This window comes from Podarcis cretensis, assembly GCF_951804945.1.
Source record: "Podarcis cretensis genome assembly, chromosome: 7".
Taxonomy (NCBI): Eukaryota; Metazoa; Chordata; class Lepidosauria; order Squamata; family Lacertidae; genus Podarcis; species Podarcis cretensis.
The window spans coordinates 26,991,485-28,039,347 of NC_137176.1; the positions used below are offsets into that span (position 1 = coordinate 26,991,485).

The 1,047,863-nt window shown below is 43.3% G+C and overlaps 13 protein-coding genes, 7 long non-coding RNA genes and 1 pseudogene across 53 annotated transcripts in view; 9 read left to right on the forward strand and 12 right to left on the reverse strand.

Annotated features, from left to right (window-relative positions):
- SLC22A23 (solute carrier family 22 member 23) overlaps positions 1–32,675 on the reverse strand; it is a 115,821-nt gene extending 83,146 nt beyond the window's left edge. For 2 of the 4 annotated variants that reach the window (XM_079984972.1, XM_079984971.1), the window contains exons 1-3: positions 31,374–32,673; positions 8,503–8,606; positions 5,544–5,698 (exon numbers count right to left, since the gene is read on the reverse strand). In XM_079984972.1, the coding sequence (XP_079841098.1) occupies positions 5,544–5,698; positions 8,503–8,606; positions 31,374–31,964 (850 nt within the window). In that variant the 5' untranslated portion in view covers positions 31,965–32,673. Of the gene's footprint in view, positions 1–5,543; positions 5,699–8,502; positions 8,607–10,284; positions 10,591–31,373 lie in introns of those variants that run through there. The other 2 variants (XM_079984974.1, XM_079984973.1) reach the window with 2 other exon arrangements.
- Positions 32,676–117,495: 84,820 nt separating this feature from the next.
- Positions 117,496–155,711, reverse strand: PXDC1 (PX domain containing 1). The gene is made up of 5 exons (XM_079985111.1): positions 155,391–155,711; positions 132,101–132,192; positions 130,201–130,318; positions 124,552–124,663; positions 117,496–119,614 (listed from the first exon to the last, which is right to left on the reverse strand). The coding sequence occupies exons 1-5, from the start codon at positions 155,644–155,646 to the stop codon at positions 119,497–119,499; spliced, it is 696 nt and encodes a 231-aa protein (XP_079841237.1). The 5' UTR covers positions 155,647–155,711; the 3' UTR covers positions 117,496–119,496.
- A 45,755-nt stretch (positions 155,712–201,466) lies between these two features.
- Positions 201,467–214,805, forward strand: LOC307220996. The gene is made up of 3 exons (XR_013841262.1): positions 201,467–201,715; positions 210,858–210,922; positions 214,590–214,805. It is a non-coding gene; the product is annotated as an uncharacterized lncRNA (long non-coding RNA).
- Positions 214,806–215,103: 298 nt separating this feature from the next.
- On the forward strand, positions 215,104–616,731 carry CDYL (chromodomain Y like). Of its 4 annotated transcripts, none has more exons than XM_079985015.1 (9): positions 215,104–215,128; positions 514,370–514,484; positions 555,598–556,255; positions 589,737–589,781; positions 597,261–597,514; positions 599,489–599,661; positions 601,017–601,227; positions 611,859–612,002; positions 614,708–616,731. In XM_079985015.1, exons 2-9 carry the CDS (start codon positions 514,461–514,463, stop codon positions 614,864–614,866), a joined length of 1,668 nt encoding a protein of 555 aa, XP_079841141.1. In that variant the 5' UTR covers positions 215,104–215,128; positions 514,370–514,460; the 3' UTR covers positions 614,867–616,731. The 4 variants fall into 4 exon arrangements, with proteins under 4 accessions (XP_079841141.1, XP_079841142.1, XP_079841140.1 ...); XM_079985016.1 differs by having other exon boundaries at positions 215,113–215,131; XM_079985014.1 differs by lacking the exon at positions 215,104–215,128 and having other exon boundaries at positions 514,334–514,484.
- Positions 234,517–244,369, reverse strand: LOC307220893 (uncharacterized protein). 2 transcript variants are annotated; one of them, XM_079985063.1, is made up of 5 exons: positions 244,104–244,369; positions 242,244–242,321; positions 240,153–240,720; positions 238,741–238,821; positions 234,517–238,098 (listed from the first exon to the last, which is right to left on the reverse strand). In XM_079985063.1, exons 2-5 carry the CDS (start codon positions 242,298–242,300, stop codon positions 237,653–237,655), a joined length of 1,152 nt encoding a protein of 383 aa, XP_079841189.1. In that variant the 5' UTR covers positions 242,301–242,321; positions 244,104–244,369; the 3' UTR covers positions 234,517–237,652. The 2 variants fall into 2 exon arrangements, with proteins under 2 accessions (XP_079841189.1, XP_079841190.1); XM_079985064.1 differs by lacking the exon at positions 242,244–242,321.
- Positions 245,708–277,829, forward strand: PRP4K (pre-mRNA processing factor kinase PRP4K). 3 transcript variants are annotated; one of them, XM_079984921.1, is made up of 18 exons: positions 245,708–246,090; positions 251,301–252,494; positions 253,317–253,487; positions 254,103–254,255; positions 258,931–259,012; positions 260,095–260,305; positions 261,944–262,017; positions 262,659–262,749; positions 264,281–264,428; positions 266,358–266,495; positions 268,151–268,304; positions 270,092–270,206; positions 271,106–271,257; positions 272,032–272,118; positions 273,222–274,040; positions 274,573–275,210; positions 275,988–276,033; positions 276,950–277,829. In XM_079984921.1, exons 1-15 carry the CDS (start codon positions 245,723–245,725, stop codon positions 273,423–273,425), a joined length of 3,342 nt encoding a protein of 1,113 aa, XP_079841047.1. In that variant the 5' UTR covers positions 245,708–245,722; the 3' UTR covers positions 273,426–274,040; positions 274,573–275,210; positions 275,988–276,033; positions 276,950–277,829. The 3 variants fall into 3 exon arrangements, with proteins under 3 accessions (XP_079841047.1, XP_079841048.1, XP_079841046.1); XM_079984922.1 differs by having other exon boundaries at positions 273,222–273,447; positions 273,906–275,210; XM_079984920.1 differs by having other exon boundaries at positions 273,222–275,210.
- On the reverse strand, positions 280,972–295,551 carry FAM217A (family with sequence similarity 217 member A). 6 transcript variants are annotated; one of them, XM_079985006.1, is made up of 7 exons: positions 294,562–295,098; positions 290,170–290,266; positions 286,656–286,737; positions 286,548–286,573; positions 284,046–284,114; positions 283,848–283,927; positions 280,972–282,522 (listed from the first exon to the last, which is right to left on the reverse strand). In XM_079985006.1, exons 1-7 carry the CDS (start codon positions 294,810–294,812, stop codon positions 281,343–281,345), a joined length of 1,785 nt encoding a protein of 594 aa, XP_079841132.1. In that variant the 5' UTR covers positions 294,813–295,098; the 3' UTR covers positions 280,972–281,342. The 6 variants fall into 6 exon arrangements, with proteins under 6 accessions (XP_079841132.1, XP_079841131.1, XP_079841136.1 ...); XM_079985005.1 differs by lacking the exon at positions 294,562–295,098 and adding an exon at positions 293,335–293,833; XM_079985010.1 differs by lacking the exons at positions 286,548–286,573; positions 294,562–295,098 and adding an exon at positions 295,105–295,551.
- Positions 302,921–334,558, forward strand: LOC307220912 (testis expressed protein 56-like). Of its 3 annotated transcripts, none has more exons than XM_079985094.1 (4): positions 302,921–303,330; positions 307,131–307,314; positions 312,967–313,020; positions 334,308–334,558. In XM_079985094.1, the coding sequence occupies exons 1-4, from the start codon at positions 303,066–303,068 to the stop codon at positions 334,453–334,455; spliced, it is 651 nt and encodes a 216-aa protein (XP_079841220.1). In that variant the 5' UTR covers positions 302,921–303,065; the 3' UTR covers positions 334,456–334,558. The 3 variants fall into 3 exon arrangements, with proteins under 3 accessions (XP_079841220.1, XP_079841221.1, XP_079841219.1); XM_079985095.1 differs by lacking the exon at positions 334,308–334,558 and adding an exon at positions 314,319–314,343; XM_079985093.1 differs by lacking the exons at positions 312,967–313,020; positions 334,308–334,558 and adding an exon at positions 311,451–311,743 and having other exon boundaries at positions 302,941–303,330.
- On the reverse strand, positions 311,876–348,300 carry LOC307220884 (enoyl-CoA delta isomerase 2-like; the record flags this gene model as incomplete). Of its 5 annotated transcripts, none has more annotated exons than XM_079985053.1 (10): positions 348,178–348,300; positions 329,632–329,797; positions 327,348–327,446; positions 325,853–326,035; positions 324,213–324,282; positions 322,472–322,574; positions 319,987–320,107; positions 317,443–317,532; positions 315,134–315,277; positions 311,876–312,028 (listed from the first exon to the last, which is right to left on the reverse strand). In XM_079985053.1, the coding sequence occupies exons 2-10, from the start codon at positions 329,737–329,739 to the stop codon at positions 311,876–311,878; spliced, it is 1,071 nt and encodes a 356-aa protein (XP_079841179.1). In that variant the 5' UTR covers positions 329,740–329,797; positions 348,178–348,300. The 5 variants fall into 5 exon arrangements, with proteins under 5 accessions (XP_079841179.1, XP_079841180.1, XP_079841178.1 ...); XM_079985054.1 differs by having other exon boundaries at positions 329,632–329,794; positions 348,178–348,298; XM_079985052.1 differs by lacking the exon at positions 348,178–348,300 and adding an exon at positions 348,047–348,171 and having other exon boundaries at positions 329,632–329,794.
- On the reverse strand, positions 354,965–393,820 carry LOC307219566 (enoyl-CoA delta isomerase 2-like; annotated as a pseudogene). Its single transcript has 8 exons — positions 393,777–393,820; positions 380,307–380,382; positions 376,009–376,078; positions 373,244–373,334; positions 367,558–367,666; positions 367,302–367,391; positions 361,239–361,382; positions 354,965–355,109 (listed from the first exon to the last, which is right to left on the reverse strand). The product of its transcript is annotated as an enoyl-CoA delta isomerase 2-like (transcript).
- Positions 456,434–457,397, reverse strand: LOC307221047. The gene is made up of 2 exons (XR_013841301.1): positions 457,172–457,397; positions 456,434–456,970 (listed from the first exon to the last, which is right to left on the reverse strand). It is a non-coding gene; the product is annotated as an uncharacterized lncRNA (long non-coding RNA).
- On the reverse strand, positions 580,787–581,813 carry LOC307221026. Its single transcript, XR_013841293.1, has 2 exons — positions 581,544–581,813; positions 580,787–581,226 (listed from the first exon to the last, which is right to left on the reverse strand). It is a non-coding gene; the product is annotated as an uncharacterized lncRNA (long non-coding RNA).
- Positions 593,158–595,813, forward strand: LOC307220991. Its single transcript, XR_013841257.1, has 2 exons — positions 593,158–595,254; positions 595,612–595,813. It is a non-coding gene; the product is annotated as an uncharacterized lncRNA (long non-coding RNA).
- On the reverse strand, positions 607,728–641,478 carry RPP40 (ribonuclease P/MRP subunit p40). Of its 6 annotated transcripts, none has more exons than XR_013841144.1 (14): positions 641,340–641,478; positions 638,182–638,326; positions 637,197–637,265; positions 636,495–636,590; positions 635,309–635,434; positions 633,742–633,940; positions 632,887–633,021; positions 632,196–632,417; positions 623,703–623,778; positions 622,449–622,556; positions 616,950–617,054; positions 613,001–613,141; positions 611,443–611,525; positions 607,728–608,136 (listed from the first exon to the last, which is right to left on the reverse strand). XR_013841144.1 is itself a non-coding variant. In XM_079985076.1 (8 exons), exons 1-8 carry the CDS (start codon positions 641,463–641,465, stop codon positions 632,222–632,224), a joined length of 1,092 nt encoding a protein of 363 aa, XP_079841202.1. In that variant the 5' UTR covers positions 641,466–641,478; the 3' UTR covers positions 632,159–632,221. The 6 variants fall into 6 exon arrangements, 1 of the variants encoding a protein (XP_079841202.1); XR_013841145.1 differs by lacking the exon at positions 622,449–622,556 and adding an exon at positions 622,614–622,698; XR_013841147.1 differs by having other exon boundaries at positions 622,449–622,698.
- Positions 629,639–632,263, forward strand: LOC307220970. The gene is made up of 2 exons (XR_013841234.1): positions 629,639–630,789; positions 631,243–632,263. It is a non-coding gene; the product is annotated as an uncharacterized lncRNA (long non-coding RNA).
- Positions 641,464–655,729, forward strand: LOC307220957. 4 transcript variants are annotated; one of them, XR_013841214.1, is made up of 4 exons: positions 641,464–641,561; positions 643,543–643,696; positions 645,000–645,087; positions 647,344–647,434. It is a non-coding gene; the product is annotated as an uncharacterized lncRNA (long non-coding RNA). The 4 variants fall into 4 exon arrangements; XR_013841215.1 differs by lacking the exon at positions 641,464–641,561 and adding an exon at positions 641,639–641,665; XR_013841216.1 differs by lacking the exons at positions 641,464–641,561; positions 647,344–647,434 and adding exons at positions 641,675–642,383; positions 655,543–655,729.
- Positions 649,075–655,221, forward strand: PPP1R3G (protein phosphatase 1 regulatory subunit 3G). The gene is made up of 2 exons (XM_079985077.1): positions 649,075–651,663; positions 652,040–655,221. The coding sequence occupies exon 1, from the start codon at positions 649,501–649,503 to the stop codon at positions 650,536–650,538; it is 1,038 nt and encodes a 345-aa protein (XP_079841203.1). The 5' UTR covers positions 649,075–649,500; the 3' UTR covers positions 650,539–651,663; positions 652,040–655,221.
- A 1,454-nt stretch (positions 655,730–657,183) lies between the features above and the next one.
- Positions 657,184–715,242, reverse strand: LYRM4 (LYR motif containing 4). The gene is made up of 3 exons (XM_079985127.1): positions 715,108–715,242; positions 709,374–709,494; positions 657,184–657,520 (listed from the first exon to the last, which is right to left on the reverse strand). Exons 1-3 carry the CDS (start codon positions 715,191–715,193, stop codon positions 657,458–657,460), a joined length of 270 nt encoding a protein of 89 aa, XP_079841253.1. The 5' UTR covers positions 715,194–715,242; the 3' UTR covers positions 657,184–657,457.
- Positions 715,243–715,315: 73 nt separating this feature from the next.
- FARS2 (phenylalanyl-tRNA synthetase 2, mitochondrial) lies at positions 715,316–924,146 on the forward strand. 4 transcript variants are annotated; one of them, XM_079985031.1, is made up of 9 exons: positions 715,316–715,451; positions 717,300–717,352; positions 759,939–760,146; positions 760,781–761,413; positions 772,822–772,981; positions 780,924–781,055; positions 845,381–845,541; positions 861,716–861,867; positions 923,864–924,146. In XM_079985031.1, exons 3-9 carry the CDS (start codon positions 760,129–760,131, stop codon positions 924,000–924,002), a joined length of 1,395 nt encoding a protein of 464 aa, XP_079841157.1. In that variant the 5' UTR covers positions 715,316–715,451; positions 717,300–717,352; positions 759,939–760,128; the 3' UTR covers positions 924,003–924,146. The 4 variants fall into 4 exon arrangements, with proteins under 4 accessions (XP_079841157.1, XP_079841159.1, XP_079841160.1 ...); XM_079985033.1 differs by lacking the exon at positions 923,864–924,146 and adding an exon at positions 895,733–895,988; XM_079985034.1 differs by lacking the exon at positions 760,781–761,413.
- LOC307221019 lies at positions 769,255–772,808 on the reverse strand. Its single transcript, XR_013841286.1, has 2 exons — positions 772,281–772,808; positions 769,255–769,681 (listed from the first exon to the last, which is right to left on the reverse strand). It is a non-coding gene; the product is annotated as an uncharacterized lncRNA (long non-coding RNA).
- Positions 924,147–1,013,371: 89,225 nt separating the features above from the next.
- On the reverse strand, positions 1,013,372–1,029,130 carry NRN1 (neuritin 1). 2 transcript variants are annotated; one of them, XM_079985120.1, is made up of 3 exons: positions 1,028,725–1,029,130; positions 1,023,693–1,023,837; positions 1,013,372–1,015,469 (listed from the first exon to the last, which is right to left on the reverse strand). In XM_079985120.1, exons 1-3 carry the CDS (start codon positions 1,028,777–1,028,779, stop codon positions 1,015,238–1,015,240), a joined length of 432 nt encoding a protein of 143 aa, XP_079841246.1. In that variant the 5' UTR covers positions 1,028,780–1,029,130; the 3' UTR covers positions 1,013,372–1,015,237. The 2 variants fall into 2 exon arrangements, with proteins under 2 accessions (XP_079841246.1, XP_079841247.1); XM_079985121.1 differs by lacking the exon at positions 1,028,725–1,029,130 and adding an exon at positions 1,024,886–1,024,968.
- Positions 1,029,131–1,047,863: the final 18,733 nt, after the last annotated feature.

Here is a 1,047,863-nt window from a genome sequence, read left to right on the forward strand (position 1 = left end):
ATTCCAGGTATGGGAGAGGAACAAAAATCTCTTGGAAAGGAAAACCCCTTGGTGGATCTCTCCAATAGAGGTGTTGACTATTAAGAAAACTAATATGGAAGAGAAGAATGCCACTTATGAAGAACTTATAACTAAATCGGAACACGGTTTGAAACTTAGACCTTATGAGGAGATAAAATCTCTTTTTACAAGTTGGTTACAATATTACCAGGTGAATGGTCTGCTAACTGAAGATAAAAAGAAATTAGGATTTGAAGATAAAAAATCTAGGTTTAATGTGGAGGTAATACAGGGAAAGAGTAAAGCACTGTCCAGGATATATGACATACTACTGGAGTGGTACACTAAAGATGAGGAGGTGAAGGAGGCAATGACAAAGTGGGCGATAGACGTGGGCTATAACATCGATTTTGAAAGGTGGTTAGAATTATGGAATAATAATATAAAGTTTACGGCGTGTATGGCATTGAGGGAAAATATGTGGAAGATGATATATAGGTGGTATCATACACCGGTGAAATTAGCTAAGATTTATAGGTTAAAGAACAAACAATGTTGGAAATGTGGGGAAGCAGAAGGCGATTTCTACCACATGTGGTGGCTATGTAATAAAGTGAAAAATTTTTGGGAACTAATATATAATGAACTTAAAAAAATTCTTAAATATACCTTTCCCAAAAAACCTGAAGCCTTTCTGCTAGGAATGCTGGGTAAAGAGATTAAAAAAGAAGATAAGAATATATTCCTCTACGCCACCACAGCCGCAAGAATCATGCTGGCACAAAACTGGAAAACGGAAATTATACCTAATATAAGTGACTGGCAAGTTAAAATGGTGGAATACGCCGAACTTGCTAGACTAACGGCTAGAATACGAGACCAAGATGAGCAAATATCTCATAAAAATTGGAGTAAATACTGGAAATATACTGAAAATAAATTGTAGATGACACTGGTGGGCTTCGATTAACTCTAACAGAGAATAACTAATATTTAAATTTAAGAGAAAATACGTGAATGTAGGATTATTTGATACTTACCAATAGGGTGGAGGGAAGTCCAGGACTAACTAAAGTCCAAAGGTTTTTTTTCTTTTTTCTTTTTTTTCTTTTTTCTTTCTTTCTTTCTTTTTTGTATATCTACATGTATGCTTGTATATCTACATGTATGCTTTTGTATATCTACATGTATGCTTGTAAGTTGGGTGATATGATGATCTGTATAGCGTATATTTGTATAGACATGTGTATTTTCAAAACTTGAATAAAAAGTACTTAAAAAAAAAAAAAAGAAAGATTAGATGGATCACTGGTGTGATCCAGCACACTCTTATTCTCTTTGTCCTTGCTGGCTGGGACTGGGGGGGGGGGGAGTCCTGAAGGGCACCAGGTTGGGGAAGGCTGCTCTAAATAGTTTGAGGCCAGGTTACCGTCAGGACCACCTATACCTACACAAACCTTCCCATGACCTGAGACTGAACCAACATTGAGATCCACCAGAAGGCTTGGCACATGAGGCCAATGGTGCTTCCGGGTTTGTGGGGGCACTTCAGGCAAGATGCTCTCCAGGACACTCTCTGTGCCATTTTCTTACCCCCTTTACACTAGCCTGGTTGTTTGCTCCTCCATCCTCCCATTTATCATCTTAGTGGCAGGAAGGGAATAAAAGGGTCCCTTCTTTCCCTGTGTGGGGAGTGAGGGAGGAGAGAGAATGTGAGAGAGACAAGGGACCTATCCGTTCCCTTCCTTGCTCATTGGCTGTTTGATAAGAATGGGTCCCTTTTTAATTTCTCTGCCCCACCCCCCACCAGTGAAGGAAAAAGGGACCCATTCCCCTATTCCCTTCTTACCAAGCAGAGAGACGGGAATGAAACGTCCATTTCTCATTCTTTTTCCGTATTTCTTTTAGATGTGGTTGGGTGCACTGGAGCCAGCATGCATGACCACTTCAGATCGGAAAGCGACCTCTTCCATTCCCTTCTCAGACAGCTGCTTCCACCTGCCTCTTCTCTCCTCCATCCCCATTTCTCTCTCTCTCTCTCTCTCTCTCCCTGCTCCCTCTCTTCCCCTTTACCAGGTAAGAAGCATCACGACTTCTCTTTTCAACTCTGTATAGATCAAGTGGGAGGCTACTAGAAGCAGGGCCCAAACAACTGCACCTGCCGTCTTCAGTTTTCAGAGTATCTTTGGACACACACTGGGGAATTTAAGTTTTCTTACTTTTTTTTCAGGGGTGTGTGTGTTACTGTCTGGAGCTCTGCTCTAACCACAGCAGAGTGCCTTTGTTTTCCTCCTCCTGCAGCAGCAAGAGAGACTCAGCAGATGGCAGAGATCAATTGTACAAACTGAACAAGCCTGAAAACCTTGACCTTGGCCCCAGATAGCACTGTATCCCCTGTGTTTATTCTATTCCGGCTAAAAGGTCCGCGAGGTTCGGTGGCTGTGGGGGAGAGGAGAGAAACGTACAGTTCTTTTCCCAACTTAACACACCCATTCTTCAAAGAGAGGCTGTTTCTGGACAGATAACTCCTACTAGCGCTATTAAAACCACTGCTTCCCACACCATCATTGATACTGTGTTCTGTTGCCCCTACCACCCTGGTATATTCATAGCTGCTATGAGTGGGAAAGGTGAAGGTCCAATTCAATTGAGCAGACATAGGTGGGGGGAGGAACTGAGCAATCCTTTAAAGTCAATTATTTAAAGACGTTTACCCAACACTACCCATGAAATGAAAAAAAAAAGTCTCTGGTTCTCTCCCACCCCCCAGTGGATGACCCCACAACCCACTAGGTCCCCCCCAGGTTCATCCTCTCCCCATTGTGCACTCCCCCCCCCCCAGGCTCATCCTCCTCCTGACTCTGCCAGCCCGTGACAGTTGCTCTACTAAAACTATTTGCTTTTCAGGGAGGGCTTCCTACATCTTCCTCTGCCCCCTGTGCACACAGACCACGGTGGTAGCAGGGAGACCTGTGGCAGCCCCCCTCCCCATCTTCGAACTCAGTCAGAGCTCTACTCTGCAGACTGCTTATCATAATGTGAAAACCTCTATTTCAATTGCAGCAGAGGTTACTTTGTCATCGTATTTTTCCTTCACCGCATTTTAAAGCAGCCCAACAGCATTTTCAACAGGCACTGCGACTTAATTCTCTACTACAACAAGATTATTTTCAGAGGCCAGCTACCTATGCTTCCTAATTTTGCAAGATGATTTTTAGCTCGACCATCCATGAAATTACTGAACACGGCGCAACTGTGTGCAGATCTGTGCCACTGCATATATGCTTTTGTGCTCTAAGGTTAAGGTCGTCATAGATGTGGACCACAGCATTTTAACGAGGTAGGTGTTAAAAATGACAGGAGCATCTACCTGAAAAATGGAAAATTATTTCCACTTGCATAGATTTATACACTTCACCATTTCGCTAAGAACTACTGCTGTCCTTAGGTGATCCTGTTAGAAGTTTTAAAAAACAAGAAAGAAGAAGGGAGAGAGAACCTTCCTTGTCTTCCAAGAAGAAAATATGACACATTAGCCATTAGGTAATGAGCAAAAAGGCATCTGCCCATGCTTAGATACACTCTTCACAATTAGTTCTTCCACTGGCTGAGCCTTGACTCAAGGGCTCCCATAGTCAGAGGATGCTTGCTTGCCAGATTTAAGGCTGATTTGACAGTTCTAACTCCCTGGTGCTCACTAATTTGGCCTTGACTCTCCTCAAACAGCATATCTTTATCTTTCTCAATCCTGTTCTTTCTTAAGAGTTTATGATGGCAGTAAGGATTAAGATTTTCCTTCTGAAAGCATTAGCCATAATCAAATGTTATTGTCTCCAATCACATGACTATTGGGCATCAATGTTTGTACAGTATACTGCATGCCATTTGAGTGACAGTAAGCAAAAGCCTATAAGAGTCTACTCAGAAGAACGCTACATTGACTTCAGTGGCACTGACAGGTAAGTGAATGTAGAGCAAAAATGCATTCACAGCAACAATGCATGTTGAGGTTAAGAGATACAAATTTAGACTTGATGTTCATAAGCGTTCAAAGGACTGGAGAGGATCTAACAAAAAACCTGTCAAACAAAAAAACTCTCTGCTGATTTTCTGATTAGGTTTGCCATGTGATTAAGGGACTGCCACTGAAGAAACACAAGGCTCAAAATATGGATCCTACCAATTAGTCCATGAGATTTCAGTTTCAATTTCTGTTGAGTGGAGATTATAGGTCTTAAGCTTATAAAATAGTCAGATTCAACAAAATGGTGAAAGAAATTGAAATGCTAGAATGTCAGGTGATCAAATATAAAAGATAATATAATTTCACAATTGCATTTTGTATTAACACTGTAAATTAATTGCATTATTCTTGTTTGGTGGAATATTTCTTCCCCACCCCCATCCCTTTCTATTCAACGTGGAAAGCTCAATACATTAGATCTCTGGATAAATGCTATAATGCTTTGAGCATGGTGTAATATTGTTTCTGCAAGCTGCCTTGAGGGCTTTTATGGTGGAAAAGCAGTGTATGCATATTTAAACAGACAAGCAAATATCCCATACTTTATTGACATTGGCTTGGTTCCAAAGATGCCCTTCCACTAGCAGAAAGCCTCCTCCACTTACAAGAGTGATTTCTAACCAAGCGAAAGAGTGTTGCATTCTGGTTGTTTTTTTAATGTGTCTGTACTAGAGGAGGGGTAAGGGAGCTCACAAGCCTGGGGCTTGTTCAGGAAATGCTAAACCACAGTTTAGTGTTATATCCAAATGAAGCAAATCACCCATTTCCTGCAACAACATGTAAAACTGTATTAAGGATGATGGTTTACCATGCAGGGTAAAATAATATTAACAACTGCATGCTAATAATTGCAGAATCCTGCACTCTACTGATACTGAGGCTTTCTTTTTCAACTCAGGACCCCCTGGAGATAAGGATAAAGAAACAGTACTAAATTATTACCAGAAACTCCTTATAATGAACCAATGCATCAACACACAGCTTTCACTTTAATTGAGGTCTCACTGATCTCAGACATTTAAAAACAAAACAACATTAGCAAATTCATGGAAAATGTCTCTCTCAATGTATATCAGAAGTATGAGAAGTCAAAGAAAGCTTTCATGATTAGATACAGGGTACCATAGATGATTGAATGCTGGAAACAAATAATTATGCCGTATCTGTGAACTTCCAGAGGCACCTGACCGGCCATAAGTGGAGACTCACTGTTGGCCTGGGTGGACTTTTGGAGTGATCCAGCAGAGTTCTGCTGATGTTCTTATAGAGGAGTACAGATTTCAGTAAGAAAGCACTGCATCACTACTGCTTCTGTCTTGATACTGTAGTTATGCACTAGATGCAAGGCATTCTGTCTAGTTTCCCCAACAACACGACACAAGAAAATGCATGCTGAATTAACATTTCCTCTCTCTTTTTTTCTGCATAATGTTGAAACACAGTCTGCAACAAATTCTGGCATACGGAAGAAGATACGTTTCTTAAGGTAGGCAGGATGCATTACAAAAGCAATACTTACTCAGTGCGTACAACGAAAGGATTATTCCAGCCAGGCAAAACCCTTCGAAAAACCTGAGTGTGCTGAACATCGTCACATTCACAGAGAGGGCCACAGATAGTCCAAATATCAAAATGAATAGGACAGAGAAGAGCAGCACTGGCCGACGACCAACCCTACAGAAATAAAAAGAGGAACAAAGCCAAATGTATTTCAAATTCCATACTCCATTTTTCAAATGAGAGTTCTGCACTGGATGCAACATTCCCCAACCCCCTACAACTTTGATTCTTAAATTTCTCTATGGAGATACCTAAGGAGAAATATCACACAGTAGGTCTGCAAGCAATATGTGTTGCATTTTGAAATAATATACATATGTTCTTAGAACAGCAGGCTCCACTCAGGTGTTCTTAGGGAGGGGGATGCTACCTACTCCTCTTAGATAGCCTAATACTGTTCATGTTTCTTCATGGGTTAAAGGGTGAATAGAAAGGAGACGTGAAGTTCATTGTAGAATGGGTACCCAGAGAAGGGTCTCCAATAACAATATTGATGAGTGCTAAGGCTCATATGGGAGCAGCTGATCCTTGGTGCCAAGCTGATTACGGCTTTGCCAGCTCCTTGAATTGTCTCCATAAACAAATGGTAAGCCAGCTTCTTATAAGTCAGGGGCAGGGGGCCTGTGACAATCTATCAGTGTTTCCCAAACTTGGGTCTCCAGCCGTTTTTTGGGACTACAATTCCCATCATCCCCAACCACAGCTCTTGGTGGCTAGGGATGATGGGATTTGTAGTCCAAAAACAGCTTGAGACCCAAGTTTGGCAAACACCGATCTAGATGTTTTTGGACTACAATTCCCACCAAACATAATCATTGGCTATACAATGTACTGGCTGCGCTGATGGGAGTTGCAGTCCAACAGCACAGAGAGCCTCAGGTCCCCCATTCCTGTCATGAGGCATCAGGATCTGCTTTCCAGTGGGGGGGGGACAAAGACCCACTGGGTGTGTCTGAAAGCTCTCTAGAGTTCTTTTTTTATTTCTTATACTCCAATCCTGACTGTAGACTCAGCAGTTTCATCAATATTTGGTTTCGAAGGGTGGTTTGGGGGCTAGAATAAAAGCAAAGCCTTTTTCATTCACAAACATTTTGGTGTCCTTATTATCTAGCAAAATGCACAGCGCCCAGTGGTGGAGGAAGAGGAGTTCGGGGGGAGCGCACCGCCCCCGGCAGCGCGATCCCGGTGGGGTGCCATCACGGCTGCCCCCCTGCCTCCGCTAGGCGCCACGCCCCCAGGATGCGTGCCAGCCAGCGTGAAGCTCCGCCACTGACAGCACCTACTTAAAATTGAATTTCTCGAAATCGCTATTGCTTTACATTGGTACCTTTCAAATGGCCAAAGATACACACTGGAGCTGTTCTTTTCAAGACATCTCGGAATAAAGACCTCTCACAACACACACAATTGTTCTAGTGCCATTCACGTCTTGTGCACCAGTACTCAGTCCACAAAGCAAAGCTAAAAGGAAACACCCCTTGAAATCAAAAACCCTACACAGAAATCCTTCCAAGTATCTATATAACGTGTCTTATTCCTTAAGGAGCCTGCTGTGTGGATGACTATTTCCAACCAGCAAAGCAGAAGCAGGTGGAGATGCTATCTATGACCGCTGTGCCATAGATTGCAGCCATTATCCAGATGAGATCAAAGTCCTAACAGCTAATCCAGCCTCAAGTAGCGAACATGTTTAATAAAGCATAGTCTTGGTTTCTGCTGGTTGCCAAGCAACAGGAAGATGGTCTAGCAGGGGTCTAACAAGGGATTTCTTAGTTTGATCTATTTACATGTATGTAAGACCATTTGGAGAAATATTTTCCACAATAGCTTTTTTTGTTTTATTTGTTTGTTTGAAGACCAAGAGAGGTATTTTTTTCTGACTGCAGCATAGATTCAGTGTTTTGCATCTCCTCCCACCCACTGCCTCACTCTTTTTGTTCTCCATGGAACTAGACCTGCTAGGAAGATTCTCAGCTGTATCAACAAGTTGCAAGAAAAACTATGTGCTCACTTCCAATATGCAATGTATTTAGGAAGGCTTTTTTATTTAAATAAAGTTCAGGGCATTCAGTAGTGCCAGAAGTTGTTAGCCTTTCATTTTACTGATCATGAAACATGCCTGACTATGTAGGTCCATGTGGGTCATCAGTTTCCATGTGCATCACTTGCAGAATCAGGTACTGGAGGCACATATCTGATGCACACCGGTATGCTCATCAGAGAGTGGGAATTCTATATGGAACACACATCTCCATCTGCATACTTTGTTTTGAAGCACAATTAAATTTGGATTGGGATGCAAGAAGGAAGAGCTCCTTTTGCAAAACACAAGAATTTCCAAAAATAAAAAATAAAAATGCAATTTTTATTAGTATTAGAAACAACTATTTTTTCTATTCAGATTTGTATATAATTTGTATGTCAGTGTTCTCTTCTCTTACATGATTGGGCAGGAATAAATTTATGTGTCTCTGGAGGAATTACATCTTTGTACTGGGGAAATACTGCGTATCATTTCAGATTAAGTAGCACTTTTGTTTTCCTTGCTCTCTCCATCTTCTTCCCTTTTTAAAAAAAATGTTGTTACATAGTGACTGAAAGCTGGTCCAGCCACCTCTGCAAGGCTACCGCAGTTTAATAAAATTGGGCTGCCAGCCAGCTTTAGTGCAAGTACATCAGGTTAAGCCACCCGTGTTATCTCAAGCACCTTCTTTAAAAATTTAAAATGACTTCATTTTCCACAACAACAATATCAATCAACGGCAAGTCAGTTGTGAAATGCGCTGCGCTTGTGACACACACATTGAAGTGGAATGCCAAGGAAGAGGTAATAGCATTCAAGGGGGAGAAAAGCAGTTTCATAATGCTTTAGAGAGACATATTTATCGCTTTTAATCTCCGTGTGAATTTGCACTTACCAGTCAGCTATACATCCTGTTATTAGGTAGCCAAAGATTAATCCTACAAGCAGGGAGAATTTTGCGATGTGGACTTTCCAGGCAGAATCACAAACAAGATCCCACTAGAAAAGAAGAAGAAAACAAGATGCATTTAAAATGTGCACTCATACACCTGAATAGAATTACTTATAGCATGGGTAGCTGGTGAGCTACCCACCAGAGGAGGGCAAAACACTCATTATCCCTGATGGCTGGATATGATGAAGCTTGGAGCCCCACAACATCTGGAGAGCAAGCTTTTAAAGCACCTTTCCAGAGTATTTTTCATACGTAGCTGTGAATACCAGATTATACACCAGGGCTTGGTCACCTGTAATCATCCATTCAGAAAAGCTGGGTTTACTTAAGTTCTGGAAAGTTTGCATGCACTTACTATCATAAGCTGTTCCAATAAAACATCTTCTGCATTAGGTATCAGTGACTATTTTTGATCTAGCAGTTAACAAAATGAATTCTGCCCTAACATTGAAGCTAGGGCTGTGAGCTAATTCATGATTTTCAAATCCAATTTAACCCCCCCCCTCTTAAGCAGGGTGGATTTGTTTTAAATCAAGATTTAAATCATGATTTAAATCATTAGTCAGTAAGACTTGATTTAAATCTTTTTTTCTCTTTTTTTTACAGAAAGACTCATTCTTGCTGGTATAATCTTAATATTTACAACCAGATGAAGGTTTCATTTTTGGATTAATAAATTTTCAGAGTAGTTTTTACAATTATATAAAAATTACCGGTATTGATTTGGTTATACTATTAGAAATACATAGACAGATAATTATGAAATTATTGTGAGGTTTAATAAGTTAACTGTTTATATTTGTACAACTTTTAAGCTATACTTTATTGGAAGGAGAAAAATAATCATTTCCTTAATAACAACTTAAACAATTTATTAACTAAAACATTAACATTATAGCATATGTATTCATGTTTGTTAACTGATGTGGTTAAACATTTTTTAAAAAAAACCAAACACCTTAGACTGAGCTTTAGCACACATGAAAAACTTAAACAAATCCTTATTTCCTGATGACTAGCCTTTGGACTATAATGTACCTTTATTTTTTTGTTAGAGTGTTTATTAATTTTCCAATAAAAACATCCAATTAGCATATCAACATCAAATATTAGCATATTTTTTGAAATTATAATAAATATCATTTTTTTTTTAAAAAAACCATCCAATTAGCATATCAAATCATAATCCAATAAAACAAAATCCATTTGTCTTCCCAATTTAATTCTAATTTTTGCGACTTCCCACGGTCTGAATGTCAAAACAACTCCAGGTCTCAGTCCTGCCTCTCACTATAATGTAACTTAAATAGAAAACTATCTTTAGAAAGACTTTTCCTCCAAAAGAATTTTATTTTTAAAATCCAATTATTAAAAAACAACACCCTGATTTAAATTTAAAAAAAAATATTTTTTTATCCACCCTGCTCTTAAGCAAAGCTTTGTTTTATCAAAAGAAGAGACCTGCTGGTTTAGGTCAAAGTCTAACTAATTATTGTTGTTCTTGTTCTTGTTGTTGCCATCATTATTTAAATAAATTGTATACTTTTCTCACAGTGGCTGGTCAGATACTATTGGAAGCCCATAAGCAGGACTTGAGCACAAGAGTGCTGTCCCCATCTCTAATTTGCAACAAGTGCTTCTGAAGACCAGTGGCTGAGCTTCATGTGCCGGCACTGGGTGGGGCACAGAGAAGGCGGGGGTAGGGCTGGCATGGGGCGCCACCCGCAGGAGTGTGGCGTGCGTCCTGGGGAGCAGCCGTGATGGCAACCCACCAGGACCGCGCTGATGGGGGCAGTGCACTCCCCCCGCACTCCTCTTCCACCGCCAGTGCTGAAGACAAACCACCATGAAAAACCATGGTGCTGTCTGAGGGGCCATTGCTTTACATGCAGATTCGATCCACAACACCTTCAGTTCAAAGGTTCTCAGGTAGTTGGGTTGGGGAAGACCTCTCATTGAAACCCAGGAGGTCTGCTCCAGGTTGGAATAGCAGGAGACATATTGGAATACAGACGGACTCATAGCTTGTATAAAGGCAGCTTCTTAAGTTCTTATATAAATAACACTTTTTAATAGATCCTGCTAAAAAGCATAATCACCAGAGCATCACACTTTCTGAGAAAGATTTTAGACAGATGACGCAGGATAGGAAAACTCGGCTGATATTCAGCCTCATCATCCAAACCTGCTCAACAAGCTATTTTAAGGGTTTTTTTGTTGTTGTTGTTTGTTTTTGCAAGAATGGGAATGAACGGGATACGGCACCAGGGTGTCTGTTCCTCTGCTGCCTTCAAACAGCTGAGATAACGTTTTCCCAGGCCTAAATGTTAGCTGGAAGGCATGTGGAACACATAGTTGCTGTATCACAAGGCACAGTGGCTAAACCACATTAACAGGATTTTCCTGGGTTTCTCCACAAAAGCTCTTCTCATGACAGAAGAACAGCCTGACCACAGTTTTCTGCATGAGGAGGTCTGCAAATGACAAGAGATTCTGAACTCCGTGCATACAGTCAAACTACATGAAAAAGATTGGGGAACCTGATGTGGTCTCCCCAGATATAGTTTTCAGAACCTGAGCTGGAAGATCAAAGGAGGACTACGTATATAACCTCAGAGGTAGTCAGAGGTAGATCTGAGTTGCTAGGTAGCTACTTATGAAAAAAGCTTCAGCATGATTCATGCATGATTATATGAGGCATATTTAGCCCGATTCACATAGGAAATCTCTGAACAAGACATTACATAGAAAGAAGACATCAGGTACCTGTAGAACAGGGGTAGGCAATCTAAGGCCCGGGGGCCGGATGCGGCCCAATCGCCTTCTCAATCCGGCCTGTGGACGGTCTGGGAATCAGCGTGTTTTTACATGAGTAGAACGTGTGCTTTTATTTAAAATGCATCTCTGGGTTATTTGTGGGGCTTGCCTGGTGTTTTTACATGAGTAGAACGTGTGCTTTTATTTAAAATGCATCTCTGGGTTATGTGTGGGGCATAGGAATTCATTCATATTCCCCCCCCCCCAAAAAAATATATAGTCTGGCCCACCGCATGTTCTGAGGGACGGTGGACTGGCCCACAGCTGAAAAAGTTTGCAGACTCCTGCTGTAGAAAGCTACAGCATTCTGGCTACTGCTGCAGCGTTCTGCTGCTAAGGACATTTCCAAGCAAGGGGGCTATACCTTGCTTTTTTCCTGAGAGAACATTACTTCTGACATTTGTTACTTTCCTAGCTCATACTTGCCTTGGTAATGAACTGGAGGAGAGCCAATAAACTGAAGCTCAATCTAAAAAGGACCTGAGACACTGTGAGTGGGTGGCTCCCTAGACCGGATAGGTGGGTGGTTGCCTGTTCTTGATGGCATTACACTCCCTCTGAAGGGGCGGGTGCACAGCCTGGCGGGTACTTGTGGCCTCGGTGGTGTGGAGTGCCTTCCATCAGCTTCCCAGCTGATGTTCCCCTATCTGAACAGGGATAGCTCAACTTCTGCCATCTATGCTCTGGTAACCTCAAATTACATTGCTGCAATGTGTTATACATGGGGCTGCCTCTGAAAAAGGTTCAGAAACTCCAGCTGTTGTAGAGGGAAAGTAGGTGGCAGAAAGAGAGGAAGGAAGGAAGAAAATGGGGTGCCTAATCCTGGCTCCTGCCACAGCCCACCACTAAGCATGCACCCTCTGACAGATTACAGTGCCCCCGCCAAGCAAATGTTACCCTCCAAAGAGAAAAAAGCTTCCCATGGCTGCTTTAGCTCATCAGGGTGTTGGCTGACACTCAGCAAAAAGTAGGTTGCAAAAGATCGCTTCCTACGTTGGCTGCTTCTGCCACCGTTAATGCCCTTTCTGGAACTGTCAGCAGCTGCCTCCAGGTAAATGGCTTTCCCCAAGGTGGCTATTAAAAAATGTCTGAATTGAATGCTAGCAAAGCAGCCAGGGGAGACTGTGCAGACAGAGCATCTAACGCCTCCTAGTTCTGTACACAATTAACACAAACCAAATTCCCAAATTCGCCAGCCTGTACCCTGAAAGGGAACCCCTTAACGAAACCTTGCATGTGTCATGGGACCTGTTAGCTTCCGCCCTTAACAGAGGGCGCAATATCACATCCATTCCCTCAAAAACAGCCAGGTGCCATTCCCATCACGACATAGCACAGTTGCTCATTTCCCTCTAGGCTACTCCACTGAATAATATTTTGAAATGCAAAGCTATGCAGCAGAGCTTTCTTTCTTTCCTTCTTTGTGTGGTTTTATTTAAAGGAAACAGATTCATGGCCACATGCTGTCCTACATTCAATATTTTCCAATCATGTACCACTATGTACATAGCAGCACACAGGACAAAAGCTTAGTTTCAATGAGAAATATTTTCACTCTCTGCTGTCGCTTCTTTGTTGTGTCTGTGGGTTCTGCCTCTGAATGAAGCTTAATTGCATGTCCCCACTGGGAAGTCCGTCTGAAGCAAGACTCGCTAGTCTGGGGATTACTAGGCACATTGGTCCAAATCGCTCAGGTTGGTCCAAATCGCTCAGGTTCCATTTTGAAAATCCATCTTTGAGTTTATAAGCAGCTCATTCCTAAGGTCCTACTGCTATATTTTTTCTCATCCACCCCAAGTGGCTGTGCTTATTCAGAAGCTCCCTCTGTTCCAATCATAACCCCTCCAAACTCATGGAGCTGCGTAGGCTATTCCAAAAGCGTTCCTATCTCACCTTTGAAACTTGAAGGCTTCTCAAAATGTCCTGCCAGCAACACCCACATATACCTGCAATCAGTCAGCCCAGGGAGAACATGATCTGAGCTATGATGCAACCATAAACAAGGCTTTCTTCTTTCTATGCTAGCCTTTGTCAGTCTGGTGATCTCTTAGACTTAGACTGTGCAAGACCTATTGCACCCATAGCAAGACTGCCTTGTGCAAAGTTGGGTTTAAGTTGAATGTTAGTTCCTGGAATATCAGAACACACTTACTAGTAGCAGTAAACTCCACTGAACATAATGGGGCGTATTTCCAAGTAAAGGTGATTTGACTGTAAATCTAATTAAGTTAGAATAGAGATTCAGCTATCACAGAACAATATAAAAAGGCATTTTTATATTGCCTGGGAGGAGAGAGCTATACAAAAGCAGGGATTTTGTTACCGTAACAGAATTTAATTCCCCACCACCACCTTTAAAAAAAACCCCTCCCAGATATTTTAAAATAATATATATTTTTTTGACATTGTTACTAGTGGGTTGTGTGTTGTTGTTGTTTTTTTATAAAAAAGGCACAGCGGAAATTCAAGTCATTTGCCATCTCAATTTACTTGTTTATTTGCCACAGCAGAGAAATGTGCAGACTAATTTAATGAGATAACCTGCCCCTTTGGCATTCTGTCAGCCCTAATAATATTACTTCTTGTTACAGTTCATAACATTGTAACCGATGGAATTCCCCCCTGGCCACAAAGTTTCAGCAATTTAAATGCCACACAGCCAATCTACAGCAGATTTTGAGTCTCTCTCCTGTGGACACAGGGGTGGGGGTGGAGAAGGATACACAACACAGCCTTGGCAAAGCTGCCAGCCCTACCAATTTGTGTACTCCAGTAGTAGGCAAACTCATGCTTTTCCCAGCTCCGACGTTGGCTTTACTCCTTGCATTTGGCAATATAAGGAAGCGTATGCTAAGTAAATTCCAGAAACATGGTTAACCCCAGCCTTTTCACCAGAGGCAAAAGGGCTGAAGCTGATCTGGCATCCCCATAGCTGACTAGCCTGCTCTGGCAGTAGCGGCACACCTCCAGGTTGGTGTCAGGTATCCTAAGTATGTCAAACCACCCTAATATGATCAAGGGTGGCACCATTCTAAGCAACATGGTGCCACCTTAAAGCAAGGAAGGGCAGAGTTCAGGCTAGCAGGCTCTCCTTTGTGTTTCAAGAAAATCCCTAACTGGGACATATGACAAAAAGACATATGGTTGGACTTTGTTTTGCACGATAAGTGGCTGCTGCTTGTAGTTATTTAATTGCAGTGTTTTATCAGCTGGTGTCTTGAGCAGCAACCTCTGGAAACGAAGGGCTAAAAACCAGCACTGCCCTCCCAAATTATCTGGTCCCTTTTAACTTCGTATTTCAGCTGGTTGACTAAAACCCTATATTTTGGCTGCTGATCCCTTATTTTCGAGGCTGCTGGTCCCTTATTTTCAAATCTGTAAGTTGACAGCTATGCTCAGGCGGCAGATCCAACTGCCTCCTCACCCCCGCCACTGCTCCATTGCCAGCCGCACTGCGGCTTTGCCCGCACCACTGGCATTGCTGTCACATGGCCCATGCCCTTCCCACTCATGCTGTATGCTTGCTGCTGCATCGTGGCAGCAGTGCGAATGCAATTGCAGACAATAGTGCAGTTGGGGGGGGCATGGCAGCGTAGGTGCAGGAGGGCCCCATATTTATAAGTGGGAGGCAGCAAAATGTCCTGGGGCACCCCTGATGGAGCGCAGCTTTGGAGCACCGGAACTGAGCTGGTCTTACAGCCCTTCCACATCAAAACCCATTCACGATAATCCCAAATCATCCAGCCTCCATCCAGACAAGTAAAGAGGCATTAGAGTTCAAAGACACATTCCAGCCAGGCAAAAACCACTCAGAAGTGTGATGTAAAAGGTCAATGAGGGGTTTGGCCTGCAGAGAGTGGGTCTGTCCTAAGGAGAGTCCTGAGGCCCAGACAGAGAAGATAAAGTTTCCCTACACTACCTTAACAGTTTAGAGATCTGTGTTCAGTGATCCTCAGCATGCACTCTTCCTCAAGAACACAAGAAGTACCCTACTAGATCAGATCAAGGTACATGTTGTCCAACATATCCTCCTTTGAGAGGAAAGGTGGAATGCAATGTAATGTAACTACTAGAGGGAGTGGGTGGCGCTGTATTCTAAACCACTGAGCCTACTGGGCTTGCTCATCAGAAGGTCAGTGGTTTGAATCTGTGCGACCAGGTGAGCTCCCATTGCTCTGTCCCAATTCCTGCTAACCTAGCAGTTCGAAAGCATGCCAGTGCAAGTAGATAAATAGGTACCACTGTGGCAGGAAGGTAAATGGCATTTCCATGCTCTCTGGTTTCCATCACAGTGCCCCATTGCACCAGAAGCGGTTTAGTCATGCTGGCCACATGACCCAGAAAGCTGTCTGTGGACAAATGCCGGCTCCCCCGTCCTGAAACGAGATGAGCGCCACAACCTCATAGTTGCCTTTGACTGGACTTAACCATCCAGGGGTCCTTTAGTTTTTACCTTACCTTTTTAAAAAATATTTATTTATACAACAAGAAAAAAACACACAAAAAACACCAATACCAAATTACACACAAATTACAAAAATAACCATAGACACATAATTTTCTTGGCAAACAATAAAACATCTATTGGTCTTAACACTAAAGACCCAACTTCCCGTCTATTCCATATTTCAAATTCATATTACTTATTGCTAATACACATTTTTTTCATAATTAAACTTATTCTCAATAAATCTAATTTCTTCTATCTACCTAGCAACTATTACTGAAGTTCCTTGAATGCTGCAACAGAATTTAAACTACTATATTTATTTTTCAGATATTATTTGAAAACCTCCCATTTAGAAACAAATTCCTGTTTTGATTTATTCTTTATTTTTTCTGATAACCATCTAATTCGGCATATTCTGTCAGCTTTTGGATCCAATCTTGTATAGAGGGGATTTCATTACTCTTCCATTTTGCTGCGATCAAAACTCTTGCTGCCGTCGTCGCATATAAAAAGATACCCTTCCTCTTTTGTGGAATATCCAAATCTGTTATTCCCAGGAGGTAGGCCTCTCGCTTTTTACTGAAAGAGATATTTAGCATTTTTTGCAGTTCTGCATGTATACTCTCCCAGAATACCTGTATTTTCCTACATGTCCACCACATATGGTAGAATGTTCCTGAGTCTCCGCATCTCCAACAATTACTTGACACATTTTAATACATTTTTGAAAGTTTCCATGGTGTTAGATACCATCGATGTTGCATTTTTTGAAAGTTCTCTCTAATCGTGTAACAGTTTGTGAATTTCCAATTGATCTTCCATAAATTTTCCCACTGGGCCATGGTTATTGAATGGCCAAAATCCTGGGACCACCTCACCATTGCCACTGTTACCTCCTCCGCCTTGACTGTCCAGTCAAGGAGGAGTCGGTAAGTTTTGGAAAGAGTTTTTCTTTTAGAATTTACAAGATCAGATTCGAATTGGGAAATTTCTACTGAGAACCCCTTTTGTTTGTCAGATTTAAATTTTCCAAATAACTGATGGTATTGGAACCAGTCTGAAATGTGTTCTCTTATTTCCTCAAATTTTTTAAATTTTATTTGGTTATCTTCATTTTTTAGAAGTATTTTATATGTTGGCCAGCTTTCCTGAGTATTTTTCCGTTTTACTGCTATGGCTTCTACTGGAGAAGTCCACCACAGGACTTTAGGCTCCATCAGGTCTTTATATTTTTCCCATACAGCAAAGAGTGACTTTCTTATTATATAGTTGGTAATTTTTTTATGAATTTTCGCTTTTCCATATATTAGGTAGGCATGCCATCCCCAACGGTTATCAAAACCTTCCAGGTCCAGGAGATCCGGATCCTGCAACGTGCACCAATCTTTTAGCCAGGTGAAACAGGCTGCCTCGTAGTAAAGTTTTAGGTCGGGTAGGGAAAAGCCTCCTCTCTCTTTTATGTCTATTAAGATCAGGTGTTTAATCCTAGGTTTCTTCCCTTCCCACCGAAATTTGAAAATTTCTCTTTGCCATATCTTGAGACAACCTGCTTCACCCAGTATCGGAATCATTTGAAATAAAAAGATTAATTTTGGAAGCACATTCATCTTTATAATGGAAATCCTACCCAGAAATGTTAATTTTAGTTTACTCCAGGTTACCAAGTTTTTTCTAATCTCTAGCCAAGTTTTGGTGTAATTATCCTGAAATAAGTTTATGTTCTTGGGGGTGATCCAAATACCCAAGTATTTCGCTTTTGAAGAGATTTTCAGGCCCAATATTTTTTCTACGTCGTCCTTTTCTTCTGTGGTTACATTTTTAACAAGCATTTTTGTTTTTGTTATATTCAGCTTAAAGCCTGCCACTTCTCCAAATTCTTTAATCAGTTCCAGCACTCTTTTCAGACTTTCTTTAGGGTTTTCAGTCATAACAAGTAGATAGTCCGCGAAAGCTTTAATTTTATATGTTTTGTTTCCCAGAGTGATGCCTTTAACAAGCTGATCCCTTCTTATCTGATTGTTCAAGACTTCCATCACCAAGATAAATATCAGTGGAGACAGTGGGCAGCCCTGTCTGGTTCCCTTGATTATTTTGCACTCCTCAGTAATTCTTCCGTTGATGATCAATTTTGCATATTGTTCCGAATAGATGGCATTTATTCCTTTACAAATATTTTCTCCCAGTCCGATTTCTTCCATTAATTTTTTCATAAACTTCCAGGACACGTTATCAAAAGCTTTTTCAGCGTCTACCAACATAATAGCTGCTGGTTTATCAATTTTAATATCCAAATATTCTAATACATTAATCACACATCTAATATTGGATTGCATAAATCATCCAGGAAGAAATCTGGTTTGATCTTTATGAATTATCTCTTTCAGCACCATTTTTAATCTATTTGCAAGAATGTCTGCGAATATCTTGTAATCATTATTTAGCAGTGCAATGGGTCTGTAATTGGCCATGTTGGAGGCATCATTTCCCTGTTTATGGATAAGAGTAATAAAGCTGTCCTTTCAGGTTTTCAGAAGTTTTCCATTTGCCAGAATATTATTCATTAGGTCAAGAAATAATGCTTGTTCTAACTTTTTATAGTAATTAGCTGGAAGACCATCTGGGCCCGGTGTCTTTCCTAATTTTGATCTCTGTATAGCTTGTTGCACCTCCATAGCTGTTACTGGTGAGTTCAAGATTTCAGTTTTTTCCTTAGGTATTATTGGTATTTTATTTTTGTCCAAATAATCAATTATTTTTTCTAGAGTCTCTGGACCTTCTTTATATAGTTTTCCGAAAAAACTAGCAAAGTTTTTACTAATTTCCTTCGGTTCTTGAATCCATTTGTCTTCAATTTTAATTTTATTGATAATTCTATCTTCCTTTTTCTTCTTTAATTGCCAGGCCAGAAGTTTACCAGGTTTATTTGCAAACTCAAAATTTCTATGTCTTACCTTACCTAATGTAACTAAAAAGGTTACATTTTTTTTACCTTACCTAATGTAACTAATAGGGACACGGGTGGTGTTGTGGGTTAAACCACAGAGCCTAGGACTTGCCGATCAGAAGGTCGGCAATTCGAATCCCCATGACGGGGTGAGCTCCTGTTGCTTGGTCCCTGCTCCTGCCAACCTAGCAGTTCTAAAGCAAGTCAAACTGCTAGTAGATAAATAGGTACCACTCCGGCGGGAAGGCAAACGGCGTTTCCATGCACTGCTCTGGTTCGCCAGAAGCGGCTTAGTCATGCTGGCCACATGACCCGGAAGCTGTACGCTGGCTCCCTCGGCCAATAAAACGAGATGAGTGCCGCAACCCCAGAGTCGGTCACGACTGCACCCAATGGTCAGGGGTCCCTTTACCTTTACCTTTAATGTAACTAATAAATGAACAGCCTTTATAAGAATCCTAGCAATCAGCAAGTCATTGGCTGCCTACTAGAAATGACCCTGTGATCCACCATTGGGTGGCAGGCAGTTTTTATCAGAGTTTTCTTCCAGCCCTTCTCTTAGTTCCCAACTGCATATAGCAAGGCTCACTGCAGATATATTTTGGAAATCAGAAAACCAGAAGTTTAATTAACCATGCAGTTTCACGCGGGGGGGGGGGGGGGAGGAAGGAACAATTTTGTGTGTAGCAGAGAACAACTGTGCCAAGGACGGAACACATAACGGAGTGAAGCAAGCAAACAAAAGAGGGAAAAAAAGTCCTTCCAGTCATTTTTTTAAAAAAATAAGTATAATTGTCTCCATTCTCTTCCTGGCATGCCTCCAGCTCCAGTAACACAATATCCTATCCCTACACAATGGAGTGGGGGAAGGCTTAATGTTTGAAGTGGCAGATAAAACACCACTGGCTGCTTTTTAAACAACAAAAGAGTGAATACAGGTATGGCAGATGCAGAGCATTCAAATAACTGTTTCTTTTAATATACATTTTTTTAAAAAACAGAAAGCAGAGCCTTCAGATAATGAGATTTTAAAACAAAAGAGAAAGCAGACCCTTCAAATAACTAGATTAATATTTATTTTTTTGGAAAAAAGTAAAGCCAACCCAAAATGGCATGGGTAGAACTACTGTCCCTGGGCAGGGTACAGTGAGCATGCTATGGCTTGCGTTGAGTACTATCCAAGTTTTCCTGTGCAGAATTGTGCTCAACCTTCAAACGTAAACCCCCCCCCCCCAAAAAAAAACCCAAGTTGAAAAAACAGCAGTGGGACTGAGGATCTTCTTTTTTCTGTGGAAGTGGTTTCATAGGCACTATTCCACTTGACCTGCAACATTTATACAACCCACAGAACTCATGGTAGGTGTGCAATCTGGGCCATGTTCACTGTACAGAGGTATCTCGGGTTCAGGTTACATACGCTTCAGGTTACAGATTCCGCTAACGCAGAAATATTACCTCGGGTTAAGAACCTTGCTTCAGGATGAGAACAGAAATCATGCTCTGGCAGCAGGAGGCCCCATTAGCTAAAGTGGTGCTTCAGGTTAAGTACAGTTTCAGGTTAAGAAAAGACCTCCGGAACGAATTAAGTACTTAACCCGAGGTACCACTGTACTAGCTGGGCCTGGCTTGGCTGGCCTCTAATAAATGTAAACCATATCTACCCAATACTGAGCAGTGTAGCTAGACAGGGGTGGGGGAGCGGGACAGTCCACACTGTTGTGGGGGCTGTAGGGCACCACAGGGGTCTGTACTGCAGCACAGTGGCTGTTGTGCATCAAGGATTGGGATCCTGGGCAGAAGAGCTTGAGGGCAGTATGGCAGTTGATGGGTGTTTTGGGCGCTGCAGGGGGGTGGAGCCATTTCCCGTCTCTGAAATCGGCGGCTGCCCTAAAAAAAAAAAAAGTTTGATCTGCCCCAGGTGCTGGAGGGGGTTGCTACACCGCTGCCAATACCCAAGTACTGTTGGCATGCTTTAGAGTTTTAAGAACACAGAGCCTGCTGGCTCAGGCTAGTGATCCTTCTAGTCCAGCACCCTCTTCTCAGTGGCCAACCAGAAGCCTATGAAAAACTCAAATATAAGAGCATTCTCCCTTTCTTGGTTTTCTGCTGCCTTCAACCATGGAGGCGGCATATATCCTTTGTGGCTAGTAGCCTTTGCTAGCCTTACTCTCTGTGAATTTATCTAGTCCTCTTTTCAAGCCATCCCAGATAAGAATAATTTTACCCTCCAAGATCCTAGGTGGCAGTTTTGCAAAAATTTCCTTCAAGGACAGGTGCTGTTCGTGTAATAATTTAAACCCTGAAACAGTCCCCCATGTGTTATTGCTGTTTTTAAACTGTAAATTCTTTCAAGAGATGAGAAAATGCATAAATTACCATGAGATAGTCCCTAGTTGATCATTAGGGACCCCTTTTAAGTATCTTCCTCAAGGGGTCTAACCAATCCATTACTGAACAGGTGGCGATATATCTGAATGTTGTAATATCTCCTTGACCTGCTATGGTTGCCTGCTTTTAACCTGTCACTTTTTCTTCTTCTGAGGTTGAGATTATTATTTTTAACAGTTCCTCCTTTCTTTAAGCATTGGCTGACCACAATAAATATTTGATTGGTATTGGGGCGTGAACGACAACAGGTTAGCATAGTTAATTAATATTCTTTTGAGTGTTAGAAAAATGTGATTTTTTTCCAAAACAGAAGTGCTGCATTTGTATTAAAATTCCTTAATCTCCTGCAACAAATTATTATTGAGTTCATATGTACCGTACTGGGGGGAATGGGGGCGAATGGAGTACTGTTTCAAAAGCCAAGCAGCCAGAAATGAGGGTAAAAGGACAAGCTGAAGACCAAAAAATGGCATTTACTCAAACATCTTCTAAATTTAGATCCTATTTAGGAACGTTTTGGAAGAGATAAAATTGCTGTCTTTCCTCAAAACCTTTATACAAAGTGTAAGCTGAAATAGAAAAGGCTATTTTAAGAAGACGGGTGATAATTGCTGTGTGGCATACACTGCACTTAAAAAACCCCCATACTGCTGTATCACCCAGCACTATATTTATAATCTGACCCCATTAAAGGAAGGAGGAAAAGACTGACCACTGAATTACATAGAAATTAAATGCTTTCTGAGCAGTTGCCTGGGCACATTCCGGTACAAAGACAAAACATTAAACATTTGATTGCACTAAATGTTTCTACCCTGACAAGCAAACAATGTTCCTGCAACAGTGGAAGGTGCAGAATTAACGGCATCCTTAGGTAGTTCTCCATCATGGGTATAGTAGCCCTTAGCATACACAACTATCTAGTCAGTCCAGGTTTTGAAACAGCTAGCTGCCTGGTGACCTGTGATGAGTAACATATTGCTTCCAGGGGACCAGAAAGGGGAAGCTTTAGTAAAACTGGATGAGAATTGGTTCTTTCAGGCTAGTTAGGGTCTAATAACTTGAGAAATCCAATTATGAGATTTCTGCTTTGTGTAATCCTGGGACAGACAAGTTTAAGCCATTTTACAGTGCAACCATCTGGTATGTCTACTCATAAGTAAGTCTCAGTAAACTCATAGGAATTTGAATCACTCCAAAGCATACATGGGGTATCTATTTTAATTTTCCTTTGGTATTCATAGCTAATTTTCAGAAGCCAAGATAGCAATGATAACTCAGCTGGTAGAGAATGAGACTCTTAAACTCATGTTCATGAACCCTGTGGTCCCTTCCATTCCTACGATTCTATGAGCCACGAAACCTGAAAACATTTTTCCCTATTAAATATACAGTGATTGCGACTGGCCCAAAAGACATCATTTCTTGAATGTGCTGACAAAACTATCACTCAATTGGTTCCATACTCCCAATCACTGAAACAGACTTACAAAAGGAGATGGTTCTATCTTAACCAGAACTGGTTATACATTGGAGGTTACATGTTGGTCCAAGTCTCTGCTCCAAATTTCAGCTAAGCATCTGTTGTGGGGGGAGGCTCCCAAATCTAACAGGAGTGATGGTAGAACTGGCCTATGTCACAGGGTTGATGTAAGATACACTATGCTATCTGGAAAGGCTCTTTACTCTAATGGAGGCAACTGAATGAACACCTGCTCTATGCAAAAAGTGATTTCAGTGAACAGAAGTTGGCCATCTCCCATTAGCTTCAAGAGGGCTTGTTCAAGAGAACCATTTGCTGGATTCTGTTTTATTTCTGTCTACCTATGTACTTCCACATAACTAGGGCTATTATCTTAAGCATGCTTGGTAATGCTCTCACATTACTCCTCCAGTAATCTCCTAAACAAAAGCTTCTTCCATCGCTGCTTTTCTTCTCCTGCAAGGTATAACTACCAGAAAATACTGGGTGGGTTCCAAGGCTCATTCACACCTGTGAAGCTCACTATTGTCTTGCCACTGTCCTACATAAACTGAGAATGCTGTTGAACAGCATTCTTCCACCTTGGGTTCCCTATTGTTGGAGAACTACAGCTCTCATCATCACCAGTCAGCTTAGTCAATGGTCAAGGCTGATGGGAGTTGTAGTCCAATAACATCCGGGGACCCAGGATTGAACAGCACTGCTGTAGAACACATCCCAGAATCCTCTGCAATAATACACAAGGTTTCTTTGGCTGGCTAATCTACATGGCCAGAGTCCTCTGAAGGTTTAAAGACCATTGCACTACATGTTAGCTTAAAAAAAAAAAGACTGAAAAGAATGTAATAAATGAGACTTTCAAATAAATGTAGTCAACAGAGTGCTGCAAATGAGTCATTAGAATGTGTGCTATGCAAAGCATGACAGATTACATATTTTGATATGCACTTGGTCCTGAAAGAGGTGGTGCCAGCTCTGCAAGCACTCTTGAAATAAAATGAACTTTCATGTAGCTCCCCACAGTCAATAAGACTGAAATGAACCAAATACGGTAAAGCAAAGCGTTCAGGGGGACTCAGCAGTAAATCCATGTCTTCAGACTGATACATCTTATTGTCATGCCAATAACCATATACATGTAAAACTTGGAAAATTCTTAGAATCTTTTCTTTAAAAAAACAACAACACAGATATGACTTGCTATCCTCATGGTCATTAGCCATTTGCTTAATCTATAATCCTACTTTGCATAGGATAAAACTGTAATTTTGCAGTAATGGATGCCGTTGCTCTAAATTAATTAGAATCCCCTATTCTCCCATAAATATTTATGGGAAGGAAGAAGACGACCACCGTCTCGCAATCGTGATAGAGTAGTTGCTCAGACTGTAAACCCACTGGATAGGAACCATGTCATTCTATGATCTGTCAAATAACTAGTGTACTCTTGGAACTCAATAAATGTTTAATAGTGGAGTTTGGAGTTGTTGTTTTAATGCAATTCTTCTTCAGGTTATTGTTGTTTTTAAGTGCAATTCTTCTAAACAGCTGCCCTGACTGACAGCAAGTTCTGCAGGAAGAGATCTTCTTTCTGTACCCAATGCCAAATTATTTTCAACCCTGTAAAATATAGATTGATATATTTAACCCCACTGAATGGTACTAGGACCTCAACGATCCATACAGTAGTTCATTTGATGAAGGACGTTGGTGGGGTACACTGCTGTTAAGAGTTGTTGGTGATCTAATAAGGCCTTATAAATAAGCAAAAATAAAAAAATGTTGCCTGCCTGCAAAAGTAAAGTTCACTAGCCTACTGATTCCTGGAAGATATGGGACAGAGAGCTCCATCCCTCCTGAAGAAGATCACTACATCTCCTCCTCAGGCAGGCAGCTTGGTTTCTATGCTGGGCACAGAAGAGGGCCAGATTGTGCCATCGCTCCTCCACCACCCTACTCACTCATACAAGTTCTCTTTTGCCTATGGCTACTGTGGGTTAAACCACAGAGCCCAGGACTTGCCAATCAGAAGGTCGGTGGTTCGAATCCCCACGGTGGGGTGAGCTCCTATTGTTCGGTGCCTGCTCCTGCCAACCTAGTAGTTCGAAAGCACATCAAAGTGCAAGTAGATAAATAGGTACCACTCCAGAGGGAAGGTAAACGGTGATTCCGTGTGCTGCTCTGGTTCGCCAGAAGCGTCTTGGTCATGCTGGCCACATGACCCAGAAGCTGTACGCCGGCTCCCTTAGCCAATAAAGCACCGCAACCCCAGAGTCAGTCACGACTGGACCTAATGGTCAGGGGTCCCTTTACCTTGACCAGGGTAATGCTTAAATACATGGCTGTAATAATAATGCCCAGTGGGTCTCACACTGGAGTTCTATACATCACTCAGAAGTATCTCCTACTGAACTGAATGGGACATACTCCCAGCTAAGTGTATATAGACTACAGCCTAGGCTCACTAGACATTTGGACTTGAGAAGGAGAACAGCAACAGCAATGGATTGCTATCTCTTCACAGTTATATTTCCTATGTCATTCTATTTCACTCCTAGTGAAGAAATAACAACATCTCTTTCCTCTACATTGCTCTAAGATATCAATCCACAATCCTGTGTGGGATAGCTAGCTCTAATGAATACACAATTTGTCTCTGAGAGTTGATTTGATTTATTGCTTTTCTATGTCACTTTTCATTCAAATGAATCTCAGACAGTGTTAGAAATTAGACAGGCACCAAATGTGTTTTGCTACTGGCACGGGTCCAATTGACTGACATCTCCATCTGGCTACCCTCTCCAGCCTTCTTGAGCAGGTAAGCAGAAGAGCTTATTACTACAATTATATCCCACCTGCTAATCTCTACAACGACCCTGTGAGGTAGCATAAGTGGCTGTGACTTAAGTGGCTTCCAAGAGTACTTCTGCTATATAAATTAAGTAGATAAATAAATATAGGGTTATGTACTGAGTTGAATAGGATCCAAAAAGCAGCAGTCTGATTGGTCCTAGAACAATAGGATTCAGAATGCTGCAGTCTGATTGGTCCTAGAACAATGCAGCAGTACGATTGGTCCACAGGAGCCACCCAATCCAGCTCCAGGTGGAAGTGAATCCGCAACCTGATTGGCCTACAGGAGAATCCCAGAATTAGCCAATCACATGTGACCCATTATGTAAATAATGTATATAAAGCAGATATTTTGGGGGAACTTTCATTCCTCACTACTATGAGCTGAATAAAGAGCATGAAATCCACACTCGACTCCGAGTATATTTCATATAGGAAAAGCAAAATGTCACTTATTTTCCTTGAAGCTTGAATTTGTTTTATTCTGTATTATGTTTTATTGTGTTGTAAACTGCTTTGAGGTGTTTCCTTTAAAATATAAAGTGGTATAAAAATGAAATCCAAATAACAAGAAATAAAGTGCCTAGAACATTTGTTGTGGTGACCATAACCTAGGTTTAAGGTGCCATTTGGCAATTAGCTTATACATCTCATTTTCTAATACTGATCAAAGCGGCTTACAAACCAAAGGCGTAGCTTAACAGCCAGGACCTTCAACGCCTCATGAGCATATTACTTTGGCCAAGAATATAATGCCGAAGGAAGGTATGATGTTTCAGAAGTAATTCCAAACACAATTAAATGTTTCTTTAAAGAAATACAGACAAGATTAATCTAGAGCAGAAGATTTACTGCCACATCGCATTACAAGCTTTGAGTTATAATGCAGTGTCAGGACTTCAACCTAGACCTGTGATTAAATAAACCCATTGACAGTTCCAAACCATATTGTCAGCTCTTTTTCTATGTATTTGTTTGAGTAACTTGGGTTTTTAAAAATCATGTTCAATCCCTAATGACTGCAGGTGACAATTTAATTTGTGGGAGGGCTCATCTTCAAGAACCTGTTCTGAATGCCTGGGCGCAGTCCTAAAATAAGTGAGGGATGGCAAAGGAGAAAGTGTAACCACAGTCAGAGAGCCTTATCTGGGATTAGGATGATAGGAAAGATCTCAGAACAGAGGGATCTTCTAAAACTGCTTGAGCCCCAAATCACCTCACCCTTGCTATAAAAGCTAAGAACATAGAAAGCTGTCTTATATCAAGTCAGGGTATTTGTTAAGCTACTTTAGGATTGTCTTATCCACACAGTGCTAGAAACTCAGATATGTAAGCTGATTGCCTAATGGCACCTTAAACCTAGGTTACGGTTACCACAACAATGTCTAGGCGCCATTTCCTCCCTCCGCCCCCCGGGATGAGTTTTATTACTGTTATTATTACCTATCTATTAATTTCAATGAGTCTACTATGAATACGACTTGGTTGGCTATAACCCTGTAATATGGATGCTGGAGTAGAAAGACCATTGGCCTGATCCAGCAGGCTCTTATGTTCTTACACCTGTGTACAGAGAGGTGACCAGTGATTTGATGAAGGTTTTGAGGGGACCCCTTATAATAAGTATAAGAGTCAATAAGGAACCATCTTTTCTGCCATGACTGTGCTGGCAAGCACCACATCTGTGATTTTTTAGTGGTTTAGCCAATGAAGACAACAGCATCATTACTTGGATTAGCAAAGTGTTTAGCAGGATTAGCAGGAATGTGGCGTCTGCCAATTACGGCATTTGGAAACATTGCGGCTGTAACAATATCAAGATGTCTTACTCAATACACACATTTCCACACACCCTGTTGTTTTAAAAGCAGGTATGATGGACCCTTCACACGTTTTAAAGGGAAGCTGAAATGGTTTTCAGCCAGTGTTGGTGGCAAGAGAAAGCAAGACCGTAGTCACTTGATTACTGCATACCTAGTTCACAGCACAGTTAATCCAAACGCACAGTTTCCAGGAGGAATGAGTTTTGCTGAGCTTTGGGTGTTTGGGATTAAGGGAACTACCATGATGATGATGATGTAACAGTTTCATTTTACACTGCAGTTGTTTACTACAGTAACACTGGGAAGGCAGTAGGTAGGGAAGTACCCTCCAAACCTATTACTGTATTAGGGCAAATGAGTTGTCTGCAAAGGCAAAGGGCGATCTGGCACCCACACTAATTAGTAAATATGGAAAATACAAGTGGGGATCTTCAACAAAATCTTGCAGCGTATCTCCAGCCTTGGCAATAATGCTCTTCCTGTCCAGTGATCCTACAACAGGAACCATGCAATGCTGTTCAGGACTAGGAGCGGGCGCAGGGGGTGGGGGGTAGTGGCAGGAAGAGAGATGGGAGAGAAGGGGAAAGCTTTCTTTCACACCTTCCTGCAACTTCCATCTGCTGTGGAAGGACCAGGCACCAGCTATGACCTGAAAAAAATTGCTCTAGAGGTCAGGTGAGGTTTCTGGAGAGTGGAAATGAAAAAGGTGTCCTTTTCTTCAACCCCTTCTTGAAAGTGGCCATATTATCATGGCATCCCTCAGAAACTAGTTCCCTCATCCAGGATATTGTAAACTGTTAGGGATTCAAACAGGCCTCATCTCAACCCCACCCCCAAAACTAACACCTTCAATAATTCATGGTTCAGGCACCATGAACTATTCTGTATGTCCTGAAAGTCACTCAGCATAGATCTTTGGCAGACACAAAAAGTAATGCACTTCCAATGAGTTCTCCAAGTATGCAAAAGCTCCCATCCTGTTTTTGGACAAACCCCATTTGATTACATAATGATAGATACAGAACCAGTCAAGTTAGAGGGAATGATGCAGCTGATAATTTCAGTTTATTCACCTCAGAGCTTTACAGCTGGTGGCCTTTATGAAACAGCAACCTGTTTAAGATACATTTAAATGAGAGAATAGGATATTTTATTCACAGTGTAATCCTGCACAAGTCTACTTATTAGAGTAGAGTCCAGTGGGACATACTACCATCGCAAGCATCAGCTTACAGCCTCAGAGAGTTACAGAAGTCATTGAAAGAGAAGTTATTGCTCATGGTGTGTAGAACATTAATCCTCATTCCAGCTCTGATAAACAGGTTTTTGGTATTGTTTTAGAAATGCTGCAACGCCTGTTCGACTAGGGCCAGTGTGGTGCAATGGTTAGAGTGTTTGATTACAACCCAGAAGACCAAGGTTTGAATTCCCACTCAGCCATGAAGCTCACTGGCTAACCTTGGGCCAGTCACTGTCTCTCAGTCTGACTTGCCTCACAGGGTTGTTGTGAAGAGTGAGTGAATAGGGGAGAACTATAAACACCGCCTTGAACTCCTTGGGGGGAATCAAGTGGTATATAAATGTAAAACAGAAATACAAAAGAAATGTGTGCACACTCCAGAGGAGTTCTCACAGCCCCTAGCAATTTCCAGATTATAGGCCTGACTTGCACACAACGCCAAGCCATGGTTTAGTGTTAAATGCATGAGCTTCCCCCATCCTCGCTCTGCCACAGCCACAAAGAGATTGGAAGTTTTCAGCTCCCTTTTAAACTAACGGTGGTTTCTTGTTATGTCTAAAATAGAAACTATCCCTTGTGGTAGAAGTTGGATCCCTCTTTCTCAGGCTGTGGGAATTTCTAGATGTTGACTGAATAGTGAGAAAGAGTGGACTGTTGGAGTATGTTGTTGTCTGGAAGCACTAAGCAGCAAGATGAGCATGATGGGAGGGAGCTATTGAGATATTTTGAGGATTCTCCAGGATTATAGCCCCATCCCAGCTATGCTGAGAGACAACAGCAACTGGAGGAATTTTAAGAACTGGACAGCAGAAAAAGGCCAAGGACTTTATAAATGGGCATATTCAGACGGACACACACAGAGAAAAGGAAAATGATTAGAGCACCTCATTTGAAATCCTATGGAAAGATAGATAAGGCATTAACACACATAGCAATTGCTAAAAATGCACCTGTTATCTTAATGATTAATATATCAACGGAAATGTAATCAGATGTTAATTTAAAAAAATGAACTTCAGCCATATAAGAACTGGACAACAAACACTGATCAAGGAGAGCGGGAAACCACTTTGATTAAATTGTATAAATTTTGAATTAACTGGAATTATTTTGATGTTAATTGGAATCTGTATAATTGACAAAACTCTGGTAATATTGGGAAAATATTGGAAAATTGCTTTAATTAAAAAAGAAAGAAATGGTGGTTAGCAAAAGAAGCCAGGATCAGTAACCGTGGTTTGAAGTTGACTATAAAGCAGTGAAACTAGATAACACTAACCACAGTTTATCCAGATTTGGGGAGAATGAGTTATCATATTTAGCTGAAAATGGAAGTGAAAGCTTCCAATTTTCTTCACATGAGCACATCAGAGGATAAGGGGGTGAAAGTATAAGTGCACAAAGCCAACTATGGTTTAGTGTTACATGCAAATATAGCTGCAGCCATAACTAGAAAAGAGCTATTCTAGCACCCCTAAAGCTCCAGCGCTTTCTTATCATACACTGTGGCTAGCAAGCTATCTCAATACAGTACAATCCTAAGCAGATTTACTCATAAGAAAGACCTACTGGACTGAATTGCCTCACATTGTAAGCTAACCTTGTTCCAACTTGCCTCCCACTGGCAAATGCCTCAAGTCACATTACTGTATAGGGATACTCTGTTTGTTGTGAGTAATTCATTACAGAAATATCATGGGTGTCAGCAACAGCCGCAGCTCCTGACTGAGAAATGTACACAATGGAATCCACATCTAGACACACTTGTACAGGCAGTGCAAAAGTATGTTTCAGTAGCATGTGATTCAGAGGGTAAGAGTACAGACACTTTATCACAGGGGGGAAAACATTTACCCAACACAGTTGCTGTTCAAAAGCAGCGTGTTGTAACCTCTTGTATTAAAATTGGGTCATTGGGAGTTGTAAAGGACCATGAAAACAAATGCAATATCTTATGGGCTGGAGACAATAAAGATTAGGCCTGCTTTTTCTCTAGCAAGACCAGACGACACCCCTGGGGTGTCCTTACATGACATCACTGAATTCACTAGGGAAAGATATTCCTGCATTCCAACCCTTACAACACACCCTTCAGAATAAGTTTATACTCATGGGTTCCACTTGATTCACGCTGCTGCTCAACCCCAACATCATCTCCACCACACTCTCACACACAGTATCAAAGAACTTCAATCCTCAACACAAGGAGATGAGCTGCATTGAAAGAGAGAGACCTGGAATCGGCTCAGAGGTCCTTTCCCCTTCATTGCTTCACATATTCAAAGGCCAGTTTAGACGGCAGAGTTGGCCACACAAGATACTGCCAAAACACCTTCTCCCCAAGTAGCATAACATATACAAGTCCTTCTCCCCAGCGCCACACAGTTATTTGGCATGCCCACTAGGGCTGGCATTTCAGCAGAGGGGCTGGACTACATACTTTGCATGCTGTTGGACACTCATTGGCCCAAACATTGCCTCCTCCATGCAGAAAGCAACTTTTTGCAATCTAAACCAGGTGGCTTTGCATGGCAACGCAACTCAGGGACTGAGCCCTGGCACAAACTGATCCCTGCACCAGATGCCCTCTCCTTTGCAGTTCTACAACTGAAACTGTACCCTCTTGCCTCATTCCAGCGCACAGCTCAGTTGCAGGGCAAAGAGTCTGCATGCAGCAGGTGCCAGGTTCACTCCCAGTTAAGAGGGTCACAGGTACCAGGGCTGGGACAAACAAACGCCTCAGTCCTGACCCAGCTGCTACTGGGCAGTTTAGGGCAGCTTCAGACGTCTGCCTGTACATTATGAGTGCTTACCTTGCTGACTATGTTCTGCTGAAGGCCAGCCGAGATCCGGTGATACCTCTCGCTACAGTCACAGTAACTGTCGTTCTTCCCCTCGGGGGTGGGCAGTTCTGGCGCCGCCAGCATCCCTCTGCTGTAGCTGCTGCTGCTGCTGTGGTTGTAGCTGGGGCTGGTGGCGAGGCCCCGAGCAGCAGCGGGCAGGTGCGGGTGCCCCGTCCAGTTGCCCTGCCCATCCGTGCCCTTGCACCAAGAGACAGGCTGCACCAAGAGGAAGCTGTCCGAGAACTGGCTGAAGCCGATGAACAGGGCCGGGATCCAGGTGAGCAGGATGAGGGTCTTCTGGTGCCCGCCGCCCAGCCCGCCCAGGAGAGGCAGCACCGAGCCATCGTAATCCAAGAGCAGCGGGTTGCACGACCCGGAAGGAGGCGGAGGCGGAGGCAGGCTCTGGATCTCCGCCGCCAGACCCCCGGCAGGAGGGGCGGCCGTCGCCGCAGCAGCCGCAGGGTCCGCCTCCCCGGCCGGCAAAGAGCCGTTCTCCTCGGGTAGCTGCCGCCCTCCTCCTCCACCTCCGCCGCCCTCCTCTCGTCGCCGGTCTATCGCCATCCGGAGAAGCTCACATAGAGAAGATCGGGGCCGGTGCTGTTGCTGCTGCGGGCGGCGGCTGCGATCCAATGGCCGGCAACCCTGTGGCGATCGGCGCGATCCGAGGAGGCGGCTTTCCCGTCAGGAGTCTCCGCCAACACGCACATAGGGGTCCGGTTCGCGATTACGCGCGGAGACGGCAGCGGTGGTCTCTGCCGCCTTTGCCTCCCCGCGCGTCAAGGCGCGCCCATCCTCCGCCACTCCCAGCCCGCCTTTCTTCCCTCCCCAGATAACCTTCGCGCGTCTCCGTCGACGTCCTCCCTACACACACACGCCGGCCACCAAGACTCTGCTGGGCGGCCTGGAGCCCAGGGTTATCCCAACTATTATTTTTTAAAAGGTCCCTTTCGGGTCACTGCGGCTGCAGCTCGCGGAAGGACCCGGCGCCTGGCTCCTCGCGGGCTCTCGGTTGCCGCACATCAGGCTCGTTCGGCCCTGAGGGCGGCGTTTTCCCCCCTCGCCCGGCGAGGAGGGTCCGAAGGAGGCGAATCCCTTGCGCAGCGGCGGCGGCGGCGGCGGCGCCTTCTCCTTCTTCGGTGGCGCGTCGCCTCAGCTCTCCTCAGGAGGCGGCCGGCTTCCCCTTCTCGGGAAGGGGGTGGGGTGAGTGGGGAGGCCTCGCTCGTCTCGCCCTTTCTTCCAGCGCTCGCCTCGCAACCTGAAAGCCCAGCCCCCTGACCCACAGCCCGCCTACGGCTCCGCCTCTCCCTGAGGTAAAGGTAACGAGGGCTGCTCCGCCGCAGCACCTGCTGCTGCTGCCGCTGCTGCCGCGGGACTAACCCGACGCGACCACCCGGCTCCCCCTGCAGGGGACGCCCGGGACGGCCCCGCCCCCTCGACCCCTGAGGGAGCGAGCGGCGCGAATTGCGCCCCAGAAGTGGCGGGCAGCCTCGGCGTGAGCGCCCGGGGAAGGGGCAGGCGGGCGGGCGGGCGGTTCGTGAGGGGACTTCTCGTGGGGCGAATAGGTCGTGTGGGTCTCAGCCAACACAAACCCGGCGTCTCGTTTCCCCGTTGAGCGTCTCTGCGTATGTCCCAGCCGGAGAACCGAGCGGAGTGTCCTGTGAGAATATAGAGAGGGGTGTTCTCCTGACTGGTTTAAGCTGCAGTCCTGCGCACGCTCAGTGAACCTCGAGTAAATCCCATTGAATTCAGTACGTCTGAGAACAGGCGTGAGCTGTCCCGCAGCACCCAGCCCTGTACCTTTGCACCAGCCTAGCTGCCTGCCTGCCTGCAGTGCCAACGTAATATTACCGCAGTGCAAGTCTAACCTTTTGTTCTGTGGCTGATATTGCTGGTATCTCAGGTGCTTTCGGTTAGAACGGGGCTGTGGATAGATTATAAGGGAAACCCAATGGAAATCAGAGGCATTGTGTTTGGTGTGTATCCTGATTGTTCTTAGATGAGCATTTTATTTTTTTCAAAAGGCCCTGACATGTTTGAATTAAGATATAACAACCTGACTGCCTTGCACCATTCAGAGGCAAGGCACAGAAATGTGGTTTTTTTAAAAGATTTTTTTATTTTTTTATTTTTTACAAATCCAAGTAGTATCTTCAAGTCAGGTGCTATTTATGCAAGATGTACTAATATGGCCACATCTCTTTTTACAACACATTCTATCATTATTTTCTGGGAAACCTCATATCCCGTAAGGAAAATAATAAACCAGCAGATGCTCATTTGTGCTGCATCATACGTTTAAAGAACTACTATAGTTGTGTTGTTTGGGCTGCTGGAAGCAAAAATGGCTCAGTCCTGCTCAGGTGAGGAGCAAACAGAAGCAAGGGTGAACCAACAGGGACTGCCTCCCAAAGCATCACCACACACAGGATAAACTGTCCACCAAAAGAAAAGGAGAGAGAGAGAGAGAGAGAGAGAGCGCTTCCATGACAGCAGTGAACATGCATGCAAAACAGGCTTTTGTTTTTACTTTAAATGGATTTTCCACTGCAAAGGGAAATCTGTGTTAACTTCTTCTTTTTTAAGTACAAAGTGGCTTTTTGGTGACAGTTATGTCATGTGAACGCAGGTGGTGCTGTGGGTTAAAGCCTCAGCGCCTAGGGCTTGCCGATCGAAAGGTCGGCGGTTCGAATCCCTGCGGCGGGGTGCGCTCCCGCTGCTCGGTCCCAGCGCCTGCCAACCTAGCAGTTCGAAAGCACCTCCGGGTGCAAGTAGATAAATAGGGACCACTTACCAGCGGGAAGGTAAACGGCGTTTCCGTGTGCGGCACTGGCTCTGGCTCTGGCCAGAGCAGCGATGTCACGCTGGCCACGTGACCCGGAAGTGTCTCCGGACAGCGCTGGCCCCTGGCCTCTTAAGTGAGATGGGCGCACAACCCCAGAGTCTGTCAAGACTGGCCCGTACGGGCAGGGGTACCTTTACCTTTACCTTTATGTCATGTGAACAGTGTGAGAAACTTGTGTGCATGAGCAGCACCGATTCCACAGCAAACCTCTGACTAGTTTAAGCCACTTTGCTTCCAAGTGGACACACAGAGGAGTGTGCTGTACAAATGTCACTGGCGCTGCAATCCTATTACTCAGATGTAATTCCCACTGTAATAAGTGGAACTCGCTCTTAGGTAAGGCAGTGCGCATATTAGGATTGTGGCACAGTCTGAGGGTTTTTTTTATCCGCACCAAACATTTTAAGAACATGGCTTTCCCCCAAAGAAGCCTGGGAAATGTAGTTTTCACACACATACACAGAGCTACAATTCTCAGCACCCTTAACAACTCACAGTTCCAGGATCTTTGGGGGGAAGCTGTGTGCTTTAAATGGATAGTGTGGCTGTAGCCTGAGGCTCTGCTTTGGAAAACCAACCTTGGCAGGTGCACCTCACACACTTCCTGCTGAAAGTTTATTAATTAACTGGTTGGGCCAGTTTTGAAAAGGTCAAGTGATCACCTAATTCCCGAAGAGCACCGGCCCCAAGTTTGTGCTGTGTGTAAGACTGACTGGTTTTGCTGTTCCTCTTCTCCCCTTGTCTTTGTAAATTAGAGCCTGAGGCTTTCTTCCTTACTGGTTGCTGTACCACTTTTAAGTAGCACCAGTTTAGCTAACGTAAGTCACATCTGAATCATGTTTAGATTACATGTGCTGGTGATTGACTAACAGAAATCTGTGTGAGGCTATAACCAGTGGTGCAGTTAGAAAAGTAGCAATTATGATGCTTTAGATAGTAATGTGTTCTTCTTCACTAGCTAGCTAGCTAGTTTCAGGTTAAGAACGGACCTCCAGAACGAATTAAGTACTTAACCTGAGGTACCACTGTACTAGCATGGCTCTGGACCTCTGTTCCCCAGAGTTCAGTCATGATAGTATCCCTGACTGCTACTGTTGTGGGTTGCCCCAATTGCAGGGTTATTTTTTGAGGGAGCGGATTTGGAAATTTCTGGAAAGAGAAAGTTTCACATAACCAACCCTGTTCTTGGTGGACTTAACTCTGGGTCTAAGACAACTGATTTGAACATGTTGGATTTTCTGGGCTAGCCTACCTCTCCCCACACCTCTTTTTACTTGTCTTTGTTCTTGTACTCCGTCTATATCTCAGCATATGCTTCTTTCAAAACGCTTGTATCTCTTCTCCGAGTCTGATGTCCTCAGAGCTTATTTTTTTACTTCGTTTTTGTTGCGTGTTTAATGTTTCCCTGTGCACAGTTTATTTCTTTTATTAAAAAAAGTAGAAATATACAAAACCACATGCACACAAGTCTAAAAAGATTACAAATCATTATCAGGAAAAAAGGTTACTACTGCTAAAGAACTACAAACCCAGCCTAGATTCTTGTGCATGCGACCTATTTTCCATTGCTAACGTTCTGTCATTTCCTCTTTTATTTCTTGCTTTATATTATGCGGGAGCATAAGTTTTCAGTCTCACACCGTGCATCTTGATACATAGGCTTTGTTGAAATTTAGCGTGACTGCATCAGGCTATGTCTATGACATCACTGGTAATGCCAATACGACGTGGTATTGAGCCAGGATGCGGTTGTGATTCTGTAGTCCAGCCTTACCCTGTCCTTCACTCTGTGCTTGGAGTTGTTGACTAATGGAGGATTTGTCAACATTGTGCTTTTCTAGCACAGCAGATTTATGGAACCCATTTGTCTATGTGAGTCTAGCTCCCTTTGCATTATATTTCTACAGGGAGTATCTGTGGATAATGGAGGGATCCACACGGAAGAGGGATGGTGATGCTGACAATACACGGTTAAGATTTGTATTGAATGTTGGCATACCTGTATCCGTCTCACGCTTTGCACCTTATTACTTATTTCTGAGCCTTGTTCTGCACAGTCATACTGGCCCAGCTGCAATGTCCAACTCCTATGCCCTTTTGAAGTGATGGCTAATTTTGCTATGCTGTCACAAGGGCCAATAGATGTGATCCTATCCTGTAGGTTTATTCCTTGGGGGGGGGTATAATTAGACTATGAAACTGTTTGTTTCAGTATGCCAACCCTCATAAAAGAGTAGTCAATGATTTGTTAGTGGGTGTATGTCAGTTCCTCTGCCGTTCCACTGCATCAGTTAAAACAAACAACCATAACCAAACCTTCAGCTCATATTTTATATGGCACATATATGCTACGTTGAGAGTCTGCATTCTCCTGGGACAGGTTATTACACTGAAAATGGAATTGGTTTGATCTCTCTACTCCATACAGCAAGACCAGAACATATGAAGGATCATGTCCCTTAAAACACAGAACCGCCAGAAGATATTTTTTTTTTGTTTCTTGCAATGTTTCATTGTTTAGATTAACAAAAACAAAAAACTTTCAGGGAAGCTGAGAATAGAAACATGAGAATAACAATGAATTTCTTTTATTAAAAAAGTTATTTAAAAGAACGCTAGTACAAAAATAGAATTGGAACAGAAACAAAGTAAAAGACTCCAGATCATAACAGTGCATTCATATGTACATTTTCGCAGAGGCATTGGTATCAGCAGGATTCCACCCTCCCCCCCCCCCCCCCCGGAGATGGAAGACAAAGTAATTACTACCAAAAAAACCCAAGCATACATAGTGTTATGAGTTGGGGGGGGGGGAGAGTAGACTGTATGCTGAGACCCTACTAATCCTTGGATCCAGCAAGTGTTAAAATATAAGGAAGGATTCAACTTCCTGGAATAGCCAGGCTAGCTTCCTGGTGAGGTGATAGCCTAGGTAATGGGCCATTAAGGGAACAAAAGAAGCGGATCTATGCCAGATAGCAAATGGGCTCCCTCAAATAATTGGTAGTTAGAAAAACCACCAGAGAAGAGAGTTTGAGTTATGTGAGCCAGCAGACTAAAAGCTGCATGTAGCAGGCTGGGAAGCGAGAAAGACAGAGCGATGCCTGATCTCTGCTTTGAATCTAGGCAGAAGCAATATCCTCTCGGGGTGTTAATGCTGTGAACCCCTCCATCATAGGCTCAAGTTGTATATATGTCCATATATCCTAAAGACGCCTCTGCTGTACCTCATTCCAAAGGTAACATGAACCCTGGGTAAGTGCCTGGAACCCCTGTAATCTTGCACCGCACAGAGACTGAGGTGGTGTGCAAAAATATGTTCCTAGCAGCAGAGAACTGGTCCATCATGTCAGGTGGATCTGGTGATTGATGGGCCATGGGGCCTGGGTGGCCCTAGCTGCTGAGAAGCTAATATTGCAGGTGTAGCTCTCCAATGTTTCTCAACAGGTATGAACAGCTGTTCATCCATAGACTTGGCATCTAGACAATCTTGCTCCATCAGCAGCTGAAAGGCTCAGTTCTTTCGACCTGTTGTCGCTTGCATTGCTGCAACAATAAGCTTCACAGCCACCCCTCCCCAATTTCCCTAAAGTGCACACCCCCACACCCCAGGATAAACAACACAGGATGTTATGTACTGAGTTGAATAGGATCCAAAATGCAGCAGTCTGATTGGTCCTAGAACAATAGGATCCAAAATGCAGCAGTCTGCTTGGTCCTAGAACAATGCAGCACCATGATTGGTCCGCAGGAGCCACCCAATCCAGCTCCAGATGGAAGTGAATCCACAACCTGATTGGCCTACAGGAGAATCCCAGAATTAGCCAATCACGTGCGACCCATTATGTAAATAATGTATATAAGGCAGTTATTATGGGGGAACTTTCATTCCTCACTACTATGAGCTGAATAAAGAGCATGAAATCCACTCTCGACTCCGAGTATATTTCACAGGACTAAACGTCAGAGCTGGCCTATACTACTATTAATTCTTCCCAGTAAAATGGGTACAATAGTATGGGGTTACTTTGTATGGCTGGTGTAGCCCATGCACTCTGAGCCACAGCTGCTACCCCTGCAATATGAGTATAATGGGGATGAGTTTTAACTGCATTGGCAATGGCGAGGGGAGCAAATTCTTTTGGGGCTGAAACAAGCTCAGAGTTAGAGAAATCACAAACTCCCATTTATGGTGGAGGTGGGATGTCCTATTTTGAATAAACGACTGTAGAGAGGATACACTGTTATAGGTCCCATTTGTTCTGATTCTCACTTGTTCTGAAATATTGTAAGAGAGGGATGATGACACTGAAACAATATTTTGCTTGCCTGTATCACAGAGGACAATATTCTGGACTCGAATACTTTATCTAACTTATTTCCCTTTTCACCCTAGAAAAACAGATTAAACTATTCCCATACAAAAGTCTCTGAAAGTAAAACTATTTTAGATTAATTACACATGCATAAAACATAAGAACTGTAATTTCTTTCCCACAAACAAAAGTGCTATCCAATAGAGCATTGTGGTTAAGAAATCAATCTTTCAAAAATCAATGTTAAAAGTTCAACCTTCATCTCGTTCTTTATGCACTAAAATGCAAACTCTTAGATCACGGTAAATTATCTAACACAATTGTGAACTTTGCTGCATGGCATTACACTTATAGGCATTTGCCAGCAGAACAAAATGTCTTAGCAACTTAAGTGTCAATTACCTAAGTATACAAATCAAAATGAAGAGAAAATTAGTCCAACTGAAGCCAAAGAGTTTGAGGCTCACAACTGTGAGCTAGTGTGCATGTAGACTTGCCTGCTTCCATCACCCTGCATCAAAAGTGAATAAAGTTTAAACTTTACTTACAATTGGTATCATGAGCTAGCCGATCATTTCATTCTCATCTTAAAGGTCTGTCTGTTCCCCATTAGTAATAATAAGAGGCAACATAGTTTGAATATCTCTGGTGAAATCAATAGCTGTATTATGACATCATGCTGAACCCTGGTTTGTGTTAATCATGATTTGAGCTTCCAAATGTACAAAAGCGAAGACGCACCAGACCACAAAACGCACCTAGTTTTTGGAGGAGGAAAACAAGAAAAACAATATTCTGAATCTCAGAAGCCAGAACAGCAAGAGGGATCGCTGCGCAGTGAAAGCAGCAATCCCTCTTACTGTTCTGGCTTCTGGGATAGCTGCGCAGCCTGCATTCGCTCCATAAGACACACACACATTTTCCCTTACTTTTTAGAAGGGAAAAAAGGGAGTCTTATAGAGCAAAAAATAGGGTACTTCTCTACTTTTGATTTACATCCTCTCAGCAAGGTTGTAAACTGACAATGTAATAATAGCCATAACTATGGTTTGTCAATTTCCTGTGTGATCCTATACATGTCTGTTCAAAACTATGACCCTTTGAGCTCAGTGGGAGTTTCTCCCAGGTAAGTGAATGTAGGACTGTAGACACCTACAGCAAACCACCATTGGCAGAAACTATGTTTTGCAAACCTACTTCATACAATGGTTTTGGATTATAGTTTGCCCACCACTCCCAGTCATCATGCCAAATCATTTCAGTCGTCATGTTAAATCAGGGGTCACCAACATGGCGTCTATGGGTGCCAGTGGTCCTGCTGGTACCTGCTATGGCATGTGCAAAAGGTCTCAGTAAATATCTCCCCATAAATACACAATACACAAGAGGCTGTTTGCTTTTTCTGCTCAGTTCCTGTTTATGGTGGCTAAGCCTCTCCTGCTTTAAACACATCCCTTTAAACAAACCCAAATTTCATTGCATGAGTGCTAGCCTGCTGAAATTTTGCTCAGTTTCTGCCACCATCACAGACAGTGTGCCAAAAATCTGTAAGGCTATGCAGGCTTCAATGAAACTTAGTTATAGTCGCTTTTGTAAATCTCATTAAATAAGATAAATGGTGGTAGTTCACATTCCTTTTCAAAAGTAGACTTTGGGAAGATTTCATCTTTTTCAGGTGAAACATTTCACAAGGAAATTTTTCCTGAGTGATCTGTAGGTTCTTCCAATTCCTCAGGCTCCAGCATAATTTTTTTTTTTTTTTTTTTAGGGCTCAACAGAATATAAAGCAACTGTCCTTTGTTCCTTTGAATCTTTGCTCTAAGTCAAAGGTAGAATTGTTCAAACTTGCTTCAGAAATATTCTTTCTGAATTAAGATTCTGGTTCATTTTCAGGGGTAGTGGCAGAACATGACTCCTCAGGCTGAGACATCTCATCGTGAAAACTGCTATTTCTTACTACTTTTCTTTGGAAATTGTCCCAAGGCCCCCAATAACTTCTGCTGAAAGACATGTTTCCTGCAGAATTTTGGGCCATCAATCTCTGAGTTGTTTTCGTTCTTCAACAATACCAGCAGTGTGAGTTTACTCTGATTCGAGAAATATTCCTCTGGCTTGCAAAAGTTTGTATCTGTTATATATAATGCTTGAAAGAACTTTGGACCAGAACTTAGACAATAAAAGGTTTGAAAATTAACTTTTCAGTGCTTACATATGTTATCAGTGGCAACCAATCCAGTGTTTTCTCTAGTGTGTCCACAAAACCTCAACTTTGCCAAGGTCCTACCTTACTCGCAGGTAATAGCAGTCCATGTGGTGGGTGGGGCCAGCCTCCTGACATCAGCTGAAGCAATGCTTATCTCAGGAGGTTGGGCTCACCATCACAAAGACTACTGTTGCTTGTGATTAAGATTAGTGTGTCAAATTTAATTCAAAAGCATGCACTAGTGCTTCCAAAATACCTGGAAGACTGTATGTTGGTGGATAGGCAGCTTTGGCATGTGTCTTCCAACGCACAGGGCCAGGACTGAAAAACACAAAATGTCGCAGGCTACTGCGGTAATAACTCCCAGAAGATTTAGAGAATGGGAAGCACATGGAGCATACACAGCAAATTAGTTTTTTGACACGAACACCTTTTATTTTCCCTGATGTATTGAAGCCATTATCAAATCCTTGACCTCTACAGTTGTCAAGAGGAATGCCTTGATGTGCCAACCTTTCAGTTAGCATTTCAGCTTCCCACTTTTTCCTATTAAGAAAAACAAAAGCATGGGTAGGTAAACTAAGGCCCGGGGGCTGGATTCGGCCCCATTGCCTTCTAAATCCGGCCTGCAGATGGTCCAGGAATCAGCGTGTTTTTACATGAGTAGAATGTGTGTTTTTATTTAAAATGCATCTCTGGGTTATTTATGGGGCATAGGAATTCGTTCCTATATTTTTTCAAAATATAGTCTGGCCCCCTACAAGGTCTGAGGGACAGTGGACCAGCCCCCTGCTGAAAAAGTTTGCTGACCGCTGCCCAAAAGTTTATGAACTCAGAAACCTTTATTAATATTCAATGTACCATTGTATTAATTACAAATTGCAGTATCAACTCACATTTTTCCTGGTGGGAGACATCAGCAGTGGGATAAGATTGTTTGTGTTTGTGCCCTTTTCATTCCTTGCAAGGGTGGCCTTCTGCACATTGTTGCCACGTAAGTCAATAAACTCATTGTGACTCCCCCATGAGTGATAAGCCGCTTGTCCTCACAACTGTTCTGCCCTCCTTTTGCTTCTGCTTCACTTTAGCCAAATGATTGCAAAGTATTGCTTTCAGAATGAGCTATTAATTGAAAGGTTCAAAGAAAGTTGTCATTGTGTGGGCTGCCAAACTAATAATAATAATAATAATAATAATAATAATAATAATAATAATAATAATTTATTCATACCCTGCCCATCTGGCTGGGCTTCCTCAGTCACTCTGGGTGGCTTCCAACAAAATATTAAAATACAGTATAGTGGTGCCTCGGGTTACATACGCTTCAGGTTACATACACTTCAGGTTACAGACTCCACTAACCCAGAAATAGTACCTCAGGTTAAGAACTTTGCTTCAGGATGAGAACAGAAATCGTGCTCTGGTGGTGCGGCAGCAGCAGCAGGAAGCCCCATTAGCTAAAGTGGTACCTCAGGTTAAGTACAGTTTCAGGTTAAGAATGGACCTCCGGAACGAATTAAGTACCGTACTTAACCCGATGTACCACTGTAATGCATCAAACAATAAAAGCTTCCCTAAACAGGGCTGCCTTCAGATGTCTTCTGAATTATTATCTCCTTGGAATGCAAAGCCACTTGAAGCAAGATTTAAACACTCAACTGTCCTTCTGCTATTTCTTTTATCTTGTTGTATCTGATAATTTATGTTTTTTACCCTCACCGTCCACTTCATGCCCACCCAGCAGTGACTGCAGCGATTCCTTTCACTGGCAGCAATGAGTGTTATGCTTTTTCCATATTCACAGCAAGCTGCCTTGAACTGAGTTGAACCCCAGGCCCAGCTAGATTGGTACATATTGTCCACACTGATTGGCAACATCTCTCCAGGGGTTCAGATAGAAGACATGCTTAGCCCTACCTGAAGGTACCACACATTGGAACCTGGGACCTTCCAAATTCAAAGCACATGCTTTGCCACTGAGCTATGGCCCTTCTGCAGGTTCAGGTATTTTTATTATTTAGATTGCAGCATTTCCCCCCACAATTGGTGAATACCCTTCATTTGTTTTCCAACACACTACCAGGAGGAGGATGGAATAAACACAATGCTCAAATGCCACACACTACAACCGTGTGATTACTTTTTAACTTCTTTTGGAGTGGGTGGCGCTGTGGTCTAAACCTCTTGGGCTTGCCAATCGGAAGGTTGGTGGTTCGAATCCCTATGACGGGGTGAGCTCCTGTTGCTCTGTCTCAGCTTTTGCTAATGTAGCACTTCAAAAGCACACCAGTGCAAGTAGATAAATAGGTACCGCTGCAGCGGGAAGGTAAATGGCGTTTCCTTGTGCTCTGACTTCCGTCACGGTGTCCCGTTGTGCCAGAAATGGTTTAGTCATGCTGGCCACATGACTCGGAAAGCTGTCTGTGGACAAACGCCGGATTCCTGTTGGATCACCTGTGTTTTCTTCCTCCCTCCCCCTGCCTCTGGATGTGTGCCTCTTGGCTCCAACTTTGGGGATATTCAGAAGACAGTTAAAAAGAAGCCTTTTTTTATCCAGACTTTTATAAATATTTGATCACTGTTCATCCTCTGTTAATGATTTTACTGGCTGTGCCATTGGTGTTTCCTAAGTGATTCATTATTTATGTACTGCATTTTACTTTTTTATTGTGATCTAAGCTGCCCTGGGACCTTTTGTGAAGGGTAGGTGATAAACTTTTTCTCATCATCATCATACAACTTGCTTCTGTGCTTTTAACAGCAGCCAGACTCGCTGAAATTTGACTGCTGAAACTCCCCCCCCCACTTGTCTACTTGGGGTGGGGGATGCCTCCCAAACTGCTGCATGATTAAAGGTAAAGGGACCCCTGTCCTTAGGTCCAGTTGCGGATGACTCTGGGGTTGCTGTGCTCATCTCGCTTTATTGGCCGAGGGAGCCGGCGTACAGCTTCCGGGTCATGTGGCCAGCATGACTAAACAACTTCTGGCGAACCAGAGCAGCGCACGGAAATGCCATTTACCTTCCCGCCGGAGCGGTACCTATTTATCTACTTGCACTTTGACATGCTTTTGAACTGCTAGGTTGGCAGGAGCAGGGACTGAGCAATGGGAGCTCACCCCGTTGCGGGGATTCAAACCGCCGACCTTCTGATTGGCAAGCCCTAGGCTCTGTGGTTTAACCCACAGCGCCACCCGCATGATTAGGTTATCATTAAAGGCACAGGAGCAGTTCCTTAAAAAAAGAAGCTGCCATGCACTTTGTAGTCTACTAGATAATATAAATATCTAAGTGTTTAATTCCTACCAGTCACATATATTTTTTTGCTTGATAAGCTAGTCTAGCTAGATTTCTGAGGTTGAACAAAGATTAAAGTCTATTCCTGAAATCTGCCTTCACCAATACTTTATACTATCTATCTCTATCTATCTCTATCTATCTCTATCTATCTATCTCTATCTCTATCTCTATCTCTATCTCTATCTCTATCTCTATCTCTATCTCTATCTCTATCTCTATCTCTATCTCTATCTCTATCTCTATCTCTATCTCTATCTATCTCTATCTATCTCTATCTCTCTCTATCTATCTCTATCTATCTCTCTATCTCTCTATCATCTATCTATCTATCTATCTATCTATCTATCTATCTATCTATCTATCATCTATCTATCTATCTATCTATCTATCATCTCTATCTATCTATCTATCTATCTATCTATCTATCTATCTATCTATCTATCTATCTATCTATCTATCTATATCTATCTATCTATCTATCTATCTATCTATCTATCTATCTATCTATCTATCATCTATATCTATCATCTATCTGTCTGTCTGTCTGTCTGTCTGTCTGTCTATCTATCTATCTATCTATCTATCTATCTATCTATCTATCTATCTATCATCTATAAACTGCTTGGCATTTCACTTGGTAGGGCTAAGACCTGATTGACTTAATGGACCAGCCTCCACTGACTTTAATCAAGAACTAGGAGAAATGAAGAGTGGAAAAACACAACAAATTAAATTGCTAAGACTCAACTATGGCAATTCATTATTTGCAATCATTTTTCAAAGGTATCCTCTCAGTTAAAAATTGTATACAAATAACTTGCCCCCCCCCCCGCACAGCCAGTGGCATGGTCCCCTAATTCTGCAATACTGTACGTACTTATAAATCTGCCGTTGGTTGAGTAAGCAAGGTCAGACCGTTGGCATAGGAACATAGTGGATAGGAATAAAAAAAAAACATGGCTCAATGTGTTGTGGTGATATGAATCAGGAAACATTCTGTATTTACTGTAGGTTAGATACATGAATAGGGGGGAATTAGCACAGAATATTTTTAACCGTCTAATGCCAATGAGTAAAAAAAACCCCCCAATCTTTATTATCTTTCTACGGCATGATTATTGTTAGCCCCTTTCAGCTGCTAGGAAAGGCAAGGTATCTATCTGTTCAGTATATCAATATTGTTGCTAAATGCATAGTGCTATGCTTGGTGCATTTGGAAGATGATTCACAGGCATTGTCACTGCTGTTGGACACATTTCTTTAGGTCACCGGCTTTTCTGCTAAGCAAATATATCTTCAAAGTCCAGTTTACATCTAGAAGACAGAAAACCAGAGATTACAGCATTAGTTGCAAAATTTTGCATAGCAGCCTACAAAACAATCAGTTGTTCTTACCTATCGGGTATACACAGACCATTTATCTCTCTTTTGAATTACCAAGTCTTCATAACAACAACAACAACAACAACAACAACAACTTATTATTTATACCCTGCCCATCTGGCTGGGTTTCCCCAGCCACTCTGGGTGGCTTCCAAGAAAGTATTAAAAGACAATTGTCTGTTAAACATTAAAAGCTTCCCTAAACAGGGCTGCCTTCAGATGTCTTCTAAAAGTCTGGTAGTTGTTCTTCTCTTTGACATCTGGTGGGAGGGCATTCCACAGGGTGGGTGCCACTACCAAGAAGGCCCTCTGCCTGGTTGTGGTTCGAGGACCCGACCACCGCAACGTGAAAAGAAGACACAGGGACACGTGATATAAGGTTAATGGGCTAGAAAAGGCCACAACTTTATTGATTACACCAATGAAAAGGTATTGGCTTAGGCATTGGATCGCAAAACAAGTGGGTTTATTCACCAGGGGTTCATCACCTGTTGATGCTAATCCAACTATAGGCTCACCCCTGCTGTCACCGAGGGTCGTGCCATGGCCTCCCGCCAAGCAGGCATCGGACAGAATACACGACCGCCAGATTCCTTTAACGGAATACCCCTAAACATTGAAGGCATAGGCGATGGCCACACCTAGCACTTCGACACACCACAGCACATTATTCCAATGCCTAACCTACCCACCAATACCACAAAAGTTTTGACGATTGCTACGAGGTAGGCGAAAAAACCAAAAAGCCTAATGCCAAATGGAAAAACTCCTACCAGGCCCCCCGTGCAACTGGGGCGACCAACCTAAGGTCCATAGCAAGGCCAATGACCTAAGCCCTAACTCAATGGGAGTGGAGGGTGGGTGACTCGCACAGGACGACGAAGAGAAATGAGGCCGGGGAGAGGCTGACGCTGCAGCATCAAGGCTGCTGGACACACCCCCCACGGCACCTGGTTGGACGGCCACCGGGGGGGCGTGAGCGCCAGCCAGGTGAGCTGGAGGCAGGGGGCTACGCCCCCTGCTAGGGTCGGTGTTCAGGCTCCCGCCCACAACCACTCCCCTCTCTTTCAGGGAGGAAAGTCTTTCCCTGTAACTTGACTTCTCGTGGTGAGGCAACCACCAGAAGGCCCTCGGCGCTGGATCTCAGTGTCTGGGCAGAATGATGGGGGTTCCTTACTTAGCATTTTATTTTACTTTATTTTCTCCATACTAGTTTTTGTTGTAGTATTAAATAGAGTATACTTTTTAAAAAAATTCTTCTGGTGGCCACATTATAGAGTAATTGGTGGCAAAGAGAACTTTTCACTGAGCCTTATATAATAAAATGGGCCAGCAAAGGAACCCAACTGTGGTTGTTGCCACAGCTTAGGTTTCACTTAAGGAAGAGCACCGGGTCTTTTGCAGCAACACTTTCCCAATCTGCAATCTAATTATTCCATGGAAGCCCATGCTTCTTATTAGCATGGAGGCACTGCAATGGGTGGGAAAGGCTAACCAGGCAGGAAGGAAAATGGGGGAGTTATTTGTGCACAGCTGCCAGGGATGAACGCCAACATATATTTTTTTCCCAGGTAGAGCCCTTGTGTTTTTAACAGATGTGTGAAAAGTAGAAACATGGTAAATGAAGCCTTTCCTAGCCTACAGTGCTGAAGGCGTAGGAGGTTGCAAGAAAAACTTCAGGTGGACAGCTCCAGGGTACCCCTCTCTTTTACAGTAAAAGGTAAAGGGACCCCTGACCATTAGGTCTAGTTATGGCCGACTCTGGGGTTGCGGTGCTCATCTCGCTTTATTGGCCGAGGGAGCCGGCGTACAGCTTCCGGGTCATGTGGCCAGCATGACTAAGCCACTTCTGGCAAACCAGAGCAGTGCACGGGAACGCTGTTTACCTTCCCGCTGGAGCGGTACCTATTTATCTACTTGCACTTTGGCATGCTTTCGAACTGCTAGGTGGGCAGGAGCAGGGACTGAGCAACAGGAGCTCACTCCTTTGGGGGGATTGGAACCGCCAACCTTCTGATCGGCAAGTCCAAGGCTCTGTGGTTTAACCCACAGCGCCACCCACACCCCACGTTTAACAGAAGTATAAGAATTAGACAGATAACTGCTAGGATTTCAGCCTTCAATGCATCTTCATATTGGGGGAACATCATATGGATGTTTACGGGAGCCCTGGATTATTATTTTTTCTGGTGGGGGGGAGTAGTAGTAACTCAGCATGTCTTCACTGACTGAATCCTCACCCCTCATTTTAGAGATGGTTGTGCCCGATGGAAGGCATAGGAACATAGCCACTCTCTCAACCATAAACTGGTTACACCTGCAAGCTGGCCTGCGAACTCTGGGATATATAATAAAACAGGGCAGTTTCAACAGGTAATTCAGGATAGTGTGGAAAGATAAAGGATTCTGGGTTTATGATTGATTACGGTACTTATATACACATACAGTTTGGGGGTTTTTTAGTTTTGTTTTATAAGGACTTGTAAAGCAAAGGCCGCCAACCTTTTGAAGACACATTTGCAAACTGGAGAACCTGTCATGGGCACCACATATGCACCACAATTTTTAAAAATCAATAAATGTTGGCAGCTATGGATTTCACTAGACAAATGGAGTTTCACCCCCAATGAAAGGCCATTTGCAAGACTTCTTGAGCTTTGCAGAAACAACTTATAAGAGTCAATTATTCCTACCCGGAGACCTGTACTTTTTATACAGAAATAAGCAGGCAAAGCCTTTCGTAACATGGCACTGAATAATGACCACTGACTCATTCATTGCAAATCAAAGTGATGTTAAGAGGGTGGCTACAGGGTCCAGTTTAGAAGCTGGCAGCTCCTGGGATTTCCTTCAGCATGCTTGTCACTGCTCTTTTAACTACTTGCAAAAGAGGGGGTGGGGAATCACTATATAGATCACTCAGCATAATACACTTCCTTATTGCAGCAAGTCCTCTACAAAATTTCCATTGTTTTCCTCCCAGAATTGCTCCCATTTTACAGATAGAGGTTCAGTTTCTTTCTTTACCAAACTGTATAACAAAGGAGAGGGACACGGGTGGCACTGTGGGTTAAACCACAGAGCCTAGGACTTGCTGATCAGAAGGTTGGCGGTTCGAATCCCGTGACGGGGTGAGCTCCCGTTGATTGGTCCCTGCTCCTGCCAACCTAGCAGTTCGAAAGCACTTCAGAGTGCAAGTAGATAAATAGGTACCACTCCGGCAGGAAGGTAAATGGCATTTCCATGCACGGCTCTAGTTCACCAGAAGCAGCTTAGCCATGCTGGCCACATGACCCGGAAGCTGTACGCTTGCTCCCTCGGCCAATAAAGCGAGATGAGCGCCGCAACCCCAGAGTCTGTCATGACTGGACCTAATGGACTGGACCTAATGCTCATTTTTTACAACAAATGAGAAATCAAGAGGTGAGACTTTTCCTGGCAGGGAAATGCAATGATGAAAAAAGCTTCTTAACGCCCCACACCCCACCACACCCCACTGCTGCTGTTAAAAGCTTCCTGAGTTTCAGCAATCTGAGAAGAAATATTGGTGGTGGTTGGAGAAGCTGCAGTACGTAAAGAGCTTCCTGCATTTTCTAGGAAGAGATGGGCTGTTGTCTTCACTCCAAAATTTCCCCTGGTCCCCCTCCATCCCACCCCCCACTTGCTGCTTGTTATCAGACATAATGCTAATGTTACCAACTTCCAGACTGAAGTCTTCCGGGGCTGCTACTGCTGCGGGAAAAATAAGAATATGCATCCTCTGTCAAAATTTAGTTTTTCAACACCCCACTCTCATAATACTGTGTTTCTACCCAAAGGAAGCGGGAAATGCATCTAAGGTCTTGGATGAATGAGAAAGTGCTGCAGTAGAACCTATTTTGTGCCAGCCAGGAAAATACAGTGCCAATCCCTGCCTCCCAGTCCAAATCATTCAGCCTTTGAATGGTTAGTGTTACCCAGCAACCCAGGACAGGAGAGCCTCCTGATTGGCTGCAGCAAGAAGAGCCCTGCTTTGTGTCTGTGTGCGCTGGGAGACCAGCCAGAGCTCAGCGTCCTAATCTGTATGGGAAGCGGATTGCCACACTCATTCATTTCCCTTACAACCTTCCTAAATCACACATCGGGCATGGCTGGCTTCGACTCTGCCCTGCTGTGCAGAAACTTGAGCAAAGCAGCAGACGTGTCATGTGCATAATTTCTTACCTGCGCCATGCCCTGAATATGACATGAGCTGCCTCCTTTTCCTTCTCCTCCTGTCCAGTTTAGTTCAGCAGTTTAAGGTTGAAAAGTCTGGGGATGAAGACACTGCAGTTTCATGCTGCAGTGAAGTAGAGGTGGAACTACGAGACTGGGATTCCCAGGGCAGCTGGCAGGTTCGAATAAAAATAAAAATCGCCTTTGGGTGATAAGCTCAGTAAAGGCTTCAATGTATTAGGGACTGGTCTATGTTCTAGTCCAATCAATCAATCAATCAATCAATCAAAATAAGGGGTGGCGGTGGCTGGGGATTAAAAGCTTCCTAAAAACTGTAAGGGATGCGGGCGGCACTGTTGGTTAAACCACAGAGCCTAGGACTTGCCGATCAGAAGGTTGGTGGTTCGAATCCCTGTAACGGGGTGAGCTCCCATCGCTCGGTCCCTGCTCCTGCCAACCTAGCAGTTCGAAAGCACGTCAAAGTGCAGGTAGATAAATAGGTACTGCTCCAGTGGGAAGGTAAACAGCGTTTCTGTGCACTGCTCTGGTTCGCCAGAAGTGGCTTAGTCAAGGCTAAATGGTCAGGAGTCCCTTTACCTTTGCCTAAAAACTGTAAGGCATGTTCACATATTACTAGGATCGGCAACTGCGAGACCCTGGGCCACATTTCTTATTTGGCCCCCTAAATACATTAGCAGAAATAAAAGGGGTTGGAAGAGTTGCCTCTATGGAAATGGGATTTAGCAGATTCATTTTTAAGGGCAGGGCTGTTTAACTCTCCCTTCCTCCCTCTTTCTTTCTCTACGTATGCGAAACTAGCTGCTAATAGGGGCAGATATCAATTTACCCCAAGTCAAAATAACCCCAACCTTTGCAACCTGATGAAGGAATGCCCCAATAAGTTAGGTTCCTGTGCTCTTATCCTTGCAATCTCAAGCAGAAATTTAATTAGACGAACCTTTCTATTATCACTTATCTCAGTCGCAGAAATGTCTGGCTCAGTTGCTTTCCTGTGCCAGCTCAAGTGCCCTGGCATTTTGATCCAGCTGTAGTCTGCTTGATAAGGAGTAGCTGTGGACCTGGAGTTTCCAGAGGAATCTGTGAACTAACCTAGCCTTGACGAATAGAATTAATAAAATAAAAAAAAATCTAGCGTTGTACTTTGCATTATGGCCATCTCATCTAAGAAGCACTATAAAGCTGGAAGTGATCTTGGCAGGCCATTGAGCAATAGCATCTGAAAAGACCTAGCACATCTCTCATAGAGTCCCACTTTGTCAGCAACATCATACAGGGAGATGCCCCATTTTCCATTGCAAACCTGTTCAGTCATTTGGCAGCTCAGTACAGTGGTACCTCGGGTTACAGATGCTTCAGGTTACAGATTCTGCTAACCCAGAAAAGGTACCTCAGGTTAAGAACTTTGCTTCAGGATGAGAACAGAAATTGCACAGTGGCAGCACGGCAGCAGCAGGAGGCCCCATTAGCTAAAGTGGTGCTTCAGGTTAAGAACAGTTTCAGGTTAACAGCAGACCTCCAGAATGAATTAAGTTCTTAACCCGAGGTACCACTGTATTCTTCTGCAACCTGAACACCTATCTTCCCATCTCTTTACCACAGTGGATCAGAGGATAAGTTGTCAGTGGAAAGTTGAGGCAGAGTGGATTGCAAAAAGCTTTGCTGAGGAATCAAGACTTGAAGAAGTATTTGAAGAGCATTGTGTGTGTATGTGTGTTTAAGTTGGGTTATTGTTTTAGACTACAGGACTTGCAAAGCTGCTTGTTGGGAGTTTGTGAAGTGCTGTGATTAGGCTCAGCAAGCCCTTTGATCTTTCTCACCATCCCACTACATGGGTCAACCTTGACAGCTGTCAGTCACCTCTTATGACTGACAGGTAGGCCACCCTGCCCATCTTTCAAAGTTGGCCCACAGTGTGATCCACCCAGCCAGGCCAAAAAAATTCTCCACTCTTGCTATACAGTATAGTTTTCATACATGACAGCAAGGCTAGCAAGACAGGGGTTCCTCTGGGCCAGCTCTGCAATGTATCTAGGTGAGGTGAACTCCTTCAGGTGGCATCTTGGAGCCTTCTTCGCAGTGTGACTTCAGTCCTGCTTTCTGCAGGGAACATCCATGTGATTGAGTTCCCTATGGTGAACTTTCAGACATATCTCTACCTGCCCCTTACCTGACACCATGTATGACATCAGTTATAGAGCAGTAGTTTGAGGGAAATGTGCAGATAAATTGGGACTATACTGGTGTAGGAATGATTGCTGGGTCTGGAACACACTCCCCACCCACAGGCAGCCTCAGCTGCCTGCACACGTGACCTTGGGATGCGGGGCACACTCCCCCTCACAGATAAAGCCACAGCTGTCTGAACATCTTGCCCTCTGTCTGACCTTTTGCGGTCTCAGTAGTCTGCGGTGTCCTGTCTGTAACCTTTGTCTCTGAGACCTTTGTCTCTTTCATCATACACTGTGCAAGGGGAAAATGACGCAGTGCAAACAGGTGCCAAAATAGCTTTGTACCACCCCACGATCTCGGGACTGGAAGATGTGTAAAGGTCACAGCCCAAAATGTATCTGCCTGGGTTTGCATATTGTGTCAATAAAAGGAGCCTCCACAGAGCTGGCCGGCAGCTTGCTTGCAGCTCACCTGTGCGCAGCTCACATGCATTATCAACTCCTGCCTCATGTCCTTCACTTCATACTGGGCCAGATTTGGCCTGTGAGCTGGAGGCACTGCACCTTGTTCTGTTCTCACTCACTGTCTGGGAAAAATTTCCCTTTGTTCTTGGGAGGGATCACCTGGATCACCAGCCTGGATTACACCAGCCAGCTTTAGTAAGCCATTACACACGTGGGAATTGCCTAGCGAATTGTTCTGCTAGCATTCTAACAGAGTGGAGGATAATTTCACCCATCATTATGACAATCAAGGAAAGTACAAAGTTCACCTTGGGAGAGGAAGGGAGAAGGTGTGTGTGCATAGCTTTCGGTGAAAAAAAGTCAACAGCTACTGAAAGCAAACAAAGGAAATGTTCCTTAAAAGAGCTTGTACAGTTTCTTCTATAATTTGCTGCTGATTTCCACAGTTCATGCCTAGATCTGTGTGCCAGTCTTTTCATTACCCCCCTGTGGCATTTATTTTCATTTCACATTCTCCCTTGAGCTGATACAAATTTTTGAGCACTGTGCAAATGTAAATGCCCCACTCCCTGAGGATCTGAGGGTCCACTTTGCCTCTTGAAGAGGCAAGCCGGTGCATCCACATGCAAGCAGAGCCACAGGCCAGTGGTGTAGTGGTTAGAGCAGGGGTGGGGAAAACCTATGGCTCTTCAGGTGTTGTTGTCTTGAATTTGATAGGGCATTTTCGCAAAGATCTGGACTTGGACCAGAGAGTCCCTTAAATGATAACGGACACAGGTGGTGCATATATATGTATATATCAATCACTCGTTTTTCCATTAATATGATCAACATGCTTTTGATATTCTAAAATCCTAACTTTGTGACCTCAGGCATGCACTTTCAGCCATGCATATAGACAAACACCCAATTAATGCATCTACCCCTAGCATTACAATAGTTTGATGCTGATTAGAAAGCTCCTATCTGCAGCAAATTAACATTTCAATCCAAATCTTTTCGCTCTGCAAAAGTGGCAGACTAACTCCAAGCAATGATAGCCGTTTAATCTTACCTAATTTAGTCAGAAAGGAAATGGAAATAGTAGGGGTTCTTCCCTCAGAGAGCTGTCCAATTTTTTCATCACTCCTCAGCCAACGAGTTTTTCAGTGACTGAAAGGAAACACACACAAATGCGTGCGCACACACAGACACACACACACAGAGAGTCTTTGAATTGCTCAGAATGCTCTTGCTTCCAGAAGCATGGAATTTTGTTTCTCCAGCAGGGTATCTCACAGTTTAATTTTAATTTATTTCAAGCTGGATTGCACAAATGCAGGGAGGCAATGAGGAGTTTGGAAGATCAAATTCAGACCCAGGCTCCATAAATTTCCTCCTCTGAATATATATATATATATATATAAAATATGCTAGCCACAAAATCCCTTCTGTAAATTTCACAGAAGAGACTGGGAGTCAGAGGAGACATCCCAGGAGAGGCCCCTTTCTACAATCTCAGTTCTGATGGCAGCGGATGTTTTCAAAATGGAGCCATACAACAAAGACAAGAACCTCAAAGAAGCACAGCTTTTTTATTTCTTTACTTTTACTCTGTTGCAGAACAGCTCTGATGGGTAGAGACTTCCTGCGTGATGGTGAAAGAGCAAAACACTTGAGAAGAGGTAAATCAGAAGCAGGGCAAAGGAAGGCGGAAGGAAGAGATTCAATCTCTTTTATGGACATTTTGCATATCGAGCTGTTGGTGGTTTGGGCAACATGGCTATTGAACGGACATCAAACGCAGCTGCTTTCAGAAGTTCTGTCCTGCATAGGGAACTGTGCGGCAGAAAGCGGTTCGAAAAAGAATGACACCACATGACCTTTCGCTTCTCATTTTACTCAAAGCCATCTTGGCTTCGCTTTACACTTAATGGGGAGGAGTTGCTCAGGCCAAAATCAGGAGAGCAGAAAGAACACAAGATTAGGACAGACAGAAAGGATTATCAGTTAATATTCTTGTTCATTTGACATTTCCATTAGTCAGTGCCTTTGCTCTTTCTCCCCCCCCCCCCATCTTCAGCCTTATCCACAGCTCTGCTGAAGAACTAATTCAGCTAATTTTCATTTAAAAATATCCTAGACCCAGGTCTAGGTCAGTGTTTCCCAACCTTGGGCCTCCAGCTGTTTTTGGACTACAACTCCCATCATCCCTAGCTAGCAAGACCAGTGGTCAGGGATGATGGGAATTGTAGTTCAAAAACAGCTGGAAGCCCAAGGTTGGGAAACACTGGTCTAGGTGTTCCATTTATTTACAAGTGTATTCTGCTTTTGGGCTGAACACAAGAGGGTTGTGTTTCCTTCATGTTCTGCTTATGGGTTTCTTCTGGCGTTGTACTGGCCACCGTGGAAATGAGGATGCATTAGTATAATAGATGGTGCATTGGTCTGATCCAGTAGGGATTTTACATTCTGAAGCATGACTGAAGAACTGAATGCCCAGCAAGCATGCTTGTGTAGCCAAACGGCTCTTATTAAATGAAAAACTCTTTGTTTCTTATGGCATTGAACCATTCCTTTAATGATTGTGAACATTCGTGAGTAGTCTCTCTGGGTTCAAAACCTTCACCACTTCTTATTTCTAAAGGTTAAGGCCTGATCTTGCACCTTCGTAAGCTGGTGAAGGGTCAGTGCACCAATATGACATAACAGCCTATTTCAGTGCATCATTTCTGTTGGGGCAGGTGATCAGGACCAGGAGCAGATAAACAGATAGGCCATTGCAACTTTTCTGGCAGCGTACAAACAGGCAAACCCATTGGCTCAAATAGACCCACGCAGAGGAAGAGGTCTACTGGAAATACATCATCACACAAAGCCAATGGTTATTTACTGGGGGAGGACAGTAATTCAGTGCTGGAGCAGGTGCCTTGAGTGCAGAAGGTTTCAAGTTCAACCCCAGTTAAAAGGATTGGAACCAGTAGTTGCACCACACACCTGACCTCCCAACAGCAGAGTCTCTGCTATTTACCGGGAAGGAGAGGGGTCACGCAGTGGGGATGTCACTGCTGTGCAGATGCACTGGCTGAGCCAATCCAGTGTCCCTGACATTGTGCCCAAACAGGGCTGCCATTTTACCCCACTGCTGGGAGGTCAGGTACACAGCATCGCCCCTCCCCACCAGTCACCAGAGACTTTCTCAGCTTTAGCTCTGAAAATCCACTACAGTCAGAGTAGACAATAGATCTACTCTAGGCTAGATCAAGAAGTATAAGTAAAGTATTTTATCATATGTGGTGGACGTGTCCCAAGGTGAAAGACTTCTGGGAAAAGATTTATAACGAGCTGAAAAAGATGTTGAAATATACATTTATAAAAAAAACCAGAGGCCTTTCTACTTGGAATAATTGGTTTGGAATTGCCCAAGAAAGACGTTAGATTGTTTTTGTATGCCACAACTGCAGCAAGAATTTTGTTAGCCAAAAATTGGCAACTACAAAAAATGCCTACAGTGGAGGAATGGCAGATGAAGTTTATGGACTTTCTGGAGCTGGAAGAATCCGCGAACAGAAAGAGGAGGAGCACCAAGAAGAATGGAAGAAATTTAAGGATTATTTAGTTAAACATGCTAAGATAAGATAAGTAGAATTATTTGTAAGTACCAAATTGGCCTAGGAGTTAAATATGTTAAATTGTATAATATTATGGATACAGGATATTGTAATGTTTTTCTTTTATGTTTGATATAAATTTGGAAAATTAATTTAAAAAATGGAAAAAAGAAGCATAAGTTAAGTATAAGAAAGAAGTATTAGCTTCTTTCATCTGTGCTGGGACTGCTACAGGATACGGCCAACGATCTTCTACCTTTTCGATTTTAAAAAGTGCAGTTTTTCACATTGTCAGCTGTAGAGAATTTTAAAGAAGCAAGAGAGGCAGATGCAGCTGTTCCTTTTGCCATAGGGCTCTGTCAGAGAATTGCATAGCAGCAGGGAGCCCTACATTCCTGTTTACTTTGGTTACTGTACACAGGACTGAGCCCTGCTCTTTCGATCATCGCTGTTCAAATAAATACACAGCAAGAGAGGGAGGGGAGGTCTGCACCTGCATGCACCGAGCAATGCTGAAAATGTAATTGTGAAGACAATAACGCGAACAGTTGGGTGTTGTGGTATTCAAATGGCACAACGAAGGGAACAATCTGAGAATGTAATATAAACAAGGGGTGCAAGTGAAGGTAAACAATGGCAGCCTGCTGAAATGTTCCGAGTGACTGGCTGGAACAATACGAAGGAAGCAAAGAATACAAGGAACACAAAAGTGGAACCAACTCTGCTGAAAGCACAGGGCGTTACGGACACCTTAATTAGGCACACAACGGAAAGACACACAGAGTTTTATGTCTATGGAACATGAATCGCTAATACATTGTGAAGGCAACACGCAACAGATGAAACCTTGATGCTGGGGAACACTGTTCCATAATAATAGTCCTGAGCTGACCAGGGAGATGTTGACCTCTGAGTAGCAGCAAGAGGCTTGCAAGACATTCTGGACAAATGTGGAAGGATTAAGAGGGTAGAGAAAGTCTGCATAGCTTTCAGAGAAGGACTGTGTACATGCTGTTGTTGTTTAGTTGTTTAGTCGTGTCTGACTCTTCGTGACCCCATGGACCAGAGCTCGCCAGGCACTCCTGTCTTCCACTGCCTCCCGCAGCTTGGTCAAACTCATGCTGGTAGCTTCGAGAATGCTATCCAACCATCTCGTCCTCTGTCGTCCCCTTCTCCTTGTGCCCTCCATCTTTCCCAACATCAGGGTCTTTTCCAGGGAGTCTTCTCTTCTCATGAGGTGGCCAAAGTATTGGAGCCTCAGCTTCACGATCTGGCTGTGTACATGCTATACCTCTAAAGGACATTCAAAGCACATTCCTTCCCTCAAAGAATTCTGGGCCCTTTAGTTTTACCCCTCACAGAGTTACAATTCCCAGCAACCTTTAACAAACTGGGGTTAGTTAGTTGCAAATGTGCTTTAGAGGTACGTTGTGTGCAAAGCCATGGAGCAGGAGGGAGGAGAAGTGCTCTATCCTACTGCAGCTTAAATGACAGAGAGTTTAGCCAGCTGTTACGCCAGGAACCTACACCCTGTTAAGATCCATATGGCACATTTGCAAAGTGAAGTCTTGTAAAACAGCTGCTGCATACTTGTATCATTCTGCCCAGGGCCAGGCAGATCTCCTATCTGCAGAATTCCTGTTCTTCCTGTCATCTCATGCTGCTGTTCCCAGCCCAGCTAGGCAGCTGAACCAGCCTAATAGGCGGGGACGTAATATAGGTCAGGTGTGGTTTGTGCCTGCCGAAGAATAGGGTGACAGAACAGTGCCAAGGCGAAACCCTAGCCAGCTGCCAGAAGTAAGCTGGGAACCAGGGGTTTAGTCCAGGCAGCACACACACACACACACACACACACACACACACACACGCGCGAACACACACACAGCCTAACTGCACAATATGCTAATTGCATCACTTGCAATTATGTCAGGGGCCAGCAAACTTTTTCAGCCGGGGGCCAGTCCACTGTCCCTCAGACCTTGTGGGGGGCCGGACTATATTTTGAAAAAAAATATGAATGAATTCCTATGCCCCACAAATAACCCAGAGATGCATTTTAAATAAAAGGATACATTCTACTCATGTAAAAACACACTGATTTCCAGACTGTCCACGGGCTAGATTTAGAAGGCAATTGGGCCGGATCCGGCCCCGGGGCCTTAGTTTGCCTACCCATGAATTATGTCATAATTTTTGTCTTTCTTCAGTGACAGACACGGGAGGCAATGTTCACTGGGAACACAGCAGGTCAGGAAGGGGGGCCTTAATCCTTCCCTCTACATTTGCATTGTGAACCACCCTGTGGGCACTGCAGTAAGCTTTGGAAACAAGTCCCACTCATGCCAGTATGTCAAGGAGCTGTCAAGCAAGTCAGGACAACCACAGAGCAGGCGCGCGCGCACACACACACACACACACACACACACAGAGGAGGCACGGAATGCAGTTAGCTTTTTATTCACAGTCCGTCTTAAGCCAGCTGAGACATTGCTGAAGCTGCTAGCTCTTCCCCTTTCCCTATAGTCTTTCACTCTGGATCTCTCCGAAGCAAATGAAGGCTGCGTCGAAGCGGTGAGCTCCTCCTCTGGGCCTGTCTGGCTCAGCAATGCGCAGGATTCTCCTCATGTGGGGTGTCAGAGGGGGAGGAGAGCCAGCAGGACTGCGACTGGCCTGCTGCTGGGTAGCCAGGACAACCTCTGACTCTTCTCTGTCTGAATCTGCATTCACGCTGTGACTCTCAACCTTTAACACTGTCTGGGAAAGGTCTCCTACTCCTGACCTCCGTCCCCCTTGATCGCTCAGACCCTCTGCTTCTAGCATCTCCCAGCTCATCCCTTCTGCAGACTGCTTTTCAGTGTCCCACCACCAGGATCAACCGTAAGTTGTTGTCTTCTGTGCCCTCTTGGACAGATGGTTCTCACCATTCTTCCTCATCCAGCCAGTCCCTGACACAATAGTAAGGTAAAGGTAAAGGGACCCCTGACCATTAGGTCCAGTCGTGGCCGACTCTGGGGTTGTGGCGCTTATCTTGCTTTATTGGCCGAGGGAGCCGGCGTACAGCTTCTGGGTCATGTGGCCAGCATGGTTCACTCTGGCAAACCTGAGCAGCACATGGAAACGCTGTTTACCTTCCCGCCGGACCGGTACCTATTTATCTACTTGCACTTTGATGTGCTTTCGAACTGCTAGGTGGGCAGGAGCAGGGACCGAGCAACGGGAGCTCACCCCATCAAGGGGATTCGAACCGCTGACCTTCTGATCGGCAAGTCCTAGGCTCTGTGGTTTAACCCACTTCGCCACCCGCGTCCCTGACACAATAGTACTCAACACCTGATGGAGGGCAGTTCCCCTGGACAGGGTGCTGAGCCGAGGGGGTGCAAAACTGAGAAGATACATGATTGAGAAGATCCATTTGGAGGTGCCAAATTTTGGCCGCATGAAGGGCACCATATTATGAAATATTACCAAAGTCCTCCCACCTGCTTCTTCTTCTTTGGTGATCTCTTGTAGCCGAGTAAGATTGTCTTCCATAAACACGGTTTTAACAATGAGTCCGTAAGTGACGGTGGAGGCCAATTCTGGATCCACACGTCTTTCCACAGTGGGGACATTGGTTTCCGGGTGGGAGTTAATCATGGTGTGGATTTGCCAATAGCCCTTCATCTCAAAGAAAGACACCTGTGCAATTTCCTGATCTTTTCCCTAGTGATAGTGATGGAGAAGATGAACCCGGTTTCAGCAATCTATCCGCAGCATGAGGTTCTTTAGAAGTTGTTGCCATGAGAGTGTCAGGGTCGCTGTCAGCAACACTGTAAACAAAATAATTAGTGTCAAGTGTAGTACACTCTACCCTAGTATATGCATTTTTGTACACATTACTTGGCTGGAGGACTGCATTACAAATCTCGGAGAAGTGCAGATTTCAAAGGGGGGCTGTGTTTTGGTTTGCACGTTGTTTTGGAAAATGCAACCTAGGTAGGTTTGCCTTTAAATGCAGACTCAACTGAATTCAAGACAACCAAGGGCTTGATGCCCTTTCTCCGGTTTTGCCTTCTCATGCCACTGCCTCTTTGTAGTATTCTCCCTTGGGAGAGAGAAAATACAGGAAACAGTGGTGCAGCCACCAGGAAGAAATTTGGGAGGCACCAACTCGGTAATTTGTTTGCAACTACAGGTTGCTGAAAGTTAAGAGTTGCCAGAAACTAATTTTGCTTCTTATGCGGTGTTAAAAACTATGGGCAGAGGGAGAAGAGCAGAGTATTAATTTTGGGTTGGATCCATTTGCCCAGGGATGGAAAGAAGAAAGAGCCCCATCAAAAGAAGAACGGATAATGAAGATGATGGACTATGCAAAGCTGGCCGGGAAGATCAGGCACCAAGAGGATAACAAATTTAATAGAGAATGGCATAACTTTATAGAATATATTAAAGAACACTGTAACAATCTTAAAAACATTAGCAGGATTGACATAGCACTTGTAATTTAAAATAGCAAAGGATGAAGTACAATAATTTGGATAAATGCAATCAGATGCAGTTTAAAAAGGAAGATAAATTTTGGAAGCTGGGGGGGGGGGGAGTCCAGGGGTTTAGGGAACCCCATAAATGTACTGATATGGGCTATGGTTTAATGTAAACAAGTGTGTGTGTGTAAAAAATAGTTTCTTCTTTTTGAAACTTGGGGGGACGGGACAAAAAACCCCCCACAAAACTTTGAGTTGGATCCAGACTTAGTTGCCCTTAGTTCCAATGGGACTTAGGTGAAGTCATGATGATTGACTTGCCCAGTGCCCTGTTAATTTCAATGAGGCTTCAGATAAATTAACTTAAGAGTCAGTGTAATTGTACAATTCTGCTGAGGCTGTGAACTTAGCCAACTGTCTGTGGTACAACAACAAGATATGCTATACACCCCAGGGAGACAAATACCTCTTTGATATTTCTCTCTGAAAGGACGCCGGGTAGAAAAAGATATCTAATAATAGGAGTAAGAGTCAGCAGAGCAGAAAAACGGCAGTGCTGACAAAGCAGTGTCTAATGACAGGTACCAAAAAACTCCCATTGCTCTGACACCCTGAGACCTCTGCCTCAGCAAGTTCCAAGGTTGGATCCTGGAGAGCAAAAAGAGATAACTAAGACCTGGCATCCTATGCTTCTGGTTCAGCATGGTAGCACACAACTGGCAACTTGGGAAGTTCTTCTTCTTTGGCAATTACTCGTAGCCGAGTAAGATTGTCTTCCATGAACACAGTCTTAACAGTAAGTCCTTAAGTGACTGTGGAGGCCAATTCTGAACCCACATGTCCTTCCACAGTGGGGACATTGGTTTCCGGGCAGGAACTGATCACGGTGTGGATTTGCCAAGTGTGCCTTCCTCTTAGCACGTTTCTTCCTTTCGTCCTGCATTCAAGTGTCTTCAAAGTCCATGGCACCTTTGGTAAAGGCTGTTCTCCAATTTGAGCGCTCGCAGGCCAGTGTTTCCCAGTTGTCGGTGTTTATACTACATTTTTTTAGATTTGCCTTGAGGCAGTCTTTAAACCTCTTTTGTTGATCACCAGCTTTATGCTTTCCATTTATAAGTTCAGAATAAAATAGTTGCTTTGGAAGACAATAATCAGGTATCCGCACAACATGACCGGTCCAACGAAGTTAATGTTGAAGAATCATTGCTTCGACACTGGTGATATTTGCTTCTTCCAATACACTGGCATTAGTTCGTCTGTCTTCCCAAGTGATGTGTAAAAATGTTTGGAGACACCATTGATGGAATCTTTCGGGGGTTTGGAGATGGCGTTTATAAGTGGTCCATGTTTCACAAGCATGCAGTAAGGTTGGTGGTGCAACAGCTTTGTAAACAAGCATTTTGATTTCCTATGGGAAGTATTATGGGGTTAGCTCAGTTGATTAGAGCAGGGTGCTGATAACGCCAAGGTCGCGGGTTCAATCCACACATGGGCCACCTGCATATTCCTGCATTGCAGGGAGTTTGGACTATGAGGTGATCCCTTCCAACACTACAGTTCTAAGCATCTATGAATTTGGGGGGGGGTGCATCAGCTGTGAATGTAGGGATCCTGTTCTGTGGGTTACACTAACCATACTTGTCTGGCTGCTGTTGCATAGGCTAAGGGCCTAAGCTATGGAAACAGGATGTGTTTCTTCTCCCTCTTTCTGAAATCAGAGTAGTTTGGCAGTGCCTCCAGGCTGTCTGTATTTTGCTGGATGGAATCAAGCACATACCAGACCTTCAGGTTTGCACATTTAAAGTGGATTGAAGTGCTCTGTCACCTAGCAGAATAAACCCACTTAAAACAAACAAAGCATACTTTTTCCAGTTCGGAAAGTGGTGGGGAAATGCATTTAAAAGTATGGGATGAATGAAAGATCAACAAGAAGTTATATAAATGCCCCGCGAGCAAATCAAGATGATTGCTCAGTGTCAGATAAGTGCCCTGTAAACAAATGCTCAGGAAATGCCAGGCATAGTCGATCCAGCACCAAGTTTTGTGCAAGTGAATCAGGGTGGATATTGAATACTTTTAAGTCAAGAAGCAATATTATATTCTAAGATGAGCATACATGCAAATAAAAAAAGAAGAAGCCATATGCACATTTAGAAAATATTTCGCTAAGCATCTCAGTAATATTAATTCCCAAACCAATTTCAGGTAATGTGTTTAAATGTTATATTTTAGTACAGTCTAAGCTTCCAAAGACCAATAGCCAACAGTTATTTATTGTTCATTGAATCTGAACAGGCAGAGATGTCATGAATCATAATTCAGCCTTCTCCAATATGGTACCCCCCAGATGTTTCGGACAGACTGATGGGAGTCGTATTCCAAAACAGCTAGAAGCCACCACCAGGCTTGTATAAATACATTAATCCGGCATGCATTGGATTTTGCAATTAAAGCTACTTGTGGGATGCTCAGTCGTGTGAGTCTTCCCAAGTTTTTTAAAACTGCAAAGCAGTCCTGGAGGCTGCTGTTGAGAGCATGATGAGACTCTAAAGGAAAGGGGTCGCCTAATACTTTTCCTTCCTACCTCATGTCTACACACAATTTCCTGCCCTCTGGCTGTATCTTGCAGGGGTAGGAAAATGGGGAGCGGGACATTTTGAGCAGCCAAATAACAGGAAGAATTAAATTCCTTCCTCTAGTCACTTCCCACTCTCAATCCCATTCTTCAAAGTTTATAAAAAGTGTTTTATAAAAAGTGTGGGGAGGGGGGGGGAGAGAATTGCATGGCTATGTGTCATGTGCAATTTGACCCACCATCTATATTGTTTTCGTCTGCTCAAGTTTGTCGCAGGCAGCTTAGAAAGCTGAACGCGGCAAATTGCAGGAGCTAGAGCTGAGCCTGTAACTTGGCACCGCTCCAGGCTGGTGTTTTTCTCGGGTTTTCCCTGCAGCATGCCATCCTGCTTCCAGACTCTCCCTAATTTGGACAAACCCAGGCTACACAATTCAAGCAGACTGAATTGGAGCTCCGGCAAAGCACTCTTGCTTCCCCCAAAGATTTTTCTTTTTATTTTTGCTGTAAGGAAAGTGACAGGGAAATGCCCTGGACAGTGTGGAACTACAATTGCTTGACACAATGCCGTCTGATCTCCTCACAAAGAAATCAGGAAGAATGCTCGTTAAAAAGCCGAGCTCATCTAATCTCTCTGCAAACAAATCAAGCTTTGGGTCCCTCCAGAGTAGAGGTTTACTATTATTGATGCAATAATAGTGCAATAGTGGTGGATTCATTCTGTTTTATTGATTCTTTGCCTTGTTGGTTGGAGATGCAATGCATTTCCAATGTTACCATACTACTGCTGTCCGGAAAGGCTGTCCGGATGTGATGTAGTGCAGGGATCCCCAAACTAAGGCCTGCGGGCCGGATAAGGCCCGAGAGACTTGTTTATGTGGCCCATGGCGACCCCCGCTGCCCACTCTTACCAGTGCTGTGCTGCGCAGCTGCCCACTTCTGGGTCGGAGGAGCATCAGAAATAGCTTGTGCGCATGCGCAAGCATTATTTGCGCATGCTCAAGTGTTATTTCCAGTGCACATCCAGGTCGGAGAAGGCCCATGCACATGCACACAAGCTATTTCCGGTGCTCCTCTGACCTGGAAGTGCACTGGAAATAGTGTATGTGCACACATATGGGCACACGCTCCCCTGCCCTCCGGCCCGCTGCGCAATCGGCGCTGGAGACACTGGCTCAAGGCATGGTAAGTTTGCTGACCCCTGCTGTAGTGCATACATACGCACCCCTGAGAAGAGTACATGATTTCAGTAGGCAGTTACAAGATAAGCAATGATTGGAAAAGAAGCCGTATGGCTGGCCTGCAACTTCTGCAGGCTCAAATAGCATTGTAGACAGAACCACATATCATAGAATCATAGAATTGTAGGTCATAGAATCAGGTCATCTACTCCAACCGCCTGCAACACAGAAATCTCAGCTAAAGCATCCATGACAGATGGCCATCCAACCTCTGCTGAGAAACCTCCAAGGAAGGAGAATCCATGACCTCCTGTGGGCAGTGGAGGAGCTGCATGATCCAGCACTGGGAGCGGAGAACAGGAGTGGGCGTGGCTGGCACGCCGCCCACGGGGATATTGCGCATTACCTGTGGGGCATGGTGTGCTGCTTGCAGGGCATGGTGCCTGGTATGCATCCCAGTGGTGCACAGTGGGTGTCTGGGGGGGGGCAGATGTGATGGCATCCCACCAGGGATGGTACCCGGAGCAGACCACTCACCCCACCCCCTTCCTCCCCCAGTGCCCAAGTGAGACCATTCAACTGTCGAACAGCTCTTCCTGTCAGAAAGTTTTTTCCTGATGTTTAGTCAGAATCTCCTTTCTTGTAACGTGAAGACATCGGTTCGAGTCCTACCCACTTGGACTACTGCCATGCACTCTATGTGGGGCTACCTTTGAAGGTGACCCAGAAACGGCAATTAATCCAGAATGTGGCACACATAACACTGGCTCTGAGAGATCTGCATTGGCTCCCAGTACATTTCCGAGCACAATTCAAAGTGTTGGTGCTGAACTTTAAAGCCCTAAACGGCCTCCGTCTATTATACCTGAAGGAGCATCTCCGCCCCCATTGTTCAGCCTGGACACTGAGATCCAGCGCTGAGGGCCTTCTGGTGGTTCCCTCATTGCGAGAAGTGAGGTTACAGGGAACCAGACAGAGGGCCTTCTCGGTAGTGGCAACCACCCTGTGGAACGCCCTCCCTTCAGATGTCAAGGAAATAAGCAGCTATCTTATTTTTAAAAGACATCTGAAGGCAGCCCTGTTTAGGGAAGTTTTTAATATTTAATGCTGTATTGTTTTTATCACTCGATTGGGAGCCGCCCAGAGTGGCTGGGGAAACTCAGCCAGGTGGGTGGGGTATAAATAATAAATAAATTATTATTATTATTATTATTATTATTATTATTATTATTATTATTATTATTATTATTACCCTCCAGAGCAGGAGAAAACAAGCTTGCTCCATATGACCGCCTTGACAACATAATGAGCACAAATCATAATGAATGTGCATTAAAGAGGACTTTCTGGAGGGGCCCCTGCTCACCATGATCTGGGGGAAGGCGCATAGCCCAGTGGGGTGTCAAACCCAAGGGCACAGCTCAGATGCAATCCACTAGACCAGACAGCCGATCAGAAGAGCCCCGCATGCCTCCTGCATTATCAACAGGCTTCATTCTTTCCCCATGTCTGCCGCACTGAGTGGCTTTTTTCTTTCTGCACAAAGCTCAATAGGGAAACAAAGCATTCTGTGGCCTGATCTTTGAGGGAGGGAAAGGTAAGGGACACAGAAGGAGGCTCTGTGCACAAAGGCAGTAGAGCTGGCACAGACATTCCCAGCACATTGCAGGAGCCAGAGAGGTTGAGATGACAGCTCTCTTATTCTTCAGCAGATGTTTCAGTAATGCTGTTGGAAGGTAGAGCTTCTGAATAAAACCTTACTGGGCGCACACTGCAGTTCTGGATTAAAATATTTCTCCTCCTGCGTATGTCCTAAACCAATCTGATTGCTTGTACAGTGGTACCTCGGGTTAAGAACTTAATTCGTTCTAGAGGTCTGTTCTTAACCTGAAACTGTTCTTAACCTGAGGTACCACTTTTGCTAATGGGGCCTCCTGCTGCCGCCACGCGATTTCTGTTCTCATCCTGAATTAAAGTTCTTAGCCCGAGGTTACTATTTCTGGGTTAGTGGAATCTGTAACCTGAAGCGTCTGTAACCTGAAGCGTCTGTAACCCAAGGTACCATTGTATATTCAGAAGTGAGTCTTAAGTAACAATGAACGCTGCACTGTGGTGTAGTGGTTAAGAGTGGTAGACTCGTAATCTGGAGAACCGGGTTCGCGTCTCCGCTCCTCCACATGCAGCTGCTGGGTGACCTTGGGCCAGTCACACTTCTTTGAAGTTTCTCAGCCCCACTCACCTCACAGAGTGTTTGTTGTGGGGGAGGAAGGGAAAGGAGAATGTTAGCCGCTTTGAGACTCCTGAAGGGGAGTGATAAAGTGGGATATCAAATCCAAACTCTTCTTCTTCTTCAGTCCTTTAGGTCTGTACTTGAGACTATGTCTCATTCTGTTCAATTTGAGCAGCTCCTGAGTGGACATTCATAAGGCTGGGCTGCACGTTATTGATCTTGCATTCTGTGAAAGTGAGACAGAAGCTGCTGTTGCTTTGGTCTTCAGTTGGTGGCAGGAGCCACTATTGGTTGAAGACTGACAGTATTTTTTCACTAGTGGCACTCCCACCATGTCGTGGGGAAAAAATCTAGAAATGGAGCCCCAGTGCATGATTAGGTTAAATGTTATCCCAGGCCTACTGCACTCTTGCTCTCTTCCTCCGACATCGATCCATTACACCCTCAGTTGTTTTGGAAGTAGCAATTTCAGCCTGTGTGCTTGATTTTGCGTCCTCATGATTCGTCCTCATCCTGCACAAAGTGGTAATTACAAAAGGCTAAATCGCGCTCTCATTCACAAACAAAACCGGCTCTGTAAAGGCTGTGCCAACCTCCTCACTGGAGGAGGAGAGAGCAAGGAAGATCTGCTTTGGAGCAAAGTGGAAAAGCGCAAGTGCAAAAAAGAAGTAGCAAATTCATTCAAGATGACAGCACAAAACACACGAACTGAATTATTACAACCTTTTCGTGGTTGCAAATACAAATCTAAACCATCTGCCAGCATGAGTCAATCTCTTTGTCTCTGTCATTTTAGGCTTTAGTTGAAGGTGTCATATTTTTCCCCCGCAAGGCAGTTGTTGTGGCAAAAGTGTGGCGATTCATGCTGTGGTGTTCTATTTGGGCCTGAAAGAAGTACAGTGCGCAGGGATGCTGATTTTATTTTAAAAGACAGGAATGGCTGAGGGCGAAATCCAAGAGTAGTACAATGCTATCTCAGGTTACAGACACTTCAGGTTACAAACTCCGCTAACCCAGAAATAGTACCTTGGGTTAAGAACTTTGCTTCAGGATGAGAACAGAAATCGCGTGGTGTCAGCGTGGCGGCAGCAGGAGGCCTCATTAGCTAAAGTGGTGCTTCAGGTTAAGAACAGTTTCAGGTTAAGAACGGACCTCCGGAATGAATTAAGTTCTTAACCCGAGGTACCACTGCAGAGACATCCTCTCCTTCTACCTCTCCACCTTCCTCAGTGCATACACAGATTAGGTTGCCAAATGTGGATATTAAAAAAAAAACTGGCCTGATGAGCAGATCCAGGGGATAAAGCAAGGCTGTGCAACTGGTGACCCACCAGCCTGAACGTAGGTCACTATCCATAAGTTGTGGCCTGCAACACCTCTCTTGGTTTGTGTGTTTGTTACATTTCTATTCCATCTTTCCTCCAGCAAGCAAAAGGCAACATACATGGTTCTCCTGATTTTGATCCTTCAAACAGCCCTGTGAGGTGGGTTAGACTCAGAGACAGGGATTGCTCCAGACATTGTGGTACAGTCCAGACATTGTCTGGTGGTACCCTACAGACATTGCAGACTACTGCAGCCCCAGCAAGCATTGCTAATTATATTATTATTATTATTATTATTATTATTATTATTATTATTATTATTATTATTATTATCCCACCCATTTGGCTGGTTTGCCCCAGTCATCAGGGATGATGCCAACTTACTCGGTGTTATGGGCTTTCAGATTTCAGTGGCAAAATCCAGCACCCACCGCCTCTCTCCTTCCATTCTAAGTCATTGTTTCAGTGCCCAATGCAGGTGAACCGGTTGTTCTCTCCTAAATCCACCCCTGCCCTGAATATACCCTTGAAGCTCAACTCTATGCATGTTTACTCAGAACTAAGTCTCTCCGACTCCTTGGTAAATGTATATAGGATTGCATGCCTAATAATCTGAATGTGAAAAAGTAAGGAGCAAGACAGGATGGCAGAGTAACAACAACAATTGGCCAAATCCAATTTGTGACCTTACTTCTTTGCACAGGACTTAGACCCAGCAGAAGAGGAATGGAGGGGATTTATGCCGATTCTCGCTTCCCTGTGCAGTCCCCCCATGCCACCTTCCACCCTGTTCAGGAATTTGTTCAACTCTCATGGGGGGGAGGGGAGCTGCTTGGCGTTACAGGAGGAGGGGCATTGTCAGGAACGAGCCAGCTCCAAGCAAAGGTTTGCAGCCAACTGCAGAAAGCAGCCAGGAACAGAGAGGCTTAGATGTTAGTCAGGCAGGGGAGAGCCGGCTCTTCCTGACCTTGATGGGCAGATTGATAAGGCTGTAGCTGAGAGCAGCCAAAGCTCGCAGGAAGCATAAACAGGAGCAAATAGATTCAGAGACAGCCTCTCAGAACAGGAAGAGGTTGGAGCTCATCCATTAAGTCCGAAGAGTCGGTGAATGGGAGGGCTGCTAGATAGGAAGCAAAACAAGAGACGTAAGGGTCGTAAGTTCAATATCTTCTGTTGACACTGGAAGGAGTCTTCAGAAGGGTCATCTTGACTAATGATGTCAGAAGCTTTGTCAGAGTTGTCCGGAACTTTCTGTTTGTTTTTGCAATAAATCCTCCTTTTCAATTACATACGCTTACTGTATTATTAAGCTGGGCACCTGGACTCCTGACAGGCATCAGCAAAATGCCTTCCCTTCCCCACTCTTACCAGAGAGCCTTACAAGGAGAATAAAGGTAGCATTTAGATTCCACCCAACAATTCCTAAGTGCTCTTGTACGGATCTAACCTAGGAGTGATAATGCAGTGTGTTGATGGTTGCTAGGTGAGGGTGTCACACCCTCCAACATTTCAGCAGATAAAAATAGGGACAAATCCCTGCTCTCGCAACAGCAATTACTGCCTGGGTGTACACCCCCCCCTTCAACTATTATCAGTTGCTCAAAATTCACTGCTGCCTGCTATGTTCATTTACTCAGTCCTATGATGATGTAAATGCAGGTAGTGGGTCCCCCCTTCCTTTGTTACTCCATATATCACTGTTGTTGTTTAGTCGTTTAGTTGTGTCCGACTCTTCGTGACCCCATGGACCAGAGCACACCAGACACTCCTGTCTTCCACTGCCTCCTGCAGTTTGGTCAAACTCATGCTGGTAGCTTCGAGAACACTACCCAACCATCTCGTCCTCTGTCGTTCCCTTCTCCTTGTGCCCTCCATCTTTCCCAACATCAGGGTCTTTTCCAGGGAGTCTTCTCTTCTCATGAGGGGGCCAAAGTATTGGAGCCTCAGCTTCAGGATCTGTCCTTCCAGTGAGCACTCAGGGCTGATTTCCTTCAGAATGGATAGGTTGGATCTTCTTGCAGTCCTTGGGACTCTCAAGAGTCTCCTCCAGCACCAGAATTCAAAAGCATCAATTCTTCGGCGATCAGCCTTCTTTATGGTCCAGCTCTCACTTCCATATATAACACTACCTATAGTAAAATGGATCTACTGCAAGTCAACCTGCTACACACAAGATGAAAAAAGAAGGCAAGAGTGGTTTTCTGTAGATGGTAGAGCAACTTAAGTTTTCAGGAAAACATTTGGTTCTTGAAAACCAAGTCTTGATTCTCTCCTGCCACATATGCACCACCGCCAAAAGAGGGAATAGATCCCCACAAATTGCAGCAATTATATATAGATGGGCATCTATTTCTTCAAATTAGCATGTGCAAATTTTATTCAGAACTGCGCCAAAACTGTCTTCTTTTTTTAAAAAAATTGATACATTTCCTCTTTAGGGTGCAATGCATAATCATACACCCTACTACTGAATCAGTTGAAGAACTAAAGGGAAAATGGTTTTCTGGTGACAACATGACACAAAAAAGCGAATTCTTTCTCTAAACATCAGAACCCAGAAACACATTAATTCCCTCTACAGTGAAACACAAACAAACCGCAATCTCCTGCTGGGAATGGCAGCCAGGGAAAGATCAGATCTTTTCTTCGGTATGGTAAACCATGAACAAATAAAGAATAGGCTTGTCAAGGGTATGTGTCAGAGCAGGGAGTTTTTTTATCATCTGGAAACGCCCGAAGTTTCACTGTATGTGTCAGACAAATTACAGGTTCTAAGGATGGCCATTTCTATACACAAATGTGCCCTGAAGGACAAACAGTATAAATTTGCAGCACACTTTGAAAGCCAGTGCAGTGACTATGAGAATAACATCACCATCCTATCAGTGTTTACTTGAAAATAAATCCCTTTGGATTCAATGAGGATTATTCCCTAGTAAGGCTATGTATACACTAGCGGCTTAAAATGCAGGGAGGTCGTCTGTTCCTCCTTCCAAGTCACATTGCTGTACAGTGGCACCTCAGTTTATGAACTTAATCTGTTCTGGAAGTCCGTTCTTAAACCGAAACCGTTCTTAAATCAAGGCTCACTTTCCCTAATGAGGCCTCCTGTCGCCGGTGCCCTTCCACCATTCGGCTTCCATTTGTAGACCAAGGTAAAGTTCGCAAACCAGGACAGTATTTCTGGTTTTGCGGCGTTCGTAAACTGAATCCTTCGTAAACAGGACTGTACCACTGTACTCACAAGAGAGGGGGCAGGGATATCTTCCCCCATGTTCTTTACCTGTTTGGTTTCTCCACCTGGCCAACTCTTTATAAGTCTTAAAAACTTTGTGAGTCCTCACCATTCACATCTCTTTTTGTGAGGCAAGCCCTGCTCTCTAATTATTCAGCAGTGAGAGAAATGCACTCTGTAGTTGCTCTGCGGAACTTTTATCTGTTCGATCTCACAGGAAGGAGCTCTAGCATTGACAACAAATGCTGAATCTGAGCCTTACATTGCAATTCTACTAAGAACTAGGCCTCACTGAGTTCAATGGTTCTTACTCCCAAGTAAGTCTGCACCAGACTGTAAGGTAAAAGGTAAAGGACCCCTGGACAGTTAGGTCCAGTCAAAGGCGACTATGGGGTTGCAGCACTCATCTCACTTTCAGGACGAGGGAGCCGGCGTTTGTCTGCAGACAGCTTTCCAGGTCATGTGGTAGCATGACAAAACCCCTTCTGGCACAATGGGACACCGTGATGGAAACCAGAGCGCACGGAAACACAGTATACCTTCCTGCCACAGTGGTACCTATTTATCTACTTGCACTGGCGTGCTTTCAAACTGCTAGGTTGGCAGGAGCTGGGACAGAGCAACAGGAGCTCACCCTGTTGCAGGGATTCAAACTGCCAACCTTCCGATCAGCAAGCCCAAGAGGCTCAGTGGTCTAGACCACAGTGCCCCAGTGTCCCAGACTGTAGCCCTAGTGAACACAAAACGGGCTCTGAAATGGCTACATTTTGAAAATCAGCCATTTATTTTATTTAAAAGCCCATCTTCATGGTGGCTTACACAAGAGGCTCTGACTGGGCAGACTCATGACCTGGACTTAAAGACAGAATTTAAGAATATAACTGGATCATCCACCCTCTGAAGGGAGCTGGAATAACTATGCGATTTGGACATTTGGCAGACAGATAATAGAATTAACAATGATTCATTCCAAACTGAGGGGTTGTGTTTGGGTAGATTTCCTGGAAATGTGTGGGTATGCTCAATATTTTGATAGGCTCAAGATTATTTCTCTCTCTCAACATTTGATCACAATTGAAATATACTCGGAGTCCTGTAGTGATTTCATGCTCTTTATTACAGCTTGAAAACAGTGATTCAATTGCCCCCCAAACCTCAGGCTTTTATATACATTATTTACACAATGAGTCCCATCTGATTGGCTGATTCTGCTTCCCTCCTGGAGCCTGATTGGTCTTTTCCTTCAGGCCAATCAGTTGTTGCATTCTATGATCCTACCAGCCTAATAGGCTGATTAACTTCTTCCTGGAGCCTGATTGGTCTTCTCCTGCAAGCCAATCAGCTGTTGCATTCTAGGATCCTACTTGCCTATTGTTCTAGGATCCAAGGTTAGTACATAACACCAATGAAGTCTGTTGCTTTCCGAATTTGCATCCCCCTCCCACTCTTAAGAGAGTGGCACCTTCTACTCTGTTAAACAATACTGCAGAGTGCAATGCAAATCTGAGACCTGCGAGGGCAGAACACAGCTTTCCCTCGCAGTAAAAAGAAAAGTGTTCTGCTAGGACACAGAAAGAAACAAAAAGTTGCTGATGTAAGAGATGGTGGTAAAACTCATTATTATCAGGTGGGGTCCGATAACAAGCTGCAGCACATGCTGACCTCCTAATTCTGTTCTTGCTGTTACTTTTTTCACACACTCCCTTCTCATAGCTGCATGTAAAAATCCTGGTGTCAGGATTAAGGTAAAGGTAATGGGACCCCTGACCATTAGGTCCAGTCGTGGCCGACTCTGGGGTTGCGGTGCTCATCTCGCTTTATTGGCCGAGGGAGCCAGTGTACAGCTTCCGGGTCATGTGGCCAGCATGACTAAGCCGCTTCTGGCGAACCAGAGCAGTGCACGGAAACGCCGTTTATCTTCCCACCGGAGCGGTACCTATTTATCTACTTGCACTTTGACGTGCTTTGGAACTGCTAGGTTGGCAGGAGCATGGACTGAGCAACGGGAGCTCACCCCGTCGCGGGGATTCGAACCGCTGACCTTCTGATCAGCAAGTCCTAGGCTCTGTGGTTTAACCCACAGTGCCACCTGCGTCCCTTATGGTGTCAGGATTAGCCTTATGTAAATGGTGAGGTCGGCTGGAGGGAGAAACTTCAAACCAATCAGAATATGGATTCTGTTTTCTGCTCAAAACCAGCCCTCTGTATAAGAATCTGCCACCAAGAAAGGGTTGTTCCAGTTACTAAAGTTCCTGTCCTCAGGGAACCTTTCCCCCCCTTGCGCTAAGGATCTACTGTTCTTCGGTCACTGAACTCCTGTGCAACACAGAGAACATTCTGGGTAATGTTCTAGAGCACACATTTAGTTCATGAGGGAAACCAGTCAGACCTGTTGGACTTCGCTATCACCTCATAAAGAACTGGAAGTATGTCTGAGGGCCAAACTAGGCATGAATATTTGTTGTTCGGCTGCTGGGGGATCCAACTCCAATCTAAGCAAAGGGAGGAGAGGAAAGGCAATCAGTTTCCCAGTCAAAATCGCCCCCAGCTGATTCATACCCTCATAGGGGAAAATATCATTTGAACCAATATTTTTTTTTCCACCATGGGTAGGAATGTAGGTGGGGAGAAGGTGTTTTTTTAAAGGAAATGTCGGCTGAGGAAAAGGTTAACCACACATCTACACCTCTTGCAATCAAATTTGGAGTTCCCTGTTGCTTCGCTCGAGTAAAAACAAACCCCCATATGAGATGTCCACATACCTCCTACGTCATGTGTTGTTTTGCCCTTAGAACACACCCATGGCATCTTCTGTAGATGCACATTCCAGGAGACTATCGGCAGCAGTGAGCATACTGTGACAAATTCATCTATCATGGGATTTGTCACTGGCGTTGCTAAAATCAGTTTGAATCATGTGGTCCAGGCACTGGTTTACATCAACAACTTATCATCCTTAGAAGATAAAAGTAACTGGGTCTATTCCATGGTTCACCCTTTTAGGAGGGCAGTAAAAAGCCTGGATTTTCATCAGCCTTGGGGGGTCATATTGATGTGTCCTGCAAAGAATGCAAAATTCAACACATACCTTTTAATGGGAAAGCAGGGCACAAGTTGGTAGAAATATGGGCCTTTACTTCATGTTTTCTTGTCTATTGTGATAGGAATTTTGAGGTCTTAGATATATGGTAATGTTCATAAGTGTACCAACCAAGCACGTACATAGATCAGCACAGGAAGACTGACCTGGAACCATTTTGATTCCTAAACTGAGCCAATGTTTTCTCTGCAAGGTCAAAATGGGAAACCTCCCATTGTCTCTTTCCTCACAAATCCTGTCTTAAGGGCACATTTAAGATATGAATAGGGTGTGACCCTGTGACCTGGCCCAGGAACTATCACTACAAAAGATTGGCCAGGCTCCCCAGGCAATCCAATCAAGTAACCTGCCAGACAGGAGATAAACAAGGACAGGAGAAAAACAACATTCAAATTTCTGTTTCGACCGCCTTTTCTGTGATGTAGGTGTGATGTATCTGAGGGGTGGTCTTAGGTTACACCCCTTCTGTGATGTATGTATGATGTTTCTGGGGGTGGTCTTGATCTACAGGGTGGCATTTTCGAAAGTCTTTATAAGGCCTTGTGTGCCATTATTCTGGGTTCCTCCTCCTCTCCTGCGGGTGAGGGGAGCACCCTGTTGCAACAGATTAATAAAGATCAAGCTTACTAGCTGCTTTGCTTCTCAATATTCTCTGGTTGGCCTCTGTTATTTTCTCCTACCAATAAGGAACCTATGTAAGGACTCTATACGGGCTCTTGGATACCCCATAAGGGAAAAGGGCAATTTTTGTTTACAACACTATAGGGGCAGACCTAATTTGTCAGAGCTACAGATGCATTGATAATATCTGATTCTAAAATAATAATAAAAAATCATGGTGGCTCCAAATAAAGAAACTGACCCTCCTCTAATTGCCTTGTGTTTTTCTTTGACAAGCCCCTTCTGGTTTTTCCATTTGCACAATCTGTTGGTGTGTTGAATGGGCACTCTGCACATGCCCCAACACTCATGTCCTGCTTGTGGGCTTCCCATGGGCATCTGGTTGTCATGTGTGAGAACAGGGTGCTGGACTAGATGAGGTTTTTTGTCTGATCCAGCAAGGCTCTTATATTAAATCAATTTATGCAGCCTTTAGGGAGACAATAAGGCATCACAAATTAATAATAAGTATTATTAACCTATAATAATATACATCTAATATTACTACTAATAATAAAGCACACTCATTGCAACAGCTTTTTTATTATTGTTGTAATGAATAGCTGTTGGGATGGGTGTGTTTCACCAAAACCTTTAATCACTACCTTTCGTCTCTCTCTTTTAAACTTATGCTGTAGCTCCTCTACAATATAATATTTTGTTTCTCTCCCGGTCTGCTAAGGTTTCCGTAATACTCTGTATGTTATTATTTGTACATGTGTTCAGAGCTCTGTCACTCAAACAGGAATTGACCCAGGTTCCATTAAGCCCTGTTCCTAAGGAGTATATTCTGTGCATTGCAGCCAGATAGTCTCTTCTTCAAATGCCCAGTTGAAAAGAAATCTATGGTTCAACCGCACCTGGAATACTGTGGGCACTTCTGGTGTCTCACTACATAAAGGATATAGCAGGGTTGGGAAAGGTTCAGAAAAGGGCAAGCAGAATGAACCAATGGATCAAGCAAATCCCTTATGGCTGCAGCATTTGGGGGGGGGGGTTAGTTTATAGAAAAGGCAAGGAGGAGGCAACATGAATGGAATTTATAAGACAATGCATGGCATGGAGAAAACGAGAACTCTTCCTAGGAAACTAAATGTTGGAAGATTCAGAACAGATAAAGAAAATACTCCTTCATGAAGTGCATAGTTAAACTATGGAATTCTTTTCTCACAGGAGGCCTTGATGGGCAGCAACCTAGATGGTTTTAAAAGAGGGTTAGACAAATTCGTGGAGAAGACGGCTATTGAAGGGTGGCTATATTCTACCTCCACAGTTGGAGGCAGTAACACTTCTGAGTACCAGTTTCTGGAAAATGAGAGGAGGGGAGAGTGCTCTTCAGCTTGAATCCTGCTTAAAGGTAAAGGGACCCCTGACCATTAGGTCCAGTCATGGCCGACTCTGGGGTTGCGGCACTCATCTCGCTTTATTGGTGAGGGAGCTGGTGTACAGCTTCCGGGTCATGTGGCCAGCATGACTAAGCTGCTTCGGGCGAACCAAAGCAGCGCACGGAAATGCCGTTTACCTTCCCGCCAGAGCAGTACCTATTTATCTACTTGCACTTTGACTTGCTTTCGAACTGCTAGGTTGGCAGGAGCAGGGATCGAGCAACAGGAGCTCACCCCGTCATGGGGATTCAAACCGCCGACCTCCTAGGCTCTGTGGTTTAACCCACAGCGCCACCTGTATAGGTGTCTTATAAGCATCTGGTTGGCTGCTGTGAGAATAGGATGCTAGACTAGATGGGCCATTGGCCTGATCTTGCAAGCTCTTCTTAGGTTCTTAAACCAAAGCTGATATAACCATGTTCATTTGCATTTATTATCATGCCACCCAGAAAGCAGGACACCCTACGAAACCTGACCACCTGGCCAGAGATTTCTAGATAAACTGGCACATTCCGAAGCAAGGTGATTGTTTGTGTTTTGTTTCTATTTCATATGACACATGCTCAGCCTTGATTTTTATCTTTAGCAGAACATACCTTATTTGCAATATGAATTTTCCACTCCAGGTTAACAATAATCTGCTTGCCATCAAAATAAGACTCTACATACAGATTTATGCCCAAAATATTTTGTGCAGTGTGTGAGTTTCAGCAGTCTTGTTTTGGTTACAATTTCCATGTTAAGAGAACCATCTAACAGCGGGCCCCCCAGCTATTATCAACATTTTAGGGCACAAGTCACAAACTTCTGCCCCTGTTCTGAGGCTCATCTTCTTCTAACCTTGGCAAGATCCATGCATACGTGGAGAGAATATTTCATGGCCCGCAGGACACCAACAGGCAACACTTCCACCATTGGTTGTGATGACAAACAGTTGTGCCTGGCAATTGTTGTGTGGTTTATGGACTGCGTGGGAGGGAGGAAGATGGAAGAAAGATGTGAGGGATAAATCCAGCTTCCTATAACCAACATAAAGGTAAAGGGACCCATCACCATTAGGTCCAGTTGTGGCCGACTCTGGGGTTGCGGTGCTCATCTCGCTTTATTGGCTGCTTCTGGGTCATGTGGGCAGCATGAATAAGCCGCTTCTGGCGAACCAGAGCAGCGCACGGAAACGCCGTTTACCTTCCCACTGGAGTGGTACCTATTTATCTACTTGCACTTCGTGCTTTCGAACTGCTAGGTTGGCAGGAGCTAGGACCGAGCAACAGGAGCTCACTCAGTCGTGGGTATTCGAACCGCTGACCTTCTGATCGGCAAGTCCTAGTCTCTGTGGTTTAACCCACAGCGCCACCCGCATCCCTTATAACCAACATGCTTAACTCTAATTAATGCATGGATGGGTTAAGACCATAGAGTAAGCTATCCTGTCACTTAGCTAGGTCACTAGGGTTACCAAACTCATGGTTCTCTCTTTTTCTACCATGTGAACCCCTCCAGTAAGGAGATCTAAGCTGGATACTCCAGCTTCCACCACATGGCTTTAGCAAGCCATCCTTGTGTTTCTATACAAATGTTTAGAACCTCTTACCACTTTTGAAACTAAGTCACACTGCCTATCTTTTCTCACTACTATATGGAAAAGGACTGGATCCGGGTGCTGACTCTTTGGCTTCCTGGGTAAGGGGGTGGTGGTGTGGCACATCCATGAGCCTGATATCTTCAGAACTCCTAAGAGGGATGGTGAAGATTCCGGAGGACCATCTCTCTAAGGTGGTGGTAGGGGACATGCTTAAGGCCTTTCAACAGGCTATGGAGGCGACTATGAAAGACAACATAAACTGACAGAGAGATTAAAGTTGAAGGGTTGTTGGCTTCCCATATGCTTGCAGGACCCATCTTATAGGTATGACCCACATGGAACTTGCAATTCAACATTAGATCATTGATTACTGTTTCACCTTGAGATGTTTCATACTTATCAATATTTGCTGCTTATTTACTGGCCTACTGTGTTCACTTTCTAACATTGATTATATTGTGTTACTGATTTTTAAGGGTGGAAACCATAGTTCCATTTTGGAACTGGAAAAATGGTGTATATAAGTTATCTAACAGATAAAATAATGGGGTCTGGGATTTGTTGTCACTTTCCTTCCAGTTGCGTGGCTTTTAGGCATTTATAACAGTGCAGTGGAGTCTCAGAGATATGAATCTGGAAGGCAGGAATAATCCAATAGCTGGAATACAATCCTTTGCTAGCTTGTGTATACTCCGCTCTAATTAAATATTAAAAAAAATAATCCTATGCTGAAGTAAACCAAATATTGCACCGAGAAAAGCTGAATTCTCCAGCCAATATAAATTTGCCCCCTTTTTTTGCTTTTTTCCTGCTTCTGCTGGTTATGCAGAAGAAGAGGCGACATGACAAAGATTGGGAGTTCTGCCAATAAACACTGAAAGTCTTATTCAACCAAACCTCTACCTTCTAAGATTTCAGCAAGCCTTTTACACACACACACACACACACACACACACACACACTTTTTCACAGGCTAAAGGGCAGAAAATGTGAAAGGCCACTTTTAATAAAGGGTCGATTTTGAAAGATCGCAGAGGAATTCTGTTCCTGAACTTAAATACCGAATATGAGCCGATGGAAACAAGGGTATTGTCATCAGTGACTGAAATATCAACTAAGCACAGAGAAAGGAGTTATTGCTGCAATATGACCTTAGGGGCCCAGACTGTTGTTCCTTACTTCAAATCAGCCTTTCAGGTACGTAAACTTCGAACCAAAATACTGAAATAATGCAGAACAGCAGAGATTGCCAGCGACCTTTTCAAAATGCTGAAAGCCAGACACATGCATTGATCTCCCACTTTTGGCATGCATCCTGTTCTTCCTGCTATATGAAACGAAGGCTGCATTCCTAAGTGTATTTGCTGTGGGAGTCAGTTCTGTGGGAGCTTGCTCTATGAGCAATGGGCTGCACACAAAATGGGCCAATCCTTAGCTAGTGAAAACGGGACTGTGAAAAACGATGCAGTCCTATGCATATGCATACTTTCCTGGGAGTAAGTTCCATTGAACTCAGAGGGACTTACATCTGTGTTGCCATATTTTGAAGTGCAAAAAAGAGGACACATTTGCCGACTTCTACTTTTAACTATGGATCGCTATGACGACTCTACCCATGAGAAGGAGGAAGACATGTCCTGGGAAAAGACGGCTTATAGTTATAGAACCTTTTGTTTCAAAAATGCCCTCTTTCCTTTCTTTTGTGGTATCACAATTAGGCTTTAAAGAAGCCTTCTGTAGGTTACAAGCAGTGCTTTTTTCTGGGGGTACGCATACCCCTAAACATTTTGTGAATTTAACAGGAGAAGAAACAATTTTGTTTAAAAAAATAGTTTCTTCTCTAGCATGGTGAATCCTCATTTTCGTTGCTACTCCCGATGGCGGCCTCATTTTCTGTGCTTCCCAAGTCTCAGACGGAAGTGAGCATTTAATGTGTGAAGCAGTGTGGAATATGGATGTGTGGTGTTTTACTGATGAAAGTTTGGCCTCATTGAGGGGCAGTATTTCAATATGAAATACTGTACTTTTGTCCATTTGCTGTCTGTTTCCTGATTTGAACGATAAAATGGTGATTTTCTTGAGTCAAAATGAGAGGACCCCTAAACATTTCTTTTAGAAAAAAAAGCACTGATTACAAGTCTTAGACGGATGTGACAGCAAAGGATTACCTCCTTCCCTTCCACCTGTGACGCCCCTCCCCCAAAAGACCCACCCACAATTAGGCTTTGTTATGGAAATTACAGGGGGGCCACATCTTTAAAGTTAAAGTTTACAAATATTATGCCTGAATGTATCCTCTCAACTTGACAGCTCAGGGAAGTTACGGTACCTAGCTTTAAAAATAATATAAAATCAACTCCTTTGCCAGTTTCCTCCATTCCAAAGCTGTTTTCCCCTTGAAAAGGGACTCCAGGAAGTTCCCAGAGGTGACAATTGCTGGTCTGATTGTTGGCCAAGGAAAGCCTAATCCCATCACCAAATTTGCCAAGGGGCCAGACATGCAAAGGATATTGTACTTTGGGTGGTGGGACTTCAGAGGTGTTTGCCTATGCTAATCTTATACCTGAGTCTTGCCCTGCCGTGTCTGCTTATGCTAATCTTGTACCAAGGACTTGTTTGGACATGTTTGCCAAGGTTAAACTAGTGTAACCCCTGTCTACCCATCCCCTTTTGTGACATGTCAGTGATGTAGCAATGATGCTGTACGAACTGTATTCTGGGATATGGTGGGAAAGTTTTAAAAGTCTTTGTCACCCCATCCTCGGGGTTCAAAATTCCTCTTTGAACCTGTTGCGCAATAAACTTTGGTCTACAGCTATTTGCTCTGGTTGGTGGCTGGACTCCTTCCTTTATTCTGCAAGGACCCGCGGGCTCTGCTCGACAAGTTGGGTGACTGAGCAGCCTCACACCTAGATTTTTCTGTAACAGCTTGCAATAAGCCTCTAATTATCATCAACAAATGATGACAGAATCAACCCTAGTTGCAATTTCAGGGGTCGCAACTGTGGAGGTAGGAGTTAACCCTTCCCTCATCAGCTATGATCCCCTCTCCTGAAATCACCTCTCAATCTGCTGCAATTAGGCTTGGGGGGAAAGCCTAGAAGACTTTTTTCAAGCCTACTTGTTATGTGGGGCAGGGAGCAGTATACGATCTTCCTAGAGACTGTGGCTATGGAGGGAAGGTTAAGTGAAAACACCTTTTTCAAACCTAATTGCGGAAGGTGGGAGAGAATGAATCAAGCGTTCATTGATACATCATACCAATTAACTGCAGTCCTTACAAATAGGACAGTTTTGATTCAAAGATTGTTAGGGCTGAGTTTCTATGGCCCTCCAAGCCTCTCTGTATGGTCCTTGGGATCCCCCCCCCCCGCAGGCCACACACCCTTCCCAGCCATACCCCTGACTGTTTCTGTTTCACACCCTCCTTAAGGGTTTTTGCCTGGCTGGAATGTGTCCTTGAACTCTGATCATGCCTCTTCATTCCTTGGAGGGAGGGTGAAAAGGGTTGTGTGAGTGAAACGAGCCTATCGTACAAAGGTACGTTTTGCATTCATTCCTCCGCCCACTTCTGCTTCTGACGCTGCCCACCCGAAAAGAACATGGCCCCAAAGGCCGAAAAATATTCCCCACCCCTGCAGAGGAAGCTAATGGCTTTCCTTAGACAGCTGTCCATGCTTAAGGGCAGCCCAGCTTGAGGTCTGGGTACAGGGCCAGCTCAAGACATTTTGGCACCTGAAGCGAACCACAAAATGGTGCCCCCTGTCCTCCCAGAGAAGAAGAGGTGAGTGAAGATCTACATCAGGTACAAGGGGGTGGGAACGAAGATCAACACTGAGAACAGGGCTTGGGAGGAGACCAGCAGCGCCTCTTATTCACTGAGAGAAAGCATCTGTGTCCAGGGCAGCTGTCTACAGTCTACCAGCTCCATCTGGTAAGCTGGCTGAGACCCTCCTTGCCCATGCACTATCTCACCAGAGTGGTACATGTCCTGGTTACCTTCCGGTTGGAGTACTGCAATGTGCTGTACGTGGGGCTGCCTTTGAATATGACATGGAAGCTACAATTAATACAGAATGTGGCAGCTATACTGGTGACTGGGTGCAGCCACTGGGACCATAGCAGCACTCAGCACAGGGAGTATGCCCTATTGGACATAGTGGAACATTCTTGTTTGTTTGTTTGTTTGTTTCTTATGGGTGCAGTATGGGTATTATGTGGCACCTGTAACTGTGCCAGTTCTTATGAATAGAGATACATAAGACTGTGCTGCAAATATGTTATCTCTAGATGTGTCAAGAAAGTTAGGCACCAGAGCAAAGGGGAAAGTTTCAGCTAAGGGGAAATCCCAGCCAGTTTTCCACTATGGTCATCAACAAGATCCCAAGGCCATTTGCGGCCTTAATGAGTCCAGCATTTGAGCTATGCTCTTTCATAAAGACCATCTGAGGGCAGGCAAATCATATTAATTTATTGCACATAAATGTTTAACCTGCTATACCCCTAGTGGTTTGGGGGTGTTAACTTTAACAAAGCAGCTCTAAAACCTGCATTTGAAAGCTCTCTAATCTACGCCCTCGCACACAGAGTGTCTCTGGCCATTTAATGCCTTCCTCGGGAACACACTCGAGTTTGTCCTTTTTCCACGAGTCTCCAGAGGATGGGATAATTGCGGGGGAACAGCTTTGCAGAAATCAGCGGAAGATTGGAGGTGGCAGGAGTGGGAGGCTGGTCTGTGGCTGCAGCTGTTGCAGGTAAGGTAAAAGAGCTAAGTGTGAGTCATTCAGTCACACTCTGCGGAGCTGTTTTATCAAGATTGGCTCCATGCCACCATCCCTCATGAAAAGGAAACCAGGCATTCCTCCCACAGGTCAGTTGCTGGCTCTTTTCCGGATTAACTGGGCGAGTGCCCCTATCCTGATTACCAAAGCATTTCCCTCTCCTAAGCTTGATACATCTAATTCTGGACAATTAAGCCATGCGTTTTGCCACATTTTTACTGGAGGGGTTTCTCTTGATTTGGCACCAGAATACGGGCTTGTAAAAGAACCACTTACCCGCCTAGGTACAAAGGCTGCTTTCTTTTAGGCCACAGATAGCATAGGTACGTTGTATGTTGGCATATGGGCCCATAGAAATGCATAGGCTAGGTAAGGACAGGTTGGTACACCTATCTGAATATGCTTCCAACTTAACTTCAGAATACCTGCATCCCAATCCTGCCTAAAGGTTGGGAAAGGGCATGAAAAGACAGATGATTGCCACAGATCAGCTTCTCTCAACATCCTGCCATATTGATTCAACCCCCTACAACAAGCCTGGGAGGAGGAGGTGTTGGAAGCTGAAGAGGTAACAGGGTTTAGTGAGCTGGGCGAATCTGTAGCAGAGAGAAGTCTGGAGCAGAAGGGTAGGAGGAGAGAAGCCAAGAGGCAGGTGTCACGGGTGTCTCCCCGTCCTGCTGTGACAAGCTCCCCTCCTCCCTGCCTCCCAGAACCATGAGGCATGAAGACATCGGAGGAGAGCTTGGTTGCACGCAGGCGCAGTCTCTGATTGTTTGGGGGGGGGACTCTGGAAAGGAGGGGACTTAGGCAGATGCAGAGAGGTGGGGAACTTCAGTCTCAGCAACTGCTTCATGGGGGCAAGACCTACCAGAGATTAATTGCTGTGCTAATTAGTCCTGACACTCCTATGTCATACTCTCCAACATTTCTCCGAAGAAAATAGGGACGTCCCATTCCATAATGATAAGTTTACTATTTATACCCCACACATCTTACTGAGTTGCCCCAACCACTCTGGGCAGCTTTCAACATTCATAAAAACATGATAAAACATTAAACATTTTTTATATATAAAAAAATCTTCCCTATATAGGATTGCCTTCAGATGGCTCAGGGGTCGGATAACTCCATACCCTCCAACATTTCTACAGTGAATATAGGGACATCCTAAGGATAAGTGGAGGGACGCAGGTGGCGCTGTGGGTTAAACCACAGATCCTAGGACTTGTTGATCAAAAGGTCAGCGGTTCGATTCCTCGCAACGGAGTGAGCTCCCGTTTCTCGGTCCCTGCTCATACCAACCTAGCAGTTCGAAAGCACGCCAGTGCAAGTAGATAAATAGTTACCGCTCCGGCGGGAAGGTAAACAGCGTTTTCGTGCACTGCTCTGGTTTGCCAGAAGCGGCTTAGTCACGCTGGCCACATGACCTGGAAGCTCGGCCAGTAAACCAAGATGAGCACCGCAACCCCAGAGTCAGCCACGACTGGACCCTAATGGTCAGGGGTCCCTTTACCTTTACCTTTAAGGATAAGTGGGGCATTCTGGGATCAAATCAGAAACTGGGACGGCTTCTCTAGATCAGGGACAGCTCTGGAAAACAGGGACACTTGGAGGGTCTGCTATGTTGATCGTGTTTTACTGTGATTTACTGCTGTCTCACTCCTGACAATGGCCTCCATAGTTCTTCTCCTCCTCAACAACATATGAAAGGCCACATTTTCCCCATCCCTGAGCTGCATCTTCGGTCCAATCTGCTATAGGCAGTTCTTATATCCATGTTCTTGGTTTCTAAGGAAGCTGTTTTGTTTATTGCATTAACACGCATTCTCTACACTGAGGCATTTGCTCAGGAATCATGCCAGCTGACAACAGCGACCCCTCGGAAACCTCTGCTAGTTGACTTCTTGTACTCATTTGTGGTGCCACATAATTAAGAATGAGAGCTTGAAGCAAGGCTATCACAGCTATGTCAAGTGAAACACAATGCTGCCCGTTTGTTTTGGTCTCAGCTGTCATGCTGATGCTCCTCTATCAGCTGTGACAACTTATCAGCTAGGACACAGTCCAGCATAATGAGAGCCTTCTGTCATCACAGGAAAGGGGGGGAAGGGAAGCTGAGCACTGTGGTGACGAATCAGGAAGCAGACAAAGCCAGATTGTCCTGTGGAAGTCCTGCTTTTCCATGGGAAATGCCCCAGTTTGCTTTTTTACAATCCTGACGTCCCACAGGGCCTTTGCAGATCATTGTACATTCCCTGTACAATAAAGCAATCGTTACTCAGTTCTTGGAAGGGACCCAAATGCATTCCCCAGATAGCACAAGTATTGTGGAAGGTCGGAAGAGGATTTAAATTCTCTTCTTTCAGCTAGCACATCAGTTACAAAGAAATTATGTTTTCCCCTCCCAAGACTGCAATTTCATTTCTTGTTATAGGTGTTATTAATTCATTGTTTTTAGGATCATAATGAACACTGATCTATGCAAGTAAGTAGAAAGGTAGTCTGAACATCTTACAAATAAACACATAAAACAAAATAAAAATGCACACACTGGGGCACTGCTGCTATTTGCAATCTGCAAAGGATATGTAATTATTGACATCTCCTCCTCCCAATTTGTAATAATAATACAATTAATTATGCAAAATTCCACCCCAGCAAACGGCAAGGCAGATAATGTATTTTTTGTCAGAAGGCGAACTGCAGCAGAATGGTAACAGCGCTGCATAATCATGAGCATGGATAGGAATAGAAATCAATCCCTTGTGTTGTGGGCATCTATTGGTGAGTGACTGTGACACCACTGAGATATCCTTTGCCCTTTCATTTGCTGTGTTAGTTTAGCTTCTGGTTTCGCTATTTGGCCTAGCAATGTCCTCTCATCCTGTAAAACTTTTCTTTCTCTTTTCAAAAAGTAACACCTGGCAGTACATTCCTTCCTCTGCTAAGAGCTAAAACACATAGGCTACCCCTGCTAAAATGCACATCTCTCAATCTCCTTGTAGCACAAAATATTTCCCACAAGACGTATCTCAGCCTAGATCTCTGAGAAAACCATACTGCATCATCAGTGGGAGAAACACCTGCCTTTCCCCCTATCATCTGGAAAGGCTAATAAGAACTGGGATAACTGTGGGAAATCATTTTTTTCTCACTTATTTAGGATTATATATTTCCCCATTTCCAGACGATATTATGGTGTATTGATGGACTCAGGAGGGATTAAAGCACAGCTGTATTTGTGCACACACAAATTGATGTAGGATGAAGCCCTACCAGCATTAAACGGTGCCGTCCTTCATAAATGCAAACAAACCTCTGATCACATTTCTAAACATAAACACTGCCATTCAGCCAGCTGAAGACATTTTGAAATTGTGTGCCTATTTTCACAATGCTTGGTAAACCAGAATTATTTGCAGTAATGATTTGCTGCCATTATCTCCTAATGTGAAAGAAAATTGCAGTTATGGATAACATTTACAATATGTTTATGAACTGCTGGAAGGTACCTGCTGTGCTTTTGAGACTCAAGAAGCTCACTCAGTCTTTTTCAAGCCCCATTGATTGCAGCTAGATTTTGATTTAACACGGTGCTCTTATTAGGGTCAGGTTGCGTGAGAGTGTTTTTTTTTTAAAAAACAACAACAACATTATTACAGCATCATCCAAACGCATGTTTGTTCAGAAGTCCCACTGAGCTATGTTGGATTTACTCTCCCGCAAATGTGCTCAAGAATGCTACACACTTACAGAGAAAAGGTCACATTGAGTTCAATGGAATTTAGATCTCTTCCAGATGACCTGTTTATTGAGTATTCATCCTGCTTTGCTTGCAAATAGGGGGACGTGGGTGGCGCTGTGGGTTAAACCACAGAGCCTAGGACTTGCCAATCAGAAGATCGGCGGTTCGAATCCCTGTGACGGGGTGAGCTCCCGTTGTTCGATCCCTGCTCCTGCCAACCTAGCAGTTTGAAAGCACATCAAAGTGCAAGTAGATAAAAAGGTACTGTTCCAGCAGGAAGGTAAACGGCGTTTCTGTGCGCTGCTCTGGTTCGCCAGAAGCGGCTTTGTCATGCTCACCTCATGACCCAGAAGCTGTACGCCGGCTCCCTCAGCCAATAAAGTGAGATGAGCGCCGCAACCCCAGAGTCGGTCATGACTGGACCTAATGGTCAGGGGTCCCTTTACCTTTACCTTTACCTTTACCTTTACCTTTACCTTTACCTATGTTGGATGATGTCTGCTCTTCAACTAGCATTTGTCCTCATTATCTACAGGGCTTTCTTTTCCAGCCAGTGCTCTCCAGAACTTAGTTCTGGCACCTCTCAGGTGGGCGCCATTGCCATTATAAGAGAATGAGGGAGGAGTTCATGGTGAGTTCTGGCATCTCTTTTTCTAGAAAAATAACACTAGGAAGGGGGATGTGGATCATGTATCTCCCTACAAGTCAATGTGTTTTCAACATGCTATCACACCCCATGATGTTGATGGTGATGATGGTGATAGTTTATACCCCACCCATCTGGCTGGGTTTCCCCAGCCACTCTGGGCTACTCCCAACAGAATATTAAAAACACGATAAAACTTCAAACATTAAAAACTTCCCCAAACAGGGCTGCCTTCAGGTGTCTTCTAAAAGTCAGATAGTCAGAGAGCCAGTGTGGTGTAGTGGTTAAGAGCAGTAGACTCGTAATCTGGTGAACCGGGTTCACGTCCCCGCTCCTCCACATGCAGCTGCTGGGTGACCTTGGGCCAGTCACACTTCTCTGAAGTCTCTCAGCCCCACTCACCTCACAGAGTGTTTGTTGTGGGGGAGGAAGGGAAAGGAGAATGTTTGAGACTCCTTTGGGTAGTGATAAAGCGGGATATCAAATCCAAACTCTTCTTCTTCTTCTTTCCTTGACATATGATGGGAGGGTGTTTCACAGGGCAAGTGCCACTACCGAGAAGGCCCTCTGCCTGGTTCCCTGTAACTTCGCTTCTTGCAGTGAGGGAACCACCAGAAGGCCCTCGGCACTGATCTCAGTGTCTGGGCTGAATGATGTGGGTGTAGACACTCCTTCAGGAATACTGGGCCGAGACCATTTAAGGCTTTAAAGGTCACCACCAACACTTTTGTGCCCAAAAACGTACTGGGAGCCAATGCAGGTCTTTCAGGACTGGTGTTATGTGGTCTCGGCAGCCATTCCCAGTCATCAGTCTAGCTGCCGCATTCTGGATTAATTGCAGTTTCCAGGTCACCTTCAAAGGTAGCCCCACATAGAGAGCATTGCAGTAGTCCAAGTGGGAGATAACTAGAGCATGCACTACTCTTGGTAGTTTGGACCTTAGTTCACAATAGTTTGGGGTCTCAAAAGGCACCTCCATGTCACCAAGTGCTTGTCTTGACTAAATTCAGGTCTGCATTAACTCTCTCTTCAGTTTCTCCTTGTTTCTTATGTGTGTGTTACTTTTCAGTGGTTTTGTTTTTCTCACTGACCAATGTACTGTAGGCAATGCTGGGGGTAAATCATTTTGCCTGGAGCTGACAAAAAAATATGTCAACACCATCTTGAAGTGCAGAGCTGCCCATTCGTATTTCTTTCTGGTCACTGGACCTAGATGTATCCAGTTCCCTTTTCAAAGAAATTCAGCACCACAGTATAGCTAAACGAACAGCACAGAGGGAAACCCTCTGACGGTTTCTCCCGTTTAAAATTGCTTTCTCCCTTTTTTGCTCTGACCTACATTTTAGCTAATATATGCAATCTGTATAGCAACAGATCATTTCAAAGAAGCAGCGACGCCTTGCCAAGCACAGACATGTAGCTTGCATTTGAAATGCATCGGCTTTCCTTCCATACCAGCTTTTTAACGTAGATACTGCTAGGGTTGGTAGCATAAACAAATGTAAATGACGTTCAGCCTGGTCTCAATATTGAAATAAAACTGCTAGGCTCTAAGAGGAATATCATATTAATAATTCTTAGCAGCAATGCAAGCAGGATTATCATCATTTATGCAACACAAATGGAAGAAAGAGTGGATATCACAGAACAGAAATTAGATACAGTACAGATATGGAAATAGACCTGCTACCTCCCAGAGGGATCAAAATTGTGATAACACACTTATCCGGACATCAGTGATCAAAATCTAAATGGATAAATTACCCAAGTCTCTTTGTCAGTTCAGTACAGTTTAATTAGTATTGCAACCATTCCTAAACACTGGGATCTTGGATGAAAACAATCTTCTGCAACAAATGATCGATTCTTAATACAGTGGTACCTCGGGTTAAGTACTTCATTCGTTCTGGAGGTCCGTACTTAACGTGAAACTGTTCTTAACCTGAAGCACCACTTTAGCTAATGGGGCCTCCTGCTGCTGCCACGCCTCCGGAGCACAATTTCTGTTCTCATCCTGAAGCAAAGTTCTTAACCTGAAACACTATTTCTGGGTTAGCGGAGTCTGTAACCTGAAGCATATATAACCTGAGGTACCACTGTACTGTGTTGCCAATCCTCTGTTATCAGAGCCCTCTTTAGATGCAGGCTGAGTCTACACAGATATTCAAAAACGCTGTGAAAATGCTTTTTTTTTAAAAAAAAAACGTAGTAAAGTACATATGGAAAATTTGCCATTAGCTCATCAGCACCATCTAGTGTCACATTTGTATAATGTACTTAAAACACACTTAAAACATTATATTTGCAACTGTATAGCTGTATAGCTGAGTGCACAGAAGAAAACAGTGTATGCATAATCAGCTATAAATATTGGCTGCAGTGTGAAGCCTCTGGGTTGGCTGGGTAGAATACAGAGACCAGGAGCCAGGCCTACAGCCTTTGCCTGATCAGCCCAGTCTACCTGCTGAATTTCAGGCACTAGCCTTAGCGACAGCAAAAAGTCAGCTCCCGCTTTCGGAGCCTTGGGTTGGAGACAACCCATTCAAGGTATGGATTTATGTATTGCTGCCCGTGGTTCCTCCAGCCTAGTACTGATATTGTGGATATTCACATTCAACAGTTTGAGAATCTGAGTGCAAAGTACTTTTTTTTTTTTGTTTCTGTACATTAATAAGCAAAAACTGCCAATAAGTTTTGCTGTAAATTTTAACCCCTGAAACTTGTTTGGGTCAAGATTGAGCAGGGTGAGCAGACACCTACTATATATTTTGAGAAATAGTTTTGACCCCTTGATTTTGGACACCTCTTAGGATACTGCAGCTACATTTTGTATGATGGTTCCATGGTTTGTAGGACTGCAGAAAGCAATCTGGAGCTTCCGATCATTTCCCAGGTGTGTAATCTGGCAGAAAGCATTTCATTGTATGATAATTTCTGGTTATCTATGAGAATAGCATAACCAAATAATATATCTACTGTACTTGTTGTTCCTGATGGGGGGAACAAGGTTATATTTATGTCAAGGATGATTGCCATGTAGAAGCACAGCCTTACCCTTTTGCTATGTTTCAATTAGGGAGGCAGATTAATGACAGCAGAGGCCGGTATGTAATGCGGTGGTACCTCGGGTTACAGACGCTTCAGGTTACAGACACCGCTAACCCAGAAATAGTACCTTGGGTTAAGAACAGGATAAGAACAGAAATCGTGCAGTGGTGGCTCGGCGGCAGCGGGAGGCCCCCATTAGCTAAAGTGGTGCTTCAGGTTAAGAATAGTTTCAGGTTAAGAATAGACCTCCAGAACGAATTACTGTATTTTTTGCTCTATAAGACGCACCTACTTTTTGGAGGAGGAAAACAAGAAAAAAAATATTCTGAGTCTCAGAAGCCAGAACAGCAAGAGGGATCGCTGCGCAGTGAAAGCAGCAATCCCTCTTGCTGTTCTGGCTTCTGGGATAGCTGCGCAGCCTGCATTCGCTCCATAAGACGCACACACATTTCCCCTTACTTTTTAGGAGGGAAAAAGTGAGCCTTATAGAGCAAAAAATACAGTATTTTGAGAAATAGTTTTGACCCCTTGATGGGCATTTTGAACACCTCTTAGGATATTGCAGCTACGTTTTGTATGATGGTTCCTGAGATCAAGGTGCAGGTTTGTAGGACTGCAGAAAGCAATCTGGAGCTTCCGATCGTTTCCCAGGTGTGTAATCTGGCAGAAAGCATTTCATTGTATGATAATTTCTGGTTATCTATGAGAATAGCATAACCAAATAATATATCTACTGTACTTGTTGTTCCTGATGGGGAGAACAAGGTTATATTTATGTCAAGGATGATTGCCACATAGAAGCACAGCCTTACCCTTTTGCCAGTGTGGTGTAGTGGTTAAGAGCGGTAGTCTCGTAATCTGGGGAACCGGGTTCGAGTCTCCGCTCCTCCACATGCAGCTGCTGGGTGACCTTGGGCTAGTCACACTTCTCTGAAGTCTCTCAGCCCCACTCACCTCACAGAGTGTTTGTTGTGGGGGAGGAAGGGAAAGCAGAATGTTAGCCGCTTTGAGACTCCTTATATGGAGTGAAAGGCGGGATATCAAATCCAAACTACTACTACTACTACTACTATTCCTCTTCTTCTTCTTCTTCTTCTTCTTCTTCTTCTTCTTCTTCTTCTTCTTCTTCTTCTTCTTCTTGCTACGTTTCAGTTAGGAAGGCAGATTAATGACAGCAGAGGCTGGCATGTAATATTCCAGGTATGTAATGTGGATTTGACTCAATTTTGTGATGATGGCTCAAGCACTGTTACACCCATAAGACTTTTAGAATTCGAGCTGTCCTTTTTTCCTAAGCCTGCACCAGGCAAGTGGGAATGTCAGATCCTACACAATAAAACAAATGATGTGGTTCTCTTCTTATGCTAGCAGCATCTGCCATCTCCCCAGGACTTGTTCCTGCATTCCAGGCACCATTCTTCAGCTGCTTCAAACAGCTGCCTGTAGAGAAATGTTCTCGGTGACTACGAAGATGGAACGTCTTCCTTTTAAAAGTGCACTGTCCCTGGGCCCAGAGTAGCATTGCCTTCCAAATAAATTTTATTTTTGCAAGTATAACAGAAAAAAGAAACATCGCCAACTGTGACATTAAGAATAAAAATATTCCAGTGATCTTGACTTAGTCTTAAAAATATAAATTTGTATAGGCAGGCAATCAAAAATATAAATTAGTATAGGCAGGAATACATTCAGACACAGAATGAGCTGGAGGGCTTCAGACCACTGAGCAGTGCATGTTCATCCTTCCAGCCCTGCAGTATCTTTGCAAACTATAAGATGGGGTTGCCATATTTCAAAAAGTGAAAATCTGGACACAAAAGTGGTTGAGGAGGGGTTTTTTTGGGGGGGACGCTATTTCCAGTGGATAACTCTCAAATATGTCCATCTGCTAATCTCCACACCACAGGAGTATAATTTAAGAGTGTGTGAGCACCTACAAACATCAAGGATTCCCCCCTCCCAAAATACAGTGTACCTTGGTTCTCAAACGTAACCTGTTCCAGGAGTCCGTTCGACTCCCGAAACTGTTCGAAAACCAAGGCGCCACTTCCGATTGGCTGCAGGAGCTTCCTGCACTCAAGGGGAAACTGTGTCGGACGTTCAATTTCCGAAAAATGTTTGCAAACCGGAACACTTACTTCCAGGTTTGCGGTGTTCGGGAGCCGATTTGTTCAACAATTAAGCCATTCGAGAACCAAGATACCTCTGTAAAGTTAATATATGGAGAAAAAAATCTGACCAGAAAGGGGACATGGGACATCATATATCTTAAAAAAGTGTTAATCAGCATTTCATTGCCCGCATCTACCTGAACTAGCCAATTCCTTCCTATTATCCTAAAATTTCAGTATACCTGGAACGTTTAATTTTGTTGAATTAATCTCCATGTTAAATCTAAAGAAACAATACATAGAGATGCTAAAGTAACTTTCTATTGACTGAACTCAATGGAACACTAATTCTCTCTTAAGATCCCGAACATCCAATTTACAACATTTCAACAGATGTTTATTAAACAACTATTCTGGGTTTTGCTTTCTGCAGAGACACTCGAGCAAAATAGGAGATGCCAAGTAACTCAAAGCTGCCAGTCCATAAATAGACATCAAAAGCTACTGTGGTGGAATATATTGCTATTCATCCCTAGCAGGAAAGTGGTATCTAAATCACATTTTTCTTTGCCTGATTCAGACCAGAAGTGGGAGGCAACTGAGGACAGGGACAAGAACTCAGATTGGAAGGAGGTGTAGGGGATGAGACTATGTGGCAGGTTTGGTGCTGTCTCCCAGGGAGAGGTGGCACATCAAGAGAAAAGAGAGGGGAGCCCACCTGCAGGCCAGGAATTATTGCAGAAATGGGGATTCTTGAGGGTAGCTGGGCATTCTCCACCTCTGCTTAAAAGCTCGGCAGGGAGGTGTAGAAACTCCTTGGAACAGCTCCCATGCAGTCTTGGAATTCTTATTACTAACCTTGGACTCCTGAACCTTGGTCCTTGCTTCTGGGCTGAACTTACTGTTGTTATTCCTCTGTCTTGTAATAGTAGATTCTGTTCTTTCCTAGCTGCTGAGTGTGCACTGCTAGACCGCTCTAGTGCAAGTTTATGTCATTACTTGCAAGTAGGTACACCTGTTACGGCCTTGGGGTAGGAGCCTACATGTGTTAATGGAATGCTAAAGGAATATCTTACAGCATCAGGAAATGACAAATTATCACAGTTCTATAAACGATATTTACACTTATTAAAATTAAGAAGAGGAATGATGCAATCCAAGATGCCTAATTAATTTTGTTTACACACAATCTCCTCTTCTAGTAGTTGGTGATGGTTGGTATTTTCAGAGCTGAGTGTACTTCCTTTCATGCATATGAATGTCTAAAATGTTCACTGATTAGTTGAAGAGGGGAAACATGCTTTACGGAGTTGAATATGGACTTAATTGCTGTTACATATTCAGCTGCTCTCTAAGGCCAAGTCTTCCTCTCATTTTTCTTTTCAATTAATTAGCAAGCTTTGTTACACATTAGCTTTACAGGTTCTCAACAACCTCATTTTCGTTTCCCTTTCATCCTGATGATTAAGGCTTTTACGTGTTCATTAAAAAAAAAAAGCCATTGGTATTTCTTCTCAAGATGAAAGACAGTATATACATTTCTAAAATAAATCATCACCACTATCATATTCCAATGAGGCGTTTGAGGAATACCAATGGGAAGACTCCAAGGCCAGCTCAAGACATTTTGCTGCCTAAGGCAAAAGTCAAGATGGCCTCTCCCCACAATTCCACATACAGTGGTTGACTGGACTGGCAATTACCATACTTTTCTGTGTATAAGACTATTTCTTTTACTCTAAAATAATGTTCAAAATCTGGGCTCATCTTATACACAGATAGTATCACCCCCCATTTTCTTAAATCGGAGTCCCCCAAAATAGGGGGCATCTTGTACATGGGGTCGTCTTATAGATGGAAAAATACGGTAAATCTTAATTCCACACTGACAGCATCCTCCACCGCACCTGAGAGCAGCAGACTGCAAGTCAAGTGATCTAGTGAGTTCTGCCTCCAACACCTCATTACTTCCACCGTCCCCCAGCACCAGCTGCTGAGGTAGCTGCCTCACTGTGCCCAATGCTAGGGCAAGCCCTGCAAAGAGCCTGTCATTCAGTGCTTGTACTTACAAATCTTTCTGTTTTATTATGTATTTTATTCCATATTCTCAAGAATCACAACCACAGTTTTAAATCCATGTACCATATACCGAATAGATATAATCATAATGTCATGATGTAACTCACCATATAAAATTCCCATTATGGAAACAACCTACAGCATCAGTTACAGTGGTGCCTCGCAAGACAAAATTAATTCGTTCCATGAGTTGCTTTGTCTTGCGGTTTTTTCGTCTTGCGAAGCACGGCTATTAGCGGCTTAGCGGCTATTAGCGGTTTTGTCTTGCGAAGCAAACCCATAGGGAAATTCGTCTTGCGAAGCACCTCGAAAAACGGAAAACCCTTTCGTCTAGAGAGTTTTTCGTCTTGCAAGGCATTAGTCTTGCGGGGCACCACTGTACCTATTCAACAGATGTGGCGTTTGCCCATTCTTTGGAGATATTGTATTGGAGGGGAGAGAAAGGGTTAATAGGTTGACCAATAAGAAAGCCAGGAGGTGGAGCCTACCTGATTTTGAGGCTCAGCCCAGAGGTTTTGACAGTTCGGTTGGTTCTTTTTTTTTGGGGGGGGGGAGATAAAGGAGTCAGAGACAGGGACAAAACTGAGAGGGAATAGAGTGACAGCGTTTCGAATATATTTTAAAACTTGTTGGTGTTTGAAATAAACTTTAATCTTCGTTGTTAACTCTACCTGACTGAGACTCAATACTTCACCGGGGAACCCTTGGTCTTTTCCACAAAACTGGTGGCAGCAGAAGAATAAAGTAGAGGTGTACAGGTCACTAGTCCGTGAAACGACCGGGGGCTCTGTACGAAAACCACAATAACGTTATACATTAGCTACACATGCCATTTTAAGATACACTTGTAAGCAATATATAATAATAAACTCTTTGTTTCTGTTTCCCATTATACTCAACATGCTTAAATGTTTCCTAACAACAGCTGTAGATTTACTGAGTTCTGGACTTCGTTATTCCAGTGTCAAATTACTACTACTACTATTTTATTTGTACCCCGCCCTCTGGCTGTGCTGTCATGCTCCATTTCTCTACAAACATGTTTTCACACTGACTTCCCTCTGGTTTCACTTCAGATCATATAAATCTCTAGCCTTCCAATTCTCTCTTAACATAGAATATCTAAGGGCTGGTTCACATTTGCCGTTTTTCTTTAGGCAGTCAACACAGGAACATGACACCCAGGGCTGCTAGCAGGTTCACATTGTTTTTGTGCATTGCTGGACCTAAAAATATTGCTGCCACCATCAAATAAATATTAGCGGCCAGTGGGAGGTGCTGATGGCAACATTGGTGCTTCTTTATGTAAGTGCTACAGAATTTATCAGCAGCCCTACATGCTTCTAAGAGAGATACTAAGCTAGTCCAGTCTGGATCCTAAATACAGTGGAACCTCGACTTATGTGAGGCTCTACTTACGTATGATTCCAGTTACGACCTTCAGTAGGTGCTTCGACTTATGAACTTTCCTCTAGATATGAACAGAGGCCTTGCCAGCAGCCTGGAGCTCACTCGGCTGGCTGCGGGGCAGTGCTAGGGCCTCTGCTGCTGGGGAGAGGGCCCCCATCCCACCCCCAAAGCTGTGGAAGAGGCACCGCCTGCAAGAGGCATAGCAGAGCGCACTGCAGCTCCAAACCCCACCGAGGAACTAACCTGAGGAAGTCCAGAGAAGAACCTGGTTGAAGTGAATCAGCTCTTTATTGACCCTTGTCCCACCCCCAGCTTGTAGCCAGGTAAGCCCACCCACCCTCAATGCACATAAGGAAAAAATGTTAATTTTTTCATCTACAATACTGTCTTATTTATTTTATAGTAGAGTACATTGATTATTGCCTTCATTTTATGGCTCTATGGTCTTGTTAGACAGTAAAATCCATGTTAAACTGCTGTTTTAGGGGGTGTTTTTCATCATCTAGAATGGATCGATTGACTTTTCCATTACTTTCTATGGAAAAGTGTGCCTTTACTTATGTACATTTCTAGTTATGACCGGACCTCCGGAATGGATTATGGTTGTAAGTAGAGCTTCCACTGTATTCCCACATGCAGCAGCAAGGATGCATATGCAAGAGGTGTTCAGCTTGATCAGTGGCAGTGTTGAAGGGATCAGTCAGTCAACAGGTTTGGGAACAGTAAGATGCAGTGCAATCCTATGTATGTATATTCAGACATAAGTCTTGTTGAGTACAAAGGGACTTACTCCCAAGTGAGTGCAGATAGAATTGCAACTTCAATGAGAGTTTGGAACCAGTGGTGTATTTGGGTTGCCAGCAACCGGGGATGCACAGAGGGCGGGGGTGGGAGGGAAGGAGGGAAACGGATGGAGTGCACATGTGCATTCAACTGCCTGATGTCATCCACATCACCCAAGAGATCACAGCTGCAAAGCTAAAATAATAATAATAATAATAATAATAATAATAATAATAATAATAATAATAATAAATTTTATTTATATCCCGCCCTCCCCAGCCGAAGCCGGGCTCAGGGCGGCTAACAACACTAAAACAGTACAACATTATAAAAACATTATAAAAATTATTTAAAATCAAAATTGATGGCAACCATAAACTAAAGTTTTGTAAAGATTGCCAAAGGAGGGAGTCAGGCTGCGCTCTGACCAAAGGCCAGGTGGAACAGCTCTGTCTTGCAGGCCCTGCGGAAAGATGTCAAGTCCTGCAGGGCCCTTGTCTCTTGTGACAGAGCGTTCCACCAGGTTGGAGCCGCAGCTGAAAAAGCCCTGGCTCTAGTTGAGGCCAGCCTAACCTCTCTGTGGCCTAGGACCTTCAAGGTGTTTTTATTTGAAGACCGTAGGTTCCTCTGTGGGGCATACCAGGAGAGGCGGTCCCGTAGGTACGAGGGCCCTAGGCCGTATAGGGCTTTGAAGGTTAAAACCAGCACCTTAAACCTGATCCTGTACTCCACCGGGAGCCAGTGCAGCTGGTATAGCACCGGATGAATGTGATCTCTAAGCGAAGACCCCGTAAGGAGTCTCGCTGCGGCATTCTGCACCCGCTGGAGTTTCTGGGTCAGTCTCAAGGGCAGCCCCACATAGAGCGAGTTACAATAATCCAGTCTGGAGGTGACCATCACGTGGATCACAGTGGCTAGGTCAGGGCGAGAGAGGTAAGGAGCCAACTGCTTAGCTTGGCGGAGATGAAAAAATGCCGCCTTTGTTATAGCTGCAATCTGCGCCTCCATAGAGAGGGAGGTATCGAAGATTACAGCCAAACTCTTAACAGACGGTGCTGGCACTAATTGCACCCCCGCAAGAGATGGGAGTTGCCCCCTCAGTCCCATGTCGTCCCATCCCAGCCAGAGGACCTCTGTCTTCGAAGGATTTAACTTCAACCGGCTCCCACATAACCATCCAGCCACAGCCTCCAAGCATCTGATCAGTGTGTCTGGGGCCGAGTCAGGGTGGCCGTCAATCAACAGATAGAGTTGGGTGTCATCAGCATACTGATGGCAGCCCAGCCCAAAACTCTGGGCAAGGGGGCGCATAAAGATGTTAAAAAGCATCGGGGAGAGTATCGCACCCTGGGGCACACCACACACCAAGGAGTGGCGGGATGACAATTCCCCCCCAAGCGCCACCTTCTGTCCCCGACCAGAGAGAAACGAGCGCAGCCATTGAAGGACTGTGCCCTGGATCCCCACGTCGGCAAGGCAGTGGTCCAGGAGTTCGTGATCGACCATGTCGAAGGCTGCTGACAGGTCTAGAAGAATCAGCAGCCCCAACCCGCCTCGATCCAGCTGCCTGCGGAGATCATCTGTTAGGGCGACCAGAGCCGTCTCGGTCCCATGACCAGCGCGGAAGCCGGACTGGAATGGATCCAGAGCCGATGTTTCATCCAGAAACCTACCAAGCTGTTCAGCAACCGCTCTCTCAATCACCTTACCCAGGAATGGAAGATTTGAAACCGGGCGGTAATTGGATAGATCTAAGGGATCTAATGATGTTTTCTTTAAGAGCGGGCGCACCACTGCCTCCTTCAGTTCCCCTGGGAATGTCCCGGTGCCAAGGGACAGATTGATGATATCCCCCAGGGGGGCCCGCACCTCGTCTGGACACACTCTAATCAGCCAAGATGGGCACGGGTCGAGAGGACAAGTGGTGGGCTTTCCAGCTCGGAGGAGTCTGTCCACATCGGCTGGGGATATCCGGTCGAAGTGGTCCAATACTGAACCCGAGGACAGTCGAGGGGCCTCCAGTTCCTTTATTGTATCCAAATTAGCAGGGAGGTCATGGCGGAGCAACAGGACCTTCTCCGCAAAAAAGCTCGCAAATGCCTCACAGCTGTGTGTCAAATTGCTATTTAAATTTGGCTGTCCTTCGAGGGACGTTAAAGACCTGATTATACTAAATAATTGCTCCGGGCGAGAGCTAGCGGATGCAATGGAGGCCGAGAAGTAAGACTTCTTAGCAGCCTTCACCGCCATCTCGTAGGTTTTCATAAAAGCCCCATAAGATGTTCTTGAGGCTCCGTCACGGGCACCCCGTCATACTCGCTCTAGCCGTCTGAGGTCCCGCTTCATTTTCTGGAGCTCCTCGGTAAACCAGGGAGCCTGGTTTCTGCGGGGTCGCAGAGGGCGCTTCGGTGCAATCTCATTGATGGCTGCCAGGAGCTGGGTATTCCAGGCCTCAACAAGCTCAGTCAATGAGTCGCCAGGGGGAGCAAGGTCCCGCAAGGCTTGGCGGAATCTATCAGGGTCCATCAGCCTCTGCGGGCGAGCCCAAATCGGCTCACCACCTAAGCAGGGTGGGGGTGGAACGTCAATCCTGGCTTTCAGAGAATAGTGATCAGACCATGGCACCTTCATCGAAGGAAACATGATCACATCTATACCGACGCCAAAGATCAGATCCAGCGTGTGGCCTGCTTGATGTGTGGGGCCTGAAACAAACTGGGAGAGCCCTAGTGTTGCCATGGAAGACACCAGGTCCAGAGCCTGTGAGGAGGGAGTGGCATCAGCATGGATGTTGAAGTCCCCCAATACCAATAGGTTAGGGAACTCCAAGGCCCAGCCGGCCACCGCCTCCAGCAGACCTGACAGGGTGGCTGCTGGTGCGCTAGGTGGCTGGTACACCAGCCAGACAGCCAAGTTCTCCTCGGAGCCCCACACTAGGCCAACACATTCAATGCCGGGGATCGATGGTGATGGTAGAGCCCTGAAAGAACAATCTTCCCGGATTAATAACGCCACCCCTCCCCCCCGGCCCACAGTCCGCGACTGGTGGACGGAGAAACCCGGGAGCGCCATCTCTCGTAAGGTAACAGTATCCCCTTCGCGCACCCAGGTCTCAGTCACACATGCCAGGTCAACCCCCTGCGAGGTGAAGAAATCTCGCAGGGTGGCGGTTTTGTTGCCTATAGACCTGGCATTGCACAACACCAGTGACGGAGGTGAGTAATCCTTGCTCACCCTACCCTTGTCTCTCGGGATGGGGCGCAGATTGGAAGGGGTACGAGCATATCCGTATCTCGATCCCCTTCGCCTATGACATCTGCCCCCACCGCCATACCTCCCTCGCCCCTCCAACAGAGTCTTCTGTTGTCTGGAGAGGTCAATTCCTGGTTCACATTGAGAAGCCATTTTCAATAGATGGAAGTGCACAGCTGTCTGAGGCAGCACCGGGTGTTGAAATTTTGTGCCCCTAACAATTTTGCGCCCAGGGCAACTACCCTGATGCCCCTCCCCATGCTACACCACTGTTTGGGACTAAAATCTAGGCAGCCATGCACAGCAACCCAACTTACAGGAACCAAAGAACACATTTCCTAGTAGTATCAGGCAGTCTGCAATATTACTCCTAGTGATGAATAATGCACTGTCTTAGGCCATCAGTAAATGCCTGCAGAACAGTCTCTTTATCAGGCAGATGTTACCTCACTGAAGGATCATTCATGGACAGTCCCTGTCAGACAACAACTGCAGCTCCTGATCAGCCAGAGCAAAAAGCATCAGCCAGTTTCCTCTTCGTCTTCATGCATTCATTTATCAAAGCTATTTGAATCCATCATTTCTTAGCTGCCAAGCGAAGGCTGTGCGGTTGCTAAATATTTCACATTTGCATAACGTTGCAACATTAACACATTTCTCTTATGAGAAATGAACATTAAACTGATGGCAATGCGGAATCTCTTAGCACCAAATTACTGCTCAAAACCTACAGTTTTAATGTTACCATTCATAATCTCCTGCACGCACAAACACACAATGAGCCTTCATACTCCTGAATTGAAATGTGGCAACTGCTTTATTTCATGAGAAATGCTTTTACATTTTTCTGTAACATTCAAGGCTGAAGCTAACAGAAAAGTATCTATGATGAGGAAATTAAGGGAGAAAACAAGTCACTCAGTCCTCCAGGTCTCAGTCTAATTGACTGTTTATGTCTCTAGTTAAATCTCTTCTAGTTATACCAGACATCTGTCTCCTCAGTCCCTTCAAGTAACGGATCATCTTAGCATCATCAACATGTCATTTCCTCTCCAGCAAACAGATTTTCGGCTGTTTGTGGTGTTTCAAAAAAAAAAAAACAAAACCCAAAAACCTCAAGCCCTATTTGACTAGAAGTGGCAGTGGGACAAAAGTTTGTTAAAAGTTTGACAGCAACAGTCAATAATTAGAACAGGTTCCATTCATACCTTGAAAGTTAGGGTAGCTGATGGGTTCTTTTGATATTGCCTTTTAACTGATTTTGGTTTTGTTTTTTAAAAATATTTTTATTAAGCAATTTCAACATAACAAATTATCAGTCCATATAATCAATTACATTATTTCCCCCCTCCCTATCCCTCCCTCCCCTCCCACCAAAGACTTCCCTCAGCTCCCCTCTCTGATTTCTTTGCACATATCGCTCTCTGCATATTATAAAATTGTACATATATTTATTTTGTCAATCATATGTTCACCTAATAAATTTTTGGATGTTTATTCAAAACCTGTCAAGGAATCCAGTTCATTTTGTTTTCTTTTTAGGTAACTTGTAAAAAGCTCCCATTCTTCCTTAAAGTCACAGTTGTCCTTGTCCCGCAGTTTGTATGTCAATTTAGCATAGTTCATCAGTTTTTTCTTGCCATTGTTCTTTTGTTGGGATTTCCTCATTCTTCCATCCTTGTGCAATCAAGTCTCTTGCCGCTGTTGTGGCATACCTAAATAAGCTCTTTGTTTTTCTTGGCAGGTCTTGTCCTAGAATCCCTAACAAAAATGCTTCTGGTTTTTTTACAAATGTCATTTTAAACATTTTTTTTTCAATTCATTATATATCATTTCCCAATTTTTTTTTATTTCTCTACATTCCCACCACATATGATAAAAAGTACCTTCTTTTTCTTTACATTTCCAGCATATGTTTGACCCAGTTTTGTACATTTTTGCTATTTGTACTGGTGTGATATACCATCTATGCCTTTTAACTGATTTTGTCAGCAACCCTGCAGATGGTTGCAGACTGGCTGAGCGGCTTTAGGAAGTCATATCAGTGGGACTTCTACACCTCTAGAGATCCCTCAGTACTTTCCCAGAAAGCTTTGCCTGTATAGATGTCCTGAGGGAAGAGTGGTCATGGGCCCTCAGTCTCCAAAGCCATCACACTATCCTGATACTGTCAGTTTGCATTTCTTAGTGCAGAAAGTATTGATCTGATGTGTAGAGATCTTTCCTATTCTACTTACCGGTAATTCAGGAGGGTTCTGGAAGCTTCTCTTTGTGAAAGAAGCAAGCAGGAGGTTCGTGATGTTTGGGTTATTCCTTCAGAAAAGCTGAGTACAGCTGGATTAAACTACAGTGGTACCTTGGGTTAAGTACTTAATTCGTTCCGGAGGTCCGTTCTTAACCTGAAACTTTTCTTAACCTGAAGCACCACTTTAGCTAATGGGGCCCCCTCTGCTGTAACGCCGCCGGAGCCCGATTTCTGTTCTTATCCTGAAGCAAAGTTCTTAACCTGAAGCACTATTTCTGGGTTAGCAGAGTCTGTAACCTGAAGCGTATGTAACCCAAGGTACCACTGTAGTTCTCTTATCTTTTTCTGTCAAGATCATGCTGACTATAAAATTAAGGCCAGAAGGAGCCTGGGTTTCACTTCTCTTTCTATCTCTCTTCCTTCTGGTGTGGTGTTCTGTACATAGTATGCTTAGCTTTAAGGTTTAGACTTATTAGAAGTTATTGTTACATTTAAGTTAAGTCTGCTGCAATTGGATTTCTTATGGATTTCTTATGGACAGGGCCAATCCTGAATGTGTTGGATTTGTGACCATTATGCTCATTTGCCTTCAATGGAGGCTACTATGAGGCTTGGGATTGCTACCGTGGAGGGGCGAGGGAGGTATGGCGGTGGGGGCAGATGTTATAGGCGAAGGGGATCGAGATACGGATATGCTCGTACCCCTTCCAATCTGCTCCTCATCCCGAGGGACGAGGGTAGGGTGAGCAAGGATTACTCACCTCCGTCACTGGTGCTGTGCAATGCCAGGTCTATAGGCAACAAAACCACCACCCTGCGAGATTTCTTCATCTCGCAGGGGGTCAACCTGGCTTGTGTGACGGAGACCTGGGTGTGCGAAGGGGATACTGTTACTTTACGAGAGATGGCGCCCCCAGGTTTTTTCGTCCTCAACCAGTCCCAGACTGTGGGCCGGGGGGGAGGGGTGGCATTATTAATCCGGGAAGATTGTCCTTTCAGGGCTCTACCATCGCCATTGATCCCCGGCATTGAATGTGTTGGCCTAGTGTGGGGCTCCGAGGAGAGCTTGGCTGTTTGGCTGGTGTACCAGCCACCTAGCGCACCAGCAGCCACCCTGTCAGGCCTATTGCAGGCGGTGGCCGGCTGGGCCTTGGAGTTCCCTAACCTATTGGTATTGGGGGACTTCAACATCCATGCTGATGCCACTCTCCCCTCACAGGCTCTGGACCTGGTGTCTTCCATGGCGACACTAGGACTCTCCCAGTTTGTTTTGGGCCCCACACATCAAGCAGGCCACACGCTGGATTTGATCTTTGGCGTAGGTATAGATGTGATCATGTCTCCTTCAATGAAGGTGCCATGGTCTGATCACTACGCTCTGAAAGCCAGTACTGACTTTCCACCCCCACCCTGCTTAGGTTGGCAAGCCGATTTGGGCTCGCCCGCAGAGGCTGATGGACCCTGATAGATTCCGCCAAGCTTTGCGGGACCTTGCTCCCCCTGGCAACTCATTGACTGAGCTTGTTGAGGGCTGGAATATCCAGCTCCTGGCAGCCATCGATGAGATCGCACCGAAGCGCCCTCTGCGACCCCGCAGAAACCAGGCTCCCTGGTTTACTGAGGAGCTCCGGAAAATGAAGCGGGACCTCAGACGGCTAGAGCGAGTATGGCGGGGTGCCCGTGACGGAGCTTCAAGAACATCTTATAGGGTTTTTATGAAAACCTACGAGATGGCAGTGAGGGCCGCTATGAAGTCTTACTTCTCGGCCTCCATTGCATCCGCTAGCTCTCGCCTGGCGCAATTATTTAGTATAATCAGGTCTTTAACGTCCCTTGAGGGACAGCCAAATTTAAATAACAATTTGACACACAGCTGTGAGGCATTTGCGAGCTTTTTTGCGGAGAAGGTCTTGTTGCTCCGCCATGACCTCCCTGCCAATTTGGATACAATAAAGGAACTGGAGGCCCCTCGACTATCCTCGGGTCCAGTATTAGACCACTTCGACAGGATATCCCCAGCCAATGTGGACAGACTCCTCCAAGCTGGAAAGCCCACCACCTGTCCTCTCGACCCGTGCCCATCTTGGCTGATTAGAGCGTGTCCAGACGAGGTGCGGGCTCTCCTGGGGGATATCATCAATTTGTCCTTTGGCACGGGGACATTCCCAGGGGAACTGAAGGAGGCAGTGGTGCGCCTGCTCTTAAAGAAAACATCATTAGATCCTTTAGATCTATCCAATTACCGCCCGGTTTCGAATCTTCCGTTCCTGGGTAAGGTGATTGAGAGAGCGGTTGCTGAACAGCTTGGTGGGTTTCTGGATGAAACATCGGCTCTGGATCCATTCCAGTCCGGCTTCCGCGCTGGTCATGGGACCGAGACGGCTCTGGTTGCCCTAACAGATGATCTTCGTAGACAGCTGGATTGAGGCGGGTCGGGGTTGATGATTCTTCTAGATCTGTCAGCAGCTTTCGACATGGTCGATCACGAACCTCTGGACCACCGCCTTGCCGACATGGGGATCCAGGGCACAGTCCTTCAATGGCTGTGCTCGTTTCTCTCTGGTCAGGGACAGAGGGTGGCGCTTGGGGGGGAATTGTCATCGCGCCACTCCTTGGTGTGTGGAGTACCTTAGGGTGCGATGCTCTCCCCGATGCTTTTCGACATCTTTATGCGCCCCCTCGCCCAGCTTGTCTGGAGTTTGGGGCTGGGTTGCCATCAGTATGCCAATGACACCCAACTCTATCTGTTGATGGATGGCTATATTGACTCGACCCCAGACACACTGACCAGATGTTTGGAAGCTGTGGCTGGATGGTTACGTGGGAGCCGGTTGAAGCTAAATCCTTCGAAGACAGAGGTCCTCTGGCTGGGACGGGATGATATGGGATTGGGGGGGCAACTTCCATCTCTTGCGGGGGGCGCAATTAGTGCCAGCACCGTCCGTTAAGAGTTTGGGTGTAATCTTTGACACCTCCCTTTCCATGGAGGCGCAGATTGCAGCTATAACAAAGGCGGCATTTTTCCATCTCCGCCAAGCTAAGCAGTTGGCTCCTTACCTCTCTCGCCCTGACCTAGCCACTGTGATCCACGCGACGGTCACCTCCAGACTGGATTATTGTAACTCGCTCTACGTGGGGCTGCCCTTGAGACTGACCCAAAAACTCCAGCGGTTGCAGAATGCTGCAGCAAGACTCCTTATGGGGTCTTCGCTGCGAGATCACATTCACCTGGTGCTATACCAGCTGGCTCCCGGTGGAGTACAGGATCAGGTTTAAGGTGCTGGTTTTAACTTTAAAGCCCTATACGCCCTAGGACCCTCGTACCTACGGGACCGCCTCTCCCGGTATGTCCCACAGAGGAACTTACAGTCTTCAAATAAAAACATCTTGAAGGTCCCAGGCCACAGAGAAGTTAGGCTGGCCTCAACTAGAGCCAGGGCTTTTTCGGCTGTGGCTCTGACCTGGTGGAACACTCTGTCACAAGAGACTAGGGCCCTGCGGGACTTGACATCTTTCTGCAGGGCCCGCAAGACAGAGCTGTTCCGCCAGGCCTTTGGCCAGGGCACAGCCTGGCTCCCTCCCTCGGCAATCTTCGTGGAGCTCTGGCCCAATGGTGGCCAGTGGCTTGAATTTAATTAATTTTATAATGAATGGTTTTAGAGTGTTGTTTGTGCTGTACTTTTGTACTGTTTTATTGTTGTTAGCCGCCCTGAGCCTGGCTTCAGCTGGGGAGGGCGGGATATAAATAAAATTTATTATTATTATTAATAGCAGTAAAGCTCTGCTGGATGAAATGTGATTGCCTCTTGTCTGTTTTGGGGGGAATCCTGCAACGTGTTTAAGTTTTTACTCTGCTAACTATGCGTTGGAATCTGCTCTGGATCAATATTGAGTAGAATTTCATGACAGATACGCCCACTAAACTGGCCTGAGACTATGGCAGGCGTAGTTCCTTCCCTCAGTGAGAAGGAAAAAGAAGAATTCTGCCTACCTCCTCCCACCCTGACCACAGTGACTCTCCTGGGTATAAGATAGGGGTTATTCAAAGCCCCATCTCAGGGGTCAGCAAACTTTTTCAGCAGGATGCTGGTCCACTGTCCCTCAGACCTTGTGGGGGGCCAGAATAGATTGGGGGGGTGAACGAATTCCTGTGCCCCACAAATAACCCAGACATGCATTTTAAATAAAAGCATACATTCTATTCATGTAAAAACACGCTGATTCCCGGACCTTCAGGAGGCAATTGGGGCAGATCCGGCCCCTGGGCCTTAGTTTGCCTATCTGGAGACTCCAGAGACTGAGCACGCAGGGTATCCCAAAATGCACGCAACCCCCCCCCCAAAAAAAGAATTGTGTCTGTGGCTTGTATATTTGCTCTCTAGGGATTCTTTATTACTAGCGCAGCCATGTCCTGGTTACCATGGCAACTATTGCTCAGTGGTAAATTCCATCAAAGCACAAAGGCAGACTGAGGGGAAAGGAAAGAAAAAAAAGAGGTTGCATACAAAGAACTGGAGTGTGAAAGGACTGGAGTGTGTCTTATCTCCCGCCCCCCTTCTTTTCTATGTATGTGACGAGTTCCGTATTATGCCAGAGAAGCAAAAAAGAAGTTATTATGCAGAAATCCCAACCGTGACCAAAAAAAAAAATATAAAAAAAAATTCTACATTTAATTTCCCCAGTGCTCTCCTCAACTCTATCTCACACAAGCTCTTCTGTTCATCTCTTTTGACCATGATATATCTCATATCTGCTACATTTGGAAATCACGATATTGATATAAAAGGTAAAGGTAAAGGTACCCCTGCCCGTACGGGCCAGTCTTGACAGACTCTGGGGTTGTGCGCCCATCTCACTTAAGAGGCCAGGGGCCAGCGCTGTCCGGAGACACTTCCGGGTCATGTGGCCAGCGTGACATCGCTGCTCTGGCCAGAGCCAGAGCCAGAGCCAGAGCCGCACACGGAAACGCTGTTTACCTTCCCACTGGTAAGCGGTCCCTATTTATCTACTTGCACCCAGGGGTGCTTTCGAACTGCTAGGTTGGCAGGCGCTGGGACCGAGCACCGGGAGCGCACCCCGCCGCAGGGATTCGAACCGCCGACCTTTCGATCGGCAAGCCCTAGGTGCTGGGGCTTTTACCCACAGCGCCACCTGCGCCACGATATTGATATACTTCACCATTATATGGCATATCGAAGAACCTGAGATGCAGAACATCTGTGTGGAAGTCTGAGTGTGTACGGTGGAGGGAACACAATTTCCTAAGCCCTGCTGGCCTTGTGCCAATCTGGGTGGAAGAGGTGGGAGAGAAAACAATGATGCCAGCACCAAGACAGGCATATCTCATCTGCCTTGTCAGAAACATGTCAGTGGAATTGGAGAGTTTGAATCCAATGGATTCCCATTCGCTCCTGATGGCTGGCTCTGTCATTAGGTAGAGTGAAGCAACCACCTGAGACGATAGATACTGTAGGTCAGGGAGTGGCAGGAATGTGTTGGAGGTGTATACAGTGGTACCTCGGGTTACATATGCTTCAGGTTACATACGCTTCAGGTTACAGACTCCGCTAACACAGAAATAGTACCTCAGGTTAAGAACTTTACCTCAGGATGAGAACCAAAATCGTGTACTGGCGGCCTGGCGGCAGCAGCCGGAGGCCCCATTAGCTAAAGTGGTACCTCAGGTTAAGAACAGTTTCAGGTTAAGAACAGACCTCTGGAACGAATTAAGTACTTAACCCGAGGTACCACTATATGTCATAGGACCTGCCCTGCGCTCTCCTAAACTAATCTGCTGTCCTCAGCCACATTTAAGGACACTTTCCCATCACCACGGTTGATTCAACTGCCTCTGAAACACCAGCTTGTTATTCACTTCATGCCACAAAACGCATTGTTTCCTCTGCTGCTGCTACTTCTCCTCCGCACTCATTGTTGTTATTTCGATAATTTATTCTTTCAGTCATTTGATTAATTTTTATCTTATGTTTTAGTTCTAGTTTATTTTATTTCTCTTTTGCCTGCTTAACGTAGGCTGGGTTTCTAGTTTAAGATCTGCTGGGTCCTGGTTGAGCTGGAATAATAATAACAACAACAACAACAACAACAACAACAACAACAACAACAACAACAATTTTATTTATACTCCACCCATCTGGCTGGGTTTCCCCAGCCACTCTGGGTGTCTTCCAGCAAAATATTGAAAAATAATAAAATGTCAGACATTAAAAACTTCCCGATACAGGGCTGCCTTCCGATGTCTTCTAAAAGTTGTGAAGGGATGAGGGAAATATACTGGCATAACTCTTTATCTCTAGTTTATTTTATTTCTGTTTTGCCTGCTTAACTTAGGCTGAGTTTCTAGTTTAAGATCTGCTGGGTCCTGGTTGAGCTGGAATTATTATTATTATTATTATTATTATTATTATTAATTTTATTTATACCCTGCTCATCTGGCTGGGTTTCCCCAGCCACTCTGGGTGTCTTCCAGCAAAATATAAAAAATATATAAAATGTCAAACATTAAAAACTTCCTGATACAGGGCTGCCTTCAGATGTCTTCTAAAAGTTGTGTAGGGATGAGGGAAATATACTGGCATAACTCTGTCTGAGCCGAGGATGTGGGAGATAAGCTGCTATATAGCCTGTTTGTGCCAAGAACCTCCTGGACCATCCAGAGCTCCCCTGGATCCTATCCCACTCATCCTGATGTACCTTGCTATAGGATCGCTCCCTGTAAGTGTTTAGACTTGCAGAGTTTGCCAGTTGAAAGGTAAATAATGAACCAGTCAGGGAAAGAGGAAAACGATGAATTTTTGCGGCAAAAGACTGTCGTTTTCACCTGACAAATTCCTTAGACAAGTGAGTTATTGTCTAGGAAAGGTTAATCTGCGTGATCCCCATTTTGTAGGACTGACAGTTGAGCAAGCATGTTTATAAAACAAAGGCACTGTGTATGTGATTATGTCAGCTCATCTCTACGGAGGCAGTTTTCGATCTATAGTCTACAGTAACAACAACCGAAAAAGACTTTTCTGGCATTAGAAACTTACACAGCTTTGCAGCAATAGCTTCCATTCCATCCTATCGTCTAGCTGCACCTGCCTGATAGATACCATTTCTATTTTCTCAGACAGCTTTATTGCTTTTATCTAAAAATGAGGAGTTATGAATATATTAGATGTAGTAATGTCTAGATCAGAGCACCTTGCCAACGTGCGTTCATTGCTCCTTACGAGTTCCCCAGGGCACAATTAAAACTAAATTGCCAGACTTGGAAAGAAAAACTGTCATTATACATTGCATCATATTGCTATAGAAAATCTTCCGTATGTTGAGGCTGTTTTCATTTCCTCAGCCCTTCCCTGATGGAGCCTTATCCAAATGTGTATGTTTGACAAGCCACCGACTTTGTTTCCAGACCTGGAGAGAATTGCACTTGTATGCCTAATCTCCAGATTGAGATGAGTTTGTATACCACATTTCCACCTTCCGTCACCAGTGAGAAGTCAAGCTAATCCAAATTGATGGCGCATGATGTGTATGGACCCGCATAATGCAGCGTTGCCAATGTAATAGTCCCATCTCCGGAGTTTGTCACAGATTCAGAGTTATTTCGCAGTTCCTTGTTGGCTCATTGAGCTATAGATTTCTCTGTACACACACACACACAGAGAGAGAGAGAGAGAGACACAGTTTGGCTCATTGGAACAGAATATATGATCGTTCTCCAAGTCAACATTTCAAACAGCTTGGGGTGAATACAGAACACACAGCAAGTTCATTATGTACTCCTGGAACATCTGTAGTCATCCTGGAGGTTTTGTTTTCCCCCCGCTAACATCTTTTCACAATAATAATCAGACTGCCTGCTGCGATTTTCGTTTCATAACTAATGTCTTGACCCCTGCTGCCTACACTTCTTTCATTTTTCATTCATGGTTTTGCAGATTGCTAAGCATCAGGGAATCAAACGCCATTGTGGTAGATATCTAAAAATTGAGACAACGCTTGGGAACTGGCAGCACAGCCCCAAATCCTAAAAGTGATACAAACAGTTTGTGAGGTGCTCTTATAAACTCTGCATAGCACAACCCAAGGTGGGGCAAATCAACCAAACCTCCTCTTATAATGTTTGTTTCTTCCAGATCCACCATTCCCTTCCAGGTAGGCATAACTGTTTGTGGCATCTTCTGTCTGTTTTCTCTGGGTCTTAAAGGCTGCCTGGTTCATAGTTGTCAACTTACAGATTTGAAAATAAGGGACCAGCAGCCTTGAAAATAAGGGACCAGCAGCCAAAATAAGGGACCTGCAGCCTCACCTTTTCCAGGCACTCCAGTCTTCCTGTCCTCCTGCAGTCCGGTCAAACTCATGCTGGTAGCTTCAAGAACTCTGTCCAACCAACTTTGTAACCAGAGGTTCAACTGAATAGATTCTGAATCACATGCACCACAAGGCCTATGCAGCCTCAACTTAAGATGGCTCCCCGGCCTGGCTCTGCACTGCAAAGTTTGCAGCAGCACGTGCAACAAAATGGCGTCCAGCCTTCAACACCCCCCTCAGCTTGCATTAACTAGCCACACACAAGGCATGCAAGCTCCACCCCCCAGTCGTTCTTAGACTTCTTATTGGGTGAGCAACACAGCCAAGCAACACAGTTGGAAGCCTCCCTCCTCCCTGGCCGGCAGGGAGGGAGGGAGAGGAGCAGCTTCCTTTGAAATTTAAGGGACATCATTTAAGGGACATCCATCAATAAGGGACAGCAGCGGGACATGGCACTGGAATAAGGGACTGTCCCTTCAAATAAGGGACACTTGACAGCTATGGCCTGGTTAGAAAAGAGAATTGTGACAGGGGCAGCTCATTATGCAAGAATGGGCGGGGGGTGGTTCACCTGCCAAAAGGAAGTGCTTGTAATTTTCAGCTGAATATGACCTCTTTGAGGGGGCGGCCCCCACAAATATATTGTTGGAGGTACCAAAGGGATCTTGGCCCCAAGGAGTTGGCTCCCATGCCTGCGTGTATTTGCCTATGATTTGACAGGAGCTACGATACATGCCAATTTCACCCACCTCTGTCAAACAAGAAAAGAAGATGTAGCTATTTTTAAACTACTGTACTCCTGGTAGGGAAATTTGTGTGTGGTGTTGGGAATGAAACCTAGTTGTTCTTGTTTTCTGAATCAGGCTCTGACTCCAAGCTGAAGCTTCTGAAGTACTTCAGGCCTAGGCAAGCTACTTCCTGAAGTGCCAAGGGCCAAACCAAATACCATATCCCTAATGCCATGTAACCTTCTGTGTGCCTCTCAAAATACCCTGCTGCCCTTAGGTGCCATGGAGGATGAAGTGCCGCCCGTGCTGGAATTAAGATTCAACTCACATTGCAGTCAACATCTCTGTGTGGTACCAGAGAAGCGGGGGGAATTTTGCCTACCTCAGGCTGTCAACAACAAAATGTATTTACTCAGGCCTGCTTGCAAAATTAGTCCTTCGGGTTACTAAGATCCTTCTTCCGCACCAGACCTACTTACAGCTCAGTTAGAGAAGAATACTGACTCAGCAAGAAAGCAAGGGAAATCTTGCGGGTAACTGCTGGGAAAGAGAAAAACTCAACCCAAATGTTGCTCGTCAATTGCTGCTTATTTACTTAGGACTGCACTAATTTATTACATTCTTGTTCCTGCATGTAACTGCCTATATATATATATATATATATATATATATATATATATATATCAGCACATCCTTCAAAAGGCTAAGTAGGGTAGAGGAGCAACCCTGAGGACATTCACTTTGTAATAGCAAGCTCCTAATTTTGTTTTCCTCTGGTGCAATTTTTATTCTGAATGTTAAGGGAGCCTCAGTGGGGAAAGCATTCAGGAGCAGCTTGTAAGATGCAGAGTAACAAACATATATTCCCTGTGCTAACACACCCAACTGGGGAATACTAACAATGCAATCCTAAGGATGTTTACTTGGAAGTAAGTCCCATTGTGTTCAGCAGGGCTGAATGTCCATAAGTGATTTTTCTGGCAGAAATTGCTGGCACTACATATTCCCTTCACTATTATCAAATCTTGGCATTGACTTTTTGCATGTACGTTGACTAAAATCCATACACACTAAACAGATCAATTATGTCTCATACAGTCAGAGAATTGTAGAGTTGGAAGTGACCATGAGGGTCATCTAGTCCAACCTCCTGCAATTCAGGTATCTTTCGCCCAACATGGGGCTTGAACCCACAACCGTGAGATTAAAAATCTTGTCCTCTGCCAACTGAGCTCGCTGCACCATCTGGAGATAGAATCTCGACTCGCAGAATCTTGACCCAACTCTCTTTCTCCTGCAGTCCTGTCCCTTCTGCGAAAGACCGGAGATACATGCCTTGTGCCAAATCAGTGGAGAATTATGTTGTGCTATCAAGAGAGATTTATTACAGCACGGGCATTTGTGGATTCGAGCCAATTTCATCAGATGCATGAAGTGTCGTCCTCGGCTGGCAGATATATGCACATCTGGGTATAGAGGGGAGGGATGGCATTGTAAATTGTGGGGCCAAACAGCCATGAAATGCAAAGATACCATCTGTGGCAATGCTGTGCAATGCTTAAACGTACAGCTGCTGCACTTGGCAGCACCTTCTAGGCGGTTGGACTGTCTGATCCTGGCAATGGCAGGAAGTAGGAGCAAGCATCCAGGCATCAGAAGCTTGAAGAACATTGCTCAGCATGTCACCCAAGGCACCTGTTGCTGCACCTGTGTTCTCCCTCTCTGCCCTTGGGCAGTGAAAAGTCCTCCCATCTTCAGAGAAAGCGAGGAGGGAGCATTCGGCCCAGTATACCTGAAGGAGCATCTCCACCCCCATCGTTCTGCCCGGATGCTGAGGTCCAGCACCGAAGGCCGTCTGGTGGTTCCGTCATTGCAAGAAGCAAAGCTACAGGGAACCAGGCAGAGGGCCTTCTCGGTAGTGGTGCCCACCCTGTGGAACGCCCTCCCATCAGATGACAAAGAGATAAACAATTACCTGGCATTCAGAAGACATCTGAAGGCAGCCCTGTTCAGGGAAGTTTTTAATGCGTGACATCTTAGTGTATTTTTGGTCTTTGTTGGAAGCCACCCAGAGTGGCCACACTAGCCCTATTTACACCTTCAAACCATTGAAATATACTCGGAGTCAAGAATGGATTTCATGTTCTTTATTCAGCTCATAGTGGTGAGGAGGAATGGAAGTTGCCCCAGAATGTCTGCTTTATATACATTATTTACACAATGGGCCCCACGTGATTGGCTAATTCCAGGATTCACCTGTAGGCCAATCAGGTTGCGGATTCACTTCCAGCTGGAGCTGGATTGGGTGGCTCCTGTGGACTAATCAGACTGCTGCATTCTGGACCCTATTATTCTAGGACCAATCAGACTGCTGCATTCTGAATCCTATTGTTCTAGGACCAATCAGACTGCTGCATTCTGAATCCTATTGTTCTAAGACCAATCAGACTGCTGCATTCTGAATCCTATTATTCTAGGACCAATCAGACTGCTGCATTCTGAATCCTATTGTTCTAAGACCAATCAGACTGCTGCATTCTGGACCCTATTATTCTAGGACCAATCAGACTGCTGCATTCTGAATCCTATTGTTCTAGGACCAGTCAGACTGCTGCATTCTGAATCCTGTTGTTCTAGGACCAATCAGACTGCTACATTCTGAATCCTATTCAACTCAGTACATAATACTCATCAAACACATCGGGGCAGGGATCGATCATGCTTCTTGTCCCACCTTTGCATATCTATCAGGAGGAATGAAGGACTTCTCTGTGCATGTACAAAGTGTATATACATAGACAGTGCACAGCTGTAGGCCCAGATTGTGCATGGGTCGCAAATCATGCCCCAAAGCCTCTGTATATTTAGGTGTGCAATACAGAGTTTCCTTGGCACTTTCTGTGAGCGCATAGAGATTTGGGGGTAGATATAGCAGGCACAATCTCACCCTGTTATCATCCATGTGTTCAGTGAATGCTGTTTGCAGGTTCACATGAGCAGAGCTCACATTTTGTAGGTTACATGCTTTGGTCATTGAGCACAACTTAAGAATCTGACGGCAATTATATTGATGTAAAATGCATTCCTTAAACACATAGATGTGGCTCTGTCTAAAGCAGTTCAAACTGACCGTTAAAGGGAGCCAAGGAATCACTCCCTCAAAGGGTTTTGCTGATATTATTTTGTTTTGCAAGGAAATGTATGCAGTGAGGCTGCAATGATACTGATGCAATGCACCTGCTGCCATTCTGGTGCCATTTCAGCAAGACAAAAGCAAATGGTTTGTTTCTAAGAAATTATTATTACTTCATGCTGTCATCAGCTTCAGAAAGCAGCCATAGCATCAAGCACAGCTAAATTCATCTTTTGAGCCGTTTCTTTGGAAATAGGAGTCTGGGGTGGGTTGTTGTTGTTTTTAATGTGACATCAAGTACAGTAATGACCTTGTGTAAAATGATGCCAAGCTGTCATGCGCTGATTTCTGTATGTTGAGGAGGAATGCGTTTGGGTTCTGAAAACCTAAATGGGAAACAACAATGGATTTTACTCCAGGGGCTCAAATGAAACCACAACATGAATAGACCACAATAAAAAGACATTCTTAAGATGACCAAGAGTTATTACCACAACGTATGTTAAGCACTCAAGTAAAGGAGCAGCTTTTACAGGATGATTTGATAATTACTTTGCTGGCACAGACTACGGAAAGCCTTTTAAAACAAACACAGCAGCCAACGAACTTGGACAATCTCTGGCACAAAGGTACGTAAAAGATAATCCCTGCCTCGCTGAATTAGTCAAAAGTGTTGTGATTATATTGCTAATAGTAGCCAGCCAACCTAGACAGCATCTTAAGAAGTAGAGACATCACTTTGCCAACAAAGGTCCATATAGTAAAAGCTGTGGTTTTCCCAGTAGTGATGTATGGAAGTGAAAGCTGGACCATAAAGAAGGCTGATCGCCGAAGAATTGATGCTTTTGAATTATGGTGCTGGAGGAGACTCTTGAGAGTCCCATGGACTGCAAGATCAAATCTATCCATTCTGAAGGAAATCAGCCCTGAGTGCTCACTGGAAGGACAGACCATGAAGCTGAGGCTCCAATACTTTGGCCACCTCATGAGAAGAGAAGACTCCCTGGAAAAGACCCTGATGTTGGGAAAGATGGAGGGCACAAGGAGAAGGGGACGACAGAGGACGAGATGGTTGGACAGTGTTCTTGAAGCTACCAGCATGAGTTTGACCAAACTGCGGGAGGCAGTGGAAGACAGAAGTGCCTGGCGTGCTCTGGTCCATGGGGTCATGAAGAGTCAGACACGACTAAACGACTACAACAACAGTAGCCAGCCAGGAACCACTAGAAGTTTACAAACAAGACATAGAATGAGATGGTTTCCTCCTCTTGATCATTCCCAGCATGGCTATTAAGAGGTAGACTACACTTGTACATGGAGGTGCAATGGTGAATAGCTGCTGACAGCTATATCTTCTTTGATTTTTTTTCCCTAATCCCTTTTCAAATTCATTATTAAAATTACAATACTTAAGCTAATGGCCATCACATCTCATATTTGCTTAAATTCCACCAGTCATTTCTATGCTGTGTGGAGAAAAATATATATCTCTTTTTGTTGTCTTGAACCTACTGCCAATCCCCTTTATTGCATAATTCCAAATTCTAGTCAATATTATAACAGAAGAAGTACCGAATTTTTCGCCCTATAGGACGCACTTTTTCCCCTCCAAAAATGAAGGGGAAATGTGTGTGCGTCCTATGGGGGCGAATGCAGGCTTTTGCTGAAGCCTGGAGAGCGAGGGGGGTCGGTGCGCAGCTCTCCCATGGCTAGCGGAGACCTTGCCGGCACCCAGAAGCTTGGAGCATGCTGAGTTCAGCACGCCCCAAGCTTGGGGCTTTGCGCAGCCCTCTGCTAGCCGTGGGAGAGCCGCGCGAAGTTGCGCAGCTCTCCCACGGCTAGCGGATAGCAGCCTGTTCTGGGGGCTGGGGTCGGGGGAAGCTCGGGCTTTCCCCGCCCCAGCCCCACACCTGGGGGGGGGGAAATAAAAAAAATTCTTTATTTCCCCCCCAAAAAACTAGGTGCGTCCTATGGGGTGAAAAATACGGTATTTAGCTCTCTGTGCCTTTGTTTCCATCCTCAGTGATTGCATTTTTTTTCCACATTCAAGTCTCTGTCCTCACAAGTTAGCAGAAGTAAAACTTTCAATTTCTACAATTGAAGCAATGATTAACCAGTGCGTAGTTTTATTAAGACTGTGGCAAGTCGTTCCCCCCACCCCACAGCTCCTTAAAGGGCTGGAATTTAGTAACATGATTTGACTCGTAATCTGGACATAACACTTAATTATGTAACCTAACTAACGGCAAGAATTGACATAAATGATCACTTTATAGGTTACAATGGGTTAATTCTGTACTAGAAACAGCTTGAGGGCAATCCCCAGATTGCTTCACCAAAGACAGTACAGTTAATCCATCTCAACATTTGGTATTAAGAGCAGGATTTCCCTTTGGGTATTAATGACATCACAGTGCCATTGATGGAAGTAGCGAAAAAGCAACAGCAGTGCAGCACATTGCTCTGTCAGGCCCAGTAAAGAAATAGCTCTGGGTTCTCAAGGGATCATTTTTAGATTTCTCTCCCACCAAGCAAATACATTGTGATGTACTTAGACCTGGGAGACCCAGGCATTAAGCCCTGCTCAGCCAAAGAGCCAGTCACTATTGCTTTGTGTAGCGTACCTTGTTGTGAGGATAAAATTGTGTAGTACAGGGACAAGGAATCTGCGACCCTTTCAGAGTTGTTAGACTGCCATTCCCATCAGCTGCAGACTTCCTGGCCAGGGCTGATGGGAGTTGGAGTCTAGCACCATCTAGAAAGCTGCAGGTTCCCTATCTTGAATAAGGGCAAGTGGCAAGTGCAAGCCGTGGTCCAACTGTCTAGTGATCTGGGAAGAGTGTTGGACAACCAAACGAACACTGACGGTAAACCAAAAATGGTCAAAGGCCTGGAAACGATGCCTTATGAGGAACGGCTAAGGGAGCTGGGCATGTTTAGCCTGGAGAAGAGGAGGTTAAGGGGTGATATGATAGCCATGTTCAAATATATAAAAGGATGTCACATAGAGGAGGGAGAAAGGTTGTTTTCTGCTGCTCCAGAGAAGCGGACACGGAGCAATGGTTCCAAACTACAAGAAAAAAGATTCCACCTAAACATTAGGAAGAACTTCCTGACAGTAAGAGCTGTTCGACAGTGGAATTTGCTGCCAAGGAGTGTGGTGGAGTCTCCTTCTTTGGAGGTCTTTAAGCAGAGGCTTGACAACCACATGTCAGGAGTGCTCTGATCGTGTTTCCTGCTTGGCAAGGGGTTGGACTCGATGGCCCTTGTGGTCTCTTCCAACTCTATGATTCTATGATTCTACAGAAATAAGCAACTCCTCTTCAATACATGGTAACCTCAAAATCCCATCTTTCTTCCAAGACAATGTGTTGTCACTTCAGTTCTCTGTGTTAATGGCTTGGTGCCACTATGATGTGACGCTCCCATGCTGCTGCTCTGCATTGGAGCGTGCTGGGTTTGCCTTGTTACTCACGGCCATTCTGTCTTTTAGAAAGCTACTCCCATTCAGAGCAGGAAGTATCAGACTAGATGGACCAACAGCATATGGCAGTTTCATACGCCCAATACCTTAAGATCACGCTCAACACCAGATGTTACACGTACAATGAGTAATATTTTATTTCATTAAAATATATTGGAAACATCTCTTGCAAAAGAGGTGGGTTCTCAATAATTTATTACTATTTACATTAGCAAATTTTGTTTTACAATCATTATACAAAAGAATACTGAAAGGTTCACAGGAGAAAGGGGCAATGTACCATATTCTTCGGAGCTTGGGGGGAAACAAATGGAGCAAGGAACTTGGAATGTATTCTGTTCTTCATTTCCTACACACAACTTCTGGCAATTCCACTAAACACCTCTATCAGTTTTATCTCAATTTAACCACCATTTCGCCTTCCTCTGGGAACTATAATTTTCAGAGGGTGTTGATAATACTCTGCTGGAGCATGGCTCACAGAAATACAGTTCTTCATATTCCCCCTGAGTAGAAGGAATGACAATTAAACCAGTTGAGGCCTATAGTTTAGATGTGCCTTTATTAAGCAGCTTCACCACAGTATGTGGTTGAATAAGCTGCGAAAACAGGTGCTTTGCCATCCTATGAGCTGGAGCCAAAACCAAGCTTAACACAGCACTATTCAGTAGTTAAAAGGCTTTGAGGCCTGCTTCTGCTGTTACCTCAAATGCTTCATGTTAACAGAGCCCACTACTGTCACCACAGAACCAGTTCTCCCACCTCATCCATGCCATTCAGGCCTACAGAAATTGTCTCTGTGCCATGCCCTCCTTCAGGGAATGCAAGAGTTGTTTACTCTTTCCCCCAAGCCAGTGGCAAGCAGAAGGGACAATGTGGCTGTCACTTTCAAGGACCTCCAAAATTGCACTTGTTTTCTTAATAGCTGTGCATGGAAGCTCTTTCAGGGCCAAAACTCTGCCTGCTGTAGAGCTATTTTGGTCAAGCTTCCAACCCCAGAAGGCAAACAGAGGGGAAAGGCCAGAGTCATAGTGGGCTAGTGGATTTTTATAAGGCTGCACCTGTTGCTGTAGCACAGCTTTAAAATGTCCACGTGTAGATGGTTGAAGCTTATTTCTGAATGCATGAGAAGGAAGAATAATGGGAGCCATAGAGGTACTCCCATCAGTCCCAGTTGACATGGACACTGGTCAAGGATGATGGATGGAAGCTGTAGTCCACAAATATATGGTGGTCCACAAGATCCTCATTCCTGCCCTAGACAGCCAGCTGACGATTCTGGTGGAAACCCTGCAATAGTGAGAATGGCAAATTCCTGGTTCTAAGACAGGGGAGAAATCCTAACAGCATTTCTAGCAGACCCATCCAAAATTCAGGTACAGTTAAAAAAATTTTTTTTTAAAAAAATTGTGCATTTCTTTCATTTTCCTCCAACTTGGGATTTAACTTGCTTGCTTCCTTTATAATTATTTTCATTATTAATTATTATTTCAAGTGAAAAAGACAGGCCCTCGGATGATTAAATAAAACCACAGGCTTAGAATAAGTTAAATTAAGCAATCCATTTATGTGCTTATTTCCTGCAGGCACGCATGACATAAGGCATCTTTCAATGAATGAACTACCATGACACTTGTTAGAAGTTGTCACTCTGAGGAATGAAAACTGAACACAGGAGGTCTTTCATTGGGAAAGGTTAAGAATGTACTTCTGGTAAGCTCGAGGGAGAAGAAATGTGGATGGTCTTTGCAAGTTCTACCGTATATCAGTAAGAACCGGCGCCACTGATTTTTGCACATTCACCAATGATTTGTCAACAGCATGGTTGCTGCGGATTTTGCTGCATGAGATAGCTCCTTGGCCTATGATGCTCCAGGTGTCTTTGCTTCATTCCTTTGGCAAAACTAATGTCTCTTTGTCCATTAGAATAGAACGGCATCTTCACAAGCTGCTTCCAGGAACCATGATAAAGAACCAAGCAGAGGTGGCAGCATCAAGACAGATGTAGCAAGCCCCTTTCTGCCTTGCATCCCATGACAAATGGAAAACTATGGGACGGTGAACGCCATGCTTAAAGACGCCCCTCTGATGTCAGCCGCAAAGTTTGGCACTCTTAGTCCAAAATATCAGTTTCAAACGGAACCAGGTGGTAGTACGACAAGTTGGTGACATACGCTGCTGGGTCATCGCTTCCCTCGAGCTCGGAGGTAAATTCGCCAACGTTTTCAAACCTAGAATGGGACAAAACAAGGAGTTCACGTCATTCCTGCTTGGTCATGCTACTGTCTTAAAAAGGGGAAATGTGCCTTGGGATGGAATGCACATAAGGAAACAGAAATTAAGCTCCTGAGAAGCGGCAGATGCCCTTGACAGAAAGCACCATGGGATAATATATGGCATCAGTAGGCAAACTCAGGCCCGGGGGTCGGATCCAGCCCAATTGCATTCTAAATCCGGCCCTGTGTTTTTACATGAGTAGTATGTGTCCTTTTATTTAAAATGCATCTCTGGGTTATTTGTGGGGCGTAGGAATTCTTTCATTCCCCTCAAATATATATCGGCCCCCACAAGGTCTGAGGGACAGTGGACCGGCCTCCTGCTGGGAAAAAAAAGTTTGCTGACCCCTGATATATGGTTTTGTTCTCCTAATCACAGTGCTGAAAACCACCAGCTTGTTCACAACAATACCAATGGTGCTAAAAGCCTTTCGCACAGGAGATAATGATTGGGACATGCCGAGTTTTCTTTGTTGTCCCCAGAAATTCTTTGTTCAGGCTCCATATTCCTTTGCTCAAGCAAAACAATGGTTTGAATTGACTGGCATGCAGACCTAGTAGCTGAAAAGGCTTGAAGGGCTACCGGACGTTGTAGCACAACTTGGTATGCAAATTATGCTCAAGTCATACCTCTTGGTTATGGCAAGCCCACTAGGCTTCAGAGTCTACACTCAAAATGTCCACAGGCCACCATTTTCCATGTCACCGAAAGCTCCCTAATAACTATATAACCAACAGACCAAAATCCTGCACCCTGATTGAAAACAAGCATTTTTCTCTCTGGGTCACCAAATAGCGTCATGTCAAATAGTCATGATGCCTCATTTTATTATAACTTAGATTGGAGGATGAAGAAAGGCAGTTAACTAGAAAGTGCTATGGCCATGGTTTTTGCAACGAATGCCCACATCTTCACTCTGAGAGCCTTTGACAGCTTCTCCAAAGGCCTTTTTACTTATCACATACCAAGCAGTGCAGAAAGAAATCCAAGCTGATATTCAATGCTAGCCCTACTCTAAGCAGGCCCATTGACATTAATTGGCACAGCTAAATAAGGTTTATTACTTTCAACGGGTCAACTCTTGACCAGAACTTGGTTGAATACAGTCCCTACTCTTAGTTACAGCTAAGATGGTAAAAAATCTCCTGTTTCTTCCATTTTGATTCCTGTGAGGTCACCCAATGACAGTAAACATGACTAAAAATTAATGTGGATGGAAAATGTTGATTGGATCTGGGCTGAGCTTGGCATCTGATGAAACAAGTGGCTGGCCGCATACTGGGGGCTCGTAACTCACCCATCTTCTACTTTAAACAACTGCATAGCTACCCAAAGTGGCTTGATGGGAGTGTAGTAAGCTGAGATGGCATATTTGGAAGCAAACACTTCATTCCTGGTGTAGTTCCATTCTGTGCACTATACGAACTGGCCTTCATTGCAGGCTGAATTCAAGCAACCACAGACGTTGTTGATAGTCAAGTGGTATCCTGAATTGAAGTTCACTTGTTCCGAAGAGATCATCTGGGAACTCCACTAAATGCCCAGGTTAATATTGGCTGCAACGCCACACATTTTCCCTAAGCTGGTGAGAGGACAGAATGTTCAGTTGTGCGTCAGGCCTGTTGTTGGTGGCCTTACATGATCTCTTCCTTGTGAATTTGCAACATTTGTAGGCATTATTTGAAAATAATAACTGCCACAGAGAACATGACTTTGTATTCAGTGGCTAGGAAACTGCCCCTCATTTTAGTCATGATCAAATAAGCTTTACATTTTAGCTAAACTAGATGAAAGATGTTTGCATTCCCTGCCTCTCTCTTGCTAGGTCATTTACCATCGCAGTGTCATGGTCCTTGCAATCTAAGACTTGCTTCTTTGAGGCTGACAAGACACTCTTAGAACATCTTGCTAGGCTGAGCTATAAATACTTTATGGTATGGCTGGATCACTTCAGCTGTTCTTCTGAACTAATATAACTGCAGCGATTAAAACACCCAGAAGGCTGCAACAATCAAGCCAATCTAATGTTCCACATGCATGAAAACCCGAGAGGAGAGACTGCCACCTACTGAATCAGAAACACCTCCTTCTGAAGGATGTTGGAAATATTTGTCTGCTTCCTATTTAACTGAAATTTAAACCAATCCCCCCTGCTACCTCAATCATCTTGCAAGACTATGTAGGTAAGGTAAGGTAAAGGACCCCTGGGCGGTTAAGTCCAGTCAAAGGCAACTATGGGGTTGTGGCGCTCATCTCACTTTCAGGCTGAGGGAGCCGGCGTTTATCCACAGACAGCCTTCCGAGTCATGTGGCCAGCAGGACTAAACCACTTCTGGCACAACAGGACACTGTGACGGAAACCAGAGCAGCGCACGGAAACACTGTTTACCTTCCCACCACAGCGGTATCTATTTATCTACTTGCACTGGTGTGCTTTTGAACTGCTAGGTTGGCAGGAGCTGGGACAGAGCAATGGGAGCTCACCCCGTCATGGGGATTCGAACCGCCAACCTTCTGGCCAGCAAGCCTAAGAGGCTCAGTGGTTTAAACCACAGTGCCACCCGCATCCCTACTATGTATTCTATGTGCATAAGCAAGTTTGCCTGCTTCAAGGCCCCACTGAAGCTCATCCAGTGTGACTACTGCTTCTGCTCCTGACATTCAATAATATGAGCAAGAGTACCAGTGGAGGATTTAGCTGTGTGGAATATGATTGCACAAGTGTTGCAAGATCCTTTTGGAATAGCTGGCCACTCAGATTAGGGTATGTACACAATGAGATCCTTGCATGCTGCTAAGAAAAAACAGGCCACTGCTATGTGCAAGGATCTGAAGACTGGAACCACTAGATCTAGTCCAAGAATGCTGCAAACCAACTGTCGATCCATTTTATTGTAATCGTTTTGGTTTTCAATCTTTTCTTTCCTCCTCCTTTCTCTTGTCTTCTGTCTTGACGTATGAAGAGTTCAGTTTTTACACTGCAAATATTTAAGTTCTTGAAGATACTGTTATCTGAAGCTAATTAACACTACTTGAGGTGACACATCAGTTACCTGCCAGAACAGAATTTCCCAGGGATCTTCTGCAGTGAAGATTGTCAACATAGCTGCCTATGAAGACCGCATTTAAAAGTTTGGTTTGGTTGCTATCTGTAAACTCTTCTCCTATCATTAAAGCAACATAGAAAACAATATTTGCAGTGGAGGAGAGAAAGAAAAGAAAAAGAGTGTTTTCAGCACCATACTAATGCCAACTGTGATTCAGCATTAGTAATATAATAACCACCTGCCTGACTCATAGTAGCTGTATTAAGAGTGCGTGTTGTTTGTTTGTTTGTTTGTGTGTGTGTGTGTGAATAGCCCACTCACCAGCATGATTGGGTTGGGTTTTTCTTAAGGTTCAATACACAATCCCAAGCAATTGAAGGGAAGTTCACAACATAAATATATATATATATTCAAAGAGAAGACAACATAAAACTGATCACACAATTGGAATCTGTTGCTGCAAGAGAGCAGTTGTGCTGATATAAAAACTAAAGGAGTGCTCCTGTGCTGGACTGGTACATTCAATCCGTAATGACTCCCTGCCACACATTATAATGGAAAACGCTGTCGGAGGAGTCCCACTTTGTATGTTAAATTATACAGGAGATTCAGATCTACAAGTGACTCATTGCTTGTAAATCTAAATTTCTTATGAATGCCCAAATAAATTCAAGACTTCAGATGCTCAGCCTCATCATGTTACTGTGGTAATGGGATAAAGACTGGCGTTTCAGAGCTCTGTCGCTGGGATAGGTGTCCAAATTATATTCAATTAGGTAAAGGCGTATACAATTTCATGGAATTTCATTCCTTGATCCATGCTGTCTCCTCTCACTACCTGCCCTAGCTCTGCTTCGACTCCTCCCAATGTCTGCCCCCATTCAATTCCTCCCTTACGCTTTTACATTCAACCCAATATAATGGAAAAACATATTGTCTAACACTGGGTGATACCTGCTTTTCAATATTGCACTATAGCCTAAACATCGCTATATTGCGATATATCACAATGTCTGAAATAAGGATGAAACTATGTAGAGGCAAACAGTAGGGCTGGGTGATGGCTGGTTTTCAACATGGTGCTATATCACCAGCTAAACTTCACGATATACTGATATATCACAATGTCTGAAATAAGGATGGAGCCGGTTTTCAAGATTGTGTTATATCATCAGCTAAACATTGCTATATACTGATGTACAGTGCTTTTTCCCTAGAAAAATAGGTGCCGGAATTCACCATGAAGTTGTTACAGTAAGTCCCACACTTTTTAACAACAACAAAAAAGAGGTGCCAGTACTGCGTACCCTTGCGTACCCCATTAAAAAAAAAGCACTGCTGATATATCACAATGTCTGAAATAAGAATGGAGTTTTGTAGAGGCATTGGCTGGCTTCACAGTTTTTCCCACATTGTGATTTTTGCATAGCACACAGACACACACATCATGATTCGCAATATATTGGCAGGTCAAAATTTATGAAACCGCTATCACAATAGGGACTTCAAACGAGTTTTGGACGATATATCGTCTAACCCTAATATTGTTCCCTCCCTGTCATCTTCCACCTCAATATTAGTTCTCAGACTTGTATCTCCAGTCTACTTTTCCTCCAGATTATGCTGCTCTTGGTAGTATGGGAGGCATTGGTCCACGGTAAACTCTCACCCCAAACTTAGATCCTGTTTGGGGTGGGACATGGAAAAGAGGTGATATATTTCATCAAACAGCTTTGTCTAACATTTTGGTTCTTGATCAACCCTGGGATGACACAAAATTATGTTGAGAATGGGCATTTATGTTTACAGGTGGAAATATTCATTCAAATACCATGTATACTTACAAATGTTCTGCTGAATCGACATCTAAGTGCTTTTCTTTCCCATTTGGTATACTGTGATCAATGACTATTGTTTCAGTGTTGGCTAAACAAAACCCATTAGATCGCATGATTTCTATGGAAGAAGAAAGAAAAAGGGGAAACATCAATATATGAGGACTAATCCCAGAAAGAAACGTGTGCCTACCTAACAAATGAGATCACAAATCAAACATTATTTGAGGAAAAGGAGACATAAATATTTCCCCCCACAAAGGAACACACCGATACAAATTTACTGTAAGCATCTCTGCTTTGTGGATTAAGCCTTAGCGAAAGGAAATTTATGGGCCATCTCTTGGATAAACAGCCTCTTTAGAAATCACTGGCAAATTCCAATTGTTCTCAGACAGAAAGCATCTTATCGTCTTTCTAGCTGTAAGACGTCAATGATGTAAACATCCTTGAGGAGTCCACAAGGGAAAAAATGAGGGGGTGTATGTTGTTGTTTAGTTGTGTCTGACTCTTCGTGACCCCATGGACCAGAGCACGCCAGGCACACCTGTCTTCCACTGCCTCCCGCAGTTTGGTCAAACTCATGCTGGTAGCTTCGAGAACACTGTCCAACCATCTCGTCCTCTGTCGTCCCCTTCTCCTTGTGCCCTCCATCTTTCCCAACATCAGGGTCTTTTCCAGGGAGTCTTCTCTTCTCATGAGGTGGCCAAAGTATTGGAATCTCAGCTTCAGGATCTGTCCTTCCAGTGAGCACTCAGGACAGATCCATTCCTTAAGAATGGATAGGTTTGATCTTCTTGCAGTCCATGGGACTCTCAAGAGTCTCCTCCAGCACCATAATTCAAAAGCATCAATTCTTCGGCGATCAGCCTTCTTTATGGTCCAGCTCTCACTTCCATACATTGTGGGGGTGTATGACCACAGTTAAAAGAAGTGGAGCAATTGGTATTTAAATAACCCTACCTCCCAATAAGATCCTTTAAGCCCATGGTCTAAAATTACCAATTGGGCCAAACTGAATCATGGGACATGCCCAATCAGACACCCAAAACTGAACTTGGAGAGCTGAAAGCATATTTTAGGGTACAATGCCGCCCTCCCACCCCACCCCGAGAAATTGAATTGATAAGTGGGATCTATTGAAGCATTAGTGTTGTGAACCTTTCACTTATCTCCACATATAGCTCTGGTGGCAGCGACCCAAAAGTGCTTTATTTGCTAAGCAGAATCAACAAGGGCAAAAGGTTGGATGGGCGACTACATGAGAACACTGACTCCTGCTGGCTATATGTGGCATTTCATTCTTCTTTGGGTCAGCCTGGATAGCTTAGTTGGTTAGAGCATGGTGCTGATAATGCCAAGGCTGCAAGTTTGATCCCCGTAAGGGACAGCTGCATATTCCTGCATTGCAGGGGGTTGGACTAGATGATCCTTGGGTTCCCTTCCAACTCTACCATCCTATGATTCTATATAATGTGTGTAAATAATGCCAGTGACCTTCTTCCAAACAAACTGACTCCTGCATGAGCACTGTACCCTTGGAATAGCTCCCCACTTGGAAGTGGGACGCATATGCATAACAAGAAACATTTGACTTTTGATTCCTCAACTGTGACAGAAACCGTTATGATGGGGATTGTAAACTTCTCAGTATTCAATTAGCGTGGGAGGCTGCAATTCTGTTTGTCTTGAACTGAATTTTGCCAAGAAATGACAGCCTTTGGTAACAGATTTTCAATGGGAGGAAAAGAGAGGGGGGAGGAGAGAGAATGAAAGGGCTCTTGTACCTTACACGCCAGTGTTTTGTGCAAAAATAATGGAGAAATTCTCTAATTAGGTACAGAATTTTAAAGCCAGAAACTTTATTCCGGGAACCCCTAAAAGATTCTGCTCACTTTGTCACACTAACCTGGCTGTGCAAGATGAAACTAAACCGTCTGTTATTTTTGGTTTTAAGCATATTCTCATTATCTTCACTCAGACACAACACTTGAGCAGAAGGATGATTCTTCTGCCTATTCTGAGCTTAGTAAAAGCACATTTATTGTTAAGTTTTCTATCAGTTCCCTGTCTCTGCTGCCCTCCTTCTCCTAACCCATCAGGAAGTGCACTTAAAGTATGACTCATCTTCTGCAACAAAGGATTGTACTGCAGACTGAGACGTAAACTCCAGACTCAAGCCTCTTACCATCTGGTATGCTTTCCTTCCTCTTTAATCTGGAGAGAGACTGTTTTGGGAACAGGCTTTTCTTTATTGAATACAAAATATGTCCTCCCTTTCCCCTTTCCAATCTTCTTTGGATGATAACAAATGGCCAACAAACAAAACCGCAGCAGATCTAATGTGAAATATGACCAGAATATTATTTTGCTTTGCTTTTCTCCCCACACAGAATCATTGAATTGTAGAATTAGAAAAGACTCTGAGCATCATCCATTCTAACACCCTGCAATGCAGGAATCTCAACCAAAGCGCACCATGATGGCCATCCAAACTCCGCTTAGAAACCTCCAAGGAAGAAGAGTCCACCACCTTATGAGAGAACACATTCCGCTGTCAAACAGCTTGGAATCGCCTTTCTTGCAATTTGAATCCATTGGTTTGGACCCTACCCTCCAGAGCAGGGCAAGCTTACCCCATCTTCCCCGTGACAGCCCTTAGATATTTGAAGATGGCTATCATATCTCCTTGCCAACAAAGGTCCGTATAGTAAAAGCTATGGTTTTCCCAGTATTGATGTATGGAAGTGAGAGCTGGACCATAAAGTGATCGCCGAAGAATTGATGCTTTTAAATTATGGTGCTGGAGAGTCCCATGGACTGCAAGAAGATCAAACCTCTCCATTCTTAAGGAAATCAGCCCTGAGTGCTCACTGGAAGGACAGATCCTGAAGCTGAGGCTCCAATACTTTGGCCACCTCATGAGAAGAGAAGACTCCCTGGAAAAAACCCTGATGTTGGGAAAGATGGAGGGCACAAGGAGAAGGGGACGACAGAGGACAAGATGGTTGGACAGTGTTCTCAAAGCTACCAGCATGAGTCTGACCAAACTGTGGGAGGCAGTGGAAGACAGGAGTGCCTGGCGTGCTCTGGTCCATGGGGTCACGAAGAGTCGGACACGACTAAACGACTAAACAACAACATCATATCTCCTCTCATTCCCTGTGGATCACCCAGTCAACAGAGCATGAGACACTTAATCTCAGGATTGTGGGTTCGAGCTCCACATTGGGCAAAAGATTCCTGCACTGTAAGGGGTTGGATCAGATGAGCATTGTGGCCCCTTTCAACTCTACAATTCTATGATTCTTATCCAGGCTAAACATACCCAACCGTTCCTCATCAGGCTTGGCTTCCAGACCCTTGATCATGTTGGTTGCCCTCCTCTGCACATATTGCAGCTTGTCAACATCCTTCCTAAACTGTGCCTCCCAGAACAGCACACAGTATTCCAAGGGTGGTCTGACCAAGGCAGAAAAGAGTGGGATTATTGCTTCCCTTGATTGTGACACTAGACTTCTGTTGATGCAGCCTAGAATAGCATTAGCTTTTTTTTTCTTGCATCCTTGAGACTACAGCTTTTCTCTTCCAAGGTTAAATACTACCTTAGCAGTTAGCAAAAACACTGGATAATTCTACCCTGCAAGATTCTAGAAACATAGGAAGCTGCCTTACACTGAGTCATCCGTGTGTCTAGCTCAGTGTTGTCTACACTGAATGACAGCTGCTCTCAAGGGTCTCCGATAGGGGTGCCCCCCCATCTGAAGATGCCAGAGATTGAACCACAGTTGCTTCACCAGTGAGTCACAGCCTTTCTGAATGGGACGTCAACTTTCAAAGGAAAGGAGAGGGAATATACAGATCCTATCTCCCTCCTGCCTGAAGTGGACCTCTGCCCCCTCTGCCTCTTTCCAAGTCCTTCTTTAAATGGTTTTTTGATTCAGTTAGCCCTTCTTCTTCTTCTTCTTCTTCTTCTTCTTCTTCTTCTTCTTCTTCTTCTTCTTCACTGTGGAGGCCAATTCCGGATCGCTCAAACCCCCTGCTTCTAGCATCTCCCAGCTCATCTCTTCTGCAGACTGCTTTTCTGTGTCCCACCATCAGGATCCGGGATCTAAGTTGTTGTCTTCTGTGCCCTCTTGGACAGACGGCTCTCACCACTCTTCCTCATCCAGCCAGCCCCTGACACAATAGGACTCAGCACCTGATGGAGGGCAGTTCTCCTGGACAGGTTGCTGAGCCGAGAGGGTGCAAAACTGAGAAGATACATGATTGAGAAGATCCACTTGGGGTGCCAAATTATGGGCTCACAAATGGCGCCATATTATGAAAGATTACCAAAGTCCTCCCACCTGCTTTTTCTTCTTCTTTGGCGATCACTCGTAGCCAAGTAAAATTATCTTCCATAAACATGGTTTTAATAATGAGTCCATCAGTGACTGTGGAGGCCAATTCTGGACCCACACGTCCTTCCACAGTGGGGACATTGGTTTCCGGGTGGGAGTTGATCATGGTGTGGATTTGCCAAGCGCGCCTTCCTCTTAGCACATTCCTCCTTTTCGTGCTGAGTTTGAGCATCTTCAAAGCCCATGACACCTTTGTAAAGGATGTTCTCCAACTGGAGCGCTCGCAGGCCAGTGCTTCCCAGTTGTTGGTGTTTATACTACATTTTTTTTTAGATTTGCCTTGAGAGAGGCTTTAAACCTCTTTTGTTGAAAGCATTACGCTTTCCATTTTTAAGCTTGGAATAGAGTAGTTGTTTTGGAAGGCGATAATCAGGCATCCGCACAACATGACCAGTCCAACGAAGCTGATGTTGAAGAATCATTGCTTCTTTATATGATTTTTGCTTCAGTTAGCTAAAACGTATAAGACTGAATCAAACAAAGCTTTACATTGTACTTTAGAATCAGAGAACTGGAGGGTTTGAAAGGACGACTAGAGTCATCTAATCCACGCCCCTGTAATGCAGGAATCTTTTGCCCAATGTGGGGCTCAATTCCATGACCCTGTGATGAAGAGTCTCATGCTTTGTCAACTGAGCCGCCCCAGGGAGTCTTTAGTATGATGTCCAAACACAGCCATTATAGAAAGCTGGTGTAGGCAATGTGGTTCCATCCAGATGTTGTTGGACTACAACTCCCACCCTTCCTGCCACGCTGGCTGGGCCTGTTGCAATCTGGAGTCCAACAAAGTCTGGAGGATGCCACATTGGTTATTTTTGAAAGGGACCTTGGAAGCATCTAACAACATTCGGAAGCATTTTACAGTGGTGGGAGGAACTGCTGTTATTCCAACATGTGTTCAGCTCCCTGTGTGACTGTCCTGAACAGTATTATCCAAGATCAGCACACACAAAAACTAGATTACACCCCCTAACCACTTTAGATAATAGCTACTGAAGAGGTTACTTAAGAATTATCACAGCAGCCCAGATCATCTTGTCAATTACCATGTCTCCAGTAGCATCCAGTTTCAAAGAAAATTAGAAGGCATGGGGAAACAATGAAGTAATTCTCATTTTTGGAGTAAAATCCTTTGAGAAGCCTTAGGAAAGGGGGGAGGATAGAGTGAAAGTGACTCTCTTTTGAACCATATGGATGAAGATGGGTAAAACAGTAATCTTAACTATTGTCACTAAAGCAAGTTGATAACTCTTACCTGATATTTTAACTGGACTTTGAAAGCTTGGTTGAATTTTATGGACATTGTCGTTTTTTAACACCTGATCTAAAGGAGATCTTTCGAAGAAGGTGAGGACGACTTCTGATCTGGAGTACTGGAGAAAAAAGGATAAAGAAGAAAAATATAATTACAAGAGCTCAGGAACGGGAGGAAATCTCATCTGAGAGTTCATTTTCATGGTTGCCTTATTTACTGAAGGAGCACATTCTAAGCAGGGTCAACAAGACACAATAATGGCAGCCATGCATGTTTAAACATGGAATTGCCCCAATAATATAGAAAGTGCAAGAGTGGGATCTGGTTTTAACCACAAAGGCAACACACAGTGAAGGGTCCAGGATCCCCTCTGGGCTTGCCACCTACTTCTTTGCTGCCCCTAGAGAGAAGAACATAAGAAAAACCTGCTGGGTCACATCAATGGTACATTGAGATTAGCATCCTATTCTCACAGTGCCCAACTAGATGTTTGTGGGACACTAAGGAGCAGAACATGAAGACAAAAGCATTCCCCCCCCCCCGTAGATTCCAGCAACTGATATTCAGAAGCATTACTGCCTCTGACGGTGGTTGGTAGGCATCCTTTATCCTCCATGTCTAATCCACTTTTAATCCAAGTTGGTGGCTTTAACTGCTTCCTATGGGACCAAGTCCCCTGGTCCTAGATCAGGCATAGGCAAACTCAGCCCTCCAGCTGTTTTGGGACTACAACTCCCATCATCCCTAGCTAACAGAACCAGTGGTCAGGGATGATGGGAGTTGTAGTCCCAAAACATCTGGAGGGCCAAGTTTGCCTATGCCTGTCCTACATCTTACAAAATTCAGTCCTATGGGTTGTCCATGGGTTCTGGTATCATGAGAGAGGAAGAAAAACCGCTATCCACTTTTCTCCATACCATGCCCAGTTTTAGAAAGTTTTCAAAATGGATGGAAGCTGATTCGAGAGAAACACATCCAACAGCAGTTTTCCCCAAGAAATTCCTGGATAGATACGGATTGTGGCTACTGTCATGAGTTTGCTTCTTCCAATGCTAGTGCGGCGAGAGCACTGGAGGCAGGATAAATTGTACCCAGCCAACACCCCCCATGAGCTATGCACCATACTGGATACATCCTGTCACTCCTGTTGGGTCAAATACTTTTACAAAGAAGGAGGGGAAGATCGACCCCATTCCCATGACAGCCCTGCTTCTGTGTCAGCTGTAGATCTACAACGTTTCTCAGGATTTGCTTGACGGATTTGTTTCTGCATTTCTTAGTGGTGACGAAAAGGTGGAATAAACTCTCCCACACAGTATGCACACATAACAACCGCTAGCGTTAAGCAAGCATCTCCAAGCGTCTCTCTCAAATTGCAGTGGTAGTGATTTCAATGGGCAATCATTGCAGTGGCTGTTTGATTCAGTGTTGGACTGAATCAGACCACTGGTCCACCAAGTTCACGGTGGTCTGCATCCACTGGCAGTGGTTTTCAATGTTTTCAGGCAGGGGGATTTCCCAGCCCTACCTGGAGAGACCGGGGATTGAACTTGGAACCTTCTGCATGCAAAGCAGATGACGCTACCATTAGGCTACAGCCCTTCCCCAGTGCAGGCTGCCCAATGGATTGAGTTTCACATGAAAAAAAATGCTATTCGCCTATTACCTTTTACGGATTTCCATAAATTCCAAGAATGGATGCAACTGAATGGAATGAGGGCTTTATTTAGCAGGAAGAATCAGAAGCCCAGAGACCAAAACAAGGAAAATGACCCATGGGGAAGTTGAGAATACAGAGCTAGTGTATCACAGAGCTAGTGTATCACAGCTGTTAAGACCACAACCTATAAGGTGGTAGCCCCGGTTTGCATCAGTAAGTCTTCGCATCTGCTCCACTTACCTTCCAAGGCATGTTTATAATATTCTTAAGGAGCTTCTCTACATCATTAAGCCTGGCTTCTATGTCGTGAGACTCCTTAATGGTGATTAGTCCTGGAAACAAAGAAGATCTGTAAGGAACGTGGGGTGTGGAGAGACCAAACACACAGCATCGTATAGAGGAACCGGCTTTTCATTTTCTTCAGTTATATGCATTCAAGTATACATTTAACGCTGAACCTATCCTAGCCTGAGGACTTCAACATGGCTAAAAATCGATTAGACAGCTGATTTTATTAGAAGGCTATGATGCATATTCCTCAGCCCTTTGCTAGATTATCTAAGCCTGCCCCCCATACATCATTACTCAATGGCAGTCTTAAAAGATATATATTAGGTCTTATGGCAATCTGGATTGTGTTATGAATGCTCCATCTATCATTGGCAGAACACTCAGAAAGCAGCACAAGGGAGGTTCAAAGACCTCAGGTGTAAAGGGTTTCTAAAATTAATCTAAATTTTAGCTTTGTAGAGTGTCCATACAGTTCCACAACTGCAAGGTCACCACTGAGAAGGCCTCCTCTTATTTCCTAGACGTGGCACACACTGATGCTAAGAACATAGGAAGCTGCCTTCTACTGAGGCAGCCCATTGGTCCATCTAGCCAGACATTGTCTACCCTGATTGGTGGTGGCTCTGTGGGGTTTCAGACGGAGGACATTCGCAGCTCTACCTCGAGATGTTGGGATTGAGCTAGGGACCTGCTTCACACAAGGCTCTACCACTGAGCCACAGCTGCTCCTGACCCTTGGTTGACCTTTAAGATGTCCCTGCCCCATGTTTCCATCCTGGGTCACAACTCTGACTCTAGGGAACAGCCACCTCCATGGAAACTCATCAATGCCAATTGTTCTGGAACTTCTAGAGGCAGATTAAGACTTAGTTTTAACCACTTTCATTGAACATATATCAGATTGTTATTGCCTTCTTTTAAATGTGTGTGTTTCCGTGTGTGTGTTTTAATTACTGGTTTATGTTACCATGAACTGGCAATACATCTACCATAAGGGAAAGGCATATGTGTGAAGGTCACAGTACAGTGGTACCTCGGGTTACATACACTTCAGGTTACATACGCTTCAGGTTACAGACTCCGCCAACCCAGAAATATTACCTCAGGTTAAGAACTTTGCTTCAGGATGAGAACAGAAATTGTACAGCAGCGGCGCAGGAGGCCCCATTAGCTAAAGTGGTCTTCAGGTTAAGAACAATTTCAGGTTAAGAACAGACCTCCGGAACGAATTAAGTTCTTAACCCAAGGTACCACTGTACCTCTGAATGTGTTTTATTTTAAGCCATAGGAATGAATGAACACCACTCATTAATATGAAAAGGAGGGCATGTCCCAGGGATGATACTGGGATAGGTTTAAGCCTGTTCTCTACTGTTGTTGTCCCAGCCATGCAATATCTAATGGTTGAGAGTCAAACCTAATTCTATCTGCATAGTCCATCCTAGGTTCTGTCTCTTCGTCACTTTAGTGTGTGATGCTGAGAAACGGTCTTTTAAAGAGGTATCTGTTCCTATTATCTTATTATGTATATTGTCTTATGATTTGGTATGCATTTATTGTATTTAATTAAAAGTAAAGCTGGCTTGATGTCAATGTTAAAGGCAGAGGAGAAGTTCAGGAATCAAAATGCAAAATAAATTTTAGGAAGTGCTGTGACAATCGCATGTGCTGATATATATATATATATATATATATATATATATATACACACACACACACACATACCCAATCCAAGAGCTGCTATATGGAGAGACAGATTAAAAATGTCAATTCCATGGCAATTTCCAAGACATCCAGCAGAGAGCAGCATAATGCCACATATAACCTAAGATTAACTCATAAGGGAAAAGCAACTATATAATATGCAAGCATCCTGAGATCATTTGGCAAAACCATCTTTTTACTAAAATTTATTTAGTATTTCATGCAAACCGCCGTGAGAACTTTTGATGGACAAGTGATGCAGATGTTTAGGAAGTAAATGAGCAAGCAAAGAGTACAGATCTCTGCCCCAAGGAAATTGCAGTCTAGTTGATGGTGCAGGAAACAAGTAAACAGAGGCGGAAGGAAAAGAAGGGGAGGGTAATAAGCCAAGGTTATATCTCACATTTCTGTTTCACTTAGAGACACTAATAAGCGGCAAAGTTGTCTCTAAGTGAAAGCTGCCTGTTTATAATCAGACTGCCACCTGGCAGAAGTGCAGTTTCAAGAATTCCCTACATGGTGATCTCAAAACCACCTATAGAAACTTTGTTCCATTAATGAAATAGAGCCAGTAAGTGCTAAAAGTTAACTTTTCCACTCCAAAAGCCATAGATGATAGGATAAGATAAGATAAGATAAACTTTATTCACATTAACCAACGGCCATAGCAACATAAAACAAGCAATATATACAAATAAAATATATTTCAAAAAGTAAAAACCAAAAGTTGTTTTTCACCGCCTCTAACCATATAGCACCTTGAAAGACCTACATTGGCTCCCAGTATGTTTCCGAGCACAATTCAAAGTGTTGGTGCTGACCTTTAAAGCCCTAAATGGCCTCAGTCCTGTATACCTGAAGGAGCGTTTCTACCCCCATTGTTCAGCCCAGACACTGAGGTCCAGTTCCGAGGGCCTTCTGGTGGTTCCCTCACTGCTAGTGAGGTTACAGGGAACCAGGCAGAGGGCCTTCTCGGTGGTGGTGCCCATCAGATGTCAAGGAAATAAACTTTTAGGAGACATCTGAAGGTAGCCCTGTTTAGGGAAGTTTTTAATGTTTGAAGTTTTATTCTGTTTTTAATATTTTGTTGAAAGCTGCCCAGAGTGGCTGGGGAAACCCAGGCAGATGGGCGGGGTAGAAATAATAAGTTGCTGCTGCTGCTGCTGCTGCTGCTGCGCTTTCTTTAGACAAACCCCAAAGTTGTTGAGTTTGACTTGTCTAAGAATCCAGCAGTACTAGCTATATCTAGACTGCAAGGCACATGTCCTGAATAGGATATCCCAATGGTCCCTTTTGAATGCAAAAGCCCCTTCCAGTGAGGGCTCCTTAAAACCATCTTCTCCAGCCTTTCTGACCATTGAGGTAAGGCTGTTGGGGGAAAGAGGAAAAGCCTTTTCAGTGGTGGCACACTATTTTTGGAACCTCCTCAGAGTGACCCACCTAGTACCAACACTGTTCTATTTTCAGCAACAGTCAAAGGCATTTTTTCTTTCCTCATCTTTTTTTTTTGGGGGGGGGATATTTTTGGTTTTTAATATGTCTGGGTTTGGTTTTGTTGCTTTTTTAAAATGAAATTTCTATTATCTTTGGAAACAGCTCCGGACGTTCTGCTGAAGGCTTTTAAATAAATAAATAAAATGTGTCCGCTACTTAAGAGATTTCCAGGGTTCGTTGAACAGAAGCAACTGCAATTCAACTACAAGCGTGTCCTAACAAATGTTAGCAGCATGTTTGGAAAGAATTTTCCCTTAGGTTAGATTAACCTGAATGTGGAAGCATTTTGGAGGGGTGGGGCCGCAGGTTGGCTTGTGTCATAGTTATGTGCTTGCTCAGATATCTGGGTGGGATCATTTAAGTGTGTCTCGTTACATTTATGCCTTGATCTGCATGCACTGCTATCATGGTATACACACTCTGACTGCTTCTAGCTTGCTATAATCTCCAAGCTGTGAACTATGTTTGGGTTGTTGGATTGGAGGAGGACACTCAGTTGTACAGACTTTGAGGCTCAGAGCCACTGCAGCCCCTTAATCCACAATACATTTTAGAAAGTGGCTTGCCTGTCTGTCTGTTCTCTGTGCATTCGGGTGCCTCTCGAGATATCATCGCAAACTCAGCAAGCGGGTTCCAGAAGCGAGAGAGGCTGTGTCTTCATTTGGATGCCCCATGGCATTTTAAATCAAGATGGCAGACCAAAATGTGACTTTGGTATGACTTCTCCCAATTTTGGACGTGATGGGTCCAAACTCACAAATTACACTATTCATCATTATTTTTCACCACAATGTTGGTTGGTTTCTAAGAAATCCCGGGCAGCACTCGCATGGGCATAGCCAGGATTTGGGGGGGGGGGGGAGGGCAGAACCGATGTGATTGGTCAGTTAGTTAAGTACTTCTATTATTTTACTTGATCTGGGGGAGGGCAGCTGCCCCTTGCTCCCCCTTGGCTACTCCCATGGCGCTGGGCACTCCTGCTAGTACTGTTAACAAAGGTCTTATAATGACCACCTACTTGCAGTTTGCCAAATTCTGGACGAAATTTGGGTGAGATGCAAAGAATTGCAACCCCAGAACTACAGTTCCCAAGCACTATAGGAAGAGGGAATGACTACTCAAATCAAGTTAAGAATGCAGTCCTGATCTCATCTATCAGGAAGTAAGTTTCACTGAGCTCAAAGGGGCTTACATCTGAGTAAACCTATTTAGGATTACAGTGCACGCACATAGCCATCAGTGAAGCTGATGAGCAAATCCCCTTGAAAAGAATAAGTGGCAAGTGTATTTGTTTGCAACACTCCTTGTCTGGTGACATTAAATGACATAATACAATTGGTAGGTGGACAGAGTTTGGTAGAAATGGCCACACAGGCCAAATGAGGCCTGTGAGATGGAAGGTCCTCACCCCCTAGACCAGACTCTCAATACAATGATGAACTTCAGGGGGAAAATGATAGCTGTAGCGTTCATACAGTTACAAAATTCTACAGTGTCATCTTGGGTGTCTTTACAAGCAAATCGCTGAAATTTGTTTCCTAGTTTACTTTCTAGTAGAAACCATCTTCCAGGAGAAACAATCTTCCAAACCTGTGAGCAAAAAACCAACCCCTTCTTATATTAAGTACCTAAAATTAGCAACTCTGTGGTCAGATAGTTTGGAAAGAATAAAACTGCTTTGACATATATGAGTATCCGTCTCCAAACTGTCAAACATGAGAAATGTTACCTGACTTCACTGTTACATGGGTAAAACTTGCTGAAAGAGCAAGAAGAGATTTGTGTTGTTCTCTGTGGGCATTTTGTCTGAAAGTAGATTACAGCATTTACAGCTGTCATTTGAAATTACAGTTAACAGCCGTCTTTGAAACTGCAAACTTCTTCCATACCTCATAGCCTCCTCTGTTACATATAATTTCAGAAGTGTGAGGAACTATGTTTAATGTCATCGCGCTTAGTCAAACTTATTGAGGCGCCAAGTCATCCCGTAATCATGAGAAACACCACATCAGCTTCACGTCTCTCTTCTGGGCTTTCACAAAATGGTGCCCAGATACTTCCAAGCTAATCTCCAGAACCGTAATGCAAAAAAACTTGCTCTTTTAAAGGTGAGATTCTGAAAATGCAGAATCCCACCAAATTCCATAGTTCTGCGACATATTTAGAGAACTGCATGATACAGAGCCCTGTGGATTATATAGGTTCCCATATCATTTTTGCTATGATCATTTATATACTTGCAAGGTTGTTCTTTAGTCATTTAGTCGTGTCCGACTCTTTGTGACCCCATGGACCAGAGCACACCAGGCACTCCTGTCTTCCACTGCCTCCCGCAGTTTGGTCAAACCCATGCTGGTAGCTTCGAGAACACTGTCCAACCATCTCGTCCTCTGTCGTCCCCTTCTCCTTGTGCCCTCCATCTTTCCCAACATCAGGGTTTTTTCCAGGGAGTCTTCTCTTCTCATGAGGTGGCCAAAGTATTGGAGCCTCAGCTTCAGGATCTGTCCTTCCAGTGAGCACTCAGGGCTGATTTCCTTAAGAATAGATAGGTTTGATCTTCTTGCAATCCATGGGACTCTCAAGAGTCTCCTACTTGCAAGGTACAGGTAAAGGCAAAGGCAAAGGGACCCCTGACCATTAGGCCCAGTCGTGACCGACTCTGGGGTTGCGGCGCTCATCTCGCTTTATTGGCCGAGGGAGCTGGCGTACAGCTTCCGGGTCATGTGGCCAGCATGACTAAGCCGCTTCTGGCGAACCAGAGCAGTGCATGGAAACGCCGTTTACCTTCCCACTGGAGTGGTACCTATTTATCTACTTGCACTTTGACATGCTTTCGCACTGCTAGGTTGGCAGGAGCAGGGACCAAGCAATGGGAGCTCACCCTGTCGCGGGGGTTCGAACCGCCGACCTTCTGATCAGCAAGTCCTAGGCTCTGTGGTTTAACCCACAGCACCACCCGTGTCCCATTTGCAAGGTAGGTAAAGGTAAAAGGTAAAGGACCGCTGGATGATTATGTCCAGTCAAAGGTGACTATGGGGTTGCGGCACTCATCTTGCTTTTCCGGCTGAGGAAGTTGGCCTTTGTCCACAGACAGCTTTCCAGGTCATGTGGCCAGCATGACTAAACCACTTTTGGTGCAACGGAACACTGTGATGGAAACCAAAGCGCACAGAAACACCATTTACTTTCCCCCCACAACAGTACGTATTTATGTGCTTGCACTGCTGTGCTTTTGAACTGCTAGGTTGGCAGGAGCTGGGACAGAGCAACGGGAGCTCACCCCGTTGCGGAGATTCAAATGGCCGACCTTCCGAACGGCAAGCCCAAGAGGCTCAGTGGTTTAGACCACAGCACCACCCATGTCCAACACATGTGTGCACATGTACGTACATATACACAGTTTTCAATTGCTTTTCACGTGCCCTGTTGCCTACCTTAAATATACAGAGAGCTGGAAAGCTATGAAATCTGTAGTCTTGAGTTGTGATCAAGCATTCACGTGACCAAAATGAAATTAGGAAAGGAGTGCCACAGCTGATTCTTAGAATGGTGAAGATGACTTTAAAAGAAGATTGGGCAAATTTATGGAAGATAAAGCTACCAGTAGCCACTAGGCATGATGGCTATGTTCCTCCTCCGCTGTATGCCTCTGAATATAAATTGCTGGGAATCACAAGTGGAGAGCACTGGTCGGATACAGTGAGAATGGACTGCTGAACTAGATGGACCTTATATGTGATCTACCAGGGTTCATCTTACATTCCTTTTACGACTGCAGTGAGATGGGGCTCTGAAAGGCTTTTGCAAGTCTCCTCCCTCTTCCCTATTGAAGTCCCTGAGACCAGGAACTTCGAAGGGAAGAAGGAAGAAACCTGCAAAAGCATTTGCAGGTCTCCCCTGCTTTAAGTTCCCAATCTTGTGCCAATCTCACTCTGATCTTTAATTGTTGCTCATTAGCTGATGGATGAAGAATAAACCCTAGGCTATGGGATCCTGTTCCCAATGGGATAAAACTCTGTCCGTCTCTCACCCATCAGGTGGTGGGCAGAGTTTGGGGAAATGGCCTGGCAGGTTGGCATTGGTCCATGGACTCAAGATTCTCCAGCCCTGTTATAGTGGGATGTTCCTGCAAGCACCAGCAACAGCTAACTGAAAGGGGGTAGATTTGCTGCCAGGGGGAGAGGAAAAGCATGAAGAAAGCTTTGCTGTGGAGAGATAGCTGTGCTTCTCTTCAGCAAGGTTAAAATCAGGCAAGATGTGCACTCTTTGCCCAGATCCAATGACCATCTTTTGCATGCGCTAGGCATCCTGCATGCATGGAACAGGTACACTGTTCACACAGAACCTCACAGAATCCTGCTATGAACTGGAAAACAAAAGAAGATACTTGTATTCTGTGCATGGGAACACATGAGATCTTGTTGCAGGAGACAGGCAAGGCCTGCAGATTCACTACCATATATACAATGTGAATGCATGTTTATATTTACGTACTGCACACAGTCAATGCTGTTATGATATTTTCATGGCTGGATATGTAAACAAACTCCTGAATAAATTATAGCAATTAAAGGTATATTTTTATACTTTGGCCTCTCTTTCTGTTTTCATACTATTCTTTTATAACACAATGCTAACCATGATTACGAGTGGCGCTGCGGGTTAAACCACAGAACCTAGGACTTGCCGATCAGAAGGTCGGCGGTTCGAATCCCCGTGACGGGGTGAGCTCCCGTTGCTTGGTCCCTGCTCCTGCCAACCTAGCAGTTCAAAAGCATGTCAAAGTGCAAGTAGATAATAGGTACCGGCTAGCGGGAAGGTAAATGGCGTTTCCGTGCGCTGCTCTGGTTCTCCAGAAGCAGCTTAGTCATGCTGGCCACATGACCCGGAAGCTGTACGCCGGCTGCCTTGGCCAATAAAGCGAGATGAGCACCACAACCCCAGAGTCGGTCACGACTGGACCTAATGGTCAGGGGTCCCTTTACCTTTTACTGCACACAGTAGGAGTTCTGTAAAGAGCCATTTCAGGGTGCATTTCTATGAACCAAGTATCTCAGCAATTGCATACTTCAATAGCAGCCACTTCCCATCACTGTCAAAGACACTAGGACATTTTCTGTCAAGGCTGAAACTTAATGGGTAGGGTAATTTGATGGAGGAAGAATTGGTCCAGACAGTAAGATTGTTTTAATGGTCACGTGCCAATTTAACTATGGACTTCATAAACCTAGAATTTCACTGGCTTTCTTCTGTCTCCTTGGTGAGTGCCAAAACTCTTCTAATTGGAAGAGTCATTTCCATAGAGGAAACTGAGTATGTTGACACAGTGTCAGCTCACTGAATTAATTTTGAGTGACGGAATAGCAAAGAAATGAATTCTGAATAAAGCACAGCATTCTACATTGCCTGACTGGAATGCACAAGTGAAAATTTGTAGCAGTTGGTCATTATATAAATGGGATCTGAATATTTGTTTAAGTTCTAATTCGGCTCCATCAAGAGATGAGGAATGAATATTCACAAATGGAGTTTGATGCTCAACTGCTGCATTTTATGGATGTGTGTTTGGACCCAAATTCTCAAAACAGCTGTAGTTTTCTCCAGCAGGAGATTCAGGACAGAATTCCTCCACTTCTGTATTATCTGCACTCACTGGAAAGTCAGATGACTTCTCACCAAGTTAACAGTCCAGTGTACAGAAAGGGAAGTGCTAAATTTACACATCTTCCATCAACTATAATCTCATACTATGTCCCCTTCCAACTCCTCTTTGCTGGGGCAAAGTTATATACTAAGGGAGCAATCCTAACCATGGGAAACCATGGAGGTCCAATTGCAACTACGTGGAGATTTCTGGGCAGCAGGTTGGCAACCACAGTTTAAAGACCTCTGCCTTAGTCCATAGTTAATGCATTTCCATTTCCTCTGTGTGTGTTTCTGCTTCTTGCATATTGGAACAAGTGAACTGCTGTAAGAAACAAGCTACAGTCAAGCAATGTACTGTAGTTTTCCATGTATAAGATGAGGTTTCTTTTACTGTAAAATAATCTCCCAAAACTGGGGGCGTCTTATACACTGCTCCTCTTATACATGGGTAGTGGGTAGGGGTGACCGATGATTGGTTGCAGCTGCGAGCTGCAGATTGTCATTGGCGATTTGGTGTGTGATTGTTGGCTGAGTCAAAGGCTGCTTTGTATTGGCTGATGCTGCGTTAAATGGATGCGTGATTGGTTGCTGTGGCAAGGGCTGTTGTGGATTTGCAGCCACTGCAGCAATTGGGCTTGCAATTTCCTTCCGCTGTTGGCGATCGGGCAGACTCATTTTGCAAACGTGGGTGATTGTTAGCAAACCACGCCAGCAATTGTAACCGTTGGGTTAGTGATGGGTTAGCTCAACTCTGGTCAATCCTCTGGTTCATCCCCAAAAAGCTCAACAACTTTGAGACATCCTCTCCCCAAAAGTGGCGTTATGGGTTAAACCACAAAGCCTAGGACTTGCCAATCAGAAGGTCGGCGGTTCGAATCCTCACGATGGGGTGAGCTCCCGTTGCTTGGTCCCTGCTCCTTCCAACCTAGCAGTTCGAAAGCACATCAAAGTGCAAGTAGATAAATAGGTACTGCTCCAGTGGGAAGGTAAACAGCGTTTCCGTGCGCTGCTCTGGTTCGCCAGAAGCGGCTTAGTCATGCTGGCTACATGATCCGGAAGCTGTACGCCGGCTCCCTCAGCCAATAAAGTGAGATGAGCGCCGCAACCCCAGAGTCGGTCACGACTGGACCTAATGGTCAGGGGTCCCCAAAAAGTTCAACATTTGGCCCATTCAACTCTGGCCCATTTTCTTAATTTGGAGTCCTCCAAAATAGGGTGCGTCCTATACAAGGGGGGGCGTGTTATACATGGGAAAGTACGGTATGTGAGCTCACAGAATCATAGAAGAGACCCTGAGGGTCATTTAGTCCAACCCCCTAGTGAATAAACATTCCGCTGTGATGACCGTAACCCAGGTTTAAGGTACCATTTGGCACCTAACTGATATACCTGAGGTTCTAACACTGCTCTAAGGTCACCTCTAGACTGTTGGTGTTTTGCAGGATGGATTCAAGTGCATACTGGAAATTTAGTTTTGCAGCATTAAAGTGGATGATAGCACTCTGTTGCAACAAATTCCCTTTAAAAAGCAACAACAGACCTTTTACAGCAAGGAAAGTGATGGGGGAACACAGTGAAAAGGACAGACTAAACAATTGCTTAATAGGAAGGTGCATAACCAACCACACAAACAAATCAGAATGGGTTCAGGATGAATGCTCGCTATCCTATCACCTCCCGGCAAACAAATCAGAGCAAATGCTCAAAAAAGATTGGACACAGTCCAGCCAGTAAGTAAGCTTTGTGCAAACAAATCTGGATTTACTGCCCCATAAACAGGTCATCTAGGGGAGCCCTGGATGTGACAGGGGAGACGAATATTTCACTCTGAAGACAGATAACTTCCTTCTCTCTCTCTCTCGGATTGCCAAGTCCTGATGCCGCTGTATCTTTGGGAGTTGAATTTCATCAAAATTTGGAGCAGAATTCAGGAGGTCACAAAAAACTGCACATCACAGCAAATATTGTAGATTTTGATAGCTTAGTTCAGACTAGTAATGTGAGTAAAGATTGTATCCAGGTAACTCTGCGGTGAAACTTTCTAAACATTTGTTCTCTCTTTTTTCCTTTTCAGGAAACTCAAGCCTAGCATATACAGTGGTACCTCGGGTTAAGAACTTAATTTGTTCCGGAGGTCCGTTCTTAACCTGAAACCGTTCTTAACCTGACGTACCACTTTAGCTAATGGGGCCTCCCGCTGCCGCCGCGCAATTTCTGTTCTTATCCCGAAGCAAAGTTCTTAACCTGAGGTACTATTTCTGGGTTAGCGGAGTCTGTAACCTGAACCTGAAGCGTCTGTAACCCGAGGTACCACTGTAGTGGGCACACAGCTAGCTTTAAAAAGAAGGAGGAGGACTAGTAACCTCTGTGACTTTGTTTTGCAAGCCTGGCTTAGTTACAAAGTCAATGTATTCAAGTAACCCTGTGACAACATAAATCAGCTAAAAAGCTATTGTCTTGTTCGCAGTACAGTGGTACCTCGGGTTACAAACGCTTTAGATTACAGACGCTTCAGGTTACAGACTCTGCTAACCCAGAAATAGTACCTCGGGTTAAGAACTTTGCTTCAGGATGAGAACAGAAATCATGCTCTGGCCTCTGGCAGCTAAAGTGGTGCTTCAGGTTAAGAATAGTTTCAGGTTAAGAACGGACCTCCAGAACAAATTAAATTCTTAACCCAAGGTACCACTGTAAATTCAAAATGATTGGCAGCACACATCATTAAGATCTTTTTACCAGGGCACTTAAAAGCAAGTAATTCATAACAAAAGATACAAACTGGCTCCTTTTTCGGCAAGCTGCACTGCCAGGGTGTACAGCCCATGCCATATTAAAAACAACAACTCCTTGCAAAGGAGAACGAGGCAGCCAAAAACTTACTTTCAGCTAGATAATTAAAGAGCCAGAGCCTTTGTTTGCCTGACAAAGATTCTGAGCAGGCTCCGTTAATGCACTGTTGACACTGCCGACAATAAAATGTGTCACAACTGATGTGGGGCATCAATTGTGAAGCTATCTTTACTGCCACAGCATAGCAACTGCAGCCGCTGCCTTTGGAAATGCTTGGTTTGCTTCAACAAAGTTACAGACTGCCAGGAGACAAGGAGAAACCTGTAGAACAGCGTACATGCCTAAAGCATACAGTGGTACCTTGGGTTAAGTACTTAATTCATTCCAGAGGTCTGTTCTTAACCTGAAACTGTTCTTAACCTGAAGCACCACTTTAGCTAATGGAGCCTCCTGCTGCTGCTGTGCTGCTGGAACACAATTTCTGTTCTCATCCTGAAGCAAAGTTCTTAACCCGAGGTACTATTTCTGGGTTAGCGGAGTCTGTAACCTGAAGCGTATGTAACCTGAAGCGTATGTAACCCGAGGTATCACTGTATGTACAAATGCTCTTCACCACTATGGAAGAGCCCAAAATTGTTGAGCGCTTTTATTTCTTTTACAAGAACGCCAAAAATACAAGATGTTTCAATTGACTTGTCTAAGTTCCAGGACCACCTTTCGGAAATTCCCCTCAGCCATCAATTCCACCTTTGAAATCCAGGTAATGTCAGGGAAAATCTGGACATATGGCAGTCCTAACTTCAGCTATCCAGAAAAACACTGTAGTACTCTGTAGTGTTGACTCCTTAACTGCAGTGGCTAAAAGTCACAATTTAAATTCCAGGGTAGTGGAGTTGTACTTTTGGGCACCTAGGCTGCATAGACACTATACATTTAAAGCACATTCAAAACACACCCTTTCCCTCAAATAATTCTGGACAATACAGTTTACCTCTTACAGAGCTATAACTCCCAGCAACCCTTAACAAATTAGAGTGCCCAGAATTCTTTGAAGAGGAAAATCTGCTCCAAATGTGCCTTAGAGTCCAAACACCACAACTTATTAAATACTATCCAAACATCATGATTTGAACCAACTAGTTTGATGTAGTAGGATCTTGGAATCCAGGGTTCAAATCCTTGCTCAGCCCTGGGCCATTCACAATCTCTGGCTGCATCTACACAGCCTTGGTGAAGATTTGACGTTTTCATCACCAAAATGTTTTTTATTTGAGTTTCTATTGAAATGAGGCTGTATTTTAATGTTGGATTTTAATCTTGTTTTTATGTTGTATTTTAATCAATTGTTTTTATACTTGGTGTTGGCTGCCCTGAACCCGATCTTGGCGGGGGAGGGCGGGGTATAAATAAAACTTATTATTATTATTATTATTATTATTATTATTATTATTATTATTATTATTTATTAGTATATTAAAAAAACTCTCGCAATGGAAAAATTCATAGAGTTCTACAGCACCATCTGGTGTCACAGTGTTATAACGGACTGTATTTTACTAATACAATGGAACCTCGGTTTTCAAGCATCTCGGAAGTCCAACGTTTCGGCTTTCGAATGCCGAAAACCCAGAAGTAACTGCTTTGGTTTTCGAACGCTTTTCAGAAGCCAAACATGCCACACAGCTTCCGTTTTGAATTTCTCTATTGTATTGAGGATTCCATATTGAGTTTTCAGTTTTTGAACATTTCAGAAGTCAAATGGTTATCCGGAACGGATTACGTTCAAAAACCGAGGTTCCCCTGAACAGTGGTACCTCAGGTTACATCCGCTTCAGGTTACATCTGCTTCAGGTTACAGACTCGGCTAACCCAGAAATAGTGCTTCAGGTTAAGAACTTTGCTTCAGGATGAGAACAGAAATCGTGCTCTGGCGGCGCGACGGCAGCAGGAGGCCCCATTAGCTAAAGTGGTGCTTCAGGTTAAGAACAGTTTCGGGTTAAGAACGGACCTCTGGAACGAATTAAGTACTTAACCTGAGGTACCACTGTATAGCTGAAAGTCTCAGCCCAATGTACCGTATTCACAAAGTGGTTGTTGAGGAGGAGAACGATGTACATCACCTTGAGTTCCTCGGACAGGTGGGATAAAAATGTAATAATGAACAAAATAAGGCTGCTATAGGAAACAAACGACTTCTTAAAAAATGGCCTGCATGATTTGATTCCTACCAAGTTGTACAACCCACCAGCTCTCTTTAAGTGGTCTGCCTGACATTGCTCCATCCCCAGTGTTCGAAATTAGCCAGGAGCCAGGCGCATTTTGCACCTGGCTATCAACCACTGGGGACCAAGTGAAGATGCCTGGCTGCCAGGATGGGGGTCATTGGTTCTGGATTGTTTCCACACACTAATACCCCATCCTGTAGATGTCTATCAGTTATAATTTATCTGCACACTCGGAATGAATTTCTGGAACCAAAGTACTTTTTCAGTGCAGCCTGAGAAGCAGCAGTGAACAGCGCTGGTCTTCACTTACCTCATCACACTGTCCTGCCCGCAAAGTGGTAGGAATAGGCCAATATATATGCGGACCAGTGTTAGAAACTGAGATATGAAAGCTAGGAGCTAAATGGCACCTGAAACCTAGGTTATGGGCGCAACAATGGAATGTCTAGGCACACTTTTTAATAACAAGAATACAAAGCTGAAAATGAATGAACTGCAGCTAAAATATTATATTCATTTTTCACATGGTCCAGTCCTTCGCCTGCCCACCCCCCTAATATTTTTAAGAAGGTCTCTTCTCCAGTCTTCAGAGAGTAGCTGGAAGTGGGGAGGCAGAAAAAGGTCCTCCTTACCTTCCACTCAGCAGTTTTAATCTGAAATCTTAGGCGCAATACTGCGCCCAGAGCTCAGAAACTGCTCGCGCTAATGAAATTCCCAGTTGCAAAATGCGCCTAGAACAATGAGAGTTTCGAACACTGATGTGGTATGTCCCTGGATGATGTTCTCAAAGTTCTAAACCCAGCTCAAGGTTGTCATCTGAACTAGCCAGATGTTTAACTGAGAATCCATCACTGTCCGTGAAAAATAAGACTCTAGAGCAGAGTTCTCAACCTGTGGGTCCCCAGATGTTGTTGGACTACAGCTCTCATCATCCCTGAGCTCTGGCCTTGCTAACTAGGGGTGATGGGAGTTGTAGTTCAACAACATCTGGGGACCTACAGGTTGAGAAAGGCTGCTCTAGAGCCATCTTATCCCAAAATGGGCAACTATACATTCTGTTTTGGCAACTGTGACCTTGGTTTAAAGAGCCATTTGGTGCCTAGCTTATATATCTGAGTTTCTGACTCTGCCCACCCCAACAAATAACATCACCTTCACAGAATTAGAGCAGCAACAAAACATTTGAACCCCTTCACACATTAAGTGAATATACCCTTATCTGCACTGTACATGTAAAGCAATATCATACACAGCAGATGAAGCTCAACTGCATCCTCTCTGAAGTCTCCGCAACATGCAAGTCCTCCCTTGGTCTGCATATATTCTTCCACTGATAATAATGGGCAGCATTTTGCTAGTTCGCAATAATAGTGCACTTCCAATAATTCTTTTTATCCAAGGGCCCTTTGTCCAAATGCAAAATCTTTGTAAGTGAACAATTGCTAAGGATCAAGCAAAGAAAGAAAGGAACATGAAACACCCTGTATATAATAACCATGTTTGAATCACATATATTAAATAGTGATATACATCTGGGTCAGTCTCAGGAAGTAAAAGTCACCCAAGAGGTTTTATGTTCCCAGGCAGAAAAGAAAAAGCAGTGTACAATAAATTAGCCCACTAAAAGATATTAACAAGAGATACTGTGTACACAGTATCACAGTGTTAGTGAAGTTTTGGGTGGTGACCATGTGGAAAGATATCAAACGTGGTAAAGGTAAAGGGACCCCTGATCATTAGGTCCAGTCGTGGCCGACTGGGGTTGCGCGCTCATCTCGCTTTACTGGCCGAGGGAGCCGGCGTACAGCTTCCGGGTCATGTGGCCAGCATGACTAAGCCACTTCTGGCGAACCAGAGCAGCGCACAGAAATGCCGTTTACCTTCCCGCTGGAGTGGTACCTATTTATCTACTTGCACTTTGACATGCTTTCAAACTGCTAGGTTGGCAGGAGATCAAACATATTAGTTTGCTGTAAATGAATCCATAAGGATTTGAATGTTTGCCTGTTAGCCTACAACTTCTTGCCCTGCAAATTTTCATTAACATTTGAGAGAGGATACAAAACAAGCTATATAAACCCAAGGAATAGAGATAGCTTTTCGTGCGTACTTTATTGAACAAATTGCTACTAGCAAAGGGCTCTGCAAATGGATGGTATTCTGTAAAGTTTGGTGTAACTCCTGACGCCTTCATTTCGCCTTATCAACAGGAATCGCAAAATAAACGGGCACGTCGCCTGTTCTCTGTGCCTCATGTTAGAAACACAGATCCGTTCTGACCACCAGTAGCTGTCTTGGGTATATCAGAGAGAAATCTTTTCTGAGCTCTACCTGGAGATTGAATCTGGGGTCTTTACAAGCAAAATGAATAGACCTTCAGCACTATTTGATGATAGTACATGGTATGAGGTCACATGCAATTCACTGGGAAGCTAGCAAATAAGACATTTTTTCCCCAAGGATACAAATACAAAGAACAAATACACACCCACAATCTGATGTGCAAATGGCAGAACAGCAAGAATGCTTGCAAAGTATTTTAGAAAAACAAACCCGATTGGGTTCGTCTCCAGGTTTCAGCAGCAGTGCTCCAGAGCTGTCTGCAGGGGGCGCTTCAGGACAGTGAGTCTCAGCCAAATTCCTCCCCCTGCCAGCAAAGCACAAACCAATGTGGAAACAACTTCACATTTCCAAGATCACAAAAGGAAACAACAGCCCAAAAAACAATGCAGTGAAGATTGAAGTGGCAGAAGCAGAGCAGAATGAAATAGTCCAAATACTTGAGGGGGTGGGAGCAGTAGCGGTGGTTAGGGGAGGATTCCATTACAGGCAGAGAGTGAAGAAACTTGACTAGCTTAAAGACCTAGGGAAAGATGGGGAAGTGAGCTGAAGGAAATGCAGCCTGGCACGGACAGAGCATGCCACAGCTTCTATGGCCCATGAACTGAAAAGGAACAGAAAGGCTGGATGAAGAATTTCTCAGTAGGCTGGTCAGCCACCTATGGCTGGGTGACCCGGGGCCACTTCATACATCCATGTACACCCCTTGATTTCTCTATACAGTGGTACCTCGGGTTGCAGACGCTTCAGGTTACAGACTTCGCTAACCCAGAAATAGTACCTCGGGTTAAGAACTTTGCTTCAGGATGAGAACAGAAATTGTGCAGTGGCAGCAGGAGGCCCCATTAGCTAAAGTGGTGCTTCAGGTTAAGAACAGTTTCAGGTTAAGAACGGACCTCCAGAACGAATTAAGCTCTTAACCTGAGGTACCACTGTATTGATTATTTAAGGCACAAGGCTCTGCTGCACCCAGTGGTCTCATCGCAATGTGACTTCCAGGAACATGTGGAGCTGAGAGTGATTGCAGTCTGCCTGGCATCATATGCTTGCGAGTTTTGATGGAATTAACTCTAATGGATTTGCACAGAGGTGAACTCTCAATGCTGCTGGACCACAACTCCCATCAATCCCCGACCAATGGCCATGTTAACTGCGGCTGATGGGAGCTGGAGTCCAGCAACACCTGGAAGGGCACAATTGCCGCATCTCTGGCTTAGAAAGTGAGCGTAAAGTCATCTCAGGGTTGTTTCCAGGTGAGTGTCTAAAAATATGTAGCCTGGCCTCAAATCAGTGCTGCCCAGAAGGCTTTGCTAGGGGCTTATGGGCAGTACAGTGGTACCTCAGGTTAAGAACTTAATTCGTTCCGGAGGTCTGTTCTTAACCTGAAACTGTTCTTAACCTGAGGTACCACTTTAGTTAATGGGGCCTCCTGCTGCTGCCATGCCGCCGGAGCACGATATCTGTTCTTATCCTGAAGCAAAGTTCTTAACCTGAAGCACTATTTCTGGGTTAGCGGAGTTTGTAACCTGAAGCATATGTAACCCGAGCTACCACTGTATTAGAAACTCAGATATATAAGCTAGGTGCCAAATGGCCCCTTAAACCAAGGCTGCGGTCGCCAAAACAGAATGCCTAGTTGCCCTTTTGGGGCAAGGCAGCTCTAAAGTCTTATTTTTTGAATGCTGGACTGACTGTGATTGAGTGTCAGTTGAACATCTAGCTAGTTCAGATGGCAACCTTAAGCTAGGTTCAGAGCTTTGAGAACTTAAAGAAGAAGAGTCCCATGATCCAGGGACAGTCCACATGCATACTGGCTGATTCCAACCTCTTTCTCTTAAGGATGACTGCTCCTGCTCAGGCTGCTCAGAAAAAGGAATGTTGGTTCCAGAAATTCATTCTGACTGTGCATATAAAATATAACAGACAGGATTCTACAGGGCGGGGTATTAGTGTGTGGAAACAGGCCAGATCCAAGGATCCCCAGACATGCACCTCCAAGATGGAGGAGACGTCAGACGCTACCCTGGCACTGAAGCATCTTCACTTGGTCGCAAGCGGTCGAAAGACTGATGCAAAATGCACCCGGCCAATTTCAAACACTGCTTATGGGATATTTATGGCCATCATAAATATTGGTCCAGTACACCTGAAGGAGTGTCTCCATCGTTCCGCCCAGACACTGAGGTCCAGTGCCGAGGGCATTCAGGTGGTTCCCTCGCTGCGAGAAGCCAAGTTACAGGGAGCCAGGCAAAGGGCCTTCTCAGTAGTGGCACCTACCCTGTGGAACGCCCTCCCACCAGATGTTAAAGAGAAAAACAACTACCAGACTTTTAGAAGACATCTGAAGGCAGCCCTGTTTAGGGAAGCTTTTAATGTTTGATGCATTACTGTATTTTAATATTCTGTTGGAAGCCGCCCAGAGTGGCTGGGGGAACCCAGCCAGATGGACAGGGTATAAATTATTATTATTATTATTATTATTATTACTACTACTACTACTACTACTACTACAAATATGAAATTCTCTATAAGATGGTGACACACAGGGTAAGACTGCCAGTTTCTTTTCTTTTGCCAGTCTAGTTGCAGCATCCAGCAAAACCTTCAGCAGACTCTGAGCTCCTCTATCCAAATAGATCAGTCCCTGGTTTGCAGTTTGGTGAAGTAGAGGCAGCCATCCAGGCTCTTCTCTGTGCCCCTCCTTCCCTTGCCTGCCTGCAATTGTACTCAAAGTCTCCTGCAGCGTCTAGGTGCAGCCTGTGTACATAGAGTTTGATTGCCCAGTTCAGTTTCCCAGCAATGAGAGCCAAACGATGACAACAGATCCCCTGCTGTCTGCCCAGTGTTTCCACGTGACTTTGTAGCGTTTCTTCTTGACACCCAGCTGGCACATGCATATATATATATATATATATGGCTTGATGCAGTGTCACATGGGGGACACCCAATCCCATTCACTTTGGGGCATTTTCCCACCCCAGCTGACCCTTGTTGCTTCTCCTGAAAAACTTTTTATTTATTTCACTTTTACCCCACCTTTTGCTCCAAGGAATTCATGCTTCTCCCCTTCCCACAACAACCCTGTGAGGTAGGCTAGACCAGAGATCAGCAAAATTTTTCAGCAGGGGGCCAGTCCACTGTCCCTCAGAACTTGTGGGGGGGCTGGATATATTGGGGGTGTGTGAACGAATTCCTATACCCCACAATAGCCCAGAGGTGCATTTTAAATAAAAGCACACATTCTACTCATGTAAAAACACCAGGCAGGGCCCACAAATAACCCAGAGATGCATTTTAAATAAAAGGACACATTCTACTCATGTATAAACACACTTATTCCTGGACTGTCCGTAGGCCAGATTTAGAAGGAGATTGGGCCTGATCCAGTCCCCGTGCCTTAGTTTGCCTACCCATGGGTTAGACTGAGAGGCACAAGATCACCCAGCGAGCTTCATGGTTGAAGGCAGGGGGGATTTGAACCCTGGTCAACCAGGTCCTAGTCCAACACTCTAACCACTACACCACACTACAGTTTTAGAGTAGAACTTCACAGAGCTACAATTCCCAGCACCAGTAAGCTACAGCTCCCAGGTTCTTGGGAGGTGCATGTGCTTAAAATGTATGTTAAATGTATGGTGTGCACGCACAGCCATAAACTGAGATCTAAGGCACACCTATCCTTTTTGACTCCCCTAAAACAATTGCCAAGAATAGTAATAACAATTTTTTAAAAAAACCTAAAGCAAAACATTCTCCTTGGACTATGAGTTTGCTGTTATGGGCAAGCAGCTATTTATCACATAAAGCAATGCTAAAAAGACAACCCACATGCCTAGGAAAGCTTGCAGTGGGAGCAAATTTCATAAAACACATGGGAGTCCTTTTCTACATCCCAAACCTCCAGTGCATAAAAAGTGAGAATGTCAGCAAAAGGGAATCTAAGCTAGAGTCATTTTTCATGCATGCCAATTTTTTGCATACTCAGTTGCTGCTGTTTAACGTGGTGAGCGCAAACAAACTATTATTAGTAGTATTAGTATTAGTATTATGCTCTGCTCCCTTGCATTCTAAAGTGGTATGTGCTTTTCGTTATGTGCATAGATTGGCTATAAGACTGCCGTAAAACTACTTTTTCTACTGTACTGGGGGGGGATATACTTCATTATGGATAGTAATCACATGCATATGCCATCAGTTATATTGGGCAAAAATGGCTAATACCATAATTCACAAACTTAAGTCCTAAGCCTGCCTTTCTCCTTCGTTTTCTTTTGTCCTTCACTTTAAAGAGTCCTCAACACAATTAATGAAGCTGCTGTAAGCCACCTTAGTTTACAATGCAACCCTGTTGCATTTGGGATGTCATTAGCAGAGGATCAAGGTGCTGTGTCACAACAGTGACACCTCACAGACTTGTTGCAAGGATAAAAGTGGCTTATGTATTGAAAGTGTTGATCAACCATCTTTGCATTTATGAAAAATGCAAATTTTTTTGTTTGTAAATACTGCAATTTGTTGAAAGCCCACACTGGGCATCAAATTAAAAGTGCTGTGCTAGACTCTCAGATACGGTGACCCTCCTGACTGGCTTTGTTTTTGTTTTGTTTTGAAGGTGTGTTCTGCAACGTGTCGTGGACACAATAATTATGCATTAGATTTATATTAGCCCATTCACAAATCATTCCGCTTTATTAGTTGTCCTGCGATTCATCCCCACCTTTGCTGCGTGACTGCCATCTGAAGGGCCACTCTTGCACACTAGCACAGCAAAAGCGGTGCCAAACTGCCCTCCCCTCCCACCCCGGAACATTTGTGGTATAACAAAGCTACGAGATTTCAGTAAGGTAAAGGTAAAGGTACCCCTGCCCGTACGGGCCAGTCTTGACAGACTCTGGGGTTGTGCGCCCATCTCACTTAAGAGGCCAGGGGCCAGCGCTGTCCGGAGACACTTCCGGGTCACGTGGCCAGCGTGACATCGCTGCTCTGGCGAGCCAGAGCCGCACACGGAAACGCCGTTTACCTTCCCGCTGGTAAGCGGTCCCTATTTATCTACTTGCACCCGGAGGTGCTTTCGAACTGCTAGGTTGGCAGGCGCTGGGACCCCGCCGCAGGGATTCGAACCGCCGACCTTTCGATCGGCACCATTTGGAAAAGAAGCAGTATGTCCACACCAGAACTTTTGCAGGCACAAACGACATTGGCTCCATATAACCATCCTAATACAATCATGAGCAGAAATTATGAATGTAGAATTTAAAAAGATGGGTTCTTAGTTCATAGATCATAGAATTATAGAGTTGGAAAGGACCACAAGGGTCATCTTGTCCAACCCCCTGCAATGAAGGCATTTTCCACCCAAAGTGGGGCTCAAATCCACAGTCCTGAGATTAAGAGTCTCATGCGCTACTAACTGAGCTGTATGATAGTTTTACTCAGAGTAGACCTACTGAGATTCATGGGCCTAAATTTAATGTTCATTAAATTCAGTGGATCAACTCTGGGTAAGAATAGCATTCAACACAATCCAAAATCAGGGGTGCGTGGGTTTGTTGTCCATTATTTACCACACATTTGCAAGGAGAGAGCCATTTCAAAACCAAATGCAAAACTTGCCAACATAGTTATTACTTCTGGATTGCAGTCAGGAAATGCATAACTCTGTATAATTGTCACTTGTCAAAACTGCCTCACAACTTCCTGTGGGGCTGTTCCTTCCTGATTATTTGGAAGAGTCATTCAGCCCTGAACTTGAAGGGCCAATGCTCCATAGACCCCACTCTGAGACTAGGCCACCTGAGATAACTAAGATATGCTGAGTGGAAATGGGGCATTTCTTAGGTTGCTATGCTACCTATACTTTTTAATATCGGTGCCAAGCCAATCACCTGCCCGGAGTCTTTTAAGACCAGAAGGTTTAGAAATCTGAAAGACTAGACTAGAATGGACCAATCAGCCCTCCTACACTTCCCAAGATATAGGATGCTCTGCAAATTAGCCTCCTGCCTCTGGCACAGATCACTGGGCAAGATACCTTCATCTCAGGCTAGTACCTGACTCACTTATCAGCATGTCCAAAGACTGTTTGCACACGTTTGATGCCATTTGCTGAATCAGCACAACCCAACACAAGCGTACACAGGGCCAGAGATCAGCACTGAGAGTCGAAAAGGCTATCAGCAATCAAGGTGGGTGATTGACATAGCGGGGGGAGGGTTTGCTCACTAAACTCCTGCACAAAATTACCAATCAGTGTCCTCGTCTGCTTCTTATTCCGCACGAGTGTCATCTAAAAGCATGCCAAAGTGCCAGCAGAGCAGACAGGTCTAGATAAACGCAGTTCCTCATACAGCAGCTATCAGAGCGACAGCAGTTTTAGGAGTGAATTCTAGCAATCGCACCCCTAGTGTTATACGCATGATGAGAGTCCACAGGATTAAAGGGCCAAAGACAGTACGCAATCTGGGTTCACACTGTCATTACCAGCAGTTACGAAGTGTGCATGCACACAAAAGCTCATACCAATAATTAACTTAGTTGGTCTCTAAGGTGCTACTGGAAGGAATTTTTTTATTTCATGATCAGCAGTTACTTTTGCACATGCTCAGAGGCACTCTGTACAAAGCATTCCATACATCCCAGGACTTAAGTCTTGGAGTCGAAGCAGTCCTTGCAGCCAAGCCCGGACCCTCGCCTCCAATTAAGCCTGGCTATTGGATTCCCACCCATCCCACTCTTCCTTATTTCCCTTCCTATGTTCCTGCTGGAAAATCGAACTCGGGCCCTAGGGCGTAGTCCTGGCTGTAATCCTGCCCTGCAGCTAGAAAGGCACTCTGCACATGCTCGTAGTGAAACCCACCAGCAAAGGGGAACGAGAGGAAGAGGACCCTCCCCACGTCTCCCCAATTCCGAGGAAGGAAGCTCCGCTCTGATTTTAGCTCAACTCCCTTCCGAGTTAACGGAGACGCGGCAAGGAGCGCAAAGCGAAACGAGGGCGAGGGATAGAAGGGGGGGAGAGGGAGAGCGGGGAAACCCGTGCCAACCTTGGAGCAAGGGGGACTGTGACAGCTCGGGGCGATCCTCGGGGAAGGAGTCGAGCAGGCGCTTGAAGAGGCGGCCCAGATCCGAGTAGCTGCGGTGCAAGTAGAGCACGTTCCTGTCCGACCACTCGGTGCGGATCTCGAAGAACTCCTCCTCGTCGCCTCGCCGGTTGATGATGAGCCTCCGGATGCCGTTGACCCAGCAGCCGCGCACGAACATGTTCACCAGAGAGGTGCCCTCAAACACGGCCGAGGCCATCCCGCCGCTGCCCGAGGCGCATAACCCCTCCGCCGGCCGGGGACTGGACGGGAGCGGACCGCCTCCGTCCTCCCAGGCGCGCCGATTCAGCGGAGAGGACGGGAACCCGCCATCGCAGGGCTAGGCGGCGTCGTTTTCGGCCAGGCGCGCTCCCCTCGGAGCTGCGCGTAAAGCGGCCCGCCGCCTCCTCTGCGCTCTTGGCCCGGGAAAGGGGGAGGTCTCCGCCTCCTCCTCCGGCTCCTCCTCGCTTCCACGCGCCCGGAGAGTTGCCCTCGAGCCAACCGGCCCCTTTTCGCTTTGGGGACACTACTTGAGCCAGAGGCGAGGATCCAACCAACGCCACGGAGGAGCGCCTTAGTACGTGCTGTGCGCGCGCGTTAAAAACTCTTCCCTTTTTTTCTCTCCTTTTTTTTTTTTTTTCTTTTCTTTTTTTGCAATCTGAGCTTCCGAAGAATCCGAAATACTTCGCTGGCGGGGCAAAGAGCTTGTTGCAAAACACGCACGCAAAAGGGCGGTTGGCTGGGCGCGCCAAAGGTGGCTCCCGATTGCCCCAATGCAACACGTGGAAGGAAACTGGGAGACAGGCAGCCCACTCCCCGAGAGCCCCTTCCTGCGGCCGCTGCGTGGATCAGCTATTGGTCGGACATCGGTAGAAAACAGTGGCGTATTATTATTATTATTATTATTATTTTACGTAACTGAGAAACGGAGACAGGTTAATGAAGGGCGGGTGGGATCGGAAGCGGCGTCGAAAAGGAGCGGATTCCTTGCTTGCGTTTTTCTCCATCGCGGCCATCCCTAAGTTTCTAGTCCTGGGGAAGAATAGAATGGCAAGGAGGAGGGTTCATTTCCCCCCAAGAGGTTTTCCTTGCAAACAAACCGCAGCTGGTTTTGGCGAAGATAAGTTCAGCGATTGTTTTCCCTCTCCGGAGCAGAGCAGGTATGCCCGTCGAACAAGCGGCGAGTTTGCGGCTTCCACGCGCGTGTTTGTTTCCACGCAGTCCTGAGTATGGGCGGGCGTCGAAAAAGCCGAGCGTGGCGCAGCTTTGCGCGCTCGCCCTACCCTACTGGGGACTCTTCCGGAAAGAGAGAGAGAGTCCAAACTCTTCTCTCTCTCTCTCTCCGCCTTCGCAACAGCTGGAAAGGGCGGGGCAGATCTGTCCAGAGAGCAAGGGAAAAAAGAGAGATACTCTTCCAGCACTTCCTACGACAATCCTTTCCAGCAGCGACAGCCTGAAAACAAAACAGCAGCCGCACACAAAAGGCGTCTCCGATGGTTTTAAGAAGCTGCATAATAGAAATCCTGTTCCAGAGCCGGCTGTAGGTTTGAGGATCTCATTCCAAAGCGCCCGCTGGCGGTGGATCCCGCTTCCACCCGCGGATCCCGGTCACGGTGGGCTTATTTGGACAGCTGGGTCCAGTCACCATTCATATTTCCCACAGTACTCCTTGGAAATGGCAGCTAGACCCGGGCAGCCACCGCTTGCTAGGAAGCAAGCTGTAAAAGGCACTCCGCCAGAATGGTGGGGGCCTAGTGGCTGCCCCAGAGATGCTGATGTGGGGCTTGCCCTATTTGGTCAACATGTTATTCCATCAATTTCCACAAGCGCGCATTTAAATGCTCTTAACGCTTTTGCACTCTTATGCCAGCAAAGTCTTTTTCTTCCTTTGCTGGGGTGGAGCTTCAGCAGAGGAGGAGGTAAAGGTAAAGGGACCCCTGACCATTAGGTCCAGTCGTGGCCGACTCTGGGGTTGCGGCGCTCATCTCGTTTTATTGGCCGAGGGAGCCGGCGTACAGCTTCCTGGTCATGTGGCCAGCATGACTAAGCCACTTCTGGAAAACCAGAGCAGCACATGGAAGCGCCATTTACCTTACCGCCGGAGCGGTACCTATTTATCTACTTGCACTTTGATGTGCTTTTGCACTGCTAGGTTGGCAGGAGCAGGGACCGAGCAACGGGAGCTCACCCCATCGTGGGGATTTGAACCGCCGACCTTCAGATCAGCAAGTCCTGGGCTCTGTGGTTTAACCCACAGTGCCACCCACGTCCCTAGAGGAGGAGGAGCACATAATTCCTAGCTCTGAACCATGTGTCCATGGGGACCACAGCAACAGAGGCAGGCCATTATAGGCGGTGAGCTTGAAGTTGCCATTAAGGGCAATGTGGCAGTTGGTGGATTTAACCCAGGGGCCAGAATCCAGGATGATGATTATGATTCATTGAATTTATATACCGCCCTATACCCGGGGGTCTCAGGGCGGTTCACAGAATAAAATCAAGATATAAAACCACAAAATACCTAATAAAAATAAAAACAACAACCCAAAAGCCCCCCCCCCCAAAAAAAACCACATTTTAAAAGGTCATAGGATGTCAATCGGATCAGCCAAAGGCCTGGTTAAAAATAACATTTTTGGCTGGTGCCTAAAGGTATATAATGAAGGCACCAGGCAAACTGCCCTGGGGAGAGCATTCCACAGACGGAGCCACTGCAGAGAAGGCCAGTTCTCATGCTGCCACCGTCTGGAGGAGACACATGAAGGAGGGCCTCAGAAGATGAACTCAAGGTCTGGGTAGGTTAATATGGAAAGAGGCGGTCCTTGAGGTGTTGTGGTCCTGGGCCATTTAAGGATTTATAGGTCAAAACCAGCACTTTGAATTGGCAGAAACTAATTAGTAGCCAGTGCAGTCTGACCAGGATCGGTGTAAAATGCTCAAACCGTTTTGCTCCGGTGAGCAACAAGTCCTCTGAATTCTGCACCCGCTGAAGTTTCTGAATGTAGCTGAGCATGTGGCTTAATGAAATGAACACAAACTGCACCATCTTGGCCCATATCACTTAGGTCAATTGAATACTCCTCTAAATGTCCTTCTAAGTTTTCCTCTAAAATGTCTTGGATAGGCCTTGAATTATATTAATGGGTTCACTCATCCTTACCCCTGTTCCTCACTGAGGTACAGCTCCTTGCATGATAGCAGGGGAGCCAACTTGAATAACGTAATTGGGGCAGCAGGGAAGCCCCGCCCCAAATGATTGATCACTTGACATGGCGCACACCATTTGAATGACCTCGGCCTCCAGAAGTTGGCTCCTATGCATGACAGAAAACAGAAACAAGAACTTGAGGAGAACCCCACAGGGCTTTCACTAAATAAGAAGCTTGGCTTGAAGCATCAAAAAATAAAATAAAAACCAGCACCCACCTGCAATTGAAATATGTCAACAGTACAGGTGTGCAGCTCTCAGTACTCAGCAGAGAAGCCTCTACTGCTGTCCGCTGCTGCTGCATGTTCACAGGAGTGCAGCCTTGAGTAGAAATCTGCATGATTTCACAGACAGGCTGAGGAGGGCTGATACATTTCCTCCTCTTGCCTCCCGTTGACCCCCCCAAAGACATGATTAATCAAGGGAGTGAAAGCTTCCCCACCTCCGCCTCAGGCAAAGGGGCCTAAGGGAGCTGTCTCATTAAGTGCAGCTGTCTGCCACCCCACCCCCCTCCGCACATAGTTTCAGATAGAGGCAAAGTAGGAATATTTGTGTTGTGGAAAAAGTGATGTGGGAGGCAATGGCTGCAAAGAGTCACCCTCTCGAGGGAAGGCTGGCTGGATGAGGGCACGGTGTGAAAAGCCTGGGGTGAGGACAGTGCTGAAGGAGCAACAGAAAGGTTATATATTGAGAACAGTTATAATACGTCCGAAAAGTGGGAGGAAAAAGAGAAGTGAGACGGTTTCGCCTTGGAAGAGGGTGGGTGGGAAGGAAGTGGTGTGTTTTTGCTGGACGTGAAGCCATATTTAGGCTGTATTCTCACTCCCTGCATTTCCAGAGCTGGTTTTTTAATCTGTGTTCACACTAGGTTATCCAAAATGCATAAGCATCCTGTACAGTGGTACCTCAGGTTAAGTACTTAATTCGTTCCGGAGGTCCGTTCTTAACCTGAAACTGTTCTTAACCTGAAACACCACTTTAGCTAATGGGGCCTCCCGCTGCTGCCACGCCGCCGGAGCACGATTTCTGTTCTTATCCTGAAGCAAAGTTCTTAACCTGAAGCACTATTTCTGGGTTAGCGGAGTCTGTAACCTGAAGCGTATGTAACCTGAAGCGTATGTAACCTGAAGTGTATGTAACCTGAGGTACCACTGTATGTTGTTATAAAATACTTCTGCATTCAACAAACCTTTGTGCTATCAAAGGGGTTTCCACCTTCTCCTCCCCCCTCCCCCCAATGTGTATGTTGTGCCATTGCCAAATCTGCTCTGGGGGTTTGGGGGGGAAACCCAGAACAGATTTAGAGGGTGCAGTAGGAAGAGGAGGGAGAGAAGTCTCTGTCATGCAAGGAAAAATCCTCGTGCTGGTGGAACCTTAGTCTTGCTGTTACATTGCTGTTACCCTCTGTGGTGAAACAACATATTTTGTTGGGTTTCTTGCCTCCACCCTTTTGTCTGAAAGAATGAGGAGTTAAAATTCTCCCAACAAACAAAAAAGCCACCCAATTATAGCGACATCATAGCAGCAATTTACACCCCTCACATTCAAAGGAAGTTTTGCATTTTATTTCAATGGGTGGTGAATTGTGCCCCTTGGTTTTAATTCTAGGTTTGTATAAGCAATCCCTCTGCGCAACCAAATTGTTGCATCTGGATACAATTATATCACTTTTAGCCATAAAACATGCTGCACATCACATCACCGCTTGGCTTTTTAATGCACTGTGAAGTTACAAAAGCACTGGTGTTTCTTTGCAAATTACATAACTCTTGAGTAATTATGTCACTACGAAGCAGTTTTCAGACAAACAGAATGAATTTCTGAAGATTGACTGTCGCAAAGCAGATGAGTCAGAAAAAAATCAAATCCCTTTTCACACACTTAAAAAACAAAAACACTGCAGCTGTTTCTGAATTTATTTGAAGTGCCATATAATGTTCCAGAATCTAGCAAAGAAAACCCTGTTGAATGGTGCTTCTAGGAGCAGAAACTCTTTTCTATGGTGCCTCTAAGTCAGTTTGCACTGACTCTGTGCATTGTAAGGAGAGAGCTGTGGACATGTTTGATTGTGGTTTCTGTGTTATACTACAGTTGCACAAGCAGTTTCTCTGCAAATGTTGGCCACCACCATTTTGTTGGAAATGACATACATCTGGGTATAAATTCCATGGAATTAATTAGGAATTACTTCTGAATAAGCTTGGATCCAGCTGGAACTCATTGGATCAATTCACGTATGCCAAGTTACCTGCACAGATCACATACTGTATTTATTAGAGGGAGGGAACCATATACACAATACATCATCACATGAAATGAATTATTCGTGTCTGTTTCACTCTGTGTATTCTTGATTATATGCATTCATTGCCCACAACACTTGCCCACGTGGCATTGCAGAATGGCTAACGGTCTGAGCTGCACAAAGTCCGGCACAAATTCACTGGGTGGGAAATTAGTCTGAAAGGGAGAAAACACCTTGAGGAGTGGGTGTGGATGTGAGAGGGAGAAGAACAGTGTTCTCTCGCTGCTGTTTTCCCGTTTTCATTTATTTCTTCGCTTGAAAACAGATCTCTTGCCATTTTAAAGTAGCTAACTGTATAAACAGTTCAGCATGTTTGGACACTCAGATTTAGTTGCTTCGTTGCTGTAGAGGTGGCAGCCTCTTTATGAAGACATTGATCCGCCACCATCATGTGTAACTGTGCTCTTAGACAAGCTGCTTTTCCGTCCATTGATGCCACCGGGAAAGGAATTTTGGGTTAGAGGTCCAGGCCCTATCCAGCAGAATGAGCAGCACCCACCCCAAGGATGCAGAACTGGCTTGCCAAGTTTTGAAATAAGTGCAGTAATACATGTTCCATCCAAAGCAGCAGGGACTGGACTATGAGGGTGAATGGGGTCACTGCCCCATCGACCTTAGTTGGTCCTCAGCTAGCCTTCCTCTATCTCGCTTCTTATAAGTTCAGAAGGTATCATTGGCTTGCTCCTCTTCCTCAGTCTCAGTGTTGCTCTTGTATAAGGGTGCTCAGTAGGGTGAAGGATGGGGGCAAAACTAGAATTAGTTGGCTCTGCCTGTCATTGGCTCTGACTTTACCTACCTTTGACCTCCTTATCTTCTGCCCCACCAACCCTAATGGGCACCAACCATCACCAATACAAACAGTGCAAGACCACTGCAGCCAAAGTCTAAAGCTACCTAACCACACCACAGACATCAGCCTCATATTCCCCTACTCTCACAATATGAGGGTGATAATGCCAGTCTACCATACAGGAATGTTGTAAGGATTGCAGAGATCACACATATGATGTTATATAATAATATTTTAATATTTTATTATGTATACCCAGCCTCTCTGGCTGGGTTTCCCCAGCCACTCTGGGCAGCTTCCAACCGAATATTAAAAACACAATACAACATCAAACATGTTCTTCAAGAGTCAATATGTTGTAATGGAGTTTCAGACCCGGGTTCTATAGTGAGATCCAATCTCTATCCAGCCAAGAACTCACTGAGCAATCCACTATTTCTCAACTTACACTATTTCACAGGATTCTTATCACTACCCCAGACTGGGATGACAGTCACCATGAGTGCGCTGGAAGAATCCATCTGTCATAAATAAAATTCATGAAATGTGCTATATAATGTAGTTTTTTTATTGCTGTCAGGGAAATCAGCATTAATAGAAACATAACCACAGTTAGGTGTTGTGTCCAAATAGGCAAGCCATGAGTTGTGATCAGCTTAGCTACAAGCCAAAATAAGCAACCTTGGTTTGAGGCAAGTTTGCAAGCGATGATTACTGCTACCTATGGTTTGTGACGACATTCATTCCAACAAACTGAAATATGTGGCAGAGGCCCACCCACTTCTCAGAGTGGCTTGTGGCAAAGGCTTTCGCACATCCCTGACAGACAAGACTTCTCTTCTGTATGAGTTATTAGCTTTGGGGAATATTCAGTGTATTTCAAGAAAGAAGGATTGATGTGACCCTTTGTGGCGTAAGAACAACATAACATGGTTCTTTTTGTTCCAGGGAAGCTTTTGTTCCTATACATGGTGGTCCCTCTCGCGCTCTTCAAGGGAGGAAGCAAAACAAAAAGAAGAAAGAACTTTATTTCCGACAAGTTGCTGTGGTAACCCAAAGTGAATGTGCAGTCATAGGTCTTGCCTAGTGTGAATATGTCGATCCTGCTTCTATATAGGGAGACAGCAGAATCTGAAACACCTCATGAGATGTTAAGTAGAACTAGGTGAGGGGAAAAATATTTTCTTAAATGAAAGCTATTTGGAAAAAACTAAGGAGTTGATAAGTAAGTGTATCAACTCTTAAGCAAATGCCCCGTTAATTTTTGCCCATGATACTGTTGTCGTAAATTAAATAGGATGTCATGAGGCATTTTGCCTCAAAGTAACTGTCGGAACATGGCATCCTAGTGATGACTCTACAAGTCTTAGAGCCCCTTACAACTTAGCATTAGAAAATGTTGAAATAACAGCAAAAACAACAATACCACAAAAAAGCACACAACTTCTTTTTAAGAGAAACTCAAAAGTATTTTTTACTTAACATCTCCTGAGGCAAATAAGGGCTGAGCTACACATTACTCTTCATGTACGAGCGTATTTATTGTGTCTGGAGGATTCTTGAGTAGCATCCACTGAGGATAGCATCAGCTGGGGAACAACAGCTCAGGAGTGTTAATCCTTTCCTCCCGTACCACAGCCCCAATGAAAAACATTCCACCCAAACTGCTCTTTGATCTGAATGAGAAGCTGACATTGACACCATTGACAGCTCCCCTCCTACAGACCGAAGTTTGATGGGTGATTTCACTGGGACTGAAGTGCAGGGGAAGGTTTAGCTGCCCGCCCCATAAAGTCCAGATCACCTCCCACTCCGGGGCTACTTTAAAAAGCCAGACACATTAAATCTGCATATTGAATATAAGATGTAAGCCCTGTTCCATCATGGAAAGAGGGTACTCACATCCTGTGAGCCATCCTGAGACCTGCAGGTATAGGGCAGTATACAAATTTAAATAACAACAACAACAACAAGCCACATTCTCACCACTGCATTTTCTGCTGCACCTGCCCCCACACACTGGGGACTTGTCTGCAGAGAAGAAGCCTTCCAAATGTATTTGGACCATCCTCTGTAAGCTATGACTTTCTAAGAACAGTCATACCTTGGATTCCAAAAGCCCCGGAACACAGACGTTTTGGTTCCTGAACACCGCAAACCCAGAAGTGATTGTTCCAGTTTGTGAATGTTCTTTTGGAACCCGAACATTTGACAGGGCTTCAGTGGCTTCTGATTGACTGCAGGAGCTTCTTGCAGCAAATCAGAAGCCACAGTTTGGTTTTTGAACATTTTGGAAGTTGAATGGACTTTCCGAACGGATTCCGTTTGACTTCTAAGGTACAAGTGTATTGTGTAGCAAGCACTAGGGACATGTCTTGGACTGTGACATTGTTACTAACAAGCAACCCCATGCCCCTGATGCTCACACATTTTGTTTAAGTTACCGTATTTTTCTGTGTATAACATGCTCCCCTGTGTATAAGACGCCCCCTCTTTTGTTGACCTTTTTGGGGGGGAGATTGCAGGACACCCACAGCCAATCACACACACATCGACGAAGCCACCAATCATCTGCACACTCGCTGAAAGCAAGCACCCATTGCCCAACCAATTGCCACAGCAGCCAGTTGCCCAGCAGCCAGCAGACCTTGCCGCACCCACCAATCTCCTGCAAAAACACTGCTGACAATCTCCTGCTCACGGCAGCCACCAATCGCCCGTCCCACCTCTCCACTATCCATGTATAAGATGACCCCCATTTTTAAAATAAAATAACCTCATCTTATACCCGGAAAAATACAGTATGTTTTCATTTCTTTTTAGTCTTCTAATGTGCTACTACAGCACTATGGTTCTTTTCATCAGTTTAGAAAGCAACACATACACACAACTCTATCCTATCAGAATATTTTGTTTTCCTCAGATGTTTGTTGCACAGACAAGAAGAGGAAACACTTGAGTCAGGAAAATGTGCAACTTTCACACTCAAATTAACATAATGCAAAATTTATTTGCGGATGCCTGCTTTTTATTTCTACTGTGTGAGCGTTCAGGTGTCAAGCTTTTTCACACACACACACATGTTCAAGTAATAGCAAATATTATTATTTTTTAAGTAACAAAGCACCCCCCACAGTTAATAAGGGCATTTATTCACGCTTGCCTGTAAACCTGGGATATAAAGTTCTTTATGGCATATTGCATAATTCTAAAACATTATGGCACTTGTACAAGAACTCTGCTGAAAATCCACATATCATTAGAAGTTCTTTTTTGTACTCATTACTAAGGCTTTTTGCTATAATTGGGGGGGGGGTGGCAATCAATCTCAAGTGTGCTTCAGCTTAATTGTTTTAATCACCTTAAGCATGCTGGATTGTAACCTTACTCTCTAAACAGACACACCTTGATAATTTTGGCAAATCTCTAGAAAATTTCAACTGTGAAGATTAAAGGAGTAGCCTCTCCCCCCCCCTTAATGCATGCTGCCATGCCCAGGTACACACTTTTTATAAAAGAAAAAAAGAAAAGAAATCACAAATACTCCTTCAGACATTTTAATTCTGTTCAAGTGCAAAAGGTATCACAAGTGCAGACAGTCTGCTTTCCCAGAGTCTATTATAGTGAGTCATTTCACCATTACCAAAGTTTGACGGACACTTTTACTCCATTTATCCCTTTCAGGTAGACTTGTTTTCTTCCAATACTTTGCAATTAAAAGAGGGGCTGAGATGGACAAATTGTTCACAAAGTACTGGATTTTCTTTTTCTTTTTCTTTTTCCTTTTCTTTTTTAAACAGATTGTCCAAATAGACACATCAACAAGGCTTCAGGTTTTGGAAGTAGAAACTTGCCTATACAGTGGTACCTCGGGTTAAGAACTTAATTCGTTCTGGAGGTCCATTCTTAACCTGAAATGGTTCTTAACCTGAAACACCACTTTAGGTAATGGGGCCTCCTGCTGCTGCTGTGCCGCCGGAGCACGATTTCTGTTCTCATCCTGAAGCAAAGTTCTTAACCCGAGGTACTATTTCTGGGTTAGCGGAGTCTGTAACCTGAAGCGTATGTAACCTGAGGTACCACTGTAATTTATTTGCTAGCTCAAGCACTCAGTTTTAAAATTGAGAAAGGAAATTGTGTGTGTGTGTGTGTGGTGTGTGTGTGTCTGTCTGTCTGTCTGTCTGGGCAGAATCTACCCATCAGGGAATTAGAAACCATTGGTTCTCCAAACTATGGGAACAATTGCTTTGTGCCCAAAATATATCTATCCAATTGTACACACACACAATTTCAGCATAAGTTGTAGAACTTTGTTTTGGGTTTGTTTGTTTGTTTTTAAAGCAAAGATCCCTGGGGGAATGTTTTTGCTCATGACTATATAATTTTGGCTGAAGCGTAATGGTACAATGCAGGACAATTTGCAGCAAAACAATGGCATGCCTAGAAGAAAGATAGGTTTTAAAAATGATCGGTCCTCCTGGGCTGCAAAATATTGAATTTCCACCAGGGCATGAATCTTGGAGCTGAAAAATGTCCAAATCCAGTTCTCCGCTCAACCTCCCGAGTGCTTGCCTATTTGTTTATTTCTGCTATTCATTTTGTACCTCTTCTGGTAGAGGGATGTCATTTATATATTCTGGGCAGCGTCGAGAGAGGAAGGGGAAACATCTGTTTCTCCACAGGTAATTGGAAATATTCATCCATGTTCCATGGACAGGTTTCTTATTAAAAACGTTTATATTTTTATATCCATTTCCTAGCTGGTGCCTCTTTTATGCATATGGGAATAGCATTGCTAACCACTCTTGTGAAATCCAGAGACATTGCTCTTAAAATACTAGTGCCTGAGAGCATATATTTGCCATTCAAATATGTTTATAACACCAGCAGCAATTCCTGAAAGTTATGGGTTGGTCCAACTAAGTGGTACTCGGAATAGAGCCATTAATAGAAACAAACTATAATAATAATAATAATAATAATAATAATAATAATAATAATAATAATAATAATGTAATAATAATAATAATAATTTATTTATACCACACCCATCTGGCTGGGTTTCCCCAGTCACTCTGGGCAGCTTCCAACAAAATATTAAAAATACATTAAAACAGTCATTAAAAACTTCCCTAAACAGGGCTGCCTTCAGATGTCTTCTAAAAGTCAGATAGTTGTTTATTTCCTTGACATCTGATGGGAGGGAGTTCCATATAATAAGTCAGTGTGTCTACTCTGAGTATGACTTGGTTGGATACAACTCACTCTGGGTGCACTGATGTTACATTTCCCTGCTCAATGAATTCTGGGCAGTGTAGTTCGCCCTTCACAGAGTTATAGTTTCCAGCAACTTTTAGCAAACTGCAGTACCCAGGATTCTTTGAGAGACTTGGATGAAGGAATTGAAGTGATGCTCATCAAATTTGCCTATGACACCAAACTGGGAATGGTAGATAATGCCGCTGAAGGTGACTGTCAGATGTGTATTTCACTCTGTGTAGATACACCTGTCAGGAGGTGAGAATCACTGTGATGTAGCAGTCGCACTCAGACCACGGACAGCCGTGTTCAAATTCCCACCCCGCTGTGAGTCTGGCTGGGTGATTTGGGGCCTGTCACCATCTCCTGCCAACCTAGCAGTTCGAAAACACGTCAGAGTGCAAGTAGATAAATAAGTACCGATCTGGTGGGAAGGTAAACGGCGTTTCCATGTGCTGCTCTGGTTCACCAGAAGTGGCTTAGTCATGCTGACCACATGACCCGGAAGCTGTACACCGGCTCCCTTGGCCAATAAAGTGAGATGAGCACTGCAACGCCAGTCGGCCACGACTGGACCTAACGGTCAGGGTTCCCTTTACCTTTACCACCATCTCAGAGCCTAGCCTACCTTGCCTACCTTGCAAGGTTGTTGTGAGAGTAAAATGTGGTGAGAGAGAGACCTATGTATACTCTCTTGAGTCCCATGAGTGAAGGACAGGATAAACATGAAATGAATGAAATAAGTGTGTGTAGGTTTAACGGATGGGAGTGACTGGACTAGGACTGCGCAGGTTGCAGAAACCTGTTTACCCTGAATATTCGAAACCATATCTTAGCATCCAGCAGTTTGACACTAGCCCTTTTCAGGTATTCATCGTCCTGATGTATAAACAAAACCCCACCCCCTTGGACTCATCAGCTTTGCCAAAGCCCCACCCACTCTGACACATCTTCTCTACCCAGTTTGGAGCCCTTCATAAGTCTGAGGGTGGTGTGTATTTAGAACTTAGGGGTCTAAATCAACGAGAAGAGGCTTCCTGCTTCAGGTCTTCATTCTTAAATTCACAGAGGACTTACCATATTTTTTGCTCTATAAGACGCACTTTTCCCCTCCTAAAAAAGGGAAATGTGTGCGCGTCTTATGGAGCGGATGCACACTGCGCAGCTATTGCTGAAGCCAGGAGACCAAGATGGATTGGTGCGCACCGATCCCTCTTGCTCTTCTGGCTTCAGAGATAGCCATGCAAAGCCTCTTTAGCGCAGCCAGAGCCCTCCTGCCTCTTCGCTCAAGAGGCTTTGCGTTGCTTTCTTGTTTCTTGTTTTCCTCCTCTAAAAACTAGGTGCGTCTTATGGTCGGGTGCGTCTTACAGAGCGAAAAATGTGGTAGTTAGTGTGATGGTCATCCAGTGGAGTGCTGCTCATTGTCCCCCATGTTATAGGGGTCTGATTCATATCCACAAAGAGTCAAGCATTTACTGTGGCCGGTCTCATGCTGCCTGTTCTTCCAGCAGAGATTCAACAGCTATCTTCGCTTTTGACTTACTGGTGTAAGACCTTTCTATGCCAGCAGGCAGGGCCAGGCCAGGGTGGGATGAAGCACCTGCCTCAGGTGGCAGCAGCGTAAGAGGTGGCATTCTGGCAAGCAACATCGCTGCCCCTGGAGCAGAAAAGATTCACAGCCACAGATTCTGAAATGCCCTGGCTCTTACTGAGTTCAGTAAGAAGAGGGTGTTTTTAATGGTGCATTTGTTGCGTACATATTGTTGTGTATGCAACTACCTTAATATTTTATATGATGGTACATAACTAGTTTTGTAAATAAAAGAAAGGTGTCACAGCAAAGGAGGTGGGGCTTAGCAGCACACCCTGATTTCCCCCTTGCAAGTTTGTTTACACATGAGGAGGGCAAGCACCCAAATAGGGCTACTCTTTTCATCTTTTCATTTACCCACAATCACAAGTAGGCATACACTACTAACCTTTGGTGCCACGATTCTGCACACCATCTGACAACAATACATTTTTGTAGTATTGCTTACCAAAACAGCCACTGATAGTTTTTTTTAAAAAAATCAAGGCCGTGACATAAATGTCTTATACGTACTCTCAGTCCGTTCTAACTTGTCTACGCAGTGATAGATTTGCTTGGAATGTGCAGTTTTATCGGAGAATGAATTCTACATCCTGCCCTCCACAGAATCCTTTCTTCCCCTGCATCCCTCTCATCCTGGAACAAAATCTTCCCTGAAATATGCACTTGCAAGGAAGCTATAGATTCAGTGGCTAGTGGCTGTGAAAGTCCTTTCAGGGAGCTAAAGGACGATGTGTCTGAATGGGAGCTAAATGCAGAGAATGCAGAGAAGCAGCTATATTTGCTGTGTTCCCCTACAATCATTCACTCATTCACTCATGTAAAATGGCGAGCCTCAGGCTATCTATTCCTACTATCAGAGCGGGGGAGAAACAGACCCTTGGTGCTTTGCAAGGCAAGACAGTTCACACCATAATTGTCTGTGTGTGTGTGTGTGTATTTGTGGTCTCTTTTCAGTCCCCAGGTTCTTTTTCTGCATAAAAGTAATTTGAAAGACCTCCACCTCTCTTCTGTTTCATATAATAGAAGAGTATGAGATGCATACAATTTAAAGGTTTATCGTAAATGCTCAAGGAAGTGTACATAACGTAAAAAGCCAGGTTCCATCCGAATGAGCGCTGTTCCTCACAGAAATAATGCTGTCCTTCTTTAAACCTCAGGGGAGGGGGAGAATAGCAATATTGTGGTGGATTTTACTACCAGATGTTTGTGAATCATTGTGAACTGACTTAAGGCTTCTCCCCAAGCCAGCTTCACTCTAAATTGATTCACTGTGTACTTCTGTTTTATTATATCCATCCCATGATTCCCTTAATTTCAGATATGCAGGTTGTAAGGATTTCTGCTTGTGTGGCTGAAACAGCACTACCCATGCAATAATAATAATAATAATAATAATAATAATAATAATAATTTATTTATTATTTATACTCCGCCCATCTGGCTGGGCTTCCCCAGCCACTCTGGGCGGCTTCCAAAAAAATATTAAAATACTGTAATACATCAAACATTAAAAGCTTCCCTAAACAGGGCTGCCTTTAGATGTCTTCTAAAAGTCTGGTAGTTGTTGTTCTCTTTAACATCTGGTGGGAGGGCGTTCCACAGGGAGGGTGCCACTACCAAGAAGGCTCCCTGCCTGGTTCCCTGTAAGTTGGCTTCTCACAGTGAGGGAACAGTCAGAAGGCCCCCGGTGCTGGACCTCAACCTCCATGCAGAACGATGGGGGTGGAGACGCTCCTTCAGATATACCGGACCGAGGCCATTTAGGGCTTAAAAGGTCAGCACCAACACTTTGAATTGTGCTCGGAAAGAGAGATATCTGGAAGAAGAAGAAGAAGAAGAAGAAGAAGAAGAAGAAGAAGAAGAAGAAGAGGTGCACAGAAATCTTTACAAAAACTCTATAAATCCTTTCCCCCACCAAAAAAAATCCCAATGAAGACTGAGTGTGTGTTATGTCAACAGAATGGTAATTAGCTGTTGATGAAAAACTCTGGAAAAAAGAGTAGGAAGAGAATGAGATTGCTAATCCCAGATATCTGTATCCAAATACATAGCTCTTTCTCTCAGGCAATCAAGGCAGCATCCACAGACACCCCCCCACTTTATCATATTTATATTATTTATATTATTTATATTTATAATCCCTTCCAAGGAATCCAGGGTATCCTAAATGTTTGGGGCAGCTCTGCAAAGTAGGTTAGGCTTAGCAGCAGTGACTGAGTGGGCCAATGTCACTGAGTAAGATTCGAGACCAAGTAAGTAAAGGTAAAGGGTAAAGGGTCCAGTCATGACCAACTCTGGGGTTGCGGCGCTCATCTCGCTTTATTGGCCAAGGGAGCTGGCGTACAGCTTCCGGGTCATGTGGCCAGCATGACTAAGCCGCTTCTGGTGAACCAGAGCAGCACACAGAAACGTTGTTTACCTTCCCGCCGGAGCGGTACCTATTTATCTACTTGCACAAGACAGAGTAGTTCTGCCTTAATTCCTACCTTTTGAGACAGGATTGGAATTCCCTGGATGCCTCTGTATGACAAACATTAAAGCCAGGGCTGTGAGTGGAACATACAGAAAACCTAAGGTCAAGGGTTTGCTGTCCTTTCGGTGAAGAGAAATACCCACAGTGAAACCCATCCATTCCCAGGAATGAATGAGTAATATGTGGACCTCCTCTGTTTACCATTTTGAATGCTTCATGTCAAAACAAGCGTAAATGATTGGTTGTGTCTGCATAGCATAATTAAGGATGTAAGCAGACTTCCAATGCAGAAACTGGAGCAATAAACAAAGTAATTACAAGAATTATTTCAGTCTAGTTGCAGCATACATCATTACTATAATTACAAAACTTAAACATGAGCCCATCGTACCTTTTGTTGTTCAGCTTGTGCAGAACAACCTACTCATTGATTTAAAAAGATTTTTTTTAAAAAAATGCACCTCGATTTGCCACTTGGGTGGACAATATTCTCTTACATTTCTTTGGCTATCTGGTTTTGTAAGAACTTTAAGCAAGAGGAGAATTTCATGCTAGCCTTTGTTCTAAAGGTGTCTGAGAACCTGGAGAGTCTAAATGTTCTATTGCCCATCATTCCAAACCCTTCTGTCCAGATGAACCCCTACTTAAAATAAAGTAAAAAAAAAACTTATTTTCATAAGATTTATAAAAATGTATATGTCACTTGATTGTTAAAAAAACAACCTCAAAGCAGTTTACAAAGAGAAAGTACCTTGCAATTTTTGCTTCTGGCATGCTTTCAGGTTCAAAACTGTTTTTGGATTGTTTGTGAGAGAATATGAGATATGGATGGAGCATAAGAAACATTGCCAAATTGTTTTTCTTCTTCAAGGCGGCTCCTCTGTTATTTATCCCTTTCCTGAATCATGAAGAAAGCAATCTTTTTCCTTCCACTTCAAGCCCTTTGTAGGTTGTGACTTTGGGTCGTCTGTTGAATTCATTGGGGTTTACCACCAGGTAAGTGAGTTGATTATTGTAAAATAAGCTGAACTTGGAATAGACCCATGGAAATCAATGGATTAAAGTTCATCTAGTTTTCTTGCCTGACACTGTATCTCTATGCTTGTATCAGCATTATATATCAAGGCATTATAATTTTAAATACATTCATTCCATTCTTATCATGCAATTTCTTGTCTATCCACAAACCAGCGGTTGAGAGAGAGGATAATGAAACATCATCAAAGGTCTTGAACTAGGAAGTCTAGCTGTGGGGCTTACTTTCAGGCATGCTTCATCACCACCACCATGGATGGCCAAAGGTGGTATTGCAGGTACCAGCTCAGCAGGGGTCAGGTGACACAATGGAACAATTGGCTTCCTCTTAAACCTATAGATGCTGCAGGTTGCTTCAGTCTTGCCACTCCATCTGAGTTCTCAAACTATCTGTCCATACCCTTGTCTCTGCTTGGGCCGGCCCTGATGAAGATTTTCACACATGAGGCCTTAAATCCACTTTAAGCCTCTCAATTAGATGCATACATGTGCTCCTAGCTAATGCTGAAGAGAAAACAGAATAGACACATTTGTAATTTGGGAGTATGTACCTTCTGGTCTTTGGGACGCGGGTGGCGTTGTGGTCTAAACCACAGAGCCTAGGACTTGCCGATCAGAAGGTCGGCGGTTCGAATCCCCACGATGGGGTGAGCTTCAGTTGCTTGGTCCCAGCTCCTGCCAACCTAGCAGTTCGAAAGCACACCAAAGTGCAAGTAAATAAATAAGTACCGCCCCAGTGGGAAGGTAAACGGCGTTTCCATGCACTACTCTGGTTCACCAGAAGTGGCTTAGTCATGCTGGCCACATGACCTGGAAGCTGTACACCAGCTCCCTTGGCCAGTAAAGTGAGATGAGCGCCACAACCCCAGAGTCGGCCACGACTGAACCTAATGGTCAGGGGTCCTTTTACCTTTACCTTCTGGTCTATTTATGTTTACATTTGCATTTCAATCTAATTTAGTCAAATATCCTTTTAAGGCTCAGGTAGCTAAGCTGTGAAAATTTCCACATAAACTAAGAGTTCTATATAAACTTAGTTCCAGTTACAGATAGGTAGCCGTGTTGGTCTGCCATAGTCAAGAAAAAATAAAAAAATTCCTTCCAGTAGCACCTTAAAGACCAACTAAGTTAGTTCTAGGTATGAGCTTTCGTGTGCATGCACGTGTATCTGAAGAAGTGTGCATGCACACGAAAGCTCATACCTAGAACTAACTTAGTTGGTCTTTAAGGTGCTACTGGAAGGAATTTTTTTATTTTTTCTTATATAAACTTAGGTTTGTATCATTCTGCCAGTCTATCTGTCTGTTGATTCGGCCATGCACACTGGCAGATAATATGGTGTATTGATTCATGTATTCTCGTGGTGGAATAGGAGATTTTTTAATGGAACACTTATTAGGATCTTCTGTTCAGAGCAGAACAATACATGATGCCAAATGCAGACCAGTTAAAAATAGCAACTCCATAGCTAATCCCATCTCCTCACTACATTAGATGCCACCTCCATAACATAACATCACAGCACATGTTTCCTCCATCCTCTCTAGCAGCAACCTGTAATGGAGGTGACATGATGACCTCACAGAGCTGAGAAACAAAGCTGTAGACAGGCAGAAGAGAAGGAAGTGGGTGGTGACCAGCTGGGGTGGCAAACCTGTATTTCTGACATCTCTGGTGGTCACACCTTCAGCTATAATAACCACTATTAATCCTAATCTGACTGAGACTGCAGTCCTATGCCCATTTACTTTGGAATAAGGCCAATTAACTCAGTGGGGTTTATGTCTGAGTACACATGGTTTGTGACAAACCAGGATATCAAACCACAGTTTGAAGCTGGCTTGCAAGCCACACTTTAAGCTAATTGTGGTTTGCCATTACACCTGAATTAACAAACCACTGACAAAGCAGTGTTATTATGGCCACCGGTCCACCTTCAGAGGGAGATGAGAATGAACTTATTGGACTTTTGAAGCTCAATGCTAGACAAATGAAAAAACAAAAGCAGCCAAGCAGCTCTAAACTATGGTTGACTGTGATATGTTTGAAAGCTCAAAGCCATGGTGCAGGTTTGCAACTATGGTTAGCACAAACCATGGGCTGGCATGATGCCTGACTCATAAAGTCTGGTTGACATACCTAAATCTTTAACCATCCATGAATGCACATCTGGGAGCTCTTGTCAAGTTCCGGAATGTTCATGAGGAACATTAAATAAACTACACTTTGGTTCCACACTGCCATAGACACTCTGTTGCCTCTTTGCAATTCAGAATACCTATAGCTATAACTATGGCTATAGCTAGGGAAATTGTTTGGAATGATTTTTAAAGCGGGTTTTAAAATCACTGTGGAAACCAATCTGCTCAAGGAGCAGCGAATAAATGTTGGAAAAGAGCATTGGCACAAATGCATGGCCGAATTCTTCAGGACAGGATGTTCAAGCACCAAAGTAATGGACTACTGCTTCTGAAACCAAAGGTATGAAAGCATTCACTGGAGAACAAATACTAATCACTTACCATAAGATATGCTCTTTACCAGTCTTCTTATTTTAATAGACTGCTATCATATGTTTATTTTTATTTTGGAACTGGGTGATCAAGAACTCTGTGCAACGAGTCTTTCAATAAAGAGATATGCCCCCTCCCAGCTTAGCTTATAGAAATATTGTGTCACTGCTGTGTCAGATCTAGGTAGTATTGTTTATGTTAAATGAATGCAACAGGATAATCTTGATCAGGCATTTTATTACATTCAGTGCACGCCCAACAGCATCCAGGAAGGACATTCTCTCTTCGCTATGTCAGCTGATTACGTTCTTAGCATTCATTGTTCTGCTTTGAAAGAGTGTTTTGATTCAGCCTGTCACTTGCCATTCTAGTTGGAACAGGTGGATTGCCTTTCAGGTATTGTCAAAGGGACCTGCCTATGACATGGTAGTATTACTTTCAGATGTGTCATCTAGGGGGTGGATTGATAAAGTGGACATCATCAGGTGTGACTGCTCTCAGCTTGGGTTCCTGACTCATGTTTCCATCCATGAAAGTTAAATTTAAAAGCCTGAACCCTAGATCAAGAGTTACCCACTATGGTGGGTGAAGGTTCCTGCGACAGTGAGGTGAACAGAGTTATATTCAAAAATTGGATCCACCTGCCACCAAAAATTAAGATGCTCAACACAAGACCCATCCTAGCTCAATTCTGCTTTCATTTTGCCTGGCTAGATCTAATAATTTGGGGAGACCTATTGCAAGTCTTAACTTGCAGGTGTAGGCAGGAATTCAATATGTGTGGTTCTCCTTGTTGAAGTTGGGAACTGCAAGGAAATCAGCCTGATCGCTAAAAAAAACTTTCAAGTCAAGCTTGACTTCTTGCTTGACCAGTGTTAGGAGATTTGCTCTTGTTTGATACTGTCTACCTTTGCCTTTGGGATGTTATACTTTCCAGGTCTCCAGTCGTGCCATCATTCATAAGAACATAAGGAGAGCCAATGGCCCATCTAGTCTAGCATCCTATTCTCAGACTGGTCAAATGTGGATGAAGACATCCAAGTTGCTGTGGAAGCCGAGTTCAAATGCTGTGGCCTTTGTATGAACTCCTGTCACATGGAAGGCCTGTAACATCACCATCGTTATTTACATCTGTTAGTCAAAGTGACTAATGAAATACAAACAGATAAATGAAAAGCCAACGTTTTGGAAAAATGTACAAGGCAAAATTCTTAAAACACTCATCAGACGACACAATAAGAACACGCCATAGCTCATCCTGCTAAAAGATGACTATCACAGCAGAGTCTTCCAATGGCCCAAGTAAATAATACTTGAACCATACTTCGTTTGGGTTGAAAAATGAATGTTTGGAATTGCAACCTGCCTCAGGCCAGGAGCTGTTCTTAAGAGAGACCCTGTTTGTATAGCCTGGTGCCTTATTGTGGTGGCCATTCAGATAAAAATGATTTGTGTCATCACAATGACTCAGAAAGAGGGTCGCTACAGCCTTCAAATTAGAGCAGCTGCATGGGTTGGGCAGCCACGACATTGCAGGGCTGTTACATATGCCCAGCACCCTAGCCTGAGTGCCTATGAGCTCAGCAGTCTCCACATTTTCCCAGCACCAATCATGCAATGACCACAGACTTACAATCTGGCCTCATCTCTAATTAAGACTGGGATAAGATAACCCCATCATTTCTCATAGTGATGGAGCAGTTGTGTTAAGACGGCTCATATTTCTTGTTTGCACCAGGCTTCTCCATCCTATAACACAGCCACTCAGAAGAACAGTGAGGAAGTAGCTGCTGGTAAAAACAAAAGCCTCTTATGCTGTGTTTACAGCTATCCCACAGAGTCATAGATGGAGAAATTGTTTAGCATGAATCACAGGCTTATACACAAGGCACATAAATGAGAACCCCGCAGTTCTGTACAAGAAGCAGAGCTATACAAACAACTCATCTGGCCCCTCAAGAGGGACTGGTTCTCCGTAAGATGGCAAAAACAAATTCTCGTTATTATAAAGCCATATGAAAGAACAGTATTGCTGGGCTACTTAGTGCCTGCCTACAGGGGCGACTTTCATCAGGGTTTCTGTGATGAGTCTGTACTATACTAGGATATGCACATTATTCTGGGAATGGCACAGAGATGCTGCTGGGGGTCATGGTTCGGAGGCAAACTGGATATGCCAGTTCAAGAGAAGCACAAGAACATAGGGATAGGCCTGTTGGATTAAGCCAATGGACCATGTAGCCTGCCATCCTGTTCTCACAGTGGCCAACCAGATGCCCAAGGGAAGGCCAGGACCTGAGCACAACAAGAGGACACTCTCCTTCCCTGGTTTGCAGCAAGTGGTATTCCCTGTAATAGGGAAGCTTTTGAAGTTTGGTGTTTTATTATGTTTCTGTATATGCTGGAAGGTACCCAGAGTAGCTGGGGCAACCCAGTCAGATGGGTGGGCTACAAATAAGAAAATAATAATATTAGCAACTAGGGAGTAGATGGTGCGGTGGTCTAAACCACTGAGCCTCTTGGACTTGCTGTTCAGAAGGTAAGCGGTTCAAATCCCCGTGATGGGGATCCTGCTGCTCTTCCCAGCTCCTGCCAACCTAGCAGTCTGAAAGCACGCCAGTGCAAATAGATAAATAGGTACCACTGTGGTGGGAAGGTAAACAGTGTTTCCGTGCGCTCTGGCTTCTGTCACAGTCCTCCATGTGCCAGTAGCAGTTTAGTCATGCTGACCACATGACCTGGAAAGCTGTTTATGCACAAACACCAGCTCTCTTATTATTATTATTATTATTATTATTATTCAGAAACACACTGCCTCTGACGGTCCATGGACGCAGAGCATAATAGTCACCATCACAACCGGTAGCCAAGTTGCTTAGACTGAAGATTCACAAATTAAATTTTTACCCAATGAAATATTATTGCTATGCTTCCTCCAATTCTCTGAGTGGTGAAGTTTTAGGAGACGCAGCATGCACCCTGGTTTGGATTTCCTTCAAATTAGGCCACTGAAGACTTCAAGGTGTTTTGTGATATGGCATTTACTTATGGGGTGTACCGAACACTGCTGCTCTGCTCATGCAACAAACTTCCATGCATGTATCGGAGCATCCTCTTCCTCTACTATCTCTTCCAGGTCACCACATAGCCTCAAAATCAGCTCCAGAGGGTTGGTGGAGGGAAGAGAGGAAATGGAAACTCCCATTTCCATTCACATGGCATGATTAAGTTATTGTGTGAGTGAAAACTACTTTTGCTTGTGCAATGGAACTTCCCCTCCCACTCTCCCAACTGCATTTCCCACCCCCACCCCCAAAAATGACTCTGGGATTGGGGAACAGTGCAGGGGACATGTGAGGAGAGGAAAGGGAAGAGGAAGAGGAACCCTTTTGCATGAAAGGAAGCTATTGCACTCACACAATGACTTGGCTGGATTCAACCCATGCATTCTCTTAAGAACCCTGTAGCCTTGTTGTATGTTGAATGTTTCGCCACCAAAAGAGGTGGAAATGACAGAGCCTTTTCTGTGTAAACACCCAAGTTAAGAAATCCCCTCCCTGGGGAGGTTAGACATGCATTTTGTATGTTATTTTCACAAATATGTTAACCTCTACGTATCCTTTCCCCTAAAATATGCATTGTGGTAAACATCGTGTAGTTTGAAAACTGAGTCGCAAAATTCGGCTAAGTACGAATTTTGAATTGTGGCTATGTTTTTGCTCACATCTGGTTTCAGAAAGTCCAAATTTGATAATTCAGCTTTATTTTTTATTTTATTTTATTCAGCTTGTATTTTTTTTGCTTTATTAACAATCCCTTATATCATATGACACATTTCATATACCATATCTCGTATAACATACACATATATTGTACATCTTCTTGAGTCAACATATATATAATCCGTGTAAGCAAAAACCATATACAAGTAGTATTCTGTTTACTTACATAAACTAAACTGATTCGTATTTTTACTATCTTTTGATGTCTTATCTATTTATTAACATGAGTTAAAGAAAGAAAAAACCAGGAAAAAATAAGAAGGTATAGTTGGACTACCTATCATTTCCTGGTGTGCAGCCTTATTCTAGTAATGAATATACCTATCACTATTGAGTTATTCTTTATATTCCTTTGAATACATTCTTTCAACAGTTAGTACCTTTTGACTTATTTCTCATATGTTTCACAGAATGGACTGTGGCTACAAGGAAGTGAGAGAACTTGAATTACAAAACAAAATAAGGAAACAACACAGAGAAAAGTGAACACATTTTGAGTAATGGCTTGCAGAACATAGCAAACAATAATGCTTCTGGGCCTTTTCCTGTTACTGCTTTAATAGCATGAAAAGGCGACTATAAGTGCGATGATCTACCTCCTCAGCTCACTCATGTACTGAGCCATTATTCCATTTATGAATACTTCTTAGTCATTCACAACATTAATAATCCATTTATTCAAGATCCATGTTTTTCTATAGAGCTCTTTGTGTCCACTGCACTGTTATTTTTCAGCTTTTGCGAATCTTCTACAAAGAGAAAATTAGCTTGTCTTTTAGAGGCAAAAGATCGATGCAATTGTGTGCATAATTTACTGGATAAATAAGCAAGAAATAATGTGAATATATATATATATATACAGCTCACAGATGAATCTGCTTCTTCTTATTGTGAACCTAATATAACAGGAATGCTATTGCGCTGTTTCAAGTGAAGACAGAACCACCTTATGGCTTCTGTCTAGTTAATAGCAAAAGATGCTGTAGTGATGAAATTGTGATTGTGTATAGCTAGCATCATGAGCACAAACTGTCATGAATAAAAAGAATGTCTGGAGGAGCCCCAGCTCTGTCTGTGTGTTTGAAGGTTTTTCCATGCACAACTTGTAAGCTTTTGAAAAAACAGCCAGAAATGACACGAGCATGCACAGATTTTGCCTGCCTCACCAATGAGGAACCTCAGATTGTATTTACTAAGGTGATTCCAGGTATCCTTTGTAGGACATCTTATACTACAAAGAGCCTGCGAGCTCAGGCTAAAGGTTCATCTAGTCCACAGTAGCCAACCAAACGCGCGCACACAATTTTTCCTCCTACTCTCCTCCCCATCCACAAGACTAAATGCAAATACTGTAATTAATTTAAAAATGAGATATTATAGAAAAAGAATCCCACACCATAGAACTCTCTTAACAAATATTAGTAAAAAGCAAACTACTCAAAGTAGCAATCACACCCTTCACCTGACTAGGTGCAAAAGAAGCTGTTTGGACTAGGTGCTTTGAGCTGACTAGGTGCTTTGAGCTGTTTGGAGGTGTGGCCTTCAATGAAACATCTCTGAGCATGTTCAAAACATAGCTTTTGGCTTCCAGGTAGACCTGCTAATGTTAGATTCATTCTAAGATTGCTATCATGACAGCCAGAGGGAGGGAAATTGCCCAACCAGGGCTAAGAGCCCGTAGCTCTATTATCGAAAGGTTTTTCTGCCTGGAGACAGTTGGGTGGGACCTCCTAGCCATATAAGAATTTTGGATTGAGAGTGGCTGAGTGGCGCAGAGAGGTTATTAGCCGGAGAATGGGAGATTGAGAGAAATGTATCCAGGAGGAGGAACCTCTCTAAATTCAGACAGATTATGGAAGGATGTATTGAAAAGGAAAGAATGTGGCTTTGATATTTTGGGAGGGATTTTTAATAATAATAATAATTGCCTGGCATTTCACCTTATATGGCTAAGCCCTGCTTGCCCTAACAGACCAGCTTCCACTTCCCCTAGCTATAATAAAAATGCAAAACAACAACACACAAAAACAAAATAAGGCACCAAAAAAGAAATAAAAAAATAGAGTGTGACAGAAGTTCATTTTTTATTATTTAACAAGTACTTCCTTAGCCTTTTTCAGTGCTAATGCACTAATTATTAAAGAAAATCTGGCTTTTGTTTAAAATCAGAGGTGATACTAAGCATTTGACAAATCTATCTAAGTCAGGCATGGCCAAACTTGGCCGTCCAGCTGTTTTGGGACTACAATTCCCATCATCCCTGACCACTGGTCCTATTAGCTAGGGATGATGGGAGTTGTAGTCCCAAAACAGCTGGACGGCCAAGTTTGGCCATGCCTGATCTAAGTTAACAGGGAAAAGAGGAAATATGTCGTTTATCAAATCACGTCTCTTATTTGTTTAAATTTGCAGCTCTAAGCTGGAGGAGTGTGTCCAATGTGCATAAATGTACATTATGTCCAATATGCAGGAAAAGAAACTACTTTTGGAGCTTATTAAATGCCCCAAAATTGGGTTTAAAGTTGAGGCCCCATTTGAGCTTGAGACCCTAGGCCTCCTAGCCCACACCCTGATTGGGTAGAAGGTAGTGTTGTCAATACAATAGCCAGCAGGTACTTGCAACACATGAGCAACAACCACAGCTGTGATTGATACAGTAACTAGGGAAATAGTAGCATTTTCCCAAGCAGAGAAACAAGGCATGTTCATTCCTGGGAAACAGTGCAACGTTCCTTCAACTGAAGTTGCAGCCTGAGCTCAGCATAATACACGCACAACAAATGGATAACAAATGGATTTAATGCACCAAACACTGAAAGATGTTTAATTGTAGGCTGTGGGCTGTGCCCACAAGCATATTCAGAATAAAGAGACCCAGGAAGCAGATGATGCATTAATTTCCTAAATCTGGAAAGGCTCTTGAGACAATGAACAAACAAGACATTTGGCTGCAATCCGGCTCTAGTCTTCTCCAAATGATGTCAGTGGGAGTTCAGCCAAATACTTCTAATGGAAGCATGATTGAGCCATTTGACCTCCTTTTTTTTTTTTTTTTTGCAGCTATCCAAATTAAGTGAACTGGGTAATGTAGGGATGTAGAGTAACAAAGTAGATAGCCTTTCTAGTCTTCTGCTGGACAGACATTTCCATGTAGCGGAGTTTGTGGATGATGTTGTGTTGACTAGGGGTGGGTTGGTGGAGAGTTTATGGAGTAGTTGTATTATGTCCCACACAATTACTACCAGCTGCTATTCTCATGAGTCAAAATCTTCTAGTGAATCTGGAATTCCTCAGTTGCAAGCAACCTGTAGGCCATTGGCAAAGTTGTGCTGGATGGCGCTGACTGAGGTTATAGCCCCAAAACATCTGGAACACATCACACTGAGGAAGGCTGCCTAGCGTAAAGTTTGGGCCTCAATGTTTGCATGCTCAGAAACTTTAGCCAGCCATGGTTTCCGAGAGCAAGGACATTCAGCAAAAGAAATAATTGTGTCACTTTCCGTGATGCATGTTTGATGAGTTTCCCTGCACATAAATGCTTTTATCATGTCAGAAATCCATATCGTCTGAAAAGTCTGGTGAATAATGTAGAAACTGTTCCCTTGCTCAGTACCTTCTGCCCGGTTACTTAAAAGGGAAGAAATGGACTCATTCCCTCTGATTTTATCTTTGATGATTCAAGAACATCAATAGACTCCCAAAATTCAGTATGAAGTGGTTACTGCTTTGAGGTTTGGGCTCTTTTTTTACAATAAAGCAGTATAATTATTATTATTTTGTTAAGTAAAAAACAACCTCAAACTCCATCTAGATGGACACTCAAGAGTTCTTTCATTGTGTTTGAACACAACACTCATTCGTGCCCTCACATAATCACTGAGAGTTTCCTGCATTGCTTCCTTCTTTTTCTTGTCCAGTACATCTTTCCAAGCATTACATAATTTTGTAATTAGCATCATCTTTGAAGCTCTAGGCAACGGCTTGATGTGGAATGTTATACCGATATAAAGGCAGGCATGGCCTTGGGAAGAAAAGTTAGCCAAGTTTAGCTGGCAAGCAACCCTGGTCAGCGCTATATTACCTACCATGTCCAGGAATTCTCTAGCTCCCCTTTTTCCAGTTGGCAGGAATGAGATGCTCTATAAATAAATCCCAGATGAAGGAAGCCTAGAAACGTACAGGATTTCCCACCTTTGTTCACAGATGCAGTTTCACAAGCTTGCCACAGTTGAACAGTGATTTTCAGACTTTCTCCATTCAATGCTTGTTTGTTGAGGAACCCTTAAATGTCTGCTGAGGAACTCCTGGGCTGTATCAGACAAAGCCATTCCATTCATGCGAGGACTTCCACAACAAACCTTTTCCTTCCTTTTTCTCTCCGCAGTGAGACATCTCCCAAATATGCTCCAGAGAGTTGAGGGAAACCACCTTCCCAGTAAAGATTTGGAGCCACACAGGTGGATGAGGGAGGGGGACATTCCATTGCAGCAGTGGAAGTGCTTCATGAATGGGATGTCCTTGTTAGATGCAGCTGTCTCTCTGTTGCAGAAGTATCTAAATCAGCTCTAAGGGATCTTTTAGGAGCACAGGAAGCCGATTTATTCTGTCAATTTAATACTATTCTTTCAATTTAGTCCGGTAGTCTCTATTTGGACTGGGTGTTGCCCACGGTCTCAGGCTGAGGTCCTTCATTTCACCTGATCCTCGAGCCTCTTTGATAGAGATGAGCCAAAATTTCTCAGAAGGAATAATTTTGAGAAAATTTATGGCTTTCCTATTGCCTATTTGCTACGCATTCAGACACCTTTTAAGATATGACTAACAATTTCACATGATAGCTCCTGAGATCAAAGAGCCATTTTTTGCCTGTGTTTGGATACAATTGGATGCCGTATTGAATCAAGATAATGGACTGACCCTTTCAAAACTGAACTAATTTGGGGGTTTCTTAAAATATCCCAATCTCCACCAGGTATGTGGCTGCTAGTGTTAAAAAAATAGGAACATATAATAATATAGGGACATAAGAGCCCTGCTGGATCTGAGCAAAGACCCATCTACTCCCGCATCCTGGTCTCACAGCAGCCAATCAGATCCCTAATGGAAAGCCTACAAACAGGACATGAGTGCATTTTTCTTTTCATTTCAGGGGCTTCCCTAGAACATGATTAGCAAGCCATGACTTTCTCAAGTCTATTGGCTTTGAGGCCAAAAAGGGAAACGAACTTGGCTTTCTTCTCTCTCCTATCAAAACTCAGAGGGTCCAATGGGTATTAATTGAGTATTGTTTTAAAAGCTAAAACCTAGCATCTCATAAGGAGGAAGCATATATGACTGGTCTGCCCAATTTATGTTCCCCCAAACTGAAAGAAGTCCAGCAACTATTACTGTGGCCTGCCAGGTGCTTTTAATGGAGGGAGTCACACGTCTTCTATTTCTCAAATATTCAACTGCAAACATTCCTGAATCTTTTGCACTGTTATGAAGCCTTCCTGCCCACATGAAGCTTAGAAGTAAAGCCTCCAAAAGCCAAGAGATATTCTAGTTCCATAACATCACCCTTTTTTAAGAGCACTTGTTAAAATATTTTTTTTTATTCTGCCAGATCTTCAGGCAGAATAATGTACGCTGAGCTGGAGCCAGGCTTAGTCATGCTTAGAGTGGACTCCTCAAAATAAATGGGTCAAGTTCATACCAATCAGTGCTTGGAGTAAACAAGTTTGGTTTAGCAAAGTTCACTGAACTAGTCCAAAAATCTCTGAATTACAACTGAAAGTAGTTTCCATAATTGCCAGTGGAATTGAACATGAACTAAGTGTTGGAAGTGTCATGTGCAACTCTGCTTGCTCTGTAGGCTCTTATACCTCCAAGCTTCCTAGACTGTCCTTCTTGTGCTGATTTATTTATCTTCCTTCAGTGTTAGACTGAAACTCTTTGGGTTACTGACCTCACTTCCTCTTTCTTCTCTATGCCTCCCTCATGGAAGGAAATGTTTTTGAGGTTTTCTCCACCTGAGATGCATGAGCAAGCATGCAAGCATCTCCACCATAGTTAGATAAAACTAGGGATCTTTCCTATCAAATGTTTATTTCCTGTAATAAACATAGCTTTCTGTTTTTCAAAATTCATAGTCTCGGTGTGATTATATTTAAGGTAAAGGGTGTTCCTCCAGCAGGGATTTTGTATTCGGTTCAGCATCTACTGAACGTAGCTATCATTATGTTCAATATAGGGTAGAACTTGGAATGATTTCTATCTCATCTTCAAGTTCATTCTCTTACTATGTGTTGTTGTCATCGTTTACAGTTTATATTCTTTGCACCTGTCATAACTGTTGGTTAAAATAAACTGAGCAATTCATACCATGTCTGTGCTTGGATGTTGTTTTTACCTTCTTAAGTACATTTTATACTTAAGCACAACAGTTTGTAACATTCTGAATGCTGAAAACATTTTTGCTTTGGATAATTTGGATGAACTTGAATTGAACCATGAACTGAACCAGAATTATTTCCTTTTGGGTCATGTTAATGAACTAGAGCTTCTTCCTTTTAAAAATGAACTCCCTGAGCTCTGTTTATGAAATGCCACTAATTTCCATGGGTCCATTCTATGTATGTCTAAGTTTGCATTCAACCCATTCATTGTCTGCTACTAATGAAGGGTTGTTTCAGATGTTTTTCAGATTACTCCTTTGTGGAGAGAGATTATTTGTATGATATTATTTATGTTATCACCTGCCTCAAGATGTCTTATCTATCTATCTATCTATCTATCTATCTATCTATCTATTTATTTATTTTGGTGAAAAATAAATTTAACACATCTAAATAAACAGACAAATATAAATGCAGGCATAGCATGAACTATTGCTTGCAAATACTGACAAGTCCTCTGTACCTTCTACCTATGATATACTGCCCTTTACAGAGGACAGGATATATTTCAACTCCCCTCCCCTGCTGTATTAGACATTTATGCTCTACTGGGGGGGGGGTCTACAAAAATCACAGGGTACCCCTCTATACTGCTAGAACAAAATGAAACTATTAATAGTCAGAAAGAAAACTGTAAATATAAAAATGAATGCAATTTGGGTGGGAGGGAATTAACTATCGTGCAAATTGTCCCTAATATTTAGACAACTGAATTCTGGACCATCCACCACACAGTTGTTTGGCTATTTTAATGTTAATTAATGTGTTGAACCGGGAGGAATTTTTCCTCCCTGGCACTGCTAATTAAAAGTAGCAGTGCACTTGCGGGGACATTGGTAATTGGCTCTGTGCAGCAACTTTATATTCTGTTCACGATTAAAACCGATCTCTTGCCGCAACCGTTTTCAGCTTCACTAAGTCAGAAATGTATTTGCTCAGTTATCAGGAAGGAAGTTGGGAATATAAGTTTTGTTTCTCGCCACCCCACACATTCCATCTCCAGCATTATATAGGTAACCACCTCCATAGGTGTGAGGTACTTTTGTATCCAGTCACAGGAAATCAAATACTGTAACCCTTAATGTTAAATCAAGATATGGTTATTTTGGATGGTGGAGGAGCTTGTGTCAAATGTATCTCCTTTGATTTCAGTAGGCATTCTTTTTATTTCCATTGCCACAATTAGCATTAGCTTCCAAACTGGAAACAGAACAGTTATTGCTATGCAAAATGAAAATGCAGGTCACTAATCTGCATAATTTTGTAAGCTCTGCTTCTGTTCAGTACAGTGGTTCAGTTAAGTTCAGTTTTAGACTTTGGACTTAATAGACTTAATAGAGGGTGTTCTTTAGATAGTATTGTGAATTATCAGCCTCATAGCCGTTAATTGCTTGGAACATTCTCAGAAATAAAAGAAACAGTGCTGTTTGGTAATAAGTGCAGATTTGAACAGTTTGGTCTGCCATCTTGATTCAAAATGACATCCAGCTGTACCCAAACATAGACAAAAAGCGGCTCCTTAATCTCAGGAACCATTATGCAAAATTTAGTATCTTAATGCATAGCAAAGAAACAAGAAACCTTCCAAAACATATAGATTACTTCACTTAACTTTGAAATGTGACTACAGAGTACAGTGGTACCTCGGGTTAAGAATAAATTTGTTCCAAAGGTCCGTTCTTAACCTGAAACTCCCAAGAGATCCAGTCAAGATATTGATGGCTTACCTTGAAGTTATTTTCAGACAGGATTGATGGAAGTCAAAAATTTGAATAAGATGTAAAAGTATGTTTAATTACTGTTGAAAATGATATGTTAAAAAAAAACTACCGGTAATAAAAATTATATTTTTTTTAAAAAAATGAAGTTATTGTCATGAAGAAAGACCTAGAAATGACAGTTTACCTGTTGACCTATCAACTGCACCAAGAATATTGATCTGTAAAAACTAGAAAAATCAAACACCACCCTCAATTGACTCCTGGCTATCTAAAGTTTGGGAACTGACATCTGTGGTTAAACTGACAAATTTGATAAGTACCAGGGAAGGCAAACAACAAGGCAACAACTTAATTCATAACAATGCCTGAAATTATTGAAATATCAAAGTGCAAGATCTAATAAATCAATATTCAATACTGTGCATGAATAAAACCATAAACATGTTTTTTAAAAAATACATGGGGACATACAGAGCTTATTGGTGACTGGGAGCAGCCGCCGAGACCACACACCACCGGTCCTGAAAGACCTAAATGGGCTCGCAGTATGTTTCCGAGCACATTTCAAAGTGTTGGTGCTGACCTGTAAAGCCCTAAATGGCCTCGGTCCAGTATACCTGAAGGAGCATCTCCACCCCCATCATTCAGCCCAGACACTGAGGTCCAGCTCCGAGGGCCTTCTGGTGGTTCCCTCATTGCAAAAAGTGAGGTTACAGAGAACCAGGCAGAGGACCTTCTCGGTACAGTGGTACCACGGGTTAAGTACTTAATTCGTTCCGGAGGTCCGTTCTTAACCTGAAACTGTCCTTAACCTGAAGCACCACTTTAGCTAATGGGGCCTCCTGCTGCTGCCGCTGCACTGCCGCTGCACAATTTCTGTTCTCATCCTGAAGCAAAGTTCTTAACCTGAAGCACTATTTCTGGGTTAGCGGAGTCTGTAACCTGAAGTGTATGTAACCTGAAGCGTATGTAACCCGAGGTACCACTGTAGTGGCGCCCGTCCTGTGGAATGCCCTCCCATCCAATGTCAAGGAAATAAACAACTATCTGATGTTTAGAAGACATCTGAAGGCAGCCCTGTTTAGGGAAGTTTTTAATGTTTTATGTTTTATCATGTTTTTAGTATTCTGCTGGGAGCCTCCCAGAATGGCTAGGGAAACTCAGCCAGCTGGGCAGGGTATAAATAATAAATTATTGTTGTTATTATTATTAACATGTATCAGAATGCTATATATTTGAACTATAAAGGAGTGTGTGTGTGTGTGTGTGTGTGAGAGAGAGAGAGAGAGAGAGAGAGAGAGAGAGATTTCACACACCAGAATTATATCATATTCCCCAAGCAATGGATTAATTTTGTAAAAAAAATGTATTTGCAAATATTGAATTGTGGGGAAATGAAGTAAAAAGATAAGGAAAAGAAAGAAAACATAAGAAACAAAGAGAAAAGATAAATGAAGGAAAAAAATTATGGGCATCGTTCAATTAGGAGACCTAGAAAGAGGAGGAAGGGAGGCTGCAGTAGATAATAATCAGCCAGCAATGGCCAAAGTACACCTAGTGTTCCACATACACACAGGAGCGAAAGCAAGCAGAAAGGCACAGAGCCATGCGCCGTCATCATAATAGGAGCAAAGTGCTGTGGAAACAACAGCAATCTATTTCAGCTCAAGAAAATGACAAGGCACTGTACTAATGGAACGAAACGAAATGTAAAGAACAGTACAAGACAGTCACTGAAAATACTGGTGTCCCAGAAATATGTAGGGCTGCTAGCCATAAGATAATGACTAGCAATGGGGCAGAGTTCTGTCGGCATGGCGACTGCCGTGTGCAGCACATTACTCATCTCAGCGCCACACTGGAAAGTGTAACATATGGCGCTCTCTCTCCTCCCCTTTTCCCTGCAAGTTGAATGTCCAGCCCCCATTTAACTGGCATGTCACTCATATTAATTGGATCTCTTCCATGGCCTCTGTGCTGCCATATCCCCTCTGGCAATGCTGGGCCACAGAGCTCTGCTCATCACCACAAAAAGCCAGAGGAGGCTACTTTGCAGGATGCAGTGTCTTCGCCTCTTTCAATGCACAGAGTTGGGAGGAAGCTGCAAAACAGGCGGCTTCTTCAAGAATCCAGGCTTTGGTTTAAGGGTCAGGCTCTCTACTGGATATTTTTTTCCTAGGAAGAGTGGCGTTTGGAAAGCCGTGTTTTGAACCAAATAGTCTTAAGTCCTCCTGGGCTAAATTAACCCCGCAGTTCTCAAGATATATCTAAGCTTGGTGCAGGCGAATTGGCGCTCCAGATCCCATTGTCAGCTCTCGAGAGTTTCATGCTAAGAAAATTGGTCCTTGAAATACAATTAGGAAAGGTTGGTTCTGCAAAAGTATTTGAATGTTGCCAGGTAACAGAACATTTAGTCAACAAGTTTTGCAATGCAGACAGGTTTCTTTAAGCACCATGAAATACTGAAAGTGTGCATTTAGCTTCAAATAGGCATTGTTGGGGTTATTTTGTAACTGAAAAGTTTGGGATTTTAAAAACTTGCCTCCTTTCCAACATGGTTTATAATCCTGATACACTGTGGGCAGTTTCTTAAGCTTCTTTCAAGCTACCAGCAAATATATCCACTGCAAATGGTTTTCGGCTCCTCCTTATGAAGCATCAGGGATGTCTGGAGAGAGAGATCATCTTTGCTAGATGACTGGGAAAGTATTCGTGGCTATTTTGACCGATTTGGGTTTGTGTTCAGTAAATAATGTCTGAAACATCATTTTTTCATATTGTCACCCCAAAGTTTTCTTTAATCAGCTTGTTGTTGTAGGCAATCAAGACTCAATGTTACAGTGGTACCTCGGGTTAAGTACTTAATTCGTTCTGGAGGTCCGTTCTTAACCTGAAACTGTTCTCAACCTGAAGCACCACTTAAGCTAATGGGGCCTCCTGCTGCTGCTGCGCTGCCGGAGCATGATTTCTGTTCTCATCCTGAAGCAAAGTTCTTAACCCGAGGTACTATTTCTGGGTTAGCAGAGTCTGTAACCTGAAGCGTATGTAAACTGAAGCATATGTAACCCGAGGTACCACTGTATTTACAACAATGAGCAACTTAGATTTGCACTTAACACTTAATTTTATTTAGAGGATTTCCATCCCGCTCTTCACTAAAATAATCCCAGAGTGAAGTACAATAAAGAACATTTAAACATCAGCAACTATCCAACAAGGACCTAGCAGTATTCTTGCATTTATAATTTCAGGTGATCAGTGGCTAAGTCCATCTGAGATAGAACTGCATTCAGAACTGGATTGCCTGGTGCTCTAGATAGGTATTATTGTGAATAATGATGAGGAGGATGATCATTTATTTTACATATTTATATAACACACAGAGTGCTTCATAATCCTTTGTAATTTTTGTTTGTGCTGCAACTCATGGCTCTTTGCCCAGGCTTGGTTGTTGCAAATGGACATTTCAAAAGCAATTAAGCCACTCTTTGTCCAAAGCCTCTTTGGAATGTACTACAACCACAACCACCTGCAGAACAAGAGGAGGCCAAAGTATCTTCCTGGAAATACTATGTGAAAGGGGCACTTAAAAAGCAAACATTTTCCATTTTGAGAGCTGCTATGAAATCTGGTTCTGCCAGTGTAGTTGCCTCTGCATCCCCAAAATGCCCACTCAGCCTGGACATTGGTAAATAAACAAATTATTGCAAAGGCAACACAAATCTCTAGCCTCTCCTCCAAATTAAACTGCTCCCCCCCCCCCAAATTCCACCCTGAACTTCCCTTTAACCAAGAAAAGATAAGCATGAGAGTACTGGTTAAAATTTAGATGCAAGGGCCTGTTCACCACTGCCATTCAGCTGCTAATGTGGCCTTCAGTCTAAAAAAAGGTTCCCCACTCCTGACGTAATGGACTCTCCTTTGTAGGACACAAGGCCATCCTATTACATCTGCAGTGATATGGATTTAGCGGGGTGCTCAGTAATAAGAAGCGTTCACTCTCCAACATTTATTGAAGGGAAAGGCAGTACAGTGGTACCTCAGCTTACATACGCTTCAGGTTACATATGCTTCAGGTTACAGACTCCGCTAACCCAGAAATAGTGCTTCAGGTTAAGAACTTTGCTTCTAGATGAGAACAGAAATCATGCTGCTGCGGCACGGCAGCAGCAGGAGGCCCCATTAGCTAAAGTGGTGCTTCAGGTTAAGAACAGTTTCAGGTTAAGTACAGACCTCCGGAACGAATAAAGTACTTAACCCGAGGTACCACTGTATCAGAGAAGAAGTAGTAGTAGAAGAAGAGGACTAAGAAGACTATGGACTCAGCTAAAGATAAAGGTAAAGGGACCCCTGACCATTAGGTCCAGTCGTGGCCAACTCTGGGCTTGCGGCGCTCATCTCGCTTTATTGGCCAAGGGAGCCTGCGTACAGCTTCCAGGTCATGTGGCCAGCATGACTAAGCCACTTCTGGCGAACCAGAGCAGCACACGGAACCACCGTTTACCTTCCCACTGGAGCAGTACTTATTTATCTACTTGCACTTTGACATGCTTTCGAACTGCTAGGTTGGCAGGAGCAGGGACCGAGCGATGGGAGCTCACCCCATCACGGGGATTCGAACCGCCGACCTTCTGATCGGCAAGTCCTAGGCTCTGTGGTTTAACCCACAGCGCCACCCACGTCCCCATGGACTCAGCTACACACACAGCGGCAAATAAAACATTGTAAAGTGCAATATACAAATGTGATACCAGGTGTGACAGTGAGCTATGTCAAATTCAATGTACTTTTCAAAACGTTTTTTGAAAAAACATTTTGACAGCATTTTGCATCTGTGTGTAGATTCCACCTATCTCCTCTTTAACCATCTCTTTATCATCATTTTCCATTTGTAAGAAGTTTTCTTCTTGGCTACACTTTAAGTATGCATCATCTCCTATGCCACAAGAGTAGTTATTATAGTTAAATCATAGAAGCCCAGAACTACAGCGAGGCGATGCAGAAACACCCTCTCATTATCACTTCACACATGACATTTCTTAAGTACGCTAACCACCACACATTGCAAAGCGCAGCTCCCGAACCCATAATCATTACAAAAGTGGGTACCTGCATATCTTTCCACATACGTGGTACTATCCTTCCCACCCTCACCCATTTTCTCCGTGTAAGAACATCATCATGTATGATGTGGTTTCTGTTTTATCTCCCCGCTGCTTCACATCAGAGGACCCTGCATTCTTTCCAGGCCTGGGACCAGATGCCAAAGTGATGATGTAATTACTGCCTTAAACAAGCACTCCTTCTCCAGTTCCTTCTCTGGAATCATTCCAGTGCGATCATGTGACCCACAGCTTGTTCCATAAATATTTGGAAGTAGGTGGGAGCGAAGCGCGCTCACAACAAAGCAAAACAAAAATCTTGGAATGAATGCTGGCCTGTTTCTTTTTCTGCTTCCCATCTTGCCAAGAGAGAAGCCATTATACAGCTGCTAGTAAAAGGATTTTAAATATATATACAGTGGTACCTTGGGTTAAGAACTTAATTCGTTCTGGAGGTCTGTTCTTAACCTGAAATTGTTCTTAACCTGAGGTACCACTTTAGCTAATGGGGCCTCCCGCTGCTGCATGATTTCTGTTCTCATCTTGAAGCAAAGTTCTTAACCCGGGGTAATATTTCTGGGTTAGCGAAGTCTGTAACCTGAAGCGTATGTAACCTGAAGCGTATGTAACCCGAGGTACCACTGTATAGAGAGAGAGAGAGATAGGGAACTATGGATCTCCAGATGTTTCTGGACCACAATTCTTATTATCTCTGAGCATTGGCTGTGCCAGCTGGGAGTGATGGAAGTTTGGGTCCAACAATATCTGGAGATTCACTGGTTCCCCACACCTGCCAGAAGGCCTGGTCACTGGGATTAAGACAGAACAGGCCATACCTCAACCTTGATTGCTAAACTATGCCAAGCCTGTGTTTATCGCTTCCTTCTATGCAAATCATTTCTGTAATCTGTTTGGGCCAGATCCTGAACCATGGAAGAAAATGAACTCTTGTGTCTTTCAGTTAAGCTTACCAGGCTGCCCCGGAGTCCTAGATTTTGGATTCCCTTGCTAAAAGATACGCCAAGGCAAGCTACTGCAGGATGTAATGAATGTTTCTTATTACAGACCACTAGAGCTCCACAGAACAATCTCCGTGTAGCGGCAGGTGTACTGAAGGGGCACCACTCACCTGACCTCTGATCATCCACATCACCGCTGCTTATCAGAAGGTACAGTATTTTTCGCTCTATAAGACGCACCTAGTTTTTGGAGGAGGAAAACAGGGGGGAAAATATTCTGAATCTCAGAAACCAGAACAGCAAGAGGGATCACTGCACAGTGAAAGCAGCAATCCCTCTTGCTGTTCTGGCTTCTGTGATAGCCGCGCAGCCTGCATTAGCTCCATAAGATGCGCACATATTTCCCCTTACTTTTTAGGAGGGAAAAAGTGAGTCTTATAGAGCAAAAAATACAGTAGTTGGGGAGGGCTGAGTCAGCAGTGAGGTTGGTGCAAACACACCCGCAAGAGTGCCAGATTAGCTCTGCTGAGAAGCGATAGTCCAATTTTGAAAGTGTATAGGATGGCAAAAAAGTAGCAATATAAGTGGATTTGATGCAATTCTTTTTTTAAAAAATACATATATTTATTTAATCCAAATCATGTAAATCAATAGCATATATATGCAACAAAATAAAGAGGAAACAATACAATTAAAAAATAGACATACATGCATGCACACAAATGCAAATTGGGGTCATTGCATTCTCACTCCCTGGGACAAATAATAATAATTATTGATAATGGAAGGTAGTAGCTTTGTTGATCATTATCAAGAAGTTGTCCTTGAGGTAAAATAAAATAATAACAACCACCATAATAATGATGATCCTAATAAAACACAAAGTTATGTATTGATGTATACAAGTCACTATCATTGTTTTATTTATTTTTCTCTTCCTTGCATTCTTTCCTTTTTATATATTGTTCTCTATTAGTTTTGTTCTAGATCTGTATGCTTCTTATTGTATAATATGCTGAAAACCTTGAATAAAATTGATTTTAAAAGAAAAAGCTGTCCTTGAGGTCTTATGATATTCTCACTTGAAGCTGAAAAGTTACTAAGAATTCCATATACGTAGTTGCATATTTCAAGGGAGGCATTTGGACATTTGATTATGTTCAGCATTATCTGTTCGAAAATGCCCAAGACTGGACTCTGCACCTCTGCTTTGCACTATCTAAAGGAATCCATGACATCATCAATGTTGGATTGCTATTAAGAAACATTCCCTTGCAGGGTGCAGTGGGGGGGAGCCTGCTGTGTTTGCTTTTGATAGCTCAGTTTGTTTTGCAGATGTCGAGTATGCATGGGGTCTGGTTCATCATTAACACCCCAACTGACCAAGCCACACACATGGATTCAAAATTAAATCTCCATTTTCTCACAGCAGAGAAAATCTTGGCGAAGAAGGGAGGATGCCCTGTTAATTGGCTATTTGTTCATCAGACTGTGACATTGCAACAGCCCACAGCCAAGGCTTATACTGTGACCGCAGTATTCTAAATGCAGCACATCTGTGGCAAGAGCACAATATTGTGTAATTAGGGCATGACTCACAGGAATGCTAAAGATGCCTGGTTTCCTGGCTCTGCGCTCATGATCTTGTGACATCAGTGTGACAAGGATCAATCCTTTTACTCATTAGGAAAAACAACAACACTGAAGCCACAAAGTACATATTTCTAGGAGTGTGTCCCAAGATTCGCCTTTGTCCTGGCTCTCAGTTGTTCAAGAACAAGAACTCAAAGGACTCTTTCCAAAGGCTTTAATGTTTAGATTTGGTGCAACACATATGCACATTGCTGGCAATACACATGGGTAACCCAAGCCACAGGTACACAAGGGCAGGCAATCTACTTACTCAAAGCTTAAGTGTTGACCCAGCACTGATGTTCAATATTTAGAGGGCCCCACGCGCAACGTCTTGATGTCACATGACATCACGTCGGGCCCATCAATCCTCTGGAGAAGGTGGCGCCTCTGCCCTTGCTATCCTATATAAAGGAATAGGATGTGCTCAACTCAGTGCAGCAAACTATTCTGTTCCTTATTTTTCTTCATTCATCTATTATTAAATATGTATACCACCCTTCACCTGTCAATCTCAGGGCAGTTCACAACATAAAAAATACAAGAGAAAAAACACAAAATGCAGAACAAAAACCAGAACAAAAAAAGTGCAATAATTTCTCTCCCACCACCCCCTCCCACAATACATTTATAAGGGTATTGGATGTTAAACAGCCCAAGGCCTGGTTGAAGAAGAACATTTTCGCCTCACCCCTATGGCATAGGTAAAAGGTAAAGGACACCTGGACGGTTAAGTCCAGTCAAAGGTGACTATGGGGTTGTGGCGTTCATCTCGCTTTCAGGCAGAGGGAGCCAGCGTTTGTCCACAGGCAGCTTTCCGGGTCATGTGGCTAGCATGACTAAACCACTACTGGAACATGGAAACTGTGACAGAAGCCAGAGCACATAGAAACACCATTTACCTTCCCGCCGCAGCGGTATCTATTTATCTACTTGCACTGGCATGCTTTTGAACTGCTAGGTTGGCAGGAGCTGGGACAGAGCAACAGGAGCTTACTTTGTCATGGGGATTTGAACTGCCGACCTTCTGGTCTGCAAGTCCAAGAGGCTCAGTGGTTTAGACCACAACACCACAGGCATATAATGAAGGCGCCAAACAAGCCTCCGTGGAGAGAGCATTCCACAAACGGGGAGCGACTGCAGAGAAGGCCCGTTCTCATGTTGCTGTCCTCTGGACCTCTCATGGAGGAGGAGCACAAAGATGGGTTACCAGAGCAAGCAACATAGAAACCAACTTCACACACCTCCAATAAAATATTTGACGAGGCTGGCCCATCCCAAAGTTGCTGGGTGCGTGTGTCCCCCCCCTTGTGATTGATTATGTTGGGTGGGGCTTACCTGTGTCCCCCCCCCATATTTTATTCAAGTTGGCACCCCAGCAAGCAACCTAGGACCTTGCCTTGAAGGTGGGAACTGCTCCATCTGTTCACACCTCCTTTGGAGCCTTCAGGACCCAGGTGATGGAGGGGGTCTCTTTTCCCTCTCTGGAGAGGCAGGGCTCAGCCCAGCATCTGATGGCTCCAGGTTGGGTAGTACGAGAGACACCTCAGTGTCAGAGGTAGGCTCTGAGAGCTGTGAAGAGGAAAGCGCAGCTTCAGAGGGAGATGCCAGGAGGTGAGTTGAGAGACCTCAAGTCTGGCAGAGACCTTCCCATCCCCCAGGCCCCTTGAATTGTTTTGGGCCTTGCGTCAACTTGTACAGGATGACACTGTTAGATTATTTTGATATCTACAGGGAAAGATTAAGAATTTTACATATTGCTGTCCATGTATATAAATGTGCATTTTGAGAGCTTTTGAACAAGCTCTGCATAACTCACTCTGCATTCAAGACAGGAAGTTCCAGCTGACTCGTGCTTTTCCAGACTGCTAAAAACATTAGCTGAGATCAACCACAAGCTTTTTCGCTTGAACTGAGAGAACAGTGAAGTGTGACACACTCAGGAGTGCTGTAACTATCTATATGTGTTATCCACCAATCCGTATAGGTGGGTTTCAGGTTAACCTCACATACATTTAAGGAATAGGTGAGGATGTGGACGTTCTGCCCTTGCTGCCAATCGGCCCAGCATCAACACAAATACACACTATCTCCACATCTGGTGAGTTTAAGAGGAGGAAAGTACATGAATAGTATCTTATGCATGAATAGTATCCTAATCATCACACAGCTCACAATTTCACCAAGCCCTTACCAAGAGAACCTTCAAGTCAAGTTGGGGCTTGTGCATGCCGTTGTAAGATTTGCCTGAGAAGGGGTTTGCAGGATAAATCAGCCTCATATAACCAACATGCTTAGCTTTAATTAGTGCATGTAAGGGTTAAGACCATAGAGTAAGCTGTCCTGCCAAGCTTAGCTAGGTCACACACCCTCACTTTGGGAGGAAGAAGTCCCTTCCAGTTCCACAGTTCTATGATCTATGACTTTGAAGAGTTTAAGAAATAAGGTAATCAGTCATGCTAAAAACAACAGCAATGGCTTTATAGTCTATTTGGTTTTTGTGGTCCTCAGAAAATGCAGGTTTCTTCAGGAAAGCATGAACATTTCAACCATATATTCATTTTACTGGTACGGGCATATTATAAGCCAAATCTGCAAAGTACTCAATCTTGCCATGACAACATGCAAGGGAATTTGGCAAGAGATGAATCCTCGGAAAGGATGAATTAAAAACTACTTCTAACACTTGAAAGAAAAGATTATCATTAAATGTTGCTCTAGGTTTGCCTTGTATAAAAACATTTTGAAAAATCAGCAGCCTGCTTCTGAGAGGTAGTGTTTAGCCACAGGCTATTCCTGAAGTCATAGGTTGAAACACCAACAGTAGCAGTTATCTTTGTTCTCCTGAAATAAACAGGAGCTCATAAAATTTTGGTAGGCAGCTTGCTTTAGTAATATGATGTTTTCCAAAGCTGAGCCAACGTCTGGGGGCTACTGTGTGCTCACCACCATGGAAATTCCACATGGAAAAGCACTCCACATGGTGGCTGCTGCAGTGTGGTGAGGTGATGACTGTGAAGACTATTATTCCACCTTTCCTCCATAGAGCGCAGGATTCCTTTCCTCCCATTTTATCCTCACAACATCCCTGTGAGGTAGGTTAAGCTAAGAGGCAGTGGCTGCCCCGAGATCACCCAGTGAGCTTTGTGGCTGAGTAAGGAGTTGAATCCTGGCCCAACACTCGGACCACTCCACCATGCCATCTCTCTAGAATTATGTGCAGGAGATCCCCATGGCCAATGTTCAGGGATGATGAGAACTGTAGACCAACAAGATCAGGAGGGTCACATGTTCCCCACCCTTGCGATAAGACTTTGGTAACCTAGAGGAATAGGGACGCAGGTGGCACTGTGTTCTCAACCACTGAGCCTAGGACTTGCCGATCAGAAGATCAGTGGTTTGAATCCCCCTGACGGGGTGAGCTCCTGTTACTCGGGCCCAGCTCCTGCCAACCTAGCAGTTTGAAAGCACATCAAAGTGCAAGTAGATAAATAGGTACCACTTCGGCGGGAAGGTAAACGGCGTTTCCGTACACTGCTTTGGTTTCGCCAGAAGTGACTTAGTCATGCTGGCCACATGACCTGGAAAAACTGTCTGCGGACAAACGTTGGCTCCCTTGGCCAGTAAAGTGAGATGAGCGCAGCAACCCCAGAGTTGTTCGCAACTGGACTTAACTGTCAGGGGTCCTTTACCTTTACCTTTAACCTAGAGGAGTAATCAGATATTTCTACAACTCCCTGTACCCTGAGGAAATACTAGTTTTACTGGAGAGGGCAAATTTTGTGGAAGTGGTGGTGAGTGACAGACCAGGTCTTCATCATTGCTGTCCACAGTAGAGTGAGTGATACAGCTTTTCTAACAAATATCTATCATTTTTAGAAGATCTGGTTCCAATTCTGGGAGAAACCATAAGAACAGCCAATGTGGTCCAAGAAATAAAAATGAAGCTTTCTTTTTTTTATCTGGTGTTAACTACTTTGGAATACAGTGGTACCTCTGGTTGAGAACTTAATTTGTTCCAGAGGTCCGTTCTTAACCTGAAACTGTTCTTAACCTGAGGTATCACTTTAGCTAATGGGGCCTCCCGCTGCTGCCACGCCGCCGCACAATTTCTGTTCTCATACTGAGGTAAAGTTCTTATCCCAAGGTACTACTTCCGGGTTAGTGGAGTGTGTAACCTGAAGTGTCTGTAACCCGAGGTACCACTGTAAACTGAATGGGGAAAGGTATACTGCAGTGGTGTCCAAACTTTTTTCAAAGAGGGCCAGATTTGATGAAGTGAAGGGCCGTGAGGGCTGACCAAAGGGCCAACCAAAGTTGTGGGCCTTTTTTAGGATTGAGGTTGTTGAGGTTTTCTTAAAATTTTACTCCTGGAAATAAACTGCCACAGGGGGCCGAATTAAACCAACCAGAATAGGCCCCCAAAACGGACTTTTGACATGCCTGGTATACTGGAATAACACAACCGTGTTATTTTCCTGCTCTGATCATCATCTCCCTCTTGGCCATCTCACCAATGTACACAATAGTACCATGATTTAGTCCTTTACATTGTGTGCACAAAGGGAGACAAAACACACACAGCAGATGCGCAGCTGAGATTTGTGCACCACGATGTTCCCCATCCCCTCCTGTTGTTCTGCTGAAGCACACAAGCCCGACTTCTGCTGGCAAGTCTAAAAGGCTACAGCTTGTTTTATAGAGTGAGCGGTTTGTGTTGGTCAACCTGGTCCTTTGTGTTTTGCAAAGCCATGGCAAAAGCTGCTTGGGCTGAAGACAGATGTTCTTTGTTTCGTGACAGATGCATCCTTCCTTTGTCCACACTTAATTTTATTCCCCTCGCCACCCCCCCCCCCACTTGCAGAACTGTGATGGCATCCTGTATTGAGGAAGAGGAGCCTGACATCTGCTGTAGCAACAAAAAAGACATCACCAAAGATTTAAAAGGAGCTCAAATTAGGAGCAGCCACACTGTTATGCAACTGTATCCAGGAATCACCTACAGGGTTTTGGTGTGGTGGTTGTAGTAGTAATAATGGGGTGGTATTCAACTAAGTAGACCCATTGAAATAAAGGGACCTAACTTATTAATGTTCATTCATTTCAGACAGTCTACTCTGAGTAAAACCTAGGGTACGTACACATTACTGTTTACTCTGGCTTCATTGCATATTCATCCCTGTTCTTTAAATCTATGTAGACAATAGCAGAAATTCTGTTTGATGCCTGTAATAATTGCCGAAAGAGTAAAATGTTACCAAAAATGGTGGGGTGAGGCGCTATCAAAACAGATGAAAATATGAAATCCCATCGGGTTTCAAACCCATCAGGAGACACGAAGACCAGTGGAGGAAGAAAATTAGTCACCTCAAAACTCAGGTTCCCATGGCAAGTAGTCTGATCAAGTTATGATAGATGTGCTTGACGTATTAAGAACATTTTAATGCAGTTATCTGGTAACAAAAAATGAAAATTTGTCTCCTCGCCACACTCTTTGCCTGCAGATTCAAGGAAATATTTTATTCTGCTAAAAAAAGTGCAAAAATGTTTGGTGTTCTAATGGAGGAGAAAGGATGTTGCACAGCAACCTAAAGCTCCTGGAGTAAAAAGCCATTTAAAATAAATGTAATCACAGAGGCAATAAAAAGGTAAATCAGATACTTTTAGGGGGGTGTTATATTTGAATGTGTGGAAGAAAGCTCCAACAGTGACTTCTTTATATGAAAGGCACCTTCCAGAGGCTGTGATTGTAAATGAGGGAGTGGTGAGTGGAAGGGATAGTTTTAACCCTTGCTTTGATAGACATTTCCTGCTGAAATTTGCCTCTCTGCCCTGCTTTCCATCTTTCAGGGTTCCAGGTGCATTTTTATCCTTGCAAACATGTGCTTGAACCTTTGCAGGAGGCACCGGGGAAGGGAATACTGTGGGAGTTTTTTAATCAAAGGCAAAGGATTAAGCACCTCCTTTCCTTCTTTCTTTTACAACACCCCTCCATCAGGATTGCTCTATCCCCCGACTGCTTTTTATTTTTAAGCTGCCATTTGGGCCTCCTTATTTGCCTCTTACTGAAGAGAGCACTCCCACTAATCAACAATGTTTCAATCACTGCATGGTGGAAAACAGTAAGGGAGGGGCAATGTGCCCTTAGCTGAACTCCTTGGAGGTGAGCATGGGTACGGACACCATACATACCTTCACAGATGTGTTGAACTGGAATTCAGGTGCAAAAAAGGTAAAGGTAAAGGACCCCTGACAGTCCAGTCGCAGACGATTCTGGGGTTGCGGCGCTCATCTCGCTTTACAGGCCGAGGGAACTGGCATTTGTCTGCAGACAGTTTTTCCGGGTCATGTGGCCAGCATGACTAAGCCACTTCTGGAGAAACCAGAACAGCGCACAAAACGCTGTTTACCTTCCCATTGGAGCAGTACCTATTTATCTACTTGCACTTTTTTGCATGCTTTCGAACTGCTAGGTTGGCAGGAACTGGGACCGAGCAACGGGAGCTCACCCTGTTGTGGGGATTCGAACTGCCAACCTTCTGATTGACAAGCCCAAGAGTCTCAGTGGTTTAGACCACAGCACCACCCACGTATAATATCAAAGCAAACTTCTTTACTTGCAGTTAATGCACCAGGGTAACACTTTGGGGTATGTGTAATAACACAAGGGACTTGCAATTAGAAATGGGAGAGAAATTCAATTCACTTCTCATTTGCACTTGAATTTACCTAATTCGCACATTCCAAAATTGCCAAAACACACAGCAAGAGTTCAAAATTTGCACTTCTCTGAATTTTGCGGTGCAGTTCGCCAGCCAAGTAGCGTTCACATAACTGCATATACTAGGGCAAAGTGTGCATTAAAATGCACGTATTTGTGAAAAATAGCAAACACAAATTCATCATATGAGGGAGACTTGTTTTGGGGAAATATGTATATTAGGCAAAATCGCATGCAAAAATGTGTATATCGGGAGAATATGGATGAATTTTCGCAGGGTCTTTTAAAAAATGAAAACTGACATGGAAATATAGAGAACTGAATTTAAGAATGGGGGGAAATGAGAAATTAGACATCCCTCCTTGCAACCAACCTGTGTGGATAGTGTCATAATATGGTTTAGTCACATGGTGGCGCTAGGCTTAGCAGGAGTCAGGAGTTTGTTTGGCTGTTCTTACTTGAAAGAGTCAATAAAGTTCTTGCATAGGTTCCTGACTGGTGTGCTTCTTTAGTCTTCCAAGGAACCGCCATTTGAGAATGGAAGGAAGACACTTCTGTAACATTCTGATGCAGAACTCTCTCTTGTTTTTCCAGCTTACCTCAACCTATTTACAGCTGATGTCAACACATGCACGGGATATGGTTCTCTGCCACAGCCAGAAGCATAGGAGGAAATTAAACATCAAAGATTCCACTTCAAAGCTTCACAAGTTGGGTGGATCAGTTCTTCCTTGGCAGGTTTGACATGAGCTCTGAGGGTAAGTTTACGAAATCACCTCCAGGAATAAAGCTTTCCAATTGTTTTGACTTGCAAACAAAACCTGTTCTAAAAAGCAGGCTTCTTCAGTAGAAGGCCTTAAAGTGAAAAAGATGGGATCTGGATTCATGCGACAGAAGTGTGTATACTTGTCACATGGAAGCAGTTTATTGCCTACTGAAGGGCCACCTTTCCCCATATAAACCACTCTGGATTCTGCATGCGTCATCTGAGACCCTTTTGTGTGTGCCTCCTCCATATGAGGTGCAGAGGATGGCAACATGAGAATGGATGTTTTCTGTAGCTCCCCATATGGGGCATGCTCTCCCCTGGAACCCGGGTTTGCCTGGCAACTTCCTTATATATCTTTAGGCACCAGGCAAAAATGTTCCTCTTCAACCAGGCCTTTGGCTAATTAATATTCTACAGCCTTTTAAATGTGTCTGTGGGACAGGTGTGTGTGTTGTTTTGCTGTTTTGCTTTACTTATTGTCATGTTTTTATCCTGTATTTTACTCTGTAAATCTTATGATTACCCTGAGATCTTATGATGAAGGCTGGTATATAAATCTAATTAACAACAACGACAATACTTCCTCCCTGTCTCCAACTATTGATCTAAACCTGTTCACAGAGCCTCCACATCTGCACTGCCGCTGATACAAAATATATTTTTAGTTGTGGGCATCATTTTGACTGTATCATTTTGTGTTTGTTAAGATTGTGACAATTTTAGTACATATACACTTTGACAAAGCTCTGTGGAGTACTGTATTCTGAGAGGATACAGTGGTACCTCAGGTTAAGAACTTAATTCGTTCTGGAGGTCCGTTCTTAACCTGAAACTGTTCTTAACCTGAGGTAGCACTTTAGCTAATGGGGCCTCCTGCTGCCACCGCACGATTTCTGTTCTCATCCTGAGGTAAAGTTCTTAACCCGAGGTACTATTTCTGGGTTAGCAGAGTCTGTAACCTGAAGCGTCTGTAACCTAAAGCATCTGTAACCTGAAGCATCTGTAACCTAAAGCGTCTGTAACCTGAAGCATCTGTAACTTGAGGTACCACTGTATTCTGTATGCAGTTGTTTTATCTTTGTTTTAAATAATTTAAACACACACAATGTACATGCATAGGTTCTATCTTCACTGGAATGCAGAATTCAGATCATGCAGAGGAACCTAATGTGTGCATAGCTTTTTATGGAGAAACATAGGAAGATGACTTATGATCCCAGGTCAGGTTACTTGGTAGCTGCCCCTTGGGGTATATGTGTGCTTTCTGAGTGCAAAGATATTCACAATCACCCACCCTGGGAAGCATAAAATCTGAAATGGTTACCACCTGACCACTTGATTTTGCTGATTGTATAAACTACTCCTAAGCTCCTATTTTTTCACATTCTGCCTGCACAGTGCAGTCTCATAGGTACGGCAGCAATCAAGTGGGCTCTTTGGCTGTGTACGTTAAACACAAGGGCAACTTTTGAGCAAGAAACGAGAAAAGAAACAAGCCTGCTTCTGTAGTCAATCTATGTAAACAACTCATGGGGAATAAAGATAGAACTGAAAGTAGATCTTTGTTCCATTGAGAATGTCTACAGCTGTGCATTCCAAGCCAGGGCTGCTCTCGGTACTCATAGTTAGCTCATCGCACAAATTAAAGCACCACTGCTTATTTGCCCTGTGGTGCTATGGCGACACCATCTGTTGAGCCACAGAAATGGCCTGAAGTGTCCTGTGTGCTTTTGATTGCGTGGCAAAAATGGGATTTGTGAATTTTGCGGAGGATGGGGGAGAGATGGTACACAATGCACTCCACTGGGACTAATTAATAAATGCAATTAACATACATATTTTTTTGGAATGTAATTAACAAAGGAGGGGATGCCTGGAAAGCCTCAGAACTGTAGGGAATGGAATGGAAATGGGAAGGTTAGTTCTTTTTCTCCCTGCTAAGGTGCTCAGAAGTACTGGTGGACAACGAAAGAGGTTTAAAGACACTCTCAAGGCAAATCTTTAAAAATGCAGTATAAGCACAGATACAGTGGTACCTCAGGTTACATACGCTTCAGGTTACAGACGCTTCAGGTTACAAACTCCGCTAATGCAGAAATAGTACCTCGGGTTAAGAACTTTGCTTCAGGATGAGAACAGAAATCGTGCTCCGGCGGTGCGGCAGCAGCAGGATGTCCCATTAGCTAAAGAGGTGCTTCAGGTTAAGAACAGTTTCAGGTTAAGAACAGACCTCCAGAACAAATTAAGTACTTAACCCGAGGTACTACTGTAATTGGGAAACACTGGCCTGTGAGCGCTCCAATTGGAGAATAGCCTTTACCAAAGATGCCATGGACTTTAAAGGAACACAAACTCAGGACAAAAGGGAGAAATGAGCTAAGAGGAAGGCACATTTGGCAGATCCTCACCGTGATCAACTCCCACCCGGAAACCTATGTCCCCACTGAGGAAGGATGTGTGGATCCGGAATTGGCCTCCACATTCACTTATGGACACACCATAATCTTACTTGGCTATGAGTGATAGAAGAAGAAGAAGAAGAAGAAGAAGAAGAAGAAGAAGAAGAAGAAGAAGAAGAAGAAGAAGAAGAAGAAGAAGCTCAGAAATATCTTCATTCTAAAGGGACTATTTGTAATTCAAGCCTCCATGGGCACCAATGGGAGCTTCCCTAGAAATGCAAATAGCAATGATGGAGAGAGCCTGGGAGACAAAGCATGAAACATCCTGTTCTCTCACACATACCTCAGTCCCTAGGCTGCTTTGACTTCTTCACGTCTGCTGCTTACGTAACAAACAAACAAAATGCACACATGTTTTAGCCTTGCATCTAGCTTGGCCCTTAAGGCAAAGTCACACAAGATTTGGCTGCTTGGAGGCCAGCCTGTGCTAAGCAGTTGATGTGCATCGGCTGCCACCTGTAGGATTGAACTTTTGAGCATGGGGTGGAGATTCTAGAGAAATCACACTTTCCCACATGTGCTGAAAGTGAATTGTTTGGGGCCTGCACACCACAGCGTCCCTAAATTGATGGCAATACAAGATGCAGGCTTCCCAATTTCCCTGTGGCTACATTGTTTCTGGTGGCCACATAGCTGGACTTTTTGTGTGAAATGGGAAGTGACAATAAAGCAATAAGTGCACATGGTGATCTTGTGGGTGAGCGTTGCAGCTGTGAAGTGCAGGTTTAAACTATAAATGGACTAAGTGCATACTTAAACTGAATGTCATAACATGTATGTACCTTACATATATTTATTTATGGAAGATGTAAATATAACCAAGTTTTAATGTGCTTGGAGCAATTGGCATTGTGCTAACTCAGCTCAAGACAGTAACAATCTCTCTTCCAAACCTCTCTCTACCACATTTACAGCCAAATTCTAAACCAGAACAACAAAAAGCCTCAAACACACTTGGAATATTAAAGCTGTTCTAGTTGGCAGAGAGGGTTGGCAGGTCAGAAGAATACCAGAACCAGAGATTTCAGGGTCCAAACCTGAGACCCGGTAGGGAGACTGGTGAGAAGGATGGGCACTCATTGCCATATAACCTTCCCACAAACAAATCTGAAGAAATGCTCAATAAAGGTTTGTAAGGTTTGTTCAAGGAAATCAGGATGCAAGCTCAATAAAATAGGTGGTTGGTGGAGCAATTGTTCCCAGATCTGACTTGTTAATTCCTGCTTTTGGGGAGACTCTGTTTGGCACTCTTATTTTGAATCAATAAGGGTGAGGCAGGAATTCAAAACTCAACTGCATTCTTAACAACACCTGAACTGTTTTTCATCACACCCCAGATGGAAATCTCACTCGGTATAGGGTTATTTTCCAGACAATGGTTCTGTTATCTTTGGTCATCGCCTTCCACAGAATGAGTTCCTTATCTTGCCAGGTCAGATTTCTGTTTCCTTTGTTGTTGTTTAGTCGTTTAGTCGTGTCCGACTCTTCGTGACCCCATGGACCAGAGAACGCCAGGCACTCCTGTCCTATGCCTGTTGTCTTTGTCCATGGAGTTTTCTTGGCAGGGATACTGGAGTGGCTTGCCGGTTCCTCCTCCAGGTGGATCACGTTTGGTCAAAACTCTCCACTATGACCTGTTCATCTTGGGTGCCCTGCTCGGCATAGTTCATAGCTTCTCTGAGTTCTTCAAGCCCCTTCGCCACGGCAAGGCAGTGATCCATGAAGGGGCAGTGATCCTAGATTACTGCAAAAGGAAGTGGCTGTTTCTCTCTGAGGAATTCTCTCACAAAGTGAGCTTCACCTCCCAGTAGTGACCTGGGGCTGTTGAGGGACCTTTGTAAGGCACAGGAAAAGGAGTTGGCATTTATAACACACAGCTGGGAAGTTTCCAGCAGAAGGGAGGTTAAAAGGGGCTATGCTATGAGCCAGCTGCATGTTTGTACACTATGAAATCATTGCTGTACTAAATGGTATGTTGCTGGATCGAACACAGTGGAACCACGCTGTGATTTCAAGGAACGATTCATGAACATTGTTTGTCTTTGGAAGTACCAGTACTTAACATGATGGCATGCTACCAATACATCCCATCCTCTATATAGCATTATACCATCTCAGTATATGATGGGAGTTTTGCAGGAAATGCCGCTCGTGTGGCCATTGATAATACTTCCAATGCAGTCCAGGGGCCATAAATCTTGTCATTTTGGCTTCATTTTATCCCTTGCTTAATGTACCTTCTTTAAAAGTCCTTTTGCATTCAATATGTTGATTTGTGAATATCTCATTCAATCATCCCTCTAATTATACCACAGCCGTTTCCACAACGACATCAGTTCTTGTTTCACGTCTCATTTATGAGACAGGTGAAGCTTGGTGTCTGACCTTCACTAGTGTCTACCCACATTATATGAGCTTGATGTAAGCTATTAAAGATAAGATACCATTGCCTTTTGTGAAATCACATATGCTATCAACAAATGTGACTTACTGAAAGATCAGTAAATGTCTTACTTAACTGCTTGGTAATAAGCTTGGAAAGATAAATGAGGGGGTGGAGATCACTCACTTTCAGAATCTGGAGCTCGGCTGAGTCATTTTGATCCCTCAATTTTCTTCTTTTTACATGTCATGGACTGGCTGGATGCAGAGGAGTGATAGAAAGCAGGATGTCTCCCCCTCTTGCCGTGACCAGCTGGTGTCCCAGACCAGGAAAGGTATGAAGAGGGAGGAGCAACGGCAGGCATGGCGATAGAGTCTCAGATTGCTTGGGAAGCACCAGGAGGAGGAGGAGATTTAGGCAACTGTGGGAAGGTGGGGGCCTTAGGTTCTCACAACTGCCTCATAGGGGCAAGATCTACTGGGGCAAGTTGCTCACTAGGCCTGTCCTCCTGAGCAGACCTGACCTTGTTTCCTTGAATAAAAAGTTAACTTCACTGATACCGTGTGATTTATTGCTGACCTGCTCCTGACAATAGGGGGCTGTTATATAGTGCACGGGGCACAGGTGGTGCTGTGGGTTAAACCACAGAGCCTAGGACTTGCCGATCAGAAGATTGGCGGTTCAAATCCCCGCAACGGGGTGAGCTCCCGTTGCTCGGTCCCTGCTCCTACCAACCTAGCAGTTCGAAAACACGTCAAAGTTCAAGTAGATAAATAGGTACCGCTCCAGCGGGAAGGTAAACGGCGTTTCCATGCGCTGCTCTGGTTCGCCAGAAGCAGCTTAGTCATGCTGGCCACATGACCCAGAAGCTGTACGCCGGCTCCCTCGGCCAATAAAGCGAGATGAGCGCCACAACCCCAGAGTCGGTCACGACTGGACCTAATGGTCAGGGGTCCCTTTACCTTTACCTTTATATAGTACACAGAGCTCTGTCCCTAGAAACAACCAGATCCCAAACATGGGACTGAGGTCACCTGTATTCCTCACTTCTCTTGTCCTACAACAACTTGATAGGAAATGACAAGACAAGATTCTGTTCTCATTTACAATTCCAGTCTTCAGTCTTGTCATCCAGACTTAGTTGCACAGATGCCAATATTTGACTAGATGCAAAAATATGTGTACACCAAATACACTGTGGTTTGTTGTGCAGAAGAGAGACTATAAAAACAAAGAACGCTTATGATGATGTAAAGCTACTGTATACCTAATTAATTAGAAATCCTACGGCTGGCGTATCAAATTAACGGAAGCAGCAAGACAGAACATGCTTCATAATAATGCATGCTATTCCATTTATTACCAGCATTTCTGCAGTAATAAGTAGGCAATCATTCATCATGTCATTTCCCATTAGGGCCAGGCATGTACGTGCTAAGAACATCCAGGTCATGTTTATGCCAGTTTAACATGAAATGGAACAAAATGCATCACTCATATAATTGTCTAATAACTTAAGACTTTTGTTGTGAACTGTTACACAGCTAGGCTCCTGAAAAAACATCAAATTCAACTGGATTTACATTGTACAAATATGTGCAGGATCACAGTCTCTGTGTCCAGTTTCAAGAGCACCACATTCACTACACAAATAAGAAACAGTATTGCTCTTAAACGTATTTTCTTCTAAGTGCTTTCAGCCTGAAGCCCAGATTTTAGGTATAAAAGTTCTGTAAAAGAACTACAGTCAATTATTGGTTGTCGAACGTAATCAGTTCCAGAATCCCGTTCAGTTTCTGAAATGTTCGACAACCAAGGTGCTGCTTCCGATGGCCCCAGGAATCTCCCTCACCCTGCCGCCACCGCCATCTTGAGGACTTGTGGTTGGAGTGGTTCCTAATCCTCAGTAACCTCATGGTTGAAACCTCCATGGACCCATTGAAATCACATTTAGCAGCTGAATAACTAAAGCATGTATGTGTCTTGTCTCATTTATACTACCATGGAACAAAGGAAGCCTCATATTCTTACATTCTTTTGAATTCCAAACAATCCAATCTTCTAATAATAAACATAGATTTCTGTCTCTCTCACTATATTGCCTCTGGATTTCAACCTACATTTAAATATTTGATGCTACACGCGACTGGTAACTGGGTTTTGTTTTCGTTTTTTTCATGTCAGGCAGAAGTGCAAATATTAATTACTGAGGTTTAATTTCATGCCTGCTTGGAACAGTGGCAACACTAACTATCAGTTTTGTGTTGTTTTGTTATATATTATCAAAGGAACTGGCTGAGAATGAATCATAGAATCATAGAATTGTAGAGTTTGGAAGAGACCCCAGGGGTTTTCTAAGCCAACCCTCTGCAATGCAGAAATCTCGACTAAATTGTCCATGACAGATGACCATCCAACCTCTGCTTAAAAACCTCCACGGAAGGTTCACAAGCTCCTGTGGGAATCCATTTCACCATCAAACAGCTCTTACTGTCAGAAAGTTCTTCCTTATGTTTAGTTGGAATCTCCTTTCTTCCATGTGATGGCCCTAAAAATATTTGAAGATAGCTATCATATCTCCTCTCAGTCTCCTCTTTACCAAGCTAAACATACCCAACTCCCTCAGCCGTTCCTCATAAGGCTTGGTTTCCAGACCCTTGATCATTTTAGTTGCCCTCTTGGCTTCCCAACCAGGGGATCTTAGCATTTCAACAACAACGACAAATCTGCTATGTAAAATGTAAAACAGGTTTGCAGTGTGTGAGTGATGGAAGTCGTAGTCCAAAACTTCTAAAGGGCACCAGGCTGCCGAAAGTCGCAACAGTATATTTCCTGCACCATTAATGAAGCTATCAAGAAGATGGCCAGTGAACATGTACAGATTGCCTTTCATTACCCCCCTGCTCTTAACAAATTAAGCCCCCTGTCTTTTAGCTCTGCCTTCTATTTCTACATCTCAAGTGAGATAACTGATTTGAGTAGCAAGATTGAACCATCAGCTAAAAACAGCCAAAGCTCTATACATTAGCAGTCTTCAAGATGTAAACAAAGCCTTTAATTAGCAGACACATGGGTTGTTAGGGTGCCCTCAAGAACAGCTAGATTGTCTCAGCAGCCTCTTTCCTCCCTTCTGCCTTTGCTCTCAGCTTAGGGCTACTCTTCTGGCTGGCTGGTTCCTTTTCATAGGCTTGAAATAATGGTTTGAAGTAAAAATGGAATGAGCAGAGATGTTCTGAGCAGAAAGGGGGGGGAGTGAAGCTTTACTGCATGCAGAAATAAATGGCAGCTCCATGCTTCCTTACTTGGTACTGAGTCCCATGGAATCCCACAATGCATAGCATTGCATTGGGCTTAACCATGAAGCTTGGCAGGTAATCTTCTGCAGTCACTCACACTTTACCTCACAGAGATGTTGTTTTAAGGGTAAAACATATAAAAGCAACCCCTTTGGATTCTGGGTTGTCACTTTTCTTTGTGGGGTTGCAAGTAACGGTATATCCTCACAGGCACAAAGCTTTGTTTGTTTCCTTCGATGAATGCTGAGCTGTGGTGGAACTGTGACATCAGCACAATACCAGTGGCTGTAAGCCCCAATTCAAGTGTTAAGGAGGCCGAAGACTAAGAAACTGTACAGCTCATCTTCCTCTCCACACCAAAGTGAAAAATAAAAGCCTCTCCCCGTTGAAATAGAGGCTACAGTGGTACCTCGGGTTACATACGCTTCAGGTTACATACGCTTCAGGTTACAGACTCAACTAACCCAGAAATATTACCTCAGGTTAAGAACTTTGCTTCAGGATGAGAACAGAAATCATGCTCCAGTGGCGCGGCGGCAGCGGGAGGCCTCATTAGCTAAAGTGGTCCTTCAGGTTAAGAACAGTTTCAGGTTAAGAACAGACCTCCAGAACGAACGAAGTTCTTAACTGCCACCTCAGCAGACTTTTTCTTGCCCCCTCCTGCCCCACCCCCACCAACTACTTTCCAATCCAGCTGCGGTGAGCGGGTGGGGAGCAGCCTGGGAATTTGGTTTGGCTTTACGTTAGACTGCCTGAACATTATATATGGGCTTGATTTGTATGCATTAGATAGCTCTATAGAAACTGTACTTTGACATAATGTTTTCCAGATGACTCACCGTCTCATTTTTTGAAGGGCTGTGTAGCTTAGCATTTCTGTCCAGCTCGGATTAAATCCAGAGCTTCCTTGAAGTTCTTCTCTTCAACTATGTTCTCTGTACATTCTCTGTACATTTGCAACAAAACAATAACGTGATGTGCTTTCAAATGCAGCCTGTGATAAACTATGCAAATGCTTCTCCAGATGGCAGGAAGAGGAAAGCATGAATGAAGCTACAGTGAAAACCCTCAAAGATATTCCCACACCACTCCCTCTGCCCCACCTCAAAATTGTCAACTTGTGTTTTAGTTCTTCTTTATTCATATCAAGCAAAAACCAAAAAAGGCACCCATAAACATTAACAAATTGAACATGGTACATAACTGAGGTCTCTAGAACAATAGACACAATTGCTCCTTCTTCTGCTAGTTCTACAAGCAACATGCCAATAAATGAGAAACCCTCTGCCAGTCATTGACAAACAAGAATATTTGTCAAAGAGATAGGAATGAAAACGATGTTACTGAAACAGTTCATATCAAAATGCCTCCCAATTTGTCACAATTTTATCAGGCATAGGCAAACTTGGCCCTCCAGATGTTTTGGGGACTACAACTCCCATCAACCCTAGCTAACAGGACCAGTGGTTGGGGATGATGGGAGTTGTAGTCCCAAAACATCTGGAGAGTCGAGTTTGCCTATGCCTGGTCGTAGAGGGCTGCTTAGTGAAGGCTTCTCAAAGATGTATAATTTAAAAAGGAGTCCCAAATCATATAAAATGAATCTGGGGTCTCCAGACCCTCACATAGTTTCAGTTGGTGTGTTATCTTCCCTAATATGGCAATATTCCAGAGGGACTGATATCATACTCAAGTGTCAAGTTCTGCACACTTTTCCAGTGATGTGGCGAGGCAGACTATTGAGCTGTTTAGCAAGATACCCATGTTGTCCTCCTCATCAAAGATGTTCAAAAACATTGATTGTGGCCTCAATAACGCATTTTCTTTCAGCATATTTCATACTTCCTGGTGTAAATTTGTCCAGAAATCAGCAATGAGGTTGCACTCCCACCAGAGGTGGATGTAAGTGGCTCTTCTGCACCTACAGCCCCTCCAGCATGTTAGGCCAACCTTCTCAAACATGCTCTATGACTGTACAGGCATACAATAACATCTGTGCATGCTATTCAAGGAATTATCCTTGGTATATGCTGAAAATGATCTAAATGCTCTCGAGTTCCAGATGCTTCTTCTGTGATTTGCTTGTATATCTAATCCAGCGGTAGGCAACCTAAGGCCCGGGGGCCGGATGTGGCCCAATCGCCTTCACAATCTGACCCGCAAACGGTCTGGGAATCAGCATGTTTTTACATGAGTAGAATTTGTCCTATTATTTAAAATGCATCTCTGGGTTATTTGTGGGGCACAGGAATTCGTTCTTCTTCTTTTTTTTTCAAAATATAGTCCGGCCCACCAGATGGTCTGAGGGATGGTGGACCGGCCCACAGCTGAAAAAGGTTGCTGACCCCTGTTCTAATCTAATACTTCCTACTTCCCAAATTGCTATAAGAATAGTTGCAGGGTCTAGGGATACATCAATTAAAATTGTATAAATTTCAACTTAGCATCCCCTCTCCTCGCAGCTGATGGAATCTGTGGGTGGGGGTCCCTAAACCTTACGATGAATCAGTAGGTTTCAGGTGGCCCCCTTTCTGCTCCTTTGTGGCTCTCTGTTTGTTGCACAACAGAAGATCCTGGCAGAAGTGGTGTTTTTGTTCTCTCTTTTAAGGGAGTACATACTGCAATGAACTCTCACTCTCTTTCACTCACTCTCTCTCTCTCTCTCTCTCACACACACACACACACACACACACACTCATAATATTGACACTTTTGGAGCAGAACAAGGCTAAACGTTCCAGGGACATTCCAAGTTATTGCTGAAAATTCCAGGTTTACTGCTCAGATAGTCAGTGTGTCCCTCCCAATAGCTCCCAGTTGGAAATGCAGGCCAGCATTGAAGCTCTTCTAAAGCGGTATTCCAGAGGGGAAGGAAAGTGTAAATGACTGATGCTGCTAGCCTAGGAAACGAGGGGAACGGGGCTTATTAATGCTGTTTTATGATAGCAACAAACCTCTTGCTCCAAAGCAGTTCCAGTACTGGTCAAATCCACATTGAAAGCACTCTCACAACACTTTAACTGTCGTGGCTTTCCCCAAAGAACCGTGGGAGCTGTAGTTTTTTAAGAGTGCTGGGACCTCAGTGAGGGGTCTCCCAACAGCTCTGAGCACCTTCAACAAGCTACAATTCCCAAGATTCTTGGAAGGGGGAAGTCACGGCTGTTAAAATGTTATGAAAGTGCTTTAAATTTCATTCAACAAGTCCTTCTTCTTAAACCTTGAATAATAATAATAATAATAATAATTATTATTATTATTATTATTATGCCCCCTATCTAACTGGGTTACGCCAGCCACTCTGAGCGGCTTCCAACAAATTAAAGCATCAAACGCAGGAAAACATCAAACATTAAAAACTTCCCAATTACAGTGGTACCTCAGGTTAAGTACTTAATTTGTTCCGGAGGTCCGTACTTAACCTGAAACTGTTCTTAACCTGAAGACTACTTTAGCTAATGGGGCCTCCTGCTGCTGCCGCCAGAGCACGATTTCTGTTCTCATCCTGAAGCAAAGTTCTTAACCCGAGATATTATTTCTGGGTTAGCGGAGTCTGTAACCTGAAGTGTACGTAACCTGAAGTGTATGTAACCCGAGGTACCACTGTATTGCCAAAATTGCTTCTTAGCAGTTTACAGGAATAAAACCAATTGCAACACACACACACAAACAATTCCATCGAAATATCACAACATCCATAATTAAAATGTGCACTAATGCAAGCTCATTAAGATGGAACAACAATTAAAACACCAATTAAAAGCACAGGAGCCCTGTTCTCTTTTGCATCTGGCAACCCCCAACATCATTCCAATGGTTTTTATTAGGGTAGGGCTTTAGGGGTGAACTCCAGAACCCCGAAATAAGTAAGGAGGAAAGGAAGTGAGCAGGCCTGGCTGACCACATTTTGACTACATGAAGTAATATACATTACCATCTGAAGTGGGGGGTGGGAGGTGGTCGTGTCATCATAAAACTATTAAGCCCAGAATCTAAGATTACTGCATTTCACCTCTGCCTCCCTCCCCATCTCCCACCCCAAGTTGTTCTTGGGGGTGCACTGCTAATCTGATTTCTGTCTGGCGCTAAATCATGCTGAATTGTTGGACTTTTCAAAACTATGGTTGATATAGCAGAGCTTATTAACAGGAAGCCCAGAGGAAGAATGACGAAACGACTGCATGTCAGGGCTTGGACTATTTTTCAGCAACAGATTCTCAAAAATGACTGGTTCTGGTTTTGGTTATTAGTCCCTCTGAGTAGAAACCATTACAAATGCCTTGAAGTCTGTCAAAATAAAAGCCCTTCTTGGGTGAGAGGGTGGGGAACATTTTTGATGCAGAAGTACTTTTTAAAAGCCTCTTACTATGGTTTTCTGAGTCTCTTCCATTCATCCTCTCAGTTTTTCTAAGTTAAGATTTCTGCACAATCACAAACTGAGGATGTCATGCAGCTTCCCCTCACATTTTTCTTCCTGGTTTTCCTGAGGGCTACTTTCAGTTTCCAGATGAATGGTTACTTTGCCTCCTTTTCTAACTAATGGCTTTTTAAATAAAAGCTCTAAGAGATCCACTTTGGCTCTTAGTGTTGCGGTGCTCAAAACTAGCCTCCCCTTGCCTTGTACCTCAATCACTATCATTTGTTTGTCTGTGTTGGAAATCGTTCAGCTTCTCACATACTTTTGCAATGCTTTGCATTTGTTTACATGCTTATTTATTTGTTTGACAGGAAGGGTGCTTCCAGATAGTTGCCATTTTTGAGGGGATGCCAGTCATGTACCAGAAAATTCAGGTTGCACAGGTAGAGTCTTGCACAACAAATCCTCTTCCCTAAAGGAGCAGACTTTTTGCAAGAAGGAAAGTGACAGGAAAATGCACTCGAAAGTGTGGGATAGCACTTGCTTTGCCACGGAAAAGAAACTTGGAGAATGATCAGGAACATACCAGAGAGGAAATCCTATTGAACTCAGTGGGACTTTGTTCTGAGTAAAAATGCTTGGGATTACAGTATAAGGCTGCAGAGTCTTTACCCAGTTACCTGGAAGTGAGCTCCATTGAATACAGTGGGAATTACTTCTGAGTAGACAGTGAAAGGCTCCATTTACAATAAAGGAATCAACACTCTGCTTGTTTCCTTTAAAAACTGCTGGCTGCTGAAGCATTGCAATTAAAGAATTTAGTCTTTGGTGATATTTTCCTTCAAAATTATAGGATGAGAAGAAGAGGAGGAGGAGGAGGAGGAGGAGGAGGAGGAGGAAGAAGAAGAAGAAGAAGAAGAAGAAGAAGAAGAAGAAGAAGAAGAAGAAAGGAGGAGGAGTTTAGATTTGATATCCCGCTTTATCACTACCCTAAGGAGTCTCAAAGCAGCTAACAATCACCTTTTCCCTTCCTCCCCCCCAACAAACACTCTGTGAGGTGAGTGGGGCTGAGAGACTTCAAAGTGTGACTAGCCCAAGGTCACCCAGCAGCTGCATGTGGAGGAGCAGGGAAGCGAACCCGGTTCACCAGGTTACGAGTCTACCTCTCTTAACCACTACACCACACTGGATGGGGTTTGTATGCCAGCTTCACCATTTCCTTCATTTGGTGCAGGAATTTTATTTTCACTGTGAACAGAACTCGGTTTTTGCACCTACACACAAACACACCACTTTTAATTGTTTTCTGAAATGTGGAGGGGAGGAAAAAGGAAAACGGAGACATTCCAGGATCAAATAAAAAACTGGGATGGCTTCTGTCATTGCAGGACTGTTCCTGGAAAATAGGGACACTTGGAAGGTATGCGATTTTTCTGTATGTTAAAAAAAAAATCAGCAAAAATAATCAAAATTGAATAAAAAATTAAACTTCCACAGTAAACCTTTCGAGTGTGAACTAACTGTAGCCTCGTTGCCTCACTCGGGAGCAGGAGAGTGGCTGGCGATATTGTAGGATGCCATTTGCAATCCAGCCCAGAAGCAGTGCCCATTCTCTTTTTCTTATTATTCATGTTATAGTGATAGATCTAGGCCTGTTCAGAGGTGAGTGCGCATCATCTAGTCCCCCAAGCGATTGCATGTCATCTCATTCCCACGAAGATAGCCCTTTGGAAAGAGAAGGGAGCTGTCTCCAGTGCCTCTCTATCCCTTCCTGCCACCATTATTTTGAAGAAAGAGAAACAACAGGAGAGATGGAAGCGACAAAGTTTCCTCCCCACTGCAGCAGTGAGTCTGGAGAAGCTTGATTTACAGAGACAGCCTTTGTCAGTTGCATCAGACTTTTGAGGACTCGCTGGGGAGAGGAGGGTGTGTTTGCATGTGTGAAACAGACAGAAGATCAAACACCACAAAAAGTGCCTAGATTCAGACATTGCTGCCTCTGGCAGCACAACTTGGGACCAGGTTACCTAAGGGATCGCCTCGCTCCATATATCCCAGAGCAAGGTGAGGCTCTGCTAAGATTTCTGTTGGTTTAGAGAGTGGGCTTTTGGTGCTGCAGCTCCAGCCTTCTGGAATGAGTTACCAAATGAAATTAGAGACATGCTAAGCTAAGCTTCCTTGGCTTTAGAATTCAGCGATCTACCTGACCAAACAATGGTCAGCTATAATGTCACAATACAGTGGTACCTCGGTTTTGGAATGTAATCCGTTCTGGAAGACCGTTCGAGTTCTGAAACCCAAAAATTCAAAACGGAAGCCTCAATATGGAAGCCTCAATATGGAAAACTCAATACAGAAGCCACGTGGCATGTTTGACTTCCGAAATGTGTTCAAAAACCGAAGCATTTACTTCCAGTTTTTCGGCGTTCAAAAACCAAAACGTTCATCAATGGAGACATTCGAAAACTGAGGTACCACTGTATATTCTAAATAAGGATTGTTGTAGAAAATACTGTTGTGAAAGAATACTGTTGTGTAGCATGATTGGTCATGTTCTATCTAATAAAGGCTAAACAGAATGAGCTCCTTCTAAAGGTATGGCAACTGAATTTCTATTAGCAGCCTCAAAAAGTAGTATTGCAATATTTTTTTTACTTTTTTAAGAAAAAGCTTTTTCCTTATTTTTGAAGCTTACCATTGGTTAGCTTCACCAGTGTCCCACAAAAATGTTGCTTGTCCAGTTGCGGGATTTATAGTCATCCTGAGTATCTCTGGATTGTTGTCTGCCAGAGAAAACAATTTATTGGCAAATTCATTCCGCTTCAATAAGAAGACTTCACAAAATATTTCTCTCTCTCTCTTCCCTAGTGTGGCTGTCCGTTCTTTCTATTTTTTAAGGTGTGCTTTGGTCAAGATGTCCAACTCTTTTTATTTAAAGAAATGAATTCAATAATTCATTCTGAGGCTTTTCTGTAAAAGTGGTGGCTGAGAGTTGTGAGGAGGGAATTAAATTTAATGCCCGCTATTTCCTCTGCCTTTGCTGGGAGGAGGAATGAGCAGCAACGAAGAACTTCACTCTTTTTGCTGGCACTGGGAAACAAGTGAGGACCTGCTAGTCTAGGTTACCTGAGCACCTCTTGAAAGGTGACACACGTGATGAGTTGGAGGATGGATGGCGGCTAACAGGTTGAGGTTGAATCCTGACAAGACAGAAGTACTGTTTTGGGGGGACAAGGGATGGATTCCCTGGTCCAGAATGGGGTAACTGTGCCTCTGAAGGACCAGGTGTGCAGCCTGGGAGTCATTCTGGACTCACACCTGTCCATGGAGATGCAGGTCAATTCTGTGTCCAGGGCAGCTGTCTATCAGCTCCATCTGGTACACAGGCTGAGACCTTACCTGCCCGTGGACTGTCTCACCAGAGTGGTGCATGCTCTGATTATCTCCCGCTTGGACTACTGCAATGCGCTCTACATGGGACTACCTTTGAAGGTGACCTGGAAACTACAACTAATCCAGAATGCGGCTGCTAGACTGGTGACTGGGAGCGGCCGCCAAGACCACATAACACCAGTCCTGAAAGACCTACATTGGCTCCCAGTACGTTTCCGAGCACAGTTCAAAGTGTTGGTGCTTACCTTGAAAGCCCTCGGCCCAGCATACCTAAAGGAGTGTCTGCACACCCATCATTCTGCCCAGACACTGAGGTCCAGTGCCAAGGGCCTTCTGGCTGTTCCCTGACTGCGAGAAGTGAAGTTACAGGGAACTAGGCAGAGGGCCTTCTCGGTAGTGGTGCCTGCCCTGTGGAACACCCTCCCATCAGATGTTAAGAAATAAACAACTATCTGAATTTTAGAAGATATCTGAAGGCAGCCCTGTTTAAGGAAGCTTTTAATATTTGATAAATTATTGAATTTTAATATTTTGATGGAAGCCGCCTGGAGTGCTGGGAAAACCCAGCCAGGTGGATGGGGTAATAATAATAACTAGTAGTAGTAGTAGTAGTGAATCAAAGAGGCGAGGAGTTCCATCACACAGGATATGACACTTGGGGAGTAGAGAGACATAACAGAGGATTCCTTTCCCTCTGTTGTGCAACGTTGCTCAGGATCTGTTGCGGCATGATGTGGTGACCACTGCAAAACATTTCCATTTGCTCAGATTATATTATGGTCTGGATCTAACAATAACAGCTAAGAACACTTCCAGAACCAGCTGTGGTCCTGCAAAGAATAGCCTTTTTCTTCTTTTCTATGTGCGTTTCCAGGAAAAGACAGTATTGTTGCTGCTTCAAGCATGCCACGCAGCACAGACTGAAATCTTTGGCATCTCACTCTGGCTTCCACTGTGAGTCTCTCTCTGCCTCAGACACTCCCTCAGCCGAAAGCCAGCTGCTTATTAACTCTTGGATCAGAGCTGAATAGCACTGCCTGTGGACATGGTCTCCCCTATCGCAAAACATTGCAAGTTCACCAAGGAGATCTGGTTCCTTTGCAAATAACAGATACTGGACTTCCTTCTCTCTGATGTGCAAAGTTTCCCTGGCTAGAATGGGGATCTTTGCATCATGCGATTCATCTGCCTGCAATCGGAAGCAGTACAATCCCAGGAGTTTTGTACCCTGTGTTTCTTCTGTGGTGTTGTTAGGGGACAGACCTTTCATACACAAAAATAAAATCACCAAATGCAACGTTCTGCTTTAGGAAGTCTTGCTGCTGTTCTTAAGAATGATGAGTTTAACCCTTATCATCTCAATGCACATTGAATTTGCATGTACAATGGGTCCTGAAGCATTTAGCACTTAATGTACAGAGCAGACTTGTTTATAAAAGTTACGTAAGTACTAATACACTTTGCATAATTGATTTTTAGCCATGAAAATACACAATTGTCTTGAAGGTATTGCTCACCCCAAGAGAAATAAGTGTATTTTTTCAGCTTGTGGAAGCAATTGCAGCGAATGTCTGTGTAGATATAAACGTGCACACATTTTTAAAAAATCAAGAGCTCTCAGAAGTCATTTAAGGAAAGAGGAACACAGATATTTATAAAGGAAAATATTGAACTTTTTTAAAATAAATAAATAAATCTGTGTTGCCCTGGTGTAAAGTATAGAATCCAAATGCTGACCCACTGTTAAAGTTTTGATATCAAAACAGGAATGTTTTAGGTCATTGAAGTTCAATGCTCTCTTTCAAACCTTTAATAAAAAATAAAAAATGACCAGAGACTCTGTAAGGTGAACTAATAAACAAAAATGAGCTCCCTCCTGCTTTGAGTAGGCAGGTTGATTAGTTTAATTTAGGGGTTTTCAACCAGTGTGCCGTGACACCCTGGGGTGCCTTGAATGATGGTCAGGGGTGCCACAAGCAACACTGGCCTGTGTCCCTCTTTCTTTCTTTCTTTCTTTCTTTCTTTCTTTCTCTCTCCCTCTCTCTCTCTTTCTCTCTTTCTCTCTTTCTCTTTCCTTCCCTCTCTCCTTCATCTGATGCCCTCTCACATCCCTTTCCCCTGTTTTATATAATGTGGCCTTTATAGCCAGACCCTTTGTGTGTGTGTTGGGGGGGGGGATTAAGTCCTACTCTAAGAGTTAAAAAAGAGTGCAGTTCATTGCAATTTCATAAAAGTACAATTCTTTATTTAGCAGGCATTTGGAGAAAGTGCATTCCAGTCATCTTGCCAGGGCTGGCAAAACAGTCACAATCCAAACTTGGGTGATGAAGAAAAAAAAAGTTGTCAAATGAGCCCTTATTTTAGCTGCATGTCAAATCACTAAGGCTGAGTGTAGCTTTTGGTCTGTCCTTTGCCTGTATACAAATATAGACATAATGCTAAGTTATCATGTCATCATTCAACATGGCATAGCATTCCCCCAGCCTGGTTTATATTACCTATAACATTAAGAACTGCCAGTCCACTCCTTAAACTGGAAGCCACTGAAAGACAGGCTGCCACATATCCAATGAGTCAGCAGCCGAAGGATGAGAACAAATCCATTCCTACTGTAGGCAAGAGCTCTCGCTAAGATCTGGTTGGCTCAGTATACCAACACTTATATTTGCTTACCCATCCCTGGTATCAAAGCTCTACCCAAACTCTAGACAAATGTAAAAGAAAGCAGGGACAGCATGGTCCACTCTGGCCTGCGAGCCATGACGACTAGCTTCAGAATGCCATCCACAACTTGCTGAGCTGACAGCTACCATGAATTTAAAGGACACTTAACAACTATTGGTGCAGTAAAATGATTATAGAGAAGAGATGACCCCCCCCCCAAAAAAAGTCTGCAAGACATAGGAGATGAACAAAAGGCAACACAATCTTCTTCATCTCTTGCAGCAGCCCAGAAGCTGTGGTTTCTTAAGGGCGGTGAGAATTGTTTGGAGATTCCTATTCCACTCACAGAGCTATAATTTCCAGAGTGGTTTAACAGTCAAAACCTTTTCCCATAGAACTTTGGGGATTGTCACTCTGTGAGGGGAATAAGAGTTGGAGGGTATGGTAGGATGTCCTATTTTCATCAGAGAAATGTTGGAGGGTATGGAATAGGATGTTCCTATTTATATTGAAGAAATGTTGGAGAGTATGGAATATGATGTCCTTATTTTCATCAGAGAAGTGTTGGAGAAGATATCCCTATTTTCATCAGAGAAACATTGGAGGGTATGGAATAGGATGTCTCTATTTTGATCAGAGAAATTTTGGAGCGTATGGAATAGGATGTCCCTGTTTAATTGGATAAATGTTGGAGGGGACATCTCTATTTTCATTGGAGAATTGTTGGAGGGTATGGAAGAGGATGTCCTTATTTTCATCAGAGAAACGTTGGAGGGTATGGAATAGGACACCTCTTTTTTCATCGGAGAAATGTTGGAGGGTGTGTTATTCATCTTCCATGGTTTTAAGTATGATAATATTATCTTCTCCTCTTCTTGTTGATAGGTTTTGCATTTGCTGTAAAGCAGTTTGTTCGTTTTAAACATACACACACACACAAAATGTGATATAAAATGTTTAATAAATCAATCAAACAAATGGGATGAGAATGGAAAATATAGGGGTTGGTTTTATACTGAACATCCAATCCACAAGTGAATGGTGATTATTTTTAGATTTCATAAGCCACAGGAAATATATGCTTGAGAAAGGTCCACTAAGCAAATGCATCCCAATTGCGTGTGTGTGCCTGAAGTCCTGTTGCTTCAGGCTTTTCTGGATAGCTTGGCTCTTGGGAGGGCTCTGCAGATCTAATTCAACTGCAATGAAAAGCACTTTGAGCCACAATCCTCCATGTACTTACTTGGAGGTAATTCCATTGAAAGGAGGACGTAATTTCAAGAAAACATGTATAGGGTAGACCTGCAAGGGAATCTACTTCCTCACACCCCCAACCTCCCCACTTTCATTCAAGAGACATACAATTGAAGTAAGCTACGTATGTATCTACACTTAGGGACGTGGGTGGCGCTGTGGGTTGCGTGGCAGGAGAAAATAGAGACACAGGACACCAAGTATTAAGGTTAATGGGCGAATTTCAGGAATGAGAGGTACTGGCTTAGGCATTGGTCCTATCGACTAGCCGGCTCCAGCCCGATTGCATGAAGGTTAACACCATAAGGGGGAGTCCTGCTTGAAGCCCGCAACCCCACCTCCTTGCCAGGTTCAGAAGTGGCTTTAAACCACAGAGCCTAGGACTTGCCGATCAGAAGGTTGGTGGTTCGAATCCCCGTGACAGGGTGAGCTCCCATTGCTCAGTCCCTGCTCCTGCCAACCTAGCAGTTCGAAAGCACGTCAAAGTGCAAGTAGATAAATAGGTACCACTCCGGCAGGAAGGTAAACGGCGTTTCCGTGCGCTGCTCTGGTTTGCCAGAAGCAGCTTAGTCATGCTGGCCACATTACCTGGAAGCTGTACGCCGGCTCCCTCGGCCAATAAAGCGAGATGAGCGCCGCAACCCCAGAGTCAGCCACGACTGGACCTAATGGTCAGGGGACCCTTTACCTTTACCTATCTACACTTAAAAAGATAAGTTAAGCTTGCATAGGTAGAAATGTACTATTTGGTAAGTTTGCCAGGAATAGCATGTATTTCAAAGATATTGCATAATAGGCTTCCTAACCTTTCTAATCCAGTTTGTAATTTTGTGAGAGTGCTGTGGGTACCAGTCACAAAATGGCTGCCATGGGGTCATGATGCAATGCATAATGGCAGTGTATCAAATACAAATACAAATACAAATACCTTTACTGGCATCACGAGTTAAAACATTTCAAAACACTAGGATAAATTTTAAAAGGACAGGAGTGAGGCTGTTGAGGATCACAAGGTACTCGATTTTTCTGCTTCGCTGTGTCTATTCCCTAGAGCAGTGTTTCCCAACCTTGGGCCTCCAGCTGTTTTTGGACTACAATTCCCATCATCCCTTGCCACTGGTCTTGCTAGTCAGGGATGATGGGAGTTGTAGTTCAAAAACAGCTGGAGGCCCAAGGTCGGGAAACACTGCCCTAGAGGGATAATTCATTAAGAACCCTTTCAGTTAAGATGAAGATTAAAAAGGAAGCCCCTGGAGCACAGGATGACAACTTGCATTGGTAGACGCCCTTATTGGATCCTCAATTAGAGTCGACGTGTTCCCTACAGTGAAAATCCAGGCAAAGTTGTTGACCTTTCTGGGGGGGGATATCTTCCCCCCAACAACATCTGGAGGGCCGCAGATTCCCCAGCGCTAGTCAGCACTGGGTATGACTCTTATTGGTTATTGGTTTTTACCCAATACTTATTTATTGTTTAGGATGGATTGCTTTCTTCTTAGCTCCAGTTACAGATAGGTAGCCGTGTTGGTCTGCCATAGTCAAAACAAAATAAAAAAAATTCCTTCGAGTAGCACCTTAAAGACCAACTAAGTTAGTTCTTGGTATGAGCTTTCGTGTGCATGCACACGAAAGCTCATACCAAGAACTAACTTAGTTGGTCTTTAAGGTGCTACTCGAAGGAATTTTTTTTATTTTGTTTTTTCTTCTTAGCTGTTAGTATGGCCAAGGAGGAGGGGAGCTTGTTGCAGTAGGAGAGGGAGACACCTGTGCCTCTTCTGCAGCCTGCCTCCACTCTGCCTCTGAGTTGGGGCTTCTCTCTGCCACAGACTCTCCGTGCTCACTAAACCTTGTTGCCTCTTCAATTTCCGACACCTCCTCCTCCCAGTCTCCTCCCTCTTCTCTCTCTGACCACTCATCGTCATTCCACCACCACTCCCCAGGCTCTGAGTCTCCTTCCCTTGTGGGCTCACCAGCTGGTGCCTCCCACCATTCCTCTTTGTCCAACCAGTCCCTGACACTGGGATATGAAAAGGAAGCCAGTTTTTCTCAGTCCTGTCCTCAGCTGAATGCTCTCTAAGCATCTCTGCATGGATCTAAACTTATGTGCTTTGTAATGACTCACGGCACTTACACCACAAAAGGAACAAAAGAGTGGCAACGCCTTCCCAATGTGAGGTGCTGGGGAATACAGTAAGTAATGTGAAAGCTTTGCCAATAACATTACCGGCCACTCAGCCAACATAAGCAATTAAGGCAAAGGATAAAACAAAACTGTATCTAGCCAACATTGCCGATTGAAAGAATGAAGGAGCTTTTTATATATACAGTGGTACCTCAGGTTAAGTACTTAATTCGTTCCGGAGGTCCGTTCTTAACCTGAAACTGTTCTTAACCTGAAGCACCACTTTAGCTAATGGGGCCTTCTACTGCCACTGCACCGCCGCTGCACGATTTCTGTTCTCATCCTGAAGCAAAGTTCTTAACCTGAAGCACTATTTCTGGGTTAGCAGAGTCTGTAACCTGAAGTGTATGTAACCCGAGGTACCACTGTATATTTTTTTTGGTACAGTTGTACCTTGAATCCCGAACGCCTTGCAAGACAAACATTTTGGCTCCCGAACACCGCAAACCCAGAAGTGATTGTTCCAGTTTGCGAATGTTTTTTGGAACCCAAACATCCATCACGGCTTCCAATTGCCTGCAGGAGCTTCCTGCAGCCAATCAGAAGCTGTGCCTTGGTTCCAGAACATTTTGGAAGTTGAAGGGACCTCTGGAATGGATTCCGTTCAACTTCCGAGGTATGACTGCACATAGATGAGATGTATACAAAACTCTATGCATGCTCTGCTTGTTATATTTTGGTTAAGTACAAAATAATGACCAGCCTTCCCCTATTTTTTTTATCCGTATGTCCCTTCTATCTACACCAAACTGCATATCTGTATCACAGAGCATCTCCCTATCTCCACTTACCTGGGAGTAAGTTTGACTGAACTTATTTACCATACAGTGGTACCTCTGGTTACATACTTATTTCATTCGAGAGGTCTGTTCTTAACCTGAAACTGTTCTTAACCTGAAGCACCACTTTAGCTAATGGGGCCTCCTGCTGCCACTGTGCAATTTCTGTTCTCATTCTGAAGCAAAGTTCTTAACCCGTGGTACTATTTCTGGGTTAGTGGAGTCTGTAACCTGAAGCGTCTGTAACCCGAGGTACCACTGTATTTCTAAATAGATGCACATGTATAGGATAGTACGGTGGGGTGCCTAGACTGCCCTGAGCTATCCTAAGTATCTTAAAAACAAAAAACAGCAACTTAACTTTAATAATAATAACAATAATAAAGATGAATTATCCGAAGCAGATAATTGCACAAGCAATTCTGGGTGCAATGCAGTCAATCCACACAATTTGCCTCTAAGCTATAATTTTCAGGGCTCCCCATGTCGTTTCTGTGGTTTCATGTGATGGATGCTAATTAGCTCCCCCACTGTGTCACCATCTCTGTATCACAGCACTGATAACATATGTTTAGGAGGGTGATTAATATAGACGGCGTATTCACCTCATTTTACTTTGCTAGGGTTGTGGGTTGGTTTTTGTTTTGTTTTTTAAGTATTAAATGTGTGCCTCATAGAACTCACAATGCCAAGATAGACACAAAGACTGTTTGTGTGGAAAGTCAAGGAATCTAACTCAGTTTTATTTATTTTTTATTTTTGGCAGGAAGGGAGGTCTTGCGATAACCATGGCGACGTAACTTCCATGTACACAAATGCTTCAGGCAAACAAAAAGGAGTCTAAGAACATTAGGAAGAAGAGGGAAGTTGAACCTGCAATGAGGAATTGAACTTTAATGTGACAGGCACAAAATGAAGACTGTAATCCTTTCCAAAAAAAACCAGGGTAGAAATAGGAAATAAATGAAAGCTTTCTACACAGTGTGCAGAATGTATTGCTTTTATCCCAAGCAGCCATCGTCTATTTTTGTGTGAGGAGGAGGAGAAGTTTGCCAGTTCGCTGGGAAAACATTTTAAGCCCCCCAAATGTGATATAATGGGATGGGGTAGGAAGCTATTGTTATGTACAGAAGTTCTCACCCTGGGCCAGGAGGGGGATACTGTAGATAGTTTTCACTCAGGTCCACATATGCAAATAAGGAATTGAAAGTGACGTTCAGTGATTGGATAGTTACAGAAAGTTGCTACTGTTGCTTTGTACTGGAGCTCTATATAAGCAGGCTGGCTGAACCCTTCAGTTCAGTTCAGTTCTGGCCTGTGAATAAACAAGAGCTGTTTGAAGAATCGCTGTGTCGTCTGATATGTTCACCCACAACTTAACAGCTATACTTCAGGGGTGGGGAAGTGGTGGCCCTCCAAATGCTGTTGGACTACAACTCCCATCATCCATTGCCATTGACTAGGCTGGCTTTTGCTGTGGGGATCTGGAATCCATCAACATCCAGAGGATCACTAGCTCCCCATGTTTGCCATCCTTGATACCTAAGGGGAGCTCATGCCCATGGTGTTCCAAAATTTGAAATGTGCCCACCGGCCACCAAAATGGCAACCCCTTCTCTAGTAATCTAAAAAAAAACCCCAAAGGATAACTAAACTGTGCAGAACAAGGCGGTCCAACACACGGCCTGAGGGCCACATGCAGCCTTCAATGCCTTTTGTGGTGGCCCTCAGCAATATTTTACGCCCCTCCACAGCCCTCATGCTGCCTTCCCAAAGCCGGGTAAGTCAGGTGCTGTGTTTTGAGTCTTCCTTCTTCCCAAAGCCCAGGTAGAGGTTTTCCAGCTTTGGGAAGGAGGTGGGAGAGCTCTAGAAACCTGACAGAACTTTGTGCTTTCTTCCCATGGGTGCCAACTTGAATAAAATATTGGGGGGGCAAGTAAGTCCTGCCCAGCATAACCGATCACATGATGCGGTGTACGCACACCATTTAAATGGCAATGCTCACCAACTTTGGGGGGCAGTCCAGTCCCCTCAAATATTTTATGAGGGGAGCTGAAGCCCCTTCATCCCCTAGGAGTTGGCTCCTATGTTCCTTCTCAAAGCCCAGTGCCTTGTTTATCGGCTTTGGGAAGGCAGCATGAAGGCTGGGGGGGGGGGCACGTCAAATTTTGGCCTCACTCCCCACCCCACCCCCGCTGCCATATGCATGCAACCTGCAGGTTCCATGTCAAAGTACACTTGCAAAACACTTGGTATGAAAAGTTGGACCACCCCAGTGTAGAATATTTGGAAACTGGAATATAACGATGATTTCATTAAGATCGGGAACTGGAGTAAGAAAAACAATGGATTTAACTTGTGGCAGACTTGAAAGACAACAAGACAAGCTGTGTGATGTTGAACAGTTTAATGCACCTCAATATATAACATAAAATCACAAAATCATAGAACTGAAGAGTCAGAAGGGACCCTGAGGATCATCTAGTCCAAAGAAGGAATATATAGCTGAGCTATCCATTTTTCTGTGTTGCTTTATCGTGTCCTCCCTAAAAGAGGGCATGTGTTGCGGTGAGACCTAGAGACTGACCCCCTGTGTTGTGGGTGGGTTTGATTGGTATGCCACAACACCCAATTGGTAGGTCCCTCGATGTTGGGTTCAATCTGACCAATGGGACACAGTCCAAACAGATTGAGGGACCTATTGCACATGACCCAGAGCTTCCTCTTTTGGCTCGTGCATTCGGAACACCCGCCCACCTCTCCCTAATTTTAGGGCTTTGTGCGATTGACCTTGCTATGCTGTCGTGTGTCATCTGCCGTTGGGACAGGGGCACGGTAAGAATTTCCCCACTTGGCTGATTGGCTGTTGCCATTTGGGTTTCGCCTGATGTGTAGCAAATTGTCACAACTTGTAAGGTTGTGGATAGGCAGTGATTCAGGTGATAGGGATGGGGGAGCGGTCTCGCCATCCCTATGTGAAGGGTATTCCATTAAAGGAATCTAGGGACTCAACTGGTTTGGTCAACCCCTGAGAAGTGGTTGTGCCTGTACCTGTGTCCAGGGGGGCATCTGGGTGATGAACAGAGTCTGTACCTGGCTTTTCACTTTCCCAGGTGTTCACCCTTGGCTGCCCTTTGCTGGTGCCCTGGGTCAGCGCTGCCTGCAAGAGCGCAGCAAGCTAGTCAAACCAGAGCCTATGCAACCACTCACCTTCTGTAATCAATAAATTCTGCCAAAAACCAAAACTAAAATTTAAGTCATTTGTGAATTTATTTAGTGGGGAGGTCTCTGGATTTGAACACACAAATCAGTAACAAACCTTTCTTTCTACAAACAGGGTGAGGGTCAGGTTGTCCCTTTTTATCCTCCAGGCAACTCGGGATGCATGGTTCTCCCCTCTCCCATTTTCCTCTCACAACAGCCCTGTGAGGTAGGCTAGGCCAAAAGACAGACATTGTGCCAAGGTCACCCAGTTAACTCCATGGCTGATGTGAACCTGGGTCTCTCTTGTTTATCTCCAGCACACTAACCACTATAATGCACTGCTATAGGGGGCCACCAGGTGGCGCGTTGGAAGATGGCCGACAATAACATCTCTCTGACCCATACGAGGTATTTAAGGGGCTGCTATGGGAAGTATGCAGCCTTGCCTTCCCCCCCAGGATGTGGGGGACCCTGTCTTGCCAGCGGTGTTCACAATGCACTCCCTGATCCGAGAGATGGGAGTGCCGAACACTTGGCACGAGCCCTCGGTGAAGTCAGCTCTTCCTGACGCCAATTCCAATTAGCGCGTGCTGGTTGCTTCAGCTCGGAATTATAATTGGAAATATATGATTGGAAAGGAAGCTGAAGCACATACATCAAGTAAAGCTCAAGATAAGACTGCTGATTAATGGACCTCTGTGACCGGGAGTGACGGACGGATAAGTAAATCTTCTGATGAATCACCAGTAGGAGACTGTATGTTTGGAACGAAGGGGGGGTGGAGGAAAAAAACTTTTTTTCTTTACACAATGTGATATTAATAACCCTTCACCCCAGAAAGAAATAAGATCGTCGCGTTTTTATCAATCATAAGCAGGATTTTAAGAACTGTGTGGGGATGGATTACAACAGAAGAGAAGACTGGTGAACGGTGAGGAAGAGGAAAATTTTTATGATGCAGTTAAAAAATGGCGTCTCGCCAAGACAGGCTTGCTGGAGAAAGAAGGACAGGGGGGAGGAGAATCAGGATCGTTCGAAAGAGAAGGAGTGTTGGAATGTAAGTTTGACATGACAGAGCCCCCTGATTTGTTTGATATATCTGGCTAGCCTGAGGAAAAATAAAAGACAGACCAAAGGTTAACTTTGTTTATGGAAGAGACGAACAGAGGCTGTCCCTGAGAGAGATAGTTTTTGAAGAGTACAAAACCCACACAGAGACGCCAGTTTCCAGTCTGCTTGTGAGAACCATCAGAGATCACAAAGAAAGGAATATATGATAACAACAAGATGAGAAAGAAAGTAATAAAGGACTATCTGGATCGAACTGGATAGAACTGTCTAATTTAAAGCAGTAAAATATGTGATGCCTGGAGCTATCCGGAATTTTGGACTCGTGCCGAGCTTGATGTATGGGTACCCTTAACAAAATTTGGCTGTATAATCTGGAACTAATGTGATTTGAATAATGTGATGTGATTGGCCTGTTAATAAAAATTATTTTTAAAAAAATATATATAATGCACTGCTATAGATTAACAAATAAAAATAATGGATTCTCAGAGCCGCAGGGGTTTTTAGGGAAGAATACTTACAATGCTGGAAAGAATGCTTAGAGCCGGAAAGAATTGCCGGGGGAAGAAACTGTAGATGATGGCTTCCACAATGCCTTTCGCAACTCCTGCAGCAACGCAAGTGCAGTAAATGAGCTCTTGTTCGCTGAACAGAAAGGAGACCTTGTCACTGCTCTGACTACTGCAATTGCAATCAAAAGTCTACTTTGTGTAGTTAAGGAAATACCAGCTTTGGACGGATGTGTCAAGGAGCCGAGTTTGCTTTACCACTGAGGGCACCCCATGAAAAATTATTAGCAGCCAAGTCTAGTGTGGTGTGACAGCGGCTCTCGGTGCACGTGCAGAAAACTCCAATCCGCCTCCTCAGGCCTCCCTCGTAGCTCAGCCAACCTTGAAACCTGCCTTGGCAGTCTTTAGATCAGAGATTATTACAGCAAGCCTGCATCTTTTGCTGGGGTTACGTGCTGGGAATCCTGCTTGAATCACGTACAGTGGTACCTCAGGTTAAGTACTTAATTCGTTCTGGAGGTCCGTACTTAACCTGAAACTGTTCTTAACCTGAAGCACCACTTTAGCTAATGGGGCCTCCTCCTGCCGCTGCGCCGCCAGAGCCCAATTTCTGTTCTCATCCTGAAGCAAAGTTCTTAACCTGAAGCACCATTTCTGGGTTAGAGGAGTCTGTAACCGGAAGTGTATGTAACCTGAGGTACCATTGTACAGTCAAAACACATTGGGTTCAATGGCGGGTGGGATTGCCAAAGTCATTTTCCCTGGAAACCCACCCTCTTTCCTCCCCCTTTTCATTTATTTATTTTTTAAATTTCCACACATGTAAAGCTGAATGCACACAAGTTAAACACGCATAATAGCTCCCACAGAACGAGTTCTTCTGATTCTTAGCTAGACAGTATTATTTAAGAGTGCAGAATAACTGTTTTCCAAATCTCTGCAGCACTAGAAGAGACTTTAAACTGATTAAAAGAGCTCTCTTAAAAACACTTGAGTAACCTGATGTGTTTAACATGTGCTGAAAATTATGTAGCAACCAGGCATCTTCTTTTATTGCTAGAGGAATCCGGATTAAGAGAGCCCTTGAAAACTTCTGGAAGTGGGGACTCTTGTGTGAGCTTCCTTCCTTGTTGCAGGAATATTAATTGAGGTGAAGCTATTGAGGACAGGAAGGGGGGTTGGGTCCTATATCTCCCTACAAGCTAATGTGTTTTCAATGTCTTCAGTGGGACAGTAATTCAGTTTTTTGGAAAGCAGAGATCATTTAGCCTGCACCAGAACAGGTGATAATATTGTACTGCTAGGTGAGGAAAAGGTAATCTCTTGGGCCAAGTGAGGATTTTAGCTTTAATGGAGAGACATTCCCCCCCACCTCCCTTATAGCTCTGAGATAGCTACACAAAATTTCAGGGCAAATATCACTGATTTTTCCTGATCACGCTGAAAAATCCAGTTTAAATTGATTTCTTCTGTAATATGTTTGATGTAAGAGATTATTCCACACAAACTCCTGCAGTTTCTCATGATAGTTGAAGTAATAATAAGTGGTGGTCCCAGACATTTGTGGCCTCCAGGAAAAATACTGAAGTTCTTTAGGACTAAGGATAAGTTTATTTTGGATGTACATGCTAGTGCTCAGCTTGATTGCTTCCCTCCAAATTGTAAAGATTATGTAAAATTTGTGTTTGTTGCATCTTACACAGCATTTGTTTTGAACATGACACATAGAAAACTATGCAAACGTTCTTCATTTTGATCTCATTACATCACTCTAAAGTAATCATCATCTTTGCAAGGGAAGGACTGGAGCTCCATGGCAGAGCACACACAGAAGACCCCAAATTTAATCCCCAAGATCTCTAAGCAGAGCTAGGGGGAAACCTCTAGGAAAACCTGAATGGCTGCTGCCAGTTTGTGTAGGGAGCTAGACCATAGGTAGGCAAACTAAGGTCCATGGGCTGGATCAGGCCCAATTGCCTTCTGGATCCAGCCTGCGGATGGTCTGGGAATCACTGCATGGATCGCCAGCGTGCGTGTTTTTTCCCTCTGCCTCCCTCTCCCTCACACGACAGCGGTGGCGCCTCGTCCCCCCCTCCTCCTGGCTTCTCCCTGCCCTGCCTAGAGGAGGAAGGGGGCTGGGCTTTGTTGGTGCCAGCAGCAGCAGCGCTCGAGCTGCCGCCATTTTAAGCAGCCCCTCTCTGGAGCCCTTTCGCACGCCACTCATCGTCCCTCCGCCACTGCCGCTGCCAGCCCCTGCTGTTCGCAAGACACAGGTAAGCAGCCACCGGGGCTCATTGTGCTCTTGCATCATTTGTTTTTTCAAAATATAGTCCGGCCCCCCACAAGGTCTGAGGGACAGTGGACCGGCCCCGTGCTGAAAAAGTTTGCTGACCCCTGAGCTAGACAGACCATCAGCCAGATTTAGTATAAGGCAGCTCTGTGTGTTCATAATTGAAGTGATAGGTAATGGGGCCCTTTATATGTCCAGCTGTCCTTTGTCAACAACAAATTGTTGCTGTTTTTGTGTTGAATATATGCTATATGGTAATTTATGGACCTAATAGATATCTAAAGCCATTTGCACATAACAAAATATGCATTTTATCAAAGTAATTGATATAGAAATGAGCAAACCAGTGATATTTTAGGGAGCAGGCGGGGAGCCTACACAACACAAAACACTGTTGCTATATGTAGGTTTTATTTTATTTGTTTCTTATCTTATATTTTGGAAATGTACATCCAGTTGTTGTTTTTCTTTAAAAAAATTTCGGGAGGCCGCGAGAGAGTGGGGCCCTAAGCTATAGCTTGCTTATTTTATATGTAAATCCAGTACTGGGAAGAGGATTAAATAAAGATGAGAGAGGCACTTGCCTTTTGGTGCCCCCTTCTGGAATAGGAGGAGAGTGGAAATCAGTGAATGTTACCAAAAACTCTTCCAGACTTTAGAGCAGAGGTTTTCAACCTTTTTGAGTCCATGGCTCCCTTGACCAACTACCTTCTTTCTGCGGCACCTCTGTGGGGCTCAGGAGCCCAGTTATGTTACCCCTTGTCTGCCAAGCTGGCAGCCGCTCACCCTTTTTTGAACACCCTTGTGGAGTGTTCCCTCAGTCTCCTCTCCTTGGGGAAGCCAGAGATGCGAGAGGGAATAAAAGGAGGGGAGGAAATAGGAACAGAGGCCACTGTTGCTCACGGCACCCCTGACCATCATTCAAGGCACCCCAGGGTGCCATGGCACACTGGTTTAAAACCTCTGCTTCAGAGAATTACATGCTGTTCTGATTTTTTTGTTTGTGGGTCCTTAAAAGCAGCAAAGCACGATCAAAACTGTGTTGGAGTTATCTGAGCGTAAGCATGAAACGTTTCCTTTGCAGAACCTTGAATCTCAAGTTGCTGCTTTGGGGCTAGCGATGGGGCTAAAATGGTTAAGGAAACTGCAAAATAATGTTGACAAGGCGGCTTGAGCAGATATTCCTTCTTTCCTTCTGGAACCTCAGTGCTCAGATGCACTCCCATGCAGTTTTCATCCACAAAGCTTTTCATCCAGGGGTTGGGCAAAGTGTAACCTTCAACCTTTCGGGCTAGTGGCAAGGGAGGGGGGAAATGGGGAAACAGACTGGAGAGTTAGCAATAGATGGTAGTGGCACAGAAGAGGGGAGGTGACAGAGTGCTCTGCCTATTTTTGCCTCTGGCCCAGCGCACTACTAGCTTGCAGGGACACACACAGAGAGACACCCCCCACTCCCCAAAATGCACCCCACAGCAGAACCCCACTTCTGCACTAAGCTAACACTCGCTGCTTAAGTGCCCCAACTGCCTCTGTTTTCTGGTACCTGTCCCTGGTAAATCACACGCCCTTTGGAACACTTGTTAACATGTTGGGTTTAATCAGGCCACAACTTAACGAGTCTCCATGAATTTAGCTACACAGAGGGGAGACGAACCTAGAGGGTCTGACAACCCACCGGCTGGGGGAAGCTGCAGGGAGTAGAGGCCCCAAGTGTGAGATGACTGACTAACAGGAAAACATATAAACAACCTGAAAGCAAATCAGGATGAGTTGTCCTGTCTCTGCAAATGAATGGGGACAAATGCTCGGCAAAGACGGGATATCATCTAACCTTGAAACCTTTGTGTCTTCCCTACCACCACTACACTTAACTCCCCAGTGCAAATAGTAAATATGACTGAATGTTTCTGAATTGTGAGGTAATAATAATAATTCATACCCCACCCATCTGACTGAGTTTCCCCAGCCACTCTGGACAGCTCCCAACAGAATATTAAAAACATGATAAAACATCAAACATTAAAAACTTCCCTTAACAGGGCTGCCTTCAGATTTCTTCTAAAAGTCAGATAGCTGTTTATTTCCTTGACATCTGACGGGCGCCACTACCAAGAAGGCCCTCTGCCTGGTTCCCTGCAACCTCACTTCTCGCAGTGAGGGAACCGCCAGAAGGCCCTCAGAGCTGGACCTCAGTGTCCGGGCTGGATCATGTGGGTGGAGATGCTCCTTCAGGTATACTGGGCCAAGGCCATTTAGGGCTTTACAGGTCAGCACCAACACTTTGAACTGTGCTCGGAAGCATACTGGTCAGGTATGAGGCGACAGATTAGTGCCACTCCGTTTGGCCTCCTCTGGGCAGAGTTCTGTACCCAAGCAGACTCATCACACCAGTGTGGTTGCAGATCCCGTGTGTGCCCCCAACAGGTCTTCATGCTCCCTTCCTTTCTAGCTGCCTGCACCTAAGTTGGGTTGTCTTCCCCACCATTAAAGGTAAAGGGACCCCTGACCATTAGGTCCAGTCGTGGCCGACTCTGGGGTTGCAGCGCTCATCTCACTTTATTGGCCAAGGGAGCCAGTGTACAGCTTCGGGGTCATGTGGTCAGCATGACTAAGCCGCTTCTGGCAAACCAGAGCAGCGCATGGAAACGCCAGAGCGGTACCTATTTATCTACTTGCACTTTGACATGCTTTCGAACTGCTAGGTTGGCAGGAGCAGGGACCGAGCAACAAGAGCTCACCCCATTGTGGGGATTTGAACCGCCGTCTCGGCAAGTCCTAGGCTCTGTGGTTTAACCCACAGTGCCACCCGCGTCCCTCACCATTATCCCTCCCTTGATTCGCCTTGCATCCCTTGCCTGAAGCAGGTTGGAATACTTAACCCTACTTAAACCACATCCAATGAGCATGCAGCCTGCTGATAACACATCATGCAGAAAGAGAGAGGGAGGCAAATTTGATTTGAAACAAAGTTTTTATGAAGCAGGGTTTATAATACAAGCAAGCAAAGACATTTGCCATTACAAAAGAAAGCTAAAATACCATTCTAACCTAGGATAACCCTTGTATTTCTCGACACAACCCTTGCCTGGCATCTTGCTGAAACAAGGGACCTAGCACACCTGTCAAATCCATGGTAAGCACAATTCTCATCGATTGCTTTTTTGTAGACAAAAATAATTTGCTCCCCATTCTCCAAAGGTCTGTGGTATGGCCTCTCCACAACTGCTTAAGCCCACTAATTCACCTGTTAATTCTATCCAACAAGTCAAAACTGGCTACCACTCTCAACTGGGTTGCCACTCTTTCAAGAAGTTATAGGTATTGTGTGCCTTTACGTATCTAGTCCCAGTGGTCTTAACATGTTTTAAACTGGCTTGCTGCTCCACGCATCTGCCAAGGACTAGGGGGCATACTGTACGGCAGAAGTGGGGAACTTTCGGCCCACCAGATGTTGCTGAACTACAACTCCCATCATCCCTAGCAATCATGGACAAAGGCCAGGGACCATGGGAGTTGAAGTTCAGAAACATCTGGAGGGCCAAAGTTTCCCCACACCTGCTGTCGGGCTTAAGCAGCCCCAAACAGGGCAAAAGTCAGTCCTGTAGGATATCTCCGCTGCCCCATGCGATCCAACGATATTCCCTAGCACAAAGCTTTCCAAACTGTGTGTCACGACACATTAGTGTGTTGACTGCAGTGTGTAGGTGTGTCGCACAAATTCTCCCTGTTCTCCTCCCAGGGTTAGTTTAACCTCCGGTTTGCTAGTAAAACTGAATTACTGTGTCGCGAAATGATGCGCGTCTAAAAAGTATGCCACCAACATGAAAATCTTTGGAAAGCTCTGCCCTAGCACATACGCAATAATCTTGGGTGTCTGCAAATGGCGACAGAGATAAACAGCAGTGAGGAAGTTATCTTCTGGTAAAAACTGCCCAGTTGTTTTTCCCTCACTGAAAGATCCCTGGAAGTAAGTTTTAAAGCCACTCATGCACTGTGGCTTCCATGTTCCAACTGTAGCATTTCCTAAAGATCCTGAAGACCATTACTTTGGGTATCTCTAAGCCTTCTCTGTATTCGCTGCATGCCACTAAGCCATGCACCTTTGTCTTACACAGTTACTTCCTGCAGCGATTATAGAACGGCAGGCATGCTCATGCGATGCGCTGAGTGTCAACAACCAAGATGGGAGTTGCGCCAATCCCCATTTATTGCTGCTAGTCCAACAGGCCAGTGGAACTGGCACAGGTTACAAAAACAAAAGCCGGGGGGGGGGATTAAGAGAGCCACCCCCACACTCACTAGATGGTACCTCTCCTGTGAGATACTTTGCTCCCTTACTTCCTTTGCAGTGCTACCACCGAGCAGAGATGTTGTCCAGAAGCAAACAAACAGAACTCTTGCTTCCCTTCCTCTGATCACATCACCCTCCCCTTATGTTGTTGTACTGAATCCCTACTGATCTCGACAACCAACACTTAGCTTTTAGTTATTACGCCATGGCATTGTTTCAGCCAGAAAGTCTCCCACCTCTCATGTGGGCCCCATTGGCATTATAAGAGAAGGGAGATGTTAAGTTCCGGCACCTAGAAAAATAGCCCTGCATTTAACACTCTCCACCTCCAATTCCCATGTATCTTGTTTTTACCCTCATTCACCTATGCAAGCTCATCTGAAATCAGCCTGCATGGCATCTTCCGTGTCCTGCTGTTCTCCAGGTCGAATGCACGCCTCGCCCTACCTTCCGCTGATGAAGTCCTTCCACCTTCCACCTTCTCAGCCTCGTTTTTAAATCCATCTGTAACTTCTCCTTGCAACACCCATCTCACCTACTCAACATAAACATCCGAGGGCCAGGTCTGCACCATGGTTTTCAAAGCCTGTATCTACCAGTGACATCAAGACATGCCAATTCCTCACCTCCCTACACTGCAGATGGACCACGGAAGCCAGGCCATAGCTGTGCAGCGGATGTCATGCTTTCAGCCAGGAAAGGAAATGTTCTGACTTCTATGTATTACAAAAGCGATGATTTAGGAGGAAGGGGGATGAAATGGATGTTTTTTCTTCCCACTTCCTATTAAGCAGAAAAGGACCAAGCCTTAGCCATGGCATGTTGATGCACGGAAGTGTCCAAAACCCTATGTTTAAGGACTGCATTACTGTTCTGGTCTATACTTCAACTAGCTTATGGTTAGCATTAAATAAATGTTTGATATTAATTTATATTATATCCCCACCCTACATGATACACAATTTCATGTATTATGTCCATAGTATATGCCCATCCTCTTTATCCTGTTTGCATAGAAGAAAGCTGGACCCACCTATCAAAAGAGGACAAAGAAACCAAGGAGAAGAGGGAAGCACAGAATTGTAGAATTGGAAGGGGTCCTGAGGGTCATCTAGTCCAACCCTCTGAAATGCAAGAATCTCAACACATGGTCCCCCATCCGATTTGAAACCATAACGGACCCTGCTTAGCTTTGCAAATGTGCTAGCAAGCTTTATTGTTGCACCACTGGAAGAACCACTGTTGATCTCACCCCAACCATTGCATGTTTATGCCTCCTCCCAGACGATAACAGGGTGTTTTTAATTAAAACAGGGGGCAAGGAGTTTAAAACTTAAATGACGTTTCATGGAATACAAAATTTTAAAAAAGGAAGATGTGGAGGGGGTGGTGGCATTGGCCATCAACACAATTAGGCGAGGACCCATTAAGTTTTTTAGCACCTAAGTGTCTAACCCACAGGGCCAATAAGGAACCAGATAATTAATCTTGGTGTCTTTGGAACGTATGCTACAAAACAGTCTTCTGGAGCATCTAAATCCAAAAACTTAAGAGTACAACGCTATGCATAACTACTCAAAAGTAAGTCCCATTGAGTTCAAGGGGGCTCGTTTTCAGGAGAATGGGTACACGACTGAGGCTTCAGTAGCATATATTATGCCTCACTGTTTATGTCCTATTCTAAGCATTAGAAACTCCAGCCGTTAATACAAATGCCTTTGGGTGTAGGCTCTCAATATATTGTTCCAGTAGCACCCAGCAACTTTAACTAGAAAACCCTCTTCTTCAGTAGTACAGTTAAGGGCTGTACTTCTGTGGTCTCCGCCTGTGGTTCACCCGGGGCACCAGTGTCCTCCTGGGGACACCCGAACGGGAGGGGGGAGAGATAGCGGAGCGTGGCCGAGGGTGCCACGAGGGTGCAGGGGACACCGGCGTCTGCTCGACGGACTGCATCTGCACCAGCGATTCCAGCAGTTCTGTCTGGCGATGCATGATGGCAATGATTTGCGCCGTGTCTGCCCGGTCCCTCTCACGGTCCTGAAGGTCTGCGGTGGCATACCGGTTCAAGGAAGACAGGATTCTGTCAGTTGCGGTCTGTACCCTCCTGTCTGCTATTCGTGACAATTCCATGACCAAGTCGTTCCTGGTTTTTCTTTGGCGCTTTCGGACTCTGGTCAGCCGCCCTTCGGAAGACAGAGTCGGGCAGTTGGGCAGCAGAGCCGACGAAGGGGCCACCGTTGCATCTGAAGATAGACAGGCGCGCACGCACACACACACACACACACACAGCCATATATTAAAAAGGAGAGTGCACATTGCAATGTGATACAAAAGGACTCTGGGTAGGTTAAATACCATACTAACAAAATGAGTTCAGTGATGTATTTACCCATTCTCCACCCCGCAGTTATGTTTTATTAAGTTTCAACATTTTTAACGGATACAATCAAAACACAATTTCATCTTTTCTCTTATTTTTCCATGTTGTTGTTTCTCCCCTTCTGCTGTACCCGATCTTCTATTAAATCATAACCACAATATTATAATCTAATTACTTCTGTTGCTGATAGCTCAAATCTTGCAAGTTCATCATACTATAATATTTCTTTAAATGGTCTGAAAAAGGCATCCATTCTTATGTAAAACACTCATAATTAGATTGTCTTAATTTTGCCAGTTCTGCATAGTCTATTATCTTACTTATCCATTCTTCCTTGGTTGGGACATATAGAATCCTGCTGTTGCTAAATACATAAACAACTTTAACATGGGTAGGGGGATTTCTGTCCCTATAATACCGAACAGAAACACTTGGGGGGGGGGGGTTATACACTCATTTTAAACTGGGTTTTTTTTATCTCGTCATGTTATCATTTCATATTTACCCATTCTTGAACCTTTGGTTGATGAGCTGCCAGGATTACTGAGGAACATAGAGGAGAGGGATGGAGCTGGATGATCAACTTCTAGCGGGAACGAAAAAAGATGTGTGAATTAATATGTTTTATACATATGAAGAGGCCTGCTGGGTCAGGCTAGGGCTGGGCGATATCTGGTTTTCAATATTGTGATATATCACCAGCTAAACATCACAATATACCTATAAGGTGGTACCTCGGGTTTCAAACATAATCCGTTCTGGAAGACTGTACGAGTTCCAAAACGTTCGAAAACCAAAAACTCAAAACAGAAGCCTCAAAACAGAAAACTCAATATGGAAGCCGCGTTTCATGTTTGACTTCCGAGGCGTGTTCGAATACGGAAGCATTTACTTCCGGGTTAAGAACAGTTTCAGGTTAAGTATGGACCTCCGGAACGAATTAAGTACTTAACCTGAGGTACCACTGTACACACACCCACATCATGATTCGCAACATATTGCCAGGTCAAAAATGATGAAATCAATATCATGATATGGACTTCAAACCGGTTTTGGATGGTGTATCAATATATCGCCCAGTCCTAGATCAGACCAAAGGCCCACCTGGTCCAGCATTTCGTTCTCACATTAGACAACCAAATACCTATGAAAAGCTTAGAGTAGCATAAGTACACAAGCACTGTCCTGAACTAGAAGCAGCAGCATACTCCCAGGGAATGGCCTGAAGGAACAGGCCACATAAGAATGGCCTACTATTCAGAAGCATTGCTGCCGCCAACTTTGGAGACTGACCATAGACATCATGGCTTGGAGCCATGGATAGCCCTCTCCTCCACCCCATTGCTGAAACCAAGCTTGTCTGTTCAGTGCTTGGGTGGGAGACCGTTTGAGCACCACCTGCCCCTTGGGTTCCATAAAGACAGGACATAAATGTAAGAAAACATAATAAATAAACACAGCTACAGCGCAGGCGGACCAATGCACAGAATCTCACAAGGTGCAACATCTGAAGGCAGCATCTGTTCAGGGAGGTTTTTAAGGCTTGACGTTTTACAGTGGTACCTCAGGTTACATACGCTTCAGGTTACACACCCCGCTAACCCAGAAATAGTCCTTCAGGTTAAGAACTTTGCTTCAGGATGAGAACAGAAATTGTACTCCGGTGGCGCGGCAGAAGCAGGAGGCCCCCATTAGCTAAAGTGGTGCTTCAGGTTAAGAACAGTTTCAGGTTAAGAACGACCTCCGGAATGAATTAAGTACTTAACCTGAGGTACCACTGTACTGAGTTTTTATTATTTTGTTGGGAGCCGCCCAGAGTGGCTGGGGCAACCCAGTCAGTCAGCCTGGGCGACGTATAAAAAATAAAATTATTATCATTGCTACAATTTTCTCCCAGGCACAAAGCAGAGTTCTTACTTGCTGCTGGCCAAGACATGCTTGCAGGCTTCGCGGAGACGGCCCTTGTCATGTAGAACATGGGACTGGGTGTGGCAGAGTCGGAGATCTCCACGGCGATCTGCGTGCATGGGGAAAACTGATCCGGACTCTCGCTATAGTCCTCGGGCACCACGGGTGCGGCTCCTTCCGCCAGGGGACACGGGGAATTGGTATCCCCTGATGACTCCTCCGGCAGAGCAGCGTGTGGTAGCCTCCTTGGGGGCTGGAAGCCAGAATCGCCGGCCAATATCCTATCGAGCTGCTCATAGAAAGGGCACGTCATGCGCCCGCCCAGCGAGGAGGGGTTGTCCTTGGCCTTTTTGTAATCCCTCCGCATTGTTTTAGTCTTGGTTCGGCACTCTTGGGCAGTACGCTCGTGTCCCCGCTTGGCCATCTCGCTTGCAATGACTTGGAACGTGTCCATATTTCTGTAGCTGCTCTGAAGCAGCTTCTGGATCTTCTGCTCTCCCCATATATCCAGGAGGTCAATGACCTCGGTGTAGGCCCAGTTGTTTCCACGGCGGCTCATTGTGTTGAAATTAACAACCTATAAAATAATAATAATAATAATAATAATAATAATAATAATAATAATAATAATAATAATAATTTATATTCCGCCCTCCCCAGCTGAAGCCGGGCTCAGGGCGGCTAACAACAATAAAATAGTACAACATTCAAAAATCATTTCATTATAAAATTAATTCAAATCAAATTGATGGCAACCATTGGGCTAGAGTTCTGTGAACATTGCCAAGGAGGGACTCAGGCTGCGCCCTGACCAAAGGCCTGGTGGAACAGCTTGGTCTTGCAGGTCCTGCGGAAAGATGTCAAGTCCCGCAGGGCCCTAGTCTCTTGTGACAGAGCGTTCCACCAGATCGGAGCCACAGCCGAAAAAGCCCTGGCTCTAGTTGAGGCCAGCCTAAGCTCTCTGTGGCCTGGGACCTCCAAGATGTTTTTGTTTGAAGACCGTAAGTTCCTCTGTGGGACATACCAGGAGAGGCGGTCCCGTAGGTACGAGGGTCCTAGGCCGTATAGGGCTTTAAAGGTTAAAACCAGCACCTTAAACCTGATCCTGTACTCCAGGATATACCCAGCTGGTATAGCACCGGATGAATGTGAATGTAAATTTACGGAGGGGGAGAAATGGCAGATTGGGTGACGTTGAGTCTCAAGGGGATGCAAGATCATCTTGTCTAACTCCCTGCAACGCTGGAATATGCAGCAATTGGCATTACAGTGGTACCTCAGGTTACAGACGCTTCAGGTTACAAACTCTTCAGGTTCCAGACTCCGCTAACCCAGAAATATTACCTCAGGTTAAGAACTTTGCTTCAGGATGAGAACAGAAATCGTGCAGCAGCGGCACGGCGGCAGCAGGAGGCCCCATTAGCTAAAGTGGTGCTTCAGGTAAGAACAGTTTCAGGTTAAGAACAGACCTCCAAAACGAATTAAGTTCTTAACCCAAGGTACCATTGTATCAGCACCATGCTCTAACCAACTGAGCTATCCACCCCTCTAGAGTAGTGGGGTACTTCCACCCCCCAATCCTTAGCCGATAATATGTCAAAAGCCATTTTTATGCTTTACATTAAATTACTGCTCTTATTATTGCTATTTCTATTCTTAAAATAAATTTGTATGCCGCCCCTTACCCGTAGGTCTCAGGGTGGATTTACAACACAACGTTATAATATAAAAGCACAAAATACACAATTGAAACAATTAGCAATGCTAATGTATGCAAACTGATAAAAAGTACATTCCCCAACCAAAGCCCCTAAACAATCTCCCACTCCACAAATACAAAAATCCAAATTAACATATTACATCTTAAAACAATTTAAAACACACACACCCCGGTTAAAACCCCATCCCCCCATTAAATAAACTCACACTGAATTATCCATTACTCTACTGCAGTTTGCAAATTGTGGGTTAATTTTTTTATAGAAAATACAGTATGTTTGAAAGAATATGATGAATGTGTATGACGTTAATAACGTGTCAAGTTAAAATATGAATGGTGAGGAAAGATCCAACGCATTCAAAAATTGAAAGTCTACTTACAAACTGTATTTCGGTCTTATTAGTTATTGGGTTGTTGTTGTTTTGTTTTTCAATCATTGGTGAATTTGCTCCGGACTCCTGGGAGTTCAAAACAAGCAGATCAATGATCAAAACAGTGGTCAGTACAAAGAAACATGAAAAGAAATTCTACTTTTATTAGAACAGAAGAACAGCCCAACGGGATCAGACCAACAGCTCATCTACTCCAGCCCTCTGTTTTCACAGGGACCATCCACATACCCATGGGAAGCCCACAAGCTGGACGTGAGCACAACAGCGATATTTTGTCCTGCAGTTTCCAGCAACTACAATTCAGAAGCATAATACCTCTGACCATGGAGGCAGAATATAGCCACTGTAGCAAGTAGTCATATTTTATTTTTATTCTGGGTCATTTTTCTTTCCTCCCTCCAACACAACCCTCATCTTGAAGATATTTACTTTAGGACTGGGTGATCTACCGGTGATCATCCAAAACCGGTTCGAAGTCCATATTGCGATATCGGTTTCATAATTTTTGACCTGCCAGTGTAACACAAGTCATGGTATGTGTGTGTGCGCGCGCGTGCTATGCAAAAAATAACAATTTGGGGGAAACCGTGAAGCCAGCCAATGCCTCTATATAGCTCCATCCTGATTTCAAACGCTGTGATACACAGATATATCGCGATGTTGCAAAACCGGATATCGCCCATCCCTACTTGACTTACAAGTCCAAATGTTCCTATGGAGTTAAATTCCAAACAGGACTTCAAAGTTTGGTGCTTAAAGATGTGTCCTGCAGCCCAAGGGTAGTGTGTTCACACAACACACTGTTAAAACAAGGCAGCGGTGGCCATCGACTGGGATGGTTTCAAAAGGTGGTTAAACAAATTCATGGAGGACAATGGCTGTGTACCGGAGGTGGGATGTCTCTGAATAGTAATTGCTGGTGAGCCCAAGTGGGGAACAGGTTGTTGCGCTCATGCTTTGCTTTAGGCTTTCCAAAGGAAGCTGGTTGGCTCCCAGGAGCAATTCCCTGGCCTCCCATCATTGCCATCACTGTGGCTTACCAAGAGGGAGAGAGGCAAGGGAGGGAGGATGTTGGTGTAAGTTGACTTCACTGGGCTGCCTGGGCAGTGCTGGCCTCCCTGGCACTTTGCCACTCCGTGTACATAGCAGTGACACCAATTGTGAGAGGCCATGCAAGAACTGAAACCCATGGCCTGCTCCCCTTGGCTACTGGGCAAATAGAGGACCCTTGACTAGATGGGCCTTTGGTCTGATCCAGCAAAGCTCTTCCTGTATTAATTGCCTTTTCCTGCAGTATATTGCTTGAAAAATGAGTTTTTCCTGTAACGGAAGCGCTAACTTCGGGAAAGAAATTAAGCTCTATACAGCGCTGATCTTAAATGAATGCTCACAAACAAACCCAGCAAAACCACAGCATCTTTAACTCCAAACATCAAGTTAACACAAACCTGCACAGGGAGGGATACAGGGATCTCGTACTATTTAGGCCAACCATTGTTTTGCAACGCTTCTTAAAAGCGGTTGGAAAATGCAGAACACATCGCAGATGCTGCACTCATTTAACGTAATACGGGTCGAATCCCCTCTAGATTCAAGTGCACGGGAATGGGGAAACAAATCATACAGTGAAATAAAGCGAGGTAAATATGCACCGACTCCTCTTTACTAGGGACAGAAGCAACGATTTGAAAACCGAAGAGGGAAGTATGCACAAAGTACGAGGTTTAACGCGCGCACAAGGCAATATACTGTATTACGGAGCGGCTGTGCTTTTGTCTTCCAGGAAGGAGCCCAGCAAAACCCCTCCTCCGGTTTTCATGCTCAGGGTCGGCCATCAAAGAAATCTACCTTTGTTACCCATGGGTAAAAGTTTTGCGCAGATCCATCAGCGAGAACTTCGGGTCCTTGCGCCCCTGCGAAATCATCCGCCGCCGCCACGCGACAGAAAACCTTGCGCACGCAAGCTTAGGCGAGGGGAGACAGGCAGGATCTCCCCCTCTGCTCCCCTCCGCAGGGGAGCTAAACCAGGATGGCTTCCCTTGGTCCCGATCTGCTTCCGCTCCTCCAAGCCCTTCCCTGCTTTTCTCACCAACTTCCCAAGCCAAGGCTGCCTTGCAGATACCCAAGACCCCTCCTACCAAAAGCGCTAAGGGAGCATGTGCAAATGGCCTCGGAGCAGGACTGCGAGATGGTTTCCTTCATCCCTGTTACACTTGAAAGTTACCACACCTTTCCACTTTTCTTTTCTTTTTTGCAATAGTTTTTATTGTAAAAAATTATCACATTACCAAATACATAACCATATGTAGGGTTTTCTTTGTTCAACTGATGGAATATCATGGCAAAACTGACCAGAAAGCTCAGGAACTAAGAAGACAACAACTTCAAGAAAGAATGGGGGGGGGGGATTTACAATTTATTTAGGAGACCACTGTAAGCAGATGAAAACATTAGCAGGATTTTAATAACACTTGTAATGTAACGATTACAATAGATAACATGGAAAGATGTAAAATATGGATTAGGTAATAATAATACGCAGGTGAAAATGTTGACAATGGGACCGATGGCGGGAGGTCGAGGGATTCAAAGAAACGCCTTTCCACTTTTCGAGTCGGTCCTTTCATGGCTTGAGACCCGGGCACCCGAGAGATTTATTATCTCCATGCGCACTTTAAGATTTTATTCCGAGGGGTACCAAGTAGCAGCGCTTCCCCCTAGAGAATTGCCCAGGCACCTGCACCCTGATGCCGTTTTGGCACCAGGCAATTTTTCCAGCTCTCTTAATCTGTTCTGGTTTAAACTCATTTTTATCAAGATTTTTCACACCGCTTTTAAGGTTTTATTACATATCATAAATTCATTTTACTTCTTTGTTGCAGGGTGCCTTGAGAACACGCTTATAAGATGGCATATATATATTGGAAATAAGTGTGCATCTTGCAACGTTCAAGGTTTCCTTGGTCCCGTGCGGGGGCTTCATCACATGAGATAACAGCATAGGATCGGGCCCTTCTTCTCTGTCCACCCAGAAGTAGACGTCAACTCATCTGTACTCAGAGTGGATTTACTGACGTTGATGGCTAACACTGAAATTCAGGGACCTATGCCACTCAGGCGCATTCATTTCAAAAAGAATCTACTCTGAGTATAAGTAAGCTAAATGCAACCGACTCTCAAGTAACTGGCTTAAGGAGAGCAGTCTTCGTTTGCACCACTGCCTTTTCTCCAGCATCCCTGGAAAGGCCTATATGCATCAACAAATCTACTGCGCCCGGCGGCTGACTTTTTAGAGACGCTCCCTAAAAGCAGAACATTCCATTCTTCCTCTCCCATCCGCCTACGCTCAGCCTCGAGAACCATAGAAACGGGAAAGAGTTACACCCCTCACTTTCTGTTTCCATTTGGACGCCGCCATATGCGGGGCTGTTCAGCGGAACTGGAACCCGCTTCGCCCTCCGATCTCTATGGTAACGCTGCGCTTGGCAGCTTCGCGCATAAGCTACTGGCAAATGGGAACCGGAAGTATGGGGCTACATCTCCCGCGAGCAAAACCCCTGCTCCTCACAAGCAGCTGGAGGAAGTTACGTTTACCAAATTCCGGGCTCGTGACGTTCACCTCATTTCCGGTTTCTGCCGAAGCGACCAGCGAGGTGTGCGGGGTTTTTTTTATCATTATTATTACTATTTCGGCTCGGCTTACGCTGCCGGCACGCATGCGCGACGTCTCAATCGCTTCAGCTTTCGGCGGCGGCGGCGGCGGTGGAAGTCGAGGAGTTCGGAAGTTCAAAATGGCCGCGGCGACGATAGTGGAGTCGGGGCTGCGGGGGCGCGGGTAAGAAGAAGAAGAAGAACCATCGGAGATATATATATTTATATATAATATTAAAGCACGCGGTTTAGTTCCGGTAGCTGTGAGGGAGAAAGTCGGGTGGGCGAGGGGAGGGGAGGGGGGAGGGAGGGAGAACGCGCTGTTGAGCCGTTATAACGGTCGCGAGGAGGCCCTGGCCGGGCCTGGCGTCGGAGGCCGGAGCGGGACGAGCTTCTTCGGAGCCCGCCCTTTCCCTCGAGCGGGGAGGCACGAAGCCGGCTTTGCCCTCACCGCCACCCGGTCCCTTCCCAGCGCCTGCTCGGGCCCCGAAGGCCTACCTTTGGGGCTCGCCAGAGTTGCCGCCCCCACCCGGAAGGGAGTCCCAGCGCCGGGCCCTCGAGGCTCAGCCGCCGCGCGAGCTCTCCTTCCCTGGGGGAGGAACTCCCGAAAGGTTTGCTGGAAATTAAATGCCGTCAAGCCTCTTTTGCTGCGCGGGGGGGGGGTGGCGAGTAGGATCTCGCCTTACTCTTTCTTTGTTTAAAAAGAAAGATCGTGCGCAAAGGCGAGAGCAGCACCAATATTTTTTTTAAAAAGCGTAGTTTTCGGGATTTTTTCTTTTCTCCGCACAAGTTAATTTGCGAGATTAGAGGGGGGGGGAGATTCCTGCTCATGCTTATTTTGAGAGCTAACTCTGTTCCATTTTGGACTTATCGACGTGGCTGGGGAAATGTCTGACGAGCCTGGGCAAAGTTACTAGCCCTAGTGGGATTGTTGATGGATTGATGGATTGAATTTGTATACCGCCCTCCACCCAAAGATATCAGGGTGGTTGCTCATAGACATGCTGCACTGTTTTCCCTTTGCCATCAGTGCTGCCAAGTACTTCACTAACAGATTTCTTTGGTATTTTACTGGTTTTTAATTTCCACATCACTGACTTTGTTTCTCCGGCGTGCTTCATCTCAAATAGAGGTCTACCCATTTCTTCCGATGCAATCTGAGTGATACGATTGCTTATAAATAAAGTTGTGGCATAGTCTAAATGCCATATGGGTCTATCACCAATGCACACTTGGCTTTTTTGTGTCTTAGTAACTCCTTACAGGCAAATAAGTGCTAGCGTTTAACTTATAAACCACATGACGTTTACATTGTATTTGTTAAAGCTGCTCCCACTCCAGTGGCATTTCTGGATTAACAGCTGTTACAATGCTTGTAGTCTAAAGCTATGGTCCGGAGCCAAGCCAGTTAAAATCAAAAGACTGGCATAAAAAATGAATTATTTAAATTATTTTAAAGACGTACAGTGGTGCCTCGCAAGACGAAATTAATTCGTTCTGCGAGTTTTTTTGTCTTGCGATTTTTTCGTCTTGCGAAGCACGGACTTTGGAAAAGCTTCAAAAATCACCAAAGTCTTCAAAAACCTCAAAAAAGGCTACCACACCGCGTGCTATGAGTTGCTCCTCGAAGTGAATGCACGGTTTTAAGAAAAAGGAAACAAACTTGCAAGACAAAGGAAACAAACTTGCAAGATGTTTCCGTCTTGCAAAGCAAGCCCATAGGGAAATCCGTCTTGCGAAGCAACTCAAAAAACGAAAAACTATTTCGTTTTGTGAGTTTTTTGTCTTTTGAGGCATTCGTCTTGTGAGGTACCACTGTATTTGTATTTCTGTAATAAAGAACCTTGCATCCCGTATTTCATGAGGATGGAATTGCCAGAGTTATGAAAGATTACAATGTATTGTCCTGTTTATGCAATTTTAGGGACATAACAGTATAGATAGTCACATACCAAAGTACAAACTAAAGTAAGAACTCTGGTGGCTTGATTATGCATTTTTTACATAGGTGTGCATGTAGAAATCAGCCTTTACCAAAGCTCTGCCACCTAACTTTTATTTAGTCTAGCATTTCTCACACGTCTTTGGGGAAAATCTGATGGCTATTTTGTGCTCATCAATTTCAGATTAAATGTAATCAGACTTGCAGGGACTAATTGATTAGTGAACATGAATAGGATCAGTATGCAAGAAATTTGGGCAATAAGCTCATGTTGTGAGCTGCTGAAAGCACAATTTCTGGCTGTTCACCAGAATACTTTTTTTTACAGCTATGGTATCCATGGGTTATTAGATTAGTAACTTCCTTTTTATGAAGCAATCCCTAAACAAATCATACACACACAATAAACTTGTAAAACTCAATTTCCAATTGAGGGTGACTTGCTGGTTAGTTATTAGCTGTAAACATTTTGTGGTTGGATGACCCATGTAGAATTTGAAATACTGTAGTTCCACTTATTAAGCTAACATGGTAATCCAGACCTGTGCATTTAGATGGGATGGTGTCTGCTGACTTCCAGCAGGAAAGTCCCACAGGCAGGGTGTGCCCACCCAAACAGTGGACTGGTGGAGAGTACTGTCAGTGGCACCCAGCAGCCCACTTCCTCCCTCCAGAAAATGGGACTGGCACAGGAACTGCTGGATCCAGTGTGGACACTGCTGCCATCGCATGAGAGCAACAGGCTCAATCTGGGCCTCTTTGCTGTGTCAGCTTGGCAGCTAATGCAGTAAAGGGGCATGTTACCCTCTCCCCACTGTTTCTGCTTCAGCCAGAACAAGGACTGGGGCTCCTAATCAGTGCAATGTTTGCTAGTTTTCACTACAACTTTCATGCGCCAGAGCTTGCTTTATGCTGCAGATGATTTGGTAAAAATCAAAACCAGTTACAAGATGGAACACACATTCTTTGAGAAGGTTTTAATAAAACTTGTTTTTCTTGCTAGAACTTGTTTTCTTTTTCTTCACTGTTTTCGCAAGTGATAAGCATATGGACAAGGTCAGATTGCCCGTTTATGTCAGCAGTCCATCGGAGGGGGACTCTTTATTCACTGTCTACAACTTCAGTTAGGTTGAGGGCATAAATATACCATATTGAAAGGTACAGTAGTGAAGATGGTGATGTATTCAACTACCTTTGTGCCACAGTACTGTGCTGGCTTTCCTCCCAGTTATCTAAAAATCACTGAAGTAATGGAAGTCGCTAGACTGTTTTCCAAAGTGAGCAACACACAATTATTTCCTAAATCTTAAAATAAGTATAATAACAAGGGGAATACAATACTCTAATTTTCATTTTGTTTAAATACACTTATTGGCCATAAGGCACATAATAGTTGCACAATCCATAAGTTCACACAGATATTTTCATCTTTTTTTCCTTGTGAATGGTAGGTGGGCAACAGATTCCTGGATCTGTGCTTGGTATCATGGTCAGGATATTACATTCCTGACAGTGTGTTTTACTCACAGTTCTGGCTTTATATTTTGGAGACAATGGATTATATCCAACTAGTCATACTCAGAGTAGACCCATTGAAGTCAGCAAACTTAAGATACTCATATTAGTTGTGACTGGCGTTGGTGATAACCCCACACATATCTCATTTTGTGTTGTGTTCTAAGCAGAGTCAATATGCTAATTTGATCTGTAAAATTCTGAAGCAATTTAGTCTGATACCTAGTTCAACAGCCTTTTTGGATCAATGGCCACATTTCAAATTTTGAGAGAGTGCTGTGGGTGCAGGTCACCAAATGGCTGCCATAGAGAGGGCATAGCATAATGCAACATGGCTGCTGGGAGGGCATGGCACAACACAAAATTAGAGAACAGTTATTGCAGCTCCCCCACCCCAAGAACTTCACTCCTACCATGGGAAATCAGCCATGTCCTGCTGGTCTTGATTGTGGAGATACAGCTGTTAAAAGGCACAAGAATCCTGCTTTCACCCATTCCAACTGTAAATCAAAGCCTAGGTTGTCACCCTGTACCCGCTTATCTGGGAGTAAGCCCCATTAGAAACAAAGAGACATACTTTTGAATAGAATTTTACCATTGTACAGTCAATGTTACAGTGAAATCTTAGTGCCTAGTCTTTATCCTCTGAACACAAGAAGACATGTCTTCCCCTCTTTTGCAAATTTTTAACATTTGCCTTTGGAAGGGAGGGAGAATTCTGTAACACACCCCCATACTTATACAGTAGTATTTGCAGGAAATAACTCCCAGATCTAATACAAACCAACCACAGGCAAGATGCATCCTGGTCATGGAAGGGGAGGGGAAGGCAGGTGCTCTTTAGGACCCCAGGGATTCCTGTAGCCTGGTGTCCAAACAACTACTTAGCAATCATAGGCACACCTCTAATTTTACTTGTTGGCTAAAAACACTTAACAGGTAGAAGCAGCTAGGCTAGCTCATTTAGCAGAAATTGCCTATAAGGGTACCTGTGCATTTTTCTTCCTAACTTTCTTCATAGGTGAGGTAGAGATTTGCTTTTTTAAAAATGAAATTGAGTCTGGGGCCCATGCCAGGTGTGCCAGTGAAGGCTGTCATGGGCACTGGGTTGGCGAACCATGGTATAATATTTATACACTGGTATTTGAGCATCTTATGTATGAACAGTATGTATGAATTTTAGTGATGCTTGTTATTTAATTATATTTAGTTCTTACATTCTTAATTTCATCTAAACTCTAATTCTAATCCTTAGTTGTGCAATTGAACATGTTTTGTGCTTGGTCCCTTATGCTTTGTTTGTTTGAATAAAAATATTATCTTGATTGATTCATCATAAGTTAGCTTATCAGGAACCATAGAAGAATAGCTTCTTTTTCTAGTTATTGAAAAAAAAATGTCCTTTCTTTAGCAAGGATGATGAACATGGCTGTTTAAACTAATTGTGCCCCAAAGTAAATCTGAAAATAAATGGGGCAATACTGGATCAATGTATAAAAATATACTTTGACTGCCATCTAATTCACAAGTAGAAGTAAAAAATGAACCTGCCTAGGTAGTGATTTTGCCATCTTATTTTTCTGCACTAGTGTATTTGTGCTGTGTTGTTATTGGGTAATTACAGTTTACTTGTAGGAGGGATCCTTGATGGTTACTGGCACAGACATACTTCTGATATATTTTGCTTGAATGCAGATTAAGAGTTCTCTAAACAGTTATGGGGCAAATTTCTTGCTCTCTTGTCTTCCTAGCTGCCCCCCTAAGTTCTCCCCCTCCAAAGACTTTCCTAAGGATTGGGAGACTGCCCTATGTGGGGTAAGCTGTGCCATAGGACTGAGGGGGAAAGGAAAGATCTCAGAAAACTTGGTCAGATCTCTGGCTGCAAACCATAATATTTCATTTGATCTCTGATTTATTCTATTTAAATATATTTACAGAATTGATGATGCTGATATTTCTGAGAGAAGTGCAAATGAAGAAAATGGGGATATTTCAGAAGGAGAGCAACCACAAATTAAACACAGCCGGCATAAAAAAAAGAAGCACAAACACCGAGGTAAACATAAGAAACATAAACATTCTTCAGAAGAAGATAAGGACAAAAAGCATAAACATAGGCACAAACATAAGAAACATAAACGAAAGGAGATTACTGATGCCTCTGATAGAGAAGATGGTCCAGCAAAAAGAACTAAAATTGATTTCTTAGCTCCTTTAGAAGACTTAGAGAAACAAAGAGCATTGCTTAAAGCTGAACTTGAAAATGAGCTAATGGAAGGAAAAGTTCAGTCTGGGATGGGATTAATATTGCAAGGTTATGAGTCAGGTTCTGAAGAGGAGGGAGAAATCAATGATAAGGTGAGAAATGGGACTAGATCTGCAACTAAGTCATCAAACGTTAAAGGGAAACCAGAGATTGTAGACAATAAAACAAGTTCAAAGAAACGGAGTAAGAGCAGATCAAAAGAACGGACTCGGCACAGATCTGATAAAAAGAAAAGCAAGTCAGGAGTTGATGGAATAAAAGAGAAAACAACAAGAAGTAAATCAAAAGAGAGGAGAAAATCAAAAAGCCCATCTAAAAAAATAAAGTCTCAAGATCAAGTAGGAAAGTCAAAGTCTCCAACTCTTAGAAGGCGCTCTCAGGAGAAAAATAGGAAGTCAAAGTCTCCAGAAGATAAGACTAAAGCAGAAGATAAGATGAAGTCTAGAGATCATAAAAAATCTCCAGCTGTTAATGAAAGTAAAAACAGAGATCGTGGCAAAAAATCAAAATCTCCAGTAGAACAAAGAAGCAAATCCAAAGATAGACGATCAAGGTCTAAAGATCGAAAATCCAGGAGATTGGAGGCTGAAAAAGAGAAGAAGCCCACCAAATCTCCTTCTAAAGATGCATCATCAGGGAAAGAAAACAGGTCTCCTGGTAGAAGACCTGGCCGCAGCCCTAAAGGAAGAAGCTTGTCTCCGAAACCACGAGATAAGCCAAGACGCAGCAGATCACCTCTCCTTAATGATCGCAGATCTAAGCAGAGTAAATCGCCCTCTCGAAATCTGTCTCCTAGGAGAGCAAAGAGTAGATCTGTAGAAAGGAAAAGAAGAGAATCGGAAAGGAGGCGTTTTTCTTCTCCAAGGTAATTTTAATGTAGAAAATTAAGAATCAAGTGGTTTTAAATTTTTTATGTGCCCGCCTGTCCATCCCCTAACACATGAGAGGTGCTGAACTGGTGAAACCGAGATGCCAATTTGCAAAGGAAGAAATGGGAGAACACTATAAGTGAGCTCCTGATTCTTCCTTTCCAGCTGTGGCTAATAAACCTGAATGACGTGGTGCCATATGATGTCACATAATTGACAAGTAGGTGGTTCTGCCCACCAGTCAAAGTGGCCCATAGAGGGTGGGCCGATTTGGGTCTACTCAGCCAGCTGGATCCAATTTCCCCTGGTATGTGTTATAGAAATTTGTGGAAAACCTTTGATTTATTTAACAAAATATCAAAAATAATAGCATAGTAACTTTTGAGGTTTTAAGTGTTTAATAATAAAACAGTACGCTGAGCTAGACTTGTCAGTCACCACTGATATTGTTTCTTGGGAAGTGGAAACATCAAAGCAGAGAACACTTTGTAACTTGGAAGAGGTATTTTTCAAGCTACAAATAACTAGCATAGGTATGTTTGGAAAGGCAGACTGTTGCAGGCAATAAAAGCATCACATGAGGATTTGGTGTGAATATGAAACGATTTGCTAGCATTTCAGCAGTTTTGCTATAGTATGTCTATATATGCTTTAATTATAGGGGACCTTTTATGTCATTCTTGCTTATATATATTTCTACTCAGGTCAGTCTATGAATTGCTATAAAGACAACTTTACAGTGAGTTTAAAAATGGTTTTTTAAAGGGAATCGGGCCTATTTTTGTATATATTTTTACAATATTTCTTCTAACTTCAAGAACACGAACTAGGGATGATATCCTTTCTAGACGTGAGCGATCAAAAGATGTCAGCCCACCTAGGTGGTCCCCATCCAGGAGAAGATCCAGGTCTCCTATTCGACGAAGATCCCGCTCAGTTCTTCGACGTAGCCGGTCTCCAAGGAGGAGGAGTAGATCTCCTCGGAGAAGGTATATATTCTACTATACTGTAAAAATAAGTAGAAATTAATCTTGTACATTAACCGAGAATGGTTCTTTTTTAAAAAATGCCCTACCACCACCATTATGGGTTGTAATCAACAAAATTGTTCTGTTAGCACAAGGACCTCTGCCTACTCAGTGGTACTTCCTCTGCTTGGGAGAGGTAAGGGAACCCCCAGAACATATTTGAGTGGGGGCTCGAGGGAAGAGGAAGTCAGATTCCGGAGGCAGAAGTCCTTACACTACTGGGGCAACTCTGCAGGACATAGCCCTATACATTTTGCCAATTCCCTAACACTCCTATGCTTCATCTAGGAGCATGCTTCTCAAATTGTGGCCACCTTGCTCCCTCTCCCGACCAGAGAGGAAACCAGTGCTGGCCTAACTTTGAATTCCAAACCAACATGCATAGTTTATTAATATCTAAACATGAGAGGAAGTGAAGAACAAACCTTGCCTCATTCTAAGTAATTTTTTTTATTTTTTTATTTTTTTGCTTTTGAATGGAACAGATTTGAACCTTAAAATGCTTCAAGCATGTATATAAATATAAGAGATACTTTGTCACATTGGTTCTTTTTTCTTTTAATTCCACATTTTCAGGGATAGGGGTCGACGGAGTCGATCTCGCCTTAGGAGGAGATCTAGGTCACGGGGTGGCCATAGGCGGAGGAGCAGGAGCAAAATAGAAGACAAATTTAAAGGAAGCCTTTCTGAAGGGATGAAGGTTGAGCAAGAATCCTCATCAGATGAAAAGTAGGAACTGAATTTTAATGTTTCATATTGTGATCTTCTACCAGATTTTTCTGTGTGTAGATAGATGAAATGTCTTCTTTTTCTTAAATCAGAAGTATTTTCAACATGGAGGGCAATCTTGAATATTAATAGTGAGTTCAATGCTGTAGCTAGCTGATCGTCTACCTAATGTGCCACATTCTTCTTGTTATTTTAACTTATTGGCTAAATGCTGACCCATGCCTGGTGAACTTGTTACTGTCGTTCTATTCAGTTTGACAGGGCTCCATTGCCAGATGTTAGGATACCTTGGCAATGATTGCCAGTTGATTAATATTTGATCTCATATTGACTGAGGCTCTGCTACAGGAACCTTTAGTTATAAGCAATCAGGTTTGTAGGTTATATCCAACAGTGCTACCCAGTTGATAATAAGGCCCATTTTCAGCAACTTCTCTCCCCATAGTTCCTTACAGTCTCCCTAAATCTGCACTAGAGCATTTTAGAGTGTTGCTGGGGAGGGGGGGGGTTGCAGTGGTGATGGGAAATGAGCCAAAAAAATGTTTCCCTCCCTGTTCTGCTGATGGAGGCCTTGCCAAGTTACACTGTTGGATAGGATCCAATACAAATATGTATTCCTAGTCTCAACCATATAGTTTGTATTTGTTTTTGGCCAGACGATACTTGGGCACAGTGAAGTAAAAATGCACATAATTAATCTCCACGAAAATGAAGACTTAAAAATAAGTATATGTGAATATACGCCTGTCATTATACTTACTTGCCATCCATAATTATAATAAAGGCAAATAGATTGGTTAATCTGTAGCTCATATATGAAAAGGGACTGGTACAATGTTTATGCAATAATCTCAATAATAATAATAATAATAATAATAATAATAATTTATTATTTATACCCCGCCCATCTGGCTGAGTTTCCCCAGCCACTCTGGGCGGCTCCCAATCAGTGTTAAAAACAGTACAGCATTACATATTAAAAACTTCCCTGAACAGGGCTGCCTTAAGATGTCTTCTGAATGTCAGGTAATTCTTTATCTCTTTGACATCTGATGGGAGGGCGTTCCACAGGGCGGGCGCCACTACCGAGAAGGCCCTCTGTCTGGTTCCCTGTAGCCTCACTTCTCGCAATGAGGGAACCGCCAGAAGGCCCTCGGCGCTGGATCTCAGTGTCCGGGCTGAACGATGGGGGTGGAGATGCTCCTTCAGGTATACAGGACCGAGGCCGTTTAGGGCTTTAAAGGTCAGCACCAACACTTTGAATCGTGCTCGGAAACGTACTGGGAGCCAGTGCAGATCTCTCAGAACCGGTGTTATGTGGTCCCAGCGGCCACTCCCAGTCACCAGTCTAGCTGCCGCATTCTGGATTAATTGCAGTTTCCGGGTCACCTTCAAAGGTAGCCCCACGTAGAGCGCGTTGCAGTAGTCCAAGCGTGAGATAACCAGAGCATGCACCACTCTGGCGAGACAGTCCGCGGGGAGGTAGGGTCTTAGCCTGCGTACCAGGTGGAGCTGGTAGACAGCTGCCCTGGACACAGAGTTAACCTGCGCCTCCATGGACAGCTGTGAGTCCAAAATGACTCCCAGGCTGCGCACCTGGTCCTTCAGGGGCACAGTTACCCCATTCAGGACCAGGGAATCCTCCACACCTGCCCGCCTCCTGTCCCCCAAAAACAGTACTTCTGTCTTGTCAGGATTCAACCTCAATCTGTTAGCCGCCATCCAACCTCCAACCGCCTCCAGGCACTCACACAGGACCTTCACCGCCTTCACTGGTTCTGATTTAAAGGAGAGGTAGAGCTGGGTGTCATCTGCATACTGATGAACACCCAGTCCAAACCCCCTGATGATCTCTCCCAGCGGCTTCATATAGATGTTAAAAAGCATGGGGGAGAGGACGGAACCCTGAGGTACCCCACAAGTGAGGGCCCAAGGGTCTGAACACTCATCCCCCACCACCACTTTCTGAACACGGCCCAGGAGGAAGGAGCGAAACCACTGTATAACAGTGCCCCCAGCTCCCAGCCCCTCTAGACGGTCCAGAAGGATGTTATGGTCGATGGTGTCAAAGGCCGCTGAGAGATCCAGCAGAACTAGGAAACAGCTCTCACCTTTGTCCCTAGCCCGCTGGAGATCATCAACCAGCGCGACCAAGGCAGTTTCAGTCCCATGATGAGGCCTGAATCCCGATTGGAAGGGATCCAAATGGTCCGTTTCCTCCAGGCGTGCTTGGAGTTGTTCAGCAACCACCCGCTCAATCACCTTGCCCAAGAATGGCAGATTTGAGACTGGGCGATAGTTGGCCAAATTGGCCGGGTCTAAAGATGTTTTTTTAAGAAGCGGTTTAATGACCGCCTCTTTCAGCGGGTCTGGGAAGGCTCCCTCACAGAGGGAAGCATTCACCACCCCGCAAAGCCCATCGCCCAGCCCTTCCCGGCTTGCTTTTATCAGCCAGGATGGGCAAGGATCAAGGAGACAGGTGGTCGGTTTCACTCGTCCAAGCAGCCTGTCCACATCCTCGGAGGTAACAGATTGGAATTGATCCCATATAACAGGACCAGACAGAACTCTAGCACTCTCCCGCCCTGGCCCTGCTCCCACTGTGGAGTCTACCTCCTTCTGAATCTGAGCGATTTTATCTGCAAAAAACTTTGCAAAAGCATTGCAGGAGATCTTGGGGTCCCTACCAGGCCCCGGTGGTACAGGTGGTTCCGATAAACTGCGAACCACCTGAAAAAGTCTCCTGCTGCTGTTTTCTGCAGATGCAATGGAGGCGGCGAAGAAGGCCCTCTTCGCCGTCGCCATTGCCACTTGGTAGGCTCGACGTTGAGCTCTAACCCGTGTCCGGTCTGATTCAGAATGAGTTTTCCGCCACCGGCGCTCTAGCCATCTCAACGATTGTTTCATCACCCTCAGCTCCGGGGAAAACCACGGGGCTGTCCGGGCTCCATGCAATCGGAGAGGGCGCTTCGGAGCCAGACAGTCAATAGCCCTGGTTAACTCCGCATTCCAGCGTGCCACCAGGGAATCAGCTGAAAGGCCATCAACTTGGGATAAAGCATCCCCTACCACTCTCTGGAAGCCAATTGGATCCATTAAGTGGCGGGGGCGGACCATCCGAATCGGTCCCACCTCCCTGCGGAGGGGAAGGGTTGCGGAGAAGTCCAGTTGCACCAGGAAGTGATCTGACCATGGCACTTCTTTTGTTTCACTTTTAGTTAATGTCAGATCACCAACATCCGTAGAGGTAAACACCAAGTCTAAGGCATGTCCGTGGCTATGAGTTGGGCCAGACTTATTCAGGGACAGCCCCATGGAGGCCATGCTTTCCACGAAGTCCCGGGCGGCCCCTTGTAAGGTCGTGTCGGCATGGATGTTAAAATCCCCCAGGACAACCAAGCTAGGTGTCTCCAGGAGCATATCCGCCACGACCTGAAGCAGCTCGGGCAGGGAATCCTTGGTGCAGCGGGGAGGTCGGTACACCAGTAGGAATCCTGTACTGCCCCTATTGCCCAACTTCCAGAACATGCACTCAGAAAACTGGGTCTTCCCAGTAGGACGCCTGGTGCAGACTAATGACTTCCTAAAAATCACTGCAACCCCCCCTCCCCGCCCACATGACCTGGGTTGCTGTGCGTAAGAGAAACCTGGTGGGCAGGCAGCGGCAAGGACAGGCCCATCTGCCTCATCCAACCAGGTCTCTGTCACACATGCCAGGTCAAATCCTCCATCCACAATCAGGTCGTGGATGGCAGTGGTTTTATTCATCATTGACCTGGCATTGCACAGCAACACTTTCAGGTCATGTGGGTTTCCCTTGCTGATTACTGTATCCTTCCGGTCAGGACCAGACCTGGAGGCAGGGATAGTCCTCAAACAACGACTAAACCTGCCTCCTCGGTAATGACATGGTCTGGTCTTAGCATAACTCCTCCTCCTGCCCGTGATCACTGAGATCGGGTGTCCCAATACATCTCCCTCTGTGGAACCTGCCCCACCCAATCTATTGGCTGAGGCCCACTCCCAGGCAGCCATGACCCTTCCCCTTAAAAGGCAAAATACAAACTATATAATAATTTAACAGAATAATAATAATAATAAAACAAAACAGAACAAAACAAAACAAAGCAAAGAACAATAGTGCTGACTCAGTGCTTATCCCACCCCAAGCAAAAATAAAATAATGAAATAATATAATATTATAAAAAACAACAACCACCATTTAAAGTGCTGCAAATTAAAAGCGATTAAAACATTTAAAACCATTAGTCAAAATTTCCCCAATATCTTAATATTTACGTACATTTATTCTAGGACTGTTAATACCAATCAATAGCACCAAATGCAGTCAAGTACACTACAAGGAGAACATAAATACAACAGCGAGCAACGTTGGTCAAATTAAAAATACAACCATTAACCATAATAACCCCTCCATAGTGTATTAAATTAGTTTGAATGAATTACAACAGCTAATATCTAATATTTATAAAGCTTATAAATAATGGTCAATTATAATAAAACTTTGGGTTTTTTCCTGTCAGTCTGTAATGTGAAGTTATTTAAATTAACATTTTAGGATCCAAGTTTTTGAGTATTGTTTTCAAGGTATTTGAGTATAAATTCTTGCATCAATAAGTGGCCTGAAGGATATGTCAATCATCATTTTTAATAGCCTTGAAGATTTTGACGTTGAAGAAGAAGATGAGGAAGCTTTGATAGAGCAGAGAAGATTACAGAGGCAAGCAATTGTTCAGGTATGTGAGAGTGCTGTACTGCCACCCCTGCAAACCAGACTGTAATTTTGTGAAAGCTGATCGTCCATACTGTTTCCATAGAGTGTGGTCAGGCATTCAAGTAGCCATAGTTACAAGAACTATCCATTCAGCTTTCTGTTATAATTAGCTGCCACAAATTCCCTCATGTCTAGGTACTGCAAAGGGAAAAGAGTGCATTGAACAAAGAGTGCACACAATACATGCCAAGTCCTCACATTCTGCAGCATGCTAAGTGGCATGCTCTAACTGGTGAATGTGGTAGCACCCTAGTAACCCTGGGCAAACACCCACAGACATATCTATTATGTTTCCTTTGGTTTAGAAATGAAGAGTTGGATCCAGTGTTGCCTTAATAGGTCTGTCTGCCCAAGAAAGCCTTTCCTGCTCTCTTCAAGGACCCTTAGGAAAAAATCTGAGATCAAATAATATAGAACTGTGGAGTTGGAAGGGACCATGGGGGTCATCTAGTGCAACCCCCTGCAATGCAGGAATCTTTTGCCAAACATGACTTGAACTCAAGACCCAGAGATTAAGAGTCTCATGCTCTACCAACTGCGCTATCCATAATGCAGTAGAGGTCTGCAATAAAATGAAGTGTGTGGGAAATGCCTCTCTTTCAAGTGAACAACTGCTTCCACAGTGCTGGAGTAAAGCAAAAACATTTCTTTGTTTAAAAAGGTAAAGGGACCCCTGACCATTAGGTCCAGTCGTGGCCGACTCTGGGGTTGCGGTGCTCATCTCGCTTTACTGGCCGAGGGAGCCGGCGTTCTGGCTAAGCCGCTTCTGGCAAACCAGAGCAGCGCACGGAAATGCCGTTTACCTTCCTGCCGGAGCGGTACCTATTTATCTACTTGCACTTTGATGTGCTTTCGAACTGCTAGGTTGGCAGGAGCAGGGACCGAGCAACGGGAGCTCACCCCGTCGCAGGGATTTGAACCGCCGATCTTCTGATCGGCAAGCCCTAGGCTCTGTGGTTTAACCCACAGCGCCACCCACGTTTATATCACCACAAAATGTACATTTTTTCAGTGGCTTAAGTAATGGAAGATTTCTCTTTGCAGAAATACAAGTACCTAACTGAAGATAGCAACATGTCTATGCCATCTGAACCAAGCAGTCCTCAGAGCAGCACTCGCAGTCGCTCAAACTCACCTGATGACATTCTAGAGCGGGTAGCTGCTGATGTTAAAGAGTATGAACGGGAAAATGTGGACACTTTTGAAGCCTCAGTGAAGGCTAAGCACAACCTCATGGCTGTTGAGCAAAATAATGGTAAGAATCAAATTCCTGTGAAATGTGTTCTGAAAGAAGATCTGCAACAACTAAAATCAAAAGTGAGATACATTTGACATGGCAGCCATGATTAAGAGACTGTCTCCTTAATTTTAGAATATCATGAAATATTGTACAAGTTTGCTCACTTGTAGAAAGCTAAGTTAAATTATGCCTGGGGTCGCTTCAGGACTTGGTATGCTGAGTCACCAGAAAACAAGGACATGCCTCTCACTTTATCAGGCTGACTGAACACACAGTCATAATTCAAAAAACATTTTTGTGCAGTTTTCAGCGCAATGTAATATGGCTTTCTTACACATACCCAGATCCCAATAAAATATAAGTGGTTGGACCCAGACTTAGACATGCTTAGAGTAAAAGGTAAAGGGACCCCAGGTTCCAGTTGCGGACAACTCTGGGGTTGTGGCGCTCATCTTGCTCTATAGGCCGAGGGAGACGGTGTTTGTCCACAGACAGCTTCTGGGTCATGTGGCCAGCATGACTAAGCCGCTTCTGGTGAATGAGAGCAGCGCACGGAAATGCCATTTACCTTCCCGCCAGAGCGGTACCTATTTATCTACTTGCACTTTGATGTGCTTTTGAAATGCTAGGTGGGCAGGAGCAGGGACCGAACAATGGGAGCTCATCCCATCACAGGAATTCGAACCGCCAACCTTCTGATCAGCAAGCCCAAGAGGCTCAGTGGTTTAGACCACAGCGCCACCCATCAAAATTGATAGGACTTTAGTTAGAAGTCATGAAACTGGATCCAACGCAGGGTTTTTGAGATTGCACAATTGTGGGTGGGATTACTGTGACTAGACTACTGACTGGAACGGGGAAAGAACCCTATCTTGTCAATATTGGTGGCTTGGCAACTAGATACTTTAAGGGACCACGTTCTTCTGCAACACATCCCCACCCCCCACCCCCGGTGTATTACGATCTGCTTTAGGTCCTTCTCTGGGTCCTGCTGCCATCAGAGATGAGGCAGGTGGTGATCAGAGACACAACTTCCTTGTGGTGACACCCTAACTCTGGAAATCTGAAAGTTTATCTGCTGCTAAGTTTTATGTCTTTGTATTACCCAGGTGAAAACCTTATTCCAGATCTTTAGATACATAGAGTTTTACTCTGCTTTTTGCTTGCACTGTAAGTTGTGTAGTTGGGATTGCTTTAATTTAATGCGGCTGATGATGAACCAAATGAGGTGGGTAGTATCCCTCTTCACGTGACAGAGGCAGGAGAGCAAAGAGCTCTGGGAGGCAGGCACAGTCCCCTCAATTTTAGACAGCTCCCTGTTTACACAGGGATTATGTTCCGAGGCACCGCACACATTGGTAAAATCGTGTATAATTGAAACCTATTGAGAAAGCCTGCAAATCCCCTGCCCCACCTCTGTTCTGCCATTTTAGTGATATTTCAGTGACATCTTTACAATGTTTCCAGGTCATTTCTGCACGTATACCCCGTCGCACACACATAAACGAAGGGTGACTGTATTTTAATTGTGTTGCACGTTGCTCTTCAGTCCAGAAGATTCTGAGAGCAGGACATTAATGGAATGATCTGTAGAAATGTTAAGGCTATCTTGTATTCTTTCTCATTGCTTTGATGAATGTGAATTCTTTTAAGGTTCGTCTCAGAAGAAAATTACAGCTCCTGACATGTTCACAGAATCAGATGATATGTTTGCTGCATATTTTGATGTAGGTAATTTTTGTATAAATGCTTTTTGAAGTGCTGCTCTGTTTTGGTAAAGAACATATATAGAAACTTCTAAAAGACCACTGGATTAATTCCCAGGTTTTTTATCCAATGGTGTCTGTGAGCGAGCAGAATGGACTTCCATCTCCACTACAGAAGTTCATCTTCCTTTCCTCCCCGCTGCAGCCCACTATGTACCTAGAGGTTAATACCCCCAAAGCAGGTTTAAGAGGAGGGAGAGGAAGGGAACTCTCACTGTGTGAATAAAGGTCTCCTCATTCAATGTTGGGTTTCGCCCTGAATCATTTAAACCATTAACTCTAGAAAGTGATTATTTGACCATTTTCATTGTTGCAGTTGCATTAGGGATAATACCAGAATTACTTAGCAGAATTCAAATAGCCCAAATAGTAAGATAAACACTCATCAGCTTTAATGAGAGATGCCTAGCATTGATGTTTTGTATGTTCTTTGAAGTACAGAGTGTCTTTGCCCTTTGATATTGGGCCTTCTAAAGACTTTGTGTGAGCTGTCTAGGAAACGATGTCATTTGGCAACCAGTAAATAGATAAATTAAAATGGTTCTTGTAGTTTCATAGGCGAATATGAAGGAAAAAGCTAAATGAGATTTACTTTATTTCAGAGTGCACGCCTTAGGGCTGCTGGCATTGGAAAAGACTTCAAAGAAAACCCCAATCTCAGGGATAACTGGACAGATGCAGAGGGGTATTATCGTAAGTATGATTGGTACATCTCATATACATTATCAACTGAGCACAACTGCAGATTAAAGGAATCCTGCTTAAAGGCCAGCAGAATGACATTTTAATGTTGCAGGCCTATCTCCCACATTTAGAACATCAAAGAAAACATGTGAGTGAATAAATATATAGTCCACAACTCTAGCTTACATTTTCCCAGTTTATTTCTGGAAGCAACCATCAACATTCGCCATTCAATGGAAACCAGAATAATGACTTGGAAAATAAGTTCCAGCTTTATTTGCCAAACTGGACTCAGAATGCAAACGCTTCACTGAATCTCCTTCAGGAATATTGCATAAACAACTACAAAAAATCCACAGGAAAATGGGTTCTTTTAGTTTTCTCATGTGGGAAAACAAGTTAATATTGTTCAAAATCCCTGAAAATAAATGTCTTGGTACTTGATTTGGGTGAGGCATAGAGAACTTGAGAAGTTGGAACTAATTGGCCAGAAAGCTGGCTTTACTCTGGTGCCAATAGGCACCCTAGCTTGGTTTTCACCAGTCACCCCATTTGCATTGCATGGGAAAAAGAGAGGACACATTTGTGTAAAAAGTGTGAACCTTCCAGCTCTTCCCTGCTGTGACAAGAAATTGCCGGCAGTGGTTCACACAGAAGATGGAGACCATTCACACTCTTACTTTTACATATTTAAAATGCTGTTTGGGTATTTTGCACAAATGTTCTTTAAAGAGCATAAGAAATGCCCTGCTGGATTGAACCGAAGACCCACAAACTTCAGCATCCTGTTCTCACATTGACTGGCCAGATGGCTAACGGGAAAACCCACAAGCAGAATTTTAGTGCAACAGCGTTATCCCCACTTGTGATTTCTTGCAGCTGGTATGCAGTAGCACATTGCCCTTAGACAATTGAGTTCGAACAGGCATGTTGTGGTTTGCAAATTTGCCTGTACATAGTATCTTCCATTGTTCTCCTTTAAAGAGTTACCTTGCTAAATCCTCATGTTCTTTAAACTCTCATAGTACTTTGGGGATTCTGTGTTGACTGCTCATTGAAAATCTCAAAATGGGGTGCATGGCTCTTTGGATCATAAATTGTAACGTGGGTATTTTGGGAGGAAATACTTTGTATCCTTCCTCTTTTCCCAAACATGGCATCATTAAACTGAGTGGGAAGAAGTCACAGAGTAGCATTATGTATTAATAGAAAACCTATTTAGATGTTACTCAGGTTCGAACTGACTTGAGATCAGGAGTGAGTCTGGGGCTCCACCATCCCTTCACTGTAGGAGGTAAGAAGCAAGCTAGTTATCAACATGTTCTGTCTTATCCAGTTGGGAGGATTTCTCATTCAAACACAATATTTGCATTTCTATCCAGAACAAAGACAGAGGAGTTCTGTTAAAGCAGGCAGTGACCCTTAATGGAAATTGCTATTATGACTGCACCCTATATGCATTTCTGTACAGATAAATCCTCCTTGATTGATTTATCGGCACTGAAAATGTATTTAACAACATCTTTTTTCTTTTCCTCAGGTGTTAACATAGGTGAAGTTCTAGATAAACGCTACAATGTATATGGGTACACTGGCCAAGGAGTTTTCAGTAATGTGGTGAGGGCCAGAGATATGGCAAGAGCAAACCAAGAAGTGGCTGTCAAAATCATTAGGAACAATGAGCTTATGTAAGTAAAAAAAAAAAAAAAAATTACATCTCAAGATAAAATGAACTAAAACAGTAGTGGCCCTACAAGTTTTGCAGAGACGCATGAACAGCAATTGAAGATTTGCGCAATATTCAGGAAGACTGTTATGTAGCATGTTTTGTAAATATATAGAATCCTGTTATTTGTAAACTACTAACCTGTAGCAGAGGGACGCAGGTGGCGCTGTGGGTTAAAGCCTCAGCGCCTAGGACTTGCCGATCGAAAGGTCGGCGGTTCGAATCCCTGCGGCGGGGTGCGCTCCCGCTGCTCGGTCCCAGCGCCTGCCAACCTAGCAGTTCGAAAGCACCTCCGGGTGCAAGTAGATAAATAGGGACCGCTTACCAGCGGGAAGGTAAACGGCGTTTCCGTGTGCGGCTCTGGCTCGCCAGATGCAGCTTTGTCACGCTGGCCACATGACCCGGAAGTGTCTCCGGACAGCGCTGGCCCCTGGCCTCTTAAGTGAGATGGGCGCACAACCCCAGAGTCTGTCAAGACTGGCCCGTACGGGCAGGGGTACCTTTACCTTTACCTAACCTGTAGCAGCTGGTTTCAGTAGTTGAGCGACTAACTGTAAAGAGTTGGTGTTCATCTGCTGGAAGACGGTTTATTGATCTAGTGAAGCCTTCTGTCCGCGGAAAGAAATGGAGGTGAGACTTTACAGTCTCCCTCCACTCCTTTCTCCAGCCCCCATGCCACCTCCTTTGTTCTTCGAAAACTACTCCAATCCTCTGGAGCAGATTTGAAGAGACATTTAAGGTGTCCCACTGAATTAACCATAACATTTTGATGTCTGTAAAATTCAAGTGCTGTGTATTTCCCCACCATACCTGTACGTTTGTATGATACCTGAAGAAGCTTCATGGGGACTTCCTAATTTTGAAAGAGTTGGGTAGATGAACAAACTGACCCTAGGAAGGCAGAAATGATTCCAGACTCTGAAGCATACCAGAGCAACTGTGCTTCCAGTTTTCTGTTACATACAGTGGTACCTCGGGTTAAGTACTTAATTCATTCTGGAGGTCTGTTCTTAACCTGAAACTGTTTTAACCTGAAGCACCACTTTAGCTAATGGGGCCTCCTGCTGCTGCTGCGCCGCCAGAGCACGATTTCTGTTCTCATCCTGAAGCAAAGTTCTTAACCCGAGGTACTATTTCTGGGTTAGCGGAGTCTGTAACCTGAAGCGTATGTAACCCGAGGTACCACTGTATACACTTTCTGGGCTATCAACAAGTTCCACCCTATTCCCTTTCTAGGACTGTGTTTTTCAACATTGGATCCCCAGATGTTGGACTACAACTCCCATCATCCTTTGCCATTGTCTAAGGTGGCCTGGGGGATGTGTATTGTAGTCCAACAACGTCTGGGGACCTAGATTGAAGAACAATATTTTAGGGCAGGCATAGGCAAACTCAGCCCTCCAGATGTTTTTTTTTTTGGCCTACAACTCCCATGATCCCTAGCTAACAGGACCAGTGGTCAGGAATGATGGGAATTGTAGTCCCAAAACATCTGGAGGGCTGAGTTTGCTTATGCTTGTTCTAGGGATTATAATAGCCCATCTTACCTCCTCCTTCCCCAAAGTTTCCAAAACAGGATGTTCTCTATCTTCTTGCCTAATCTTTGCAAGCTTCAGTCTTGCATGCATTCAGTCACAGTTGCAAATCAGAAGTTTCTCATATCAGATAAGGTCCTTCTGCTCTTATCCTTATGGCTGCCTTGTCTTCCTAGACTCCAGAGAGCATTATATGTCTTCTGGTAGTGGCAACCCTTAAGTTCAGATTACATTGATCCTTGTAGTTGTAATATTGTTACTGTTGCTTCTTTATATATTTCTTTATATCATTTAAACCTCTGCATTTTAAATGGTGTTTGTGTGATGTATATTATAATAAATGGATTTATTTTCAGGCAAAAAACTGGTTTAAAAGAATTGGAATTCTTGAAAAAACTCAATGATGCAGATCCTGATGACAAGTTCCATTGCCTGCGATTGTTCCGGCATTTTTATCACAAGCAGCACCTTTGTTTAGTATTTGAACCACTCAGGTAAGGTTTAAAATAATGCTGTTTAGACTGTTTATCTTATTGCCCTGTTCATCTCCTTAAACTAAACCTTGTTTGAAAGTTTCAGAAGTAGTTCTTCCTCAGCATATATATAACAGGGTGTTCTGGAATAGGATATTTGAAAAAGAAATAAGCAGAATGACCTGACACGTCAAGTTGCAATTCGTTCCATCAGAGACGGTGACTATTAAAGCAGAATAGTGTCAAGAGGAGGAGGTTCCAAAACTATAGAATTATCCTGGCATTAAAATTAGAAAGCCACAGAACAATATTTATGTCACCCCAGCTTCTTCTGGGGAGGAAAAAACTTAAACACGTAGCAGAGTTCCCAAAAAATAGACCAGAGGCAATTGTACTTTATCCAGCAGAGCTTGACTTGCTACTGAAGGCAAATGAGCATAATGGTCACAAATCCAATTCATTCAGGATTGGCATAGTCCATAAAAATCCAGTTGCAGCACTTACAAGAAAATTTACAAGTATAATAAGACTAAACCTTAACACTATAGCATGCAGAAACAGAACAAAGAGAAAGTGAGTAACCCGGGATCCTCCTGGCGTGACTATAATAGTCAGCATGACCTTGACAGAAAGAATAACAGAACCTGTTTAAATTTGCTATATACAGCTTCCCAGAAGGTATAACCCAAACAACAGAAACCTTTCACACAGAGAAGCTTCTTGAACTAAGAAGCAGAACAGGAAATATCTCTACACATCAGATCAATGCTTTCTGTACTAAGAAATGCAAACTGACAATTTAGTCAATAAAACATAAGCTAAAATTGTTTATACACACTTGGGCTATTTTTAATTCAATGTGTACATGGAATTGGGAGAGTTAAAAGTAGTGGTAGTGTTTTCTGATAGAAGACGTTAACAATCTTTTAATTCTGTAGCCAAAACAGAAGCATTATTTTCATGTAGGGTGGGTCATTTCTGTTTTGGAAATCAAGGTTCTGTCCTGTTACTTCATGTGTGTGTTAGAAAATCAATCTCTGAAGGTGCTAACAAATAGCTCTGTTCAGTTATAAATACATGTAAGTTTTCTCAGTTATTTGTAACTAAATCATTGCATGCCTGGAACAATTCCACGAGTGCAATGGAGCATCCCCCCTCTCGCTTTCCCTTCCTCACAACCCCCAAATCTGCTCTGAATAGTTGGGGATCCCTCCAGAGCAGATCTGGGGGTGTGCAAGGGGAGAGGAAGGAGAAGTGAGAAGTTCCACTACACACGTTTTAGTTGTTCCATGTGCACAATGATTTATATAGACGCAACTCGCAATCTGCCACCTGATGTTCAGCTAATAGATTTTCAGACAAATGCTGTCGCTAAGTACAGTACACCCTTTTCGGTGGTCCATTGCAAGTAATTTATGGGCTGAAATGGTGGGGTATAAAAAATCTTTCAAGATTTATATTGTTATCTGTGATACATTTATATGATACAGTGTTATAAAATTAGTTTTACAAATAATAAATAAAGTTAATGTTGTTTAAACAATGTTATTACAGATTGACTTCTATAAACTTCCTGTACATTGAATTACTATGTATTTCTATTTTTAATGTGTTTGACATTATGTTTCTTCCACCTTCTGCTATCCCCATCTGTTGTGTGTCTCTTTTCAATTTAGTATGAACTTACGAGAGGTGCTGAAGAAGTATGGAAAAGATGTTGGCCTCCATATAAAGGCAGTGCGATCATATAGTCAGCAGCTGTTCCTAGCATTAAAACTTCTTAAAAGATGCAACATCTTGCATGCTGATATCAAACCAGACAATATTTTAGTAAGTAATATTTTGTTACAACCCCGCAGATAGTTTTGGGAAAAGAAAATACAATACCCTGTTTACATTGTGTCAATTTCTTTGAGATTTAATTCATATTCTCTCTCTCTCTCATGGATTTTATGCTGAAAAATATCAGTAACTGGTTGATTTCTCCCCAACTGCCTGATCATGGCTACCTTCCCCGGTGTTCCCCCAAGTCCTCCCCCAAGGGGAAGAAGCAATTTCTATGAATAAGATCCAACCCAACTTAGTATAGTAATATAACAAATAAGAGCAAATTTAATCAAGCTTGCATTCCAAACTAAAGATGTGCCGTAGCTTAGGACTGGTCTTTATGGCAAACCACCCCTGTGGATACAGATAGGTAGCCGTGTTGGTCTGCCATAGTCAAAACAAAAAAAAAATTCCTTCCAGTAGCACCTTAAAGACCAACTAAGTTAGTTCTTGGTATGAGCTTTCGTGTGCATGCACACTTCTTCAGATACACATCTGAAGAATGTGCATGCACACGAAAGCTCATACCAAGTGTGCATGCACACGAAAGCTCATACCAAGAACTAACTTAGTTGGTCTTTAAGGTGCTACTGGAAGGAATTTTTTTTTTTGTTTTCACCCCTGTGGAGTGACCCTCCCTAGGTCAACTGTAACATATAGAGCTCTCTTACCGTATGGATTGCTCCTATTACACAGAGAGATTCCTTGCTGGTGCCGCAACCACTCTCTCAGACAGCCTTCGCATTACTTGTAGAGTGCCTGGGGAAACCCGGCCAAATGGGCGGGGTATAAATAATAATATTATTGTTATTATTAGTGTAGGAGCAGTCTACTTGTCATTTTAAGTTTCAGTAGTTTACTGGCAACATTTGAATTCTAATATTTGGTCAGTGCTAATTGTAATACGCTACCTAGCATTTTAATGTATAATTTGGAATTATTCTCATAACCTACTTGATAAATTAGCATTCCGCGGAAAATGCATCACTGGCATAACTGCCTTTGTATCAGTAGGCACACTTAACTCCAACCCCCTGACAGTTCCTGCGGTTTTTTTTTTTGCATAAGAAGGAACAGTTTAGTCATGTATACAGTTACAAGGATGCATGGAATAAGGACAGTAACCCACTCTGTGCAAACATTGTACCGAACAATTTTTGAAAACATTTGGGTATGGGCTGCTGGGAAGTTAGCTATATAAAATCTTTATTGGAATGGATTGCTGTTGACAACTACAAAACATAGATTGGATGCTGGGCAAAATAATTCAAGTGCAAACTCTGTCTGTGAGGTGAAGTACAAATTCATTTCAGATGTTTCTTCTTCATGACTATCAGGTGAATAAATTCCAGTTTTTCTCAACAGATGTCAGTATTAACTGCAGAGTAAATTCCTTTAAAAATATGGCATCTCTAGAAGTTACACATTCTTTCAGACAGTTGGTTTTTTTTTACATATATAATTTTAAAAAGATGCCAAGAACAAAATAAAGCTTCTGGATCAGACCATGGGGCTATTTAGTCACGGCATCCTATTGCTTCCAGCGGCCCCATCAGATGCTTCCAGGAAGCCCATAGCAGAGCATGAAGTCACAGCATTTTCCACTGGTTCCCAGCACACAGTGTTCAGATTCCCCTTGCTTTTGAACTCTATCCTGCTTTTAAACAAAATCAGTATTAATATGTGCTAAATACATATTCTGAACTACTTAAAGGTTGGTGGTTAGTTTGCACAATCAGTGTCATTTGCTACTTTCTCTATTAAGTACAATTCTTCTTGCTTTTTTTAAGGTGAATGAATCTAAAACTATTCTAAAACTCTGCGATTTCGGGTCGGCTTCACATGTTGCGGATAATGACATCACACCGTATCTTGTCAGCCGATTTTATCGTGCTCCTGAAATTAGTAAGTTAATCTACTCTTGAGATATTCTGCAGTTAATGTTGATTTTAACTTGCACATTTATGAAGAAGGACCGCAAAAATCAAATTTTATACATGGCAAAATTTATTGATGCGGTCTTAGATTTTAATAGTTATCAGTCAACCAACTAGCATGGGTGTATGGCAGGCTACTGTGAGAAAGAGAACAAACTCCATCTAAAGTTTCCTTGGCTTTTGGTTTATCAAGTTTTCCCTTACCGGGTCCCCTCCTGCCTCCTTCACCAATGTCTTTTGCCACTCCTCCTTTTTCAAGGTTCCCTAGTTGCTGCTTCTCCATTTTCCTTTCACTTGGTTGATACTATCTCCCCATCTCCTTGCCTAAGCCACTTTGTTCTTTGTTCCTTCCACACTTACCTCTGCCATTATTTTCCCTCTGCGTAACAGATGATCAGATTGGGAATGGAAACTTCTGTAGTATATTGTGTACTGTATTATCTGCCTTTATTTTCCCTCTGCGTAACAGATGATCAGATTGGGAACGGAAACTTCTGTAGTATATTGTACTGTATTATCTGCTGCTACACCATAAAATCTCTGATCTACAAACTTTTTCACCCACCTTTTCACCCAATCTCTTTTCACCTCCCATCTGACACTCTTGATCTGAAAGAAATTAAGGCTGGTGTGGAGCATCTCTGATGGATGAATTTTGAAGTTTAGAAAAGGATATGATGGCAATGATGTTTTAATAGTATACCCATTTTTACGAGCTGAGTGACACGGGAGAAATATCATAGATACTGCAACTCATTTATTCTGTTCTTTTTGTGGCTGGCTGATCCTAGAAAAGTGGATGACCTTTACTTGAGTGTGTCATTTTGTACGATTAATGGTTTTAATTTTACAACTGTTCTCCTTCAGTTATAGGCAAAATCTATGACTACGGTATAGATATGTGGTCTGTAGGCTGTACATTATATGAACTTTACACAGGAAAAATATTGTTTCCTGGGAAAACCAACAATCATATGTTGAAACTTGCTATGGACCTCAAAGGAAAGATGCCAAACAAGGTAAAGAAATAAATTGCTTGTAAAGATGAATAACATTCTAGAATTTTCCCTGATCTTGTAGGAATCTTGTAACATCCCAACTTGTTCACCCTGCCCCTAAACTATGGTTTACAGCCTGCGGATATTCTTTCTGAAAGGGGCCAATATGCTATTAAAACTTAATTCTAGTGGAACTTCCCAGTAACTAGAGTCTGTGGGTGGAACTCACCATTGCATGAGAGGACTCCTGCTTGCAGAACAGTTTTTCACCTTTCTTTCCTCCCCACTGCAGCTCCCTTTATGCCACCCTCTAGAGAAGACTTTGAGGATATTCAGAGGGCTGCAGGTGGGAAGACAGGAAGATGTAGTCTTCTTGTGTGAGCACAAATGCCTTCCACTCACACGCTGATAGTATGGGGTACAACAGTCGATATCATTGATGCAAATGAAAAAGACATCTCATTTTTTATTGTAGATTTTTCTCTCTCTCTGCAGTGATCTGAAGAAATAGAACGTAATGACCCTTGATGTTTTCTGGAAGTAACGTGAGGCTTTTGATGTAGGCTTGTCTTAGTTTTCTGGAGTTAAATGTGTAGAGGCCTATTTTAAGATGCTACCTTTTTATCAGTTGAAGATCTCATATGCCCTAAGCTTCTGAGATCTGCGTAAAATAAAGTGCACTTTATTTTTCAGTTTGCCTACATGGTTGAAATAAGCCTTTCTCTTTGAGATTATTGCTTTCATGATTTATACTTGTGGACTTTTTAAGACTTTCAATTTGCTATCTATTTTCAGATGATCCGAAAAGGAGTCTTCAAAGATCAACACTTCGATCAAAATCTCAACTTTATGTACATAGAGGTAGATAAAGTAACAGAAAGGGTAAGTCTGAACTACACTAAGTAAAATGCTTTGTTCTGTTTGGAAATTTCTCATGCCTTTTTTGTAGGTTTAAATTAGAATTTGGTGAATATGGTTGTTATGTAAATTTTGCAATTTTTCGTATGAAGGGCTTGCTTTAAAACTCATTGACATAAACCAAGCTTGGGAGAGATCAGTAACCATATACAGCATATTCTTCAAACTGGCAGCAAACTTATTAGCATAGAGAATCCCACATGAACAAATACATGAAGATGTTATACAATAGCAGCTGAATTGGTTCAGTGGAATACCCAAACTATTCACTAGTTGCAGATTTGCAGTGAAGGTTGAAATACTTTCATCCTTATTTAGTTTAGAGAAAGCAGTCCACACAGTACTGAATACACAGAAAGCTCCTATTTGGAGGGTACATTCCCTTTATTTCCCCAAGGTGAACCCCAATTTTCTAGTCTAAAAGATCTACCCTGTTAAGGTAAGATGGGGGACAAAAACTGTTGTGGTTGCAGTGTACATTGATGTTAAATAGTGAACTGTTGAGTCTGTGCACTGAGTAGCTTTGCTTTCAGCCTCAGTTCTGCAGCGTTGATTTGGCACGAGAGGGGCTTAAGTTAGTGGTGGTCGAGGAAGGTGGGGAGTAGGGAAAGAGAAGCTCAAGTAAGTGCAGCAAATGATGGATGCTCACCTATTTACAGTGCTGTTCACAGGCATAGCTAGGAGGTGTAGCTCTCCTCACCTTGGCTGTGATCACACAGAATAGTGATTGGATGCTGTGAAGGACTTCAAAGAAAAGATTTTCACAGCGCAGCAATAATCAGCTTTTAGCTGGGTGGGAAGGCGGCTGAACTAGGGTGCATGCAAAGATGTTTACTTAGAATCCGATTAAAGTTACTAGTCTTTTCTCCATGAAAATGCTAGCACTTTTCACCTAGCATGATCCAGCCTTCTGCAGTCCGTAAAATAAGAAAGTCCATTTAGCTGTTGAATGTAATATGCCCCATTTAAAATAACGAAGTACCACCATAAGTTGGAATGTCCATATACTATTTTATGGCTTTATTGTTGCCTCGGATATTAAGTGCTGGATGCCCTTATCTTTGTAGGAAAAAGTAACTGTCATGAGCACCATTAATCCAACAAAGGACCTGCTGGCAGATTTAATTGGGTGCCAACGCCTCCCTGAAGATCAGCGCAAAAAGGTTCACCAGCTGAAGGACTTGTTGGATCAGATCCTCATGTTAGACCCAGCTAAACGGATTAGTATCAACCAGGCTCTACAGCATGCCTTCATCCAGGAGAAAATTTAAATCCAGCGAAGATGTTCAAAGGGTTTGACTAGTTAATATACAAAGACTGATGCAATTTCACAGCAATTTATAAATGTACATATAGCATATAAATAATTACCCTGCAAAGTTGAGGAAGAATGATATATTTGAATTAACACCAAGGCGGATATTTCTTTTAGAAATGTTAGAGTAAATCTGTTTGTCTCTCACGTGAAGATTTTTTCACTGTAGAACTGTTTTATTGCCAAGACTGCACAGAAATACAACGCTAGCGTATATGGCTGCAGTTCCCAAACATATATATATATAATATATATATATATAAACACACACACACATACATATGCTCCCTCTCTCTCACCCTAACTAAATGCAACAAAGCATCTCTTAAAATATCAGTAAGACTGGGTGGTTGATTTTGGTTTTTAGCAGATTTGGCTTCATTTTGGTCTCTGAAAAATGGCCAGCATAAATGCTGTTTATATTGCATTTTCCTAGGTGTGTGCGTGCAGGCCACAGCAGCATGCCCTTGGTGTAGTCAGTGCCGAAGGGGGTCTGTTCCTTCTTGAGCCTGCCCGCAGGGATGGTCTCCTCTTTTAAAGCAGGTTGCGTACAACTTTCAGTACACTGAAGGTAAGCTAAACCATCAACATCACTGACGTTTAAGATGTTAATTGTACTGGAGCAACTGGCAAATGAGGGTCAATAGCTTTGTAGCAGAATTCCCTGCATGTTTTTATAAATGATCTTGTTTTTTTGTTTTCTGGCATTACAACTGTGGCATAATTCCAGCTTCTGTTTGATCATCACATTCAAAGAAAAGAAAAATTGGGGAGTGTGCACTTGATGGAGAGAGCGCCTTCAGTGTACTGTTTATTACTTTCACTTTTAAAAAATCAACTTGCTATATATATAGACTTTATACATTTTGTTAAATGCAGTTCACTATGGCATAGAGCCAATACTTAGAGAAGTTTTCATTTCCTAACGACAAATGCGGAGCTCCAATTCCAAAAGTCCTTATTTCATGGCCAGATAGAGAACACCATAATAAAGATTTTTTAGCTACTTGTATGTCATTTGAAAGTGTACTGCTTTATGCTAAAGGTGTTTTTCATTTGTTCATTGTTTTCATTATTTGTGATCATGTTGTCTTTCAATACAGGCATAAACCTTCCACTCTTGAACAAAGCAGCTGCTTTTTAAAAGCGGTAATTGCTTCTTTACCTTTTATTTCTTTTGTAAATGAAGCTTTCTTTAAGAAATGTGACTTTAAAGTGTTGTCTCTTGCATAAAACAGTTGACATTCACTTATTGTAAAGTGAAGATTGTTCTGCTGCATGTAAAGTGGACCATGCAGATTTCTGTATGTTTTCAGTATGCATCATTAGATAATAAAGTCTTTTGTGAACAAGGCATTGGTAGCCATTTTTAAAATATTTTTGTCTCCAGTGTTGCCGACTCAGGTAATCGCATCAGAGGAATCTTTCGTTTTTGATAGTTCGTTAATTAAAGCAGTTAATAAAAGATGTGGCCCATTGAAAGAGAGATTAGATTCGTAATTATCCACATTTCAGTTTAGATACTACCCCCTGCACCCTACAGATACTATCTGCTTTCATTGTAAATTTATTCCTGTAGGTTGTTGGAGTCGAATCAGGTTTTAACTAATGTTTGTGCTGTTTTTCTTACTTTTCCTTTTTGATGGTGCTGAGAGAGACAAGGAAAGCAAGTCACAGGCCACTCAACGCCTACTCCAGGGGGTCTGGTTTGCTGAGACACCAACTTCACCTTCCTAACAAGGTTATTTCTGACAGCATGTGTAGATAAACATTTAGCAACAACTTAAACAATAGCTCCTTGTTCAACATGAAGGTACCAAACTCAGTGGATTAACGTTTACCAATCCGATTCTTGCATTAAAAAACTGATCCACGTATTATCTTATTTGTATGTATTTCATGTATGTTGCACAGGTGTACAGAAACACCCCAAATCATGAAATTCTGTAAATAGGATTTTTGAAAATCCATTTAGGCAGATAATTGCATCCAGTTGTGCGCATTTAGTACAATCAGTCACGCTGCTTGCCAAAGGGGTGATCTGTCCCCCCCTACCCATGTTAAAATAGCAGACTGCAAAGGAGGCAAGTGATGTTAACCTGCCTGTCTTGACCCTCTACCCTTTTTCTTCTCGTTAAAGTTACTTTAAAAGTAGCAAATCTGTTTCTCTGTCAGCTTACTTAAAATACTTCTTGTTTGTGCAGGAGACAGAATGCAGCTTTCACTCTCACTGAAATGAAGAAGTAGATTACTTGATAGTTATTTGCACGGAGCAGTGTGGCGCACACTGCTTTGGCGACACCTCCAGGCTATCTTGCACGCCAGGTGGCATTCTGACCCAGATTGTCGTAAAATTCTATTGCCTCCACCATTGTTCCTTGCCCCCCGTTTACAAGTAATGAAAAGAGTTGGTCATGTCAACTCCTATAGCAGCTACCACCAACCTTATGGCAACAGGATTTGTAAACAGTTCCTAAGAAAAACAAAGTTGCTTGTTTACTTGTTTTTTGTGTTATAGGTGCCGCTCAAATGAAGATGATGGAAACCAGAAGACATGAACAAAGGTTTCTGTTCTATAAAAGATATGAAAAACATTCATTTAGTTATGTCTAGTTTTTTTTTCTGTTCACAGCACTGAGATATATATAGACTTCATTTACACTTTTGCCATTCTGGCAGTTCTTAGCATAGTTGTGGTGTTTTTATGTAAAATGTGTCTGTTTTATCTTTTGGGTGATGTGATTTTGTTGTGATAAACGAGATAGGCATGGTTAAATAAACATTTTATTATAATACTATAGGCAAGAGTCAAGCACATTTGATGGTAAATTTTATTTATTACATTTTTATTCCACCCTTCCTGCCAAAGGAGCCCTAGTGATAAGCTCACGGACATACTATTTAAATTTTTGCAAGCAGGTATCAGCATACTGCAACATTCATTTATCCCGGGGCATGCATTATATATGCTTTGGCTGCAAAATATCAATCTTACTTTGGATGTCTCAAAGTGTTAAGAAGAGGTCAGCCCTTTTGCAGAGGATGGCTGTGTGGGTGTATATCTGAAGAGCCAGCAGAGATTCTGGAGGTGTAGACCAGTTTTTTTATAACTCAGTTCACATTGTAGTGGGAGATCATAGGACTTAGCTTTGCTTCTCTCAGCAATCTAGTTTAGACTTTTAAGTAGAATGGCTTTCTGACGGAAACTAGACTAAGCTTAAAAAACAAACAAACTGAAAAATGAAGATATACTTAAGCCACAGGTCAGTCAAGTAAAAATTAAATATACTGCTTTTTACAGTATATTTACTGTATCAATTGCATCAGTTTGAAAATGTATTTTAATAATTTCTTCTAGTTCTATTTATCCTTGTGCTGCAGTGTAGGTTGCTATGACACACAAGGTTATTTTGAAATGACTTTGATATATCTGATACTGATTTCTGCCTTTGCTAATCATGTGTTTCCCTTCCTGTGTAGGGTAAGTGGCAGAAAATTTCTGAGAAACATTTGCATGGATTGAAGTTTGCTCAGGAGGCAGATCAGACTATGAAAATACAGAAGGCTGATATCTTTGTGAGATTGACAAACAGTAATGAACTTGTGCATAAAAAAGTGAAGCAGTGGTTTAAGATAACTATTTTTACCATTCATTTTTGACGTTTGATGAATAACAAGCTTATTAAAGTTTTTGTGTGTTTGCTTAAGCCGAGTTCTATTGAATATTAAATAACAATGCATTCCTAAGATGTGCTTCTAACCATGTAGTCAGTATGATCTACCTACTGTATTAGTCTGGTGGTTCAAAGAATGAACACCAGATGATTGATTTGCCCAAAACCACACTACATTCACCATACAACTGGAGTGAGTTGTTACCACAAGCAAGGAGTAAGCTTTGTCACCAGCCACAACACTGAGTTAACAGGAAGGCTCTGCAAGTTTATCTAAGACAGGTGGAGAACCTGTGGTCTTCCAGATTTGGACTCTCAACTCCCATAAACTCCAACCAGCATGTTGAGTGGTCAGGATGATGGGAGTTATAGTGCCAGCAACATCTGAAGGGCCACAGGTTCCCCAAGCCCAATCTAAGAAAACTCCATGATGCCTGGGCATTGTCTGATTTTTAGATGCATTCATTTTAGTTCAGATTGTGGATAAGCACAGCTTGATCTCTGTGATAATGTGTTTTATCACAAGCTAACACTGATGAACATGGTTAACCTAGAAGTTATTCTTTCACTTCTGCTTTTCTTTATTGTAACTGTCAGTATTTTGCTGCCATTAAGTAATTCCTTCTTGTGAATGCATTTGACACATTAATTTGAAATTACTAATAAAATGAAAACTATATAAGCTACGGCTTTGAGGCTTGTTGTTTTCTTTACAGTCAAGCAGTGTTAAAATTTACGGGCTTTTATCCAGTATTGTGTAAGTACACACAGATGGATATTTTCCTTCCCATTTCTCCCCTACACCCCCCCAAAGACTTTCCAGGAGGTCAGGGGTGGGGTGGGGGCTCAAAAGCAGGAAGAGGAATCTTGTGCCAGTATGCTATTTTATTTCCTCCCCCCTTTCTATTGCACCTTCATTCAACAGTCCACAATGTTCAGTAGATGCTGACATTATGGCAAGCTTTTTGGCAGGTACAGGAATATATATATATCTGCACATGCAGGGGTGGAAAAGAAATATCCATTGGGTGATCATGCCTCATGGTTGCACAACATACACAACCCAGTCAGTTTACATGAAAGGAGAGCACACGATACTGTTTAGAAAGGTTTAGAGAAAATGCTGTCTTGAGAACACAACAGTATTGCAAGTTTATCTAAATATACAAAAAAATGTAAACCTCTTCAGAGACTGAATTAACAGAAAATGGTTCAGAACTCCCACATTTTCTCCCTAGACCTACTTGTGTATGTGCCAATTGATGAAAACACTTAATGCATCTGATAATGGTTTCTCTAGTCCTCAGAAGCCTGTATCACAATAAATCTGTTAAGTTTTTAAAGTGCTAAAAGTCTCTCTTGTATTTGAGTAAACATCACACTTCTGGTATTCTTCTTCAATAGAAACATACTACGTAGAGTATGAAATAATAACTGGTTTCAAGTTTTTTTCAAACTTGTGTAGTCAGTATTATCTTATTTTTAGAGCAACAGCAGCATATGATTGCTTTGTTTTCTGCTTGCCTGTGATTCACTCTCCTAAAAGATGAATGAAACGAACATGCTTTGTATTCAGTATTTGTATTTCTCTTACATGTGATTATGTTTTGCTAAATAAATATCATCCACTACTTGAAGCATACTATGTTGTTCCTTCTCATTTTTAAGCTAAAGTAAGGGTTCCCTTTATTTAATCTTACACATCTGGTTTGAATTCATTTGCTTGGAAAAGAGTGGATTTGCATGCTCCATTTTAACATGATTCCCCATGCCCAAATACAAAACCAGAGAATGTCTCTGTTTTAAATGCAACTGCAAGTAATCAGACTGAAAATTAAGTATTTCATTATTTTATCCTTGATAGAAATGTGGTTGGATAACTTCAATTCAAATATAGCATCACTTTCTTTTACACCAGGAGTGGTGGAGCCTGTGGCTTTTTATATTTTGGACTTCAGCTGCCTGAAGTCCAAAATCAGCTCCTGCCAGCACGCTCAGTGGTCGGGAACAATGGGAAGTTGTAATCCAACAACCGTGGGAGAGCTACATTTTCCCCTGTCTGTAGGTTGCAGTATATATACTTTTACTAATGAAAGTATTAGCAACCTCTCAGGTCGCATGGGGGGTAGTGGGTGGATGACAGGAGACTGGTTTTAGTCTAGCCTCTCTGAATCTGACTTTTTTGGTCCAGGAAATTATTTTTGTATGAAAGAGCTTTTAGTCACTATAAGCCCAACCTGCAACCTGAAGTGGTACAACTGAGGGACAAGTTTACATCTCGCTGGCCACTGAAGAAATGAACCTATGCCTTTTTCATCAGATGAGATACCACCGCCACTCCTATTTCAAGGACATTGGAAGTCTGTGCTCAGCAGAAAGTTCCATGTACGGTAAGTAGGAGCACATCATATACTCCACTCATTTCAATTAATGAAACATGCCCCAGGAAATCTTCAGGTAGATTAGATTTTAATAGCTTTCATTTTGAAGAAGCTTTTTTTTTTTAAAGCACTGTTCTGTAAATCAAAGCAACTGATAAAAGGTGGCAAGGGTTTTGGATTAAAAGTTCTTTTTGTGGCCTTCAGTACTGAGCAACTTTGATTTCTCCAAAATGTACTGTCAGTAATGCAAATTGACCATAGAAGATGTTTGTTGCTCAACACTGGTATAGCTCTGCACTTAAGAGTCTTCTATCAAGACTATAAACCTCATCCATCCTGCATTCTGAACTGAGCCCTTGGTACTGAGACCCTTGTTGGTAGACAGCATAGGCTATTGCATGAACGGATGTCCACAGCCAAATATTTGAGCAATCACCTGGTGGTGATGGTGGTTGATGGAAGTGCCTGCCATGTGTGGTTTGCACCAGAAATCAACCCTCAAGAGCAGCTTTTGAGGGAAGGGGGGGGCTGTAGTGGGGGTGGGGGAGAAATCTAGGAAACACCATTGCACGAGCAGAGTTCCACTTTTACCTTCTTTTGATCCAACTCAAAATCTACTTTCCATCCAAAAAGTCACAACCTAGTAAACAATAATTCCATACTGTGTTTTGGCCTATATTTCTGTCACCACAACCATCTTTTGGAAGTCGGAATTTAAAAAGCAGTTTAAACAATTTATAACACAGTGGATTTACATGCGAAGCATCTCTGGCAGAGGAACTGCCATGTCCAAAGCCTGTTGACTTAACACCAGTCAAGGCAAAAGCTGAGGAAGGACATTTCCCCCCACCCTAAACACCAATGCTCCTCCCCCCCCTTCAATTTCCCTCTCATTGGAATAATTTTCCACCTAGTTTGGAAGTATTTCAAGGTAACTTAGGAGCCTGCAGATCCAAGGCATCCCTCAATCTGTACTAGCACACCCCTTTTGTTCTCCCTTGTGTTGTAGACACATTGACATCAGATGGGGGTTCTGTGGTCAAAATCAATGGGTCTCTAGTGATGGATCTCCCACTCTGGATCTCCCTCTGCAGGCAAAGGGGAAGAGCTGCTCTGTTCTATCATCAACTAGGAGCCCACAGGACTACTTGTTAAATGGCTAAATTATACTGTTGCAAAAAAATAATCTGCAGTGGTTTCCTTTCCATTCGGGCAAATTTCCAAATACGAATTTATTACAAGTACACAAAAAAATCCAGACCAGATATCTAGGTCTTTTAATCTAGTATGATATTATGTCTCCAACCAGATGGCATTAGGTTGATTTCAGATGGCTATAACCAAATTATGTTGATACCCCTGTAGTATCTGATCAGAAGTGTATTGCCTCTGAGCATGGAAGTTACGGTTTTAGCTTATCAATATGAAACTAGAGTAATCCTCTGAAGCCAATTATCAATGCATGTTTAATTCCTCATTTATCTTTTACAGTTTAGAATCACACCAATAGAACAAGGACTGCACTTTATTTGCCTATTCAATTTAAACTTTTTTATATAAAAAAACCACCTTAACATTAATTTTTTTAAAAGATAAAGAATACTATGATTACAATTATTACTATATGATAGAAAGGTAGGAATCCTTTTTTGCTATCGGTTTCTTTTAAAATCTTACATGAAAATGTTCTCCCGGAAAAAATAAAATCTGATATTTTCATATAACACAGATTAAAAACTGGATACAGCTTTCCAAATCACCATTGCTCATTCCTTTTGCTCGAATGCTAATGAATGCCTGATGACTTAGTTCAACAGATCATTGCTGGTCAGCAGGCGAGCATTTTTCTTTTGAAATAACAGGTATGGATTTTAGTTTACTTGTTAACGCTCCATTTTTTCTACAAGGTTTTCGTTTTGTCCTTGGCTGCTTCCATTTTGAACTTTCGCTGTCAGGTAAGGAGTAAGCTACAGCTGCACTGGGTAAAAGCAACTTCGTTGAAGTTGTTTTGACAGCGGATCGAATTTTTGGTGAGCTTCCAGAGCATGACAGAGCTCTCCGTGCAGGTACATTTCTTGAGTCTAAGATTACTGGAGCTTTGGTGCACTTGTTGCACCTACTGCACGATGCTCGGCAGGGCTTTGTGGACGGCCGTGCAGGGGACGATGCTCCAGAATTCCACTTACTATGACAGCGCTGGCAAGTGCATTTTGGCATGTCCAGTTCTTGCAGGCAGCAGCCAAAATGGTGAAGATCTCCATCAAAACCTGCCTGAGGACATGAACTATCGGATTGCTTCAGTTGCTTAAACTGGTGTGCATCTTTTGAAAAACTGGTGCGGTTGTTAACAGCCATAGTGGGAGAAACAGTCTCTCTCGTCCTTTCCTTTAATATCGTCAAGTGTTGCAACTTCTCCATTTCCACCAGACGAGATATTAGCTTGCAAAGTGATTCTTCGAGAGGCGGATTAAAGGATGATTTCCATTCATCAAATTTTGATGAGGACATTTTTTGTAAATCCCAGGTATTGTAAGGTGGGGGAAGAAAATCAGGGTATGAAAATATATCACTCTCAGATGAAGAGGAAACTTCTTCCTTGACTTCTATAGGATCCGGTTTTAGGTTAACATTCACGTTTTTTAAATATTTCAGCAACTCCTTATTTCTTTTCTCATTTTCAGATATCTCTTTTTCTATTGAAGGCTTGTCCTCTACACTGCCATTTCCTCTTTTCAAACTCGATCTGATTACAGAAAGCATGTCATCACTACTACCATCTGTAGCAGGATAAGCAGCAGAAGCAATGGCTTCGTTTTTAAAAAAATCCCCATCTCCATTTCTATTGCAGTTCTCCAAAGCTGCTTTCTGGGTTTCGAGATAAGAAACTGTGTGGCATCTCTTTATGAAAGACTGTACCAGAGGATTATTAGTGTGGATGAAGTTTATAGGAACATCACTGGAGCTAGACGGCATTTCCCCCAAACGTCTATGGAAGTCTCTGAGGGGGGAAAAGAGAGAATATGGAATGGTATCGCATTACCCCTCTAGTGGACAATTTATAGAGCCAATAGCATCACTCATCCTGGATATAAAAATAAATATATTTGAAGCCAAAGTGCCTGGATAGGCACCCTGAAGCAGGCCTTTAATGTTTTCAGCAAATTAACACTCAAAAGCAGACAGACTTCAAAAGCAGAAGGCTCTAGACAAACAATAAGGTACTTCAAGCAGCCCATAACTGTTCCATGCAGTTCCTTGCAGATGGAAGCCGTGGAAGCTACTAGCATAGAATACTTTAAAAAGAGATGAGACAAATCCACAGAGGATTAGTCTATCAATGTCTGTTACCACAGGGGAAATGAAGCCAAATTTTAACTTTTAAGCACCATTTGGGAACAAATTAGGTTTTAGTGCTCCCATTGTTTTCCCCCCAAATAATTTTTATTGGTTTTCATGTAAATACAAGAATAACGTATAACCACAGTAGCTTGTCAAGTGGTACATTAAGTTTCATATGCAGTACACAGTACACAAGCAATATGCTCCCATTGTCTTTTTCAAAAGACGGTGGTGGAGGTGTTCAATTTGGATCAGGGCTCTGGGGTAGAGGGAGTGTCCAACTCTCTGCCTCCATTCTGCAGGAAGGCCCCCCCATAATAAGCATATAGTATTGCAGCTGATACCTATTTTTAAACTTACTGAACGTGTGGTCTTTTTCTATGCTAAAGGAAGAGGGAAGTTTTGGAACTCACAATGGCATTTTAAAGGTCTAACAGCCTGTATTTCCATGCTTTGCTTTGCTGCATGTTTTGTGATTTTAAAGCTCTTCTTGGTGTTCTCTCACCTCAGAGTTCTTGCCCCAAACCTAGATTCTGGCATCCAGGTAATTCTCCTTTTATACCTATTGTTTCCTTGAACCTACAGATAGTAACTCTAGTCCTTTATATATGGGAAACACAGCCAGATGGGCAGCGTATTATTATTATTATTATTATTATTATTATTATTATGCAAATCAGGGTCACTGGTTCTGCTTTCTATGAAATAATTTAAGGTTTTTTAAAGAAACAAGTCACACATTCCAGGAAAGGGAAGCAGGAAAAGCATTTTCTTCATGCACAGAACAGCAGCATCAAGACGCCATACAACAGGAGACAAATCAAAGTAACAAAGAACTGCAAAGAGCTGCAACAGAGGAGTGCTGGTGTACAGCCACCCTAAAGCTGTTGACAGTTCCTTTTGATAAATGAAGAAGTGACTATCTGCTTATGTTTGCCTGTTCTGTTCAGTTTCATTTAAAAAGCTAAGAATACGTTTCTTTACCTGCTCACTGCCTTGTTGCCTTGATTATGTATATAGCTCCAGGAATGATATGGTGCTTGTCTGCAGCTATTTGGGCTGAGCTGAAATAAGCAGAACATTTAAAATCAAAATGCTATTGGTATGCAATTCAGAACAAACACTGGAAATTCAAAAGTAAGTAAACTGGATTGTTAAAACATTTTGGCAAACTAATACTACCTGTGATGTCCTAGTATTTTTGGACAAGCTAAGAGCGGCCAGCTGTTCCATTGCAGCATTATAATGGTCCTGTAAAAGAGCAGAGCCACTTCAATATTTGTAAGGCAGAACATCATTTCTAAAGAATCATGCTTCATGTTTTAATACTAAAACTAACCTCAGACCCGGGACGCGGGTAGCGCTGTGGGTTAAACCACAGAACCTAGGTCTTGCCAATCAGAAGGTCGGCAGTTCAAATCCCCGCAACAGGGTGAGCTCCCGTTGCTCGGTCACTGTTCCTGCCAACCTAGCAGTTCGAAAGCACGTCAAAGTGCAAGTAGATAAATAGGTACCACTCCAGCGGGAAGGTAAACGGTGTTTCCGTGCGCTGTTCTGGTTCTCTAGAAGTGGCTTAGTCATGCTGGCCACATGACCCGGAAGCTGTACGCCGGCTCCCTTGGCCAATACAGCGGGATGAGCGCTGCAACCCCAGAGTTGGTCACGACTAGACCTAATGGTAAGGGGTCCCTTTACCTTTACCTAACCTCAGACCCACCTGTTGGACTGTAGAAATCCTAAAGAGGTTTACTGAAGGATTTGTGTGTGATTCTAGAACTGAATAAGACAAGCTGGCTTGGTAGACTTGAGGCACATACAGCCAGAAAGGAGCCATGTATGAGCAGCAAAGAGGAAGCACAGATTTCAAGCTATGTTGCTACTATACATTGCAATGTCCATCTAGTCTTTTACCTCTATTTATGCTACAAATTCAGATAATCTGAAATGTTTTCAACCACCTGAGGCCTTGGATAGACCTTGCTAGAGTCTGAGCCAAGTGATCACTTCTAAAATGAAAGCAAAATAAAGCTTAATAGGGAGCGCAAAGATGACAGCAATCAGTTGTCCAGGTGTCTCAAAGACGCAGAGCTAATAACTATCAACACTTGCACCAACAGGGGTTTGTTTTGTTTTTAAATGACTGTTAGCAGCATATATGTTTGAATGTTTGTTTTATTATCTGTGCATACTGAATTTATACAGCTGCCCATCAATAAATATTCCCTGGGTAGCTTCCAAAGAAACAAGCAAAATAATGGTAATAATATAATACACCTTTATTAAAATTAAAACAACATTACAGTATTAAAATCAACAAGAATCAATAAAAGATGGGGAAATAATTGCAAGAGAAAAGGTATGAAACAGTCTAGATTTAAAACACAATTAAAAGGCTCAGATGAATATAAAATAGTCAACAACTAGCAATAAAAATATGAAAGAAACGCAGTCATGGTTGACTTCTGAATCATCCTTAGCAACAGTGGATGCAGTTATTTCATCTTTATACACTACGGCAAAATTTTTCAATCTTGGGTTCCTACACATTGTTGGACTACAGTTCCCATCAAACCCAAGCAATTTAGCTAATAGTCATGGATAATGGGAATTGTAATCCAACATCTGTGGACCCACGCTTGAAGAAGGCTGCACTCTACGATTGTATTTCTTATGAACATCATGAGACAGTCATTGCAACAGCGCAATCTACCAGTGACAAATCCTGAGATCGTAACTGCACTGCAGTCAAAAAGCTGCCGTGTGTATTGTGGTTCTTGCTATATTAAAAGTGCAGCATGAAAAACTGGAGAAACAGGGGACGAAGTCGTGTGGGGTTTGGCACAACCGCCATTGCTGAAATCGCTTGTTGGCTTTTGTTGCCTGTGTGAACAGCTCCAATTCCGCATTTGCAGTGTGAAGCAGAAGAATGGACTAGAAGTCCATTGTGGCTGCGTTGCTGAGTGCGCTGAAACAACATCATGGGAGAGGTGTCTCCAGCTATCCCATCTCCTGCCTCTGGAAGCCTTGGAAGAAGATGCTGCAGGGGATGGACTGTGAAAAATGTTATGTCTAGTACCAAGGTGAAACTGTCAAGCTCCCTTGTTATTTTTGCTATGGTCAGGAAGTGAAATGTTTTTAATGTAATGCTGTTACAGATATTGCATGAAAATGTTGGGGTTTTTTGCTGTTATATCTGCTTGCCTTTTAAAATTATTTTATTATGAAATTGTTCTCTGTGATTGTTGATTTCTGAGATGTTTACCTGTTTTGTTTGTTGAAAGCTGCTTCAAGCATTATTTTTTTAAAATGGCAGCATAAAAAAAATGATGATAATGATGATGATGATCAACATCCCTGCCATGTTCTCCAAATAGAAGCAGCCTTAGATAAACACGTGAAGTGCAATATTACTGTATATCTGCCAAGGTATTCACACAACTTCACTAAGGATGCAATCCCATGTACAATGTCAAGTAGAAAGTCCCAAAATAAATAGGCATTGATTGAGCTGTATGGCAGACAGCTTAAACCTCAATTCTGTTTGTGAAGGAATTGGAAAAATCCTTCAAGGACTCACACCTGAATAATGAATACAAAACTTCCTTTGAAATAAGAATCACAACAAGAAAGCATAGGCTTCTTTAAAAATTATTCTTAAAGGATTGATGTTTATTTTGTTCTTACCTTATAAAACGCACCTGTAAGAACACCTGTAAAAGACCAAGAGTTGAGTTTTGCTTACAAAAGTTGTTTTATAATTTCTCAGCTTATAGAATATTTGCACTTGCTCACCTTCTCTAGCAAGCTTCTCTTCTGATGAATGAAATTTCTTTTCAGCAGAAAAATCAGATTCCAAATTACAGAAGTGTGGTTTCTGTAATGACATTTATCTTATGTTTCACTAACTGCATATATGAAGAAAGGGAAATATATGTTGCATATGAATCTGTGGGTGCAAGGCATCCTGAATTCTAGATAGTGCTACAATTTAATTAAGGTTGGGATGTTAGAACCGGGGAAATAGCCAGACTCATGTGTATTTAAGGTAGACCCAAGTGTGTATTAGGGTGTAGTTTAAGAGGTGGGGTGGACCCACTGATAAGCCTGTAATTAGCATATGTGAATCTAATGCTATGACTATGGGAGAAGCCAGAAGTTATTGGATTATAATGCTGGAGATCTCTCCATGGTAGACTTAGGTTGCATATATGTGTAAATAAACCATGTATCATAAAGACACTACAGTCTCCGCTACACCTCATTTTCCCAAGGAAACACAGACCCTGGTGAGTAAAGCATGCCTGAAATCTTGCACCGCTCATGGAGATTAAGGTGATCTGTAACTCTATCACATTTTAAGCTTATGTTTTAAACAGAGTGGGAACTGGTCGAGAATTGTAGTTAGGATAAAACATATAAATCCTTACATCCAAACAACAGTAATAAACATTTGTTACTGTATCTGTTGTTAAAGTGAAATCATATACAGGTTTACACTGATGAAAGTCCCAATAAGGCTTATTTTTATGCAGGCTTGCTGAACAGGCAAACAAAATCCTGCTCCTTCTGCTTAAGATATGCATGGATGAACCTAACTGGGTTTTATTACCCAGCAAACTCCAACAAAGAAACACAATGCTATAAGAATTCTAAGGTCCCAAATATAAAATAAACGTTCATAAATGTACAAGACAAACACATACATAAGTATACAAGCCTCCCAAATTGACCTCAAATATTTCTCTGCAAGGAGGAAGGAAACGGGGAGAGCGATCCAAAAGCAGTTCAAAACAATGCAACCATAAACACTGGGGGGGGGGGGGTGTTACAACAACACACTGTAGAATACTCAGGATGAAATGGTGAAATCTGCTATGATAAAATGGGCACAAGATGTTGGACATAACATTATGATAGCTGACTGGGAACAGTTATGGACCACAGGTATCAAGTTTACGGCATATAATGCCTTAAGAGAGAATATAATGAAAATGATATACAGGTGGTACATGACACCAGTCAAGCTTGCAAAAATCTATCATTTGCCCGATAATAAATGTTGGAAATGTAAAGAGACTGAAGGTACATTCTTTCACCTTTGGTGGATGTGCCCAAGGATTAAGACCTTCTGGGAGATGATCTATAATGAAATGAAAAAGGTATTTAAATATACCTTTCAGAAGAAACCAGAGGCCTTTCTCCTGGGCATGGTCGGCCAATTGGTGCCAAAGAAGGACAGAACTTTTTTAATGTATGCAACAACAGCAGCAAGAATACTCATCGCAAAGTATTGGAAGACACAAGATTTACCCACCCGGGAAGAATGGCAGATGAAAGTGATGGACTATATGGAACTGGCGGAAATGACTGGCAGAATCCGAGACCAAGGTGAAGAGTTGGTGGAAGAAGATTGGAAAAAATTTAAAGTTTATCTACAGAAACATTGTAAAATTCAGGAATGTTAGAAGGATGTTGAAAGGAAGTAATGTGGTTTTAGCAGAAATGTTATAAAGGATTAAGTAAAAATTGATTTTTTAATTGGTGAAAGACGAGAATGTAAAATTACAGTATATTAAGATAAATTATTAGGATAAAAACAAAGCTGGAAAGGATTTGCTGAAATATCTAATTGAACTAGAATACAAAAAAGGGAGGTGTGAGGAGGTCAAGGAAATAAGCAAAGGAAAGAAAGCTATGTAAAGGTTTGAGCTGTTTTTTTTTCTAACTGTTTGTATTTTTTCTGTATTTTTTTTTCTAATATACTCTTTGTAATCTTTAAAATTTGAATAAATATTATTTTTTAAAAAAACAACAACAACAATACACTGTACAGGGACCCCACTGATTTACATGGGCATTACATTCTGAGGTACCACGTGCGTTGGTGAAATTACGTATAAATGAAGCCCATTGAAAAAGCCTGCAAACACCCTATTCCTCCCTTTTAGTGGCGTTTCAGTGGCGTCGTTATGACATTTCCGGGTCACTTCCGGTTTTGGCGCAATACACGTATACACGGTCAAGCACATTTTGAATGCACATATACGGGAGGGCTGCCTGTATATCATATGTTTTCACAAAGCTCATGATCTAAAGGGCTAAGTGTGAAGTTCTGTAAGCACACTGGGATTTTCAATTTTTATGCCCTCGAAACCCAATTCTTACAGCCAAAACAAAAAGCTGGAAAAGGAAAGCTGATTTTGTCACTCCCACACTGAGAATGGAGGTCAAGACTGACTGCAAGGTTTCCACTCGTGGGATTCAGAGAATTGTAAGAGGGTGTGTGCAGGCTTCTAGAACTTCTTTTCTGGGTGACATCATTTGGATAAAATTGGTATTGCGGGGGCTCATGGATTTCATTCCACCACCACTATAATTTGTCCACTGCATAAATCTGTCTACGCAGGAAAAGTTACAGGGAAAGGAAAATACCTACTCTCATGCTCAAGAGGCTAGCCTTACACATGCTCAAGAGGCTAGCCTTACAATACACATGTCTAGCTTTGTATCTGGGCTTATCTCTATAAGCTGGGTGTTCCAAGAAGGACTGGCATGGAATGAGATACCTTGCATATTGCCACCAGGAAGTGTAGCTGCACAGCACCACACATCTTTTCCACATTTAGAAGACTCGATGTAAGAATGTTGTAATATTCACACACACCCCTTCCCCACACCATCTAATAATTCTTTACGAAAGAACAAATATGTCAAAGCCAGCATATATTCCACTCCAAGAGGTGAGGATGGGGAGCTCTGAGAGCTTTCCACATGTCTGCAGCCACTTTGAACCAATAAGCGAATACATTCATGAAAATTCTAATTATTCTTACAAATGAAAAAAAGGTTAGTCAGACTTTCTAATTATCAGTTCTGCATCTTTGAGACACCTGAGACTTGTAACCTGGGCCTCGTTTATTTGGCTCTTGGTTTGGTTGGACAGTTTAGAACCCTTTTTACCATCAGTGCAAGATTTATTTATTTTTTAAGTTAAGTCTCAAGCTGCCATTCTGAGTTTTTGACCAAGCACAAAAATACTTACAGGACAGGATTTTGTTAGTTACCTCCCATTTTTTGTTAACTTGTGCATAACCTTGGAACCTATCAAAAGACAGGCTTTTGTTGTTTTTATTCCACATTTGTACGGCTTTTCCTTGTAACTGAACTGAACTACTCACCTTAAATATAGGGATAAGAATGTATTATATTATTAATGTGACAAATTCATACCTACTCGGTCACAAGACTGGATGTGCAGAAGAAACATAGTTTTAAAGCTGTCTCTGTGACTAAAAGTTTAGTGTACCTGGCGAGAGAAGGTGCTGTTCGCATAAATGCCAGGTATAAAGTCTTCTTTTCCCACTAAGCTAGCAGACTTGTTGTTCTTGCTTCCCCTGACCAACCTAGATGCAGATTAGGAATGAAACAAAAAGATAAAGAAATCAAGATGGGCTAAGCAGAAAAGAGGATCTCCCTAATGACAAACGGCACAACCAAGTCATATTCTGTGCTAGGGTTAGGATTGCCGAAGTCAAAATAAAAAAGATCGCCATGGAGTGATCTTGTGAACTGTCCACCAGGAAACAAGCTAATATTCATCTGGGTAGGCTTATGGGTATAAGAAAAGCAAACTGGGAATGGCAGAAGGATATACTACAAACAGCAGATGATAGAGTAAGGAGGGGTGAAAGGTCATATAGGATCCTGCTCTCCCTCCCACGCTCTTAGAGTAAGGTTTGTTCCAACTCCAGCTAACACAGTAACAGGTGAAAGTCATTACTTCTTTTCTGTTCTTTTTTAACAAATCAAAGTGCTGTGATTCAGGACAGCAGAGGAGAGGAGAGTCCTTCTCCAAAAGATTACATTGGTTTTTTGTTTTGTTTTTTAAAAAAAAAGTTTGAAAAATAGGAGCATTCCTTTGGGGAGATGGCAAGGTCTGGCTCACAGTGTTTACCAATAAAAAAGTAAAACATGGGCTGAGCAGTGACTCTCATGGGGCACCGTGAATGCACACATTAAGGAACTGAAATTAATAAAGCAATAAAATAAAATTAAAATTAGCATTTATTTAACAAAGCCAAAGCATATTGACAGAGCTGGATGACTTTTGCTGTGACTCCTAGCAGTTTCATAAAGGTAAAGGTAAAGGTACCCCTGCCCGTACGGGCCAGTCTTGACAGACTCTGGGGTTGTGCGCCCATCTCACTTAAGAGGCCAGGGGCCAGCGCTGTCCGGAGACACTTCCGGGTCATGTGGCCAGCGTGACATCGCTGCTCTGACCAGAGCCAGAGCCGCACACGGAAACGCCGTTTACCTTCCCGCTGGTAAGCGGTCCCTATTTATCTACTTGCACCCGGAGGTGCTTTCGAACTGCTAGGTTGGCAGGCGCTGGGACCGAGCAGCGGGAGCGCACCCCGCCGCAGGGATTCGAACCGCCGACCTTTCGATCGGCAAGCCCTAGGCACTGAGGCTTTAACCCACAGGCACTATCTAATAGGTGACACATGCACAATGACATTCCCACTGTCTGAGGGACTAGAAAAAACAATATTCTTTTCTTTGGAAAGAGGTGCTTTAATCTTATGACATCATCAATAGATTGTCTAGAAGGACCTAGATCTGTAGTGATTTGATAAGAAAAGCAGAATGAAAGAGACATGAAGTGTACAATAGGAATAAAAATCAGAAGAAGCAGATATGTTAGGCAAAATCAGGAAGAGAGATGCTGTATATGAGCGGTGGGAAAAGGGACTGAGGCTGTGTACTCATTACCGGCTTAAAGTGCAGCTAAATTGTTTTTTTCTCGATTCAGATTAAAGCTGGTTTGAGAGGGAATGTATCAGAATGCAGTACTTCACAAGAAACAATAGGATATATATGGTGACTAACACTTGTGCGTACACCACTTCCCAAAACTGCATTGGAAGCACATTGGTTGCAGAATAAACTGGGGAGTATACATTGCCTTAATCAGGAAAAGAAGAAGCGTGAAGTCCTAGAGTGCTGGGGAAACAACAGGGGATCATTAATTTGCAGGTATTACTTAGGCTGGGAAAATAATGAAAGGGAAAATGAGAAATGAGTGCTAAACAGCAATGCACATTGCCATTCGTAATGCTTTGGCTGCGCCTTGCTATTTGTTACCCATGCAGCCGCGTTTCTAACAATGCGGAAAGTGGGAGTAAGGCAATTTTGCATCAGACATGCACCCTAATCAATGCACTTTTCTTTCCTTTCTTTCCATCACTTGATCCCTTTGCAACAAATGTAGGTTCCCCACGTCTCCTGTCACATTTATACAAATGGCAGGGAGACGGGATTAGCCACAGTTCCCACCGTGGGCGAGAACAAAATGAAAACCAAGCGAGCTGGGGAATACCAAACTGGTTTTAACCCTCACTTGAGGGGGGGGGGAGAAATGTCCAGAGATGGGGTTTTTTGAACCCCATTCCAATCTGGAGGGGGAATGCAGACCTTTTCCAAGCGTCCTTATTTTCCAGGGACAATCGCAGATTTACAGAAGCCGTCCCCATTTCTGATTTGAGCTGGAAATATCCCACTTTTCCTTTGGATGTCCCTATTTTCATCGGAGAAATATTGGAGGGTATAGAATAAAAAGGTAAAGGTACCCCTGCCCGTACGGGCCAGTCTTGACAGACTCTGGGGTTGTGCGCCCATCTCACTTAAGAGGCCAGGGGCCAGCGCTGTCCGGAGACACTTCCGGGTCACGTGGCCAGCGTGACAAAGCTGCATCTGGCGAGCCAGCGCAGCACACGGAAACGCCGTTTACCTTCCCACCAGTAAGTGGTCCCTATTTATCTACTTGCACCCAGGGGTGCTTTCGAACTGCTAGGTTGGCAGGCGCTGGGACCGAGCAGCGGGAGCGCACCCCGCCGCAGGGATTCGAACCGCCGACCTTTCGATCGGCAAGCCCTAGGCGCTGAGGCTTTAACCCACAGCGCCACCTGCGTCCCAGGGTATAGAATAGGACATCCCTATTTTCACTGGAGAAACGTTGGAAGGTGTGATGCCCCTATTTTCATTGGAGAAATGTTGGCGGGATTGTCTCTATTTTCACTGTAGAAATGTTGGAGGGTATGGAATAAGCCCTATTTTCATGGCAGAAATGCTGGAGGGTATGGAATTGGATGCCCCTGTTTTCATGGAGAAATATTAAGAGGGTATGCAATAGGACGTCCCTATTTTTATTGGAGAAATGTTGGAGGGGACATTTCTATTTTCATGGGAGAAATATTGGAGGGTATAGAAATGGAGCTGAGAAAAGCTGGCTCCCTTGCCCTCCTGCAGGACCTACTGGCTGAGGGAGGAGGAGAGGAGAGCAAGAGAGGCGAGCGTTTTAAGCGAGGCGAACTTGAGGCCGCAGCATCTCCCCTTGGGGAGGCAAGTGGCGCGCCGCTTCCTTGGCGCCGGGGCCTCCCCATCCCCGCCATCCTTTGCCCCCCCCCCATACCCAGGCAAGCCCCCGAAACTCCCGCTCGTCTCCGAGGCAGCAGCAGCAGGAGAAGAAGCAGCGGGCTCTCCCCCACCAGCCTCCATAGGGTGGTGCATGGCCTCGAAGCCAGGCAAGGCCTTCGCGCTCCTCCTTCGGGCCCCGGCGCGCGTTACAGGAAAGCAGTCGCCATGGGAACGGGCCGGGGGGGGTCCTTCCTCCTCAGGCGCGAGGCGGCGCCTTCCTGGCCCTATTCCAACCTCACGCCGCCTCATATCCAGCATTGCATTTTTTTGGTGGTGGGGGGGGGTCTCCTTCAGCCCCACAAATTATCCTCTCCTGCCCCTCCTTCTCTGCACCGCCCTCTTTTGCATTTCGGGCATCTCGGCGTCGCCCCCCTTCGCGTTTGTTGGGACTGCAGTTTCTGCAAACCCAACTGCGAGGATGCAAGGGCATCCAGAAGAACCAGGCTGCATTCCCTGCCTCGCCGCCTCTCTTTCCCTCGCTTTCTGTGTGCGCGCAAGGCCGCAGTTATTTGCAAAGGGAAATTTTGGTCGCCTCCTTCAGCCTCAATTGTCAGAGGGAAGCATCTGTCCCCTGGGGCGGCGGGGGCGGAAAAAAAATCTACATCGGGTAAATCGGAATGGTTGCATTCGTGTTGTGTTTTTTTAAAGCAGCTTTTGCCCTCCTTGTTTTACATTAGCAGTTTCTTGCATGCAGAAGAGGGCACGCGCTTGAGTCGCCAAGAAGTTAGGACCGAGCGACTCGGCGGCTGCAAACCCGCACTCGGATCCCATGCAAAACTTTGATAGCGGTCTAGCAAATGCAAATCCAGTTGATGCAAATGCAGATGAGGCTGAGGTGCATGGAAAGAGGTGGTGTGTGTGTTTGATGCAAATACAGTTGAGGCCCAGGTGCCTGGAAGGATATTAGCACTTTCTCTTGACCCCGAGGGATAAATAGCAGCAGATTGTGGGGAGGCGTTAACAGAACCAAGTGATACTGAGGTCAGTAGGGGCTTACTTCCAGGTTAGTTTATGTAGGATTGGAGTCGCAAAGAAAACTGGAAGAGCCAGTCAAAAGATGTACTGCAGCAGGCGCAGCTTAGCCTTAAGCATGGCCAAAACAAGTGTTGTTGCTGTTTTGTTTCCTTTGTTCAGTTCAGGAAATAATGCCACAGAAACTCTCTACCATATTTTAGTTATAAAGACCCACACATTAAAGCCTTTTCAGCATATGGAAACTTACATGATAGTATTACCAGAACAGTGCAGATCCTCTTCAATATGAGCTTTACTGTATTGTTTTCTCCGAGAATAAAAACCTGGGTTAAAAACATGTGGCGCGGGTAGCCCGCATTCTATGTTTCTTCTTTGCACACAGCTGAAAACCTTTTCACTGGAGTTCCACTTAATTTTATTACAAGCGGAGTTGCCACTTGCTGAAGGGAATGCAACGTTTGTTTTTGGTAGATAAAGCGTTTGTTGCTTTAATGTCATAGCTAGAACAGTGACTAGGAAAACAACATTCAAAAACAAAATTACATTTTGAAGTCAGTTTAGCTAGTTATCCTTATGTTTGACTATAGGAAATACTGTCATTAAAAACCCTACGATATGCACACTCATTTCATACCACATTGTGGCTCATATTTGTAAAAACGTTCACTTAAAAACAATTCTTTTCTCATAGCTTAGAAATCAGAAGAAACCAAAGCTGAGACTGTGGAAATATGATAAAACTGAGCATTGCTAGAAAAGCTACTTTGCTGTCTCAATTCAGTGAACTCACAGTTTTGATCTAGGTACTTCTCTATGAGCCCTTTGACAGAGCTTAGCGTTTCGGAATTTTCATGTGTCATCAATTGCAGGGCATTGTGACTCGCACTCAAGCTACATCTTGTGCAGCGTTCTGTGATTCTTTCCTTTTATCCCAACCTATTTCCGTCCAACCCATTTCCCCTCGCAAATTAAAAAAGCAGCCCAAGGAGGAGGATCTGAACTGGAAGATAACCATGAGGTTCACATGGCCAGTATGATGATGTCACAATATCATCACATATCAGATTTGGCTATATGAAGATGTCATGAAACCAATTCAGAGAGAGAAGAATGCTTTCTGTTCTCATCCTGGATGGCTGAACACACTTGCTCCCATCTTCAGCTGCTTCTGCGCTAAATGACGTGATGGAACAACTTTTTGGAACTGTTGAAAGCTTTGGTGAAAAGCATTCCCGCTTTAGGCTAAACGAGCCTAATCCGGTCCTGTGGCAGTTTATGTATTGGTGTCAAATCCTAAAAAAAGCTCAACAACTTTGGTGTAAAATCAAAGGTCGACCCTCATGCATGTGCATGTTCACTTCATCAAATCTGGCCCTCTTTGAAAAATGTTTGGGCACCCTGGTAAACGTTGCCCAGTATTCCACCAAGCAAAGGCTTGTTTGTATGTTTCATCGTCTCCAGGGCTCAAGGGAACTAAAGCAAATTGCGGATGTAATCTTGGAGCCTCTGTCTATGTTCTTTGATAATTCTTGTAGAAAAGGTGAGGTCCCTGTGGACTGGAGGCAAGCAAATGTCCCCATTTTCAAAAGGGAGTGGGGAGAAGACTCGGGCAACTATCAACAAGTCAGCTTGACATTGATACCAGGAAAGGTCCTAGAACAGGTAATTAAACAGGGACGCAGGTGGCGCTGTGGGTTAAAGCCTCAGCGCCTAGGGCTTGCCGATCGAAAGGTCGGCGGTTCGAATCCCTGTGGCGGGGTGCGCTCCCGCTGCTCGGTCCCAGCGCCTGCCAACCTAGCAGTTCGAAAGCACCCCTGGGTGCAAGTAGATAAATAGGGACCGCTTACCAGCGGGAAGGTAAACGGCGTTTCCGTGTGCGGCTCTGGCTCTGGCTCTGGCTCTGGCCAGAGCAGCGATGTCACGCTGGCCACGTGACCCGGAAGTGTCTCCGGACAGCGCTGGCCCCTGGCCTCTTAAGTGAGATGGGCGCACAACCCCAGAGTCTGTCAAGACTGGCCCGTACGGGCAGGGGTACCTTTACCTTTACCTTTTTAAGCACTTACAAAATGATTCTGTGATTACCAAGACCCAGCACTGGTTTCTCAGAAACAGGTCATGCCATGTGAATCTCATTTCTTTTTTTGATTGAGTTACAAGCTTGGTGGACCAGGGGAACACTAGGAATGTAGTGTATATTGATTTCAGTAAGGCTTTTGACAAAGTCCCCCATGATATTATTGCAGAGAAACTTGTAAAATGTGGGCTCGATGAGGTTACTCTTAAGTGGATTTGTGCGTGGTTGACGGACCAAACCCAAAGAGTGTTTACGAATGGTTCTTCATCATCCTGGGAAACAGCGATAAGTGGAATGCAACAGGGTTCTGTCCTGGGCCCGTTTTTATTCGACATCTTTATAAACAACTTGGGTGAAGGAATTGAGGGGATGCCCATCAGATTTGCAGATGACACCAGAAATTTGCAAAAATTAAGTTTCACTCCGTAAAATGAGACGCCCTACCAAACCAACAGCTTCAAGTTACAAGCAAGGAGATTCCAACTAAACATCAGGAAAAACCTTCTGAATGTAAGATCTGTTCAACGGTGAAACGGACTCCTATGAGAGGTGGCAGACTCTCCTTCCTTGGAGATTTTCAAGCAGAGGTTGGAAGGCTATGTGTCATGGTTGCTTTAGGGTTGAACTAGATGGCCCCCAGGTCCCTTTCAACTCTACAGTAATATTATCTTTAATGAATAGAACCTCCCCACAATGACTTCAATATATAAATGAGGCACCATAGATAATACACTGGACTGAGAGCTTTCACACCTCGCATTAGTTCAGGTCACAGTGATCTTCAGTGGAGTCGGTTTTACATTCACCTGCCAGGTACCTAGCGCTTAATAGCCAAGTGGTATAGATGATTTCACCATGGTAATGGTGCTAAGTGGCTATATTCCTGAAAATGATTGTGTTCTACATTGCTTTATGGTGTCCCTGAATGAATAGAACATGGTTGGGTATTAATTACAGCAAGCCTCTTTCATATTGGGCTGTTAACATTTTTACTGATCCTACTTCTGCATCTTTAAAAGAAGTAGGTGAAGCTCATCACTTCCCATCTTTGTGGCTGGAAAAGCGTTGCCTATTAAACTTTTATGTGCCAGTCTGCAGTTAAATGCACAAGAGCAGAGCCAGTAAAAAGCTGCCAAGTTTAGTTTCTTAAGATCAGAAAAACAAACTTATCCAGGAGATGTATATGCCATATAACCAGTAATATATTTTTAGTGTGATCTAGCATTTCCCCAATCCCCAGGCCCCTTCAATACTCCCGTTAGGCAAAAACATACATGTACAATGTAGGATTGATTTCAGTATTCCCTCTACTCATAAAGCCCATTTATTTCTCTTGCAGCAACTTCTCATAAACTGATGTCAGGATTAGGCTTAAATATATTTATGCAATGGGAGTTACTTGCAAGCAGCCGTGCTATAATCAGTTCTTTGGATGTGAAACAGCATCTACATGTCTCAAAATTATAATAATCCCTAGACTGTTAAAAAGTACTTTGTACTTGGATTTTTGAGCTACTTCTACACACAAAAAAGAAGATTGGATGACCTGGAATTGTTCCAAGTAATAAAGGTAATGATTTAAAATGTTAGAGTGTTTTATGAACTGTTAATGGATTTGACCCAAGATATTATACTTTCTGTTACTATTACAGCGATCATTCCTAATATTACTCATGAAATAAAAGTTACACATGAAAGCCCCATTTTCACATACTTAAAGCTTTGCTCTACTTTATTTTTCCACTGGGGCTGTCCTTCACGATTAATAATCCAACAAGGATTATGATTTTCCCATTGAAGAAAACCATTGTCTTATACTAGCTTATAAAAGGAAGGAAAAGGAATGTTTGCCCCAGTTTTCAAATTATCTGTGTCCTGCAAGTTTTCTATTTTAAATAAGGAAGTGACACAGGCATCATGTATTATCACCTATTGCTCTGTTAATCACTCCATTTCCAACTTTCTCACAGAAAAAGACATGCCACATCAAACAGACCTTCCTATGAGTGCCCTGGACAGAAGTCTCTGGCTATTTAATGTCTCACCTTCATTTCCATTATGAGATTTCTTTGTGTATAAGTAACCTGCTGGATTTGTGCTATCGCATAGCCACGTCTATTTAGCTAGACCTACTACTACTTATTTCATATAATACTGAAGCTAAACTTGGTCAGTTCCCCAGGTTCTATCTGAGCTTAAGGTTTCTCCCCAGCTTTCTTTGAGGGGAATGCACATTTACACAGCATCCATTTGCGGGCCAATATAAACCAAAGATTGCAGTTCAAGACAGGGAAGTGTGTATGTATGAATGAGAAACAAATGAAGGCAAGTATTTCTTAGTTAATCACCCAACACAGGAGAGTTTCTAGATAAGTTTACAACTGACTGGCTGACCCCTGTGAAATTCCGTGTTGGAACAACCTCCCCCAAGCACCATCTTCCATAGGTAACCATTCAAGCAGGAACAGAAGTACTGAAAAGCAGTGCCTCCAACTCACCCTCCCAAAATGTGATAGCTGGTGGCATTGAAAGCTGCCGAAGGATTAAGGAGAATCAACAGAGAAACACAGCACCCCCCCCCCGATGTACAGAGCATCCAAAGCTATTTCTGTGTCCAGTCAGTGCCTCAACCCCAGATGTAATGGATCCAGTATATCAGTTTCATCCAAAAGTGCCTTGGTCACCAGCTGCTCAAGGCTATTGCCCATGAAGGAGATATTTGCTACTACTAATTGTTAAGATCTTCTGGGTTAGGGGTAGGTTTCTTTGGGAGTGGTGTTACCACCTCTTGTAAAAGAACCACTAACCAGCAGTCCCTCCTTCCCTTCCAGCTCTTATGAGCCAAAAGGGACTTGGGTCCTTTTCTTCTTTGGCGATCACTCATAGCCGAGTAAGATTGTCTTCCATAAACACAGTTTTGACAGTGAGCCCGTAAGTGGCTGTGGAGGCCAATTCTGGATCCACACATCCTTCCACAGTGGGGACATAGGTTTCCAGATGAGAGTTGATCGTGGTGAGGGTTTGCCAAATATGCCTTCCTCTTAGCACGTTTCTCCCTTTTGTCCTGAGTTCGAGCGTCTTCAAAGTCCATGATATCTTTGGTAAAGGCTGTTCTCCAGTTGGAGCGCTCGCAGGCCAGTGTTTCCCAGTTGTTGGTGTTTATACTACATTTTTAAAGATTTGCCTTGATTTGCCTCTTTAAACCTCTTTTGTTGACCACCAGCATTACACTTTCCATTTTTAAGTTTGGAATAGAGTAGTTGCTTTGGAAGACAATAATCAGGTATCTGAACAACATGACCAGTCCAACAAAGCTGATGTTGAAGAATCATTACTTTGACACTGGTGGTTGCACAGACCTGACTAGACACAATGTCCATATCCTTCAGCCGCATCAGCTGAAACCCATTCAACAAAACTGGACAAGACTGCACTCCGGACACCCAATTTGATTTGTTAAGTTACAATCATAAGACCAACTGAACGTGTCTAAAGTGCTAGGTGCCCTGTTGGTACACACTACTTTTAAATACTTTGGAGTATATGTTACTAGGAACACTAACAAATAGTTTATAACCAACTATGGCCAAGTGTAGGCAAATGGTTTGAAAGACCTGTCATGTTGGAACTGCTTGATTTTCTTCTCCCTGTCTGATAGAATTGCCCTGACAAAAATGATAGTTGCGCCTAAGCAAACCTAACCTTTTAAAAGTTCTTCCCACAGAAATTCCTACCAGTGTTTCAAATTCTGGCAAGCTAGACTGGAAACTTGTATTTTCCTGTAGAAGGTCATAGACCTCCAAGGTTCTAAGGTATAGAAAACTGAAGGATGGAGATTGGGGAATTCGCTTATTGAAATTATTCTATGAAGATTACCAACTTTGGCATCTGCTATCCTGTATTAATCACTCAAGAGACAGACAATGGGTACAGACACAACATTCTTTATTGCAACAATCCAACCCACAACGCAGTCAATTAATCAAAAAAGAAATTGACAGTAGTTTAAAAGTGCAGGACAATACACCGAAAACAATTTTGAAGGCAAGGAATCATAGAAAGGAAACCTTAATGTTGAGTAATCTCCCTGTTAGTCCTGATATATGAACATCACAATTCTATTCAAAGGACATACCGTAACAATAAAAGAAAACTATTTGGACAAGCCTCAAGACTTTTATATAAATGCTAAACCAATTCCCAGGGATGCTGACTGGACTGATGTGGTAGCAAAAGTCAGCACATTTATCTGACAAAAACATATTCTTCAACAAGGCACTAAGGATTTCACACCATTTGAAAAAGTATGTCTCAATCTAGGTGAACAAGAGAAGGGGTTAATATCTACTTTGCACAGTCTGTTAGATAAACTGGACACAGGATTTTAAAATACCTTTAAACGGTTGTGGGAATTAGACTGGAAGGCAGCTGGGTACCTCAGATGAATGTTCAGTTCCTATGTGGGGTAAATTACCTTACAAAACCACTTTGGCTAAAAGAAATGCTTTTGAAAATAATACAAAAATGGTACCTAACACTGGTGAAAATTGCAAGAATGGGTAAGTCTCGCCTGCCGGGGGTGAGGCAGGGAAGGTGCAGGATTTAATAGCTCACGGGTGGCGCTGTGGGTTAAACCACAGAGCCTAGGGCTTGACGATCAGAAGGTTGGCAGTTCGAATCCCCGCCACGGGGTGAGCTCTCGTTGCTCGGTCCCTGCTCCTGCCCACCTAGCAGTTCGAAAGCACGTCAAAGTGCAAGTAGATAAATAGGTACCGCTCCAGCGGGAAGGTAAACGGTGTTTCTGTGTGCTGCTCTGGTTTGCCAGAAGCAGCTTAGTCATGCTGGCCACATGACCCGGAAGCTGTATACCGGCTACCTCAGCCAATAAAGCGAGATGAGCGCTGCAACCCCAGAGTCGGCCACGACTGGACCTAATGATCAGGGGTCCCTTTACCTTTTAACACATATGGAGTGGGATTGCAATAGGGTGGCAAGATTTTGGACAGAAGTGTTTCAGGACGTTGCTAAAATTCTGGGAAAGCCTCAAACGCCCGCCCGCCCCGCCCCCCCCCAGAAACAGCTTTGCTAAGTATATTTGATGGAGATAATCAATATTTATTGTATGAACACTCAACTGACTATTTACTAACAGCATTGGGGATAGTGGCTGCTAGAGATTGGAAGAATGCCATGAGTTCATTTCATCCCTTCTCAAACTAGCTTCTTTACTTCATGCCTTCTATATTAGGTGAATTGTGGTGAGGGGTGGCTATGTTTTGGTTGGGTTTATTGTGAATTCTTGTCTTTCTGTTTATATATGTAAAATTTAATAATAATTTTAAAAAGCATGCGGGGGGGGGGGGGAAGGACCAGGACAGTGAAAGACAAAAGTGAAATGAAATGAAATATGGCAAGAATATTGGCCCAGAAAACGTGACAGAAGAAAGATCACATTTAAAGTTTATGACCAAAGCTGTCCCAACACAGCCATGCTTCTAAAAAAGGAGTAGGGGATCCATCTATTGGCAGATGCACACCATACATTTAAAGCATATTCACTGCACATTTAAACCGCATGACTCGCCACCCCAAATCCTGGGAACCGTAGTTCTCCATTTTGGAACTACAATTCCCAGCACCCTTAACAAATTATAGTTCTCAGGATTCTTTGGGATGTGCTTTAAATGTGCGTTGAATGTTAAGGCGTGGTTCTGCCACCGCTTAGAGATTTCCTTATAACCAACCATTATATAAATTTTGTTTAACAACAACTGTTCTGTCTAGCTAAAGCAAAATTTGGCTGGCAGTGATTATGGGGTGGGGGGAATGGTAGCTGGTTTTGACCTATAAATCCATAAACGGCTCAGGACCGCAATACCTCAATGAGCGCCTCTTTCCATATGAACCTACCCGGACCCTGAGATCATCTTCTGAGGCCCTCCTTCATGTGTCTCCTCCTCGAGAGGTCCGGAGGGTAGCAACACGAGAACTGGCCTTCTCTGCAGTGGCTCCCCATCTGTGGAATGCTCTCCCCAGGGAAGTTTGCCTGGCGCCTTCATTATACACCTTTAGGCACCAGGCAAAAACATTCCTTTTTAACCAGGCCTTTGGTTAATTTGATTGACATCCTATGCCCTTTTAAAATGTGAGGGGTTTTTTTTGGGGGGGGGAGTGTTATAGGGTTGTTGTTGTTTTTATCTTGATTATGTATTTCGTGGTTATATACCGTATTTCTCCGTCTATAAGACGCCCCCAAGAAAACACCCCTCAGCACTACCTGTGTATAAGACAAGCCCCAATTTTAAACCTATTTTTTGGTAAAAACAACAACAAGTCTTATACACGGAAAAATACGGTAGTTTTTATTTTATTCTGTGAACGGCCCTGAGACCTGTGGGTATAGGACGGTATATATATTTAATAATAATAATAATAATAATAATAATAATAATAATAATAGCTACATTGAGCATGTTCCTACAATATAGTTTCTTCCACCCAACACCTCCACGTCCTTCTGTTTGTGATGTCACATTGCTCTTGTGATGTCTAGAATTCATAGCAAGGGCTGGAAAAAGCCTCTGGCACAGAAAGAGAAACAAACATGTTTGCTGTGCTCCACTGGGTGGTAGCTACATTCCTAACAAACCTTTTTGAACAAGAAAAGAGGAATAAATATGCCTGTGAAGACCTCTCTTCCGAACTTGCCGCCACTCCCCACGAACCAGAAAGCAAACAAGAGAATCTTCAGTTCAGGCACCAGGTGGGTGACAAGATCTAAGCTGAACTTGCCACCACTGGTCATTTATCAGAAATTAAGCAGCTGCGATAAGGAGGAAGAAATATGTCAGGTGTTCCAAAAGCTTTCTGCACTTTGTGGCAACTTGCAAGACCCTCTGAGAGAGCTTCTTCTTCGGTGTGCTTATGACGACCAGGAAAAAAGTACGTGCAGACTATATTTGGCATCACTGGAAATAAGAGTTGCTGGTCCTAATGTCGGCACGCCAGGCTGTTTTTAAGGGGAAAGGTTAAGGAGTGTGTTTAAAGAAGAGGAATATGAAAATATTTACTGAAATGAAAACTTGGAGATATATAACTGTCAGTATTACTAAAATGGGAACAGAGATTGACAGTGTTTAAATAGCCTTTGGACAGGAAAGGTACAGCTGTGCTGGTAGGAAGCTTAGAACTAAACAATATTTATTACCTAAATACGAGACCTTTAGGTTGAAGGGGATGCATGGCAAATATTATTAAACCACATTTTCACATAGTAATATAGCAATTATGTGGCTGGTTCAGAAAATGAACGCCTTGAGTCACAATTTCTTAGCAGCTACAGGCTGAAACGGTGTGTCTGCTCTTTCACAAGGCGGAGGATAATGAAGGCCAGAAATGGCTTTAATAGTACTTTGCAGAAGATTAAAGAAGTGTCTGAAGTGGGATAAAGAAAGGATTGTATTTCAATAAAATTAATCCTCCCTAGATAAAGAAAACTTCGACACTGTCCATCTGGAAAAAAAATCAATTCATTATTTTGGGAGACAGGCATGTTTAATTTGCTGGAGACTTTAAGAGGTAAAATGCAGAAGGGGGGGGGGGATGAAAAGACATTGAAAATGAAATCTCGCATATTCCTGGACAGAAAAACAAATAGCAAGAAGCATTCAAACTGTGCAGCTTTGATTTAAACAATGTTCATGGTAGCTTGCCATGATATTTTTAAGTTAAAAGATATATTGCCTTCTCATCCCTCCCCAATATAAAATATGCACCACCTCTAAAAGTAGTATCACATCATTATAAGCATTTTGCTACCCTAAGACAATGGTCTTGTCTATTTTTGCTTCTACTCCTATATACACTTCCCTGGGAGTAAGTGCCACTGAAATCAATATTTTTGGGTAAATTTCCATAAGAGTCAACTGTAAGTCATTTTACACAATAACAGTGCTAGATGCTTCTTTCACATTTATAATAGGTGCTCTTTAAAATTTAAAACAGTTTAAAAATACAAAACCATACAATTTAATGACAACTTACAATGAAACAGAATTTTACTGCAAAGCAGTGAACCTGCATAAACCTACTGCCACAGTTCAGTGCAGTTGTGCAATGAAAGACAAAAGAACCCCATGAATGAGGTGAAAAACAGTTTCATTTGAATTCATCATCTGCTTTGTGGGACACAAGGAAGGGTCAAATGCAGGCTATCAACTATAGCGTCCAAGTCGGTACAGATCCAATCAATTTTGCAAGCACAGTGCTGAGCAAATTGTTCACAGTGGGCAGGTGAGTAGTCTAAATCAGGCTTCCTCAACCTCGGCCCTTCAGATGTTTTGAGACTACAATTCCCATCATCCCTCACCGCTGGTCCTGCTAGCTAGGGATCATGGGAGTTGTAGGCAAAAAACACCTGGAGGGCTGAGGTTGAGGAAGCCTGGTCTAAATTCTCCTAATGTGGGCCAGAGTGTAAAAGACCCCTGACCACTTGAAACAGCTCCGCTGGACAGCTCCTTGCTGGTGCAATGGAGGCAGAGAAAAAGAAGAGTTTGGATTTGATATCCCGCTTTATCACTACCTGAAGGAGTCTCAAAACGGCTAACATTCTCCTTGCCCTTCCTCCCCCACAACAAACACTCTGTGAGGTGAGTGGGGCTGAGAGACTTCAAAGAAGTGTGACTGGCCCAAGGTCACCCAGCAGCTGCATGTGGAGGAGCGGAGACGCGAACCCGGTTCCCCAGATTACGAGTCTACTGCTCTTAACCACTACACCACGCTGGCTTTCATGCCCTACACTGCCATGGAATGGGTATTCAAAGAGACTCTGGCCTGTATTCGGCCGGACTCCTTCTAAGTTTTCCACCAGCATCACTTTAGTTGCTGTCTCATGTGTTTCATTGTCATCAGTTCCCCACGGAACCAGGAAGCCTGGTTTGGCTCCACTTCATGAGAGGGGATGCTCAGGAGAGATAGTGTCCATAGCCACAATCAGGCATAGCCAAACTTGGCCTTCCAGATGTTTTAGAACTACACTTCCCATCATCCCTGACCACTGGTCCTGTTAGCTAGGGATGATGGGAGTTGTAGTCCCAAAACATCTGAAGGGCCGAGCTTGGCCATGCTTGGCCAGTCATTTCTCCATCCCAGAGATCCACTAGGGCTTCAACAGAATCACCTGCCAAGGCAACAGGAAACTCCCCATGAGCAATCAGGAAGCCATCTAGATCCCTCAGCCTCCTGGAGTGGATCATCTTAATCGGTCCCCCACCACTGCAGAGCTCTGACACTACCCCACCAGATAGTGTGATCTGACCATGACAAAAGAACTATTGAAAGTTCCTACACTTGTAAGACCATCACTATCCAAGCCAGTGAGGAAAACTAAGTCCAGAGTGTGCTCTGCCCTGCAGCATGGGTAGGGTCAAAAATTACTTGGGACAGACCCATGGTTGTCATGGGTGACATGAAATCCTGAGCCACTCCGACAAGGGAGCCCCAGCATGAATGTTAAAGTCCTCCAGCACAGACCTGTGGATAACTGGGGGGGGGGGGCTGCCAGGAGCTTGGTGCTCCTGAAGAAATATCTGATTATGGAACGGCTGGCTAGTGAACTGTTGTGGCTAATGACAAAGATGGTTGTGCCCGAGTATTTTGGGAGCTAGCCCTATATCCAGTCTGATCTGTAGGAAGGTAAGGATGTATGGAAGACCTTCTGCCTGCACTATCGTTGGGAGGCCACCTCTGTCGTTTGATAAATCTTGTAGGGGGACAATCTATGGGAGGCCAAAATGATCAAAATGAACTTCTGGCAAGAGGCACTTCTATTCAATGTCTACATCCACTGCCGCCAGTCAGAAGATGGATGGAAGATGAGCTGCTGGACCAGAAGACCAGTTGCTTGGGCAACCTCCATGGAGGAATTGTGCTAAGGCTTCTGAGATTGTAAAACCAAAGGAAGAGGAGGAAGAGTCATGCTCATTGAGTTTGCACCCAACACAGCTTCTTATAAATAGGTGGCATGGCGGGGGTGGGGGTGGGGGGGGAGAGAGATGTACAGAACTCTCTGGGACACCACCCCAATATATGTGTCCATACCCTCCAACATTTCTGTGATGAAAATAGGGATGTCCTATTCATCATCAACAACAATAATAAATTTATTGATAACCCGCTCATCTGACTGGGTTGCCCCAGCCACTCATAATAAAACATTAAACATTTTTTTAAAAAAAACCCTTCCTTATACAGGGCTGCTTTCAGATGTGTTCTAAAGTTATATCCTTAGCTCAGGGGTTGCATAACTCCATACCCTCCAACATTTCTCTGATGAAAATACGGACATCCTAAGGACAAGCAGGACATTCCGGGATCAAATTAGAAACCAGGACAGCTTCTGTAAATCTGGGTCTCTCCCTGGAAACTAGGGACATTTGGACGGTCTGTGTGTCCTTCTTCTCCACTTCCTGATTCTGGAACTATGAGAAGAGCCTTGGTACGCTTTTGTTGCTGCATGTAGCAAACCGATCAACCTCTGGTATCTCCCAACACCATGTGATCTGCTGGAAGGTCTGGGGGTTCAGAGACCATTCTCCCTGATCAGATGAAGTTAGCTGCTGTTAAAAGTACAGCAGCAGAGCAGTAAAATAAAATAAAATAAAATAAAAATGCAACAAACCCCATTCTAATACTGTATACTTAAAGCAATAAACAATTCTTGTTTTCCACCCCTCCCTATTCAGGTTACAAGGTCTCCTACTTTGACACGTTCGAAACAGCTAGCGACCTACTGCAAGGGGCATACTATTCACCAGAGCCAGATCACATGCCCCTAACAAAAAGATTTCTTTCCAACAAGATTGCCAAGGAACATAAAGCCTTTGGAGTGTACAGACATGATGCTCCACTGGCAACCATAATTGCAAGGTAGGATATTATACAAAAGTATTTCTTTTTGAATGCATCTATTGTATAACTTTTTTGTTTAGGGATACTTGTATCCTCTGCTTTCTTCTTCTTTTTTGAAATGTTTCCCACCCCAAATCTCTAATAATATAGGTGCACACTCAGTTTCTAGCTAGAAAGCCCATCACATTGCATAAACAGAAAGGTTTCGCTGCCACCAGATCTCCTGATGCGGAGACTGCAATGGAAAGGTGACCGTATCCCCACTGCCTGCTTCCCCCTTGGAATAGAACCATGAAGTTATTCCAGGATTATTTTGTTATATGGCCACAGTTCATTCTCATTTTGCTTCTTCTCCAGTGACCAAAGGCTATGTCGATACAGGGTTTATAAACACATAACATCTATCAGTATACCAAGAGGTGTTTGTGGCTTTAACAGTCTGGAAGACATATGCAACAAGGCGATAGAGTTCCGATTTTTTAATGGTTGGGACATAAAGACAAGGAATTTCTCCAAGCATTTGCATGTCAGTAGGATCGCACCTGAAAATGAACACTGTTGCCCTAATGCAATGGAGAGCACAAAAGCTTTTAAAAAAAGACAAGACTGCTGATCAGCTATTTAGCAAGGAAAGAGTAAGGGAGTCAAATCTAGCCCCATTCCCTTCTTGACCAGCTTCTCTATCTGCAGCTTGATCTTCAGCTAGAAATAAGTAAGAAAAATAAGCTAGGGTTTGTGATGGGTCATGCCACAATCATAAACTAGGGTTTGTGGCAGATGGTGTCACATGCTCCAGTGCCACCCCTGAAGGATAGTGGTTGCCCTGATCTGTTTTTCTCTCGACTTGTTGCCTCCGGCATATGTGTCACTGAGAGCAAGGGGGGTTGGATTCCCACTGCTGTATGGTGGTCTCCCTGGGAGGAGGAGGAACAGCCAGCGGAATTCCAAATCGCTTGCACAACTTTAGCCTCTCTCTCCTCCTGCTCTACCAGGCAATTTAACAACTAGTAAAAGTAAAGGGTAAAGGGACCCCTGACCATTAGGTCCAGTCACGGATGACTCTGGGGTTGCAGCACTCATCTGGCTTTATTGGCCGAGGGAGCCAGTGTACAGCTTCCGGGTCATGTGGCCAGCATGACTAAGCCGCTTCTGGCGAACCAGAGCAGCGCACGGAAACACCGTTTACCTTCCCGACGGAGCAGTACCTCTTTATCTACTTGCACTTCGTGCTTTTGAACTGCTAGGTTGGCAGGAGCAGGGACTGTGCAACGGGAGCTCACCCTGTTGCGGAGATTTGAACTGCCAACCTTCTGATCGGCAAGCCCTAGGCTCTGTGGTTTAACCCAAAGCGTCATTCAAGTCCCTTTAACAACTAGTAGCATTGTCCAAACAAGAGAGGGCTACCAGCCCTTGAGTGTGTCCTGAAACCAATGCGACTCATAAATCCAATTGAGCTGCTTATTCCAAGGAGCCCATGCAATAGGAAAGGAGAAATTGCATGCGTGCAGATCAAAAGGTATTGCACTAGGCGAAACATAACAAAGCACACCTAACTCTCAATAGTCACCTCGGGCGCTGGCAGCTTCTGGCATCATTGCCAGTTGAGGGGCTCAAGAGGGACAACTGTTACGGGGACCCTATTGATATTTAAGGCCTCTTGTGCCCAGGTGGCTTTGAGTGACAGGTTGCTAAATCCAGCCAATCCGAGGATGGCCACGTATTTCAGGGAAGGAATCGTAACACCTTTGGGAAATTGAGAAATGGAGTTGTGTTCCAAGTGCTTCATCAGCAACCTTTCCCTCTGTGTGTGCTTTGGGATGTTGGCAGGAACAACATGACCTTTCTGCCTGGGCATGATGGAGGATGAGAGACAATGGGCAATCTTAAAGTGAGAGGAGGCAAGAGTTGCAGCAAAAGTCTGTGTGCAGTTGCAGCAAATAATTTCAGTACTGAGTCCACAGGCAAAAAAATGTCAGATGCTGCTTCATTGATACCACTATCTGATTTGTTCATTTAAGAGAGTGACAGAGACAGAGAGAACCACTTATTTATTTTGCTTCTTTTCACATTACAAACCAGTTCATTTTTTTGTCCCATATTGGTCTTGTTACTGGTTCTGCTCCTACTAGCACCTTAAAAAGGTAAAGGGTAAAGGGACCCCTGACCATTAGGTCCAGTCGTGGCCGACTCTGGGGTTGCGGTGCTCATCTGGCTTTATTGGCTAAGGGAGCCGGCGTACAGCTTCCGGGTCATGTGGCCAGCATGACTAAGCCGCTTCTGGCGAACCAGAGCAGCACACGGAAACGCTGTTTACCTTCCCGCCAGAGCGGTACCTATTTATCTACTTGCACTTTGTGCTTTCAAACTGCTAAGTTGGCAGGAGCAGTGACCGAGCAACGGGAGCTCAACCCGTCGCGGGGATTTGAACCGCCAACCTTCTGATCAGCAAGTCCTAGGCTCTGTGGTTTAACCCACAGCACCACCCGCGTCCCTTAAACTCACAGAAATTTGACAAAGCAGAGCCTTTCCAGTTATGAAAATATTTAGGAAAAGTTTCACCTGGTCGCTACACCAGAAAAAGCTTTACTTGTTCACTTAACTTTATTTGTATATCAAGCTGCTGTAAAAGGCACATGAACAGGGTCAGTAAAAACTTGGCAATCTGCCACAATAATCCTTTCTTACAGAAAAAATGTGTTTTATCCATTGTTTTCACACCACCTTTCAAAGAATCAGGGGCGAATGCTATTAGAATATTTTCCTCTCCTTCCTCCCAACCAAGAAATAAGGATCAGGAACTCAGCTTATTCTGGCTTGCTTCTAATATTTGGGTTATTTCTGTAATAGAACTTACTGTCTCTTATGTTCTTCTGCTATAAATTTAGGATTTGGCCCAGTCACAGGGTATAAAAAACTTATACATTCAGCCACTGAAGGTACTTGTCTGGCAGATAGTAAAAATGCCTTTTGTTAAAACTCTGAAAAGTATCTCTACCTGTGAAAATTTGAGACTCCAAAATATGAAAAGTTAAAACAAATGGCCAGGAAAAAATCAGGTCACACTTTCTTATGCAATGTTCTCTCTGGAGCAGAACACCGTGTGCAATTTATACTTGTCAAAACACTGAAAGTTGTGGAACAAAATAATATCCCAACTACCACACTCTAGGGTATTTTTTTCTCGTTACACAAAAAGAACAATTGGTCTCAACTGAAGTGTAGTTTTATGAGTGGGGCGCCGTATCCAATGGAATGGCTAACAGCACATGTGGCTCTAAGCATCTGTTCAAAGCCAAGGGGTAGGGGGAAGCCTGCTACACTAAGAAATGTGGGTAAACTCCCATCAGCCCCAGGCAGAATGGCAAATGTCAGGGATGATTGGAGCTGTAGTCCGGCAACATCTGGAGGACCACATGTTCTCCCATCCCAGTTCTAAGCCAATCCAATTGTGCCTTCCGCTTGTATCAGGGTTGCCCAAACTTGGGTCTCCAGCTGTTTGTGGACTACAACTCCCATCATCCCTAGCTAACAGGACCAGCGGTCTTGGACGATGGGAACTGTTGTCCAAAAACTGCTGGAGAAACGCCAACTTGGATTATTCTCTGTTGTGTCGTATGTAGTATGGCAGGTGTGGGAGCAGAAAAATGGTTTTGCTTATCCCTCTGCTAGGTTTCCTCCCCACCCAACTGCAAAGTAAAAGCCAATCTTCATAATCTTGGCCCTAATATCTGCTGAGCAAGTTACAACTCCTGCAATGTACACCAGGAGTGTTTACTGAATGAAACTCTTCACCTAAACCTTTTCCCTCTTCCTCTTCTCCTCCGTCTCCCTCCCTCCCTCCCCCCCCCCCCCCGCTTACACACACACATTTCCCATTGGCTTCATTATTTAAAACACCCAAAGCCTTATTTTCCCAGCTTTACAGTGAGAGATGTTTCTATTTGCCCTGGAATTAAATTTAAAGACCAAAGATGGACACAAATGTCTGCTGCGGTTTGCAAAAGGACTGTATTAACCCATGACATGAGCGAGTGTCACATAACATAGCAAAACGCACAGAACTGTTATAAGGTTCCAAAGTATTTGTAAGTAAATGTTTTAATTCAAATTTTCCGCTAACACAAATGCTACGTTCTCCCCCCACTTCGCAATAGATGGACACCAAATAGCATGTCGGCCCACTATGACAGACAGTCAGTTATTCAAGAGCTTAAAAAGTTTGGGGACATTGAATCAGTGACCCCTTTCGGAAGACAAACAGTCATCGTTGTGTTCAAAGAAATCCGCTCCGCATGCAAAGCAGTGAGCGCTTTCCCACCTGAGTGCCCAGAGGAAGGAATACGATGTTTCTGGCACCACAAATTCATGTCCAAATACAAAAGACGGAAATTCCAAAAAATGAGAAGCTTGACAACGTTGGGAGTGAAGGTGCCACCTGCACGTTAAATGGATTACGCTCGTCCCTGTTAAGGCACAACGTGGATATGTATTCAAAGGATTCGTTGAATGAAATTTAGTCTTCTGGTAAGAGGAACGGAACTATTCTACAGACATTTCTTTCTGCACAGTTGGCAAGAGATCAGAGCTTGGACTTCTGAAAGAAGCTTATTATGGCATTCATGCACTCATCGGACAGCCATCTCCCTTTGAGACATTCACACTCTTGGGAGTTAACTTCATGGAGCTTCTCCTTTTCCATGCTTCGCATCAACTGCTTGGAGACTGCCAAACTCTGGAGAGAGAAATAAATACATAAAAATTCGATCGTTAAGTGTGGAATGTGCAATTCCAAGTGACATTTCTATAAGGTGTAAAATCCCAAATCTAGCTGGTAATACAAATTTGGGGGTTGGGGGTTAGGATGGGTGCAGGGTACAATGGATTAGTGTGAAGGGGGCTCTTATATTTCTCTCTACCCAACAGCAGCTTTCCCTGAAAGAAGCTAGTGTATACAGTGGTACCTCGGGTTACATACGCTTCAGGTTACATTCGCTTCAGGTTACAGACTCCGCTAACCCAGAAATATTACCTCGGGTTAAGAACTTTGCTTCAGGATGAGAACAGAAATCGTGCTCTGGCGGCGCGGGGGCAGCAGGAGACCCCATTAGCTAAAGTGGTGCTTTAGGTTAAGAACAGTTTCAGGTTAAGAACAGACCTCCGAAACGAATTAAGTTCTTAACCCAAGGTGCCACTGTAAAAAGGGTTGAATGCTTCCCTCCCAGTGCCTCCAAGTTAAGGTCACCCAGCAAACCTGTGTTAGGATCACATCTTTGCTGAGGTTCTAACCTAAGGCTGCAGGCATAATGTAGCAAAAAGGTTGCACATGAGAATGGAAATGGTTTATTGAATATTTACACATAAACTGTAAACAGATAAGAACATTAGCAGGATTATTGTAATAACCTGCTGTTCAATAAGAGTATATATTTAAATTAGATGAATAAATGAGCAAACTAAGTTAATCTGGATATGCAGAAGGTATTAAAAATAAATTTAAGGAACCGCAGAAAGAGGGGGAAGGACGTCAAATTTTGAAATGTTAAAATGATTGTAAAATTAGTGAAATGTGTAAACCTGAAAAGTATAATTTTTAAAAAAAAGTTTGTACTTTAAGCAGATTATAGTGCAGCACGAAAAAACGGCACAGGAAATTCTATTCTGTTTAAACAGGACCAAGACTACTGCCACGAGTGTCTTTGTTAGCATATACAAGATGAAAAGCAGGTAAGGTTGATAATGCTGGTCTCGCCATGCTTTTCTGCTTGTAATAATTTCCAGAGCAGTACTGGAGATTTTGCACAGTACAGAAAGCTCACCAGAGTTAAACTGCCGAACGGCATTTAGTGTCAATGGTATCCTTAGTAAGAAACCAATACCCTGAATCTACAAACAGATGGAAGAAGAACTTCATAGATGGTACTATTAGTCGGAGTCAAACAGATTTGTCAGTGTCTGATGGTTTCTGGATTGGTTGGAGACAGAGAAATATGCAAACCAGGATAATGTCCAAAATCAGCGCTTACATCAATACTTGTTAAAACTGACTCTGCTATAAATGGGCCATTTTGAAGTTGCTGTTACTGTATATATTTTTCTTCTAGAACTCCCAAAGCAGAGAGAAAATAATATGGCTTAAAGGATTTTTTTTAAAAAAGGAAAGTGGGAAATAAGACACGTTCAGGCTATTTTTTCCTGATCCGATTCTTTTATTCTGAGCACGTAATCCCCAGATGAACTAAGCACATGCATTTCACATTGAAGTGCAATATTGTGTAATTCGTACTTTCCCATTTTGAGAGGATTTTAACCATATTAATTAGAAAACTAAATCAATAAGGCTATAAAAATTGCCCTCTGTGACAAGAGAAAGATGTTAATGACCACTAAAGTTTTTTAAGTGATGTAGCCAATCAATAGATATAGAAAAGCAGGTGAAATTGACAGATGAAAGCCAGAGTTTAATAATTACTGTTGTATCTCCACTGCCTCAAAGAAGGCCCCCCAAAAAAACAACTCACAAAGGATTTGAAAAGGTCAAAGATAGACATGTGTTTGAAAGAACAGCCCCCATCCACCCTGCAAAATTATCAATAAAAGGCCAAAAGAGAAAGAAACCAACAAACACGAAGCCAAACAGTCAAAACAGCCATGTGAATATTATTTTTTTACATCACTGTAAAACATTAGCAGACCTATAGAGATGTTTCAGGATTTTATGGGCAAGTTTTCTCAGAATATAGGTTTTTTTGGTCAAATTTTAAATATGCTTATTAATTACTATATTTTAATATTTAGGTCAAAGTTCAAGTGTTAGCTGAAATCCTTTTTTCCTTCTTACTCCCTTAATATGAGTAGATTTATGTTTTTTTCCCCCTGAATAAATATTTCTTTGGAGCAACATAAATCTTTTGCCACATGCATAGCCTTGAGGAGGTCAAGGTCAAATTACATTGCAAGTTATTTATAACTTATTTATTAAAAGATTTATAGTCTGCCTTTCATTATTATTTCCTACATTTCAGGACAGAGTAATGTTGGATCTATGAAAGTCCTATGTGGTAGGTTGGAAAACTACCTGAATTAAATATCAAAGCTGTACATTGGCTGGCCTCAAAAAAACCTCTTTTGTGCATTTCCAACAGCTGTTTTGCAGATGCATGTAAATAAAAAGGCAGAGCAGAGGCAACAGCAGAAAAGCCATTATTTGCTCAGTCTCAATTTCCCTGTTTAAAACAGAAACAATACTAACCTCCAGGCATGATTTGCTCACTACCACAAGCTTAAGAATAGTTTATCTACAAGCAGGACCTGCAACAAAATGTTACAGTGTGGAGCGGTTTCCTGTTCAGTCCTCCAACCAGCCATGCTTATTTCAGGATATTCCATTCAAATTCCTCCTTCCCAGATGCCCATCCTTGCCACAAATAGCCACTCAGCATTCTGAAACTATTGATGTTTTGGGGTTCCTCCCTTAGGGCTTTTCCCTAAAGCTTTCATTTTTAATTCCTGCAAATGTTGGGGTTCACCCAAGCACACACCCCAATACCATCCTCTTGTGCACAGATAGCACCATGTTAGCTACACAAGAACTGGCACCTGGAGAACGGAAATCGCTAGTGGAGTTATGCATGCAATATGGCCAGGCGCCAGAAGCAAGCTATGTTGGCATCCATGCAGCCAAAACCATCATGCTAAGCAATGCACAATGGAACTACTTTGGAGCCAAAGGTTCTGGGAATGGTAGCTCTCCTGTGGTTGTGGAATGTGTTCGAAGGAAGATGAGCAAACCTGGAAAATAAGCGTTTTGATTTTTTAAAAAACAAAACAAAAAACTAACATTTTTGGGAAGGCTTGCGTAAGCTTTCAGCCGTGCCCACACTTCCTTCTGGAAAACCTGGTCAGGGAAAACCTCTGTGACAAGCCCTTGCGAACAGGCTTCCGCTGCGGTCAGCTTCTTGTTGAAAAGCAACATCTCAGTGGCCTGAAAGAAAGGAAAACAAGAAAACGATTACTTGGGCAAAATGCTAGTGGCAAACAGAAGCAATAAATAAAACTGTCAGTCCCAGCTTGTTCTTTCGCTGCCGTCTGTTAACCTTTGTGCTTTGTTAAACACACAAAGCGGGGACAATAGCGCACTGGTAGAGTACATGCAGGGGGACGCGGGTGGCGCTGTGGGTTAAACCACAGAGCCTAGGATTTGCTGATCAGAAGGTCAGCAGTTCGAATCCCCGCAATAGGGTGAGCTCCTGTTGCTCTGTTCCTGCTCCTGCCAACCTAGCAGTTCGAAAGCATGTCAAAGTGCAAGTTGATAAATAGGGATCGCTCTGGTGGGATGGTAAACGGCGTTTCTGTGCGCTGCTCTGGTTCGCCAGAAGCGGCTTAGTCATGCTGGCCACATGACCCGGAAGCTGTATGCCGGCTCCCTTGGCCAATAAAGCGAGATGAGCGCCGCAACCCCAGAGTCAGCCACGACTGGACCTAATGGTCAGGGGTCCCTTTACCCTTTACCTTTAGAGTACATGCACTGGATCCCAAGCTCAGTCCCTGCCACCTCCAGTAATACAGTCAAACCTCGATTGTCGAATGTAAACCATTCTGGAAGCCCGTTCGGCTTCCAAAATGTTTGACAACCGAGGCGTGGCTTCCAACTGGTTGCCGGAGCTTCCTGCACTCAAGCAGAAGCCGTGTTGGATGTTTGGCTTGCGAAAAACATCTGAAAACCAGAGCGTTTACTTCCAGGTTTTTGGCATTCAGGAGCTGAAATGTTCCTAAACGGAGGCGTTCGGGTGATGGGAAAGAGCTCACCTGAGGCTCTCTGGTCAGCTGCTGCCAATCAATTCTGGGCTAGCATGATCAATAGTCTGGCATTACTATTATTTTTCATAGAATCACAGAGTTGGAAGGGACCCCAGGTCTCATCTAGTCCAGCCCCCTGAAATGCAGGAATCTCAGCTAAAGCATTCACGACAGATGGCCATCCAACCTCTGCTTAAAAACTTCCAAGGAAGGCAACTCCTCAACCTCCCAAGGGAGACTGTCGAAAAACTCTCTTTCAGCTGCTCCAGAAGCGGCTGTGAGCAAAGGAATTTGCTGGGGAGCAACTTGCAAAAAGCATTATTAAAACTAGAGTTAAACAAATCATGGAAAGGCCACAGGGGGGTATGCAATGTCCCGGTCATCTCTATTTCTTTTTTTAAAAAAATATTAACAATTTTAACATAACAAACTATCAAAACAAATCATCTTGATTATTTTCCTTTTTCCCCCTCCCACCTCCCCAACAAACCCTCCCTCCCTCCCCCCAAGACTTCCCTCAGCTCCTCTCTGATTTCTCAACTCACATTGTTCTCTGCATATTGTAAAATTGTATACATCCTTATATTATCTATCCACTGTATTAACCCTCAATAAATTTGTGTATGTTTATTCAAAACCTGCCAAGGAGTCCAGTTCATTTTGTTGTCTTTTAAAATAACTTGTAAAAAGTTCCCATTCTTCTTTAAAGTCACAGTTGTCCTTATCTCGCAATTTGCATGTCAGTTTTGCCAGTTCTGCATACAGTGGTACCTTGGGTTACATACGCTTCAGGTTACAGACTCAGCTAACCCAGAAATATTACCTCGGGTTAAGAACTTTCAGGATGAGAATGGAAATCGTGCTCCAGCGGCACGGCAGCTGCAGATGGCCCCATTAGCTAAAGTGGTGCTTGAGGTTAAGAACAGTTTCAGGTTAAGAACGGACCTCTGGAACGAATTAAGTACTTAACCTGAGGTACCACTGTAGTTCATCAATTTCTCTTGCCACTGTTCTTTTGTCGGGGTTTCCTCATTCTTCCATCCTTGTGATATCAAGACTCTTGCCACTGTTGTAGCATACATAAATAAGTTCTTTGTTTTCCTTGGCAGGTCTTGTCCTCCGGTCACCTCTATTCCTAACCTTCGTGTGTGTTCAGTGGGAAGGGGGGCAGGAGGCTTGCAAGTGTGCTCAGCCCCAGAGATGAGGCTGGTGACAACAGCGTGTGTGGCTTTTCAGCCCCCGCACAAGTTGTTTAACTCCTTGAATAGGGCTCATTGGCTACCTGAGCGAAGCGCAAAAGGCACTTCTCTCAAAACAACCCTCAAAAAGACAAAAATGTATCTCTCTTACCTTGGATGCACCCATGATTTTTGGAAACGTGTATGAAGAACATCCTTCCGGACTCTGGCCCAGCTTGCTAAAGGGGGTGTGAAATGTCGCCTGTGAAGGAAAAAGACTCTTGCTTTAGAATGCTGTCACTTTCAAATAGCATACAATATCTAGCTGTCCTTTTAAATCCTGAACTTGAATAAGAGAATTGCAGAGTTGGAAGGGGTCCAATCCCCAGCAATGCAGTAAAGCATCCATGACAAATTGCCATGCACCCTCTGCTTAAACATCTCCAAGGAAAGAGAGTCCACAACCTCCTATGGGAGTCCATTCTGCTGTCAAACAGTTCTTACTGTAGAAAGTTCTTGTTGATGTTTAGTCGGAATCTCCTTTCTTGTAACTTAAAGCCATTGGTTCAGGTCTTAGCCTCCAGAGCAGGAGAAAGCAAGCTTGCCCCCTCTTCCATGTGACAGCCCTTGAGACATTTGATGATGGCTATGATATCTCCTCTCAGCCTCCTATTTTCCAGGCTAAACATACTCAACTCCCTCATCAAACTTTGGCTCCCAGACCCTTGGTCATCTTGGTTGCCCTCCTCTGCACACATTTCAACTTGTCAATATCCCTTTTAAATTGCATGATGGTTTCTATATGTGGTTAGATAATAATATGTGCAGCCCTAGCTACAAAAGTCAACCTTTCCATGGTTTGCATGCTCTGCAGAAGGAACAATGGAGCCTGCCTTTGACTTCTGAGAAACAATTGATCGGCGACCCAGTTACAGCTGTCATCCAGAATGAGACCACAAGCGGCTTTGGACATGTGCTTGACACACTGAAGTTCACAGTTCTTTGTATAAATGACAGGGGACAGACACAGTCAGCGACAATACATGTTCTGGACCTGAATCATCCACAGTACTGATGTTTATACATCCGATAGCTTACTTGGACAGAAAGCATTGTATGCTCTCAAACATAATGGAACAGAGAAAAGAATGAGAGAGGGAGCCATAATCATCATCATCATCATCATCATCACACACACACACACACACACACACACACACACACACCCTAACCATCTGACTGGGTTTCCCCAGCCACTCTGGGCAGCTCCCAACAGAATATTAAAGGTAAAGGGATCCTGACCATTAGGTCCAGTCGTGGCCGACTCTGGGGTTGCGGCGCTCATCTCACTTTATTGGCTGAGGGAGCCGGCGTACAACTTCCAGGCCATGTGGCCAGCATGACTAAGCCACTTCTGGCGAACCAGATCAGCGCACGGAAACGCTGTTTACCTTTCTGCTGAAGCTGTACCTATTTATCTACTTGCACTTTGACGTGCTTTCACACTGCTAGGTTGGCAGGAGCAGGGACAAAGCAACAGGAGCTCACCCCATTGCAGGGATTCGAACTGCTGACCTTCTGATCGTCAAGTCCTAGGCTCTGTGGTTTAACCCTTAACAGAATATTTAAAACACACACACACACACAAAAATCAAACATTAAAAATTTCCCTAAACAGGGCTGCCTTCAGATGTCTTCTAAAAGTCAGATAGTTGTTTATTTCCTTGACATCTGAAAGGAGGGCATTCCACAAAGCAGGCGCCACTACCGAGAAGACCCTCTGCCTGATTCCCTGTAACCTTGCAGGGAGGGAACCGCCAGAAGGCCCTCAGTGCCTGGGCAGAATGATGGGGATGGAGACACTCCTTCATGTATACTTGGGCTGAGACCGTTTAGGGCTTTCAAGGTCAGCACCAACACTTTGAATTGTGCTCGGAAACGTACTGGGAGCCAATGTAGGTCTTTCAGGACCAGTGTTATATGGTCACAGCAGTCACCAGTCACCAGTCTAGCTGTCGCATTCTGGATTAGTCGTAGTTTCCAGGTCACCTTCAAAGGTAGCCCCACGTAGAGCGCATGGCAGTAGTCCAAGCGGGGATAACTAGACAGAGAGTATATCAGTGCAGAGGCACTATAATTCTGCATTTCTAATTGGACCAACGTAGGAAAACACTGCACACCACATTTTCTACCCGCAGCTCATGTCCCATCTGAAACTCAGATGCCAGGAGAAAATAAGGGCAAAGAGAACCAGGGAAGCTTTGCTCTCTCTGCCAAATTCCAACTTGCAGTCCAGCTGGGAGAAGGCTGTGCAAAGTTGGCTGTTCTTGCAGGCCAAAAGGAGCACAGGAAAAGCAAGATGCCAGCTCAGAGCCATCTTAGCTACTGACGTTCAGATGAACTCAGGGAGGGCAGCAAGTTCCAGAAGCCTCTTTCAGGCAGTATTTCTAAATGGTCACAGTTCGTAGCAACAGGCAGGTAAGCTAAGCCAACACATTTTTTTACTGATGTGAAGGGGAAAGACTCTTTGTATTTCCCTTTTTTATACTGAGTCATACATTTTATGATGCTGTCAGCTGTCTCAAGTCTCCATTTGAAAGGAAACTCAGTGCACAAACTGAATAAAGATTTTTTTACTCTAAATAACTTCAATTTCTATGAGAGCCCAATACTGGATTGGGAGTGGGGGGGTCAGACATTCATGCAGAAAACTTACCCTGTCAGTAGCATACACCACGTCAAACAGCCCAAGGAGAGTTACGGCAATACCCACAGCTGGCCCATTCACCACAGCGATTAATGGCTTAGGAAAATCAATGAAATGGTCGACAAAGTCTCTGGAAAGAAAAAGTAACAGAATAGAATGACTGTAGATAGTGGAACAGTCTTCCACACAGTGTCAGCAATTTCCCCACATCACAACACACATGTCAGCTATTGCCCAACGCTACATCTCAGCCATTTTGTGTTTTAGGTAAAGGTAAAGGGACCCCTGACCATTAGGTCCAGTCGTGGCCGACTCTGGGGTTGCGGCGCTCATCTCGCTTTATTGGCTGAGGGAGCCGGTGTACAGCTTCCCGGTCATGTGGCCAGCATGACTAAGCCGCTTCTGGCGAACCAGAGCAGTGCACAGAAATGCCGTTTACCTTCCCGCCAGAGCGATACCTATTTATCTACATGCACTCTGACGTGCTTTCAAACTGCTAGGTTGGCAGGAGCAGGGACCGAGCAATAGGAGCTCACCCCGTTGCTGGGATTTGAACCACCGACCTTCTGATCAGCAAGTCCTAGGCTCTGTGGTTTAACCCACAGCACCACTGCGTTTACCTGCAGCCTAAAGGCAAAACCACTTCTCCTCCCAATGATTGATTTTCATCATGCTGCGATCCCTCACAGCCAATCACAATAATGATGCACCCACTTTCCAGACCCTCTCTAAAGGGCCCTGGGAAAGGAGGGTTAATTTCTTCAGGGTTTTCTCCTTTGTTTGACATCATTATTTCAAAGTACAGCAGACACATTGGGCTGTAAAACATGAAAAGGCGGTGTGTAAGTGGCACATAAATGAAAGCAGACAATGTCAGTCTCTTGAACTTGAAAGATTCCACAGTATAGTGAAGACAGAGAAGTGGGAAGTATTGTACCCTCTCGGTCAGTGCAAAGCTAGCATCTGTGAACTCAAAACTGACTGCACCAGAGCAATTAAATACTTTAATGGGAGGTTTGCATTCTCCAATACTGCAGCTATAATGAATGCCAAAGGTTCACATTGCTTCCAGGGTGCTTCTAGATATTGCAGTCAATCCCTGATAACAGGGCAAACAGGAAGAACCTCATATAAGAGATACTTCTTGACGTAGGGGGTTCTGCTTGGTTTTAGCTGGCAGTCCAAGTCAAAACCTTCCAGAGTCAGGCTGATCTTTTAAAGGTCTGTACAGGATGGGTGTGTTTCTCTCAAGTGACAGCAAACAGAGCTTTCATATACTAGCCCTGCAAACTAATTAAGGAAGCATCCTTCGATCCATTCACAGCAATGAAATGGGCCCTCATCAACTAGTTATAACAAAAGCCTTCAACACAATTTGCTCAGTCTCCCCTACAAATACAGAAAGAAGGCATAATTTAGGATCCAGCACTATACCCTGTCACCTGTGATGGTGCTAATCTCTGTGACCAGCTTCCCCCAAAATGCAACATTTGGGAGGCTCTATAGAAACAAAATTCAAGAACACCATCAATGATTTTAGCTGAATTCTATAGGATCCTTTGTTTAATTTAGTTGTTCCACTTGAAATTGCCAACTAGTCTTAAAATTTATGTATTTTATTAAATTTATATATTATACATGCATTAATTTTCAAATTGGATATGGAAATAATCATAGGTAAGTAATACAGGGTCGGTATGTTTATAAATGTTTTTCCATAGATGTATCAGGTCCTTCTCAACTGCACTGTTATTCATAATGTGTAAGACAAAAACCTTCCACTTGTTAACTTACAAAGGGAATAGATACAAACTCTCCCTTAACTTGCGTTTTCTTGGGCTGCACAATTTCTATTCCTCACAAAATACACACATCAGTTGAGCTCCTGTGAAAAAAGCCACTGCTTCTAATGCCGAGAATTTATCAAAAGGTGCAATCCTTTGCACGCTTACTTAGGGGCGACCCCACTGGACTTAAGAGGGATTTGCTTCTAAGTAAACAAGACGCGGGAGGCGCTGTGACGCGGGTGATGCTGTGGGTTAAACCACAGAGCCTAGGACTTGCCGATCAGAAGGTCAGCGGTTTGAATCCCAGCAATGGGGTGAGCTCCCGTTGCTCAGTCCCTGCTTCTGCCAACCTAGCAGTTTGAAAGCATGTCAAGTGCAAGTAGATAAATAGGTACCGCTCCAGCGGGAAGGTAAACAGCGTTTCCATGCGCTGCTCTGGTTCGCCAGAAGCAGCTTAGTCATGCTGGCCACATGACCCGGAAGCTGTACGCCAGCTCCCTTGGCCAATACAGCGAGATGAGCGCTGCAACCCCAGAGTCGGCCACGACTGGACCTAATGGTCAGGGGTCCCTTTACCTTTAAACAAGATCAGGCTACACATTTCAGTTTTCTCTTTTTTCAAAATGTGTTAAAATGTGCTGTCCCTCTCCCACCACACATTCTGCATGTCTGGTATGCATTTCAACACAATGCAAAACAAGTCGTACTTGAGCATTTCTGCAGAATTCTTTGCCATCTCCTCTAATCCATTTGCTGGGAGGTTAGTAAAGTTGTTCAGGTCATTTCCACTACAGTAGTAATCTCCATTACCTGTAAACAAGCACACGCATCAGGACTTCTGAGCTGGTGAAATAAACACAAAAGGAAAATAGCCAGACGATGTTTATGAATGAACATTCTCTATTTAAGTATTTAGCTTGTTATGGGCACAATAAAACATTTAGGATTTTTTTATGCCTCTCTGATTTCAAATGGAAGATATAAAGGCATGTTTAACTACTCCTGGAAAGTCAATAGAACATTAAAATTCCATCTTCGGCTGAATTGAGCTCTCAGTTACTTCAAACTGGCTCAAAAGCTTAACAAGTATTTAACCAATTAAGAACCTTCCAGTTGCAGTGTTTTTACTTGATTATAGGGTCTGTGAAAATAATGGGGCTCCCATCTATTGGAAGCTTCTGCTGGTAAATGGAGCGGAGCACATTTTTGCCAATTCCCTTCCTCTGCCTTCAGAACTACTGCTCTGGGGAGCTGGGGAGGGGATACTGGGACCTGTAAAGGGAAGGGGAAATTGGTGGTAATCACCTCACTCCCCTTCTGCTGGATCAGAGCTGGGTGTTTTTAGAATTCCCTCCTTGACAACGCTATCGTCTGTAGAGCAAATGTGGTTTTATACAGGTACAGAAAAAAGAAAAATCAAATGATGACAGTGCAAGTGTGTGGGCTACTAGAGAGGAGAACCCGGCTGCTTTGCTTCTCCTTGGCGGTTTTGCTGCAGAGTCTCGCTGAGCCCCAAACTCTCTCCAGACTAACCACAACCTGCAACCAAGTTTAGCCCTATCGCTTCAAAGAATCATAGACTCGAAGAGTTGGAAGGGACCCTGAGGATCATCTAGTCCAAACCCCTGCAACACAGGGCTATGCAGCTGTCCCAAACGGGGATTGAACCTGCAACCTTGCTGTTATCAGCACCATGCTCTAACCAACTGAGCTATCCAGGCTGCAGCTCAGCGTTTGTCTGGAGGAGCTAATCTTGAAACTGGGTTCCAAGGACACATGAAGCGAAACCACGGCTTAGCTCAACACAACTCAGCTCAACAGCCACTGAGGAGGAGAAAATTCACCAGGATTTCCTCTTTGGGAGCACACACACTTCAATCAAGCCATATGAAAACCACATCCCCCATCTCAGACATTAATACATTGAAAAGGTCGTGAGAAGACACGATTTGGAGGATAGAAGCTGGTGTGTGTGTGTGTTGCCATATACATTTGGATGAGTTGGGCAAGGGGACCTGCACCACTTGCTTGTCCTTCCTGCTACTGGGGATTCACTGCTTCGTCTCATTCCTTCTGGGACACTTTGTCACCTTCAGATTTGCACCAGTTCCATTGTGTTCTCTGTAGGCACAGCGCACAAGGAAACGGACCAGGCAGAGGGCCTTCTCAGTAGTGGCGCCCGCCCTGTGGAATGCCCTTCCATCAGATGTCAAGGAAATAAACAGCTATCTGACTTTTAGAAGAAATCTGAAGGCAGCCCTGTTTAGGGAAGTTTTTTTATGTTTGATGTTTTATCGTGTAATATTCTGTTGGGGGCTGCCCAGAGTGGCTGGGGAAACCCAGTCAGATGGGCGGGGTATAAATAAATTGATTATTATTATTATTATTTGCATACTGGGATTTTGAAAGAAAAACAAACTTGATAGAGAATACAGCGAAGGGTAGTACCTGTGAAAACCGTAATTACAGAGTCATCCTTTGCTGCTTCCTCAAGTGCTTCAACAATTTCATCGTACATCTGCACAGAATGGGAAAGGAAGAACAAGTACCATTTGATGTTACGGGAAGTTTGAGAAATTTGGGGGTAGCTAGCTGGATCTAAGACCAGCCTTTCTCAAGATGATTTAGGCTCCAGCTCCCATCAGCTCCAGCAAGCATGCCCAATGGTCAGGGATGGAAATTGCAGTTAAAAACATTTGGGTGGAGCACCGGGTTTGGGAAGGCTGCCTAAGATTCTACTACATCTGCATAGTCTCGGCTGAATCCAGAGCCTGGACAATACAGGAACTCCTTTTTTTCTCTCCTCTTGCAAAAAGAATTGCCCTGGGCATGCAGAGTATTTATAACTAATAAGAATGGGAAGCCCCTAGGCAGGCCACTGGATTGTGCTCTTTTTTGTTTTTATCCTGCAAATATATACAAGCTTAACATTTTGCTTATATGAAAGGAAGGACCAAGAGATGTGAGTGTGTGGATGAGCAGAGAAGCCATCCAAATGTTTTAAATGCATTTCCCTACCACCATCAGCCAGTGATTTGTATAGAGGTGAGCAAACACACAGTTTATTTTACCCTAAAGGTAAAGGTAAAGGTAAAGGGACCCCTGACCATTAGGTCCAGTCATGGCCGACTCTGGGGTTGCAGCGCTCATCTCGCTTTATTGGCTGAGGGAGCCGGCGTACAGTTTCTGGGTCATGTGGCCAGCATGACTCAGCCGCTTCTGGCAAACCAGAGTAGCGCATGGAAATGCCGTTTACCTTCCCACCGGAGCAGTACCTATTAATCTACTTGCACTCTGACGTGCTTTCGAACTGCTAGTTTGGTAGGAGCAGGGACCGAGCAACGGGAGCTCACTCCGTCGCGGGGATTCGAACCGCCGAGCTTCTGATCGGCAAATCCTAGGCTCTGTGGTTTAACCCACAGCACCACCTGTGTTCCATTTATTTTGCCCTAGTATACCCTGATTTTTGTACACATTACTTGGTGGGCGAACTACATTGCAAAATTCAGAGGATGGCTGTGTTTCCGTTCTTGTATCATTTTAGAAATTAGGGAGGTTTGCCTCTAATGTGCCAAAAATGAATTTCTCCCCCATCCCTACCTCCCATATTCCAGCTACGGCCCTTCCCATGGACATTAATTTTGAGGCTTACTTAAGACCCTTTATTTTAGAGAAGCCTTCTCAAGAGGATTGCACATTATTAACGTATACAAACTGCAAAAGTCAATTTGTACATTGTTTCATTGTATTCTGAGGTTTTAAATTCTTATATACTGCTTTAACATCTTCTAAGTATAAAGTAGTATCTATTTTTTATATATAATTATAAAGTAATATATATATATATGTGTGTGTGTGTGTGTGTGTATGTGTGAGAGAGAGAGAGATTACAGAGAGCACCCAGAAAGAAAAAAGTGAAAGCAAAACATGGAGGGAAGAAAACATAAAATTGATAGTGCAGCAGGTAGTAATCTGTCCTCTACTTTTCAGTTCTTAAAAGTTCTGCTGCATCTTTCTCTTTTTTTAAATTTCCATCTCACTTTCTTTGTTAGCCAATGATTTGTGACCTGTACGATGAACCAGCTTACCTTTTTATTGATAGCATTTTTCACCTTAGGGCGGTTTAACACAATCTTTGTGATGTTGTCTTTAGTAGAAACCTCTAGTGTTTCATAGGCAGCCTTGCTGCCAGGAGGAGTCGCTTCAACCTGAGAAGATTCTGCAGCCACCAAACTGGATACAAGTTCAATGTATTTCTGTCTTGCGCTGTCCTGGAACGAGAAGCCCACTCCAAGTATAATAAAACAGGTGACGGATTACATATAGCTAGGGTCCAGATACAAAATCGTGAATACAGTGCAAATAGCATCAAGGTAAAGGATTCTAGCTTCAAAGTATTTTTTTAATGAGATACTTAGTTTCATTTCACTTTTAATTTTTGTACCGCCTTTCTTTATTGCTAAACACAAGGCAGTCTACAAGCAACAAAATATACAATGAGGAACACGCACCTTATAATAATACAGAAAGTCATAATAAAACATAACTTTAAAATATAACAACTTAAACATTCAAAAATCTATTAGAACATAATAGCACACAATAAAATTAACTCTCAGAACATCAGCAAATAATAATTACCGGATTTTTCGCTCTATAGGACGCACCCGAACATAGGACGCACCTTGTTTTAGAGGGGGAGAACAAGAAAAAAAAACCTCCCCCTCTCTGCTCAGCGGCCCTTCAGCGAAGCGGCAGGAGGCGCTGCGCAGAGAGGGGGAGAATTTTTTTTCTTGCTCTCCCCCTCTAAAACAAGGTGCCGTTCAAGGTGCATTCAGTCGCCTTTAGGCAGCTACCTTGGAAGCCTGGAGAGGCTTTACCAGCATGCTCTCCACAGGGAAGGTGCAGGCAAGAAGCAGCACCCCACAGGATTGAACCCTCCTGCTTTCAGATGAGAGGGAGGTAGGAAGGAGACACAGGATTTCATTCTTCTCCCACGAAAATCCCTAATAAAACATTAAGGTAAAGGTAAAGGTACCCCTGCCCGTACGGGCCAGTCTTGACAGACTCTGGGGTTGTGCGCCCATCTCACTTAAGAGGCCAGGGGCCAGCGCTGTCCGGAGACACTTCCGGGTCACGTGGCCAGCGTGACATCGCTGCTCTGGCGAGCCAGAGCCGCACACGGAAACGCCGTTTACCTTCCCGCTGGTAAGCGGTCCCTATTTATCTACTTGCACCCGGAGGTGCTTTCGAACTGCTAGGTTGGCAGGCGCTGGGACCGAGCAGCGGGAGCGCACCCCGCCGCAGGGATTCGAACCGCCGACCTTTCGATCGGCAAGCCCTAGGCGCTGAGGCTTTAACCCACAGCGCCACCTGCGTCCCCTAATAAAACATTAGCCCCACGCAAAACTGATTCTGCCCGGGATGTTCCCTGGAGTGGGGGAGGTGGGTGGACAGTACACGACCCTATTTGATATATATTATGTGAACTGCCCTGGGAAGAACTTTTATTTTTGAAAGACGGTTTTCAAATAGAACAAAGGCCGAATAAAATAAATTTGCCCTTCGTAGCATATTACTCACCTGTGGCAAATTGCCAAGTGATTGCCATGCATCCCATTTGGCCTTTTTGACAAAGTCTAGCATTCCTGGTTTGGGAGCTTTGCAAGGGCCCTCAGTAGCCTATGTGAATAAGAAATAAAATCTAACCATTCAAGTAAGTTTATGCTGATTAGCCAATGAAAAAGAATAGAATCACCCACATGGATTCAATGGGTTGGCTCACTCATAATGCTAAATCATAGCAGACTAGCCTGACTGAACACAAGCAAAATGTTGGACTGATTGCTCCCTTACTCCCATGAAGCCAGGCCTATGATTCCAGCAGTTTCATTTTACAGTGGTACCTCAGGATGAGAACGGGATCCATTCCGGAGCCCCGTTTGCATCCTGAAGCGAACGCAACCCGCGACTGCGCATCTGCGGATCACAATTCGCTGCTTCCGCGTGACGTCATTTTGACCATCTGCACATGTGCGAGCGGCAAAACCAGGAAGTAACACATTCCGTTACTTCCGTGTCGCCGCGGAGCACAACCCGGAAGCGCTCAACCTGAAGCAACTTCAACCCAAGGTATGACTGTATTTTTAATAAATCTCATCTTGCTGTTGCATACCAACCAATTCTGGTTCAACACAATTTTTGATATGTTTCACAGACCAGCTTCATAACCCATGGTTTGAAGCTGGCTTGTTATGAAACTTACCAGAGTTTGTTGCTCCCTGGTTTGAATCTAACGTTAAGCAAGGGATTATTTTTAAGTGAAATTGAGGTCTCCCAATGTCCTTCCCTTGGCCACGCAGGAGAAACAGAAGGGAGAGGGGATGTGAACTCGATGCTTCATTTGGGCTTGGACAGGCCCACACAGTACCACACCATAGTTTAGTGCTACACACACATGTGGTCGTTATCAACTCTGCTAATTGATACTTGAATAGCAAGTATGTTTCAAAATTATTATGAAAAGCAGTCTGCATTTTAAGACATCCAGACTGGATAAAAATCAATTATTATTTTTATTTTAAAAATCAGATTTTTAAAAATTTAAACGGATTTTTTTTGACTTACACTGGATTTTTAAAATAAAATGCTTTTGGAGGAAAAATGTTTCTAAAGGTAGTTTTCTATTTAAGTTACATTATAGTCCAAAGGCTATTCATCAGGAAATAAGGATTTGTTTTAAGTTTTTCATGTGTGCTAAAACTCAGTCTAAGTTTTTTTTTAAAAAAAAGTTTAACCACATTAGGTAACAAACATGGATACACGTGCTATAATGTTATTGTTTTAGTTAAACAAATTGTTTAAATTGTTACTAATGATTATTTTTTCCTTCCAATAAAGTACAGCAGAAAAGCTGTCCAAATATAAACAGTTAACTGACTAAACCTCATAATAATTTCATAATTATCTGTCTATGTATTTCTAATAGTATAACCAAATCAGTAATTATTGATATAACTGCAAAAACTACTCTGAAAATTTATTATTCCAAAATAAAAATATTCGAAAAATGAAACCTTCATCTGGTTTTAAATTTTAAGATTATACCAGCAAGAATGAGTCTTACTGACTGGTGATTTAAATCCAATCCACCCTGAAGATGTCTATACTAAACATTCTGATGAAATCAACAAAAGGCACGCAACAAATTTCTGGAGTCTTAATTCCACTTGATACACCCACTACTGCAATAAGATTTCTCTGCTCTTTCATACAGTTCGGAGCACAGCCTCATCAAAGCCTCTTAAAAGTCAACTGAAATATATACAGGTCTCACAGTCCTTTGGAAGGCCAAAATGGAGATGGTTGTGACTTCCATAGGGGGTTCATAGGAGAAGTGGAAGAAAAGGCCTCTCTCCCTGGCTGTTGAATTACTCTGCCTCATAACATGAGGTGACCAGATCCAAAGATGTCAACAGGGGTTCATAATAAGAATTCCAGAGACTCCTCCCCCATAACTAAATATATACAACTAACACATTAATATACTATCATTTCCAACATCTGTGGGACTTTTCCTGTGCGAGGAATCAGCACCAAATGAATGAGTTCTCTTGTTACATATGCTTGTAGAGTCCAGAGGTGGAAACGAGGTTTAAGAAAAACTCAAGAGAACAACTAGGAAAAGCTTGCTTCAGCTTGATAAACTAGCAGTTTTTAAAAAGAAAAGCACACTTTGTGCAATGGACTGTGCATTTTTAAGCAACCCCTCACTTGAAACTGCAGACTGGCTTAGCCAAACTGTTCCAACAATCATTTCTCCAGTGAAGATATATTCATTTTACAGACTGAAAACGGACAAAGCTACCTGTTTAAACAATGCATAAATATTCAGTTTGACTTGGTTGCCAGGATCCGTCTTCAAAAGCTTCAGCTGCTCTCTGGCCTTTTCAAAGTCTTCCTGGCTGAACTTCATGGTAGATTTAGTAGTGTGTAATTGTAGCGCAGGGAAATGAAGGCCATACACTGAACTACTGGGGGGGGGGGGGGAGAGAGAGAGAAAGGAAATAAAATCAATTCAGTTCTTGCATTCAAATCTTCAGTGGATCGTAAAATCAACACTTAAGTTACTTACTCGTCAAGTGTTCAAAAGCCTTCAAATACAAGACCAGTTAATAAGTAGAAAAAAAGCTGCATGGAAAATCATGGTGAAACCTGCGGTCCAATTAACCTTTGGACAAGATTACCGGTACGTAAGCCAATCTTCTGCGTAAACATTAACTCGTGGATTTTGTTGGGACGCTAGCAAAAAGGAGCAAAACGTACAGTGGTACCTCAGGTTACATACGCTTCAGGTTACAGACTCCGCTAACCCAGAAATAGTGCTTCAGGTTAAGAACTTTGCTTCAGGTTGAGAACAGAAATCGTGCTTCGGCGGCACGGCAGCAGCGGGAGGCCCCATTAGCTAAAGTGGTGCTTCAGGTTAAGAACAGTTTCAGGTTAAGTACAGACCTCCGGAACGAATTAAGTACTTAACCGGAGGTACCACTGTATATGAAAGGGATGTCGTTCAAGTAGGAATTCCATACAGACCCCTCCAAAAAATAAGCAGTCCAGCTGGAGTTTCTGTTTTGCTTTCAGGCCAGTGAATGAAAACGAGAGAGAAGACAAGGGTTCTTCTTCCTCTACACTGCCCCACTCACGTTTCACACACGTTTCTTGGCCTCCAAGAATTCCCACTATCCATGACCACTGGTCCATGCTGGTTGGGGTTGATGGGAGTTGGAATCTGACATCACCTAGAGTTCTAGGGGTTCCCAATCCTTGACTCCTGTGCCTAGGTTGCTTCTGCGGTGAGCCCTGTCTCGTAACCAAATTGCAATGGTGTATTTGCTCGTAATTTGGATTAAAACACTGACTGAATCGGGTGAGGGAAGCAGGGGAGACACCATTGTTTCAAGTATTTCCGTTCAACATTTGGCCTTCTAAATACTACAGCAAGAACGCAAAGAATCTCTGTCCCATCAAAATTTTCACAAAATGAATGCATGGAGAATGTCAGAACTATAAAAGTGCATCGATTAGAAGCAAGTGAAACCGTAAAAAAACAACAACCCCACGTTCTAAAAATTGTATTCTTGGCAAGATTAAAAGCATTCCCCTTTTCAACTATATCACAGACACGTGTTCTTTATTATCCTGGCTCTCAAGCCACTTCATTATAATTCTGGGCAGTTAGCCTTATTTACCTCATTAGGCACTCTAGTAATGGCTTTAAAATAATTCGGTTTATCTCCATATAACACAACAAGCTTCTATTTGGCAGTTAATCCCTAATTAATAAATAAAGACATCCTTGGTTTTTAGAAGGCACTTCTACCAGGGACCTAACAGCAGGATGATGACCTCTCCCTGAAGAGAACATTTAACACAAAAAAACCCCGCTATTCCCATTCCCCAAGGGGGATATAGTCTTATCAAGAGACTATTGACCTTCCAGGATGCCAGGCAGAATCAAAGCAATTTTCTAAAAGGCTACTAAAGGCCTTAATCCAATACAAAGAGCTTTCAAAAAAACTGCACAGCAGGAGTGATTGCTTAGCTGGGGAAACTGCTGGGAAATTACAAGAGAGTGTAATTATGTGCATGATAGCGAGTCCCTGCTTACAGAATTTATCATTGACATAGCCTAAGATCCTATACAGCTAGGGTGTCATTAAAAAAAAAAAAAAGCCCTACAATGGCAAACCTATGCATCTTCACTCAATTTTCAACGAGGCTTACTCCCTGGTAAATGTGTTTTAAGATTGCAGCTATGCTCTGCAGCAAAGCTGGCTGTTCTCTTAAGCAATTGTGCCAAGTCACACAGGGCAATGTTGAGCAGGTTAAAGGGGACTTTCCAAAAGCTTTGCACATGATAGTCAAGCATGGTTTAGCGCAGGAATGTCCAAAGTTCGTTTCGGGGGCCTATTCCAGTTGGTTTAATCCAGCCCCTGTGGCAGTTCATTTCCTGGGCTAAAATCCTTTAAAAACCTCAAGAACTTCAATCCTAAAAAATGTCAAAAACTTCAATCCTAAAAAAAGGTCATCAACTTTGGTAGGCCCTCATGTCCCTTCACTTCATCAAATCTGGCCCTCTTAGAAAAAAGTTTGCACACCACTGGTCTAGCAAGTAACAAACTTTCCAAGCTTCCCACACTGAATCATACAACAGTTTTTTGCGAGAGGTGGCTTGAATGGGGTGTATGGCGGGACATGTCATGGAAGTCTACTCAGTATTGAACCAGTGTTCAGTGTTCAGTGTGTAACCATACTTAGCAGAGTAAAAACGTAAAACAGGCTGCAGGATTCCCCAAAAATAGACCAGAGGCAATTAATATTTCATCCAGCAGAGCTTTACTGAAGGCAAATGAGCATAATGGTCACAAATCCAACACATTCAGGATTGGCACTGTCCATAAGAAATCCAGTTGCAGCAGACTTAACGTAAACTTATAATAGCTTATAATAAAACCTTCTTTTAAAATGGTATCCCTTTCCCACCTACACAGCTATGATATGCCCATCAATGTAGACAGAACATTATGGGATGTAAACGTAAACAAATCACTATTACCCGCTGCCCACGAAGTGTGGAAAAATCAATCACAATTCTGCACAGAGCTTACAGCGAAAAAATTATTGGGTAATGCTAGCTGGAAGTGATCCAATCAGGAAAGCAATGCTACAAAATCTAGAGGACTATCGTGGTATGATGGTATGTGAAATGAACAAAATAGGATGCAGCCGGCTATGCTCCCTTTACCCACAATCTCCCTCCAGCAGATGGCTGGAACTTGGTCCAGTGGAGCAGTGTGAAGAGATGTCCTCTGCTCCTGGAAGGAGATGATATAAGTTCATGCAAGGAGAGCAAAAAGGTCCATAGGCACCTTCACAGAACCTTCTCAAAGCTGTTCCAACAGGGACAGTGAGTTCAGGTTACAACTTCCTGTGCACCACCCCAAAGTATCAGCTAGGCAGCTGGTCCAAGTGGGGGAGATACAAGGCATGTACCGTATTTTTCGTTCCGCAAGATGAACTTTTTTCTTCCTAAAAAGTAAGGGGAAATGTCTGTGCGTCTTATTGAGCGAATGCATGGTCCCTGGAGCTGGATTGCCCAGGGGCAAAAAGCAGATCATGCTTTCTTTCTTTTTTTTTGAAAGAGGGAAGTGGGTGTTGAAACAAAGGCACTGATCATTTGCCTTTCGGGAACGAGATAAGGGACGCTAGCAATAAAGAAGGCTGCCTGGGAGGGGGGAGGTAAAGACAGCAAACTTGCAAGGAGAGGAGACAGTAAGACTAAAGCAAGGAGGAGAGAAATTAGAAGAAAAGGAGGAGCAAAATACTGCTTCATCTAAGGAAGACACTAAGGCAAACAAGAGGGAAGGGGGTGTTGAAAGGAAACAGCTGGTCAGTAAGGGATCAGGAGGGAGATAAGGGAGCCTAGCGATAAAGGAGGCTGCCTGGGAGGGGGAAGGTAAAAGCCCATGGATCCTCAGGAGTTTTACATTGGGTCACCCGAAATTCACCATCAGATCACATAGCATGTCCATGGCTACAGCCTGCACCAAAAAATCACACATCCACTGTTTCGTGGGGCTGCAATAGTGCAAAAACGTGGTTACAAAGCACAGATCCACATGGATTCTCAGGATTTTTGCATTGGACTACCCCAAACTCACCATCAAATCACATGTCTGTGGCCATAGCATGAACCACAAAAATCATACACCCACTGTTTCGTTCAGAATATTTTTTTCCTTGTTTTCCTCCTCTAAAAATTAAGTGTGTCTTATGGTCAGCTGCGTCTTATGGAGCGAAAAATACGGTACATATCTTCCTTCCCAAAAAGTGAATTCTTCCATTGTCTCCCGAGGCAGACGGATGCCAACCAACAACTCTTCTTCATCTTGCAGGAAATCCTTACGAGACAAAAGTGGGTGTTGCATTGCAATGGGCTTGTTGCCTTACAAAGACAGGAAATACCCATCTCTGCACCTCATTTCATTGTGCATGATCAGTATTTCAAGCAACAGTTACAGTTTCCCACTTCTTTTGAAGCTGGTGTTCATGAATGCAAACCTATGTAGGAGTGTGAACGAAAAATAAACAAGTGAAAGGTTTGTGTGACCATTCCCTTGGCGTATTGGGCTGCAAAGCATAATTTTAGCAGATCATCTTTTTCAGGAAGGGAAACACTTCTTGTTCTTCTTTTTCCAGGATAAATTCACAGCTAGATCTCATGGTTCATAATCCTATTACGGATAATCCTATCAAATGAATAGCATGCCCGCTAGACAATCTTGTCAATATATTCTGAAGCAGAAAAGCAGATTCTCTTTTATCCTTTTAATGATCTTTCCTCAGGCCTGAGTTCCACAGTGTCAAGCTTTTGTTAGGGAAGGCTTTTATATTAAAAAGATAATACTTTAATAATCAATTAGTTGGTATACTGTCATCTTGTTTTGGCTATTTCTCTCTCTCTCTCTCTCTCTCTGCAATTAGGAAGCACAGAAATAACGAGTTCTGGCACGCACCTTCTCTTCAGCAGCAGCCCTGCCCTCAGAGAGGAAAAAAGGCAAAGTACAAGATTTCTTATATTTGCTTCCAGAACCTTGGACGCCGTCTCCCCTCTCCCCGCATCCTCTTCTAATTACCTTTCTCGTCCACTACATCTGTCTAAACTGTTTTAATTTAAGAGGATGCAATGACTACAAAGAGTCTGAGGAATAATTAGTATTTAGTGAGAGTAAGAATGAGAAAGCATAAACCTTTAATCACCCCTAGCTGAAGCCAACTGGTAAATTAAAACAAGGAAAGGCATTTCAGATTCAGGTTCTTTGTTTAACTTCTGAAAGCGTTGAAGTTACTTATTTATTACATTTGTATCCCAACCTTGTGAGAGCTGGACCATAAAGAAGGCTGATCGCCGAAGAATTGATGCTTTTGAATTATGGTGCTGGAGGAGACTCTTGAGAGTCCCATGGACTGCAAGAAGATCAAATCTATCCATTCTTAAGGAAATCAGCCCTGAGTGCTCACTGGAAGGACAGATCCTGAAGCTGAGGCTCCAATACTTTGGCCACCTCATGAGAAGAGAAGACTCCCTGGAAAAGACCCTGATGTTGGGAAAGATTGAGGGCACAAGGAGAAGGGGGCGACAGAGGACGAGATGGTTGGACAGTGTTCTCGAGGCTACAAACATGAGTCTGACCAAACTGCGGGAGGCAGTGGAAGACAGGAGTGCCTGGCGTGCTCTGGTCCATGGGGTCACGAAGAGTTGGACACGACTAAACGACTAAACAACAACAACAACATCCCAACTTTCCTCCTAAGGAGCTCAAGGCAGCATATACGGTTCTCCCACTCTCAATATTATCTTAGCAACAACCTTGTGAGGTAGACAGTAAGAGCTGTTCAACAGTCTCAAGAGGTGGTGGCCTCTCCAGAGGGTTTTAAGCAGCAGATGGCCATCTGTCATGGATGCTTTAGCCAAGATTCCTGCACTGCAGGGGGTTGGACTAGATGACCCCTAGGTCCCTTCCAACTCTACAATTCTAGGATTCTAGGATTAGGTTAACTGTTGATGACTGGCCCAAGGTCAGTGAGTTTCAAGCCCATTGGGCATTTGAACTGTGGTCTCTGATGCCTGGCATTCTAGGCACTACATACAGGCTTGAAAATTACAAATTAATTTGCCAACTTCTTATTTTTTAAAAATACGGTCTCTTTGCAGGGCACAGGAGCCACTACCAGGACAAGAAGGGTTTGTAAAGAACTTGGCAATTTGGGGTGGAGCCAGGACAAAACTTGGAAGTTTCCTGGTTTTTCAGATCCTAAGTACAGTGGAACCTCAGGTTAAGTACTTAATTCGTTCCGGAGGTCCGTACTTAACCTGAAACTGTTCTTAACCTGAAGCACCACTTTAGCTAATGGGGCCTCCTGCTGCCGCCGCACCGCCAGAGCGCGATTTCTGTTCTCATCCTGAAGCAAAGTTCTTAACCTGAAGCACTATTCCTGGGTTAGCAGAGTCTGCAACCTGAAGCGTATGTAACCTGAAGCATATGTAACCTGAGGTACCACTGTATTGGTTACCTGACAAGACATGGTTTTATTGTTCTGACTCAGGAAGATAGTGGCTGACTGACAACCTTCACTGCAAAGTGTGCTAGGAACCGGACAAATAACCCTCCAGCCACAGACACCGTTAACTAAAATGGAGTTAAACAGCTCTTGAAAGTAGCCTTTGTGTGCATTCTGTGACATTCCCCAGAATCACCTACAGAGACAAAAAGTTCTGAGGCAGAAATGTTCTCGTGCAAAGGGCTCCCTGAGGACAGCAAGTTTGAAAATCATTAGCATAGAAACTACATGGTGTAAGAGTAAATGGTGGTTGTGAACCCTGCATTTTCAAGTGAGGTACATAAGTTTCACTCTTACGGCCCCAAATATTGACAAAACAGATGCTTAGTGCTCTTGAAAGAGCAATTTTGGATTCCCATTGAAAACAAACGGCTCAATTCCCCCAACAAATCTAATCCTTAAGAAACTCTTTCAGCTCTTACAAATGAAGCAGTAAAGACCCCATTTACCTGCTAGTTCTAGTATAACACTACATGGTCCATTAGTTTCCCCCCCTAGCAATTGTATTCTCGGATCACCCACTGCTACCGTCTTCAAGATGAGCTCTCGTAAAACTCCAGTCTTCAAGTCACAAGACCCGAAGCAGGCTAACTCAGTTCAATAGAACCATTTGTGAGTTATTTACTTGAAGACTATACAGCTCCCTGTTTATAGAATAGATCCAAAGTCCCTGAAAGGCACTCAAAACCATTGATCCGCAGTAGGGGTTTGTTTTTTAATAATTTTTTTTTTTTTACAATCAAGAGCATGATCGTTCTCAAATCCATTCTAAGAGCAGGTTTCTTCTGCACTCTCCATTAACCCAGGATGGGTGTGGGTGGAAATTTACACGTACTTTCTTCTGTCCCATTCCAAAAGCAAGGAAGGATTTTCAAATTGCAAGGTGCTTTGAGTTCCCCAATCTTACAGATAAGGCAATTTTTTAATAAAAATTATTGTAGAACAAAAGGAACAGGATGTCCACACAGCAGCTCAGAAGGCATTCTTGTACATTTTCACATCTAAAAATCATCACAACCTATGCCGATTACATATTCTACATTTTCCTTCACATCCTTAGGTTTGTAACTTCCATACAGCTAGAAACTTAAAACTGTCATTTTAGGGTCATGGCAGAAAATGGTAACATCCTTTACCTTGTTTCTCAAATACATCTAAATGCCCACTTAAGTTGTTAGATCTTACTAAGACTGCAATTCTACTCACCAGGGTGGGGAAACCTGGGGCCCTCCAAATGTTGTCGGACTTTAAAACCCATCAGCCCAAGGCAGCATTGCCAATGGTTCTTTATTTTATTTTGTAACTATTATATGCCACTTAAAAAAAAAACACCACGACGGATTCTATAGTCCAACAACATTTGGAAGACCCATCCCTGCTATTCAGTTACCCAAGTGTAAGGATGGAGGTATCTGCCAATTAAGTCTCTCATTCTCGTTTTTCCAATCATAAATTAAGCCCACCAATTTGCAATTAAATAACAATTTTCATGAAAAATTGTCAGCATTTAATGCAGATTTCTCTGTTTACGTAGTCAGTGGCTCCAGGAGATAAAAAGGGAAGAGGACCCAAAAGGACAGACTCTGAGACACGCACAGACTAACCAACAGAGAGAGGAAGAGGCAAAACAGAAGCAGCACAGCTGTCCCTCAGGCCCTAGAAAGAGGCAGGGGGAGAACAAGCAAGCAGAGACCTACAGACCTGCACTGAACTCAGTTGGACCTCCTGCCTTTTAAATCATTAATCTTCAACCCTGATTGCAGTTTGGGCACTGGAGACTGAATTTAGCTTACTTACAAGTGTATGTCAATCTTCTGCAGAGCTCCTTCACCTTTGTACTAAAGAAGGAATTTCAGTAGGTTTAGCTTGCCGTACAAGGCTAATGGAATCTGTACCTGATGCAATCACCTCTACTGTACAAATATTAGAACCACAGGCTGTTCCTCTTAACAGCTGCATGGGGGTTGCATTGGGTGCACCTTTTTATCACTGTCACATACCAAGAGTTCAAATGGCATCCTTTGCACTTGATCCTTCCCACCTTCTGTTTTTTGTTTTAAAGAGACCAAACCAACAAACAGGGTGCTGAATGGGGGGGGGGCATCCGCACGGCACTTCAGCATGCCCTGTGGCATGCACACATGATGTTAGCACGCCCTGCACCGTGTGCAGGGCATGTTGTCGTCATGCAGCCCAGGCTGCCTCAATCACACAGGCAAGGCAGCGCACATGCCAACATAGAAAATAAATGGCGGCCATTCTATGGTGCAATTCACCCCTGGATCACTATCCACCAGTTGAAGCCCAACACTTTTAAGCAGTACAGTGGTTCCTCGGGTTAAGTACTTAATTCGTTCTGGAGGTCCGTTCTTAACCTGAAACTGTTCTTAACCTGAAGCACCACTTTAGCTAATGGGCCTCCTGCTGCTGCCATGCCGCCAGAGCACAATTTCTGTTCTCAGCCTGAAGCAAAGTTCTTAAGCTGAAGCACTATTTCTGGGTTAGCGGAGTCTGTAACCTGAAGCGTATGTAACCTGAGGTACCACTGTATCTCCAGCTGTGTGCAATACTAAAAGGACAATGCCTTTCTGTTACATTTGAGATCAATAATTCTCTGTCGCACGAGCACCTCAAACAAACTGAGCACGTTGTCACTAGGGTGGCCAGGTGCCCCTGTCACGCAAGTTACACCTGCTGAAATTCCCTCTTCTACATAACTTTTGCATCTGGCTGCTCTCAAAATTCCACTATGAACCTGTATGCGGTCTTATGGGCAGATCCTAATCCTTGCATCATCACCAATGATGTTCAAAAGACAGAACTCTTTAATTGTTGCACAAAAGTATGAAGTAACTATGGAATTACCCTATAGTGGAATTCTAAGGAGATGTGACTACTACAAACATTTAGGATCTGGGTGGTAGTCTACAGTCCTGAATATATGACATGGAATAAATGACCATCCAAAACCCAGCATTAGAGAGCTCATGAATCATGCAGTACATCTTCTTTGCAAAAAATCGTTCTTAAAGCATTCCTTCACTTCGCAAAAGACGTTGCACGCCACTTTATCTGTATTCACACTGAGCTCTTAGTGCTACATTTAGCACTGGAAACGTTGTTCCTCCTAGATGGATTGCATGTGCCACATTCTAAATGAGCACTAAACTCATTAGTTCAACCTTCAAGCAGTTCAGTGCAACACGGCTACTACGGTCCCTACAGCAGAACCTTCCAATTAGCTCAGTCAGGGAGGGCAGATATTCATGATTAGATCAATGGGTTTGTGTGTCTCATTGCTATTTTAGAAGGCTAGAGAACAGCTTTCGCGATTCTCTACAGTTTGGAAGGTAGGCAGGAGGGGATAGTTACCGGGAACAGGAAAGTATGCGGGAACACCACATACTAGTTAATTTTAGCTCCCATTTAAATTTGGAATGGCTTAAGGCCAAACTATCTGTTATATGCAATGGTAGCCTGATGGCTCTTCATTAACAGGAGAAGCTGCCTTAGAAGGAGGTGATTTGAACCAGAGAAGTAACAGGCAAAGCATTCTCTGAAAGTGGCCTTTTCAGTCAAAGGCGTACCTAGGCTCCCTTGTGCCCCCTTGGCAAGGAGCTGTATCTGCGCCTCCCCCAGGGGGAAAAATGCTATTCTCCAGTGGGCAGGGGCCAACGCTCCCCACTGTGTGCACAAAATCTACAGTTGCTTAAGGGCCAAGGGAAAGGCACTCTGCACATGCTCAGAGACTCTACTACAGTTTTGCATCTCCCAGAGTGCAGACCAGGCACTGAAAACAGTTGAGCCCTGGCCCAAATTCACACTTGCTACCCTAATTCTCATGTCTCTCATTGTCCGTCAGATTCCTCCTCTTCTCACTCTCTCACAACCATGTCCCTGCTCCCCGTTCTTTGCGTGCCACTGAGCGTACCTGGAAGAGGGGCAAGATGGAGCCATCTGAAGCCACACGCTTCACCCCAAGTCTCCTGAACCAGGGGAGTTCAGACACCTTGCTTCTCCTCCCGGCCACCCTTCCTCACCTGTCCTGCGGGCCAACCCAGCTGGTGGTTTTGGTGGAGTGGTCGATGTAGACTTTGCCACTGTAGTCGCTAGGTTCCTCCCAGCCCTTGGGCAAGGGCAACTCCTGCCTGGGCATCTTGCCCACCGCTGGTGGCTGCAGCTGACAGACACGTGGGCCAAGCCTAGCAGCGACCCCATGCAAACAGCTCAGCAACCCCCAGCCCAGCCACTGGCCTGGCAGGCTGGGGCCAGGACACGGGCCTGGCCAGGACAGCTTTCCTTTTATACCTTCTGGGCTCAACGAGGCATGTGACCCTCCCCTGTCCTGAGCCTACTCCACCTTAGGAATCACACACCTCCTCCCGGAGCTAGCGGGCCCCACCTGGGCTGTGGGTCCTTGCTGGACTTCCTTCAGAGAACTGACAGCTGTAAGTTCAGGATCACTGAAAGCGCTTGAAACAGCTCACCCACAAGTGTTGGTGCTGACCTTTAAAGCCCTAAACGGCCTCGGTCCTGTATACCTGAAGGAGCGTCTCCACCCCCATCGTTCAGGCCGGACACTGAGATCCAGCGCCAATGGCCTTCTGGCAGTTCCCTCATTGCGAGAAGTGAGGTTACAGGGAACCAGACAGGAGGCCTTCTCGGTAGTGGTGCCCGCCCTGTGGAACGCCCTCCCTTCAGATGTGAAGGAAATAAGTAGCTATCTTATCTTTAAAAGACATCTGAAGGCAGCCCTGTTTAGGGAAGTTTTTAATATTTAATGCTGTACTGTTTTTAACATTTGATTGGAAGCCGCTCAGAGTGGCTGGGGAAACTCAGCCAGATGGGTGGGGTATGTATAAATAAATAAATAAATAATAATCTCATGAGATAATTTTGCTCTCCTTGACATCTTGCAAGACTCTGATGAGATCTTGCAGGAAATCAGCACCTACTTCACGTCACATCAGTGCAGGACGGGGGCTCAGCAGCTTTGGCTGCCCCCGCCTAACAAAAATCCTGGCAACACCCATGTATGCCTCTGACCGCTCATCGTCATCCCACCATCAGTCCCCTGGCATTGAGCCTTCTTCTCCAGGGGGTTCCCCAGCTGGTGCCTCCCACCATCCCTCTGCATCTAGCCAGTCCATGACACTTGGCTACTACAGCCATGGCATCTGGCCAAACCTGGAAGCAGAGGGAGAGAGAGTGGATTCACATGCCCTGGCCAGTGCCTGCCTCCTGTGGCTACAGCCATTTGGACTGGGAAAGCCTGGCTGCCTACTTGCACACATGTGCACACATGCCCTCCACCGCCACAGGAAAGCCTTGTAAGTGGCCCAGGGGTGCCAAGAAGAGGTGCAATTTTTGCTCACTCACCCCGGGCCTGCACTCTTGGTGGAGGCCAGCTTGACCAACCCCTAAGTATGCCCGTTTCCAGTTTAAAGACGAGGGAAGTGGTTATCAGGCTACACACTTATGTACAGTGGTACCTCGGGTTACATACGCTTCAGGTTACATACGCTTCAGGTTACAGACTCCACTATCCCAGAAATAGTGCTTCAGGATAAGAACAGAAATTGTACTCCGGCGGCGCAGCAACAGCAGGAGGCCCCATTAGCTGAAGTTGTGCTTCAGGTTAAGAACAGTTTCAGGTTAAGAACGGACCTCCGGAACAAATTAAGTACTTAACCCGAGGTACCACTGTAGACTTCCTTTTACTGTTTGCACTGATACGTGTTTGTGAACATGTGACATTAAATGTGCAGTAAATGTGTCAGCTTAAGCAGCTTTTACAGCAGTAGTGCACAAACAGGTTCTTGCTCAATGCCAGCCTCAAGTTCTTGGCAGGGAGAAATGGGTAATTCTAAAGCTGTGTGCTCCATGACCTCAAGTCTATAATTTTTCTTCTTTTCCCTCTTTGTTAAAGCTTAAAAATAAAATATATGCTAAAAACCTGTTTGTGCATTGTGATTTGGAACACTGAACCCTACAATTACTTATTTTTCTGAAACATCTGTAGGTCTCCTTGCCATAATTAAGCCCTGAATTCGTAGCTTAAAATAACTTTGAAATTAGTCAAAAGACTACAATCACGGAAAATGCATGATGTTACTACAAGGAATCTGCGACTTGGTTTCTAGAAGACATTGAGGAGCTAGAGGGTGATAGGTCAAAGGCTCGGGTTGCCTTAGAAATATGATGCAACCTTTCCAGTTACTAAGATCTGCAGAAGAGGCACTTTTGAGGATACCACCACCTGCAGAGGGCTGTCACTCCAACTGTGAAATAGAGCAGTGGTTCTCAAAGAGTGTGGCGTGCCACACTGGTGTGGCAAGGGAGGATGGCAAGTGTGGTGGGAAGATTCAAGGACAATCAAATAAACATTTAAACCAGAGTTTCCCAACGTTAGGTCTCCAGCTGTTTTTGGACTACAATTCCCATCATCCCTGACCACTGGTCCGGCTGGGGATGGGCGTTGTAGTCCAAAAACAGCTGGAGACCCAAGGTTGGAAAACCCTGATTTAAACATTTCAGTGTAGTATAGAATAGTATACAGTGGTACCTCGGGTTACAGATGCTTCAGGTTACAGGCGTTTCAGACTGCTAACCCAGAAATAGTACCTCGCGTTAAGAACTTTGCTTCAGGATGAGAACAGAAACTGTGCAGCAGTGGCACGGCAGCAGCAGGAGGCCCCATTAGCTAAAGTGGTGCTTCAGGTTAAGAACAGTTTCAGGTTAAGAACAAAACGAATTAAGTTGTTAACCCAAGGTACCACTGTAGTATTATTTGTTTATTTATTTTTTGCAGAATATGGATAGATATCTTTATAAAATGAGAGCAAGAGCATCAAGTGATACTGAGGACAATCCTAGTTGTGATCCAAAATCACCACTCGAACAGAGTGCTGGAGAATAGCATTGGCTATTCTTCTATAGTTCTCCACGGGATTTTCAACTTCAACAAATATGAATAATTCTCTGTGTTGAGGAACTGAGAGTCCGTCTCAAATTAGACCTAATATAAATGAGATTACCCGGCAAAAGCAAGCTCACACCTCTCATTGAGTTTGTATACATATTTAAGGTAATTAATGCGAGAAGCTTGTTTGTAATTAAATTTTGGGAGGAATTCATGCTTTTTTGTAGCTATATTATTTTATACTTTCTGGATGTCTCGTGATATTATAAAGGAATTGTGTTTTATGTTATAAATCAAGAACTGCCAGGAGTTGCTTCTTTTCCCCACCAATGTATTTGTTATCAATAAAAAAAAATCAGTGTGGCACAAGCAGATTTTTATTCTGAAAGTGTGGCTCAGAGAAAAAGGTTTGAGAACCACTGCTTCTATCTCTGCTTTAGAAAAGGTGCCAAGTCACATATTTTCATTTGGCCTTTAAAATTTCCTAATGGTGTTGCTTGTTTAATGGTTTTTTTTATTATGCTTTACTGTTGATTTTAATGTGTGTATGCTGTTTTGTTTTTGATTTGTTGTACACTGCCTTGCTGGGTTACAAAAACACAGTGTAAACCCATTAACAACAAATGATAAAGAAATAGTAGCAGCCCAACACGTACCGCTTAATAGTCCTGAAAACGTGTTATATTTAACGCGGACTGAACTGGTGCTAAATTTACACCTGCAGCATCCTTCCCTCTTCAATGTTCATACTATCCCATATTACTTTACCACATTCAACAATCTGAATTGCTTACTTGAATCTGATTTTGATTTTTGATTATTATTTTTTGCACAGTAAAGAAGTCAATCAGAAGTTGAAGTGGGTTTTGCAGGGGAATCATCATTTCCTGGCAAGATTCAGCTGCTCATGAATGATTCACCTCTCTTTCATCTCGGAGTAACTAATCACGTAAACAGCAGGGTTCTCTGTACTACTTGCTGGGTGAAGTTTACAGCTATGGAAAACAACACAGCAAGTCGCGAAAAACTCAAGCTAATCATGAAAGAAAGTGGGTGTAGCTAAAGCATCCTAAAATTCCTTATTTGCATTGACAGAATAACAATATATTACGATAAGAAATGCTGAAATTACAGCCCCAGAAAAGTGTTGGTCCACCCATGGAATCAGTTGATACCCTAATGTAGGCTCATCTCCGCTGGCTCACATTCCAACAAACGTTCAAGCTACACACGGATATTCCACTACTCAGGTTAGGGAAGCACATACCATTTAATCCCAGGCTAATCTATTACAGATTCACATTTCTGCTCAGCTGCCATGCAGGTTACTTTTTGAAAAATTAACAGTGGAGTTGTGTTTTTTACCTGCAAACACCCCCCCCCCCAAAAAAAATATCATACCCTGTTGCAGATAGCTTTCTTCAAAGTCAAGCTCCTATATACAAGTCAATGATGAATGTGAATTTCCAAGATTTTGGAGAATATCCTGCTCTATTCTTAGGAGTAATGAGTGCTCCTCTGAAACATTACTTGCTACCCCATTTGCTTACCAGATTACTTGTTGTTGTTGTTTATTAATTAATTAATTCCTATTTATTAATCACCTTCCACATATATACCTCAAGGTATCTATAACATAATAAAACACCTAAAAAACAGTTGCACGGAAACAGAATATGAAATTTAAAAACAATACAAAATGGACACCCATACTTTTTCAACCATATTATTATTAGTAGAGTGTGTGTTGTGTTTTTTTTGCAGTTGCTCTTGCAAAAACCTCTGTGCAATTATGTAAACCACTTGACAATTGCACATTAAAAACATGGTAAATATATTTTCACTCCATCAGGCTTTTGCCTGCAGCGGTTGCTTTTACTCGTGATCTCTGCAGTTGTTGTTTTAAAAGGATTTCATGTTGCATATTTGAACTGTTTTATTCTTTGTATTATAATATTTTTTGTGTGATGTTAAATTGATTTAAGCATCAGAAAAAGGAGAGGGCAGACACATTCATTTAAATAGAAATAAAACCAACTATGTGTTGTGCTAAAGTCCTGCAGGTGTTTTTCATTGGCAATGATATCCCATCCACACACTCAACAGAATCAGGCATGGACATAATCATACTGTGATGCTGCCATTCAACTCTTTTTAAATACAGGGGTGCCCCGCAAGACAAATGCCTCGCAAGACAGAAAACCCGCTAGATGAAAGGGTTTTCCGTTTTGGAGGTGCTTCGCAAAACGAATTTCCTATGGGCTTGCTTCGCAAGACGAAAATGTCTTGCGAGTTCCTGCGGGGGTTTTTTCCTCCCCCCCCCCCTTTTTCTAAGCCGCTAAGCCGTTTATCTGCTTATCTGCTAAGCTGATAAAAGCCGCTAAAAGCCGCTAAAAGCCGCTAAAAGCCGCTAATAGCGCTAATCCGCTAAGCCATCAATGGGCTTGCTTCGCAAGACGAAAAAACCGCTAGACAAAGAGACTCGCGGAACGGATTAATTTCGTCTTGCGAGGCACCACTGTAGGACTAAATAGGACCACTGTCATACAGGAAGCAACAGACATTCTCCAAAGGCTACTTTTGAAAACTGAGGAACATAAAACGAAAATAGTAAGGACATATGGGATAAGGGAGTTGCACTTCATACCACTACTTACATTACAAATAATACTTAATTGGCAGCTATCAAACACACACAGTAAGCCCTATAGTACTGAGGGGAATATATCAAGCTGTACATAGCAGTTCCTCAAATTAAAACTTGCTAGGCGAAACGTTTTGCACAGGAGCCAAATCAGAGGCATTCACTTTTTGTTATCGCTGACAACACCTGTAGAATTCTTAATCTGCAAAGTATCCCAGCAGCAATCAGACCTCTGAAATTTGATCACTAGGTCGCCCTGACCTGGGCAGGATGCTCAGCAAGCGCACAAATCCCATTTCAGCAATTCACAAGAAACCCTGCAAAGTGAAGAGGCCTCTCATGTCGTATAGGGATTTGAAACAAACAGAAGCAGAACAACTCCCCAATTGTTTCTGCTTGCTCTATGGCTCCCAACTTAACGTCTGGGAGTTACTTAATGGAGATGAACCATACTCGGCACTTATTACGTAAGAAGAACCTGCTGGATGAAGAAGAGCCGGAGCTATGGGTGTGTGTGCGGCCATTTTTGTTTGGACTCAGATGAAGCCTCCAGAGGGGCGCCATTGAAGCTCTCAGCCTGTGCGTGTGTGTCCACAAATGTGCATAGGATGGATGGATGCCAAACTGGGTCTTTGACCAGGGTGAAATAAAGCCTAGTTTTGCCCCTGGATGAGGCCTGCAGCCCATCTAATCCAGGAACCTGTTCTCACAGCAGCCTACGGGATACATGTAGGAAACCAGGGAGCACAGCATGAGCAAGATCACATTGCTGCCTCCAACGTTCCAGGTCATCTGAGGAAATTATAATGGACCCAGGCACTTTTTTAAAAAGGAGGGTGCAAGGCAGTTGTGGGCAGTGGGCCCCACTGAGGCCCTACCCATTGCCTCCCCCAGGTGCTAGGTGTCGCAGGGAGCCCCTCCCCCATCCGGGCTTAAAGCGGGTATTCCACTCTTATAAAACAATTGTCTCCCTGCTTATTTAATTTATATGCAGAATTCATCATGCGAAAGGCTGGGCTGGATGAATCCCAAGCCGGAATTAAGATTGCTGGAAGAAGCATCAACAACCTCAGATATGCAGATGACACAACTTTGATGAAATGAGGAGGAATTAAAGAACTTCATAAAGAGGATGAAAGAGGAGAGCACAAAATATGGTCTGAAGCTCAAGATAAAAAAAAACCCTAAGACCATGGCCACTGGGCCCATCACCTCCTGGCAAATAGAAGGGGAAGAAATGGAGGCGGTGAGAGATTTTACTTTCTTGGGCTCCATGATCACTGCAGATGGTGACAGCAGTCACGAAATTAAAAGACACCTGCTTCTTGGGGAAAAAGTGATGACAAACCTAGATAGCATCTTAAAAAGCAGAAACATCACCTTGCTGACAAAGGTCCGTATAATTAAAGCTATGGTTTTCCCAGTAGTGATGTATGGAAGTGAGAGCTGGACCATAAAGAAGGCTGATCACCGAAGAATGGATGCTTTTGAATTCTGGTGTTAGAGGAGACTCTTGAGAGTCCCATGGACTGCAAGTAGATCAAACCTATCCATTCTGAAGGAAATCAGCCCTGAGTGCTCACAGGAAGGACAGATCCTGAAGCTGAGGCTCCAATACTTTGGCCACCTCATGAGAAAAGAAGACTCCCTGGAAAAGACCCTGATGTTGGGAAAGATGGAGGGCACAAGGAGAAGGGGACAACAGAGGACGAGATGGTTGGGCAGTGTTCTCGAAGCTACCAGCATGAGTTTGACCAAACTGTGGGAGGCAGTGGAAGACAGAAGTGCCTGGTGTGCTCTGGTCCATGGGGTCAGGAAGAGTTGGACACGACTAAACAACTAAACAACAAGAGTGTATATTTAAAGCAGATGAATAAATGAGCAAGTTACGTTAATTTGGATACACAGAAGATATTAAAAATTTAAGGAACCGCAGAAAGAGGGGGAAGGAAGTCAAGTTTTTGCAATGTTAAAATGATTTGTAAAATCAGTGATATGTATTAACCTGAAAAGCATAAATATAATAATAATAATAATAAAGCACCACACCACAGGCTGTCCCTTATTTCTAGACGCACTTGATCCCTGCCATCACCACGCTTTGACAGACTTGTTGCATTTCCTTGTGTCCACAAGGTTCTGGGTTCAATCCCCAGCCTCTCCATAGGTGAGCTGCGAGGGAGACCCTAGTCTGAATTATTATTATTATTATTATTATTATTACTTCTACCCCGTCCATTCCAGCCACTCTGGGCGGCTTCAAGCGCGCATATAAACATCAGAAAACGTATGGAGAGCCTCTGCCAGCCAGTGCAGGCAACACGGAGCTAGATGAGGACCTACAAGGGCTGCTCTCCCTCCGCCCCGCTTCGCCAGCAGGTTGGCGGGATGTCGCAAGGACTCGCAACAAGGGCACGCCTGTGGTTCTCGCCCTCCAAACGCGGCGTTTCACCGGGTTGGCCTGGCAGGGAAGGAAGACTTGGAAACCCAACCAGACCCACTCGCGCCCCACCGCCCGGGACGAGCCGCTCTCACCTAACCCCGCGGAGCGGGCGGCGAGGGCGCAGCAGTAGGCCCCGCGTCAGGCGCTGGAGGGCGGCAGCGCCGCTGAGCATCGCTCGGGAGGGAAAAGAGCCGGGGAGGAGAGGAAGCGAGAGAGCTCCTACCTTGGCCAATGAGAGAGCGCAGAGGGAACCGGTTCTCCCACCCCGCCCCACTTCAGGGAGGCTCGCTCGGCCCACGAAGCAGGCCGGGCCGGGCCGGGCCGAGGCGGGGAGGAGGAGCCGCCGCCGCCGCGCAGAGGATCCTCCAGGGAGGAGCCGCGCAGGGGGAAGGCGGGCGGAGGAGGCCTGGCCGCGCGGTGGCGCGACTTTCCCCGGAGAGGAGGAAGCGTCGAGGGTTGCGAGGGAAAATGCTGCCAGACCACGCTGGCTTATTAGAAACAAATAAGCAAACAAACAAAAACAAAGACGTGGGGCAAGTTTCCCACAGGTTCTGTAGCCGGGCTGGTTTTATTTAGTTATTATTACATTATTACTATTATTACATTTATATATCCCAAACAGTGCCGGGTTTACGTATAAGCTAAATAAGCTACAGCTTAGGGCCCCACTCTCTTGGGGGCCCCCAAAAAATTTTAAGGGGAAAACACTGGATGTACATTTCCAAAATATAAGATAAGTCCAACAATTTATTTGATAAAATACATATTTTGCTATGTGCAAATGGCTTTAGATACCTATTGGGTCCATAAATTTCCATATGGCATATAGGTAAAGGTAAAGGTACCCCTGCCTGTACGGGCCAGTCTTGACAGACTCTGGGGTTGTCCGCCCATCTCACTTAAGAGGCCAGGGGCCAGCGCTGTCCGGAGACACTTCCGGGTCACGTGGCCAGCGTGACATCGCTGCTCTGGCGAGCCAGAGCCGCACACGGAAACGCCGTTTACCTTCCCCCTGGTAAGCGGTCCCTATTTATCTATTTGCACCCGGAGGTGCTTTCGAACTGCTAGGTTGGCAGGCGCTGGGACCGAGCAGCGGGAGCGCACCCCGCCGCAGGGATTCGAACCGCCGACCTTTCGATCGTCAAGTCCTAGGCACTGAGGCTTTAACCCACAGCGCCACCTTCGTCCATATATATATATATATACAGCGACAATTTGTTGTTGACAAAGGACAGCTGGACATATAAAGGGCCTCATCAAACCTAAATCCGGCCCTCATCCCAGACAGTCATAGGAGGAGCCAACTCCATACCTTCGCCCTCCTCCCCAATAAAATATTTCAGGGGTGCTTCCCACCCCCTCACCCCCCCCCCCAAAAGGCTGCTGGGCATCATTCAAATAGTGAGTGTGTGCCACATCATGTGGCCGATTATACAGGGCAGGACTTGCCTGCCCCCCAATAATAATAATAATAATAAGTGCTTTTTTCCTTGGGGGACGCAGGAGTACACGTACCCCTAAACATTTTGTGAATCTAAGTTTGGCCTCATCGAGGGGCAGTATTTCAATATGAGTAGGAAAATGAGAGTACCCCTAAACATTTTTTTTTTTTAGAAAAAAAGCACTGATAATAATAGGTAAAAGGTAAAGGACCCTTGGACGGTGAAGTCCAGTCAAAGGCGACTATGGGGTTGTGGCGCTCATCTCGCTTTTCAGGCCGAGGGAGCTGGCGTTTGTCCACAGACAGCTTTCCGGGTCATGTGGCCAGCATGACTGAACCGTTTCTATAATGGAAACCAGAGAGCACGCAAACACTGTTTAAATCATAATAATTCTACACTCCCATTTGGCTGGGTTTCCCCAGTCACTCCTGGAGGCTTACAGCACATTAAAAAATCGTAAAACATTAGACATTAAAAATTTCCCCATACAGGGTTGCCTTCAGATGTCTTCTAAAAGTCAGGTAGTTGTTTACAGTGGTACCTCGGGTTACATACGCTTCAGGTTACATACGCTTCAGGTTACAGACTCTGCTAACCCAGAAATAGTACCTCAGGTTAAGAACTTTGCTTCAGGATGAGAACAGAAATCGTGTGGCGGCGGCAGGAGGCCTCATTAGCTAAAGTGGTACCTCAGGTTAAGAACGGTTTCAGGTTAAGAACAGACCTCCAGAAACGAATTAAGTTCTTAACCCGAGGTACCACTGTATTTCGTTGACATCTGATGGGAGGGTGTTCTGCAGGGCAGGGAATTTGTTGTGAAAAGTTCCAAAATCCATATTGGAGAAAGGCTGCAGTTCATTTGTAGAGCATCGGCTTTACCTGCAGATGGTCCCAGTTTCAGTCCTCAGCATCTGCTGGTAGGACTGGGAAAGGACCTTGTCTGAAACCTTGGAGAGCTGCTGCCAGTCAGTGCACTGTAGACAATGCTAATCACAATGGACCAATGGTCTGACTCAGTGACTAAGGCAGCGTCCTATGTTTGTGTCTACCTCCCCACGCCACCCCAACAAGAATCTCATTGTAGTTATCAAAACTACACCCCCATCAAAAAGCTGGAAAGTAGCACTGAAGGACATCTACATCTGTGGAGTTTGCGCTGTTTCGTTCTTCCACTGGACACTCCAAGCTTAGACCCCTGGGCTTTAACATGCCATTCTTTTGTCTTTCTGTACAAATAATTTAGAAACATTTACCATTTCTGGAACCTAAGTTATGCCGCCTGTCTTTTCTTGCTGACCTTTGAAGAGTTTGTAAGCAAACCATTTTTAACTTAACAAATATGTGGTCTATTTCTATGCTAAAGGAAGAGTGGGGAACTTTACAAGCGATGTAGAAAAGGAAGTTTTGAAAGTCTAACATGCAGCAAAGTAAAACATGTTTTGAGATTTTAAATCTCTGCTTAGGGTACTCTCTCCAAAGAGTACTTGCCCCAAACTTGGATCTATTCTAGGGGCACCCATGGAATTCTCCTTTTCTTTTTATCTAGCATTTTATTATTTAACTAAATTACAAAATAGGTTAAGCCAGGGGTCAGCAACCTTTTCCAGCCATAGGCCGGTCCACCGTCCCTCAGACCATGTGGGGGGACGGACTATATTTTTTTTGGGGGGGTGAACAAATTCCTATGCCCCACAAATAACCCAGAGATGCATTTTAAATAAAAGCACACATTCTACTCATGTAAAAACATGCTTATTCCCGGACCGTCCGCGGGCCAGATTGAGAAGGCGATTGGGCCGCATCCGGCCCCCGGGCCTTAGGTTGCCTACCCCTGGGTTAAGCTGACACTAATGGCTTCTATTCCGTCAGTGAGGGGAAATTCAGTGCTACAGTGGTACCTCAGGTTACATACGCTTCAGGTTACATATGCTTCAGATTACAGACTCCGTTAACCCAGAAATAGTGCTTCAGGTTAAGAACTTTGCTTCAGGATGAGAACAGAAATCGTGCTCTGGTGGCGTGGCAGCAGCAGGAGGCCCCATTAGCTAAAGTGGTCTTCAGGTTAAGAACAGTTTCAGGTTAAGAACGGACCTCCGGAACGAATTAAGTACTTAACCTGAGGTACCATTGTATTCTCAAAGCAGTAGGATTTGTTTGTTTTTGAAGGAAAACGTACACCTGGCCTTAGGCAGCTCCGCCTCTGCTGCAACACAAAAGTAAGGTCGTAAAAATCCCTCCCCAGCCGCTGTCCATCAGAATAATACAGTACTTTCTATATGCAACAGCTAGCTAGTTGCATAGTATTCATAGAGTGGTCCTTGGTTTGCTTCTTAAACAGCTAACTTGCCCCTCCTTTGGTTTTCCCTTTTGAATATCTGAATCAAAATTCTATAGTTATATTTCTTAAGCTGGCCAGTATGGTTTGTTCTTCTAAGCTGTTAGAGTTATGTGCTCCATATCTCTCCACTTCCCATAGAGATAACAAGTTGTTTGTTTTTTTTTTTTTTAAAAAAGAGCATTGCCTTCTTCGCAATTGAAATAGCCTCTCAGGAACAATGATAAATATTTGATGGGTCAGAGTAAACACTACAGGTGCTTTTGTGCTGCATAGAAGTGTAATAATCAATGTTTTTCACCCTCAGATGGAAGAGTTCAAACAGTTAGTTTACTCTCCTGTCTAAAAATATAGGAATGACCTACTTATTAACAACAACAGAGGTGGGGAGGGGGAGCTCTGTATCCCTAGAGGAAAAAACAGCACTTTACATAGATTAAAATCCTAGCCTCACTTGCTTGAATTGCCTGCATGTTGAGAGTAGCACTTCATATGTACTACAACTGCAAAGTGCATTTTCTGTTATTTCTCCAGAAACAGCATATTGCAGAATTCAAAGACACCATCAGATTTCACGTCTAGAATTTTACTTGCCAGTTGTGCATTTACAAATGGCATTGGGTCTTTTATCCTGTTTTATTTCTTTATTTAATTTGTATCCCACTTTCAGCTTTTAACAAATGGCTCCATAAAAAGAGAACATCAGCTCTTTCCCTTAGCATGTAGAACTAACTTATTAAAGGTGCAATTGTAAATGTACTTTCTAGGGAAGAAACCCCACTGAACACTGTGGGATAAGGGTGCTTGCACTTTTAGTATGGAATACCTGTGCCTCTTTCACTACTTTTTGCTGCATATCCACACAATGTCATCCAGTTGTGCCTTCCTGTGTTTTCCCTTGGCATCTTCCATCTTTTATACACTGCAAAAACCACATACCGTATTTTTCGCTCCATAAGACGCACCAGACCAGAAGACGCACCTAGTTTTTGGAGGAGGAAAACAAGGAAAAAAATAAAAGCAGCAATCCCTTTTGCTGTTCTGGCTTCTGGGATAGCTGCGCAGCCTGCATTCGCTCCATAAGATGCACACACATTTCCCCTTACTTTTTAGGAGGGAAAAAGTGAGTCTTATAGAGCAAAAAATATGGTAATTTTCATTTGTGGAGTGCAGGTGATCACATCAGGAGTCAGGGATGTTGTGAGCTGTAGTTCACCAATGGACTACAACTCCCATCATTAAAAGAAAAGGAAAAAAACACACACACACTTTTATACTGTGCTGCATCTACACACTTTCAAAAAGTGGTGGGCTCTACCCGAGTCTCAATGAAAGTCCATTGTTCTACCTCCCAGGACCTGGTCTTGGTACCTCTTGCCTCCCAGGACCTGGTCAAGTACCAAAATTATTTTTGTTTCAGGAGCTACTGATCCTACTTAGTCACCCCAGTTTACGGTGTTGAAAATTCTGTAGCCACATTTACCTGCTTTGCCTTGCTCCAAAGTTAAGAAAGGTGAACAATTCATTTGGGGGGTTATGGTTTCTGGCACAGATTAGTAAGTTCATTGAACTCAATGGGATTTACTTATGAGTAGGCATGCATCTGATTTAAGGTGTACAGTTTAAAACAAAACTATAGGGAGCCAGGTATAACTGGAATTACCTGGATCAAGTGCTGAAGATGTGGTTGAGTTCTCTTCCCCCCCCCCCCTTTGTTTGTGATTTTTGTTCTTTCGTTTTTGGCAAACTCCCTTGATATCTCCACAAATTTCAGGGTGGTAAGAGAAAGGAATCTAAAACATACATTGCAAAAATTCAGTGCAACGCTGATGATGATGTTAAGCGCACTGCAAAGGGCAGAATTTCACAGGAAAACAGTAGCATGACCTCTGTTCTATGGGATGTTTGAAAATATAAAATCACATTAATTGAGCCTTTACAAAACGTTGAGTTGCACAGAAATTTCTCCCACTGCATAGACTTTGTAATAAAGTAACTTTCATTCTGTTGCCAGAGTGCAAACAAGGAAAACCTCTTTGGGATCCTTTGGGGGAGGAAACCATGGAATGAGTGTGCTTTAAAAGTATGATGTGCTTGCACTGCAATTCTGTGGAAGTATGAAAAGGAAAACACACACCCTTTGTTAAGATCTTCCTTTAGACTTGTCATTTATTTTGTTCTTGCACAAAATGGTTGCCTACATATTTATTTATTACAAAGCTTCAATAGTCTAAAAGGAATAAGTCCGTGGTATACTGTGCACTTTACAATTGCATCCTAAGGAGCACAGCAAGAATAGTTGGGTTTTCACAACGGGGAGTCATTGCACACATTCAAAGTACATTTTCATTATTCTGCATGATGTTGCTTTCCCAGTACTTTTGTCTTTTTGTTGTTTTTGTTGTTGTTTTTTACAGGAAATGATTACCAGTGAACACTGACAAGATCATGCTTATATACTCACTGACAAGGGAGCCCCATCCTTGAATTATGCTAGCTGGACAAGGATAAGACTGTCATTAATTTTCCTTCACTGGTGCATCTCAAAATTACCCTATCATAGTGATGCATTGAGGCCATATGTCAGGCATCAATACAAATGTGTGCATTTACAGGCAATTGTGTATACATACAGAGGCATACATAGAGGTTGATGAAACAGACCCCCGCCCAGGGCACAAAAATCACCTATCAGACTATGGGGTGTATGTCATATATTGTGTGCCAATGAAGCAGCACTGTCGTGGCGAGATCGAACACAGGCAAGGGCACAAGGGACCCTGGGTATGCGTCTGTACACATATGTACATTTAACATGTCCAGAAACAGAAATATTCTGATCTTAAAGCAGCCAAGAAACAAGCCAGCAAGGAGCTGATGCAGTATGGCAATCAATTTTAAGCCTGACACGCATGAACTCAGTGTAGCTAATACATAATATATACAGTGACAGGCTGTATTCATGAGGAATAGCACTTGTCTGTTACAGGGATTCAGCATTGCAGAAGGATCTTGATTGGCACCCGGGGACCGGGGACCAGCCCATCCAAGCAACGAGGCTGCTTGGAGGAGAACTTCATCACCAGGTCATCCTGTCACATGCATTACACCATACGATACATCATCCCTTACTTAGCGCTGGTGTAAGAGAGACTGAAAATACATACAGGACATAAACGCAAAGGCAAATTCCACAGGGGCAATAAAAATCCTTCCCCCCCCCCCGGTCAATATTATAATTTTCGACTTCTTTCGACGGCATTCATGCACTCGTCTGAAAAGCATCTTTCCACAAGCTGGTCACACTCTTCGTGAATTGACTGCATGCAGTTTTTCCTTTTCCACACTTCTCATTAACTGCTTGGAGAGGGCTAGAGACTGGGGTGGGGATGAAATAGGGAGGATGAAGGATGCCTTATTGGTATCTGCACATTTGGGGGCTCTAGTCACATAAGGGCAAACAACCCACTATAAATTCAACTGGGATATTACCCCAAGCAAGCCCTGTTGCAAGAGATGGAACCAGTACAAGATGCTGGTCACACCCAATACAACAATTTCCCCCCCACTTGAAAATTGCTGAGAAGTCTCTGTGCACAACTTAATCAAAACAAACTTGTTCTTCTAATTAAGTCCTATTTTAGCTTCTTCTTTTTTAAAAAAATAAAAATCTTTGGGAATGACACCATAATAAAAACCAGTGCCATATCATGGAACCTAGGGTCTTGCTAACCTGTTCAGTAATCCAGTCCTGGTCAAAGTGGCCTCAATCTCCCTCATTAGGAAAAAACAAACAAACCATGTGCAAAGTACAGCTGTTCTCAACTCTTCTGCAACCTTTCCACATGCCAGTTGCAGCTCCTCCAAGTGTCTCTATTTACTAGGGACAGTCCTGGATTTACAGAAGCCATCCCGGTTTCTGATTTGATCCTGGAATGCTCTGCTTTTCCTTTGGACGTCCCTATTTTCATTGGAGAAATGGGAAGCTTTTCAATGTTTAATGTTTTATTATGTTTTTATATACATTTGAAAATGCCCAGAGTGGTGGTGGGGGGCAACCGAGTCAGATGGGTGAGGTAGAAATAGTGAAATTATTATTATTATTATAGAATAGGACATTCCTATTTTTATTGGAGAAATGTTGGAGGGCATGCCACTGGGTGCCAACTTGAATAAAATATGGGGGGGGGGTAAGCCCCGCCCCACATAATCAATCATATGATGCAGCGCACATACACCATTTGAATGACAATGCCTATTTACTTGGAGGGGGGCCCCCTCAAATATTTTATTGGGGGAGGCAAAGATCCCTCAGCCCCTAGAAGTTGGCTTCTATCATGCCAGTTGTGTGGAGCTCGGGATCCACAGTCTGAACGCTTCTGTTCCAGGAGGTAGCGTCAAAATCAAGAATCTTGTGGAACCTTAAAGAAAAGAGCGCCAGTGAGATGACATTTCCATCTACCAGGAAATTCTGCTACTGATCTGAAAGCTGCAGTTCTTCAGCAAAGAAAGGCTCCAGTGTGAAATTGCTGAACTAGAATTTATTGGCAAGTTTTCATCCTATTTATTTGGCAATCAAGACAAGAGAGACCAAGGCTTTCTCTTCTACCACAGGTGTTAATTAACATAGCAATACTAGAAAGATACTTTTTTGTTGTTGTTCCTAATTGCTGCTCTGGTGCAATTATCGTTGCGCTTATCTTATAAGCTGAGGCACAGAATTGCCACAGACTGTGAGGCCTGTTCAGGTCACACGGTTACGCAAGTCACAAAAACGTGAGCAGGGATAGGTATGCTAGCTGTGCGTCCAAAGCACAGGATTTGCTTCCACTTATGGAGGCGCCATATGTGATGTAGAGCCCTGGTGTTCCAGTGTTCTTTATTACATGGGGGAACTACTGTGGGATTTTTAAATGCAGTCAAACCAACAATTCATGTTTCATCAGAAGGCGCTGAGGCTCACAGTCTTCCCGTAAACTTGCTAGAGAGAGCTCTGTGATAACAACCCACCCTCCTTGTGCCCTAACAGTAAGAGGGTATGGCTATATATATACACACACGCACACGCACACACGCACACACACACACACACACACACACACACACTGTGTGTGTGTGTGTGTGTGTGTGTGTGTGTATAGAGAGAGAGAGAGAGCATATATATATATATATATATATAGTATATATATAGAGAGAGTGTATATATATATATATATATATATATATATATATATATATATATATAGTATATATTGTGTGTGTGTGTGTATAAACACACACAGTATATGTGTATATATATACAGTATATATGTGTATATCAATATATCTATCTATGTATCTATATTTATATCTATATCTATATATCTATACACACACACAATATATATATAGTGTGTGTGTGTATAGATAGATATAGATATATACACAGTGGGGGGTATATATATATATATATATCCTTCTTCCTGCCTGGGCACTCTCTTTCTGCTTTTCTCCACCACTTTCACCACTGTGAAAACACCTGCATTTTTAAGCTACACTTATGTCTTAGTAACTGAATTACTGTTCTAAGTCTGCCCGAACAAAGCTGCTGTTATCAGTTACTCAACAAGAAGCATACTGAGTGAGCAAATGTTATTTTTACCTTTTTCAAGACTGTTTTGTGTGTGATTATTATTTTAAATGGGAGGGGCAAAAGGGGGAATGCCAGGAAAATCCAGTCTGCCTTAAAGCATCCTGGATTACTTATCAACTGAAAAGGCTTAAACTATCCTATTTAAGCTTCCCTTTTAAGTTGCAAAGGGATGGCACTCTGCTGAACTCACAAACATGAGGGAGGTAGGATGATGTCTAACAAATATATCATCTCCTAGTGTTAAGTTGTGGGTTGACATAGCAGACGACACAGCGATTTCTCCAAAGCAGCTCTTTATTTTGTAAGTTGGAATAGAACTGAGAGCAAACAGCTCAGCCGGCCTGCTTTTATAGGCAGCCGGCTGTCAACATTGTAGCAACAACAACCCAGAGTTTCCCGCCTAAAATAACTGACGTGGACCTGAGTGAAAACTATCTACAGACCTGAGTGAAAACTATCTACAGTATCCCCCTGCTGGCCCAGGGTGAAACTTCACTACATAACACCTAGCATCTAATCACATCCTAGCAACTACGAGGGCAGGGGCCTCTTTGCTTCAGACATGCTACACATTTTGGTAAAGCATACTGGATGTAGTGTTCTATTATTATTTTTTTAGGTGACAATGGTATCATTCAACATGTTCAGGGTGGCTATACTCCCCACCCCCAGGGGACAGATTGATCCTTGGCCAGTCATCCGTGGGCTACTTGTCAGCTGTGGATATGGCCTAAAGTGAGTGTGGTCATTCACACTCTCACATTCACATGCACACACTAGTAGTGTCTGGCAGAGCAGGGTGGACCAATGTTGCTCAGCTGGCTTCCCAACACAGAGGTTGCTGCCAGTAACCGAGAGGGATGTGGTGGCAGGGAGGTCCGCACAGCGCAGGCACAGCAGTGGAGCCAATCCAAGGCCCCTGCTGCTGCCCTGGCACTGCGACAGCCTCCCCACTTCTCCACCCCTCTTGGTTACTGGCAGTGACCTCTGTGTTGGGAAGCCAGATGAGCAAAGCCACTCTAGTCCACTGGCTACTACTGGTATGCATTAGAACAACACTCTTTTGCTACTTCCCCCAAGCCCTGATTTGAATGTGTGGATAAATACATTTTCAAGGCAAAGCGGATTGTCAGTTGTGAAGGGAAAGGGACAGCGTGAGGATGGTGTTGCTTGTATGTGCAGCACCTCAATAAGGTGCCTGAATCTGAAGCACTGAATGTCTGCTGTCGAGTAGTGTGAACGTGCCCTAAAATTCAAATTGGGGCTTTTGCAAAGCAGCAATAAGATGTTTCAGGGATTATCACCGTGTTGGTCCCTGGCTTTCAGAGAACCACAGTGGGTAATTGAGCTTTTAATTAGGTTTAAGATGCTTTTTGTTATACAAGGATTGTGAGTTTTACAGAGCCACTAATCTGACACAGAGCTCTGACTTAACAAATGAAGATAAGCGAGGAATGAGCAGACATAATTCAGGCCCGCTGTGTGGGGCTGCTTTTGAACATTTTCAGAGGCCACAGAACACAGTGGCTTGTTTTTCGAGGGTGTCATTTGCTGGAGCACAAACTCGAGAGTCTTCTTGGCAAAATTCACACTGCTGGGAAGAGCTTTGCACAGCAGAGGAGGATATAGGGCTGTGTAAGCTTTGTGCATGCACTGGGTACTGAGCCGAGAGGGCACTGTCTCAAAAGGCGCCAGCATTTGGGAAGGAGGCGTGAGCCTCTGATAGGGTCCTCGGATCCTCCCTCCTTCCCAAAGCCTAGTGAAATATACTTGGAGTCAAGTGTGGATTTCATGCTCTTTATTCAGCTCATAGTAGTGAGGAATGAAAGTTTCCCCAAAATATCTGCTGTATATACATTATTTACACAATGGGCCGCACGTGATTGGCTAATTCTGGGATTCTCCTGTAGGCCAATCAGGTTGCGGATTCACTTCCATCTGAAGCTGGATATGGTGGCTCCTGTACACCAATCATACTGCTGCATTGTTCTAGGACCAATCAGCCTGCTGCATTCTGGACCCTATTGTTCTAGGACCAATCAGCCTGCTGCATACTGAATCCTATTGTTCTAGGACCAATCAGACTGCTGCCTTTTGGCTCCTATTCAACTCAGTACATAACACCTAGTTAGTGCTTTTCCAGCTTTGGGAAGGAGCAGGGAGGGCTCTGGTTTTGGGAAGGCCGTGTGAGGAGCGGGAGTGAGTGTGCCAAATTTTGGGCTCAACACAGGGTGCCATAGGACCAAAGTCCACCACTGCAAACAGCCATGTTCTATTGCAGCCCCATCTCCCAAGACCGCCTTATTCACAAACTGGACTATATAACAAGTTAGACGATCAAGAACAGGTATTTTGGCAACCAAAGTGAAATATTATAATGGTTCACACACACACCCAACTCAACAACAACATATGAGCTCCTGGGCCTAGTGTCTTTAAATTAAGGTTACCCAGACATCCCTGGGGACAGTCCCTGGATGTACAAACCAGTCCCCATACAAAATCCATTGAAGCTGAAAAGTGCCCCCGGATTCATCGAAAAAAATCTGGTAACCTTACTTTAAATGTGACTTCTGTGGTGCCTCAGTGGGCTTTCTTTAAAGGCGGCTCCCATATCCACAGCTACTTCAGGTTGTCCCCTTTCCCCTTCCCCCTTCTCTTTTCAGTGAGCCCTGGCTGCCGGCTCCTTTTCTACTTAGGACATTTTCACACAGAAGACTTAAAACAGACTCCTAAGGGGAATCAAAAGCCTTTGATGGCTACAATGTTCATTAGCATTACAAATGCTTCCTGTCTGCCGATTCTTAATCAGGAATGCCTTGCTACAGGTTATGTTAAATGCATAGCATGCATCATCAGTGGGTTTTGAAAAAATAATATGGAGCATGGGGTGGATTTTTGCCAATGCACAGAGAGAAGAGGTTTAACTCTCCACTCTTCAGCTGCAAACCCTCCCCCAGTGTGGCAATACCCCTTGGCCAGGAAATCCCAATGATACCAGAGCGCTCTATGCTAGAATACAGGTTTGCATGCTATTTTCAAAAATATGTGCATTTCCCTGCACTTAGTCATTTTTGTACACAATTATTTTGGTGGAGAATTTCACCATAAATTCCAGAGAGGTGTGAATTTTGGGGTATAGTCTCAGAAAGTATAAATTAAGTAGGTTTGCATGAGATTGAGGACCAAGCCAAATTCCTCCCCTACTGCCTACGCAAAGGAACATAAGAAGCTGCCAACCTGAACCAGAGCATTGGCCTTTCCAGTACAGTATTGGCTCTGACTGGCAGAGGCTCTGTGGGGTTTCAGGCAAAAGACTTTCCCTGGTGTACCGTTAAATTTCAAGGACTGAACCTGGGACTTTCCGCATGCAAACCCTGTGCTTTACCCACTGAGCTATAGTTCTGCCCCTTTTCTTATGACCAGGAGAAGAGCATCTACTAAAATCCTGCTGTCAAAGAGAGTTCTTTTCCAGCAGCTGCTTCTGCCGCAAAAATACTCCCAAGGGTTGCCTAGAGACTGTGCCTTCATAGTTAGGGATGACTGGGATGCAGCCTGATTTTTGCAGGATACAAAGAAAGAAAATATTGTCATTTGAGATCACACATGAAAATTGATGTGTGAACGGTTCTTTTTTTTTTTTATTCTCTGTCTCATTAGTGAGCCTATGTAATGACATCTTTTTTATGCATTCTAACAAACATTTGTTGGCATTTTGACTGGTATTTGGTTCAGTATTTTAATATGATTAAAGAGGAACTCCTAAATACACGTATTAGGAAGTAAGCCCTCTTCAGCACAATGAGATTTACTCCTGAGTAAACATGTATAAGGTTGCGCTGCTATGAATAGTGTGTGCTGTAGTTATTACGAACATTTCTAGGAAGATTAGCATATGCTTTCAGCCTTGTCCAAACTTCTTGCTGAAAAGTACTGTCAGCAAAAACTTCTGTCACGAGTCCTTGGGTTCGTGTTTCATTGGCAGTGATCCTCTTGTTAAAAAGGAGCATCTCATTTGCCTAAGTGAAAGAAAACAATAATGAAGATTCAATAGCCAAGAAGTGGTCCTTGCTCCATTTATCCATCTTATAGGCCTATGTAATTTTGCCAATATGCAAATGTTTCAGTGTGCATGTAGCTACTGTGGTACGATATAATTAGCAAGAAATGGGAAAGCATCCTGTAACACAAGTGCCATATCAATGATGAAAAATGCCACAAAGCTTTAATCTCACAGTGAACCGACTTGTCTTGCAGAATCTGGATTGGAGTGTTAAATCAGTTATCTCACAAGTGAGGCTCTCGCCGACTCCTGAAGAACAGAAAAAATAAATGATCTTGGAGTAGGCTGTACAAAGGAGATGGAGGTCTCCTGCCAGTTCTTGGCTGCTGGAGAGACAGAGCTAAAAGAAGCCGCTCTGCCTAAATGCTATTCAGATGGTGCAAAGTTCCGTTATATCTATGGCGAGACCTTCAGCCAATTTTGTTTTAAGAGTGTGGACTCTGTGAATACAAGTGGCATCATTAAATCTGGCATTCTCAGGATAGCCGGAGTTGCTGAGTCAGACTTTATAACCATGCCACCCACCTTAAAGGTTGTGTGCTGAGATGCAAAAGGTGTTTTATGTTTTATGTGATATGATGTTTTATGTTATGTTCCCTGGTGTGGACAGAGCATAGTGGAATGTACTTATAAAAAAGACGCAGTATTCCCTAATTGTGTGGTAGATTCATTACAATTCTGCTTGCAGCTTTCAACAGAACAACAATGCTTCGGTGGCACTAAAAGCCAACCATCTGGAAGCAGCCCAGATGTAGAAACCTAGAATACGCCTTACTGCAGTATTCGCCATACTATTCTGTACCATGTTCTTGTGACATTCTTTTCTCATTCTAATTTTTATTAATTGTTCCGAGGGGAAAAACAATAACAACAATGCTGTAATTTGATGGCTTTGGAAAACTAAGGGACATGTTGCCACGGTAAGCAGATGTCCATGTTTCTTATCCCGAGAAAGTCTGATGACCTGAGACGGGTTGAACAAAAGGGACTCTGGATCAGGCCCATGAAGAGGAGGAAGGCCGCTGGGTACACTTCCCCTGGGCTTAGAGGGTTAAACTGGCTGCGGGACCCTGCCAGGGGACTGGCTGCTTTTTCTTGTTTGAGTTTATAACTTTATTCTAACAAGACTCATGCCCTGAGCCTCAGACAAGCTTTGCATGGTTGCTAATCTAAAGATTTGGATTCTTCAATAAAACAGCTACACACTCTTCTCAGTCTACCAAGATCAGAACCTATTCCTGAAGGACCCTGAATATTAAGACCCAACCACACGTGCTCAGCATATTTTTGCTTATGTACACAGTGTTAAACATGCCAGTGTGTGAATGCAGCTGGTATCCAAAATTCTAAAATATTATAATTATTTTGCATGAGTATATTAGTTTTCTGGGGCTGATCCCTGGTGTCTCCAGGTAGGGTCAAGAAAGAATCCTGTCTGAAATGGCGGAGAACTGATGGCAGTACAGTGCCAACCAGCTTTCGCCAGCTTCTGCTGGCCGGGGTTGATGGATGTTGTAACCCAAAATACCTGGAAGGAATCAGCTTGGCTGGACTTCAGCCAGAGGGCCACATGTCTTTCTGGGAAACTCTCTGTGGGCCTCCAAGGTGAGCCCTAAGTGGGCAAAGCAACAGATGTAAGTTTCACCTTTATATGGTAGGCTATTTTCTAGACACACGCGTTCCTATCTATCCAGAGAAGCAAGGGGCATTATCAGAGATTAGGGACACCTTCCTGGCAGGCAAAATAATTGGAGTGTGAAGCAAAGGGCTGTAGGCTGGGAAGAGGTCTGAGGGCCAGATGGAGAATTTGGAGGTCCTCATTTATCCCCTTGCTCTCCAGGCCTTAGATTCTCCACCCCAGGTAAAGTCAGGCCTGAGCTACACAAATCCAGTGGTTCAATTTGGTATGAGACAGTTATCCATCTTCCTCTTGGGTTTATGTATGTAGCTGTGTTTCAACACTTACGGTAAATGTTAAGTACTGTTCTGGCTCTCACACCTCAAAACCACATTGTTGAGTAGGAGAAAGTGCAGGCAAAGACAACTTAAATAATCAAGGGAAAACGTGAAGCACCTTCTCTAAGAAGAGAAAAGTTAGTACTTGGGGCTTTTTTTGTTTAAGGCAACAATTACGAAGGGAAGAGTGGGAGATGCGATAAATGATTGTGAAATTACGACCGGGGAAGAGGAATAAATTATTCTCTGCTCAGACTCTAGAAGCCAAACACTGAAGCTGACTAGCAGTAATTTTCGGATAAACAAAAGGAAATGCTTCTTCATGTGAGGCGTAATTAACTTGTAAGATCCACTGCTACGATGAGGTGCTTGACATTAACTCGGATAGCTTTTTAAAGAGTTAGACAAATTAATGGAGGGCAGGGTCCTTGACAGCTCTTAGCCGTGGACACTAAAATGAGAGCATCCATTCCGAGAGACATACTTGCCCTCTTCAGACATTGGATTGCATATGTTTAGAGCCGCAGGAAGGAAGGCGGAGGTATGAACATGCTGGCTATGCCTCATTGCCCTCTAAAAGTTAGACAGCAGAGAAGAGAGTCTCCTAGAATATGGATCTTCCAGGGTTCTACTTTGTGGGTGGAGGTTCCATATGGGGTAGAAGGGGGGGGGGAATCACACTCCCTAAATCACACTCCCTGAACCAATACACAAACTGAAATGTCGATACAGTGGTACCTTGGTTCTCAAATGCCTTGGTACTCAACCAACTTGGAACCCAAACACTGCAAACCTGGAAGTAACCGGTAAATGTTCCAGTTTGTGAACTTTTTTCGGAAGCCGAACATTCTCCGTTTTGAGTGCCACACTTCCGTGGCACTTCTGTTTTGAGTGCCACACTTCTGGTTTGAGTGTTACACTGAGGTCTGTCTGTTTTTGCTGTTTATTTTGCGTTTTAGTTTTTGCGGCTCTTTTTTTTTTGTTTTTGTGACTGTGTGGAACCCAGTTCAGCTACTGATTGATTGTGTGACTGCAGTACACTGTCTATTGCTTTCATTTTATGGATCAATGATCTTGTTAGACAGTAAAATCCATGTTAAATTGCTGTTTTAGGGGTTGTTTTTAAAAGTCTGGAATTGATTAATCCATTTTGCATTACTTTCTATGGGAAAGTGCACCTTATTTTTGAAACGCTTTGGTTTTGGAACGGACTTCCGGAACAGATTAAGTTTGAGAACCAAGGTACCACTGTATTGCTCAAAACACACACTTTTACAAATGTTGCAGCACAATTCTCCAGCCACACAATGCATCCAAAACCACATCTTAGGGGGGAAAGTGCACATAAAAACATGTTTATTTGTGAAAATAACTTGCAAAAATGCAATAACTTGCAAATACTTTTGCAACACTTGCAAAAATGCACACTTTTTTAATTGGCCAAACTAATGCAGAAATGGGGCAAAGTGAAGTTAAAGCTGGAAAAATGAGAAGCCGAGAGAAACTAAAACTGCCAGATCCACCTCTCTCTAACTTCAGACAGTCAGGGCACAGTACTAGTATACTTATCCCCTTTGCTCTTCCTAGTATGTTATTTAACGTGCAATCTGACTGCTGGGAGAGAGCTGGTGGACCTTTAATTATGTGTCTCTCCATCACGCTCTCTTTGTGAGCTTCCTCTGGCTATCATAGGAAGCTAGCTTAATACTGAGTAAGACAATTATCAGTCTTTCTAGTGTGGTGGTTAAGAGTGGTAGATTCGTAATCTGGTGAACCGGGTTCGCGTCTCCGCTCCTCCACATGCAGCTGCTGGGTGACCTTGGGCTAGTCACACTTCTCTGAAGTCTCTCAGGCTCAATCACCTCACAGAGTGTTTGTTGTGGGGGAGGAAGGGAAAGGAGAATGTGAGCCGCTTTGAGACTCCTTTGGGTAGTGATAAAGCGGGATATCAAATCCAAACTCCTCTTCTTCTCTTCTTCTAGCTTTGAATTGTCTACCTTGGCTGGCAGTGGATCTACAAGGTTTCAGGCAAAGATTCTCTCCTAGTCCTATGTGGAGTTGGTGGGGTTTGAACCTTTGCATACAAGGCAAATGCTCTACAACTGAACCATGGCCCTTCTCTGTTCTGATTCAAAATCCTTTCTTATGGATTCCTACATTCTCATGTGGACTACCGCATGGGCACTCAGTTTGGACCAATCACTCATCTTCTTACCCTTGTCAGAGCATGCAAATAAAAGGGAGCTCGCGAGTTTCTGAATCATGAATCTGATCTTTCCCAAGTCACAAGCTGTGGGGATTGTTATATGAACCTCAGAAAATTCAATCTGGCAGGCTTGAAAAAGAATAATCAAGATGATGAAAGGGAAACATACTGTTAGGGACAGAGTTCAAATATTTCGCATTGCCAAGCTGAGAGGAGGCTTTCAATTACTTTTCACACATATAATTAGATGTCTTTAATATAGAATTCCCCGTTCCATGCTGCTACTGCAAAATGTGCAAGGAATGTAGAAAATAACCTTAAAATCTGCCGTATAAAAATAGAGCAGTTTTTAGTACGATTTACAGACATAAATATTTAAATTACAGCTAAGTGAGATGGCTAAAATTGAGATTTTCTGTCTAGGAAGAATAATGTTAACACTTCATAGTTACCCATTGTGATAGCAGAATGCAGACAGGGCAATCCTATGCATGTGCCAGTGAGTTCAAGGAGACTTGCTCTCAGGTAAGTGTACGTTGAGCTGCAATCCTATGCATACTTACCTGAGAGCAAGGATACACAAATCTTTCAATTTTGGTTTTCTCAATTTCTCCTTTTTCCAGTCTTAAATTCAGTTCTCTACATTTCTAGAGCAATCTGCAAATTTTAGTTAAAATAATCCTCATGAAAATTATCAGCATTTTAGTGAAAATATCTCACAATAAACACATTTTTGCATGCACTTCCAATTAATATACACATTTTAACAAGCATTTCCTCCTAAACAATACATTTTGGTAAGATATTCTCACTAATATATGCATTCATATGCACGCTTCACATTAGTATATGGATTTCTGTACACATTACTCAGCTGGAGAACTGCCTTGCAAAATTCAGAGAAGTACAAGTATGGCTGTGTCTTGGTTCAGATTTTGTTTTGGAAAATGTGAATGAGGTAAGTTCACCTTTAAATGTGAACTGAATTGAATTTCTCCTCCATCCCTACCTGGGAGTAAGGCTTCATCAATACAGCAACATTTTCCTCTGAGGAAATACACATAGGATCACAATGCAAGGCCCAAACTATACACCAGGGTGGAGAACTATATACACCAGGTCTGGACTACAACTCCCATCGTCTCTGACCATTGACCCTGCTGGCAGGGATTGATGGGAGTTGGAGTCCCAACAGCTTCTGGAAGGCCAGCCCTACTATATCTTGATGATGGCACATTGTGCCTTTAGAAGCAAGGCTGCCCCAATTACATATCAAAGTAGGGTGAGGTGTCCCGGTTAAGAGGTGCATGGGTGAGAGTGTTGAAGCATCTCCCCATCTGCCATGAACTTTTATCCATTTGGACTCACTTCCAGTACCAGAGATTAGTTGAGGGGAAAGCAACATTGGGAGATGTGGGGTGGTAAATTGTGAGGAGGTAAACCTGCCTCGTAGGGAAGTTGCTCAATTGTTTTGGGTGCATTTTTCTGGTGTATACTCAACTGCAAACCAAACTAGTACCGTGGCTATATTTTGTCGAAGGATTTTAGTGTCATAGTGTCTAAGTTGTTTTAAGTCTCAAAACCTATTCCTGATTGACCACAGGAACAAAATGAAATTAATCTTAATGATGAAATGCCGAGAAGGGGGAAGAGGTATAACAACTGGTTGGTACTGGGGTGTCCCCCCCCCCAGCAATGAGTTAAGCTACTTACCTTTAGGGGGCCCATTATCTTAGGAAAAGTGTAAGTTGAGCAGCCTTCTGGAGTCTGTCCAAGTAGGCTAAAAGGGGTCTGAAACACCACCTGCATTGACATTGAAATAGATATGTATATATAAGAGCAAAAACCAGAGAGTGTTTGAGAAAGCTTCAAACAGGTAAGATCTTTAGGACGTACACACCGGTAATTTATCTACTCTTTTAATTGTATCAGACAAGTTTCAACCATTTAAACCATATTGTACCCCCACCTTGGGATCAGGTGACAAAGGATGAGCTAAAAAGACTCTTAATAAATAAACAAATGTGCCCCATTGAACCCATTTCTTGCTTAGGGTGCACAGGATGTTCCATAGACTCCTTCCTTAGATTCCTTCCTATTGCAAAGGAGTCAGGAACAATGCAAAGGAACAGCCAGTTGGTTCCAAGAGGAAGTGAGAACGCCACCTATTATTTTGAGCCACTCCTACTTACTGGCCATAAAACCACATTCCCATCCACAGGGACCCATGTTGTATATGTGAGAGAGGCTACAGTTCAGTGGCAGCATATATCCTTTTCATGCATAAGGTCTCAACCTCTGATTTCTCCAATTGAAAATGATACTGGGTAGCATGGAGGGGCAAGGTCCTTGCTTGAGTCCCTGGGAAGTAGCCAACAGTGGGAGAAGATAACTCTGGGCTGGAGTGGTGTAACTCAGGATGAGGCAGCTAGAAATGTTGACGTAACTATGAGACTGCAGTGGCTACCAATTAGTTTCCGGGCCCAAGTGCTGGGTTTGACCCATAAAGCCTTAAATGGCTCAGGACCGCAATACCTCAAGGAGTGCCTCTTCCCACATGAACCTATCCAGCCCCTGAGATCACCTTCTGAGACCCTCCTTCATGTGTCTCCTCCTTGAGAGGTCTGGAGGGTGGCAGCATGAGAACGGGCCTTCTCTGCAGTGACTCCCTGTCTGTGGAATGCTCTCCCCAGTGAAGTTCGCCTGGTGCCTTCATTATACACCTTTAGGTGCCAGGCAAAAATGTTCCTTTTAACCAGGGCTTTGGTTGATCTGATTGACACCCAACACCCTTTTAGAATGTAGCTTTTTTTGGGGAGGGGGTATTGAGTTATTGCTTTAGGTTTGACTATTTTACGTTGTGGTCTTGTTGTGAACTGCCCTGAGACCTCTGGGTATAGGGGGGTGTATAAGTTGAAATAACAACAACAACAACACAGCTGTACAGGACATCTGAAGGGGTCCACGTCTTGCCCAAGCCTATTTTCCCCCTCTCCAAATATTAGCTTAAAAATCCATGGATGATAGGTCTGTAGCTCTGTGAGGGACCATCTTTTCTGTATGCAAGAGGTCCCAGGTGTGTGTGTGTGTGTGTGATGGGGCAACGTTTACTGATGTCAAAGCTGTCTTTCTAATAATGCACCGTAGACCCTCTGCTCTTTTCCAAGCTGCTGGATGTTAAAAATGAACACAATCACCAGAAGCCATGGGAAGTTATACCTTCCATCATATTCATTTTTTTTAAAAAAAAGTTATCCTTCGGTTACTAATATGAGCAGAAAACAGCAAGTAAGTAGGTCAGCTGGCCATGGCGGAGGGCTACTCTAGCATGCAGGGTGGAACAGTTGCAGCAGTTTTAAAGTGCTTTAGCTCACTGAGTTTTGCCGTCTCCAGTGATGCTGCTTCTACAGGGGAGAAGGGGACTAAGGCATTCAGAAATATTGCTTGGCTGAAGCAGTTCCTCCAGGCAGTTTCAGATCATTACTGCTGCTTCCCTGAACCAACCTGAAAAGACTTTTTGCTCTCCCTGTTGTCAATTCATTATACTCCTCCTGTAAGACCGCTCATATAAGTTGCTTTACCCACATTGCTGTATTAACTCCTTGGCTGCAATCTGGAGATAAGAGTCGGTGTGGTGTAGAGTCAGACGAAGACCAGAGACTAGGACACAGGCTTGGATTCCCTATTTTGCGACTAGGTGACCTTGGGCCAGTCATCATCTCTCAGCCCAACCTACCTCACAGGGCTGTTGTAAGGATAGGGAGGGAGCGGAGAGCCTGTCAGTTTGCATTTCTTAGTGCAGAAAGTATTGATCTGATGTGTAGAGATCTTTCCTATTCTAATTAATTCAAGAGGGTTCTGGAAGCTTCTCTGTGTGAAAGGAACAAGCAGAAAGTTCCTAATGTTTAGGTTATTCCTTCAAAGAAGCTGAGTACAGCTGGTTTAAACTGGTTCTGTTATCTCTTCTTTCAAGGTCATAAAAGTAAAGCCAAAAGGAGCCTAGGTTTCACTTTCTCATTCTATCTCTTTTCCTTCTGGTGTGGTGTTCTGTACATACATAGGGGCATAGGAATTCGTTCATTCCACCACCCCCCCCCCAAAAAAAAATATAGTCCGGTCCCGCACAAGGTCTGAGGGACAGTGGACCGGCCCCCTGCTGAAAAAGTTTGCTGATCCCTGACTTACGGGAATAGCTTTCAGTATGGTACAAACATCTAAAATGCTCAGAGTGCGGCCACTAAGAAAGCTGTTGCGTGTTCCTGCCTTCTCTCCCTAGTTTGCACCCAATAAAGCTGGCTCGCTGAGAGCAAAACACGCAGTTAGTAAATGAATGTAAATGAACCAGTCACAGTTTCATATCAAGTTCACCTGGGACCCAGCTACACTTATCAATTATATTGTTATAACTGTGTTATAAACATGCGGCACCAGATGGCGCTATAGAGCACCATCCGTTGCCAATGGGATTTTCCATTAAGAGCTTTTATAATGTGTTTTTGTACAGCATTTTTAAAAATCTGTAGAGATCTAGCCCTGATCTGGAAAACCCAAAAAAGATCAAAGAGATTTACCGAACATGCAAAGAAGCATTAGGTGGGGAAGCAGGTTTCCTCTTCCTCCCTTTCCTCCCTTCCCTTTCCTCCATGGCTCACTTATGACTCAATTCATATTGTGAAATTATAGTTGACAAAGCCTGGACTTTTAGCAATGAGGAAAGCACTGGGAAAATGCCCTGAGAAGTGTGAGCTAACACTTGCTTTGATGCAACATCACTTGGTACTTATGCCAGGCAGGTATATTTGAGATGGCTGTTGCACATGAGCGGAGGAGCACTCATGCACAGATTAGAGCTTCATGAATAGGAGTTTGGGGATGTGGGGGAGGTTGCAGTGGGGAGGAAACCCAAAAGGTTGTTGGGTGAATACATCCCTGCCCCTCTCTCTGATGTGCACACATTGTGACCTTAAAGGGGCCCCTGACCATTAGGTCCAGTCGTGGCCGACTCTGGGGTTGCGGCGCTCATCTCGCTTTATTGGCCGAGGGAGCCGGCGTTCAGCTTCCGGGTCATGTGGCCAGCATGACTAAGCTACTTCTGGCCAACCAGAGCAGAGCACATAAATGCCGTTAAACTTTCTGCCGAAGTGGTACCTATTTATCTACTTGCACTTTGATGTGCTTTCGAACTGCTAGGTGGGCAGGAGCAGGGACCGAGCAACGGGAGCTCACCCCATCGCAGGGATTCGAACCGCCAACCTTCTGATCAGCAAGCCCTAGGCTCAGTAGTTTAACCCACAGCGCCACCTGCGTCCCTTACTGTGACCTTAATTACACTTTAAATTGTTGATGTGTACACACACTTATATGCAATGCCCTCAGGAGTACTAGGAACATGCTGTAGTGAGTTGGCAGATCGTCTAGATCATGGGTAGGCAAGCTAAGGCCCGGGGCCCGGATCCAGCCCAATCGCCTTCTAAATCCGGCCCGCTCAGTCCTGAAATCAGCATGTTTTTGCATGAATAGAATGTGCCCTTTTATTTAAAATGCATCTCTGGGTTATTTGTGGGGCCTGCCTGGTGTTTTTACATGAGTAGAATGTGTGCTTTTATTTAAAATGCATCTCTGGGTTATTTGTGGGGCATAGGAATTCGTTCATTCCCCCCCCCCCCAAAAAAAAATATAGTCCGGCCCACCACATGGTCTGAGGGACAGTGGACTGGCCCACGGCTGAAAAAGGTTGCTGACCCCTGGTCTAGATGTTGCGACACAGTTTCAGGGAGGAGAAAAAATACCCCCCCACACCCCCATCCATTCTTTGATTCTCTCAATAAAGTACTGATTTCTGACTTGGGGGAACAGGGAGTGACGGTGGGGGAAAGTATACAATGGCCACTACTCAGACATCACATTAAAACTCATCACAGATGGACCCAGATTGTTTTGACAACTTATGCTGTTCTTTGCCCTCGAAGTTCTTTGCAGGTTTTTTCAGCATTTGTCCCCAGGAAGCAATAAAACACCTCGTGGTTCTTAAAGAGAATAATCTATACAGATGCCTGAAAGGAAACACTAGGCTCACTGTCTGAACCCAAAGTGTAATCACTCAGCCTTGTACCACACAGAAACGGGTCCTTCAAGGGCTATGATTATTGACTGCACTTTCCCAAAACAATGGAGCAGTATGAAATGGGGATTTCTTGCCTTCTATAAATTCTAGCAAATGCATTTTAATGTCCCCACAGCCACTCCCCCCCCCCCCACATTCCCTTGGGATACTGCTTTATTCATTCATAATTTATAACAGGGAGGATAAGGGCATCTCAATCAGGCCAGCTGTCATAAATTAAAACTTGCTTTTTACTCTTTCAATATGCCATAGATAGACTCTTGCCATTATTTGTGCATGGCGTGAGAAAAACAGGTCTCTTGTAAGTCGCAGTCCTTCACTGCACAGAAAAATAAAATGCAATGTACACAGGAGCCACAAACATATCTGAAAATGGATCTTGCACTGAAAGTTTATCGCGTGTCAGTTTACTGTTGAGAACTGCACCAGCACATGATTTTTGTCTCAGATCGTAATTTCATTAACCAAAATATCAAAAAGAATTCCACGCCAGTGGGTCTGATCCAAGTCTCTCTTAATGGCAGATTCCTTTACATAGAGAAGGGATGGACAAGGCTAAGCCCCGAAACCTGAAGCTTCGGGATTCAGCTGAATAAAGACAGGGTGGCCTTTGAGCGTGTGCAAAGTGTACACCTCTCACCACCACTTAACCACAATCTTACCCCCACCCCTGCTGCAAAATGCATACTTGGATGAAGGCTTCCCAGGTCAAACAGCCCAAACTCCGTCAGTTATGATTCACTGGGCCAAAGATTTTGGGTATAATATACAGCTGAGCTATTGGGTAAAATTATGGAAAGAAGGTTTAAAATTTACTGCATGCAATGCCCTAAAAGAAAACGTGATGAAAATGATGTGTAGATGGTATATTACACCTGTTAAGTTAGCGAAAATGTATAAATTCAGCAATAAATGTTGGAAATGTAAAGAAAATGATCCGATGCACGCAGCAAAAGAGCCGAGTCAGTGCTGCGTGACTTGATTTTATAACCTTTGGTCCATCCCCCTAAATGGCAACACCAAAATTTGCCCAGTAACCCAACCGCCCAATCACTGCGGATGGTCATCCATATTAACCCGCCCAGCAACAGAAGGGTGGCCTGTCAGACCCCACCACAACATGTGTTCTCTATAAAGGAGAACACGCTTTCTAAAATCCACAGGGCACATGAGACCATTTGCTTTTACTGCTCAGTTGCTGTTTGGACTTGCTCAGTATCTCCTATATTGAACCCTGCTCCTTTAAACATGCCTACATTTCATTGGATCCCAGGATGGGGCACCCACCAGCCCTTCCATTCTGAACAGCAGAGAGGTGCAAAGATGATGATGTAGTTGTGTTTCTGCCCCCCTTAATGGGGGGCTCTCAAGGGTTAGGGTTAAGTGACTCTCAAGGAGCTCTCTAGATTTGCAGTCGCAGTCCAGAGCTCTTTCAACATCAGTGTGGATAATAGTATATGTAGTAAAGATGTGGGTAATAGTCTGAATCAAGCATTTAATGATGAAAACATATTTAAAAGTTCCTGCTTACTTCAGCTGCTCTCCACTATTTTTCTGAATATCTTGCAAGTTTTCGTCAAAATTGTTAAGATCATTCCCACTACAGTAGTAATCAGCGCATCCTACAAAGATCCAAAAGTACCATTTAAAATGTATGCAGTGTGCTGATTTATCAGGGTGGTAAACATAATAGAAATAACAAAGACATGAACAAAAACAAAACAAAAAACATTGCTGAGGTTGCAATCCAAATCTAATTACCAGGAATCTTTTTTTATTATATGACTCGATGACCCTCGTGGTTCCATCCAACTCTATGATTCTATATCTTAGAAAGAGAGGCTACAAGGTGCAATGCAACTTCATATACAGTGGTACCTCGAGTTAAGAAGTTAATTCATTCTAGAGGTCCGTTCTTAACCTGAAACTGTTCTTAACCTGAGGTACCACTTTAGCTAACAGGGCCTCCCGCTGCCACCGTGCCACCACCGCACGATTTCTGTTCTCATCCTGAAGCAAAGTTCTATAACCCGAGGTACTATTTCTGGGTTAGCGGAGTCTGTAACCTGAAGCGTCTGTAACCTGAAGCGTCTGTAACCCAAGGTACCACTGTATACCTGTGTGTACCAGATACCAGGAGCAGTCAGCAGGAGATGGTCCCCAACACTGCATTCTGTGAAGGTTCAGTTCCCGGGAACTTCGTACAAACACAAAAAAACGTGTAAAGCCAGGAAGTCCCTTTAAACAACCTGTAAGAAAACCACAACCCCAAACACAACAGCATTCCGCAGCTCAGAGCACCTTCCTCTCACTCTGACCACCACTGCTTGCTCTTTATTCTCTAGCTAGGCCCTGTGTCACTCTCTGACTCTCTGACAAGACACAAACTCTCTCTCAGGGTGAGTGCAATGACAGAAGGGATTGCAAACTGTTGTTTCCTCCTCTCTTGCCTCCTTCTGACAGTTTTTCTACCAAGTATTTTTATTCCTGTTCCCCCCATGTTCTTCCAATCTATTTATATCTTTTTCGATCACCCTGGTAAGGTTGGGATCACATAAGAAAAGTGAGTGTAAGTTGCAGGCTTGGTGTACTACTGGGCACAATATAGAGAAAATATTAATAAGATATACACCCAGTTCAACATCAGAAAGAAGTGACTAGATGGGTGGCCTGAGCAAAACAATATGTTACAAATGAAATTTGTCCTTTGGTCTCCAATGGCAATTGCTTATAATTTATTCTTGATTTTATTTATATTAACATTTTGAAATGATGATTGCAATGGCTTTGTATCCTTGTATTAATTGGATTCTAGATTTCAAATAAATATATTTCGGAGCAAACGAATGTTCAGGCCCAACTTTTACATCAAGGCAAATCTGCTAGTCTATGTGTGTTTACTTAGCAGCCCATTTCATGCTATTCAATGAGCGTTATTCCCAAGTAGGGAAAGGGGGGGAACAGAATTGCATTTAAAGCCTAGCCTACCTGATTTGCACTTTCTGAAATAATACGAGAACCTTTTCTGAATTTTGCAATGATGTTTGCCATCCAATTGCTTAGTACAATTGCACTTTTGCATTTTTATGTTGTGAACTGCTCTGAGATCTAGAGTCAATGGGATATTTAACGGAAATGCTCTCTATGTGGCTCTACTCTTGAGGTTGACTCAGATGCTGTAACTAGTGCGACATGTGGTGGCTCGACTGCTCACAGAATGTTGCCAACATATTACACCACTGCTGAAATATCTGCAATGGCTGCCAATTAGCTACCGGTAATGACACCAGTACACCCAAAATGCTGGTCCCTATACAGCTTGGGACCAGGATACCTAAAAGATTGTCTCATTTCCTATATACCTCATCAATTACTGTGTTCTACAGGAGAGGGCATGCTGCAGATAAAATCGTATCAGGAGGGTCATTCCTCACAGTGTTGTAAATGGGCCTTTACTGTGGTGGCCCCTAATTCTTTGGAACTCCATCTCATTACACATCAAACAGGTACCAACTTTATTATCTTTTCAAGTCCTGTTAAAGAATTCCTCTTTCAGTAAGTCTTCCAAGAGGAGATTTCTATTCCAGTCAGTATCTGAATTTATTTGAAATTGTTTTATATGTGTGTAGTGTTTAGAGTGCTGGACAAGGACCTGGGATACCAGAGTTCAAATCTCCACTGGGTGACATTGGGCCAGTCACTCACTCCCAGCCTAACCTACCTCACAGGGTTATTGTGAGGATAAATTTGAGGGGAGGAGATACAAGTATGCGACCTTGAGCTCCTTGGAGCAAAGGCTGAATATAAATGTAATTTTAAAATTTTAATTTTAACCGTTCTTGTATGTGCAGTATGTTTTGTATATGATTTTTATTCAGAAATGAATTCTTATCATCATCATCATCATTATTCCCTTGTAAACTGTTGTGTGAGGGTTATATACCTTGTAAGGTTGGAAATACATGTCAATAAATAACAGGAAATGGAAGTATTGCCCCTCTTCCACAAAGAAATCGCAATGTCTTGGGAGCTTTTAGCATGCGATACTTACAGGCCATAATAATTGGAAACACATTCTTTTTCAAGCCCAATATTTTACAGGAATTCTGTATTTCTTCCTCCCTCGGTGGATAAATTTCAGGCTTTGTGGACCAATTGAAGCTGAAAACTTTTCTAGAGGAAGAGGAACCTTTTGTTCTGCCAGACAGATTCTTTCTAACAATTTCCACCCACAGGAGAGAAGGTTTGGCCGCTGCTTTATTAACACCACTCTCAGAACTTCCACGATAAAAATACCTGTTATTACAGTCAATGTGGAATCATCCTTGGCAGCTTCTTCAAGTGCTCGCATAATTTCACCATACATCTGTGGGAAAAGAGAGGGGGGGGAGGAAACTGAGAGTACGGGGAAGACAGCATTTCACTCACGCTATCTAAATATTGTAGAGATAACATGGCAAACCAACTATCAAATCCTGAAGAATCTCTACCGGGATTATTTTACTCCTCTGTTCTCTGTTTTGTGCCTACAGTACGGAGATAAGTTGATTTTGGTTTAATTATTATGAGTTGGCCCCAAAGAATGTAAGGGTGGTATTCATCTAGGTTTCAGTCAGAGCAGAGCCACGAAATGAACATACAGCAATTGGAGGAAACCACACATAAAGATATGCAGGTTAAGCATACATGTGGTCTAAACCACTGAGCCTCTTGGGCTTGCCGATCAGAAGGTCGGTGGTTCGAATCCCCGCGATGGGTTGAGCTCCCATTGCTCTGTCCTAGCTCCTGCCAACCTAGCAGTTCGAAAGCATGCCAGTGCAAGTAGATAAATCGGTACCGCTGTGGCAGGTAGGTAAACAGCGTTTCCGTGCGGTCTAGTTTCCATTACGGTGTTCTGTTACACCAGAAGCAGTTTAGTCATGCTGGCCACATGACCCAGAAAGCTGTCTGTGGGCAAACGCCAGCTTCCTTGGCATAAAAAGCGAAATGAGTGCCGCAACCCTACAGTCGCCTTTGACTGGACTTAACCGTCCAGGGGTCCTATACCGTTTTACCTTATCCTTGAAGAAAAGAGATGCTATTGCTGGAATATGTGAAGGAAGGCTCCAGACCACTGACATAGTACCTGACATAGTGTTGCTCTGGAGAATGGTAAGAAATTAAAATGGTGGTTGATAGCCACCCGTATCAGGTCTTCAGGGGCATTGTGGGAAATTTAAAACGATCGCTCATAGCCACCCACCAACTGCTGCCGCCGCCAGGTAAATCCATCCCCACTGATGTAGGTAAAGGGTAAAGGGACCCCTGATCATTAGGTCCAGTCGTGGACGACTCTGGGGTTGCGGCGCTCATCTTGCTTTATTGGCCGAGGGAGCCGGCGTTCAGCTTCCGGGTCATGTGGCCAGCATGACTAAGCTACTTCTGGCCAACCAGAGCAGAGCACATAAATGCCGTTAAACTTTCTGCCGAAGTGGTACCTATTTATCTACTTGCACTTTGATGTGCTTTCGAACTGCTAGGTTGGCAGGAGCAGGGACCAAGCAACGGGAGCTCACCCCGTCGCAGGGATTCAAACCGCCGACCTTCTGATCGGCAAGTCCTAGGCTCTGTGGTTTAACCCACAGCGCCACCCACATCCCTACTGATGTAGGAGGGGCCCCATAAATCAATCCTATCAAAAGAAGGGGCCTTACAGCTACCACTTAGGGATTTTTACAGTAGCTGCAGTTATAGACTTCCATGGGGTTAAGACTTCAATCATTTCCATGCTTCATAAGCCAGTCCTTTTGGAATATGGAGCATGACTGAAACACTCTTGACTCAAAGCAGAATTGACTAAATTTGCTAAGAGAGCTCAGTTTCAGCGGGTAATTTGCCCATTTTGGGGATTGCTTCTTAGCCAACAAATGAAAACATGGGCAAGCCTGGAAGCTTGGCATTCCTCTCCTTAATCATTTGTGAATCTGAGCCAACCATGAATTATTACAGAGAGAATCACGAGAGGCCCACTCCTTTAAACATAATTTTAGGAGCCTGGGACAGTACATAAATTACCACTACAACCAATAATTTAGCATAATAAGGCCATTTTAGTTGACATGGAATACACATCAGATTCCAGTTGATGCAGAGTCATCAGAATGTTGGCTGGCAGTGAAGAAAAAAAGAATTATGTAAAGAATTTATATGAAACTGCATCTCTAACAAACTGCAACTGCCCAAATATGTGTACCAAAGGACAGTGGCATGACCCATTTGAAGCCCACATATTTGAAATGAAGGACATGATTTCCTGCATTACAATCTCTGGAATGACTGCATTGAAATTAGCCTATGATCCATCTATTTTACAGGTTATTACTGCCCTTAGTCAGACCCTGTGCAGCCAGTTTTGAAATTAATGTGCCCTTAAGTGCCATTAGAAATGGGTAACTGCCAGCTTGTGTAATACTTATATAAGTGCACTAAGATTTACACACAAGGACTTCTTACAGTCTCTGCAGGAGTGGAAGCAACCAGTCTTTTCACAAAAGAATTGTGATACAGTCTTAAATCAGAAGTCAGGGAGGCCATTTTTCTCTGGATCATTGGTTTTCTTCCAGTGACAAAGCTATCCTCTGATTTCTCTTGGTTCGTATGCTTTCTCAGTTCTATAAATGTATTTCCTTTTACCAATGAAGGAGCGCAGCAGTTCTTACTCAGCCCTTTTCACTGAAAAAAATATTTCCCCATTTCCTATTTCTGTATTTCTATCAATGATTCACCTCCTGTGGCCTCTGTTGAGTTGAATATTTTGTGAATCAGTCTTACACCCCAGTAATGTAGTCTGACAACTGACTGCTGGATTTTGGTTTCCACTGATTGTTTTGATATTCCTGTTTGTTTTCCTTGCTTTCTTTCCCCTGAAAATTTCAACAAAGACAATTTTGAAGCAAAACATTTTGCCTTTGATTTGGAGCCTTCTCTGATCCTGCTAGCTCTCCAGTTTGCCGTAGGCAATTTATATAAGAGCAAATGCAATCATAGTAATCCTGATTGGTCAATAATAAGCAAGTGTGTTTAGCTCTCACGTAATCCTGGCATGTGAATCAGAAGTGAAATAAAATGAGTCAAAGAGATATTCTGACTGGCTCATACTGATTTAGGGGGGTGAGTTATGCATTGACAAGAGAGAGAGAGAGAGAGAGCACAGATTTGTGTAAGATGTCTATATGCTATTTTATATGTATAGTTGCATATTTAAGGGCCCTCCAGATGTCATTTTATTGTACAATCATGGCTATTTTCACTCATGATGGAATCAGGGCTGTTATGTGTAACCCACCTTTAGGTGCCAAGTGGAAACATTCCTCTTCAACATATAAAATAGTCTCCATTTACAGATTGCTGATTTATAAGTAAATTGGTTACCACCAAAAATCATTCTCCTGTCATTTGGCTTCCATGGTGGAATCTACACACATATTTTAAAATGTGAAAATGCTTTAAAAAAACAAACAAAAACGTTTTGATACATTACATTGAATTTTGCATAGCTCGCTCTTGCCATCTAGTGTCACATTTGTATATCACACTTTACAACACATTTAAAACGTTTTATTTGCAGCTGTGTAGCTGAGTCCCATGTAACACCAGTACTATACAACAGTGCCAATAACCTGAGCCACTCCAATCACAAGGATACTTCCTTACACCACAAAACTATACTTCCCTTGGGACACACACATTGGTGCAGGACAGCTCCTTCCTGCTAAACCGCTGCCCTCCAGCTGCTTAGAACTGCATCGGTTGGCTATCTGTTCCGGCCAGCACTGTGCTGGCTCAGACTGTTGGGAATTGTAGTCCAAAACAGCTAGCGGGCACCATGTTGGTGAAGGCTGGTGCAGAATGCAACCGTGCAGTGATCCAATGTGATCAACATATTCATGGAAGTTGGGGAACAATCTGTCAAGTAGCCAAAAAGAACTACTACATTTTTTGGCTATTGAGTTACCGCACTAACCTAAACTGGACCTGCATTATGTGTTCAGAGCTTAAAATGCAGAGCTAGCCTACAACAACCTGCAATGGTTGTTCAGGGACACTTGACTAAATCATCCAGGGTCTTAATAACAAATGTTTACTTAGTCATTTATCTTGACATGAAACAGCAATAAACCAAGACCCGTGTCATTTCCCCAGGAGTATTTTCCATAGGTCTCAGTTGGCTTCAGCCTTTAATTAACCCCTTGATCATATAAAAAATCAGAGGCTGAAACCCTAGAGAATTCTCGTTTCATGATAATAGCTCGTATTATGATGCCTGGAGAGATGCAATTTGCAAGAAAAGGGCCCAAAACAACATTTGCTTTGAAGAACATTTTGATTAAAGGGCCATGAAGTATATCACATCTCGGGGGAGAACATTATCTTCTAGATAAGGGATGCGTTGAGTCTTTATTGACCGCATTTTGTCTGCCTTGGCTAATTTAAACCAGAACAAATAGCCTGTTGTTAATTTCAAATTCTGGAATGCACAGAGTGTTACCACCATTTGACACATAATGTAAATACCACTGGAGCCTGTCATTTAGAAGCTATCTTTTTGTACTCACCACAAGACTGATAGCATATTTTTTTTTGTCTGGGCGATTCAAGATTATCTTTGTGATCTTATCCTTTCGTATTTGCCTTTACTTTGAGCAGAAGATGCCTTTTCCTTACTAGGAGAGTCACAAGTGGCCAGGCTCAACTGAGAATTCACATATGAGAAGCCAGCTCCGCTCTGTAGTGAGCAAAACATGATATGATTCAAAAGCTCAATAATACAAAGCAGAATTACCTCCTACGGACACATGGCTGCGTTACATCTATATTCCACTTTTCTCTCTTCAAGAAGGGACACCCAAAAAAAAGGAAAGTAATTATTTACTAGCAGATTTTAGCCCTGTTCATGTGTGTAGAGCATTTACATGTATCAACAGAAGAAAGGTTGCATCTCTAGCTCCACCCTTGAAATTGGGTCTCTCAGCTGCCACTGCCCTGACTTTGATGTATTGAGAACTGAGATCTGAAAGGGGAACTACTCAACTGAGCCACTGTTGACAAGCACTGTTCCCTTTTCAAGCCTCCCTGCTCAATATGCAAAGGTGAGGTGAAGTGAAATGGCGCAATGTCATGGGCAAATCTGTCAATTTCAGTTTCTCTTGGTTTTGCATTTTTGCAATCTTAAATACATCTCTCCACATTTCCACATCCGTCTGCCATTTCTAAAGAAAGTCCTCATGGCAATTCTGTGGGATAACCAAACTAATGGAGCCAGCATGCTTGAATTTAATTAATGCATGAAAGGGTTAAAACCATATAATAAGCTTTCAAAGAAATAATATAGAATGAGGAGATAATATTTAAAACATAATGATTATAGAATGTGCATACAATATATGCACAAACTCTACTACCTCTTTTTGTCTGATCAATGTTAAGGGCCATACAACAGTGATTTAAAAACAGTGCATCTCTACTGGATTATGTTTACCTGCAAAGAAACCAGAAATGGGTACCTTTTTTTGCCGAAACGGGCTAAAGTATCCTGGAGATTCAAGCAAATATATATATTTGGCTATATTTAAATTGAGGTATAAAAGTGACATATCTATTTTGTTCTTCATTTTATTTTAGACGTTCTGTCTATTTTAGTTTTATGGTAAGTTTATTCAGTGTTTATCAGTGTCCTGGTTTTCAGGTCAGAGAATGCATCCCTCTAGTTGACTCTAATCTTTTTATCGCCACTGGGAATTGATGCGGATTCTAAACTGGCCAATCTTTAATATCCACTGGTTTTAAGCATAGTCATGCTGGCCACATGACCCGGAAAAATTGTCTGCGGACAAACGCTGGCTCCCTTGGCCTGTAAAATGAGATGAGCGCAGCAACCCCAGAGTCGTTTACCTTTAAGTGTGGGATTTGATGCTGACAAGGGACCAAGATTTAATAAATCATTCAGACCTAGCACCCACTTACTCTACAAACACAAAGCAGACAGATTTTCTACTCTGTAGGAACAAAGACCTGTCACAGATCATAGAGATATGTGGGAACTGTTTTGACAGCTGTAGGATTAATTTCCATTTAAACTCTAATGTGTGTTGCGAGGTGGTGGGGCGGTGCATAGATAAAAATTAGGTATTTGGTGGAAGACCACTTCTGATTAATGTCTTTCTGCATTGGGGAAAATATTATCAGTGGATCTGAACCTAATGCAAACAAGGTCCATCTAGAAGGATTTTCTTTTGATAAGATTATGAGAAATGTAATTTCAGCTGGAATTTATTCCCCTCACGGACATGCATCTCAGTTAGTATGCCTCCTGACTGACTGTCTACCAATGGCTCATTATTGATCCGTTATTGCTACTTCTCCAAACAGCAGATTAGTTTCCCACATCTATAAAATAATACCATTTATAGCGCCATCCTGAGAAGTAAGACCACAGAGTTCAATAGGTCTTACTCTCAGGTAAGAATGACAGCCAATGTTCTTTTTGTGTTTTCTTCAAGTCTCTCCTGAGGTTCAAGAAAAATATTTGTACTTTATATTTTCTTTTCTATATTATTATTTTCTTTTGATATATTGCCTTTTATTACCTTTCTATAAAAGAGTTTGGATTTTACTGACTAATATGTTAAAAACCTCTAATAAACTTCTATATATAAGAAAGGGAAAAATATTTTTATTTCCCCCTATTATTTTACCAGTGTGGCAGCCTGGAGTTGATATATTTATTTTATCTATTTATTTCATAAAATTTATGTGCTGCTTCATTGTTGTTGTTGTTTTAAAAAAACACCAAACCTCTCAAAGTGGTTTACAAAAACATAAAACAATAAAATCAAGGGAAAAGTACAATCATACTTAAAACACACAAAAGTTAAAATACTAAAACATATTGAAATTACCTCAACTTTCTAAGCAGTATTAAATTTTCCTCAGAGTTCACATAGGTATATATACCTGATATTCAGGATAAACTTCATGCATCTCATTAAATCAGTGGTGGCCAAACTTGACCCTCCAGCTGTTTTTGGACTACAACTCCCATCATCCTTAGCTAACAGGACCAGTGGCCAGGGATGATGGGAATTATAGTCCCAAAACAGCTGGAGGGCCAAGTTTGGCCACCACTGCATTAAACGGATTGTGCTCCGCCTAAGCTTATGCCGCAATACATTTATTAGGCTTTAAGGTGCCACAAAAGTATACATTTACACAGTGCTTTTTTTCTGGGGGGACGCATACCCCTAAACATTTTGTGAATCTTTGTACTTTTGTCCATTTTGGACTACAACTCCCATCATCCTTAGCTAACAGGACCAGTGGCCAGGGATGATGGGAATTATAGTCCCAAAACAGCTGGAGGGCCAAGTTTGGCCACCACTGCATTAAACGGATTGTGCTCCGCCTAAGCTTATGCCGCAATACATTTATTAGGCTTTAAGGTGCCACAAAAGTATACATTTACACAGTGCTTTTTTTCTGGGGGGACGCATACCCCTAAACATTTTGTGAATCTTTGTACTTTTGTCCATTTACTGTATTTATTTTTCCTGATTTGAACTATAAAATGGTGATTTTCTGAGTCAAAATGAGAGCACCCCTAAACATTTTTTAAAAGAAAAAAAAAAAGGCAATGCATTTACAGCACCTTTGAAACACATTTTTTTCCCTCAGAGAATCCAGGAAACTGTAGTTTGCCTCTCACACACTTAAAATTCCCAGCAACCTCGAACAAACTACAGTGCCCGTAATTCTATGAGGGGTGATGTTTTGAACGTGCTTCAAAATTACAGTGTGTGTGTACCCAGCCCTAGAGTTTGCCTTCTAAGATAATTGTGAGTTTGATTTTTTTAAAAAAGGTTCTCCAACTCAGATTACTTCTAAAATGAAAGAGTCTGGACTTGCCAAATTTACCACTTCAAAGCTATGAGAGAAATCAGGAATGGTGTGAGAAATCAGCTATGAGAGATCAAGAGAGGGTAAAAACAAAACAAAACAAAACTGGCATAGGACATTTGCATTTGACAAACAGCTCAGTCAAGTGAGGTCCAGAATGGTTGATGAAACAAAAGTACAGCATGCAGAATTCTACCAGTTTGCTTTTATGGGTGCAGGCTTGATTTATAGATGATTTAATAGATCAAAAATGAATCAAGGAAGGGCTTTTCCATCAGACTATAAAAACAATACCATTCATCTCCTTGCTGATGATAATAAGTAGCTTTCAAAAGGGCCCTGCTATCATCATTCATCGCCTCATAGGATACTTTTTATATTTAATTCATGGAATTCATTCATTGCGGGTAAAGGAACCTTTTGATATATGAGGTACCTGTATTTTAAAAACGACAACTTTGCTTTAAAAAAATTCAGAACTATATTTTATCCATTCAAGGGTTTATGTGGCTTCAATTTCTCATAAACAGACCAATAACGCAAGACCGTTTAAAACAGTCCTGTTTACCCAGGCATTTGATGGCTGAAATATAGTTCCTGGCAACCCTAAATCATTGGCTGGGAGGATGTGATTGTTTCTAACTGTTTATAGAATTTTTGCCATGGTAATGTTATTGATATGTTTGCTTCACTGTGCTCCTTTTGGAGGAAAAGTGGGACATGAAATAATAATAATAATAATAATAATAATAATAATAATAATATCAAATTATTTCAGGAAATGAACTAACCATGTGCTTTCATTTGCTTGGCTTTGTTTACTTCTTTCCGCATCTGCAAGGGTTGGGAGTAGCAGAGGGACTTTTTCTGGACGGCTGGAAGCTAGAAGCCACATCCGTCTTCGAAGAGGGTTGACAAAGCTGTGTCAAGCAGAAGCAGCTTGCCATCTTGGGTTGAACCCCATGCTTTTTTTTTCTTTAAAAATGTTTAGAGGTGCTCTCATTTTGACTCAAGAAAACCACCATTTTATAGTTCGAATCAGGGGGAATAAATACAGTAAATGGACAAGAGTACAAAGAACGTGCATTACCTCATATTACACAGCAGACAGCTCACAGAAACTTCCACATTGGCATGAGGTTGTGTGCACTAACATCTTCCCTCTTATGTACTGAAGTTCTCACCCTGGGCCAGCAGGGGGATACTGTAGATAGTTTTCACTCAGGTCCACATATGCAAATAAGGGATTGAAAGTGACGTTCACAGATTGGATAGTTACAGAAAATGGTTACTGTTGCGTTCTAGTGGAGCTCTATATAAGCAGGCTGGCTGAACCCTTCAGTTCAGTTCTGTTCTGGCCTGTGAATAAACAAGAGCTGTTTGAAGAATCATTGTGTCGTCTGATATGTTCACCCGCAACTTAACACTCCCGATCCCTCTGCTTGCTGCTGGTGTCCGCCTTCATCTGAAGCCACCATTGGAGGTGGGAACAATGAAACTGACCAAGCGCTATGCTAGATTCCAACTCCTTTTTTAAAAAAAAAATATGAATATTTATTGGCATTTTCAATAGCAACACAAAAACAAAAATAAACAAAAAATAACAAAAATACAAAAATACAAAAGTACAAAACTTAAAAACAATTAAAAACACATAAAATTTCAATTGCTTATTTTCTTTTAACTTGCTTCTCAGACCTCACACCTCCCCTTCTTGTATTCCAGTTCAAATTATTGGCTCAGCAAATCCTTTTTACTTATTTCTCAACTTTAACTTGATAATTTATTTTAACATGTTATTATTTTATTTTTTCTCTTTCATCCATTTCCTCAATTTATTTTTACAAACCTTATTTTCATTTAATTTAGATCGTTTTAAAAATCAGTTTTAGCTTATCCAAACTTAAACATCAATACTTATACATCAATGCTCATTCTTAAACATTTTTCCTAAAGTTGACCAAAATTCCCTTCCACGACTTTCCCCATTTTCATACGGATAACAAAACAGAATAAAACAAAACAAGTTATAATTATATACCCTTTGGATTCCCAGACTCCACCCGCCCCCTTCCCAGTTCCAGTCCGCAACAAGTGTCCATCAGTCTCAATATACTATTAGCCTGGAGATCTCACGTCCGAGGCTCTTAAATCTCTCTCAGTTCCTCTCTGCCGGCCTCTTTGATAGTCCTCAATGTTGAATCCCAAATCTCGGAGATGCTCCGGCCCAACAGGATACATGTTTCTTCCAGCCAGACCTCCATACTTAAAAGTAAAGCCTATGGGGTATTCCAACTCTTGCTTCATACTCCTTTCCAGTCCAAATGTCCCCAAAGCTCCAACTTCCACCTTAATCAAATTTATAATCCTTCGGTCTTCAGATCTCCACATAAGGAGATCTCTCAATTTTTCACTCTCCAATTCAGGCCAGACTTTCCACATCAAGTTTTTATTTTCCTTTGCTGCCATCATGTCAGGCCTCAAATTACAGCTCTCCTTTGACATCTGCAGAATTACAGCTCCTCCTTCCTTCTCTTCAGGGGCAACATATGTCTCCTTTTCCATGTTCTCAAAGCTCTCAAGTTTCTCTATTTGTCCAATTGAATAGGCTTCCTGTTTCAAATCCTTATCAAATTCAACAATGTTATTTACTGTTATGTCCAGAGTTGTAACATTTGTAGCCAAAACATCGATTTGGCCTTGTAACTTTCCCAAGAGAACAAATGCTCTATCCAATTCAGCCTGAATTTTCCCTCCTCCAGCCATTCTTGTAATGTCCCTAAACCCCCTCTAGAGGGATTTTGGTTCCTTAATGTTCCTTTCAGCTTAAATCCAAAAAACAAGTTAGTTTGTATCAACCCTTCCTTATTTTCAACAAATTGTAACAAATATAACCAGCAGAAGCAACAGAAACAAAGTTCTCTTTTTCCGTCTTGACAGCTAACTTGACAGCTGTCAAACTCCTCAATACTTCGTCAACAGGCTCTCTCGCGGGACGCTCCTGGGTCCGGGGGGGGGGGTGAAACTTCAGCTCCCAAAATAATTCTTCATCCTCCAGTAAAATTTCTTATAATACCAAGCCGTGAAATTAAAGTCTTTTGCAAGAAAGAAAAAAAAAAGGATTCTCTCGACCTTAGTTAGCAGGTCCTTTGCTTTAAATGATTTACAAAGAGGGGGGCGGACTTCCTTTTTAAATCTTCCCCGCTCGTGCCTAATTCATCAAAATTTCCTTAAAATTCCAATTTCCATACTACTTACGGGTTGTTGCTTTAGAGTCCAATTGTTCAAAGAAAAAAGTCAGCGCTCTCCGACAATGGCGTTGTGGCTTCACTCCGCAGAAGAAGCAGTCTACTCTCAGCACTGTGCCGCATCCCGCCCCCATTCCGGAGCCTTTAAAAAGGCTCCTTTGCAGCTTGGGGGGGGCGCAAATGGTGCCCGCTGAGTCACCACACTCACAGGCATCCGCGCCTGTGATTTTTAAGGGCCCCCGTGTCGCCGCCGTGGCAAGACCCGATCCTGCGGAGCCGGTTCCCTCCGGAGCTCAGAGGGAATCCGCCATTAGTCGATGGCGCTAACCCGGAAGTCCGCTAGATTCCAACTCCTACTTCACACATTAAATGCTCACTTCCGACTGAGACTCAGGAAACACTGTGACAGAAAATGAGGCCGCCATCTGGGGTAGCAATGTAACTCACGATTCACTGTGCTAGCGAAGAAACTGATTTTTTTAAAAAAAAATAGTTTCTTCTCCAGTTAGATTTACAAAATGTTTAGGGGTATGCGCGTACCCCCTGCTTCTACCCAGGGGAAAAAAAGCACTGGGTGAAACCACTATGCTGGTTTTCCCTGGCAGGTGCGTCAACTCTCATTATCTCTGATCATTGGCTGGGAGTTGAAGTCCAAAAATACTTGGGGACGCAATGTTGGAGAACACCACTCTAGATGAACTCCAAGCTTCTTTTGAACACTACGATTTTGTTGTTCAATTTGATTTAGTATGTGACATTCACAACATTTTTTAAAAAAATTTACATACATGAGGAGGTGGTTATTTGTTATTCAAGTTATATCATTTACAGGGCAATCCTATGAATGTTTACCACTGTGTTCAGTCAGGGCTTACTTCCTCATAAACGTGCTTAGTTAGGGTTGCGGCCCTAATTAATTTCTAAAATTGCTCTGTTCCTATTTTGTGCCTTAGCTGTCAACAGCAGACATGACAAGAGCAAAGTCACTATGGTCATTTTCAAAAATTATATCAACAGACCTCTGATGGCTTGATATTTCTTGTTCCACATATATCCAAAGACTCTGTTTACCTCAGAAATCTATTATTGGGTTCGTTGGTTACATTTCTGGGTTTCTCAGGAGAGGAGATCCATTCCACCACAGGGCAAAGGCAGTTGTTTAAAAAAGATGGTATTCTCCTGGGTTCTGATCTCTCACATGCATTTTGTATGTTGCAAATGGTTAACTAAATCCGTTTTGATTTTGCTATGTCCCAAATCAGGTACCTCGGTGCTTCCAGACCAGCTGTTTGCAAAAACACCCCAAGATGCTGTGATATTGCTGGTGATAACGACCTCATTTTTGATGTATCATAAAGATTTAGATTCAGAACAGGAATTAATAGAGATTTAATTTGACAGCATCCTGAAATTGCCCATTAAACGTGCTGGTATGCTCCGCCTAATCCTGTCTAATTGTTCTTTGCAACTAAAAATCAGAGCTCATACATCTTCATTAAATTTTTTTTTCTAAACGCTTACCTCACTATTCCATCAACTTATTTTTGTCATAGATCAATAGGTACTCACTTCCTGAACATTTAATTGTCATCAGTAGCGTGTGTGAGAGTATTCACATATCCTGAATGTATTAATATCCTGTGGATCTTCTTCACAACAGCAGTTGTTTGTTCTGTTCATTGAGCATTTTAATCAGTTCCTCCATTTTGAATACTGAGTCTATTTCATCTGGCTTCCATCCCCTCACATTCCTGCACTGCACTGGCTTTGGTGGCTGAGTCGCTTACCCAAGACTTCTTGTAAAACCAGTTGTAAAATCCTCCCAGTTTGCATGATATATCACTTTTAGTGCCATTACAGTGGTACCTCAGGTTAAGAACATAATTCGTTTTGGAGGTCCATTCTTAACCTGAAACTGTTCTTAACCTGAGGTACCATTTTAGCTAATGGGGCCTGCCACTGCTGCTGCGCACGATTTCTGTTCTCATCCTGAAGCAAAGTTCTTAAGCAGAGGAACTATTTCTGGGTTAGCGGAGTCCGTAACCTGAAGTGTATGTAACCCGAGGTACCACTGTATAAGCAGAAGTTTGGAAATAAGTTTGCCACCTTGTTGCTCAACTGCATATCACCTTTCTCCCTCTTTTCACCACGTCCTTTGTAGATCAATGTCTGTGGCTAGCACTTCAATATTTTTAAATTCTCAAAATCTGACATCAGAAAGGGAAGTCTTCAGAAACCAGCAGAAGAACCTTAAAGTGATCATTCTTGAGCTAACGAACTTCAAGGGTCTGAATGACAACTTATCAAGAAATTCAATTCTATCACTTGTGGCCCAAATCAAGACAATGGCTTCATCTCCTTGCATGTGTTAATTAGTTGATTTACACTAAGACATAATTTTTACATTTTGCAATTCATCTCTTTCTGACATCACTGCTGTACAATTGCCCCACAGCCATGAATATAAATAACACACCCTGCATCCAATGAAGTGGATTCTGGACTGCCTATCTTATTCTTTTAATGATTATCATTTTTGTTGGTTTTGAATTATTTGGATATAATTCATTCCTTGATGCTCTGTTTGTATTTATTTGCATAGCAGCATAAGTCACTATCTGAGGTTATTCTACAGGTCAGCAGAGCGGATTCACTGAGTAGTTTCACATCTTACATGGTCTTCAGCTTTCTTTCTTTCAGTTGAGGAGGGTTGCGATTTCAAGGAGCACACCGGGAAAGAAAATGTAAAAATTAGACACTGCTAAAAAAAAGAAAACCCTTAATTTTAATTATTTGTTTTAATTTTAAATATTATTATGACATATAATTGTGAATTAATTCCAAACATTATATGCATCAATAACATTCTCATATATGATATGCAAGTGGTTTTTTTAAACAACAACAACATATGAATCAAGCGTTACCATTTGACAAAGTTACCATACAAGAAAGAATCTTTGTGTTTTCCAGGTGGCTCCACGTCTGAAATGGATTATAAAACAGGTACCTTATCTACAACCCTCCAAAAGCAGACTTTCACATCCCAACTTGCAGTTTGCCACCACCTAGCACCCTGATTATTTCATACTATTGCTGTCAATTGTTTTTATAGCTAGAGATCATAAAAAGGTGATATTCAATAGTGACAGGTTGGGGGGACCCTTGGAGGGGCTGCAAGAAGGGGCAAGGAAGGGGAAGTCCTCTTGGAATTGTTGGTACCATGCTGGATTGCAACCACAGTCTTGATTCACAACTAAGGCCTAGGCCAGAAATAGCCAGTATGGTGCCCTCCAGATGTTTTAAACCAAAACTCCCATAATTCCTGAGCATTGACCAAAGTGGCTATGGCTTATGGGAGTTGGAGTCCACAACATCGATAGAGCACCATGTTGGGTATCCCTGGTTTAGCCAAACCTTGGCTTAGCATGAGTGTGCAGCCTCCTGGCTACTTAGCTCGTCTTCTGGCCCTGCTACTGTGGGCTAAGCCATGGTTTGGCTCACTGTGTCATCCGCACTTGGACTTGCGGCTTGTCTCTTCTAGATAACTCACAAGTCGTACAACAAACCTTGACTAGAGCTTGCGATTCTTCTGGAACAAGTCAAAACACAAGCCTGGATTTGGACAACAGTCCAAGCCAAACCATGGCTTAGCTCACAGCAGAGCAGCAGTAGCAGGACTAGGGGCAGAACAATGTGGTCAGAATCTCCTCTCTGGGAGCTCACACACTCATGCTAAGCCATGGTTTATGTGAACTGAGTCACCGTCTGTTATAAGAACACTCCTTTCTAAACCGTTACTTAAAATTTCTTCTGCCCCTAGATCAAAATAATGGCTAGAAAACTTATTTCCTTCTGGATGTAATGATCAGCTAGGTGAGATGCGTTCTCCTGTTGCTATTCATTTTTAACAGAGAATGAAAATTTATTAGACTATTTTTAGAAGAGTGCATTTACATTTTAATTGAGAACTTGCAATAGAATTTCACTGCTTTACAAAATGAGAAGTGGTACCAGATATCTAATGGTGAAATTCATTGAGACTTACCCTTGCATTCCAGTGACAATAATCGTACCCTAATTGAGTTGCCACTGCTAGTCACAATAAAATTTTTCTCACTATGGCAAACAGTATAGTGTTTCATAAAAGCAAATGCTGTTGATTACATACAGTGGGTAGATATTTCTTTCCCCTCCTTGGGAGGAAAAATCCTGTTTAAAACAGAGTATATCAATCCCTCCCTGACTGGAACGCCCATCTGCCAGTCTGTGTCTGGTTGGTTCATGAAAGTGTATTTATACATTTATGCTATATCATATATGAATAGAGTGGGGGACCTATTGCTGTCCAGATGTTGCTGGACTACAGCTCCCATCATTCCTGTCCACTGTTGAAGCAGGGAATTGGAGAGACCCCAAATCTGGTGTCTGCATTAACAGAGTGCTCTTACCTGGAAGGAGGGAAATGCTTGAAAGGCATGAAGATAGGCCCTTCCCTCCCCCTTCACATAAGTCCTCATCTAGTTTCCTTCTCCCCTCCCTTTAGACCTTCTCCTGTGAAGAGGGAGAGGTGGGTAGCTCAGAAGAACCACAGAAGTCCCCTCACTTTAGACCTTTACCTGTGAAAAGGAGGGAGGCAGCAGAAGAGCCCAGGTAGGCTGCAAAGGACATCCCATGTCTGTGGCCAAGCAAACTGCAGCATGATGATACACTTACATTTTTATTATAGAGTAAGAAAGTGCAGTTCCCATTCAACCACCCCACTAAGAAAATGAGCAGGAAAAATAGGCCATGACATACTTAGTTGTTTGTTGTTGTTGTTTAGTCGTTTAGTTGTGTCTTCGTGACCCCATGGACCAGAGCACGCCAGGCACTCCTGTCTTCCACTGCCTCCCACAGTCTGGTCAAAACCATGTTTGTAGCTTCGAGAACACTGTCCAACCATCTCGTCCTCTATCATCCCCTTCTTCTTGTGCCCCCAATCTTTCCCAACATCAGGGTCTTTTCCAGGGAGTCTTCTCTTCTCATGAGCTGGCCAAAGTATTGGAGCCTCAGCTTCACGATTTGATACGTTTGATCTTCTTGCAGTCCATGGGACTCTCAAGAGTCTCCTCCAGCACCATAATTCAAAAGCATCAATTCTTCGGCGATCAGCCTTCTTTATGGTCCAGCTCTCAGTTCCATACATCACTACTGGGAAAACCATAGCTATTACTATACGGACCTTTGTTGTCAAGGTGATGTCTCTGCTTATAGAGGCATTTAAAAATAAAATGTGCATGGCGTAGAGAAAGTAGACAGGGATATGTTCTTCTCACTCTCGTAATATTAGAACTTGGGGACATCCAATGTCGTGAAATGTTGAAAAATTCAGGATAGACATAAATACAGGGTAAGTACTTTCCCACACAGCACATAGCTGAAGCATGGAACTCACACTCACAAGAGGTGGCTGACAGCCACCACCATGGGTGGGTTAAAAGGAGGATTAGACAAATTCATAGAAGAGAAGGCTATCAGTGGCTGAAAGGTTCTACCAGCACACTCAGATGCAGTATGCCTCTGAATGCCAGTTGCTGTGAATTACAGATGGGCAGCACAAAGTCACGCTCAGGATTTGCTTCCGGGCTTCTTATAGTTACCTGGTGGTTCTTGCTAAGACTAAATGGGCATTTGGCTTGATCCAGCAAGGTGCTTCTTAGGCTCTTGTGAGAGCCCTGGAGAGGAAAGACTCCTCTTCCTGGCTAGAAGCAGCACAGCTTGGCTTTCCAATTTTTTCCTGGGACAAAACACTGGCTGCTTTGCATGTGGAATATGGCAGGCACAGTCCATCACCTTAGTGTAGAAAAGAGCCCTGAAAACATCCTCTCCTCCCCTTCCCTCCCTACTTACATGCCCACTCCAGTTTTGTAATTCACTGGTGACTTTCCGTAGAGTGCTCTGTTGTCAGCTCTGTTGCTAAAGAGAAGTACGGACCTGAATGAAATGAAGTGAAGCTTTATAGCCGACAAAGATAACAGATGGCTCTTGAAATGGAGACAGACTGGAATGTGGCTTGTCTGTCTGGTTGGGAACTTCGAAACGGCCTTATTAGCTGCACTGGTTCAAGCTGCTTCTTGCAGCTCACCTCCCAGAATGGCTGTTTTGGAATCTCTGGTTTCAATTTGGCTACCGTTATGCAGCCCAGTAGCATTTCTCCACGATGACAAAAACATTTGCAAACTGTTGCAAAGGGGCTATATCTAGCTCTGGAAATGGCTGCTTTTGGAAGAATCATCCCTTTTGACAACAGATATACAGAGGACGTGACACGCTTTTGTGGGCCGTAATACTTTTTGCCGGCTTTGTCTCTTGCAGACATCATTTACAAGCTGTTATGTACAACGTTAATTGCACCCAGACCCCAGGAGGCAATCCTCTCTCACATTCATTCTGTGCATTAGCTTGCAGAGCAGCACAAGTCACTAGCAAATAGATATTAAATGAGGCTTGCACATGAATTGATCTTTGCAAATAGGCATCCCATTACAAAAGCAAATAATCAGAAGTCAAACAAAACTGAACCAGCCCCTTGTGGGAGCCTAGCGAGAAACTGCTGAGTGCTTGCCTGCCTTTTGTACACTGTACAAAAGTTTTGCAAAGACAAGTTCTGCGTTTAAATTTTTTCCCCTCCAGATGGGATCGCTCCCAACTGCTTTCTACAATTCAGACCCACAATGTAAATTAGTTATCTCATGGTTTGGCAGAACAGCCTTTTGTCTCATTGCTTATCGTCTCTGAATTTCTCCAGCATTGTTCACTTTCCATATTAATTATTGTCATTCTGCCAAAAATCTATTTATTGTTTCAATGTTCTTCTTAACTGCTCTGCCTGCCTAGACTTACCTGTTGCCATTGGCTGCTTCTAGTGATGTCACAGTAGCCAACATGGCGCCCTCCAGCTGTTTTGGACTACCATTCCCATCAGACTCAGCCAACACAGTCTGTGGTCAGGAATGATGGGGTTATAGTCCTAAATATTTAGAGAGAGTCATGTTGGCCACCCCGTAGTAGGTTTTTGCAAAAATGACCTTTCTAGTAATAACTGTTCGGGTTTTCCAATGATTATTCTGTCTTTTTATGGTATTTTGCACTTGTAATGTTTGTTCTACAGTGCCCTGATCTTTTTTTTTATGAGAGGCAGTGTATAAACAGGTTTATAAATTAAATAATTGACTTAACTGCTCAGGCATCACAGTTGGTCTGAGCAGACTTGTTTTGACATCCAAGTGAGTGCTAAGAAGGACTGTGATGTCAGAGGCCCCTGTGACATCACAGATCATCCAATAGCTCTCAGACCAGGAAAATTGAATTCAAAGGTTCGCAAACAACTTTTGCTAAATTAAATTGTCAATGTTTGGTGGGTTTCTGACGGCCAGCCTATTCTTACAAATCAGTTCAGCGGTTTTGGATTCTTTCAACAGAGACAAATAAGACAGGCAACATTGCTGCTGACCGTATGTGATTAATAAGAGCTCCTTCCACAAGGTTGATTGTGTCAACTTAAACTGCATCATAAATAGATACTCCCGGGAAACATCCGTTTGAACAATCCATAACAACTTTGCCTGTCATTCTGGTTAACTCCATCAAAAACATACAAATTAGCCAGAATTTCCTGCACTGAAGAAGCATATTGAGTGCAGATGGAGTTTTCCATTAAACTTGATGGCTTTTTTTATTTTTTAAAAAGGAAAAGACACTGTTATGTTCATACTTCTGAGGAAGGGAGCTTATGTTTGAAGCAGCTTCCGGAGGCGGCGCGTCCGGCAATGGCTGCCCTCTTCTAACTGCGAAGAGGGAGCTCCGCAGGAACGGGTCGTCCGCTACGGCGGAGACCCAAACCGGAAAACCACAGGCAGCGTAAGCCTGTGGCCGTGGGACTCGGCGGGCACCAGGAGCGCTCCCCGAAACGTTGAAGGGACCTCGTAAGAGGCTCCGGAACGTAGAAGGGGGTGCGGTGCTGTGAGTCAATCGCTCTTTCTGCGGAGTGAAGCTGCGTAGCTGCTGTCGGCGAGCGCTGTCCTCTTTTCCTGGAATCATTCGGCTTGGAACCAACAACTTGTGAGTAAGACAAGAAAAGATAAGGTTTGGGACCAAAATTTTCGCTAATTTGGCTAAAAATGAGAGACGCAACCAGGAAGTCCGTCTCTTGCCACTGCTTAAGATCTAAAGCAAAGGCTTTGATGCTTGGAGCCTTTGAAGAGCTGTCAAAGGACAATCAATTCTTACATCTACTTAAGCTACTTCAGGACTTAACTTCTGAAAGTTTTATTGTAATCTATGAACTGTCTGATACCTCCACTGTTGGATTTACAAATTGATAAAGAATCCCAGGCAGTCGGACTGCCTAGACACTAGAACTGTCAGATTGCAAGACTTTGATATTTTGTTACTGGAGCCAGTATTAGCTGAGCCTAAATGGAACTGTTGCTTTGAATTGTTACATCTTGCACTTATTGAGACATTGTTATATATTGAGACCAACTCTGCTAAATACAACTGCTGAAGGTTGTTTGGACATTCTTTTTAAAGTATTGAAGTCTGGAAAATTTTAATAACTGATTTATTAATTTGACTTCTTCCCTACAATACAAGTGGACTCCCCCTAGAGGATCTTTGGATTTACAATTATATGTGACTTTCCTTTTGGTTTCCTTTCCTCCTATGTGGTTGTTTATCTCATGGGCTTGTGGATTCCCATGAGAACATACTCAGTTTGACCTTGACTCGTAGACAGAAGTGGAATGAGCGGCACTGGGAGACAAACAAGAGCGGGTAAAGCAAAAAAGCAAACAACTTTGAATTTACTTTCCCAGCCGCGCAGATCATCGGTCCCTGCTGTTTTGGAACCAGAAGAAAGTGAGCAGCTGTCGGGTGAAGATATGGCAGCAGGTGGAACTGCTTCAGTATTGGACAAAATACTTGAAAAATTGGAAGGCCTAGATAAAAAGGTGGATGAACAAACGGCAAAGATCGACCAGACCAGAGACTCTGTTAACAAGTTAACTGAACAAGTTATTTCGAACGCTCAAGCAATTAGCAATTTATCTGAATCCACTGTAGAAAATCAGAGATTGGCAGAGGAAGCCATTCAGAGAACTGCAGTATTGGAGCAGGAGGTGAGACCACTCCATAAGCAGGTTGGGGAACAACAGGCCTATCTGTCTATGATTGAACTTCGGGCCAGGGAAAACAACCTAAAATTGAGGTTTATACCAGAACTTGAACACGAACAAGGGAACTTAACTGAGTTTTTAACAAAAGAATTTTCCAAGTGGTGGCCTTTGGAGGAGGAAAAGGACTTTAAAATTGTGACTGCTTTCAGACTTGGAAAACTTACAAGGGAGGACAAGCCCAGAGACTGTTTGATTACCCTGAGATCCAAGGAGGAAAGGGATAAAATACTAGGACTACATTACGGAAAGTCACTCGAAATCTTGGACAAAAGAGCAGAGATTTACAAGGATATTCCTAAACAACTTTTGGCTCTTAGATCTACCTACCTTGAATTAGTCAAGCTGTTGAGGAGCAACCTGATTATCTTTAGGTGGGAATTTCCACAAGGATTATCTTTTACATTCAGGGAGAAGAAGATTAAAATTAAAACAGCTGAAGACAGAGATAAATTTTTGAATTCGTACGGAGAGGACCTTCAGAAAGGGATTGAAAGACCCCTAGGGGCTGGACCACAGCCTGAACCCACATCTACACCTCTGGGGTCTGTAGACCAGGATAAAAAGATACCACTACTAGAACAATAACAGATTTGACCAGGATGTCTCTGCAACTTCTGAGTTGGAACATAAATGGCGCTAACATCCCGGAGAAAAGGAGAAGGATATTTCATATTTTGAAAAAAGAACAATTGGACGTTATTTGCTTGCAAGAAACACATGTGACCAGGCTACACAGAAAAGTGTTAATAAATAAAAGATTAGGCCAAGAATTTATTTCATCGGACCGAGTAAAGAAAAGAGGTGTGGTGATATATGCAAAAGAGAGCCTGTCACCAAAATTTCTATTTAAAGATGAACAAGGACGAATTTTGGCAATAGAGATCCAGACCCAAGGAGAAAAGTTTTTGTTATTAGGAATTTATGCGCCAAATGAGGGAAAATCGGAATTCTACAAGAAGCTGCATGAGATTATGCTGGATTATCTGGACTATGATAACATCATCATGATGGGAGATTTGAATGGAGTGGTATCAACTAACATGGATAAGTCACATAGCCAAAACGTGACAAAAGACGGCAGACTACCGAAAACATTCTTTGACATGACTGGCAACATGGACTTGATTGACATTTGGAGAACAAAGAACCCTCTAGGAAGAGAAGGAACATTCTTTTCTGAAGCCCAACTGACATGGACAAGAATCGACCAAATTTGGATAACTAGAGGCCTGGCACCCAAGATAAAAAAAGTGGAAATCTGCCCAAAGACTTGCTCCGACCATAATGCGGTGAAGATGGATATGAGATTAACTCCAACCGGCTCCTTTAGATGGAGGATGAATGACAATTTGTTTAGAGATCAGGACATTATTAAAAAGGCCCAAAAAGCTTTGAAGGACTATTTTGAGATAAACCTGAATACTACGGTGGAAAAAAGAACTGTATGGGACGCAAGTAAGGCGGTCATGAGGGGGTTTCTGATACAACAGAATACTATCAAGAAAAAAGTACAGAATGATAAGAAAGATAAGATCTTGGAGAAAATTAAAGAAGGTGAGAAGAAGTTAAGATCGAGACCGAAATCAAAGGAGATATTAAGAGAAATCAAACATTATCAAGCACAATATTCAAAACTGATAAACCAGGAAGTGGAATGGAAAGTTAAGTTAATGAAACAAAGATCCTTTGAATCGGCAAATAAATGTGGAAAGCTGCTAGCATGGCAGCTGAAAAAGAGACAAAAGTTGAACACAGTAACAAATTTAGAAATTGAGGGAAGAAATATTCAGAACCCAGTGGAAATCAGAAAGTCCTTCCAGAGATATTTCAAACAACTATATACTCAAGGGCCGCAAAATGAATCAGAGATAGAACAGTTTCTAAAGAAGAATGGTTTACCAAAGTTGACTCTCCGGAATAGAACAATCCTGAATCATAAAATAACACAATTAGAGATCGAGGAGGCCATTCAGAACATGCAATTGGGCAAGTCTCCAGGGCCAGATGGGCTTACCTCCAAATATTATAAGACATTGAAAGACTATTTGATACATCCATTAATGGAGGTTTGCAATGAAATTATGGAGGGGAAGAAGGCACCGGAGTCGTGGAAAGAAGCTTTCATCACATTGATACCTAAACTAGAAACTGAAAAGACACAACTTAAGAATTACCGCCCCATCTCCCTCCTAAATGTGGATTACAAAATATTTGCAGACATTTTAGCAAGTAGATTTAAAAAAGTCTTAAATGAAGTAATTCACAAGGACCAGGCAGGCTTTCTCCCAGGTAGACATTTGTTTGCAAACACAAGGAACATTATTGATATTTTGGAACTCCTGCAAACAAACATTAATACAAAAGCAGTTTTGATATTTATAGACGCGGAGAAGGCCTTTGATAATATCTCCTGGAAGTTTATGAAGAAAAATTTGGAAGGAATGGGAGTGGGGCGGGGGTTTTATAATGGGATAGAGGCAATTTATTCAGAGCAAAAGGCAAAACTGATAGTCAACAATGTGGTGACAGAAGAGTTTAGAATTGAAAAAGGAACACGACAAGGCTGCCCTATATCCCCTTTGTTATTTATATCGGTTCTAGAAGTGCTCTTGAATATGATTAGAGGAGACCGGTGGGTGGAAGGTATCCAGGTCGGAGCGAAACAATACAAACTGAAAGCATTTGCAGATGACCTGGTTTTGACCCTACAGGAGCCAGAGCCCAGTACTAAAAGGGTATTACAACTGATTTATGAGTTTGGTCGAGTGGCGGGATTTAAACTTAATAAAGAAAAAACTAAGGTTTTCGAAAAAAAATTGACTTCTTCAGAATCAGAAAGGTTTCAGAAAGAGACAGAATTAAATGTGGTTTAAAAAGTGAGATACCTAGGGGTAAATATAACAGCGAAGAACAGGAACTTATTTAAAGACAATTATGAAAAATGTTGGTCTGAAATTAAAAGGGATTTAGATGTTTGGTCAAGACTGAAACTTTCTTTGACAGGACGTATTGCTGCAGTTAAGATGAATGTATTGCCAAAAATGTTATTTTTGTTTCAAACTTTGCAGATTGTGGACAAAATGGAGTGTTTTGGGAGGTGGCAGAGAGATATTTCAAGATTTGTCTGGCAGGGCAAAAAGCCCAGAATTAAGTTTAAGATATTAACCGACGCTAAAGAAAGAGGGGGATTTGCCCTGCCAGACCTAAAGTTGTATTATGAATCAGCAGCTTTCTGCTGGTTGAAAGACTGGCTACTTCTTGAGAACACTGATGTTTTAGATTTGGAAGGATTCAACAATGCGTTTGGGTGGCATGCATATCTGTGGTATGACAAGGCTAAAATACATAAGAATTTCAAGAACCATGTTGTCAGAAAAGCTGTATTTAATGTCTGGTTGAAATATAAAGACTTATTGGAAAACAAGACCCCAAGGTGGTTATCACCAATGGAGGCTAAGGCCGTGAAAAAACTCAATATGGAGGCCAAATGGCCGAAATATTGGGAAATAATAGAAAAAGATGGAGATAACTGGAGGTTGCAGAGTATGGATAAAATAAAAGATAAAGTGCGAGATTGGCTACATTATGCTCAGATTAAAGAAGTTTTTAAGTTGGATAAAAAGGTAGGATTCCAGGTGGAAAAATCAAAGTTAGAAACTGAACTGTTAGAACCCAGCTCTAAGATACTTTCAAGAATGTATAATTTGCTGTTAAAATGGAATACACAGGATGAAACGGTCAAATCAGCCATGATAAAATGGGCACAGGACATAGGGTACAACATCATGTTTGCTGACTGGGAAAAGTTATGGACCACAGGTTTGAGATTTACGGCATGTAATGCCTTGAAAGAAAATATTATGAAAATGATATACAGGTGGTACATGACCCCAGTCAAGCTTGCAAAGATATACCATGTGTCTGATAATAAATGTTGGAAGTGTAAACAAGCTGAAGGAACATTCTTTCACCTCTGGTGGACTTGCCCTAGAGTGAAGGTTTTCTGGGAAATGATTTATAATGAACTGAAAAAGGTATTTAAGTATACCTTCTTTAAGAAACCAGAGGCCTTTCTCTTGGGCATTGTTGGTCAGAGTGTGCAAAAGAAGGATCGAACCTTTTTTATGTACGCTACAACAGCAGCAAGGATACTCATCGCTAAAAGCTGGAAAACTCAAGAATTACCCACACTGGAAGAATGGCAGATGCAACTGATAGACTATATGGAACTGGCGGAGATGACGGGCAGAATCCGAGACCTGGGAGAAGAACTGGTGGAGGAAGACTGGAAGAAATTCAAGGACTATCTACAAAAATATTGTAAAATATTGTATGATTGTTAAGAAAGATGTAAGATTAGCAAAAACATGGCTTCAACAAACTAGGTATAAAGAATATAAATTTAAATTCAACTGGAAGATGAAAAGATAAATTTGGGATAAGTAATATTTTATGATTAAGCTTCAATAAGTCTAAGTGGGTAAAATTTGAGATATTAAATATTGGAAAATTATATTATATGAATTAAATCAAGTTAATAATTTGCTGGTAAAACTTATGTTTAGAAAGCAGGAACAAGAGATGTGAGGAAGTCCAAAGTTGAGAATGAAATGTGGATAATGGAAAATATTATGTTATTATGTATGTTTTTTATTGGTTATACAAAATTTAATAAATATTATTATAAAAAAAAAGATATTGATGTGATAGACAAGCCAGTCTTCATGTGTCATATTAATCACATAATTATAACGACGGAGGTCTGTTTTGTTTGCTATAATTGGAATAAAGATTTAGGGGGTGACTGATTTGAGGATGATATAAATATCTTTTTTATTTATTAAGAATGTCCAACCTTGTATGTAATTTCTTAATTATGACTTGGCCTTGGTTTAATTATGAATTCAATAAAAAAAACCCACCTTGATATAACAAAAATATATATAGAAAAAATATTTGACTGGGGGATTTGAAAGAAAAACTAAGATAATTCCAAATGCGGCATTAAAAAGTGCACGTGCTACTAAAAATTATCAACATGCATTAATATTTGTTCTTAAAGTTAATCAGCATGTAAAGAGGAACGAAGGAGACACTCTAAGAAGAACAGGAGAACTGCCTTCTACTGAGCTCATTCACAGGGCCATCTTAAGCATATGCGGCGCCAGGGTGCAAAGATCCACCCGGCGCCCCTAGGTTGCCCAGAGTTGTCAACCTTTTCTTGGGGGGGACCCCAAAGTTGTTGGCTTTTTTTAAAGGAAATAGTTGTTTACTTTTAGAACAGTTGTGGGACACAGGGACTCACAGCACCAACCAAAAGGAGTGCCAGCGCCCCACCACACAGAGGCGTACGAAGGGGGGTGCGGGTTACAAAGCACGGATCCACATGGATTCCCAGGATTTTTGCATCGGGTCACCCCAAATTCACCATCAGATCACATAGCATGTCAATGGCTATAGCCTGCACCAAAAAATCATGCATCCATTGTTTCGTGGGGCCGCAATGGTGCAAAAATGTGGTTACAAAGCACAGATCCACATGGATCCTTAGGATTTTTGCACTGGGTCACCCCAAGTTCACCGTCAAATCACTTATCATGTCTGTGGCCACAGCATGAACCACGAAAATCATGCATCCACTGTTTCGTTCAGAATATTTTTTTGTTTTTTCCCTCCTCTAAAAATTAGGTGGGTCTTATGGTCAGGTGCATCTTATGAAGCAAAAAATACGGCATGTTAATATGTTAGTTATCTACGGTGCTTTTGCTAGATTTTCTATGGCACAGGGCAGCTGTCTACCAGCTCCATCTGGTATGCCAGCTGAGACCCTACCTGTCCACAGACTGTCTCACCAGAGTGGTACATGCTCTGGTTATCTCCCTCTTGGGCTACTGCAATGTGCTTTGTGTGGGACTACCTTTGAAGGTGACCCAGAAACTACAACTAATCCAGAATGTGACAGCTAGACTGGTGACTGGGAGTGGCTTCCTGGACCATATAACACCAGTCCTAAAGGATCTTTACTGGTTCCCAGTACATTTCCAAGCACAATTCAAAGTGTTGGTGCTGATCTTTAAATCCCTAAATGGCCTCAGCCCACTATACTTAAAGGAGCATCTCCACCCCCATCATTCAGCCCGGACACTGAGGTCCTCCTCTGAGGGTCTTCTGGCAGTTCCTTCACTGCAAGAAGTAAAGTTATGGGGAACGAGGCAGAGGGCCTTCTCAGTAGTTGTGCCCTCCCTTTGGAATGCCCTCCCATCAGATCTCAAGGAGATAAAGAACTATACTACTTTTAGAAGACATCTGTAGGCAGCCCTGTATCAGGAAGTTTTTAATGTTTTATGTTTTATTATGTTTTTATATTTTGTTGGATGCCGCCCAGAGTGGCTGGGGAAACCCAGGTGGATGGGCAGAGTATTATTATTATTATTATTATTATTATTATTTGCATAACAACCATTTTATAATAATGGATGGTGTTTGTAATGGTTCTAGGGGTTGCTCGTGCGTAAGCCGGTGCCAACACCTGGCTGGGTTGCCTGAGTGAACCTTTTCTGTCCGGACAGCCACTCACCCGTGGCTGTCTCAATCGCTGGCAGAATCCGTCAGTGGGCATTTCTTAAACTTCTTCCAGCAAAGAAGCTCTTTGTCGCCTAGTCTCCTCCTACTCTGCGCGAAAGCCTTCTGCGCAAGGAGGGCGTAGGCAGCGGAGGACCCCTACTCTCCCTGCTGGTCCCCGGCAAGGAGTCATGGGACCGCCTCGCCGCTTCCCCCATCTGTCCCCCTTCTCCACTGGTGCTACACTGATTCTCTTCCCCAGAAGATGGGCTGCCTCTCCCAATCCCGGGACGCTCTCTGGAATCCCTCTGGATTTTGCTCTCTCCCTCCGGCACTGATGGCAGTTCCCTGACAGTGTTCTACTAAATCAAATCAAATACCTTTATTGGCATCACAGTAAAAATCAATGGGATAATTAAAAGGACAAGGGTGAAGCTGTCGAAGGTCATAAGGTCACACTGTGATGGTGTGCACTTATATATTCTGCTTCATCCTGTCTGTTCCCTGAAGGGATGGTTTGTTAAGTATCCTTCCGGGTAAAATTGTGGCTAAAAAGAAAGCTACTGGAGCAGTGTAGCTTTGTCCTGATCTGCCAGGAGAAACCTTGTTTGGCTTCTTCTTGGAGTCATAGGCTAAAGGTGTCAGCATCGCCCTTGAGCCAGTGCCACCAACTGGACTCATCCACTTCAGCCCCAACTGGGCTAGGCGAGCTGGGTAGCACTTCCAGAGACCACCTTCTGCACAGGAACAGGTCAAAGTGCTGTGGACTCACAGCTTAGAGTTGTGAGCACCGGATTCACTTCCACAAGAAGACAGTTGTCGCACAGCAGAGTATAGGAGTATAGCAGAGCATAAACAACTCGGAGAGCAGCTCTGTAGAATAACTACCTTTTTATTCTATCTACAACTATAATACACAACTATGTACAGAGCTAAATGAGGTCTAAACAAAAAATGCTGAACTGCACTGAGTGTCTGCAGCTGCTCTTAGCAGCAACCTTATCTACACAGAGATCACACACAGTCTCTCTCTAACACTCAGTCTCTCTCTCTCTCTGACACTTTGATGTGAGGCTGGAGTGGAATAAGTAGAGAGCAGAAACCGCCCCTCCTCTCTGGAGAATCAGCAGAGCACATCAGCAGATTCTTGGATATGGGAGGGGTGAAATCTCCTCAAAAGGTCCAACCTTTTGCTCAGCATCAATTGGCAAGGACTGCTTTTTAAAGAGCAATCTAAGAGAATGTGGTCCATTGAATCAGGTACTCCTTAGTTGCAGGCACAGAAACGGGCTTGATATGGAGTATGTGTGAATTTGCCTTTGGTCACTGAAGAAGGGAAAGCATTTAATCTCGCGAGCATAAAGGCTCTTCGATGGGAGGGGAGTAGTAGATCCTTTAGATATTTGGCATAGGTTCCATAGGGTGTTGTGATACCTAAGGCCTCCGGAGAACAAGATCTCGGAGTATGAGGTCACAAGTGCTGTGTTTTGTGGTCGTAGAGCCGCTGCTTGATTATTTGGAATATGTAACTTTCGTCACATGCTTCAAGGCTCTCAAGAGCAATGGTTCTACTAAGTCCTACTCAGAGTAGACCCAACCAACGTTTGTCATATCCATTAACATCAGTGGGTCTTCTCTAACCAGGAATAAAAAGGTAAAGGGACCCCTGACCATTAGGTCCAGTCGTGACTGACTCTGGGGTTGCGGCGCTCATCTCGCTTTATTGACCGAGGGAGCCGGCATACAGCTTCCAGGTCATGTGGCCAGCATGACTAAGCCGCTTCTGGCGAACCAGAGCAGCGCACGGAAACGCCGTTTACCTTCTTGCCGGAGCAGTACCTATTTATCTACTTGCACTTTGGCATGCTTTTGAACTGCTAGGTTGGCAGGAGCAGGGACCGAGCAACGGAAGCTCACCCCATTACGGGGATTCGAACCACCGACCTTCTGATCAGCAAGTCCTAGGCTCTGTGGTTTAACCCACAGCTCCACCTGTGTCCCTTCTAACCAGGAATACCGGTCAGTATAATATTATATTTACCTATTTCGTAGACCATCTTCCTAAATTTTTGTTAAAGCCTTAGAGTACAAACCCAGTATTTGAGACATTCCACCTGAGGGTCTTTAGGATTTTACCTCCCATCTTTAGTTGAACAAACATAGGATACCACCCACCCCATGCATAATTTGAGTATAGGACTGCTCTATCCATCCCCCTAATTTCTGGATAAGGTTTATCTGCTTCATTAATTATCAACAGATCTTGCACCAAGAGAGAATGGAGCTATATTTTGATGAATACAAAGAAGCTTTCTCCATCCTCCATTTATCTTGATAATCTTCATTGCTGTGTAAACATTAATGCACATTATCATGATTCACGGAGAGGCAACTTTCAGCTAAATGCTGGCGCCAAAGCATTCCACCTATTGTTAGAGACTTCATTAGCAGTAGACAAATGCAAATGCTAACTGCCGAAGATCCTAATATAAAAATACAAATACTGCAGGGTCAATTGTTTCTTGGTTGCCAAATGTCTGTGTATCTGAGGAGAGGGGAGCATAATAGTGAGGATTACATCCAACCACTATGATCAATATTTGGGGGAAGCGCCATAGCTCAGTGATGGATCATCGGATTTCAGACCCTCCAGTGTCCCTATTTTCCAGGGACAGTCCCAGATTTACAGAAGCCGTCCAGGTTTCTGATTTGATCCCAGAATGTCCTGCTTTTCCTTAGGATGTCCCTATTTTCATTGGAGAAATGTTGGAGGGTATGGAATTATTTGACTCCCGAGCTGTCTGCAGGCAATCCTGTATAGGGAATTTTTTAAAAAGTTTTATTGTCTTTTTATATATACTGGAAGCTGCCCAGAGTGACTGGGGCAACCCAGCAAGAGATGTGGGGTATAAATAGTAAAATTATCATTATTGAATGGGACGTACCTATTTTCACTGGAGAAAAGTTGGAGGGTATGTGATTTGCATGCAAAAGATCTTAGGTTTAATCCCCAGCATCTCCTTGTCAGGCTGGGAATTGGCCAAAACCCCAGAGAGCCACTTTCTGTCAGTCCATACAATTCTGACCAAGGTGGACCAACAATCTAACTCAGTTTAAGTCAGTTTCCTATCTTCCTATGAAAGTTTTCCTGAACTTCTGCCCTGTATACACAGGGTTTTTCAATCCTTGGTAAAACCAGATTGGGGGAGCGGGGGGAAGAGAGAACATTTAAAATGGGTAAAGTCTTGGACAACAATGCGACCGGAGTCCACATTTTGTTCCAGTGTGAACAAGTCCTAGACTGAAAGGCTTATTACAGAAGTGAAATAGCAATAAGCTCCCTCTGTTGGCAAAAGTCCACTCTGCCCAATTCTCTCCCTGGTGAAGATAAAATTCTAGACTATTCACACAATGAATATTTGTCAACTGAGCAAATGTGTTCTACAAATGTGAAATAAATATTAGTGATTTTAACAAGTTTCGGTTTGTTTGTCTATTTAATTCAGATTCTCTCCTCCACAACTCCATCAGACAAAAGAGCTTTATAGAATTCTGCATGTAACAATGACATCATTCTCTTCTGTGGGCTTACAAATGGTCATATGTGCACAAGAAGAAGAGGAGGAGTTTGGATTTGATATCCCACTTTATCACTACCCGAAGGAGTCTCAAAGCGGCTAACATTCTCCTTTCCCTTCCTCCCCCACAACAAACACTCTGTGAGGTGAGTGGGGCTGAGAGACTTCAGAGAAGTGTGACTGGCTCAAGGTCACCCAGCAGCTGCATGTGGAGGAGCGGAGACGCGAACCTGGTTCCCCAGATTACGAGTCTACTGCTCTTAACCACTACACCACAATGCTACTATAGAGATGCTTTCACTTATCCCAATGCACCACAAGATTGTTTCAAAGGACCATGGTTTATGCCAGGGGTCAGCAACCTTTTCCAGCTGTGGGCCAGTCCACCGTCCCTCAGACCATGTGGTGGGCTGGACTATATTTGGGGGGGGGGATGAACAAATTCCAATGCCCCACAAATAACCCAGAGATGCATTTTAAATAAAAGGACACATTCTACTCATGTAAAAACACCAGGCAGGCCCCACAATTAACCCAGAGATGCATTTTAAATAAAAGGGCACGTTTTACTCATGTAAAAACACACTGATTCCCAGACCGTCCGCAGGCTGGACTGAGAAGGCAAATGGGCCGCATCTGGGCCCCGGGCCTTAGGTTGCCTACCCCTGGTTTATGCAAAACTCTGGAAAAATGGGATGAGAAACATCCACCCACTCAACCCATAGAGAACCTTTAAGCAGTTTTGATGGAATTTTTCATTATTTGGCGCAAATAAAAGCAATTTTCTTGTAAGCTTTGTTTCATCTGGTAGGGCTACAAGAACCTACAGGGAATCTTTTCCCACTTAGCAATAACACTTGCTGGAGCTGAGCAGCTGGCAGAAACATTTTGTGGTGGAAGTGAATTTGGTGCCCCTGCGTCCCAGAAAAGGACAATGCAGAAAAGTGAACTCATTGGCATGGGTTGTTCGCTGAATGTTACAAGACTGGAAATCTGGAAAGCGCCAAGATGCAGATAGGGCAGAGATGTCTGAGGAGTGAAGAAACGACTTGGAGTACCCAAGGCATTCAGTCCACCTAATTATAAAGAATAATGCTGACGGTGACATAATCACCATCATTGTTTATTAAATTCTTATACCACCCTTCATCCAGGGAAGGCTTCATTCACGAAAGGCTAGAGTGTCAAGTTGTGGGTGAACATATCAGACAACACAGTGATTCTTCAAGCAGCTCTTGTTTATTCACAGGCCAGAACAGAACTGAACTGAAGGGTTCAGCCAGCCTACTTATATAGAGCTCCACTACAACGCAACTGTAACAACTTTCTGTAACTATCCAATCACTGAATGTCACTTTCAATCCCTTATTTGCATATGTGGACCTGAGTGAAAACTATCTACAGTATCACCCTGCTCGCCCAGGGTGAGAACTTCAGTACATAACATAGAGAATGCGAACAATTTATGGTTTTAGATTCAGGTAGGTAGGCGTGTGGTCACAAAGTGTCGGACACGACTAAACGACTAAACAACAACAAAGTAGCCGTGTTGGTCTGACACAGTCGAAATACAGTGATACCTCGGGTTAAGAATTTAATTTGTTCTGGAGGTCCGTTCTTAACCTGAAACTGTTCTTAACCTGAGGTACCACTTTAGCTAATGGGGCCTCCCTCTGCCACCGCACCGCCACCGCACGATTTCTGTTCTTATCCTGAAGCAAAGTTCTTAACCCGAGGTACTATTTCAGGGTTAGCGGAGTCTGTAACCTGAAATGTCTGTAACCTGAAGCATCTGTAACCCAAGGTACCACTGTAAATAAAAAAATCGTCCAGTAGCACCTTAGTGCTTGGTGTGCATGGTATCTAAAGAAGTGTGCATGCACACAAAAGCTTATACCCAGAACAAACTTAGTTGGTCTCTAAGGTGCTACTGGACTATTTATTTATTTATTTATTTATTTATTTGAATTTATGGTTTATCTTTCATAGTATCTTTGTATAAGGGGAGTTATATAACAGCAAGAACTGGGATGCCATCTTCCCAGATGCCATCTTCCTGGTTTTTTCTTGTGAGAGAACAGCAGCCATTTTATTGTTGTTTTTATAATTTTTTTCATTGCGTTTTTGATAATTTGATACATACCTAACATAACCATGTCAAACATTAAAACACAAGGTTCTTTTGAACCTTCGGACCTCCTTCCCTCCCTCCGTGGGTTCCATGTTTAAGATTAAAGAACCATTTTGGGTGTCATGATCTTGCGTTATTTCACAGCGCAATTTCCCCCTGAAAAAGTGCTTTTCTCAGTCACGGTGTCAAAAAATGTGTGTTTTGGGGCACCAGGCAAGATAGTGGCCTTGAAAAACCGCTTTCTCTGGGGTGGCGGTGGGGGAGAGAATCGTGGCACAAACTCGCGCAAGATCATAGCACCCAAAATGACCACCGTTCTTTCGCAAAAAAAAATTGGATGTCCCAGTTTTTCTGGGACACTTGTGGGGTATGCAAGGGCATCGTGAGGAATTTTAAGTGGTGGGTTGTAGCTACTGTCATCAAGAAATGATGCAGGACCCCCTAGCAAGGCACATTGCCAACAGCTCAGAGAAACCTAGGGACCACCTACATCAACTTTGCTGTGCTGCTCAAAACTGAGATTGTTTCTTTAAAGTGAAGATAAGGTTGGGAGATGTGACCACAGCATTTAGTTTTTACATCTCAGTATATTCTTTAAGCGCCTAGGGCTTGCCGATCGAAAGGTCGGCGGTTCGAATCCCTGCGGCGGGGTGCGCTCCCGCTGCTCGGTCCCAGCGCCTGCCAACCTAGCAGTTCGAAAGCACCTCCGGGTGCAAGTAGATAAATAGGGACCGCTTACCAGCGGGAAGGTAAACGGCGTTTCCGTGTGCGGCTCTGGCTCGCCAGAGCAGCTTCGTCACGCTGGCCACGTGACCCGGAAGTGTCTCCGGACAGCGCTGGCCCCTGGCCTCTTAAGTGAGATGGGCGCACAACCCCAGAGTCTGTCAAGACTGGCCCGTACGGGCAGGGGTACCTTTACCTTTACCTTTTATATTCTTTAAAAGGCTGCGGCTTCAGATAAAAACACAGTTGAAATAGTGACAGTACAGATTTCTCATGGGATTCAGTGACAAAATGAGCATCTCTAAAAATTAATGGAACAAACTAAGCAAAATGTCAGTTACTAAAACCTGTACTGAGGTTAATTTAAACCATGCTGTGAGACCACAGAAGTTAATTTTTAGATTAATGGGAAGCTCAATGGCTGAATTCATTTTAAGAGTTAAGGATTTTCCTAGGCACCTCCATTGCCCCCAGAGTGCGGTGGATGTGTAGAAAACAGTGAAGACTTACAGTTAAATAGATCGGCTGTTGAGTTAGACAATTAGAGGAAGGAAAGAGCAGTTGATAGAGTATAAGTGCTTGATGCAAGCTTAAAGGCATTTGAAAAAAACTTTTCATCACAGCTTTATCCCAGTGGAGTCACAGAGGAGAAATTCTCTAATTTCCCTCCAGTCACAATGCATAGGGCGGGTTCCTTTATAATATCGCAAATCAGTCACTGCTGGCTTTGTTAATTTGACCCTTTTTTGATCTGACAAGCAAATGACATGAGCTTCTCTTGAATTTCAAAACTAGGGTTACCGCTGATGAAAAGTGTAATCTACCCTGTTGTCACCCACTTTGCAGGAGAATACATAGTCACAGAAGAGCAGAGGTGTCTTATTTATGTATATTTACATCCTGACTCATCTCAAAGGGAACCAGGCAGAGGGCCTTCTCAGTAGTGGCACCCACCCTGTGGAACACCCTCCCATCAGATGTTAAGGAAATAAACAACAATCTGACTTTTAGAAGACATCTGAAGGCAGCCCTGTTTAGGGAAGTTTTTAATGTTTGATGCTTTGTCATGTTTTTAATATTCTGTTGGGAGCCACCCAGCGTGGCTTGGGAAACCCAGCCAGATGGGCGGGGTATAAATAATGTATTATTATTATTATTATTATTATTATTATTATTATTATTATCAAAGGCTCAAGGTGGGAAATAAAGGGAAAATGTGTGAATCAGGACAAGATGCCCTATCCATGCCACCTGAAAGCCCAGGTCCAATGGTAGGCCTTACTCATGACTTCCAAACAGTCCTTGGAATTTGGCAAGTCTGCAGGGGGTTAAAATGTTGTTATTTGGTTGTGTGCATGCACAACACTTGACAATAATTTCTCTCCTAATGCAGTTATTGACTGATCTTTATGAATGGATGGTACTATTGAGAAGATGGCAACGGTCAGTGGCAGAGGAAGGTGGGTGTGGTCTGCCCTGGGTGTCATCACTGATGGGTGTGTGAGAGACAAAATGAGGTGTGTGTTTTTTTTAAAAAAAGGGCTCACAAAACTTTTTAGGAGTGACATGGTGGCTTAGGTGCCTGCAGGTTCCGTGCTGCCTGAAATGGAAGCATGGGACTTGTGTCTGCCTGCTGCCTCTCCCTCAGCTGCCCTACAGCTGAGGGGGAGGGGGAGGAGAGGCTCCAAGCATCCAAGAGACTCGCCCCGCCCCCATGGGCAGCTCCCCCCTTCCCCTACGCCCCCAGCTGCAGGACATGCCCCCGCCCCAGGCACCTGAGCACCTAGCTATGCCACTGGCTACGGTGGATCTCAAAATCACAGTGGCACACCTTTCAGAAGTAATCATAAGAGAACATTTTGTCTTCTCTTGCCTTGGTAAACTGAATGCGCCAATGGCTGCAACGAGGTCTATAGGCCCCATTGTGGTGTAGTGGTTAGGGGTTGTGACTACAATTGGGGAGGAACAGGTTCAAACCCCTACCGAGCCACTGGGGCTTTTCCTTGGGCACTTTGGTGTATGTTTGTCCACGCATGAGAGCCATAGCTGTCAACTTACAGATTTGAAAATAAGGGACCAGCAGCCTCGAAAATAAGGGATCAGCAGCCAAAATAAGGGATTTTTGGGGCACAGGTATGTTCAACTTCTGAACCCCTCCGAGCCAAAGGTAAAAAGCCCAGCCAGCAGCCAAACGAAGCCTCAAGCGGTGGTTCCCACAGCGCAGCAACCCGGCAAAAGGGATGCAGCAAGGAAAACCACCGTCACCTCTCCACTGGGAAGCGCTGACCAAAGGCGAGTCCCCAGGCAATGCGGCCGATTTGATCGGCACAAGGCATGCAAGCTCCACCCCCCCCAGTCGTTCTTAGACTCCTTATTGGGTGAGCAACGCAGTCAAGCAACGCAGTTGGAGCTTCCCTCCTCCCTGGCCGGCAGGGAGGGAGGGAGAGGAGCTGCTTCCTTTGAAACCTGGGAAATTTAAGGGACATCATCAATAAGGGACAGCAGCGGGACATGGCGCTGGGATAAGGGACTTTCCCACCAAATAAGGGACGGTTGACAGCTATGATGAGAGCACTCAAGTGAATTCTATGATCTCATTCACACTAGAGGGTGCTGCTTAATGAGATATATTTGCACTGTGTGTTGTTGCCTCCTGCCCTCAATTAGTGCATCCTCAGCCTCCCAGAAGAAGGGACGCAGGTGGCGCTGTGGGTTAAAGCCTCAGCGCCTAGGGCTTGCCGATCGAAAGGTCGGCGGTTCGAATCCCTGCGGCGGGGTGCGCTCCCGCTGCTCGGTCCCAGCGCCTGCCAACCTAGCAGTTCGAAAGCACCTCCGGGTGCAGGTAGATAAATAGGGACCGCTTACCAGCGGGAAGGTAAACGGCGTTTCCGTGTGCGGCTCTGGCTCTGGCTCTGGCCAGAGCAGCGATGTCACGCTGGCCACGTGACCCGGAAGTGTCTCCGGACAGCGCTGGCCCCTGGCCTCTTAAGTGAGATGGGCGCACAACCCCAGAGTCTGTCAAGACTGGCCCGTACGGGCAGGGGTACCTTTACCTTTACCTTTTCCAGCCTCCCAGAGTTCAAAAAAACCTAAGGTCCACTGTGGGCATGTGCTTACGTATTTGTTTAACTCTGCACACAGCTGTTTAAATAAGAAAGAGATAGGTGTGTTGCTGCTGCTGCTGTTGCTAAATATATATATAACAAAACATCAAATATAAATGCTAATATCAGTTACTGTAAAATATTACAAACATAAGAACAATGCCCCATAAAAAATATAGATGGAAATAAATTTTTAAAATGTCAACTCAGAAGTAAGTAACACCCCACTCTGATTTTAGGAGAATGTCAATTTTTGTCCCAGGACGGAGATACATTTTTTTCTGATACACCAGACTTGCAAAAAGGAAAAAAGAAAAAGCAGTTTTTTTTAAAAAAAATAGCTGATCTCCACAGCTGCTGTTTACCTGCAAATCCACATGTATGAATTTTCAGCTTCTAGGGAGAGAGAGAGAGAGAGAGAGAGAGAGAGAGAGAGAGAGAGAGAGCTGGATCACGCCTGGTGCTTTTTTGGAAGCAGCCCTAATCAATATGGTCGGTTTGTAATGATATCTTTAAATTTACCATCCTTTTTTGTGCGGTTTATCTACAACTGATGTAAGCTCAATTGATGCCAAGCGCACTGAGATATTTATGTTCCCTAACACTTGTAAATTGACTCATTCATCAGATGTCTGGCTAACATTCAAATCCCACTCCATTTGTCATGTTCTACTGTGGCGCAGCCGAGAACAAATACTCAAAACACCACCAGTGTGTCCATTTATTTGGATATCCAATTATTTAAAAAGCAATATCATACAGAGCCTCTTATTTGTCACAGCTAGATAAGCTGAAGCTTTGTTTCTTATCCCAGAGGTTCAACGGAGTGTGGCCCTGTGTCAGAGGAAAGGAAGGAAGACAAAAACCAAATACTTGGTGTTATGTATTCAGTGGTCTTGTGTTTGCCTGAGCTTGAGTCTGGACTAAGGATTTTGAGCCCCTGTGTTCTGATTCAATATGTGATATCCAGTCACAGAACATTTCAGGATTTGGGCCTCTGCCATTGGCCCTTAAATTCTGAGTTATGATTTGCAGCTTGGAAGTTTAGACAGCCAATCACGTTGGGAGTGGGAGTGGCCCAAGCCTTCAGAAATGTATATAAGCAGTTGCTTTGCGCCTGTTTCCCAGTTCTGTTAGTTCAATAAAGGTTGTTGCTGTTATCACTGTGTCTTGCCTCGTGGGAACCCACCTACACTTCACTTGGGACTAGTTTTCCCTCCCACTCAAATTGGCCATTCAGTAATCTGAAGTCGCTTTGCTCACACCAACTTGCAGGAATGGTTTGGTGAGATATTTTTTGATGTAGTAGTGATAGGCAAAAAAAAGGAGGTGAGATATCTTACCAAGGAATATATTGCTTGAAATAATCAAGACCTAGAATTTCTCCAGATGAGATCATTTCTTCTCTATGAAAACCCAATGTATATATATAGGCAAGAGAGTAAGATGTTGAGGAACTCCAATTCCTCAAGCCAGCAATCAGCAACAAAGCTCATTGGGCTATATTGTGTTTCTTGACCCAATTGCTGCTCTTTTGGTCCGCTCTACTTTGCAGGGTTGTTGTGAGACTATAGTGAGATAACTATAAGACTTGGGTTTTTAAAAAATTGCTTTTCCCCTATGTTTTTAGCTGTGCCTGTTTTATGTGTAAGCCACCTTGAGTCCATAGCTGACAACTTACAGATTTGAAAATAAGGGATCAGCAGCCTCAACAATAAGGGATCAGCAGCCAAAATAAGGGATTTTCCAAGCACAGGTATGTTCGACTTCTGAGCCCCACTAAGCCAAAGGAAGAAAGCCCAGCCAGCAGCAAACGAAGCCTCAAGCGGTGGTTCCCACAGCGCAGCAACCTGGCAAAGGGGATGCAGCAAGGAAAACCACTGTCACCTCTCCGCTGGGAAGCGCTGAGCAAAGGCGAGTCCTCAGGCAACGCGGTCAATTTGATCAGCACAAGGCATGCAAGCTCCACCCCCCAGTCATTCTTAGACTCCTTATTGGGTGAGCAACGCAGCCAAGCAACACAGTTGGAGCCTCCCTCCTCTCTGGCTGGCAGGGAGGGAGGGAGGGAGAGGAGCTGCTTTCTTTGAAACCCGGGAAATTTAAGGGACATCATCAATAAGGGACAGCAGCAGGACACGGTGCTGGGATAAGGGAGTTTCCCGCCAAATAAGGGATGGTTGACAGCTAAGCTTGAGTCTCTGTCAGGGGAAAAGACAAGGTATAAATAAATATAAGTAAAGAAGGAGGAGGAGGAGGAGGAGGAGGAGGAGGAGGAGGAGGAGGAGGAGGGGAGGAGGAGGAGGAGGATGAGGAGACAGGGTTCAGCACTGTGGCACCCTTAGACACCAGTACTCAGTATCTCACCATATGTGCCACCACCCTGAGCGCCTCTGGTGGAAAGGTGGGATAGAAATCTTACAAGCAAATGAATAAAAAATACAAACTGTTCTTCTTCTTGTTGTTGATCCATTTATTCTGTATTTATTATACATTTGTGTACATACATGGGAATTATCTGTGCTATTTTCTAGACAAAGAGGTGCCAGAACTCACCATGAATACCTCCCTTGTTCTCTTGTAACGGCAATGGCGCCCACCTAAGAGGTTCCGGAACTGAGTTCCGGTGAGTTCCAGCTGAAAAAAAGCTTTGGGAATTACCCTATTTTATCTTCAAAACAGCCCTCTGATTTAAGCACAGGCTGAAAAAATGGCAACTGATCTAGGATCTACAAGGTTTCGAGAAGAAGGCCTCTCCTGCAGTGTAAGTCCATCACTTCATCCACACATCAACACTGTCTCTGCAGAGCAATGTCTCTCGCACAGTGAGAATCTGATGAGAAAACCACAGTGACTGAAAGTTGGAAGCTGCTTTAAATAGTTCTTTGCAACAGGCCAGATCACAATCAGAATCCCTTCTAAGCTCCATGACAGTCAGTGCCTTTAAATAATTATTAGTGGCAAAATCCACCTATCCAAGCAATATTGGGGGAGGGGGGCTCTGAACAGGAACTGGTGCATACGTACCAAAATAAATGGCCAGCACAGTGGGCTTAGGGGTCACTGTTCAAGGGCAAAACAGGAGAGGCTGGATTTCATCCCTGCTGCACCGCACCAAACAGATGATTGGTACTGTCATAAAGCTAATCGTAGCGGCCATCTGGCAGGGAATGTGCGCACCCGGCACAGATGACTGCGCATGGAACCCCATGTGATAGCCGTTAGACATGATCCAGCTGCATCAGAGCAGCAGGCAGAAGCAGTAAGTCCTGATTTGCGGCCATATTATTACGGCTATATGTATTATTTATTTCATTTTCTTCCTTTTAAGAATATTACAGCCTGATGTGTGTATGTGCTTGGGAAAGCCCCAAATTTAGTTTTTGAGATTGTTTGATAGCAAGCTGCACTGATTGCTGTAAAACCTAAACAAGTTGAACTGCAACCCCATCATTTCTTGAATGGCCTGGCCAATGCATGTGAGTGATTATCAAGAGGAGGAGCTTCCATTATTGCCGCCTTTTGTTTTCTTGCTGGGGATCTACACTGATGTTATTCCTCCCTATAAGAATGATATTAGATATGTCATTCTAAAATGTCACAGGGCACACTTGTTAATAAAAAATGTTTTTTAACCTTGGCTTTTTTCATCAAATGTAAGTAATCCCCGGCCACACCATTTCCCAAAATGATGTTTCTTTCTCTGCTGCTGGTTGCTCGTTGCTCTGCTCCGCCCTCTGGTGTCAAATTTTAATTCTTCCTTCCTCCCTCCCTCCTTCCCATTGGAAGGGGGGGGTCAGAGTTTGAATACAGTATAAAAAGGTAAAACGCTACATCACATATGAGCATCATAAAATGATTAAAAATTAAGTGATAAAAAGACAAGGTAATAATGCATTATGAACGTAAAAAGTAAGATGTCATGTGTTCATCTACATTATCAAAACCATTCATTAACCCTTCCTTAACGTTAAAAAATATGAGTGTAGATCTCCTCTTGGCTACATTGGTTGAGTGAAACACTTCTGAGAGTCTTCACAGGGAGGTTCAAAAAACTGTGTCAAACAAGATTATGCAGGTAATATGCAAACAGAGCTGCCTAGCTATGGACAAAGAATTTCCCTAAACTTTGATGTACACAGATAGTGGAGGGCAATTCTAAACACAAATAATAATACAGTGGTACCTTGGGTTACATACGCTTCAGGTTACATACGCTTCAGGTTACAGACTCCGCTAACCCAGAAATAGTGCTTCAGGTTAAGAACTTTGCTTCAGGGTAAGAACAGAAAACGTGCTCTGGCGGCGTGGGAGCAGCAGGAGGCCCCATTAGCTAAGGTGCTGCTTCAGGTTAAGAACAGTTTCAGGTTAGGAACGCACCTCCAGAACGAATTAAGTACTTAACTAGAGGTACCACTGTACCTTGAACAATATGTAATTGTGTTTGTGCAACAGGGTAGATTAAAGAAACTTTCTGGTAAGAACTCAGCAAAACCAAGGGAATATGCATGTAATTTTTTAAAAAATAATCTTTATTAAAGATTTCTTAGTTTACAAAAATACATGCATTGCCTCTTTCTTCAAGGTGTGTTTTCTACAGATCAGTTTCATTTGTTGTGAGTCATTAGTGTTGCATGCAGTATTAGGTTGGGAAGAAAAGAGGGGGAAAGAGGGGCAGGGTGGGGTGGCAATGCTTCTATTCTTCTACTTAGTGTATGTGTGGGGTATTGTCTCTATGCGTGCAATTTCTGTCCATGAAAAAGGTTTTTATAAACCAACTCCTTCCAAGCAATTGAGTTCTAGAGCAGCGTCAACTCATAAAGCTGAATTGCTTGTTCATTAGTGCTTAACAAATCAATAGCAGGGCTGGGCCCCAGAACCTGTTTTCATCGCAATGGAAGGTTCAGCCTTGACAATATATGAGTAATCATGAGTTGGATCCAGAATAAGCTAGTTGAACTTAACTCTCATTAAAGACAATAGAGTAAGCTAGTCGCTAATTGAAATCCCATTGTTTTCAATGGAAACGAACTCCAACTGAGATACAATAGATTCAACCTAATGTGTGTCCAGTCTGTGTGTGCGCATCTGAGATTAAGATCTAGGGCCAATAAAACAGAGAATACCACTCACAGTCAGGATCCAGCTGCAACTCTTGTCATATTAGAAATTAGGCACTTATCGCAATTCCATGATGATGATGATGAATTTATATACCACTTGATTGTACCTAAAACCTCAAAGCGTTTTACAAAAAAGATAAAGCAATACAATTATCACTAAAAAGATGACCACCATAATTTAAAACATACACATTGTCAACACACATATTATATAATGTGAAGGAATGAAAGCGATGCATTGGGAATAAAGGGGTGTCTGCCCATTGAGTTGGTTCATAAACTCCTTTTTCAAACATTACAAGTAAGCATAAAATGAGGAAGTGCAATTCGCTTGAACTTCCTATTTTAGCATTTGCTGGAATATCCAGGCAACTGAAGCATGTCATGTCGACCTATATTTTAAAAGCGTCTCCATGTTAACCACCAGGCAAAATAGGCTCGAGGTCAGGAAGGCTTATGTCACAGCTAATGAGTCAGTTTCCAAGGTGCTACAAGACTCTTGGCTGTTCCAACCAAAAACCACAATGTCTACCCCAAATGGTCTGGACTATTTAATTTTGTAATGTGAAAAAGTGATATACAGTGGTACCTCGGGTTAAGAACTTAATTCATTCTGGAGGTCCGTTCTTAACCTGAAACTGTTAGTAACCTGAGGTACCACTTTAGGGACGCGGGTGGCGCTGTGGGTTAAAGCCTCAGCGCCTAGAACTTGCCGATCGCATGGTCGGCGGTTCGAATCCCCGCGGCGGGGTGCGCTCCCGTCGTTCGGTCCCAGCGCCTGCCAACCTAGCAGTTCGAAAGCACCTCCGGGTGCAAGTAGATAAATAGGGACCGCTTACCAGCGGGAAGGTAAACAGCGTTCCATGTGCTGCACTGGCTCACCAGATGCAGCTTGTCACGCTGGCCACGTGACCCGGAAGTGTCTGCGGAAAGCGCTGGCTCCTGGCCTATAGAGTGAGATGAGCGCACAACCCTAGAGTCTGGCAAGACTGGCCCGAACGGGCAGGGGTACCTTTACCTTTACCACTTTAGCTAATGGGGCCTCCTGCTGCCACCGCGTCACCGCTGCTCGATTTCTGTTCCCATCCTGAGGTAAAGTTCTTAACCCGAGGTATTATTTCTGGGTTAGTGGCGTCTGTAACCTGAAGTGTCTGTAACCCGAGGTACCACTGTACTGCTTTCGGACTCCATGTTCACAGTTTGGGGCTCTGCTTGCTCTATGCAATGGGGCAGGGGGCTTTATTTAACCTGAAAACCACATTCCTCCCTGAGCAGCAGTACATGAGAAGAACCTCCTGGGTCAGACCACTGGCCTGTCAAGCCCAGCATTCTCTTCTGACACTGGCCAACCAAGTGTCCACAAGTGGAAACGGAGTGCAAAAGTCATCTCCCTACCTGTGATTCCTCAGCAACTGGTATTCAAAGGCTTAGTGCTTCCAACAGTAGAGGCAGAACAGTCCAAAGCAAGGGGGAACCTGCCCCAATGGCCAAAGCCCTTGCCCTCACCTCTGTCAGGTGTGTGTGCAGGAGCCAGGCCCCGTGACCAATAGGACTCTGTAGGACTGGGCCTTCCTAAGTTTGTTCTGAAGAGGCAAGGCATGGCATCACAGGTGAGGCCGATTGGTAACTCACAGCACCTGATGGCAAGAGCTGGGAAGGGATATAAGGTCAGCATTTCCCTTTGGCTCTTTGCCACAGCAACACATTCCCTGTCTTGCCGTGTTTGACTCCTTGACTCTTGATCCTTGATCTTCGGACCCCTGACTTCGTGACTCCTTGCTTCTTGATCCTTGGACCCTTGATTTCATGACTCCTTGCTTCCTGACCCTCGGACTCTTGGCTTCTTGACTCCCAGTTCTCTGACCCTCGGACCCTTGGCTTCCTGACTCCTGGTTTCTGGACTCCCGTTCCTGCTCCTACCCCGCCATCTTGTCCCTGGTCCCGACATCCCCAGCCGGGACTTCGATCGCCCTTGAACCACACCGTGACAACCTCATCTAGTCTGACACATGGCCTCCAAAAGTTCAAGGAGGAGCTCTAGCTCCGTGGAAGAGCTCATGCTTTGCATGCACAAAGTACTAGGTAATCAATTACTGGTAACAGGGCTGGATTTCGGTTTGATGAGGCCCTAAGCTCCTGAAGGTAATGGGGCCCTTTATATATCCAGCTGTTCTTTGTCAACAACAAATTGTCACTGTTTTTTGTGTTGAATATATGCTATATGGTAATTTATGGACCTAATAGGTATCTAAAGCCATTTGCACATGTTGTCATGCAACCAGTCCATGCAGAATGTAGGCACCCTATATATAGAAATGAGCAAACCAGTGATATTTTAGGGAGCAGGCTAGTGGGTGGGCCCATTACCTATGTCATAGGAGCCTACAAAACACTGTTGCTGTATGTAGGTTTTATTTTGTTCTTCTATTTTGGAAATGTACATCCAGGTGTTTTTTTTCCTTTAAATTTTTTTGGGGCCCCAAGAGAGTGGGACCCTAAGCTATGGCTTGTTTAGCTTATACGTAAATCTGGCACTGACTAGTAATCACTGACCCCTGTTAAAAACCCTTTAGAGTCACTGCTACACAATACTGAGCTGCATCAGAGGTGGGAACCATTTTCATTTCAAGGGCTGCAGTCGCGAATGGAGAAGTCACATGTCAGTCGGTGATGGGCAGGGACAAAGGGAAAAGTGAGGGGGTCCAATGGAGCAATGGATGCAACTCTTGCCTTTGTACACTACAGTTGTTGTTTAGTCGTTTAGTCCTGTCTGACTCTTCGTGACCCCATGGACCAGAGCATGCCAGGCACTCCTGTCTTCCACTGCCTCCTGCAGTTTGGTCAAATTCATGCTGGTAGCTTCGAGAACACTGCCGAACCATCTCATCCTCTGTCATCCCCTTCTCCTTGTGCCTGCCATCTTTCCCAACATCAGGGTCTTTTCCAGGGAGTCTTCTCTTCTCGTACACGACAGTACAGAGGGCCAAACAGAGATCTGGAGGGGCCACATTCAGCCTGTGCCATACTCTCCAACATCTTGAATCCCAAAACTGGTACACTCGTCTTCCTGCCTGTTCTCCTGTGCAAGGCATGTGACCCACAGTGGGTCTTGCTTCCGTGTGTAGGCTTGGATAGTAGCACTAGTGGATCACTTTGGGTGATTGGTGAATCAACCCCAATATTCGAAAACAGAGACCCTTGTGTACTTATTACATCACAGATGAGTGCCTGGCGGCAGACACAGATTATTACACATTGCTTAAGGCTTTCCTCTGCCTTCTATCTGTCACAATCATTTATTCTACAGCAGCTTCTGAAGCAGGATTTCCATATATATATTCATCATATAGCCTGAGCCTGAGCAGCCTTGGGGGGCCATAGAGGGCATTGGGAGAGGAGGTTTAACTCTTTCTCTCCCCGCCACAGTAATTAAAGTCCAAAATGTAATTTTATTCCCATTCATTGAAGATAGATGGTTTCAGAAACTTCATTTGCTGCTCGTTAGATAAAAGCACATTCCCGTATGTAATGATAAAATATTAATTTCCTAGTCCATTACCTAGCTGATCTTATAATTCCTACTTCGTTATTGAGAAAATCTTTCAAATCCAAGAGAATTTCATAGCATAGCCAACCACTCAACATCGTCACGACTGATGGTGAAATATATTCTCTTTTATTTTCCCTAAAGAAGCTCAAGAGCACAGGAATTAGGTCCTCAGCAGCTGATATTTTGAAACCCTATGAGTTTGTACTGAATTGTACTAATTGTTTGATGAATTTTGTTTTATGCTTTACTTATATGCTGTTTCTTGGTGGCTGCTACCAGACTTTGGAACTCTCTCCCTAAAGAAATTAGACTGGCTCCCTCCTTGTTGTTCTTTTGCCAGCAGATGAAAACTTTATTGTTCCAACTTGCCTTTTGGACACTGACAGCTTTTAATGAAATGATTGGTGCCATGTTGTTTTTGTTGTAATTATTTCTATGGTTATAAATAGTTTTAATTATATCCATGTCTAATTTTTTTTTATTGTTTCCCTCACCCCTATGTTTTTAGCTATGTTTAATTGTTTCCCTCACTCCTGTGTTCTTATTCTTATCTGTAAACCACCTTGAGTCCCTTTCAGGAAAAAAGGTGGGGTATAAATAAATATAATAAAAATAAGAACACTGTGTTTTTTATTTTTATAATGATTGCAGTGCTTGCTAATGTTTAATGCTATGGTTGTTGTAAGCCACTATGAGCTTGATGTTTGTTGTTTAAAAAGAGGGATACAAATATTAAATCCAATCAAAATTTTAAAAAGCACAGTATTATCAGTGACCTTTTTTTGAAAAAGCATTTTTGGTATTTTCTGGAAGCAACAGTGAAAATCCTATGAGGTATTCTAAATATGAAATAGCCATACTGGCCGTGGTGTTTTCTCTCGGGCGTCTTGCAAACCCTACCTGCAATGCCTAGTTAGTAAGTAGAAATGATTCCCCGTCCCTCGGGCTTCTTGCCCTACAGAAAAGCAAATTTTCTCCCCAGGCCTTCTGAAGCAAAGGTGCTGCATTTTACTTCCATTCAATTCATTGATGTGTACCTAAACAACGACATTCACATCCGTTGGTTAATTCAGCAGGCCTCCCTTTTCCAGAGCGTCTGTAACAGCTGCATTGCTGAAGAGGGCAAGAATGTCAACCAGCTATACAGGTTTTCTGCCTTTGGGCGGCTTCCTAACAGCTGACTCATGCCAGCTCCTGATAGAATGACATCAGTTGGTGCTTGTTTCATGAAAGGAGGGTGCAGTGACCACATGGAACCATTTCCAGAGATTAAAGAGCCACAGCGGAGCCGAGTGACGACTCTGTTGACAATCTAATCAGAGAAGGGAAGGACTGGGCAGCATCTTTCAGCTTGTATTACCTCGTCTCTTACACAGCAGGAGCAGCTACAGAAATTCCATAGTACATAAACCACCATGCTTATCAGTGGTATTAGAAGTCAACTCCCATCTGCTCCAGCCAGCAAAGGCAATGGCCAGGCATGACTGGAGTTGCAGTCCAGCATCACTGGCGTTTACAGTTCATTAATGGCTGTGAAACATCAAATGCTGAATAATCTAGTGATAAAGTGATTTATGTGCATGCATACCATAACCATTCTTCTGTTCAGCTACTTCATTTCTTAGTCTAACATTTCTAGCAAGGTTGCCAAATTACTGGGGGGGGGGGGGCGGGGTAAGTGACCTGGCCCGCAAATGGGCTTTCAAACAGCCTCTCTGAAGCTTGCTTCGCTTGCACACAGCCTCCCCCTGTGGAGAACCCCACCCATCAACTGACATCACACACCCATTGAAGTGAGATCAGCTGGTTGTCGGATGGGTGCAGTTTGGGGGAAATCAGACCAAATTGGGGTCCTTGGGGACCAAATCAGACCCCTTGATGGCCAATTCTTTTCTTCTTCTTTGGCAATCACTTGTAGCCGAGTAAGATTGTCTTCCATAAACACAGTTTTAACAATGAGTCCGTAAGTGACTGTGGAGGCCAATTCTGGATCCACACCTCCTTCCACAGTGCGGACACAGGTTTCCAGGCGGGAGTGATCATGGTACGGATTTGCCAGGTGTGCCTTCCTCTTAGCACATTTCTCCCTTGTATCCTGAGTTCGAGTGTCTTCAAAGCCCATGACACCTTTGGTAAAGGCTGTTCTCCAATTTGAGCGCTCGCAGGCAAGTGTTTCCCAATTGTTGGTGTTTATAATACATTTTTTAAAAAAATTTGCCTTGAGAGAGTCTTTAAACCTCTTTTGTTGACCACCAGCATTACGCTGTCCATTTTTAAGTTCAGAATAGAGTAGTTGCTTTGGAATATGATAATCAGGCACCCACACAACATGACCAGTCCAACGAGGTTGATGTTGAAGAAACATTGCTTCAACACTGGTGATCTTTGCTTCTTCCAGTACAGTCATACCTTGGGTTGAATGTGCTTCAGGTTGAGCGCTTTCGGGTTGCACTCCACAGCAACCCGGAAGTAAAGGAGCACGTTACTTCCGGGTTTCACCAATTGTGCATGCTCAGACGCTCAAAATGACGTAACACGCATGCGCGGAAGCGGCAAAACACGACCCGTGCACACACAGACTCGCAGTCGCATCTTACATTCTATTCAGGATGCGAATGAGGCTCCAGAACAGATCCCGTTCGCACCCCGAGGTACCACTGTACACTGGTATTAGTTTGCCTGTCTTCCCAAGTGATGTGTAAAAATTTTCAGAGACACTGTTGATGGAATCTTTCGAGGAGTTGGAGATGGCGTTTATAAATAGTCCATGTTTCACAAGCATACAGTAAGGTTGGTAGTACAATATTGGTGGGCCAATATTGACCTACAGGCTGAAGGCTCCCCACACATTTGCAGCTAGCCATTATTTTATTTCCAAGTTTTATATACTGCATGTTTATATATCTTAGAAGAATAAATTATGGCTGCCTGTGAATTACTGCAGATCATGGTGCTGCAATGGGACCGGTTCAAAACGGACATCAGTATGCCCATCCCTTGATGTTCATCTTTTTATTTTATTATAGTTTGCTTAGCAACAGTTGTACCTCAAAAGCAGAATGGAACCCGTACATGTATGTACCTTGAATCATGGAAACTCCCTCCATCCTGCCACCCCACATGGTGAATACCAGTCTCCTCCACAGTTGCTCTGCTCCTACACAAATCCATTCAAATCTGAAGCAGCAGCTGACAGGCAGAACAAGGAGTAGCCAGAAGGCTGTTAACAAGGACTTCTGGTCTGTTGAGTTTAAAGTGTCCTTCCCTGTACAGCTCAAGGCTAGACATCAAGAAAAGCGAACAGAGTGTTCAGAGCTCTGACCAGAAGACAAAGAAGAACAGCAGTAGCAGAGTCAGCTAGAGGAAGTTGCTAGACTTTGCTTCCTCTAAATCTGCCCTTCTCAGGCATGGTAGAAACCAGATTCTGAAGCCATGGTTTCTGCAGGGGAGCAGTCTGAAATATGTCTGCTCAGTATGTGTGTATAGAAAGGGTTGCAAGCTTTAAACTCTCTATTCAAATGTGGTCCTGAGATGCAATTAATGACACAGTGGAATCTTTTGCGCTTTTCTGTCACTTCACATTATGCAGTGATTTCAATAATTTTGTATTATGACCTAAGGTCGTATAAAATGCAATAAATATGTAACAACCACTGCTGCTATTTATTTAAGCAAGTCTCTTTGTCGCTCTTCTGGATTATAGACAACAAAAGTCAAAGCAGCACACTGAAATAACATTATAAACTAGACAATCAATATTCATGCAATTTTTTAAAAACTCATTGAATACAAAACAAAGGCAGCAGATAGTACAGCCAACAACTTACTTTCTTTTTTTAAATAATATTTATTACTTTTAAGAGAAAACAGAAGCAAAGAAAAAAACACACAAAAGAAGAGAGAACAGAAAAAAATATATATACAATAGAATACAACATAAAAACAGTACAAAACACAACCTAATCACTATAAACTAAGCTAAAAAACCCCACTCCCTAACCCTAACCCTAAATAAAACAAATCAAAAACATTTTTTTTAAAAATTACATCCCTCCTTTTCGAAACTCTTTCTTTCATTCCCTTGTTTCCTTGACCTCCTCTCACCTCCCTTTTTGTTTTCCACTTCTACTAGTTGTTTCAGCAAATCCTTTCCATATTTCTCTATTCTCTATCATATTATACATAACATTTTTTTTCTTTTAACCTTATTTTAACATTAAAACTAAAATACTTAACTCCTTATAACATTTCTGCTAAATCCATAAAATATCAATCCACCAATTTTCTATCACTCATTAATTTTGCAATATTTCTATATATAAACTTCTCCTCTCCCTGGTTTCGGATTCTGCCAGTCCTTTCCGTCAATTCCATATAGTCCATCAACCTGGAGATCTTATGTCCGAGGCTCTTAACTCTTTTCCAGGTCCCTTCTGCCGATCTTGTTCATATTCTTTGATGCTAGAGAGCAAATCTCGAGAAAACTCCATCTTAACAATATTTTTATTCCTTCTGGACAGTTCAACCAGATTTCCATAGTTGAAGCTAGGGTCTATAAAGTGTTTCAGGTCGTATTTCAAGATTCTTCCAAATCCAAAGGCCCCCAAAACTTCAATCTCCTCCAAGTCCAAGTCCAAGTCCATGTCCCAAAAATCAATTAATCCCTGGATAGAGGGATCATTCCGACTTTCCTTCTTCAGTCCAAAACGAGAACCAATCCTCGAAATCTGACTTTTTCTATATTCAATCATAAAAGGCCTCAATTTATAGTCCTCAATTTGCTTCTGTAAAACTAAGAGTCCCACTTGTGTTATTTTAGGTTCCAAAACAACAACTTTCTCCTTTTCCTCCACTATTTGTTCTGCCAAAGTAGGTTCCTGTGCCAAGTCCTGAATTATTTCTGTGTGGAAGCTCTCTTCTCGTATCAAATTAGTCACTTTCTGTTCCAAGTTATCAACTTTAAAAGTCGTGGCATCCGTCTTTTTATTAAGCTCTTCCAGCGAATGATTTATTTTGCATAATAGAGTCACAATATCTTCTCCTATCAACATTTTGAATAGTCCAAGGTCAATCACTGGTTCTCAGAATCCTTATCTTGCAGCTGGAGATCCCCCAGTTACACTCCTGTAACAGTTTCAAAAGCTCCCTCTAGAGGGAAACAGTCTCCACTTGTATTAGTTCTTTCAAGCACAGCTCAAGCAATAAACAAAGTTTTGATTTTCGGTTACTTTTCCTCCATTTTGAATGCAGAAGAGGACAATGGAAACAGTATCTTGCTCTTATTTCAGCTAGCTGTCAAATCCGTTCTGTCAACGAACTTTCCCCAAACGTGGCAACCCGTTCCCAGTTTCAGAGCTGAGGTGATTTGATTTTCCCCTCACTCCTGTAGGCTTACTAAGTTCAAAATTCAAAGCTTCCCCCTTCTTCACCTGCCTCCAAGGGGGGTTCTGTATTTTTAACCGATGGAAATTTTATCTTTTATCAAAGGCTTTTATCAAAGGCTTTCAAAGACTTTAGCTTGTAACGTCTTTGCTTCAGTCTATTTACAAAAGCGGAAGGCGGACTTCCTGTTTATGACCTTCCCGCTTCAGTGCCAAATTAAGATATTTAAAGATCCAATTTTCCATTCTACTCATGGGTAGTTGTTTAAAATCCAATTGTCCACAGGAAAAAGTCAGCGCTCTCCAGCAACAGCAATGCGGCTTCACTCCATGAAAAAAGCAGTCGATTCAAAGCACCGCACTGCTCACCCCACGTCGCTCCGGATCCCCAGAACAGGGTTTCCCCCCGAGTAGGGGAAGCGCAAAAGGTGCCAGCCGAATCCCAGGTTCACAAGCTTTTCCCGCTTGTGATTTCAATGGGTCTCCGCCTTCGCCGTGGCGGTCAGACCCTGTTTTCCACGGAGTAAGTTCCTCCCGATCGGAGGAGCTCAGCCATTGCCGGAGGCGCCAACCCGGAAGCCAGCCAACAACTTTCAGGGTGTCCTGGTTTTTACTTTTTGAAATATGGCAAGCCTACATTACTGTTCTGTACATACTATACAATAGCAGTGGGAATTATGTCAGCAGATACTGCGGAAGAAGACACACATGTTTTCATCCTTTGAAGCTGTGCTGGATGAACCTACAAGCATTTTCAACTTTAGTGACTGTGGTATTTCTATTAGTAACCCAGGAAGCTGAATATTTAAAGGGGCTCTTTCTCCCACATAGACCTGCATGTGTGTTAAGATCTATGGAGGAGGCCACCCTATTGGTGCTACAGTGATCTAATGCTCATGAAGTGGCAGCCCATGGGAGGCTCATCTCAGGATGTGGCATCCCACCTTCAGAAGTTTCTTTCTGCTGCATCAACGGACGTATAGTGTCTAGATCAAGAGAAGGAATAGTACCACTCTATTCTGCCTTAGACCACACTTGGATTACTGTGTCCAATTCTGGGCACCACAATTTAAGATGGATGTTGACAAGCTGGGGCGTGTGCAGAGGAGGGCAACCAAGATGATCAAGGGTCTGGAAACCAAGCCTTGTGAGGAGCGTTTGAAGGAGCTGGGTATGTTTAGCCTGGAAAAGAGGAGACTGAGAGGAGATAGGATAGCTATCTTCAAATATCTTAAGGGCTGTCACAAGGAGGAAGGGCTGTCACCCTCCTGCTCTGGAGGGTAGGACTCAAACCAATGGCTTCAAGTTGCAAGAAAGGAGTTTCCGACTAAACATTCGGAAAAAACTTTCTGACGGTAAGAGCTCTCCTTCCTTGGAGGCTTTTTAACAGAGGTTGGATGGCCATCTGTCACGCATGCTTTAGCTGAGATTCCTCCATTGCCGGGGGTTGGACTAGATGAGCCTTGGGGTCCCTTCCAATGATTCTCAGACCCCTTGTTTGCTCAGGCGCTCACTGAGCATTAACACTGGAGCGTGTTGTGATTTACTGGTTTACTAGGTGTTGATATCGGCAAAAATATATTTTATTTTAGGTGTTACATTTTAAAATTTTTATGTCTCCCTCACCACTGCTGGATTGTCTGTATAACATTTAAGAGCAGGTAACAAATATTTGTTTAAAGTAAAATTAAATGCTGTCTGTATTTACATATAAAACTAGCCCTCATTTATAGCATGCTATGAGTTGCTTTTGGTGGTTGAGGGGGGTGCATTTATGATCTGGCAGAAGAACAGAGAAAATTGCACCCGCCTCCTGTGTTCTGAATGAGAGGAGTTTCCTGCAGAAGCACCCTATGAGTAAGATTCCCGAGAATGATCCCATTGTTTCCAACTGCATCTGTGGTGGGAATCAGAAAGAACAGCCAGACATGTCACTCTGCACCTTCTTATGCTGTTTTAGACCTCAAATATTTAATTACGGAGAAGATTCCTTTGCAGGTATATAAGCTTCTGAATGCATTTCAGCCTAAAGCTTTCTTTAAGCAGGGTAATGACTCCCTACTGAGAGACATTCTCATGCAACTGCTGGTTCTCCTTGGAAAGAAAATGGAAGTTCAGACTGCTGATTGCACAAGAAGAAATTGAATCCTGGCACTTGGTCCTTGTACTGGTATCACAATCATCTTCCTTGCTTGCTCAAAAACTGAACCAAGATGCCAGTTTTCTGAAGCATTACTTGCCTCTGCAGTGAAGATACACAGCTCCCATCTTGTATCCCAAGTTCCTTCTTGAAATTATGGTTTTCCTTTCTTCAGAAACACATGCAAATTTCTAAATTTCTTCCCCATAGTAGATAAACTAAACTAAAAAACAACAATCCCTAATGTTATTGTACCTCAGAAAAAAGGTATTTCTTGGATTCTTGCAGCAAACCTCTCTAAATTGCTATCCTGTGTTCCTGCACTAATAATTTCTGGTCCTACTCGTCTCCCATTTAAATTTTCATCAGTGTTATAATCTTCACCGCAGCAGGGAGATATGTTCCAAATTTTACACTCCTCAGCTTTCCTCCCACAACCAGTTTTAAAACAGTTCAGCCATTAGTTATTTTTGTTTTCAGCACCAATGGTCTGGTTCCACCCTGGTTCGAGTGAAGCCCATCGCTTTTGTGCTCAATGGAGTTAAAAAAGTAAGGGGACCCCTGACCATTAGGTCCAGTCGTGGCCGACCCTGGGGTTGTGGCGCTCATCTCGCTTTATTGGCCGAGGGAGCTGGCGTACAGCTTCCGGGTCATGTGGCCAGTATGACCAAGCCGCTTCTGGCGAACCAGAGCAGCACACGGAAACACCATTTACCTTCCCGCCGGAGCGGTACCTATTTATCTACTTGCACTTTGATGTGCTTTCGAACTGCTAGGTTGGCAGGAGCAGGGACCGAGCAATGGGAGCTCACCCCGTCGCAGGGATTCGAACTGTCAACCTTCTGATTGGCAAGTCCTAGGCTCTGTGGTTTAACCCACAGTGCCACCTGCACTGGAGTTATTGCAAAGCAAATGAATGGAATGTCAATTGTCCCAAGTTAAACTGAAGGCCTTGCTTTATATTTCTGACAGCCAATACTGTAGTTTATTGGTTATTATTGTTAATTTCTTTTTAAAGTGCCTTCAGGTGTAGTATTTTTTACCTTCAAACGTCTTATTTTCGAGTCTCTCGTGATATCTTAATGTGATGATTTCCTGACCTTCCCTCTTAAAAAAAGCATATTTTATTTACCCTTTTCCAGTCTTCTGAGACCTTGCTTGTCCTCCCTGTCTTCTAAATGATAAATATATTGGTGGTTCTGAGATTTCCTTTACCAGTTCCCTTAGCACCCCAGGGGGTACTCCATCAGAGCCTGCTGACTTAACTTCAGCCACATGTAGATAGATGTACCAAGCATTTTCTGAAGTGCTCTTTCAATATTCTCACCTGCATCTCTCTTCCTGACTCATGTGAATTTTGCTGATCTGGTAGCAGTTCTCTTTGGTGGGGAGGTGAAAGGAGGAGCGACATAAGCCTTAAACCAAACAAATCTGCCTGTGGTTGCATCTTTCATTAACTATTTGCCTTCCTTAAAAGTTCTTCCTTAATCCTTTTAGTTGCTTCTGTTCCTTTTTGTCTTCCGGATTTGCCACAACAAACCTCAAGCTTCAAATACCTTCTTAATAATCTCTCATTTATATTTGTATCTACATTTCCCATCTTTAATATCACTGAATAGCCTTGTGTAGCCACTTTTTAAGAGTGCTTTTAAGCTTAACAATTAGAAAAAACAAATGGAAAATAAATTGTAACCCCTGTAAATATTTCTCCCTCACATGGGTGCAATCGCATGTAGACACTGAAGTCCCAAATAGGGCTCCCATGATCTTAAATAGTAAGATCAGGAAGATGGTGTGGCATTTATTTAGAGGCAACAAACCCATCCACACAAAGTTCAGCTTTCACATTATTAATGCAATCATTGAAGAGAGCAAGTGCTTAAAAGCATCTCAGTGTGACACAGTGTGGTGTAGTGGTTAAGAGCGGTAGTCTCGTAATCTGGGGAACCGGGTTCGCGTCTCCGCTCCTCCACATGCAGCTGCTGGGTGACCTTGGGCCAGTCACACTTCTCTGAAGTCTCTCAGCCCCACTCACCTCACAGAGTGTTTGTTGTGGGGGAGGAAGGGAAAGGAGAATGTTAGCCACTTTGAGACTCCTGAAGGGGAGTGATAAAGCGGGATATCAAATCCAAACTCTTCTTCTTCTCCTTCTCCGTATGTTCTAGAATACTTTGGCATGGGAACCCAACTACAAAATGTATTTTAAATTGGGGGTGGCCCACAGCATCAGAGGCAGCAGCTTCTGTAAGCAAGCGAGAAACAAGAATATTGCACAAAATTTATTTTTCCTCGTTTTCCATAATGTCTGAAATGAGGGACTGGATTGAACATCTCTAGCATAGCTGGGTGTACCAGACCCTCCAAGTGTCCCTCTTTTCCAGGGACAGTCCCAGATTTACAGAAGCCATCCTGGTTTCTGATTTGATTTTGGAATGTCCCACTTTTCCTTAGGACATTCCTGTTTTCATCAGAGAAATGTTGGAGGGTATGGAGTTACGTGACCCCTGAGCCAAGGAGATAAGTAACTATACAACCTTTAGAAGACCCCTGCAGGCAGCCCTGTATAGCAAAGTTTTTTTAATGTTTATATAGAAGGAGAAGGAGAAGAACTATTGTTGTTGATTGAATAAGACATCCCTATTTTCATCGGAGAAATGTTGGAGGGTATGGTATACTTGTGGTGCAGAGACAGCTCACACATCTTTCCATGGTACAGATGAATGGGCCCTCCCTCATTTCAGACATTACTGGAGACACCCAAAAACAGAACAGGCGAGGCAATCACGCTTAATATTTACGGAAACAACTTTAGATATATGATATACGATATCCCATGCAGAACAATGAAATTGAAAAACTACATAAAACATTCAAAAACCCCTAAAAACTCTGAAACCCCATTTAAAAATACACTATACTATAGAGACCCCCTATGCTGCGTTTAGAACCAGAATTGCATTTGTGTAGAAACTGTTTCTCAGGTGGCTAGTCCAGGCTTTTATAACCCTATACCTTCTTCCAGAAGGCAGAAGCTGAAAGAGATCATTTCCGGGGTGAGTACTATCCTGCGCTATCTCTGCCGCTTTCTTATGGCACCTGACAGCATAGATTTGATCTAAGGTGGAAAGAGTGCAATTCGTCCTAACAAACCCTGACTCCCCTCCAGGGAACTCTCAGCCGCACCGTCTGCATGCACCACCATCTTGGATTCACCATGTCACATGGTTTAGATGCAACCAGTTCCACAAATAATAAGCCTAAATACTTTGTGTGGTTCTGAGATTCTCTAGCAATGTCTGGAATTGGGGCTCACTAATCACCTCATGAAGAGCTGTGTGAGCTCTTGAAAAACCAATCCAGCTGTCATGAGGAAAATCACCACATTTCAATATTCACAACTCTTTCCTGTCTGGCTGAACGGCAGGTGTGATCTATTGGCAAGCATTACATTCTTCTGGAAATGTACTACTGTACTGTAAGAAAATGATGTAACAGCAAAACAGTCAACAATATTGTTAAGTTGTGGGTTGACAGAGCAGACGACACAGCGATTTCTCCAAGTAGCTCTTTATTTTGTAAGCTGGAATAGAACTGACTGCAAACAGCTCAGCCGGCCTGCTTTTATAGGCAGCCGGCTGTCAACATTGTAGCAACAACAGCCCAGCGTTTCCCGCCTAAAATAACTGACGTGGACCTGAGTGAAAACTATATACAGTATCCCCCTGCTGGCCCAGGGTGAAACTTCACTACATAACAAATATGTTCTTGGGCATACACTATGGGCTAGGCAAAGTCTAGGTTCCCTTCATTAATTCGTTGACTGGTGATTTTGTGCTTGTGGAAGATTTCACATCTGTCTTTATAGTACATGATAAACGTTCTGGAGTACCTTTCTTGTTAAAGTCTCCCTTATGCTTCAGAACATCATCAATGAGTAGCGAAAGATTAAGATTAATAGGGAGATTGGCACTCTCAAGATTCAGATTCACATTCAGGCCTTTTTATTTCTAATTCTCTGCTGTGTTAGACCATTTTTCTTTCTGTCCCTTTGCTTTAATGCCCCATTACTAAAGTGGGCATAATAATTATTTCCCATTCCTTTTATTCTGGCTGCTAGTGAACATATAAAGCTGTTGCAAAGGAGGTAAAAATGGTATAGGACCCCTGGACGGTTAAGTCCAGTCAAAGGCGACTATGGGGTTGCGGTACTCATCTTGCTTTCAGGCCGAGGGAGCCGACGTTTGTCCACAGACAGCTTCCCAGGTAAAGTGGTCAGCAGGACTAAACTGCTTCTGGTGCAACAGAACACAAATCGATCCCTAACTGACTGGAGGGATCAGATTTCATATCTGACTTCCTTTAGTAATGTTTCTTTTTGAAATGTTAAAGATTTTATTTTCCCACTAATTTTTTTCCCCTGTGTTAAATGTGCATTCTGTAGTTGAGCTCCTTTCCAATGTTTATTCTGAAATCTTTAAGATAATCTTAAAGTTTTCTGTTAAACTAAAATACTTTTTTACTTTCTTCAATAATGTTTTATTCTGTATTGTTTTATTTGGTGTGTTGGTGTGTTGTTAAACCACTTCTGAGATTTGTTTTCTTTGCGCGTTCAGACCCAGCGACCTCCCCCCTAAATAAACACACATTAGACTTAAATTTTAGTTTTGGTTTTTGGCAGAATTTAAGCCACAACTCTATTGATTACAGAAAGTGAGTGGTTGTATAGGCTCTGGTTCGACTAGCTCCCTGCACCCTTGCAGGTAGCGCTGACCCAGAGCTCTATCATATGTCAGCCAAGGGTGAATACCTGAGGTAGGTGGAAAGCCCGGGAACAGACTACGTATGTCCACTCCCCAGATGCTCCTCTGGATGTGTGCCACACCCCTACAGGCGGTGCACCCCCCCCCCGGGACGTGTGCCAGCCCCCCACCTGCTCCCCCCCCCCCGGTGCTGTAGCATGAAGCTCCACCACTGCCCTTCACACAGGGATGGCAAGACCATTCTCCCATCCCTATCACCTGAACCAGTGCCTATCCACAATCTTACAAGTTGTGACGATTTGCTACGTGGCAGCCAATCACCCAAGTGGGGAAAATTCCTGCTGTGCCCCTGTCTCAACGACAGACGACACACGACAGCATAGCAAGGTCAATCGCAAAATGCCCTAAATATAGGGAGAGGTGGACGGGTGTTCCGATGCACGAGCCGAAAGAGGAAGCTCTGAGTCACATGCATAGGTATATATAGGTCCCTCAGTCCGTTTAGACAGCTCCCCATTGGCCAGATTAAACCCAGCAACGAGGGACATACCAATCAGGTGTTGTGGCTGTCCAATATACCCACCCACAACCAGGAGGTCAGTCTCCAGGTCTCACTGCAACACATGCCCTCTTTTAGGGAGGACATGCTTTAAAACATAAAGCAGTATAGAATAATAATAATAAGAAGAAGAAGAAGAAGAAGAAGAAGAAGAAGAAGAAGAAGAATAGCACATGACTTCACGCAAACCTGTGGACTATGGCATTTTAAGGGTTCTGAGAACTGTAGTACTGTGAAGGGCAAGCTATAGTTCCCAGGATTCTTTGAAGGAAGCCATGGCTGTGAACGTGGTGTAATGTCCCTTTAAACGTATGTTGTGGATGTGATCATTCTGCATTTCTCTCTGCAACAGACTCTCCCAACTCACTAAGCCCTGTTGCCTTTTCAGCTTCTGACACCTTCTCTTCCCAGTCTCTTCCCTCTGACTACTCATTGTTGTCCCATCACCATGCCCTGGGCTTTGAGCTGCCTTCTCTTGGTTCCTTCCACTGTTCCTCTGCTCATTTGATAGCACATTTGATCTTTCTTTCTTTGCACTTTAAACATATTAATGCCTCCATATATTTCAGTTGCTTCCTCTTGTTTTGTTGTGACGTTTAAACAGCTACTTTTACCCCTTTAGGCTGCAGTCCTATCTCCCTCTTGCCTGGAGGTGATCCCCATGGAGCTCTGTGGGACTTGCTTCTCTGAGTAGACCTAGGATTACACTGGCAAATCAAGGTATTGCCCGTTCTTCTAGATCTCTATTGTTTTCTTTCTGTTCTCCCCCTCAACCTCTCCATTCATCAAATACCAATCTCCCTATTAATCCTCTATTCCCTTGTAGCTATTTCTCATTTCTGTGCCTTCGCTCTCTCTCTCTCAAGTGTGGAACTCTTCCTGTCTGATTATTTGGCTGGCCTCCCATTTATCTCACTTTTAGGAAATTATTAAAAACTCATTATTTTCTCTCTTGCATTTCCCTCTTGATGTTCTATTTCCTTTTAATTTTAATTCCCAGGTTATTATCTTTCCTTTTTTTACTCTCTGTCTGAGCTTTCAGACTTTTCTTCTTTCCCTCTCCCTCCAAGCTATCAGAGGGGCTTCTTGCCGCTCCTCTCCAATTCTTTTCTCCTCTTGAAGGCCCATCCAGACTTGCCCAACAAAATCCAGATTTTACGTAATTGATTTGTCCCCTGACAGTCCATACCTGAGCAGCTTGTAATCGGGTGTGATTTTTAACCTACAGTGTCTTTGTAAGTAATAATGATAATATTAGTATCCTAAAAGGGGGACCTGCAGCAAAATATTGGAGTGCTTCCATTTAGGATTCCAGGAGAACTTTCAGACTGCTGTTTCTATTTAGGCAAGATTCAGTCACATAACAGAAAGCTGCACAGTTATACTGGATTGGGAGCTGTTCTGCAATAAACCTGCTTCCCCAAAAGATTGCATTTTTTTGTGATAAGGAAAATGATGAGAAAATGCGCTGGCAAGTGTGGGATGACACTTGCTTTGATTCAACATCAACTGATTTCCCTGTAAACAAATCAAAACGAATGCTCCTTAAATAGCCAGCTTCATCTAATCTCCCTGCAAGCTGGATGAATGTTCATAAAGCAGGTTGAATGGAAGCACCCCAGAACAGTTTGTGCAACTTCCTCTCTCCGGTTTTCCATTTTTGACCAACAGTTGTTCACCAGTCTGTGTCCAGTGGGCATGCTTAAGAAGAAGAATTTGGAATTGATATCCCGCTTTATCACTACCCTAAGGAGTCTCAAAGCGGCTAACATTCTCCTTTCCCTTCCTCCCCCACAGCAAACACTCTGTGAGGTGAGTGGGGCTGAGAGACTTCAGAGAAGTGTGACTGGCCCAAGGTCACCCAGCAGCTGCATGTGGAGGAGCGGAGATGCGAACCCGGTTCACCAGATTACGAGTCTACTGCGCTTAACCACTACACCACACTGGTTCTCTGTTGTAAGCCAGTAAACCTTGGGCTTCCCCCAAGGCTGCAGCTATATCCGTCTTGTGCATGCATGGTGCTGTTTTGGCTACATAAGGACTGTCACTTGGGAAAACTGAGATCACTATTAGTACAGGAGATCTTTGCAGAAAGGGTCAAGTATATCTATTTATATGTTGCATTTATTCACTGCCTTTCTGCCAAGGCAGTTTACAGTTCTCAGTGACTTCTGAAAAAAAGAGGACAAAATGATGATACTTTCATAGAAGAATGGATGCCATTGGTGGACTACCTATGGAATTATCATTCTTATATAACAGTACAAGAGATAGAGGGTGCCATTCAGAATATGCAACTGGGAAAATCTCCAGGACCAGATGGTTTGACCGCCAGATATTATAAAGCACTGAAGGAATGGTTAATACATCCATTGAAAGAAGTTTGTAATGAAATTCTAGAGGGGAAAAAGGCACCCGAATCGTGGAAAGAAGCTTTTATTTCACTTATACCGAAAACTGAGAATGAAAAGAACCAGCCCCATATCATTACTTAATGTGGATTACAAAATTTTTGCAGACATTTTGGCAAAAAGATTGAAGAGAGTGTTGTTAGAGGAGATTGATAAGGACCAAGCTGGCTTTCTTCCGGGGAGACATATGTCAGATAATGTGAGGAACATTATAGATATTTTGGAAATGTTAGAAGTGGACATCAGTAGGAAGGTGGTTCTAATTTTTGTGGACGCGGAGAAAGCTTTTGATAACATTTGCTGGAGTTTTATGAAGAAAAATCTCCAAGGAATGGGGGTGGGCCAAGGTTTTGAAAATGGTATAGGTGCAATATACTCTAAACAAAGAGCAAAGCTGATTGTAAATAATGTGGTTACGGAAGAAATACCAATAGAAAAAGGTACACGACAAGGATGCCCAATATCCCCTCTACTTTTTATATCAGTTCTGGAAGTTTTGTTAAATATGATTAGAGGGGACCAGTTGGTTAAAGGAGCTCAGGTCGGAGCCAGACAGTACAAATTAAGGGCATTTGCAGATGACCTGGTATTAACTTTGCAACAGCCAGACACTAGTACCAAAAGAGTATTAGAATTAATTGAGACATTTGGTCAAGTGGCAGGATTTAAATTGAATAAACAAAAGACGAAAGTGTTGGAGAAAAATCTTACAATGGCTGAAAAAGAGAAGTTTCAGAGTGAAACAGGTTTAGTGATAACAAAAAAAGTGAAATACCTGGGGGTAAACTTAACATCTAAGAATGTGAATTTATTTAAGGATAATTATGATAAATGTTGGATAGAGGTAAAGAAAGATCTAGAAATATGGTCAAGGTTGAGACTTTCCTTGTTAGGCCGAATTGCTGTTATTAAGATGAATGTGCTGCCCAGAATGTTGTTTTTATTTCAAACATTGCAGATATTGGACAAGATGGATTGTTTCAAGAAGTGGCAGAAAGATATATCTAAATTTGTCTGGCAGGGCAAAAAGCCCAGAATAAAATTTAAGATTTTAACTGATGTAAAAGAAAGAGGGGGGTTTGCCCTGCCGGACTTAAGACTTTATTATGAATCGGCAGCTTTTTGCTGGTTGAAACAATGGCTGCTTCTTGAGAACACAGACATTTTGGATCTGGAAGGGTTCGATAATAGATTTGGTTGGCATGCATATATATGGTATGACAAGGTAAAAGTACATAAGGGTTTTAAAAACCATATTGTTAGAAAAGCATTATATAATGTTTGGATGCGGTATAAAGATTTGTTAGAAAGTAAAACTCCCAGGTGGTTGTCACCAATGGAAGCCAAAGAGGTGAAAAAACTTAATATGGAGTCTAATTGGCCAAAATACTGTGAAATTCTAGAACAAGACGGTGAAAAAGTTAAATTACAGAGTTAGGTAAAGGTAAAGGTACCCCTGCCCGTATGGGCCAGTCTTGACAGACTCTGGGGTTGTGCGCCCATCTCACTTAAGAGGCCAGGGGCCAGCGCTGTCCAGAGACACTTCCGGGTCACGTGGCCAGCGTGACATCGCTGCTCTGGCGAGCCAGAGCCGCACACGGAAACGCCGTTTACCTTCCCGCTGGTAAGCGGTCCCTATTTATCTACTTGCACCCGGAGGTGCTTTCGAACTGCTAGGTTGGCAGGCGCTGGGACCGAGCAGCGGGAGCGCACCCCGCCGCAGGGATTCGAACCGCCGACCTTTCGATCGGCAAGTCCTAGGCGCTGAGGCTTTAACCCACAGCGCCACCTGCGTCCCAATTACAGAGTTATGAGAAACTAAAGTCTAAAGTACGAGACTGGTTACATTATCATCAGATAAATGAGGCATTTAAACAGGACAGGAAAATAGGCTTCCAGAAGGAGAGGTCTAAACTAGAAACAGAATTGTTAGAACCCAATACTAAGAATTTGTCAAGAATGTATAATTTGCTGCTAAAATGGAATACACAGGATGAAACGGTGAAATCAGCTATGATTAAATGGGCACAAGACATTGGTCATGACATTATGTTTGCAGACTGGGAGCATGTAATGCCTTAAAAGAAAATTTAATGAAAATGATTTATAGGTGGTACATGACCCCAGTCAAGCTTGCAAAAATTTATCATTTGCCCAATAATAATTGCTGGAAGTGTAATGAGACTGAAGGTACTTTCTATCACCTTTGGTGGACCTGCCCGAGGATCAAAGCCTTTTGGGAAATGATCTATAATGAAATTAAGAAAGTCCTAAAGCGGACTTTTCCTAAGAAACCTGAGGCTTTTCTTCTGGGCATGGTCGGCCAATTGGTGTCAAGGAAGGATAGGACGTTTTTTATGTACGCTACTACAGCAGCAAGAATTCTCCTCGCAAAGTATTGGAAGACACAAGAACTACCTACTCTGGAAGAATGACAGACGAAGGTGATTGAATATATGGGACTGGCAGAGATGACCGGCAGAATTCGTGACCAAGGGAAAGAGACAGTGGAAGAAGATTGGAAGAAATTCAAGATATATCTTAAAAATTATTGTAAAATTGAGGAGTGTTAGATGTCAGGGAATAAGAAATAGAGAATTGCAGCTGTAACTAATAAGTCAAAGAAAAAGGAATGTAATGAAAGTGAATTAAATAATTAATTATTGGAGAATTGCTAAAAAAAAATGTTAAAAATAAGGATGCAGCAAAAGGGAGGTATGGGGAAGTCGAAGAAACAAGGGGTATGAAAACAGGATTATGAAATTATACATGTTTATATGTTTTTGTTTGTGCATGTGAGTGTGTTGTTTGTTTTTATTTGTGTTGGAAAACTAATAAAAATCATTATTAAAAAAAAAATATCATTCTTATAGGAAATCACATGCAGGATTTGAGAAGAATGTAGAAAATGGATTTGGGGGGCTTAGAAAATAAATTAAGGGAGAATTTTAAAAAATCAAGGAAGGAGGCACAGGAAGCCAAGAAGAAAATATGTAACAAAAACCTTGATATATATGATTGGAGTTGTGTAATAATTTGGAAGATTTAATTTAAAAAATTCTGATTGACAATATCGACAGGGTTGAATCCCTCTGTCCATCTGCCAGCATAGATCACCCAGCAGAATGCCCTTATAGCTTTTGGTTTCATTTCCCCTTAGCTACTGGGTTCCTGGGCAAAACATTTGAACTGCCAGTGAACTCATAAAAGCATTTTTTCCAGACCAGCTTGTTTAGAACAGCCTCCTGGTCAGAATAACAGCTTCTAAAATAGAAACCAACCAAGCATTTTGAAACAACCGAACAGTACACAATATGGCTGAACAGTTACATTCCTCCACAGGGCCACATCAGCATGTTTTTGTGTTTTCGAACGATCAGATCCTTTTCCTTTCGAGGTAGTGAGTGACACACTGGTCAGTGAAAATGTAACCCAATGACAAAGAGAAATTTCAGAACTTTGAGTTTGCCTTTGTGCTCAATTTTCTAGGTCATGGGTTTCAGTGGAAGGTTCTGCTCCTACTGTCCTAATGTTTGGCCACCATTAAGGTCATTCTTCCTCCACTTCTCCACACACAGGCAGGCTAATAGTTTAGACAAGCTAAATGGGACATTGGCGAATAATGTGCAAATTCCAGAACAGACATGCATCGCTCTAAAACTTGGTGATAATTTCAGATTTGGATATGTTGTTACAATAATGTATTTCTGTTTGTTTGGTTAAAAACAACAGCAGCTATTGGCTACGTTGATGGATGTACATATTAATCCTTCTGTTTATTCTTCTTTGTAAGCTGCTCCAGGTACTTATTGTAGAAGAACAGGTTATAAATACTAAACATTAAATAACAACAACACTTAGACTGTGTGCACACCATACCTTTGACTAGCTTAAGTCTTATTTACTTCAATGGGACGTTGGTATGGATACAACCCACAGACACAGGGATGAAGTCATGAAAGCAGGGACTCAATGGAATGGGACCAATCCGGATCTTCTAAAATGCCTGCTTCCAAACATATCAGCTTTATTTCAGGTGCAAGTGATGTGTCCTATGTTAGCCCTGAGAAGCAGGCAGCTTAACAAACAGTAGGATTAAAATTGCAAGTGCACATAATTCTTTTATAAGTTTATGTTATTTCATCATTGTGATTTTATTGGAAACTAATTTGAGGGGCAAACTCTGTCCAAAGAACAAGAGGCACCACATGATTTCTGCCCAAACATTCCCCGACCCCCCACACACAGGCAAGCTAAAGGAGGAAAATACTGTATGTTCTTTTCTGAACCCTGTGCAATTTAGGCCTCAAACACCAGCTCCAAACTGATTCTCATATATTAGTTATGTGAATGTGAATGCATGATGCTACAATATTCCACAAACACACCTGTAATAGGGGACCATCTTCACTACCAACAGCCACAAAATGCGTAATTTGTGGAGGTTGTTGGTTATATTCCAAACCACAGCTGGTGTTCATTTCCCCCTTATTTGTGTGGTGCAGTTCTCTGGAGTTGTTAATCCCTGTGTGGAAAAACAACAGCCCTGAATGAGAACATCTTAAATACAGATAGCAATGATTTTTGTTTTCTTTTAATTTGCATTCTGGATTCTAAGCACCGTTAGCTCATACTGCAATCAGTATAAGTAGCAAAAGAGGCACAGGTATGCCTTATCAGATGTGATGGTGTGTATGTTTTCCCTCACAAGAAATCCATGTAGGGAATTTCATGAGGTTAGGCATAGCTCTAAAAAGTGCCCCAAACCCACATCAATGTGCTTTGGAATGAGTTTGCTAAATGATTTTCGTTTCAGAGAATTCCAGTGAGAACTGGCCTAGGCTGTGTACAGGCTAATCCTCCTGTAGCAGAAAAGGGTATTTCTTCCTCAGTCTGGAATCATTCATGGTTGTCCTCAACATGCTTCTTTCAATCTAGATCAATTCTATATCCTATTGTCCACAAGAGAAGGTGTAATTATTTGATACACATTTTAAAACTCTCCCCTTGGTTAGGTTATCAACATCTTTTCCTCCATGCACATGTACCAGGTGAATGAAGAAGGAAGAGGTGTTTGTGATCATAGCATACTCACACCAACAACATCTTTGGGAGAGTTGTGGCTACACATTCAGAACCCATTGCTGGGGTTGCCTATCTCTTTTTTGAACGGTAATGCAGAATCAATTTGCAATGAGCTTTTGTTTTCAGGAAGGAATCAGTTTCTCACGAAGCACCTTTCAGGGCCAAAAAATATATATGTGACAGATGTAGATTGTGTGAGGATTATGTAGAAAATATGTAGCTCCCATTGTTTGTAGAATAATTTTTTTTTTGTGTAAGCAGCCTTCATCTGCACCTTCCAGGCTAATGTGTGGATTGGAACATAATTATCCCTCAAATTTTACACTTCTCCAAATCTTGCAATACGGTTCTTAGCAAAAAAGAAGAAGAGTTAAACTGTGTATATTTGGGATAAAAATTGTTTGAAAATGTATACATTGAGGCAAAATAAGAATTTAACCCTATTTTTAAATATGTATTTTATCACAAAATCCATATTTAAACATTTTTTTAAAAAAAAATGCAGATTTTGGGGGAATCAGATGCAACAGTCTTATGAATGAACACATGCAAAATGGACATTGACCAGAAACAGACCGATCCATTCATGCCTACTTTGGAGTCTATCAAAAGCTGCCTGTATGTAATATGCACAACATGCAATATGTATGTATGTATGTATGTATGTATGTATGTATGTATGCCTGTATGTAATATGAAAGCCACCTCCAATCTCCACAGCAGTGCGAGATTCCGGAGCGTTCCAGGCATGATTTACTCCAGGTCTGTGTTTCCTTTTGGACAATGTGGCACAGCGGAGACTGTGGTGTCTTTATGATATATGGCTTATTTACACATCTATGCAACATGAACCTATGATGGAGGAGCTCACAGCATTACACTCCCATTTCTGTAACCTTGCATTCCAGCTGTCAGCTCACATGGTGTTCTGGCCACAGCTTGCTGTGTTTAACAGACTGGCCTCTTTTTCCTAGGTCATATCACCACCCCTGCAATCCTAAAACAACTTCACTTCCTTTGTCCCAGCTAATGACCCCTCCTTAGAGGGTCATTGCCAGTCTGGATCCTGACTTGCATTTTAACATGCCAAATCCAGTGTTTGGCACCTAGGAATCAGAAGGGGAGCCCAGAAACCCCACAAACTCATAACCAGGGCTTTCTTTCAGCCAGAACTTGCCAGAATTCATTCCGGCCTCTCTCATGTGACTAACATCACCATTCTAAGAGAACAAGGGAGGTGTTCATGGTAGTTCCAGCACCTCTTTTTCTAGAAAGCACTGCTCATAACAATATCTTCGCCTTGATGTTTTAAGTTTGTCATATCAAGCAGGAAAGTCTCAGTTTAAAGGTAAGCGAGTTTTAGTATTAAATCTTGCGTATATGGATAATATAAAGGGCTTGTTGGAATCATAAGAAAATGTCATCATTTGTCATCACCCTAGAATAGATCTTTTCCAACTGAACAGGAAAATTTGCTCATCCATAAATAGCTCGCTGAGTACAACACGACAGGAAGCCACATCTCCATTGTTTTTCATGCTCAAAATTGTACAGCTTGATAGTCCTAAAAAAAAAACAAAAAACAACCCAACCACCTCATATTTCTTGGTGATCTCAGCTTTCTCGAAATCAACATTTTAATATTAGTTTTCCCCAAAGTAGTTAATTAAACATTATTGTATTTTCCCAGCCTCCCTACCGAAACCTAAATCTTTTTTAACAAGGTGAGGGAAAGTATAAAGAAAAAGATTGCTCTTCCATTGCAACTGTGGAGCAAGCTTCGGAGCTAGGGGCAGGGGAACCAATCTTCTCGCTCATGGGGTCCTCTCAATGCTGGTGGGCCACTTCGTAAGAGGGTTGGAAAGCTAGTATAGTGATGGCTGTTGACAAATAAAACCAATGGAGTTTCCAGAGATGAGGGAGGACCAGCCTTCTCTTGGTAAGACATTACAAAGCTTTTGTAGCTTTAAAAGATTGATAGTAGCAGAAGGTCCAGAAATGAATGGGAGGCCAGTAACAATAACAATAACAACAACAACAACAACAACAACAACAACAACAACAACAACAACAACGTGACAAAATATCAAACATTAAAAACTTTCCTAAACAGGATTGCCTTCAGATGTCTTCTAAAAGTCAGATACAGTCGTACCTCCGGTTTGCGGGCAGGACCTGTTCCAGAGGTCCGGTCGGATCCCGAGGTTTTCGCAACTGGAGAGACTGCTTCTGCACACGCACACAGCAAAAACCCAGAAATATACTTACGGGTTTGCCGCTTACGTATCCCGAAGTTTACGTAACCAGAGGGATACGTAAGCGGAGGTACGGCTGTAACTGTTTATTTCCTTGACATCTGATGGCAGGGCGTTCCACAGGGCGGACACCACTACTGAGAAGGCCCTCTGCCTGGTTCCCTGTAGCTTCACTTCTCGCAGTGAGGGAACTGCCAAAAGGCCCTCGGAGGTGGGCCTCAGTGTCCTGGTTGGACGATGGGGATGGAGATGACAAAGCCCTGGACCACACAGACCAGTCCTTCCCAAGTAACATCTTGTTACCCTATTCCAGACCATTTTCAAAGGCAGCCTGGCATCTAACACACTGTATTGATCAAAAGGAGAAATTACCAGAACATGGATCAATGTAGGCAATCTCTATTCAGACAGAGATTGGGGAATCAGCCTAAACCATCCAAGTACCTTCTCCACATCTTCAGGGCTCCATGTCTGAAAATCATCCAATATAACTAGACCAGTTAATACTTGTTTTCTGCCAGCCATACCAGCTGGGAAATCTCCCAGAGCCCTCCAGAATTCTTCAGAATTCATTAGCCTCTAGTGGCAGACCATTTCAATAGGCCACTTGTGTAAATGGCTGCTGAAAGTCTAAATCTCCATAGGAAGTGATCCAGCCACGACAAGGCATAGATGGTCAGTCTCCCACTTTCAGATCACCATAGTCCTACCCAGTTGGGCTGATGACATGTTGGGATAGCTCCATGGTTATTAGGGAAGCCCCGAGGCCCCGAGTTGCCCCAGATTCATTGGCCATGGCATGAATTCTGCAATCCCTCAGAACCATCATCCACAGCACCAAATCAGAGACCATCTCCACCACCTCAGATAGATGCTCCACCATCACAGACTCTCCAATCTGTCACAGTTGTTGTTGTTGTTGTTTAGTCATTTAGTCGTGTCCGACTCTTCGTGACCCCATGGACCAGAGTACGCCAGGCACTCCTGTCTTCCACTGCCTCCCGCAGTTTGGTCAAACTCATGCTGGTAGCTTCGAGAACACTGTCCAGCCATCTTGTCTTCTGTCATCCCCTTCTCCTTGTGCCCTCCATCTTTCCCATCATCAGGGTCTTTTCCAGGGAGTCTTCTCTTCTCATGAGGTGGCAAAGTATTGGAGCCTCAGCTTCAGGATCTGCCCTTCCAGTGAGCACTCAGGGCTGATTTCCTTAAGAATGGATAGGTTTGATCTTCTTGCAGTCCATGGGACTCTCAAGAGTCTCCTCCAGCACCATAATTCAAAAGCATCAATTCTTCAGCAATCAGCCTTCTTTATGGTCCAGCTCTCACTTCCATACATCACTACTGGGAAAACCATAGCTTTAACTATACAGGCCTTTGTTGGCAAGGTGATGTCTCTGCTTTTTAAGATGCTGTCTAGGTTTGTCATTGCTTTTCTCCCAAGAAGCAGGCGTCATTTAATTTTGTGACTAATACTCAAAACTGGCACTCAAATGGACAAGAAGCCTAAAGAGGAAGAATTCCTGAATACCACATTGAACCCATTCCCTGATCCTTGAATTTATGTTGGTGTTGCATTAAGCACCTGGCAGAGCATTGATGGAAGAGACTAACTCCTCCCAGGTCTTGGTAAAGCCGACCAGTTCAGCTCCCTCATCTATTGTCAAAGCGTGGATGATCTGAGATTTAAGTTTATAATTTTCTTCAGAATTTTGGACTGAAACTATGCACAGAAATCGGCTAACTAAAAGATAAGAAACTGTGAAAATGGAATGATAATGAAAACAGCCTGAGACCCAAGGGCATGGCATTTGCTACATAGCAAGTGCTCTTATTACATAAATATATTACATAAACACATGTATAATACATGAGCATTGCCTGACTTTGAGACGGAATGATGTCACCTCGAAGAATGATGAGAATCTCAGGTATTCCACAAAGCAGAGCAAGTGTGGCTTTCCGATGTTAACATTACATTACTTTTGGCATGATTTAGTCTGCTCTCAAGGCCATTAAATTAAGCAAAGCTGCTGTGAAAGTGAAAGATGTCAGGCCATTTAAATTGCAACAAAATTTTGAGGAACGTTGGTGTTGGGGCAGCAGAAGAGGAAAAATGAGAATTGGGGGGGGGGGGGGGAATCCATTCAGAGAAGGCAACTATTAGCAGCTCCCTTTTTAAAAGGGACATTTTAAATATTTGTGCAGTGCTATGCATGATACTGGACATGCAAAACATGACTTGCTGTGCTGCGATTTTAAGAAATAAAACCCAGATGAAATATGGACAGTTTTCCACATGTCAAAAAATACCGTTTGGATAAAGACAGAAACCCTTCTCATCAAGGTTGGTGAACCCATCGAATCAGGCTATCACAGAGCAAGCTGGGGATAATGAATGAATATAAATAGCTTCGTCTGCCAAAGGAGATTGCCTCCTCAAAGACAGTGAGACCAAGCACTGTAGCAAAACAGACCTCACAGGTTTCTGGGACTCTCTCCTCACAAGGAAATGGACCCTTCTCAGACTTCTTATTGCCTTGGGAAGTGGGGAGCATGAAACGTAGTATTTTAATGAATTTGGACTGTGGAAACAATGGCGTTTGTCATATTTTTGTGCACTCCCCTCTGCTGGCGAGACGTCATGGGGAAAGCAGAAAAGCAATATTGAACAACAATAACATTATTACCTACTCAGCCCACTCCCCCAAAGCACAGGGAGTGTTAAAAGAATATACAAGCATCTTCAAGGTGTTCCTAAGAAGACAAGAACTAATAAAAATAAACATAAGCTATATCTTGAGCAGTGGTGATGTGGCTCAAGCAATGGGGAACAGGATCTGAGGCAATGTGAGGCAGGTCCCATAGGCAGGATGCCTGAGCATAACAACAACAACAACAACAACAACAACAACAACAACAACAACAATATTTATACCCCACCCATCTGGGTGGCTTCCAAAAAAAAATATTAAAATACTGTAATACATCAAACATTAAAAGCTTCCCTAAACAGGGCTGCCTTCAGATGTCTTCTAAAAGTCTGGTAGTTGTTGTTCTCTTTGACATCTGGTGGGAGGGCGTTCCACAGGGAGGGCGCCACTACCGAGAAGGCCCTCTGCCTGGTTCCCTGTAACTTGGCTTCTCGCAGTGAGGGAACCACCAGAAGGCCCTCAGAGCTGGACCTCAGGGTCCGGGTAGAACGATACGGGTGGAGACGCTCCTTCAGATATACTGGACTGAGGCCATGTAGGGCTTTAAAGGTCAGCACCAACACTTTGAATTGTGCTCGGAAACGTAACTGTCAACTTTTCCCTTTTCTTGCGAGGAATCCTATTCGGAATAAGGGAATTTCCCTTTAAAAAAGGGAAACGTTGACAGCTATGTGCCTGAGATAATTATTGTATCCCAAGTTAGGGAAAGAGATATGAATTGGAAGCCTCTTTTCTTGGGTTCCTATAAGACAGAAATAACTAAAACTAAAACATTCTTATTTGCCGGCAGAGTGGAGAGAGAGAGAGAAACATGAAACATGTCCATTCAGTCTTCAAGCAATGGTGTCTTTAGTTTAAGGAACCGGTAGGTAGCTGTGTCGGTCTGAAGTAGTTGAAACAAAATTTTAAAAAATTCCTTCCAGTAGCACCTTAGAGACCAACTAAGTTTGTTATTGGTATAAGCTTTCGTGTGCATGCACACTTCTTCAGGTGTGCATACACACGAACGTTCATACCAATAACAAACTTAGTTGGTCTCTAAGGTGCTACTGGAAGGATTTTTTTGTTTGTTTGTTTAGTTTAAGGAGGTTTGTGAAAGGGCAGGCAGTTTGTGCAGGTCATCAGGACAACCACCTGTTATGCATGAGAAATATACTTTTCTCCTAGGTGTGTTATTAAGGGGAACGCACCATGTGTTGTTCATTTCTGCTAAAAGCCCCATGTCAGCACACCATTCTCTCTCCACAAAATATGCAGTCATACTCTCCACTAGTGGGATGTATTTGCAGACATGAAATTGTTGGTCTGGTGCCAGACGATGAATGTTGCCAAGGAAATACTGTATTTTCAGGGGTATCTGCCCGTTAAGTGAGATATGCGCTGCCCACTCATCACAAAACAACAGAGAAGCCAACACAGGATAGAAAATGAAGTCTCCAGACACAGGAGGAAGGATTATACTTGAGAAAGGAAATGTTTATATATATATATATAAGTTTTTGAGATGATCACAACTCATATTTCCGGTGTTTTGAACACTGGTGCAATTTTTGAGTTGATGCCTGCAGAGTTGGTGTCACCATGTGACTCAGTTGAGAGCTGTGGAGGTTAAGAGGACAAGCTATAAGGCAGGAAGTCTCTGGTTAAATTATTGCCTCAGCTGTGGAATTGTTAGAAGGTGTCTCCCTCCTTCTCTAGCTCTCTCTCTCGTGCGCTCTCTCTCTCTCTCTCTGACTAAACCCTTCTCCTCACCATATGCAATATGCAATGCAATAGTAGGACTGAGATAATGTGATCCATTTTCCCCTTTCCTTATTTTTAGAAGCTCAGATCCACTCACCCCCACATAATAACCCTATTAGTAGGTTGGTCTGAGAGACAGTAAACAGTTTCATGACTGACTTGGACTCGGGTCTCATCTTGAACAATCTGAATGATGATGTGGGTGAGGATGGCAGAAAACGGGTGTTATTTTATTTTCAGGCGCCGAAGGAGAAAATGAGTGGACATCAGCAGTGGCTTGAAATATTATTAACTAAGGGCAATGCGTGTCTAAGGTATTATAACAAAGCAAAAGCAATGGGTTGGGTCCAAGTAAGTCCTACTCAGAGTAGACCCCTTGGAATTAACAGAACCGTGTCAGCCATGTCCTTTATATGATAACGATTGAATGTCCCTAAACTGAAATAATAAAAGTGGTCAAAAAGAATGTGGAGTGTGGAATTCTTTTTAAAGTGTTAGGAAAACAATGTCGAAACCTGCTGCTTCTTCCTTGAAGATTCCACATCAATCTCTTCTTTATCTCTCCAAACAGAGAAAATGCAAGGTGGTGTGATTTCATTTCGTTTTGTTTTCCAGCTTTCTGCATTTGTATTTGTGAGGGAGGGAAGGGGTGCCCTTCTAACCTCAGAAAGTACAGAAAGGAGAAACAGATGCTGAAATAAATAAATATAAGAGTGAGGAGAGCTACATTTTGTCCTTCTTAGACACTGCCACCCATTTGTGAGGCAGTACTGCTATTAACACATGCCTTAGCTACATCAATGAGGGACGCGGGTGGCGCTGTGGGTTAAACCACAGAGCCTAGGACTTGCCAATCAGAAGGTCGGCGGTTCGAATCCCTGTGACGGGGTGAGCTCCCGTTGCTCGGTCCCTGCTCCTGCCAACCTAGGAGTTTGAAAGCATGTCAAAGTGCAAGTAGATAAATAGGTACCACTCCAGCGGGAAGGTAAATGGCGTTTCCGTGCGCTGCTCTGGTTTGCCAGAAGCGGCTTAGTCATGCTGGCCACATGACCCGGAAGCTGTACGCCGGTTCCCTCGGCCAGTAATGCGAGATGAGCGCCGCAACCCCAGAGTTGTCCACGACTGGACCTAATGGTCAGGGGTCCCTTTACCTTTACTGCTATTAACACATGCCTTAGCTACATCAAGATTGGATTGCTGCAGCGTGTTCTTCAGTCTTGGGAACCTGTAGTTGGTCCAGAATTGGACACACATTTGTAAGAACCTATGACATCTGTCCTCCAGCGCTTGTCTGGATTGCTAAATGGCTTCTGGACACAATTCAAAGTGTTAGTGACTAGCTTTAAAGCCCAGCATGATTTTGGTTCAGTAAACAAGAGGGGAACTGTACCAACCTTCCCAGAAGTAGAGGCGCTTCTCTGAGTACCATCTGAGGTAGAAACATAGCTGATAGCAACAAGAGTTAGAAGGGTCTTTTCAATGACTGCAACATTGGGTTGCTTCAGACAACCTAGTTATTGAGCCGTCGTTCCGCTTTGCTTGCACAAAGCTTACACGAAGGTTAGACTATGTCTGGTCTTCCCTGAGCATTTGTTCTGATTTGCTTACAGGGAGGTTATACAATGATGAGCGTTCATCCCGTTTTGTTTGCAGGGTGTTTATACATCTTTCCATTCATCTTTTGTTCAGCCCACACTTGTCAATGCATTTCCCCTTCACTTTCCAAACTGCAAAAAGTCAGTTTCTCTTTTTCAAAGTGCATTTCTTATGCTAGGGCAGCAGAGCGTTTTAATCCACTTTTAATTGTGCAGACCTAAACTTATTGGTAGGCACTTGAATCACTCCCAGAAAATATTTGACAGTCTGGAGGCGTCCATTGTGGAAGCCTTTTGCTGTTTGACAAAGACTTTTTTATTTTGACAGACGTGCCTGTTAAGTACAAACAGCTCAATCCTAACTATATCTATTTAGAAGTTAGTCCTGTTAAATGGGGCTTACTGCCAGATAAATGAGTTAGGATTGCATCTTAATGTTTTATTGAAAGGCTGTGTTGCACTTTTCCCCAATGTATTATTTTACAATGATGCTGCCTTTCAAGTGTCGCAACCTGTCCTGAGTTGTGCTCAGGCACAAGAAGAGCAGGAAGGACAATTCTATCTAAGCAAATAAATACATACCTTTTTGTTTCCTGGCTCAAGTTGCCATCAGATAACAACAATTTAGTATTTATATCCCACCCATCTGGCTGGGTTTCCCCAGCAACTCTGGGCGGCTCACAACAGAATTAATGATAATAATGATGATGATGATGATGATGATGATGATGATGATAATTAATAATGTGACGTTAAAAATTTTAAAATGTGACATTAAAAACATCAGACATTAAAAACTTCCCTAAACAGGGCTGTCTTCAGATGTCTTCTAAAAGTCAGATAATTGTTTTTTTCCTTGACATCTGATGGGAGGGCATTCCACAGGGCGGACGCCACTACGGAGAAGGCCCTCTGCCTGGTTCCTCTGCCTGGTTCTGCTTCCGTCATAGGGAAGAAGAGTTTGGATTTGATAATCCGCTTTATCACTACCTGAAGGAGTCTCAAAGCGGCTAACATTCTCCTTTCCCTTCCTCCCCCACAACAAACACTCTGTGAGGTGAGTGAGGCTGAGAGACTTCAAAGAAAGTGTGACTAGCCCAAGGTCACCCAGTAGCTGCATGTGGAGGAGCAGAGACGCGAACCCGGTTCTCCAGATTACGGGTCTGCTGCTGTTAACCACTACACCACACTAGGGAAGCAAAGCAAGAGCTCCATGGCAAGTCGTTCCTTCAGCGCAAAGACTTTTGGTCGCACAGCAGAACTTCCCTTTCCTCTCTCTGTGCACCTCACTGCGCACCTCACAGCACCCGTTAAATCTGTTCTGGGTTTTCCCCTCAACCCTCTAGAGCAGATTTTGGAAGGATGTGGGGGGACACAGGTAGAGGAGAGAAAGTTAGAGTTCTATTGAGCAAATTGAAATTCCTGAGCAAACAGAACTATTTCACCAGATACCATCCCTAACAAAAGCAGTTTTAGGGTGGCAGGCCCAGCGGGGTTGCACTGGGTGCCTCACCGCAAGGGGTTGCAAAAACAATGCTGTAGAACGGAATGAGAGAGGTTGGTGGCACCAAGTTTTAGCGTCGCACAGGGCACTGCTGAATTTGATAGCCCAAATTCCAACACTGCCCTTAGGGCTTATGAATTTGACAGGTATAGGCCTCAGGTTCTGTTTCCCCTTCTTCCTCCACCCCTTCCCAAAAAAAAAAAGGTGTCAAGAGTAGATGGAATACACCTGTGGTGGTATTCTTAAAGGTATTGTAGTATAATTGATCGAGTATCGGCTGCCAAACCGGGAACACGGGGAACTTCATCCTGGATGAGCCGAGGTGCCCAATGTTAAAAGGTAAAGGTAAAGGTACCCCTGCCCGTACGGGCCAGTCTTGACAGACTCTGGGGTTGTGCGCCCATCTCACTTAAGAGGCCGGGGGCCAGCGCTATCCGGAGACACTTCCGGGTCACGTGGCCAGCGTGACATCGCTGCTCTGGCCAGAGCCAGAGCCAGAGCCAGAGCCGCACACGGAAACGCCGTTTACCTTCCCGCTGGTAAGCGGTCCCTATTTATCTACTTGCACCCGGAGGTGCTTTCGAACTGCTAGGTTGGCAGGCGCTGGGACCGAGCAGCGGGAGCGCACCCCGCCGCAGGGATTCGAACCGCCGACCTTTCGATCGGCAAGCTCTAGGCGCTGAGGCTTTAACCCACAGCGCCACCTGCGTGCCCAATGTTACTGAACTGCAACTCCCATCATCCCTGACTGGGCACTGGGAGTGCACAAACATCTGGAAAGCCACAATCACATCCCCATCCCTGCACTGCAGCAACTCTCATGCCACAAAGGCAACATCAAAAGGAGCCTGCAGGCATGTTGTGAGAGAGAAAAAGGCTTGTCCATTGTTGAGCGTTCTTTAGCTGTTAATCCACCTTTTCCCCATTCTAATTAGACCAGAGGTGAGTTTGTATATGAGGAGCAATTTGGACCTTTTCCTTTCATAGCAATAGGCGTTCCCTTTTGTCTTTGTCCCTGCTTTTTAATTTGTTGATTCTGTTGTGTCAATTAAGCACAAACAGGGCATGCTCATGAACCTAAAATCATCATCATCATTCCCCCAAAATCAGGCAAAGTGTTGTTGAGGGTAAGTTCACATGAACTACATCAGTTAAGGGGGAATGTAAATAGCTGCAGACATATATTAAATTCCCATACAGACAAATCCTAAAAGAAGAGAGGTATGCAGAGACCAGAGGAAGAAAAGTGAATAACGTATAAGGGGGTCATTGGAACACCCCACCTTGGCTCCCATAGGTTCAGGTCGGGGGTCACAAACAAGAAACTTCAGCCAGGAGATAGCAGCAAAACAGCGGCCAGTAGGCCTGATATTTATTGTTGCAACAAGACTTCCAACTACCACAACACCAAGATGAAGCAGCCAGAAGCCCCAAACAATGGTTACATCAGGACTTTTAAAGTTTCCCCAAATTTCCCATAATACATCTCAGGATGCATCATCAATACATCATAGATAGGTCACAAAAAAGGTGTGGTCTCAGTATAGTCTTTCACACTTACTTCCAATGACTCCCTTATACAATGAAGAGGTGTCTTCTTTGTCATCCTTTGAGCCTCCTGGGAAACTCACCAAACCTGTTGTAGCCCGGAACTGGGTGTATACGCTGTGGATGACTGGATGCTGATGGAAGTGAGTAGCCTGAGAAGGATCCAACAACCTTGGTGCCTGCTCAGAAAAGCAGAGTGAAAGACCAGAGTGATGTCAACAAGTTTCAGGAAACCTCTTCATTTGTGGGATGTATATAGTAATTCTTTCTTTCTTTCTTTCTTTCTTTCTTTCTTTCTTTCTTTCTTTCTTTCTTTACTGCATACATCTTTGCCCCTCACTTTCCCTCCTTTTTTCTACATCACTTTATTTCTTTGTAATTGTTTCCCCCCCCCCAATAAAATATATATTTTTAAAAAATAATAACTGTCTGGTGTTTTATGAGCTTGTTTGGGACCTAAGCGAGACCCAGGAGGCTGGGAGCTGTTGAATGGAGGTGTGTCAGTGGGAGAAGGAATTGATATCAGGATATTGTTTATTAATAATTTGTCTTAGTGTATTTTTGTAGCACTGGTTGTAATTGTTTTCTGTACACCACTTAGAGATAGTTTTATATATTAAGCAGTATAAAAACAGTTTAAATTAATCAACAAACAAACAAACAAACCCCATGTATATTACCTTAAGATTCTCAGAGGGGTATGATACAAATAATTAAAATGTGAATATAATTCACCAATAGCTCATCTGTATGAGACTGTATGGCCAGAACACTTGCTTGTCTCACTCTAGTTTAGAGTTCTGTCCCTAGTTTCAATGTGTGCATCTGGAGGGGCACAGAGTGAAATAAGAGAAATCAGTTTTCAAAAGAGCATTTTGTGGCACCGAAATCATAGAAAGATCCTTTCCCCACCCTCCCCAAACTCCTCAACCTTAGCAAATATACACAATCTAACAGAGATACTTCTAGGCAGTCAGGGAATCTCAAAATAGCTTGAGGAGATCAATCACACTGGAGTCATAATTTAGCTGTAAAAGAAAATCACATTGCACATGTGGTACCAGGCAAGCTGCTTTGGAAAGACAACATGAGATTAGAGATGCCTGCTCCCAAGGAGAAGCTGCCAGCCGATGGATTGTCATTTTAATTTATGGCTGCAATAGCGCAGGCAGCCGGCATGGATTCTATATGATTCAATAACATTCGATTATTTCTGGGAGCTGAACAGCAAACTGCCACCAGTGGTCCCAGTGCTAAGTGCCTCTAAATATGGCAATCATTCCTTTTCTTCTTGAAAGAAATGATGATTTCAAATGTCATCTCTTTAGGCGGTACTTAACAATATCCCTGTCATTGTGCAGTCACAGTAAACCACAGTTATTAATTTGGGATTATATGACATTTGAAAGCAGATAATATTGAAGCTCGGATATAAAACGGGCTCCCTTATGCATTCCTGGGAACTGATCTCCTATTTTTATCAATTGCTTCATGTTTAAGTTAGATCAGGGGGACGGGGGACGACTTTCTCTATATTCCCACACATAATTCCTCTCAGAACCTTCACACAACGATTGGAAAACCGTGTATAAAACTTATTTCCAAAATAAAATAAGAGGAGAGCTTTGTACCTCGGCCCGGTACCTCTCTCTCTTCAGAGAGAGCTATTTAATTACCCATTTAAAAATGGTTTGTTTCAGAAGTCAAGGCAAGTTTTACTTTTCCTGCCTTGTTGGGAAAGGCAAGTCACTCTAGGCAATCGCTCAGATTAGTTCAGACTGAGCAAATGAAGGCCTAATCCAGTCATGCTGTCCACTAACCCCCCGCCCCCACAGAGAACCAGTGGACCCCATTCGCCCCTCAGATGGAACATCTGATGCTGCTTTCCTGAGCCTGATATATTATTATTATTATTATTATTATTATTATTATTATTATCTAATAAATTATTATTATTATTATTATTATTATTATTATTATTAATAATAATATGAGGTGATGTTCAGTTGGGTATTGTACATATGTGGTGGATTGTTTGTTAATGAAATACCTGTTCTAAATTACTACATCTGGAATTGCATGCTGACGACAACCAGGAGTGAAATACATTGCGGGAAGGCACTGTGGAATATTTGAGGGCTCCACATCCTTTATCCCTCTCATATGAGGCACCTAAGGAATAGAAAAGGGAGAACCATAGAGTCATCTAGCCCAACCCTCTGCAAATGCAGGGATCTTTTGCCCAATGTGGGGCTCAAACCCACAACCCTAGATAAAGAGTTTCATGCTGTACCGACTGAGGTATCCCAGCAGTTTGAGTACAGTGTTGATGGGAGGGACAATGTACACTTATGTACACTTACGTCTCGCAGTGTACCCCCATATCCCATTTACCCTGATGTGCCCCAGTTCCCCTGGCTGAGGGCCTGGGATGGGTACACGCCCAAGGCCTATGCCAAGGTCTTCCTACATTCAGAAGTTTAATAAAGTTGTGGCCTAATTTTAATTCCATAACACGTTGTCAGAGTCTTTATTCCTTTCTTACGACCCCTGGGGGCTGGGGCTGTTGCCGCCTGGTCATGCAATGCCAGTGTATGGATTCTCAGTGGTGGGGATATGGGGGGAGGACAGACGGACCTACTACTGAGACAAACTGGGATCTGTACCTGCTGTTACTGATGGCTTATGATGGTCTCTTGAGGAAATACAAAGGTGGTGTTGGTCAATTTGTTTTCTTTTTAAATATAGTGCCGTTTGCCTCAGGATACAGATTATAAGATTGGGTGTCTGCACTATATTACAGCTCCAAATGTACCTGTGAGGGCAACGTGACAAAGATACCCCTTGCTCTCTTCTAAATTCCATATTAATTAATTGGAGATGGCATCACTCTCTCAAGGACGTATCTTGACTGCAATAGGAGCACTGGAAACGAGCGAATGAGTGAGAATACGAACATATGATAGACCGCTCCACCTATGGCCATCTCCCCGTTGATGAGATTCTGTTACCATTTTTGCCCTTGAAGGTTGCTATGGTCATGATTCAGTTGTTTATTTTGGCTAAACCCTGGGTGCTTTTTCAGAGACGAGGCTAAGAATAAAATGAGTATATCATATATTAATCTGAGAGAAGACACAAGGGTGAGTTGCAAAGCTTCCATCAGGCGATAACAGAGAGAGCCAGGCTGATGAAAATATAGCAAAGATCAAGAGTTAGTATCACGAGGGATAACAGGATTTTGGTCAGACAAATATAATGCATGATCTTAATGAATTACAGAAAAGCAGCCGTGTTAGTTGGGGATGGGAATAGAGCATCTTAAAGGCTACAGCACACTCAGTTCACTTCTATCCAGATATCTGTCTCTTGCAGAAGCCATGCCTTATGACTAACAAATTGACTAACCAATTTATTCAAGCATAAGCTCTCACAGGCAAGAGCCTATGTGATCTGATGAATTGTTTTTAACAGATGCAGACTCTGTGCATTGTTTCCTCTCCCACTTTTGACCAAATACCTCTCCCATTTTCTAAGAGAACATGGGAATACAGGAACACTGCAATTTGCCTAATACGCAATCAGGCCGCTGGTCCATTGACTGGCACCAGCTATGCAGAATTTCAGATGGGGGTCTCCTCCAGCCCTACCAGGAGATGCTGAGGATTGGACCTTGGACCTTCTGCATACAATGTATGTGCTCTACCCACTGAGCAACAGTCCTTTCCTTGTAGGGGTCTTAGTGGACCACAAGCTTAACATGAGTCAACCTGAGAGTGATGCAGCAGCAAAAAATGCTAATGCTGTTTTCGGCTGCAGCAACAGAAAAGTGTCCAGATCAATGGAAGACAATAACATAATGAAATTCAAAACAGTGACAATTTATTGCATCTTTATTCAAAATCCATTAAAAACTATTTAGTTTAAGTAATGCAAGAAAATCAATCAGCTTGATCCAGTGACACCAGAGAGAGCCATTTTCAAATAACTCAAGGGCTGTCACATGGAAGATGTAGCAAGCTTTCTTTCTCCTGCTCTGGACGGTAGGACTTGAACCAATGGCTTCAGGATACAACAAAGGAGATTCCGACTAAACATTGTTCAACAGAGGAATGGACTCCCCTGGAAGGTGATGGACTCTCCTTCCTTGCAGGTTTTAAAGCAGAGATTAGATGACCATCTGTCATGGATCCTTCCTTCCTGCCTGCCTGCCTGCCTGCCTGGCTGCCCAATCTCAGTTCTGCCCAATCTCAGTCCATATTTCATGGCTGGTTAAATCATCTGTCCCCCTCCTGATTCTCGGCGCCTCTTCTTCTGCCAGTCTTTGGCTAATTGCGAGGTCCAAACAGAGCCAGCAATTCCTTCAGGGAGGAAAAACATAATTCTTCAATGATGAGGTCATCTGGATGGGAGAGAATGAAAAAGAGAGTCCTCTTCGCTTTTTGTAGCTGGAGTCAGTCTGGGTGCTGCCCTCCCAGGCCAGGTGGGAAAGGCCTGCCAGGCAGAGAACAGGTCCCGCAGGACCCCCAGCAGAAATACCTGGGGGGTGTCATGGGCAAACAAGGGTCAAGGGATTTCGCTGTCCCCAAGGTGTGGGGCTTACCTTCTTTCAGATTTTGCTGGAAGCAGGCCAGCTCCAGCCGAATTACTTTGTTCTGCAGAGGAAAGAAAAATCTGGGTCAGATGGCACTACGAACCCCACCCTGGATTTGTGCAAGAGAGCACAGAAGCAGCCCCATGTTAGGCAGGATGGGTCTCCCTATGGCTTGGGCCCAATCCCTTGCCCCAAAGGACCTCCCTGGGCCCTGCAGCCTCCTGGGCAGAGGTAGAAGGGCAGCACCAGGAAAGGGGGCAAAAAAAGAAAGCCTCTGACCTCATCCTGGCACCCAGGGACACACACCGCATATTTTGCATCAAATGTCGCTGGGGGTGGGTGTGTGTGCTCTTGAGGGGGTGGAAGCAACCAAAGAAATGAATACAAGAAGGCAAGATATTTACTCTGAGGGGGGGAATCTTCGTGAAATGGCCAGCAGCAGACAAATATTGCTGGCCGCTAGTTTCCTTTCCACCTCACTTTCCCAAAAGACGTAATATCGGAGGTCCTGTGGGAGGAAAGAGTGTCTCAGTGTCAGGATCCAGTCTGGGCCAAAGCGGCCCTCTGCTGCCCCCGTCACAGAGTCCCTGGCACTCCCAAACCATGAGAGTTGCCAGTTTTGGTCTTGGGCCTAATTGGGGGCTAAACGGGACAGGGGACTCTGTGTCCCAGAAATGGGACAGTTTGTTGGGTAAAGGACAGTGAGGGGGCAACCCTAAAACCACTCCTGATGCGATCAGGACACTTACAGTGAGCAGCTGAAGGAGGGTGCCAGCATTGGGGGCTTCCAGAAGGAGACCCCCCCCAGAAGGCTCTGGAAGTGCCTCTTCAGTTTTCACAGAAAATCAGGTAAGTTAAAAAAAACAGACCTGCTGCCAATGCCCCATTTGCATTTTCTGAATGGCCAGTTTGCAATATTAAGCCCTCAGCTGGAATCACCCATAGAGATTTCAGTTGCCACACAACTGGGGTGGGGATAGGGCAGGATGCAATAATATTGTGCATTTCAAATGTTTGTACATAGCACTAGCAAAGGTGCAAGATCCTGCTGGTGGGTAAATATGTATTGGAAGGTATAGGCTTGAGGGTTTCCTATAGGCATCTAGCTGGCCACTGTAAGAACAGGATTCTGTTCTAGATGGGATTCAGCAGGGCTCTTCTCAATGGCGTAGCTAGCTGCTTGGGTGCCAGGTGCGGCGCACATGTCTTTCAGCCGGGGGCATAGCGAGCCACCCATGGGGTGCGCTGCGTGGAGCCTCTCCGCCGCACACACACACCCCAGCTGTAGGGCGGCTGAGGGAGAGGCGGAGGGCAGATGCAAGTCCCACACTGCCATTTCAGGCAGCGCGGAGCCTGCAGGCGCCCAAGCCACCATGTCACTCCCAGGAGAGACGCATGACTTGGGCACGCTGCAGGATGCATGCAAGTGTGGCACCCAGTGCCAGCCCAGTGCCAGCCGCATTTTGTTATGTCTGTTGACTGAACTAAAACATTTCGTGATCCCTTTTTAAAAAACAAACAACCTCCTATTTTTGTCATTTTGTCACACACACCCCCAGTGATGACACCCGGGGCAGCCCGTACATTCTGCACCCCTTTCCTCCATCACTGGCTCTTCTTGTTTTCTAGGTAAATTCTTGAGGCTACAGCTCACTCAATTCAATTTCGTTCTGGCCATACACTCCGCACATTTTAAGGACATGATTCCATACACACACCGCCAAATCCTGGGAACAGTACCATCGTTTGTTAAGGATGCTGGGAAGTTTAGCTATGTGAGAGGTAAATTACAGTTCTCAGCATTTTTGGCAGGTGGGGGGCAGTCATGTATGGCGCGATCTGTCTCAGTTTGCAGAAGCCACACCTTGCATTTACTGCACCATGAAATAGAGAGGCTGCAGCAGTGGTTCAGCTGGTAGGAAACAAACACAACAGACAACTTTTATGGTTTCACTATGTCAGCTACTGCTGTACCAATGTCTTCTTTCTGGGTTACGCTATTACAGCATGTTGGGTAAATGAGGGCTGTTAAGCCAGTATATAGTGTTCCCTAATTTAGGGGAGGAAAAGCACCCTGGGCTAGGCTAGAGAGCATGTGATGATAGAATACTCACAGCAGAGTCCTGATAAAAATTACTACCCAAAGTTGCTATTTGCTATTCCCTCTTGAAAGCTGCCATTGGTGTCCCCCCCCCCCCATGCCACAGTCCTGATCCCTTGGCTGCTATTTAGCAGAGAGAGAGAAAAGCACATAATTGCGAATTATGTGCTTAGCATAACATGTTGGTTTGGCTCAAAGAGATCCCAGTGCTTAGTCAACAAGGACTCTTCAAAATTTGATCCTACAAATGTTACAGGGCTAGACAGAAAAAATACTCCCAAAAGGAGGGTTCAAAACAACAACAACAACAACAACAACAACAACAACAACAACAACAACAACAACAACACACCCTAGCAGACTGTAAAGAAGACGATCCAAGAAGGGCAAGGGAGAACTGAGAAAAAGAAGTAAAATACAACAATTCCACAGACTGATTTGGGTGTGTGCGCAAGGCTTATTTCTCTTAGTATGTTTTTCTTTGACCCAGAGTAGCCAGTCAAACAACACCCAAGGCGAGTCTAGCAGGAACAAGGCGGAGTCATTTTTGCAGCTGGGCTCTTACAGGCAAAGCAAAACCCTATATTGATACAATCCAGTCCAGTTTTTCCTAGTGCTAAGACTCAGAGTTGGCACCTGAATGCCAGCCAGACATCCTGACAATTCTTGTTTCAAGTGGTGGCTGAATAGACTCATCATCCGTATTTCCCAGTTATCCACATTTTTACAAGCTCTTTTCATGCAACTCAAAAAAGAGGTGTATGAAGTGCAACATAAAAAGAAAAGCCCCCAAAACAAGGCATATTTTAGTAAAGTGAATGCAAATCTACTTCAAAAAAAATACTTTTGCTTTTCCATATATATTGAAGGACTAGGAGCTGCCACCCCTGCTTGCTCTTCTCACCAACCTACCAGCTTTGCCATCCCCTCCTTCCCACATCTCTCCCTAAACCCCCACCCTCTTCCCTCACAACTCACCCAAACACCTCTTCCTTCAGGAGCGGGTGCATGAGAGAGTAGTTTGCCTATGATACGCTTCCCATCCTTGTGATGCTGCTCCAGTGATGTTTAACAGAGGAGGGCATGTCAGAGCAGTTTGCCCAACTGTTCTCTGAAGCCCTTCCCATCCGCCTTTAAATGGCACTCCTTCCTCAGCAGTTCACCTGGGGTGCTTCCTTGCTCACCTGTTTGCTGTTCTGTCGCCACACTGCTTTTGGCGGGAACGACAGTGTGACGCTTACAAAAATATCGAGTATAGAGAGACAAATCACGATGGGAGAGGCTGAATCTCCAAGTGGCTTCTTGTGAGACAGGGGAGGTGAATCCCTGAGTATGTACACATACAGCCGTAAAATGTATTCTCTGCCTTTCTCAGATGCATTCCCCCCCCCCCAGTGTACACACCGAATATGTTGTCTCCATGTTGTTAGTTTAACATTCTTTGAGTGTCTTGAAAGTGCCTTTCAGTAGAACAGTTATAAGTCATTCTATATTTTACCATGCATGTTGAAGCACCTCTTGGCCTTGTGTGGAAACTGAAAGTGCCTTCTCTGGGGAACCCCTTCTTGGGAAGGGTCTTGTGATGTTGTTGGGCTGTAAAATGTGTAGCCACTGCCGGCCCCCTTGGAGATTCACTTGACAGATGCTGGAGCTATTTGGTGTTCCAGACTAACTTGAAGATAACCACACGTGCGGTATATCAGTATACTGATACTCCAAGCATCGCCTGAGCTCTGCGAGTATAACTTCTCCCAGTTGAAGTGCAGAGTGTTTGAAGACCGGGACATTCGCAGGGAAACCAAAATGCTTGTTTACAAAGCTATTGTACTACCGACCTTACTGTATGCTTGTGAAACATGGACCACTTATAAACACCATCTCCAACTCCTTGAAAGATTCCATCAATGGTGTCTCCGAAAATTTTTACACATCACTTGAGAAGACAGGCAAACTAATGCCAATGTGCTGGAAGAAGCAAAGGTCACTAGTGTCGAAGCAATGATTCTTCAACATCAACTTCATTGGACTGGTCATGTTGTTTGGATGCCTGATTATTGTTTTCCAAAGCAACTACTCTATTCTGAACTTAAAAATGGAAAGTGTAATGCTGGTGGTCAACAAAAGAGGTTTAAAGACTCTCTCAAGGCAAATCTAAAAAATGTAATATAAGCACCAACAACTGGGAAACACTGGCCTGCGAGTGCTCCAATTGGAGAACAGCCTTTACCAAAGGTGTCATGGGCTTTGAAGATGCTCAAACGTAGGGTGCAAGGGAGGAACATGCTAAGAGGAAGGCACGCTTGGCAAATCCACACTGTGATCAACTCCCACCTGGAAACCTATGTCCCCACTGTGGAAGGACATGTGGATCCAGAATTGGCCTCCACAGTCACTTACGGACTCACTGTTAAAACCGCGTTCATGGAAGACAATCTTACTCGGCTACGAGAGATCGCCAAAGCAGAAGCCTTCAGTTTTTGGAGAGTCACATAGGTTTCACTAATGTTTTGCTCTCTAAAAGGATGGGCAAAAACAGCTCTTTAAAAGGGCTGGTAGAATCTCTTTCTCCTCTGTACATGAACACAACTGGAAATGGGCCAGTTTCCACCATAGTATTTATTATTATTATTTAAGTAATACTTCGGATCAACTTACTGCTGTAATCACTATAAACCTTTCCCACCAAGAACCATATTATCTGACTGCTTATGGTGGAAGTTTGACAGATTTGAGCCGCTCCCACCATCTCCTTTGCCCTTAACAAAACATAGTTGATGTTTCCCTTTAAGAAATCACAATGACTCCAGTAGAATTAATTGGTATAACAGGGAGCAGATAGATCAGAAGCCTAAAGTTCCCCCCTTTCCTCATTCAATAAACCAAACTTTGTGATATTCCCCACCTGCCTGGTGTCAGGGCAGGGAAACTCTTAAACATAACACACGATGAATGCCTTGCAATAAAATAGGCACCAAGGTCATTAGCCATGCACAGTACCAGAACAGGGAACCTCTGAGCATACTCAGAGTGCCCTGCCCAAAGAAAAAGATACGTAGCCATGAAGTTGCCCACATGGTAAAAGGGAAGGAAGCCTATGCATTTACAAAGAGGTTCATTCAGTGTTAGTTATACTCAGGCTAAAGCAACTGAAAGAAATAGATATGACTAACTTGAGTATTAATTTCAGTGAGTATCTAGTGGGCAGATGTTAGCTGAGGACAACCCAGAGTGTCTTGACTCCCACCCCTGTAAAAAGAAATGTAGTAATGAAATTGCCTGCATGGTACAAGTGAAAGCAGCTTTGGGGCCTACACTGAATTAAATATAACTAACTGTGTCTGTGTAGCCTCTGCTGCCAGACTTCTGGTATCTCAATAAACTCACAGGGTTTTCTCTTTAAAGGGAGGGTGGTGGGCATTAAGAGCGGGGAGCAAATAAATTAATGTGCCCTGTCCATAGAGGACAAGCCCTCTGCACAGTGCCGTAGCGTGGGGGGTACAGGGGGGGCCGGCCGCACCGGGCGCAACATCTGGGGTTAGGGCAAATCCACGGGTTAGGGGGCGCAAATCCACGGGTTAGGGGGCGCAAATTACTTGCCTTGCCCCGGGTGCTGACAACCCACGCTACACCACTGCCTCTGCATGTACTGATGGCAATGATTTAACAACTATTCATGCAGGTATGGACACTTACAAGCAACATTTACAAAAGCACTTTTATAAAACCCCAAACCACAGCACTTCAAAAGCTGAAGTGTGTACAGAGCCTGTGTCAATTCTGTGAGATGACTCAGATGCTTTGATATTACCCAACAAAAACACGCTTATGAACTGGCTAGTTGAGTTGAGAGGAACTGTTTTGTGATGGGTCCTATTTGAAGGGCAGGTTCCTGATGATGCTACTGAGGGACTATTCTTCTCCTCGCCCTTTAAGGTTTTCAGAAAAAAACGCCTGCTTTCACAATGTCCTCGTGGAACATAGGAAGCTGTCTTACACCAAGCCAGACCACTGGTCCATCAAACTCAGTTGTCTACCCTATTTCACAACGAATCTCCAGGGTTTCAGACAGGAGAACATTCCCAACTTTACCTTAAAATGGCAAGGATTGAACCTGGGACCTTTTGAATACAAAGCAGATACTCAAGCACTGAGCTAAGGCCCTCCCCAATCCTGGTTTCCCATTGAGATCTTCAGAGAGGGTCTTCTCCAGGCCCTATTGAATTGTGGCTGGTGAGTCTGCTGATCAGGGCCTTTTTACTTGTGGCTCCCAGATTCCAGAAGTACCCAGTCCTACTTGAGAGGCCCATCTACCATCAACCCTTCTGAACCTTTCGGAGAACGGTGAAGATCATTTTGTGTCATTGAGGCTTTAATGTCAGCTAATCTGCTCCCTCCGGTCAGCAGGTTTTTGTTTGGCTCTGTGGTTTATTGTATTTTTGGTTGGTATCATTGCTGCTCAGGTGGCTAATTACATTCATTAGTTTTGTTATAATTAATGGAATTGTCAATCATTAATTTTAATATAAACAAATACAGTCTGAATCTGAGTTCGCTTTACTCTGCAGTAGAAAGTACTTCAAAATCAATGCCTTGAATAATCCGGGTCCTCTGGGATCCAGTGAATTCTTGGATAAGATTTAAAGTTCTTGATCAGGGTCATACCATGCCTATCAAGTGATACAAGAAACAGGGATGTCCTACTTTTTGCAGAGACTTCTGTTTCCCTAATTCTGAGGTACATTGGCAAGAGAGGCTGGGTTTTGCCCTCTCAGAGGTCTATATCTGAAAATGAAAATGATGATAGAATTGAAAAAAGGAAGACAGGGATATGATGTTTTTCATATTGATGGAAACTTGTCTTAGGGTGACAGTGCTGATATCCAGATTTGTTTTTGAGCCACTTTTTATTGTTAGATCTAGCTGCCATCACATAATTAAATCAGGAGATAGCACTCAGTTCAAGAATACGTTTAAAATACACTCTGCATTCAAACACCAATTAAAATGTATGGTGAGGTGTAGACAGCGTCTAGAAATCTATGCAAAGCAAATGTCTCAGAAAGAGACATTTCATTGCTTTTATCCTTTGAACCTGAAATGAAAAAGTCACAGGTTTAAAAATACATGGAAACCTAAGCTCTGTCCAACAAACAAATATGTCTAGTAGTTGGGGCTGCACATACAAATCCCCAGTCATATACTGTTCCATGTGGAAGGGGAGAGATAAAAAAATACCCCACCCCCCACTTGCTCCTCAACCTAAACAGATAGGTGATCACCATTGTTACTGCGAGCATACAACTAGGGCTAGATACGCCTAGCCCTAGCAAGTGGGTCAGGTGTGGACTTGCTCATTCAACACTAATTTGTGCATGCATTCTCCTTATAAACTGCATCTGTATCCATATGCTCCTAGTCAGATTGGGGCAACGATGACTGTGTAAACTATTATTATATCAAGTTACATCATAACGGTGTTGTGCTGTGAAATCACATATACACACTGGCACTCAAAACAACTAGTCTTTGCCAGTTCTGCTTCACATGTACGTTCCAACAGGGAACTTGCTTTATAAATATTAATTCATCATCAACCCAGAATTCACTCGTGCTAAGAAAGACTCTGACAAATGGGAAAGATTCAGAGGAGATGAACAAATATGTCATGATTAAGATTGCAAAATAGAAGAGATTGCAAAATAGAAGAAGAGAAACAAGAGGATGTACATTTGCTTTTATTGGGGGGGGGGAGAACAGAAACATGTTGTTTAGTCGTGTCCGGCTCTTCGTGACCCTATAGAGCAGAGCACGCCAGGCACTCCTGTCTTCCACTGCCTCCTGCAGTTTGATCAAACTCATGCTGGTAGCTTCGAGAACACTGTCCAACCATCTCGTCCTCTGCCGTCCCCTTCTCCTTGTGCCCTCCATCTTTCCCAGCATCAGGGTCTTTTCCAGGGAGGTTTCTCTTCTCATGAGGTGGCCAAAGTATTGGAGCCTCAGCTTCACGATCTGTCCTTCCAGTGAGCACTCAGGGCTAATTTCCTTCAGAATGGATAGGTTTTATCTTCTTGCAGTCCATGGGACTCTCAAGAGTCGCCTCCAGCACTATAATTCAAAAGCATCAATTCTTCGGCGATCAGCCTTCTTTATGGTCCATTTCTCACTTCCATACATCACTACTGGGAAAACCATAGCTTTAACTATATGGACCTTTGTTGGCAAGATGATGTCTCTGCTTTTTAGGATGCTGTCTAGGTTTGTCATTGCTTTTCTCCCAAGAAGCAGGCATCTTTTAATTTTGTGACTGTTGTCACCATCTGCAGTGATCATGGACCCCAAGAAAGTAAAATCTCTCACTGCCTCCATTTCTTCCCCTTCTATTTGGCAGGAGGTGATGGGCTGAGTGGCCATGATCTTCGGTTTTTTGATGTTGAGCATATTTCAGACCATATTTTGCGCTCTCCTCTTTCACCCTCATTAAAAGGTTCTTTAATTCCTCCTTGCTTTCTGCCATCAAAGTAACAGAAACATACTCCCTACCCATTTCTCTAGTTCAAGGAGGCTTTATGCTGGAGCTCTAAGGGAGATGTTGCTTCAGCAGTGAAGCAGCTCAGAGTGGTATCTTATACAGGAGCTGCTGGCTCCAACTTTTCCTGCCTTCCGGCCAGGCTCTGATCTGGGCTTACATAATCTCCCCACCCCTCCCCCATCACTTCACATGCGCTGAGCATTTCACAGATGATCCTGAAACATCTCACTAGCCATCTTCTCTGCTACTATGACCCTAGAGGTGATGGGGTGGGGTCTAAAAGCTGGACAGGGATTCATGCAATTGGTGTACAGATCTCCGGTCCTGAATGTGGCCCTGGACCAGAACGTCTAGGTCTGACAGCTCCTCAAAGGAGGAAGAACATGGAGATCTGGGTGCTATGGGGCTCCACTTCCCCTTGCTCCTCGTTCAAGGATACCCCCCTGCCCCTGGTTTCAGCTCTGGTCAAGCTAAACCCTGACGGTTGCTGAACACTACTGCTGTGAAGTAGATGGAGATTTTTCTTTACCATCTAAGTCACTGATCTGAAGTACCTGAACAAGCCTCATTAGCTGGGCCGGGGAAATGAGTGGGGCAAGGTGTCAGCGTTGGCAGCAGTGCTGGATTTACATATAAGCTAAACAAGCTATAGCTTAGGGCCCCACTCTCTTGGGGGCCCCAATAAAAATTAAAGGAAAAAACCATTGGATGTACATTTCCAAAATATTTGTTGTTTAGTTGTGTCCGACTCTTCGTGACCCCATGGACAGAGCACGCCAGGCACTCCTGTCTTCCACTGCCTCCCGCAGTTTGATCAAACTCATGCTGGTAGCTTCGAGAACACTGTCCAACCATCTCGTCCTCTGTCGTCCCTTTCTCCTTGTGTCCTCCATCTTTCCCAACATCAGGGTCTTTTCCAGGGAGTCTTCTCTTCTCATGAGGTGGCCAAAGTATTGGAGCCTCAGCTTCAGGATCTGTCCTTCCAGTGAGCACTCAGGGCTGATTTCCTTAAGAATGGATCCAAAATATAAGATAAAAAACAAATAAAATAAAACCTACATACAGCAAGTGTTTTGTGTTGTATAGGCTTCTGTGATGTAAGTAATGGGCCCCCAATCAATTTAAGTTAGAGCTTAATAATTATTTCACTATTAATATACTTCTTCTTAATTGTATTTCACTATTAATATGCTTCTTAATAGTATTTCAGTTCAACAATTAATTTGATAAAACACATATTTTGTTATGTGCAAATAGCTTTAGATACCTATTAGGTACATAAATTACTATTTGGCATATATTCAACACAAAAAACAGTGACAATTTGTTGTTGACAAAGAAGAAGAAAAAGAAGAAGAGTTTGGTTCTGATATCCCGCCTTTCACTCCCTTTAAGGAGTCTCAAAGCAGCTAACATTCTCCTTTCCCTTCCTCCCCCACAACAAACACTCTGTGAGGTGAGTGGGGCTGAGAGACTTCAGAGAAGTGTGACTGGCCCAAGGTCACCCAGCAGCTGCATGTGGAGGAGTGGAGACGCGAACCCAGTTCCCCAGATTATGAGACTACCGCTCTTAACAAAGGACAGCTGGACATATAACCTTCAGTAGCTTAGGGCCTCCCTGGTTGGCAGGGAGATCTGGGTAGCTCTGAGTTGGCACTCTTCCACCAGGAATATGCCACTGCCTTCTACCCACCCAAATCCCCTAAGCTGCCACCTGCTTTTCTCTAAGTTCGGTCTCATCCTTACCTTCCCTCATTTGCAATACGGGAATAAAAATGTTTTGATGAAATTTTCAATAAAAATTTTTTTTAAAAAAAAAAATAAAAATGCCATGGGAGAAATTTCCGAGATAATGCGTGTGAAAGTGCTTTGAACTCTCTAAAGTATGGTATAAATGCTGAGCACTGAATTGCAATATTTAAATAAATAAAAAAGTTAAGTGATTTGTTACCAGTTTGTTAGGAGAAAATGAACCTCCCATTGCCATGGATACACTGTTCTATTTATGGGCCTCATGTGTGCCCAATAGGTGAGAGAATTTGACAGCCAGAAGCTGGGAAGATTTAAATCTCAGCTTTCCTCTAGCTAGTTTGAAAATATGTAATCATTCACTTAATTTTTTGGAACACGTTTCTCTGCTTTTTTTTTACCACCTTCTCTGCTGTCAGGTGTAATGAGAAATATTGCTTATCCTTATTTTAGCTCTAAATGGTTTAGACCAGGATTTGTTAAGGCCCGCCTCCTCACATTTCATCATCCTACTCTTTGTCATCAGCTAGGCAGAGCCATGTGCTTCTGGAAAGCAGAACCTGAATGAAAACTGAGTTTAAACCCTCAGTACCTTGGGGGACTCATCCATTAGAAGACCTTTCCATTTATTTCTACTCCCTGCTTCCTAGTCCTTAACCAGTTACTGATCTATATTCCAGCCTCTCCTCTTATTCATGACTGCTAAACGTTCCCAGGAGTCTTTGGTGAGGTACAAAAACATTTTATAGGTTCACAAAGTTGACTAGATCCAGTGCTTTTTTTCTTTTAAAAAAAATGTTTAGGGGTACTTTCATTTTCCTATTCATATTGAAATACTGCCCCTCAATGAGGCCGAACTTAGATTCACAAAATGTTTAGGGGTGTGCATACCTCTGCATCTCCCCAGAAAAAAAGCACTGACTAGATCAATTCTACCTATATGCTTGTTGACACTGTCAAACAACTCAGAGAGGTTAGCGAGGTAGGGCTTAAATTTACAGATGTCATCTTCTTTTGTTTCAGAAAGGCTTGCTCTTCTATAGGCCTGCTAATCCCATCTTAAATAATGCTTTCCACCAGTTTTCCTAGTTCAGCCAACTAGCCTGTAATTTACTTGATCCCATCTGGGTCCCTTTTTTAAAAACCGGTGTTACATTTGCCACTTTTCAGACTTCAAATATGGAGGCTCTGTCAGGAGCTTGTCTTACTCTCGAGTAGGACCCTGGCAAGACACATGCCCGACTTGCATGTTCTCTCCCTCCTGGTCAATAGTTCAGGAGCTTCAAAAGCTTTCTTCTGCCTGAACATCGCAGTGACCGATGCCAACAGACATTGGCACACTTAGGGATCCGCAGAGTCTTCGCAGCTTGCATAACAGACCTCAGCAACTCAGCATTTTGGCTAATCTACTTTATTTACATATAAACACACACAGAGCACTACAACGTGGCTCCCTCTCTCTCTAGCATCAGACAACAAAGAGAAAAAACAAAGGACAATAGTCCCACTTCATGGAACACAGTAACACAAATATCCTGTCTCCCTCACTTCCCACTCTGTGGAGTCAAAACATACACCGTCATGTGAAAGACAACAATCTCATGACTGCAGTCATGGAGCAGGAATTCTAACAGGCTCGTCTTAGGGACAAGCTACATATTTTGTTAGAAGATCAACAATTTTACATTGGAGTTCTTTAATAACTCCCAGGTATGTGCCATCCGAATGTGGTGATTTGTCAGTTTTTCTCAGTAAGGCCTAGAACTTCCTATCTTTTCACCAATGTTTGCCACAGTTCCTCAGACTCCCTTTCTTGAGAAACTGAGTCCAGGCACAGGGTATCTACCCTACATCTTTTCCTGAAATGCCAATAATGTATTCAGCTTCTTTGCAATCTGCAATCTCCTTTTCCTCCTTCACCACAAATTTGACTCTTTGTTATCCACGTCCAACCACATCCCTAACTGATCTCCTGTCTCTAATGTATTTAAAGGTTTTTGTTGGTGGTGGTTTTTATGTTTTTAGTGATGTGCTCATTGTTTTTTGTTTTGTTTTTTTCTTGGTTCATTTTGCATTCCTTATTGTCTGCTTGCATTTCTTTTGCCAAAGTTTGTTCTCCTCCTTTGGACCTGACTTCCATTTTCTGAAGAAATCCTTCTTTCCTCTTATAGCTTCCTTCTCTGCTCATTAATCACAGTGGCATCCTCTTGGCCCTGATAGTACCTTTCTTGATCTGTGGTTATACATTCTGTTATTGTGGTTTTGAACAACCCCCAAGCATTCTGGAGAGATTTGATCCTCTTCGCTTTCTCTTTCCACCACCATTTGAGGGGAGCTTCCTTTTTGACCGACTTGGGTTTTTCTTGGCAATTATCTACCTACATGTAAGTTAATTTTGACAACATTATGGTAACTGTTCCCAATCAGTTCTACAAGACTTACATCTTCCACTTACATCTTCCACTTACATCCTTGTTGCCATTCAATATAATAATAATAATAATAATAATAATAATAATAATAATAATAATTTATTATTTATACCCCGCCCATCTGGCTGGGCCTCCCCAGCCACTCTGGGCGGCTTCCATAGAAAGCAAAAATACAATAAAATATCACACGTTAAAAACTTCCCTGAACAGGACTGCCTTAAGATGTCTTCTGAATGTCAGGTAGTTGTTAATCGCTTTGACATCTGCTGGAAGGGCGTTCCACAGGGCGGGCGCCACTACCGAGAAGGCCCTCTGCCTGGTTCCCTGTAGCTTTACTTCTCGCAGTGAGGGAACCGCCAGAAGGCCCTCGGCGCTAGACCTCAGCGTCCGGGCAGAATGATGGGGGTGGAGACGCTCCTTCAGGTATACTGGACCGAGGCCGTTTAGGGCTTTAAAGGTCAGCACCAACACTTTGAATTGTGCTCGGAAACGTACTGGGAGCCAATGTAGGTCTTTCAAGACCGGTGTTATATGGTCTCGGCGGCCGCTCCCAGTCACCAGTCTAGCTGCCGCATTCTGGATTAGTTGTAGTTTCCGAGTCACGTTCAAAGGTAGCCCCACGTAGAGTGCATTGCAGTAGTCCAAGCGGGAGATAACCAGAGCATGCACCACTCTGGCGAGACAGTCCACAGGCAGATAGGGTCTCAGCCTACGTACCAGATGGAGCTGGTAAACAGCTGCCCTGGACACAGATTTGATCTGTGCCTCCATGGACAGCTGTGAGCCCAAAATGACTCCCAGGCTGCGCACCTGGTCCTTCAGTGCTCTCTGGTTAGTTCCATGGCCAGCTATTCTAAGGCATGGCAATTTAAAACAGCTAGAAATTTTTACCTCATTTTTGTGACTGGAACAAACATCTAATATATGTGATTGTACAGGCATGGCCATAGCTCTGTATCATCCGAATCTTTCTTTGCAAGACCAGCATCAACAACTAGCATCCTTGGGCCCCAGCAGGGCCCAACACAAATGCCTGGCCTAGGTTCCCAAAGTGTAGGTGGGTTCCCACAAGGCAAGACACATTGATAACTGCAAGAATCTTTATTGAACTACATAACTGGGAAACAGAGGCAAAGCAACTGCTTATATACATTCGTGAAAGCCTGAGCCGCTCCCATTCCCAATGTGATTGGCTGTCTAAACTTCCAAGCTGCAAATCACAACTCAGAGGGCCAATTGCAGAGGCCCAAATCCTGAAATGTTCTGTGATTGGACATCATGTATTGAATCAGAACACAGGAGCTCAGAATCCTTAGTCCAGACTCAAGCTCAGGCAAACACAGACCACTGAATACATAACTGAATACATAACAGTTCCATTTTAAATATATTCCAGAATCCCCAGCATCCCTAGGCAGGTGGGCCTAGACTCCATCTAAATTTCCCACAATGCCTTCTTCAGTGTCACTCCAGGTTGGGATGCAAGAAGGCATCATTTTCTGTTCTGCCGTGTATATCTCACCTGTAGCACGGTTTCTTCTATTTTTTTTAATATAATTTTTATTTAAGATTTTCTTGGTTTACGAAAGTACATTCCTTGTCTCTCTTTTTCAGGCTGTAGAATCTTTTTAACATTGAGAAGTGAGATGACTGAGGAATTATCTGTCTCAGTTTCTGCTGTGGCAAAATTATATAACTTAGAATCATAGATTTGTCAGGTTGGAAGGGACCCTTAGGATCATCTAGTCCAGCCCCCTGCAAATGCAGGGACCTGCTGCTGTCCCATACAGGGATAGAACTTGCAAGTTTGATGTTATCAGCATCATGCCCTAATCAGCAGAGCTATCCAGGCTCATGATGTGATTAATTACATAAATGTTGTTGTCGTTGAATTATTCCACCCCACTCATTTCATCGCAAAGGGAACACAATGCAAAATAGTGGAGGGGGACACACAATCAATTGAATATCATTTGCAAACTAAACACAACAACAGCTGATTTGAGCTGATTTCGTTTTCAGACATGGGCTGAGTAAGCAGCCACTGGTAAATTCCACTCTGGTTTATGTTAGAATTCTCTGACATCCTTAGCTTTGGGGCACTGTGAGAGATTAAAATGGTGCCTTAACCCAAATGCCCACTGCTAAAGACTTTGCCCAGCTCTCCCCCTGCCCATCCTGCTCAAACCTAGAGTCAGCCCTGATACTCTGTTCCCTCCTTTCCTAGCTCTTTGTACAGTGCTCTTACATTGACATTGCACTTTAAGGTAAGGGTAAAGGACCCCTGGACGGTTAAGTCCAGTCAAAGGCGACTATGGGGTTGCGGCTCTCATCTCGCTTTCAGGCCGAGGGAGCTGGTGTTTGTCCCCAGACAGCTTTCTGGTCATGGGGCCAGCATGACTAAACTGCTTCTGGCGTATGGGTCACCGTGATGAGTGTCAGAGCGGACAGAAATGCCGTTTACCTTCCCACCACAGTGGTACCTATTTATCTACTTGCACTGGCATGCTTTCGAACTGCTAGGTTGGCAGGAGCTGGGACAAAGCAATGGGAGCTCACCCCATCGCAGGGATTCAAACCACTGACCTTTGGCAAGCCCAAAAGGCTCAGTGGTTTAGACCACAGTGCCACCAGTATCCTATTTAACCTGTAGTGGTGACACAGAAGAGAAAACCAGAGGATGCTCATCATCTCAAATTCATTAATCCAGCATAAATGGGTGCCATTTCCCCCAATGTTCTCTTTCTCATCACTTCCCCAACATACAGCAGCAAAGCAGTTGAATCTTAGGAATGCCCTGGTACCTTACTGATGTCAGATGATTGCAAATCCATGCCTCACTCCCACTGGGAGCTACCAAGATAACTCTGCCCCACAAAATTGTACCTTGGAAAGCACAGAAGCCTCATTGGTCCTGTGGGAAGGCATAAGGACATCATCGCAAATCAGAGATAAAATCGGGAAAGAACAAATTGGGTTGGGGGATGGGGGGAGAGACAACCAGCAGCATTAGAAATAACAACTGAAACATTGTGCAAAAGAATGATAAATAAGCCAAAGCAGCCACAAAATCAATACGGAAAGCAAATCATTTCGAGTGTGTTGAACAGAAATAAATAAAAGGTGGCTTGCTATCAGCCTTCAATTATATTATTAAAAGGCAGGATAATGATTGGTGCATTAGCCAGAAGATGTCACTTATCATCTCTTTCTTATATCCCATTATTCACACAATGTACTGAACAAAGTCACTGGGGAAAAGCTTCTCTGTCTTTCGGGGAGTGGGATTTGCTTTACCCTGATTAAGCTCCTCTCCTGCTCATTTGTGGCTTGAAGGCTTGATTGTAATATTTCTTCATATGGGTTTGTGAAACCCCGTTGGAAGAGAAAGCTCTGAAATTAGTTGAAGTTGCTCAAGTCTAGCTTAATGATCAGGAGTCCTAAGGATGGAGATAGGCAAGAGCCTTGAAGCTGTCCCTCCATAGCTGCCACCATACCAGTCCCCTGCTCATGGTCTTCTCCACTATACAGTGGTACCTCGGGTTACATACACTTCAGGTTACAGACTCCGCTAACCCAGAAATAGTGCTTCAGGTTAAGAACTTTGCTTTAGGATGAGAACAGAAATTGTGCTCCAGCGGCGCAGCGGCAGCAGGAGGCCCCATTAGCTAAAGTGGTGCTTCAGGTTAAGAACAGTTCCAGGTTAAGTACGGACCTCCGGAAAGAATTAAGTACTTAACCCGAGGTACCACTGTACTGAGATGTATTCCCATTTAAATTACAGCAATTATTTATAAGCTTGCTTCTATCCACATGTTAACATATGCAAAGGTTAAGCAAATGTATGCTCTTCTTGTTGTTATTCATCTGATGATTATGATGATGATGATGCTATTGTTGTTTGAGCTGTGTTTACTCTGTCTGGGCAATGTGTAAGTGGCCACCCTAATTTCAAGGCTGTTTCACCATTTCCTGGTGAAAAGGCAAAGCCATGGTCCTCTGAAGGTAACAGCACTCTAAGGCTGTTTCTTCTTACTAAGAATCCTAAAATGGTTTTCTCTGCCTTTTGTCAGAATAAAAGAGCTCTAGCCCTGTGGAAGGAAAGTTAAAAGGTAAAGGTAAAGGGAGCCCTGACCCTGAGGTCCAGTCACGGACGACTCTGGGATTGTGGCGCTCATCTCGCTTTATTGGTCGAGGGAGCTGGCGTACAGCTTCCAGGTCATGTGGCCAGCATGACTAAGCCACTTCTGGCGAACCAGAGCAGCACACGGAAATGCTGTTTACCTTCCCGCCGGAGCGGTATCTATTTATCTACTTGCACTTTGACATGCTTTCAAACTGCTAGGTGGGCAGGAGCTGGGACTGAGCAACGGGAGCTCACCCCGTCGCGGGGATTCTGCCGACCTTCCGATCGGCAAGCCCTAGGCTCTGTGGTTTAAACCACAGCGCCAAACGTGTTCAAATCTCCACACAGCCATGAAGCTCACTGGATGACCCTGGACCAATTACTGTCTCTCAGCCTAACCTACATCACAAGGTTGTTGGGAAGATGAAATGGCGAGGATCATGTACACCACCCTTGGAGCTCCTTGGAGGAAAAGATGATATATAAATTTAATAAATAAATGAAATAAGCCATTTGCCCTGTGCCACCACAGATACCCACAGCAGTAAAGATCCATAGCTGTGCAGAGCAATTGCCCAGCTGCATATGAAAGGTGGAGGCTGCGTATTAAATTGGTTGCAATGTCCTAAGAGTCCTTCTGAGACCTTACAGGGCCATTGCCTGCCAGAGTATATAACATTGAGCTAACTGGACTCGAGGCAGGAAATGTTTAAAATAGCCATTGTTTTGTGTGCACTGCCTTTCTATTTAGTCCATTGGGTAATTGATTTTGCTGCCTTTCAGACTGGGCAACATCTGAGGGAGTCTTTTCTTTCCACCTAGCCTGGCTGGGAGAGAAGAGCGGTTGTAGTTGTTGCACTGCAGTAAAATTAAATCACCAATTTATGAGACATGAAGTTTGCATTGTTACCTTGAAGCAGGGTGGTGGCAGCAGGATCGGGGCTGGCTATCTTGCATGACCCCTCGGATATCGAAGAGGAAATTAACAATTTGTATGCAAGAGCTATCTTACTCTACTGCATGATAAAGGGCCCTTTTTGATTGGCGGGTTTTTGCGTGTGTATTCTGCAACATGTCATTCATGCAATGATAGTGCATTAGTGGTGGATTTACAGTGGATTTACAGTGGACCATCTGCACATCTAGCTAAAGCCATGGTTTTCCCAGTAGTGATGTATGGAAGTGAGAGCTGGACCATAAAGAAGGCTGATCGCCAAAGAACTGATGCTTTTGAATTATGGTGCTGGAGGAGACTCTTGAGAGTCCCATGGACTGCGAGAAGATCAAACCTATCCATTCTGAAGGAAATCAGCCCTGAGTGCTCACTGGAAGGACACATTGTGAAGCTGAGGCTCCAATACTTTGGCCACCTCATGAAAAGAAAAGACTCCCTGGAAAAGACCCTGATGTTGGGAAAGATGGAGGGCACAAGGGGAAGGGGACGACAGAGGACGAGATGGTTGGACAGTGTTCTTGAAGCTACCAGCATGAGTTTGACCAAACTGTGGGAGGCAGTGGAAGACAGGAGTGCCTGGCATGCTCTGGTCCATGAGGTCACGAAGAGTCGGACACGACTAAATGACTAAACAACAACAATCTGCACATCATTCTGCTTTATCAGTTGTTCTGGGATGCTCCCCCAATGTTACTGCATTACCACTGTCTGGAAGGGCAATCTGTTACTATAGCACAACAAAAGCTGGTTGAAAAATGAACTGGAACGTACATTATGGAAAGCTACAGGATTTCAGCAGGAAGTTGCAGGACAAGCACTGATTGGGAATGAAGCAGTATGCCTGCCTTGAAATACTTGGAATTGCAAAATGTTTTGAACGTGGAACCATGCGTAACTTTTCCGATTCCATTATGAGCACAAATAGTCATGAATGCACAATAAAAGAAGACATCTGTGATTTTTGAACATGCAGAGTTTGGCTTTTCCAAGCCAACAAACGGGTTTGTTTGTGGGCAGAAACGTCTAAGTTAGAGCCAGATGCCTTGTGTAATCCAGAAAAGTAGGCCTGTTGTCACCTATGCCAAAAGGATGATTGGGCAAAGTCAGCTTTGAAAATGCTTGAATATTTGCTGATTCAGTTGGTAGCTCCTAAAGCAACTACCACTGTTATGTATTCAGTAGTCTGTGTTTGCCTAAGCTTGAGTCTGGACTAAGGATTCTGAGCCCCTCTGTTCTGATTCAATATGTGATATCCAGTCGCAGAACATTTCAGGATTTGGGCCTCTGCCATTGACCCTTAAACTCTGAGTTATGATTCACAGCTTGGAAGTTTAGACAGCCAATCACGTTGGGAGTGGGAGTGGCCCAGGCCTTCAGGAATGTATATAAGCAGTTGCTTTGCCCCTGTTGTCCAGTTCTGTTGGTTCAATAAAGGTTCTTGCTGCTATCACTGTGTCTTGCCTCATGGGAACCCACCTACACTTCAACCACCATCTTGGTTTCCTCCAGATGATTTGGACGACAACTCCCATCAGCCTCAGTCAGTTTGGCTGATGAGAGTGGTAGCTCATAGCGCCACACTGGTACTTTCAATCAGTAGGTAGCGCTGTTCCACATTTTTCATTCTGGGCTTTGGTTCTGTAGCTTGGCTTTTTGTTCTGTCTGGGAAAGTTGTTGAAAAGTTCATATCTGTGCTGGAGGCCTCTGTTGTTAGGAATGAACCTGCAGGTCATAAATAAAACTAGCTTTACAGCAGAATGTGTAAAGTTTAACATTTTGTCATATCTCTCATATTATATGCCTACACAGTGAAATATGCGGTGGAAATCCCCATTGGAGTACAGTGGTACCTCGGGTTACATACGCTTCAGGTTACATACGCTTCAGGTTACAGACTCCGCTAACCCAGAAATATTACCTCGGGTTAAGAACTTTGCTTCAGGATGAGAACAGAAATCGTGCAGCAGCAGTGCAGCGGCAGCAGGAGGCCCCATTAGCTAAAGTGGTGCTTCAGGTTAAGAACAGTTTCAGGTTAAAAACAGACCTCCAGAACGAATTAAATTCTTAACCCAAGGTACCACTGTAATTGCTTTGGAGAGGAAGGGAAGACTGTATTTTCCTTTATGCACCAGGGGGACACTGGAGGTTTAAGATGAAGTCTTGCCAAGATGTGGCCTGACAAATTTGTGGCCTGCTGGATTATAGATCAATTACTCCATGTAGCACGATTTGGGCATGATGGCACTGGAAGAACTTTCCAAGCAAGCCTTGAAGGACTTGCCAGCCATTGCCAGAGAAGGAGGCTAACTATTTGCTAAAGAGTGGGAGGCAGAGGCTGAGATCCAAGTGGGTGTTGCCAAAGAAGTAGTGGAAAGACTGGGAACAGAATTAGACATTGCAAGAGCTGCCACATATCTTGCTCGTTCTGTCTCCCTCATAACACCTAGGGATGAATGGAGGACATGACATCATTGTGTTGTCAGATTCATAGCTGTCAGCTTACAGATTTGAAAATAAGGGACCAGCAGCCTCGAAAATAAGGGATCAGCAGCCAAAATAAGGGATTTTCCGGGCACAGGTATGTTCAACTTCTGAGCCTTTCCGAGCCAAAGGCAGAAAGCCCAGCCAGCAGCCAAACAAAGCCTCATCAATAAGGGACAGCAGCGGGACATGGCACTGGGATAAGGGACTGTCCCGTCAAATAAGGGACACTTGACAGCTATGGTCAGATTCCCTTCCTCTGCATGTGGCAGCCAATGAACGGGAGTAGAGGCAAGGCAAGTTGTAGTGTGAGGATTTCACATCATGCATTTGTTGGCAAAGTCACCTAAATATTGCAGACTCCAGAGAGAAAAGTCCTTGTAACACTTTACTGAGCAAAAAAAATTGTATTGTTTGCGTGAAAAGCTGCAGAGGGTTGTTTTTAAATAAATAAATAAATAAATAAATAAATAAATAAATAAATAAATAAATAAATAAATAAATAAATAAATTCAGGCCTTGTACACAGTAGGGAGACTTGCAACTAACTAATACAGAGGAAAACTCAGAGCTACACAGCAAATCAGCTCACCTTTCCTGATGGACTTAGCAATGGATTCTACAACAAGATTTAGCTGAAGAGCAAACATCTAGACATTATGCCACTGTATTCTATTTCCAGCTAGTCACTGTCAGGTACAGCAGGCTTGAACAAATGGTTGACCCTCATTTCTGCCTCTTTTATATACTCAGAATTATTTTTCCATAGATTGGTCAATCAATCAAGAGAGGTCTATGTAAGAAACACATCATATAGGTGGGAAGAATTTTACACCTGTACTTTATTAAGCAATCCGTACCTTTCAGACGGGTTGAAGTTAAAATTGGCCACTTTCTTAGCCTGTTCCCATATTCCTGCTTGTAAAAATGGCAGACCCTGCCAAACATGTTTCCGCCCAGTTGCCATCTTCATGGCATTGACAAATTAAACAATGCTTGTTTTAATCTTAGGCACGAATAGGCTGGTACAATGGAACACTGTGTTCAACACATGCCGTCACTATGGAAATAGTGGGTAGAGATTCTAGAAGCTCTTTTTGAATTGGGGAGGGGAGGGGGGGATGATATATTGCATTCAGGAACACTTTTATCTGAGTTTAAAACTATAGGCTTCACTATAGTGTTACCTGAACAGTGCAATGCCTCTTAATTTGGCCACTTAAAAATAAATCTGTCCAGGAACTAAAAAATGCTTCATTGAAAGTTTAGGCCATACCCTTTGGGGACATGATATATAATGAAATTAAGAAAAGAATTAAAAGTGACTTTTCCCAAGAGGCCATAATCCCTCCTGCTGGGGATACTAGACGGTATTTATGTGTGTGACTACAGCAGCAAAGATTCTCTATGCTCAGAAATGGAAGGAGGGGAGAATACCCTCAAAGGAAGACTGGTTGATTAAAACCTTGGAATATGCAGAGAGGGCAAAATTGACAAGCACTGCTAAAAGATATGTACAAATTTAGAATCTTTTAAAGAAGACTGGAAACCATTTCTAGTCTATATTAAAGTTATTTTCTATATGCGAGGACCACAGCTGGGTTTTGAAGTGTAAGAAAACAGCAGAATATATTAAGAAACACGTTAAGGAGGATGAAATTACCGTAGATAAAACAGAACCTTAAAACACAATTGTATGTAATTTGGGTTATAAACATAGATGTTGGTTGAGCGGGAAGTCACTAGTTTTGCTGATTTGGAATATAATTCCAATGTAACAAATGCAATTGTCTATATGGAAAAAAAGAATAAAATATTATTAATAAAAAGAAAAAAGAAAGTTTAGGCCATACAGCTGGAGTGAACTGTCATATCATGGCAAATAAGCATAACAATTTTTATGATAAATGTTACTGATTTTAAAATGATAGAAATTGTTAGGCTAACTTTTATGCATACAACAGCCTAAGCAAACTTCCTACCATTGTTTCTGATACAGTGGTACCTCGGGTTAAGTACTTAATTCGTTCTGGAGGTCTGTTCTTAACCTGAAACTGTTCTTAACCTGAAACACCACTTTAGCTAATGGGGCCTCCTGCTGCCGCCGCGCCGTCGGAGCCCGATTTCTGTTCTCATCCTGAAGCAAAGTTCTTAACCTGAAGCACTATTTCAGGGTTAGCAGAGTCTGTAACCTGAAGCGTATGTGACCTGAAGCGTATGTAACCCGAGGTACCACTGTACTGTTTATCAGAACCCTTTACTTGCAGGTGGTTGAAGCTACACTTTTAGGAGGACAAACTTTTTACCTGTGAACCAGGTGTTCAGCCCAGTTAAGGTGAAGTATTTGGACTGAAGCTGACTCATACCTGAGTGTTAAACCATTGCTCAGAAGCTAATCCCATTTCTTTGCCTGCTCTTTCAGGGAAACGTCCTTAGGAATGCTGCCTGCTGCCAATACATTCACCAGCCTTTCTCCCCTCTTGTTGATACTGGTTTCTAGAGATTGTGGTGCATGCTGCTAAAAAAAGTTACTGCTAACGTGCCTTGAGTTAAAAAAAACCTAGCATGATCTCCTCCAAGCCTACAGGATGTAGGCTTACAAATTTGGGATAGCAATTCAAATTTTCTTTTAAAGAATCAAATAAAATGTTTCCTCTATTTGGGTTTTTTCTCTTTCTTTTTAGCATTCTTCTATAGGATCCAGCCCTGTAAAAATTTTATCAATGCCCACGCTCAAATATCTCATCTTTGGTCCTGTTTCTTGTATCCCTGTTAATATACAAAAATCCAATCCAAAAATGTGCAAATGAAGAGGGCTGAGCGGTGATTAAATCCAACCTTTCCCATCTCTAAACAGTCGATTAGGCAGGCTGCAGCTTTCTTCTAGTAGGGATTAGGTACACAATAGGTTAAAGGCAGAGGGACCCCTGACCATTAGGTCTAGTCGTGACCAACTCTGGGGTTGTGGCACTCATCTCGCTTTATTGGCCGAGGGAGCCAGCGTACAGCTTCCGGGTCATGTGGCCAGCATGACTAAGCCACTTCTGGTGAACCAGAGCAGCACACGGAAATGCCGTTTACCTTCCCGCCAGAGCGGTACCTATTTATCTACTTGCACTTTGACATGCTTTCGAACTGCTAGGTTGGCAGGAGCAGGAACCGAGCAACGGGAGCTCATCCCGTCACGGGGATTTGAACCACCGACCTTCTGATCGGCAAGTCATAGGCTCTGTGGTTTAACCTAAAGCGCCACCCACGCCCCAGGTACACAATATACGCACACTAATGTATAGACTAATAGCAAACTCTTTTGCCCAGTGTGGATCCTTCTGCATTCAATCATGCGCAAGAGAAAGGTATCACCAGGCTCAGGGAAAACCAACTTTTGCAGAAGTATAAACAATTAACGGGCACATGACACTGATTGTCTGTAGGGAGAGGAGGCAGGCAGGCAGCAAACCAGGATAGGGTCCATGTGGAATGGAGTATCCTGGAAAAAGGCATGGCTGGTTGGCAGAATCCTGAACGGGAGATCTCCACACTGCAACATTTTATTACAGGTCCCACTTCAAAAATACGGGTTCCGACAACCAGCTTTATAGTTCTTGATTTGTACAGGTTGCATTATCTGCCACCAACAGCACTAATTCTTCATGAGAATTTCACAGTGTGCTAAACTCAAATAATTTATGACTCAGCTCTAAGCATGCTTAATTAGAAGCAAGTCCCATTGACTCCACTGGAACTTCCTTCAAAATTAATGTGCGTGTGGATAGATAGGTTTCTAATCTGATATGTCAACACAGTAATATTTATCATCCAGACCTGCAGCCTCCACACACACACACACAAATAAAAATGAAATGAAATTTGACAAGGTTCTTATTTCCATAAAATCAATCCTTACCTTGCAGCCTTTCGTATTACGGCTAAAATGAATATGCACACTGAATGTCAAAGGATGCAAAATCAGAGCACAAATCGAGAGGAAGTTCACTGGAAGGCTGTTCAAGTACTTGCGGACAAATGAGCAGCTAAAGTAGGAGGGGCAAAGCGAGAGCAGCTCTATCTCTAATGAGTGACATGTTGCGCCAACCAACCAGAGCCAGCTTAAAGTCAGCAGGAATAAGTGGGATTCTGTTGGCTTCCTGAGCCGCTGCGGTATAATTTATTACAGTACATTTTTTAGCTGCTCTTTCTTTGCTGCAGCAACTCAAAGCAACTTACAATATTTTAAGCACACAAACAAACATGGTACAGCATATGGTGTGCCAAGGGTTTGAAGGCAGGGGTGCCAACTTGAATAAAATATTGTGGGGGCCCAGGTAAGCCCTGCCCCGCATAATTAATCAAATGACACAGTGCACACACACACACACACACACACACACTTGTTGTTGTTTAGTCGTTTAGTCGTGTCCGACTCTTCGTGACCCCATGGACCAGAGCACGCCAGGCATTCCTGTCTTCCACTGCCTCCCGCAGTTTGGTCAAACTCATCCTGGTAGCTTCGATAACACTGTCCAACCATCTCGTCCTCTGTCATCCTCTTCTTGTGCCCTCAACCTTTCCCCACATAAGGGTCTTTTCCAGGGAGTCTTCTCTTCTCATGAGGTGGCCAAAGTACTGGAGCCTCAGCTTCAGGATCTGTCCTTCCAGTGAGCACTCAGGGCTGATTTCCTTCAGAATGGATCGGTTTGATCTTCTTGCAGTCCATGGGACTCTCAAGAGTCTCCTCCAGCACCATAATTCAAATGCATCCATTCTTCCGCGATCAGCCTTCTTTATGGTCCAGCTCTCACTTCCATACATCACTACTGGGAAAACCATAGCTTTAACTATACGGACCTTTGTTGGCAAGTATCTTAAAAAGCACACACACACACACACACTATTTGTATGGGAATGTCCATCAACTTTGTGGGGGGCTATCCTCCTCAAATATTTTCTTTTGGGGGGCTAAAGGCTCCACAGCCCCTGGAGTTGGCTCCTATGCTTGAAGGAGATAGACTGCAACTGTTGCTCCTCCTATGACTTATTAGGTGGGATTTATATTGTGTGTTTCAGCCCTCCACCAGTTCAGTTCTGTGTAGACTGGCCTCTGAGCTAGTCCTGTTTATCCTCTGTTTGATAAAGCAACTGTTCTGATGTTCCCTGGGAGTCAGGTGTGGTGCATGATTAACCAGAAAGTCAGAGACCCTCCAAGTGTCCCTATTTTCCAACAACAGTCCCAGATTTACAGAAGCCGTCCTGGTTTCTGATTTGATCCTGGAATGTCCTGCTTTTCCTTAGGACGTCCCTGTTTTGATCAAAGAAATATTGGAGGGTATGGAGTTATCTGACCCCTGAGCCATCTGAAGGCAGCGCTGCATATGGAACTTTCATAATGTTTAATTGCGTTTTTATATCTGTTGGAAGCCACCCAGAGTGGCTGGGGCAACGCAGTCAGATAAGTGGGGTAGAAAGAGTAGTCTTCTTCTTTGGCGATCACTCGTAGCTGAGTAAGATTGTCTTCCATAAACACAGTTTTAACAATGAGTCCGTAAGTGATTGTGGAGGCCTATTCTGGATCCACACGTCCTTCCACAGTGGGGACATTGGTTTCCAGGCGGGAATTGATCATGGTGTGGATTTGCCAAGCATGCCTTTCTCTTAGCACTTTTTCCCCTTGCATCCTGAGTTCAAGTGTCTTCAAAGCCCATGACACCTTTGGTAAAGGCTGTTCTCCAATTCGAGCGCTCGCAGGCAAGTGTTTCCCAATTGTTGTTGTTCATACTACATTTTTTTAAGATTTCTCTTGAGAGAGTCTTTAAACCTCTTTTGTTGACCACCAGCATTATGCTTTCCATTTTTAAGTTTGGAATAGAGTAGTTGCTTTGGAAGACAATAAGCAGGCATCTGCACAACATGGCCAGTCCAACGAAGTTGATGTTGAAGAATCATTGCTTCAACAGCAGAAGCAGCAAGGAACCACTTAAGAATATTGCATGGTGTCTAAGTTGGGTCTTCACCGACAATCCAGCAGAGTGGTTATTGCACAAATAAGAGTCTCCAGGAAAGCTTCAAGGCAATGTAGCCAGAAGCTGTAGAAAGTGGAAGCAGGGTTTCAAAGTAGCACCCTTTGGCCATCTGCCATGATGGCACTTTAGCTCCTTCTCTAGCTTGATGCCATAGTGGTGCAGATAGCAGAGCCCCAGAATCATACTGCTAAAGCCCCTCGACTGAGAACCCAGTGGCTTATCAAACTGGTGGGACCCTTCAACTGATGGGTCAGGACCTGCTACTGGGTCACAGCCTGATTGGCAGCACCACTACCATGCATGGTTAAACAAAGTAAGAAAACAGGTCCCCTGGTCCATGTTTTGGTTAAAGATGGGTGTCAGGTCTGAAAATATTGAAGATTACTAGCTTATACCAAGGAACTTGTGCAGAAGACTTTCTCTGTGGTTTGTGCCCTCAGATTTAAATACATATAAACATAATTAATTACTTTGATTTTCATTTGAAAAGCATTGTACATAATGGCTCTCCTTTAACGGCATCTTAATTGGCTACTGTGGTAGTGTTTTTTTTTATTCTTCTGACTAGCATTGCTATCTTACTAATTAGCCGATAATTGCACCATCCCATTTGGATCTTAATATTGGCACATAAGTTTCCCTATCTCTCCACTGGAACTTCTCCAGTTTTTAGGATTTTAGCTCAATTAGCCAGTTTCCTTTAAAGCCATCTGATGTTAAGTTATTGCAGCCTGCAAATTTCATGTTTATTCATAGTTAAATATAGATATTTTAGAGGAACCGCTGCAACATATAATGCTATTAGATTATATTAGTGAATCATTCAGTTTCTTCGCAATTACAGAAGTAAGTAATGGTTATTAATGGTTCCATGCCTAAAGTATTTTTGAAACCCCACTAGATCTTTGTCCGTTGCCCCTCTAACCACAGATTTTTCACTGCCATATTTCGTTTCCTTTGTCTCTCTGCCTCCACCCCTCCTTTCCCCACCACATTTCATAATTTATGCAAATTCCCATCAGTTTATATAGCTATGGCACAAACAAAAAATGATTTTATTAGCTGATATAATACTTTATTACTTTCCCCTTCCCTTCTGCTTCAAGTCTATTGCTGCATTTTTATTTGAAAATGAACCAAGAGTGGTTTCAGAACATGAAAATAATTCTTTTTGCGTCCCTACCATCCACTGCCTGTACCAATGTTGTAAAATGTTTCTTACAATACCAGTTTAGTGTCATTGGACTGATGTAGCTGTTAATGCATCCAAACCGAAGTGCTAGCAGGATGGTTCAATAAATAAGATCCAACCATTAGGCATGTAATTACACAATAATTTATTGGATGGTGTGTGCGTGTGTGTGTGTGTGTGTGTGTGTGAGAGAGAGAGAGAGAGAGAGAGAGAGAGAGAAATATCCATTGTTAATCATATCCAAAGTAGGCCCATTGGAATCAATGAACTTCAGTAACTTAAACCCTTTGATTTGAATAAGTCTATTCCAAGTACAGTATGACTTTGCTGGATATTGTCCACATTATTTTTACTTGTTCTTTCACCTTAAATTCTGGATTTCTCCTTTAAACAGGAACTCAGAGCAGGCCATTTTTTTCTTATTAGGTTATCTGAAGAGTGATCAAAACCAATCCAAAATTTTTGGTTTGACTGCAAAAAGATATACATGTCATTGGTGTGTTGTGGGAAGTTTAACTGTGGTTTATCCTGTTTCCCCATGGTCTCTGTTTTGAAAAGCAGGATAAAATGGGGTCAGTGGTGGTAGGGATGGGGTGGAGAGAGACTCGTATCATGCAGACACCTTTAGCCATATTTGTTCCAAGAAAAGATGGGCAAGAGTCCAGCTATGCCAGAGCATATGTGTTCTGCAGCAGCAGCTGGATGGATACAAGTTCTACTCTCTTCAAATCCAACATGTGGTTACACCAGCACTCCCCAACTTGGTTCATAGAATCATAGAATCACAGAGTTGGAAGAGACCACAAGGGCCATCGAGTCCAACCTCCTGCCAAGCAGGAAACACCATCAGAGCACTCCTGACATATGGTTGTCAAGCCTCTGCTGAAAGACCTCCAAAGAAGGAGACTCCACCACACTCCTTGGCAGCAAATTCCACTGTCGAACAGCTCTTACTGTCAGGAAGTTCTTCCTGATGTTTAGGTGGAATCTTCTTTCTTGTAGTTTGGAGCTATTGCTCTGTGTCCGCTTCTCTGGAGCAGCAGAAAACAACCTTTCTCCCTCCTCTATGTGACATCCTTTTATATATTTGAACATGGCTATCATATCACCCCTTAACCTCCTCTTCTCCAGGCTAAACATGCCCAGCTCCCTTAGCCGTTCCTCATAAGGCATCGTTTCCAGGCCTTTGACCATTTCGGTTGCCCTCCTCTGGACACGTTCCAGTTTCTCAGTGTCCTTCTTGAACTGTGGTGCCCAGAACTGGACACAGTAGTCCAGGTGAGGTCTGACCAGAGCAGAATACAGTGGCACTATTACTTCCCTTGATCTAGATGCTATACTCCTATTGATGCAGCCCAGAATTGCATTGGCTTTTTTAGCTGCCGCGTCACACTGTTGGCTCATGTCAAGTTTGTGGTCAACCAAGACTCCTAGATCCTTTTCACATGTACTGCTCTCAAGCCAGGTGTCACCCATCTTGTATTTGTGCCTCTCATTTTTTTTGCCCAAGTGCAATACTTTACATTTCTCCCTGTTAAAATTCATCTTGTTTGTTTTGGCCCAGTTCTCTAATCTGTCAAGGTCGTTTTGAAGTGTGATCCTGTCCTCTGGGGTGTTAGCCACCCCTCCCAGTTTGGTGTCATCTGCAAATTTGATCAGGATGCCCTTGAGTCCATCATCCAAGTCGTTGATAAAGATGTTGAATAAGACCGGGCCCAAGACAGAACCCTGTGGCACCCCACTAGTCACTCTTCTCCAGGATGAAGAGGAACCATTGATGAGCACCCTTTGGGTTCGCTCAGTCAGCCAGTTACAAATCCACTGAGTGGTAGCATAGTCAAGACCGCATTTTACCAGCTTCTTTACAAGAATATCATGGGGCACCTTGTCAAATGCCTTGCTGAAATCAAGGTAGGCTACATCCACTGCATTCCCTTCATCTACCAGGGTTGTAATTCTGTCAAAAAACGAGATCAGGTTAGTCTGACATGACTTATTTTTCAGAAATCCATGCTGACTATTGGTGATCACAGCATTCCTTTCTAGGTGCTCACAGACTGTTTGCTTAATGATCTGCTACAGAATCTTCCCTGGTATTGATGTCAGACTGACTGGGCGGTAATTATTTGGGTCCTCTCTTTTCCCCTTTTTGAAAATAGGGACAACATTTGCCCTCCTCCAGTCTGCCGGGGCTTCGCCTGTTCTCCAGGAATTCTCAAAGATGACTGCCAGTGGTTCTGAGATCACATCTGCCAGTTCTTTTAATACTCTTGGATGCAGTTCATCTGGCCCTGGAGACTTGAATACATCTAAACTAGCCAAGTATTCTTGTACTATCTCCTTAGTTATTCTGGGCTGTGTTTCCTCTGCTGAATCATTTGCTCCAAATTCTTCAGGTCGGGCATTGTTTTCTTTATCGGAGAAGACTGAGGCAAAGAAGGCATTGAGGAGTTCAGCCCTTTCTGTGTCCCCTGTTTGCATTTCACCATCTTCTCCTCTGAGTGATCCCACTGTTTCTTTGTTCTTCCTTTTGCTACGAACATACCCATAAAAGCCTTTTTTGTTGCTTTTAACCTCTCTAGCAAGCCTGAGTTCATTCTGTGCTTTAGCTTTTCTGACTTTGTGTCTATACGTGCTGGCTATTTGTTTGAATTCCTCTTTGGTGGTTTCCCCCCTTTGAGATGTTTTGAGCTGTAATTCACATTGTTCATGACTGTTGACCTGCTGGGTGGGGATGATGGGAGCTGGACTCCAAACATCTGGGAAGCATCAGGTTGGGAAAGGCAGTGTTATACATTTACCTAGCAAGAGCTCGTGATGAAATTGAGCCAAGAAGGTGCTTGCGGAATACAAGCATCACTGAGACTTGACTTTTGGTTGTTCCCTGGTTTCCTCTTTTTATCATATCCATGCTAAGGAACCAAAAGGTTAACATTTGGAGTCACCATCATTATAGCATTTTAGACACTTGCTAGAAACCTTCCCCACCCCCACAACAAACACATCCAGCTATATAATTTAGTGTTTGTTTTTAAATGTTGACTTTATCTGCACATTATTGATAATTACTTTATACTGTTTTATGTACACCACTTAAAGGTGCTTTTAAAATTAAGCGGTTTATAATTAAAAAGGTAGGGACGCGGGTGGCGCTGTGGGTAAAACCTCAGTGCCTAGGACTTGCTGATTGTAAGGTCGGCGGTTCGAATCCCCGCGGCGGGGTGAGCTCCCGTCGTTCGGTCCCAGCTCCTGCCCACCTAGCAGTTTGAAAGCACCCCTAAGTGCAAGTAGATAAATAGGTTTTATAGCGGGAAGGTAAACGTCGTTTCCGTGTGCGGCACTTGTGCTGGCTCGCCAGTTACAGCTTTGTCACGCTGGCCACGTGACCCGGAAGTGTCTTCGGACAGCGCCGGCTCCCGGCCTCTTGAGCGAGATGAGCGCGCAACCCTAGAGTCGGTCACGACTGGCCCGTACGGGCAGGGGTACCTTTACCTTTTACCTTAATTAAAAAGGTGGCTTAATATCCAATTTCCAAAGATCTGGCATGCTTTCTACTGTCTTTTAGAGGCATCCCTCAAACACAATAGTGCCAAAAAAGTCAGTGCTACTCAGACAGATCCAGATTCATCCTTCTGAGTACCTAGATTTTAGTTCCCTTGACACCTTGATTGTGCTGGCCATTCAAATACATTATGTACTGTTGCAATGAGTTATAGCTAAAAATCAGTTTTCTTTTTCTTTCTTTCTTTTCTTGAAAATTATTGTAACACCAACAATCTCCTGGCAGAAGTAGAATGATTCTTGTAAAATAAAAAGTATAGATAACAACTCCTTTTTTTGATAAGAATAAAGAAAATCAATGGTAATCTGAAACTGTGTGTAAAACAACAAAAGGAACAACAACACAATGAGTCTAATCAGAAGTCAAATTTATTTATTCCCCCCATTTTTTCCTTATTTTTTTATTCTTTCTCTCTTTTCCTCACTTTTTTCTTTCTTTTCTCTCTTACTTTTTCTTTCTTCTTTGTTATGTAAAACCGATAAGGTTTAAAAAATATATGGAATGTCGATCCAGTCGCTGTGATGCTTTGTAATGCTATGTATTATTAAGGATGGTAGAATGTAGTGAATAGTGAATTGTTGTGTTAGTTATTGTTATTGTTTGAATGTTAAATAAAGGCTTTTTAAAAATAAAACAAAAAATAAAACTCAGTTTTCATTTAGGAACCTAATTAAGAATACAAGCTTTTTCAGTATATAAGAAGAATGCAATATTCATCTTGTGGGAACAAGGTACCGTAAATTTGGAAGTGGTCTACAGCAGTGGATGCACTGGTACTGAAAACCGAGGCTACCCCAGACTGAATCACAGCATTAAACTGAATCACAGCATCACAGCATCACCAGTCAGCCCTGACTGAATGGCGGCACGCCATTTCCAGAATATGACACATTCCCTCATTATCATGTTAAAGGGAAGAAGCTGATTTTACCTCATCCAGCTGCACCTGCACCTTTCTGGGCTATATGATGGGTCTTACACCAATTTCAGGCCAGTCTTGCCACTGTGGTTGATCCTGTTGATCACAGGAGTTCTTCATGTGTATCCTACAGCATGTTTGCACCATGTGTTGAAAAAGGAAGCTCTTTGTCTTAAAGAGGAATGGATAATAAATTATATAGGGTGGTTTTATCTTTCTGGCTTACTTCATTTATCAGTATTCTATCAGGTTTGAAAGGGCTTAACACAAACAAAGACAATATTACTTATTGCTTATTCTTGTGTTTTCAGAGAGGATGTGACTAATTTCTCCCAGTAAAGTTAGCCTTGGTGTTTTTATAGTATCCATTATTTCTTCTATGTTTTGTTGTAGACAACAACAACAACAGCTGTGTTCCAATATCCTTCGTGCTTTCTTGTTTTGAGAGATGTAACACCTATTCTTTTTTTCTTTTTTAAAAAAAGATTTTTATTGGTACAGCAAGAAAAAAGAAAAAAACACAAATACCAAATTACACGCAGGAATAACCATAAACACATAATTTTCTTAGCAAATAATAAAACATATATTGGTCTTAACACTAAAGACCTATTCCATATTTCGATTTCATACTACTTATTGCCAATACACACTTTTATCATAATTAAACTTTTTCTTAATATATCTAATTTCTTATATCTACCTTGCAACTATTACTGAAGTTCCTCGAATGCTGCAACAGAATTTAAACTACTATATTTATTTTTCAGATATTCTTTGAAAACCTCCCATTTTGAAACAAATTCTTGTTTTGATTTATTCTTTATTTTTACGATGTAACACCTATTCTGAATAGCAACTGTGATGATGGTGGTGATGTGTGTTTGACTTGGATGTGGGGAAGCTGGATGTAAAGCCTTTACTATGATGCTCTCTGTAAAGTTTTGAGATGAGTCTCTTTCAGCATTGCCACCCCAACGGAACTGTTGTGAGGATAAAATGCTTCTCAGATCTCATTGGAGGCTGGTAGTAGAAGGACCTGCTGAACTGGTCAAACCAGTTTTCTTGTCAAGAGGATGGCCAGTTAAGTACCCACATCTTCATATCTGAAAGGCTGGCTATGTTGCCATAGCAACAACCAAGCTGTAGCTCCCAGGGCCCACAAGGTCTGTTCCAGAGTGTTTCCTCAACCCTTCAGAATAGATCTGCAGGGGATGTTTGGGGCTGCAGGAGAGAGGGGAAACTGGCACAAACAAAATAGCTCAGTGGGGATGCGAACTTTGGTATCCCCCAGTTCTAACCAGTAGAACATAATTTTAAGTCAGGGATGGGGAATCAGAGGACCGCATTACCTTTGAGGCAACTTTCTGCGGGTCGCACACCAGTGATGCGGAGGGCCAGAGAAAAAAGATGAGTGAAGCACTGAATATAAAGTTTACCTTTGTATAACACCTTTTTGTCGTGATCCATTTAGAGCTTCTGGGGTGGTGGGTGTGCTAAAAATCCAAGCAAAGAAGCAATAAATGAATTGTAATCTAGCTATTTCAATGCACCATTTAGGGGATATCTTCTAATTCCTTGGAGCCTCTTGTATGAAGAGCATCTAATTATTCTGACCTGGATTACTATAGTTGCCTGCAATCCACAAACCAGTCAGGCTGGAGGACTTTACAGAAACTAATTTACATGCTAATGCTATGTGTGTTTTCTGGCTCCTAGGCCTTCCATGACAGAGCAGCGTCAGTATAATGCCAATAAAATGCCATGTTTTGTTTTGTTTTGTGTTGTGTTGGCACAGTTGTTGGGAAACCACACTCCCAGTTTGGATATGTGCAGATTCAGCACATAAGGACATACCTGTTCATTGAAAAGCAGAGGTACATTCAGACTCTTGGTTTGTACTTTCTCAGAAATATGATGTCTCAATCTCTGAGGCATGGCGACTATCTGAAATATTATTTCACCCAGCTTTTCTTGCAACTACTCACAAAGGCACTTACACACAGCTAGGCAGCCCTGCTTTCTCCTCATACAAAAAACAAAATAAAAATTCCTCTCACCATTTCATTCCTACACAACCACATTAATATATAAGTACTCCTTCTCAGGGAGGTTACTCAAATCCACAACTCACAGAATTTCAGACATGTAATTAGATAATTTTCTCTTGGACTTCCGGGTTGGTGCCTCCGGCAATGGCTGAGCTCCTCCGATCGGGAGGAACTTACTCCGTGAAAAATAGGGTCTGACCGCCACGGCAAAAGCGGAGACCCATTGAAATCACAGGTGGAAGAAACCTGTGAGCCTGGGATTCGGCTGGCACCTTTTGCGCCTCCCCTACTCGCGGGGAAACCCTGTTTAGGGGATCCGGAGCGAGGTGGGGTGAGCAGCGCGGTGCTTTGAATCAACCGCTTCTTTCACGGAGTGAAGCCGCATTGCTGTTGCCGGAGAGCGCTGACTTTTTCCTGTGGACAATTGGATTTTAAACAACTACCCGTGAGTAGAACGAAAAAATGGATTTTTAAGTATCTTAATTTGGCGCCGAAGCGGGAAGGTCATAAACAGGAAGTCCGCCTTCTGCTTTTGTAAATAGACTGAAGCAAAGACGTTACAAGCTAAATCCTTTGAAAGCCTTTGATAAAAGATTAAATTTCTATTGGTTAAAAATACAGAACCCCCCTTGGAGGCAGGTGAAGAGGGGGGAAGCTTTGAATTTTGAACTTAGTAAGCCTGCAGGAGTGAGGGGGAAATCAAATCACCTCAGCTCTGAAACTGGGAACGGGTTGCCAGATGACGTTTGGGGAAAGTTTGTTGACAGAACGGATTTGACAGCTAGTTGAAATAAGAGCAAGATACTGTTTCCATTGTCCTCTTCTGCATTCAAAATGGAGGAAAAGTAACCGAAAATTGAAACTTTGTTTATTGCTTGAGCTGTGCTTGAAAGAACCCATACAAGTGGAGACTGTTTCCCTCTAGGGGGAGCTTTTGAAACTGTTACAGGAGTGTAACTGGGGGATCTCCAGCTGCAAGATAAGGATTCTGAGAACCAGTGATTGACCTTGGACTATTCAAAATGTTGATAGGAGAAGATATTGTGACTCTATTATGTAAAATAAGTCATTCGCTGGAAGAGCTTAATAAAAAGACAGATGCTACGACTTTTAAAGTTGATAACTTGGAACAGAAAGTGACTAATTTGATACGAGAAGAGAGCACCAACACAGGAATAATTCAGGACTTGGCACAGGAACCTACTTTGGCAGAACAAATGGTGGAGGAAAAGGAGAAAGTTGTTGTTTTGGAACCTAAAATAACACAAGTGGGCTTCTTAGTTTTACAGAAGCAAATTGAGGACTATAAATTGAGGCCTTCTATGACTGAATATAGAAAAAGTCAGATTTCGAGGATTGGTTCCCAGTTTGGACTGAAGAAGGAAAGTCGGAATGATCCCTCTATCCAGGGATTAATTGATTTTTGGGACATAGACTTGGAGGAGATTGAAGGTTTGGGGGCCTTTGGATTTGGAAGAATCTTGAAATACGACCCGAAATACTTTATTGACCCTAGCCTCAACTATGGAAATCTGGCTGAACTGTCCAGAAGGAATAAAAATATTGTTAAGATGGAGTTTTCTCGAAATTTGCTCTCTAGCATCAAAGAATATGAAGGAGATCGGCAGAAGGGACCTGGAAAAGAGTTAAGAGCCTCAGACATAAGATCTCCAGGTTGATGGACTATATGGAATTGACGGAAAGGACTGGCAGAATCCGAAACCAGGGAGAGGAGTTGATGGAAGAAGATTGGAAAATTTAAAGTTTATATATAGAAATATTGCAAAATTAATGAGTGATAGATAATTGGTGGATTGATATTTGATGGATTTAGCAGACTATTTACAGAAACATTGTAAAATTAATATCTGTTAGAAGGATGTTGGAATAATATTATATGATTTTAGCAGGAATGGTATAAAGGATTTGGGAATAACTGACTGTTAATTGGTGAAAGGAGGAAAAGTAAAGTTACATTATATTAAGACAATTTACAGGACAAAAATTTTAAAAGAGGGAAAGGATTTGCTGAAATGGATAATTGACCTAGAATACAAAAAAGGGAGGTGGGAGGAGGTCAAGGAAATAAGCTAATGAAAGATTAGTAATGAGAAGATTTGACGCATTTTTCTTTGTGTTTTTGTTTTTGTTTAATGGGTTTTATTTCTCTGGTTTTTTTGTTTTTTTATGTTGTGATGTGTTGTTTTGCTTTTGTTTGATGTGGCATTTTCATTTTTATTTTTTTCTGTAATTTTTGAAACTTTAATAAATATTATTTTTTTAAAAAAATAGATAATTTTCTCTTCAGCACTGGTACATACATACTACACAGTCTCCACCGCTTGTAGGTCTCTCCTCAGGAAAGAAACAAGACATAAATGTTAAGGAAGCTTTTTTCTACTAAAAAGCACAATTTAAAAATAAAACTTATTTGGTGGTATGGCATTTGTTCAAGTTGTAGCATGGGTGTGATTTTAAATTTAATGAACCTGTGTCATAAAGGTAAAAAGGTAAAGGACCCCTAAACGGTTAAATCCAGTCAAAGAGGACTATGGGGTTGCGGCGCTCATCTTGCTTTCAGGCTGGGCGGGAGCTGGCATTTGTCCACAGACAGCTTCCCGGGTCATGTGGCCAGCATGACTAAACCGCTTCTGGCACAATGGAACACAGTGACAGAAACCAGAGCGCACAGAAACACCATTTACCTTCCCGCCACAGCCGTACCTATTTATCTACTTGCACCAGTGTGCTTTCGAACAGTTAGGTTGGCAGGAACTGGGACAGAGCAACAGGAGCTCACCCTGTTGCGGGGATTCGAACCGCCGACCTTCTGATCAGCAAGCCCAAGAGGCTCAGTGGTTTACCCCACACTGCCACCCACTCCTCTACCTGTGTCATATCGCCAGAGAAGTTTATGTACTTGAGCTGCTGTTCTGTCTGCTTGACATTGCCAGTGTGGTATACAGGCTGGAGCAGAGCTTTCCAAAATGTGTGTTGCGACACGTCAGTGTGTCGGCTGCAGTGTATAGGTGTGTTGCACGAACGCTTCCCGTGCTCCTTCTGGGGCTGGAAAGGGGTTAGTCTAACCTCCAGTTTGTAAAGAAAACTGAATTACTGTGTTGTGAAATGATGCATGGCCAAAAAGTGTGTCACCAACATGAAAAGTCTGGAAAGCTCTAGGCTAGAGAGTTGGACTAAGACTGGGGAGACTCATGTTGAGATTTCCACTCTGCCATAAATCTCAGCACCCCAGGGTTGTTGTGAGGATAAAAAAGAGGGAACCTTGTTTTCCATCTTAAGATCCCTGGAGGAATGGTGGAATACAAATGTAAGAAATAAATAGAAGCTTTTGTTTTGTTCTCATAAGTAACATGTGAGACTGGAGACTGCCGGTAACTTTTTCAGAGTTGAAGGTGGTTTGAAAGAGGGGTTGATACTTGTGGTGTGTACTCTCATCCAACTTTTGCTTCCAGTAAACAAACTTTTGTCTTATTTCCCAAGCCTACAAAATCTATTTAAACTAGAGATGACAGGGAGATGTTGGGAAGTGGAACCATTCTCAAACTGCCTGCAGTTTCTTAAAAAATATATTCTTCTCCGCAGCCTGGGATTCCAGAGCGATCCTATGCACACTTTCTTGGAAATCTCACTGACACAGTGTGACTTTACTGCTGTGTACACACGGAGGGTTGAGTTGCCAGTCCTGTTACACTTACACATTAAAATATTGAGGTAAGGAAAACAAGGAAGTTACTCAAAAAGTCTTACGAAATTGGTAAGGCACGCATCAGATTGTATGGGAAATGTATGCAAAGCTATTCTGCATATTATACAAATTAACTTTAAACTTATTTTAGATTCCTTGATCCTGTAATCCTAGGTAGCTTGATAGTAGGCTCTAATCTGAGATAATATTTCAAGCACGGTGCTATTTAAGAAAAGGCTAAGGAATGTTCTCTCATGAAGCCGTGTAGCAATAATGGACTACAAGTGCTTTTGTGCAAGTACAGAGAACACAGAAAACATTTAAGAAGAGAGTGATTGTTGAAGATAATGAGTAATGGCGATTACAAATGGATTGAATTGTTATTTAGTTAGCACGGAAAATTAGGAGACAAGATGCTTAACACTGAAGTGCAGGACCAGCACTCAGACCAGGAATCATAGAATCGTGGAGTTGGAAGGGACCACGAGGGTCATCTAGTCCAACCCCCTGTAATCTTTTGCCCAATGTGGGGCTTGAACCCATGACCCCAAGATTAAGAGTTTCATGCTCTACCACTATTTGTCCCTGCTCTTGATCCCTCTTAAGCACTTTTTCTGTCCATGCACTCTGAGCTGTGTCTGAAGGCTGGATACAGCCTACCTTTTAATTTTTCACACTGCCTTGATCAAGCATCACTCTTGGACATTGCGGGAAATTGAAAGCTGGCTAAACACCAATGTAATATAATAATTACATTATTATTACTTTGTACCACGGCATTGCTTTCAACGCAAGCTCCATTAATTTCAACGCAAAGGAAATACAAGGCAAAGTGGGGCGGGTGGGAGGAGAGAGACATCAATTACATATTGTTTGCGGATTGAAAACAACAACAGCATATGCTGATGGTATTTTCTGGATTGATTTCTGTTCCGCATAGGGAAAGAATGACTAAGCACCAGTCTGCTCCTGTTTCTAGGTTGTAGTGTTTTGTGAAAAGAATGCCTTCCTGTCCACTTTCTCTATACCATGCATAATTTTACATAGCTATATCATATTCCTGCTGTTCTTTCCTTTTCTTCTAAACTAACAAGTGCCAAATGTTACGGCCTTTCCCCACAAATGAATAATAGATGGTTGACCTCTTAAAGGGGGGGGGGGACAGTCATGTTTCAATTGGCAGTCCATTAGGATTATTCTTATACCGTTGTACCTTGGAAGTAGAATGGAATCCGTTCCGGAAGTCCATTCGACTTTCAAAACATTCGGAAACCAAAGCGAAGCTTCTGATTGGCTGCAGGAAGCTTCTGCAACCAATCAGAAGCTGTGGAAGCCCAGTCAGGCATTTGGGTTCCAAAAGAACTTTCACAAACCAGAACAATCACTTCCGGGTTTGCGGCATTCAGGAGCCAAAACATCCGAGTTCCAGGGCATTTGGGGTCCAAGGTACGACTGTATTTATTTTTCTTTAATATAAAAGCACCAGCATTCTGAGTTCCTGAAGGTGTGTCTAATTCTCTTCCTACATGCAGACTGCTTGGACACAGAGGAATGGTAGGAGGAACCACTTGGGGAACCCTCAAGGTTAGAAGGCTCAGAGCCAGGGGATTGGTGATGGGATGAAGATGAGTGGTCAGAATGAGAAGGGGGAGAAAGAACGGAGAAGGTGTCAGAAGCTGAAGAAGTAACAGGGCTTAGTGAGTGGTGGGAGTCTGTGGCAGAAGCTGAAGCAGGAGAGGAGGGAGGTACAGTGGTACCTCAGGTTAAGTATTTAATTCGTTCTGGAGGTCCATTCTTAAACTGAAACTGTTCTTAACCTGAAGCACCACTTTAGCTAATGGGGCCTCCTGCTGCTGCTGTGCTGCCGGACCACAATTTCTGTTATTATCCTGAAGCAAAGTTCTTAACCCGAGGTAATATTTCTGGGCTAGCGAAGTCTGTAACCTGAAGCATATGTAACCCAAGGTACCACTGTAAAGATGAATCCAGCTGCTGAAAAGGCATGGGTGTCTCTCCTTCCTGCTGCAAGAGCTTCTCTCCCCCCAGTCTCCCAGAAACAGGAGAGGCATGAAGAGGGTGGAGAAGAAGTTAGCTTCATGCAGACACCGTCTCTGATTGCTTGGGGAAAACCCTGGAGAGGAGGGGACTTAGGCAGTTGTGGGGAGGCAGGGACCTTCAGTCTCAGCAACTGTTTCATCGGGGCAAAACCTGCCAGAGACGAGTTGCTGTGCTCATTAGGCCTGACACTCCTGTGCAGATCCTATCCTTGCTGATAAAGAGTTGCCTCCAACTAACCTGGTGTGATTACACTGGTACCTTGGGTTACATACGCTTCAGATTACAGACTTCGCTAACCCAGAAATAGTACCTCGGGTTAAGAACTTTGCTTCAGGATGAGAACAGAAATTGTGCTCCAGCGGCGCGGCGGCAGCAGGAGGCCCCATTAGCTAAAGTGGTGCTTCAGGTTAAGAACATTTTCAGGTTAAGTACGGACCTCCGGAACAAATTAAGTACTTAACCCGAGGTACCACTGTAACAGGGACGCAGGTGGCGCTGTGGGTTAAAGCCTCAGCGCCTAGGGCTTGCCGATCGAAAGGTCGGCGGTTCGAATCCCTGCGGCGGGGTGCGCTCCCGCTGCTCGGTCCCAGCGCCTGCCAACCTAGCAGTTCGAAAGCACCTCCGGGTGCAAGTAGATAAATAGGGACCGCTTACCAGCGGGAAGGTAAACGGCGTTTCCGTGTGCGGCTCTGGCTCTGGCTCTGGCCAGAGCAGCGATGTCACGCTGGCCACGTGACCCGGAAGTGTCTCCGGACAGCGCTGGCCCCTGGCCTCTTAAGTGAGATGGGCGCACAACCCCAGAGTCTGTCAAGACTGGCCCGTACGGGCAGGGGTACCTTTACCTTTACCTTACCACTGTAACTGCTGGCTCGCTTCTGTCACACAATATTTCTGGATTTGGGGATCCAGCTAAAGATTGATTAAAATATTTTATGTAACAGTTGCATTATTTGTTGGCACTTAAAAAAAGATAATTTCAGTTAGTTAACTGCCTCCACCCCACCAAACCCAAACCTCCGAGGTTAAAGTACCAATAGTCAGCAAAGAAAGAGAATCAGGAATTCAATCCAGCAAAATAATACTCTACGCACTAACTAAATGCCCAGGCTTCGTAGTTGGTTATAGCCAGACGTCATTTTGTATTTATTTGCCGCCAACCTGTGCATTATTCCATTCCACCATTGACAACATGAGGAGTAAGGGCAGAGCCAAAGGAGCAGCTGGATAATAAAGTACAAAGGTCTCAATCCTGCAACCACTTAACAGCTAATTCACCATAACTGAGCTGAATAATTCATTAAAGCTAATGGTGTGTATGCCATGAGTAATGATACAATTAAAAGGTATAGCAGAGGCCCAGACAACAGCAGTTGCAGATGTTGTACCTGCAATTTTATATATACAGATTGCTCAGAGGCTGCTATTTATTAACATTCAGTGGAACGGTTATGATGGAGGATCATGGGTAGCTTGAACCCTGACAAGTATCGGTCAGCTTGGGTGACGTTTGTGAAAGGAGAAATAAAGTGCTGGCAAGCTGTGCGTTCCTCTGGAGGCCTCCCAAAGCCCAGTGATAAAAATAGAGATGGAAAGGGGACAAAAAGTCAAGAGAAATACCTGGGGAGAGGCAGCGCTCATGAGTAGAAGCTTGACTACCCAGAATTCTAGATTTGAAATACTCTTCTCCATTTTCCTAAAACAAAAGAGTGGAAGTGTGATGTAGAATGCTACCTGGGTTTTCATTTTTCTGCCATGAGTGATGAATGCAAAGATATATGAGGTTGCAAGAGTAGGGTTGCCATAAGGTAAAGGTAAAGGGACCCCTGACCATTAGGTCCAGTCGTGACCGACTCTGGGGTTGCGGCGCTCATCTCGCTTTATTGGCTGAGGGAGCCGGTGTACAGCTTCCGGGTCATGTGGCCAGCATGAATAAGCCGCTTCTGGCGAACCAGAGCAACGCACGGAAATGCTGTTTACCTTCCCACCGGAGCGGTACGTATTAATCTACTTGCACTTTGACGTGCTTTCGAACTGCTATGTTGGCAGGAGCTGGGACTGAGCAATGGGAGCTCACCCCTTCGCGGGGATTCGAACCACCAACCTTCTGATCGGCAAGCCCTAGACTCTGTGGTTTAACCCACAGCACCACCCGCGTCCCAGGGCTGCCATGCATCCTCCAATTTGTCCTCCAAGAATAGCATCCGGTCAATTTTCTGGAAATCAATCGGCCAAAATGTCCAGGAAAACCCGACATGGGTTGCCATACGCCCAGAGGTGTAGGGGTTTTTTTTTTGGTGAATATCCTTAAAAATACCTCAACAACTTTTTCCCTTTTTTTAGATTTAGGAGAGAGAGAGAGAGAGAGAGAGAGAGAGAGAGGGAGGGAGAGAGAGAGAGAGAGAGGGAGGGAGGGAGGGAGGGAGAGAGAGAGAGAGAGAGAGAGAGAGAGAGAGAGAGAGAGCTCAATAAATTTTGTGTTTGGATTTTCCCTTTATGAAATATGGCAAGCCTAGCAAGATGCTTTCCATGTGCATCTTTTCAAGGTAGGTTCCTAGTCTGAATGGGTATGGACCTGTGAGTTTCACAGTGTCCCTAGAGCTCTGGATTACTAGTTAATGGGTGTGCCCTGGTGATTTGGTTGCATTAGGAACAAAGCACAGATTAAGGCATATGCTCATTCCAGAGGTTCCAGGCCTGATCCTATGATACATGTTAATGGAGTTCAGCCATGGTACGCCTCCTGTTTTCTTGTCCTGGATGACTAAGCCTCAGCTGACCTTTCCTAGGCCAAGGTGCTTAGGTCAATACTTAAAATGGAGTGTATTGTCTTGGTAACAATGTGGTCCTCCTCTCTTAAAACAAGCATGTTTTACTAAAAACAGTGTCCTTCCTCTCACATAAGAAAGACAAAAGTATGGTGGCCCTTGCAACACATGGGCATAAATGGAATGCTTCAGTATGTCCCCTAAAAGATAATCCCTGTAACAGAAGTTATGGCCACTCATAGCAAAAGAACAGACCCTCCAAGTGTCCCTATCTTCCAGGGCCAGACCCATATTTACAGAAGCTGTCCCAGTTTCTGATTTGATCCCAGAATGTACCATTTTTCCTTAGGAAATTTTTTTCCATTGGAGAAATGTTGGAGGGTATAGAGTTATGTGACCCCCGAGCCAAGGAGATAAGTAACTATACAACCATTAGAAGATATCTGAAGGCATAGGGAAGTTTTTAAATGTTTAATATTTTATTATGTTTCCATGTAAGTTGCAAGCTGTCCAGAGTGGCTAGGGCAACCCAGTCAGATCGGTGAGGTACAAATAATAAAATCATCATCATCATCATCATGGAATAGGTAAAGGTAAAGGGACCCCTGACCATTAAGTCCAGTCGCAGATGACTCTGGGGTTGCAACGCTCATCTCGCTTTATTGGCCAAGGGAGCTGGCGTACAGCTTCCGGGTCATGTGGCCAGCATGACTAAGCCGCTTCTGGCGAACCAGAGCAGTGCACGGAAACGCTGTTTACCTTCCCGCCGGAGCGGTACCTATTTATCTACTTGCACTTTGACGTGCTTTCGAACTGCTAGGTTGGCAGGAGCAGGGACCGAGCAACGGGAGCTCACCCTGTCACGGGGATTGGAACTGCCGACCTTCTGATTGGCAAGTCCTAGGCTCTGTGGTTTAACTCACAGCACCACCCGCATCCCCATCATGAAATAGGACGTCCCTATTTTCATCAGAGAAATGTTGGAGGGCCTGAAAGTATGCACCACCATCCAGTTTCTTGTAAGGAGTCTGCTGCAATAAACTTTCTATAGTTCCTTGCAAATGATATTCATTGCAAATGATAATTGCAAACGATATTTGCAGCAACATGTTTGAATCAATAACAGTATGAAAACATTTCTCTCTCTCTCTCTCTCTCTCTCTCTCTCTCTCTCTCGTGCAACTTGTCCCTTCTGTATTTGAAAGCTAGGCAAGGACACAGCCCAACCTAGGTGATTAGATTAGCATGGGAGTGGAAGAAAGCATAAAGAAGGGATAGGTTCCTGAATGACCCAGAAGTTCTTGTTAAAAGAAGAAACACTTAAGTGATAAGTTTCATCAAGGGTTCCTGGTATTTAATGGTGAGTTGTCTCAATTGCAAAAGATAAAGGTAACTGAATGGGAGACTTCTTTGGCTCTGCGAGAGTTGTGTGGGAGAATAGTACTTCTTTCCATTGCAGCTGTCTTAGGAGTGCTAAAACTCCAGATGTGGCTGCTAGCCCCTTTGTTGTCCATGAGGAGAGACTATGGGCTCACCAAACTTTCACTTGACCTTCTACTTTCCCATGGGAAAACCCACTGATTACTGCTCAGTCAGAGCAAACGTCGATGGGGTTTGCTCTGGATTAAGGTCTGCTCCAATTTAGCACTACAGAGCGGGTTTTCTGGGGGGTAAGCTGGGGTGTGGGTGTGTGGCAAAGGCAAAAGTACTCAGACCCATGTCTAGAAAGCATGAGACAAGCAGAAGTGTGAATGCTCACAGAAACTGACATTTTGCTCCACTAGGATATCTTGAAAAGTACCCTGGTATCTATGTAAGTCATTTCTGTGCAAGAAGAGAGACTTTCTAAAAAAGACCTGCTTAATAAGTGTACATCTTTCATGGACAGTTTTAATTGCCGTCCATGAAGAGAGAATGAGATGCTCCCGGAAGTTATCATTTTGCTCCTCCAGAATATCCTGATTGGTATCCTATTATATACGTAGCAGGGAGATTGTTTTTCTGTCTTGTATTTCTAGTGTGAAAGGCTTACCATGGAGTGACTAACCATTGTGTGTTCAACACTGTTAGGTAACAAAAGAACATTTGTGCACTTTCTGAGGCTCCAGTACCGAGGAGTGCTTGATGTTTGTTTTCACCATAAAAATGATATAATACTCAGGACCAGGAGACAGGGAATCCAAATTGTGGCATTTTACAAATTGTGGCATTTTACAATGTTTTCAGGTTCCCAGTTGTTCTCTGTGCTCCATCATCAAGCCTCCAAAATAATTGTGACCTGGTATAGACATGAATATCTGCAGTGCTTTGAAATGCCATAAAACTTGCAGCAAAGTGGGAGAGTAAGCAACCACCTGTTTCAGAAATTACCTATATTGTTTGATTTCAATTTTAAGACATAGAATCGTAGAATTGTAGAGTTGGAAAGGACGCTGGTATTAATTTACAGAAGTTTCCTAATCATCACAGATGAGCAGATCAAATGGCATCATTTGAAATGTTTTGGGAATGATACATTTCTGGCTACGTGGCTATTCTGCCCCTTGCCCCCGGCCAATATATTTCACAGCTAGAAATTTTCTTGTTGCCTTGCCATAATACCAGTGATGATGGTGGAACAACATCATGCTTCTCTAAATTAATGTAGCATTACCTGAAAGCAATGAAGCAGCTGAGTATGGCTGATTGAACATCCTCTCTGAGTTTATCATGGGAGAAAGTGCTTTTGAATGGCACAAAAATATTACCAGATTAAATACCCAGTTCACCATGAAGGTAATGAATAGAAAGAGTGGTTGGGCAGGATTGCATCTTAGGTTTTTTCATGATTTATTCTTTAAATGGGGAAAATGGCGACTTAGAAAAAATAGACACTTAGTCAGATGTTGACAAGCTTGACACAGGGATTACAAATCCAAGCACAGCTCAGCTGCAAGTTTCCTGCATAGGGTAAGCCCAGTGTGAATGGGACCATTAGCTATAAGGCACAAATGTCTGCTAGACGGGACTACGTTCGAAATATATAAGATTTGTACCTGACTGGCTCAAATTCATCCAGTGAGCTTCATTGCTCAGTGGGGATTTAAGTCCTGGTCTTCCACATCCAAGTCTAACCACTCTGACCACTATCCTCAAACTAGGGCTTGTTGTTGTTCTTGTTGTTGCTTAGTCATTTAGTCATGTCCGACTCTTGGTGACCCCAAGGACCAGAGCACGCCAGGCACTTCTGTCTTCCACTGCCTCCCACAGTTTGGTCAAACTCATGCTGGTAACCTCGAAAACACTATCCAACCATCTCTTCCTCTGTCGTCCCCTTCTCCTTGTGCCCTCCATCTTTCCCAACATCAGGTTCTTTTCCAGGGAGTCTTCTCTTCTCATGAGGTGGCCAAAGTATTGGAGCCTCAGCTTCACGATCTGTCCTTCCAGTGAGCCCTCAGGGCTGATTTCCTTAAGAATGGATAGGTTTGATCTTCTTGCAGTCCATGGGACTCTCAAGAGTCTCATCCAGCGCCATAATTCAAAAGCATCAGTTCTTCGGCAATCAGCCTTCTTTATGGTCCAGCTCTCACTTCCATACATCACTACTGGGAAAACCATAGCTTTAACTATACGGAGCTTTGTTGGCAAGGTGATGTCTCTGCTTTTTAAGATGCTGTCTAGGTTTGTCATTGCTTTTCTCCCAAGAAGCAGACATCTTTCTAGTTCATGTGCTACGGTTGTTGTTATTTTTTAAAAGTACAGTAAGGGTTTTGTTGGAGGCAGCATTCAATGGTAGACTCCTGCAACTGTATCTGAAGTAGGGCAGTCCACTGGACCACACATAGCTTATATCACCTCAACCTACTTCTTCTGCGTACCAGAGGGAGTTTAATCTCCTGATCTCCACTGCCGTATTTAAGCCAGTTTAGTCAGTTCCTTAGCTCTGAGGACATACCAATCAGGAAGCATGACAAGATCTTTCTTGCTTCTCCCAAACAAGATCTGAATTGCAATAGCAAATCTTGGCTGCACACAGATGTTACTAGCTGTACTGAACACCCAGTGACTACAAAAAAGATACCTATCCTCACTTGCATACGTGTTTACAGTTGCAGCGGCCAGATGATGTTAAGTAAGATTGGGTGCCGAGTTTTAATGACTGAAGAGCTGTTTAATTATAATTAGAAGTAAATATAGGGTTGCTGATTCATCCTAGGCAAAACTTGATTCATTGGTAGTATTCAAGCAGAGTGTTTTGTTTTCTGTTACAAGATAGATTTTTAAAATAATAATAAAAATAATAATAATAGGGATAGCTTTTCTAAAAATAGGGTTAAGAACTATGATTAAGGTTACTTCCTATGTCTTATGGAGCATCAGTAGATTTCATATTTTCATAGGATACTGTAATAGTTAAGGACTGGGTTTTCAAAGGAATCACATAAGTTTTTTTTAGCTATATTTCTATATTACCGTTGTAAGATAAATTATAATGGATAATTTATTATGAGGTGCTTGTGTACATGTACAGATTAAAGGTATTATATGTGGCTCTAGGGACGCGAGTGGCACTGTGGGTAAAACCTCAGCGCCTAGGACTTGCCGATCGCATGGTCGGCGGTTCGAATCCCCGCGGCGGGGTGAGCTCCCGTCTTTCGGTCCCAGCTCCTGCCCACCTAGCAGTTCGAAAGCACCCTTAAGTGCAAGTAGATAAATAGGTACCGCTTTATAGCAGGAAGGTAAACGGCATTTCCGTGTGCTGCTCTGGTGCCGGTTCGCCAGAGCAGCTTCGTCACGCTGGCCACGTGACCCGGAAGTGTCTGCGGACAGCGCTGGCTACTGCCTCTAGAGTGAGATGAGCGCACAACCCTAGAGTCTGTCAAGACTGGCCCGTACAGGCAGGGGTACCTTTACCTTTACCTATGTGGCTCTGGGTTGTGTCTAGCTACGTCCTACTTTAAGCTGTTGTTGTTTAGTTGTTTAGTCGTGTCCGACTCTTCGGGACCCCATGGACCAGAGCACACCAGGCACTCCTGTCTTCCACTGCCTCCCCATCCAAATAAATGAACATAAGTCAGTCATGATTAACAAGTTGATTAATTTCAATAGGTCCGCTCTGAGTATTACCTGGTTCAATTCAGCTGCTTGTATTTTTTCCTTCACTTGAGAAAGGAGTTGAGGGTTTACTCAATCGAGTAAACATGTTTACTCAGTAAGCTCAATGGGGCTTACTCTGTAGTAAGCATGCTTAGGGCTACACTGTTAAGACTGCTTTTGTTAAAAAACAAAAGCACTAACACATAGGTAGGCAAACTAAGGCCCGGGGGCCGAATCCGACCCAATTGCCTTCTGGATCCGGCCCGCAGATGGTCCGGGAATTGCCGCGTGGATCAGTGTGGGGATTCTGTTTGTTTGGGCTGCACCATTCCCCGCCCCCCTCACACACACCGTGGCGGTGCCTCCTCCCTCCCTCCTCCTGGTTTCTCCCCACCCTGCCTAGAGAAGGAAGGGGGCTCTGTTGAGCTGAGCGCCATTTTAAGCAGCCCCTCTTTGGAGCCAGCCTTTTCGCGCTGCCCATCGTCCCTCCGCCGCCAGCCCCTGCCACTCGCAAGGTACAGGTAAGCAGCCACCGGGGCTCATCCGGTGCTGTGGAGAAGGGAGGGGAGAGTTGGGGGGGGTTCCCCTCCCAAAATATAGTCCGGCTCCCCACAAGGTCTGAGGGACAGTGGACTGGCCCGCTGTGGAAAAGGTTTGCTGACCCCTGCACTAACACATAACCATTGGGGGGAAGAATCTTGCTCCATTGTCAATAGTGGTTTGGCCTTAAATATGACATACCCAACACTTGAAGAAACTGTTCACCTCTGATGTGAAGTACAATATGTCTAGAATTTATGGTTCTATCACTCAACCACTGGTCCACTGATACTTGGACATTTCATATCAGCAACTTCAAAATCAATCAGCCTGCCAGAGAAACGCTTCTTGTCTCATGTAATGTTGTATTATTTCCCTCCTCCCAAATGCTTGTTGAAGGCTTGGCAGCTTTGCTTGAAGTTCTGTGCTGTGTTACCCAGAAAACTATTCCACAGCAGATAATGTTGGATGAATAGGTCAAATGGGTCTTGACATTTTCTTACAGGCATCTTAACATCTCTGGTATTATCTTACTGTTATTTTTATTTTCTCTGTGATCTCTGTACAGAAGGACTTTTACCGTATTGTACTGTATTGTATTGTATTAAAACAAATTCTATACCACCCTTCTTCCAAGGATCACATGGCAGTTTACAAAATAAAAACAAAAAAAAATGCAAAGAGGTTTGCAACACACACACACACACACACACACACACAAACCATCTGCAAAACTACAAAAATATATATTTGTGCAGCAGGGAAGCCATTTAGCATGGGAAAAAATTGATAAAAGATTTCCTGGTTTTCCAAACACTTTTTGCTTTGCAATACGTTTAATTCCACCAGATGGTTAGAAAATTGGGATTGGGGTGTGCAGCATCAGCCACGAATAATATTTACACAATATGTGGTACATAAAGGTAACGGTAAAGGGACCCCTGACTGTTAAGTCCAGTCGCGAACGACTCTGGGGCTGCAGCACTCATCTCGCTGTGTCCACTCCACAGACAGTTTTTCCGGGTCATGTGTCCAGCATGACTAAGCCGCTTCTGGTGCAACAGAACACCAAAACCAGAGCAGCGCACGGAAACGCCATTTACCTTCCCGCTGGAGTGGTACCTATTAATCTACTTGCACTTTTGGTGTGCTTTCGAACTGCTAGGTTGGCAGGAGCTCGGACCGAGCAACAGGGGCTCACCCCGTCATGGGCATTCGAACCGCCGACCTTCTGATCAGCAAGCCCAAGGCTCAGTGGTTTAGACCACAGTGCCACCCGCGTCCCGGACATATGTGGTACAGTGGTACCTCTGGATGCAAACGGGACCTGTTCCGGAGCCCCGTTTGCATGCTGAAGTGAACGCAACCCGCGTCTGCGCGTGCCACGATTCGCCGCTTCTGCGCATGGCGTCACTTTGAGCGTCTGCACATGCGCGAGTGGTGAAACCCGGAAGTAACACACTCCGTTACTTCCGGGTCGCCGCAGAGGGCAACCTGAAAAGGCTTAACCTGAAGCGACTTCAACCTGAGGTATGACTGTACATATGTGGTACATATCATGACACAATTGAGAAGTAGGAAAACAGTAGAGCCAGCAGGAAGGGTGGAGTGAGGTTGCAACCCCATTATTCTCACATTAGGAAATCTAGAGTCCTGGTAGACTTGCAGCTAGTCTGGTGCCTGTGCATGCTTATTCAAACTTAAACCAAGTGCAGTGAAACTTGTTCCTTAGTATGCACAGGAGACCAGGATTAACACACCCAAAATAATAGGAATGTCAACCCATTAAATAATTTTAATTGGTTAAGAAGCAGCCTTTTAACCAATTAATGCATTGAACTCTCTAGATAGATAGATAGACAGACAGACAGACAGACAGACAGAGATATGACACCAAAATGTTCAACACGGCTAACTTCTTAGCATCTTAACATTCTCCCTGCCCCTCAGAACTGGGCTGGGCCTCAGCAGCCGCATCCTCTTCTCTTCCTCACCTGCAGCAGCTACAAGCTGCCCAAGGGAAGAGGCTGGCATTGGCGTCCATGGAAAGACCATGAAGAGGCAACAGGAGTCTCCCTTGCAGCCGCCATCTTGGGACAAGCGCCGGCTCATCCTCCTCACTGAGCTCAGCGGCGGCACTGGTGGGGGAAATAGGGACATTCTGGAATCAAATCAGAAGCCAGGATGGCTTTCAGAATTCCGCAACTGTCTCTGGAAAATTGGGACACTTGGAGGGCATGAAGTTAACAGTTTGAGTAACAACAAATTAATAGTATTTAAAAACAATTTTTAAAAAATTATAGAAGGGGCCATGTCAAGCCTTGCTAAATGTAATGCCCTTTTTTCTGCTATGACTACTGAGATCCTAAAGCATGGGTAGGCAAACTAAGGCCTGGGGGCCGGATGCAGCCCAATCGCCTTCTAAATCCAGCTCGTGGGTGGTCTGGGAATCAGCATGTTTTTACATGAGTGGAATGTGCCCTTTTATTTAAAATGCATCTCTGGGTTATTAGTGGGGCATAGGAATTCATTCATTCCCCCCCCCAAAAAAAAATAGCCTGGCTCCCCACAAGGTCTGAGGGACAGTGGACCGGCCCCCTGCTGAAAAAGTTTGCTGACCCCTGTCCTAAAGGTTTTGATACAGATTCTCCCATCTTCCGACTAGATTCTACATGGCCATGTGCTATTTCTGTTGCTGCAGATTCTAGATACTGACATAGATAACACGACTTGTACAGCACCGAGTCAATGTCTTTATAGATAAACTGCTAAGCACAGCAGTGGCATTCAACAAGTACTGTAATGCATTTTCCCCCTGAATAAACTGATTTAGCTTCCAGCTGTTTAGTAGTTATTATTTGTTTGATAGATACGGAGCCATCAATGTAAATTCAGAGTAAGAACAAAAGCCTTGGTGAATAAGTTGTATCAAAAGCTTCACGTAAATGGTGGGCTTGCAGCATTTATTGATTGACTTGATAATTTATTTTTAAAAATTGCCTTGATAAAAAAAAAGGGATCTGGTTAATCAGGCAAGTCACTGAACCAACCTGCGTTAATGAGGAGATTTGCTCTTTTCCTTGTGGCTAGCAGGTTTGGCTGGCCTGCTCAGTAGTGGCAGACCAAACATGTTTTAGTGCCTCATTTGCTAAATGAATAAATGAATAACAGCTATTTTGGAATGTTTCCAGCTTAACCTACCGCATGAGAACCAGGTATCCAACAATCAACACTGAAAGTGAAAAATCTCTTCCAAAACAATCCTCACATAATCAGGCTTTAAACACAGATTGTGAAAAGCCAGTATGTCCTATTAAAAAACAGGAAATAAACTAGCAGGCTGGTATTATGGATGGTTACTAACTTGAAGCCTGTCAACACTATAGGCAATCTAAAATAGAAGAAAGTATTTCTGCCTGTGGCAGTCTAGTCAGATATATATTAAGTAGAAGAAAAAAACAGAAAATATAGGACTGAATTGATTATTGGAGTCAAAACAGAAAACAAAAGATATGTTTCAGTGTCATTGGACAAATAAGCCGACCCATTATCTTGGCATAAGACCAACCGCAAAAACATAAGACTTATTTAAGAATAATGATGAGATTTTGTTTAAGGACTGCTTCTCCCTTCTATTAGAATGGCAGGAGTTCCCTTTATCTTTCTCGGGTAGAATTGCTACAGTAAAAATGATTGTATTATCAAATATTAACTTTTTATTTCAGCATCTATCGATCAAAATAACTTCCTCATTATTAAATAAATGGCAACAATTGATATTAAAATTTATTTGGCAAAAAAAGAGAAACTAAAGGCTAAGATTTTGTATGATGGGAGGTGGAAAGGAAAAATAGGAAGACTTCATGTCCTAAACTTAAGCCTACTTTACATTTCTTATGTGATTAACTTGATAATGGATTGGACTATAAATCTGTATGAAGGCATATCAAAATTTGAACAAAATCTGATTAGTCTTCCTACACAATTTATTATAGCGAGAACACGAAATTAGATCTCTTTTCCTCAAAGTCAAGTTTTTATTATCTGATTTAATGAATATTTGGGATCGCTTTAAAAGATTACTCAGTCCAAACTCTTCACCTTTAGAGTCAATCATAGGAGCAATCATAAAAGGAGCAAGAAGCAGGTTTAAAATGTGGAAATCAAGCAACTTGTTCAGGATTCAGGAACCAGAAAAAGAGGGATGTATGATTTCATACTCAGAAATTAGAAGACAAATGCAGAAAAGTAATATTTGTAGTCTGAATATTTTCAAATCTGCACTAAGGTGCAATAATTTGTTAGAAGGCACAATAATAGGAGAGAAACACCTGAGTTTAAGAAGTGAGTGACAACAAAAGAAAAACACCAGATAATTGCAAAAATATACCATTTACTACCAAGATATTACACAGAGCAGGAACAAGTTACAGATTACATGGTGAGATGCCTTCTGAATATTGGAGAAAATATATCTATGAATGTATAGGGGAAATTATGGTTGACAGAACGTAAGTTCTCCTTAAACTCAGAAATCAGAGAAGACGTATGAAACTATGAAAAGGTGGTATATCACACCTGTAAAAATAAATAAGATCAACAAGGGCTATCCTGACTTATGTTGGAAATACTAAAAAGAGAAACATTTCTTTCATATGTGGTGGAAATGCCCTTTGGCAAAAAAAAGGGGGGGGGACAAATTTAGTCCCATTTGCAAAGAGCTTTGGGTTGTGAATTCCCAATATACCTGGCGGTATTTGTATTAAATTATTTAGAGTGTTCAGTAAGGTAAGAACATGCAGAATTAACTTCATATTTGCTGACAGCTGCAAGAGTTGTATATGCAGGAAAGCAGAGAACCACCATAGTGCCGTTTGTCAAAGAATAGTATTATAAAATATGGGAATAGACATCAATGGCATAACTAATGTATTAAATTAGCTTTAAGGAGCAAAACTATAGATAATGGGTTGTTATTTTTTTATTGGTAGAGTAGGTAAGTCGATCATACAAGATATGGGGCAATTCCAGGTATACCACATGGATTAACAACTTTCTGAAGCAATGTTGTTGGAATTGTGTTGTTCCTTTCTTATACTGCATCCTTTATTTTTATACCCTGATTTGTATTTTATCGTGTGTTATTCAACAAGATGGATATTTGAAAACTTTAATAATAAAAAAGACAATTCGGGTTTGATATAAAATACATGCTACTCAAGTCATGAACACAAAACTAGAACTATTATGAAACAAATGGAGTACACAGGCGAGGATTTATGAGATAAAGACTTAAAAGCTGATGCTGTTAGTCTGATAGGTGTCATTCTAGTCAATCATGGTCACCTTGGGGGTAACTACTCCCTGAACAGATAGCAACTTTAAGTTCTGCAGTGTAGCTCTAAGGAGATGGCAAGAATGCTGGGATATATAGTGAAGAATTGGAGGAGGTAGCAGAAGATTGGAAGGTATCTGTCAACCTTATGGTTTTAATTCCTGAGTGGCATGAAAGGCATTCTAGCCAAGTATTTTGCCGCTAAGTATTAATAAAGCATTTCTGAAGGCTAAGTTGACAAGCAACTTAGTAAGTATCACAAGATTCCTGATTGCTTCCAACAGAAATTCTCCTCACAGTAAAATGGAAAAACCTGGTCTGGGTGACAACAAACTGCAACAAGACTTTATCACAAGGTGGCATTTGTACAATGCTAGATATTCTAAAAGTGAAATACATTGTTGAACAAATTTTGCGAAAGCATACTTTCTTCATAAGAGTGGAACAAGATGGAGAACGTGCTTAGAGTACTGTAGCCTTGTCTTGAAGTGTCAAGAGCTGCTTGAAGGTAAAAAATATGTTCTTCCGTGTTGTGGTTTCTACGTACTGTAGCTCATTTATCAAACGGTATGAAAAGTTGTAACCGTCATCCAGGATATATTAGCAGTCCTGATGGATGACTTGAGAGAAGATGAGCTTGGGAGATCTTTAAAAATATGAAGAAGCAACTGGTCTTGACCCAAGTATTAAGATACTGTGATGCTTCTAGAGGGCTTGTGGTTGCATCTCATGAACAACACAGATGCTCCAATGCAAAAGGCCAAGTTAGTCAGACTATTTTCCAGTGAAATAGAGAACTGATTTTCTAGAACTGCAATTTCTGATCCAAAAGCAGACTACGAAGCTGCTGAAACTTCTACATTTCCCACACCTGATGCAGCAAATATTGCATATGCATTGCTAAGTGAAATGCAAGAGTGTGCCATAGCAGGTCAGTAACTTTGCTGACCTCCTCGTCTGGTAGCAGATAAATTCACTGCTTGCAAGTTTGGTGAGAAAAAGAAATTGTAATCAAACTATTTTAATGACTTAAGAGAACATTCAGTGCAGCAGGAATCACTGTCAATAAGCTTTGCCCATCTATGAACTTGGGCAATGTAAACAAACTACTTTGTTTGAAATCCTGGCTGCAGAAATTACAATTATGTGTTGTAATCCTATGCTATATTTTATATTGCTTAGTGTCCTAATGCTCAGCAAACCTGAAGAACACCATTTTCTGTTTGTTTTCTTTTCTGGTAAATATGCCAAGAGGTTAAAAAAAGTATTTTATTTCTTATAATCTTTATTTTGTTATGTGCAATTGTATGTGATGTATGTGAACTGAAATTCTATTCATTTGGAGTTCAGCCCTAACCTAAGCTTCTCTTGATGTTGCTCTCTTTGCGTATCTGGTTTTGTATCTGCCTATGTTTTTCCTTAATTGAGTGGAAGACAGGCTTTTAGTCAATCATTTTTAAGGCAATATTTAATCAATTTTTCTTCAGGAGGTGAAGAAATTTGCCAAGAAACCATTTATGAATTCTCCCACTGTTGTATGCAATTCCTCATATTCAAATGCTCCAGAAGTCTCCGCAAGCGGCCACAATAATGGCAAGCATAACCACAGACTTTTGAAGCTGTTGTAATATAAAGTTTATATAAAATACTGAAGGTACTAAAAATGAAGCTGGGAACATGAAACTGTTACTGGAAATTAGGACAGAACTGGAAGATGCATATATGACAGCAAAACTGATATTGTTAATGGATAAAAAAATGTATATAATAAATGAGAAGAGGCTTACAGTGTAGTCCTAACCATGTCTATTCATAATTAAGTCCTATTGAATTCAATGTGATGTACTTACTAGTAAGTGAGGTTAGGATTGCAGTCTCAGTGTATTGATGGATGGGATATGAATGGAAAAATTTAAGACATAAAACAAGATGGATAAGTACATCTGAACAGGTAAAGACCAAGGTGATGGGTGCAAATAGATGGAGTGAATGGACAATGGAAGAGATTGAGATACTAATCAATAATAGTAGGTGAAAGCAATGTAGGTAAAATTGAGCAGAAATCTTAAGAGAAATAAAATGAAAGTGATGAGTAGTAGATACACATAAAGAGGACTGGTTAAAAAGAATGGTTAGAAAATGGAAATGCAATAATTGGAAAGAATGGTGAGTTTGTAAGAAGAGAATGTAGAAATGCTGGTCTGATGAACAGATGGGAGATAATGGGATACATATAGAGGGTGGGTGAGAAAATGAGTTGGTAGTTTGTAGGTGGATGGGAATGGCAGTCTGAATGGGCAAAAATATTTTATGAATGTAGAGCCTATGGATGGGTGGGGATGTTGGGAGATGAAGTGAGATGAATGTAGATGAGATGAGGTGAAAAGGCAATGGGGCTGATGGTGCGATGATGTGGGCGGACCATGAAGTTGCATGGAAGTAAAACGTAAAAGGGACAGGCAAATGAGTAGATGGAAAGGGTGATCATGTTAGGTGGCTAAACCAGATCACCATTGGAACAGGAGTCTGAAAGGACAGAAATAGATGAGAGGGGCTGAAGGGTTGGCTAAGCAAAGATGGGAAGGCTGAAGGGAGACAGAACAGATGGAGGTGAAGTTGATGAATGGGTGGACCTGAAGGCTAGGTGGGCAAGGGTGCTGGGGTTGAGCAGAGGAAGTGCTGAGGTGCTGTGTGCCTGTTTCCTTGGGTCTGGGGGCTTGAAGAACAGCCCTGCGTCCCCCCAACCCACCTCAGCACAGTCTGAGTGGTAGTGGCCTTTTTTAATGGGGAGGGGAGAGATGGGACCCCCAACCTCCTCAAAAAGTTGGGTCCAGCCCTCCCTCCATGGTTGCTACCAGCACCAGCAGCCACGGAGCCCACGGCACACCAGCGCCCCCAACCCCAGACCACCCCCCACTTCCCCCCTCCTCCTGAGGCTGCTCCTCCTCCTCCTTCAATCCCCTCCCCTCCCGTCGCTCCTCCCCCTTCCTCCCGGCGGCCATTGGCCCAATCCCCGCCGCCCCCTCGCGCCGCCGCTCAGCTGAGGAGACAATGGGCGATCAAAGGAGGGGAGGGGGGAGGAGGAGGAAGAGGATGGCGCTAGGCGAGGCTGGAGCCCGGGCGTGTGGCACTCTCTCTGCGCTCGATTAGTGAGCCTAGTGGGAGGCTCGGCCAGGCTCGGCAGCCGACAGAGGGACGCCCGAGCGGCGGCAGCGGCAGCGGGTGAGGGGAGTCGCCGCTGCTGCAGCTGCCTCCTCCTCGCGCGCGCGGCGCGGCGGCGGCGCCCCCCCCCCGCCCCCTACACCCTCGTCGCCTTCTTCTCCCGCGCCTCGCGAGCAAAGTGTGCGAGAGTGAGTGCGAGTGCGAGTGAGCGAGAGCCCCGTTGCGCAGCTTGCTCTGCGCACAAGCACCACCACCAGCGGAGGAGGAGGAGGAGGAGGAGGAGGGCGGCAGAGGAGGCACCACCACCAACCACCAGCAGCAGCACCACCACACGGGCATTGGGGGGAGAGTGAGTGTGTGGGGAGGGCGGGGGAGAGGAGCCAGACACGCGCACACTCACTCACACACACACAGAGGAGGAAGAAGAAGAAGAAGAGGAGGAGGGGAAAGGAGGAGAGAGGCCACGGCAGACACTCAACTGAGACAAAAGTATCTCCAAACCAGCACCCAACTCCACCTTGGGAGGCGGGCGCCTCAGCATGGCTTCCGAAGAACTCTACGAGGTAACACAGACCCTTGTGCTTCCTCTCCCCCCCCCGCCCCCAACTCCACAACCCCCCACCCCGTGGCCCCCGCCTTCCTCACTCTCGGCCCCCCCCTCTATTTTAAGTGCTAACGCTTAAAAAAAAAAAAAACACCCCAACACCCTTGCATTTCTTTCCTCTCTTTTTTTTTTTTCCTTGGCGGGGCCCTGTAGGCGCCCGCCCGCCCGCGCTCGCTCTCGCGCGCGCTCCCGCCGGCCCGCGTGCGCGTGTTTCCAAATTGCGAGCTTTTCGCCTCCCTGCCCTCCTCCTCCTCCTCCTCCTCCCCCAGTTTCGCTAGAGAAGAGGACGGAAATATGACTGAAAGGAGGAGACGGCAAAGTGTTTGCCATTGGCTTGCGCTTTCTCTTCTCCTCTCTTCTTGCCCGCCTTACTCCACCTCTCCCCACCCCACCGCCCGGCCCCACAACCCCTCTCCCAACTCCACAGCCGCCCCCTTGCCCTCTCCGGTCTCGCCACTCGGACTCCACGAGGGAGGGGGGAGGGGAAGGGTGGGTGGGTGCGTGCTGCCGGGTGGGTTCCGGACGTTGGGTTGCAAGAGCTGACAGCCACGACTTCCTCAGAAGCTCCTTGTGCACCCAAAGTGAGGTGGCTGTGTGCCCTCCCCCCCCCCGGTAGTGTGCAAAAATGCGTGCAAAAGCCATGCCCCCTCTAGGGCGGGCACGAGGAAGGGTTTCTTTCTTTCCTGGGGTCGTCTTTTGAAACTGCATTGACATCTTAGCCTTGCAGCAAGCCAGCTGAGTTGATGCACAGCATGAAACATTCAAAAACGATATGCCTCCACGTTGTTTTTTTGCAGGAAGGCAAGTTTTTCTTTTTAAAAAAAGAATATGGTGGGGGGGGTAGGTTCAGAGCTGGTGCTAAAGAGACGTCATCCTTTTTGCACTACTATGTGATCCTATGGTATAGATTGGAGTCTTTAGCTTTGCCAGCGAAGGGGGCAACTGCTTTAACTTTGAATTTCAAGTTTTCACATCTCTAATGTATGTGGATGCACACTGGAAATCCTCTTCAATGCAACTTCCTGGTTTTGATATTTACGAAGTGTTGTATTAGGGCTCTGCAACAGTAATTATTTTGGAACTATTCGAACCCATTTGATAAATATCAGTTCACTGAAGAGACAATAGTTCTCTTGTCCTTTAGGCAAATACATATTTAGAGTGTGTGTTGGTATTTTTAGATTGCTACTGTTTATCTGAATCTGAATTTTTTAGGAAGAAGTGAAATATACTGGGGGGAAAGTATGAAACTTGGGTCTGAAATCCTAAACACAATAGTAGGGAGCAAGCCCTGCTGAACACATTGGAACTTTATTCTGAGTAAACATGAATAGGATTGCGCAACTAAGTGCCTTGCCAGTGTACTAGGAGGAACTTCTTGTGAATGAGGGATAGATCCTATTCAGTCAATAGAAAAATAGCTATACACATGTTTGTTTTGAGTGAGTTTGATGAATAAAGTTTCTGAACCACTAAACCAATAATAGGAAGGTTTGGTATCTCATAGTTAATGGTTGTGAAGATTTCACCCGTCTTCAGAGTTGAAGCCAAACTAAGCCTTGGATGAAATGTGGGAGAAAGAAAAACCTTTATGACTGAGTTCACTAAATTAGCCTTACTCAAACCTTTAATTGAATGCTGTGGTGATCAAGGCAGATGACTTCATGGAGTGGTTGCCTCTGGATCATCCAACAGTTAATATGGACCTCAACCATTAAGGCGGTAATCAATGTATCATTCAGTCATGCTTATTAGCTATGGGAAGTGATGTCTCTTAGTCGCACTAACTAAATGAGTTGGAAGGGTGATTAGGACAATAAGGCATAAAAATATACCAGATGCTGGATGCAAATACTATTTGGGACCTATCCAGTTCCTGGAATACTTCATTAAATGAAGTAAGTTGGCCAATCCCATGAATAAGGATGTTGATATGGAAACATTCCTTTCAAATGTTTTGTCTTATTTTTTAGAGCACCATAGATCATTCATTGTGATTCTTTTTACAAGTAGACTCACTCTTGAAATATATTAACACAAATACATTGTTTAAAAATTCCAGAGTTGCTTGATGATTGTTGTCCTTCATACCAAGTTTCAGGTAGAAGACAGCTGAGTCTGGCTGTGCCTGTGAAGGGGTGAACAGATATCCCATATAAGTGGGATAGATGTCTTGGTCAGATACAGCTGTGATGCCGTCTGGTCCTGTATTGAATTCTGCAGTGATTTGTTGGGAATTGCTAATGTATGGTGCTAAATGAAAGGGGCAGGCCATGGTCTATCTTTGGGGCATTGGGGTGTTTATCCTTCAGAGTTAGAATGCAGTGGCATTGCGTTTGGTCCAAATGATGAACATGATGTAAAGATTTACAGCTGTCTTTGCCATTATATTTTTTGGAACTACAAACAAAAAAACTATCAAAGGAATATAAATTTTGATTACTGGATGTTTTAGAAATAAAAGAAACTCCTAGGAAATTCTATCTTTCCCATGAAATACTTTTGCTGTTTATGGTTGAAAAATATGGATTGTTGAGTTTTATAATTATATATATATATATATATATATATATAAAATTTTTATAGTTTTATAATTTTTATTTAGTGCTAAAGATAATATTCAAGAGAGTTCTCTGCAACTCAAAGAAAAGCAACTTGACAGACCAACATTTTGTTTTTTTCCTGGAAAATAACTTGGAGAAGCAACAGGTCAAATGTACTATTCTGACTGGATATAGTTCTCTTGGATTCATCTAATAGTTCAAAGCAGGATACAGAAGACCAGTTGAAGCGGATCAAAGTTTAGGAGTCTTGTACATCACAGTCATTTATCTAAAAGGATTCCTGAAGTTATAAGTCAAGCATTCATTCAAGGAGTTGGATAAAGTGACTTTCTTTCATCTTTTCACCTGAATTTATACACATGGAATTTTGCTCTTTATTAATGGCATCACAGTATTCTCATATTAGGATATTCTATGCACATTTTTTACTTGAAACTTAAGCAAAATCTGTAGGTTGTTTGACTCTGAATTAAATATCCACCACTTATCTCTAGAAGCTTGAGGAACAGACAACTTGCTTTGCTGACTTACCCAACACATGACCCAAGCAATACTTCTTTTGAGAATTATTTCTCTTACTTGGATTTTGGAATTAGTAATTTCACCAAATTATCTCAGATGGTGAATCATAAACATCTTTTTTTATGAAGATAATGGGATTTTAAGTACAATGAACAGGTTTGTTTTTGGTTTGCTTGTTTTTTAGGATGGGTTCTCTACACACAATCATCTTAATATGTTTGTACAGTATCAGTTTCAAAATATCAAAATTTTGGCCCTCCATTAAGTAGGCATGATCCAGAACTGTATGCTGTAGATTTGACAGCACTCATAATTTAAACAAAAATAAATATTAAGCCCATTAATTATGTTGAGGCTTTTTCAGATTGGTGACAGGTAGTTGTTTTTGTTCTGCTTTTTGCATGTGTTGCAGTGGGGAAGAAAATGAGGACAACAGCAAATGAATAATACTCAAAGCCCATCTGTACCCATATGAAATTGCCTGATTAATGTGATTTTCAGAGGCCCTTCTTTGGGTATCCATCTTTGAAGATGAGATAGGTGGTAACTGGGGATAGGGCCTTCTTGGTGGTGGCACTACGCTCTGGAATGTCCTCCCCAGATACATTTGTCTACTTTTGTCTTCCCCTCTGATTTTATTAGATGTGCAGTGGACAATTTGATTGCTTTAGCAGCTCTATTTTAAGCTCCTTTTGCTGTTTTATATTCTGAAAGTGTGTACTATACTTGTGGTAACTTTGGTGAGTTTATTATGATCGGTTTTCTCTTTGTATTTGGATGTTGCATTGCAAATTTTCTTGAAAGATTAAAACACGGGGGGGGGGGGAGACACCTTAAATAAAAAATAGGCTGCTAGCTGCCTGATCAACAAGCTAGCTAACTTGACAATCTGTACTTGCTCTAATAAGTATCATAAATGACTGACGTTTCTTTATTCCTGACCTATACTGTCTTCTAGATTTGGGGCAGTTTGCATTCTTAAAGGGTGTATACTAGGTAACACACTATGTTAAAACATGTGCTTACTTCAAATACTGGCCATCAAATGACAGCCCAAGTAAAAAGATTCAGAAGTTCCAAATTATGTACAGGTTTTGGTGATTGTCTAGGAAATGGGTGAACCAGACTGGCAGGCATGGCTAATTCTTCTCGTTGTGTCCTAGCTGTTCAGATTTGACACATGTATGGAATAATTAAGATAATATCAACTGAACTGAGAATTGCAATGGGAAGTAGGGTCTCAAGTTCATAGGAACCAGGGAACTTCCAAATAGTATTGAGTTATTAGCAGTACGATGCTCAACTAAAATTTTATTTCAACCTAGCTAGCTATATTGTTTATGGCAAGCAGCTACTGTTGAGTTTTATTGGTGAATGAGACAATTTAAATTTAGTTGGTGTGTGAGTTTCGTATTTAAAATTGAAGCTATAGTCATCACAAGAATTCAGGGTGTACAACTGTATTGTAACCATTACTCACAATTGAATAGAAATAAGAGAGAAAGGCATCAATATGTGAAAAGACAACATTGAAACAAACAAAAGCTGAGCTTTGTACATGTTAAAGATTCTTGAGGCTTCAAAGCTCCCCGTAGTATGGAAGACGGTGAACTAAAATGATTATGAAAATGGCTTCAAATGTGAATGCGGAGAAGAGAAAAGCTGGCAAGAGCTAAAGTGGGACAGAGAGTGCTATAATGTAGTGGTCAATTTGCAGCATTGGCATTTCCAAAATACGTAGTACATCCCCAGTGTTTCAGGATGTGTGGTAGGTTAGCAGTAGGGAGCTTCAGCCAGTAGCAACTCCCTGATATATGTCCATTGTGAGCCTGGAGACTCCCAGCTCTCCTTTACGTTTTATGTAAAAAGGTGAAGGGACCCCTGACCATTAGGTCCAGTGGTGACCAACTCTGGGGTTGCGGTACTCATCTCGCTTTATTGGCTGAGGGAGCCGGCGTACAGCTTCCAGGTCATGTGGCCAGTATGACTAAGCCGCTTCTGGCGAACCGGAGCTGCGCACGGAAACACCGTTTATCTTCCCACCGGAGCGGTACCTATTTATCAACTTGCACTCTGACGTGCTTTCGAACTGCTAGGTTGGCAGGAGCAGGGACCAAGCAACGGGAGCTCAACCCATCGCAGGGATTCGAACCGCGACCTTCTGATCAGCAAGTCCTAGGCTCTGTGGTTTAACCCACAGCGCCACCCATGTCCCTTGTACGTTTTATGTATCCTAGCATCAAAAACGTCAAGAGTGTTAACTGAACCTTAAGCATGGAGAATTTAGAAGGATATGGTTCCTGAGATGAAATGATGTGAGGAATGAAATAGAAAACTTCCCTGGTTGGTTCAGACTCTCAGTGTTTCTCAAACTTGGGTCCCCAGCTGTGGTTGGACTACAACTCCCATTATCCCTAGCTAGCAGGGCCAGTGGTCAAGGATGATGGGAGTTGTAGTCCAACCACAGCTGGGAACCCAGGTTTGAGAAACACTGGTTGAGACCAAAGTTCATTGGGTCTAGCATTCTGTTGCCACAAGTGGCCAGCTAGAAGCTTTGTTGGTGTTTGCTGGTAATGGCCATTCCCCCACTGTTGTTTAATCGGAGATACAAGGAGTTTGAACATGGAGGTCCTGCTTGGTTATCATGACTAACAAATGTTGATACAATTGTCTCTATGAATTTGTCCAGTTCTTTCTTAAAGTTACGTATACCTAACATGTAAAGGCTACCCATTGTTCCAAGATGATAATCTGCTTGATTGTAGTTTAGTATTTGGAATGGGTTGATGCTTTCTGAAGATGAATTTATTACACATATATCATATTTCTGTAAGAAATTGCATGTATCCAGCATATTTACCAAATATAGTAGCAGGGAATATATGTTGATTTCACCATGTGTATACATGCTTGGGGATCTCTGGCTGCTGATTGTGTGAACATGAATACATGTGGTTTCCAAGTCTTAATTGGAAATATTTATCATACTCTACAGAGTGATATAATTTAGCATGTTTATTTGTATTGAGTAAACAAAGCTGAAAGCTTTGAAACTGCAGAGCTTGCCTAATATTGTATTTGTACTTGGCTTCCATTCATTGTTACCAATGAACTTACGAAATGGAAAATTTTCTGTAGAAAAATAAAACACTAGAAAAAATTCCATGAAGAATGCCCACCTGACATGCTTGGCCCTGAGAAGAGATTATAGCTCCTGATCAAGAGTTCTTTGAGTACAGAATTCAGAATCCCGGTTGTTACTTTTTAAAAAAAACAACAACTAAAGAGCTAAGTATCCTTGATGCAAACATGATGGGTTGGATCTGGGTTGCTATATTTTGAAGAGCAAAAAAGAGGATGCTGTGATATTAAATACCCCTACTACAGAGTGAGTCTTTTAAAAGAGGTCCCATGGAACATGTGTGCTCTGTATCCACGGTGCCTCTTTTAAAGGACTCACCCTGTATATCTAGGCTATAGAAGCTGTGATATATTGCTGAGGGGGGCAGGAGAAGAGAAGAGGAAAGCAAGTCTTCAACCACCAGTTATGTCTGTGTCTCATCCAGAAAGTATAGCCAGAGACATTTTGGCAAATTTACAAAATACACCCAGGCAGAAATTTTAACCCTGACAAAGAGGATGTGTCCTGGATAAAGAGGACACATGGCAACCCTAATTAGACTTAAGTCATGTTTAGAGTAGAGCTGTTGAAATGACTAACTTGTCCAATTGACTTCATTATGTTTACTTGGATCCAACCCACTGTATAGATATGGTAATGATAAATAGAGTGAGCTGTTGGTGGAAGGGTTGAAGGAAGAACACATTTCCTAGTTCATGCTTCTGAATTGAGGACAAAGTGAAATGTAATTGTGTGTTGTTTCTGTATATTATTTTGTTTAAAATGCTTAAATGTTTCAAACGCTTTGCATATTGTCCCACTGAGATACTGTGAAGTAGCAATATTTGGGGAGATAAGATGTAAATAAAGTTAGTGGTTTTTTTGAGAACATCATGAGACACCTAGCTTTAAACTATTTCCTCAGTATTATGGAGAACTATCTACTTTTAGTAAAAATGCGCATGAAATATGCAATATTAGTCTTGGGCATAAATATATCCTTGCATTAGTTGGTTATGATGTTGCTCGTATGCAGTTTTTTGATGCCTCATTATATTTAAACAGAACTACTCATTTGATGCTATATGGAAACTACTGCTAAGAACACTGGGTCTTTGCATATAGATGTTTACAGCCCTGTTTTCAAAGTCAAAACAGTGTTTAAAAGACTAGGTTGTAAAAGCTGAAGTGGGTAGGCATTGTCTTGCACTTGTGGAGTAGTTTGAGGATAAACCTTTTACTGAGGATTGTGCTTGAGCTATTTATTATATACTTATTTTCTCTTTAAGGAGTGAGCTGCTAGTTTTCTCTTTGTTCTCTTTTGTACTGACACATCATTGCACAGATAAGTGAGTTCTCATGGCCACAATTCTCAATTCTGTTTACACTATTTTTGCTAGGTGCTATTTCTAACCAGTGGTGTAGGCTTTCTGGAAAATTGTGAATTAGGATAATTTGCGTAAGAAAATGTTCAGTTTCCACCAGAACATATTCTAATGCCCTAGAAAGTGAACTAATTTAGCATGTTTATTTTGCTTGTGTTTAGTAAACAAATCTTTTTTTAAGAAAAACCTTGCCTAATATTCATTTGCAGTTGGCATTCACTAATTGTTACTAATGAGCTTATGAAACAGAAAATTTTCCCTGGGGAAAAGCACTTGAGAAAATTTTTACCCAACACCACTGCTCCTAATGCTTAAATTTGTGCAAAACAACATGAGGATATTCTGAAATCATTTAAAACTTGTTTGTATTTTTGATGTCTACTAGTGAAGTAGACACAAGTTAGTGCAGTGTGTGGTAAGATTAACATGTAAAATTTCCCCACATCATCACAAAATTGCTAGCATATTATTACAGTACCTATAACGTACCTTAACGGAGTGGTGATGTGTCCACTTCCTTAAGAGGACCTCCATGGACCCAAAGATGTTAAATAACTATTGTACAGTGGCAACTATCCCCTTTTTGGAAAAGGTGTTTGACAAGGTGATATGGTCTAGTTTGAGGCCTGGCCATGGCACTGAAACAATCTTGGTTGCCCTGGCTGAGGACATTTGTCAAGAGAGATGTGGTGGTATGACCCTGCTCATTCTGTGTGATCTTTCAGCGGCTTTTGATAGTGTTGACCATGGTATCTTTTTGAAGCATCTCAGGGAAGTTGGGGGCACGGTGCTTCAGTAGTTCTGATCTTAGTCTCCATAGACTTTTTCAGAAAGAAGTTGTAGGAGGAAGCTGTTTGCTACCATAGGAGCTATTCTGTGAGGTTCAATGGAGTTGCATCTTCTTCCCCATGCTATTTCAGATCCATATGGCAAGTCACTGGGAGCTATCATCAGGACATTTGGAGTGAGGTGCTAATTTGCAGATAATGCCCAGCTTTATCTCTCAATTCCACCTGAGTTGGGAGAGGCAGTTGAGGGGTTAGACCTGCGCTTGAAGATGGTGATGTGCTGGATGTGGGCCAATAAATTAAAGCTGAATCCTGAAAAGACAGAGGGGTGCTATTTGTCTCAAGTTGGGAAGATGGCCTGTTGTGGAAGTGGTTGCACTCCTCTGGAGGATATTGTAGGTATTCCTGGATTCAGCACTGTCCCTGGACTCAGGTGGCCTCTGTAGACAGCTGTTTCTTTCTTTCAGCTCCAGCTGGTTCACCCATTGGACGGAAATGACTTGTAGTAATAGTACTGGGTGTTGTGAACTAGTGCCTGGAATCAGTAATGGACCGAAAGGGACATACTCAGCCTTCAGTCCCTATCTTGGAACTGAGTTGAGAAGCTGACCTCATGGCTACCACATCTAGTCTATCTCTTGTACCTTCATGGTTCCCACCACTACCACTTTCTTTGAAAACTCTTTGTGAGGGAAGATACTGGTAAGTTGAAAAACTGTCATAATTTTGTGCCATTTTGGTTGGTCCTTACAGAGGTATAGCCTCTATAACTGATTTTGGTTCCCCCTCCCGCCATGGATCAACATGGCAAGATTTTTTTTCCCCCAATCTAGACAAGACAGAGATTCTACAACCATCCACTAATAGTTCCACTAGAACCATCAATGGATGGTTGATGTGTTAGTATTCAATCTACTGGATGGGATTGGACTTGTCATACAGGAGGAGGTTCACAGCATGGGGGTGCTTTTTAAAATATAGTATTTATTTATTTTATTATTAATTAATTAATTAATTAATTAATTAAATAGACAACCCCTCATTGGAGGATCACAGGGCGGTTGCAGTATAAAAATCATTTGGTTTTGGCCCTAAGCACCTTTTATTAACTAGTTTGTGTGCTGAGGCTGAGTGTGCTGAGTGTTGTTCTGTCTCAACATAGTTATCTACACTTTGGTTATCTCAGAATTAAACTACTCTTAATTAGTTATATTTGGGACTACCTTTGTGACAACCATTTGGGAAGTTCATCTGATTCAAAGTGCTGCAGGTGGGTTATATACGGTGGCAGTGTAGAATTTACCACATGCTATCTGTTATTACTGTTTGCTAACGGCATTTGCCTGTAAAGTCTACTGATGTATCTTCAAGACTTTCTGCTCTTCCATATTGTTAAAATAAGAATGGCCACATCTTAAGATCTTCCATTAGAAATCCTGTTTTAGTTTCGGCCCAGACCTTGCCAGATGTGATTTCCCTAGGCACATCTGGCATGGGTCTGCGCAGCCGACCTTTAGGGATGTATCAAAAACACTCAGGCCTTTGGAGCTTTGGGATGCTCTTGGTTTTTTATCTTGAAGATGGAATATGTAGGATTATTAATTATTTGATAGACGCTCTGTTCTTTTGCTTTTAGGTTGCTTGCCTTTTTGATATCTCATTGTTAATGAGACTGCAAGCTGTACTGGAAGTGTGCAAGTAATCAAAGAAAGAAGGAAAGATGAACAATTGGGGTGTTTTCTTTTGGGTAGCTTAATATAGTGATGGGGAACCTTTAGCTTTCCATATGGTATATGGATTACAGCCACTGGCCATGCTGCCTATGCTGATAGAATTAGAGTCCAACATCGCTTGGGGAGTTCCAGATTCTCTTTTGCTGGTTTACCCATCCCGGAATCTTAGAAGTCTAGAAGGTAAAGGTACCCCTGACTGTTAGATCCAGTCACGGACGACTCTGGGGTTGCGCGCTCATCTCGCTCTATAGGCCGAGGGAGCTGGTGTTTGTCCACAGACAGCTTCTGGGTCATGTGGCCAGCATGATTAAGCCACTTCTGGTGAACTGGAACAGTGCACGGAAATGCCATTTACCTTCCCGCCGGAGCGGTACCTATCTACTTGCACTTTGACGTGCTTTCGAACTGCTAGGTGGGCAGGAATTGGGACCAAACAATGGGAGCTCACCACGTCACGGGGATTCAGGCCACCAACCTTCTGATTGGCAAGCCCTAAGGCTCTGTAGTTTAGACCACAGTGCCACCCACATCCCTTTAAGCAGTCTAGAACTGTAGCACAATTCCCCTGTAGAGGTTGAGGTTTAGGGAGTTCACAGATGTTGCCTCAGGCAAGTATTACATTATTGCAATTTGTTGATTGCAAACAGGCTTCTGTCCTCACTTTAGATGACTGCAGAGTCTTAACTACGTATAAGTCATCAATAATTATTAGTTATCTTGTTACTGTGTGGATGACCGTAGTACACTTGGTACTTGGGACTGTAGCAGATTTCAGGCTGTGGTACACATTTGTAGTACATTATGATCACATCTAGCACATGATTAACTCAAGTGATAGCAACGCCTCACTGTTGAAATGGCACAATTTAATTGCATGCAAGGCAGAGAGCTTGAAAGCTCCTTTTGCACCATGTTTCCCTGGTGCGAAAAGCTCTCCATTGTGCTTACCAGGCTCTGTGATGCTTTTGTGAGATCTTGTGGCAACGTAGATGGCCCTATGAAATCTCACAATAGCATCCCAGAGCCTAGTGAGAAATGCAGAGAGAGCTTTAAACAGGCTTCCTCAACCTTGGCCCTCCAGATGTTTTTGGCCTACAACGCCCATGATCCCTAGCTAGCAGCACCAGTGGTCAGGGATGATGGGAATTGTAGTCTCAAAACATCTGGAGGGCCAAGGTTGATTGAAGAAGCCCGGCTTAAAAACTCTCCACCTTGCTTGCAGCAGGGTACTAAGGATGATCATGTGGGGGGCAGTTTGAGTATATGTTTTTTGTATATATGCTCCTTCCATAGAATATAATCCATGCAGAAGATAACATCATACAGTACGTTAATATCACACTATCATGTTTGCCCTAGAGATTTCCTTGCTTACAAGCATCTTCTCCTTCCTAGACAAGTTCATATAACAAAGGGGTTTAAAGTGGGAGCCCAGTTACTACAGTTTCTAGCTGCTGGACTGACTGAAGATATAAGCCCAGCAGTGAGTTCTGAGTCCGGGAAAACATTCCAACCATTTTGCACACAGGAATCAGCCGTTGTTTCATTTTCCAACTAAAAATTTCTGCAAACTTTGAGTCCCCCATATATTGAAGTCCATATCATGTTTGTGGATATTCTTATTCCGCTGCCCCACTGACAGCAGACAGGGGCGGCGGAGAGAAGATTGCTTCTCCCCGTTGCCTGCCCCGCAATCTCCGGGGACAGAGGGGAAGGCGCGCGCCTTCCCCTCTGTCCCCGGACCTGGTAAAAGCAAGGGGCGGCGGGGAGAAGATTGCTTCTCCCCGTTGCTTGCGGGGCAGGTCCGCGCGCCTTCCCCTCTGTCCCCGGAGATTGCGGGGCTGGCAACGGGGAGAAGCGATCTCCCTGCCGCCCCTTGCTTCAAAAGAGGTCCGGGGACAGCGGGGAAGACGCACTGCGCTTCCCCTCTGTCCCCGGAGCTTGCGGGGCAAGCTTCGTTTTGCGAAGCAAGCCCATAGGGAGATGCGTCTTGCGAAGCGGCTAAGAAAACGAAAAACTCCTTCGTCTAGCGAGTTTTTCGTCTTCCAAGGCGTTCGTCTTGCGGGGCACCACTGTAATTTCATAGATCCTAAAAGCAATCACAGAATTGTAGAGTTGGAAGAGACCACGGGGGTCATCTAGTCCGACCCCTTGCAGTGCAGGAACCTTTTGCCCAATGTGGGGCTTGAACCCATGAGCCTAGTTATGCAAAGGATCTCAGACGAAAGGTAGTACCTAACCGTGAGCGAGGTAATATTTTATACAGCAGTTGTGTGTGTGGCATGTACTGTTGTGTTTGGTTAAGAGAACACTCTGAAATTCCTAGGGAAACAAGCAGTGAAAAAGTGCTGGGGAATTATACAGAATTTTACCTCTCTGGCATGTGCCCTTTATGTTTGGAAATGCAAGCCTTTCTTTCATACTTTTTATACATTCACAACAGCAGACGTGGTTTCATGTGATGAACACAACTGCTTCACAATGTGGTGAAGCGGCAGTACATTTGCATCAACTTAAACGCTGCTTCATATCTGAAAGCTGACTACTCAAGCACACAACATAAAGTTTTGGATTTGTACATTTTCAAATTATTATGCTTTTAAGGCATCCACTGGGACCAAATTCATGTCTGGGAGGGGGGCAATATTTAATCTCAGGCACATTATTCTTTTTCCATGCTTGTTATCCAGTATTTTCTGTGTTGTCTCTCTCTTCTCTCTTTAGTAGGATGTTTGTTTATAAATAAGGCCAGATTTATGTAAGTAAAGTGAACACTGTACTTCCACATTTTGTAAGATTAGGTTAGAAATACTAGGTTCCCTAGCTAATATTGGGCTCAGAAAGTACAGTTTCATTCACTTACCTTTTTTTGAGAAGGTTTAAGAAATATTTTGGATGAATAAAATGTTGGCCATGGTAATAAAACAGGCTTCTTTTTCAGAAATCATTGAATTTTAGCTTCAATGCATAATTCCTTTTTTGAGCAGCCCTCATATATATGATCAGTTCACAAATAATTTTTTTCAGTGTTCACCTTCTAGTACCAAATTGTCGTTAGCAGTGAAAGTTGGATCCAGTTCTTCCTGCTCATCAGTAGAATTGTTTCATCTGTACAAACTGATTTGAAGTGGGGGGCCTGTTCTCAATTACAGAAATGTTTGATTATGGTATATGAGCTAGGGTCACTGTTTGATATTGCAGTGTGCTGTCTTGATGTCCAAAAATGTCTCTAGTTTTAAAATCTTAGTATATCATTTCATAAAATAACATGGTAAGCAAATGTATTTTCTATAATTAATGTGTGGAACAAATGAACTTTAGAGCTCACTAACTCACATCAAGCACTTAAGCCATGCTGTGCAAGATTTTCTATTACATGGGTGTTGCCTTGTGTCACGAAGGTTAAAGTTAGACATACGAAACTGCCTTGCTATTTTAGAAACTGTCTTGCAAATATATAAAAGCAGCAATTCTAAGTACACTTACTAGGGGGAAAGTGCTGTTAAACTCAGTAGAACTTACCTCTGTGTAAATCTGCTTAGATTTAGGCTTTAAGAAGATAAATGTGTTTGTAGAAATGAAGCCACAATTGTTTTTTTAAAAATCTACAATGCTGGGCGGGGGGCGGGACAGGAATCCTGGATTGTTTGTTCTGCTATTTGCAGTGCAGGTGACTGAAGATTTTTGATCTTGGCCTCTTAAGCACTGATGTTAGTGCCTTGGCATTTGAAATATTTTTTCATCCTTGAAATAGGCCATGCAAATGAGCAGATGTAATTGCAATGTGGCATAAAATGATCTCAGTTGCACATTTACCAAATGTATGTGATGGAAGCTGAAGGTTGTATCCAGCTAAGTTCTGCTGGGAGTAGTATATCCATTGAAATGAATGGATCTAAGTTAGTCATGTCCTTATTTTCAATGAGTCTAATTGTGTAGAATTAACACTGGCTGTAATCCTGAAAATTTGGACCAAATACTCTTATTTTTTTCAAGAAATCTGATTAAATAGTGCAAAAATGGAAGTGAGGGGATTTTTTATTTTATTTTGCCCTTTATAAATCAAGAGCGAGTCTCTTATTTTACCTCTAGCTGAGCTTCTAAGCTTAGCTGTAGCTCAGTATTCACTATACAGGACAAGCAAAGCAATGCTAAGTATTAGCAGAGTGGGTAGCCAAAGTGTTTTCATGGTAGCCTTTGACAAACTTGTGCCTATGAGAGGTGTGTTGTACTTGTAGCTGAGATAGGGCAAATTTCAGGTTTATAGAAATTTGCTTTTCTGTATTACCAATATAGCTAATGTCATACTATGTCATGTCTATGTCTGCCTTGCTTACAAGCCCCTTCTTCATAGACAGATATACGGCCAAACAACTTAACATGGGAGTCCGGTTACTGCAGTTTTATCCCATTATAAACTAACTGAATGTATACACTCACAGCCAAGTCTGTGGCCAGGAAAGGAGTTCTTGCCATTTTCACCCTGGAGTCCTCCCCCATATTATTTATACAGTTCTTCCCTGACCATGCCTAAGTCCTACCCACACTAAGAGCCTGTAAGGCACCTGGTGCCTATGTGATATACAGAAAATAAATTTACGGCAATGAAAACATGAGAAGATGTGGCAATGGTAGTGAATGCTGAACATTTGTCTGAGCAGTTTAGTACTCAAAACATGCCTGCTGAGTTGCGACTTCAGGTTGCAGTCCTGTGTGTTCACTTACTTGAATGTAAGCCTTATTGACTGCAGAGCGACTTGTTTCTGAGCAGATGTGTGTAGGGTTGAGCTACAGTACACGAGACCATTGAAGCTGTGCAGTGTTCTTCAAAGAATACTTTGGTGTCTCTCAGTTTTGAGCCGATGTACCTAAAAATGTGATAAATACAATTCCGTCTTCATTAAATTTCTGTACTGCCCTTCATCCAAGGATTGCAGAACGGTTTACAATATAAAACCGCAAAACACCTAACATGGTAGGAAACAAATACAGTACCCCCTCCCACAGTTTAAGAGGCCATAGATTGTTTAATTAGCCAAAGCCCTGGGAAAAGAGGAATGTTTTTGCCTAGAGATATGTAATGAAGGCATCAGGCAAGCCTCACTGGGGAGAGCATTCATAAGTTAGTGTATGGTAGCATTTTGCTTCACCTAGTTTAAAGTAAACCCAGCTTAAATATTTTATTAGCTTTTCTTCCTTTGCCAATCTTGTTAAAGGTGACTCAGACCCTTGAAGTTGAGTTGATATATGAACTTGATGTATTGACTTAATGTTTGCACACACAAGATGTGATCCTTCCATTTACAGCAGCGTTGAGGAACTTCCAGCCCATGGGTCTGATTAGGCCTGCCAATTTGGCCTGCCATGTGGTTTTGGCCAAGTCGCACCTACCTGCCCCATACCTGATGTCATATATAATGTCAGACTGGTATAGTTACCACCTACTGCCGGAAGCAGGATTTCCAGCCACTGTCAATCAGCTGATTGCTGGTGCTTGCAGGGCACTGTGCCCTTTACCCATGTGGTTTGACTTCAAACTGCATGGGAAAGGAAAATGGCTCACCCGCTTTCATTGTGATATCAGGTGACAGATAAGTTGACTAGCTATGGAATAGGGATGGCGGCGATGTTCTGTGAACATCACTGGGCAGCGTGTTCGTACAATATCAGTACAAACCCAACTTCTGCACATAGGTACAGTGTTGATCCCTTGATACAATCTTGGACAATACATCAGCAGGAATTTCATTACCTGGCATATAGGACACCGTTACGAGTCCCTTCTGAATACGTTCCCTAGCATGTTGCAACTTCAATTGCAAGTGCTTCGTGCTTTGCTTACAACCTTCAGAATTCAGCAAAGCCAAACATGCTTTGTTGTCCTGGTAAACCTGGATTGGACCATTTGACAGGAATTTTCATGTCTTTGCACAATTGTAACAACCATTCACAATCCTTAAGTGAATAAGACAGTGCATTCAGTTCAGCTTCACAAGTACTTAAGCTAACTGTTGTTTGCTTCTTGCATGACCAATCAAATAGACCCTGATTGTACATGTAGCAAACTCCAGACGTGCTTTACCTGTCTGTAGTGTCACTTCCAAAACTTGCATCTGCAAATATCTCAAGACCACCAGACTTCTGATTGTTAAATCTCAGTCTGTAATGCATAGTGCCTTTCAAATACCGCACTATACGTTTCAGAGCTTTCCAATCCTTAACAGTAGGATTGTTGACTTGTCTGCTTAGCAAATTACAGCTAACAGCAATGTCTGGTCTTGAACATCTGGCAATGAAGTTTAGCTTGCCTAGCACACTTCTGTACAGTGTAGTGTCAGAAAATGCTTCTTCAGTGTCATCTACCTGATAACCTGTTGTCATCGGTGTGTCTACAGGGTTAGCATCCATCAGGTTTAGTTTGCCTAACACATCAGCAATTTTCCGTCTGGTGTACTAGAATGTTACCAGCTTGATCTCTCTCTATTTCAAGAGATAGGTAGTTGTTTACCTCACCAAGATCTTTCATGTCAAAGTGTTCTTTCAGTTGAGCTAGGGCGTTATTGTACATTGTGACATCTTTCCAAAAGAATAATAAATCAACATAAAACAAACAATACAGTTTCTTTTGCCCCTCCTCTTTGACAAATACACATGGATCAGCTTTCCCTTGCTTAAAACCTAGAGAAAACAATACCTCAGTGAGTTTTGTGTGCCAACACCGTGCACTTTGTTTGAGACCATAAAGGGACTTTTTCAGAGCACAAACAAATCCCTGTTTTACCTGTACGCCATCAGGTGGAAGCATATAAAGTGATTCATCTAGAGATCCATACAGAAAAGCTGTATTCACATTGTGGTGACTAATGTGTAAATTCTCCTCGGCAGCTAGCTTGAGCATAAGCCTAATGCTCTCATACCTTACTGTGGGTGAGTAGGTCTCGTGATAGTCTTCACCTGGTACCTGTGCAAAACCTCTGGCTACCAATCTGGCTTTGTGTCTGACTATCTTGCCATTTTGATCAGTCTTCGCTTTGAAGACCCATTTGCTTCCAAGCAGTTTCATTCCTGGAACTACTGGAACAAGTTCCCATGTTTTGTTCCTTTCCAAGGAATCAAGCTCAGCCTTCATGGCATTTAACCATGGCTCAGCTTCCTTTGAATCCAAATCTTGGATTTCTTGGAAACTTGAAGGTTCAAATACCTTCTTGGAGCTTTTAACAGCTGTTACTGCTATCTTAGCAAACTCATCAGCAAATCTCTTTGGAGGTCTGCCTTTTGTGGCTCTCTGTGACCTGCGAATTAGCCGTAGGTCTTCAACACTCTCCTCTTCCTTCTTAGGAGAAAAGTGACCTATTGTGAACAATGGTTCCTCCAATTCTTGATCAGAACTTTCAGAGGGTCGCATAGAGGCTTTTGCACTCTTGAAATCCTCTGAATCACCCGATTCAGTTTCAGACTCAGAATCAGAACTTTCATCAGTGGGTGTGGGTTGCTGTGGTTGCTTTTGACTATGCTCAGTCTCATCACTGTCATCAGGATAACATTGGAAAATTCCCACATTCTCCCCCCACTTGGCATTGTACTCAACACTTCTTGTGAGCTTAATAGTCTTAGAGTCAGTCATCCTTATTCTGTAAGAACCTTTCTCATAACCTAGAAAGATACCATGCAAACCACGCTTGTCTAACTTGGAGTTTTGTGGTGAGTGAACCCACATGTCAGAACCAAAAATTCTCATGTGTTTGATGTATGGCTTTTTGCCAAACATCTTCTCATAGGGGGTACAACCAATCGCTGAAGATAACCTGCGATTATAACTGTAAACAAAACACGAGAGAGATTCGGCCCAATAACTCTCTGGAAGATTGGCATCATGCAGCAAGGTTTTTAACCCTTGAAGCAATGTTTGATTTGCCCTCTCGCAAAGTCCATTCTGCCATGGCGAGCGAGGACTAGACAAATCGTGTTGAATTCCTTTCTCAGTCAGAAAAGCTTCAAACTGCTGAGAAGTGACTTCCCCCCCGCGATCAGTGAAAAGAATTTTTATCTTCTTACCATGCACATTTTCCAACCAAGCACAGAATTCCTTGAACCTTGGAAAAGCCTCTGATTTCTGCTTGAGATTGTACACATAAATATACCTGGAAAATGCATCAATGAGAACCATGAAGTACCTGTTTCCACCCAAAGAGGGCGCTAGTGGTCCAACCAAATCAGCATGAACAATTTGGTATGGTTCTGTAGCTTGCCTACTAGACACCTTACCTTTCGCAGCCATTTTCACCTTGTTTGCTGCGCATGCCTTGCACTTCATGTGGTACCTGCAGGGTTTAATAGTCATACCTTCAACCAAGGCAGGCATTTTAGATACTGCCTCAAAATTCAAATGACCAAATTTTCGATGAAAATCGTGAATACATTCTGCATGCAAACTTTTGTTGGAACCTGCAATGCAACAAGTGTCATCCTGCACAACATCATCATAATACAAAACATATAAACGATCAACATATTCAGCATACAATACATAATCATTTTTCTTTGTGATGATGCACCTTTTGTTCTTAAAGGAAACGTCAATTTTCCGCTCATTCAGCTGTCCAACGCTGAGCAGATTATGTTTGGCATCTGGCACATAAAGTACATTCTGTATTGATAAGTCCAAACTGTGAAGAACAACAGTTCCGTAGCCTTTACTGGGGATTGTGTGGTCATCCGCCTGGTGAATTGCACCTTCCTGCGGTGTAAAAGACACGAACAGTCGCTTATCGTTGCACATGTGATGGGTTGCCGCTGAATCAACAACGAAGAAAGATCTAGACGTCTTCTGGACCTCTGCAACTTTTGGAGTGAAGCGTGAGACCATTGCCTTGGGCTGCGTTGTCCTGGGCACTGGACCTCGGCCTTTGCCTCGGCCTTTTCCACGCGATGAGCTTTCGCTGCGCTGCTCTGTTTTGGCCCTGGGATATTTGCATTCCCTCTTCATATGGCCTAGACGTCCACACGAGTAGCATTTCACTGCCTTCAAAGCTTTGGCGCCACCTGGTGGTTCCACTGCACTCTGGGATGACGTCTGTGAAGACTCCCCCTTACCCATGCAGCCAGCACCCCGGCGATCTGCTTCATTCAGAATCACGGCAGTAACATAATCCACTGTCAGCTGAGCAGTAGGCTGTACAGCAATCTGAGTCGCAACAGACTCCCAACCTGAACCCAAAGATTGTAGTATCATGAAGGAATACACAGCCTCTGGAAAGTTGAGTCCTCTCTGTTGCAGCTCATGTCTCAGATTCTGCATCTCCATCAGATGTGTACGCACATCTCCACCTTCAGCAAGAGCCATATTATGCAGCTTGTTAAAGTAAAACATAGTAGATCCAGCTTCTGTCCTCAAGTGAGCCTCTCTCAAAGCGTCCCAAATTTCTCTGGCTGAGGTCTTATCACGCAATAGACAGAGCTCTTCTGGGGATACTATCAATGTAAGAGTTCCCCTTGCTTTGGAATCTTTAGCTTCCCATGCATCTGTAATTGGAGCGGGGGTGTGTGTCTGTAATAACTTCAAACAGACCCTCTTTCCGCAGAATAGCCTCTGCATAGAGAACCCAGTCCGCATAGTTTTTCTTATTGAGCTTAGGAATCCCACAAGCATCCTGAAGGGCCATCATGACTCTGGCATTAGCCTTCTGTGTCATCTCTGCTGCTTTAAATCATGCTGCGTCACTGCTGCAGCTGCTTTAGCCCAAAAGCACTTTTAAAAGTTACTTTCGATTTTCCCAGCATAGGAACATGATCCTTTGATCCCTTGCCTGTGCCCGGCAAACGGACATAAAAGTTCAAAGTCCAGCCATAAAGCCATTAATTAGATGCTGGCAGGCTGCCCGGAGCAGTAGCACATACCTCATCAATCATCTTGACGCGCAGAGATATCGTCCGATCCGTCCCTCTGCCGCTGTTCCGATTTCTGGAGCCCATTCTCAAGATTGATTGCGTTCTTCTGGGCCTGGAACCAAGAATGTTGAATTTGCAGTGTCCCGTGCACAGCGGAATGATGAGGAATACGTGCACATACTCTAAATTGCTTTATTTACATTTCAAAGCTGGTAGATTACAGAAAAACATCTTGCCTCTGCCGGAGCAGAGAAAGCATCCTCTCTCCTCTGAAGCACGGAGAGAAAACACAGTGTGTGAACAGTGAAAAACAGGAAACCAGTGTACGTCACATCCAGTCTCCTTTCCCGTGAGAAACTCCAACAGCAACTCTGACTGGAATGTAAACATTGTCTTGTGACAAGCATTTCGCTGCACAGTGAAGAGAGCAGAAACCAACACTTCCAGCCCATGGGTCTGATTAGGCCTGCCAATTTGGCCTGCCATGTGGTTTTGGCCAAGTCGCACCTACCTGCCCCATACCTGTTGTCATATATAATGTCAGACTGGTATAGTTACCACCTACTGCCGGAAGCAGGATTTCCAGCCACTGTCAATCAGCTGATTGCTGGTGCTTGCAGGGCACTGTGCCCTTTACCCATGTGGTTTGACTTCAAACTGCATGGGAAAGGAAAATGGCTCACCTGCTTTCATTGTGATATCAGGTGACAGATAAGTTGACTAGCTATGGAATAGGGATGGCGGCGACAAAGAGGGATGTGTTATGCTCTGTGGTCCCTGTCTGTACATGCATGGGGAAACCTTGTGTCATTAGTATTTTAATGATATTTCTATGCTTCGCTTAAAAATGGAGCATACTTAAAATGGGAGGAGAGAATAGGTGGGTTGTTTGTTTAATAGTGGGCTTATCAGAACTCTAAAAGTACTGTAGTCATTTAACACCTCTCTTTCTGGATGCGTGTTTTAGCACAAGGCCTGATGAACAATTTGTGCTCATCTGTGAAAAAATTGTGTTCCCAATATTTGTAAGATTGGCTACAGCCTGAATGGGAGGGAAACAGTAGAAGAGCTATGGTGGATTATAGAGCACCATGTTTTCCCATTTAAGGTTTAAAACTGTTTGTTTCTTTTCGCTATAAAAGATATTGGAAGTACATGTTCTTCCCCAGTTTCAAAATTCCATTTAAAAAACATTCAGGCTTGCATTTGGATAGGAGAGGATATGTTTTTCTTTCTCATGCTAATTATGTAGGTTTGAGCTTTGCAAACATTGCATTGCATTACAGTAGGGCAGAGCATGATCTTTAGTCACTCCTCTCCCTGCTCTGCTCAGGGCTTGGTGACGCTGCTGCCCTCCTCCTGATTCAAGTGCAGAAGGGATATGTACGTGTGGCTTGCTGGGAGAGAGAAGGGTGTCATCCTAATTATTACATTGCATTACATTTTTGTGTATTTAAAACTGGCAGTCATTATTTCTTTCCTTTAGTGTGAGGTATGTTGGATGCTAGACATGCAGGTAGCTCTGAGCAGTGTTAGAAACTCAGATATATAAGCTAGGTGCCAAATGACTCCTTAAACCAGGGTTACCATCGCCAAAATGGAATGCCTAGTTGCCATTTGGGGGCCAGACTGTAGCTAGGCAAAAATGAAATCTGCTGATCTCCTCATTGCCACAAAGCAAACACTTAATAGTGGAAGTGTATTATTTACATGTTTCTTGTATCAGTTGCATGAGTTAGAAATCAGCTAGGAAGAATGTCCTTCTTAGCAATTAACTTGAGAATGTAACTTCAAAGGTAAATATTTTGATCAGAATAACAATTCTTCCAATAGAAGATGAGCTGCTGTGTTTAAATAGCTGCTTTTGACCTCTTTATGTAGATTGAGAATTGAAGAGTAATTGTGTATGTATGTGCACTTTAGTTATAAAGACGTTTAATGTTTTATGATAGTCTTGTTGTTGTTTATCTCTGTCCTTCTCTGTGTAAAACTACATGTGTAGATAGTACAGCTATTCCATTCTACTTAATTTCAGCACTCATTCAATGTAGCACATAGGCTGAAATATTATCAAGGCATCTTGTTAATAATTCTGCATTTTGAGACAATTGCTTATATTATTGGCTATCTAGTTCCCCATATGCAGTGTGCCAGTCCACACATTCAGAAGGAATACTTTAAAAAAAAGTAAAACTGAATAAAATTAAAATAGATTTATTTAAGAGAATTATAGGCCAGCTTTAAGGCCAAGCTCTGTCAGGACAGCTTCCATCATATAATATTAAAATGCAACATGAATTTGATTGTTATTATCAGACACCAATAAAACCAGCAGTAGCAAAAAAAAGCAAACACCATTCTGCCCAGGAACGAAAAAGCAATATGTAACTATGTCCACAGACCCATCAATGTGTGGTAAGATGGTAGTCAAGTAATAAATCAGAGCACCTGTCAAGGATAGGCAAGCAGAAGACCAGTAACTTTTTAACCATTCCTTAGAACAGCGTTTTTCAACCTTTTTTGGGCAAAGGCACACTTGTTTCATGAAAAAAATCACGAGGCACACCACCATTAGAAAATGTTAAAAAATTTAACTCTGTGTCTATATTGACTATATATAAAGTAATTCTCTTGAATAGGAATCAAATAAACACAAAGAAAGTATTTTATAATTACTTTATTATGAAATAGTAAGTAAACAGAAATATGAAAAATTATAAAATACTTTATTTTTAAATCTTCCAAATTTTTCAATTTTTCCCACAGCACACCAGGCAACATCTCGCGGCACACTAGTGTGCCGCGGAACAGTGGTTGAAAAACACTGCCTTAGAAGATCTGTATGATTGTGACCTGTAAGAAAAAAAGCTGGTAGTGAGTTCCAAAGCTCTGCAGCTGGTTTTGATAATACTTTCAGGTTAATAGAATTTAAGCAAGAGTTGTGCTTTAGTGATCTTGGATAATTGATCTTTCCCCATACAGTGGTGCCTCGCAAGACGAAATTAATTCGTTCCGCAAGTTTTTTCTTCTTGCGAGTTTTTCGTCTTGTGAAGCACGGTTTCCCATAGGAATGCATTGAAAATCAATCAATGCGTTCCTATGGAAACCGCCTTCAGACCAGGTCCGGGGACAGTCTGTTCCCCCAACCTCTTCTGAAGGCTGGGGGGGGGGGGACAAGGGCTTTTCTTCCCACCACCAGCCTTCAGAAGGCTGTTCTGAAGGCTGGCGGTGGGAAGAAAAGCCCTTCTCCCCACCTCCCGCCCTGCAAGCTCCGGGGACAGGAGGGCTTTGCTGCCGACCGCCAGCATTTTAAAAGCCCCCGGGACAGCGGAGACTTCTCCGCTGTCCCGGGGCGATCTTAAAATGCTGGCGGGCGGCAGCAAAGCCCTCCTGTCCCCGGAGCTTGCGGGGACGATGCAGCGAGCTTTCCTGCTATCCCGGACCGCTTTTAAAATGCTGGCCGTCGGGAGCAAAGACTTTCGGCCCCCGTCAGCCTTCCTGGACCTCTTCTGAAGGCCGGAGGGGGGCGAAAGGCTTTGCTCCCCACCGCCAGCATTTAAAAGAGGTCCCCGGAGATTTCCCTATGGGCTTTCTTCTTGCGAAGCAAGCCCATAGGGAAATTCGTCTTGCGGAACGACTCAAAAACGGAAAACTCTTTCGTCTTGCGAGCTTTTCGTTTTGCGAGGCGTTCGTCTTGCGAGGCACCACTGTAGTTGATGTAGCCTCCCTGACAGTTCAGCTCTATATCTAGGATTGAAAGACTCTGCATAGCACATTTAATGACACTTCAGAGGGTCTTTCAGAAGTGGCTTTTCAGAGGACGCATGGAGTTGCATTGGACTTTCCCGACTCCTATCCCAATGTGTGTTTGGTGTCAGGCATTTGTACCATTTATTTTTTCCAAAATGGCGCCTGGCAGATGGCAAAGATTTCTGCCACCCCCACCTTAGGAACCCTCATAGTGAGTTTCACAACAATAGCTCAAGAGGTGGCCAAAAGGATACCAAAAAAACAAGCAAAGTCATGCCAAAGCAACTTTTTGGGCTGCCATATTGATTCAAAGTAGCACCCAGTGCCCAAACATCAGTGAAAATCACCAGGCCAACCTTTGGGAATCCTTGTGCCAAGTTTGGAAATAATATCTGAAAAGGCGTTCAGTTTCACAGAAAATAGACAGACAGACAAGACAGCCTACTTTCCAAAATATGTAATAGATAGAAAAAGTAGTCTGCATTCTGAAGGCATGGTAAGCCTTAAACCATGGCTTTCCACATGCTAATACACAACACTGGAATGCTTCCAGTGTGCTCCTCTTTAGTTTGAGCAGCAAACCATGATCAGTTAGTTTTTCTCAAGAAATGTAAAAACCAGAAAAACATCCAAAGTGAACCCCAAAACAAAACAGAATGTGTCTCAAGATGCTGAAAAGATATGGATTTTATTTTCAAAGCAGCCCAATTTTGGCCAATTACTGTTTAAAGTCCTCCTTCAGGGGCTGTATAAACAAAGACGATGCATTGCATGAATCATATATACTCAACATTTAAAAACAAACTAAATTGGTTGTATACAAATTGCATATAAGCTTATCTCTACTTACCTAAATTGAAAAACAGCCTGCTGAGATCTCAGCAAGAAATATATCCCATTCATATTAACTGGAGACTGGAATTATTGTCTGAAGGCAACCAGTTATATATCTTCTAAAGAGTAATAGGCAGGTGTTGTTAATACATGATTAAAAAAAAACCAAGGATCATGATTTACGGCAAGAAAGCATATAAAATAGTGCATAACGCATTTGATTATACCAGTTGAGATTGTTATTGGTGTCAATAATATCTTGCCACCTGTATTTTTGCAGTGAAGGATCACAATGAAAGTAAAAGGTAATCACTGGAATGTAGATAAAAACTGCCATCAGTCAGCTATGCAGGTGACTTTAGTTTGCTAACTAGAATGAGGGAAAGCTATACTGAAATAAGGCATCCACAGACAGCTAGGACAAGTAAAAATCAACAAGGAAACTGTGTGTGTGTGTGTTGCTTCTAAAAAGCCACAGCCACATTTTGGGTTCAGTTGAAGGCAACTCTTAACAACTTTGCACATTTCTACAATATTTTATAATATTAAAACCAGGAGAAATGAAAATCTACATCTAAACTTGACAGTGAATCTTCATCATCTCTGTTGCATGATAAACAGAAGAAAAATAATAAATGAACAACTCAGGATGGTTACATAGGTAAGAAGAGCTTTCAAGTACTGAATGCCTTGCTATCTGAGTTCCAGATGTTCATAAATGGCAATTTTAGAACAAATCTCAACAGTAGGTTGAGACTGGGGAAATAATAGGATAGGAAAACTGAAAATGGAGCTGAACAGCAATGAAGACAATGTGATGGACAGGTTGTAAGTTGAACTTGGTTCCCATTGACTTCAGTGGAACTTCACTTATTCATTACTAACTTGTACCATTGGTTTCAATGAGACTTCCGTTCAACCAACTTAATCTGGATTTAACCCACTGAAGTGGAATCCCAACTATATGCATAGTAAAATGTCTATGGAAAACCAGGAAACTATGGTTTCAAGACGAAATGTCAAGAATCAGAAATCTTTGCTGAATAGCCAAAACAAACAAACATAAAGCAAAACATGGAATATTTTGTGCTGAACTAATTTTTGCAGGAGGGGAATTTGAGGAACTGATACAGACAGTGGTGACGAGAAATGAAGTTTGAGGCCTAATAGGCGAAGACAAAAGTAAAAACCTGACAAATTGCCAAGTCCAGATGGCATCCACCCAAGAGTTGTCAAAGAACTCAAATGGGAAATTGCTGATCTTCTAACAAAAGATACAACTTGTTCCTCAGATCAGTTTGCAATGTAAAAGTGACCAATGTAACACTTTTTTTTTTTAAAAAAAAGGGGGATCTGGGGGGGATCTTGGAAATTATAGGCTGCTTAGCTTAACATCTCTTTTGGGAAGACTGGTGGAAATTTTTTGTTAAGGATAAAATAATCATATAGAAGAACAAACCCTGCTGAAACAGAACTAGCCCCCCAAATGCTTCCTTTTTCTATTGATGGCCATGCTTTTTTGGTGGTAAAGGCTGTGTTCTTCTCATTTTAATATGAAACTAACTTAATTGTCAGTGGTTCGAGTTTTCTTACCTTTAGTTATAAAGAAATGTGGAGATAAACCTTGCTTCTTGTTGACCGCCATCTTTACAGCTGCAAGGAAGTGTATTTATCTGTTGGAACTGATTTCCAAATCACAGCTGGAACTCATCATAGCGCTAGGAGGTTGTTCTGCTTGTGCAAGTGTTGTGGGGGTTCTTCTGACCCTACAGAGTGGTTTTGGGGGAAGCGCTGTGGGAGGAGGGGGTGTGGGAAAGTCCTATCACGCCAGTGTGAAGCCTTGCACTGCCTTCTTGCTAGTGGAATGGGGTAGATGAATCCAACACCCTTATTGAAAACTATTACATAGCATAGCAGCTCACACAACCAGCAGAAGCAAGCACTCAGAGCCTCTGATCTCACAATAACCTCGGTGTTCTCATGCTCCATCAACCAGTTGGACAAAGAAGTTGGGGTGGGAAACAGGATGCTCATAAATAGCTTGTTAGGAGATATGGAGTACATGAGGTAATTTGTTTGCATTTGAAAGGTTTTCGAGCTCATGTTGACATGACACCTGCCTTGTGGAAGCTATAGGAAAGCATTTACGCATGTAGGCACTCCACACAGCTGGCATAACATTTGAAAGCTCATTTGCCAGCCTGTACGCGTACATCATTTCCCACCTGTTTATGATATGTGAGGCCGCTGTGCTAGTGTGCAGATATTGCATCCATATGAACCAGCGTGGTTTGTTAGCCCACGCTGCACAGCACCCATGTGCATTTTCAGTGGCCTGTACGTTCTATTACATTTCAATAAGCTCTCATGTTGAGTTCGCAGAGGGTAATGAGTAGAATGTTAAGGCCAACTCTTTATCTTGAAGAAAGCTCTTTATTAGTTGCAAATAAATTAGACTTTAAAATGAAGAATTCAGCTAAGCTATAAAAAAATCTTTTGTGAAGCTTCCGTTTGTTGAATTGCAAGTGTTAATTGTATCAATGGAACAGATTCTAATCATTTTAGTGAAATGCTAACCTGTTATCTGCAGGGTGTAAACTTTCAGAACATCAATTTAACAGCCCATTAAAAAAAATGCTAGCCATTCAGCCTGTAGGCTCACAAGGCCATATATGAATGAAGGGCCTTGTATACAGTGGTAACCCCAGGTTACATACGCTTCAGGTTACAGGCTCCACTAACCCAGAAATAGTACCTCAGGTTAAGAACTTTGCTTCAGGATGAGAACAGAAATTGTGCTGCGGCGCACCGGCAGCAGGAGGCCCCATTAGCTAAAGTGGTACCTCAGGTTAAGAACAGTTTCAGGTTAAGAATGGACCTCCAGAATGAATTAAGTTCTTAACCCGAGGTACCACTATGCTACTAGTATAACATTTAGTTAAGCTAACTGACAACTATAAAACTGGGAGGAGTTTCTGGGAGAAATTGCCTTTACCTCTACTCTCCAGAGACAATTGTTAACATAACCCTTTGTCTATATGTACACCCAAGAGAGACTTGGATTTGCAGTTTCCCATATAGGAATCAGTGTGCCAGAATAGGGACAATGAGCTGAGGTGTAGGAGACAATGAGTCAACTACACTATTTTTTCTCCCCAGAGAATGACATAGTTCATAAGTTTATTGTTTTAGCCACTTGTAGCAATAGTATTAATAAATCAATACTGAACATCCATCCATAATATAAGCTGACATCCATAATGTGAGAGAGAAGATACCAGAAACACCCAACAAGCTTAAATCTATCGTGATTTCAGATTAAATCTCTGAACCACCAAAACAACTTATAGCAGTTTTATCTAACCTCTTTTTCCTGATTTTTTTGTGCAGCCAGTACAGAGAGGGCCACGCTCTGTGTGTTACAGATCTATTATTGTCACTCAAAAGAAACCAAGCCATAAGAAATACACCATCATATTTTTGTTATTGCACTAGTCCAGAGGCCATGGCATCTTCCAAAAATCACAGGAAATCTACACACAGCATTTTAATTAAATTTGCAATTATTGAAGCAGGGGTAGCAAGCCTGCCCCCAGATGTTGGTGGACTCCAGCTCCCACCATCCTTATTTATTGGCCATGCTGTCTGACACTGATGGGGGCTGGAGTCTTAACAAGATTTATCCACCTTTGGATCGAAGCCATAGATAGATAAGACAGATGCCGAGGGAGATTGAGCTGGAGCAAATGGGCAGCATAGGAGGCCTAATAAGATGTAAGTAAACTTTCTTGAGCTGGCATGGGTAGCTTCTCGGAAAGTTAAAAAAGGTAAAGGACCCCTGACAGTTAAATCCAGTTGCGAACGACTCTGGAGTTGCAGCGCTCATCTCGCTTTACTGGCCGAGGGAGCTGGCAATTGTCCGCAGACAGTTTTTCTGGGTCATGTGGCCAGCATGACTAAGTCACTTCTGCCAAAACCAGAGCAGTGCACGGAAACACTGTTTACCTTCCCCCCGGAGCAGTACCTATTTATCTACTTGCACTTTGACATGCTTTCGAACTGCTAGGTTGGCAGGAGCTGGGACTGAGCAATGGGAGCTCACCCTGTTGCGGGGATTCGAACCGCCGACCTTCTGATTGGCAAGCCCTAGGCTCAGTGGTTTAGACCACAGCACCACCCGCATCCCTGAGTCTTGGAAAGTTAGGCAAGCAAATAAGAAACTGAATCTGAAGGGAGAACACATTAGCTCTTCCGGGTGGGAGGGGGCATGAGTGCTTTCTCTGAACTATTCACTGTGGCTAGGGCTTCCATCTTCTCTACTGATGGGTGTGGTCTCAGCATTAAGGTCTCTTCAAACATCCATACAAAAGGCTATAATGGGGGGGGGGAGCTGACTGCATGTAGAATGGGCATAGTGTAGTTAGTTTTTTCTTCTATATGTAGAAGTTCAGTTTCAAAGGGAAGGCATTTCAGATGTAAAAAGGAAGTCAAAGGGCATGAAGGTGATAGTAGGGTTTGGTTCACCCCACATTTGTGGGTGTTACATGTAAATGTGTGGGGTTCAAATGGGAGTTGGGTGCACCTTTTGGGTGTAGAGTACAAACCTTGATGAGTGACATAACGCTTACTGCATTGTTCCTACGTGGAAATTTGCAATGTTTCCTGAAAAAGTGCCTTTCACTACTTAGGGTCCTTTACAGGTGTTATTGTGAGGCTTCTCACCGTAAAATAGGAGAGGGATTTGGTACTTTAGAAGTGCCACAACAGCAGCCTTGCCCAAAGGGTTTTACCTTCTCAATTTAGACTGCTAGTGAAGAAGAGTTTGGATTTGAAGAGTTCGGATTTGATATCCCGATTTATCACTACCCTAAGGCGCAGGTGGCGCTGTGGGTTAAAGCCTCAGCGCCTAGGACTTGCCGATCGAAAGGTCGGCGGTTCGAATCCCTGCGGCGGGGTGCGCTCCCGCTGCTCGGTCCCAGCGCCTGCCAACCTAGCAGTTCGAAAGCACCTCCGGGTGCAAGTAGATAAATAGGGACCGCTTACCAGCGGGAAGGTAAACGGCGTTTCCATGTGCGGCTCTGGCTCGCCAGAGCAGCGATGTCACGCTGGCCACGTGACCCGGAAGTGTCTCCGGACAGCGCTGGCCCCTGGCCTCTTAAGTGAGATGGGCGCACAACCCCAGAGTCTGTCAAGACTGGCCCGTACGGGCAGGGGTACCTTTACCTTTACCTTTAAGGAGTCTCAAAGCGGCTAACATTCTCCTTTCCCTTCCTCCCCCACAACAAACACTCTGTGATGTGAGTGGGGCTGAGAGACTTCAGAGAAGTGTGATTAGCTCAAGGTCACCCAGCAGCTGCATGTGGAGGAGCGGAGTCGCGAACCCGGTTCACCAGATTACGAGACTACTGCTCTTAACCACTACACCACACTGGCTCACTGGTGGTATTGATGGAAACTGCAGGTTGATAGATACCTGTAATGGTATAGTGTGGTTACTCGTGCGTAAACTGCCTCCACTTCAATTAGATGGTTTGCTCAAACATGTTTAGGGTTAGAGCTCGCCCTCCGTGACCTGTTAGTCACTTGCAGAATCTGCCAGTGGGCGTTTCTTGAATCTCTTCCAGCATAAAAGCTGCTTGACCCCAAGTCTCCGCCTATGTTCCCTACGCGGAACGCGTCTGCGCAAGTAAGGGGATGGCAAGGGCGTGCCAGCGCTCTCTCCGCTGGTTTCGGTTGAAGGGTCTTGGAGCCCTGACACCGATTCCTCCATCTCCTCCCTATTGGTGTCACGCTGAATTCCTTCCCCCCGACTGGTTCCCTCTCCGGCATCGCTCTGGAGCCCTGCCTCCGCTTTTCGCTCTGATGTCAGTTCCCTGACAATACCTTTATGAAGCGACATCCAAACAATATAGAGACTTTTCCAAGCTGAGTATCTGTGAGGACCCCACACATCATCAATGGTGGCAGAACTGGTCCTTGGGCAACACAGCCTTATAAAAGGTTTTAAAATTTTGCATCTTAGCAGAGAACTGTATCTATTGTCTATTATTTTGGCAAATGTTTGATTTATTTTGACGATTATGTTTAATAAATTCTTCATCTGCCACTCTGTTGCATCATCAGTGAGAGAGGCAGTATTTAACACTTTATGCCAATTGAGTAGTGCTTATTAATATAGCCATGGCAGCTTCACTTCATGTGCAAGATATTGCCAAATTACAATTCAGACAAGAATGTGTTTTTAGGAGGTGATATAACTTGGAGACTGTGGCCTGCAGTGATGGACAGTGCTTTTAAAATTCCATTCCATTGGGACATTGCTTCTTCTGCTGTAGCAGCCCCCTCCATGTTAGCAAAATAGGAATTCATGGGTTATCAGGTGTGCCCCTAGGGCCTAGTAAAATGTACTTTGTCCCAGGAAAAGGAACATACAATGGAATGAAAGAATCCAATAGATTTTCTGGCATTTTCTCTTCATAAACTCAAATTTATGAGTTTCCCCATGGGTTGTTATGGTTTCTTTAGTAATTCATGAAAGAACTCTCTGCAGTTCTTTAAATATTAAGGGTATCCCTGTTTCTTACTTAGCCATAATGAAGCGGTGGTGATTTTGTGTCAAACGCGTTTGGTACGAGTGCCGTTATGTTTGAGATTGCAAAGTTGAAGTGTGAGTATCTAAAATAAAATAAAATTGTTCAGGGCAATGAAGAATACAGCTCCATACCATTGGAATCGATGTGCTTTCTTTTTCCTCTTCCCTATGTGACAGACATTTTTATAACTAAGTCTGCAGTCCTATTTTGCTTGAAGGAAGACCGTGGAAGCTGCTCTGCTGCATCCAAATTGCCACTGGCTTCTTCCAGCCAGAGGAAGAGGTCCAGAGTGGGTTTCTCAAACTTGTCTTTTCCATTTTCCATCAACACCACCCCCTCCCCACCACCGCAATTGGGAAGGAAATTAACTATGCAAGTTCTAGAACTGGTGTAGTTTTGAGCCTGCACTGTGGGCATGTCGGGGACTTGAGGACTATGGCTACCTCAGAAACCCCCTCAGAATGCTTTGTTTCAGACCAGTGCGACAACCCCAGTGGTATATGTTCTCTGAGGGAGTTTTCCACTCACATACTGGGTGGTTTGTACTGGGAGTATAAGTGCTGGCCCACAAGCACAGCTCCTCTCTGCTGGTGGAATGCAACTTCAAGCCACTTCCAGTGGTCCCTCAGCTGGCCTTTAGCCTCTTTTGGGTTTTTCTGTACATGAATTTGGAATATTATTGATGGGAAGGGTTGGGGTTAATCATGAATGACGATTAAGATAAAAGTGCTGATAAAGAAACTGAGGCTAAATTAGGTAAAGGTAAAGGGACCCCTGACCATTAGGTCCAGTCATGACCGACTCTGGGGTTGCGGCGCTCATCTCGCTTTATTAGCCGAGGGAGCCGGCGTACAGCTTCCAGGTCATGTGGCCAGCATGACTAAGCCGCTTCTGGCGAACCAGAGCAGTGCACGGAAACACAGTTTACCTTCCCACCAGAGTGGTACCTATTTATCTACTTGCACTTTGACGTGCTTTCGAACTGCTAGGTTGGCAGGAGCTGGGACCGAGCAACAGGAGCTCACCCCGTCGTGGGGATTCAAACCGCTGACCTTCTGATCGGCAAGTCCTAGGCTCTGTGGTTTAACCTACAGTGCCACCTGCATCCCTATGAGGCCAAATTACTTGCCTAAATAATCCTTACAATCATTCTAATTTTAGCTTGAAATTAGCTTTTAACGATAAACATGATCTGCCGTGTTCATCTTTTTATTTAAATCTGTAATTAATGGAGATGCAGGAGGGAAATACTGAGATAAAAAATAAGGTTTTCTGCTGGCTCCCTTAGTTTCAGGGAAAGGCTACTGTTACTGACTTTTCCATTTCATCTACCAGCATTCTATGGCCTGAGAAAACATAAACATAATTTTATTATATAAAAGTAGAAATGTGGGGAGCCATCAGAAAGTTTGGTTTGGTGATCTAAGGTATTAAAAGTTTGAGAAACACTTGACTAATAGCAGTCCTTTATTTACTCCAGATTTTAGGACTATCATCCCATAATACCTGACAATTGAGCATGCTAACGGGCTGATGAGAATTGTAGTCTAAAACATTTGGAGGGCACCAGATTGGGGAAGGCTGGTCTAAGACACATAATTCTTGTATTCTACCTTGAAAGCTTTTCTAAATATTTAAATAAAATAAGTTGTATGAGTAGCAGTGCCTGAGTAAATCCAAATGACAGTAACCTAACCCAAGGAAAGTTATCTGCGCATAAAGTAGTGTAATATGAATTATCATATCTTTCTTGATACACCTCCCAATGACTTTTCAAAACTTTCAAATAGTGTTAATACTTTGATTCATAACGCAACAAAAATATTCACCACATTAGTACATGCAACAGTGCAGAGCTCATGCTTAGTATTTGAAATGCTAAAGTGCTCCCTAAGTAATGTTTTGTCACAAATATACTTGGGTCACAGAACAGTTAATTGATTTTCAAATTATTTTAACATTATTTCAAAAGAGGCGTAGAAATTCAGGCTCAAAAACAGAAGTGTAAGCAATTTAGGGTTCAAATTGTTTTATAACTCTTGCTCACCCCATTCCTTTGTTACCAGATGTGCAAATGTTGCTATGCAATTCTCGCTCTGAAACAGAGGACAATTCATGAGAAATTACTCATTTGTTAAATTATTCTTTAGACTAAGGGCTGTGTCCAGCACTGCTGTTCCTCTAGCACAGTACACTTCTGCTTGTCCATTTGACCTTTCCTTTCCTATCCTCTCTCTCCAGAGCAGATTTTGAGGGAGAGAAGAGGGGAAAGTCCAGTTTTGCAAATGGAACTCAATGCACAAGCGCTGGCTACAATCCTCTAGAGTAGTGTTTCCCAAACTTGGGTCTCCAGCTGTTGTTGGACAACAACTCCCATCATCCCTAGCTAGCAGGACCAGTGGTCAGGGATGATGGGAGTTGTAGTTGAACAACAGCTGGAGACCCAAGTTTGGGAAACACTACTCTAGAGCTAAAATTAAGCTCATGGTTCTGAATCTTAATAATCCATTTAAAGAGATGTGCCTTATACATGTGTAACTGTCTGCAAGGGCATATTTACATGTTAGTTAAAGGCTTTGATTTTATGTGTACGTTGTGCTCATGCTTGTTGCCTACAATTCCCCCAGTGCTGCGCTATCACTGGGGGTTTATGAAAAAATTATTTTTGATAGCATTCACACAGTGAAAGGCCACACATAAGGAAGACTACGGGCTGCAAGTTGGCTTCCCAGAGCCCACATTGACATTTGACATGGTCAGGTACCTGGTGAAGTAAGTGGGTTGGCAGGGAATCTTCTCTGCCCAGAAATGTCCTGATATGTCCTTGATAGTTCACAAACATATACATACGCATTCAGCCAACATGTTCACACTGGTATGCGCAACGCAAGGAGCTGGTAGAGTTAGGAGAGATAAACCATGGCAAATAAAAGTGCAGACCTTTTGAACACATATATTAGAAACACAAATATTTACCTGTTTCATATAGGAGGAAGAATGGGGAATTCTTCCTTGGGGACTAGCGAGAAACCTGGGAGTTTGACACATGGACCCCATACCAAGGGTAGAGAAGTCGCTTTTTAACAAGCTACTGTTGCGGGTTTTGCTTCCTCTTCAAAAACAAGCTGTGGACTGATTCTGTTCCCATGCAGACAAAGGCAATGGTGGGAACTGAAAATAGGCAAGCCTTTTTTAGTTCAAAGCAGAACAAGTTGTTGGGTACTTGAATTGTCCAATAGTGAGTGAAAGGAATGGCAGTGTGAGTCTGTACATTCCCTTAGGTTTTTAGCTAGGCTGAAAATATCAAAGAAGCTAGGGAGTGCCCGGGGGAAGAAGATTGGAAAGGGTGCCAAGCTGAAAAGCATGACCAGAATTACGCTTTGATGCCTATGCTAATATGCAACATCCCCTTCCACTGGGAGATGGGTTAGGTTGACCTACTGTAACCCAGAGGGTGTGCTAAGAGAGTAGTAACCCAGTAGCTAAAAGAGAGATGATAGCCCTCACAATTCAAGGGAACCTATGGGGCGGGGGGGGGGGGAGAGACGACGACGACCACACACATCCTGGAGCCAGAAGTGAGGATGCCTTTTATGTTGCAGCCAAAATTACTTCCTTTTCGATCTCAAAATGATTTCTAACGTTCCCTTAGTTTGTTAGATTTTACAAATTGGCTTACAAAATGGTGTTACTTGTTCTACAATTATATGTCCAAACTTTGTAAGAGCCCTGATCTTAAAAAGTACACTGGGGTGCATAGAATATTATGGTGGTATTACTAGACTGCATGAATGTTTTCCTATTGTTTTATATGAAGCATATTGGCTTTCATTTTGTACCGTCATTTCTAAAAGCTGATCCTGAGTCCCAACGTTGGGGTTGATCCCTGATTAGCTCCGTAGTTGCATAGCAACCACAGCTGCTCTCTCCAGCTGCAAGGTTGCAAGTAAGGCTGGGGCATTCTTGGTTGCTGTATGGCTGTGGTCTCCACTGACTGTAGCTCAGCAGTGCAAGGCCAAACCAGCAATTTCCCCTTCCTTTCCTTGGAGTAAGCCAGGGGAGCAGAGAATTTCCCCTTACCTTGCACAAAAGCGAGGTCACCTTTGTGTATTTGCAGTTTGACCCTTTTTTAAATGCATTGATACTGTAATTGGTAAAGTGCCCACCTAGCAGTTCGAAAGCACGTCAGAGTGCAAGTAGATAAATAGGTACCGCTCTAGTGGGAAGGTAAACGGCGTTTCTGCGCGCTGCTCTGGTTCACCAGAAGCGGCTTAGTCATGCTGGCCACATGACCCGGAAGCTGTACGCCGGCTCCCTCAGCCAGTAAAGCAAGATGAGCGCCGCAACCCCAGAGTCAGTCACAACTGGACCTAATGGTCAGGGGTCCCTTTACCTTTAATGCCTTTCCTAAAGGATTTAATCTGACCTCATAGTTGCTTTCAGCAGATTGCTGCATTATCTGCTTTGTAATTTCAAATTGTAGCTCTAATATACTTTTTTATTGTGCTTTAGCTGTTGTTAAATTCTATTATAATGTATCTCCTTTGAATACAAATGTTTTTAGAAAGATGTGATTTAAATGTAATAAATATATAAATGACCGCTACTGAACTGAGAGCAAGTGTAGAGAAATTGGTTTGTAGCTTTTATTCAACCTAGATTTCAAAGGATGTGTATGCATATACTGAATTTTGCTGATTGGATTGGGAGCAGTTGTAAGGGGTTGAACTGGTTTCAAGAATTAATGCAGTTTCCCAGATGTACCGTATTTTTTGCACCATAACACTCACTTTTTTCCTCCTAGAAAGTAAGGGGAAATGTCTGTGCGTGTTATGGAGGGAATGCCTACGGGTGGCGGGGGGGGGGGATCTGCTGCAGTCGTGAGCAGAGGATCCATGGTTCCCCTTCCTCCTCCATGGTTACAAAGCATGGATCCACATGGATCCTCAGGATTTTTGCACTGAGCTACTCCAAACTCACTGTCAGATCACATGTCTGTGGCCACAGCATGAACCACAGAAATCATATGTCCACTATTTTGTTTAGAATATTTTTTTTCTTGTTTTCCTCCTCTAAAAACTACGTGCGTGTTATGGTCTGGTGCGTGTTATAGAGCGAAAAATATGGTATATGCATAAGAACTAAGTCTTAAGACATTGTGTTCATGTACAGGAGCTAAATATAGAGAAGTCCTTGATGGGAGGGACTCATTTGAAACTGGAGCTTGGAGTCCCTTGAGTATATCAAAATTATACACTGTATGGTAAAGTAAAACTTTTATCTGTGACTTCTCTTGTCAAGTTCCCTTCATACTTATCAACAAAATTTCAAAAATAAAAAATGTTGATAAGTGTAACCTTAAAATACAATACTGGAATTTAGATATTCAGTTTCTTGCTTGAAACTTTAACTGGAAATCCGATGAATACCTCAACCTGGATGGAAGACGCTTTTCTCGTTTGTTTTTAGGTTAAAAAATTAGTTCAAAGCATTTCCACAAACAGTTCTCACATAAAAAGGCTCTTGTGTTGCAGTGAGGCTTTTAGTATAAATAAATGTGTAGAAATGAGACTGCTTCAGAAATGGCTAACCACTTAAAATGAAAAACTAAGTATCATAATAGAGGCTTGTATGAAGTACATTTTGAAGCACAGGAATTACAATTTTATACTACCACATCTGAAAAAGAGATAAATTTCACACACACACACACACACACACACACACACACACACACACTTTCCCCTGTTTATTTATTTATTTGCTTGACTTTATCAGATTGGTTGTTCAATATATTTTGCGTGCACATTAGATTTTGATGGCCTTACACATTTTACTTATGAGCCAATACTGTAAGGAAACCTTTTGAATGCCGAAAAGTGACACAAAGCAGGCAAAACCTTCTCTCTTTTTTTTTGTAAGCTCAGCTTTACAGTTAATAACTTGTCTGGTAGCCATTAGGACGAGAAATTCCATACAGGTGAGTGAGCAGGCTGGTGGAGAAGAGGTGAGTCTTGGCTACCTGCCTGTGTGACTAGCTTTGAAATTTGGTGTGCCGGTGACGAGAAAGGGCTTTCCCTCCTTCATGGCCTTCACTGAATCACAGGTACAGTGGTACCTCGGTTTAAGAACAGTCCGGTTTAAGAAAGATTTGGTTTACAAACTCCGCAAAACTGGAAATAGTGTCTTGGTTTGAGAACTTTACCTCGGCCTAAGAATGGAATCCGAATGGTGGAAGGGCACCAGCGGCAGGAAGCCTCATTAGGGAAAGCATGCCTCGGTTTAAGAACAGTTTTGGTTTAAGAATGAACTTCCGGAACAGATTAAGTTCATAAACCAAGGTACCACTGTACTTGCCTATTGGCAAGCTAGTATATTTTTTCTGGTTCTTCAAACCTGAAGTTAATACTTTAGATGCAACCATGTAGAATTTCAGCACTAGTAATAGTGAAATGGGACTTCCCAGTAGAAAAGACTATGGGTTCATGTAATGCAACTGTAGGAATGCCTTCTTAACAAATTAGCATTTAGATATATCTTAAGTAGGTGCAGTATATTTTCTATTTTTGCTTTGCTCTTCCACTGCTCTTGTTAATTGCGCAACATACAGATGCAACACTACCTTTATTTGTGCAAAAAAGTATGTTCACTACACTGCACATATATATCAGTATCCTATTTCCTAAGATTTCTCAACTGCTTCAATTTGTGTATTCTTATTCTTATTCTTATTATGTATTTCCTTCACTCTTCTCGCATCTTGTAAATCCCACACTTTGGATATTCTCTGCATGTTAACCTATCTTTCACGATGCTCAGATGCTGAATTTCCTGATAGGCTGTACCAATGTGTTTATTTCATTCTCTCCGACCAAAATGGATTCCCTTGGAAATGTGTGGGTTGTGAGGCTATTCTTTATAAACAGAGTGTAAAATATATACATTTTTGTTTTGTTCTTGGGGTTAAGATCTTCTGTTCTACAACTTGAGATTGAGATGTTCTTAGAAATTTCTGCTGTAATTTTAAAAAAACAAACCTGGGAGAACTTTCTTTCTGTTTGGATAAGATTTGTTTCTTTTATGTTTGATTATTTTGTATAGGAGATATATGGTGGGTGTCTATGTAAGAAAAACAACCAGTTGGCTGGTTGCCGTGTCTCATGAGTCATACAAAGGGATGACTTGCTTATACAAGTACAAATTGACATCTGGATTGCAACAGATTAGAGATTTTATAGCCCAATTTTGAAGAAGACAAGTACCGTATTTTTCGCTCTGTAACATGCACCCGACCATAACACGCACGTAGTTTTTAGAGGAGGAAAATCCGTAGGCATGCCACCCGTAGGCATTTCCTCCATAACACGCACAGACATTTTCCCATAGTTTCCCCATAGTGAGTGTTATGGTGCAAAAAATACGGTACTTTTGCTGTTTCTGTTGGGAGTCAGAAACCATTGAAGATCATCTTCTGATCTAGTAGTGCATTCTGATCTACTTTGGCTCGTGCCCAAACAAGAGGTCTTGTTTCCTAAGTCATTGAAATGTTCTTAGTGTTGTATCCAACATGTGTCATGCAGTAGACCCATTGGAATTATGAACATACCTAAATTAGGTTAATTAATTTCAATGGGTCTACTATGAGTAGAACGTAGTGGATACAATCCTTTACACCTTTCGCCTCCATCTTTGGAAAATTGAGAGATATACGTTTGCTGTTTTGAATCCATTTAGAATTAACTGCTGCATTGTAATTTTTACTTTTTGGAATCCAAAGCATATGCTGAGTAAACTAATGTCCCCTCTGTCTTTTTCTTTCAGTATTCTATTATAGTATCCATTATGTTAGATCTCTCTCTCTCTCTCTTGACAATGCATTCTGGTTTTATTAAGATACACACGAATACATATTGTGAAAATATGTGTGCACATCCTTTTTCATACAATATCTAAATTCTCCCCAGAGGCATATGCGCAGATCTAGCCATTGCCCAAAATGAAACTTAGATTAGATGACACTCTCTCAACATGTTTTTATCTGGTGGAAATGATTTTGTTGCTGTATTCTTTTGCAATGCAGAGTGACTATAGAAATAGGACTTTGGTCTTGAACGATGTGAGAAATCTGTTTTGTTGAAGATGCTTTGGAAAACACATACGCTTGTTTCTTTATGGATAGGCTAATAGTACTTGTTCTTTGTGGTAATCCATTGGGAACATCTCTCGTAAGAGCTCCATTTCAGTGGGAATTGATTCAGGGCATGGTCCTGAAGATGAAGGACTACAGGGTGGGAAACCTGTGGCAGCTCCATAACCCCAGGGGAAAGTGGTTGAGAGCCACCATATACTGGTGGTGAATAGAAGCACCCCTTCTTTCTGCCATCCATATGCACCTTCTGATTCACAAACATTCGCCTGCATACAACCTGCAGGGCAGGGAGACATTTCTATGATTAAACCATCCATCGGTCAATCAACACTTGATTATGGTCGTAGACCAGCATAAGGAGGGAGGGGTACAATAATTTAAAATCATCTAAAACCATTGTTTAATACAAACTGTGGCTTAGCATTGTTATGTTATTTATTCATCAGACTTGTATACCACCCTTTATCTGAGGACTACAGGGCGGTTTGCAATATAAAAACACAAAAATACATAACATGGTAACAAACAAAAACAATAACCCCTGCCACACTTTGAAAGTATTGTTATATAGCATGATGTCTGAACCAGGCCATCATAAATTATATTCAAAGAATGCTAAGTGTGGTTTAAGACAAATGTAATTTATTGTAACATGCAAAGGAAGCCACTGTGTGTGAGGGAGAGAGAACATATTTGGCATTTGAATAATAAGTCAGTATAAACTTGTATTTTTTGCTACTAACTTCAATTTAAAATGGTTTGTATGATATAAGTCATCATGTCTTTAGCCATAGGGTTTTCAAGTTAAAAATGAGAAATATTTTGTTTCCTGTAATACGTTGACACAATACTTAAGAGTTAAATGCTATGGGGTTGTAGTCAGTGGAGGCTTTGCACTAATAAAAAGTGTTTCTGCTCAATAAGATGAAGCAGCTAACTTTTAGAAATCCTTTCGATCTACTGCAATCCCCGGAAGCAGTTTTTGAGGCAGTGGAAGGGATTGTAGTTTGTAAAGGAAGAGGGGTGTGTTAGCTTTCTCCTAGCACAATTCCACGCTATACATCCCTATAGCTTTAATAAATTTTACCTCCTTTATCTTACAGGAGAAAGAGTCAGTGTGTGTAGGGGGAGAGGAATGATGAAAGAATGTAAAGAACCCATATGAAGCCTTGAATTTCTCATTGTAATCTCATTTTCCCTTCTTTTTTGACAGATTAGATAATGGGGATGTGACTTGTCCAAGGATTTTCCAAAGCATGTTGTTGCCAAGAATAAAAGCTCTTGTCTTCTGCTAGTTGTTCTTTCCATCAAAAACCATGAGCTACCTCATTAAATGTCATGAATCATGGTTACTTTGTGTGACAGAGCAGTGTTCAATGGGTATAGTAATTTTCATTGTGTGACTGAAGCTCACGGAGCATAGCAGTGCACATGATAACAGATTAAACATGTGGCCATGGTACAATTTTTCTTTTACTCATCACCATGACAACAAGTTGTTCACTTTCAGTACATACAAAATAATTGGAAGATGTTTAAGTTTCAGGTTCTTTGATGTCATAGAGTAACAAGCAGAGGTATAGTTAATTGTCAACATTTAAAGGGCACGATTCTACTACATATGCAAAGTAACAGCTGTTTTATTGAGTATATTACTGCAAGTAGTTCATCGTGTATTTCACATGTACATTTTTAAGCTTTCACAAGCAAGTCTTCATCGCCATCTGTAATCTTTCTTCCAACAGGTAGAGAAAATTGTTGATAAAAGGAAAAACAAGAAGGGGAAAACGGAATATTTAGTGCGGTGGAAAGGCTACGAGAGTGAAGATGACACGTGGGAGCCTGAACAGCACCTTGTGAATTGTGAGGAATATATACATGAATTCAACAGACATCAGAACGAAAAGCAAAAAGAAAGCACATTAACAAGGACAAATAGGACATCTCCAAATAATGCAAGAAAGCAAATTTCTAGATCTACTAATAGTTCTTTTTCAAAGACCCCAAAGTCCTTAGTTATTGGAAAGGACCATGAATCAAAAAACAATCAGTTGTTTGCAGCGCAGAAGTTTCGGAAAAACAACACTCCTCTTTCCAGTAGAAAAAACATGGACCTTGCAAAGTCAGGTATCAAAATTCTTGTGCCCAAAAGTCCTATCAAGAGTCGGACAGCAGTGGATGGCTTTCAGAGTGAAAGCCCGGATAAGCTGGACCGCATTGAACAAGATCAGGAGGATTCTGTAGCACCGGAAGTGGCAGCAGAGAAACCCGTTGGAGCTTTATTAGGACCTGGAGAAGAACGGGCTAGGATGGGGAGCAGACCAAGAATACACCCATTAGTGCCACAATTACCTGTGCCAGTAACAGCTACCATTGCATCTGCATTAACAATAAATGGTAAAGGTAAGTGTGCATGCATATTTTGGCAACCTTGTACCTTAGCAAAAAGTTGTTCGGCTCATTGCTTGCAGTAGTGTGTTTTTGTTTTGGCATAACAGCTGTGCTACACACAACAGGTGCACTGACATGTCACGGTAAGCCATGGCTTAATGGTTTACTGTGAGCAGGCAGGTGGTTCCTGCTTAGCTCCTCCCTGCTAGCCACAAACCATGATCCTTGGTTTAGCATTACATTTGAACTAGGAGTTGTGGTTTGTCCATTCAAACCATAATTGGCATGCGAAGAACAAACCTTGGCTTCAGATTGTGATTGTTTGAAGACACGTTTACAGTAAGCCATTAACTCACAACTTACTGTGGCATGTGAATGAATGCACATACTGTCTCAGTTACTGTTTTCATTGATGAAAACTGCCAAAAACACTTAAGAGTTGGATTCAATTAAATAGTTTTGCTAGTGGAAATCAGTGCAACGAGTTCACTAATTCAAACGGGGCTTTGCCCTCCTCTCAACCCCCAGTGTCCTGGGTACCCCTAGCCAAGGAAGGCATACATCTGATAGTTAATTATTTGACAAAAGCACGCCCTTACAGCAACTCCCTTGGTGCTCTGGGTATGCCCATACACATCCTTCTAGCTTCTATGAGGATATCCCCAGATCTGTACCTTGTGGTGCAGTTGCGGTGGCAACGGGACCACACACCCCACCAGCTTACGTACCCTCATGAGACTTCTCCTACATGGAAGTCATTGCTTCGCTTCTCTCTTCCAAGTCCCATCCCATCTGGATCTAGGAGACTGGCCCATCCCTCGCCTGAATAGCGTTTTTCTCCACCATGTCCTGTGCACCCATCTTCATCTCTGACTCCTCTGGCTGTTCTTCCTCCCCCTGCCCTGGCTGTTGCCTCATGGCTGGCTCTAAACCCCATAAATCACTGGTCCCCTCTTCTGGGTCAATCCCCTGGTATTCTGCCTCCGCTACACACTTGTCAGAGCCCTGCCAGTCCCTGACATCCTGTGTGTCCCATGGCCCCCCCAATCAACTTGGGGGGTTGGGATAACCCCCAGAACTGAGCAGGGGGAGGGAAGTTTGTTCTGTTTTGACAAACAGAAATTCTTGCACTGGGGGAGCTATTTTATTAGTGTCCTGTTGAATTCCACCACCCTAAATATTTGCCAATTTGAGTTTCCTGAGATAGTTGCAAATAAGTTACATTTGTTGTCTTGTCATTAGGTTTACCATTCACTAACATTACACTATTGCTTTCTGTTGGCTTACGTATCTTGAAACTGGGCCAAACTAAGCAATATTTCATTGATGTTAGGAATTAGTCATACAGCTCACGGTCAATTTGATAGGAAACAAGTCATATTCTCACTTTTCATTTTCAGATTTATGCATTTGTTCTTTGAATCATTCCTTGAAATAATCCCACGGAAATTTTTAAAGTTTTAATAGCTCTTCAGCTGCCAATGCCTTTGTGAGTTTCATTTTATGCCATGCTGAGCTGATGATGGCTAGATGTATGGTATTAATTATTTCCCTGTTTTCCTTTATTCAGTAGTGGTTCTTAATGCATGTTTTTAGTTCTAAGATCATTGAGCAAGGATCTGTTTGTTTTTCTTTCTTTTTATAAAGTACATGGCATTTTATGTGAAGACATTGAGTAGAAGCGGCTTGCCTGGTAGGGCAGAACCCCAATACAACCAATCTGGCAGGAAAGGTCGCTACCACTTACGGATTTGAGAGGAAGGGGAGGGAACAAAGCGGCAAGGTGTTTAGTGCAGTATGGCCAGACCAGTAGGAACACCAGATTGACTTTTCTGGTGCACCCACAACATAATGACCTCCCCACATGTAGATGGGAAATGCTTGCACTGCTCTTGAGCATTACCACCATGTGAACATTTGAGATGAGGCTAAGGTTGCTATCCTGAATACATTTAATAGGGAGTAAGCCCTATTGAACCCAGTAAGGCTTCCTTCTGAGTAAACATGGGTAGTATCGTGCTTTGCCTTTTCAACTAGTAAATCACTTTGTAGAAAATAAAAGTTTTGCCCTTTCACAAGGGAATTCTATGTTGTGATTAGTATTTTGCTATGTCTTTCATACCTTTTATACACAAGAAAGGTAAGATGATACATTTTTGTTCAACTGGTGCAACAACTTCATCTTGAGTGATTAACAGGGCAATTCTAGGCATGTTTAAATGGTGCTGTGTTCACTGGGATTACTCTCGGGTGGGGGTTCATACAATTTCAGCCAAGTTTCAGATTTGTAGCCGCTACCCTGTGTGCACTTACTTACGAGTTAGCCCCACCAACCTCAGTGGGACTTAATTTTGCATAGAATTGAACTTCATCTTTGTCACTGAGTTACTGGAACCTATTACAGCTGCAGCAAGGTTCTAATGTAGTATTAGAAAACATTTTGTTGCCTTAGTAACAATACGTATTTGTTCTTAAGGTGAATCTTTGTTTTGTTTAATTATTTATTAAATTCTCAGTCTTAAACTATATTTTTAGACCTAGAAGAGTTAAACTGGCCCAAAACATCCTGCTGGATTTTTCCCTGTAGAATATTCAGTCAAGACTTGATGCCACAGATAAGAATTCCGCTTCGATATCCTAGAAAAAGATAAAACAATTTATCAGGATTTGCTATTAAATAGAATTCATTTCTGTTGGAAATTATGCAGAGTTGAACTAGGACGCACTCCAGTTTAATTCTCCCAAGTTTTAAGTTTATAGGAGACAAAGATTATGAAGTAACAATTCCAGAACCATTATCATTTCCCAGAGACAGTAATTAAATTACAGTCCTGAAGGCAATTGTTGAAATCCTGTCTTTTTTTATTCAGATAGGTGACAGGCAGCTAAGTAATTGACTAATCACTTAGGAAGGCGATGTTGATGATAATACTCAGCATTTATATAGTATTTTCAGGTAATCTCAATGCTTTCTTTATATATATCTTTCCTCCTGTTCTAACCACTTGACACCCCCCCAGGGTTTTCACTCTGATTTTCAATATTGTTGTGGGACTTCTTGACGTTCCCCTTCTTAGGGCTCCTGTCCCCCAACAGATCTTTTTGTACTTGTGTATGGGGTTAACCCAAATCTGCAGTGATCTCTCTCCTGTGTGCCAGTGGTGCATTATGGTCTACATAAGAATGAATACGAAAAGACTGGAAATGATATTGGTATTTGGTTGTTTACTTAATGCTTATTTATTTATTTATTTATTATTTTCCTCCAAGGAGTTTGAGCCAACATACATTTTTATCATCACAGCAACACCGTGAGATGATTTAGACTGAGAAATAATGGCTGGGCCAACATCACCCATTGAGCTTCGTAGCATTTGCATAATACTTTCGAGTTTTCAAAGCAGTTAACATGTACTGTGTAAGGCAGGGGTCGGCAAATTTTTTTAGCCACGGGCTGGTCCACTGTCCCTCAGACCTTGTGGCGGGCCAGAGAAGCAGCACGGGGGGGTGGAGCTGGAAGAAGAGGTGAGGGGGCAGGTAGTCCTCCCCAGCCCCAGCCGCTGCACTTACCTTCCCAGGGGCTGCTGCCATCACAACCGCCGCTGCTGCTTCTCGTCGGTAGGCAGAGCAAGCTTGTCCGCTCCACTCTCTGGCCCACAGGAGCACCAGGGCGGCAGAGGAGGGAAGATGAGTGGCACGAAAGGGCTGGCTCCGGAGAGGGGCTGCTTAAAATGGCGCTCAGCCAGCTCAACTCAACCCCATTCCTCCTCTAGACAGGGCAGGGAGAAGCCAGGAGGAGGGAGGGAGGAGGCGCCACCATAGTGTGTGTGAGGGAGAGGGGGAGAAAGGAATGGTGCGGGGGGCTGGAATGGTACAGTCCGAACGAACTGAATCCCCATGCCGATCCACGGACAGTCCGTGGGCCGGATCCTGAAGGCAATTGGGCCTGATCTGGCCCATGGACCTTGGTTTGCCGACCCCTGGTATAAGGAGCGAGGAGTATTCTCATATTACAGGTGGAATATTGAGGCTGAGAGGATTAGGAAGTTTCTAAATACCTATAGACAATCATTGCTTAGAGTTGCTTGTGTGATTCCATTAGAATTCTATCTGGTCAGTATTTTAGTTCCTAAAGCCTTCAGAGATAAAGCAACAGCCATAACTGGCTTGTTGATGTAAATATACTGTATTTCCTTAACTGTGGTTTGGCTTCTTGTCTGAATTGAGTCATGATGGCTCGCTTAAGGTTACCTAGTGACTTCATGCCTGAGGAAAAGCTGGAAACTAGACATTTTCTGGCGCTCTGTTCACATTCTTAGCTGCTATGATATACCGCTTTTAAAAACCTGAAACCAAATTCGGTTATTTTAATCCTGCCTTTATATAAACAGGCACGTGTTGCTAATTTACTTTATAAACCACTAGGAGCTTACAATTTACACACATTCTGTGGCATTGTTCTCATCTGCAAGACTTTCATGATATACTCTCTGAAAAAATGATACTTTCTGTGCACTACTAGTATTTACAAAAGATCAAATTATTCTTTAAAAAAAATAAGCATGTACCATTGGCTATGTGATATCTTAGGCTGATTACTTTCTGCACCACATTTCTTTTATTTCCAGTTTTTAGGGTTTTGTTTTGCTTAATGACACTTTTGTAATCATTGGTATATTTTAAAATATTTGTGAATTTTTTATGTTGCTTCTTTCCAGCCTTAGCCAAGATTTTTCTAGTTTAATGAAGTTTCCCCTCTCACAAGAATGCTGAGAGAAGGGGAGTGGGGGATGGACAACAGTGGAATCTTTTGTTGGAGTCATTTATGTACAAGAGACCTCCTTTGCAAGCTAAAATAGTAAAAATCTCTGTACGAGTGGTTCATGAAATGATAGGTCTAATGCCCAAATGAACATTGCCTGAAGATCTGGAAAGCCAGGCTTTCGGGACTTTTTAGCAGCTTTATAGCTTCTACTTGTCCTTCCTATTAATAACTCATTTTTTTTTTAAAGGAGAGTGATAGCAGTGTTTGATTCACAGGCTCCCCCTGCTCTTAATACTGCTTTGCAGTGTGATAAGTGAAGTAAGAATGTTTTGCTTCTCAATCTGGTTCAAATAGCAGCATAGGTGACATTCTGCTTCTCCATAACACAGAGACTAGAACCCTAAAATTGCCAGTGAAACATACTTTTACTCCTCCCCCTTTAAGAAAACAAAAACCTATTGCTGATTTCTGCTAATGGAAAGGAATTCCATCTCTGTTACGGAATTCTCTCTATTATGTATCATTTTCTGCTTCAGCTCCGCTTGAGCTCTTTCCTGGTGTGTTCAATTTATACTTCCCCCATTCAAGAGCACAAATTGTTGCATCTAATATGGTTACCTGTAGATGGCTCGTTAGCCAGGGCCATCACATTATTAAGATACAAGTAAAGAAAACATTTGTATATAAAAATGGGCAGATAGCTAAAATAAACTAAGTAGAGCATTTAGCTAGGGTGAACAGAAAATGAAAATGGGTAGACTAGACACAGTTTTCCAAGTAGTAATGTATGGAAGTGAGAGCTGGACCATAAAGAAGGCTGATCGTCAAAGAATTGATACTTTTGAATTACGGTGCTGGAGGAGACTCTTGAGAGTCCCATGGACTACAAAAAGATCAAACCTATCCATTCTGAAGGAAATCAGCCCTGAGTGCTCACTGGAAGGACAGATCCTGAAGCTGAGGCTCCAATACTTTGGCCACCTCATGAGAAGAAAAGACTCCCTGGAAAAGATCCTGATGTTGGGAAAGGTTGAGGGCACAAGGAGAAGGGGATGACAGAGGATGAGATGGTTGGACAGTGTTCTCAAAGCTACCAAACTGTGGGAGGCAGTGGAAGACAGGAGTGCCTGGCGTGTTCTGGTCCATGGGGTCACAAAGAGTTGGACACGACTAAACAGCAACAAGAAGACACTTGTTTGGGGAGGTGAATGGCACTCTGTTGCACCATATGGTAAAGTAGCATGCATAACACGAGTCAACTGATTTTCTTTTATGCTAAAACTAGTTGTGCATGCATGCGCCTGTTTCTAGCATGTGTTTGCACACATAAGTAGAGCTGCTGGTATGATAGAACAGGAGAAAGCTTATTTTCTTTCAGTACTTCTGCCAGTGAGAGCCTTTGTTTTCCAGGAAAGAGAGCAGAACATACAGTAGAGACGTCACTTATTTTTAGAAGGAATTCAATTAATATACATTATATACAGATCACTAGACTGGGTGAAGGAGCTGTTAGCTTCTCTCCCTTCCTTAACTTCCATGTTGTTATGTATGCCAAGGTGATTTTTCGGTTTAGCTCGGTATAAGGAAGTTTACGGTTTTGTAATTTCCATGTCTTCACGCAATGGGTTACTCTGAATTGATCTGTGGCGCTGTTGAAAATAGAAGAGGATTCGCATAGTGCGTACCAGTTATTCAGAGCATGAGGATAACAGCCAAACAGGTAAACATAAAGCTTTAAAATTGCTCCCCAGATAGAGGTTGGTAAGGGAACTTTTTCTAGCTATAGAATCATAGAATCCGTAGAGTTTGAAGGAGCCCTGAGGGTGATCTTCTCCAGCCTCCTGCAGTTCAGGAATCCTGCCCACAGCTGTTCCTGAGTGGGCTCGAACCACCAACCTTCTGGTTAACAGTCATATGCACTGACCCATTATGCCGCAGGAGGGCATCTGCTTTCTAACTGGATGAGGAAAATAAGAACGTATGCAAATACATTTTTACACATAGATGACTTGGTTCTTCAGTTACAGAAAAAGTGTTAAATTCCATCCTGGCAGGCAATTGTCCTTTGTTATGTTTGGGCAATTATTCACACCTGTATTTTACCTAGGAAAAGACTGGGTGTGGGCCTCTCTTCAACATGGGCAACATGAATAATGTTACAGGCTGTAATGAGGAAGTAACCGGAATGGAATAGGCAAAAAGTTTCATTTTTTGTGGAGGTGTGTTTCATGTGGACGTGTGTTTTGTGGAGGTGTGTTTCATGATGACAGGAAGTTTTATTATCATTGTAAAAAGGTTTTTTAAAAACAAAATGAAGTGATGGGATTTTAATATATTTAGACAAATCTGGTGTTCAACAGTTGGTTCTGTTAAAACTAAGAATGGGGATCACACGGCAAAATTAGAAGAAATTGGGCAAGACTCCCTACTTTTCAGGAAATTTGAATACGCAGGATGCAACTGTGCACTACAACTATTTACAAAAGATGAAAATATTCTTTTAAAAAAGGTTTTTTTACAGCACCTACCTTCCAAAACAATTTTATAGTAGCTGTTAAGAGAAGAGAATTGCAGGAATTACACCCATCCTTTGCAGCCTTTTATTCACCCTTCACCAGAAGTTCCCAGGCAGGTTTCAGCAACATAAATACAAGACTAAAAACAGTTTAAAACAATATAGGCCAGTATAACTTTTCAATATTGACTATTAAATTCTGGTATCAATTTTGGCTTTGAAATTGAAAAGTTTTAAGTATAAATCATGTGTATTAGTCTTGATCAAACTGGATTTATTCAGGGCCAAATAAGACAGTCTAGTACATTTTTTGTTATTCTGGGAGAACAGAGAAATATATTGCTTAGGTGGAGAAATTGTATATATATATTGGCTACTTTCGTATATATTGGCTGCTTTTTATTGTTTCTAAATATAGTTGCTATTTTTGTCTGTTAAATCTCAAAAAAGGACTTTCATCAATCTAAATCAATGTTGAAAAAATCTACCCATTTCTGTGAGTCCACTGAGAGTAAGACTTAGTTGGGTATCATACATAGGAGAAAATATGAAATAGAAATTAAAGTCACTCAAAGGCCTGGAAGATGATAGATAGATAGATAGATAGATAGATAGATAGATAGATAGATAGATAGATAGATGATAGATATTTCAGCTGTTCTTCTAAAAAGCGCCAAGGGTACATATCTGATGGTACATATCCTTTGGGAGCAAATCTGTAAAACACAGAGCTACTGCTAAAGATGCAGGGTTTGTAGATGTTGCTTCTGTTGTTGACGAGACTCATAATAAGACATAATTACTTGATCACATTTGGGTTCATTTGGGCGAAGACAATCCGTAATGTATCTGGACACAAGCCGTTTAGTGTTTTAAAAGTCAAAAGCCGCATTTTGAATTTATTATGGAAATTGGTGTTCTCTGCATACAACTCTAGACAACAAACTAATCTGACACATTCTGGAGCTGCTGAAGTTTCCATTGTCTTCAAGAGCAGAACCTTATTATCCAGAAAAGGGCATAGCTGGCATGCATGCTAGTTGAAATTAGGGAAAGGCATTCCTGGCCACAGCTATCACTGAAAATTTAGGATCACAGCCAGATGCAGGAGGATACGCAAACTGAAAACCTTAGGACCCCACCTAAAATGGATAAATCCAGAATTTCCTGGGTTGCTCAGTTTCTCAGGAAGCACAATAAGATGAAATTTTATTTAGGTGGCATTTTAGTTTGTTCACCATCATTCAGCCCATTACAGCTATGCCCTTTTCAGATAATAAGGTAGTAGCTATTTGCTGTTTGATTTGGTGTGAAGCTGGACTTAAGAAGCTGGATGGGTGGGAATAGGGAGGCATGAATTCTAGGGACAGGAGCCTGAAAGAATTCCATCTGGCAGCAAAGGGTTGAGCAATGATCAAATTACTTGCTGTTGCCTGTTATTTCACCTGTGAAGCTGCCACCATGCAAGAATATATTTTGCTGTCCTGCCCATGGGGACTGTAATGTGTGAAGCAAGCGTAAGATAAGAGACTTGAAGTGGCTGCCTGCAAGTTGGTTGTCCCAACCAGCCATCTGTGTTCCAGCTGTCTGCTGCACAATTATTTATCTGTGGCTTCTATTGTACTTGTATTTTCTTCCTACTGGTGAATATCCACACAAGGATTGCCAACTCCAGATGTTCAGCAGTCGGCTAATTTGATTTTAAAACATAGTTGTTTTTTCGGCTTCTGTCTTAAGGACATAATGATCCTCGCGAAGACATTGTTAATCATTTACCCTTCTCCATGTGGCCATTACACTTCCTTAAATTAATTACTATTGGTTTTATGAGTTCAAAATCAGAGCTATAGGGAACAGTTAATTTGTTGGGCTTCTCAGTATACCATGAGATCTTGTATGCCAGATTCTTTAGTGCGCAAATGTCAGCGGAGAAAAGTAAATGTATAGCAGAGCTGTCTGATGTATGCGTTAATGACATGGGGAGAAGAGCGACCAGGGACATGTCAGAATCGGCAGATGAAACATTATTTATGATATTTAAACCTTAGGTAGGCTATGAGGAGGAACCCCAAAAGGATATTTTAGCACTGAAAAAATTGGCAGCAGAATGGCAGATAAAACTCAACATTAACTGCAAACTGTTGCTTATGGAGACTAAATCTCAAATATTTACTCATACTTTGGTTCCGTGTGGTGACAGGTAAGGGCTGTGCTGTTTTCACTAACATTTGTAGCCCCCAGAATGAAGAAGAGATTTTATTCCCTAAACATCTTTCTACTGGTTTAAGTAGTGCGTTGCTGTTCATTTGATTATTTTCTTATGTGTCAGAATTGTTGTTATCTCATTTTAATATTGAAGGGCCCTTGGCACAAAAGTGGGATACAAATAGTTTGATAAAGAAAATACAGAAACAGCCGGTTTGCAGCCAAAAAGCCCCAACATTTTGTTCTGTCATAATTAATATTCAAGTGATTTTTTTTACTAAAGTTGTAGGGCAGCTAGCAAACTTGTTCAGAACCATTTTGGGTATATGAGAAGACAACTGTGTCATAGACATAGATCAAGATGGGAATAATAATAATAATAATAATAATAATAATAATAATAATAATAATAATAAATTTTATTTATATCCCGCCCTCCCCAGCCGAAGCCGGGCTCAGGGCAGCCAACAACAATCAAAATAATCCAACGATTCTAAAAACATTTCATTATAAAAATTAATTAAAATCAAATTTATGGCAACCATAAAGATTCCTATAGTTGACCATGGGAGGGTTGAACTATGATCTTTCGATAAGAAGAGCAAAATTATAACTTTGCTTAATCCTGCAAGAAATACAAACTGAATTGGATAGAAGACCAATAGCGGTACACTTTACCCTCAGATCAGTAATAGCCATAATGAAGTTTTTAATCAGCAGTTTATGATACAGTTTTATCTGTGTAAGTTTATCTCAGAGTTTTTGTCTAACAATAGTATTCTAAAACTGCTCTAAGGTTAACAAGCGCCAAGTAAAATGTAGCTTACTTGTATATTGTGCTCAAGGACAAGTCACTGATCAATAGTGGAATGGCCAGCCTCTGGATACCAGCTTGTTCTTCCACAAATGCATTACTTCCCAGGATCTATTCCTATAGCTTGATTATTTGTAAAATTTATGCAAAAAAATAAATCTGTTGCTCAGACAAAGTAGTTGAAGGGCAAATTCCTCTCACTTTCACCCCCACAAGATGGGTACCATTATACTGACATTCCACACAGAAGGAATGCAGCTTGTTAACATTCAGTAAAATGTTGCTTTAAAACAAGGAAACCAGCTTCTTTAAAAATTGTAAGAACTGTTAACAATGACTAGGGTTTCTCTGAATAAAGACAATTCACCAACATTTTAACCTTGGAACACTAGGGACAGCCTACAACTGTAAAACTAAGTGGTCTTAGGCAGTGGTCTTGGGCATCTACTAAGTCCTAGGCCTTTGCTACTGGTTTACTGCATGTTTTCCTTGATCTTGGTTTAGTGATGCCTGCAATTATAGCAAGAGATGTTTGGCTATGCTTCTAAGCTAATGCCAGATTGCTGTAGAGATAAAGGGCCCTTGGAAGCAAATGATGCCATAATGGGAAAAATTCAAAAGGTGAATTGCTGTGGCTCCTTGATTGGAGTAGCCTCCCCTCCCCCTCCTTGAGAGGACAATTAGGACAATGGGAGAGGTGAAATACCTCAGAAAATATAGGGGGAATGTATGGGTATGGGAGGGGTTGGGACGGGGGTAAGGGATTAAATGGGATGGTTAATGGGCTAGATAAGTGTCATTAGACACAAGACCAGAAATTAAGAACTACATTCAACTCATGGATAATGAAATAAGGATTTCAACCTTCAGCTTTAAAGGGCTGGGGTCAATTATGAAAAGGAGGAAGATAGAAACATTACTCAATAAAGATAAAGCAGATATAATATTTATACAGGAAACACATCAGATGAAAGAGGGGGTTAATGAAATCAAACTAAGAGGTATAAATAATTATGAGAAAGCATATGGTACTTCTAAATCAAGAGGGGTAGCAACTATAATTTCAAAGAGATGCAGGTTTAGTATGCTAAAGATGAAGAAAGATCCTGAGGGAAGATGCATTATAATCTAGGGAGCAATGACAGGGGAAGAAAAAACTATGGTTAATATTTGTGCTACTGAAAATCAGGTGGAATTTTTTTTATATAAAGTGTTTAAGGATATGGAGGACATTCAAAAGGGCTACATGATTATGGCAGGAGATTTCAATATGGTATTAGATAAACAATTGGATACCAGTAAATTCCCCACTAACTCTGGTGATTGTGATGATAGAATATTTCCCAGTAAATTTAAAAAAGGAAATTGAAAAAGAAGAAAATACTTAAAATAATTAATGGGTGGAAAAAATGAGAAGCAAACTAGAGTAAGGGACAAAGATGTGGTTAAGGGAAAACAAGAAATGCAAAGAATATACAAAATTTGAAAAAAATGTTTATAAAAAGGGGAAATGAAGAAAATATAGTTATAAAAATATAGTTATAAAAAACTCTGGTGGTTGTGATGATAGAATATTTCCCAGTAAATTTAAAAAAGGAAATTGAAAAAGAAGAAAATACTTAAAATAATTAATGGGTGGAAAAAATGAGAAGCAAACTAGAGTAAGGGACAAAGAAGTGGTTAAGGGAAAACAAGAAATGCAAAGAATATACAAAATTTGAAAAAAATGTTTATAAAAAGGGGAAATGAAGAAAATATAGTTATAAAAAGGGGAAACCAGTGAAATTTATAAAATATTAGTAGAAATGGAGGATCAACAAGATCAGTTAAAAGAGGTTTGGGAAAAGGGACAACAGGACAGATAAATAGTCAAAGATGGGAAATTTGGGAGAAACGCACTCTGAAAATGTCTATAAGAGTAAAAGAAAATTACTACAAGTTAGTATAGAGATTATATACTACAAGTTAGTATATAAGATTAAAACAAATAAACAATGAATATTCGGTGTTATGTTGGGGAAATGCCAGGAAACCGGGACTTATGTTCACATGTGGGAGTGTAGATATGTACAAACTTTTTGGTAAAGGGTGTTTAAGGGGATAACAGAAATCATAGGGTTAAAGTTGACTGAAAGTCCAGAGGTAGAATTATTATCAATTTATGATGGAATGGAAGGTTCGGAGGCTATGAAGGACTTGCTCACAAATTTATTGACAGCTGCACAAGTTATAGCTAGGAAGTGGAAGGGGCAAGGTGAATGTAACATGGAAGAATGGTATAAAGAGGTGTGGGATACAGCTGTTAATGGTAAATTACCGTATTTTTCGCCCCATTAGATGCACCGCCCCATAGGACGCACCTAGTTTTTATGGGGGGGGGGAATAAAGGAAAAAAAATTATTTTCCCCCCAGGCACGGGGCTGGCGCGGGGGAAGCCTGAGCTTCCCCTAACCCCAGCCCCCAGAACAGCCTGCTATCCGCAAGCCTAGGGAGACGCGCCCCAGGCTTCCGAATGCAGGCAGCTCTGCGCGACCCTTCGGGGACCAGCGCGGCTTCGCGCCAGGCTCCGTAGGGTCGCGCAGAGCTGAGCGACCCCCGGGAGCGCAGGCAGCTCTGCGTGACCCTTCGGAGACCGGCGCGGCTTCATGCCGGGCTCCGTAGGGTCGTGCAGAGCTGAGTGACGCCCGAGAGCGCAGGCATCTCTGCGCGACCCTTCGGAGACCGGCGCGACTTCGCATCGGGCTTCGTAGGGTTGTGCAGAGCTGAGCGACGCCCGGGAGCGCAGGCAGCTCTGCGCAACCCTTTGGAGCCCACGCGTCTTCGAGACGGTCTCCCAAGGGTTGCGCAGAGCTTCCTGAAGCCTGGAGAGCGAGAGGGGTCAGTGCGCACCGACCCCGCTTGCTCTCCAGGCTTCAGCAAAAGCCTGCATTCGCCCCATAGGACGCACACACATTTCCCCTTCATTTTTGGAGGGGGAAAAGTGCGTCCTAATAGGGCGAAAAATACGGTAACATGTGACATTAAGGTAAGATGGGGAATATGCAGGAGAAATGATTTTGAGGAGATATGGAAGATATTTGTAGAATTTGTACTGTTAGAATGGAAAGGGGACAAACCATCACAAGAGGTGTTGAAATTTTGGGAGTTTGGATAGTTATAATTATAATGGAATGGTCTCAGGGGTGGGGTGCACATTTTTATTCTTATTTATAATTATCACTTAGTTTAAAATAAGAAAATAAAAAGATGAATTGCTGCCTACTAGGGCTGGGCAATATCTGGTTTTAAACATTGTGATATACCATGATGTCTGAAATAAGGATGGAACTATGTAGAGGCTTCACGGTTTATCCTGCATCATGATTTTTGCCAGCACCTGCTTTTGTGATTCACTGCCCCCTGCATGAGGCAGGGAGAGCTTAGCCGGCAGAGTTAACAGGAGCTGCAGGAATCAAGAGAAACATTGGCTGGTTTTAGCGTTTTTCCCACATTGTGATTTTTGCATAGCACACACACATCACGATTCACCCTGTATTGTGAGGTCAAAAATTATGAAAGCATCGCAGGTGACCAGCTGGCCAGTCTGTTGACAATGTTTGATCTATTGGTTGTACCGATACGCTAACCCTGTACCAAACCACCTTGTGGTTGTGCTTAAATCTAAACTCAAACTGTAAAAGTTCTTAAAACATAAATTGCAGGTCCATCAATCCCAGTGTTGCTTGCTCTCAATAATAGCAGTTAAGGAATTCCAAGAAAGAGTATTTCCTAGTCTTCCTTTCTGAGAGCCTTCTACCTAGAGTTACAGAGATTGAACCTGGAGCTTCGGCATACAAAGCATGTGTTCTACCACTTAGGAACAAAAAAATTCAATTTTACTCTTCCTTTTAAACCAGCTAGCTTGAGAGTGGTAATTGCCCAGTAGTAGACAGCATAGTGGCACGGAGGCACTTACCTGACCTCCCAGCAAGTGAGTTTTTGCTGTGTACAGAGAGGGGGCGAGGTCAGCATAGTGCAGCTGCTCCAATGGAGCCGATTCAGCACTCCTGCCACTGTTGTTGCACTGCGCTGGCCTTCCCACCAACTCACCCCTCTCTGTCTCAGAGAGTCACCTGCCAGGCCAGGAGGTCAGGCAAGTGTCTTCCCCACCATGCTTCCTGCTACTGTCACTGCCATACTGTTAATAGTAAATTGTTACTATAAGAACTTCAAAAATGATCCGGTGATGCCTTGAATCAAGAGGATAGGCTGCTGATGCCTTGAATCAAGTGGATAACACTAGGAAAAGATACCTACCGAGTTAAAGGAAACACAGTTGTAATTTTGTAGTGCCTTAAGAACAAGATATAAGTAAAGTCACCTTTTTTAAATAAAAAACGCCTGTGTGCCATTAAGTAATTCAAAAATTCATTTGAAAAGATTTTTCATGGGCTGGATATCTGCAAAGTTAACTTGCTCATTCTTAGTAGCAAAATAAAAATAAAACCTGTTCCTGACTGATTTGTCATAACTTTTATATACTCTGCACAGGTATTAATGTCATTGGCTTTGCATTCTTACTCTCAGATAGTTCTGTGGCAGAGTTCAGTAGTGCTGGAATACAGGTATGAGCAATAATAATAAAACAGAAGGATTCCTCTATGTTGTGCTCCGAAAATCAGGAACATTTAGCACTATTAATTAACAATCCATGCTCTTTTTAAGGTTGAAAAGAGTTCACCAGCCTGGCTGCATCAGCTGCTCTTAATTAGCAGTAAGATGCACTTATGACAGGCCTCAGTAGCACCTTTGTCCTGCTATGTGGACATACGATATCATACTCTTTAATTGTTCCACAAATTCCTTTCTTAGAATGGGTGAATTCCACTGAGCTATGCTTTGAGATAAAATCATAAGTCTTCTCCAGAAACCAAAGGTTAGGTCAGGCATAGGCAACCTTCGGCCCTCCAGATGTTTTGGACTACAGTTCCCATCACCCATGACCACTGGTCCTGTTAGCTAGGGATCATGGGAGTTGTAGGCCAAAACATCTGGAGGGCCGAAGATTGCCTATGCCTGGGTTAGGTAAATGCAGAGTCGACTGTCAACTGGCATAGCAGATGCTCTTCTTCCTTGTTCAAGCCAATGCAAAGCGCTTGCCAAATAATTGTTTACTCTTGAAGTTGTAATGTTCCGTATGTGCAAACTTAGAAGATAAAGAGGAGCTGCCTTGGATGTGTGTCTTTCCTCCTATCTTGACATGAGATGAAGTTGGAGCTAGCCAGATAACTTGGGAATATAGTAGTCCTCTCTCTTAATAAACCTCTTTTCTAATCTGAAGAGCTCTATGCTTAACCTGACTTCACCATGGAATGGGTTCCATAATAGCAGATATTTCTTGTCATAGCTTGATTTACTTGGTATGCTTCTTTATACTGAAATAACCAATATAGTCAAAGTAGAAAGGGAAATCTGTACGTCTACTGTGCAGTTGCTTGACCTTAGTGAAACTAAAAAAAATGCTGTGTTGACCTTTAATCTTGGGTAGGATGAGGAGGTATTATTTTTTTAATTCATTCATTCATTCAATTTATATCCCACCCTTCCTCCCAAAGGAACCTAGGGAGGCAAACACATTAATAAAAATGTCATTAAAGCATTCTTTAAAAAACATGCAATAACATTCTCACATTGTCTCAACTCTCTTGCCCTGTTCTGAAGTTCAAAACAAGGTCAGTGAAAGGGTAGGGAGGGAATTGTGGCAGTAGTGCAACTCCTGATTTGCACACATTCTTTGAACACGATATGTACACATGCAGTGCTCTGTGACTGGGAATCCTGCCACATACACACCCCAAAAATCCTTTCAATGATACTGGTTTTGATGAATGGCCAGGCCTTCTATACTGCTGATACAGAAAGGGTGTTTCTGCTGTGAGCAAATGTTTGAAGGCAACTTCACAAGAGGTCAGCATTTTAAGTCTGATTTGCCATTGATCATTCCCATCAAAGGAATATTTATCACCTACAGATTTATCACCAATGTCAGAGTCAGGAAATCCACTGATTGGAAAGTTTGAGTCTTCCTAAACGGCGTTTCCGTGTGCGACTCTGGCTCGCCAGAGCAGCGATGTCACGCTGGCCACGTGACCCGGAAGTGTCTCCGGACAGCGCTGGCCCCTGGCCTCTTAAGTGAGATGGGCGCACAACCCCAGAGTCTGTCAAGACTGGCCCGTACGGGCAGGGGTACCTTTACCTTTACCTTTTTAATTTCCATCTTAACTGATAAAGCGTTGCCTATCAGAAAACAAAGCTAGGAAAATAAATGTTTTTAGTGTCAGAGGTGGTGCTCCCTCCTTGCGATATACATATAATGTCAATTTTAAACAATTTCATATCTCAACACAATATACTTGGAAACCACCAAAGCTTTGTTGATGATGGTGCTGTTTTTTGTTTAAGCTACGGTGGTCAGGAGGGGAGGTTGTAAAGAAGCTGTAAGACTAGTTGAGAGGATATTTCAGTTGAGAATATTTCCCACCAAACCCAAGGGCATCCTATATATTTACCCTTGTCCAACTTATTTCTGCAGCTGATTTGTTCAAGGGGGCTGTGCTACATAGTGTTGACTTTCCTATGGTTGCTTAGTAGGAGTGTGAACCTTAATAAACAGGCGGTTCCATGGGCAATGCAGAAGACTTCACTGTGATTCCTAGACCTGGTAGCCAAACCACTGACGGATGGGAGGCTTATCAGAATTCAGCATCTAGTTAACCAGAGAACAACTGCAGCTCAATCAATTGTGTAATAACTAACAATCATATGCAAAGCTTCCCTAGCAACTGATCTGTTTGGGACTCTCGTGGAGCTTGGATAAGCTTAAATGAATGTATCTGTGTAATCCCTCTTAAAACAAAATGGGCACACTTCTCCATGCTACTAAATGGAAAACCCATGTTACAAAAGACACTTGTAATAATCACATCTATCACTGTCAAGTCATAATAGATAGAAATTCAACTCTCCTGACTCTATATGATTTCTTTCCAGTGGAGAAATATAAATGCCAGCTGAGCAAACATGATGGGAATTTTTAGCACTGTAAGGCCTTTTTATTTCCTTCGCACGTCTAGAAAGAGGAACTTACAGTCTGCAAATAAAAACATCTTGAAGATCCCAGGCCACAGAGAGGTTAGGCTGGCCTCAACTAGAGCCAGGGCCTTCTCGGCCGCGGCTCCAATCTGGTGGAACGCTCTGTCACAAGAGACTAGGGCCCTGCGGGACTTGACATCTTTCCGCAGGGCCTGCAAGACAGAGCTGTTCCACCAGGCCTTTGGTCAGGGTGCAGCCTGACCCCCCTCCTCTGGCAATCTGCACAGAATTTTGCTTAATGGTTGCTATCAATTTGATTTTAATTAATTTTTATTATGAAATGTTTTTAGAATCGTTGGATTATTTTGATTGTTGTCAGCCGCCCTGAGCCCAGCTTCAGCTGGGGAGGGCGGGATATAAATAAAATTTATTATTATTATTATTATTATTATGATCATGGCATGGTATTGTAAGCTACTGGAGATCTGCATTGGCACAATATTGATCTCTCTGAAGCATATTTTACTTTTTTGATCAACTGCCCTCACAGAAGCGGTACTGTTTGTTAGCATTCAAGTATATGAGAAAGTAATAAAGGTTGGTTGGGAGGAAATGGTGGGGAAACTCATGTTAGGTTTAGGAATATGTTTTGTATCAATGCAGCAGAAATCATGAACTGCAACAGCTGCAGTTACTAGGTTAACTAAATAATTTGCTAGCTTAGAAGAATAAAGCCTACTTTGAAAGGGGCGTGTACACTGATAAATACATTTGAAATGAGCTTTCAACTTGTTTGTATGGAACTTGGCTTAGTGTAATACAATTATAGAAGTGTAGAGGTGAAAGAGACCCTAAGGGTCATCTAGCAGGAATATGTAGCTGTCCCATATTGGGATTGAACCTGCAACCTTGGTGTTATCAGCACTACTGATAACAAAACTGGAGATATTCTGCCCTGGACACAGTTCATTCTCCAGCAGCGGAGAGGCATGCATGAATTAATTGCTGCCACCGACAGTTCAGGGAAAACATAGCTCTGGTCTTCTCTTAAATTTACCTATGTACGTCTGGTTATAGCCACAGCTAGTTTCATTCTGCAACAGTAAATAAATTACGAGAATACGGCAAAGAATACAGATTTTGCCTTCAACACATTTCACTTGCTTACGTTCAAAAGAATTTTCAAATTCAGGGGGTTGGACTAGATAACGCTTGCGGGTCCCTTCAGACTCTATGAGGATATAAAGTGGCTAACATGGAAAAGAAAGCAGGGAGGTTCTGAGCTCATCAGGAAACTTAAGTGCAAATTTTCAAACATTTCCCTGAAAATATATACAAGCATAGCTACATTTCTCAGTAGCAAGTCATGCTTAAACACCAAACCATACTGACAAAGATGAAAACTAAATTTCAGAAAATAATACATATTTTTAAGTCGGCTTCTTTGTGTAAATACATATGATAGCTATTTGCTTTGCTTTGCTTATGACCAGAAGCATGTTATCCATTGTATATGTTTGTCAACTGGAAGTTGCATGAGGCAAAACTTAATTTCGCTATGTATTTTAAAGAGGTTTCTATAACCAACAAGAGTGGAAATTGTATGAAAATTCTGTTTGGCGTACATGGCACATTTTTGTGTGGCTACTATAACCGGGGCTGGGGGTGGGGAATGTGGTGATATAACTTATTTTGTTAGCCGTATAATAATCAGTTGTAAAGATCGGCTAGGAACTTTGGTGGTTACTTTTCTCTTTGGACTAATATCAAATTGCAAATCCTTTTTGGAATCAGAGCTCCTGTGTCCTTAGCTGCTCTCTTTCCTGTACTTCGCTCCTGTTGGGATGCAGAAGTTCAGAGTTTTGTGCAGCTTCTTACATTGGCTTGTGGCAACTGTGGGCCTGTTCTCCTGCAAAGTTTCTGCATGGGCTGTTTACGTTTATACAGGGGTGGAAGGAATGTAAGTATCCCATGCTTGAACTTGGTGTGCATTAGATAGCTGCTGCTGCAGCAAGCATAGCTTTCTCTTTACCAAACCAGTGCTAATTAGAGTGACTGTTTTAAAGGAGGCTGCGAAGACTTGGCTTCAGAGCCTGTTTTGAATGGCAACTCATCTCTCACCCATTAGAACTTCCCTCGCCACTGGTGGTTTTCAGTAGACTTCAGGTTAAAAGGTGGAGGTCCCAGATAAGTGTGACACCTGGATGAACCTCTGCCTTTCTGTAAACTAACAAATGCTAGCCTCGAGTTCCATCGAGGAAAAAGGTGGGGTATAAATAAATATATACTAATAATATTCTGATTTAGAAAGTAGGCAAACAGAACGTAAAAAAATTAATAAATGCATGCCTGCATTTTTATTTTTTACAAGGTTAGTTTAATCTTTTATAAGAACAAGTGTATTTTATTTTAAAAATGTTCTCCTGCCCTTATAAAGGACACAAGCTCAGCTGCCTATATTTATTTATTTACTGGTTGTTTTGGCAAATACCGAATGTTGCTTTCCATATTGTATTCTTTAAAAAGAAAAAAGTGTTTGTTAGGTTTTCAGATACAAGTATGCAAACAACCAAAAGGAGGAAACAGTCCTTGCCTCCTGCCTCCTCACCCCACCCCACATTCAGTAAGCTCTACAAATAAAAGTATTTTCCAGCTAGGATTCCTTGAACTTCACTGCTCAGCTAGAAATAGCCATAGTCAAAATCTTACCAGTAGGTGGTAGAATATCCATGAGACTTTTTTCCTGGAGAAAACACGTTCCCCAACCACTACCCAGTTTGGTTTCGGTCAACTGTATGCCTATCCTGTCATCTAACATTAATCCTCAACCTTGCTAATATGAGGGCTTCCAGATTATCTGTTTCATCTACTCTCTGTCCTGTAAGAGATCTGATCAGTGCCAAATTAAGTCACAACTGGCTTTAATGTTATATCAAGTCCCACCTAATAATGCCCGCAAATGGTTGTGGGGGCCAACCCTGACCATTGGTGCACACAGCAGCCATGCTTCTCACTATACAATGTTTTTGACCAGTGTGCGCAAACAGAGCTCTCCCACACGAACAACCCTGTAAACCCCCCCCCCCAAAAAAAAACACCATATTCTTTCAATGTGTAGTGATCTGAATCCTGTTGTTACACCCTCCCCACTTCCCTGGGCGTTGAGAAAATCTAGATTCAGAACTTAGCAAGGTTTGGCTTACTTTTGGGGTTCCTTCATCTGATCCTTAAAAGTGGTTTTTTTTTTTTTGTAATAATTGTGTTTAGTTACAAAGAGAGTATAGGCGGAAGCAAAGAGGCTAGCACTCCTAGCATGAAGTAAACTCATTGCCCCACATCAGGTTCCCAAAGGAATCTGCACGCCCCTAGGTGCCTTCTGCTGAAATGCTACTACCCCTTCTTTGCACCGCTTCCTAAAATAAAAGCTGTAGCTGCTGTTCACACACTGACCTCAGAGCAGCCCCACAGCTCTGCTACGTTTCCAGAGCCTCTCCCCTTGTGAAAATATCAGCAGCCCATCCTGAAAAAATCAGCCTTGATAAAGATATATTTCCCGAGGGCTGTGCGCCATCTATCAGGCAATTTGCGTGACAGAAGGCATGGCTAAGCCAGCATTCATAACAATATTTTCAAAGGGAGAAGCCATAGCTCTTGTGTAACTACTTAGGTCTCCTAAACCCTTAGTTTGCAAAGAGGTTTCTGAATTTCCAACCTAAGACTGTCACGCATTGCAGATGGGCTTCCCTCTTGATCTTTATTCACCCTTTTTTCTTTTTAATTTCCAGAGAGAGAGTACTGTGAGATTCAAAGACTGGTTTATTATTGTGCGGCATTCCTATTAAAATATGGGTGCTGCTGCCTGGGGTCCTCCCCCCCCCAGGAAATGACACAGCTGCCTATTTGTCTCTTGTTTGTAAATGGAATGAAAATTTCATAAAACATAGTTTCCATCAAGTATTTAAGAAAGATTGAGAACAACATAGGAATTTTATTTGGTAAATAGCAGAATGTGCAAGGGCATGTAGCAAAACATTTCTTAGGAAATACAAGAAAATGTTTTCAAAATAGATGATGAGTCCTGAGCAAGTCATAAAAATCAGTACCAAGTTTGGGGAAGAAGGACTTCCAGAGAACAGAGCAAAATCTGCTACTGGTCTTTCTGTATCTAACATTTTCCCTTATCTCAATCAAAGAAGGAAGAGTTTAGGTTTTCACTGAATATAATTTTCACTTGAAAGGTTTCTTGTTTTCTTGCCACTTCATGTAGTATGTTCACCCTGGGTAAAAAATGTTTGTGAAGTGTAGAAGCCATTTGGGTATTTCTAGGAAAGCCCCAACCATGTCCTTTTTATTGCACATTCATGATTATTTGTGCCTGCAAATGTTTTGGGGCGGTCATACCTCTTCATTTCTTGCTGAAATCCTGTAACTTCGTTCCTTTTGGGGTGGGGGTTGTCTTCTTGGCAGCAATAATGTGGTAGCCTTGGAGAAGCATCTCAGGACAACTAATAAAGCAAAAAAACCTCACCACTAATGCACTGCTGTGTCAAGTACATCAGCAATAAAACACCAGTCTGGGGAAGCCCAGAATCAGTTTGAAAGAGATCCAAGTATGCAAGTGGGAGAAGAGATTTTGTTCCCGATGTGTTTTCTGGTTTTATACCTCTTCTACAAATGGACCTTGAGCTTGTTTGGAGGTTCTAGCAGGGGAGTGCAGCTATCGTATACCCTTGACCGAAGAACGGTACACTCCTATCTGGGATGGTCGCCCTCTTCCACCAAGTGCGCAGCTTCGGGAGGGACACACATGGAGCGGTGAGGGAGGAGGGGGACACCCGCCTAGCCAGCCAGATCAGCTAAATCAACCCTAGCGATCAATGGGGTGACAGATGTCGCAGCCAGGTCGCCCTCACACCCAGCCATTCTTCTAAAAGGACCCCTAACAGTTAAGTCCAGTCACGAACGACTCTGGGGTTGCGACACTCATCTCGCTTTACTGGCCGAGGGAGCCGATGTTTGTCTGCAGACAGTTTTTCCAGGTCTAAGTCGCTTCTGGCGAAATCAGAGCAGTGCATGGAAACACCGTTTCCCTTCCCACAGGAGCGGTACCTATTTATCTACTTGCACTTTGATGTGCTTTTGCACTGCTAGGTTGGCAGGAGCTGGAACAGAGCAACGGGAGCTCACCCCGTCATGGGGATTCGAACCGCCAGCCTTCTGATTGGCAAGCCCAAGACTCAGTGGTTTAGACTACAGCACCACCCATGTCCCCAATCTTCTAGGGAGTTTTTAATTGAGAGGTGCTAGGACTGAACCCTGCCTGGAAATCAAGTGTTGGGAGCCATTGAGAAATGGCAACTGGTTGGGATTAGGACTCAAGAAGTAGAAGTAAAAACTCAGAGTTAGCGATTTCCCACTCTAAGGAGCACATGGTGGGAAGAAAAGATAGTTGCATCCTGCAATCCATGTGCCAGGAACTGGTTATTTATATTTTTCACAACCTTGACTCTGCAATAAGCCCTCTGTAGTGGTGTGTTTGAGCACATTCTGAACTGTGTATTGTGCCTTTTCTGTTCATTTGTTTTTAATGAATTGGCTGCCTCTCTTATCTTCCGGCAACTCTGATTCTCAGCTTGTTGCCCTTTGGACCATGAGCAATATATTTTGCATCTTCTGGAGGTGAGGGGAAAGGATGGGGGAAGGAACAGTGGGAGGTGTTTATGCTTACAGAGGCATGATAATGAAACAGAAAGCCACACTGGCAGAAGAGCTCTAAATTAGTTTGTTTGGGGCCAGTGCCATAAATCCAGTGCTTTCTCTTTATTCTATACTAATTGCAGAGAACCTAGGACAGAAAGTGAAAGAACTAAGGCTTTGTGCCTCCTGGGTTTGCTGTATGTGCCATGGCTAGCTACTGCTGCTCAAGACAGACCTTGTGGAACACTGGTTGTGGGCAGTGTTTTATGTGAAACACAGCAAAATTCCTCACCCAGTTGTTACAGAGGGAACCCACTTCCTGCTTTTCAGGATGAGGAGTTGACTGTCTTTCAATTGTTTAGGGAGGTGGGGTTGCAATTAAAGGAATGTTAAGTGTGACGAGAATTTTTATATTCCTTGTTCGCTGTGTTCAATATTCCAAGCTCGTTTCATGGCACCGTCATTTGAAGGTACCCACCACCTGTTTGACAGCATGTGGCCATTGGGGCTTGTGTGCTGGATTATTTCCTTCAACTTGGGTTTGGCTTTTTTAAAGGAATTTTCAACTAGGTCTTTTGTATACATCTGCACATGGTCCCAGCTATAATTGTAAGCACTTGGAGACCTTCAGCTTTAATTTGCTCAGGACTGCAATATCTGCTTCTGCTTCTCACCTCTCTTAGATTAGTCGTCTTAAGCAGGGCTTTTTTTCAGCTGGAACTGAGTTTTGGCACCTCTTTGGTGAGTTCTGGCACCTCTGTAGCATTGTGGCACAGTGGAATGTTACTCTGGACTGCGGTGGCACGGCAGTGTGTGGCGCTGTAAGAAGAAAAGCTTTTTTAGGAGGCAATTTGCCCTTTAAAAAGCTCAACAAGTATAACCTGTATTTTCTTGTTGTTATTTTTTATTGGGTTTTATAAGCAAGAATAATGTTATACAAACAAGTATGCCAAGTTTTCTCATGTCATTTGTATATCACAAAAATAACATAATAAATGTGGGAAAATATCTACAACATATGTTTCGTTATTAGTGGTCAGTGTACAGGTTCTTGGTTCATGAATTGGTTTAAACAATTAAGAAGAAAAAAATAAGTATTCTGTTGAGAAAGGGGAATGAGAATTCAGAGCTGTCGAAAGTAGATTATACCTTAAAACTGAAAAAAAAAATTGTAATATAAAAGATTAGAAATTACTTGAAAGAAACAAATAGGCCTAGGATTAAACTAAGTTATAATTAAATAAATGGGATTTAGAATATTAAGAAATGTGAATAAGATGGACTATAATTGGAAATTGTTTTAGTTCAATGATGATATTGGAAAGCTATTACTTTCAGCTACAAGGAAACTCAGAAGGGAGGGACTAGAGGAAGTCAACCAAGATGTTTAAAAGGTTGGATTTGTAAAGAATTAGGTTTGTTGTTGTTGTTTATCTGTTTATTGTTCCTTTTCCCCCCCTTTCGTTCATTGATGTGTTTTTCTTTTTTTTCTTTTTCGTTTTCTGTTTTTGCGTGTTATTCTGCTTTGTGGTTTTTGTTATTATTGTGGAAAATCTAATAATTTTTTTTAAAAAAATAAAAAATAAAACTGAAAAAACAACAATAATCCTGAGATGGTTGTTCTGAAACGAACATGCAACAATAAAACTGTGGCAGAGTGGGGGAATAAGCCACAGTTGGGTATTCTGGAACAGACAGGTAACATTAACAGCTGTTATCCGAGAAGCATGATTTTTATATGTTATTTTAAAATTATCTTTTGGCATGGAGTGTCCAAGCAAGTCTAAAATGCATTGACGTGGATTAATAGTATGTAATTTTCTGCTGCAGATTTTCCAGTCTCTAAAGGTTTAGAGATTCTTGCACCTGAGAAGGGAGCTGTCCCCACTTTTAGGCAATGTGAGTGCATTTCTGATCTTTGTGTTGATTTTAGCAGTGTCCCGTGCACAGCGGAATGATGAGGAATACGTGCACATACTCTATATTGCTTTATTTACATTTCAAAGCTGGTAGATTACAGAAAAACATCTTGCCTCTGCCGGAGCAGAGAAAGCATCCTCTCTCCTCTAAAGCATGGAGAGAAGCACTGTGAGAACAGTGAAAAACAGGAAACCAGTGTACGTCACATCCAGTCTCCTTTCCCATGAGAAACTCCAACAGCAACTCTGACTGGAATGTAAACATTGTCTTGTGACAAGCATTTCGCTGCACAGTGAAGAGAGCAGAAACCAACACTTTGTGCACCCTTGGAAGGATCAGGAGAATTGTGCAGTATGCAAAGTATGAAGGACACAGATAGAAATGGGAGGGAGGGAGGAAGAAAAGGCACATAAAATAATGAGGTGGGGATGGCAAAGAGGAAAGTTCAGTCCAACAGGCAAGATAAGGAAGTAATGTGGAAAGGGAGAGAGAAGCAAAGGAAAAGCAAGGAAGTGTGCCAGTTGGCATCCCGTGACCACGTATTAAATATCTGAACTGGAGAAGCAAAATAGATGGAAGTGACAGCAGATTTCAGCTAACGTCATTTTAGGCTTTCTGGATTTCTATTTCTATTTTTTTGTTATTTTTAATTGTATTGCATGCAATTAAAATCTTGCATGCTTTTTACTCTTCAAAATTAGAGCCTTGTAATCTTTAAGGAAAACACAGTTAATCCTTAAACCAAACAATAAAAGAGGGGGAGGTCAGGAAAACATATTATTACAAAGCAGACAGAGCAGCTCCTTGCCTCCTTATTCTTACTTTCACGCAGTCTGCAAATTCTCTTCATTCCCTAGTTAGTTAGGAAAGGAACATAAATAATTACCCTATATTAAGGATTGCAGTTTTCCCCTGGCTGAGAATTGTACTGATGTTAGCTCAAGGATTTTGGCAATATAATATTCATAAGAGTTATTTTGTTTATTTAAATTTCTTTCCTGGCCCTTCCTAAGAACTCATGGCAGGTGTCAAAAAGTTTCAGGGGAGTGTGTGTGTGAGAAACGAGCCATCAATTAAAATTATTCCAGTTCTTGGCCTGGTTGTTAGAATTTAATGCAAACAGGGAAGTGTTATAGTGCTTCCAGAAGGTATTTATCCTAGAGTTATTTGGAGTTTGATTCTTCAGAACTCACACAATCCTGAGGCAGCCACTGATAACTTATAAATATGGATTTGAATATAGTAGAGCCAACAAGTTTCCTGTTGGTTGATCTTAAAAATCACCACAAAACAAAATATAACATCTTGAGAATGCTGTCTCTTACCAATGTAGAGCCCACGCTGTTGGTGGCTTTATTGGCCAAAACCAAAGTGTTGTTGAATTGTGCTCGGAAAGTACTGAGAAACCAGTGCAGATATTATAGTACCGATGTTTCAGGCTTTAAATCTTACTTTCTGGTGGATATTCTGCATCTGGTGGAGCATCCTGAGACTAGCCAGTGGCCATCGGAGCATGCACAGGCATTTGTGTCTATTTTAAGTGGCTTTTAAATGAAAACACTTTTCATTTTAAGTGGCTTTTTAAATGAACGGGACGCAGGTGGCACTGTGGGTTAAAGCCTCAGCGCCTAGGACTTGCCGATCGAAAGGTCGGCGGTTCGAATCCCTGCGGCGGGGTGCGCTCCCGCTGCTCGGTCCCAGCGCCTGCCAACCTAGCAGTTCGAAAGCACCTCCGGGTGCAAGTAGATAAATAGGGACCGCTTACCAGCGGGAAGGTAAATGGCGTTTCCGTGTGCGGCTCTGGCTCGCCAGAGCAGCGATGTCACGCTGGCCACGTGACCCGGAAGTGTCTCCGGACAGCGCTGGCCCCTGGCCTCTTAAGTGAGATGGGCGCACAACCCCAGAGTCTGGCAAGACTGGCCCGTACGGGCAGGGGTACCTTTACCTTTACCTTTAAATGAAGAAAGTGTTATCATCTGAGGAGAATTCCAGCAAGTTTTGTTCTGAATTTTATTTTATTTTCCATTCTCCTAGCCCCATCTTTCCTTCGTTCCTTCTAGCCTTTTCCTTTCCCACAGAGCAGAATGGCTTTTTCTCTTGTGATCTCAGGTCAGCTGCAACTAGATGGGCGTTACCTAGCAGCGCTGTCTGTTTAATGGCCCCCATCCTCACTGTGCCGCTGCCAGGAACTGCTGCTCCTCACAGCTAGTAGCGGCTCCCTCATCGAGAGCCCTGCGACTTCCAAGAAAAGGAGGAGCTGGCATACACAATCTAGAAATCCACCTTTTGTCACTTCTCTGAAGACTCAGAAGTCGCAAGCGGCAGAAAGGCTCTCTACAGCTGCTTACCCCTCTTGTGGAAGTCACTTCCCATTTTAGAATAGCATTTGAAAGGTGTTTCTCGTCATGTCTTTTTGTCAGTAGTTGCTGAAGTTTAAAGTGCTGAAAAGATTCGAGATTATCTTCTTCTTTTTGTGGGAAAGCGTTTTTCACCCGCAACACCCCAAGTTGTGTTTTTATATACAGTGGTACCTTGGGTTACATACGTTTCAGGTTACAGACGCTTCAGGTTACAGACTTTGCTAACCCAGAAATAGTACCTCGGGTTAAGAACTTTGCTTCAGGATGAGAACAGAAATCGTTCTCCGGCAGCGCAGCGGCAGTGGGAGGCCCCATTAGCTAAAGTGGTGCTTCAGGTTAAGAACAGTTTCAGGTTAAGGACAGACCTCCAGAGCGAATAAAGTACTTAACCCGAGGTACCACTGTATCCGTTTTTAGTACTGCCTCCATCCGCAATGGACAAATTGGCTTCATTAGGGCTTAGTATACAAGGTGGGTTTTGTGTCCAGAATCGCCAAGCAGGACTAAGTGTTTAAGTGGGTTGGTTTTATTCATGGGGGGGGGGGACACACACACATTTGTGCAACTAAAAAAGTTTCAGTTAATTGGGCAGCAGAATATACACACACACACATATGCACACTTTTAATAGAAATACATATTAAACCCCGAAGTGCAAGCCCCATCTTAAAAGAGGCAGTAAACTTTTTCTCCCGCATGGGAGAAAATGCCTCTTCTATGACAACAGCTGAAATAGCATGTGTGGGCATAATAGACAAACAAACAAAAAGTTATTCTTGCTTCGAGATTATTGTTTTTACCCATATAAAATATATGCAGATTTAATCCACATGTTTGACTAAAGCTGCAACCCCAATCACGTCTCCTTAGAAGTGAGTCCTTGCAGTTGTTCATACCTGTCTCAGGAGAAATCATGGGAGTTGTAAGAGAGAGGCTTTTTCTTGAACTGATAAACTGACCATAAAACTCATCAGATTTTTCTGGGTTTAGTCTTAGATGGCAAAGGCCAGAACTGTTTAAACTTCCAACAAAAGTGGGAGGATCTGGAAACTAAAACTTCATCCTATGCAGGATATTGTGATGGATATTCATTATTTCTGTATTTGATGTGTTAATTGAAATGTTTATGCAAGGGGTTACTAATTCATTTCAGCAGGGGTGTGCAGCCCTCACTCGAAGTACCATTTTCGTGATCAGAAACCTCCCACAGCTGCTGTTTCCACCGTGAGGTGGTAAAATACCTTATAATACCTTTTTCCATCAACACATTTAATTGCAGGTCTCCTGGGTTTTCTACTTTATACACTGAAACCCTTTAGAATCTTAGCTTCTCCATTTATTTTATGTTTTTGAACATGGAAGGCATTTCAGTCCCTGCTCCACAACTAATATAGTGAGCCGAGATTCAAATTATTATTGAGAGATGATGAGAACGTCACAAACTAAATGGCTTTGTATTGATTTTCTGATTAGCTATGTTTAAGATTAATAATGTGTCCTAGTTTGCACCTTTATCTTGGTTCCCAAACTGGACTTTTTGACTTCAAAGTCTTTTTCTCAAAATATGCTTCCAAGAATGTGTTGATTACACTTTCAGTAATGGCTTTTATTGTAGTATTTCTTTTTACCTTCATAGCAGCAAGTTTCCAGAAAACCTGCTGAATATCAGTTGGTCTTGCAACTTCTACAACTTTTTTCCATTTGCCATAAAACCCCTTAGATTGCAGTATGGATTTGAGAATATTGTTCTGACTTCTTATATACTAAGCAGTTGTGATGGGTATCTTTCCGGTATCCTCCACGGAGAAATGAAACAAAACTGATTTAATTAGTCTGTGTCAGTTCTCTCCTCCTTGAGCCTTTGTTTGGTTTTATTCCTTGGCAAGCAATTTCATCTGATAATCTTGAAAATGTTCATGTTAGTCGTATTAGGTCTTTAGTGTATTGATCCATAGGTTGGAACTAGATATGGCAATTAACATGGTGCCGAATCTGAAAATGATAACCATGTGTCATGTTCTCCCTCTTCCCTCTGTAACATGTATTTATGGAAGCAAATAACTTTGTGTCATGTGCATTTTCTTTGATAGCCAGTAATGTGAAGCAGGGGTTGGAAACAGGGAAATAGATGATGGAATGTCATCACAGTACAGGAGTATTCAACATGGTTCTCTGCAGATAATGTTGGGCTACAACTCCCATCATCTGGGACCATTGACTATGCTGGCTGGGCCCATTAGGAGTTGAAGCCTAACAACATTTTCAGAGCACCATATTGGCTGCCCCATGGCCTATTTGTTGTTTATTTATTCCCATTATCTCTATAGAAATAGGTGTAATTGTGTGGACTACGTTTCAACACGTATCTCAGACAACATGGGAAATCTGTATGATGCTGTACTTACGTAGCTATTCAAGATGACTTCCTCTTCCACTGCATCAAATAAATTTGATTGAATTATGCTAATGCTGTTCCACTTACATAATTCTGCTCACAGTGAGCATGCATAATAAGGTTTCCTGGGCTCTGGAATTGAGGGTTTTGATGAGTAAATCAAGAGATCTTCTTTACAGAGTATGTATGAAGTCCAGCAAGGCAAAAACTGAGTGTGTTGTTATAAGGTTTTTGGGGGTGGGGGACTCCCTTAACCCTAGAAATTAATAAATGGTAGGATGTTGATTATTGAAGGGAAGCCTGCAGGCCAGTTGGAAAATACAGACTAAGCTTCCTTTCCAAGCATGAGCTTCACCTGGGATACATGTGTTAACATGACAAAAGCCCATCTTGATGGCCCATCTAAGACAAAAGCCCATCTTGATGGCCCATCTAAGAGGAATATTGGGCCTAGGCAGACAGAGGCTGCCAAGGTGATGGGGTGTGTATGAGGTGACAGAAAAGAATGTCTTTAGCAAGGTGTGCTTGGAAGAAGGAGAAACAGGAGAGAGAGATCCATTTTGGGCAGGCTGGCTGAAGGCAGGCTGGGAGAGATGCCTTGGACTCTGGTGCTGCACTGCTGTGGGGAAAAAAGCTCCTCTTGAGATGACCATGCTGTAAGATCTGGGTTCCCTACATCCAAACTCAGGTGTAAATATATGAATAAACAATATCTGTAGAAAAAATTGCTTCTGGCTATTGTTAAAGAAGATTTAACAGGGTAGGTTAGAAGTCAGAAAATATGCTTTTCAGAATGTTGAGACACAGAATGGGGCAATGCCAAAGATGAAAGTTATAGTTATAGAATAGTAAAGTTACAGAATACATTTTTTAATTACTGCTTTTTAAATGTATTCTTCCCTCTAGAATAAAGTTTTCCATGCACATGTCCTTCCCAAGGTTCCTTGTAAAAATCTGCCTCAACAGTAAGTTAAAGCAAATATATATTAGAAGTGATCACAGATGGAGATTTAAACAAGCAGCCAGCAGGTTTCATATTTTTTTCAGAAACCGTCCCTTTAATTAAGCAAGTTAGCGAATATGAGGGTTAATATAAGAAAATTGACTGGGTATGCGATACCCCAAAATGAATTGGGTGGTGTTTCTACCCATTCTTCCCCCTTTTATTAAATGCAACTGTGGAAGATGAACACTGAGGAGTGGCTTCTTCCCTTTCCAACAGCTTTTCTGTTCAAAAATTGCTTCTCCCTTCCTCCGCTCTCCATACCCAAGTGCTTTTATCTTGGAGGGGTACCTATATCTTTTCCCTCACAGCAGGGAAAAACAGCTGGGGGTTGATGATAGTTGAAAATATACAAGAGGGGGGAGGATCCTGTGTAGGATTTGTGCACAGATTAACAGCTTCCTTTGCAAGAGGTTAGTAAATCAGTGCTCACTCCTACTCCATTTGTCTTCTTCAGTTACTGTCGCTGCAGAAGTAGTATTTCGAGGCTCCTTTGTGATACGTTTCCGTCAAAATCCACGTGAGATTGTTATAATACTTTTCGTTCCGTGTTGTATTTCTCTGTATTCCAGTAAATTGCAACTGTCTTTGTAGGATCTAGACAATCCTTTATTCTTTAGTTGCGAACTGAACAAAAGAGGAGAAAGCAAGATAGTGGCCTCGTCTGTCTTTCCACCCAAAGTTTTAGCTTGTAATAATGCATCCTCAAGCCTCACCTCAGCCGTGTGCTATTAAGCATCCTTTTCCTGAAAGTGGCATCAGTGAGACCAAGCTGTTTATCATTATGCATAATACCCTGAGAAAAGAGAATGTACAATTTGCTGCTAAGATCTCTTTGTCTCAAACTTCAGCCCTTTTGCTGCAATATTGTGCTCACTTTCTTGGGTGTAAGCCGCATTGAACTCAGCTGGACTTGCGCCTGAATAAAAAATAAAATGCAGAGACAAATTTTAGCCATGGCTAAGTTGGGGGGGGGGGTCTGTAGAAGAGTGTGGCTGCTCAGTTTTGAACCATTTTTTTTTTAAAAAAAATTGGTTCAGCCCAAGAATGAGGCATAAAAAACATGCTGGGGTGTGTATTTTGATGTTTATTCTCTCTCACTCACCATTCTTGGATCAAAGAGCATGAATATCTTTCTGACTTAACTTGAAATGTGTTGTCATGATTTTATATGGAAGATATAAGATTGCAGTACTTTTTGTCTTGATCAGTGGGTTTTGTTGTGGTTTGTTCTTTTTACAGTAATAGCAGTCCTCAAGGGCAATTAAAGGCATGAGCTAGTCAAACCCAGGCATATGTGGAGGTGCCTTATATGCCGCAATAAGGTGCTGTTATTGCCTCTGCCTCAACAGCAGTGTGAATGCACAGGTGTGCATGGCACCATTTGCAGGGAGAGAGGGGGTCCACCTGCATCTTCATATTCCTACCTAGTCTGCCCTCATTCCCGCTGGAATTTATGGTGACAGAGCTGTTTGAGGCTCAGATAAGAACTGCTTCACACATTAAGACTTTGTAAGACAGCTGGAGCTTCCCATTTTATACATGCAGTCATCACAAGTGCTGGTGGACATAGTCTTTCCTCTAGGGCATCGTTCGAAATTCCCCAGGAGCATTTTGCACCTGACTAATCAATCACTTGCAACCAGTGCTTTTTTTCTTTTAAAAAAATGTTTAGGGGTACTCTCATTTTCCTACTGATATTGAAGTACTGCCCCCTCAATGAGGCCAAACTTAGATTCACGAAATGTTTAGGGGGTATGCGTATCCCCCGCGTACCAACCCCCCCCCAGAAAAAAAAACACTGTTTGCAACCAAGTGAAGGTGCCCAGGCGCCAGGATATCACCAGACATCTCCACCATCTGGAGGTGCGTGCCCCAGGATCCTTGGATCTTGGCTGTTGTCTCATGCTAGCAACACACCCTGTAGAATTCCATTCATATTTTATCTGTGCAATTAGGAAAAAAATTGGGAACAAAAAAAGTTGTATTGAAAAAAAGACTTTTGAGCCAAATAGCCCTCAAAAAGGCATTCCGTTTTGGCGACTGTAATCCTGGTTTAAGGGACGCGGGTGGTGCTGTGGGTTAAACCACAGAGCCTAGGACTTGCTGATCGAAAGGTCGGCGGTTCGAATCCCTGCGGCGGGGTGAGCTCCCATCATTCGGTCCCAGCTCCTGCCCACCTAGCAGTTCGAAAGCACCCCTAAGTGCAAGTAGATAAATAGGGACCGCTTTCTAGCGGGAAGGTAAATGGCATTTCCGTATGCAGCGCTGGTGCTGGCTCGCCAGATGCAGCTTCGTCACGTTGGCCACGTGACCCGGAAGTTTCTTCTGACAGCGCCGGCTCCCGGCCTCTTGAGCGAGATGAGCGCGCAACCCTAGAGTCGGTCATGACTGGCCCTGACGGGCAGGGGTACCTTTACCTTTACCTTTATTCCTGGTTTAAGGAGCCATTTGGTGCCTAGCTTATATATCTGAGTTTCTAACACTGCTCTAGGGAAATGATACCCATATAGGAGAACAGTAATTGGTGTGTATTGGTCAGTGTATTGGGGGAGCTCATTTGCTATAGCATTCCAGTTTTTATCCTGTTCTGCAAAATGATACTCCATTTCTTCCTCATGTTTTTGTGCCTTAATTCCCCCTCCTCTTAATATCACTGGAAATATTGGGTTTTTTTAAGCATCTGTAGCAATGTATATTTCAGAGGATTTGCTTTGCATTTCTAATACCCTTCTTTATCTGTTTTAGCATCTCCCTGTATTCTTCCCAGTGTTCTTTACTTCCTATTTTCTTGTAAGTATAGCGTATTCTTTCCCCCCTCCCCTTGTTTCCTATTGACCTGTTTAAACACTTGGAGTTGTTTTGAACCTGCTCCTGACTTTTTGAAGAAAATATTTTAATTGCCATGTAAATCTAGCCTGGCATATATCTTTTTTTCTGACAGGAATTACCAGTGTTTGTTTTAGATTGTTATGTGTAATATGTTTTTCACATCCACAGTTATCACAAATTGTACAGTGCTCCTCCAGTAGTAATTAAAATTGATTTCCACATGACATTGTAGCTGCTCTAGTGTATTGTTCTGTTCCTAATTTATTTATTCTGTTTTTGTTCAGTAGTTGAAATCTCCTGTATACAGGTGGGTCCATGGCATGTATCAGGAAGCACATTATTTCTTCTTTTTATTTGTGTGTTTCACCTAACTCATTCATAGTATCTGCATCATACGTGCCACATCTAAAATCCATTTCAGTTAAAAGTGGACTGAGACATGTATACAGTACCAATATGTGTGCATTACTTAATCCCTGCATTTTACTACTGAAGTTAAGAGTGTCCAGTCATCTTAGCTTCTTGACTTCAGTACTGGTTTTTTTTTTTTTATTCATTCATTCATCAGGTGCCTCTATGGCAGGCTTCCTCAACCTCAGCCCTCCAGATATTTTGACACTGCAATTCCCAACATCCTTGACCACTGGTCCTGCTAGCTAGGGATCATGGGAGTTGTAGGCCAAAAACATTTGGAGGGCCAGGTTGAGGAAGCCTGCTCTATTGTTACAAATGCATAGGTGCCATCTTCTAGTTTTATGCTGTTGTAGACTCTAGCCTGTGAATAGTTTATGTTCCCATGCAAGGCTGATGTGATAGTTCAGGTTTTTCCCTAAACACTGGCTATAAGGGAGTAGTCCGGATAGTGTATCTGAATATATTTTCAGGTGCATATGTGTCATGATAACATTTTTCCACTTAGTGCTCAAATAATTTGCCATCAGGGTGTTAAAAATATTGTGGGAGATCAAGAGCCTATTCAAACACAGTGGTATCTCCTTTGTATCTTTAACGTGTTGAGTGTGGCAGAATCAACTATGAACAGCAGCTCCTTAAAACCTGACATTGTGGTGAAAGGATGACACATTTTCCCTGTTAAACCATTTACTATACCACGTCAGTTACACATCATTCCTGCAGTTGGGAACCATTCATGGAAATTTCCCCGTGTGCATTAGTGCAGGAAAGTCTACTTGAAAATCTTGATGTGTTTTTTTTCCCCAAGGGATGTCTGGTGTCTTTTTAAAAGGTGTCTGGGCCATTTTTCAAACTTAATATTTAGATGCTTAAACCATAATCTACCTCTCTCTGCTCCTTTCAGGAAGATGCTACTAAAAAAATGGGTCTTTAGAGCTGAAACATGACCCTGAAAAACTATAGGAACTTCCTTCACATATGCAAGAAGTACCTGTGATTTTTTTTCAGGGACATGTTTCCTTTCTTAAGACCCAAGTGTTCATTTTATGAATAACGTATTTCTGAAACAGTAGTAAATGCCAAAAGTTTTCATTGACGGATGCATATATCCTAAGCAACCTGCTCCTGCACTCAGAGAGAGAATTGTGGTTGTACATTATGGAACATGTAGCCATCATACAATTAACCTAAAAGCTGTTCAGGTCTTGCCAAATCTGCCTCCAGGCAAATTACCAAGCTGTAGTTTGACACGTAGCAGCTCATTCAAGACAAGTGGCTGAGTGGCGAATATCTGTCCACCCACATACCTACCTACTCACTGGTGGAACTTACCTTAGCTGCAAGCGAACGTTGCCATATAATATAGCATCATGCTTCTAGGGCTGGATCCAGTGATGTCCTTGAATATGTGGGAAATGCCCTTTGTCTATAAAAGGGTGCTCTATACATTTTGCTAGTGCTGTACCAGATTAGTGAAACTATATCCAAATGTGTTGTTCTGCTTCCACAGACTCTAGCAGTAGCAGAATCATGATTCATTATTTCTTTATACACTTTATATACCACGTAACTGCAACAGTCTGTAAGCAGTGCACAAAAAATAAAATAAAGTATAAAAAATTGTTTAAAACTTTAAAATCAGACTTCTAGGCCCTCATTTTTATATAACTCATTTATTTGCAGAAAGGCACTATTTTCCTTCTGCTTGTGGTTCTCTGGGTCACTTTCTGTCCTTAAGTAGAGAACCCTGAAAACAAGCACATTTATGCTACCAAGTTGGAAAACAGAACACTACTATGGTGATTGTCTCAGCCGCCTGTTGTTGTAGGAGGCGAAGTTTTTTTGAGAATGATAGAAGAGGGCAAGCAGACCAGGTAGTAGGCTAATCACTGACTGATGGTGACATGGCTGTCATACTGAAATAGATTGTGTGCAAGCTACATTCCTTGTTTGTGCCTTGTGGCCATGTTCTGACATAATGCTAATCCATGGTTTTGTACTATAAGAACAAACAGCCTCCTTCCACGTTTGCATGTTTCCCACTACACAAACAGACATACACAGCGGGGTGGAGGCGTTCAAAAGAATTTGCTTTTAGTTAATCACAATTCATTGTTTTGTCCAAACCAGTAACTGTGATTAATACTTACTGTGGCTAGTTTAAACAAGCCAGCTTCATAAATCACAGTTTGAAGCTGGCTTGTTTTGAAACTAACCGTAGTTAGTATTAAACCACAATTCCTAGTTCAGATGAAACGGCAAAAGCATCCAAACTATTCCAGCTGTCTGGTGAATTTAGTTGAGGAAGAGGTTAGTTCACATGGTGTCATTTTCCAAGCAGCAAAACCGCTTTGGACTGATAGACACACAAGTCTATTAGTCCTGTTACAAGAAACCTTTTCTGTTGTCCAAAAACACAGGAAAAATATTGGCTGTGGGGCAGATTTCTCAGAGCTGCTAGAATGAATTGGCTCTCCATAGGATATCATAGTCTCTTTGGCAGAGCCATGAGTGAACAACCCAACTACATTGCTTATAACTTACATGCATTTATTTAGGGGCAGGGAACAGTTTGAGTGTGTGTGTGTGTGTTATATAATGTCAGGTTCTTGATCTAACATATTTTAATCCAAGGCTTCACTTACCCAAACCCCAAATGGACCAATTGGATTGCAGCAATTTTGTTTCTAGCCTACCTGATTAATTTTTACAGCTTTGATCTCTCCGTTGCACAATAGCAACACCTGAATGGTATTTTTTTTAAAATACCTGTTTAATGTGGATTAACACCTTCATCTTCATACTCTTAAATATTTGTTGAGAACATTGTAGTGAGCAGATGAATTCTTGTTTTTTAGGCATTTGTACAAACTATACAATGCAGGTTTTCTTGCACCTCTTCCTGAGTTTCTTCCTGTAGGAGAAAAGGGTAGCAAATGTTGGTCAACTACTACTCTTGGGATGGAGTTCGTTTTTATTTCTCAAATGGAATTATGCATGGGGGAGGGGACTTAACAGGAATTCCCACTATTAATGTTTTCAGATGGGATTTGCAAACGGTAGAAGAAATACGGAAAGTTTGACATGGCATTTGCACCAGGCCCGTGCAAACATGCACACTCCTGGTCTTTTTTTCCCTCCTGTACTGCCCTGAGCTAAGCCAAAGTTTGGTTTAGTCACCGTATTATCTGAATTCAAGTTCGTGGTTAAGCTCGCTCTTCACTGGCTGTGAGCTTTAGCAGAAATGGCACAATTTATAGCCCTCTTCAGACGTTACAAGCTAGACAATCATAAACAAATTCTCTAGCAGCTGCTTCGCAACCCCATCCCATCATTACTGTCACCTTCCAACTCATGGAACACAAACTTCTGCACTGGGGAGCTTGTTACATCCATGGAGGCTCCCAGAATATTTTCTAACTTTGTTTTTCCCAGATTCTAAGTACTCACAGTTATGAAACACTTCTGCTACATAGATTTGCCTTTTGTGAATTGGATGTCAAGTAGAATGGTGACGGGATGGAATTAACACATACATCCCAACTGCTTCCCACCCCTCCCAAAAGAGTGTTTTAGGTTATCCTTATTCGTAACGGCTGAAGAAATCTTTTACCAAAACAGAAATCATAGAGAAAACGGATAAATGCCTTTAATGTCCTTGAAGGGACACATGAGCTCAAGTGCGAATGAATGGGCTAAGAGCATTCAATGTTAATAAAATGTAGTGTAAAATGGAGGGAAATGATAAACGCAAATTAGAAATTGCAGAATTATAATTTGATGAAAAATCAGAATAAAATATTGCATATATTATGTTATAGTTTCAGAATTACATTCTGGCGAAGCTGTGGGATGTTTGACACACACATCTTGTTGAAGAATTTTAGAAATACAATTAAACATACTGTATACACTTGCAATATTATTGGACAATCAAGTATTAACGTTTCCCCTCAAAAGATAATAGGTATGAGCATAAAAAGTATATTAGATTTTAACAGACCAATCCTAATCATGTTTATTTGCTTAAGCAAATCTTACTGGAGTCATTGGGACTTGCTTCCTAGTGGATATGCTTCAGTTTGCAGCCTTAGATGCAAGAAAGTGAGTCATAATGCTTTTCTCATCTGGAAGATTTTCATGATCTGTCATTAGATCATGGCAAGTATCTTTTCTGGCATCCATAAGCAGTTGGCTAAGGCATAAGTAGTTCTTTGCTTGAAATTATTGTTGGGGCAAAGAAAAAAAGCCTTCCATGACATCTAGTATCTTTTCTTACTTTGTGAAATTAAAACCGGCAACTTTACTTCACTGCTAACTAGCATTGAAGAAAAATAGGACTCTTTCCTGCCTACTGTACATAAGCAACCAAGAATACAAACACTTTTTGGACCCCCATATATAAAGCAATTAACATTTGCAGATGAGTTTGTTTCTCTGTAATACCACCTTGGCACCCTCTTACCTATTTAAATAGTTCCACACAAATGTAATAAAGCTGGAACCAGCTAAGTATAGGCATTGCTGCCTTATTGGTCCCAGATAATGAAGAATGCAAAGTAGGTGAGGTAAAAACCTTTATTAAAGCAATTCCTCATAATGCAAAGGTACAAGATATTCTGGCATAGAATAGCTCTGCAGCAATTGAAACCTTCATGTAATTTCTGATTTTCTGTCCTCCCCACCCTCTTAGCTGTAATAAGGATTTCTTGTCTTCCTGTGTTGAGGTTCCTGTAGAATTTGGATGTTAGAATGTTGAAGCATAAGTAGTGATCATTTACTTTTAGGTAGCTATAATGGAATTCATAGCATTGTTGGAACATACGCAGCTCCATTCGGTAAGGATCTAAAGGCACAGTGAATGTAAAAGAGTCAGGTGAGGCGATAAAATCTGGTTGTCTGATATAATACCACTGTACTATATTGTCTACACTTGTGCACCTCAGAATTAGCTAGGGCATTTTGTTACTCCCAGTAAAAATGTGCTATAATAATGTTTCGCTTTGTAATAATTAAAAGGGTAAAGGTACCCCTGCCCGTACGGGCCAGTCTTGACAGACTCTAGGGTTGTGCGCTTATCTCACTCTAGAGGCCGGGAGCCAGCGCTGTCCGCAGACACTTCCAGGTCACATGGCCACATGGCAAGCCAGCGCAGCACACGGAACACCGTTTACCTTCCCGCTGGTAAGCGGTCCCTATTTATCTACTTGCACTTAAGGGTGCTTTCGAACTGCTAGGTGGGCAGGAGCTGGGACCGAACGACGGGAGCTCAGCCCGCCGCAGGGATTCGAACCGCTGACCATGTGATCGGCGAGTCCTAGGCGCTGAGGTTTTACCCACAGCGCCACCCACGTCCCCTTTTGTAATAATTATTTAGTAAAATAGTAGTAGATAAATTTTCACACTTTGTTCACCGCATCTGCTGCCTTTCTGGTAAAAAATAAAATAAAAGTACAAACTTGCTATGCACAGCAGTATAATACTAGAGTTGTCCTCTCTGCTTTATTGTAGCATAGTACCCAATGTAGTACTAGATAGGGGAAAGAAATGCCACTGAAGGCAAAATTTTAAAAAAGCAAGCAAGCAAGCAAGCAAGAGCTGCGTTGGTGGTCACAGTTGCCAAAATTTAAAAGGGGGGCTCACAGCAGTTCTTTTTCAGTTGCACTGTGAACCTGCTCTTACAACCAGTCTGACAAATGAGGACCCCAGCCTGCTTGTCTTGCCCACCCCAGCCCCACTTGGACTTGTTAGTGTCTCTACCTCCAACTGGAAAACGTTGACCCAGGTGCCCTGCAGCCGAGTGTCGAAACAGGAGAAGTTGTGTTACTTCAATTAAGGGCATTTGACTGCAGGGTGCTTGGTTAACTGTTAAAAGAGGCGGGGGAAGAGGCAGCACTAACAGGCTTCAACCAGTTTTCATTTTGCTGTCTTTCTGCTCAGCTGCTGATTGCAGTGGTACCTCAGGTTACAAACACTTCGGGTTACAAACTTTGCTAACCCGGAAGTAGTTGCTCCGGGTTGCAAACTTTGCCCCAGGATGAGAACGGAAATCTTGCGGTGGCAGCGGGAAGCCCCATTAGCGAAAACGCACCTCAGGTTAAGAACGGTTTTGAGTTAAGAACGGACCTCCGGAACAAATTAAGTTCGTAACCTGAGGTACCACTGTAGTTGTGAAGGTGGGCTCGTAGCGTGACTGAAGAATGTACGCTGAGACTTCCTTTTATTCTGTGTCCGGTCCAAAAAAGCTATCCGAATTAAGGATAAGTATGCCGTATCCAGAACCCTGGAAGCTGTTACATGGGAAAACCGAGTTATTGTGTTAAGCTTTCAGAAAATTGAAGATGAGAAGAAACTTATTTCATACAAGCACAAAAAATGAAATTATTCATTGAAAAATTATCATCTAACAGAAAACCTATTGGGGTACATTGGACCTCATGATGTTAACAGAATGGAAAGCAAAACAACAAAATATTGGACTCTTACAGTAAATAATAGGAGGGGTCCATGTATCTCAGTAGTCTCACTGAGCCATGAAATATAAAGGGTGCAAAGTTGCAAGGTAGCTTTCCATCTCAAGTGCATTTCAGTTGCACATGAATGAAAAATTCATTTAAATTTAGCTTGTTGTTTGGAGGCATGCAATGGAGAACAATGCATGGTTATCTAGTAACAGGGTTATAGACATGAATGTGCTAAATGTGTTACACATCTGCTTCTTTTTCATACTTCATTGTAAATAAAACTAGAACAATGATGATTTGTCTTTTGATATCTAATCCCTCCCTGCCCCTCATGGGTTCAACATTATATATTTTCCCTACCATGTACTCCTAAGCAATCTCCTGCAGTTGTATTTCAGACACCGTTGCCTTTCCAGGTTTTCGTTATGGCATCCAAATTTCTGCTTTCGCTGTGGTTGCTTTAGGATTTTGCCATTTGCATATTTTCCATGGGTAAGCCATTTAGGTAAGCTAAACTAACAATGCCGATGTCAAACCATACCTCTGTTGAAATTTTTCACAGGTACAGCTACCTTTATAGAAGCGTTGTCCACAAACGGTACCAACATACAAGCATCAGTAACGGGAGTGACAGCCAGCAAACGAAGATTTATCGATGAAAGGAGGGACCAGCCTTTTGATAAAAGGCTACGCTTCAGTGTGAGGCAAACGGAAAGCGCTTACCGGTACAGAGACATTGTTGTCAGAAAACAGGATGGCTTCACACACATTTTGTTATCAACGAAATCATCAGAGAACAATTCATTAAATCCAGAGGTTAGAGTCATTTGTTGTTGTTGTTTTTTATAAAAAGCACTCTGTTTCAAAGATAATGTACAGTGATTTGTAAGCAAAATGGACAGATCTCTCTCCCCCACCCACTTTGGAATATAAATCTAAAGGTTGGATTTAGCGGAAGTGTGAGAGAGTGAGAGACCAGTGTAGCAAGGGATGAATGAATAAATGCAGTAATGCAAATATTTGGCAGTATCAATATGCTACTGTGGTTCAACAGCTCCTTCTTAAGTTATAGATGCAAATAAAGATTATGACTTTCAAATAACACAACTCAGCTGGGAGTAAGCCCCATTTAATTCAGTATGACTTACTTCTGAGTAGACATGTTTAGGATTCCTCTGTTAGTAAATGAAATGTAACTTCTTTAAGAAATGAAAAGTGGAGGATGGGGTGGGATGAAACTGAATTAGGCAGCTGACTCTGTAATGTTGAGAAACTGGGGTCCACAGTAGCTCTGGTAGCGCAGAAAGGTTAAGCTTGGATACAGTTGGGAAATGACAATCAATAAATTAGATGAAAGTTTTTGTGGAGAATAGATTCTGAGGAGCGGTTTGAATGACAAGAGAGAGAGGTGGCTCCCCGCCCACTTTCAGAGTGCACATCCTAGGCACGCAGGCAGCAAGGCAAACTTAATGAGTGGAGTTGTTTAAGAGAACCAAAGGCTTTAGGGTATTTGAGTGTGCTGGAGTTAGATGAACTGTAGCTATGGTCAGGGATGTCATGGGAACTTTGGACCCACAGAAGCCTAGTTAATACCTGCTGGTAAACCATAGCTTAGCACCACATGAACAAGCTAGAGCATGGGTAGGCAAAGAAGGCCCAAAGGCCGGATCCAGCCCAAATTGCCTTCTAAATCCGGCCCGCAGACTGTCTGGGAATCGGCGTGTTTTTACACGAGTAGAATGTGTCCTTTTATTTAAAATGCATCTCTGGGTTATTTGGGGGCATAGGAATTCATTCATTTTTTTTATTTTTCAAAATATAGTCTGGGCCCCCCACAAGGTCTGGCCCCCTGCTGAAAAAGTTTGCTGACCTCTGAGCTAGAACAAGTCTGGGCAAAGCCTTGGGCTCCTGCACTCTGTCGTCGTCCTCCCTTCCTCTCATGTAGCCAGGATGAGGATTTTGCCAGTGTTTAGTTTCACTTTGGTAGAAGTTGACACGTCCTTGCATATATGAACAAAAGACTGTGTGCTACCACGAACGGTGGCCAGATCCAACACAAGCCAAATTCAAACCATGGGTTGTGAAGCTGGCTCATTTAATTAAAATGATCTGTGATAAGCCTTGATCTCTGGTTCATGTACAAGAATCAAAGATCTGCTGGGAGTGAAATGCAAGCAATGGCAAAATATGCCAGATGAGGAAATGCAGTGTGCGTGAACTCAAAGCTGATTCTGGTTTGTGCACATAATAGCACTGTAGTATGGTTTAGCATTGCATACTTTTGTAGCCAAAGTAGAGCAATACTCTGTTTCAATATTGTCAACTACTGTGTTAATTTTCAAAATAAAAAATCAATACAGTTAAACATTAGCCTTAATGGAGTAGAATTAATGTAACACAGGTGCCAGTTGGAACTTTAAATTATATTGTGATTCTGTTTTTGTTTCTTGCCATTTTTTGTTTTTAATTTCCTCGATTTTTACCTATTTTTAAGCTACTATGTTTGCTGAGACTTGCAATTTCTGGTTCTGATCTTAAGATAGTCAATGTTATTCTTAAATAAATAAATAAATCCTGGTTTGTATTTGTAGTGTGTTACATTGTTGTTGTCTCCTTTAATAATGTGAAAAGGAGAACTTTGTAATGAACTTTGTCCTAAATTTAGATTTTGCTGAACTGGTTGCATATGCCACCTGCTGTTCAGACCACAGAAATGCTATGTGAATACAAACTCTTAAGTTGCAATATTCTGCATCCTGTTTTCATACGTTTAATGTGTCTTGCTTGCAGGTAATGAAAGAAGTCCAAAGTGCACTGAACACAGCAGCCGCTGATGACAGCAAGCTTGTACTCCTCAGTGCCGTTGGCAGTGTTTTCTGCTGTGGCCTTGACTTCATTTATTTTATTCGACGCTTAACAGATGATAGAAAAAGGGAAAGTACTAAGATGGCAGATGCTATTAGGTTTGTGAAACTCTTTTTCCCGTCGTGCATATCTGATTATGAACTTAAAACATGCCACATATTTAAATGCTAGAGTGTGATATCAAAGGTACTGTACCTACTCACAACTGGTGTTTCCCCCCACTCCCAATAGCCATCAAATTCATAAGAAATCAGACTGTCTATATGAACACATCATAAGGATGTTTATTTTCGATTTGTATATCTTCAAAGCAGTATTGTATGTTCAGAAGGATCGTGTTAGAATGATAGAACTCCCAGCTTTCCTTTAAAATCTCCTCCCAATCTTATTATTATAGGAAGCAATATTCCCAGTAGACAAGTTATATGTTTTTGAATGTTTGGAAACTTCAAGTTGCATTGAAACATGTCTGGCTGCACCATCTGCTCCCATACATTGTTTCTCTAAATAATTTTTTGAGTGGTTATTTTTCATCTTCCATGGTCCACATAAATAGCACCAAACCATGATTTGTTGCTGTGAAAACATGGTCATGTGCTCTCCCTGCCTTCCTCTTTACTTCTCTCAGGGTTCAAACCATTTCTGGGGTTTTTTTTTGGGGGGGGGGTTCATATGAAAAGCCATAGTTAGTTAACAAAACAGGGTATCAAACCAGAATTCTTCATAACTAAAACTCAGAATATTCTGTAAGCCCACAATTTACACACATTTTTTATCGATTTTTTTTTTTTTTAAATTGATATACTGCCTTTCATCATAAGATCTCAGGGTGGTTCACAGAATTTAATTTGTGCACATTCATCTTTATGAACATAGCAATTAAAAAAATTAAAAAGGGGGCAGAGAAAACACATATTCATTTAATCTTATTTGAAAGATGCTTCATTGTTTTCTATACTGACTTTTCTAAAGTAAACCCGCAACTTAGGCAGGTGTTACGTTCCATGGATCACGCCAAATGGCATATATAGTCAAAACCCATTGGTTTCAGTGGTGGGAGGAATTGCCATTGTCATTTTTATCAGAGCCTTCCCCTTATGACAATTAATTGCTTAATTCCTGGTTGGGAATTTGTACTGAAGGACAATTGTCCTATTGCAAGTCAATTGCCTTCTAATTTAGATTATCGGTTATAATCTGGACACTGTATCTTCCTCACCTGATCCTTTCAATCCCCTTCCGCTTTTGCCAATAACATCAGTGATGGTTCTGAGCCTTGTAAGTGATTTGCCATTCAACAACTTTATATTCTCCTGTTGGATTTTGGTAAGAAAGTGGAGCTATGCTACCTAGGTTAATAATTGACTGCTATCACAGCAGCTTTGGCATGCAGGTGGCTACAGCATTTTGTTACTAAAATAGGTATTCTCATTTGATATTTATTTCATTTCAGGAATTTTGTAAATACTTTCATTCAGTTTAAGAAGCCCATCATCGTAGCTGTAAATGGCCCGGCCATTGGACTCGGAGCATCTATATTACCTCTGTGTGATGTGGTTTGGGCTAATGAGAAGGCTTGGTTTCAGACTCCGTATACGACGTTTGGGCAAAGCCCTGATGGATGTTCATCCCTTACATTCCCAAGAATAATGGGCCTGGCATCTGTAAGTAATCTGTAAAAGAAGTATGTACTGTATTTAATAGTATTTCTAGCTTTGGTGCTTCCATTTGCATCTTGCATATCCAGCGTGACCTAAGCGTAACTCTAGTCTCACAATGACATGGCTTGCATGCAACAATTAACTTAAGCTAACGCTTAGTGCAAACCGAGAAAGAAGGTTGTGGCTGTTCTGGTCCTCTTCTGCTGCGGTGCTGTGAGATTAGCCATGATTTGGCATAACATGACACCTCAACCCAGGCTCACAATTTGTCTCACTCCAGACAAACTGCGATGTGTAGCTAAGTTTGCTCTTGGTTTACGGCTTGTGGTTTGGAGGAGCAAAACTGCAAGCTTGGGTTCACACACACAGTCATCCTGTAAGTCTCACTGCTGGAAGTCTGGAAGAGGAACAAAGCAACCACAATATTTTCTCCAGGAGCTCACATGCATATTTGCACTACACCATGGTTTAGCTTAGCATTATGTGAGAACTGAGCCACAGTTTATTTAAGCAGAGTACTAAAAAGGAAAATTAGTACACTTCAGCCAGTGCTCCTAAGGTCATTGTGTCTGCATTGAGGCTGTGTGCAATAAAAGTACATTCCTTCTTTAAAAACAAAACAAAACAAAAAAACCATGCAGCATTTCAGCTGCTCCAATGCTGGGAAACCATTTTCTACAGTTCTAATATGTAAAACCTGAGTGCTTTTAGTTTGTTTTAGAATTTTGGCAACGACTAACAATCTTTCAGTGTGCAAATATCTCTGGCTCTTGATCATTCATTGTCTGTTTGCTAACAGTGGCTGCAGTCCAGCATGCATTTTAGTGTGCTTAAATAGCAATGGTCCCAGAAGGACTTAATTTTTTGTGCCTGTTCTCCAGATTACTCTAGAATACAGCTCTCAAGTTTATAAAACTATAGCGTCCAGTCCAGGTGAAAATAAGAGTGGTTTTATTGGTGTTACATTTCTGAATCGCTTTCTGTTCTACATATTTTAATGATGCGTAAGGTAATATTTATACACATGCTCTTGACAGTATGCATGTCTTCACACCACATTCATACCTTTCAGGCATGCATTGTGCAGTGTGAGAGTGACATTGCATTCACATCTATAATTTTGTATCACAAAAAATGAACCCAATACTGAATTAACTATTTTAAGTCTGAGTAAACCAGATAACTTTCCTTAGTAAACAATAGCTTTATGTTGTTTCCCCCCTATGTAAGTTTGAAAGTGGCCTAAAAATGGCAATTCCTTCCTTCCTTGTATTGTTTTTACTCGGCTATGGTACTTCTGTTTCTGCCAAAGATATAATCCTCACTGAGTAATACTTAAATTGTAATTATAATTTCTTTGCTAAATGTTGGTATGCTTTTAAAGTATGTTAAGAAGAGTATCAGACATTCAAGAGAAAGGCAGTAACTCTTTCCTGCCTCTTTCCTGGTGTTGGGAAGTTGCCTTTAAAGGAATGTAGTATGCCATCTGGTAAATAAAAGGATTATAAACATTTTAAAAAATATATATATTACAAATGATTAAACACATATAATATACTTTTAAATAAACTTAAGAGTTTAGAAGACAAAGACAAATTTACCGTAAAATTATCTGTAATACTGTTGACCACAGATCATTCTCGTACAAATCATGTTATTATATGGAGGCATAATGCCCACTTTGAATTTCAGATTCCTGTCTGGGACTAATGCTTGGACCACATCCTCCCACTTTGTCTTCTCCACCTGCTAGCTACCTTTTTCGATCCCCTTCTGTATAAACTATGGGTTTGTGTTATATCTGAAATAGCATTAGTGGCTAAATGTCAGTTTGCTAATCAGGAGCAAACCAAGATGAAAGTGTTTTTCAAGATTCTGGTTCGTAATGCCAGCATGCAAAGGAAAAAGGTCCTGTGGGGTGTTGCACACACCATGGCCATAATATTAGTCTATCACCAAATCCTAGAACAACAAATTTAATAGACATTCCAGTTGGCATTGTGGAAATGTCCATTATGTCCCACTGCATCCATCCATCCATCCATCCATCCATCCAGTCAATCAATCAATCAATCAATCAATCAATCAATCATTGCCTTCCACCTCTTCTTCTGGACAACTTTTTCAGACTCATGACATGCTTGTCACTCCTTCTGGCAGCATGTGACCTGTAGAATTGTAGAGTTAGAAGGGATCATGAGGGTCATCTAGTCTAATCCCCTGCAATGCAGGAATTTTTGCCCATCGTGTGGCTTTGAACCCACAATAAGGGTCTCATGCTCTACCGACTGAGTTATCCCAAGGCAGTGATATCCTTAGGCCTGTTGAATGGCAGGGTGCAGTAACCTAGGCTTTGTTGGGTTTATGAATATAGAAGCATAGACCCGCTTTTATTTATTTTACTATATAGATCCATCTTTCACTCTCCTCCCCTTCTCTCTCTCTCTCTCTTTTCTCTTAAGGTGATGGCTTATTTCTTTCTTTTTAAGACAACTAACTGGTGATTTGCTATTGACAACCGAGTTTGGGGTCCTGACCTACTAGTTGAAGGCCTGTGCCTTAGTTTATGGGTGTTCCTTTAACAATTTGGCCTTACCTTTAGCTGGAAGGACCATTGCAACTTTGAAAGGGAAACATGGCCCTGTAAAATCCTCTAAAGATAAAAAAGGTTTGTTCTTTGAAGTGTTAATAAAATTGAATAGGTGACTAATTTGTTGTGTTTTGTAATAAAACTGGTTCAGTGATCCCAGGCTTCCATTTCAAAATAGCCTTTCAATTGTAGTGTATTTAACCAGAAACATCTTGGCCTGTAAGTATCTTATCAGTAATGTCCTGGCAAATGAAATAGAATTAGGTAGAACTTGAGCACCATTAAGCAAATAGCAGCCATGTCCTAGTTAGAAGTAACTTACACCTTGTCCAAGCTTTTAAATCTTTTCACATTTAAAGGTGCTTGAATGGATATTATTTGCATGAAATGTTTCCTCTTGAGTCAAACATATATATGTTCCCAGGTGCAGTACTTCCACCATGTACCTTCCCAGGAGAAACATTCAGTACTCTGTAATTTAGCAGAGCAGCCTGGAGGAATACCCATATTACATAATTCAGACTTAACTAACCAAAGGTTCCATTTCTCTAAAGGAGTCCTTCCAGCGGAAGAGAACCTTTGGATCCAACCCACTGCAATGTTAAGTCTGGATACGTTCCTTAATTGTTCCGTTTCTGCAAGTGATGCTGAGATTGACTCTTCTGGACTAGACAAATAGCAGAAAAGCTTCTTATGCTAAATTCTCTCTCCTTTTGATTAACAGCCTTGAAAGTAATGGGTTCTTTTCTTTTCTTTTCTTTTTTTAAATAGTGTTTATTACCTTTTCCAACAGTTTAAACACTACAAAGAATAAAAACCATACAATACAATACAATACAACACAATACAATACAATACAAAAAACAACAACAACTATACATTACACTAACAAAACACTAACATTAAACTAACAAAACAAAACAAACACAATTTAAAACACATCAAATAGTTTCAATATCTTATCTTTCATTCCCTTATTTCCATGACCTCCTCACACCTCCCTTTTTGTATTCCACTTCTATTAATTCTTTCAGCAATTCCTTTCCATCTTCCTCTATTTTTAATCCTATAATTATCTTAACACATTCTAACCTTATTTTCCCTTTAATACTCTATTATTCTATTTGTCCTTAATTCCTTATAACATTTCTACTAAAGCCATATAACTTCATTCCAACATTTTTCTAACATTCATTAATTTTACAGTATTTCCGTAAATAGTCTTTAAACTTTTTCCAGTCTTCTTCCACTGACTCTTCTCCCTGGTCTTCTTTTTTCCCTCCTCTTCCAAGTCTAAAGGCCCTCACAATTCTAAACTCTTCTTGGCCCAAGTCCAAGTCCCAAAAGTCAGCAAATTCCTGTGTGAGATAATCTGTCAAACTTTCCTTCTCAAATTCAGGTAGGGCTCTGATCCTCAGATTCGTCTGTTTTTCTTTAAGTTCAATCATAGCAAGTGTCAACTTGTGTTCCTCAAGTTGCCTCTGTAGGGCTTGGACTCTCTCTGCCTCAAGTTCTGTTACTTTACATTCAGCAGCAACAGCTTTCTCCCTGGCTTCTTCCGCAGTCTGCCTTATCAAAATAGATTCCTGTATCAATTTCTGGATAGCTTCTGTGTTGATATTCACCTTTTGTCCCAGATTATTTATACTTTCTGTATTTAAGTCAATTTTAGTAGTTGCAGCATCCACTTGCACACTTATCGCGTCTGTTTTCTTGTTAAGCTGTTCCAATGAATCATTTATCTTACTTAATGCAATCGCCAAGGCTTCTTCTGTCAATATTCCTCTTGATTTTGAGTGAACTGATATGGAAGCAGCCACAGAAGGAGCAGGGAGACCTGGTGTTGAGCCTCTCCTGGGTTGCTGCAAAGTCCTCCCAGACCTTAATGTTTTTTCTGCTGTTTGCTGGTCTGTTTTTTCCTTTCCATTTGCCATAACACTTAAAAATTCAAGGTCAGTCCCAGAGTCTCACAGTTTTTTATCTTGCAGCTGGAAATTCCCCTAGCCCAGCTCAAAAAACAACCAATTTCAGAAGCTTCCACTAGGGGGAAACAGTTTCTATTTATATTAATCAATATATCAATCAATAGTGTCCTCTTTTAAGCACAGTTCAAGAAATCCAAAGTATCAACTTTCAGTTACTTTTACTCCTTTTTAAAAACAACCGGAGACAGTAGAAACAATGTATTTCTCTTGTAGCCAATTGTCAATAAACGTTCTAAGCGCTGTCAGTGTATAATCCAAAAGACGTCAGTCCTGCTAGCAGCCCGTTTCCAGGGTCCGAGCGGCGGTATTTTAACACTCTTCACTCTCTCCTGCAGGCATATTTAGTCCACAACTCCCCCCCCCTTCTCCTGCCTCCAAGGGGGGATTTAATGTTCTTTACAGATAGAAATTGTCTTTTACAATAGGCTTTCCAAGAATTCAGCTTGCAGCCTCATTGCTTCAGTCTATTTACAAAAGGGGAAGGCGGACTTCCTGTATTGAACCTCCCCGTTACGATGCCAAATTAAACTTTTAAAAATCCAGTTCTCCCGCCTCAGCTCTACTCACGGGTAGTTACTTTAAAGCCAAATTGTCCACAGGAAAAAGTCAGTGCTCTCCGGCAACAGCTATGCGGCTTTGTTCCGTGGAAGAAGCAGTCGATTTGAAGCACCGCACCGCTCACCTCACGTCGCTCCGGACCCCCGAAACTGGGTTTCCCCGTGAGTAAGGGAGGCGCAAAAGGTGCCCGCCGAATCCCACGCTCACAGGCTTCTCCCGCCTGTGATTTTTTATGGGTCTCCGCCTTCGCCGTGGCGGCCAGACCCAATTCCCACGGGGCAAATTCCTCCCGATCAGAGGAATTCCGCCATTACCGGAGGCACCAACCCGGAAGTCCCAGTAATGGGTTCTTTTCTTACGGCTACAGTCATTGGCTATATAGCTATAGCAAACGCTAATGGGAAGAGTGGATACCCCTGACATATGCCCATGTACAATAGAAAAGTTTCAGAGTAGAAGCCATTGACCCTCAGATTCAAATAAGTGATCCAGTTTCTATGTCATAAAGAGATGCGAGATCAAAACTAAATATAATTAACAAGGGCTTCGGAAATGTAAAAAATTATCATACTAATTAATCAAACCTTTTTTGTATTTAGCTGTGTTGATTTTCTTTGAAATATAATTTATGTATGTTAGCTTGTTTGTGAATAACTTAATTTGGTCAGGGTGAATGTATACTTTCATTAAGGAGTATGTATCAGGATGGAAGTAAAAGAATGGACACATCCTGCAAATACAATGCATGCAGCATTCAAAATTTTCCAGGTGCATTTTGTACCTGGTCATCGGCCACTTGCAACCAAGTGGAGATACCTAGGTGCCAGGATGGCACCTGATGTCTCTACCATCTGGAAGTGAATGCCTGGGGATTCTTGGATCCTGACAGTTTTCACATACTAACATACTAACACATCCTGTTGAATTCTCTCTCTGATATTTTATCTGCACAATCAGAACGGATTTCAGGAACCAAAAGTTATATTAAAAAATATGACTTTTGAGGCGTCTGGCCCCAAAACAGAAACTAGGCATTCCGTTTTGGCGACTGTAACCCTGGTTTAAGGAGACATTTGGTGTCTAGCTTATATTAATCACAGCCTGGAGTCTTGGTAGCTGTGCCCCCCCCCCCCAGCTTTCATACACCTTAACTTCCACTGTCATAGAGAGTTTAAACCGTTATTGATACTCCCCTTGTCTAGAGATTCAGATGTATATTTAATTTACAAAATTCTACAAGTTTTTGAATCACTTTCCCCTGAGCGTTATATATCTATGAAATTTAATGAATTAGTGATAAATCATTTTAGTGATGAATTGGACATGAGGGAATGCCTTCCAGATATTAATGTGGGATATCTTTATTAGTCAGGCAGCCCTTGTTTAAAAGTCCTTGGAGAATGAATACAGGGTCTTGAAAAACTTACTAAATTTGAGAAAAGGTATAAGCAACGCCATAGATGCCATGCAGTGGAATTAGTATTCAGGAAGAAACTTGCCTACTCAGGCTCTAACAAGACAGAATAGACTCTGGATTATCTGATTCATTGTGAATGGAAATGTGGAGCGAATTGTTTGTTGGAGTATGGATATTGTCAAGTACAATATGGTCTCCATTTGTAGACAAATGGTCTCCATTTGTAGACATTACTTTATTGCTTATCCCAACATGCTTGTAATTTTATCTAGGAATGATCAGATTCGCCCAGTTGGTACCATTTTCACATTATTAGATAAAGAAGTCTTAGTATAAAAATAATAAAGCTTTGTGTATTATTTCTGGAATAAACAAAAATATATTCAATCTTTGCATACATCAATCAATCAGTCATTTTATTTGTATGCCACCTTTCCAAAGTTTAAACCATGCTCAAGGCAGCTTACAACATATGGAAAATTATGTAACTCCAAACATAACAAAAGTAGTCATAAACAGTAGACAAAACATCAAAAAGTACACAACCAAATTGAACAATATAAGAGCCAGCATAAAGACACAAAAAATTAACAGCAACGACCCCCCGCCCAAACAATACCCGAGCCAAGGATTCTGTTCAGCAGCCTCAGCTTTTGTAGCTGGAGTCAGTCAGGGCCCCACCCTCCCAGGCCAGGTGGGAAAAGTCTAGCAAGGCAGGGAACAAGTCTTCCAATACTCAGAGCCAAGATACATGATTGTAAAGGGCAAAATAATCCATTGGCTGTGCATTGCTTCTCATTGATAGACCTACAGTGCAGTCTTTACAGATATTTCAGACTTGCTTGAATAGGCGATAATAAAAATGCCAATGTAGTCGTTTCTCCCCTCCCCAGGATAGACAGAAATAATGATTAAGCAGCACTGAAATATTTGTCATGGGATTTGGCTTCCCAGGAAGCCATTACATGGCAGATCTGTGATCAGATTTCCCATTGTCAAAAAGGAACAGTATCATTTGTAATGATAAATGACATTTTTAAGCTGACTTTTAATTGGTCTTGAATACCATTGTAAACACATGTGGCTGAACCGTTCATTTTTGTTAAAGTAACGTTTGCTTAAATTTAGTCTTCCTCTCTGCAAGCTCCTGCTGATAAAACGCTCATAGGTTTAGAAATGCATTTAATTACACAGGGTAAAATTGATGACATTTGAATAGAGCTTCTGTCTAATCAGTTGGCATCTTAAAAAGTTGACAGCTCAGTTTTTGCTCATATTTTCTCATGCACTGAAATGCTTATATCTGCATTCTGGCATGTTCAGATAACATAATAATAGGAAAACCTCTGATATCTAATCACAGCTTCTTGTTTGAAGCCTGGTGTTTTCATACACCCTTCCCCCTGCCTTTTTACATTTTCTTTCTTGAGATGTATAGGAATTGTCAAAGCTGCTGCTTCTCCTTTCCCCCCTTTTTTCTTTTTTTAAAAAAACGGAATTTCCAAACCTGTGATTTTACAGCTGTAATCACATTTCCATAGATGTTCATGCAGAACATTCTTTGGGCATGTAAATACCTCCTTTGGGTAGTAATGGTCCTGTCAAGATTTGGATGTTAGTGACATCAGTGGAACTATTGCAGTTTAGCAAGCTTGTAATCTGAGCTGAATGGCATATGTTAATAGCAGCACTGATTTGATTTTGTGATAACGCTGGTGACATTTTGGGTGTCCTTTGTTGTGAGAGGTCCTTTGTGTGGCTGTCTTGTTACAGTCTCTGTATTAATTATTCAAAGTTCTTCAACCCTCCAAAGAGTTAAGAAATGCTGTGATTTCAGGAAGTTGCAATAATTCTAATTGAGTTCTGGACTCTTGGGTGAGGGTCTTCATCATGCTTTGAGTTTATGAATGTGTACATGCATTTGGAATTTTGCACGACTTGTTTATATGATTAACAGCTTACTCTTTCAACTTGTATAACACACTTTAAATAGAAAAAAAAGCTTTACATTTCCTGGCGTGGGGGATCTTTAACACATTAAAAAAGTATATATAAAAATCTTTTTTATGGTAAATTTGATAGTGACTGTGCGGTTGGATATTAGATAACACATTTGGGTGAGACTACGGCTACAAATCAAAGGTTTGTGGGCTTTCTTGTGCAACACTAGCACTGTTTCACCTCACAGCCATAAGAGAGGATTTTATATTCTTGAGCCTTAGCTTGCACATTTGTAAACTTGGGGACGCCCATTTGCATGTCTGTGAGTCATTTTGTGATATGGCTCAAAGCCACTCCATTATTTAATCAAGTATTAGTCATGCTAAAATATGTTCAGTCTGTCAGCTCTTTTCATGCATCATGTTTAATTCACAAATTAATTTGAATTCACTATCCATATTTCAGTTTTCACCATATCTGAAATTTTTATCACAGTTTAAATCCATTTAAGCCATTATTTTAAAGTCTGAAAAGCTGGTGTGTCCAAATTAAAATACATCTATAATATTTGCATGGTAACTTGTATAACAGTTGGCATCCCCAGTATTTTGTATAAGAAGTAGCAGCTCAGTTGCATTGCATCCAGCTCAGTTGCATTGCATCCTTTAAAAATGGAACAATACCATTTTGGCGGTACAGAGCCCCCTGTCCTGTTTGGTCCACAATTTGTCCCATTTTTGAAGTCAAAAAAATAAAAATTGGCATTTGTGTGCTCACCCAAACTTGCTTGTGTTGCGTGCAACCACACTTGGCTTTCACTGAAAAAACAGTATGCCGTAATCTGATGCACAAAGAAGTTTGATACTCAAATAAATGCAAGTGGGTGTTTGGCTGAAACTTAAATGGGCAGCAGACTGTGATGGCACTGGATCATTTAAGCCAAAGTCCTGCTAGCTGAAACGATTTCAAGTGGAAATTGTTCTCAATTTTACCTGTACAAACTAGACTGCTTTCCAGATTAAACAAGAACAACAGAAATCAAAGTGCCTATTTTTACAAACTTTTGTTTCAAAGTTTGTGATCTGCCTATAATAATGCTTTGTCTCAATTTAAAAAAAAGATGAGATGCTCTCATTGAATGGAGTGAGCTCTGTTTCAGGAACAAGTTAGGTATTTATTTATTTGGATGATTTATGCACTACTTGTCCCCATAGCCTCTTATTATAAATGGATATGTCATAATGCAGTATGTGTTTACCTTACTTTGGCACCAACAGTTTTTACCTACAAGATCCATTGATGTGAGGAATTTGGGCGTGCAATTCTCATTGGCATCCAATATGAAAATATATTGAATTTTCATAATTAAAGATACATAATACTATCTAGATTCAAGCCAATTAAAAATGTGAAACTCATTGCATTTGCAGGATCTTTCAAGTATGTAATATATTTACAGGATAAAAAAGGTTTTTAAGAGCATTATTTATTTATTAAGCAAATTTTTGGCATCATCATTTAGTATCTGCTGCTTATGCAGAGTTTCTGTTTATCCCACCATGTCATTTGCTTTCATGCTTGTCTAGTGCTACAGGCTTTAATTGGCTGGTCAATCAACTAAGCCAATCTGAATCAGTGAAGGTTGTAATTAAGGGCATACTTGCTTGTTTTACTCATTTATTCAACAATGATAAGGACAGTGAAAGAAAAGATACTTTAGAAAATACTTTTCTAAGAATGTTTGGGGTTTTTATTCCTTTCTTTAATGGTTGTTTCCCAATTCCTTCATTATCTGATGCAAAGATCAATACTGAGATTTTAGCAGAGTGCACATTTTAAAAGCAATTCAGTTGAGAGACCTAAATTGTATGCCATGCTTATATTGCAAACCCCTTGCACTGTAACTGTGTCACTTCTAGACAGGGACTTGCACGCTAGAACTAAATATTTATTAGTGGTAGATTTAGTCTTTGATTTTGTTTCAGTCCATGGAAAAGGAAAAACAAAACAAGAAGAAATAGTCCAGGCCAGTAAATTGTTCCAACCTGTAGAGGCATTTCTAGAAGCAGCAAGGTTTGTATTCAAAATGTTTTGATAACCTCATCATATTTCATGTTACAAAAAACATTGCTATTTTCCTCAGGCGAATGAAATGTTATTCAGTGGAAGGAAACTGACTGCACAAGAAGCATGTGCCAAGGGACTGGTGTCGCAAGTTTTTTGGCCAGGAACATTCACACAAGAAGTCATGGTTCGAATTAAGGAACTTGTCACATGTAATTCAGTTGTAAGTTTCTTTTACCTTATTTCACTTAAGGCTGAATAAGTGATTTGTAGTTATTATAGTGGCTAAGGAACACTTCACATAGTGAATTTTCGCAGTGCTGAGCCCTCCCAAGCCCTGAATATGCCCCAAAACATGGGGAAGCCAATTGGGTAGTGTGCAAATAACAACAACACCAATAACAACAACAACAACAACAACAAAGTTTTATTTATATCCCACCCTCCCCAGCCGAAGTTAGGCTCAGGGCAGCTAACATCAGATATATAACATTGGTATAAAATCAAACAATAATTAAATTAAATTTAAAAATATGCAGGTAGAAGCAATTTCCATAATTATGCCAGCATTTTCCCCAGTGGCCATGAATGCAAGAATAGCTGTTGTATCTGCATAAAGTCATGCCCAACTACATCATGGGACAGCTTGTTTGGAGGGGGAAGTGAGTGTGATCTGACCCCATGGACATATAACTATCCTAATGTCCACATGAAAGCTGTCCACACTTGTAATACAGCTTTTAAATAAGCTCTTTCACATGTTGTGGGAATTTTTACATAAATCTGGAAAGTTAGTCTTACATTTTAGAGTAAAGATCACAGATGTACTGAGGTAGCTAGCCAAAAATATCTTGTTCTGAACTGTAGATAGAAAGAGCTCCTTTTAACTGCTTTGAAATTTGAACAGAGTGTCCATACCGGTGTTTTGTTTCTGTTTATATTTGCTTGGATAAGACAGACCAAAAATAACCAACCCCCCACCACCCTGCCATCACATCCAAGAAATATTTAGGGTTAAATCTACAGGGTTCCACCCTGCATAAGTCCTACTTAGTATTCAATGCAACCCTCTTGGCTACGCTATGCATAGGTTGAGCTGCTTATTAATGAACCAGAGTCAGAGATGCAACAAACATTATTTGTTGTTTTTTGTTTGTTTGTTTGTTACATAATCATTACTGAAAATACTATTTTTCTGTCATAATTCTTAAACTCCCACACCTAGGTTCCAGCACAGTTAAGGCATTTAGGGAGCAATTGTATGCACAGGATGCCTGCATTAAGCAAGCTGGTGTAAGTTAAGTCAGCACAGAGTTACACCAGATCCAAATCCTGTTTAGCAGTGAGGCAGCTGCTACTGTTCTGCGGAAGGAAAACAAACCAAGTTGCTAGGTCACATATTATTATTATTATTAATTTATTTATTTATACCCTGCCCATCTGTCTGGGTTTCCCCAGCCACTCTGGGTGGCTTCCAACAAAATATTAAAATACAATAGTCCATCAAACTTTAAAAGCTTCCCTAAACAGGGCTGCCTTCAGATGTCTGAAGCCTACTTCTTAACCCTCTGGTTGCACTCCTTTTGAAGGGGCTCACATTCAGCTCAGCTGGCTGGGCCAGGATAAGCAAGCTATGCCAGCTTATCTTCAGCTCAGCTGGCACAGAGGACCTTACCACCAGCTTTGAGGTGTTTCCCTTCATCATGTACCATCTGACAGGTGCTCACGACTTGCTCATTTCTACACTCCATGTGGCAGACACAGAGAGCAATGGCCAATTCTTTTTAACTTGGAGGAAGTGTTACATCTTTCTAGTTACCAAATATTATGATTGTGCATAATGTCTCTGATTGTGCAGTGAACTGTAATCACATTTAGTTGAGCCTGCTCATAGTTCCCCTTCAGACCCTCCTAATCAGGTTGGGAAAGCTGAGGTGGAGGAGGTCAGGCTGTCCTTGGATAAAGCTTAAAGGTAAAAGGACCCCTGACCATTAGGTCCTGTCGTGGCCAACTCTGGGGTTGCAGCGCTCATCTCACTCTATTGGCCGAGGAAGCCGGTGTACAGCTTCTGAGTCATGTGGCCAGCATGACTAAGCTGCTTCTGGCGAACCAGAGCAGTGCACGGAAACGCCGTTTTCCTTCCCGCCGGAGTGGTACCTATTTCCCTACTTGCACTTTGACGTGCTTTCGAACTGCTAGGTTGACAGGCAAGCAACGGGAGCTCACCCCGTCGTGGGGATTCGAACCGCCAACCTTCTGATCGGCAAGTCCTAGGCTCTGTGGTTTAACCCACAACACCACACGCATCCCTGGATAAAGCTTAGGGACTCCTCAAGTCCCTCTCTGTCCATGTTAGCCAGCCATTTCCCAACATTCCATCCCACTCAAGCATGGCCGAGAAACAGAAAGCAGATCAGATAAATGCAAAGAGGGGTTAAGCCCCACTCAAAGATGGTGCATGCCTTGATTCCCTTCCCCCATGGAAACAAATGGTAGCCATTCATTTAACACAGGAGTGGGTAAAATTCAGTTCTCCCGTCCCTCAGTGATCTATCTCCTCCCTGAGTGTGGCTATGTCTTGTGTTTGGTGGCGGGGTGCCTCTGTTCACAGCGCCTGTTACCTGCTCTCTTTCTCTTATAGTTTAAGTATTGATATATTGGAATGGTGGTCTCCATCAATATATACAGTGAAAATGTACAGCAGCCAAAATGATCATTAAAATTGTCATTTGCAACAGAATAGCTGCCATTGGGCTTCGCCCCTCCTCTCATATATTGCAAAGAGGGCAGTATCCTCCACCCACGACAATGAGGCACCCGCCCTAACCAGTGAGTGTGCAACACACACTCATTTTTGCACTATGCCTAACCACGGCATATTTCTTGTTTTGTATAACCATATCTTTATTGTATCTTCATTTTATGTAGGTACTTGAAGAATCCAAAGGTTTAGTTCGTAGTATTATGAAGGTGGACTTGGAACAAGCAAATGACAAAGAGTGTGAAGTTCTAAAGAAAATTTGGGGTTCTGCTCAAGGAATGGACTCAATGTTGAAATACTTGCAGAGGAAGATTGATGAATTTTGAAGAGATGCTCATTGACACTGGAAATGTATTTACTTTGGGACATCTGGGTTTTATGGATGCTCTAAACGAATTTAAAAGTCCAGCACTCAGAAAAGAGTGGGACTAAAGCTTGAGGAGAACTTCTTTTTATTGTCAAGGTTTTTTTAAAAAAAATTAAAGAAGTACTGTATGTTAAGCATTGAACAAATTTCCTTTCTCCATATATAGATTATAAATATATATATTATATTTCTTTATATACACAAACTAAAAAAAAAACTATAATGGAGTGCACTACCAAACTTTTGTCTTCTACTTTATCATTGGCTAGTACTGTATCAGAAGAAAAAAGGTGGATAAAATGAGGTGTTGCGTTATTTTGTATGTGGCAGGAAGGTCCTGAAGCAATGAGATATTTTTTCACTAGAGTACAGAATTGAAACGGGTATTGGCCAGCCCTTACTTTCACTGCCCAAAAAGAGTTAGTTGAGAAGAGGCGTTGCCTTGAATTCTGAGGAAGGTTCTAAATACCTCAAGTAATGATGCATTCAGAAAAAAAACAATTATTTTTTAAAAGAAAACCCTGTAATTAAATGGTCTATTTTCTCTGTCTCTTCTCCCTGCCCCCCCCCCAATCCCCACCTCCTTTAAAAAAATGAGTGTGCTCAGGATTTATGCTATAAAAAACACTCAGCCCTTCTTGTTTGGGGTAGGATGCCCAATTCCTACCCAGAGAGCATAAAGAAGCCAGTCTGTCGTTGAAAAAGAAGCTTCATTTGCAGTATTAGTGAATCACTGAAATACCATATATACTATGGATAGCTTAGTCTTTAGTGGGTTTTATTATTTTAACTACATAATTGCTTCTGTTGCTGGGTGAGAAAACAACTCTATATAAGTTTTTGTTGTTGTTTTTTGGTTCTTTGGTTTGCTCTTTTTGTTCTTCTGTTTGAATTACACCAAAAAAATGTATTTTATTTTATTTAATAAGTTAAAATTTCTTTTGGCACACTATTAAATATTCCCTTTCTTTACAACAAAAAAAACCCACCTTACCTTATATTAGATGTTTAATATCTTTTGTTTTTAGTTTGAATTATACACTATGGCCCTGATCCAGAGATCTTTCCATGCAGCAGCAGCAGGCTGCATGCATTCTGCAGTGGATGAGGAACTCCACTGCCAGACGATCAGCACTGTCAGCTGATTTCATGTCAGAGTGGGTTCTTGAAATCGGCTCCTCTGCCTTCAGGTTAGAAGAATCATCCATCTGTTTGGCAGTGCATTCTTGATACAAGAGTACCACACTGCAACACCCAGATGCTGGATGCAATTTTCTCTTCCCTGCCCCCGCCCCCCACACAGTGCCCTTTTGTGCTCATGGAACTGCATCCAGAAAGGCACTATGCCCATGAAAGCTTGTTTTCCATGTGCAGATTGCCATTATTGGATCAGCATGCATAAAATATGCAGTATTGATGCACAAGAGTGACCTTTGTAAACAATACCTATTTTGCATTCCTTTCAGGGGTGTGTGAGGATTCCTGACTCCAGATATCTATACTTGGGTATCTGTTTGCAATCTTACTGAATGTATGAAGAATGGGGCGGGTGGGTGGGGGGAAGGAATCAAACATTATTTTTGTACAGTTTGGAACTTTATACTTGGAGCCTGACCACCTCATCCTAGTGGAGAGTTGTACAGTGTGTAAATCTGCTTTTACCTTGGATTGGTACAGTATTTTTGCATCTGTGGGACCTACTTTTTTGTTGTTCTAGTAGTTTGAACTATATATAAACTGTACAATCTGTAAAGTTTTTATAGAATAAATATTCAGCTGTGAACTGGTTAAAATAAAACTAATATTTCTTAACACCTCTTAAAATTGCTGCAGTGTTTGCTCTCTTTCTCCTCCATCTCCCTGCCTTCACTCCCCCAGGAAATACTTCATTCCAGCTTTACAAATCCTTTTAAAATTGCAGTTTTCCTGTAAACACTGCTAGTTATTCTGAGACTGTTCTACTTAATTTCCTCATTTGCAGACATAACATATTAAAACAGTTATAGAAAAGGTCAGGAGGTTAACACTTCAACCTGGTTTACCTCTTAGATGATTCAGTGTAGATATAACAGGATTAGCTCTTTCCATCGGTGTCAAGTGGAAAGTTCAGTCTCAGCTACGAACTTCACTTGCATTGACTCTTAGGCCTTAGGCAAAAATAAAAGTATAGAAAAACACACATGATGATATTCTTCCAAATGACTGTTATCTTCACATACTAGAAGCAATTACGGAACTTTTTCTACATTTTAGAATCTAGGCCAATTTTTGGTTTTCCACCCAACCATCTCATTGTTCCATTTTTTAAAAAATGAGTTTTAAGTTCCTATTTACTGGGGGGGGGGAGGAGGAAGAGGGTCTTTTTGATGGTGTGAACCAGTATGATAAACCTTCAGTGTTGTTGTGTTTTTTAGCCTTATTTTACCTAACAGTGAGTTGTACAGACTTCCAGTTTGTCTCAGTAACCTCTGCTAGGCTAGTGTTCCATTTTAAAAAATAATCAGTTCCTCTTCTAAAAAGCGTATTCTGTAATCTGGGGACCAACCTGAAAGCAGCCATTTTGTCAAGTATGTGGAGATTTTACTACATTGGCTTGTATCTCCCTGCTGCACATGAGAATAGACAGATCTGAAGAAAAACATGCCAAGTATTTTGGATAATTATCCCTCAGGCCTTCTACTCACACCCTACCTCACAAATCCATTTACCTGTCCATAGGGCCCACCTGGCTGATTTGGATAATGAGCATCCCTGCCCATCATGTTCAGAATATTTTTTTAATGTTTATTAACTGAATGTGTATGATCACCACATATTCCCTGGGTGGCTCACAAATAAAACAATTAAAATGTACAATAATAAAAGCAATTAGAAAAGGTGTTTTTCTATTTAAAAAAATCAGGATCAGGCCATAAGATGCAAGTTACTTGGGAGCTTCACCTAACACAAACAGGTGTATTATGGAACAGGAAGGTCGTTCCATAACGTGCCAGTACCAAAAAGGTGGCTCTCCACTTCATTTGGTAGGGGGCACTAAGAGCTGAGTCTCTAAAGATGATCTTAAGGTTCAAGTGAATACAGTGGTACCTCGGGTTAAGTACTTAATTTGTTCTGGAGGTCTGTTCTTAACCTGAAGCACCACTTTAGCTAATGGGGCCTCCTGTTGCCACCACGCCGCTGGAGCATGATTTCTGTTCTCATCCTGAAGCAAAGTTCTTAACCCAAGGTACTATTTCTGGGTTAGCGGAGTCTGTAACCTGAAGCGTATGTAACCTGAAGTACCACTGTACATATAGGAAAAAGTGTCCTTTTAGGTACCCAAGCAATTCAGGTTTTTAAGGTTTAAAGCCAGCCCTTTAAATTAGGCATTGAAACAGACTTGCAGCCAATACAGCTGACAAAATACAGGTCTTATATGGGGAGTGGGACCATCTAGAAGTTCAACCATTGCTCAGTAATTTGAAACATTAAACAAAAATCAACTTATTAATACATAACCTTGTATAGACAAAAACATATAGTGATTCCTGCCTCTAAGGAGCAGGCCATTAATTCTGGAAGAAAGATAGTGCCACAGCCTAAAGGGTCCTGTTCCCTGTCACCATCTGCCTTACTTTGGAATGCAGTTGCACCGAGAAGAAGGCTTTTGATGAGCTTTTGCTATTAATAACAATTTATGAATCACCTACATACATTTCAAGGTGATTTATTGACACACCATAAAAAAACAGCTAAAATCATTTTAAAGACTGCACAAAAACAACTGAAGATAGGGGTTAATTTTGTATTGTTTTTAAACCTAAGACAGAGGCTTTTTTATCCAGCTGGAAATGATCGTCAAAACAAAAACGTATTCAGTTATTTCTGGACGGTACAGATTGTGGGTGCCTTTCATGTCTCTGCCACGATGTCATTCCACAGAACAGGGGCAGACATGCTGAAAGCCATGCTCCAAGTTACTGTAGAGCAGACTTCTTGTATTTCTAGAATATTTTTTTGAGAAACTCCTGCAAATCATACTGAACTATATGTTCTCAATACACAGGCTGGTATATGTGAGGAAAGGCATTCTTTCAGGAACTCAGGGTTGTTGAGATGTTGGGGAAGTTTAAGCTTAATAAATTCGATTTTTCTTGCACCTGTAGACTGGCTACTATCCATTTTCTTCCCCTCCCTGTCCTCCCTGCATTTGTTGCTTTGTTTAGTTTCTTGGTGGGATTTGGTCCTATTTGTTATCCTTTCATACTCTAGAGGCAATGACCCTAAGGACAGGAATGGAGCAGCTCTTTCTCCCATCTGCCACTTCCAGAGTTCTCAGTCAGGGTCTCAAAGGGGATCTCTGAGATGTTACCTCTCTCAACAGTAAGAGATCATACCAAGAATCCCAACGTTCATTACTCCATGCACGTATTTTGCAACCTCTCATAGGCTCTCAGCCCACAGTTGTGTGGTAGACAATAAAGAATGATTGTCAGACTCTAATGACAAAATTTTAACAGCATTTTTTTTTTTTAGGGTGTTGCACATTCTGCTTTGTAGAAAGCCATGATGCAAGCAGAATGTGACATCACTGAATTACAGCATGTTGCTCATTCAGAGATACTCTGTTAAACACTTGATCAGTAGTTTTATTCTTGTTATGAATAGCTTCATAGATGGCTGCAGCCATGGCCTCTGGATTACATCATTAAGCATTGGTTTCAATTATGAATCACTGAGTCACCCTGTTCTCCAGTCTCTAGTTCCATCCAGGAAGCAAAATTGTGCAACTCTACCAATGAATCTGAAATTATCTCATGGACTGTCCATGGTTATAAGCAAGATGCATTCATCTGGGAACGTCTTGTGGTTGGACATTAAACATACCGATTATTTTAAAAGAATAATTAAGGTTAAGTTGGAACTTGAATCAAGTAGGAAGGTCTTGAAACCTGTTTCAAAAAACTGTACCTTGAAATGGCACTTCAGATAAATGCATTTAACATTATTGTTGCCAATAGGAAGGGAAGAGGTTCCACAATCATAGGAACAGGTGCCTGGCTTGCTGTTCTGCCCACAAACACTTGGTTGAAACTAGCACTACCCAAGCCATATGGGAAACTCTGGCACACAGATTGTATATTAATATATTTTGCATTTTATGTATGAAGTTTCTATTCCACCCTTCCTCCCAAGGGAGCCCTTTCTGGTACTGACCCTGCAAATAGGAGCAGAGCCACAGTAAAATGGTGCCTCCAACTTCCCATCCCCAAGTCATTCCACAGGGACACCATGGTCAGTGGTGTCTAAAGTCACTGGGAGATCAAGGAACACCAACAAGGCTGCACTTCCTCTGAACTTGATGACACAGCAATCCTCTCAAGAACTCCTATAGGCCTGAAAACACTGGCAGCATACTGCAAGGAGAGCAGACTAGAACTAAATTATCAGAAAATCAAGATCATGTGCTTTGCCAAAAGGCCCAAACCTTGCTCATGCCATAAGATTGCTCAGTGGCCATAAGACTGAGCAGCTCACCTGCTGCAAATATTTGAGTATAACCCTTCACTCCTCAGAAAGTAGAAATGCCTACAAGGTTTATGTTGCAGGGAATGCCCAGAGAAGCGCAAATGCAATGCTCAGGTACCTCAGGACTAAAGGCGGACAATATATACCTGCAGCCCTCAAACTGTTTGAGGCCAAATCCATTGTGCAGCTTGTATATTGTGCCCAATTAGGTCCCCTTGCCAACTGTGCGCCATTAGAACTGGTACAATCTAAAATTTAAGATCAGCCCTACAAGTGCCTAAACACGTCTCCAAAGCTACCACACGTCTCGAAACTGGATTTGTAAGAATCGAGGCTAGAGGATGGCTCACCACACTAAATTACTGGCTAAGACTATCCTTTCTCCCATGTGGCCTTGCTCCCTTAACATTTAAGGTCAGTTTCCAAACGACATGGAAACGTGAAATGATAAACATAATAACAACTCTAGGCTTCACCCCGCAGATCCTATTCGACATGGAGTATGAACAAGCCAAAAAAGCATCAAACAGCACATGGAAGATACCAAATGCCAAGCAGATCCAGCCAGGTCCCCCCCAATTTTAATCAGTGAAACCAGAAGATACCACCTCCCAGATGCCATATATAACTAACCTTGAAATTCCAAAACAGTGAAGGGCTTTCACTCTGGCCTGTTGCCAGGCCCTCCCTTCAGCCATCCAGGGCTGCTTTAGGAAGACACCATATGGGGAGAGGAAATGCCCATGTGGCTCTAGGCAACTGGAAACAACAGAACATGTCTTTTTCCTCTGCCAATACTATACAGATATACAAGCTAGGTTCATCTTGCCTATATTACATAAATTCCCAGAACAACTTTATACCTCCCTGCTACTTCCAAGATGAAAACCCATATTACATACTCAGTTGCTAGATTCTGCACTGCCATGATGGATATTCATCAAAAGGATGGTTTGTGCCACAAAATGCAAGACCTGTGCTCCTTCACACTCCCTCCCTTATAGTTTTAACTGTTTGTCTCTGTTTCTATGTTTTTACGTATGTATAATATAATCACCTTTTAATTACTAGTTTTTATTCCTTACCTGTTTTAATTGTGTGTTTTAAATCGTATGTTTTATCTTATGCTAACCTGCCAACCTAGCAGTTCGAAAGCGTGTCAAAGTGCAAGTAGATAAATAGGTACCACTCTGGCGGGAAGGTAAACGGCATTTCTGTGCGCTGCTCTGGTTCGCCAGAAGTGGCTTAGTCATGCTGGCCACATGACCCGGAAGCTGTACGCCGGCTCCCTTGGCCAATAAAGCGTGATGAGCGCCGCAACCCGAGAGTTGGCCATGACTGGACCTAATGGTCAGGGGTCCCTTTACCTTTACCTTTAACCTGTGACCAAAATAATGTTTGATACTGATACTGACACTCTGTATCTTTCCTGATAAAGGTCAACAATCAAGCTGAGCAAGGGTACTAAAACCAGGCCTGAAACTAGACTAAAATGGGTCTCAAATATCTGCTTCCTCCAGGGACAACTGCAGCTGGCCAACTACCACCCTATTTATCCCATTTTTCAAACAATTATTTTCTTCCAAAGCAACTTGCTTCAATAAAGCAGAGATAGGCACTGCCATCAGGCTTTCAGATATACTCAAGGGAAAGGAAGCAGGGTGAACAGGTAGAGAAGGGAGATCAATTCTTCAGTGCAAGAACAAAGTGGTGAGCTATAAATGAGCATTTGGGACTAGAAGCTCTTCCCTTGCACCTGTTCTTGTCTGAACAGCAGGCAGGGGCTCTTATTCCTTTGGCCAAATGATAGGGCCTGAGTGCCCTTTCCCCATTGCAGGCAGATTAATGCAATATGTTAATTGGTCAAATTAATTTGTAACTTTTTGTGTCTTTCACCCACTCATGCAAAAGGGAACAACTAAAAATCACTACGTACTATATTTTCCCTCAATCTAAAGTGTAACACACACTGTATAGTACTGGTGTCATTTCTAGCTAACCAACCAAAGTGAGCAAGTTGGTTTATTTTTCACCTTGTAAATGTTATGATTCCACTGGTCACCAGAGATTCTGGAATGAAGCCTGACAGATTTGTTTAGGGCACACTTCTAGGTTTCACATTTGAATGTCAGATTGATTCCCTTGCCCATTTTCAAAGGAGAAGGGAAAATGCAAATTAATGAAATATGACCTCTCACTTGAAAACTGACATAGCAGAGTGTCTCAAATGCTCTTTAAGAACTTGCTGTATGATTTGCTTTATGCAGCATTAGAGTTACAGCCCTGCAAAGATTACACACATGCCTTAGACTGACCTAATATAGATACCTTTGGCCTCAGCTAATAATTTACAATGCCTATGGTTTTCAGGGAGTGACGTATGAGCTATCTGCAAATGAATATGTATGAGCTTTATAGACACTTGTGTCTAAGACCACATATGACATTCGGCAATAAAAAGTTAATTTGAACTAAACCTTAATCCTGAACATGCAACATTGCTGCAAATCTGAAGAAAGGCACTTTCACAATCAATGTTGCCCCAATAAGGGGTTAATTCAAAGCCATTTGTGTTCTAGCTGTGAACTGGGACACAACAATAAGCCATTTGATTCTTCATTTTTACAAAGAAGCCAAGAGTGTGGTTCATATTTTACCTTTTGAAGAGGTGTGACTTCTCTTAGGAGCCCTCCATGGGTAAATGCAAGTACTCTGCTCTAAAAGGTCTGGTACTCTTAGCAATGGGGGGAGCTTCTATTCACTCAAGGGTCATGATACATTATATGGAGAATGGAGATCCAAGCAGCTTTAAAAACATCCAGACATAACGTAGCTTGCTATTTTCTATGGACACAATCCTCCAGATACTGATGTTGCACAATCTCCATTTAAATGAACAGAGCCGCAGTAAAACTTGGAAGATTTACAGATCTTAACCCCCCACCCCAAGTAGAATTTTTTAGATTTTACTTACTCTTTGTTCCACCGATTAAGGAGTAGAGAGACTGAATCATGTTGAATAAAGGAATGATACATGGCTCCCCCCTATATCCTCACGCTGTTTTGAAGGGGAATGCTTCCGTTTTGTAATCTGCTGTGTCAGAAGATGTATGTGCTACAACCACCATTTTTTTGCTGGGGGGTGGGAGGGAAGACAGAAGAGAAATCAAGGCTCTAGTTGATATCCCCCCACCCCAGTCATCATGGATCGCTAAAAGACAACCTGTCTTTGCACAACTAAAGTGATGACCAAGTACAGGTGAAGTGTTGCCACGGAAACAAAATACCTGGGGCTCCATGTGGAAGGGTGCATGTCTTTCTTCCCTCCTGCCGTGGCTGGAGATGTAATCAATGTGTCTGTGTCTGAAAGAGAACAAAAAAGACTACCATTCTTGAAACTAGGTCTGAAAGAGACAGCTATGGCCCTAGGAACCTAGTGGGTGAGCAGGACATGTTGGAAAGTTAATGAGGTGAAGCTGCTTTCATGTTCTGGCTCTGTATACATGCAAATAAAGCTTGTATCACAGAAACTCTACCTGTGACCATGGGCATCTATGGGGCACGGGGGCGTGGCAAGGGCTACCTTTTGGTGTTTTAATTTGCAGGGGAAATTCCTGGAGATGCCCATGCCAATGACCTCCATTCCAAGGAAGAGTAACTCACGAAAATTACTCAATTCAGCTGACTGGGCATCCAGTTGCCTCGCATACGTAACTCCCCAATTATATATGTAATATGCTGCCATGTGTTAACTTTGTGTGCTCTTCTGAATTGGCAGTTCTGATAAGTTGCTCATGAAATAATGGGAGAGGTTCCCTGGGCACAGAGCACTCATGGACCAGGGTGAATCAGTCTTCTGTTGTAGATACAGGGAGAAGAGTGAAATACATTGGTGAAGGGCACGTGAGGATGTTTTTAAAATTTGGCTGTGCTCCTAAGCACATTTTACTCAGAAGTAACATTAGTTGCTATTAAGTGTGTTTAAGAATACAGTGATAGCTCGGTTTACGAACTTAATCCGTTCCAGAAGTCTGTTCTTAAACCAAAACCGTTCTTAAACCGAGGCAGCTTTCCCTAATAAGGCCTCCCGCCGCCAGTGCCCTTCCACCATTCTGATTCTGTTCTAAGACCGAGGTAAAGTTCTCAAACCAAGACACTATTTCCAGTTTTGCGGCGTTTATAAACCAAATCACTCTTAAACTGGACTGTTCTTAAACCGAGGTTTAAGAACTGCCATTACAACACTATCTAAAACACTATCATCAACAGGACAACATATGCTCCTCCTGATATCTTATTGACACAGAGGAAGACCTTCAGACCTCGGACAATAAAATAGAGGGATTCTTGAAGGAACATAAAATAAAGAACTGTTTCTGTATTTCCCGGGATAGCAGTAATTGCCGGTTCTAAGGCTTGTCTGGCTAGAAGCCAATGAGAACCAAAATCACTGCATCAACTCAATTGACAAGCAAGTTACAATATTTCACTTTGGGAGTTAGAAAGTGATTTGAAGAAATCAACAGTCCATGGTCACTTTTGGAAACAGACATTTCACCAAGGGCTTTGGACTATTTTTTTCAAAAATAATTCAGTTTCATTTCTTCAGGTTTTTACATGATGACATTTTCAGGAAATATATTCTAATTGCTGTAGTAAAATTAAGTTGCTTAAAGAGAACACAAGGAAAGCGATCCTGCATCAGACCAAGCCATTCCGTTTCATACCACAATGTCCTGAATGATGTTTAACAACATAGCTTGAGCATCCCCAATGCGGACTACATATTTTTATAAGATAAAATATTGTGATCTAGCAGCCTCATACCTGCTATTACTTGGGAATTCTAAGAACGCACTCCCCACCCCCCAAAAAAGAAAAAAATCAGTGGAGTTTTGAAATCAGTAGTGAAAATCAGTGGTTTTGAAAGGTCTAGTTTGCCATATTGATTCAAAATGGTGTCCAATTGTATCCAAACAGAAGAAAGCCCACTCCTTGATCTCAGGAACCATCTGGTTAATGCATACAGAGGAGGCAAACAACTTTCCAAAATATATAGTGAATTAAAATAACCACAGAATTAAAACACCTCATATGAAAGGTCTTGTGTTCTTTCAGAAGATGCAAGACCCTAGCAAGCCATTGAGTTGTGGCAACTGATAATGTATTTCTTTTAAGAGCTAAAATTGCCTGAAGGCACGCACTGTTCTTAGAATATCATGATGGCACTTAATGGCAACAATAAATTCAGGGCTGTGTGCAAGGTAGGCTTTAAAGCATGTCAAAAAACAGCAGCTTCCATTCTTTCTCTCTCTCTCCCTCTCCCCCCCCCCCCCCCGCCCCCGCCCCAGATCTCTAGTAAATCAGTGCCAACTTGTTGGTGTAATATGTACTCATCAGATCACCCTAGGGAAGGAGGTGTCAGTTCTATCAACAGTCTTCTAGATTAGCCCCATGAAGGTACATTAGAAGGTAGATTCGGAAGAGTCATACGGTAGCAATTTAATGCCTTTGTTAAGCCCAACTTTGTCACCCCTTTGCAGTTGTTAGAAAATCTGGGAGGGTGGTGGACAGAAGGATTGATAAAGTTGGACAATATGTATGTCAGGAAGCTACAAATGACTGCTTCAGCGCACAACGAAAATATGTTTTCAATTGGCTATTGTCACCTGATTTGAATTTACCTACAGCAGCCAGGACTTAAGCTTATGAAGCTATGAAAAAGTGTTGCAGGATCCTAAACCAAGCAATACCCAGTTACTCCCTAACAATACCCAGCAATACCCAGTTACTCCCTAACACATCTCTACTGTCGCCTATACAAGGCTTGATCCTGGTGTAGCTTAACTTTGTTGTTTCCAATTGGACCCAAATGATGATGTGCACAATCACTGGCTGCATTAATCAAGCCCAGATAAATATCACAAAGTCCCTCTACATCTGAATGAGAATTCTCATGAACTCTCCAAACAATGCTGCAAGTTCTCTAAATTGAAACAATAGTATACTAAGCATTATGTTACTAACTTGGCACAGTGCATTGGTTCATGCATTATTTCTCTAAAACACATTTTTTAAAGGTTTATGGTTGTTTCAGCAAAAATTGTTAGGTCACAACATTTATTCTACATAAGAACAATGCACTGGAAAAATCTGGATGGCCTTTCCAGTTCAAAATGAAACAAATATGAACTTAAACTATTGGATTCTTCTGCTTTGGAGAATTGTAAATTCAACTTTCTACTTGGGGAAAAAATGCATAGATATATGCAATTCATCTCCAAACTACCTACACAGATGAGTGAGCTCCAGCCAACTCCATTTCATATCAAAGCCTATATTTTGACAGTGCTTCCATTTTTTATTTCAGAAGCTTCTTCCTTTGTTTAATTTAGTACCCACTATTCACTTCTGTTGACTCTTATTGCTTGTAGAAAGCCTTCTTGGCTCTTTTTTAATAGACCAAAATTGGGTTTCATCACTTGAAAATATTGTCTTATGTTGCTGACAGTTAGTAGAAAAGGATCAATAGATGGAAAACTGCAAAAGGAAGAGCGTTGGATTCTGCCACCACAGCAGCCCAGGAGGGGGTGGAGAGGGGGAAGGAAGGAGAGAGAAGCCTTTGGCCAGAGTGTGTTACAAACCATTCCAGAAAAGCTAATTACAACAGCAGGTGCCAGATTCAGTGCACAGTTGGCACTGTGTTCAGAAGACATAAAGCAGTGTTTCAGACCATGATGAGCCTTTCAGAAGTATGATGTTATGTATCTAATCCATAATTTAAATCCCCCAAAATGCTTTCAGATCCACATGCCTTGAGCCTTTTTCAGTTTAAAACTCCCTTAGATTAAGCACTCAGTATCTCTTCTGTTTATTTACATGGTTGCTCACAGATCTGCTATAGATTCTATAAGGTTGTCTTACGGCTATTTTAAAACATAAATTGGTTGAGCTCACTAGATAAGGCTACTGTCACTATTACGAGGATTGAGCAATTTAAGCTAGCATCAGTTTTTCTTAAGTGAATGGTTTCATTTTCTCATGGCAATCCAAAAGAACGGCTAAGTGGACTTATATTGAGAAGTATACATCTTCTCAGTAAAAGCTGAGCTGCTTTAACATGTTTACAGTAATCCTTTTCGGTGTATTTCTTTTTGTCTTTTAGTTCTACCTCTCCTGTTTAAATAAAACTTTTTTAAAATGTGCAGTGGAATGATTTGGATTAAATCTCCATAAATATGAAGAAAAGGTGTAAACATTTACTTTGCTGGCATCTTTCTTAGTTTGGGGGGGATTTAATATTTTTTTTAATGGATGTGCGGTGTGTGTTTTCCTCCTCAAGAGAGACAGCAAACAGCTGTGAAGATTAAAATGGAGCAAATTCCAATCTTGTAGAGCTCCACTGCCTTCTGTGGAGCTCTGCCAGAAATGTGTTCAGCTCCACCTGTCTATGCTGTCTTCCTTCCTGAATATTTTTAGTGTGACTTATTTTGTATCACCATCCAGAAAAAAGGCAAAAATAATTATGCAGCAATTCAAATGTGACATTGGGCACATAATAAATGAAACATGATCCATGCAGGGATACGCATAGACAGCATCACATCTGAAACAAAGTGCTAGCATATAAATATGTAATCATTAGCAAATCACGGATCTATGGTGTGGGGGTATGTCATGGTCATGTGTTAACACTATACACTTAGGCAACCGGTTTTAAACATGATAATGTCATCCATGGTTTCTTGCATAGAGTACTGCAATGCATCATATGTGGGGCTGTCTTGGAAGATGGATCAAAAACTTCAGATGGTGCAAAATTTGACAGCCAGGTTGCTCGCTGGGGCAAGACGTGTTGAGTCTATAACACTGATTCTGACCCTGTCAATGAGTTTCCAAGCCTAATTCAAAGTGCTGGTGCTGACCTATAAAGCCTTACACGGCTCAGGACCTCAATACCTTAAGGACCACCTCTCCCCATTCAAACTGACCCGGACCCTGTGCTTGTCATCCAAGGCTCTTCTCTGCATTCCTGCTCCAAGAGGTTCAGAGGGTGACAACACTAGAACAGGCCTTTTCTGTGGTGGCACCGGAATGCTCTTCCCAGAAAGGCTCTCCTGGAGCCAATATTACATGTCTTTAGGTGCCAGGGGAAAGCATTCCTCTTTACCCAGGCTTTTAGCCATCAAACTACCTATGGTTTTTTAAGTTTGTGTGGAGTGGCTGTTTAATGATTTTTTTTCTGTGACTGTTTTATTGTCTTCTATCATTACACTATGTAAATTATGAATGAATGAAACTTTATTTGCATCAGCCGTCGGCCATAGCAACAAAAAATATTGTGATAGATGTAAATTATGCTTTTAATATGGTATTTCGCCCTGGGATCTTCAGATAAAGGGAGGTATATAAATTAAATTAATAATAGTGAAAATCGAATAATATATGTTTTTTCGTGTCTATTGTAACATTTCAACTGGACCTGATAGGCATACTTTTCTCTCATCAGTGACTATCTATTCTACATAATCCTGCTGTACAGGTAGGCAGAAACTAGATACACAAATACTATTTTTCTCATCAGTTTGCTCCATGACAGTTCCATGAATACCAAACTTCTAAGAAGAGAACTGGAACTGCATTCATGGAAAGTCTGCACACCCTATTCTACCACAGCAAATGGGAAGGATGTAAGAATGCCACCTCTTAAAGAAGTGCCTGTAATTGCATGTGTATGTGGGCTTGTCCTGTAGTGTCAGCTTGGTGTAAACATGTAGTAAATCTTGGTGGGACAGAACTGTATACAGGCTGCATGTCCATGTCATGGACTCCACAGTACCCCATTTGAATAGTAATTTGGAATAGTATTGGAATAGTAATTTGGAAATTGCAGTCTTTTGTGAAAGCTGACTAGAATAAGAATTGGTCAGCTTTCTTGTTAGGACCACTTCACAAAATACCATGTCCTACATTGCTGTCATTTAAACTGACAGTACATTTTACTAAGAACACATTCTCACGTAGCTTTTTCACCACATACATCCTAGGAAAAAATCTGATGCATGAAGTGACCCTAAATTCTAGCTGAATCACTATGCCGTTAGAGAATATATAGCAATTAAGGCATTATAATCTAAAGGGGTAACTGAAAATTAACAACTGATTGTATCAGATGATAAATATTCTTTTTTTAAAAATGTTGTAAAGTGCATGCAAACAGTATTGGAGAGTGCAGAATGCTATAATTTGCTTCCTGCTACCCAGGAGCACTGTGTTCAGCAGAATCCTTGCTCTTGTTAAGATTTCCAGCTGTAGTTGGAGGCTCTAGGAGTCAACTGTTTTTATTCTAAAATAAGAACTCAGGTTATTTTATAAGACATTATGCCTGCTCTAGGTGGAAGCTAGAGAACACCTCTGAATCTCTATTACAATAATATTTAAGCCACCTAAGCATATCTTTCTAAGTCCCCACTCTTGCTATTTAGCTGGGAGACGGAAAAGTATGGTTGTTTATCTGCTACTGATTACAGCTGAACTGATATGGTGTCAAACTGTCTAGATTTGAAGCAGATGGGGCAGAGGACCGTATGATTGTTTCTCCATGCACAGCCATAACGTAAGAATATGAGATTTTAAAATAAATAAAACTCTGGAGTTTGGGGCTTGTTGTTTTTTAATATGACCAAAAAAGTTGCTATAAGAAATTAATAGCATATTTTCATACATTTGTGAATAGCAAAACAAGCATGTTGGGTGCATGTAGTAAAAGGCCAGTTCACTGATATCTGTATGTGGAAGCAAATCTTCAGCAGATATATCCTACCTCTTCCCATTCATTGCATCTTTTCATGTTAACTCCATCTGCATTTGCACACATACACTGTTCTCAATGCTCTTGCACAAGTGGGACTATCACCTCTTCATCCAATAATGAACATGTGAAGAGGTTCTGATTCAAACTGAAGATTTTATATGTGACATGAGAGGGTGCATGCACCTGAACCTTATTGCTGTATAATGTTACATGCTCAGCCTACTTGCTGAGACTCTGAACTAGCTCAAAGCTGTAGCTCAGACTGTCTGAAAGGTCAATATGCCAACTAAAAAAATACTCTGGTTAATAATGTTTAAAACAAACAAAATAATGTCAAGCAAGGATTTCCAAAACATGCTCTCCTCTGCCAAAAAAACCAACAACGGTTATTTACAGAGCAACGATGCTCCTAGGATTGCCAGCATATAGCATCATGAGCCCTCCCTTGCCACTTTTTTTTAACAATGCCAAAAGATGTTGTAATAATTTCTGGTCATAATATTTTGCTTCTGTAATCTGTTGCAAAATGCAGAGTAAAATTATTTTTTTGCTGAATTCATGTCAAACAAATTGGATAAGGTCACAATCCCCCTGGTCTAGATTTTCATTCTTGAAAGGTTTTCATTAAGTATATTACACCTACCCCTTTCCACAACTGAGCTCACTTCCTTCCTGTCTGGCTTTGAACTTTACTGACAAGCAAGGACCAAGATCTCAGCACAGCAATTAGAGAAAAGGCTGTCTTTAAGGCAACTGCAGTTTGCCAGATTCTGACCTGTTGAGTCAAAGCTCAAGAACAGCAATGCATTATTCTGGGAGAACCCAACTCTACTGGTGCAGCATGCCACTGTTCAGAAGTTAATGTCTAGAATATCATGTTTTAAATGTATTTAACATTTTATGATCACCTTGTAAGAGCTATGATATAAAAAGAACCTGTAAGTATTAAATTAAAGGACTCTAGTTCTGCTTCCTAACAGACAAGATGGCGCAAGATTGAATAGGGACTTGAGGCACCTGAAAATCTTGCTGACCTGAAATTATTATAACAAGAGGCACTGGGAATAGGTCACAATTTGGTAAACCTAGAAAGCATCAGTTTTACCTTTCTACTCACAGGAGTTTACCGTCAGAGTGTCAGATGCCACCATACAAGATCTTGTCCTAGCAAGCATTTCCATTATAGCAGTAATGCTGTTTACCAGATCTCCACCCAACTATCACAGTTGCTGGTAAACTCCCAATTCTTCATCCAGTAAGTTCAGCTGTGTTTTACTGCAGTCATTTCATTGGATCACAGGAAATTTAAAAAATGGTTCCCATGACACAAGCAGCAGACACGTTGCAAAGTAACCTCCCATTATATAAATGTCATTTTATTCTTAGTAATTTCCAATGGTATTGTGTTGTAATTAGAATTCACATACACAGATTCACACACACACACACACAGCTCAATAAAAAAGACAGCACAGCTGTGCAGCACAAGGGGCTAGGAAAAGGGATTGAGATGGGTGTCTCTGATAAGGCAAGGGTTCTAGTTGTACCGACATGCTGGCTCTAGGAACTGGTACAATCCTTCCTACTAGCTGCCATCTTGGTAAGGGCAAAGTCTAATAATTGTTGCTTCTGCAACTTCTTACGTAAATTCAAAACATTTTTCTCCAAAAGGTAGAATAAATGTTTTTATTTACGTATCATTGTTTTTATAGCAGGATTTTAAACCAACTTCAAACCAACATGTTCCACAACATTTTTTATGGCTGCAAATTTAAAGCTCAAACGTTAACTATGTTTTTAAAACCCTTACAAACACACACACTTAAATATACAACTAATTTTAAAAAAGAAAATAAGATGAAAATCATTTCACCTTTGTGTTTGATTTCAAGCCAGATAACCTACCCTTTTAAAGGGTATATTTTTAAAATAATTTTACAAAAATGTCTATTTAATAATACAACACCTTTGAATGCCTTCAGTAGTCATTATTTAAGGACAATCATCATATGCTCCAACTGCCATTTGAAGCCAGTAGTCCAAGCTCCTAAAAATTACGAAGTTGTATAAATTCTCCCCGCCTTTTAGGAAACCATGTTCACTTTCTTTCCAGGAAACAGGGCTGTCAGCAAAGCCATGAACAATGAGCGATATCCAGTGAGCCAACTTTGGTTCTTCAAAATAGGAACTGTTGTGGGGAAGAAAAGAGAGGCAAAATTATAAATTATATTAAGCTTTGCAAGAGAAGTTAGATCATAGCAGTTCAAGCAAATAGCTTGATCCTATGGATATATACAGAGAAATAAGTCTTATTGATAAAGAGTATGTACATAAGATTGTTCAAATTAACACACAGGGAGGGATTCACCTAACCAGCACCATCAGTAGAAACCCTGCACAAGGACTTCTGCTTGTGCTTCCCCCTGCACCCCCCTCCCTGAAATTGGCTGTGAATCAAATGATTGGAAAAACACTGAAACAAATATAATACTGTGTACAGTTTTGCATGAACACACATGCAGTGCAACCCAATGCATGTATATTCAGAAGTCAGTTCAGTGGTATTTATGCTGTTGTGTGTTTAGGGCTCAATTTGATCAACTCCAGGTGTAGTTATAACATGCTAAATAGGACAGATTGTATAGCTAACTGCTTACCATATTTGTTCAAACAAATGAATTATCTTCTCTGGAAGTATAAAGCCTGTTATTGTACACAACAAAGCTTGTTCTACTGTTGTGCTCGGTTGAGGACATGAATATGTTGATAAGAAACTAGAAGATGTATTTTCTCTGCAAAAAAGAACATATGCAAGACTCTTTTAGTATTTTAACATTCTGACTGCTAAATAATTGTTCTGCTTGTGCACCATGCAGCTAAATCACCAAGTGCTGAATAATTTCCCCTTTCACTGGACAAAATCCATTTAGTAAATTATCATGTACAATTCCCATTGTGTCAGTAGATTGTGCCCTTTGAGATCTGTGGACAACAGTGATGTCCAGCAGAAAAATTCAGCTTACTTTTTAATAACCTAGATATGGTAATAACTATCCAAATGACATTATGCACTACAGTGTCTAAACAACTTTTATTTATAAAAATATTTATATACCACCAAATCACTTAAAATATCAAGGCGGTGTACAACAATTTATACAAACATAATAAAACACAAAAGACAATAAAAACAATAGAAAATAATCATTAAAATAGCAGGGAAGTTTAACCAGTGGCTTGGCTCTGTCGGCAGAAAAAGGACTTCAACAGATGCCTGAAAGTGGATGTCTTGTGTTGTGGATACTCCTCCTTTTGCTTGGCTGTTCCTTTCATTTTGAAAATATGATGGGTTTTGCCATTTTATAGTGATGTTTTTCCTACTATTTTTAATACGTGTGTGTGTGTGTGTGTGTGTGTGTGTGTGTGTGTGTAATTTGATGTTAAGCCAATTGGGTTTCTTTTGAAGAAAAATAGTCAGACATATATACTTACAACAAGCAACAGATACTTACAAGTCAGTATGAGTGAAAATGGCACCTAGCCATTCGAATAATTCCTGAGCACTGCATGCTGTTTCTGGCTCTCCTTCCAATTTATTGCTTTCCAGAACTGGACACTGCACATTTCTTAATGTGCTGAATGTTATTTTTGGCTGAAGGGCCTGTATTTGGTTTTTGGAAAAGTATGACATCAAACTTGATTCTTCTGATCCTTGAATGCAAACAACACACCCCAAAAGTTAAAAAAAAGAAATAGACTTTAAAAGGAGCATTTTTCCCCACACTATTCAAACACTTTTATGATTGTATGCAATTTGGAAAGATAGATTTAGTGAAATACAGTGTTGAAATTAAATCTACTGTTTATCTGTGCCATGCCAGAGCCTAAGATTTCCAACCTCCTCCTCTTAATCCCACAAGTTGTCACATTCCTTTTAGGATAAAAAGTATACTTTCAGATCCATTTAGCACTTAGGAGCGCAACCAGACTGTGCCACTTTGCTGGAATTTGCATGATCAACATTAGAGGTTTAAACTGAAAAATGAAATTAGAAAAATGCAAGAACACAGGAAAAATAATTCCAAATTAGGAAGTGCACGAGGTCATAATTCTAATATGACCTAGGACCCTCGTACCTACGAGACCGCCTCTCCCGGTATGCCCCACGGAGAGCTTCAAGGTCCATAAATATCAACACCCTAGTGGTCCCGGGCCCTAAGGAAGTTAGATTGGCTTCAACCAGAGCCAGGGCCTTTTCAACTCTGGCTCCGGCCTGGTGGAACGCTCTGCCTCATGAGACCAGGGCCCTGCAGGATCCGATTTCTTTCCGCAGAGCCTGTAAGACAGAGTTGTTCCGCCTGGCCTTTGGCTTGGAGCCAATTTGATTCCCTCCCTCCCTCTCTTTCTTTTTTTCTTTCCTTCTCCTCCTGCTTTGAGGCTACATTTTATTTTAATATTGTAATATTTTTATGTTGTATTTTAATTTTGTTTTTAAGTTGTAATCATTCAACTTGTTTTTATTATTGCTTGTAAGCCGCTCTGAGTCCGGCCTTGGCTGGGGAGGGCGGGGTATGAATAAAAAATTATTATTATTATTATTATTATTAACACACTCCTTATCCCATCCACACAATCTTTAAGGATTATTTGTATAATAATGCTTATTATTATTATCATTATTATTTTGTACTATATATATATATATATATATATGTAGTCCCTCATTTACTGATTTCTCAAAAACCAAAAAAATCAATTGTTTTTGGTGACTAATATGTACTATCATCTCCCACAAATTTAGTTCTACTTTCGATGCCTAAGCATTCCAGCCAATTGCATAAAAGAAACCCCATTTCTTAGAAAAGACGTGCACTGCCCAAACTAAGGTCTGCAGTCTTGCCAAACAAGGGGCTCTCCTGACAGACAGGTTACCCTTCCTATATTACATTTACATGCACCTTAAATGTGTATAGACACCTATAGGTCACATGTAAAAACACCAGAATCAGCCTTTAGAATAGAATGGTATTTATAATGTATGTCTTCCGCCATTCCCTTTTATGGTTAACGTGCTGTTACCTGTTTGGTGCCAAGCCATCAAGAAATCAAACTCTAGTGGCATTTTTTCCTTCAAGGCCCAGATCACTCTGTTGTATTTCTTACTATCAGGGCTGAAGGTTGAATCAGTCAAGTCAACAGTAATAACTATTAAAAGAAGAAAGCATAAATTTTGATGTGAACATAGTATTAGTAAATCTTATGCTACCTGGATAACTAAGTAAGTACTCTTTCTAAAAAGAAGCTAAACATTGCAATAAAAAACATTAATGAGTATATACCAGGTATTCATTATTTACAGTATTTATAGACCACCTTTCAACAGAAAACAAAAAAGATTCCGTAAGAAAACATTTAGAATCTTCACTAATCCCCAGATGCCTGATGGGATGAAGGTATTTTCACCTGACTACAAAATGAGACCAGGAGACACGCAGACTTCCTCAGGAAGAGCATTCCACAGGAGCCACACAAAAAAAGTCCTGCTCCTAGGAGAGAATAACCTTACCTCCCTAGAGGAAGGATTCTACAACAAGGCCTTACTAGCACATTTTGAGACTCGGGGGGGGGGGGGGGTTTGAATAGGAGCATGTGCCCTGTGATATATATCGATCTCCGACTGTACATGCCATTGAAGCATTGTGAATTGATCCCTGAAACAAGCTGGTAATGAATACTGACCTCAACTCATCTCTAGTTCCACAGAACGTTTACTGGCCCAAGATGGGCATAAGTATCCTAGTCTGTATCAAAAGGCAGACTGAGCCAGAGAATCATATAACTGTAGAGTTGGAAGGGACCCCGAGGGTCATCTAGTCCAACACTCTGCAATGCAGCACACGCAATACATGGTCTTCCATCCAACTTGAAACCCTACTGGATGCTGCTTAGCTTTGCAAATGAGCTAGCAATTTTATTGCTGCACCACAAGGAGGGCTGTCCAATGAGTTGAGCATTATGATATAATTAGGGATGCACATTGAAGTAGGCACATGCATCTGCATGAGCTACATGCGTTGAGAACTACTTCTTTAAGTATTTCCCTTGTTTGATCAGGAAAATTGATCTATAGGGGGCAAATCTGTTTATTCAAGCAGAATCCAACTCAAATTCCAAACCTCAAAAGCTGAGGGTATGATGTCCTATATTCATAAGAAAGCCAAGAACTGGAAAGAAGTGAGGTGTTATCTAATAAATAGGTACTTACTGTATCTCATCGGCTTTTTACCAGAATACAGAGAAGGACGGCCTTGCAGTCCAAGCTCTTCATAAGTATCCTTGTCTACTGATATAATTAATTTGCCTATAAACAAAAATAATTGCAAATAAGCATATTTTCCAACTTCTTAATACATACTACAAAGTAAAAACACAAACACAAAATGAACTAATAGCACTGAATTAAAATTGTGAACAGTTATTACCAGAAGATAACAGGGATCAACTACATTGATTCTCATTTTCTACTCTATTTTGGAAAGCAGCTTGTTACGTATACACATTCTGTGGAGTGGTTCATACAAGGATTGCCTATGCATACTGGCATAAAATATGATGTGAAGGCTGTACACATAGGTCTATATGCTTTGAGGCCTGAGTCTTACAACCCTTAATCCTCAGAAAGAGAATAAAAGGCAATGTGAATCAAGACTAGCACTGGAATACCTTAGTTGCACATTTTCTTATATGTGTGTTGAGAAGTACAAACATGCACACTAGATTTTCTACCTAAAAACATGATATTTGGGCCAGGTGAGTATATGAATTACATCCCCCTCTCTCTTCTGTGGGCACACACACACACATCTTCTATAGACCACTAGCTAGTCTAACTGAACTGAATGATACTTTTTAGTACTATAAAATTTAAAAAATGCTATATCTATTTGTTTTCAGCATGATATCATACCTGTTGGTAGCAGAGCAGCTGTATTGTCTTGGTCAATCCTTGTTTTATACGTAAGAGCATAACATGAACCTAAAACACAGAAAGACTTCAGAGTTTATTGTTTCTTTTTTAAAGTCATTATTAGTTTTGTTTGTTTTTTATTATATCATGTTCTTCAAAGAAACTGCAATAGTTAAACTAATCTCGGAATGCCACTTCTACTTGTTGTGATGTTACTTCTAGTAAAAATGTAAAGGTAAAGGGACATGGGTGGGGCTGTGGTCTAAACCACTGAGCCTCTTGGGCTTGCCGATTGGAAGGTCAGCAGTTTGAATCCGTGTGATGGGGAGAGCTCCTGTTGCTCTATCCCAGCTTCTGCAAACCTAGCAGTTCAAAAGCACATCAGTGCAAGTAGATAAATAGGTACTGCTGTTGCAGGAAGGTAAACAGTGTTTCCGTGCACTCTGGCACTCGTCACCGTGTCCCAATGCACCAGAAGCAGTTTAGTCATGCTTGCCAGATGACCTGGAAAGCTGTCTGTGGACAAACACCAGCTCCCTTGGCCTGAAAGCGAGATGAGCGCCACACCCCATATTCACCTTTGATTAGACTTAACCATCCAGGAGTCCTTTATCTTTTACCTTTACTTCTAGTAACTTCACAAGAAAATTCTGCATTCAAGGATTACAACACTTAGCTTTAAACATCTACTGCAGCAAAAAAACAAAAACAAAAACAAACTCCTGCAGCCAGAAGACAAGGCACCAGTGCACTCAAAACCCTCAGACCTATTATATTGGACACAATATTAGAGCCAAAGTAAGCAGAGGCTGTTACAACTGAATGAAAGACCAAAAAGCAAAAACAAACAATAACACCCAATTTTTCTAAGGTGCTTCTCTTAAAAAATCCTTCAGGAGCCAAATATTTTCTTTAAATTAATTACAATCCACCTCTATGAAACAGTTTCAGTCATGCTTTCTTATCTATTTCAATGGTTTCTTACCTTTCTTCACAAATGTGCTAATAAATTCCTGTGTAACTAACTCATGAAGCGACAAATTCTTCACCAAGTAGTACTGCCCAATATCTGCAACTGTATTTTTTAATGCTTCTGGAACTACTCCACAGTCAGGGATAAAAAAAGACACCTATTCAGAGAACATTTGGGATATAAATTAGGTATTACGATCATTGATAAACAGACTGCAAAGTATCTTTTACACAGCTCCACAGATAAACATTAATACAATGCTGGCTGTTTTATATTAAATAATATCTCAAACAAATAAGTGTTTTTAACCTATTATGAACAGTTAGTACCCAAATACTTGTGCATTTGTAACCAATTCTTCTACCAAGAAAGTCAAGATGACAAGGATTTATCCTGCTTTATTCTCCCAGCATTCCTGTGTTAGGTATACTGTTTGTAGGCTTGTTCAGGCTGAACACCGCTACAAGCTATCTCTACACATTTACAAATGTTTGCAAGAAAGTATCTGGGACTGATGGAAGTTTGGAGTTCTCCAACATCTGTAGGGCCACAAGTATCCCCTCCTCCCCACGGAAAGCATGCAAGAGGAAAACTGTAGCTCTACAAGCAATATGGACTGGATACAAAAGGCCACATCTGATATGTCCCCGTTACATGCCTAAATAATTTTTGTTGTTGTTGACATCCATCTGTCTCAAGAGACAATGGAGTGTGCCTCTGGGGGTGAAGTTAAACTGCTGGAGAATCACAGCGCCTGCTGTGGCTGCAGAGCCTGGTAACTTGTAGCTGCTGCTGCCTCTGTTGTTTTCACTGTGTTAGCAGAACTGAAGTGACCACTGGGGTTCAAGCTTGGGCAGTGGGTATGGAAGTCCTAGGCTGCCCAAACTACATGATCCCCCCAGCCTGCTGATGTTGTCCAAAGAAAAGGAAAGCAATACATTTAGCACCAGCTTGGCTGCAGTTGTCAGAAGGAGACATAAAAGATGCCATCCATCTAGCTAAGGGACTCCACTCCTGAAGATATCCTGCAAGGCAGTGAGTACTAAATACATTATACTGTTAGTATTAAGCTTTACTTTAATCCATACTTTCCCTTTTCCCTCCATTGTCTCATAAGCCCTTTAGTGTTATGTCTGTTAGACAGTTAAACCATTCTGTCAGGGAATATTTTATTCTTTGCACAACCCTCAGTAGAATTTTAAACTTGAAACCAGCAAAAAAATAAATAATACAGTAGCTTCGTAGTGATGTGCTAAGATACTTTTAGGTTTTAAAACTAAGGGCCAAGTTAGATATGATGTGATAGGCCGATGTGTTTAAATGTGGGTCGACCCCACTCATGTCTGATTTTTAGAACAAAAGGCTCATGTGAGTGAAGCTATCTTTAAACTCATAGCCATGCAGCTGTGTGTCACATCTAGTTTGGCCCATATTCTGTTTTAAGTATGTGCTTATTGAAGCCATGATTTTGGATTGTGTTACAGAATAAAACTGACACTGGTGGCTTTTAATCTGTTTTATGTTTTGTTCTTTTTAATTTCATTGGATGGGTGTGTTGGCACTGTTCTTTAGTATAACATGCTGGTTGATTTTTAATTTTATATGTAAGTTGGTTAGAGACTGAATAAATAATACAGTCTTGAATGGGTTGAGTTTTTAAAATGCTGTTCTAAGTGCCTCATGAGATAGAAACGTTAAATAAACACTACATTGTTAAAGATACTGTCTGAAACTATTAGTGTATTGCAGCAAAAGCAATACAGTCTTGCAAGTACCTTAAATAACTAACATATGCATTGTGGCATAAGCATTTGTGGAGAATGGTACATTTCACCCAATGCATAAAACACTATATTCAGTTGGCAGAGGTGTGTGTCCACGGGCACATATTTTGCAGCCAACTGGCACCATTTGATATGAAAAAAACAAAACCTCAGGCCAAATGGCAGCGATGTAGTGGAGCAAGAATGATGTATTGCTACTTACACAGCAGCAAAAACAATGTCATATCTAGAGAAGCTGTTTCTCAATCCTGTCTGAATACCAGATACATATACATCTCAAAACCTACTAAATTAGCTGAGCAGAGGAACAGGTAGGTTACAGTTAAGAGGTAACACGGGACGAAACTAGGCTTTATTTCACTCAGGTCAGACCTAGTTTTGCACAACCCCCACACACATTTGTGCACACACACACAGGAACTTGGGGAAACTGAATTCCCTTACCTTTCTAAAATTAAATAATTATAATTATTATTTTTGTCTGGGGGGAGGGGCTGGAACAGATATACACCCAGTGCCTGAGCCAAATATAGATTGCCTACACCTGTAATCAATAAAGCTGTGGCTATTAATAATCCAGATCATTGTCTGCCTGTGTTTATTAATCACATCTTACGTTTAGCCACTTCTGTGGCGGTGGGAGCCCACAAACAAACAAACTTGGTGGTGAATTCCCTCACCTTTTTTCCAGAAAGAAAGAAAGAAAGAAAGAGAATTAGGTAGGATAGGACCAATCAGAAAGCCACAGAATAGTAATTTTAAGAACTACGATTTGGAAAACCATTAAAAGGACATGCAATGAAATTCAACCAAAGGGAAGCAAGGAAGTCACTTAATAATGTTAATAAGTGTAATTTTTAATAAGGTTACGATTTATGTTTGTTTTATGTGTCTGTTTATAATGTTGTGAAAATCAATAAAAACTTTTTGGGGGAAAAAGAAAGCCACAAAATAGTAAGCAAGGAACACTCTCCCCCTTTATCAGGATGGATAAATCAATAGAGGGAGGAACTGCTTTGGTATTGAAGCCTTAACAGCTACATGGCCAAAAATTAAAACAAAACCCTGCCCTATAGCCTTAGAAGGAGCAGGACGCTAGGAGTTGCCACGCATTTCAATAATCCGCCACTTTCATCACTGCCACATGGCCATGAAACTCAGCAAGCACCGCCTAGGAATTTCAATTTTACATAAAGGCTTTTAAGAAACGGCCATTCGCCACACCAGTAATCGCAGATACACCCGTGGAAGTCAGTGAGGCGGTGCAATCCTGAGCCACCTCATCCCTCGGAAGCCACCAGCGAAATCCGCACAGACTTTGAGGCGCTCAGGATTCTCCTCAGGGGGAACCGCTACCCGCACTCTCACACCCCCCCCCCCACTTACCTGGCAGTTGAAGGCGTGGTCCCGCACGCGGGCCGCGTGGCGGGACCGCTCGTGCCGCACGTGGCTCCCCTCGCACACCAGCACGTGACGGGGCTCCTCGCGGAGCCACCTCAGCGGGGCGAACATGCCGCCCCCCGTTCCCTTTCCGAGCGGCCGCGCGCGCGCCGAGGAAGCTGGAACCGGCCAATAAAAGGAAGGCGGGGCATAAGACGTCACTCGTTCGTAAGGGAGGCGGTCTGTGGGTTCGGAACAAGGGGCGGAGGGGGAGGAGGTCCGCGCATGCGCGCTCGCCGTTAGGGAAGCGCGAGCGCCGTCGCTTTCCAAAGGTTGCCCGCGCTTGCTTTGGGTTTGAGGGACGGTTGAGAGAGAGGAGCGGCTGGGTGCTGAGGAAAGAATTAAAAGCCCTGCAGAGTGAATCATGGGACTCGTGAAAACACAAATTAATCAATTAATCAAAAATAGAAGAATAGAATAGAATAGAATATAAAGAGTTCAGTGTGACTGTAGTTGACTCAGGGGAAGTCGCAGTGCGAAAAGAACACAACTGAAAATGAAACTTTTTTCCTCTAATGACCTCATAGTGATGATATAACTTTTCAAGGCATTTATTTGCACTTCGTCCTATGCACAGTAAGGCTCAGTTTGTCTTGGGCTGAACAGAGTTACATTTGAATAAAAGGCTGAAAATTACAAGAGTGCGCTCATTAGTTTGTGGTGAAAAGGCCATTAAAAAGCACTTAGAATCTGGAAAGCTGACCATAAGGGAATTTTTCAGAGCCAATAAGAGTGCCCACATCTCTGAAACTTTTAGCTGGCTTGCATTGAAAGTTCATTATATGGCCAGTTTGTTGGAAGGGGTTACTAGTTTTGTTTTATTCTCTTATCCGCATGTATTTTGTGTTCTCATATTGTATTTTTATGTTCTGAACCACCTTGTGATCTTCAGGTGAAGGGTGGCATATAAATTTAATTAATGATGATGATGAAACATAATAACAAAATGGTACACCATGCCAATATTCTGTTGGGTTTCCCAATACACAGGTCAGTATTGCAACTACAAAAGGCAGGTTTTCAGCTGGTCCCTTAGCTGGTTGATGCATTGATAGTAGCAGCCTTTCTTTTCTGGAGGCGGTTGCCAAGCAACAGCTCCTTCCCAGGTCCACTGAGGAAAGGGAGCAGGCCTGAAGCGGCTGGAACTTATTCATCCCATGTTAGAACTTCAGAACTCATCAGCTTTATAATATCCCTGCATGTGTCGATCTGGTGTCTATGGTTGCATTTCAAATTATTTCCATCCACCTACCTCATGGGTGCTGCTATGTGCATCATGCCTGGGTGTGTGTGTGTATATCTTGGGCCTCTTATAACACAGATGGAAACACGGCTATTTCTGTTCAAATGTGACTTGGGGACCTTTCTTACTATACGTCTTCAGCACTCCCTTCCCCTGTAAATCGTTGTCCAGCCTATTGAGACTTAAGTCCCCTGCACAAGAATGGACCACTCTGTTCCGTACAGCACCTAGCATATTGTTTTACATACACGTTAGACCAAAAGTAAAAACAAAATAAAATTTTTTTCCTTCCAGTAGCACCTTAAAGACCAACTAAGTTAGTTCTTGGTATGAGCTTTCGTGTGCATGCACACTTCTTCAGATACACTGAAACAGAAGTCACCAGACCCTTCTATATAGTGAGAAGGTGGGGAGGGGTATTACTCAGAAGGGTGGTGGGATTGGGTGAGTTGCAGCTATCTGCCAATCACCCAATCCCACCACCCTTCTGAGTAATACCCCTCCCCACCTTCTCACTATATAGAAGGGTCTGGTGACTTCTGTTTCAGTGTATCTGAAGAAGTGTGCATGCACACGAAAGCTCATACCAAGAATTAACTTAGTTGGTCTTTAAGGTGCTACTGGAAGGAAAAAAAATTATTTTGTTTTGACTATGGCAGACCAACACGGCTACCTATCTGTAACTAGACCAAAAGTAGTCTTGGCAATATGCAGTTGCTGGATTCTGTTCAGTCATGAGTTTGCTAAGGGGAGAGAATGATACTGAGGAAAGACAGCCAATGGGTATAGGGCAACTGTCGAAACCGGAAGCAAGTTAAAACCCTATTTGTTAAGCTCTTTGGATCACATAAGCCTAACATGGGGCTGTTGGAGTAAAATAAGATTATGCCACTCTGATCATTTTAGAAGATGCTGAAGGACAAGAACGTGACAAATCGATGATTTGCCAGCCTGCCGGTATTTACTCAGCTCTTTCTTCTGAAGTTACATCTCCAATCAATGTCTCTTTTATACGCGACTAATACATGTTCTCTCAGGAGAGAAAAGCAAAGTGTTCCAGGTAATTGCATCTTAACAGCAGAAGAACATTATACTTAATGTTTGTGGATACTGGTTGAGGCAAGAGTTACCAAGTAACTGTTGCACATATTTTCATATGTGACAACAAAAGGGAATAATATTTTTCATAGAACATCTCAACAAAGGTTATAGGAAATATAGGGTAAAAATAAATAAGCTGTTACTATTGGCATTTATATAACACTTTGTGGGAGCAATTCTGTGCACAAGAATCTGGTGTAAATCAAACTGGTGTAAATTAAGCTAGCATAAAGTTACACCAGATCCAAATGCTATTCAGCAGTAGAGCTGCTGTTCTGCCTAAGCCTGGCAAAGGGAAAACAAGCCTTTAAAAATGTTGTGTGTTGGGTTGCTAGGTCACATGACCAAGCTGAGTGGCGAATCAGTCATCTGAGCCAGAGATCTACTGCAGCCTAAGCTCCTCCTCCTGGTGGATCTTTACTTAGGATTGTCCTCTATGTGTATGAAATGTGTTAGGATTTTTGTCTCATTTAGTCCCACAACAACCATGTGAAGTACCGGTAGTTTATGTTGGCTGTGAGATAGTTTGATAATTAGCCAAAAGGCACTCACTGAACTTTATAACAAAAATTGCAACAGGAAATCCTGATTTGGATTGTGGCCATGGTATAAAGGTAAAGGTAAAGGTACCCCTGCCCGTACGGGCCAGTCTTGACAGACTCTGGGGTTGTGCGCCCATCTCACTTAAGAGGCCAGGGGCCAGCGCTGTCCGGAGACACTTCCGGGTCACGTGGCCAGTGTGACAAAGCTGCATCTGGCGAGCCAGAGCCGCACACGGAAACGCCGTTTACCTTCCCGCTGGTAAGCGGTCCCTATTTATCTACTTGCACCCGGAGGTGCTTTCGAACTGCTAGGTTGGCAGGCGCTGGGACCGAGCAGCGGGAGCGCACCCCACCGCAGGGATTCGAACCGCCGACCTTTCGATCGGCAAGTCCTAGGCGCTGAGGCTTTAACCCACAGCGCCACCTGCGTCCCGTGGCCATGGTATAGCAGTATATTAATAATAATAATAATAATAATAATAATAATAATAATAATGCCATGGTGTATGTATGTGTAAGCCTTTCCCCTGTGCTGTGGCCCCTGTCCAAATCAATATTGTCTGTTTCCTCCTCTGTGACTAACATCAGTTACAGTAGCCAATGTAGACTGGAGCCTCAGCATAAGGGAAGGTTATTGCCTAAAATGATTATTTTCAATGGATTCTATTTGCTTACTAACATTGTTATATATGCCAAGTACTTCCTCTGTGTATTTTTCAGCCACGGGCACATTCTTACGGCTTTCTTACTGCTTGAATACTAAGAAGTATATCAGATTGCAGCACAGAGCAGAAAACTGAATTAAAGGGTAATGTAATTTTAATTTTCATGCATTCTGACTAATCTCTTGCAATTAAGGGCATAATTAAAATCTAATTATATAAAATTTATTCCTATACTTTAAATGCTTTATTTTTCACTGTACCATTTTGGAGTGCTATATTAGTATTCCAAGCATTTGTGCTTCTAATTATTTTCATACAATTACTTCGGTAAAATGAAACCTATGTGTTACATTCAAACAGTTGTTCATATAAAAGCCTGAAGTACATGGTGTAGTTATACTACATTCTAGCAGCCATATATTCCAGAAGTAATGAAGGTACATATATCTAAGTAATGACTTTTAATTTCAGGGTTGTGGGTTCAAGCCCCATGTAGTGCAAAAGATTCCTACACTGCAGAGGGTTGGACTTGATTATACTTTTCTTCCCTCCCAACTCTTCAATTCTATGATTCTATACTAGGAATTTCTATGATCTCATTTAGTTTTAGCAATGCTACAGCCTTAGAAACTCCAAGACCATTTGCTAGTGTCATATAAAGGTAAAGGGACCCCTGACCATTAGGTCCAGTTGTGACCGACTCTGGGGTTGCGGTGCTCATCTCGCTTTATTGGGCGAGGGAGCCGGCGTACAGCTTCCGGGTCATGTGGCCAGCATGACTAAGCCGCTTCTGGCGAACCAGAGCAGCGCATGAAAATGCCGTTTACCTTCCCGCCGGAGCGGTACCTATTTATCTACTTGCACTTTGACGTGCTTTCAAACTGCTAGGTGGGCAGGAGCAGGGACCAAGCAACGGGAGCTCACCCCATTGTGGGGATTCGAACCGCCGAACTTCTGATCGGCAAGTCCTAGGCTCTGTGATTTAACCCACAGTGCAACCCGCATTTGCTGTAATTTAGCAATGTCAATGCAGGCAGTGGGATCTGCCCTATATCTTCTGCTGTGAAGCAGATGCAAATCATTCATTTAGATTCTCTGCAATCTCTTTATCATCTTTTAGCACAGCTTTCACTCTCTTGCCATCCCATGGAATGCAAAGTACCAGCCTCCAGCTGCTTCAGCTTCTTCATTTCCTTGGCATTTTTTTAAGGAATTGTAAGGGTGGGGGCAGTTGAAAGGGCACACACTTGGCAGCTGCCAAACTGGTTTCAGGGGCATATCTAACATGTAGGCTTTGTCTGATGTATGCTCAGGGCTTCATCTCTTTCAACTGCTACATATAGCAGTTATTTTCTATTGCTATTTTATTCCCCTCTGACCATCTATAATTAATTTATTTTCATTTGCTTTGTGTTAGCCCTCTCTTCTTCAAGCCGTGTTCTTTTATTGATTTTGCGGGGCTATTATCTTTATAAAGAAAGACTACACAATGTAAAAGTGACAACATTAAGATTAGGGTGTGTGTTTTTTAATACCTACCTTCCTATGCAGTGGGTAATCAAGATAGAAGTGTAATTGTACATTTTTCTTCTTTGCCAGCCATCCTTCCAAATTAGCTGACTTAAAAGTAAACTATATGCTCTAATTTGCTGGGAAGGAAATGAAATGGGTAGTCTGACTTTTATTCCATTTAGTTTTGATTAAGCATGGCAATGTAATCCCAGGTGATTGAAAAATAATTATCCAATTTCTGGCTGCACGCTCAGAGCAATACTCAGGTTTTCAGTGTTCATACTGGCAATTTAGTTGCCAAAGGATTTTGCCGTTTATGATTTAATTAAAGATCTCTAAGCTGTACTCTGTTCTCATTTATATTGGTACAAAACATCTGGGCAGTGGAAGTTCTCAGTGCATAAAGCGGCATCAGTAAAAGTGAACTAAAGCAAAAATTCAGAGAACATAAAGCAGTATGTTTCGAATTATGGGGGCTGCATGATCTTGCGCTGCAACAAAGATGGCCTCCACTGTGCCGCTGCTTGTACCCGTGCAAGCTAGCTAGTACTTTGACAGCTCACCAGCCTAAGTCTGGGCTATAAAACAATTTGCATTCATGTTGCTACCCTTAACAGCAACAGTTAACAGACAGGTAAAGGCACTGAGCAGTTCTCAGGATGCTGATGACTTTTTTGAAGTATGGCATCCATTTCTAACTTTCTCAAATGAAAACAATATGGTCTGGCATCCACCACATACACATGGCTGGCTATTGAACAATGCACTCCATTGTTGAAACCATCTTGTCCTACTTGAGTGTGTGCAATTTGTTACTGTGTTGGAGGGATTTAATTTTGTAGCATGTATTTACTGAAACATCTTTAAAACTAACGCCCCCCCTACAGATTGGTGGATTGGACTCGTCTCAAGTAACATACTCCGGAGTTCACTTCTGAACCATTTTGGAGGATGAGCAGTAGCCTTTCACAGGATGTAAAAGGTAAAGGGACCCCTGACCTTTAGGTGTAGTCATGACCGACTCTGGGGGTTGTGGCGCTCATCTCGTTTAATTGGCCGAGGGAGCCAGTGGTTGTCCGCAGACAGCTTCCAAGTCATGTGGCCAGCATGACTAAGCTGCTTCTGGCGAACCAGAGCAGCGCATGGAAACGCCGTTTACCTTCCCGCCGGAGTGGTACCTATTTATCTACTTGCACTTTGATGTGCTTTTGAACTGCTAGGTTGGCAGGAGCAGGGACCAAGCAACGGGAGCTCACCCCGTCTCGGGGATTCGAACTGCCAACCTTCTGATTGGTAAGTCCTAGGCTCTGTGGTTTAACCCACAGTGCCACCCACGTCCCATATCACAGAATGTATCTGTGTGTAGTAAATGCTTTTTAAAGATTCTACTTGTGTGTATTTTTTTAAAGGAAAGGACTTCTTCACCTTTATTAGTTGTTCAAAGGAGGGAATTTCCCGCAGGTGTAGCATGTCCTCTTGACACACAATTCACATAAAGCCAAAGCACTGTGAGGCACACTTCCCTGGAGTAAGCCAGCTGCAAACTTAATAAAGTGAATGTGCATGCAATAATGCCTAGATAGACCTCAGATGGCTGTGATTTTGATTTAAGTTCTTTTTCCCCCTGCTCCAATATTGTTTGCAAATACTATTGTTTGCAAATAATATGGAAATGAATGCTAAACCTGTGCTATATTTCAGTTTAGTTCCACTATATCCCATTATTAGTTTCAAACACCAAAGTGTGCCTATGATTACAGCCCTGATTCTAGATAACAGCATGAGGCTTAGTCTGGCATGTGGTTTAATTTGTGCCAGAGTTTAGCTCAATGCTGTTTTTCAGAGACAAACTTTGGCCAGCATATGTGAAGTAAAAATACATTGAGTCTGAGGATAACACATACTTCCACACTTCTTAACAGAGACTCATACAGTGGTAGAGTTGGAAGGGGCCATGAGGATCATACAGTACAACTTCCTGCAATGCAGGAATCTGAGTTAAAGTATATGGTCACCATTGAGGAACAATTCATTCAAGCATGTCTAGCCATATTAGGGCATGCACTCCAGTGACAGAATATCATTTACAAACTGGGTGGCCATGAAGACAATCTACAAATCCTGTGACTGTGAAAGATGCCCATCATTTAATTACAACCGCATGCAGATCAACAAGCAGCCAAGTTAAGCTTCTCTGCTTGACCAGCTGCACCAAAGGAAGGCAGGGGGAAGAAAGCTTTCTGGGCCTGAGATAATGACTTTTAGATACATTTGTCTTGCTTTACATAGAGTCTTCAACTCTGTACTTGTTAGGATTGCAGTGGGACCATTTCTAAGGCACTGACTGAAATAGTTGCAGCTTTCCCCTGGGCATTATCCATCGAAGTTGCCAAAAGGAGGAGAGGAAGGAAAAAGGGGGAGCTGCCTTAGGAACAGCTTCCTGTGGCGAAGAGAGGGCTGCCTCTGACATTTCATTTCCTCCTTGCGCCAGGGAGCAGCCCAAACGGAGCCTTACTACTGCTCGGCAACGCCACTTACCAGGAGGGGGAACTCCCGGTGGGCGTGGCGGGGCCAAGCCTCCTGCAAGCCAAAAGCATTCTAGGACTCTTTCAAGTCCGGATTCGAAGGGGCGCTTCCCCCTTTCACTTCTCACCCCCCGCCCCCGCCGCATACACACCCCGAGGAAAGGGCTAGGCGCGCGTCCCCGCCCGGGACTGCGAGAGAAACAGCTACGTGCTTTGTAGCCTGTGGCGAATGTCTTTCCTGACTGGTTCCTGTGGGAGGTCCCGCCCCGCCCCACACTTCCCCGAGGGTGGGGAGGGAGCGCAGGAGGCAGGGAAAAGGGGGCGCGCCCCCTTCGCCCAGCGCGCCACGGGCTTTAGCGAGCAGCCTCGCAACTGCGACAAAACGACCCTGCTTGGAAAGCGGACTGGAGCCCCCGACGGCCGCGGCTCGGATGGCAACTTAAGCAGGGAGGGCGGAAGGCCCGGACTCGGCCGAGAGCGAGCGAGCGAGCGAGCGAGGCGCCGCGTCGGCGTCATGCTATGGAGAGCAGGGGTCCCGCGGTGCTGGGCTTGGGGCAACTGCTAGCTTCCTTCGGCGAGCGCCCGGCGGCTGAGGAGGTCGCCTCGGCTGCGCCATGGCGAGCGTCGGGCAGCGCGGAGGCGGGAGGAGGCGGCGGCGGCGGCGCCGTCGAGCGGGACTGCGCGGGGGAAAAGAAGCAGGAGCTTCCCGAGGAGGCGCTTCTGGAGTTGCGCCGCCGCCGCCGCCGCGGGCGCTCGCTCTCCCTGCCGGCCAGCCCGACGCTGGCGGCCGCGCGGCTCTTCCCGCGGGGCCGCCTCGAGGGGGACAGTGACGGCGACCAGGACGACGAGGAGGACGGACGGGGGGCGTCGGCGTCGGGGGGCGGCAGCGGCAACTGCTGCACCAAGTGCAAGAAGCGGGTGCAGTTCGCCGACTCGCTGGGCTTGTGCCTGGCCAGCGTGAAGCACTTCAGCGCCGCCGAGGAGCCGCAGGTGCCGCCCGCCGTCCTGTCCCGCCTGCAGAGCTTCCCCATGCGCCAGAAGGACTTCGAGGAGTTCAGCGCCGCCCTGGCGGGCCTGGGCGCTTGCGCCGCGCCGGCCTTGCGCCCGCTGCACTTGCCTCAGGCGCTCCAGTTGGCGCCGCCGCCGCCGCCGCCGCCGCCGGACGGGCCCGGGCGGCTGCAGGGCCAGCGCGTGTGCCTGGAGGAGGCGACGGGCACGGCTCTGGCCGGGGCCCCCACAGACGTGCGCGGCGTGGTGAGGGTGCTCAGCTGCCCGGGCCCCAAAGAAGTGACGGTGCGCTACACCTTCAACGAGTGGCTCTCCTTCTTGGACACCCCCGCGGCGCCGCTGCCCCCGCCGCCCGCCGACCCCCCGGAGCCCTGCAGCCCCGTCGAGCGCTACCAGTTCACCCTGTGCCTCCCGCCCGGTCTGCAAGAGGGCACGGCCGTGCATTTCGCCATCTGCTACCGCAGCCAGCAGGGCGAGTACTGGGATAACAACGGCGGGGCCAATTACACCCTTAGCAGCCCGGAAAAACCCGCGCCACCCTTTTATTGACACCGACGAGGCGCCCGTCAGCTTGCCTTCCTCGGTTGCCAGAGAACCTCGGAGCAAGAAGCCAGCTGTGCTTTGCCTCCCACCGCGTGCTTTACAGCCTTCCGAGCCCCGCGACATCCAGGAACTGCCATCACTCACTCACTCAGCCTTACCTTTGTGCCTTCCACCCCAATCCTTTGGAAGCGGATCGGGGTGGCCAGCCGTGCCTTTGCACTTACATTAGCCTCGCTGCAGTCAGCCTAGTTCAAGTTGGAGCAAAGGAGAAGCCTTGTAGGGCATCAAGTGAGAAGGAAATGTGGAAATCAGGGCCTGACAATGGGAGAGAGAAGGACAAAGCAGCAACCTGAATGTTACCTGCTTTCTGCTCCAGGCAAACACTGAAATGACCTGGTGTCTATAACTGGGGGAGTGACTGATGCTGTGAAACATCCTTTTTTGTGGGGGGAAGTATGCCCCTCTGGAGCTAGAGAGTGGAGTTTCTGGAAGCTTGCAAGAGGTGGGGTGGGGGACCATTTCTGACCTGTGCCTTCCCTTATTCTTGTACAGGAAATGACCTGTGAAAGCCAAGAAGGATGTAATTGAATTACAAAAGTCTCTCTGAGAACCAAGCAAACAGAGCTGTTCAAAATACACATGCACAGCTGAGTACTTCCCTGTTACAACTTGAATACCAAGCCTTTTCTTTATAATAAACTAGAGGCACTTTGTCTTCCACCAAAGGGATAATGTGCTCTTATTTTTGTAACACAGATGGGGAAGGACCTTTTGGCAGAAATCTTAACAGATATTGGCCAGGGGCTTGACGAAGAGGGGTTTTTTTGGTCTGTTTTTGAAAAAGGGAACTTTTGTGGCTACTTGTTTTTGTTTTTGTTTGCACTGGTGATTTTAGTCTTGGTTCCAGTCACACAGGTCTACATAGCATGTTAAGAAATTCTCACTTAAAGCACAACACATATGGGCTTTCAAGGTCTAAGAAGGTGTGAAATGTCTGTCTACTAGAAAATCTGCACTGGGATGTAATAGCCTTTTAGGAAAGGTGTTAAGAGTTGCCATCCATCTATCTAAGTTCTGTGACCAAATGAAAATAAAGTCAGAGCTCCAGAACTTGCTGTAGCTGTGTAAAAGGTAAAGGTAAAGGTACCCCTGCCCGTACGGGCCAGTCTTGACAGACTCTGGGGTTGTGCGCCCATCTCAAGAGGCCAGGGGCCAGTGCTGTCCGGAGACACTTCCGGGTCACGTGGCCAGCGTGACATCGCTGCTCTGGCGAGCCAGAGCCGCACACAGAAACGCCGTTTACCTTCCCGCTGGTAAGCGGTCCCTATTTATCTACTTGCACCCGGAGGTGCTTTCGAACTGCTAGGTTGGCAGGCGCTGGGACCGAGCAGCGGGAGCGCACCCCGCCGCAGGGATTCAAACCGCCGACCTTTCGATCGGCAAGTCCTAGGCGCTGAGGCTTTAACCCACAGCGCCACCTGCGTCCCCTGCTGTAGCTGTGTAGAAGAGGGAATTTTGGCCGGTTTGGGTTTTCCTGCTGAAATTCATCCTTCTCCACAACTATTGGAAGTTCTGGAGCCCCGCCTTCCTTTGCATCCAATCCCGCTTATGTTTGCTCCCTGCTTCTGGCTGGATTGTAGCCGCTGCGAACACACAGAATTAAGCTTTTTGCAAACAGTGGACACGCACTTCAGGGTTTTGCAAAAGTTGATGCATGCATGTGGTGGCAGCTGCATGTATCTAGCTGGTAGTGAGGAAGGCAAGCAGGATTAAATAATAATAATCCTTAGCTGGACTACTGCATAGCTGTTGTGTGGATCATCTTCCTTGGTGTGTGCAGATTGACTACTAGGTGCTTTAAAATGTAAACCCACTCAGTATCCCTGAAGTTTCTCTTGAGATGACATTACCTGTGGCAATAGCTGCTGAGAGAGCAAGTAACTTTCTTGTGTGATCCTCTTCCTCTGGATGTCCCATATCTGTAACTTGGTTGAGTCCTTTGAAGGGCTTCTTACTTTGAAACTTAATGCACTTTTACAACCCTAAATGGTTTAAAAAAACCAAAAACCCACAAAAGCTAGCTGCAGCCTTGCTACGACTCAGGCTGTGAAGTGTTTAGTAGGAGCAATCATTCTGGGAAATTAGCTGCTAAAACAGGAACAACTTGATGACCACTTAATTGGTGTCTTTGGGACTACTATTAACTAAAGTGGCCGCTGAATAGCACCTTTAGAAGCCTGTCTAGCAGTCAAATTGTATTAAGGTCTCCTCTCCAGTCATGATAAAATGGTCTAATGACTAAAAGTGACAATTAATTGATTTGCCTTTCAAGGGCAAACTCATTTCTTAGCACGTTCTTTCTTACAGTATTCACTTTCTATAACTTGGAGTGGTAGGCTCTTTCCTGCCTGGGATTTGGGGAAAATATTGCTGGCACCATTTCCGATATTTGTACTTTTCTTCACCCTTCATAAGGGTGTCAACCTTAGCATTCTCTTCTCAAGTAAGGTGACTCAGTAGGTCAGTAGTATGAAACATCTGCTGTGTTGTACCTTGAGGGATCCTGTATGGGTTTGTATGAATGCAGTAGACTGGCATACCCTCCAAGGTGAAGGGAGATGTGAGCAGGGGTAAACTTTGCAGAGCCATGTTTGGGTTTATATATGCCTCACTTTGTCCAGAAGCCTCACCTTAAAGGTTGCTTTAGGAATGTATCTCTAGGAGATTAAGGGACACTTAGCATTGTAATGAACATGGGGTTTGTGGTGTGCACACATCAGTCTAAAGGTCTTGCCCAAGCATGGCTCCCAAGCGCCACACATGCAGCGTGTTTTCAGAAGCTTGTCCCTAATTAAGTTTTATTCCCGCGACACTGCTCTTCCCTGTTGTGTATGTAGCAGTTGAGAATTCCGTAGCTCAGTGGTACGCAATTGGTGGCCTGTGGACCCCAAGAGGTCCACTTAACCACCCACCCAGGGTGTGGTTTGTCGCACCATTCGCATAACAAAACCTATCACAGAGGTATCAAAATTTTCAAAAGTAAGGGGTCCATGGCTTGGCTTTTGAAAAACAGGTGGTCCACAGTACTTAGTTGATTGAGAACCATTGCCCTAGCTGCTTCTTGGTGCACCAGCTACGCAGAACATAATCCTACTGGGCTTAATATAACTTTACAAAATAATAATTTGGATTCTTGTTTGGAAATTTTATGATGTGTTTAAAGTGGTAAATGGCTGCTCTTCCCCCTTCATTTTTTATTTTTTAAACGGAGAAGCTGACTGTGACTCCTACTGTAACCTTGGACTCTGCAGTTGATAACTGTTGGGGACAAAAGTTAAAATGTAGTTGAAGCCTTCCAGTTGCAGGGCAGTGGGACAGAAATGTAGGGTGTCTCTGTGTACATGCCAAGAGCAACACTGCCTTTCAGTGTACTTCGAAAAATACTGCTTTCCTCCAGCTAGAGTAGCAGTTTTCTCAACATTTTGGAAGAACTCGTTCTGGTCACTTTTTGAAAAAAAATATTATATTGCAGATGCAGAGAAACCCTGCGGGGTTTCTATTTTTATTTTAAAACTAGTTTCCAAAATGTATTAAATTAAACGTAGCAATGAATAAGCAAGCACGAGTGCACAAATTCTCCTGAACACCACACGTTCCTTTTCCTTGGATAAAAAACTGATGCCATGGCAAAGAGCCCGCAGTGAGTCATAATGCGGTCAGCATAAACTTTGACGCTCCTACCACCTTAAGTGGTAAAGTTGCTAGGTCATGGGGGATGGGGGAGAATATATATATTTTCCCATGGTACAATTTTTTTTTGTATACCTGAGAGCCAGTGGAAGACATAGGCGAGTGTTTTGTTTATAAAATGTGATACCTTTTAAAAAAACCCCACAGGGCTTAAATAAGCACTTTTAGAAATGTAAAATTAGGTAGCCTTTGACTTCTTGCCAGCTCAGGTGACTTAGCGTGCCTCTTCCTCTGCCACCCCCCCCAGGTTTATTTCCATAAACTATTGGGGGGTGGGGAAGAAGCTACCAGTAGTTCGTACCTGAGATATTCAAGAGGGAATGAACAGAGCTGTTAGCCAATATGTCGGAACTGAAAACTGTCTTGAACAAGATCATTCGCAGCAAGCAAGGAGCAAATCTCTAGCATGCTATTCTGGCAAAAACGGGTAAGAACTGGTTTTGCACACTGTAGAGTTCCTCCTGTATTTGCTGTGAATAATCTTGTTGGAACAGCATTCAGAGGAGCCCGAGTTCCTGGAGATATCTGGAATTGGGCACAGTATTCTAAATATGGATTGCATTCTGCGTGTAAATGATCACCCTCTCCTTCCAGAGGAATGTCAAATATGCTTCTGTTTTTAGTGCCTTTAGAGGAATATGGGGAAGGGTGAGTTGGGTGGGTGAGTTTTTTTGTTTCTGTTAGACGTGCTGGAGGAATTCTCTCGGTTGCTTTAATAAGCAAGAATTGTAAACCTTGATGAATAAAAATGCCTTTTCCTGTGAGTTAATGAGGTTGCTTGTCTGCTACATATGACTACATCCATTTTTGTCTTCAGTGTAATCTTTCTTGTGTGTATATCTATCCCATAACTGCTGTACAAACATAACCAGATTGTAGAGGAGAGGAGATTTTCAAGCACCACAACCCTTTGTTCAATAAAGGCTTATTGGGTTGGCAGCCTTAGATGTTTCTTTTAAATGGGACTCAAATTAAGCAAAGGTTTTGTTTGCTTTCATTTGCTTTTTACCCAAGATGGTTGGTTCTTATTTTCTTAAGTTAGGACTTCGGTGTTAACAGATGTTGAGACATAGAATGAAATAATGTGACCAATAAACTTCTGCTCCTTCTCTATGCCTGAGTTTGCCAAATTTCCCAAACATACTGTCTAGTTCCTAAAAGTACATCTCAAGCTCTTTGACTCTTCTGAAATTTGGAGATTTTAAAGAAGTTAACTCTTAAATGTTTAGACTCATTTAATGTTTTCCTCTTTTTTGGCAGGTAGAGTTCCAGATGTCTGCATTTTGAGTGCTAGCAGAGCTTACGCTCAACTTTGTGAGTGTGTACCAGGTCTGGAAACAATAAGAGATTCTGCAGCCATCTGGATTAAAATAAGAAAGAAAAGGAAAATGTGTATTAAGCCAAAACAAATATTGTATATTAAAACTTCAGTCTGGGTTCTAAAAGATACTGCAGCTGGTTAAAATCTTATTTGAAGTAAGTGGCACCATATAAGTGTCTGTCCTGCAGATGTCCTGAAGCTAAAAGTGCCTTCAGGGAAGTGCTTTCATTTATCAAAAACAAAAGAAAATACAAAAGTATAGAGACATGCCAGGCGTTTACCCAGAAACTATTAATGCTGTATTGACATTTTCTGTCATGGTATTATGTCTAAGTAGAGGTTAAGCTGAAAATGGTGATAGCAGTAGGAATGAAGAGGCAAGTGAAAAGCATTATAAATTAGCTTTAGTGTTCGCCTTTAGTTGCAGGGTTATTTCCATTTTAAACAACTAGATTGTTTATTTTACAGTGCTTAAGGTTGAGTGCAATTTGCCCATCAATTGTAATCTGATCTTGGCCATGTGTATGAAAGTGACAGGCAAAACTGCTGAATATAGTTAAGACTGTGTAAATTGACTTAGGGCTTTTTATGAGTTTCTGGTGTGGCTTTCTGTGCCGCTCGCCATTATCACAATGTCAGCAGCATATGGTAAGAAGGAAGAGAAATAAAAATGGATGCTAAACATCTTCGTTTGGGGTGGAACTTGGGATCTTCTGGCTTATATAGAATCTCTATCTGCCCAAGTAAGCATGTAGGAATGATGTTAAGTTGATTTAAACCATTGATCACACTACTCATACAAGCAAACTATTGGTGGTTGCCTTTGGATATCAGCCTTCCAGGGCCGTCTTGCCCATAGGTGCTAGGGGTGCGGGGCACCCGGGTGCTGGGCTCTCAGGGGCGCCAGGCTGATAATTGAGTCCGGGGAGGAGCTTGCCCATCGGTCAGAGCGCTCTGGCGAGCTCTTCTGCTGTGGGTGGCTCTGTGCTGCGAGTTCGGGGGCCAGCAAGGCACTGAGGCGGCCGACTGGCTGTATATTTGTAGCCTCTGGAAAACACAGCACTCCATTGCTCAGGTGCCGGAAAGCAATCCTTTTAAGTTGTAAATTTCATAGCTCTTCAGATGACAATGTTTAAGTAGATTAAGTCCCCATGGAATTTTGAAATGCTTAAGCAGTGTTCAACAATACTATAGGGAAATTTGGTTTGTACTGAGTGGAAGCTAAAGTTCAAACTGCCTGCAGTGCATGAACTTAGTAAAAATTGATCTAGGACTGCAGTCTTAACTGCATTCTCTGAAATAAGGTCTCTTGAAATGGTTTGGAACAGGAGTGGGGAATACCTTTGGCATTCCAGATGTTGCTGAAGGACAGCTGCCCTCAGCTCTGGCAAGCATGGCCAATGGCCAGAGATTTGGGGAGTTGTAGTTCAGCAACACAAGGAGGGTCTCAAGTTCCGACACCTGGTTTTGAGATTGTCACAAATTCTACACTGAATTCCCCAAGTTGCAATAAATATTCATTTACCAGTTCCTGAGCTAGGTGCAAAGACATTAACTTGAGTAGCAGAAGCAAGCAAACCTCAGTTTATGGAATTTTATTGGCAAGAAAACTTGATATAAGCAAATAGTGACACTCAGACATGGCAACACATTGTTATCATCTTACTGGCATATTGAAAGCACACTATGAAAAATTCTGGACAGCTTATGTTAAGACTTAGTGAACAACGTGGAGAAACAAGACAGCTCAAATATACATAGAGAATACAATATGTTCAAGTAAAAATCTGTGCGTGTTCCAGAATACTGAGGCTGATCCGCCACTGCTACAGGCAAAGAAGAGTTCATCCACTATCAGACGTTCTGTGGGCATTCGATAATTAACTTCTCCGTTGAATAAAGTTGACCAATGGTGACCTAAAAATAAAATAAAACAAGTGCTGTAACTTTTTTCACACAGTTTTTCTTACAAGAAAGGAATGATGGAAGCACAAGGAATAAGCCCAAGGTGATCATCTGTGCTGTGTTTAGTCTAAAACAGCCTAGCAAAAGCACAAATCATACTTAATGTTTACTGATGTGGAAGCTGCTTCCCTGTTGTGTTTTGGCATCACAACTTGGTAAAATAGGTTAGGCAGAAAAAGAGAGAACTTCCTTGTATGTATACTTCATCGTTGAGGGGCTTTTCTAGTAGCAACACTCGTCACTATCACACCAGCTCAGCAGCAGCAGCATAATTAATGTAGTGTATGTTTTACATATTAATATGCAAACAGAACCCCTGTTCACATGTTCAAAAGAATACAGGGGAGTTTAAACCGAAGATGGGGTGCTGTGCGTTCTGGCTCATCTTCTCCATCCCCAACCATCCTGCATTGAGCAGAAATGTAGAAAGGGGGTTTGGACGTGAATTTAGTGCTTGCTGCCTTGTGCTTAGAACCCTGAAAATGCAAGGATTCTGCTAAACTTGCAAGCTCTCTTCATACCTTCCTGCTCATTGCTCAGCTCACATGCTCAGCTCACACAGGTCAACGCTTCCCCTCCACTTCAAAGCCCTTGCACAAAATTTCGAATATATAAATATGGCTACACAACTCCCCGCCCCCAAAATAACACATTCAGGCAATCTTTGGTGTTAAAACACACAAGGGGGGCACGGTGCTAGCTTCCCCCCTATGTCACATTTCTATTACTTGCTTTGAATTGGGGGATGAACTTGTTAGGGGAGCCACCTGTACTGTTGGAGGTTCCGTGTGCTTTAGAACCCTGGAAAACTTGGGTTCTAAGAATTGCAGGGAGCCTTCATCTACAGGAGTCTCTTTCCTCCTTCAGGAGTTTAATCCTCCAACTTGCTGAGGTCAATGAGGTTGGGGAGGGACAAGGACACAGAGCTGGCTCGCTCATCCCCACAGCTCACCCTCCCTTGATGTCTCAGCGCTGAAGAAGAATGCCTGAAGAAGGATACTAACACAAATCAACCACGAGCTAGTTTTTCAAAGTCTAGTGGCTTTTATGAGGCATCTTTTCAACAGGGCTGTCTCCTTGGGAATCCTATTTTTGCAGAGTGACTGACCTGGCCCAAGATGCACAATAAAACGATTGGGTTTTGGACTGGGCTATTTATCACGAGGGAAGAGTTACGGCCCATTGTTAAGGCAAGACTGGTTTTCTCTGCAAGGAAGCATTCTGCTCCTTTAGTACCCAGAAATGTCAACAGCAGCCTATGAATTACACCAGCAGGCAAAAAAATAATGTTTGTTGCTAACATGCCTATGCAGAAGTCATTTAGCTTCATAACAAGAAATTGATTGTCAAATCCTAGATACTTGTATTTAAATTGAATGCAGCATCTGTCAAACAATACCATAATAGCTAGTAATTATTTCTGCAGCGAAATTATTACACTCCGCTAATGCACTGTATTTTTAAAAATAAATGTGACAAAGATTTGGCTCTTTAAAAACACAGTAATTATTCAGAATGAGAGATCAAGGCCTGCAGCTCAGTGCTGATTCTTAAAGAAAAAGCACCTCCACTTGAATTATATTGTGAGTTCTTCAGCATCTATTTGTGCTTCTGCTGCATCCTTATCAAAGTCTCTCTTTTTTGGTCTCATGGCAGCAAGTGCCTCATTCCATTTCAAATACAGCCGTACCTTGGTTCTGAAACACCTTGTGGGTCTAACATTTTGGCTCCCAAACGCCGCAAACCCAGAAGTGACTGTTCCGGTTTGTGAACTTTCCTTAGAACCCAAACATCTGACATAGCTTCCAATTGGCTGCACGAGTTTCCTGCAGCCAATCGGAAGCCGTGCCTTGGTTTCTGAACGTTTTGGAAGTCGAACAGACTTCCAGAACGGATTCTGTTTGACTTCCGAGTTACAACTGTACTGTTAAGCTGCATTGTTTAATTGTTCTCTTCACAAGAAGAATCCAAAGTTCTCCTGTGCTGCATTTTCCCGCGGTTCCTTGCCACTTTCTCAATGACTTTAATGCAGTGCTATTACTTAAAATAACTGCTATAGTAGTTCTTCTGACTGCTGTCGTCTGTATTGCTTAGAGGAGCAGTGGAGAAGGACGAGGATACTGAGACCTGAGGCCAGGGTTCAAATCCCCCCCCCCCCGCCATAAAGCTCATTGGGTGACCTTGGGCTGGCCAGTATCTCTCAACCCAACCTACATCACAGAGTTGTGGGGGATTAATTGGGGAGGGAGAGAGCCATGTAGATCACCTTGAGCTCCTTGGAGAAAAAAGTGGGATATAAATGCAAAAATAAACTTTCACAAATCTCAAGTTCTCTTTAAAAAAGGGGGGTCAGAGTTCTGAATGCATATTTATCATGAAGTGGCTGGAGGCACCAGCTGAACGTCCAATGGAAAAAGGCTCAGAGCCCAGGGTTTGGTGGTGGGACAGTCAGAGAGAGAAGACTGGGAGGGGGAGATGTCAGAAGCCAAAGCGGTAACAGGGTTTAGCAAGCAGGAGGAGTCTGTGGCAGAGAGCAGTCCAGAACCAGAGGCAGAAGAGGAGGCTGGAGAGGAGGTGGGCCAAGAGGCAGAGATGAGTCAGGCTGGTGAAGAAGCCAAGGGGTCTCCTCCTCCTGCTGTGACCAGCTCCTCCCAACACAAAGAGGAATGAAGAGGGTGGAGCAAAGAGAGGAAAGACGAAGGAGCCTCAGGTTCCTGTGGAAGGACCCGGGGAAGGAGGAGTTATAGAGAGTGGTGGGGACCTTCAGTCCTCGCAACTGCCTCATTGGGGCAAGACCTGCTGGGATGAGTTGCTACGCTCACTAGGCGTGGCCTCCTGAGCTGACCTTGCTTCCTTGAATAAAGAGTTAACTTCAGACACCATCTGATTTATTACTGACCTGCTCCTGACAATATTCCTCTAAGTAGACTATGCCACTTTAGACTGCAGATAGTGTGGTATGAGAAAATGCTATCTTCCATGTACTTGACTGACTGCTGAGGTTTCTTTTTTTTAAAAGAGAGAAAACAGGCACACCACAGGTGATTTTTCTAGCCACATCCTCTCTTAGGAGAGAGGGCTAGGGGCAGGATATGAGAGCCTGGTGGGCCAGAGGCTCTCCACCCCCGTTTCAAAGAACAAATAAAGCAAAACCTGCAGGGAACTTTCCCCACTGAGCAGCAGCAAAACACACAACTGCAGCCTGTTGTGCAGTGCATTACATTGCCACATTCTGCTGCAAGTGGGAAGAGCCTCACGCACAGGGGAGCAAAAAGTAAGGCTCTCATAAACTGAGCTGACTGCTCACGAAAACACGGGCAAACACCTGAATCTGCTTCTCGTCTAATATTTGCAGAGCATAATCTTTTGAACATAGCAGTTAAGGCTAGCTGCATGTACATCTGCACTGGCAAGCCTCTAGAGGGCCCAGAAAAAGCGGGGGCATCACTACCTGTGCTTGTTAACCATTTTCTTTGTTTATGCTGGGGGGTTTTGTGCAGCTAGCCAAAAGCAGGAATGCTGGATTGCCCAACGTAGGCAAGGGAACACTACATTCTCTCCCAAGTGCACTGCCAGAATGGAGAGCCAATAGATCAGATGTTCAGGTAACTGTTGAATTTGTAAGAATAATAAACCAAATAAAACCCAGCTCAGCTGATCAGCTGTGTATTCAGCCAGGGAAGGGTGTGACCAAATGTAATCATTCTTTTTGCTGACAGCTGTGGAGAGAGGATTTTCATCCAATGTCAACCCAGCACCTTTTACCATTTACTTTACTACAAAGCTTTCCAATGTAAATGTAGCAGAAAGTGCTCTCAGTTCTCTCAATGGCCCCCCCAATTCAATGGTCCCCCCAATTCATTTATTCAGCCCCATTCTGTTATTCAGAATGGAGCTTGTAAGTTGTTGTCTTAAGATCTATGCAAGTTGCATATAAACACATTTCCCCCCAACGGGATGATGACTATGGAAGTGTAGATTCACATGCAATTCTTTTAGTAAATAAAAATGGTGAATAATAGTAACCGAGCAAGATTTGCACAAAAAATGGCTTTACACAGTTAACAGAATCAGATGGTAAAAGAGTTTTATACAGATGAACTGTAGAATTAGGAGCTGTAGGTGGTGGATGAATGATACCCAATATCCAAGCAGGACAGGGTGTGTGGCGGTGGGGGAGAGGGAGAAGAGTCCTCCCTGCAAACCGAAAGCTAGCATGTCATGGAGATGAGTTCAGATCAGCTTTCTCCATTGTCTGCTAGTTTTTGTCTCCTTGCATACAAACCGTGCCTGCATTTTAAGGTCTTTGGAGGGCACCTTTCCCACAGTTCCAGCAACGTTTGAAGTGTGACTGGCAGAGTCATTTGGGTGGCTTTGCTCGAGCTCTGGTACTCCCTTCCTAGGAGCCCCTGTTTAGCCCCACTCTCTGATGGTCTTCTGGCAACAGATGGACACCTTTTTATTTAGACAATTACATGGAACTGAACTCTTTTTGGTTTTGTTTTTTAACTTGTTTGCCCTATATACTGATTCGGATTTGTGTTGCATTCAATGCCGTTAGCTGCCTTGGGCATGGAGACGTGGAAAGGCAGGATATAAATTTAAACAATAAATATACAAGCATAGGGGAGCAGTCAAACAGGCATTTGCCCATTGCAACCTAAAAGAACACGGTCCAGGAAAAGCTTTTACCACTGGATTCTGATGAGAGTTTAAATCGGCCCTAAGTGGCCTGCTTCCTTTTAAAGAGAAGAATGATGGATTGCAGTTCCAGTTTCGGCAGGTCTCTTGTCTTTGTGTTCACAGCACTTTACTAATGGGGGGGGGGGAATCCCCGCAGGCCTTTTGGACCCCAACTCTTGTAGGTGTTGTTGGCAAGGAGAATGGCAAATGCTAATTTCTGGCTCCCTATCAAGAGGATTTTTTTTGTATTTTTACAAGGGTTCCAACTTTACTTTTCCTGGCAGGACGTCTCTTCCCTCTCAGCGTTTCCATAGAAACAAATGGAAAAACAAAAAATGGGGGGAAAGTCTTCAAGATCATAGCCACTGGAGAGCTGACTGCTGCTTCTCTAGGATCAGAGTGCTTAATGTATTTAGTTGCCTGAGTCCATCCCTCCTATATTTTTCGGTGTCAATTTTATGAACTCCCCTCCTCCATGCCGATTGAAACGAAAACACGATGAAAAGTTGTTCCAACATTTAACATTGGCAGAAGCTGGGACTTGGCAGATCCAAGCACAGCAACTGCTGAATTTCTGGTTTACTGATTTTGGCCTAATTAGAGCGAGCCAAACTTGATGCCTTTATCCTCCCTAAACTCCCTCTCCAGAATTCCTCTATCATCCTAATACCCCTCTCCAAAATCCTGCAAATTTTGTTATTTGCAAAATGAGGCTGTCGCTTCTAACTAATAACCCAAAACATTTATGCAGGCTTATGCAAACATGATTTGTGAGCATAATGGGACACATAGCTAATTTTATTCCAAGAGAAGGGAGGTCCAAAATAATTCTGAAGTATAATCTGGACCATCTGATTGAATGAGCAGTTGTAAAAACAACAACAACCCCAGTTTCAGATTTGTTTTTATAAAATGTCCACAGGCATATAATGATACAGAAATGTGTTTGTTGCAGGTTTGTGCTTTGATTGCTACAGAGAACCAGGCAGTGCATGGTGGACCCTGAGCTTTGTCCCGATTGATGCCATTTTAAAAAGTACAGAACTTCTCTTTGGCAACCATTCAAAGTCAGTCAATGGCTTTGTTTCTGTGCTACTCTTTTACTGGTTTTCACTCCCTTTGTCGTATTTCCTTGCAAGTTAATTTATGGCTTCTCTAGGGCCAATTTTTGAATATTTGGAGTGTTCTTCCTCTCTGGCTTCTCAATTACAATGCTAACAGCCATGGCAAAATGGAATCAGAGAGGAGTTGGCTCAAGGAACCAGCTGAGGTTCCTGATAAGGCTTGTCAAACTCCTGGATGGAATGTTTCAACCACCAATTTAATCAAGTGTCTTCAGGGTTTGGAGGTGGCAGTGTGGAACCAATCTGTAGTTGTATAATGTTAGAAATATGGGTCTACAATTGTTTATACAGATCATTTATTACTGTAGTACTCTGTTTTGTGGCCCTTAGACCCAGATTAAGATATTCTACTGCCTTAAGTGGAGCCCAAATGCTCCCCCTGCCCTATCACTAGGGCTCACTCTGCAGCATTCAAACACCAAATTCCTGGCTTCATCTATTTGATCTCTCGCTCCCAGCATGCCGAAACGGATCACTCTACCCTGTTGCCTCATAGAGTTGGCCCTGAAATATTTAGGTTGATTCACATATATATTGCTCATCAGTTGATGACTGCAACCTGGTTAAACATAGAATTCTGGAGTTGAAGGGTCCCTGAGGAGCATCTAGTTGAACCCTCTGCAATGCAGGAATATGCAGCTCTCCCATACTGGGATCGAACCTGCAACCTTGGTGTTATCAGCACCACGCTCCGGCCAACTGAACTATCCAGTGCAGCACCACAGAGAGGAATAATGCTACAAAACAGTGCCACCTGTTACTACCTCAAACAAAACATTTGTCTTACATGTTCAGCCAACCCCTCATCAATTTCTATGCTATATTGCTGCATGGTTATCTGCAGAGATGTGCACAGTTACACTTCTTACCCATAACATTTCTGTTTAACCTCAAATGGCAGCCACATAAAAGCTATTTAGAAACCAGAAACCACCTGTATTCTCATCAGTTTATGACACCAGTCTTAAATAAGCTAATGCTGTCTTTCATTGCAGTTCTTTTGCTACACACCTGTCTTTTCAATTTTTCAAATGACCTAATTTTATTTACTTTCTGATGTAGAAAAGACATTATGTTTTGGCAAGCTGGATTTGTTTTTTAAAAAAATGTTATTAAGGTAATTTGCACTCAAGGAAAGTCTTCCTAAGCCACACAAATAGTGTCTCCTCTAAGGAAAAATTGACTAGGAGGAAGCATGAAAGTAGGTGCTCTAAGTGGAAGTGATGGAGGTAACGAACAATTCCTGCCCATCAAAATGTAAAAACCCCCAGAGTGGAACAATTGCGCCCAAAATGGGCAGCGTGCATTGCGATTGCAAATTTGCTTTCACCATTGTCACACCTTAAGTGCCCCAGTCTAGTTTAAGGGTCATTTTCAGGCAAGGACTTTACTTCCAAATGGTTATTTTACACCCAATGAGACCACAGAAAGTGAACAATAAATGCAAAAATAAAATAAAATTGAATTTAATTGTAAAGTGGGAAACCTAGCATATTTCAAGGTAGAACGAAACATTTAGTTTGAAAGAAGCTTCTGTTTAATACTCAATGCTCGCTGCTGGAGAGCTTGTTTCAACTCAAAATGCATACGATTTGCTGCTTTTATGAATACTTTCCAAATTGTGTACTTATTCTCATTTTCTTCTGGTTCTGATGGAATGGGTGCTACCCTGTCACTGTGCTGCTGCTAGCAGTGGAGTAAGCAACCCACACGGCTCAAACCACCTTGAAACAAATCAGATGCTCAAAACGGAAATTGGAAGTCTCCAGTTTGCAGGGAGAAACTGCCCACCACCCACCTGCCAGATGCACACACCAAATGCTTACGAGCAGCTGGCCTCCCCGGCGATTCAACCCAAGCTGCTAAGTTTGCTATCAAATGCCTCTTCAAGGGAGAGGGAGAGGAAAACATGCTGTTGCTCTCAGAGTCTGTTTGCTCAATGGTGTTGCAAAGGGCAGTCAAAGGCTTGGGAGCATTGACCTCGAGAGCCCATGAACATCAGGTTCTTTTTCTGTACAGTCAGTCTTTGTCCTCCTCTCGCATTGCCAATTGCAGAGCAGGTTGCAGCTGAGGTTTCAGGGGGCTCTCCACTTGTCCTTGGCAACTCAACTGACCCCAACAAACAGAACTGACAAATAAAGCCACTTCAGAATTTATTCTGCGTTTCACGCCACGCCAGAGGTAAAAGGCTGGGTCATCTATTATCTACATCTTGCACATTATGCACATGTTGTGGTCAAAATCATAAAGTGAGAAAGACTTGTGGAAACCATAGTTTCAAATTTTTTTTTGTAATTAAATACAGATAGTTACCGTATTTTTCACCCTATAGGACGCACCTTTTCCCCTCCAAAAATGAAGGGGAAATGTGTGTGCGTCCTATGGGGCAAATGCAGGCTTTCGCTGAAGCCTGGAGAGCGAGAGGGGTCGGTGCGCACCCACCCCTCTCGCTCTCCAGGCTTCAGGAAGCTACCCGCAAGCCTTGCAAGCCCGGTGGGCGGCCTGCAGCCCACAACCTCAGGGGACAGCGGGGAGGCGCAGCGCCACCACCCCGCTATTCCCCGACCTGATCTGGAGGCTGGCGGGGGGGAGAAGCAAGCTTGCTTCTCCCCATCGCCAGCCCCACAAGCTCGGGGGACAGCGGGGCAAGCCGCTGCCCCACGGAGGCTAGAGAGGCTGTCCCTGAAGGCAGAAGAGGGAGACGGAGCTTGGGGATGGCGGGGGGGGGGGAATAAATATTTTTCCTTGATTCCCCCCCCCCAAAAAAACTAGGTGCGTCCTATGGGCCGGTGCGTCCTATAGGGCGAAAAATACGGTATTTGTCCTTATAGCCGCAAAGCGAAGCTAATCAACATGATAGAAAGATGTGTTGAAGCAAGAGATGGCAAACCTGTCCATTGGCCATTCTGGCTGGGGATGATGGGAGCTGGAGTCAAACAACATCTCAAGGGCCACAGCATCCCCAGCCCTTTTCTAATGACTCAGAAATAAGTTTCTTTAATCTCATGGTTTCTAATGACATTTCATGAGTGTTGCAAAGCTTATCCCATGGTTGATCTGCCAACAGATCTGGCGATTTAAGAAAAGCAACAACTGCAACTCCACCCCTGCCATAAACCCTCCTCAACAAACTCCAATGAAGAGTTAGCAAATGACTTGCACATCACCTCCAGCAGAAGGAAGAGTGGATTCTACTTGGATGTGAGTTGGTACCTCAAATCCCAGGATTACTGGGTTGAAATTATCCTGTCCTTCTTGCCATCACTGAACTGGATGAAGACTCATGCCTGTTACAGTGAGACTTGGAGACTGCCAGAAAGCAGTGAGAAGTTTTACTAATTTCTGAGTGTCTCTGAGAAGGATGTGGGCTTTCCCCCCCCCCCACTGGAAATATATTTTATTTTTATTTTTTTTATAAATTTTTTATTAAGTTTTCACATTTTATATACACAGACACACACACAGAGACAAAGACAACACATATAAAGTTTCATATCCTTATTTTCCTAACCCCAGTTCTTGACCTCCCCCCACCCCCCCTTCATACATCCTAATTCAATTAAATTAGCTCAGCAAGTTCATATCTCTCATCCTTTACATATTATTATTATATATATAAATTTTTAAAGAAATACTTAATTCTTATTACTTGGCCAGATTTTACTTATCCAATTTTCTTATAAATATTAAATCCTTTTCTAAGGTCGACTCAAATTCTTTCCACGAATTTCCCTTTTATCTTAAAAATAGGTCATAATAATCAAACACAAAGGTCATAAACATTTTTTTTTAAAAAAAAAATTCTTCCCCCCCCCCCCGGTTTTTGTCCCTTCCCAATGTCCCCATGTCCACAAAAACAGTTTTTAGCCTGGATTCCTCACATCTGAGGCCTTTAAATCTCTGTCAATCTCTCTCTGCCGATTTTGTTGGTAGCCCTCTTTGTTGGTCATCGGGTCTCGAAGGAGTTCTAGCTCAGTCTCATCAGATTTTCTTCCGTCCAAAGCACTTGGTACCAGCTGCTGCGAAAGGTCAGCTAATCTTCCATACTCAAAGAGGAAGCCCCAATCATATTTCTTGCTTCTTTTAAATTCAAATATTCCAAGTGTTCCAGGGGCTTCCTCCCTCCTCTTTCGCATCTTTCACAGATTTGTAATCCAAAGGTCTTCTTCTTTATGTTCTGACAATGTAGGCTTCTGGTTGGTACTCTCCATCTGTACTGGCCCTTGTTCCCTCTCCTCCTGTTCCGAAGTTATCTCTTCTAATTCAGCTGTAGATTTTTTCCCGGTCAAATCCATTGTGTATTCAGCAGAGTCACTTATTTTAGAGTTCAAGGTTATAAGTTGTTTATTCATAGCCGTAGTCTGCTCCTGCAACTTTCCCACGAGAAAAAACATTCTGTCTATCTCTGCCTGTAGTTTTCCATCTGCAGCCATTGTAGTGTTTCAATGTTTCCCCTAGGGGGATTCTGGTTACTTAATAGTCTTTTCCCAACAGTTCGTTACTTTGTTATCACTACTTTGTTCCCAACCAGTTTAATTCAAATATAACAAATTTAGTCCAGAAAGGTGTTAAGTAATAAGGTTTTTAACTTTCACTGCCCGTTTGACAGCTCCTTTGACAGCTGTCAAACTCCTTGTTCCTTTTTCTCCAGCTCACATACAGGACACTCCCGGGTCTGGGGGTGGTTTAGACAAAGGCTTCTAAAATTCCACTCTTACTCTCCAGCACAAATCTTCTTCTGTCAAATTCATGAAAATATTATCTTTTAAAAAACACCAAAAAGAAAAAACTCTCCACCTTAGTTCTCCGATCCTTGCTTTAAATCTTCTGTAAGCAGGGGGGGTGCGGACCTCCCTTTAGCACATCCCCCGATCGTACCGAATTCAAAGATAGAAATTTTAAAGTCCAAATTCCATTTTACTCACGGATTAATTAAAGTCCGAATTTCAGGGAAGAAAGTCAGCGGTCTCCGGCCATGGCTCGCGGCTTCGCTCCACTGCAGTAGCGGTCCACTCACAGCACCACGCCGCTCCCCGTACCCTCTCCGCAGCCTTTAAAAAGGCTCTTCGTGGGTCGGGGGGCGCTTTAGGTGCCCGCCGAGTCACCAAGTCCGCAGGCTTCAGCGCCTGCGGTTTCTGAGGGTCCCCGCGTCGCCGTCGCGGTAGAACCCTTCTCCAGCGGAGCCGATTCCCTCCGGAGCTCGGAGGGAATCCGCCATTAACCAGATCGCGCTAACCCGGAAGTCCAGGATGTGGGCTTTTCTTGACCCTGTCCTCACTATGTTAGAAAATCCACTTGCCAGTGGCGAGCAAATGAGTGCTTTTGAGGACCGTTGGGTTTGAGCCATCATGACTCTCAACAACACCTTCTAAGGAGGTGGCAGTTGCAGGATCTGAATGCAATTGCAAGAAAATGATCCCTCTGCTCACTGGCACAGCATTTCCCACCAACTAGGTTCCAAGAAAATCTGTCCATACATGAAACTCCCCCCCTCCCCCCACCCCAGGTCAAATCTGAGAATCTCAAGTTGTAGCTGTTTAAAGGCAAGGAGAGTCAGCGTCAAAACCCAGCAAGAGGCCCAGAGGGTGGACATTGGCTTCTTTCCAAAGGTCAAGCTGTAGGGATCACTGCTCTGGGAGGATCTGCACAGATGGCAGTAAGTAAGCGGCGACAGCAACTCTGCCTGTTGTCCCCTTAGGAAATGAAGGACGACTACTAACATGGAGCAACAACAGCTCCACATGATGACAGAAAAAAGATCCCAAAGACAGTGAAAGTAAACAGGAACATAATTCAGTGTAATAGCTGTTGTCTGCCTTTACCCCCCCCACCCCACCAATGATGTCAAACTGTTGAGTAACTGGCTTCATATATGCTCATGTCATCAGATATCTATATTTTTTTTTTGGGGGGGGGGGGGGCTAAGAAAGCTCTTCAGTCACTTAGCCTCTGGCAGAAATGCTCTTTAGAGGTCCCAGCCTCTGATTTCAGCTTGATGAATCCACAGATCCACTTTGAAGACCCGAGTTTATAACATCTTGCTTGCAGCTTACATTGGTGTTTATGGTTCCTGACATCACTTTTAAAGCATAGCTGAAATGCGAGATTGCTAAGGCGAACTTTTGAGTGTTTGGGGCCTTTGGATTACTCAGATGAAGCATCCATTAGTCTATAGGATCACACAGTCCTAGCTGGTGTGTTGCTATCAAAAGGAATACATACACAAACATAAAAATAGCTTGGCACATTCCCCAAGCAACAGGAAGTAAGAGTATGGGAAAGAGATGTCCACGGATGCTTCTTTAGTTTATATCCCAGTCCTAAACATTTTTATTCGGAAGGAAGTGCAACTGAGTTCAATGAGACTTGCTTGGGGATGAATTTCATTTGTACCACTGGGGTTTATCAAGTAAACATGCATAGGATTGGGCGATAAAGAAGTGTTTGGAAGTTAGGATTGCCAACATTTTTTCTGGACGTTGCTCCTGTTTTGAACAAAAGTATGCTCTGCCTTGTTAGCAGGTGATAACTATGCTCATACTACAAAAATTAATAATAATTGTGGATCAAGCTGATGTTAAAACAGAGAGCAGCAGGCCAGGGCTTTGGGGTCAGCTGGCAACTCCTACTTGGAAGCAAGTCCTGCTTTAATTGAGCTGAATTTATTTCCATGGATATGGTGAGAGGTGTTTTTATTTTATTTTAAGGAATATGATTAGGAATTTGCCAGCTCTTCCCCAGCAAATACAATTCCTTCACATTTTACTTTTTTTCTGTATTATTGCTTTAAGATGAATGAATAACCCAGGCTTCTTCTTAAAAAAAACCCCCACACCACATATTTATTCTCCATTTCACCACAAGCTATTTATGGATGCAATCCTTAAACTTAGCGTTGGCTGCCTGTAACCAAATGCATGAACAGGCGAGAAAAATGTGTCCAGAATTTGCCCTGATTCTTTTCAGAAGAGAAGCTTACTTTCATAGTTGCAGTTACGTTGTCTGAGAGAGCTGGGTTATTAAAAAAGCTGTTTCCACTGTTTTTCCAGACAGTGTATCGTGCGAGTAAATATAAATGTCTGGACCTTCTGTGACCATTAACTTTTTATCTCGCTGACATTCGAAAGGTCGTGTGTATCCTGCAACCTCTTCCCTCTCATCGCCTCAGTTAAGAGCTGTGAATTCGGTGCTACATATGCAAGTTCATATCAGCACCTCAGATTGTAAGTGGCTTCTCCCTTCATGCACGGGAGTGATTTCTGCCAACTCGCTGAATCATATCCCAGAATCTATTATCCTTGAAGTCTGTAAGAGTTCGGAGTTGACCAAGTTATTACAAGTCAACATACAGTGGAACCTCAGTTTTCGAGTGTCCTGGAAGCCGAACTTTTCAGTTTCTGAACACCGAAAACCCAGAAGTGCCGTATTTTTCGCTCTATAAGACGCACCTAGTTTTTGGAGGAGGAAAACAAGAAAAAAAAAAATATTCTGAATCCCAGAAGCCAGAACAGCAAGAGGGATCTGGATTCTGGGATAGCCTCTTGCTGTCCTGGCTTCTGGGATAGCTGTGTGAAGCCTCTCCCAGGCAGCGGGATGAAGGCTCCCCCTGCCCAGGAGAGGCTAAGGCAGAAGGCTCCCCCCCCAAGAGCAGCGCTCCCTTTAAAGAGCGCACGGAGTGTGTGTGCAGCTCTTTAAAGGGAGTGCTGAGCAGAGCCTCCCGCCTGCATTCGCTCTATAAGACGCACACACATTTCCCCTTGCTTTTTAGGAGGGGAAAAGTGTGTCTTATAGAGCGAAAAATACGGTAATTGCTTCTGTTTTCGAACACACCTTGGAAGTTGAACGGCTTCTGAGGTGCGTTTCTCAATTTTCTCCATTGAAATTGACATCCATCCATTGCGCCTCAGCTGTCAAAAGTTCTGGAGGTTGAACGGTCTTCCGGAACGGGTTACGTTCGACAACCGAGGTTCCACTGTATCAAGATTCCTGTGTGCAAAACTGTTTTTCTAAAGGCGTCTTAGCCAGTGGTATAAAGGAAGGGGAGTGTGGGGAGCCAAGCTCCAAGACTCCTTTCAGAGCAAAAGGCTCCTTGATCTGCCAAGCTAATGAAGTGAGAACAAGGAAAATAATCAAGCAGAGGCTGGAGACTCTTTCCCTTTTCTTTGATAGGGTTCCTACTTCATGCTAGCGATTTTCATCTTTGCAAGATTGCTAGCATTTCTAACTAAAAGCTAAAGGGTGCATTTCAGCTGGCCTAAGATCTTTTGTTAAAGCTCAGCGTATTTTACAGGTTCAACCTATGCAGGCAGATGTGAGTGCCACAGAGTTTAGTGGAGCTTACTTTCAGGGAAGTCCGCACAGCTTTAGAACCGTGCTGATTCTAATAAATGGCATACTCTTGGCTGTCTCTTAGTGCAGATACCTTCTAGGCTTATGATAAAATTTTATTCTCTTGCTAATAATGCTGTTTTAAATGTGTATTTTATATTTGACTTACTTTAGTAAAGTTTCCTTTTGAAATGTTTGTGATTTAGTTTGTTAACATTTGCGCTAAATGTGCATTCTGTAGTTGACCTCTTTTGTAATATTTTATTTTAAACTCTTTAAGGTAATATTTTAGTTTCCTGTTATTTATGTTGCTCTGAATGTATACTAAATGTTTTGTTCTGGATTGTTTTATCTGATGCTTCAATATAGGTTGTAAACCGCTTTGAGATTATAAAGAAGTATAATAATAATAGTAATAATAGTAGTAGTAATAATAATAATAATAATAATAATAATAGGTAGTTATGTACTAATTTTTGATGTGTGTACATGTACGTAAATTGTGGCTCAATGCTACACTTCCTTGGGCATGTGGCTATAGGGGCTAATGATGAGCTCCTGCCCTGAAAAATCGACCATAACACTACTTTTCTGTGGCAAGTTCCTGGATATTTGGAGCTTTTCTGTACCATAAAAGGAATGGCAGAACAATCTGCATTAGGACACCAGCCTTGTCCACAGCATAGATAATAAACTGATCCTAAACTGAAGTAACTTCATGGTTCATGGTTCCATTTGTTGTTAGGGTATGTTGAATTTTTCAGCTTTCAAATTCCAAAAATGAGGGGTACTAAAAACTTGTAAAATGACTTGGGAATTCAAAAGATACTTTTGGTTAAATTAATAAAATTTAGTTTTGCTTGGCAAGTAAAATATGTGTAAAACTGCATAGAAATCATTAACAATGATCGCCAAGTACTTTCAGTTATATTATATATTAAATACTATTTCTTCTTCTTCTTCTTATTATTATTTAGCATTACTGGACATTTTCAGAAGGTAAAAGTAAAAATATTTGTTTTTCCAAGATCAGTTTATGTGCTTTTTAATCAAACATAGATTTACCAAATGATGTCTAATCCCAAAAATAGTAAGAGTTTTTAAATTCCTCACCCAAAAACATACAGTGGTGCCTCGCAAGACAAAATTAATTCATTCAGCGAGTCTCTTCGTCTTGCGGTTTTTTCGACTTGCGAAGCACCCCTATTAGCGGCTTAGCGGATTAGTGCTATTAGCGGCTTAGCGGCTATTAGCGGCTTAGAAAAAGGGGGGGGGAAGGGAAAAATCGCAAGAACTTGCAAGACGTTTTCGTCTTGCGAAGCAAGCCCATAGGGGAATTCGTCTTGCGAAGCACCTCAAAAGACGGAAAACCCTTTCGTCTAGCGAGTTTTTCGTCTTGCGAGGCATTCGTCTTGCGGGGCACCACTGTATTTTTAAGCTTCCCTGAAGAAATGTGCAAAAATTAAGTTTCCCTAAAATGACACACCCTAATATGTTGTGTATATGGGATCCTCATCAGGTGTGCTTATCTGTTACATCTGATGAATATAGAATCTACGTACAAAAATAGCTGAGCTATACACTTGCCCAGTAATTCACATGTAATGTTCAATGAATGTACAGTCTGTGTATACAACAGCTGAGCTGTACAGGTCAACACGTGTACACACTTTCAAACAAACACTTATGCAAGTATGGAGACAGCTTGTATCTGTGGTCAGTGTAATGCATGAACAACCCTAATTTTCCCTTCTTTGTTCCTGTGGAACGCTTCCTGAGTCCATGCGTTTATAATCAATTCAAATAATTTTCATGAAGTCCAGATTTTTAAACTGGAACATTAAATAATTCAGAAATACGCTTTCATCTTTATGAACACCTTTTAATTTCGAGCGAATCTGTGTCTAACTTAAAAAAAGAAAAAGAAATATGTGTTAGCCGACAGATGGCAGTGTTGCACTGTCACAGCAATTGCAAATATCCTTCTTAGCATGAGAAAGCCTTTTAACAGATCTATTTCTCTGGCTACTGTTCATTATGGTACATATGCAGAAAGAACAAACAACACATCTCGTGAATATACACTTGTCACCCCAAGGCAATTCTGCTCTGGCTCCCAATTAACCCTCCATACAGGCTGCCTATTTAAAAAGATGGAGTTCATTGGATAAATCACAAGTTGCAATTTCAATCAAGCTTGTAGCAACTACAAGAAAACTGACTGGTATCTATGGTAGTTTTTGAAAAGCAATAACCACGTATTGTGCGGAAGACCCTTGATGTATTGACTCCCCAGGTGGGCAAGTGATATGCCTGTATTTCAGATAGCGTCGAACTTTTAAGTTTTGCTTTGTAATTTCAGAATGTTGGCCACCTCTTTTAAAAATAACAACACAACAAGTGTTAAGCCTTCAAGACTCCTATGTTAACAGGAGCACTTGTTTAATCCAGCAAACAATAAAAGACTAAAAAAAAAAGATAGATGTGAGTCTCTCTTTGCCCCATCCTGTCCCCAGAACATCCCTTTTTGATGACTTAAACTGGTGTAAGTCCCACTGGGTGAGCCCTGGCAAAGCTGGGGAGATTGACTTGCACTGGTGTAGTCCAAGCTGAGCCCTGGCTCAGTCGAGAAAGCCCCAAAACTGCCAAACCCAAACTTGCATCCTGGTGGATCATGGGTTTGGACTGTGCTGTTAAACTGGTGCTCAGATCTGTGGAATATGGTAAAACCTGGTTACCTAAATTTCTCTTACATGTGACAGTGTAGAACCTGCCTCTGAACTCAAACCAACGTATCAAGACCAGTCGTCACCTAACCAAAAAGCCAGCTGCATGACGCATTCTCCATTGAGACCATCTAACATTTGTTTGAAAACATTTTTGTCCTTTCATGCATTTCCACTAGGCACAGGCAACTTGACTGCCTCACTTCCAGAAACTATTTTATAAATCTGAAAGCATTCCATTCTGTTACAAGTCCAGGGAGATGATTTCAACCCTGGTTCACTGTGTGAATTTATTTATTTTTGTGTGCTTATACACAGTTATAGTGAATGCATCACTGTATCAGAAAAAGTGCCACCTTCAAAGTTAAGGCACCTGTCAATTTGGACCATCACCCACAAAGTTCTTACTGGCAGTTCTATAAAGCTGACCATTCGGTTTTAATGAGCATCACAACAAGGCTCATTTTCCAGTTCCAAGAATATCTAAAAACATTGGAGGGCAAGCAGGTGGAAGAGGTACCTGTATCCAGCAATTATTTTTTAAAAGGGGAAAAAAACCTCAGAACCACATTTTTTAAAGCGTAGGATCCAAAAGGTAGGCACATTAAAGTCCATCAGCAAAGAGGAATAGGAAGTGCAATTAGAATGGCAGCCCACTCTAATCCCTTGATGCAAAAGGTACAGCAATGCCTAAAGTGGTGTAAGAAAATAAAAATAACAAATTGTCCAGTAGCACCTTATAGAACAACTAAGTTTGTTCTGGTATAAGCTTTCGTGTACATGCAGTATCTGAAGAAGTGTACATGCACATGAAAGCTTATACCAGAACAAACTTAGTTGGCCTATACGGTGCTACTGGACAATTTTTTATTTATTTTCTTTTTATTTCGACTGCGTCAGACCAACACAGCTACCGACCTGAATCTAAAGTGGAGCACCGGTCGTTTGTAAAATCAAGAATGGATAGCTTGGTGTTAAGTATGAGGAATGCCACCTCCTTGCCACAGCCCTTGCCATCCACAAAGTTTCCATCACTTTTTACCAAAACGAGGCAACATTTTTATTTTTATTGAACATCCAAATACTGTCGCTCTTTGGAAAATCGAAAAGGAAGACGGCAAAAGATTGCCTAGGGTGCTTCTCTAAATGAGAAGGCAACGCCTGCTTGGTACAATATTGGGAATTCTCATGATGTGAAGGGACACAAGGAGACCATTTAGTTCCCATTGAAATCCATGGGATATTCCCACTGATTTTCAATGGGAACTAAGTGGTCGCTTTCTGTTGATGCAGCTCGGAATAGCATTAGCTAGAAGATGATTTAAATACTTGAAGCCGGCAACTTTGCTTTATAAGCAGAACTGTGATAGGACTGAAAGCGTGACCCAGAGGTCACAGATTCTACACACAAAGAAAATGGAGCTCAGTGCCACCAATATTATCTTTGTGGTCCATTTCAAAGAACCCTTGTATTTCAGATCATGTTCAGATGCTACATGCCTGCTGGGATCCCTCTGTGCTTTTGAACACTTAGAGCATTGTTCCATTGTTTTAACAAAGTGATATACTAGAACCAGATGTTCAGCGCGTTCTGCATAGGGTGACCCAGGGGCATATACTTCTTACTTGCCCCCAGGCAAGAACAGCTCCCAGTGTCTGCCTGGCTCTTTTTGCAAAGGTCAAGGGTCAAACGACAAAGTGCAGGACTTCCATGGCTAGAATTCTTGACCTCATTTTCAGTTGCAAAAAGCAGACATGCAGGGATAGCTGGGTTTGGAGCAGGGCAGGGGTTTGTATATAGCTCTCTGCTCCAGCACCCTCTAAATAACCTCTGAAGACGGTTCGGAAACTTCAGCGAGTGCAGAATTCAGCAGCCAGGTTGCTCACCAGAACAAGACGGTTTGAGCATATTACACCGACCCTGGTCCGAATGCACTGGCTACCTTTATGGTTTTGACCTATAAAGCCTTAAATGGCTTAGGACCACAATGCCTCAAGGACTGCCTCTTTCCATATGAACCTACCCGGACCCTGAGATCATCTTCTGAGGCCCTCCTTCATGTGTCTCCTCCTTGAGAGGCCCGGAGGGTGGCAACATGAGAACGGGCCTTCTCTACAGTGGCTCCCCTTCTGTAGAATGCTCTCCCCAGGGAAGTTTGCCTGGCGCCTTCATTATACACCTTTAAGCGCCAGGCAAAAACGTTCCTTTTTTAACCAGGCCTTTGGTTGATCTGATTGACACCCTATGCCCTTTTAAAATGTGGCTCTTTTGTGTGTGTGTGTGGGGGGGAGGTGTTATTGTGCTATTGTTTTAATTTTGATTTTATATATTGTGATATTTTCTGTGAACTGCCGAGACCTCCGGGTATAGGGCAGTATATAAATTCAACAAACAAACAAACAAAATAAACCTCCCAAAGTTGCTAATAGCAGTGGAAGGAAGACCTACATTGGATATGGGTTGGAGTTGTGTTACAAAAGATGACTATCTTCCTCTGTAGTGCAGCCCCAGTTCAAATCAGCCTCCCCTAACATGACTACTTTGTGTGATTGAAACAGATCTAGATAGCTTGTATTACTAGGCATTAGTGGAGTGGGGAGGGGGTTGGGCAGAAGATGTATGCTGATGGGCAGCTACACTGACCCCCTTTGAACTTTCATAGGTGTCATTTAACTGACATCATTATGCTGGATAGGTGTGTGGTCCTGCCCACCTGTCCATGTTGGCCCACTTAAGGTGGAGGACTTGGCTGGCTGGATCCCCCACTGTTCCCCCACTGTTGATGCAAGGCTGCTGTATTCAATGGCAGGTATCTGTCTTAGCATCTAAATCTGACCTATTAAAGGTAAAGGTAAAGGTACCCCTGCCCGTACGGGCCAGTCTTGACAGACTCTGGGGTTGTGCGCCCATCTCACTTAAGAGGCCAGGGGCCAGCGCTGTCCGGAGACACTTCCGGGTCACGTGGCCAGCGTGACATCGCTGCTCTGGCGAGCCAGAGCCGCACACGGAAACGCCGTTTACCTTCCCGCTGGTAAGCGGTCCCTATTTATCTACTTGCACCCGGAGGTGCTTTCGAACTGCTAGGTTGGCAGGCGCTGGGACCGAGCAGCGGGAGCGCACCCCGCCGCAGGGATTCGAACTGCCGACCTTTCGATCGGCAAGTCCTAGGCGCTGAGGCTTTAACCCACAGCGCCACCTGGTTCCACTTCTATTCAGCACATCAAAAGCTATACATACAGAAACACTCCGTACTCCCATTTTCTCCTTCATAAATTTTCCAGTTGTCTTATATGAGGTTTGGGGGAAGCCTTTTTAGAAAAGAGGATTTGTGAACTATAAGGGCGGGCAAGAATTCATCCTGAGAGGAAGTAAATGAGAACCATTTTTGGGAAAAAGGAAGATATAAGGAGTAGATGGCATATTATGACATTAAAATTTGTAAATTAGCTGATATGCGGACTCAGAATGTTGGACATCAGTATTATTGCCTTTCCTTCAATGTATCATTCTTCTGGCATCATGAATGCTCTGATCATCAGTTTTAATGAGCTATTTTTTTACTTCTGCAATATCAGGGGCTCTTAAAATTCCTACCCCCAAGGTCCACTTGAGAGAGTTGAATATAACAGAGCGCAAGGCCCACGAGTCACAAAATAGCAGCAGGTAGAGACTTTGCCAGGCACCAAATAGGAGCTGTAGGGACATGCTCAAAAGGAGGAAGAAATATGTATTTTCATAATTGTAACAGATGAAACCCTATAGAGGCTAACTAGATGAAATATTGATTTCAATCCAAGCAAACCTGTAAGCCCCAGGAAACATGAAGCAGTGGGGGGAAAGTTTTATAGTGCTGTAATCAAAACAAAAAACAAAACATTATACCTGTATGTTGGGCTTGAATGATGGAAGTCCACATTCAACTCCCCACTTAGCTATAAAGCCAGGTGGATGGCCATGGGCATGTAATTATCTCTAGTCTATCCTTCCTCACAGGAATGTACAGGTGGGATATAAATATAGCATACATACATATAGCTGAGGCAAAACACAGTGTGAATTTAATAATCATGAGCCAAGAAGGCAACTGCAGGAGACATGCAAAAGACCTGCTTGATTGTGCTATGGGGCCTCTTCTTGAATAAAGGGCCTTCTACTTCCTCCCCTGCCCCCTCCAGGCCTCCTGTGTGCTTCTAAATCTGTTCTGTAGGTTCCCCAACTCTCCTGAGAAGATTTTCTGGGTGGGTTGGTGGCTTCCATAGGAGAAGAGGAAGGGAAGCCCTGTTGTTCAAGTGGAATTCCACTTGAACAATATTGGATGTCATCCTGGGCGATGAGTGGCTTAGCTCTTAGCTAGCAATCCTTAGCACACGATGACTTTGGTGGCCTCTGCAAAGTATACATATGCACATTCTTCACCTCTTCCTCAAGTCTGCCTTATTTTATTTGTTAAAGTTTTTTTTTAAAAAAGTCCTACCTTATTCTAAACCAGACGTATGGAATTCACAACACAGTGAACTTTGGCCTATTAATTTCTCATGGCCAGCAAGGTCTTTTGATCCTAATGCAAAACCAAACCAAATCCATTTGATCTACAGTGGTACCTCGGGTTATAGACGCTTCAGGTTACAGACTCCGCTAACCAAGAAATAGTACCTCGGGTTAAGAACTTTGCTTCAGAATGAGAACAGAAATCGTGCGGCGGCAGCAGGAGGCCCCATTATCTAAAGTGGTGCTTCAGGTTAAGAACAGTTTCAGGTTAAGAACGGACCTCCGGAATGAATTAAGTACTTAACCCGAGCTACCACTATATTAACCATGGTTGAGGTTGTTGAGAGAAAGACAGGGAGACTTTACATTAAAGGGTGAGATGTAGGGAGGCAGATACAGAGGTGAACAAGCATTACTGTGATTTTGGGAGCATTACATTGAATTTTCTGCTAGGGTAGCAGATGACACAGTTAAATGAACACTACACAGATTTTTAACCAGAGAGTGTTATTGGGTGGCATATTTGGCAAAAAACAAACAAACCCAAACATAATCTGTATCAGACCTCAATAGAACTTGCTATAAAAAGCAAAGTGCTTCTCTCACTTTCGTTTCTTTTCCCACCTCCAAATTAATGACAGAGGTATATCAATTTTAAAGGAAGGTCACACTTAATGTGTTTTTAAAAAGGCAAATAGATGGTTTTCATCAGAGCTTTCCAAACAGTCTCATTAGTATGCCAACCCCTTAAAGGACAAGCAAGGAAGCTCTTTTTATTACTGCGATTAACCTGCACGAGATGGGAATTAAAAGTATCCCCATAAGAAACATTCGTAGTTAATTCAAGTATTATAAAGAATAAGAAAGCACAGAGGATTTTCTTTTAAAATAAAAATGTATCTAATTTAAAATGCAGACTTCATTAAAGAGGTCATTTACATAAATGGCCTATCAAGGATAAATGTCACCAAACACTTGAAAGGAACTTTAATACACCAAAATAAAAGCTCAGTGAGTTATGCGGGCCATGGTGGCAGTATTATGGTCAACCCAGGAAGCTCCTTATCTCCCAGGGTCACCAGCTGCTTCAGCCAATGCCAACCAATGCCCTGCCAATGGCAAAACTGATGCCCGTAGACTCCAATACAGTGGTACCTCGGGTCTCTAACAATTCGTTCCAGAGGTCCGTTCTTAACCCGAAACCGTTCTTAACCTGAGGCACGCTTTCGCTAATGGGGCCTCCCACTGCCACCGCGCCACCAGTGCGTGATTTCTGTTCTCACCCTGGGGCAAAGTTCTCAACCCAAGGTACTACTTCCAGGTTAGCGGAGTTTGTAACCCGACGTATTTGTAACCTGAGGTACCACTGTACATCAGGTGATGCATAGTGGAAGACTACAGCTGCAACAATCAGCTGCTTAGATTGATCTGTTTAAAAAGGTGCCCCTACTTAAATTAGGCAGTAGGTTTAAAAATAAACGTTTTAAAAAATGAAATAAAATACTAGCACTTTGGAAAAATGCAGTTAGGCTAGTGCAACCTCCAAAGACTTAGAAATGCCTCTTCTAAATCGGCATCTGCTGTAACACAAGTGTGAAGTACAAAATATGCTCTTTTTCTTCAGACATAAATGTTTTCGATATGCACATTTATGCATATTTAATGTATCAGGAATAAATTAAAATACAGATGATCAATCAGCTAAGGTTTCTTTATTTGGGTGACAGTGCGAAGTTATGGATGTATGAAAGTCTATGGAGTTGCTGCAGCTGAGAATGATTACTGCTTCTAATGACTGGCAGCATCTCTCCTGGGTCTCAGGCAAAGGGATGTTCTACCAGTGCAACTCAATACACTTTCATTGGAGATGTCAGGATTGGACCATGGGCCTTATGCATGGAAGGCACGGGCTCTGGGAGCAATTCAAAGCACCCTCCATGGGATGGGGGGGGGGAGGGTCACAGAGAAGACCTCTCAGTGGCATTTAAATGAGGGCAGTCACATCTACACCACACCTTGGTAAGCAGACAATCTTAAAATGGCACTGATCATTCTTTCCAACAGAGTCTACTGTTTGGTTTAAGCCGTGACACCATTTTGTTTGATGTCATGATTCCACTGCATTGCACAGCAGGAGAATAAACCAGTCATTTAATACAGGCAGAAATACAAGGGTATGTGTTTTTCCTCTCTCAGGAAACAATCAGTAGCTTACTTGGAAGGACACTCTGATACGAACTAGCATGAGTGCTATGTTTTTCATTTTACTTTGAATTTTAAGAGTGAAAGCAGATGTTTACAAAGGGGGTTGCAGTTTCAAATGCTAATCAGCTTTCCCCCCTGTGGGAACGAAAAAGATGTCCACATTTAACAGTTAAGTACCTTGACATCGGGACGCGGGTGGCAGTGTGGGTTAAACCACAGAGCCTAGAACTTGCTGAACAGAAGGTCGGCGGTTCGAATCGCTGCAACAGGGTGAGCTCCCGTCGCTCGGTCCCTGCTCCTGCCCACCTAGCAGTTCAAAAGCATGTCAAAGTGCAAGTAGTTAAATAGGTACCGCTCTGGCGGGAAGGTAAATGGCGTTTCCATGCGCTGCTCTGGTTCGCCAGAAGCGGCTTAGACATGCTGGCCACATGACCCGGAAGCTGTACGCCGGCTCCCTCGGCCAATAAAGCGAGATGAGCGCCGCAACCCCAGAGTCAGCCACGACTGGACCTAATGGTCAGGGGTCCCTTTACCTTTACCTTGACATCAGATGTTGCATCTCTTGCTGCTTAAGAGTTTAAAGACAACTTGCAAATTCTTAAGAGGAGACAAGTCTACAACCCTTTTCAAATTCCAAGCTTGAGAAGGAGCACATCAGGTAATCAACTGAAAATCTTATGAATGAATCATCACAATGAATGTGATGTGCTAGCACAACATTATTAAATTATTTCAAAGCAGTCTGAAGGAACCATTCTCAGACAGTGTCCTTGTTAATACCCTCTTAGCAGTAGAGACTTTAAATCAGGAACAGGAAACCTGTGGCTTTTCAGATGGTGTCAGACATCAACTCCCACCAGACCAATCCAGCATCGCTAATGATCAGGGATGAGACCATTGTAGTTCATCAACATCTGGTGGGCTAGAGGCTCCCCATTCCCTCTTTCAATTGACTAGGGCTCAAGAAGCACATCTGTGCCAGGGGTCAGCAACCTTTTTCAGCCGTGGGCCGGACTATATCTTGAAGAAAACAATGAACGAATTGCTATGCCCCACAAATAACCAAGAGATGCATTTTAAATAAAAGGACACATTCTACTCATGTAAAAACATGCTGATTCCCAGACCATCTGTGGGCTGGATTGAGAAGGTGATTGGGCCGCATCCGGCCCATGGGCCTTAGGTTGCCTACCTCTGATCTGTGCAGAATCAGAAGTAGGAAAAGAGGGGCAGGCAGACTGGTGTCCAGCACAGGTGAAGACCTAGAGAGGACAGGCTCACAAGAAACAGCTCACAGAAAGCAACATACCGTTTTTTTTGCCCTATAGGACGCACTTTTTCCCCTCCAAAAATGAAGGGGAAATGTGTGTGCATCCTATGGGGCGAATGCAGGCTTTCGCTGAAGCCTGGAGAGTGAGAGGGGTCGGTGTGCACTGACCCCTCTCGCTCTCCAGGCTTCAGGAAGCTCTCCGCAAGCCGTGGGAGACCGGCGGGAAGTCACGCCGGTCTCCCAAGGCTTGCGGAGAGCTGCCTGCAGCCCGACTTCCCACTGGGCTCCCTAGCCTTGTGGATAGCAGCCTGTTCTGGGGGCTGGGGTCGGGGGAAGCTTGGGCTTCCCCCGCCCCAGCCACGTGCCTGGGGGAGGGGGAATAAATTTTTTTCTTTACTCCCCCCCCCCCAAAAAAAAACCTAGGTGCGCCCTATGGGCTGGTGCACCCTATGGGGCGAAAAATACGGTAATCAAGAAGGTTCCAAAATGCATGTCCTGTTCTTGTTCTATGGAGGACCCCATGGGGCAGGTTAGCAAGCAGAGGTCCTAGTGAGCAACTTCCTCTGAGAAGGATGTAACAAAACCTGAGGCCTTTGAGTCTTGCCTCCAGTCCAGCTCTCCTACGTTCTGTGTCTCTTTAGAGCAGCATAGTCTGTTTAATGGCCAGTCCTCCTGCCTAAAGACTGGCAATTTTCCTGCACTCCGGGCTGGATTTAGAAGGCAATTGGGCCAGATCCGGCCCCCGGGCCTTAGTTTGCCTACCCATGTCTTAAGCACCTTGTTTCGGGGCGGGGGGGGGGGGGATTTTGATTTTTCACCTTTCATGTTTTTAAGAGGGATATTTTTAGTCCTTATGAATGCAGGGCCCTGAAAGTTATGTTTTCTCTTGTGCCTTGTGCAGTAGCCATAGCGGCACATAGGCACTAGAGGTCTCTACTGTAGTCTCTGACGCATGCCGCTCTTGAAACTGACACCTGAATGGAGGTTCTGGTAACTGAAAGGAAGAGCCAGAGTGAAGAGTTATGTTTCATGCAAGGAGCAGGGGGACAAAGGCCACTTGGATGAAAGGATGAAGTGTGAAAAACTGGCTTCGAATGGACAGTGGCTGGGAAGAAGGGGCAGTAAGAGATCAATGAGCGGCTGAATTAGTTGGTGCAGAAAGCAACTGGTCTCTTCATATAAGAGGAACAGTCTATGAAGAGTCTGGAAGAGGCTAACGCTTGTTGTTGTTATTATTTATATGCAGAATTTATACCCTGCCCTGAAACTCTCATAGTCAATATGAAATCAGGTCTAAGATGGTCCCTGTCCTCAAGCTTTTTTAACAGTCATGGAATTTTAAAAAAAGGAATATTCCTCCTGCTCCCACTCCAATATTATTGCTGTTTTCAAAGCAGCTAAAGAGATTGTGATTTATGCGCAGGTAAGGAGTTTTCTGCAGAGGTGGGCAGCTCCTGACTCCCAGTTCTTCCCTTGATGGCAGAATACCCAAAGGAGGAGGGGGCTCGATGGAGTCGCCCTTCTCCTTTACCAATGCCAATGGGGGGGTGGATTCTGGCTCCCTTGCCCTTGCCAAAAGCACTCTTCTTCCCTTCCCTGCCAGTTTAGATCCACAGGTGAAAAAATCCAGGCCAGGGGGACAGAGCAGCTGCTGCCACAGGGCAGGAGAGCAACGGGGGGGGGGGGGGGGAGTCAATTTTCTCCTATTTGTTCCTGTTGCCCCCTTACTGGTGGCAGCAGTGACAGGGGGCATGGTGGGACTGGGCGAGCTTGTGAGGGAAGGGGGATTTGGGCAAGCCATTGGAGCTGTATTTGGGGTGAATCCTGAGGGGATTGCTGTGAGGAGAGCTATGGGGAAGGGTTCTTGGGGGGCGGTGTCCACATGTAACTGCAGGAGTTTGCAACGGGGTGGGGTTGGAGAGCAGTGGGGGCAAGGATGGTAGCTCCCCGCAAAACAAACCAGCACTGAGCGTTAGCGGCTGATGGAACCTAAATACCAAGGCAAAGGAGGACTCAAGTTAAAAGCAAAGCTTTTCTGGCATGTTCCCTCCGGTTTCCACTTGCTGTGTTGTCATGGCTACTCTGTGTAGGTCCACTTTTACATGTGCAGCCCGAAGGCTGGGAGCCAATTCAGCACTGCGTGAGCGGACAATACAGCAGCACACAGGCGGACAACACAACCGTGCAGGAGGGAACCAGACAAATGGCGCCCAACCCATGCCATGCACTACTGACATGTGCCCTGCCTAGAGGCTTCGACAATATAGTGGGACATACAATTTCAAAAGTTAAATAATAAATAAATAGCAGAGTCGCATCAATCTTCTGGGAGTGTGGGATTGCACTACACTGAAGCCATTGTCTTGTTCCCTGCTACCAGCCCAGGTCCGTTCTGCAGGCGATGCAGAAGCAGCCCCAGGCAAACACAGTTTCTCGCAAATTCATCAAGTGCTGCAATAGTTCCTTGCATGGCTGACTCAAGCTAGCTGGGCTCGGGGAAGCAAGGAATTGGATTTGATACGGTTTAGCACAAGCAAGTCATCGTGCTGCGACTTCCGAAGGCAGGGCCACGCTGTGGCTGACAAGAGCTTTCCTTCTTTTATGAAGAGAGAACAGAGAGTCTCCCGTGTTATTAAATATTTATGGATCCCATCTGAAAGCATAAAGCAAAGGTCACATGGTGCTAATTACATCATCATGGGCTCTAGTGCAGCGAGAATGTACAGAAATGTTTAATCATTTTTACAAAACGACCTTATTAGATTTTCCAAGGCAGACACGGCAGGCTTAAAACATTTTTCTCCCACTGATTTTCAGTTCCGGCGACTGCAGGCTTACCTTCCGATCTGACCCCTAAATTTACAAAGGGCAACAAGTTGGAGTAAGCTGGACCCTTTTGTTCGTAAACTGAAACGTATCACTTATGTGCTTGTTTTGGCCACTAAACACAACTGCTTCAAACTGATACAAGGAAAAAAAGGGGGAACACATAGTGTGAGCTCCATCATTGCAAAAGTAGGGGTCTACCTGCACACAGGATGACTTTTCCCCCTCTGCTACACCCCGCAAATCTGCTCTGCCAGAAGCCTCATTGCTGTTGTGCAAGCAGTCAGGCACCCTAGACATTGCCTCTTAAATGTTTCTGGTTCTAAACCTGTATACACCCGGCATGTGCTTAAAAATAAGGGCTGGTTCATACATGTATGCTCATCACCAATGGATGGTTTTCAAGGATGAACGAGAGCCAGTGTGGTGCAGGACTCAAGAGAGGATCAGGCTAGGATCCAAGCGAGTCAGGAAGCTTGCAGAGTAACCGTGGGCCAATCACTCTTTTTCTGCCCAACCTGACTCACAGGGTCACTGAGATGATAAAATGGGGAAGGGGGACAGGGAGGAAAGAGAACCATGTACATCATCTTGGGTTCCTTGATGGAAACGTTAAAAATAAAAATAAAAATAAAATTATAGATAAAATATCACAGAACTTCGACATCATCTCAAAAAGCTGTGCACTAAAGTGATGAGAGACGTACAGGCAAAGTGTGAACTTGACCTTACGCACAACTGAACAAGGCAACAAACAATAATTTTTTTGCAGTGCCATCCAAATAACCTAGCGATGAAAATAAAGGCAGAGATGATTACGGTATTTAAACTAGCAATGCGTCCCACATTCCCAATTCATCTTTGCACATCTGCGAGTGTATACACAAGAAACGTACATATATAATCAAGATTCTATTTACAAATGTACGTCTCCCCATGCTCCTGTTTGTGTAGCCAAAACTGAACCACCGACACAGAAGAGAGAAATACCAGCGGGTTCAGCATAACCCTGAAGTATACACCAAAACGAAGAATCTGCCAAAAACCCAGCCGCCGCCACCACCAAACCTATGTGGGGAAGGGATTCCTAATACAGTGGTGCCCCGCAAGACGAATGCCTCGCAAGACGGAAGACCCGCTAGACGAAAGGGTTTTTCCGTTTTGGAGGTGCTTCGCAAAACGAATTTCCCTATGGGCTTGCTTCGCAAAACGAAAATGTCTTGCGAGTTCCTGCAGGTTTTTTCCCCTTCCCCCCTTTTTCTAAGCTGCTAAGCCGCTTATCAGCTTATCCGTTAAGCCGCTAAGCCGCCAAAAGCCGCTAAAAGCCGCTAATCCGCTAAGCCGTCAATGGGCTTGCTTCGCAAGACGAAAAAATCGCTAAATGAAGAGACTCGCGGAATGGATTAATTTCGTCTTGCGAGGCACCACTGTACAAACACATAACTCACCAGTCAGAAATGTGGAGAGTCTGAGAGGAGAAGAGGGCAAAGCCTGACAACTGGGTTGGAGGGATCAGCCTTTGAAATTCGCCAAGTGCCAGAAATATTTTGTACCTAGCTCTTGGCCACTTGTGACTATGTGAAGATGTCCAGGCACCAGGATTGTGCCTGAAGTCTCACCATCTGGAGAGGATCCTTAGATCTTGCCTGTTTCCACACACTAACAACACATCCTATAAAATTCTATCCGCTATATTTTATCTGCACAACCAGAATGAATTTCAGGAACCAAAAAGTTGTACTGAAAAATAGGACTTTCAAGCCACATGCCCGCCCCAAATAGCAACTAGACATTCTGTTTTGGCGACTGTAACCCTGGTTTAAGGAGGCATTTGGCACCTAGCTTATATATCTGAGTTTCTAACACTAGGAAGGAGTAAGAGAATGGAGTGGCAGAAACAGGAAGCCAGAGAAACATCGGTACATATAAGAGCAGGAAGAGCCAATTCATTGTTTGTATAGATTTATACATATGTTAAATCTAATCTTATTGAAGCCAATAGCAAAACTTTACCTGATCTAGCATGAATCTGTTCTGCCACCACCTAGTCCTTTATTACAAGCATAAAACCAAGGCAGATCAGTCTTGTCTAGTTTAGCCTTTCGACTACTGTTACGTCAACACACATTATTCCTTTGTATGAAAAGAACTTCTCCTGTCACCCGAAGGATGAAACAATCAAACAATAAAAAAATTAACTTGTAGAAAAATAAAATTATGTGGAATTGTTTGAGATTTAAGCACTCTGTTTTCTCATAGCTGTCTGGCATTTGAATGGAGAGGAAAGCAAATGAAAATGCAAAACAAACCAGATTATATTCAAAATGTATGTATGTATGTATGTAAAAGTGAAGGTAGTGAACTGTAGGTGAATCAATAAGAATGCTGTTCTTCAGAAGAACTAGTAATCAATAAGTGACCCTGACAAGGCTCTGCAAGAATTTAGTTGCCATTTGAAAGGACTAAGGTGACGGCTGGGCTGATGGACGGCTTCTCATTAGGTGACTGAATCACACAGAACTATAGAGTCAGCCTTTTAAATTCTGCTGGTTAAGAAGATGAGCAGCCTTTGCATTATATTACAGCAATATCTTGGAAAGCATTTTCAGAACCACATCACAGATTAATGAATGATTATTAGTTTATTTCAGCTCCATAAATTCAACATGAAATTACAGTTTTGCAACTAATGGGAGGTAGATGGCATGCCTAACAATCTACATCACTGATTTGTATTTTTAATTTTATTTGCAAGAAAATGTGCAACATGAAACGCATTCTAAAAAATTTAATTGTCCATTTGGAACTTATTTTTTTTAAGTGTTCTGTTTGCAGAAGTAACATAAAATTCTTATGCTCCTGTTGCATTCTGATGCAATGACAAACTATGGTTTATTATTATAGGGATGAGCATAAGTAAGCTGTGGGCTGACATTCCCTCCTCTCTCCTATGCTATCACAATTTTTTGCTTCTGTTTTCACTAGTTGCAGTTAAGTTATTTATGATAATTTCAAACCTGGGTTTTATGAAGTTGGCTTGTTTCAATAATCCATGGTTCCGCTTATTAGGGTTCAGACATTGCCCTGGGATTTTCTGATAAAGGGTGGTATATAAATTGAATTAATCATCATCATCATCTCACACGGTGAGCCACAGCCATGAAAAGCCACATGTGTAAGCACATCTGAAGGCTGTTTAGCATTACAATGATGGGCTGAGATTATAGCATTTCTTACTCTTTATACGGAAGGGACATGGGTGGCACTGTGGTGTAAACCACAGAGCCTAGGGCTTGCTGATCAGAAGGTCGACGGTTCAAATCCCCGCGACGGGGTGAGCTCCCATTGCTCGGTCCCTGCTCCTGCCAACCTAGCAGTTCGAAAGCACGTCAAAGTGCAAGTGGCGGGAAGGTAAACGGCGTTTCAGTGCGCTGCTCTGGTTTGCCAGAAGTGGCTTAGTCATGCTGGCCACATGACCCGGAAGCTGTACACCGGCTCCCTCAGCCAATAAAGCGAGATGAGCGCCACAACCCCAGAGTCGGCCAAAACTGAAAATAAAAGGGTAAGCTGTTAATTGCATCTTCTTTATAGCTGATAAATACATTTCACAGAAGAATGTGTCTTTTAGTGGCCTCATTAAAAAAAACAGGAAACACCCCCCAAAAAAATATCATCACGGTTTTAAATATAGTGAAGAAGCAGTTAAAGAGATCGTTATTTATGCACATGTAATGAGTTTTGTGCAGACATGTAACAAAACATTCTTGGCTGCCATTTTCAGCCATCTGGGCTGCCTCTTTCCTTCAGCAGGAGCTTGCCAAACCCATTATTAAATTTTCCTGAGCTTTATGTCATTACACGTCTGCTAATACAAAAATACCAATCAAACATATACCATTGGTGTTACAGACAATGATTCCTGGGTTTAGGTTGGCTGGGATCCAACTCTCTGGGTATTATGTATTCAGCATTACATACTTGTATGTCAAGTTTTATATCGCTTAACATAATAAAAATCTCTAAGCGGTTTACATAAAATGATAAAAATACAATACCCACAGTCAATGCAATTTCCTAGAAGCTGGAGAAAAATGAGATCAAAACAAAGCACATTTGTACGTCACAAGTAAAACTGAGCAGTGTACAATAATAATAATTAAAATCTGGGAATCGCAGTCCAGGAAAGCTTAAGTAAACATATCCTGCATGTTTTAAAGCAATGTTTAAAGGTCATTACTGTCTCTGCCTCACAAACCACCTGAGGGAGCGCACTATCCCTGAGAAGGCTTGCTTTGGTGTTGTCACCAAGTGATAACTGACTTGGTCTTCTCAGAAGATCATGAAAATCTGCTTGGTCTGTACCGGGATTGGTGGTCTACCAAGTATCCTGTTTCCTAGTTGTTTAGAGCTTTAAATGTAACCAACAAAATCCTGATCTTGGTTTAGCAGATAATAAGCAACTAGAGCAGATCTTTCAACACAGGCGTAATATGTATAAAACTTGGTGTTCCGCTAGGCATCCTAGCAGCTGCATTTTGCACTAGCTACACCTTCCAAACTAGGCACAAGGGTAGCACCATATACAAGGCATTACAGTGGACCTGGGCGATGTATCGCTGCATCGCCCAGGACCAGTATGAGGGCCAGACCACAATGGCTGCTTCACCTGGCGGTGTATCATGACTCAAGAGTAAAACCGCTGCTGCTCCTGAGTCCCTCTGCCATCAGCGCGCAGCGTGCCAAGGGAGAAACAAGCTGTAGCCGGGAGCTGGTGGCAGAGAGACTCAGGAGTGGTAGCGATTTCAACTGTGATACGCCGGTGGGTGAAACCACCACCATGTTCTGGTCCTCATACCACTGAGAGAGGAACAAGCTGCGTCAGCTGGGCTTGCTCCTTCCTCAGCTTCTCCATTGAGGGATGTGTGGCTGCCCGCCCCTCAGCAGAGAAGTGCTGGGTGGAAAAGCAATCTGTACTGAAATTGCCTCAGCTTCAAGCTGAGGTGGCTTCATCCCAGCGTCTTGCAGTGCCAAAAATGAAGCAGCTTATTCCTCCCTTTCAACATTGCGATGTATTGCCAGATTGCGATGCATCACGATGTTGAAAACCTAACATTACAGTCGTCTAATCATGAGGTTTACCAATGTATGTCCACTGTGGCATGGCTATCCCTGACCCTTGGGCCATGCTGGCTAAGTCTGATGGGAGGTGGAGTCCAACACCAGGTTAGGGAAGTCTTACATAGACCATGTCCCCGACTTCCACTCACTTTGTAATTCAATCGCCAATCCTTGTTTGCAGTGACAAAAGGGGCTCTTTAGTTTCCTATGGAGCTGAAAATCTAATGGGGTATTGGGGGAGGGATGAAAAGCTGAAGTGTTGCTTGCTGTGTTCACACACACATGCACACACACCAAGTCTTAAAAGCATTTTCATTAAATTTAAGAGACAGCAGGATGCCCAATATACTTCCGTTCAAAGTGCTTCTATTTCCTCCCTTAGTTGAGTGGGGAAACGCACCAAGGAGTGCGGCTTAACATTATCAGTGTTATGTTTCCTGAACAGACTCTGGCTCCAGGTCATGGTTTGTTTGGAGATAAATGAACCACAACCACTGGTTCAGATAAAACACTAGGCCAGCCTCTTGGTGGGTTGTTTCCCTGTGCAGCTATGGGAGGAGCAACATGGGAGATCTTCAGCTGTGTGCACCAATATGGAACCCATGCACAGTGTGGATAAGCAAGTCATACTTCATGGCTTGATATTTATTAGAATCATAGAATCATAGAGTTGGAAGAGACCACAAGGGCCATCGAGTCCAACCCCCTGCCAAGCAGGAAACACCATCAGAGCACTCCTGACATATGGTTGTCAAGCCTCTGCTTAAAGACCTCCAAAGAAGGAGACTCCACCACACTCCTTGGCAGCAAATTCCACTGTCGAACAGCTGTTACTGTCAGGAAGTTCTTCCTAATGTTTAGGTGGAATCTTCTTTCTTGTAGTTTGGATCCATTGCTCCGTGTCCGCTTCTCTGGACATCCAAATGGGGCCAAAGTAGTACTTAAAATTGAATGTTAGGCTAAACCAGGGCAAATTTCTGATGCAGGGGAACCCATGAAGATACATAATGGGGGGGAAAGCCTTAATGAGATTAACACAGTAATATTTCAACTTGCAATGGGGGCTGTTTGAGGGCTCCTTCTGACAATAATTTAGTGGTATGGGATCCGCCACAGGCATCCTTTATATTATATTCCAGTAATGCTGGAAGCCACAGATCCAACATGGGTGAAGCCCATGGGCTGGGGCAATAGCTGACTGTTGGACACCATGCATTCTGTGCAGAAATTAATTCCTAACAACTTCATTTTAAAAAACCCAGAAACTTCAGGTAGAAGGGCTGGGGAAGACCTTTGTGTTAGATCTTATAGAGCCGGTGCCAGTTGGATTAGACAATACTGGACTAGAAAAGAGGTGGGTCCCGCAGTCTCACCCAACATGGACTTTTGACATCCCCTCAGCATCACTTTGATCAAGGACCATCCAACACAGAAGGAAAAGCAAGCTGCCAGTGGAGAAACAAGAGGGCTCCAGTCCTGCCATAGCATCTCCTTTCCCTTCCCTTGCAGGCTAGGAAAAAGAGATTCCCCCCTCCCCCCAAAATGGAAGCTAAGTATGAGAATGGAGGAAAGTGTGTAAATTGGTGGATGGAAGGAATGTATGAGAGTGTGGGTGGTGGAAGATGGGTGACAGTGACATGTAGATGTGTGCGAGAGTGGAGAGGAGTGAAAAAAGGGCATTCCTTTTTGTATGTGCTTGGGGCTATGTTGCTCTTTCCTAAGATGGTGGATGACGTAAGAGAGATCAAGAGCATAGATGGAAGAATGATGGTTAATGGGTGAATGAAGGGCAGAAAGAAGGCATGCCCTACCCACTTCCAGCTTTGGCTACACCATCCCAGGTATGTGGTCCCTGAGCCCAAAAAGGCTTCCCCCACCTAAACGAATTGGGCCAAAAGAACTGATAATCTGACTTTGTAAAAGATAGCTTCATATGCATATTAACGTGCAGCACCTTCCCAAGCCAGCACAGCCGCAGCTCCTGGATGGAGCAATTATCAGCCAATACCAGTGTTGGCTCCTCATCTGTGACCTTTAGCATCCATTGCTGAAGTGGTATAAGAGAGTCACACATTGCTGCAGCCCCAATACCACAAAGGTTCTGTCAAATGGGTATTCAAGTCATTGGAATTCTCAGCCTTAGCTCCAGTCAAATAACTGTTTCAGCAGTAAGCAAAATGTAAAACATCACTGGTGCTCTGTGTTTCTTCTGAGTTATGACTCTGGTGACCTGCTTTATAGGCCTGACATTCATATTTATGTCTCGGAAAGGCTCATACACAAATCATAGATATTTTTACAGAGATGTTAGTGAGCCAGTTCCCTTTAAGGTTTTAGGTTATCAGAGACATTTAACTCCCAATGACCCTTTCGGTGGTTTCCTCCCAGGATGATTTAGCTCTGCAATACTAAGCTAGCATGGGTGGTTTTTGGTGTAGTCCCTTGTTTGGACTGCACCAACCATAGCTGCCAGTCAGCAACTTGGAGTAGAAGCAATCACTGCCAGGATTGGTGGAATGGGGTGTCCAGCGTGCTGAAGAAACTCCTATGACACTCAAAAACAAATGTCTAGAAGTACCCTCAGAAGTACCCAATGGAAGTTGGATGCACCAAGGAAAGGAGTACAGTGGTGCCTCGCAAGACGAAATTAATTCGTTCCGCGAGTCTCTTCGTCTTGCGGTTTTTCGTCTTGCGAAGCACGGCTATTAGCGGCTTAGCGGATTAGCGGCTTAGAAAAAGGGGAAAAAGGGGGGAAACTTGCAAGAACTCGCTCGACGTTTCGTCTTGCGAAGCAAGCACATAGGGAAATTCGTCTTGCGAAGCACCACAAAAGACAAAAAACTCTTTCATCTAGCGAGTTTTTCGTCTTGCGAGGAATTCGTCTTGCGGGGCACCACTGTAGGAGAGGATACAAGTCCAAATGCTGGAAACCCATCTCCGTCTGGATAGGCAGTTTCCTATGCAAGGGCAAGAAGGTTCCTGTAACAACATGAATGGAGAAAGGTATGTGGGTGGGCAGAGATTAGCATGAGGAAATTTTGGCCTAGCCGTACCCACTTGCCCCACACTTGACATCACGGCAGGTGTGCAGCAGGTAAAGACGCAGCTAGGCCAAAGAGGGTTTGCAGGCATCACCAACCAGCACATCGGCAGCACTTGCAAAGCCCCATGAATAGCACTTTGCATGCACTGGCAATCACTTGATATTGAAAGTCATTTTCAATTAGATTCTAATCTGGCTGGAAGCGACCGAGAAAAAGGTGTGGTAAAAACCGAACTCCGTAATATACATTTAAATCACATCTCCGGCAACCTTTGAATATGCTTGCTCTACATAAAGGAGAGATTTAGTGTATCCCCTTCTCTGCACACATCTTCCACTCTGCTTTGAACAGATATATTTAGTTGAACTAATAGATGGCATTTGTTTAACATATTATCACTTTCCAACTTCCTTCACACCCTACACGGAGCTGCAGAAATCACCATGCAGTGTAGTCAAGTGATAAATTACAGTTTAATCATTCAGGCCTATTAATCTCAGCAAGACCATGAACTGGGTCAAGATAGTCCTGATATCAAGTGCTGGAATCGTTAGTCACTGATAAGTTATTAGCAACACCCACGTAGTCGGGCCATTAAATCTGCTTGCGGATTGTCAAGCGATGGGCTCCATTTCAAGTTATTTAGTAGTCACTCAAGTGTAAGGAAGGGAGGAGGGAGAGGAAGGTCTAGAATTAAATTGTGAGGTTACTTAGGGATATGAGAGAAGCTACTGAAGAGACAGAGTTTCTGATTGTACTTGGAGCCCCATTATTGATTCCAGTTTAGCCTTGCAATCACACCAGTCCATCAACCCTTTAATGCAGCGGTGTGAAAAATGCTTCAGAGAGAGCAAGTGTCACTGGAATGTGTGTGTGTGTGTGTGTGTGTGTGTGTACACACACACACACACACACACACACACACGAGTTAGTCTGCTAGAAGGTAGCAGGTCAGGCAAAAAAGGTGCACAACCTTAAAAAGGTTCTAGGACAATTACCTTAGTTTAAAACAGGTACTGTAACTGCTTTTTAAAGTAAGAGAAACAAGCTTTGTTAAATGCTTAGTGTGCTTCATCACACACTATTTCTCTTAAACACACCCCACAATAAGACCATGTTGATCGGGTTCTGACATAGTGATCTCTATCTTAATAATAATTTGCTTCCAACAAAATATTAAAATACAGTAATCCATCAAACATTAAAAGCTTCCCTAAACAGGGCTGCCTTTAGATGTCTTCTAAAAGTCTGGTAGTTGTTGTTCTCTTTGACATAAACCATGATTTATTAAAACCATGATTTATTAGACAGAAAATGAGTGTTGTGCCCACAGCTCCCTTGTGCACTGTGATGGAACACTTCCAGGGCTTATTAAACCACAGTCGCTATTACATACAAACTGGGAAACTGTGGTCTGATCTCTCCTCAATAAACCACATCCAGTTTCCTAGTTCTGATGTGGTTTAGTGAAGCACCAAAGACACGAGTACAAGGGGAGGAGAAGCAAAGATGGAATGAAAGGCTTGTTCTTGGTCTAACAAACTATGGTTTATCCGAGTGAGTTCATTATGTCTGAGGTGGGCCTTTGGGTCCTAAAATACAACTTTGCATAGGACAGTGAAACATAGGGAATGGAACTGTGCTTCTTATTGCCATGTGTATGGCCTATAAAAGAAGATCTTACAGGGATAAGACGCACAGGCTGTTTGCTGAAGAACATTCATATATTTCACTGGAAATGCATTAAGATAAGAATCTGTAGCCAAGTGGGCATTGCCTCTTTCCCAGCGCCATGATTTTAGGGTAAGGACGGAAGAAGGAAATACGTGGGAGTTTTTATTTGAACCGCAAGGTATGTGGAAAGGGCTAAATATCGATACATCGCCCTACTTAGGTAAAGGTAAAGGGACCATTAGGTCCAGTCGTGATCGACTCTGGGGTTGCGGGGCTCATCTCACTTTATTGGACAAGGGAGCTGGCGTACAGCTTCCGGGTCATGTGGCCAGCATGACTAAGCCGCACGGAAACGCCGTTTACCTTCCCGCCGGAGTGGTATCTATTTATCTACTTGCACTTGATGTGCTTTCAAGCTGCTAGGTTGGCAGGAGCAGGGACCGAACAACAGGAGCTCACCCCGTCATGGGGATTCGAACCACCGACCTTCTGATCGGCAAGTCGTAGGCTCTGTGGTTTAACCCACAGCGCCACCCGCGTCCCTCTATCGCCCTACTTATGACCTTTTAAATCCAGCTTTTAGATGCATTTTAAAGCAAAAAGTAAATGTGTTGTGTTCATATATCAGCTACACCAGGCATGAGGAGCCTCTGGCCCTCCAGATTATAATTACTACCATCCCTGACACTCAGCTCATGTTTCTACAGTAGTGACCAGAGGAGGAATGACTGCTGGGAGCAGCGCATAGAGAAATGCCACAGTGCACCTGTAGTAGGAAAACCAGAAACCTTTATCTGCCCCACCTGCAATAACACTTGCACTTCCCACATCGGTCTCTACAACCACAGCAGGCTCTGTAACTCTCCAACAGCTTGACTGTCCAAAAGCACACTCTCCCATTGTCTCCCGAGACAAACTGATGCCAACAACACCCTTGACCGTTGCAATACAAGCTGAGGCTGATGAGAGTTGGGAGTCCAACAACATCTGAACTGCCTCAAAATAGAATTTATTACATGAAATATAGTTATACATACAGCAGGTTCACAGAAGTACGTTTGAGTTACAGATAGGTAGCCGTGTTGGTCTGCCATAGTCAAAACAAAAAAAATTCCTTCCAGTAGCACCTTAAAGACCAACTAAGTTAGTTCTTGGTATGAGCTTTCGTGTGCATGCACACTTCTTCAGATACACATTTGTATGTTTGGCACTTGATGACTCAGCCATCAAGTGAGACTTGCATGTATATGCAGCTGAGTCATTACTGATATATATATATAAAAACAACAACCACTAGAAGCGAACACTTATATGATCTCACCTCACACCCCAAATGCAAGGTTGTTTGGCAGGGGCACTTCATTTTGCCAAGCTATTGTTGAGTAGTAAGTCAAGCAACAAATAGGCATGTGTAAACCATTCTATGGTTTTCAACCAGTGCAGTATTCACACTGGTGCCGATTCTCTTCAAAAGTGTATCAATGCACCTAAAATCTATCAATTTTCATGGGCCTTCGAGTACCACTAAGGTGGTATCACCCATTAGTCATGAGTCAAAATAAACTTTTTACAAGTTAAAAAGAGCTTTAAAAAACCCACCTGAGGTGCACATGAGTAATAATAAGCATAACCACAGTAAAAAAAATGTGTGTGATAAGAGGTCCCATTTCACTGACTTTGGAACCATAGGAGACAGCCTATTAATCAGAGAGAGGAAAGCAGAACTTCAGTCATTCCACTATTATTATTTCTAGTGGTGCTTTTTGTTTCCTGTAGAAAGAGTGCATGGAAGCGCCACTGTCAAAAAACATGTCCACGTTTTAAATGGGGTAAAAGAGGCAGGAGGGAATGTGGTATTAAGGGCAGCAAGATTTTCAACACCAGGAGGACTGATGAGGCAAGGGCTGGGGAAAGAACGAAGGAAGTGAGGGTTGGAATAAGGAAGGGTGGCTGTGGAGAGAAATAAAAGCACTGCGGCTGGCAATTCTGTGCACTGGTATTACCAGCCTGCTGAGAGCAATTACAATAGCACAGACAGCTTGCTTTATTGCAACCTTATTGAATTAACTTTGAGGGGCAGGAGGAAGAGGGAAAAAACCTGAGTGATTCAGCAGGGAATTTATTAGAAAATTTTCATGCCAACTTAAATTTGATCCTAAGGCCTCAATATTAAAGGTCATCTCCATTACTGTACTACTGGAAACCCTCTGCTCCCACGTTCCTCCCTTGCCTTCCCTTTGTTTTCTTTTATATAAAAAAGCCCCGCACACAATAAAATAGGTCAGAGCTCTTGCTTAAAGCTCCTTGGCATTTTTATCCGAGAGCAGCAAATATCTCCATCTTCGTCTGAAGGCATTATAGACGGCCTTATCACCTATAAGCTTCCAAATAGTTTCTTAAACAAAACAATCACAAACAAAATAGAAACATGCGCTACAAACAAATGGTAATTTCAAATAGTACACAAAGCTTAAGAGAGCTACACAAAAAGTTAGGGGAAATTAACTAGAACATTACATACATTCTGTATTTCAGTAAGGAAACACCAGGGGAATGAAAGGAAAGTTATGGGATATTTTAGTAGGATAAAAGGTGGAAGAAGAAACTCCTCCTTCCTAATGTGTGACAGGTGAGTAATCTTTATTTGTGCAGTGCCATCAATATGCACCATGCTTTATTCGTTTAAACATTTACAGAGTTTTCCAAGCAAAAAGAGAGGTCCCCAACCTCCAAACTATTATGATCAGCACCGCCTTTCTAAAAACCTTTTATCTGGTCTTGCCAACCCTGTACATGTCACCTGCTCCACTGATGAACGTACAAATATCACTGCAAGGAGTGTTAGAAACTGGGATAGAAAAGCTAGGAGCCAAGTGTCTCCTGGGACCTGGGTTGTGGGCACCAAAACAGAATGTCTGGTCGCCATGGGAGGGGGGGGTCAGCAACACTTTCTATTTATTGTTTTGATAAGCATGAGCTAATAGGCAATTCACTTAAGAGACCCATTGTTAATATCACATTTTTAGCAGAAATTGTTGAAACATGTTTAATTTGGTGTTTACAATAAAAATATTGGTACCATACTTTAGTTTTCAAAACTCTACTCTTTATTGTTAAACTCCTTAACATATATACTTCAAGGCTTGAGTAATTCTTGAGCCAGGTGCAAAAAAAGGGCACTCAATACTTTTTGAGGTGCTCGCAAATGGAGAATCTTTAGGTGCAAAATACGCCTGGCGCCCTGCTAATTTCGAACCCTGATTGCAAGCGAGACTGTGTACACACAGTCTGTGGCTGCATTCAAGCATCTGTTGACTGGGGTAGTAAGAAACATCTTATATTAGAAAGGAAATATAACAGGCATTTTTAAAATAAAGAAATGCAATTAATGCTGGATGGAGGGTGGAGTATGGCTCCCACTTTTAAAACTTCTAAACCGTTATCTACCGACTGAAAAAGGAATGCAGTTGTGCCACAAATACTTGCTAACATCGCAAGATCTTTTGAGGTGGTGCAGAGGCAGAAGATTCCAGTTCAAAGAGATGGAGGCACAGTGCTCAGCATTCCTATTTAAAGGATCTTAATTTCAGTAGAAAGTAGTCCATCTCTTAGCAGCCTGATTTTTGTGTGTGTGTGTGTGTGTTTGTCACTGGTGAATACTTATTGATGGCTATTATTCTCTTTCTGCTTCTGTTGGTATTCCGCTGGGATGCTAAATCAATTTTGTGCTTTTAAAAATTGACATCAATAATGTGTTTACATTTGCCAATACTTCTTAATTGTCAAGCTATAACGGTGGAACTCCAATAATAAATCTTGTCAACAGATAACTTCAGATGCTAGAATTTTAAGTGTTTCTTCTTCTGAGCAATTTGATAGGTTGAGAATTGCTCCTGAGTGAACCACAGGGTAAAAAGAAGGAGAGACAGGCTGGAGGAACCCAAATATATAGGTTATATATATAGGTTAATGTCATCTGCAAGGTCACATCTCTAGCAAGTATGTAGCAAACAAGCTCAAGGATAGGGTAGGGGTATACCTCTCCTCGAGACGAAATGAGTTAAGGTGCCTGGGCTAAGAGGGTAAAACAAGAACCCGCTTGAAATGCCAGGAAAGAGACTTGTGACAGGTAAGCAAAGGAAGAATAAGATGGGTCTGTATGCTGTTCATTGGACAAGCATCAATTTTGCAGGAAGGTTATCCTGATACAGGTCCAGGAAGCAGCAGGGACCAACCATGAACAAGCAAAGCAGAGAAGGGAGAAAAGCTGATAAACTAAGCAACAAGCTCAAGATATTAACTGGGATAAGGTGGCTGAGTGGTTCCAGGGGTTGAAGAGTCCCAGTTTAGAGGCAGAAAAGTCCAGGTTTGAATCTGCTGTGTGTCACTCGTCTCAAAACTCACATGCCCATACCCAAAGCTTAATTATTCCCATTGAAAATACTTTATCACAAAACAAATGGTAGAGAATTCAAGTCAGAATCCCCATTTTGATCCCATATCCTAGTAAAGATGTAATATTTAAGCAAATGTTGATCTTTCAGCCTTTCTTAGAAACCGATGTCTGCCAGAGCTCTGAATTGTTTGAGATTACCCCATTCATTTGTTTTGGAAATTTTTCTGTTCCTTGTCTCCTGCACTAGAGATAGGTCATGATACTTTCCAAGTTGTCTTCAAGAGCACATTAGTCAATCTGAAATGTTACGAAGGCATAGATGAGAACAGTTAGATCTCTGTTGTCTAACAACAGGTGCAAGCACTCCTGGTCATAGCCATTGGCACTACCTGGATCCAGTAGAACCTCTGAACAACAAATCTCTTCCTAAGGGTCCATGCCAATCCCATCAACCACATATAAATATAGAATCATAGAATCATAGAACTGTAGAGTTGGAAGGGACCCTGAGGATCATCTAGTCCAACCCCCTGCAATGCAGGAATAGTCAGCTGGTCCATACAGGGATCGAACCTGCAACCTTGGTGTTATCAGCACCATGGTCTAACCAACTGAGCTATCCAGGCTCAGATGACCTCTCTCCATCAATAATAGCTGCATCTTGTTGGGATTCAGTTTCAACTGGTTCAGCCTCTACCACTTAATACAGTGGTACCTCGGGTTAGGAACTTAATTCGTTCTGGAGGTTCGTTCTTAACCTGAAACTGTTCTTAACCTGAAGTACCACTTTAGCTAATGGGGCCTCCCGCTGCCGCTGCGCGATTTCTGTTCTCATCCTGAAGCAAAGTTCTTAACCCGAGGTACTATTTCTGGGTTAGCGGAGTCTGTAACCCGAAGCGTCTGTAACCTGAAGTGTCTGTAACCTGAGGTACCACTGTACAGTCTTTCAGACACTGACTTAACACTGAGACATCAGTTCCTAGCTACTTACTGAAATAAATATATAACTGGATGTCATCAGCATAGTGATATTCCCCAATTTCAAAAGTCTAGATTTAAGAACATTCAGTTACGATTCAAGCAGATTTTAGCCATCAGGTTGGCATCTGTCAGTCATAATGGAACTGAAAAGGTATGCATGCATAATGAATATTAGAGGCCCAGATGTATTTCCAATCAAACGGCACTTGTGCAAAGCTTTAAGTTTTTAACAGAGTTAAGTAGGCAATATTGTTCTGAATGACCCAGTTACTGCCAAGTCTGCTTGGGAAATATACTTAATTAATTATACGTTCAGGTGAACGAGTAAAACAAAGCAAGAATAAAAAGCGTAAGGTGAAAGTAACTGCAATCCTTGTAGTCTTGCCGTGATGCAAAAAGGAAGTGTCCATGTGTTGCACATGAAGAATTCTATACTCCTTTAAAAATCCTTTGAAAATCAAAGTGAAAAGCAAGTAGAACCTACTGTGGTGGGTGGTGATACTAAAATTATTTTTAAATTATTTGTGCTAAACACACAGACATTTCATTTTCTACATACTCCCTCTATTTCAATGTTGTGGTGTTTTGCTGACATTATATGCTGTATTCAACTATGCCATAGTCAGAGAAGACCCACCGAAATTAATAAAGCTAAGTTAGTCTTGTCTATTCACTTCAACGAGCTTATCCTTAGACTAGCGTCAATTACTGCCCTATGAATTTAATCTATAATTTTAATGTTGCAGCCTGCCCTGTATATTGTGATTGCAACAGAATGGTGATATGGAATTACTGAAAAAGAATAAAGGTTACGAGGAAAAACAATACAGAGAAACTCACTAAATGAGTGGATTAGTTTGCCTTATAAAACTCCCCCACACATCTGTTTCCCTAGCGGGGAAGCCAAAAGAAAGCAAACACCCTCATTAGCACCTTCAAGAATACCTGTACAAAATTATTCACAATACTTGGTAAATAAGGGTGGCAAGCACACCTCTTGAATGTGAAGGCTTCCTCGCCTGCTATGCTGGGTTGTTGGGCATGCCTTTCCTAATTGCCATTATATAATAAAGCAGTGTTACATAACCTTGTAATTTGGATGCAAGAACAAAGGAACTCTGCCAGCCAGGACTATTATGCTCAAATCGTAAAAGCAGATGTTTTCCAACTAGAAGAGTTTGGAAAAATCATTTTCTGCAGTACAGACTGCTTAGGACCACATTTTCAAAACAGAAGTGTATAGCTAAATTATGGATTTTTGCTGTGACAAATATAGTTGTGGCTGCCCACCTTTAAAAGGGGCTTAGGCAAATTTGTGGTGTCTAAAGACTGTCAATGGCTATTAGCCACAATGGGCACATTCTACTTCTCCTGTTGCTTCTGAATACCAGTTGCAAGGAATCACAGGTGGGGGAAGTGCTGTTGTGCTCATGTTCTTCACATAGGCATTTGGTGGTTTGTGAAAACAGGATCCTGGATGGGCCTTTGGTCTGATCCAGAATGCCCTTTTGATGTTCTTCTGTTCTTGAGAATGAAGTGGACCTTCAAGCAAGCTTGTCTCCAGCAAGTTTCAGTAGATATTCAACTGGGCCAGGAGGAACAGAACCATGGAAGGGATGTAGTAGACCACCCGGTTTAACCCACTGCTCAAGAAACAGTGTCTTATTAGTTTATCCCTTGCCATTCACCTGCTTTACATAGGTGGTCTCTGGTCCTGCAACTTGCTTTGTTAACAGACACAGCTGATAAACAATTAACTGTGTTCCTCTGGTGACTGCAAACTTGGCACATATTATATTTTTTAATCTCAGAATATTTGAGGCATGGTTATAGTCTAACACATGAGAAGACAATATGCAGTGCTGGTGCCACAAGCAAAACAGGCAGGGAGGGGGTTGTGCCATTCCTGCACAGGAGTAAGATGACCTGTGTGTGTCTGCCTACAACAAAAAGTCAGGCCTGCACCTCTTATGCTTTTGCTTGCTTCCAAGCTCAGTAGGTGAGAGCCAAAACCATGGCAAGGTACAGGGGGATGAATATGCACTCTAGTACATTGGTCTTCAACTGGTGTGTCAGGACCCACTAGAAAGTTATAGCCCAGTCTAAGCTGGCCTGCAACAGCAGCACTACCACCATGCAAATATATAGCTTTTAAAAAGATAAAGGTAAAAGGACCTCTGACCGTTAAGTCCACTCGTGAATGACTCTGGGGTTGCGGCGCTCATCTCGCTTTATTGGCCGAGGGAGCCGACATTTGTCCTCAGACAGCTTCCAGGTCATGTGGCCAGCATGACTAAGCCACTTCTGGTGATACAGAGCAATGCACGGAAATGCCATTTACCTTCCCGCCAGAGCGGTACCTATTTATCTACTTGCAGTTTGACGTGCTTTCAAACTGCTAAGTTGGCAGGAGCAGGGACCAAACAACAGGAGCTCACCGCATCGTGGGGATTCGAACCGCTGACCTTCTGATCTGTAAGCCCTAGGCTCTGTGGTTTAGACCACAGTGCCACCCGTGTCCCGGCCTTTAAAGATACAGGCATTCAAATTCATGTTTGGGTTAAAGGTCCAAAAGGGTTTAAGACTACTGATTTAGAGCACACTTGAGGTTTCACTGCCACACAATGAGCCATCAAGTCCTGTCAGAAGAAAGTGCTCATTGGTGGTGGGCTTTGGTGTCCCCCTTACATCTTTTGTTTAAGTGACATACTGTATTTTCTGGCGTATAAGACTACTTTTTAACCCAGGAAAATCTTCTCAAAAGTCAGGGGTCGTCTTATACGCCGGCTACAGCAGCAGCTCCTGCAGCAACTCCCCACCAAAGGACAAAACGACAGCAAATTAAATCAGAGGACACCAAGCTCTCTAGATGAAGCAGAAATACGCTTGAAAATTGGCCCCAGAAGCCCCCCCCCAATCACCAGCAACAGAATGACCCTAACCGCTCCCGGTAGTAGACCACTAGCAAATTCCATGACAGCGGCTCAACAAAAGCAGTAAAAAATCACCCCAAAATGCTTCAGCAGGTCTGACAAAAGCAATAACCGAATGAAGTTCAGCGACGTCCTAGCAATTGAGGAAGCAAGCCAAAGAAGAAGCCTTCTGGCTTGCTCCTCTGTTTAAACGGACCCGGCCAAACACCCCCGGCCACTGGGAAGTGGAGCGGATTTCCGAGCCGGACTGGAGACTGGTTTTTTAAATTTTTATTTGGTGTGCATTGGAAGAGGGGTAGTCTTATACGGCGAGTATATCCCAAACTCTATATTAACTGGAAAAGTTGGAGGTCATCTTATACACCCAGTCGTCTTATACGCCGGAAAATACGGTACTTCTCACAAGGAGAATACACGCACTGCTCCTACAACATTATATTATATGGCCTCATTCATCCCCCCTGGAAAATCTGGAAGATGCACAAAACCATCATTACTGATTCTCTGACCAGCTAGAACTTAAAAGCAATGCAAGCTTTGTTCCAAGAAACTACATAGATGTCTGCTAGAAGTTAAGAAAGTCGCTTGTTGGTCTGCAGAAGAATCTTTTGCCTAAAGCACAGTTCTCTCAAGTTTGGATTACTTGGAATGGAACAGAAAAGCTGCAATGTGCCTCAGAGCTCTTGTTTTACTGAAGGGCACTTCAAAAGAAATATGTGGCTTTGAAAACTTCAGATAGGTACTGTACCCTTCAAATCGCCTGGGAAATCCACAATAATACCTTTTTAAATGGCCAGTTAGACAACTAATTCTTGAGAGATTAAACCTAAGAGCTTGGCTTCTCAAAAGTGCTGCTCTTTGGTTCTCAGCTATGGATTCACCAAACTTCCTTCAAACAATGCATTGCCAGATTTTTCCATCAAAAGTTCTAACTCTATGCTTACATTCTGCACTATGGAAGACTAACCCAGTCTTGATTTCAAATGAGAAGCAAACAAAGTCAAAATCTTGGGTAACAATAACAAAGTCAAACAAAGTCAAAATCTTGGTTGTAGCAGCTAGGCAGAAGAAGAAGAGTTTGGATTTGATATCCCGCTTTATCACTACCCGAAGGAGTCTCAAAGCGGCTAACATTCTCCTTTCCTTTCATCCCCCACAACAAACACTCTGTGAGATGAGTGGGGCTGAGAGACTTCAAAGAAGTGTGACTAGCCCAAGGTCACCCAGCAGCTGCATGTGGAGGAGAGGAGACGCGAACCCAGTTCACCAGATTACGAGTCACCATTCTTAACCACTACACCACACTGGCATGTCAGATTAAGACCTGGGAAACCAGCGTTCGAATCCACACACTGCCAAGTTTGCTGGGTGATCCTGGATAAAGTGGATGGAGGGAGGGAGGGAGGATCATATTTATCACCTGGAACTCCTTAGGTGTGATGCAAATGTAATAATAACTAAAAATACACTAGCCACATTTTTAACCATAAAAAGCCCAACCACTCACTTCTGCATGAGCGAAGGCACCAGGTGTATTTTGCACCTGGGTATCGGCCACTTTCAACCAAGTGAAGATGCCCAGGTGCCAGGACAGCGTCTGACGTCTCCACCAGATGGAGGCGCATCTTGGCTCTTTTTACACACTAGCAACACATCCTGTAGAATTTCACCTATTATATTTTATCTGCACAATCAGAATGAATTTCAGGAACCAAAAGCTTGTTTTGGAAAATGTGACTTTCAAGCCGTCTGTCCCCCAAATGGCAACTAGGCATTCTGTTTTGAAGACTGCAACCCTGGTTTAAGGAGCCTTTTTGGTGCTTAGCTTATATATCTGAGTTTCTAACACTGGACTGGGGATGAGAGTCACATGCCTGTGATGTGCAGGGTCAGAGGCAAAATGAAATGTCAATTTTACTTTTGTAGAGTAGGTGTGCTTCTACACCCACACCCACCATTCTATCTCTTCCCAGGCAAGCTAGGAGTATTATCAGAATTCAATGAAGAAGAAGAAGAAGAGTTTGGATTTGATATCCTGCTTTATCACTACCCTAAGGAGTCTCAAAGCAGCTAACAACCTCCTTTCCCTCCCTCCCCCACAACAAACACTCTGTGAAGATGAGTGAGGCTGAGAGACTTCAGGGAAGTGTGACTAGCCCAAGGTCACCCAGCAGCTGCATGTGGAGGAGCGGGGACGCGAACCCGGTTCACCAGATTACGAGTCTACCGCTCCTGACCACTACACCACACTGGCTCTCCACTCAGGCAAAGCCGCCCAAGGAGGCTGTAAAGCATGGGTGGCAAGAGGTGTGGCGCAGAAGGGTGTGTGAGCTAGCAAGAGTCTAGCTGGAGAGACCTGGGGGACCACATCTGGCCCCTGCCTGATGTTCCCCATACCAACAAGAAGACTGTTGCCACATTGATGGTTCATGTAGCTCAGTAGTACTACATTCTCTCTGGCAGTGGCTCTTCAAGATCTCAGGCTGAGGTCTAGGATCTTGTTGCCCGGGATCCTTTCTAACTAGAGACTGCTGAACTTGTCCTGGAATCTTATGAATGCAAGGCATGTGCTACAGCCTTTCACATGAATACTATGGGTTTACCATCTGGGCCTAAATAAAACTTTTACTATGCTCTTGGGGATAAAAAGGCAGGAAACACAATTTTTACGCTGTAACCCTGTGTACCCTTATCTTGGAGTAAGCCCCGCTGAAGACAGTGGGACTGACTTCTGAGTAAACGTGCACAGGATTGGAATGTCAGTTACTTTTTCTATAGAATATCTGCTCTGCTTTCATAGACATTTTCAAATAAAAACCAATAACCTGGAAAATATAAAAAAGACACCAGTAGACAAAAAGGCACTTTTATGCTTTTTAGTTATAGAAAGCTCCTCTTGTAAAATTCAGTCAAATCCCATGAATGTCATGGAACAAAATGACTATAATCCGTCACGTTTCCACAATCCCCTCCGGGCTGATTCAACTAGTTATTTATGAACCTGAGATGCCAATGGTCACTTTGATGACTAAACCATAAATTAACATGTAAAGAGAATATAAATTTGATTTCACAGAAGCAACAAATTGCAAGGCAGCGAGGATATTATTTAATTTCTATCGACATGTCACGGGGAAAAAAAAGTCAGCAAAAGGAGATGTGCTACATCTTAATAAACCTGCAAACTGCATAATACATCTAATATTTGATTTGCTCCACTGCCTTGGTTATAAAACTCTGCACATAATACGGGTCTTAGGTTTAAGATTTCAGAAAGCCCTAGTTCATGACAACACTTGTTCACTATTTGAATTATTTCTTTATAACACACATAAAAATAAACATTACACTTGAAAAATAATGAGAATACTCTTATAATTGTTCCTCTGGAATATATAATTGCATGTAGAAAATAGAACAGTATCAATATAGGTTTAGACATCATGAAAAATCTATATTTATCCTTATTAACAAGTGTGCTTAGAGACAGTGAGAACATTTTGCTTGCTTTTTAGAAAATAAGTAAATGATGGTTATACAACAACAGTTGTATAAGGTGATTTTTTTAATACCATCTAGACACTACTTCAAACATTTCTGACTCCATAAACCACTGTCACATTCAGGAATCATAGAACTGCAGAGCAGGAAGGACCCTGGGGATCATCTAGTCCAGGCTTCCTCAACCTTGGCCCTCCAGATGTTTTTGGCCTACAACTCCCATGATCCCTAGCTAGCAGGACCAGTGGTCAGGGATGATGGGAATTGTAACCTCAAAACATCTGGAGGGCCAAGGTTGAGGAAGCCTGAAAATGCAGGAATATGCAGCTCTCCCATATGGGGATCAAACCTGTAACCCTGGTGTTATCAGCACCAATGTAGGCTGCAATACAAGATACGCTAACTAAAGAGAACACAGTCCCGTTGAAAACAGTGGGACTTGCATGTATGTGTATTACATTTCCCCTGATACGAAATCTAGCACAGCCAGACTGTGGTGGGGACATGTGGTTTCCTTGCAACAGAAAGATCTAAGGAAGATGCACAACAAATGAGTAATATGTGCATCAATCGTGTTAAAAACTACTGTGTACACAGCCTCTTGCTGTATGTGTATCTAAACACATTAAGACTTCAGTCTATAAATACTGATTTGGAAAATCCTGAATCAGTTGAGGCTGTACAATTCCATCTTTTGACTGACATCCGATTGGCTGTGGCCTCTCAGATGTTTCTGAACTTCAGCTCCCGTCATTCCCAGCCAGCATAGCTAATCATCAGGGAATATGGGTTGCAGTCTTCCAACATGTGAAGGACTAGAAGTTAGCCACCCCTCTACTAAAGAAAAATAAAGATGCAGCTGGTGGAATACGTGAAATTATTACATAAGCAATGATGCTTTCTCCAGTGACCAGTGGGAAAACTGCTGAGTGGGAGACTGCAGGTCATGTGGAGGAACCCAGGTTACCTCTAGTTGAAGAATCCAAGGTAGCAGGGCTGGGAGAAGCCTCCATACATCACCTTGGAAAGTCACTGTCAACTTTTTAAATAAGTCCATTTGCATACCAGCTTTCCTCTAAGGAGTTCAAGGTGGCCTACGTGGTTAACCCCCCACATTTTATCATCACAAACGTAAGATAGAAAGAAAAGAAGAAAAAAAGGCCTGTAGGATCAGGCCAAAACCCCAACTAGTCCAGCATCCTGTTCTCAAAGTGGCCAACCGCATGCCCAAGCAGAACCTCCCAGAAGATGGTATCCAGTGGCATGCTGCCTTTGACACTGGAAGCAGAAATACCATGTGATGTAGCTTAGGCTGAGATATGGTGACTTGCTCATGGGGCAGGTCACTCAGTGAGATGCATGACAGAGTGTGAAGATTTGAATCCAGGTCTCTCGGGTCCTAAATACTACACCACACTGCTTCTTCTTCTTCTTCTTTTTTAAAGAAGACAAGTTTGGATTTGATATCCCGCTTTATCACTACCCGAAGGAGTCTCAAAGCGGCTAACATTTTCCTTTCCCTTCCTCCCCCACAACAAACACTCTGTGAGGCGAGTGGAGCTGAGAGACTTCAGAGAAGTGTGACTAGCCCAAGGTCACCCAGCAGCTGCATGTGGAGGAGCGGAGACGTGAACCCGGTTCACCAGATTACGAGTCTACTGCTCTTAACCACTACACCACACTGGCTCTCCACCACACTGCTTCTCAACTGGAGTAGACATTACTGGGCTTGGCTGCTGGTTTGATTTGGTATAAAGCACCTTCAGATAATCATTTCTTCAAAGGCATCAACGAAAGAAAAAACACCGCCTTGAATATGTACACACCGAGGAAGTCTAAAAATGGATATATTGCTCACCACAGAGAGACAGTTGGCACATTATAACACCAATCCTGGGCTAACTGCACTGGGTGTCAATTAGTTTCTGGTCCCAATGCAAAGTGCTGGTTTTAACATATAAAGCCCTAAATGGCTCAGGATTGCAATACCTGGATCGCCTTGCCCCATATAAGCCAACCCAGACCCTGCGATCATCACCTGAAGTTCCTTCTTCTTGTGCCCTCTCCACAAGAGGTCTGGAGGGTGGCAACACAACAGTGGGCCTTTTCTGTGGTGGCTCCCCATTTGTGGAATGATGCTCTCCCCAGGAAGACTCATTGTATATGTTTAGGCCCCATGCAGAAACTTTCCTCTATAACCAGGCCTTTAACTATCTGTGGCCTCTTCAAAGTACATGGGATGTTTTTAATGTATTTCCCCCTTCTTTTGGTTTTAATGTATGTATGTGAGTTTTTTGCTTTGTTTTGTTGGTTGGTTGTAAGCTGCTTTGGGTTGCCTTGGGCAAGATAAAGCAACTAACAAAATAAATAAATAAAACTAATTATAATAATTTTCACCAACCGTTAATACATTCAGCAGAGCCGTGTAACAGATCGAAGTTACACATTTGGAAGGAGACAGCAACATTTTTGCAATTTAATTAAACTGGTAAGAAAAACATGCTTACCTGTCGGTGTATCATTTCCAGACTAGCTTTTGCTTTGTTCATTAGTGTTTCTATTTCTTCTGAATCCTTTATGTTTTTGTTTTCTCTGAAAGCATCCCTTATTCTTCTGATGGCATATGTCCTAAGCAAATGTTAAGAGATGAAAAATGAGTGTCCACATGATTGCCAAAATTGTGAAAGACAAGCTGTAAAAGAACTATTACGATGCAGAGGACCAAGAGTTTGAGTAATATAGAAATATACTGAATACTAACAATCATGCATTTATACAGTGCTTCGGAGGGACGCGGGTGGTGCTGTGGTCTAAACCACTGAGCCTCTTAGGCTTGCTGATTGGAAGGTCATCGGTTCGAATCCCTGAGACGGGGTGAGCTCCCATTGCTCTGTCCCAGCTCCTGCCAACCTAGCAGTTCGAAAGCACACCAGTGCAAATAAATAGGTACCGCTGCAGCAGGAAGGTAAACGGTGTTTCCGTGCGCTCTGGCACTTCTCACGGTCCTCTGTGCACCAGAAGCGGTTTAGTCATGCTGGCCATATGACCCGGAAAAACTGTCTGCGGACAAACGAGATGAGTGCCACAACCCCACAGTTGCCTTTGACTGGACTTAACCGTCCAGGGGTCCTTTACCTTTACCTTTTACTGTGCTTCATATTTATAGACTTATCTATACAACACTTCAGAATGTTCAGAGCACATTGACCAGGTCTGAATGCAATGCTAATCCAAATCATGGTTTGGCACAACACTTTGGTTCCCAGAGATCACAGCCACTTTGTTCCTCTGGTTCTGCTTCTGTTGTGAGCAAAGCCACAGTTTAGTTTAGCATGTTGTCTGAAGCTAGGCTCATGGTTGTCTTACCCCAGACAAAGCATGAGCTGTAACCAAGGCCTGCTACTTAAATTGGGATTGTAAAAGGAATAATAAAATCAAACTTATCACATGGATTGTAACTTTATCATTCCCTTATAAAATCCTTTATTATGCCAAAAAAGAAGAAGATGCACAAAACAAATCTGCAATGCTCAAGATGCTTTTCTGAGCACATAGTAGATTGAAGTCAAAGCTTGTGTTTTTATATGGTAAACTGCCCGGTGATCCTCAGGTGAAGCATAGTATAATAATAATAATAAGAAGAAGAAGAAGAAGAAGAAGAAGAAGGGATTTTGAGGCTAAGTCCCAGCCCTATGCGCTAGAAGTAAAAGATTTATAAGATAAGGTTGAGACCACAAAAACTTGGGTCATCATCCTGTCCACCATGGACACAGTGTCTGCACACTGGGGCCACACTCTGAAGCACAAGTAATAAGCACTGAGCCAAGAGTTCTATCCAAGTTCTGGGTAGTGATGCAGGAGGTGCAGCCCACTGCCTTTGTGAATGCATATGGCGGAGCAAGGGAGCAGGCCTCCATGGAGCATTTGGAAATCTTTGGGGTTCAGATGTTGCACTCACAGTGAACTGGATGGTGTCCCTGGTGATTAAGTGCAGCTTCAATGAACTGTTTTCTAATCTCAGTCCTAGCAGCATTTTATCTCTGCTAGAAGCCCTCACGCACATCTCTCGACTCTAGCCTCTTAGTCTTTGTTTTCGATTTGCACTTCAGCTGTTTTAACTTCCATTTTGGAATCTACTTTGTTTGCCGCCTGCTGCACCCAGGCACGAAAACCAATGGAGAAAAACAAAAAGCAATTCAAAACCTGAAGGGAGCACAATATCCGCCACAAGAGAGTAGTTAAGTGTTTTCATTAAGTTTCACAAACTCCAGCATAGAAGAGGCCCCAAGATTACTCTGTAGTTACAATGGCAATGACAACGTTATTCAAACCTCTGATTGAAAGAACAAGTTGCAGGAAAGCAAGTTGCGGCAGTACATCAAATACTTCTGATTTCCAGATCAAACCTAAGTGAATGAATAAGCTGGTAAAATGCTTCTCTAAAAATAATGTGCCAGAAGGCTCATTGCAAGGAACATCACACTGGCTCCTACGAACCAAAATTAACAAGCATGTTGAAATCCCAAGCCATTCAATAACAATGCCAATTCCATTACAGCTGTGAAGATGCCTTGCATTTAACCAACACATTGGTCTACGTAGCTCAGTTTATTGTCTTACACTGGCTGGCAGCAGCTTTCCAGGATTTCAAGCAGGAGTCCTTCCCAGCCATACTCAGAGATGCTGAGGATTGATCCTGGAACCTTCTGCATGCAAGGTAAAGGTAAAGGGACCCCTGACCATTAGGTCCAGTCGTGACCGACTCTGGGGTTGCGGCGCTCATCTCGCTTTACTGGCTGAGGGAGCCGGCATACAGCTTCTGGGTCATGTGGCCAGCATGACTAAGCCGCTTATGGCGAACCAGAGAAGCACATGGAAATGCCATTTACCTTCCCGCCGGAGCGGTACCTATTTATCTACTTGCACTTCGTGCTTTCGAACTGCTAGGTTGACAGGAGCAGGGATCGAACAACGGGAGCTCACCCCGTTGCGGGGATTCAAACTGCCGACCTTCTGATCAGCAAGCCCTAGGCTTTGTGGTTTAGCAGATGCTTAACTACAGAGCCATGGCTACCCCCCACTAAAAATAATGGGAGCTACCAAGGAACATGGTGTTCATTTATTTCCCTGTTGCAGACCTTCCCTTATCATGTAAGCAGGCCTAAAAGCACTCTTCATGCATCTCCAGGTGGATTTTCATGGGGCTGCGCGTCTAAAAGCTAACACAGCGTGTTGGAGGACCTTGCATTCGATATAGATGCCATTATGTAGAAAGTTCCAGTGCATTAAAGAAACCTTGGGAAGGAAACACCCCCCCCCCATGTTCATTGTTGCTCTGGGTTTATGCTCTTCAGGCAGGAGCCACCAGCTGTGTAAACCCCATATGTTTAAAGCACATTTCTACCAAAACGAATCTCAGGAACTGTAGCTCTGTGAGGGGTAAACTACAGTTCCCAGGATTCTTGGGGTATATATTTAAAATATATGATGTGTATGCAACCAGTGTCTCCTGCCTGAAGAAGAGAAACCCAGAAGATCAATAAACGGGAAGCTTTCTGTCTCAAGATTTATTTAATGTATCTACTGAGTTTGGTTGGCAGAAGACAGGAGGCTCAGGCTACAATCCTATATCCACTTACCTGGGAGTAAACCCTACTGAACTCAGTTCGACTTCCTTCTGAGCAGACATGGTTAGGATTGTGCTGTTACTTTTGAGTAGTCTACTCGAGATTTGTCAAAGTACTAGTGAGTAAAAATGGCATATCCTCCTCCTACTTTAGTTGTGATTGCCCAACATTGCACGAGGCTGGACTAAATGACCCTTGGGGCCCTCTACAATTCTGGGTGATGTTACATTTAACCCATCATATGAGGGTTCTAAAATGGGTTACAGAACAAGACCATTTTGATGTATGGGTACTATAAATATGTTTTATAAATAAATACTTGCACACTGCAGAGGCTCCCATTGACACATGCTTCTACAGTATGTGCTGAGGATATCTTATCAATATGCAGCTCTTATTCTAAAAATCTCCCTTTGAGGAATCCCTTATTACGATGTCTGCAAAACTGAACCCTCTGTTTATTTTGTTCCAACTGCAACAACGTGCTCCATAAAGCCATTGTTCTTTGTTTCTTTGTGGTTTGTCTTGTTTGCATATTGTTTTTTGAAAACTCAAACATATCTTTAAAGAATCAATGCTCTCTTGCAATGTATGAACAGTTCAGACCCAAAGGTTGTAATGGTACACATCCTTCCTCAACAATTTCTCCTAGACCTGTATGCAGTATACATAAGATAACAACATAAAAAGAGCCAGGCCAATGACTCTCACTGTGGCCAACCAAATGCCTTTGAGCTCAAAAGCAAACTACCTACTTGCAATTCACAGCAACTGGCAATGAGGGGCATTCTGCTTCTGTTTGGATTGGGCTGTACCAACAATTTGATAGAAAAATCCATTGCAACTGGGGTCAAGCTGTTCTGAGAGTGGGGGTAAATGCCACACCTTAAAGTTGAAACTGTTCCTTTCTAATACATATGAAGATCAAACATGGCTCACCAGGAAACTAATTATGTGATTTTCCATGCCTGAGGAGCTCTTACTCAATGATTTTTTTTTAGCCTGTCTTTCAAGGGCTGGGGTCAAGGTACACTTATGCAGCCCAACAAACAATCCTATACTCAAGGAACTGGTGTAAAGTTACAGCAGATCCAAACCCACTCAGTAGCAGGGCTGCTGCTGGCTGCACTGACCTAAGCCTGACAGAGATAAAACAAGCATTTAAAATACTGTTTGAGTTATATCACCCTTTGGGCTGGTGTAAGCGGAGTTGCCAGGTCACCTGGCATAATGAATAGGCCTTTAGCTTCCACCCTTTCTGGTCCCTGCCATGTCATTGCCCTTTTCATGGCTTAAACTAAGTTAAGATCTGCTGGTATCCGCAGCTGAGAGGAGGATGCTGTTCTGGAGTCTCCTGGCTCAGCTGGAAACCTGCTGGATTCTAACCTGCACAGCCCAGGGGATCTTGCTATAGAATTGCTCCCTAAGGCTGCACTTCAGTATGGCATAATGGTTAGAGTGTTGGGAGACAAGGGTTCAAATTCCAGCTTAGCCATGAAGCCCACTGGGTGGCCTTGGGCCAGTCACCATTTTTCAGCCTAACCTACTTCACAGGGTTGTTGTGAGGATAAAATGGGGAGGAGAACCATGTGCAGCACCTTGAGCTCCTTTGGATAAAATGTGGCAGGTAAATGTAATAAACAACAACAACAACAACAACAGATTTACTAGGAAGTCCCAATTAACACAAAAACACTGCAGGAAAGAACAGTAAGGTTTCTTTCTGAAATGCTACCTTTTGTATACAAGGGTGTGTTGCTATTTCTTTTAAGTTCCTGTAAGAATCCCAATATAATAATAATAATAATAATAATAATAATAATTTTTATTTATACCCCACCCTCCCCAGCCAAGGCCGGGCTCAGGGCAGCTAACAAGCAATAATAAAAACAAGTTGAATGAATACAACTTAAAAACAAGATTAAAATACAACATTAAAATATTGAAACATTAAAATATTAAAATGCAGCCTCATCACAGGAGGAGAAAGGAAAAAGGGAAAAGAAATATACCAAACAGGAATTAATATCATTAAGCTCTTGTTTAAAGATACACAGCATATAAATGCAACAAACAATAACAATAGCAACAGATTTACTAGGAAGTCCCATATAACACAGAAACATAGGTACACACGACAGGAAGGAAATAGTGTAGTAAGGTTTCTTTCCGAAATGCTAACTTTTGTATACAAAGCCGTGTGGTTGTTTTTAAAGTTCCCGTTAAGAACCCCAACATACCAAACAGGAACTAATATCTTTTAGCTGCTTGTTAAAAGATAAGGGTTCCTCCCCCTCTTTTTTGGGGGGGGGGCAGGGGAATCTCTAAAAACGTGCGCAACAAAATATAGCACAAAGAAACCAAATAGCCCCCAGCCACCCTCCCAATCAAGTTTAGACGCCATCAGGACCCCAACCCAGCCTCGAGTTCAGTGGGGCTTCCTCCCAGGTCAATAGGGACATGTCAGCTTGCAGCCCCCATTGGGTTGGAGAATAAAGGCTGCAGAACCTACTACGCACCTTTTGTTTTCAGAGAGGGGGAAACCCCACCGCGCTCGAGGGAAAAGGGCCGCGAGGGGCCTTCAAGCCGAAGGCGGAGGAAGCCTTTCCCGTACCTGTATCCGTAGGCGCTGAAGCTCTGGCTCTCCCTCAGCAAAGCCCGGTAGAGCCGCAGCACCTGAGCCCGCCTGGACGCTGCCATGTTGAAAACACGCCGGGCCTGCCGAAGGCCCCTGCCTCTGAGGCGGCCTCGGCCGGGGCCTGACTCCGGAAGCGGCGGGGAAGCCGGCGCCGAGCTCCGCAGCGGGCTTCGCGCGGGAAGTGGAGCCAGCCGGGCTCTCCGAACGAAAGAGCCGTGCTCTCGGGGCCGAAGGCTCGGCTCGGGAAAAGGCCGCGGACGCGTCAGGCGCGGCCCGGGCAGCTTCGGCGACCGCCCGGAGAGACTCCCGAGGAGAGGAAGGTGAGTCCGAGGGGCGGGCGGCGGAAGGAGGCGCGGGGCCGTCTCTTGCGGGAGGGAATAATGCTGCCCTTCCCTGGGTCGTCGTCGTCGTCCCGTCCCCTGTTTAAAACCCGCAGGCCTGACTCTGCCCAGCAAATACCCTCCCGAGTCCAAAGCAACTCGAAAACAAAACCAGTTGCTTCCAGAAATTTTGAAGTTATGGGCAAGGAAGCAACACTCACCTTTTCTATTTCCTTTTATTTTATTGGAAAAAGTAAGCAAAGCAAATGTTGGAAATAATAGAAGCATATGCAAAGCTTTTTTATATACAAAAATTACTAGTTTAAGAACATGAAATTAATTGCATTCAGCATTTAATTTATAAAGAGAACCCTAAGGGGAAAGGGCTTATCTCTGCAAACTATAACATCCAAGTACAAGCTGTGATGGTTTCTTTGGAGAAATAAAAAATCTGAGAACAAGACGGGAGAATCAGTAGAAGATACTTATGGGGGGGCGGATTGGTGTAAAACACATTTTAGATCAGTGTTTCCCAAACATGAGTCTCCAGCTGTATTTGGACTACAACTCCCATCATCCCTAACTAGCAGGACCAGTGGTCAGGGATGATGGGATTATGTCGAAAAACAGCTGGAGACTCAAGTTTGGGAAACACTGTTTTAGATCAACCTTGGCCAGAATTTGGGAAACTGCCTTGAAAGTTCTAAATCGGTTTTATATGCATCCTTTATTGTTTAGTAAAATAGACAAGTCAAATAACCCACTCTTAGTGAAATTGTGATAGAATTGCCCGTTAGTGCAGCAATTTAGGGGCAAAGCCTTTCTCAAGGTAGGAGCAATTACAGGTCAATCTGTAACCTCCCAATCCAAAAATCACCCTGTCTTTGATCTGGAAGCTCAAAACCTATCTCAAAAACATCTGATTATTATCTGGAGACAGCATCTGGGCAAGATATTTGAGATCTCTAAAGACTGATTGATTGAAATTTGGACTCGGCAACTTTGGGTATTAGCAGCTATGGAAAAATTAATGAATGCAAGTCATGCAAGACGAAAAGGAAAACAATCTGATATTGTTTGCTTTCAGTTTATTGTTTACTGCATGGATATTCAGCTCACATTGGGATTTATGGAAGGACGCTTTTATTTAATGCTGTTATTGTTGCAGTACCGCTCTTGCTTCTTTATTTCAAAGAGTCTCTCTCTCTTCCTTGTTATTTATGCACTTTTTTGTATCTCATTTGTTCAAACATTAATTGCAAGTTGATTAATTGCAAATATCCTATGCTGAAGTTGGAGGCCGAAGTGTCTCTTCCAGAAAGAACCAAATAATTCATCTTAAAGGTAAAGATAAAGGGACCCCTGATCATTAAGTCCAGTCGCGGATGACTCAGGTTGCGGCGCTCATCTCACTTTACTGGCTGAGGGAGCCGGCGTTTGTCTGCAGACAGCTTCCGGGTTATGTGGCCAGCATGACTAATCCACTTCTGGCAAACCAGAGCAGCACACAGAAACTCCTTAGGTTTTGCCAATTGGGAGACCAGTAATAAAATGTTAAGTTCAGGCTAGAACCTCTACTAGTGTTGCAGCAAATAATTTAGGTTTGGAAGTACAGTAATGGCCTGGGCCCAAAAAATTGGTCTCTGCAGCTTGCTCTGCACACCCAGTGTGAAGCTCTCTGTTTGGTTTCTTAGAGCAGTCGCCAGCTCTTCCTTCACAGCAAACCTCTTTTCAGACTGAAGGCATTTAAAAAAGCAGTTTGTGACAGGTTCTGTAAACTATGAGTGTCCTCATTATAATGTGTTTTCCTGATGTTGTTTCTCTTTCTGCCCTTTCCCTTTTTTACAGCTATCATTTCAGCTGCTTATTACAGACTGATAAACTGCTGGGGACTCTTATAGGTAAGCCTTGAAACCATGCTTCTATTAATACGCTTTTAGGGTGTTGACAGTGGTGGCTTGGGAACATCTTATTTGGCACCTTAAGAAGAACTCTGCTGGATCAGGCCACAAAGGCCCATCTAGTCCAGCATCCTGTTCCCACAGAGGCCAACCAGATGTTCACTGGAAGTCCAAAAGCAGAACCTGAGGGCAATAGCATTCTCCCCATGTGTGATTCCCAGTAACTGGCATTCAGAGGCATAATACCTCCAACCATGGAGGTAAAACATATCCATCATGGTTAGAAGCCATTGATAGCCTTGCCATGGAATCATATAACTGTAGAGTTTGGAAGGGACCTCGAGGGTCATCCAGTCCAACCCGCTGCAAAGCAGCAATCTCAGCATTCAGTCTCCCATCCAGTTTGAAACCACACCAGACCCTGTTTAGCTTTGCAAAAGTGCTAGCAGTTTTATTGCTGCACCCATGAATTTGTCTAATCCTCTTTTAAATCCATCCAAGTTGGTCGTTATCACTGTCTTGTTTTCTCCTGCTCCGGAGGCTAGGACCTGAACCAATCGATCCAAGTTACAAGAAAGGAGATTCCGACTAAACATTGGGAAGAACTTTCTGACAGTCAGAGCTGTTTGACAGTGGAACAGGCTCCCTCGAGAGGTCGTGGACTCTCCTTCCTTAGAGGGGTTTTGTTTTGTTTTTAAATTATTTAGTTTTTCAGTTTAAAGTTTTACAGTCAATTATCAACAATCAGCATAAAAACAAGATTCCAAAGACTTTCTTGAACTTCCCTCCTCCCTCCTTAGTGGGTCTTTTTGTTAACCATTTCTACCTGCATCTTTTATAATAATCCAAATCTTTTACATCTCTATTATATCCAAAATTTGACATTAAACTACAAGTGTCATTCCAATCCTGCTAATAATTTTACCCGTTTACAATGGTTTTTAAGATAAATTATAAATTTCCCCCATCCCTTACCTTATTAAAATTTTGGTCTTCCTGATTTCTCATTCTTCTGGTCATTTTTGCCATTTTGGCATAATCCATCAACTTAATCTGCCATTCTTCTCTGGTAGGGACTTTGTCTTCTTTCCATTTATGGGTCATTAACATCCGAGCAGCTGTGGTCGCATATATAAAGACAGTGGTACCTCGGGATGCGAATGGGATCCGTTCTGGAGCCCCATTTGCATCCTGAACAGAACGTAAGATTGTGCGTCTGCGCGTGCGCGGGTCGTGTTTTGCCGCTTCCGTGCATGCGTGTGACGTCATTTTGACCGTCTGCACATGTGCGAGCGGTGAAACCCGGAAGTAACACGCTCCGTTACTTCAGGGTCGCCGCGGAGCGCAACCCGAAAATACTTATCCTGAAGCGTATTTATCCCGAGGTATGACTGTAGTCTTTTCTGCTCCATTGGGATTTCAGCACCTAGAATTCCTAAAAGAAGGAGGTTTTTAAACAGAGGTTGGATGGGCATCTGTCATGGATGGTTTAGCTGAGATTCCTGCATTGAACGGGGTTGGACTCGATGACCCTTGGGGTCCCTTCCAATTCTATAATTCTATGATCATGCTTGCTGGGGTTGATGGGAATTGTATTTCACCAGTGGCTGGTGGGCTACTAGACCAGCTTTAGGGGCTGCAAACCATGCACATGTATGTTGGTAAGAGTTGTGGTCCTGAACTATTGTACCTGCCTGTTGTAATGCATGGGTCAGTTTCTACTGAGGACTGATCGTGACCATGCATACTTTAAGTTATTCAGTGCAGTTATGGAGAATGGGAAAGGGCTTTTAGGTCCTTGAGCCTCTGGACTTCTGGCGACTCCAAGGGAAGAGTTAGCAGGACAGGAACCTAGTTTGGTCTTTTCCTTGCCTTCTATGTGAATTCAGGATAAATGAGCAATTTGAAGAGGATATAAAAACACTGCCATCTGGCATACTTAATAATAGTCTAAAGCTGTAGTAGCAGACTAATGAATTTGAACATAGTACCTGCAGAGATCATGGAACTGTGTGGATGGAGCAGCTGTTGCATTCTCTAGGGCATATTTGTAATATTGTCATACATTGCTTAAATTATTTTTTTGCTATATGTCCTTTCAGTTTTATGACATAGCACTGTGCTTTTGGGGAGAGGGAGTGATAGCATGTGTTTCTCTGATATTCAGTTACTTGGAGTGATAGTTTTCATGCGTGCTTGAATAATCACCAACTTTCATGGCATTGTCGTTTATCTCCATTTAGTCATGCCTTTTTTCAGCTTTTAAAAACAGAACAGAAAGTGTCAGCTTGTAGAAATATGTATGAAGATCAAAAGTAAACCCAGCAGTAGCAAGGGAGGACTTTGAAGGAGGAACAGGAAGTATGGAAGAAAGGATTGGGAGAGTGTTAGAGAGGCTAGGAGAAAACAGTAGGGCCAGGAACTGCTCTGTATGAAGCAATCTTAACACAGTACAGTTGTACCTGCAGCCAATCAGAAGCTGTGCTTTGGTTTTTGAACAGTTCTGAGAATTGAACGGATTTTCCAGAACACATTCTGTTCGAAAACCAAGGTACCACTAAAAAATTCCTTCAGAAGATACCAGATATCTGAAGAAGTGTGCATGCACACGAAAGCTCATACCTAGAACTAACTTAGTTGGTCTTTAAGGTGCTACTGGAAGGATTTTTTTTTCTTTTATTTTGTTTTGACTATGGCAGACCAACACGGCTACCTACCTGTAACAAGGTACCACTGTACACTTTTTCTATTAAGCTGGGAGTTGCTGAAACAAAGCCCACCTCTTATTGCTTGTATTTTTTTCCTAATGGGCATCATACTTTGCTAGCTATGTTAGACAACGTTCCTCAGGACTGGTCCAGAGTTCTTTGTAAAAATAATGTAGGATGGTATTTATCAGTCTCATATACGACAATAAAAACAAAAACAAATGCCACAGCTACATAGCCCTTCATAGCTTAGGACCCTCGTACCTACGGAACCACCCGGTATGCCCCACGGAGGACCTTAAGGTCCATAAATAGAGCCAGAGCCTTTTCAACACTGGCTCCGGCCTGGTGGAATGCTCTGTCTCATGAGACCAGGGCCCTGCAGGATTTGATTTCTTTCCGCAGGACCTGTAAGACAGAGTTGTTCCCCCTGGCCTTTGGCTTGGAGCCAATTTGATTCCCTCCCCCTCTTTCTTTTTCCTTTCTCCTCCTGTGATGAGGCTGCATTTTAATGTTTCAATATTTAAATGTTGTATTTTAATCTTGTTCTTAAGTTGTATTCATTCAACTTGTTTTTATTATTGCTTGTTAGCTGCCCTGAGCCTGGCCTTGGCTGGGGAGGGCGGGGTATAAATAAAAAAATATTATTATTATTATTATTATTATTATTATTATTATGACACAATAGGAAAAGACAGCATGAAATTATGCATTTACAAATCCAACTATAGGAGATCAACAAACAATTCTTCACCCCATTCCTCCCCTGAAAGCTTTTTGAAAAAGATGTTTCCTAAAAGGTGTGAAACACACCTCATTGGGGAAGGAATTCCATGGGCACAAGAATACCAGGGTTCTGGTAGCTTCTTGTAAGGAGTGTGGACCCAGTCACCATCAGCACGGCAGGTGGGCAGTTGGGGTTGTGAAGTGCTAATTTGTCAGTTGCAACTTCCAGCCTTCTTGTTTTGTATTTTCGTTTTTTGCGTCAATAATGTGTTGACTAAGTAGCTACATTTGATAATGCAAAATGGGTTTCTATTAAAAAAATGTGTTGGGCTGTGTTTTAAAACAAAACCTAACCAAGGGTTGAATAGCTTGAAGGAATAAAAGAAGTGGAAATGTGTATGTGTGTGAATTGGATATAAAATTTTAGAAGACATATTAATCTGGAATGTTATATCTAACATTGAGATGTCAAAATCAGATGAGTTCTCTGCAAAATAAAAAATGACTGAAACGAGCAATCTCTGTTAGTCAATAAATCATCCCTTCATAATAACAAAAAGAAGTATTTCAGTTTCCCCCTCATTAATTTCTCTGTAGGTGGTGGTTTGACATGACTGCATTGGAAGCAAGTTGAATGTAATAGAACTGAACACAAACAAGGCCTTAGTTCGGTCTGAATTTCTCACAGATCTGTGGTTATTCTGCCCCATGGCCTTGTCACGAGGCTTCAGTTTTCTACTTTCCGAAGGATCACTTCTAATTTTGTTCTTGAAAGGCACTGTTATGCTCACTCACCTTTATCTTATGGTATGTGAAAATGATAATGCTGTTTTCCTAGATAAAAGTGGCTCTGTTGGGTGGATTTTCAGAAGTAGCTTCTTCAGTATAGGTTGGGCTGAAGGACCCTAAATATAAAGCTATTTTATTGCGTGCCACATTGTTACCAGGGCACTTTAGTTCAAAGCTCTTATTGGAAAGGCTTAAATGTACCTTGGTTCAGAATTAGCTTTGGATTGCGAACGGACATTTGTAGAAATGAGAGAACTTCTGCTCTGCAAATTTGTACCTAAGAATATAAGAAGAATATTGAACTCAATGAGGCTTACTGCTGAGTAGACACATGCAGGTTAGCAGTGTTCGGAGAGTGTCTGATTGTTGTTGTTGGCATCCGTCTCTCTTTTAGGAGAGACAGTGGAGTGCACCTCTGGGGGTGAAGTCAAACTACTGGAGAATCACAGCACCTGCTGTGGCTGTAGAGACCAGTAACTCATAACTGCTGCTTCCCGCATTGTTTTTGCTGTGTTAGCTGCACCAAGTGAAAGCCTGGGCAGTGTGTGTGGAAGTCCTGGGCTGCCCAGATGACAAGACCTCCCCTTGGCTTGGTTGATGTGGTCCAAAGGAAAGGAGAGCAATATGTTTGGCACCAGCTTGGGTGCAGGAGTTCCAGGAAGGAGGTGTACAAGGAAGGAGCCATTCAACCGTCTTAGCCATCCAACTCTGGATTTGTGTAGGGTTTACTCCTTAGTCTTTTCTTCTCCTGAAGATGTCCTGCAAGGCAGCAAGTAAGTGTCTGATTGTATAACAGTGGTAAATCCGAGGAGAAGCTGGCTTTTTCATTGCCTGGATGGAAGACTCTTGGGAGCCCCTTGGCACTTTCTGAAGGCACAGTAGAATATAGTATGATAACATACAGAGAAATACTCTGGAGGGGAGAGTATAGGTTAGAGATTTCTCTTTAATAGCCATTGTGGTTCCTGTCCAGATATTGCTGCTGGGATCAGGGTTCGAAATTAGCTGGGCGCCGGGCACATTTTGCACCCAAAGAATTCTCCATTTGCGAGCACCTCAAAAAGTATGGGTGCCATTTTTTGCGCCTGGTTGACACTCAAGGATTACTGAAATGTATGTGATTTGAAGCCTTGAAGTACAGTGGTACCTCGGGTTACATACGCTTCAGGTTACAGACTCCACTAACCCAGAAATAGTACCTCTGGTTAAGAACTTTGCTTCAGGATGAGAACCGAAATCGTGCTCCAGCGGCACGGCGGCAGCAGGAGGCCCCATTAGCTAAAGTGGTGCTTCAGGTTAAGAACAGTTTCAGGCTAAGAACGGACCTCCGGGACGAATTAAGTACGTAACCAGAGGTACCACTGTATATGTTAAGGATAGACAATATGTTAAGGAGTTTAACAAGAAGGAGTTGAGTGTTTTGAAAACTGAACTGTGGTACCAATATTTTTATTGTAAACACCAAATTAAACGTGTATTAACAATTTCCACTTAAAATGTGGTATTAACAATGTGTCACATATGTGAATTGTGTATTAGTTCATTCTTATCAAAATAATAACTAAAAAGTGTTGCTGACGCCCCGCCCCCCGTGGCGATCAGACATTCTGTTTTGACACCCACAACCCATCCCAGTTTCTAACACTGGCTGGGCTACAACTCCCATCATCATTGGCCATTGGCCATGGTGTCTGGGACTGATGGATGTTGTAGTCTATTGCATCTAGAGGACTGTAGTGACCATTCCAGAGCCTGTATGTTTCAACCACGTATTACTGGGAATACGTAAACACTGGGAAGTGTTTTTAAAATAGCACCAAAGGGACTAGGCCTTTCTGATTTGCAGCTGGTTGCACAAATACGTTCTCTCTGGGGGAAATAGGTCTTGCAAATATCCCAGTAGCATTGGTGGAATGAAGGTCCTTGTGCTTATGGTGTCTCCATCTTTGGTCTTCCACACCATTCCATGCAAAAGTGCTCATTAGCTTGTAGCAGGATCATGGGAGACATGTGCTTACTTAATTTATTTAATTTGTTTATACCTCTCTTTATTTGAGCCTTTACTATTGATTTATTACAAAACAATTTATTACGAAACAGTAACACCCCCACCAACAAACACATTTAAAAGTCTCTAGAATATTAATCAGCCAAAGGCCTGGTTGAAGAAGAACCTTTTCACTTGGTGCCTAAAAGTCTTTAAGGATGGCACCAGATGAACCTCCTTGGGGAGAGCATTCCACAAATGAGGAGGCCCTGCGGAAAAGGCCTGTTATCGTGTTGCCACCCTCCGGACCTCAATGGAGGAGTCACTCAAAGAAGGGCCTCAGATGATGAACACAGAATTCGGGATGGTTTATATGGGGAGAGGCAGCCCTTGTGATATTGCGGTCCTGAGCTGTTTAAAGCTTTGTAAGTCAAAACCACACTTTGAATTGGGTCTGGAAGCTAGTTGGCAGCCAGTGTAGTTGGGCCAGGATGGGTGTAATATTCTCAAACTGTCTTGCCCCAGTGAGCAGCGTGGCCTCTGAATGTAATACAGTAGTACCTTGGGTTACATACGCTTCAGGTTACAGACTCCGCTAACCCAGATATAGTACCTTGGGTTAAGAACTTTGCTTCAGGATGAGAACAGAAATCGTGCTCCGGCAGCATGGTGGCAGCGGGAGGCCCCATTAGCTAAAGTGGTGCTTCAGGTTAAGAACAGTTTCAGGTTAAGAACGGACCTCCGGAACCAATTAAGTACTTAACTCAAGGTACCACTGTACAGCGGTACCTCTGGTTGCAAATGGGATCCGTTCCGGAGGCCCATTCACAACATGAAAAGAGTGCAACCCGCAGTGGCGTGTCTGTGCACACGCGGGTTGCGATTTGCCGCTTCTGCACATGTGCATGATGTCATTTTGCGTTTCTGCGCGTGTGCAAGAGGCGAAACCCAGAAGTAACCCTTTCCAGTCGTGGGACGTAACCTGAAAGAACGTAACATGAAGCGGATGTAACATGAGGTATGACTGTAGTGTAAAGGTCCTTTTCTCAGCTGCTGAACTGCTCGTAGTGTGAACTAAGGAGTAGGGCTTTTCTTTGGTGGTGCTCTGACTTTGGAATTCTCCCTCCAGACTGGTGCCAACATAAGTCTTTTCTGCACCAGGTTAAAGCTTGCTCTCTTTTCAATCTAGACATTTTACATTTGTCTTTGGTTGCTTATTGGTGTCGATCCATTTTTAAATTGCTTTGTGATTACAGTGGTGCCCCGCAAGACAAAAAACTCGCAAGACAAAAAACTCGCTAGACGAAAGAGTTTTCCGTCTTTTGAGGTGCTTCGCAAGACGAATTTCCCTATGGGCTTGCTTCGCAAGACGAAACGTCGGGCAAGTTCTTGCAAGTTTTTTTCCTCCCCCCCTTTTTCTAAGCCGCTAAGCCGCTAATAGCCACTAAGCCGCTAAACTGCTAATAGCGCTAATCCGCTAATCCGCTAATAGCCGTGCTTCGCAAGGCGAAAAAACCGCAAGATGAAGAGACTCGCGGAACGAATTAATTTCGTCTTGCGAGGCACCACTGTAATTCTGTTGTTTGTACTGTTGTTGTCATGTACTACCCTGGAGTCTGTTTGAGTACAGGACAATTTAGATTTGAAAATAAATAAAACACCTATTTAGAAGATTGGGCATTCTCCTTGGTGTTCTCTTCTGCAAAATCCTTTTAAGGCATGCTGTCTTAAGGTAATAAATAACTGCGCTGCTTGGGTAAGCAGTCACTGACCTTTCCAGCCCACTATTACAAATTTGCAGAACAACAAGTGAGTCTTGTTTCACTTGCTTTCCTTTTATTAGTTGTGAAGCAACCTTCCACTTGTACAACTTTGTCTTCCATAGCAACTAGTGCGACCTAATGGCATGTCCAATTCTCTGCATCATGCATACTAACCCGCAAGGGACAACGGCAATAAAGATATCATAATCGTAATCGTTCATGCCAGAGAAATGGCTTCTGTGCATAGCAGTAAGAAGTAAAAATGAAGAATATTAATGGAAGATCTAGCACTTGGCCTGCAGTACTTTTTGTTTTCCACAGAGGGGAGCTGCTAGAAGTAAAAATGAAGTATAAAAAGTTGTAAGGTACTGTCTATATGAACAAAGAATAACTACCCACTGCCATGAGAAAAAAGTATACATTTCTTCCCGAACCCTGCATTCCACTACAGTGGTACCTCAGGTTAAGTACATAATTCGTTCCGGAGGTCCATTCTTAACCTGAAACTATTCTTAACCTGAAGCACCACTTTAGCTAATGGGGCCTCCTGCTGCTGCCGCGCCGCTGGAGCCCGATTTCTGTTCTTATCCTGAAGCAAAGTTCTTAACCTGAAGCACTATTTCTGGGTTAGCGGAGTGTGTAACCTGAAGCATATGTAACCTGAAGCGTATGTAACCCGAGGTACCACTGTACGCCATAGTTGCCAAGCTATAGCTCAGTGATAGCCAATATGTTAACCTCCCAGGGTCTGTTGGTCTCCAATTTGCATCAGCCCCAGCCAGCATGGCTAATGGTTATACTTCACAATCTCTGGAGGATACCACATTGGTTACCCCTGCTATAGCTTATGTATGGAATTAGATTGCATGAGTACCACCCTAGGGTTTCCTTAAGAAAAAGTGTCTGCCTCTATGAAAACAAGGATTTGGTACTCTTTAGATGAATTAATTTAAATGGGTGCTCTGGACTTCCAGTAATGACCCTCAGGCTTATGGCAATCAGTGGATCCAGAATCTCTGTAAAATACTGTTTTTCACCATCATTTTTCTTGTTCACAAGATGGCATTATGCCTAGAATTTCAGCACTCATTTTTGGATGGAGGGCACAGAAGACCTAAACATTTTGAGAATTCAACTCACAGGAAATGGAATAGGGTGACACTTCCAAGTCTACTGAAGGGTGGATTCTTTCCTCTACTCCCCCTCCCATTTTCTAGGCGAGAGTATTTTCAACCAAGCATGCTCAAAATTCGGTTTTCAAGCCTTGTGAAGGATTTGGTGGGGAGACAAATGAAAAACTCACTGCCAAAATCTTGAATAGGAGAAGCAAAGCTTGAAATAGAGCAACTCTGCCGGCCTATCATTTTAGAAATCTTTGTTTTCCTTCCGGTTAGTTTTCTGCTTTGTGAAACAGCTGCTTTCCTTTTCATTAAAAAGAAACAAAACATAGCTCTTCATCCAAAGGGGGAAACTGTGGTTTGTTTGAACTCTAACTAGTGGACAAACCAGGATCAGAAACCACAATTGCCTAACAAGAGTTTACACAAGACACTGTTCCCTGAATTGACATAATGCAGAACCATTTGTTTTAAACAGTTTGCTTAAAACTATAAGTGGATGATTTTTCTCTTCTCTTCTGATGCACAAAAGAGGAAGGGAGAAGGCATGAAGCTGAGGCTCACTACACTCAACATTCACATGATGAAAACTCTGGCTATCTTTTGTTTTTAGCCTGGCATACCTGAGCAACTGTAACTATGGTCACCAGGTTTGTATTCCCGCAATAAAGAGCATGGTCTCTCTGGAGGATAAAACAACTTTTTTTTCTCTCTAATTATGCACTACTAATATTCAAAGTACCTATATCTCACCCTATTCCCCCCTCCTTAACACCAGGGCACTGAATTAGGGTGATCACAGGTTGTCCATACATCATACATTTAAAGAACATCCCCCCTCCGTGAAGAATCCTGGGAACTGTAGCTTCTTGAGAGTGCTGGGAATTGTAGTTCTGTGGAGTAATCCAAGACTTCATGCAATTATTTGTGGGGTGGTTTTTTTTGGGGGGGGGGCGATGTGTTTTAAATATAGTGTGTACACAGACTTAGTAAAGGTAAAGGGACCCCTGACCATTAGGTCCAGCCGTGACCGACTCTGGGGTTGCGGCGCTCATCTCGCTTTACTGGCCGAGGAAGCCGGCGTACAGCTTCTGGGTCATGTGGCCAGCATGACTAAGCCGCTTCTAGTGAACCAGAGCAGCGCATGGAAACGCCGTTTACCTTCCCGCTGGAGTGGTACCTATTTATCTACTTGCACTTTGACGTGTTTTCAAACTGCTAGGTTGGCAGGAGCAGGGACCGAACAACGGGAGCTCACCCCGTCATGGGGATTCGAACTGCCGACCTTCTGATCGGCAAGTCCTAGGCTCTGTGGTTTAACCCACAACGCCACCCACGTCCCTATACACATACTTAGTCTGCGGGAAAATCACAAACACCTACTGGCTAGTGCCAGTGATGTCTCTGGTGGCCAGTCGTATGCTGCTTTCCTCCCATTCTTGTGTAGTTTTTGAAACCTTTAATTTTTTTAAAAAAATTGCATTTTTTCATCATTTTTACTGACTGCCTGATAGAGACTGAGTACTCCCCACTGTACTTGGTGAGACTACACTGCAACACGCTGAGAGTGTTCATTGAGCCTTGTTAGATTAAAAAGAAAACCCTGCCACACTGTTGAGCAGGACTCCTCCCCAGCCTTTTTCATGTGCTCAACCCTGTCCAAAGCGTGAAAGCACGTACGCTGTGTGTGTGTGTGTGTGTGTTAAAGGAAGAAAGAACAGCAGACAGGTGATCCCTTTGCAGCCTGTCTTCTTCTTCCCTGCGTCAAGGCTTCCCACTCCTGCATCCATCAGTGGAGATGCAGCAAATTGTATTACTAGCCCACATGGGGCCGGTACTGCTTTAGTACTAAGAGATATGTGAGAATTTCCTTCCCATCTGGAAAGGCCCTGTGCGGTTTTCTCTTTTTCTGCTCTTCCTTCTCTCGCTGCTTCTTCCGCTCGCTGCATTCATTTGATCTTGGCCATTTTATTCTTGCTTTCCATTTCAGAACCCATTATAAAGAAGCTGGGTTAGGAATTTGATTCTGAAGTATGCCAAAGACTGCGGTTCCCTTAATGTTTATAAAAGAAAAAGAAACAAAAATAATAATAATCATAACCCCCCCCTTTTCATGTTTTTGCCTTAATACCTTAAAAGGAATCCAGAGTGTATTGTCTCTGCCTTGTATGAAGTCTTGAAGTGTAAAGGAATTGCCTGAGCTTCATTTTTTGAAAGAGATTTTATTTTCCCCCGAGATAATTTAAGGTGACATCCTTGCCCAGTTTGTTATCGCCTGCTGCACGAGTTGTTTGTTCTAATCCCTCAGCCTATCATAAATCTCCCAAGGCAGTGTGAATGGCTAGCAAATCTTGAGATGCCTTGTTTAAAGAGATATACCAGGCTACAGGTATCTGGACCCCCACTGACAAATTCCAGTGTTGAATCTCTGCCCCCTCCAAATGTGTTGGGATGCTCACCATCTGGGGGAACGTTGTCATGTTGTGAGTTTCTCTGTCCTCAGAAGTGGTTGCCTTTTTTTGCTAAGTGGGATGGTGGTAGCACCCCCAAGTTGATGTCGTCTGATATAGCACCATCAATGGGAAATGCAATGGGAAATCCTGCTCTCTGTGGCTATAGGAATGTATAACTTTGGCCTAATGCTCTTTTAATGAGATGGTAAGGTAAAGGTAAAGAGACCCCTGACAATTAAGTCCAGTCGCGAATGACTCTGGGGTTGTGGCGCTCATCTCGCTTTACAGGCCAGGAGCCCGCGTTTGTCCGCTTCTGTAGACAGTTTTCCCAGGTCATGTGGCTAGCATGACTAAGCTTCTGGTGAAACCAGCTTCTGGTGAAACCAGAGCAGTGCACGGAAATGCTGTTTACCTTCCCGACGGAGCGGTACCTATTTATCTACTTGCATTGCATGCTTTCAAACTGCTAGGTTGGCAGGAGCTGGGACCGAGCAATGGGAGCTCACCCCATCACGGGGATTCGAACTGTCGACCTTTCGATTGGCAAGCCCAAGCAGCGCAGTGGTTAAACCCAGAGCGCCACCCGCGTCCCTATGAGATGGTAATACTTCCTAATGCTTGTTTTGTGTGACCTATTGTAAGGCGATGCATGCTTTTACTGATTTCCTTCTCTGGGCCAGCCTCCCCCCGTCTGATGTCCTCAAGATGTTTGTGGCCACAACTTCCACCTTCCATGAATATTGGTCATGGATAGGGGCTGATGGAAGTTGAGTCTGAAGCATCTGAAGGTCATCTGTTTGGGGAAAGGCTGCTCTGCACTGTTTCTACAAAATACTAGTGAGAGGCTTAAACAAGTTGAAAGGAAGAAGAATCCTCCCCAGATCATTGGGCGTTTCTTGTGTCCCCCTCTGCTCAGTACTGTGGTAGACCAGGGATAGCCATGTGGTGTCCTCTAGTTCAGAGCTTTCCAGACTGTTCATGTTGGTGGCACACTTTTTAGACATGCATCATTTCGTGACACAGTAATTCAGTTTTACTAACAAACCGAAGGTTAAACTAATCCCTTTCGAGCCCAGCGAGAAGCGCAGGGAGCGTTTGTGCGACTAAAGGGCGTTGTTTTTTAAATCCTTGTGAAGGTTAGCTGCCTACCACTGCTTCAGGCTACAGTGGCAAGGCCACAATCCAGAGATGGTGTGCATGCAGCAGTGAAAGACACTATGGTCACATTCACACCCTACGTTCAAAGCCCCATGATAACTTTTTAAACAGTCGTGGCTCCCCCCACCCAGGTTTTATAGGAACTGTAGTTTGTTATGGGTGCTGAGAGTTGTTAGGAGACCCCTATTCCCTGGCAGAGCTGCAGTTCCCAAAGTGGTTTAACAATCTCTTTGCCCAGGGAACTCTGTGAGGCATATAGGGGATCTCACCTCATCGCAGGGATTTGAACTGCCAACCTTCTGATTGGCAAGCCCAGGAGGCTCGGTGGTTTAGACCACAGTGCCACCCACGTCCTGTTGCTTTGTCCCAGCTCCTGCCAACCTAGCACTTCGAAAGCATGCCAGTTCAAGTAGATAAATAGGTACCGCTGTGACGGGAAGGTAAACGGCGTTGCCATGCGCTCTGGCTTCTGTCACAGTGTCCTGTTGTGCCAGAAGTTGTTTAGTCATGCTGGCCACATGACCCGGAAAGCTGTCTGTGGACAAATACCGGCTCCCTTGGCCTGAAAAGCGAGATGAGTGCTGCACCCCATCGTCGCCTTTGGCTGGACTTAACTGTTCAGGGGTCCTTTACCTTTACCTTTACTATAGAGGATCTCCTCAGGGTCTAATCTTCTCAGTTATGGATCTTCTCAGTTTTCTGCCCCCTCAGCTTGACACCCTTTGAGGGGGGACGACTTCCCAAACCACCCTAAATCCGGCAGTAACAGCTCTAAGCACTCTTAACAAATGACAGCTCCCAGAATACTTTGGGGGAAGCTATGACTCTTTGAAGTAGTATCAAAGCACTTTAAATGTGTGGTATGAATGCGGTCTGGGACTGCCGCAGTCTTTCCTGCCCTGTTAAGCTATCAGCTGTGTTTTACCTGCAGGAGAGAGGAACTTTCCACAGAACTTGTGCTTCCTGCGGTTTCAGACATTTGTGAAAACAATGTTGGATAACAAGAGTGACTTGGCTCTGCATCCTTCAACTCTGCCCTAGGTTGGCCTACCAGCTTCTGGGATTTGGAACTACTTAGTAAAAATGTGTAGGCCAGAAACTACTTTGCCAGGAGGCCATAAGCTTTATGCTCCCCTCCACCATTTGCAATGTTTAGTGACACTAGAAATCATTTCAGATGGAACAGGCAGAATGTGCTCATACTGTGTTTATTTTGGAAGGTAATGTCTGCTTCAGAAGTAACATATGTTCTATGCTATATGGCAGTTGCCATGGCAACTTTTTTTAAAAAAAGGCAGCAGGGAGAATAGCCAGATAGAGTTTTCATAATAAATGGCTGACATATGATTTCAGTAATATATACATGGGAGTGTATGGAAGGGATTTAATTTTTGAGTAACTCCTGATTTTTTGGGCAATTTCTCCCCCACCCCTCACCCCTGAGAAGCAGATATGCTTACAAGGAAAAGTTACCCATTTAGACTTTACAGACTAGCAATTGTATAACTGGCTCAAATAATCACTGTAGCTTAGCGACAGAGCTCCTGCCTTGCATATAGAAGGCTCCAAGTTCGTCTCCAGGTATAGCCTGGGAATGTCTTCTGCGAGCTGCTGCCAGTGCGAGTAGGCAGTGCTGACTTTGGCAGTCTGACTCAGCAAGAAGGCAGCCTCTTATGTTCCTGTGAAAATGTGGAGAGGATTTAAGAGTACAGTGGTACCTTGGGTTAAGTACTTAATTCGTTCCGGAGGTCCGTTCTTAACCTGAAACTGTTCTTAACCTGAAGCACCACTTTAGCTAATGGGGCCTCCTGCTGCCACCGTGCCTCCGGAGCACGATTTGTGTTCTCATCCTGAAGCAAAGTTCTTAACCCAAGGTACTATTTCTGGGTTAGCGGAGTCTGTAACCTGAAGCTTATGTAACCTGAAACATATGTAACCCGAGGTACCACTGTAATATTAAAGCAGACTGTATTGTCCAAGAACTTGTGCCGCAATCAAATGACTTTTTAAACGTGCCTCGGGAATCTTGCTTTTTCCCAGACCTTTTCCCAAGTGCAGCAGTGCACTAAGAGCTGGCAATATAACTTTTTTGGATTTCTGGCATCTGGTGCTGTGTGAAGAGGTGGTTGTGTCCAGGACTGCAACACACACTGCAGTTTTAGTAACCTGCACTGATGGTTTTATTCAGTGTTCGAAATTAGCCAGGCGCCAGGTGCATTTCGGACCTGGCTATCGGCCACTTGCAACCAAGTTAAGATGCCTGGGTACCAGGATGGCACCTGACGTCTCCATCTGGAGGTGCATGCCTGGGGATCCCTGGATCTTGACTGTTTTCACACACTAGCAACACACCCTGTCAAATTCTATCCGTTATTTTAATCTGCACAGTCAGAATGAATTTCAGGAACCAAGATGCTTTTTATGTGCAGCCTGAGTAGGGAGCGACATTATAGTTAATTGCTGTAGCTAGTCTTCACTTACCCCACCCCACTGCCCTGCTCACAGTTGTGAAGAATATCCCTACATTATGAATGGTCCATGTCACCATTAAGAAAAAGAGGTCGGAATAGGCTAGTATATATGTGGACTGTCCCTGGATCAAGTGACTTTTCTTTAAGTTCTCAAAGTTCTTAACCTAGCTCAAAGTTGTCATCTGAACTAACCAGATGTTTAGCTGATAATCAATCACAGTCAGTCAACCATTAAAAAAAAAGAAAGAAAGACTAGAGCCGTCTTGCCCCAAAATGGCAACTAGACATTCTATTTTGGTGACTGTAACCATTTTGCGCCTGGCTTATATGTCTGGGTTTCTAACACTGGTTTTCCTGTCTATCTGGAGTACAGTGGAACCTTGGTTCTCGAACAGCTTAGTTGACGAACAAATCAGCTCCTGAACGCTGAAAACCGAGAAGTAAGTGTCCTGGTTTCCAAACGTTTTTTGGAAGCCGAATGTCTGATGTGGCACCTGTGCCAATCGGAATCCGTGCCTTGGTTTTCGAATGTTTCGGAAGTCGAACCCACTTCCAGAACGGATTATGTTCGAGAACCAAGGTACTGCTGTATTGTCTTTTTAGTTATATACATCCTAGAGATTATGCAGACACAGACAGGTTATGAAAGTGACACATAGCACACTGAAGGTGGACTAGCGCATAAGAGACAGGATCCTTGTGGTAAGCTGATGTATGAGGGCAGAGTGCTCACAATATTACATGGGTGGATACTTTGCTTGTTTCTGTACTTCTTTGTACACATTTGCAACTGAAAGAACCTTGCATGCTTACATTTGTTGTTTGTAACGCTTAATGAAAATAATTTTTAAAATTGTTTGAAAAAGAAGTGTGAGCTGATGCAGGAGAAAGGACTGCATCTCAGTAGGTGTTCTTCTACACTGGCAGGTGAAAGTCAAAACATTTTAAGGGTAGAAAATATACTCTGAAGATCCTTTGCTAGTCACGGTGGTGAATACAGTGCTTAATGAACCATTGAAATGACTACCATAAAGTGGTTTCTTGCAGCTTGGGGCTGTTCACATGTTCACCCAACTGAAGATCTCTACTCCATCCTGCAAAGAGCATCTTTGGCTCAGAGCAGGCGAGAACTTGTCCTTACACCAAATTTAACAAGGGAGATATTGGTCCTTTTAAGTAGGGCATATTAAAAAAGCAACAACCCAGCAGATCTGGAGTGCTTGCTGGTTTTATTGCTATAATCACCCTTGTGTGGAGATATCTTTGGCATATAATGGGGACTGCCGTGGCCTATTCAGTAGGTGTCTCGGTTAATCTCATTATATTCCTTAGGGAATGGTATTTCATTATTTCTTACTGTTTAAAATGTAATACCTTTCTTAGTACTTGAGATCTGCAGCTGTCAAGCTATTCCTGTCCATCTCAGAGGGTCACCGTTGGCATGTAATGATGGTCTTGTCACTGAATAACTGTAACAGAACTGTTAAGATATCTGGCCTCTTATTGGTGGACTGCAAATCTCTTTTGACAGCTGGGAGGCAAGTGGTGCTGAACCAATGTTAGCCCTATATCTTTGGCAATACCCTTTCCGTATTGATCCTCCAGGAAACCAAAATAAATCTGTATTTCTTTCTCTCTTCATATTGTATATTCTTTTTGATGAACTTCTGTCCCATTGATGGTCTCTGTTGTTGCTATTTACAATGACTCTTGTTAGCAATATCTGCTACTGTGGTGGGAATGCATTTCCCCAGCTTTCCATGTTTGTTTTAACCGTGGTTGAGTTAGTACCAGTGCTAACCATGGTTTAATGGTGCCCAGGTTCCAAATCCACTAACAATTAAAGTTTAAAAGTCTGGGTTTTAAGGGAACTGGGTTAGTGCACATGTAGCTGTAAAACTATGGTTACTGCTGACAAAGAGAGGGAGGCTCCCTCTTGGCCTTGCTGATGGAAAGGAAAGCAATATGTTCGGCACCAGCTTGACTGCAGGAGTTGTTGGAAGGGGGAATACAAGACTCTGCTCCAGATTTGCGTAGGGCTTACTCCTTCTCCTTTTCTTCTCCCGAAGATAGCTCCCAAGGCAGCAGAGGTTTCGGATCAGAGTTTTCCTTCTCCAAGATGGGCTATCTTCCCAGCTTGATGATCTCTATCTGCCCCTCACTTTCCTGTACAGCGCATGCAGAAACTGCCTTCTTGGCCGTTAGACCCATCATTGATTTCATCTGCTCAATCCGCCGGAGCCTGTCTTTGCATGTAGGGGAAGCCCCTAACTCACCAAGAGTTTGTGACCCATCGGCTACCCTCATCTGGTTTAGTCAACCTGTCAAAGCCATTCCCGGGGTGTGGCTATTGTCACATGCCAACAGCTTCTTGGAGCCGTGGGTGAGAGCTGAGTGCATGGTGGGGACCAAAGGTGGACAAACTACCCCAGAAGGAGCATGGCGGGTTCCATACCAGAGGTACAACCCCACCCTTAACACCCCATACACCCCATTTTGTTAAGGCCCTTGTATAATAATAGAATAACCTTGAACTAGAATTATGTGCCGGCAACAGTTAGTCCCCCATCAGTGGTCTAAATGTTGCTGACGCTTTGCTGCTTTCTCTAATTATTGCAGCTGATGTTGATGCACTGTTCCAATTGTCTAGAATGACCGCCCTTAAAAATAACGACACTGTTTTGTCGCCCAGCTTGACCCATGCCGATGTTCTAAACAAACAGATCTGCCGAGAGGGAGGAGCGCAGAGGGAATTTTCATCTTTCATACCTTCACAATGAGGTATGTTTATGAGAATAAACAGATGGGGAGGACACATTTTTTGGCATTCACCGGTAAGCCTACAACACCTCCAGGTGGCACTATGAAAATGGCATTGCTGTGGCATTGCTCCTGTTTTTATTTTATTTTATTCCACTAAGACTACTGTGTCACCTGTCTCTGCACTCGTTTAGAGCCATCTGCTGGCTTTATTTGCTGCCTCCCTCCTTCATAGTGCTGGCACAATAAGACTTGGTCATTGGCCGAGTCACTCGTTGGAACAACTCCATAAGAAGACAGATGTTATGACTACTAAAATTGATAACTTGGGACAAAAAGTGACTAACTTGGGACAAAAAGTGAACATCAATACAGAAATTATTCGGGATCTGATACAGGAATCTACTTTGACTGGGCAAATTATCGAGAAGGCAAAGGAGAAATTTGCTGTTGTTGAACCTAAAGTAATACAAGTGGGAGCCCCAGCCTTACAGAGGCAAATTGAGGACTATAAGTTGAGGCCTTTTATGATTGAATATAGGAAAAGTCAGATTTTGAGGATCGGAGCCCTGCCTGGACTGGAGAAGGAAAGTTGGATAGATCCCTTCATGCAGGGATTTACTGACTTTTGGGATTTGGACTTGGGTCGTGAGGAGATTGGAGCTGTGGGGGCCTTTAGATTTGGAGGAATTTTGAAACATGTCCTGAAATACCTTATGGATTTTAGATTTAACCATGGAGATTTGGTTGACCTGTCGAGAAGGAATAAAAGCATTGCTAGGTTGGAGCTTCCCTGAGATCTGCTCTTCAGTATCAAAGGAAGGAAAATAAGAACAAGATCAGTAGAAGACAAAGTAAAGTGCATGTATAAATATGAAGAAGACCTGCAGAAGGGACTTGGAAAAGAGTTAAGAGCCTCGGACAGAAGATCACCAGGCTGATGGACTATATGGAATTGATGAATGACTGGCAGTATCCGAGACCAGGGAGAAGAGATTGTGGAAGAAGATTGGAAAAAGTTTAAAGTTTATTTTTAGAAATAGAAATATTGTAAAATTACTGAGTGTTAGAAAAATGTTGGAATGAAATCTTATGGCTTTAGTAGAAATGTTATAAGGAGTTAAGCATAAATAAGCATTATAGTATTAATGGAAAATAAGGGTAAAAATAAGTTAAGATATTTACATGACAGAAAATAGAGAAAGATGGAAAGGAATTGCTGAAACAATTAATAGAAGTGGAATACAAAAAGGGAGGTGAGAGGAGGTCGATGAAACAAGGATATGAAAGATAGAGTACTGAAATGGTATGATGTATGTTTTTAAATTGTTTTTGTTTTGTTTTGTTTAGGTCAATGTGTTAATGTTGTGGTTTGTATTGTTTATATATTGTATTGTTTTTTCCCTTGTTTTTTCCCCCCTTTTTGTCTTTTTTCTTCTCTTTTTTGTAAGTTTTAAAAGTAATAATTTTTTTTTTTTTTAAAAGACATGGTCATTGGCCAGAATATTAAAAACAATTATCATTTTGGCTTTCGGATGGCCAGTGCCAAAAAAAATCTAAAAGTCAGAAACTTTGTTGATGCATTAGGATGTGGATCTGAGGAATCATTTGAGCTGTGCACAGCTGCTGCCGTCTTGTTTGTAGGAGAGTACCTTGTTTGTGGGAGAACTGCCATGTCACATTGTTCCTACTTAAGTGGCTGACAGTGTACGCAGATGGCTTGTGTATGCTGCTCCTGGAGGGGTGGGTGGGTGTACGTACACACAAACTCTCTCTCTCACACAGCACTAAAACAAATACATACTGTAATACCCCAATAATAAACTCTAGTTCACAGCTCTATTAGTATATATGTACACAAGCTTTATTTGGGTTTCACAATCGAAACATTTAAATTGTGCTGTGCCTGTGTACTACCTGCATTAGGGACACAGGTGGCGCTGTGGTCTAAACCACTGAGCCTCTTAGGCTTGCCAATCAGAAGGTCAGCGGTTTGAATCCGTGCAACAGGGTGAGCTCCTGTTGCTCTGTCCCAGCTCCTTCCAGCATAGCAATTTGAAAGCATGCTAGTGCAAGTACATAAATAGGTACCACTGCAGCGGCAAGGGAAACAGCATTTCCGTGCGCCCTGGTTTCCATCATGGTGTTCCGTTGCGCCAGAAGCAGTTTAGTTATGCTGGCCATATGATCCGGAAAGCTGTCTGTGGACAAATGCCAGCTCCCTCGGCATGAAAGCGAGATGAGCGCCGCAACCCCATAGTCACCTTTGACTGGATGTAACCATCCAGGGTTCCTTTACCTTTACTACCTATATTGATGAGAACTCTTGTGCCAACATGAGCAGTACTGTATTTCCAAGGATTGGTTGAAAAACAGTCTTCAACATTAACACAATTTGTGGTACCTGTTGAATGAGAGCACCACACCTGTTAATGTGCACACTTGGACAAGGAAATAGGAACTTATATTTAGTCAAGTCCTGAATTTTCATATAGTGAGCAAATGCTGCTGCCCCTACAAAGCATGTACATCAGTGAATGATAGTCTGTGGTACATAAGCAAGGAAGGTTGACCTCAAAGGAAGTGTATAAAGACTAAAGGTGGAATCAGAATTACAACACTGGGTAAAAAATCTGCATAGGGAAACCTGCAAGCTGTATATACTACCGTAGATCGCTGGAATCTCTAGCCAACAGTGTCTTCGACTCAGAGTTGAGGTAATGCTAATAACCCACCATATTAAGTGAGTGGGACTTTTGGGTAGATTCTACTTCACATGTAATAATTATTTTATTGCATTTTAATACACATGCACTTTTCTTCATTTTTCAGTTTACGTCCAATATAAGGCATCCATTTTTTCTTTGTTATCATTACATGGGCAAAGTAAACATCCTGTCAGTAGAATGGTGGCATCTTGGGCAGTTTAAACTTGGAATTTGTGCAGCAAGAGGTGCAGATCGAAAGTATTCTTAGTAAAAAGCAACAATGTGAATTGTTTTTTTTTTATAGGTAAAAGTGGGGGTTGCTTTCACCTAGATAATTTGCTGTGAATAAAAAAAAAATACATACTGGGAAAATGCAGCCCAAACAAAGTGTTGGGACAGTATATGTGCTGTGATTTCTTCTGTGGAAGGCATTGCAGAAACAAATCTATTTGCCTATGTTCTTGTCCCCCTTCTTCCTCCCCCTTTAATTTCTCACTTGCCTGTATTGTCTGCTGACACCCTCTAGATGGTGTTGGGGGACCCTACTGTGATGAGTGTTCCTTTCAGCGTGAGTCAGGGTTTACATTCCACCTAACATGTATTTGTGACAATGTGTTGGCATGTATAGTAGGTGGTGTTTGAGTTTGTATAGATTTAAACACATAAATGAGGGCGCTGATAGCAAGTCATGCAGAAAATGCACACCATCATTTTCAAGAGCCATTATTTGTGTGCTTATTACTGTACTGATTGATTACCTGTCTGGGGGCTGAAAAGAGAAAAAATAGTATCCTATATCTCATATGGCAAATATTTTTGGATCGCAACATTTTTGCTCAACCATGCAGTACTATGCATATCTACTCAGAAGTAAGTTCAGAGGGACTTGCTCCCATGTATGTGTGGGATCGTAGCCTCAGACTTTTGTGTGCTTGGCAAGGAGCTGTAATATTTTGGTTAAACTTAGATTTTCTGCATATGCAAATTTTAGTCTTAAGCAGATGTTAGTTATGATAGCTGATACCTTTTGAAAGGCTGACCCTGGCATTGCGAATGAACTGCCACCCCTGTAGAGCTATGAATCTTAAAGCCACTGAAATGAGAAACTTAATAAATGTTCTTCTGTTGAGGGAACTCAGGTTTTGAGGGGGTTGGGGTGCCTGATTTAGGCTTTATACAACAGGTTTTCACCAAGACGCAAATTCTTGGCAGGGGGTATTGCTTTTGCTTGTTACTATGGTGTGTGTGTGTGTGTGTGTGTATTTGTCCTGTGATCCTTGGATGAAGGGCAGCATATTAATTGAAAAAGTAAAAGAATTATAAATTATTATAATAATAAAAATTGGGTGATTGTAGGTAACACTGTAGTGTAGGTCCTAGGAAGGTTGAGAGAATTGCTGTGGGAATGCAGTTCTCTGAGCTTTCCTTTAAGTCTCTAATACTGAACATATGGCTTAGGGAGGAGCAATATGACACAGTAACAGTGATCCACATAGGGACAAAACTCAGCAGTCCCTGGCTGCGATAATGCACAGGCCATGGTACATCCAAAAGTTTTTATATGGAAGCCTGACAGCGCAATCCTCCCTGTGTCTACTCGGAAGCAGGTTCTGCTGAATTCAGTCAGGATGCCCCCCAGGTCAGTGGGATTAGGACTGCAGCCTAAATGATTTGTTCGCAGCCAACAATATCCTCAGCTTCCGAAGGAGTGTGTATGCGTGGGATGTGCAATTGAGAAAAGAGAATTAAGATTTCAACAGCCCAATAAGTTTTAGTTAAGGTTTTGTCCCCTTCCGCTGCTGTTTCATATTCTCTGCCACAGTTTGACATTTTTCAGCCAAGCGAAAACATTCAGCCGCATCCATGGAACATTAACTTAACTCTCATTCTGGGACTATCTCTTGATAGCTTATGTAGGAAATAAAATCTTCCCCTAATGCTTCTCATACAGTTTTTAACCTACTCGCTACATCTTTTGGATCCAGGGAGAGAATAAAGCATTTTAAATGAGAGTGATGCAACATTAGCTATGTAACCGGGCTGCTGTACAGTGCTAAGTTAATAATTTTAATAAATTCCAGCTCTTAAGATATACAGGGTCAGCTGCAATTCAGCTGCTTATATGTAGGTCTGAAGACATCAATGGATGAATTCGTTAAGTTCAAGTTGAATATGTTGATTCTAACCAAATTTTAATCAGAGTTGACTCCTGCGAAAGCACTTCGGATTTTATGGCGTTGATATAAACAACGACCATCTTTTCATTTGGACACTTTTGGGTGATCCTACTGCTGGGTTCAATTTGAGCTAGGTGTTGCCAGGGCTCAGACACGGGAACATCCAGTGTTGAGACTCAGTCATGCAATGTGTGGTTTAATAACAAAGAGCAGAGTGCCTTTGAGCATGCAGGGTAGTAAAGCGAGTGCTGGCTGTGGGCCAAGAAGAACAGGGTTCAGCTCCTTCCTTAGCAATGAAGCTCACTGAGATGAATTTGGCCAGTCAGCCACACTCAATCTAATTTATCTTGCAGGATTGTTTTGAGAGTAAAATAGGGTTATCCCATATCAGTTATCCTGAGTTATTTGGAAAAAAAAGGGCGGAATGCAAAGGTGTTTTAATAACAATCATGTCCAGAGGGCCTGTATGCTTAACTAGTTTGTAGAACATAGCTTAGTTTAGGAGCAGGATCCAAGTGATTGTGAGTCTTCTTCCCAAACATTGTTGGAAAAAATGTTTCTGGCTTTATATTTGTTTGCTCATCTCACTGATAGCCTAAATATGTCCTCAGCATTGCAATAACTGATTTTTTTTTTTTTTAATATTAGCCTATAGTTGGTTAAAAATACTTTGAAAACGGTTTTGCAGGTTCCACCAATGAACTCTGCAGGTGAGAGCCCTTTCTCAGAGTACAGTACTAGATGTGCTTTTTTCAATTATGGCAAAGTCATATCTGCCCTGTGTGCTCCTCTCTTATATGTGCTTTGTTTGAAAATGTGTGGAAAATTGCAGTAGCAGAGAAGGTCACCCACCAAATGAAATGAATATGAGGCATAGTCAAACCAGGTAATTTTTTATATAATTTGGCATCGCATTAGTACATATACAAACTGTTCTATAATAGAATATCCTCCAAAAGCAGTTGCATTGTGTTCCACTTTGGTGTCTCTGTTATTGTCCTTAACCTAACATCTCTGCTTGTGATCTTCCCATATAGAGAATGGAAGAGTAAAATATGATTGACTTAGATACCATTAATGCTAAGATGAGCAATTACTGTATCTATGTAAGCTACCCAAGGGCTTTAAATTCTCTTTATTGAGTTCTTTCACCTTCACTTTATCTATTTTATAAAGTTAGTATTTTGGTTTAGTAATAATAAATGTTGAAACAAAACAAAAAAAATTGTGTGTGTGTGTGTGTGTGTGTGTTTATATAGTATGCCCAGGAGGACTCTCCTGTATGTGAGTGTCTGAGGGCCCTGCTCCTTCCTGCCACTCACCATCTGGCCTGGGGCGGGGCCTGAAGCCTCACAGGGACTGCTGTGCTCTGCTGCCCAGGAGGACTCTCCTGCGTGGGTGTCTGAGGGCCCTGCTCCTTCCTGCCACTCACCATCTGGCCTGGGGCGGGGCCTGAAGCCCCATAAGGACTGCTGTGCTCTGCTGCCCAGGAGGACTCTCCTGTATGTGAGTGTCTGAGGGCCCTGCTCCTTCCTGCCACTCACCATCTGGCCTGGGGCGGGGCCTGAAGCCTCACAGGGACTGCTGTGCTCTGCTGCCCAGGAGGACTCTCCTGCGTGGGTGTCTGAGGGCCCTGCTCCTTCCTGCCACTCACCATCTGGCCTGGGGCGGGGCCTGAAGCCCCATAAGGACTGCTGGACTCTGCTGCCCAGGAGGACTCTCCTGTATGTGAGTGTCTGAGGGCCCTGCTCCTTCCTGCCACTCACCATCTGGCCTGGGGCGGGGCCTGAAGCCTCACAGGGACTGCTGTGCTCTGCTGCCCAGGAGGACTCTCCTGCGTGGGTGTCTGAGGGCCCTGCTCCTTCCTGCCACTCACCATCTGGCCTGGGGCGGGGCCTGAAGCCCCATAAGGACTGCTGTGCTCTGCTGCCCAGGAGGACTCTCCTGCGTGGGTGTCTGAGGGCCCTGCTCCTTCCTGCCACTCACCATCTGGCCTAGGGCGGGGCCTGACAGGCCTGACAGGGACGATTGCTGTCACTGCTGCTGCGGCCCAGGGGGATCCGGAGGGGTGCAGAGTTCTTTTTAAAATGTTTTAAAATTTTCCTTTTCCTTTTTATTTCTTTATTATTATTATTATTATTATTGTCATTATTATTACTGTATATGCAGGGATGGGGTGGGGTGGGATGGATGTTTAGTTGGGAATTTGTTTTGATTTTGATGGATTTGTAATTTTTGGAGTTTTTTATTTGTATTGTTTTTTGTTTTTTGGGGTTTCTTTTTTGTTTTGTTTTCATTGTTTTAAGGTCTTATTTTGTTCTTAAGGGGAGGGGTCAGGGCTGCCGGGGAGTGGGTCCCAGCCAACAAAATGGCTGCGGCATGTTCCACAGGGGGGGATGCGTTGGGACAACCGATCTCAGTGATCTCGGGTAGGAGGAGGAGTTACGCTAAGACCAGACCATGTCATTACAGAGGAGGCAGGTTTAGTCGTTGTCTGAGGACTATCCCTGCCTCCAGGTCTGGTCCTGACCAGATGGATACTAGAATCAGCAAGGGATACCCACATGACCTGAAGGTGCTGCTGTGCAATGCCAGGTCAATGATTCATAAGACCACTGCCATCCATGACCTGATCATGGATGGGGGATTTGACCTGGCATGTGTAACAGAGACTTGGTTGAATGAAGCGGACGGGCCTGTTCTTGCTGCTGCTTGTCCACCAGGTTTCTCTTACGCACAGCAACCCAGGCCTTGTGGGCGGGGAGGGGGGGTTGCAGTGATTTTTAGGAAGTCATTAGTTTGCACCAGGCGTCCTATTGGGAAGACCCAGTTCTCTGAGTGCATGTTCTGGAAGTTGGGCAATAGGGGCAGTACAGGATTCCTTTTGGTGTACCGACCTCCCCGCTGCACCAAGGATTCCCTGCCCGAGCTGCTTCAGGTCGTGGCGGATGTTCTCCTGGAGACACCTAGTTTGGTTGTCCTAGGGGATTTTAATATCCATGCCGACACGACCTTACAAGGGGCCGCTCGGGACTTCATGGAAAGCATGGCCTCCATGGGGCTGTCCCTGAATAAGTTTGGCCCAACCCATAGCCGCGGACATGCCTTGGACCTGGTGTTTACCTCTACGGATGTTGGTGACCTGACACTAACTAAAAGTGAAACAAAAGAAGTGCCATGGTCAGATCACTTCCTGGTGCAACTGGACTTCTCCGCGACCCTTCCCCTCTGCAGGGAGGTGGGACCGATTCGGATGGTCCGCCCCCGCCACTTAATGGATCCAAATGGTTTCCAGAGAGTGGTAGGGGATGTTTTATCCCATGTTGATGGCCTTTCAGCTGATTCCCTGGTGGCCCGCTGGAATGTGGAGTTAACCAGGGCTATTGACTGTTTGGCTCCGAAGCGCCCTCTCCGATTGCATGGAGCCCGGAGAGCCCCGTGGTTTTCCACGGATCTGAGGGCAATGAAACAATCGTTGAGACGGCTAGAGCGCCGGTGGCGGATAACTCATTCTGAAGCTGACCGGACACAGGTTAGAGCTCAATGTCGAGCCTACCAAGTGGCGGTAGCGACGGCGAAGAAGACTTTCTTCACCGCCTCTATTGCATCTGCAGAAAACAGCAGCAGGAGACTTTTTCAGGTGGTCCGCAATTTAGCGGAACCACCTGCTACATCAGGGCCCAGTACGGGCCACATGATCTCCTGCAATGATTTTGCAAAGTTTTTTGCAGATAAAGTCGCTCAGATTCGGGAAGAGGTAGACGCCACCGTGGGAGCAGGGCCGGGGCGGGAGAGTGCTAGAGTCCTGTCTAGTCAAATTGCATGGGATCAATTCCAATCTGTTACCTCCGAGGATGTGGACAGGCTGCTTGGACGAGTGAAACCAACCACCTGTCTCCTTGATCCTTGCCCATCCTGGCTTATAAAAGCTAGCCGGGAAGGACTGGGCGATGGGCTTCGTGGGGTGGTGAATGCTTCCCTCCGTGAGGGAGCCTTCCCAGACCCGCTGAAAGAGGCGGTTATCAAACCACTTCTTAAAAAACCATCTTTAGATGCGGCCACGATGGCCAGCTATCGCCCAGTCTCAAATCTTCCATTCTTGGGCAAGGTGATTGAGCGAGTGGTTGCTGAACAACTCCAGGCACGCCTGGAAGAAGCGGACCATTTGGATCCCTTCCAATCGGGATTCAGGCCTCATCATGGGACTGAAACTGCCTTGGTCGCACTGGTTGATGATCTCCGGCGGGCTAGGGACAAAGGTGAGAGCTGTTTCCTAGTTCTGCTGGATCTCTCAGCGGCGTTTGATACCATCGACCATAACATCCTTCTGGACCGTCTTGAGGGGCTGGGAGCTGGGGGCACTGTCCTACAGTGGTTCCGCTCCTTCCTCCTGGGCCGTGTTCAGAAAGTGGTGGTGGGGGATGAGTGTTCAGACCCCTGGGCTCTCACTTGTGGGGTGCCTCAGGGTTCTGTCCTCTCCCCCATGCTTTTCAACATTTACATGCAGCCGCTGGGAGAGATCATCAGGGGGTTTGGGCTGGGTGTTCATCAGTATGCGGATGATACCCAGCTCTACCTCTCTTTCAAATCAGAACCAGTGAAGGCGGTGAAGGTCCTGTGTGAGTGTCTGGAGGCGGTTGGAGGATGGATGGCGGCTAACAGATTGAGATTGAATCCTGACAAGACAGAAGTACTGTTTCTGGGGGACAGGAGGCGGGCAGGTGTGGAGGACTCCCTGGTCCTGAATGGGGTAACTGTGCCCCTGAAGGACCAGGTGCGCAGCCTGGGAGTCATTTTGGACTCACAGCTGTCCATGGAGGCACAGGTTAAATCCGTGTCCAGGGCAGCTGTGTACCAGCTCCATCTGGTACGCAGGCTGAGACCCTATCTGCCTGTGGACTGCCTCGCCAGAGTGGTGCATGCTCTGGTTATCTCCCGCTTGGATTACTGCAATGCACTCTACGTGGGGCTACCTTTGAAGGTGACCCGGAAACTACAACTAATCCAGAACGCAGCAGCCAGACTGGTGACAGGGAGCGGCCACCGAGACCATATAACACCGGTCTTGAAAGACCTACATTGGCTCCCAGTACGTTTCCGAGCACAATTCAAAGTGTTGGTGCTGACCTTTAAAGCCCTAAACGGCCTCGGTCCAGTATACCTGAAGGAGCGTCTCCACCCCCATCGTTCTACCCGGACACTGAGGTCCAGCACCAAGGGCCTTCTGGCGGTTCCCTCACTGCGAGAAGCCAAGTTACAGGGAACCAGGCAGAGGGCCTTTTCGGTAGTGGCGCCCTCCTTGTGGAATGCCCTCCCACCAGATGTCAAAGAGAACAACAACTACCAGACTTTTAGAAGACATCTGAAGGCAGCCCTGTTCAGGGATGCTTTTAATGTTTGATGTATCATAGTATTTTAATATTCTTTTGGAAGCCGCCCAGAGTGGCTGGGGAGGCCCAGCCAGATGGGCGGGGTATAAATAATAAATTATTATTATTATTATTATTATTCTTGAATGTGACAGAAACACAAGGTGCTTCTATTTTTGAATGGGAATCAGTCACATACCAGAAAATTTAGGTTGCACAATTATACAGTACTTACATTCCGGGGATCACACCGAAAGCCAAAATCGCATATAGTCAAGACACAATCGGTTGCCCAACCACTGCCACAGTGTCTTTTCTCCTGGCAGATCAAGAGGAGCAGATGACAGCAAAGGTTGCAAGGTTTTTAGCTGGGGCAGTCAGAATAAGGTTCACCAATTGACTGCTGATTCAGGACCCTAAACTGTGTTTTATATAATCAAGTTTTTATTTTGTTCTGTGTATGTTGCAATGTTCCTTTGTTTCTATGACCGATGGCTGATGCGAATAAAGTTTCATTCATTCATTCATTCATTCATTCATTCATTCACAATGGGTTCAGTGGCGGATGGGATTGCTAAAGTCATTTCCCCCAAGAACCCTGCCCCCTTTACATCCCATTCTGAATTTTTTTGCCACACGTGTAGCTGAATGTGCACAAGTTACATGTGCCCAAGTTGTAGCCTTACTGTAGTTGATTCAGAGGTTTTGTGCAGCAAATCGACTTTTGCTTTTTCGCGTTGAGAAAAGTGGTGTGGAAATGCACCAGAAAGTGCAGGCTAACACTTGCTTTGATGTACCATCATCTAACCTCAATGCTAATAAATCAGAATGAATCTTCATTAGACAGGCCATCTCGAAGTGCCTGGAATTGTGGTTCAGTGGGGAGGGAGCAGCAGCAGCAGCAGCTGGGAGAAGGGTTAAATACGCATCTTCCTGTGCGACTGTTTCTGTTATGCAAGCTGCTCCCTTCCAAAATTTGGAATTCTAGGGTTTGGAAAGACAACTTGGCTGTGTAGCTCTGGCTCCTGGCTTCCATTTCCTCCCATTTGTACTGATCCTGCTGTGTTTGCCTTGAGGACTGAGCAGTTATTGATCAAATATTATGCCTTCCTGCACCAAAGCCTGAATAAACTTATGCACTAAAGCATCTTCTACAATGAAACCATTACCTTCTGTAGAGCTGACTCGGCACTGGCTTTGCTGCAGCCCTGAAATAGGAGAGGTACCAATGTAAGATCCTGGACTGAATTTTGCCAGGGTATTAATTTAGGGAGAAACTATGTAAGACGTAATAGCTATTCACCTCAAACCTGACAAAACTTGGCAAGGTTAGATTTCTCCCCAAAGTCACTTGAATAGCAAGGTGACACTGCCGCAAAGAATCCCAAAGTTCCTTAAAGACTAAGAAAGGAATTGGGGCGTAAGATTTCATAGATTTGTGCCCACTTTTGTCAGATGCATAAACCCATAGACAGAACCTTGTAGTGTTTATGTTCAGGTGGTTTGCTATTTGAGCTCCTAAATGTGTCTGTTGTTGTTGTTGTTGTTGTTGTTGTTGTTGTTGTTGTTGTTGTTGTTATATCTTACCTTATTAAATTTCTACACCACCCTTCATCCAAGGACCACAGGGTGGCTTACAATATAAAAACACAACATCTGGAGGAAAGCAGGTTGGCAAAGTCTGGTCTTCAGCATATGCAGGAATTATAATTCTTGAAGGCTGCAGATAGTCTTACATAAAGATCTTCATGCTACACATTTTAAGTGAGTAAAGCCTTGTCTTAAAAACCATTTAACTCATTCCAAAAGATTTTTCAGCATTCTGCCATTTTTTGTGGTTGGGTTTTCCAAGTTTTCACGTGTCTATATTGAACAAACGATAACAGTGTTTGTGGTACCTCAGGTTAAGTACTTAATTCATTCGGGAGGTCCCTTCTTAACCTGAAACTGTTCTTAACCTGAAGCACCACTTTAGCTAATGGGGCCTCCTGCTGCCACCGCGCCGCCAGAGCACGATTTCTGCTTTCATCCTGAAGCAAAGTTCTTAACCTGAAGCACTATTTCTGGGTTAACAAAGTCTGCAACCTGAAGCGTATGTAACCCGAGGTACCACTGTAGTAGCCATTTAAGACACAGTTCTGTGGTACCTGGAGGGCATCTCAGATGCTGTAGGATTTTGTAGATCTCTCATCTTCATGTGCAGAGCAGGAGGTCCACCCAGTGTGTCTACCTCACTGCAGCTGTGGAAACATCCATGACTGCTCTTTCTCCTCTGTTAGTGGTCTGATGGAGACAACAAAAAGGAGTCATGCAGGTATCTTATCAGGAGAGGTTTTAGTCTCTTGGGAGAGCCCCACGCATTCCCCTGACACATACACCCTGGATTCGGTAGAGGGGTGGGGAGTACACCAGCCATGGGGCTGGCCTACTTATTTTCCTTCCCATTGGTCCCAGCAGAAAAAAACCTAATCAGGTTGGTAAAAGCCAGTGTGGCATCATGGTTAGAGTGTTGGACTATGACCCAGGAAACCATGGTTTGAATCCCCACTCATTCATGAAGCTCATTGTTTATCTCTCTCTCCTTCATACCTGATTTTTCTGATCCTGTTTTTATCCAATCCAATTAATATGTGTTTAGCATTTGGAACAGAAAAACCCCCTGCAACCCCGCACTCCATAACTCTCCAGTAGGCTTGAGAGTAGTGGTTAGATTTTATATAATAACTAAATCAGTTTTATTAATTGTTTTATCCTTTCCATGCCATAATTCAGAGAGGACTGCTGAAACTGTGAATGGGAAACAGATTGGCCTTGAATTTTATTAGCTCTTCTCTGTTTGATGTCAGGCGATTACTGACATGCAGGTCCTTTTGGTCCTGGAAGAAGGCAGAAAGGTGGGGGGTGGCGTGCTCATATGCACTCTGCCGATGCATGTGGGGGGGGGGGGCAGGAATGGAACCTCTGCACAAAATGGCTCCAGTTTGTACATGACTTCTTCCCTCAAAGATCTTGGGAACTGTAGTTCAGGGTTCTGGGAGTTGCAGCTCTGTGAGGGGTAAACTACATTTCCTAGGATTCTTTGAGGGTCAGCCATGAGTTGTACTTGTACTTGAAAAAGATGGTATGGATGTGTAGAATTCTGCATATTATATGGGTACTGCTGTAAGCAGAGGAGGGATCCCAGCCTTTCTCAACCTGTGGGTCCCCAGATGTTGTTGAACTACAACTCCCATCACCCCTAGCTAGCAAGGCCAGAGTTCAGGGATGATGGGAGTTGTAGTCCAACAACATCTGGAGACCCACAGGTTGAGAACCGCTGGATTAGGCCAATATCTCCTTCCGCTTTAGGAGTACTGTGGCATAGGGAATAACACACCCGTGCCTAGCTTGCAGTCCCTGCTTCAAGACCCTTGGTGCTTCTTACATGGCAAATCAGGGAGGTGGCTAAAAAGAAGGCAGGGAGAATCCAGTTAAGGGTGATCTACTCACTTATGTCCTGAAGTTCTCACCCTGGGCCAGCAGGGGGATACTGTAGATAGTTTTCACTCAGGTCCACATATGCAAATAAGGAATTGAAAGTGACGTTCAGTGATTGGCTAGTTACAGAAAGTTGTTACTGTTGCGTTGTAGTGGTGCTCTGTATAAGCAGGCTGGCTGAACCCTTCAGTTCAGTTCTGTTCTGGCCTGTGAATAAACAAGAGCTTGTTTGAAGAATCGCTGTGTCGTCTGATATGTTCACGCACAACTTAACATACTCCTGAAGAGTTTTGCTGGTGAACCACCAGGGTAGTTCTCCAGTATCCTCCTTGCCTTTGCAGACTACCACAAATCTAAAAGTTGTGTCATGGTGCGCAGAATTACTTCTGCTGGTCAGATTGAGTCAGATTACACTTGGTTGAAATTCACTTGTACACTATAGAGAGGATTCTGCTGCCCACCCACCCTGTATTTTTTTTTTTTTAGGGGTGTGTGTGTGTCAGTTGAAGAGCATCTCAAAACTCTACCATCTCCCTGCTCTCCTATATGCTAGCTAAAAGATGCAGAATTGCACAAAGGAGCTTCTGCAGCTCCCCTAGCTCAGAAATAGAGGATGATAGCTCCAGTATCACGTAGCACTACAGACATTCTGGACAGTGTCAGTGCTTATGGACATCTGGAGCCAGGCTGCCATAATTTGGATGGCCTCCCAGACTTTGTCTGCAGTGCCAGGGGTCACTTTGGCCTTTTTTGGGCAGCTCACAGTCAGGAAAGTGGAAATGCACTCCAAAGTCACCTGCTGGGCAGATTTTCTGTGCTGTGTAACTGATAAAGATAGAGCACAAATTTTTTTTTGAAATCCCGAAGATCCAGCTAAACAAATGCCGATGGCGAGCCCCATTTTGCAAATCCAATGGCTGAGATTTACTCCCATGCAAAGGATAAAAAAGAAGCGTTGTGCATCAGTTTGCAAGGTTATTCTCACAAAACAGCTTGCAAATAGCGATAGTGATAAAGCAGTCGTGCAATTTACCTGTTGAGCTCTACAAATAACACTTGCTCCACATTAGCAGCATTCGCAGGCTGTCAACATAGCTACTTTCAGAAGAACATTAGGGCCTGGACTGACTATATTCATATACAGACACCTTCTGGCTTAAATAACACATTCCAAACTTCTCAGCTTAGTATCACATCAGCGACCCTATGACCCATCCATTAGCCTTCCTGTGATTCATTGGTGATGATGCACCTCCATTTTTAAATCAGTGATGTGCTTCAGATCTTGGTACCACTAGCCTACCTGATGTGAAAGTTAGGAATTATATGTGCATTTATCTTCAAGAAGCCCACTTTCTGTCATTTCTGAACCTCTGTGTGTGCGTGTGGCATTCAGATTATACATAGCGGGTGATATTTAATGTTAGTCATGCTCAGAGTTGCTTTCAGTGGTTTACTGTGAGTGTATCTTAATGGGATATCACTCAGCATTTGCAATCACACAAAAATAGTGAGTCCATATATAAAGTAAAGGTAAAGGGACCCCTGACCATTAGGTCCCTTTACTCTGGGGTTGCAGCGCTCATCTCGCTTTATTGGCCAAGGGAGCCGGCATACAGCTTCTGGGTCATGTGGCCAGCATGACTAAGCCGCTTCTGGCGAACCAGAGCAGCGCACGGAAACGCTGTTTACCTTCCTGCTGGAGCGTTACCTATTTATCTACTTGCACTTTGACGTGCTTTTGAACTGCTAGGTTGGCAGGAGCAGGGACCGAGCAACGGGAGCTCACCCCCTTGCGGGGATTCGAACAGCCGACCTTCTGATCGGCAAGTCCTAGGCTCTGTGGTTTAACCCACAGCGCCACCCGCGTCCCTGAGTCCATATATAATTTGAGTTAAATGTTTGTACATTTGAACAGTGCCACTGCAGGAGGTATAAAATGAAACACATTGGGCATTTGGGATCTCCAACTGAAGTTCTCTATTTGTCTACGCAGCTTCCTTTCCCACCACCCTTCCTTCCTTCCTTCCTTCCTTCCTTCCTTCCTTCCTTCCTTCCTTCCAGTGGCGTAGTGTGGGGGGTGCAGGGGGGGCCGGCCGCACCGGGCGCAACATCTGGGGGTTAGGGTTAGGGGGCGCAAATCCACGGGTTAGGGGGTGCAAATGACTTGCCTTGCCCCGGGTGCTGACAACCCACGCTACGCCACTGCTTCCTTCCTTCCCCAAAGAAGCAGCACCTTCAATCAGTTACTCATCACACATATGCATTGCAGTTTGCAGAAATGTGAATTGGGTTCAACTGTTAATTGTTTTAAACAATCTATTTATTATATTACAGGGCTGTTGGGAGGCATCATTAAATAGCAGCTGTACAGAACTTTGAGAAGCCCAGTAGGAAAAAAAAGTGCTAAGTAAGCAGAAAGGGGCTATTAATAATCAAAGACCCATGCATAATACAGCGGCCTAAGTACTACTTTCTGTATTTGTTAATATTCATTATATGAACGAGTTTATGCATGATTGGTGAGGATCATTCAAAATGGAAGGAAGGTGTTAATTTCAAACAGACCATGCCTGCAACTGCTCTCCCCTGGCAATGTATGGTAAATCTAAAGATTCAGAAATGCCCCCATTTTTTGAAATGCGGTGTGTGGAGTGTATGTCTTTCAGAAACACTGCTACTTCCGCCTTTGCAAATTTGCTTTGTCAGTAATTCAGTTTCTCAGTGCAGGGCCATTAGAATGTCTATATACTTAAGTGGTGCCTATTGCTAGACAAAAGCAGACACACCTGTGCATTATGCATAAATCTTACTATTTTTAAAAGAACATTCAACTGTTTTTAAAGGTCCGCATTTCTGCCCATCATATAACAGTTCTCTTAAGTGTTTTGCGGGCTTTTAAATATTAAACGTAGTCTGGCATGGCGGATCACATTTCAAGTCATGTTCATTGATGCGCATGCAACATTGATTGCAAAGACATTGCACCTAGTCTGAATCTGTCAGAAACCCCTTTTTTGGTATGGGTCAAATCGAGACCCAAATAACAACGGTTAATATTGGTGTGAACAAGAGTTTATTGTAAAATGCATTGATTTGTTTTTGTACAAATCCACCACCCTTTTTAAATTTCCCTGCCAGCTCTTTTTTTCTAAAGGTAGAGGAGCTCAGGAGCCCATTTCAGAAAGCCCCTGGATTATCATGTCTGGCTTTCTTGTGTCTTAAGTTGCTTGCTGGTTTGTACAACGGCCAGGCTTCCTTGCATAATTTCCTTGACAAATGGCTTGCTTATTAATATTTCAGCCCTTCTCTTGCCAACTGGTAGAAGCAGTGTGCCTCTCGGCTGCAAAATAGAGTTCCTTCTTCCGAAGCACTCTAACCTTTTCTTTTAAACGCTTTGTAAGAACCCGTGACAGATAAATGGTGCAGTTCGAACTCGAGATGACTCCTTTTTTCCTTCTTTTACACAACTGAATGTACGTTTGCTAAGTACAGCCGGAAGGTACTGTGTGGCTGAAACAAAAGCAGGAGCACCAGCAGCTCTGCACACACCTTAGATGGCGCCTGCCCCTCCTGACCTGAAAGCTGTCAATTTAATTTGATTGTGAAGCAAAAATCCGTTTGGAAACTTGCACGTCCTCTCCCCTTTCTGGGTTGGTTGTGGAAATGTACATAACGTTAACTGACACGGCTTGCAGTTTCCCCAGTATAAACACCATTTTGTGCTGGGGTTGAGCAAACAGCAACCCCACAAACCCACAAGAGCTGCCTGATTGGATCAGAACCAAGAGAAGTCAACGAGATGCTCCTGGAAATTCACATGCAGGTGTCTTGTTTCCCCAAGGCAGGGAGGCAGGTACCCTTTTCTAGCTGTCCATCAGGACCTGATCTGAGCAAGGGTTTCCCCCTCATCCCAAGTAGCCTCATAGGCAACTAGTTGGGCACTTTGGCATCACCAACGTTCTTGCCTGGCTCCCCACCTCCTCTGCCCTGGGGAAGGTGAGGGATGGGGAGTTGTCTGAGACGAAGGCAACTGGCATGGGGACCTCCAGTCCTGGGCCAAGGATATTCAAAGCTGATGGCTCCTTAGGGTCATTATCGATATGGAGGTCTGCTGGAAGGTCCCCTTGCTCCTCAGTTGAGGAGACCTCAGGTTGCAGCTCTGGGCAGGGCTGAACCATGACCGCAGAATGCAGTGTCGGGGACCATCTCCTCCTGAATGCTCCTGGTATCTGGTACACACAGGTGTACAGTGATACCTAGGGTTACATATGCTTCACGTTACATACGCTTCAGGTTACAGACTCCCCTAACCCAGAAATAGTACCTCGGGTTAAGAACTTTGCTTCAGGATGAGAACAGAAATCGCACAGCAGTGGTGCAGCGGCAGGCCCCCTTAGCTAAAGTGGTGCTTCAGGTTAAGAACAGTTTCAGGTTAAGAACGGACCTCCGGAACGAATTAAGTATGTAACCAGAGGTATCACAGTATTTCCTCTGAACATGGAGGTTTCCTTAAAATAAAGAACAATAATATTATCTAGAAATTTTACACAGTAAAGGACCCTTGACAGTTAAGTCCAGTCATGAATGACTCTCAGGTTGCAGCGCTCATCTCGCTTTACTGGCCAAGGGAGCCGGCGTTTGTCCACACACAGTTTTTCCAGGTCATGTGGCCAGCATGACTAAGCCACTTCTGGCGAACCAGAGCAGCACATGGAAATGCCGTTCACCTTCCCGCAGGAGCGGTACCTATTTATCTACTTGCACTTTGACTTGCTTTCGAACTGCTAGGTTGGCAGGAGCAGGGACCGAGCAACGGGAGCTCACCCTGTTGTTGGGATTCACACCACCGACCTTCCAATCGGCAAGCCCAAGGCTCAGTGGTTTAGACCACAGCGCCACCCACGTCCTTAACCATCTGGTGTATGATGGTTATCATTATAGCATAATCTTCTTAGTTGTAAGATGCTTTCCTGATCTTTCTGAATAATAATTCAGCGAGGTAAGCCATTATTGCTCCTGCTTCATAGTCAAGGAACTAAAGCTGAGAAACAGCAAATCTGTGTCTATTTCAGCGGGTTGGACTGGAGGACCCTCATGGTCCCTTCCAACTCTACAATTCTGTGATTTCTATGAATATTGTTGCTTTCTATTCTCTCTCTCTCTCTCTCTCTCTCTCTCTCTCGCACACACAAAAATACATATTATTTACTGTGTATTTAAAGAGCTTTACTTAGAAAGATGTGATGGCTCATTATCTTATTAAGGAAAATGGCTCCCATTTTTCTTGTTTCATATTAAAGTTTCCACAGTGTTGCCAGTGATACTGTCATGATTAATATACTGCTTGTGGAAGGCAGGCAACTAGTCAGCCTGCAACATTCTGAGACGCCGTTAGAAATTGCAAAAAGGCATAACTTGCGTATTCTTTGCAAACTTGTGACTGTAGAAATGCTTACAGAACTATTAGTACTGAGTACATGGACCCCTCCCCCAACTCCTCCCCCCCTCCCCTCCCCTCCTCATTCTTCACAACCACATTATCCTACTTTGTGCCCAGGGATATTAAGCGAATACTTCATTTTGGCATATCTGGGGAGATTTGCAGATTTTTTCCCAAACAGAAGAGGCTCTGCGGAACTGCAGCCTAAGTGTGTGTGTGATGCAAAGGACTACTTAGATTAAAATAATGTGTTGCATTTTCCAGTACATGTGAAAATGCGGGCAGTTGTAAAATACTGTATCTCTGTTTCACAAACACAGTTTATATCAGAGTGTTTCTTTTGCCTATCTCCAAACACTCATCTGGAAAGTTGTTTTAAATAATTATTTTTGTTCAATTTTGATAATAACAGTGCAAACAAACAAACAAACAATCAACTATAATCCCTTGGTAACAAATTTGGTGCCACGGCAGGAAATTTGCAAAAAAGGTCATGTTATCCTTGTACAGTAAAGAAAATGATTATTAACACTTTTAGCTTTGCTTTGTTTTCTTATATGTACATGTTTTTCAGTACATGATATGATGAGTGTGAAACTTGCAAATACCCTCTCCACAAAGCAGTATGTAAAAAGGCTCCACGCATATTAGCATAGGTCAAGAAAGAGCCCAAAACACTTTCAGATTTGCCTGTTTTGGCATTTTTCTTTTGCACTTAATACGGATATGCCAAACATTCAGAAAGAACCATGCCCCAATTTTTATCTAACCAGCCATTCAGAGTAAAATTGGATGTTATCCAATGGCTAGCCACCTCTGGTCAAGCAGTAAAGAGAGAAGCCCTCTGTGTACTATTGCAGGGTTATCTAGTTTAAGGGTGCAAGAGCTGTGTCAGAGGGTGTATTCGCCCAGTGATGATCAAAGGATTTGCAAAAGCAACCTCTCAGAAAGGTTTGACTAATTTGCAACCCCCACCATAAATGATAAAGACCACCACAGCCTCACCAGTGTTCCACTGAGATAGCCAAATTTTTTATTTGTAATTGAAGTGGCGTCCAATGCCATCTGTGAATCGCTTTGAATACAGCCTCTTGAATATGAGCTGAAATGAACTTGTATGGTGCATTCTGCCACATTGCATCCCAAGCATCAGCAGGAATTCCCATCCTAAAGCTAACTCCCATACCGTTTTAGCACTCATAGGAGTGCCAACCATCTCTACAATAAGCTCATTATAAACAACAGAGACCATTGCTTTCATATTATAGCCAGGCTGAATACATGATTATTCATACCACTCTTAATGCTCGTCTGACATATGCCTCGCTTCTGTGTAGAGTGCTGGATCTGCAATACTTGAAGCCAAGATGGGTGAAAGGCTCTCAAGATATGGGTGATCTATTGCAGTCTTAAAGGGTTACCATTCTTAAATAAATCTGTCAGCCTACAGTGGCCTGCATCTTCCCAACCTGGGAAGTGAAGGAATTTATCAACCTGCTCGATTTCCTTATATTCCAGATTTGGAACTCACAGTGACTCTAAAGGTGGCAGTCTTTTTGGCCTATTTAGTCCAACCTTCCATAGAAAAGGGATTTTCTATGGTCAGAAGCACTGTTATGTTCAACTTATGGAATGGCATGTAGGCCTGATGGATTAGAGTGGCTGGGGAAACCCAGCCAGATGGGTGGGGTATAAATAAATTATTATTGTTATTGTTATTGTAATTTTCTGCTTGCAGCCATGGAACTGAAAGACCCCTTATATAACAACTGTTTTAAATTACAAGCCTGATAATAGGTCAACAAAGGAGGATAACTAAGACCTCGTTTCATCTTATGCCTAAACATAGTTTTCTTAATAAGTCTGTTCCATTTGTCCAAATTAGCAAACCGTTCCAAAATCTCTTGCTACCTCTTGAACCACCAATCAGAACCATGTCAGTTTCACTGCCGACAACTCAAGTTTTTGGACTTGTTTGGTGTTTTAAGTTTCCAATGATCTTGATGACATCCCCTTTGAATCCTTACCCTTGGAAATGCAAACAGGGAGATTTATCCTATCACTGAAATGATCTTTTCGGTCTAGGAGAGCTGTAGATTTATGCCTCCGTGTTGCCTGCCTACAGACCACGCACCCCCAACTGGAAAGTTTTAATAAATGGAAGGAGTCCAGCTATTCTGCATCATTTTTTATAAAACAGTCTATGAATGCAGTGCTGACTACAAATTCCTAGATGCAAAACGTACTTATTCTTTTGATTCTAGAAATTTCGCTTTGATTCCTGGCTCTGGTTGGTAGATCTTGGAATCTTAGTAAAAAACAAAGTAGATTCAACAAGTCTGATATCTGCCCCCTCCACAGTATTTTGTGGGTGCTGATTGTAAAACTTGCTCTGCACTTTGTCTTGGTTTGTTGAGGGTCATGCCAATTATTTAGATAACTTGACTGTTCCCAAATGCCAGCTGGTGGCATTTTTCTAGGACTAGATGGCTCTTTGCAGGGGTGGGGGTATTCCTTATAATAAATATCTGTCCTGTGGGGATGAATGGGTAGGGGGAAAATGGTTTTTTAAATGTATATTTTATAGAGATGAACAAAACTATTTTATAGAGATGAACAAAACTTTATCAAAATACCCAGCAGAGACTTTTGAGTGGTATTTGGCCTTTTTTTTATTGATTGAGACAAACAACACAGTAAAGGAAATTAACTGTCACATTTCTGTTTTCTCCTGCAAAGATTCATAAAACGATTTTGCCAGTTCAGGTGTGGTTTGGCTTTCTCCCACTGTTTCTATATATGTATTTTATTTGAATTTGTGTCAGAAACACAGCGTTCTTGGTATTCTGCCTTGTTTTTAACTGTTCTGTGACTGTATAATAAATTTTGATTGATTGATAGTTTTGTATTCTGCACAGCTTCTGCTCCCAAGTGTACCAGTTTACTTGAGCACCTCAATTTTTGCTTACAGTAGCTAGCCCATGCTCCTTTGCATGGTTCAGAGGATGGGGGCAGTCCTGGAAAACCGAAGTACTGTATTTATGTGACTCTAATGCACCATCAAATCTAATGCACACCTCAATTTTCAAAACATTAAAACCAAAAAAGTATTTGCTGGCAAATGTAAATGCGCCATCAAATCTAATGCACGCTCTAATTTTCATGACATAATTTGGCCAGAAAGGTGCACATTAAAGGTAAAGGTAAAGGTACCCCTGCCCGTAGGGGCCAGTCTTGACAGACTCTGGGGTTGTGCGCCCATCTCACTTAAGAGGCCAGGGGCCAGCGCTGTCCGGAGACACTTCCGGGTCACGTGGCCAGCATGACAAAGCTGCATCTGGCGAGCCAGCGCAGCACACGGAAACGCCGTTTACCTTCCCGCTGGTAAGCGGTCCCTATTTATCTACTTGCACCCGGAGGTGCTTTCAAACTGCTAGGTTGGCAGGCGCTGGGACCGAGCAGCGGGAGCGCACCCCGCCGCAGGGATTCGAACCGCTGACCTTTCGATCGGCAAGTCCTAGGCTCTGAGGCTTTAACCCACAGCGCCACCTGCGTCCTGACAAATGTAAATGTCCTGGCAAATGTAAATGCGCCATCAAATCTAATGCACGCTCTAATTTTCATGACATAATTTGGCCAGAAAGGTGCACATTACATTTTAGTAAATAAGGTAGATAATTCGAATTAGCCTCTTCTTCCCAGAAATAACTAATGGTAAAAGTTAATGCACATTAGCGCCTTTCTTAGAACCACCATTTTTAAAAGTTCTGATGTCTCTGGGCTACGCATAGCCTGTGAATTTTATGTTACCTTTTCCTAATTTATGTCCCATTTTAACCAGAGATGATTTAAGCAAAGTATATCATCAACTATAGCATTTACAACCTTATGCTCAGACAAGTTTGTATGCTGGAGAAAAAAAAACACTTAGTTGAGTTGCTAAACAGCTTGGTAAATGCCCAATCTTGGTAATTATACCATATGTCTATTACCAGTATTTTGTTTTTAGCATATGTTACACTGGTAGAACTTCTCTTGCGCAACAGAAGTTTGTCAGATCACTAAAAGAAGGCAGCCTTACTTTCCTCATATGTTCCACAGCATTTCAGGGTTGTTAGGGATTTTCTGTCCATTAAGTATTTTTGGGACAGAAGGGAGAAATGAACGGCTTTAAGGGATTTGGGCCCAACCTGTCAATTTACAAAAAATTGTATATTAAATAGTCCATCTGGAGCCCATCAGCAATGATTTCCAAGAAAGAGTGCTAATGAAACATAGGAATTTGGGAGATGCTTACCATTTATAGTAGTAGTTTTAGTTAATTGAGAAAAAGAATCTTGGTGCATAACCCAGAGAATCCATCTGACTTGGCCCAGGAGGTTGTGGGGCTCCGCAGATGCCCAGTGATGCCTCTAGGGCTCTCTCTAGACATTTTGCTGTCTGGGGTAAAGGACACTGTGATGCTGACTAGACTTGCAGGTGAATCTCCTTTGAACACCAGTGATGGAATAGCTTCCTCCACTGCACCTAAGGCAGACACCCAGATTACTGGGGGCAGGACAGGATGTATGGCAGCAGAGGGAAATGGCTGGCAGGGGTAGGGAGTCAGGAGGAACAGCCAGGAGCTACTGCTCCAATCCATTCGCCTTCTGAGGCGATGGCCTCACACTGCCTAACATTAGCACTGGCCTTAGATGTCTCCCTTTTGACACCTGGCCTATCTAATCCTGCAAATTTGCCATATTTGAGGCCTGGTTCACTTATAATCCTCTTCATGAGGAGGAGGAAAAAGAAGAAGAAGAAGAAGAAGAAGAGTAGTTTGGATTTGATATCCCGCTTTATCACTAACCTAAGGAGTCTCAAAGCGGCTAACATTCTCCTTTCCCTTCCTCCCCCACAACAAACACTCTGTGAGGTGAGTGGGGCTGAGAGACTTCAGAGAAGTGTGACTGGCCCAAGGTCACCCAGCAGCTGCATGTGGAGGAGCGGAGACGCGAACCCGGTTCCCCAGATTACGTGACTACCGCTCTTAACCACTACACCACACTGGCTATGTGTGAGGGACTATGTGGAGCCGGATAGTCTTCTGCTGCCGCCATTTGTAATCTTCTAGCAACTAGTTGTAGCATTTGCCTTCTCCTGCACGGGCAGGTGAGTTTCTGGAATGTTTCTCATCCACCATCTGGTCAGCAGAAGAAGGCAAGAGGTTGAGTGAGGCAGACTTCAGATGAGCTCCCTGGCTCTCAGTCTGAGTTTTGTGTAGGGTGGGTAGACATGGTGTGAGCTTATGGCTTTTTGTTCATTATACAGTTTGGTGAAGTAGGCAGTAGAGAGTACAAATGGTATGACTCAGTTTTTACTGCAGCTTTGCATCCCAATCAGCCATTATGGAAAGCTTTGTGAAGAAATTACAAATGTTTTTGATCATGGTCTTTGTTACTCAACATTCACGTTATTTACCTCTTTCTCTTTCCCATAGTAATTGGCTGGCAATCTCCTGCAGAGAGACAGAAGAATCCACATAAATTATCCTTGAATCGCTTCTTGTATATGAGAATTATTGGCCGCATTTTCAAAGACTGTATCTGGAATACAATCAGTCAACGTCTATTGGGTATATCTTGTTTATCAACACTATTTGAGAGGCACACATCTTCTGATGTTCCAAAATGGTTCTGTTTGTCCAGGTAGGTGTTTTGCTTTCGCTTGCTTTAATTGGGAAGTTAAAATGAACATATTTCTTGGTCCATTTAGAACAGTGCTATTTAACATATCTGGTAGCCTCTGCTCCCCAAAGCCCTGGGAGGACTCTTTCCCAACCCACTTGCCTAACAACAACAACAATAACAACAACAGGGTTTCCCCCTCTCTGTCTCTGGACCATTGCTAGTTTTTGCTGCACTCCCAAAGCATTAGTAATTTTCTTACATTATAGAACTGTGATGGAATAATTTCATCAGCTTTTCTTTGTGACTGAGTAGACTAAAACTCATATACAGTCATACCTCATGTTACGTTTTCTTCAGGTTGAGCGTTTTCAGTTGCATCCCGCGGCAACCTGGAAGTACCAGAATGGGCTACTTCCGGGTTTCACCGCTCGCGCATGCGCAGACACGCTAAATGACGTCACGTGCATGCACAGAAGCGACGAATTGCGACCCGCGCGTGCACAGACGCGGGTTGCATTCTTTTCAGGTTGCGAATGGGCCTCCGGAATGGATCCTGTTCGCAACCAGAGGTACCACTGTATTTCATATCAAAGATTGTGTATGTACTGCAATCAGAAATCATTATTTGCATGTGATTTTCTACTTCCTCCAGCATATAAAGAACCCTGCAATGGCTGCATCCAGAAACTTAATGCAAATACTTGGCTGTGGCAGAATGGTTCCATCATGGGGATTTCTGGGAAGAAGACTTTCCAGTTTCAGTCCTGCATGGTGCCGGCGAATATCTTCAGGTTTTGCTGCCAGCACCTCCATAACAGACGCAGTGGAAGTTCTTGGCAAATCTTATCTCCCAGATGACTACACCAATGTCACAAAGAAGATTCTTTCCAAGGTGGGGGAAAACTTGCACAACCAAAAGCATCACCCTTTGTGGCTGATGAAAGAGCGTGTGAAAGACCACTTCTACAAGCAATATATTGGGCGCTTTGGGACGCCGCTCTTCTCTGTGTACGATGATTTGCCTCCGGTGGTCACCGTTGAGCAGAATTTTGACAGGCTGCTTATTCCAAAAGACCATCCTAGCAGGAAGAAAGGGGATAACTACTACCTGAATCGTACCCACATCCTAAGAGCCCACACATCTGCCCACCAGTGGGACTTGATGCACTCGGGACTCGATGCCTTTCTGGTTGTGGGAGATGTTTACCGTCGAGATCAGATTGATAGCACCCACTACCCAGTCTTCCACCAGCTAGAAGGTGTCCGGCTCTTCTCCGACCACGAGGTAAGAAAGGGTCTAGCCAACGTGGTGTCCTCCCTGATATTGTTGGCTTCTGGTTCACATCGGCCCCACCCAGCCCAGTGAATGATTAGGAATGATGGGAGTTGTTGTTGAACAACACTTGAAGGGCACCATGTTAGCTGTTCCCATCATGGCACCTTCAACAGGTTCAGAGGGATTGATAGTATTTGTTTACAGTGGTACCTCGGGTTAAGAACTTAATTCGTTCTGGAGGTCCGTTCTTAACCTGAAACTGTTCTTAACCTGAGGTACCACTTTAGCTAATGGAGCCTCCCGCTGCCGCTGCACCGCCGCTGCACAATTTCTGTTCTCATCCTGAAGAAAAGTTTTTAACCTGAGGTACTATTTCTGGGTTAGCAGAGTCTGTAACCTGAAGTGTCTTTAATCTGAAGCGTCTGTAACCTGAAGCTGTAACCCGAGGTACCACTGTATTTCATTTCTACTGTCCCCTTTCTCCCAAAGGAGCCCAGGACAGCAAACATTAAAAATGTTGAAACAATAATATATTGGTCAATCACAGGACAGACACCTGCAGAAGCAGTTCCCCATTGTTTTAGGGGCTAACATGATACCAAGCCTTATCGGGGTACAGGAGGAATTCATGATGGTCACCCAGCACTGCTAAGCTACATGGAGTCTTGTACCTCTTTTACAATAGCGCTTTGTCTTAGCTCATTTAAGGCCTTGTCAGCATTTCTGCCTCTCACACAGAAAAGCAGTTCTGCTCTCAAGGCGGGCATTCAGGCCTGTCTCCATCATGAGCCAGTCTCTTGACCAGAGTTCTTTTCGATTCCACTCTGCAGCTTCTGGGCTAATCACATTCATTGCACAGACAGAGGTCCGTCCCCCCCCCCACCCCCAGTTGAGCTCATTAACTCCTGTTACAACAGAATGGCAACAAACCATATCTTTGTTTATCACTGGAAAGCAAAAATGTTTGGGTTTGTGCGGCTCAGAATATTAGTCATTCTCATTTTTAAAAGAGCATATGTCTCCTAAAAAATGCCTATCTCATTGCCAGGAGAAAAGTTATAAGTGCTCTAGGTAACATAAATTGCAAAATAGAATAAAGTATGTCTTTCTTGCTGGTTTATGGGATCTCTGCACCATATAACATAAATCTTTATATTTTTAACCACTCTAGAACAGTGTCAGTAGGATTTCAAATCTGAAGTGTAGTCTCAAAAATTGTAGGCATATACCTTGTGTTAACTCCCTCAAAATATTATATAGGAGGGCCTTTCGGTGAAAAATTATAGTGACACGTTTAATGGCTAAAAACATGGACATTATGTGGAAATATATGTTAGCTTAATCCTGTGGTATGTTAGTCCTCTGTTTTGAAGGGTTGTGAGTCCTCTGTTTGAAGGTGTCCTTTATTTGAGGACTGTCCAGTCCAAGATAGTAAACCATAAAAGTTTAAAGATAATGAACCATAAAATGGGGAAGCAGCAGCCTGAAAGTTGACCGTCAGCTGAACAGAGGCACAATGTCTTCCCCACTAGGGTGAGATGTGTTATGTACTGAAGTTCTCACCCTGGGCCAGCAGGGGAATACTGTAGATAGTTTTCACTCAGGTCCACATATGCAAATAAGGGACTGAAAGTGATGTTCAGTGATTGGATAGTTACAGAAAGTTGTCACAGTTACGTTGTACTGGAGCTCTATATAGGCAGGCTGGCTGAACCTTTCAGTTCAGTTCTGTTCTGACCTGTGAATAAACAATAGCTGTTTGGAGAATTGCTGTGTCGTCTGATATGTTCACCCACAACTTAACACAATGTATTGTATTCCTGCTTAAATTACAACAATTCTTTCTAAGTTTGTGCTGCCTGTACATATAAATGACCATATGCAAACTGGTATTCTTGTTTGTCCTTATTTGGGGTATGTGATGTAGATATTTTTTTGGCAATGCCTAACAGGCCCCCTTCAAATTGACTTTCATTTCATAGTGGCTGATTTTTAAAAGTCTCCACCATGCTTAATCATTACTTTTGTGCATAAGAAAGGCAATCCCTTAGCATTTGATATCAATCTTTATAATGCCCTAGAAAGGAACAGAAGGAAGGTGTGAATACAACATTATTATTATTTATTGAGTACAGTTTTCACCCTTTTCTGTTCTCAGTGGATTGGATTCCATTATACAAGGGCACAAATGTTTGGACTCTTCTCAAAGTGGGTGGGTGTGGATCAGATGCACTAGAACTATTATGGGATTGGAGCAATATATCTCATTTCCCTAGGACTTCTCACAACACTCTCTGCCATGTTGATTCCCGCCCCCCTCACATTGTGAAGATTGCAGCCATTAAACTTGTTTTTACAGGAAGCCAATAATCGGAAGGTCTCCAAACGCATGTCATGCTTGATCCAATTATTCTAAACAAATGCTAGGATTCAGAGAACCACAGAACCTAGTTTCATGGGACTGGGACACAGGGAGCAGCAGAACCACTTGCCCCATGGCAGAACGTCATGTGTGTGTGTGCGCAAATGGAGGCTACTTTCAAAACTGAGTTGGAATGGTGGAATAAAAAATCTTGCTCAGGGTGCGACCAAGCCACCTGCTGGCTTAAAGCAAGTTTTTGGATCTTGGTGCTGCAATCAGAGCTAATAAGCGCTCCTGAGTAATGCAAAGAGTATTCCTATTTCTCCGCACTCTGGGCATGTTAGTTTCTTTGCCATTTTCATACCATCAACTTTAAAAGTATAGATTAGAGACACATTTCACCTCTGTATTAATTATACTAGGAGTAAATGCTGGATGAGAGAGAACTTTCTTGGCACTGAAGAGAGTGGGAAGTGGTTGGATATTCAGTTGGGTTGGCTGCAGTGATGAACTGCTGAGCCTTGCATAGAAAACGGTTGTGTTCTTCAGCACGGCTTATGATGTGGTTAGCTTCTTGCAGGAAAACGAAGCTTTTCTTTTCTTTTCATTTTCTTTTTTTACAGACCAGAACATACTTTAAAAAAACTTTTTTTCCCCTTTTGGCTTGATTCAGCACACCAGTATTAAATGGGCACCACAGGACTGCACTATCCTCATAGTTTATATCTAGAAAGTGTCCGCATCGTCTGTCATTTTGTTTTGTTACAGAATGTAATAGGGAGATGATTTTTCTCGAGAGAGTGACTGAGATGTTATTGCTGAATGCTAACGTCTGATGTATTCTGCGGCAGTTTTGCTAAGCACTCAGCCAGGCAAATATGTTTCTGGAAGGGTTGCATGGAGGTCTCTTTGCATAACATTATGTTGCTTTCTTTCGTGAGCTGAGAAATAAATGTAGAGATACTTAACTTGCGACAAAATACTTCGTGAGAGTAAAATATGCAGAAAACATCTTTTTAAATATGTGGGTATACACATATATGTGTTCTTGAAATATGTCCCTGAAGTGCATCTGTTAGTTTTCTGGCTGTTCCTACCCTGAAGGCTTGTATATCTTTTATACATAGGGAGATGTGCCACTTGGGAATATATGAAGGGACCATGAGACCAAACGGAAAACACCAGCACAAGGACTGTTTGCTGAACTTCTGAGCATCTGCTCTGGTGCTTCAAAGACCTTGGGTGGTAGGTGGGGCTGTGGTCTAAACCACTGAGCCTCCTGGGCTTGCTGATCAGAAGGTTGGCGTTTCAAATCCCCACAATGGGGTGAGCTCCCGTTGCTCTGTCCCAGCTCCTGCCAACCTAGCAGTTCGAAAGTACACCAGTGCAAGTAGATAAATAGGTACCACTGTGGCGGGAAGGTAAACGGTGTTTCCATGCGCTCTGGTTTCTGTCACAGTGTTCCGTTGTGCCAGAAGCGGTTTAGTCATGCTGGCCACATGACCTGGAAAGCTGGCTGTGGATAAACACTGGCTCCCTCAGCCTGAAAGCAAGTTGGGCGCCACAACCCCATAGTCACCTTTGACTGGACTTAACCGTCCAGGGGTCCTTTACTTTGACCTTTACCTCTAACACTTGTCCTTTGAGAAGGAGGACAGTTGCTTTTTATGCTGTGTAGGTTGTGCCTTCTACACACAGGAAGGATATTGCAAAGCCCTGTACAATTTGTCCCCCCCCCCCAGCTTCCAATATGCTTCCTCCCCCAGCACTTCTGGTTTAATACTAAAATATGATAATGTTCTTTTCTCTGATCTTGTGTAACCTCTGTTTTACTTTATTTGTGCGAGTGATGCTTCTGCAAAGGAGTGATGAAGAGTTCAAAAATGTGGGAGTATGTTAGTGGAAAGGAATGAAATATACTGTATTAGCCTTGCATATTTTTCTCTCCCAGTGGATCTGTAATAAGTTGGCCACCTTTTTGTGTCAAATATGCCAGCACCTCAAACTGGGCGACTCTGAAATGGTTCAGAGTTGTTTTTCCACTGTGGAAGGAGCTAGCTTCTTCCCTCATCCCCAGCCAGGCTGGGCTTAAGGACACAGTGACTCTGAATTTCTGCAGTGGCATTTCCTTTCTGATTTTTCAAGATGCTGCACTCCCAGGAATGTGCAGAGTGCCCATCTGAATATTGCATATTCTGCAAAAATAAATCTGTTTCTGGACATGTACATTTTTGTCCCTGACTGTATGTCTTTCTGTTTTGACAGTTGACAAGCAAAACAGCATTTTGAGCAGGAGAGTCGAGTTTTGACTGGTTACCAACCCCAGCAGTAGCTGATGGGATGCTGGGGCATGGGGTACACTTGACCTGCAATCATTGCATCACTGCTGCTTACTGGGAGAGGCGAGGTCAGCACAGTGCAGACACACTGGCAGAGCCAATGTGGCATTCCTGCTGGTGGGTTTGCACTACATTGACCTCACTGCTACGTCTCCTCTCCTCATTTACCTTCCAGTAAGCAGCAGCAATGCAGGTCAGGAGAGCACTGCCTTAAGACTCCATCAGCTACTGATCCCTTGCAATAACTTCAGCCTGAAAGTTATATGTGCCATACTGAATTTCTAGTGAATGTTGTGTTTTTCCTTTTTGCAAAAGGCACTTCAGCAGCAGCAGGAACTGAAGTCACATGTAGAAGAGTAGGGGAGTACATTTGGGGGGTACACTGTTCCCTGCCACCCTGACACAGACCTCCTAACTCTGCCAGAAGAGTTTATATGGAAACCAGGTCTTTAAAACTTGACTTTTTAAGGTGTGCTGCTTTTAAATTTAACGTGGTGTTCTCCGCCAGAGGGAGCTAATGCAAATTGAAGGTGTCTATTTCAGCAGTGAGATTCAATTAGCAAAAGTGAAAACATGCATATTGTGGACAGCTTGAGGCATATGTTTCAGATGATGCCAACCTTTGTGTAATCTTCTGGGAAGCTCGTCTGAGGGGATGTGGGAGAGCCCTTCTGATAATTCAGCTTCCTGTTGCTGGCTGCCTTCAGCATCTGATTATTTAGAGGAAGATGCAGACTTGCCATCTCAGAAGTGCACACTGGTGTTTACATAATAAAGATGCTTAAGATGAACAAAATGAAACACGTATTTGTTGATTGACATGTTGCTGTTTCCATTGCTGTAATATGGGAAGAGGCGTAACTCGGTCTATATCCAGAAAGCTAAGTATACACTGAAGGGAACTGTAATGGTTCTAGGGGTTGCTCGTGCGTAAATCGGCGCCACACCTGGCTGGGTTGCCTGAGTGAACCCTTTCTGTCCAGACAGCCACTCACCCGTGGCTGTCTCAGTCACTGGCAGAATCAGTCAGTGGGCGTTTCTTGAACTTCTTCCAGCAAAGAAGCTCTTTGACACCTAGTCTCCGCCTACTCTCCCTGCACAGAAGCCTTCTGCGCAGGGAGGGTGTGGGCAGCGGAGGACCCGTGCTCTCCCCGCTGGTCTCCGGCGAGGAGTCATGGAGCCACCTCACCAATTCCCCCATCTGCCCCCCTTCTCCACTGGTGCTACGCTGATTTCCTTCCCCAGAAGATGGGCTGCCTCTCCCCATCCCGGGACGCTCTCTGGAATCCCTCTGGAGCCCTCCCTCTCCCTCTGGCTCCAATGGCAGTTCCCTGACAGGAACTAAGGAGGAAATGCATTCTCTTTAAGGTTAGGAAGAGATGCAAAAAGATGGAGGGGAAGTGGGTAACAGACTACTGGAGTCTGGCATTTCCTTACCCATCCTCAGATACAGGCCTGGTTTATTCGTCACAGTGCACCATGGTTTCCAATAAACCATAGTTTACTGTGGACTAGTAGCATGTTGCTCAGGCATGTCAGTTTCACAACTCCCCCTTCCAAGGAGGGAAGCAAACCACAGAGTGGCTGACTTAGCGTGACTTACAAACCAAGAAAACTACAAGCGGTAAGCCAGGAGCAAAATTTAGTTTCCATTCATGGTTTATGTGGAAAGGAACAAACCAGAAGTGCTGGTTTGCAAATCATGCTTTCCATGGGTTGTTCCTCTACTCTGGAAGGGGAGGCGTGGTTGCACTTAGCATGTATCGTGGTTTATTTCAGGATATGACTTATTGTGACATGAGAATGGGGACCAGAAACTGCCAAAGCAACAAACATGCATTCTAATTTGTTCAGCTAGAAAGTTGGTGATGTTGGAGTAGCCAAATGCTTTCCCTTTTCTACCTGAGATAGGTTTGCCCCCTTTTGGAGTGCCAAGGCATGTGTGTGTTTCATAGCTGTTCAAGAAGCATGGTTTCAGCAAGTGAAGCTGTTCTTAGCGCATGGGCTCTCTTCAGATATCACAGCCCCATCAATAGTGAGCGGGCTTTGGGTTTGTGGGCTCCTTTCAGCTCCCCCCCCAGTCCCATTCCCACACCGACTGTTTGTGAACCCTGTAACTTGCCATGATGTCTGATCGTGTCAAATTTGGGTTACTGTAAATTCTAACTTGTGGTTTCTAGTTAAACTGCTTTCAGGGTCTGGTTTGGAGGTAAAATGATGGTTTGCCGTATCTCAGTTGGGATGTAAAGTTGTGATCCTCAGTGTGAGGGAAGGAAGTGAAGCACAATGGGATGGGGCAGTGGTTGTCTCTAGCTTTGCCCATGATTGCCATAGAATCAGTGATCATCACATGATGTAATTTCTACTTATCACCTGTCTATTAAGTGCTTTTGAGTCCTGCCAGAAAAACAGTTGCCAGCCTTGTTCACAGTTCTCTAAGGGCCAATATTCTTCTTGTTGTTGTTGACTAGCTAAATGATTCTGATTTGTTTGTTTGTTTTTGCTTTCATTCTGCTCTTGAGTAAAGGCACCTCTGCCACCTTCCACATTTTTTCCACCAGCATTTCAGCCTTAGAATCACGCCTGAGTGGAGGCCACCAGCACTTATACTTTGAGGCTCAGCATAAACAGCAGACAGAAAAATATAAGTGGGGCCCCCTTTAATTTCCTAGGACTGTCATGTCTTTAAGCTCCACACACCAAAATTGTCAGTATGGCTTGATAACTGAAAATTCAGTATGCATTTCTTTGAAGAAGTGTGGATGATAGTTGATTGTGTGACAAATGTTTCTGTATATCAGTGAAATAAATGTAGGGAAGTATGAAATTAATACCCATCAGTGTGTTAATCATAGACTAATAACATTTTAAATTTGTATATTCTGCCCCCCTTTTGAAAACCAGCTTCACTATCTAAATATGTTGGCTGGATTCATACAATATAAACAAGCTCAGCTTTTTCCACCTGGTAGCTTGTGGACTGAAGGGCCTAGTGATTACACCAAGAGGTGATGTGACGAGCTGTCTAAAATAATTTGTGTTGTTTTCTTCCCAAACTAAAACTCCCCACTGTAAGCAGCCCAGGGTACTCCATTATTAACGCATCGACTTTAGTATCCACTCATTGACTGACAGTGCAGGGGCCAGGGTGTGATCTTACAAGTTTTATTGTGTCAGAGAGTGATTGTGATGGCAGGAAGTGTTCTTCTTGATGCACAAGTTCCACATTAGTGTCATTATTAATCCATCAGTTTAGAGGCTGCAGTGCATTTGCAAAAGAAAAAGAAAAAAGGGTTGGTCCAGACTAAGTGGATTTAGAGTATGGATTCTCCTCCTTTAGAGGAAGTTTGGCACAACTGCATACACAAGGCATTTAATCATTGGGGAGGGGGGAACCCTAGAAAACGGCAAAACTTTCTAACTGACTATTAGAACTTGGTGGGGAATTTGAAGCCAGGGGCCAGGGGCCACACAGCTTCTCCTCCAGGCTATATCTCTCTCACCAGCCTTCATTTACATCCTCCTTTTCGCCTGGATGAAACATCTCCTTGAACTATGATCGTGCCTCTTGCTTGCCTGGTTGGAGAATAAACAGCAGTGTGAGTGTGTACAGAAACCAGTCTGTGTGTGAAGGTTGCCCCGCCACTCTGGGCGGCTTACAACATACGTATATAAACACATAACAAAACATTAAACATTAGAAAACTTCCCTATACAGTGGTTCCTCGGGTTAAGTACTTAATTTGTTCTGGAGGTCCATTCTTAACCTGAAACTGTTCTTAACCTGAAGCACCACTTTAGCTAATGGGGCCTCCCGCTGCCGCTGCGCTGCCAGAGTACGATTTCTGTTCTCATCCTGAAGCAAAGTTCTTAGCCTGAGGTAATATTTCTGGGTTGGTGGAGTCTGCAACCACTGTACAGGCCTGCCTTCAGATGTTCAGACAAAGGTTGTACAGTGGTACCTCGGGTTACATACGCTTCAGGTTACAGACGCTTCAGGTTACAGATTCCGCTAACCCAGAAATATTACCTCGGGTTAAGAACTTTGCTTCAGGATGAGAACCGAAATCGTGCTCTGGCGGTGCGGCAGCAGCAGGAGGCCCCATTAGCTAAAGTGGTGCTTCAGGTTAAGAACAGTTTCAGGTTAAGAACGGACCTCCGGAACGGATTAAGTATGTAACCAGAGGTACCTCTGTATACTTATCTCCTTGACATCTGATGGGAGGGTGTTCCACAGAGTGGGCACCACTACCAAGAAGGCCCTCTGCCATGTTCCCTGTAACTTCACTTCTTGCAATGAGGGAATTGCCAGAAGGCCCTCGGGGCTGGATCTCAGTGTCTGGGTTGAACAATGGGGGTGGAGACGCTCCTTCAAGTATACAGGGCCGAGGCTATTTAGGGTTTTAAAGGTCGGCACCAACACTTTGAATTGTGCTCGGAAACGTACTGCATTGAGATGTATTGTTATATTTCCCTTTAAATTATAGCACTATGCAAACATTAGGCACACCTGTGTCCTCTTTTTTGTGTGGCAGTGCATAACATTGCATAACACTCCCCTGAGCAGGACCAGCCCACTCATGAGGCAGGGTGAAGCCACTGCCTTAAGCGGCGCCCCCGCATGCACCCTGCCTGCCCCACTGACTCCTCTGCCGCCAGAGAAGTGGCGCCACCATTGGCGCTGATTTCCAGCAATATCTTGCCAGAATCTTGTGAGATCTTGGCGAGATCTCACCGGAAATCAGCGCTGTCCAGAGGCAATGGGCTGGGCAGCAGGCAAGGTGGCACTTCCCACTTCATCTCAAGCATCAAAACAGAATTCACTGCCTCTGCCCCTGAGATTGCGGGAGAAGAGCTGCAGTCGTGGGTCAGCTGTTCGTCAGAGAATATTACTTGCTGTCGATCTTCTCCTTGATATGTTGTGTCCCACAACATAGCGTGGAAAGCTCCCAGATTATAGGAAAGGATAGGAAGTAGCGTCACACTCTGATAACATGCAGGATTCTGTAAGGCTTCAGAAAATGGCAAGGATTCGGTGGTGTGTGTGTGTCATATCAATCTCAGAAGAGACATGTCCAGGCTTGCTGCAGCAGGATGAAAGGCAGTTGGGCTTGTATCTCAGGAGTTTTGATTTAGCAGGGAGAGAAGCTAATTGGATAGGTCTTTGAAGTCCCCTGATCAGGAAACAGCAGTTAGGATCAGCAGGTAGCACTGTGTCATCTTGGCCCCCCTTTCAACGGAATCAGCTAGGTTAATTCAGGCAAAAATGTAATAGTGGGGTATGCTAATGCAGAGTAACTACTGCTACTCCCTGGTCCTGAACGCATAACGTTGCATAGCACTCTCTGGAGCAGGACCAGCCCACTCATGAGGCAGGGTGAAGCCACTGATTTAAGTGGCACCCCCGCAAGCACCCTCTGCCCCTGAGATTGCAGGAGAAGAGCTGCAGTCGTGGGTCAGCTGTTTGTTAGGGAATCTTACTTGCTTCTGAGGGCAATGAAACAATTGTTGAGACGGCTAGAGCGCCGGTGGCAGATAACTCATTCTGAATCTGACCAGACATGGGTTAGAGCTCAGTGTTGAGCCTACCAAGGGCTAGGTTGAAAGAAGAAATTGCTTCCTGAATGAGACCACAGGGGCACATAGATTGACTGCATTTTAAAAAGCAAAGGCATTTTTTGGGGGGTGGGGAATAAATTACTGAGCTTGGGTTTGGAATAGGTAAAGGTAAAGGTACCCCTGCCCATACGGGCCAGTCTTGACAGACTCTGGGGTTGTGCGCCCATCTCACTTAAGAGGTCAGGGGCCAGCGCTGTCCGGAGACACTTCCGGGTCACGTGGCCAGCGTGACATCGCTGCTCTGGCGAGCCAGAGTCGCACACGGAAACGCCGTTTACCTTCCCGCTGGTAAGCGGTCCCTATTTATCTACTTGCACCCGGAGGTGCTTTCGAACTGCTAGGTTGGCAGGCGCTGGGACCGAGCAGCGGGAGCGCACCCCGCCGCAGGGATTCGAACCGCCGACCTTTCGATCGGCGAGTCCTAGGCGCTGAGGCTTTAACCCACAGCGCCACCTGCGTCCCTGTGGGTTTGGAATACCTTGGTTTAAATCTCTGCTCAACTCTGTAGCTCCTGATTGCCCACATATTTATCTCTCCCACTTTCTCAGAAGCCTACCTTGCAGGTAGGTTGTGAGGATTAATGCATTTTTATAGCAGTTTTGTACACTATCAGGAGCATTCATTATAAGCACACTCTGGTTATTTTCAGGATTTCCTCTGCATCTTCGAAGGCAGGACTAGGGAACTCCAGATGTTGTTGGGCTACAACTCCAGCCACCAGGCTTGATTGTCAAGTATGATGGGTGTTGTAGTCTAGAAACATCTGGAGGGCCACAGGTTCTCCACCCCTGCAATCAGAAGTTGAGGGATAGTTGCTTCTTAGAGTGTGAGCTGGGAAGCCTTCAATTCAAACAGCACTTGTCTTGGAATGAACTTGCTGGAATGAGACTTGAGTGGGAATGAACTCACTGTGGAATGAAAGCCTGTGAAATGCAACAGCAATTCATATTTAAAGTATCTAAAGCGAAAAAGCTCGACCTTAACTTCACAGGTCAGTTTGTAAAGATAACCCATATAAAATATGCAAAGTGCTTTGAATATTCAGAAAGGGCTGTACTGACGCTGAGATTGTTTTCCTTTTTCTTTTTTTTTAACAGCTATTCAGCAATGTGGGTGGTGGAGAAGGCTTCTGCTTGTTTGAACAAGGCCATCGCACACCCCACAAGCAAGAGACGCACACCATGGAAGCAGCAAGGGTCATGGAACACAGCTTGAAAATGGCGTTGACAAAACTTGTGGCTCATCTCTTTGGTGATGGTAGGTGTTTCATGCGCTGGTCCTATGATCCTGCTAACGTGGTCCCAACATACTTGCAATGCTGTATGCTTCCTTCAGCCAACAGCAGTTGAAATGGTTTAATGCAGCAACGAAGGCATCAGTGCTGACAGCATCCCTGGAAACACCAACTGCTCCCCAATCTCAGTGTTGCTCACTAGTGATGCCCATTTTTTCCATCCTTGGAAAACAATTGAAGCATTGTGACAACAGGCTCATTGGCTGTTCTGAGCTCATCAGGCTCAGAATAGACCCATTGACATTAATGGGCATGATTAACTAGGCTCCACTAATTTTACTGTATCTCCTAACCCATTTTTATGATATCACAGCACCCAGACGATACCTTTTGCCACAAACAATTCATGCTCTCAAGAATTGTGCTCTTTAGCTTTCAACACCCCTCCTCCTCCTCCTCCTCCTCCTCCCTTCTCCCTTCTCCCTTCTCCCTTCTCCCTTCTCCCTTCTTCTCTGTTTGACCATTCATTGTTTTCCCACCACCACTCCCTGGGTTCTGAGTCTTCTTCCCCCCATGGCTCCCTAGCTAGTTTCTCCCACCATTCCTTTGCGTCTAACCACTCCATGACAATATCAGGGGCAGAACATTTCCAGCATCTCTTATGTAGGGCCAGGATAGATTTCTGTCTGAAAATCTGGAGAGCCTTTATCCATCAGCGTAGACTGACTGGCCAGCCTCAACCAGGATGGCCAGTCCTCAGGAATTGTTACCATAGAATACTGGACTCTGCTCTGAGACCCAGCAAAAATCTTGTATTCATTGCTGACATAAATATCTATCAGGGAAACACAGTTAGTGTTAGAATTCATGCAATATGTTGGCACGCTTGGAAGCTGTTAAAGAGAGTTATTTTTAGCAGAAAATCTAGCAAAGAATGTTGTAATTAAAACTCCTACACAAATAATAAGGTGTCTAACAGTCCTTTTTTACTGTCAATAATTTTCCTGTTTGGGGTTTGTATGAATATTTGTCGTTTTTGCTTTATACAATCAACCCACGTCACCTCTCTGTTTTGAAACTCACTTTGTACATGAACCTGGATAAAATGTATTGGGTTTTTGTGTGTGCAAGCTGATGACAACATTACACTAAAGGTAAACAGCGCAATAAGCAATCTTTCCAATGGCCAGCAAAACAGGGACTTTTAAACTGTGGCCTCATATTTGTGGGGTGCGATAAGACAAGCCTCTACTGTACGATGTTTAAATGGCCTCTGAAGTTTCCTCTCACCTGGTTTTAACTGGACTGATAATTGCAGACTGTTTTTATTATGCTTTATAATTATGGGCTGGTTATGTGTGAGCTTTTCATGGGAGTTTTTCCTTGCTGTATCTGGAGAAGCCGAGGCGGAGGGTGGGGGTGTAAATCTGGACCCTTCCGCATGCAAATCATGTTCTCCACCTCTGATCTATGGCCCTTCAAAGCTCTTCTCATGCCCCCACTTTCTCAGTAATCTTGGCAGCCGGTAAGGCCGGTGTTATCCAGCTGAGTCCAAAATAATAGGGACTTGCCTAAGGCTGCCTCCCTTGTAAATACAATGCTGGATAATGGATTGCCATTCATCCATACTTCTTTTAATATGTATAGAAATGTAATTGATCTTCAGCAACATGGCAAAGCAATGTATACTGCAAAGCGTTTGTGGCTTTCTCTCGGATTTGTGCTCCCTACAAATTTGATGTGTTGTGTCACGGTCATAATGTGTGTTTATTTTAAAAAAATACTTGCGTACCACAATTTCATTAGGAAAAAACCAAGGCAGTGCTGTTTACAACACACACAGACAGACAGACAGACAGACAGAAAGACAGACAGACACACACACACACACACACACAGATTAACATCTTATAAAATTTAAACTTACAGATCACCTGCTAACTGCCGCAAAAAATATTATTTTTCTTAATTGTCTGCATATGCCTGGCTAAACGGTTGGAGTTAGGATTGAGGAGACTCATGTCCAAATTCCCCACTTATTGGATGACCTTGGGACAGTCACTATCTGTCAGCCTAACCTACCTCACAGGGTTGTTGTGAAGATGAAATCAAGGTAGAGGACCATGTATGCTGCCTTGAATGTCTCGGAGGAAAGGAGAGGTATAAATATAGCAAATAAACAAATCATCGAAGAACATCTCGTACAGCACTAGACCAGGAGCCAGTCGAGCAAAAAATAACAACAACCTTCTTGATAAACCTTTGTAGTCACATCGACCCATTAATCATTACCATGCACCTTTACCTGTTGTTCCTATAAATCCCGTGTTCCTATAACCCGTGTCCTTCCAAATGTTGCTGGACTTCTAACTCCCATCATCCCTGACCATGGGATGTGTTGCATAGGAGCCAACTCTGAGGGGTCATGTGGGCTTCAGCCCCCACATAGTTAATGGGCATTCCCATTCAGGTGTTTGTGTGTGTGTGTGTGTGTGTGTGTGTGTGCTGTGTCATGTGACCGATTATGTGGGGCGGGGCTTATCTGGGCCCCCACAATATTTTATTCAAATTGGCACCCCTGTTGTGTTGGTTGGGGGCTGATGGGAACTGGAGTTTCACACAGATCTGCAAGTGCTGTAAACATACTGCATACAGCAAATATTTGTTTTGCTCTTAAGCTGCTTTGGACTTCGGGTTACAGACGCTTCAGGTGACAGACTCCACTAACCCAGAAATAGTACCTCATGTTAAGAACTTTGCTTCAGGATGAGAACAGAAATTGTGCGGCGGCGGCAGCAGGAGGCCCCATTAGCTAAAGTGGTACCTCAGGTTAAGAACAGTTTCAGGTTAAGAACGGACCTCCGGAATGAATTAACCCGAGGTACCACTGTATAAGGAATAAGTGAGAAAAATATTCCACTGAGGCAGGTTCCTGTGTGCAAAGCTGTACCCCCGCTTCTGCCACATTTCACCTCTGGCCCGCTGCCTGCTGCTTGTTGCTCTCTTCTTGCCATCCTGCTTTTCCAGAGCTGTCTGAAAGTGGCGAGCTTTGGTTCACCTGTGGCACAAAGCAAGAGTCTTACAACTCAATTGTAAGTTGCACTTCAGGGGGTTGGATTAGATTACCCTTGGGGTCCCTTCCAATTCTACAATTCTATGATTCTGTGATTCCTCCCCCCGAAACCATTTCCTTTATCCAGCCTCTTTGGTGTGTGTCAGTTTCCCCTCACCATTTGGTTAATGGCACTTTGTTGTGTATATACCGTATTTTTCGCCCTATAGGACGCACCTTTTCCCCTCCAAAAATGAAGGGGAAATGTGTGTGCGTCCTATGGGGTGAATGCAGGCTTTCGCTGAAGCCTGGAGAGTGAGAGGGGTCGGTGCGCACCAACCCCTCTCGCTCTCCAGGCTTCAGGAAGCTATCCCCCCAGCCCGGCAAGCTCCCAGAGTGATGCCGAAGCTGCGCGCCCAAGCTGGCTCCCTTCTGGGGGCTGGGGTCGGGGGAAGCTCGGGCTTCCCCTGCCCTAGCCCCGCGCCTGGGGGGGAAAAAAAATAATTCCCCCCCCTTTATTCCCCCCCCCCCCAATCTAGGTGCGTCCTATGAACCGGTGCGTCCTATAGGGCGAAAAATATGGTATATATTGGAAATATATCTGTACAGTTCTCGACTAAATAGTTTTTAATTCATTATGCAACTCTATAAAATAGTCGCAGCGGAGCCTCAAATCAGAGGAGAAGAGCTTTGTATTTAAAAGGGTGTGATAGTGCAAAAGAACACATGCCACCCTGTGAAGATTTGATTTGCTAAAAGAGGTCATTAGGGTAACAGCTTTAAATAATAATAATAATAATAATAATAAAATTATTTATATCCCGCCCTTCCCAGCCGAAGCCGGGCTCAGGGCGGCTAACAACACTAAAGTAGTGCAACATTATAAAAACATTATAAGAATTAATTAAAATCAAAATTGATGGCAACCATAAACTAAAGTTTTGTAAAGATTGCCAAAGGAGGGAGTCAGGCTGTGCCCTGACCAAAGGCCTGGTGGAATAGCTCTGTCTTGCAGGCCCTGCGGAATGATGTCAAGTCCTGCAGGGCCCTTGTCTCTTGTGACAGAGCGTTCCACCAGGTTGGAGCCGCAGCCGAAAAAGCCCTGGCTCTAGTTGAGGCCAGCCTAATCTCTCTGTGGCCTGGGACCTTCAAGATGTTTTTATTTGAAGACCGTAAGTTCCTCTGTGGGGCATACCAGGAGAGGCGGTCCCGTAGGTACGAGGGTCCTAGGCCGTATAGGGCTTTGAAGGTTAAAACTAGCACCTTAAACCTGATCCTGTACTCCACCGGGAGCCAGTGCAGCTGGTATAGCACCGGATGAATGTGATCTCGCAGCGAAGACCCCGTAAGGAGTCTCGCTGCGGCATTCTGCACCCGCTGGAGTTTTTGGGTCAGTCTCAAGGGCAGCCCCATGTAGAGCGAGTTACAATAATCCAGTCTGGAGGTGACCGTCGCGTGGATCACAGTGGCTAGGTCAGGGCGAGAGAGGTAAGGAGCCAACTGCTTAGCTTGGCGGAGATGGAAAAATGCCGCCTTTGTTATAGCTGCAATCTGCGCCTCCATGGAGAGGGAGGTATCGAAGATTACACCCAAACTCTTAACGGACGGTGCTGGCACTAACTGCACTCCCGCAAGAGATGGGAGTTGCCCCCTCAATCCCATATCGTCCCGTCCCAGCCAGAGGACCTTTGTCTTCGAAGGATTTAACTTCAACCGGCTCCATCCAGCCGCAGCTTCCAAGCATCTGATCAGTGTGTCTGGGGCCGAGTCAGGATGGCCATCCATCAACAGATAGAGTTGGGTGTCATCAGCATACTGATGGCAGCCCAGCCCAAAACTCCGGACAAGCTGGGCGAGGGGGCGCATAAAGATGTTAAAAAGCATCGGGGAGAGAATCACACCCTGAGGCACTCCACACACCAAGGAGTGGCGCGATGACAATTCCCCCCCAAGCGCCACCCTCTGTCCCAGACCAGAGAGAAACGAGCGCAGCCATTGAAGGACTGTGCCCTGGATCCCCACGTCGGCAAGGCGGTGGTCCAGGAGTTCGTGATCGACCATGTCGAAAGCTGCTGACAGATATAGAAGAATCAGCAGCCCCGACCCACCTCGATCCAGCTGTCTACGAAGATCATCTGTTAGGGCAACCAGAGCCGTCTCGGTCCCATGACCAGCGCGGAAGCCGGACTGGAATGGATCCAGAGCTGATGTTTCATCCAGAAGCCTACCAAGCTGTTCAGCAACCACTCTCTCAATCACCTTACCCAGGAATGGAAGATTAGAAACCGGGCGGTAATTGGATAGATCTAAGGGATCTAATGATGTTTTCTTTAAGAGCGGGCGCACCACTGCCTCCTTCAGTTCCCCTGGGAATGTCCCGGTGCCAAGGGACAAATTGATGATATCCCCCAGTGGGGCCCGCACCTCGTCTGGACACGCTCTAATCAGCCAGGATGGGCACGGGTCGAGAGGACAAGTGGTGGGCTTTCCAGCTCGGAGGAGTCTGTCCACATCGACTGGGGATATCCGGTCAAAGTGGTCCAATACTGGACCCGAGGACAGTCAAGGGGCCTCCAGTTCCTTTATTGTATCCAAATTGGCAGGGAGGTCATGGCGGAGCAAAAAAGCTCGCAAATGCCTCACAGCTGTGTGTCAAATTGTTATTTAAATTTGGCTGTCCGAGGGACGTTAAAGACGGAATTATACTAAATAATTGCGCCGGGCGAGAGCTAGCGGATGCAATGGAGGCTGAGAAGTAGGACTTCTTAGCGGCCTTCACTGCCATCTCGTAGGTTTTCTTAAAAACCCTATAAGATGTTCTTGAAGCTCCGTCACGGGCACCCCGCCATACTCGCTCTAGTCGTCTGAGGTCCCGCTTCATTTTCCGGAGCTCCTCAGTAGACCAGGGAGCCCGGTTTCTGCGGGGTCGCAGAGGGTGCTTAGGTGCGGTCTCATTGATGGCTGCCAGGAGATGGGTATTCCAGCCCTCAACAAGCTCAGTCAATGAGTCGCCAGGGGGAGAAAGGTCCCGCAAGGCTTGACGGAATCTATCAGGGTCCATCAGCCTCTGCGGGCGAGCCCAAATCGGCTCGCCACCTAAGCAGGGTGGGGGTGGAACGTCAATCCTGGCTTTCAGAGTGTAGTGATCAGACCATGGCACCTTCATCGAAGGAAACATGATCACATCTATACCGACGCCAAAGATCAAATCTAGCGTGTGGCCTGCTTGATGTGTGGGGCCTGAAACAAACTGGGAGAGCCCTAGTGTCGCCATGGAAGACACCAGGTCCAGAGCCTGTGAGGAGGGAGTGGCATCAGCATGGATGTTGAAGTCCCCCAATACCAATAGGTTAGGGAACTTCAAGGCCCAGCCGGCCACCGCCTCCAGCAGGCCTGACAGGGTGGCTGCTGGTGCGCTAGGTGGCCGGTACACCAGCCAGACAGCCAAGCTCACCTCGGAGCCCCACACTAGGCCAACACGTTCAATGCTGCGGATCGATGGCGATGGTAGAGCCTTGAAAGAACAATCTTCCCGGATTAATAATGCCACCCCTCCCCCCCCCGGCCCACAGTCTGCGACTGGTGGAGGACGGAGAAACCCAGGGGCGCCATCTCTCGTAAGGTAACTGTTGCCCCTTCGCGCACCCAGGTCTCCGTCACACAAGCCAGTTCGACCCCCTGCGAGATAAAGAAGTCTCGCAGGGTGGCAGTTTTGTTGCCTATAGACCTGGCATTGCACAGCAGCAGTGACGGAGGTGAGTAATCCTTGCTCACCCTACCCTCGTCTCTCGGGATGGGGCGCAGATTGGAAGGGGTACGAGCATATCCGTATCTCGATCCCCGTCGCCTATGACATCTGCCCCCACCGCCATACCTCCCTCGCCCCTCCACAGTAGGAATCCCAAGCCTCATACTCGCCTCCATTTACAAAATATAAAAGCAAACAAACAAACAAAAAACAATTACACCAAAACAAAACCAATCCCCACCCCACTCAACAACCATCCCACCCCAACCCAAAATAAAACAAAACAAAATAAAAATACATGGATAAAAACCACCGTTTATGGTGGTACAACAAAGTAAAAAGTAAAAACATTTTAAAAACACTTTAAAATATATAAAAACATTTTAAACATTTGCTGCTGCAGCACCAGTGTCCTTAAAGTTGTGGCGGTGGTGAGTGTGGGCCCCGCCCCCTGGGCCTGGTGGAGAATGGGCTTGCAGGGGGAAGAGCCCTCCCCACAAAAACACGGTGAAGCCCGAGGCCTCCTTGGAGCCTTATATGCTGAGGTGGAGTATGGGGCCCGTCCCCAGGCCCAAGATGGAGAATGGGCTTGCAGGGGGAAGAGCCCTCCCCACAAAAGAATAAGGATAAGTTTCAGTTAGTAGAATAAGCAACTCTTAAACTCAGGGTTGTGGGTTTGAGCCCCACGTTGGGCAAAAGATTCCTGCATTGCAGGGGTTGAGCTAGATGACCCTGGTGGCCCCTTTCCAACTTGATGATTCGATGATTCTTTATCTCTGGGGAGCTGTTAGTCATTTCAGGTTACTGAGCCCAACAGAATTACCTGCTTTGCAGGAAAATCTTGTGCTCATTTTCCTGCCATGCCAGGTAGTTGCTGCAGTTTGACAAGTGATTGATTTGGTTTTAAAGGGTGCCTGAGTTGCCCAAAGTATTTTTCCTATTAGAAAAGGCATGAGTGCTCCCCCCTTCCCCACAACGACTCTTCACAATACCCAAGCTTTATTGCCTTGCACTCACAAAAAGTGCTGTAAATTAGTTGGCTTTCTATTTGTTTTCTTTGGCTTGCAGTAATTGATGTTGCTAACTGAAGGGCGAGTTTTGCTAAGGGTGGGAGAAGCAAGCATCTTAATCACCCCCTCCCCCTTTTTTTGCTTCTATGGCACAGATCTGGAGATTAGATGGGTGGACTGCTACTTCCCATTTACTCACCCTTCCTTTGAAATGGAGATCAACTTCCGAGGAGAGTGGATGGAAGTCTTAGGCTGCGGAGTCATGGAGCAGCAGCTGGTGAACTCAGGTATGAAAAACGCCTTGGCTTCATCGACATCTCTATTAGCACAGGCTTCCAGCGCAATCAGTCTCACGTTCCAGCACGTTGCCTCTGCTCGTAGCACATGCTCGCTGTACACCCACAGATCTGCATTAGCAACAGTGCCTGCTAGCAGCTCGGAGACAGAGAGCAGACACAGCGAGGTTACCGCATTAATTGGTAAACCAGAAACTCACACCTCAATCCCAATTATGCACAGTGTAGTGGGAGGGAGCTTGTTTTGTTTTTGGAGGCGGAATCGTGCACAGATTGTATTGTCTCCAAAGAAGTGTGAATATCCTTGGGTGCGACACAGGGTTGCTCAGCTTTGGGAAGGCTGTAGAATCTCTGCAGATGGTGTCAGGACTCAGTTTGAGCAAGTACTCCTTACCAGAAAGGCCAGTTTTTAATGTAAGAGGCTGGACCACATAATTATTTCATCTTCATCAATCTTTATTACGGTCCAGAGACCCAACAAATTGTTACAAAGCAATACACAATACACAATTCATACAGCCTACGTGGCCTTCATGGATCAGAAATCAGCGTTTGACTCCATCCCCAGATCCCAGCTATGGTCCAAATTCAATCTGATTTTGCAGGACAAATGACTCCTCTTTCTTATAAAAGCCATTTCTTATAAAAACCCTGCACAATGGAACCAAACTGCAGGTCCGATGCGGTCGGCAGGGACAGTTATCGAACAGCATCGAGATGACTAGGGGGGTGAGACAGGGATGCATTTTGGCCCCCACATTCTTTTGTCTATTCTTAAATGACCTAGAAGAGAGCTTAATGGACCCAGATGGACACCTTCCATTGGACCTCTATTGGTCTGTCACCCCCCCCAACTGTATTACCTGGGTTATGAAGGCGCCCTAAAGACATTAAAGCAAAGATTATGGGATAAGGCACACAGTGACTTGCGATCTCGATCACACGCAGTCTGTAGTCTGCTGGCAGTAGGAGTACAATATGGGCATTTCTTTAAGTTAACATCTTACATTAAAAACCTGACAGTACTAAACTATCGAAGGCTTTCACCAAAGCCAGACTAAACGTCTTTCCTTCTGCAGTGTTGGATGGTAGGTTTAGAGGAGTTCCCTACCAGGACAGACTTTGCTCGTGTGCTCAAGACATCGATTCTATAAAACATAATTATTTACCTTTACCCCAAGAAGGCTTCCAGAGGAGCTTGCAGTTGTCATCAGGCTTACAGTTCAAAAGATGACAAAGAAAAAGAGATCAGGAGAGAGGCAGGGGGAAGCAAGTTGAAGCGCACTTCTTAAAGATTCACCATTTGGGATAGAAGCAGTTCAAATAGCCTGATGGTTTAGCTGCTACTTGGTGTATACCAGAAGGCGTATCTCCACCCCCATCGTTCAGCCTGGACACTGAGATCCAGCACTGAGGACCTTCTGGCGGTTCCCTCACTGCGAGAAGTGAAGTTACAGGGAGCCAGGCAGGGGCGCGCCCCTAAAATTTTGCAATCACCCTGGTAGCACCCCCCCATGCTGCGCCACTGATCAGGGAACATACCACTCTACTCCGTATTTTCAAGGTTTCAGGAAATCCTAAAGCATCCTTAAGTTGTCACTGTTTGGCCAGCTAACAGCTTGTTTAATGTGTCGGTTAAAAAAAATGACAAGGCACTGAAAAAGTTGCCAATAAAGGTCTTTATATTAACACACATGCACAAAACATTATGACAGATTGAAGTTGAGCATTGGAATCTTATTAGCTGTGCTTCTTCCTTTTTTAAGTTATGAAATGCTTGCTTGCCTTGGGAGTGTGCCTGTTCAAGCAACGGTTGCCTTGTTTCCTATACATAAGCAATAAGAGGAATGTGGTAGGAACATTGAGGGTAAATCAAAAGGCACAATCCCGGTCCCCAGCGAGTTTGAAACATCAGAGCATCGTCACATGTAATTTATGATGAAAAGAGTTTGTTCCTTGGAGGGAAACCTGAGGACATTTCAGGTTCCAGTGAAGTCTCCAAACCTTTTGAGGTTTCCGGTTTTGAACGTTTAGTTGCGAGTGAAGAATTTCGTTGCACTGTTTCATGTCTTATAGATTCTTTGTCGGACCTCTTATGCTTTGTGTTCCGAAAGATAATGCCGCACAGAAGAGTATTTTACTGAGAAACCTTTCTTTGATTTGTTGAGAAACCTTTCCTTGATTTCACTTACATTTGAATAGAAGTATGCACTGAACCGCTGAAAAGTCAGAGAAAGGGAAGGGCAAAAGCTTTAGCAGGTGTTGCTCTCTTCCGCCTCTGATTTTCTTTCTCTTTGGGCTTCTTGGTTAAAGATTCTGCAACCCTTGTGTCTCAATTCCTAGAGTGTGATTCAGCTTCCTCTCTATCCTATGCTTGAAAGTGAACTTTTCAACACATGGATCAGGCCTATAGTGAAATTTGGAACTGCAGAAAGTAAAACCTGTTCCTTGGCCTGCTTTCACACACAACAACCTTAGCATGATGAATGTAGAATATACCTGACCATGAGAACTAAGCAACTGGACACCCCAATGTAGCAGCCTAAGCCTAGTTTTAAGTTTATAGTGGTACCTTGGGTTAAGAACTTAATTCATTCCGGAGGTCCGTTCTTAACCTGAAACTGTTCTTAACCTGAAGCCTCCCACTGCTGCTGCGCCACCAGAGCACAATTTCTGTTCTCATCCTGAAGCAAAGTTCTTAACCCGAGGTACTATTTCTGGGTACTCTTCTGTAACCTGAAGCGTATGTAACCTGAAGCATCTGTAACCCGAGGTACCACTGTACTCAAAAATAAGCTCCACTGTTTTCAGTGGTGCTTACTCCCAGGCTGTGCTCTAAACCACTGAGCCCCTTAGGCTTGCCAATCAGAAGGTCGGCGGTTTGAATCCCCGCAATGGGGTGAGCTTCCATTCTTCTGTCCCAACTTCTGCCAGCCTAGCAGTTCGAAAGTACACCTGTGGCGGGAAGGTAAACAGCGTTTCCGTGCGCTCTGGTTTCTGTCACGGTGTTCCGTTGTGCCAGAAGCGGTTGAGTCATGCTGGTAGAAGAATCAGGAATTATCCTTTCAGTTGTTCTGTACTTTATAGAGGCTCCAAGGGCATCAGGAGCAGAGATTGACCGTGGGGATGAACCCTCAGCTTAGGAGGAAGGGTGTCCATTGCCATTTTGAATGAATTTGTGGGTTGTTCGTGAATAAGTGAAGCATGAAAGGGATTTCACTTTTTCTTCTCATAACAGTTTCAGAGGTTGGTTATTTGTAACATCAATGTGTTGTGGCACCAGACTATATGCAGTGGTAACTCGGGTTACAGACACTTCAGGTTACAGACTCCGCTAACCCAGAAATAGTACCTCAGGTTAAGAACTTTTCTTCAGGATGAGAACAGAAATCACGCAGCGGTGGCACGGCGGCAGCAGGAGGCCCCATTAGCTAAAGTGATACCTCAGGTTAAGAACAGTTTCAGTTAAGAATGGACCTCCAGAACGAATTAAGTTTTTAACCCGAGGTTCCACTGTATGTAACTTTTCATTTAAAGCAAAACAAAGAAAATTGCCCTGTCCTCTTCCTTTTCTGGACGGAGACATGTTAAAACTGTTGATGGTATGAGCATGGAGAGTTGGGTGCACCCGGTGATACAAAATTTTAGAAAACATTGGCATGCAAAAAACGAATGGAAACGAGAGAGAAAAAATGTTGAATGAGGTAAATGTAGGTGATTCTGTAATGGGACATACCTTTCAGACTGCAAGCTGTTTTTTGGCAATATGGAGCATGCACAAGCCCAGAGATGTGTGTCATACTTTGAATACCGCTAGCACTTATTACAGGCTGTCTATAGCCTTTGGCATAGCTCATGTTGTCTACTAATGGTAATAAAATGACCCTCAGGATGGCTTGAATTGCACACCCTTGTGTTAAGCAATTTTCAGTCTGAAAAACTGAAAAACGTGAAAAACCGTCCATCACGCAGAGTAAGTAATTAACCAGTAGCTAATGGAAAAGGCATGCTAATGTTACCTTGTAGTCATAATTTTACTTGTTTAATTTATGAATCCGTTCCAAATAAAATTTTGGAGAAGCAGTCTTTTAAAGCATATATCAAGCTGCGGATTGTGTTTTAGAGAAAAGAGCTTTTAATGCTTTGCGTCTTGCAGCTTATGTCTTCTTTGCAGAAAATGTCTTATGAGTTGCACAGATGTCATGCAACAGGTGAGGCAAGTAGCCTGGTCCATCTTCCCAATAGCAACGTCTCTGTGTTTGGAAAATGCAATTACTCAATACTACTGCAGGGATTTTGAAACAAGACATTGCATTGCTGTCGATGAGATTAACCATGTGTGTTGGGCCTGGCTTTGGTGAATTTGGAAGAGTCCATGAAGCTCAGTTAGCAGGCAGTCTTGAATGTGGGGCAAACCATTCTGGTGATGGCATTTGCAAAAAACAGCTCAGGTTGACTGGGCTGGAGAGGTCAGTAAACAAATAGTTGTGTGTATCACCTATGTGACTTTGACTTGATCTTCAGCAGAGTCCTAAAAGGGAGTGTCAGAACTATACTGCTTATCACTTGAATGTAAGGGTGGACAGAAAAGGAAGGCATCTCTTTCTTGTTCAGTAGCACAAAACAAAACGGGGTGGCAGCTGGTATTTGTTCTCTTTTATTTGAACAAAATCTCTCTGAAGTAGTAAATTCTGGTTATCACCACATGGGGACTCCCACATAAGAAATATTCACTGTGAGCCACTGTGAAGGACAAATAGTGTCAAGGGCACTTGAACGTGTCAAAAAGTAAAATGCGAACCAATTCTTAAAGTTGTTCATAGATTTATAGTACGTTTTTAAGACTTGCCTGTCAGGCTGTCTGTATGGAAATGTGATGTGTGAATCAGCTCTTAATTTCTTTCTAAAATGGCTATGACAAAACCAGAAGGGAAAAACTTCGTTTGATAAATTAACACCTGTGCCACAAAAACCTGTCATTTTGTTGATCATTTCTTAGATTTCTGGCTGAACAATGAGTTGTTTTTCTAGGCAAAAACAAAACTGTGAGGGAAAGTTTTTCGGCAGCGAGCCAGGTGTAGTGATATTTCTCATATTAAGTTTCTTATTTCAATGTATTGCCTACCCAAGGGCTGAAAGAGAATGTCATGTGGTTTTGCCTCAGAAGAAGTGCATCATGGGTGTACAAAAGAGAGAGGGGTGCGCAATGCCCTCTTGAGGGTGTTACACCTGTCACTGTGTGTTGGCATATACACTATGCCCAGGTATGTTAGATAGTGATATTTTCAACTGGTTGTATGCTTTTACTTCTCAACTGCATTGCACTGTTGGCTTGCTGTATAAGATGTTTGCAACTTTAAATATTTTTGTATACTAACCTGAAATCCAGGTTTGGATGAAGGGATGGTTTATACATTTAAAAAATAAATATCAAGGTCTGTTCTGCTAGTCGAAGAAAGCTCCTGCTAGGACCGCAGGGGACCCCCCCCCCCCACTCCTTCCATGTACCCTCTGAACTTTTTCTAAATCTGGTATGGAGAAGTGGGAGAACCCCCAGAACAGTGGGCAGGGGAGGACAGGGAGAGATTGTTCCACCTGGCAAGACAGAACCGTCTCCTTAGCATTATGTTGAATTCCACCCTAAAAATGTAGATGCATAAGACTGCAGTCCTAACGGCACTTAGCTGGGAGTAAGCCCCAATGGAATCCAGCAGGAGAAAGTGAGTGAGTAGATAGGATTTCCTCAATAGGATTTTTCTCATTTGTCTTCGAAGAGTTCCCAATGTTACCAGTTACACCGTAGTTCTACAGCTGGCATGGTTAGGCGCTGCGGCCCACCTGCCCTTCTCTCGGTCACGTTGCTGCTGCTTCTTGGGGGGCGGAGGTGGAGGGGGAGCAGGGAGAGGTGGCAGTGAGAATGGTGCATTGCAGACTCAGTGGCACGAGTGCCAGATTGGTTCTGCTGGTGCATTTGCACTGTGCCAGCTTCGTCGCCACTTTGTCGCTCCCCCTCTACTTTCTGGTAAGCAGTAGCGATGTGACCGACAAAGAGATCAGGTGAGCAGCAGCAGCAGCAGCAGCATCCTACCATGTCATCCACTCCTGGGTATTTCCTGTGCCTTGCTTACAGGAGGTCTCTGATACAATCTCAGATATATTCAGTGAAAGGATCTTGGGCAATGGGGCTGGGAAATGCCTCTGCCTGAGATGTTAAGAAAACGGCTATCCATCAGAGAAAAATGGGACCAGTAAAGAAAAAGACAGCTTCATATGTTTCTGTATGTTCCTGCTTGCTCCCTCATCCCAGTTCCTCCTCCTCCTCTGGTTCTCTTTCTTCCAACCAGACCAAAACCCTTTATCTTCTCCAGCTTGCCTTTAAACTTGCACTTAGATATTGAATGGTTAGGCTGCCCCATTTTCTTTTTCCCTTTTCTTTTCACTAGCCAGCCTCTTAACCTTGCCCAATTATCCTCCACTCACCTCCATCACTCCTCTTCACTTAAGGCAGTGGTTAAGTTGGTGGCAGTGGAAGCTGTGAATGTTTGTGCTCTCCCACTATCTGTTGCTCATAGCTACACCCACGTACAGTGTGTTAAAAACATATGCATCATTTGTTTTCTCCTTCTCCTTGTAATTTGTCTTTATGCCTATATTTAATTTGCCGCTAAAATTTTTTTTGAGCTCGCATTTTGTCTTAAGAGAAGCCTGTAATGTTTTGGAAATGTTGACTCCTCTGATTTTATCGTTTCTGACACATCCATTATGTATGCTGCAGTTTGGTATTCTTCGGCAGAATCAATATAGCCTTGCTCACAATCTGTGTGTGTTTGCATAGGAGGAACAAATATTGTCTTGTTGTATGATAATCCCATTACATCTTTTTCTAAGAAGCAAGTTATTTGTTTGAAAGGAAGGCTGGATTTCGGAAAGTTGTGGTTCTCTAACGGCACTTGAACTTCTGTTGGGATTCCGTGTGGTACACAGCTTTGCTTCTGCTTGCATAGCGAGCAGACAAGTTGGCAGTTTAGCATAAGACAGGGCTTCTGAATGCAAAAGTACAGGTCTTTGATGCAGATAAAATTCAGAAGTGGGTTAAGGAAAAGCTTGCATGCATGGTGATATAAAGTGAGCAGGGATCATATCTGTTTAACTATTGTCTCTCGGAAATTAAGAACTGGGGAAAAATTTATAGGGAACTCTATGTGCAAGGATACCCATGGTTTATGGAAAAACAAGTTTTGCAAACTACACTGCCAGTCACTAAATGAAGAAGAAACTACATATCTAAAGAAATATCATCCAGGCATCCATACAATTAAGTGGCTATAAGCCCCTTTTGGTATCTGGTAACTTAGATGAAATTACTGCAATCTACCCTGAGCCCATGGAGCACGGGTGGCGCTGTGGTCTAATCCACTGAGCTTCTTGGGCTTGCCGATCAGAAGGTCGGTGGTTTGAATCCCCACGATGGGGTGAGTTCCCGTTACTCAGTCCCTGCTCCTGCCAACCTAGCAGTTTGAAAGCACATCAAAGTGCAAGTAGATAAATAGGTACCACTCCAGCGGGAAGGTAAACGATGTTTCCTTGCGCTGCTCTGGTTTCGGTGTTCCGTTGCACCAGAAGCGACTTAGTCATGCTGGCCACATGACCTGGAAAAACTGTCTGCGGACAAACGCCGGCTCCCTTGGCCTGTAAAGCGAGATGAGTGCCGCAACCCCAGAGTCGTCTGCGACTGGACTTAACTGTCAGGGGTCCTTTACCTTTACCTTTATACATGAAGCAAAGAGGGTATAGAGCACATTCCTAAATTTTGGGTTATTAGTCTGTGGTTAGGTTCCAGGATGGAGGGAAGCATAGCTCAGTGGCAAAATAGCACAGGTGGAAAGAGAGGTAACCAAACGAATTGTCACACACATATATACAAGTAACACCCGGTAGATTCTCACGACACTAAAGGAACTGCGTTCTATATAGCTCTCACAACAAGTAATAAAAGTCTATGGGAGGCATCCCATTTTCACAAGGTGGTTGACATCCATGCGCCAAAAAGGAAAATGTGAAGACTTTGTGCAATAAATGGGAAATAATTTATTGCATTAGGAAGATACAAGGTTGAATCCAGACTAAGTTGCACTTAGTTCCCAGTGAAATCAATGTGAAAAGAAAATAATAAGAACCAAGTCTGGAACCAGCATATTGTATAGAAAAGCCCTTGGCAAGGATTTTGCAATTCTCGAGAGGCCTGGAGAGTTGGACTGAGAAATGCAGAAGTTGCTCACTTTGTTGGATGGGAAGTCAACTTAGATTCTGAACAGAGCCGCCACACTGTAGCATGGAATTGAGACCAAAGCGTGTTGCTCAATAAAGAGTCTAGAAGTGTGGCTGATCATTATTTTTCAATAGGAGATGGTGTGTACTTAGTAAGCCAGGTGTACGTGTGTTTGGGTTGTGAGAAGGGATTGATATTGCTGAAGTACTAGAGAAGGGTATTGGGACAGAGGGATATTGATTGGAAGATTGGTTTGTGTCAATTTGGTAAACCTCACCTGCCCTCTGCTTAGTGCTCTCATTTGTTAGACAGATATATTCAATTAGGAGCTCCGTTAGAAAAGGTTGTGTAGTCTATGTCAGGAACAACCCATACCTGGGAACCCGACAAATTGTTGTCAGGGTATTCTATTTATTGTGTTTCTAGCCATCTTTTCCTCCAGGGTGTTGTACCCCTGGAGGTCCCCCTACCTGACAACAACCTTGTGAAGCAACTTAGGCTGAGGGACTGTGACTGGCCCAAGGTCACCCTGGGAGCTATATGGCTGAATGGGGATTTGAATTTTTGTCTCCCAGGTCCTAGTCCAACATACTGACTACTACTCCAAACAAGGTAGACAGCCCTGGGTCAATGGATCAATAACACGACTTGTTACAAGGCTGCTTTCTGTATTCCTAATCATTTAAAAACATTTCTCAGCACCAAATGTAAGAAAGAAGCTGGAATAGTCTCACATGCCTGACTTTTTCAGGGACTGAAGGGCCCTCGTCCAACAGTGAAAGATGGAGCCCAAATATTTATTACTAGTATTCAGCCCATTTCAAATGAGCAAGTCAATAAAAAGTGTCAGCTGCTCCAGATGCTTAAAAGTATTTTTTCCACCTAAATAGCACCAATGAATTATTAACCAATTTTAAAGTGATGTCTCATTTTTCATGAGCACTTCAGACACAATTAGGTTATGCAATCTGATGATTATATAAGAAGCACCAATAAGTACTGGGGGTCTGCATTACAATGAAGTTCCAGGGAGCCTTTATACAGAATAGTGCAGGCAACATAAGAGCTGCTGCTATATAATGCTTTAAAAAAAGAGAGAGATAGAATTAATGCTATTTTAGTAGGCTCACAGAAATGTTCTAATGTTCCAAGGATTTTTTTTTTATGCTTGTCTGAATAGACCAAAAGCCTTGACATTCTGAGTCCCCCCCCCTTTTTTTTTTCCTTCTGGAAATAAATGTTAAGTGTCTTTCTTAGTCTAGCGGGTGAAGAAGCTGTTCCCAGGCTGATTGGCACAATTTTGTTTTACCTCTTCTGCAGCATCTGCTGGCAGCCTACGGTGAGCCTGACCTTTTGATGGCTCACCTCCCTCTCTTGTAATGCACATCTTTTGCATTGCAAGAAGTATATCTTAATAGCAGAAGAAAACTCCTGCATTCTTCCTAGGCCCTTGGTATGGTCATTGCCCTTAGACTTATGATCTCTTAGGAGCAAGAAAGGATCAGATATGCAGCTAATTGGAGCTCCTAACCAAAGCAGGACTTTTATGTAGTGAAGCACCCTCTCTTCTCCCCACCCAAAAGAATCTAGGGCAAAGAGTGAGCTGAATAGGAATAAAGATAAATATAAAAGGGGCACTCATAGTGGAATCCTGGGTTTCTCCTGGAGCTGAAATGAGAGATGCCCACGTAAGTGCATCAAATGCTGGTCTAGCAGTCCACACTTTCCTCATTCTTAAATTGGGGCACCCACCTTAAAAAAAAGTTGCCTGTATATTTGTGTTATGTTTATTATCCTTTTAAAAAAGGAAAGGAATAAGTACAAAACTAACTTGGGATCCAGGTTGAACGAATAGTTCTTGGTGACCTTTTGGGAACTGGTAAGTGCTGTCCATAGTCAGCTTCTGCTGTAAATTAAAAAAACAACAACCCTTTTAGTTTGCCTCCAAAGCTCAGTCCTGGAGATGAACAAGCATATATTGAACTGAGTGCAGCAGGATGTTTCCAGAAGAGCCCCACTGCTCTAAAAAAATGTTTTGTCTGTCTTCATCGTATGACGTTCACATGCCTAAAATGACCTCCCAAAAGTTAGGGCCAGTCAGAATTTTGAAAGGGTTGTGTGTGCTTAACTAGCAATCTAAACAAGATTGCAAGGTGTTTGAGCATGAACTGTCTAGACAGCAAACATACATTTGGGAAGACCTGAGTAAATCAATTTGTACCTGTTTGCATGTCTATTCCTAGTTCCTTGTCTTATGGCCTGTAATCTTAGAGCGATTTAGCAACAGCCAGATGCAGTGTTCCACTTCGGAAGGCAGATGTCGGTTTCATATTGGAATGCAGTATTAGAAACTCAGGTATTTAAGCTAGGCGCCAAATGGCTCCTTAAACCAAGATTGCAGTTGCCAGAATGGAATGCCTAGTTGTCATTTTGGAGAAGACAACTCTAAAGTCTTATTTTTCGAATGATGTGATTGAGTCTCAGCTGAACATCTGGCTAGTTCAGATGGCAACCTTGAGCTAGGTTAAGAGCTTTGAGAACTTAAAGAAGAAAAGTCACTTGATCCTGGGACAGTCCACATATATATAGGCCAATTCCAACCTCTTTTTCTTAATGGTGACTGCTCCTGCTCAGGCTGCACGGAAAAAAGCATTTTGGTTCCAGAAATTCATTCCGAGTGTGCAGATAAATGATAACTGATAGACGTCTACAGGATGGGGTATTAGTGTGTGAAAACAGTCCAGATCCAATGATCCCCAGATGGTGGAGTTGTCAGGTGCCATCCTAGTGCCCAGGCATCTTCACTTGGGCGCAAGTGGTCCAAGCCCAGGGGCAAAACGTGCCTGGCTAATTTCAAACACCGTTGGAATGCCATCACCTGTAACATCTAAAGGAAGACAAAAGACATCTCACTGTTATGTCTATGATAGGTCAGAACGCTCCCTGATATGCTAGCTTTTCAAGGACCAAGGATTTTTGATACAGGGAACATTCAGGTGGTGTGACAGCACTTCTCAGCACCCTGAAATTTAATGGTACGCTTCCAAAGAACTCTAGTACAGACTGGAACACACAACAGACACGTGTTTACGGAGCATTTCCTCCCATATGTATTGCTTCCACTTCCCTTCCTCATTGAATTTTGATCAGCTAGAGAGATCACGATGTTTCGTCTGCCACACCCATCACCAAAACGAGAGCTTTTTTTGTTTGTGTGTACCAAGCCTGAGGGTACCAAGGGATGCTGGTGGCACTGTGGGTTAAACCACAGAGCCTAGGACTTGCGGATCATAAGGTCAGCAGTTTGAATCTCTGCGACGGGGTGAGCTCTCGTTGCTTGGTCCCTGCTCCTGCCCACCTAGCAGTTCGAAAGCACGTCAAAGTGCAAGTAGATAAATAGGTACCACTCCAGCGGGAAGGTAAACGGCATTTCCGTGCGCTGCTCTGGTTTGCCAGAAGCGGCTTAGTCATGCTGGACACATGACCCAGAAGCTGTACACTGGCTCCCTTGGCCAATAAAGCGAGATGAGCGCTGCAACCCCAGAGTTGGCCACGACTGGACCTAATGGTCAGGGGTCCCTTTATCCTTTACCAAGCCTGAGCGGTAATATTCAAAATGTGCAAAATTTTAATTTGTGCTTAAAATGATTGTGAAAAACGAATCATGGTGAAATTCAAGGAACGAGGTGTGAGTGAAATGCAGCAGGCTGCAAATGTGATGGTTTTGTGAACGGAGTATGTGTAATCGTAGGGCGAAAAGCCTTCCTGACTCCCAAGTATCCTAACTGCAATGGCAATAAGATAAAAAATTATCTTTTTCCTCCGCCAAAGAGAATTCCTCTCGCTATTATAATCAAAGGCTTTTAAAAACAAACAAACCTCATATTAACTTGTTTTCCAGAACATGTTTTGAGTTCAGGCAAGTACTGAGGATTTGGAGATTGCAGGGCGGGAGAAGTGTCTGAGTCAGAGTGTGACTGACTGTGGCACATAAAACGTTTAGCTAATGAATTATTCCAAAAGAACAAGTAGATGGAAGGGAAATCCTTCCTGTGACTCATAGTAGTGCAGACTGTATTAGCCATTTTTGTTCTGCACTATCAGTGACTGGAATTCCTAATGCATCATTGACAATAAGCTCTTGCTTATGGAGTTGGTGATGGACCTGAGTGCATTGCAGATTTTACAGAAGCCCTTCCAAGTAGGAGTAGCACAAAACCCACATGTAGGTGGTCATATCAGACAATATTTCATATGCAGAGTTCTTGCTGGATGGTTCCCATGCTGAAAAGCCACGTTAACCTGCAGTTTCTTGTGGAATGTTATGCAGCTAAAACCTTTGGATGAAGACCGACAGGTGTGACTAATTACATGTGGGTGGAATGCTAAGTATTATGTTGAAGTACTTGCTATACAATAATTTTGCTAAGTTTAGGTTAGGCTAAAGTTGTTGTTTTTCTGGGTCAGATTGTCAGCTTAAGAGCTCCCAAAGTGTCCCATGCAAGATTTAAAAAGAAATAAAAAAATAAAATCACCATTATCGAAATTCAAAAAGCAATACAGCAATACTTTACAAAACAGCAAAGTGATAAATATCGAGGGATCATCACTGTGTGGATAGCTCAGTTGGTTAGAGCATGGTGCTGATAATGCCAAGGTTGCAGGTTCGATCATTGTATGGGACAGCTGCATATTCCTGCATTGCAGGGGGGTTGGACTAGATGATCCTCAGGGCCCCTTCCACCTCTACAGTTCTGTGATTCTGTGATCACATCCTCAATTGCCATAACTCAATGGGAAAACATGGTATTTAGCATCTGCCTGAGTACAGAGGAGGGAATCAAAAAAACTGATGAGGAGGATAATGCTAGGAATTCCAGAGACTGTTGCATACATGCTATACAGTTAAAACAGTAATTCTGGGAACTATAGTTTACCCCTTACAGAGCTACAATTCCCAGCACCTTAACTACACTTCTCAGGATTCTTTGGTGTGGGAGAATGTGCTGTAAATGTATGGTATCCCTGGGGAGAAAGCCTAATTTTGGATGAAAGCCAGCTGTGTAGTAGAGCCCTTTTTGAAGCTCTTAATGGGCTCTCAGTCTCATATGGGTGCAAGCAGTCGTTCACATGGGTGCAGGTAGTCATGGACCCAATGGCTGTTAAGCGATTTAAAAGTCACAAATAGCACTTCGGTTTGGGCTTGGCAATCTGGCAGCTGCATTCTGTTGTTTTTTTTTTATAATAATATTTATTAAATTTTGTATAACCAATAAAAAACATACATAATAACATAATATTTTCCATTATCCACATTTCATTCTCAACTTTGGACTTCCTCACATCTCTTGTTCCTGCTTTCTAAACATAAATTTTACCAGCAAATTATTAACTTGATTTAATTCATATAATATAATTTTCCAATATTTAATGTCTCAAATTTTGGGGTTTAACATACTCTTATTGAAGCTTAATCATAAAATATTACTTATCCCAAATTTATCTTTTCATCTTCCAATTGAATTTAAATTTATATTCTTTATAACTAGTTTGTTGAAGCCATGTTTTTGCTAATCTTACATCTTTCTTAACAGTCATACAATTTACAATATTTTTGTAGATAGTCCTTGAATTTCTTCCAGTCTTCCTCCACCAGTTCTTCTCCCAGGTCTCGGATTCTGCCCGTCATCTCCGCCAGTTCCATATAGTCTATCAGTTGCATCTGCCATTCTTCCAGTGTGGGTAATTCTTGAGTTTTCCAGCTTTTAGCGATGAGTATCCTTGCTGCTGTTGTAGTGTACATAAAAAAGGTTCGATCCTTCTTTTGCACACTTTGACCAACAATGCCCAAGAGAAAGGCCTCTGGTTTCTTAAGGAAGGTATACTTAAATACCTTTTTCAGTTCATTATAAATCATTTCCCAGAAAACCTTCACTCTAGGGCAAGTCCACCAGAGGTGAAAGAATGTTCCTTCAGCATCTTTACACTCAGGCAGCTGCATTCTGAACAAAAGTTATCAGTTGTAGTTTCTGAAATTCTGGATTTTCTTTGGAAGGCAACTCCACATACGTCGTAGAGTGCATTACAATATTTTAGCATGGACATGAGTGAAAGCACATGTGACAGTAATCAGATTTATCTTCTCCAGGGAGGGCCACAGCTGGCTCACTAGCCAAATCTTTGCAGAAGCAGCTCTGGCTATAGATATCACCTGGACATCTGGAGCAAGCTTGCAAATTTATGCCAAACCACAACTTGGGAGGGGAGTTTGCATGTATAATATAATACATATAAATATATATAGAGAGAGAGCGCAGATACACATATCTGCTGGAACTACACAAGGTATCATATGCTTATAGAAATAACAGCTAATGGAGATTAGCTTGAACACAGTTGGCTGGAGGCTGTGTATTTATGGCGCACCGCTTTTGCATCAGTACCCACAGAGACTGTCACTTAGGAACATTATAAATGGCAATTTTGGTGTGTGGAACAAGGGCTGATGATGGACAAAGCAGGGGAACTAAAATAAATAAATTAGTTAACTAGTCCAGAATGAAGACCATCGTTCTTTCAGCATGGCCACTTCGGATTAGAATTCCCAATCCTATGCAGTTCCACTTAGAAGCAGAAATGAGAAAATCTACACTCGCTAAAATTTCCTCTTCCACGCAACTGCCAAAGGTAAATGTGGTGATACCATTGCTATGATCCACCTGAGATCAGGGTGCTATCTACTTGTGTAACCCAGTCTTAACAGCTGAAGACCAGTACCTTCGAATGCATCCAAAACTTCCCTTTGGCTGTACATTGGAGGGCAAGCTTGGCCGTGGTGTGCAATCGTTGTTCACTGTTGACTTACTATTGTCCCTGATAAGCTTCTAAGGAAACCTACAGCTCCCTGGAAGAATCACTGTCATATGCTGAAAATCACTGATATATATTACTTCAATTTTTGCCCTCCATCCTGCTCTTTAAGATCAATCTCTTCTTGAATCCAGACTCTTTCTATTCCCCTCCCCATTTAAGCATTATCGGATTTAGGATTCCTCATCAAACAATGCTTTGAATGGCTTGTATAGTCTTTGCTTAGCTGTGCATATGCTTAGCTGAGCTGCTATGTGCTCCTTAGCTGCGTACAATTTTTATCCCATCTAAAAATGTTCTTGCACCAACTGTGACTGCAGTGCTTAAGGTTAAAAAAAAAGGCAGATAGTTTTATCACTGCTGCAATCCCTTTGCACCCAAATATTCAGAGGGTGCTTGCCAAGGATCAGCCACCGGTTTATAGCTACGCCTCTTGTGAAGGGGCTATCAGAATGCAAAGCAAGCCTTTGTCCACTGCTCTGACATAAACTATAGCAAGGAGATACACATCTATAAAGCAAACACCCACCCCACGCTGGTAGATCAAAAGTCAGTAGCTAGCTGTGAGTTGCTAAGAATTTTTGTGATGTTTCATAAGTTTTAGAAGGCATTCCTCTCTCATAGATTAGTGTTTGGACATGTAATCCACACAATATAATTCATGAGCAGGGAAACTGGCCCTTCAGATGTTGTTGGACTCCAACTCCCATTGACCCAAGTCGGCATGGTCAGGATTGATGGGAGTTGTAAACCAGGAACATATGGAAGACCACAGGTACCTTAGGTAAAGGGTAAAGGGACCCCTGACCATTAGGTCCAGTCGTTTAGGTTGCGGCACTCATCTCGCTTTACAGGCCGAGGGAGCCGGCGTACAGCTTCCGGGTCATGTGGCCAGCATGACTAAACCGCTTCTGGCAAACCAGAGCAGCGCATGGAAATGCCATTTACCTTCCCTCCAGAGCGGTACCTATTTATCTACTTGCACTTTGACATGCTTTCGAACTGCTACGTGGGCAGGAGCTGGGACCGAGCAACGGGAGCTCACCCTGTTGCGGGGATTCGAACCGCTGACCTTCTGATCGACATGCCCTAGGCTCTGTGGTTTAACTCACAGCGCCACCTGCGTCCCTATCCCAGGTACCCTATCCTAGTGCTGATTCAGCCATAAGATGGCAGCACCCTGCTACATCCAGAAATGAACCAAGGGACAATTTATATCTTGGTGTCTTCATTTATTTATTTTTAAAAAACAAACAAACCATTTTTATTAAGTTTTCAATTTTACATTTCAAAATAAACATTTTACATACTTTTAAATATCCATTGACCTCCCTTCTCCTCCTTCCATGGTTCATTTTACATGTCTTCCATTCCTGCATATTTCACTCTAACCATTTAAGTCAGTTCTCCATTTCACATCATTTAAACATTAATCACACTGTTGAATTTATCTTAATGCTGCCAGCATTTTCAGCTGTGTACAATTATTTTTCATATATTCAATACATATTTTCCACTCCTCTTTAAATATATGTTCTTCTCGTTCTCTTATTCTTTGTGCTGAACCTGCAAGTTCTGCATATTCCATAGCGTCTTCATTTATTTCGGACTAGGAGAAAGGGAGAATATTCTAAAATACTCCCCTCACCAGTTATCCCCCCCTTTTATTAGAGGCCCTTGCATTATGGTGACAAACTTAATATATTTGTAAAACAGAATAAAGAATAATTTTCACTTTTGTTATAGCCTTTCCTATTAAGCCTATAACTTCTAGCATAATCTATAAATATCCACAGTGGTGATTTAGGTGCAGTGTTGCAAATTCAATGTGCTTTCTGTCATTTGACACAGAAATGAGAGGTGTCAGACTTGTCATAGCTGATCTTTCCATTTCCTCAGAGAGCCTGTCAGAGCCCCACCCCACCCCTTCTCCCCACCCCACTTTTGTCTCACAGAAGGATTAGAAATTTCATGAACCTCTAACAAAACTCTAAGCAGTGTTTTTGAAATAGGAGCAGACTTCTCTCAAGGAAGTGGAGAGCGGTGCATAGTTTTTAAGCCTTTATTGCCATTGTATCGCTTCTACATATATAATAAGGCACTAAATGTCATCAAGCTGTAGTTTACGTGGCCACAGACAGGTGGTGCTGCAAACTACAGCATGCCAGCATGTCCAAGGATTATGGATGCTATAGTCCACAGCTTCTGAAGGGTACCACATTGGTTATCCCCTTTGATTTCTACTCCTTTAGTTTAGGAATAATTCTTGCTTGGTTCTTTATGCTTAAAAAGATAGCCCTATTCAGATTTTCTTCAATTGTAAAAACGGAGGGACATTAGTCTTGACCCCCATCCCCACCCCTGACTAAAGGGGTATTGTGAGCTCATTCGGCTGAATGCAGTTGCAGTCCTTCCTGCAACCTGGTATCCTGATAGTGGGAAGGACTGTAACCATGTTTAGCTTGATATTCCCCTGTGGATCTTCTTGCTTAATGTTGAGTGTGGCCCTGCATTCCACAGATACAACGAACACGGGAATAGGTTTGACGTCTTCACGTGGTTCCCCCGCCCTCCGTTTCATGTCCTACCCTCCTCCCATTCCTGGTATTCACAGATTTGTTGTTGTTGTTGTTGTTGTTGTTGTTGTTTAGTCCTTTAGTCATGTCCGACTCTTTGTAACCCCATGGACCAGAGCACGCCAGGCACTCCTGTCTTCCACTGCCTCCCACAGTTTGGTCAAACTCATGCTTCGAGAACACTGTCCAACCATCTCACCCTCTGTCATCCCCTTCTCCTTGTGCCCTCCATCTTTCCCAACATCAGGGTCTTTTCCAGGGAGTCTTCTCTTCTCATGAGGTGGCCAAAGTATTGGAGCCTCAGCTTCAGGATCTGTCCTTCCAGTGAGCACTCAGGGCTGATTTCCTTCAGAATGGAGAGGTTTGATCTTCTTGCAGTCCATGGGACTCTCAAGAGTCTCCTCCAGCACCATAATTCAAAAGCATCAATTCTTCGGCAGTCAGCCTTCTTTATGGTCCAGCTCTCACTTCCATACGTCACTACTAGGAAAACCATAGCTTTAACTATATGGACCTTTGCTGGCAAGGTGATGTCTCTGCTTTTTAAGATGCTGTCTAGGTTTTGCGCAATTGCCTTTTTTGTAGATCAGGAAACTGAACACAGTGACCCAGCATGTTTATCACAATTCACAGCTACGTGTGCATGCCCTTTAACTGGAAAAAATCCACTGCATATAACAGTTACTTAAAATGCAGCATAGGAGGCGCCACACCTAGTTTCTAAACTTATCTCCATAGAATTGTACCATAGAATTGTACCGAGAGTCATCTAATCCAATGCAGGAATCATGCCCACAGCTTTCCCTGTTTGGGCTCAAACCACCAACCTTCTGGTCAACAGCCGGAAGCACTGATCCATTGCGGCACAGGAAACATCTACAATGGAAATGTTGAAGAGTCCAAATCTCTCCCCGCCCCTGGTTGTGTCCTGTATAAGCGCCTTGAAATCGACAGCAGTCCATTCCTTTGATTAAAAAGCAAACAAACAGAATTCCCAGAAGTACACTTGGAAAGGTTCATATTCGCCCACTAAACAAATAAGGTGTTTCCCCCTTAGGAGTGCATACGAACCAGCAGAGGGTGCCATATGCCTCAAGTATCACAGACTGGCCTGCGTGCCAATGAATAAATTAATTTACAATGAGGAGTCACAGGGGTGACTGGAACCCAGGTCTCCCAGCTCCCCAGGCAATCGTCCTGACAGCTGAGGTAAAGGAGCAATCTGTTCAGTGGTGTGTGTGTGTGTGTGTGTGTACGTACACCTCATCTAACTCTGCAGCAAGATCAACTTTTAATAAGCCATGCCCTTGTTCGTTGTTGCAGGAGTGCTCCTTGCTGCATTTTGCTCTCCTTCCTTTCGAGTTGCAGAGAACGCTGTAAGCGTTTTGATTTTATAAAGGGCAATCTCAAAGAAAAAGGGTGGAGTTCCCTCCCCCCTTAAAAAACAAACACACACACGCCTGTACACGCAGCGTAATCCCGTCCGTTGGTATTAGAAGGTGATTAGAATGAGACTTCAGTCAGCTCAAGGACTCCCCGAGGCAAGGTCTCGTCCCACCCGTGCATATAGCATGCCCCGTCTGACATGGGGAGGCTGGAGAATTGAGCAGAGGGGAAGCTGCAGTATGGCGCAGCAGATGAGCACCAGCGGTTGCCATGGAGATCTCTAGTACAGCCGAACCTCAAAGAAAGGGCACTTGCCGAAACGCAGGAGCTCCGCAGCAAATGAACGAGGAACCAGCTGAATACAGAACAGGCCCTCAGCTAGGCTGTCCCAGATGGAGTTTTAATTCCCTTCTAGCCTCAGCTTGGCCGCCACCTCATCTTGCCTCTGAAATGCTGAGAATAAACAAAAACAGGCCCTCCCTCTCTGGGAGAGGGCCCTCCTTTTCTGAAAGAAACGGGCACATGCTTATAAGATATTAATGGCAGCATAATGGCCTCGGTGGGGAAGGGTCTGGTGGCCTTTGCAAAGGCGTGTGCTCATCTTGCCAGTGGGGTTTTAGTGGGTGCCATGGGATTTGTCAGCAGCATATGCGCTCCTGTTAATGATTGAAAAATTACCACAACAATTAGTCATGGATCGCTGAAGGCAAGGCCCCCAAACTCCGTGGACATTGTGATTAAACCCATGTATGTGACAATTAACTCTCCTGAAGGTTTATCCACCACAGAGGGCCGTTTGGGCAAAGGGGAGGGGACCCAGAAGTGACAGGCAGGAATAATTCAGCAGAATGGATCCGATACAGCTGGCAATATCCATTTTAATCTGACACGGAATTAATCACACTTAGATTAATCCTGTTCTTATTGCACCATTCCTGTTTGTTTCCTTATTTATAACCTCCAGCACCGCCCCATACTGTCAATGCCACCGAGACGTGACTGATTCAATTCCTGCCCGTTCCATGTTTTTTAAATTTAGAAAGCAAACCCCTCCGTTACGCCATGTTTTTAGGTGGGCTAGGGAGCAATTATCTCATAAAACCTGAGCAGACACCAGATGTAGCACATCTTGAATCCCCCGAGGTATCACAGTTGAATAACCTACAGCAAATATTTTTGTCCAATCTGCTGCCCCTAGCATAGAGAGAGAGAGAGAGAAATAGCCATCCATTTTGTCTATCCACATAAATGTGTGTGACTGCAGTTGTAGTAACATGTGCAACATGAAGTCACAATGCGTATATGTAAAGCACGGATAAAGCTATGATAGAATGCCTGTCCTAAGACAATATATACTGATAGATAAAATCCATATTTGGCAACATATATAGTGTAATATGGGGACGCAGGTGGCGCTGTGGGTTAAAGCCTCAGCACCTAGGGCTTGCCGATCGAAAGGTCGGCGGTTCGAATCCCTGCGGCGTGGTGCGCTCCCGCTGCTCGGTCCCAGCGCCTGCCAACCTAGCAGTTCGAAAGCACCTCCGGGTGCAAGTAGATAAATAGGGACCGCTTACCAGCGGGAAGGTAAACGGCGTTTCCGTGTGCGGCTCTGGCTCTGGCTCTGGCTCTGGCCAGAGCAGCGATGTCACGCTGGCCACGTGACCCGGAAGTGTCTCCGGACAGCGCTGGCCCCTGGCCTCTTAAGTGAGATGGGCGCACAACCCCAGAGTCTGTCAAGACTGGCCCGTACGGGCAGGGGTACCTTTACCTTTACTTATAGTGTAATATGCATATTTGGTTTTTGGTTCATATGTAGTGATGAATAGGCATTTATGCCCCACGTAATTGTATTTATGACAATTGATTGACACGTCCAGGAAAACATAAAAGCACAATGCTGTACAAAACTTAAAAGTTTGTTTTCCTAAATCACAGTTAAGTATTACATCTGATTGACTAAGCCATGGTAACTTGTGACTGAATAGGTAAAACCAGGTTCTAAATGTTTTTGCAAACCTTGGTTCATGTTAACCAGGGTTAAGCACTATACAGTGGTACCTCGGTTTACAAACTTAATCCATTCTGGAAGTCTGTTCTTAAACGAATGCTGTTCTTAAACCGAGGTGCACTTTCCCTAATGAGGTCTCCTGCCGCCGCTGCCCTTCCACCGTTCGGCTTCTGTTCTTAGACTGAGGTAAAGTTCGCAAACCAGGACATCACTTCCAGTTTTGCAGAGTTCTTATACCGAATAGTTTGTAAACAGGGCTGTTCTTAAACCGAGGTACCACTGTATCTGCACTGAGTTCTACAAACTCCTTCCTTGCAAGCTGACAATCAACTTCTATTTGTATTTTGCTATGTGCACCCTCTGCAGACAGGGCTTAGTTTTGCAAGCTATACTATTAATTTAACCATATGCCTGGGATTTTAACGAGGGTGGCAATACAATAAGGCCTTTTCTGCAGTGGCTCCCCATCTGTGGAATGCTCTCCTCAGGGAGGTTTGCCTGGCGCCTACATTATACACCTTTAGGTGCTAGGCAAAAACATTGCTCTTTAACCAGGCCTTTGGTTGATTGACATCCCATGTCCCTTTAAAACATGTGGGGGGTATTGGTTTTTTGTTTCGTTTTTATTTTGATTATGTATTTTGTGGTTTTATATTCTGATTTTATCCTGTGAACTGCCTTGAGACCGGAAGGTATAGGGCAGTATACGAATTTAGTAAAACAACAACTCTTGCACAGAACCGGATACAGGGATGTAGAGACACTGAACTGATCTGGCAACTGTTCTCATGCACAGAACTCCCAACTGTGTTCCATTTGTTTAGTTGAGATTTGTTCCATCAAGGATCACTTTTGACTCTGTCATTCAGCGCAGTCAGTTCAAAGGCATATTTAAGTCTTTTGCCAGCTCCAGACATAGCATGGCCAATTAGCCACTGAAGGATCTGGCAATAATAGCCCTTCAAGCAGTGTCAAGAACTAGTCATGCCTAAATGTTTTGAAGGGCAGTCAGTTTTAACAATGAGGAATGAGGTACATGCTTTCTTTAATTTTTAGCCTTCTCTCTTTCTCCCCCCACACCCTTCCTCTGCCTGCAGTTCAATTCTTGAAAGAGGAACAGCTTAACAAGGAAGGGGAAAGGAATTTACCTGAGTCGTGCCTTCTCATACTTTTATCATAGGCATATGGCTCTGTGAAATGTCCAAATGAATGCATGAAAGGAAAATATTTCCGCTCACAAGTAGGACAGAATTTCTTCAAAGTATTTCACTTTTCAAAATGAACTTTTTAGCTGTGTGTTTTTTTCAGTGGATTGGGGCGGGGGAGAGGGACCAACAGCACTGGAAAAGGGGGGGGGAATATTAATTACCCCCCCTCCTTCTCCATTTTTTGTATGGAGGTTGATTCCATGTGCTGTCTCTCTCTCTTTTTTTGAGGCATGACTGTTGGTGGTTGTCAGCAATATGAAGCAAAACTCTACAGACATTTCACACCTTTATTCTAAATATATTGGATAAAATGAAAGCAGTGAAATGAAGACTGTTTAAACAACAGAGGAGATGAGGAAAATATACTTGTGCCAAACCAGACAAATATGAGTGCCATTCCAAAGAGCAATTGGTCTAAAATGATAAAAATTGCTCTCAGCTCTTATGTGCTTTTGTTTGGCTCAAGAGGACAGTGAAAAGAGTATTTATACTCCAGCCAGGTGTCACCCTTTTCCCCACAACATGTGATATAAGTGAATTCCTATTTTATTGTTGGGTAGGAAGTTGCCCTTGCCCTTTCCCCTGCCCCAGTACAGTGGTACCTCGGGTTAAGAACTTAATTCGTTCTGGAGCTCCGTTCTTTACCTGAAACTGTTCTTAACCTGAGGTACCACTTTAGCTAATGGGGCCTCCCGTTGCCGCTGTGCCATCGCCGCACAATTTCTGTTCTCATCCTGAAGCAAAGTTCTTAACCCGAGGTAATATTTCTGGGTTAGCGGAGTCTGTAACATGAAGCGTATGTAACATGAAGCATATGTAACATGAAGTGTATATAACCTGAGGTACGTATGTAAGCATATGTAACCTGAGGTATAGTTTATTTTTACTGTGTGAACAGAACCGTTGCAAGTACTTTAAACAAACCATAGTTATGTGCCATTGCTGTGTCTCAAGAGGCTCCTGCACCCTGGAGATGGAAGTGGATTTATGAAGCCGAGTGCTGAACAGATAGAGACTAAAAACAGATAAACACCTCTAAATCATAATTGGCTGTTATATGTCTGGTATGGTTAGGCACAGACCATGGTATAGCACAATGTCTGAAATGAACCACTAAATGAGCTGGTTCACATGTACAGTGGTACCTCGGGTTACATATGCTTCAGGTTACATACACTTCAGGTTACAGACTCCACTAACCCAGAAATAGTACCTCGGGTTAAGAACTTTGCTTCAGGATGAGAACAGAAACAGTGGTGCTTCAGGTTAAGAACAGTTTCAGGTTAAGAACAGACCTCCGGAACGAATTAAGTACTTAACCCGAGGAACCACTGTAGTTTTATATGTGCCAGCGCTTACTTGCTATGCTCATCCCGTTTCTGCCACTGCAATGCCATTGGCTACAAGCCATAAGCAGTTAACCAAAGTTTGTTCTTGGCTTGCTGATTGTTATTCATTTGGAGAGAAGCAAACTGATGTCATGATAAGCCAAACGCTGACTTGCTTCCTGGTGGTGCAGGAGGGAAGCCCGGTGAAAATATTCCACACATTCTGATTAAACCATAGTTTGTTTCTAACTAGGGCTTAATGTGGCATACAAAGCAGCTCCTTGTCAATGGTTTGTGGATTCAGATGCAATGCCTGGCCACAGCTGCAAATCATGTTTCAGTATCTTGGTTTGCTAGTCTTTTACAAACCATGGTTTGTGAGCTAAAGAAATGATGAGTTGGCTCAAAGTTTAAACACAGACAGTGCCTTTCAGCTACAGTGGTACCTTGGTTTACAGACACTTCATGTTACAGATGCTTCAGGTTACAGACTCTGCTAACCCAGAAATAGTACCTCAGGTTAAGAACTTTGCAATGTGTTAATGTTGCGTTGTGTATATTGTAATGTATTGTTTCTTTTTCTTTTTCTTTTCTTTTCTTTTTCTTCTTTTTTGTAAGGTTTAAAAGTAATAAATATTATTTTTTTTAAAAAAGAACTTTGCTTCAGGACGAGAACAGAAATTGTGCTCCGGCGGTGCAGCGGCAGCAAGAGGCCCCATTAGCTAAAGTGGTGCTTCAGGTTAAGAGCAGTTTCAGGTTAAGAACGGACCTCCGGAATGAATTAAGTACTTAACCTGAGGTACCACTGTAATGCTAAGCCATACTTTGGTTACAGCTAGTGTTTATCTGGAATGAGCCTTGGTTCGGATGACACAGTAAGACAAAGGATGGCTTAGCTTACAGCAGGGCAGCAGCAGAAGGACTGCAGGGAGTGAGCACAGCAGTGGTGGCGTAGGAATGGGTGTGTGCTGGGTGTGGGCTGCCCCGGGTGTCATCACTGAGGGGGGTGACCGCGCAGGGCCTGGCCTGCAGTGCGCCTGAGCCACATGTCTCTCCTGGGGAGTGGCGTGGTGCCTCGGCCACCTGCAGGCTCCACGCTGCCTGAAGCAGCAACATGCCGCTTGCGGACTCCATGGAGGTTCTGCGCAGCGTGCTCTGCCCTGGCTTGCTCCGCCCCCGGGTGCAGGACATTAGTGCTGCCACGGGCACCCAAGCAGCTAGCTACGCCACGGCACAGCAGCTGCAATATCCCTTCCAGAAACCCTTACATTTGAAATTTTGTGCTGTGCCATTGTTTGACATGTGAACCAGTTCTCTCTTATGATCAAGTAGCATCTATGTTGGGGGGGGGGGTGTTGTTCATTGCTGCCAAATGGTTGGATCTGCCGTTAGTAGTTGTGATTTGCTAAAGCTAGGAAGGTTAAGTCCTCCCCATGCAACTCCCACAGCATTGCACAAGAAACAGGGCGCCCATTGGCTCATCTTGACTTCCGCTTGACCTGCCACTTTCTCCCAGGAAAACCCGCTCTTTAGTGTTGAATCGCAGCAGACATCCCTTGGGTTTCCATGTATTGAGGTTTGTTCCAGGTGGGTTTTCCCTGGAACAATGGGAAACCACTTGATCCTGTGCTTTCTAGGCAAGTGTGGACGAGCCATAAGTCTACACCCTCTTCTCCTTCTCACACCCTTTAAAATGTTGAATATGAATGTCCTCATGCTTGTTAATGAAACTCAGTCACACTATGGTTCAAATTGCATACAGTGGTACCTCGGGTTACAGACGCTTCAGGTTACAGACGCTTCAGGTTACAGACTCCGCTAACTCAGAAATAGTACCTCAGGTTAAGAACTTTGCTTCAGGATGAGAACAGAAATTGTGAGGCGGCGGCACGGCGGTAGCAGGAGGCCCCGTTAGCTAAAGTGGTGCTTCAGGTTAAGACCAGTTTCAGGTTAAGAACGGACCTCTGGAACGAATTAAGTTCTTAACCCGAGGTACCACTGTACATCTCTTAACTTCATCATTAGTTGTAGAAGATGAACCATGCAAGTGGTGTGGTCTCCAAAAATGGATATTTTAGCTATGGCAGTAACTCCTCCCAGTGCAGCAACATTTCTGGAGTGTCAGCTGCGCTGTGTATATATGGTTCACTTTTTAAGTAGCAATTAAAAATCTTCGTTCTATACTGGATTGCCATTTATGGTATTTATTCTGAGGGCAACCATACTACGGCCATTTCCATACTTTTGTTAAAAAAAAATAAAAGAGATTTGACTAGACTACCTTAACTCTAATGATATTCCAGTGTATGCCATTAGGCCAGTGATTTCCTGCTGTTACAGAGGCATCACTTCTGCAATGCAAAATAGTTCTTTATCCCTGGATCCCCAATTGACAAGAAAAAGGTGACTTCCCAGAGCACTCTTTTAATCTTGTCTCCTTTGTGAAGATGCAAATTTTCCATTATAGTGCCATCTGTATAGTGCATAAATGTATGTACTGCTTGACCTATGCTAAAAGCCATAGATTGTACTGATTTTGTTTGGATGGTAGTGCATGAAGATCCTAGAACTATGTCAATCGGCAGAAAAAGGTGTGGGTTTTTCTGTTTGGCATAGCTGTGTCGTGAGAAAAGAACATGGCAACACCCTATTTAATAGCCACCTTGGGAGCTGGTATGTCTGGAGAATAACCTAACTGGTAAGTTGCATTTCATTTCTTTTGAAAAGATAAACATCAAATTCCCAGGCATTGTTTTATGGCTGAGGACAAAATTCAAAGTGTGGGGTGAAACGTAAAATACTTGAATTTGGATGATTGATTTATTATACAGGGCTGCATCATTGTGGTTTTGGACTAGGACTTTTTCTTGTGCTAGATGAGACACTTGATTTTTTGTGATTGTTCCTACCCACTACAGCTGTCCACTCTGCCGAAAAGCTGTTCTTGAGAGTTGGGGAACCCTCTGTAACAATATAAGGGTATGGCATGGGGGTGGCTGTCGTAAGTAAGGTGTGGCAATAAAAATTGGCTGCCCAGTTTTGCATAAGCGGAAGTGCTTTCTGTTAGTGCAAAGTGCGGAGATCAGTCGGTTTCCAATCCATACCAGTTTCATTCTGTCCCATTTTCCCATTAACCTCACTCCCTGTGTGTAAATGGCCAGTTATGTACAAACTTCTTTATGTGGTTTAAAATCTGGGGTCCCCAGCCTTTTCCTGCCCAGGAACACCTTCTGAAATCTGAGAACTGTCTTGGGCACCCATGTAAAATGACTGCCACGGGGTAGGTGACTGACTAGTTACACAAAACAAAAAATATTATCTTTCCCCGAAAAACAAGCAACCCCACCGAAAATGCAGTCATTAGCCAGGCACACACACCAAGCAAAATGTTCTCCCAGGCACTTGCTACTATCTCTGTCCCCAAGCTTCCCAAGCAGATAAGTAGGAGTTTTAGAGGGAGGCTGGAAGGCAAAGCAGTAGCCTGCAGTCAACTCACACCCTTTTCTAAAAGAATGCCTCTATGTTCACTTGAGGCTCAGAGATATTCTGGTCCATCTTCAAGAAAAGAAGGTAAGAAGGAGACTGGAGACTTGTGTTTATCTTTCTAGCCGGCCAAGTTGTTTCCCACTGGAGGAGCCGTGGGGGGAGGGGGAGAGATGGAAAGAAACAAAAAAAGTGTGATTTTATTTAGTTATTGGGAGAGACAAGGTGGAACCATAGTGCCCATGGGCGCTGTATTGGGGACCCCAGACATAATGGAAAGCTTTGAATGTCTTTTGCTTCCAAAGCACTCAGGCGAAGCTGCTTCTTTTTTAAAAACTGGACTTATTTAATTTGATACAGAAATCCATGTGGTGCCAGATTATCACTTCTATCAAAAACAATATACTTATTGTATTGCTAACAGAATTTCTAATGGCGGAAACAAAAATACACCAACAGTATAAATCTGAACTATACAAAATGAAGCAAAAGATTTGAGCAGAGATACTTCTTGGACTGTTCACTCTGAATTTCTTACCCAGAGACATCTTCTTTTCCTCCATTTTCTGCAGCTGGCATAGAAGTCCAGTGGAGTCTCAAGGCAAGCTGATCCTCAGTGTAATCCTTACCTGGCACCAAGTTGTCTGCAATGACAGGGCACTTAAGCCCCGTAGGAAGTTTCTGGTTCCCCTAAGAAAGTTTCACTCATATGATCCTGCTGGGTGGCAAAGAGCCCAGTGTGTCTATAGACCAAGAAATGGTCATCTCAGATCAGTTCTCCTGCAAGCCTGCATCACAGGAAGGAGGCTCTGGGTGAGGGGCTGGGGGATGTAGTGAGTAGAGTGGGTCAGTAAAGATTGATTGGGAGGTATTTTGGATGGTCAGAATGCAGAAGCAGGAGGTGAAATGACTGGCAATGGAACACCCCATGGACTGGTGTGGGGCAGAGCAAAGTACACCATGAAAAAGAAGGAAAAGTTCAGCCTTTTCTATGTAGTCTTAGGCATTTTGCATTTTGTTCCCCATTCCCTGTACAGATGGTCTTATGAGAAGCTAATATGTCAAGAGAATCTGAATATTACGTAGTGTAGTCTGGATATGATACAACAGACTTTGGGATGCCTTTTCTGGTCCTTTGGATGTGGCCTATAAAGGTCAGGAAATCACTCGCTTTCCATTTTACTGGACCATCAAGAGCTGCCATAATCAGGGACAGGATGCTTGCTTGGTGTGGAGATGGGTCTGGTAACATCCCTCCTAAAATAACCTGGTGGGTGGCTTTTACTTTATAGCGTTGAGAAGATACTTCCTCTCTTGTCAAATGTACTAGGTTTTGTGAGTTGCCATCTCTTGCTTTTTTTGCCTTGGGTTCAGCAGCTGAAGCCTCATGACCCACACAAGCAAAGGGAGAGATTGAAGAGGAGAGAATTTTTGGGAAATCAGTGTAGGCCATACAAAAGCAGGAATAACTAGAACTTGTTATCAAGACATTAATTTGAAAGTTGATCTGATGCTTGGCAAAAAAGAGGAAGCCAGAGGAGAGGTTTTAGGAAACCACATAGTTCCCAGTCATTTAGAAGAGCAACTGAGCTGTCAAGCCAGCAAAGGGTCAGACCCAACAATTATATACCAGGCCCGTTAATAATGTACAAGGCTAAACTACAATATAAAAGTCCTATGAATTTCTTATGAAAATAAAATGTAGGTGGCGGAGTATAAATTTCCTAATTCCATTTCAAGTACGGTATGTGGATTTCAAAATAATAACCTTGAGTGGAATACTTGTTCTTGCAATTATTATTAGGACTATTGTATTTTAATATTTTGTTGGAAGCCGCCCAGATGGGTGGGGTATGAATGAATGAATGAATGAATGAATGAATGAATAAATAAATAAATAAATAAATATTGCTATTTGTATTTTATCCGTTTGCATACATCTGTCTGTTATGTATTTCTGATGCTTGCCATGTTTTTGCTGTGAAGCAGGCCAGCCATCAAGGATTTGCTTGAAATGACTACTAGCCCCTGCAGGTGGGCATTTTTAAAGCAATTAATCATCACATCCAGAATTGACTGGAATTTACCTCGCTTTAATTGCTTGTTTAATCACATCCTGTATAGCTGAATTGATTATATTTGCTATCCGGCTTATTGAAACCAGCTTGGCATTTTCATCAGAAATCTTGCTTCTTAGTAAATCAAGGCGTGTTAAACAATGTCAACCCATTAGTGGGGTTGTGGCTCATCGGTGCGTTGAGATGCAAAATGGGCCACAGTCAGGACTGAAGTCAACATTGTGTGCTGCCTAGGAGCAGACAAAATGTCTTTTAATGATCTTCCATTTGGCAGTTTGCGTGCCCACTTTTTTCACAACCAGGATGTTCTACCTGCTTTACAATGCCCCCAGGGAAATCCAAAGCCTGTGTCTGCGCTTGGATATACCACTTGGTAGCAACCCCCTGCTGCCAGGCTTATCTGCTAATAACCGGGGGAGAGAAAGAATTAATGCCACGAGTGAGAGGAAAGTGCTGAAACAGTGCAAAGTGTTAAGCAGTAGTCACCTATTTATTATGAGAGTTTCTGCTGCCTGTGGTGTTGTCAGAAGGGAATAAAAGAAGCAGGACATATTGCAGACTGTTAATTGGGTTCATAGCGGCATGTTGTAATCACTAGCAGAGGCTTAGTTTTTTTCTTTACCAGCTTAAAAAGAGAGAGAGGGAGGTGCCAAGAGGTGATTGTTTAACCATTTGTGGCAAACAGATTGCACTGCGAGTTGTATGAAAGCCAGCAGTTATATAAAAGCATTGATTTAGAAAGCATTCATCTAGACACGGGACCTTCACAGGCATAGAAAACTCTGACAAAAAGCTCCAAGCAGGGAAAGCCATTAGTTAGCATACGGCGAGGTACATGCCAGTACCACAGCTCATGAGGAGAACTTTCCGGCAGGCCCTTTTGTGTGTGGTAAACACTAGTGAGAAAATAACATTCTCTGTGAATTCATTTTGGTTTGTGTGGCGGAGGGATTGAGAGGCAGACAAAATACACACCGTTGTCGAAAACGTTTGCTTCACTTTGCGAGACCATTAACTGGTTTAAACTAAGTGTGTGGGTATAGTCAGTGAGAGCTTGGAAAGAATTACGGCTGTGGTAGAGAAACTGTATTCCTCCAGGTGTTGGACAGCAACTCCCTTAAGATCCAGCCGGCATGGAAAGCGGTCAGGAATGATGGGGAGATGTAGTTCAGCAACATCTTGAAGGTGGCAGGTTTTGTCTATACCGGCAATCTGTGGGTTTGTGTATGCCTCGCACATCAGGATTGCAAACCAAAACCAAACTGGTTTCCCTGTATGTATGAACCATCCCAATAAATTCACGGTAGAATTGGGGTTGAAATAAAAGCATTCCCCAAAAGGGAGCATACTCCATTTTATAAGGCATGCGGCTTTTTTTCTAGCAGGATTGTATGTTCTGGATTGCAGTGTTGGAATAGATCTGGCCCTGCCAGGAGTGAAGGGTGTGACAGTGGCTTACGGCAGCCGATGTGGAACATCATAAAAGGACAGGAAATTGTCGTTATTTGATTTAGAATTACATCATTGTACCATGGGGGTTGTTGCGGTTGCCCACATGGATTTTGCAACTTGGGCACCAAAAATGTTGGCCTAACATTGGCCAAGTGTCACATGGTCCTACTCAACCAGTTCTAGCAGAGCAAATTTCTATTCCACCCTGCTTAGCTCTCCTTGCAGAATTGTTGATTCTTACTTGAAGTGGAAACATATAACATGGGGGGACGGGACCATATTGAGATGACAAAAGTTTGGCTGAGCTAACTGGCATTTTCACACTCTCATCAATGTATTATATGCCCTAGTGCTGGAAGTGCTTGCGATAGGCATTCTCTTCCTGCCTGTCTTTGAAAAGCTATTCATCATTTTATTCCTACAAATAAATTTAAGAATGAGCTGAATGAAGTTCATTTTGGCAATCAAACTTGGCCTGGGATCAAGGGATGTGCATGTGCTATCCACACACACACACCCCGCCGCTGCCCATTGTCAGTTAATTGCTTGAGCCAATGATTGTCGTGTATGAATGCCCTTGAAGACGTAGTAGCTAAGAAAATGACTCATTGTATGTATCTATTTATCTATATATGCACACACAGGCATATGTTTATAATGTTTACACACACATAATCACTGTAGCTGTTTGGAACACAAGAAATGCATTATCAATGGATTCAAAACCGATATCAACAATACAACATACTGTACTTTTCCGTGTATAAGTCTAGGTTTGTGGTTTTTTTTAATAAAAAAAATTATGTTCAAAATTGTGGGTCGTCTTATACACGGATACAGTCTCCCCCCATTTTCTCAATTTGGAGTCCCCCAAAATAGGGGGCGTCTTATACATGGGGGGGTGTTATACACGGAAAAATATGGTAATTTAGGCTAATGCAGGCTAAAGAATATAACTTAAGTGTAAAAAGACATTGGTCTCATTTTAAGCTTTTGGCAGCTGTGTAGTCTTGAAAAGGCCAAGAACCTGTCCCTTGATCTGTCTTCTGACACGCTAATAATTAAAATAATATGGTATGATGATGGCATTCACTAATAACCCTGATTATTGGTGCTTTGTTGGCCGCAGATTTCGCAATAGAGGACTTCCTCTTCCTCTTAACCTCTCTTCATTTGAGCCTCTCAAAGAGTTCCTACCAGCCTCCTGAGGAGATGCATGCTTCATGACCCCAGCTGTGAAGTGCATGCCTGGCTTGTTAATTCTAGAGTATAGAACATTATATACTCTGTCCTCTTAGTGGAATACATCTTATTACAAGTGGTAAGAACTATGAATTCTTTAGGGGGTTCCTATGCAAAACAGATCTGTTAATCCCAGATAGATTCTTACAGGTCTCATGTTCCTTAACATAATAATCAGCTAGGTGCTTTGGTGCTGGTTGTCCAGTGATAAATCATTGAGTTATCAGTTACAAATATTTGTTCAGCTTGCGGGAGAAGAAAGAAAAGGTCAGAACACAATGGGAGATATTCTACTCAGTGAATTTCAGAGTAAATTACTTTTTTACTTTTGTTTGTGAAGGGGTTATAGTCAAAGCTATATTGATTAACTACTTCCCATGTGCTCTTAGTCGCTAAGCAACAAAACTCCTCTGTATCTTGCATGGGGTGCAATATAACAATGATGTTAGGGAGCCAGAATTATATTATCATCATCCTCTTTGTCTAGGTAATTCCCAACTGCTTCTGGGTAGGCATACATAGGCACAGATGATCAGGCATGCGATGGTGCTAGCTGGCAAGAAGTTAGGCCAAGTCTTATGACAAAGCGATAATACTTTCTGTTATTCCAGTCTAAATCTCTTGCATCAGCTTAAGTAGTGCCATCAAACTAGGACAATCTTACTCGGTTACGAGTGATCGCCAAAGAAGAAGGTGGTGGGAGAAGAAAATGCCCCTAGCAGCAACATTTGTCAAGTAACTTGTCAACATGTGAATGCGGCTTCAAAAGCTAGTAGTGAGAGTGGAGTTACCCTAAGTGTCAATGATATACGGCAGTTACTGCTGATGTACAGATTCCTGCCACAAGGGCAGACAAAACCCTTTGCCCTGAAAATGAACTCTGAAAACAAAGCAATTACACATGCTACTATGTACGTTTAAAGCAACAACTTTCTCATGGATTTCTGCTGCGGTGAGAATATGTAGTGGAAGAATCTTGGCTACCTTTGGGGCAGGGCATATAGGACTTCCGTGTTAAGAAATCTAACTAAACCAACCAAGGCAAGGAGTTTCAAAAGAGAAATAACCAACCTCACATTGACAGCCCAACATGTCCAAAAGCAATCTCTGTTGGAATTTGTGCGTTGCCGAGGGCTTTGCCTTAGGCTCTTGGATGTCCCTAGTTATCCTGTATCACCAGGATGGAGTCCCTTGTCGTGTTCTATATTTTTAAATGTTTATTTGGTAAGACAAGTCAAAGGGAGAGGTCAGGGAAAGGAAAACTTAAAAAGATACTTCACTTGAAGAGATCTTGAATTAAAACTCCGCCAGGTGTGTGGTGATTTAATTGTATTACATGGATTCCAGAAGCAATTGAAGACATCCCCCCCCCAGCAGGCTTTCCCAATTGGATAAATGGGTCTTTATTAGAGCTGGGCGATATCTGGTTTTCAACATCACAATATATCACCACTTAAACACCGAAATATATCAATATATCATGATGTCTGAAATAAGTATGGAACTATGTAGAGGTGAATAGTAGGGCTGGGCGATATCTGGTTTCCAACATCGTGATATATCTCCACCTAAGCATTGCAAATACATATATATCGCAATGTCTGAAATCAGGACATTGGAGCTATGTAGAGGCATTAGCTGGCTGTGTGGTTTTTCCCACATTGTGATTTTTGCATATCTCTCTCTCTCTCTCTCTCTCTCTCTCTCACACACACACACACACACACAGAGAGAGAGAGATTCATGATATATTGCCAGGTCAAAAATTATGAAACTGATACCACGTTAGGAACTGTGATTTTGATCAGAGCAGTGGTACTGGGGGAGGGAGCAGGGTGTGTATTTAAGCCTTTCCCCCTTGTGCTATTTCCTTAAACCTACGTCCCTTTCCTCCCTCTTTACAGAAAGCCCAACAAATGTGCCTGCCCAGATAGCAGCTTTAGGGTGGCAATTAAAATTGGGGAATGGTGCAGGAGAAAAGAGTTAAACCCCTTCTGCTTGCCACCATTCTGCTCTAAATCAGGGTTTTCCATGGCAGCATAAATGGAAAGAGGAGTCGAAACCGGAAAAACGAAAACAAACCATTCACAAATTTCTTGCATCATCTCTATTTCAACCCATAGCTGCTTCAAAAAAATGAAATGCCTCAGACACGTGATGTACAAAGCAGCTTCATATTTGTTTCTGGCTGCTCACTACACAGTTCAAACAATTTTCAACCACATGATTGCAGATTCTCGTAAAAGTGCTTTGAAATCGCCTGGAAGCTGCTTCATACGCATAATGCCGTTCCTGTGTCGAACAGTCCTCAGGCACTTCTGTTTTCAAGGGGCTGCCACCCGTGCTGTGCAAAATCAGGCCAAATAGAACCTGTGTTGAAACTGCATCCCCAAAGGTTAACTTCAATCATTTAATACCACCCATGGGAGGCTTTAATACTTCCAAGCGCTATTTGACCTTGCTTGCTTGGAAGCCCATAATAACTAAAATCACAGGGTGTTTTCACACACATAAAAATGTATGTGGTTTTTAGGTGTACACATATGAAAATGTTAAGTACAGTCATACCTCGGTTTACAGCTGCTTCAGGTTGCGTTTTTTTGGGTTGCGGACCGCCGAAACCTGAAAGTACCGGAACAGAAGCACTTTGTGCATGTGCAGAAGCGCTGAATCGCAACCCATGCATGCGCAGACGTGCAGATGCAGGTTGCAAACATTGCGGGTTGCGAACGTGCATCCCGCACGGATCACGTTCGCAACCTGAGTGTTCACTGTATAAACCTTTTGACAAATGAGTGCTTGAAAACACATATATCATATACAGTGGTACCTCTACTTATACACACCTCTCGTTACATATCCTTCGGGATACACACACGGCAAACCTGGAAATATTTTTTCGGGTTTCGGCGCATGCACAGAAGTTCTCTACCACACCACGCGCATGCACAGAACAGGCACCTCCAGTTGTGAAAACCTCGGGATCTGACTGGAGCTCCGGAACGGATCCAGTCCGCAACCAGAGGTATCACTGTACTTGGCCTGCTGAGTATATGCTTGGTGTTAAACCATTGTAGTGAGGTTAGGAGAGCTGGTGGGGGGAAAATCACATCTGGCAACCAATGCACTCCTTTGGTTTCAGATAGTACATGGGACACAGGTGGCGCTGTGGTCTAAACCACTGAGCCTCTCGGGCTTGCCGATCAGAAGGTTGCCGATTCCAATCCCTGTGACAGGGTGAGCTGCTGTTGCTCGGTCCCAGCTCCTGCCAACCTAGCAGTTCAAAAGCATGCCAGTGCAAGTAGATAAATAGGCACCGCTGTGGCAGGAAGGTAAACAGTGTTTCGGTGCACTCTGGTTTCCGTCACAGTGTTCCATTGCACCAGAAGTGGTTTAGTCGTTCTGGCCACATGACCCAGAAAGCTGTCTGTGGACAAATGCCAGCTCCCTCAGCCTTGAGTGAGATGAGCACCACAACCCGATAGTCACCTTTGACTGGGCTTAACCATCCGGAGTCCTAAACCTTTTACCTAGTACATGGGTAAAGGTAAAGGTAAAGGTACCCCTGCCCGTACGGGCCAGTCTTGACAGACTCTGGGGTTGTGCGCCCATCTCACTTAAGAGGCCAGGGGCCAGCGCTGTCCGGAGACACTTCCGGGTCACGTGGCCAGCGTGACAAAGCTGCATCTGGCGAGCCAGAGCCGCACACGGAAACGCCGTTTACCTTCCCGCTGGTAAGCGGTCCCTATTTATCTACTTGCACCCGGAGGTGCTTTCGAACTGCTAGGTTGGCAGGCGCTGGGACCGAGCAGCGGGAGCGCACCCCACCGCAGGGATTCAAACCGCCGATCTTTCGATCGGCAAGCCCTAGGCGCTGAGGCTTTAACTCACAGCGCCACCTGCGTCCCTAGTACATGGGTAGACGAGTCTAAAAAGCCTGGAACACAAATTTTCACAGCTCTCTAAATGGGCTCATTTGGTGGCTCGTTTACCAGAAGTAATGTATTTAGTGTTAACTCTATGGAAGTGTATACTCGATTCTGACCACAATATACATTGCTGTGTTTGTCAAGAGAGAAAGGACCTTTTGGTACTATGCTTAGCTTTGCAGCAGCTTGAACTAAGACACACTATTTGGCAGCTCCAAAACTCAACAAAAACAAAAAACAAAAACCCCACCTATGCTTGGTTGTATAAGCCAAGTCAAAACTTGTGGACCTTCTATTGTGTTATGGAAAAAAATGGGTTGCTCAGTAACTTAAACCATTTCTGGGGAGATATATATATATATATATATATATATATATATATATATATAAAATTAGATAATTTTTTCCAACTCCTGCAAGTCATGCTTTCTAGCTTCTCAATAAAGGGATGGGTTGTTAAACATTTTCTAGATAAGTTTTTGCTGCAACCTGGAGTTTGAGTCTAAAGTATGCAAGGCTGAAATATATTTCAAAGTTTCCTGTAATGGTTTGTAAGGTAACGCTGTGTCCAGCTTGACCCCCTAGCAACTGGCAGCTTGTTTGACTATCCAAGTTAGCAGATCATTGTAAATCATTTCATACGAAGGAGCAAGTTCATCGTCTTGGGTGCTCCTGGATCCATCTCTCTCATTAGAGGCCCAGGTGACCTACTGAGACCAGGAGTGTTGCTTCTGGACTCGGATAGTCTGACCAATGTTGTCCATGCACTAGTAACGTCCAAATTGGATTACTGCAGTGCTCTCTATGGTATGCTTCCTTTGAGGTTGACCCCAAAAGCTGCAGCTAGGGCACAATTTGGTGGTTCACCTGCTCATCATATATCTCTGTCATATTACACAGCTGTTGAAAGAATTGAAAACCACATTGAAGGTTTTTGGGGGTTTTCAGTCAGGCAGTGTGTAAAATTTATGAAACAAATAAACAAAAACCTATATGATGCTCTTCACCTTTAATCCTGTAGCCTTGTATAGGTATGTTTCTACATAATATAACAGTCAGTGGCTCCTGAGAGAGGGCAAAGAGGAGTGGGGATAGGGGGCAGCCCTGCTTGGTGCTCATGCATAGGTGCCAACTCTCAGGGGTCCTGGGGGCCCGAGCAACCACAAAATTTCCCACAAAGGGGCCGGGCACTCACGCTGCATGGCACCCACAGCCCCGCGCACCCAAGTTGTGGGGCCAACTTGGCACTCCTGATGGGTTGAGAGTCATATGAGTTGGTGTGATATATGTCATACCTTTTCTGGTGATGTGAAAATGCTTCTTCCTGTGTCTAGGCAAGAGGTACCCTTTCTCCAGGTCCCATAGTTCTGTGATCTGGAGGTCTCTGGTACGTTTTCAGATTGCCTTGAATATTCCTTTCAGTACTATTTGACAACTTTGTTATATATTTAGCATTCCAGATATGCTAAATGCTTTTCAAAGAGAAATGTGGGGCAACCCCTGCCCTTGAGCAGCTTAAAATAAAAATTTCAGGGAAGTTCAGTTCCCCACCCCCTGCCTCCGTCAATTATTCATATATAAACCCACTGGGTGTCATTAATGCTGTAGGTGCCTCTGTTTGTCCCTCTCCTTCCCGCTTTCTAACTAAGGCTGTGTTCATATTTGAAGCTGAGCATGCAGCGAATGCTTTGTCCTCTACATCTTTCAGCTGCACATTCACACCAGCACCAATTGATCGATGCTGGTCAGTGCCTCAGTCATTAATGTCTCTGATGCACTTGCTGGCTTGCAAAGAGCTTTCACCACAGTGCCTCCATTGTGGCAAAATCCCAGGTGGTGGGTGATGCTTTGAGAGGACAAGAAAGAGGGTTTCCACCCAGTTGTGGCTTAGCTATCCCCTAGCCCAGGATGAATTCAGATCTGTTTCCATTCCGTGCACCCATGGAGTCATTGTATAGCTGTTAAAAGATCTGTTGAATTTGGCACATCTTGAAACATGTGGGCCCAGTACACAGAAAACAGTACTGGGCCGCTCTAGAGCTTAATGCCTTGCTTTGCACACAAATGATGAATCCCGTGCTGAGATGTATGCATGGTTTCATAGCACTTTAAAACTGCAGCCAATGAGTTGTATGTTTGAATGATCCCTCTCCTGGCAGAAAATGCCAAGAAAATTAGCATGACATGAGAGAGACTAGACTAGACCATTTCTCATTGTGATCTAAATTTTCTGTGTTCAGGGAATTTATTTGGAGGTAACATCCCCCACCTGTAGTCTGAATGTTTGAAATACGGCAACCCTACTTTCCCAAACGTGGCTCTTCAGCTGTTTTTAGACTATGACTCCCATCATCCCTAGCTAGCAAGGGATGATGGGAATTGTAGTCCAAAAGCAGCCGAAGACCCAAGTTTGGAAAACACCGATGTAATGAATCTGCTATGCAGACACTGAGTATACAACTGTCGTCACATGGAGTGATTTAAGACCATCCTTCTTCAGAGTGAACATAAGGTATACTATAGTGCAGATTTTGAATCTCCTTGGTACAGAATTTGTTATTGGCATGGTCGAGGGGGAGAAAACCAGATATAAAAACACACATGTTCTGAAGGCTTGCTAACAAAGTTAAATTAAAAATAAGAGCAGGCCTGTATGCAAGATTAACAAACCACCTTGCCAGTTTTAAGAATGACAGAAACGATGGCTGTTGCAAATAGCAGTTGCTCTTTGAGGGCACTGCTGGACAGGGTGGGGTGAAGGCGGAAGATGGAAACGAGGGAGGGGATAAAAACCCAAGTGGAAGGTGTCTTTGCCATTATATGATCTCAGACTGTAGGCAGAACTGTTTTTTTAAGTGGTGGTGGCATGGAAGATCTCAGTGTACGTCAGATTAACCACATCATTAATTTTTGCAGATATTGTCACTGTAGTGTGGTCACCCCACAGCCACTGTGCAGTTACCTTTTCACCCAGGTAACACCTAAATTGGACTTAAGCCACAAACCACAGAGGTAGTTTAATTAAAAAGCTTAAAAGATTGCTGCAGGGGGTGGAGCAGGAAGCACACATCAAGTGATTCTCCAGAGATCGGTTGGGCTAATGAAAAGCAAGGATCATGTTTCTTCCTTCATTTTGAGGAATATTCCACATTGCGAAAAGTCAAATTTGTTTCTCAGGTAGTGAGACGCTGACCGGGCTGAGACGATATGAATAGCCTAGACTTTATTTTAAGCAAAATGACAAGGTTATCTGTAACAACGAAACCTAATACAAAATGCTTCTTGCAATGAAGAGGATTTTGAGAGGCGCAGTCAGGGACATTAATCACTCTCCACCCCTTTCTCCAAAACTGATTTTTTGTCATCCATTCGTGGTATGTGCTGCTTTCTACTTTATTCTGGAAGAATAAATGTGAATTCCTCAAATGTTCCCAAGGAGCCCAATTCTGGCTTATTTATTTCACTGTTTTCCTTGGGTTTGTAGGTGATGGCTATAAACGCCGATGGCATGTTGTGAAGGACTTGTCTGCAGAGTCTCATAGATCTGGGGACTGTTTTAATTCCCCCCCTTCCACTCAGAACCAAATAAAGTTAACCGCTTGCAGAGAGTGAGCTGTTGTATTTATTTTGAGATCCTGCTTATTTCAAGCTTTGTGGACCCAAATTGTTTTACGGAGCTTTGTCAGCTCATACCATTGGGAATTCACATACAGAAATATTGATGTTTTTTGGAACAGCCCTTTATCAGTCTGAGAAACATCCAGCCTTTGCTAAAAAAGAACGAAAAAAGAAGTGTTTTTAGAAGAAGCATAAATGTCCTGCAGTTTTCACTTTAGGCTGTTCTCACCCAAATAGCTCTTGATGGAAGGTAGGAGTGCCAGTTTTCGCCCCCAACTGTGGGTGTCTGGGTGCCCTGCAGCGTGCATGGCCCGAAATTTGTGGGTGCCCAACCCTTTCATGGGACGTGGGTGGCACTGTGGGTTAAACCACAGAGCCTAGGACTTGCCGAACAGAAGGTCTGCGGTTCGAATTCCCATGACGGGGTGAGCTCCCATTGCTCGGTCCCTGCTCCTGCCAACCCAGCAGATCGAAAGCACATCAAAATGCAAGTAGATAATCATGGAACTTTGAAGTGTCAGGCATAGCTCTAATAGCTTTAGCCCAAACGTAGAAGAGTTTTCCTGCACAGCGAAGAAGCTAGTCGAGGTGGAAATGACTAGTCAGCTAGACTCAGAATAACTATTTACAGGATTTATTAAAAGGAAAAGAAACCAGCAGAGTTTCTGCATACAAAACAAAGTAAAATAAATCCTTTCTTTCTTTCTCTCTCTCTCTCTTAACCATACACAGCACTCCTACTCCTAACACACCTAACTCACCCAAATAGCTCTTGATGGAAGGTAGGAGTGCCAGTTTTCGCCCCCAACTGTGGGTGTCTGGGTGCCCTGCAGCGTGCATGGCCCGAAATTTGTGGGTGCCCAACCCTTTCATGGGACGTGGGTGGCGCTGTGGGTTAAACCACAGAGCCTAGGACTTGCCGAACAGAAGGTCTGCGGTTCGAATTCCCATGACGGGGTGAGCTCCCATTGCTCGGTCCCTGCTCCTGCCAACCCAGCAGATCGAAAGCACATCAAAATGCAAGTAGATAATCATGGAACTTTGAAGTGTCAGGCATAGCTCTAATAGCTTTAGCCCAAACGTAGAAGAGTTTTCCTGCACAGCGAAGAAGCTAGTCGAGGTGGAAATGACTAGTCAGCTAGACTCAGAATAACTATTTACAGGATTTATTAAAAGGAAAAGAAACCAGCAGAGTTTCTGCATACAAAACAAAGTAAAATAAATCCTTTCTTTCTTTCTCTCTCTCTCTCTTAACCATACACAGCACTCCTACTCCTAACACACCTAACCCCAAACTGTGCTAGCATTCCTAGATAACAGAGTTGAGTGCTGGTCGTTAACCAATCGGAGTAAGTAGTTTCTAGGTCAAGCAGACCTTGGCTTTCTGCCAAGAGTAAATTGACACTGCCTTGAGTTAATTGTGTGAAGCCAGAATCTGTAAGTTTTCATGAGAATCAATTAACAGAAACTGAACAGATAAATAGGTACCACTCCGGCGGGAAGGTAAACGGCGTTTCTGTGCGCTGCTCTGGTTCGCCAGAAGTGGCTTAGTCATGCTGGCCACATGACCCTGAAGCTGTACGCCGGCTCCCTCAGCCAATAAAGCGAGATGAGCGCCGCAACCCCAGAGTCGGCCACGACTGGACCTAATGGTCAGGGGTCTCTTTACTTTTACCTTTAACCCTTTCATGGGGAATTTTGTGGGTGCTCAAGCACTCAGGGCCCCAGGAATTGGCACCTATGATGGAAGCCATGTTTGGGAGAGATTGTGTCTGTAAAGGAAGCAGCACCTTCATTCTTTGATGTCTAGGTAGGGCAGGTTTTGAGAGGAAGCAACTGAAACTTATTCCAGCTGCTGTGGATGCTCTACTGGGTTGAGAACGTGTGATAGAAATTTAATAAATTAATCACTTTAGAAACTTCCCCTTTGATTCTATCAAAATCTAAGCCCTTTCCTTGGGAGGTGTCCATAGGTAGAATGGTTGTCCCAGTCCCTTGACATCCACATGTTCAGCTGCTCCTGTGGGAGCATGCTAGGGCTGGACAATATCTGATTTTCAACATTGCAATATACCAATATACAGTGGTAACTTGGTTCTTGAACATCTTGGCTCCTGAACAAATTGGCTTCCGAATGCCGCAAACCCAGAAGTAAGTGTTCCAGTTTGTGAATGTTTTTTGGAAGCTGAACGTCTGACGCGGCTTGCACAGCTTCCAATTGAGCCAATCAGAAGCCACGCCTTGGTTTTTGAACCGTTCTGGGTGTCGAACGGACCCCTGGAACGGATTAAGTTCGACAACCAAGGTACCACTGTATCACAATGTCTGAAATAAGGATGGAGCTATGTAGAGGCATTTGCTGGCTTCACAGTTTCCCTCACATTGTGATTTTTGCATAGCACACAGACGCATCATGTTTCGTGATACATTGCCAGGTCAAAAATTATGAAACCAATAGCACAGTATGGACTTCAAACCGGGTTTTGGACAATACAGTGGTACCTCGGGTTAAGTACTTAATTCGTTCCGGAGTTCTGTACTTAACCTGAAACTGTTCTTAACCTGATGCACCACTTTAGCTAATGGGCCCTCCTGCTGCTGCCGCGCCACCGGAGCACAGTTTCTGTTCTCATCCTGAAACACAGTTCTTAACCTGAAGCACTATTTCTGGGTTAGCAGAGTTTGTAACCTGAAGCGTATCTAACCTGAAGCGTATGTAACCTGAGGTACCACTGTATATTGACATATCGCCCAGCCCTAATCCATACTAAACTCATGGATGTTGAGGGGATGGGACATGAGCTCAAAGTTATGTGATGCCTCTCCATTTCCCAGATGTGTAGAATGGATGAAAAGGATACTAGTGGGACAAAAAAACAGAACCCAGATAAACATGTCTCAGTTCTCAGGGGTTTTCACTGAGTTCTCTGGATCTGTAACCTGCAACAGTTGAGACGGGCTAAAAACACAACACAGGTAGGGTTGTTTTTTAAACACAGTTATGGCATTCTCAGTGCTATTTGATATTGCAGGGCACCACAGAGAGGAACCCCCCCCCCCAAAACAATTATTTTTACTGAATGGAAAAGTAGTGCCTCTTCTGTCCTGCTTACCTAACACTGTCCATTGAGATACTTTCATAGGGATTGCTGTGAAGAGCTTTGCAGAGTAAAATAACAGAGTTTGGCTTTGGAACTCAAAAGATGATGTCAAATGATGGAGGGATATGCTAATTTATAGATTTACTTTTTCTATGTTGCTTATTGCCAACAAAGCCAAAAGCAAAGCATGCAGCAAACAGCAATGCCTCATAAATTATTTCAATCAATTTTGCTCTAAAAGAATAAAGACGGCTATTGTAATTTAGTTTTACTCATCAAAATCCTGACGAAGTGTGTTCCTGTGAATCCGAACTGGACATTGTTGACATTCACCATTTGATTTTGATGGTGGCCTGACAGTGCTGCAAGTAATTGTTGGCATTTTGTGGCTGATTAACGTGAATGGTGTCTTGTTTTTGAAAGGCTTTGATTTTGATGGAGCATCTTGGAAATATCCAGTTAAACCAGCTTTCTGCTGAGTACCGATCTAAAAGGTAATGATAACTCTGAACTAGAAATAAATGACGTGTGTTTGTTTGAAGGTCTCAGCCTTTTGAGACTGTAGGTTTCAAGAGCAATAGCATTAAACTGATGCCTAGGGGAACTGGTGTCAAGACTTCTGTTAAGATTTTCTGCACACCGTGATTGGATTGTGTGTGCATGCACATATACAACCATGGAAGGCAGGAGCGCCCTTCTTTGGCGACAAACCGAGAGGCTTGCAAGGCAATAGTCCTCCAACGAGGTTTCAGTGCCATTCTCAAACTCATAAAATATTTACACTGTACAGAAATGAAGGAGACAGACGGCATACATTACCATTTATTACCGTATTTACTTGAATCTAATACTCACCTTTTTTTGGCCAACCAAATTACGCCGCAAAAATTAAGGTCTGCATTCAATTTGATGGCACGCTTACATTCGCCAGCAAATACTTTCTTTGGTTTCAAGGTTCTGAAAATTGAGGTGCGCATTCAATTCTATATTAGACTCGAGTACTGTAAATATGGTAATTGCTGCACAGGAATGTCTAGAGGGCTCTATGGAAGATGAGGCACACATTGGGAGGGGCTTGGCACTTGCATTGAAGCGATGAGGGGCGCTCGCCGAAAGCTGACTTCCTTAAATAAGCAAGGCAGTCAAAGGGCAGTTGGATGCTGGCAAAGGCTCGCGATGGAAAGGGCAGAATCGGGATCTAGATTTCTCTGTTTCGTCAGTGCCTTCTTGCATTATATAGAACAGGAGCCAGTGTGGTATAGTGGTTAAGAGCAGTGGACTCGTAATTTGGTGAACCGGGTTTGATTCCCCGCTCTTCCACATGCAGCTGCTGGGTGACCTTGAGCTAGTCACACTTCTCTGATGTCTCTCAGCCTCACTCACCTCACAGAGTGTTTGTTGTGAGGGAGGAAGGGAAAGGAGAATGTTAGCACTACCTTAGGGTAGTGATGAAGTGGGATACCAAATCCAAACTCTTCTTCAGGATTTGTTCCGATTTTAATTTTGAAATTTTCTGTGCTTCCCTTCGACACAACCACCTTCAGTAAAACCACCACTGCGATTTCAGACCAGAGGTCATAGCACGCAGGAGGTCCCAGATGCCTGCAGCTTTAGTTAGCAATAATAATAATAATAATAATAATAAATTTTATTTATACCCCGCCCTCCCCAGCCAAGACTGGGCTCAGGGCAGCTAACAACCAATAATAAAAACAAGTTGATTAAAATGCAATTTAAAAAACAAGATTAAAATACAACATTAAAACATTAGGATGCAGCCTCTTCACAGGAAGAGAAAGGAAAAAGAAAGAGGGGGAGGGAATCAAATTAGCTCCAAGCCAAAGGCCAGGCGGAACAACTCTGTCTTACAGGCCCTGCGGAAAGAAATCAGATCCCGCAGGGCCCTGGTCTCATGAGACAGAGCATTCCACCAGGGCGGAGAAAGCCTTTGACAATATATCTTGGAAATTTATGAAAAAGAATCTCCATGGGATGGGGGTAGGTCAAAGGTTTGAAAACGGTATAAGTGCAATTTATTCTGAGCAAAAGGCGAAGTTAATTGTAAATAATGTGGTTATGGATGAACTACCTATAGAAAAAGGGACACGTCAGGGGTGCCCAATATCCCCATTACTTTTTATATCGGTCCTGGAGGTCCTGTTAAATATGATTAGGGGAGATCAGCTGGTAAAAGGGATTCAGGTCGGAGCCAGACAATACAAATTAAAGGCTTTTGCAGATGACTTAGTACTGACCTTGCAAGAGCCAGACACTAGTACCAAAAGAGCCTTGGAATTAATTCAAGTATTTGGCCAGGTCGCAGGATTTAAGTTGAATAAACAAAAAACTAAGGTATTGGAAAAGAACTTAACAAATGTTGAAAGGGAAAGATTCCAAGAGGAAACTGGGTTAGTGGTGGCAAAGAGTGTAAAATACCTGGGGATTAATATGACATCTAAAAATGTGAACTTATTTAAGGACAATTATGACAAGTGCTGGACTGAGATAAAGAAAGATCTAGAAATATGGTCAAACCTGAAGCTTTCCTTGTTAGGTCGAATTGCTGTGATCAAAATGAATGTATTGCCTAGAATGTTATTTTTGTTTCAGACATTACAAATTGTTGATAAACTGGACTGTTTCAAGAAGTGGCAGAAAGACATATCTAAATTTGTCTGGCAGGGCAAAAAGCCCAGAATTAAGTTTAAGATACTTACCGATTCTAAAGAAAGAGGGGGGTTTGCCCTGCCGGACTTAAGACTCTACTATGAATCGGCAGCTTTCTGCTGGTTAAAAGATTGGCTACTTCTTGAAAATGCAGACATTCTAGATTTGGAAGGATTTGACAATAACTTTGGTTGGCATGCATATATCTGGTATGACAAGGTTAAAGTGTATAAGGGTTTCAAAAATCATATTGTCAGGAAAGCACTATATAATGTATGGATACGGTATAAAGATTTATTGGAAAACAGAACTCCCAGGTGGCTTTCACCTATGGAGGCTAAGGAAGTAAAGAAACTTAATATGACAACCAATTGGCCGAAATATTCTGAGATCTTAGAACAAGAAGGTGGTGAATTTAAATTACAAAGTTATGAGAAAATAAAGTCCAAGGTACGAGATTGGCTCCATTATTTTCAAATAATGGAGGCTTTCAAACAAGACAGGAAAATTGGTTTCCAGGTGGAGAAATCGAAATTGGAAACAGAATTGTTAGAACCCAATACTAAGAATTTATCAAGAATGTACAACTTGCTGTTGAAGTGGAATACAATAGATGAGACAGTGAAGTCTGCTATGGTTAAATGGGCACAGGACATAGGTCATGACATTATGTTTGCTGACTGGGAGCAGTTATGGACCACAGGTATTAAATTTACGGCATGCAATGCCTTACGAGAAAACATTATGAAAATGATTTATAGGTGGTACATGACCCCAGTCAAGCTTGCGAAGATTTATCATTTGCCCAATAACAAATGCTGGAAATGTAAAGAGACTGAGGGTACCTTTTTCCACCTTTGGTGGACCTGCCCAAAGATTAAGGCCTTCTGGGAAATGATTTATAATGAAATTAAGAAAGTGCTTAAGTGCACCTTTAACAAGAAACCAGAGGCATTTCTCTTGGGTATGGTCGGCCAGTTGGTGCCGAAGAAGGATAAGAATTTCTTTTTGTACGCTACTACGGCAGCAAGGATTCTTCTAGCAAAGTATTGGAAGACACAAGAGCTACCCACGCTGGAGGAATGGCAGGCGAAAGTGATTGACTTTATGGGACTGGCAGAAATGACCGGCAGAATCCGCGACCAAGAGAAAGAGACTGTGGAAGAAGATTGGAAGAAATTTAAGATGTATCTTAAGAATTATTATAAAACTGAGGAGTGTTAAAATGCTGAGGGAAAAGAAGACGTAGAATTGCAGCGATAATTGGGTTTAAAATTTAGGGTGGAATAGAGAAAGAGGATAAATTTATATTTAATTGGGCAAGATAGGTTGCTGAATAATGGTACTAAATTAAGGATGCAAAAAGGGAAAGGTATGGGGAAGTCCGGGAAAAGAGGGTTATGAAAATAAGGTTATGAAAATATGAGTTTTTTGTTTGTCTGTTTTTTTGTTGTTTTTTGTTTCTGTTAAAAAACTGGAAATTAATAAAAATCTTTATGGAAAAAAAAAAAAAAACAGAGCATTCCACCAGGCCGGAGCCAGTGTTGAAAAGTCCCTGGCTCTGGTTGAAGCTAATCTAACTTCCTTAGGGCCCGGGACCTCTAGGTTGTTGCTATTTATGGACCTTAAGGTCCTCTGTGGGGCATACCAGGAGAGGCGGTCCCGTAGGCACGAGGGTCCTAGGCCATGAAGGGCTTTAAAGGTCAAAACCAGTACCTTAAATCTGACCCTGTACTCCACCGGGAGCCAGTGCAGCTGGAAAAGCACTGGGTGAATATGCTCCCATGGCAGAGACCCTGTGAGGAGCCTCACTGCAGCATTCTGCACCCGCTGGAGTTTCTGGGACAGCTTCAAGGGCAGCCCCGCCTAGAGCGAATTACAGTAGTCAAGCCTGGAGGTGACCGTCGCATGGATCACTGTTAGGGCTGGGAGGGGTGCTCAGCTGAGATTCATGCATTGCAGGGGGTTGGATTAGACAACTTGGGGGTCCTTTCCAACTCCATAATTTTAGGATTCTGCAACACACTAAGAGACCTGCTGCCATTCAATGTAGAAAGGTGATTCCCAAACTTTTTCCCATGGACCACTTGGAAATGGCAAGAGCTCTTAGCAGACCACTTAATGATTTCCCCCCCCCCCCTCCATGTTGCAGCAATTATAATGTGCAGTACTAGATGCTGCATGGTTTTTAATTGTATTTGGCATCCAGCCAGCTGAGGGGAGGAAAAGGCCCACCTGTTTGTCTCTGTCACAACATGGCTCACTCTTTAAGCCATTTATTTATTATATTTATTAAATTTCATTCCATCCCTTCATCCGAAGATCACAGGGCTGTTTACAATAAGTCATTCAAAATATAGTGCTTCCAGGCCTTGCTATAGCCCAGGCCTCCTTAACCTTGGCCCTCCAGATGTTTTGAGACTACAATTCCCATCATCCCTGACCACTGGTCCTGCTAGCTAGGGATCATGGGAGATGTAGGCCAAAACATCTGGAGGGCTGAGGTTGAGGAAACCTGCTAGAGCCATTAACCTTTCAAAGAAAGGATAACAGTTCAGCAGTTCCGTCTACTGCAACCCCACCCACCCCAATCCTATAACAGCACCATTGACCTTCATTGCAAGAATAGATATGCTGTATAAAAAAGCCCACCCAAAAACTTTAATGCCAGAATTTCTAACAAGAGTTAAGCTCTCTTTTAAAGTAAAGGTAAAGGTAAAGGGACCCCTGACCATTAGGTTCAGTCGTGGCCGACTCTGGGGTTTCAGCGCTCATCTCGCATTATTGGCCGAGGGAGCCGGCGTATAGCTTCCGGGTCATGTGGCCAGCATGACTAAGCCGCTTCTGGCGAACCAGAGCAGCACACGGAAAGGCCGTTAACCTTCTCACCGGAGTGGTACCTATTTATCTACTTGCACTTTGGGGCGTGCTTTCGAACTGCTAGGTTGGCAGGAGCAGGGACCAAGCAACAGGAGCTCACTCTGTTGCGGGGATTCGAACCACTGACCTTCTGATCAGCAAGTCCTAGGCTCTGTGGTTTAACCCACAGCGCCACCCGCATCCCTCTCTTTTAAAAGGATCCCCCAAATTCAAAACACTTAAATGCACAGCTTTTAGTGCATCCTCCTCTTTAGATCCTATCAGTGAGTTTCCTCTTTTGTCCTTGATTTTTTAATCCTGTCCCTATTCCCTCCCTCTCCTTTCCCTCCAGACACAAACACACAAAATAACTCGAACCATCTTCTGTGGTGGAAAAATACTTGTCAGATATTTCCAGACAGGAGCTTTAACGGCGATTTTGGGGGTTTTTTTACCTTTCGCCTTCCGGTCTCCAAAAATGTCCTTGTGTGAATGAGGGATCCTGTAACAGACAGAAAGTCAGGAGTAATTTGTCCTTTTCCATTACCTCCACCCCCCCCCCCTTTTCTCTTTGCCTTTTTAAGTGCAATGCAATCTGGTATGTACAAAGCTAAACCCTGAAATACTCGCAGCAGTCTTTTACTCAATTTGTTAGGCTTCGCTACCTTTAAGCATCCGCCTGCGTAAGTGCAGTATAAGCCCTTTTCTCACCATTAAAACTCTTTTAATGATAGAAGGTTGATTCATGAGCTTTTCTTCCAAAAGATACTCTGTACTAAGTAGCTACTTGACTGCTTGCAGCTGCAAATAGGGATCCTGCTGAGAGGCTTCCATTGCACACTGCCTTGTAACTAATGCCTATGTTACACAGGTCAAAGAGCATCAAAACCCACAACCGTTACTGTATGAAGTAAAATGCTAGAAGAGAAAGTTGAATTGAAAATGCAATCCTGAAGGAGCAGGTTTGCAGCGTTTTGCCTGTCCGGCTATTTCCTTTGTTTCAGCATTGACCTAGTTTATTAACGTTAATTTTATTAGTGCATGTGCTTCGTTTCTGTGATTATTAAATGCTTTTGGGGCTTCATAATTCTATTTTATCAGTGCCTTTTCACATAGCGCAAGCCCAAAGTACGGTAGCCTGAAAGCATTTGATATTCTAGCCTGATAAATCTTGCACAGTTGAGCCAAATTAATACATATTTGCAATCCTGTGTGTAAGTAATTTGCTTATAGGGGAAAGCCTTATTTTACCAAGTAAGATACAGCAATGGATCTGTCTCTCTAGGTTTTCTCTGGTACCAAACCTGGCAGCATTTTCTTTTAGTTCCACCTAGGAAAAGAGAAGTTAGACAGATGGGCAGGGGGAGTCAGTGTGGTGCTCTCTAGGTGCTGTTGGACTTCAGCTCCCATCATCCCTGACCATTTCCTGTGCTGACTGGGGCTGAAGTGAGAAAGTCCAACAATAGCTGGAGGATCACAGGGCGACTCCCAGGCTCAAGTTAATCCACTTATGGCTTGCTTTTGTAGAAAGGGCTGGCGTGTTGCAGACCCCTCCTCTCCAGGACGTTTCCCCAAGCAATCGGAGACTGCGCCTGCATGCAGCCAACCTTTCCTCTGCCCTTTTCATGCCTCTTCTGGTTCTGGGAGACCAGAGGGGAGGGGAGCTTCTTGTGGCAGGAGGGAGAGACACCTGTGACTCTTCACTAGCCTGACTCATCTCTGCCTCTTGGCCTCCCTCATCCCACTCACCTGTTTCAGCTTCAGCCTCTGATTCTGGAATTCTTTCTTTCCCAGCTCACTAAGCCCTGTTACCCATTCAGCTTCCGACACCTCCTCTTTACTGTTTCCCCCCTCTTCTCCCTCTGACCACTCATCATTGTCCTACCACTACTCCTCGGGTTCTGAGCCTTCTTCCTTTGGTGGTTCCCTAGCTGGTTCCTCCCACCATTCTATCAGGGACGGAACATATCCGGCATCTCCACACAGGGCCCGGAAATCATTTTATTATAATGAATGTAATAAGTTGTGCATGCTTGGTTGTGTGGGTGGAACACATAACAATTTTTCCACTTTGAAAATGTTTCCATGGGACCCCAGAATTTGTGACTTCTGGGCTAGATGGTCCATGTATGGTGAAGGGCTCTGTACAGTGGTACCTCGGGTTACATACGCTTCAGGTTACAGACTCCGCTAACCCAGAAATAGTACCTCGGGTTAAGAACTTTGCTTCAAGATGACAACAGAAATTGTGCAGTGGCGCAGCAGCAGCAGCAGCAGCAGCAGGAGGAGACCCCATTAGCTAAAGTAGTGCTTCAGGTTAAGAACAGTTTCAGGTTAAGAACGGACCTCCGGAACGAATTAAGTACATAACCAGAGGTACTACTGGTGACGCAGGTGGCGCTGTGGGTTAAAGCCTCAGCGCCTAGGACTTGCCGATTGAAAGTTCGGCGGTTCGAATCCCTGCGGCGGGGTGCGCTCCCGCTGCTCGGTCCCAGCGCCTGCCAACCTAGCAGTTCGAAAGCACCTCCGGGTGCAAGTAGATAAATAGGGACTGCTTACCAGCGGGAAGGTAAACAGCGTTTCCGTGTGCAGCTCTGGCTCGCCAGATGCAGCTTTGTCACGCTGGCCACGTGACCCGGAAGTGTCTCCGGACAGCGCTGGCCCCTGGCCTCTTAAGTGAGATGGGCGCACAACCCCAGAGTCTGTCAAGACTGGCCCGTATGGGCAGGGGTACCTTTACCTTTACCTTACTACTGTATAAGACAGTTTAATCATTTCTGTGTGGACAGCTACCAAAGAGGTTTGAGCTTCTTTCTAACCCCTCTCTGTGAAAGGGCTTCATAGACCAAGAGGCAGAGTGCCTCCTCATAGCTTTGAGGGAAAGGAAGTCTCTTAATTAGTCCATCTTCATTGAGATTCCCATATTCTTTCTCATGCTGAGAAACCAGCCTGCAAGGCAGCAGATAAAATGAGCTCCATACTTTTCTTGTTGCAGGAGGGTCAAAGGTGTTAACTTTCCTTTCCAAAATGATCAGAGGTTCAAACGTCTACCCCAAAGGACAAAACACCCACCTCTAAAAGCTTGCCGTTGACTGACTGAAAATCCATATTTCTTTACATCTCTTTAATAGCCAAATAAATTTGCATGCTTGTTTGGTCAGCCTAGCATACTATTAGTACATGGCTTAATCAATTGCCTAATTACTGTTGTTGACACCTAATGATAATCCATATTCAGTGCTGGTGCAAAGCTTAAACATTTTGCATTGTATGTAGTGTTTTCTAACCTTGTTCTCTAAACATAAGCCAGCTTGTTTCAATCATCCTTAAGAAAATTGATCCTCATCTGACGAGCTGGCAGTTTATGGTTGGAATTATTCCAGTTTTAGCTACATTCTGACAGGCAACTTCTCTGCCGCAGTAGTTAATGTTGAGTTTGCCAGGCCTTGTGGTGAACTTAGAGTCTTCTAAGCACAGCAACTCGATGCATGCAGCTAGGGAAAAGGAAGAGTTTATGCTTCTGGATGAAGTCTTTGGATCTATCATTTACAAACTGTGTTCCAAGGAAGCCTGAGGTTCCTCGATCAGCAGATAACTGTGGAGATGCCAAACTTCATTTTAAACACAACTTCTCATCACCTGTGATCTTTCCATGCAATGTGTGTCCTAATAAATGTTTTCATGTTATGCAGGGTTATAGGAGAAGACCAGGAAGCAGCACATTTTGGCTGGTCCTAAAGGTAAAGGTAAAGGACCCCTGACAGTTTAGTCCAGTCGCGAACGACTCTGGGGTTGCAGCGCTCATCTCACTTTACTGGCCGAGGGAGCTGACGTTTGTCCGCAGACAGTTTTTCCGGGTCATGTGGCCAACATGACTAAGTCGCTTCTGGCAAATCCAGAGCAGCGCACGGAAACGCTGTTTACCTTCCCGCCGGAGCGGTACCTATTTATCTGCTTGCACATTTGGGCGTGCTTTCAAACAGCTAGGTTGGCTCACCCCGTTGCTGGGATTCAAACTGCCAACCTTCCGATCGGCAAGCCCTAGGCTCAGTGGTTTAGACCACAGCGCTGGTCTCACTGGCCATCAAAAATATGCTACTGACAGAGCTCCCCACCCTCATCCCAAGAGGGCAGGTCTTGTCCCTGACCTCATGCTATGTCTTTGAAAGGCAGCACAAAGTCAGGGGGAATTTCCTTTTCTGTCTGGCTCTAAGCTTGGAACTGAAATAGAGGTCAGGAAACCAGCCTTCTTCCAACTATTCAGAAGGGCAGGCAGGGGAGAGAGGTTTTCCCTCTTTGTTTTTGTTTTTAAATTATTTTTATTGGTTTTACATATAATCACATTACGTAACATCATATCCTCTTATTTTATCTCTTTGGCTCAACTGAGCCTAACAACTTCCCTCCCTCCCGTTTACAAAATAAAACTTTACATCTTTACATTTCACTTTGTTTCCTATCCTTGTTATATCATTCCCTAAAATATTAAATGACTCCACCTGAATAGGTAGCAATTTCATCTTACAAATCTTCAGATAACCCTGCTAATGATGCTACTTGCTTACAGTTGTCTTTCAAATATAATATAAATTTATTCCAGTCCTTTTGGAATGCTTGGTCTCGCTGGTTCTGGATTCTTCCTGTCACTTTCGCCAGTTCTGCAAAGTCTCTCTTTTTGTGTCCATCTGACCAGTGTCCCAAGCTTGCAGAACACCAGCCAAAGGGGCACAGGAAGTTGCCTTGCCTCTCCCTTTCCCTACAAGCACTGCAAGCTCAGAATGGGAAGGGCTTTCTCTATCTTTGCCTGTGTCTCTTCCAGCTATGAGATGGAGATGGAGGATGGCTATAGCTTTGTGACTGTGCCCAGCAAGAGCTATAACAAGCCACAGGACTCAGTGAACTTTTGAGCTGGTGAGGGGGTGAGGTTAATCCTCCTCTCCACATTACCTTGGAGAAGACCTCTGGCTTCTCTTGCTCACTACGGCCTGGCTCCCTTCTTGCCATCTTGAACGGATTGAGCAACATTATGCAATTTCTGGCAAGGCTCAGTAGGTCCCAGAATCCTCTTCTGGGAAGGAAGGTTCTGGGGCAAATTCACAGGGATTCCTCAGCAGACAAATCCGTGTGGAAGGGATTAGTTGGAAGCAGGAAGTTTGCAAACCACTTCCTTTGATAAAGAAGTGTCATGCGTAGTTGTTCTCTTGTCAGGGGAGATGCTTGGTATGTCTTGAAAACTCTGGTCCGACTTGGTCTCTTCAATAGGGTCAAGAAGCTAATGACTTTGGAAATGACGCAGCGTGCTAACTGAAAGAAGGCAGTTTGACCTGACTGTATGGGAAAACCCTAAGCAGGAAGGGGGAAAGTTGTTTTCAAAAAAAGGGGACACATGTGTAAAGGATATCTAGGACTAACTGCTTGGAACAAACACTGTACAAGTGAGCACAGAGACGATTTAGAGCAGGCAGCCCCAGACTCGGCCCTCCAGATGTTTTGGGACTACAACTCCCATCATCCCTAGCTAACAGGACCAGTGGTTAGGGATGATGGGAATTGTAGTCCCAAAACATCTGGAGGGCCGATTTTGGGGATGCCTGCTTTAGAGGAACTAAAGCATTGAAAGTGCAACTCCTCTCCCCAATTAAAACCCACAGTGTCTCTGGGATTGTCTCAGATAAAACATGCATTGAACATAGAACACAGGTTGCCTTATTCCAAGTCACCCCATTGGTCCATCAAGCTCATTGTTGTCTACACTGATTGGGAGTGGGTCCCCAGTGTTTCAAATTGGGAGATTCATACCGGGGATTGAACCTGGAAAGCTATGGCCCTTCCCGAAATCATTCTCTCTCAGCCTCAAGCACCTCACAAGACTGTAGTGAGCTACCTAGAAGAATGAATATATACAAATGTTGTGAATAATGGTTTGACATTTGAGGTGCTAGACTCTCTAACGTTCCAATATGAAACACATCAGAGTAGAAACTTTTGTACTTGGTAATAGATCACGAACTTCCAAGTGTGACCCTAAGAACAATGAGCATAAAGAACAATGTGCTTTTTGATTCGTAATGCAGTGCTTCATTGTAGTATAATTGCATTTTTTCAATTAAAAGCTTATTACTCTGCCATCATGGTAAAATAGGATATTAACACTGAAAGTGAATGTCACAGGTGCCATTGGAAGTTCTTTCAATCCCTCTTAATAGCTTTTCAAAACTCTGGCTTAATGTTTCGCAGTGGGTAAGTGTGTAGTTTCAGAAATTATATCTTATATGAGTTTTGCTGAAACTGCCTTAGAAACCCTTTTATGATTTTCTAAAGTTATTTTGAGGCCCAACTGCTTAACTCCTCTAGATGCAAAACTTTTCACACATCAGCATTCCTGAGTTCTCTGTATATAGCCTTCCTTGTCTTATTCTCTGGCAAAGCATCATTTCCTGTGTGCTGGCCATTTTAAAATGGCGGCTGGCTTCAACTACAACTGGGTGGTAGCGAAAAGTCAAGTTTTCCAGTCATGAGGGAAGCACTAGAACCTATGAAGCTGCCTTACACTGCCTAGCAGTGGCTCTGTGGGTTTCAGGCAGAAATCCCTCTTGGCACTACTGGCAGGATGTGGGGATTGCATCTGTGACCTTCTGCATACAAACCAGATGGTCTATATAGTAGGACACATGGGCACCCTATTAATGCCTACCCCCCTGTTTGCCTTTTGAAGGGACGCAGGTGGCGCTGTGGGTTAAACCACAGAGCCTAGGACTTGCCGATCAGAAGGTCGGCGGTTCGAATCCCCGCGATGGGATGAGCTCCCGTTGCTTGGCCCCTGCTCCTGCCAACCTAGCAGTTCGAAAGCACGTCAAAGTCCAAGTAGATAAATAGGTACCGCTCTGGCGGGAAGGTAAACGGTGTTTCCGTGTGCGGCTCTGGTTCGCCAGAAGCGGCTTAGTCATGCTGGCCACATGACCTGTACGCTGGCTCCCTCGGCCAATAAAGTGAGATGAGCGCCGCAACCCCAGAGTCGTCCGCGACTGGACCCTCTTTGCCTTATTTACTCAGCTGTAACACAGACACATTTTTATTGCTCTCCTCAACCAACCCCTGGATTTCTTTTCGATTTTGCAAACTACTTACAATACTATCTGGTGTTTCAAGGCTTCAATTTAGACAGCTGGACAGCAGCTTCCTGCAGTGCCTGGTGTTCTTTTCAGTCCAGTCTCTATTTGCCAGTGGTGAACACCCTTCTCTGGAGCTGTTCATGAACTGATGCATAGAATCAGTGCACAGAATTGGAATTGTGGAGTTAGAAGGGACCATGGGGATCAGTGTACCTGAAGGAGCATCTCCACCCCCATCATTCTGCCTGGACGCTGAGGTCCAGCGCCGAGGGCCTTCTGGTGGTTCCCTCACTGCGAGAAGCAAAGCTACAGGGAACCAGGCAGAGGGCCTTCTCGGTAGTGGCGCCCACCCTGTGGAATGCCCTCCCATCAGATGTCAAAGAGATAAAAAACTACCTGACATTTAGAAGACATCTGAAGGCAGCCCTGTTCAGGGAAGTTTTTAATGTGTGACATTTTAATGTATTTTTAATCTTTGTTGGAAGCCACCCAGAGTGGCTGGGGAGACCCAGCCAGATGGACGGGGTACAAATAACTTCTTCTTCTTCTTCTTCTTCTTCTTCTTCTTCTTCTTCTTCTTCTTCTTCTTCTTCTTCTTATCATCATCATCATCATCATCATCATCATCTGGTTCAACCCCTTGCAATGCAGGAATCTTTCACTCAAAGTGGGGTTCGAACCCACAACCCTAAGATTATAAGTCTAACACTCTGCTGACTGAGCTTTAGAGGGCTTGGCAAATTAACAGGGTCTTCCTTCACTTTCCAAGGTGCTGTGCTGAACTTAAAAAGCTGCTCCGGTCATAGTTCCCTATAAAGACCGAGGAAAGAGGAAGTGGCAAAAGAGAGGTGCTCCACCTCTCTCCAAAATTGTGCTCAAAATGAAGCAAGACTCATTCCCCTCCCAGTCATCTGGCATATGGAGATGATGCAGGCGGGTGGGGTGGGGGTTCATGCAACCAGATAATGGTTATCTAATAATGCACCCAACCAACATGTGTGCACCCCTTCCCAGTGCCACATAGGCTAAGCCCCATTTAGCTTGTAAGATATGATAGTATCAACACCTAGGTTGCTCTAGTTGTTGTCCAAAAGCCACTGACTTTTGGCTCTTTGAGGTTCTGCAGTGTTTTCACTCTCAGCTCTTGATGTGAAAGGAAGCTGTTTCAGTCACCTTGAGGCATTGCTATGCATGCAAGAAGATATCTGTTTTCATTTCAAGCAACTGAACATCTCTATCTCTCCCACACCTCGCTCTCTTTCTCTCTCTCACACACATAAATTCTTGTTCTTTGAAGATCAAATAATCAGTTTAAAGGCTAAATGGGTGGACCTGAAGCAGCAGCAGCCCTACCCACACCCACTGATAGATTACTTTTTTAGTTTTTAGTCCTAACAGTAGCTATATTAACCAGATGTAGCTGCATAAAATCTATGTGTGTCCATGCCCTACCAGTATATTGGGGAAGAAAACGAACATTCTTGCTTGCCTGTTGAAGCAGTTTAGGAGCCAGGCCTTTCCATATGTACACATAGAAACATGCAGTCTACAGCCCTGAATATGCAAGGTTTAAAATAATGTGGGGAACCTTCACAAGTTAGGGGAGACTCCCTGCTTTGGAAGAACATCCTCCATCTGCTTGTGGAGGATTTGTAAAGAATCAGAGAATTCTAGTGTTGGAAGGGACCACAAGGTTCATCTAGTTCAATGCCCTGCGAAGCAAGAATCTTTCGCCCAATATGTGGCTCAAACCCACATTCCTGAGATTAAGAGTCTCATGCTATACCCACGAAGCTATGTTAGATATCAGGGAAGGCATACTGCCTTGGTCTCCCTCACTTGATTCTCATTGGACGAGTGAACTCCTGAACAAGGCTTTCCCTACAAAATTATCTAGCTAAAGATGTAAAAGACCACCCTCCCCTCCTTACAACTGCCTGCTGTGGTTTGCTGGCTCCCAAATGCCAGACTGGTAAGTCAAATTGAAGGAAGGATGGCAGGTATTTGGCAGGTCAGGGTGGGGGAGAGGTTTAGGAGCTCACAGGAATAGGGTAGGTTTAAGAACAGTCCTGTTTACAAACAATTCGATTTACGAACTCCGCAAAACTGGAAGAAGTGTCCCGGTTTGCAAACTTTACCTCGGTCTAAGAACGGAATCCGAACGGTGGACGGGCACCGGCGGTGGGAGGCCCCATTAGGGAAAGTGCGCCTCAGTTTAAGAACAGTTTCGGTTTAAGAACGGAGTTCCAGAATGGATTAAGTTCGTAATCCGAGGTACCACTGCACTATGATCCAGTTTGGGAGGGAATGGCTCAGCTTGCTTCTGTGTTTGAGCTGGGAGCTTGCCCATGACTGGGCTGAATAATCTCCTGGTCTGATCCTGCAAGGCAGTCCTTACGCCCAAGTTGTGTAAGCTCAAGGCAGAGCACATGGCTGACTTGGACAAAAGATATAATGTCTGAACTGGCGTTTAGTTACTGCAGTTCTAGAATGTAACTAATGTAACAAAGCAAATGGGGGGAGTCATACTCTATGGTGACTTTGTGTGACAGCGGCAGACATTTAATTGCATTTTCTCTCATTTATCTGGCTGTCTTTCATCTGGAGAACAATTTCTGATCCAAGGTGAAAGAGAACATGATGGTTTGAGCACACCTCTAGGGCTAACTCGAATGAGAGCTGGCTCGGTCTCCAGGGACACAAGCCACAAATTTCATTTTGCTCCCTTGTGTAACCTTCACCTCAACTGTTTCCTAAATGAACATGAAAATAGATGAGGCTGGATCAGGAATGCTTGTGACACAAAGGAATGATAGAGCAGTCCACCAGCTAAATATACTATGGACAGCCTAAGGGTATCTTCAAACATGAAACTTAAATAAGTTTGTGTTTTAATCAGTCAGCAATGTAAAGATGAAACCTACATTGGTTAAAAGCTACATTTCATTCCCCCCCCCCAATTTCAAATTTTCTCTGCTGTTTACAACATTCATTTTGTGGCATTAACACACACAAAAGAGACTCAGATGCATTTCTTGGTGTTACTTGTGAAAATGGTATGAGAACTGTATGGATGCCCTGTTTGTCCTACTTGACCGCTGCTGATATTCTTACCTTCTCCAGCTTTGACTAATCCTTTTCATAACTCTTTCCTACTATCAGTTATTTCAGGAAATTGTTTTATCAATTATTTGCCCCATCTAGGTTGAGGTGGGGAACCTGTGGCCTTGAAGATGTTGTTGGGCTAAAACTCCCGCCCCTGATCATTGGCTGTGCTGTCCGGGACTGATGGAAGTTGGAGCCCAACATCATCTGAAGGACCACAGGCTTCCCACTCAAGGCTTTTAGCTCAGTGTTTCCAAAACTTGGGTCTCCAGCTGTTGTTGGACTACAACTCCCATCATCCCTAGCTAGCAAGACCAGTGGTCAGGGATGCTGGGAGTTGTAGTCCAAAAACAACTGGAGGCCCAAGTTTGGGGAACACTGGTCTAGCTAGAACTATCTACTCACTGGCAACATCTCTCTAGGGTCTGAGGCAGTGTGGTCTGCCCTGGTCCTGTTTTGAGATGCTAGGGACTCAACTTTTGTGTTCAAAGCTTGTGCTTCCCCAGTGAGCTACAGCTCATCCCTCGATGATCCCCAGGTCAAGTTATTTCCTACTGATCATCGAAGAATGGATGCTTTTGAATTATGGTGCTGGAGGAGACTCTTGAGAGTCCCATGGACTGCAAGAAGATCCACCCTATCCATTCTGAAGGAAATCAGCCCTGAGTGCTCACTGGAAGGACAGATCCTGAAGCTGAGGCTCCAATACTTTGGCCACCTCATGAGAAGAGAAGACTCTCTGGAAAAGACCCTGATGTTGGGAAAGCACAAGGAGAAGGGGACGCCAGAGGACGAGATGGTTGGATAGTGTTCTCGAAGCTACGAACATGAGTTTGACCAAACTGCGGGAGGCAGTGGAAGACAGGAGTGCCTGGCGTGCTCTGGTCCATGGGGTCACAAAGAGTCAGACACGACTAAACAGCAGCAACAACAACAATAATATTTGGAAGAACTATGTGCCATGGCATCATCCTGTTCTGTTCTCTTGTGCCTTTTCAATGCCTTTGGCTGGCAAGATTTTCCCCAAGCTATTTTTTTGCTGCATTGTCATAAAAGCACATTTATATAACACTCCCAGCCCCCATAATACATCCCCACCAAATTATTTGGATTGCTATGCACAAACAATGCCGTACCCCTTCATGGTTAATCTGGTACCATCAATGACTTGAGGTTTATGAAAAGAAAGGTACTTGGCTGGTTGATCAGTTCAAAGTTCTACATAGTTTTAGTAATAGCCTAATACCAATGAAAGGTATTTTGCTTTTTATGGCGTAAAACTATGTTAAGTAAGTCTAGGTTGTTATTCAGGTAGTGAATACTGCCTGATGAACTATGTTGAAAGGTCAAAAGTAAAGACATGTCAGGGAAGAAGGGAAGAATGATAAATTGTTGGCAGCACTCTGATCTGCATTTGGAACATGGCCAGTAGGCTAAATATATATTTAAAGAGGTCAACTTTTATTCTTATGTCCTCTGATGAATGCCTTTGAATTTTCAGTATAAGATTATTATTTGTCAGAGTACGTTGATTCTGCTTGTGTTTGCTACCTGGTTTCTTCTTAACAGCTGGCGTCATTCTGCAGTCACAGAAAAGGTTGAAACAATGGGCCCATTCCAACACTCAGGCTGATGTGATGGTCGTGTGCAGGGTAGAGTGAGTCCAGGCATTGGGGGAGGTGACTCATGGTCACTGTAACGCGATATCACACAGGCACAAAATGGATCTGACTAGTATCTGTGATCTTAACATCACTGTTTGTAGGTTCGCTTCTGTTTTCAAATGCCTGGGTCCACATGAGTTCATTTGTGTGGTGGCAGCCAAGCAGACCCATGAGCTGAGGTTATTAAACGTCAACTGTTTTCTAACAATAAATATATTTGCTTATTTTGAGGCCTACCTTGATGACTCAAGCTTGAAGCTCGTAACTATTCTTTGGGTGGTCACCAAGCACCAGATGAATTTGGCTGCTGTGTTTGAAGTAATCAACCTTGTAGTTCTTTAAGCAGATGCTGTTCAGCAAATGGAGAGCTATCATATTTTAGCTCTACCCCCTAGATGGACCAGATGTGTCCATCCAAATAAAAAGGAAGGATTTACTCCTATCAGTCAGTCACAGGTGCTTTTACAGGCTGTTACAAGTCTTTTTGTGATTCATAACTCTCAGTTGAACACTCTTCTGTCTTCCCTCTAACTGAGTCTAGCTAAGGCCTTGGAATATTTGACTAATTTACTTTTAACAAGCTTCATTAAGCATATCAGTGCCTCTTGCCACGTGCTATAAGGTTGCATCTAGAAACCGAGCTACCTCCAGCAGTCAGAGTCCTTTTGCAGGCTAGACAACCAGCAAGGCAAGCATCAGCTGTGCCCATCACCAAGCTGACTGCTGCTAGTCTAATTGTACTACAGGGATTAATGAGTGAGACAAAACCAACAAAGGCTGGGAAGATGCTTATCTGAAACCTTGGGGAGCTGCTGCCAATCACTGTAGACCAGCGTAGGCAACTTGGCTCCCTCTTGGTGTTCTGGACTGTCGTTTTCATCATTCCTGGCCATTGGCCACGCTGACAGGTGCTGATGAGAGTTGTAGTCTGGAGCATGGGGGAGGGGGCAACCAGAATGCTTTCCTCTGGTATTGGCTGTCAGTATTCATCCTGGTGGAACGCGGGTGGCGCTGTGGGTTAAACCACAGAGCCTAGGGCTTGCCAATCAGAAGGTCAGCGGTTCAAATCCCCGCGACGGGGTCAGCTCCCGTTGCACGGTCCCTGCTCCTGCCAACCTAGCAGTTTGAAAGCACAGCAAAGTACAAGTAGATAAGTAGGTACCGCTCTGGCGGGAAGGTAAACGGCATTTCCGTGCGCTGCTCTGGTTCGCCAGAAGCGGCTTAGTCATGTTGGCGACATGATCCGGAAGCTGTACGCCGGCTCCCTCGGCCAATAAAGCGAGATGAGCCCCGCAACCCCAGAGTCGGTCATGACTGGACCTAATGGTCAGGGGTCCCGTTACCTTTACCTTTATTCATCCTGATGGATTTCCTATAGTCTTTTACAAAGACTAGTAGTAGCGAAGACAAGTTGTATACAGGGAAATATGGAAGACAGTGTATGGTTATGATTGCTACCCCGTCTCTGAAATGCATGGATTAAATTCTTCATTATTCTCTCCCCCCCCCCTCTTTTAAAAAGAAAGGTCTCTGGAATTTTTTGACAATAGCGAAACAACATTCCAGTAATTTAAAATGTTGGTATTTCACACCATTTCACTTATTAACAAATGTGATTGATGCTCAAAGTGGGCTTGTAGTGATGAGTGGAGATCGAATGTCAACACATACCGTTGTGCTTTTCTTTTGAGATTTGCTGACAAGCCTCATAGTAGATAGGAAAGGAGCAGGCAATTAAGATCTGCCTGCCAAGTTTGTTTTTGCTTGGCTTTTTTTTTTTTTTTGTCTTTCAATTATATTTTGGATAATGATAGACGAGATGCAACTTGATGATAAGGGTGAGTCTTAAAAGGCACAGTGGTCCCTTTAGCATTTCACATAATTTCTAGTAGGAAATAAGATTGCATTAATTACCATTACACTGTCATTATAGAATTATGGGTGTCTGGCATTTCATTTGTCATCCATTTCTTTAAACGGCGGTGATGATACTTATCTCTGTACAGTGGTGCCTCGCAAGACGAAATTAATTCGTTCCGCAAGTTTTTTCTTCTTGCGAGTTTTTCGTCTTGCGAAGCACGGTTTCCCATAGGAATGCATTGAAAATCAATTAATGCGTTCCTATGGAGACCGCTTGCCAGGCTGGCGGTGCGGAGAAGGGCTTTTCTCCCCACCGCAAGCCTTCAGGACAGGTACGGGAACAGAGGGGAAGGGGCGCAGCGCTTCTCCTCTGTTCCCGGGGCTTGTGGTGGGAGGAGGGTTTTTCCTCCCCACGCCAACATTCAGAACAGCATTCTGAAAGTTGGGGGTGGGAAGGAAAACCCTCCTCCCACCGCAAGTCTTCAGGACAGCCATCCGAAGGCTGGCGCGGGGAGAAGGTCTCTCCGCCCCACCGCCAGCCTTCGGAGCAGCCATCCCAAGGCTGGCGGCGGGAGGAGGTCTCTCCGCCCCACCGCCAGCCTTCGGAAGGCTGCTCTTCCCCGCTGTCCCGGAGATTTCCCTATGGGCTTTCCTCTTGCGAAGGAAGCCCATAGGGAAATTCGTTTTGCGAAGCGCCTCCAAAACGGAAAACCCTTTCGTCTAGCGGGTTTTTCGTCTTGCGAGGCATTCGTCTTGCGGGGCACCACTGTAGTTAATCTAGGTGCACAACAGCACTGCCAACAATGATAATTATTTGCAAAGTTGCCTTTTTTGCTTGACTTATCTGGAGCTACTTGCTTACTAACCTGGTAGTAGTAATAGTGCTAATCTAGAAGTGTTTCCCATTGTCTGGATTTTGTGGGTTGATCTATGCGGGCTGATCCACGTGGACAACCTTTCTTCACAGCCATGCAGCACACAGAGAATATCAGATATTTTAAGGAACAAGCAATGCAACAGATGTCCCCAAAAGAAAAAGGCATCTGACCACATGTGGGGGGAAAACAGTCTGATTGCCAAAGCAAGCAATTGGCAATATTGAAAGAATGGCTAGCCAAAACTCAAATAGGCCGTCATTTCCTCCAGATATTTCCCAGGTGGGCCGGGGGGGGGGGGAAACGGAACTGGAATTCCACCTGTTATGTTTCCCTCCTACCTAGAGCAGAGTGACTTGCAGTGCGTTGGTCAGCCAAGAGAAACGGGGTCCTTCTGCTTTTCAAATTTGCCAGGCAGGATTTCAAGCAGCCTTTCATCTGCATCCGCTAATTGGCTAATGTGGCGTTTGCCCACTCATTATGGAGATGTCGTACTGGGGGGGGGGGAGAGAAAGGGTTAATAGACTGACCAATAAGAAAGCCCAGGGGCGGAGCCTAACTGAGTTTAAGGCACAACACAGGGGTTTTGGCAGTTAGTTCGGTTGGTTTCTTGTGGGTGGGAGGCAAAGAGGTCAGAGACAGAGGGGAGACAGAGAGAGTGAATCGGATTACAGTGTTTCAAAGTATTTAGAACTTGTTTGTGTTACCAATAAACCTGACTGGGTCTGAATATATTACCGGAGAAACCATGTTGGTGGCAGTGGAAGAGATAAGCCGTGGTGGTGCAGGGTAAATAGTCCGTGGAACGACTGGGGCTCTGTGCGAACACCACAGCTGCCACTTTGGAAACAACGTGTTCAGTGGAAGGTTGCTTTGTGACTTCGGTTTGATCTGGAAATGTCAGCTGTATTCCGACAGGCTTCCAACCTTGACCTTCAACCTGTACCTGTACCTTGCTCTGGGATTTTGCTTGTGGTTTTGACTGGTTCTTTCCATATGGAGAACAATAGGTGCACTAACTGCACTATGTTTGGTCCATTAGTTTCCTCTGTAGATTTTGTGCTCTTCATTGCGAGCTACTGCAGCTGGTGGAAGTTAATAGTTTAGCAACATCCAGAGGGCACCATGTTAGCTACTCCTGATCTATACAGTGGTACCTCTGGTTGCGAACGGGATCCATTCCAGAGGCCCATTCGCAACCTGAAAAGAATGCAATCCGCATGTGCGGGTCATGATTTACTGCTTCTGTGCATGCGTGTGACGTCATTTTGCGCATCTGCGCATGCGCAAGCAGCGAAACCCAGAAGTAACCCTTTCCGGTACTTCTGGGTTGCCGTGGAACGCAACCTGAAAACGCTCAACCTGAAGCAAGCGTAACATGAGGTATGACTGTATTTCCTTTCTTTGGGATGAGGCATAAAATTAGCAGGCATGGCTGATTCTTTAAAAAGTTCCTTCATATGAACTATTTTTGGTGGGGGTTTTTTAATGAAACACAGCTTTTCATTTATGTATTTAATATGCATTTATTTAATAGATTTATATCCCACCGTTTAGAATACCAGTCTTACTATTGCCTTTATTCTCCCGTTAAGGCCTTGTGTGTTTTTCTTTGTGTAATTGCAGCTGGCGCAGAGAACAAAATCGGCTGGGCGTTTGGCCTGGGGTTGGAGAGGCTGGCCATGATCCTGTATGGGATCCCTGACATACGTCTTTTCTGGAGCAAAGACGAGCGTTTCCTGAAACAGTTCCACGTGCCTCACATTAACCAAAGAATACAGTTCCAGGTAAGATTGAAACGTTGGAACGATGTTTAAAGAAAGTGAGAGTTTGCAGAGAGCAACGCCTGGAAGTTCTGCTTCCCTTTGTTTACAGCAGCATTGTGATGCTCCCATCCATTTCAGTGGCGGCCTATTAATAATAATAATAATAATAATAATAATAAATTATTATTATTATTTATTATTTATACCCCGCCCATCTGGCTGGGTCCCCCCCAGCCACTTTGGGCGGCTTCCAACAAAACACTAAAATACAATAACCTATTAAACATTAAAAGCTTCCCTAAACAGGGCTGCTTTTAGATGTCTTCTAAAAATTTGGTAGTTGTTTCTCTTTGACATCTGGTGGGAGGGCGTTCCACAGGGCGGGTGCCACTACTGAGAAGGCCCTGTGCCTGGTTCCCTGTAACTTGGCTTCTCGCAGTCAGGGAACTGCCAGAAGGCCCTTGGCGCTGGACCTCAGTGTCTGGGCAGAACGATGGGTGTGGAGATGCTCCTTCAGGTATACTGGGCCGAGAGCTTTCAAGGTAAGCACCAACACTCTGAATTGTGCTCGGAAATGTACTGGGAGCCAGTGTAGGTCTTTCAAGACCGGTGTTATATGGTCTTGGCGGCCGCTCCCAGTCACCAGTCTAGCTGCCGCCTTCTGGATTAATTGTAGTTTCCGGGTCACCACATTCAAAGGTAGCCCCACATAGAGCACATTGCAGTTGTCCAAGCGAGAGATAACCAGAGCATGCACCACTCCGGCGAGACAGTCTGCGGGCAGATAGGGTCTCAGCCTGCATACCAGATGGAGCTGATAAACAGCTGCCCTGGATGCAGAATTGACCTGTGCCTCCATGGACAGCTGTGAGTCCAGAATGACTCCCAGGCTGCGCACCTAGTCCTTCAGGGGCACAGTTACCCCATTCAGGACCAGGGAGTCCTCCACACTTGCCTGCCTCCTGTCCCCCCAAAACAGTACTTCTGTCTTGTCAGGATTCAACCTCAATCTGTTAGCCACCATCCATCCTCTAATGCCATATTTATGGCATTTATAGCCCACTTTCCTCCCCCCCCCCCAAGGAGCTCAAGGTGGCATACATAGTTCCCCTTCTCCTCATTTAGTCCTCACAACAACCCTGTGAGGTTAGGCTAAGAGGAGAGACAGTGACTGGCCCAAGGTCACCCAGTGTGCTTCCTGGCTGAGTGGGGATTTGAACCCTGGTCTCCCAGGTCCTAGTCCAACACTCTAACCACCACACCACACTGGCTCTCTATGTATCTGCATGGAGGAAGAGGCAAGTTGCTCATTCTTAATGCAAAGACAGCTTATATCCTGTTTCTTGAAGCAAACTTCATTTGCTGAATATTTTTAAAGTTAACTTTTGAATCAGTAGCATTTGCAAGCAGTCTGTATGTGCAAATTCATCTCAGCTTGATGAGATGGTGGTGGTAAAAAAAACAAAACACACACGTGTCTCTAATTTTATTGATTTCACCTAATCAATATTAACTGAAAAGGGCACAGAGGTTTCACCGCCACATGCTGTGTGCACTGATTTCCAAAAATGGTTAGCCTACCAAGAAGTCTCAGGCTTGATGATTTGCATAAGACATGTGGGAAAAAGCTTGCGATTCCAAAAGGAATCTGCCCGTCTAGTTCTGCTTAAACAGCTTTGAGAAGAATTTGCAAGTGGGAGGCCTGGGAGAGAAGCTGGAAGAGTAAACAAATCTGGACAAATACAAGTATCACAGATTTATGCAATGATGCTCCAGCACTCGGTTTTTGTGGAAAGTCTAGGGAGTTCCACAGCATGGTGCAATATGTTTCCTAATCGCAACGTTAGGAGTTGCTTGGCTGACATGGATGGAGCCAGCACACAGCAAAGGTGGGCAACTGCCCAAAGCTCATGGATATGTGCAGAACTCACTGAGCCAAGCCCCAGATCCAGTGTGGATTAATAATGGCAGAATGGCATAGGCTTGGGGGTGGGGTGCCTTGCCTGGACCAGGGATAACCAACTGCAGTCTTTTGCTCCAAAGGCTGGAGCACATCTGAAACTAGTCTCACAATACATCATCGCCACATGCTAAGAGCTGGGAAGGAGGAGAAGGGTGAACCGCTAAAGATATGCAAAATCGTCTGAGAGTGGCCTTGAAGCTAATCTCCAGGTGGCAAGAATATGTTATCTGGACTCATGAGGTCCAAAGGGGTAGGAGGGAACATAGCAATGATTCGACACAATGCTATTTCAGATGGAAAGGAACAGCAGTGAAATAATAATTCCTTCGAGGTTCAAAAGTAGTGCAATATTGAAGGGGAGTCCAGGTGGCAAGACAGCATCCGAATGAGTAGATCCTTTCCTCCGATCTGAGACACCACTTCATCAGCCTTGCCACCACCATCACTGCCCCTGATCAGAGATAGTCGACCTGGAGGCATTTCTGTTCAGCCCAGTTGTGCTATAATGCAGGGATGAGGAACCTCTGGCCCCACAGACCATTTTTGGCCCACCATGAGGTTGAACTTGGCCTGTGAGGCCACTTTCCCCAAACCACACCAACCTGCCCATTGGCTGACGTCACTGGGGAATGTCAGCTTGAGCAGGGCAGGGATTCCTCCTGCTGCATGCTGTTTTGCGAGCACATTCTCTGCGGGGAGCTCACTGGCGAAGGTGACCTCTGCAGCAAGCAGGATGAAACCTTCTGCTCATCAGCTGCGTAGCAGAGTGTCCAGCCCTCCTGGGTTCTGCTTTGCTAGTGTGTTCCCTATGGGAAACAAGTTGGCAAAGAAGACCTCTCACCCTACCCATGTAGACCCACTATGATGGGTGGATCACCCACCTGTCAATCACTAGACACCATCATGACATCAGATGATTGATTAGGGGGTGGGGCTGGCCATCTGTCAAAGTTGGCCCATGAAGTTGTGGGAAGACGAAGATCCACCAATGCTAGAAAATGTTGCAGTTCCACTCAAAAGCATTAGTATGCTGGTCCTCCTATAACTTCTCTCTCTAATACATACGCAGGATCAAGGAATCATTTGTGAAGTTCCTTGCTTTGGGTGGGCTGTGGGCTGCATGCTTTCACTGTGATGTTGCCTTGTCCCAACGCAGGCGAATTAGAGGTGCCATGACAAATGACAAAAGATTGGGATGTCGCTATGTCCATGTTGTACAATGCAATGATACATGAGGCCACTGAGAAATCAAAACCTTATTTGGGTATATTCGGAAACCCCAAAATACGCCAAATTGGTGAGGGTGAGGAATTGCTTCCTCATCTGTACTGTTCATTTCAGGACAAACAACTATGTGTGTACAAACTAGCCATTTCAGCTCATTCAGCATCAATATGAAGTTGAGATAGACCTGATGATGTTTTTAGTAGCTCTTTTCCTCTGTGTAATTTTGCGATCTGAGTTTATGATTAGCATTTTTCCACGATTAAAAAAAAAGTAAGTAGCTTCCATGGGTTCCGCATTCTCTGAAATTTTTCATCTTTATAGGGTAATGATGCCTAAATAGTTATTCATTCATTATGTTTACTTTTTAATAGCACATCTATTAAAAGCAGCCATGCAGCCATTAGTAAGCAAATTGAACTTGGATGCCTAAAATAATGAGGTTCAGCCTGTGATTTGATTTATTGGCTCATTAGCTTGATTGTAATTGAGGATATGTATGAAGTGAGTATATCTGGGTTTGCATATACTTGTGAGAGTATCTAGGCATGTACCAAAGAATCCCGAGCCTTATACATCGGAAGTAAGATATATTATTGTAGAACTGAATTATTTGGCTGCAGTTTCTGTCTGTAGGATTCAACTCAGTGAAAATGTATTCCGCACGTGTGCCACTTGGTTCTATAAAGTCGTGAGAACTCTTCAGGCAACCTAAAGTACATTTAAGCACACATTCCAAACTGGGGGTAAAAGACAGACAGCACCAGTCATATTTATATGGTGGCATCCAATTGACCTCTACCGTGGGTTTCTGTGAGTGAACTTAGTTTTGTAAATGCACCTCTCATACTGTCTGATTGTGACTCAGGACCAAATCCATGAAGTTAAATGCACATTCTTTCTTCACGGGACTGTTGTCTTGTGGAAAAGGTGGTTGGGGAAAACTTGAAAACTGCTTTGGCATGGAATGATGATTTGTGGTATGGACGCATCGAATCATTCAAAAGATTGGTTTTCTATTCCAAGATCACTGAAAAGTCAAGTTGTAGACAGTATAGAATGGCCTTATGGTTGAACACTGCTTGATATAGCTGCTGTAAGCAATTTTTATTTTATTGGCTGGTATTAAAGGATTAAATGATAAACCACTTTTGGTTCTCCTTATGTGTAACAGAGTACAAACAAGTCACTGACTCTGCCCTTTTACCCCCAGTTCGATGCTTATTGCAACAGATTGTGTACAATAAGATATGGTTGTTCAAGATTGTTGTTTCAATAGGTTTTATGGCTATAAAGAATCATTTTTTAAAATTTTCATTTAGCCTCTTTTATCCCTCAAATCATTTCAATTAATTTGATAATGATTTGGGAACAAGCAACTCTGAGCCCACTGAATAGAGTGGAATTAAACCCACCAAGTAAATATGAGAAAATGATACATATGACTTTGCCAGCTCCAAACTTCCTCCTAGATTCCTGTGGAGTCCTGTTCTCACAGATGCAACTCAAAACAAGCTTTCTGGATAACAAACTGTGACATGCCATTACTACAGAGTATATGGCCAAGGAACCATTTGAAAGAGGCATCTCATGAGTAGCTAACACTGGCTGTACTTGCATGTCATGGTAAATCACAGTTACTGGTTTACTGTGAATGTTTAGACAGCTTTCTCTTCACTCCTCACATGAATAGGAACTATGAACCATGGTCCCTGGCTTAGCAGTATATCCAAACTGAAGGCTGTGGTTTGTTTCTCTCTCCTAACAAAACATGATTTGAAGCCAAGGTTTGTTCTTGGATTACCAAATATGGTTTCTTTGACTGAAACAAGTTATAGTCCTTGGTTTGGACATAGTGCTAAGCCAGATATTGTAGTTTGTTGCTGATGCTTAGGGGCAGGGGAGTGAAGCAAGTGCATTCTCTCAAGTCTCAGTAAACCATAGTTTATCATGACCTGGGCATGTCAGTTGTCAAAATCACTCCTTTGTCAGTTTCTGCTAGCTAGCTAGCACAAATCACATATTACACTATTGGCAGATGTTACGGCAGTGTTTCTAATCGTTTGTTTTGAAGCAATAATTCATTATTAGCACAAAATAGTTATTTTTAAATGCCCTTCAGAAGCATTTTTAAAAGATTCAGGAGCAATTTAAAATGCTGTTTAGCAAGCGTTTGAAAATAAAAGACAGCGCTGAAATTGAAAGGCTTAGCAAACAATCAAAATCACAATGCAGCAGTCCAGCAAACATCCAGATGGTGACTTAGAGTCCAGTTTTGTTCAGTTAGGTGTTGACTACAGGAAAAATGCATAATGCAAAGATTTCAGTCCTGATTTTGATGAAATTGTATTTATACTGGTTTGCTCGTAAGAATTCCATTCAGTATTCTTTCTGGGAAAATAAAACCCCTAGATGTGCTTTAATAGGGAGCATATCATGTAAAATTAGCAGACGTCCCAACTGTTCCTAAGAAATACACGACTTAATAATGATTGACCAGATGCTATCAGGAATGAAAAGCCTTCCTTTAAAAATGCAACCATAATCTAAATGAATCTTACGTTTGCAAGAGGGAACTGAAGCAATGCAATAAGCATCGTGTGAGCACAACCAGGGCCATTTGCTGCCCTGCAACCTCAGCTGCTCTCCATTGCACAAGTTGTCATCCTCCATGGGCAGTGGACTCTATGCACAGAGGGTAGAAATAAAGCATAGTAAAGGAAGGAAAAGGGACACGAGTGGCGCTGTGGGTTAAACCACAGAGCCTAGGGCTTGCCGATCAGAAGGTCGGCAGTTCGAATCCCCGCGATGGACTGAGCTCCCATTGCTCGGTCCCTGCTCCTGCCAACCTAGAGTTAGAAAGCACGTCAAAGTGCAAGTAGATAAATAGGTACTGCTCTGGCGGGAAGGTAAACGGCATTTCCGTGTGCTGCTCTGGTTTGCCAGAAGTGGCTTAGTCATGCTGGCCACATGACCTGGAAGCTGTACGCCGGCTCCCTCGGCCAATAAAGCAAGATGAGCGCTGCAACCCCAGAGTCGGTCACGACTGGACCTAATGGTCAGGGGTCCCTTTACCTTTAAGGGAAGGAAGTGAGACACTGGACTGGCAGCACACCTTAGCCAAGAATAAAGGTGGCACCTAAGTTTCCTGGGTACCATTAAGCATCACATGCAGATAAACATCGTAGAAGCAGTTTTTCCTTCTTAGTAGAGGTCCAGTGCCCTATGATGGGTCAGGGCCAACTGCAGCCAGTTGCAGCAGCCCCATCAGGGCCTCCCCTTCTGATTATAGGGGAGTTACTTCATTCTAAGGACTTGGTTGAGTCAATATTAAGCCTAGGTGTCAGTCACCCAGAAGTTCTAAAGAAATTGCACCAGATCGCATCATCCCTTCTATCCTAGATGAACTTCGTTATGTTGTGTCCCTTGGAATAGCTAGCGTTACGAGACCAAAGGAAAATATCCATTTCTGATGATTTCTCTGCATCCGTATCTTTGCGCACCCCCCCCCCCAATATCTTGGGTGGAGGCTGCCATCACAGATTCCCAAGTATGTTTATAACCGAAGCAGGAAGGTTTATGCTTTAACTTTTAAGGTACACTGCGCTGTCCTGCTCTGGCCAGGCACATATTTAAAGGTGCCTTGCTGAACATAAATCTACTTTATGTAACTCTGATTGTACCAAGTTTCATTTCACAGTTAACTTGTTTCTCTCCATTGTGTTTTATAAGACCATTGTGGTTGCTTCTCATAGCAGAACAGATGGTAGAGTACAGGAAAAGCCCAAATTTTGTAAGTAGCTAAAAACCCATCTTGTATTTCTACATTTTAAATAAAAGGGCTCTTCATTTCTTTGCCCAGATGTACCAGCCAATGGACACATGTTGAAAGCTGTTTGTATCTTATGTGACCAAGACCTTCATTTATTTCTGAGAAACCCCAATATACTCTCACATAAATAATTTATTACCATCTGTTATTAATTATTAGCTTTCCTCCTGCTTATAATGAAATCCCCCCCATTGCCCCCATTTCCCATATGCTATTTCCTGCCTTCTTTTAGTCAATGCTAAGTCCAGCTACATTACAGGCTAGAAATCAATGATCCCCCCACAATTTCACCGCCACAATTTATATATTTTTTTGGTGTTAGCTTCTGCAATAAGGCAGGATATAAACAATGGTTTAAATATTAAAAAAAAGTCACGATCACATCTCTAAGGTGTTTTTCATTCCTTTTCCTTTTGAGAATGTGTGCTAGGGTTGTCCATATTTTAGTGAAGAAGTAACCCAGGTCTGAAATTCCAGGAAGAATGAGTGCATATGATTAGGAAATGCAGAAAGCTTGTTATCAGAACAGCAGGAGACAAAAGAAAAATCAAATGTATCAAAGTTCAGGTCCAATTCACAAAGAGACAGTATATTAGTGCTGTGTCAATGTTCTCTAAATTTGATATGTGCTTTGAAAGGAGCACAATTGATGCAGACTGACAGATACTGAAAAATACTCAGCATGCCAAATGTTCACACGGCTGTGCTGCCCCTTCGTTCCCTTGGCTGTTGCTTCATCATGGTGTTGTTTTCCTTCTACTCTCCCTGCCAATTACCCTATTTGCCCTCACTGCCCTTCAATTTGTTTGGATATTTTTTTTTTACCCAAAAAGCAGATTTTGTACATTCTAATAGAATGTCGATCCAATTTGTTTCAAGTGATAATCTTACCTCTGGATTCAAAATAAATATACACATATTCAATTCCAGTGGCATAATTCTGTGGCATGGGTGATACTTTAATTCTTTATTCTCAAAAACAAAACCAAATTCAACTGCGGTTAAGTCCTAATGCTTCCTTAAGTAGTACCTAAGGAAAGCAGGGCCATTTCAAAAAGCAAATGTGCCACAGTGCAGAATGCACTCTAAATTTTTATCCACTCAAGAGTTTTGCCTCTGAGACTTCTTTCAGCAAACAGCTCATAAATGAATACATATAAAAAATCCTTGACTACATAAAGCGTAGTCTTTATTATTATTCCGAAAGGTAACGTATAATGGTTGCATTGAATGCTTAAGTAATCCATAGAGCAATATCTGTTGCTGAGATATATTTGCATATATAAAGGCCCTTCTAGATTAGCATCTCCATAAAAGCTCCCAACATTCTGTCACGCTTCTCAGTGACCAAGAAATATGACACCTAGGATTGTGCAGATAACATTAAGATTAATACATAAGGACTGGTGGCAATGGGTCAGGTACCAGGTACTCCAGTTGTGTCTTCAGGTACGCCACTGTGGTTTCTCCCACTTAAGTGAATCACTTTTAACAGTTTTGGACAATGTTTGCAAGGAGGGGAGGGCAAAACCTCCCTCCCTGTTCCAAACACAACTTGCACTCACTTATAAGGAATGGGGAGGGGAGAAATGTATTTCTGGGCACACAGCACACACTACTCTCCCTCACAAAAATAAGAAGAAAAATCCCCTCAGTATGCGAGATCATCCTCTGCGTATATTGCTTTTAACATCAGGCAGTTTTCTAGTTGCATTTTTTCTTTTTCTTTTTAAAAGTCAGTCTTAAGTACATGTTTTCTCATAAGTGAGCTCCATTAAGTCCAGTGTCCTCCCGTCCTGACCCTGGTAAATGTAAATAAATCCTGATAATGGATTTATTGAAGGAATATTTTGAGTACTTTACCCACTACAGTAGTAGGCTAAGGTGATGCACTAGATAGTTTTGTTTTGCTTCTAGATCACAAGCCAGAACTGACTTAAGCCCTGAGTCCAACCAGGATTCTTTTGTTGGTTCCCTTCCTTAGCTGACCGGTTAAAATCTGCCACCAGATGTACCGGTACTTGGAATTCAGAAGGGAAGTGTGCAAATGGCAGTTAAAACTCCCATTCAACTTTGCTATTGGATGCAAAAAAAGACCAAAAAACCACAACTCCAAATGTGATACACTTTTAATTCATTTGTTTGTTAAGCTTCGGAAATGGAAGCAGTTATTATTTGAGGGTGTGTGAAGTCCGGTGTAATGAAGCCTAGGTCTATGGTCCGTACTAAATTACAGCCTTACGCATATTGTAGATGCTTGCTTTTTTATTAAATGATGCTGGTGCAGTTTCCAAATGCAACCCCTGACCCTCAGCCATTCTGTGAGGCCTGCCAAGCCCTCACAGGCCTCCCAAGCCCTGGGGAGCTCTGCTCATCTGTCCATACTGCGTAGCTCATGGGTAGGCAAACTAAGGCCCAGGAGTCGGATCCAGCGCAATCACCTTCTCAATCCGGCCCGCAGATGGTCCGGGAATCAGTGTGTTTTTACATGAGTAGAATGTGTGCTTTTATTTAAAATGCATCTCTGGGTTATTTGTGGGTCATAGGAATTTGTTCATCCCCCCCCCCCCAAAAAAAATATAGTCACAAGGTCTGAAGGACAGTGGACCTGCTGAAAACGTTTGCTGACCCCTGGCCTAGCTGATCTGTCATGAGCTGGGTGGCATGGGGACAGCAATCAATTGCAGATGGGAAGAGCAAGTGGGAGAGGCTTTAACAACCCCACTCTGTGCTCCCAGTTCAACAAAGTTCACTGTTTCCACGCTGTCATACAACTAATGTGGTTGACTTCTACCAGGTTGCATCACCTTGCCACCGTGTGGCAAAGGGCACACATTTTCTAGGAAACTGAAGGGATGTGGATATTATGGGAATCCCAATTAGCAAGTCACAGCCATCACTTCTGAGCTTAGGCCAGTTGCTGAACAGAGCATTTGAAAACTTTCGGAATGACCTCTTAGGGAGCATAATTTGATGATGCCATATACTGGCTTAAAGAAGGCTGGGTGTATCTTACCCACTGACCCCGAAGGCTAATTTTCACTATAGCTATAGCAATGTCCAGTGCAGTGAAGAAGCATCTGGTGATGGTGGTGGTGAAATCTGCTAAACCACATTTAGAAGTTGCCTTGGTGACTTTTCGAACTATTACTGCAGCTCCGTCACTGGCCCAGAGAAGATTTTACAGGTGCCCTGTGCATTCCTGGGTTCATTTTGTTTCTTTCCCCCATAATTTTTGCATATTAAGATGTATGCAGGATCACGAGTCACGTTTTCCTAGATTGCGAGGCCTTAGCAACCAGGAGAGGAAATCTGTTTAGCTATATATGACTAGTGGGACTTTTCTGCTCAAATTGAATGATGACAGAGATTTGCCTTTGTTTTACACTGCGCTGTAAATTTTAAACAGCAATATTTGTGCTGGCAATTGCTCAGGAGGTGTGTATTTTGCATCTGGCATGAATTTTGATGTCCTAATAGTTTCCTCCTAGGAAGCTATTTAATTAGAAAAAGGTAGAAATTGGTGCAATAAAAGCACAAAGGAGTGCCTTAACCCTAGGAGAATGCTGGGGACATGAGTTGAATTAACAGATCGGTCTCAGCTGTTATGTTATATGGAGAAGTGGGTTTCCTGGGTTTGGTACGCTGTAGGAAGATTGCCCCACCTGCAAAAGAGAGAACAAACATGTGTCACCTTTGCACACACTTTGTGTCACGCAGATTTGTATCCTGTTTTGTGGCTGGAGTGGAGGGTCCCAAGGTAAATCGTGGGCCAGACACAAGCACTAAGATGTCTTTTGGATGGAATGTCAGCTGGTAAAGCCTTCCCCATAATTGTATTCCTATACAGTGGTACCTCGGGTTACATACGCTTCAGGTTACAGACTCCGCTAACCCAGAAACTTCAGGTTAAGAACTTTGCTTCAGGATAAGAACAGAAATCGTGTTCTGGCGGCGCTGCGGCAGCAGGAGGCCCCATTAGCTAAAGTGGTGCTTCAGGTTAAGAACAGTTTCAGGTTAAGAACGGATCTCCAGAACGAATTAAGTACTTAACCCGAGGTACCACTGTACTAGGAGAGTCTTATCCCATTGAATTTCTGCCTGTCACAAACTGTTGAAAGCACAAAACTCCAACGCCAGCATTAAATCATGCAAGGAATTCTGTTTTCATGTGTTGTAAATCATTTATGTTTGTTTTTTAAAAATCAATTGATCTTGCTCTATTCAGGGCTATAAAGGTACAATGGTACCTCAGGTTACATAAGCTTCGGGTTACATACGCTTCAGGTTACAGACCAGAAATAGTACCTCGGGTTAAGAACTTTGCTTCAGGATGAGAACAGAAATTGTGCTCTGACAGTGTGGCGGCAGCAGGAGGCCCCGTTAGCTAAAGTGGTGCTTCAGGTTAAGAACAGTTTCAGGTTAAGAATGGACCTCCGGAACTAATTAAGTACTTAACCCGAGGTACCACTGTAATGGTAAAGAACCACTGGATGGTTAGGTCCAGTCAAAGGTGACTATGGAGTTGTGGCACTCATCTCACTTTCAGGCCGACAGAGCCGCCGTTTGTCCACAGACAGCTTTCCGGGTCATGTGGCCAGCAAGACTAAACCACTTTTGGTGCAACGGGACACCGTGATGGAAACCAGAGTGCATGGAAACGCCGATTACCTTCCTGCCGTAGCTGTGCCTATTTATCTACTTGCACTAGCATACTTTTGAACTGCTAGGTTGGCCAGAGCTGGGACAGAGCAATGGGAGCTCACCCCGTCGCGGAGATTCGAAACGCCGACCTTCTGATTGGCAAGCCCAAGAGGCTCAGTGGTGTAGACCACAGTGCCACCCCCGTCCCTATTCAGGGCTATACCCAGGCATGGTAACGGGGGTAGTGGGTGGGATCAGAAGAGATTGGGATTTACAGCAAGCAAGGTTCTGATGCTGGTTCTAGGATAAGTTCCAGATGACAGTGTTAAAAATCAAGCAGTGTACAGTGGTACCTCAGGTTAAGTACTTAATTTGTTCCGGAAGTCTGTACTTAACCTGAAACTGTTCTTAACCTGAAACACCACTTTAGCTAATGGGGCCTCCTGCTGCCGCTGCACCGCCGGAGCACGGTTTCTGTTCTTATCCTGAAGCAAAGTTCTTAACCTGAAGCACTATTTCTGGGTTAGTGGAGTCTGTAACCTGAAGCGTATGTAACCCGAGGTACCACTGTATTTGAAGAGCATTTGTTGTGGTTATTTCTTATTTATTTATTTATTTATTTATTTATTTATTTATTTATTTATTATTCATACACTACAGCAGTGTCATCAGCTCAGGTCAAACAGCCACTCTTCTCTCTCTCTCTCTCTCTCTCTCTCTCTCTCTCTCTCTCTCTCTCATAAAGGACTTGAGACTTTTTAATACCCATCTAAGTGTTCATTCCAGCAACAGCAGACCACTTCATAAGCATCTTCCTTTTTCTCTCATGGGTGGGGAAGCAGTTAATTGCACACCCCCATGCTGCTGCTACAAATTCAACTTCCCCAACTGAATTTCCCTCACCCGCTCCACCCTCTCCTGCGAAAAACCCAACACACCAAGAGACTGGATAGCAACACTGAAATAATTCTTGAAGCAACAGGTCTAGTTGACCACTCTTGGTTGGTTTTTAAGGTTCTTTCTCTCACCCTGCCCTTGCCCACCACTTCCTGTTTGGAATTATATTTTATTGGCTTTTAAAGTTTTGCTTTGCTTTAATTGTATTAAGGTTGTTTTTTGTCCAATTAATTTTTATTGGTTTTCCATTTTTTAAAACAAATTAACAGCAAATTAATTCAAATTTAACACAGTTTTTAAAACTGACTTTCCAAGATGCTTCTTTTCCCTGCCTCCTTTGCTGCTTACAGTAAATTAATTGTATTACGTTTTTAATGTGTTGTGAGCCGCCTTTAGGGCCACATAGGAATGAGGGAGGGAGCAAGGGGTGGGGTTAAAAATGATTTTATAAATAAGTCATCGAGGAAATTTAAACTGTGTGTGTACGCACGTGGTTCATAAATCTCATACATGTAAATGTGAAATACATACCATGGGGCATACAATTGTGTACAGTAGAATAAATATTTTTATTTTTATTTTTGCTATAAAAATACTGCCTCGATCATGCCAGTGCTTTATTGCATTGATAATATAAATCAACCAGTTCACATGAGCTTTGTGGCCATACATTATCTGTAGAAACTCTTTAACATGCAACAGTGGCGTTGGTGTTAACGGGAGAAGCATCTTTCATGGACACTGGCATTTCATCAAGAGCACTGGTGTGATGGCTTTATCGAGAGTTGAGTTTCGAAATTGCTATCCAGGCGATGAATTTGTTTGACAAGTTTATTCATGTAACAAGTTGGATAATCATTTGTGATTCACAATTGGGATCGCTGTGGGGCTGTTAATTTAAAACTCTCACAGTATTCCTTATCAGATATTCATTAAAGTGTTTGCGTCATGTGCAGCCAGATCTGTATTAATCACTGCACCGTAAATTTGCCCTTCTTACAGGTTTATTGCTTTATCAGGTATTCACTTAGGATTTCACTATTCTGTCATAAAGCATTTTCCAGGCGTAAAATACAATTTTCTTATTGAGATAATATATTGTATTAATCAGGACAGCACATCAGCTGCTGTGGGCGGGGGAAAAAACAACAAAGTAAGGAAATCTGTATACGCTTGATGCGCCTAAGGATAATTTGGCAGTGCATTTTAAGGGCAAAACTGCAGGTTGCACCAGCAGCCATGTCTTAATGTAATTTCTCGTTTGGGCTGAAACATTTGCAGGGTAGGAGTGATGGAGGAACAGAAAATGTTTGCCAGTTTTGCCAGGGTAGTGATTGCTTCTAAATGGAAATCTCAAATCTTGCCCTCAAAAGAGGAGTAGATTTGCAAATCAAATGAATATTTAGAACTGGCAAAGCTAACCTCAATCATAAGATATCAGTCAAATCAAAAATTTAAAAAGGAATGGAAATGTTTCGAAGATTATATGTTAAAATATTGTTCTAAGAAAGATATGCTAATATGCCTAGAATAAAAAAGTAAAGCATATCTGTGGATTGGAAAAGAGAAGAGATAAAAGAAATATAAAGAATGATACATTTGGAGAATGCAAAGATAAAGGTGGAAATAGAGATTCAAAGAAGTCGAATTGTAGCGTAGGGAAGCTGTGGGTGGTGGGGGAGAGTATTATATGATGTAATATTAGTTTTCAATGTTTTTGGATTGTTTTCAATCTTTTTTATTTCTTTTTTGTTGTTTTGTTTTTTTCTGTATTATATAAACAAAAAGTAAATAAACATGCAAAACCTATGGGATCAAAAAAGAAAAAAAAAGAAAAAAATGTTTGCCAGTTTTAGCCTTCATGTATCTGCTGGATTTTCCCCGCCTTGCTGGAGAATAAAACAGTTTAAAAAACCAGAACGACAGGGTCTTGCGTGGAAAAAATGGAGGGGTGGGGAAGGTTCAGCACTCAACAGATTCTCTGTGTAAAATGAATTATGAGGGGAACGTGGTGACTAAGAATTCTGTGTTTCAGAGCTATTACACTGAAGTCCTGCTTAACTTCTGTGTTCCAAACCAAACACCATAGGCCAAACGTGATGAAATGTACAAGGTATAGGGTTAGATCTATGGTTTAAGAATGCATGGAGAATAGCACTTGCAGAGAAAGTAACCCATGATGTAGCAGTATCGAAAGGAGGAAAGAAACAGATGCTTTCTATGCCAGTTGATGCCAATTTGTTACATATGTTAATGTGTCCAAAATGGAGAATACTTTGTTGGCTGCATCAGTGTGGACCTTGACTTCCTAATTGCTTTCCCTTTGTCAAAGCTATGCTGATGTGTGTCTTTTCTCCTTTGGTTGCCAAAGACTCTGGTGATATAACATATAAGACCCCTGTTGAAGCAACTAAAAAAATATATAGTAAGCAAACATAAGTGAAGATCAAAAAACAGAATCTGAATCTGAATACTTACTAAGTTTCTAGCAAGAGGAGAGGGGGCATGTTCACAATTTTCTTTGTATGAAAGTTACCATGTTCATTTAGTTATATTATTGCAAAATCAGTAAAAAACGTTTGGCAAAACCCCTTCTGTATTTTTACTCTTAAACCTGGAGGAAAGTTGTTTTGTTGTCTTAGCTGCCTTTATTTGTTTTTATTGTTTTACAGTTGCTTGTATAGTTGTTTGCTTTATGTTTTGCACCCTGTCCTTGTATCTATAGATGTAGGGAGGGTTATAGGTATTTTTAAATAAACAAATAAACATATAAGTGAATTGTGGTTTGTGGGGGGACCTGGCATGAAGAGAAAAGTGTCATGGGAGAGAGCTATGTGCTCAGCCTGAGCTTTGCTTTCTGGTTTCACTGAAGCATTTCCTTTCCTGCTGTCAAAGAGACAAGCCCCTGTGCCATCTAAAGGCAAGCTAGTCTCTTCAGCAACAGATGGCCTCTCTAGTAAAATCAAGACGTAAAGGTCTTTTTTTGTAACCTGGCCGAAGGGTGTGATTCTACGCCATTTCCAGTAACGACATTGAGAGCTCACATGTGCACTTGCAAAAGAGTTCACACAAGAGAGTGCCTCTGTGTGTTGATATATTCTGTTTTTCAGAAAAGTTGTGTGGATGACTGATCTGCCCATTAAATTTTCATGTCTAGATGTTCATCTGTTTTTAATGCCGCCGGTGAACTCTGTATAATTTTCAGTGAGGTGATATACATTCTCTTCAGAGAGTGCCCGTAGATTTCCATTTCGGCACCTATCACACAAAGACCTTAAAATGCATATTAAACTTAAGAGACATTGAAACACACATTCGCACCCATGGCCGCCTGCCATGACCATAGCAAATATTTATGGAGGAGTTTCTCTCAAACAGTACGTAAGGACACATGAGCTGACTTGAGTTGTGGCAGAGCTGGGTGAAAAAGTACCTGTGAGTAAAGAGCTACTTTTTCTGTTTTTGTAGAAATTGCTCTGTAATTGTAGTGGTCTGCTCATGTCCTTATATACTGTTTGAGAAATTGTCCTCCATACAATTACCATAGAATGTGAAATCAATTAACGTTATTACACCATTGGAAAACTCACTTCAGTGCTGTTTCATAATATTACCTTTTTGTTGTTGCTTTTTAGCCTCTCAGCAAATATCCTCCTGTGATCAACGATATCTCTTTCTGGCTGCCCTCTGAAAAATACTCTGAAAATGACTTCTATGATTTAGTTCGAACCATTGGAGGAGATGTGGTGGAAAAAGTTCACCTCATAGATGAATATACACATCCAAAGTAAGTTGGACATATACCCCCCCCCCCCCAGTTTGATGTTTATGATGAAAAGTGCCTGTAAAAACTTACAGGTTTGCCAAAAGCATATACAGTGGTGCCTCGCAAGACGAAATTAATCCGTTCCGTGAGGCTCTTCGTATAGCGGTTTTTTCGTGTTGCGAAGCAAGCCCATTGACAGCTTAGCGGATTAGCGCTATTAGCGGTTTAGCGGCTTTTAGTGATCAGCTGTTAAGCGGCTTATCAGAGGATCAGCTGATAAGCGACTTAACGGCTTAGGAAAAGGGGGGGGGAAGGGAAAAAAAAACCGCAGGAACTCGCAAGACATTTTCATCTTGCAAAGCAAGCCCATAGGGAAATTTGTTTTGCGAAGCGCCTCCAAAACGGAAAACCCTTTCGTCTAGCGGGTTTTCCGTCTTGCGAGGCGTTCGTCTTGCGGGGCACCACTGTAGTGTTCAAACGTGATAAGACTAGGCCAAAGTTTAGGTGCAAATTTTGTAAATTTAGTGAAGTGGTGTTTTTTTTAAGTAGTTGGTATTTGCATGGCTGGATCAAGCAGAAAGGGGAAAAGACCAAGCTAAAGGAAATTTATATTCACTTGAGAAGTCATTGGGATTAGCATTGCTTGAGCAGGAAATGTATTGGTATTAATGGACTTGAGTTAAGATGTTCAAGTAACAAGGACAGGAAGAAAGGAAAATAAGATGCAGGAGAATAGGTTCGGGGCAGAGAGGCAAAGAGAAAATGCCCAAGGACTAGGAATAAATTTTGAGTTTTCCATGAAGGAATATCTGGAGTTTGGCACAACAGAACCTTCTATGAAACGTTATAATGAAAGTGGACCCTGTGCATGTGAACTGTGGGTCTGAAGGCCAACAGAGAGTGTATGTCTGTCAAATGGGGCTGGTTTAAATTGCTTTCCACAGTGATCATTTTCCATGTGGCAGGCTTTTCTGTGTACAGTGGTACCTCGGGTTACAGACGCTTCAGGTTACAGACTCCACTAATCCAGAAATAGTACCTCGGGTTAAGAACTTTGCTTCAGGATGAGGACAGAAATCACACGGTGGTGGCAGCAGGAGGCCCCATTAACTAAAGTGGTTCCTCAGGTTAAGAACAGTTTCAGGTTAAGAACGGACCTCCAGAACAAATTAAGTTCTTAACCCGAGGTACCACTGTATGTTGAAATTAGTCTTCTCCAGTGAAACGCAAAAAACAAGTCCATGATAGGATGCAGAAAACCACCTCATTCACGGTTGTGAGGCAATGCAGGCAAGTGCCTCCTCAGAGGGGTCTCAGCTTCAAGCTGCCAATTTCTAAATACAGTGGTACCTCTAGTTACGAACTTAATTCGTTCAGGAGGTCCGTTCTTAATCTGAAACTGTTCTTAACTAGAGACGTGCTTTCACTAATGGGGCCTCTTGCTGCCGTTTCGCCGCCAGCACACGATTTCCATTCTCATCCTGGGGCAAAGTTCTCAACTCGAGGTAACTCTTCGAGGTTAGCGGAGTTTGTAACCTGAGGGGTTTGTAACTCGAGGTTCCACTGTATGTCCACGCCTCCCTTTATCCCTCTTACAACAACCTTGTGAAGTTGCTAATAATAATAATAATAATAATAATAATAATAATAATAATAATAATTTATTTATACCCCACCCATCTGACTGGGTCTCCCCAGCCACCCTGGGTGGCCTCCAACCAAATATCAAAAACTATACAGTGTCAGACTTAAAAACTTAAAAACTGAAAGCCAGTGTGGTGTAGTGGTTAAGAGCGGTAGTCTTGTAATCTTAAAAACTTAAAAACTTTAAAACTGAGAGCCAGTGTGGTGTAGTGGTTAAGAGTGGTAGTCTCGTAATCTGGGGAACCGGATTTGCATCTCCACTCCTCCACATGCAGCTGCTGGGTGACCTTGGGCTAGTCACACTTCTCTGAAGTCTCTCAGCCCCACTCACCTCACAGAGTGCTTGTTGTGGGGGAGGAAGGGAAAGGAGAATGTTAGCCGCTTTGAGACTCCTTAAAGGGAGTGAAAGGCGGGGTATCAAATCCAAACTCTTCTTCTTCTTCCCTAAACAGGGCTGCCTTCAGGTGTCTTTTAAAAGTAAAATAGTTGTTTATTGCCTTGACATCTGCTGGGAGGGTGTTCCACAGGGCAGGTGCCACTACCGAAAAGTCCCTCTGCCTGGTTCCCTGTAACCTTACTTCTCACAGCGAGGGAACTGCCAGAAGGTCCTGGATCTCCATGTCCAGGCTGGATGATGGGGGTGGAGATGCTCCTTCAGGTATACTTGGGCCGAGGCTGTTTAGGTCTTTCAAGGTCAGCACCAACACTTTGAATTGTGCTCAGAAATGTACTGGGAGCCAATGATGATCTTTCAGGACCAGTGTTATGTGGTCTCGGCAGCCACTCGGCGGCTTAGGATGAGAGAGAATGAATTGCGTAATGCCATTCTGTGGGTTACATGACTGATCTGTGCTTAGAGGTGAACTACAGTACTAGTTTGCAATGCAACTGTATTTTTTATTTAAAAATAAATAAAGAGCAGCTTGGGGAGGGGGGCATTTATGAGTGGAGGAACAGGAACTGAAGTGTTATGAGTGTGGGAAACTTAGGTTGTGGAGAGGGAAAATGACTGATGGGGGAAAGTCTCAGGAAGCTCTTTCCTCTTGTTTCCACTCCAAGCGAACTGCTTTTCATTTTAAAAAACAAACAAAATATCGGAGCTTTGTTATGCATCTCAGTATGTGATGTGTTATTTGCCTCTTGAACTTCCAGATTTATTCACGTGAATGCACTAGCTCAAAGATACTTAGCTCTAAGTTAGATATAAAAATTATCACATGAAATAAAAGGTGACATGGTATCACAACTTCACCTCAAGCCCTCCCTGCAAGCAGAGTCGGAAGGGATTTCTGGGGTCATGTAGTCAAACTCTTGCTGATGTAGGAAATCCAATACACTAACATTCCTGATAGGTTGACCACCTGGCTTCTAACAAAGGAGAGTGTGCCACCTTCTTAGAGACATATTTCGGTCTCTTTTTGTTACACACAATAAAGCAGAATATCTTTATGTTTGAGATTTCCTTTATCCAGTACAGGAAACTGGGCCTTGCGTTGTGAGGCCTGACAGGAAGAATACGTCTTTTTGCATGGTTAGGTAAAGAGAGATACAGAAGGAGCTAGGAAGAAATACATAAAACTCTAATCCAGAAATGAACTGTGCTGTCAGTGGTACGTAGGAAGTAAATTTTTAATCAGAACAACTAAAAATACCTTGGAAAAGGCATCAGGGGAGACAGTAAGCAACAAAATTGATTTTGCTGCTTTTCTGCTGCATCGCTGTTGTCTTTTTTTAAAAAAAGAGAAGAGGCACGGGGAGTGAACAGAGAAATCTCTTTTTGGGTTTGAGTGATATGCTTGTTTACTTTCTTGAAGCAGAGTTGCTCATTTGTAACTGTCTAAAGCAAATACTAATACTGGGGAAAGGAAAGCTAATAGCACTTGTTATTTAGTTAGATATGTTAGCATTTTAAAATCCTTGGGTATGCTACAAGTCTTGGGATATAATGATCTCAGTCTCATCCTTGAATTCATGTATTTTGAGAGGAGGGGTGGGAAATGTTGACTAATATTGTCTTCTAAAGGCAATCCCATCCATTCATAGCTTTATTATTTTTATGTCTTCTAAGAGCTGTTTTATATGAGATCCTCTCATTTTATTACTCCTAGATGAGGCAGTTTCTCCTACCCAAATTTCTCTCACATTGCACTGCTTAATTTTCTTTTTTAAAGATCATGGCTACGAATAGTGTGGTTTTGGGAGGTGGGTGGTTTTGGGAGGGTTTTTTTATTTTAATTTATTTTGCTTGAATTTTACCTTGCAAAATATGCAAGATCATGAAGAAGCATTGCTACTAGAATTACACAAATGAAAACCTAATCAGTTTCACCTTCAGCACCTTGTTGTTCCTCGCTCTAAGCACACAGCAATTTTCAAAGGGATTCTTTGGTATTACGTTTAACTGCTGACCTAGCAAAGTCATGGGAATAGCTTCACACATAAAACACCAGCAAAAGAGCAGGGAAGGCTTGACATCAGCCATCAGAGAATAGAGATTTTCTATTAATGAGCTGTATCCTTTCATACACAAGATCATTCTCGTCTTTGCTCAAATAAAAGCATATCTTATTGGCCAAGCTTGGAGCGAAGGGGAAGCCTTTGGTTTTACACAACTGATGTTTTGTGTTTGCTTGTAGTGCAATATCTCCCTTAAACTTTACGGCGGAGCCATGAAACTTGCAACGCAGGAAATATTCCTGTGTTTCAAGTACAAATATGGGTCCGGCCCAGCCACTTACTTCCAAGCAGTGTAAGAAATTGGATTATTTCCCTTGAAAACTAAAGAAAATAAAAGTTGGTATGTACATTTATGGCATAATTCCTTTGTTTCAAGTTCAAATGAAACAGGCAATTCGTCCAGTTTTGAAGTGGGCAGGAGAGTATACTAGTGTACATTGTAGACAATGATATAGATAGAACTCCCTTGATGCCCTGGAATGTTGATTAATATCTTGGCATGCTATTTAATAGCCTAGCTTCTCAGGGAATGGAGCTCAACTCAGGAGCTTGCTGCATTTTATGTGTGGATTTAAATATCCACTTGACAAAGGAAAAACCCCTTACACAGGCCTGAGGGTAGTACGATCAAGAGAGGGTGGGTCAGGGGTGGAAAGCTGTGAAAAGAGATCCAGGAAACTGAGTAGCTAAGACAAAGGAAGCCCATTATTATTATTATTATTATTACTATTATTATTACTATATTTCTTAAGGCAAAGGTAGCTCATCATCATCATCAGTAGTAGTAATTTATTAATGATTAATACTTGCTGCTACTATTATTATTTCAATTTGTTACCTTCACCATAAGGTCCCAGACTAGGTTGCAATAATTCAAAAGTACAACATTAAATTCAGTTTAAAATGAATTTTTAAAAATGCAAAAACTAGTAAGCATCCATAATGAACCCACAAACAAAGGAGATGATGTCCTAAGATGCTGAAAAAATGTGGATTCCCCCCCCCCCCCCCCCGTTCCGCCTTAGAATTTGCCCGGTGCATTTTGTTCTGTTGTTCTTAAAGGGCTTCCTGAGGGGTCGGAATGAAAAGCAGCCTAGACATCTCTATTAATAGTACCGCTTGTTCACATTAACTGGTAACTGACATCAGTATATACAGTATTAAAAGGCATCGGTATTCAGGAAGTTGAGGAAAAGACGGGCTAATGAGAGAAAAAATGTGGGAGAACATCACAGGGGACTGAGGACAAGAAGAGTTCTGACAGACAGACGGACGGACTAGAGAAGTGGGAGAAGGGACAGACAAGACCTGTAACAGGCACTAATGCAGCAAACATGGAGTTTTGTTGTCTTATTCTGAAATGAAACTTCTTGAGCCAGGTGACCTACTAGCATTTTTGCTTCCGCTTAATCATTTACATAAGGCTTTATGGTGTCAGGGCGCAAGGAGGTTGGCTGCTGCTGCACTTTTTCTTCCGGCTCGTGACGATTAGACAGTGTCTTGTAAAACTAGGGATGAGGATGAGGTCGTCCTTTCCTACTTCTGTCTCCACTTCCTCACTTCTGTGAGACGCTGTGCTCACGCTCTCCTTGTGAGATGCTTATGGGCATCTGGTTGGCCTCTGCGAGAATAGGATGTTCAATTGAAAGAGTCTTTGGCCTCATCCAGCAGGGCTTTTCTTAATGTTCTCATGTCGCACAGCACTGATAATCACAAATGAGTGATTCTGAGGGGATGGGAGCTCAAGCAATCTCTTTCCAGGTAAAAGCGATGCTCTGTGCTTGGCGCTTGATAGGAGAAGGTCCAAATGTGCTTGTAATGAAGGATAGTGTTCGAAGAGGCGTATGACGGGTGGCAGCTGTGCTCTGCTCGTTTTATTCAAGCATCCGCAGGAGTCAGCTGTTTAGTGTATGATTTGTTAAATACCCTAATTCCCATGGTGATCCCTTCATCCAAGGATGCATGCCCTGCAATTACCTTTAGGGGAAGAAAGATCAGATGAACGTGAATGTTGTCGCTGGCATTCACGCAGCACAAGGGAGAGCTATATCCTTTCATCAAAAAGCTATCCCTGATGTACAATGTATGTGTCTCTTTCCCCAGCTGGTCTTTCTGGACTAAGGAGACCGTTGCCTGCATTAGGAGTACACGTCAGGACCAAGCATACTAGCATGCAACCGGCCAAAATGAGCTTTAAGGAGGGGATCATGAGATCCCCAAACTTGTGCTTGCCTTGTAAAGTTAATGTTCATATAGGGGTGGCGAGCATTTGCAAAGGGAAACCAATGCCCAGGAGGGAATATTTAACATTTCCTCTGCCTGACAGTTCTTTCCCACATCCTCTTCCCACAACTGTTGTTTCCCCAGCTAAGCTCAGAGACCAGAAATAAACCAAGGATAGTGGAGGAGGGGCGGAGTTTGCAGAAGATAACTGGTGGGTAAAGGTAAAGGGACCCCTGACCATTAGGTCCAGTCGTGACCGACTCTGGGGTTACGGTGCTCATCTTGCTTTATTGGCCGAGAGAGCCGGCGTACAGCTTCTGGGTCATGTGCCCAGCATGACTAAGCCGCTTCTGGCGAACCAAAGCAGCGCACAGAAACGCCGTTTACCTTCCCGCTGGAGTGGTACCTATTTATCTACTTGCACTTTGACGTGCTTTCGAACTGCTAAGTTGGCAGGAGCAGGGACCGAGCAACGGGAGCTCACCCCATTGCGGGGATTCGAACTGCCGACCTTCTGAGCGCCAAGTCCTAGGCTCTGTGATTTAACCCACAGCACCAGCCGCGTCCGTAGAGGAATGCTTAAGCAACTTCTTCCCTTCTGCCATTTTTTCTCTGAGAGTGCCCCACTGCCCCCAAACTGCCATTGCCTGAGCAATGGGGGCTTTGGGGATCTGTATTTGCTGCAATAATGTGTACTTTTGCCCTCATAAAATGTAAGCTGAGATTACTGGGGGCAGGCAGTAGAAATGAATGAGCTTCAGAAAGTTTGAGGGTGGTAAAGCCTGTTGTGACTTGGAGCTTAAATCTGAGCAAAGGCCACCCAGTTATTCCTATAAATCTAGCCCTAAATCACCACCATAAACATATAATAACTGGCCTGATGTTACATTTGCAGTTGGATGTACTTTTGAGGTCAGCCCCTGTTCATGAGTAATGGATGCCCCCTAGTTGGAAAATTTTAATCTGGAATGTTAAATCGCCATCTTTAAAACAACAGGCAAAGGTAACAACGAAACCACTTGGCTAAGCACACATTGAGGTGATTGACTGTTATAGTTATTGTAATGATCAATTGGGTTAATATTCTGTTTTACTATTGCGGCATATACAAAAATTCATATTTAGCTGATAGATTGTAACTACCCCTGAGAAACCCCTGAGGACTCACCAAGAAAAGAATCCTATTAAGCAACAGAATGTTCTTCCAGTACCTTAGACTCTTGATCATATAAACAGGAACTGGGGAATGCCTTTCTGCAGCACATTTCTAGACGGTTAGTCCATGTAACCTGCATCTAGAATATTGGTGTTTTAGATAATGTAAAGCTTTTACTATTTAACAGACTATTGTATTTTAATATTTGTTGGAAGCCGCCCAGAGTGGCTGGGGAAACCCAGCCAGATGGGCAGGGTATAAATAATAAATTGTTATTTTTATATATTATTATTATTATTTAAACACAACAACACCCACACAATTGATTCATTAATGTCACATCATAATTCCATGCATGTTGGAGAGGTGGATGTAAGGTACTGTATTTTTCGCTCTATAAGACGCACCAGACCACAAGACGCACCTAGTTTTTAGAGGAGGAAAACAAGAAAAAAAATATTCTGAATCTCAGAAGCCAGAACAGCAAGAGAGATCGCTGTGCAGTGAAAGCAGCAATCCCTCTTGCTGTTCTGGCTTCTGGGATAGCTGCGCAGCCTGCATTCGCTCCATAAGACGCACACACATTTCCCCTTACTTTTTAGGAGGGGAAAAGTGAGTCTTATAGAGCAAAAAATACGGTATCTTCCTACAGTGAGCAAGGCAATGTCCTGTAAAGCTTTACCTTTCAGAATCTTCCACACTTCTAGTTGGGTGCCACAATACCAGACTTGAGAGTGCAAGCAGACGCCATCTGGGCATGCACTAAGAATTCAACAGCAATTCTCAAAGATATTTCTCTGGATGTTGTGCCACGAAGAGACCATTCTCTAGGCATTCAGAGATCCATAACCACATCAGCAACTCAACTCATTAGGCTTCCACTGAAGAAGGCATCAGTGGTGCATCAGGTCTCCATAAGAGTTTGGTTCTTTCTAATATGTTGCAAATGCAGCTTGGAGCATGGTTCCGGTGAATGCTCTGTTGCTGGTATCTAGCCTATAATTCTTGAAAAGAGCATCCTTTAATCACATAACAGATGAGTGACTGACACCAGCATTATTCGCCCACTTCTGTCTCCCCAGACACCATTTGGGATGTTTCCCTTTATATGTTCAGGAAGAACTGTGGGTCTTCAAGTGGGTGCCTGTAAAATGAACTTATTGTTGATGAAGCGTCTGAGCAGCCTCTTCAGAGAGACAGAAGATGTTGTAATAGAAAAGCTCTGTGCACTGCATGTTGGAGGAAGTAATGGAAGCAGAGAGGGAGAAGAATTACTGAGGTCTAAAATTTATAATGGGGCCAGAAGTACGTTTGTTCCCTCACACAGTTACCACTGTGAGTCTCAGAACTCCTCTTTTAACAATAGCTGACTTTGGATCCTTTCAGAGAGTACTGTTTAATGTCTATTTACAAAGTATTTCCCCCGCTTTTGTATTCTGCACACAGTGCTTCTAAACTCTCATACCCAAGTAATTATCTGCTGCAATAGGGATAGGGATGGGGGATAAATTCATTTTTGTTTGCATTGTAATGAGAAACTATCTAGTGCATACTTTTCAAACCAATACACAAGCTGAAACACAGCTATCTGAAATTAGCATTTTTCTGAATTTTGCAGTTCAGTTGTCCAGCCAGAAAATGTGTACAAAAATGTGTATATTTGTCGAAAGCATGCTTGAAAATGCATACATTAGTGAAAACAACATATAAGAATACAATATTTTAGAGGAAATTGCTTGCAAAACAGTGTATATTAGTCAAAACTGCATGCAAAAATGTGTATATTAAGAGAAATTTGCATGATAATGCTGATGAATTTTCTTGAGGATTTATGTCATATATGCAGGCTGCTCTGGAAATGTGGAAAATTGAACTTAAGGCTGGTAAAATGAGAAACTGAGCGAAACTGAAATTGGCAGATTCATACATCCCTTAAGAGACTTATACCATACAGCAGCCTTTCTCAACCTTGGGTTCCCAGATGCTTCTGGACTACAACTCCCATCATCCCTAGCTAGCAGGACCAGTGGTCAAGGATGATGGGAGTTTAGTCCAATAAAATCTGGGGACCCAAGGCTGAGAAAGGCTGCCATAGGGTGTTCCCCCACCAATCCAGTGCTCTCCAGAAGTTTTGGACAATTCCAATTCAATTCCAGCCAGTACAACTGAGCTGGCTGCGGCTGATGGAAGTTGTAGTCTAAAACATCCTGAGAGCACAAGGTTTGCAAAGCTTACCATAGGACATTAGAGTGTGGGGAAAGGAAGAAGGGCAAGAGAAATGGCCACAGTTGTGGGAGCTTGGTCCCTCATGTCCCTTGTTTGATCACTTTTAACCAGACCATTGCCTGCTAAAAGCACTGAATAAATCACAACAGGGATATTTCCTGAGCAGTACTTTGGAAAATGCCACAGAAGATCTTGGACCATTTGAGCGTGTAGCTCAGCGAACCTTTTGCTCCGTGAAAAAAATATGAAGTTATGTTCTTCACCTCTCTGAGCGCATTATGATTCTCAGTGAGCATATGCATTGAGAAAACAAGTGTCCCCGAGCGTAGCAAGGGAGCCTTCCTCTGCACCTGGCTTGGCGCTTTAGTGCTTAACAGGTAGTGCCTGAATGAAAAGGGCATTTATTATGGTGTATGATTTCATGTATAGGCATTCTCTTTCGTCTTCACAGATAGCACAGCAGGTGCTCAGCCTGAAAGGGTTGGGGCTATTGTTAAGGAGCGTGAAGCGGCCCATCTCACTTCAGAATCTGCCACCAGTCATTTAAGGCAGGGATGGGCAAACTTTTTCATCCCAAGGGCCACATTTCCCACTGCCGAGGTGCTAAGGGCCGCAACAAAAGTGTTTGTTTCCAAAGGGAGCAAGCCTAGAGCTGGACACGGTCACCCCAAACTCTCTGTCGCACTCACAACGCAAACCCTTATACCATATACTCACATTTAAGCATGCATATTCACATACTGCACACATAAGCACAGAAAGTGCAGTACAGTGGTACCTCTGGTTACGTACTTAATTCTTTCCGGAGGTCTGTTCTTAACCTGAAACTGTTCTTAACCTGAAGCACCACTTTAGCTAATGGGGCCTCCCGCTGCTGCCACGCGATTTCTGTTCTCATCCTGAAGCAAAGTTCTTAACCTGAGGTATTATTTCTGGGTTAGTGGAGTCTGTAACCTGAAGCCTATGTAACCTGAAGCGTATGTAACCCGAGGTACCACTGTATACACAATGCACCAATGTAGATCAGCTCCCATTCTGTGCAGCGATAGGGCTTGCGGGAGACAAAAACTCTTACTGGCTTCAGTAGGAGGCTTTTTCTCAAGCCTAATTTACTTCGAGGGGAAGAGAGGTGAGAAGGGGAGGTTGCAGTTTGGATGGAGAAGCCCCAAATTGTCATTTGTTTAGTTTGTTGGATGGCATCTTGTATGCCTCCTGCTGGCAACTCCTGCAGACAGTGTTGCTCTGTTTTCCTTTGGACCACATCAGCAAGGCCAAGAGAGAGGTCTTGTCATCTGGGCAGCCCAGGACTCTATACACACTGCCTAGGCTTGTGCCCCAAGGTGCTGCTAATTTAGCAGTTTGATATCACCCCCAGAGGTGCACTCTATTGTCTCTCAAGAAAAGCAGACCCCCCCTTGAAAAAAAAGTTTGTTTGCAATAAGTCTTTGTTGGGGAGCCAGGGGTGCAGCAAATCATCACTTTAAATCTTGCAATTACAGCTTGATATATATTATGAACTGGGACGCAGGTGGCGCTGTGGGTTAAAGCCTCAGTGCCTAGGGCTTGCCGATCGAAAGGTCAGCGGTTCGAATCCCTGCAGCGGGGTGCGCTCCCGCTGCTCGGTCCCAGCGCCTGCCAACCTAGCAGTTCGAAAGCACCTCCGGGTGCAAGTAGATAAATAGGGACCGCTTACCAGTGGGAAGGTAAACGGCGTTTCCGTGTGCGGCTCTGGCTCGCCAGAGCAGCGATGTCACGCTGGCCACGTGACCCGGAAGTGTCTCCGGACAGCGCTGGCCCCTGGCCTCTTAAGTGAGATGGGCGCACAACCCCAGAGTCTGTCAAGACTGGCCCGTACGGGCAGGGGTACCTTTACCTTTATATATTATGAAAATGGATACAGTTGTGAGTTTGAATATCCCCCCACTCTCCCAAGTTCTTTTTATGCTTTTTTGAAACTAACAGTTTCACCTTTTTTCTGTGCCAAAAACAATCATCCTTAAAGACAGGTTAGTTTTAATGCAAACGGCACAGAGAGTGTAAATCAAATCTGCTCTGTCATCCTGTAATCCTTAAATGTTGTGAGGACACGGTGCCCCTTCAGATATGAGGTGCGTTTTCTTTCTCTTTTAAGCCAAGTGACTAATTTTCAGCCTTTTATTGTGTCCTGATAATCATTCCAAACGTCTGCTTGATCTAGTTAGAAGCAAATTTGGGGGAAGGGAAGAATGAGCAGGGAAGTGGAATGGCAACAAAGACAGCTGCGATATTAGGAATGGTGTCTGTTCCTGTCTCTGAGTAGAAAAAATAGAGAAATATTGCCAAATCTAGTGTGTGGTTAGTTGTGGCCAATTGCCCCCATGCTTTTTCTCCGGTTGCAATCCTCTACAACTTGCGATCCACCAAGTCAAATGTGGCCCACTGCACAGTGGCCTACCAGGCCACTAAATTTATAGTTATGGGTACTTAACAAAAACAGAAAATTTATTGAGACCTCAGTAGGTGAGCTGGAAGGCTGCATTCAGCTTGGTGGGTTCTAAGTTACTTAGGCCAGACCATTAACTAAAGAAGACAGAAGACTTCCTTAAGCAGAGCCGGACTATGAATTAATCAAGCTCAGTATTGAGTTCTTTGGCTTTGCAGGCCAGTTCCTTTTCTGAGCCTCTTTTAGCTCTAGAATGGCAGTATCCTTTTAGAGGTGTTTGCAATGCTTGTGCCATCATTTATGGGCAACCCAGTCAGATGGGCAACATATAACAACAACAACAACAACAACAACAACAACAACAACAACAACAACAACAACAACAACAACAAAAATAATAATACTATCAGTGCTATTTTTCTGGAAAAGGAGGAGCCAGAACTCACCATGAAGCCTCCCCATTCTCTTATAATGGCAATGGTGTTCACCTGAGTGGTGCCAGAACTGAGTTCCGGCTGGAAAAAAGGCCCTGATTATAGTTATTGTTACTGAGACAAGATTGTTCGTTGCCACAGTTTTGCTGAATCCCACCGGTTCCTTGCCACATTGGAATACAGTTGTACCTTGGGCTACAGACACTTTGAGTTACAGATGCTTCGGCTTACAAACTCTGCTAACCAGGAAGTGGTTGCTCCAGGTTAAGAACTTTGCCCCAGAATAAGAACGGAAATCTCACATCTCACGCCAGCGGCGCAGCGGCAGCAGGAGGCCCCATTAGCAAAAGCGTGCCTCAGGTTAAGAACGGACCTCTGGAACGAATTAAGTTCTTAACCCGAGGTACCACTGTATTTTATTGCAGCAGGTTCATAGTAGAAGCTAGACATCATAAAACAGCTTGCATTACGGAGCAACCGTGTAATGTTTCAAGCAACCTTTACATGGTATTTATGTATTTATTTGAAAGGTTATGATACACATTTTCATAAAATTTCTCTTTTTTATATATATAATATTTATTAAGATTTTGGAAATTACAAAAAGAAAAAAGAAAAATTGAACATACAAAGACAGAAACAAAAACAAAAACACTACATAAAACATTAAATTAACAAAACAAAACAAAAACAATTAAAAACACTTCCAATATTTTCAAATCTTAACTTTCATACACTTGTTTCATTGACTTCCTCAACGCCTCCCTTTTTGTATTCCACTTCAATTAACTATTTCAGCAAGTCCTTTCCATCTTCATCTATTTTCTATCTTAAAGTTAATTTTAACATATTGTAACCTAGTTTTTTCCCTTTTAATGCATTAACAATCTATCTATACCTAGTTCCTTCTAACATTTCTGCCAAAGCCATATAGCTTCATCCCACCTTTTTTCTAACATTCATTAATTTTACAATATTTCCGTAGATAATCTTTAAACTTTTTCCAGTCTTCTTCCACCGACTCTTCTCCCTGTTCTCGGATTTTCATAAAATTTCTCAAGGCGGCTTACAACATAAAGTACAATAAAACCAAGGTATACAGACACACATAGATAAAGCATCAGTATGGTAGTCATTATTGTTTGACGTGGCCATTAGCACCTTCTTGAATGTTCGGATGGATACAGAAAAAATCATGTCCTTCTGTCCAACATGAGTGGATGAGTTGGCTTTTATAACAAAAAAAAACCCTTGTTTATTATATGGTGTGGAGGTTTGCATTCACTTTAAGAACGTCATAAAGTATATCAGAATGCAATTTGCCTTTACTGCTGTGTTTCAGCTTGAGCTTTTTCAAGGTCCCTGTAAAGCAAAGCTCTTTTATGGGAGGAAGCCTTGCTTGTCTTATAATTCAAGAGTTTTATCTTCACAAAACATTCCCTGGTGAATAGGCCTGCCTAATTTCTTTTAAAATTTCCTTTTTTTAAAAAAAACAAAAAACTTTTCAGATAATCTAATGGGACTTGACATGTGAGGGTGGAAAGCTGAACCTTCTCTCTAGCTTTTGAATTCTGCACTGCTTTCCGGTGGGCGGAGTTGATGTCAAACAAGAGATTTTTTTTTTTTAATACTGACGGTACTAAGTGCCCAGTTCATTTTATGTGTATTAGTGACTGAAAACATCTCAGGAAGGTGATATTCCTCTTTCCCTGTTTTGAATACACACAATGAGGTTTAATGAAGAAGAAAAAAGCAGCAACAAATTGACTATGTGTTAGGGATGGCAAACCTGTAGCCTTCCAGAAGTAGCTGGACTACAACATATGGAAGACCACAGGCTCATCACTGCTGTGTGTGAAAATCGTTAATTTCTGAGAGCTACCCCATTGGACCCGTCTACACATTCCAAACGCCACACAAAAGACACAAGTCAGGAGGCTAAGCAAGAACTTTGTTGTCCCTCTCCAACAGGAACATAACCACAATTGGCAACTCCGGACCCCGTTAAGATGCAAATAAGTCTAGTGCCACCTAATGGCGAAACTATATAATGGCACTATCCACAGAGAAGTCATTTGGAACAGCCGCCTCTTAGCTGCTAACAAAAATATATGGCAGAGGCATGGACTGTGCTAATATATTACTACAGTGGTACCTCGGGTTAAGTACTTAATTCGTTCCGGAGGTCCGTTCTTAACCTGAAACTGTTCTTAACCTGAAGCACCACTTTAGCTAATGGGGTTTCCCGCCGCCGCCGCCATGCAATTTCTGTTCTCATCCTGAAGCAAAGTTCTTAACCCGAGGTATTATTTCTGGGTTAGCGGAGTCTGTAACCTGAAGCGTATGTAACCCGAGGTACCACTGTACATTGAATTTCCTCGTGTCGGCCATAATTTGAGGCCCAGTAGAAAATGAGAAGTGTGCCTAAACTGTGGGCTGGATTGCAGTTGGCAATTCTGGGGGCTAAGAAATGTGCAGCTGAGCTAGCAGAAATTTCAGGTTGCTTCCAGGATATGACAACTTTTAAGCACAGAAGCCACCAGGTCAGAAGCAATTTTTACCGTGTTTGCATCCATGGAGCCATTCTCAGTGCTGCATTTTCCAGGGGCCAAATCAATCCTAAATTGCCCAAAAGAACAGGCACAAATGCCACAAAGAAGATATTCTTACCTTTGCCATAGTTTGCTTTGCACATCACTATCTAATTAAGCTACTTTGGGTTATGTAGCCTTACAACACACACACACACACTCTTTTTTGGTTTTGTTATCTCTTCAAAAAATCCTCTTTCAAGCCCTCAAGCAAAAGGATCAATTGTTTTTGCTGAAACACATTACGCCTTCTCTGGCATCCCCCCCCCCAAAAAAAAACCCACCATACACTGTTCAGGGAAATAGAAAAATGTATCATATTCCTCTTTATAGAAATTCTAGTATGTGGAACTGACTGTTGTGTAAACTACATATGCACACAGAATCCTGTATTCTACATATGCACAAGTGCCTTTGCATATACACACATTATTTTAATTTTGCTGCATCTTAGGTAAGCAGCTTTTAAAACCAACCACAACTCGAAGCTAAACTCGTATGATGAACCCACAGTGCAATCATTCTCCCTTAAATCCATCCACTTCACTGTTGGCTCATGTTTTTCAAATCTCAGCCCTTTCTCTGCAGATGCAGGGTGAAGGATTGGTGCTGTTGCTCTGCTTATCTAAGATTATTTCCTGCATCCCTTTCACTTCTCTCCCACTGTCACCATTTACTTAAACACTCAATTCATCCTTTATTGTGGTCATGATTTGACTTTTCACTAGCAACTTTGTGTGTGTGTGTGTGTGTGTGTGTGGCATGGGAAAATAGCTCTTTTCATTATTGTTGCTTTTGAAAAAAGATTGTAAGAGAGGGATGTGTGTGTGTGTGTGTGTGTGTGTGTGTGTGTGTGTGTGTGTTTGATCATGCACTAGAGAGACTGAGTGCACAATTTCCAAAGGTAAAAAGAAATAAATAAACTGATGGACAGTATTTTCAAACAGTGGGAGATTTAAAGTAGCATGGATTTATGTGCATGGGTTTATCTGTGCTAACAGCCTCACCCAACAGGTACCTGTGACACCTGATGCCATCACCTTCCCAAAATCAAATGATGTGCAGGCACAGTCATGGCTCTTAGTGGGCATGAAGTCTTCATTTTCAGCATTTGCAGTGAAGTGGTAGTAACTATCAGAGGACACAACAGGAAACAGAATTGTCCACTATTGCCACTTTCCAGATACTGTGGTTTTCCCAGAGGGACTCCATAGCTGTGACTAAACTAATTGAACAACACCAGCCCAGCAAGTGGTAGAACTCCTGAAATTGGAATTGCAGAACAGCAGCGTAGATGCCACTAACCAAAAGTGCTTCTAAAGAGGTATATCCACCTCCTTTCCTTTGTAATATTCCTCTATTTTGATTATTGGGCACCCATGCAATTCCAGGGAGGCTCACTCTCCCTCTCTCAGGGAGTAATTGTTTGGAAACAGCTAAAAATCGTGAAGCGGCAAAGCTAAAACACGAGTGTTTCCATTTCGCTGATGCATATCACAATGTAATAAAAAAATCTCTCCCGTCTGTAGCAGTGTGTTCAAATAATTTGCACATTGTTCAAGGACTGACATGTACTCTATATTCATTGCAAACTGATTAATCCACCACTGCATGACTAATATATTCTCGATAGAGACACAGAGTTTTTCTGATTCCGTTCATTCGGAGAAAGTGTCAGTTAAATATCACTTGGCATAACACGTTGTTAATACAATGCTGGTTTGCACAGATAACAGGATAGCAGTTTTATTTTGTTTTTGTGAGTTTTACAATTCAAGGTTGGAGCAGCGGATTCTATTTCAGATGCAACTCTTTGGAGTTGCCCAGGGAAGGGATAGTGAATCTTAAACAGTCGTGCTGGGTCCGGCAGCCTATGCTGGGAGATATTTATCCACCTTTCGCTTCCTGTTGTTGCTGCTCTCCTGCTTAGATCAACATGCAATTAGAAGTTGGAGCCACCCAGTCCCATCCTTCCCTCAGGGCTGTCGAATATCACTTTACTATGCGCATTTCATAGGAAATAATCCTTGGAAAGTTGCTAAGTAATAGTGGTGTAAGATAGCAGTTTATTGGGCATAGGTAAAGGTAAAGGGACCCCTGACCATTAGGTCCAGTTGTGGCCGACTCTGGGGTTGCGGCGCTCATCTCGCTTTACTGGCCGAGAGAGCCGGCGTACAGCTTCTGGGTCATGTGGCCAGCATGACTAAGCCACTTCTGGCGAACCAGAGCAGCGCACGGAAACACCGTTTACCTTCCCGCCGGAGCGGTACCTATTTATCTACTTGCACTTTGACGTGCTTTCGAACTGTTAGGTTGGAAGGAGTAGGGACCGAGCAACGGGAGCTCACCCCATTGTGGGGATTCGAACTACCAACCTTCTGATCAGCAAGTCCTAGGCTCTGTGGTTTAACCCACAGCGCCACCTGTGTCCCTTTTATTGGGCATACCTTGATGCATTTTCCACCATGGGCACTTGCTGGGAATTGGCCCAAAAATTCTCCGATGAGGGCCACCCAAACATTGGAAATTACTGTATAGCATTTTTCACATTAAGAAACTGTAAATATTATGACAATATATCTGGACGTGTCATGCCTCTAAATAGCCTTGTGATCCTGGATTCATAATTAAACAGTCTCCTCAGTTTGGTGAGGCAAAGTTTATTGAGATCCGAGTAAGTGCTAGACTAGGGCTGGATCTAGGCACATCAAAAAAGTGTTTCGGGAAAACGCATTGTAAACTTTGTTATGGGAAATCACATTGACGAAAGACGGGAGTCCACAGCGCCATCTGGTGTCACAGCTTTATAACTCATATAAAACACTTTTTCTTTACTAATGTAGCTGAGCCCTGGATCTGCACTGACCTGTTGTGGCTTTATTAGAATGTTATTAGCTATATCGTTCTAAAACGTCACAGGACATACTGGTAAATTAAAAAGTGCTTCTTACCTTGTTTTCTCCATAAAAACACAGTTTTCCTATTGCTGGTTGCTCCGCATCACCCTCTCGTGTCACATTTCAATAGCGCATTACGAACGTTAAAAGTAGGGCGTAATGTGTCCATCTGCATTACGCAAACTATTCCTTAACCCTTCCTTAATGTTATAAACCATGAGTATAGATCAGCCTCTAGAGAACAAATTATTTTTATACGAAGAACCCTGAGAAAGTCCCTGGTGGATCAGATGGTGTGTTTGCCTAGTTCCGAATTCTGTTTCCAGCCACCGGCAGTCTCTAAGACCCCTTCATTATGAGAGAGGGAGGCAAAGATTTCTCTTTCTGTTCTCCATCTTTAACCATCTTAAAACCCACCAGCTAAAATCATGTTAGCTTTTTACATATAGAAATTCAAACCAACCCCTTGATTATTTTGGTTCCTTTTTTTTGGTACCATTTCCAGAACTTTTGTACACCCACAGGAAATGTGTCATGCCCTGAAGAACACCCAGATGAAGTTCTGTAGGGCTCTATCCTGTGGAGTGTTGTGCTTTGCAGCAGACTACTGCATAGCTACAATAGGAGTAAGGACACAGTAATAGTGGCATGTATCTTCCTTTGGGGCTATATAGCTTAGATGGTTAAAAAAATATCTGGGTTATCAACACAATGCAGTAGAAGTGTTGAGGCTGTTCTTCCGGGTTTGTATTTGTGCCTTTGAAAACTCAATCAGAACAAATCTCATTCATGCTCCTTAGTGCTAGAGCCCAACCGTCACGTTGGCAGAAAATTAAGTATTGCTTGCAAATTGGTTCTGCGGTTGTGGGTGGGGTGGAGAGAGTGACAACTAGAAGCCTACTTGCAAGATGGTCTGAATATTTTATTTCCTCCTAGGAGATTGCTGAGTTAGGCCCAGCCCACCATCTACACTCATCTTAGAGCAACCCAATGATTCATGGTGAAAATATCATTTAGCTTTTATGTTGTGAGCCACAGATAAATGATTGCTTCTAAAGTGTGGCTGTTTAGTGAGATATTAATAGGGGAGATAATCCATTTACATTTTTACTGCGGAAGTTTTGCAGTGCTTTGGGGATTCATTTATCCTCCGCCTTTGCCGACTAGCCTGGGCTGAAACGGAGCTAAAGCAATTCACTTTGGAAAGCTACTTCAGTTTTCCGGAAAATGAATGGGTCTCAGGCCCAAACTGCGCGTTATAATGAACGCTACCAGTCCACAGCCCCCCCCCCTGCACCTCCCAGTACCATTTAGTTAATGAAGATATGTGGTTCAACAAAATCATGCATGACATTTTGCTACCCACCACTTCCTCAAGTGGCAGCCAGTGATGTCTCATGGGAGAGGGGCGACTCTGAACACAGTAGCATCATGTGTCTTCCCTATGTCAGCATTACTGACAAGAGGCAAGAGACTCTGGCCTACAGAGCCCACCCATTTATGGTCAGATCTAACCTGTGACCACAGGGTGTAGGACTATCTTATTGAAGTGTAGGTGGGTTCCCACGAGGCAAGACACAGTGACAACAGCAAGAACCTTTATTGAACTAGCATAACTGGGCAGCAGGGGCCAAGCAACTGCTTATATACATTTCTGGAGGCCTGGGCCACTCCCACTCCCAATGTGATTGGCTGTCTAAACTTGAAAGCTATGAATCATGACTCAGAGGTTAAGGGCCAATGGCAGAGGCCCAAGTCCTGAAATGTTCTGTGATTGGATATCAAGCATCGAATCAGAACACAGGGGCTGAGGATCCTTAGTCCGGACTCAAGCTCAGGAAAACACAGACCACTGAATACATAACACCTATGATGATGGACAAGTTTTAGGTTTTTTTCTTCATTTTTCTAATGTGTATTTGAAAAGGGTTATAGCATTCATTCAGTATGGCTATGGCAGTGATGCCCACGTACACAGGATTTCCTCATTTGCTCCAACGTGAGAAGAGAACAAGGTGCACCAATGCCTTTGAGGAACCGTATGACCGATTAACATTTGTATGATAGGTTTAAGCTTGGGCGCCATAACACTTTGTTGACTATTAAGAAAGGTTTTCTAATGATAGGCATGATTTGGCTAGCAGAAGAATCAGACTAGAGAAGTTGTGAAGAATCTCCTGTTGCTGTGTTATTTGAATCTGAGGCTAGATGAGCCCCTGGGAGGGATGGGTAGTGTAGGAGTCATTCCTTCTTAGTAGGAAATTAGCCTAGATGACCTGTGAAGCCCCTACAGTTCTCTGATAATGCAGGATATGTTTTTGAAATTAACTACTAGCTGCATTAGTTTCAGGGTTGTTGTTTTTTTACTATGGATAGGAGTGAATAATAAGTTTTCTAATGCAGGTCACATTGAAGCGCACAGTTTAGTCCTGAAAGAAAAATGATGCAGCCTCAGGACTAATAAATGAAAGTCATCAGTACTTGCCTATCTTCCATCACTTAAATAGAAGGAAGAGCAAGCTTATATTGGAGCCTAGTGTATATGTAATGCTGCTAAACTTTGCCCTGCTTAAGAGTTTTGGTGTGGACCACAGGCTTATGTGCTCCCTTCCCCCTTACTTGTTTTAACCATGGTTTATTGCACCAGTGCTGACCATAATTAACCGGAGCTATTTTTTCTAGAAGGGGTGCCAAAAATAACCGTGGGCGCCTCCCTTGTTCTCTTATAATGGCAATGGCGCCCACCTGAGAGGTGCCGGAACTGAGTTCTGGCTGGGGGGGTGGGGTGGAAAGCCCTGACACCAGTTAGGTTTCACATCTTAACCAAGGTTTGAAGCAGATTTGCCATCCCTGGTTCAGAGAGAACATGGTTATATATTGACCTATTGGTTCTTAAAAATATATGAACCTTCAGTAGAGCCAACATCTCTTTCCTTGTTTAGAATGGGGCTGAAAATGCAAAAGCCCCCATCAAAATCTGTGGTAACTTCCCATAAACATACACGCAGGAGTAAAAAAAATTAATATATATTCTGGCCTTTTGGTTGCAAATGTAGCATGCTGTGAAAGCACACATTATTTTTTATGTGTATAAAGTTTAGCTTCTTTCTTTTGAACTTAAAAATTAGCAAAGAGAAGCATGTTTGTGTGTATGATATATCTGTGGGTTTTTTTCCTGGAGCACTGATTGCAGGGAAGTTACCATAACTTTCAGTGTACAAAGGCAAAAGACATGAAATTTAGATTAATCAGCTTTCAATTAGCCTTTGAAGTGCTTTTAAATCATCATTTTAATATACTCATTCTGAACTTGATTTACATTCATTTGCAGACTTCAAACATCAAGTCCCTGGCTAATTCCAGAGTAAATTCTAATGTTTGACAGAATGTCCCTGAAATGTACAATAGATCTGTGTGTTTTAATAATGTCCATAAGGAATCAAATCATTTCAAGCTCAAGCATTTGGGGGTAATATGTTTCAGCAATTAAATTAGCTTTAAAAACATTTTGCTGGACCTCCTTTAGACGTGAAGGTGGCTCGTACCTTGATTCACTTTCACCTACAGAAAGTTAATTTGTCACGACACACGTTGAGGGCTGTGTGTACACATGCACACGCACCCCGGAACGATCTCTTTGAGAAACACTTTTTAAATGTGAAAAGGGCAGGTAAGAGAGAGCATTATGGAGGTTCATAAAATCATACATGCTTTGAGAAAAGTGGAGGTTCCCCCCTTCTATTCTCGTAATAGTAGTGCCTAGTGGTCATCCGGCGATACCGATTGATCCAGGATGGTAGCAAGTGAGTAATTGTTCACACAACAGTGCACAGGGTTAGCTGCCGCAAGACACCGTACTGGATCGTTTTAAAAAAGAAAGCATTAAAAGAGGACCAGACACATAAAGCTCTCAGTGGCTATTCATCATGGTGTCTATATGCTATTTCCAGCTTCAGGGGTGCTTTGTCTCTCAGTGCTGGTTGCCAGAGAGTAAGAGGGAGAAAGAGCTCTTTCCTTCATGTCTCGCTTGTGGGTTTCCCAGAGACACTTGGTGGCCACTGTGGGGAAAAATGCCTGGAAGAGATGGATTTTAGGTCTGATCCAGGAAGGCTGTTCCTAGGTTCTCACCTGCTAAGTTTGATTAGACATAGAATTGTAGAGTTGGAGGGGACCCCAAGGGTCATCTAGTCCAACCCCCTGAGGTGCAGGTATCTCAACTCAAGCATCCATGACAGATGGCCATCCAACCTCTGCTTAAAAACCTCCAAGGAAGCAGGGCCTACAACATCCTGAGGGAAACCGTTTCACTGTCGAACAGGTCTTACTGTCAGAAAGTTCTTCCTGACGTTTAGTTGGAATCTCCTTTCTTGTAACTTGAAGCCGTTGGTTCAAGTCCTACCCTCCGGAGCAGGAGAAAACAAGCTGCACTCCATCTTGTAGGGAAAAGTGGATCTTGCACAACTGAGCTATCATTTAAAGGGCCGCAGCGTTAAAAACAGTAGGATAGACTCCTCCCTATCCTGTTTAAACACTCAGCTGCCAGGTGTGTGAAAGTAACTTTAATTGCATTATTTAAATAGGTATAGGTCTGCAGTCTTTGTTTTGTTGAGGAAGAAGTAGGCATATGGCTAATATAAAATTCTTCTTTCCCTGCTAAAACATCCAACAGCACAATCCTGTGCATGTCTACTTGGAAGTACTTACGTTGCAAATAGCCCTGTGATCTTTGAATGAAGGGCAGTATATAATTATAACATTTATATTACATTACATTACATTACATTACATTATATTATATTATTATAATATTTATATTATAATATAATATAATATAATATATTATATTATATTATATTATATTATATTATATTATATTATATTATATTATATTATATTATATTATATTATATTATATTATATTATGGGACACGGGTGGCGCTGTGGGTTAAACCACAGAGCCTAGAACTTGAAGATCAGAAGGTCAGCGGTTCGAATCCCCGCGACGGGGTGAGCTCCCATTGCTCGGTCCCTGCTCCTGTCAACCTAGCAGTTCGAAAGCACGTCAAAGTGCAAGTAGATAAATAGGTACCACTCCAGCGGGAAGGTAAACGGTGTTTCCGTGTGCTGCTCTGGTTTGCCAGAAGTGGCTTAGTCATGCTGTACGCTGGCTCCCTCGGCCAATAAAGCGAGATGAGCACTGCAACCCCAGAGTCGGTCACGACTGGACCTAATGGTCAGGGGTTCCTTTACCTTTACCTTTACCTTTACCATTATATTATATTATATTATATTATATTAATAATAATTTATGGGATTCAGTGTGTGTCAGGGACTGGGCAGAGGAGGAATGGTGGAGACCTGACCCTTCCAGAGAAGAAGAAGACAGTTCAGAATTACAACAGGGGTTTGAGGGAGGTCACAGCTCAGAGGAAGATGAGGGGGGAAAGTTGGGAAATAATGGGAGAGGAGGAGGAGGCAGAGCCGGAGCAGCTGGCTGACACATTATCACTAGTTAGTGACACGTTATCACTATTCCAGACCCACCATCTTCCAGAACCCAACAAGCCTTAAAAGTAGGAAAGCAAAGGTCTCAGCGCCACTCATAGAAGAGATGATGAATGAGGAAGCGGGAGAGAAGGGGAAGGGGAGATTTACTCAGGACGACGCCATTATTCCAAGAGGCTCCATTCCCAAGCCTCTCCTCTCTGTAAATATTAAAGAAAAAAGCAGATGGCAAGGACTTTTCCTTGTCTTATCTGTTCTTGGCAACCTGCCGTGGGCGTTGGTTCCCCTGCCACCTGACAGTGGGTCCTTCTCCCAGGTGTGTGGGTATATGATGGCAGCTTGTATGGTCTCACTTTTCACAAATTCCTATTGCGAATATATTCTTCAAATACTTCACAGCCAGTTTGTTCTATATATGTGTTCTGTAAACATGTGAAAGCACAGAGATAGGTAAGGGGGTAAAACTTCCTACCAGGTTGTGTTTTTTTTTTTTTTTTTTTTTGAGGAGAAGCTGTCAACACCAGCTGGTTCATAATCACAATATAAAAGAAACCTAAGAAGAACATATGCCCACCAGGATATTTTTTTAAGACCATCGCCTTGCCTAACCTTAATGCAACACTAGTTTGTGATAGTTTTCAGTGTGTTCTGTGAAGTGCGTTTTAATAATAGTGTGTCAGGTTTTAATGGGGCTTTGTTTCTGCTGTCAAAGTACTGTTATGCCAGGTGCAGACTTTTGTGAAATAAATACAGATAACTCTTTAGTAGTTTCTGAGGAGACTTGCTGGGGGTGGGGGTAGAGAGAGAGTGCTATTCTGATCACGCCCACAGCGGTTCTAATTTATCCCTGCTCCAGAAAACATGTCGTTTTACTTCTCTGAGCACAGCGAGTATAGATGAAGATATATAGCACATCGAAATACGTTGCCTTGGTGTATGCGCACGATATTTTACCTATCTACACGTGCGCACCCATACATATTGGGTAATACTATTTGCATTCTGCCGCTGGAAATAAATTCCCCTCCTTGCTGGTTCTGGCCAAATAAACCACCCTGCCCACTGTTCTGTTTTCACATGCTACTGGGAAGTTGATAACTTGGTTGGGGAGCAGTTTGATGGTGATGGTCATCTTCTCTCACTATCTACCCTATCGATTCTGATAGGCACTAATATCAGAATATTCTCTACCTTGAGGAGTAGAGGCAGCATGTCTCTTAATACCAGTTGCAGGGTACAAAAGAAGGAGAAGGTATCTGCGTTCTGCATGTTGGCTTCCTATAGATTGGTAACTTTGGGAAACCAGTTGCTGAACTGCACATCTGTCCTTGCAGGGCTATTCTTCTGTGTTCTTAGGAAAATGCTTTATTCATTCATTCATTTTTATTTATTTATTTATTTATTAAAGTTCTTACGTTACATCATCAGACATTGTCATATTACATCACAAAACTTATTATACTGTAATTTTTGGCCTGTATGTATACTTTATATACATAAAGAAAAAAGAAAAAGACAAAAAACAAAAAAAAAGCTATTCCAAACTTACTCCAAAATCATATATATACCAACACTTTGGACTTCCTGTCTATCCTGTTGTATATTCCTTTTTTTACAAATGAATGTACTCTTATTATTGCATATTTCTTTACATTTTATCTAATACATTTCTATATCAATATGTACCCTTGGTTTTGTTTCTCAACTCAGTCTCTCTCCAACGTCAATCGAATGCTTGCATAGATAGTGAACCTTAACTGTATTTTTGAACATATATCTATCCCACTTTTCCATAATTTATTGTTTTGAGTGGCCTTTCAGGCTATTTGTCAGCTGTGCAATTTCAGCAAATTCTTGTAGCTTGTTAAGCCAATCAGTAATTGTCGGGACTCCTTCTTCCTTCCACCCCTTTGCCACCAAAGTCCTGGCTGCTTTATTTATTAGTGTGTTTTTAAACAAACACATCTTCTGCTTTCCTTACTTTTTTTAAAGAAACAGAAACGCAGCTCACAGAATGCACACATTTGAAACACTGAAATGACATAATTCGGCCCATTTTGCCCATACCTCCCACTAGCGGCAGCTTAAGGACTGGGAGCAGCTCTGGGGAAATGAATGATCTGGTATGACATTGTGATAGAAAGGAAGAATGTGAGACACTTGCCATTTTCACTGGTAGGTTGTCCTTTGCCATATATAGTTTCACCGCATAGTTTCACTGAATGTTATATTATTCCCTGTGGGAAACATAAAAATGCAAATAACGACATCTAAAGCCTAGATTTAAACAACAGAGAATAAAATAATAGAATAATAGAATCAGAACTGTAGAGTTGAAAGGGACCGCGGGGGTCATCTGGTCCAGCTCCCGGCAATGCAGGAATCTCAACTAAAGCATCCATGACAAATGGCCACCCAACCCCTTCTTAAAAACCTCTAATGAAGGTGAATCCATAACTTTCTGAAGAAGTGAACAGTGGAAAATGTTAGGACAGCAAGGGCCCCCTGAAATAAAACCATTTTGACCTGAAACTTAGCAGGCACAATGTTGGTATTTGGGTTATTTTACGCATTTGAAGTGAACTCCATTGGTACTTGTTCAGATTGTGTGATTTTTTTCCTCTCCTCTCCTAAGCCCTGCCATCGTTTTCCTCATTAATGGTGACTAGTAATACTATTCCCTTAGTACTACCTTTTTGCTGCTAGGGCTGGAATTACACTGATAATGTAATTTTTTTACTGGTGTGGGTTTTTTTCTTCCACAGAAGTCCAACCATACCAAAAGGGTGAAGACTCTGAGGTAAACATTTACTTCAGAGGACAACATTTAGGAGTATTTATGCATCTTAGAACTTAAAAGAGAGCCAATGTAGTTCAGTGCGTGGAGACCTCAATTCAATTTCCTGCTTGGCCATAAAGCTGGCGGAGATTGGCTTTGGGGAAATTACTCTGTCTCTCTGAGTAACCTTGAGGCCAGAACTACACATTTAGATTCCACCTCATATCTTAAAACCTCAGCTGCCACTTCTCTTCTGCAAGGTGGCATTGGGTGCCCCCCCCCCCAAAAAAAAAGAATGTGCCAAGAATTTTGAACACTTCACTCAAGCCATTCTAGAGGAGCTGTGGGTCATGAATTTTATTGCATCTTACCAATTACAGTGACATTTGCCTTTTATTCTCTTGCACACTGCTTTGAGATTTTTAGATGTTAACCAGTTGTTGTTGTTGCTTTGTCCTTCCTCTGCTCCCTGCTTTTGCCTATAACCTTGCCCCCACCCCACCCCGCCAATGCCTGAGCTAGGACTTCATCTCAGATATTTCATCACAAGGTGAAGGTTGATCATGTAGCTATCTTTTTATGAGATGTGATGAGATGAAATAAAAATATTGTGTCGCTTAGACTGTTCCTAATTTCTTGGAATAAAGTGAGTGAGAGAGCTGGTTCAGAAAGTACATACTTCCTATTATCCAGGGGCAGTCTCAGATTTACAGAAGCCGTCCCAGTTTCTGATTTGATCCTGGAATGTCCTGCTTTTCCTTAGGACCTCCCTATTTTCATCAGAGAAATGTTGGAGGGTATAAAGTTATGCAACCCCCAAGGCATCTGAAGGCAGCATTGTATTGGGAAGTTTTTCTTTTAATGTTTAATGTTTTGTTATGTTTTCATATATGCTGGAAGCTGGTCAGAGTGGCTGGGGCAACCCAATCAAAAGGGGGGAACAACAACAACAACAGTTGTTGTTGTTGAATAGGACGTCCCTATTTTCATCAGAGAAATGTTGGAGGATATGACCTTACCATGATCCATATGCAGTATGGATCATGTCCTTTGTGTGTGAATTTCTCAGAATGGATGGAGTGATTTCTGCCATGGCAGCAACTTGAAAAAGTGCCATTGACCATCACAAAAACCTTCTTGGCTACATGTGAGCTCCCTATGTAGAAGTGATGCTTCAGGACTCAAATACAACCACAAACCGCTCCTAAACAGCCACCACGCAAAGGCTGCCGTCTTATGAGAATGGTCCCCATGTAAATAAGCAAAAGGGTCGCTGTGTCTAAGTGCTTCCCCTAAGAGCTTTTTGCATATTTTTCTGCTCTTCTCATCCTTGTATCAATTATCATGCCAAATCTGTTTATATTGCAGTAAAACCTTGTAAAAACACAGTCCAAGACATCAAACGCTTCACAGCCCGGTTCTCTTTTTCTTTCTTTTCCTACCTCCTGCTGGTAGCTCACCATTTGAATTTATAATATATTCTTCTTTGGCATTATCAGAATGATTTTCACAGCAGCCTGGTCTGGTGTGCCAGAAAACAATGGAGCTATGTGGGCAGCAGAACCAGAACATTGGCAAAGCTGTGTGTAATACGGTTGAATTGACCTGGCCTGCATTTCTGGCTGATTCATCATAGGAACATACCTGAACCTCCTTTTATTCCCCCCCCCCTTCATCCCCCCCCCCATTCTTTCAAGAATGGAAGATATCAAAAGTTTGGGGGAAATAGGACAAAAATCTGCTAAAAATGCTGCTGTGCGTGACTGCCAGAAATAGAGCCTTAGGACTCCAATGAGCCAGAAAGGTTTAACACAATATCATAAGGGGCAGCCTGGAGGGCATTCTGTGTCAGGGCAATTGATATGATTTGGTGTAGACGCACACTGCTGTTTCTGCAATCACAGTTGGGCCATTGGTGACATTGTAAAAACAGAGTTATGGTTGGATGATGTGCCGTTTGCCCTGGTCCTCCAGCTCTTTTATTATTTTAAGCAAGTGGAGATAGGACTGTCATGAGGGAAAGGCAAGGTGCTTTGTGGCAGTGTGCTTTAATCCTGTTTCACATGTTTCCCAGGTTTGGCCCTGAGACAAAGAACTCCAGTGCTGAGCAATCCACACTTGAAGCCTTGGCTGGAGGTCTGCATGTGAGGGCACTAGCTCAAAATGGTGTTCCCAACCCAACAAGAGGCAGATTCACCACAGTGGCTGTAACAACGAGACCTGTGCTTTCTTGGAAATAAGTTCATCTGAAATAAGTTGGCCTTTTTTCTAAGCCAATGTGTCCAGCGAAAGTGCAAAAAGCAGCAGCTTGTCTGCTCACTGGGGCAGGAAATGCTGATGATGATAAAATTGTACCGACTGCCAATTAGCTAGGCTAGGTTCAGTGTGCTGGTTTTGGTGTATAAAAGCCCTGTGCAGCAGGGGACTAGGATAGTGATGTTAAATTCTCAAGAATAATCTTTTGGAGAATATTCTCGATTAATGAGAATATTAGAGAATTTTCATTTAAAATAGGAGAATATAAAATTAAAAAGTAAAACATATTTTATAGTTAAAGTTAAACCATTCTAAGGTGATGGCACCAGTAATTGTCACGTTAAGATTTGGTATAAGGAAACTCAGTCAAATCATATTTTATTCTTCCATTAGAACATGTACATGTTATAGGACAAGTCAAAAAATACAATTGGCCTGTTAAGGTTTGATACAAGTAAATTCAGTAATAGGCTATCTTGCGTTTCTAATAGCTCTAACGCTTAATAACTGTTTTGGTGACTAAAACACAGCTTGATAAACAAAACTATATGCATACATATAAAAAATAAGCCATTAACATTAAATATATTATCATTATATGATAATATATTTCAGTATGTTAGTCTCTGGTAAATGGCACCTTGTACCATTGAATGGCACTGCAAAAACCAGTTACTGGCACTAAATAAAATTATAGAAACATCAGCTGCTTAAATCAAGGCCACCTCACATGCTGTTGCCATTATTGTATAGGCCTAGGTACTTTAAGTGTATAAAGCATTAAAACTACTATCTGTAAAAAAAATAAAATAAAAAAAATCACACTGTATGGCCAAGGGTATAGAATAAGGCTAAGAATAAGGTCACACCAAAATAGAAAAAAAGCTATTACATATAGTTGAAATACATACAAATTCAAATGTTCATCAAACTAAATGAATAGCTTTTTTAAAACTTAAAAAAGAAAAAGGTTTTCTGTAGCTCACATTTCAGAACTCTCAATGGTGAATAACACAATGCCCAGTAATGTAACTGGATTAAAAAAATAATAATTCATTACTTACATTGGCAATATCACAGCTTGACTTATTATTTATTAGATTTTTTAAAATGTGGGTTGTAAAACTGGTTCTTCCATTAGAATTTACAGTTTGTGGAGAATATTCGCCAGGAGAATTTTCTAGCAGAGAATTTTCTCCAGAGAATATTCTCACCTCACATCACTCGACCAGGATACCTGACATCACTGTGCTTTTCAGGTGAGGGCTTGCTAAAGATACCATCTCATCAGGAGGTCTGTTCTGCACAATAAAAGGATTGTGCCTTTAGTGTCATGGCTCCTACCCTTTGGAATTCCCTCCTGTTCAATATTAGAAAGGAGATGTCCCTGTTGCCTTTTCAGCACCTACTGAAGACCTTCCTCTTCCAACAAGACATTTAAGTTGAAATCTTTCCTGGTCTGCATATTGGTTGGAACTGTTTTTAAGATATTGCATCACTTGTATATATACCAGCCTGGTGGGATGTACATTTAATTAATTAATAATGGTAGTAGTAATAGTAGTAGTAGTAATTAAGTGATTAATTAATTACAACTTCCACTCTAATGGTTCATTGGGTTTTTAACTTAGTTAGCAATTCCATTTTGGTACCATGCCTAAAACAGAGAAATATTTGTCATTGTTACATGGTTTCATAAATAAACCATTATGTAATTTATTATACAAGTACTCTATGCTAGTGCTCCTTTCTATACCAATGACATTCTGCCTGCGTGTTGTGGCACTTCCGCCATCCCACCCACCCCCATATGGCAGAGGTTATGGGGCCAAGTGGCCCTGGAAGCAAGAACTCTGGGGTGGGGATTACATGGACTAAACACTTTTGCAGATTCCCTGCAGCAGGATCCCTTCCACTGTGAGCAAGAAGAGACCAGCTGCATGCCACCTAGTCAGCTGTTCCAAACACATATATGAAATTTAAAAGGGAGCCAGGACCAAAGAGGATAGTCACATAAACAAGATGTCTAGGTCTTGCTTTCTCCTTCTAGTGGGTATTCTAGTCATCATGGGAATGGAGGATCACAGGGAGATAAGAGGCCTGGAAGGATCAATGCTCCCGTAGGTTTTAGAAACTTACAAAAGGTGCTGTACATCTCGTTCCCATGAGACCCTTCTCTGTAGGATGAGAAAGGAGGGGCCTCAGAGCAGCAGTTATGCTTTCTCTGGTTGTTTTCGTCAACAGGGAAACAAACCCTGGTTGAGAGGATATATCATGGGTAGGCAAACCTAGGCCCGGGAGCCAGATCTGGCCCAATCGCTTTCTCAATCCGGCCCGCAAATGGTCCGGGAATCAGCATGTTTTTACATGAGTAGAATGTGTCCTTTTATTTAAAATGCATCTCTGGATTATTTGTGGGGCATAGGAATTCGTTCATATTTTTTTTCAAAATATAGTCTGGCCCTTCACAAGGTCTGAGGGACAGTGGACCGGTCACCTGCTGAAAAAGTTTGCTGACCTCTGGGATATATGATAGCCATCTTCAAACATCCAAAGGGCTATTACATGGAAGATGGAGCAAGCTTGTTCCAGAGGCCAAGACCCAAATGAATGGATTCAAGTTAAAAGAAAGGCTATTCTGACTAAATATCAGGAAGGGCTTTCTGACAGTAAAAGGTGTTTGATAGTGGAACAGCCTCCCTCTTCTCCCTTGGAGGTTTTTAAGCAGATGTTGGATGGCCCTCTGTCATGGATGCTTTAGTTGAGGTTCCTTCATTTCAGGGGCCTGGACTGGATTACGCTTGGGGTGCTTTCTAACTCTACAATTCTATGATTCTCTTTTTTCTCTCAATAATGTCCCAGTATCTTTGACAGAGGCTTGAAATTTCTGGAATGTCTTATCAAGCCTGAGAGGCACTGCCATAAAGCATTAATAGCTTGTGTACAATGAAGATTTGATGGGAATGGGGTTTTGGCCAGGTGTGAATTGCCTGCATCTGTAGGATTTTAGGACCAGACAAGTATTTGGGATGCTCTCCAGAAAGACATTTTGGTGGTGTGGATTCTTTTGTTTTTGATTGATTGGGTCAGACTGGAAATTCTTGCCTCTGGAGAAACAGGCCCATCGGGCAGTAATGAAGGAGGTGTGCTGGAAAGGGGACCAATTAGGATTGAGAATAAAATGTGGTTTAGCAGTAAGGAATTCAGAATGCCCTGCAGTTCCCATTGAAGCCATAGCAATTTCTTGGCTGAAAAAAGGAGCACATATAAAGGGAACTGCATGACTACAAATGAGGTCATAATCTGCCCTATCATAACCTTTATTGCTCATAATTATTCTTTAGAAGCGAACACAAATGACTTTCTATGCCCAGGGTTAATATTTAGGATTCACAGGGTGCAGTGGATTATTACTATTGTTGTTGTTTTATTTTGACTTGCAAATGAAGAACATTTTATTTTAAACATCTGGTTCTGATAACAACACACCCACTGTGCCAGGTTTTTTAGACACTTTTCAGAGCAAATCAGCTCTCCTGCATTAGCCTGTCTGACTCAATAAATTGCTACTGACCTGTCTCTCATGGGCACTGTGAAATGCTTTGCTAATTAGCTAATGTTTGTGCAGTGCTCAATGTTGTAAAACACAGAGAAGTACTAAGCACAGCTTTATTACGCCCATCCCTTCTGACTATCCTAAAGATAGCTGTTGTTTCATTTCTGCAACGAGCTGCAGAGCAGATATCAAGCCAGTTGGCAGCTGAGGGCTGTGCACTTCACATCGGAAGAATGTCAAGCACTCCCACCCAGCCATCATTGTTCTCTTTTAGTTTTATGTCTGGACTTATAAAGACACCTGACAGCACCCACCACTGTGTATAAAAGGTTAGCCCAGGAGAGGCTACTTAGGATAATGCATCCTTCAAATAATATTTCCTTACAGTGAGATTCCAATGTCATTGGGATACAGGCACTGTCATGTAAGGTACTAAAATAAGTGTGTCCTAAACTGTTTCTTCTCAGAGGTGCATGCCACGTGACATAGCTCAGAGCCGTCAATGGCAGCAGATAGCTTTCCATGGGTAGGCAAACTAAGGCCTGGGGGCCGGATCCGGTCCAATCGCCTTCTAAATCCAGCCCGCGGACAGTCCAGGAATCAGCATGTTTCTACATGAGTAGAATGTGTCGTTTTATTTAAAATGCATCTCTGGGTTATTTGTGGGGCATAGGAATTCGTTCATCCCCCCCAAAAAAATATAGTCCAGCCCCTTCACAAGGTCTGAGGGACAGTGGACTGGCCCCCTGCTGAAAAAGTTTGCTGACCCTTTTACCAGTCAGTTTGGATAGCCAAAAAATAATCTGTGTGGCCTCGGTGCAGTCTCATGTATCAGAACTTGTGTGCCTGTGCAAACTGCAGCTCAGAGCATAGATATTTAGTTTGGAAACAGGTGGTTACATCCAACGTTAGTTGTGCTCAGAGTAGACCCGTTGAAATTAACGGACATCGCCGACATAGGCACATTAACTTTAGTGGGTTTGCTTCGGAGGAAATCTGATATCACAGTGCATCAGATTGCAAGCAAAGATATGGCTTGCAAGGCACCAACAATCAGCTGATTGTCAGAGCTTTTTCATCCCCGTATGTAGCACTCCGCAAGATGCAATCAATCAATAAATCAATCAGCTGAACACCTTGCACTGGGCTTCACAAGACCCCATGATCGTTGGCCCTGTTCAGCAGTGTTTTTCAGAGTGTTATGTCCTGGGCTGCAAGGCTGTGCATAGCACTTTGCAGGCACCAACAATAAGGTGATTGATGGTGCCTGGAAAGTCCATTTTGGCTCAGCTAACTTTCTCCCTGCCGCACACCTGACATCAGTTGCAGGGCAGGTGGGTGTGGCTTGGCTGAAATGCCCTTGTGGGCCAGATGGGGCTGCTTGTTGGGCTTCGTTAGGCCAGTGGCCTGGAGGTTCCCCAACCCTGTTTTATATTATTATTATTTGTTAATAAAATCAACATTTTAATAACAACTTACAAAACGTCTCAGTTTACCAGATGCTTGTTAGTTACACCAGTGCCTCCTCATTCCTTGACAAGGACAGCTAGGAGCATTTTAAGCAGCTGGTTAGAATACTTTGCCCAGACATTATGACTCTTTAAAGAAAAGGCTTATCTTTAAAGAAAGAAATGTGAATTTGCAGGGAACGGACCTAGAATGTTTCTGAATCTGGCTCCCACAAGCAAACCGAATGACTACATTTTGATCACCATACATAATTGTGTTTCTCCCCAGTAGGGATGCCACCCGCCTGACAAACGGATATTCCCAGCAAATAAACTGAACCAAACAAACAAACAAACAAACAAACATATAAGGGCATTGTAGCTCGTTCACCAGTGTATTAGATGATTTGCCATGCACCACATCTGTCTGAGAGGTGCACAGTATCCTGTTCGTTGTACTTTCTGAGCAGCGCTTCTATCATATTCCATAGCGATAAAGATAATAATAAAAAAATAAATGACACTTTTATAGCGTCTTTCAACCTGAAGGATCACAAAGAGCTTTGCACACTATAAAAATGGATATACAAACAATACAAGAGGATGGTTTTACCTGCCCCTTGGGCATAGCTGCTGCAGAGGTGGAACCCAGCAAAATAGACTACTGTAACACAGTAGTCGAGAAATAAGGAAATAAACAGAAGCCAGATAAAAACTGCATGGGAAGCAAAGCATGCAGAGGGGCTCCAAAACTCAGGGGTTTTGCCAGCATTTTTAAATCTTTAATGTTTGCTTTCTTCTTTCCTAGTAAGAGCTATCTTTACTGGGTCACAGTATCGCTTCTCGGCCTTTTGGCTAAGATCAAGTGTAGTATCCTTACTGGGTCAAGCAGTGATCTACCTAGTCTATGAACAGCTCTAACTAGGAGAAGCATACAGATAAAATATGACTAAGCCACGTCTGACCTTCAGTGATCTGGCATACCGTCTTATGGTCACACATGTTCTTTCTTTCTTTCTTTCTTTCTTTCTTTCTTTCTTTCTACTCATCTATTCTTTTTAAACACCAGTTTAGCCGTGAATTCCACAATCTGAATATGTATGGCTTGTGTGAAGAAGGGCTTCTTTTTTTTTAAAGTTGTTTCATCTGTCCTTAGAGTTTTGAGAAAGAATAAATTTCTATTAGCTTTTTCCATGGCTTTCATCATTTTATAAATCTCTGTTATGTCTCCCACTCTCTTTTTTAGTTATCATCTTTTTAAAAACTAACACGTCTGAATTCCTCAACCTTTTCTTCATATGAAAGATGCTTAATCATCCATCATAATTCTAGTTGCCCTCTCCAGTACGTTCTCCAAACTCTGTGCCCTGTTTTTATTTAGAAATGTGTTAATGAAGTCACAAGTCAAGAAAAAAATAATAGGAAGATCAAACTGGAATAATAATATAATATAAAGCATTTACTAGTAAATCTGCAAATGCAGCGACCTCATTCTTCAACGTAGAATCCACATTATTTATAAACAAATTCTCCATTTGTTACTACCTTCTAATTTCTGGCCCCAATCCAGCTAAATTTAGCTGGAAGTAAGTCCCACCAAAAACAAAGGGACTTGACTTTAGTTATGACTAACTTGTCACAAGTTGACCAAGTCTCATTAGCTCCTTCCCAAACCAGTATCACCTCTCCTCCTGGTTTGAGAAACCCACAGTGATAGCAGTGTCACTGGCTAATTCAGAAGGAGGTTTATAGATAATGATGGCTATTTCATTTGAGCCCGAGGCTGGAGGATTGGAGATTTTAGTCAAAGCTGAAGACCAGGTGACATCCACTGACAGCATCCTTGCTGGGCATGAAGTGGTATTACAAATTATGGACGATCAGATCCAAAATACCTAACACATAGAGATTTGCAGATCAGACCTGACTATTTATAACAATCCATTGGATGTACAGTGGTACCTTGGTTTACAACCATGATCCGTTCCGGAGGTCAGTTTGTAAACCAAAACAGGTTGTAACCCAAGGTGTGCTTTCTCCAATGGGGCCTCCAAAAAAAAATTTGTTAGCGGATCTCTCTGTGCATATGTATATTTACTTCAAAGACCAAAAGAGCTGAAAATAGGGTGTAGTAGATAGTAGTGTTTAGCTTTGTTTTGTGAGTGGAGTCAGTAAACACTTCATTAAGCCATTTCCGAACTGGAGAAGAGAGGGGGTGGCAGGCTACCTCCTCCCACACACACGGGGAATGGCCTTTTTGTCCCCGCGAGAACAAGGGAATCCCCGGGCGTGCCTGCAACCCTGCCCGCCAATCGGTGGGCTAGGGAGGCGTGGCCTGGCCCATTTAAGGCCAGACACAACCGGGGGCTGCCCTCTTTGCCCCGTTCCAGCTGACCGGTTTTCCCATCCCACCCACCCTTTAGGCTTAGCTAGGACTTTAGGCTTAGGGACGCAGGTGGCGCTGTGGGTTAAAGCCTCAGCGCCTAGGACTTGCCGATCGAAAGGTCGGCGGTTCGAATCCCTGCGGCAGGGTGCGCTCCCGCTGCTCGGTCCCAGCGCCTGCCAACCTAGCAGTTCGAAAGCACCCCCGGGTGCAAGTAGATAAATAGGGACCGCTTACCAGCGGGAAGGTAAACGGCGTTTCCGTGTGCGGCTCTGGCTTGCCAGAGCAGCGATGTCACGCTGGCCACGTGACCCGGAAGTGTCTCCGGACAGCGCTGGCCCCTGGCCTCTTAAGTGAGATGGGCGCACAACCCCAGAGTCTGTCAAGACTGGCCCGTACGGGCAGGGGTACCTTTACCTTTACCTTTAGCTATGACCTTGCTATGGGCTCCGGTTGGTCGCCGCAAGGGGCCTGGTAGGAATTTTTCCAACTTGGCGCACTTCCAGCCTTTTGGTTTTTTCGCCAACCTTGTAGCAAACGTCACAACTTCCTCGGTATTGGCGGTTAGGCATTGGCAGGGGTAATTGTTATGCAAATGAAGGGGGGAAGGAAGCGCCATCACCTTCCCTCAATGAAAAGGGTAGTCCGGTAGAGGACTCCGGGGGGGCGTTGCCTTGTCCGAAACCTAGGGAGGTAAGGGCCTCCGGCACGCCCCCGAGCGGTGGCACCCGTGGGATCCTAGTTGGCGTACTTCAACAGGACCCCCACGGCTTGTGGATAACCCTTCCCGGTCTCCATGCTGGGTAGTCGATAGGAGCCAATGCCTAAGGCCAATACCTTCCTATTCCTGTAATCAATAAAGTTGTGGCCTTTTTATGCCCATTAACCTTAAATAATGTGTCCTGTGTCTTCATTTCACATGGGGGAGGGGACTTGCCACGCAACTTTGAACTGTGTGGGAGAGGAGTTTCTTCCCCTTAACAGAGGACTCTGGAAGAAGCCGGGAGCAGGAAATCTCTGAAGACTCTGCTCTTCTGATGCATCTCACTGGTTGAGGAATGGTGAACTAGAAGGGAGAGAGAATTCTGATATCTTTAGGCTTCCATCACATGAAATGATGCCAAATGATACTTTTAAAATTGATTTGGAGAAGAAGAATCTGTTCTCAGAAGCTCAGTGATATGAGACAAGACGTTTTGATCCCGAGCAGATTGGTGTGGGACATTACCTTCCTCTTAGTGGGACTACTGCCTGTTAGGATCTCACGCATCTCCAGCAGCACACTGTGTTCCTTTGAGGGAAGAGATATCCAGGGGAGAGAGGAAAGCTCCTAGCTGTGCAACAGGGAAATGCCAACCAGCAAAGCAAATGTAACTCTAGCGAGGTATCTTCTAGCACACGTTCTGCGGTGGAGATTGATAGGGCAATTGCACGTTGCTCCTTCAAATAACAGCTGGAGTTTTCAAGAAGGGCACAACTTCAGAGACAGGAAAGGAAATAATTCAAGGCAACACTACAAGCCTGCCAGAGGCCTTAGCAGCAACAGAAGAGGAGAATGAAAGTATTCTGCTTCGTAAGAATCCAGTAATTATACACTGGTATGGTATAAGAGGGATGCGGGTGGCGCTGTGGGTTAAACCACAGAGCCTAGGACTTACCGATCAGAAGGTCGGCAGTTTGAATCCCCACAATGGGTGAGCTCCTGTTGCTCGGTCCCTGCTCCTGCCAACCTAGCAGTTTGAAAGCACGTCAAAGTGCAAGTAGATAAATAGGTACTGCTCTGATGGGAAGGTAAACAGTGTTTCCGTGCACTGCTCTGGTTCGCCAGAAGCGGCTTAGTCATGCTGGCCACATGACCCGGAAGCTGTACGCCGGCTCCCTTGGCCAATAAAGCGAGATGAGCGCCGCAACCCCAGAGTTGGCCACGACTGGACCTAATGGTCAGGGGTCCCTTTACCCTTTTATGGTATAAGAAGGCAGCAGTGGGTTTGGTAGGGAACCTTTTTCAGCCCAAGGTGTGCATTGCCTTGGGTTGTGGGAAAGCTACATATCAGAATGGAAAGATCACTTTCATCCACAGTTGGCCACCACATCTCTAAGCCATTGATACTTGTGGTGTACACTTCTTTTCTCCTACTTTCATCCCTAGTCAAACAGAGGTTGGTTGGTTGGTTATTTATTTATTTATTTATGGGTGGGTGGGTGGGTGGGTGGGTGGATGGATGGATGGATAGATGAATGTGATCCAGCCACAAGACTTGCCTTGCGTCTTTTTCATTGCGAAGCAACTGATCTGATTTGTTACCCCCTCACTGACTTCCTGATTTGACTTGCCATTCAGGATCGAGTCGGACCCATTAAATCTGATGGTCTGCCTCCTCCTCCTCCTCCTCTTCTAAACACCCTGCTTTCAGAATAACAGCAGCCATGTGGAAAACGTTCCCTCGCCCCCAAATCACACTATGATTGGATTGCCTTAGGAAACTAATCCATTGTGATTAAAATCTAGACCTGTCCCTCAAAATGAATGAGCCCTGCCTCTTTCCCGCCTCCCCTCCCCACTTGAACTCAGGGAATTTTCCTATCCTGCTTGTATTTGCTTTTTTAAAAAATGTGGTCACTTTATTTGAAATGGCAAAATGCAGCAGATCTCAGGTACCTGAGTCCACAGAATGACTCTGGCCTTTACAGAATTCCTGGTCTGACTCGGGATACCATGTTAACAACGCAGTATGACTTGGCCATGTGCAAACCTTTCCTGAATCGCCCCTAGGTGCCTCATAATTTGGGCTGCACACACAGTTGATTCACACCTCTAATTTATACCTTTTGTTTCTGTTCAGTGTTGACGACGGCAGCTAACAACAAATAAGATAAAATACAATCACATTTTTGAAGCTCTGTAAAATCCTGCAACGACAGTACAATGGTACCTCGGGTTACAAACGCTTCAGGTTACAAACACTTCGGGTTACAAACTCCACTAACCCAGGAGTAGTACCTTGGGTTGAGAAATTTGCCCCAGGATGAGAATTGCGTGCCGGTGGTGTGGCGGCAGCAGGATGCCCCATTAGCTAAAGTGGTACCTCAGGTTAAGAATGGTTTTGGGTTAAGAATGGACCTCCGGAACGAATTAGGTTCGCAACCCAAGGTACCACTGTAATGGATAAGAAAATGTGACAGACAGTACAAACGTAATCAGCAATGGCTCTAACATACCAATTTCAATTCTTTACCGGACGGTGGGTGGAGATTGTCATTGTTATAATTGATTGATTGATATATTACATTTGTTAGCTGCTTTATACAAAACAAAAAGCCTCAAAGGGACTTATCAAGATGAAATACCACAGAGCTGGCTATTGAGTGCCTTCCCAGGAACTTTATTCAGGATGGGAAATTTGCGAATGGACAATATTATTATTATTATTATTATTATTATTATTATTATTATTATTATTATCCAGGGAGGATTTCTTACCACTGCTGTCTTTAGGCATGCAGGGACCACTCCCTCTCATAAAAAGGCATTACTCACTTCCCTGCCCAGCAGTACCCTCCTTGCTAGTTGTAGTCACCCATAACTTGGAGCAAGGATCCAGAGCACATGTTGTTGTTTAGTCATTTAGTCGTGTCTGACTCTTCGTGACCCCATGGACCAGAGCACGCCAGGCACTCCTGTCTTCCACTGCCTCCCGCAGTTTGGTCAAACTCATGCTGGTAGCTTCGAAAACACTGTCCAACCATCTCGTCCTCTGTTGACCCCTTCTCCTTATGCCCTCAATCTTTCCCAACACCAGGGACTTTTCCTGGGAGTCTTCTCTTCTCATGTAGTCACCTGCAATTATCTAAGCGCCTTGTCCACATCCTCATGCCGTACTAGTAGAAATTCCTCCCACAAAACAAGACTAGATGGTGCTCTAGATACCTCCTGAGGTTTGCCTGCTGTAGTAGTAGAGTCCCAGTCCCAGCAGAGGCAAGTGATTTTATCCTCAAAATGATTCACAAGTCACAGTGGGCCACCGCTAAATCTTCCCTCTCCTTTAGGCCAGAATGTGAAAGGCCTCAGGCTATCCAGAAAAATCTCAGAATTGCATTAGTGAGAATGCCATGAAAACAGCAAAATACGTCTGCTCCGCTTTCCCTGCCACCAAGAAGTCTCAGTAGTGAGCACCACTAGAGTCCAGAGGCTTTCGTTTGGAGTTTTCCTCCACTTGGGTTAAAGCCATTTCTCAGCTCATTTCATTGTACCCAGCTCTGGTGTGTACCAAGAAGCCGGGCAGGCTTTATCAAGCAGGAGAAGGCAACTGTCAACAGCCTGGGCCATCCAGGTACAGATCAACCAGGGCTTCTGTAGAGGCACCAGTCGTATCAGCTTGTAGCTTTAGCAAATACTTTTAGCAAGTATATCATCTTAAAGCAGAGACAGGATATTTACTTGTCATGTTTCGCTCTGATGCAGCGTTGTTTCTTATTTTTTGAAATTTCAGAACTGCTAGCTGATTAAATCATGCTTTAATTAGCATTATTCAGTTGTCTTTTATTGATTTTTATTTGCATTGTGCATGCCTGCAGAACGTTACTGATGTTGCATTGCCATGTTGCTTTTTACGAGTTTGTGCTTTTGTGCATGTTAAAATTCTAAAGAGGAAAATTAGTCCTTAATGTGCCTCCTGTGTACGCCAGATTTGTTTGCAAACTCTATGCCAGTTTTTCATTTACAGTCACTGAGTTAGTTATTAAATTATGCGTATGGGGAGGGGAGAGGGAGAGGAAAATCAGAAAATACATTAACATTATCTCTGGGTAAACCTGAAAAATAATATATAGCCAGTATTACTGTGCAGCACAGCATGGATTTATTTCCTTGCCATCCCTATAGTTTGCCTGTGCATAATCCATATTCAGTAGGAATCCTATGCATATAGACATTTCCCTGCCATTGCTGAATACCTGCACCAATCTTTGATTACAAAACATTTGAAGATTCCGTCTGTACTATGAGGATAACTAAAACGAAAGATGAAGGTGCAGTATTTGAATTAAGAGTAAATTCACAGATCAGCAGGTGTAGAGAGAAGGAATTCAGATTCTGAAAAAGATGACAGTGTGAGATGAGGAGACTCAAGGACAGATGCTAAAAACTTTATTTTAAGTGAACATGAAGAAACAGAAGCAAGCAGAACAAATACACTTTTAACAGGGCCCCAGGGAATAGTAAACATGGCAAGACATTAATAACACTATGATTTCCCCCCCCCCCAATCTATACCATTTGTGTCATAGAGATGTCAACATTTCATCTTTTAATGGACAGCCTAGTAGTACGAATGCAGATAGCAATAATCTGTTTTAGCCCCACAATTTGTATACTACCCTTCAATAAATAATCACCCAATAAAGGGTGATAACAACAGCACAATTGTAAAAAACAACAACAATAGAACAATAGTAATAAATAAAACAGCAGGATAAAAGTCAGATCAGGTGGTGAGAGCCTGGGAAAATAAAAAAGACATTGGTAGTGAAAAGTGCCTGGTAGTGAAAAGACATTAGATTAGTTGACAGGTGAGTTTCCCCAAAGAGTGGCTTCCATAAATGGGGTGCCATAGGCAAAAACATACATCCTTCCAGCTATTACCAGCCTCACCTCAGCTAGTGGAAGCAGATACCAGAGAAGCTTCTGGGAACATAACTTTAGTGCATGGGCAGCAGCACATGGGAGTACGGTAGATGTTCCTTCAATTACTTTGAAGCAAGATCCTGGGATTTACTTCTTTATGCTGAGGCAGAGATGGCCTGTGGCCCACCCTATCCTGTTGGACCGCAACTCCCATCAATCTGAATGTTGGCCATGCTACGTGAGCCTGATTTGAGTCGGAGTCCAAAAGCATACTGAGGACCATAGGTTCCCCATCCCAGGACTAAGATGAAACTAGAATGGATGTCCAAAACTCAAAAAAGGAATATGAGCAAATAAATATATACACATGTGGGTTGTGTTTGGGAGTTTGGGATGTGCTGTATGGGGATGTGGGTTGAATAGATGCAAATTAGAAACTGCCTTGCTTTACATTTAAATCTTTTGCCCACCTGTTAATTAGCTTTCTGTGTGTTTTATGTCTGCGTAGGTTCTGAAGCATTGGAGCATTTCTTAGTAATGTCAATACACGAATGCCTTGGTTTCTGCTGATCAGTAGTGATGCAGAGGTACTTTGCAGATGCGCAGAGACTATTAGGCAAAGGACACATCCCATTTTAGCAGCCAAGGGTCTGCTCCCCTTGGGTTAAGTCCCCAACCCAGGGAAGCTGGCCCCTGGTCCAGGAGATGGATAGAGGAACAATGACCATCCAAGGTATAGCTCAGTTGACAGAGCATGAGACTCTTAATCTCAATTCAAATACCAAAAAGAGCATCTTCCCCAATATTAATCATCTCAAGTCATATAGTGGGCAGAAGCCAACTCCAATCCTGCCACTAACCTTCTTTTTCCTCAAGCTTGATGTTCTGCCCGGTTCCAACTCCCCCTACTGCCTCTGGCCCCCTGGATCCTGATTTGCCTTTCTCTGGCACTCAGCCTTGCCCAACTTAGAATCATGGAATCATAGAGTTAGAAGGGACCACGAAGGCCTGGTTCAATCCCCTGCAATGCCGGAATCTTTTGCCCAACGTGGGGCTCAAACCCCACGTGGAGATTAAGAGTCACCAGTAGATGTCCAAAAGGGATCAGAGATGGCACATGTCTAATATTCAAGGGGAGGGTCAGTTCCACAACCCAGAAGTCCGAACTCCTACATTGTGTGGAACAGACAACACACGCAGCTGCAGGTATCAGAAGGTCCTAGGGTTGCAGTGTACCATTGCAGTAGTCCTTGCCCGAGCCTGCACTCACATTTGCTGGTATTGTAGCTCACAGATCAGACACTAAGACCGCAATCCTGAACACAACTTTACAGGCTGCTTATGAGTGAGTGACTTCCAGCCCAACTTCATAGGTAGCATTTACAGAAGCCCATCTCCACTGATCTCTGAATGAGCTGAAGAATTCTCCTCTGTGCAGGGAATTAATGTTGCCCATGGGAGAAGCCATAATTAGCAGAGTGAACGGAACAATCTTGTTCAAACGGGTTAAATTCTAAGCAATTTTAAATTATCAAAAGATTAGGGGGAAAGCAGAAGGTGACAGAAGAAGGAAGAGAGATTCAGTAGAATAAAAAAGAACAACCCCAACCCACAACACTTTTGATTTTAAATGCTAATCTTAGGGCTGTTTTGAACTTTTAAGAACCCATGTGACCACTATAATTGCATGAGAAGAGACATATGGAAGGAGAGAACTCATGCATTTCCCCTGAGCAAGGATTTTCCCTGAGTGCCCCAGGCGCCCCAAAGTTTCTGCTAAGATTCTGCACAAGTTTCTTCCTGCCATGTTAAACGGATCAAAGAGACACTCATCTCCGTCAATGCCTTCTTCGCACTTCCAAGCCACCTTACTCTTGGGAAAGTGGTAGGAAAACAGGAGCAGTCAAGGCTCCCTAGGAAAAGGATGACAATGACTACAAACCTAGTCAAGTCCAACCTTCAGGGTGAGTTTGCACTCAGCTTGTCATAAACTCCCAAACCGAGGGCATTTGTATTCTGAACCCCCACAATCACAAAATGTGTCACCACCACTATTTATAACATGAATACATCCATATGTAAAATTGTAATGCCTTTATATCGTGCAGCAGCAAGAGCTTAACATGTGACAGCCCTCAGTATACTGAGATTAGAAGGAAGCACAAACAACACTCATATTCATGGATTGCAAGTTTCATCTTTGATTTTGGGGAAAACAAGGTGAAACTTTCACCCTAGAAAACAGAATTCCAGCTGTTTCAACAGCTTTCAACTGACTAGTGGCCTTGATTAAGGCCCCAGTCCAGAAAGAAAGAAAGAAAGAAAGAAAGAAAGAAAGAAAGAAAGAAAGAACTCAATGACACTCAATGTAAGCAAAGTTATGTATTTGATTGGGTCAACTTCTGGTGGCAAGCGCATGCAAAAGTTCTAGTTCACAAGAGTTCTTTGTGAGGAACAAAAGTTCTGCAAATTGATTTCTAAGTAAAAATCTATGAAATCTTGCCCTCTCACCTTTATGCAAAGCCCAGAAAAAATGTGGATGGACAACACCCATGCTTGTGAAGAAAAGGGAACTTAACTGGATCATAGAACTGTAGAGTTGGAAGAGACCTTGAGGATCATCTAGTCCAACCTCCTGCGATGCAAGAATATGCAGCTGTCCCACCTGGTGATCAAACCTGCAACCTTGGCGTTATCACCACCACGCGCTAGCCAACTGAGCTATCCAGCTAAGACAAAGTAGATCAGCCTTCCTCAACCTGGGGCCCTCCAGATGTGTTGGACTCCACCATCCCTGACCACTAGCCATGCTAGCTGGGACTGATGGAAGATGAACTCCAAAACATCCGAAGGGCATCAGGGTTCAGAAAGGCTAGACTAAATAGCTGTACTAAACAGATGGGCACATGCACACAAAAAGCATTTTGTGTGGCTCAGCTAAATGAGGCTCTTTATGTTCTTGACTCTTTCAAATCCTACTTTCAAAGATTTTCAGAAAAATGAAATTACATATAGGAATGAACTTTCATCTGCTGCAGCTCCTCTGACATTTACAAGAAATCTAAGCTTACAAAGGGCAGTGCGAACTACTTGTGACTATGTCTCTGTTTTGCATCTAAGAGGGGCCTTGCAGAGATTATGGGAACAAGCTGGTATTTTGACAAAGATATATTGTTCCCAATGAGAACATAGAAACTGGAAAACTACAAAACATGTTTTTTGGGGGGAAAGCACCACATTTTTTAAATATTACAGTTCATTTCCTTGGAATAAACAAACTAATGGGCTGGAAGGCTACCAGGAGCAGTGAAACTACTAGCACATTTGCAAAGCTAAGCGGGGCCTGGTATGATTTTTGAGGACAAAATAAAAATAATTTATATTAAAAAGCATGTGACAATGGAATGCCCATTATATTTACAATTTAATTAAATAATTCTTGAGATTTTGACTTATGAGACTTAAAGGTTTAGCGCTGATGAGGAGAGGATGGAGTAGATGCACTGCAAATAAGGTTCTTTGAAAAGGCATATCTGTTCTGACACTTCCACTGAGCCACAAAACGGCTGGAGAAGCAGAACACCAGACACTCGATATAAATCACTGATCTTTCACCTCTTAGGACACTTTCCCATTCAAACTGTGCCTGCAAATGAGTTCCAAGCTTAATATAAAGAGAACTTAAATTAGAAATCCACCACCACCGGCATAATTCATTTCAAGGCAATGGCCAAGCTTACATCCCAAGGTTGAGTTGGTCTGGCAACTCTATTACAATCTTTCACCCGGCAAAAGAGGTGCTTAGTGACAATACGCTACAGTTATACCTACAGTTTCCTGCCAATCCATGGAAAATCCGTGTTATTCCTCCCTTCTGCTCCCACACATTTCCTCTGTTTGGACATTGTTTGGAGCCAGGACACTTGGCCACTGTCTTGGCCAAGCACTTGTCAACCTAGCTCAAAGTGACTAATATATGCTTACGTGCAGTGCTTTTTTTCAGCAGGAGCGCAGTTCTGGCACCTCTCGGGTGGGCACCATTGCGGGCTGGTGCTCCCCCTGCCCACTCCTTGCCTTTACGCACTTCTGAGAAGCCCAAAATGAACATTACAAGTCAAAAGGGAAGCTGGCCAGCATGTGCGAGTCTACACTTTTCTTTAGATCTATGACTCCACCTAGCTCCTAGTCCCTCCTAGCCACATTTGTTCAAGCTACAGGGCAGGACCAATTCATATTTCTTTTTCTTCAATCCATCTCCCATGTAGGAGCAGCAGGTTTTAAGCTTTCCAGACAGGCCACACACACATGTGTTTATGTGAAGGCCCTTTGGAGCTGCCATAGCCACTTGCCTGAATCTAAGAGAAGCACGGGTGCAGTTATTTGACCAATATCAAAACCAAGGGCGACCCCCCCCCAAACCAGCTAGGGAGACAGCTTGCTGTAGATTTTAGCACCTTTGCAGGTGGTGAACACAGCTGTTGTCTAATAGGCATCTGTTTAAGGCTGCCCCGAGTTGCCTAGCAACTTACTGTACCAACTTCATGGTGAGTTTAGGAACTTATTTTTTCTTGGGCGGAAAATAATAATAATAATAATAATAATAATAATAATAATAATAATAATAAAAAATTTTATTTATATCCCGCCGCCCCCAGCCGAAGCCGGGCTCAGGGCGGATAACAACACTAAAACAGTATGACATTATAAAACATTATAAAAATGAATTAAAATCAAAATTGATGGCAACCATCAACTAAAGCTTTGTAAAGATTGCCAGAGGAGGGGGTCAGGCTGCACCCTGACCAAATGCCAGGTGGAACAGCTCTGTCTTGCAGGCCCTGCGGAAAGATGTCAAGTCCTGCAGGGCCCTTGTCTCTTGTGACAGAGTGTTCCACCAGGTTGGAGCCGCAGCCGAAAAAGCCCTGGCTCTAGTTGAGGCCAGCCTAACCTCTCTGAGGCCTGGGACCCTCAAGGTGTTTTTATTTGAAGATCGTAAGTTCCTCTGTGGGGCATACCAGGAGAGGCGGTCCCGTAGGTACGAGGGCCCTAGGCCGTATAGGGCTTTGAAGGTTAAAACCAGCACCTTAAACCTGATCCTGTACTCCACCGGGAGCCAGTGCAGCTGGTATAGCACCGGATGAATGTGATCTCTAAGCGAAGACCCCGTAAGGAGTCTCGCTGCGGCATTCTGCACCCGCTGGAGTTTCTGGGTCAGTCTCAAGGGCAGCCCCACGTAGAGCGAGTTACAATAATCCAGTCCGGAGGTGACCGTCGCGTGGATCACAGTGGCTAGGTCAGGGCGAGAGAGGTAAGGAGCCAACTGCTTAGCTTGGTGGAGATGAAAAAATGCCGCCTTTGTTATAGCTGCAATCTGCGCCTCCATGGAGAGGGAGGTATCGAAGATTACACCCAAACTCTTAACGGACGGTGCTGGCACTAATTGCACCCCCACAAGAGATGGGAGTTGCCCCCTCAGTCCCATGTCGTCCCGTCCCAGCCAGAGGACCTCTGTCTTCGAAGGATTTAACTTCAACCGGCTCCCACGGTATCTGCCTCCAAGCATCTGATCAGTGTGTCTGGGGCCGAGTCCAGGTGGCCGTCCATCAACAAATAGAGTTGGGTGTCATCAGCATACTGATGGCAGCCCAGCCCAAAACTCCGGACAAGCTGGGCGAGGGGGCGCATAAAGATGTTAAAAAGCATCGGGGAGAGTATTGCACCCTGAGGCACACCACACACCAAGGAGTGGCGGGATGACAATTCCCCCCCAAGCGCCACCCTCTGTCCCCGACCAGAGAGAAACGAGCGCAGCCATTGAAGGACTGTGCCCTGGATCCCCACGTCAGCAAGGCGGTGGTCCAGGAGTTCATGATCGACCATGTCGAAGGCTGCTGACAGGTCTAGAAGAATCAGCAGCCCCGACCCGCCTCGATCCAGCTGCCTGCGGAGATCATCTGTTAGGGCAACCAGAGCCGTCTCGGTCCCATGACCAGCGCGGAAGCCGGACTGGAATGGATCCAGAGCTGATGTTTCATCCAGAAACCTACCAAGCTGTTCAGCAACCGCTCTCTCAATCACCTTACCCAGGAATGGAAGATTCGAAACCGGGCGGTAATTGGATAGATCTAAGGGATCTAATGATGTTTTCTTTAAGAGCGGGCGCACCACTGCCTCCTTCAGTTCCCCTGGGAATGTCCCGGTGCCAAGGGACAGATTGATGATATCCCCCAGGGGGGCCCGCACCTCGTCTGGACACGCTCTAATCAGCCAGGACGGGCACGGGTCGAGAGGACAGGTGGTGGGCTTTCCAGCTCGGAGGAGTCTGTCTACATCAGCTGGGGATATCCAGTCAAAGTGGTCCAATACTGAACCCGAGGACAGTCGAGGGGCCTCCAGTTCCTTTATTGTATCCAAATTGGCAGGGAGGTCATGGCGGAGCAACAAGACCTTCTCCGCAAAAAAGCTCGCAAATGCCTCACAGCTGTGTGTCAGATTGTTATTTAAATTTGGCTGTCCTTCAAGGGACGTTCAAGACCGAATTATACTAAATAATTGCGCCGGGCGAGAGCTAGCGGATGCAATGGAGGCCGAGAAGTAGGACTTTTTAGCGGCCTTCACTGCCATCTCGTAGGTTTTCATAAAAACCCTATAAGATGTTCTTGAAGCTCCGTCACGGGCACCCCGCCATACTCGCTCTAGCTGTCTGAGGTCCCGCTTCATTTTCCGGAGCTCCTCGGTAAACCAGGGAGCCCGGTTTCTGCGGGGTCGCAGAGGGCGCTTAGGTGCGATTTCATTGATGGCTGCCAGGAGCTGGGTATTCCAGGCCTCAACAAGCTCAGTCAATGAGTCGCCAGGGGGAGAAAGGTCCCGCAAGGCTTGACGGAATCTATCAGGGTCCATCAGCCTCTGCGGGCGAGCCCAAATTGGCTCGCCACCCAAGCAGGGTGGGGGTGGAACGTCAATCCTGGCTTTCAGAGCATAGTGATCAGACCACGGCACCTTCATCGAAGGAAACATGATCACATCTATACCGACGCCAAAGATCAAATCCAGCGTGTGGCCTGCTTGATGTGTGGGGCCCGAAACAAACTGGGAGAGCCCTAGTGTCGCCATGGAAGACACCAGGTCCAGAGCCTGTGAGGAGGGAGTGGCATCAGCATGGATGTTGAAGTCCCCCAATACCAATAGGTTAGGGAACTCCAAGGCCGAGCCGGCCACCGCCTCCAGCAGGCCTGACAGGGTGGCTGCTGGTGCGCTAGGTGGCCGGTACACCAGCCAGACAGCCAAGCTCACCTCGGAGCCCCACACTAGGCCAACACATTCAATGCCGGGGATCGATGGCGATGGTAGAGCCCTGAAAGAACAATCTTCCCGGATTAATAACGCCACCCCTCCTCCCCGGCCCACAGTCCGCGACTGGTGAAGGACGGAGAAACCCGGGGGCGCCATCTCTCGTAAGGTAACAGTATCCCCTTCGCGCACCCAGGTCTCAGTCACACATGCCAGGTCAACCCCCTGCGAGGTGAAGAAATCTCGCAGGGTGGCGGTTTTGTTGCCTATAGACCTGGCATTGCACAACACCAGTTGCAGCTGCTGGGTGACCTCCATATGCAGCTGCTGGGTGACCTTGGGCTAGTCACACTTCTTTGAAGTCTCTCAGGCTCACTCACCTCACAGAGTGTTTGTTGTTGGGGAGGAAGGGAAAGGAGAATGTTAGCCGCCTTGAGACTCCTTCGGGTAGTGATGAAATGGGATATCAAATCCAAACTCTTCTTCTTCTCTGTGTTTCTTTTAAAGTCAGGACAACTAGCTGGAACCAGGGTTCCACGACTGCAGCAAGCTCAGTTGGTACAGCATGAGACTCCGAATCTCAGGGCCATGGGTTTGAGCTCCATGCTGTGCAAAAGATTCCTGCATTGTAGGGGGGTTGGACTAGATGACCCTTGTGGTCCCTTCCAGCTCTACAATTTGATGGTTCTATATCCTAGTTTCAACAGATGAAAGCAGTGTGTTCCTTCCTCCCACTAAGAAGTGCTAAACGTATGGTCTCTGCTTCTCTGTAAGTGAATGCAAGGGGGACTTCCCTAGAGAGGTGCAGGTAGTTTTGGCCCCTCTTAACTGGAGTCCAGTTCTAAAGAAGTAATTCCACTCTGGAAACCAGAATTTTCAGTGCTGTCACTGGACATGATGCTCATTTTGAGCCAGGGTGGGGGGAGTGAGGTGGCACGGGAAGGGAACAAGTTGTTGTACAGAGTTAAATGATCTTCAGATAAATAAGTGCACGCCTTTATTTGAGGTTTTAGGAACTACCATGGGTTTACTTATTAAATGCCCCAAATTAAAATCTTTAAGGATATTCTGACTTCAACAGGACTAGGCAGTCTTAATTCCAAGGAGCCTGGCTTAACTGTTTTATAGAGCAGGCTGTACACCAGTCATTTAAAGTATGACTTCAAAAATACACAGCTGGAGCTGCTATAGGCATCTCTGGTTTATTTCGAGAAATTCATTGCAGGGCTTGTCAAGAATGCCAGGCTGAGTGGAAAGATTACCGAGGTGCAGAAGGGGGGGGGGGAACATTCTTGTTTTTATTTTAACAGCAGGCAATACAAGGCTGATCTCATGGTTAAAAGAGGAATTTGCTAATCCAGGATCAGTGAAGCAGAATATTTTCATTTCGTGGAATGGAGAAGAGGGATTTGCTTGTCAGGTGTTTCTCCAGAAACATTTGCTTGTGAGAGCGCAGGGCGGCAGGAAAGTCCCCGACATTATTTTTGGGAGAAGGCGGTCCCCTGAAGGTTGCTGGCATCTGTTCTGATGGGTTGCTCTGGAGATTTACCTGCCGTTGCTTTGCCAGATGAGGAGGCTGTGTAGCTAAGCACAGCACTATTTTTTGGCAACAAGAGCTGCACCATGAGGGGGGGAAACCACCAACAAAAATAGAAAAAGCAACTGCTGAACAAATGGATACATTTTCTAATTTTACAGATACCTAAAGATCTTCCCTCAACCGGCTTACACATAATGTGTATACATAAATACATGTATTTATGTATGTATCGTGCATGCATGCATGCATGTATGTATTCACACATTGCTTCTACAGTAGCAAACGGCACTTCTATGCCTTCTCATGAGGCCAAATACTGAGACCTTCTGTCCATAACTATTGAATCAGCTACTTTAAATACCGTATTGGCCTGAATATAAGCCACACTTTTTTTTTCCAAATTCCAACCATGAAAAGTTAAAGTGCAGCTTATATTTGTGACTTTATGGCTCCCCCCCCCCCAGGAAGCAGCCCAGGAGTGTGGGGCAATGGCGCCTAGTCTGCCCGCCGCTCCCAAGCCTCACCTGAGCTGCCAGAAAGAAGAGGGAAGGGGGGAAAGGCTGCCAGCAAAGCGGCGTGGCTCGCCCCCCCCCCCCGGAAGTAGCCTGGGTACTGTATTGTCTTTTTTTCTACCCCACCCCTTCAATTCTAAAGGTGTGGCTTATTTGTGGGTGTGGCTTATATTAGGGCCAATACGGTATTGGATCTCCTCCTGCCCCTGCATATTGATTGCACCTGTGATAAAACTGCCTCCAATAATTCAGCATGAAGCTGCACCACTGCAGTTGTGAATCCATGCATTCATTAACAACATGAAAAGTCTCTACACCGTGTCTTCCCATAGGCACCAGTCCCCTTGTGTGAACTGCAGCCCTTAAAGGGCTGAAGACAGGTATTTCTTTGATAATCCCTGGCCTTTGGCCTGTGTGCTTCCTGTGCCATTGGACAGGCAAGGTAGATTAGTTCCTCAGGGCCAGAGGAAGGTGTCCATGAGGGTCTCAGTTCTATGGGATCTGGTTTAGGGTGTTCTTGCCCACCAGCAGCTGATTTAGTGGCGTCCTGGTCACCAGCATAGGCTCAGAGCCTGAGTCCCTAGCTAGTGACTTCGCAGCATCAGATTGCTGATAGAGTCTGGGGTCATGACAGAATCCAGAGGTCCCAGGAAAAGATCATCATTATTAGCCAGTAATAGATCTCCCCTGCATAAATCCATCTAACCATGGGTCTAAGTTGCGCAGACTCATACCATGTCCAGCCAAGGAATTAACAGAATCTGGCCTATAATGTAGCAAGGAGGAGCAATTACCTTCCCCAAAAAGCATCCACACACATCTCTTTAGGGAGATCTGCCTCACATGTTGAGGAGCCATGTATAGACCAAGTTGTTAGCACTCTCTCATACCAAGTTAACAAGAGTTCAAAACACTCCACTTATCAAATAACTATATTCTGTCAGGGTATCACCTAACTAATGGATTAAAAAAAAATTCCTTTGATATTAGACTTTTTAAAAAATTCTCTAATATCTTCAGTGAATACATTGAATTCAAATACTGCTTGCAAGTTCTTATTGGATAATTAAACCTTCATTTCCTCGTCGCTATGGACAAGAAGAAATTGCTAATTTAAGCCTTTTTCCAAAAAGATAACAGTTTGCACTAATGTGCCCAGGCAATGCTCCTTGCAAATGGGAGAAACTTAAAAGGTCAAATTCCATTGTAACTTCAAAAGGAAACACACATATACCTAGTAGCAAATCACAACCTTTACATTGCAAACTAGCTGATCTCTTCCAAAGTTCTCATTCAGCCTTTACAAAGTACAATGTGTGGTTTTTTTTAAAAAAAAAATAGTTGTTGGGTAACTAATAATCATGTTACCACCCAATCTCTTTGCACATTAAGCTGCCAAAATGATCCTTTCCAACTCTATCATCCTATGTAGGTGGTGTTGGTTGCAGTTGTGTACTTGTAATGGAGAATGTTGTTTTCAATTGCACACGTGGCATGAGTCTATTCAAGTCACGAGGCTTGGTTTCCAAACCCTTGATCGCCTCCTCTGCACATATTCCAGCTTGTCAATGTAGTTCCTAAATTGTGGTGCCCAGAATTGGACACGGTATTCCAGGTGTGATCTGACCAAGGCAACTGATGAGTTATATCTTCAAAATGGATCATGGAAATGAGACAAGGATGGTGTTATCGGGGGGGGGGGGGGGCTCAAGGGGGCTGAGCTCTGGGACTTTTGTCATGGGTCCTATATGTCTTGACCCTTTTCTTCCACTTTTTAAATCCATTTTTTAAAACCCCTTTGCTTTCAGGGCATGCTGCCAAGCTCAGTCACTCAAGCTTGTGTCATTGGCTTGTTCCTCAAGCATTTTAAGACCCTAGCAACGCCACTTTAATAAGTACCTAGGTATGCCTCCTAGACCAAGCAACTTTCACAAGCAGCAAACCACACGGCACACCAGAGACATTACTAGAAATGTGTGCCAATTCCTGCATGTAGCCACAGTGGAGAATTATTTGAATCAATGGTGATTCAGAAGGAAGGAATGCTACATAATCAATCACTATACATAAGTGCCTTGAAAAGCTATGATGTGGATGGCAGGGACCTACCGGATTTCATATTATTATTCTGCATTAACACAACAGTCATTTGCCTTTGTTTACCCCACAGGAAATTTTCTCCTCTGTCTGTCATAAATTACAGAAGATCGACTAAGCTTGGCTTTTTCTTTTTGGAGGGTGGGACAAGTAGGAAGATTGATTCTCCCCCCATTTTGAATACAGCATACACCTTCTGCCATTAAAGGCCTTTCTAAGCTACGTGTCAGAAAAATGGTGCTACAGGCATCTGCAGAAGGAATGAACACTGTGGTTCTCAGAGACGAAGAACAAGCTTTCCAAATAGCACCTATGATTCTAAAGTCTGTGCGTTAGTCATCAGTCAAAAATGTTCTCACGACAAATCACACAGTTGTTTCCCCCTCCTAAAGTTATTGAAATACAAACATAGGAAATGGTGCTTTTTATGTCTGGTATACATGGAACTAAAAATGGGATTCCCCTTCTTTCAGAAGAAAATGGCAGTTCTTGAAATGCATATTGGAAGTTACATAAAGATGTTTTTGAGGGATGGTTAATGTCTGCTGTTTGTCTTCTTGACAGTTAACCCATTTTGTTTTCTAGCAGAAAGAGAGTAATTCAAAACAATCCTTGATTTATCCTGCTACGCTAAAAAGGGAAAAAAAGATACTTCCAAAACAGTGGTGTAATTTGAACTGTGCCTGTCCAAATGACACCTACCATGGCTTGTAGGTTAATGAGTGGGGCAACTTGATGGTCCCACAAGTCTCCAGTCCTGAAAGCGCTGCACTGATACCACTGAGTTGCTGGACCCAAAAGAAGTGAAGTTACCGGGAACCAGGCAGGGGGCCTTCTGGGTGGTGGTGCCCTCCCTATGGAACGCCCTCCCATCAGATGCCAAACAGATAATCAACTACAGAACTTTCCAAAGGCATCTGAAGGTAGCCCTGTATCAGGAAGTTTTTAATGTTTGATGTTTTGCTGTGTTTTTATTATGTTTGAAACCACCCAGAGTGGCTGGAGTGACCCAGTCTGATGAGCATAATTAATTTAGTAGTAGTAGTAGTTTGGGATTCAAATATTGAGTACTTCTCCTCTAATTTCGCCTTAAGTGTTTCCTTATTTATCTCAGTTTTGTTAAAAGCACTGCATCTCATTGTCTATTTTTGTTGCAACCATGGTTACAGTGTTTGATCATGAGAGGAAAAGATATTTGCATTGTTTGCATGGGCCAATATTTGGCCTGTTTTCTCACACTGAACAGTTTTAAGGTGAACTCCCTGGATATTAACCTAGTGAATGGATTTAAACATTAAAGAGAAATGTCTAGACACCTCCTGCCACTCTGATTTGGCCTTGCTTCCTTCCAATTTGTTTTAAATTCTTTTATAAATTCTCTTTTTAGTTTATTATTTGAATACATTTTTAATCTGACAGTAATCTTATTTTTAGTAATGCTTTTTGTAGCCCTTAGTATTAACATGTAATTGGGGGGAAAGTTCCTCCTGATTATTAATAACTTTCTGGTTTGATCTATTAGTAATAAGGACTGAAAAAGGTACCACATTTCTCTTTTTTTAAAAAAATAAAATTGCTCTATTCCCCCATACAAAATCCAGCCCTGTCATTTTGTAAGGATGTAAATGAAAAGAAACTACTTATAGAAGGTTGTTGGTGTCCAGTGAATTATAAAGAATACTTTAATTTTGTAGGGTTCTTGGGTGATTTCAGGTAATTCCCCAGACTTTAAAAAATGTGCCTTTGTAATCAAGGGAGCCAAAGACCTTATTGAAAATAACAAGGACTGTTCACATCTGTGAATTTATAGGACCCTGACACGTGCCTAACTCTGCCTGGTCTAAAAAATAGATGGGTGCTCTTCAACTGTGGTGCACACATTATGAAATTCCCTCCTGAAGGAAGCATGGCAAGACTGCTCTGTTGGATTAAAAAAAAAATTCCAGTTCTTTCAAACCTTCTCCTTTCTTAAGTCTGTGAAACTCAAGGTCACCATTCTGTATTGGAAGCTATGGATCCCCCCCCCATGCTGACATTCACTCTATTTACCATAGGGGTGCCATCTATGTGGGGCCGTGGGGGGCCGTGCCCCCAAACAAAATGTTCAGTGAAGGGGCCGGGGGCCCCCAAAGTTCTGCAGTGTCCCAACTGCAGGGCACCTACACAACACCTCCACACACGCTGCAATGTCAAACATGCATGCCATGGGGCATGTGCACACAGCATTCTGATTTCTGATTCTGATTCCTCAGTTGCGGGGGCAAGGCAGTGCTTCTGCTATTTACAGGAATAAACTGGTCTACTGGTTAATGGATTTTATGTGGGGCAAACCTTACTAGCATAGGTCCAAACACCATTAACAGAACTCAAAATCACTGGGGTGGTTTCCGATACATCTTTCTTTGGGACTTCCTTCAGCTAAATTATAATTTGGTTAACTTGATAAGGAGTTGAGTTCATTTCTGGCGTAGTTTCAGAAATTCTTATATGTGTGCATATGGATGGTGTGTTTTCGTCTCAGTGTCATGGATACCTTCTTCATTCTGTGTTGGCTGAAGATCCCCAAATCTTTGGGTTCCTGTTTTCTTGGAAATGTTTCAGACAAAAAGACTCAGTGACCGAGGCCACCAGATGGCTGCATTGTTGTGGCAGACTTTCTGAGAAATGGTCTGTGCAGCTAAGCATCTCTCCTCTAGAGCATACAGATGGTATTTTAGCAAAGTGACATTTTTGGCATAGTATAATCACCTGCTTCTGTCTATTCTTCCAGCACACAAGGCTGTAATAATACAATTAAGGCTGGAATCAAACCGTGTTTTTTTTAAGAGAATTGGGAGTGGTTTGAGAGAGATATTCCACTTACTATGGTTTTCTACTATCCTGTTGCCTCTGATCAAACAAGCATTGCAAGTTTTTGAAATTATGATCCAAACCTACAAAACTGTTTGCCAGGGCAAAAGTGGTATGAGTTTACTCCTCTTTTCTACATTACCTTCAACTCACAGGACTGAAAATCTGTCTCCAGCCTTGTTGTTGCTGCTGCTTCTAATTTTTTATTCTCATTTTACAGCTGTGTTACATAATCAAAATCAACAACAATAACATCACAGCACCCCACTCTGGAGATATCTTCACCCTTGCAATAGCAATTCCCACACAATAATGGTCAACCTTTCTATAAATAGGAATATATATGAAAACCGGTTATCATGAAGTCCGTATGCTAGTATCATCCCTAGGGACTGGTTTCCACTTTCAGATGTGGAATCAAGCTTCACTAGTCTCTAGCAAAAGAGTCCTTATGTTTTATTCCTCTTACCTGTTGTAACTTGTATGTAAGCTTTTCAGTGAGGTCTATACATCTTACTCTTCTATACTTAGTTTTTAAAATACCCTTTTTAAGGTCCTGCCAGAAGTTGGTGATGACCATACTGGACCCTAAACCCCTTCAGCGCAATCTCATTATTTAGCAACCAGGCATAGAGCACTATTTTAAAGGCTTTCTTCCCATCTGCAAGGCTTAGACAGACCAACAGCCCACACTGCCTAACAGGGTTTGAATGGGGTGTAACTTTTCAGCAGCTTACAGGAGTGCCAGCTTGGCCTTGGGACCGTGGGTGCCCGGGCCTGTGGGTGCCATGCAGTATGCATGGCCTTGGTACTGAAATTTGTGGGTGCCCGGCTCCTCCATGGGGAATTTTGTGGGTGCTCGGGCATCCAGGGCCCCAGAGAGTTGGCACCTATGGCATCTTAACTGACACTAGCTTGCTTTATGTTCGGTTCTTGTGCATTGTGCATCACTTGCTTAATATATCAAAGTCTGTAGCATTCAAGCCAAGCATTGTTGGACTTGACTATCCCATCAGCCACCTTAATCTCACTCAACAGTCCTCACAACATGTCAAAGCAGAGTTTTCTCTGTACATCTCCCACAAACTCTTTATTTCAGCCACTGTCCCCTTGCTAGGCCTGTTTCCTCCTCACCTGTCTACTCTTGGAAGGAGCACTGAGGTTACCATCCATCGGTGTGAAGGATGTCAGCTGTTCTAGCCTCATTTTAAGTCCAGGAGACTTTAAGCCCTGTGTGTGGCTGCCTAGCGGAGTCAAAGCATTAGAGGTCAAGTTGGAAGTTACCTTGTCATGACTGCGCGCTTGACAGGCAGTCCGTTTGACCACTTGCGAGCATTCCTACTAAAAGCAACACAATCCAGCCACTAGCTAACTTCGCGGTTCCAGCATGTGAGAAGGAGAATTTCACATCAGGCATCAGGAGGAGCATATGAGCGCCCCAGGGCTAAAAGCAACACAGGCTGCAGAGTCCATTGGCACATCCACTGTTTCCACTGTTTTTCATAAGCCTTTGAAGCAGAGTAATATTTCATATTTTTTAAAAAATAATATTTATTAGCAGTTTAAAGATTACAAAAGAGAAGAAAAAAAATTAAACAATACAATACAATACAAAAACAAAAACAAAAACACCACACAACCCAAACCCTAAAACATTGAATGAACCAAACCAAACAAAAACAATTAAAAACACATCCATTAATTTCGAAATCATAACTTTCGTTCACTTGTTTCAACGACCTCCTCACACCTCCATTTGTATTCCACTTCAATTAACTGTTTCAGCAATTCCTTTCCATCTTTCTCTGTTTTCTGTCCTGTAATTTATCTTAACATATTCTAACCTTGTTTTTTCCCTTTAATACATTTACAATCTGTCTGTACCTAATTCCTTATAACATTTCTGCTAAAGCCATATGACTTCATTCCATCATTTTTCTAGCATTCATTAATTTTACAATATTTCTGTAAATAATCTTTAAACTTTTTCCAATCTTCTTCCACCGACAAAGCAGAGTAATATTTCAAACTCCCACTCTCAGTCCAAAGGTGTGCTAGACTAACACCAGTGGACACCCAGCCCAACAACATTGGGGGTGTGGTCTTTCAAAAACGTCAAGAGCTTGCAAAAGGATGAAAACCTCAGTTTAAATCTCTTGCAGTCCAAACTTCCAATAGCGCTGGGCTGTGTGTCTACCAACTCAAGCTTCACTTGCTGGTGCCCTGTTGCTGAAGCAACAGTTCCCTTGCTGCCCTGTACCTTCCCACTCCATTGCTACATAATTCTTCCCCATTCTTGGTTGCGCTCTGCTTTTTCCTGTGCCTGTTTTTGGAGATCTGACTCAAAGCATTAATTAGCCTCTCTGGCTTGAGGCACACACTTCATCCCGTGCTCTGGGTGCTGTATGTAGTACTACCCCCATACTTTTGCCCAGTAAAAAAAAAGCAAGAGGAGTAGGTCTTAAGTCTACTCTGGTTCAAGCACATATATTGGTGGGATGTGGGTTTAAATCATATTCCCATTGACAGTGTGATGCCATGCAAGCTTCAGCCATCTTACCATTAGCTGGCTTGGAGCCAAGAGCAATAATGGTCAGCTTCAAAATTTATAGCATGGTTTAGAGTAATCATCTGCACTCTGTTAGATGTGGCGGTTTCGAGAGCATAACGCAGAGAGGAAATAGCCATTGTTTGTCAGCTCTAATCACTTTGCAATATTTTCTTCTAGCCTCTCTCGCATGGACGGAGAGCCCTATAATTGTCGCAGAACTAATTGAGTAAGGGGTGTAGCAGTCTTCAGCATGTGAGCTACGTGGTCCATGAGAGTCGATGTAGTATAAATGGTTAGATCGTCGACTTGTGACCAAGGAGACCAGAGTTCAAATCCCCACTCAGCCATGAAGCTCCCCAAGTGACCTAGGACCAGTCAGTCAGTCACAGTCTCTAAGCCTAGGTTGTTGTGGGGATTAAATGAGGAAAGGGGGGGGGGGACATGTGTGCCATCTTGAGCCCCTTAGAGTAAAAGGTTGGCTATAAACAAACAAAAAAACAAACAAATGAGGTAATACTGAGGTAAATGAACTGACTAAATAAATAAATAGGAAATGCTGAGGTAAATGGACTGACTAAATACACAAATGAGGTAATACTGAGGTAAATGAACTGACGAAAGAAAGAAAGAAAGAAAGAAAGAAAGAAAGAAAGAAAGAAAGAAAGAGGGAGGTAATACCTGAGGTAAATGGAATGTCTAATGACCTGCATAAGGCCCAAACTGGATTGAATGTTAAAGACACTCTTTGTCTCTCTGGTTTTCTCCTCTTCTTTTCAAATAGCAGGGGTGGGGATATAGGAAGCAGAATTGAGATTTCTTTCTTTCTTTTGTTTTTTTAACTTATATACCACTTTTAGGGGAAGAGCAGGGATGCCTCCCAAAGTCCGTATTTATAAACTGTGTATGTACTAATACGCGTAAAATAGAATGCTAAAAGCCATTGAAAATGCGTAGACATAGATTTCATTCAAACCAATATTACAATAATATGACAGCAATGATTCATCAAAGCAGTAATGACCATATCAACATCTAAAGCCCAGTTAGTAATTTAGCCCATAAAGGCTATTGTAAAAAGATGGGTCTGTAAGGACCATTTGAAAATGCTGAGGGATAGTGCTTGCCGGATCTCACTCAGAATAGAATTCCAGAACTTTGGGGCCACTGCTGAGAAGACCCATTTTTTGCTTCCATCAGCCCATGGCAATAGGGCAGACATGTCCAACACGTCGATTGCGAGATCCTGCGATGAATTTTGGTCAGTCGCCACCCGCCCTCCGCTGGAGACGTTGGGGCTGTTTTGACGCTGCGCGTGCCCACTCCTACCCCGTTGGTGTGTGCCCGCCCGCCCTGCATCCACCCCTGCCATGTTGGGGGAAGCAGCCAGCGCCCACCCACTCTGCACCCACCCCTGGGTGCCAGTTTTTATATTGCATTGTGGATCATAGTCAACTTCAAGTCGGACATGCCTGCAGTAAGGGAAACTGTGACCTCATGAGCACATGAGGATAGTCACCCTTTCACTCTTGTCATATCCTTCCACAATACCCCTTGTAAATGGCAGCCTTCTGGAGGGAGATTTTTCAGCAGGAAAGCTGTGCGGGTAGGGGGACGAATTAAACCCCATTTGCCCAGGTCATGGTCCTATTCAGATCACACACCCCTCCACACACACAACTGTTATTTTAAAATGCACACATATGAAAGAGACAAGCATGTTTTTAATCTGGTTTAGCTCTCAGCCTCCTATGTCCGTTTGAACTTCAGCTGTAGACATTGCTGTCAACATATATGGAATGCTGATCATGCAATCATTCCTGCCACTATTACACAAAATAATATCTTTTGTTTCAGCCATTTTATTTGCTGAGAGGTGTTTTTATTTATGCTCCTTTTGGCACGAGAATCCATCAATATATCTGCGCTATGTTTCTCCCCATTGTCCCTTGTGTGGCGCTCCAGTGTATTTACTGTGTTTCATTACCCGAAAGCCTCAGGCTGTGGCTGAGTATGTTGTGACGCTAAGATCAATTAAAGCTTAATGAAAGGAGAAAGAGGCTGTGTGATTGCAGACCGGATGGAGTTGTCAGAAGGTGCAGTTTGGGTAAATAATGTCCTCCTTACTCAGTGTTAATCCTTAGCATTTGTTGACCTAGCAGAACTGCAGGCTCAAGAGTTTTTCTGGCTGGGTATTTCGGCTCTTGACAGTGTTTCAAACTGCGTTCTCTGCAGTAGTGGCTTTCAACGTTTCCAGGTAAAGGATCCACTGATTGGTGCAGCCTTTAACCACCTAAGTGGCGCATAGCTCTTTCCTTTTTTTTAAAGCTGCCTGTTTTTGTCCTCTTTAAGGACGTTCTGCATGTGGCAGTAGTGTTTGTTTGTTTGTTTGTTTGTTTGTTTGTTTGATACCTGCCCTTCGCCCTAAGGTCCCAGGGTGGGTAATAAATATCCCTCCCACCCCAAGAAACCCATACAGAAATTTAATACAGAACCACACTGCGTAATACAACTGTGTGGTACCAGTCTAAATACATTACCAAGCGCATGCTTGTTGATTTTTTAAAAAGTCAATCGACTTGTGTGATTGGACATTTATTTTAGGATTCAGGCAGGGCAGCTGTGTTACAACAAACAGAAAAAAGAGCCTTGTAGCACAGTTAAGACAAACAGATTTATCGTGGCCTAAGCTTACGTTCAATGACCTTTTAGCCCTACTGTTTAGCTTCCCCAGTCCCCCCTCCCATTAGGGGTGTGTGTGTGTGTGTGTACGCGCTCACACACACAGAGAGAGACACACACACACACTGAGAATAAGACTCATACATCAAATGCAGGAGAGAGCCTTGTGGCACCATAAAGTCTAACAGATTTATCGTGGCATAAGCTTTGTGGACCAGAGACCACTTCATCACATGCATGAAGGGTTATTTTTGATTTACCTGCCACCATCAATGTACATGGTGTTTTACAGAGTAAAATAATACTCACTCTCCTTGTACGAACTCTTGTCTCCTTTGAATGTGTGTTTTTGTGCCCTGGGGAATGTGTGTGTCCCCTTGTGCCCTGGGGAATGTGGATTGGTTCACTTGCTTGAGTTAAATCATTGATTTAATCATCAGTGGGAATTTTACATATGCCTCTTTGGCTGCTAGGGTTTTCTTCACCTCCTCCTCTTCCTGACCCCCCTTCTTCTTTTTAGATATTTCACAGCAGGCAGAAGATCCCAAGGCGCAGTCGCAATCCCCCCCCCCCCCCGATGATTTTAAAATTGACTTCCCTCTGGCACCTCAGCAGAGGGGCACATAACCACTGGTACAAGGTTTCAAGATGGGAAAGAATGTTAAAAGTTGAAAAGCATGATAGTTGTACCTTTGAGATACAAGTGGGGCTACAAAACAAATTTTGCTGGTTTCTCTTCCTTGTAAGTGAATTACGCATTATGCTCCATCCCTTGTATTGGCATATGTAATTAACAACAAGACAAGAAAAAGCAGGAAGTAACTGCGAGGGCGTGCTCTTTCTCTATATTTTTTTTATTTGACGTATAACTCTCCAACATCTGGTTTTTGTTTCCTAGGACAAAAAGGACCAGCCATTGTTACGAGATCACTTACCGCCACTTGGAAAAGACCTTGACTCAGAAGGAAGTAAGCTGCATCCATAAATCCATAGAGGAATCAGCTGTACAGAAATTAGGAGTAGAGGGAAGATTTTGAGCTTTGAATTCTTCAGTTTTCTTTTATCGCTGCCCTGACCACACCCCCTTCTGTTTGAAAGAAGTTTCTGTCATGTGGAAGCTTTTGGCAATGGTGGTATTTTCAGGTAATAAAAGGTGAACAACATAACAGTTCCTGAAAATATCAGTGAATCGCTTGTTGGGTAATTTGTTCATTGTTAATCAGTTCTTGTGGTCGTGTGTTATTAAACTCCAGAACGTGTGTGCTATTTCTGCATTGACAGGATGTTCCATGCACTTGCGATAGAACCTCAGGCTATCTACAGACAACTATAGGTCGCTTGTGAACTGTACATTACAAGCTAGACTGCCAACAAAATGAAGGTTCTCCCTCCATTTTTTGCAACGGAGAAAAAGATGCTTAATGGGCATGGTAAAGGGACCCTTGACCATTAGGTCCAGTCACAGACAACTCTGGGGTTTCAGCGCTCATCTCGCTTTATTGGCTGAGGTAGCCGGCGTACAGCTTCTGGGTCATGTGGCCAGGATGACTAAGCTGCTTCTGGCAAACCAGAGCAGCACACGGAAACTCCATTTACCTTCCTGCAGGAGGGCTACCTATTTATCTACTTGCACTTTGACGTGCTTTCGAACTGCTAGGTTGGCAGGAGCTGGGACCGAGCAACTGGAGCTCACCCCGTTTCAGGGATTCAAACCACTGACCTTCTGATTGGCAAGCTCTAGGCTCTGTGGTTTAACCCACAGCGCCACCCGCGTCCCTAATGGGCATGGTGCTGAGCCCTTTTTGCAGTTTTAACCCTTAAGGCTGCATTCCTATGCACTCCTTCCGAGAGTAAGCCCTATTGAACCCAGTGGATTTTACTTCATAGTGAACATGCATGAGATAAATTGGCGATGGAGGAAATTGCCTGCAAACTAATTAGGTTGCGGCCTGAGCCTTACACAATGGTTTGCTGGGATACAAAACAAGCCCACGGCTTAATTTGGTTTATCTGGCTTTCTTTGTAAAGCTGCTGCGAAGGGAAGCAGTTGTGAATTACCTCAGCCACAAATTGCTTTGCAATTGCACCACTTCAGACTCCAGCGAATTCTACCGTAAACTAACATTCCCAGTACAGTAACATTAATCTGAAAAGAGCCAGGTACGGAGTACCACAATCAAGACTTCTTTTATCTCACTGAGTCATTTAGCCGCCGCTGAAAGACACAGCATTTGTTTTTGTGGGGGTTTTTTACCTCAGTTCTTTCTTCGCTGTCTGGTGACTCTATCTCTCCTTGGTACTGGCACATTTGTCTGCCTCCTCCACTGTTGTATTGAATATTACCAAATTAATTCTCTTAGCAAGAGAGCCATGGCAGACATTTTGGCCAGCTATGCCTGCAATATGAAGCCAAAGCACAGGTACTTCTCTTCGTTGGTAGATCACAGCAACATTGGGCAGCCTATGCCCCCTAAACTAATAATAATAATAATAATTTATTATTTATACCCCGCCCATCTGGCTGGGCCTCCCCAGCCACTCTGGGCGGCTTCCATAAAAACCAAAAATACAGTAAAATATCACACGTTAAAAACTTCCCTAAACAGGGCTGCCTTAAGATGTCTTCTGAATGTCAGGTAGTTGTTTATCGCTTTGACATCTGCTGGAAGGGCGTTCCACAGGGCGGGCGCCACTACCGAGAAGGCCCTCTGCCTGGTTCCCTGTAGCTTTGCTTCTCGCAATGCGGGAACCGCCAGAAGGCCCTCGGCGCTGGACCTCAGTGTCTGGGCTGAATGATGGGGGTGGAGACGCTCCTTCAGGTATACTGGACCAAGGCCGTTTAGGGCTTTAAAGGTCAGCACCAACACTTTGAATTGTGCTCGGAAACGTACTGGGAGCCAATGTAGGTCAGTGAAAAATACCAACGCCGTTGCCAGTTTTGAAGTAAGATTCCAACTGCCAGCCTAGTCAACTTCTTTAGATTGAAAACGGGGCAGGGGCAAGGGCTGGTCTTGTCCTGGCCTCACACAGCAAAAAAATACTGGGTTGGCACGTAAGGGGGCAAGGAACCTCAGGCCAGAGATCAAATGTGTCTCCCCAGGCCTCTTTATCCAGCTTTCAGTACTCTTCATTATTTCATGCCCCCTTCTTGGGCCACACCTTCTCTCCACAGGCTGCACCCTACACTGGCCCTGATCCACAAACGCCTCAAATGATTTCTTGTGGCTGGAATGTGTCATGTAACTGTGATAATGCCTCTTGCTTGCAACAGGTGAAGGCTGGAGAGGTGTGTGAGGATGAAGGGTTGCTGACTTTTGCATGGCTGAAAAGAAGCTTGCTATACAAGGTTAAGGTGCTGCGTTATTATTATTATTACTACTATTACTACTAGTAATAGTACTATTATTATTATTATTATTAGTAGTAGTAGTAGTAGTAGTACTATTACTACTAGTAGTACTATTACTAGCACTAGTACTATTGTTGTTTTATTACCCTGCCCATCCGACTGGGTTGCCACAGCCACTCTGGGCAGCTTCCAACATATATAAAAACATAATACGACATTACACATTAAGAAGCTTCGCTATACAGGGCTGCCTTCAGATGTCTTGTTTAATAGTTACTTACCTCCTTGACATCTGATGGGAGGGCGTTCCACAGGGTGGGTGCCACTACCACAAAGGCCCTCTTTCCCCCAATTTTGCCTCTGACCCCCTCACCTATTACTGGTACACGGCCCCCAGAAATCTGTCCTCTAGGGTCCGCAACCATGGACTTGCGAAGGTTCCCAACACCTAACTCTCCATGACGGCCGTAGTCCCTGACCCATATGGTAAATGCTAAGTATTTACCATGTGAATAAATACTGGCAGAGATGGACCACCAACTTGGATGGCTTTAGAAGAGGGTTGGACAGATTCATGGAGGGGAAGGCTCTCGATGGCTACTAGCCATAATGGCTGTGATCAGTAATGCTTCTGAATACCAGTTGTTGGAAGAAGAGTTTGGATTTGATATCCCGCCTTTCACTCCCTTAAAGGAGTCTCAAAGCGGCTAACATTCTCCTTTCCCTTCCTCCCCCACAACAAACACTCTGTGAGGTGAGTGGGGCTGAGAGACTTCAGAGAAGTGTGACTGGCCCAAGGTCACCCAGCAGCTGCATGTGGAGGAGTGGAGACGCGAACCCGGTTCCCCAGATTACGAGACTACCGCTCTTAACCACTACACCACACCGGCTCTCACTGGAAGCCACGAAAGGGTAGGGTGCTCTTGTGCTTGGGTCCAGTTTGTGGGTTTCCCACAGGCACCTGGTTAGCCACTGTGAGAACAGGATACTGGACTAGATTGGGCCCTTGGCCTGATCCTGCAGGCTCTTCTTATGTACATTAGAGAGGGGGGCAGCACATTGGTTGGTGGAGATGCTTTGAACACAGTCATGCTTCAGTCCTCTCCTCCTTCCCACCACCAGTCATCTCTGTTATGTGGAGGTGCAGTAAATGGACCATTGGCCTGCACTGGTGTTTCTCTCTTAATTTGCTGAAAGGGGAAAAAACGCAGAGAGAACGGGTGGCGAGACGTGTTCCTCGCAGCCCACACTGAAAAAAGTAACCTCTGCCTCCCTCCGTAAGTGTAGCTAGACGTGATTTAAAGCTGCATCATGCGGCTTTGATAAATGATAAATAATTAGCTGGCTCGGCTGGAACATTTCATTCTTAATTATCGTGGTTATATATTATTAATAAAGGTGTTTACTTGTCATCATGCCAAGCCATTTGTCAGGGGACAGCAGAGAAAGGCAGAATAATTCAGAATTACAATTAGCAGCCCGACATTAAGGAACGCTGCTACTCTGAAAACACACATGCTTATCTAATGAGGCAGGGCCGCAAGAGCTCCGGAGACTTGCACGGCGGTGACCACACCAGACAGAGTATGTGCCTTCCTTAGGATGCAGAGAAGCATGAGGAATCAGAAATGTGTGGAATCCTTGAGGGGGGAAGTGACTCCTTTCTTTTATATTTGGAACTCTTTCGACTTCCCTCTGACATTTTGTGCTAAGAGATGCATCTGCAGCCCTGGCACTGCTTGCGAATAACAGGACTTACTAACTGCCTCCCCCATAGACTCACCCTTTCTGCAGAAAGAGTTTCTCAGCCTTTCTTCTGTTTGAGACACAGACAGATGGGAGCAAAGCCCTTCCTCGTAATTTATAACCGTCATACGCCTCTAATCCTTTGCTCTCATTCTCCATAAACCTTCCAACAGGAGTTCGAAGGATTCTGGCCTGTCTTCCTTGATAAGAAGCATGGTCTTGCTAAAATCCCCTAGGTAGGCCTTTAAACTTTTTCCCTGAAAAAGTCTCCATTGCCTCACAGGGCACACTAAGCAAAGGTAATGCAGTTTCCGGGAGGGTGTGTGTTAGGGTTTTGATGCTAAGCACCTTATAGCATAAGACTTTTTCCTTCTTATTCTGCCGGTAGATCAGAGTTCTTCATCCTAAACTTCATTATTGTGGCTTATCTTTCTCAAAGAAGGTCCATGTAGGTCCTGATATTACTGTTCCTAATCCGCTCTTTAAGATGAGATGCCCAGGTCTGCAGGGAAGCACAGAGCGGAAACGCACAGAAGGTGAAAATCGCATAATGTCTGTGTGTATCTCAGGCGCAAAGAGACTCATGCACAAAAAATCTTGTTGAAGGTGGCCTTCAGTGACCCAAGGTGTCAGACTTGGCAAGATCACTCTGACAGCTTGTGTGCCTTCAGTGATTCCCACCCCAGTTCCATATATATATATATACACATATATACACACACATATATATATTCTTCTTCTTTGGCGATCACTTGTGGCTGAGTAAGATTGTCTTCCATAAACACGGTTTTAACAATGAGTCCGTAAGTGACTGTGGAGGCCAATTCTGGATCCACACGTCCTTCCTCAGTGGAAACATTGGTTTCTGGGCAGAAGCTGATCACGGTGTGGATTTGCCAAGCGTGCCTTCCTCCTAGCACGTTTCTTCCTTGCGTCCTGAGTTTGAGTGTCTTCAAAGCCCATGACACCTTTGGTAAAGGTTTTACCTTTTCCATATATATGTGAAAGCATTCACAAAGCCATTTCTTCGAGGCGGAAGAGCCACCACCAACAGCATGGAGCAATTCGTATTTGCAAAGTCACATGATAGCATGTTAAAGAGTTGGTGTAGTATAGTGCTGGGTGAGAGACTTTGGGAGCCCCCTGTTCAAATAGGTAAAAGGTAAGGTAAAGGACCCCTGGACGGTTAAGTCCAGTCAAAGGCGACTATGGGGTTGCGGCTCTAATCTTGTTTTCACGCCGAGGGAGCCAACGTTTGTCCACAGACAGTTTTCCAGGTCATGTGGCCAGCATGACTAAACCACTTCTGGTGCAATGGAACACCATGACGGAAACCAGAGCACATGGAAATGCCGTTTACCTTCCCGCCGCTGCAGTACCTATTTATCTATTTGCACTGGTGTGCTTTCGAACTGCTAGGTTGGCAGGAGCTGGGACAGAGCAATGGGAGTTCACTCCGTCGCAGGGATTCAAACCGCTGACCTTCTGATCAGCAAGCCCAAGAGGCTCAGTGGTTTAGATCACAGCGCCACCAGCATCCCATGTTCAAATACTCAGCCAAGAACTCATCCTCAGGCAAGCCAACATCTCTCAGGCTGAATTCCACCATCAATACAATATGGGAGAAATTATGGTGCAAATAGAGTATGTGCAAAGATGCTTGAATGTAGTTTTCCTGTTGTGTGAGAAGACCAAAGGTGAGGATGGTTTTGCAGGACCTCACAGTGCATTAACATTCTCCTACAGAGCCCCTGCCCTCACATAGCCATGTGAGTCATCATTTAAAAGACTGAGCAGGGGAAAATAACAAGGGAACTAATTCTCCGACATGATCTGGTGAGAAGAACCTCACTTTATATAAGGTAGGAAATCAGGCTGGTGATTTCTCTGCTTTCTGCTGAGAAATGTTCGGCCTTGCAATGTCGCTTTGATGAAGGGAGAATTACCTGCCTTGCCAAAAGAGACTAAACACTTCATGATGTTTCCTGCTGTCCGAGGCTCAGGACTCCTGCAAACATTCCCTTTTGAAAAACAGGGCAATTTTGCCTGAAGAACCTCCTTTCTGAGCTCTGGTGCTTTCCCTTCCTAGCTTAAAAGTCTTCATGACATCTGTTTTTAGAATACTTTGGGACACCCACTGGCAGTGGCAGGAAAGGTGCACACAGACACACACGCATTTCTGGGAACAAAAGAGACAGTTTTATAAAAGAAACCCTTATAGCTAGAAATTCCTGAACACTGTACTTTAAAGTGTATTCCAAAAGAGTAGGTTTTTTTTTTATCAACAGGACAAAGGAGCCAGTTATATTTATGTACCCAGTGCGTGCCCTACCCAAGTATCATAAATGTACATAAATGTGTTTTTTGGTACAAACAATTATTCCAAAGTTTGCAGCAGGGATTTGGGGGGGGGGGTGGCATGCAGACCTATAGATGATGTTGAGCTAGACTGGCCAGGCTGGCTGAGGATGATGGGAGTTGAGAGTCCAACAATATCTGGGGGGCTATACGTCCCCTATTCCCAATGTATACACTTTTGGAAACAAACAGAAAGCCTTGTGTACTCCAAATGCAAATTGCATGGTGTCTACTTGTTACAAGTGCAACAGCAGGGACCATTCAGTTCATAACTTAAGGGTTAATTCTGCTAGTGTTAAAGTCAGTTAGCCAAGGGTGTGTGTGGAGGTATTGCTTAGCAACCTGGTGGAGTGGCATGATCTACCCTGAGGTAACGTGGGCTCTGATTGGCTGTGTAGTTCTGAGGGAGCTTTCCTCTATATGTTTGGTTGAATGTCTCCATACTGTGAACACAAGACAAGACAAACTATTTCTCCTCAGATGATACACTGCTTTGTTCAGTTTTCTCAATGAAGTGTTATCAGGGCTTTGACCTTCAGCTGTGTTGTTTTTCTTTTAAATATATATATTTTATTAAAGATTTCTTAGTTTGCAAAAATATGTGCATTGTCTCTTTTTTCAAGCTGCGTTTTCTACAGATCAGTTTCATTTGTTGTGAGACATTAGTGTTACATACAGTGATAGGTTAGGAAGAAAATGGGGAAAGGGGGGGAATGGTGAATGGGGTGGGGTCTGGTGGTGTTATTTAAGTGACTTTGCTAACATTGCTGCTTGTTTGGACTGTACAGAGCCAATCCTGACCTGTAAAGTTGTACTGGAGACAATTGACTCTTGTGTGCACACATAATGCAATCAATACCTGTGCAGCAAAATTTTCTGAGTCAAGGGAGTGGTTTAGTTGTTAGAATTTCAGATCAGACCAGAACTAGGAAGACACAGGTTCAAAGATAATGGCTTTAAAAGCTGGATGGCTTTAAAAAAATTCACAGATAGGTCTATCAGTGGCTACTTGCCACAGTGGTTATGTGAGACAGTATGACTCTGAATGTCAGTAACTGGGAATCACAAGGAAGAGGATGCTAGACTAGATGGGCCTATGACCTGATTGACTGGGAGGCTGATGCTGAGGAAGACATCTTTCCGCAGGGCCTGTAAGACAGAGCTGTTCCACCAGGCCTTTGGGCAGGATTCAGTTTGACTTACCTTCCTTTGTACAAAACAAACCCGAAGGAGGCCCCCAACCAGCTCACAAGTCCTTGTATGCTCAGTGGAAACAGTGGTGGAGCTTCAAGTTCCGTGTGTGTGTGTGTGGAGAGCGGGGGGGGGGGCGTGGCTGACGCATGTCCCGGGGGCATGGCACGTGCCCTGGGGGCGTGGCATGCTGTCTGGGGGGCATGGCGCCTGGGGGGGCAGCCACAATGGCACCCCATCGTGTTCCTCCGCCAGTGAGTGGAAACAGTTGGTCCTGGCAAGTATTAAGCACTCTCAAATGAAACCTGATAATGGCCACCTGCCCAGATTTTTACTTGCCTGAATTAATTTTAAGATGTATTTTAATTAATTGATGTCTGTTTTTATGCATATTGTGTTGTTTTTATGATGTTAGCCACTCTGAGCCCAGCCTTGGCCAGGGAGGAGGGTGGGATACAAATGAAATTATTATTATTATTATTATTATTATTATTATTATTATTATTATCTTATTAAAAATAAAACACCCATCCTGAAATTACTGTGGAAATATGGGGTGGCTTTTGCCAGTAATGGCTATACTTGATATTTTCCAGTGCTTTCCCATGTATGTCTCTGAAAGTACTTTCCAAACAGTGGTTTCAGTAAAATTAACCGGAAGTGCTATGTGTTTCCCGAGGGACCAATTATAGCAGGGGGGAAATTACATAAAGCTGCAATTGTATCTGTGGGATAGCAGCTCTTACACCCGGTCAAGCTTGACTCAGTCAGCGAGGCTCTTGGCCCCTGGGCAATACATTCCCTTTTCTCCAAATAACTTTTTGGGGATCTTGAAGCCTTGGAAGACAAGACTTTTGTTTGATGGGAGCAGGTTAGTGCAGTCAGCACTTCTGGTCCCCCGGGTCTTACAATTCCTTTTCAAGAGACTACGTACAAGTCATCCAACGACAACACCCGTAGCACAGGGAAGCATTCTCATTATGTGAGAAATTTGATGGTATTTTTGGAACAAAAATAATTTCAAGGCAGAGAATATTTCTGAGATTATAATATATATATTTTGACTAATCTGTAATTTGCAAACGTTCCAGCTGGACAAAAGCTTTTGACATAACAAGTATTGATAGAAGAAGAAACTAGAGGGAGGGAGGTTTGCTGCCCAAAGTCACACAAACTGAAATTAAAATATAGCTGTGCCATAATTTGATTTTTAAAACAATTGCTGCCATGCTTACCTTAAGAAGCCTATATTCCCACTAGAATTGCATACTCGTGTTTATTTTTAACACTTCCAGCTGAAAGAGATGCCTGGTAATACGTCACTGTGAAGATTGGAACCACAGAAATTTTGGAGTGGGTGGCTTAGGAGACGGCCTTCTCTGTGGTAGCCCCTTAGCTATGGAATTGCCTTTTCCACAGTGTCGTATCTGGCATCCTTGTTGCATAGCTTCTGTTATGTGCTGAAGATATACAGTGGTACCTCGGGTTAAGAACTTAATTCGTTCTGGAGGTCCATTCTTAACCTGAAACTGTTCTTAACCTGAAGCATCACTTTAGCTAATGGGGCCTCCTGCTGCCACTGCACCGCCACCGCGCGATTTCTGTTCTCATCCTGAAGCAAAGTTCTTAACCCAAGGTACTATTTCTGGGTTAGCGGAGTCTGTAACCTGAAGCGTATGTAACCTGAGGTACCACTGTACCTGTTTTCCCTGCTCCTTGACACCTGACACACATATATTTTAGGACCTGCCCTAGTCACCTGATTGTACATTAAACTCGAATATAGAATTTTTACATTGTTGTAACCCATGCTGGGTTCTTATAATGAAAGGTAAACAGAAACCTAAAGTAGTAGTAGTAATAATGTGTATTGTTATTATCGAAGCAAGTCTGCTTTTCTTTTACTGCTTTGATTTAAGGCAATGCCAAACAAGCTGTAACAGATCATTTCCCCTCTGACGACAATTGTTTTGTGGAAGAACGGAAGCCTATTTAAAGAAATATTTAAGGAAATATTACTGTATGATGAATTCGCAGGCAGAATTTGAACTATGAGCAACAGAAGGAATTAAGAGATTCTTGTATTATTGTTGTGGAATAAGAGAGAGAAGACAGGGTGCAGCAAGGGGGAGAAATAAAAAAACACCATGGAATATGGGATGGGAAGCCAACAAAAGAAAAGAAAAGAAAAGAAAAGAAAAGAAAAGAAAAGAAAAGAAAAGAAAAGAAAAGAAAAGAAAAGAAAAGAAAAAAATGTATTGGGATGTATATGTGAATTTTTTAAAAAAATTAATAAAATATAAGTGGGGGGAGGAAAACAGATCATTTCCCCTCAAAAACCTAGGACCTTTTCGATTTTCCAGTAGTCAGCAGCCAAGGAGGGAGGTTTCAAGGCCTTTATGACTGTTCTGATCTCCACAGTTGTAGACATCCATGCCAAATGAGGACAAAAGGGCTCGTTGGCAGCATATTTGCAGCTCTCTATCCGTCCACAGGTACATTTTCTGCAAGGGTACCTACCGTGCATGAACAAAATAAACATCAGGAAGCAAGTAATTGCTATCTGCGTGTTAGTATGCTTGGCTTTTCAGGAGATGTGCTGGTCCAACTTGGGAGCTGCTAGGAGTCTTGAAACTACCAGAAGAGGTGAAATAAACATACACAACAAATAGCATTTCCTGCTCCGATAGGTGTAGCTTTGTACATGATTGTGTGGAGAGTTTACTGGGGATCTAGTCACCCGACCTATTCTCTCATGCCATAGGAAAAGACAGTCCGGACTTCCGGAGGCGGCGCGAACGGCAATGGCGATCCTCTTTACTTTGTGAAGAGGAGGCTCTGCAGAAACGGGTCGTACGCTATGGCGAAGCGGAGACCCGCGTCGGAAAACCACAGGCAGAGATAGCCTGTGGCGTGGGACTCGGCGGGCACCATTTGTGCGCCCAGAAACGTCAAAGGAACCCCGTAAGGAGCTCCGGAGCGTGAAAGGGCTAGCGCGGTGCTGTGAGTCAATCGCTCTTCCTGCAGAGACGAAGCCGCGAAGCTGCTGCCGGTGAGCGCTGACCTTTTTTCCTGGGACAATTCGGATATAAACCAACTACTCGTGAGTAGGTGAAGTTAATCGATTTTGAGACTAAATTTGTGGAAATTTGGCACTGAAGCGAGAGATGCAACCAGGAAGTCCGTCTCCCGGTTTTGTATAAAGATTTTAAGCAGAGACTTTTAACTTTCTAATTGCCGTTGAACTATTTCTCTGAATAGCATCTTTCCAAGCATCAAGTGGCTCTAATTTATTATGCTTGTGGACTATACCCTAGTCCACTTGTAAAATGTGAAGCATCTACATGCACACTTTCTTTTTTTATGGATTTATAAATTCTTTGAGAGACAGTGACTGCAGCGGACTGCCAGATTGGTAGAGCTACTAAATTGCCAGAGCTGCCAGTCTGTTGGAACTGTTACAGTGGATTGCTACATGGAGTTGTTACACTAGAAACTTGCACTCTTTGAGACATTGTAAGGAACTGAGGCTTGGCTCTGCAAAAATTAAGAACCTCAGAAGGTCTTTGGAAGTTTGGGGCTGTTAGACATTGTTATTGAACTTTCTAGAGACTTTGAATTTTGGCATATTGCAAATTGTTTTTCCTTTGTGAAGAAACAGCCAGTCTTCCCCTAGTGGATTATTGAAAACTTGCAACGGCTGGGGGGAATTTTCCATCCAAGGGCTTGTGGATTCCCATGGGAACTGTTAATCATAAGACTGACCTTGGCGCCTAGACAGTGGTGGGATGAGTGGGAAGACAAGATCAGCAAAAGCCAAAACACAACAAACTACGATAACTTCACAGCTGCGCAGATCATCGGTTCCTACAGTCTCCGTGACTCCACAGGAAGATTTAGAGCCAGCAAGGCCTGCAGGAATGGCCACAGGTGGAGACACATCAGTAACAGTATTGGATAAAATCCTTGGGAAGATGATCTGTGTAAGCAAGTGAATGAACACTCATCTAAACTAGATCAGAACACTGCTAGTGTAAATAATTTGACACAACAAGTCGGCTTAAATGCACAGGCAATTGGGAAACTCTTAGAAACCACCACTGAAAATCGTAAAATTGCAGAGGAGGCTCAACGGAAAGTGGAAGCCGTGGAACAGGAAATAAAATCTATGCGTAAACAGATTGGTGACCATCAGGCATATCTTTCCATGGTGGATCTGAAAAGTAAAGAAAATAATTTGAGGCTGAGGTCAGTCCCAGAACTTGAAAAAGGAGACTTGAAGGAGTATCTGACAAAAGAATTTGCAGAACTTTGGTCTTTGGAAGAAGATAAGGATTTTAAAATAACAACTGCATTCAGGCTTGGAAGAGGAGGGAGTTTTAGGAATTCAAATTAACTTCCAGGGAGAGAAAATAAACGTGGTAACAGTCTATGCCCCAAACTCAAATAGAATGGAGTTCTTTAAAAAACTGGAACAATCTTTATTAGAGCTAGACAACAATAAACTGGTCTTACTTGGAGATTTAAATGCGGTTCCGACGCCAGAACTAGATAGAAGTACAAGAAAAAAGAACATAAATCAAGGGAAACTACCGAAATCGTTTAATGATCTGGAAGAAAATCTGGACCTAATAGATATATGGAGATACAAAAACCCTACAACGAAACAATTTACCCATTTCTCTGAACCACATCAGAGCTGGAGCAGGCTGGATCAGATATGGATCTCAAGAGAACTAATAATAAGAACGGAGAAGTGCGAAATTCTACCCAGAACCTTATCGGATCATAGCCCAATAACATTACAATTAAAGTGGAAGATTCAAGGGCTGTACAGATGGAGAATGAATGACTACCTACTTGAAAAAGAAGAAGTGATCGAAAAAGCTAAAATTACCATTAAAGACTACTTTGACTTAAACATCAACAAAGGGACAGGTATAGACACAGTATGGGATGCTAGCAAGGCTGTGTTAAGAGGCCTCCTGATACAACAAAATACCCAAAGAAAAAAGGCTAAAGAGAAAAAAAAAGAAGAATTAATCCATCAATTGAAAGAATGCGAAAAAAATATGATAAAAAACCCAAATGACGATGGCTATAAGCAACAATATAAAACGCTCCAAACAGAATACTCGATATTAATAAGCCAAGAGGTGGAATGGGGAATAAAGTTAATGAAACAAAGGTCCTTCGAATCAGCAAATAAAATTGGAAAGTTTCTGGCGTGGCAACTGAGAAAAAGAAGAAAATTTAGTACCATCAATAAAATAAATGTTGAAGAACAAGTCTTGGAAGACCCCAATGAAATAAAAAAGAACTTCCTTAAATTCTATGAGAACTTATACAAAAGAGAAGAAGAAGATTTAACGGGCATCGCAAAATATCTAGAAGAAAATAGTCCCAAAAATATATCAGAAGAGGAAAGAACCGCCTTAAATAAACCCATAAAAATAGAGGAGATCCGAGAGGCAATCAAGAGGATGAAACTGGGGAAAGCCCCAGGCCCAGACGGGTTATCTGCCAAGTATTACAAGGTCTTAGAGGAACACTTAACACCAGTACTATGTGACGTAATCAACGAGATACTAAGAGGAGGAAAAATGCCAGCATCCTGGAAAGAAGCCTATATCACGTTGATTCCGAAACCAGATTCAGACAAACTTAACATCAAGAATTATAGACCGATTTCATTACTAAATAACGACTACAAGATCTTCGCAGATATAATGGCACACAGACTTAAAAAGTGTTTAACTAATCTCATCCATATTGACCAGGCCGGTTTCCTTCCCAACAGACAAATAAAAGATAACATTAGACATACAATAGACATCATTGAATATTTAGAATGTCATAATGAAATTCCCGCTGCTTTAATGTTCGTCGATGCCGAGAAGGCTTTCGACAATGTCTCCTGGGGTTTTCTGATAAAGTGCCTGGAAAGATCAGGGATAGATGGCATATTCCTGCAAGGAGTTAGAGCAATCTACACACAACAAAGAGCTAGATTAATTATTAACAATACCCTGACAGAACAGTTTGAAATAGCAAAAGGCACTCGACAGGGGTGCCCTCTGTCACCGCTGTTGTTTATCATGGTTTTAGAGATAATCACAAACAAGATAAGAAAAACCCCAGAGATCCGTGGCATAAAAATAGGAGCAAAAGAATATAAACTGAAAACATATGCAGACGATCTTATGCTGTCATTGGAAGAACCAAAAGAGAGCGTCGGCAAAGTGTTAAAGCTACTAGAGGAATTTGGAAAATTATCCGGATTTAAATTGAACAGAGCAAAGACTAAAATAATGACCAAAAATATGAAAGAAGAAACCAAAAACGATCTTGAAAGTCAAACTGGAATTAAAATAACTAAAAAAGTACAATATCTTGGAATCTGGTTAACTATGAAAAATATAAATCTGATTGAAAATAATTATAAGAAAACATGGAAAGAAATAATGAAGGACTTGGATACATGGAATAGAATACATCTCTCGTGGTTGGGGAGAATGGCGGCGATTAAAATGACCTTACTACCTAAATTACTCTTCCTATTTCAGAATATACCGATAATTAGAGGAACCTCAATATTCAAAGAATGGCAGAGATTACTTTCTAAATTCATTTGGCAGGGAAAGAGACCAAGAATCAGATTTAAATTGCTCACAGACCAAAGAGATAGGGGTGGCCTTGCGGTTCCAAACTTGAGGTTATATTACGAAGCTGCATGTCTTTGTTGGGTAAAAGATTGGATTGTCATCAAAAACAAAAATTTGTTAGATCTAGAGGGGTTTAATCTAAGATTCGGTTGGCATGCCTATTTATGGCGAGACAAGGGAAGGGTTCATAAAGGTTTTTCTAACCACATTTTCAGAGGGCCACTGCTGGAAGTGTGGGAAAGGAATAAAAAACTGTTGGAGCAGAAAACGCCCTGGTGGTTATCACCAATAGACATTTTAACAATTAAAAAATTAAATATAGAGGGGGAAAGATGGACATATGAAGATTTACTAACCAAAACAGAATCCGGGTGGAGGATTAGACCTTATGAAGAAATAAAAAGCAAGCTGACTGGCTGGATTCAATACCATCAAATTAATTCAATGTGGAGGGAAGATAATAAGATCGGAATAAATGACAAGAAATCTAGATTTCAGATTGAAATAATAGAAAGTAAAACAAAATTATTATCAAAAATGTACAACCAGTTACTTGAGTGGGACACCAAGGACGAGGAAGTAAAGGATGTAATGGTGAAGTGGGCGGTAGACCTAGGGTACAACATAGAGTTTGACAAATGGAAGGCATTGTGGTGTAAAGATATGAATTTTTCAGCATGCACGACACTAAAGGAAAACATGTATAAGATGATGTACAGATGGTACATAACGCCGGTAAAACTACATAAAATGTATAGAACGGGCGATAAACTGTGTTGGAAATGTAAGAGCAAGGAGGGCGAATTCATTCATATGTGGTGGACGTGCGAGATTCTCAAAAATTTTTGGGAATCCATCTATAATGAATTTAAAAAAATTCTTAAATACACGTTTGTTAAAAAACCCGAAGCCTTCCTGCTGGGGATAATTGGTAAGGATATCAAAGAAGAAGATAGAACCTTTTTTCAATATGCAACGGTGGCCGCCAGAACCCTCATAGCACAGTACTGGAAAACACCAAAAATCCCAACACTAAAGGAGTGGCAACTTAAATTATCTGATTATTTGGAGCTGGCTAAATTGACACAGAAAATAAGAAATCAAAGAAGTGCAAAATTTAACAATGAATGGGATAAATTTAGGATATATATGGAAATAGAGACAAGGGGAAAATTAAAATGTTGATCAGAAACACATATGTACTTATAGAAATCACAGTAGGCATGAGATAACGCTTACTACGTAAAAAGTTTTATTAAGGAATAGACACAGCAGATAGATAAACAAGATAATAATTTCCGAAATCGAGATAAAGGGAAGTCGATCAATGTCATCAAAGTTGTATGTATTTCATGTTTTGTTTGTTTGTTTTTTCTCTTTTTCTGTTTTTTCTTTTTCATTTTGTCTTTTGTATGTTTGTGAAATATATTTATGTCAAAATTTAATAAAAAAATTAATAAAAAAAAAAGGAAGAGGAGGGAGGAAAGACAAGTCTAGAGACTGTCTGATCTCCCTCAGATCGAAAGAAGAAAGAGACAAGATACTGAATGCACACTATCAAAAGACCTTAACTATCCAGGATACCAACGTGGAAATCTACAAGGACATCCCGAAATATTTATTAGATCTTAGAGCTGATTACAAAGATTTGGTGACACTATTGAAAGGAAACAGCATCATTTTTAGATGGGAGTTCCCCCAGGGACTATCTTTCACTTTTAGGGGGAAGAAGGTTAAAATCAAATCAGCTGAAGACAGGGAAAAATTCCTGAGCCACTGCGGAGAAGACCTTCAGAAAGGGATTGAAGTGGAACAAGGAGCCTTAGGATCTGGACTACTAAGCTCTGTTCCCACACCTTTGGGATCTGTGGACCAGAAGTAAGTGACACCACCCAAAAGGAACAAGAAGGCTCCAGCATGGCCCTGCAACTAGTAACTTGGAATATTCATGGCTGTAATTGTCCGAAGAAAAGGAAGAGGATATTTCACATATTAAAAAAGGAGCAATTAGACTTAATTTGCCTACAGGAAACACATGTGACTAGGCTTCATAGGAAAGTTTTGATTAATAAGAGATTGGGTCAAGAATTTATTTCATCTGACAGAGTGAAGAAGAGAGGAGTTGTTATATATGCAAAAGAAAGCCTGTCACCGAAATTTCTTTTTAAAGATGAACAAGGAAGGATTGTGGCAATTGAAATTCAAGTACAAGGAGAAATTTTTTTGATTTTAGGAATATATGCACCAAATGAGGGAAAGTCGGAATTTTATAAGAAGTTGCATGAGAAAATGCTGGAGCACATTGACTACAACATCATTTTGATGGGAGATATGAACGGAGTGGTGTCCACGAACATGGACAAAGCACAAAGTCATAATATAACAAAAGAGGGCAGACTACCTAAGACTTTCTTTGAACTAACTGACAATATGGATCTGATTGATATTTGGAGAACTAAAAACCCCTAGGAAGAGAAGGGATTTTCTTTTCTGAAGCTAAATTGACATGGACAAGAATTGACCAAATATGGATAACTAGAGGACTGGCACCAAAGACTAGAAAAGTGGAAATCTGCCCAAAAACATGCTCCGACCACAACGCCGTCAAGATGGAAATGAGATTAACTACAACTGGTTCCTTTAGATGGAGGATGAATGACACCTTATTAAGAGATCAAGAGATTGTTAAGAAGGCCCCAAAAAACTTGAAGGATTACTTTGAAGTTAATTTGAACACTACAGTGGAAAAAAGAATAATCTGGGACGCAAGTAAAGCAGTTATGAGGGGGTTTCTGATACAGCAGAATGCAATAAAGAGGAGAACCCAAAATGAGAAAAAAGATAAAATTTTGGAAAAAATAAAAGAAGGGGGAAAAAGGTTAAGATCGAAACCCAAGTCGCAGAAGATTTTGAGAGAAATTAAACTCTACCAAGTACAATATATGAAATTAGTAAATAAAGAAGTTGAATGGAAAATTAAACAAATGAAGCAGAAAACTTTTGAATCGGCAAATAAATGTGGAAAGTTGCTAGCATGGCAGCTGAAAAAAAGACAGAAGTTGAATACGGTAACCAACCTTGAGATAGAGGGGAGAAATATACAGAAACCTGAAGAGATTAGAAAGTGTTTCCAGAGATATTTTAAACAACTTTACACGCAGGGGCCGCAAAAAGAGTTTGACATAGACCAATTTTTAAAGACTAACGGATTACAAGAGCTATCTCAAGAAAATAAGATGATATTGAATTATGAAATAACAGAACAGGAGATTGAAGGTGCTATTCGGAATATGCAATTGGGCAAATCTCCAGGGCCGGACGGGTTAACCTCCAAATATTACAAGATGTTGAAAGACTATTTAATTCAACCACTAAAGGAGGTGTGTAATGAGATAATGGAGGGGAAGAAGGCACCAGATTCGTGGAAAGAAGCTTTCATCACGCTTATACCAAAATCCGAAGCTGAAAAGACACAACTTAAAAACTACCGTCCCATATCCCTGTTAAATGTGGATTATAAAATCTTTGCAGACATTTTGGAAAATAGACTGAAAAGAGTGTTAAATGAAGTAATACATAAGGACCAAGCAGGCTTTTTCCCTGGAAGGCATCTGTCTGACAATACAAGAAACATCATTGACATATTAGAGTTATTGCAGACGAATATAAATACAAAAGCAGTGTTAATTTTTATTGATGCGGAGAAGGCCTTTGACAACATTTCTTGGAGTTTTATGAAAAAAAATCTTAAGGGAATGGGTGTGGGACGAGGGTTCGAAAATAGCATAGAAGCAATATATTCGGAACAAAAAGCAAAATTGATAGTTAACAATGTGGTGTCAGAAGAGATTAAAATTGAAAAAGGAACGCGACAGGGGTGCCCTATCTCTCCATTGCTATTTATTTCGGTCCTGGAAGTGCTCCTGAATCTGATTAGGAGGGACCAGTTGATTAAAGGGGTTCAGGTTGGAGCTAAACAATATAAACTTAAAGCCTTTGCAGATGACTTGGTCTTAACGTTACAGGAGCCAGAATCTAGTACGAAAAGAGTCTTAGAACTGATTCAGGAGTTTGGTCAGGTAGCAGGATTCAAATTAAATAAACAAAAAACTAAAGTATTGGAGAAAAATATGACTTCAATGGAAATAGAAAAGCTTCAGAAAGAGACAGATTTAAATGTGGTGAAGAAAGTGAAATACCTAGGGATAAATATGACAGCTAAAAACCTGAATTTATTTAAGGACAATTATGAAAAATGTTGGTCAGAGGTAAAGAAAGATTTAGAAACATGGTCAAACTTGAAACTCTCCTTGTTGGGCCGAATTGCCGCTATAAAGATGAATGTTTTGCCGAAAATGTTGTTTTTGTTTCAGACTTTGCAGATTGTGGACAGAATGGATTGTTTCAAGAGGTGGCAGCGAGATATTTCTAAATTTGTCTGGCAGGGCAAAAAGCCCAGAATAAAATTTAAAATATTAACCGATGCTAAAGAAAGAGGGGGGTTTGCCCTGCCAGACATGAAGCTTTACTATGAATCAGCAGCTTTCTGCTGGATTAAGGACTGGCTACTTCTTGAAAACAGTGACATTCTAGACCTGGAAGGGTTTAATAATGCGTTTGGATGGCATGCATACTTGTGGTACGACAAGGTAAGGGTTCATAAAGTATTTAAGAACCATATTGTCAGGAGAGCAGTTTTTAATGTCTGGATAAGATATAAAGATTTGCTAGAAAATAAGACACCAAGGTGGTTGTCACCTATGGAAGCTAAGGCTCTGAAAAAGCTCAATATGGAGGCCAAATGGCTGAAATATTGGGAGATATTAAAACAGGAAGGAAACACATGGAAATTGCAGAGCTTCGAGAAGCTAAAAGATAGAGTGCGAGATTGACTACATTATTACCAAATTAGAGAGGCTTTTAACGTGGACAAGAAACTAGGTTTCCAGGTGGAAAAATCGAAACTAGAAACGGAATTGTTAGAACCTAAAACTAAGACATTGTCAAGAATGTATAACTTGCTGTTAAAATGGAATACTCAGGATGAAATGGTTAAATCAGCTATGATTAAGTGGGCACAAGACATTGGTTATAATATTATGTTTGCGGACTGGGAACGGTTATGGACCACTGGTATGAAATTTACGGCATGTAATGCCTTGAAAGAAAATATTATGAAAATGATTTATAGGTGGTACATGACACCAGTCAAGCTTGCAAAGATATACCATTTGCCCGATAATAAGAACTTTTTTTATGTACGCAACAACAGCAGCAAGAATACTCATCGCAAAGTATTGGAAGACACAAGATTTGCCCACTCTGGAAGAATGGCAGATGCAATTGATGGACTATATGGACCTAGCAGAAATGACTGGCAGAATCCGAGATACAGGAGAAGAACAAATAGAAGAAGAATGGAAGAAATTCAAAGATTATCTGCAAAAACATTGTAAACTGTATGAATGTTAATATGATGCAGGATATTGAGACAATGTGGCATTAGTGACAAAGCTGAAGGAATGTGCAAAGATGTTTCATTAGTAACAAATAAGAGAATCACAGTTTAGTTAAAGATAAAAAGATGGGTTAGCAGCAGGAATGGTTAACTTTAAAAGAAATTAAGACATATTAATCTGGTTAAAATAGGGGAAAAATCTGCTGAAACTAAATTGGAAATTTGAAAACAGAAAAGGGAGATGTGAGGAAGTCCGGAAAGAAAGCTATATGAAACCAAGAATTGAACCTTTTAATTTTGTTTGATTTTTGTTTTGTATTGTTTGTTTGTATTGTTGTTGTGATGTTTTGCTTTTTGTGTTACTATAAAATTTGTTGAAACTTTAATAAAAATTTATTTAAAAAAAAGGAAAAGACAGTCCGGCTAAGGCCTCCATTTTGAGAGGTCAGGGACTGAATAGAGATTAAAATTGATGTTTCTCATCCTTCTCCCCTGCAATTCTCCGAGAACAAAGGAGACATGCCCACAGGAAAACAACTTCTACCTGCTTCTTTATTAACTGGAGGTCTGGTTTTAATACAGACAAAAACATCTGTGTGAGAGCAATCATTGCACAGCTAAGTACATTGGGAGAGTCAGATTTAAGGCAGTTTCAGTAAGGGATAAAATCACCACACAACTTACGAAAGGTGTTTAAAATCTGTATACTGATGATGTCCTGTGGAGAGCAGAATTTGCAGTGAATTTGTCTATGCTAACTTTGTACTGCTAAATAAAATATGTATAATAGAACTAGGATTTTGATCTTATGTATGCTTAGGATGAGAGTCAGCTTTAGTGAACAACATGTGTTTTACTTTGAATAAACATGATAGGCTTAAGGTGTGGTTTTGGTGTATGTATCCTGCCAGGTAAAACCACACATGCTGTGGAAATTATATTGTCATGAATTTTAGGAGTCAGCCTGCGTACCTTCTAAAACCTATGACTCTGTATCAGGGAGGCTAGAATGTATAAGAGGGAACCTGGTGGACCAACCAAACTATTATTATTATTATTATTACTCCTATTATTAATTAAAGTTCTGTACCACATTTCATTTGAAGATCGCAGATATAAAAATACAACAATACATAGCATAATAGCAAACAGAAACAGTTTAAAAGGCCATAGATGGTTCAATTAGCCAAAGCCCTGAGAGAAAAGAAATGTTTTTGCCTGGCACCTAAAGATATGTAACGAAGGTGCCAGGCGAGTCTTCCTAGGGAGAGCATTCCACAAGCTGGAGCCACAGCAAAAAAAGGCCTGTTCCTGTGCTGCTGCCCTTCAGACCTCTTGTCAAGGTAATAACTGTAGCTACGCAGCTAAGTACCTGACATCTACATCTCAAAAGAGTGAGCTCCACTGCCATAGAAACAAATGGGTTGGCCTTTCCCCCACCCTGATCTCACCTGGTTGCTAGGTAGAAGAACAGCCAAAGTTGTTGTATGAGAGAACTGGAGCTAGAGATACGTTTTGCTTCGTGCTGAACCTAAAATAGATTTGGGGAATGTCTGGAAACCTAATGGAGACGCAAGATCTGTTGGGGTGTTAATGCTGTGTGCCTCTCCATCCTATACTCAGGTTGTATATATGTGAAAATTAAACCATGTGTCCCAAAGACAAGACAGTTTCTGCTGACCTTCATTCGAAGGAACCTGAACCCTGGAATCTCTTGCTGCTTAGAGACCGGGGTGGTGGATAACAATACCATCACGTATTCTCCACATATATATCACCTTAAAAAAGGAAAATTAAAAATGGAAATGTGAGAAATGTGTAACATTGTCCCTTTTTAATTGGAACAAACAATATGTTTGTTTTTAAAGCAGAAAATGTGTGTTTTCAAATGAGAGAGGGTGCCTAGCTCTATTCTGTGTTTCTGTCAATGAATCCACTATTCCTAATTCATTACAGACTAGTTTTGGATGGCTATTGACTTCTTGACACTTTACAGCAAAGAGAATTAATAAAGCACTGAGTCAGGCTACCTCTGTGCTACTTCTAAGTGATATATAGGTGATTAAGACAAACTAAACTCTCTCCTATTCTCAGATAAGCTGCTATTAAAGTAATGAGAAGGGAGGGGAAGAAATAATCACTCGGGAGAAACTGGGCAGACAGATCTTGGAGGAAGGACACCTTGGAGGAGACACGGCTCGTGACAGTTGCCAAATTGCTAAAAGTAAGCTGTTCACAACATAATGAAAAGCAAAGGCCTCTGAACTAGTCACATAGGTCAGTAGTGGAAAAGCAATGTTGCGCACCATCATACATAGCGTGGTCCTCTGAGGTTGGGTTTGGGATGCGTTGATTGGTTTAAGAAGCTTAAACAATTATTCAATTGGTTGACAGCAGATGAGAAACAGCACTCGCCCATCTGCTTTGAAAAGTTCAGGAGCAGCTCAATGGTAGGCCACATGTTTTGTCTGCAAAAAAAAAAAAAGTCCCACAGGACTGGGAAATACACATAAGAAGATAAGATGAGCCTGTTGGTTAGGCTAGTGTTTCATTTAGTTCAACATTGTTATGTACTGAGTTGAATAGGATCCAAAATGCAGCAGTCTGATCGGTCCTAGAACAATAGGATTCAGAATGCAGCAGTCTGATTGGTCCGCAGGAGCCACTCAATCCAGCTCCAGGTGGAAGTGAATCCGCAACCTGATTGGCCTACAGGAGAACCCCGGAATTAGCCAGTCACGTGTGGCCCATTGTGTAAATAATGTATATCAAGCAGATATTGGGGGGAACTTGCATTCCTTGCTACTATGAGCTGAATAAAGAGCATGAAATCCACACTCGACTCTGAGTATATTTCAAGCATCCTGTTCTCAGAGTAGCCAACCAGGTGCCGGGGGGGCGGACTTTCAAGCAGGCTCTGAACACAAGAGCACTCCTTTCTAAAACCCTGAAGTAGTTGAGTAAATCAGTGTAGACAGCGCCAGTTAGGGTGGGCAGCACTGACCCAGATGGTCCTATGGTCCAACTTGGTACCTGGCAGCCTTCCTTCTGAATCTGGATTGAGGTCTCTAAAGCCCTGTGCCTAACTATTCTCACTTCTGGTTTGTCAGCAATCTTCTTTCCTCAATCTTGTCTTTTCTCAAGAAGGTATTTATGTAAACTTCTGGCTAGAGATGTGGCACATTGAGTCTGCAAAGTGTGTGCCTTTGTACTGAGTTCAGGCCCCACTCTTGGTTGAATCATGCCTATGGGTGCTTAAAAGACACACATATGTCATCCACACTTGTTTGCTGTGGCAGCCATTGGTCTGCCACATAAAAGTATGCACCACTCTCCATCTCCCCTGTGTGGCTCCAGTCCATTTTGTGTTTCAAGTGCTATTGTCATCATCACATATAAAATGCTGCCTTGCAGCTAACGTTGACTCTTGCTGGGAATTAGTGAGGCAATCTGGGGATTAAGTACAGTACATCAAACTCTTGCAGCGGTGGCTTTTTAAAACAAAAAACTACCCAAAACCACCATAGCTGACACTCTTCAGTGCAAAAGGAGTTATTTGGGAAACTGGTACCTGAACTTCTGTTGGTTGCCATGGCAACAGAATAGATTAGTGCCACGAAGAAAGAAGGAAGCAATATATTGTGGCTAAAGACAAATTCCTGTAGTGAGACTGTGGTCTGAGATATTTCAAAAGTTGCTGGAATCCAGCAATTCCAAAATACACAGCAGGGATCACAAATTTCTTGGATTTAAATATTTTGCTCAATCTTAATCTGATTTAGAATAGGGAAGTTTTCTGGGTTCCTGCAGTCTAGGAACTCTCCAGTGCTGCCCTCAATTTCTGCTTCTCAAATACCATTTCGTTTTTGTTGCTTGGGAAGTAGTTGCTTTGTCTGTTGTCGTTTCATCGTTTTTGGTTGTTTCCATAAGGCATAAGCATAAATTGCATTAATAGTGTGATTTGAAAGCCCATCAGTTCCCCCCTCTTGCTTTAATATAGAGGTGAGGTAGGGATTTGCATTGGGACCACAGTTATATATTCAGTGGTCTTGTGTTTGCCTGAGCTTGAGTCTGGACTAGGATCTGAGCCCCTGTGTTCTGATTCCATACATGATATCCAATCACAGAGCATTTCAGGATTTGGGCCTCTGCCATTGGCCCTTAAACTCTGAATCATGATTCGCAGCTTGGAAGTTTAGACAGCCAATCACGTTGGGAGTGGGAGTGGCCCAGGCCTTTAGAAATGTATATAAGCAGTTGCTTTGCCCCTGTTGTCCAGTTCTGTTGGTTCAATAAAGGTTCTTACTGTTATCACTGTGTCTTGCCTCGTGGGAACCCACCTACAGGGTGTGAGGAGCTGTGATCCTGACAGGAACCCCCACCCCACCACTGAAATTATTTGTACGAAGAAATCTTGCATGGAGGATGATTTTGGTCACGACTGCCACTGGGGACAAAAGGATTAAACCTTCCCTCCTTGTGCGCCATTGTCCTAATATAATTTTTTCCTCATGCACAAACCTTTGATTAAACTTTTTAAAAAATGCTCTGATGTAACTACAAACTATTCTGTGCATGTAATTAGGCCTCCTTTCATTATGTAAGTGTTGAAGACTAGATAACTTGCTAGAGCTGCAGAAGTGGTTTTTAATTTCTCCAGTGTCAGCACTTAACCTGAGGTGGACGTGCAAGTTGGTTAATTCCAGTTAGGACAATGTTTTGCATTGTTTTGGTGCAGCCCCTGGGCATTAGCTTGGTGGCGAATTTAGCCACCTAGTCCATTTCAGTCTGACGCCCCTGCCTTAAATGCAGGCCACTTTCACACATAGCAAATGACTGTTTTGTAATCTGTAGCAGTTACCAAGGAAACACCTCACCTTTAGCAGGTCAACTGCTTTAAACACATTTTCTCTTGGACTGCATGATAGAAATAGCTGAAATAGATTTCAGAACCCTTAGTTTGGTTGCAAAGAAAATTAGTGCTACGTGCAAGCCTTAGCTCATTTTTGTTTTAGGGCTATAATTTCCTTATAAATCCATCGTGGGGGCGGCAGGGAGATTGTCAATGGACATTTTCCAAAGCCTCGCTGTTTTCCCCCTTGTTGATCCAGAAGTATCCCTTCCAATGGTGGTTTCCCCCCCCCCTGTGTGTTTCATAAGGGCCCTGTTGAGAAAGCAGAGTGCATGGGATGAGTGTTAGGATTGGGGAGGAAATGGTGGGCAGGGGGTAGAATGGGCCAATGTACTTAATATGCCACACAATGTCCCCACCACTTTCCCTTGAAAGATTTCAAAGCTGTATGTCATAGTAGCTTCTTGGATGCTCAAGAAATGAGAATTTCAGGGGCCTGTGAGAGGTGTCTCGTAACCTACGGTAGCTTTGCACATCAACTTGGGGGCTTACTCTTGGATTTGTGCCAGTCTGCTTTGTAGCCAAAGGTCACAAAAGGTTGATCCTGGGCTGGAGCAAGGGTTCCATTAATAACTGCCAGCAGGCGGAGATCCGCAAGGCAAAGCCTGCTTATCTAGTCAGACACAGTGAATGTAAAAACCTGCTATTTTCATTTTTGGGGACGATATAGGCAGCTGCTTTATTCCAAGCCAGACCATTGGTCCATTGAGATCAGCCCTGTTTTGTGAAAGGGCGGTCTATACATATTTTTATAGAAATAAATAGACCAGTATTGTCTATTCCAATGTTTCCTGAACTTGGGTCCCCAGCTGTTTTTGGACTACAACTCCCATCATCCCTAGCTAGCAAGGCCAGTGGTCAGGGATGATGGGACTTGTAGGCCAAAAACAGCTGGAGGCCCAAGTTTGGGAAACACTGGTCTATACTGACCGGCAGCAGTTCTCTAAAGTTTCAGATGAGGGTCTCTCCCAGCCCTACCTGGTGGTCTTGAGGGCAGGCAAACTGGGCAACAGCCCATGGGCCCACACTTTAGGGCCTCCCAAAATCTTGTACAAAATCCTGCCTGCCTCCTTTATAGTCAGTCAGTCAGTCTCAGCTTGCCTTGTCTTTTGATGCCTTTCCCCACTTAAGCCAGGCCACACCAGCAGTACACAGGTGGAGGTGCAGCCATTTTGTTTCCCTAAGACAGGAAAGGAGAAGAGATTCACAATTTTACCGGCATTGTTTCACAGATCTCCAGCAGAGTGTAGAAAATATTCTTCCCCAGCCTATTACCCTGGCTCTGACTAGAAAGTGAAAAAATGGGAGGTGGCCCTGGGAGGTAACTCCATTGCTGAACAGAGTACAGTGGTACCTCGGGTTACAAATGCTTCAGGTTACAAACACTTCAGGTTACAGACTCTGTAAACCAAAAGTAGTACCTTGGGTTGAGAACTTTAGCTCAGGATGAGAACAGAAATTGCGAGCCAGCGGCATGGCGGCAGCGGGAGGCCCCATTAGCTAAAGTGGTACCTCAGGTTAAGAACAGTTTCAGGTTATGATTGGACCTCTGGAACGAATTAAGTACGTAACCAGAGGTACCACTGTATCTGCTTGCACCAGGGAAGAGGATGACGTCCTGCCCACCGCCATGCAAAATTCCTTGCCCAGAGAAAACTTCCTATTGCTTGAGGGTGTATCCCCCTGAATATAGCAGGACTTATCTCGAGTAAACATGCATCACATTGCATCATTTGGCCTCTCTTCTGATTAATGTGTAGCAGCAGTGAGTTTTAGGGACAAGAGCATGTGGTAAGGGTTTCTCTCCTGCACTGGCTGCTTACTGTCATTGCAAACACAGTCAGAAAAGGAGATGTTGGGTTGTCTCTCTCCATGACAGATGTAAGCAAAGGGTGCAGTTGAAGACAAGTCTGAATTCGTATTTGATGTTAAATCTTTGAGGGGAGACATGGATTAGAGAAGAGTCGCTGACTGAGATCAAGAGGGTTTTCTAGGTTATATGACCAACCTCAAGAAAAAGCCCATCAAGAACTACAATGTATGTCTAGGAATTCACTTCATTCCCACTGTACCTGTTGCTGTTGTGTCTGGTGAGGCTGGTCATTTTCAAGCTGACATTGAAAATATATTTCCTGGGTTCTTCTGTGTGCAAAAATGTCTAAGTAGGATTAACACTGATTACAGCTGAACAGAAACTTGGGAGAGGTTTGGATTTAACTGAGGTGATTTAACTGAGGATTTTGCTTTCAAGAAGGCTCAGAAAAGTTCATTTCATTAAATAGGTACTGGAGAAATGACTCTTATTATTGGTTATACCTTTATTTGTCAACGTTCTGGCTGTCACCAATTCACCATATGTCCCTCCTAGCAGGATATCATACAATATATGATAAGCGTCTTCCTTTTTACATATGAGAACCATATATGGTGTCAACCACCTTTTTTTGTTTATGACTTTTACTCGTATATTAGCAGGGTCATATTTTACACTTCAGTTGTAATTTTAAAAAGTGACCACAACGAATTTGTTATGGTAAATTTATCCATACTTTCATTGTAGCTTTCTGTATAGAATTGTGTGAAATTTTAGGCCTGACTTGCTTTCATAGCTTCAAAGGATTCCAAACAATTCTCTTGCCCATTCTGGTTGGCATCCGTCTGTCTCGGGAGGCAACTTCCGCCTTTGGGGAGGAAGTCAAACCGTTGGAGCATTACAGCGCCTGCTGTGGTTGTAGAGACCGATACAGGAGAGACATCTGGGGCAGATGAAAACATCCAGTTGTGTTGATGCAAGTGTACCAGGGTGTTCCTTTGTTCTGTGCTCCCAGCGGTCATTCCTCCTCTAGTCATTGCTGTGGATACATGACCTGATTGATTTTCTGCAGGTGTTGTCTGCAAGGGCTTCCAAAAACCCCAGGACCACCACTGCCTGGAGATGCCAGGATTGAACCTGGAAGCCTTCTGTACCTGGTAGCTCCACCACCGAGCTGTGACTCTTCCCCATCTAATTCCTCATTTGTCTCTATGATGAAGCTGATAGAACTTTTGCCTATTACAAAGGTGGTATCCCTACCCTCAGGTGGCAGAATCCCTGGGGCAGCAGATTCTGATGTAGATCTTTATTCCACCCTTATTCCTGATGTAGATCTTCACTCACCCCTTCTATCAGGAACCACAAGACAGAGAAACCAGTAGGAGAACACTTCAGTCTCCCTGGACATTCTATACAAGATCTCAAAGTAGCTGTCTTATTACAAAAGAATTTCAGAAATAGATTGGAAAGAGAAGTTGCTGAATTGCAACTTATTACCAAACTTAAAACCATGGAGAGACCTGGTCTGAATAGAGACATTGGATTCTTATCTCATTACACATGATAAAGCTATTTTTAGCCATCTCACCCCTTGCTTTTTCCTGTAAGACCAATTGCAGTTGTTAACAGTCGTCAACAGGTTTACCACACCTATCAGCCAATCACCCATTCCCACCACCCTTCTGAGTAGTACCCCTCCCCACCCTCTCACTATATATAAGGGTCTGGTGACTTCTGTTTCAGTGTATCTGAAGAAGTGTGCATGTACACGCAAGTTCACACCAATAACTAACTTAGTTGGTCTCTAAGGTGCTACTGCAAGTATTTTTTAATTTTTTAATTTTGTCCTTTCTTTCCTGGTGTGTGTGGGGGGGATGTCTTGGCCCAGCCCTGCTTCTGGGCACATATTAATATCAGTGTCCCATTCAGTGCAACTGCTAATCTTAGACTGTTAATCTAATGTGCTATTATTTGAAGATGTGTCTAAGGTCGCAGGATAAGGATGCACCAGATTTGAACTTTCTGAATGCAACGTATGACACCTGCATAGCTAAGAGATGTGATTAGCACCTTTCCCGAAATCTGCCTGGGTTTACCTGTGCACATCCCTCCTGGATGGGGTTTTTGAACCCAGGAAAAGTATGCATAGGTTCCCACCACTGTACCCGTCTAGCATCTGTTACAAGGCCAGTTGAAACAAAATAAAAAAATTCCTTCCAGTAGCACCTTAAAGACCAACTAAGTTAGTTCTTGGTATGAGCTTTCGTGTGCATGCACACTTCTTCAGATACCATGCACACGAAAGCTCATACCAAGAATTAACTTAGTTGGTCTTTAAGGTGCTACTGGAAGGAATTTTTTTATTTTGTTTTGACTATGGCAGACCAACACGGCTACCTATCTGTAACAAGGCCAGTTGATTTATATATCACAGCCACTTCCCAAATTCTATGACACCAATTAGATGTGACTGGAGTTGCTTTTTTTCTTTTCTTTTAGCCTTAAGCTATATTCATTTTTGGCAAGGTTAGTGAACATATAATAATGTCGAAAGCCCCCAATCTGATTTAATTTAGTCATAGGTAATTCTATCTCCATTGAAACCAAAGTTGCAACTAACTTGAGGTTGATTAGGGCCAACGTCTCTGTTAGCAACAGTTGTCAGATTCTACCAGAGGTATGCAGAGGAATTAATCTAAGTTACATGCGATAAAGTGAAACCTTGTGCATTCTAGATCGATAAAATGAAACCTCATGTATCCATTCTAGATCCAATTATTTTGAATCCAATTATTTGTATTCTATGCTACTGTGCCCCTCTATATCCCACCCCAACTTCTCTCCCTGCCAGCACATTTCAAGGTTCCGTTATTTTGCTGTTAAATTTCTTTACATATTATTTTGTTTAGGCCAGAAATAAATCTCCCCCTGTGAGTCCTGGCAGAAGAGATATGCAGTCTTCTAAGCAGAACATGGCTTATGGCATCAGTAACATTTAAGTTTTAATACTGGTTTATTTTATATATTTCAAGTTATTTTTTAAATTCTCTGTTTTTTTATATATATATATATATATATATGAAACTGCCATCACCGAGTCTTCGTGAAATTATTAGGATGTGAGAGCGGCTAGAAATCAATATCAAGATATGGGAGCAGCAGTTGGAGTAACTCTTGATCTTGCGTATTTGAGGGCAGTGCTGCAAAATTATGGGATGGCAATCTGTGTGCTGCCCAAATCTCTGTTTGTAGAAATTGGTATTTGGCACGGGATATTTGACATTCCAAGGGTTATAGTCATTTGAATCCCCCAAATTAAAAGGTGTTACAAATATGTGTGTGTTTGTGGATAGTGTCATCATAAAGTTTAGTCACTAGGTGGCAGATTGTATCCAAATGTAGGCCAAAACCCACTCTTCTGTCACACCAAATTGGGCAACGAGGAGTCCAAACCAATGCAGTTTGGAATGGTTTGGGGTGGATCTACACACAGAGGGAAAAACGCTATAAATAAGTCAGAAATTAAATTGTTACAGCAAAAGGAAAAAACCCTATGTAAAATCATATAGAAAAAATCTTTGTTCTCTGGTGCCATCTGAATTCAAAATGGCATACAACAGTATCCAAACATAGGCCAAAACCCATTCTCCGAACTCAGGAACTGGTGGAGGCATTTGGGTGAGAACCCAAGAGGCTGAGAAGGAGGATGTGTCAGAAGGAAAATGAGCTGAAATTGATTGATTTATATACAGTGGTACCTCAGGTTAAGTACTTAATTCGTTCCGGAGGTCCGTTCTTAACCTGAAACTGTTCTTAACCTGAAGCACCGCTTTAGCTAATGGGGCCTCCTGCTGCCGCCGCGCCACTGGAACACGATTTCTGTTCTCATCCTGAAGCAAAGTTCTTAACCCGAGGTACTATTTCTGGGTTAGCGAAGTCTGTAACCTGAAGCATATGTAACTTGAAGCGTATGTAACTTGAAGCGTATGTAACCCAAGGTACCACCGTATATTAACTTTGTATTAATGCAACATTTTTATATATAACTGCGTTTTTGTAATATGTTGTTTAAGTAGTTTGTTGCTTCTTTTTTGTTCCCTGCTTAGAGATATTTTTAATATATTAAGCAGTGTAGAAATTAAATAATCAATCAATAATCAAATGCAGTAGAGAATGTTTTGGTCCACCATCTGGATTCAAAATGGCGCCTGGTATCCATATAGACCTGAAAACAACATACCCTTCAACATGTACAGGCCAAAAACCACAATGGGTAACCTATGCGGGGGCATGCTCTTGCACGAGAGCACAGTGCCCAAGAACACACATTTTGGGATGCCACACAAGATTGAAGCCCCGAGCAAGTGTTTTTTTCAGCACAAGATTGCAGCACCCAAAATGGCTGTTGGGCTCTTGCACGAAAAAATGGGAGGTCCAAGTTTTCCTGGGACAGTTGAGGGATATGAAACAGCTGCCCCCTTCATCTCATGAACTCTTGATGATATCTCAAGAGGCACCTGAATCTATAAAGAGCAGAGAGACAAGACAAACAACTTTCCAAAATATATAGAACAGAACAGAACAGAATACAGTGGTACCTCAGGTTAAGTACTTGATTTGTTCTGGAGGTCCATTCTTAACCTGAAGAAACTGTTCTTAACCTGAAGCACCACTTTAGCTAATGGGGCCTCCTGCTACTGCCGCGCCGCCGGAGCACAATTTCTGTTCTCATCCTGAAGCAAAGTTCTTAACCCGAGGTACTATTTCTGGGTTAGCGGAGTCTGTAACCTGAAGCGTATGTAAACTGAAATGTATGTAACCCAAGGTACCACTGTATACCTTTTCTCAAAGGGCTTTTATAAATGTTGAGCTGGCAGCATATTGAATTAAAAAATTAAGACTGAACTGAAATAGTGTTAACACAGGTATGTAACCCAAGGTACCACTGTAAAATAGAAATCATTGAGGATTAAGGATGCATAAACTGTGTCCAGCTGTGCTTTTTTTCAGGTGCTGAGGCTCTACGGCCAGATCCTGCTACTGCCTGCTCTAGCATATACATTAAACTAATATTTAATAGTAATTATTATTATTATTATTATTATTATTATTATTATTATTATTTATACCCTGCCCATCTGGCTGCGTTTCCCCAGCCACTCTGGGCGGCTGCCAACAGACTATTAAAAACACAATAAAACATCAAACATTAAAAACTTCCCTAAACAGGGCTGCGTATACAACAAGGATAGACTTGTATAGCCCAGTATTACAGTTTCTAACATCCAGCACAACCCTAAGCACAGCACCAGCCCTGATATGACCATGGCCACCCTTAATACACACCTGCAACTTAATAGCCAACGAGATCTCCTTCCCCTGCCAAAAACCAACAGCAATGAAGACTGCTGATGCGCAGGAAAGAGAAAGGAAGAGAGGAAAGTTGCTTCTGTCCTGACAGGGCTTCATGAATCCTGCAAGGGGCGATTAGGCCGAGCGTTAGCTGTGATGATGAAACACAGCAGCCGGTGGTCATGAAATATTTATGAATGGGAAAATGATACTGCATTCTGCAGTGCAGTGCGGGGCGGGGGGGGGGGGGAGTGAAATTTCAAGACTACTGTAATAGCAAACCCCCTCCATTAATTACCAGGAGCAAGCCGTAATGCCGGTTACTATGGCAACGGGGTCCCCTATGTATTTTGCACTTTTCTTTTTTTAAAGTTTAGCTGCTGCTCCCATTTCCTCTGGTGTGTTGCATTTTATTTTCTGCAAGGGAGCTTTTTGTTCTCACTGCTGCAGTCCTGAGCCTGGCTGAAGAACGCCGTCAAAGCAGGGATAGGGCATTTGTAAATTTCGTTTAAGAAACACCGCCGTTCCGCATTGGATTCCTGGGCTTTTGAAACGCTTACCTTTAGTATTCTGCAATGGAGAAAGAGATGCTTGGCATATAGAGATTCTGATACACACAGTTGGACGTGTGTGTGTGTGTGTGTTTAAAAAAGGCAGATATTCAGATGATAAAAAAAGACTTCCATGTGTTCACTAATCTAATAATGTGCAGTACATTGGCATCTGTCACTGACTGGCGGTTAATGGACCAGAGATGGTCACTTAAGAGGGAACATTAACTTAAGAGGGAACTTAAGAGGGAACAGTTGCCAAGCATCCAGAGAAAAACTGAGGTGTGAATCAGCATTCAGATGCAGTGTAGAATTTTGGACAAGCCCCTAGGAGACAAGGGTTCAAGAGCCAACTCAACCACGAAGCTTTTCTGGGAGACCCTGGGCCCGTCACAATCTCTTAGCCTAACCATCCTCACCCCACAGAGTTGTGAGGATAAAATGGGGGGGGCAGGGGGCTACCTTGAACCCTGGAGGAAAGATGAGATCTAAATAATGTTGCACTACTTCAGTGTTGTTAGCTGCCCTGAGCCCGGTTTCGGCTGGGGAGGGCGGGATATAAATAAAATTTATTATTATTATTATTATTATTATTATTATTATTATTATTATTAAATGCAATCAGTAAATCACAGGTGACAATAGGATTTATTGTCAGGAAGCTCTTTGGAGGGAATAGGACATGGTGCCTTGGGCAGCCTCTCCAACATGTTGAAATGTTCCACCAGCAACAATGGTTGCTTACCAGTGGGGATCTGTTTCCAGTGCTTTTTGTTTCATAAAGCCTTCGGTATTTAATGTCTTTTATATATTTGCAACACACAATCCTATCTCCTCTACGTTAAAGTCACCAAAAAGCCTTTTAAAACTAGGAAAACACTTGGATTTTATTTAAAGGAATGTATAACCCACAGACCTAGACAGCATCTTAAAAAGCAGAGACATCACCTTGCCATCAAAGGTCCGTATAGTTAAAGGCTATGGTTTTCCCAGTAGTGATGTATGGAAGTGAGAGCTGGACCATCAAGAAGGCTGATTGCCGAAGAATTGATGCTTTTGAATTATGGTGCTGGAGGAGACTCTTGAGAGTCCCATGGACTGCAAGAAGATCAAATCTATCCATCCTTAAGGAAATCAGCCCTGAGTGCTCACTGGAAGGACAGATCGTGAAGCTGAGGCTCCAATACTTTGGCCACCTCATGAGAAGAGAAGACTCCCTGGAAAAGACCCAGATGTTGGGAAAGATGGAGGGCACAAGGAGAAGGGGATGACAGAGGATGAGATGGTTGGATAGTGTTCTCGAAGCTACCAGGATGAGTTTGATCAAACTGTGGGATGCAGTGGAAGACAGGAGTGCCTGGCGTGCTCTGGTCCATGGGGTCACGAAGAGTTGGACACAACTAAACAACAACAACAACAAATAGATGTCCCTAGAAAGCAGACTTCAGACAAAGATGAAAGAAGCTGCAACCGTTTGGAGTTCTAGGCTGGCAGACCTACAGGATGGATGCACACCTTGGTAATAATGAGGAAGAAAGTTGATATTCTGTGTCTTGATCAAAAGGAGCTGAATAGCTACACTGAAATCCAACACTTTCTGATGCTTGCTAGGGAAGAAATATTTTGGTACATGGGTGGTGCTAAATACTTCACAATGCTACATTAAAAATGGACTTTTATGTATATTTAGTACTCCCTATGGAAGATACTGCTTTTTCAGGCTATCTTTTGGATTAAAATCTTTCCTTTTTCATAGGAGATGAGCTCTTTCATAGGAAAGTGTGGCGTATATTTGAAAGCACTTAAGGAAGTGGTGGTGTTTTCATTTGGATAATGTCAGTCGGGGTGTTCTGGCTTGCCCCATGATTGAGGAGGCTGGCACCATGTGACATGCTCACCTCGTGCACGCAAACCGCGCAACATGGAGGAGAACCAGAAGGCCCCAGGGGTTGGTGGCTGGCCTCATAATGGGGGCATGGACTTAGGGAAGTGCTCAACAATGTGAGCTGTGCTGTCAACCTTGGTACCACTGGTTAAGAAGCACTGGTTTGGTTCTACCTGCCAGCTGAACCTAAAGGCTGCCTGAGTGAAGCAGAGCGTAATCATGAGAGCACTCTTCTCAGATCTGGATGTACCTTGTAAGCATGTGGAGCGCATTTTGCTAAAATGAAAGTACATGTGGATTTTGGAGGAAAGCTGCAAAAGCAGGAGCCAGCAGGAACCTAGAGTCAACTTCACAAATCATTATGGCTGGAGGCTTCCAATAAATATAGCTAAGCAAAGCTCATTTAACCTAAAGAAAACAAGAGCCTGCCCTGTGGCTGTGGCTTGGAAGGAAAAGGTGAATATTTGCTGGGCTTTAAACATACCGACGCTCCCATTTCATGCCTCCCTATGTGCTTATAAACAGGGAACAGCTGAATGTTGCCCAGCCACTCACTGTACGTGCAACAGTGCAGCAATGCAGCAGCAAAAAAAGCTAATTCTATTCTAGGCTGCATCAACAGAAGTGTCCAGAACAAGGGAAGTAATAGAACCACTCTATTCTGCCTTGGTCAGATCACACCTGGAACACTGTGTCCAGTTCTGAGTGCCACAATTTCAGAAGGATGATGACAAGCTGGAACGTGTGCAGAGAGGGCAACCAAGATGATCAAGGGTCTGGAAACCAAGCCTTATGGTTGAAGGAGCTGGGTATGTTTAGCTTGGAAAAGAGGAGCCTGAGAGGAGATATGATAGCCATCTTCAAATGTCTCAAGGGCTGTTACATGGAAGAGCGAACAGGCTTGTTTGCTCCTGCTCTAAAGGGTAGGACTCGAACCAATGGCTTCAAGTTACAAGAAAGGAGATTCCGACTAACAATTGCAGAAAAGCTTTCTGACAGTAAGAGCTGTTCAACAGTGGAACGGTCTCCCTTGGGAGGTTGTGGACTTTCCTTCCTTGGAGGTTTTTAAGCAGAGGTTGGATGGCCATCTGTCATGGATGCTTTAGCTGAAATTCCTACATTGCCGGGGGTTGGACTAGATGACCTTTGTGATGAATGTACAGGCAGAAATTCTACAGGTACAGCGTACTCAAACACGTGCTATGCACACACATAAGAATTTATGCCTTGTACATCCTGATTGCACTTCACTTTTCTCTTTCTTTTAATTACAATAAAATGAATACATCTGCACAGTACAGCACCCCAACCCTTAATTAACCGGGGGGGGGGGAGGATGGATTTCACTTCTATATTTCCCCTGTTGGTTATTTTCAGAACTACTCCACTCAGTTTGCTGCTGGGATTACCAGAGGAAATTGGGGAACAGAGAGTGCTTAATCAAGGGCTGAAATATCTGAATCCAGTAAGCGTCAAAGACAAATAAATAAATAAATAAATCTTGGGAGGAAAAAAAAAAAAATATGGATTTGGGGGAAGAGAATAAATATTTCCTTTGTACCTCTTCACATTTTATACTCATTTCCCCCAAACTTCAATCAGAATTCTTTAATAATAGATGTGCTACTCTGCCCCTCAATATACTTGCTGTAAGAAATATTTTCACTTTGATTTCAGTTTTTAAAGTGATCCTTCCTTCTATCATTGGCTTTGTCAGGCTTGCCTGAAAATACCCCTCAAATATCTCAATCCTTAAATACAAATACAGACCCTACCTGCCCGCGGACTGTCTCGCTGGAGTGGTGCATGCAATGGTTATCTCCCGCTTGGACTACTGCAATGTGCTCTACGTGGGGCTACCTTTGAAAGTGACCCAGAAACTACAACTAATCCAGAATGCGGCAGCTAGACTAGTGACTGGGAACGGCCACCGAGACCATATAACACCGGTCCTGAAAGACCTACATTGGCTCCCAATACGTTTCCAAGCACAATTCAAAGTGTTGGTGCTGACCTTTACAGCCCTAAAAGGCCTCGGTCCAGTATACCTGAAGGAGCATCTCCACCCCCATCGTTCTGCCCTAACACTGAGGTCCAGCGCTGAGGACCTTCTGACGGTTCCCTCACTGCGAGAAGCAAAGCTACAGGGAACCAGGCAGAGGACCTTTTCGGTAGTGGAGCCTGCCCTGTGGAACACCCTCCCATCAGATGTCAAAGAGATAAACAACTAACTGACATTTAGAAGACTTCTAAAGGCAGCCCTGTTCAGGGAAATTTTTAATGTGTGACATTTTAATGTATTCTTAATCTTTGTTGGAAGCCGCCCAGAGTGGCTGGGGAAGCCCAGCCAGATGGGCAGGGTACAAATAAATAATAATAATAATAATAATAATAATAATAATAATAATAATGAATTTGGATTCGATATCCTGCTTTATCACTACCCGAAGGAGTCTCAAAGTGGCTAACATTCTCCTTTCCCTTCCTCCCCCACAACAAACACTCTGTGAGGTGAGTGGGGCTGAGAGACTTCAGAGAAGTGTGACTGGCCCAAGGTCACCCAGCAGCTGCATGTGGAGGAGCTATTATTATTATTATTATTATTATTATTATTATTATTATTATTATTATTATGGCTCTATATTATTATTATTATTATTATTATTATTATTATTATTATTATTATATTATATACATGCTGAGAGAGAAGTGTATTAACTGGCTTAAACTGTGGGGGCATTCCAGACAAATATTATGGCCTGTTCACTTGTATACGCTTCGTGATTTGATCAAGGGTCTGGAAACCAAGCCTTATGAGGAACGGTTGAAGGAGATGTTTAGCTTGGAAAAGAGGAGACTGAGAAGAAGCAGGATAGCCACCTTCAAATATCTCAAGGGGTAGGACATGCAGGAGGGAACAAGCTTGTCTTCTCGTTCTCTGGAGGGTAGGACTCAAACCAATGGCTTCAAGTTACAAGAAAGGAGATTCCGACTAAACATGCGGGAAAAACCTCGGCCAATTGGTGTTAAGGAGGGATAAGACTTTTTTTATGTACGCCACTACAGCAGCAAGGATCCTTTTAGCAAAGAATTGGAAGACACAAGAACTACCCACACTGGAAGAATGGCAGACGAAAGTGATTGACTTTATGGGACTGGCAGAAATGACCGGCAGAATCCGCGACCAAGAGAAAGAGACAGTGGAGGAAGATTGGAAGAAATTTAAAGTATATCTTAAGAACTGTTGTAAAATAGAGGAGTGATAAAATGTCAAGGGGAAGGGAGATGCAGAATTGCAGCTAAAACTGTTTGATGGTTTAAGATAAAATTGAGAATGATAATGAGCTTAAACTTAATTGGCAAAAAGAGTTGTTGAAAAACTGTAAAATAAGGATGCAAAAAGGGTGAGGTATGGGGAAGTCCGAGAAAAGAGGCTTATGAAAATGAGGTTAAGAAATGATATCTTTGTATGTGTTTGTATTTGTTGATGTTTATGTGTTGTTGTTGTTGTTGTTGTTGTTTTGTGTTAAAAATTGGAAAATTAATAAAAATTATTATAAAAAAAAATAAACATGCGGGAAAAACCTCCTGGCAGTAAGAACTGTTTGACAGTGGAGTGGTCTCCATCGGGAGATTGTGGATGCTCCTTCCTCAGAGGTTTTTAAAGAGGAGGTTGCCTGGCCATGTGTCATGGATGCTTTAGCTGTGACTCCTGTATTGCAGGCGTTGGACGAGATGACCCTCAGTACCACTTCCTACTCTACAATTCTGTGATTCTATGATTCTACCTGAACTGTGCATTCCAAAACAACAAACCTTTCTTCCGCCATGTGGTTCCAAGAAGATCTCCAATCCAGGCATTGACCAGACCCAGAGCTACCTAGCCTTCAAATTCATACCCTGAGATTGATTAGAGAGGCAGTCTCTTGACTGCATTAGGACTCAGTTCTGAGTAAAGATGCTTTGGGTCGTGTTGCACAGCCATAGAGAAAACTACTGCATTTGTGTAAGTTTTCACTCTGGTCTCAAGAAGGTTACACAAAATCTGCAACCAGATTGCCACAAGTGCAGCCCGGGTTTGCGTGCAGCTCAGTTGCAAAGTGTGATTTGTCGCCATGAGCAAAAACATGTGATGAGCTATCGGTATTGATTCTGTGTCTATACCAGGGAGAGGAAAAACCAGAGCTACAGTATTTGAGGTCGCAGTAACTGTCAGAGAGGAAATAAATGTCAGCATATTCTTCCCCTTAATTTGTCCTTGGTTTCTTTATACTTTGGCTTGTTCCCCATGATAATCCCACCTCTAACAGCTTGTGTGTGTGTGTGTGTGTGTGTGTGTGTGTGTGTGTAGAGACACATAAGGATATCCTCAATATAGCTGGAGGGTTTGTCAGTTGGTAAACAAACTTTTAGATCGGGCACTGTAGTGCTGAGAAACAGTTAATATGAAGCGAACCATTGGCAGTAAACGGTTGCAATTTTTTGTGCGCTTGCAGAAATTTGCCAGAGTGAATTACGAGACACCCCTCCCCCCAAATACCTGCAGCTTAGATTGCTAAGTGAGAGAGGCTACAAGTTGTCATCGAGATACTTAGGAGCAGCGTCCTTTATTCTCTTGTAATTCCTTTGGCAATAAACGTTCCATCATTCACGAACATTTACAATGCCCTTTGGTGTCATTCTTCAGAGCTCCACTACAGCTTCTTCGGGGCTGGCTCTCAGCAGCTTGAGGCAGCTCTTAGGAGGGATGGTTAGGCAAACTGATCTCCAGTTCAGTTGCTCCCTTAACTGCCATCAGTTAACAGGCTGAACATCTCAGGTTAAAGAAAAGTCACAGAGAACGTGTCCTCTTTGTTTTCAGGAGAGGAGTCATGGAAATCGGGTGCGGCCATTTTACAAAAAGGGTGTCTTGCTAACTTATTAAAAACAGCCCTGGGTTAATCTTTAAAGTGCCCCAGATTGCAATACTACAAAGCTATCTATGTGCAACAAGAGAAATATGCAGCAGTGAGGGTGGCGTGGCAGCAATGACCTCCCAGTGACAGTGGCACTGCATTTGCTGGGGCAGAGCAGGACAAGGTCAGGAGAACTACGAATCTGTCAACCTCTCTCCACCTCATTGCCACCCCACCCTACCCCATCCTGGAGAATGCAGGCTGCCACCTCCAGGAGGGAGCTGCTGCCATCCCATAACCTTCCTGTGACCCTGCTAGAAACATGTGAACAGTCATTGGTGCCCTGGAAGATTCTGCTGTGACCACCCCCAGAGCTGACCTGGCAAGCAGATACTGAACTGAAATTCCAGCTGTCCAAGTTGCTCAGTAAGAACTGGACCCTCCAGCTGCTTTATGATGCTGAAATTCATCTTCTCGGTTTACCTGCACAAAAGAAGCTTGCACACGACCTCACGGTTTCCAATCTTGGACTTTCTTCAGTGTGAAGCAAAACCATGAAGCAGAAACTATGGGTGCCAAAGTTGTGGACAGCCATTTTTTGTTTCATACGAGGTGTACAGTTGCCAATTTTGGTTTCTCTTTCCTTTCCCATTTGAATCTCACTTTGCCTTGTTTTCACAAAAACAATCTTTGCTGCTCCTTACTCTGGCTGATTAACAGACACCTGTAACAATTTTTCAAGGGTTACCTGGATAACTGTTCTTATTTTGCATACATCTAAGCTTTAATTGAATTGTCACAAACAGTAGTTTTTATGGTTGTTTACACTGTCATTTGTCAGGACACGGGTGGCACTGTGGGTTAAACCACAGAGCCTAGGACTTGCCGATCAGAAGGTCAGCGGTTCGAATCCCCGCGATGGGGTGAGCTCCTGTTGCTCAGTCCCAGCTCCTGCCAACCTAGTAGTTCGAAAGCACGTCAAAGTGCAAGTAGATAAATAGGTACCGCTCCGGCAGGAAGGTAAACAGCGTTTCCGAGCGCTGCTCTGGTTCGCCAGAAGCGGCTTAGTCATGCTGGCCACATGACTCAGAAGCTGTACGCCGGCTCCCTCGGACAATAAAGCGAGATGAGCGCCGCAACCCCAGAGTCGGCCACGACTGGACCTAACGGTCAGGGGTCCCTTTACCTTTACCTGTCATTTAACTCCAACTATTACATTTCCCCTTTATACACATGTAACGTAGATGCGCACATGCACACGCGCACGCGCACACCCCCACACACCAATTGCCCTTCATGCATCTTACGAAGTGCACTGCAATCCACAACAGCTTATGCCACAATAAATGTGCTGGTCTATAAAAGTGGTATGTGGCTCCTTTGTCGTTTTGCAGCAACGGACTAACATGGTGAGAAATGGACCACATTCGCTCACCAGGCACAGAATGACATTGAGAAGTATCATTTAATTAAGACAGTAAGACTTTACTACTAACAGATTGTTATTTTTTCTTTTTTGAAAAAATCCTCAACAAAATGGAGCCACTCGTGTTCCTTAAGGGAGCAATGTGCTGTGGGGTTTGGGAGAGGACAAGGAGAATAGAAATGGCAGAACCAGCTGATTTCCAGTCACTATCAGTTTTTGCATATGGTGGACCCATTCCATTCATTTTCCATATTAATCTGCAATATATCTATCAACTGTATCTGTCTGTCTGTCCATCCACACACATGCTGTACTTATTTCACTTACTTACTTTGCCAAACCTTTATTAGGCATTATAAGTATAATACATCATAAAACATCATAAAACACCCATATATAAAAATTTAAAATATATACAAATAAACAGCCATGCAAAACATATAATGACGAGGATTTTCATTGGAGTTTCTTCCCACTAAATAGCACCATTCACCACTTTAAGAGATACTATTGACAAAAACACAGCAACCTTTGCAGTTACTTCCAGGTTAATGTCAGACAGATAGAATCTGATATTTTCATTGTGCCGTGGTGGTAGACTACTCAGAAAAGGTGATACCCCACTTTTGCGTAGCTGGTTTTACAATGGACAGTAGAAAAGGATATGTTCTACAGCATATACTGTACATTTACTGCATGCAAATTCACATGGTTTTTGCTATTTCATAAAAGACACACTTTTGAATGCATTTTATCCCCAACCGTGTATTTTTATATGCCTTTTACCCCAAAATATACTTCATTGTACACACTTCTGCATACAGTTTTGATACATTTTCTGAGCTGAGAACTATATCGTGAAATTTGGAGAATTGCAAGCCCCGATGGAGAATTGTGTTCCAATCTGAGCCTTAGTCCAGGAACTGGAAAACAGATCGGTGGCCCAGCCAAAATCCTCCAGCATCACTGGGGGGGGGGGGGGGATAGCTGAAAGGGGAAATGAAGCCCGTGGCATCTGACAGGACAGTGGAAGACCAACTCCATCCCTTTGTCTAATGAACAAAGGAGATGTTACATCTGCGATTTTGCTTTCAAGTTGGCTCCTCAACAGAAGCCGCATCCCCACAGCACCTCCTGTACATCATGTGATACTTCAGTGGGGGTAAAACAGAGCTCTGAGTTTGGGGAAACGGCAAAAGAAGAACAATGAATTCTTTCCAGCCAATGAAACACTTTTCACTGAAGAGTGTATTTCCATTTATTATAAGTGCCCAGTTATTAACTATTCATCATAATGTATTACCAGAGGCACTCAAAGCACTTTCTTCAAAATCCCGCAATGTCTTGGAGTCCCCAAAGCATTATCTCAGCTGATTAGTAGGAATGCTGCTTCCATATTCCTCAATGTACCAGCTGAGAAATATACTTCTAATATACTTTCCCTGTGTTCTCTTGTTGATAGCACTCATTTTCTTTTAGTGCCATTGATACACAAATGGGGCGTTTTCTTTCATTTTATTTCATTTCCTTTCATTTCCTTGCTACCTCTTAACCCTGCCTTTCCTTCAAGGAAGTGAGACTATGGTACACGTGGTTTCCCCCCATTTCCCCCATCACAACAGCCCTGTGAGGTAGGATGGGCTGAGAGATAGCAACTGGCCCAAGTTCACCTAGTAAGCTTCATGGCTGAATGAGGATTTGAACCAGAGTCTCACAATATGCCCTGAGCACATGAGTGCTTAGGCTGAAGATATTGTACGAAGGAGCAGGAGGGGTGAAATACCCAAGAATAAGTAGCTATATGCTATTGTGGAAAGAGCATATCCTCCAACATTTCTCTGGTGGAAATAAGGATGTCCTATTCAATAATAATAACAATAATAGTTGTTATAATATTTTATTATTTATACCCCATCCATATTATTTATGCCCCAGACACTCTGGGCAGCTTCCAACCTATATAAAAACATAATAAAATGTTGTTGTTGTTGTTGTTGTTGTTGTTGTTGTTGTTGTTGTTGTTAACTTCCCTATACAGGGCTGACTTCAAATGTCTTCTAAAGGTTGTATAGTTACTTATCTCCTTGGGTTGGAGGTAGCATAACAAAGCATCAAAGGGGGATGTCTCGTTGGGAGACAACTGATCAAGCCACAGTTTAGAGTTGAGAGGGGAGGAGTGATGTCACAGAGAAGGAAAGCCGCAAGCTGTACATTGGGGAGAGCAATGTTAGAGTGCAATGTCTGATGTCTGTCTGAAACAAGGGTTGTTGCTATGGGAGAAGCAGGATCCTTTGGGGACGTTGATGCCATGAACCCCTCAACAGAGGCTCGGGTTGTGTATATGTGTAAATAAACCATATATCATAAAGACACCACGGTCTCTGCTGTGCCTCATTCCCAATAGGTAACACAAACCCTGGGTAAGTGCCCGGAACCCCTTGGAATCTCACACTGCTCAGAGACTGGGCTGGCATGCAACAATATTTTATATTTCCTTCTTTATTTTGCACAGAAGGCTGTCTGTAGGTTCTATGTCGGCATCCTGCTCAGTAGGAAGTGGTTGGGACTGTGATTTCTGGCATGCTGGCTCCTGTGAGTCAGGCCCTGGGGATCCTTAAAACGGAGAGGAGGGGGAGCGATCACTTTCTGTGGAGCTGACCCCTCTGTGAGATCACCTCGGTTGTCACTTAACAACACCCAGTTGAAGGGTTGATTTATTTTCTTAGCCGCGGATGATGCACTGAGTAAAGGGCTGAAAATCTATTTTAATGTCACCGTACGGCTTCAGGTGGATGTAAGCTACGACAGGAAGCCAGGCAATTAGAGTAGCCTCCCTTGCCCTGGTATTAGCAGAGGGTTTTTTGTTTTTGTTTTTTGGAAGTTGTGATAGATGTAGGTCCCTCACCATTGATTTTTTTTTTTGTACCTGTCTGAGGATATTACGATAAAGTGTGGGGTTTAAAAAGTCAGTTGAGCTACTGCAGCCCCACGAAACATCAGTTATGTCACTATAAGTGAATGATCCGAATACTCTGACACACAGAGAATTAAAATTCATCACACTGGCTATTGTCATTGTACCAGTCCATCGCTCACTTAGATATGACCTCATGAAGGGTTGCCATCTTTTTAACCTGGCAAATTATGGATAGTCTGTTCACAGTGAATCACAGACACAGTATAATCACAAACACATACCTGTGCTTTTATCTATTTGGCCATATTATCTTACGCAGCAGTAGCTGGGAAAGGCCAATCAAGCAGCACATTTCTAACATAAAAAGGTAAAGGTACCCCTGCCCGTACGGCCAGTCGTGTCCGACTCTAGGGTTGTGCACTCATCTCACTTAAGAGGCCGGGAGCCGGCGCTGTCCGGAGACACTTCCGGGTCACGTGGCCAGCGTGATGAAGCTGCTCTGGCGAGCCAGCACCAGCGCAGCACACGGAAACGCTGTTTACCTTCCTGCTAGAAAGCGGTCCCTATTTATTTATTTGCACTTAGGGGTGCTTTCGAACTGCTAGGTGGGCAGGAGCTGGGACCGAAAGACGGGAGCTCACCCCGCTGCGGGGATTCGAACCACCGACCATACGATCGGCAAGTCCTAGGCACTGAGGTTTTACCCACCTTCATTTTAGGGCTAGCCAATCAGAAGGTCGGCGGTTCGAATCCCCACGACGGGATGAGCTCCCATTGCTCAGTCCCTGCTCTTGCCAACCTAGCAGTTCGAAAGCACATCAAAGTGCAAGTAGATAAATAGGTACCGCTCCAGCGGGAAGGTAAATGGCATTTCCGTGCGCTGCTCTGGTTTCACCAGAAGCGGATTAGTCGTGCTGTCCACATGACCTGGAAGCTGTACGCTGACTCCCTTGGCCAGTAAAGTGAGATGTACTAGAGGCACCACTAACTTGACTTGGTTTGGAAATGCAGTGGTGCTTTTACAGAAAATAACTCTTTCCATAATGCGTTTGATATGGACTTAACTCTTGGCATGCCAGGTGAGGGGCAGGTAAAGGCAGGGCTTCGCCGAAAGAGCTTTTCCATGTACCACCAAGCAGCAGTGCCCAGAAAGCCCCTTCTGCAGCGCTTTATAAGCACCCAACAATTATCTGGTTGTCAGATGCTTTGGTAGCAGCCTGGTAACAATTGGGGGGTGGGTGGGGAGAAAATGCATACAATTATTACAATGCAAAAAAAGTACATGGGAAATGGAAACACAAACAATAATTTCCTGTGTTTACATGAAGAAATAGGATTCTGTGGCTGCACAGTCTCAGTTAATGTAATGCATAAAGCTACATGCTCTGACTTACGGGGTGGGCATCTGCTGGTGTTATAATCCAGCTTCAAGTGGATTGCAAGGGGAGAGACGCAAGATCATGTTGCTGAAGGCCAGGGATGTTTCTTGACACTGCAGACCATACCTCTGTCACTTACATGAAGTGGTTTGCACTTTGCATCCCTGGATGCTATAAAAAGGGGGTCTACGGAGTTGCTCCCTCTCTCTGCCTGCATGTGTGTGTGTGTGTTGCCAAAGTGCGGCAAATAAAATGGGTTTCTTGTTGGCCCTTTAATGAGAGGGGGGCCGTGAGTTGAAAGAAAAACATGTGGGTGTAGTGACAGCTGGGTAGCTAGGCAATGGGAACATTGCCTGCTTTTCAGGGTGCACTGCAAAGATCAATTTTCAAGTTGCGGTTTTAGCATTTCACTCTCTGAACAGCTCACTCCCACTCGGAGGCCTCCTGCTGGCTCCCTCTTCGCATCCTCCTTACCTGGGGCAAGCCAAAAATGCTGTAGCTTTCCAGAGGAGATGGAGAACATTCCCTTCTGCTCCAGCGTGTGGCACTTAGATACATAGCTCTGGCACAATTTGAGGCAGGTAGCTGTGGGCTGTGTGTGGTCATATGGGAGGGTGGGGAGGAATTGGGTGTCTTCAGCCAAATGCAGCACCAAAGAGCCTCCTCTCCTAAACCATCTCTCACTATGCATTTGGTTCCTGGTGCTGATGCAAATCCCCATCCTTTATTGTACAGCAGCTTCAGTTTCAGTAGGCACTTCATGAACATCTCGGTACTGAATCTGCCTCAGATGCATGTTGTTGTTGTTGTTGTTGTTGTTTAGTCATTTAGTCGTGTCCGACTCTTCGTGACCCCATGGACCAGAGCACACCAGGCACTCCTGTCTTCCACTGCCTCCCGCAGTTTGGCCAGACTCATGCTGGTAGCTTCTATAACTCTGTCCAACCATCTCATCCTCTGCCGTCCCCTTGTGCCCTCAATCTTTCCCAACATCAGGAGCTTTTCCAGGGAGTCTTCTCTTCTCATGATGTGGCCAAAGTATTGGAGCCTCAGCTTCACGATCTGTCCTTCCAGTGAGCACTCAGGGCTGATTTCCTTAAGAATGGAGAGGTTTGATCTTCTTGCAGTCCATGGGACTCTCAAGAGTCTCCTCCAACACCATAATTCAAAAGCATCAATTTTTCGGCAGTCAGCCTTCTTTATGGTCCAGCTCTCACTTCCACTACTGGGAAAACCATTTGTTGTTGTTTAGTCGTTTAGTCGTGACCGACTCTTCGTGACCCCATGGACCAGAGCACGCCAGGCACGCCAGGCACACCATAGCTTTAACTATACAGACCTTTGTTAGCAAGGTGATGTCTCTGCTTTTTCATCTTCCTGGAACAGAGCATCTCTCTTTAGGGTGCATCCTGTCTATTTGCTTGTTTGTATTATTCATATTTATATGCCTCTTTTTCTGTTTAAATGAATCCAGTGTGGCTTACAACAACAAAAAGGCTACCTTAAAAAATAATCCGCATGCAAAAACATACATAGCAGCTGAAATCAATACAACAAACAGTCCAAGGTTTTGATAAAAGCAGCAGAAATGCAGATCACCTATTTAAAGCTTTGGAAGGCACCTAAAAGACAGTAATGTTGCTGTCCCGCAGTCTGCTTGGGTTGGGAGGTCCCGGCTGGGAAAACTGTCACCATCTTAATCCTAGGAATTGATTATAGTGACCAGTAATAGGCAGAAGCAGGGACACGGGTGGCACTGTGGGTTAAACCACAGAGCCTAGGACTTGCCGATCAGAAGGTTGGCAGTTCGAATCTCCACGACAGGGTGAGCTCCCATTGCTCGGTCCCTGCTCCTGCCAACCTAGCAGTTCGAAAGCACGTCAAAATGCAAGTAGATAAATAGGTACCGCTCCGGCGGGAAGGTAAATGGCGTTTCTGTGCGCTGCTCTGGTTCGCAAGAAGCGGCTTAGTCATGCTGGCCACATGACCCGGAAGCTGTACGCCGGCTCCCTTGGCCAATAAAGCGAGATGAGCGCCGCAACCCCAGAGTCGGTCACGACTAGACCTAACGGTCAGGGGTCCCTTTACCTTTACCTTTACCTTTAATAGGCAGAAGCAGTGCCTATTTCAAGAGCTCAAAGTGGCATGCACAGTTCTCTTCCTCCCCTTTTGTCTTCCCAACAACCCTGTTGTAGGTCGGTTGGGCTTAGTGACTGGCCCAAGATCACCCACTTCATGGGCATAGTGTAGATTTGAACCCTGGTCTCCCAGGTCCTAGTTTGACATTCTAACCACTGCACCACACTGACTCTACTCACTGGTACAAAGTAGCTGTATCTCTTTCCCCACCAGCCAATGGCAGCCATTTTGTGCTGGCACCCACGACACTTTTTTCATAGGGCACTTAATTTTTCATTTGCTGGTTTAAACCAAAAAATAGCACTAGGAGGGAAATGCATTCTGTACATGCTCGTGGCACTCCTTGCTTTGTGGAGAAGGATCATAGTTCAATAACAAAGTAAACTCTTTGCGTGCAGATGGTCTCAGGATCAATCTGTACCCTTTCCAGTTAAAAGAGCCTCAGGTAGCAGAGAGATTTCTGCCCGAATACCTGGGGACCCATCACAATAGACAATTCTGGGTTAGGTGGACCAGAATAAGGCAGTTTAATATGTTCAGCTGCTGGCTAAATGTATCCCATTACGGCTTAGGGCAAGAAGAGACAAAAGTGAAATTAAATTAAACGAACGCCCGTCTCCATGCACCCTCAGTCAGATTTCAGCTTCTGGAACTGGCTTGTCGGAGGAAAAAGAATTGAGTAATGAAGTATTAAAGCTCCATTCACCTCCCCTTTCAATGTTTTATTACCTTCTAAATGAGGACAAAGTGACCGTAGCAGTTCCAGTTTTTGTCTCTCAGCTGCAGAATCGTGGTTTTAGTGGGATCAAGTGCTCGCTTTATAGAGGCGGATAAATCCAGAGAGCCAAAGGAGAAGAGTCTCTTTGATACCTGGGAGGGATGCTTTGATAGCAAGACAAATCTTGTACATTTAAGAAGCAAAAAGGTTGCGGCAGAAGAATCCTGGTGCAACTTTCTTTAATGCTGCTGTGGACACTAGAACAGTTGCTAGTTACTCGCATCATGAAACTTTTTTAAAAAGCTGAAACTCCACCAACTGGCTGTTTTGGCACACAAGAACGACAGAGAAGGCTGCATGCAGACCTCTTTCACCACTTCCCCTTCCAAAGATTTTCTCCTAAGCACCACCAGTGAAACAAACTTGTATAATCTTTTCCTGAACTTGCCGATGGTAGCTATTTAAACGTGGTGTGAAATAGAATTGCAGAGTTGGACGGGTCCCCAAAGGTCTTCTACTCCAACCACCTGCAATAGAGGAATCGCAGATAAAGCATCCATGACAGACGGCCATCCAACCTCTGCTTAAAAACCTCCAAGGAAGGAGAGGTCTACAACCTCCCCATGACTTCTGACTGTCAGAAAGTTCTTCCTGGTGTTGAGTTGGAATCTCCTGCCTTGTAACTTGAAATGTCTTTTAGTTGACATTTGCAAATCTAAGCCCGTCTCAGACTGGTTCAGTTTTTTGGGGGCAGGGCAACCTGCGGCCCCCTGTATATCATTGGATCCCAATACCATCAACCCTGGTGTCAGGCTTCAGGGAATAGGCTTCCTCCCCCCGTGGCGGCAAATAAGCAGATCAAACAAAAGGAAATTCTTACCAGTTAGTTTCTTTAATAAACAAGGCGAGAGACAAAAAAAGCATCTCCCTAGAATGGCGGTGCTCCCAGTTAAGGGTAACTCCCTATTAATCTACATCACTCCTACGTCTTGTAATCTGAGCTTGTACCCTCTGCGCTTTCACTCCAATAGGGTAGTCCCTATTAATCTACATCACTCCTACATCTTGTAATCTGAGCTTGTACCCTCTGCGCTTTCTGTTCTGAGACTTTCTGAGCTCGTCTCAACTTTCAGGAGGGTGGTGGAGAAATGCTGCCCATCAACTGTGAATCTGTTAACCCTCTCTCTCCCAGTGTTTCTTCTTCTTCTAGCTGTTCCCCATCTAATATTTCCCAGCTTCTGCCTTCTGAACTATGCCCCTCTGCAAACCACTGTTCCAAATCTACGCTGTCCTCCTGTTCCTGGGAAGACTGAGGATCAGGGGAAGGGGGTGGCTCCCACCATCCCTCCATAGTGCAGCATGGTCCATAGCACCTGGTCAGAGTGAAGAATGGTTGGAAATGATGGGAGCAGGAGTGACCAGTGTGGTGCTGTCCCATCACCCTCCTGCCTGCAGTGTGGAGATGATGCAAAGGCAGGGCAGATCTACACTGAGGTTGGGGCTACATGGGTGAACTGCCAGAGCCAACTGTCCCTGACCTCACTGCCACTCTGCAGTGACATCGCTCCCATCCCTTTGCACTAGCTGCTGCTGTTTAGTACAGGGGCAACTAGACCTGATGTTGCTCCGATGCTGGCTGGCACTGTTGGAGCTTATAGCTAAGTCAAATACTTCACTCCTCAGGGACCTCACCTGTTTTTGAAGAGTTCTCAAAGCTCTGAGATTACACCTGCAAGTTCCTTTAGTGCCCTCTGCAAACATATGTACTTACTTAATTAATTAAGCTCCTAAGAACCTTGTGCACATTTGTCTGCTTCCCTCTCCTTTCCTGGTTATTTGTTCCACTGCCTCTCCTGCCCTCTCTCTAGGGAAATGAGCTGCTAAAGGTAAGCAGAGATAAGCAACAGAAGAAGAGAGGCAACCACAGGCTTCGCTGTGTGTTTGCTTAGGACCCCCTCCAGCCTTCAATGCCTGTCTCCAGGGGGAGCTTCAGAATTCGTAACTGTGAGAATTCGTAACTGTGAACTTGATGCACTTCCCCTAGCCCATCAGAGATCCATGATAACCACTGAAAGGCACACCGTCGAATTTGTGTGCCAACATAAATCAGACCGCAGTGCAAAATAGTTTGACTGATCTTGCTGTCAGCAGACAGAGGTACCCATAGCCTACTGCCTTTGCAAATGACTCCAGTTGTTCTACAACAGATGTCTTAAAAAGAGCTTCTCAAAAGGAAAACTCTCCTAGAAAAAGGCTCCCCTCCCACCAGAAAACTGTCACTATTTGTACTCTAATGTCTGCCAAGGAATCTCATTAGATTAGACAGTCAATATGTCTTCATCTCTTTGAACATAAAATATTGCACAGAAGGCTATTTTCTCTGTTGAGATTCCTGTCTCTTTGTGGGCTGAGAAGAACTACAACACACTGTGGCCAAACGCCCAATCCACATGCCCAAGCGTGTGTGCATGCACACTCAGGAGTTTGTTTGTTTGTTTTAATTTGTATACTGCCCTTCCTCTAAAGGGTATTTCACACACACACAAAAAAACCACACCAAAAACACAAAACGAGAGCACAAAACGAGAGCACGAAAACAAACACAAACCAATGACCCCCATCTCCCACAACACCCACCCACCCACCCACCCACCCACCCACACACACACACTTGTTAAATATCAGGATCATGGATTCAAGCCCCATGTTGGGTAAAAAGATTCCTGTATTGACTAGATGACCCTTGGAGTCCCTTCCAGCCAGGGCTCCCCTCCCCCCCAGCTGGAACTCACAGGAACACAGTTCTGCCACCTCTCAGAAGGGCACCATTGCCATTATAAGAGAACAAGGGAGACATTCGTGCTGACTCCTGGCGCCTCTTTTTCTAAGTGATGACCATCACTTAGTTTGCCCTTTGCCACCAAGGAAGCAAAGAATCATAGAGCTGCAGAGTCAGAAGGGACTCCAAGGCCTTGCAATGCAGGCATCCCAACACAAGGTCTCCCATCCAGTTTGAAACCAAACCAGACCCTGCTTAGCTTTGCAAATACTCTAGCAGTTTTATTGCTGCACCACTAGGAGTTCCTTTGGATTCCATGCCGGAAGGATCCCTGCCTTGTCAAACTGTGCAGGGAACTGCAACAGGAAGGTTTCAAAAGCCCTTAGTACCTGCACAGCATCTTCCACTGCTGACTTTTGGATCACACTCTTTCTTTCCCTTTTCTTTTTTACAACTCTCAATCTGAAACGTCCAACTCATTATGTACACAAATATATGGTTTCAGCTTTCTTATTGTTGTGAGATTACTATGATCATCCAAAACAAACTGCCAACATGAACCGGAATTATTTTACTCAGATTACAATTTTGTTATCAAGGTGTCCCAGGTTTTTGTGAAAGACTCTCCTATCCTGGAGTGTTTTATCTGAAGATTCTTAGCTTTGAGGCATGTGCAGAGTCTGTGTGCTGCTATTTGTTGATGCTGCTGACGTTGATTTCGTGCCTGAACTATTTTATAACAAGAAAAGCCCTCACTAATTTTACACTTAAGCAGTAGTGAATTGCTAAGAAATCAAATAATGTTTATTTTACCTTGGGTGGTAATTTATTGATGCAAATATAACTCCTTAATTAAATTTGCCATTGTGAAGCCCCACATGAAAGTGATAATCCGTGTGGCTACCCCCCCTCTCATTTTAGAGCAATGTCGTGCTATTATTAGGTAAATGGTGCTTATTCAGGACTGCAGAGACAATGAATTATTTCAGTTCCTTATTTCTTCAGGATCCCAGGCGTATTTTCCTTCAAGAAGTTCTATTAATTTGTAATTTCTCATTAAATGATGGTAGCCTGTCATTTCCATTCTGGGAACGGATCCTTTAATCAGTAATATCCAAATCACAGCCTGAAAAATGGTAGGTAGGGAAGTGAAGCAGGACAGTTGCATTTATCAGTATCTGACACTGCTCAAAAAGTTGATTTGTGCATTATTATTTATTAGAGTTTTTAACCTGCCATATTCCCCAAGGCAGAGGAGAACTGAGAGCAGCTTTTACAGCCTGATCTGGTTTGTTCAAAAGTAGGTTCTACTGACACCAATGAAACTAAGGCTGAGGCAGCCCACCTGTGCACTTTTACGTGAGAGTAGGTCCCATGTATATCAGTGTTACTTTCAAATAGAATGAAGGCAAAATTGTGTTAAGTTTTATCTCTGGCTATAACACTATGGCCCCATCTGTAATATACATTTAAAGCAGTATCATGTCATTTTAAGCAGTCATGTTTCCCTCCTAAGAATTCTGGGAACTATAGGTTATTAAGGGTGCTGAGAGTTGTTAAGTGACCCTCATTTCCCTTAAAGAGCTACAATTCCCAGAGTAGTTTAACAACCAATCCCCCTTCCAAGGGAACTCTGGGAATTGTAGCTCTCTGAGGGGAATGGGGTTTGCCCTACAGCTCTCAACACGCTTAACAAACTACAGTTCCCAGAATTCTTGGGGAGGAACCATGGCTGCTTAAAGTGGCATGATACTGCTTTAAATGCATAATGCAGATTGGGGCTATGTTGAGTCAGAGAGGGTTTCCAGAGGCATTCTGGGAGAAATAGAGGCTTGCTGGGATGCCGACTGGCAGTTTTGGGCAGCAGATCAACCAGTAATGAAAAGAGAGCACACCGAGAAAAATCTGTTGCTCCCACTGCCATTGCTCATCGTGGGAAGCCCCTTCCATGGGGCCAAATACTGTAAGATTTGCTCCTGCCCTGTTACAACATGGCTGAAAATGCTGGCCCACTTTTTCAGCCTGCAAATGGGGCCACGAAAGTGGGGCAGCGTTTTCGGCAAGGCTTTAAAACAAGCAGATTTGACAAAAGATGCTGGAAGCTTCCTGCAAGACCTTCCCACAAGGATATAAATCCTGCAGCGGGAACATCCTATCAATAAGGGAAGTTGAAAGTCATGCACACATAAAACACTATTAATTCCAAAGGGAAATTAACTCTGTGGGCACAATTCTTCGCAGCAATAGGTTTGCTGTTCTTATACCTCTATGAAGTATAACTCACAATTATTTTAGTTTTAGTACAGCAGTCATCTATTCTAGACATGATGAGGATGGTGTCCTATGTACGTAAAATAAAATATGCATGGAAATGTTTACTATGTGACCTTCTGCTAACAGGTTAGCTTAGGGAAGAAATATATTTGTGACACCTGTATCTTCCATCAGGGCAGTAAACAGGGATTGCGGCTTACTTTAGGGTTGAGTTAATGCCTTTCTTCGTCCAGCCCCGCTAAGAATGAACCTATGACAAATTGATTTGTTATAACCCAGTTTCAGTGACCACCTTATTTCAAGTTCAGTTACCTAGGAAACCGTAATACACTGGTGGGACAGGCTGTCCATTTCTGTTCCCGCTGAAACTATTAAAGCACATCAAATCTCCCCTTCCTCCCTAAAAATGTAAACCCAGCAACAATTTCAGTATTTAGTCTGACTCAATAACGGTCCTGTGAATATCTACTACTTTCCAATGCATTTCTAGATCACTGCGTGCAGTGCTTTTTTCCCTTAAAAGTGTTTAGGAGTACTCTCGTTTTGACTCAAGAAAATCACCATTTTATTTATCCAGTCTAAACCACTGAGCCTAGGGCTTGCCAATCGGAAGGTTAGTGGTTTGAATCCCCGCGACTGGGTGAGCTTCTGTTGCTCGGTCCCTGCTCCTGCCAACCTAGCAGTTTGAAAGCACGTCAAATTGCAAGTAGATAAATAGGTATCACTCTGGCAGGAAGGTAAACGGCATTTCTGTGTGCTGCTCTGGTTTCGCCAGAAGTGGTTTAGTCATGGTGGCCACATGACATGGAAAAAACTGTCTGCGGACCAACATTGGCTCCCTCGGCCTGTAAAGCGAGATAAGCGCCACAACCCCAGAGTCGTTCATGGCTGGACTTAACTGTCAGGGGTCCCTTTACCTTTACCTTTTTTAAATACAGTAAATGGACAAAAGTTCAAAGAACATGCATTACCTCAGTATCTGAAGAAGTGTGCATGCACACGAAAGCTCATACCAATAACTAACTTAGTTGGTCTCTAAGGTGCTACTGGAAGAAAAAAAAATATTTTGTTTCGACTACAGAAGACCAACACAGTTACCTACCTGTAACTAAAGGCATGATGTAAACTGATTTTGGTTGTTAGTGAGTATGGGAAAAGGTGAATACCTCCTTCCCACCAGAAATGCGTTGTAAAATTTTCCACATTTTTTTCCTGCATTCAAATGCCTCTCTCCCTACATTGTAAGGTTTTCTCAGTGGGGAAAACAAAGTTTCCTGCAGACCTAAAACCCAGAGAAGGTGCTAGAACAATCTCAGGGAAATTGCCCTTTATAAGGCTTTCTGCAGAAACTCACCTTGACTTTCACAGGCTTGTTTTGTTATTCAGAATTATGTTCTGTATAATAATTCATCTGTAGCACCACCGAGAGGAGCTAATTTATCCTTTCCTCAAAATAATGTTCAGTAGAAATAATCTGTCACTGAAAATACCAGGCATTTCACACCATTTTTGCCTTCAAGGGCTGGGCTGAAGAGTGATACTTTCAGGCTAGAAAAGTCAACATTCCAGGGGGGTTGCTGTTCCTCAGTTCTCCTGATTTTGGGAGATTTGTGTGTTTTTAAAAACGTTGCATTATTTGTAAGCTATCCTGGAAGTCTTCTCTCTCTCTCTCTCTCTCTCTCTCTCTCTCTCTCTCTCCTCCCTCCCTCCCTCTTTCCGATTCATTTAAGCCAGGGATGGTAAGTCTCTGGCCCTCCAGATTTTGTTGGACTCCCAACTCCAATCAGCCTCAACCACGATGGCCAATTTCATGGCCCTTCAGATGGGTGAGCCCACAAACACTTGCAACTGGGAGTCAAACCTGGACAAAGAGTGAGACCTACTCACTAGGAATGTATAAACTAGGGATGGTTTCTTCCTTGTTAATCTGTAATCGTGTGTGTCTGTGTGTTGTTAATGAGGAATCAGACTTAAAACAAAAATCTCTGGCATGCTGGTCTCCTACTGGTACCTTAGAACTTTGACATCTTCCATCCTGGGTTGCTAAGCAGCAGGTCAAGCCACAGCTTACCTTTCTCTCCATCGTAGAAGCCAGGCCATGAGCCAGACTGCACACAGGTACTGTTGCACAGATGAAGCAAGAAGCCTGTGCATTGGGCATTGAAGGCATTAAAATGCAAAGACCATTTCCAAATAAATCCCCAAGTGCCAGGGGAAATTGTGAAAAGGCTTCTGTGCTATTTAACACCCCCATTCCCCACCCCCACCCCGATTCACTTCTTAGATGTCAGTCCAGCAGAAAACCAGGAGGTTCAGCATTAGGAGTGTTAACACAGATTGTTCATTGTTGAAATAAAAAATAATAAGGTCTTATATATATAATAAATGTTCATAAATGTACCAAGCAAACACGTACATAAATATATAAACCACATGTCTGAAGCAGCACAGGAAAACAGCCATGAAGCCATTTTGGCTCCCAAACTGACCAAATGTTTTCTTTGCAAAGTCAAAGGAAAATGGAAAAGCCTCCCCACTGTCTTTTCCTTCACAAATCCTGTCTTAAGGGTATGTCTGTGTATGAATAGGGTGAGCCTGGGACCTGGCTCAGGAACTAAGTATTTGTCATTACAAAAGACTGGCCAGGCTCCCCACGGTATCCAGTCAAGTGACCATTAACAGGTCTGCCAGACAGGAGATAAACAAGCACTCAGATTTCTGTTGTATACTGCCCTTTCTGTGATGTAGGTATGATGTATCTGGGGGGTGGTCTTGAGCTACACCCCTTCTGTGATGTATGAGGTTTCTGGGGTGGTCTTGGACTCCAGGGCGGGCAATTTAAAATGTCTATGTAAGGGCGGGCACACCTTTGTTCGGGGTCCTCCTCCTTTCCTGCATGTGAAGGGAGCACCCTGTTGCAACAGTTCAATAAAGATCAGGCTTACGAGCTGCTTTGCTTCTCAATATTCTCTGGTTGGCCTCTTCTCGTGTTATATATTTTTGTGTTTTTATGGTGTAAGTCACCCTGTGTTCCAGACTCTCCAAGTGTCCCTATTCTCCAGGGACGTCCCTGATTTAGAGAAGATGTCCCAGTTTCTGATTTGATCCCAGAATGCCCCGCTTTTCCTTTGGAAGTTCCTATTTTAATTGGAGAAATGTTGGAGGGTATGGAGTTATCCGACCTCTGAGCCGTCTGAAGGCAATCCTGTATAGGGAAGTTTTTTTAAAAAAATGTTTAATGTTTTCTTATGTTTTTATATATGTTGGAAGCCACCCAGAGTCGCTGGATCAACCCAAAAAGATGTGTGGGGTATAAATAGTAAAAACATGATTATGGGAATGGGACGTCCCTATTTTCATCAGAGAAATGTTGGCGGGTATGGTGTTCCTTGGAATAAGGGTGGTATTTAAATGTAATTAACAACAACAACAACAACAATTGGAAACACCCCAATTCTGCAACAAAGAAGGCTGCACATTCAAAGTGAGCAAGTGTACTTATTTATATTTTATTGAAGTGTATTTATATTTTATTGAAAAAGAAGAAGAATATGGTCCATAATTGTTTATTTGAAGCCTGTTAATAGTGCTTTGGTGTTGAAATAATAATAATATACAGGCTGATTTTGCTAAGAAGACTTGGTTATGTTTCATATATAGATTCAGCTGTGTTCTTCTGGTTTCTTTCTTTTTTTTTTTTTTGTAGACAGCCTTTTATGTAGCTTTTCATTCCGTTCTCTCTGGTGACAATATGCAAGAACAGGAGAGAAGGCAGCAGTCATCTAAGGTGAGCCTCTGGAACAAAAGGGCAATAAACATCCCCCTTTCCCCTGCTGAGTAAAAGCAAGGGGACTGCAGGGAAGATAGAGTACAGCAAAGTTGCTTCAAAACATTCTTTCCGCTTCCCTTAAAAACCCTCTAATGGAAGGTTTCGCTTGAAAATTAGATTGGCTGCAGTCCTATACATACAAACCTGGGAGCAAGCCTAATTTCACACTGTGGGACCTATTTCTCAGTAGTCGTGGGTTGGGTTGTGCTGCTACACTCCAGATTAACCAAGTGTACATCCAACAAACATATAGAGTTTGTTTGCCCATGAAACTTCTGGGCAGACCTAAGACGACTGACTCATCCCAAAAGCGAATGGAGTGATTCCAAAATCCTAGCACAGCAGCAGTCCAGTAGCCTCAGCATGGGATGTCTGGAGTGATGGAGTTCAAAAGGACATCAAATGTCAAAACTCCCCTATGAGGTAAGGTTGCAGCCTTTGGGGCTTTTAGTTCAGAGAAAACACAAGTAAGAGGTGACATGACAGAAGTTCATAAGGTTATGCATGGCGTAGAGGAAGTGGATAGAAAAAAGGTTTTCTCCCTCTCTCATAGCATAACAACTCGTGGGCATCCAGTGAAACTTGGCAGTGTGTCCTGGAAGTCCCGCTCCCTACCACACAGGACTTTTTCCACCTTGGGGAGGGGGCAGGGCCGTGACTGACTCCAGCTACAAAAGCTGAGGCTGCTGAAGAGGCCAGAGATCATCTTGGCAGTGTGTCCTGGAAGTCCTGCTCCCTGCCTTGCAGGACTTTCCCCACCTTTGCTGGGAGGGCAGGGCTCTGACTGACTCCAGCTACAAAAGCTGAGGCTGTTGGGTGGGGTGTTCTTTGGGGAGTTTCTCGGTAGGGTTTGTTGTTGTTCTTATTGGTATTATTTTTGTATCTTTAGGTTTTGAATTCTATGGAAATCATGGTCATGTTTATAACTACTTTTGTTGTGTTTGTAGTTATGTAATTTTCAGAAGTTGTAATAGGTAAAAGGTAAAGGACCCCTGGACAGTTAAGTCCAGTCAAAGGTGACTATGGGGTTGCAGCGTTCATCTTGCTTTCAGGCTGAGGGAGCTGGTGTTTGTCCACAAACAGCTTTCCAGGTCATGTGGCCAGCATGACTAAACCGCTACTGGCGCAACAGAACACCATGACATAAGCCAGAGTGCATGGAAACACCGTTTACCTTTCCGCCACAGCGGTACCTATTTATCTACTTGCACTGGTGTGCTTTCGAACTGCTAGGTTGGCAGGAGCTGGGACAGAGCAACAGGAGCTCACTTCTTTGTGGGGATTTGAACCGCCAACCTTCTGATCGGCAAGTCCAAGAGGCTCAGTGGTTTAGACCACAGCGCCACCTGCATCCCTTTTAGATGTTGTAAGCCACATGGAGCATGGTTTTAACTTTGGAAAGGTGGCATCCAAACAATTGATTGATTGATTGATTGATTGATTGATTGATTGATTATTGAAGCTGGATGTTGGAACATTCAGGACAGATGAAAGAAAGTGCTTCTTCACTCACTGTACTTAATGTATCATTGAACTGTGGAACTCGCTTTCGCAGGAGGCCCTGATAGCCATAAATGTGGATGGCTTTAAAGGAAGATTAGACAGATTCATGGGGGAAGAGCTACTAGTCATGATGACTATGTTCTTCCTCCATTGCTGGAGGCAGTATGCTTCCAAATACCAGTTTGCTTGGAACCACAGGAGGGGAGGGTGTGGATGTGCTTGAATCCTGCTCGTGGGTTTCCGACAGACATCTGGTTGGCTGCTGTGAGAACAAAATCCTGGCCTCAGTGGGTCATTGGCTTGATCCAGCAGGCTCTTCTTATGTTATCAAGACGACCCCTGACAGTGAAAGAAATCCACTACTATAATATCATAGGGTGAACCAGCCCCTGTATAAAAAGGTCTGCCAAAGGAGAGCCCACCACCATCCACTGTTGTGAGCAGCCTGAACCACCAGGAAGTTACCGTATGTTCCGGTGAACAAGATGATTTTTTAACCCCCCAAAAGTCAGGGGTCGTCTTATACGCCGGGTATACGTGGCGCCACCTGTTGGGAAGGAGAGGGAGCTGGTGAGCAGAGGTGCCCCTTCTGCCGTCGCTCCTCCTCCCTCCCCAGGGAAGGGGATGCAGCCTCCTGTGACGCAGCGCGGAAAGTCCTTCCAAGCACGGCGCTCACCCACCCACCTGCCCGCAGAGGCAGCGGAGGGGTGCGTGCTCTGCCCCTGGTGGTCCTTGGAGGGCAGCCAAATGCTACAATTTTACAGCAAAAGTTGGGGGGTCATCTTATATGCCCAGTTGCCTAATACGCCGGAACATACGGTATTCCTTAAGTTGAAACCTCTTTTCATGTTATTGCAACCCAGTGGTTCAAGTCCTACCCTCTGTAGCAAGAGAAAACAAATTTGCTCTATTATCTATGCGGCAGTCCTTTGGTTATTTGAAGACAGCTATCATATCACCTCTTCAGTGCCTCTTGTTCAGGCAGAATGCAATCTTTCTTCAAACTTTGCTCCAGAGGGCCTTCTTGGTAGTGGTGCCCACCCTGTGGAACACCCTCCCATCAGATGTCAAACAGATAAACAACTATTTGACTTTTAGGAGACATCTGAAGGCAGCCCTGTTCAGGGAAGTTTTTAATGGTTGATGTTTTATGGTGTTTTTAATAATTTGTTGGGAGCTGTCCAAAGTAGCTAGGGCAACCCAGACAGATGGGCAGCATATACATTTATCATTATCATCATTATTATTATACTTGGTCTCCAAGACCATCATCTTCTTTGTCACCCTCCTCTGGACACATTCCAGTTATGGTGCCCAGAACAAGGTGCAGTTCTCCAGGTGCCACCAGTGGCTGCAGAGTTGTCTTGGTAGCCGTCTGGTTTTAAAGGAAGATGAGCCACAAATTAACCTCCTTCTGTCTCTCCTTTGCAGCTCCAGTAAGAAAAGATGCTGACCCTTCGGTTGGAATTCTGCTTGGGATGAGCAGCTGACAAAAAAGTGCCCCCAGCTGAACTCTTCCAGCCCCATTCACGTCTTCCTAGCTTGCTTTCAAGGGGTGGGGAGGAGTATGGAGGAAGCTGCTGTGTCCATGAGGCCACCAAACATAGATTTCTCCTGCAGAGAAGCAATGCGACTTGTTCAAAATGTACCCGCTATAAATTCCACTGGGACGGATTCTGTGTGCTGCCGAAACAAAAGATCAGAGACCCGTTTCTGCTCACTTCTTTGCTCGTTAGAGTAATCATTATTCTTTTAAGTGCTCTGGGATATACCCAAGGCACGACGAAGGTAATGGGAAAGCCAAATTCTCTTGCTGAGGACAGCCAGTGGAGTGCAATTCTGCAAAGACATGTGGCCTGCTCTTGCTCTCTCTGAGGCAGGACAAGTTGGCAAAAGGCAGGAGAGGTGAGCCGTTTGGCCTGCCGGATGATGAGCTGTTATGAAACACCACCACTCTCTTGCATGGGCTGATGAGCACAAGCACGGAACAGTGATGATTGCAGAATGAGATTGCCTGGTCCTATATATGATTTATCAAGCCAAACACAAGCAAAAAGGGTGGTTTCCAAGCTGTTAGTTACACTTTTCTCTTGGGTTTGCAATACTGTTGATCCATGCCAAACATTAGGGTGGATTTAAGGACAGCAACATGCCTCTCACATTACTGGCCTCACCTGCTTGCAAGACAAGCTTAAGCGCCTAGTTGTTGCTTGCTTGCTTCTACAATGTGCTGTTCTGTTCTACAATCCCATTGGATCTGTGTTTAATTGTCTGCTAGTTTCAGTTTCCCATTTGGCGCAGTGGGTCAAAAGCTCTAGGTGCCTGCATTGTTTTTCTCCTGCCTCTCATTTGCACCTCATATTTTGACCTACAGGTTTCCCAAAGCAACTTGACAGTGCATTCTACAAACAGTGGGATCCAATTTAAAATTAGAACAATGAAGCAAACAAATCAAAGCATTTAAAAGCAGGAAATAGTATTAGTTTTTAACCCAACAACAGCTTGTGCTTGAAAAGAGGGGGTACTGGGGTGGTCTCCCCAATAATCATATATCTACATTCCATTAAGATGGTTGGCATTTTCCAATGCCACTGAACTCCCAGCAAAATTGACTGTTAGAGCCTTTGGATAGTGTAAACCTCAGCAGCGCCCACTTTAAAGATCCTATCCGTAGCAGATGGCCTATATATCTTCCTTCTTTTCTGATGTAGCCCAATGAGCAGACACTGTATCCCAGCAGAATTCTGGACATCTCTTTCACCTTTGGAGAATTAGGTAAGTGCTGCCTGCATTCTAAACATTTCATCGTATTGCAACCATGTTGATCCAACAAAAGCATGGTAGGCTTGCATCATCATCATCATTAGTTTTATAATTTAAATGGCATCCACCTGACCGGATTACCCCACCCACTCTGGGAGGTTTCCAACAAATTAAAACAGAAGACATCAAACATTAAAAACTTCCCTATACAGGGCTGCGGTGTCTTCTAAAAGTCAGATCGTTGTTTATCTGGGCATAGGGTATATAAATTCAATCAATCAATCAATCAATCAATCAATCAATAATTCTTTGACATCTGATGGGAGGGCATTCTATGTTGAATAGCAGTGTCCCAAGCACAGCGGAATGATGAGGAGTACGTGCCACATACTCTATATTACTTTATTTACACTTCAAAGCTGGTAGATTACAGAAAAACATCTTGCCTCTGCCGGAGCAGAGAAAGCATCCTCTCTCCTCTGAAGCACGGAGAGAACCACGGTGTGAACAGTGAAAAACAGGAAACCAGTGTACGTCACATCCAGTCTCCTTTCCCGTGGGAAAACCCAGCAGCAACTCTGACTGGAATGTAAACATTGTCTTGTGACAAGCATTTCGCTGCACAGTGAAGAGAGCAGAAACCAACATCCTCCCCCTTTCTGGGCAGCGTGTTCGTGCAATATCAGTACAAACCCAACTTCTGCACATAGGTACAGTGTTGATCCCTTGATACAATCTTGGACAATACATCAGCAGGAATTTCATTACCTGGCATATAGGACACCGTTACGAGTCCCTTCTGAATACGTTCCCTAGCATGTTGCAACTTCAACTGCAAGTGCTTCGTGCTTTGCTTACAACCTTCAGAATTCAGCAAAGCCAAACATGCTTTGTTGTCCTGGTAAACCTGGATTGGACATTTGACAGGAATTTTCATGTCTTTGCACAATTGTAACAACCATTCACAATCCTTAAGTGAATAAGACAGTGCATTCAGTTCAGCTTCAGAAGTACTTAAGCTAACTGTTGTTTGCTTCTTGCATGACCAATCAAATAGACCCTGATTGTACCTATAGCAAACTCCAGATGTGCTTTTCCTGTCTGTAGTGTCACTTCCAAAACTTGCATCTGCAAATATCTCAAGACCACCAGACTTCTGATTGTTAAATCTCAGTCTGTAATGCATAGTGCCTTTCAAATAGCGCGCTATACGTTTCAGAGCTTTCCAGTAGGATTGTTGACTTGTCTGCTTAGCAAATTACAGCTAACAGCAATGTCTGGTCTTGAACATCTGGCAATGAAGTTTAGCTTGCCTAGCACAATTCTGTACAGTGTAGTGTCAGAAAATGCTTCTTCAGTGTCACCTACCTGATAACCTGTTGTCATCGGTGTGTCTACAGGGTTAGCATCCATCAGGTTTAGTTTGCTTAACACATCAGCAATTTTCCGTGACTGGTGTACTAGAATGTTACCAGCTTGATCTCTTTCTATTTCCAGAGATAGGTAGTTGTTTACCTCACCAAGATCTTTCATGTCAAAGTGTTCTTTCAGTTGAGCTAGGGCGTTATTGTACATTGTGACATCCTTCCAAAAGAATAAAAGATCATCAACATAAAACAAACAATACAGTTTCTTTTGCCCCTCCTCTTTGACAAATACACATGGATCAGCTTTCCCTTGCTTAAAACCTAGAGAAAACAATACTTCAATGAGTTTTGTGTGCCAACACCGTGCACTTTGTTTGAGACCATAAAGGGACTTTTTCAGAGCACAAACAAATCCCTGTTTTACCTGTACGCCATCAGGTGGAAGCATATAAAGTGATTCATCTAGAGATCCGTACAGAAAAGCTGTATTCACATCATGGTGACTAATGTGTAGATTTTCCTCTGCAGCTAGCTTGAGCATAAGCCTAATGCTCTCATACCTCACTGTGGGTGAGTAGGTCTCGTGATAGTCTTCACCTGGTACCTGTGCAAAACCTCTGGCTACCAATCTGGCTTTGTGTCTGACTATCTTGCCATTTTGATCTGTCTTCGCTTTGAAGACCCATTTGCTTCCAAGCAGTTTCATTCCTGGAACTACTGGAACAAGTTCCCATGTTTTGTTCCTTTCCAAGGAATCAAGCTCAGCCTTCATGGCATTTAACCATGGCTCAGCTTCCTTTGAATCCAAATCCTGGATTTCTTGGAAACTTGAAGGTTCAAATACCTTCTTGGAGCTTTTAACAGCTGTTACTGCTATCTTGGCAAACTCATCAGCAAATCTCTTTGGAGGTCTGCCTTTTGTGGCTCTCTGTGACCTGCGAATTAGCCTTAAGTCTTCAACACTTTCCTCTTCCTTCTTAGGAGAAAAGTGGCCTATTGTGAACAATGGTTCCTCCAATTCTTGATCAGAGCTTTCAGAGGGTCGCATAGAGGCTTTCACACTCTTGAAATCCTCTGAATCACCCGATTCAGTTTCAGACTCAGAATCAGAACCTTCATCAGTGGGTGTGGGTTGTTGCGGTTGCTTTTGACTATCCTCAGTCTCATCACTGTCATCAGGATAACATTGGAAAATTCCCACATTCTCCCCCCACTTGGCATTGTACTCAACACTTCTTGTGAGCTTAATTGTCTTAGAGTCAGTCATCCTTATTCTGTAAGACCCTTTCTGATAACCTAGAAAGATACCATGCAAACCACGTTTGTCTAACTTGGAGTTTTGTGGTGAGTGAACCCACATGTCAGAACCAAAAATTTTCATGTGTTTGATGTATGGCTTTTTGGCAAACATCTTCTCATAGGGGGTACAACCAATCGCTGAAGACAACCTGCGATTATAACTGTAAACAAAACACGAGAGAGATTCGGCCCAATAACTCTCTGGAAGATTGGCATCATGCAGCAAGGTTTTTAACCCTTGAAGCAATGTTTGATTTGCCCTCTCGCAAAGTCCATTCTGCCATGGCGAGCGAGGACTAGACAAATCGTGTTGAATTCCTTTCTCAGTCAGAAAAGCTTCAAACTGCTGAGAAGTGAATTCCCCCCCACGATCAGTGAAAAGAATTTTTATCTTCTTACCATGCACATTTTCCAACCAAGCACAGAATTCCTTGAACCTTGGAAAAGCCTCTGATTTCTGCTTGAGATTGTACACATAAATATACCTGGAAAATGCATCAATGAGAACCATGAAGTACTTGTTTCCACCCAAAGAGGGCACTAGTGGTCCAACCAAATCAGCATGAACAACCTGGTATGGTTCTGTAGCTTGCCTACTAGACACCTTACCTTTCGCAGCCATTTTCACCTTGTTTGCTGCGCATGCCTTGCACTTCATGTGGTACCTGCAGGGTTTAATAGTCATACCTTCAACCAAGGCAGGCATTTTAGATACTGCCTCATAATTCAAATGACCAAATTTTCGATGAAAATCATGAATACATTCTGCATGCAAACTTTTGTTAGAACCTGCAATGCAACAAGTGTCATCCTGCACAACATCATCATAATACAAAACATATAAACGATCAACATATTCAGCATGCAATACATAATCATTTTTCTTTGTGATGATGCACCTTTTGTTCTTAAAGGAAACGTCAATTTTTCGCTCATTCAGCTGTCCAACGCTGAGCAGATTATGTTTGGCATCTGGTACGTAAAGCACATCCTGTATCGATAAGTCCAAACTGTGAAAAACAACAGTTCCGTAGCCTTTACTGGGGATTGTGTGGTCATCCGCCTGGTGAATCGCACCTTCCTGTGGTGTAAAAGACACGAACAGTTGCTTATCGTTGCACATGTGGTGCGTTGCAGCCGAATCAACAACGAAGAAAGATCTAGACGTCTTCTGGACCTTTGCAACCTTTGGAGTGAAGCGTGAGACCATTGCCTTGTGCTGCGTTGTCCTGGACACCGGACCTATGCCTTTGCTCTGGCCTTTTCCACGCGATGAGCTTCCGCTGCGCTGCTCTGTCTTGGCCCTGGGATATCTGCATTCCCTCTTCATATGGCCTAGACGTCCACACGAGTAGCATTTCACTGCCTTCAAAGCTTTGGCGCCATCTGGTGGTTCCACTGCACTCTGGGATGACGTCTGTGAAGACTCCCCCTTACCCATGCAGCTATCACCCTGGCGGTCTGCTTCATTCTGAATCACGGCAGTATCACAGGCTACTCTGAGCTGAGCATGTGGCTGATTGGCATCAGATTCCCCATTTGCATCAGCCAGCCTTCTGCAGCTAGCCATCATGACTCTGGCATTAGCCTTCTGCGTCATCTCTGCTGCTTTAAATCAAGCTGCTTTATACAAGCTGCGTCTCTGCTGCTTCAAGCCTCATTCCAAAGGCAAGGTCAAAAGTGCTTTCTCTCTGCTGCCTTAAATCAAGCTGCGTCACTGTTTTCTGCAGCTGCTTTATTCCAAAAGCACTTTTAAAAGTTACTTTCGGTTTCCCCCAGCATAGGAGCTTGTTCCTTTGAGCCTTTGCCTGTGCCCGGCAAACGGCCCTAAAAGTTCAAAGTCCAGCCATAAAGCCATTAATTAGGAGCTGGCAGGCTGCCCGGAGCATGAGCAACATACCTCTCATCAATCATCCTGACGCGCAGAGATATCGTCGGATCCGTCCCTCTGCATTCCCTTGCATTCTTTGCCGGCACTCCGAAGTCCATCCGTCACTTTGACTGCGTTGTTCTGGGCCCATAACCAGTAATGTTGAATTGCAGTGTCCCAAGCACAGCGGAATGATGAGGAGTACGTGCCACATACTCTATATTACTTTATTTACACTTCAAAGCTGGTAGATTACAGAAAAACATCTTGCCTCTGCCGGAGCAGAGAAAGCATCCTCTCTCCTCTGAAGCACGGAGAGAACCACGGTGTGAACAGTGAAAAACAGGAAACCAGTGTACGTCACATCCAGTCTCCTTTCCCGTGGGAAAACCCAACAGCAACTCTGACTGGAATGTAAACATTGTCTTGTGACAAGCATTTCGCTGCACAGTGAAGAGAGCAGAAACCAACATTCTACAGGGCGGGCACAACTACCAAGAAAGCCCTCTGCCTGCTTCTATGTAACCTCACTTCTTACATTGAGGCAACCATCATCAGAAGGCCCTCGGAGTTGGACCTCTGTGTCCAGGCTGAACGATGGGGGTGGAGACACTCCTTCAGGTGTACAGGGCCAACTTAACATTTTTGGTACCACCCTGCAAAAACTGTATACTCAAGGGAGGCAACTGACCCTTAGGCCACTGAAATTGCCCTGCTTTCTTGGGTAGATTGGCCACCACTCTACCCTTAACTAAACTTTTGAATCCACCAGTATTATCTGACCATTATGTATTGACTTATTACTGTGGTTGCCTCTTTCCCCCCTGACAAAACATCGGTGCCTTTGATCCTTACAACAGAAATGTAATTTCAGCAAATGCAGCCTTGCCTAACATGATCTAGTAATGGCCAATAGAACTCTAATATTGCTTCACAACAAATGGGGGAGAGAATGAGCAAGGGAGTTAGTGGGGGAATAGATCAGGACCCACAGAGAGTACTCTCCCATCTTTTTGTCTTCCAGTGTATTAACTGAAACCCTTGGGGAAGTGGTTGTTCACACACACACACACACACACACACACACACACACACACTTATACTTGTATACAGAGGGAAGCACAATAGAGATGCAATAGAATTTGTAAGCAGTCATCCACAAATTTATCCAATCTTGTCTTAAAGCTATTTCTATTGGGCGATCTTCTAGGTCAGTGTTTCCCAACCTTGGGCCTCCAGCTGTTTTTGGACTACAACTCCCATCATCCCTAGCTAGCAAGACCAGTGGTCAGGGATGATGGGAATTGTAGTTCAAAAACAGCTGGAGGCCCAAGGTTGGGAAACACTGTTCTAGGTCATTCTCCACTTCTTCATGTCAGTGTGCCCTGAGGACTGCTTTCCATGGAGAAATGTGCTTGCGTCTTAATTCCCTCTAAATAAAGGGTGCTGTTGAAATCCAGATCCTTCAAGCTTAGTTGTTGATTCAAGGGATGAAGTCCACATGGGTGCCTGTATTCAAGAGATGTGGCTGCTTTAATCTGGATCTACTGCATCGCTGGACTCCAGCAATGCAAGCTGTAAATTTCCCTTTTAAGAGAAGCCTCTTTAGAAGTGGCTGCTTAATGACCCTGAACACTGGCTTGTTTTTAACACTAGAATAGATGAAGAGCTTGTTATTCATATTGTGGGGAGGGGGATGCTCTAAACGCCAGAGCACTGCCTCCTGACTTAGTTACGTAAATGAGACTGCAGAACACTAACCTCTGAGCTGCCGCCTCCAGTTCTGACTGAAATCTCTCTAGAGAAGTTGGTAGGACTAAAGGGAAGCTAACTGACCTGAGAAAGGAATGAAATGTAGATGAAGGAAGTCAGCAGGCATGTTCTGAAAACAGCAGTGCACAGAAGAAGAAGAAGAGAACCCTGTTTCATTTCCTCATCAGCAGCCCAGATCCCATTAACCAGGCCTGATTATCTGGCTCCAGTAATTTTTAGATTGTTACCTTGTCTGTTCCCAGATCTGGGCAAGCCCTCCAGGGGTCCCTCTGTGGCAAAGGTTCAGAGCCTTCTCCCACCATATTATTTAAATAAACAGATAGATAGATAGATAGATAGATAGATAGATAGATAGATAGATATAGATGATAGATAGATACATGAACATAGTGAGTCATCAATACAAACTTTCTGCTTTATTGTGAAAAATATATACAATTTTTAACTGCATATCCTTTTTAGCATCATCTTAAAAAAGTGGTCCCTTTTAATATTTGAGCCAAAAGTTCCCTCCATATATAAATATGGATGTTGGGTAACATCTTTATTGAAAGTTCAGAAAGTACATAACTACATGTGCACCAAACATGGTGAGATGCAAACAAAAAAGAGAAAAAGAGAAACAAAACCCATGTAGAAGGGAAAACAAAGGGGGGAGGGGGGAACCCAAAACTGTATATTTTACAAGGTTGTTATTGTACTTCACCAGATCTTAACCTATTTGGAAGAATGGATTCCAAATACCACTGAATTTGTCCATGGCAAGTCTGTGTTTATATGCAAGTTGTTCATATGTTGCGAGTTTGTATAAGTCGTCATCCAATCGTAGAAGGGAGCCGCATTTTTATTTTTCCAGTTCATCAGTATCAGTCTTTTTGCTGTAGTAAGGGCACGGAGTCCAGTCATATTGTCCTTTTGTAAGGTTCCATGTGCTGGGTATATAATTCAAGAGGATATTTTGCTCTGTAAATGTAAGGTGGTTCTGCACAGTTCCGTTTCAGTTACCTTCTGCCAGAAATCTTTCAATATAGGACAGTGAAAAAACATACATTTTAGAGAAGCATTATCCCTATTGCATCTCCAGCAGTTAGATACCTTTTTTAAACAAACGTAATAGGGTCCAGTCACGGATGGCACTGTGGGTTAAACCACAGAGCCTAGGACTTGCCAATCAGAAGGTTGGCGGTTCGAATCCCTGCGGCGGGGTGAGCTCCTGTTGCTCGGTCCCTGCTCCCACCAACCTAGCAGATCGAAAGCATGTCAAAGTGCAAGTAGATAAATAGGTACCACTCTGGCGGGCAGGTAAATGGCGTTTCCGTGCACTGCTCTGGTTCGCTAGAAGCAGCTTAGTCATGCTGGCCACATGACCCAGAAGCTGTACGCCGGCTCCCTCGGCCAATAAAGCGAGATGAGCACCGCAACCCCAGAGTTGGCCACGACTCGATCTAATGGTCAGGGGTCCCTTTACCTTTACCTTAATAGGGTCCAGTATATTCTAAATATCATTTTTTGTTGTATTAGGCTCGATTTAAGATCCAGAGACACCCTTGTTATAGCACCTAAAACAGTTTCCCACTGTGTGGTCAAAACTGAGATCTCTAATTCTTTATTCCAATCCTCCCTCAATACCTGCATATAGAATTGGTTTGCTAGTAACAAGGATTTTTATATGTTGATGGCCAGTTGATGGCCCTCCAAATAATTTTTGACTGAGATTTGAGGTGGTTGCAGGAGGAAAAGGGCTTCCAACCCTCTCCTAATTTCTTTTATTTCACGCATCCACTCACATGTTTCACTACCAGTGATTTTGTAGCAGTAGCAGTGGCCTTCCTGTTTTGTTTTGTTTTTAACCCAGAATTCCCCTCTGAGTGACAGTGTGTCGTGAAGTGGTATCACACAAAGGGGAAAATGCAGCCAGTGACCACTGGGAGGAGCATCATAGCCTTTGCCAAAACCACGAGTGAGTTTCCCATGCACCAGCTTTGTGACCCATTCACTCAGAGAGACTGCTGAAATTGTCTCCACTTTTCTCAATTGCAAAGTAGGTTAAAAAAATGAAGGAGAGGCCATTTTGGCTCAGCTCACATCTCCCCTATTTTTTTATGTTTTATTTTTGTGTGTGTGTGTGTGTAATCCATCCATGAATAAGGAGCCATAAGGGTAGATCTGGAGAGTATTATTAATGCAAATCAAGGAAATTTAAATGTTCTTATTTTGTACCATCTGACTCACAGTGCTGTTGAGAGCAGACTTGGGTAGGCAGGCTGTGATGAAGAGGAAGAAACAGAGGGGGGAAACAGAAGGTTGGGAACCTGGACTGAAGGAGGGAAGATCTCCTATTTCCATCCTGACTTCAGTCGCTTTGGCAGGCAGACCAAGGATGTTGTACAGTCTTGATCCCTAGAACCAGGCATCCCCTTCAAAGATGGTAGCAGACTCACTTAATGTGACAGAGCATGCACTAGTAATCCTGATATTTGCACAAGGTCTTGCAAGTGAGTATGTCAAGCCTTGTCTTTAACAGCTTGGCAGGAGGGGTGGGGAAGCCATTGGGACATCTTCATCACTTCTGTTCAGTCCTATACTTCTTGCCTTGCTCCTGTTACTCCTGAGCACTGTTTCTACTGTTGAGACTGTACTGTTACTTGCCTGCATAAAGACCTCTTTTTGACTTACAAGTAAGGGCCTCTGTCTGATTGTGTTGGGCAGATGTCAGGACATTTTGTACAGTTTATGTGCTATTTACTGTTTTGCATAATTCTGGATTTTGTACTCCTGGGAAGCACCTACCCTGTCGACTCAAAAGCATCCCATCCAGCAACACTTTGGAGCTTCTAAAATGTTAGTAGGTCTTACCCAAGCATGCCTTTTCTATCAAGAGGACTAGGAATGTACTTTTTAAATAATTGAAGTGGGGAGTTTTGGAAGCTGTGCTCCTGTCAAACTGCGGGCATAGTTTTGGCTATGTTAAATGACTTGCACAGGTGCCATTTTAAGCCTGAGCCTAACCCCAAAGCCTCTGAATAAATGAAAAGGACTACTCTTTTCCTCATTAAAATGGCAGGAAGTACCTTGATTTGGCATTGCAGCAACCACTAAAAGTAAAGGTAAAGGGACCCCTGACCATTAGGTCCAGTTGTGACCGACTCTGGGGTTGCGGCACTCATCTCGCTTTACTGGCCGAGGGAGCCGGCGTACAGCTTCTGGGTCATGCGGCCAGCATGACTAAGCCGCTTCAGGCGAACCAGAGCAGTGCACGGAAACGCCGTTTACCTTCCCGCCGGAGGGGTACCTATTTATCTACTTGCACTTTGATGTGCTTTCGAACTGCTAGGTTGGCAGGAGCAGGGACCAAGCAATGGGAGCTCACCCCATTGCAGGGATTCGAACTGCCGACCTTCTGATCGGCAAGTCCTAGGCTCTGTGGTTTAACCCACAGCGCCACCCGCATCCCTTGCAGCAACCACTAAAACAGTTCAAACTTGTTTCCTCTCTTCCTTCTTATCCCGACATGCTTACCTGCTCTTCTTTGCAGTTAATTCACTCTCCCTTGCTGTCTTATTTTTAGGAGGAGTGATGTCCCATTTCTTCCTGCCATTTTTATGAAAACAATTCTTCCCTTCTCCTGCAGCAACACCAGCACCCATTTTATTATTATTATTTTAAAAAAAACCACTCCATTTTGTGGAACGCATTTGGAGTCTGAAATGCCAGCAGCACTCTAAAACTAAATGAGCAGATGATATCGCCCAGATAACGATGAGGATGTTGGGCGCTACTATTAGTCACTGCAATTTGCCACAAAAGTGATAACATGCTGGTGCTGCATTACATACGGAGAGCTTCAGCTTTTGCAGGGACTGCCTCCCTCAGCAGTCTTTTCCATCTAGGCACTGCTGTGAATATCCTGTGAAAAGTGAAAGTAATGGAGATGGAGAGGGGAAACTCATTTTCTGCTCACACTTGCTGGTAAGTAGGCAACGGGAAAACAGCAACCACCTTAGGAGCTGCTAGGAATGAACCTGCACTCTGGTACAGGGGCAGCTAACAAGATGCCCCCTATATGTTGTTAAACCACAACTTCAGCCCCAACCAGCATGGCCAAAGGCCAGGGATGGTGGGAATCAACATCTGGATGAGCAACATCTGGAGGGCACCTCATTGGCTACTTGTCTGATCTCTGAGTCTCCCTGTGTGCTCCTCCCAGTAGATTGTCTATACAGCAAGGACCTTTCTGCTGAAATTCAGCTGGTCTGATTATTTGGAGGCCTAGTAAAATTCCTTAAAATGCCATGCTTGTTAGATGGAATACACAGAAGTTATAGGGCAGTGGAAGAGCAGCTAGGCAAGGAAAGCAATACAGTGGCACCTCGGGTTACAGACGCTTCGGATTGCAGATGCTTTGGGTTACAGACGCTTTGGGTTACAGACACTTTGGGTTACAAACTCCACTAACCAGGAAGTGGTTGCTCCAGATTAAGAACTTTGCCCCAGGATAAGAACAGAAATTGCGTGCCAGCAGTGCAGCAGCAGCAGAAGGCCCCATTAGTGAAAGCACGTCTCAGGTTAAGAACCGTTTCAGGTTAAGAACAGACCTCTGGAACGAATTAAGTTCTTAACCTGAGGTACCACTGTAATGAAGGTGACTGTAAATCAAATAGGAATGTTGCTCATCCCAGTGGACCTCTGACAGCACCTACCACTGTCATGTGACCATCAGAAGACTGCCCAGAAGGCAGTCAGGCTGAACAGGGTTTCCCACCCCTGGTCTAGCTGTTAGCTCTTCCCACTGCCCACCCCTCTTCCCTCTCCCTCCCTCCATATTGATACATATTGCTGGGCAAGCCTTCCCTCCCTCCCTGTTCACTTTCTCCAGATTTGCAGGTTGGCCCAAAGGAATCTTTGAGTCTTCTTTTTGCTGTTGCATCCAAAAGAAGCCCTGCATGCTGTTTCAAGAGGTAATCAGGCAAGAAACATGATATGCCAGCAAAGTCATTAATCGTTCTATCTCTTTCTCCACTAGAGCCATTTTGATAGCAGCTGGGATGATATTATCTCTTAATCCTGAGCACTCAACTGTTTCAAGAGCTCATAATCAAAAGAGGCATATCCCTCTCCACACATATAGCCTATGCCCCCTGTTCTTTGTATGGGGATGGGATCGTGCCACATGGTAGTTTGGGGCTAATGCTATCATAAAGGTAAAGGTAAAGGGACCCCTGACCATAAGGTTCAGTCGTGGCCGACCCTGGGGTTGCGGTGCTCATCTTGCTTTTTTGGCCGAGGGAGCCAGCGTACAGCTTCCAGGTCATGTGGCCAGCATGACTAAGCCGCTTCTGGCGAACCAGAGCAGCGCACGGAAACGCCATTTATCTTCCCGCCAGAGCGGTACCTATTTATCTACTTGCACTTTGACATGCTTTCAAACTGCTAGGTTGGCAGGAGCAGGGACCGAGCAACAGGAGCTCACCCCGTAATGGGGATTCGAACCGCCGACCTTCTGATCAGCAAGTCCTAGGCTCTGTGGTTTAACCCACAGCACCAGCCGCGTCCCTTAATGCTATCATAATACTAAAATAAAAATATTCCATGCCCTACCATTAGGCACAGTGAAGTAACTGCCTCAGGTGGCAGAGTGGTGAGGTTTTGGGTAACAGCTCAGTGTGTCCAATGAGCCCTCTAAGCCAGCCGACTGCCTTCAGGAGCGGTAGAGGACAGCACCAGGAATCAAGTGAGATCTAGCTGTCAGTGTCCACTAGGAATGGGCTGGGGAAATGTGATTCAGATCCCATTTGAAGGCGAACCTACCTAATTCACATTTCCAAAACAATACACAAACTGAAACACAGCCATCCTTCAAAAGTTGTGCTTCTCCAGAGTGTGTAATGCAGTTGTTCAGCCAACTAGTGTGTACAAAAATGCCTATACTGGGGGAAATATAATAGTGAAAATGACACAAAAATGCATTGTTTTAGAGGAAATTGCTTTGCAAAAATGTGTCTGTTAGGCAGGATTGCGTACAGAAACATGCATATTAAAAGAAATTCACACTTTGGTCCCCTTCCCTTTTTTCCATTTGCAATACGCAAATAATAACGTTGAGCATTTATTTCCATGGATTTTAATGGGAGAGTGTTAAGCACATGCTTAACTCTTCTGTTGAAATTAATGGGAGTTTAAAAGCTATTGAAGTTTATTCTGCAACTCTGTGATTGGTTTGTGTTTCTGGAGTCCTCATACACGAAGTTGCACTTCTGTGTCTCTTTTTTTATAAATACTGTATGGAAGTAAACTTCTCTTGGAATTCAATATCATTGAATGTGTGATTGTACCTTTGAAATGTTGAAAAGTCCTCTAAGAAGCAGCATATAACTTATTTTGCACCCCTGGAGTTGAAATTTATTAGAGAACAGCAGTAACTGACATTCTTGCAAGCAGCGTATTCTTGCAGTAAAACTCTGTCTTCTCGTGTTAATCTTCTTTTGTGACCCACAAAACTCTGTTCTCATGATAGCATACTTACAGCTGAATTCGCACAATATCCGTAATTTAAGCCCAATGACAATTTGCTCACCTCCATACAAAATAAGGAATGCTTTTGTAGTGATAATACTTTTTAAAATATGTAGTATAAACACTGACAACTGGGAAACACTGGCCTGTGAACGCTCCAATTGGAGAATAGCCTCTACCAAAGGTGTCATGGACTTTGAAGAAGGAAGATCTCAGGACAAAAGGGAGAAACAAGCTAAGAGGAAGGCACGTTTGGCAAATCCTCACTGTGATCAACTCCCACCTGGAAACCTATGTCCCCACTGTGGAAGGATGTGCGGATCCGGAATTGGTCTCCACAGCCACTTATGGACACACTATTAAGACTGTTCATGACAATCTTACTCGGCTACAAGTAATCACCAAATAAGAAGACGCGTACCCCCTCAGCCTCCTTTCCATATTTTTGGGTGATAAGGTGACAAGGGAGCTGCTTAAACACCAAGAGTCTGAAACAAAACAGCATGTCCATTCCTCAGGTCATTGTGGAGACAGTCACCATGGGAAAGTACACAACAGAAAAATACTATGACAAAGTATTTGTCCGTGATCAACCCCAGCCAGCATGGCCAATGGTAGGAACTGGCATCCAAAGCATCTAGAGGATACTGGGCAGAGGAAGTCTGTTGTAATATATGCAACTTGCTTACCATGTGGAACCTGGAAGATGCTGGGAGAGAGTGCAGAGACTCTCCATGCATTTGGGCTGATGTTTGAGCTATTTGTTTGTCTGACTGCTGACATATAGAGCCTGTCTCATAAAGCTAAACCAAACACTCTGTACCAATATACCTTTTCATCTAGAATCTGGGGGTGGGAAAATATTTCCTGAAACCATTCTGCCCCCACTAACTTTTTTTTAAAAAAAGACTACTGCCACCACTTATTCAGTTGTACTACTCCCCACTGGAGGGCACCATGTTAGCTACTCCTGAACTATGAGATGGAAGAACCCAATCTATATTGTCTTTGAAAAACAACAAGTGGGTGCCATTGGTTTCGTATGAGTTAGGCTAGTGTGTGCATGTGTGCTATGTATCTGTATGTAAATGTCAGGGGTGCCAACTTGAATAAAATATTGAGGGGGCCCAACCTAGTCCTGCCCTGCATAATCAATCACATGATGCAGTGCACAGACACCATTTGAATGGCAATGCCCATCAACTTTGAGGAGGCCTGGCTCCCTCAAATATTTTATTGGGGGCGCTGAAGACCCCTCAGCGTTGGGTCCTATGGTAAATATACATTAATTAATAAATAATAATATGGGGCAGGGGAACCCTGGACCCTGTGTGCCAAAGAATCACAGTGTAACAAAGTTCTGAGAGTTATAGGGCATTCTTATCCCCTTTTCCAACACTGCAGTTCACAGGCAAAGCTTTAAGCCTGTAGCCCAGATAGATCTTTCCATGGCTAGTCAGAAGGATTTCTGTACTCGTTTAGAACTGGGAACATTTCCTGGTGCAAAAAAGGCACTAAAAAGATGTGAGCTCTGCACCAATACATTTTGCAGTTGAATAACACTTCCCTTACACAAGGTTTGTTATTGTGATACAACACCACCCGCCTCTCCTCCTTCTCACCGCACATCCGGCAAAGCCTTTAATTATTTATTGCACTGCAAGAGGTTTTCAGTGGAAGATATAAGAAAGGCCTTTCCTCTTGTTGTTTTCAGACTAATTCTAGCTCAGTTGCTAATATTTCAATTGGTGATCCAATCTGAGGTGCCCAATCTAAAAGGGAAGCTTTGTCCATCCGTCCCTAGCGCCACTCAGGTATCTCGTTAAAAGGTGGAGAAGGTTGCCAGGGATTATTCAGCAAGAAAGCCTTGTGTCATTAAATATGAGTTCATCCAGATTTCAGAGGGAATGAGACAGCTCCTGGGGATTCTCAGGGGATGCCAGGCTGCAGCATGAATGTTGCTCGCACATTGAACTGAGACCAAAAAAAAGACTGCCAAAAAAACTGAGCTGGAAATGGCAAGTTGCCGAGATGTCCAACTACAGCAAAGTTTACGAGGGAATCTTAGCAAAAAAAAGCTTTTCTTGAGGAGCTGGCCTGCTTTTTTATTGTCTGTAGCATCACTTTAGAAAAGGCTTTGGTTTGGGCCTAGGCCTAAGGCACCCTGGTACTTCCTTGCCCTGGGCTTGGGAGTTGGCAAAGTATATTTTACTACCTGCGACAGACAGGATGCCTGTTCCCATTCATAGGAGCATTGGAATCTGTCTTACACTGAACCATTGTTGGTCCATCTATCTCAGTATTATTGTCACTGACTGGCAGTGGCCACGGTTTCAAGTTTGGGACACTCCCAGCACATCTGAAGGCAGAGCAGATGCGGTATCACTGAGCTTTGACTCTTCCCCACACAAACAATGAACCGACTTTCCATTGAACCATTCACTGAAGCATCTGGCTAACTTAGGGAGCATAGGGCAGGCTATTTGAATGTGTTTTAACAGATAAACACACACCATTCTTATATATGAGCACATCTCATAAATGATATCCATATTTCTATTCTTGCATCAAGACCTGAATACAAATTATCTCACATGGAGAAACCTTCAGGTGACTATTTATTATAGATACATTACACTGGTTGTTGGGGAAGGAACAGCAATTACTCAGGACTAGCTCACACATGCATGTTCATCACTTGATGAATTCAGCAACAAGTGACGACATGCATGTGTGACTGGCTCATCACAGAAAGAACACACTGCAATGGGACATCACATTACTTCACAATCAACATTTTTCAGTGATGTCATTTTGCACATTCAGCTGCCATTTATCGAGTTATTAAGTGACGTGCATGCATGTGTGTGTGAATAAGGCCTAATTCACACATGCATGCACATTCCTTAATAACTTGACACTTTATGACTGGCACCTCACAAAAATTCTGATTCTGCAGCTGTCAGGATGGTTGTCAGCGGTTCCCGACTGGGTACCCAGGAAAGTATAAAGACAATGAAAAGTTTCTCACCGTCCTTTTTTATTTCAATCTTTACAGAGAGAGGCTATAGAACCCAGCCTCTTGGATAATACTGTTGCCCCAAGTGAATCTCTCCACCACCCCCGTCTCTCCCACTTTCACAATTGTCACTTCTATGGGCGCTGCTACATGCCCTCTGTCTTTGAGCTCTTTGCTCTCCTACTTTTAAGGCTCACCGGGTTCCTGGAGATGGAGGGTCTGGAATGCTTTCTAATGACAATGTGTCAGCCAGCTGCTGCTCCGGTTCTGCCTCCTCCTCCTCCTCTCCCATTATTTCCCAACTTTCCCCTTCATCTGCCTCTGAGCTGTGACCTCCCGCAAACCACTGTTGTAAATCTATACTGTCTTCCTCTTCCTCCTTCCTGAGAGGGTCAGGATGGAGGGGGCAGTCTCCACCACTCCTACTCCTGTCCCCAGTCCCTGACAGGAACCCACAAATGCTGTGGGGCTAATCAGAACAAACGGGAGAGCTGTGGCATGTAAAAAGAATAAGTCCTTGACAACATTTCGTGCTGTTACATGAGATTTCACCAAGCACAGAACGTTCTGAGAACCATTTAAATGATCACAAATGGACTAATAGGTTATTTAGAGCTGAATCAACAGCCAAATGCCATTTTAAGTTTATATCCTGAGGTAATGACTACATCCCTACCCAAACATAACACTTCAAGGAGTGAAAATCTTCCTTCGCACATGCATCTCTCATTATCTGATGACTGCAACATCAGATGACAAATTGGATGCACCACAGCAGCTAGAGTTTTAAATATCACATTCTGAGGCCCCCCCCCCCAGTCAAGTCACTTCACCTACTGTCAATCATCAAATATACAGGGAAGGAGTATACAGATATCATGTGGTCTAAGTGCATATGTGAACCTGTGAGCTGCATTCCCTCAGATCATATTGACTAGGAATGGGAAACATGTGGCCCTGCAGATGTTGTTGGAGTCCAGCTCCCACTATCCCCAATCAATGAAGCTCTGCAGCTGGGGCTGATGGGTGATGGAGTCCAACAACATCTGGAGACCCCAACGTTTCCCAGCCCTGATTTTGACTATCTTAGATAATTCACAGACCACTGTATTTCACTATGGAACTGCACCAGAGAGATCAATTCTGCTGTTCTTTATAGAATCACTCATCCTGGGATTAAAGAGAAGTAAGGTGAGTTCCTTATCTTGCCTGGGAATGTTCATACTCTTTCAGTCTACTTTTCATGTGCATCATGTCTTCATACCACGAACATTTCTGAAATATACTCAGAGTCAAGTGTGGATTTCATGCTCTTTATTCAGCTCAGAGTAGTAAGGAATGGAAGTTTCCCCAAAATGTCTGCTTTATATACATTATTTACACAATGGGCCCCATGTGATTGGCTAATTCTGGGATTCTCCTGTAGGCCAATCAGGTTGCAGATTCACTTCCACCTGGAGTTGGATTGGTGGCTCCTATGGACCAATCTGACTGCTGCATTCTGGATCCTATTGTTCTAGGAGCAATCAGACTGCTGCATTTTGGATCCTATTCAACTCAGTACATAACAATTTCTCTGATGAAAATAGGGAGATCCTATTCCATTATTGTTAGTATTATTAGTATTACCCTGCCCATCTGAGTGGGTTGCCCCAGGCACTCTGGGCAGCTTCCAACATATATAAAAACATAATAAAACATTAAACATTAAAAGCCTCCCTGTGTAGACTGCCTTCAAATGTCTTCTAAAGGTTGTGCTGATCTCCTTGGCTTGGGAGTTGCATAACTCCATACCCTCCAGCATTTCTCCAATGAAAATAGTGACATCCTAAAAAAAAAAAAAAGTGGGACATTCCAGGATCAACTCAGAAACTGGGATTGCTTCTGTAAATCTTGAACTGTCCCTAGAAAATAGGGACACTTGGAGGGTCTGCATCTGATGTTATGGACCCCATAGGAGCCAACTCCTTGAGGCTGTAGATAAAATATATATAAAAAATGAGGGGGCCTGGTCCCCACAAAGTTAATAGACATTCCCATTCAAATGGTGTGTGTGCACTGCGTCATGTGATCGATTACGGGGGGGGGATTACCTGGGCCTCCACAATATTTTATTCAAGTTGGTACCCCTGATGGACCCCCTTTCTTTAAAACAATAATTAACAGTCATCTGTTAAATTTAAAAATGCCTCATATTTGTCTTCACAAGAGACAACATGTTCCTATGCGGAACTGAGGCTGAGGCTGAGGCCCAGTGAGTTGGCCAGTCTCCTCAGTAAGACTTAGGTGGGATTTGAATCCAGATCTTGCTGCTTCAAGCCAGTCCAACATGTTTTCCACTGAGCCATAGAAACTTGTTGTCAGAGATGTACTCTTCAGCAGGCTAGCCATGCGAGTAGCATATTCTTGTTGTCAGCAAATAATGCATTTGTCCTGCATTATAAGCAGCTCACTCTCAGGAATGCAAAACTGCTTCTCCGCCTCATCTCACCTAGTGTGTGCCATGCTGCTCTAATTTTGCTCCCTTCCATTCTCTCCAGGGGATGAAACCAACCCTGAGCCCAAATGCCGATTCAGAGAGGCTGTTTGTTACCCCAAATCAAACCAAAACCTTTAAAAAACTGATAATCTCAGTGGTGGCTTCAGCCAGAAACAAGACCCTGAAGTAAACTCTGGTGACCAGTTCAAGGAAAAAACTGAGAAACTCAGCAAGATTCTGATTAGAGAGGCAGCCAAATGAAATGTTTTCAAGGAAGAGTTGGGGCGGGGGAGAATTATACAAGCAGCAACATTCACATGATTCCTTGCCGTGCAGTGGCTTCACTGCATAGCAGAGAGTAAAGTGTGTTGCCTGGCACTCCCAATTCAGCAATTTAATACTAACCTGAAATCGGTTTTTCCCGTCATTAGAACTTATTTTAAAAATAAAACCCAAGATACACAGAGCTAAGTGGATGGAGATAACCATAACTGAAATCTAACTGAACGCTGAATACAAACAGAATTGCATTGTAAGGTACCTAGCTAGTTAAAAGAGGTAGTGTATCATGGCGGATGCCATGTCCCCTATAAAGGCCTTCTAAATAGCTGTATGTAGATCACGGGATGCCTTGCACTGCAAAGTGTGGTTGGCCCTCCTCCCTCACTGCTTTGCCCCTGGTTTTGGTGCAGGTCAAATAAATGTTCCTCCACCTCCCTTGTTCTCTTAGATTCTGGCGGATAGCTAGGGCAGCTTGGAAAAGCCCTCACGCCAACGTGTGAGCATACAACAGTAGAGGCAGGGCTGGAAAGCTTGGAGCCTGCTGCTGCAACACACGAGATGGGTTGAAGAAAAGGAAATACAAATTGGCCCTGCCCCGTAGCTTGACCAATCACAGCTAGGAGCGGCTAGCAGCTAGATGGAGTCATAGATCTCAAAAAAAGGTGTAGACACTGGCCAGCTTCCATTTTTAATAATAATAATAATAATAATAATAATAATTTATTTATTTATACCCCGCTCATCTGGCTGGGTTTCCCCAGCCATTCTGGGCAGCTTCCAACAAAACACTAAAATACAATAACCTATTAAACATTAAAAGCTTCCCTAAACAGGGCTGCCTTTAGATGTCTTCTAAAAGTTTGGTAGTTATTTTTCTCTTTGACATCTGGTGGGAGGGCATTCCACAGGGTGGGTGCCACCACCGAGAAGACCCTCTGCCTGGTTCCCTGTAACTTGGCTTCTCGCAGCGAGGGAACCGCCAGAAGGCCCTCGGCGCTGGACCTCAGTGTCCGGGCAGAACAATGGAGGTGGAGACGCTCCTTCAGGTATACTGTACTGAGGCCATTTAGGGCTTTCAAGGTCAGCACCAACACTTTGAATTGTGCTCGGAAACGTACTGGGAGCCAGTGTAGGTCTTTCAAGACTGGTGTTATATGGTCTCGGCGGCCGCTCTGACTGCCGTGTTCTGGATTAATTGTAGTTTCCGGGTCACCTTCAAAGGTAGCCCCACATAGAGCGCATTGCAGTAGTCCAAGCGGGAGATAACCAGAGCATGCACCACTCTGGTGAGACAGTCCGCGGGCAGGTAGGGTCTCAGCCTGCGTACCAGATGGAGCTGGTAAACAGCTGCCCTGGAGAGCTGTGAGTCCAGAATGACTCCCAGGCTGCGCAGCTGGTCCTTCAGGGGCACAGTTACCCCATTCAGGACCAGGGAGTCCTCCACAGCTGCCTGCCTCCTGTCCCAATGTTTGTTTTGGGCTGCTCATAAAGGCCAGAAGCGGGCATGGGGAGCACTGGCTGCAGTGAAGCCCACCTGAGAGCTGCCAGAACTAGGCTCCAGTGCACTCCTGATGAAAAAAATGCACTGGGTATAAATGCCCCAATAAACAAGCAAACGTTTGTCGTGAACTCAGTAGGTAGTCCTGCCAGAAATCTATGTACTTTCCCCCTTGAAGCAAAGGTGGCACTGCGCAGCCAATTTGTCTCTCTAAGGGCCCATCCACAGTTTCGTTCTTCTGTGAGTTCAGGTAATTTCAAGTCCCAGGTCCAAGAGAGTTTTGGTTTGGTCCTGCTGAACTGGAACAAATATCAATCGGGTTTTCAGCCTCACACAGGAATAATGAATGTCTCTGTAGCAGAATTACAGAGATAATACATAAAGTGCTCTGAGGACCCACAAAGAAGCTGGGCGGAAACTGTGGCCCTCCAAACATTTGGTGTACTGCAACTCCCATAATCGCTGGCCCTGTGAATTAGGGAAGATGAGAGTGGAAGTCCTATAGGCAGAGCTGGAGGCACATCCATTCCCTAAATCACTAGCAACATTCTGTATCGTTACTCAGAGACAGTGCCAGACACATCAAACGCTTAAAGAAAGCAAGTCAATATGTTTCACTGGTGCCTTCTTAACATTGTTCCAATCATCCCTTCGCTCTTCTGGTTCCCCACCTGCTGTGGGGAACAACTAGTGTGTCCTGCTTGCTCCTGGGCTAACAATGTAATACCCACCTGTGTCTTTGGTGGGCGGAGGGCTTGGGTGCTGGCTGTTCTGCACACTTCAGTGTAGGAATTGATATGCAACCTGTATGTGGCTCACCATAGGTGTTGATGGCAGCACACTTTTTATATGCATCCTTCAGCCTTTCCTCAACCCATCCCAAATGGTAGGAATAGATGGTGTGATCATTCTCACACAGTCTGCATTTCTGTGAAGGGGTTTTGTAATGGGTGACAATGTCTTGGGTCTGCACCACACAGTGGAATAGCTGTAAAAGGTCTGTTCACATTGGGGAAAATCCCAGGGATGTCAGCAGTGTCCATTCCCCCAAATTTGCCTATAAATATAACAACAGACTGGTTAGCTCAGTTGGCTATGTGGGAATATTGAGGAAGGTAGGAGAGGATATATTGATTAAGTATTATCCCTCCTCACTTATGCAAGTGAGCAAGCAGCAGAGCACATTCCGTGGCAGGTTGCTGGAAGCAAGTTGATGGATCCGTTAGAATAATTTGAGTTAAGCAATCCAGTCTGGCTTGTCCAGTCTGGATTGTTCGTGGTAAGTTTCCCCTTTATTTCCCTCTTAAAATAATAAAAACACAACAGTCTTCTTTAAATGTAAGAGTAAAGTTTTACTTACATTCAGTTCACAGCTGTAATCTGAAGGCAGGTTTTATCTTGTGGTCACAGTTACATTTGTAGAGAAGAGAAGTCTAAGCTAGGCCTCAGACTTTCTACCTTGTGGCTTCCATCCTCTGTAAGGATGAGCCATGTGCTGGCTAAGAGCCAGAAGAGGAGGTCCAAGAGAGAAGTCCGAAAAGAGAAAATGGAAAAAAGGGAAGATGGCTGCATGGCTAGCCCTTTTACATGGTCAACTAGGGTCACACCAATCTACCTGGTCACACACAAGGGGAAGAGGCTCCAGAGCAGGTATGAAAGGAAGTCCTCCCTGTCTGGAGCCACATACTCTTGTGTGTCCACTCTAGGCAACAGGAAATGTTGTAGTTGACTGCTTCAGTGATGATACGTCTCACAGTTTAGAGCGTGGTCCTGATAACACCATGGTTGCGGTTTCAATCCCTCCATTTTCCTGCATTGTAGGGGGCTGGACTAGATGGTCCTTAGGGTCCCATCCAACTCAGTTCTATTCTAAACTTCTGATTTATGATGTTAACATTGTATGTGTTGGGGCTTTATTTGGATTTCGAAAGGTTTTGTTGTGATTTGCTATTACTCTCGCCGAATATTATAATTTACTTAGCACATAAATTGCAGCTAGCTTGCTTAATTGCTGAATGAATGAATATGAAGAAATGAATGGATGAATACTGGGACTCCTCCAGTAGAAGAAGACCACGTAATCTGCTCGTAAAACATCTGGTGGAAGGGTTGTCAAATTTTTAACTGGCCTTCGTCCTCTGCTTTTAACAGAAACACTTGACATGAATAAATTAAGAAATTCCTTCTCCCTCCATGGATGAGTCCAGTGATGTGTCTTGGGGGGGAGGGGGGATGAGTTTCAGCTGTTTAGCCTGCAAGCCTAAATCCCCCTGAGACTTACTTCCAAGTAAACCTGCATGGGGCTGCACTGTTAATTTCTGCCTATCCTTCTGCTGTTGAAGGCTCAGGAGCACTGTCAATTAAAAAGTTGACACCCAAGCTGTTAGTTTGTAGCCACACTCTAAATCTTCATGTATTCTCCCCCTTCTTGACAATTTAAATATAATTATTTGAAACAAATGTGATAGGATAGGTAGGTGATAGAGATGCTTAAAATAAATACACTGAGTAGGCTGCCAGATCTCAGTTGAAACAGATTATAGCCTTGTATTTATTCTTAAGCGAGAACCATCCTTTTATAGGTGGTGATTCTGAGGGGGGATCGTGATCCGATCCTGAAAGGCTTCGTTTCTATTCAATCCACCCGCTACACGTGTTTATAGCTGTTTCGGTGGTTGCTAATAGGAACGCTTTGCTCTCTGAAGGAGAAAAATAGTATTTATTTATTTTTTACAGAAAAAGAATTGGGGGGGGGGGGCGGGAGCGTGAGAGAACTACAGGATCCCATTTAAATTTCCCTGCTAGTAGATCATTGCCTGCGGTGGTTCCTTCCTGGCTCGGTTCCAGCTTTGATCTCCTAATTTGGACGTTTCGTCTTCCCGCCCCCTCTCATCAGAGGCTGGCGTGGGCGTCGTCCTCGCTATTTATGGAAAGGCAACAAGCAGGCAACGTAGGAATGCCTTATTTATAACCTGCCTGCCTGTTTTCTGCTCTCTCTTTGCACCACCCTCTCCCTTTCCCTCCTCCTCTTCCTCCCTCCCCCCCCAAAAAAAAACATAGGACATAAATATAAGCTCAGGATCCAGACCCATGCAGATACCTTCTCCGCTATTCCTTGATCCTTTTTTTTTTTTTTTTAAATGGCTTTGTGTGCTTCTCTCTCTCTCTCTCTCTCTCTCTCTCTCATAATAAATAAATAAAATAAGCGCAAGGATTTGGGGCAGGCAAGCAAGAGCTTGTCGTCCTTTGCACAAGTCGCATCTGCGTGCTGGTGGTGCAGATGGAAACGGCAGAGAAATGGGGTGGGGGGAGATTTCCCCGGGGGAGCGCCGCTACCCCCACCCCCTTGTATTGAACAAATCCTTGTTTGCCTTCCCCACCCCACTTCCCTTTGAAAAACACCTTCCAGGAAGACTTACGAAAACCGGAGCAATTTACAATCTCCCCGTAAAAAAAAAAATAATTTTTTTTTTTTGCATAAATAACGATTACACGTCCGGAATCCAGACATTCCGCCCACCACCAGACATCTCCTGCAATGTTCTCTCTCTCACATACACACATATCCAACGCGAGACACTGTACTGTACACAAGAGAAATCGGCTAGTAAAAAATGAAACAGAAATCCTCCAAGTTTCCTCCGAAATTATATGGGAAATAATTGCTTTTGGCCAGCTGCTTTGTCAAATCACACACACACACACACATTTATATATAACAAATATTATATATATATTTGACACACACGCACACACACATATATCTGTATAACTATATATCTATATATATCGCACATCCGTAGACACGAATCTTCGCTGGCAATCGGGTGGTTTCTAATTATAGAGCAAGAGAAGGTGGGTTATTCATAATTCATGCGCGCTCGGAAATACACCGAGGAGATGCAGATCGACCCTTTATTGAAGGCCTTCCCTACTGCTGATTCTTTGTATTTCTATGGCAGGAAAGATCCCGGGGGGGGAGAGACAGTGAGAGTCTGGAAGAGCTTGCGCCTATTTCCTTTTTCTTCCTGAAAATGAAATCTCCACCCGGTCTCCAAACGGGCAGGTTTCCTCCCCCCCCCCATTTAAGGCTAATGTGGTTGCAGTCCTTTGAACAACAAATATGGGGGTTAGTCCCCTTGACCTGAGCGGGACTTATTTCTGAGTAGACATGGGCAGGGTCACGTTGAAATGTACCTCCGCTCTGAAGAGGCGCCTATCTGTTTCTGCCATCAGTCTGATCTAATTCTGTCCCTCTTTTCTCTTTCTACACTCCATCATCAAGTTCTGCCCATCCATCATTATTCCCACAGCATCTTTTAATCCATCTATCTCTCTCTACCCATCCAAATTAACCCTAACCCACCCCGCATTTCTTTTTCTGCTGAGAGGCTGGCTGGGGACTAAGGAGGAAACTCTGCCTGGTCCCAACCCTGTTGAATCTTGGCTAGTCTTGAGAAATTAATATTATTGTTATTATTATTATTAGGCACAAGTCTAGTTTGATGATGATGATAGTAATAATAATAATAATAATAATAATAATAATAATAATAATAATTGTACTCAGCTTCCAACACATATAAAAGCATCATAAAGCCCCCCCAAAAGTGTCCCTTTACTTTCACCAGCGAAGGTTGTTTTTACAAAGAGAATTTGCTTGGAGATTGGGAAGATCAGTTTCCCCTGTCCCCTCTCCCTCTGTGTGTGTTTTACCAGCTAGAGTTAAAATTAAAATCTTAACAGCAACAGTTATTGTCATTATTAAAGAATAACTGCACCCATATGAAAACGACAACGAGTCTCGTGGCCTCTGAAAGACGAACCAATTTATTATGGCATCAGCTTTGGTAGAGTCGCGTCTACTGACTTGCGCTCCCCATCCAGCCATTCTCGGCATCATTATTACTAAGATACAATTATTGTGCATAGAAAGGTGCTACGGTCACGTTACAGCAGTTTCCCGTCCTCTTTGGCACGTTTAACAACGCATCTTGGTTTTGCAAAACCTTCCTAGTGCCGCCCCGACTCTAAGGAATCCATTCATAGGATGGGATCGCCAACAGTTGCAACGGCGAAATCTGGTTGTTAGCAACCAACCAACGAACCAACCAACCAATCCCACCACGGCGGGCATGCTTAGGATTGCGCTGTGCGTCGTAGGATCTCAAGCAACATCTAGTGGGGGGGGGGGGGGAGACAAGGCCACGTTGCCACCCGCAAGGTGGGCGGGCCGTGGGTGCAGGAAGAAAAGAAGAAGAAATTCTGGAGAGCCCAGACGCTTGTTCTTGGCTGCGAAGCTGGGCCAGACGGTCTGTTATTTGATCATTACCAAAAAGGAGAAGGCGGTGAAGAAGAATGCGCAACGTTTGCAAGTCTGGCGCTGCCTGCAACCTGGCGTTGCCTGCAGCCTGGCTCCACTTCCTGGGCACATTTGTTGCTGGGATTCAACCCATCGGGGAAATGCAGATTGACTCTCCCTCCCCCCCCCCCCGTGCTTGATTTATGGGCTGTTACGCTTAGCCGTTGCTTACACTTCGCGCCGCGGCGCTTGCAATGCGCCACGTTCAGCATGGAAAGGGCTCGTTGCGCCAAGACGACCTTCCTTGCTTTTATGGCGCGCGCGTGCGTGCGCGTGCCTCTCTAATCCCCTCCACCGCGAGACATCGTCGCGCACAGCAGATTAAAAGCAGGCGAGGGAAAGAGCAGGGATCTTTACAAACACAACACGCGTAATAAGCACGCCTCCTTTCCGTGCCCAGACATTCGCCTCTCTCCAAAATAACGAACGAAACCACCATATTTACGTTTGATTCTGCATAGAATCTCCGGGATGCAATAAATAGGCGAGGCTTTTTCCTTTTCGCTACCGGATCAATAAGGCCTTCCCGATCCCCAATTGCAACTGGAGCTTAATTAATTCCGGAAGAATTCTCAAGATCGGCTTCCCAGCTCCAGGGTTTTCGTTTTATAAAAATGGCCCGCTGCCCTCCACCACAAAGCAGATAATAAATGGAGGGAGGGGTTGGATCAAAACGACAGGAGGGTTGTTGGGCAAAGGGGAAGACATGGAAAGCAGCTAAACCGAGGCAGGTCATTAGTCCACACCCACGTTAGTTTTGTCGGCTCTGACTGGCCGCGGCTTTCCAGGGTTCCCACCTGGAGATCTGGGGATCGAACCGCTGAGCCACATTCCTTCACCAAAAGATTCGAACTCAGGACATCAGCGGGGCTAAATGAAACAACGAAATGCGCGCGGGCATCCCCTTAATCTCTGAATTTAAGTCTCCCGTTTTAAGCGGATTGTGTTACTATGTATCCTAAATATGGATATTTATGTATAAAGTTTGAGTTCAGCTTGTTTTTTTTATATTTTGTAAACCGCTTAGCAGCCTATTTTTTTTTGGGGGGGGGGTTGTTATTGGTTTTGTTTTGTTCTTATTTTTTGTTTTGTATGCTGGATTTTTAATATTGTAACGTTATGTTGTGAACCGCCCTGAGATCTACGCGTGAAGGGCGGTACACAAATTTCACAATAAATAAATAAAAGTGCAATCCTATACCCACTTAACTGTCTGGGATCAAGTCCCATGGAAATTAATGGGACTCACTTCTGAGTAGACATGCGCAGGACTCCGCCATTAGACACTCGCGTGCTCTTTGAGCCTTTGTGGGGAAAAGACGCCCTTACTTTCCCCTTACAATGTAAGTAGAAGGTATTGAGGAGAGCTTATTGCAAACCTCAAGCAGATAGATAAAGGTAAAGGTAAAGGTACCCCTGCCCGTACGGGCCAGTCTTGACAGACCCTGGGGTTGTGCGCCCATCTCACTTAAGAGGCCAGGGGCCAGCGCTGTCCGGAGACACTTCCGGGTCACGTGGCCAGCGTGACATCGCTGCTCTGGCCAGAGCCAGAGCCAGAGCCAGAGCCGCACACGAAAACGCCGTTTACCTTCCCGCTGGTAAGCGGTCCCTATTTATCTACTTGCACCCGGAGGTGCTTTTGAACTGCTAGGTTGGCAGGCGCTGGGACCGAGCAGCGGGAGCGCACCCCGCCGCAGGGATTCGAACCGCCGACCTTTCGATCGGCAAGCCCTAGGCGCTGAGGCTTTAACCCACAGACATATGCTAACTGAAACTGGATTGTCCATCCACCCGGAGCGCCACTTAACAGTCTTCAATAGCACTTAACAGCTCTAGTATAATAGTATAATAGTATAACAGTATAATAAAGATTTATATTATATTATATTATATTATATTATATTATATTATATTATATTATATTATATTATATTATTATATTATAATTATATAAGAAAAACATAATATACAATAATACATTTTCCATTTTATGGCCTTTAAAAGGGGACCACAATAAACCAATATATATATATATGCACCCCACCCCCATTTGTTAGTCTTGTCGACAGATCCAGGGCATCGTTTCCAGGATTAGGAGAAGCAAAACTGACCACAGTGAGTTCTGCTCGTGGGTATATTAAGCGCACACATCCACGCAGCCTTGTATTTTGAAAAGGTTTATCGTGGTCCCCCTTTTAAGGCCATAAAATGGAAAAATATACTATTGTATATTAGATTTTTCTTATATATTATAATTATATACTATATTACATTGTAACACACACACAAACACACACAGTATATAAAATAACAGTTCGAGTTATTGTGTATAATAAAGATGATAAGTGCTGTTGAAGACTGTTAAGTCGCACCCCGGGTGGGTAGACAATATAGTTATTAATTTCAATTAGCATATGTCTATCTATGGATATATACGCTCTACCCCCCCCCCCAAAAAAAAAAAAAAACCTCGCAAGGGCAGTGCAATGCTAGTAAACATGTCCACACCAAAGAAAGTCCCGCTGAAATCAATGGGACTTACAGGGCCACCCGACACAGAAGTAAGCCCTCATGAGTTCAGTGAGACTTACTCCAAGGTAACTGAGTCTAGGGCGGCGACCTCACCCTACGTCACGCCCCCCATCTCATCAGCATCTTAAGGATTGGGGGCTCAAAGCGATATAGAGTCTCAAAGATCCTAGAGAAGGGAAACCGGGTGACCCCCCCCCCCACAATAGCATCCGTTTGGGGATCATTGTCTCTTATGGTTCTGATAGCATGGCACTCCAATGGTTAACACACACCCCGCCCGGGAAATGGGAGCCTTTGTATCCAATGAGGTGCGCTTCCGAAGAAGCCTGCTTGGGATTCGCTGTAGGAATCCCATTAAAAAAGGCAGCTTTTTGAAGGTAGCTTTTCATCATTCTTTTAGCATCTTTATAAACCACGGGCCATTTGGAGATGTAGCCATAAACCCTCCCCCCGGAACTCCGGGAAAGGGAGAGCAAACTGCCTTATAGTGATAAATATTAAACATCAACATAAACAAAGCTCTGCATTTATTTCCACACACAAAAAAGTACCATCAGCTTCACTCTCGACACAGCTAGGTAAGAACCCAAGAGTTAAGCCTTCATTCTGATCTCATCGATTTCAGGGTGACTCTTATTCCCTTAGCACCAAGAATTCTTGTCGCATGTGAGAATCTGCCATTCTCGCGTTTCCCCACTTGCACCTCTTAAAACCTGCCCCGCGTCTCGCTAGGCTCTAGTAAACCATTACTTCATGTACTTGAAGAAAGCACATTTCAATAACTATATATAATATAATCATTCTATATTATATATACAATTATTATAATAATAATAAAATTATATATAATAATATACATTCACCTTTTCTTAAAAAATAAAACTGCATCCTCATTTCAAACAATAATTTTATTTTATATCTTTTTCTATACTTTGTAGCAAATCTTTTATAACTTTTTTTTTTGCTGAATTGACTTTATAATAAACTTTCTTAAATTACATTTTTTTTATTTTAAAATCAAGGCTCTTTTAATACTTTCCCCCCAAAAAACCATTACGCTGTGTGTTAATTTTAATTTTAATTTTTTTTTACCTTAACGTATACGTTCCCCCTCCCCTTCCCCCCGCCCCCTGTGATCTACACTGTTGGATAGTTAAGATATTGTACGTCAATGGTGGAACACCTAAAAAAGAAGAGGGGGAAACTTTGAAAAAGAAAAGAAGAAAAGAAAAGAAAAGAAAAGAAAAGAAAAGAAAAAAGGCAGTGACAATTGGAAAAAAATGCCTTGACTCTTAAGTAAAGCTCAACTCTCAGCAAACTCAGCAGCATTCATTGGGTCATTTCAGCGAAATCGCCTTTTAATATTTGTCCCTCTTGGCTTTCCCTCGTTCGGTTCTCCTTTCGCTTTCTCTCTGCCCCCCTAAGCCACACCATCAGGAAAGGCAGGGGGGCGGGGAGTCTTACGTCTTTAAAGTGGAATGGCCGGAAAAATTCTTGGAAAACAAAAGAAAACACGAGTTCCCAAGGAAAGATGATCGTCTGTGGGTTAATTCACCATCGAGTGCTTCTTCCCGCACGTGGCCAAGCGAAGGTGTATCCATTTCCGGTTCCCTTCTCCCCCTCCCCCCTCTTCCCTTTCCTTTGTTTTTCCCCCACCCTTCTTCTTTTCCTTTTACATTTCCTCGCTTCCCCGTCGATGTTTCCCAGAAGAGCCCCTCCGTTTGTCGCTGCAAGCAGTGTCCTCACTAGCATCCTAGTTTTATTATTACTCTTATTACCTATTAACGCTTTTTTATTTTATTTTATTAGGAGTATTCGGTGGTGGCTCGAAGGCCGTTCCTGAGATTTCTTTTTGCACACAAGAAAGAAGGGCTCCAGCTGACCTTGGTCTGAAGAAGAAGAAGAAGAAGAAGAGAGGCATAAAGCTGAGGTCCGATTTTGGCTGTTGGCCGGCTTGGAGGCCTGCCATTTGGTACCATTTGGCAAATCATCAGAATGCAAAAGAAACCAGGGAGGCCAAGAGAGAGAGAGGGAGAGAGAAACACGTGCTTCTTGTCGTCGTCAGAGCGGTGGTGGCGGTGGCAGTTCTTGGTGGCGGCCGTTTATCTCTCTCTTTCCTCCCCAAACCTTTCTCAGGTGGGTGTCATGGCGGGCATCATGGAGAATTTGCAACAGATCTCCCCCTCCCCTCGTTCCCCCAAAGCAAAAAAGATGGAGACTTTTCCTCTGTAAATCCAGTTCCTGGAGAAAGAGAGAAGAAGAAGGTGGGTGGGTGGGCAGGAGGAAGAGGAGGCGGGGCAAGGAGGAAACGTCATCGTCGTCGTGTGGACAGGCGTGCTCTACACGAAGTGTGGGGCGGGGGGGGGGGGCGGCCTTCTAAAATGAGAAGTACGTCGCCAGGGCCACCGAGATAGCCACCAGCAGCAAAGGGGAGGCAGAAGCCACCACCGACGAGGCCGCCCGCTGTGTTTTGCTGCACAGGACAAACAAGTTGCCTTCGTAGTCAAGCTTTTTGGATTTCTCTTTCAGTTTTTCCCAGACGTCTGTCACCCCTTCCTGGCAATCCGTGAGGGCTGTGAGGGTGCAGGCATGGAAATCGTCCCAGTACCTGAGTACAGAAGGGGGTGAGGGAAAAAAAGACAAAGGACAGAAGTTGGTCAGGAATGGTCGGCTGTCACAAGGCCCTCCCTCCCTCCAGGCCTAATCTCTAATAGGAGAACATCCACTCTGCAGGTGGGGCTGGCAGAGACCCCTGTGATGCATAGGGAACTCTGAGCTGGGTGTACTCAGTATATGGTAGCTTCCTATGTTTGTGTGTGATTCCTGCCAGCCAGCCATTCCCTTTCCCAGGATACTCCATACCACCCACTCTTTCCCTCCCACCCGCAACAGCCAACATTCCATGGCTACTGAGCACGCTCTGTCTACATTGAGCTGCTGCTCCTCTCCCTCCCTAGGTTACTTTGCTGACCTTTGGGTTAGTGCCTTTCCTGGCTGCAGAACAGTAGGAGAAAACAAGTTCCCTGTCAGTGCTAGGTGTTTACTCAATGAGTAAGTTAGATCAATGTCACCCCCATAATTGGACAGCAGAGTTTTAAAAAATACAAAGTAATATTTGTGGTACAAGTTCTTACCCAAAGAGCAGATGGCAGAACTCATCGTAAGAGAGACATTCTCACCCACCCACATAGGCTCTGCCAAAACAATGTATTGTAGAGTTCATGTGTGCATCACATGAACACAGTGGAATAGGCTTCTTGCTTCAGAAAACATTGCATTCTCATGCAGATTCGTTATTGATAGACTCATCTGTTAATTAATCTATCAGTTAATCTATCAGTTAAAATCGGTTTCACCAGGTTTCAGCCCATTTTCAACACATAGGCCAGCTCAGGAAGATCTACTCTGACTTGGTGGTAGCACTTCAGTGTCTCAGCAGAGTCCTTTCTTAGCCTCTGCTGCTAAGAACATAAGAAGAGCCCACTGAGTGCAGTAGCCTGTATCCAAACAGATTCTTTTAACTGGGGATGGGAGGGTTTTTCCAAAGGACCTTCTTCATGCAGAGGACTGCTGCACTATGAGGGTCTCCTCACTTGGAATCTCTCCCCGCCTTCCAATCACAGTGCTGTGGATATGTAGGCATGATAGATGTCTTGAGGTTCTCTCTCCCAATGTTTAGTTTAGGAAATAAAAGGGGCTTTGGAATCACTGTCTCCCTCCCTTAAAGTGTGTCTGGTGGGGCAGGATGTGGGGGGTAAAGGTAAAGGGACCCCTGACCATTAGGTCCAGTTGTGGCCGACTCTGGGGTTGCGGCGCTCATCTCGCTTTATTGGCTGAAGGAGCCGGCATACAGCTTCCAGGTCATGTGGCCAGCATGACTAAGCCACTTCTGGCGAACCAGAGCAGCTCACAGAAACTCTGTTTACCTTCCCGCCGGAGTGGTACCTATTTATCTACTTGCACTTTGACGTGCTTTCGAACTGCTAGGTGGGCAGGAGCAGGGACCGAGCAACAGAAGCTCACCCCGTCGCGGGGATTCGAACCGCTAACCTTCTGATCGGCAAGTCCTAGGCTCTGTGGTTTAACCCACAGTGCCACCCGTGTCCCTGATGTGGGGGGTGGAGAGGTGTAATTCCCCAATTGCGATGGGAATGCCCTCAGCATAGGCTCAAAGGGACCGTCTTCTTTGTAATTTCTAATGTTCCAGGGCTGAGTTCCTGAGTTTAAAAAAGTAGTTCTCATGCGCATATCACAAACTGTGCCCTAATTTACAATTGCATTGAAATTGTGGTTCAGGATTGGAGGACTCAAATAATAATAATAATAATAATAATAATAATAATAATAATAATGTTATTATTTGTACCCCGCCCATCTGACTGGGTTGTCCCAGCCACCCTGGCCAGCTTCCAGCAGATATAATAACATAATAAAACATCAAACATTGAAAACTTCCCTATACAGGGCTGCCTTCATCTGTCTTCTACAAGTTGTATAGTTATTTATCTCATTGACATCTGCTGGGAGGGTGTTCCACATTAATAATAATTTTATTATTATCGTAACGTCTTAGAGTTTTAAGGGGTCCCAAGGGTCATCTAGTCCAACCCCCCGCAATGCAGGGATCTCAGCTAAAGCATCCAAGACAGATGGCCTCCCAACCTCTGCTGAGAAACCTCCAAGGAAGGAGTTCACCACCTCTCTTGGGAGTCTGTTATTATGAATCTCACTGGGTAACCTTGGGCTATCACTGCTGTGAACTGCCCTGAGATCTACGGATGAAGGGTGGTATACACCCTTTAATTTTATTTAATAAATAAATAAATAAATAAATAAATAAAGTTAAAATAATAATAAAATCGCTAATGCTCAACCTAACCAACCTCACAATGGGGGATAGGGAACTGTGTTAGCTGCCCTAATCTCCTTGGAAGAAAGGGTGGGTATCAATGTAAATGATAAATCCAAATAAATAAATAAATAAATAAATAAATAGGTAATTTATTACTTCACATATTCTGGGGCTAAGTCCTGATACTGAAAACACGTGCTAAATCTGAGTCTTCTTAGCATTAAAGCTTGATACACTTCCACACATTGGGAAACCAGTTTGAGTGATAACCTGAGAGCCAGTGTGTGTGTGTGTAACAGGAATTTAATTGGGGTTTACCGGTAATTAGCCCTAGGAGTAGAAATGTGCTTAAACCTCAGTATTCTAAACAGAAGAATAAGAAACCACATATTTCTGCATTACGTCATTTGGTCTGGATTGCACTAAATACACCTAAAGAACCAGGGGAAGTTTATTGTGGTGGGAAGCTGGTAAAATAAAAACTAAATATACCATAAAAGACCTAAAAGGGGAATTTAAAACAAAAAAAAATTTCCCCGCACTGTCAGTGTCCAAATTACATTACCAAAATGGGGCAAAGGAAGCAAGCACAGAACAATAACAAGTGGTTTGCCCCCCCCCCCACACAAAAAAGGTACTGTATATGCAACGGTCTCTAAAGCTTGTTCCACAAACAGAATTATAATGATGCATTTACAGCAAGGGGATTTCACATGTAAAGTCCAAGTGCAGCAAAATGCCCCTTGGTTGATTAAGGTACAGAGATAATTTCTGCACAAAAACATGATGTAACATAACATGTACTGAGAGCCACAAATCTTCAACAAAGCTCCTCCAAAGTCGCCCAGCGGCTATCAGTTGCATGGCTGCATGCATTGGAGGGAGGTCGGTAGGCACATTCCAAGAACACTTAAGTCAAGGGCATAAGCAATGCTTTGGAAGGATCCTGATGTGTAAATGCTGCCACCTATTTTATGGCAATATCTACATGGCAAACTGTGCCATATTTACGAACATTTAGGCGGACTATTTTAATGGTTGCACAAAGGTGCTGGCAGCAATTCTCTTTCACATCCCAACCTTCACCTTTGTCAGAATATATATATTGGGCAAGGAACCATAGCGCCTTTGAATGAGTTCCAATGCTAACTCAGTAGAAGTTCATTCCAAGTTCCAAGCTAGTTGTCCTTAGGATCGGGTTGCTGGCAGATTAAATGGGCTGCAGAAACTGGGAATTGTAGTCCAGTGTCTACTTTCTGTTTGGGATCATCATGGATGCTTTAGCAGAGATTTCTGCATTGGAAGGGGTTGAACCAGATGACCTTTGGGGCCCATTAAAAGGTAAAGGGACCCCTGACCATTAGGTCCAGTTGTGGCCGACTCTGGGGTTGCGGCGCTCATCTCGCTTTATTGGCCGAGGGAGCCAGCGTACAGCTTCCGAGTCTTGGCGAACCAGAGCAGCGCACGGTAATGCTGTTTACCTTCCCGCCGGAGTGGTACCTATTTATCTACTTGCACTTGACGTGCTTTCTAACTGCTAGGTTGGCAGGAGCAGGGACTGAGCAACGGGAGCTTACCCCGTTGCGGGGATTTGAACCGCTGACCTTCTGATCGGCAAGTCCTAGGCTCTGTGGTTTAACCCACAGCGCCACCCGCATCCCTTGGGGTCCATTACAACTCTACAATTCTATGATTACATCAACCGAAGAGAGATCACTGTAGGGGCCTTCATTTTGGCCTTCTTTGGTGAACTTGATGGATCACAACTGGCATCCTTGCTAGCTGCTGTTTATGCTTTCAGATATGTTTAATAACATCAACTATTCTTAAGAGTTACAGATAGGTAGCTGTGTTGGTTGGGGTGAACAGTGTGACCTGTTTTGGGAGCTGCTGGTGCATATAGAGGCAGAGTGCGCCTCCCCTATGGCCCCAATACTTGAATGCATGAATGGCTGAACCTACTAAATTACCACCAGTCATTAATGGCACGAATGCAGGCTTCACTTGAACTAGAAGTCACCATGGCTTAGTCCTCAAATTTTCTCTCGATACCAGGGTGGTTTGCTGTGAACATGACTAAACACCAGGGAAAGTTTTCTGACAGCAAGAGCTGTTGGACAGTGGAATGGTCTCCTTTGAGAGGTTGTGGACTCTCCTTCCTTGGCGGTTTTTAAGCAGATTTGGATGGCCATCTCTCTTGGATGTTTTAGTTAAGATTCCTGCATTGCAAGAATCTAGAAGAGCCTTGGGTCCCTTTCCAACTCTACAATTCCATGACACGAAAAAATGATGGGTGTCTTTGGAGCATGTGCAGAGTGCCTTTCTGCCACCACTGGTCTCTTAACTTGCTGGAACAATTCGGTGTAATCTGATGCTATGAGATCTCCCCAGAGCGTGCAGTTCTGACCCACAAGCTCATTCCACTGACTGCTTTTAGGCAGCCCTATTCCTTTCCTTTCCTCAGCTCTGCCTGTGTGTGTTATGTAATATGCCCCTTTCCTTTGCCATAATGAGCACGCACCGCCTGCGCTCCTGACCGAATCTACTTGCAAGCTGACCATCTCCTCGTTCCAAGATTAGAACCGATTCCTTTTTGCAGAACAAACAACAATAGCATCCCGTCCCAGCTGTGCCGCAGAGTTGCCTTTTAGAGCAGAGTGGCGCCTCCTAATCGAGGCCGGCATCCACAGGTAAGTGCCTACATAAGGGCTCTTTTGTTCTTTTCCTCCGCTCCAAAGGATTTTAAAACGAACAAAACCCAACAGCAACACCCTAACCCTCCCCGTTGCCAAATGTTGGCGTTTTGGCTAAGGCTGGCTATTACTCTGGATGGCTTGGGGCGGGGGGCGGTGTGTCTGTGTTGGAAACGTGGCGCAAACTCTAATTTATGAGCACTCGGGACTGGTCTCGTGGAGTCCAACGCTGGCTGCATTTGTAATAAATAATGAGGCATGGAGATGGCGTGAAGGCTGGAGAGGGCGCCTCTTCTACTGTATTTCTGCCGTAATTGCATCTCCCAAAGGAAAACTAAATCTTCCCTGAGCTTCTTTCAATACACACACAAGGGCGAGAGAGAGAGAGAGAGAGAGAGAGAGGAGAGAGAGAGAGAGAGCGCGCGCACACAGGGAAGGAGGGAGGGAGGGAGGGAGAGAGAGAGAGGAGGCGACCTCTCTAGAATCTAGGCGCATGATCCGTGGAGCTGCGAGGGGTTCTGACTCCAGAATCTAGGCCAAGGTGTGTGTGTGTGTGTGTGTGTGTGTGTGTGTGTGTGTGTGTGTCTGTGTGTGTGTTGGTAGGGGCGCCTCTCCCTCCAACCTGCTCCCCACGTCCTTTCTGTCTCGCCGAAGGCATACTGCAGCTCTCTTATTTTGTATTTTTTTGTAGCTAACTAGTTGTTCTGTCAAGCAGGATCCCAGGCAGACATTTTCTGGGAAACAACGGAGGTTTCCAACACGGCTGGGAAGCGGGAGTTGCTGTCTTGCACGCGGGGGCAGCGAATGTCTCCGCTGAATGTACGGTACATTATGATGGCTGGGCGGTGGCTGGCGTTTCTCAGGATTGGAGGGAAGGGATATCTTTCGATTTCTCCCCACCAGGACCGCGCCATGTTGCTGCCAACACCAGAGTATTTTGTTGCTGTCTCATATAGATAGAGGTCTAGCTGGAATGCCAGTCATTCAAACGAAATGTCCTGAGGAAAGGAATAGAAAGCAAAAGGCAATTCCTCGCTATTATATTGCGAGGTGGGACGTTGGATTTTGCAGGGAGAGGGGAAGAATGGGCAATTCTCTTTGGAATTTCGGCTCCCATCTTTATAATCAACTACACTGTTCCTCCCCCCCCCCCCTTAACAAGAATAAAACCAATAAAACCGCCCAGATGCAACCCAGTTCTAAACAGTGATTTCAAAAGCACTAATTTCTAAATGAATTGATTTACCTTTGAGGTAAATACACAGCCCAGTTTGATCTGAGCTGCTTTTATCCTCGCCCACACAATTCAAGAGGAAGTAATTTTGGATTCAAGCCGATGGGTACTCGGATTTAACAGGGAATTAGTCCCAGTGCCTTCAGCATATTTTTTTTTTAATATTTCGAGCAAGTTAAGTTTCGGTGTCCAATTAAGCCTTGCAGAAGCCATCAAGACTTGAAAGCCTCAGCCCGTTTACAATCCGATTCTATATAGGCAGGCTTTTTCAGAAGTAATTCCCAGTAAATCCAGTGGTATCACTCCCAGCAAAAACAGTTTAAAGTGTCAGGCTGCAGCTGTGGTGTTGGAAACAAATTTCATTTGATTCTGTGGAACACGATCATTACAGTCTTACTTGGATGTTAAGTCCAGTTAAAATGAGAGGGGCTTACTCTCAAGGAAACATGACAGCGGTTTGGCTGGGTGTCAACTTCCCATCTGAATAGTGGACTGGAATGGGACAACCTAACTCAAGACATTTTGGTAAAATGAAATCTTGTTTTCGGATTTTGCTTAGCAGCGAGTAGGTGGAAGGCAAATTTACGCACACAGTCTGTCCACTGGTTTGGGATTTAGATTCGGTTGCCCTGTAGAAATATGATCTCTCTCGTTTCCTCACGGGAAACAAGACGACTTGCATCCATAGCGCCTTCGGGGCTCCAAAAATGGCTTGCAAAAACCACACCAGGCTGTTCAGTTGCAGTTTAAAACTTTTTAATGTCTTCGTTTCAAAATACGAATTCTAAAGGGATGTCTTATAAGGAGGCTTGGGACAGGGAGACCTAGGTTTGAATCCCCGCTCTGTACTGCACAGTTGGGTTGTCATATTTTGAAGGGCAAAAAAGGAGGAGGCTATGACGGCTATTCAAAGCAAATGAATGCAATTTGTCTCAGATTCTACCCCTGAAATAGAGGACGTGTCCTGGAGAAAGAGGACACATGGCAACCTTAACTGCAGCAACTCTTGCAACGGATGGGGTGGGGATCCCAACACAACACTACATTATCACGATTCAGTTTAATATGGGCTGTATTGCATTACATTACACACAAAAAACAACACTGTAGTAAGTGACCACATGGCATGACAAAGCAGACGTTTGTACTGAAATTATAGTGCGATGCACTGTGTGATTACATCGCAGTTTTACATCACATTCTGAAACTTTACCAGCCCTCGCGAGCATTTTAAAGCATTATCCACCCCCTTTCGCTCATTTTGGGTAGCTATTCCTCATCATACCTTCAGATAGAATAAACCCATTCCGTTAAAAGCACTTCCTAGTGGACTAAGGAGACAATAGAGCCGGACACCTCTGCTGCAAACCTTGTCTCAGGCATTGAAAACTACCGTTTCAAACCTCAGAGGGACAATACCAAATTTTTTGGGGGTGGAAGCAAAGTTGTTATTCCTATGCATTTTATGTGCATGACGCTATTAATTGAGCAGGCAGGGATGTGAATACTGTCCTGCTGATTATTGTTACTAGCAAAAAGAAATCAGGAGGAAAATAAAAGAACCATCGCACAATGTGACAGAATAATAACAATAATTTGAAAACCCCTAAGGGCCTAGTGAGAGCCGAGATATGAAATGCACACATATTTGTAAGCAAATCCCGTTGAATTCTGACGGACTTTACGTTCAGTTCTAGGTGCTTAACATCGGGGTATTAAAACGACGAGGTTGTTGCCATTTACATTAACAGGGTGAAGACTGCAACCAACATCCATGCGTGCTTTGCATGGTTATACTTAGTTTAGCATTTCAGTCTGCTGAGGATTAAGCCTGTGCAGCGTGCAAGCAAACTACACATGAAAGAACAACTCCTCTGGCAAGCTGGTAGCCTTTTGTCTGGCTACTGAGCTTTAGGTTCGCATGACAGTAGGCACAGAGATCTCAACAAAAAGTCAAAGCCCCACTCCCCGCAAAACACATGCACACACGTATGCAGTGTTATAAAGTAAAGAATCACCGTGAAGAGCCATAACAAGAAGAGGTGCACCTACCGGCAGATTGTTTCGAGATTTCTCTTGTCGTCCAGGTCTTGAGGGTAGGTGGCAATCTTATTGCCCATCTTGAGCACACAGTTCGAGAAGCCCTGAAAGACCGCATCGCACTTGCCCGCCGCTCTGACTGCTTGCACCAGGTATGCTGGGGAACAGATCAGCACCACGTCAACTGGACAGCTCCTAGCAAGGTAAACAGCGCGCTATACCCAACCCTGAATTCCGACTCCAGAGAACTATGATCAATCCTATCCATCACACTTCATCTACGCACGCATCTACACACGCGCGCGCACACACACGTCTCAAAGCTGGAAGAGGATCTGCTTTGCTTTGTTCTCATCACAAAAGTAATTTTCCCTTTCAGGATCATTTAATTGGACCGGATATATTTTAAATAAAGATCACACATATCAAACCGTCTTTTGACACTTCTTTTTAAAGTGTCCTTTAAATAAACAAATAAAATGCAGTTGCATCACTTATAATAATAGCAACCTCATTTCTGTGGAAGTTGTTCCATATATATGTATAATATATATATATGTATAATATCCTCTTAAAGATACTCTGTTTTGAATTATTTGGAGTGGAGTTTAAGATATTTCTCTCCCCTCCCCCGTTTCTCTAAATTTCGCTTACTTTTTAAAAGCAAAAGTCAACTTCAAAAAACGTCAAATTTATTTCAGCAGTTTAGCGGTAGTTAATAATCATTACGCTTAACCTTCAAGTAGGTTGTAGCAATCTGCAGAGCCTTTCAAAAACTGGAGCTGGTGGGTATTTTATGGTGAAAAATGGAGCTGGTGGAGGAAAAAAGTCTGGAATAGAAATCACCAGGCATACATGTAGATCTTCTCTTCAACAAATTGTTTCCTGCAAGAAAACCTTCCCCCCTATTTCCTCCCCTGTTGCATGGTGAGAATTGTGTCAAGAACGGGCCCCCACAGACCCGCCCCCTTTGGAAATGCGATATAGCGGATGCAATGCAATGCACTGGGGAGAACAGTGAGTTGCTTAGTCGCATGTGAATTCCTATTAATGTGTAACTTGCATCAGTGAGAACCTAAAGGGAGGTTGACATGTTCGGTGCATGCTTAATCCCTCGCTCTTGGTCCCTCCTCCTCCTCGCCCGCGACTTCCCCATTCAGGTTCTTCCACTGAAGTGGAGACAGAAGAACATCCTCTGGGCTCACCCTGTCTCATTTAATCTCTCCACCACTCGCCTTGGCTGAGTTCTCCCCCGCCACCCCAAGAGCGTCTGCTCTGCTGTCTCTATCCACCACACACATCATCGACACTGATTCTCCACTATCCATCTTCTGCCTCTCGCAGTGAAATCCCCAAGTAGCTCTGAAAGATCTGCAGGAAGCCTGAAGCCTGGAGACCCTTCCCTGGGGGCGTGGGGGGGGGGACACGGCTTCCTGGCGTCTCTTTTGGGTGCAGCAGACATCAAATCAAAGGGGGGGGGAACCTACTAATCTGAAGGACTTCGTTGTTCATTCTACGCTTTCCCAAAGGGAAGCTATCCCCAAACCAAGGCAAAAGTCTCTTTGATCATAATGGTTCTAGATATTGCACTGATGATGAAATCTCTCTCTTCATCACTGCAACGCGCTCTTTCTCTCTCTCTCTTGTCAGTGTGTGAGTGAGCGGGGTGGGGAGTAGTTGAGTCATTTTTGCTTGCGCGGTGGTGAATTGACTAAATTGCTTTCTCTCTCTCTCTCACACACACACACACACAAAATCACACATATCAAAAGCAGCCGCAGCAGCAGCAATGTTTCTGGCTTTGCAGGAGCAGGTGTGTTGCTAGCGAGGAGCATACGGGGGCTTTATCCCTACCAATCCTGCAGCAAATGAAAGGGAATTAGCGTCTTGTTGGTTTAATTGATCACTGGCTTGATCCCCGGCAAACCGTCTGCGGCTCTCGTTGCCCAACGCCACAGCCTTCCAAAGCAAGCGGGTTAGGGAAAAATGTCCATTTCCCCTCCGCCGTGTGCTTAGTGCGCTTGCCCAGCCTCGGGGACATTTACAGCGTAGATTAGAGATTGCAAGTGGAAGAGAGAGTTTTTTTTATTTTTTACACCTTTAGAGAGGATCGAAGCGAACCATTTAAAGGGGTGTGTGTGTGTGTGTGTGTGTGTGTAAGGGGAAATCGGTTCTGGAATAAAAGAGGTCCTGTCCACAATGCTGAGTGTCGGTGGAAACCCCCCTCTTCCCTCCCTCCCACTGATTTATGGCTAACCTGATTTAGTAACCACCTCCCTCCCTCTCTAACCCACTCCCCAGCACGTCAAAACACGCAGAGGCTGCAGACATTGGCTGCCACACACACTGGAACCTACAAACAAATAGCACACACAGGAGACCATCCCCAAAGTATAGCGCGTCCTGTTAAACACACACACACACACACACACACACACACACACACACACCTCGCGTTTTAAAACTCTCTCTCCTCGGCTGAGGCATCCTGAAATGGCATGTTCCCAAAGGAAAGTCTTCGGCCCACGTATTTGACGGTCTTCCTCACCCCCCCCCCCCCGCCTTGCAACCAAGTGTGAAGGGTGGCAATGACGATGCTAACCGGAGGAGTGCTAAGAATAAGCGCCTCTCCTCTCCCACCTGTTCAGTTGACCTGGTAGTAGCTGCCACAGGAAGAGAAGGGATCGTGTAGCAAACAACATTTTGCTCCTGAATTTGACCACCATCCTGCTGCCTCGCTAGAACAACCACCAGCACCTTGGATAGCGCCTCTTCTCCTGCCCATCACGTAGGGTCGTTTGCTCTTATGAAAGCTTGACAAAACCTCATTCACAACAGCGTACGAATCGCACACGTGATTTGGTCTCCTTTTGCTGTTTTTTTTAAATGAAGCTAAAAGAACGGTAGATGTGAAGAATGTGTGGCAGACACACAGACACGTGTGTAGATGTGTGTGTGTGTGTGTGTGTATGAGTGTGTGCGGGCACTCTTTTTGCACCTCCCAGGTCTGTTTCTATTTTTCAGAAGGTCTTCATCTCCCCCCTATTTTTCCTGCCGTCTCTCATTCAGCAAGCTTTTTTTGCCCCGAAAGGTCACCCGTCTCAGGCACATTCGAGGCACCAGGATCAACACGCAAAAGAGGGCATATATTCTGAAGCACACACACATCCTTAACTCATAGTATTTTCCATTTCCAAACCCAAATTCCAGCACTCTGCCAATAGAAACGATATCCAGATGTTCAAAGCCCAATGTTATGTTATTGTCTAACACTAGGCAAGATTTTGGATTGTCTAATGGTCATGTTGTGAGGGGGAAGGAATCAAAATTCCTTCTGGGAAAAATGATCCCGGAAAGACTGCTTTGTTTTTCAATCAATCCATCTCCATAGCTGCCTTTCCTATACAAACACACACACACACACACACACACACACACAATATACATATATTTGCGTGTGCGTGTCCCTCTCCGATTCTAGCCTTCCTAATTCCTATCCTGACTTGCAAATGGTGAAAGAAACAAATGGACAAATTCATTTCGAGGACAAGGGCAAATGCCGTGTCTCTTCCTGGAAAATAACCTTAGCCGGACATAGAGGTAGAGGCTATTTCTTAATATGGAAATGCACACAGAAGTGAAATTCCAACGTTGTCAAGACACAACCTTAGGGGAGCTTTAAACACACACACACACACACACACACACACACACACACACTCCCAGGATGGCCCTGCATGCAATTAATTCCATTCTTGGTTCTATTTTTACGATCGTATTATTTATTCGTCTGTATTATTATTATTATTATCATTATTATTCCAGGAGTCGACAATGATCGCTTTCCCCCACCGCTCCCCAGCCGCCTCTATTTCTCAAAAGCTGCAGAGACAGGCGACAGAGCGAGAGAAAGTGAAATAAACCCGAGATCTGCAGATTTGGGACAGGGAGCTGGAGGGGAGGGGAGCGTTTCCGAAGGGGGGGGGGAGGGTTGCAGTTCTTTAAATCTACATCCACGACAAACGTAGAAGGGCACGCTTCCCAGTTAAGCTGCCGGTCGAATTTAGCTTTCCTACCACCGCAGCAAAACAAGAAGGTTTCGTCTCTAAATGTTGCTCAATGCAGAACCCGAAGTGGTGCTTAACTTCCAAGGAACCTCCGAGGCATAAACTCCCAACAACATTCAAATGAGGACCCTTGAATAGCACATCAAACAAAACCAGGGACAAACCGAGCCCCGGGTCCCTCTCCCCAACGTGCAATGAAGTCCGTGCTATTTTTAGTAAACCCCCGTCCAAATATAAGTATTTTAAAATAAATCTTTTAGGGAGAGAGGCTCAGAAAACCCGAGCCACCTTAGCCAAAGATCGCTTTGATTTCTCCTTCCTTCTTCACCTTTTGATACAAGAGGTATCCTCCTCTCCAGTATACTTTTGTAAAACGATTGCAGTTGGGACAGAAACTTCAAACTGCCTTTTGATTTTCTTGCTTTCCCTCTCCCCTTTTGCAAATTCGGATTTCCAAGTGGTGGAATTAAATTGTTTTGTACCAATCTCTCTTAATTTCTCTTCCCTCTCCATTTATTTCCTTATTATTTTTCGGCCCGGAGGTTGGGTGGGTGGGGAGTATGAATTTAGCTTTGGACAAATAGGATGCAGCCCTCCAGAGATGCAAGCTTTTTGCGCGCGCGAATATATTTGGGGCAAGAAATAAGCAACACAGCAGTGCAATTGAGGAAGGGGTCTTTTTAGGCAGGGGGAAGGGAACTAAAGGGGGGAGATTTTGAAGCAACCAGCAAACTGTGTTTTCTCAAACAAAAGCGAGAAGAGAGACATTCGGCGCTGCAGACCTCGTATTGCAGAGTCTTGTTGTCACAAATTAATGGCAATCTTTGGCCAGCAATAATTTGCCTATTACGGGTTGCTTTGCATATATTTTTTGTTTACTTTCTCTATGCATACTTTGGTGCATTTGAAGGCAACCCCCCCTTTCAAAATCACCCCCCCAATCCCTTGCTTCCATAAGAAAGTGTGAGTCCACTTACCTAGCTGCACAGCGAGGACCAGAGAAATGTATCTGCCGTTCAACTTAAGTCCCATCCTATATTGAGTACAACCATTTGCGACTGCAGATCTTTCGTATCTCTTTCTCTTCCCTGTCTTTCTTTCCTTAAAGTGTGACTTGGGGAAATGTGGGGGGCCGTTGCACCCCAGGCATTGCCAACTAGTTCCGAGCAGCCGAGAGACTTTTCCTTTCCTTTCTGCTCTGCCCTGTTCTTTTTTATTTTTTAAATTATTTTTTCTCTTTTTTCTCTTTCCTCCTCTTACAACACACCGACACGCACACCGAGCTGGAGAAGAAGAAGAGAAGAGATCGAGGGAAAGGGGGCAGAAACAGACCGAGAAGGAGAGAGGGAAGGCAGAGCAGGGAATGGTTCAGCTCCATTAGGAGGGGGCGGAGGAAGTACAATCTCACGCCCACAAACAGCCCTGACGTGAGGGATGACACTGAATGATATTTTTTTTCCAAAATATAAAAAAATGTGCACCTTGGAAGAGAGAAACGCCATTTATAGACATTGCAAACTGGATTTAGCCAGCACTCCCCTCTCCTCTCCGTTATTACGGTTTCCCCTTTTGCAGTCGCCGCGCTCCGAGTGACCCCGAAAGACCTCTAGGGAGCGCGTGGGCCTCCGGGCGCACCTTGGCGGGCGCCAAAGCGCAGCAGCACCCGCCCTCTTCCTCTCGCCTGGTCCAGGCCCCTTTGGCCCTGCGCTCTCCCCATCTTAGTGCAGTCCCACCTTTGCTTTCCCCTTGGCCTGGCGAGGCTCCAGACAGGCCTGCAGGGGGCGCTCTCTCTCTCGACCACCGCCGGCCAGACGGTCTCCTGGCGAGCAAACAGGCCAGGGACTAGGCGCGCCTGGAGAGGAAGGTGGTCCCAGGAGGAGAGCAACAGGCGCAAAAAGGGCGCAAGGCAGTGGGGGGTGGGGAGGTGGGGGACGGGACGGGCGCCCCCTGAAGATTTCTGCCCGGCAAGCGATTGCCCTGATTGTGCAGTTGAAAGATGGAGCAACATTTACATTCATGGGGAAGGAGGGAGGAAAGCGGCGGATGGACCCCTTAGGGATGAACCACACCATACCCAAAGCAAAACGCCCTCTCCAGCTAAGTTTATTTGTGTCCACACGCGCAAACGTGCCTCGCCACGCATCTCCCGGTTCTCATCCATGTCCGTGTGTCCCTGGCTAACTCTGAAAGGCTGCATCTGCCGCCGCCCGGTTATGTAATGCGGAAAAGCAGCGCCCAGGTGGGGAAATACCAGTCGCAATGCCCACGCTCTTGGCTGCGCTCCTGCTTGGGGTGGGGGGCAGCTGGGGGTCAGGTGGTTGCAGTCAGGGCAGTTCACCTGAGCAAGAGAAAACCCACAGCGCCTGCCAATTCAGGAGTAATGTGCCCCCTTGAGCGCAGTGTGGTTTACTCTCGGGGAGGCGGCGGCGGGTGGGAGTGGAGGTCTATAGGACTGCAGTCTCAGTCGGTTCCGAGGAAACCTGCGCGCTGGATTGGGTGGGAGGAGGCGCCCGAACTTCCTTTTTTTAAGGGTTAGGGTCTCCGTTGGAGACGCATAATAATAATAATAATAATAATAATAATAATAATAATTGTGTGCCCGCACCCACCCACATCCGTGTGTACAAATCAAAGGGGGGGATTTCGAGTGCTTATCTGTCTGATCGCGTTGCAAGCTAGCGATAATGTGTTGATGTGGACAAGACGTGCTGGCGGTGAGCGCTCTCTCTCTCTCTCTCTCTCTCTCTCTCTCTCACAGCACCACTGCAGAATGTGAGAGCTGTAGCCGGAGTTTTATAATCAGGTGAGGCTCCTAGAGTCGCCTCGGGGAGGGGGATCACGGAGGGGAGGGGGGGCTTTGCAGAGAAAGATGGAGAGGAGCTACAGGGGAGGGGGTGGTGGGGTGGGGAACACGAGCGTGAGCAACCGCCCGTCCTTCCCTCCATCGCCTAGGTGGGGATAGCACGGTAGAATCCCCCTCCCCCGCCTCCCTCTCCCTCCCCCACCCCCACTTCTCCGCAGCAGCTGCGGGGGCGGCTGGTGCCTGCCGTTTGGTGGATCTGTCCAAGTCCATCCCCTGCAGTGAGGAGGAGGAGGAGGAGGATTCTGGAGTCTCCCCTCCCCTACACTCCTTTAGCTATGACGTCACCTGCAAGTGGCAGGAGGGGAGAGCTGGTTTGTCCCGGATCTGGTGCCTGCTCAGAATTTTAATAGGCCTCTCCTCTCTAGCTCTGCCGTTCTGAGGTTTGTCTCAGCAGGTCCCTTGTCTTCTTGCATGATGCGGCCTATGTGAACCACAGAGGTGCGCAGGTGGGTGAAGGAGCGGGTTTCATCCTGTCCCTTCCTTCCCCAAAGGGCTGGAGCAATTGCCTGGCATGGAAGTGGCATAGGGCAACAACAGGAAGTTCTCTCAGGAAGGGGATGCAGCCATCTTGTTTCTGTCAGAGGTTCGTTGTTTGGTTGTGAGCCTTTGAGGGAGAGTCTAGACCTCTCTTGGTGCTCAAACAACAACAACAACCAGTAATGGTCCGCAGCAAGGGCCCTGAAGGAGAGTTTGCCCGCCATGACTTTGGCCACTTCCAGTGTCTTGCTGACTAGCAAGTGCGATTCAGTCATATAGGTTGCACTGTTAAATTGGATTTGGCACTCTTGTGGACTGTTCGCGGTAAGGAAAGCGACAGGAAAAATGCACTGGAAAGCGTGGGACCATTAATGGTGATGTTGGACGACATCATCTAACCACTCAAAGAAATTGGACTGCATATGCACTCAACAGTGACGTCATTTAATTTCCACACAAATGGGGTGGATAGCATTCAGGCTAAATGCTTAATAAATAGCTTGTCTAGAACAGCTCTCCCTCTGCAATGCCCAGTTGCATATTCAGGGCAGCCATTTCCATTGGCATGGGGCAACAGCAAATCCCAACAGGTCTGACTCATGCCCCAAAGGAACTGAGTCCTCCTTCCACACCTGTCCTCCAAGCCACCTTATGATCCTTTGCATAGGGGGGTCGAGCACACATGCAAATGTTCCTTCTTCGCACTCACAGAATTACAGAAAGAGGATCCCAGAGGCTAGTCTGGGGGGGGGGGTTGTCATATTCTTTTGCACCCATTGTGCATTGTCAGTTTTGCAATAGAGGACGGTAACTTAAGGCACAATCTTAAATACAATAAGCTGTTGTAAAGCAAGCTGGTGTAAGTTAAGTTGGTGTAAAGTTACACCAGATTCAAACTCAGTTCAGCTGTGAGGCTGCTGCTGGCTGAACTGGCCCAAGTCTGGCAGAAGCCAAACATGCCTCTAAAATGGTGTTTCGAGGTACACCATCCTTTTTGCTGGCTTAAATTACACCAGGTTGGCAGATCACATGAAGGAACAGAAAGGGCTTTAGGATCCAGCCTAAGCTGCCCCTCTGCACCCAGAATTCCCCTTTTGGAGGGCTTGACACAGCCAGCTGAGTCCTGGCTCAGACAGGATAGGGGAGATAGGCTGGCATATCTCTGGCTGAGCTGAGGATGAGTTAAGCTGGCAAAGCCCAGCTGTGGCAGGAACCTCCCAGCTTAGTCATAAATCCATTGGATCCTAACCCACTTATAAGATTGCTTGCTTAGGCCCCAACTAGACAAGATGCCATTTACAGTGGTGCCTCGCCAGACGAAATTAATACGTTCCGCAAGTTTTTTCTTCTTGCGAGTTTTTCATCTTGCGAAGCACGGTTTCCCATAGGAATGCATTGAAAATCAATCAATGCGTTCCTATGGAGACCATCCGGGGACAGAGGGGAAGCGCCGCACGCCTTCCCCTCTGTCCCCGGACATGTTTTAAAGCAAGGGAAGGGGCAGCGGGGAGAATCGCTTCTTCCCGTTGCCACCCCTTGGTTCAAAAGGGGTCCGGGGAGAGAGTGGAAGGTGCGCGCGCCTTCCCCTCTGTCCCCGGAGATTGCGGGGCTGGCAACGGGGAGAAGCGATCTTCTCCCTGCCACCCCTTGCTTCAAAAGAGGTCCGGGGACAGCAGGGAAGACGCTCTGTGCTTCCCCGCTATCCCCGGAGCTTGTGGGGCAAGCTTCGTTTTGCGAAGCAAGCCCATAGGGAAATGCGTCTTGCGAAGCGGCTAAGAAAACGAAAAACTCCTTTGTCTAGCGAGTTTTTCGTCTTCCGAGGCGTTCGTCTTGCGGGGCACCACTGTACTTAACCAGCAACTACATTGGAAGCTTCCATTGCAAATGGGAGCTTTTATTTCATTGCAAATAGCAGCGTGCTCCCCCCGCCACAAATGGATCAGAACCACAGGGGGAAGAAAGGGTTAAATCCCTCAAAAAAACCCCATTGAGGGTCCTGATTCAGGTCAGGGAGCCACTTGCACCTACTATTTACTTTAAAAGAGACATCACTTTAAAAAAAGCCACTTGAGGTCCAAATGTTCTCATGGCAAACCAGTTGCACCAATTCTTTTCTTTTTTAAAAAATACAAATAAAGACTGTGGATTTGCTCACTGCCGCATAACTGGATTTGCTTCTAAAACTCATTTCAGATTTTAGATGAATTAAAAGTATGAATAGAAACCAAGGGCTGCTAGTTGCAACAATGGTCAAAAAGTCCTTATCTTTCCTGCCCACTAGAATTCTTTGCTTTGGCTTCTCAGCTGCTTACTCAGGTAGAATCTTTTATTACCCAGTACCAGATCATAGGCAATACACACTGTGATTGCCCAGGAATCCAGCTAAGAGGTCCTGGAGATAGACAGCTGCTGATTATGTACCCAGCAGGGTGGCCAAACATCCAGGATTGGTTTTGCCTTTGCAAGAACTTGTCTGATGACCGGGAAAGGGATTGCACATAATTTGGGAACTGAGGTCCCAGGCATTTTTTCAGCTCTGTTAGGAATGCTGCTCATCTATCAAGAGGAAGTGAGCAATCCATCCTGCCACCCTCATGCCTCTTTTCAACTTTTTTGGGTTGTGAGCTGTGTCACCTGAAACAGGTTGGGGCATCCGTCTGCATCGAGAGACAATGGAGTGTGCCTCCAAGGGAGAAGTCAAACCGCTGCATTAGCAGCACCGAAGTGACCTTCCATGGTGTGCAAGCCTGGGCAGTGTTCATGGAGGTTCTGGGCTGCACAGATGTCAAGATCTCCCCTCTCAACCCACCCAACTGATGTGCTCCAAAGGAAAGCTGAGCAATAGGCTTGGCACCAGCTTGGCTGCAGCAGTTGCCAGAAGGAGGCGTACAAGGCGCCATTCAACCACTTTAGGGACTCCACTCTGGATTTGTGTAGGGTTTACTCCTTCGCCTTTTCTCCTCCTGAACATATCCCATAGGGCAGTGGAGGTTTAAAAGTAAAGGTAAATGTACCCCTGACCATTAGGTCCAGTCGTGGACGACTCTGGGGTTGCGGCGCTCATCTCGCTTTATTGGCCAAGGGAGCCGGCGTACAGCTTCCGGGTCATGTGGCCAGCATGACTAAGCCGCTTCTGGCAAACCAGAGCAGTGCACAGAAATGCCGTTTACCTTCCACTTGCACTTTGACGTGCTTTCAAACTGCTAGGTGGGCAGGAACTGGGACCGAACAACAGAAGCTCACCCCGTCACGGGGATTTGAACCGCCAACCTCCCGATCGTCAAGCCCTAGGGTCTGTGGTTTAGACCACAGTGCCACTCGCATCCCTAGTGGAGGTTTAAGATCAGAGTTTTCCTTCTAGATGGGCTAGCTTCCCAGGTGACGAGCCCCATCTGCTCCTCACTTCCCCCTCTACAGCACATGCAGAGACTGCCCTCTTGACCTTCAAATCCACTATTAGTCTTCTCCGCTCAATCCACTGTAACCTGCATTCACATGCAGAGGAAGATCCTAACCCACTGAGGGTTTGAGACTCATCGGCTCTCCTCACCTGGTGTAGCCAGCCAGTCAAACATGTTCTCAGGGTGTGGCCACTGTCACATGCTGACAGCTTCTTGGCGCCACAGGAGAGAGCTGAGTGCAAAGGTGGGCAAACTACTCCAGAAGAAGAAGAAGAAGAAGAAGAAGAAGAAGAAGAAGAAGAAGAAGAAGAAGAAGAAGAGTAGTAGTAGTTTGGATTTGATATCCCACTTTATCACTACCCGAAGGAGTCTCAAAGCGGCTAACATTCTCCTTTCCCTTCCTCCCCCACAACAAACACTCTGTGAGGTGAGTGGGGCTGAGAAACTTCAGAGAAGTGTGACTGGCCCAAGGTCACCCAGCAGCTGCATGTGGAGGAGCGGAGACGCGAACCCAGTTCACCAGATTACGAGTCTACTGCTCTTAACCACTACACCACACTGGTGCATGGCATGTCCTCCACCAGAGGTATTATCTAACATCCCATAAAACAGGTAAGGCAGGTAATAAAACTGAGGAGGAAAAAAGTGAAGATCTCTGTGACGGTGCTTAGTTTCATCTTTAACAGTGCTTCTATAGATGCTTTCTGCAGCAGGCTGGCATCCAAATGTCTCAGGAGATTTCTTCACTTTGCTATGGAGAACTGTACACTACAAAATCCTGTGCTCTGTCTTAGAACATGTGCTCTGCATGCCAAAGGCTCCAGGTTCAGTTCCTGGCATCTCCTGCCTGAAACCCTGGAGAGCCACAGCCAGTTGTGTAGACATGGCTGTGTTAAATGGTCCAATAGTCTGATTTGGTCTAAGACAGCTCCCTATCTTTCCGTGTCACTGCTTTCCACTTTCTGCTGCATCCAGATATTTTTTTACGGCAGCATAGCCCGGCTGCACGCATTTCCTCAGCTGTCCTTACCAGCAATTACCTAGTTATCACCGCCACAGCACAACTGCTCTCCCTCCGGGTTCACGCTACCAAATTACCCCCTTTCCTTCTATTTCCCTACCACCAAATTACCACCTGTGTGGTCAGCTCCTCCCTTCGCTGCATAACACAGCACAGATAATTACTGCCCTTCACTCAAATCCCATGGCTTAAGCTGCAGGTTGTAGGTTTTGAGAGTAATATGAGGCTGCTGCTGTTTGCCAGCCCCTGTACTTCTGATGAGTAAATATAATGAAGTGGTTGTACTCTAGAAAGAGAGAGTGCCAAACAATATAGCCCTGCACTAGATGCACCAAAAAAAAAAAAAAAGGGGGGGGGAGCTTGTTTTGTTCTGTCTCTTTTATTTTAAGAAGGGAGACTTTTGAATGACAGGGAAAACAAATAGCAGATCGAAGCTGCCCCATACAGGGATCGAACCTGCAGTCTTGGCATTATCAGTACCATGCTATACCAACTGCGCTATCCAGCTGACCTGTCTATGATTGCACCATAAGGCTGCAACCCCAAACATGTCTAAAGCCTCATAGGAAACAATGGGATTTACTTCAGAGGAAACATACATAAGATGCACTGTAATACCAGGGCTTTTCCCCCAGGGGGAACTCACAGGAACTCAGTTCTGGCACCTCTCAGGTGGGCACCATTGCCATTCTAAGAGAACAAGGGAGGTGTTCATGGTGAGTTCCAGCACCATTCCCCCCCTAGAAAAATAGCACTGTGTAATACCATTTTATCAAACCATCCATTTTCTACAGGTCCTGCACTCAAAAGTTGAATGTAACATTGACTTTGGCTAGAATGCACATTCACGTTAATCCCTCCCCCCCCCTTTTTTTGCTGTGATAGCAGGATTAGCAAATGTCATATCATGGCTTACAAGGCATTTTCCCTGTATATTTGGGCAGAGAACAGTTACTAAAATTTACCTATTTTGGTGCAGTGCAACATGACCTTTCTGGGACCTTGGCCACATAGATTTTTGCCTTGCCGGCATATGTGAAATAATTCTTCGTAGGTAACGGCTGACAAAGAGACATGTCCATAGCACCCTTGTGATTTCTTTTTTTTTTAGTGGGGGGGGGGCAGCTTGTAGCTTGGACAGCCATTGCATCAAGAGAGGTGGGAAGAAGTGGGGACTGAGGGCATTGCAAGTCATCATTTATTTGCTTATTTATTAGACTGGTTAGTTGCTTGTTCCCCAAAGGTCTCCAAGCAACTTATAGCACATTTGAAGGCATAAAGATTAATAGATTGTGCCACTTACAAATTCAAACAAAACAAAAACAAATTTATACAGCTCCAACACCCACAACCACACACCAGTATGGCCAGCATAGATAGGTAAAGTTAAAGGACTCCTGGATGGTTAAGTCCAGTCAAATTCAACTTCAGGATGCTGCATTCTTCACTGCTTTCAGGCCAAGGGAGACGGCATTTATCCACAGACAGCTTTCTGGGTCATGTGGCCAGAATGACTAAACCGCATCTGGTGCACAGAGGACTGTGACGAGTGCCAGAGCGCACGGAAACACCGTTTACTTTCCCGCCACAGCAGTACCTATTTATCTACTTGCACTAGTGTGCTTTCGAACTGCTAGGTTGGCAGGAGCTGGGACAGAGGAACAGGAGCTCACTCCGCCAAGCGGATTCAAACTGCTGACCTTACGATTGGCAAGCCCAGGGGTGCGGGGGGGGGGGCTGCGACGCTTTTCTGGTTTCTCAGCACCATGTGCTGCTGCCACTTACCAAGAGCGGGAGGGACAAGCAGCAGGGAGCTTAGCAGGGAGCAAAAGCATCATTGGGAGTGTTGCATGGTACAGTGTCTAGTTAAACTATGGAATTCATTCCCACATGGGGTAGTGATGGCTTGAAAAAAAAGAATTTGACAAATGGATGGAGGATACAGCGATCAATAGCTACCAGCCATTTACTTCCACAGTCTGAGGCAGAGTGCTTTTGAGTACCAGTTGAAGGGACAGGTGGAATACAGACAATGAGGGATAAACTAAATTGATACCAATTTTGTGTGTGTGGTGGGGGATGTGGAGGAGGGGGAAACTCAGAAGGTCTGGGACAGGCATACCAGATATTCCATAGCTAACAAATTTTGCTTTCTTAATAACAGCTCCTAGAATACATGTCGCTTTGCAGCTGCTTGAGTTGTGGCGATAAAATATCTATTGACTGCAGTTTTCAAAGGGGCAAGGCCTTTAACAGTAATCAGTAAACTGAACCATTCATTTATTTGATAGATTTATTGAGTACCTATTGCCAGAGCCACTATCGAACTCTAGTAAAAGCCAAAAATGAATATTTGAAAAGTTCAACCTGAATTTTCTTGTAGGGGTCAGTATTGTTCTTTCTAGGAGGTGAACTTCAAAGACAGAGAGAGAGCTTTAGTAAATACTAGCTGCTTTGCTGACAGCACTTGTTTCCCTTTTAAAATGTTTGTTTGCCACTTTCTCATTCTTCAGTGGTGCATCCACACTTGAACTTCTCAGTCTAGTTAAAACTGGAAAAATCTACAGTCAAGGAACACGAAATGCCACAAGAAGGTGGTCAAGCTTTTGAGTTTTGAATTCTTAATCATGCTGGGTGTCATGTATGAAGGGCAGGGGGAAAAAGCAGGCATAGTGTTAAAGGCACCAAGTCTGCAGATGTGGTACTCAACTCGGGTGGCGTTGTGGTCTAAACCACTGAGCTTCTTGGGCTTGCCAGTCGGAAGGTCAGCAGTTCAAATCCGTGCAATGGGGTGAGCTCCTGTTGCTCTGTCCCAGCTCCTGTCAACCTAGCAGTTCAAAAGCATGCCAGTGCAAGTAGATAAATATGTACCGCTGTGGTGGGAAGGTAAACGGCGTTTCCGTGCACTCTGGTTTCCGTCATGGTGTCCCATTGCGCCAGTGGTGGTTTAGTCATGCTGGATGCATGACCTGGAAAGCTGTCTGTGGACAAACACCAACTCCCTCAGCCTGAAAGTGGAGAAAAGTGCTGCAACCCCATAGTCACCTTTGACTGGACTTAACCGTCCAGGGGTCCTTTACCTTTACCTCTTTTTGTTTTAGTGTAAATCAGAGTCTCGGAGGAGTTTTGCAGTCTTGCAGGACCATCTTATACTGTTGATATGCAGTGTCCCGTGCACAGCGGAATGATGAGGAATACGTGTACATACTCTTAATTGCTTTATTTACACTTCAAAGCTGGTAGATTACAGAAAAACATCTTGCCTCTGCCGGAGCAGAAAATGCATCCTCTCTCCTCTGAAGCACGGAGAGAATAACTCGGTGAGAACAGTGAAAAACAGGAAACCAGTGTACGTCACATCCAGTCTCCCTTTACCATGGGAAAAACCCAACAGTACAGACTGTGGAATGTAAACATTGTCTTGTGACAAGCCTTTCGCTGCACAGTGAAGAGAGCAGAAACCAACATCCTCCCCCTTTCTGTGAACATCACTGGGCAGCGTGTTCGTACAATATCAGTACAAACCCAACTTCTGCACATAGGTACAGTGTTGATCCCTTGATACAATCTTGGACAATACATCAGCAGGAATTTCATTACCTGGCATATAGGACACCGTTACGAGTCCCTTCTGAATACGTTCCCTAGCATGTTGCAACTTCAATTGCAAGTGCTTCGTGCTTTGCTTACAACCTTCAGAATTCAGCAAAGCCAAACATGCTTTGTTGTCCTGGTAAACCTGGATTGGACATTTGACAGGAATTTTCATGTCTTTGCACAATTGTAACAACCATTCACAATCTTTGAGTGAATAAGACAGTGCATTCAGTTCAGCTTCACAAGTACTTAAGCTAACTGTTGTTTGCTTCTTGCATGACCAATCAAATAGACCCTGATTGTACACATAGCAAACTCCAGACGTGCTTTTCCTGTCTGTAGTGTCACTTCCAAAACTTGCATCTGCAAATATCTCAAGACCACCAGACTTCTGATTCTTAAATCTCAGTCTGTAATGCATAGTGCCTTTCAAATACCGCGCTATGCGTTTCAGAGCTTTCCAATCCTTAACAGTAGGATTGTTGACTTGTCTGCTTAGCAAATTACAGCTAACAGCAATGTCTGGTCTTGAACATCTGGCAATGAAGTTTAGCTTGCCTAGCACACTTCTGTACAGTGTAGTGTCAGAAAATGCTTCTTCAGTGTCATCTACCTGATAACCTGTTATCATCGGTGTGTCTACAGGGTTAGCATCCATCAGGTTTAGTTTGCCTAACACATCAGCAATTTTCCGTGACTGGTGTACTAGAATGTTACCATCTTGATCTCTCTCTATTTCCAGAGATAGGTAGTTGTTTACCTCACCAAGATCTTTCATGTCAAAGTGCTCTTTCAGTTGAGCTAGGGCGTTATTGCACATTGTGACATCTTTCCAAAAGAATAATAAATCATCAACATAAAACAAACAATACAGTTTCTTTTGCCCCTCCTCTTTGACAAATACACAAGGATCAGCTTTCCCTTGCTGAAAACCTAGAGAAAACAATACTTCAGTGAGTTTTGTGTGCCAACACCGTGCACTTTGTTTGAGACCATAAAGGGACTTTTTCAGAGCACAAACAAATCCCTGTTTTACCTGTACGCCATCAGGTGGAAGCATATAAAGTGATTCATTTAGAGATCCGTACAGAAAAGCTGTATTCACATCATGGTGACTAATGTGTAAATTCTCCTCTGCAGCTAGCTTGAGCATAAGCCTAATGCTCTCATACCTCACTGTGGGTGAGTAGGTCTTGTGATAGTCTTCACCTGGTACTTGTGCAAAACCTCTGGCTACCAATCTGGCTTTGTGTCTGACTATCTTGCCATTTTGATCTGTCTTCGCTTTGAAGACCCATTTGCTTCCAAGCAGTTTCATTCCTGGAACTACTGGAACAAGTTCCCATGTTTTGTTCCTTTCCAAGGAATCAAGCTCAGCCTTCATGGCATTTAACCATGGCTCAGCTTCCTTTGAATCCAAATCCTGGATTTCTTGGAAACTTGAAGGTTCAAATACCTTCTTGGAGCTTTTAACAGCTGTTACTGCTATCTTAGCAAACTCATCAGCAAATCTCTTTGGAGGTCTGCCTTTTGTTGCTCTCTGTGACCTGCGAATTAGCCTTAGGTCTTCAACACTCTCCTCTTCCTTCTTAGGAGAAAAGTGACCTATTGTGAACAATGGTTCCTCCAATTCTTGATCAGAGCTTTCAGAGGGTCGCATAGAGGCTTTCGCACTCTTGAAATCCTCTGAATCACCTGATTCAGTTTCAGACTCAGAATCAGAACTTTCATCAGTGGGTGTGGGTTGCTGTGGTTGCTTTTGACTATCCTCAGTCTCATCACTGTCATCAGGGTAACATTGGAAAATTTCCACATTCTCCCCCCACTTGGCATTGTACTTAACACTTCTTGTGAGTTTAATAGTCTTAGAGTCAGTCATCCTTATTCTGTAAGAACCTTTCTCATAACCTAGAAAGATACCATGCAAACCACGCTTGTCTAACTTGGAGTTTTGTGGTGAGTGAACCCACATGTCAGAACCAAAAATTCTCATGTGTTTGATGTATGGCTTCTTGCCAAACATCTTCTCATAGGGGGTACAACCAATCGCTGAAGATAACCTGCGATTATAACTGTAAGTGAAACATGAGAGAGCTTCGGCCCAATAACTCTCTGGAAGATTTGCATCATGTAGCAAGGTTTTTAACCCTTGAAGCAATGTTTGATTTGCCCATTCCGCAAGTCCATTCTGCCATGGCGAGCGAGGACTAGACAAATCGTGTTGAATTCCTTTCTCAGTCAGAAAAGCTTCAAACTGCTGAGAAGTGAATTCTCCCCCGCGATCACTGAAAAGAGTCTTTACCTTCTTACCATGCACATTTTCCAACCAAGCACAGAATTCCTTGAACCTAGGAAAAGCCTCTGATTTCTGCTTGAGATTGTACACATAAATATACCTGGAAAATGCATCAATGAGAACCATGAAGTACCTATTTCCACCCAAAGAGGGCGCTAGTGGTCTAACCAAATCAGCATGAACAATTTGGTATGGTTCTGTAGCTTGCCTACTAGACACCTTACCTTTCGCAGCCATTTTCACCTTGTTTGCTGCGCATGCCTTGCACTTCATGTGGTACCTGCAGGGTTTAATAGTCATACCTTCAACCAAGGCAGGCATTTTAGATACTGCCTCAAAATTCAAATGACCAAATTTTCGATGAAAATCATGAATACATCCTGCATGCAAACTTTTGTTAGAACCTGCAATGCAACAAGTGTCATCCTGCACAACATCATCATCATAATACAAAACATACAAACGATCAACATATTTAGCATACAATACATAATCATTTTTCTTTGTGATGATGCACCTTTTATTCTTAAAGGAAACGTCAATTTTCCGCTCATTCATCTGTCCAACGCTGAGCAGATTATGTTTGGCATCCGGCACATAAAGTACATTCTGTATCGATAAGTCCAAACTGTGAAGAACAACAGTTCCGTAGCCTTTACTGGGGATTGTGTGGTCATCCGCCTGGTGAATCGCACCTTCCTGCGGTGTAAAAGACACGAACAGTCGCTTATCGTTGCACATGTGGTGCGTTGCAGCCGAATCAACAACGAAGAAAGATCTAGACGTCTTCTGGACCTCTGCAACTTTTGGAGTGAAGCGTGAGACCATTGCCTTGGGCTGCGTTGGACACCGGACCTTTGCCTTTGCCTCGGCCTTTTCCACGCGATGAGCTTCCGCTGCGCTGCTCTGTCTTGGCCCTGGGATATTTGCATTCCCTCTTCATATGGCCTAGACGTCCACACGAGTAGCATTTCACTGCCTTCAAAGCTTTGGCGCCATCTGGTGGTTCCACTGCACTATGGGATGACGTCTGTGAAGTCTCCCCCTTACCCATGCAGCCAGCACCCCGGCGATCTGCTTCATTCTGAATCACGGCAGTGACATAATCCACTGTCAGCTGAGCGGTAGGCTGTACAGCAATCTGAGTCGCAACAGACTCCCAACCTGAACCCAAAGATTGTAGTATCATGAAGGAATACACAGCCTCTGGAAAGTTGAGTCCTCTCTGTTGCAGCTCATGTCTCAGATTCTGCATCTCCATCAGATGTGTACGCACATCTCCACCTTCAGCAAGAGCCATATTATGCAGCTTGTTAAAGTAAAACATGGTAGATCCAGCTTCTGTCCTCAAGTGAGCCTCTCTCAAAGCGTCCCAAATTTCTCTGGCTGAGGTCTTATCATGCAATAGACAGAGCTCTTCTGGGGATACTATCAATGTAAGAGTTCCCCTTGCTTTGGAATCTTTAGCTTCCCATGCATCTGTAATTGGAGCTGGGGGGGGTGTCTGTAATAACTTCAAACAGACCCTCTTTCCGCAGAATAGCCTCTGCATAGAGAACCCAGTCCGCATAGTTCTTCTTATTGAGCTTGGGAATCCCACAAGCATCCTGAAGGGCCATCATGACTCTGGCATTAGCCTTCTGCATCATCTCTGCTGCTTTAAATCAAGCTGCTTTATACAAGCTGCGTCTGTGCTGCTTCAAGCCTCATTCCAAAGGCAAGTTCAAAAGTGCTTTCTCTCTGCTGCCTTAAATACTGCTGCGTCACTATTCTCTGCAGCTGCTTTACTGCAAGAGCACTTTTTAAAAGTTACTTTCGATTTCCCCAGCATAGGAATCCGATCCTTTTATCCTTTGCCTGTGTCCGGCAAACGGACATAAAAGTTCAAAGTCCAGCCATAAAGCCATTAATTAGATGCTGGCAGGCTGCCCGGAGCAGTAGCACATACCTCATCAATCATCTTGACGCGCAGAGATAGCGTCCAATCCGTCCTTCTGCATTCCGATCCTTTTGCCGGCACTCCGATTCTTTGCTCCTTTGCCAGGAGCCCGATTCGACTTCTGGAGTTCATTCTCAAATCACTGCGTTTTTCTGGGCCCGATAACCAAGAATGTTGATATGCAGTGTCCCGTGCACAGCGGAATGATGAGGAATACGTGTACATACTCTTAATTACTTTATTTACACTTCAAAGCTGGTAGATTACAGAAAAACATCTTGCCTCTGCCGGAGCAGAAAATGCATCCTCTCTCCTCTGAAGCACGGAGAGAATAACTCGGTGAGAACAGTGAAAAACAGGAAACCAGTGTACGTCACATCCAGTCTCCCTTTCCCGTGGGAAAAACCCAACAGTACAGACTGTGGAATGTAAACATTGTCTTGTGACAAGCCTTTCGCTGCACAGTGAAGAGAGCAGAAACCAACATGGCTGCACAGGTGTAAGTTCTATTGGGTTCAATGGGGCTTCTGGGTAATTGGGTATAGGATTGCAAGCATAGATTGTTTTTGTTTGTAGTATTTATTTACTTATTACGCATATCTACCACCCATTCAACCAAGTCCTAGGAGTGCTTTACACAAACAAACAAATGCAAAATTTGCCAATCTAGGTGCCAACAGATTTCGGGGTATGTGGGGGTCTGCTAGGACAAAGAAACACTAATAGCTGATCTGCATTCCATCACCTTGCCCTATTGTAATTTTGGAGTTTGAGGTTCCCCATCTTTGGGTTACAGGGTGTTTCATTGACATACACCCTGCTGAATCCCATGCAAGGACCATGGTGGCTTACAGCAATACGCCACAGATTTGCCTGACACCTTCAGGGTGTCATCCTGAAGTGGAAACTATGATGTTAATGTTCTGTCTCTCTCTGGTTACCCCAAGCCATGTTCTGCCACAAACCAAAAGGAAGTGGTAACCTCAGGTGGTGGATTTGGGAAGTCATTAAGGAAAACAGTGTGGGAGACGCAAAGAACTGAGGGCTGCTCCATGGAGCACAGTTTCTGCAGAAGCCTCATTGGAATTGACAGGAGTTTTGCAAAAGGACAGCAGTGTTCACCCAAAGCTCTTGTTCATTTCAACGAGGTGCTTTCACTGAAGAAAGTCCCAGAGAAATGTGGCCTATGATTCAGCTTTCGAAAAGGATGCCATTTGGGTTTTGTATCTCAGGCCCAGAAAGGACTTGGGCTAGCCTTGCATGTGACTATAGCAGTGTTCAGTTTCTGTAGCATGGTTTTGCGCTTCCACAGTAAGGTGTGCTGAGATGTCATCCTGGCCACTGCAGCATATAACGAACAATTCTCTGTTACAGCGACAGCCAATAAAGAGATATATGTCTGTATGTGTGGGTGTGGGTGTATACATACAGATATATAATCTGCTGATTCTTGTCACATTCTTAATCTGTTTTAGGCACATCATATTAATACCATTGTTTCTGGATAAAACGTGGCTAACGGAAATGCCATGGTTAAAATACGACAGCTGCTGCTCAGGAGGTGGCAGGCAGAAATTTCAAGAGTCGCTCAGCAACCTGTCATCTATCTAAATCGTCTGGCAGCCTCCAAGGTTCGTGTCTGGATTTTTCGCTTTGCAGAGTGAATCAGTAGGATAATGGTGTAATAGGATGGACCCAGACATGGGCGGCATACACCTCAGAGGCTTTTCTTAAAGCGTGTTTGCATCAGGCAGTTTCCTGGGATATCATCTGGGAAAGGCATGTGGAATCTGCACTGCATCCCAGGTCAACTCCATTGATGAGTGCTCTACAACCAGGAAAGGACTTCTCATTAAGGAACTCGCTTTCCCATTATGTTTATTTATTTATACACTGCGTTTCCTCTATGATGGCTCCCAAGGTGGTTTACGATAAAAAGAAGCTAAGACAATGTATGATTACAACAATTAGGTGGTGGTTCTTCTTTTTTTGAAAGCCAAATAGACAAAAGCCTAAGCAAATAGCATCAACAGCGGGGCAATCAAAATAGCATCAGAAGAAACAAAACAGGAGCAAAAATAACTTGCTTAATGTAATTGCTGGAGATGAATTGAAAAGGTATGATCACACGGACGCAAAGAGAGGAGACCGTATCCTAATGGAATGAACCCTAATGAGTGTTCCATAGAACAGGGACCACTGCTCTCTTATTGAGGGCAGCTGTTGAATAATCCATAATCAATCATAACTAGATCAGGGCCTCATGGATGGATGTTAATGGCAAGGACTGGGTGCAGTGCTCCTTCAAGAGAATGTGTGCTTCCTGAAATGGGAGCAGAATGTGCAGTATCTCAGCAGCATCACAATACACCAGGCATGCCATCTATGGGGCCCGTTGTGCCCTCCCTCTGCAGCAAAGCAAGGCATGGGTCTTGGGAGAGAGGCAGTGGCCTGGAGAGAGTCCCAAGGGCCAGATAGAGAGACTGAGAGGGCCACATTTCACTCACAGACCCAAGGTTCTCCATGTCTGATTTAGCCCAGCCAGGATCCTCAAGGTAGTAGCCCTCTTTCACTCTTGCTCAGTGCCAATCGGCATCCAGGGGCAATCTGCTTCTGTACATGGACGTTCCATAAAAAGGCATCATGATGAATCACCATCCACTATGTGTGAGCTTACATCCGAACCCGTGTGCCCCACTCCATATCATCCTCCACCAGGGCTGCAGTCCCACTTAGGATGAAATCCACATGGACTCAGTAGGACTTTACGGCCAAGTAAATGAGCATAGGACTGGGCTGCCATTGTGAAGGTGCAGCTTGTGAAAGGCTTCATAGTAATGCTACAAGTCTAGATTTCCCAATCAGCACTCTGGACAGCAGCCCTCCCCAAAACTGTAGGGGGGGAAGTACAGAATCCATTGGACCTTGGGATTTCTTTCGAGGGGTGAAAAGAATTAATGACGTGTAAAATGGCAGCAGTAGGTCCTTGACATCTAAATAAACTGACTCATTCTAAGGGCTGCCCTTCATGCTGTCTTCCACCCACTCAACGACAGCCCAGTCAATGACAGATTTATTAGAGAGCCTGGCTCATTGGTTTTTATAAGGAAAAATGTCCTTCCCTGTGTACACGAGGCAGCAAAGTCCCATCCTTTTGCCAGAGGGGTCGACCGTGTGGGTTAGAATGAATGAGTCGTGCTCGCAAATGAGTGATCACAACCCTAACCTCTCACAAGTGGTTCTGAATCACAGCAAAGTGAATGAAAAATGCCCTGGATTCCCAGACAATGCGCTCAGAACCTGTTGCCCATCTTGGCATGCAGAATCAAGGCAGCAAAGATTTGCGAGAGCAGGCGTGTATAAACATATCTAAGTTCCCCGTCTTGGAGTCACTGGCCTCTGACACCTTGTAACAACAAGATTTGGGGAGCCTCATCAAGGCCATTTCACACATTACAAAAGGTGGATCTTGCTTTGCCACCATGCGTACTCTCAACACAGAACTGTTGGGACTCCTTGATTATATGTGTTTTCAAATTTTTCCCCCACTCCACATTCACAGTTTATAGTTTTACTTTTAGCGCTCCGCTTATAATCTCTTCAGCGTATTCTTCTCAAAAGTCTAATGTGTGAAGTGACCCCAAGGAACCCTCTGAAGTGTAAATCTGAAGTGTAATGAGCTTGAGTACGTATTGGTCTCGATTGCAAAGGTTTGGCTTAGACTGGCTTTAAAAGAATCAAATGCCATTTGGGGAGATTCCCAACCTTGCAAAACACTGGTGTGTATTTTCTACTCAATTTCCTGTCAAACACAGAATGTTTGACACATTTGCGGATTCAGTTCTGGGGTTGGGTAAATCTGTCAGTTATGGTTACGCTTAGTCTCTCATTTTTCCAATTATAAGTTCAGTTCTCGACATTTCCATGTGATTTTGCAGATTTTTTTTTAAGCCCTCATGAAAATTCATGAGCGTTTTAGTCAAATTTCTCCTAGCACACACATTTTTGTATACAGTGTCGTATACAAATAGCAATTTCCCCTATAATGTATATTATTATTATTATTATTATTATTATTATTATTATTATTATTATTTACACTCTTTTCACTAATATATGCTTTGTTTTCCACATTTAACCACAGTTTGTGCATTTTTGCACACATTCCTCAGCTGAGGAATTGCATTGCAAAATTCAGAAAAGGGGCAAATTTTGAAGAATGGATGGCTGTGTTACAGGTTACATATTGTTTCAGAAAGTGCAAATTAGGGAGATTCGACTTTAAATGTGAACTGAATTGAATACCCCCCCCCATTTGCACTTATCCCTTTGGGATTCTCTGTATAGTTGTTACACTCCTATGCCCAATATCATTCATGCTGATTAGAGTGTGGTGCTGATAACAAGAAGATTGCAGGTTCGATCCCTGTATAGACCAATTGCATATTCCTGCATTGCAAGGGGTTAGACTAGATGATCCTCAGGATCCCTTCCAACTCTACAGTTCTATGAATCCATGAAT

Coding starts and splice junctions, on each gene's coding strand:
- FAM217A (XM_079985005.1), bottom strand. CDS start 293,597: ATGCTGGATATGAGGCGGCGTGAGGTTGGAATAGGGCCAGGAAGGCGC. Junction 290,267..293,334: donor AGTTTCGGGGGCTTGCCTGG/GTATGGGGGGGG, acceptor ATCTGCATCTAG/GTTGGTCAGGGGAAGCAAGA. Junction 286,738..290,169: donor ACAGCACCTTCTCTCGCCAG/GTACACTAAACT, acceptor ATGTCATTACAG/AAACCACACTTCTGTAATTT.
- PPP1R3G (XM_079985077.1), top strand. CDS start 649,501: ATGGAGAGCAGGGGTCCCGCGGTGCTGGGCTTGGGGCAACTGCTAGCT.
- LOC307220893 (XM_079985063.1), bottom strand. CDS start 242,300: ATGATTGAAAAACAAAACAACAACAACCCAATAACTAATAAGACCGAA. Junction 238,822..240,152: donor CATGTCTTGGCCAGCAGCAA/GTAAGAACTCTG, acceptor CGTTCCCGCTAG/AAGTTGATCATCCAGCTCCA. Junction 238,099..238,740: donor AACCAAAGGTTCAAGAATGG/GTAAATATGAAA, acceptor GTCTATCTTCAG/ATGCAACGGTGGCCCCTTCG.
- PXDC1 (XM_079985111.1), bottom strand. CDS start 155,646: ATGGCCTCGGCCGTGTTTGAGGGCACCTCTCTGGTGAACATGTTCGTG. Junction 124,664..130,200: donor AAGTCCAGTTAAAATATCAG/GTAAGAGTTATC, acceptor CTTCTTCCATAG/AAATCATGCGATCTAATGGG. Junction 119,615..124,551: donor GTCGATTCAGCAGAACATTT/GTAAGTATACAT, acceptor GTCCCATTCTAG/GTTTGAAAACGTTGGCGAAT.
- NRN1 (XM_079985120.1), bottom strand. CDS start 1,028,779: ATGGGACTTAAGTTGAACGGCAGATACATTTCTCTGGTCCTCGCTGTG. Junction 1,023,838..1,028,724: donor GGTCCTCGCTGTGCAGCTAG/GTAAGTGGACTC, acceptor TCTGTTCCCCAG/CATACCTGGTGCAAGCAGTC. Junction 1,015,470..1,023,692: donor AATCTCGAAACAATCTGCCG/GTAGGTGCACCT, acceptor TTCTGTACTCAG/GTACTGGGACGATTTCCATG.
- RPP40 (XM_079985076.1), bottom strand. CDS start 641,465: ATGTTCGCCCCGCTGAGGTGGCTCCGCGAGGAGCCCCGTCACGTGCTG. Junction 638,327..641,339: donor ACCACGCCTTCAACTGCCAG/GTAAGTGGGGGG, acceptor TTCTCTGAATAG/GTGTCTTTTTTTATCCCTGA. Junction 637,266..638,181: donor TAGCACATTTGTGAAGAAAG/GTAAGAAACCAT, acceptor TCTGTGTTTTAG/GTTCATGTTATGCTCTTACG.
- FARS2 (XM_079985031.1), top strand. Junction 761,414..772,821: donor GGCTCTTCTCCGACCACGAG/GTAAGAAAGGGT, acceptor TTTTTTTAACAG/CTATTCAGCAATGTGGGTGG. Junction 781,056..845,380: donor GCAGCAGCTGGTGAACTCAG/GTATGAAAAACG, acceptor GTGTAATTGCAG/CTGGCGCAGAGAACAAAATC.
- LYRM4 (XM_079985127.1), bottom strand. CDS start 715,193: ATGGCAGCGTCCAGGCGGGCTCAGGTGCTGCGGCTCTACCGGGCTTTG. Junction 709,495..715,107: donor TTCAGCGCCTACGGATACAG/GTACGGGAAAGG, acceptor ACATTTGCTTAG/GACATATGCCATCAGAAGAA. Junction 657,521..709,373: donor TGGAAATGATACACCGACAG/GTAAGCATGTTT, acceptor TTTTATTTTTAG/GTCACCATTGGTCAACTTTA.
- CDYL (XM_079985015.1), top strand. CDS start 514,461: ATGGCTTCCGAAGAACTCTACGAG. Junction 514,485..555,597: donor CTTCCGAAGAACTCTACGAG/GTAACACAGACC, acceptor TTCTTCCAACAG/GTAGAGAAAATTGTTGATAA. Junction 556,256..589,736: donor ATTAACAATAAATGGTAAAG/GTAAGTGTGCAT, acceptor TATCTGTTTTAG/CATCTCCCTGTATTCTTCCC.
- PRP4K (XM_079984920.1), top strand. CDS start 245,723: ATGGTAACGCTGCGCTTGGCAGCTTCGCGCATAAGCTACTGGCAAATG. Junction 246,091..251,300: donor TCGGGGCTGCGGGGGCGCGG/GTAAGAAGAAGA, acceptor ATATATTTACAG/AATTGATGATGCTGATATTT. Junction 252,495..253,316: donor AGGCGTTTTTCTTCTCCAAG/GTAATTTTAATG, acceptor TCTAACTTCAAG/AACACGAACTAGGGATGATA.
- LOC307220912 (XM_079985093.1), top strand. CDS start 303,066: ATGCCTGTGAAGACCTCTCTTCCGAACTTGCCGCCACTCCCCACGAAC. Junction 303,331..307,130: donor TTATGACGACCAGGAAAAAA/GTACGTGCAGAC, acceptor CTCCCTATTCAG/GTTACAAGGTCTCCTACTTT. Junction 307,315..311,450: donor CTGGCAACCATAATTGCAAG/GTAGGATATTAT, acceptor ACTTCGCAATAG/ATGGACACCAAATAGCATGT.